This window comes from Anabrus simplex, chromosome 5 (genome assembly GCF_040414725.1).
Source record: "Anabrus simplex isolate iqAnaSimp1 chromosome 5, ASM4041472v1, whole genome shotgun sequence".
NCBI lineage: Eukaryota > Metazoa > Arthropoda > Insecta > Orthoptera > Tettigoniidae > Anabrus > Anabrus simplex.
This window is the reverse complement of record NC_090269.1, coordinates 25,729,443-26,739,737: the sequence shown is the minus strand read 5'-3', so window position 1 is coordinate 26,739,737 and position 1,010,295 is coordinate 25,729,443. Positions and strand designations below refer to the sequence as shown.

The window sequence follows — 1,010,295 nt, the reverse complement described above, 5'->3', positions numbered from 1 at the left end:
CAAGCATGTCTAATATAATAAGAAAGAATGCTTTCCCAAAGCTTACATACAATGCATGTCAAACGGACTAGCCTTTAATTTTCAAATTTTTGTTTGTCACCTTTCCTTTATACACAGGGGCTATTATAGCAACTCTCCTTCATGCAAACAATAACAAATAAGTACTTCAGATCTGGTAATATATCCCAACCCATTGTCTTTATTATATCCCCCGAAACCTTATCAATTCCAGCTGCTTTTATAGTTTTCAAATTTTGTATCTTACTGTAAATGCAATTGTTGTCATATGTAAATTTTAATACTTCTTTAGTATTAGCCACCTCCTCTATCTGGACATTATTCTTGTAAACAACAATCTTTACATACTACTGACTGAATACTTCTCTCTTTTGAAGATCCTTGCATACACACTCCCCTTATTCATTAATGATTCCCAGAATGTCCTTCTTGGAACCTATTTCTGCCTTAAAGCACCTATACATACTCTTCCATTTTTCACTAAAATTTGTATGACCGCCAATTATGCTTACCATCATGTTATCCTTAGCTGACTTCTTCGCTACATTAAATTTCCTAGTAAGTTGCTTCAATTTCTCCTTACTTCCACAGACATTTCTAACTCTATTTCTATCCAACCTGCACCTCCTTTTTAGACTCGTAATTTCTCTGTTAAAATAAAGTAGGCCTTTACCATTCCTTACCAACTCTAAAGGTACAAACCTATTTTCACATTCCTCAACAATTGCTTTTAAACACATCCCAGTGTCTGTTTACATTTTTATTTACCGATTTCTACCGATCATAGTTACTTTAGAAAAACTTTCTCATGCCTGGTTTATCAACCATATGGTTCTGCCTAATAGTCCTAATTTATAATACCTTCCTTTCTTTAACATTTTTTTAACTACGACAAAAAAAGGCTCCGTGATCACTAATACCATCTAATAATCGGTGTCTCTATAGAACTCATCTGGTTTTACTAGCACCACATCCAGAATATTCTTCCCTCTAGTTGGTTCCATCACTTTCTGAATCAGATACAGTTCCCATATTAACGTATTGGCCATTTATTGGTCATGCTTACTGTCGTTCGCATTACCTTCCTAATTGGCATTTGGTAAATTGAGATCACCCGCTACAATCATTTTCCCTTCCTTATCGTTTCCCACATAGCAGATTATCTCATCAAATAATTCAGAATCAGCGTCAGCGCTACCCTATCCCGGTCTGTAAATACATCAAGTTGTCTCTTATCTTTAGAGATGAGCCTTACGCCTAGTATTTCATATTTGTCATCTTTAACTTTTTCGTAGCTTACAAATTCTCCTTTCACCAGAATGGATACTCCCCTCATACCATTCTTATCCTATCTCTACGATACACATTCCAGAGAAAATATCTGCGCCCATTATATAATTTCACAGCCATGATTCAACTCCTATTACAATACCTGTTAATTCTATTCCTTTATTTACAATACTTCTACAGTTCAGTACTAATATTTTATGTCATCCCTATTTGACTTCCAGTTCCCTGTTCCCTTACCATCGCTCCCAGACCACCCCGTTTCCCTGAATGTACCTCCCTATAACCCTTCTAAACAAATGTCCTAGCTTATATGTACCACTGCGGTTTAAATGAAGGCCATATGAGCGCATATCCCTATCTCCTACCCACCTATTAGGATCTAGAAATCTCACTCCCACTTTCCCACATACCCAAACCATAGTCTCATTTAAATCACCAATCACCTTCCAGTCAGTATCCCTCCTACATAGTATTCCACTGATAACAATCTCCGCTTCCTTAAACTTCTCCCGTGCAGCATTTACCAGATCCCACACATCCCCAACTATGTTGGCACTTATACCTGCTTGTTTTACGTTGTTAGTACCAAAGTGAAACACCACCACCTTCTCATTTCCATCCTCCTTCTCTTCTATTTTCCTTAACATCGGCCTTAACCTAATTCCTAGATAACACTCTACCCTGGTTCCCTTTCCTCCACACACTTTCCCCACATGTCTAACAATGGAATCCCTCATGACCAGAGCCTCAACACTATCCATCTCCCCACCTGGTCAGTCCTTTCCTGACAGCTGCAGAAACTACTCCCTCCTCCATTTTCTCCATCCCATGACCCTGTTCCACCTGTCTTTTCCTATCCACTACTGCACATATCCCTTTACTACCTTTTCCCTTCCTCCTACTTCCACACGTCTCAGCAACAGTTCCCTGTTCCTCATCTTCCCTCGGTTGTTCTACCTGCAGTGACTCGTACTGATTTCTCACAGACACCTGTCCTGAATTCTGATCCTGAATGGAGCCCTTAGTCTGCAATCTCCTTCCCCTTAAATCATTAGACCACCTGTCTTCTACAATTCTCCCTTTTCTTCCCATCCCCCTTTTACACCTACTGAATCTTGTACATGGTTTGAGGGAGGCCTACTTTCCTTCATGTCCTCTGAGAAAATCCTAATTATCTCCCTCAAACTCTTCAACTCCTCCCTCATACTCCTTAATGCTTCGCCACGACCACAGTTCCTACACTTGCACTTTTTAACCAATCTTTTTGAATAATGAAAAGAAAAGGAAAATGAGAAGACTTATTCTGTCAAAAATAAAAATGAAAGAAATTAATTTTGTCTATGATAGTTCACAAAGATCACACGACAATAAGGTAATTAATATAGGCTACTACTACACTACAATACTACATGGTTGTACGATTTTTTTCCTAAAACACCCTAACAGGTAAGGTATGGATGGATCAATACCAAATACAATACTGAGTAGGACGTGGCATATTTTTCAAATGATTACCGCATATGCTATGTCTCGGGTTGCAAGTCGGGTTACGATAAACGATCGAATGAAAAACAATTTTTTCGCCCCGTAAAGATAACACTCTGTTCTTAAAGTAGTCGAAGGATATTCCACGATACAAGATCTGCCTTTAAGTGATAAGAGTTGTGTCTATGATCTGCATTTTTCGTCCGAACTTATAAAAAAACTGACAGGTCCAATATTAATGGTGAAACAGTAGAAATTCCAACACAGATGCAAACTGGATCCCACAGCCGTTCCACACATTTCTGCAACACTTTTGAAATACTTACCACGAAACATCATAGTAAAACGATCTCCATATCAACGCCAGTCTAGCAAATCACATGTTCCTTGCACTCATGACTATTCCATACCGGACTGCCCTACCGTGGTACCGTTAGCTCTGTGTGTTCTAGTGTTGGTGATAAATCAAAGGTTAGTGCTGATAATCAGAGAGAATTCATTTAATAAATAGAATGAAGCATTTCTATAGCAAGGTTACAGAAGATTTTAAAAAGAGAACAAAAGAATGCTGAACTAGAATAGCAAATTCGAGACATTAGATAATCTAATAAGCAGTTAAATACGTCTAAGGAAAGGCCAAGTAGAAACAGAAGATAATAATTAATACTACATTGAAGAAGAACAACACTAAAAGTCCTGGCAGCACTCCTATTGAAAATGAAGTCTCCGAAAAGTTACAGGCAGAGAGACCTTTTGCCACTCGCCACCATCATCATCACATCTTCGGAGTCTATTGAAAGGCCTGATGTACAAAGGGCACTAGGAACGTTTTGCAATATGAGTGAACGCTTTAGACGTTTTTCAAAATAATTTGCACCACACTCAAAACACTTCTCCATACGTCGAAACCAGTCACTGAACCAACTCTGCCACTTTTCTTCGGTTACGTTTTCACACTCTTGATCCGATGCTGCCAGAAGCTCCACGTCGGATGAAAAACGCCGCCCTTTCAGCTTCATTTCCACTTCTGGGAAGAGTGCAAAGTCACATGGGGCAAGGTCAGGACTGTATGGAGGGTGATCAACCACAGTCAACCCTGATCTGGCAAGAAAATCCATTGTTACATTAGCACGATGTGCTTGAGCATTGTCGTGATGCAAGAGCCAAGTGTTGAGCCGTGACATTGGACGAAGCTGCTTGAGAGCCTGGATGACCTGAGACAGACAAGTCTCACTGTACCACTTCGCAGTAACTGTCCTTTGTGTTTGTAGCACAACTCGAGTCAGGATGCCCCATTTAGTGAAGAATACTCCAATCATCCTTTTCTTCACTGACTTTGACATTCGCACGGTCATAGGAGCACCCTCACCTTCAAACAGCCACACCTTGTTCTGGGATTCAGTTGGAACATCGTAATAATAAAGCCAAGTTTCGTCACCTGTAACGATGCTATTGACGTTGCACGAAGTCCCATTTTCAAACTGTTTTAGCATTTCTAGGCACCACTTCACTCGATGTGCCCTATGTTCCTCTAAAAGTGAATGGGGCACCCTAAGGGAACAAACCTTTCTAACATGGAGATGGTCGTGTAGAATTGAATGAATAGCTGGAGCAGGGATGTGGAGGGTCTCTTCTACCTACCGATATGCCAACCACCTCTCTTACTACAACATTTTCCTCGTAGCTTCAATGTTTTCCTCAGTCACTGATTCAGACGGTCGCCCAGAACGAGGATCGTCTTCAACCCCAAAATTTCACCTATGGAACTCTCTGTACCAGCAGAAAATATTGTCGGATGTGGACAGTCTTTCCCCAGCACAGCAGTCATTTCCTCCAGGTACTGGTCAACAGTTCATCCACGAGCAAAATTGTAGAGGATAATTGCGCGATATTCACATTTAGACCACACTGCCATCTTAACTTGCTTTCAATCCCACTGCTTGGTAACAACTGCTGTGAAGGTCGCGCCTTGCTTTATTCTAGACCGGTTTTCACTCCTCTTTTTTCCTCAACATAACAGGGGTGTCCGGTCAACCGTTTTTGCGTATTGAAAACTATCCTAGTGCCCTTTGTATCCGTAGGGTATCGATCATCATTCAGCTAGTTGCATTTCCCAAGCCCTTAACACGTACGATGGTGATAAAAACAACAGGTTAGAAATGAAATGAAATGGCGCATGGCTTTTAGTGCCGGGAGTGTCCGAGGACATGTTCGACTCGCCAGGTGCAGGTCTTTCGAATAAACGCCCGTAGCGAACTACGCGTCGTGATGAGGATGAAATGATTATGAAGACGACACATACACCCTGTGCCCGTGCCAGCGAAATAAACCAATGTTGGTTAAAATTCCCAACCCCGCCGGAAATCGAACCCGAGGCCCCTGTGAACAAAGGCCAGCAAGCTAGCCATTTTGCCATGGAGCCGGACAGGTTAGACATATTATTAATGTTTGACGAAGTGAAACGAAAAGAAGGTATACAGTTTAATGGCTCTACTTTAAAAATATGTGGATATGTAGACTTTGATGATCTCAAACTATCAGATCGACAAGCAAATATTGCAAATCATGCCCAAATGTGTGTGTGTGTGTGTGTATGTATGTATGTATGTATGTATGTATGTATGTATGTATGTATGTATGTATGTATGTATGTATGTATGTATGTATGTATGTATGTATGTATGTATGTATGTATGTATGTATGTATGTATGTATGTATGTATGTATGTATGTATGTATGTATTCTGCCCGTTTAAGCCGCGACTAACACATTAGAGACACAAGACACCCTCAGGGGTGCTCAGTAAGTGATTGACATGTACCAAAAAATGGTTTGGATCAAGGAAATGGGTAGATATCAGGGAATAATGAACCATCGAAATACAAATTAATGGTGGTTGATTTATTACAAAATAATTCCGTCCTAAGAATTATGATTGTGTGAGATGATCACTAAAAATTTTAATGTTACGTTAACTCTTGCTGTACATCCAAAAATTTAAAGCAAATGGGATGGTACATGTTAATGAATTCTTTTTAATTCTGACAATTGTTTTCATAGAAGTCATATTTTATCGAATATTATTTGAATGTTAAATTTGATTTTGTTTAGAGAATGATGCCCGTACGCATGTCAAATCATGCCGGAAAATCTGGAACAAGATTTTAAATGCTTAAGTTACATGACTCGTCAAAAGGTGAAAAAACAAAAAAAATTGTTTTTTTGAAAGAACTTATTTTCATTTGCTAATTATTTCTCCAATTTAACTCGACCTTTCAGTGATTATCTGTTCAGCGTAACCTCAGAATACACGCGACTTTACGTGATAAAAGTAAGCAGAAATTTTTAAAAATTAAATTAAATCTTCAACCATGTGTCATGACCTTAACACAACGCCGAAACTCAGAACAACGATGGTAACACACACATCAATAATTCACAGTAAAAATAAAATCACTCAACCTGTGGAAATAACAAAATTAAAATGCACGTAATAAGTCTCCCGTTACCATCATCCACCAAGGAAAGAATTGTAACCAACTACAACTATACACACACGTCCAAAAGTATCCATCCATTTCATGGAAATGGAAGACTCCCATATATAATGGTTTGCACCTATAAGTAATCCATCCGGTACAAATAGTCTGGGTAATAGTAACTAATAATATCGTCGATATCTGCATCGAACTCAGGACGTTACCAAAATTTATGAAATATCGAGGAGTTGAGTAATATTATACACCTACGATTTTGATGTTATTGCGATGACGCTCATCCAGTATGACAAAAGGGGTCTAACAATCTCGTACGCTCAATTTTATTTTGTAGGAGGACATGTGATTTACCTCGTGGTTCAATAATAGTTTATGAAGACGCTGTCGCCTATGGTTCTCCCACGAAAACAACAACTCGCAAATACACCATAAATGACGATAAATTATTCCTAAATATCCATTCATCATTGCACACAACATCGCAGAAAATAGATTACATGTGCTTCTGATCATAGAGACGTGAAGATTCGCCCCCAAATAGCACATAAAATCACAGTAACGGTGCAACATTTCTCCACGTGGCACAAAGTGAGAGGTACAATAGCGAAAATAGTTCGCAACATCCGTCCAAAATATGACGAGAAAATTCTCATAAATGACTGGAACCACACGTAAATATAATAATCAGACAATGTTCTCCCTTAAAAGTATGAAATTGAATCCAAAAGAAAGCTATCCGTATCGTTAGCGTAGCATTAATATGTCAGATGAGCCTGCTCCCTCATGAAAAATGTAGCAAACACTTTCGTTAAAATATAAGAGATATAAATTCCGAAGAATAAAAATATCACGCGCACACAATCCTCAATACTATAGTAATCGAATGAAAACGTAATATTCCTTAAAGGTTAGCCGATGGCTGATATTCAAACCAGAAACTTGTCCGATGACATGACTTATTCAAACCCGCGTGGTCGATGATGTTGACATACCGTCATCACGCACCTTAAAATCACATAGTAAGAGAAAATACAAATTCAACGTCGTATAACACAAGAAAATGACATGGTAAAGATACTAGAAATCTACTCAAACTACTGTTCAATCAATAATTCCTTCAAGAAGAAAGTTAACTAATTATTACCGCTACATAGAACAGATAATACCCAGTATAAATGAAATGTTGACAAAACTTGGATGCCTTGATGACCGTGTTCTCCTTCTAGGCTGGATTCATGGCATTAGGACGCTGTAAGCATTGGTCCTGTCTTTTAGTACTGCATCCTGATCTGGGCGATGTCTCCGGGGCACACGAATTTCTTACTGTAGGTCTTCATTGCCTTGGCCGGTATCGAACTGGTACTGCTTGATGTACACTGAAATTTTACAAAAATGTTAGTACAAATTCCCCACTCGTGGTTTCACAATTGACATGTAATGATACGTACTTCCTTCCTAGACAAGACTGACGTCTGCTATGACTGTAGATGGTCTGTTAAACTGCCAAGAAATGACACTGTTCTCCTCGTTGTGCAAGTAACAGCTGTCCAGGTCTATAAAAGACCTCCCTGCGTAGTGAGCTTCCGAGCAACACGCGTAGCCAGCAGATAAGCAAGTAAGAATATTCTAGTTCGGTTTGCCAACTTTATTCTGAGCTCTGACGTCATACCTCGTGATTCGATTGACGTCCTGAATTCCTCTACTTTGAAATTAACATGTCCCCTAATTTCCCGTTAATTAATTAGTTAATTCATTCCACAATTAATTTAATTTCCAAATATTATTATTTATGCCTTCCTGCAATGTGATATCACAGCTTTTATGCACACTTGTTGGAGAATGTTTATTAAGACGTCGAATCTTAAGTTGTGATATTACGAAAGATTTTGAATGTAATAATTCTCGTGGATGAAGAGTTCAGCAGTATTAAAATTTTCCCGTCTTCTCTGGCGGTGATAACATTGTCTTCCCCCCTGAACAGGTTATACAAAAAGAAAAAGAAGAAAGTCATCCCTTTGGGTTCCGCTGCCGACACTCTGCGCGGAACACATGGTGTACAGTCCGGTCACATAAAATTCACTGCCAATTACAATAGACCTAAAATGTCACAGGATGTATTGTACCAGGAAAGCATAGACCCTGGCACATATAAATTATAAATTTATACTTTTTAGCATAAAATTCCGTTCCGATACGTGAACAGCTGTGTAAAATAATGTTCTCGTACCTACTGCACTCCACGAGGGAGAACGCAAGTCAAGCAAGGTCAAGTGACGTCACCGCCACCTGCAGCTTACTTCCCCTACAGAAGTTTCTCAGCTATTTTTATGAACTTTTTAATGCCTGGACCGATTAACACGAGACCAACGCTGAATTATAGCTAACGTTCTGGAAGTAAAATCCTGAAAATTTGAAATCAATTGGTCCAGCGGTTTCCGAAATATGATAATTTAAATTTTGGGAGGAATACTCGCCCCTGATTTCGAGCGCTGCTCGCCAGAATGTGTATATAGGCCACTGGTCCAAGGCCATAACCAGTCCCGTGTACAGAGTCCTGTGTGCACAGTGTGTGCAGAAAGCATGTTCCGTCGCGATTCGCGAGGACATAATCGTGGCCGTACTCAAACGCTGTTGAAATAGTGAAAGAGCGTCGTACCGTACGTGAAGTTTCCGCCGCACCGCGACGACGGTGAGATTCTAGACGTTTCTCAAGGTGAATTACCATAATATAATACTTGTGAATTTATTAAAAGGTGAAACTATAAGTGAGAATTCAAGTGTCCAAAATTTTACTGACCAATATACGACACCGTGAACTGTACTAATTTCACATATTTCTAAAACTGTAATAATACCTTACATCATTACGTGTGGTAAACCGAAATCGTAATTTAAGACTACTTAAATCAGTCTAGGATATATTTCTTTTACGATAATATATCAGTGGAGTGTGTGGGACTGTATTTACTAGACATTCGTCGCATAACAGGGTAAAAATTAACTATTTTCCTTGTGCACTTTCAAGATTCTTCGATCACCACTGTGAGAAACCCAGTGAATTAGGAATTTTTACAATAATATTAAATAGTACAGACTAGTGTGGTGTACAAACAATCATAAAATCGCCTTAATCTGTTAATAATATTTGTTCAGAGACTGTGATAGAGACTGTTACAAATCACATTTTCAAGTGCTTATGGACTGTGTTCACTACTTCACAATCGTATTTCAGACATAATTAGTGACGATTATGAACAGTGTTAATTCTCAAACCCATGAACTGTGTGCATAAGAACTGTGTTTTCTGCAGCATGGACTGTGAAAGTTAATTCAACAAAAAATTCAGTGTAAAAATAGAACTCTGCATTACGACGGTGTGTCGTATTAATATCCGTGATATTTGTGAATTCAATAGTGCCAATTGAACTTTCCGTGTTTCGATATTTCCACCAAAGACAACGCAAAATTGCTACGCGATCCTACTACACCAAACGTCGCTTCCAACGAGGGATTTTCATGATTTGTTCGGTTATGATACCCATCGAGGGACGTCGACGAGGGGGATTGACGTGGTATCTTCACTGAACATCGCCGATGCTGAGTTCGAGACTTCGCCCGCACTCCGCGGAACGTTCCAGACACCAAGTCACCAACTCCAACACTTGTAAGTAGATTTCTCGTATTCTGAGTAAGTAATCACAACTGACTGACTTTTTACAAAGCACTTAGTCCAGTACAGTGCTATTACAAGTGGTTCGTGTGGATATCAATTCATAATTTTATCGTCATTTAAAAGAAGTTCATATTTTGTTATAAATTCCTTTTAAAATCATTAATTTAATTCACATTACCTATTATCGGCACACTTTATCTTGGTACATATGTGTACGGGGGTGAGGAGTAAGGAGGGAGCTGTCCCGGTCCCAGTAGTGCTGCCAACTGAATGAAAATGAAATCTGTATTGAATCGAGAATATGATCGATCGATATGAAGTTTCTAAACCGTTATTATTTTAAGCGAACAACTGTGTCACATACATATGATATAACATTGTATAACATTTCTCGATGCGAATCTTGTTCCTAGCATGAATTCTATAGTTTGGTTTTGCTGTGTAAACAACAACAGTACTAGTACGTAATATGTACGCCAGATGTCGCACAACGATGCTTAAGCGTTTCGTAGTTTGTGTTTCAAAGGTTGCTAGTACGAATCTCAAAGATTGCCGAGGTCGACCGATTCAGCACTAGGGTGTAAATGCACCAAGATAAAGTGTGCTGATAATAGAGGAACTTTGGGATTTTCAAGTGCTTTATTAATTTCAGTTTTGCAATTCAAACGAACTGAAAGACATTCAGCAAGAGACCAAATATTTTATTAATTTATCAAACTTTCCATGACAAGTGTTTGTTCATTTTTGTAGTTTAAAAATTAAAGAGACTGTAGGTCAGCACCATATGTAATGAACTGATCCCAGGTGCAAAGTGATATTTTATGTTTACATTTGAATTGAATAGGTTGTTCATGATTTATGGAAGAGCAATATTTTTTGCTATTCTCAAGCACACAGACGTCAAGAAGATCACAACATAAATCTTTTATTTTACATTTTGGCAAATTTTAGCTACAAATTCGAGTTGCAATTCCATTGCAGGATGATATATCTGTGGCTATTGTTAATAAATTTTACAAAAAAGATTTACCATCTATTATTCGCCCTGCGATACTATCCATCTCTGTACCTGCTCCAAAATAACACCGAACACTACCTGAGATCCTTCCCATGCTCAAACCCCATAATCATTTCCCGGTACAGTATGTATGTATTTATGTATGTATGTATGTATGTATGTATGTATGTATGTATGTATGTATGTATGTATGTATGTATGTATGTATGTATGTATGTATGTGTGTGTGTTTGTGTGTGTATGTATGTGTGTATTGTACCCGTCAAATTTGGTAATTAATTAACATTTATTTACATGCCCGCAACACCAGCGTAAGTTATATTATTGAGTAAGAAGGGCTAGATTTTATTATCAGCGAGCCGTGCTAGCATGCAACAAAGTGGCTCAAGGAGTTCTTAGCGAGGCAAAATATTGATAGGTATGCCATTCCTTCGATCGAGGCCATATGATAGTCACGTGACAGACTAGAATTATCAAGGCTAAATACTGCGCGTGTGCATATCTGCCTGCTCACTAAGGGTTTCTGGAATAGCCTCAAACAATAAATATGGAGAGCTATGAACCAGTAGTCTGTTAAAATGAATGACACACCTCCGAGCCAGGGGCTATAAAACCTTCAGCATACCGTAAATCGTTCTCTTATTGCGTCTAACATTCTTCTTATTCTGACGGAATATTACCTTGCTAACACATCTACAATTATCGAGCCCAGAAGTTAAGTGTTGCTTTCAACAAATCAGTGAAGTTCACGTCCGATTCGTTGGCTGAACGTTCAGCGTACCGGCCTTCTGTTCAGAGGGCCCCGGGTTCGATTCCCGGCTGGGGCGGGGATTTTAACCTTAATTGGTTAATTCCAATGGCAACGGGGCTGGGTGTATGTGTTGTCTTCATCATCATTTCATCCTCATCACGACGCGCAGGTCGCATACAGGAGTCAAATAGAAAGACCTGCACCTTTATGAACCCGTCCTGGGATATCCCGGCACTAAAAGCCTTACGACATTTCATTTCAGTGAAGTTCACCAGGCTCGTGCACTTTCTAAAATTTTGTTGTGTAAGTTGCAGCTAATTACAACTTTGCACGAGAAGAGGACCACAAATCCACTAGAAATTGTCGCCTACATCAGGATGTGTTTTCCAACATCAAGAGGATCAGCATATTTGACGTGGGACTTCAGCTTTCCGACCATCATGAGTTGCTAGACATGTGAGGCAATTCTAGCTTCAAGAGGGTGAACGGGGTGGACGAGCTGGGAGAATGAAGACACCTACCGAGGATCGAATTCCATCATAAAATTTGAGTACCATTTTATGTAATCTATCTGTCCATCTGTGTAGAAAACTAGATGATCTCCTTCTCTTAGCCAGTATTTCTTTTCATTTTGCAATATTTAGCCATATTTCGTAGGTCCGATCTTGGTGGTGTCATGGTAGACTTGTTACGTGTGTGAACGAGAGTTGGAAATCTATTAGTATTGCTAACTGAAGTTTGTCATCAGAGTGTTTTTCCAATTTTAAGCCAGTGTTTAAAATAAGGCATAATAACAGTTACCTCTCGATTAATAATGCATTTAAATAATAATTTAACTTCTGGAAACATTGTGAGATAGAACTGGGTGATGTTTTATTTTTCTGAATTGAGTTGAGTTTCATCTTATGCATTTATCCGAAGATTATTTAGGATTGTGTCATCAGGTTTCCAGATTAATCCGGATATTGTCGATAGACAATAATCACTGATAATAATTGTTACAGAGTTTCCGTGGCGCAGAAAGAGGTGAAAGAAGGTGCTGGTGGGAATGGGTCTATCTACTATATCAAAGATTAAGTTAAAACTTTAACATACGTTATATTTCTTTTAGACTCCCAAACTTAACAAGCAATATTTTCAGGTACTGGTAATCAGGTACAAAATATCAATAGAGATACAAAAAATTGCAAAAACCCAAGATTAGGGAATTTAACAGGTTTGGGCTTCAACCCCCTAATTTCTACTTTACTATATCACCAATTAGTGTTTACATAGACCAGGAGAAATCTCCCAAAACAAGAACAGTTTGCTCCAATAAATTTACAGGCTTCCGGAGGCACCTTTCAATATTACAGTTGAATTAGAAATCACAGAAATGAGCTTACAAGCTCTCCCAATTTAACCAAGAAGACTGTGCTCCTAATTTCTTACAGCCCACTTACGGCAAAACTACAAAGAAATCTTACAAATTTCTGGCCCCTCTAGACCCAGCCTACAATCTTACAATTCATACACAGGGGTAACTAATACCCGAACTACTGGGCCTTCGTGGAAGAGAAAAACAGTTTAGATTACTGGCCCGAACACAAAATGAATGGAGGCGTACACTTGCGCTCCTAGAAAATTAAGTATATAATACTAATTGGGCTCTCTGACCGACGATACAGGTGCTAATGCCAAGCTGCTGAGGTGACTCGAATGAAGGTTAATTTAACGCCATGCAGAAAAGAGAAAAGGTTACAAAATCGGAGTCACCTCGATTTACATTTACTAGAATCTTCCCCTCGTGTAAGTATGCGCAGGTAGCTACAGAAAAATAAGACAGGTTGATCTGCCTGGCGAAGTATGAGGCACCACGCCTCCAGACTCTCGGAAATTCGGTGATCCAAAGACAAGGTAGCCCGAAAGGCCGCAGCTTATATACGCGAGGGGACGGTTCGAGAGGGTTCTGGACTAAATCCGGACATGCCCTCTTATTTTTATTGGCAAATCCAAAAGGTACAAGAAATGTGTGATTGGTTAAAAATAATTACAGAAAATTGATGATTGGCTAGATTAAAAAACTGGCGGAATGAGAGATAAGTGTTGCAAACCTTGAAATAACAAAATAAATGAACATTAATTTAGTTGGAAAACATAAGCACACAAAATTTCTTTAAATCAGTAATTCTTCCGTCTTACACCAGAGTGCATGACCACAGTTTTTTTGTAGAGACATCAATGGAGAAATGTTCAAACATCTTGATGTACACCAAAACAAAATAAATCCAATCAGTTTAAGAAACTTAGAAATGACAAAATTCTCAATTATTCAGTAGTGACATCTTCTGACTAATGTCCCAACTTCATGCAGTAGCAGTTGCACGTTTTGTTCGACAGATAAAGGTCTTTAAGGCGCTTCTTTTGAATGTGCGGAGTTGAGGTGTACCTCCCGGTACAATAATAATAATAATAATAATAATAATAATAATAATAATAATAATAATAATAATAATAATAATAATAATAATAATAATAATAATAATAATAATAATAATAATAATAATAATAATAATCATAAATTATGAGATCGGGTTAAACATGAAGTTAAAGGTCGTGAGCAATAAGTAAGAGTAGATTATTCTTATAGATGATTTATCATGCTCTGTATTTTGCGTATATGCCTGGATTATTGGTGATCCTTTGGGACAATTATAGTACTGTAATTTGGAAGCACGTGTCTTGGGAACACAGCATTCGAATGAAATTGTGGAGCACGTCGGAGTCACATTTCTATTTTTTGGAATAATAAAAAATTAATTGGTGCTTATCGACCGCGTGTTTGACGATTTTAAGATGATAACACATATGGTGTGCGTGATGATGGTTTTCTATCATATCTTCGGATAATAACCTTCAATTCTACTCAAACGTCGTTGCCATGTAATTATTACGTTATTTAAAGTAATAACTAAAATTCAGTCACGTGCCACGTACTCTGTCGAGTATGCGTTATGATAGAAGGCTCATCTATCTGATCCAGTAGACTCTAATTATGATAAAAATCATGAACTAATAATAATTCACCAAGGATTCGAGTGTAAATAGTGTAAATCAATTTCGGGTATCCATTGTGTGTGTGGATTGTGTGAATGTCGTAGTTAGATAAATTTTTTAATGTGATTATGAATATTGTGCTTTAATCTTGCCATGTGTTCACCACGATTGTCCAGATTATTTCAGCGTTGCATTTGATCTATTACTTTGGAAGTGTTTATTGAAGTTACGTCAACTTAATGATGGAGTTTAAATTTCTATGCTTTGAAGTTAAAGATGAATAAGATCAACTAGTTTCGAAGGCAAAATCAAAGATTGAGAATTTTGACAAGGATTGTAAATTTCGACTGAGGTTGTAGTATTTTACCGACAAGAATTGCTAAATTTTGGAAGTATTATTCCATGATGAGATAATTCTATAACACAAAATCAAGTGACGACAGGAATAAATATTGAATTAAGACATTTAATAATTTCAAATAAGGAGTATTGTCTTAAGATATAACAGTATCCTAACTACATGTGACCACATAATTTAACGACGATTAAGCAAGTTCATAATTCCACGTGCTCAAATCAATCAATTGATTCATTTAACGGTGGCATAAAGTTATCAGTCATTTTCATTGATTAAGGAAGCAAAGATAAACATGAATTCTTTAAATAACATCAAATAATTACTGGTAGTGTAAGATGAACTTATACGCCACGAGGTCGAGTATAATTTTTTTATTAAAGTTGAAATAAGCGAAGTTCAGTTTCAATTCTGATGTTAATTCAGGATTGAGTTAGGAAGAGGTTCAACCTCCTTTCATTCTCATTTTAAAGCCACTGAAGGCCTAATTTTGGTTCATTTTTATTTTCGGAACATAACACTTTGTCTACATGAACGAAGAAGTTGAACCAGTTATTTTGTAAATTCAATTAAAATGTTAACACCGTTAAGATGTTTGTTTGAAAAACAGCAAGAATGAAATGTTATGATTTATTTCAATTAATGCTTATGGAATAAATGCCAAACCTGTTATGTGATTTGTTCTTTTCTTTATGGTCGTCAATCCTATCACTTTAAATGCCTCTGAAAGAGGAGAGCCCATTAACGAACGATACAGCTCTGGATCTCTCGTGGACTAGCTGCGCTGGAGAGGGAAATGAGGGGCATTATGTATGTATGTATGTATGTATGTATGTATGTATGTATGTATGTATGTATGTATGTATGTATGTATGTATGTATGTATGTATGTATTTATGTATGTATTTATGTATGTATGTATGTATGTATGTATGTATGTATGTATGTATGTATGTATGTATGTATGTATGTATGTATGTATGTATGTATGTATGTATGTATTATAACCTTCCAATGATTGTTGGATTGGAGTCGGCGAAGACATTGGAAGTTTATGATGAAATAAAAATCAATTAAATCGTATGTCCGATTACTACACGTCCAAGTGTGACAGAAACCCAAATAACTCGCTCAACCATATGAACAACAGGCAACGGATTGAAGGTATCGGCAAAAATGATAAGATCTAAACCCCATGGTATCGTTAAGTTACAATGAATAATAATATGTCGTGGCACGAAATACAGAATTAAGTAAATATCGCAGTTTCTTCAAGTAATAGTTTAATAAATGTAAAAATGGCGAGAATATCACTGATAGAAATGTATCGGAGGCCATGGAATGGGTTGGATTAAATGGGCTAAGTTCAATCTGTATATGATGGCCATACCTTGCCTATCTAGTCCGATACGATTTGATAATCGAGACTGATGATAAAATTATCGATTGGTAACCGAAATATTGGGTGGCGGATTAAAAATTAATACCTTTACCACCGCCGTCTCGATCCTCCGAGACGGCGGTGACCTTTACCGACGTAAATGATTATGTAAGAGCAGGGGGATGTATTTCGGGTTCCCGCGCATTTAGTGTCAAACGAGTCAAGGCTAACGTGACGTCACTGGGAAGATACAGTGAGCTTTGAACTCGTCACTCGCTTTGAAGTCTTGGTTGTGTTAAGTTTGTGCGTCTATGTTATACTAAAATCTAATTTACCGGTGTAAACACTTCGTTTCTCATTTAAGAGGCGATTGGTTTCTTTTGTGTTCTACGTTTTCAAGTAAAATGAGCAAAAATATAATATTGCTTACAAAACTCAGGACGTAGTTTACTATCGATTCCCAAATAATGAGGCACTCCAAAATACATGGGTAGCTCGGTGCAAGACCAACTACAATCCTCAGACCTCAAGGCAGGTTTCGATTAATGGCAATATGGCCGTGGGTGCGGGCCGGCGTAGGTTAAATGTGATTGTGGATACGAGTTTAAAGCAGTAATTGTGAAATAGGTATTTCGAGTGGGCATATGATCGTACTTTGTGATTTTCAATACTGATACGGAAGTATTTGTGTCTCCAGTCGCTTTTATGTGGAAGCTTAAAATACCTGTAGGTTAATTATTTCGTGTTTCAACGTGGTACCGTACAGGTTATATGTTTGTTTACCATTGTGTTTGAGAGGTGGTGTTATAATTATTGGCGTTTACTTACAAGGTAGTGTGCTGTACTGTGTACCCCTCTGCAGGTCAAATTACGGAAATTCTTCGGGTATGTCCACCCTCTCCATTTCGAGAGAAATTGATTCTGTGCATTGATAGGGAAAATTTTGCTGTAAAAATGAACTTGTAGTGTGCATCAAATATTTTACTCTAAGTTCATTGTCCGCAAAGATATTATATTTCCCGTTGAGAATAGTGAACCTATTCGCTTTCCTAGGAAATATCTTAAATTGTCCACTGAGACCTGTCTCTCGCATAACATTTATTTACCTCGAGGAAGAAGGTGCCCTAAAAAGCATGAACAGCAACTGCCACTGAGAGACGAAGTAGCATTTAAACATTGGTGTAAAGATGATACAGGTATTTTCAGCCTTTTAAGACAAAAATATGAGTCCATTCAACGTGATTGCGAAATATTATAATGTTCTCAAGACCTACAGTAGATATTCCATCAATATGAAAGTGACGAGTGACCTAGAAGTGCAAGTGCATTTTAAAATTATTGCTTTACTAGCAGAAAAATTAAAGTTGATATTAGGATGTTAAGGGCAAGGCAACCTCAATTGTGAGAGATAGAGAAACTGTGAAATTCTGGTATGTCACCTTGGTAATTACAGAGAGAGTAGTATTGAAATGAGTGACATAATCTTTATTTTGGGGAACTTTCTGAAAAATAGAGCCCTTGTTTGAGCCGTGTATTAACCTTTGAAAGTAACATTAATTGTTCAAGTGATGTGTGGAAGTGTGATGTTTCTTCGTCAAAAATTATAAAGGACTGTATAAAAATTCTGGCCAGTAATTTTATCAACAATTATACGATTTCAAATGAAAAGAAATTGCCAAGACTTCAAAAGAGGAGTTGTAAGATGTGTGTGGTGCTAGTTTTAGTCAACTTCAATATTTTGGTGAATGATGCAAAGAGGATAATGGGTCACAGTGTTAATAACCGGAAAACTACTAATTTGTTTGGTGCTGTGTCGATTTTTTCTTAAGTCCGTATTCGTGTTTTCAACGAAGTGACATCTGTTAGGCGTTGATAACTTGTTTATTGTAATGCTCTTTTCTGTTGCCAGTTATTCAACGTCACACTAACACATCAAAGGTTCTCGGTGACGGAAAGATAGGAAAGAGGTAGGAGTGGGAAGGAAGCGGCCGTGGCCTTAAAGTACAGCCTCAGCATTCGACTGGTGTGAAAATGCGAAGCCACGGGACACCATCTTCAGGGCTACGACGATCGTATTCGAACCTCTCCCATCTTCCGAATGCAAGAACACAGCTACTCAACCCTGACCGCGTGGCCCTGAAGATGGTTTTCAGTGGTTTCACATTTTCAAACCAGGCAAATGCCGGGGCTGAACCTTAATTAAGTCCACGACCGCTACCTTCCCACTCGCAGCCCTTTCCTTCCATCCATCGCCAAAACCTTTCGATGTGATAGTGGATGTTAAATAAGAAAAAATCCTCTAGATAAAGAGCACGTAAAATTACTATTTCTCTTTTACGTATCTAATACTGTTTTTTAAAATCCTTCAATAAATATTTTCGTACTGCAATATTCTCACGACCATTATTAGGTTACTTATCACCACGTCAGCTTTGGCCTGGTACGGCAGCCATGTTTTTTCTGTATTGTGGTCTGAGTATTGTAGTTGGTCTTGCTCGGTGCAAGCGAATGGAAAAGTTAAATATTAATAATGCAAGAATATGTTCAGAACATTTCCTTCCGGATGATTATGAACGAGAGTTGAAAAATGAATTACTGGGTCACCCATTACGGAAGATACTGAAATCGGATGCTGTTCCTTCCCAGAAAATACCGAATTGGCATGCAAATAAAACTGTGGCTAGTGCAGTCACATTCACTTTCCTTAATCTAGGCTTTTATTTTTATGTTTTTAAATTTCAAATTATATTTCAGACTTGAAATGCTTGTTATTAATAGTAACATATACCGGGCGAGCTGGCCGTGCGGTTGAGGGCCGCGCAGCTGCGAACTTGTATCCGTGAGATAGTGTGTTCGAATCCCACTGTCGGCAGCCCTGAAGATTGTATTCCGTGATTTCCCATTTTCACACCAGGTAGAACCCGCTCCTCACCCAGCTATATTATCAAAATCACTTTATTTGCAAATGAGATGTCTACCTCGGTGGCAAATGGTACACTAAAATACATTATTGTCAAGCACTAAATATTAAATTAAGAAGAGAAGAAAATTTTCCCAAAATATAATATTATACAAGTTACGCTAACATTTTTTCTATTAAACACACAGCTCATCCTTAATAAATCTATATTGTTTACAAAATTCTACTGTACTACTTACAAATATAGTCAACTGATATACAGCATGTGGAATTAGTTCAAACAACTGGCATAAGATTAAAATTTACATTACATTTATTTACTTTCTTTACCCATTCTGGAACCTAAGTAGCAAAACGACCTGCTGCGTCTTAACCAGAGCCCCTTTTGCCACCACTTTTCAGAGTTCCTGAAGGGCCTTCACAGCTACTGTAGCGGTCCCAGGGCCCTCGAAGTCCCCACTGTACTTCACCCCTACAGGCAGTCCCCTACTTTGGCTGTCCAAACTCCTTAGACCAGGGGATGGAATTAATTTATTCACACACATTTTTTATTTACATTAACCTGCACTGGTCGAATGCCCTCTAACATTTCATTTATTTTCTCTGTTGCTGTTTATTCTCTTCTTGAATATCTGTACAGAATTTGGAAATGGATCAAACACTACCCCTGGTAAACTGTTCCACTCCTTCACATCCTTCCCAATGAATGAAAATTTACCCCAATCGCTTCTGCTAAAATTCCTTCTAATTTTATATTTGTGGTCAGTCCTGCCGATATAATTATTTTCCAACTGAAGCCTCTCACGGATATCTCCCCATGCTTCTTCTCCTGTATAGGCTCTATATAATCCTATAAGTCTAGTTTTCTCCCTTCTCTTACTTAAAGTTTCACATCCAAGTTCCTCTAACATTTCTGATACACTACTTTCTCTCCTGAAATCCCCTGTTACAAATCTTGCTGCTTTCCTCTGCACACTATTTCTTATATTAGGTATTCTTGGTGAGGATCCCAAACACTGTTTGCATATTCCAATAAAGGACGAACCATACTTAAGTAACTTTTCTCTTTTAATTCTTTGTTGCATCCTTTAAGTAGCCTCATTATGACATGTAACGATCTGTATGATTTCCCAACAATGTCATCCACATGGCCCTCCCAGTGCAAATTACTTTGAAATCTCACACCTAAGCATTTGCACTTGCCATCTTTTGGGATAACTACCTCATCCAAAGTATATTCAAATTCAGTTTTAAAACTCCTTATTGTAAATGTTGTAACAGTTGATTTGCCTCCATTAACCTTCATATTATTCTCTTCAACCCATTGCTGGATACCCTCAAGGTCCCTTTGTAATTCTGAACAATCCTCAATGTTGTTTATTTCCCTATAAACAATTATGTCATCTGCATACAATCTGATTTTTGATGTTATATTATTCCCTAAATCATGTACGTATATTAAGAAAAGTAACGGACCGATTATACTACCCTGTGTAATTCCCTTCCAAACTTTCTCTTCCTGCGATACATTATTTCCTACTTTGACTTTCTGAACCCTTGAATTTAGAAATGTTTGTATTCAACGTGTAACCCGTACGTCCAATCCTATTCCCTCCAATTTCTTTAATAAAATTCCATGTTCCGCTCTATCAAAGGCTTTGGAAAGATCTATGGCTATGCAATCTAACTGGCCTCCTGAATCCAATTGATCTGATATGTCCTGCTGAAATCTCACCAGATGTGCCTCACAAGAAAATTTCTTTCTAAATCCATACTTGCTCCTCATGAACCAATTTTTATCATCACATATTCCTCTGATGTACTTTGATAATAAATACTCCAGTATTTTACAAACTGTACTGGTCAGGCTGATTGGTCTGTAGTTCTCTGGTTTCCTTTTATCACCCTTTCCTTTATAAATTGGTATTGTTATAGATTCCTTCTATTCCTTTGGTATTACACTATTATACATGACATAGTATAGAGAAATTTTAAATAAGGCACTATGTACCACCCCATTGTCTTTAACACCTCCCCAGTAATTTGATCACTTCGTGCTGCTTTTCCTTGCTGAAACTTACGCATTAGGTATTGTAGTACTTGTGGCGGCCTGGTATTACATGTTGCTGAAAACTGGGGGGTGCTATATCTCAGACTTTCCATAATTTATGCTGAGGAACGACAAGCGTCTGTTGCTCAAATGTATATCTCTTTACAACAAGTGTTAAAGTCTGTGAACACAGTATTACGAGGTACAGTGTTTTTGTAAGTGCTAATTATGAGAATCGGCAAGTCGTATTGATACAGAGACAGTGAAGGGTTCTTATATACATATATGTTCATTGTTCAACGAACTAACGACAAATGGTTGCTTAGTTGTCGCTCTTGTTTTCCCACTGTTTTCATTGAGGTTGTTGTAAATATGGAGTCTTCCAGCAATCTTTCGTTTGTGTATTATAAGTGTATTTTGGTGTGTCGAAGAGGTGGTCATGCACGGATTTTATTGAGAATATAGTTAGATATGTTATAATCAGTGGAGTTAGTGATGAACCAAATACGCAGCATTATGTACACGCCCTGGGATATAAAGAATTATCATGCTCTATCTAAATTCGAGGGATCCATTCTGGTGAACTCTGGCGCCCATACTACGGACATCTCGATTAATTTTATTTATTTATATAATTTTCTGTATGATATTTTATGACTATGTAATTAATATTACAAATAGTTGCAATTGTCGCAACAACGTGTGGCTGAATGATTGGTACATCTGTTAGGCTTATAAGCGTAGGTGCACTTGTCAGGTGTAGATGGAATTCAACAAACTATGTCAGTGAAGTGTTTGATATGTATTTTGGAGTATGAAGAAATGTTTTAGCGAGTCGAGTAATAAAAAATTAAGAAATAGAGAGGTTGTTAAAGTTGTTGGTACCATGAATCAGGATAAGAGAAGTCAAAAGAATTCCACCACATCAAGTCTATCTACTTTAAGTGAGAGTAGTGAAATGGCTAATAGTAGAAAATATAAATTGGCAACGATAGGTCAGGAACCAAGTAACCCCTCTCAGACTCAACACGTAGGAGGTCAAGGGGCGACTTTAACTTTTGGTATGTTTCAATCGCTTTTTAATCAGTTCAGTAAAGTGTGGAAGGGTGAACTGAACAGTAAGAGTGATGCGTTATCCAAAAAAATAGATAATAATAATAATAATAATGTTGAACTGTCCAGTAAAATTGATAATCAGAGTTTTGAATTAAATTCGGTGAGTGTTGAACTGTCCAGAAAAATCGATAATAATAATGTTGAACTGTCCAGTAAAATAGATGATAATAAGGATAATGTTGAACTGTCCAGTACAATCGATAATAATAATAATAATAATAATAATAATAATAATAATAATAATAATAATAATAATAATAATAATAATAATTTTGAACTGTCCAGTAAAATCGATAATAATAGCGTTGAATTGTCCAGTAAGATTGATAGTCAGAGTAAAGAGTTGAAGAGTGAATTGAGGTTTTTAAGTAATGAAATATACAGTATTAATAGTGAATTAAATTCAGTTAGTACGGAATTGTCCAGTAAGATTGAGAATCAGAGTAAGGAGTTAAATTCAGAGAGTGTTGAATTGTCTAGTAAAATTGATAGTTTAAGCAGTACTGTGAATGGTAGAAGAGATATATTAAACCAGAAGTTTGACCATCAAAGCAGGGAAATTCAGGAAATTAACAAGAAGATAGAAACTCAATGCTTGGAACTGACTAAGAAAATCGAATGCCAATTTAATGTAGTTAGGAAGGAATTTGTGGAAAACAGCAAGGAATGTGATAAGAGAATAAAAATAGTGGAGAATAAAGTCGAAGAAATAGATAGAATTAAATCCAATCAGAACGTTTTAGCGAAGCGTATGGATGAGAAGAATGAGAAATTAGATAAAGAACTTAAGTCGGTAAAAGATGACCACAAATCTGTAGAACGAAATGCCAGAATGGTAGTGGAGGAAGAAATTAAAACATGTCATGTGACATTAAGGAAGGAGATCAGTCAAATCCAAGTAGGTAGCAGTATATGTAATAGGTACGTATCTTGTACGAAGGACTCTGAATTACTCAAATTTAATGGTCGGCAATTTAATCCGATGGAATTTTTGAAAACCGTGGAGAAACGGTTTTCCAAGGATCTTGACGATGGTTTGATTGAGTGGAGTATGGTTGATGAGATGTTGGATTTTGCTTTTGTTGGAGAATCGAGATCCCGGTTTCAAGTTTATAAACAAGGCATTTCGAGTTCGGAGGAATTTAGGGAGAATTTTAGTTCTAAATTTTGGAGTGAAGCTATTCAGAGAAGAGAAAGAGATCGCGTGCTATTTTGCAAGTATAGACCTCAGGAAGGTGTGTCTATGACGGAGTATTTCTTGGCGCATGTTCTGATCAGCCAGAATATTGAAGGTCTAGCATCGGAGAGAGATACAGTCCGCCAGATGTTGAGGCATTTTCCTGAGAAGGTCGGATTAGCTGCATGTATGCAAATTATCATTACGATCAAGGAATTAGAGCAGCTTTTAGAGAGGTTTGTTACTTTGGAAGGGGAGGTGAGGACTAGGCAAAGTGAAGGTAGGAATTATGGGGATAATGGAAGACAAGGTAATCAGCTAGTGGGAGATAGGAATAATCATAATTTCAGTAATTCTAGGCAAGGGAATCAGGGTGGTAATTCCGGAATGGGAAACAGACACTCTAACCAGGCAGTTAATCACCAGGAATATTTTGGCAGAAGACCGAGTCAAGGGGAATCTGAAAGTAGGGGGCGTACGGATGAAAGACCTCCAGATCACGTGCAGAGACATGATAATAGTGAACAGTCCACGTCAAGTAATTTAAACCGGAATCGGACTTCTTATTTCGGTCAGATAGGCAGTCCGATACCGAAATTCCTATTCACGCGATGAAACAGGTAAGTTACGAGGTGGGCGTGAAAGAGGAATAATTGCATGACCATTTGTTTTGTGATTTTGTGTATAGGGGACGTGATGAAAGTAAGAAAGATGTGTCGGATGACTAACTTTGTCCTAGTAGTGATGGTAATAGTAGCGTTGCGATCGATAATCTTACAGAAGTTTCTGAAATTGAAAGTGAAGTTTTATGAAAGTTATTTAATGAGTGGAGAGTTTTTACGGAGTATACATCAGAGTGAGGATATTTTTTGATTTAAGTGTACGTGAGGAGATTAAGGTTAGGGCGATTTTGTGTGAAAATGGTGACGTTGAGATTAATGAACTTCTGATAGGAGAGTCGAGAGTAGCAGTGTTGTTGGAATCAGGGGCGATTTCTCCGAGCATGCTACGCTTGCTGCGCAAGCGCAATATTTTTCTAAAGCAGGCGAGTTAAAAATATTACAATATGTACCGTATCTGTAATAGATCTGCATTATACAAATCGCATGTTGCATTTATCTTGGCGAGTCCAGCGAGGCTTGCTCGTATCTTAGGAGCTTCAGCGGAGCTGTCGACAAAGCGAGAAATGCATGCGCGCGCAGGTTTCTTCTCTCCAAGGCCGGTTGCATGCTGTCACGTTTGTAATGTGTAGTTGGAAGCTCTGGTCTGAGAGCTACAGATCTAGTGTGTTGTGTCAGTGAGTAGTGTACTGTAAGTTCCTGATCATCTATTCTGAATGATTTGACGAGCTGCAAAGGGTTCCGAACCGTGCATTATTGACAGCTTGTTATCAAATCTATTTTCTCGGAGGACTATCCAAGAGAAAACAGACATTATTAAGAATGGTAGGCCCTGTCCGGCGCTGCCAGATTTAAAGACACAGCACAGGGAGAAAAACAGAGAATATGTACGTTCGTTCTCTGTATCTCAGCTATGTTGTCGATTGAAAAAGGATTGCTTGCAAAAATTAGATTACAGTCCTCTTTCTATGATGAAGTTATTGATGGTTTTGTAAAGAGAAGTCGCAGAGTAGAGTTTGTTTTCAAGTAGGAAGATCTAATAAATAGTTGCAGTTTTTCTGTGTACATAGTTTGACGTTTACTTCTTTAAATTATATAATCACTGGCTTGTCATGATTTGTTAATAATTATAAAATGTGTCTGATTGTTATTCTTTTGGCCATTCTTGAAGGTGTGATGTAACCAGTTTGAATGCATGATTAAAATGTTCATGTGATTTAGCGATTTTTGGGTTTATAAATTTTATTCATTCAGAACTATGCATGTCCCACCCCACCAACTTTCACGAATGGAAGAGCAAGCCTGACTTTCATGACCAGCATTCGCCCCTGGTTGGAATGAAAGTGGTGAAAGTAGGAACTGAAATGAAAGATGGTGAAAATGGATTAATTGTTGGGTCATTAAGTAATAATTATAGCAACTTCGAAGTGAATTATGTTAATAATTTCTGTAATCGAATGAGCGTGAGTGAGGATGAAGTGCGTATGTTTGATAAGCGAGTGTGTAATGTTCTATTTAAGGCTGAGAATTGTGTGAATGATTTGAATGACGTGTTGAATGATATCGATGTGGAATGTCTGAAAAAGTATGTGATTTGTTTGCTTGCATTATTTGTGGTTTTGTGGAAGAGAAAACGTAGTGGGATTCTTGCGCATTTCAGAAAGAGGGATTTGTTGTCTATGAATGTTCTGAATGAAAGCTTGTATGATTCTTGTGTGACTGGATGGGATGAATGCTTGTGCGTGAGATAGAGTGGATTCTAGATGTATTCGGATTTTATTACGGTACGTATTCCTCGTCTATCGATGCTGATGATAAGTTTATATATAATTTTTTCATTTATATCAGCGTCCGTATACTGTGGACAGTAGAATAGGCAAGTGTACTTATAGGCTCCTAACCGCTGACAACAAGGTCCTTGAGACATTCAATATCTGTAGTCTTCGTAGATATAAGAAATAGGATCTGCACCTTGGATGTATATATTCTCAATTTTGAGTTATGTGTACAGTAATAAGAAGGGATTGTGTTCAAGGACATATGAAACAATCAGTGTTGCTTGTATATAGCCGTATTATTATCATTATTGTTTGGACAAATTGTATTTCGCGTGTGCGAATACAATGTGGCAGATGCAATGTTTATATCTTTATCACAGTAGTTTAAGTGTTCAGTTATGTCATTCTAAGGTTATTTATAAAGTTCTGTTTTATGGTGAATCATAATATTGTTGCGAACTATTAGTGCTTACTTTCCTTTAAAAAAAAAAATAATAATAATAATAATCTCCCCGTCGAATTGGTGCTCTTTTCTCCGTCTGCTGTTACGAATTGTCGGCTTCCCCGCTGCTTGTACTACTGCTGTCACTGCTCGCCTCTATGGCGCATCCACTCTGACGTCACACCTATAGTATGTTCTCGATATACCCCGCTGGCATATATATATGGCCTTGTGTCGTTTATTTGGCAGGTCAGTTGTGGTATAACCTTGTCGAAGACAGTGGGAGCTGGAACTCTCCACACGGCTGGTCCGTGTCCATTTTACTTGTAAACTTCGTGCTGGACTTCTGTCAAGGGTGAGCAGACACGCTTTCTTTCTATCATTTAACGTGCCCTACCTTGCTATACTTGGGCTTCGCCGTAGTAACAAAATTGAACTTTGGTCCCTTCAGGACACATCTGAGTATTCTAGCAGCGCAAATGTTCTGCCTTTTGGACATTTATATTCCTAAAATGTGGTGTAAAATGGTGTACTGGACAGCTGATCTACTATTCTAGTCCATAAACATTCCTGCTTTCTGAGATGAACTCTTGCATCGCGTCTGTTAGCGCTGGGGACTTGGCGGCTTGATCCTTATCCTATCCCATTCCTCCGTTTCTTATTTCCTTATTCTATCCTTTATCTTGTACCTATCTTTATTTCTTTTCTTACCCCATCTATCTGCTTAATTTGCGTAAAAATGGTGCTTGCTCAAAAGATGTGGTCTGCTAATTTAATTTGTATGTTCATTGGTTAGCTTCTATTTTATTATCACTTCTGCGCATGCGTGTGTGTTTTAATCCCTGCTGGGATCACTTGTTAGAATTCCTATTTATTTTTATTTTTAATCTACCAATAGGATCACTCCCTGAAATTCGAGATTGGTTTATTTCAATTCTGAATCTCTTGAATTGTTTGCCATGAGGTTGCATTACAATGTCTTATTGTAAACACTGTATCAATTTGTGAGCTCATCTTGCGGGTGTATCACACTACCAACTTTCTATTCTACTGGCACGAGCCTGAAACCTTATTGATGTACCTCCCTTCTAGCATATTGTGTAATATAATGCAAAGAAACTGATTTCTGAATTTATGGGTCTCCCCCCCCCCCATTCCCTTTCTTTTTCCCCTAATTGAAGTGTCGGAACATATGTCCAAAGATTGTAGTGATTGGTGCTTAGGGATTCGATTATGACGATGTAATTAAAATTTGTATCACCTACGTATCTTAAAATCAAACTTAACGCTTTTATTATGACATATGCTGGTTCATTCTATTTGTTCTGATGTAAAATATAATTTGTTACCCCTTTGAGATTGGTATAATATATATTGTTATTTTCAAACTTGTTTTCCAAAATTCTCTTCCTCGAGTTCCTTTTCCTTAATGCTTTTGTTTTCACTGGTACCTGCCACGGCAATTCTCTTGGGTAGCGGCCTTTTAACTTATTTATGCACATGTATGGAGCTCTAAGCTGCACTGTTTACGGTAATGTTGACACAATGTATTGAACTGTTATATTCTCATGTTGCACGCTTCTCGGCACTCTGCGCGGTTGTGTACTGCCGTTTCTGAGTACTTTGATATTTTGTTATCTAGTGTCCCGATCAAGGGCACCCTTTTGAAAGCAAGTCTCAATTACAACTCTATTTCTAGCAAGTTGATAGTAAGCAAAGACGCTATCAAGTACAAAGACCGTTACATATGGTAGCAGAGTTACCCTTTACTTTAGTCCTTTTCTTTGATTATTCTGTATATCATGGCTTGTTTTTCAGATAATTTCCCTTTAGGGGATGACCTTTCTCTACTGTCTTCACCAATTCCTCAAAATTTGTCACTCCCAAATCCTTCTGTTCCCAATTTAATTTCGTTTTCTTATCCTTCCTCAGTCTCTCCGTCTTCTACTGATCATGCGCCTGATGTAACATCTGACGAGAGTAAACCACCTCCCTTCCGATACCCTATGGCCCCTCCCCCTCCTCCATACCCTCCCTCCCCTGTTCTTCCTACCACTTCGGTGGATAGTTCTCTTAATGTTCAGATTATTAAACAATCTTTACTTCAAGTCCCCCAGTTATCCGCAACAGATCCTCGTAGTCTTACAATTTGGTTATTTTCAGCCCGTAAATTTTTAAATATTAAAGTAGCTTCCTTTCCTCAACTGATTGGTCTTCTCTCCACGAAAACCACGGGTTTTTTCTCCACATTTTGGCTTGATAATATGTCCAACTTCTCTAACTGGTACGAATTGAGGCACGCTGTTCATAATTATTTTCTACCCCTGGAAGTACGTTATAAATTGAGTAATGAATTTATTAGACGACATCAGTTACCTAATGAACCTGCTCATGATTATCTTGACTCTATCATAACTTATACCGATGTTTTGAATATATCACATAATACCCAGGAATTAATTTCCATTATACAGTTTTACGCGGCTCCCTCATTTCGCATGCTATTTAACTTTTTAGCTCCTCCTGTTTCTCTTCTGCAACTTTATAATTTAGCCCATCAGCACACTATAAATTCTTTAGGAGATCGTTCGTTCTATTCATCTGTTCCTCCTCCGATTATTCCTTCTACTTCTTCATTTTCTGCTTTACCCGCACCTTCCCTTCACGCTGTCCGCCCTCCTATCATTTGTTATCGGTGCAAACTGCCCGGCCACCTTGCGCGTCAGTGTACTACTCCATTTTCGGGAAACGCATTCCACCCGCGTCGCTAGGCAGTAGACGCTTTGATGGGGAAAATCTGCCTCCTGTATTAACGGCATCTTCCCAATCCACTTCAAATTTGGCTTCATTTTTACCTCCTACTTGTCATATCTTAGTTACTGCCAATAACTCTCCTTCTGTCGCCCTTCTCGATTCAGGTGCCGCTGTTTCTCTTATCAGCTATCAATTCTATAAATTGTTAACCGGACTAGATCCCCATTTACATTATCTTCCTACCTCTACACGTTGTCTTTCTGTCTCTAATCAGCCTTTGAATATTATTGGTACGGTTTCTTTGCATATTAAAATGCAGTATTTTTCCTGGCCGTTTACCTTCCTTATCGCTGAATCTTTATCTCTCCCTATCATTTTGGGGTATGACTTTTTTGCTTATACTGGTCTTCTTCTTGATTCCGCGCATTCTAAAGTTTCTTTTCCCTTTTCTGATAAATCTGTTCCCTTAATTCATACTCTCGACTACCCTTCTCGTTTCTATTCTCCCCTTCCTAGAATTAATTCTATTCATTCCGATCAAGTTCAAGCTTTGCTCACTGAATTTTCGGACGTCATCACCCCTAAGCTCGGTACTGTCAGGGATTTTTTTGCCCATATTGATCTTAATGATACCACCCCTGTTCGCTCCTCTCCATATTTCCTTAGTCCTCCTCGGATGAAGGTTTTAAATCAGCTAATACAAAAAATGTTGAATGATAGTACTATTATTCCATCATCTTCCGATTACGCCTCTCCCGCCTTTGTGGTTGATAAGCCTGATGGCTCCGCGAGATTTATTGTGGATTTTCGTAAGTTGAATGAGAAAATTGTTTATGATGCGTATCCTATGCCCAAATTAAACTCTGCATTTCAACATTTTTCCGGTTCAAAATTTTTTTCGATTTTCGATCTTAATTCGGCCTACAACCAGCTCCCGTTGGATGACATTAGCTCCCGGTATACGGCTTTTATTACCCCTAATGGCCTTTACCAATTTAAAAAAGTCCCTTTCGGTTTGAATTTAGGTTCCCAAATTATGCAACGCTTCGTCGACTCCCTATTCTCTGATATTAAGTACAAATATCTTTTCTCTTTTATTGATGATATTTTGATTTTTTCTCCCGATTTTGAATCTCATCTGTCCCACGTTCGCGAAGTCCTTACACGTCTCCGCAACGTCGGCTTAACCGTAAATCCGTCTAAGGTTTTGATCGCTCAAACCTCTATTAAATTTCTGGGTCATATTTTAAGTTCTGATGGTATTGCTGTTGACCCTGAACGGGTTTCTGCTATTACTAGAATTCCGCCTCCCTCTAATTTAAAACATTTACGATCTTTTTTGGGAATGGTCGGTTTCTATGCCAAATACATTCCAAATTTTTCTGCTATTTCTGAACCTTTGAATGCTCTTAAACGTAAAGGTGTTAAATTCCTTTGGTCTTCTCAACAACAAATTGCCTTTGATCTTTTAAAAACTAAATTATCTCATGCACCTCTTCTCCAGATTCCTGATTTTAACGTCACCTTTGAATTGTCCACTGATGCTTCTGATATTGCTATAGGCGCCGTTCTCCAACAAACTATTAATGATTGCACACTCCCTATTGCATATTTTAGCCGTCTATTATCCCCTGCCGAACGTAAATATTCTACCTACGAAAAAGAGGCTCTTGCCCTCATCCTCTCTATTGAACACTTCGCTGATTATCTTGACCACCGCCCATTCATTGTTAGTACCGACAATCAGGCTCTTTCTTGGCTCCTCCATAATGCCCCGAAAATTGGTCGTACGGGTCGTTGGTTACTCCGCCTCTCACGATTCAAGTTCTCTCTTAAATTCGTCTCTGGATATAACAACTCCGTTGCCGATGCTTTATCTCGTTTATTTGAAGAACCTCATTTCCAACCCTCTGAGCTCGATTCACTTCCTGTTAATTCTGTTTTTTCTGTTTCCTCGTTGACTAATTTTCCGCTTTCTTTTCAATCGTGTTTACAACATCAACAGCTTGATCCTTACTGCCAACAAATTTCTCGTGACCTGGTTTCCCCTAATTATTCTGGCCCGTTTCGTCATCACCAGCAACTTCTCATTTTTAAGCCTACTCCCAAGGCCACTCCTCGCCTTGTTCTTCCTTCCAGTTTACGGTCCATGGTTTATCAATACTTTCATGACTCTCCTGTAGGGGGACATTTTGGGAGAGCTAAGACTTATGCACGCCTTGCCTCCCAATTCTATTGGCCCCAAATGCGCAAGGATATTTTTTCATGGGTGCGTTCTTGTGCCTCTTGTCAACGCCATAAGCCATTGAATCACCTTCCTTATGGCACCTTTGCCGCCTCTCCCGCTACCTACACTTGTGAGAAATATTATGTTGACATTGTCGGACCTGTTGTCAAATCGTCTAAATCAAATTCTTATATTTTTACTTTATTAGATGGTTTCTCCAAATTTCTCATTGTTCGCCCTTTGCGAAATATTTCCTCTCAAATTGTTATAAATCTTTTGTCTAACCATATTTTTCCAATTACTGGCCTCCCTAAATTTCTTATTTCTGACAATGCATCTATTTTCACGTCGAAATTATTTTATAATTTTTGTTTTTCATTAGGTATCAAAAAAATCTGTACTTCTCCATATCATCCTCAAGCCAACACTGTTGAACGGTACCATAGGAATTTGAAAACCTTCCTATCCATTTTTCACTCCAATAATCAGAAGCTATGGGATACTGAACTTCCATCTTTTGTGCTTGCTTTAAATTCGACCATCAATTCCTCTACGGGTTTTTCCCCTGCTAAACTTTTTCTTGGCCGTGAATTGAACACCCCTTTGTCTCTTGCGTGGGATTTGCCCTCCCTCTTGGACACCCCTCCTCATCGCCTCAGCCATTCCCAATTGCAAAAGGCATATGACAAGCTCCTTCAGGCGAGGGAAGTACATAGGAAAGCTTGTAGAACTCGGGTCTCTCAACCTAAATTTAAGATGTTTGACCAAGTTCTTCTGAAAAACCATCCTCTTAGTTCCGCTTCACAAAATGTTTCCGCTAAACTTTCCCCACGTTGGTTAGGCCCTTTTCGTATTCTTTCCTTTCCATCCCCTAATACTGCTCAGCTTCAATCTCTTCATACCCCCACGGACATTAAAAAAGCCCATTTTTCTATGTTAAAACCGTTCCATTCTTAAAGCCCCCTCCCCTCCCTTTTTTTTTCTTTTCTAGGGTGGGAGTTGGGTAGCGATCGGGCCTGCTATACCTTTTTTTTCTTGTTTCTTTGGTATCGTTTGCTGTCCAGTCCTCCTTTTTCTCCCTTTTTTTTTCTGGTTTCTGCTCTCCCTCCCTCCAGCTCCCACTGTCTAATCTTTTCACGCCTGACCTCCTCTCATTATATTCATTATCTGTGTTACCTTCTTTATATATATATATATATTTATTGATCAAGTTTGTTCTTTTATTGTAAACATTTTGATTGCAGACCACTTATCATTGTATTATTGTTATGATACGATCCGGATTTTCCTTTGTCCTCCTCCTCCCCCCCCCCCTCTTGTTCCTTTTTTTCTTGTTTCTTCGTTCTTGTTACTCATTCTTTCGTTCTTTTTTTCCCCCTTTGCTCCTGCATCCTGTCCGGCCCCGGAGATGCGCCACGTCTGGACTTCGTCGGATCTCCGTGTCTACGTTTCTTCTGCATTCTTCTGTTGCTGCTTTCGTCTGTTCATCATGGGATCCGCGCTGCATCTTCACCGTCCTCATCTGTGCTGGCTCCACCAACCATCGCTTGCTCGACGTGCTTCTTCATCGTTCATCGCACCAATCCTTCGGATTTTTCCCGTGTGGTGGGAGTATATGTTGCGAACTATTAGTGCTTACTTTCCTTTAAAAATAATAATAATAATAATAATCTCCCCGTCGAATTGGTGCTCTTTTCTCCGTCTGCTGTTACGAATTGTCGGCTTCCCCGCTGCTTGTACTACTGCTGTCACTGCTCGCCTCTATGGCGCATCCACTCTGACGTCACACCTATAGTATGTTCTCGATATACCCCGCTGGCATATATATATGGCCTTGTGTCGTTTATTTGGCAGGTCAGTTGTGGTATAACCTTGTCGAAGACAGTGGGAGCTGGAACTCTCCACACGGCTGGTCCGTGTCCATTTTACTTGTAAACTTCGTGCTGGACTTCTGTCAAGGGTGAGCAGACACGCTTTCTTTCTATCATTTAACGTGCCCTACCTTGCTATACTTGGGCTTCGCCGTAGTAACAAAATTGAACTTTGGTCCCTTCAGGACACATCTGAGTATTCTAGCAGCGCAAATGTTCTGCCTTTTGGACATTTATATTCCTAAAATGTGGTGTAAAATGGTGTACTGGACAGCTGATCTACTATTCTAGTCCATAAACATTCCTGCTTTCTGAGATGAACTCTTGCATCGCGTCTGTTAGCGCTGGGGACTTGGCGGCTTGATCCTTATCCTATCCCATTCCTCCGTTTCTTATTTCCTTATTCTATCCTTTATCTTGTACCTATCTTTATTTCTTTTCTTACCCCATCTATCTGCTTAATTTGCGTAAAAATGGTGCTTGCTCAAAAGATGTGGTCTGCTAATTTAATTTGTATGTTCATTGGTTAGCTTCTATTTTATTATCACTTCTGCGCATGCGTGTGTGTTTTAATCCCTGCTGGGATCACTTGTTAGAATTCCTATTTATTTTTATTTTTAATCTACCAATAGGATCACTCCCTGAAATTCGAGATTGGTTTATTTCAATTCTGAATCTCTTGAATTGTTTGCCATGAGGTTGCATTACAATGTCTTATTGTAAACACTGTATCAATTTGTGAGCTCATCTTGCGGGTGTATCACACTACCAACTTTCTATTCTACTGGCACGAGCCTGAAACCTTATTGATGTACCTCCCTTCTAGCATATTGTGTAATATAATGCAAAGAAACTGATTTCTGAATTTATGGGTCTCCCCCCCCCCCATTCCCTTTCTTTTTCCCCTAATTGAAGTGTCGGAACATATGTCCAAAGATTGTAGTGATTGGTGCTTAGGGATTCGATTATGACGATGTAATTAAAATTTGTATCACCTACGTATCTTAAAATCAAACTTAACGCTTTTATTATGACATATGCTGGTTCATTCTATTTGTTCTGATGTAAAATATAATTTGTTACCCCTTTGAGATTGGTATAATATATATTGTTATTTTCAAACTTGTTTTCCAAAATTCTCTTCCTCGAGTTCCTTTTCCTTAATGCTTTTGTTTTCACTGGTACCTGCCACGGCAATTCTCTTGGGTAGCGGCCTTTTAACTTATTTATGCACATGTATGGAGCTCTAAGCTGCACTGTTTACGGTAATGTTGACACAATGTATTGAACTGTTATATTCTCATGTTGCACGCTTCTCGGCACTCTGCGCGGTTGTGTACTGCCGTTTCTGAGTACTTTGATATTTTGTTATCTAGTGTCCCGATCAAGGGCACCCTTTTGAAAGCAAGTCTCAATTACAACTCTATTTCTAGCAAGTTGATAGTAAGCAAAGACGCTATCAAGTACAAAGACCGTTACAATATGTAATATCATCGATTCAACAAGGGGGCGTTATGTGATAGTACATATATCATACCCTCGCTCTATATGCAGAAGTGAGAGATATCATTGTCGGTATTCGATTTATTATTATTATTATTATTATTATTATTATTATTATTATTATTATTATTATTATATCTGCATTTCAATTGTAAATGTTGTCATTAATATTTGTAAGCTGGGAGGTCTCCATATGTGTAGTATGAGTAATTTGTTTTGACCATACGGCTGAGAAAACATTGCTATATTGGAACTTGGAAACTTTGCCTGAGTTATGTATATATCTCAGTCTGATGAGATGAGCTTGTTGTTGTACTAGGAAAGTTCTATGACTCATGTGAAACACCCCAGAGTTTGTTATTGATCATCTCGGATCGAGTAGGTGTATTTCAGTCGCCTTGACAAAGAATACTGCAATGTATTCGAAACGTCGGCAAACTGTACGTGATATGCATACAAGTACAACACGGTTCAACCCGGAAATTAAATTAAATAATTCTTCACACCGTGGAAGCTTCACTTCTAAGATATAGTTAGATTACTTGCGAGATGGGAGGAAAAAAATGCAAAAGTATGGAAAGAACTTGGGGTATCTACAAGCAAGACATATTTTCCCAACCCTGTGGACAGTAATCGGAAAGTCTGGGTGTTCGCGCCAGATAGCGCTCGTGTACTACTGGGTAAGCGCAAGGCGATCGTCTTATGTTTCTCCCAGTCTGCTGCGAGTAATGTATAGAATGTGACCGTGTTTTCTGAGTTAAAGCGGACTGTATCTTCTCTAATTTTACTCGAAGACTATATTAATTATTTGTATAGGTATATCCCCTAGTATATTACGGACGATTTTCAGCGTTTAAGCGTTAAGCAGCTGCAAAATGAACTACGGGCCAGAAACGCTAAAACTAGCGGGAGTAATGAAGAATTAGTACAGCGGTAATTAAAAATTTCTAACACGCTTTATTATCCAAATAATGAATAGGAGTCAGCATGCCTTTTCCTAAAGATTACAATTACTTGAGTGTTGTACATCGATAAATATATAAATGTACCTCCACAAGAATTAAAGCATGAATAGATATTTAAACACGCACTTGCTCCCCTTGCTCATAGACTTCGATTCATATATTTTTTAAAGGTTGATGGCTTCCATGAAACTGCAGATACAACCTTTATCCACCACCAAAGGCATGTGCATATTTTCGAGTTTCCCAGTGCCGGTTCATTTGAATATTTGACCATCAGCCATAAGGTGAAGATCACTATCACAGATTTGCGTCTGATGGATGATTTCGTATTTAGAAAATTGGAAATAGATGGAGCACCTGTTTCCAACTACAAATCATTGTGTTATGCTGGATACAGACTTTTCAGCGAAAAGTTTGTTTTGTTCATAAAAGGTTAATTTCAATCGGGTGAAATTCTAAAATGCAGTGCTGTGATATCCGAGTACACAAAACATAAGGCCTATAATGTGAAGCTTATTTTAGGAGTACCTGGTGACATTATAGGAAGGGAATATGAAAGTTTTGCTGGAGCAAGCTCCAAGGCATGTTGTAAGCATATTGCTGCTGTAAGCTACCCATTAGAGCACTTCACTATGACTGGTATTATTCAGTGTTCAGAAACATGCAGCCAAAATTTATAAACTTTTCAGTATCCCCGTACCAAACGGTTGAGGAGAGTTAACCCTATTAAAGTGGGATGTTTGCCCTTGGAACAAGTTTTGCTATTATATTCTCAGTTGCACCAGTTATAACTCTTGTCGAGGGATATTTCTGTCTAAAAGCAAGGGGGATGTTTTCAAGGACATTTTCCCTATCAGGCCACATGTTCAACTCTTTAAATTGGCGGTACATGAAATCAATCCAAACATTAAATATCCCAACAGTAGTTTCATGGATTCCGAAGTTAAGGCTTAGTTCTTTGTCAGATTTGTTGGTCCTTAGATTCATAACTGTCAAGAAGAAACACAGTCTGGGTTCAAGAGGGAATATCTGTAAATGGTATCTGTTTTCTCCCAGAACAGCAAACACCAAATTACAATGTTGGACGTCTACAAACCCTGTATAGCGCAATATGGCATCAGGATTACGCATTGTTCGCTCAACAACCAAATTACCTGTAGAATTTTTTGAGTGCTGATGTCTTTGAAAATGGAAGTCACAAATGTAACATTCATTTCTTCGGTATATTCACGATTTCTTCCCGTACTTCAAAGGAAGTGATTTCTGCATATTCCGATATTGTAGGCTTATCGTGGTAATCCGGCAATTTTCTGGTGTATGGCCTCTCCCTTGCTTTTGTTGTGTTCGTGGTCCACGGAAAAAGCGATGGAACAACGCCCGGTTTTAATCTTGCTCTCTCACCTTTAAATACAAACGCATAAATTCGGTGGTAGTTATCAAAATGCTTAATCAGTTTATAGGTAGAAAATAGGAATTTTTTCCCCTTCGTAAATCGTACTTACCCAACAAAGGTTTTCGTGAAGTCACCGGGTTGAAAATAATGGGAACACACTTTAATATTTTCGGTCAGATTCTTCTCACCGAAAGTTTTCTTCTAAGAGCATGTATCCATTTCTTCCTCATTTCTTTATTTTGTAGGAACTGGTGAAACGAAAATGGGCTTCCCTGATTTTTTCAAAGAGTAACACTGTAATAGCTCGGCCAACGAGCTAGAATAACATAGAGGGGCTGTATACCTGACATCAGTGCTCCCTGCTTGAAGCAAGTTGATAAGGGGCAGCCATGTTAACGGTTGTAAAAACAAAGCGAATTGGAGCGAGAGCATATATTGAGGTGACAGGGAGATCGTGCATGCCAATTTAATTCCCTAAGTTTTAAGAAGTGAAAACATAGATTCTCGCTTTCAAGAATGCCAGCCGTAAGCTCAGCGTATAGTTGTACTAATCGGAGTAATAAAACCAAGGATATATCGTACTTTAAGTAAGTATTACTGAATTATAGCCGAGATTCCTTTTTGTAATTTCTGTTTGTAATTAAATCCATTTTATTGTTTACTTAGCGAAAGTGCGGATAGCTACGGTAATTATTTGTCGAATTTTGTTTCAGATTTCGTTTAAAGAACAAGGAATTAACCGAACAATGCGTTGTGAGGGTGAAAAGAGATAAATGGTATCCCACTCAATTCAGTGCTTATGCTCTGTACATTTCCAGACCTATTTAATTTTCATTCACATTTACAAATAAAGGAAATGAAACGCCCACCACCAAGAAAACGTAACCACAAAAAATCACTTATTTCGTTCAAACATACACTAAGTATGATAAATACAGCATTTTACTGCTATTTTTGAAATGTATACAGCCTTTATTGTAGATGTCTGTTGCCACACTTCATAATGGACCACTTTCAAGCTAGTAATCCCAGTATGATATGGTAATGGGAGAAACATGATATCCCGCCTATATTATAATAAATAATTACACTAAACGATTATTGTGGTAAAGTATTCATGGGCCGCTTCTGTGGTGCACTTGTTGCGTGAGCAGCTGCCACCCCTGGAAGCCCGGGTTCAATTCCCAGCTCCGCCACGAAATTTGAAAAGGGGCACGAGGGCCTGGGGAGGTCAACTGAGTAGAAGTGGGTTCGACTCCCACCTCAGCCATCCTCGAAGTGAGAGAGGTGGGATCCGTCGCTGAGTCCGTGGGAAAAACCAACCCGGGAGGGTAAACAGATTAAGAAAGGAACACAGTACTCATGAGGATGCAATAATTTTAAAAATATGAACAGAATGAGGTTGTAACCTATTATAGGTCCCTATGATTTTAAGGTTTCCTGTCATAAATATTTATGTCCATCGTTTTTATTCTAATTTACGCTTAACCACAACAGCCAAGCAGGGTAACGCTCTTGTTCCGATTTCGAGGCCTATTCGTATGTCACTGTGCGATGATTTCGAACTATCCTACAATCAACTGATCGTGATGTTGGCCTCGTGCAGCAATATGATGAAGTGGCGGTATTCGCTTTCATGCTTCAAGCTTTCGGCAACGGACTTTAATTCTCCCCCAGCGATTCTAAAATGCGCATTTTCTACACTTGACGTCATTTAAAGACCATGCCCCCTTGCTTGTGTGACAACAGGAAACATGGCGGACGTTCGTTCTATTAGGTTCACCCAGGCAGCGCTTCCGCCTCTCTATGTTATTCTAGCTCGTTGAGCTCGGCATAGTCACGAAAATAACAATTTAAGCAACTTTATTTCGTGGATATTTAGCGGCATGAGTACACAGGAGACAAATGAAGAGCGCATTGCGCTTACCCACTACAACAGCAGTGCACTCTATCGGTGCTAGTTCTATACATCCCTATTGCCGTCGAACGCTCCAGACGCAGAGCCATACAGAACAGAAAAAGCAAATGAGAGCCCTATGACATGCTTCCAAATAAAACAATGGAGAAACTAGTGGCTACGATGTGGAGAGTTTCAACTGCAGTGCAACGATTGCTTTGGATGTATAGGTTGCATTTTTTATACCGGGTGCGCGCGTTTTCCTTTTTTTTTAATTTTTTACTTCTTGTAATTGGGGTAATTTTGGAATTTACACTAGTATCCAAAAGTGCAGCATAAGTTACGAGTAAGCAGGGCAACAGGAAATAGACCGCAAGTCACACGACATATGCACATACCAAACTTACGCGTTCGCTCTGTATATGAAAGGACGGCTGAATACTAATACAATACCGTAATTATTTTGTTAATACCTGTTCATATTATCTCCAAATTCTCAATCATTGATAGGTTTATGCAAAGTAAACAATATTGTACATATACCGTATACGCATGATTTAAGTGATTTGATACGATCTGAGGATGTTCCTGTAGAATGAAACAAGTCATTCTTTGTTTAATAGCGTGTATTCTTTACAGGTTACATTCACTAAGGGAGGGTTTAAAAAATTCAACCTCTAAGGCAGGGCCTCTCAGAGTGCATGCGTCCGTGCACTGCACGGTGCAAGGTGCAGGAGACAACTTCACTAGATTGACCAGAATGCAAACCCCCACTCCTCTTTCCCTACATCTCTCTTGCCCGTCCAGCCTGTCTCCGCCTTCTTCACCTTCCTCATTGATATTCCCCTGTCATGTTTACACTATGAGTGTTTGGCTGTTGTTGTGGTGATCTTTGGAAAAAAAAAAGAGAAACAAGTATGGCGGACACTGTAATGTGTGAAATTGTGTTTTCGTAATATAGTGTTTATTTTATAGCTGTTGTGAGTGTTTATTATATGATCAACTGGTTATACCTATACCGGGTAGGCATAGGTCCCTAACATCCCCTCACTGAGAAATGTTTATGTGCGGTAGGCAGAGACTCTCAGTTGTATGGGACAATGTTACCGGTGTTAAAAACTCGTTTTTCAATATGGTTTGAGCAGACAATTTATCTTTTCTAGCTCTTCTTTTTCTTTGCAATTATACCAATAAAATCTGGAACAAGGAATCGGCTGACAGCAATTCTGAGAGCGTTCTTTAAATTACGAACAGAAATACTCGCACAAAATCTAGTTTTCGTACAAGTCAAAACAGAAAAAGAAAATAAAACTTTGACATATGCATGTTGAACCAAATACAGTAGAGACAATATGCGACACTTACGGATTTAGCCTTGTTAAAATGGGAGACAATTCGACGGTGGCGCCCCTAGTGACTTGACCTGAAAAGTCGCGCTAAATTCAAATATCAATGGAAATGCATATACGAAAGCGGATAAATAAATTACGTCTAGAAAGAAAGTATTATTAAGATATTAACTTCGAAGCTGCAAAGGCAATTATGGATAAATGAATGACGAATTATTTAAAAGGTTATTATTTAAAAACTGAAATTAGACATATAAACAAGACGTGAAATGGACTGCTGTGAAATGGCTTGATATTTCATTTATGCATTACTTTTTTTTACTTTACCAATCCTGCCTGAACTTTTACGGTAAGATTTGTCATTTTTCTCATTAAAAAAAACCATTGTATCATCACATTAAAACACTTGTCAATAAAAAAATCGGCACATTCCTTACACACATAATGCAATGAATTAACATTTAAAAGCTGGACAATTTTCCTCTTAACATGAAGCCTACTAACAGAAAGAAAATCTATAAAATCCCGGCTTTAATCTGAGGAGAGGGATAAAAGGAAGAAAAGTATGAAAATGTTGTCGATAGTGATGCTTTGCGGAATATTTACGTACAATTAGAGTAAAAATGTAACACACTCTTGGCTGTATAGTCGAGGATTTCTAAAGTTGCTGGCCTAGAAATGATCTTATAATTCTTATATAAGCGTAACGTCCCTTCTTTCTTGTACACCTTATCCAAATCACTTCTGCGACATTTCAAAAACCACAGATCACAGCTACAACAACACATCGGTATTGAAGGTTAACTACTGCACTATACAATAAAATATGCGTATTATATTTTAAGCCAGTTAAAATATGGGTCTGCAGGTCAGAAAATTATGAAGTACTATAAAAATCTCTCTGTCACTGGAAGAATATATATACAAACACAATATTACTTACATTTTCTTGTCACGAGGGGAGCGAAAGAAAACCGCGCATTCTTCTCTACTTCATAGTTACTATAGCCAAACACAGCACATACCTTTCCCCTCGTGTTGAGAGGAGATATCAAGGAATGACACACGCTATTATTTAATTATGTCAACTCACTGAAAACGCATAAATAACACCAAAAACTTCACACACAAGTACACGTGCTCTTATGGCAGAATCAGTAGTTCTCAGGTCTACCCACTAGAGAGAGAGCTCTAATAGCTGTCCCTCGATATCTCGCTGAGTGTCGCGTATTGTCTCTACTGTATTTGGTAACCACAGTCTCGACACAGCTTAGGAAAATCTTCCCTCGACAAATTTTTGTAGAATTCGAGCAAAGCCTTTGTATTGAAAAATAGATCTTTTTGATGATCACGTAATTTCCCACAGATTAAGCATTTGGCTTTGCCATCACGACTGAGAAAAAAAAATATACGAAAGCTCCCAGTTCGATTGAAATAGACTTTCGGAAGTGTTTGCTTCCTTCGAAACAGGTTGCTCCATGATTATGTTGGTTGCCTTGTGCTTATCTATTTCACTGATAAAGGAGTCGTCTACCACCGAACGCTTCGTCGTTCTGAGCATACTACACCATCCGAGTCAAGCCGAGTTGAGCCGAGTCGGACCCATGCACAGTGCACGGAGCCCTTGCGCCTCGGTTTGCACGCGTGAGATTTTAGGAGTTTGAGAAGCCCTGCTCTAAGGGTATGAGACGGAAATAAAACCCCGAAAACCAAAATATCCATTACTCCGAAAACGTTCACCGGGCAAAGTTGAAATTTCACTCAATTATTGCTCCTTTATGTACTAGATGTTAAATAACACTAGTCTATAAACTAAATTCAGCCATTAAGGGTTGAACAAGGGTTAATACCCAAAAACAAGATTATTAATTTCTCCGAAACCCATTTTACATACGAGGTTGGAATTTCACATGATAGTCCTCCTATATATCTTGCATGTTGAATAAGTAGTGGCCCTAAAGCAATGTACCCCTAAGGGGGTTTGACTAGGGGGTAAGGCCTGATGATATAAATATTTATTTCTCTGAATCAGCTTGTCAAACGAGCTGGAAATTGCACACGATGATTGCTCCTCTATGTTTCAGATTTAAGGAGGAAGAGCTCGCAAAACAATACAGCCACGCAGGGTTTTGACATGGGGTGAGACCTGAAAACATAAAAATTAATTTCTCTGAAACCGATTGACATATACGGTTGAAATTTCACACCGTGGTTGCTCTATGCCTTAGATTTTAAATAGGAAATGGTCTTAAAGTGGGGCCTCTCAAACTTTCTTGCTCGGAGGCCAATAGTTATGAAAAGAGCAGGTCGCAGGCCACAGACTAGTATACCTTATTATGTTATTGCCGTACATAACCTCTCTTTTAGTAAAATAAAACTTTGTATAGGAAAGGAGTGTTCCCTGCTTTGACTAGCAGCGTAACCATAAGGTAAACACAGCCAGTGCCTGTGCCCCACATTCCCTCAGTCGTGTTTGCCCTGTTATAGTGTGCGGAGTGTAGCCTCGTGGTGAACGTGACAACATAATGGCTACACCATTTGGAGCCCGTTTTGCATGGTAGAATACTCGGCCTCCTGGAAGCAGGCCAGACACAGCCCGAATCGCTGCATCCTTGAATGTGCCACAAAGTGTCATTTTCAGGGTTTGGAGACGATTTCAAGACACAGGAGATGTTAGTCGTAGGCCAATACCAGGTCGACCAAGGGTAACCACCCCACAGCAGGACCGATATCTTGCCCTAACTGCCCGACGAAATCAGAGTGCACCTGCAAGACAATTGTCGGCGTAGCTTGCAGCCATCTCAGGGGTTGCCGTTTCCCGGCAAACTGTATACCGGAGGCTCAGAACAGCAGGGCTGTTTGCTCGACGTCCAGCGGTGTGCGTCCTGCTCACTCCAGCACAGAGACGGGCCCGTTTACTGTGGAGCCATCAACATCGAAACTGGACCATGAATGAATGGAGGCATGGGCTCTTCACAGATGAATCCCGCTTCAGTTTGCAGAACGATTCCCATCGCACATTAATCTGGAGAGAACTGGGTAGCCGATACAACCACAGGAACATCGTGGAACGGGACCAGTATGGTGGTGGTGGAGTCATGGTATGGGCGGCATCATGTTGAATGACCGTACGGACTTGCACATATTTATGGGTGGTCCGAGGAACACTGTTAATGCTCGGAGATACAGGGATGAGGTACTCAGACCACATGTTCGAATCTTCAGATGTGTGGTTGGTCCAGACTTCCTGTTAATGGACGATAATGCCCGACCGCACCGCGCTGCTTTGTTGGATGAATTTCTGGCTGGAGAAAACATTCATCGCATGGACTGGCCAGCGAGGTCTTCGGATCTGAATCCTATAGAACATGCCTGGGATGCATTGGGGAGGCAAAATGCATCCCGTCAGCCTCCACCAAGGACCCTCCAAGACCTTCGCATTGCACTTTCTGAGGAATGGGATCGACTGCCACAAGAGCTCTTGGACCATCTGATAGAGAGCATGCACGTCGCTGTGAAGCACGTGTGGCCGTTAGGGGTAACCATACACCCTATTAACAGCAGATTTTGTTGTGGAAGGCACTACCAAGTTTTGTTAGTTGTTGTCAAAGGTGTACCTTAGCTATCAGAACCTTTCTGACACTGTTTTTTTGGACAAGTTGTGTGACATATGGTGTGTGAGTCAGCTTCCGTTTATTCAGCAATCCGTCTGACATTCCTATCAGGCGGTATGGCCTCGTTTAGTGATTATGCTTAACATTTGGACACTAGCGTATTAACTATATTTGAGAATATTGTGAGTGTTAAATGCTGTCGTGCTTTGTGTCATTCCTTCTCACCACCTGAAAATTAGGAGCATTTCCCTAAGTGGACTAAAACAATCACAAGAAAAGACATGTTGCTTACGTGTGTCCAAGATTTGCGAGTGTCACTTTTCAGAAAATCTCATTATAAAGATTTCCTCTAAAAACAATAATCAACAACACCACAACCACCACCACCACCATCACCACCACCACCACCATCACCACAACTCTCATTATAAAGGTAAACTCCTTTTTTTGTTAATGGGGAAAAGTGACATTTTGAGAGTAAGTCCAAGCTTAAAGCCAGGATCTGTCCCATTCAATGTGTTTCCAAACTTGCCATCCTATTAAGCAAGTCCCTGAAAATTCAAAAACACTACTGGAATGAGAGTTATTTGAAGAACATTTTGGCACTGAGAATGTTGACTGCAATAGCTTAGGATGTAATGAACTCAATTTTCCCTCTATATCTAAAATGATTAATAGTGACGATAATATACAAATAAAAGAACCTGATCTCAGTTTGCCTTATACATCTAAAGTACGTGATAGTGACGTTTATGCTTCTAGAATATTGTTCTAAATTTGAGAAGACAGGTTAGAAAACTTGGTTAAAACCAAAAATAAATTGATGCCTGCAGAACTATACCTACAGCGATCAAGGTATATGACAAAGTCATCAGAGTGGTACCTAGTAATTTTTCTCTGCTGGGTTCAACCTTAAGTAATAATGGGTCTAGCAATTCAGAAATCTGCTGCCGATTAGCACTTGGCAGGACAGCATTCTACAGCCTACATAAGATCTTCAGGTCATTAGATGTATTTGTGCACACAAAGGTCAGACTGGTTAAGGCATTTTTCTTTCCCACAGTAACATATGGATGTAAAAGCTGGACCATAAAAAAGCATGATAGAAAAAGCACTGATGCATCTGAACTACGGTGCTGGAGAATGATTTTCCATATAACTTGGACAGCCAAGAGTACGAACCAGGCTTGTCTCTTGAAGCATTTATTACAAGGTTACAGCTATCTAATATTGGGCACACTATGAGGTAGTCTGAATACTTGGAGAAAGCAATCATGCTTGGAAAGGTGGAAGGGACTCGAAGACGAGGACGGCCGGCATTGAGGTGTAAATAGATATCACCAAATGTGCAATGAATATGTCCTTGCAAGATATAAAAGGTCTTGTAGACAACAAAAGCATCTGGAGACACTCTGTCCATGCAGTCGTCAGGAGTCTATCTCGACGTGATGGTACCTAGTAAAAAAAAAAAAGAGCTACCATTGAAGCAGAGTGAAAATAAAGTCAATGTGTCAAGCGAAGCTGAAAACAAAAAGAATAATTGTGGCACAATGCTCAAGAAATATAACACCAACCTCAAAGGTATGCGCTATTATATGAAGATTCCACACGGGCCAAAATGAAAATAAAGGAAATAGTGATCAGGGACTGGGGAAATGAAATAACACTTACGAGGGGAAACCTCACAAAAAAGAATTCAGTGTTTCACTTAGCAGGCTACATAGTAGGAAAAAGTTATACATACGTCGACTGGTTAGATTGGACTCGTACCCTTTATAGAGAACAGTCATCTGAGCCTCCTCTGACATTTGCCCTCATTAAAGATTATGGCGCGAAGGAAGGCATCTGTTACTTGATATATCCTTCATCATGTGTGTTTAGGTTGGTATTTAAAAGAGGTCATCTCAGAAAAATTGCGATTACCGAGCTCGATAGCTTCAGTCGCTTAAGTGCGGCCAGTATCCAGTATTCGGGAGATAGTAGGTTCGAACCCCACTGTCGGCAGCCCTGAAAATGGTTTTACGTGGTTTCCCATTTTCACACCAGGCAAATGCTGGGGCTGTACCTTAATTAAGGCCACAGCCCACTCCTAGCCCTTCCATGTCCCATCGTCGCCATAAGACCTATCTGTGTTGGTGCGACGTAAAGCAAAAAAAAAAAAAATTTGCGATCAGAACAACATTTATTTTTCGCACGTTTGGACAGCATACTCTTTATCGTTGTCCGACCCGCAGATTTTGGATGCAGCAATGATCACAGATATATATATGTATGTTCAGTCCATCAGCGATGCCGCTGGTGGGATTCTCAACAGCTCTGCCATCAGCTGTCGTAGATGGCCTAGGCATTACTGAAGAGGCGTACTAGGGAAATGAGGAGTGAGATAGTTTCCCGTTGCTTTCCTCACCGAGCCAGAGGTGCTATTATATATCAGTCTGCCAAGCCCACTGAAATGCATACACCAACCAACCCTAAGAACAACATTTTCACACCATTCATAGCAGGGACTGGCTGCATAAGGATTGGCATTACTAGCATCGCTCATACCTCAGTCAATTTCATATTGTCAAAGCCAAGGATAAGACAGAGACAGATCTATGAAAGTAACAAAATTGCTCTAGCCTATACCAGAAGATATAGTACACTGTAAACACTAATTCCTGCCAGCAAAGGCAGCACAGATATGACCTTGTGGGAAAATTAGTGTTTCATTACATTACGTGCCGCTTCTTCCTCCGTTGTGAAGGAAAGAATTGCTATCGTCCAAATCAGCGAAAACGTCCCAAAAGTTCTCGAAGGTTTCGGACAACCAATGCCTTCGTGGGTGAGTTAAAACATTTTGTATACTTCTTAGATAATGTGAAATGCATAGTATATCTCAATAATTTTTGTAAGTCATTTCAGAATTTCTGATTTTCAAGTCTTTGCAGAATATGAAATTAACCCACTAAATTCATGTGTAACCAGCTTCCTCTGACCAATTATTCTTGGAATGTAGGCCTACACCCATTGCATATGTAAGGAAATAATTTGAAGGTCATTCTGTGAAATGGAAGTCTTACAGTTTTTCTTTTGTGTACTGCCGTGCCTGCTTATTGTATTAACCCGAGCAGCGCGATGCAGCCATAGCTACGCTAGCTCAATCTGCCGCCACTGCCTATTAAGTACTAGAGATCACTCGCTTCCGCCTCACATACGCTGGGGCAGAGCGAAGAATCTAGTTCTATTCTATCCTCTTTGACCTAGTCAGCTGTGACCTTTCTTTTCTTTTCAACTACACCAAAATTAAGCCTAAACATTATGACACCCAATCAAATTTCCTTCTACACCAGCCAAATTCACCGTTGCTTATTGGAGCCATATTCACGAACCCGGGACTTCAACCAGACAGCTTTCAGTAATGACTAAACTCCTAATGGAGACTCATTTGGCAATCTCAAAAACGCTGGACTATTTTTCCTAGCATTCCAAATAATAAGAACTGAGGTCAAGCCACTGCTGCATAATACTGCGTAGTTGCCTTGTCAATACTATCGTCATCAACCAACGGCAGAAATTATAGTTGTGCACATTGGTGCCAGACATTTTGTATCCTTTCTCTCCAAACTGCTCCCTTGTAAATATGTTAATATAAGATTTGTAATTTCCTAACCTTTCTAATAGAATAGCGTCAATGTTTCATGTCAGACCACCAGTGCTGGACACTATTAAAATGCCCTGTGGTTTTACGCATTGGTGCCAACTACTTGTATCTATTACCTTAGACTACCCCTATGAAAATATGTTAATATAATATGTTAATATGTTAATATGTTAATATAATACTTTTTAACTCTGTATTATTATTGAACATTGTTTTTCTCTTTGAAATTTAGTAATTATTTTCCTAACATTTCTGATAGTGTAAAGTCAATATTTCAAGTCGGACCACTGTTTCTGGACACTGTTAAATACTTTGTGATCTTACGTATTAGTGCCAGTCACTTGTCTCTTTTCCTTAGACTGCCCCCATGTAAATATGTTAATATAACCTTTGTAAGACATACCCTAACATTTTGATGCTGTTATCCTTCACAACTGGTAATTGACAGCCAACGGCTGATATGTTGGTATCCATATTATCACTGAACATTGCTTTTCTCATTGCCTATCCCTACTGTAATTTGTAAATATTATTTCTTAGTAATTATAATTTAAATACCTGATTTATGCCTTGAGGTAGTACTGTGACTGATGATGCCTTCAATGAAAGGCGAAACATGTCTCATATGGAAATAAAGATAAATTCCTAATTCTTTAAAATTTTAATGTATCGAATAGGTGATATTATAAACTAATTAGCATCCTACACAGAGCTCAACGACGTGCATGGGCCAGTGAACATTGGCAATGGACCATGAAACAGTGGCGGCATGTGGTATGGTCTGATGAATCCCGTTTCCAGTTGTATCGAGCTGATGGGCACGTGAGAGTGTTGCATATGCCCCATCTGTGTCAACAAGGTTGTGTCCAGGCCGGAAGTGGCTTAGTTCTGGTCTGGATGGTGTTCTCATGGTCGCAATTAGGCCCTATTATCCGGCTGTAGGGAGCGCTGACCGGTGCACATTATGTGGACATTCTTTCAGACCATCTGCATCCTTTTCTGGCTCTAGAGTACCCTGATGAAGATGCCATGTTTCAACAGAACAATGCTTCATGTCACCGCCCTGTGATGGCAAGCAAGTGTTTGGAGGAGCACTCCAGTGAAGTTAGAACCATGGATTGGCCCTCCAGATCCCCCAATATTAATCCACTCAGGCATTTATGGGATGCTGTTGATGCTGGTGTACGCTCCATGAACCCCACACCAAGTACACAAGACCAACTGTGGGTAGCAGTGCAAAATGCATGGGTCCAGATCCCTTCAGAACGATTCCAACACCTTGTAGAGTCAATGCCTCGCTGTATTGCCACTGTTTTGAGGGCTCGCAGAGGAGCAACTCATTAACATCACATTCAGTGTCTTCCCATGACTTTTGGCCACTCAGTGTATTACCCTGTTCCTTAGTGAATCCAAATTAACAGTCTAAAATTATTATTATACTGTACTATCTCTTTATCTGTGATCCAGTCTCGTCCGCTTGTAATAAATTGCTGTGATGGATCACACTGGCATGAAGACATAGCTAGCACCTTTGTATCCCTGTTATAGCCTTACATATTCAATGTTCTCTTATACAAAATTTTACTCAACAACTTTCCCTTATGCCTTTTCTTTTAAATAAACAATCTCATAACTACTAAAACCCTATCTTTATATTGCTTTCATTAAAATTCCAGTGACTCGAGGGCTCTACTGTGTCCAACCATTAGCAGCAGCAGCAGCAGCAGCAGCAGCAGCAGCAGCAGCAGCAGCAGCAGCAGCAGCAGCAGCAGCAGCAGAAGAAGAAGAAGAAGAAGAAGAAGAAGAAGAAGAAGAAGAAGAAGAAGAAGGAAGATACTTGAGCATGACATTGCCTTTGTACTTGGTATATGTAAAATTTATTGCTCACTTCATTTTCAACTTTTTTAAAATCTGTTCCTTTGTTGTAAATAAATTTCTTTAACAGTGCATCCTCTATGTTTTCCAAAGGTCTGATAATAGGTTTGTACACAATGCATAGTGCATTTCTGGTGTGCTATGGTTATGTCAAACAGAATAAGTTCTGGTCTGCTACTATATTGGCTATCTGAGCATGCAATTATATTAGGCTCAGGACCACAGGTATAAGTGGTCCCCCTCTACCAAGTGTCAACAGCCTCCCCGGAGGGCAGACGAGTAGGTAGAGGTCCAGGGCACCCTCTTGTCCTTGGGGTGGGAAACTGTCCCTAAAGGCGGAAGAGCCACTCGATGGCCAATGGCACAGGATCAGGAAGGCAAGGGGAAACCACCTGATTATCATCCCATGGGCGCATCATGCAGAGTCAAGAAATGAATATTGGTATGCTGCGCGACCCGAGTAGTAATTGGCGTCAGTTTGGGTCCGGGCCTAATGATGTGAAATGTGCGACCAGACGTGCAGAGGTGAACGATCAGCCCTCACACGGTAAATCTGCTACTGATTGACCAAATGCAGACCAACTTCGCAAAGGTAAAGCAATAGCTACATGGAATGTGAGAAGGTTACTTCAGATGGGAAAACTTGACACTGTAGAAAGAGAACTAAAGAAACATCAAATCGACAAATGTGGACTGTCAAAAACTCATTGGAAAGGATGTGGGCACTTTGAAACAGATGACCATGTAATATATATCGCCAGGGCATATGATACAGGTCAGAATGGCGTCGCGTTTCTTGTTGATAAGTGGATATCACAATATGTTGAGGAATACAGACCTATCAATGGAAGAATACTGACCCCCACCACTCTCAACACCAAACCATATAAACTAAACCTGATCCAGGTATATCTACACACCATTGCTGCAGACGACCAAGAGATCGAAGACTTCTATGCAGACATGGAAAATATAATAGCATCACTTAAACCAAGAGGTATTACCGTCATATTGGGAGACTTCAATGCAAAAGTAGGAACCACCTCGATGGACAACCACTTGCGAGAAACTGTAGGACAGTATGGCCTGGGTGCACGTAATGAGCAAGGCAATCGGTTGATACAGTTTGCAATCGACCACAGTCTTTCCATTATGAATACCATGTTTAAACACCACAAATGTTGTCTATTTATGCGGACCTCCCTGAATGGGCATTTTAAGAACCAAATTGATTACATCCTTGTCGGTAAAAGATGGAGAACCTCCTTCTGTAATGCGAAAACAAAACCTAGTGCCGAATGTGGATCGGATCATCGTTTACTCTGGGCATACCTTGAATCAAACTGAGCAAACCAGTCATCACAATAAACTCAAAAAGTTAGCGGCCCCTGAGCCAATTGCTTTCCAAGAAACACGACGAAGCACTGGGCCACCTGACCTAGAGGGAAATTGTGACATGGCTTGGAAGAGAATTGAAGAATGGATCACAGATGCAGCGAGCAAGGTCCCAAAGATGAACACCGTAGTGAAGCGAAAAGACTGGATGACAGATGAAACTTTGGGACTGGTTGAAATGAGACTTAACATCTGGCTCACAGCTACAGATCCAGAACAACAAGCACGACTAATGAAAAACATGAACAGTGACATCAAACACGCTTGTAGAAGAGACAAGAATGAACACATTAAGAAACTGTGTGCAGAACTAGAGGCACATGCGACCAAAAATCACAGCGCAGAACTGTACGACAAGGTGAAATACTTAGCACGAGAGTTTATGCCTAATATTCACATTATTAAAGATGACCAAGGGAATATCATCACAAATGCAGCGGACATCGCCAAAGTATGGAGAGAATACTGCATCAAGCTGTTCACTGATGACACACAACCAATGCCAGGTCACAAGAACCCAACAGACTTTGAACCAATGATCCTTAGAGAAGAAGTGGAACATGTAATAAAAAAGCTCTGGAACCGGAAAGCACCAGGCCAAGGTGGAATCACTGCTGAAATCCTAAAGAACATGGGTGACCTAGGTGTCGACATCCTCCATAAGTTATGTCAGAAGATATGGACATCTGGAAATTGGCCGGACCAGTGGTGCCACTCTGTCTTCGTACCACTGTTCAAGAAAGGTTCTCCATTTGACTGTGCAAACTATCAAACGATAGCCCTCATCTCCCATGCCAGTAAAGTCATGCTCACGGTGATGAACGAGAGGATGAAGACCTTCTTACTTCCACAAATCTCAGAGGAAAAAACTGGGTTTGTTCCAGGCAAAGGAACTTGTGAGCAGATCCTAAACATCCGGCACCTCATAGAGAAGACAAGGGAGTACAATATCAAGATGTTCCTGTGATTCGTGGATTACAAGAAAGCCTTCAACAAGATAAAATGGTCAAAGCTCTAGGCTATACTCATTGAGATGGGGACGCCCAGACATTTAGTGTACCTGATTTAACAATTGTACTCTTCGAACACTGCGACAGTGAGAGTTAATGGCGACTTCTCAGACATCTTTTCTACTAGTGCTGGAGTGCGACAATGTTGCATTCTTTCCCTCCTCCTATTTTGATGTATACAGTGAGTACTTATGAGGGAGATTCTCGAGGAATGGAGTGACGGCATCACAGTTGGTGGTAGGAAAATTAACAATCTCAGATATGCGGATGACACTGTGGTAATTGCAACAGATGATCATGAACTAGAAGCCATCATGCGGAGGTTAGACAAGCAAAGCAGAGAATATGGTCTTCAAATCAACAATAAAAAGACCAAAGTGATGATTCTAGACCATTTTAATAACAACAGACCTGCCATAACAAGAATTGTGGATTATGAGGTTGTCAGTCGCTTCGAGTATCTAGGATCTATTGTCACAAATACTGGAGACTGTGAACCTGAGATCCGGAAGCGTATTGCGATTGCGAGAAATTCAACTGCAAAACTTACTTGCATCTGGAAGGATACCTCCATCACTTCCAAGACAAAGCTCACCCTCATTCGAACTCTGATCTTCCCTATCGCGACCTGTATAGCAGAAACTTGGAGGATGAAGACGGCGAATCACCGCAGGATTAATGCTCTAGAAATCTGAGGCTATAGGAGATTACTGCGAATACCATGGACACCACACCGTACTACTGAATCGATCCTGCAACAGCTTGGTATCAGAACAAGACTGTCGACCCTTATCAACCAAAAACAACTCAGATATTTTGGTCATATTGCCAGAAGACAGGGGGCAATGGAAATATTTACCATAGAGAGAAAAGTCGAAGGCCGAAGACCTAGAGGACGTGCACCATTACGGTGGATGGACCAGATCAAGAACTTGACCAGGATGAGCTTACAGCAAGGAAGTCACCATGCCCAAGGCAGAGACTCCTGGAGGAAGATTACCAAAAGGATTGTCGCGTGATGCCACTATACCCTTACGAACGGTTGGACTAAAAGAGAGAGGAACTAGTTTTAATGATTGCGGCCTTTCCACCACCCCCTTTTTAATGTCCTTTCATCGTGAAGAAGAGTAAAGCCCGGTATGTTGAATGCCCTAGAAGGGGTCAGATGGGTGAGCCAGGTTTCAGACAAGAGGGTTACATCAAGTATGTCAGGGATTATTTCTTTTACTTCATGGAAGTAAGCATAAAGAGACTATATATGTGTGTGCTATGTGAAGGCCATTTGGATGTGCATAGACACTGGCGTGTAGCAGGTCTCTAGCTCAGAAAGGATGAGGATTTCTCGGAAGCACCTGATCAATGGTTTCATTTAATAAGAATAACAACTTTTTGTAAACCATGAATTTCATGGTTAAGTCCGTATTGATAGATATGACTGCTTCCTCCTCTGCTATATCACAACAAATTCAAAGGTGTAGTCGACACCGACATCTGTGCTGTAACCTTGAAGCATTCTCTCTTTTATCAATCACATTCCCGTGACTTTTGTTTCAATTCGGCCAAGTAGTTTTCTTTCTTCCATTAATGCCCTTATGGACAGATAGACTTGCTTTAATAACACCGGGATATCCTTCACTTATTGTAATCAAAGAAGATTGTTCCCTCCATGATATGACTGTTGACATGCACATCAACAATTAACCAGTTTTATTTGTGTCTTGTAATGTATATTTTACTATGATCCATGGTGAAACTACCAATAGACAATGGGATTTTACGACACCCTTATTCGACACAAGTGCAGTTCTGAATGCAGCTACACCAAAATCATTTTCAAGTTTCAATAATCCGTGATCTACTAGTTTTTATCCCAAATTCACTTGACCATTATCAAGTGTCTAATGTTTGGACTTTTAAATGTGTACATATTTGTAGTCCTAACTCGGTAGGTTTAACCCCCTTTTGCTCATGATGACACTGTTGTTGTTTGAGTCATCAGTCCACAGACTGATTTAATGCAGCTTCCATGCCACCCTATCCTGTGCTAACCTTTTCATTTCTACATAACTACTGCATCCTACATCTGCTCTAATCTGCTTGTCATATTCATACTTTGGTCTACCCCTACCGTTCTTACCACCTACACTTCCTTCAAAAACCAAATGAACAGGTCCTGGGTGTCTTAAGATGTGTCCTATCATTCTATTTCTTTTTCTTGTCAAATTTAGCCAAATCGATCTCCTCTCGCCGATTTGATTCAGTATTTCTTCATTTGTGATTCGATCTATCCATCTCACCTTCAGCATTCTTCTGTAACACTACATTTCAAAAGCTTCTATTCTCTTTCGTTCTGAGCTAGTTATCGTCCATGTTTCACTTCCAAACAATGCCACGCTCCACACAAAAGTCTTCAAAAACATCTTCCTAATTCCTATATCAATGTTTGAAGTGAGCAAATATCTTTTCTTAAGAAAGCTCTTCCTTGCTTGTGCTAGTCTGCATTTTATGTCCTCCTTACTTCTGCCATCGTTAGTTATTTTACTACCCAAGTAACAATATTCATCTACTTCCTTTATGACTTCATTTCCTAATCTAATTTTACCTGCATCACCTGCCTTCGTTCGACTGCACTCCATTACCTTTTTTTGGACTTATTTATTTTCATCTTGTACTCCTTACCCAAGACTTCGTCCATACCATTCAGCAGCTTCTCGAGATCTTCTGCAGTCTCAGGTAAAATAACAATATCATCGGCAAAACTCAAGGTTTTGATTTCCTCTCCTTGGATTGTGATTCCCTTTCCAAATTCCTCTTTGATTTCCTTTACTGCCTGTTCTATGTAAACATTGAAAAGGAGGGGGGACAAGCTGCAGCCTTGCCTCACTCCTTTCTGGATTGCTGCTTCTTTTTCAAAGCCCTCAATTCTTATCACTGCAGACTGATTTTTATACAGATTGTAGATAATTCTTCGTTCTCGGTATCTGATCCCAATCACCTTCAGAATCTTAAATAGCTTGGTCCAATCAACATTATCGAATGCCTTTTCTAGATCTATGAATGCCATGTACGTGGGCTTGTCCTTCTTGATTTAATCCTCTAAGATCAGACGTGATGACACTATGTCTTTCTAATTCCAATTTTTATGATGAATAGCTGAAGATGACCGCTATATACGGTCAAAACTAGTACTGTTTGAGAGGAAAACTATGTACTGATTAGGTGGAGAATAAAATAAAGTTTGTAAAAAGTAAATATTAACTATATAGTTTTGTTTGTTTATTAATGCCCTGTTTAATTGACTAAATTCAGTTTTAAAGAGAATATATACTAACTAGGATTTATTCACCCTACATTTCCCAGATTTCTGGGTTGCCTATCAAGACAAAGAACTGAACAGAGATATGAGCTGAATAGCAGTTTAATGAACTGATCAGCAGGGTATATCATTATTTTTGTTTCCTGAACGACTGATGAGGCAATTTTACAACATATCATTGATGCATATTCTTTAAGTATATTTTGATTGCATTTTAGTTATAACTGGATTAATTTATCAAAATATTGCAAATATATAAAAAAATCCAGTGGCAAACGTAAAATAAGCACTTTCATTTTTACATCCTTCATTTCTGAGAATACTAGGATCATGGATGCCCGTAGGAAAAGTAGGCAATTGGAACAGCTATCTCCATTTATGTTCTATTCAATGTTGTTAGATGTGCATATTTCATATGTTGAGTTCTATGGAGAATTAAAAACATGGCCTTTGATTTCATCTTTTCAATCGTGAGTTTGTTAGGCATGTGGTACGCTTGCTGGTGTAACTTAGTTTTATACGCGACTATTGAGTAAGCACATTCTGGTGTTTTCAGATTTTCTGTTGTCAATAAGCTAAGAAGTTGAAAAGTGGTAAAGCATAATACAATGTGCTGTTTTGTGGCTAGAACATTTCATTTTCTTCGAATCTTTATAACCAGCACACCACAGGATGTCCTTCACAGCTGGAAGTATGGAAGAAAGAAAAGCAAGTTGTAACAATGTCACCTCAGTGAACTTTATTAGAATTTCAGAATTTTAATTTGTAGTGATTACTTGGATTTGATTATTTGGACTTGGAAGACGGCGAGGAATTGTATATGTTTATGTGTTAATTTGGTATGTAATGTATTTATTATGGCTTCAAGATTGTTTCTTTGTCATGGGTAAGATTAAAGTAAGATGTATTAGGAAACACTCTGTAGTGTACACACGCCAGATCGGCGTGTGATATTTCCGGTTTCAGCATATTGCATCAATTTTGTAACTTCTCTGTGCTTCTCAGTGTTCTTTATCAGCACCAATTTCTGGGCCCTAATTGGAGAAAATAAATGTAAATGTGATTGATAGGTGAAGGAAAAAGATCGGACGCTCATTGGTTGTTGTAAGGTTTCCTAATTTCCGGAGAGAAGCATTTCGCTAGAGCCTTGCTTTTCCAAGGCGTCTTTTCTGTTTGACCAGTGAAGGGAAAGGTTGCCTTCTACTAGGTAACGAGTCTTCTTGGCCCCTCCACCAGGTAAGCACTTAATTGTTTTTCATCTTTCAGGTATTTATTTTCAAATATAGTGTTTCTTTTAATTTATCTCGCCGGAGCTTACCCGGGTTTTCCTTCAACTTCCAAATTTTATTAAAATGACTTAGCCTTTTCGGTAAGTTGCATCACATTTGTAAAGAGACAGTTCCCATTGTGTGTTCAACGCCTTTTGATTTAATTATTATCCATTAATTTCCCCTTAGCGCTGTCTCTCAGTTCTGCGTAATCCTAGAAGTATACTTTTTTTTTTTTTTTTTGCTAGTTGCTTTACGTCGCACCGACACAGATAGGTCTCATGGCGACGATGGGATGGGAAAGGCCTAGGAGTTGGAAGGAAGCGGCCGTGGCCTTAATTAAGGTACAGCCCCAGCATTTGCCTGGTGTGAAAATGGGAAACCACGGAAAACCATCTTCAGGGCTGCCGACAGTGGGGCTCGAACCCACGATCTCCCGGATGCAAGCTCACAGCCGCGCACCTCTACGCGCACGGTCAACTCGCCCGGTTATACTCTTTCAGTACAGGCACCTTCCTCAGAAGTGTTTTTGAGGAGGCTGCCTACTAAAAGTGCACTACACTAGGATAATTATCCTTTTCCTTATTTTCTATGAATAGCCTTCTAACGGCATTATGTCACCAAAATCTTATTCCTTCTGACAGTTCTATTGTAATTTAAACGTTACGCCATGTGTGAAATGTTCCGACCCATGCTGCTCCGCACCATTCGTTAAAAATAGATCAGATAACGTGTCTTGACTTGATTGTATAAAGTAGAATCACTGAATTGGGACCTTCTGAGTAATCATTGTAATTATTGTTTGATTTATTTCCGATTTTAAAAGGTGTAATTTTGTGGATCATTTGAGCTTTCATTTCAATTTAATTTTAAGTAAATTATATTAATTTTGAATCATCACTGACTTCGCTTCTTCAGCAATGCCAATACCTTCCACCGCCTGGATATGGTTCCCAGCCACCTTCCACACTATCCTTTCTTAGCCGTCATGTTTGTCAACCTGTTTGTTATGATTTTAATTTCGTGCAATTTATTATCATTCCTCAAAATGTTTTTGTTTCTATGTTTGTGTTTGTTTCTACTTTGTAAAATTGTTCCATGCGCTGCCCAGGTGCCTTTTTGAACGTTTACTTTTAGGATTTGTATTACCTGTTAACTATGAGCGATGTGTTGAAAATGCTTTAAAGAACATGCGGAAAGGCAAGTCTCCTGTCATCGATGAAGTGAGATGATAAAGGCTGCAGGAATTCCTAGAATTCGTTGGTTGTTCAGAGTTATGAATGCCATCTGGAAGGAAGGTAAGGTTCCAGAAGATTGGACAAAAGGTATTATGGTTCCATTCTTCAAAAAGGGAAGCAGACGTCAATGTAGTAACTACAGATGAATAACACTCCTGTCTCATGGATTAAAGCTTATGGAGAAAATTATTGATAAATGGCTCAGGAACATCATTGAACCTCAGCTAGAAGGAGAATAATATGGATTTATATGGACTTAGGGGTGACAGAACAACCACTGATCTCATCTTTGCTGTTAACATGATTATAGGGAAATACTGGGAGAAAGGAAGAGATACCATCTTTATCTTCTTAGATCCCAGAAAGGCTTGTGACAGCATGCCAAGGGATAAAATCTGGTATTGTCTATCAAGAAGAAACATTCCACTCTGTTATCAGAAAAGTGAAAATGCTGTATATCCATTCTCAGAGCTGTGTCCAAATAGAGAGCAGGTAATCAGAATGGTTTGTTACTTCTAAGGTAGTGTAACAAGGCAATGTATTGTCATCACTGCTATTCATCTCTGTAATGAACAAAATCACAAAGAGGGTGAAATCACAAAGAGGGTGAAACAACAGAGTGTTGGTACTGATTTCAAGGCATTGGCTTTTGCAGACGATGTGGTGATTTGGGGTTGCACAGAGGATGAAGAACAGTATAAACTAGATGCCTGGAACAACCAATTTAAGGAGGTTGGACTAAAAATTAACCTTACGAAGACAGTAGCTATGAAGGTTAGCAGGCAAAGAAGAAGTATGAATATTATGCTGGATGGACAGAAGGTAGCAGAAGTTGATCAGTTCCAATAACTTGCTAGCATTGTAACTTGAGATGGCCGTTGCTCAGATGAAATCACCAATAGGATTCAGAAAGGAGCTCATTTGTACCATCAAGTCAGGAATCTCCCCTGGGATAGACAAATTCCTTTCAAATCTAAGAAACTTTGTATCAGGCCTAATTTGTACCAATAACAACATACGGGCTGGAAACTTGCATCATCAACAGAAGGGATAACAGCAGACCCCAGGCTATGGAAATGAAATTCCTGAGGTCAATGCTGCAGAAAACGAGACGAGATAAGATCCGGAATGAAAAGGTCCGCGAAGACATCCAAGTGAAACCACTCAACAAAATTGTAGCAACATCAAGACCAAGATGGTTTGGTCACTTGAAGAGGATGGATCTGAAGAAGGTAACATGAAAATAATTTGACAAAGATCTGGAGGGAAAGCTACCTAGGGGCAGACTAAGATACGATGGATTGTAACGGTTCAAATCCCGTTACAAGATGATATCTGTGATATTATTATTATTTCATCTGTGATATTATTATTATTATTATTATTATTATTATTATTATTATTATTATTATTATTATTATTATTATGTCTGTATTATTATTATTTTATCTGTGAGATTACTATTATTGTATTATTGTTCAATTCAATTCTGCAATGATTGTCGCTTGCGTGACTGTAAAAGAAGTAAGTATAAATAACCACCTAATCGATACTTTATTAATGCCTCAGGCAAAATTGAATAAAATTAAAACTTACAGGACATGTTTCGACCACTTAGTGGTCCTCTTCAGCTCTATAAATAAAGAACTGAAAAGAAAAACATTAGGACAATAAGCACAAATAAAAGTTCTTTGAAGACTCCTTTGATAAAAATGGAGGTCATCAGAATAGGTCATCTTGCCTCTCGTTCTTGTTTGGAAAAGATGTTTATTCTGCGCTGTCTAGAGGGTCTGTCTTTGAGCGCGACCTGGTGAAGTAACGATGTGATACAGTTTGACAGTTCATGGAAAGCTCTGGAGAGAAGGGAAGTAGAGTTTTATCGTCTTCTAAAATAACGTGTGAGGGAGGAGGGAGATTGAGCTGTGCTTCTGCGATGTCCTGTTTGATTATATCTCTCGTTCGTCTAGTCTGTTTCATGTCTACCCATTCTAAGTATTTGCTAATATTCTCATATAAGATGTTTTTATGCTCGTTGTTTTCGTTGAGATTCTCTTCACCGTTTTCCAATTTATCAAGAACGATGTGGATGTTTTCAAGGTTGTTCATAAGATTACCTTTATTAATCATACAGATAATTTGAAGGTCCTGTTTTATATTGGTGAATTTGTGGTTGGACTCTTTCATATGGGATCCCATGGCAGAGAATCTTTTGTATCTTTCAGCATTGACGTGTTCTTGATATCTAATTGAGAAGTTCCTTCCAGATTGTCCCACGTAAGTTTTTTTACATTGAGCACAAGTCAGCTTATAAATACCCGATTCCTGGAATTCGTCATCTTTAAGTTTATTAGCTTTATTATGACTAAAGAATCTATGTTTCGTGTTGTTGTTTGTAGAGAAGGCTACCTTGGTATTGTGTTTCTTGAATAAGTTGGTGATTTCGTAAATCTTCGGGTTATTAAAGGTGAATTTTACATATCCTTTTTCTTTTTCTGAATGCTGTTTAAGTTTAATTTGTTGTTGGTATTTGCATTTAGTGATGATTTTATTGATGAATTTCAAACTGAAACCATTATGTAGAGCCTGTTGACGAATGAAAGAAAGTTCCTTTTTTCTGTCTGTTTCTGTTAGCGGAATTTCAAAGGCTCTGTTGACGAAACTATAATAAGCTGATTTCTTTTGCAAGATGGGATGTAAAGAATCACTTCTGATTGTAGTCGGAGTAAAAGTGGGTTTCCTGTATATTTTAAATTGGAAATGGTTGTCTTTACGAATTGTTTGGATATCCAGAAAATTGAGTATGCCTTTCTCTTCTTCTTCAGCTGTAAATTTTATGTTTGGGTCTAAATTATTCAAAGTATTAAGGATACTGTGACTATCATTTATTTCCTTGTTAATTATGGCATAGGTATCATCAACATATCGAAGCCAGAGATCGAGTCCTTTAATGTGACCTACTATCTGAGTGTGTTCCAAAAAGTCGAGGTAAATGTTAGCTAAAATTCCAGAAGCCGGCGCTCCCATTGGAAGTCCATCTTGCTGATATATTTTATTGTGGTTCAAAACGAATTCCAAGATAGTAATGAAGTTTTCTATTTCAGGTATACTGATACGTTTGTGAATTAATAAATTCGTCTTTATAATCTCAATGGTGTTCTTAATAGGAATGTTCGTGTACATGTTCTTGATGTCGAAGGAACTTGTTACATGAGATGAAGTTAACTTGAAATCTTTAATAGCAATGCAGAACTCTTTGGAGTTTTTTTATCGAAGATTTGGTATAAAATACGTAGTTATGAGTTAAGAAACTATGAATAAATTGGGATATTTTGTATGTGGGGCTTCTCCGAAAATTAATTATAGGTCTCATAGGTGCATCCTTTTTATGTAATTTAGGCATAGCTCTTGCTTTAGGAAGTCCTGGATTCATATTAATGAGTTTTTGAATATCTTGGTCGTTAAAAAGGAAGGAGCTTTGCTTCAGTATCCCTTTCAAATTCTTTTGAATTTTTAGGGTGGGGTCTTTCTCAATTACCTTAAATTTGTTGTTAGTGAAAAAAGTTTCTGTTTTATTGATGTATTCGGTTTCATTTAATATTACTACTGTTCCACCTTTATCAGCTTTCGTTATCACTACATCACTTTGTCTAATTTTACGCTGAAGATCCTTCTCGATTTTAGTGTTTGTGGAATTGGTTAGTAACCCTCTAATTATGAAGGGAATTTTTTTCTTTGCTTCGTACCGTACGTCATTCTGAATGTCGACTGGAAGGGTTTGTATGGCTGTCTCTGTTTCTGCTAAAGTTTGTATTAATACTTGTCTGTTATTGAAACTATGCCAATTGTGATTAGGCCCTTTGCTTAATAATTGTAATTCTTGTTCTGTAAACATCATGTTCGACAAGTTCATGACGGGGGGTGGGAATTCTTCACAATTAAAAAAAAATTTAGGTTGATGCTTATTTAGATTTGTTGGGGGATTGTTTTTTAGGTTTTCTAACTTCTTATTCAAAGTTGTACGTTTCTTGTTTATTAGAATTTCAACTTTATCTCTGCCGTATTTTTGTACAGAATCCCATTCTAGCGGAACTAAGTTACTAGAAGCAGAAAGGTGCGCTAGGTAAAGCTCCCGGTTGAGGAAGGATTTCTTCCTATACATAAATTTAATTTCTCATTTAAGCCATATGTGGTTAACTGTTCTTTGTGTGGAAATTTGGAAAACTGAGCATATGTTGTTTCTTTGTGCCCCTTTTAAGAATTTAGGAATTAGATTATTATTTAGACATTCTTTAAGGAAATATATATCTGTGCTTACTTTTGCAAGTTTCATCTTCAGATTAAGAGAGATGTTCGTAATGTTTCCTGCTTGGTTAGCATTCGTATTACAAGTTGTCCATTTCATGACGACATCGCAGAAGCACAGCCCAATCTCCCTCCTCCCTCACATGTTATTTTAGAAGACGATAAAAACTCTACTTCCCTTCTCTCCAGAGCTTTCCATGAACTGTCAAACTGTATCACATCGTTACTTCACCAGGTCGCGCTCAAAGACAGACCCTCTAGACAGCGCAGAATAAACATCTTTTCCAAACAAGAACGAGAGGCAAGATGACCTATTCTGATAACCTCCATTTTTATCAAAGGAGTCTCCAAAGAACTTTTATTTGTGCTTATTGTCATAATGTTTTTTCTTTTCAGTTCTTTATTTATACAGCTAAAGAGGACCACTAAGTGGTCGAAACATGTCCTGTAAGTTTTAATTTTATTCATTTTTGCCTGAGGCATTAATAAAGTATCGATTAGGTGGTTATTTATACTTACTTCTTGATTAAACATCGATACGGTCATGAAATGGACAACTTGTAATGCGTGATTGTAGTCAAATTGTTATGGATATATGTGTGTGAATATTAGCATTTAACCATGTAAAGTAAGACTTGCTACGTAATATCATATATGGATATGCATTGTAATAAGTTTTCAAATTGCAATGCACATGTTGCAATACTGTTAGCGTAACTGCCGAGTCACTGCTATGTCATTGTGTGCGTTTAGCGGTGAGCTCACTTTGTGGAGATACCTACTGTTTGCCCTGGGCTATTTCACCATTGTATGTAACATCTGTCGCTGGGCGGGAGTAGTTATTTCTGGAGATTGCGTAGGTGTGTCAAATAATGTCTATATTAGGTGGCTGTATATTGTAGCGTCAGTCACTAGTCAAACGGAAGGTGAACAGTGAGTGAGTCAATTGGAAGGAGAGGCCACAGTTGGTCGGTCAGTGCAGTTGGAAGGAAAGGCTTGCCATGAAGTCATAGAAGGATAGGGTTGCCAAGAAGTCATATGGATGGAGACACTTGCCAATAAGTGTTGTACCGAGATGATAGTAGTCGGTCATCTGGATGGAAAAGAAGCAGTCAAAGGGATACATAGTCGTCAGTGAAACAAAAAGGATACATCACCAAATATAGGCTTGAGACACCTATAGCAAAACACCAACTCAAAGGAATACGTCATAATTACATTCAATGTGTTGAAGGTACAGTCATGTGATCCAGTTGCAATGTCATAATTTCATATTCTCATCCGTTTTATCACAGCAAGACTTACTATTTTTCTATACAATTTAAAGAATATATTTTGTTCTATAAAATTAATTTTTCATTTTATTTCAAGGGTAGAATTGAATAATATCAAATTTAATGGGGAAACCAAATGCCAATCTCCTTTTCCCAGAACTTATATGGTATGTTGTTAAAAGTAAGCTTATTACCCCACACCCTAGAGATATTCTAGAATCTCATTCTCTTCTTGGTGCCCATCAAATAACGTATGTGTAAGTAATCAGATAAGAACTAATAGTGAATACAAGGTACAACGATTGAGTATTTTATTTAATAAATATTAATTTTCATATTTTTCAATTTAATTCAGATTAATATTATTGTAAAGTAAGTAAGTGAGTTAAGAACTTTCTCATTTTGTCACCGTAACGTGGTGCACAAATAAATTCAGAACTTGTTCTGAATGACAGCATATCATAGGTTCATTTTGGGAAGAGTATGCACGTTTAAGCCAACGGAATTATAACTGGTAAATGTGAGGAGTGTAATTTTGTGATGTATATTTGTATTTTGGTGGTATGTCAAGGGATTTGAAGAGGGAAATTAATTTGAGATCGCGTACTATTACTAGTGAACCAAAGATGGACAAGGAAGACAAAGACAACTTATGTGACGAGGTCATTGCTTCTAAGAACATCAAAGGTGAGGCTGAAAATAGGGAGCAGGTGAAAACGATGGAAGGTTCTGAGGTAATTCAGGAATGTGCAGAAATTGAGAAGCACACTGAAACTCAAAAGGAAGTCTCATGGGGGAAGAACCAAGATTTTTTTAAATTTGTGGATTGCCAAAACGATCAAGCTCAATAATGAAAACTCTAAGAAAATGATTAGTAGTAGTGAAAATAATAAGAAACAGATGGAAGAAATGATTAGTAGTAATGAGAATAGTAAGAAAGAGATAAGTAGTAAAACAGAAGAAATGATTGTTAATAGTAATGAAAAATTTAATAAACCGATTAACTCTATAAGTAGTAAAATGGATGAAATGATTGGTAATAGTAATGAAAAATGTAATAGACAGATTAACGCTATAAGTAGTAAAATGGAAGAATTGATTGGTAGTAGTAATAGTACGATCAATAATAAAATGGATAGGTTATGTGAATCACTAAATGATAAAATAGATACTAAGATATTAGAAGTAAAAGATCAAATATCTAAGTTAGAAAATAAGTTAGACAAAGGGTGCATTGAAATTAGAAGTGAAATGGAGTTGAGTCGGAGAGATTTTCGTACTGAGATTGAGGAAGTCAAGGGAACATTTACTGAGAATAGTAATAAAATCGTACAGCTAAGCAATAAGATTTCTAGTACTCAGGAAGAAATTCACGAGATTGTAGAAAAAAGACTAGACAAGATCAATAATGTGGTGGTGCAAGATACGAGAGAATGTGTCAGTAAGGTAGAAACGTTTGAAAAAGAGCTTGGGCAGGTCAGAGAACTAAAGAACAAACAAGAAACTTTGTCACCGAAGGTTACAGATAAAGAGGAAAAATTACAGGAAGAATTGAGAATAATAAAAGTGAATGCTGAGAGAGTAGCAGAAGAAAAAGTTTGGAATTGCCAGAGGGTACTACGGCAAGAAATGAGAGGAGGTCAGATTACAAGAGAAATAGTAGTAACGAGTGGTTTATACAGCAGGGACCAAGATTTGCCTAAGTTTTCTGGAAAACAGTTTAATTCTATGGAATTTGTAAAATTAGCCAAGAAAAGATTTGCAAGTAAGTTGAGGGATAATGTTATCGAATGGGAATACGTGTTAGAGATCTTGTCTAATTCCTTTATCGGTGAAAGTAAAACCTGGTTTCAAGTGTACCATAATATTATGTCTAATTTAGGAGAATTTAAAGAGAAGTTCATTGACAAGTTTGAGGATGAGAATGTACAAGGTCGTGAGAGAGAACGGATAATGTTTGGTAAATATAGACAGCAGGAGGGAGTGTCTATGACAGAATATTTTCTGGCACACGTGCTTATATGGAAAAATCTTTGTAGTATTGGTTCAGAAGTTAATATCATAAGGATTATGTTAAACATTATTCTGATAGGATTAGGGAAGCTGCGTGTATGCAGAAAGTCAGTACTATCAAAGAAATGGAGGTATTGTTAGATAGTTTCGAGGCTCTGAATAGTAGCATAGGTGGTAATCGACCGCAAAGTAGAACTCTAGAGGGAGCAGGAAACAGGTCAGATAATTATCAGAGGAGAGGTAACAATTATGATCAGCCAAGGGCTAATAGAAATTTTGATGGTGATAGAGGTCAGAAGAGTAACCAGAGAGAATCTGAAGATGGGAGGCATATGAATTTGAGTTATCAGAGGGATTATGACAGGCCGAATATGAAGGTTATCAAGGTGTTGTTATCGAGCCAGAGTATTTCAGATTCACAGGGAATCGGGTAAGTTAATTGGACAGGCTGAAGGTAGAAGATGAACAGGTATGTAGTATAAGTAGTTATGTAGTGAAAGCAGATTTAAGAGTACAGTGTGATTGTGACCTAAGTAATGTTAAGTGAGATATTTAAGTAATGACGTAGTCATAGATAATAAAGTAATTAATGGTAGTAGTAAGTTAGACATAAGAAGTGTTCTGTTAAGTGATGTAAGTACTTATAATACTGAGAATATACTGTAAGTAGTGAGGTAGTAACTTCGACGATAGAAATTATGATATGAAGAAGGTAAGTGAAGGTACTATTAGATATTATAACAGCCGTTGGGTAAGTCACAGTGAGTCAATAAGATGATAGCGGTACCAATCAAGATTAAGATAACTGAAACTTTCAGCCATGCCTAGTTGTGCCAAAGCTTGTGTATTCAGTTATTTTAGGTGCTGACTTGGTTGCAAATCTGGAGGTAGAATAGTCTTTGATTTAGGTAGTGTGTGTTTGTTCTGAAAGAAAACTAGCAAGGAAATACATGTTAATTATGATGGTCTGAGGTAAGTGTTGGTGACGTGTTCTGTTAAAGAGATGAGAGGTAAGTGAAGGTGTTCCTAGTGAGAGGAAATGTTTTGTTGGGTGTAACATGTCTATACGACCAGGATCCGAGGGATAGTCTGTATGAGGCAGTGACGAGAGGTTATTTGAGTGAATTACAGGAGGAGTAATTGTGTTTGATGTTGGTTGAGCATCGAGAGGTATTTAGTGATAAGCCAGGTAGAACACGTATATGAACATAAATTTGTAGTACATGACCATTCATCATTTGTGGGAGGTAAGTACCCCATTCAACTTAAATATGCTAGTGCCATCATAGAACAAATAAACATTATGCTGGATTACAGAATAATTGAACCATCTTGTAGCCATAGTATTGATCCTGTAATTGTTGCCAAGAAGGATGTGATCTATTGTGATATGTAAGTTAATAAGGGCAAAACTGATTCAGTTTGAGTGACAATGAGCTACTCAGTTCCATTTCCATCATCTGCAGAGGCGGGAAATATGTCTTTCTTTCTTTTGTATCAGGGGTATTTCACGATTGTGAGTCGTATCAGGAAGTGTGCATATCCTTTAAAAAATCAGGAAGGGGATATTGTCGGTATTTATAATATTATAAATGTAAAGAAGTATGTCACGTGAGATTTGTTGAGATGAGATTAAGATGATTAATTTTTGTAAGAAACTGGCAAAATAAAACTAACATTTGTGAATTTGCATGTGAACAAAGTGCTGTATTGGTGCATTGGAAGAATAAGTGCTACACTGTCATGTATTGTATGACAAAGAGAGAACGAGACAGTTATCTATGATGACAATGTGCGAGAAAAATTCTCATATCTGATATTTCATTAAATGTATTGATGTAAAAAAAAAAATTGTTGTATACTCATTTCAACGTGTTTATATGTGTCAAGGTTAGTGTTATATATATATAATGTTGTTTATAAATCAATCAATTCTTTGTTCTTCGATTTATTTATGAGGAAGGCGAATTGTAATGGTTCAAATCCGTTACAAGATGATATCTGTATTATTATTATTTTATCTGTAACGGACGAGTTGGCCTTGCGTGTAGAGGCGCGCGACTGTGAGCTTGCATCCGGGAGATAGTAGGTTCGAATCTCACTATCGGCAGCCCTGAAAATGGTTTTCCGTGGTTTTCCATTTTCACACCAGGCAAATGCTGGGGCTGTACCTTAATTAAGGCCACGGCCGCTTCCTTCCAACTCCTAAGCCTTTCCTATCCCATCGTCGCCATAAGACTTATCTGTGTCGGTGCGACGTAAAGCCGCTAGCAAAAAAAAATATTTTATCTGTGAGATTACTATTATTGTATTATTGTTATTATTGTTCAATTCAATTCTGCAATGATTGTCGCTTGCGTGATTGTAGTCAAATTGTTATGTATATATATGTGTGTGTGAATATTAGCATTTAACCATGTAGAGTAAGACTTGCTGCATAATATCATATATGGATATGGATTGTAATAAGTTTTGACATTGCAACGCACATGTTGCAATACTGTTAGCGTAACTGCCGAGTCATTGCTATGTCATTGTGTGCATTTAGCAGTGAGCTCACTTTGTGGAGATACCTACTGTGTGCCCCGGGCTATTTCACCATTGTATGTAACATTTGTCGCTGGGTGGGAGTAGATCATAGTTATTTCTGGAGATTGTGTAGGTGTGTCAACTAATGTCTATATAAGGTGGCTGTATATTGTAGCGTCAGTCCTTAGTCAAGCAGAAGGTGAACAGTGAGTGAGTCATTTGGAAGGTGAGGCCACAGTTGGTCGGTCAGTTGGAAGGAAAGGCTTGCCATGAAGTCATATGGATGGAGACACTTGCCAATAAGTGTTGTACCGAGATGATAGTAGTCAGTCATCTGGATGGAGAAGAAGCAGTCAAAGGGATACATAGTCGTCAGTGAAACAAAAAGGATACATCACCAAATATAGGCTTGAGACACCTATAGCAAAACACCAACTCAAAGGAATACATCGTAATTACATTCAATGTGTTGAAGGTACAGTCACGTGAACTAGTGAGGGATAAATTTCGTGTATAAATGTTAAATGTCCGGTCAAGAAGAATTCAAATTCATGCCTATTCTTTCAGTTGCAATGTCATAATTTCATATTCTCATCTGTTTTATCGCAGCAAGACTTACTATTTTTCTATACAATTTAAAGAATATGTTTTGTTCTATAAAATTAATTTATCGTTTTATTTCAAGGGTAGAATTACATAACCTCAAATTTAATGGGGAAACCGAATGCCAATCTCCTTTTCCCAGAACTTATATGGTATGTTGTTAAAAGTAAGCTTATTACCCCACACCCTAGAGATATTTAAGAATCTCATTCTCTTATTGCTGCATTGAGTTGTAGCTGGCGCCCATCAAATAACGTATGTGTAAGTAATCAGGTAAGAACTAAGTGTGAATACAAGGTCCAACGATTGAGTATTTTATTTAATAAATATTAATTTTCATATTTTTCAATTTAATTCAGATTAATATTATTGTAAAGTAAGTAAGTAAGTAAGTAAGAACAACTTCAGAATCTCCCAAATAAAAGATGATCTACAAGCAAGAGGAGTGGAACTGTATAATGCTGAATAATAATAATAATAATAATAATAATAATAATAATAAGTGTACTTGCATTGACATACGTGGAGAACGCTCTTGCACCGCACCCGGTAAACTGTTGACGGTTAAATGATGATGTGTATTTTTGTAGATTTCCTTACTGTGATGTTTATTGCTATTTTACAAACTTTCTTTTACAATTTGTTTTAAGTCACATCAACAGAATTAGGTCTTATGGCAACAATGTGATAGGAGAGGCCTAGGAGTGGGAAGGAAGCAACCATGCCCTTAATTAAAGTACAGCGTCAGCATCTGCCTGGTGTGGAAAGTGGAAATCACAGAACACTGCCTTCAGAGCTGCCGGCAGTGGGGTTTGAACCCATTATCTCCCGAATGCAAGCTGACAGCTATGTGACCCAAACCACACTTTTTGTAGCTTTAGAGTTATTGTTGTGTGTTTAATTTAAAGTTTTAGTTATAGGTTATTTTGTTTCACGTGGAACTTCGTGGCAGCTCAGATTTTCTGGGATGTAGATGATCCTTCCATACACACATCCAGACATAATCTCGGTTCTTTTGGACATTTTATTTTTCACCCCTTTCCATCCCCTACGCTGATGGTGGCTGAACTTGGACTAAAAATGTTATCCGGAGTGTCACTGATCCCATAAACTGGATTCAATAATAAAATAGGTCATTTTAAATTATTTTTACATGTCACTCCCTTCTCTCTCCACTCCAAGGGGTGCTAGGAGTGTGTTTCTCCCATGGTATTTCTATACAGATAGTTTTAAGTCATATGTGTACCAAGTTTGGTTAAAATGCAGGTTTGTCTATTGTCTCCGTCATTTCTAATCGTTTAGCTTTGCTGACATCTTTACATAAAGATATTGCTCCTTAACGGTGTACAACCCGCTAAGTACAGAACGTATTGCAGGCTAGAGTAAGCTTTCGCCTGCAATTATTTGAGTGACCATTTAATGATTTGATTTTACAATTACTCAAAAGTTGACTGAACTTAAAGAGAACTATCCATGGTTGATGATTCACCGGTAGGTAATTCCAGAGTTAATATAACAAAAATGAAGCAATACAGTCTAGTAGAATGAACAGACGGACTGGACAAAGCTGTTTTTGATCAACCTTTATAATATATAGGTAATGGCATATGGCTTCTGTAGAGGTCCGATGCAGGTCTTTTGAGTTTCTCCCACAGGTAACCTGCATGTCTGTGAGGATGGAACTCTACCTACGATGAGATTTAATATTGAAGATGACATCAAACTCCCAGTCCTCAATGAATTAACTAATATTGGACCTAGCTGGGATTCAAATCTGGGACCCCTCGACCAAAGGCCAGGATGTTAACCATTTAGCCATGGAACAGGGCAGTGCCTTGAAAAGATGAGAGTCTATTTGATTCATCACTTTACAACATTCCTACCATAATTCTATGCCTTGTGTTTAATGTTGGAAGCTGTTTTCTGTTTTCCTACACGTCTTTACCCAGGGGTAATGAAAGCATGATGGAGGATGATATTTCAGCAGTGGCGGCTCGTGGATATCAGCAGTGGGGTTTCATAATTCCACAAATATCTCAAGTTCTTCAAAACATGTTATCAAGATACACAATTCGAACACTATACGGTGCAATGCATACGCAATTGTTATTATTATTATTATTATTATTATTATTATTATTATTATTATTATTATTATTATATGCCTTTACTGGCAGGACCTAGTGTTTACAGTGCACTATGTCTTCTGGTATGGGCTAGAGCAATTTTGTTACTTTCATTGATCTGTCTCTGTCTTATCCTTGGCTTTGACAATATGAAAGTGACTGAGGTATGAGCGATGCTAGTAATTCCATTCCTTCTGCAGCCAGTCCCTGCTATGAATGGTGTGAAAATGTTGCTCATAGGGTCGGTTGTTGCGTGCATTTCAGTGGTCTTCGCAGACTGATATGTAACAGCAACGTCTGGCTCAGTGAGGAAAGCAACGGGAAACTACCTCACTCCTCATTTCCCTAGTATGCCTCTTCAGTGATGCGTAGGCCATCTATGACAGCTGATGGCAGAGCTGTTGAGGATCCAACCAGCCTTAGGGCTGAAGACTGAACATACATAATAATAATAATAATAATAATAATAATAATAATAATAATAATAATAATAATAATAATAATATTTGCCTGTTCTTGTCCACCATCGAGTTATGTTTACGAATAGTTTCACTGTAGTGATCACTTACACAAGATACGACATTGACTTCACCAAGCATTTCAAAGTCCATGGTACCTACTATTGATTTCACCCCTGTGGTGATCCATTTATCCCCTTTCCTAGAACGGGAGAATAGCGGGCAAGGAAAGCAGTAAAAGGTTTCTGAGATATCACTTCCACATATCCGCGAGTTCTTGTTATATACGTCAGGAGAACTAATTTGTCTTTGGAAAGCCCTATTTTCATTTTTCTTTGTCTCCGGTTTTTTCAACAAGAAGTCTGGTGTCGGCCTAAAACACTCCTTCAGTTCGACTTTCTTCTCGGTAGAAAGAGAAGAAAACGTTAGTTCTTTAATATGTTCGACGGTAATCATACTGTACGAAGTGCATACATAACACTACGCCTACATATAAATCACAACCTTTCTCCTAATTTCACCTTGTCACAGTCACATCACGGTCATTCACCAACACAAAGTTAAACATCGCGCTCTCCAGTGAGTATGGCCAACATGAGTCAAGTGCGAGGAGCCAGTAGTTACAGTCGTTACTCGTTTCGTTAGTTAATAATCCTAAAAATTACGAGACTATTTTAAATGTATACCGGCACATTTAACTCAGGTAAGTGCCTCAGTAAAATAGTTCCTAGTTTTAGGAGAGAAATGGCATAAACTGACCCCTGTTAAATAGAAATCAGATCACCAATGTTTCGGGTAGGTTGGCTGCAACGATGGGCCGCGGCAGAAACGCGCCGGAATCTCCGCAGAACAGCACATCTCTACTGCGCCTCTGATTGGCTCCCTCAAGGCCAGTCAAGCGAGACTCGGGAGTATTTGGTCCACTGTGAGAGAGCGCCCTCCTGCGTAGGGCCAGCAGCGCATCGCGCCGCAGCACAGTACAACTCGCGCCCTTGATAATAATCTTATAGTAAAATATTTCCCTTGTTAACATTTAAGATTAAAATTCCCGAATTTAATGGAACCCCGTGGGGGGCGCGCGCCTTAGCGCCTCCCAAACGAGCCGCCACTGTATTTCAGATATAAGTGATAAGTGTGGCTTTTATGATTATAGCAAAAGAGAGTTTGTAGTGAATGCATCTGTGGAAACTGATTACACAGTTGTTCATTTCTGGTGAAAGAGGCAAGAGATAACAATCGTTAATATTTTCCTTCCATGATTGTTCAGTAACTTTGAAAATATTTGTAATATTTTTTTCAACTACTTAGCCCATTTCATTCATTGACAAAGCATCCAGAAAAACCCATGATGGGCATGCATAAGGGTGAATAAAACTTATTTTCTAACACATGTAAAGACAAATAGACTATAGCCACCTGGGCGACTGCCCTAAATGCAGATCAGTATGATTGATTTTTCACTTCTGTCTCGCTGCCAAAGAGAGTTGTACTCCCCTCCACCTTACCCTACCACCACTACAGACATGTTTGCATTAGCAAGCCACAGTCTATGCCAGTGACCTGAAGTCAGTCCAGCTGGTGCATTGCAGCTGAAGGTAATGGATGTGAAGCCACAGATGGGTTTTTAAGGTAAGTACAGAAAACTGTCAAATTTACTTGTGTGTCAATAATGGAGTTCTACATTTATATCATTTATCACACTAATTCAAATCACCAATTTACAATCATTGACAAGTTTATGCAATGTACACAATATTGTACATATATATGCATGGTTAAAAGTGATTCGACAGAATCTGAGGATATTTTTGTAGAATGAAACTTGTTACTAATATCAAAGTTTTTTGTGTGTGTGGATATGTTAAGGTGTTCGAAGTGCTATATTTCATGTGTTGACAGACTGAAAAACTCAAAAGTTATAGAGTACCAAAATTATCAGTAAACAGTATCAATTAATACCTGCTTTCAGTGCAATATTACACAGTACATATTTTATGTTGTCTACTGTACACCAACAGGAAACTGATCTAGCTGGACCTCTTGAATGGGGCAGTTATTAATCAGATTTTTCTGTCTTTAATACCCTTTGCAAAACCCTTTTAAAAACTTTTTGCCAAATATGCTTTTGACATTTTAGTCTAAGGGTGAGCATTTCATTTGTAAACCTTAATCATTTTTAGATCTGATTACAACTTTTTCTACTATAAACTGTACAAATGCTTCCATGCTAAGACTAGGCTCAGCAGGATACCCACACTGTTTCTTGATTCTACCAATATGCTCATATTGATCACCAGTGCAGAGAAAAAGGCAGTTCACTAGCAGTGGCGTAAAAATGTGTGTGCCGTATGTGTCTTGCTTTGACAATCAATGGCAATGGGAACTAGTGGAATGGTAGCAGTATAGTTTCGGATTCCTTGTGCATTTAAGGATACATGAAAGAGGGTCTTTTTGCTTCAGCTAATAGTCTACTAAGGCAGACCCACAGTCTAGGGTCTCTCACCCAGAGGTCCTGGGTTTAATTTTCAGCCAGGTCAGGGATTTTTACCTTGATCTGAGGTCTGGTTTGAAGTCCAGTCAGCCTGCGTGAATATAACTGAGGAGCTATCTCATGGTGAGATAGCGGCCCCGGTCAGAAAGCTAAGAATAACAGCCGAGAGGATTGATGATGGTGATGGTTGTTGTTTAAAGGGGTCTAAATCTAGGTCATCAGAGGAGAAACAAAATGTAATAATAATTAAAATTTTAATGTGTATCTACTGACTAGAATTTCAAAGAAGCTAGTGGACCAGTGTTGCTCCGCAGCATTCCTTATAAATATGTCAGATAGTTCATCTTGGTATGCCTGTCGCACTCATATGGTTTTGCCTGCCCTTTTCAATAGTTTTATGAATATTTAATACCAGTAATGTAGTTTATAATACTTCTTTCCACACAATATTGTCTGTGTTTCGACCATTAGGCCATATCTGGATCTGAACATTTTCGAATGAACTTGCTCCAACAAACAATTGGCCGTGACTGAATACTGGTTCAGACTACCCACCTATTCAAGAGTTTGTCTCTGCGCTTTATTAATGGTCATACAGAAGGCTAGTCGACTTGATACCTTCCCATCTGTACGTACAAGACTGTTTTGTCTTAGCAGCATGTGAGTTATTAGGAAGTTCTGCCATCTGCTGGGTCATTTAGAAGCTTGGGAAACAATCAAAAAGTATCTAGTAAGAAATAATATTCTTCCATCATTAGAGGAAGTGTATGGCTTGACAGGTAGTAATCAAACATGGATGCATGCAATGACATTACTAAGAATGAAAATCACATATATCAGAACATATTAATAAGAGTGTTAATTGCTTAGCAACCTACTAAGTACAGAATGTATTGAGGGTTACCGTTAAGTCTTTGCCTGAAATTATCGGAATGATCATTTAATGATTTGATTTTATGATAACTCAAAGTTGGCTGAACTTAAGAGACCTATCAATGCCTCATGATTCACCGGCAGGTAATTCCGGAGAGAATAAAACAGAAATGAAACAAATCGGTCCAATAGAACGGACAGAGGGATTTGCCAAACCTGGTTTTAGGAAACTCTTTTTCTTCTTCTTCTTCTTTGTTTAGGCCTACGATGGACCACGTGGTTCTTAACTCTGGTGAGCTCTTTTCTTCCTCTTAGCCCAGTATTCCTTCATTCTAGCGCTATGGATGTCTTTTCTTTCTTGAGTCCATTTCACTTCTACTCCTGGACGCAGTAATTTAGTTGTTAGTGACTGGAGAGAGTCGGATGTCTTGACTAACTTTCTGAATTTATCTTGGTTGTAAATGTGAATGTGATCAATGTTTAGGTATTATAGATCTTTCCGCACTAAATTCGTCCATTTGGCATTTGTTGCTTTCCCTCTAGATACAGTGTTGAAGATTCTTGAAGTGAGTCTCTGGCTGTCCATCCTGACTACGTGACCATAGAACATTAGTCTTCTCTTTCTCATAGCTGTTGTAATGCTCTCTATTTTACTGTACAGTTCCTTGTTGTGCCTGATTCTGTAGCCATCTCCTTCTTTAATGGGACCCATAATCCTTCTGAGGATCTTTCGCTCTTTCAGTTCAAGTTTTCTGAGTTGTCCATTCTGGGTCATGTTTAGGCATTCTGAGGCGTACAGTACATATGGTCTTACTACGGTGTTGTAGTGTCTAAGTTTAAGATTCAAGGAGAGGGATTTAGACTTGTATATGTTCTTACAAAGATGATAAGCTCTTTCTAATTTAAGAAACTCTTTTAATGTATAGATGATAAAAAATTATTATTAATTTAAAATAATCAGCAGATCTGATTTACAATGACTAGTTTTCTTATAAAATTATATAAAAATTGATTAAAATAGAACAAGGCATTGCCTTGAAGTGAAATCATATACATCATCCAAATTAAAAACATTAGAATACATAAAAGCTAACTAAAACAGAGTCCACAGAATAAAACATAGTTAACAATAAAATAACAAACACAAGTAGAAAACTCACTTTTATACACAATATTATCCCTCATAAAACGGATGATGAGGTCTGCTGACTGCACGTCATCTTGTAGAATGAGGGAGATGGTACTCTAGTTGGTCAGGTGCACACACTCCGTTAGGACATGTACCACGGTTAAGATGACCGCTGCAAGTAAGTAGAAGTGTGTAGCTATACCACGAGCCGAGAGGATTAGTTGTGCTGACCATGCGTCACCTTGTAATATGAAGGCCTCTGGGCTGAGCAGCAGTCGCTTGGTAGGCCAACACCCATCAGGGCTGTAGCACCGTGGGGGAGAAGTAGTCTACTAACAGTCAATACATTTTACTTTGTGATCAATGTTGTTCAGGTTACAGTAGCATTGCCTTTGTCTGTAGGAGTATGTTGTTATTGGAAATATGAAACCACATGCAGCAAAGAAGCACGAACAACACATACCTATCCCATGGTGGTGATTTATATTTTAAAAAGAGGCAAAACTGCAGGATTATTAGTCCTTTCCATCATCATTTATAAAAGAGGCACAAGGAATTCAGGTTTGATCCACAAGGGCAGTCATACGATGACAATTACTGTTTTAAGGGGACAAACATCATGGTCATCAGTCTCTAAGCCAGTTACATTTTCAGCCCTTTCATCTTACAATCAGCACTGAACAGGTTTGGTGAATAATATCGAACAATGCCAACAAATATTTATTGAAATAAAACTATCATCATCATCATCATTAAGTTATGCAAATTCATAAACACTGTCTGGTAAGATAGCAAAGTTTCTTCTGTTCCAAAAAAAAAAAAAAGAACACCTTGTTTGTACACAAATATTGTTTCAAACAACTGTCAAACTGATTAACAATTTTACTCAGTAGTACACTTCTTCATTTTTAATATATTAACATAAAGCTGTACACAAATACATTACAAAAGAGTTGAAATATAAGAAATGCACTTTAAATGTTAATTTTTTTTAAAAAGGAATCTTCAACCATACTTTAAAAAAAAAAAAAAAGCACTTTTCCCTTCACAAAAATTAAATGAACATGAATATGTGTCTCGGTCATGGCCATCCATCAACGGCTGCTAATTTTACACACCTGCCAGCCATAAGACGTAGCCTGAACAGGAAGCTGTGGATTTACATATTATTTCTACAATGTGTACCGTCAGAGGAAGGCCACTGATCTGAATATTAGTAATACCACAGCCATCTTGATGCAATGTAGATCTAGTTGGCTGTGGTACTGCACTACATATCTTAAACTAGTGCCTTCTATTTCAACACACTCTACTTAAATTTACAGCCCATGCACTTCTCAAGGTCGCTGTTGCTAGGTAACATTTTGTGACGTCACTTCCGTTACACATTTTGTCATGTCACGCAAATTTTTGGATGACCCTCAGCCCTAAGACATATTCGTGTCAAGAAGTATAAAAGAAAAGAGCTCATTCTCAGGAATGAATAAATCAATATTATAGACATATACATCAACTTAATAAAATATATTTTACATTAATATGAACTGAATATCTACTGTTGAAAGTATAACCAAAAGAGCAATTTTTAACATAGCATAACTGAATGTCATTGTTCCAAGTCTGCAAAATATTTTTTGAATCAATTGGAATAATCTGTATTCCTAGAGTTGTTATGAGAGTTACTATGAATATTGAATTTTCACGACCGCATTGTAATCGAAACAGACTTTCAACGTATTAGGTCGTGTTACGTACATGTCGTACGTGTTGAAGAGATGTTAAGTACAGAACAAAAATGGCCAGCCAGACACCAGTGGGATCCGAACCCACAACCTCCCGATTTCGCGTCGGTTGCTCTACCAATTGAGCTATGGTGGCCTAGGCCGTCTTTGTTCTGTTTGAAAGGATCTGAGCTACAGGTTTGGTACTACTGCTAGCACACTGTAGAGTGCGTTTAAGTCGCCCGTTGTGGATTCAATGAATACTGAATTTTCACGATCGCATTGTAATCGAAACAGCTCAATTGGTAGAGCAACCGACACGAAATCGGGAGGTTGTGGGTTCGGATCTCACTGGTGTCCGGCTGGCCATTTTTGTTCTGTACTTAACATCTCTTCAACACGTACGACATGTACGTAACACGACCTAATACGTTGAAAGTCTGTTTCGATTAGAGTTACTATGTTTTGGGACAGAGCCTAAGTTTCCATCATTACAAATACAGAAATGTTCTGATTTCAATTTGTAAAACTCTGTATACAATTTAACATTTTAAACTCCACTACATATTTACTGGCTAGGCGAGCTGTTTCACCAATAATAAGTGTTGTGAAGTAATAGCAGTAAATACTCAGTTTGCATGGTTATCACTGTTCAACCAAATTATTAAACTGGGACAAACATTACACCCATATTAAAAAGGAAGTAGTTTGTGGTGTGGGTTACTATATTCATGTCCTAGTTCATGAACCATGGGTAAAGGCTGAATGGCGTAGTAAGTGGTCTTGAGTGTCAGGATACCAGGTGATATGGAATAGGAGTGGGCATCTCCGACATATTCGGAGCCGTGACCCTCTTTGTGCTTGGACGGTTAGGACTATACAATCCACCATGGTCCCTATCCTGTTAAAGGAGAGATTCTCAATTTGACTATGTATAAGTACGGTAGCATCCTGCTTCACAGAATTTTAGCAAGCATGCTCAGATGTTTTGCTTGTTGCTTGTTGTTTAAAGGGACATAACATCTAAGGTAATTGGCCCACTCAGATGTTTTAAGCAAGCCCTTGGAGAAATGGAGTCGCACTTCCATTTGACAGGTGAGGGATTCCTTGGAAACAACTTCGCAAACAAAATGAAATTCCGTAGGGAGCTTTCAATATTAATGGGGTACATGGAAGAAAGAAGAACTGGCCGAGTCAGCAAAGAGGATGTGCCTGGATGTGTTAAGAGTTAATGATATTCGGGTAAGAGAAGAAAACGAGGAAGATATTGGAGATTGTGAAGTAGTTCTTAAAAGATGTTAAAAAGGGAAGGACAGACTGTGAGGTGGGACTGTTCATCAGCAATATTATTGCAAGCAACATACTTCTGTTAGGCATGTAAATAAGCTAATTATGTGGGTAGATTTAGCAGTTGGAGGAATTAGGAGGAGAACTGTCTCAGTCTATTCACCATGTGAGAATGCAAGATGAGAATGAAGTTACAAAGTTTTATGAAGCACTGAGTGACATCGTGGTCAGGGTCAAAAGCAAGGATAGGATAGTGTTAATGGGAGATTTCAATGCGAGAGTTGGAAACAGAACTGAAAGATTTGATAAGATGACGAGTAAATGTGGGGAAGATACGGAAGGTAATATGGGATTAACAGTTTATTTATTTATTCACGAAGCACAAGATACAGCTACACTGAGCAAATTTCACTTGCACTGTCAACAGACTATTTAACAAATGTAAATTTTCATAATAAAATATAACAAACATAACAAAATACAACAAGATCAGGTACACAGCCTACTAATAACAACTGTCCAAATCGAAAACCATGAGAATGTCCATGTTCATAGCCAAGTCGTCGTGCATCAAGATGACGGTATAATCCCTTCACATCAACTTATCTTTAAGAGACTATTTACACCCCTCTCGAATATACTTTTATTTAATGAATATTAAGGAAGATCAGGAATCCAGCAGATGCAGCTCTGCTACAGTCCTCACTTAATGCCCTCTCGAACTGGTGCCGTAGTTGAAAACTTATCCCCAATCCATAAAAATGCAGCCACATGATCATAACACTACGTGAATCTCCTCTACCGACATCATATTACCTACTTTTATTTGATACTATATCAAGCTCTTGTCACCTATTAATATTGTTAACGAGTATTGGGAGGTGGATTAGGAAAGATCGTTGAAGTATCGAGTGCTGAGTGTAGGGAATGTGGAGGTCTTTGGTTCTGGTGGAGCGGGAAGCAACACGGAAAGAGAAGAGTAAGACAAGATGTTCCGAGTGGTAATGCCCATTTAAAGATCCCGTGGAGGAAACTCAGGTCAGCTACCTGTCGCCTGATATGCAGCAGTGACATATTAATTGCCATTAATACCTGCTGCGTAGACAGATTTCTGAGCTTGGTGTTTCTGTTCCTTACAATTGCAGCAAAGGACACTGCTCTGTCTAACTGCTTAGTATTGGAGGAGGAGGCTGTTGTCCAAATCGGAGAGCAGTAGTTTAAGAGAGGTTGAATGATCGTGAGGAAGAAGTGACGAAGAGCAATGGGGTCAGAAATTTCTGTGAAGCAATAGAGAATGCCTAGTAATTTCATAGCCTTGGTTGTATATGTTTCTAGGTGGGTCTTAAATTGTAATTTTGTATCAAATATTACACCTAGGTCATGCTGTTGTGTAACTACGGTGATGGGCTTGTCGAGTAGGTAATATGATGTCGGTAGAGGAGATTTACGTAGTGTTATGATCATGTGGCTGCATTTTTGTGGATTGGGGATAAGTTTTCAACTACGGCACCAGTTCGAGAGGGCATTAAGTGAGGACTGTAGCAGAGCTGCATCTGCTGGATTGCTGATCTTCCTTAATATCTTGCAGTCGTCAGCAAAGAGTAGGGTATTCGCTGTTTCGTTGAGTTCAGACGGCAGATCGTCCATAAGAAAAGAAAACAGCAAGGTGCCAAGAGTACTGCCTCACTGCTATACATGGGAGGGAAGGGGCACCAGATCCATAATAGTTCATATAATAATATTGAATTCAGGAAATGTTAGGAATGGGGGAGTATTTCAGGGATTTTTTGATGATACACACCACTATCTGATCTGTAGTGAACTGAATGCCTAAGATAGAGAAAGTGAACCCTGTCTCCAGAAGAATAAGGGTAGAAAATCTCCAAACCAAACCCCATGGCTCAACAGTGCCGAATAGCCATGGCCTACCAAACGACTGCTGCTCAACCCGAAGGTCTGCAGATTACGAGGTGTCATGTTGGCCGTTATTCTTGGCATTCTAGACTGGAGCCACCATCTCACCGTCAGACGGCTCCTCAATTGTAATCACGAAGGCTGAGTAGACCTCAAACCAGCCCTCAGATATAGGTAAAATCCCTGAACTGGCCAGGAATCGAACCCCGGGCCTCCAGGTACGCTAACCCTACACCGCGGGGCCAGCACTAGAAAATCTGCAGGATGAGGAAATGTGCATGAATATGATTAGTGAAAAGTTTCCAACAATAGACAGCCGACAGGTTCAGCATACAACTTGTGTAAGGAAAAGGAAAGGCAAACATCTTGGTGGAATGAAGTGAAGATAGTTAGTAAACTTAAAAGGAAGGCATATCAGAAATGGCTCCAAAAATGAAGACAGAGAATTGTATGTAGATGAAAGACACAGAGTGAAACAAATATTTGTTGAATCCAAGAAGTCATGAGAAGATTTCAGTAATAACCTGGAAAGGCTACATCAAGTGGCAGGGAAACCTTTCTGGGCAGTAATAAAGAATCTTAGAAAGGGAGTGGAAAAGGAAATGAATAGTGTTTTGGGTAAATCAGGTGAAGTCATAGCAGATCGCAGGGAATAACTGGACAGGTGAAAAGAATAGGACAGAGATATCAGTGAAATTACACTTAAGTGGAAAAGATAGTGAATAAACTGCACTGTCATAAAGCAGCAGGAATAGGTGAAATTATCGTGAAATATAGTAGGAAGGGAGGGATGAATTGGGTTTATAGAGTAATAAGATTTTTTTTTTGCTCTTGGCTTTACGTCGCACTGACACAGATAGGTCTTATGGCGACGATAGGACAGGAAAGGGCTAAGAGTGGGAAGGAAGCGGCCGTGGCCTTAATTAAGGTACAGCCCCAGCATTTGCCTAGTGTGAAAATGGGGAACCACGGAAAACCATCTTCAGGGCTACCGATAGTGGAGTTCGAATCTACTATCTCCCGAATGCTGGATACTGGCCGCACTTAAGCGACTGCAGCTATCGAGCTCGGTAGTAATAAGACAAATATTTTAGGTTCCCTATGGGAATCAATATCTACATCATTTGATGGCCAGGCAGGCATCAATTTTTGGAAATGAGACATGGCTCTCATAGTGCATTGGCACTGCTGGTGGCTTCAAGAAGCCTATGCAGTGGCCTCCACGGTATGCACTAGCCTTGCGTCTTCGGTGGTGTGCTAAGTCCCAACTGACGAGCCTAACTTAGCACACGAGGGCGAAACGCAGGCAACCAAGAATGAGTTAGCTGGAAAATTTATAATGTCCAATAACGGACCATTATATTGGTATTATAAATTTACTCATTCGGGACAAATATTTTAGGTTCCCTATGGGAATCAATATCTACATCATTTGATGGCCAGGCAGGCATCAATTTTTGGAAATGAGACATGGCTCTCATAGTGCATTGGCACTGCTGGTGGCTTCAAGTAGCCTATGCAGTGGCCTCCACGGTATGCACTAGCCTTGCGTCTTTGGTGGTGTGCTAAGTCCCAACTGACGAGCCTAACTTAGCACACGAGGGCGAAACGCAGGCAACCAAGAATGAGTTAGCTGGAAAATTTATAATGTCCAATAACGGACCATTATATTGGTATTATAAATTTACTCATTCGGGACAAATATTTTAGGTTCCCTATGGGAATCAATATCTACATCATTTGATGGCCAGGCAGGCATCAATTTTTGGAAATGAGACATGGCTCTCATAGTGCATTGGCACTGCTGGTGGCTTCAAGTAGCCTATGCAGTAGCCTCCACGGTATGCACTAGCCTTGCGTCTTGGGTGGTGTGCTAAGTCCCAACTGACGAGCCTAACTTAGCACACGAGGGCGAAACGCAGGCAACCAAGAATGAGTTAGCTGGAAAATTTATAATGTCCAATAACGGACCATTATATTGGTATTATAAGATTAGCATGGAATGTTAACGAGGTACCTTCCAATAATAATATTATTGACTTTATATCCCACTAACTACTTTAATGGTTTTCAGAGATGCCGAGTTGGTGGAATTTATTCCCGCAAGAGTTCTTTTACATGCCAGTAAATCAACTGACACGAGGCTGACGTACCTGAGCACCTTCAAATACCAACGGACTAAGTCAAGATCGAATCTGCCAAGTTGGGATCAGAAGGCCAGCACCTCAATTGTCTGAGCCGCTCAGCCCAGCAAGGTTCCTTCTGACTGGATGAAAGCAGTAATTGCACCTATCTATAAGCAAGGAAACAGGAGGGATTGCAATAATCTTCAAGGTATTTCTTTTTTTTCTTCTTTACAATATGGTTTAAGCTGCACTGACACAAGTAGATCTTATTGCGACGATGGGATAGGTAAGGACTAGGAGTGGGAATAAAGTGGTCGCAGCTTTTATTTATTTATTTATTTATTTATTCACGAAGCACAAGATACAGCTACACTGAGCAAATTTCACTTGCACTGTCAACAAACTAATTAACAAATATAAACTTTCATGATAAAATATAACAAACTTAACAAAAGATTAGATCAGGTAGACAGCCTACTAATAATGACTGTCCAAATCGAAAACCATGAGAATGTCCATGTTCATAGCCAAGTCGTCCTGGGTCAAAATGGCGGTATAACCTCTTCACAATCAACTTATCCTTAGGAGACTGTTTGCACCCCTCCCGAATATACTTTTACTTGATGCTATATCAAACTCTTGTCTCCCATTAATATTGTTAGAGTTGGGAGGTGGATTAGGAAAGATCGTTGAAGTATTGAGTGCTGAGTGTGGGGAATGTGGAGAAGGTCTTTGGTTCTGGTGGAGCGGGAAGGAACACAGAGAGAAGAGTGAGGCAAGATGTTCCGAGCGGTGATGTCCATTTTAGATCCCATGGAGGAAACTTAGGTCAGCTACTTGTCGCCTGATGTGTAGCGGTGACACATTTATTGCCCTTAATACCTGCTGCGTAGACAGATTTCTAGCTTGGGGTTTCTGTTCATAACAACTGCAGCAAAGAAGGATACTGCTCTGTCTAACTGGTACATACTGGAGGGGGAGGCTGTTGTCCAAATCGGAGAGCAGTAGTTCAAGAGAGCTTGAGTGATTGTGAGGAAAAAGTCACAAAGAGTAGTCGGATCAGAAATTTCTGTGAAGCGGTAGAGAATGCCTAGTAATTTCATTGCCTTGGTTGTATATGTTACTATGTGGTTCTTAAATTGTAATTTTGTATCGAATATTACACCTAAGTCACGCTGTTGCGTAACTACAGTGATGGGCTTGTCAAGTAGGTAATATGATGTCGGTACAGGAGATTTACGTAGTGTTATGGTCGCGTGGCTGCATTTTTGTTGATTGGGGATAAGTTTCCAAGTACAGCACCAGTTTGAGAGGGCGCTGAGTGAGGACTGTAGCAGAGCTGCTGTTGTGTGTGTCCTCCGCCGCCTGCAAGCTCCGCAGCCCGCCCAGCATCGACGCTTCGAGATGCCACGAGGTGGACTGCAGAGCACTGACGTAATCGTCTGTGACGTCAGCCAGCGCTATATATGGCGACGATTTCTCCTCTCCAGGCACTCCCACAGTGTCCAGCGATCAGACTACACCGTATGTCAGACATGGAGGTACCCTCTCAAATAAGTGTTCTGAACAGGTGGACTAACTCTGATCGGAGGTGTTACCTCCGGACATCGCCTCAAGTACCCTGCCTCTCGTATCACCGACTTGCATCCCGTCCTAGCATTCTGCTACTCATGAACTTTACCGGAAGTTCCTCAATTTCTACTAGCATTCTGCTACTATAGACTTTACTACAAGTCACACTTGTAATTCTATGTACTACAGATAGTCATCAACTATCACAGACAATCATTCGTTCGAGCAGCCTATCTGATCCAGATAGAACTCAATGTACATACAAGTATTATAGTATATAATTCCTAGACCATCAGCCTGCTAATTTATGTTATTAATTAATGTATGCAGCACTACAAACAGCAAGACGAATTTCGTTTCTTTTATGTACATACTGTATGAATATTTCTACACAATAAACTTTTATGTTGTGCCTTGTATATCAAGTTCCTTGTATACAACAGCTGCATTTGCTGGATTCCTGATCTTCCTTAATATCTTGCAGTCGTCAGCAAAAGTAGGGTATTTGCTGTTTCATTGAGTTCGGACGGCAGATAGTCCACAAACAAGTGGAAACTGAAAAGAAATGCTTGAAATGTGTCGAAAAATAAATTAAACATAAATTTACATATTCAGGAAATTGTCCAGTCTTTTGTTTTAAAATAGATCCTTGTTTCTGAGCAGTAACGTTACACCATCTTCTAAGAAGCACTTGACGTAGCTTCCGCTTACTGCCTGATTGAATGCAATGCTGCGTCTAGCGTTGCTAAACCCCTGATGTATGTCATCACTGCTACAGTTGTTTCAGACACTTAAATGCCACTGTATTCAATGATTGAAAGACCGGTCAGGATTAGGAGTAACATAGAGGAGCACGTACTTCTTCTTCTTGTTCTTCTCTTTTTACCGCGTTTCCCATACCTGTGAGGTCATAGGTGCAAACTGCATTGCACATGTGAATTTGGCCCTGTTTTCCGGCCGGACACCCTTCCCAACACCAACCATATATGGACGGATGTAATCACTATGGCGTTTCCATGGTGACTGGTAGTGTGGTGTATTGTCTGAATATGAAGAGGACAGTGTAGGGAGAGAGACAAATACCCAGTCCCCGAGCCAAAAGAATTAATCAGAACCGATTAAAATCCCTGACCCAGCTGGGAATCAAACCCACGACAAAGGGCAATATAATAACCATTCAGCCAAGGAGTCAAGACACAGGAGCACGTACTACTGTTTGCAAAAACAGTCAGCCTGCTACCAATTTATTTTTACAGACAACTGTCGCTGGGTGAGGGCAATATTTCTGACAGGATGTCAGGAATCTGATGGACGTGTGAACTCAGTCAAGGTAGGAACAAAGAAACGGCATGCAGACTCCTCGAAAGCCGAAAGGTACCTGTCAAACTGTAGTTTTGGTATGAGGGCAGGGTATTTTATGTAGGTGCAATCACTCAATGAAAGAATAAAAGTGCAGAGTATTGTATTTTCCTCACATTTATTATTTTATCAGAATTAATTTTAATTATAATTAAAATATAATTTGCCTTTCATGTAGATACAAACTCTGCAGATATCTACAACAAACATTAAATCTATAGATTCAATTTTCTGAGAAAACTGTACCTTGAGGAACTTACAGTATAACATGAACTTTTTTTTTTTTGTGACTCTACACTGTAAACGAAAAACATACTTGTGGGAAATTTATAAGTAGGGTTTCACCATATTTTATTAAAGTAATAATTATGTTGTTGTTTTTACGTCCCATTAATTACTTTTTCATGGTTTTCAGAGACACCAAGGTGACCAGAATTTTTCTTTTACGTGGGGGTTCTTTTACATGCCAGTAAATCTACCAACACGAGGCTGATGTATTTGAGCACCTTCAAATACAACCGGACTGAGCCAGGATAGAATCTGCCAAGTTGGGGTCAGAAGGCCAGTGCCGCAACCGTCTGAGCCACTCAGTCCGCCTTTTATTAAAGTTTCATTTTTGTAAGACCAGTTTATATTACATGGAATCTTATACTGGGGCTCTATGTATGCACATATGTATCTCAGTTTCCCCTGACACTATGCCACTGGCATTTATTCCCTCGATCTTTTTATTTAGGATCTTTTCTTGTTTCCTGGACGATTGATGTCAGGAACTTAATTTCTGCATCTTGAAGTCTACTACTATTTATAAAACAAGTTTCAAGACTGTATGTAGTTACTGGCAAGAAGTAGGCGAAGATCTTACAGGGATATGGGTATCAAAAGGAGATTTCTGATCTGATGTTTAAACTACACCCCTTTTTGAACCTTGTTTGTGGTTTCAGCACAGGATTTTGTGTTATATCACTACCAAAGTACTGGAAACAGTCAACTTCTAATAACAAAAAACGAAGAGAGAGCCATCTACGGCCTATGCGTCTCTCACTTAAGTGAGAGCTACAACACAATTGGTTATGCATGGAAAGTAAGAGGACTTCTCTTCAGAGCAAGGGGAACTTTGTTTAAGGACACGAGTTCCTATCTGAAGAAGCTGGGCCTTTCGTTGACAGCTCTGCATCATCTTTCAATTCTCGGTGGCTCCCTTTTCCTCATTCTTTCCTGATGCCTGTTCCGAGTTGACATCAAAGAGTATTGTTGTTTATAAGTTTCATTTCCGTATTGATAGATACTACTTAACAAAAAACAATATAAATATGAGTCTCCACCTTATCAATACAAAATTAATTTACATTAAGCTGGTAAATATAGTCAAGACTAGTTTCGACCCCTAGGGGGTCATCTTCAGTTGACATGCATTAAAAATGTATTTTTACAAAAACATCACATGTAGTGGTAAAAGCTTAAATTAATTTAAACCGATCATAAATGTTGGTATGTCTGGTACATTTGGCTATTGTATGTGTCAATTTTGAGTTTTTAGCACACAGTGTGAAGATAGTTGATTAACTAGTGTGCATCATCCATGAAGTCACATGTTATTTTTTATGCTACTACCATCCAATTTTTTTGGGTTATACAATGTGGAGTATACATACATTTGTGCAAATCAACAGTGGCAAGTTTAACAATATACATTTAAAGTTGGTTCATAAATTACACAAATTGGCTATTGATTAGTCATATGAAAATGTATGACATTGGTTTGAACACTTTTGACTGAAATATCAATGTAACACTTTACTGGCATATATCTTAGATGCTGAAATCAGTTTATAAGGCCTGTTATTCTTGATTGAGTCTTGGAATAGAGTTAAAATTCTTTTAAATAAAAACTATTTGCTTAGTATAGGCATTAAATAATGCTATTAAAATGGACATATAACTAAAACAGTGGTATATGTATGCCATATATGCCTGGTTAAAAACACATTACATTAATGTTATTGATATGTGGTGCTACATGTACATTGTTTTGGAATAAATGGGGTTGACAAATTTTTCACAACAGTCTTAGATATAGTGTTCCGATAAAATGGGTCCGTAAAAATATTTATATGTAAAAAACGGTTAGGTAAGTATTTGAATAATCCGCTTGCAGATCAGGTAGTACTTAGTTATATATCTGGAGATATTTTAGGCAGCTACTAATGTTGGTGTTATTAGAAAACTTGAATATATTAATGGAGCGTGTTTTTCCATCCGTATGTCGTGATGTTTTAAGCTGGTGACATTTGTCAGAACATGTTGAAATTATGCGTCTTGATGCACGTTGATTTTATCATGGAAGCGTATATGTTGTAAAAACAAGGTACAGTATCTGGAAATAGAAATAATAAGTGTGATAATGGTGTGGTATGAAAGTGTAATAGTAAATCGTATGTCGTTTTACTTACGTAAGGTGTTGGAGCCGTGCATTCTTTGTAGCTGCCTGTTGAGATCTGATACGTGTTGCTCTGAGATTGTAGTTAGCGGCGGTAGAGGGGAGGTTTGGGGGGATGGGTGGAGTGTTAGTAATGGGAGTGGGGTTGGAGGGGAGGAAGTCTTGGGGCGGTTGATTTGAACGTATAGATTTTTGTTTACTTATTCTTTTGATGTAGAAATCTTTTAACAAGGGAATTACTGCATGAAAAAGAATATTGTTTCTGTCTATACTTTCATTTAAGTTGGAGTTCGGATTGACGTATTTGTCTAAATTTATGTAAAATTCTTCTATTATACTGAGCAAGGGACTTTTTGGATTCATATTGAGAATTTGCATGTCGTTCTTAATGTCCGTAAAATTATGTTTTTGATCGTCAATGTGCTGACCCATAGCTGAAAAATGTCTGTGTTTGACGGCGTTAACATGTTCATTATATCGTATTAAAAAACTTCTACCAGTGAGCCCTACATAGCTGGCTCGGCAGTCGTTGCATTTGAGGCGATAGACTCCTGAGTGATTGTATTTATTTATGTTATTAACTGATTTGGAATTGTATAGTATGTTGGTGTTATTGCGTGCAGTTTTGTATGCTATTTTTAGGCCTTGTTTTTTGAAGATATTTGTTATGGGATGTATATGGTTATTGTTGTAAGTAAACAGTGCATATTCTTTTTTATTTTTGGTGATTCTGGTTAGCTTGGTTTTAGGTTGGTTTTTGACTTTGTTGATGATCCGGTTTATCATTTCTCTTTTATATCCGTTTTGTTTTGCTATTTCGTGGATTGTGTTTAGTTCTTTATTTAGATTTTCCTTTGAAAGTGGAATGTTGTATGCTCTGTGAATCATACTATAGTATGCAGCTCTCTTATGAGCATGTGGGTGGGTGGAGTCTATCTTTATTGTATTTGATGTATGGGTAGGTTTTCGATATATGTTGTATGTTAGGTGGTTGTTATGTCTAGTTATGGATATATCTAAATAGTTTATGGTGTTGTTATATTCAGTGTCCATGGTAAATTTAATATGGGGATCTATTCTATTTAGTTGTTCTAAGATTATGTTTTCATTAGTATGTCTATTGTCCATGATTATAAATGCATCATCGACAAACCTGCACCAATAGATGATATTTTCTATTTTTTTAATTTCTTGGTGTTCTAAGTAATCCATATATATATCAGCTATTATGCCTGATATTGGTGATCCCATGGGTAATCCTTTCTGTTGATAGATAGTGTCACGGAACTTGAAATAATTGTTATTGATAGCGAATTGTAAAAGTTTTATAAATTCATCTATTTCCAATTTGCTTAGCTTACTGTGGTTATAAAGATTGGATTCTATGATAGTGATAGTTTTTTGTGTGGGTATATTAGGATACATGTTTGTTATATCATATGTTGCTAACTTGTAGAAGTGTTCTATTCTTATATTCTTAGTAATATTGCAAAAATCTATTGAGTTTTTTATGGTTTTATTTGCTTGAAAGACAATGTTTTTTGAGGAATTTTGAGGAATCCAGCAAAATAACCTAATAGTAACAAAGGCAGATAAAGGAAACACTACAGTCATTATGGATAAAGAGGAATATATAACAAAAACAAAAACCTGCTTTCAAGATGAAACTTTTCAAATTAAGACTAAAGATCCTACTAACAGTATCCAAAAAAACTTAAAAACTCTCCTAAAAAACATCAATTTTCTCTTAAACGAACAGGAAACTACAAAATTAATCACCATGAATCCAGGGATACCTACAGCTAAAGCTTACCCTAAAATCCATAAAGACAACATTCCTATGAGACCCATAATAAACTATAGGCCAAGCCCTATTTATAAATTATCCAAATACATACAAAAATTCCTCAAAAAACATTATGTCTTTCAAGCAAATAAAACCATAAAAAACTCAATAGATTTTTGCAATATTACTAAGAATATAAGAATAGAACACTTCTACAAGTTAGCAACATATGATATAACAAACATGTATCCTAATATACCCACACAAAAAACTATCACTATCATAGAATCCAATCTTTATAACCACAGTAAGCTAAGCAAATTGGAAATAGATGAATTTATAAAACTTTTAAAATTCGCTATCAATAACAATTATTTCAAGTTCCATGACACTATCTATCAACAGAAAGGATTACCCATGGGATCACCAATATCAGGCATAATAGCTGATATATATATGGATTACTTAGAACACCAAGAAATTAAAAAAATAGAAAATATCATCTATTGGTGCAGGTTTGTCGATGATGCATTTATAATCATGGACAATAGACATACTAATGAAAACATAATCTTAGAACAACTAAATAGAATAGATCCCCATATTAAATTTACCATGGACACTGAATATAACAACACCATAAACTATTTAGATATATCCATAACTAGACATAACAACCACCTAACATACAACATATATCGAAAACCTACCCATACATCAAATACAATAAAGATAGACTCCACCCACCCACATGCTCATAAGAGAGCTGCATACTATAGTATGATTCACAGAGCATACAACATTCCACTTTCAAAGGAAAATCTAAATAAAGAACTAAACACAATCCACGAAATAGCAAAACAAAACGGATATAAAAGAGAAATGATAAACCGGATCATCAACAAAGTCAAAAACCAACCTAAAACCAAGCTAACCAGAATCACCAAAAATAAAAAAGAATATGCACTGTTTACTTACAACAATAACCATATACATCCCATAACAAATATCTTCAAAAAACAAGGCCTAAAAATAGCATACAAAACTGCACGCAATAACACCAACATACTATACAATTCCAAATCAGTTAATAACATAAATAAATACAATCACTCAGGAGTCTATCGCCTCAAATGCAACGACTGCCGAGCCAGCTATGTAGGGCTCACTGGTAGAAGTTTTTTAATACGATATAATGAACATGTTAACGCCGTCAAACACAGACATTTTTCAGCTATGGGTCAGCACATTGACGATCAAAAACATAATTTTACGGACATTAAGAACGACATGCAAATCCTCAATATGAATCCAAAAAGTCCCTTGCTCAGTATAATAGAAGAATTTTACATAAATTTAGACAAATACGTCAATCCGAACTCCAACTTAAATGAAAGTATAGACAGAAACAATATTCTTTTTCATGCAGTAATTCCCTTGTTAAAAGATTTCTACATCAAAAGAATAAGTAAACAAAAATCTATACGTTCAAATCAACCGCCCCAAGACTTCCTCCCCTCCAACCCCACTCCCATTACTAACACTCCACCCATCCCCCCAAACCTCCCCTCTACCGCCGCTAACTACAATCTCAGAGCAACACGTATCAGATCTCAACAGGCAGCTACAAAGAATGCACGGCTCCAACACCTTACGTAAGTAAAACGACATACGATTTACTATTACACTTTCATACCACACCATTATCACACTTATTATTTCTATTTCCAGATACTGTACCTTGTTTTTACAACATATACGCTTCCATGATAAAATCAACGTGCATCAAGACGCATAATTTCAACACGTTCTGACAAATATCACCAGCTTAAAACATCACGACATACGGATGGAAAAACACGCTCCATTAATATATTCAAGTTTTCTAATAACACCAACATTAGTAGCTGCCTAAAATATCTCCAGATATATAACTAAGTACTACCTGATCTGCAAGCGGATTATTCAAATACTTACCTAACCGTTTTTTACATATAAATATTTTTACGGACCCATTTTATCGGAACACTATATCTAAGACTGTTGTGAAAAATTTGTCAACCCCATTTATTCCAAAACAATGTACATGTAGCACCACATATCAATAACATTAATGTAATGTGTTTTTAACCAGGCATATATGGCATACATATACCACTGTTTTAGTTATATGTCCATTTTAACAGCATTATTTAATGCCTATACTAAGCATTAATGTAATGTGTTTTTAACCAGGCATATATGGCATACATATACCACTGTTTTAGTTATATGTCCATTTTAACAGCATTATTTAATGCCTATACTAAGCAAATAGTTTTTATTTAAAAGAATTTTAACTCTATTCCAAGACTCAATCAAGAATAACAGGCCTTATAAACTGATTTCAGCATCTAAGATATATGCCAGTAAAGTGTTACATTGATATTTCAGTCAAAAGTGTTCAAACCAATGTCATACATTTTCATATGACTAATCAATAGCCAATTTGTGTAATTTATGAACCAACTTTAAATGTATATTGTTAAACTTGCCACTGTTGATTTGCACAAATGTATGTATACTCCACATTGTATAACCCAAAAAAATTGGATGGTAGTAGCATAAAAAATAACATGTGACTTCATGGATGATGCACACTAGTTAATCAACTATCTTCACACTGTGTGCTAAAAACTCAAAATTGACACATACAATAGCCAAATGTACCAGACATACCAACATTTATGATCGGTTTAAATTAATTTAAGCTTTTACCACTACATGTGATGTTTTTGTAAAAATACATTTTTAATGCATGTCAACTGAAGATGACCCCCTAGGGGTCGAAACTAGTCTTGACTATATTTACCAGCTTAATGTAAATTAATTTTGTATTGATAAGGTGGAGACTCATATTTATATTGTTTTTTGTTAAGTAAAATCAAAGAGTATGGCGGGTCCTATAGGAGGCATTTCTTTTCCTTATGGTTGATGGCGATAATATCCGCTTGCCTGGTCGATCTATCTTCTGAAAGGCGATGCACTGAAAGAAGACTTTGTGATAGCGCATTTTCCTCTGTAAATCTTTCTTGGACCAGTAGCCTATCACATGGTTCAGGGTCTCAGGTTCTTCACATCCTGGGTGGCAACACTTAATTGTAGACTGTGAATGCCCTGGTACCATTCTCACTGCTGATTCCTGCCAGTGGTGACCCTGCATAGGTAGTCGGAATTGAATTTCCATTACTGAACTGAACATCATCATTCCAGAAGCATCATTAAATTTACTGATTACAAGTTGCATGTACAGTATTATTTGCTTAAAATTTTCCTCTATTTAATATTTACCTGTGATTAGCATTGAATCAAATGGTAATAAAAGGTCATGAAAACCACTTCCCACCAGTTTTTCTCATGAGTTTTAAAAATTGTACACTTGGTTTTTGTAGTGTACTCCTGTTGTCAACTCATTTGAAAATAATACACTCAAGTTACCAGTAAAAAAAGTGTACAAGAAAAGTGAAAATAAAACAAATAATTCCTTATATAAAATATTGTGCAGTACACAAACTTTGTGAGATCTGTCGAAAGCCACAAACCAAACCCCATGGCACAAGAGCTCCAAGGGGCCATTTCCTACCAAGCAACCGCTGTTCAGCCCGAAGGCCTGCAGATTATGAGGTGTCGAGTGGTCAGCACGACGAATCCTCTAGGCCATGACCTTGGCTTTCTAGACTGGGTGGAATGCCACAAGTTAGTGTACAGCATTAGTGTTTTCAGCTATTATTATGGTATTATTATAACTGTGTAATCTTTGTTCGGTAGCTTAATAAGCACTATCTATTTACCGGAGAAGTACAGTAATTTTCTCACGCATTTTTTTAATGGCACTCATGAGAAAAGCTAATACCATTTGTTTTAATGCTAATCATAGATAATTATTAAATACCAGATGAAACTTTTAAACAAATGGCAAAGCAAATGTTACCATACATGCAACTTGTAATCAGTACATTCAACTTTGAGCGACGCGTGACGTGGTGTCCCGCACTATCGTGGCAACATTGCACAACTTTACCTACATCGGGTGTGTCTTCTAATCCATATCATTCTACCCAATACAAACACAAATTGATATAAACAACTGAATTCATTAACATACTTCACAGTCATATGGGATATATAAAGATCACAACGCGACAAAGGACACGGTTTTCCAACCATGCCCAGCGGAGAAAAAGTTACCTTACAAAATTAAAAACATTTTTCCTGGGGAACATAAAATTCTGAAATTTATAAAGACTGTATAAAACACGAGTTTCCAAATGGCGGCCCACGAGAGCACTGTAAGAAATGTGAAGAAAAGTCACAAAAATATTTATTAACTCGTTCAAAAATGTGTTAATTTTTATACACCTTATAGACCCAAGTCAGAACTAATTATTCTTTAATACTAGTTCCTCTTTTTAAGTATTCACTTGTTCTCAACAGATTATTTTTGATTTTAAAACATTTAAAATCCAAATTTCAAGTGATAATGTTATTATTTTTGCATCCCACTGACTACTTTTGATGGTTTTCGGAGACGCCAAGATGTCAAAATTTTGTCCCACAGGAGTTCTTTTAGGTGCCAGTAAATCTACTGACACGAGGCTGAAGTATTTGAGCACCTTCAAATACCACCGGACTGAGCTCGAATCGAATCTGCCAAGCTGAGGTCAGAAGGCCAGCGCCTCAACTGTCTCGGCCACTCAGTAATGTACAACGGGTGATTGTTTAGTCTGCCCTGTCAATATATTATTAATATTTGAATAATTTATATGTACATGTTTCGGGAGCCTTAACTCCCTTCGTCAGTGTATTTACATCAAAATCTACCTTACCCGGCTCTAAATTTCACTCTGGCCCAGACAATATCTCGAACGAGCTGATGAAAGGAATAATGATATATACCATTAAGTGCCTAGAAATCATGGACATCCCTGCAGTATGGAGAGAATCGACGGTCAAGGTGATCTACAAAGGGAAAGGACCCCAGAACACCCCAGAATCCTACAGCGGGATAGCCCTGGAATGTGCACCTTACAAGATAATGAACACCATCTTACTTGAAAAGATCCATGACAACATAATGGCAGTTATACTTCGGGAACAGTACGGCACAGTGGGACACGTACTCCAATTCATACGCGAAGCCCTGGCTAAACCCAAAGGCCATGCATATGCAACATTCATTGATTACAAACAAGCTTTTGACGGGGTAAACAGGGATAGAATACTGAAAAAACTAAAGCCTGTGTTAGACAAAGAAAGTCAGATCTTTAAGTTCATAGCAAGCATCCTCCGAGAAAATACAATCAGAATACACGATGGCCTAATCCAATCAAAAGGAATCCAGAAAACAAATGCAGTACTCCAGGGAGATCCTATAAGCCCCATTATGTTTAACGTACTTACCCATGATGTGACACAAAGGATACAAACAGAAGAAGTGAGGATGTGGTTGTACGCTGACGACATGATCCTGCTCTCAGAAAGAAGAGAGCCCCTGCAAGAAGCCATAAAAAAATTGGAAGAGTGGTCCCAAGAAAATGACCTAGTTATAAATAGGGAAAAGACAAAAGCAATGAAATTTAGAAAAGGAGGAAATTTGGCGAACACTGATAGATTCACTTGTAGGGAAGACATACTAGAAATAGTCAAAAGCTACAAGTACGTAGGACTCGCACTGCAAGTGACAGGACGTGCCTTTACCAAGCACATTGAAGACAGACTTGTAAGAGCAATAAAGGCGACTTTCGAGATAAAGAAACTGAATCTACTATCCGTCATAACAGCCCTGAGACTATTTGACATAAAGATTGCTCCCACTGCCTCATATAACATACAGCTTATATGGAACCACCTCACATACTCGAATCTGAAGCGATTAGAGGGAATTAAAACAGCCTACCTGAAAAGAATGTTCTGTGTCTCAAAATACACGCAAAACAGAATAACATATATCCTGGCAGACACAACCTTCTTTATAGAAGACCTGATGAAAGCTCATAATCTGATGCCAACACCACAAAGCACCAGATTCCTAGAAGACAGGCGATAGAAAGCGAGGGACATCAATCCCGGACTCCTCACCACCCCAGCGATGACAAGTAACGAATGGAAAAAGGCCAACTACCAACTGCGCCATTTATATACAAGAGTGGCAGCCCACGGACCGAATATGTTCAACCATGGGATACCACAGCCCCACCGACAGATGTCAGTGCACCATATGTGGAGGACCATGCAACACGTATCATATCATTGAGTGCAAAGACAGGACATTGACTTTATCACACTATGCAAATGATACTAATTTCGTTTAATTAATTAATGCCTTGTACACAATGTGTTTAATAAATTATATATAAATTTCACTCTTTTATGCAATTTTAAAATAAGTTTTTAAGCAATTAAAATGATTAAACCCTCATTTCAATTGAACTATGCATATTATTTCATAATGGTGTTTCTGTACTATTTGCAGAATTTTATGAAAATTGGCCTATTCAAGTGCGGCCCGCGAATATGACTAAGGTTTCCAAAACGGCCCTCGAGCCCTTACAAATTGGAAACCCCTGCTACAAAACATCCCAATGTATGTTGTGTTAATATTTGCAATTCCAAAACTTGATATCATACATGGTGTTTACTAATGCTGGTCACAAAAATTATGACTTCCCTAATGCCATTTAATCAAAATTAGGATGCAAGAATATGTTCTACGTAAGTAGTAGTGTTGTCTGTCTTATGTGATCTTCCTATTAAGAGATTCTTCATTTAATTGTGAAGTTAAGAGTGCAAAAGTCAACAGCCATCTTTATTTTATTGCTTGGCCCTTGTCTTCCTTTAACCGATATCTTCATTTTTCGAAGTGTCGGTTCTTTTTTCTTTTTTCTTCGAATTCATATTATATTAAGGATTTTTGCCCAATTATATTTCCTCTAATAACAATAACCACCACCACCACCACCACCACCATCACCACCCTCTAATTAACGTCCCCCCTTTCTCTATTTATCATTTCTTTATCAATTACTACGGCAAGTTGTTTCGAGTTGAACCTCGTATTTCTTTCATTATTTCTCCCTATTTTTTTTAAATATATTTTTATTTGGCTTTATTCTTTTTTAACGTTTTAAATTATTTTATAAAACCTATATATCCACTTTGAAATTTGACGAAATTAAATCCTATACTGTTTTCCTAAGACTTCATTCACGTCACCTTTTGCTCTTCGGCCGGAAAAACAAATGCCTACAAGACCTGCCTAGCAACGACTTTACATAAGCGAATATTTGACCTGCTTATGAACTTCAGCTATATTTGTTTTCGGCGCAAGATAGTGATGTTCTGTTTACTCTCTTGACTGTGATTATTGTGTTTTGAACATTTACTGAATTGCTACGTTATGATACATTGTTAATTTTTTGCCTGTATTCAATGTGCTAGTTGTTTTAAGATCTTCGAAAATTGGCTGATGATGACACTTAAAATGTGTTGAAACCGGTCCCATTAAACAGGTTGTAACTACTTCTTACCATCTTATTACGGAGTATTGAAAGGTGGATCCTAACCTATTATATTGTACATCTTATTTGGCATATAGTTCTTCGCGAGGCAGACTAATTTAAACGTTACCAAATCTTGGAAGTAATAACGCACTACCATCTGGCAGAATTTGCATTAGTTACATCTGATATCATCACATGGAGTGGGTATATCTACCTGTATGTATACTCTATGCACCTCGTATAAATTAGATTTTACAATGTTTTTTCTTTTCAATATTCACCATGTCCATCTATCTTGTCATTATAAAATTATCATTGATCCAGCACTAAGAATACTTACAGCTCTGATATCTACTTTAGTAACTCTATGAAAAAGAAATAATGTTCATTTCCTGCCACATTAAAATAAACATACTGAATTAAAATGACTTATGTTGATCCACAGTCTGGTGAAGAAATTCCATGCCCTATCTGTAATAAATGTTGTAAATCGATGTTAGGAGTAAATATCCACATAGGAAAAGCTCACCCTAAGAAAAGGAGAAATTAAATCATAACACAATATGCTAGTAACAAGAATATTGGGGAAAGCTTACAGTTGACAGAAGAAAGCCCAATGGTCGCTGAGCATGAAACTGGAAATATTAATCCTATGAAGAGTTGGGAGGATAGAATTTCAAACATTATGCAAAACAGTGATGCTGATCAGCTGGAATCTTTTACTTCTGACGTTAAGCAGTTCTTTGCAGATCAGGTAAATCAATTACCTGGCCCTCAACATCCTGCCGTTAGATATTACAAAAGTAGAAATTTACAAAGTAATCGTAAATATGACCATAAAACCTAAAAAGACACAAGCTATTATAATAGGGCAACAAAGGCAGTTAAATATCCTTAATAAGAAATTATTGCCTTCACTTTTGCTTTGTGGTGTAGCTATACCATTTCAGAAGTCGGTAAAAAATCTTGGAATTATCATAAGTGACACACTAGATTGGAGTGAGCACATAACAAGCATCTGCAGGAAAATTCACTCGTCACTTCACCCTCTCAAAACTCGCCAATCACTTCTTCCACTAAGCTTGAAAATTAAACTTATCCAGACACTCATATTTCCCATACTTAATTATTGTGATATTGTAATGATAGATGCCACCATGGAACAGACACTAAAATTACAGAGGGCAATGAACTCATGCATTAGGTTTATATTTTCAATTAAATTTTCAACTCATATCTCCCCCTATTATGAACTTCTCTCCTGGTTAAAAATTGATAAACTACGACATCTTCACGTTGCTACTCTCGTATTTCGTCTGCTGAATGAATCTAAACCCCAGTATTTATCCTCAAAGTTTAATTTACTCTCCTCCTCTCATGAACACAACACACGATCGACTACGACACTCTCAATTCCTGTGCATCGCTCATCTTCATTTAACCGCTCCTTTCAAGTGTCTGGTGCAAGGCTATGGAATTCCCTTCCGGTTAGTGTTAGGAATTGCACTTCCTTAGCTTCATTCAAGCGGTCTTGCCGAGATTACCTATTAAATGTATAACCAGCTTGTATGAATGGCAGTATGAATGGAAGAATGAATGAGGTTAGGATTTATATTTTGTTAAATTATTTCATTATTCTGTTTTATAAAGTTTATTAGATATGTGGTTAAGTGTAAGAGAGGGCCGTGAGCCCTAACTTCGCCACAAATGAAGGCATGAAATAAATAAATAGTAACCCACAGTGGAGATCTAAAAGGCAACGAGAGAAAAATAGAGAGTGTTATGCCTATGAGGTAGCCTAGTATAATTTCTATAATCAGAGGCAAAAAATTGCTCGCAAAATTTTGGACAAAACTACTAAGGCCCATTCTTGTAAAATTCCAATAGCGACGGTTTCGGATCATGTTGAAAGGACTTTTAGTACCGAAAATAACAATTCTCCTCTTTCTCTTATGAAGAAAAGTACTGCCTTACCTGCTGGTATTAACATTTCAGTACATGAAGTCCATAAGGCATTATACAACATTAAAGTTGACGCTTCACCAAGCCTTGATCATATAACAGTTCATGTATTACGGCACCTCAAGATTGCTAAATTTCTGACGTTACTCATCAACGCGATGCTTCATTTTTCCTACGTACCTACAAAACTCAAAATTGCCAGAACAATTTTAATACATAGGAGTGGAGAAAGAATGGAGACCTATAACCCTATATTCAGTGATTAGGAGAATAACTGAACGAGTACTAGATATGAGACTGTGTTGATATGTCATACTAAGTCCTCAACAGCGTGGCTTTGTGCCATTACCTGGAACTCATATCAGCGCTTCCCTCGTGAATGGTTGCCTCCAGGATGTGAAACTTAACAAAAAGGATTGTTGTGTCATTTTTTTAGAGGTCACAAAAGCATTTGACTCTATCAGACATGAACATATAAAACAATCTCTCCAACAATCTGAAATTCCTACTAACTTATGTAGACTAATTGAAGCATTTCTTACAAGAGCACTGTTCAAGTGGAAGTTGATCATAAGAAAGCAAAATCCTCGAAATTAAGTGTGGCGTAGCTCATGGGCCCCTATCTCACCATTGCTGTTTAATTTAGCAATCAATACTATAATAAAAAATCTCACTGACCATGACATATGCCAATGTTACGGCTATATTTTATCTGATGGTCTACCTCAGTTATCCTCATTTGCTTTCGCAGATGACTTAGTCATAATCAGCAAAACCGAAAGTGATGCTACTACCTTGTTAAATTTACCCGAAAGCAGCTTTGCAGAAATTGGTTTATATATCCATCCTGTTAAAAACAAATGTATAATCCTGAAGAAAGGAAAATTAACTGAAGGATACGTCACTACACTCGAAGGATCAATAATCCCATCGATAAAAACAAACAATGAACGAATCAAGTATTTAGGAATTGACTTCAACAACGAAATTTCTCTTGACAGACATAAACTATTTAGCAAAGTAACTTCTGGCTTATTGGTAAAAACAAAACTCCTAAAACCAGAGCAAAAAAATCAAGATTATTAATGAGTTTGTTTGGCCAAGTTTGATCTATCCTCTACAATGTGCCCCCCTGACGACTTTCAAACGTCTTTCTTAAAGATCTGGACAAAATTATAAGAAGTTCTGTAAGTTCTGTAAAAGAAATAATGATGCCCCAAATTCAATGCTGTATAGTGCCTACAAGGTCAGAGGGATGGGAATAATTTGTGCAGAATGGGAAGCCAGTATACAGCATTACAACATTTGTAATCGCTTACTCGATATTCAGGATGTTCACCTACAATATGTAAGGAAGTTACCTGAAGAACAAGATATAGCACTCTACAGGCTTCACATACCTACAAAGATTGATGGAAGAAAATTACGTGAAATTATGAGAAATCGATCCTTTCAGTAGTGGTGACAGTTGTCACATAAAGGAAAGGGAGTAGTGTTATATTCAGACTGTCTGAAAGCAAACTCCTGGATGACTCATAAATCCCCTCTGTCCTCTTCTGAATACATAAACGCAGTGAAGATGTCATGCAACCTCACCGCAGCCAGGTTGGTTCCAGTGGGTCATTCAACACAACCCGTTGCCACCAAAATGGCTTTAACGAGACAGAAACCCTTGGACATGTGCTGGGATTCTGCCAGAGCACTGAGCTAATGCGCAACCATCGGCAGCACCGTGTAAGAACGTCGATTGCTCAAGGCTTGAGACAGCATGGTGGGAGGTGCACGAGAAGGGTCACTGCATCTCTACCTATGACTAATTGGAGGGCTGACATCATAGCCATCAACAGAAAGGACATTAAAGCAATGGTCTTAGATCCCACCATTCGCTTTGATAGAGACCTAAATCAGGCTCGGGATGTGGACCTAGAAAAGCAAGCTATTTATGTCCCGTACTTGCCTTACTTGTCAACAAAGTATAAAATGCCTATCGATCGGTGGATTGTCAGAGGCCTGCTATTCGGAGCAAGAGGCGCCCTCCCTAGTCAGACATCGACCTTCCTACAAAATCTGAAAGTTCCGTTCTGCGAAATAGAAGACATAGTAGTACAAATACTGAGGGACTCTCTACAAATCATTCACTTCCATGAGAATGTGATTGACATTTTCTCCCACCTCACTAAACCTGAAAAAAAGAAGATAACAGCATTAACGATTAAATTTCCATAACTTCAATGAAATTGTAACTGTATTCCGGAACCAAATGGTCACCCTCATTGGAGGACGGATGATTTATTTCTTTAATAAAATATAAATTAAAAGTTCAAAACCAACATGATGTAACGTAAAATGACATGAGGAAAATGATGGTGTTACTGGATTTTCTGAAGGCCTATTGGTTATTTTATAAACAACCTCCAAGTTGAGGTTTCAGAGTGCTTCTGATCCTGTTGTAAATTATCCGAGAGAAAATTTTGTGTTGCAATCCAGAAGGGTTATTCATCTGTAATATCTGGGTTAGTTTTATTTCCTTTTTAAAAAAATGGATGGATTCCTTAAAAGACCTTCCATGGTTGACCGTCAAGGTGTCACCTGTGTGGGACTAGGTCCCGAATTATAAACCTCCGCTTTACCCTTACACAAAACAAACCAACAACACGCATATTTTCAACTGAGGAAAGGGCGCAAAGATCAGAGCGCCAGTACTGGAAGGACCGCAAAGCCCAAACAATCCCTTCAAAGAGACCTGAACGACGAACTGGCTAAAGTGATCCTATGTGGTCATAAAATAAGAATGGATGGATTATTCCTATGGGCCAGTACTACAGAATATACTATATATATATATATGATCCACATTCTTACTAGATGTTGGAGATTTATGATTGCAGGTTTTCCAGATTTCTGCAAAGACTAGGTCTACACCACATGCCTTGTAATGTTTTTAGTTCTTTAATTAAGAGTTCTACTTTGTTCATGGTTGGAGGATCTATTAGATTTGCGGTGGTTAAAATGGGGCGTGTTGGTTTTTACTCGAAATGTTTCTAGTGGGTTGTTGCAATTTAGAAGTTTGTTGAATTCTCTGCGAGGATCTCTGCTCTGCATGTTCTTGGTTACTATGGGCTAACTTTCCTGATTTATCTCTTAGCATTAATGTTGGGCGTTCATATTTTTGAAAACTGCTGAAAGTTTTGTAATAATCTTGTGTTTGTTGTTTCTGGAAAATCTCTTACTTTTTTCTTCCTTTTACAATTTGCTTTATGTTGCACTGACACAGATAGGTCTTATGGTGACGGGATAGGAAAGGCCTAGGAGTGGGAAGGAAGCGGTCATGGTTCTAATTAATGTACAGCCCTAGCATTTGGCTGGTGTGAAAATGGGAAACCATGGAAAACTACCTTCAGGGCTGCCGACAGTGGGGTTCGAACCCACTATCTCCCGGATGCAAGCTCACAGCTGTGCACCCCTAACCATACAGCCCACTTACTCGTCAATTCTCCTAAGGGTTTTTTTTACGATGTTTACATTTTGTTCGATGATTTTATGGGGTGACTTTCTTTATTTTATTACTTCTAAATTTGATTCTTCTGAGTTTTGGGCTTGATGGTTTATCCAAGCTTGGCGTCTTCTCTCTATCAACTGGTCACATTCTTCATTCTACCATTCGTGTTTCTTCCTGGGATTCATTGGAGCTAACTCTTCTGCTATCGATTTTAATTTATTCATACATTTATTTTTTTATTTATAAAACAGTTATAAATTGAGTCAAAACTAAAAATAAATGGCTTCAATAGGTCTTTTTTTATTTGTTACTAATTTTTAGGTCAAACTCCTTAAATAATGGTTCCAAATATGTAATTTCTGTTGCACTCTTTTGGTCCTTCCCTACAATACCGTGTCATCGACATAAAGCAAATGCCTTTAAACCACTGCTGGTATTACGTTGTTTCATTTCTTTCATGACTTCATCTATTACAGAAATAGATGAAAAGCAGTTTTGATAATGCACTGCCCTGTTTCATTTACTTTTTACAAACCAGTCTGAAAATCCATCTTTTTATCTGGACACAGCTCTCGAGAGGGTTGTATACCATTTTACCTTTGCTAATAAACAATCCTGGTACATTTCTCCACATTAGACATCCCCATAATTTGCCCCAAGGACAAATGACTTTCTCTGTATCTAAAATGACAAGGGTCATCTCTCTTTCTGTCCCCCCCCAGAGTTTCTCCATTATCATACTTGTTCCTCAAAACCTGCATTGTTGCTTCTCAAGCTGTGGTTTGGTAATAATAATAATTATTATTATTATTAATAATGTTCAATTACTTTTCTACAGCAATATATTTTGAGCAGCTTTAATTTTAAATTAGGACACTTCCACCTAATCAACACTTTTAACATTTATGTAGAATTTTATTCTATCTCATTTTTGCATCGACAAAAATAAATAAATAAATAAATAAATAAATAAATAAATAAATAAATAATTAATAATAATAATAATAATAATAATAATAATAATAATAATAATAATAATAATAATAATAATAATAATAATAATAATAATAATAATAAGAACCAGTCTGGCTTAAAGGAACAGGAAGTGCATCTTTCAACAATTAGGAACTTATATCAGAGGAGATACATTTGAAAGAAGAAACCAAATCAGAGTTGGCAGAGCCAGGACAAACGCAGTCTTTTACAGGTGTTAAGGATGGAAGATGGATGGGAAGACAAGTAAAACAAGCCATGTTGTTTGCAGATAATACAGTGATATGGGGGTGAGGATGAAATGGAAGTGCAAAAACAAGTAGATGTATGGAATCAAGAGATAGAAAAATTTGGGATGAAAGTAAGCACAGAGAAAAGTAAAACAATAGTGATGACAAGGGGAAGGAAGGAAGGAAGGAAGGAAGGAAGGAAGGAAGGAAGGAAGGAAGGAAGGAAGGAAGGAAGGAAGGAAGGAAGGAAGAGGAAAGATAAAACTGAATGGTAAAATTCTGGAAGTGGTTAAATGTTTCAAGTACTTGGGAAGTGTGATCACAGAGGATGGAAAGATAACCTAGGAAAGTGGGAAAAATAAATGGCTTCAAATATGACATGTTTTTGTTTGTTACTAATTTCTAGGCCAAACTCTTTAAATAATGGTTCAAAATATTTAAATTCTTTTGCACTCTTTTGGTCCTTCCCTACAATACCATGTCAGCGACATAAAGCAAATGCCTTTAAACTAATGCTGGTATTACGTTGTTTCTACCAGAATGTAAGGGGTATTTTGTGGAACCAAGATGTCCCAAAGAAATGTAACAAAGTATTATATTCAACCTATTATGAACCCATACTAACTTATGCAGCTGGATTGTGGACTACAACAAAACGAGAGGAGAGTAGAATATAGGCAGCGGAGATGAAATTCCTAAGAGGTATTGAGGGAAAGACCAGAAAGGATAGAATTAGAAACAAAGAGATAAGGAAAAGGACAGGAATATTGAAACTTCAAGACAGGATAGAAACAACAAAGCTAAGTGACATAGGGCATATGATGAGAATGGGAGAAGAGAGGGTGCCAAAAAAAGCTTTTCTGAGAAGTTAACACGAAAGAGACCATGAGGAAGACACCAAAAAAGGTGGGAGAGATTCAGTGTGGGAGTGCATAGAGAAGAGGGGAGGAAAACTAGAAGATGTACTTAAAAAAGGAGAAGAATGGTGGAGAGACAGGCAGTGATGGAAGTCCTTGATTCACAACCTGACCCGGGAAGCTGGAAACGGGAAATGAAGATGATGATGATATATGCATAGATGAACACACAGTTGGGCAGCTGGTCCCATGTTCCAAAGAAGACAAGTCCCATTTCAAATCAAACCTACTTCCGAAACCAAAGATGAAATGTGGTTCATTTCCCAATTTTCAAGTTGGTGCATTTGACGCATGGTAAAAACAAGGAATTTTCTCGATGACATTCCACCTTTGACAATATTCAGCAACCACCTTTCAAACTAATGAACTACCGGTACATTGAAACAAGGATACTTAGGGAGTCTACTGCCTCTCAAATAGTTGATATTTTAGAAAGTGTTTTTTATAGATTCATACTTTATTCACCAATAGCATTACAATGAAAACAAGAGGCTTCATTCACAAAAAGACTAAATTAGACAGCCGATAAGTTTTTAATAGTTACCAGTACTATTGAAGTTGGTGTAAAGTTTGAGTGATGAGTAAGGTTCTTAAAACTGTATTTTAATGTCTTTTCATGTGTAATGTGTTATTCATAAAAGTGTAGGACAAGAACAAAAGCTTTTACACTGAAAAAAAAACAAAAAAAAAAACAAAAAAAAAAACGGACATTTAAATGGTATTCCTAATTCAGGAATACAAAACCTAAAAGTTAGGAATGTAAATTTATATTACAGAGCATTTATCATTTATATCATTTGTAGTGATGCATAGTTTTTTAGGTTTTCAATGTAGCTGAGGATGGTCTTAATAACAGATCGAAACTGGTACTACTGTAAAAATGAGATAGAATAAAATTCTACATAAATTTTAAAAGTGTCGATTAGGTGGAAGTGTCCTAATTTAAAATTAAAGCTACTAAAACTGGAAAATCAACATGGGAATTATGAAAATCATAAATTATGACCAGCAATATGTGTCGGTGAATCAAGGATATGGTTCCTCTTTAGTGGTTTCTTTTGCTTTAATGGACTAAATTCTTTCTAATGACGAATGAATGAGTCAGAATATGTATAATTCCTTTTAATAGAGGTTACAAATGGAATTCCATCCTCAATAATTACTCTCAGAAATTGAAAATATATCCATTCAGAAAAATAGTTATAATGAGTCTTTCAAACCAAATGACACAGCTGAAGAATTATTCAAAACTATTATTAAAATTTATGACAGATAGAGGAGGCAATTTTGTTTCCCAAAGATGACCCTAGCCCAAGAACTCTCCCTCTCCCTCAATTTCATTATCCATTAATCAAAAGATTCCACAGTATATATTCATGATAACAACATGCTCATTAACTTACCATTGATAATGGTTTCAAATAGAAGTTTAATGAAGTTTAGAAAACAAAAAAAGCAATATCTATATATCACATCCCATGAATATATAAAAAGGGCAGTCCCAAAATAAATAAAACATTGGAAAAGCATATAAGGGGTAAAGTCAAAAGGGAGAAAATAATCTTATAAGAATATTTAATTACATATGGTATATCTAATTTTCTTGCATTTTCCAGGAATTTCTATCAAACATTTCAAATATATTTTAATTTCTGTGTTCATGTCATTTAAAATTCTGGATATGGTTCTAATTCTCAAACATGAACATACCAAACATTGTTATTTTTATAAAATTTATTCAACAGAGTTCATTATATTATTGGATACTTACATTAAGAACATTACATTGTGTCCATAATTCATCACAGCCTAACATTAGCAAATAACATAATCTCTATGCTTCTATACTTTATGCTTATAAAATAAAAGGACTACTGGAGTAATATGCTGTATAGCTCAAGAAAACAGAGCTAGTTCTATCCTAAACATGAGATTAGACTTACAAAAAACACATTCAAAATTCAGATTTGAAGTAGAAAATTCAGGTCTAAATAAAATCTTAAAATTACAGTCACATGAAGGCTGGATTGTTTTATAACAGATATTGTAACTGTCTTTTCCTAAGATCACATCCATCCAGAATATAGTAAAACCAGTAACTAATTTAGTTTCACTTCAATGGACCATCCTTTCTAGAAATAACCAAGCAATTAAGGTTAATATTTGATGGAAGCCAACAGTTAGATGAGTTTTCCAAGTCCAGCAACATGGCTACAAATTTTAAAATGCCACTGGAATCCCAACAAAAATTACCTCTTATATTCCAAATCAGTTCTTTATATATTGTGTGTATATATATATATATATATATATATATATGAGAGAAATTATAATTCACATCAAGTTTTAAGCTTCTGTAATGTAACTGATGCATCTAGACTAATCATTTGCAGATAAAAAAATAAAATTAAAAAACTCTGTAACATCTATTCCCTTCATAAACAAGTCACTTAACTGCACATGAAGAAATAATATACACAGAATACTGGATCAACAAATACATACTATTGTAATGACAGATAATAATCACAGTTAGAAAAGTTGTTATAAGAGAAAACACAGAAACATGCATATATGGAGTGATAGTTTTCAAAGAAAAAAACAGAGTTCTTGAACAGCTCCATTATGTTCTTCAACACCATACTGCCGTGCATCAATATTGGAATGAATACCTTTTGGTATCAAATGGTCCAATTTCAACACTCCTCTGACCACAGAAGTGCTATTGTGTGATGCTCCGATAATAGGAGAGACGACTTCAGGTTGTGAAATATGGTATTTCATATACAACATTGTAAAAAAATTAGGTTCTTTTAATTTATTTTTAATCTTAATTATTATTATTATTTGAACATTTCAGACAAATTACATATCTCCAATGACAAATGGATTTGATTGTTCAAATAACACACAGTACAAATATAATACATGTACAATAGTCATAATCTGAACAGAAATGATATCAAAAATATAATGGTATTCGTCACATCCTTAAATTACATTTGTGAAAAACCCTTCAGATTTATAAATATCGAACAGGAATGAAGAAAAGGTGAAAAAATAACTTGTCACCTTTCATGCAGTATTTCTTGTAAGAGAGATGTTCAGTATTTCAAAGTTCACTTTCCTGACTTACATTATGCCCAGTTGCATAAATCTAGAGAATGAACCATTAGAGTGTACATAAATTTCAAATTGTTTTCAGATATAAAACTCTATCTTAATATGAATCTGGCCAGAACTACAGAATATGTAATGAAAATGTGCATTTTATTTAAAGACCGCATAATTTACCTTTTCATGAAACAGCTGTAATTTCATAAATTATAGCTACCAAGAATTACACTTTTAAAAAATATTTAAAATAAGAGTGCTATGCTTAAGTTACACAAATAATTATTGATCCTTTAAAAACTACCACTGCTTCACAATCACTGAATTATTAATGTAAGAGAATGTAGCATTAGCAAACAAAGAATACTGACCAAAAAATATAGTGTTGTGGGTGTTGATGTTGCTAGGAGAGCAATTCTAAGTTTTTTAAATAGGAGTAAACAATCTGGATGCTATGCATAACTAAATATTATAACAGAATCCACAACCTGCTGCAACGTTTAAAATTATTTTCTATAACAGCATATAGATAGGTAATTGGTTTTACTTTTGAGGTTTTCAAGAGACACCGAAGTGCTGGGATTTTGTCTGGCAGGAGTTCATGCCCGTAAATCTACTGACACGAGGCTGACGTATAAGTACCTTCAAATACCACCAGACTGAGCCGGGACTGAACCCGCCAACTTGAGCTCAGAAGGCCAGTGCTTTACTATCTGAGCTTCTAAGTCCAGCAACAGTAGGCTGACATAATGACAAACACGCAGATATATTAACTCTGTGAAATAATTTCCTCCTGGTCTATTAATATACAGCTTACCTTAAACAATATCATCACCTCTTCTCCTAATTTAGTACAAACTACAGATGTATCAGTGCCATCAATAATGAATGGATCAGTTGCATTTTCTTGTTTACTATACATTCCCAGAACCATTGCAATATCGTATAATCACAACAGAACTAGAACAGCAACAATAACATATTCCAATGTTTGATGAATCACAATACAGTGGAACCTCGATAATTCAAAGCCCGTCAATTCAAAATCCCCCACTATCGGCAGCCCTGAAGATGGTTTTCCGTGGTTTCCCATTTTCACACCAGGCAAATGCTGGGGCTGTCCCTTAATTAAGGCCACGGCCGCTTCCTTCCAACTCCTAGGCCTTTCCCATCCCATCGTCGCCATAAGACCTATCTGTGTCGGTGCGACGTAAAGCCCCTAGCAAAAAAAAAAATATATATAAAAAATAATAATAATAATTTAAAAAAAAATCCTACCTAATTCGAAGAAGCTCTCATTCCCAGAAACATGAGATACGGTTTTGCAATGACGCTCCCAATGCCGAATTCAGACTTTTAACTGAAAACTGCCTTTACATTTAAAACAATATTATTTTACAGAGTAATTTAAATTCAAAATATATCCACGTCATGATAGAACACGTCTTCCGGAATGTGCAGGGGTAGCTTTCCGCACTTTCACTCACTTCGGTGTCATCCAGTGTGCTTCATATTTGCTAAGTTTGGGTGAAGTCTTAATTCTTTTGTATTCAGCATTTTAAGAAATGCTACAATATCATGTAGCAAGCAGTGTACAGAGAAGCAGAATCCGCAAACACTGATGATGCCGAGAGTTGGCGAAAAAGTGTGGCTCGTACAATCAATTCATACGCGCCGAACAACATTGTCAATGCCGATGAAACTGCATTTTTTTTAAATGGCGAGCCCAAATGGACTTGTGGTTTTAAAAGAGAGGAGTACCAGCCAGGAAATCGTACAAGGGTGGGGGTCATTGTATTGTGTTGCAAGGCACACGGAAGCGAGAGACTTCCTCCCCTCGTCATAGGAAAGTTTGATAAGCCACAATGTTTTAAGGGCGTCTGACACTTTCTGTGCAAATACAAGGCATCTAAAAAAATGCCAACAATACAGTAATCCAAGAAATAAAGCATTTGCACTGGGGAGCCAGCGTTATTTGTCCTCGTCTTTGAATTGTTTTTTTCTTTTATTGTGTGAGGTTATGTTTGCCAGTGATTTATCCAAGTGCATTGTTTGAATAATGTAAATACATCTTGTTGGATACATTTTAGAATTATTTTTTTTTCAATTGCATTTGAAAAGTTTGAATTGTGAATCAAGGTTAATTGCATGCAGTAACGGGTCTGATATTTTGTGAGACAGCAAGGGTTGGCATTTCTGAATTACGAGCTGCCGGTTAATTCAAAATAACGTAATTCGAAGTCCGATTTTTGCATCCCAATGACTTCAAATTAACGAGATTTTACTACATTAACAGAGGATCACATCAAACAAATCATTGTCTATGCTGAACAGTGAAAGGCAGAACAAAGGCCACACTGCTATGCTGGAAAATGGAAAACAGTACAGAAACATGACTGAATGAAGCAAAAATAAATAGATATGTAGATTGTACAATAGTGTGTCACAGAGAACAAAATATCTTGGCATTTAGTCTCAATCTTTGTGAGCAGAGAAGTGTGCGAGAAAGGAACTAACATTATCATCAAAATCACACATACATATACCATCAGCCTAGACAATACTTAAAATTTTATGTTACATGTTTATGTAATGCAGTAATAAACATATTAATACACCGGCAGGAAATTATTTCACAGAGTTAATATATATGCATGTTTATGTAATGTGGTAATAAACATTTAACATAATTTGAGTACTGACTAGGCTGATGCTATATGTAGTGTATGTGTGGTTTTAATGATAAGATTGTACTCAATCGTAGTCAATACAGACCATTTATAAATATTTAACCAATATGGTTAAGATAATAAAGAAACTAACAGTTCTGATGTAAAATAATAGGACAATTTTCTGTATCTTTATCCTGACATTTTATTCTTCCTTTTATCTCTTCCACCTCTCTCCAACATTTATAAAATGGCAAGATATACGGACATACATATCCACAGATAAGTGAAAAGTTTTATTGGGCCAATGGCATTTTCATGAGGAGTGCATTCCAACCGTTTCAAATGAGCATCAATCAATTATGCAACTGTGCAGGAACCCAAAAGCAAGATGGGACAGACTATGCCAGTAGAAACTTTGAAGTACTTTGTATATACAGTATATATATAGCAGTGGGTTGCTATTCACTATGCTTTAATTCTTCTTATACAATACTTCAACAAACAATAAATTATAAAAATCAAAGCAAAAAATGCTTTCTAGAAATCAATTAATTTCATATGAGTAACACAAAATATTGGAATTTCAATATATACAAAAACATTAGTTCCATACATTACATATATACATTTCTTTCAACAATTTACCTTTAATATCCTTTTCCAGTCACTTCTTGTAGCAGATCAACACATTCTTAGTATGAGTGTATTGGTTGCATTTACTTACTGAGTTTCTCATAGCTTCATTCACATTCCAAATTATGGTCATTACAAAAATTTACCTTTATCATAATCATCAGCAGCAAGGATCATTAATATTAAGTCTGAAAAAGGAAACAAACACCCATTAACATCAATTACATTATGAATAATATTCAGTCAAAGCTAGCACTAAAAATACTATGATATGGATAGTCATATATCTGCACACAACTGTCAAATATGGATCAAAGTTTTTAAAGACAGTTTGCTTTGTTGAATATGGTGTAAACCCAAACAACTATTATGCATAGTAATCCAGTTTAAGAAAGTGTTAATCAATACAGTCAAAATATTATAACAAAAAACTTGCCAGCATTTTTAATGATAATCTGCTTTACAATTAATTTTATAATAGAAAAGAATCTACCAACATAAGCATGACTCTCACATCTTTGAAACATGCCGTTATTATCAAGGATGTTGAAGGATTTTGGGATAATATGCCACATGATATAATTTATAACTGCTTTTATTTTGCCTACTTCTATAAAAGTCATTATTGAAGTCAAATTGTGATTTATGGATTCATCATAATGAATTTATGTTGAATGATCACAAGGATTACCAGAAAAGAGACAGTTGTGCATTCATAACTAAAGTTAACAATAAGATATGTTATGAAGGAAATTTGTCACAAGTGGAACAAAAAAACCTTGACAGATAATAAGAATCCCATCATAGTTAATAGGATTACATTGAACTATAGCATATGGAGCAAGAGATGATGATGATAATAATTTATTTTATTTTACATTTTATGGCCTACATTGGACCACTCTAGACAATTATACAAAGAATTTCTTTAATAATAATAATAACAACAAAAATAATAATGTTATTGGCTTTATGTCCCACTAATTAAGTTTATGGTTTACAGAGATGCCGAGGTGCCAGAACTTTGTCTTGCAGGAGTTCTTTTATGTGTCAGTAAATCTACCGATACAAGGATGGCGTATTTGAGCATCTTCAAATACCATTGGACCGAGCCTGGATCAAACCTGCCAAGTTGGGGTCAGAAGGCCAGCGCCTCAACCATCTGAGCCACTGAGCCCGGCAGGAGCAAGAGAAAATGAGAATTAAATTTTATGGACTACGAGAAACAGGCGCGTACCAGACGATACATATTATTCTTCCAAACTCTTCTTTGTTGATGAACTAATTTGGATATCATGAAATATATACATTTAAAACACTAGGCTGATTTTTGTTACCCTGAGTTTGAGAGAACAGCTGAATGGACTGATATGGTAAAGCACTTGAGAAAGTGGCTGTGATACAGTAACAAAATTCAGGTATGTATGCATTACACAGGTTTATAACTAAGCAGTTTTGGAGAAGTGCTTACACCTCAAGCAGTACAAGGGAGACTAAAAGGAAGAGTTAAATGAGAACCAAAACTGAAAAATGTAAGTTAGGACAAAGCTGTGAAAGAAGAAAACAAAGAAAGCCCTGGGCCTACTGTAAAAATGTACTCAAATTCTGAAATAATACAAGGATCACAAGTCTCGGTGCATTACCAAAGTGAATGTGGCAAGACAAGACAAGACAAGACAGGACAGGACAGGATGTACTAACCTCTACTGAAGAACACTCAACGTAGTACTTAAAGCCTCAAGAGATATCTGACTTAACCGAGATGAATGAAACCTTATGGACTGAATTGGAGTGGCAACAGCCATGGAAAATAAGAACATAGATAGCACTTCTGTCCGAATTTCAATCCAATGTCTTCGAAAACTGTAAAAGTAGTTAGCGGGATGTAAAACCAATAACATTATTATTAATTTCCATTTGATGATATAAGTTTCTGTTACGTAAAATATGTGTCAATACATCATAATAATCAGCAGCCCGATGCAATGAAAAAAAGATTAAGAATGTTATTTCCACCTCAAATGAACAAAGAATAAGTAATTCTACTTACCTAGGCTCATTTTGATGTCTGCCACACTATTATACCAATGATTACAGCAAGTATAACAGCCAAGCAAATTGCTAGGATACATTTCTTCCTTCTGACCTTTGACTGAAAAACACCAAATAAAACTTAATTACTCTCAAACTATGGAAATAAAATGTTTATAGTACACTACTCTACAATGTAATCAATTATTTCATCATGCCACATTTTCCTGTATTTTAAATATTTGAATTTCTCTTATACATTTCACACTTTTTTGGGTTCTTTTTACGCCAACTCATTTGTTTCAGAGGTCACAATTAAGGTTGTATTCTTCTCATTTTACTTTATTTTAGTCATACTTTTATTCACTTATTCATTTCTTACACTTATGCGACCATATTTTTAAATCCCTGGAGGTATCGAACATAATTTATACGTTTAAATAAAGATTCTGTTTTACCTTGCATTTGCTGCAAAAATGTACGTAAGAATGCATATATTTGCTGTAGACTACTCTTCTAGGTAATTATCCTTTGATGCCACGAGAATGAGGTCATAAGCTTGCCTGAGTAGCAACCTTAAAGATATTTATGGAATCGTTCACTGCTTGGTTAAGCATCAGTAAGCCATTACCGCTAGCAACAAGCTGATATCAATTATAGTGCATCGCAACAACATGAGTAATAAGAAAAAGTTCATTACGATCAACGAGAAGCTGAATATATTAAAAATTGTGAATGAAAGTGGCAATAAGAAGTAGTAGATGTTGCCAAGGAATTAGGTATTGTTCTGTTCCCCCTAAATTATATTGTGGGGAAAGCAACAGAGAGTGAAGAAAGCATGTATGTATTTAGACCGTCCAGCAATAAAAGTATTCAGATTTAACACGGAAAACACACACGCCTTGAAGATAACGGTCCCAGCAGGACAGAACACTATCCCTATTAGCGGATCTATCCTTAGTGTAAAAGCAACTGAACAACCGACCAGGCTCGGTACAGATTTTCATGCCTCAATGTGCTGGCTACATAAATTTATGATTAGCATGTGTGGTAAAAGTAATGTTGACATTAATGCTATACACGAGTGGAAAGGAAGTCGTTTGAAGGAACTGACATCCCAGTACGCGCCTAAAAACGTACTTAATGCTGACGAGATAGGTCTTTTTCATTCAATGCCTGACCAAACGTTGGCATTCTAAAAAGAGATCTGTCATGGTGCGAAATGCAGTAAGGAACAACTGACTGTTCTTTATGTGCAAATAGTGACATAACAGAAAAAGTGCCTCCTTTAGCCAAAGGAAAATTTGCAAAGATACTGTTTTAAAAACATTGTGACGCTCCAGACGAAATACACGAGTAATAAGAACTCGTGGACCATGACAAAAGTACTTGAAGATTAAGAGTAATACATCTTAATTGTTTAACAATTTAAAAGACTTTGTGATGGTATAGTAGATTACCCACCATAATATTTTTGGTGAAAGCATGCATAACCTTCCAAGTAGAGCAGAAAGATGGCAGATTCTTGGTAGTCAGTGAAAGTATCAGCTCGTGTACACTGATGAGCAAATGAATCAGAGATACCTGGCCAGTAGCATGTAGCTCCCCCTTTTGCACTGATGATACAGTGAGGCATAGCATGGACTCCACAGGACACTGGAAGCATTTGGTAGCCTCCCGTATCGCATGGATGTTGGTCAGGGCAGGATCCAAGATGAGCATATCCCTTTCAACAGAATCCTGACATGTTCAATGGAACCAAGATGGGCCTGAGGGCCAGACTAGTATCCTCATGTCTGTGCACTTTCTCACTCAGTTTCATTCAACATGATTCATTTAATCTTCATTATCTTCTTAAGTGAGGTTGGCATCAGGATGGGAATCCAGCTGTTTATTTATTTAGTCGTACGGTGATTACGATCTATGAAGCAGGTTTTTAAAGTAAGTACCGTTTTTACATATGGCCGCTACAGAACTTCAGTCGTCGTTCAAAGCATGCGCGCTCAGTACGTGCATCTATACACTACTTGCATAAAGTGAATTTCATTATAAAGCCCGTACTGTCGTACGTATACTTATAAGGTATGGTCAAATGTTCCACCTTTACAATACTAACATTTTTGAAAATTTAATTATTTAAATAACATTTAACGAAACATGTTTCATCTATCTTGTAGGCATCATCAGCCGATTAAGATCATGCACAAAGGACAAGGACAAAAACACATTAAAAATAATTTGGAATGCCGAATGCGTCAGTTAAAATGTTGAAGAATATGCTGGAATGTTCTGAGCACAAGACTTGAATAGTGTTAAAAGTGAAAATTAAAATATTGTACACATGGGAAGGTTCAATAAAATTGGTAATAGAGTCCTTCTTAACGTGATGATGTTGTGTTGACATACAGTTTGCCGATGCGTCGGTATAAACTTGGTGATATGGAGCACAATGTTTAGTTCCAGTAGAACTAATAATAAAATTCATTTTATGCAATGATTATGCCAACCAGGCAAATAAAGCTAACACCTATTTGAATTACAAGATTAAGCTATCAAAATTAAGCAAGGACATCGGTTTTTTTGAAGAAATGTTTACAAAATGAACCTTTAGCTAATTTCTTGAAGTTTAATCAAAACAAGAATACTTCTTTTTGGCATAGCAAAACCCACTAAGTCCAATTCACTATGGATTAGAAATGGAATTAAGTTCCTATACAGGAAAAAATCTCTACTCAACATTAAATTATATGAAGCACATCTAGTTGCTTCGTCCACCCTAACCCCCTTCGAATGGGATTCTTTTCAGAAATTCGCATTTACGAAAATAGAAAATGTTATTACAAAAAAACAGACCACTCTAGACAACAAATTCAACACGCTTGTGCTTAATAAGAATTCTAGTAAAAACTCACCTTCACACAATAGGCATATTAATGAATCCGACTCTGGAGACTTGAAGTTCCACGACCCTGTTATAAATCTTTCTGATACCCAACTTAGCGCTTCAGATATAAACATCTTGGAAAAAAGGCCCTAAATTCAATTGGCCTACTGCCTTTAAATTAAAAGATGCTATTGCCATTACTGTTGAAGCTGAGAATGCTATACAAAAACTGCCAGTTGACAAACAAGAATTAGATTCAACTTTCGTAAAAAACTCTCTAGCCTACTTGAAATCAACAAATCCACAGCTTCTTTATTCCCTAAAAATGCCATTGATTCTTTAAGACAAGTCACGAAAGCGGACAAGGGCAATGCTACAGTTATTATGAACAAAGAGACCTGGTAGAAATTCAGTAAGACTTACATTACTGTTATAGCATTATAAGGATGTAATATGTTGGAAATCTTAAGTGGAATACCTTGTGCAGGAGCGATGTATTCACTGCAATAGTTAAGAACCCAGCTGTCATCCCCCAGAAGTAATTTTGCCTTTATAACTTAATAGAAGTTATCACGCGCCATAGACCATCGCCTAAGTACGTACCAGCATTTCCATTGGGTGAGACACTATGGGATATGACGTCACTCCTAGCAATGAAGTAAGTGAATTCCGTTACCAACCCGCGCACAAGAAATACACAACTGCACAATAAATACACAGACCAATGAAGGTGTCACGCGGGATACTAGAGGCCTAGGGCCGCTTAGCGGCTTCTAACCTGGGGGCTTATGCCCCCAGACCCCCTTTGCTTGATCCAGACCACTGGTCTAACCAATCCAGACCAATGGCTTTGTCACTAACCTACCCTAACCAATCCAGACCAATGGAGGTGTCATGCGGGATACTAGCGGCCCTCGTGGCTTCTAACCTTGAGGCTTATGCCCCCAGACAAATGGTCTAACCAATCCAGACCAATGGCTTTGTCACTAACCTACTATAACGAAATACACAGACCAATGAAGGTGTCACGCGAGATACTAGAGGCTTAGGGCCACTTCGCGGCTTCTAACCTGGGGGCTTATGCCCCCAGACCCCCTTTGCTTGATCCAGACCAATGATCTAACCACTCCAGACCACTGGCTTTGCCACTGACCAATGGTCTAACCAATCCAGACCAATGGCTTTGTCACTAACCTACCCTAAATAATCCAGACCAATGGAGGTGTCACGCGGGATACTAGAGGCCTGGGGCTGCTTCATGGCTTCTAACCTGGGGGCTTACGCCCCCAGACCCCCTTTGCTTGATTCAGACCAATGGTCTAGCCAATTCAGAACAATGGCTTTGTCACTAACCTACTGTAACGAGATTCGCAAATAAAAGTAGCGCAGCTGTGTTAACGAGATTCATAAATAAAAGTAGCGCCACTGCACTAGGACTAGTTGTTTATATGAACAGTTGGCAGCTCTGTCCACCGCACGATCAAGTCCTTCGCGAGAAGTGAGCGAGAGAGAAGCAAATGACAGTGCAATCGCGCCTGGATGTGTGGCGCTGGAAAATGTAAGCTGTTCTGAACTTTTGCCAGAGACCTACAGGTATATGAAAAAAACTGAAACTTTTTTTTCTCTTCGGAAAATTCATTTAAACTGATGAAGAAAGATCCAACTAATAACGTTCAAAAGAAAAAACAAATATTGAAACAAACATACTTCATTTTCAGTGAATATGATTCTCAGCAACCAATAAACATGAACCCCAGTATTCCTACAGCCAAAGTATTGCCTCAAGTCCATAAAGCAGATATTCCCATAAGACCCATAGTTAACTATATGAACAGCCCAACTTTTAAAACCTCCAAATTTATCCACAACTTTTTGAAAAAATACTCCAAGTTTGAAAACCACAGCTCTATTAGGAATTATATAGAATTTTGTAATTTGACTAAAAATCTAGTTTTACAATTTTTGAAACCATAGTAAATTAAGCACACAGGAAATAGGAGAGTTCTTCAATATTTTAGAATTTGTAACTTCTAACAACTGTTTCACTTTCAATGGAAAAATTTACAATCAGGATAGTCTTCCTTCAGGAATAATGGCAGAAATTTATTTGGACCATTTGGAAAACACCAAAATTCATAATAAAATTAAAGGTACTGTGTTCTGGACGCGCTATGTTGATGATACGTTTGCCATAATAGATCACAACATCACCAACGGCGATATCGTCCTTGAACAGCTAAATGTGGTCGATCCATGGAACAAGTTTACTTCCAAAGTTGAAATCAATAATTCTTTAAACATTTTAGATATCACTATTAACAACACCTATAACAAATATTCTTATACTATCTTTAGAAAGCCCACCCAAACCGTCAACACCATTCGTCAAGATCTGATGCATCCGGACTCTCAAAAAAAGAGCAACCTTTTATAGCTTAATTCATAGAACTTTTCATGTCCCTTTATCTGACACGAATCGTAAAAAAGAACTCAATACCATCTACTTAATAGCAAGAAAAAACTGTTTTGACAGGCATTTCATAGACAGGATAGTCAGCAAAATTGTTAACAAATCCAGTTCAACTCTGCTCAGAGAAACAAAAAACAGATAACTACGCCACCTTCACTTACACCAATAATAAGATTTAGGAAATCACCAATATTCTTAAGAAACAATGTCAATATTGCCTTTAAAACAGTCAACAACAATACTAATCTCTTTTATAACCAGCACAAAATCAATAACATCGGGAATGAATACAACAAATCAGGTGTATATAAGTTAAATTGCAACCAATGTTCCGTGAGCTACATTGGGCAAACCGGAAGAAGCTTTTTAATTAGATATAAAGAACACGTCAACACCGCCAAGCACAAAAAATACTCCTCCATGAGCACTCGTATAAGAGAGTCCAATCATTCCTTCACGTCCATACAGCAGGACTTAAAAATTCTTTTTTTTTTTTATAACAAGGGCAATTTACTCAACGTTTTAGAAAATATCTTTATTAATATAGACCAAAAATGCAATCCTGCTTACAATTTAATGAAATTTCAGAAACTGTGAACATAATTTTCAAGGCATTACTCAACAGTTCCTATTCTGACAAGCCTCGTAACAAGCCTTCACGCAATCGCTCCCCGCCTATTGGTTTCAGCCTTACCCTACTCTCCCCTCATACCAGCTTCCATCACACACGGCCTCCACAGTTCGCCTCGAGTCAACCATAAACATCCATACACGCTGAACTAGCCATTCTTGGGTAGGCGAGAACGCAAGTAATCAGATGTGGCGCTTTTTATTTTCATTCATTCTTCTTTTGTATCACAAGATGCTTCGAAAACTTGCCAACTGTTAACGCTAATAATAGCCATCATTCTCGTTCTAGGGCACTCCACTGCACACTCCTCTTATGAAATCATGATCACATATTCCGCCTACTTTTTTATTAAGAATTGTTAAAATCATCACTCTAACAACATGAACTCAATACGATTTTACTGGAACCCTCACTCATGTTTAAAATATGTTTATCAATCATCTTCATTCTACTGGAACTAAACATTGCGCTCCATATCACCAAGTTTATACTGACGCATCGGCAAACTGTATGTCAACACAGCATCATCACGTTAAGAAGGATTCTACTACCAATTTTTTTTTTTTTTGTTAGTTGTTTTACGTCGCACCGACACAGGTAGGTCTTACGGCAACGATGGGACAGGAAAGGGCTAGGAGTGGGAAGGAAGCGGCCGTGGCCTTAATTAAGGTACAGTCCCAGCATTTGCCTGGTGTGAAAATGGGAAACCACGGAAAACCATTTTCAGGGCAGCCGACAGTGGGGTTCGAACCTACTATCTCCCGAATACTGGATACTGGCCGCACTTAAGCGACTGCAGCTATCGAGCCTGGTACTACCAATTTTATTGAACCATCTCATGTGTACAATATTTTAATTTTCACTTTTCAGAGTATTTAAGTGTTGTGCTCAGAACATTCAAGCATATTCTACAACATTTTAACTGAGGCATTAGGCAGTCCAAATTATTTTTGTTACCGTGATTTGGTGGATCAGCAGAGGTGAAAGAAGGTGCTGGGATGAATGGGTCTAACTACAGAATCAAAGTTAATTTAAAATTTCAAATAAAGGTTATATTTTTGAATTTTAACAATCAATCAACGACAAAACCTTAACAATATTCCACTTTGTGAAATAACAATTTGGAAACAAGACTAGAAAGATCGAAGATTCCAGAACTTTAACACTCTCGGGCTTCGTGCCCCTAGTTTTACAAAAGCATAATTTGTTCAAAGGGGCAGAAAACCCCTACCACATGGAGCACTTGCTCCCAAAAATTGCAATATCAGCCTCCCAAAGGCACTTTTACACACTGGGAAAGAGCTAACATGCTCTCAGTTTTTCACGCCTATTCAAGGCACTATCAGACTTTACAACTGATTCCCATCAAGGCACGACTTAAAACAATGACACGGGGGTATCTTGTACCCAATCTACTGGGCTTTAGCAGGAAAAGAACAGGTTAAGTAAATGGCCCGGAATACCAAAAAGAATGGAGGCACGTACTTGCACTCCTAAATACACATTTTAAAACCTAAAAGGCACTAGGCCGATGAAACAGGGGCTATTCCCAAACTATGGAGGTGACTCGTATCAGGAAGAAATTTAAAACATTAAGGAAAGAAAGAAAATCAGTTACCAAAACGTAGTCACCTCAAACCAAAATGAATGGGAGCTCGAGAGGATAAATCACTCTCTATCCCCGAATTACAGTTACAGATTTAAGTAAGATTTTACATAAGCCTGCAGAAAATTACATATTTAGGAAATGAGGTTACATTGTAAAAGGTTTCGGACCTTTCCCGCGGATTAAACTGCTGAGCTAGCAAGAAGTAAAGATGTTAAATGGCCGTTACCTTATTGAAGACCTGCTCCTGGATGAAAGAGCGCTTCCCGCCTCCTGTTTTACGTCCACACACTTAGTTAGATGTTGATCGAGCGGCCAAGAGACGTGAAAATCCGCAGTTTATAAACCCTCGGGTAAAGTTTGAGACCTTTCATGAATAATAAAGCCACACCCTCTCACTTTTATTGGTTAGTTTAAAGTTACACACCAAAACAAAGAAGAAGCCAGTGATTGGTTAGAAATTAATTACAGAAATCCTGGATTGGCTAAATTCAAACCTGGCGGAAAGAAAGATAAATATTGCCAACCCACAACTGAATGAACGAAATTTAGTAAAGAACAAACTTATGAATACAAAATTTCTTCAAATAAAGTTCCTTCACTTCGCACCAGGGTGCATGATCATAGTTTTTTCGGCAGTGACATCTATGAGAGAAAATTTAAGTTGGTCCAGTTTCAAGATCACTGTTTATCCTGTAGAGGAGTACTTTAAGGCGGAAGATTTAAACGTGCAGTGTAGAGGTGTACCACCCAGTACAATTTTTAATGTGTTTTTGTCCTTGTCCTTTGTGCTTGATCTTAATCGGCTGATGATGCCTACAAGATAGATGAAACATGTTCCATTATTTTTTTAATGTTATTCAAATAATTAAATTAAAAATTTTTTTTAGTATTGTAAAGGTGGAACATTTGACCGTCCGCACCTTTTACGTCTATACACTAGCCGCAAACTCCATTATAGAAGCATTCGCCCATATTTAAGTTTGTTTGTGCGCATTGAAAATGCCTTTGACAATAATGGTCCCGCCGAGTGTGAAGTATGTGCTGTGATTCATTTTCTAAATGCGAAAGATGTGAAAGCTGTTAAATTCATCGGCGGATTAGTGAAGTGTATGGAGAACACACTACGAGCGAAGAAATCATAAGACAACGGGTTAAAGCATTTAAAGAAGGCCACAATAATATCAAGACAAGAAGCAAAGTGGGCGACCGTCTGTCATTACTGAAGACTACAACTTGTTCCTGCACTTGAAAAAGCATTTAGGAGGTCAGCGCCACAACGATGATGACGACCTTAAAATGACCATGCTGCAGTGGCTGGCATGTCAGGTGGCAGATTTCTAAGAGGATGGAATTCAGAAGCTGGTTTTACGATATGAAAAGTACCACAATATGCTTGGAACTTATGTTGAGAAGTAGTTTAACGTACAGGCTTACATATAACAAAAATAATTGTTTAAAAAATTGTATTACATTTGTTTTTATATCAAAAGGGTACTTACTAGAAAAACATGCCTCGTATATACAAATGACACAAGACAAAATTACACTTTAAAGTCTGAGCTTTCCAGCCACTTAATTAAATTTGGAAAGAGACTGAACAAGTTATCAGGAAATCCAGAGTATGAATGAAGAGGGCAGTGTTGGACGAGATGTTCAATTGTCTGTTCTTCTAAACTGCATTCACACATTGGTGAGCTGATCCAACCCCATTTGTACAGAAAGTAGTTACATCAGCCACATTCCATCCTTAGTCTGTTGAGACAACATCAAAGGTAACTCGATAGGTTGAAACCTTTTGGCTTCCTAGAGGGATCAAGATGGTGGGCATTGGTTTCCAATGTTTTTAATGACAACTCCTTCTTCCAACTATCATTTAAATTAAATCTATCCGCAATAAGTTTCCCTGCGATGACACTTGCTGGTCTTCTTGATCGCAATTGTTGCTGTGGCAGATGGCAGAATTCCTGATTGAGTGATGAAGGTGATGCGAAGATTTTCTTAGCCTTCCTCAGAAGAGCTAGTTTTCGCCTTAAGTGTGGTGGAGGAATGCAGCTATAAAAACATGCCTTAAAATATAATCTCACCGCATCTCCAACCCCGTATCAGGAAACAGGGCTAAGGGGTAGACATACATTCCAGTAATAGTATCAGTAAAAATGTACCTGTAAAAGTGCTTCTTCCTTTAAAATAACCTTGCCTGGAGAGTATGTTTTTTTTTTTTGCTAGTTGCTTTATGTCGCACCGAACAGATAGGTCTTATGGCGACGATGGGACAGGAAAGGCCTAGGATTGGGAAGGAAGCGGCCATGGCCTTAATTAAGGTACAGCCCCAGCATTGGCCTGGTGTGAAAATGGGAAACCATGGAAGGAGGGTTTGTTTGGTCCATCATATCATGGCAGTGAAAAGGTTACCAAGGGTCCCACATGAGCAGTCCCATACCAGGATACATCCACCACCAGCCCAAACAGTACCCTGCTGGCAAAAGCAAGCCATCGCTTCATGTACCTCGTGACGAACTCCAAACCTGCCACTGGCGAGTACCAAGTGCCTCGACTCATCTGTCCAGGAGACCTTTTTCCATGCTTCAAGAGTCCAGTGGTGGTGTTCCTTTGTTCATGTTTGTCTTTGTGCCTCATGACATGTACTGAGCAGAGGTACCTTGGTGGGATGGTGCCTTCTGTACTCCACTGCGAGGAAATGGTTCTGGATGGTATGGTTACTCGTACTTCATTGCTGTCTGGCATTGAATTCATAAGAGATCTGCTGAACTGTAACCCATTTATTCACTCTTACCATCTTACCATCCCACACCTAAAATCAACGCATTGTTCACCGTGTCAACTGACCTTGGTGGTGGTGGTTTTGTAAGAATCCATATAGTCACAGTATACTCTTGACACAGTGACACGTGGAAAGCCCAGTGTTTGCATGACTTCTGTGGTGGAATGTCTCATGCATTTAGCATTGACGATATGGCCATGATGAAAGGCGCTGAGAGCTCACGTTGTAACCATCCTACGCCCAACTGCAGTCACGTGTACGCCTAACGACTACCCTCACTCATTTTCGACAATTTGGAATGAGATTTTAACCAGTGATTTTTATCTATCTATACTTCATTTAATCACAAGTACTTGGAAGAACTGAAGAACACAGTTATGAACTAATTATATTATTAAGATTGTAATGACTTTGATTGCTTCACACATGGTCAAATTATAATTTTGACGTCACATTTCACACTATTTCTCCTTCAATATAACATAAGCAATTCTAATCATTCACTTATAATAATCAACTTATTAACTACTGTAGTTTTTATGGTTGATTCAGATTTTACCTCTGTGAACTATCTGACCTTAGTGAGCAATTATACTTTTAATTAAACCAGGTTAAGAGCCCTGACCTAACTTTAGGGTTATGTTTTTCTGAATGATGATGCTTACTATGTTTAAGCGAAACATGTCCCAATTTTTAACATCTGTATAATGTTTGTATCCCAAATATAAGGATTGTGAAGTAATGGAAAGGTGGTATAATTAATTTGTTAAACTTTGATACACTCACCAGGTCGACCACAGCACTACTTTACCAAAACAACAGATATTTCTAATTCAACTGTTCATCAGTGTATATGAGTTATGGACAACTCACAAAACTGCTATGAATTCTAGTCTACAACACAGAAAATGAGTTACCTGATAACTACTGGCTTGACGAAGTTGATTAGTTCCTTCGCTAACAAATACTTCTGATTTCTCTACGTTCGCTTCAATACTATCAATTACTTCTCCTTGGTCATGCACGAGAGCCCCAAGCTCCTTGAAAATTTGATTAATATCCTTGATGTTACTCTGAAACAAATATAAATAATGCACTGCAATGAAATAACGAGATGTTGAAAACAATTACAGTTAACAATGACAAAATACTGAAAACACTAGTTTGACAAGCTCCTACATAGTGATAAGAAGGTCATTGACTAAGGTTGGCAATTCTTGAGTTCAGAAAGAAAAAGAACACATTTTATTCAGAATTCCTACAAAAATAATTAATAGATGATGGGAGATTAAAATTTACCATTCAGAGGGTAAAACCAATGTTTAGCACAAATTTCTAGTAATCTTTTTCCTGTAAATCTTATACTTCATAAATACCTCCAATTCCTGAATGGATTGCTCCTGCTCTTCCAACAGCTGGAGGTTCATCTCATCTTGAAGCTGAGCCTGTTGACGACTATGGTTATCCTGCAACTCTATGAGTTGTTCAGTATACCGGCCACCTATAACAAGATAACATATCAGCACTCAGTATGATGTTACATGCATGAGCTATTTATACAAAACAGTACATTATAACAGGCAACAGCTCCACAAGAATAAATTATTCCAATTAGAAAGCTTGTGGCATTATAATTTAAGGGACATTATTCTAACTATTACCAGCTATGACATTTTGTATGTGAGGAATTATTTTCACAATTTAAAATGTATCATTTAACAATGCGCCATAAACTGCAAGACAGATATTGGCTGTAATGGGTTAACTGATGTACACCTAAAATCTTGATTGGATGACGAGGTGTAATTTCTACTGCTTATTATTCCGTGACTGCACCTTGTGATCATCAACTGTCTAAGTGTGTTGGCTGGTACACCTCATGTGGACTGGCAGTTGGGATCCGGCCATGATCTAGTATGGTTGCATTTGGAGTGACGCTCTGTCTAGCCATTTTGGTTAAACGAAATGACTACTTACTGCCCTAGTTATGGGGCTGAAGACGCTTTGGAGCCTCTTACGTACAACTGTGTTTTGTTGGTGTTAAGTTATTTTGTTATTTATTTATTCTTTAATTAGGTGGTTATCACCATTTAATTTATGTTTTAAAAACCTACTGAGAGTTGTGCTACTATTTAAAAAGGGTGCCTATAAGAATTGTTTATGGACCACTTCGTTGGTAAGTTTCGAAAAAAAAAATCTAAAGAAGGTATCTAGTCTACAACAAATGTCTCGGCGCACGGAGCACATAAAATTCAAACATATCGGACTGCATTATTGGATATGCCGCACAAACGTGATGTCTGTATAGCAAATGTGATGTGTCGTCGGTGCCTTGGGTACCGAGTGGAATTGCCTGAAATTTGAGCTTCATTGGTTGAAATAGCATCTGAGGAAATTTGAAACAGTTTCCTTCAAAATTCTCAAGTGATATGCTATAAAAGTTTGGTAAGTGTGTATATGTGTTTAAAAAAAAAAAACTGTGGTCAGCGTAATTAGCTGATGTTGCCTGGTGTTATAATTTAAAACTTTTCAGAGTGCAGCTAATGTCTAATATCACATTATTATCTTTACTAATATTTAAAATGTGAAGGACTCAATTGTGTACTACTTAACCTAACTTCTTGGTAATATTATTACACTTAGGTTCCGTTAGTAGCTAAACTCATTCATTTTCTACTACAGAGTATTGAAGGTGCTATTTAAACTTTTGGGGCCTCTTTCTCTTTAACCTAATGGATTCATTCATTTTCTTGTAACTTCTATTCTTGTTATTGTTGTTGCATCATCTTACAACGGTTATACCATTGTTGGGACACGATGATGTGTATTGAAATGGAAATGGCATATGGCTTTTAGTGCCGGGAGTGTCCGAGGATAAGTTCGGCTCACCAGATGCAGGTCTTTTTATTTGACTCCCATAGGCGACCTGCGTGCCATGATGAGGAGGAAATGATGATGAAGACGACACATGCACCCAGTCCCAGCGAAATTAACCAATCCTGGTTAAAATTCCCAACCTTGCCGGGAATTGAACCCGGGACCCCTGTGATCAAAGGCCAGCACGCTAACCATTTAGCCATGGAGCAGGACATGATGTGTACTAAGAGAAGATATGCATTGCGACAGCCCTTTGAGTTTGTTATTGACTTGAGTTATGTAGACAAGTCCTTGATCGATGGCGACTGTGTTTGCTAGTACCTCATATTAAATAACATTTTTGGGGAAATTTAAGAAATGTGATCTCTACTATATTTCTTCTGTTTTATTTGTGATGGTGATTTTGAAAACATTATTTTTCTTGAGTGAATATGCCGTGTTTAGGCATGTTACGGACCTGTAAATGTTCTAGTTTCCTCTTTTGCCTTCTGCCATTCATGGTGTCTTAAATTAGTTGGTTGGGATGTTTCCTCTTCCTTTTTTTAAGATTTTCTTGATTTTATTTTGGGTGAACTACTTTTAAAGGGGAGTTGTAATTTATTATACACTTCAATCTTCAATACTAAAAGGGGCACTGGTTTTTTCATCATAGTTATTGAGAGCTCTCAACAGGTATATTCATATGACCATTCGATTACAAGGTTGGTTATAAAGAACTGCAGTTCGTGTGTAAAATTTTAAATAGTGTAAAATGTAGTTGTGATTAAAATCACTAAGTGCCATAATTTATAATTAATACTGAGACGCACGTTTTTACTCTAATGGTTTTATTTATGTACAAGTTACTCATATTTAAAAAAATTGGGAATCCTTTTAATTTTTTAGAAACAATAATTGTAATGCTACCTTAAATCAAACATTCTGAAATATTTTGGAAGATCCCTTCCTTTTAATTGATTGGGTGTATGAATTAATTTCTTTTTCATTTCTTTATTTAGATTAATTTCTGGTTTGTTATCTTCATTTAATGAAATAATTAATTTGTGTTACTATCTAAAAATTTAAATTTCTTCCTTCATTAAATTGTCAATGTGGTTGAAACTATTTATGGTGTTTCATGGTTTTTCTCATGAATTGTTCTATCTTTTTGCCCATGGTCCACCATCTGTTTAGGTTCTTTTGACCTTGGTTTGCCCAGATACCACTGCTTCCCAGTCCTGTCCCTTGTGATTTGGTCGAGGCCTACCCTAAGTTGTTGGCGTGATTCGCACTGGGATGGCCTCTAGGCTTTCTTGTGGTAGTGCTGGCAATGGACACTGTGTGTTTGCGGTGTTGTGCCGTCACTTTAATTGTCCTTATGTTCGATTGTCGGTGCGCCACAAGCTGAGAATTGCTACAGGAACATACACAAGGGCAAACCTTAAACATTAAAATACAAAAAAAACTAGAACTTAAAATACAAAGCCAATTTTAAATAAATGAGCTCTGGATCTTGATATCAGTTTCTTTGCAACCAGTTCTTTTCAGAAACACATCCTATTTTGTTAGTCATTCTAAGTTATGAAAGATATTAGGAAAAGGACTGATCCACAAGCAAGCAGAACAGTTCAAAAATTGTATGCATAAAGAACAAAGTATGATAGCTGAAATTAATAAAGGTTGGTTAGAATCACAACAGATGGTGCACTATCCAAGCAGGGAGTTCAATGTAAGGTTATTTCTGGCACTGACATGACCAGCTAAGTTCTAGTACTTCAAGCATTGCAGGAAAAGATTCAAGACTTTAAAGGACTCAAGACTGATTTCAATTTATTTATCAGAACTTTCTCCCTTTTGGGTGAGAATGCTGCCCTATTACATCCAGCTTGATCTGTGAGATCTACAGTGCAACATTCTGATGAAGGACATGATTCCTGTAATCCTGAAATGAGCACAATTTTTATTAAATAATTTTTCAACAGCAATATCCTTGACTGCTGATCTCACATGGGTAGGGGTAGCATGCCTGCCTCTTACCTGGAGGTCCCGGGTTCGATTCCTGGCCAGGTCAGGGATTTTTATCTGGATCTGAGGGCTGGTTCGAGGTCCACTTAACCTACGTGATTACAATTGAGGAGCTATCTGATGGTGAGATGGCTTCCCCGGTCTTGGAAGCCAAGAATAACGGCCGAGAAGATTCGTCGTGCTGACCACACGACACCTAACAATCTGCAGGCCTTCGGGCTGAGGAGCGGTCACTTGATAGGCCATGGCCCTCCAGGGCTGTTGCACCATGGGGTAATATCCTTGACTGTACAAGTAAGCTGCTACAGCTCTTTTAACGTTCAGTTCCATCTATGAATGAGAGTTTTTTTTGTTTTGTTTTTTCAGCTATGAAACTGATCAAGTCCAGCCTGTACAACTCTGTGTGACGGATTGTATATTAAACCCATTTTCTAAACATAGAACAGACTGTAGTGATTCAACGTAAATTAATTAAAACAAGCCCCACTTCAGGTCACAGTGTCCTTTGTTTTATTGAAAAAAAAAAAAAAGTGAATATGTATGCCTAGAAGCAGAATGTTGTAATACAAACATTGTTTTAGTCATCATGTTTCATTACAAAGACTGTGAATGTGGGAATTGCTTCATCAGTCTGATTTCACCACAAACACATCTTTCACTTACAGCTCCTGGAGTGAGCTAGCATGTGAAAAGGCACAAATCTTGGCAACTGCTACCCAAGATTTCATACCAGAATATACACTACTCTCATTTGAAACAAAAGAACCACCAACATGAACAAATCACATGAATACAACGAAGGTTGACACACAGCATCGTCATAGGCTGGCAAAGAAATATATAATTTTACACATTGTCAAAACAAGAGGATATTCGTAAACTGTCGATAGCCAGTGGCCGAAGAGATGATACTTGGAATTCCACCACCTAGAAAATATGTTCATCTTATTTCAAAAGAGGATTTTGAAAGAAAGTCATCTTCTGTGATGTTTGATTTTTGTGTAGTTGAGTGTATATCATCTCATTCTATTTAGCTTCACTTTTCATTTTAAAAACTCGTTAATTCTTAACCAAAATTTCTGTGTTAATGTAACTTTTAGGGGGGATGAAGAGTGTCAACCTTGGAACAGACATATTGATTTCTAATGAAATCTCACTTCGATAACATGTGAAACATATAGCGAACAGCTCTTGGTGTATTACTGTGTGTGCTTTTGCCAAACAAGTAAAATTGCTTGCAACTGCAAGTTTCTTTCTCATTAATACTTAGTGATATAGCATTATGAAATAACTTGATAGTCTTTGTTTTGATGTTCTGGATTTGGTTAACTGTTGCAAGTGCAATGCTTCATAGCCCTTTAAAAACTTTAAATTTCAAGTTGTATCGTGTAGTTGTCAATCAATGGCTAAATGGTTAGCGTGCTGGCATTTGGGCACAGGGGTCCCGGGTTCAACTCCTGGAAGGGTCGGGAATTTTAACCATCATGTATGTGTTGTCTTCATCATCATTTTATCCTCACCACGACGCGCAGGTCGCCTACGGGAGCCAAATCAAAAAACCTGCACCTGGCGAGCCAAACCTGTCCTAGGATCTCCCGGCACTAAAAGCCATACGCCATTTATTTCAATGCAAAACTGATATTTACTGCACTCGCTGCTTGCGGTGTTTAACTACACAACCTCAACTTCCATTCATGATTTGCTCAATTTTACAATCGTACAAAACATTTCTACGCGAGTTAGATGACAAAGTAAGAAAAGCAGAAGGGGCTTAAATGTGATTGATATTGTTCAATGACGTCAATTACAAAAGTGATTTCCAGAAGGAGAATTCCAGGTGATAGGAATTCCCTCTTATAATCTTAACACTCCAATTAATAAAGGAATCAAAGTCCATAAGTTCTAGCCTACCACCAACCTTATATCCTTTATCCTGTGTATGCCTATGTTATTAATGAGTGTTCTGAGCTTCTTTTATCAGTTTCCTTAATTGGTGCCTTAATATAAATACATGTGATTTCATCTTATCATTTCTATCAAGTAGAGCAGTTTATTGATGCTGAGCGTAGGTCCTAAGAGCCTGGATCCGGACGATTTTTGGTCTGTTCTGAACCACGATCATGGCTGTTTTATCTAACGATTGAGGTAGCTGGGTACATATCATGGAGCGTGCTGTGGCTCCCGACAAATACGTAAGCGATCGACTAGAGACAAGTAAATATTCCGACACAGCTATCACAAATTTCCAACAGATCACAAATTACAAAGGAAGGAACACACTCACCATGCTACTACAAAACATTGGGCATTAAATTTAAGATAACCTGACCTCGAGCAGTGCTCAAACTACATGAAGATTTCAACTCAATTTACTCGTTCCACCAAAATTGGCACTTTAAACATACAATATGTACCTGCTTTAACATAGAAATCGTAAAGTGTGTTATAAACATCCAGATCAGTGATAGTTCATAAATGAACTTTCAGTTAATTTTAGACTTCCTATTGATGCAAATTTTACCACAACATTGTATTATTTAAATTTAGAAATAAGCTATCTTAAACTTAGAATAAGTAGTGTCTAACATTGCAACATTGAAATCAAAAGAGTGTCAAAGGAGCATCAAGACCAGTGCCATTTCATAACAAACTTTCAGATAATTTTAGACTTTTACAATTCTCATTGACGCAAATTTTATCACAACAATGTATCATTTAAACTCAGAAATAAGTCATCCTAAACTTAGAATAAGTGATGTTCAACATTGAATGTTATTTTAACAAAAACCAAGGTTCTTCAGCAGCTGAAGATGGCCTATTATATGGGCCGAAACCGGTACTGAAAAATGTTTTAAGTACTTTAATATAAATAAAAGTATTGATTAGGTGGGAAATCCAACCTTATAATTGTGATCATAGGAATCATCAATACGGGACATGAAGCTAATTAACTATGATAAATAAAGGGCAACGTCGTACATAACAAAACTTCTACCCAATGCGGAAGTAACAAAAAACTGTTGCTGGAAGGAATGAATTTAGTGACTCCTGAATGTAGGAAAATGTCTATAAAACAAGTCATTGAGATGGACAGAAAAAAGAATGTGGGACAAAGACTGGCTAATAGAAGATGTCATTAAACGGATTGTAATAAATGTTAACAACTCCGACTACGATTGCGACAGTATGGAGGAGACTGAGCAACCTATCTTCAGAGTTATATAGAATATCTTGCCAATTCATTCTGGTAACTGTATATATGTTGCACTCTTTTTATAAAATGTTAGTTTTACGCTATTCAAACTATCTACTGATCTAAAGATTTATACGGCAATGTGCACGTGTAGTTTATTAATAGTAGCACCTATTCAATATATTTGAATGTATTGAATAGGTGATATTATCAATAAACTAATTAGCATCCTACAGTATAGTATCTTCAATACGGATCCATAATGATATTTATCACTTGCAATGTGCACGTGGTCGGAGTAGTTGTTGTTGACTCCCAAGTTAGTTGAGGTAGGGCATTATGCTGATTGCTTCTGAGAAAGTGTACATGTCCCTCCCTCATTTATATGTGCAAGACAATGAATAAGAAGAGTATGCAAATGTGAGCAGTGTGAGCCACAGAGCTGAAGTTGAGCGAACGTGCAGCATGTCCCAACAACACATTTGACAAACCTTTGTTTGACCCGCTAGAAGAGTTTGAGAGAGGCTGCATCACTGGACTAAGAGAGGCAGATTGGGCATTTCGGCGCACCGCTCACAACATGAACCCTTCTGACAACACTGTTCATCAGTGTTAGATGCAGTGAGAATGTGAGGGTACAAACCTGCATTGAGAAGGCTTGGACTGACCCTGGCAGACCACTAGCAGGTAGAACTGGTTCAATGAGTGACAGAATATAAGCACTCCACAGGAGTTGCTGCGCACCATCCAGAGACATTTAATGACGGCTGGGGATATGCCTGTGCCCAGCAATACCATATTCAGGCAGCTAACAGAGCACAATCTGTTACTGCAGCATCTCTTACACCATGTACCATTACAGCCTGAGCATCATCAAATATGTTTGAATTTCTACCAGAACATCACACAGCACTAGTATCTCTGGTCTGCGTTTGTGATGTCAACAAGCCTCCTTGGCCAGAAAGGTCCCCAACAGTCCTCTTGCCCATCAAGAAAGTTTGGGACCAGCTTGGACAGCAACTATGGTAGATTTGGAGAGTCAGGTGCACCAGCTGAAACAGGATCTACCTCAGGAGAGCATCCAACGTCTGTATACCTCCATACCTGATATATAGCCGCCTTCCTCTGTGTTATGGAGCATCCAACACCGTAATAAAATGTGGTACAATATGGCACGATGGCAGCAGAGTAAGAGTGGTGTGACGATTGGCTCCTGAACATTGTAATATAAGGATACATATCCTGTGCAATCAGTGTAAATGTGAAATACTGAAAGTGTGAATGATTAAATGTAACTAGAACTATTTAAGAACTACAGTATTTTTATTATTAATAATTTCTTTGTGGAGCCAACAAAACACAAGAACATGGCAACCTGTGCGATGTGTGATAAGGAGCTTGGCAAGAAGAAAGTACAGTGTGGTCCATGTGGAAAATGGACTCACGGTAAATGTAGTAAAATGAACCATGGCAAGTGCTGTGGGGCAATTACGAATCAAAAGCAGTGTTAGTCTATTGAGGACATGGTAAAGTTGTTACTAGAGCTACAAAGTGAAATAAAAGAACTCAAATCTGAGCAAATTAGGTGAGAGTATAAGCTAGGGAAGTCTACATATCTTTGCCATGAAAAGACAGATAGCAACACTAAGTCTATTGCTGAGCAAGACGACCTTATAAAGAGCATTGGTGATCAGGTGGAAGCAATCTGCGTCAACACTAATCTCAAGAGCTCAGTTAAAAAGTCTCAGCACTTGATTAACAGAGTCTGAGCAATATTCTCGCAGGAACACAATTGAAATATTTCGTGTTCTGGAGAAAGCCAATGAAGAAGTACTGGGAACTTTAAAGGACATAGGGAGAGCTCTGGACCTTCAAGTAGAAGAAAAAATGGTAGATGCCTGTCACCAGTAACCTAGACTATCCAGCCAGTCTCACAGTGGAATCATCGTGAAGTTTGTTCGACGTACCGACAAGGTTAAGTTTTACAATATTTAAAATTCTTCCACCGTTTTGATACATTTTTTTGCCTTTTGGCAAATTTTTTATTTGTCAACAGTACATGTTTTGTTCCTTATTTAGGAACATCCTCAGCTGTTATTGTAGCTTAGGTGAAGTACCGACAAGAAGAATTTCATGCAGAGAAGGTGAGTTAAACGCAACTTATCAACATGGCACCTAGGACTTCCGGACGACAGCATCATTTATGTGAATGAAAGCCTGGTGCCAGAGAAGAGGAAGCTGTTAGCACTCACTTGTAGATTCAAGATGGAGCATAACTAAACGTATCTGTGTGTAAGAAATTGTAAGTCTGAGAAAGAGTGAAGGTGCAAAGATTTGTGTAATTAATGAAACTGAAGACTTGAGGGCCTAATCATCTTTACTTTCACTTTGCAAGGATTTCTATTCACAGTTACAGTCATTCCTCCCACATTGTTTAAAGAGTTCTCTCCAAGTAAGTCATTAAAGCTTTTAGTAAAAAAATGATAGCAACAATAAAATTATCACAGTTTATTATCAAAATGTACGCGGTCTTAGAACTGAACTGCTAGCACTGTTTAACAACATACTATCAAATAACTATGATATCCTAATGTTTCCTGAGACATGGCTAGATAACAAATTTTACAATAGAGAATTGTACGGTAGCAGGTATCAAGTCTCCAGGCAGCACCGCAGGGAAAGGGGGGACGGGGGTCCTAGTTGGAGTGAAACATTCCCTAACCGTGTCAAGGTTGAGGGCAATGACATAAGCTTTGAAGGAATTCTCCTAAAAATAAAATCTAACAGGAGTCTTTACATTGCACCCTCAGCAAGCCAGACACTGTACTCTGAGTTCTAGTTGGATTGAACCCCTTTAGGAAAATCTTGAACTACCCATTATTTATATGCAGGGATTTAATATAGGCTACCTCAAATCCGAGGTAATGATAAAGAGTTCGGTAACTGTGGTAAGGTATGGCGAAAACTTGAAAATTTCAGGCAGTTACTTGAAGTCCTATAATTCCATCTGTAATGGTAACAATCAAACTCTCGATCTTATACTGTCGAACTCAAACAACATTGTTTTATCAAGAAACATGGATCCCATTTTACCTGTAGATGCACACCATCCTCCCTTGAACATTGCTGTTCCTGTTACTTGCAGTCAGGTTCACTTGAAAACTGAAGCTAGCTATAACTCCAAAAAGGCCAACTTAAAACTTTGTATAGAGGTCTGCTTAATTTGAATTGGAATTCACTTTATGCACTTAACAATGTAGATTTAGCTGTAGACTGTTTTTATAAATTAGTGTTTTCTGTGATAGATACCAATGTACCAATACCAATTGCCAAAAAGCATAATAGATATCCTGTCTGGTTCATGAATGAAATAAAGCAAGATCTGAAATTAAAAGAGTATCATCGAAAGAGAAGGCATAAGTCTGTATAAAATGAAGAGCAGATCTCAGATAAAAAACAAAAGGTGCTAATAATAGGGCTTATAAGTCATACATTGCATCAGTTGAGAACAACATAAAATAGGACAGCAAATTGTTCTGGACATTCATAAACAATAAGGTAAGGTTAAGGTAAGGTAAGGGTTATTCTGCCCGAAGGCAGGTCCGAACCTCCGCAGAGGTGATCCTGTGTGGTAGGGTGGCCAGTTCCTTTCCGCTCCTCCATTCCCTTACCCCCCCACCAACAGCGCGTGGCAACCCATCCAACTCCTGACCATGCCCAATGTTGCTTAACTTCGGAGATCTCACGGAATCCGGTGTTTCAACATGGCTACGGCCGTTGGCATAAACAATAAAAAGGAGGATAATGGACAATGTGAAACAATGTACTGTATTATGATTCGGAAGATCTGAAGAGTGGTGAGGCAATTGTTGACGGGTTTGCTAGGTACTTCCAGTCTGTATATACCCCAGAACAGGCAAAATGCGATATCCCCGATGCAGAGCACGCATTATATGATGTATTAAATATAAAACACTTAACTATGGACGATATCTCAGACGCAATTAAGAAATTGAAAGGAAAAGCATCTGCCGGGCCAGAGTTAATCCCTCCCTGTGTTATCAAGGGTTGCGGGGAACCATTGAAAACCGATACATTCCCTGCTGCGTGGAAAAAGTCCAGAGTATGTCCAATATTTAAAACTGGTAACCAGCTACTAGTTAATAACTTTCGTCCTGTTTTAATATTATTCTCAGTAGCAAAATTGAGTTTCTTCCGCCGCAGTCCTGGAAGAAAGACGACGAAAAGCACAGCAAATCCCGGAAGAATTCTATGAAACTGAGGCAGTGAGAAACGATGAATGGAAAGGGCCTGGCTTCAACCTACGCCACACATTCACCCGATTCGCCGTCCACGGGTTCCACGGAAAGGTATGCCAAACCGCTGGATACCACGAACCAGACGAAGAATGTACCTGCCGGCTCTGTGGTGGAAAATGCCCCAGGTACCACCTCATCAACTGCACCGCAAGAACAATATCCATTACTGCACTCGCTGAAGACTGGTAAAGAGGAACCGCGTGCACCTACAAGCGGACGAGGCATGTTCAACAGTGTGTTGCAAATTAGGCAGACAGAAGACTTTTCATCACTGTGCCCTGCAAAATGCGATCTCAATACAGTGTCGCAAATTAGACAAGCAAACAGCCTCCCATCACTGTGCGTTACAATATGTGTGAGGCAGAGTTCAGCTCTAAATGTCTTCTCACAGATGGAACACATGGTCACACGAGCACCACTGTACGGACCTGCTTACAAGCGGAACGGAAGTCATCCCCACTATGACTGCTAGTAAAGACGTGACAATGACTATCTGACATTGTACCTTTTTACTCTATGGTAATTACCTATGTAATCTAATCATTGTATGGCCATTGGCTGCAATAAGTTATTAAAAAATTGAGTTTCTATTATGTAAATATATTGTTTTTCATGTAAAGTCGCGTGTGTCAGAATGTCGCATGGCTTCATGTCCCGAAGGTTCACAGTTACCAAGTAGGTAAATTTCTCACAGGATATTTCTAAGATCCTGGATGAGGGTATTCAGGCGGATATAATATACACAGATTTTAAAAATGTGTTTGATAAAGTAGATCATGACCAGCTTCTAAGTAAATTAAATTTGAAAGGCTTTTCTAAGCCACTTCTTCACTTCATACTTAAAAAAACAGGGTACAGAACATCACTCTTAGAAGACATACATCTAAAACATTTTCTTCCTTCTCAGGAATTCCACAAGGTTTGAATCTGGGACCAATTCTGTTTTTACTTTTTTTTTTGATGATCTCCCAAACTGTGTAAAACATTCCAAATGCTTACTTCATGCAGACAATCTGAAATTATGCAGATGTACTCGTATTTCAACAGTAGAGGACTGCCATCTTCTACAGCGTGATATAGAAAATATCTACGAATGGAGCATTAAAAGCAAACTAAAATTTAATTTTTCCAAGAGTGTAACCCTTTTTTTCTCAAGAGCCAAAGTGCTGGTAAATTTCACTTACTCAATGTTAGGGGAGAACTTGAACGTCATAGAGTATATTATTCAATGCCAAGTTAAATTTCGAAGTCATATTGAAAGAACAGCTAACAGAGCTTATAAAATGCTAGGATTTGCCATGCGCAATGTAAAACCATTTAACGGAATAACAACATTATTACACTCTGTACTACATTAGCATGCTCTAGAACTGAGTATGCTCCTGTTATAATGGAACCCATGTAACAATAAAGGTACTGAAATAACAGAAAAAGTCTAGAAATGTTTCCTAAAATTTCTAAACAAGAGAAAATAGGGTGGATTTCCTTTGAATGTAAATAGAGATTTATGCGATATGATATTTATGTACAAAGTTGTGAATAGCATCACTGATAATTCGTATTTTCTTTCATTATTAAAATTCAATGTGCCACAGGTGAAAACACTAGTTTCATTTACATTCTACTGTGAAAACAGCCAGTCATATAACTCACCACTTCACAGAATGGCCATGAACAATATGGAGCTAGATTTCAGCTGTAACAAGCAAAATTTTCTCCGTCAGCTCAGCTAAGGCTCATGATATAGGCGCTAAAAAAAGTTTCAATCTGATTATAGAGTAATTATATAGTAATTATTATTACATGACGTTACCATCCTTGCCATTAGTATGTTCATTTCTTTATTTCTTACTATCATTAACCCAATCTCATTATCATGAGCATTAATACAATTATTTAGTATATGTACTGTTATATTTTAATTGTTTAAAGTATACTGTAATTGGAGACTTGTTCTCTGATGTATATATTTCATTAAAATAAAATAATAAATAAAATATTTTTTCTTGTCCTGTGCCTGTATAAACTTATATGCCTCTATAATGGCTCCTTCATGGTGTGTAATTTTTCTTTTGCAAAGGAGTGTACTTAACACATTCACGCCCGTATCCGAGTTATTGCCTATAGCGGCGTGACCATGCTGTGGACCGTATCCGAGTTAGCCCGGATAAGTGCAACCTTGAAGTGGAGCCGTTCCCACACAACTGGGATCTATTTTGGTCACAAATATGTGAAAGAAAAATGAAGGTAATACCCTTATGAACGCTTGTACTCACCAGAAACCACATGGCCACAGCAATTTTCCCTCCCAATGCACTTCTTTTGTTTTGTTTCTGAAGGCAGCCTAGTGCTGACCCAACTAGCTGCGTAGTTGGTTTGTTATTGCACAAGAGTGTGTATAATCGCGTTCTGAATTGTAACCATGGCGTGTAGGAACAATATAAATGATGTAAGTCGTGCGAATTTACAAAGCACAGTTTTTTAGCTGCTTGAAAATTACCTTGGCCAGGGGTATACAGTTTATATGGACAATTATTACAATAGCGTTGAACTCTCGAAACATTACAGGAACAGAACACTGCCCTATGTAGAACAATACGGTCAAATAGAGGTGTACCAAAAGATCTAAAGGAATATAAGGGAATTCTCAAACGGGGGGAAAAGTGAACCCGACATACAAGTACAGTCACCTCTCTGCGACATCTCAGCTCCATCTACTTCATTAGCTCCAAGGCAACGTCCTGAGATTTTGCCGCCAAAAAGGGTACCGGCCAAAGATCACCATTTAGGTTAGATGGAAAGAGAAAAGAGCATATTCTCTTGAAGTTTCAACCATCAAATAAAGTCAAGTACCACTCAAGAAGGCGCAAAGTGTGCTTCAAAAATAAAATTAATGAAACACGCTATTTTTGTGGAAAGTGTGGTGTTTCATTCACTCAGAAAAGTGTGACATTACCTACTACACCCTACAGAGATACTAGAGGACTTTATTAAGGTATGTGGAAAATTTTGTTTCTATATCTTGTTTAGTTTAGAACTTATTGTGAAAAGAATTTGTTGTTGTTTGCTCTGCCACTAACAGGTGGAATAGCTGGGCCAGCCCATTAAAAAGCCCGCTCAGATGATGGTCCTGAATGTGTTAAGATACTTTCCATGTTTTCTGCAGTTTTCCCTGTGATCATTGGTCATGTAACGGGTCTATCAACAGGTTTTCCTAGACCAGTATTCTATCAAACTTCCTTCTTCCTTTCCGTACATGCATGACAATGGATTCCTAAATATTTTATATATACAGTGTGTATGTATATTCAACTCTTGCCCTGACTCCTTATGGCATCGGGTATGGAACAAGATTAATCTTTGCAGCGAGATCTTGCAATCGGATGCCCTTCCTGACGTCAACCTCATCAGAGGAGGTATGAGATGAAATCTATATATATATAAAATAAAGAGTTTTGTCTGTACATTGCTCAGAATTTGAAAAGAATGGTATTTATGTATCGGTCATGTCCACAGTAACAAGGATATGCACTTTTTACTTTTCCGTAATTTCTATCTGTCTGTATGTACACGAATCACTAGACAACGGCTAAAGATAATTTAATGAAAATTGGTATGCAAAGCCAGGGAATAAGTCGCTGCAATCTAGGCCATAAATAATTTTATTTAGGTTTAGGGGAAGGCCTCAAATTTAATTTTCAAATATTTATGTTATTAGTGGTCCTATCTTAATGAAAACTGGTATGGAAAGTCTGAGAGTAAGTCGCTACAATCTAGACAATAAATAATTTTATTCACACTGGGTGAAATGGTAGTTTAGGGGAAGGTCAAAAATGTAATTCTTAAATATTTACGTTATGAGTGGTCTTATCTCTCAATGAAAATTGGTATGCATAGTCGGAGAATGAGCCACTATAATCTGGGCTATGAATCATTTTGTTCATGCTGAGTAAAATGGTAGTTTAGGGGAAGGCCTAAAATGTAATTCTCAAATATTTATATTATTAGTGGTCGTATCGATAATTACTACATAACCAAAGTTATATAGAATTAAATTTCTGACCATTTACGTCATACATTTTTGCCTTACTGGCTATGATAACACAGATGTTCATGAATTTGTAGTTTTGTTGCTAAGTCCATATCAACGCCGAACCACGAGAAAATGGGTTAAAAGAATTTTTTAAAAATCGGTATATAGAGTCGGAGAATAAGAAACAACAATCTAAGCTATAAACAAATTTATTCACTCTAGGTGAAATTGTAGTTTACGGGAAGGCGCCTAAAATGTAATTTTTAAATACCTATGTTATTAGTCCTATCGAAAAGTATGGAGAATACAATTTCCGATCATTTATGTTTTATTAAGTTTTATCGTACCAAACTTAGTGGTATTTCAGAGTCGGAAGAAAACTAAATGTGAAGGCCTACAATATCGAAAACGCATAATAGTGATCAACAAATAACATTACATTGACCATTGTTTGTTGTGAAGTTCTTTGTCTCTTATGCTGCCTCTCAACTCCAATAGATGGGATTACTGTGGCGTACTGAGTACAACAGTCTGACTGAATATTGGCGGCAAATAGCTGGGGAGTCAGATAACTTTTCTCTTTAGCATGCCATTCCTCTGGTTCATACATTTTCTGATACAGCTGGTACGTAACACACTGGTTCATCATAGTATTCCAGCTATTCAATCCCTACTCTGACACACTGTTTTTAATGAGCAGTGTGCATACTTATGGCAGAGGCTCACTTAGTAGTTGTTATAGTAGTAGTAGTAGTAGTAGTAGTAGTAGGACCTGGACTAGAATAACAATTTGGGCCTATTCCAAATTTTAGCACCACAATTCACTAAATATCTCAAAATTCAACCCTGAAAAGAGCCGTTTCTTAAGAAAAACTTCTTCCTCTTCACTTATATTAAATTCTATATTCATTTTATTCCAAATTAGCAGTGAAGAGGGGTTTTCCCCTCTGGCTTGGAGGAAAAATTAAGATTTTCTGACTCATCGAATACTCATAGGAAACAGATTAGCAAAAGGGCATAGTTTTTGGCCTGGGAGTCTCCACTATTCGACCCCATTCGCACCGAAAAAAAAAAACTAAGTGTTCACGGATGTCTGTGACTTTGATCATTCCAGCTCTGGAACTTTGGACTGTTAGATCGGCAGCGTAGTCCTGTTCATTAAAAGTGAGAAAATGTGTGGTTTTTTATTTGATCGAGTATTTCAAATGAAGGCATTGCATTTAATCGCGCTATTCCTACTGACGTCATTGTAATGACGTATGTTCATTTCAGTTGGGAAACCACTAAGACAGTCTTTCAGAGGATTTAAAAACATACGTGGAGAGTGGGTGTCTACCATTGTAATGAAAACTCCCCAACCTGATTGTGACTGATGGTAGGCAAGTGGGCCTACCATTACAATGAAAATTCCCTATATCAGTCTTCATATGAGAAAAGACGTTTGGTGATTTCCCCGTCGCGTTTCTAGGGTAATGTTGAAAGAGCTATGCAATTCAATACAATCTTGCTCACAACCCGTACACTACTCAACCTAGAATTCTGTACACAATGTAAAATTCCGTAGCAAAGCATGGGTACATCAGCTAGTATGATATATGATAGTAGGGAGAGGGTGAAACCCAGTGCCAGCACATAGCCTACTACTGTCGAATAGCACCAAGGGGTCTGCTCGAAACTTAACATCCCCATCCAACAGATAAATCACTATCAATAGCATAATATGCACTCACTCCATATGAACATCGCAGAGAGGTTTGTAATTGAATCCAGGCTTTTGGCACACAATCGAGTGATTACAATTTGTATACCACCATTGCTCCTATCTTCCTGGGCAACATTCTGACGGTGAACATTTTTTCGACCAATGGGACCCGAACAGGCTAACCATGGTGTCAGACCATACAGACTTGATGCCATAATTACCATGGCTGCCAGGCGGGCTAAGTATTATCTATATTTTGCTTGGTTTTGTAACTTTTTATTAGTCATTCATATTGCACTACTACCATCTGGTTTCTTGGCTGAATGGCAAGCACTGACGATTTTTGGTTCAAAGGTTACTGGGTTTGATTCTGGGCTGGGCCAGGCAGTAAACCGCATCTGGTGAATTCCTCTGACTTGGGTATTTTGTGTTTGTCCCAATACACTCTTCTTTGTACACACACAATGCACTAGTAACCACCACAGAAACACACAATTGTGAATACATAGGGTTGGCATCAGGAAGGGCATTTGACCAGAAAACAAGGCCAAGTCCAGATGTGCAAAAAAAATATTTTCACAATCAAGTATGTTTCTGTAAAGTAAATACAGATATATTCATTCACATCAATACATATCACCAAACTTTTTTCTTAGAATCTGCTTTACGTTGCATCGATACAGACAGGTCTTATGGCGACGATGAGATAGGAAAGGCCAGGGGAGGGAAGGAAGCAACAGAGGTCTTACAGACCCAGTATTTGCCTGGTGTGAAAATGGGAAACCAAGGAAAACCATCTTCAGAGCTGCTGACAGTGAGGTTAAACATTATGTTCACTCCATGCTCTCTTTCATAATACTCTTTAAAAAACAAAACAAAAAGTGACTTCTTGAGATGTAGCTTTTTCCATCAGGTTTATTTGGCTTTCAAAAATATAATTCTCAGATAACTGCATAACAAGTAAAAAATTTAAGAAATGAAACATTATTTCTAGATTCTTCAGACTTCCCTTTCATTACAGAAGAATCTAGAACTGGACCCATGGAACTCAGTAATGAGTTTTAACAATATGAATACAATTTTAGCCAATTCCCAAACATATCAATACAGGGTAAGCTAAAGCAGCTGAACAAATAGAATTAATTTTTGTAGTGTAAAGAGTATGGAAAAAAGTATTTTGTGACACGATACTAGAATGGCTCAATATGTTTTTACTTTAGCGAAGATGGCTAACCAGAATACACACTTCACCGAATAAGCAGTCACTTTACTCAATAGATTTGAGTAACGCATTCCCAGAGAAAAACAAATCTTTGGAGATTTTCAGAGAAATTCATTAAACGGTAGATTCCAAGTGAATCCAAACTAAGAAAAAATAATGCTAATGCTTGTTACAAAGACATGAGAAACATTCAACACAGGGCTAGAGGGAAAAAAAAAATTCCACTGTAAGGCAACAGCCAACGTAATCACCAGAACACTAGACCAGGGCCTCTCAGGGTGCATGCGCGTGGTGCATGCACTGTGCACGGTGCAAAAGACGACTTGGCTTGGTTGACCAGAGTGCAGACCCCCCACTCCTCGATTTGGAGCAATAGCGCTGTCTCTCTCTTTCCCCACGCCTGTCTCGCTCGCTCCGCCTGTCTCCCTCTCCCCCACTTGCGCTGTAGCGTTCCAAATCCTGGCTGAGTTGAGCCGAGTATAGCCGAGCATAGCCGAGTAGCCCAGAGACGAAGCGTTGATCCGAGCCATACCGAGCGGCACCGATGCACAGTGCACGGAGCTCTTGCGCCTCGCTCTGCACGCGTGAGATTTTGGGCGTTTGAGAGGCCCTGCACTAGACTATACACATGATCAAGAGGGGTGTATCCCACTCCTTTCAGCTTCTGACGAACAGGAAAAAGCCAATAACTGATCATTTATTTATTACAACCTTCAATATGCTGTGGCTAGAAGGAACACAGTATCTAAAAAAAACAATTTCTTGGGAGATAATTTCTTTCATCAGGTTTATTTGGTTTTCAAAAATATAATTCTCAGATACCTGAGATATGAAAGATTATTTCTAGATTCTTCAGACTTCCCTTTCTCTGAAAGTGCTCCAAATTTAAAAAAGCATTTTTCATGTAATGTGCCATATAACTGTACTGCACATGGTTTTTTACCGCGAGGGTACACCCACCCCGTTCATTCAAATGAAGCGCCTTGAACGTCATCTTCAATATAAAATGGCAACAACTTGTGCAAGACTTTTTTTCACAGATAACTCTAACAAACCAACAAACAAAAAAAAGTATGTTATGCCCTCTAATGTGAAAAGGAACGATTAACACTACCAAATAATTTGTTAAATTTAAGGTTTACTACACTGAGTTGATTTGTTTTTTGGTTGTGTTAGAGTTGTCAACACTTTGATCCCTTTCCGCCAACTTCAAAATTAACCAATAAGAAATCTTGTATGTGTATTTTTCATCCAATCAGCGTTTTCTCCTACATTTTAATTATCCAATAAAAATGGGGGGGGGGCGAGGGGGAGGGGGGGGTCGGGCCTTAGCCCAGAACTCTCTAGAACCTTCCTCTCGGGTATAAAAGCTGGTACCTTTTCGAGTCACCTTGTCTTCTTGATCGTCCAGTCTCTGAGTGTGTGTGCTAATCAAGCAGTCCAGCGCAGTAAGGTAATGGCAGCCATTTAATAACTAGGTGATAGCTTCTGAAAGCTAGCTCGAGGGGAAGGTTTCCTGTCTTTAATTATGTAACCTTTAATTTCCAATCTTCGATAATGTAAACTTCATCTTCAAATGTAAATTTCAAAACTAGCCTAGAAACTTAGCCGAAATTTGGGAATGGAGAGTGTGACACCCTCTCGAATTCTCTATCAACTTATATTTGAGGTGACTATGTTTTTGTAACCGTTTTCTATCCGTAGCTTGTAACTTGAATTTTCTCTATCTAGTCACCTCAGTAGAATAGGATTAGCCTCTGTAACTTCAGGCCAGAAGCAAAATTAGTGTTTTAATATTGTGTGCAAATTTCAAGGAGTGCAAATGTCCGCCTCTGCATCATTTTGATTTTGGGCCAGTAACTTTAACCTGTGTTTTTTTTTATTTCCACCAAGGCCTGGTAGAATGAGTATTCGATACTCCTGTAAAATTCTATCATTTACGTGAAGTGGTTAGAGTGTTGAGAGTTTAAGACAGAGTATTCTGTTTGTATGATAAAATGAAGGTTGTGCCTTGAGAGGCCTGGAAGTTGTAAGTTTTAGTGAGCAAAGATGCTCTGGTTGTTGAAGGTTGCCTTGATAAGGCAGCAATGGTATTAGGTTCGGAGCTCAGTCTCCTAGACAATTCATAGAGCATAGATGCTCTTTCTATTCTTGTAGATATACTCTGTAAATGAAATGGGGTGACCTGTCTCCTTGACCTTTGGGTGTATGGAGCAATGGTGCTCAAATAACATTTGTAAAATTGGGAGCTTCAGGCTCAGATGAATAATTGGCCAATTTTGTTGATTTTCTGATTTCTCCTGCTTTGTATGTAAACTACTGCACCTGAAATCTTGTTCCGTCGCTGAGCGACTCGCTTTGTTAATATTTTGCATTTTAAAAAAAAAGGATAAAATAAATTAACTTTAATTTTAAAGCTTTTAATTAATCTTCTGATTGTAGTAAATAGACCCATTCATGCCTGCACCTTCTTTCACCTCTGTGATCTACAAAAACACAGTAACAGTTTTCATTGCATTGCTGGGGAGATACACAGCTTCTTTCCCATTGTTGACTGATCGCTTGATCTTCAGTACCAGATGATGATTTTCCTTATAGCTCCATCAAGTGTCCAGAAATTCAAAGAGTTTGTATGTGATCTCATCCTATGGAGAATGTGGATTTACTACCATTTTGCATTATGCAACTTAAACAAGAAAGTGGATGAAGTCATTTTCTGATTCTATTTGTGATGTCAAAAAGCTTTCAGTGAAGCTGAAATTCAAAATGACCTTGTTTGTCTTCATTGGTGCCCATTATATAAAGTCACCTTGAATTGAATGAATATTGAATTTTCATGACCACATTGTCATTGAAATTGACTTTCAACCTATTAGATTGTGTTACGTATATTTAGTATGTGTTGAAGAGGCGTTAAGTACGGAACAAAAATGGCCAACCAGACACCAGTGGGATCCGGACCCACAACCTCCAGATTTTGCGTCGGTTGCTCTTGAAGAAAGAGAAGCACCCTTGGTTATATCTTTTTTGAAGATTGTGGAAATGGCAGTGAAGTTGATTCAGGCAATTCCTGGCAAGATGGGGCAAGTGATAAATGATTCAGGTATTTCCCTGGCAAGATGGGCAAGTGATAAATGCTAGGTAGTAATGTCTACCTATCCAGATCTACTTTTTTTTTTTTTTTAAATGTAGGCAAGATTCTCAGAGGTGAAAATGCAAATTCTGTGAATGGGGACCCTTTAATCACTATCTGTTTCAGGTATACTTAACTTTCCTCAGTGGACACTGAATGTTCTTTTTCTCTTCAGACATATGACTAAATTTCAGTGTTGATAATCTGAAGAAACACCTTGTTATTACCAACAAATAATATGCAGTATTAAAAGGGCAAGTAGCATTTTTGTGATTTTTCTTCAGAAATAATATTGCAGTTTAAAAATGTTTTTTACTGCCCACTGTCTATTAGATATTTCAAATGTGTTTTTCTACTTTTTCTAATGTCTGAACATCTCATACCTACTTATCACACTTGAAACACCTATTTCCACTCAATCATCTCCAGCACCACAATATCAGCTACAATACTGTAATTACTCACCATTTTGCAGCGGTGTAACTTCCATGAGTTCTTGCAGATGAATGCACTGTCAATAGAGCATGAGCAATAGCTACTTCTCACTCTTGTTCTCATAGTGGCACTATGTTAACTGTTTCTGTTTGGATAATTATCACTTATCATTAATATCTTATCTACCTCCATGCATGACAAATCACTTTCAGAAACTGCTTAAATTATAGTTGGATTTTATTCTGAACACAACATAACCCATAATTTTCAGTCCTTTTGTGTTGCATGGCTGCAGGATACAGAGGTACCACGATGTTTGCAGTATTACACCAGTAATAGTGAAAGACTATATACAGAAGGCCTAAACTTGAACAGTGCCTGACTCCAGTTCTCTTAAACAGGCAGCAGCATACTGGTGTTATCAATTTTCCAAAAACACAAACTGTGCAATGAATGTATGCATCTCCACATAACAGGTCAATTTCACCACACCAGTTTTTGTTTTTCCAGTAAATTCCATATCAAAAATTTCCAAGAGGGACTCCCTATAGAAGTTGGAGGGCCACCATGCTGAAGAAGCTGATCCGCAGAAATGAGTTCACGATAATGAAGAGTTTGTAGTAAAACCCGCGATACTAAAGTGACTGGCTAATGAAATGCTATTTGCACTCAAATAGTCATTAACATCTATATTTATGCAAGGTGACGCTGATCCTGCCTGCCTTTATTTTCAGCGTAATTTCTGGCTATTGCTTAAGATTTTACTCATTATTAGAGACCTTTAATGGTAAGACTGTGTTTACAGTGCATGAACTAAATCAAATTTGTTACTTTCATCGACCTGTCTCAGCCTCATACTTGGCTTTGACAATATTAAAACGACTTGAGGGGTGAGCGATACCAGTTGACGCAAGTGTGATAAACTGATACAACTTGAAAACAATTTTCTCTCACCCATGGGTAAATAATGAAGTATCAAGCTAGAAATACTACTATTATTGTTTTATGATTATTATTATTATTATTATTATTATTATTATTACTACGACTTGTGATGTACATCCACTTATTGGTATCATTATTAGTTTACGATCGCATTATTTGTGAGGTTAAGTCATGAAACATTTGTTGTATATAGATATTTATACGAGTTTAGTTAATGTAAGAACCTGTATATACGATTTGTAATCCACTACAGAATTGTGAAACACACTGTAACATCCAGAATGGTACTGGGCAAACGAGAACTCTCTAGAATTTTCTGTACATTATATCTGGGCCTTAAGCACTCTAGAAATTTACGATCGTCGCCATAAGACTTATCTGTGTCGGTGCAACGTAAAGCCCCTAGCAAAAAAAAAGAACAAAAAACGAGAAATTGTATCTTTCGACAAGCCTGGCCAGGCACATATGTAAAGAGGTGGTCTTGATGGTAGAGACGAATTATTACTTAGTTGGTTATGGTTTAACAGGAGTTATACTTGTGACCACGCATTATGACATGCTTGTAAGCTGTCAATTGTTTTATGGTTGCGATCTTCATGTGGTGTATGCTTAGTGGTGGGCAATTGTTAAAGATGGCGGGTTGTTGATGTATTTTGTTGGTGACAACAGCTGATTAGGTTAAGTGTATGTTTATGCGAAGTTAAGGTGAAATAAATAAGTGTACCAACTGACAGCATTTTGTGTACGTCTTTGTGGATACATCATTGGCGACCTTGGGACAAGTCGTAAGAATCTACGAGTGAATAACAGTGTAGTGTGAAATAGATCAAAATGCAAGTGATACTAGAAAATATGTCAGTGAAACAACTCAAGGACGAACTCACCAAGAGGAATCTCCCGACGAACGGGAAGAAGAAATTGCTTCAGACGCGGTTACGGGAAGATCTCGCTGAAAAAGGAGAAGATCCTGAAAAGTTTTTCATCGAAGCCGACGAAGATTAGGAAACAGAAGATGTAAATATAACCAAAATGTGTTCTAACCTAATGACCATGATGCAGGCACTCAAAGACAAAGTTTCAGACAAAATTTCAGATGTAAATTCCGGCCTAACAGGATGGATTTCGGATCAAATTTCGAAAGGAAATGATTAAATTTCTCCAGCTAACTCAGTTTTAACCGGACAAATATCACAAGTGTAAACGCAGGTTTACAAAGTTTAACAGGGCCTAGAATCAAAAATTTCAACCGTAGATGTCACAATTTCATCGCAAATTAGTGACGTCACCAATCGATTCATGCAGCAGATATCAGACATCAGGTCAAAACTGGGACAGGTTGATAGTAGGGTAAGCCAGCTGGAAGGGGATATCTCGAACCTTAAGGAGGAGGTGGAAATCCAGGCTTCTGGCATAAAGCAACAGGTCGAAAGCCATACCTCTGCCGTCGAGGAAATTTTTGGGAGCCGTATTTCTGCTGTTGAACCATCAAGGGAGATGTGCAGAATATAAAGGAAAGCATCCTCCACGCAGTAGAAGATAGATTAATTCAAACAGGACATACTGCCACACCTCTAACCCCCTCAAACCTAACCGGCAATACAGGACACCTAGACCCGAAGGTGATTATAGAGAGCCTTCCGGAATTCCACGGGCGACTGGAAGAGAACCCGACTAGCTTCATCGAGGGATTGGTCAGTCTCGTTAGGAAGGAGTAATCTACTACAGGACATCTTCATGCAACTCATCACACAACGATTAAAGAGGCAAGCTGCTACTTGGTGGAATAACTTGAAAGGTCTAAATTTAAACCGGACAGACTTCAAGAGGGAAATCCTTGATAGATTTAATTCCGAAGGGGTGAAGGTCTCCATGAAAAGGAAGCTACTGACTGAGGCACAACCCACTGGCATGGGTGCTAGCACCTTCGTCCTACAGAAGTACCAATTCTTCAGGCATCTGCACCCGGAAGGAAGCGAAAACAAGATCTTATCAGACATCGCAGAGCTACTCCACGATAACAATTGACCCCTAGTGAAAGTATCACAACCGACATCCTTTGGTGATCTACGCAGAATAATCGCCCAACTGGAGGAGGAACACAGGAGCAAAGCTACAGAAGAGACCAGCGCAGTTAGGAAATGCTACCAGCGTGGAAGAACGGGACACCTGAAGAACAAGTGCCCAGCCTTGACGCTGGAAAAGTAGGTCCGGCCCGTTCTGGATTGAGGGGGGGATGGGACCAGGAACAGGAATGCACCTCAAGACCTGACAGATAAGCAACCCTGGTCAGGTAGGGAGGGATTGGTCAGCTAGTGAGTAGAATAGGCCAACTCCGCCCAGCTATCACCTTAAGGATTGGCAACGAGAATTTTTCAGCCATACTCGACAGCCAAGCAAGCCTTTCATTTGTCAATGGGACTGTTGCTAGATTACTACCGCCTATTAAGTTTCACCACCTCAGAAGGGTAGTGGGAGCAGCAGACGGTGTAACCAATTCCATCCAAAGACAGACCAACCTAACCGCTAAATGTATGAGCATGCCTATTGTAGTTGACGTTGCAGTGATCCAGAACCTGATACATGACATATTAGGTTTTGACTTTCTTGTGGAATACAAGACTATGCAGCTCATGAAGTCTTTTTGGGTAAAGATAGACGTCCAAGGGTCGCCTGGCACGATGGAAATCTCTGGACTCGCAAGGATACAGAAGTCGACGTAGACCTGGGAGATATCTGGTTATCACATCTTTGACCGAGTGAAGAAGAGGAGCTGACACACACTTTAAAGGACTTTCCAGAAGTCATCACCAATAAAATAGGATGGTCTACCACGGTAACGCACACCATCGAATGCAGCGCTTCCTCACTCATCAAGCAACATTCATTTCCAATCAACCCGGATAAGCGCAAGTTCGTCATTCAGAAGATTCAGGAGATGGAAGGGCAAGATCTCATCGAACCCTCTACATCTGGTTGGGCTTCACTTGTCGCCCTACCGAAGAAGAAGAAGAACGGGGAGTATCGACTGTGTGTGGACTTCCGCAGGTTGAACGAGAAGACCGTTAGTGAAGCCTACTCCATGCCTGACCTGACAGATTCGCTGAAACAAGTAAGTGGGTTTAGGGTTTTCAGCACGCTAGATCTCAAACAAGTGGAGGTCAAGGAAAGTTCTAGACCACTGACCGTCTTCATGACACCAAGAGGATTATACCAGTTTGCAGTAATGCCTTTTGGATTGAAGAATGCTCCTGCCACCTTCATGCAACTGATGGATAAGGTATTATCAGAATATGTTGGAGATTTCTGCCAAGTGTATCTCGGCAACATTTTAATTCACAGCAAGAATTTTCAAGAACGCCTGGTACATCTGAGGAAAGTACCAGAAAATTTTCAACGGGTTCGGGTTCTCGTCGATGTTATGATGCCAATTTTAGGTTAATGGCTATTAGACACTCAGAAATGTACAATAATTGTGCAGCCGCAAGAAAATACGGCATAGTCCTAATTAAAGCCCATATTCGGTGTTACCGTGAAGAAAAAGATGACTTAAAAATGCATATTGCACCAAAAATGCATTCAGTGGGCCGCAACAAGGACGCTTTAAAGAAGTTGAAGATGAAATTGTGAGGTATGTGCACAAAAATGCATGGGCGGAATTGCCATACCGCGGGGCAATAAACTCATTCGTTGACTTTCAAAGTCTGCGATTAAGACCTATACATCGCTAGCCGCTGAAGTTGGCCGAATCTGGCAAGCAAGAAGTGCGTGTAGTGGCAGCCAGTTATATCTGACGCTGAGTGAAAGTAACAGTTTTATAGTAACCAAGAATATTTTAATGGTGGATTGTCGTATTGTAGAGACACGTGGAATGTGTATTGCTGGCAAATTTTCAACGAGTTCCCTTCGATATTATGATGCCAATTTTAAATTAATGGTTATTAAACCCGCTGAAATAAAGCATAATTGTACAGCCGCAAAAAAATACGGCATAACTAAAGCCAATGTTCGGTGTCTACAGTCTAAAAATGCGTACTGTATAAGAAAAGACAATTCATATGATTTTACAAAGCAGTTTTTAAGCCTGATTAAATTTTTTTGAAGGAAAAAGTGGGAGCCATCTTGGATTCGGAGAAAGACGGTAATATTTATTTTTCAGAATGAAATTAAACACACTTTCACGTAGTATCGGATTTTGAATAAACTGATTGCCATTTCATACTGAATTTAATGTGTGGGGTTTTTCCCGACCTTTACAAAAAATATTATATAACAACAATCCGCTATAGCGAGTAAATTTTTTGCCATTATGTATTCTCGCGATAACGGACTTCTACTGTATTTCAAAACAGAAAGGTGTCTGGTCAGCGTTCCCAATTTGCGGCAGAAAATAAGAATTTTGTTTCCTCAAATGAATAATGTGACGCTGAAAGGCCGTTAATTTATCTTCATACGCCCCAGGGAGACGTGAAATAAATGTGCGTCTCCGAATGCACAATCCCTTTCTCCGATAAAAGTTTCGGATCCATCCGTGGCTTGCAGTGAAACCCTGTGTTCTGAGTTCTTTTGAGATCTCTAGTAGTTTCAAATGACACATTTCACTAGAAACACCATATCCTACCTCACGTTTTTCTATCACAAATTTGTGGAGTCGTTCTTCAATTTCCTGAAACACTGCAGTCTGTCTGCCGAACGCTCTATGATCACCGTTAATTTTTAGAAGCCTTTGCTTCTTCCGCCAATCATGAATACACGATTCATCAATCTCGTACTTTCTGCCAACGGCACATTTTCCATATATTTCAGCTTCGCTTATAACTTTAAGTTCCTCACGCACAGTAAATGACCGCAGACACCGTTTTCAATCCATTGCTCACTATCAAGATATGGAACTTGAATGTGAGCGAGGTAGACTTCCGTAACCACCAGTCTTGACTCTCGCAAAGTATGATATCCTGCAAGATCAGCTATTCGTGCACCCAGCATGTCAGCAACACTTGTGAAACAAATGACGACGAGCATCCGCAGCAGCGGCTTTCATATTTACCGCGTATTTGCTCATATGCTTTGATTTACCGTATTTCAGTACCTTACATTTCGCGTTTACATGTCCCTGTAACTCTATTGAGAAAAAATCAATCTTGTTTTCTAGAACACAACTAAAACAAAATAAGACCTGAATGCCCGTTTACATGTGGTATATTGAGTACGGTAACCGTATTCAAATCTATTTCAATACTCCATGTAAACGTAGTAAATATTTACGAGAATGAACGGCTTGAATACGACTCTCACCCAAGATTTAGAACCAATATTTTATGGAAAAAAGTGCGGGTGGTACTCAGGATTATACAGTATTTGTATTTTATACCTGTCCTGCACAGACCTGCCATTTTCTACTTCAGGCACATTGGTTAAGTCTTGTGGATTAACCGAATATGATTATCTACTTATACAATATTTTTATTCTATGTTCAGTGCAGGGTGGTAACTCTAGAACTTAAGCTCCCTGCACATGGGGCAGTAGTGGCGGCCAGTACTGGCGGGTAGAAGTGACAGCCAGTGAAATGGCCCGACAATAGGCTTAAAAGGAGGACAGTAATGGTTTCTATTTTAATGTTCTAGTGGCAGCCAGTAGCTAGATTTGTGTGGTGAGTGCAACATTGTCAGAAGATGTGTGAGAACATGGAGGAGGTTGAAGAAGAGTACGAGGAAGCTGTTGATGAGGCTGTAAGTGATATTGTACATCGTTTAAGCAAAGAGCTTCAAGAAATATTAACGAAAAATAGGATACGTTGAACCATACCGTCATATGCTTCAGATACATAATTTTAATTATTGCACAACACTGTGGCTTCATTGCGCAATATGGCTTTGTGTGGGAGTCAGTTGGAAGATGGTTGGATTCCGGACCGCGTTAGTACAAGGAACCAGCCAGTACATAGCTTCTTACAACAACCTTTTTTTAAAATTTGAACAATGTTGCTGGGGAGTCGCTGCTACACTCTTTGTCCAGAGAGCTTTGAACTCAGCCAATCACGAGCTAGTAGGAGGACTCTACGAGCTACCGAACCGCGACACCAGGACAAGCAACTCTCTAACAGAATGTTTGAACCAGTATTATTTATTAAAGTAATCCGTCATTGCGCCGATATTCCACAGTTCTGATGTGTCCAGAAAGACAGATGTAATTGTTCCGATGCCTGTAGATAAAATTGGTGCCTACTTAATGTGTATATTTTCAATTACCAACGGTTTCTCATTCAAACTCAACCGGCCGTTCAACTGACATTGTATTCATCAAAGGGGGCTCCCCACATTTGAATGAAAGTGTATGGGTCTTTATAAGCCCGAGGAGAGGGAAGCATCCCTCACTACTGACTGCTCACTTGTCACTCTCAGTCTGAATCTCATGCTGGTTGTTCGTCCGCTCGCCGAGATCATAATTAGCAGAGGACACCTTGTCCTGATATCTTGTGAACCGAGTTAGTGATACATATCCGTTACGGAAAAATTATAATTGTGGCTATCTGTTGCACAATGTATGTGCAGTGTTTTATAATTCAATCAGGGAGTGTTAACAGTTAAAGAATAATAAGATACTGTAGTTACCTCTATCAGTAACGGTCCTTATAGTAACGCCAAGTGCGGGTTTGGCGCGTGAGATATCTGGCGCTAAAGGGACGGTAAATGAACGGTATTATTCGCTGCCTTCTACGACCCGACAGATAATTTTCGCCAGTGTAATCAAATGACCATAACGGTTCGCGTCCGTGGCTGTGTGAACATTTGTATCCGCATGTGGTAGTGCCACGGCAAGGACTAATTTCATCCGGACAGAGGTGCCCTCAAATTAATGGTGAACAAAACGGACTAATTTTCGCTTACAGGCTGCAATCAATTAATGCCCAAGCATTAAGGGCGCGATCTTGCACACATCTGCTACGAGCGGTGAAGAAGAAGTGCCTACATCAACTGTTTGCAGGAGCATCAACAACCCGGAACCATGGAGGCAGCGCCAAGGGTCGATGGAGTGACTTCCTACATCCTGGAGAGTGAAGTGATGATGACCTAAGTTCGTGGCGACGCAGTGGCCATGTGATCATCACGACTGCTGAGTCGACGCAAGCTAAGCTTTATGTCAATATATTAGCATGCCTGGGTGATGGTTACATGCTAGTTCAGATCAGATTTAAATAACTACTTTAAAGTTAATGATCAGTCAGACAGCACAGATTTGATTTCAATTCAATTTAAATATACATGTGTCCTGAGCTGATGAACGCTTGTGATTTTTCTTTGTTACTCTTTTAGTTAGTTAGATGGGTTTTAGGGTATGACGGTGTAGATATAGGAGTGTTTGGTGTTTGGTATTTTTTCTTTTTTTGTCATCATGCATGGGATTTTCAGATGGAGCAGAGTCAAGGAGAAACTCAACGTTGACTGGTTAGGGTTATTATACAAGGGGAACGGGACAAACGGGCTTGACGAACAGCTGACTGGCCGTAAAAGACGCCAGAAGGACACGCAAAAATGGATGTATTTTAACCTAGGGGCTGGTTAATACAAGGCGTGAGAAATCATGAGTGCAGTAATGCATAATTTAGAGAATGCTTAACTGAGAAATTTAAAGGAGGCTACAATTGCCCATAGCTATGACCCGAGGAGGGTCAAGAACCCGAATACCGCCAAATGAATGGCCCGAGTTGGTCTCAGGATTTATGGAAACTGATGTGCATTCTCAAATGAAAGAGGCTGAAGCCCTTATTGACGTGCGATTGGTTATATTACTGAATTGAGATCGCAGGTTATTTTATAAAGGAGCAGCAAAAGAACTGCGAATGTTAAGGAATTAGCCTGGTCTCCGAGTGGAGGTTAGCAGGTAGCGACAAGCTCCCCTCGTGCGTAGTTGAATGCACCACCCCAAGGCCGTTTCATAGTCGAATGTCGCCTGGACCGTTATCCGTCCTCCCCTTGACAACTAGGTAATGTCTACAGGTCTTAGCTGATCGTGAGAGTGAAAGTATCCTGGAATAGATATGCATGGTGTCTTATGTCCAGACGCAAGCCATGCGTCTGCCTGCTGTGGGAGATCCCAATGACCACATGTGGAGAATGTATGCATATACACTGACTGACAGAGCAAATGCAACACCAAGAAGGAGTGGTTCGAAAGGGATGAAAGTTGGGGAAAAAACAGAGACGGCACGGACGAATAATTTATGGTTATTTCAAACCGATATGCAAGTTACACAATGCACACAGCATCGACTCAGTAGGATGTAGGACCACTGCGAGCGGCGATGCACGCAGAAACATGTCGAGGTACAGAGTCAATAAGAGTGCGGATGGTGTCCTGAGGGATGGTTCTCCATTCTCTGTCAACCATTTGCCACAGTTGGTCGTCCGTACGAGGCTGGGGCAGAGTTTGCAAACGGCGTCCAATGAGATCCCACACGTGTTCGATTGGTGAGAGATCCGGAGAATACGCTGGCCACGGAAGCATCTGTACACCTCGTAGAGCCTGTTGGGAGATGCGAGCAGTGTGTGGGCGGGCATTATCCTGCTGAAACAGAGCATTGGGCAGCCCCTGAAGGTACGGGAGTGCCACCGGCCGCAGCACATGCTGCACGTAGCGGTGGGCATTTAACGTGCCTTGAATACGCACTAGAGGTGACGTGGAATCATACGCAATAGCGCCCCAAACCATGATGCCGCGTTGTCTAGCGGTAGGGCGCTCCGCAGTTACTGCCGGATTTGACCTTTCTCCACGCCGACGCCACACTCGTCTGCGGTGACTATCACTGACAGAACAGAAGCGTGACTCATCGGAGAACACGACGTTCCGCCATTTCCTCATCCAAGTCGCTCTAGCCCGGCACCATGCCAGGCGTGCACGTCTATGCTGTGGAGTCAATGGTAGTCTTCTGAGCGGGTGCCGGGAGTGCAGGCCTCCTTCAACCAATCGACGGGAAATTGTTCTGGTCGATATTGGAACAGCCAGGGTGTCTTGCACATGCTGAAGAATGGCGGTTGACGTGGCGTGCGGGGCTGCCACCGCTTGGCGGCGGATGCGCCGATCCTCGCGTGCTGACGTCACTCGGGCCGCGCCTGGACCCCTCGCACGTGCCACATGTCCCTGCGTCAACCATCTTCGCCACAGGCGCTGCACCGTGGACACATCCCTATGGGTATCGGCTGCGATTTGACGAAGCGACCAACCTGCCCTTCTCAGCCCGATCACCATACCCCTCGTAAAGTCGTCTGTCTGCTGGAAATGCCTCCGTTGACGGCGGCCTGGCATTCTTAGCTATACACGTGTCCTGTGGCACATGACAACACGTTCTACAATGACGGTCGGCTGAGAAATCACGGTACGAAGTGGGCCATTCGCCAACGCCGTGTCCCATTTATCGTTTGCTACGTGCGCAGCACAGCGGCGCATTTCACATCATGAGCATACCTCAGTGACATCAGTCTACCCTGCAATTGGCATAAAGTTCTGACCACTCCTTCTTGGTGTTGCATTTGCTCTGTCAGTCAGTGTATAATGTTTTATTTTACAGGTCCCATACGTGCTATTCCATTTATGTCAAGCCTTTCTGGTTTGATTTGTGATTTTGTGAGATTCTGATGGCTGATTTTGTATAGTTTCTTTCTTTGTTATATGATTCGATGTAAACAGCGTTCAATTAGATTTTATTTGTTTAATTAGCTCGATAGCTAAATAGAGGTTGCTAGCATTTTGTGCCATTCAATTTCCGTGCGGGTGGTCGCACTTTAGAGCCTGTGTAGATATAAGTTTTGCAGCACAGGACTAGCATTGCAATTGAATTGTTTTCATTATTAATGATGTAAATATGTATATACTGGATCGATTACTAGTGTGATTAACTATCTACTGCGGACATGTAAAGATACTTTTTAAGCAAATCCCAATAGGATTAGGACAAAGCGAAGTTTGAGTAGACCAAAATTTCATAAATGTAATAATCTGAAGTCACTCCCAAGTCATGTGTCCCTTTATACGGGCCGTAAACCGTTTGTATTAATCTTTGTGGTAAATGATATGGACATGTGCGCGGCACATTTTTGTTTATTTTTTCGGCCGTCAGGCCTTATATGTTTCTTTTTTGTGTGTGTTGTTAGTATGGATGATATTAAGGTCTTGGTTTAATAAATCCATTTTACCCGATTTCTTTCTCTTATTCACGAGATTTATGTACCCGTATTCCTGTCAATATACCTATGGTATTCACCTCAGGGAGAGGTTAGATTAATTAGCTTTGCCCAGATGATTTCCGAACGTTAACTACTCGCTCTTCCGCAACTAGCCCGGGATATGAGTATTATGTAAATACGGTAACTGTATATAAGAACACTGTGTAGAATGTAATTGTATATTTGTATATTATAATTTTAAGTGGTGATGGAGGCACTTTTGTCAATGTGGGGCTATGCCCTTTCTCCATTCACCATCCCTAAATTGTAATTACAATTAGTGGAAAATAAATAATAATAATAATAATAATAATAATAATAATAATAATAATAATAATAATAATAATAATAATAATAATAATAATAACAACGTACATGTCATCAGTGCCCGCTCCCCTTCCTTTTGATTCACTAACTTTCAGGAGTTCACCTCTGTCTGTAACATTTATAGCCTATGGACGGGCTCTCAAAAAACTCAAGTTGGGAAGAAATGCGAACCAATGTATAAGCGGAAACCAGTAAATGAAGTTTACATGCCAACAGTAGAAATAGGCAAGTCTAATATGTAACATTCAGGTCACGCAATAACATGCGTCGGAGGCCATGGTTTGAACGATGCAAGTTCAGTGAACAAGAAGGCGTTGATGAGAATCGATTGAGCAAATCAAGAAGATATGAATGAATGGTGAAGCGTGTTCCTTTACATAACTTCCTAATTAGAAGAGTGACATTATCATAGAGTACATTTCTCAAATGTCACAAACACATGTAAAGGAAATTATAAGCTAACGATCTTGACATAAATTAAGAAATGCGAACCAATATTATTGTAACAGTTATAATAGGATTTTGTTTTATGAACAATGATATTATAAAAATTAAAATTGAAGGTCGGGAAAAAAAAAAAAGAACTGGTAGACACATTCTAAGAAAGTGCTAGTTGAAATTGTGGGACTTGAAAGTCACTGAGAGAGAAATATTGAAGGAAATGGTAGTAATAATAATACGATCTGATAGTCATTATAAGAAATAAGGTGAGTGTTTTGGGTTAATATTGAGATACTGTGTGATATAAATATTGTTGTACTAATTCAACTGTACAAGTTTCAGGTTCAAATGCACACGATGGTTGAAGATTGTTTCTGTAATGTCATGATCAGATCCATTATGAGGGCTCGAACGGGATTAGTGTCCTGACAGGCCTGGATTCATGGTGAAATGAAATAACTTAAATCCAACCGCTGCCTTTGCTGGCAGGATGTAGTGTTTACAGTGCACTATGTCTTCTGGTATGGGCTAGAATAAATTTGTTACTTTCATTGACCTGTCTCAGTCTCATCCTTGGCTTTGACAATATGAAAGTGACTGAGGTATGAGCGATGCCAGTAATGCCATTCCTTATGCAGCCAGTCCCTGTTTTGAATGGTGTGAAAATATCGCTCATAGGGTCGGTTGGTGCATGCATTTCAGTGGGCTTGGCAGACTGATATGCAATAGCAACTTCTGGCTCAGTGAGGAAAGCAACGGGGAAAATACCTCACTCCTCACTTCCCTAGTATACCTCTTCAGTGACACCTAGGCTATCTATGACAGCTGTTGGTGGAGCTGTAGAGGATCAAACCAGCCTTTGGGATGAATATTTTTATGTTTTCTAAATGCAACCAAGTGAGAGGATGGAGAATAACTTCAAGAAATCATCAACGGTAAGTACCAAGATATTGTCTGTGTTCTGTTCTATCTCGGAGAATGCTTAGCAGTAGTGTAGATTTCTCTTTTATTTGTCATGAGGTGACATAACTAGGACAATTTGGGTAACCTAATGTGGTCATCGCAAACATTTGGTGATATCCGTAATTGCGGTTAAGGTTCAATAAGGAGATAACTGTTCGTCCCGTGCAATATTTGAATTGTAAAGCACGCATTTCGTCGTAATTATTCGGTATTTCTTGATGATTATTCGTGAATATATGTAATGTTTTCTTCATAATAGAAATGGTATACCAGTTACTGCGTAGATAATCTTTGTGAGGTGATGTGATTTAAATGTCGATTTTAAGGTCTTCTTATTTAATAATTTTGTATACGCGTTCGTTGTGCAGTGTGAGTACTGTATTTACGCGAGTAATCCCTGGATATTTAAAAAAAAAATTTGAGGCACGAAATTGGGGTGCGGGTTTTATTTGCGTCAAGGTTGCCAACACACTCCTGGCTCACCTAGTTTTCGATGCTGAGTGTACAGTTATGCTTTGTGCAACCGTAGATGGAAAAAAAATTGTCTCCATACGTCATATTTAAACGGAAAACAATTCAGACTTTTAATTCTAAACTGAGTTAAATTTTTTTTTAAATAGTACCGTATTTTACAGAGTAATTTAAATTCAAAATTTTTCCGCATCACGATAGAACGCGTCTTCCGGAATGTGCAGGAATTGCTTTCTGCACTTTCACTCACTTTGGTGTTTCTATAGTGTGTTTCATAGTTGAAAATAGAGTGAAATCGTAATTCTTTTGTATTGAGCGTTTTAAGGAACGCCACAATATCACGTAGCAGGCAGTACGCGGAAAAGCAGAATCCGCGAAAACTGGCGAGGGTTGGCATTTCTGAATTACAAGATGGCTGTTAATTCGATATCATGTAATTGGAAGTCAGATTTCTGTATTACAAAGACTTTGAATTAACGAGGTTTTAATGTATCGCAAAACTAACATCAGATTTTGCCGGTGTGTCTATTTCAAGTGTTTACATTGCGTGAAAAGAATTATCCACCACCGGTCGTGTTACAGTCCAGTAAAAAGAGACCACGCGTGAGAAGTGTTTTAGGCCCATATTCACCAACGTCAGTTACTTTTGCTGTTATCTTAGATTTGTAAACTCGGATAATGTCATTATCTCGGATAACGCTCACTTCCGTATTCACCACAGAATTTATTATCTCGGTTTACCAAAACTAAGTTTTCGTTTCAATCTGAGTTTGAGCTGCAAATTACTAACGCACGCCCACACGGAAAACAAATGACTACGTGCTGCCACCGCTATCGAAATTTAAACCAAGTTTATGATTCCATTCGGGGTTTGCGAATAATTTGCATAAATTATGTCGGCTATTGAGCAGAAACGAAGAAAGAAGCCTAACATGACTTTCCGAGAGAGTGATTGTTATTAAATCTGGTGGCAGAAAGCATTAACAAAGATAATGAGAAATAAATTATGGCCTACCCATTGTATATTTCACTCAAATTATAAGGCAGTATTTCTTCGTTCTTCATTTAAAAGTCAGCCAGTCGCGTACCGTACAAGATATAATCGAGACTTCATTTTAGGCTTATCTGTGTAGTATATAAGTAATAATAATAATAACGTAAATGTTTCCACCTTTTCAATACTACAATATATTCACAAAATTACAAAATTATACGGTACTAGTTTCGACCCATCTAGGGGTCATCATCAGCCGTATTGGAGCAAAGATCATTTGTGGCGAAATCCTAAGACAATATTATTTTAAAGAATAACAAGTGAAATGAGATGTTATGGTAATTGTTAATAATACAAGGAATATACATACTAAGAGGTTTTTAACAAAGAATAAAGTATAAATGGGGTGTTGTAAAAATTATAATCATGGAAATCAGTAAGTTCTTGTATTGAAATGAAATATGGCTTAGGAAGAGGGCTTAAGGTGGGGCTGAAGGGTGCGGGAGAAAGTGTAATTGTCTTGGAAAAGTACCTTTGATTAAATTTAGGAATGAGTTTAGGTTGGCTGCATTATTGTTTCTGAGGAAAGTGATAAATAGATCGAAGAGTATGTTGGGTTTCTCTGAGATTTCATTGAGATTGTGACTGGCATTAAAGTATTGGTCTAGGTGTATGTAGTAATTTTCCACCTTAAGCCCTCTTCCTATGTTTTTTGAGACAAAAATAATTTGTTTGTTATAGGATGTATTATTTTCTTACGAAATTATATTGTTTTCTCCTTGAGTACATAATATTTCATGACAAAACTTCACATCTCCCTAACTTTGTATTTCAAAACTTAATATATCCACATTTAATTTCAAAAGTTAATAAATCCAGATTATTTCTGTAAATATCATTGGAATAAAAGGTAATGATTTCCTGGTATTCACATATATGAATATACCAATCAGATACTATAACTTGGGTTTTCGATCAAAGTTATCAAGGTAGGGTCACATAGCTATGAGCTTGCATTCGGGGGATGGTGGGTTTGAATCCTACTGCTGGCACATGTTAGACGGTTTTCTGTGTTTTCCCATTTTCACGCCAGGAAAATGCTGGCGTTATACCTTAAGTAAGGCTACAGCCGCTTCCTTTCCACTCCTAGCCCATCGTCGCCATAAGGCCTGCCTGTGTTGGTGAGAGGTAAAGAAACTTATTTGATTTATATTTAATATGTAGGCTACTTATTACAAACACAGGTATTTTTACATCTAAATCTGTGTATATAATAGATTTTTGACTTTCAGAGAATTGCGGGAAAACCATAAGTTAGTGTATAAAATTTTGAGTTATGTCAGTTCTTCTTCGTATTATATTATTATTATTAACTACGTAAGTTTTGTACTGTAATATAAGGAGCATGTATACTACTGCACAAGTATCTACTTTTTCCTGCATTTCATTTTTTAACTTATTTGTTTTGTATTATGTACATACCGGGAATACAAATGAAATTTCCATGTTCTTTCAAATCATTTAAGAAAAGACTAGGCAAATAATTGATGGGGAATCTCCCATCTGGGCAACAGCTCTAAACGCAGATCACTGATGATTGTGTGTACAGATATTTTTCCATCTAATTCTATATACTTATTTAATGGAGTTGTCACTGTGGGGGAAAGGCTTAGTAACATCAAAATTTGATGCGATGAGGTTGCTGCTAGAGAAACCTGAATCTGAAAGCTAAATGACGCGTAAGAAAACAGTTCATAGAATGAAGACCACATGGTGGCAGCAAGCATTGAATGTTGTTGCTGCTGTCTTATCAGTACACAGGTGCAATAGGAACGGTGACTCTAATGTGCCGTGAGTCAGATCACTGTATTGATTCAGTAACGTGAACAGTATCAAATGAATCGATTCAGTAAAATGTATGTATGTTGGGTATTCAGCCCGAAGGCTGGTTTGATCCTCTGCAGCTCCGCCAACAGCTGTCATAGACAGCCTAGGTGTCACTGAAGAGGCATACTAGGGAAATGAGGAGTGAGGTAGTTTCCCGTTGCTTTCCTGCATTTCATTTTTTAACTTATTTGTTTTGTATTATGTACTTACCGGGAGTACAAATGAAATTTCCATGTTCTTTGAGATGATATGTAATAAATTTCATTGTTGGTTCGTATTGAATTTTTGTGTAATCTTAGAATAATAAAATTTATTTAAAATGTTCCACATATTCAATACATACAGTTCTTATACATTAAGTCATAAGCATCCAAAACAACTATTTAAGATTATCAGTAAAATGAATCAAATATCCCATCACTAGTCTGCATCCCCTTCCCACAAAAAACAAAACAAAATTATTTCTGTGGATCAGAAACACTTTGGGAGCACTGAGCCCACAACCAAAGCAAGCAATCTTCAAAGCCTCCATTATTTGGCAGATAAATAATAATCTTCATGTTGGATATGCCCCAACAGCTCACTGAAATAACTGATCAGCACATCCTACAATAATGAACAGTTTTGAAATAAAGAAATAACTGCTTTACCTCCGAAAGGATCTCCTAGACCAGAATTAGCCCGAACTCTCTGAATCTGCTCTTTTCCTTTCCGAGCTGCATCACGCTGAGAAGACTGGAAGGAATTCAGGGCAGTAGTAAACTCATCTGCTAATCGGTCCTTCTGGGCTTTCCATTCTCTCTGAAAGTACACAAGAATTAATATTTAATATCTGCATTAAATAAAACTTAAAGGTTACCAAAAAACCCACAATCATAAGAGCCAATGCAAATAATTGAGAGTTTATATACCTGATCTGGGGCTGATGAAGTAATACTTGATAACTCCTTTAAACTTGCATTTGTGTCTTTTGCTAACTGTTGGGTATAGTTCTGGATCTGATGCCTACAAAATAAAGAAAGGTATTTCACAAGAGATTACATGCACTACAGTATGATAAGAATACAGACATTGCCTTTTGACACGAAGTGAAATACTTCCTTTCCAGGCCTTTTCTCAGTCACCCGGTAATAAAAAAGTGAACAGATGATTGGACTTCTTAAAATTTGGAAACAGACATTTGAAACACAGCATTCCATGGCAGCATTATTTACTTCTAATGGCTCTCAAGGTCAAGTCAGTCAACATTAAAATAAAAGACCTATAAGATGGATGGGAGGGAGGAGGATAACAGCGTGTTATCATCCCATACTTTGTACCAAGAAGTCTGTCCTGCAATGCCTCCAAAAACTCTAAAAAGTAGTTAGTGGGATGTAAAACAATAAAATTTTTATTTCATCATTCACGGCATGATTTAATTTCATGATTGTCCAGATCAAATATGAATTGGGAATGCAGGACGTGGAAGATTTTAAAAATACTATTTTCTCAAACTTTGGCTTTTCACTGGGTGATCAGATTACGTATGGAATGTGCGCATGGTAGGGAGTTATGCCTTCTGCTGACAAGAAAAGTTCACTGTAAACTCTCACATCTTGTTACATATTTTCTAGGATACACATTAACTGAGTAAAGAACTGGGGAAAAAAATTCCAACATGAATTCAAGGAGATGGCAACGAGATGCCAGGGTTCATGGGATAACTCGATGAATACTCACTACTAATTCTTCTTCTTTTACTGCTTTTCCCCCACCTGTGAGGTTGGCGGATTTTACCAATTTACGGCATGTTGCCCTTTCCAACACCAACCCTATGCGGAGGGATGTAGTTAGTACTGTGTGTTTTTTGTGGTGCTTGGCAGTGCGGAGTATTGTCTGAATGTGAAGAAGAGAGTTGAAAAAAAACCACAAACGCCCAGTTTTCGAGTCAGGAGAATTAATCAGATACCATTAAAATCCCTGACCTAGCCGGAAATCAAACCCTCTGAACTGAAGGCCTTGACTGATGACTACTCACTACTAATGGTATTTAATTAGGGAACAACAGAATGACATGTTTCTTTCCTAAAAGAACACTGTCAGATTCTATCAAACCACTCATCATGCATATAAACGGTAATTTCAACATTGTTTAAGCTATCCCCACAGTCTGTATTCCTAGAGTAATCTCTCTCTCTCTCTCTCTCTCTCTATATATATATATATATGGTGGCTGGTGTATCTGAAGCTAGGTGTTGCAGCAAATTTTTTGTCCCATTCTTATATCAGAAGTTTACAGAAATAACAAGAAACTCTATTATCATTAATAATGAACTACGTTCCTATTAAAACTGAAATATATCTGGCAATTAAAATACAGGAAATAAGAGGCTAATTGTACAGTATAACTACAATTATTTTTACCTCTCTTGAATTGAAAATTTGCCTTCCTGTTTTTCATCGATGCAAAATGTTGGTAATATTGTGGGTGGACCGGTATGATGTACCCTAGTAGTGTGGAAAAGAAATTACTGTTGCAAGAGGGAAAAAGCAGGCATGAAGTATCTCCGAAGAGTGGAGACTTTTGGAGTTGTTATTCGATAGGAGGTTTGATGGTCCTGTGCAACACCCAAGGACCGATAATATCGAGCGTGCTACCTGATGCTACATACAGGCTTAGGCTTACTGCTTGGGAGTTGCCACAGGAAAGCAACCCCCCCCCCCAAGTTTGATTCAAAGCCAACAGAGTTTATTGGTCCATTACGAAGCATTAGTACATCGAACGAGCAAAGATGCTTGATTTTAGCATATTTTAGAATATATGTTATGTTTATTAAACTAAAAAATTAGAAGACGACAAATAAAGTGTAAAATGATTGGGTGTTGGCCAACACTACAACAATACCATGCACCACCCCTGATTACATATAATATTTTTCTTCCTCCTTCTATTATTATTATACAAAGCAATGATACTGACACAAAAGAAAAATTATTAAAAATATTAATAGACTTAATGAATAAACAAATATACATTACTCTGATCATCTTGTCATAGTCTATGAGAACCATTGTTTCTACAATTATGCCTCATACTGAGTAGTTGATCGCTAAGGTCACTTGTAATTTGGAAAGTCTTTGAACCATCTTATATCAATTTCCTTTTAAATTACTTGATTGTATTTTCTGAATCTTTTAAGAATTTAATACATGGCTTGTCCTCCAGAATAATTTAGTTGGCTTTAATTAGTTTGGAATAGAAATACTGTATAACTGGATGCATTAGCCACACTAGACTCACAGTAGGAAGTTGCAGACACTACTGGCATCTGTAATACCCTCAAAGAATTTTATGAACTGAAGAGAAATGAATGTGTGTGTGTGTGTGTGTGTGTGTGTGTGTGCGTGTGCGCATGGCACAACTCTCTTAACCATGCCTAAAGTAACCTGATTTACAAATAATATTACTTATGAGGTTAATGAGTGAAGTAGAATTTCTTAATATTATGCGTAACACTATTTTCAAGACACAGTAGCACAATCAAATATCAGGGGGTTGGAAACTCATATTACTTCAGGATTCTGCAAAGAAAACAATTTGTAATTAAAATATGTAATAATACTGGGAACTTACAACTGATTCCGAAGTTCTTGTGAATCTTGAGGTGTTCCTAACTGGTTGACCATTTTCTGCATAGATGACACTAAAACACATTGGAAAACAATTATTTATCAGAAACTAATTTTAAAATGTTTTCTTCCTGTGCTCTTAAGAGTATTTATAAGGAGCAAACAATATTAATACAAGAGGATGGAATATAAATGAAATTGTATACAGAAACATTGAGTTCTGAAACACTTAATCTTGAGAATAACCAACACACTGTATGACTGACTGTCACTAGACAGCTATTAAGGTCACAACTGATGGAAAAGATTACAGAGGTATCTACGGTTTGTATTATTGTGTTCTGGAAAAAATACAAAAACAACATACTGCACAACATAAATTCTGTAACGTTTAAGAAAAAGGAGTAACATGACTGAAGCTTACCATTTTGTGAAATCTTCTGAATATTTGTTCCAATTGTTTGGGCCAACTTCCCAAAATCCTTTTCCTTCCGTGGACCCCCATTATGGTAAGAGGAAAAACTGTAGTTACCTTCCATTGTCAGTTATTTCCTAAAGAAAAAAAAAAGCAGAAAAATATCTGATATAACATTTAATTGAAATATTTCTGAACAAGATCAGTTCAGTTCACAACCATAATAGTATCAAAAAGGTAGCAACTTGGTGAATGTGCCACGCTCCTATATATTTAATATTTTATATAAAACATACGCTTTTATTTGCTTTATGATTGGTATTGGGTCCTTTTAGGTTCCTTTTTAGAAATAAGTGTAATTTAGAAGGGATTGTGATCATTCAAGTGCCAACCATGAAAATGCCACCTCAATCATTTATTTACACATGCACATTGGATGCTAGGTCGTGTTTTAAGTACTAACATTAATTAAGGTTAGGGGCACTACTTCTCTGAGAATATTAAGCGGCCACAGACATTTTAGTAAACTGACAAAAGAAGTCGTCAAGTAATTATTATCTTGTCCCTACACATATGAGAACCGGCAATGTATTTTGAGCATGTGCGAATAAACAAGGGAGAGGTAAGAAACCTTGGTGATAATCAACAACTCCTACAAAAACTAAGATTTCCAAGTAACAGTGTCTCCATTAAAGAGAGCAAAGATGAGAAACTAAAGAAACAACAATCCACGCCTTTTGGAAACTGTTCAGGTACGTAAACATGTGCATTCTCAAATAACTACCAGTGATGCCGCCAGGCCTGATCGTAGCCCCCCCCCCAGAATCTCTCTCAAACTGATGCTCCTATCTCACCGACTCCAAGAGGTATTTTGGAACCCAGTAGTGAGTGCGTGCAAACTTCTAGAACACTGCACCACTACCTTGAGCCTGATGAACAAAGTCTTCAAGAAAGTTTCAGCAACTGTACACCTAACACTAGAATCATAATAATAATGTTATCAGCTTTACGTCCCACTAACTATTTTTACGGTTTTTGGAGACGTCGAGGTGCCCGAATTTTGTGCCACAGGAGTTCTTTTATGTGCCAGTAAATCTACCGACACAAGGCTGACGTATTTGAGCACCTTCAAATACCACCGGACTGAGCCAGGATCGAACCTGACAAGTTGGGGTCAGAAGCCAGCGCTTCTAGCGTTTGGGCCACTCAGCCCGGCAACACTAGAATCAACTCAACTATTAATGTGAATAAATTTTTGGAAGCTACACGAAGTCTAAAATCTGATACACAACTTGTCAAAAGCAGTGGCGGTTCGTGCATGAAGGGCCTTTGGATGCCACCCCGCCGCCTTTTCTAAAACATTTAACGTTATATCACACTATAACTGATTATATAAAGAGATGGACAAATGTACCAGAGGTGTGCTATTCAGTTACACAATGTTATCTTTATTATTTTGGCTGCAAACATTTCGCTTTTCTATTTTCAAAGATATAGCAAAGGCTTTCAGACCGTAGCTGCTGTCTAGCAAGTACGATGTTTTCTCTTTACATAGTCTTGAGGCGCTTGGGCTGTGGCAGGAGAGCCCACAGTAGGTCCCTAGACTTAGCAAGTGTGTGGGATGGGGGGAAAGCCTGGAAGAACGATATAGACTTGTCAGGGGAAGGAAGAGTGCAGGCGGGTGTAAGCGCTGACCGGCGGAGCCCTCAGCAAGATCGCCAACCACTTTACAATACATCTTGGCTTTTTCTCCCATGTCTTACATTAACTGTTGTTAAGAGATTAATTCCAAAACATTTTACAAAACAATGCATTCCATTATACCGACTATTCAAACAATTCAGTTCTATAAAGAAGCTATAATAAAGATTCAAAATGTAACCATAACATGACGGCACTATTTGTAGGGTAGTCAAATTGTTAAATGCATTCTTTTCATGCTTTAAAATTTGAGCAAGGAGGGAGAAATTTGGCAGTGCACTGTATTTGTTTTCATGAATGTCGTTATTATCGTTTGTGATTGATTGTGATCAGTGAAACAGTGTAGTGCCATAGTAATCTGAATTTCATTAGCTGTTAGCCTGTTAATGTGTGAACATAAATTCCATCAACCAGCATCATCGGATTATTATTACTATTATTATTATTATTATTCATCTAAAAGTACCGTTGTGCTGGTCAGTGGAAACTGGACTGATTGAGGAGGAGGAGAAGATGGCGGCACAGCCCTGCCAGAGTAAAATGTCATGAACGCTTCTGGTCAAAAGAATGTTCTCACTGTAAAAAAGTGTTTCAAACTAACCATGTTATCAGCATGCATGTAAGTCGAGCTCATCCAGATGAACAATGATCAAAGTTAATAATCAAATGGTACCCGAGAGGAAAATGTAACAAATAATCAATAACCCTGTCATATGCCCTTACTCCATATGAACACTGTGGAAAGGTTTTAGAATTGAAATCAGGCTTTTGGTATGCAATCTAGTAATAGCAGGCTAAAACTCTGATAGTGAAAAGAGCAGATCCGAATAAAGATAAAAGAATTTAGAACAGTGGTGGGATCTAAAATATCAACACCACACGAGTCAAAATAATAATTTTTTACTATTCTGTTTTAATTGAATGCTGATAGAAACAGAATAAAGTTGATAATTTTACAAGCTGAAACCGAAAAATCCAAGGACCCCAAATATCTACACAGGAAAATCAGGAAGTATGTTTCCCAATTTCATTACTTAGTCTGTCTGATACAACCTGTCCTCCTGCTGGTATGTTGTTCACTGACAATTGTACAGCTATAATGGCCAGTACAATATAATGACTGCACACAATTTCTCTGTAACTCATTTAGAACCTTCATTGGCTTCTTTCTGTCCCTATGACTGCTTTTGTAGCAATGATCAGTACAGCTGGGTACTAATTAGCAGCGAAACCAGGTACAGTGAAATCTTCATACAACAATCACCGATACAACAACAATCCTCTCTGGAACGTTAAAATATTCTAGTCCTGGCATTAACTCCAAGAATTCAATGTAAACTTTCTCTCGATTTAATGATACTCTCTTAATGATAAATCTCTCCATTACGACTGCCTTTTCAGACTCTGGCGATGTGCTTTCCTGCTGGTACTATGATAATCCAAGCACAAAAGTAATTAGGAACATCTGTTATTGCCACATGAAGATTGAACTTTCTTATTGCGTAAGCATAGCAAGCAAGAGTGTTTATAGTTGTGTACTTACCAGAGGGGTGGGTTTGTTGAGCAACTCTGGAAACTCGACAGCTACATAATTCCAGGAAGATCTAGGTAGTGTGCATACCAGAAGGATTTAAACAGCAGTACTGTAGTTATTAGGCAGCTGCTTAAAACGTAAATATCCCGTTCATTATCTCATTTTGACACACTGCCGTACATTTTAAGGACTGTTGTAACTGTACCAATGAATGTCGACGCAATTAGGTCTTGGTGTGTTTCTCTGTCTGCGAAGAGGAATGTGAAACAGACTGTAATTTCAGATTGCTTTAACTACAGTAGTTTATAGTAGTGGAGTGCTGCATAGTGTGAACAACAATTATGCATGAGAAATTAAAATGATGTGGTCAATATGAATGTACTCTGGACATATATGGAAGAGAGAGTGTGTGTGTGTGCGGTTTTTTTTTCTGTTGTATCAAACTTCACATTAATGGGAATTAAATGATATGATGTGGCAGGATGTTAATGTAATTTAATTTTCAGATGTTACTATGTTCACCAATTGATATAAGAGTTAGTTATTCTAAATCCTTGTTTATAATGATAATTCCATCAACAATTCTTATTTCCTGTCCATGTATCAAGATTTCACTGTATTGGATGATACATTAATTAATTAATGTTATTTGCTTTACGTCCCACTAACTACTTTTCGGTTTTCGGAGACACCGAGGTGCCAGAATTTAGTCCCGCGGGAGTTCTTTTGCGTGCCAGTAAATCTACCGACACAAGGCTGACATATTTGAGCACCTTCAAATACCACCAGACTGAGCCAGGATCGAACCTGCCACGTTGGGGTCAGAAGGCCAGCGCCTCAACCGTCTGAGCCACTCAGCCCGGCTTGGATGATACACACGTCACAGCAAGTTGCATACTGGTACCACTGTTTCAAAGTAATAAAAAAACCTTAAACAATTACAATCATTACCAATATTACTTGGCCATAAAATGATGAAAAAAAAAAAGACCATGCTTATGTAAAGTGACTGGAACTTCTGGCAGTTGGAGTGAGAACGTCAATCTGTGAAACTGTTGTCACAAACAAACTTCTGTGTTCATTGTTTATAGTTTATTTGTAACATCAAAGAAAGATCTATATGGTAAGAAAGAATTAGGCAACTTCTTAGTAACTATAGTACAATATACAGTATATGCACCAGTACACAAAGTTAATTTTACAGTATTATGGTATTTTGTGTGTTACGCGTACCTGCTGATATTTGTCTGAGCAAGTGGGCATTTAATTTCAGAAAATCATGTTATTCAACTTGGGTCTGTGTAAAATTTGATTTGATCATCAGTGCTTGGTAGGCAGCACAAGTTTATTCTTTTCGAGGTCCACATTTCGTTAATTATTCAACAGAAGCAATAATACCTGAGAGACTACATAATACCAACCATTACTTTGATGTCTCATATCTGATTTCAGGTAGACAGCTCAGTCCATTATATGTCAACAGGTACATTAGAAACATTCCACACAGTAACATGGAAAGAAACAACAGGGAATTGGAAATGCTGTAAAGATTTGAGTGGCTTTGATTGTCTAACTAGGGTTACCAACAGCTACTGATCTCTCCTAAATACATCTCTGAAAAGTTGGAAATTTAAGCTGAATTTGTGAAGGCAGGACAATTAAGCTCTTTTGTAAGACAGCACGACATTTGTACAAAAAAGAACTGTCCTGCCGAAATAGGGACGGCGTAAGTAACATTTAAATACATCAATTCAACCCATTTTTATCAGATAAGTTTGAAAAATATAAGTATTGCTGCAATGAATTTATATGTCAGCATTGCTCATGAGCTTGCTCTCATCTCAATTGTCAATGAACTTCACTCACAAGCTATCTAATATTGTATTTCAGGCATATGGTTCTCACCAGATTACTCTATCTCTAACAGATAACGAGGCATGAGAAGGTCAGATGCTGCATCATTAAAATTGTTCACATATGATACCTAGAAATGGTACACACAATGCTCGATAAAGATCAGTTGCCAGCCTAACACCACAGTGGTGAATACTATGCAGTGCCCTCAACTGCTGAACCAAATGACACTTCAATACACCAAACAGGAAAGAATTGCATGTCAACATGTCCTTGCACCAGCAAACACTGTCCGATATGGCAAGACCAGCGCCCGCTCTCAGCTATTAAAATCACAAAACGAAGTATTATTGATATTTCAAAAAGTAATTGAAGTGTGAATAAATTCATAACACTTTGAACTTTTCTCTGCTATCATTATTACTATACAGTAAACTCTCAATTTAATGGATTATCAGGGGTTAAGGCCTGTTCATAAAATTAAAAGTACATAAAATTGCGAATCTAAGGATTGTACTGACAAAAAGACTTTCCATGGTATCAATATACCTCAATAGGAATAATTTAAGTACGCTGCATGTTATTTTACGATAAATTTGGCTTGAAAAATGTATCAGGTTTCAGCTGGTCTCCACTTGTATGCTGTTTCTTGAACGTATCTGCTGAAAATGTTTATAATAAGCAGTCCCGTCTGGATTTAATGAGGTACCTGTGAACAAGATTATGTCATCCATATGTTCTCTAACCACAGACAGTTCCTGACGAGCTGAAACTGCTTCTTCTTCTTCTTCGTCATCAACTTTCTGATCATCCCCATAGGACATGCTCAGCAATTTCAAAAGCTCTGAAATTGTGTTCTTGTTCATTTCTATTCCATAATTAATTTTGTAATTATTTTCATTATCTGTGCTTTCTTGTCGAATTATGTCCACTAAATCCGAAGTCCATTGGATCAAGGGTCTTTCTCTAGTTCCAGTTAAGAGAGTGGGTTCGAACCCCCACTGCTGACAGCCCTTAGATACCCATTTTCACACAAGGCAAATACTGGGGCTGTACCTTAATTAAGGCCACGGTCGCTTCCTTCCCACTCCCTACTTCTAGCCCTTTCCTATCCCATTGTCACTGTACGAACCGTCTGTGGCGGTACGACAATGCAAACTATAAAGAAGTTCCATTAGAAAAACAAAGTTGGTGTTGATATCTTCGTTATTAACCCTAGGGAGAAATGTTATACAATGTTTCATAAGCCCTTTAATACCATTCAGGAATATAAAAACAGAATATCAATATCTTCACTGGATTAGGAGGCATTTTTGTGGAATATCTTAGGTGAATCACCCTGTATTATGTGAAATGAGCTTCAACATTAGTAACAATTTGAGTGTAATTCCTGACTTGCAGCATTTCATCAAAGGGCACACAACATTGCACGGTGATAGCAATATCATATTGTGACATTTCTATAATGGTAAGGTACACTCATTGGCAAACAGAATGAAACACTACTATTTCAGACAAAATTTAATGTTAGCCCATTTGAAACCTTGTATAAATTGAATGTTATAACATTACAACAATATGGCAATGTATCATAAGTTAATTAGCCCATTTGAGAAGTTCCAGCAAAATAATTGATTAACATTACCGATCGTGACAATACTGCCATTTCCCGCCTTTTGACAAGAATAACCACAAATAGCTGCCGTACGGTTTAATGCTGTGAATTCTTGTGCTACTTATTTTTGTGGACATTACAGCGTGTCTACAACAGTTAGTCTCGCTTCTAAGTCAGCTCATAATGGCTCTTTCACCTGAAAACGGAGCAAGGGCCATAGTGTTAGTGGAGGATGGGCACAGTATACGATATGTAACAGATGTAATAGGCATGTTTTGTTCTAACGTGTACAGAACTGTTAAAAGGTACAGAGAGGACATCTACACCAAGAGGCCCGGTTCTGGTCACAGGAGAGGCACTACTGAGCGTGATGACGCTTTCTCATAATGCAAGTTCTTCGTGATCAACACACAACAGCTGTGAAGGCCAGAAATTGTTTGTGGCAAGTACGGGGCACGAACATCAGCAAAAGGACAGTGAGGAGGAGGTTGTATGAAGAGGATTAAAGTCCACGAGGCCCCCCACAGGACCTCTGCTTACACATGAGCACCGTGCCTCTCGAATGCAATTCGCCAATGCCCATCGAAACTGGACTGTAGAGCAGTGGAGCTCAGGGCTGTTCATGGAGGAATCCAGATTCTGTTTCAGGGTATCGAATAGAAAGGAGAGAGTATGGAGTAGGTCCAAGGAATGTTATTCAACCTGTACTTTCTCTGCAAGGACAGCATTCAATGGAGCCTCTGTGATGATCTGGGCTAGGATTACCACTGATGTATGCACAGAGCTTGTGTTCGTTGAGAGGGAAGTCTGACAGCCCACCGAAACATCGAGAAGATGTTAGTGGATTATGGGGTGCCTTTTGCACCTGTCATTGGATAGAATTTTATCCTGATGCATGACAATGCTCGCCCACACATTGCCGTTTGTGTACATGAGTACTGGATGAAGTCAGAATTGAGCATATGGTGTGGCCTGCTCGTAGTCCCAACCTAAACCCAATAGAGCATGCTTGGGAGACGTGCCAGGAGTCATTCTCCTGACACACTGGCTCAACTTCGGGCTGTGCACCAGGCAGAATGGGAACTCTTTCACCAAGATAACGTTTGAGATTGTATTCTGAGCATGCCTGATCGAATCACAACTGTAACTGCAACTAGAGGTGGTAATACCCATAACTGAGGCAATGGAAATGTGTCAAAAACATGTGGACAAATGGACTGCATAGGAAACTGTACACAGTTCCAAGTTTTGACACTTCCAAATTCGTGTTGGTGGATTGTTGTGATTGTCACGATCAACAATATTTATCAATTATTGCGCTGACACTTCTCAAATAGGTTAATTAACTTATGATACATTGCCATATTGTTGCAATGTTATGATACTTGATTTTTCAATGGTTCAAATGGACTAACATTAAATTTTGTCTGAAATATGTAGTGTTTTGCCTTTTGTCGCTGATGAGTGTATCATTCTGTAATCTGTGTCCCACTCCACGGATGACTATTCAGTATCTTGGCCTTCCAGCCTTTGGATCCCAAAATCAATTCCTGGCTGTGTCACAGAATTTACAACGTGAAGGGGTTAATTCCCTTGGCCTGGTGACCAGGGTATTTGCTCTCCATGCCATTCCTGCGACTCACACGACACTCATTACCCATCCTCATAAGAGGTGCTGCTTTACTTAAGCTCCACCAGGCAATCTATATACAAGGCTTTTTCTAGGAGAATGCTGACGGACAGGCTACCATAAAATTTTGACAGCCCCAAAGAAGAAGCAGAACAGCTTGTGTTAAAAAAAATAGGCTAATGCAAAATGTCACAATAATGACCTAAAGAATTTTTCCTGTTACCTGAAACAATGGATGGAGAATCACCTTCTGCAAACAAAAGATATTTCTATGTCAGAAAGTGCTAAACGTTGAGCTGTTCAACTTGGCCAGACAGTCCTGGAATGACTTATGGTGAGACAAAATATAATAATTCCATACTCAACTTGGGCTTCCTGATACACAAATTGTTCTAGGTTTCTAGGATTATGGTAAGGACAAGAAAACAGAAAACAGTGAAGTGTCCTCATATCTACCAGCGAGTGTGAACATAGATTTTCTCAACTGAATCTGATCATCACACCTACAAGAGCTTCACTGCACTTTTCTATTGTCACTAATCTCCTGTTTATCAATTTAGTTGGTCCTCCACTGCTGCTGTAAACTACTGTTCTCTTCTGTTTCATATCAACAGAAAAATATTCTAAGTTTATAAGACCAATATTTAAAAAAATCTGTTTAAAAAAAGATAGTTAACACAGCACACTCTCTGATAATAGCCTTAGTTTACAAAGATCAAATTATGTTATCACTTATGACTAGCATAAGAACTCTTAGACAGTAATAAACTAAGACACTAACAGAATAAGTTGTGTGTGTGTGTTGAAGGGGGGTATTTTTGTTATAATGGAAGCCATGGGGAGCCTCCATGGCTCAGACGGCAGCACATCGGCCTCTCACCGCTGGATACCGTGGTTCAAATTCCGGTCACTCCATATGAGATTTGTGCTGGACAAAGCGGAGGCGGGACAGGTTTTTCTCTGGGTACTCCGGTTTTCCCTGTCATCATTCATTCCAGCAACACTCTCCATTCTCATTTCATAGCATCTATCAGTCATTAATAAATCACTTTGAGAATGGCGATCCCATCGTACTAATAGCCTATATATGATTCATTCATTACATCCCTGATCCAGTCAATGACTGGAAAACAGGTTGTAGGTTTTCAATGGAAGCCATGGTCGAACAATAAAGAAGAGTTACAAAATGTAACGAATGAACTTGAGGACTATGCTGTAAATAACAACTTGGAAATCAACAAAAACAAAACAGTATAGATGGTATTTCGGAAAGGGGGAAGAATTTCAACCAAAAACAGACTACAATGTGGAGGGGAGGACCTGTGGGTTGTGAACCTATTTAGATATCTAGGTATCAAATTCCAACCTATAGCTACCTCTTCTAAAAGCCATGTAAGAGAGATCCTTGGCAGCCATTAGAAGTATACAGTAGAGTCTCGATTATCCGACGTAACCGGGACCTGGAGTACGTCGGATCACCGAAAATGTCGGATAATACAGAATAACTTTGAAAATGAACTGAAACCAACAGGAAGGCTAAAACAATGACGTGTTTTACGGTGCTCTATTTATTGAATTACCAATTCAATTGTACAGTACATGCAGTAGTAAACGAAAACATTCCAGATGTCTTACGAAGAGAAACTTTTGTCCACAGATATTAAGCTACCTAATACCGTACCGTTTTTGCCACCGATCACGCCACCCAGCACTGGCAGGAATGGTGCCAGATATTGGCAGGCCCTTTTCCCGGTGTTGAGATACCAAAGAAATAGTGCTTCACTTACTTTTTCGTACTGACATTTTTCATTGTATTTCTCTGCTCTGGTAGAGCACAACTTTTCAACTTCTTCCCTCTGTTTTTTCCAGTCTCCTACTGTAACACGTCCAACACCATAATCTGAAGCCACATTTTGAAGAGTTTCCCCTTTGTCCAGTCTCTTTAATGCACTCAATTTGTGTTCCATAGAAACAGTCACTTTCTTCCGTTTACTCGCCATACTCACAGAGGATATGAACACTATAACATCCGCACCCAACCAATACTACACTGACTGAAGACTCACTGCACCTGTCCTTGAGAAAAACCCAGTCCTACCGCCGGCGTTCAGGCCAGTGCTTGTCCCCTGGTCGCACCCTCCACAGCGGGTGTGTCTGAATTTAGTCTCCACCAAAAGTTGAAATTAAGTCTAACAGTGTCGGATAACACGGAATGTCGGATAAGCGAAGGTCGGATGAGCGAGACTCTACTGTATATGATATCAAGGATCCCACGAGACTATCTCTGAATACGGCCATGATGTTATTTTACGCCAAAGTCCTTCCAATAATAACTTATGGGTTTGAACTCATTTGGGAGCATCTATCAGTATCGGACCTACGAGTAATTGAAGATGTTAAAGCTAGATTTTTGAAAATAACTCTTGGGATTTCCAAGACGTCTCCTTCAAGATTGGCATATGAACTTGCTTCAGATACGTTTCTACTGGAGGAATTAAAATTCAGAATGAAACTCCCATCTACGAGGCAGCAACAAGAGCTTCTACAGAACAGGAAGAAGAAAAGAGCTGACATAGACCAAGACTTCAACTCGACAGACGCTATGCTCGATCGGAGATGGACAGAACAGAACAATATTATGAGGAGTCCTTTAAGTAGGTTGGCAATACATCGATTTCACCATATGCTATGTAGCCAATCGGGCTTCCACAAACCGTCTGTGTACGTAAGCTTTGTAAAGCCTTGTGTGAATGATATCATTTCAGCAAATGCATCAAAAGAGAAAGATCCCTAATAGAATACTGTAAAACCTAATGCACATTTGTGCACTGTTTACTTTAATAATAAAAAATGGAAGCCATTCTCTTTTCAGTTTCAACTCAAGTTAACATAGGAACCTGTAAGTTTTTCAGTGTGTCATAACTATTGTAATGCAAGATTAAGTAAACACTACATTATACCTGCAAAAGAAAACATTTTATGAATAACAGAATCCTTTAGAAAATGCCTGAAAAAGAAAATATTTGATTAACAACAGAATTCTGAAATGAAAACCTACAACCTGTTTTCCAGTCAATGACTTGGTCAGGGATGGGATGAATGAAGCCCTCAACTTGCGGCGAGGATAGGAATTGTGCCGGCTGCCGAGGCCTGTCGCACTCCTCTGGGGCAATGATTAATGACTGACAGATGAAATGAAATGATAGTGGAGAGTGTTGCTCGCATAAAAGATCACAGGGAAAACCGGAGTACCCAGAGAAAAACCTGTCCAGCCTCCGCTTTGTCCAGTACAAATCTCACATGGAGTGACTGGGATTTGAACCACGGTATCCAGCGGTGAGAGGCCGGCGTGCTGCCACCTGAGTCACGGAGGCTCATAATAACAGAATTCTGCTAAAAATATATATACATAATTATATTTCCAGGTATTTTCTAGTGTTTTCTTACACTTGCATTAGTTTAGATACCAGTACCCTAAAACACTTACAGTTGCATGAGAATACGTGATTGTTGCAGAATTCAATTCATTTAGGCCTATACTAAGTAGTCCTTGTTTTATATAGGACTGATAACCCTGCTGTTCTTATTTTGAAACTAACCATCTATTGTTTCTAAAATCATGTTTTTGTATGGGTAAAAGACTAAATCGTTCAAAACTTATTTATTAGCACCCTTAAATACCATAAGAAGGTTAGATTCGTTTTAAGTGATCAAATAAACCCAACAACCATACAGCAACATCATTATATAACAGGTTTCAAAATAAATGCCAGTGGAAAAAACTGATCATCTTACATGATTTTGAACAGTAGGCCTACGTATTCCCAAGTCAGACGTAATGAGATAAAATATACGTTATATTTCACAGTTAAAAATTTACCTTCACTTGACTGACAAATTCTTAATGTACTGTTTCTCCTAACCTCAAAGATGAACAACTTCACTGGGCTAAACATTCGCTTCACAAATTGATAGGAAGTATAATTTTCATTCAAATAAACTATACCTTCAAAACGCTGAACTTACAGTAAACTGTACAGAAGCACCTCACAAATACCAGGTAGTGATAATACCATAATTCATTTAAAAACGCACTTGTAGGGCATGAAACAACGGTCGAAGTTGAAAACAACTACAGTTATTTCTTCTACGTACAGTACGAGAAACAATGAGTTATAGTCTTATTCGTGCCATCACTCGAAACAGGCACATAATTATCAGCTTTACCTTAAATTATGAGCGGACTTTAACCACGATAATGAAACTGTCACTGCACAACCTATGGTTGGAAATTGCCACAGTTATAAACTTCTTCTGTCCACATAATGAAGCTCCTACGAAAAAGAGACTATCTTTCTCCACTATTCCCAAGATTCTAAAATTAATTAAATTCGCATCTATTTATATTTCTTTATTATAAAATCTGTTATTATTACCTGACAGAACTATTGATTACAATGTCCCGGAAGTTGCCCGGAAGTCACACACATCACAATTACAACATATCTCGATACCGTCTCGATATGCAGCGATAAATCGTTAATCACTGGTGTCGATTGTGCCATTGTAACTGCGCATCTCTCATGACGGGGGTCTTTGGGGGTCTCTTCTCTCTCTTTATTTGCTTTGGGGTCGTCCAACATTTCATACCGTCCTTGTAAATTTCAGAAGGTTATAATTGAAAGAAATGACGTACATTGAGGTTTTGTTTTAAGAAGCAATGAATCAACAAAAGTTTGTAACATTTTGAGAGAGAGTAAGTTAATTCATATGTATAGGCCATATCCATGGGCGAGCATATGATAGTTAAAGGGGGGGGGGGCTAGACCTGGGGGTATGTAGTATTTTTAATACTTTGGAAGATGAATGGCGACTTGTATTCTGCGGTAGAATAACACGGTATCCCCTGCCGGTTGGTGGGGGGCGGTACTACCACTTCTATGTAATACCGACTTTTAAACCATTTTCTTGAAAGAAAAACACCTGATTACATTAGATTTTCTCCTTTCCCTGAGAACTAGTGGGGGGCCGCAGCCCCTCCTTGCCCCCAGGCATGGGTGCCCTTGGCCCTATCTACTACCAAATTTTAAAATCCATCATTTAATTTTATTTAATTATATATCCATTCAGTTTCATTTTACCTATGTTGTTATGGTCTTTTTCCCTGTGGGTGGGGACTGTAGAATAACACCCACGGTATCTCCTGCCTGTCGTAAAAGGGGCTCCAGGGGCTCTTAACATGGGAGTGTGGTTTGGTGACCACGGCCCCTAGCTCAGTCCTGGCATTGCTTCCACGTACTTCTGCCAGGCTCCTCACCTTCATCTATCCTATTCGATCTCCCGATCAACTCTTGTTCTTTTCTGACCCCGGCGGCATTAAATTTGTGAATCCTAGTGAGTTTTCATGTTCTTGACCTTTGTGGCCCTCGTCTTTCTTTGGCCAATGTTTTCATTTTTTAAATGTTGGACCTCTTTCATTTTTGCTCTCTGATTAGTGTTAATAGAGGATGGTTGCCCAGTTGTACTTCCTCTTAAAACAATAATCATCTCCACCTGTTATAGCCATAACGATTATCTGCAGCCACCTCACTGCCAGAACTCCATGATCCTCCATTACAATAGGTATCTAATCATAGTGGATCCTTCTGCCTTGACACCTCTTACACCGAGCTCGATAGCTGCAGTCGCTTAAGTGCGGCTAGTATCCAGTATTCGAGAGATAGTGGGTTCGAGCCCCACTGCCGGCAGCCCTGAAGATGGTTTTCCATGGTTTCCCATTTTCACACCAGGCAAATTTTGGGGCTGTACCTTAATTAAGGCCATGGCCGCTTCCTTCCCGCTCCCAGCCCTTTCTTGTCCCATCGTCGCCATAAGACATATCTGTGTCGGTGCGACGTAAAGCCAATAGCAAAAAAAAAAAAAAAAAAAAAAAAATAAGACACCTCTTACCTTGTAATCATTAAAATGAGTGTCCAACTATCATTTCCTAGATCCTCTATTTTTCTTCTATAGATCAATTCATTTGGTGTCCTTGGTTATTATGTTGCATCCATTTGCATGATACGGCCCCATTATCTAGGCCAATTTATATACACTCTCACTTTTCTCTTCATTAAGATAATCTTCCAACCATTGTTTAGGCTACGTAATTCATATCATCTATCATTCTAGCTACTTTCAACTCTGTTACCTCCACCTTATGTTACAATATTTGATCCCCTTCCTTTAAGGTGGAATAGAATACACTCCTGCCCCCTGCCTGTTGTAAGAAAGTGCTATGATGTTTAGCCTGGTAATGAATTGGACCTGCTGTGGATAGAAAAGAAAGAATCCCTTCCTATTGTAGAAGGGTCTAAAAGGGTCTCCTGGCCTCCAGTCTTCTTCAAGGGTTGTTGCATCCATTCCTTGGGAACTGAAACTCAAAATGTTCAAGCAACTCATTGGTTGGAAAGATATGTCTTAATCATCAATCAATCGATCATCACTGACGTACATTCAGGAATGTCGCCCAAGTGGCAGATTCCCTATTCATTGTTTTACCACCGGGTGAGTTGGTCGTGTGGTTAGGGGCGCGCGTCTGTGAGCTTGCATCCGGGAGATAGAGGGTTCGAATCCCACTGCCAGCAGCCCTGAATATGATTTTCCATGGTTTCCCATTTTCACATCAGGCAAATGCTGGGACTGTGCCTTAATTAAGGCCACGTCCGCTTCCTTCCATCTCCTAGGCCTATCCCATTGTCACCATAAGACCTATTTGTGTTGGTGCAACGTAAAGCCACTAGCACAAAAAAGTTTTACCTATGCTCCACATAGCTTTACTTCTAAATTGACGGTTTGAAAAACACGTGAGCAGTGCCTTGCCTATGTTGCAAGCACTCTACTGCTGCAAGAACAGTTAATGCAATACAACTGCTGCACACAGCCCTCGTAAAATGTAATACCGTACTCAGAAAATGAATGAATCACAAGTAAAATTGAATTCCCAAATCATTGAGACACTGTTTGCACTTACTAACAACATCTGGCATTAAAACGAGAATAAATTATTAAGAATAAAAAGAGAATGAGGAAATAACAAATTGCTCACAGCTAATGGCTGGAACAGGAAGAGGTTATGGCCTACTATATATAGAGAACACTCTACTGAACTCAGGGTCTCACTTTCCTGCCACACCGAGCTGGATAGCTGCAGTCGCTTAAGTGCGGCCAGTATCCAGTATTCGGGAGATAGTAGGTTCGAACCCCACTGTCGGCAGCCCTGAAGATGGTTTTCCGTGGTTTCCCATTTTCACACCAGGCAAATGCTGGGGCTGTACCTTAATTAAGGCCACGGCCGCTTCCTTCCCACTCCTAGCCCTTTCCTGTCCCATCGTCGCCATAAGACCTATCTGTGTCAGTGCGACATAAAACAACTAGCAAAAAAAACTTTCCTGCCACTTGTCTTTCCCGAACTACATTGAGACACAGTATACACAGATGAACTAGATACACTAACCAACATGTGGATATAAATAAAACTATGGCTATACTGAGCTGTTAAATCTATTTAAAAAAACTATAGGCAATTATACTAACACTTATATTAAACTGTAAACTATGCTATAGTGTACTATATTAAAGGGATAAAGACTAGAAATAACAATATGAAAAACACAAATTACTGAAGAAAATGCGAAAGATTGTGAACAGAACTGGATACCATACATGCTGAGTGAGATAGCTTAAACCAAACCAAACCAAACTCCATGGCACAACAGTCCCAAGGGCCTTGGCCTTCCAAGCAACTGCTGCTCAGCCTGAAGATTATGAAGTATCGTGCAGTCAGCACAACAAATCCCTCTCGGCAGTTATTCTTGGCTTTCTAGACCGAGCCTGCCATATCTCACCGTCAGGTAGCTCCTCTATTGTAATCATGTAGGCTGAATAGACCTTGAATCAGCCCTCAGATCCAGGTAAAGATACCTGACCTGGTCGGAAATTGAACCTGGGGATTCCGGGTAAGAGACTGGAATGCTATCCCTACACTATGGAGCTGGCTGAGATAGTTTAACCACATGGTGAATGTAAACAATAGAGCTGGTGACTAGGTTTCAAGATGTTGTTCAACCGATATAAATTGATATGAATGGCAGATTGGGATTGGTTGGACGTCTGTGTTTCTGCCACAACCATCAGATAGAGCCAAATTAGAAGCTATGATGTTCAGAGCATAGTTTTTTCTTAAATTATTTCAAAGAACTTGGAAATTTATAGAACATTTCCCTTGATAAATTATTCCATTCCCCAATTCATCTTCCTATAAATATTTGTTTCAATTTGTCCTCTTGAATTCCATATTCATATTATGATCTTTCCTACCTTTAAAAGCTCCACTCAAGCTTATTTGTCTACTAATGTTCTTCCATGTCACCTCTCCAATGACAGCTTGGAATATAGTCGAGCAGCTGTCTCCTTACTCCCAAGTTTTCCTAGCCCACGTATCAAGTCATCCGCATGGCCAACTTGTTTGGTGCACAACAAACACTTCATAAATTACACAAACGCCAGTAAAATACTGTAGTTACCATGCTTGGTGTACGTTTGACTGAAATAGGCCTACATATAACCAATGCCCATGCACATGACAAATCTTCAGGACAATTATAGAGAAAAAAGAAAGAACCTGAATATTAAACTTCAATGAACCATATACCAACATCAGATGGCAACAAAAATGAAGTTTCAAGGGAAAAGATAAAAATGTTCCAAGAAATCATCACTTATGATGCCTGAAAAAAGGGAACAGTATCAATCACTTTACTCCAATTAGTGCAGCCATATGCTGAGTATATGGTATCAATCACTCTACTTGGAATCTAACTTTTCACTTCTTAAAACTCACGATGTTCAATCGCCATGCACATTCTCCATGTCACCTCATCATATGTTCTCGCGCCAACTCGCTTTGTTTTGACAACTCAAAACATGGTTGCCCATTGTACCGGGCGGTACACCTCTACGACGCAAGTTCAAATCTTGCGCCAATTGCAACTTCTCTACTGGAGAAACCCGGAACTTTAAAACTACTGTACTAACTCTACGGTTTACCAGAAGATGTCACTGAGTGTTTTTGATTTACTTTTGTTTTTCAGTGATCAAGAAGTGTGGACATTCTCTAACAGATGTCTCTACCAAAAACGATGGTAATACACTCTGGTGCAATAGAATGACCTCTCTTGAAGAAATGTTGTATTCATAAGTTTTGTCCTTACTAAATTTTGTTCTGCGGTTTGTGGGTTGGCAACATTAATCCTTTCTTTCCACCTGTTTTGAATTTACCCAATCCGTAATTTCTGCAATTAATTTTCATCCAATCATTGCTTTCTTCTTCAAATTTCCATGTGTAATTATTAGTCAACCAATAAAAATTGAGGGGGTGTGTCTACTCATTCCTGAAAGGTCTCGAATTTTCCAAGAGGGTATAAAAACTGCTGATTTTCTTGTCTCGGGGCCACTTCAGTAACATCTAGCGTAGTGTGTGAATATGTAGCAGGGGGCGGGAAGTGCCTCTTTCTTCGGACAGCAGTTCTTCAACAAGGTAATGGCCTTTTAACATCTTTATTTCTTGCTAGCTCAGCAGTTTAACTCTCGGGGAGGATTCGAAACCTTTAATATGTAACCAATCTCTTTAAAATGTAAATCCCTTTTCACTCTAGGTAAAAATTACAATCTCTTTAACTGTAAAGCGGGGATAGAGAGTGCTTTACCCTCTCGAGCTCCTCTTCATTTTGATTTTGAAGTGACTATGTTTTCACAACCGTTTTTCTCTTCCTTCTTAATGTGTTAAATTTATCTTGTATACTAGTCACCTCCATAGATTGGGATTAGCCCCTGTGTGATCGGCCTAGCACCACTTAGGTTTTAAATTGTACATTTAGGAGTGCAAATTCACGCCTCCATCCTTTTGTTTTGAGCCATTTAAATTAACCTACTTTTGTACACTAAGACCCAGTAGATTGGGTACGAGATACCCCTGTTTCTTTATTATGCCTTGATGGCAGTTTGAGTAAAAGTCTGTTATTGCCTTTATAGGCTTGAAAGATCGAGAGCTCTTTATGGTGTTGTGGTAAAAGTGCCTTAGAGAGGCTTGAGATGTAAAGTTGGGAGCTAATGATCCTTGTAAATAAGGGTTTTCTGCCCTTTGGTGTTTTGTGATTGTGAGCTGAGAGCTCAAGGATTGATGAATTTGGGCCTGTAGCCCAGAATTTGTAAAGACCACTTAACTGGTGCCTTCTTGTAAAGCGGCATTGTACCTGATTTTCTTTGTTATTTGCCCCTAGTGGAAATTGTTTAAATTTTTCTCTTGGTTGTGTACCTGATTTAACTTGTTATTTGTTGTACGCTCAAAATTCTATGTCACCATTGTTAAGTTTTGAAAATATAACCTTGTTGAAATTTTAATTCATCTTTCGAACTTGTAGTTAGACCCATTCCAGCCCGCACCTTCTTTCACCTCTGACTTCCACGGATAACTCCATAATACCCATCATGAACTTGCCTCCGCAAGGAGTGCTGATGTCAGATGTTCAGCCCCTCTATGTTATTCTAGCTTGTTAGGTGGTATTCAAGAATGACCTTCTTTCTGTTCCAAGTAAACAGGCAACACTACTTTCCTTGCAGACAGCTGTGATCCTGCTTTATTGAGCCTAGGAGATGATGGACAACAATATTCTATACTCAGTCTCTTGCTTTCAGAGCTGTAAGACTTGACTTATCATTCTCAGTGACTTGACCGTCCAGCTCCATGGCTAAAAAGTTAGGTTGCTGACCTTTGGTCCAAGGGGTCCCAGGTTTGATTCTCGACTGGGTTGGGCATTTTAACCTTAATTGGTTGATTCCTCTGGCTGGAGACTGGATGTGTGTGTCGTCTTGAACATTAGAACTCATCATAGGCAGGGCCTCCTCCTCACAGATGCCTAGGTCACCTGGTTTGAAAGACCCCGCACCAGGCTCTTCCAGTGGTAATACACCATGCAAGCCATATATGCCTCTCTTGGCAGCATGCCAGATGTGTTCAATAGGACTGAGGTCAAGTGACCTTGAGGGCCATCCAGTGTTCATTGTACCAACTGGCCACGATTCAGAGACGATGGGTCGATGCACTGTTGTGCTGTAGATGCAGGAATTCTACAGGATTATGGAGGTGATCATCCTTGGCAAACACCCTTGTGGATTCTTGCTGGTTCTGGGTAGCTACCACCAGTTCTGACTACTACTATTTGCCTTGTGTATAGATCTGCTTCCAGTGTGATTTCTTTCCTTGGATAACTAATGGAAACAATTTATCCCAGGCAACTCATTCAAATGTTTTCTCATTGTTATTGGGTCATCAGTCCATAGGTGGGTTTGATGCAGCTCTCCATGACACCCTATCCTGTGCTAACCTTTTCATTTCTATGTAACTACTAAATTTCACATCTACTCTAATCTGTTTGTCATATTATACTTTGGTCTACCCCTGCTGTTTTTACTACCTGCATTTCCCTCAAAAACTAACTAAACAAGTCCTGGGTGTGTTAAGATGTGTCCTATCATTCTGGTCAAATTTTGGCAAATTGTTCTCTCTCACCAATTTGATTCAGTATATCTCCATTTGTTATTCGATCTATCCATCTTACCTTCAGCATTCTTCTGTAACACCACATTTCAAAAGCTTTTTTCTTTCTGAGCTAGTTATCATCCACGTTTCACTTCCATACAATGCCATGCTCCAGACCATAAGTCTTCAAAAACATTTTTCTAAATCTTATACCCTATCAGTGTTCGAAGTGAGCAAATTTCTTTTCTTGCAACAGCAAATGTCCTGACAATAACGGGAATGACAGAAGAACTGATGGACTTCATGAAAGAAAAAGATATAGCCGTACTTGGACTGTGTGAGACCAAGAAGAGGGGTATGGGAGAGATTCCTCCAAAAGAAGGATACAGGTTGTATTACAGCGGAGGACCTGAGGCAAAAAATGGAGTGGCCATCATACTTAGAAAAGAAATCCAAGAATATGTGGAATATACAAAATGCGTCAGCGATAGGATGATGGTGATGAGACTCCAGTTTGAAAATGGCATGAAAGATCTATTCCAGTTGTATGCCCCACAAACGGGTTGCATAGATGAACACCTAGAGAAATTTTTGAGGAAGTGGAGAGACAGATAGAAGATAAGGAAGTGCTATTGATGGGAGATCTAAATGCACAAGTTGACACAGAAAGACAAAGAAAGGAAGATGTTGTAGGGCCCTTTGGATATGGAAATGTCAATCCAGAAGGCGAGTTGTTGGTGGATTTTTGCATGAGGAACCAAATGATTGTTGGAAACACCTGGTTTAGGGAGAAAAACAGTCAAAAGATTACAAGGTATAGTTGGGGAGACAGATGAACAAAGACCATGATTGATTATATAATCATCGAGAAAGAACACCAGAAGAACCTTTTAAGTGTTCAGTCATGCCTGAAGAAGCCTTTGATGGAGATCATAGAGTTGTGATAGGAAAACTGAAAGTGGGAAAGATTGAAAAACCCTCATTAAGAAGAGAGAAAAGAATTAAAGTAGAAGGAGAAAAGCATAAGAAGAATTTCAAAGAGAAATAATACCCTTGGTACCTAGAATGGTGATGGGGAATGTTGAAGACGAATGGCAAAGATTTAAGGAAGCACTGGTTGGATGTGCAGAAAAGGTATGTGGTAGAATATCAGGAAATGTGAAAAACAAAGAGACACACTGGTGGAATGATAGGGTAAAGAGTAAAGTGAAGGAAAAGAAAATGGCATGGAAAACATCTAAGACTGAAGAAAGCAGAAGAAAATATGTGGAGGCAAAGAATTTAGCCAAGAAAGTAGTGGAGGAGGAAAAGAGGAGAAGCTGGGCCTTATTCACACAGAAATTGAGAGATGACATGCAGGGAAGCAAGAAATTATTGTATGGCTTCTTAAGAAACAAAAAGAGAGATCACGTAAACACCAGATTTGTGAAAGATGAAGATGGCATAATATTAACTGTACCGGAAGGTACACCCACCCCGTTCGTTTAAATGAAGCACCTTGAGGAATGCCATCTAGTTGTTACTAGTGCAAAAAGTTTGTACTTTTCTCTACAGATGTCTCCACAAAAAAAAAAAACTTATGTAATGCCCTCTAGTGTGAAGAGGAGCTATTAAAATCCTAAAGTAATTTTTTATTTTAAGGTTTCCTAAACTGATTTGATTATTCTTTGCTTTTGGTGTATTACAGTTTGCTACACTTCTATCTCTTCCTGCCAACTTGAGATGTTGGCCAATAGAAAATTTAGTGTATTTACTTTTCAACCAATAATCTTTTTTTTTTTTTTTTTGTTTGTATCTATTTAATTATCCAATAAAAATTGAGGGTGTGTCGGGCCTTAGCCCAGAGTTTTCTGGATCTTTCCTCTCGGGTATAAAAACTGGCACATTTTTCGACCTGGTTGTCTTATTCATCGCTCCAGTTTAGTGTGTGTGTGGTTATTAAGGACGCAGAGGCCTTGTCCTTCATCAAGCAGTCCAGCAGCTAAAGGTAATGGCAGTCCTATAGAAATGATAGTCCTTGAAGGCTAGCTCGAGGGGAAGGTTTCCTAACTTTGCTAATGTAACTGTAATTTTCTAAAATGCAACTTTCAAACTAGTCAAAAGAACTTAGCCAAAATTTGGGAATAGAGTGTGTGACTCCCTCTTGCATTCCCTATCAACTTGACTTTGAAGTGACTATGACTTTGTAACCGTTTTCTGTCTGTAACTTTTGTAACTTAAATTTTCTCCATCTAGTCACCTCAGTAGTATAGGCTTAGCCTCTGCAACTTTGGGCCATGAGCCCAAATAGGGTTTTAACCATTTAATTGTAAACTTGTAGGAGATATTAGAATCATTCCATATTGACAGTTTTCACTTTACTAAGGTGAAAAAATTAGTGTAGGCTCTCTTTTGTTTTTTTCATTTATTCCTTCATTATGGTTTTTTGGCTTTTTTTAGCTTGTATTATGTAAATTTGTAAATGATTTCAACCCCCCAACCCACCCACCCCCCCTTTTCACTGAAGATGGCTCAAATGAGCCGAAACATGTTTAAATTTGATTACTCTGTCTAATGATGGAATATATGATGTATTGAATTAGGAGGATACACTCATTTTTTCACCTTTGTAAAGTGCACTTCTAGGAGTGCAAGAGTTCACCTCCACTTAGTTTTGATTCTCGGGCCAGTAATTTAACCTGTTGTTTTTTGACAAAGGCCTGGTAGAATGGGTACTCTATATCCCTGTGTCATATATTTTATGTAAAAAGGTAGACTGTTGAGCACATAAGACAGTGCCTACTCTTGGAATTAAATAATGTTATTTGCTTTACGTCCACTAACTACTGTTACTGTCTTCGGAGATGCCGAGGTGCCGGAATTTAGTCCAACAGGAGTTCTTTTACGTGCCAGTAAATCTACCAACACGAGGCTGTCGTATTTGAGCACCTTCAGGATCAAACCTGCCAAGTTGGGGTTAGAAGACCAGCGCCTTAACCATCTGAGCCACTCAGCCCGGCACTGTTGGAATTTGTAAAATGTAGGTTGAGCCTTTGATAGGCCTGAATATTTCTGGAAATACTGTAGATTCATAAATGTAAAATTTATAAAACCTAGAGGCTCTTTCTAGTGTAAATATTGAATGATGCCTTTGGGAGGCTGTAACGTTGTAATGTTTGGAGAGTGTTCTAAGTAATTTTGTAGATCAGATGGTGCTCTTGAAACATTGGGTATTTTGAATACTCTGTCTCCTTGTGTAGTAAAAGGTTCATCTCCTTCGCTGTTTTTTTAAAGGAGCCGCAGTGCTTACGAATAATCTGGGGGCTTCAAGCTCAATGCTTTGTTATTCGATTTTCTAAAAGTTGTTCAATTAGCTTGTAAGTAAAACTTGGTACCTGAATTTTGTAAAGTTTTATTTCTGAAAAAAAGAAAAAAAAGAAAGAAAAAAAAAGAGAAAGAAATATAACCATAAATTTAAAGTTTTAAATCAATTTTCTGATTGTCCTATCTTGACTATTTATGCGCACACCTCCTTTCACCTCTGTAAACCACGGAAATCCCATATCATTAACAAAGCCAGAAGAAACAAGAAATAGATGGAGAGAGTATTTTCAGAAGTTGCTGAGCATGAGAACTAACGACACTCATTCAACGGACCACCAGAAAAGGCAACTAGTTGATGAAGAAATGGATAAAGAAATTATGCAGTCTTACCTAGACAGGCGTCAGGAGTAGACATGCTGGGTCAGGTGTGCCAGCAGAGCGGGAGTGGAGTGCGAGCGGTGCGTGGAAGAAGGAAGACAGGAGTGAAGAGGAAGATGATTGGTGTGGATCAATATCGGGCAGTTATCAGAAGTTGGCAGGGGCGAGGGAAGAAGGAAACAGCCAGGAGTGAAGGAGGTAAAGTGGAATCAAGATTGAAGGGTGAGATGATATTGATGGCAACGGTGATTATGGTACTGCTAGTTATAGGAGGTGTGGAAGTAAACCCCGGACTGACTCCCAATGGCAACATGAGCTGGGAAGATGTGGAGGTAATAAGGAGAGTGGTTACGGAGGTTGTGGAAGAAGTATGCCCATTTGAGCAGATTAAAAATATGATGAAGGAACAAGTGAAAGAATTTGAGAATATGAGGCGATGGATGCAGGGAAAAACAGACGATACAAGGACCAAAGTAGGAATCAACGAGAGAGAGAAATTGCGTCACTCAAGGAGTAAATAAGGGATATGGAGGAAGAGATGGTGAAGCTGAGGGCTGAAATAGAAGGCAGTTGCCAAGAACGCAGGAAGAAATGCCTATTTATATATGGAGTGCCGGAAGAAAAAGGTGAGGACAAAGTGTTGACAATCTACAAGGTTGTGGAACTCATCCAAAAAAAGGATGAAAATTAACTTTAGTAAAGTTGATATATAGACAACGTGGAAAGGATAGGTAAAGCACGGCCGATAAAAGTGAAGTTGTTTTCCACCCTGATGGCGGAAATAGTGATAAGAGGTGCGGACAATCTACGGAGTACAAAAATCTGGATTAAAAGAGACGTGGGAAGAGAAGAGATGAGGAATATAAGTACCCTAAAAAAACATTCAGTCCAGGCCAGACTTCAAGGGTTAAGAGCTTACATTAAGGGTCAACAACTAGTGGTAACCAATGATCATTGGACCACGTTTTGGACAGTGACAAAACTACGGGATTTGGAAGAGAATATGAATAGAGAAGAAGAAATGTGGAAGAGAGTGGAAGAAAGGCAAGTTATGGACAGCAGTGTTAGAAAAGACGGACATGGTGATATTAGAGGCCAGACACCGATAGTGAGCCACAGAAATTGGTCTCGAAATTGGACAGTGACAAATTTGAAAGCATTGGAACAGACCTTGCAGCAAGAAGAAATTAGCAGGGCAGAGGAGGACGTGCATACTATCTTCGAAGTGATCGTAGAAGAAGCCAGCGAAGCAGCAAATGAGATGAGGAGGGAGACCAGGGCAATAGTTAAGGAGTTGAGGACGGAGGCCAGTCTGAGAGAAGAAAGGAAGATGCAGGGAGTGAATGTGGGTGGGGAAGCATAAATGTGGCAAGTGCACATAAACAAAGTAAAAATACGGCTTTGAGGGAGGAAGCAGAAACAAGAGGTGCCTTGGCTAAAGGGAGAAGCTTGAGTCTAAAAGAGATGTGGGGTAAGAAGAGTAAATTGGGCGAAGGCGTAGTGACAAGAAGTAAAAAAACAAACAGCAGCAGTAAGTGAATTGTTTAGGCAAATGAGAATAGTGGAGTGTGTGTGTTATTTGTAGCTGAGATAAGAGCAATTAAGTAGTTAAATTAGCAGGCAGTGAAGTGTGTATATTAATTACTGTCACTGTATTTGGATTGTATAGTGAGCCTGATTGGTGACAAACGTATCGAAAATGCAATAGACTGTTCAATGTTGGAATGAGAGGAGAGGTAGTGAATTTAGATGATATTGGAAGGCTGTAATTAAGATGAGGCAGTTATTTGGTTAGTAAGTAAGGAAGAGAGTGATTGTAAAAAAATGGGTAGGTGATAAGGGTAAAAGCTAATGGTGTAATGTGATGGCATAATTTAATATAGTGAGATGGTAAAAGGTAGTGGTATAATTTAATATGGTGAGAGGCTTATGTGACTATAGTTGAGATAGTTTGGTTGGTGAATACAGGTGGTTCCAGGATGATTGTGATTCAAAGTTGCGATGGCATGTGTGGTGAGTTTGTAAATAATCACGAGGTTTTGTGATCAAGTTAATGTGTGGAGATGGATGGTATATGAGCTCAGAGGTTAACAGTGGACAATAGTGTTACGGAGCTACCCATGGAGCAGAAAGAGGTTAAAGAAGGTGCCGAGGTGAATGGGTCTTTCTACAATATCAAAGTTGAGTTAAAACTTTTAAAGGTTATATTTCTTTTCCAAAAACAAACTTAACAATATTTTTCACTGAGTGAACATGACAACATAACAGGTACAAAGCAATCTTGAAACAAGGCTAGGAAAATCCAAGATGCAGAACTTTAACAATTTTGGGCTTCAAGCCCCTATTTTACAATGTCAGAGATACTGTATTCAGTTTATAGAACTTCAATTAAAATAAGAAATCCTTTAGTTAAGGGCAGAAATCCCCTAATTCAAGAGCACTTGCTCCCTCAGTTACAAATGTCAAGCCTTCCAGAGGCATCCTTCACAATTACAAACTTTGAAAAGAGCAAACAGGCTCTCCATTTCTTACAGCCTGCTCAAGGCAATATTACCTCAAAAGTTACACTCTCAGAATTACATATGACAAGGTTTAATACAGGGGTATCTAGTATCCATCCTACAGAGCCTTTAAAAAAAGAACAGGTTAAAAAAAAACGGCCCGAACACAAAATGAATGGAGGCGGACACTTGCACTCCTAGATAATGAAGAATAAAATCCTAACGGGGCTCTTGGCCCAGAGATACAGGGGCTAATCCCAAGCTACTGAGGTGACATGAATAAAGGTTCAATTAAAGCATTACGGAAAGGAAGAAAAACAGTTACAGAACATAGTCACCTCAAACCAAGATGACGGGGAGCTCGAGAGGGTATATCACTCTCTATCCCCGGTTTACAGTTAAAGATTTTATGAAATTTTTACATTAGCCGGAAGAAAGTTACATTTTAGAAAAGTAGGTTACATAACTAAAGATTTGGACCTTTCCCCTCGGATTAAGCTGCAGAAGTAGCTACAACAAGAAAGATGTAATTTATGTGGCCATTACCTTATAGATGTTCTGCTGCCGACGAAACAGGCCGCCCACCTCCTGCTTAAACACACACACTCAGATAGACAACTATCAATTGGCCAAGAAACGTAAAAAGCCGCAGTTTATAAACCCTCAGGGAAGGTTCGAGATCATTCAAGACTAAACCAGCCACACCCACTCAATTTAATTGGTTAATCTCAAAGTTACACTCAGAATCGAACCTGAAGCCTGTGATAGGTTGAAAATTAATTACAGAAATTTTTGATTGGCCAGATTCAAAACTGGTGGAAAGAAAAAAGGAGGGTTGCCAACCCAAAAATAAATGAACATAGATCAGTTATGGAAAACCTAGGAAAACAAAACTTCTTTAAGTTATAAGTTCTTACACCTTGCACCAGGGTGCATGCTCATAGTTTTTTGATAGTGTCATCTGTGGAAAAATGTTCAAACTTCCTGATGTATATCAAAACAAAACAAGGAGAAATTCAGTCAGTTTAGGAAACTGCACAATAACAAAATTACTTAATATATCAGTGGAGACATCTTCTGATTAAAGTTCCAACTTGTTGTGTTATTAGTTTCACTTTTGATTTTTAGAGGAGTTCCTTTAGGCGCTAATTTTGAATGTGCAGCATTGAGGTGTACCTCCCGGTACAAATAGTAATGAAACGTAAGGAGAATAATTGCACACTGGCATGACAGTGGATGTAACACGAAAGCTGGGTTTGCAACTTAAGTAAAGCAACAGAGAGGTCGGTGTTCAGATAGGATTGTGCTGAGTTGCGAACCCGGCCGGAAGAGATATGCAGTTTGTTTAAATTACAGATGCTGTCTGCCGACACTATTATACTCTACACAGTCATATGTTATTATTTTAGTTTCTTATTATCATACTGCCATACTGCCTTCTGCCATGGCCAATAGAACCACCAATAAGGGTTGATCTTGGGCCAGGCGACATTGCCGCATTGCCATTTTTTAATTATTATTATTATTATTATTATTATTATTATTATTATTATTATTATTATTATTATTATTATTATTATTATTATTATTTATGGTTTTGTTCATATGTTTGCCTATCTAATGGCATTCTTTACCCTTTCTTTTTGTGAGCTGGTTTAAGTCAGACTTGTTATTTTTTCTCTCCGTTAATGGATCATATAGGCCTACATATAATGTAGATCTGGAGAAAGAATAAATAAAGATCAGATAAAGAAATTACAATGAATGAAATTGAAATGGCAGTAAGAATGATGAACTTGTACATTGCTATTTACGGTATGAATTACCAGTGATTAATACTTATCGTACTGGTTAGATACCCTACTTCAGCACCTCTTTCCTATGAGAGAGTTCAAGATCTGTTACATTGGTGAACTACTGAGAACTGGAAATGATACTCACCTGCAGACATTGTCATCTTTGATTCAAACTTGATGGGGAAGGAGAAAGAAAAAAGTATGAATATGAACTTTATACTGAGCAATCTGAAAATGCAATTTCACTCAGAAATTATACATTTGTTTTTATAATAATGTTATAAACTTGATCAAATGTGAGGCAGAAAGGAACAATATGGATAACAATAGGTTTTCATTTGTGATCACTTCAGGCCATCTTACATTGATGATACATCACAGATAGTGATTAACAAACACCTGGAGTTGGTGTGTAATTTATTTAGCAACCTTCCATGATTCACAACCATAAAGGAGAACAGACTTCATGTTGGTATTGAAAAGTCGGATCTCAGTTTTTTGTGAGAAGATAATTGATGCTGCCCACTCAGCATTTGAACGTTTATCCCATCATGAATAAGGACCTTAGAGAGGCCCTTTGAGGCATTTCAAGGACCAGATGAAGCATTCTATAAAGATGGCTGGAATCAACACAAACCTGGGATACACTTGCTGAGAATCGTACACTTTGGTGCTACACTGTTTCTACATCAGTTACTGCTTGAAAATGAACAGTGTAGAAATGAAGAGGCTAAACAAGGACAGAAGTTCCGTCAAGCTCAAGCCTGACCTCCACCAGCGATTCCATATGATTTGTGTTGACGTATGTTTGATGCCAAGATGGGCTACTTAAGTCATATGAAACATATTCACAGAGCATTGCGAGTGTGAATGTGTAAACTGCCGAAGATTATGTATACTCAGATACAAGTTGCAGCTGACAACAATGACAATCACCATCTATTGGAATGGATTAGAAATAGGAGTTGGCCATGTAGTCAGGGGCGCGCAGCTGTGAGCTTGCATCCGGGAGATAGTGGGTTCGAACCCCACAGTCGGCAGGCGTGAAGATGGTTCTCCATGGTTTCCCATTTTTGCACCAGGCAAATGCTGGAGCTGTACCTTAATTAGGCCATGGCTGCTTCCTTCCCATTCCTAGGCCTTTCCTATCCCATTGTCGCCATAAGACTTATCTGTGTCGGTACGACATAAAGCAAATTGTAAAAATATACACTGACTGACAGAGCAAATGCAACACCAAGAAGGAGTGGTCAGAATTTTATGCCAATTGCAGGGTAGACTGACGTCACTGAGGTATGCTCATGATGTGAAATGCGCCGCTGTGCTGCACACGTAGCGAACGATAAATGGGACACGGCGTTGGCGAATGGCCCACTTCGTACCGTGATTTCTCAGCCGACAGTCATTGTAGAACGTGTTGTCGTGTGCCACAGGACACGTGTATAGCTAAGAATGCCAGACCGCCGTCAACGGAGGCATTTCCAGCAGACAGACGACTTTACGAGGGGTATGGTGATCGGGCTTAGAAGGGCAGGTTGGTCGCTACGTCAAATCGCAGCCGATACCCATAGGGATGTGTCCACGGTGCAACGCCTGTGGCGAAGATGGTTGGCGCAGGGACATGTGGCACGTGCGAGGGGTCCAGGCGCAGCCCGAGTGACGTCAGCACGCGAGGATCGGCGCATCCGCCGCCAAGCGGTGGCAGCCCCGCACGCCACGTCAACCGCCATTCTTCAGCATGTGCAAGACACCCTGGCTGTTCCAATATCGACCAGAACAATTTCCCGTCGATTGGTTGAAGGAGGCCTGCACTCCCGGCGTCCGCTCAGAAGACTACCATTGACTCCACAGCATAGACGTGCACGCCTGGCATGGTGCCGGGCTAGAGCGACTTGGATGAGGGAATGGCAGAACGTCGTGTTCTCCGATGAGTCACGCTTCTGTTCTGTCAGTGATAGTCACCGCAGACGAGTGTGGCGTCGGCGTGGAGAAAGGTCAAATCCGGCAGTAACTGTGGAGCGCCCTACCGCTAGACAACGCGGCATCATGGTTTGGGGCGCTATTGCGTATGATTCCACGTCACCTCTAGTGCGTATTCAAGGCACGTTAAATGCCCACCGCTACGTGCAGCATGTGCTGCGGCCGGTGGCACTCCCGTACCTTCAGGGGCTGCCCAATGCTCTGTTTCAGCAGGATAATGCCCGCCCACACACTGCTCGCATCTCCCAACAGGCTCTACGAGGTGTACAGATGCTTCCGTGGCCAGCGTACTCTCCGGATCTCTCACCAATCGAACACGTGTGGGATCTCATTGGACGCCGTTTGCAAACTCTGCCCCAGCCTCGTACGGACGACCAACTGTGGCAAATGGTTGACAGAGAATGGAGAACCATCCCTCAGGACACCATCCGCACTCTTATTGACTCTGTACCTCGACGTGTTTCTGCGTACATCGCCGCTCGCGGTGGTCCTACATCCTACTGAGTCGATGCCGTGCGCATTGTGTAACCTGCATATCGGTTTGAAATAAACATCAATTATTCGTCCGTGCCGTCTCTGTTTTTTCCCCAACTTTCATCCCTTTCGAACCACTCCTTCTTGGTGTTGCATTTGCTCTGTCAGTCAGTGTATATATGTACCTGCATTAACTTAAAGTAGTGATATGTAGATCTTAAAAAAATATTCCTTATATACATTCTTTTGTGATAGAATATTACCTAAAGATCCACTTAAGCATGCAGGAAAAATTTATCTTACCATTTTAAGTAATAGGCTGTGTAATGATGATACTTTTTATTTTCTTGAACAAGTTTATTAAAAATGTATCACCAGTGCCTTTTAAGGTAAATGTAATAGTTCTATATCAGAGAAAGAATAGAAGCACCATACTCCACTCCAAAAATACAATTTTGAGGAATGGATATGAAGAGAAGATGCTGGATTCTGTGAGACAAGGTGATGGAAAATCCATCACATACCATTGAGAATTCATTGAATGCAATGTATCAGTACTCGTCTTCTTCTGTGTATTAACATCTATTTTCCATATTTCAAGAATAATAATCCTATTCTACAAAATTTATTAATACTTTACCAAAGTAATGTTGAAAGTTTAAATGCTGCGAACCTATCAAAGTAGAGCACATATTATTCGGTTCATGAAATCATGTAATACTCTTTGCATATCTACTATACACAAGGAAACTTCTGATAAATAGTCGACATTTATAAAAAACTAACATTTATTGTCTTATTTTTTGGTTACAGCTTTGTATTTAAGTCATTATGACTTATATAATAGGTATCTTCCATGTAGATTCTTTCTTCCTGAGTTTGTGATTCACTTTCTTCCAAACTTTCAGAGTCTATTTCATCATCCTCTGCGATTGTGTTGGGAGTTTCCACAAGATGGAAATCTGCATTAAGGGACACAAAATAGGTTGTCATATAGTCTTTGCCTTTAACATATGTTGGCCCTCGGTATTCACATTGAATTCCCTGCTGCTGAAGGACTTTTGCAGTATCTTCTGTTACCTGTCAAGACAATCAAATGAAAACAGTGGAGAGTTAGAAAAAATGATTTGAAAATGTGAAAGATAACTTAAAATGTAACATAATAATGGATCATTGTCAAGCAAAGGGATAATATTGGCAACAGAAAAGCAGGGTAAAAAAAAAAGACAGAAATGAAGACTTACAAGTTATCTTAGCTATGATATAAATGATCTACACACGTTTCAGAATTTCACCATCGACACATGGTATCTTGAGTTTGAATTCATTCACTTAATACTGTACCTTTCTATATACACTGATTTTATCACATGGTGTAATTTACTTTCACTTGAGCATCCCTGTTAATTAATTAGGTTTGTAATGTTATTACAATACTTGTCCCACACTCGGACATCACTTACAACATAACTTATAATTGCCTCATGTATGGACATTACTTTTAACTTTACTATAACAATATAGAATATACCTGCCACACATTGGGTGTCAATGGTACTTTTACCGATTCTACTTTGCCTTGAACTAACTAACCAACCAACTGAAATGTCTATAATTTGGGTGCCAGAGTTCACCAAAATTGATCCCTCTAATTCTCTTCTCTCTCAGGGCGTGAATATGAGGCTGTTCTACTACAGACCTTACCTAAAATCTCTGAAAATGATTAAATGAATAGGAACTGCACCTAGGTTCTTCAATAACCTCTCCACATAAATTTAAAAGTAAACTACCTATATTCTGATATAACCATAATCCATGAATGAGTACTTCATTGACACACAACAAATATAAAATAGAAATACACTCAATAAACATTAACAAATGCTGGAAAGATTCTTCCTATATCTCAACAAAATGGTCCTGTGATAAAAGCATTTGGGAAATAAATCAAGAAATGAACTACCATTTGTGGCGAGACCAACTAAATGTAAAATACAAATACTTGCTCCCCTTCACTTGTTTTGTGTATAAACAGACATTTTAGAATTTCACTACAGACACATGGTATCTTGAGTTGAATTCATTCACTTAATATTGTACCCTTTTATAATCACTGATTTTATCACTTGGTTTAATTATACTTTCACTTGAGCAAACACACACTGCTTGTCTATGCCTTGGTATCGTACCATAGATTATCAAGCACTTGACCACTTGAGTAAACACACAGTGCTTGTCTATGCCTTGGAAACGTGCCATACATTATCAAGCATTTGACATGTAGTTATTGCTATCCATAGGCAACAGATGTACACCTAGGTAAGCCTTCTGTAGGAAGTTCTGAAAGAATGCACATGATCTGCTACAATAAGACATGCAACGAAATACAGATAGCACTACGCTACCATGTGTTAATAATAGAACAACTACAATATTCACTGACAAGTGACTCTTAATGAGTAATGGAAATGGAACACTAGACCTGATCCAACCACACATTCTATAGACCACCTTCCTCCTTCAACTTGACATGGCGTACCCTGCTTGGGCTGTGGCTGTGAAGGTTATACCTCAAGAGAACACTCTTTAGCAAGCGTATATGCTAGCCTTGATGGTGCTGTTTTTCCAGTTCCCAGTATTCTTTTCAGGAATCTGGCTTTTATTTTTTCCAAGGTTTCTAAGTCAGTCAGTGAGAAGTGATCCTAGATAATTTCAATGCTGTAGGTGTCAGAATGATTTTCCCATACTACCTATAATTGTATTTCTCCTGCTTTGTGTTCCTTTTCTTGTTCCTATCTTTCTACATACTACTATATACTCCTTTATACCTAGTGTTTTAAGACCTGGAAAAGGCTTTTGACTCAGTCCGGAGACCAGCTATGTGGACTGTACTGAAACACTTTGGCTGTCTACAGCATTTTGTAGATCTGGTCAAGTTTCTTCATGACATGTCCGGGCAAATCATTCATTAAAATATTATCTCTGATCCATTTCCAATTACTCATGGATTGAAACAGGGATGTATGCTTGCTCCAACACTCTTCACTCTTTATCCAACTGCCATGCTATATGAAACATCTACAGACAACCAAGGCATAAAGGTCAGATATCGCTTCACTGGGGGACTGTTCAATCTGGCCAGACTTAGCTTCCAAAAGCTTACTAAGATTTCCTTCATTATGGAATTGCAATATGCAGGTGATGCTGCCGAACCTGCTCTCGCATCTGATGAGCTACAACAGTCCGTCAGTTGTTCCAAGAGTGCTTGCGATCGGTCTCTCCATTAATGTTCAGAAAACCAAAGTACTCACACAGCCTGCATCGGAGTTGAACCTCCCAGCTTTCAATATCTCCATTGCGGATACTCCACTGGAGAAGGTTGACCACTTTTTATATCTAGGAAGTATCCTCTCAACAAATGCTAACTGCTCACATGATGTGGATAAGAGAATTGGTGCTGCCTACTCAGTATTTGGGTGTTTATCCTGTCGTGTCTTAATGAATAAGGACCTTACAATGAATATCAAAATCATGGTTTACCATGCTATTGTCATATCAACACTGCTTTATGGTTGTGAAACTCGGACACTCTACCGTCAGGATATCAGCGCTTTCATCTGCAGAAACTTAGATCCATCTTGAACATCAAATGGGAGGACCGTGTCACGAACCTTGCCGTTCTTCAGAAAGCGCATACTATAAGCATTGACGCTACCATCATTGGCCACCATTTCAGACGGATAGGGCACGTCCATCGCATGAGTGAAAACAGGCTTCCTCGTCAACTCCTGTATGGTGAACTCTGCTCTGGCACAATACTTCATGGAGCCCCTTTGAGACGATTTAAGGATCAGCTACAGCATATAATGAAAAGAGCTGGAATTTACACTCAATCTTGGTATACGCTTGCTGAGAATCATACACTTTGGTACTGCACTGTTTCTAGATCAGTTACGCTGTTTGAAGAGGAATGCCAATGACATGAAGAGGATAAACGACAGTCACGGAAGCTCCGTCAAGCTCAGCCCCGCCCTCCGCTAGCCATTCCATGTGATTTGTGTGGACGTATGTTTCATGCCAAAATTGAGCTACTATATCATATGAAACATATTCACAAAGCATTTTGAGTGTGAAAATGCTGAAGTATATGTTTACTTGGATATGAGTTGCAGCTGACGACAACGACAATGATATAGACTTGTTTATTCCTCTCCAATACTTTCCAGCCCTTGTAAAATGAAATGGCGTATGGCTTTTAGTGCCGGGAGTGTCCGAGGACATGTTCGGCTCGCCAGGTGCAGGTCTTTTGATTTGACACCCGTAGGTGACCTGCGCGTCGTGATGAGGATGAAATGATGATGAAGACGACACATACACCCAGCCCCAGTGCCAGTGAAATTAACCAATTATGGTTAAAATTCCCAACCCTGCCGGGAATCGAACCCAGGACCCCTGTGACCAAAGGCCAGCACACTAACCATTTAGCCATGGAGATGGACTCCAGCCCTTGTAACGATTGGAAACGAACACATAATAGGATGAACATAGTGAAAGGTCAGAGTAGGAAGAGGGAGCATACAAAGAGGAGCCAAGGACAAACATCAAAACACAAAAGGATGAGGACAGTCTCCACATCTTCATACACTGCCATCTACAAATAGACAAGCTACCTCCTCATCAGTCCCAGTTCTTCTATAACAAACAGTAAAGTACATTGCAAAAGTCCACCTTTTCAATACAAATTATTATGTTGTTAGTTTAAATTGCAACATAATTTATTTGGTACCGGTTTTGACATCATGTGACGTCATCATCAGCCAAACTTGGAATAGGGCAAGTATACATAAAATATATTCAGAATACAAAAACACAATATATAGACGTTTAACATTTAAAAATCAATGATTAGATACAATTTGAGTCAATTATAAAACCAATGAATATGAAAGCACATAAAAGATAATGTTTTGAATCAGTCACTTTGTGAGACTTAAAATCTTATGTGGGACAGGGTCATAATATCAATCTATATATATAAAATAAGAGTTTTGTCTGTACATTGCTCAGAATTTAAAAAGGATGGTATTTCTGTATCAGTCGTGCCCACAGTAAACAGGAAATGCACTTTTTACTTTTCCGTAATTTCTGTCTGTCTGTCTGTCTGTCTGTCTGTCTGTCTGTACGTATGTACACGCATCACGAGAAAACGGCTGAAGAGAATTTAATGAAAATCGGTATACAAAGTCGGGTAATACGTCGCTACAATCTAGGCCACGAATAATTTTATTCACGCTGACTGAAATGTTGGCTTAGGGGAAGGCCTAAAATTTAATTCTCAAATATTTAAGTTATTAGTGGCCATAACTTAATGAAAATCGGTACACAAAGTCGGGGAATAAGTCGCTATAATCTAAGCCATAAATAATTTTATTCATGCTGAGTGAAATGGTAGTTTAGGAGAAGGCCTAAAATTTAATTCTCAAATATTTGTTATTAATAGTCGTATCTTAACGAAAATCGGTAGGAGAAGTCAAGGAATAAGTTGCTACAATCTAGGCCATAAATAATTGTATTAACGCTGAGAATAATTATAGTTTAGGGGAAGGCCTACATTCTCAAATATTTATGTTATTAGTGGTCCTATCTTAATGAAAATCTGTATGCAAAGTCGGGGAATAAGTCACTATAATCTAGGCCATAAATAATGTTATTTACGCTGAATTAAATGGTAGTTTAGGGGTAGGCTTAAATTTTAATTCCCAAATAATTATGTTATTAGTGGTCGTATCGATAAAGACTACATAACATTTTAGTTATGTAGTATTATATTTTCAATTATTTATGTCTTATACATTGTTACCATACCGGGTATGATCAGAGATATTCATGAATTTGGATTTTTGTTACTAAGTCCTTATCAGCGCCGAATCACGAGAAAATGGGTAAACATGATTGAATGAAAATCGGTATGTAAAGTCAGAGAATTAGGAACTACAGTCTACGCCATAAATAATTTCATAAGACGCCCTAATATCACAGAGTCGAAAGAAAACTAAATGTGAAGGCCTACAATGTAGAAAGCTCATAAAATCGAACAACAATAACATTACATTGACCATTGTTTGTTATGATTGCTTTGTCTTCTGTTGCCATTCATTTCCGATAGATAGGATTACTGCTGCGTACCGAGTATTTTTTAAAATTTGCCTTGCGTCGCACCGACACAGTTAGGTCTTATGGCGAAGATGGGATAGGAAAGGGCTATGAGTGTGAAAGAAGTAGCCTTGGCCTTAATTAAGGTACAGTTGCAGCATTTGCCAGGTGTGAAAACAGGAATCCACGGAATAACATCTTCAGGGCTGCCGATGGTGGGGTTGGAATCCACTATCTCCCGGATGCAAGCTCACAGCTGCGCACCCCTAACCGCTTGGCCAACTTGCCCAGTCGTACGAGTGTAACAGTCTGCTTAAATATTGGCGGGAAGTAGCTGGGGTGTTAGGTAACTTTCTTCTTTAGCATGCCATTCCTCTGTTTCATAAATTTTCCGATACTACTGGCAATTGACACACTGGTTCATCATAGGATTCGAGCTATTCAATCCCTACTCTGACGCACTGATTGGAATGAGCAGTGTGCATATTTAATGGAATATTGGCAGAGGAGTGTTTACGGCTGTCTGCAGCCTGGTCATTCCAGCTCTGGAACTTGGACTGTTAGATCAGCACCGTAGTACTGTTCGTTAAAAGTGAGAAAATGTGTAGTTTATCATTTGATCAAGTATTTTATGTGATAACATTACTTTTAATCATTACATTCCTACTGACGTTTTTGTAATGACTTCAGTTAGGAAAACCATGAAGTCAGTCTTTCTGAGAATCCCGTAGCGAAGCATGGGTACATCAGCTAGTTTATAATATAATAGCAATTAAATGCATATTTCATTAATGTTCCTCTATAGAAAGAAGAATTAATAGTGAAAGAATACAGCGGTAGTCCATAAGTTCAAATCTTCAGAGAGTAAAGTATTGTATCATACTGTGATTGTGCAGTTGGATCATGTTTACAAGCAATGTCATTAGAGGTGTTATATGACCAGAGTTTCCCAATCCAATGTGGGACCTGAGGAATGAAAAAAGGAAACCAATTAGAAAAGAGAAGATGGAAAAAGGGGCAAGTTGTAATTTAGTAAGAGACTCACCTCTTTCAGCTTGCTATGTGGTACGAAGTGTAAAGAGGAACTGAGGGCCAAGACATGCTTGGAACAAGGACAAGAATTGAGTTAAGGAGGGAGGGAAGGGAGGAGAATGGGTCAGGAGAGAGAGGAAAGAGTAGCAATGGTGTGAACAGTGTCAGGGGGGCTTTATGGTAGGAGAGCATACAACGACAAGGTGTTGCGTGCAATGTGAAAGAACACACTATTGTTTGGAATTTTGATGCCTGTGAAAACTGTAATTAGGACATCAAAAAGTATTTTAGGTTTTTCAGAAATGTGATTCAAATTTAGGTTGGGATAGAAATACTGGTCCAGGTGTATGTAACAGTTTTCCGTAGTGTCAAGTAAAGGGCCTTTGTTTAACGTTTCCAATATCTCTATGTCTTGATCAATACCAATAAATTTGTGTTTTGAATCATGAATGTGTTGGCCTACTGCAGAAAACCTGTTATACCTAATTGCATGAACATGCTCCGCATACCAAATTTTAAAACTCCGACCAGTTTGCCCGATATATGAACTATTACAGTCATTGCAATGGAATCTGTAAACACAAGATTTTAGGGAAGGGTTAGATTTGTTTATTAAAGTAGAATTGTGCAAAACTTCCATATTTCTGTTGTTGGTTCAGAAAGAAATGTTGACGTTGGATAAGCTGTGGCTTGTGGTTGTTTGGGTTTAAATTATCTGATAAACTCACCAACAATCCAATCATACTTACCGGAAATAAAATCAGTGTGAATGTTTATTTGAAGGTATACTACAGAATTTGGTAGATACATTCACATTGTTGTCATACTTTAATCTTGGATAGTACATATATATGTATGTCCACACTCATGATGAAACTCCCTCTTGCCATTAAGAGGCTAGATATTATCACTGAACGCCTGTTAAATTTAAAATACTATTTTCAGAAATTCAGTGAACGGGGAAAGTCACACAAAATTACAACACTGTGCAAAATCATTGTTGCATTATGTAATTACATTACTTTTTGCTTTATGAATAACAGGAATTTTACTTTTTTTTAAAAATGGAAATACTGTCTTTCCTATCCAAGGACTTGTAAATCACAACTTGTTCGCTTAAACCATGTACCTTTGTAGATTGTAACAAAAATTATAATGTGTCAGTTTCATTTGAGTGAATGAATATAAGACAATAAAACTGACTGTTTATCTCGAGCGCAGTACAAATAAAACATGAATATCTTGAAAAGGTCAGTTTTTGTTGTTACAATTATACTAGTTTTATTTTAAGTAATGTATCCCTATCAACACTTCGCTGAGTAGTGTAGGAGAGCTTCGTAATCACAATCAAACGTCAATGCTCCCTTGCTTCCCTGCAAAGTGTGTTCGCTTTCTTGCTTCACTATGATGTATGCTTGCTACGTAACCAGCCCCCATTTATGTCATGCCAGCCCAGCCGCACTGGGCTAGCCTCAACGGGCGCCCAGCTGAACACCTCTGTTCTATACCCATCACTTTTAACTCCCAATGAGCTCGTTTCTGTTACCCAGGTTCCTCAGAAGGGCAGATATCAACACACTCTGGGGCATCTTGATAGTTCTTCAGTCTTGATGTGAGAAATGTAGGATAAGAAGAAAGCCGTATATATACAGGAAAAGGGAAGAAATATACGATCCTATTATGGTATGTGTTCCTTTCCATTTTCATGTTTCTGTCTCTGTATGACCTTTTAGCCCTTATGATGACATATAATTATTCTGACTCAATCTTTCTTATATTTAAAAGTGTACAAAATGATTACAGCTGTTACATTAACACCGAGCTCGATAGCTGCAGTCGCTTAAGTGCGGCCAGTATCCAGTAATCGGGAGATAGTGGGCTCGAATCCCACTGTTGGCAGCCCTGAAGATGGTTTTCCGTGGTTTCCCATTTTCAACCAGGAAAATGCTGGGGCTGTACCTTAAATAAGGCCACGGCTGCTTCCTTCCCATTCCTAAGCCTTTCCCATCCCATTGTTGCCAAAAGACATATCTGTGTCGCTGCAACATAAAGCAAAAAAAAAAGTTACATTAACGTTTCATCACCGCAGACTATATTGCCATTCTAGGAGATTACAAAACCGAAACCGAACAAAATCGCTATTCTTGGAGAATAAAAAACCTGAACCAAGCAACATGGCTATGCGGTTTGGGTCATGAAGCTGTGAGCTTTCATTCAGGAGATGGTGGGTTCAAACCTTACTGTTGGCAGCTATGAAGATGGTTTTCCATGGCTTCCCCTTTTCATACCAGGTAAATACTGGTGCTGTATCTTAATTAAGGACACAGTCGCTTCTTTTGCAGTCCTTGCCCTGCCCTATTCTAGTGTCACCATATGACCTCTCTGAGCCATTGCTATTTTTTTCTTTTTTTGCTATTTGCTTTACGTCGCACCGACACAGATAGGTCTTATGGCGACGATGGGACAGGAAATGCCTAGGAGTGGGAAGGAAGCGGCCGTGGCCTTAATTAAGGTACAGCCCCAGCATTTGCCTGGTGTGAAAATGGGAAACCACGGAAAACCATCTTCAGGGCTGCCGACAGTAGGGTTCGAACTCACTATCTCTTTGAATCATTGTAACATAAAAACTGCTCAAATTTGGTCCCCTATATTGTTGCGAGCTGTTTGTGCTTACCTTACAAAAAAAAATTCTTCCCTTCGAACTGGTGCTCTTTTCTCCGTCTGCTGTTATGAACTGTCGGCTTCCCGGCTGCTTGTACTACTGCTGTCACTGCTCGCCTGCATGGCGCATCCACTCTGACGTCACGCCTATAGTATGTTCTCGATCTACCCCGCTCGCATATATATATGGCCTTGTGTCGTTCATTCGGCAGGTCAGTTGTGGTATAACCTTGTTAAAGACAGTGGGAGCTGGAACTCTGCACACGGCTGGACCGTGTCCATTTTACTTGTAAACTTCGTGCTGGACTTCTATTAAGGGTAAGCAGACACTGTTTCTTTCTATCATTTAACGTGCCCTACCTTGCTATACTTGGGCTTCGCCGTAGTAACGAAAATTGAACTTTGGTCTCTTCAGGACACATCTGAGTATTCGTGCAGCGCAAATGTTCTGCCTTTTGGACATTTATATTCCTAAAATGTGGTGTAAATGGTGTACTGGACAGCTGATCTAAAAGTCTAGTCCATAAACATTCCTACCTTCTGAGATGAACTTTTGCATCGCGTCTGTTAGTGCTGGGGACTTGGCGGCTTGATCCTTATCCTACCCCATTCCTCCTTTTCTTATTTTCCTTGTTCTATCCTTTATCTTCTACCTAACTTTATTTCTTTTCTTATCCCATCTATCTGTTAATTTTGTGCAATAATGGTGCTTGCTCAAAAGATGTGGTCTGCTAATTTAATTTGTAGGCTCATCGGTTAGCTTCAATTTTATTATCACTTCTGCGCATGCATGTGTGTTTTAATCCCTTCTGGGACCATTTGTTAGAATTCCTACTTTTTTTTCCTAATCTACCAAATGGATCATTGCCTGGACTGGAGATTGGTTAATTTCTATTCTAAATCTCTAGAATTGTTTGACATGAGGTTACATTACAATGTCCAATTGTAAACATTGTATCAATTTGTGAGCTTATCTTCCAAGTGTATGACACTACCAACTTTGTATTCTACTGGCACGAGCCTGAAACTTTATTTGATGTACCTCTCTTCTAGCATATTGTGTGATATAATGCAAAGAAACTGATTTCAGAATCTATGGGTTCTCCCCCCTTTTTTTCTTTTTCCCCTAATTGAAGTGTTGGAACATATGTCCAAAGATTGTAGTAATTGGTGCTTAGGAATTCGATTAAGACGATATAATCAAACTTTGTATCACCTACGTGTCTTAATATCAAACTTAATGCTTTTATTGCGCCATATGCTGGTTCATACTATTTGTTCTGATGTAAAGATAATTTGTTACCCCTTTGAGATTGGTATAATATATTTGTTATTTTCAAACTTGTTTTCCAAAATTCTCTTTCACGAGTTCCTTTCCCCTATTACTTTTGTTTTCACGTGTACCTACCATGGCAATTCTCTTGGTTAGCGGCCCTTTAACTTGTTTATGCACAGGTATGGAGCTCTGAATTGCACTGTTTACGGTAATGTTGACACGATGTATTGAACTGTTACATTCTCATGTTGCATGCTTCTCGGCGCTCTGTGCGCTTGGGTACTGTCAGTTCTGAGTGCTTTGATATCTTGTTGTCTAGTATCCTGATCAAGGGCACTCTCTTGAAAGCAAATCTCAATTACAACGCTATTTCTAGCAAGTTGATAATAAGCAAAGACACTACCAAGTACAAAGAGCGTTACAATATATAGGGGTGTGATTTTATAGTGATTATTTTCCTTTTATTTTGGTGCTAGATTTTGGTGAATATTTCATGGAAGAAGAGGCAATTTGGTGCATATTTCGCATACTGCAAAATTTAAGTGTAGCAGATCCAGTATATAAGCAGATAGGTACAAGAATGATGATAGGAACCTGAGAGGCAAGTGGAGACAGCTGAATGTATGTGCACACAAGAGAGACATATAAGTCTGGATCTGCTACAGAGAAATAATTATTTAAAAGAATACTGTATACATTTAGTTCAAGATTTTTAAAAAAATACTGAAACTAATTTTCTATAGATTTTAAAGAGCTAATGTCCGGCTCTATGGCTAAATGGTTAGCATTTGGTTCAAGGGGTCCTGGGTTCAATTCCCAGTTGAGACGGGGATTTTAACTTTCATTAGTTAATTCGTATAGTTTGGGGGCTGAGTGTTTGTGTTCTCAGCATTAGATTTCATCTTAGATAGGGCCCCATCCTCGCAGATGCGCAGGTCGCCTGTACGGCATCAAATCGAAAGACCTGCACCAGGCTTCTCTGGAGGGTGAAAAAAAAAAAAAAGAAAAAACCCACAACAACAACTAATCATGAACATTAATTTCATGCTTAATAATTTTCAGTCATATACAAGCTAAGAATGCTTTCTGACACTTGTGCAAGATAAAGTTCTCTGCGATCAGATAAAATGTCTTTGTACGTAGAAAATACCTTTTCAATGTTGACATTTGCCACTGGAAATCACAGAAGCTGAAGAGTTCTATATGAAAATCTTACGATCTTGAAACATACCCATCGGAATACTGTTCACACAGCCACTGTCACCTTTTTTCTCCTGCACATGTTTTTGAAAATTTTTAAGTGCTCGATATCACTTTAAAAAATTCTGGATGCCTTGAACTTTCTCGACTGAGCGAGTTGGCTGTGCGGTTAGGGGCACGCAGTGAGCTTGCATTTGGGGGATAGATGGTTTTCCATGATTTCCCATTTTTACACTAGGAAAATGCTGGGGCTGTACCTTAAGGCCTCGGCTGCTTCCTTTCCACACTTAGCCCTTTCCTATACCTTCATTGCCGTAAGACCTATTTATGTTGGGACGACATAAAGCAACTTGTAAAAAGAAAGAAAAAAAATAGAAAAAACTTTCTTAAGCAGAAAGAAGGTGGAAAAATTCTGCAGTGGTTCTGAACAGTTTACTTGCAGAGTTGTTCTTAAAATAAGTGAGCTTTGCAATAGTTTTTGTTGACACTTGCTGAAACCTACTTTTGAGCATTTGTTGCCTGTTGTTACTTAGGGTAGTGAGAATATCTGTGATAGAATCCTGATTAAATATGGACAAAAGTTGACACTATTTTTACATGAACATTTCATTTTCCATTTGAAAGTACCCATTTTGTGAATAGTATCTATAAAATCTGTTTTTCATTGAAAATACCATGATTATGAGTTAATTTCACAAACTACTAATTTCATGATAGTTAACAGATATCTGTTGCATAATTTAGGTCTACTGAGCAAGTGGCTGTGCAGTTTTGCACCAGAGTTGGTCTTGGATAACCAGTGAGTATGGATTCATTCTGGGCTATGTCCACTAGCTTGGTGTGAGGAGATGTTTCCCAAACTGGTGCCTTTGAAATAATTATCTACAAACCTTACGTCCTAAAAATTTTAAAGTCTTAGAGAACAATGCATTTAAAGCTGAGAGATTCATAAAAATAAGTTACCTGTATTTTACCAGGCACTCCAGTAGAATCCATTCTGGAGGCCATATTGACAGCGTCTCCCCAAATATCATACAATGGCTTTTGTGCACCTACTACTCCAGCCGTCACAGGTCCATGAGAAATACCTAGAAGACATACATCAAATCAATCATCAGTGATTTGCATTCAGGGCTGCTGCCCAGGTGAACTATCACAGTATCAGCAGTAAAACTGTTGTCAACAAAATGAATGAGGATGAATTCTGACCACTTTGACTCTAAGGGTGATTCAATATTGCTTTAATGGCTTATATGATTTAACAGTAGAGCCAGTGCAATCCTTAATCCCAGGCAGATGAGATTATAAAAATCAATCCTTATTGTTAAAAGTTATAATTGGAAGCATTATCACAACGGCTAAATATCAAAGAATGGTAAACATTTTGGTGAAAGGGTTATTCATATATGTCTACCCATTCATACAATGAGTGAATATCAAAATTTTAGGTATAAATGAAATATTTGGCACTGTATCGCCTCACAAAGAATAGAGAAAACATGCAAACATATGAAATCCTACAACAAAAATGTTAAAATTAATATTAAGGACCAATCTGGACTATGCCCCAATTCTAGATCTGGGGCACTTTTCCTACCACCACCTCATCACTACCACATATTAGTGGATGCCACCAAAATGGCAAAATATTAAGTACACTAAGTACACTTCTCAATAAGCAACAAAACAAAGTGCATTTGCAGCTGATGTATTAATCAAGTGATGCATTTTCTGAGACTACCAGTAATCTTCATATAAAGGTGAAACACCACACACTCACTACGATATTGTAGGAATCACCTAAACATTTATGGTGACATTCAGCAAAGCAATTCCTCTAGGGTCATAAGTAACAGTCTGGGCAAAAATAAGGGCCTAGAAGCATAAAAAAATGAGCAAAGTTTCAGATCAATTGGTTCAGGCAGCTATGATCTTTAATTCTTATTCTGATTGGAAACACCTAAGACTTTGTGTAGCTTTCATTTTCTAATAGCATTCAGACCATATTTTGATTTGGAGCAGTTAGCAACTCTGCTTCTTGTTTTATTCTGTTGGCTGAAAGTGGAGGATTCTACAGGTTTGATGTAGCAAAAAAATAAAAATAAAATAATACAGCCGTGAAATGTAACAATAATGTTATTTGCTTTATGTCCCACTAACTACTTTTACAGTTTTTGGAGATGCCAAGGTGCCAAAATTTAGTCACACAGGAGTTCTTTTACATGCCAGTAAATCTACTGACATGAGGCTGACGTATTTGAGCACTTTCAAATACCACCGAACTGAGCCAGGATCGTTTGTTTTAATGATGTTTTTCTAGTCATCCTACAAACCAAGGAAGATGTTTTTTTATGTACAAATGGAAAAACAAAGCTTTTAGTAACAAGGAACTCCTATGCGAGGAATGGATATTCTTTTTGTCTCTATATGTTTTAAGACATTTGAAGAACTGCATGGCTAATGAACATCAATTAAAAACAATCGTATGTTCATCAAAATGATGATGATGATGATGATGCTTGTTGTTTAAAGGGGCCTAACATCGAGGTCATCGGCCCCTCATCAAAATGAAGGAAGACACAAAATCCATTCATGATAAAGGAATACAGTATAAAATTTTGCCTCATAAGGAAATCCTTCCATCTGCTAATCTACGATCTGATTGAGATTTGGTACGATGACTTCAGTATGAATGTCTTATAGCCATATCAAAATTTGATGCCCAGTTGTATACTTAGCACCTACTTTGGGGTGTCAAAGTTTGTTCATTTAAGCACCGCATAGGCAGGAATAGCAGCAGGGCCGGCCGGTTTGTGTGTCACACTCTTGCGCACACACATTACTTCCCTAACCTCGGTAATCACTGCCACTCCATGAGGTGAATGGGACACCAGGCAAATGCTGGGGCTGTACCTTAATTAAGGCCATGGCTGCTTCCTTCCCAGTCCTAACACTTTCCTATCCTTGCATCGCAGAAAACCTTTGATGTGTTAATGCAACATTAATCCACCATGAAAAAAAAAAGTGTTCTACCGCAATAATAAATTACACGGTAGTGTGTTGTGTTTACATACTATGTATATACTGTATGAATGCAGGACCACGCGGTCCCATTCACCGCATAGTGCCACTGATTGCTGAGGCTAGAGAAGTAATGCGTGTGTGTGTTTGTGTGTGCACGCGCACGTGAGTGAGAAGGAGTGAGAGCATGGCACCCTGCCCGTACCTGCTTCCCGCTGCTACTCCTGTCTATGCGGTGCTTAAATGAGAAAACGTTGACACCACAAAACAAGTGCTAAGTGCGAGTATACGACTGGGCATCTAATTGTGATGTGGTTGATTAAATCATTCCTACTGAAGTCATCGTACCAAATCACAATCAGCTTGGAGATTAGCAGATGGAAGGATTTCCTTGTCAGTAGAAGTTTTTCACATTTCCTTACTTGCTGCTATTATTTGTCTTTGTCATTTCTTTTCATGTGAGAAGCCACACAGAACAACTGGTAAAATGTGATGTGATCATAATATTTTATATTAACAGTCATTCAATTATTCTAGAATATCACTCACCTATTCTCAGTTTGAATGTTTGGAAGGTCTCCCTATTTATATTTTGTAATACCCGCATCATTTTGGTAGCAAATCTTGCTAAGACCAGTACAACATGCTCCGTGAAATGCTGCTTCTGACAGATTCCTGCTGCGGAATCTCTTCTCCCTGGATCAAGTCCACAAGCTGCCATGTATGTCCATCCTGCCATTTTAATCTTCTCCACTCGTAGTGAACATGGCTCAAATAGAATCTGCAAGAAGTATTCTACAATGAAAAAGAAATAAGGGACCCAATTACATAGTAGAAGTTCACAAAAATTGATTGTTTGATTATGTTTTACTTTACACTGTCATTTTAAAAATCAGTTAAAATAAGAAACAGTCTGAAATGTGAAATGTAAGTGAACCTGCTTTTATGTGTAGTTGTTAGTATGTTGTAATAAAAACTCGAGCACAGCAACTTAAACTGTATACAGGATACCAACATTATATTCCTCATTACCACTCACAAAACTCTTCTTTCATAAATGAAGAAGATATTTCATTAAAATATTTTGTGCTATTTTTATCTAAAGTTAATGCTGTTGTGGACCTTTGTCAAGTTGTTTATTCTCTTGATATTTTTTCAATCAATCAATCAATCAATCAATCAATCAATCAATCAATCAATCAATCAATCAATCAATCAATCAATCAATCAATCAATCAATCAATCAATCAATCAATCAATCAATCAATCAATCAATCAATCAATCAATCAATACTGATCTGCATTTAGGGCAGTCGCCCAGGTGGCAGATTCCCTATCTGTTGTTTTCCTAGCCTTTTCTTAAATGATCGCAAAGAAATTGGAAAATTATTGAACATCTCCCTTGGTAAATTATTCCAATCCCTAACTCCCCTTCCTATAAATGAATATTTGCCCCAATTTGTCCTCTTGAATTCCAACTTTATCTTCATATTGTGATCTTTCCTACTTTTAAAGGCACCACTCAAACTTATTCGTCTACTGATGTCCTCCCACGCCATCTCTCCACTGACAGCTTGGAACATACCACTTATGATGTAGATGTTGATTCCCATAGGGAACCTGAAACATTTGTCCTGAATGAGTAAATTTATAATACCAATATAATGGTCCGTTATTGGACATTATAAATTTTCCAGCTAACTCATTCTTGGTTGCCTGCGTTTCGCCCTCGTGTGCTAAGTTAAGCTCATCAGTTATGACTTAGCACACCACCCAAGACGCAAGGATAGTGCGTACCGTGGAGGAAGGAAAGGAAGGAAACGTAAGTTATTTCATTCCCGCCGCGAGTGCGGCGGGCGGGCCATCAGCCGAACTAGCGGCTCTTGGGCCTTGCGAATGAGAAAGGGAGAGTGAGATTAACAAGATCTAGCGGGTATGTTATGCACATATGTAAAATAATATGTAGAATGTCCCAGCGCAGAAGGGTACAATTGAAACAGAAAATTGTGAATGTCCTGCAGCATTGCTTACATTGCACTACTATAACGTAAAATAAACAGAATTGGCCTTCAGCTCTTCTTACGCTGCAATGTTAACTCTAGACATAACGAAAAAGGAGGAAATTAGAAGAGAGTGTTCAGTTGTCCTTCGGAGTACGTCGGTAGCAAGTGCGATAAAATCGCACAAAAGAAACCATAGAGACGTAGCGAATAGTAATAAACACTGAGAGAAAGAAATGCACGTGAAGGACACTTTATTGCATTTAGTAAAAACAATCATTGAGGGCGCTTGTGGCGCCGGATCGTCGGTGGTGGACATGAGTGGTTGAAAGGTTTTACTGAGACGGAGAGGGGATAGTATACGGCTGTGGAAGGAAGTGTGAGTAAGGAGTAGGGTAATGTTGCAAGAGAAGGTAATAGAGGGTGGTGGTCATGTTGGTGATAGAAGTAGCAAAGAGACGGAGAAGATCCATGATCTGAAGCGGGGGTAATAGGAAATTGGGCGGTGAAGCGGGGAGGTTAACTGAAGGCGAAGGGGGGTTGGGTGGCGAGGCAGACGAAGAGCGGGAAGAAGGGGTACGAGGGAGGGAAGGGCCAATACGGGGAGGGGAACGAGAAGGTTCCACTCGATAATGTTTTTGATGAAAGCGGACCCCAGTGGTGATGAGTTGGTCGACAGCAGTAGCTGATGAAAGTTGCAGGCGAATCATGAAGGTCGGGCCGTCGTCATTAAAGATGCGAAACGCCCGTTGTGCTGGAACGCCGGTCCGTTGGAGCTCATGGAGGATGTTGCTTTCAGGAATAGCGGGGTCAACCCCACGGACAACGCAGCTCGGAAGACGAAGCAGTCGATCGGCAGATGAAGAGACGTCGGCATTGCACTGGGAAGATGGCGGAGCTGCAGTTGTGACAGGCTGGGAGTCAGTTGGAGGTAGCCGAGTACTAATAGCAAGGGAAGTGGTAGGGGTAGACATTATAGGAGAAGGAGAGATCGCGACACGATCTAGGGGGCCTGCCCCGTCCTTCGGGTGGGGAATGAAAGCTCTCCAGCAGCAGCAGCCTCCACGGTACACACTAGCCTTGCATCTTGGGTGGTGTGCTAAGTCCCAACTGACGAGCCTAACTTAGCACACGAGGGCGAAACGCAGGCAACCAAGAATGAGTTAGCTGGAAAATTTATAATGTCCAATAACGGACCATTATATTGGTATTACAAATTTACTCATTCAGGATAAATATTTCAGGTTCCCTATGGGAATCAACATCTACATCATTTGATGGCCAGGCAGGCATCTATTTTTGGAAATGAGACATAGCTCTCATAGTGCATTGGCACTGCTGGTGGCTTCAAATAGCCTATGCAGTGGCCTCCACGGTAATAACCTTAAATGGAATCATCACATTAACCATGTATACAAACGTTCCCTTCACCGTTTTTATGCTCTCCGTCTTCTTACTGATCATACCTGGGGTCTCCGACCGCCCCAAGTACTCCGTGTCTATCACACATTCATCCGTCCCATCGTCACCTATGGCTCCTTGACCTGGCTTCCGGCTGACAGGCGTCTTTATCTTCAGTTACTTAAACTGGATAGGCATGCTTTACGTATCGCCTACCGTCTCCCATTTGATACTCCATCTGTCAATTTTATTCCCCTTTATACTTTTCCTACCATATTATCCCACCTACATGACCTTAGACTTAAATATCTTCAAACTGGTCACTCCAACCACAATTCTTCAATCATCGAAGCGCTTAAACTATCCCCTCTAGCTACCCATATTTTTAATAATAATAGGATACCTGGCACTTATCATCTCATTCCTCCACCAATCACGTAGCTTCCCTATCCGTTCACCACTGCTATCCATCACATAAGCTATTTATTTAAAAATACTTGTTTACAATGTTCCTGACTGCAGTGGTACTTACTCTCATGCTGCCTAACTGAGTGTTTTATGGCACTAACGTGCTATCCCTTGCAATTCTATTCTTTGTACTGTTGCCTGTACTCCTCCGTCATTTTCTCGTGGACTGATCTCAACGTTACTATTGCTTGTTTATATTCCTCAGCTATAACATGATGTTATTACTTTTCACTTTCCTTAAGTGTATTATAATTATACCTTTTCAAATTTCTGACAGTACTGTGTTCAATCTTTTCCTTGTTAGTCTACGTCTGCATGATGGATTATACCTCCCCCATGCTTTTGGTGTTCAGTTCCCATAGTGCACACGGCCTTGGCACGAAAACGTTTTCTTCTGGCCCACAGTTTCCAGTGAGTGTTTACAGTTATGTCCTGTGTGTTAACTCCTTTCTTTTGCTCTTATCTATGTCATTTTCAGCATAATGAACTATACTCAAGCACACATCCATTTCATAAATTGTCTTATTTATTGTTAACTGTATACTTGTATCTATGTCTTGATCAATAAATGGGGGATAACGGGGCTTAATACGGGCGGGTGGCGGGTGTGGTGTGGCCTCTCCCTGGGGTCCGCCTTGGGTGGTCTCGGTTGCCTCTGCGCCAACCCCTTTTCCTTCTCACTCCTTAATGTATGTACGACACATACCACTCGCAAGATGTTCATTTTCGCTATTCTATTCACTTTACACGGCCTAAGAGCTACTGGATTAGCTGTGGCCCGCCCATCTCACTAAGAGATGGGAATGAAAGAACTTCTTGTTGTTGTTGTTGCCTCCACGGTACGCACTAGCCTTGCGTCTTGGATGGTGTGCTAAGTCCCAACTGACGAGCCTAACTTAGCACACGAGGGCGAAACGCAGGCAACCAAGAATGAGTTAGCTGGAAAATTTATAATGTCCAATAATGGGCCATTATATTGGTATTACATACCACTTAATCGAGCAGCTCGTCTCCTTTCTCCCAAGTCTTCCCAGCCCAAACTTTGCAACATTTTTGTAATGCTAATCTTTGGTCGGAAATCGCCCAGAACAAATCAAGCTGCTTTTCTTTGGATTTTTTCCCGTTCTTGAATCAAGTAAACCTGGTGAGGGTCCCATACACTGGAACCATACTCTAGTTGGGCTCTTACTAGAGACTTATATGCCCTCTCCTTTACATCCTTACTACAACCCCTAAATACCCTCATAACCATGTGCAGAGATCTGTACCCTTTATTTACAATCATATTTATGAGATTACCCCAATGAAGGTCTTTTCTTATATTAACACCTAGGTACTTACAATGATCCCCAAAAGGAACTTTCACCCCATCAACGCAGTAATTAAAACTGAGAGGACTTTCCCTACTTGTGAAACTCACAACCTGACTTTTAACCCCGTTTATCATCATACCATTGTCTACCGCCCATCTCACAACACTATCGAGGTCACCCTGCAGCCGCTCACAATCTTGTAATTTATTACTCTGTACAGAATAACATCTTCTGCAAAAGACTTATCTCTGATTCCACTTCTTTACATGTATCATTGATATATATAAGAAAACATAAAGGTCCAATAATACTGCCTTGAGGAATTCCCCTCTTAATTATTACAGCGACAGATAAAGCTTCACCTACTCTAATTCTCTGAGTTCTATTTTCTAGAAACATAGCCACTCATTCAGTCACTCTTTTGTCAAGTCCTATTGCACTCATTTTTGCCAGTAGTCTCCCATGATCTACCCTATCAGATGCCTTAGACAGGTCAATTGCGATACAGTCCAATTGACCTTCTGAATCCATATAGTTCATATAGAGCAGGTAAATATATTGATGTGATTGCCATTCTTCTTTCCCTGAAATTGGAATATTGGCATTTTGTGGAAGCTACAGTGCAGTCAATAATGTTGATAGTGAGAGGTCATTTTCAACATACTGTAATATAATGCTAACAATAGAAAAAGCTCTGACTCCCTGTAATATGGAACTCATGGTGTCTCTCTATTTTTCAGACTGATGAGTAAATTATGTATGTAGGTTAGGCCCTACTTCTTAAAGTGACAGAACATGTTTTTTTCAAACATCCTGGCTTTAATATACAGGGTCTCTCATATAAACCCAGACTGAATGCACATTATGTCAGTTGCAGCATGGGAGACACGCGCATAGTTCTTGACCTTGCAAGAAGCATGTACATGTTCAACCTGGCAAGCATGAGTCACCAGTCTGAATCTCAGCTGTTAACATGGTGAGACAGTTATCATTGTAACACCGTATTATCATATGTAAAAGTTCTGGTTTCGTCTTAATCGTTATGTGAAAATTCGTAACTCTTGCCATTGGTGAGCAGGAAATCCTAATGGTGTTTATGAAGTCCCTCATTATGATAGGAAAATTGGTGTTTGGTGTGCTGTTAGTGCAAGACAAATAATTTGGCCTATTTTCTTTTTGAGTTGACAGTGAATGCAGAGAGGGATCAAGATGACATTTTGATGCCATTCTTCCATCAGTTAATGGAAGAAGAAAAATCACATGGGTGGTTTCAACAAGATTCAGCCCATGCTTATACAGCAGAAGATTCCCTTCTTACTAAATCTGAAGTATTTGCAGACAGAGTGATCAGTGCTAATCTATTTCCCCCTCATTCTCCAGATCTAACAGTGTGTGTGATTTTTACTTGTGGGGTAAACTGAAAGAAAACATTACAGTTGCAGAACTCACTCACACCAGCCAGAATGTGGTTACCAGATACAATGTCTGTTTAACCTAGGAAGTATGACAGTTCCAGCATCTTTTATAAGGTAAGATTTCATATAAGATAGTGTGCATGCTTAAGGCTGCGCTCGATATAAATTTGGCTGAGGCAGCTGCCGTAGCGCAGAGTACAAACACTGTGCATTTGGTCTGAGTTTATATGAAAGACCCTGTATGTAATGTGTATTTTCAGCAGAAGCATAATTCTCATGTTTCTTGTACATATGTAAAAATAAAATATGATGTCTTACAGCAAATATGCTATCAACTATCTTTTGCTTCAGCTTTATTGCTGAAAAGTGGAAATAAAATTTAGCAATATTATTGCCAATATAAAATAAAAATAGCAAAATATGACTAAATTATGCAAAACTTTTCACCACAAACAGGTGCCTTTAACTATTGTGGATGTTATATCGGTCATATCTCAACTCGACTACATATTTTCCTTTTACAAACTATCCACTTCATGTCCATATCGATATGACAATCTAACAATCAAAGAAATATTTAGCCACCTAATAGATACTTTTATTTGCTTTTGGCAATTTTATAAAATCCTTAATAGTACATGTTTCGACTGCTTCACAGTCATCATCAGCTACATTCACGTAAGCTTTGGTGTAAATAAGGTAAAAGTATGCACAATATATGTTCTCATTTTAGCCTTGATAACTTCTCATGAGAAGCTTACATCTTCTGTCTATTGGGGGAGGATGGTGGTAGTGGAGGGGGAATGCTTAAAAAGTGTTTAATAACTTATCCTTAATTAAATATTGTTAAAGAATTTTCTCTTCTTCCAATAAGATTTAAAAACAACTTTTAAGTCTCTTTTTGAGTTTCTGTTCTGAAGATTATTTGAAAAAACACTGATTAACTTTTCACCAACTACTTGAGATGTTATTAAAGTTTAATTAAAACTTATTCTTAACAAAATACTAATAAACAGCTACAGCACATTGCTACTATGCCAGATCGAGGACGGACACTGGCACAGACCCACACCCAAGATAGCGGAAAGTAAAGACGGAAATCCAGACAGGGATCGTGCTACAGGCTGCCGAATTATATGGTTTATGGACAAAATAACTTCTAAGCACATCTCAACATTGAACTGCAAGGGCATTTTAAGAATCTACCTTTGGCAATATAAAAAAAAGCAAGTTAACCAGCTTTCTCCACAAGCCTTCAAGCACAAACATGAATGGGACTTAAAAATTAACTCCTCGGCTGGAAGCTGACATACGTGTTTATTAGTATTTTGTTAAGAATAATTTTTAATTATACTTTAATAACATCTCAAGTAGTTAGTTGGTGAAAAGTTAATCAGTGTTTTTTCAAATAAGCTTCTGAACAGAAACTAAAAAAAGAGACTTAAATGATGTTTTTATCTTCTTACTGGAAGAAGAGAATTTTTTAACAATATTTTAGTTAAGGACAAGTTGTTAATTACTTTTTAAGCATTCTCCCCCCCCCCCCTGCCTTCCAACCCTTCCCCTCACTACCACTATCCTCCCTCAATAGACAAAAAATTTAAGCTTCCCATGAGAAGTTATCAAGGCTAAAATGATAACATATATTGTGCATACTTTTACCTTATTTACACTTAAGCTTGCGTGAATGTAGCTGATGATGACTGTGAAGCAGTTGAAACATGTACTATTAATGATTTTATAAAATTGCCAAAGGCAAATAAAAGTATTCATTAGGTGGCTACATATTTCTTTGATTGTTACATATTTTCCTCTTCCCATTTGTTTATTATCTTATCACTATTGTCTTTTTAATGTTGGACAAGAAGTAAATGTTTTTAAGCTGATCTATGGTTAATGATACCTTGTGAACCATTTGAATAAAGCAGATTTGCTCTGAACAGCAAGACAAACCTTTAGTTTGTTTATTATACACTGGCAGAAAATTAAATCACAACACCAAGAAGACATTAGTTTAGAGGAATACAATTTAGGCTAAGCAATTATCTAGGTAGCACATTTATTTTATTAAAGCTTCCAGGTCGCACGTTCAAGTATGCCCGAAGAGACAAGTGACATGGTAGTATATTAATAACCTCTATAGTCACCATAATTTTGAATGCAAGCATGCAAACATGCATGTACTGTGTCGTACAGGTGCTGTATGTCATTTTGCGGGATGGAGTTCCACGCCTGTTGCACTTGCTCAGTCAAATTAGCAACGGTTAATGTTGCTATTGAATGATGCTGGATTTGATGTCCAATAATGGCTCGTATGTGCTCAATGGGTGAAAGGTCTGGTGATCATGCAGGGCAAGGCAACTGGTCGACACTTTGTACAGCACGTCTGGTGACATTGGTGGTATGAGGACAATCATTATCCTGTTGGAAAACACCCCCTTGAATGCTGTGAATGAATGGCAGCATAACCGGTTCAATCACCAGTCTGATGTACAAATTCACTGTCAAGGTTCTTGGGGTAACAATGAGAGTTTCCAGCTGTCAAAGGAATTTGCTCCCCAGACCCTATCTCCTGTTGTAGGTCCAGTGTGTCAATGCTGCAGGCATCTTGGTTCCAATCACTCACCTGGCCTCCTTCTTAATAACCTACGTCCATCACTGGCACCAAGACAAATGGCTCTCATCTGAGAACACAACAGATCTCCACTCTACCCTCCAATGATGGCACTGAAGTCACAGATGGCAGTGATTCAGAGTTAGGGGCATGAACACTACAGGATGTCCGGCTCAGAGCTGTCTTTCAAGTAATCGATTTGTGTCACTGTGGTGCCAACTGAAGCTCTAATGACTGATGCAAATGCAGTATGATCCACCTCAGCCATGTGGCGAATACAGCGGTCTTCCCTCTCTGTAGTGGCCCAGTCTTCTTGATACAGTGCCTTCCCATGACCATTGTTACCAACACCGATGAATTGTGGATACATCCCTGCCAAGTTTTTCTGCAATGTCACAGAAAGAACATCCACCTTCTTGTAGTCCTATTACATGGACTCCTTCAAACTCAGTAAGCTCCTAATACTACCTTCTCCATCTCCTTGAAAGCATGTTTGATTCACATCTACCTCACAACGTCAACACCAGATGATGACATGCTCATGAAGTGTACAGTGCGTATTTAAAGCAAACTTGCTTTGCAAGGTTATAGTGGCATTAGTAGTACCTCTCTTCTTTGACTAGTGCACAAATCTGGATAGGTGTCATATTTCAGATGTGCAAACATGCCTCCTGAGTTTTGTTTATCTAACACAACTCCATTGTGATGTTGGGATTTCATTTTCTGCCAGTGTGTGTGTAGGCTCTGAGTTGTCGCACATATACCTCTAGATAATTACTTTCTCTTTGGAGGGTAGCAGAGATTTCAAATACTAGTACAGTAACAAGATCAAATATAAATGCTGTGAATACCCATATAATACAGAATGATTAAAATACCTTGTCAAAATCACAGATGATTTGATTTAATAGTTTAAGGCTATCCATTTCACTAGCACTGTCCATGCTACCTGCTCCATCAAGGGAATACTCAGTCAAAGTGGCAAACATCACAGCTACAGTTTCATATTCTTCATGATACAGCTCATCTTGCGAACGATCTGTGTTCAGGTACAACTCAGCTGGGACAGAAAAGAGATTATTGATATGAACGAGAAGTTATCTGAAGGATCATCAAGAAAAAGAAAAAGATATATATTATAACAACAACATTAAACAAGGCAAAGACAGAGTAAAGTAAATATTTAGTAATAAAAATTTATTCTTTGATGTTCAATCTTTTCCAAATATGGTTAACTTACCAACATGGATTGGAAGAATATTTTGTAGTAACATCTTGTTTACCAAGCGTGTTGTGGATGCTTCTTCCTGTTCTGCAGCAAGTCGTCTCTGCCACTTATAGTCCAAACGATTCATATATTCAGCCTAAAATGTTATGTAAATTAGAGATTATTTTTTCTGGTATTGCAAATATTTTTCAAACTATGTCTACTGATTAAATTTGTCTTCTTAGTGGAAACTCTTTTGCAGAGAAAGAACAGGAAAGAAGGCAAATAATAATAATAATAATAATAATAATAATGATATGATATGATATGATATGATATGATATGATATGATATGATATGATATGATATGATATGATATGATATGATATGATATGATATGATATGATATGATATGATATGATATGATATGATATGATATGATATGATGACTGGAACTTCACGAGTAGATCAGGCGAAGAAGTGTTGCTATCTGAGAAGTCTGATCATGAGATGAATTTGGAAGGATAATGCTAGCCAAGATAGTTTTCAACAACAAATACCATATTAACAAGTAGACATCAAGTAAGGAAATGAAGCAGTGAGTGAGCCCATCTTCTAAAAGCATAGTGTCAGTTGGCATAGCTTCTGTTTGCAGCTCGATGTAACGCATTGCCACAACTTGTACTGCCAAACCTTTGGTGTGGGTCATCATTGGCACAGTCTCTTCAGGTACTTCTTTGTTGCCACTGCTTTCAGTGAGTTTACTCATCATTTTAACGATTGAAACATCAGTCAATATTAGGAGTAATGAACATGTGCAGACACTATTGTTTGCAACAATGGACAGCCTACCACTGATTTATTTTTAGTAACAGCTGTCACTGGGTTAGGGTTATTTTCTGACAGAAGTCATAAATCTGACAGATGCCTGACCTCATTAGCGAAGAGACAAACAAAGAAAGAGCATGTGGACTCCCCGAAGATCGTCCAGAAGGTACTTATCTATCTGTAATAGTGATTTGGCGATAGGGTTTTGTCATCATCTTCTTTGTCTAACTTGTTGGCTGAATGGTTAGCGTACTGGCTTTCGGTTCAGAGGGTCCCAGGTTCAATTCCTGGCCGGGTTGGGAATTTTAACCTTTATTGGTTAATTCCAATGGCCTGGAGGCAGGGTGTTTGTGCTGTCCCCAACATCCCTACAACTCACACACGACACATAACATGCAGTTACCTACACATGGCAGATGCCGCCCACCTTCATCGAAGGGTCTGCCTTACAAGGGCTGCACTCGGCTAGAAATAGCCACATGAAATTATTGATCATCATCATTTCTTTGCTCCAGCAAGCTGGGCGCAGCAGTTGTGTATGAGCCTCCTCCAGTTTGTCCTGTCCATCCACAGGTGATGTTCATATTTGCTATGCCAGTTTACATCTCTGATTTCAAGGTCCTTGAAAATCTGCTTCTCCCAAACATCACGAGGTCTTCCTCTTGGTCTCATTCCAGGAACGCCGTTGGCAAAGTATGCTGAGGAGTCCTATGCGAATGCATTCTTTTCATGTGAGCATACCATTGCAATCTCTTCACTTTGAGGCTCTCCAGCAAGCTTTTTCCCAATACAAGCTGTTGTTGGATACCCACATTCCTTATTTGATCCATTTTTAATTTTTGTAGACAAGAATGCAGGAACTTCATTTCTGTTGCCAAAAGATGACTTTTTGTTGATCCAGTAAGTGTTGCTGCTTCCAGACCATACATCAACATAGGTACCAGATATATTTTGTACAAGCTGATCTTGGAAATTAATGAAAATGTTTCATCCCAAAGTATTTGATGTACAGCGTGATAGAATGTGGAAGCTTTCTGTATTCTGTTGCTAATCTCTTGATGTATGGTATTGTCTGGGGACAGAACACTACCTAAATACTGGAAGTTGTCTACAATATCCACCTCCTCATCTCCAATTCTTAGATGAACAGTTGGAGAGTTTCTCCTCATTACCAAACCAACCTTCATTTTGCTGATTTTAGGACCTAAGGTTGTAAAAATCTCATGGCAGAGATCTAGTCTAGCTTGTACTTCTGCTTCCATCTCACCCCATGCCATTACATAATCATAAAAAAGCAGGGTATTAGTTGTTGGATCTTTTCTTTTAACTGCTTTTAAAACTTCATCCATTATGATTATGAAGAGGAGTGGTGAAAGAAATACTTGTGAGAAATGTATAAACAGGATTTTACTGTGTTTTGTTAAAGTTTAATTTCTGTAACTTCAACTCAAATTACATTTATTTATTATTTATTTATTGACTTTAGCAGTGGCGAAGTTAGGGCTCGTGGCCCTCTCTTACACTTAACCACATAATTAATCTACAGATAATACATATATAAAAGAAATGTACTATTCTATCATAAAATCAAAGATAAGCTAAAAATTACAGATTTGGACAACATATAATGAAGAAAGAAAGCAGAGTTCAACAAACAAAATAGAATAAAATTTGTAGCATATAGATAATGAGAGACAAAGTCATAATGAAAAAGAAAGATACAAACTGAAAAAAAAGCAATGCAAAAAGAGAACACAATAAGTAATAAAGTAAATGGAAATATAAGTATGGCCATAAAAGTGATCTATGTATGTGAGTAAGAAGCTAAGATTATGTACATTACACTATAATAATAATAATAATAATAATAATAATAATAATAATAATAATAATAATAATAATAATAATAATAATAATAATAATAATAATAATAATAATAATAATAATAATAATAATAATAATAATAATAATAATAATAATAATAATAATAATAATAATAATAATAATAATAATAATAATAATAATAATAATAATAATAATAATAATAATAATAATAATAATAATAATAATAATAATAATAATAATAATAATAATAATAATAATAATAATAATAATAATAATAATAATAATAATAATAATAATAATAATAATAATAATAATAATAATAATAATAATAATAATAATAATAATAATAATAATAATAATAATAATAATAATAATAATAATAATAATAATAATAATAATAATAATAATAATAATAATAATAATAATAATAATAATAATAATAATAATAATAATAATAATAATAATAATAATAATAATAATAATAATAATAATAATAATCATAATAATAATAATAATAATAATAATAATAATAATAATAATAATAATAATAATAATAATAATAATAATAATAATAATAATAATAATAATAATAATAATAATAATCGTATGGCCTCAGCTACCATTTGCAGACATTTCGATTTGACGCCATCTGGCTGTCTGCTCGTCAATTTCGACATTCCGGTTTACTCTGTCTGCCATCTAGCGGACCTAGAGTAAACCGGATCTCTCTTGGGCGTCTATGGCTGAGATTTAATTAATTTTGTCGGGTAAATACCAAATGTATCACCAGAGTTCTTTTACATGCCGACATCGTACGACATGGAGTGTCGAATGGACTTTTTTCCGCCCTTCAAAAATCCGGATCTTGGGATCCGGAGGCCGACACTCTACCACGGATCCACAGAGGCAGCTATAATAATAATAATAATAATAATAATAATAATAATAATAATAATAATAATAATAATAATAATAATAATAATAATAATAATAATAATAACAAATAATAATAATAATAATAACAAATAATAATAATAATAATAATAATAATAATAATAATAATAATCACACAACCTATCATACGTCATCATACACACGAAACAATCACACGAGACAATCAACGGTATTCAACAGGTAATCTCTACATGCAGTCTTAAATTTCGATATTGAGTTTGAGTTCCTGACAGCAGCTGGGAGTGAATTCCAAAGTCGTGACCCAGCCACAACGAAGGATCTGTTATATATTGATGAGTGGTTGACGGGAATAGCGAGGGAAGTGCCAGATCTAGTGTTACAATTATGGAATGAGGATAATAAATGGAATTTTGAAGAGATGTATTTGGGTAGATTTTCCTTCTGAGTTCGATATATCAACATAAGTACATGGAATTTCCGTCGCCTCTCGGGTTTCAGCCAGGAAAGAAATGTGTAGCTAGGGGTTATGTGAACATCGTAACTCAAGTTAAAAACAAATCGAAGACCAGAGTTCAATGCTCGTTGAAGTTTCATAGTTTGTTCACGGATTGCATCAACGAGGACAATGTCGCAGTAGTCAAGTATTGGTAGTATCAAAGTTTGGAGTAGTTTTATCTTTACGTCTTGTGGCAAAATGTCCTTATGTCGTTTTAGAGGGTGTAACGTCGCGTACTTCTTTCTACATGTATTTCTTACATGTGCAGACCAGTCAAGAGTTTCAGTCAGGGTTATACCTAGGTTCTTCACTTCCTTACTGAACGGGATTACGGTGGCATTTAATGTCACTGGAGGAATAGCATAATTTTTATACATGATGTTTAATAATTTCTGAGAACCGATAATAATTGTTTGAGTTTTTTTGGGGTTGAGGAGGAGAGTGTTTTCACTGGCGTACACACTGAGTTGTTGAAGGTCAGAGTTAATATCTCTTATTGCATTCGATATATTATTTATATTAACGTGGCAGTAAATCTGGAGGTCGTCGGCAAAGAGGTGATATCTATTATACTTTATTTTAGAGGAGATATCATTTATATAGAGGACAAACAAAAGGGGGCCAAGAACAGAACCTTGGGGGGTTCCTGCCTTCCGGAGTCGCCATCTTGTACTGTAACACGTTGCATACAATCTGTGAGATATGCGGTGAAAAATTTTAAAGCAACATTACCGAAGAACGATTTGAGCTTCATCAGCAATGTCTGGATGTTTATCGTGTCAAAAGCACTGCTGAAATCAAGGAGTGTGAGTATTGTCACTTGTCTTTCGTCCATTGCTTGTCTGATGTCCTCAGTCACTTTGAGTAAGGCAGTGGCTGTGCTATGATCCTTCTTGAAGCCAGATTGCAGGGGGTCAAGAAGAGAGTGAGCCTGAAGGTATTCCAATATTTGCGCATGTACCAACCGTTCTAACGCTTTGGAGAGAGCAGGGAGAATCGAAATGGGACGGTAATCGGATAGGAGTTTTGAACCTGGGTTTTTAGGAAGTGGAATTACATTGGCGTACTTCCAATTTGTCAGTAATGTGCCGTTTTTGAGACAGTAATTAAAAATATGGGTGAGAATGGGTAGAATAGCGCTAATAATATTATGTATGAAACACTGCCTGCTCGATCTGCATCCGATGGCTGCTTATACTGCCTGCTCATTACAACATTTTAACATGGCACTAAATGAAACACTCCGTTTACAAATACCCACAGCAGGTGGCAGCACCAACCGGCTCCAGACCTGTCGGAATGAAATAGCGGGAAATAGGGTAGTACTGTACTTGTTTTCAGTGAAAATGGTGTACTGCTGCGTGCCTTTCTGCAAATCAAAGAAAGGGAAACCAGAATGCCGTGGTATTTCATAAATACCTTCAAGTACGGAATTGTGTCGAAAGTGGTTAAGTATTATATCCAGGGAAGGAAACAGCAAAGGAAGTAAATGGCCAGTATCCAGTATTCGGGAGATAGTAGGTTCGAACCACACTGAAAATGGTTTTCTGTGGTTTCCCATTTTCACATCAGGCAAATGCTGGGGCTGTACCTTAATTAAGGCCATGGCCGCTTCCTTCCCACTCCTAGCCCTCTCTTGTCCCATCGTCGCCATAAGACCTATCTGTGTCAGTGCGACGTAAAGCAACTAGCATTAAAAAAAAAAAAAAATCTGGGGACAATTGCACTGTTAATATGAAGGTACAAAACAGAATAATATGCTGTCATATATTCCATTACAAGTCCTTTGTTAGTAGTATAAAATACCGGGCGAGTTGGCCGTGCGCGTAGTGGCGCGCGGCTGTGAGCTTGCATCCGGGAGATAGTAGGTTCGAATCCCACTATCGGCAGCCGTGAAGATGGTTTTCCGTGGTTTCCCATTTTCACACCAGGCAAATGCTGGGGCTGTACCTTAATTAAGGCCACGGCCGGTTCCTTCCAAATCCTAGGCCTTTCCTATCCCATCGTCGCCATAAGACCTATCTGTGTCGGTGCGACGTAAAGCCCCTAGCAAAAAGAAACCAGTGTTGCTCCCTGAGTATGTACTTGATTTACTAGAAGATATTCATGAGCCCCCTGAGTCAGTGTGTGTCACTTTGGAAACTGCATCCCAGGCATTGGTGTGTGGTTATTTAGTGCGGATAATCGAAGAAAAAACAGAATGCAGTACGTGCTTGAATAACGTTTCCACCTCAGTTAACGCTTCCCCATTGATGAACTTAATCAGTCGGATAGAGGAGGCCTGCGCTATCCTCAGCAAAGATTTATTGGCCTAATTATAGGGCTACAGAAATTTGTTGAGGCGGCTCTACCGTACTGCAAGAAATCTGCAAGTCTGCTCCAGACTATAAAAACTATGTTCTACCTTCTTTGTGCCAGTGTAACATTTTAAAGTGTTTTAGTAACAATAAGCACCAGGAACTTGTGTCGGAAGCTGTGGTTGCCAAATTCGTGAAACCTCTACTTAGTAATGTAGGAAAGTACCATACAGAAAAAGTTTCAAGGTTTTCTTGTTCGTCAAAACCTCTTTCTCGAAAAGTCTTAAAGCTATAACTCTCTAGAGCAGCACTTTATACGGAAAATTCTTTAATTTTTCTGTTACTGTTGTACGCTTGTATGCTTATCTAGTTGTATTCACGCGATAATTGGATACGGTTGGTGCTACCATCTGGCGGCAGATCGATTGTAAGTCGTGTTACACGTTTGAACATGGAATGAGCAGGCAGTATAAGCAGCCATCGGATGCAGATCGAGCAGGCAGTGGTATGAAAGTAATAGGAATTTCGTCGACACCGCTTGCTTTGGATTTAATAGAATACAAGACTTTCTTCATTAGTACTGACGATACGAAAGGCAAAGCAGGGGCGATTTTGTGGGACAGGTGTTGGGACGTTATTTACGTGTGGTCTGTTAAGCGGATTAGACTGATTAAATTTGTCTCATTTAAATCGTCGAGTGGAATGTCAGGTACCTGAAGCTGTTCGTGTGTTTTTCCTATGCCCATGGCTTGGAGATTCCTCCAGGCACTAGCCGTATTTAGGTTACTTACTGATTCGCAAACATATTTAAATTTAAGATTACGGATGATTTGTTTAGTTTTATTCCTAATTATTCTATACTGTTCATAGTTATTTGGGTCCTGAGTACGTTTGAAATGTCGGTAAAGAGCATCATGTTGAGACATCATATTTTTAACTGCAGGGGTTAGCCATGGACTAGGTTTGTGGGATGTTCTGATCTGTCTTTTCGGTGCATGTTTGTTGTATAGATTGTGTATTGACGAATTAAATGTATTTATTTTTTCATCAATGTCTGTCAGATTTAAAATGCTTTTCTATGGAAGATTGTAGGCATCGTGTCTTAATTCATAGATGTCAATATCTTTCATATTCCTGCATGTTATATACCTAGGTTTATATTTTGGAACGCGAAGTGAGTGGTGGGCACTCCCGGTACTGAAATTTGTCCGTGGGATACAACTTTCTGAGGATTGTTTGTTACTTTGAGATCTATTAAGGTGTGGGAAATGTTGTTGGCAGTACGTACATGGTTTGTAGGATCAGAGGGAAGGATAGTCAAGTCACATGAGGAAAACAAGTCTTCTAGTTTCTTAGTATCGTATTTCTTCGTAAGTAGATTTGTATTGAAGTCGCCTAATATAATGATATGTTGATAGGCTGGTAGCAAGTTAAGTAGGTGCGTTTCAAACTCGGTCAAGTAAGATACTTTAGGTGGTCGGTAAACCACCCCATAAGTATTTTCTGTCCACTAGCAACTACTTCAACGAACATAAACTCCGTTCTCGGCAATTCACCGGTTGATGAGGTACAAATGACACGGCTCTTCAGGTCATTTCTACAGTAGAGAACAATACCTCCACCCCTCTTATTTGTACGATCATGGCGGTAGAGGTTATAGCCATCAAGACGAACCATGTTGTTTGGAATTCATGGCGATAACCAGCTTTCACTAATACCTATCAAATGGATGCTATTTTTGTTAAATATAGCCTGAATTTCATCAATGTGTGCAGGCAAGCTTAGGCTGTTCAAATGACAACACTGGAGAGTATGAGGATATAGTGAAAGTTCTTGTTTCAAAAGGTTACCGGCATCTATGTTCCGTGAAGGAGTGAGGGGTGTGCTATTCTTAGAGAGGTCATTGTCATGAGGAAATACCGAAGCTACTTGACTAATGGGCATACTTTAACTGAGACAAAAAAAATCTTACCTGGATTTCCTGAAGAAATGGACTGCTGACTGGTTAAGGCCCCCCCCCCCCACACACACGTATATCTAATAATAATAATAATAATAATAATAATAATAATAATAATAATAATAATAATAATAATAATAATAACAACAACATTTACTGGGCACATCACAATTGTCATATCACTCCGATAATCCACCTAACCGCCTCATATGCAAGTTCAGTTCATTAGGTGAGCTAATGTGGAGCTTTTTCCCGTCTTCCAAATGAACGATAATGCGGCCGTCCTGCGTCGAAACTCGCCGCATACCCCAGAAGTCCCGAGCTTTACGCAGTACTTCTTTCCTTGTGGATGTCAGAGATTCGGTAATTAATAATTTGGTACCTTTAAGAGCTCGCTTGGCGCGCCAGATGCAGTCTCTTTCATGGTACCTGAGGAATTTAATGATGATCGGCCTATTACCTGCGGACACCACCTCAGCTGCTGACCTCTTCATACGGCTGAGTCTATGACATCGATCTATGCTGTCTATAGACAATTCGATGTTCAGTCTGTTTTTTAACGTACCCAGCGCCACAGCGTACGTGTCCTCGTTGGGGGTCTCACAGACACCATGAAGGAGTAGGCAGTTCCTTCTGCTATATTGCTCTGCCTTGTCAATCAGGATGTCCTGCTGGTCAAGACGTTCCTGTAGATGGCTTACCTCCTTCTTCATTTCACTTAATTCCTCTGAAATTATTTCCCGAAAATCCTGGAACTCTGAAGCGAGGCCGGTTAGTGTGTCGCCTGGGTTGGCAGCACTGGTTGCGCCAGCAGCCATGGCTTCCTCCAAGCATGCTTGGAATTCTGCCATTCGCTTCTCGAACTTCGAAAGACGTTCATTTACGGCCTTCAGCGTCATAGTACTTCACGGCTACTGAAGTTCACACTTAAATAAAGCACTAGCGCACCCACGAATATTAAAATAATTATTATCTGGCTGATATGGCAGGTGAATTGCGGAGCACGTTTACTCGCGTTGTACAGCGCGCGCCATCTTATTATGACTACATGGAACTTTGCTTGAAGAACTGCTGCATTTTTGTTTTTGCTATTTGCTTTACGTCGCACAGACACAGATATGTCTTATGGCGACGATGGGATAGGAAAGGCCTAGGAATGGGAAGGAAGCGGCCGTGGCCTTAATTAAGGTACAATTGCCTGGTGTGAAAATGGGAAACCACGGAAAACCATCTTCAGGGCTGCCGACAGTGGGGTTTGAACCCACTATCTCCCGATTACTGGATACTGGCTGCACTTAAGCGACTGCAACTATCGAGCTCGGTACTGCATTTGTTTTTCGTTGCACTGACTCAGATGGGTCTTATGGCGATAATGGGAAGGACAGGACAGAAAGAAGGCAACTGTGGCTTTAATTAAAGTACAGCTTCATCATTGCCTGGTGTGAAAATGAAAAACCATGGAAAACCAGAGCTGCCAACTGTGAGGGTCAAACCCACTGTCTCCCAAATGCCAGCTTAGTAAGGCATAAGTTTAAGTGAGATTGGTGGAGTAGACATCATTTCTGACAAAGGGGTTAATAGAGGCATGGGTTTGAGTGAGGCAGGTGGTGTTGACAACATTCCTGCTGAAGAGGTTGATGGAGTGATTGGAGGTATAGTTTAAGTGGGATAGGTAGTACTGATGTCATGGATGTAAGATTAATGGAATTAAGGGAGTATTAGTTTCAGTGAGATGAACAGCAATGACTTCATACATCACTAAAGTTAATGAGATTAATGGAGCTATGTGTTTAAGTGTGATAGGTGATAAACAGAGTTTATATTAAGTAAATTATACCATATTATATAATGTTATATCTGTGGAACTCCACCACTGTCCGGTCCCAAGTCCAGAACGGGAAAGGAGGAGGGTTAGCTGGCTTGGCAACCAGCTGTAAAAACTGCTAACACTGAGTGTCGAGCGGCGGTAAATAAATCGACCTCCCACAGGGGCCAACGGGTGGATAAGCCCCTTTGGGTGGGGTGATGGTCCCCTCAGTGTAGGAAATGACACTGGAACCCATCATCTGTGTCTTTGGCCCAACGGCAAAACGGACGGAGGAACCTCCTTTTTGTGGGCAATGTGATGAGAAAACATGGACTTGGCAACTGTAATGCAAATAGTCTACTGCCCCTTGGTTGATGTGCTGAACATAAACTCTTTGTTACTAATACTCAGTTCCACCTGCCTAATCGCTACAAGACCACTTAGATGCATCCTCGCTCAAAGCACTAGCACATCCTTGATTATATCATCACTAGGCAATGTGATAAAAAAAGATGTCCTTGTTACAAGGACTGCAAGAAACGTCGATGACTGCTGGACAGATCATAAGCTCCTTTTTTGCCGGTTGAGAATCTCAATCTGTTGCAAACCAAAAAGATCCATCCACAACCTGCCCAGAAAGTTGATACTTCTAAACTTCAAATTGAATCCATTGCTACATATTGCAGAATGCAATCCCAAACAAACTGACTAGTCATCCAGTCAGCAATGATAGTACAAATCAGGAATGGGTCATGCTTCAGAAGGTCATCACTAAGTCAGCTGGGGAAACAATTGGTTTTGTGAGGAAAAAAAGACAAGAATGGTTTGATGAAAATAATGAAGAAATTAAATGTCTGATCAATGCCAAATGGGAAGCCCATCTATCCTATCTTCAAGATCCGTCTTCCAATGTGAAGAAATCACATCTCTTGGAACTTAAAGGAAAATGTCAGGCACAAATTAGGGAAATCAAAAATAACTGGTGGCAACAAAAAGCTGAAGAACTGCAAAGACCATCTGATGCCCATGACCTGCAAAACTTCTATGCTGGCATAAAGGAGATATATGGACCAATTCACAACATTGATGAACTGGGCCTGAACTATAAAATGCTTCCATGAACAATCTTGCTGCACAAAATGACTCTGTGAAAGGGGCACAACTTGCAAAGGAGAGGGGGACTTTTGCTACTTGCAGCAATGCTAATGGTAGTCATAAATTATCACATTTTATAATCTGGAAACTGAAAACATTTAGGTTCATTCAAGAATATTAATTTTTCATCCCTACCAGAGTATTATCACCATCAAAAATCAACCTGGATGTACAGTAGCCTGTTTGCCTTGGTAAAAAAATGTTAAAAAAGCTAACGGAGTAATAGTGGGTTGCTTGCTGTATGATTTATGACTGTGTTGAAGTTATTTATTTTATTGTAACTGAGATGTAATTGGAATGGATTTCATATTTCTTTAAGTCATATCATGATGAATGATGTCAATGCCATTTATCAAACTTGGAGAGGCCGTTTAACCACTAAATTACATCTCTGTTCCAGAATGATACCTATTAGGAACTGGGAAGTTTTGACAGAAAATTATTGTTATTACCAGATACAACAATATTGTACCATCTTTTTTTAAGTTACTTTCCCAAAAAGAAGTGGCAACTTGTACAAGTAAAAACTGCCTTTATAGATAGTTAGAAATGAACAAGAACTTTAGTATCACAAATCAAAATGATGCAGACGAACTAACGTACCTGACGATCCATGAGATGCAAAGAGAGTGTCAGGAAACCAATACTCAGTATATGTGCTACTTGTGGTTCCATTCCTGGATTCCATGTTTCACCATTCTGTTGCGTAAATCAGACACAACATGTATAAAAATATTATGAAATGAACATCTTAGATTAACACTTATGAATGATTACTAATAAATCATTTATTGTTAAATTCTAATAGAAATTCTTCATTTGGGTCCAAATTAAATTAAATATGAAATATTTTACAATTATATGGTATACCATATTTAGTAAAAGTGTCCACAATAATAGTTACAAGGTATGGTACCATTTACCATCTTCATTATCATCTGGAGACGGTAAATGAATTAACTTATTGGAGCATTTTCTTCTACTTTAGAGGGATTGTCTCTCCAAAGAAGCAATCATTTATCATTACACAACAGTAACAAAGTTGTATAGTGCCTTATAGTAACTACTGATCATAAAAAAATGACCAAAAAATTAAAAAAATAAAATGAAAGAGTCCATAAATATCTTAAGATTTCACTTGAATTATCTTAAATAAATATAATTGATGATTGATTTAAGTTGATCACGTTAATCAACTGCTAATAATCATTAAATAACTAGAAAAAAATCAAATATTCAAGAAGTTTATGTAATTTAAATAGTGTTTCTATTCAATAGATTAATATTTAGGCAATTTAAAGTTACTTGTAAATATACCAGGTGAACCAGCTGCCCCTATAAGGGAAAGATATCATACAGTAATATGCATTAGTCTTATTGGTCGACGTTCCTCTGCCTGCCTCCCATGCTTGCTACAAGCATATACTGCATACCTTTTCTACGATGAGAAGAAGGCTGTTCCACAAATAGGTTTTAATCCTTCTTCTTCTTCTTCTTGGTCTGTTTGTTGTAGGTTTTGTCCAGTTTTACAACTGGATGATTTTCCTGTCAGCAACCTGACGTGGAAGGATGTATTCACTGTTGAATGTTTCTGTGGTAGTTGGTAGTGTAGTGTGTTGTGTTATATGTAGAGAGTGTATAAGACTTAAACAGTTGATTTACCCTCCCCTGGGACTTAAGCAACACCTCCTGCACCTTGCTCCCGTGTCACCTAGCGTAGCTTATCTGAAATTGCAACCAAGATAAATTTTTTGTTTGTGATTGGCAACCCTCCCAAAGTGTAATTATACCACCTACTGTGCCCAGCTATATAGTACCCTGTGTCAGTGAGAGTGACTCAGCTTGCGATCTGCAACAGATGACTGTTGTCATAGACAAAGGGACTGTGGCATGGTTGGTGGGCTAAGAAGGTAAGGAATACTATAAATCAGTCATCACTAATCTGATGTTAGGGCTGTCAGCCAAGAGGCAGATTCCCTATCAATTGTTTACCTATTCTTTTCTTAAATGATTTCATAGAATTTGGAAATGTATCAAACATTTTCCTTGATAAATTATTCCATTCCCTAATTCCTCCTGTAAATAAATATTTGCCCTAATTTGTCCTCTTGTACTTTTAAAAGCTGCACTCAAGGTTATTATTTTACTAATGTTATTCCATACTGCCTCTCTACTGACAGCACAGAACATTTAGTTGAGCAGCATGTCTCCTTACTCCCAAGTGTTCTCAGTTCAAAGTTCGCAACATTTTTGTAACACTACTCTTTTGTCGGAAATCACCCACAACAAATCTTGCTGCTTTCCTTTGGATCATTTTCAGTTCTCGTATCAAGTAATCCTCGTGTGGATCCCACACACTGGAACCATACTCTCGGTCTTACCAGAGACCACACATCCAAATAACCGAACCTCATTCCCGTATGAAGAGATCCGTGACCTTTATTTACAATCTCGTTAACGTGATTCCCCCAATGATGATCTTTCCTAAGAACTTACATGATCTCCATGAGGTACTATAACTCCATCAACACAGTAATTAAAACTGAGAGGACTTTTCCTTTTGGTGAAATTTCCAACCTGACTTTTCATCCTGTTTATCATTATACCATTGTTTGCTGTCCATCTTACATCGTCAAGGTCCTTTTGTAGTTGCTCACATCCTATAATTTTATTTATCACTATATACAGTATAACATCATCCACAAAAAGCCTCAGTTATCACTAATATGATTTTAGGGCTGTCACCCAAGAGGCAGATTCCCTATCAATTGTTTACCTAGTCTTTTCTTAAATGAGTGCAGTGAATTTGGAAATTTATCAAACATTTCCCTTTCTTTATCAGTCTAGAAATGTCTTTAAAGAATGGCTTATTTTAAAACGTTGACTGTCATATGCATCATATATGATGCACAGCTGTACTATGATTCTGGCCATGTGCACCAGATACATATATATTTTTTTTTTTGCTAGTTGCTAGATAGGTCTTATGGCGACGATGGGACAGGGAAGGGCTAGGAGTGGGAAGGAAGCGGCCATGGCCTTAATTAAGGTACAGCCCCAGCATTTGGCTGGTGTGAAAATGGGAAACCACGGAAAACCATTTTCAGGGCTGCCGACAGTGGGGTTCGAACCTACTATCTCCCGAATACTGGATACTGACCGCACTTAAGTGACTGCAGCTATCGAGCTCGGTGCACCAGATACGAATGTATCTTTTGTATACATAAGAAAACATTAAAGTTAATAATACTGCCTTGTGGGACCCTCATTTTTAATTGTTACAGGATAATGCTTCACCTACTTTAATCCTCTGAGCTCTGTTTTCTAGAAATTTAATAATAATATTATTTGCTTTATGTTCCACTAACTACTGGTTTTCAGAGATGCTGACATGCCAGAATTTTTCCTGCAGGAATTTTTTTATGTACCATTAAATTTACCGACACAAGGCTGATGTATTTGAGCACCTTCAAATACCACCGGACTGAGCCAGGATCAAACCTGCCAAGTTGAGGTCAGAAGGCCAGCGCCTCAACCGTCTGAGTCACTCAGCTCAGTTTTTCTAGAAATTTAGCCACCCATTCAACCATTCTTTTATCTAGGGCAATAGCCCACATTTTCATGAGCAATCTTAACGATCTACCCAGTCATGAAAATGACTATTTAAAAGCAACTTCAAGATGTATCCTCCTGGCCTAGGGAGATGTTTTAACTGTAAATTAAATTCCAACCATGCAACTATTTGGCTTAGGCTTTCCATTTTATTGTTAAATAATGTAGGTAAAATCTCTTCCCCAGCCAGTACAAGGAGAAATATTCTTAAATTTTCATCTTCTTTTTACATTGATAACTTAGGGATTGGCTGAGGTGGGAATCGAACCCCCTTCACTCAGTTGACCACCCGAGGCTGAGTGGACCCCGTTCCAGCCCTCGTACTAATTTTCAAATTTTGTGGCAGAGCCGGGAATCGAACCCGGGCCTCTGGGGGTGGCAGCTAATCACACTAACCACTATACCACAGAGGCAGACTATTTAGCATTCGTTGAGCATTATTTACATAACTAGGGGGAGGTAGTCTATAAAAATGGGATGGCATAAAACTGTATTGCAAGGGGCAGCTATTCATCTGGTATATTATTGTTTTGATATTCCGGTACTTATTGTTCTCTTAAATTTTTTGTAACTTTTAATTCTGAATGTAAATTACGGTATATCAGTCCGTATTCATTTGTTTGACACTAAGTACAATAGGCACACGGTACGAGTTAAGTCATTAAAAATCTTAATTCACATGAATTTATTTAATTTCTAACGATCATACTTACTTGGAAGACACTGGGGTGAAGGATCCATATGCCACATGAATAGATTCCCATAATGAGGCAGCCCATCATTAGTTTCAGTTGAAAATGGATGCGAAGAAAGAAGAAGTTCATGAGAATCACAAGAGAACATGTCTGTGTTATGTGCTGTACAGAAGAGAAGGGAATTTTATCAGACTCAAAATAATATTTTCTTAAGTTACAAAATGCTAGAAAAGTTTGGTCCATCTATTTAATTTATTTTCAAATTTAAATAGATCTGATAAATATTAATGTTCAATGTTACCCTGCCACATTTTATAACAATCTCAAGGAAAACTGGATTACTCAGTTCCATTATGATTTCTTTTAACACTCTGTCTATGGATAGAATTGTCTCACTTCTTTAAGAGGGATATTCCTGATAATGCCAAAAACGTTAACAGGAAAGAGGCCAAGAGGATGATCCCGAAAGAGATGGGCAGATACAATGAGGGAGTGCATGGAGAAGACAGGAGGAAAACTAGAAGATGTACCGTACTCAAGAAAGGAAAAGAGTGGTGGAGAGACAGGCAATAATGGAGGTCCTTGATTAACAATCTGACCCAAGAAGAAGAAGAAGAAGAAGAAGAAGAAGAAGAAGAAGAAGAAGAAGAAGAAGGAGGAGAAGAAGAAGAAGATAGTGTTTAATTCTAACTTCTTGTAACGACCAACTAGAATCATTAGTAAATCAGCAACCATTTACACAAACTGAGACAATTTAAAGAATATAATAAATGTAATGTAATGGATTATCTGAAAAAATACCAAGCATTTTGTTAGGTAGAAATAAAACATATCACATTTCAGATGAAATAGCTGAATATGTAATTGCCATCAGAACTTAAATAGAATTCACTACACTCTGAATCTATACATTAACTGTTTTCACTGGACGGTTGAGGAACCAGATCTTTAATACCTGTTTGGTATTATTGTTATTTTTTTTTTTTTTTTTTTACAATTTGCTTTATGTAGCACCAACGCTGACAGGTCTTAGGGTGATGATGGGATAGAAAAGGGCTAGGAGTGGGAAGGAAGCGACCGTGGCCTTAGTTAAGGTACAGACCCAGCATTTTCCTGGTGTGAAAATGGGAAACCACAGAAAACCATCTTCAGGGCTGTCGACCCAATGGATTCTTATAAATCCACCCAGGGCGCTTTATCAGTCTAGAAATGTCTTTAAAGAATAGCTTATTTTAAAACTTTGACTGTCAGAAGCACAGCTGTACTTTGATCCTGGCGAAGTGCACCATATACAATCACACGCAATACCATAGCATAATGGCTAGCACTTTTAACTGCCATCCTTGGTGTTCCGAGTTCAGTTCCTGGTAATGACAAAGATTCAAGTATGGCAAGGGTGCCAGTATGTGGTTAAAATGGTACATGTAGCTCACCTCCATTGGGAATGTGCCTGAATAGAACTGCACTATCTCGGAAAGTGGACAAGAGTTTACTTTTTTTTTTTAACATGCAGTACCAACAGAAAATAGTCTATGCATCTTATGCACTCTTGTAGCATTCAAAGACAAGTGAGTATCAGTTCCTGCTGGCCAGTGGGAAAATTCACCATTCTTGGTTTTGGGTTGACATAGGCCTACAAATAGCTGTAACGTGTTTGGAATGCCCACTCATTTTTACTTTTGTAACCCACTCTAGCAGTCTTCTGTTCTTTGTTTTCAGGATGATGTTTGCCCAGATTGAATCTCTGTTTAAACATTGAAATAAAAATTAGCCACGTGTATCACTCTCAGTCACACAACATTTTAAAGTTTCTAGATTCTCTATATGAAAAGAAGATGATAATATTTTTCATCTCCTCATTAACCGAACGTGATAAATTCAATAAAAGGAACATGGCCAAAACAAAAAAAGAAATTATGAACAGTATGATGGCAGTCAATTAAAGTGCTTGTGACCTTCCTTGGGTCTCAAACCCAAATCCCCTGCTAACTGAACAGGTGTGATCAACTGTTTCCACTAGGATGATTGATGCATGCATGTACCTCAATCAGGGCTTTGATGTTGAACTGTTTATCTATGTTTATTTTAGTGGGTAAAATGTATTCATCCAAGTATGTGTTAGTACGGTATCATCACAGCATTGATTTTCTAATAAGAAAATTCTATAATCTGGTGGCACAATATCTATATTATAAAGAGGAACTTCTTAAAAAAAAATTGTTTTGCATTGGAGCAACACAGATAGGCTAGGTCTTATAGCAATGATGAGATAGGAAAGGGCTAGGAATGGGAAAAAAACAACTGTGGCCTTAATTAAGGTACAGCCCCAGCATTTGCCTGCTGTGAAAATGGGAAAGCATCTTCAGGGCTGCCAACATTGAGGTTCAAATCCACTATCTCCCAAGTGCAAGCTCACAGCTGCATGACTATTAACTGCATGACCAACTCACTCGGTAATACAGGAATAATAAAACACAATGAAAGGGGAGGGTGAGAAGAGGGAGCAGCAGAAAGAGTTAGCAAAAACAAACACGAAACACAAACAATGACAAGGACAATTTCTGCATCTTCATACACAGGCTCTTTCCTCATCAAACCTAGTATTTCTATATCCATTTCTTCTCAGCCCTGACAAGCTTGTTTCTGCTTGCTTCCCGGATTCATCAGGAAGGCAGGTATTCAATACTTAGTGAGGGACCTTCTTGACAGATCTTCAGTCTAGATGTGAGAAGAGTAGGATAAAGAGAAAGCCAGATAAATAAACAAAATGGTAAGATTAAGAAACTAAGAACACAGGAAAAAACACAGAATGAGAAGAAAAAAAAAAAGAGCCCAATGGGTCAATATAACTAATTGAAAGGAATGAACAAGTGACAAATCAAGTCACATCTAGATTAACAGGAGCAGTGCCAACTTTACCCAGTATGTGTGTGATACATAATTTCATGGTTTTCCATTGTTTAACATAAACTACAAATATTTCTGAGCTGACATATGAATTATTGGCATCATTCTTATACCTATATTCTCTGGTACAGCTAGTCTGCCAGGAAAGAATTTTGCTGCACTTGCAATCCACTTTATTGCAGTTGCCATGGCAATGGTACAGCTTACTACGTGAGCAGGTGCAGCCAAAAGTCTGAAACAGCCAGTGAGCAGCACTTTCTTGGTTGCTTGGTGATTGGCTGCTCCAGTCTGTCGCCACTTCTCGTTTTATAGTGAATCTTATACGAGGTATCTTCTTCTTGTTCTACCGCTCTTCCCACACCTGTGGGGTCGCGGGTGCGAATTGTGTCGCACATGTGATTTGACCCTGTTTTATGGCTGGATGCCCTTCCTGATACCAACCTTATATGGAAGGATGTAATAACTATTGCGTGTTTCTGTGGTGGTTGGTAGTGTAGTGTGTTGTCTGAATATAAAGAGGAAAGTGTTGGAACAAACACCAACACCCAGTCCCCACCCCAGAAGAATTAATCAAACACGATTAAATCCCTGACCCGGCCAGGAATCGAACCCAGGACCCTATGAACCAAAGGTCTCAACGCTGACCATTCAGCCAATGAGTCGGACACGAATAAGTATCTACACCGAATATATTTTTTTCTGCCCCTTTTTATACAAATGGTTTCCTATAACCGATGTAGAGTGTATGTCCAAACCTTGTCCCGTTTCTTTGCGGGGTCAGGTATGAAGTGAGATGAATCTTCATAGTGAGTTATTACGCCTGAATGCCCTTCCTGACGTCAACCTTATCAGAGGAGTTAACCAGATGAAATGAATGACATGATATATGATAAAGGAAGGAAGAGGGTGAAACCCAGTATTGGCACATAGCCTACTCCTGTCGAATAGGACCAAGGGACAAATCACTGTCAACAGCGTTATATGCCCTCACTCCTCATGAACACTGCGTAGATGCTTGGAATTGAATCCAGGCTTTTGGCACGCAATCTAGTGATTATAAATTGTATACCACAACCTCTCCTACCTTGCTGGCTAACATTCTGATGGGGATTTTTTTTCCGACCAATGGGTATTGAACTGGCTAATTAGGGTGTCAGAGCATGTAGACTGGACAACAAAATGAACAATAGAAAGAGGAGTAAAGGACAAACATGAAAACACAAAAGGATGAGGATAGTTTCCACATTTTCAAGTCTTTGTACAGATGGGTTTTCTTCCCCACCAATCACTTTCAGTTGCTTTCTCTTTCTTCACTGACCTGCCACTGCATTTGTCCTGTTATGTGTTTCTTTTCAAGCTCCTATTGTTTTTATGTATAATGTGTTTTATCCGAGTCAAAGTCTCGTTTCTTGGAACTTAACTCAAGATTCACAAATTCAATATTAGTGTAGCTTTTGTGTCCGAATATGTTGTGATCATTGTCTAGTCATTCAGACATATGATCTGCATCAGCTTTGGCCCATTATCAAATAAGGATCTTTTGCATTGTCCAAATCAGGGGTTCTGAAATTCTTAAACTGGCATACCCTAAACTGAAATTCATACTTTCAACATTTTGCCAAGAAATGTTATGAGATTCTCATTGTTAATATTTAAAACTGCCTCATGGGAGTGAATATTATTGTCTAACACTGGAGAACAAGTATCTATCGAGACATGGAGAACTAGTATCTATCGAAGGATAACCTAGCTTCACTAGTCAGAGTGAAGGCAATGTATCATAAAACAAGTTCTCTGCCTGACAAAAACGCTCCTTCGAGATTAACCTATGAGTTCACAAGACAACCGTTCTATACAGAAGAACTGCGATTAAAAATACCACTGCCTTCTATGACACAATAACAAACATTACGTCAAGATCTGCAGGATAAAAAAGGCAAATATATGGATAGATTTTTACCAGACAGACGGCATGATGACGTCACGTCAGAATTCACAAATTCTGACTACGAATTGCAGCATACCATAACATGCTTCTTATTAAATTATCCTGAAACCATTGGAAAGTGTAGGCAAAATAATATGATTACGACTTATCTCACCTATTTATAATGAATGCTGCAGAACAGCATGAGTCCTCTAGTTAATAATAAGCTAAAAGTACAATGTAAAATAGCCGTTGACATTACCGGAGCATGATGTAACAGAAAGGTACCGACAAACTAGCCAGCTGGCCCCACGCCAATGACAGCATTACACCACCTTGCACTCTTTGTTGGACTAGCAAGGAGAGAGGACATACTACTGGAGCATTTCATTAAGATAAGTTCTAACTTTCAAGTATTAAAGGATATAAAGAGAATAAAAAATAAATTTTCTCAATTTATGAATAGAAAAAATTGTGTGATTTGATAGAATCTGATGATGAATGAAATATGTCATTCTTTGTTTAATACAAAGGTAATCCCAAAAATAAGGTCTCCTAATTTTTTATAAATACATAGACTTGTTTATTTATACAATGGTTTACATCATTTTACAGCTTGAACATTTAGCTATTTTTTTTACATAATCACCCTTTCGGTCGATGCATTTTTGTAGATGTTGTGACAGTTTTTGTATGTCCATGTCATACCAGCTCACTACCATGCTGTTCAGGAAGTTGTGAGCGGCACTTTGGGAAACCTCAGGAACCGAAGTGCAGAGATCATCCAGGGTGATCCGCCGATCTTCACACATAATTTGCTCAACCTTCACGACTGTCTCGACGGTCTCCTGCTCCTTTGTTCGTTCGTCATGAATTTCAGTCCAACCGGCTGCAAACTCTCTACATCAATTACAAACATTTTTGACATCCATGCACGACTCACCATAAACTTCCATCAATTGGCGATGGATTTCAATCGGCTCAGTACCTTTTGCATTAAGAAACCGAATAACTGCGCGCACTTCGCACATTGCGGTAACATCCAATGGGAGCTCGATTCTCAACGGCTGCCAAGCCAAGACTGAGTGTCTCAGCGCAGCGTGCGCATGTTTATATGCGAGCGTGGGAAACACTCTTCACAATATTGTGACCAACAGCCACACGAACAGAGTTCTGTATTTATAAAAAAAATGTGACCTTATTTTTCGGATTACCCTCGTAGTACGTTTCTTTACGGTATGTTGTAGTTTTATAGTTAATATTTGGCAGACTGAAAAGCTTTAAAGAGAGTCAGATGTGTTAAATTAAAAAAAAAAAGTCTTGATCTTACCCATGGAGAAAGACATTTGCCCTCTTCATTCGTATGCTCAGTAGTTACCAAAGTTATATTATTTGGAGGATTGGAGTCTATTTCACATTCTACCTGGAAAATCACATAATACAGTAAATAGAAAGTATTGTAACATAAGCTTTAATTATTTAAATCATTGCTGTGTAATGCAATGCTGAAAAATATATAGTACGTATATGAGAATAATATACATAAAGAAAGAAAATATCATCATTTGGTTTTACATTTTCAGTACAGGCTTTGTCAGAGGAAGAGAGACTCACATACAGCCATTTTACTTGTAAGCCAATGCTTTCCACCTGTTTCTCCAACTTGCAGAATACCATTTTTAATTGTAATAATGTTATTGGTTTTATGTCCCACTATAAATTTTGTCCCACAGGCGTATTGTTACATGCTGTAAAATCTACCAACACGAGGCTAGTGTCTTTTAGCACCTTCAAATACCATTAGACTGGGCTGGGATTGAACCTTCTACTTTGGACTCAGTAAGCCAGTGTTCTACCTTCTAAGCTACTCAGTCTAAATAAAGTGTGTCCCAAAAAAACCACCGACAATGCTTAGTATGTTGTGAGGGAAGGCAAAGTGATCGGTTTTCAAGAAGGAACCCATATCCAGAAATGCACAGCTTGGACTCTGTAGCACATCGAAGAGTGGGTTGGGTGTGCATTCCACATGTCGTCAATAAACCCAACATGCGTAGCACATCAGGCTCATCAAAAATGGTGTTCGAACTGTGTACCTCCTAGGTCATTGAAGAGCTAATATCGGCAGTGCTGAGCCTCACGCACATGACTTAATAAGTGCAGTTGTCTTTGAAGAATTTAAATTGCTCAGTGGACTCTAGCAACAAGGTCCTCTGCTGACATTACAGGAGTGTCATGCACCATACTCTTCATACTATCCCACAGAAAGTAGTCAAGAGGTGTCAAATCTGGCGACCGTGCTGGCCATGGAACTGGATCACCTCTACCAATCCATCGATTTGGATATGTGACGTTGAGGTGATTCCACACATTTACATCAAAGTGCGCTGGAGCTCCGTCGTGTTGCAGCCACATTACTTGCCGAACATTTAGTGGCACTTCATCCAACAGGGTAGACGAATCGTCTCTAATAAATGTGAGGTAGATCTATCCTGTTAGTCTGTTTGGCAGCAGATATGGCCCAATGATATGGTCACCAATTATTCCAGCCCAGATGTTAATAGCGAACCTGTATTGGTGATGTTGAATCACCTGCGCACACGGATTTTTGTCCTCCTAAACATGCACGTTGTGCAAGTTTAGTATGCCGTCTCTAGTAAAAGTGGATTCATCCGTGAATAGCACCAAGCTTGGAAGTTGTGGCCTAAAGAATGCATTGTTGTAAATACCACTGCACAAATTGTACTCACTGTGGGTAGTCCTCCTCCCGTAATGCCTGGACTTTCTGCAGGTGGTATGGATTGAGCTGCTGTTCATGGACAACTCGCCACACGGCACTTTTATCTGTGTGCAGCACCTGTGCAACTTGCCAAGTGCTGGTAGATGTATCCTCTTCAAACATTGTCAGCACGTCCTCCTCAAATCGTAGTGTTCAAGCCGAACATGGACGACCCACATCATGTTTTGGACAAACAGTAGAATGGGGACAGTATGTATTCGCAAGTAACAAGCACAAAGTGCTACTACTTTACTGTATAATGGACACACCTCAAGCATAAAATACCTACATGGAACTGTCCAGCTTCTCTTAGTCGTCTCTCGATTGTCGCAAACGTGGAATGATGTGGGTACATTTGTTTGGAAAACGTTCCGCATACAATCTTGCAGCAGCTCTACCATTGCAATCCGCTTTGCCATATGCAAGCACCATGTCAGTCATTTCCGCAGCTGTGTACTGGTACATGTTGCACTGCTGTTAAAATGTTACTACACTGGCAGACTACAGTACACAAGTAACGCAGTAGGATGTGCACCAAGGACTGTGTGGAGGCATGTAGCGCATGTTATTAGCCTGAGGTCGTCCATCCGCAGTACACAGATGGCTAAAGGGTTGAATACCTTCCATATTAAGACACCAAATCGGAACAAGTTGTTACAACCGCTGTCAGACTTCGACGCTCTCCAGCGGCTAAACCGTACATTTCCGGACAGGGGCCCCTTCTTGAAAACTGATCAGTCCGCCATTCCGCACAACATACTAAGCCTTGTTGGTATTTTTTGGGGACACCCTGTATATCACTTTTAGTTAGCTTTCCTATTTGAATAAATTTTGACAAAATTCAAATCTATTTTGGGAATAGAAAGAATTTCTGGGAAAACAAATCAGGACGTGATATAACCATAAATCTAGTGTGCCGTTTCACTGTTACCAATAAAGATTTCTGGAGCAAAAATGGTCGCTATGCCGTGAGAACGTCAGAAATAACATGCTAACATAATCATAAATATCAAGAAGATGATACTTTTACCAGGTACAAGTAAGGGGATGAAATATAGAAGGCAGTGAAAAAGAAAGAAAGATGGAATATTGTTAAAAAATTATTACTGAGAAATAATTCCATTCGAGAGGGAGCTACTCAAGCAGATCGCTACAGTAAATTGATGCAAGAAGAAGAATAAACTCGTAAAAGATTTTTAAATTAAAGAATAAAAAAAGAATAATCGGCGGGAGAATCCTGCAAGACAAAGGCATTACCACATTTATATAGCTTGATAAAGTAAAACAGAACAGCTAGATCAGAACATTACATAATCACTTACGTCACGACACACTGAGAAGACGATGTACCCAGCGACAAAATTCAATCTCAAGAAATTATAGAGGAATAATAACCAGTAAAACAAGCTATAGGAATTTAAATATCATTACAATTGAAGCTTTAATAACCATATTGATAGACTGCAGAATTCTAATACGATACCATTATAAGAAGCATTAGTCGCAGCATATTACTAGATCATAGCAGGCTTTGTAATCTAAGACGACGAAAATGACCATCTCAATGTTTATTTCTGTTTCAGCTGTGCAAGAAACCACCTACGTCATGTGCTAAGAAGACTGAGGGGGAGACTACCTGGACATGGGGACTTGAACCGACAAATCTATTCCCTGATGACCGTAGAAGACCAAAGACCTTCCCAGATGTTCCGAGAGGCTGATACGATGTCGTAATTGCATTAACAGCATGTCCTAGGCAGTTGGACATATCACAGCAACGAGGGAAAACAGGAGGAAAAGATAAGTCATTAAAGTATCTAATATGTAAGTAATTCAAATAATATTTGTTTTTAGAAGTGCCATTTTCTATTCTTGTGAAATATACATGTGAAGTGCTATTGTGAATTATTCAAAGAAGTGATGTTACGTGGAAAATCAACCGAATGAATAACGTAAGAGGTTATTAGGTAGTCATCTGACCAGTATGACAAGTTCATTGGATTAGGAAGTATTTAATCAGTGATAACCAAACCATGCGTTCGTAATGTTGTCAATGTTGAATGAAAAGGTTAACTTATCTTAAATGCAGATGTGATATGACATTGTACAGATAGTCTGCCAGGAAAGAATTTTTCTGCACTTGCAATCCATTTTATTGCAGTTGAGTATATTTATACTTGATTCCCTAGTGCATGTTAATTCTTCAGTAGTCCACATATAATACAGAATACGATCTATATAGCGAGCATATGTTAACTAAATACCTGTAGATCATAAAAAATAAATCCACATAGGGATGATAACACAAACGTAGCCTATATTGTCACGAATTTCTAACCACAAATATTTTCACTCAAATAAGAGGAGTTAGGAAGCTTATTTGGTTACATTGAATGATATCACTGGTAATATTATCTGAAATTGAAGGTTGACATTGATTGGTAGAGTCTTCTTACAAGTCGGACTACTAAATATCCAGAAGAATTTCATTAAATAGTTGTCAGATGCAAATTATAGCATAATGACAGATCACGTATGATAAATGTGTTGGCACTTAAATTGATTTTTGAAATTAATATTTATTTTTGATGAATAATTTGAATAATTAGCAGTAATGATATTACGATTATTTTTAGAGTAAAATGATGACTTAATGAATTATCTTTTCTTCCATAAAAAGTGAATGGTAGAGATGGGAACTTTGAAATACTCACGAATTTTTAAATGAATGAGAAGATTAGTTTACATGAAAGAGAAGACCAATGTTTTCCTTTTTATGACAGTTAACAAACAGTTATGCTGATAATGAAATGTGGACAGCTACTTACAGGCAAAGCTAACTTATACTATGAATTGATTAGTAAAGGTGATATATGTATAAATTAAATAAAAATTTAAGAAACTAGATTCCGTAAAGATAGATGCAAGAATAAAACGTAACATGAATTTGTTCTTTTTCAATTTAACTAGAGGCCTTTCTTTTACAATATTTTATGAATGACTTCTTAGGTTAAGCATGTAGTTATAACTAAACATAGGTTAAGAAACGTTGAGAATTTGAGGAAACGAACCAGATCGCGAGTTGGAGACATCCAATGTGTAGATGTTATACTCGTTCTACCGTATATTCCGTTTAGCCACCCTCGAGATGAATTCATGACCATGATTCGACCTCGATTGGAAATTAACGATACTTCGAGCTAGTCTGGATCTGATTGCAACTTGACCTGGATGCGGGAATGGCGCACTAGTTTTTCATCATAGATGATAATCTTGGACAAAGACGGTAACATCTTTCGATCCAATCTGGTGAAGTTCACTGGGGATGTCAATGTGTTGCTTTCGTGTTCACATTTCAGGATCCTGGTAAAAAGTTGGAAAGCAGTGCAGTGCTGAAACAAACAGGCCCAATAATCAATGGCAACCAGTACATGCCTCCCGTTTAAGCCAATCGCAGGTAGTTGTGCCCTTTCTCTTTCCCCAACCTCCCAGTCTTAAAGCTCACTAAGGCAGCCACTTCAAGTTCCATGTTGCCATTTCATGGGCCTTGGCTAACTTGCTGCTTTTGAGTGATGACATGATTATCTGTTTTATGTGTTCTACCAGGCAAGTTGGCTGTATGGTTAGGGCTGCACAGCTGTGAGCTTGCATCCAGAAGATAGTACGTTCAAACCCCACTGTTGGCAGCCCTGAAGATGGTTTTTCATGGTTTCCCATTTTCTCACCAGGCAAATGCTGGGGCTGGACCTTAATTAAGGCCACAGCCACTTCCTTCCCATTCATAGGCCTTTCCTATCCCATCATCACCATAAGATATATCTGTGTTGGTGTGATGTAAAGCAAAATTGTAAAATTTTATGTGTTTTTGAAATCAGCAATTTTAGTGTTATAGTGTATTGTTATCAAGACTGTGTACACCATTTTAGTGTACTGAAAATTCTAGTATTGTGTAGTATAGCATAATATTTTACTTAATCCTTGTTCTTTATTGAGCTACAAGATGCCACAAACAGTTCAAGGCACCGCTAAATGATGAGGGCGACCAAGAATTCACTCACCTCGATAAAAGGCAAGCGTAAATGTGAGGCATGGCTTTGTTATTCGATATCAAGTTTGCTATCTGGTGTGTGGGAATATTTTGTGGTTGAAAGGGAAAATAGAGGCCTATTGTTGGATGCTAGTAAAGTTATAGAACAAATAGCAGTCGCTTTAAAGATAGTCAAGTTACAGTAATTAGAATAGGGGGAAAAAAGAAAAGGAGCCATGCGAAGAAGAAGGAGGAGGAGGAGAGGAAGAGAATGTACCTGGACCATCATACGGCAGGTTATCAACACCGGTGAAAACTCGGCACTATGCTTTCAATTTCACTAAAAGGAGGCCCCATGACTTATGATTGTGAAATTAAAAACTATACAAAATGGCAAGTTAAAGGATGTACTTTAACCGATTGCAACTCTCATCTTAAATTGTGCCAACAACTATGGCAGGGTCTGACTGATTTCACTTTTTTATCCAAAGAAAAACATGCTATTAGATACTTCTCCCATCCTAAACCAGATTCGAACCCCAAATAATGAGCAGACCACTCTACATGGTATTATAAATATAACATAGATATAAAGACACATCGTATTTTTAAAAGTGCCTTTCTGCTGCTGATATCTACCTAAAAATGGAAACTATTCATCCAGATATAGACTGATAAAAGCTTGAGATGAAGGGGAATGAGGAGTATGTCCTACGATATTTGAGCTGATAAAATTATTGCTTAGCCACCTTGGAATAATATTGACTGTTCCGGGATTTACCATGGTCAATAGAAGGAAGGAAGGAAGCATGAGGGGTGAATGGCTGGACAGTGCAAAAAACAGAGCATAAGTTACTCTAACAAAATTCAACAAATTTTATTTCTTTCTTTTCTCATAAGTTAAATGGTTTAAAATGATAACAATAACCAGAAGAGTATAGGTGTTCAATAATCATTTACAACTTTGGAAGTGATAACATTAACAACATTGGAGCTCGTCAGCTCTGAGTAAATAACCAAGGGCTTAGAAGCCCTGAAAACAGGTACAAGAGTGAGCGTATTGGCTCTAGAAAGTTACAACAGGTCAGGGAAAATACTCCCATTTCAAATATGTGGTCAATGTTACAGAGTTAAGGGAGGCTAGCCTCAATTTTGAGAAATTTCACCTAGGAGACTGAGACCATGTCTCACAGGATATTTAAAATATCTGGGTTTAAACCCGGTGATAAGCTTTTCACAGTTTCACAAACTTTTCCCTATGATGGGCTATGGTCATTACTTTGGAGCTCACTGTATTGACATCACAGCTTATTACACTGCAGTACAAAAGAAATCTTGGTCGCTGGCAAGGTTACCCTCAAACGAAAGATATATACAGGGGCATAATACCCATACTACTCGGCCACTTAGGAAAAGAAAGGAAAAAAAAAAGGGAGGGTTATACAAATTAAAGGATGTTAACCTAAAAGGCAAGGAGGTGAAAACCAAGCACTCCCGAAATTCATGAATTGAACCACTAATTGGGCTTAAGGCCTGAAGAAAACAGAGGCTTAGCCCATGCTATTGGGTGACTACGTGGAAGAACAAATTAAAGCCAAAACTCAAGTTAAATTTTGAGGGTTAGAAAATTTTATCGCCTGATTCAACTTGAGGGGGAGTGTTATGAGGGTAACCACTCAAGCTCCCTTGTATTTGGACTACTTCCCATTAGGGAATTTTATCTAAGTCCAGAGACCACCCAGGTGAACCTATATTACAATAAGGGAAAAAAGCCCTAACAGTTAGATGCTAACGAAAGCCGCGGTAATCTTCCCTACACTTCACGTGCAGGAGTAATCACTTAAATATTGTTATTCTGCCATACCTTGTTCGTTAGGACTTCCTTGAAGCCAGAACCCCCGCCTCCTGCAATATCCCGAGGGAGATCCTCTCTGTCCTCCGTCAAGATGCGCACCCAATTACCACAGCAATACAAGACCCATAGGCCTAGATATGCCCTGCTTATACAGGGAGAATGACAGAATGCTCTAGATATTTACTATCCAAGGATATGATTGGATGGCCTAAAGTAATAAAACAGGTCCATGATTGGTGAATAATTTTACTTTCTAGCTTGTAATAGGCTGGTAGAATTAGAGGAGGTATTGGAGGTAGTATTGGCAACTTCAAAAACAGAAATAATAACAACCTGTCGACAAGTTTACCAACCACAAGATACAAATTTTCTCGATGACTAGTCCGAGGCTTTGCCCTCAAGAGTTTGCTCACAAGCAGATGGGAGAGGCATCTAACCATCGGAGGAAAAACTTTTACAATATCCCAAAGTTCTGAATCCTTAGAAAAGATGGTCATAGTAGAGAAAGGCGCACAAAACAGATGGAGATACTGTACCCATGGTAAGTAAGATCTTCATATGATCGATCACCTTGTTTCCTCTGGAATCGCCTGATTTAAGACTTCAATGACACTGTTGAATACCACAGTTTTTACAAAATATGATATATTCTTCACATGGATGATATATGTTATATGCTTCCCTCTTAATAAGGCACAATATGTAAAGACTTATATCCTTTAAGCAGGATTACCAATCACGTTGTATATAGGTTTAACAACCTTGTTTTTCACCCAAGATTTTATAGGATTTGAGGCCATGGTCTAATGCACCATATTTACATTATGAGTTTTTGAACTATGCTTTTAAGCTTATTTTTAACTTATCATTGGCTATTGTATATTTCTTGTCATGTGTTTTTATATTGATTTTGGGTATTTGTAATTTGCACCTTCACATCATTGGCTGATGATGACACAGAATTAGTGTTGAAACTAGTACCGGTACCATTCTTTTGTGAACGGCATGTGATATAATTTGCAGCAAAAACTATTATTGCATTGAAAAGGTGGATCCAAAATATATTTAATTCATTGTAAAATATGAGGTTCATGAAATATTTAGTGAGTGAATGTACAAAATACAGTATGACAAATAGATTACGTACAGTATGATAAGTACCAGTATATAGTAATTAATTGTGTTTGGTTCTTCAATATGTGCTTACAATGATACTAAAAGGGATCAGCTTTACAGTTAAAAGCACACTAAAACAGTAACTAATTTGAATACTTATAAATTATTAATGAAATGTAAGATGATTTCAAAATAAGTATTTTATGTATAATAACGAACTTAACCTAATCCAGTTACAAAAGCATTGTAAAATAGTATTCTAACTAAAAGAAGTAACTTTAATTATATAATGTGTAATGAAATCTAAGAAGAGTCTGAAATGGGAATTTTACATACATTAACAAACAACTTAAACTAGTTATGAAAGCACACTAAAATAGTTAACAAACTAAATGAACTAATTTGAATGATTATGAAAAGAATAATTAAATCTAAGAAGAGTACAAGATAGGTATTATATGTAGAGAAAGAGACTTGATCTAATCCAGTTTAAAAACCTACTTCAAATTGAAGTTTAAAAACATAATTTTCAAAACTTTTGCACTTGACAAACAGGAGCATCTTTCTGTTATAGTACAACCATGCTTTGACAACAATAACGTCCTTGTTCTGTGTAAAACAAAGACCTTACATTGAAGTGTACATTGTTCATTTAGTAACTTGACTCTCAGTTCAGAATATGAAGCATCTGTTAACAAGAGCCGGCTCATCTTCAGGGCAGTATTTCTAGTGAGGCGAGAGGATAAACAAAGCACTGGCACTATTTCAAAGCTTTGCTGTTTTGAAGCATCAATGTAGCTGACATGTATGGAACGACTGGAGCTTTTGCTCACATGACACAATGCACAAAGCAATCTTACTGCTTCAAAACAGTGAAGTGTTGTTGTGTCAACAGTGTTTCAAAGCACACACACACTAGCCAACTCTACTGGTTCAGTGCTAAACCAGAAACACATGTTAACAAAAGGGCAATTAAATGCAACTGACACCAAACTTCAACATTCACCATGAAAATCACTACCAAATTAGCACAGCAAATTGAAGTTTCAGTGACTTCTGCATATACAACAAAAAACTGATTAAAACTGTGGAAGGGCATCATTTCCAGCATTTGCTAAGAGGTAAGATTTTAGTTTAGATTCTTCTACTGTATATGGAGATTTAAAGATTTAAGAAGCGAAGACACAGTACAGGCCAGCTGTGGCCAGGTAGGCCGTGGGTGTGGGGAAAGCCAGCTGGCCATCCAGGCTTGGCTCAGTGACATGTGAGCAATCGGGTTTTATTTGGAAAACTCTTTATAAGAAATACTATAGGGCTGTAAACATAGCTGGGCTGAGTGGCTGAGACGGTAGATGTGTTGGCCTTCTAAGCCTAAGTTGATGAGTCTGATCCTGCCTCAGTCTGGTGGTATTTCAAGGTGCTTTAATATGCCATGTCAGTAGATTTATCAACACACAAAAGAACTCTTGTGGGACAAAATTCTGACAGTTTGGCATCTCAGAAAACTGTGTAAATAGTTAGTGAGACATAAAACCAAAAATGTTATTATTACTATTCTAAAAAGATAGTTACTTAGCTAATTCCTATATATGATATGCCTACCAATTCCAGCATAGCACATAATGTGAGTATGGTGCAGATTACGAAGTACAGTACTGTGCGTAACCCAGCATTAGAAACAACTTGGAAGGACACGTGGTAGAAAAGTTTAACTAGCCAATTCTCTGGTTGTGGAACATGACATTCATCTCCATGTGGGTCCCAGTATTCATTCCATAGGAAATGTGTCCATGTGAAGGGAAGAAGAAATATCAATCCTGCTAAGGCAATTCCAAATCCCATCCACGCAATCCAATGTGAGCTGGAACAAGAATGATAAAATATTAAGCTACGAAATATATATTCTGCAACTTACCTGGTAAAAATGCAGTTACATGAAAAATAATTGCATGGCTGAGAAATTTAATCCTTTTTACTCAATAGAGGAGCCTCTGTGGCTCAGATGGCATCGCGTCGGCCTCTCACCGCTGGATACCGTGATTCAAATCCCGGTGACTCCATGTGAGATTTGTGCTGGACAAAGCAGAGGCGGGACAGGTTTTTCTCCGGGTACTCCGGTTTTCCCTGTCATCTTTCATTCCAGCAACACTCTCCATTATCATTTCATAGCATTTATCACTCATTAATAAATCACCTTGGGAGTGGCGACCTCATTGTAATAACAGCCTATATATGTTTCATCCATTCCATCCCTGATCCGGTCAATGACTGGAAAACAGGTTGTAGGTTTTTCATTTTACTCAGTAGACAAATAGGATTGCCAGATGTCCTGTATTTTATGAGGCAATCTCATATTTAAACTTGCCAACCTGAACCCAGTATATGGGAGACCAGGCTCTACCTGTCACAGAGCAGGACAAAGAGTGAGTGGAAAAGGAGTAACACCTCTTTAAAAAACCCTGGTCCAGCTAGTCTGGATGGCAGCACCTTTTAAGAGTCTCTTGCCAGAGCTGTGGTTGAGTCTTTAAAGACAGCTTCAGCAGAGAGCGAGACCTTCGAAATGGAGCAGTTGGAGGATGAGGCATTCATGTAGTAGTCAATCTGCTGCATTGTAGATGAAGTAGGGAACTATTAAAGGTTCAGGGAGTTCACCATGACAGAAAAAAAACCCATGACTATGTTAGGCATAGCAAGTCAGCAGAAGAGGAAAAAGAGGGATTGCTTTCAACAATAATGAGATGTGTTCATTCCCACAGCCAGCCTGCTGGAGTGGAGAAATGATGATGATAATGATGATGATGATTTTTCTTTTCTTTACAATTTGCATTATGTCGCACTGACACAGATAGGTGTCATGGCGACGATGGGCTAGGACTGAGAAGGAAGTGGCCTTGGCCTTAATTAAGGTACAGCCCCAGCATTTTCCTGGTATGAAAATGGGAAACCACAGAAACCCATCTTCAGGGCTGCCGACAGTGGGGTTTGAACCCACTATCTTCCAGATGTAAGCTCACAGCTGTGCGGGCCTAACCACATTTTATTACATGACACTATTTTGTTACACAAATTTTCAGATGGCTCCCACTTTTAAAACACATTTACCGGTATGTCAATATCAGAAATATGGTGTAACAAATTTGCAGGGAAAGAACATATACAGAGTGGTTAGCTCGGCCTTCGTCCGGCTCCATGGCTAAATGGTTAGCATGCTGGCCTTTGGTCACAGGGGTCCCGGGTTCGATTCCCGGCAGGGTCAGGAATTTTAACCTTAATTGGTTAATTTTGCTGGCACGGGGCTGGGTGTATGTGTTGTCTTCATCATCATTTCATCCTCATCACGGTATGATGATGATGATGATGATGATGATGATGAGTCTCTAATTTAAGAGCTACATCCTCTGGCCCTTACAAGTTCCTTAAGGGATAACTACACTTCAGTGTATTTTCAAACAGAATTATAGATTGATGAGGAATGACAAATTGTACAGGCTGACAAGAAATGTGCCAAAAGCAATTTGAAAAGAATAAGTGTCTTCAAACAACATTGAGGCATGAATTTAGTTGAAATTGAAAATACTCAATTTCTTGCATTGTTGGGTCACATTAAAATAATGTCATGATGCTGACCATTGTTAAATAAAAGAAAACTTGAAATTAGGGAACTGCGAGTTGATAGGTGGGGCTATCTTGTGATACAGCATGGGCATTTTGTGTGCTGGATCAGCTGCCATACTGTTGGATGCAGATCATGGTGCTACATATTTCTTTCAATTTATCTGAACTCTTTATCTCCACTGTCGGTGAAGTGAAAGGATGCATTATCTGTATCCCCTATATATTGTAAGAGGCTACTAAGAGAGGAACAACCAAAGAATCTGTACGCACTCTCTCATCTTCTAAACCCGAAAACATATCCACGATTCTCTGCTTTTCTCTGTAGGCCTAGTGTAAAAATGTACATATATTTACCACATGGACTATTCACAAATTTAGATTTTTAGTGGAAAGTCCATCAACACCAAACATAGCTGAAAAGATAATATTGTTCAATCATGATGGTAATCAGTTCGATGGCGATGATATATGTTGCTGGAATTGTTTTTATAAGATACAAAACCATGTGATCATCGGCTCATATCAATCAGGAAGATTATTGTGGTAACCACCAAAATGAAAAGGAAAATGTGAAGAATATAACAGGAGAAGAGGATGTCGTGAAGGGAAGTGGAAATGAAAAACTCGCTTGATGTCAGATGCCTTAATATTACCAAGCTGGAACAAAACTAAATGTGGTGATCTACAATGACCTAAGCCCATAATATTGATCAACAGTAACATTATATAGATTATTGTTAACTGAGACGTGCTCTCTCTCTCTCTCTCCCTCTCCAGCCAGCGCTTATCTCTGCTAGATCGCATTACCATTGCAACTGAATAAAATCTAACCAATCAACAATGGGTTCAACAGCTAGTAAACAATTAAAAGAACACAACAATAAGAGAATATTTCTTCCCTCTCACATAATTTTGGCAAATTTTTTAAATTAAATTCTCCTTGGCAAAATCAAATGATCAAAAATATTTCTTTCAATAAAATGTGTGACATGATGTTACCTAGCAACTGTGCAGGCTGTGATGTGCAGTTTTGATGGATGGCCATGACATACAGATCCATGGCCTGTGCAGCTCTCAAGGTACTGTTGCTAAGTAACCTGGCATCACACATTTTGTTACATGACACTATTTTGTTGCACAAATTTTCAGATGGCCCCCACTTTTAAAACACATTTACCGGTATGTCAATATCAGAAATGTGGTGTAACAAATTTGCAGGGAAAGAACATATACAGAGTGGTTAGCTCAGCCTTTGTCTGGCTCCATGGCTAAATGGTTAGCATGCTGGCCTTTGGTCACAGGGGTCCCGGGTTCGATTCCCGGCAGGGTCAGGAATTTTAACCTTAATTGGTTAATTTTGCTGGCACGGGGCTGATGTGTTGTCTTCATCATAATTTCATCCTCATCACGATGCACAGGTCACCTACGGGTGTCAAATCAAAAGACCTGCATCTGGCGAGCCGAACTTGCCCTCGGACACTCCCGGCACTAAAAGCCATACGCCATTTCCATTTTTCAGCTCAGCCTTGCACTGGCCCACGATGGCGTGTCACTAGTCGAGACTTTCTATCTGTAACCTACTGCTCAATCTATTGACAGCATGCACAGTGTTCAGTTAAAACCTTGAATATAGGTGATGGTAAAAGTGATCTCCATTTATTGTCACACATTCTTGAAATCTTTTGATGAAACTGCCATTCACACACTAAGTTCTTCTTCAGTAATGTTCCTACATAATTTTTTGGCTGTTATATTCCCTTGCAGTTCCTTTATAGTATGAGAATTATGGTATGCCTATTACTATAAACTTTATTTTTTAAAATTCTCCATAAAAAAATTCTAATACGGTAAGACTGGGGGAGCAAGTGGGCTATAATCCTTTAGAAATAACCCTGTTAGCAAAAGTATTCTTTGTGTTATCTGAGGAATCATTGGTAGCGTGGGCTGTAGCTAAATCCAAGGTCCATATACACCGGTCAGGACACGCATACAGAGCCGCCATATTGGGACTAAGTCTGGGCATTTCCCACAGTATTTCCGTGTTGGATACAGGCAAATTTCGGATTTAAAAATGGATTTAAGGACAAAAAACTATTAAAATTAGTCTCTTGCCTTTGATTACATGTAATTAATAGTTTTGCCATAACCTGCAAGTTGTAAAAAATGTTAATTTATATATTTTGTTGTCTGTAAGCAGTCAGTTTTCATATATTGTGAGCAGTTGCAATGGTATTAAGAACAGACTATATGACAAAATTGTCATCAATTTTTCAGCCAGTAGGCCTAATTTAGGGTACCAAAGCATGAACAAAGTAATAAAATGATCAAAGAAGTGTGAACGGTTAAAATTAAATAATTACATATAGGCTAAGGCCTAACACAACATTAGGCCTATTATAATAAATATTAAAGCCAGCAATTTAGGCTACATTTCTAGTAACAGGAATAAATGCATATATTAGAGAACTGCCTTTGTAGTGTAACGGTTTAAGTAATTAACTGCCGTCCTCGAGGTCCGGGTTTGATTCCCGGTACTGCGGAAATTTAACAATGGTATATGGTTGAAATGGTACATGCAGCTCACATCTATTGCAGGTGCTCCTGAAAAAAAAAAAAAGAGCCGCACCGCCATGGGATGACGACACAAGTTTACTGTTATAATGTAATACATTTTATTACAATTCACTTTACGTCACACTGACACAGATAGGTCTTATGGCAACAATGGGAGAGCAAAGAGCTAGGAGTGGGAAGGAAATGACCGTGGCCTTATTTAAGGTACATCCCCAGCTTTGCCTGGTGTTAAAAAGGGAAACTACGGGAAATCATCCGCAGGGCTGCCAACAGTGTGGTTCAAACCCACCATCTCCTGAATACAAACTGATAACTATGTGACCCAAGACCTGCAGCCACTTGCTCGGTGATATACAATTTATATAATAATAATAATAATAATAATAATAATAATAATAATAATAATAACAACAACAACAACAACAACAACAACAACAACAACAACAACAACAACAACAACAACAACAACAACAACAACAACAACAACAACAACAACAACAACAACAACAATAATAATAATAATAATAATAATAATAATAATAAATTGAATAAATTATGCAAATTTTACCTTATTATTTCTTTCTTTCCTAATCCGTTTGCCGTCCAGGGTTAGTTCCTCAAAATTAGTATCCTCGAGTGTGAAACTTTCGGTCGGGAGGAGGACCAGTACCTCGCACAGGCGGCCTCACCTGCTATGCTGAACAGAGGTGTTGTTGAGGGATGAGAAGACAGGAAGGGGTAGACAAGGAAGAGGAAAGAAGTGGCCTTGGTCTTAAGTTAGGTACCAATCCGGCATTTGCCTGGAGGAGAAGTGGAAAACCAAGGAAAACCACTTTGAGGGTGGCTGAGGCGGGAATCAAACAGCCTTTTTTCTAAGTTGACCTCCTGAGGCTGAATGGACTCCGTTCCAGTCCTCATACCACTTTTTAAATTTCGTGGAAGAGCCCGGAATCGAACCCAGGCCTCCAGTGGTGGTAGCTAAACACACTAACCACTACACCACAAAAGTAATTATAATTAAACTTGGTGATTATTTATTTTTATCTAGCAAAGGTTATATTAACCTCGCACAGCTGTGGTTGTTCTCTGGGCTGCCACTTACCACGTCAACAATTTTGAACCAATTTTGCCCTCCTGTTCTGATCTTTCAGGAATATAAATAACGTAGTTCCTTTACATGATTGATTTATACAATTTGGAGTGACAGAATAACCCATGACAACTTAATCTCACTGCACTGTATAACACATAGTGGAGGCCTTTGGTCCCAATATGGCTGCTGCCGCAAAGAATTCTGTGAGTATGACCAGACCTGTGTATATAGACCTTGGCTGAATCTTGTTGGGAATACCCATTGTTTCTTTCTTCATCTGACAATATTAGAAAACAAAAATGGTGCAAGTACGTTTGTACAGTATCTGTGTCTATTTATTGTATCACTAAAAACGATAGCACTACTATTCATCTTGGAGTTACAGCACACCCTACACCTACTTTTCGTCATATAATGGAACTTCATGAATAAATCGGGGATTTTCTGTGATCCAGTATCTATTGTTTTGTGAAACTATGTGACCACTCAGATAAAATGATCAAATTTGAATCAGCAGTGCCATCAATAGTGTTTTGCAAAACCCAAGTACAGAAATTCACTTGTTTTTCATTATCACGGGGCCATCTTTCATACATGATAGTCACTCTATACAGTTTCAGGTAGCCATCTGGACCAAGTCTTTTGAAATAACGATGCCCTGTGGAGCACATTGTAGAGATTTATTTGGAGATTTATGTAAATGAAGCACCAATTTAGTAAATTTTTCACCGGGCGAGTTGGCCGTGCGCGTAGAGGCGCGCGGCTGTGAGCTTGCATCCGGGAGATAGTAGGTTCGAATCCCACTATCGGCAGCCCTGAAGATGGTTTTCCGTGGTTTCCCATTTTCACACCAGGCAAATGCTGGGGCTGTACCTTAATTAAGGCCACGGCCGCTTCCTTCCAACTCCTAGGCCTTTCCTATCCCATCGTCGCCATAAGACCTATCTGTGTCGGTGCGACGTAAAGCCCCTAGCAAAAAAAAAAAAAAAAAAGTAAATTTTTCCCTTCATCAGAATTCTTCGTTTCAGCTTAGACATTTTAGTGTTTAGTGATCCCATTGTTCTATGTTTATTAACAAGAAGCCTAGCAATTTTTCTACCTAGAATTGGAGCCTCAGCGTATTTCACATGAAATTGTCTATAAAATTCTCTCCAAGAGTTGGTATAAAATGTATTTCATACAGAAATACCCTTTTGTTCAATAGTTCAAGATCAATTTTATTACTTGCCACACTCGCTGAATTTTCAGAGACTTGTAAGAAACTTTCACAGTCTGATGAAGCATATCACCAAAAGAGACTGAATTCTAAGAAACTTATGTTATACAATTGAATGAGAGAAAGGGACATGTGTGCCAGACTGTGACCTTCACGGACAAGCTTCAACAAGTTTCTTTACTGCAGGAATCTATAGCAGGTACCGCTTCACATGTACGCATTGTTCTGACCCAAGGCCGAGCTAACCATTCTGTATATAAAAAGGAAGCAACATTTGAAATAACTGTAAAAATATCATACCTTGGCATTCCAAATCCCTGTATGAGTAGCATAGCAAGCAACACAACAAAGGAACATGCTACATAGAACTTGAACAAGGGATCCGCCTGCTGAATGAATGGTAGTTCCCAGTTGAGTTCTTTAAATGTAAGGCACAGTGGGTCAATCTTCTCACGGCAGAGCCAACGGCTGATAACAAAAAGAAGTACAATAAGTAACCAAAAATTATAATATTCATGTCCTTGTCCTAAAGTGGTGCAGCTCTTTTCAGGCACACTCCCAATTTCTGGCAGTACTAGGAACTGAATCCGGGCCCCAGTGAATAATGCTAAATGTTACACTATGAAGGTAGACAAAATTATAACAGGACAATGCATACATTTCTCACCACAGAGTGCAGTATCCAAAACATTTCTCAAATGTTTCTGAATGATATACTTCTGAACCAAGATATTACAGATTATTACAGATTAGGAAATTCAGTGTAAACTTACTTATTCTATAATATCTGTAACTGTTTTGATATGCAGCCATTTTTCCTGAATCATACCAGCTTTGTCATCATCATCGTAAGAGAAACCATAAATGTTAATTGATTGGTTTGACTAGGAGCTTGAGGGATGTGATCAATGTGCCTGACAATTATTTTCTTTGTTAAATTGCCTGTGGCACTATGAATAATTGTTGTTTATTGGTTCTAGAATTAGGAAAGATGCTGAAGAACCTTGAAGTGTGTTACTATTCCATCAGTTTCCCTAACTGAGTATGCAAAATATCATAGTCAGAATAGTCATTCAGATTAGCTATAGTTAAATTAAAACACTCAGCCTTGAGCTCTCTAATTTTCTCAAGATAAATGATATTAAAACCTTAATATATCTCTCCACATTAAGTATAAAAGTATGTTTGATTGGTACACATTCCTTCTCCAGCAACAAAGTAGGACTACCCTAATAATCTATATACCAGTATTTATGAATGTTATAATTAGGATGTGCCTAAGCAGAATTGTAGTATAATTATTTTATTAGTTAGTATTTTGCTTGCTTTACTGATGTGTAATCCATGCACAGTATACAGCATTTCTTTCATCTGGTATGTTTATTTTTAATCCACAGAATACATTATTTTATTATTGATATTTTCATAATATTTCATATTTCTGTGGAAGAAGACAAAAAAATGGCTGAAAAATCCACATGTAGGGATTGGGGTGGCACAAGTGGGCATTAAAGAATATAAGGGAAGAGAAAGAGAGTTTGAGGGAGATAATTAGGCTTCCAGCAGAGGACAGGAATGAATGAATGTCTCTCTCAAACAATATAAAAGATACAGTCAGTAGAAAAGAGAAGCTGTGGAAGATGGTAGGCCAATATTTTAAGGGGAAGGAAATAGAGGACTAAGGGGTCTAGTCAAGGAGCGGGGGAGGGGGGACGTAAAGTAGAGGATCGAAACTGGGAGGTGGAACAGGATCATGAGAGGGAGAGAAGGAAGGAGGAAGTAGGTTGTGCAGCCATCAGGGAAGACAAAAAAGACGAGGAGGGGAAGGTACCTAATGAGGTAGGTGGGATTGAGATTCTGATCATGGTCAGAATAGTCACAGTTAACAACATAGTTGGGGATGTGTGCAATCTGGTTAAGACAGCGCGAGAGGAGTTTAAGAGAGTGGAGGCTGTTATAAGTGGGATATTGTGTAGGAAGGATACTGACAGGAGGGTGATTGAGATTTTAAATGAGACTATGCAGGAAACAGAGTGAGATTTGTAGAATTTAGTGAGTGGGTAAGTGATAGAGACCTGCACTCAGATGGCCTTCTTCACTTGAACCACAGAGGTACATATATTGTAAATAGGACTGATATTGAAGAAAGTGTGTGGCTGTGTCCCGAGTGTAAACAAACTGACAGTGAGGCAGAACAACAAGAAAGAGAGACTTACGAAACTATACTTAAGATTTTAGGAGTGCTACAAGAAGACTTATGTGCTCTAAAACTTGAAAATGAAAGCTTAAAGGACAGAATAAAGAAACTGGAAAATAAAAAAGACATTGGAGAAGAAAGATCGCCATGGATGGAAGTGACGCATAGCCATTTTAGGCCTAATGTTAAACATATGGAAGAAACTATGTGCAACTTAAAACCAGGAAAAAACTCTTTGCAGTGCCAAAATAGATTTTAGTCATTGCAACAAGTTCCAGAAGAAGACACATCAGGTTTTCCAAATAATTTTAAATCCAGTGGAGGTAACCTACAGAAGAAGAAAACCAACCGAAAGTCAAGATCGCCAAAAATTCATCTCTACGCAGACAGTCAAGGGCGGGGTATGGCAGAAGGCATCAAGGATGAGCTGCAGAATCCAGAAACTGAGGTTTTAGGACTAATAAAACCAGGTGCCAAAACTGAAGACGTCCTTTCAAGTTGTGATCCTGTGTTAGAGAAGGACAATTATGTGGTGATTGTGAGTGGTACAAATGACATTGCTGCAAATGAAGGTGAGGAACTAATTACGACCCTCAGAGGTAAGATTTCCAAACTATCTGACTCAAAAGTAATTGTAGTTAATGTGCCACCCAGGTATGACCTTTTAGAGGATTCTTGTGTGAACAAAGCTGTACAGGATATAAATATAAAAATCAAGAGATTATGTAAGAGTTTTAGAAATGTCTATGTAGTAGGTACTTTAGGTCTTGGCAGGTAAACGTTCACTAGGCATGGGTTACATCTGAATGGTAATGGAAAAGCAAATCTCTGTAGACAAATTTCTACAATTATCAACAGAGATCTGCAAACCAATCTGCACCTAAAAAAACCCATACCACTAAACTGGCACATATAGGGAAACTTGCCAAAAAACCCAGATCCTTAAATCAAGATCTATGTACAAAGATCTGGGTTCCAGGAAAGTTCTCAACTCATGAGTCAAATGTTACCCAATTGCAACAGACAAGTTTTAGGGAGGAAGGGGGTCTGAGATTGCTCTTGGTAAACTGTCAGAGTGTAGTAAATAAACAATTAAAATTTGGTACATTGATGGAATCTTATGAGACTGATATGGTGATACGAGTGGAATCGTGGTTGAGAGAAGGGGTGGGTAATAAAGAAGTATTTCCAGAAGGGTATACAGTCTATCGTAGAGACTGAGGAGATAAAATAGGAGGGAGGGGGTTGTTTATTCTGGTGAAGGAAACTTATTGTTCACATAAAGGGTTTACTGATGAAAGGGATGAAATATTAGGGATAAAATTAGTTTGTGATAATATGAAGGAGGTGGGAAGGCCTGGAAGAGAGGAAAGAGACATGGAAATATTTGAGAAAATAATAGATTATACTCATAAAAACAATAATAATGATATGGTAATAATTAGGGGAGATCTAAACTTGCCTGAAGTTGAATGGAATGGAGCTGCAAGTGAAGCCCATGAACAGAAACTGGCAAATAAGTTAATTTGGGAGGGAGGATTTACACAAGTAGTACAGGAACCGACTCATCTCAATAACTTGCTAGATGTATTCTTGGTTAGAGCATGGGCAATTGTTGATAAAACTGAGGTAACTAAAGGAATAGGTGACCATAAGGTTGTAATAATGGATGGACTTGTACCAAAAATGCTTAATAAGAGGGTCACACAAGACAAGAAATTATACAGAAAAACTAAAGTTGATGAATTTGGGACTTACCTTAAATCACAATTCAGTTGTTGGATAAGTGAAGGGAGTAATGTGGATACACTTTGGGCTAAAAAAAAGGAATCATTTAGGAAGGAGAGAAGAGATGTGTACCTGTTAAGAAGGCTAAAATGAACTCAGACCCTGTTTATTATACAAGGGAAATAAGAAAATTAAAAAGAAAATGTAGAATAGTAAACAGGAAAATCAAAGAGGGTAGGGAGAATAGAGAAACTAGAAAACAGCTAATGAGGGAACTGAATACAGTGAAAAGGGAAGCAAAAGAGAATTATATGAATGGCATACTTCAAGAGGGTAATGGCCACAAAGGGAAATGGAAAAAGCTGTATTCGTATTAGGAATCTAAAAGGGAAAGGAATCCAAATACCTACAATGGTGGGAGAAGGGGGTGAACACTATTCAACAGATACCGGTACTGAAAAAGCAAATATATTTAGTAGGGAATTCAGAGCTTCAGTACAAAATTGTCAGGAGTTGGAAACTGTAACAGAAGATAGAGAAGGAGAGACACATAGGGAAACAAGAAGCTTCTCATTCACAAATGAAGATATCTTCAGAGAAATCCAACTGCTTCAGCAAGGAAAAGCAGCAGGAAGTGATCAAATTACTGGGGAGGTATAAAGACAATGGAGTGGTACATAGTGCCTTATTTAAAATTTCTCTTTGACTATGTCATAAATAATAGTGTAATATGAAAGAATGGAAGGGATCTATAATAATACCAATTTATAAAGGAAAGGGTGATAAAAGGAAACCAGAGAATTACAGACCAATCAGCCTGACCAGTCATCATCATCATCATCATCATCATCATCATCATCATCATCATCATCATCATCATCATCATCATCATCATCATCATCATTTCCCTTTATCCAGCTGTAGCCGGGTAGGGGCAAATATGGTTCCTCTCCACTTTCTTCGGTCTTTCCACCACTCCTCCTTGAACACTGCATCCCAGTCCAGGTTTCTTTCTATAATGCTGCATTGGATGTTATCCTTCCATCTCAATCATAGTCGTCCACGGCCTCTCCTTCCTTGGATTTGCATTTCCATCACCTTTTTTGACATTCTTTTGTCGCTCATTCGCTTTATGTGCCCAAACCATCTTAGTCGGCTCTTCTCTATTCTATCATTCATTTTTTCCACTCCAATTTCTTCCCAGATTTTCTCATTCCTTATTTTGTCTCTTCTACTCTTCTGTATCATACTCCTCAAGAACTTCATTTCGGCTGCCTGTATTCGACTCTCATCCTTCTTTGTCATTGTCCAAGTTTCTGCTCCGTAAGTTGTTATTGGTACGTAATACATCTTGTACATAGTATCCTTTGCTTCCGTTGGCACATCTTTGTCCCATAACATGTTTCTTACACTATGATAGAAACAACTTCCAGCTTGAATCCTTTTATTAATCTCAGCATCCAGTCGAGCATTCTCCATTAATTCACTCCCCAGGTATTTAAACGTTTCCACTACTTCCAGGGGCTTGTCTGCAAGTCTAATTTGACCTTTCCCTTCTTTCTCCCCTCTAGTCATAACAAGAGTTTTACTCTTTTCTACACTTATTTTCAATCCACATTCTTCGATCTTCCCATTCACCACATTAAACTGTTCTTGAACCTTCCTGTCGTCTTCTCCCCAAATCACAATATGATCTGCAAATAATATCATGTTCATTTCTCTTCCTTCATATGCTACTTTTGCTGTTCTCATGATGTCATCCATCACTATTGCAAACAGGATTGGTGATAGAACACTTCCCTGTCTCAGCCCACTAGTTATTTTGAACCAACTTGTCCTACCAACTTGTGTTTGCACGCAACTACAACATTCCTTATACAATGCCATGATCATTTCCTGTCCAATTCCTTTTTGCACCAGACTGTCACAAACTTTTGTCCTGGGGACACTGTCATATGCCTTTTCAATGTCAATGAATGTCATCACCATATCATTCCCGTACTCCCAATGCTTTTCCATTAGTTGTCTCATTATGAAAATGGGCTCTATTGTTGACCTTCCACTTCTGAAACCAAACTGATTTTCCTGTATCTGATTCTCAACCCTCAACCTTATTCTACTTTCCGGTATCCTTTTCATTATCTTAGCAACATGGGATATTAGAGTAATTCCCCTGTTGTTCTTCAAAACTTTCCTATCACCTTTCTTGAAAATTGGGATGATTATTCCTTTCTGCCAACCCTCAGGGACCTCCTTATTCTCCCAGACATTCCTGAGAACCCGATATGTCCACTGCAGGCCTACAGCTCCAGCTGCCTTTATCATCTCCACTGAAATTTCATCTATTCCAGCAGTTTTTCCATTCTTCATCTTTCTTACTGCCATTTCACTTTCATTCATTGTAATTTCTTTATCCATTTCTTCATCAACTAATTGCCTTTCCTGGTCGTCCATTGAATAACTCATCCATTCTTATGTTCAGCAGCTTCTGAAAATACTCTCTCCATCTATTTCTTCTGGCTTTGTTAAAATTATGCCACCTTCATCCTTCACAAATCTGGTGTTTACTTGATCTCTCTTTTTGTTTCTTAAGATACCACACAGTAATTTCTTGCTGCCCTGCATATCATCTCTCAATATCTGTGTGTATAAGGCCCAGCTTTTCCTCTTTTCTTTCTCCACTACTTTCTTGGCCAAATTCTTTGCCTCCACATATTTTCTTCTACTTTCTTCAGTCTTAGATGTTTTCATGCTTTCCATGCAATTTTCTTTTCCTTCACTTTAATCTTTACCCTATCATTCCAGCAGTGTGTTTCTTTGTCTTTCATATTTTCTGATGTTCTACCACACACCTTTTCTGCACATCCAACCAGTGCTTCCTTAAATCTTTTCTATTCCTCTTCAACCTTCTCCACCTCTGTCCTGGGTACCAAGGGTATTATTTCCCTTTGAAATTCTTCTTGTATGCTTTTCTCCTTCAACTTCCATACTTTAATTCTTTTCTCTCTTCTTAATTGGCCTGACCAGTATAGTTTGTAAAATACTGGAGAGTTTAATAGCAAAGTACATCAGAGGGATATGTGATGATAAAAATTGGTTCATAAGGAGCAGTATGGATTTAGAAAGAAATTTTCTTGTGAAGCACAACTGGTGGGATTTCAGCAGGACATATCAGATCAGTTGGATTCAGGAGGCCAGTTAGATTGCATAGCCATAGATCTTTCCAATGCCTTTGATAGAGTGGAACATGGAATATTATTACAGAAATTGAAGGGAATAGGATTGGACGTAAGGGTTATACGTTGGATAAGAACATTTCTAAATTCAAGGGTTCAGAAAGTCAAAGTAGGAAATAATATATCACAGGAAGAGAAAGTTTGGAAGGGAATTGCACAGGGTAGTATAATCGGTCCGTTACTTTTCTTAATATACGTAAATGATTTAGGGAACAATAAACATAAAAAATAAGATTGTATGCAGATGACATAATTGTTTATAGGGAAATAAATAACATTGCAGATTGTTCAGAATTACAAAGGGACATTGAGAGTATCCAACAATGGGTTGAAGAAAATAATATGAAGGTTAATGGAGGCAAATCAACTGTTACAACATTTACAAACAGGAGCTTTAAATCTGAATTTGAATATACTTTGGATGAGGTAGTTATCCCAAAAGATAGCAATTGCAAATACTTAGGTGTGAGATTTGAAAGTAATTTGCACTGGAAGGGTCATGTTGATGACATTGTTGAGAAAGCATGCAGATCGTTACATGTCATAATGAGGCTACTTAAAGGATGCAACAAAGAATTAAAAGACAAAAGTTACTTAAGTATGGTTTGTCCATTATTGGAATATGCAAACAGTGTTTGGGATCCTCCCCAAGAATACCTAATAAAAGAAATAGATAGTGTGCAGAGGAAAGCAGCAAGATTTGTAACAGGGGATTTCAGGAGAAAAATTAGTATATCAGAAATGTTAAAGGAACTTGGGTGGGAAACTTTAAGTAAGAGAAGGGAGAAAACTAGACTTATAGGATTATATAGAGCCTATACAGTAGAAGAAGCATGGGGAGAAATCCATGAGAGGCTTCAGTTGGAAAATAATTATATCGGTAGTACTGACCACAAGTATAAAATTAGAAGGAATTTTAGCAGAAGCGATTGGGGGAAATTTTCATTCATTGGGAAGGGCGTGAAGGAGTGGAACAGTTTACCAGGGGTAGTGTTTGATCTTTTTCCAAAATCTGTACAGATATTCAAGAAGAGAATAAACAGCAACAGAGAAAATAAATGAAATGTTAGAGGGCATTCGACCAGTGCAGGTTATTGTAAATAAAAAATGTGTGTGAATAAATTAATTCCATCCCCTGGTCTATGGAGTTTGGACAGCCGAAGTAGGGAACTGCCTGTAGGGGTGAAGTACAATGGGGACTTCGAGGGCCCTGGGACCGCTATGATAGCTGTAAAGGCCCTTCAGGAACTCTGAAAAGTGGTGGAAAAAGGGGCTCTGGTTAAGACGCAGCAGGTTGTTATGCTACTTAGGTTCCAAAATTGGTAAATAAATAAGTAAATAAATGCAATGTAAATTTTAATTGTATACCAGTTGTATAGTATTATTTGAAGTAATTCCACATACTGTATATGAGTTGACTATGTTTGTAAGGACAGGAGATATTATAAGTAGAATTTTGTAAACAATATAAATTTATTAAGGATAAGCTATGTGTTTAATAGAAAAATTTGTTAGCATAAATTGTATAATATTGTATTCTAAGAAAATTTTCTTCTCCTCTTGTTAATTTAAAATTTAGTGCTTGACAATAATGTATTTTAGTGTACCATTTGCCACCGAGGAAGACACCTCATTTGCAAATAAAGAGATTTTGATTTGATTTGATATAAGATAGGTTTGTTTTACGAAAATGTTCCAAACACTGGGGTGGGAAGACTTGAGAATAAGGAGACGAGTTGCTTGACTAAGCAGTATGTTCTGATTTGTCAGTGGAGAGATGACATGGAATGACCTTAGTAGATGAATAAGCTTGAATAGAATTTTTGAAAGCAGAAAGGATCATAATATATATATATATATAAAATAAGAGTTTTGTCTGTACATTGGTCAGAATTTAAAAAGAATGGTATTTATGTATCAGTTGTGTCTACAGTAACAAGGAAATGCACCTTTTAATTCTCTGTCTTGTCTGTATGTATGTATGTTTCACGAGAAAATGACTGAAGAGAATTTAATGAAAATTGGTATGTAAAGTCGGGGAATGAGGCACCACAATCTAGACTATAAATCATTTTATTCACACTGAGTGAAATGGTAGTTTAGGGGAAGGTCTAAAATGTGATTCTCAAATATTTGTTATTATTGGTCCTCGAAAAATATTGCATAACGAAAGTCATATAGAATTACATTTCTGATCATTTACATCTTATACATTTTTACCGTATGGTACCTGCTATGATAACAGAGATATTAGTGAATTTTGATTCTGTTGCTAAGTCCATGTCAGTGTCAAACAATGAGAAAATGGGAGAACAGAATTTAATGAAATATGTAAAATCTGGGAATAAAGTGCTACAGTCTAGGCTATAGATAATTTTATTCACTCTGGATGAAATGGTAGTTTAGGGGAAGGTGCCTAAAATTTAATTTTTAAAAAACATCTACAGTATATTATTGGTCCTATCAAAAAGTATTACATAACAAAAGTTCCAATCATGTATGACTTATACAGTTTTACCATACTGACTTAATTTAGACTTTTGTTGCTTAGTCCGTATCAACGCCAAGCATTGCTAACGTGGAAATATTGCTTAAATTGTGTTAACTGGTGATGTTTTTTGTCATGATTGTCTTAAGGTGTAAAACCGCTTGGTCATTGGTCCATACTGAAGATGAAAATTGTGAAGATGATTATAAAAAATGAGAAAAATCATAAAGGAATGGCCACTTGAAGAATAAGACAAGAGGGAACCATGAAAGAAGGAAGGAGTCCCTTTACATTAGATGCCCTTATATCGCAGAGTCGGAAGAAAACTAAATGTGAAGGCCTACAACATCCAAAGCTCATAAAACTGATCAACAATAACATTACATTTACCATTGTTGTCATGTGCTTTGTCTCTTCTGCTGCCACTCATCCCCAATAGATGGGAATATTGGTGGAAAGTAGCTGGGGAGTGAGAAAACTATATGAGTGTTCCGCCAACAATGGGTACTACATCTAGTATGAAGATAAATTTGGAATTCAAGAGGACAAATTAGCTCAAATATTTGTTTACAGGAAAAGGAATTAGGGGCTGGAATAATTTACCAAGGGAGATGGTCGAATATTTTCCAACTTCTTTGAAATCATTTAAGATGGAGCTAGGTAAGCAAGTAATAGGGAATCTGCTACGTGGGTGACAGCCCTAAATGCAGATCAGTGGTGGCTGATTGTCTGATGTTAGAGGAACAGAGTACAAGTTACTTACATGGTAGTGACGGAGAGGGCTTGAGGAGAGGTGTCAATGGCAGTCTAGAATCAGGTAACTGGTATGATCTTCAAGTGATGTCAGAGGAATTTACAATGTCTGCACTTTCAACTTGAGGATGAAAGCACTTTATGAATGATTATGGTACGTTCTTTATTCTTTATGTTTATTAAACTCATGGAGCCTCACTGTAGTACAACCTAGGTAGTGAAGCCACTTTTCTTGATTTCTTGTTGTCTCAGTGCTTACTTGATCAGTGCCCATTTAACTACCTATTACATTCAAATTTCATGTGATATTGATCACAAGCTGGCCAGTACATTATTTTATTCACAGGTTTTCTCTTCTCTGATGCTTGTGAAGACAATCTAGAATTCATACTAGAATTCAGGTTTCGGATCTCCAATCAGTTCAACCTCCTAGGCCTATTAGGAAATGAACTAAACTACTTAACTGTGGTATTGGTATTTGAAGCTATTAGCACAATAGTGGCCCAACCAATATTTTTGAATGAAGTGAGGTATCGGCCTTTAATGGCCTAATCCGAGTGTTAAAATGGCCAAAACCATCTGCCACCAACATTCGCGATATTTCAGTACAACATGCTTGTGCACCAGATTCTGGTGTCATAAAGGACTATTTTAGGCCAATAGTACACTTCATGAAAAAAAATGTTGGTTAGGCAATTGCTACCACTATACAATACAATATGACACATATAGCTTATATAGTGACTACCAAACAAGAGTTTATGGTAAACTCAAGCAAGGTGTGCACAATGAGTTGACAGGAAGGACAAGCTGTATTCCCCCACTCAAGAGATGAGCAACCAGCTACCCAGCAGGAGACAATAGCTTCTTTGTTCCTTCCACTGTCTATAAGGCTCAGTCATTAGTAGAACTCGGCACCTGTGCTCGTGAGAAATGTGATCTACTTGATGCGCTCGGTGATTGTGATTATAAACTGCACAGTAACAATTATCGATCATGGTTAAGAACACCATTGAACAACAAGTGTTTATTATTGTAACATATCTTTTAAAAAAGAAATTGTATGACAAGTGTATGTATGTAGAAGTATTGCAAACGATTTTTGGAAAGTTCTATACCATCAAAACCATTTAAGTCTGTGCTTTCTTACAAGTGACAAGCACCGGGCGAGTTGGCCGTGCGCGTAGAGGCGCGCGGCTGTGAGCTTGCATCCGGGAGATAGTAGGTTCGAATCCCACTATCGGCAGCCCTGAAAATGGTTTTCCGTGGTTTCCCATTTTCACACCAGGCAAATGCTGGGGCTGTACCTTAATTAAGGCCACGGCCGCTTCCTTCCAACTCCTAGGCCTTTCCTATCCCATCGTCGCCATAAGACCTATCTGTGTCGGTGCGACGTAAAGCCTCTAGCAAACAAGTGACAAGCAATTGGATCCCTCTTAAACAGAGAAAGGCATTATAAAAAGAGGGTCTTAAATGATGAAAAAACTTGAAAATGTATGAGCCAGACTTCTGGTTAGCCCTCGTGAACTGTCTAGTTGTCTAGCTGTTTAGCAGAGTGTAGTATCTCATCTCACCTACCTCAGTGTTGAAAGGGCTTAAAATTCTGTATTTATTTTCCAGAGTGTACATATTAAATGTTGCAGATCCGGTCACTTGTGATAACTTTAGTTGGTGGATACTACAATTCATGCATGACAGAGATTTAGATCCTTCTCTTTTGATCTCGTTTGATGAAGCTTTGTTTCATGTCAGTGGATACACTAATTCTCAAAATACTTGACACTAGGACACTCAAAATCCCCACACGATACATGAGGTACCTGTTCATGACATGAAAGGGGTTGTTTAATATGCAGTTAGTGGATGAAGAATAATTGGACCTGTATCTTTTTATGAAACAATTACATCTGAACGATACCTGGACACTATTTTGCATCCTTTCTTTAACACATCGAGGTCGAAGACCATATGCCGTACGTGCTGTGTCATTTATTGTGGAGAACGAAGCCCACACGGCGCACATTCTCTGGTTTTCATCATTGTTACTACAAAACAAATGTACCATGTGCATTGATCGGCACTGTAGTATTCATATAGGTCTCAAAAAAAAAAAAAAAAGATGGCAGGAAACTACAGTTCTTCTTCCTTCATGTCAGAGCTGTGTCGACTCAACAGTTGTGTGCAACAGTTGTGAACGACAATGATTTATACCACTTGAACAAACCAAAGATATCACACACAATATGTATATACTAATAATTACATAGATACATCTCTTGTACAAATAATTCTGAATGGCCTTAAAACCAAATAAACACAATATTAGCCATATTTTATTAGTTAAGGGTATACATTGAACTTTAAAAAAATAATGAAAAAACTTCTAAATTCAATACACTATTTCCATGGTAAGGGATCTGTTAATTGTTTTACAGTTTTTACAGATATGAAGTAAAAAAGTATGAACTCAAATACAGTGAAATAAAAAATACCTAAGTTCAAAACTAATATTTAATTTTAAAATCTGAAAATAGTGAAAAATGGCCAGTCCAGATGATTAAAATGTATGAAAGTGAGCAAGACTTCAATGTGTTAACTCAGAAAAAAAGGAACTATGCCTACTTTCAGCAAGGTGATGGTATGGCTCATACTGCAAGTAATTTTATGGCTGCAATCAGAAATGTATTTGGTAATCAGATAATTAGCAGGGGATTATGGTGAGTTAGTTCTCCAGATCTCAGTATGTGTGACTTTTGTTTGTGGGGAAATTTGAAAAAGAAAGTCTATCATAACAATCCTCAAAGATTTGAGGTGTTAGAAAACAAAATTAAGAGAGTGATTTGTGAGAATAACAGAAGATGAATTATAACGTGTCACAAAATTTCCTATGAAGATGCCAGGTCTGCATACATGAAAATGGAAATCACTTTAAGCAGCTACTATGATATTAAGGCAAGAAAAAGAAAATAATTGCCTACTTTTCATTTCTTTCCTGTTTTTAAAAATGATAATGAGACTGTTTCCTAATTCCTTCTTGTTGAAGAGAACAGTGGCTATCTTTATCAGGAAGGACTGGTAGGGTTCTGGGAGAATACAACCTGTCAGCTTGCCATGCACACCGCACTGGAGTTTGCCGTAAACTCTTGCTTGGTAGTTATTGTATACTTAGAAGATCCTTACTGTCTTTATCCTATTAAACCCTTTTCCTTTCTTCAGGAATCACACACTTTACAGGTACTCCTAGTAACTCCACACTAAATAAAATAAAAAGTTTATTCTTTAAATACATTATCTTATTTACTAAACTATGAACACTTTCCCTTTTCTAATATCCAATAACTGTATTTCTACTTACTCGTAAAGACCAAGCTGCATCTTCTTGATAGCCTTTTCCATATGTATGTCAGCTTTCCTCAGTGTTTCTTGGTACTGATGAAGATTGTTATCCATGAATGCTGTTCGTCGGCGTGATATAACTCCTACATTGTCTGGTGAACTACGGCGTCCCTTAGGGGAAGAAGAATACCAGTTATCTTGAATGTGGATGTTATTTCAATAGAACCGTCCCTTAATATAAACAAATCTTCACAAACCTCCAAAACAAAGTTAAAAAATAGCAAGCATATCAGTTGAAGTCATACTATCAGGAAGGAAGTATCATTGTCATGTTAGAGATTCTAAATGGTAGTGATGCTATGGCAAGAATTAATATTGAAGAGTGATTGCACCCCCGTACTTTAGAACTAGGAATTTATTAGATGTGTAAAAGAAAATCAAAGAGATATGTTTAGATTGATGCTTTCAAGGCCCGTAACTGTAGACATAATAATCTTTTGGGCTTTTGAGGTGTCAAGAAAACAAGGTGGAATTTTTTACATTTCACAGAGAACTCTGCCCCACATCTTCAGAAGAAAATCTCGACTGTTCACAAGGAAGACGTTTTCAATAATGAAGGTTTGAATTTAAGACTGCTTTACTGTCGGTTTCTAGTAAGTGGTACCCCGCCTGACCCCCAATCGACTCACACTCATTATGCTCTGTTTTTTTTCTACACACTTTCTTTCCATTCTTCAGCTTTTTTCTATTCTTCTATCCTGTGAGTGTTTCATTGCACTTTATTTTACTATTTTTATTTCTATTTATTTCTTCAACCACATTCATCCCTGATGTGTCTGATGACCTTGTGGTTACTTCATATTGCACATACAGTGTAACAAGAAACACCTCAATTGGATGGTATCGTCAGCTCCCACTTGAAATGCTAACAGTGAGCCATCTGGTGACGAATGTGCAAAGTGATATGTTTTCGACATGGAATCATTACATGAACACGGATGAGGATTTGCCTTGCACAAGCTTCTAAGGCACAGGTGGTACTGAATTATGAAATTCACATACAACTAGTGGGTCTGAGCGTTTTGGAAGGTGTCAGCTAGTAGCTCAATGAGGAACACAATGGCTAACTACCTCACTCTTCATCCTGGAGAGTATCCCTCATTATATGAGGGTCGAGTCATAAGTCATGGCAACTATTTTTTTTCCCTCGCGAACAGGAGAAACACGGAAAATCTAAGATATGCATTTGGAAATATAGGGCATGTACTTATGCACAGTGCCTGAAGACAAATTCTGATTTCAGGAGATTCTCGTAGGAAAGTGCCAGAACACAGGCCATTGGTAAACATTGTTTTATTATGGTATAGACAGCAAATACACAAGACTACGTACAAAGGACAGGTCTCCACTGGTTACAGACCTTCAAAATAATCACCCAAGGTTTCCACTGTGCGTTGCCAGCAGTGGGGCAGGCGCTGAATACCATTCGTTGCAAATGTATCGCTAATGAGTGACACCTCTCTCCAAAATGCTGTTGCGATGTCCTCTTTGTAAGCAAACCGTTGTCCACATAATGGCTACTTGACTTTGGGGATTAGATCGTAGTCACATGGGCTTAGATTAGGCTAATAAGGTGGGTGTGAAAGGACCTCCCATCCCCACCATTTTAAGTGACGCTGAATGATGGCTGCTGTGTGAGCTGTCGCGTTATCGTGTAGGATTATGGCGTTGCCCAAAAGATCTGGACGTTTGGTTCGCACAGCACAGCGCAATTGGTACAACAAAAAGGAATTGTAATAAACTGCATTGACAGTGTGCCCCTCATGCACTGGATGACACACAAAAACACCCTGCACATCGTATGCCAGGATTACCATAACCTTATTGGGCCCCTGTTCTATAGGACATGGCATGCATACCTAATGCTTCCTGCAGCTCTGCATGGCATTGGCGTGCTTTTCTGCTATTTTAATATACGATCCTTGCTCGTGCTTGTTGACTTCCATTTTGTGACGCTCTCACTCACACACTGAACTTGGGGGCATGCTTAGACCCATACTGTTGTTTACGTACACCATCTAGTGGCATCCTACCCAAGTACATAACATACGTTTCCAAATGCATATCTTAGATTTTCTGTGTTGTCTCCCGTTCATGAGAAAAAAAATAGTTGCCATGACTTATGACTCGACCTACGTAGTGCCACCATCAGGTTTTGCGATTTTCTTGTGCTCTACAACCTTCAGTGGTGCTATTTGAGTACTATGGGCTGGTGGTTAACTGAGAGTATATAACTACTCAACAAACAAACAAACCCCATGGTGCAACAGCCCTAAAGGGCCATGACCTACCAAGCGACCGCTGCTCAGCCCGAAGGCCTGCATATTATGAGATGTCGTGTGGTGAGCAAGACGAATATTCTTGGTCATTATTCTTGACTTTCTAGACGACGGCCTCCATCTCACCGTCAGATAGCTCCTCAGCTGTAATCAAGCACACTGAGTGGACCTCAAACCACCCCTCAGATTCAGAAATCCCTGATCTTACCAGGAATCAAACCCAGGGCCTCCAGGTAAGAGGCAGGCATGCTACCCCTACTTTGCAGGGCCGGCATGTAATTATTACTCTCTGATTTAGAATATTGAATATCCCATATATGGTCTAAGTGACAAACCTAACATTAAGTCTAATCAACATACAGTAGTTTTATTAATTTCTACAACCCATGGTGTTCTTCCATTTATGTGACATCACCATGGGCATTACTTTCTTTAAACAATCTAAATCCACCAGACTCCCATAACATATCCCAGAAAACTAGATATGATTGCCATCTAGTGCCGAAGAACTGAACTGATATATAGTACATAACAAAAAGTCTTAAGTGTTTCCGATTTACTCCACATATTGCCTGCAGTGCTTCAATGGCAAAAAGTAATCAAGACTCATTTGATGGCTGTGTTTACTTAAAAAGAGAAAAGAAAAAGCCTGGACCAAGGTGATATCAAGAATATAGGTAGTTTCCACGTTCTAAATTGCACATCCTGAAAATTCTAAAAATCATGTTGCATCCATTGTTTCTCTAGCGCGTTTTGACAAAACAAGAATAAACAGGATGGACAAGATAAAGAAAACATATTTTCCAGAGACCTTACTTCCTCCCTCTCTCTCAAAAGAAACTATGGCAGTTCTATTAATGCTGAAATTTTTGCAAGTATAAGCCAAAAAGTCTAACTTGTCTGTTATGAAGTCTGACTAGAAACAATATGTTCAAAAGATAAATACCGTACATATACTGTATAATTAAAATTTCACTTACTGTTTTATTTGAGGTTATTCGCCGAATCCCCTTGTTTGACCTGCTGCGGTTGAAAATTGGTCGCAGTTCTGGTGCATTCTCTTCAATGCTGTGCTGGAACATAGTCAACTGATTATGACTATAGCCATATTTAAAGGACCCTTATAATTGTGAACTAAAATGTGAAGGAAAAGTGAACTTAGCAAGGAACCATCAAATTATTTCGATAAGTTTTTCCATGCATGACTATACCTGCTTAAATATTTAGTACAGTGAGTTTCTTTCATTGGTCGGCTGGTAGGTCCTCCCTCTCCCCTCTGCAGCATAGCAACAAGCACGACGATTCCCTCACTTTCTGAGTTGTGCTCTGTGCTTAGAAGCATTTAACTAGCGTCCATCTGTTGCTTCAACTGTTCTTGAGTTATGAAGTGTTAGTTTCAGGTATGATACTCATAATGCCTCCATATGTCTATACAGTACAGGTAAGGACATTGCAGGGAAGTCATTAGACGATTCATAACACAATTTCCAGGTGTACGCCCTCCACAGAGATACTGTGTGGCAATTCGCAAACAAATTGAGAAGAACGGCTTCTCTACTTGATAAGAAGTAAAGGGGAAAACAAGTCTACTTAATGATAAGAAAGTAAACAAATTTGCAGATAAAATTAGATCATCATTTTCATTTCCCCTTGTCCAGCTCCTGCTGGATCAGGGTGTTGATGGTACTTCTCCACTGTTGCATCTCCTTCCACCATTTCTCTTTGGTAATTGTATTGCATTTCAGTCTTCTTTTGCTTATACTGTTCTTCATCGTCATCATCATTTTACAGTTCCAATTTTCAGGGTGTTGTTGGCAAGCCTCTTCCACTCTGTCTTATTGAGATACATTCTGTTGTTAATGATGTCCTCCAGTGTCCTTCCTAGATCTGCAATGTTCATCTTTATGATGTCCATCCAGTGGGTTCTTGGTCTTTCCACCATCTGTTTTTCTGCCACATGTCTCTTCAAGTTAAAATAAGCTGCCCTTAATATACTGTTCTTGACAGAGTCTATCCAGCTTACTCTCTATGTTAGCCTCCAACACTTGTTTTGGTATCCTTCCCTCCTCCATCCTCATAACATTTCCAAACCATCTCAATTTATTCTTCTCCATCCTATCTCTCATCTCTCAGTTTTCTACCCCTATTTCTTTTCTGACCTCAACATTTTTTATTTTTGCTTGTTGCTTAACGTCGCACCAACACAGACAGGTCTTATGGCGATGATAGGATAGGAAAAGGCTAGAACTGGGAAGGAAGTGGTCATGATCTTAATTAAGGTACAGCCCTAACATTTGCCTGGTGTGAAAATAGGAAACCATGGAAAACCATCTTCAAGGCTGCTGACAGTGGGGTTCGAACCCACTATCTCCCGAATGCAAGCTCACAGCTGTGCACCACTAACCGCACAGCCAACTCACCTGGTGAACATTTCTTACTCTATCTCTCCTTCAGGAGCATCTCACTAACCTGAATTTTACTCTTATCTCTTGCTGTCAGTCTCCAAGTCTCTGATACATATATTAATATAGGGGTATAGTACATCTTGTGCATTATCTCTTTACATTTCAAAGGAACTTCTCTGTTCCACCCTTACATTCTGGTGGAATGTATTTCCACTTGTACCCTTCTGCTGATCTCCTTATCCACCCTTGAATCTTGCATTATTTCACTTCCTAAATATTTGAAGCATTGAACAACCTAAGGTTTTGCCCCTTCTCCTTTCCCTTCTCTTTCTCCTCTTGTCATCACCACTGTTTTGCTCTTCTCCACACTGATTGTAATTCAAAGCCTCTAGTTGGATTTGCACTTGTGTATTGTAGACTCTTCAGATCACTATATCATCTGCAAACAACAGTATTTTCATATCCCTTATGCATATGGCCTTTTTTTTCCTTTCAAATTTCATCCATAATCATTGTAAGTATAAATGGAAACTATACACTTGCTGTCTTAGCCCAGTTTGGTTTTTAAACCAATCTGTTCTCCCCAGCGGAGTCTGGACACAAATGGAACAGTTTTTATTGTTTTCACTAACTCCCTTGATTGCTTTCCACATCCTTTTCTCTCCAGGGTCTCCCGCACAACTTTTCTCTATTAACACTATCAAGGAGTACCATCACCAGATCTTTTCCATATTACTACTGTAGAAAAAATTACAATATATGCCTATATAATTCCTACAGTGAAGTGGACAAGAAACTGGGTTTTGAAGAATTCAGCATAGCAAGTTATGAAACATGTCAGGAGAGAAATAGCCTCCATTACAGAAAACAAACTAATGTGTGTGAATCGGAGTTTCCTAACGTAATGCCAAAAATATGTGGATGTAGGAGGAGAACATCTTCAGCGTCTCCTGTTATAAGGTGTGTGCTTATTTTCATAATTTTAATTGTTGTGACATATCATGCAGGACAAAGTGAGGATGTGCCCTGCTTGTTGCTATGCCTTGGAGCGGGGAGTGATGAGTCAATGGCTGGCAGGCACTGCAGGCCCGCTGACCGAACAATGACAGAAATTCACTGAAAATTTAAATTACTGAAATAATTCTTAATGAAAGTTACACTGAATCAACTACAGTTTATAATTAATTCATTTTGAAACTAATTTACTAGGGTTTGTAATTACTATGAAAAACTAAGCTGAAAGTATATTTTGAACATATTTTACCCTCTCATCAGGTACAATGAAGAATGTTTCTATATTATACTTCTTTAACAGAGGACTTCGACTAGCGCCATAGGCTGGCTTATATTTGTACTGACTACCCAGGTGGTCCAGGGTTTGTTTTGTTACATGAACTCTCCTGCAAGAATAAGAAATTGAGAACTATCAAACATAGTAAAAATACAGGCTATAAATTAAAATAGGTGAGGAATAAGAATAACTTATCTAGGCAAAAATATAGAAGGTAAGGAAGTAAGAAATAGCATATTTTGACATTACATAAAAGCAAAACTGTAGGCTTACAAGCATTTCAGGCACTGGTACTTAAGCAGAAAAGTTAGCAATAGTAACAAAAATGTGCTCAAGGCAGGGCTAAATCCAGGTGTGAACATTAGATAGCCCCTCCACAGCATTTACCAGTCAAGAAAATTTTTCTCTTCTTCCATCATTCTTCTTCCATAATTCTGTTCCATTACAGGTTCCTTCTCCTTATATTAGTCTTGATCAAGTCTATCTATCTTGCTCTGGGTCTTTTCTACTCTCTTCCTTCAAACTTAGCCTTAGTCATCTTTTTCAGTATCCTTCCCTCTTTTATTCTCTTTACGTGATCAAGTCATCTTAGTCAATATTTTTCTCAATTTTGTTATTCACGTTTTCTACCCCATTTTCCTTCTTGACTTCTCTACCTGTCTTTCCTTGTCATTCCTATGATACTTCTTTGGAATTTTATTTCAAGTGTCTTGAATTTAACTCTCCTTCCTTCCCGACACTACTCAGGTCTCCGCTGTATAAGTGTCAATATGGGTGTATAGTTCACCTTGTACGCCACTTCCTTGCACTTCCTTGGTACCTCCTTTTCCAAATCAGATTCCACATTCTCATACAATGCTTTCACCTGTTGCACCCTCTTGCTAATCTCTATATCCAGCCTTCCATTTTGCATTAGTTTGCTTCATACGTATTATTTGAAACTGTCCACGATTTCAAGGTCTGACCTCAAATATTTATAATTCATTTCCCTACTCTGTCAACTCTGGTAATCACCATTATCTTGCTCTTATCTGCACTGCATTTCACACAGTATTTCACAATTTTTTAATTCAGTATGTCCAGTTGTTCTTGTACTTCCTTAGTATCCATTCCCCACACTACAATCTCATTAGGGCAGATGACCTTAGATGTTAGGCCCCTTTAAGTAACAAGCATCATCACAACAAGCACAATATCATTAGCAAACAGCATTCCTTTCATTTCTCTTTCACCAACTCCTTCCTTTCACTCCTTTGCTATTTCAACCAGTTCCATAATACAAGGTGAGTCTAAAAAGTACTGTGAATTGACCGATATTGTAATGGCAACATGCGGTAACTCTGCGTGCATGTGCACGAGAATAGAGAGACATCTCGAGAAGAGCGATGTAGCCTTGAACTCACGGAGGTGAAGCAGGTTAGTCTGCTGCAGCCAGTCGAACGTAGTGTGTGTGTGTGAAGACTCATGTCACAGTGCAATGGAGCAACTCATAAACATCAAGTTTTGTTACTAATAGAAAAAAATGGCAACAGAGACACACGCGATGTTAGTGCAAGTGTAGGGAACAGAAACTGTAAATAGATCAGATGTGGCACATCATCAAGAATTTCTTGTCCATCCCAAAAGAGTTTGAATGAGTTTCTGCAAAATGCAAGGCTGGATATACAGATTAGCAAGGGGGTGCAACAGGTGAAAGGGTTGTATCTATCTTAAGAGGAAGTATACAACTAGGTAAACATACTCACCACACCCCCAGATCTGTAATCAATAGCATATGACTTGTGTCATTTGTAAAATAAGGGAAGTTTTAAAAAATACTCTGTAAGAGTGTAATTTGAATATAAATTATTATTATTATTGATGAAATTGTGCACAACGTGCAAAATACAAAACCTATATTACATTTTTTCTATGATATTTGTTTGTGGCATCGACTTCTGAAGATCTTTTGCCACTACTTTCTATGTGAGCAACCTGCGTTGAAGTGTAATTGCGGAAGTGTAGAGTGTTGAATGTGAGGAAAGGAAGGTTAAGGATCACACAAACACCCAGTCCCCAGGCCAGGGATATTAATTATTTACAATTAAAAACCCCTGACCCGACCGGGAATCGAACCCAGGGCCGCTGGGTGACAGGCGGATGCATTACCTCCTACACCCTCTACATTACTGTAGCCCTAGTTTTGTTATTGATATTTCTCTATTACTGCAGATATTTGCATGATCTTTCACAGTGTTCATTGCACAATTCACACATATGATTTTCATTTGGGTGATGAAATCTCTTATTTTGGCAGAACTAGTGATGAAAACCATATGTTGCATATTGCGTTATTACATGTCGAAGCTCATAATTTGCTTGTTTCCAATCATCCGTTATGATGGCGTCTGTTGAATCAAAGTCGTTCCAGATATAGCTGCATTTTTCTATGAGAATTTGGAATGTGTTCTCGTAGGCCTTAGTGTCTTCTATGAAGAAAGTTTCTTTTAGTAAGACATAGGTCAGCCTTGATGATGCTGTCTTCCCTAAACCCAGGATTCGTTTCTCTAGCATTATCAGGACGTTGATTTTAAGTTTATCTCAGGCCAGTAATAAAAGCACAAATCTGAACTGAGTTACAGCCACAAGGTGTTATAAGATACACAACTTTAGAGGACTAGAAATATCTAAAACTTTCAGATAGATATACAACCATCTCTACTAAAATCTATAAATTGCAGTAAGATGTCCTCCACTTATGAGTTTCTAATGTTTTGATTTGAGCTTTCACAGTTCAGATTACTGAATATGATGATCTCTTTAGCAAAAGGACAGCAAAGGTTCTGGTTTGGTCAAGGTCACTGATCATATCACCAACATCCAGGGTTGGGTACCGTGAGGCATAAAGATATATTCTGATACTAGATATAATAATCATTAAGGTTTCAAATTTCTCTGAAATGCCAGTCATTGTTAATTGTTTCATTTTGCTATCTATATCTAAAATACAGGGTCTTTTTTTAGCTTGTTCTGCAGAACCACTCAGAGCACGGCACGGCTGGCACAATGACACTCCGTCGCTAGCCGGTATAATGTGCGCTTTTCCTCCCCACTACTCATGGCAATTCACACTTATAGAAATCCATTTCTAGTGAAACTATTAGTCTAAAACCTACGTGGCATTACATTTGATGTTCAAAATGTTGTCCCTCAGCTGTCAAACACACCTGACACCTCGTAAATAGGTTTGCAGACACTCGGCGAATCTCAGCCTGTGTGATGTTTGAAATAACTTGTGTCATGTTCTCTTGTGTGAGGGTTGTTCACATACATTTTTCCTTTCAGCATCTCACACAGGTAATAATCACAGGGATTTAAATCAGGAGATCTAGGAGGATAATTAACCTCTTAACATACCAATTATTTACAAAATTGTGATCTTTTTTTACCTAATTTTTTAATTGTTAAAATGGGCTATTTATTGAAAACTAATGACAGTGGTAACAATAAAAATACTTTTTTCAAACTTAACAATGAAATATGAGCCACCGAAAAGTTCCTGCTTTAAAATCTCGAGTATACTCGTGATACTTTTTATGGGTTCTAAAATAAATAACACAGCACTAAACAGTTGGCAAGTAATACAACATGACACTCAATACTGTTCAAATGTTTGTGGCTGTGTGAAATGCCCTAAAACAAGGATCAACACACAATGCTACATCGCTGGAAAGCTGTGAAAACGAACTGCCTGAGTCACCGACATCCACTACGGTTGAGTCAGAGACATCTGTTGGCAAAAATAGGACCCTAAAGTATTAATTTCATAAACATCTGGCAGAAATATTGAGAAACAACAAGAAACGAGTATATTCAGGCTTTTAAATTAGGTACTGACCAATGAGCGACATTCCCGAGTATACTCGGGATTTTATCTTATATAAATATATAAAACCCCGAGTATACTCGGGCTTTCATGTTAAGAAGTTAACCACACGATCTTCGAAAACTTCCCGTATTACCTTCATAGACTGATTAGCAGTGTGTGCCATTGCATTATCTTGCATGAAGTAACCAATACTCCTTTCTTCTTCTGTCAGCTCTTGAAAGAATGGTCGGAGAATGAGATCTATATATTGATTAGCATTTATTGTTTCACGGAAAAATATAGGCTCTATAATTCTGTGAGCACTTATTGTGCACCAAACTCCTATCTTTACATCATGAAGTGGACGGACATGCAGCTGGTGGGGATTTTATGCACACCAATAGTGACTGTTTTGACTATTTACATAGCCACTTAAGTGTAGCCATACTTCATCACTATAAAATAAAAGTTCTGGGTCAACATACCCATCGTGAACTGACTGAAGCAACCCGTTACAATACCCAACCCTAGCGAAACTGTCAGGTCTTCTTAAATATTGGGCAGGGGTTGGTTTGTACGGTTTTGCTTTTAACAGTTTCGTTGCTTTGTGGGCAGAAGATAATGACACATTAGCTTGTACAGCGAGACGCGACAGGGACTTTCTTGGAGTTCTTTCCAAGAGAGCTCCTATTTCGTCATGCTTTTCCTCTGTTAACCTTTTAAGTGCTGAGTTACCAGTTGACTGTTTGGTACCTCAGTGCTGAGTTTTTTCTTTCTATGTGAAAAAAATTTGTAGAAGTCTCCATTTTTAACTTATCAGTGGGGTGATTAGCTTAAAATGTTTATAAATATTGTTTCTTTATAAATATAAATGCAAATGGAAAATCCTACCCTTATGTTCAATATTATTTTGAGAGAAAACAAAATTATTTTTGTGTCCATGAGTACATCACATTTATACACAGTCAAGAGCCCAAAATAAAATGATCTCCTAAAAACTGTAGGCAACTAATACATGTAACGCCATACAAGTACATAAGTTGATATTTTAAAATACTTTCTAAATCTGGACTGTGGTAAGAGTTAATGTTTTCCACTGGTTATTTGTGATACCAATTTGTTCAACCAGCTGCACCAAATTTACTGGTACAATAGTTTTAAAAAAATCAATGATTTTGGGGTTGTCATCAAACACTACTTGGCTCTGAGAGTCTGTCACATTTACTTGAATGTCTGGTGGAGAAAAATCATCCATCCACCATGAAAATAGTGATGAAATAGCTTTTGAATTCACCATGTTTTTCTTCTTCTGTTTAGAAGGAGGCTCTGTTTCTCTCTCACTTAAAATACTTTCAGCAATCTCTGTATCACTCTTACTTTCAAAATCGCTTAACAGTTCATTAAAATTGTACCAGGCGGTACACCTCCATGCCGCTAATTCAAACATTGCGCCAGTTGAAACTCCTCTACTGGAGAAAGCCTGAACTTTAACAACCACATTAATTCTAAGGTTTCTCAGAAGATGTCTCTACTGTAAATTTTGAAGTGTTCTGAACTACGTCTGTTTCGATTTGTATTTGTTTGCTCTGTAGTAAGTAGTGTGAACATTCTCTTCTAGATGGCACTACTTAAGAACTACAATTGTGCACCCTAGTGCAAAGTGAAGGAACTTTTTTTTGGAGAAATTTGGTATTCATAAGTTTGTTCTTTGTTAAATTTCTTTCAGTCATTGTTTGGGTTGGCAGTATAACCCTTCTCTTTCCGCCAGTTTTGAATCTGACCAATGAGTAATTTCTGTAATTAATTTTCCACCAATCCTAGATGTCTTCTTCAGTTTTGACTTGTAATCTTTAGCCGACCAATAAAAATTTATGGGCGGGTTGTTATCATTCATGAAAGGTCTCGAATGTTCCACGAGGGTATATAAACTGCTGATTTTTTGGTCTTGGGGCCACTTCAGTAACATCTCTCCTTGTGTGATTATGTAGCAGGGGGCGGGAAGCGCCTCTTTCTTCGGGCAGCAGTTCATCTATAAGGTAATGGCCATTTTATAACTTCATTTCTTGCTAGCTCAGCAGTTTAACCCACGGGGCAGGTTCGAAACCTTTCTAATGTAACCTATCTTTAAAATGTAATAGACATTTGGTAAATTTTGGCTTTTTAACTATAAATTGGGATAGAGAGTGCCTAACCCTCTCGAGCTCCCACTCATATTGTTCTGAGGTGACTACGTTTTCATTTCCATTTTTCCTCCCTTCGTAATGTAAATAAGTTTTCTTATCGTGTCACCTCCGTAGTATGGGATTAGCCCTTGCATAAGCGACCTAGTGCCAAATAGGTTTTAAAAATGTATTAGGAGTGCAAGTTACGCCTCCATTCAACTCAGAATTTTGGGCCATGTAATTGACCTGTTTCTTTACTGAATAGGCCTCAGTAGGTTGGGTATTATTACCCCTGTTCTTGTGTGCCTGGAGGGCAGATTGAAGGTGGAGTTTGGTGTGGCCTTTGAATAGGCTTGAACTTTGAGAGCGGGTTTGCTCTTTCTTAAAAGTGGATTTTCTGTGTGCCTCGAGGAGGCTTTACTGGGTAATTGGGAGCAAGTGCTCCTTGGCATGATTGGGGTTTTCTGCCCCTTTGTTGAACCTTGTATATAGGTAAAGTTGGGCTCATTGCTCAAGGATTGTGAGTCTGGGGCTCGAAGCCCAAATCCAGTAACAAACTGTAATTGTACTTTCTTAATTTGTTGATATGCTACTGGGTGCCTGTTGTACTTGTTATTTCTTGATCTTGAAAAGAAAATATAACCTTTATTAAATTTTAAATTAACTTTAACTTCGTAATTGAGACCTATTCCACCCAGCACCTTCTTTCACCTTTGCTGGTCCATCAAAGATCCGTAACAAAAATCATCATCTGCATCATCACTTTCCGCTGTGGTTAATAACTGAAAGACTCTTTGATCCGAAATAACATCGCTGCAAGAGCAACTGTAGCTTGTTGTTCTGTCATGTTTGTTTACATCATAGATGAATTCCGCAGACGTCTACAAAAAGCTCTGTAAGTTACTTCCCGAAGCTATAAACCATGATCAGTTAGTTCTACATAATGCCCAACAGATGACAAAACATGCCAAAGATCGAATCGGCACTCGAGAGTGAACTGGGAAACTCAAAGAAAGTAAAGTTCTCATGCACTGTCTATAGACGGGCATAGCACTACTGGACCGGCCGTGTCAGCCCGCCTATAGGTGGGCATAGCACTCATTGGGTTAAAACGGTTTGTTTCCTTCATGATTTCTTGTTAAGAATGGACCCAGTGGTATGGAACTTATTTACTAATTTACGTACTGTACTCCTATGGGGAGGGAAATTTGCGAATGAATCGAAAGGGGCACTCTGTATAAGAAGAATGCTAGCATAGCATAACACAACAAATACATGCTGTTCTACTGTATGCATCACTAGTTAAACACATGATTACTTTAATATTTCTACAGAAATGACTCTATTTTAAAACAAACACATTCAACATGCTACCAATACCACAGATGTTAAAATAAACTATTGAAATAGTTATCGCTACTGTACTGCATTAGATCGTCTTGGCCGGTCATGAAGCAAGATATCTCTCGGCAAATGAGTCACCCGGCCACGCTATCGCCTTTCGTGCATGTTCCCCTGACACACAGAGCAAGCCGAAAGAAGACCCTGTACTATCAAGTCTTGCAATTTTAATAACATCCAAAAACAAATTATGGGCTAAGATCTGTAAGAACAACTTGCTCACCCTGGTTCTCCTGCTTGTTCCATATGGTTGGCAATAATGACATCATGGGACCATACATCAAACTGCCACTTCCAAGCACCAAGGATCCCACTAAGGATACTTCCAGTATGGATACCAATTCTCATGTCTAAGTTGTGCTTCAATCTACAACCTTCCCTAAACAATTACAAGAAAATTTTTGGAAATGACACATACAACTACTAAAATAATTTTATGATAAATATATAAAAAGATTTATATTTCAGTTATATGCAGAATTAAATATTTGTATCACTTATTACTACAAATCCTTCAAAAACATTTAATAAACATGTTATGCCACTATGGTAAACATTGTAGTCAACACTCTTGGTAGCAAAAGCTAAAATTTCATATAGATATACTGAATGTTAAAATATAGAAATTTGTCAGCTCACAAAGTGTTATACCAAATTCCCTGTGGCTTTTAATGGTTAATTCATTATTTCATTGGAGCTTTTCAGTTTGTAAAATGAAGTCCTCCTGTATCCACCAGAATTTGTTTACAAGCTGATTGGCATGGCATGCTAGGAATGTACCCGTCCTTCCCACTCACTACAGCTCAAAACAAAGCAATGAGGTTTGGTACAAGGAGCTAGCATGCTTACTACGCAGCCACCGGTAGTTTTAGATAATAATGCTGGAGAAAGTTCTTTCCAGAAAACTGAAAAGGTCTAATGAGATTATTTATTTACTATTTACTTTTAAGATGAGTACGGACACGGCCATACCCAGAATTTTTTTTCTGAAGGGGGGTGGGGGTGGGGATTGGCTTCCAGAAAAACTATACATTTAGTAACAAATAATTTTTACTTTCAAATGGATTTCACAGATCAGTTTTAGAGCAGTACATTTTACAATTCAAAGGGTGAAGTAGAAAGGTAGCCTAGATTCATATCTGTCTGGTGGGTAGAACATGTGCATTCAGTGTGACACAAAGATTTCTGTCATTTGTTTAAAAATGGAGGTAAGAATATGTTTTACTGTATTAAAAATATTTAGAGGTTTGATTCATTTAGAAAAAAAATCTTCTAGCAGCTCGATAACATGAAAATATTTTTGTATATTTATTGAAAACAATCTTTATGGTGCAAAATATATTAAGAACATAAAAAGAAAAAACAATCCATATATCTCACCAAAATTAATATTTCCATTTATGTTTTTAGTAAATTTGTTTACAATATTCATAGAGAAATATTTAAAGATGGCACAGATTTTATAGGTTAAATGAAATTGTTTATTTTGCAAATTCTTGTTTTTATAATATATCTAATTTATTGTAGGCTATTTTAAAACCCGCATATGCTGATTAAATTTGTCAAGTTTAGTTTTATTTTGCAGGGGATTTGAACCCCACTAACCTCTCCCCTGGGCATGGCCTTGAGTAGGGAAGTTGGTATAACTCTTTGCTATCGAATACAATTCTATTTAAAAAAATAATAATGTTATCAGATTCGGATCACATTTTATTCAGTTGAACAAACACAACTATATTGCTACTAATGAAGATATTTCTATTGTGAATATTGCATATCATAGAATATCTAATTCTCTTTTACCTTTAGTTTCATGGAATTTATAGGCAAGTAACATATTTCTATTTTGACTAAACATCATTAATTAAGAATAGCTCTAACCTTACATCCCTGATGATTCCAATCATGTCAAGTCCCAGGTCAACACAACTTTTGGCATGGTGTGGGTTGGACTCAGGGATGCCTGATACACAGTAGTAACAGTCACCCAGGAACTTTATTCTCAGGACACCCCTCTCCTGGAAAGCACTATTCCTAGGTCAGGTTATGGCAATGCTAACATAATTATTACAAGCAGTTAATACTTGCTTCTTTAAAAATAATGAATTAATCTTATGATATAATTTCCATCACTCATAAAAGCTACAGTACCTACACTAAAGATATGATCATGTTAATTATTTGCAATATTTAGAGCAGCAGTTCTTATAGGGTATGCCACGGCACAATGCTGTGCCCAAAAATTGCCTAGCTGCGCTGCAAAAGAATAATACATTGTACACTGGGAGAATATGAACACCTAAAAACAGGGGTATGTATGAAATATTTTAACACTTTCACTCCAGTTGACTGCTGTAGGAGTCAAGCTGGAGCTGTGCCTCACAGCCGGTCGACTGCTGTAGAAGTCAAGTGTCTTTTGGCTGTTTTCCATTTCACTACAATAGACTGCTGGAGAAGTTTAGCTTTGGAGGTCTCTCATGGTTGTCTTGGGAGTCTATAATTATGGCTATGTTCACCACATGACAGGAGTAACCAGTTCGAAGACAAAAGCAATGTGTCTGGTATGCTACTCACTTTGCACCTAGTTGCTCCCTGTGCTGACGTGTTGTGCTTCTCACCTTAGCTTTCAATCGCTTTGAAATTGTGAAAGGCCTGATGTTGGAAGAAAGATATACTGTGGACGAATCCCTTGCCTTCATATTGGGTAGTGACTTTGAAGAAGATGACGATGGTAGTGATTTATCATCGGATTCTGGTGACCGAATGACTTCAATCACACCTTCTACTTCAGGCACGTTTTCTACTCCAGTTACCGCTTCCTTGTCTAAAAGTTTGGCCTACTTCGATGATTCAACTGAAGATGAAGATAGTGAGGGTGAAGACCAGGTGCCTGAACCACCTAAACTGAAAAAAGAAGAACCTGAATCTAAGTTCGACGCAGCTAATTCCAGACTGAAAAGTTTAGTGGACAATGCTAGCATGTTAAGTTTCTTTCAGCTGTTTTTTAACATGAGTATCATAACTCTTCTATGTGAGGAGACTAACAGATAATGAATGAAAAGTGCTAAAAATATAATCATAAGCATTTCACCGAATATGCATTACAAATACAGTAAAATACTTAAAAATGCCTGTCCTCTCCTCACGTCACGAGCTGACTGCGGACGGGAGAATGGAGCGAGACAAGTATCCCATTCAGCGGGCTCAGTGAGCCACCCGTTGCTTGCATCCAGAGGGTAACTCTACCATACTTGCTATGCCGGAGTGAAAGGGTTAATAATTAAATCAATCACCATTATTACTATTTATTTATTAACGCTATTTATTAATCTTCAAGAAGTTCAACGATGTAATACAAACTGAAAAATTAAGAATATTCTGTCACTAATTACATCATTGTTAAAACCCAGTGGAAAATGTGGGCTTGTTTACTTTTTCATAGTCGTTCATTACAGATGAAACACCCACACCTGTAGTTCTTAATCTACAGAAAGAAGCAACTCTTCCATTTCTCATTTTAACGTTGGTCAGTGTCAAAAGTCCCTGTCTGCACAGGTAAGTTGTAGAAAACTGAAGTAGTATAGGTAGAGTATGAGTGATCAAGATGTTTCTCAAGCATTCTGGTAGTTCCTACACTTTCTGCTATGGTTAGTGATCTCTTGAAACTTTCCCCTAATGTCTTTCTACAGCATGCCAGATGTGCTCCAGTATTCCACAAGGTGAAACAGTGTGCTGCAAACCAAAACACTTCAAGAATCCCTGATTTAGAGTAACACTTTTGAATGAAAGAGAAAGTTGAATTAAATTATACTATTAAATCTGTAATCGATGCTGATGGTGGTGATGATGACTATTGTTTTAAGATAGAATTGTCATAATCCAAAAGTCCAAAATCAGGACATAGTTTACTTATTAGTAGAGACGATATAAGGAATCACTTATCATAAGAATATAAGGTTAGCATGTTTGTATCAACTTCATTTAATGATGAGAACGTGTATTACTATAAAATTGAGTACTTATGATGCACTGAGTGTTTATACACCACTCGTACTTCTCAGAGCCAAGAATAGAAGAAAGGAACTTGGTCTAATTTTGAATAACCCTATGAAACTCACTGCAACTACATGTTTTATGTTGCACATGTTTCCATGACATATTATTTATTATTATTTATGCCTTTATTTCCATGGCATGACTCAGGCTATGAAGCCTGCTATTCTGCCAGACCATGTCTTATAATGAACATACTGTTCACAATATATTATTCATATTACACACAAAATAATACTAAACTGTACACACGGTTATAAAAAATTAAAGGAAAGAAACAGAAACGTATCTAAAACAATCCAGAATAAATAAAATTGCCCTAATGCATCAATAAGAACAAATTTAGTAAAACTTAGTGACACACAGAATGAAAAAAAAAAAAAAAAAAAGGAAAGTAGAATTCATATATTTACACTCAACTTGATTTGTCCAAGTACCACTACCAACATTTCTTGTTATATGCCTGTTCAGATAGGGTGTCCCTTAGGTCATTGGGCAACGAATTCCATGTTCAAATTGTACTGACAACAAAAGAATTATTGTAGAGGGTCGATCTATGATTTGGTATTTTGAGGGTTACATTAGCTGCAGCTCTGGTCAGGATGTTATGAATGGTTGAGAGCAGCTAGAAAGAATGTTAGATAAGAGGGTGTCTGCTTGTATATTATTTTGTGGAGTAGAAGCAACGAATGATAGCTATGATGCTGGTTTAGTTTAAGCCAATTTAACTCATGGAATGCAGGAGTTATATAATGAAATTTTGGGATGTTCAGTATATAGCGGATGCAAGTATTCTGAACTCTCTGAAGTCTATTAGTCCGCCATACACAACATCAACCAACAGCTTTCTGACCTTGAAAGGAAGTAAATCTTTCATTCTTTTAAGTGAGTGAAGGGAGGAAAAATACTTGTTGGCAACCCTATTGTAAGAGGAAGTACAACTACATAAACATTCTAACCATATCTCCAGATCTGTAATCAGCTTGGATGGAAGAATAGCACAAGGTTCACGTCCTTTGTAAATTAAGCAAAGTTTAAAAACTCTGCAAAAGTGTATTTTGAATGGATATGCCATTGATAAAAGCACAAATCTGTGCTGAATTACAGCTACAAGGTGTTAGAAAATACTCAACTTTGGAGGACCAGAAATACCTACTGCCTTCTTTTGCAAACATTCTAATTTCATGAGGGTCTGGAACATCTGTGCAATAGCCATCCATAATAATCAGATTTTACTTTATAATTATACCATATGAAATGGCACATCAATTCTCAAGTATTTCAATTCTTGCTTCCTTCTTCCACTTTTGTTGCTTCCAATCTTCGATGATTTATGCAAATTCTCAAAAGAGTAGCTTTACATTTAGTTTCATCGTTACTTAAAGTGAGTGTTATAATGTAATGTTCAAGCTTGGTGAGAGGTCTTCTATTATGGACCAGACATCACCATAATCATAATCCGAGCATAAGGTATGTGAAAGCAGTAAAATATTCACAGGAGTCAATCAGTGTAAACAATAGGAAGGCAGAACCCATTATTGGAAAATAGAAGCAATGATAGAAATAAATATATAAATTAGAAAATGGAGGTGATAAGATAAAATGATGAACAGGGAACAGATTTGAAACTTATGAACTCAGTTGTGAAACGTAAGTGGACATTTAAGAGTACTGCACTTAGAGTAATTTAGTACTTATTTGATAACTATGATTAAAATTACCTGTCTTAGCTCAGTTTAAATTTTAAACCATGTTATTTTAACCACATGCATCTAGACATTGTTGCAGCATTTAAAAATATAGCATATTGCTTCTAGCAACTGTTTCTCTTTCAAGATCTTTAGAGGACCTTCTTTGTCCTAGCATATATTCTGCACATGTGCAAGGTCCATTTACAAAGTAATATAGAGCCATGGAAAGTATTCAAAACAATTCATTACTTTTAAAAACCTCATAATATTAGTAATATATGAAAATAAGAGTTAACAATAGAAGTTGGATAAAAATGATATAAGTGAAGAACTGAGAGAAAGAAATGGGAAGCAATAGAAGACTGAGTTTGGAGTCCTGTGTTGAGAGGGACATTAGGACAGAGGGTCAAAACCTAACTGATGATTATTTCTCATGATATGAAAGGCCAAGTTGTGGTGCTAATATTTGATTTATATATTTACCTCAGAAGCCTCATCAAATCTTCCAAATAGTTCATTAAGAGTCTCAACTAGTTTTGTTGGCTGCAAGGACACAGTGAGCTGAGAATAGTTCACAACATCTGCATACAACACACTGACATTGCGGTGAGACCTTACATACATGTCACTAGAAAGGAAAGCAAACTAAAGTTTAGACTGCTATTTTAAACATAAGTTATCAGAGTTTTACTGTGATTAATAAATTATAGCACCAGTAACAGATGGATACACACCAATACAAATTAATTTTGAGACTTGCAAACAGATGGAAGTATCACTTTCATTTTTAACTGAGAACACATTAAGAGTAAATGTGAACATGTTTCTTTGACCATTCATTCAAGCCTTAGCTGAAAGAATCACATAACCAAATTAAAATTAAACAAAGTACTCTAGAAGCCACATGCCATTAATATTAATAATGTATCAATGTGTGAATTGTATGGTTTTCATCCTGTGATATTTTGTAGGAATTACTTCCATATATTCAAAATCATGATTTTCCCATCACTATATGCATTAAACATCCATGTAAAGAGAGAAATATTAGTTAAAAATTGAAATATAATAAAAACATTATAATGCCCTTTCTTATAATTTTAGGTACATAAATAGTGCGTATATGAGCAGTATTACAGAGTAGCTTTGAGGACAAAGGATCCCCTATATAACAGTACCAAATACTGAAATATACCTTGCTTATTCATATTATTTGCCTGCTGCCATTTCATGATGGATACAGTACTTTTGTATCCATCTCTTGGCACAGGCCAGAGTAAAGTGTAGCTTCCACTGAAGTCCCAGTCTCATCCATGGCTGTGACAATATGGAAGCTGCTGGGGTATGGGTGTTGCTGAGTAATGACATTCAGAGCACAACTAGTGCATCTGAGTGTTATGAAAGGTGTTGCTCATAGGGTCAGTCGTGCTGCAATAGCACTTTCTGAACCAGTGAGGAAAGCAATGGCAAACTACCTCACTCATCGTCTTGCCTAGTACACCTCATTTTGGTGCTACCATTGGTTTTTGTGGTTTCCTTATAACCACATAACCTTTGGTGGTGCTATTTGAGGATCCAACCAGCCTCTGGGCGATGACTTAACAGACAGACATTCATATTATAACTGAAAAATATCCTTTCATCGCCATAAGAGCTATATGCGTCGGTGTGACGTAAAGCAAAAAAAAAAAAAAAAAAAAAGATAGAAGAAGAAATAAGTAAATGAAAATCTGTGGAAGAATAATGGAAGTAATTTTTAAAAGTTGTCAAAAATATTTTTTTACTTATGTTTTGTAATGTATTTTCTTGCATTCAGCTTATATAGTCTAACATTTTACATATTCTATATTTTGACTATAATAGAGAATTAATGAATGACTAATCAGAGGAAGCTATTATTTACAATATTAGTATACTGGTACTCAAGAATACAGAATCCATAAACTATCTACATAAAGAATAGCTACATCTTAATCAAATGCAGGAGAAAGAATGGAAACGTTTCCAATATTTTCAGTGGTAAAAATGTTTCTTTTGTGAAAAGACTTGTTTGCATATATGAACAAGTTCAACACAACAGACAGCTTTCAAACAAGATGAAGCTGTCTTTCAGCAACTACTGTATTTGTTGAGTTATATGTAATATCAATACCATAATTACAGCTAAGAAAGTAGTATATACTTTCTTTGTTTTAAAGCTCGGGAAGAACTCTTCCACTTTTATTTCACCGGTACTTAAGACTTATTAGCATTTCCTTGGAGAACACCACAATGCCATCACAACATTCTTGGAAGGAATTTGCCAAATATTCCACAGATTCTCCATCTTCATCCAAGTGTTTATCCTACTGGTATAGGGTCTGCTGGATGGATCAAGGAACGCAATTTCCTACGACTGAATACATCATTATGCTGTAGGTGAAAAGCTCTTACGCCGTGTTGATTCCACAGATTTTCTCAATAGGAGCAGCATTTCAAGATCTTTGACATGATAAAATATTTACTAAATTGTGAAAAGAAACAGAAGAAACAGTTGTGTCTTTTTTAATCACTGTTCAAGCCTATCTGCCAAATTCAATGTAATTTTTAAAGTCAGGTTGAGTATCTCCTTTTGAGTTTCTCATTGACTTCACAGAATATTAACTTGTTCATTAGTTATAGTATATTGCAACACATTATTATCGATCCCAGAGATTTAAAATTATCCATCTTCACTGAGCTGAACAAGAAGTTCAGATCCTACTTTATGCACAAACCGTTAGTCAAAATTTATAAAGAAGAACCAAAGATCAATATTTTCATAATGATTTTAGCATTATACCAAGATGTGTTTCTTATTCTTTTGCAGTTATTTTCTCCATTTCTTGTCACAGAATAATTGTATTATCCAGGCATGTCTTTTGAATTTTTGGTACACTGATAAGACATGCTTTTCTTGATTTTGGTTTTGTTATTTTGATGTACAGCTTGCATATTGAAGTCACCACACTGATAATTTTAATATTTGCTGGAACTTTATAATTCTTCTTCATGTGTAGGCCTACTCTACCATCCAATATTTTAGTATTGACAATGAAAGTTGTGTTCTTTTTCTCCAAATAAATGAAATGGAGTCCATGTTCAGCTAGGTAAAACAAAAATGAACAAAAAAAAAAAAGCCATTGCTCATTCACTTTATTCTGCAGACACAGTGTGTCTGATATACCATGAAATATTTTGTATGAAACCTTGATATTCTCAGCAAGTCTCCATAGTAGTTCTGCATAGGGTAAAAACATGCACATTAACCATTCAAAACAATAAAAATTTATTGAGCTGATGATTGAGAGAAGTCTTGCATCAAACTAATTCATCTTTTAATAGACAGGCATTGTCTGGAAGCCTTATATGCAGCTGGATGTTTCAACCTGACAAAAAGAGGATGGCTCACGAAGTTGGAATTGGTGGAGAGAATAATCCTAAGGAAGATACTGGCACCCTAAAGAACAGAGGATGGATCATACAGAAAGAAAAGAAACCAAGAATTGTACTTCAGGACAAAAAAGATCTTGGACACCATCCAAACGGGGAGAGCCATGTTCTTTAGACACATCTACAGAATGGACAGGTAGTAAGGTTTTTTGAAACTAGGTGAAAGCTACTGAGTGCTGACATCAAGAGATGAAGGAAGACCCGAAAGGAATGGGAACAATGGAAATGGAAATCAGCAACAGGAAAGTTTACAAGTCAAGAATCAAGAACACCAAGAATTTACAAGAAATTAGATCACGGACCCAAGCAATGTGGGTGGAAGAGAAAAGGAAATTAGAGGATAAATGAATGAAGGAGTATTGGGTGAGGATCAAAGCCCAGAAGCAGCTGAAATTGAATTAATGTGGTGTACAGTTGGTCAAAATGAAAGAAGAAGACAGTGTTGTCTTTTGACTATTAGGCCATGGTCACATTTGGACAAGTACAGCAAGTCTTGTCAAGACAGTTCAGTGGCCAGATGGAATTTACCTCTTCTCATACAGGTAGAGGTGTGAGCATTCACTGTATGATCCAAAATTCTGGAGAACTGAAACCAGGGCCTTGCTGCCACTTTCTGTATAATGGGAAGCATACTCTCTTTAAGAAAAGACCTTTTCTTTTAGTGTGAAAGTAGTTGGAATATTCCTATAATTCAGTCACCTCTTGAAGTAAATGACCTTGGAAGTGGCAGTATTAGCCAGCATATCAGTTTTCTCCAGTTTTATATCATGATTCAGGTGAGTGAATTCATTGTACAGTTATGGAGGCTTCTTCAGTTGATTCATATGACAATGATACGTGTGTTCCTTTTATTTGGTATTAGTACTGCACTTGTAGTTCATAAATATAGGGTGAGAAGATTACGAGTTTCCCGTGCTCGTAGTGAGGGCTGCATGAGGTGTGCAGCCTATACTCACAGCTGGACAATAGGAGTCTGTGGTTAGCCAAAATACAACTGATATTACATCAAAAAGAAATGGAAAATTATGTAAAAAGCCATGTTCTCACTTGTATCACCCAAGAAGATGCTTTCCGTCATTTTTCATATATTTCTAGCATAATATTCATGAAATTATCCTTGCTTTTCATAATTCTCTTGGGGAAATTAAATTAATTTCTTGATGGATTATGATGTTAAGTTCCTCTAAAATGTGTGGATTTGTCCTGTACACTGTCATCTTTGCTTCTTATCTAGAACATTCCTTGTTTTCCAAAATTTAACTTATTTATGAACTGCACTACGACATGGATTTGATCATTAGGGAATTCTCTTTGAAATAACTCCTAACAGCATGAGCCAATTCTGTACTCGTGTATGAATCATGCGAATAAACATTTTTCTCATTACTGCAATATGTATATAAAATGGACATCTTAGACAAAAAGGATTTAAAATAATTTTTGCATTGTTGGTACCAACAGAACAATGCTTCTGGGTACCGACTTTTTTTTTCTTGGAGTCTAGAACCTAACCACACGGCTAACTCCTTAGGAAGAGCAAGATCCATCACCAAGACATTTAATTCAGTCTGGTTAAAACAACCATATTTTGTAGCAGACAATTCTGGAAGATAGTCACAGTCACTGGTCACACTTTCCCTCACTTCTGTATCAGATTTGGCAGAAAAATGTTCAAGATTTTCTGGTCACACAGGGACTGGTACATTAGGTCCATGGGGTACAAGTAAAATGGCTGACTGAACAATTGGATACAAATTTTGCTTTTTATTTTTAAAATCGTACCCCTTCACATCAAACAAAAGAAGTAGCAGTCATTACTATGGCTCAACTACTCTCTCCAAACCAGAGATATTGCAAAATACAGTGACATTCTTTTTTTTCCATTAACCCATTAACATTTTAAGCAAGCCTCGGACCTATGGGAGTAATGGAGTCCCACTCCCATTTGATAGGCAAGGGACTCCTTGGAAACAACTTGGCAAATGAAATGGAATTCGATGGAGAGCTATCAATATTAATGGGGCTTATGGAATAAAGAAGGTAGAACTGGCTGAGTCAGCAAAGAGGATGCATCTGGATGTGCTAGGAGTAAGTGATATTCGGGTAAGGGGAGATAATGAGGAAGAGATAGGAGATTATAAAGTGTACTTGACGGGTGTTAGAAAGGGAAGGGCAGAGTCTGGGGTAGGGCTCTTTATCAGGAATACCATTGCACGCAACATAGTTTCTGTTAGGCACGTAAATGAGCGAATGATGTGGGTAGATTTGTCAGTTGGAGGAATTAGGACAAGAATTGTGTCCATGTATTCACCATGTGAGGGTGCAGATGAGGAGGAAGTTGACAAGTTTTATGAAGCATTGAGTGACATCGTGGTCAAGGTCAACAGCAAGGATAGAATAGTGCTAATGGGCGATTTCAATGCGAGAGTTGGGAATAGAACTAAAGGATACGAAAGGGTGATTGGTAAATGTGGGGAAGATATGGAAGCTAATGGGAATGGGAAGCGTTTGCTGGACTTCTGTGCTAGTATGGGTTTAGCTGTTATGAATACATTCTTCAAGCATAAGGCTATTCACCGCTACACATGGGAGGCTAGGGGTACCAGATCCATAATAGACTATATCTTAACAGACTTTGAATTCAGGAAATCTGTTAGGAATGTACGAGTTTTCGGGGATTTTTCGATGATACAGACCACTATCTGATCTGTAGTGAACTAAGTATCTCTAGGCCTAGGGTAGATAAAGTGAAATCTGTCTGCAAACGAATAAGGGTAGAAAATCTGCAGGAAAGTACATGGATATGATTAGTGAGAAGTTTCGAACAGTAGACAGTAAGCAGGTTCAGGGTATAGAAAGTGAATGGGTGGCACACAGGGATTTGTAGTAGAAACAGCAAGGGAATGCCTAGGAACAACTGTGTGTAAAGATGGGAAAAGGCGAACATCTTGGTGGAATGATGAAGTGAGAGCAGCCTGTAAATGTAAAAAGAAGGCTTATCAGAAATGGCTCCAAACAAGGGCCGAGGCAGACAGGGCTTTGTACGTAGACGAAAGAAACAGAGCAAAACAAATAGTTGTTGAATCCAAAAAGAAGTCATGGGAAGATTTTGGTAATAACCTGGAAAGGCTAGGTCAAGCAGCAGGGAAATCTTTCTGGACAGTAATAAAGAATCTTAGGAAGGGAGGGAAAAAAGAAATGAACAGTGTTTTGAGTAATTCAGGTGAACTCATAATAGATCCCAGGGAATCACTGGAGAGGTGGAGGGAATATTTTGAACATCTTCTCAATGTAAAAAGAAATCATCCTGGTGGTGTTGCAAACAGCCAAGCTCATGGGGAGGAGGAAAATGATGTTTGTGAAATTATGCTTGAGGAAGGGGAAAGGATAGTAAATAAACTCCATTGTCATAAGGCAGCAGGAATAGATGAAATTAGACCTGAAATGGTGAAGTATAGTGGGAAGGCAGGAATGAAATGGCTTCATAGAGTAGTAAAATTAGCGTGGAGTGGTGGTAAGGTACCTTCAGATTGGACAAAAGCGGTAATTGCACCTATCTATAAGCAAGGGAACAGGAAGGATTGCAACAACTATCGAGGTATCTCATTGATTACTATACCAGGCAAAGTATTCACTGGCATCTTGGAAGGGAGGGTGCGATCAGTCGTTGAGAGGAAGTTGGATGAAAACCAGTGTGGTTTCAGACCACAGAGAGGCTGTCAGGATCAGATTTTCAGTATGCGCCAGGTAATTGAAAAATGCTACGAGAAGAATAGGCAGTTGTGTTTATGTTTTGTAGATCTAGAGAAAGCATATGACAGGGTACCGAGGGAAAAGATGTTTACTATACTGGGGGACTATGGAATTAAATAGTAGATTATTAAAATCAATGAAAGGCATTTATGTTGACAATTGGGCTTCAGTGAGAATTGATGGTAGAATGAGTTCTTGGTTCAGAGTACTTACAGGAGTTAGACAAGGCTGTAATCTTTCACCTTTGCTGTTTGTAGTTTACATGGATCATCTGCTGAAAGGTTTAAAATGGCAGGGAGGGATTCACTTAGGTGGAAATGTAGTAAGCAGTTTGGCCTATGCTGACGACTTGGTCTTAATGGCAGACTGTGCCGAAAGCCTGCAGTCTAATATCTTGGAACTTGAAAATAGGTGCAATGAGTATGGTATGAAAATTAGCCTCTCGAAGACTAAATTGATGTCAGTAGGTAAAAATTTCAACAGAATTGAATGTCAGATTGGTGATACAAAGCTAGAACAGGTGGATAATTTCAAGTATTTAGGTTGTATGTTCTCCCAGGATGGTAATATAGTAAGTGAGATTGAATCAAGGTGTAGTAAAGCTAATGCAGTGAGCTCGCAGTTGCGATCAACAGTATTCTGTAAGAAGGAAGTCAGCTCCCAGACGAAACTATCTTTACATTGGTCTGTTTTCAGACCAACTTTGCTTTATGGGAGCGAAAGCTGGGTGGACTCAGGATATCTTATTCATAAGTTAGAAGTAACAGACATGAAAGTAGCAAGAATTATTGCTGGTACAAACAGGTGGGAACAATGGCAGGAGGGTACTCGGAATGAGGAGATAAAGGCTAATTTAGGAATGAAGTCGATGGATGAAGCTGTACGCATAAACTGGCTTCGGTGGTGGGGTCATGTGAGGCGAATGGAGGTGGATAGGTTACCTAAGAGAATAATGGACTCTGTTATGGAGGATAAGAGAAGTAGAGGGAGACCAAGACGACGATGGTTAGACTTGGTTTCTAACGATTTAAAGATAAGAGGTATAGAACTAAATGAGGCCACAACACTAGTTGCAAATCAAGGATTGTGGCGACGTTTAGTAAATTCTCAGAGGCTAGCAGACTGAACGCTGAAAGGCATAACAGTCTATAATGATAATGTATGTATGTATGTAACCCATTGACAAATTTCTTCAGTACATGCTCTACATACTTTGTGTGGTGCCCAGGGTTTGCTTTGGTCTCTAAGTTTGATTCCAAAATATGCATGATATGTCATTTTGACGAATTCTGGGATATTTCACTTCTGTTTCCCACATATGTAACAAAAGTGACTTGCACAATTGAAATGAAATGGCGTATGGCTTTTAGTGCCGGGAGTGTCCAAGGACATGTTCGGCTCGCCAGGTGCAGGTCTTTCAATTTGACACCCGTAGGTGAACTGCGCGTCGTGATGAGGATGAAATGATGATGAAGACGACACATACACCCAGCCCCAGTGCCAGTGAAATTAACCAATGATGGTTAAAATTCCCGACCCTGCCGGGAATCGAACCCGAGACCCCTGTGACCAAAGGCCAGCACGCTAACCATTTAGCTATGGAGCCGGACACTTGCACAATTGAAACATCCTTTATGCTACATGGTAAACACTTTCTTATTGAGCTATAAACTCGCACCAACATACGGTTTCAAACTGACTTTGCTTCCAGAAGAAACAGAACTAACGAAATGTGAGAGGGACAAGATGGTGTGCGTAAGTGCTTGGTAAGATTTATAACACCTCACAAAGTGAAAGGTCAGCATTTCTATCTCCCACAAATAAAGAGAATGGCAAGGCTGCATGTGATCTTACTTGCTTTAACTACCTGGTCTGCACACATCCCCTTTCAGAAGAGAAACATCCGGTGTCCTTGGTTTTTATTATAAACACCTTAAAATTTCATATGTTGACATAATATAAAACTGAATATTGCAGTTTTAATATTTACAATATAATTTTCAAAATGTCATACCATAAAAATTTAAAACTAAATTAATGAAAAAATTATATATGGTAGGAACTTTCTGACTTTGAATTTGATTTCAGTATCCTAAAATTATCTAGAAATATTCAGACTTCAGAGGCAATAATTTCATCACAGACTGGTATAATGTGGCCTGTGAAATAACTTGATTTAATGAAAATATGTCAAATTTGTACTCAATAGCAATGTTATTAATGTTAAAGATAGTGGGCTCAAACCATGGACCTGCAGCCTATTTACAAAATCTTTGATGGATAGCAACCCTATTCTTATGTCAATATGTATACTATTACATTTCATTTTATTAAAAGTGAAAGACTGACCTGAAGGGTTTTCTTCTTAATGGTGTTGCTGGATTATTCTTTAATTGTTGAAATATATTACGAATATCTTTTCTCACATCTTCAACTATATGTCGAGGAAGTATGCTGACCATTAAGTGATCCTGTGAAACAAGAAATTTTACTTACTTGCATATTTGTTAAAGGTTATTTTTAAACAATGGAATTTTTTGGGAAGAATTTTGAACAGAAATACTATATCAATACTTTACTGACTTTGTAAGAAGGGTCTTACCTCTTGCTGCTTTTCATAATCCAACTTAAATGTAGTTTCCACACAAGCTCGTCGATCTAAAAATGTCCTTCGAATTGAAACTTCGTTCATGTAACGGAAGTAGAGGCCAAAGCCATTCACACTTAATAAATAGATAAAATCTGATGCTAGCTGAAAAATATGCATTTAAATGTGGGTAAAATTTATAATTGTTCTTGAAAACATAAAATTATGAAAACATCTTGTCATAAATTACCTGAACTTTCTATGTTTATTGATTTATGAAATGGTTTATAATGATGATGGGGATGACTGATATTTAGGAATATAAATACAGAGGTCATCATCCTGAGTGATACATTTTAAAAATTGGTAACATAAAATCAACAGATAACAAAAGAAAGCTTATCACATGAAGAATTTCTCTTAAGAGGGTGACTTACTTTGCAAGGAATATGAAAGATATGTGCATTGTGAAAGAAAATTAGAAATGTTTCATCAAACAGAAGAAAAATCCTGTATGGGGTGATATGATACTGTCTAGTGATCTAGAGGGGTTAATTGTATTAAAAGGGCAGAGAAGGGTGTATTGTAAGATAAGAATAGTACCATCCCGACATGTTGCGACACATCATTGATGACGTAACTTTGAAGAATATTTAACATATTATACAACTCAATTATGTAATTTCTCTTATTAATTAATTAATTAATTTATGTATGGTATTTATACTTCATATTCAGGCAACACACTTCACTACCAACCAGCACAGAAACACGCAATAGTAATTACATTCCTCCACATAGGGTTGGCGCCAGGAAGGGAATCCGGCAGTAAAACAGGGTCAAATCCTCATGTGCAACACAGTTCACACCCGTTACCGCACAGATGTGGGAAAAGCAGTGGAAGAAGAAGAAGAAGAATTAATTTATTTATAAATACTGAAATATTGCATGTATTTTATAAATATTGGTACTGAAATACTGCATGTATCTGAGCTTTAGAACACATGACTCTTCATTGTAACTGCCTTAGGCCTCTTCATAAATTTCTGAACTGGATTTATGTTAAAAGCACTGACCTTGTTGAATGGGTTTTAAGGTTTAATTTTTTTCCAAAATTCTTTTTTGGGAAGCTTTGATCTGAATTGAGGTTTTGTCTTTGAAAATTTGCTAAAAAAAATAGTCTCACAGTCGGCATTGCTATGTGAAAATGATAAGATTCTGTCATATTTAATAACACCATCAGCTGATTGCATCTGTCTTGCCAGTGCCCACTGAACATCAATTCTCTCCTGCTACTTAAAGAACGAGGAAAAACCGGATTTTCAAAAAAATACAGGTATACTAAATCTGTTCTCAAAATCGGAAGATAAGTCTCTGCGATCAGGAGAGAGGGAGGTAGGACCAAAATTAGGGAGTATCCCACCTAAATCGGGGGAGTTAGCATTTCTGCAACTATTAACACAACGAGACCTGGCATTGGCATTTGCTGAAGAAGCGCTCCATGCTCCAGTAGCCAGCCATCAGCATATCTCGATGTAGTATATTCTTCATAATATACTTCATAGTAGTTCATTTATTCTCTAGTTACAATTTGCTTTACATCGCACTGGCACAGATAGGTCTTATTGCAAAGATGGGATAGGAAAGGGGTAGGAAGGAAGCATCCGTAGCCTTGATGAAGGTACAGATCCAACATTTGCGTGATGATTGTCTAGTTACTAGATGGCACTTGGTGTACGTTCTCTTGTGAATGCACACTGTCGGCCTTGAGTGGAAATTTTTCAACGTGGTTTAGATTTTCACTTTAATGTTATGGTGAAGTTATTTGCGATGGTGGTATCTACTGTCATGATGCTGAAGAGTATCAGACTCCTTGATCTCCTTGAAGAACTCCATTTGTCTGGGTCAATTTTTTGGATGATGCAACTCCATCGTTTATTTGAATGTGGTTGTAACTCATTATATCCAGTTTTATTCCTGCAATGGGATCTGTATTTCTGATCATCTGACTGAGTTTGTGGATGAGCTCTCTGTTTACAAGGTAAAAAGCTTTCTTATAATCTATGAAGACCACATGATACTCTTTCCCTGCATGTCATATGGTATCTTCTGTCTGTTTAATAAGGAAAGTAAATGTGTGATGGGTGCTTTTCCCCTTCCTATAGCGAACTAGTTTTCTGGGATTATTTCCTCAACAAGTATTTTTGTTTGTTAAGATATTTGAGAACATTCAAAGGTCACATTTTCAAGTGCAATACCTTGGTATTAATCTGGACCTTTATTGTAGAGGTTCTCCATGCCTCTGGGATTTTTCTGGTGGTCTGCATTTGTTGAACAACTATGTCCTGTAATCTTCCATTAGATGAAGGGAGTCCTTGAAGTGTTCAGCACAAATGCCATCTGGCCCTGGGGCCTTTCTATTTTTTGCTCTTATTACCTGTTTTATTTCCTCTCTAGTTATTGGGTTGTGGAGTTCTATTGTTTCCAGTGGGGAAGTTCATATGAATTCTCTTTGTGCTGTTGGTTGAGTATGATTTCAAAATGATTTTCCCCATGTTTTCATTGGAACTTTTCTCGCAGATGGTGGATTTTTCTTCCTGAGAACTGTAAAGGCATCTTCTTTTATGATTTCAGCTTGTCTTCTTGCATCTTCCTATTTGTCTATTTTTCATATTGGGATAGGTCTGTGTCTCTTGCATTGAACTTCTTGCACAGTATAACACTGCCAATGTCTCTTTTAATTTAATATAGCATTCCTTGTTGAACCATAGCTCTGCTTTTCTTCTCCTGAGGAATTTTCTGCAGGTATGGAGTGTTTGAGTGCAGAGTTTATAGATTTGTCCAGTTGGTTCTGTTCGATTAGTAATGTTGCTTCTGTAATTCTGTTCATGTTCTGTTTGAGTTCATCCATTTTTAGTTTCCTGGATGCTATGCAGTGTTCTGGGATATCTTTTGGGTGCAGCTGGTGGATAATAACTGTTGTTGCTATTGGGATATGTTTCCTATTAAGCACCATTACTGATGTCCAAAGACCTTCTTGGTTTATTGCATTCATGTCCTCCCTTCTGATAAAAAACAAGGTCTATCGAGGGGTACTAGGTGAAGTGGCACTTCCACCACTTCATGGCACTTCATATTTCACCAAATACTTTTACCAGAATTATGTTTAGAACTTATTTTCGTTATCAGGTATGTTGGCTTTAAAGGAAACATATTTCTGTGTAAATTTGATTTTCCTTATCACGAACATATGTTTTAATAAAACTTATTTCTATATTTTTGTAGAGTGTGGGACTTAATATTATGGCAGTGAGTGCAGTACGATTCTGACCATGGCGACTGGAGAACTGAAGTAGTCTTCCTTCCATATTACTCAACCTCCAGAGATGGAGTTAAGCTCAATGGTTGCTATGACAACAGTGACATCACCCTCTACACTCTAGGTGCAGAGAGGTATGCAGTGAAGTAATGAGAGAAATATATATGTTTCTTCTTCCAGTGTGGAGCACGCCCCTTCTTTAGTGCAGTGCTGTTTTAAATAGGAATCTTGTTTATGATATTGTGTGTGTTTTATTAGAAACACCATTTTCACTTTGCAAAGATGAAGATAAGAAGATGTTTTAAATTGTGGGTGCCCATGTGAACATCGACAAATATGTGGTACAAAAGAAGTGTTCATTCAGGTAAATGCTACAATCTTAGTTTCAGCAATAAAAGCAACTTCAGAATAGAGAAGGATTTGTTGCTTTGTTGAATATAATATGATCATTACAAAAACACTCAGATCCAGCAAAGCATTTAAAGTGCCATATAAATTTGAAAAAATTAGAAAGGAATCAAAACACAATTTCAGATGCCCTGAAGGAAAATGCTAGACTAGACTGTATACTGTGCATTTCAATGGACATGTACGTTTGAACAGACTTCTCCTACAGTTAGTGATTGATGCAGTACACTAAATAAGCAGTGAGCAAGAATCAGCATTTCATGGTCACAATGAAACAGCAGACTCAATAAATCATAGGAATTTTAAGGAAGTATTGACGTTGCTGGTATCAAAGAGTCCTGTAGAAATACAAAACCAGTATTCTAGGTAGATGATACATCAGATATCACACAGGGTCAGTGATCTGTAATTGTAGAGTTCATTTATGTTCATGAAGCTGTAGTGGAGCATTTCTTAGGTTTCTATGATGTAAGTGCTGACAAATCATCAGAAACTTTGTTTCTTTTTATTGGACAAACTTGAGACCATTTGGCTATGAGCACAAATTAGTAGGACAGTGTTATGGTGGTATAAGTGTAATATCTGGCCATTTAAATGGACTCCAGAAAAGAATTAAGCAGAAAGGTCCTTTGGCACACCGCCTACATACATTCTTACAGCAGAGCTGCAAAAAAATACAGAAGTGTTGTATATTTTTTCTTCAATTCTTGGAATTCCTACCTTTTCCATCACTCAGTGAAGAGAACTTGTGCAATTACTTCTGCATCAGGGCCACACATACCAACAGTAACACCTGCCCACTAGGGCTCCATCTCGCAATTACTGGGTGTAACTGTGAATGACTGGGAAAAGTTGAAAGAGGTTTTTGAAACAATAGTTTGTAGTGAACAGTCCAATGATAATGGTACTCAACTTGCCAGAAGTTTTCTTAATGACAGGAACAGTTTTGAATTCACATTCCTGGCAGTAAGGTAAGGGTTATTCTGCCCAAAGACAGGTCCGAACCTCCGCAGAGGTGTTCCTGAGCCGGAGTTTACGTGCAGTAGGGTGGCCAGTTCCTTTCCGCTCCTCCATTCCCTTACCCCCCACCAACAGCACGTGGCAACCCATCCAACTCCTGACCACGCACAATGTTGCTTAACTTCGGAGATCTCACGGGATCCGGTGTTTCAACATGGCTACGGCCGTTGGCTTCCTAGCAGTAATGTTTACATAATTAGACACTCTACCACTGATCCAGAGAGGGACTTAAGCTTGATTCCAGGAAGACATAGATATACAATAGTTGTGTAAGGCATAACTGGTTGGCTTACAACATTTGGATATCACTGACAATATCGTATATATTTGGATATCACTGACAATATGATATATATATATATATATATATCCCATCCATTTTTTGGTTCAGAATATTAGTCTAAAAGACTCTTTTTTTCTTTCCCATAGAGATTTTTTTAAAAATTTCAATATAGCCTACTCTTAAAATTTCCAATGGATCATTTATGTTATAGTATTACAAGGGGTAGAAGATTTGTTGTTATTAATGTTTATATATATAAAAAAAAAAAGAAAGTTAAGCACTTTGTTCTCATGAAATAAGAGGTATGGTTCTTTTATAATAATATTTAAAAAGGATTGCAGTGAACAAAATCAAAGCAAGGCTATCACATTGCCCACAATGTGGAATAGACTCATTCTTTTATTGTATTAACATTAAAAATGTCTTCTACCAGAGCTTCCAAATAGAAACGTGTCATGCAATTAAGACATCTGATGTATCGGTAATCATTCTGTTCTTTTCCTATTCTATTATTCATAATAATAATAATAATAATAATAATAATAATAATAATAATAATAATAATAATAATAATAATAATAATAATAATAATAAAAATAAAATGTAGACCAAGCTCGATAGCTGCAGTTACTTAAGTGCGGCCAGTATCCAGTATTCGGGAGATAGTAGGTTCGAACCCCACTGTCGGCAGCCCTGAAAACGGTTTTCCGTGGTTTCCCATTTTCACACCAGGCAAATGCTGGGGCTGTACCTTAATTAAGGCCACGGCCACTTCCTTCCCACTCCTAGCGCTTCCCTGTACCATCGTCGCCATAAGACCTATCTGTGTCAGTGCGACGTAAAGCAACTAGCAAAAAAAAAAAAAAAAAAAAAAGTAGTGTATTTTTCAAACTAGTCAGTGCCCCCAGCTAAGCCAGGAACCAGCACCCTGAACCAGAGTTTACCCGTCATAGGAGAGGCAGTTCCTTACCAATCCTCCTCCAACAAACAGCACATGATCTGCCCATCCAAGTTCTGACCACGTCCAATGATGCTTAACTTACGAGACCTAACAGAGTCTAGTGTTTCAACATGGATTGGCTTGTTAGGAAAATTTCTATATGTTTAATGTCCTCTCTACAATCAGCCCTAAGAGATACCATGGTTTTGAGACTTGGCTTTGAAAAGGATGTTTCTTCAGCGTGTTAGTAAATTACTGCCATGAGTCTCTTGCATTTAAATACCAATGATTATGCCAGAATTTGAACCTGCATCTTGAACACAGGGGAAAAGTACCTACCTAATGTACAAATAATTAGGATCCTCCTATCACACAGTGCAAATTTCAATTTTCATAAAAGGGGCATAAAATATTTTCTTCCTAGTGTCCTTTATCTTGTATTCTTCCATTTATATTAAATCATATAGTTATATTTAATGTATTTATATACAGGGTGTATCAGAACTATATCGACAAAAACATCAGGGATGCTCTTCGTGTTGTGTTAAGAATGATGCTGCAATCAGATTGGTGGAGAAAAGTTTCTTTTCGAGACAATGAGGTTACTTTGTTACTTCCGGGTGCTACATGGGCGCCCGCAAGGGGGGAAAGGGGGGGCACTTGCCCCCCTCTGGAATTCTAAAGATGTTGATGTTCAATTGTTTAATATCATACCAGATTATTTCATAAACTGAAATTACTGACAGTCATCTAGCATATGTTATAACTGGAAGTTTCTGTAAAAAATTTAATGTTGCTGACGTTATATTGGCTTTTATATTCAAGAAAATTGCTAATGTGCCCCCCCCTGGAAAAGATCCTGCGGGCGCCCATGCGGGCGCCCATGCTGGTGCATGATTCCAATTGACAAACTCACTGTATTTGCTATACTGTGTTTCAGGGAAGAGAAGGGGAGAGGGGGGTGTATGATGGAGACAGAGATAATGCTCCGCGCGTATGCACAAGTTTCCTTGTTCGACTCACACAGGATTGTCCTTATCTCTTAAGGGCAATATCTACAATAGTTTGTTAAACAGCCGTAACTGCACACACAGTACAAAAACACACTGCAATTAAGACACACTTGTCAGGCAAGGAATGCTAGTGGTTTTACGTTGCACCGACACAGATACGTCTTATGGCGACAATGGGATAGGAAAGGCCTAGGAGTTGGAAAGAAGTGGCCATGGCCTTAATTAAGGTACAGTCCCAGCATTTGCCTGGTGTGAAAATGGGAAACCACAGAAAACCATCTTCAGGGCTGCCAACAGTGGGATTCGAACCCACTATCTCCCGGATGCAAGCTCATAGCCGCGCACCCCTAACTGCACAGCTAACTCACCCGGTAGTCAAGTAATGCACCAGATCATTTGTCTTCTCGCTTGTTAGTCGCAATAACGTTCTTTATTATTTAACATGCTTGAAGATGCAACGCTGCCACACTATTATTAGTATTCCTTCACTCACAACATTGTAAATGGAATGAAATACCGAACGAAAGAAACAATGTGCCCAATGGTTTGATTACAATAGATGTTCAATATGTCCCCCTTCTCCTTTGATGCACAGTTTACAATGGTGTAGTAGTGACCTTTGGATTCTGTTCAGGATATGTGGTGTGTTGCAACTGACCTGGAAAGCTGCCTGTATTTTTGATACAAATTCATCGTTTCTTTTGCACAGTAGTCAGTTTGTGCAGAACAAACTATACACTGCCTACCGGGGATGGGAAGTGACTATGCAAAACGAACGAGAAAGTTGTGCATTACCTCTGTCACCTACTTCCCACTTCCCTTCCCTTTTCTGATGCACATCAACAGGCAGTGGCTGGCTGTCTGGCATAGCAAATACGGCTAGTTTGTCAATTTGAACTGTGCACTAGGAAGTAAAAAAAAACAACCTAATTTTCTCAAAAAGAAAAAATTTCTCTGCCAATCTGACTGCACCATCTTTCATAGCATAACACGAAGAGCATCCCTGATTTTTTTGTTGGTATAGTTCTGATACACCCTGTATTATTTCTTGAGACATTTTTTTTTTGCATTAATTTATGTTAAATTTAGCAAAAAGGAAACAATTTTTTGCTTTATTTTGTGAAATAGAACTTGAAATTCACTGAAATAATTTTCTGAAATTATTCATAAAAAGTCTCGTTCATGCAATTTGTGAATTATTTATGTGAAAGATATATATATACAGACAAACAATATTGATATTCATTCATTATTTGTTACCCTTGCTCCCTACATCACTATAGTTTTCACCCTATGCGATTAAGTGATTTCCTACAATATTAAAATGAACAGGTACTTCTGTAGATTTGAGAAATCCTTATTCTGTCTTCTGTTCTCCTTCACATATGTGATAGTGAAATATATTTCAAGCTTGTTATTTATCCATGAATTTCACTGCACTTTCGCACTAATTGCAAAAAATGTAATATTCACTTTAAACTTGCCTTATCACTTTAATTTGCTGTAATTCACTAAAACAAAATCACTAATTTCTTAAAGAGAATCATATGATCTGTTAAGATATCTCACAATAACTTCAAAATATTTTTGTCACGTTTATTGTTAATCCAAAATAGCCACCCCTCTAAGTATTTCTAAGCCAATTAGTTTTTCTATTCTTAGATTTATTGTTATTTAAATGAATGGAATAATTCATTTTCATACCCTCTGGAACTTATCGGTGAATTCTGAGTAGACGAGCAGTCCAAGCACTGCTATATGACATGATGTAACTGTCATTCCCAAAATAAAGGCATGGATATTCTCTGTAAGAGGTAGAAAGATATAACACGCGAGGAGAGTTTGAGTGGCGTACGCTGGACGAAAGTGAATGCGTGGTTGATAGGTAGATACACGATAGAGTGGCAAGCCAATGTCTGCTATTACTAGTATCACTATGACTACACACGAGGTGAGGAAAGGAATCCATGGCATGTCGTGGACTAGCTTCTCCTTGAAGATGATGGTGACTAGGGGCCAACATAGCACCATGACTACTGTGTAAGTCACAATATCAGGAAGATTTTTATACAGTTCACCCTGCAAGACAAAAGAAAAGAAATTAGTCAATTTATGTATCAATCAATCAATCAATCAATCAATCAATCAATCAATCAATCAATCAATCAATCAATCAATCAATCAATGATCTGCATTTAGAGCTGATGCCCAGGTGGCAGATTCCCTATTAATCATTTACCTAACTTTTTCTTAAAAGTTTTCAAAAACCTTGGAAATTTATCAAACAATTCCCTTAATAATTTCTTCCAATCTCTAACTCCTCATCCTCTTGAATTCCGTCTTCCGTTCTCCTTCACATATGTGATATTGAAATATATTTCAAGCTCGTTATTGCGAAATGTAATATAATACAATATAATAATATGACTTGTAGTGCTGCTCAAGATTATTCGTCTACTAACATCATTCCATGCCACCTCTCCACTAACAGTTCAAAATATACCATATAAAATAATACAAATATTTATTTGTTTTCCACCTATTCAATACATAAAATGTTTTTATTGTTAGGATTTTATCCTTGACATAATACTACAGTTGGGACATGTTTCCCACATCTACTGATCATTCTCAGCCATTACAATGTCTCAAAGTTAAGTTATAATCTTGTTGTGTTTATAATTAATTGTACTTAATTATAGTCTTAACACTAATTAGATTTTACTAAAATGCAGTTATGATATACAATGTACAAACTGACAGTTTAATTGTGATTAAAATAACAGTATTTACATGTAATATACCATATAGTCGAACATCTCATCCCCTTACTCCCAGGTCTTCCCAGTCCAAAGTTTGCAACATTTTCGTAACACTATTTCTTTATATACAATAATAAGGTTTTATTATGAATCCACCTGTTCAATACATTATAATGTTGTTACATTTAAAATAACTTCATTAGTTAAAAAGTTATATATGGGACATGTTTCGCTCCCTTACAGAGCATCATCAGCCAAATCTGAATCTCAAATAATTGTTATTTACGTAAATAAAGACTTAAGAACTATTAGAACATTTTTTTAGAACATTTTTGACAAACTTAAAACTTATGTGCACATGTAATTAAGCCATGTATACAAAGATTTTATATTTTATGATTTTTCTAATAGAATAAGTTTTAAGTTTGTCAAAAATGTTCTAAAAAAATGTTCTAATAGTTCTTAAGTCTTTATTTACGTAAATAACAATTATTTGAGATTCAGATTTGGCTGATGATGCTCTGTAAGGGAGCGAAACATGTCCCATATATAACTTTTTAACTAATGAAGTTATTTTAAATGTAACAACATTATAATGTATTGAACAGGTGGATTCATAATAAAACTTTATTATTGTATATCAACAGATTTCAATACGGATTAAAACATGAGATTAGTCACTTGCAACACTATTTCTTTGTCGGAAATCACCCAGAACAAATCGTGCTACTTTCCTTTGCATCTTTTCCAGTTCTCATATTAAGTAGTCTTGGTGTGGGTCCCATACCCTGAATCCATATACTCTAATTGGGGTCTTACCAGAGAGTTATATGCCCTCTCCTTTACATACTTACTACAACCCCTAAATACTCTCATAACCATGTGAAGAGATCTCTAACCTCCCTTAACAACCTCATTATTATGATTACCCCAATAAAGTTCATTCCTTGTACAGTATTAACACCTATAGATCATTCCATGCTAAGAAAACAGTATTGCTCTTATGAACCTACAAGGAGTGAACACACCCCCTGTTAGACACTTATAATTCCTCATGTTTAAGGAACGTTACAATGTACTTTATATTGAATTATGAAAAAAAAAATGGATGAGGCATGTTTTTGCTTGTGAATTATTAAAATAATTACTTAACATTCTCTGGTTAATAAATACATTCACAGGGAGGAAGCACAATTGGAGGAACAGCCATTGCTTTGTTACCTTTCTTCATTTTCCTTCTGAGTTGCTCTGGTACAGTACATGTTACTCGTAATCTGTTATACTGTGAATCGCCGGCAGCTTATCACTGTTGAAGAGAAGTCATTTGTTTATTTGTATATGTGTTCTATACAGCAGTTGTTGCTGAAGATTTTGACGCTGTGCTGTGCAGTGATACATCACGGCATGACTTATAGTGATACACAAATTCGCTATGATGTTTATCTATGCTTGATTTTGTTATTTAGCTTTTGCTTCTTAAGCGTATTTTATTTTTGCCACATTTTTACCACTTTTTTACAAGTTTTGTATGTTCGGTAGTTTATCCATGGTTCTGTAAAAACCTAAATAAGCCCTTCCCCTGCCCTACAAACCCTGTACCCTGAACTGAAAAAAAAAAATCTCTTGCACAAAAACAGACACTACTTGTAGCCACAATGGCAGTGTGAACAATCTGTACTGAGTGACTGAAAGTGAGTAAACATCCTGAATGAATTCACACCAGCATCAAACTTACTGACAAGATAGTGGAATAAGTCACCAGTTTCCTTTATCTAAGAAGTCTAATCAAATCATCAATGACAACAGGTGCAGCCAAGAGATTAGAAGGTGAATAGTGCCTGTCAAATTAGCATTTATTAATAAGAAAAATCTTTTGATCAGTACAAATTTAGGTTTTGGAATTAGGAAGAAATTTGTGATGTCTTTTGTATGGAGTGTGCTACTGTATGGATGTGAATTTTGGACAATCAGAGATGAGGATTGGAAACAACTGGAAGCATCCGAGATGTGGGTCTGGAGATGAATTCAATGGATTAAATGGATTGAAAAGAGAACAAACAAAAGAATTTTACAAGAAATTCAAGGGAAGAGAGAACTGAGGCTAATGATATGGAGAATGAGAGATAATATCACTAGCAATATCTTGTGATATAATTCCTCTTTAATCAATCTGCTATAAGAGAAAATCAGAGGGAAGAAAGGCCGAGGACGACCGAGGAAAAAAATTCTTTCCAGTCTTGACACAGAATCTTCATTATGGTTGCTACTATGAAATGAAATGAGGAGCTGATGACAAGGCAATGGATGATGATGATGATTGATATTATTAAGATGCCAGAGCCACATGTGAAATAAGGCCAGTTATCTGATTCTTGACTGCAAGAAATACAACATTGGCTGAAGCTAGATCTATGGTGTATGGCTACAGTAAGAGATGGCAAAGTTCATAAAAGGTAAAGTTATTGTAGGGAGGTTAGGAGATAGTGCATGATGATCCATGCCTGGATGATCATCTATAATCACTGATGTTGTGCATAAGTTAGACAACAAAATTCATGAAAACAGATGGTTCACAATTTTCACCCTGTCATTGTGTTTTTTAGAGATTCAAAGGTCAGTTCTCTATAAAATCATGTAAAGAAAGTTGATCTATAGGATGTGCTTTTGATTAGTTTAAAAGTTAATTTCTGAGGAACACAAAACAAAGACATTTTCCAGTGTTTTGACATTTCTGACGTAACACAACGAGGATGTGATGAGTTAATGGACTAATCATTACTCAGGATGATGCATGGGTGTCCCATATGATTCCTGAATTATCAATGGAGTGACACACATGTCATTGCCAACAAAAGTGAAACTGAAATACTGTGCTCAATAACTTTGCTATGTTTTAGGTCATAAAAGTTACTGTAAAGTGGATTAACTTCACCCATGCAGTGTAAATATGACTGCTGATGAATGGCAACATTGATTTTCTCTGCCTCCTATACTTTAAAAGATGAATCACTTGCAACAACAAAAATGCATTTGTTAAGAAGGAAGCCATACTTTTCAGTGCCGACTCAGTTAAACATAACTTAAAAACTTTTCAGTCTGTCTGGCTGTGGCTACTCTTTTGTTGGAAATCACCCAGAACAAATCGAACTGCTTTTCTTTGGATTTTTTCCAGTTCTCGAATCGAGTAATCTTGGTGAGGGTCTCATACACTGGAACCATTACTCTAGTTGGGGTCTTACCAGGGGCTTATATGCCTTCTCCTTTACATCCTTACTACAACCCCCAAATACCCTAAATAACCACATGCAGAGATCTGTACCCTTTATTTACAATCCCATTTATGTGATTACCCCAATGAGGATCTTTCCTTATATTAGCACCTAGGTACTTACTTGGTACTTACTTAATTACTGAATAGAAATTACAATTATGCACATGTACACAAATGAAGAACAAACACAGCAGAATTTAGATTATTTTTGTCAGAAGATCAGAGGTAATATTTCACATTTAAAAATATACGAAATAATGGCCGAAAATACCTCATTTTAGGGTATCTTTCTTTTATTGAGAGAAAATGTCCTCTCCATTCATTAAGGCATAAATGTGTTTTCTTAGAAAATGAAGTAAAGGGTGTACTGGTGTGAATCTTCACTCACCATGGTTAGTAGCACAGCTACATGGGTGATACAGAGTAGCACCTGCAGTAGAAGGAACACAGAGAAGTAACCATGATGTAACCTTTGCTGGTAGTGCTCATACAGGTCTTCCAAGTTCTTCAACCAGAATTGATGCTGAAAAACAAGAATAATTTAGTGAAAGTTCATTTAGATCTCAACATAAATCTTTCACAGCTTTTAATAGTCTGCAACCAAGCAAGTGGCTGCACAGTTTTGGTCACGTAGCTATCAGTTTGTATTCGAGAGATAGTGGCTTTGAACCCCACTGTCGGCAGCCCTGAAGATGGTTTCCCGTGGTTTCCCATTTTCATACCAGGCAAATGCTGGAGCTGTACCTTTCCCACTTCTAGCCCTTTCCTACCCTATCATCACCATAAAACCTACCTGTGCCTGTGCAACATAAAGCAGATTGTAAAAAATAATAGTCTGCAGCATATCAGTAGTTCCTTCTCTCTCCTTCCTAGTGTTTATTCCGACGTATGGGGTCCACAGTTTTGCTATATCTCCTCCATTTTGGTCTGTTGCTGATATCTTCAGGTTTTAAACTAACACCATGCATGTTGGCCTGGATGCTACCGGTCCACCACTTTAATAGTCTTCCACATGGTTGTATCTCAATCGGGTCTAATTGTGGAGCTGTTTTTACAACTAAGTAATCCTGCCTTCTCATTACCTGACAATACCAACAGAAACAAGCTTCCCTTACTTTTTCCACAATTGGAGCGACGCAAAATCTTTGTCGAACGTCTGAATTTCTCATATGGCCACAACAAGTCAACTGAAGAACCCATTGAAGCATCTTCATATCCATGGTATGAAGAGCCCGCTCATGTCTTTTCATCACTAGATGACATTCTGCCCCATAAATTGCTACTGGACATACCACGATGCTATAAATTTTTGAGTTTAGATGCTGAGGCATTTTTTATTGCAGAGGATACTGGTTATTTGTCTCCATTTGAGCCAAGCTTGAGCCAGGTATCAGAAGTGGCATTACAGGTTTTGGTGACAATGGACCCTAGATATTGGTGGTCGCATTCTAGACATTCGGTCTTCTGGATGTTAAAGTGCAGTCTGTTCTCAGCCAGTTTATGTGTCCAAGGTTGCGCCTGATGTTGGAGTTCGAGGCGTGTTTCTTGTGCAAGCACCACATCATCTGCATAAAAAAGTCCTGTATTTCTTCAATATTCCTTTCAAAACTTGAAATATTACTTGCATCACCTAATTTATTTTTGTAAAAATAAAAAGTATCTGTGAGCAGTAGCCTATAGTCGCGGCCACAAAATTAGGTGGGTGATGAAAACTGCGCTGTCGTCAGATATGGTAACTTACAATATAGTAACTATTTCAATCCACCTATTCAATACAAATTGGTTTTATGTTGCTAGTTCATAATATTACAACATGAATTTGCAGGGACATGTTTCGCTTTTTTTACAAGTATCTTCAGCCTACACAATTGTCTCATGGTTAAGACCTGTCGTATTTGGAATGTTTTTACAAAATATTTAGCTTGAGTATATGTCCATGTTTGGTAATAATATAGGAAATATATATACACATAAAAAGTATAACAATATGAATTACAATGTTGGATAGAAGTAACCCTTAAATTGACATTGACGTCCAAAACATAGTAACTACAATTTAAAATTTCTTTTTTGGTTGAAAATTGTTTTCACATTTACAATGTTGTATTGGAGTAACCCTTAATTCTAAAATTCACTGACGTCCAAAACATAGTAACTACAATTTAAAAATTTGGCTAAAATTGTTTGCACAAAGCTGTTGATTTAAACAACCGTAATATGGCTTTAAATTTGAGTCATGAATAAGAACTGAAAGTTAAAATATATAGGAGTCATTTTTTCTAAAACCGTTGAAATCTGGAACACAGTAACTTCCGATGTTGAGAATTTGGATAATAATTGCGATCTCCAATGTAATTATTTAAAAAAACTATGATTTGACTCCATGTGTCGGTAATATTCTAAATTTAAATCTTGGAACAGTTAGAGGCTAGCTTCTAGAATTTACGAGGCTTGCTGCAGTTTGGTGTTTTGATCAGTGAAGTATTGGAATAATTAGTTCTTGTTTATTGTGACATTGAATATCCGAAGGTAGCAGATTGTATTAATGTAGTTGTAGTTAAAAGGAGTAGCTTCATTCAAGTCTTGAATAGCTGTTTAGGTTTCTTTCGAGGTAATAGAATGAGTGAAGCGTCCGTTTGACTGCTGCTACAAGACCCCTAAATACTGTATTATCCGCACACTTTATCTTGGTGCATTTACACCCTACTGCTGAATCGGTCGACCTCGGCGATCTTCGAGATTCGTACTGGCAACCTTTGAAACACAAACTATGAATCGCTTAAGCATCGTTGTGCGACATCTGGCGTACACTTTACGTACTAGTACTGTTGTTGTTTACACAACAATGCCAAAGTATAGAATTCATGCTAGGAACAAGATTCGCATCGAGAAATGTTTTATAATGTTATATAATGTGTATGTGACATAGTTGTTGGCTTAAGATGATAACGGTTTAGAAATTTCATATCGATCGATCATATTCTCGATTCAATTCAGATTTCATTTTCATTCCGTTGGCAGCACCAGGCAGCACTATCGATACCGCGACAACTCCTCTCCCCCGTACACAAATGCACCAAGATAAAGTGTGCGGATGATACTTTCATTACCATATGAAGAGATCTGTATCCTTTATTTACAATCCTGTTAATGTTATATCAACTCTTAGGTACCGGTACTTACAGTAAACCTCTAACCTGCAGGATGAGGCACTATAGCCTGCCAATTTATTCCTTTCTAAGGCCATACCCCTAGATAACTCAGGGTGGGGCTGATTACGAAGATGAGCTCCTATCTCCGTAATCAGAAAATCACGCCAAGGGTCTCAAATCGTTGGGTGTCAGAGGTCCAATATCCATTTGTGATCGGAATTCAATTGCACAATTCTTCGTACTTCATATCTGTATTGACAGGTAATCACTTTACTAATGATTTATTGTTAAATGCTATCCTCCTATTCAATACAGGGCGCGTAAAAATAATCCCGAGGAGGTGCGCACGGTGTTTTAGACCGGGTCATGAAAAAATAGCACAGATCAAGCAAAAACTATTTTTAATGTTACAGAACTAGTAAATAATTTTGTACGAACTTGTAAATAATGTTCAACGGTATTTTGGCAATACAGAAATCGGATGTTAAACCATTGATGTTCATTCTGCATCATCAGTAGATTCTTGACTTTCCGCACTGCACCGAACACATGTCACTGCCGAGTTTTCTTTGTAGATATGTCACTGGCATACACGGCATCTAGTCTTGGTTTCTCTGTTTGGTTTTTTTTTTTTTTTTTTTTTTTGTTTCTTTCGGTTGCAGTAGGCTCATCTTCCAGGCCCTTCTAGTTCTTGTAGAGCTGCAGCGGGCTGCTCTTCTTCAGACAATCCTAACATTTAGCGAACGTTCCTTTTTTAGCCCCGTTGAGAGAGTTTGAATACCGGTCTTGCAAATATCTCGCGCATGGCTGTTGGTTTAGTTCTTTCAAATAATTACGTCTTTGAATGTTAAGGTTACCTTTCGCATGCTTGTAAATAATATACGAATTAATACCAGTAATGTTCAAGATAGTAAAAAACAAAGTCATTGGCCAACGGTGAATCTGACTACCGGTAACGCTCTTTATAGGCCTTTCGATTTCTCTTTCCATGTATGATGCATTGGACTTCACTGCATACGAAGGAACTATTTTATATGAAGATAAAACAAAACTGACACATTCATGGTATATTAACTGAAAAAATACAGTAAAACTTACCTCATAAACACGCATACGTCATGGGACGCGCTAGGAGTTTAGACCGGGTCCGTCAAGCAATGCACTTAGGTTGACACTGAGGTGCACGAGGGGTGAATTGTTTACGCACACTGATAGTGGACGGGTCCCATGTAAGGAAGGTACTGAGGGGATGAAAGCTAGCGGCCCGCTACATTAAGAACTATAAACATTTATCTCTGAATCCGGTCGAAAAGACCAAGATGCGCCCTCTCCAAGGTTAAAGAAAATTATTCTTCATAATTAACTCACATGGAGGTACACTTGGAAAAAAGCACCCCCTCTCTCACCGGTGTCACTAACCATTCCCACTATACCGACTGTGAACATTGGTTAATTTTTGCCTGGGTTGACCGTTAACCCTATAATGCCCGGCGTGACAAATTTGTCACACGGCTTTCAGATGCTATCAGAAGCTATAATACATCTCTTTTATTCTTCCCGGACCACAGTTGAAGAAAATATCCACCAGAGTGTGTTCACGACTGTGTGACAAATGTGCTACAATGGGCATTAAGAATAAAAGAGATGTATTATAGCTTCTGATAGCATCTGAAAGTCGTGTGACAAATTTGTCACGCCGGACATAATAGGGTAAGGTGACCTACTTAGACAATATCCTCAGGTTAGAACAAGTTGGCTTATCGTTGGGTTCGATAATTTGTGATGGTTCAATTTGGCCTCTTATTTAAATATCTGATGTCTAGATTTGGAGATAATTAATTTATTCTGCCAAAATAATGTTCTCAAGTTGGCATTATTGTGCTGGCTTCTCTTGTTCGGTGACTACTCGCCAAAATTTAAAAGTTTAAATGCACCTTCCTTCCTTCCTTCCTTCCTTCCTTCCTTCCTTCCTTCCTTCCTTCCTTCCTTCACGAGTTATAGACTCCTCTTGGCTCTCAACTGTCACTCTGCCAGGCCTTCTGTTCGAATCTCGGCTGGTAAATCCATTAAGAAATGGCGCCAAGTCCCTAGAGTTCTGTGTTCATATACCATTTGGATATAATACTGACATAAATTCTAAATATTGTAATTAAATAAGATGAGCCTAGTTATTTGATATCTCCATTATTTGACAACCAAATTCTTCCAGTGTTTTATTATTTTTGGTAGGCAGGATCAAAAATGAGGGCAGATCGGAAAGTAATGCACAAGAATTTTTTTCTCCCCTAGTATTGCAGTTGGAATGTTGGAATTTCACGACAATATAGTTTGAAGTTTGCGCTACAGAAGGTATTTTGTTTTCATGTGCAGCTCTAGCAAGAGAAGCCTGAACTACGAAACAAACATGGCGCATATGTTATTGTCGTCCACGTGTGAAGAGCAGTGAAGTGTAGTTCGATATTTGTGGGCCAAAGGGCATATATCGAGTGAAAATCACAGGGACATGCATGGCATGTATGGGGACGACTGCCTGGACCGTAGCAATGTCTCCAGGTGGTGTGCATTCTTCCAAGAGGACTATGTGAACCTTAGTGATCGCCATACTCCAGGCGGCCGGTAACAATTTCAACTCTGCAGAACGTCCGCGCCATTGAGGCAGCAATTTCGAACGAACAGCGTGTGCACCTGTGAACCTTATTGCAGATATTCAACATTTCCTATGGTGCGGTGTACAAGATTATTCATGACACATTGCAATTCTGTAAAGTTAGTGCTTACTGGGTGCCTAAGAACCTGGCAGACAACCACAAGGGCCAGCGAATGATGACAAGAATGGATCGCTTAACGCGTTACGCCACAGAAGGGCATGACTTTCTGAAAGGAATCGTCACTCGTGATGACTCGTGGGCGTACCACTATATGCCCGAAACCAAGCAGCCCTCTATGGAGTGGAAACATGCTGGTTCCCCAGTATGAAAAAATTCAAACTGACTCAATCTGCTAGTAAAGTGCTTGTGACAGTGTTCTGGGACATATTTGGTGTGTTATTGGTGGACTTTGCTGAACACGGGACCACTGCGAATGCTGCAGCCTACATTAAAACTTTGGTTAATTTGCATCATACCCTTCGTGACAAACGCCGCAAAACGCTGACGGTGTCAAACTTCTTCATGACAATGCCCGTCCTCATGTTGCTGCTCCTGTTTGTGAGAAACTTGCCAAATGTGGGTGGAAGGTGCTACAGCATCCTCCGTATAGTCCGGACCTGGCACAATTGGTCTTTCATCTGTTTGGTCCCATGAAGAAAATCCTGGCCGATCAACACTTTCCGACAGATGCGAAAGTGAAATCAGCAGTCCGCAGATGGCTATGCTCCAATCAAGTGGACTTCTACGAACAGGGCATATTGAAACTGGTACCACGATGGGAGAAGTATGTTGAGAAACTTGGTCTCTATGTAGAAAAATAGATCAAAGATGTAAGTTCATTTGTGATTTGTTTGGTTTTGGTACATATTAAACTTTTTGGGAAAAAAATTATTGTTCGTTATTTTCTGATCTGCCCTCATATTATAGAAACTCTGAGAAATGTACACTTGTGTACAAGTTTTGGTGAGCAAGGATGATAAATGTATCAACTGATAAACTGTATCTAATATATGTTCCTATTTTTATAATTTTCATCTTTCTTCTAATTTCAAATGCAATTGTTTTGTCTCTAATGAACCCACTTTTAGAATATTAAAGTGTATCGAGATGTCTATGGAAGTTTATTGAAATAATTTTTAAAAAAAGCTAGGTAATCAAATGAGAAGGAATCTGCCACCTGCCTAACAGACCTAAATGCAGATCAGTGATGACTGATAGATCGATTGATGAGTAACACAGCTTGCTGCAACACGGGATACTTTTTCATCGGTGTTATGGCAGTTAGCTCATAATGTCCTTACTTGATGGTGTCTGGTGTTTCTGAGTGAAAGGCCACTATCTCATTGTTCTTGAATGCAAGCACGGATTTCTCTTGGTATCCGTATCTATACTGGGAGCCATAATAATCACCACCACCACCATCCTATGACTAACCATGAACCACTCTTACTGCTGCAATGTTTACATTCAGTCTTAAACAGGTGACTCATTTATATGAAGATAAGCCTAATGTGTGATATTGTGTCCTTCAGTGACTTCAGGTGGGATACACACTGACCCCTTTAATTTTTGCAGGTAATAATTTCCAGATTTCATATTCTCTCTGTATTGTTTTCATCATCTCTCTAGGAATTGATTTAGGATATTTTGTTGGACAAAAGATTATGTTAGACCATATGCCTTCAAAAAGTCAAAATTCAAAAAGTACTTTATCAAATCAAATCAAAATCTCTTTATTTGCAAATGAGGTGTCTACCTCGGTGGCAAATAGTACACTAAAATACATTATTGTCAAGCACTAAATTTTAAATTAACAAGAGAAGACATTTTTTTTTCTAGAATACAATAATATACAATATGCTAACAATTTTTTTTCTATTAAACAAACAGATCATCCTTAATAAATTTATATTGTTTACAAAATTCTACTTATAATATCTCCTATACTTACAAACATAGTCAACTCATATACAGTATGGGAAATTACCTCAAATAATACTATGGAACTGGCATAAGATTAAAATTTACATTGCATTTATTTACTTTTTTTTAAACCCATTTTGGAACCTGCTGCGTCTTAACCAGAGCCCCCTTTTGCCACCACTTTTCAGAGTTCCTGAAGGGCCTTCACAGCTACCGTAGCGGTCCCAGGGCCCTCGAAGTCCCCACTGTACTTCACCCCTACAGGCAGTCCCCTACTTTGGCTGTCCAAACTCCATGGACCAGGGGATGGAATTAATTTTTTTTTTAAACACACATTTTTTATTTACAGTAGCCTGCACTGGTCGAATGCCCTTCAACATTTCATTTATTTTCCCTGTTGCTGTTTATTCTCTTCTTGAATACCTGTACAGATTTTGGAAAAGGATCAAACACTACCCCTGGTAAACTGTTCCACTCTTTCACGCCCTTCCCAATGAATGAAAATTTACCCCAGTCCCTTCTGCTAAAATTCCTTCTAATTTTATACTTGTGGTCAGTTCTGCCAATATAATTATTTTCCAACTGAAGCCTCTCACGGATTTCTCCCCATGCTTCTGCTGTATAGGCTCTATATAATCCTATACATTTTATTAGGTATTCTTGGTGAGGATCCCAAACACTGTTTGCATATTGCAATAATGGACGAACCATACTTAAGTAACTTTTTTCTTTTAATTCTTTGTTGCATCCTTTAAGTAGCCTCATTATGACATGTAACGATCTGTATGCTTTCCCAACAATGTCATCAACATGACCCTTCCAGTGCAAATTACTTTCAAATCTCACACCTAAGTATTTGCACTTGCCATCTTTTGGGATAACTACCTCATCCAAAGTATATTCAAATTCAGTTTTAAAGCTCCTGTTTGTAAATGATTTGCCTCCATTAACCTTCATATTATTTTCTTCAACCCACTGTTGGATACATTCAAGGTCCCTTTGTAATTCTGAACAATCCTCAATGTTATTTATTTCCCTATAAACAATTATATCATCTGCATGCAATCTTATTTTTGATGTTATATTGTTCCCTAAATCATTTGTGTATATTAAGAAAAATAATGGACCGATTATACTACCCTGTGCGATTCCCTTCCAAACTTTCTCTTCCTGCGATATATTATTTCCTACTTTGACTTTCTGAACCCTTGAATTGAGAAATGTTCTTATCCAACGTATAACCCTTACGTCCAATCCTATTCCCTCCAATTTCTTTAATAATATTCCATGTTCCACTCTATCAAAGGCTTTGGAAAGATCTATGGCTATGCGATCTAACTGGCCTCCTGAATCCAACTGATCTGATATGTCCTGCTGAAATCCCACCAGTTGTGCCTCACAAGAAAATTTCTTTCTAAATCCATACTGGCTCCTCATGAAGCAATTTTTATCATCACATATCCCTCTGATGTACTTTGCTATTAAACTCTCCAGTATTTTACAAACTATACTGGTCAGGCTGATTGGTCTGTAGTTCTCTGGTTTCCTTTTATCACCCTTTCCTTTATAAATTGGTATTATTATAGATTCCTTCCATTCTTTTGCTATTACACTATTATTTATGACATAGTCAAAGAGAAATTTTAAATAAGGCACTATGTACCACCCCATTGTCTTTAATACCTCCCCAGAAATTTGATCACTTCCTGCTGCTTTTCCTTGCTGAAGCAGTTGAATTTGTCTGAAAATATCTTCATTTGTGAATGAGAAGCTTCTTGTTTCCCTATGTGTCTCTCCCTCTCTATCTTCTGTTTTAGTTTCCAACTCCTGACAATCTTCTACTGAATCTCTGAATTCCCTACTAAATAGATTTGCTTTCTCAGTATCTGTTGAATAGTGTTCACCCCCTTCTCCCACCATTGTAGGAATTTGGATTCCTTTTCTTTTTTGATTCCAGTAACATACATGTAGTGAATACAGAATTAGATACATCACAAAAATACTTACATGTAAAAGCCATATGTTAAATTTACATAGTGTTACGTGCCAACTGTATTGAAAAACTGTACGTTATGATAGTTGTGTAAAATATTATATATCTGTTTTGTGTGTTGTACATTTTTACCTTTTTAATATTTGCAGTGAATGAAATTAAATTATGGTTTCCTTCTGGGAACATAATACCTGGCAAAAAAGTCAAAGGCAGGCATTTTTACAAGTGGAGGTACATACCTTCCCAATTGCTCCATCACTGCATTGTTCTACAAAATAGCTTGCAGTGGTATCTCAACAGCATCTTGGAAAGGAGTGGCAAGCCAACCGACAAGCCCACAGCTATACCAGGACGAAACGTTGGTAATTTCATAATTGAAAAAGCCAAAAGAGAATGAATATTTTGATTACAATTTTAAAATTGGTATGTTTTTGGCTTGGGGGTCTACATGGAATTAGTGTCATCAATTTAGAGTAAACAATTTTGTGTGGACAGAAAACCGACACCGAGTTTTCACTTGCTTTGACTGGCATTTTGTCCAGGTCACAGCAAAGCCACTTATACACAGCAATGTTACCGAACGCACCAGAATTTTTCCTCATAAAACATACCTAGCGAATATTTATGGCCATAAAATTGTGTGCTAAATCAGCGACCATTTTGATTTATTTTGTTACGAATGGCTATACTTTCCAGTGTTGACTCAGTTAAACATGATTTAAAAAGCTTTGCGGTTTCTTGAACACACAAGTTGAATATAAATATTTCACTATAACATACCAGTAAAAAACCCTATTAAACAAGGAATAGTGAAAATGAAAAACCACGGCCTGTTTCCAGTTATTCAACTGGGTCAGGAATGGAATGAATGAAGCCCCCATCTAGCGGTGAGGATAGGAATTGTGTTGAATGCCGAACCCTGTCCCACTGCTCCAACTGTACAGCACGACTAATAAGTGCTGACAGAGGTAGTTACCCTACATGTGGTTATAGTGTTGCCAGATTGCCACTCTTCAACGATTGGCAATCATATAAATATTATAAACCTATATAATTTTCACAAGTTAAAATCTTATAATATTACACTTAAAATGGATATATATTAAGAATAATACAGTGTTTGTTCTCCCTTTCTCAACAAGTCGAAGACTTGCGGGTCTAATATAACAAAATATTTAAAACCATATGCGATCAGTTTTGTTACAATTATTGTAATCTTATGGTGAGTTCAACTAAATTCACACACAGTTATTAACATATTTAAGTTCATAAAACTCGTTGTGCTTAGATAAGTACCGGTACGCTTCGTATTTATGCATATAGTGCAATCATGAAAACAAATTCAAAGTTGTGTAGTGACCTTTTGACGATATTGCTCTGTGAAACGAACCTTGTGAGGTGGAAACGTATAAATAAAGTCGTAAGATATTAACAGGATCTACGTTTCCCAGTTCAAATGCAGAACCTCAGAAGGTCATTGACCAAGCGAAACTTATTGAAATACTATAAGCAATGATATTTTAATCACTTTGTGTGTGAATTTTCATTGAACTCAACAAACTGAGTACGTTTGACACAAACACCAGACCGGTGTGGACCTTAGCTAGATACAGTATTTCACGCGAAAACCACACGTGATCCCAACAATCAAGGGACCAAATGGACCAGTATACGAGAACCGAGATAAAGCTGAGGTCATAGCATATGGTTTTAAATATTTTGTTATATTAGACTCACTGGAAGCGGCTTTCACACCCAATGACGAACCGTCTGATACCGCTTTCACTAGACGAACACAGGCTAAGGTAGCGGAATTCCTCGCAAATGCACCTAAGCCCGAGGTTAAGATGACTAACATACACGAAATCAAGTTAATAATAGATCATCTTAACCCAAAGAAAGCACCCAGCCCCGACGAGATCCAAAACATACACTGACTGACAGAGCAAATGCAACACCAAGAAGGAGTGGTCAGAACTTTATGCCAATTGCAGGGTAGACTGACGTCACTGAGGTATGCTCATGATGTGAAATGCGCCGCTGTGCTGCGCACGTAGCGAACGATAAATGGGACACGGCGTTGGCGAATTGCCCACTTCGTACTGTGATTTCTCAGCCGACAGTCATTGTAGAACGTGTTGTCGTGTGCCACAGGACACGTGTATAGCTAAGAATGCCAGGCCGCCGTCAACGGAGGCATTTCCAGCAGACAGACGACTTTACGAGGGGTATGGTGATCGGGCTGAGAAGGGCAGGTTGGTCGCTTCGTCAAATCGCAGCCGATACCCATAGGGATGTGTCCACGGTGCAGCGCCTGTGGCGAAGATGGTTGGCGCAGGGACATGTGGCACGTGCGAGGGGTCCAGGCGCAGCCCGAGTGACGTCAGCACGCGAGGATCGGCGCATCCGCCGCCAAGCGGTGGCAGCCCCGCACGCCACGTCAACCGCCATTCTTCAGCATGTGCAAGACACCCTGGCTGTTCCAATATCGACCAGAACAATTTCCCGTCGATTGGTTGAAGGAGGCCTGCACTCCCGGCGTGGCGTCCGCTCAGAAGACTACCATTGACTCCACAGCATAGACGTGCACTCCTGGCATGGTGCCGGGCTAGAGCGACTTGGATGAGGGAATGGCGGAACGTCGTGTTCTCCGATGAGTCACGCTTCTGTTCTGTCAGTGATAGTCACCGCAGACGAGTGTGGCGTCGGCGTGGAGAAAGGTCAAATCCGGCAGTAACTGTGGAGCGCCCTACCGCTAGACAACGCGGCATCATGGTTTGGGGCGCTATTGCGTATGATTCCACGTCACCTCTCGTGCGTATTTAGGCACGTTAAATGCCCACCGCTACGTGCAGCATGTGCTGCGGCCGGTGGCACTCCCGTACCTTCAGGGGCTGCCCAATGCTCTGTTTCAGCAGGATAATGCCCGCCCACACACTGCTCGCATCTCCCAACAGGCTCTACGAGGTGTACAGATGCTTCCGTGGCCAGCGTACTCTCCGGATCTCTCACTAATCGAACACGTGTGGGATCTCATTGGACGCCGTTTGCAAACTCTGCCCCAGCCTCGTACGGACGACCAACTGTGGCAAATGGTTGACAGAGAATGGAGAACCATCCCTCAGGACACCATCCGCACTCTTATTGACTCTGTACCTCGACGAGTTTCTGCGTGCATCGCCGCTCGCGGTGGTCCTACATCCTACTGAGTCGATGCCGTGCGCATTGTGTAACCTGCATATCGGTTTGAAATAAACATCAATTATTCGTCCGTGCCGTCTCTGTTTTTTCCCCAACTTTCATCCCTTTCGAACCACTCCTTCTTGGTGTTGCATTTGCTCTGTCAGTCAGTGTAATACTGAAGAAATTAACTCAGAGAGCCCTCACACTACTCACCAAGATATATATAATGCAATGCTACAATCGTAGGGGTAATATTATGCAAAGCAGTGGAAAAAGGCGAGGTTCCTTGTGTTTGGGAAACCTGGCAAGGACAAATCTGACCCAAATAACTACCGATCCATCAGCCTCCAAGATGCCCCCAGCAAAGTATTCGAGAAAATACTGCTGAAAAGGCTAATAGCACATATCAAGGAAAAAGGACTCATTCGAAACTAACAATTCAGTTTTAGAAACGGCCACTCCACCGCGCAACTGCTAACCCGATTCATCGAACAAGCGACCATCGGACTGAACAAGTGGAGGGACACAGACAAAGTATTCCTTGATATCCAGAAGGCATTTGATAAAGTGTGGCACGAAGGCCTATTAGCGAAACTAATAGACTACGAATTCCACCCAGGGTACATAAGACTAATTAAGTCATACTTGGAGGGCCGAGAGTTCCATGTAGACGATCACAACACACTGTCAAGCATGCGAACGATTAGCCACACTCAGTAAAATAAAACACCCTCAGCTAGCGTGCACTCGGAAAAGGGTACAAATAGCACTCCGAACTCTCGAGCCCTGGCTAACTAAATGGCGTACTAAGGTCAATGTTGACAAATGCCAAGCCGTGTTGTTTACTAGAAAGAACAGACGCACGCACAGGCCTGCCAATATTAAACCGCTTAAGCTATTTAAACAAGATATAGCATAGCACGACAAAGCCAAATACCTAGGAGTAATCCTAGATAGAAAGCTAACCATGCTACATCACATTAAAGCCATCCAGCGGAAAACACACATACGACTAATACAGCTCTATCCTCTACTGAACAAGAAATCCAGTATCAACAAGGAAGTAGCAACTAACATGTACAAGACCTTAATTAGGCCAATAATCACGTTCGTAGCGCCCGCAGGGGCCACACTGCTATGACGAACCTGGATAAGCTGAAGAAAAAAAAAAAAAGCATTCGAGCAGCAGCTAGACTCCGAATTGACACACCAATACGCCACCTACGTAAAATTGCGAATGCCAGCTCTATAAGACACAATATACGAAAACAAACACTCCGAATGTACACGAAGTCATGGGGTAATAAGATCAACCCACTAGTCAGTGGAATAGGACGCTACGACGTCGATCTGTACACAAAATACCCCTTTCCAAAACACTCTGTTCAGCCACAGGGTTAAGAGGCCGGAGTTCGGAAAACACCCCCACCCCTCCTAAGCTGACACCCACTCACTACTTCGCACCACACAACATTTTGCACACCTCCCACACTGCAAACACTTGTATATATATACTGTATGTACATGTCCATTATGACATGACATGACATGAATTTCTCTGAAAATATTTTCATTTGTGAATGAGAAGCTTCTTGTTTCCCTATGTGTCTCTCCCTCTCTATCTTCTGTTTTAGTTTCCAACTCCTGACTAAGCTGACACCCACTCACTACTTCGCACCACACAACATTTTGCACACCTCCCACACTGCAAACACTTGTATATATATATACTGTATGTACATGTCCATTATGACATGACATGACATGAATTTCTCTGAAAATATCTACTACAGGGAAGCAAGCGAGGAAGGATTGAGAGAAGAAATCCACCTCCGCCCCCGCCAGTGACAAGGGAGTGGAAAGCAGGCCCACCCCCAGAAGATACTAACAATTTTAACATGCAATTATTTCATTAATTACATTTTTCTCAGTTATAACTTTCCAGTTTTGTTCCACACTGTTTCACAGGACACGAGAGCGGAAGAACAACCCGCACTCTATTGAGATTGAGATGTGTATAAATGTACATAATTACAGATTGCAGTGACAAGTGTGTGTCACCAACACCGAAAGAACAGGACGTCATCAGGCGAAAAAGAGGAAGCCCCTTATTTTAAGTAAGGCTTAGCTCTATTTCCCTTCTCCTTAAAGGAGACTTGGCACCAGAGATCGCTGGCTGCTGGACCTGTGGCTCAAAGCCCAGACGCTAGTGGACCCGAGCCGCATCAGGCAGTGACAAGAAGGACTGAGCAAGGAAAATTGTTATGACTGCATGGCACATATTCCTAACTAACACAACCTCTGGACTTTTCCAGCCCACATCCTAGATGTGCTATCAAAAGATGCCAGGTTTTACATGTAGGCTCTTTCTGCCTATGTGGTTTTTCCCTGACCCTTAATACTGTTGCAACCAAGGTTGAGATTTACAAAACACAACTTTATTATTCGCTTGAAATGCAAAATACACTATTTACACAAATAAAATGAAATTTAACTTGAAGCAAAATGAATTAAGAATCTTGAGAAAGAGTCTATCTTTTGTACACTATATACAAGTTTGCAGTATTTACATCCACTACTATCTCGAAAGATAGTCCTTGATATATGAAAAGTCGATAGTCGAAAACTATCAGAAGTACTGACATAAATGTTTTTGGAAAGTCCTTCCTTGCTGAGTTCATAAAAGCAAGTTCAATGTTGGAAGAATTCTTACTTGGCGAAACCAAGGGAGCTTGCATTAATTAGGGAAATATAACGGTATGTAATAGTACGACTGGATATGGGCAGCGGAATGGGAAAGAGGAGCGGTGACCAGAGGTGAGACCTCGTACTGCCAGAAATTCAGTCCACCTGGCCGAAGCACATTTTCAAGAGGAGTAGCCTCCGTGCTCGACGTAGGGTGTATTCTGGAGCTGGACACCGGGGCAAGTGGGCATCAGGACAGGCTGGGAGTTCCTCTTTATAGTACACACACGACTGTTCAGGCACGCGCACTGAGGGCTGCGCGTCGAGGCTAGAAGAATGACACCTGGCGCGCGTGTAGCTGGCTGGCGGAGCGAGAAGGGAGCGCCGGACATACAACAAATACCATGCCTTAACACCACTGTACCAACACAAACCTTGTCTGGTAACGCGTCTGACGTCCAAACAAGCAGGTACTCCTACAGTACCTTTCCACTCTTCCCTGCTATCTCTTTCTTCCTAGAAATTAATAGCATGTCGGAGGCCATGTAGATTGAGGTGAATGCCACGCGGAGGGAGCGGACAACAATAAACCGAAAACAAACCCAAGTAAAGACTGTTCACAACTCGCAGCAGAAGGGAGATCATGCTGTCTTACGTGAGTGTCTCCGCCGACGCTCGAACTCAGTCGCCGCGAGGAAGTTCGTAAGCGGGAACTCTACCACAATTATCATCAACAGACTTATTTTAAAGTGTTTCTTCTTGACTTAGGAACTTTTCAGCTATTCAGATACGAACTTAGTCTTCTCGTAATTCTAAGGGTACTTTGAGGACGTGTGACATTAACTTATATTGTGAAATAATAATTTTAATTTCAACTCGATTGGAAGGGAATGGTCAGATCTTGTACTCACGCCAGAGTTAGTTTAATTTGGAACATTCGTGAAGCGTGTGCACATGAACTCAATTTTCTAGTGAACTACATAAATATTCAGTCTATTAAAACAAATAACTCCATAAAAGTGCTTGAAGACGCGTATTCAATTTACAGTTTATTTAACTTTAAATGAGTGAATCGCGAGTGAATAAGACATCGAAGGCCTCCTCCTCTTCCAGGGAGGACATTATCAACGAGCGCGACACTGTTCACGGAACACGCCTCTCCAAGTAGACATACTCTCCGCTGTCGCAACTTCCAATTTTTGCTCGGCCGGGCGGCCTTCATCTCTACCTGCCACCCAGCCGACCCTAATCAGCATATAGGTTGACGCCTCGCTGGCTGTTGACCTCCCCACGACCATGGCCTATTGTATCATCCCCGGAGTGGATCCTGCCATCTCCGAAGAAGACATCATCGATGACCTCCTCGCCGCTGACTTCCCGGTATATAACGTCTACAGAATGACGGATGGCCACACCTCTACACCCTCCACGCAGATTCTAGTGCATCTCAGCGAAGAAGACTTCCTCCGCCGCCTCTTCGCTTCCGGCGCGATGATCCATTGTAAGAACTACGCAGTGGTGCCAACCCCTCCGTACATTCAAGCCCAGCTCTCTGAAAAACCAACCCTTGTTCCAGTTGTTCACGAGTCACCATCCCGGAAGACGCTGCAGCCATCAACACCCTCCTTCCCAACAACCGCCGCCATTACCACCACCACGTCCGCAAGTATCCTCTCTTCTCTTCCTGTCACAACGGTTACCACTTGTCACCCATCACCTGTTATGTCGTCATCTCTCCCAATTTCTTCACCCACTGCCCTTCAGCAACTCCCTTCTAGCACGCCGGATTCAACTATCGCCTCTTCGCCATCGATATCTTCGCCAGCCAACACCGCAGCAGCCGTCGCCCAGACATCATCAACCCAGTCCCCTCCAGTTGTGTATAGCTGTGTACTACGTGGAATCCCACCTCAAATCTCCGACAGGGACGTTCTACAAGAACTTCGTGCGGCGGGCGTTGCCATCCGACGTGCTATTCAGATTCGGAACGCCCATGGCCCTACATTTATGGTGCGGCTCCAACTGCCTACATTTGATGCCGTCCACCAGCTCATCACCACCGGTGCCAGTGTCCACGGCCAACATTATCGAGTGGAACCCTCTCATTCCCCACCCTCACCCGGTCGCCAACCCTACGATTATACGTCTCGTCGCCCCCGGCCAGCCCCTCCTCTTGTTTACCCATCTCCACCAGTGTGTCCACCCCTTCCTCCAACTGGTTTCATCCCTCCCCCCCCCTTTCCAACGTTTGAACTGCTTCGTCTTCTCGTCGCTTCCCTCAATCATATGACAGCCACTCTCCAACTCCTTACCTTGCACCTTTACCCAGACACTTCCTTCTGAACTTCATCTCTCCAACTTGCACTCCACCTTTTCCCGCACACCCTTCCATAAATCATTTCTTGTCTCGCATGTACTTATGAAGTAAATAAAGCGTTTGTTCAATCCTTAGGCATAGACAAAATTCCTATCCCATCTCCTACTTTTTCACATCCTTTACCCACCTCCTTCTTCCATCACATCTCCCCAACCCGCCTGCATCTCTTGGTCAGAGAGAGGGCGTTACCCTCTAGGTGGCCCGCCCCACCCCTTCAGGGTGGGGAATGAAAGCTTGTTAGTTAGTTAGTGAATAAGACAGTGTCGCATTAGACGTTCCATAACATTCTAAGCATTGAAACATATAAACATTCACGGTTTAGAGCACTTTTCTATATCAGAAGCCAACGGCCGTAGCCGTGTTGAAACACCGGATCCCGTGAGATCTCCGAACTTAAGCAACATTGGGCGTGGTCAAGATTTGGATGGGTTGCTACGCGCTGTTTGGGGGGGGGGGCGAGGGAATGGAGGAGGGGAAAGGAACTAGCCACCCTACCGTACGTAAACTCCGGCTCAGGTACACCTCTGTGGAGGTTCGGACCTGCCTTCAGGCAGAATACACCCTTACCTTACCTCTACCTCAGACGGTTGAGGTGCTGGCCTTCTGACCCCAACTTGGCAGATACGATCCTGGCTCAGTCCGGTGGCATTTGAAGGTGCTCAAATACGTCAGCCTCGTGTCGGTAGATTTACTGGCACGAAAAAGAACTCCTTCGGGACTAAATTCCGGCACCTCGGCGTCTCCGAAAATCGTAAAAGTAGTTGGTGGGACGTAAAGCAAATAACATTATTATTATTACACTTTTCTATAGTGAATAAATATTTTTCTTCGTGTGTAATCCCTGTAATTATGTTAGAGCTGTGTTTTCCATATAAACAATGGTTCCAATTAAATGAGCTGTCGTAATTTTAATGCCAGTATTGAGAACAGTGAAATAATGCACTTAACGAAATACCGTGCCCATTTTATGATATGCAAATACGAGTTATTCTGAATAGGACACTACTAAGCAATTCTAGTCAGTTGAACTTTCGCGTGTTCTCTATACCACACGGTAACGCGTGAAATCCTGACGAGTGCCAATTTTTTAAATAATCATATCTACCTGCTGCTATCTCGAGTCGACGTGGGACGTGTCTACGAGGGATATGGAACGTGGTTTCAACGTGGGAAGTGGAACGTGGTGTCATGGGGACGACTTAACGACATCGGCTGCCTATGGTATCAACTTGCTGTTCGCTGACCAGCATCTATCTACATTTCGGTCCTGAGTTCCAGTGAACACAGTTTATATGTTGTGCATTTAAAACCATTTTTCAGAACAAGTGCGTAAAATTCCACCAGACTGACTTTCTTTTAAGTGGAATGATAAAGTCAGTGATTATGTTGGCAGTTATACAGACAGTTAATATAATGCTCATTGGAAACCAGACTGATTTTGCATTATTTTCAAAGTGTTAAATTTCAATATTCAAATTTCTTTCAATATTCTTTCATAAACCAGATTGATTTTGCGTTATTTTCAAAGTGTTAAATTTCAATACTTAGAAAGACTTTAGGAAAAATCTTAATAAACTTTGGAAGTGAAGAAAGATTTATTTTGAAGTCAAAATGATATTTATGTTAAAGTTATTTAGAAAGACTGCAGGAAATAACTCTGATATTTTGAATTTTCAATTTTAAACGAAATACATTAGATTCAATTAATTTTTGATGATTTATTTTCAAACATCGAGACGAAAGACAATCATCTCATGAAATATTTTACTTTAATAATTTATCTACGATACACATATAATAGGAAACATTACACATCAATTCATAGTAACGAATAAACTGAATTTTAAGCACAACTATTATTTCGCTCTGCATATGCCTCCCTGTACCTACTCCATAAGAACCGTCAACCCTTAGCCTAAGTGTAGATTCTCATGCCCCAATCCCTGATCATTTCCCGGTACAGTATGAAGCTACTCTACATTGTTCTCATGCATTTGATATCCTCCTTAGACCCCAGATATCAAGTTCTGTGCTTTGTTATAGAAAAATTTACACCAACATCTAACAACGAATAATCTTACTGCTCTATCCATACGTTATACCGTACGATAATGATTAAAAAATAGTTAGTGCAAATACAATGGGCTCTTGTACGCAAAACTTGAGGTTTTACATGAATAAATTTAAAAGGATAGGTGTACCACATTCACTGCGAGCCAATATGTCTGAAGGGCTACATAAGGCCATCAAGGTGGCTGATAATCATATTGTTCTGCCACCTTTAAACAACAATCACCACCATCACCGCCACCCAAGTTTACAGACGCAGGTTGTAGGCTAAAGGCTTAATACCAGAACTAAGTACCTCTATCCTGTATACTAATACCGTTATGGGCAGCTAAACAGTACAATAACACTGTTTCAGGCGAACTTCGTTACTCAATTTTATACCAGTAGACCTATGTGCCAGGCATCTTGTGAACGTTGCTTGCGCGGGATCAACCATTCGAATTTCCCCACCCCTGCATCCGTGAGAGGAGTAAGTTATTTCCCTTTCAATTGCGTATGAGTACACTGATCCATCAACGATAAATAATTCTCCAGTTAGCGGCTCTATAGTGAGAAGACTTCATTCATTTACGGAGGTTGTATCCATAGAGGTAATAAACCCATTTATAAACAAGCGAGGACATCGGTACATAACCATTGTTGTGAAAGGGCGAATACAATACCATGGAAATAGCAATGGACTAAATTGGAAGTGACTCCGGACGGAGTTCAAGTACTTCGTCCGAAGAGCAATGGACGGGGAGTCCACTGACCATTGCACTAGTAGAATGGTCAATGCCGAAAACGGGCTGTGCCACAAATTCCATCAGGTTATCACCGATAGTTCTGAGCAAGCACAGGTGGGTCTTCTGTCGCTCTCCCTCACACTCTGTCGAACTATTTAAAGAAATAATGCCGATAGAATGACCCCCAAGTCGTTAACTGCGCCGTAAAGCAGCAGTACATGCTGCTCAAAATTCTGATTTTGATCAACCTCAAGTGTTTCATATTACGTTTTCGACGACCAAAGTAAAACTTTCGTCTACGGAATGAACTCCCAAAGGGTAAATATTTTAAGAATTACTCCTGAATAAAGTCATGAGACTCATTGGCTGAATGGTCAGCGTTGAGGGCTTCGGTCCAGAGACTCCCGGGTTCGGTTCCCGGTCGGGTCGGGGATTAATTCTTCTGGCCCGGGGACTGGGTGTTTGTGTTTTTCCCTACACTTTTTCTTCATATTCAGACAACACACTATACTACCAACCACCACAGAAACACGAAATAGTAATTACATCCCCCCCATATAGGGTTGGCGTCAGGAAGGGCATCCGCTCGTAAAACAGGGCCAAATTCACATGTGCGACACAGTTCGCACCCCATAGATGCGGGAAAAGCGGTGGAAGAAGAAGAAGAAGACTCCTTAATAAAGTCATGGGATACCGGTACCTAGGAGAGAGTATATGTCTCGTTTCAATATCCAAGGCCATTAGAAACCGTTCCTTTTACGGTATTCTTAAATGCGAAATCCAGACATTTCGACAGCCACCGAGCGGAGTGGCCACGCGGGTTAACGCGCTAAAGCTATGAAGTCCAGCTCTGCATTCGGGAGACGATTGGGTTCGGCTGTCCTGAGAATGATTTTCGGTGGTTTCCCATTGTCACTCCCAGGCAAATGCCTGTACAGTTCCTATCCATTGGCTTGTGCGATTCCTTCCACCTCATTTTCCAATATAATTCACCACAATTCATTTAATCTTAATTGTTGTTGTTTGAGTCATCAGTCCATAGACTGGTTTGATGCAGCTCTCCACGCCACCCTATCCTGTGCTAACCTTTCCATTTCTACATAACTGCTGCATACTACATCTGCTCTAATATGCTTGCCATATTCATACCTTGGTCTACCTTACTGTTCTTACCGCTTACACTTCTCTTAGAAACCAACTGCACAAGTCCTGGGTGTCTTAAGATGTGTCCTGTCATTCTACCTCTTCTTCCAAATAAATTTAGCCAAACTGATCTCCTCTCATCAATTCGATTCAATATCTTCAGCATTCTTCTGTAACACCACATTTCAAAAGCTTCTATCCTCTTTCTAGTCATCGTCCACGTTTCACTTCCATACAATGCCACGCTCCAGACGAAAGTCCTCAAGGACATCTTTATAATTCCTATATCAATGTTCGAAGTAAGCAAAATTATTTTCCTAAGAAAGGCCTTCTTTGCCTGTGCTAGTCCGCATTTTATGTCCTCCTTATTTCTGCCATCGTTAGTTACTACCCAAGTAACAATATTCATCTGCTTCCTTTAAGAATTAATTTCCTAATGTAATATATCCTGCAACACCTGACTTCGTTCGACTGCACTCCATTACTTTAGTTTTGGACTTATTTCTTTTTACAACTTGCTTTACGTCGCACAGACACAGATAGGTCTTATGGCCACGATGGGACAGGAAGGGGCTAGGAGTGGGAAGGAAGTGGCCATGGCCTTAATTAAGGTACAGCCCCAGCATTTGCCTGGTGTGAAAATGGGAAACCACGGAAAACCATCTTCAGGGCTGCCGACAGTGGGGCTCGAACCCACTATCTCCCGAATACTGGATACTGGCCGCACTTAAGCGACTGTAGCTATCGAGCTCTCGGTTTATTTATTTTCATCTTGTACTCCTTACCCAAGACTCTGTCCATACCATTCAGCAATTTCTCCAGTCTTCTGCAGTCTCAGATAAAATAACAATACCATCCGAAAATTTCAGGGTTTTGATTTCCTCTTAATTAGCTCCTCAATTGAGGTTGGAGTCAGAAAGGGTATCCGGCCGTAATAGCATGCCATATAATTTCATCTCACCTCATCCCCGACTCCGTAAGAGAAACAGGACTAATGGATAGAGATGCACACATCTTGACAGCAATCATACTTGATGGAAGATTAAACTTACTGTATCTATCATCCAGGTACGTTATTTTCTACTGTTAGTTTACATATAGCACTTTTTTCAATACAGCCACCAGGATATTTTTGATTTATGGTGTTGACTTTGCTGGTAAAATGCAGTATGTTGGATAATTATATTCTTAAAACTATGAGGATGAATTTACGTGGTATAAGTGAGATGACAGCGAGCCATTTTCTCTTAGTTAGGCTAGAGTAATGCTTACAGGGAAGATATTACGGTTAAGTTATGGAAAGTGACATGTTATTCATCTTCTTGTAGGCTACAGTTAATTTTAGCTTGTTTATAATGGCAGGATCAGAGCATCAAATGGGCGCTGAACAGAATGCGGGCCGATAGCACACTCTATCTTGATACGATGGAATAGTGACATAGTGTCCGACATAAAAATTCACTAAAAATTGGCAATAAATTGTACTTACGAACCAGAAGATATTAAAACCAGGTGTTAACTATCACTCTTATTTGCTTTTGCCCTCCAGAAGGCTTTGCTTGTGCAATGATCGCCTCTATCTCCAGTTACGAGGTCCAACGAGCTGTGGGATCTTCACGTATCGGCGCTTTTGACTGGAGTGTTCAGTGAGCATGTTTACAATCGCCATTCCATCGATAGTGTTTTGAAAATGGGAGAATTTGTATCTTGCTAAGTCGGCACGTAGAACACATTAAGTGTTCACCCAGTTAAATTCTATCTCTTAGCGTTCTTTTCCATTTACATAGCGTCCTCAGTTTCACAGCTAAGAGCCTTACTTCGGTAGCGACCTAGTAGAATCGTCCAAATTGACGCACTTGTGGTATGTAAACTGAGTCTCCAGCCCGGAAGTTCCACCAACAGGAACCACAGGTACGCGATAAATAAGGAAAAGAAAGCTTATAATTATACATGGCAGTTGATATCGTGACCATAGCCACTGGACCTATAGTTTTGCATAGAATCCAAACCACAGAAAAGTGACTTTTCATTTCGAAAATTCCAAAGGCACTGACCGCGATTCGAACTACGGCCACCGTGCGAGTTGACCGTGCGGTTAGGGCTGCGCAGCTGTGAGCTTGCATCCGGAAGATAGTAGGTTCAAACCCCACTGTCGGCAGCCCTGAAGATGGTTTTCCGTGGTTTCACATTTTCACACCAGACAAATGCCGGGCCTGTACTTTAATTAAGGCCACGGTCGCTTCCTTCCCACGCCTAGCCCTTTCCTATTCCATCGTCGCCATAAGACCTATCTGTGTCGGTGCGACGTAAAGCCAATTGTAAAAAAAAAAAAAAAAAAAAAAACCTACGGGCTCCTCGGTGGCTATCACTCGGCCATCATTCGGCTATCACTCCCCTACTAGGGAAATGACATGTAAGGTAGTTTTCTGTTGCATTCCTCAGCCGAAAGGTGTTATTACGTATCAATCAACTCTATAAACCATGCTTTCACACCATTCATCATAGTACTGGCTGTATGAGGAGTAGTGTTACTAGTGTCCCTTATACCTCAGTCACTTTCAGATTGTGCAAGAACAAATCGCTGAAAGTGACAACCTTGTTTTACCCCATGCTAATAGTTACAGTGCACTGTAATTTGTAAGCAATAGACTACTCATTAACGTCTACTGTTTTAAACTAAAGTAATTTGCGATTATTATTATTATTATTATTATTATTATTATTATTATTATTATTATTATTATTATTATTATTATTATTCCCTGTCAACCAGCGTAAGTCACGGATAAGTTACTACGACAAGTATTGTGAACGGATTGCCGTTGTCGATCGTCAAGATAGATATCAAGTCAACTCACCACAATACTGCAGTTCCATGTGCGTACTAGTTCGGCCGATGATAAAGAAACACCTAGGAAGAATGTAGGGAGACCTGTAAGATTTAAAGATTTAATATCATGCGTACAAGGAGATCTTTCTTTCTTTCTTAATCCGTTTACCCTCCAGAGATCGCATCTTTGCCGCTTCAAGGGCAGTGTCCTGGAGCGTGATACTTTAGGTCGGGGATACAACCGAGGAGGAGGATCAGTACCTCACCCAGGCGGCCTCATCCGCTATACTCAACAGGGGCCTTGAGGGGGGGGGGGATTGGAAGATCGGAAGGGATAAACAAGGAAGAGGTAAGGAAGCGGCCGTGGACTTATTTTAGGTACCATCCCGGCATTTACCTGGGGGAGAAGTGGAAAACCACGAAAAACCACTTCGAGGATGGCTAAGGTGGGAATCGAAACCTCTTCTACTCAGCTGATATCCCAAGGCAGAGCCGGGAATCGAACCCGAACCTCCGGAGGTGCGTACAAGGAGATGCAAATATAATAGTGATGGGAGAATGGAATGAACGGGCAGGCCAAGGAATATTTAATTCCTTGGTTTAAGGAGTACAAGCGACGACTGCATACGGCAGGTCTACACGGAAATGAAATGACCTGGATACATTGGAAGATATAAAAAAAGGACTTCATTATGGTTAATCAGAGATTCAGAAATAAGATGTTAGATTGCAAGACCTTCCCAGGAGCAGACGTAGACACCTACCACAATCTGGTGGTCATTAAATACCGTCTGAACCGAAATGGAAGAGTATGTATAGGTACTTTAAGGAAGAAACAGATTCCATGAAGGACATTCCAGGAATAATTAATGAACAAGGGGAGTCTGTATGTGAGGATCCTCAAAAGGCAGAAGTATTCAGTCAGCAGTTTGTAAAGATTGTTGGTTACAAGGATAATGTCCAGATAGAGGAGGTGACCAATACTAAAGAAGTATTAACATTTACCCGTGACAACAATGGCATTTACAGTAAGATACAAAAGTTGAAAACTAGAAAAGCAGCTGGAATTGATAAGGTTTCGGGGGATATACTAAAGACAATTGGTTGGAATATAGTACCATATCTGAAGTACTTATTTGATTATTGTTTGCATGAAGGAGCTATACCAAATGAATGGAGAGTTGCTATAGTAGACCCTAGGTATAGAGGAAAGGGCGATAGACATAAAGCTGAAAATCACAGGCCAGTCAGTTTGACATGCATTGTATGTAAACTTTGGGAAAGCATTCTTTCTGATTATATTAGACATGTTTGCAAAATTAATAACTGGTTCGATAGAGGGCAGTTTGGGTTTAGGAAAGGTTATTCCACTGAAGCTCAACTTGTAGGATTCCAGCAAGGTATAGCAGATACCCTCGATTCAGGAGGTCAAAGGGACTGTATCGCGATTGACCTATCTAAGGCATTTGATAGTAGGTTCGAACCCCACTGTCGGCAGGCCTGAAAATAGTTTCCGTGGTTTCCCATTTTCACACCAGGCAAATGCTGGGGCGTATCTTAATTAAGCCCACGGCCGCTTCCTTCCCACTCCCAGCCCTTCCCTGTCCCATCGTCGCCATAGACCTGTGTCGGTGCGACGTAAAGCAACTAGCAAAAAAAAAAAAAAAAAAAAAAAAAAAAAAAAAAAAAAGCATTTGATACATTTGATAGGGTAGATCATGCGAGACTACTGGCAAAAATGAGTGCAATTGGACTTGACAAAAGAGTGACTGAATGGGTGGCTATGTTTCTAGAAAATAGAACTCAGAGAATTAGAGTAGGCAAAGCTTTATCTGTCCCTGTAATAATTAAGAGGGGAATTCCTCAAGGCAGTATTATTGGACCTTTATGTTTTCTTATATATATATATCCACGATATGTGTAAAGAAGTGGAATCAGAGATACGGCTTTTTGCAGATGACGTTATTCTGTACAGAATAATAAATAAGTTACAAGATTGTGAGCATCTGCAAAATGACTTCGATAATGTTGTGAGATGGACAGTAGGCAATGGTATGATGATAAACGGAGTTAAAAGTCAGGTTGTGAGTTTCACAAATAGGAAAAGTACTCTCAGTTTTAATTATTGCGTTGATGGGGTGAAAGTTCCCTTTGGGGATCACTGTAAATACCTAGGTCTTAATATAAGGAAAGATGTTTATTGGGGTAATCACATAAATATGATTGTAAATAAAAGGCACAGATCTCTGCACATGGTTAGAGGGTATTTAGGCGTTATAGTAAGGATGTAAAGGAGATGGAATATAAGTCTCTGGTAAGACCCCAACTAGAGTATGGTTCCAGGATTACTTGATTCAAGAACTGGAAAAAATCCAAAGAAAAGCAGCTCGATTTGTTCTGGGTGATTTCCGACAATAGAGTAGAGTTAAAAGAATGTTGCAAAGTTTGGGCTGGGAAGACTTGGGAGAAAGGAAACGAGCTGCTCGACTAAGTGGTATGCTCCGAGCTGTCAGTGGAGAGATGGCGTGGGAGGATATCATTAGACGAATATGTTTGAGTGTTGTCTTTGAAAGTAGGAAAGGTATGAAGATAAAGTTGGAATTCAAGAGGACAAATTGGGGCAAATATTCGTTTATAGGAAGGGGAGTTAGGGATTGGAATAACTTACCAAAGGAGATGTTCAATAAATTTCCAATTTCTTTGCAGTCATTTAAGAAAAGGCTAGGAAAACAACAGTTAGGGAATCTGCCACCTGGGCGACTGCGGTAAATGCAGATCAGTAGTGATTGATTGATTGATTGATTGATTGATTGATTGATTGATTGATTGAACTGATAAAAGAAGGACTGCAAAGAGATGGCATGTATGTAACTTAAATTTGTACGAAAAGGGAGGGAGCGTTTTAAAGAATATGTTTTACAAGAACTATATGAAAAGAATGAAAGAAATGCAATAGATGAAGATTAGAAGAGCTGCTGATTAGGCAGATAGTCATGATCAAGTAGGAATCTGTGGATAACTCATGAAAAGGGTCCGAATGTTTGTGACATATCATATTTTTCCCATTTCTTTATTTCCACTGCAAATTAAAAATAAGCATGTTAAGCAAACTCTAATTGAAATTGGATGCTTTTTACTGGTGATAAAGTAGCATATCTTAGCCTATTCTTAAAATGGACATCGCACACCTTTGAGTTGCTTGTGATTTACAATGTAACTTAAAAAGCCTTTCAGCCTTTCTTTTTTTACAAGTTGCTTTATATCGCATCGACACAGATAGCTCTTATGGCGACGACGGGATAGGAAAGGGCTAGGAGTGGGAAGGAAGCGGCCGTGGCCTTAATTAACTAATAGCCCCGGCATTTGCCTGGTGTGAAAATAGGAAACCGCGGAAAAATATCTCTAGGGCTGCCGGCAGTGGGGTTCGAATCCACTATCTCCCCATTGCAAGTTCACAGCTGTGCGCCCCTAACCACACGGCCAACTCGCTTGGTAAATTTCGATTTTTACGGACTGTTAGGTGCTAAGGATTGTCCGGAAAATTGCGAATCTTAGGAACTGTATTGACAAGAAAAGAGTTTCAGTGATATAAATATACTTTAATGGGAACTATTTTTATGTATATAGCATTTTACAGTGGATTCGGCTTGATAAAGCTTCAGGATCTGATGAGACACCTACGAACGAGATAATGTCATCCATAATTGCGTTCTGTGAGAACCGATAGTTCCAGACCAACTGAAACCGCTTCTTCATCATCATCATCAGCTTTTTGATTGTCCCTAGGACATCTTCAGCAGTCTCTTCCTAGCTTAGAATTTGGTACTTTAGGCTGCCTCCGTCATTGTCTAGTGAATGTTCATTATCGTTCTCACCAGCCTGCTTCAACGTTTCACAAAAGTCAAATCTGCATTTACTGTATTTGTCGAATTATGTCGTTAAATCCAAAGTCCGCTGGATTGAGAGTTTATGTATTTCTTCAGCGTTTGTCTGTTCTGGTGGCGCGGTCCAATACGTGGATTCGTTGTCTCGATATAGTTCGCTCCTGGGCTATATCAGGGTGGAGATCGACGCTTCTCAGATCTTCGTGAAGAATATCGGCCCATCGTTGTTTCTTTCCTTTTTTTCCTTTTTTTTTTAAAATTCAGTTCAATTCAATTTTCAGTTCATGGTGTGGATTACTGTAGTCACGTCCTAGTTCGTGAACCGTGGGCAACGGCTGAGTGGCCTAGTAAGTGGTCCTGAGAGTCGGGATACCAGTTGCTAGGGAATGGGAGTGGGCATCTATAACATATTCTGAGTCATGGCCCTCTTTGAGCTCAGGCGGCTAGGACTATACAATCCACCGGGGTCCCAGGCCAGTTAGAAGAGAGGTCCTCACTTGGACTATGTGCAAGTAGGGTAGCATCCTGCTTCATGGATTTACCGAGCTCAGAACATTTTAAGCATGTCTCGGACCTATGGGAGTAATGGAGTCCCGCTCTCATTTGACAGACGAGGGACTCCTTGGAAACAACTTGGCGAACGAAATGGAATTCGATGGGGAGCTATCAATATTGATGGGGCGTATGAAGGAAAGTAGAACTGGCTGAGTCAGCAAAGAGGATGCATCTGGATGTGCTAGGAGTAAATGCTATTCGGGTAAGAGGAGATAATAAGGAAGAGATAGTTGATTATAAAGTGTACTTGACGGGTGTTAAAAAGGGAAGGGCAGAGTGTGTGTTAGGGATGTTCATCAGGAATACTATTGCACGCAGCATAGTTTCTGTTAGGCACGTAAATGAGCGAATGATGTGGGTAGATTTGGTAGTTGGAGGAACTAGGACGAGAATTGTCTCAGTGTATTCACCATGTGAGTGTGCAGATGAGGATGAAGTTGACAAGTTTTATGAAGCATTGAGTGACATCGTAGCCAGGTCAACAGCAAGGATAGGACAGTACTAATAGGCAATTTCAATGCGAGAGTTGTAAACAGAACTGAAGGATACGAAAGGGTGACTGGTAAATGTGCGGAAGATATGGAAGCTAATAGGAATGGGGAACGTTTGCTGGACTTCTGTGACAGTGGGGGTTTAGCAGTTACGAATACATTCTTTAAGCATAAGGCTATTCACCGCTACACATGGGAGGCCAGAGGTACCAGATCCGTAATAGACTATATCTTAACCGAGTTCGAATTCAGGAAATCTGTTCGGAAGGTACGGGTTTTCCGGGCATTTTTCGATGATACAGACCACTATCTGATCTGTAGTGAACTAAGTATCTCTAGGCCTGGGATATCGAAAGTGAAATCTGTCTGCAAACGAATAAGGACAGAAAATCTCCAGGACGAGGAAGTTAGAAGTTCAGGATATAGAAAGAGAATGGGTGGCATACAGGGATGCTGTAGTAGAAACAGCAAGGGAATGCCTAGGAACAACTGTCTGTAAAGATGTAAAAAGCGAACATCTTGGTGAAATGATGAAGTGAGAGCACCTTGTAAACGTAAAAAAGAAGGCTTATCAGAAATGGCTCCAAACCAGGGCTGATGCAGACAGGGAATTGTAAGTAGATGAAAGAAACAGAGCGAAATAAATAGTTCTTGAATCCAAAAAAGAAGTCGAGGGAAGATTTTGGTAATAACCTGGAAAGGCTAGGTCAAGCAGCAGGGAAACCTTTCTGGACAGTAAAAAATAATTTTAGGAATGGAGGGAAAAAGGAAATGAACAGTTTTGTGGGTAATTCAGGTCAACTCTAGATCCCAAGGAATCACTGGACAGGTGGAGGGAATATTTAAAAAATCTAATCAACGTAAAACGAAATATTTCTGGTGGTGTCGGGAACAACCGAGCTCATGCGGAGGAGGAAAATTATGTTGGTGAAATTACGCTTGAGGAAGTGGAAAAAGGTGGTAAATAAACTCCATTATCACAAAGCAGAAGGGATATACGAAATTAGACCTGAAATGGTGAAGTATAGTCGGAAGGCAGGGATGAAATGATTTCATAGATTAATAAGATTGGCACGGAGTGTTGGTAAGGTATCTTCAGATTGGACAAAAGCAGTAATTGCACCTATCTATAAGCAAGGGAACAGGAAGGTTTGCAACAACTATCGAGCTATCTCACTGATTAGTGTCCAGGTAAATTATGCACTGGCATCTTGGAAGGGAGGGTGCGATCAATGCGATCAGTGGTTGAGAGGAAGTTGGATGAAAACCATTGTGGTTTCAGACCACAGGGGGGGCTGTCGGGATCAGGTAATCGAAAAATGCTACGAGAGGAATAGAAAGTTATGTTCATGTTTCGAAGATCTAGAGAAAGTATATGACGGGGTACCGAGAGAAAAGATGTTCGCCATACTAGGGAACTTTGGTATTAAGGGTAGATTATTAAAATCAATCAAAGGCATTTATGTTGACAATTGGGCTGCAGTGAGAATTGATGGTAGAATGAGTTCTTGGTTCAGGGTACTTACAGGAGTTAGTTTACATGGATCATCTGCTGACAGGTATAAAGTGGCAGGGAGGGATTCAATTAGGTGGAAATGTAGTAAGCAGTTTGGCCTATGCTGACGACTTGGTCTTAATGGCAGATTGTGCCGAAAGCATGCAGTGTAATATCTTGGAATTTGAAGATAGGTGCAATGAGTATGGTATAAAAATGAGCCTTTCTAAACTGATGTCAGTAGATGAGAAAACCAAGACAATTAAATGTCAGGTTGGTGGTAAAAAGCTAGAACAGGTCGATAATTTCAAGTATTTAGGAAGTTTGTTCTCCCAAGATGGTATGAAATGAAATGTCGTGTGGCCTCCGGAGAGGCCTGGTGCAAGTCTTTTGATTTGACTCCCGTAGGCGACCTGCGCGTCGTGATGAGGATGAAATGATGATGAAGACGGCACATACACTCAGTCCCCGTGCTAGGGGAATTAACCAATTATGGTTAAAATTCCCGACCCTGCCGGGAATCGAACCCGGGGCCCCTGTGACCAAAGACCAGCACGCTAACCATTTAGTCATGGAGCCGGACTCCCAGGATGGTTATATAGTAAGTGAGATTGAATCAAGATGCAGTAAAGCTAATGCAGTGAGCTCGCAGTTGCGATCAACAGTATTCTGTAAGAAGGAAGTCAGCTCCCGGACGAAACTATTTTTACATAGGACTGTTTTCAATCCAACTTTGGTTTACGGGAGCGAAAGCTGAGTAGACTCAGGATATTCATAAATTAGAAGTAACAGACATGAAAGTAACGAGAATGATTGCTGGTACAAACCTATCTGCGTCGGTGCGACGTAAAACAAATAGCATGTACAATTGGCTTTACGTCGCACCGATAGAGATACCGTACGTCTTATGACAACGATGGGATAGGAAAGGGCAAGGAGTGGGAAGGAAGCGACCGTGGAATTTATTAAGGCACAGCCCCAGCATTTTTCTGGTGTGAAAATGGGATACCATTGAAAACCATCATCAGGGTTGCCGACAGTGGGGTTCGAGCCCATTATCTCCCGAATGCAAGCTCACACATATCTGTTTTGGTGGTCCTTTTAGTATCCTACTGACGACTTCCAACATGTAACCCGTCTTCGCGAAAGTGTCGGCCCCTGTCCTTAGTACATGTCCAAATCATCGTAGACAATTCTCACGCATTTTGTCTTGAATCGGTGCAACGCCAAATTTCTTCCTGATGGATTCATTAGAGATGCGGAGAGCTGCCCACCTCAGCATCTTCGTCCCCATGAAGCCCAGTCGACATTCTGTCTCCGTCGTGGTCGGCTAACATACAGCGCAACAGGTCAGATGACAGTACGATAGATATTTGATGTGAGATTATTTTTCATCCTCCGGTCACAAATGACGCCTGTCATTGCTCGTCATTTCATCCAGGCTGCAGATATCCTTGCATTGATCTCTTCGACAAGTCGGCCAACATCAGCGATCGTTCAGCCTACTTGAATCTTGTCACTCGCGGCAGGTCCTCATCGCCAACCTTTTCATGAAGATTGAAAGCATCATGTTTCTTTTCTAGAACTATCTATTCACAATTTTATTTCAATCATTATTTCTTCGCCGTTTTAACTTTCCTCTTTATTTTCCTGCTAATGTTTTTGTAACTAGTTTGGCTAATATTCCTTCGCTCTCGCCTCTTTTACACCACATGGACATTTTTTTCAATCATCCATTCCTTTTTCTTATTAACAGGAGTCAGATGTGAGATGTCTTTGTACAGTATTATTTAGTATATTTCCTAGCTTCATTGCTAATATTAAAATTTCGTGGAAATTTGGCTCACTACTCTGAACTGAGTCAGTATTAAGATTTTCAGCAACTTTGATTTTGATTATGTTATACTTCAGTAAACGAAACGCCAGTAGATTTTTTCAAACTTTGTTTTAACTGTACGAACAACTGGCACATGATCAGAAATACGTGTTTTAATGGAGAATAAACGTTTGGGAAATGTGGGTGTCATAAACAGCGTCCTCGTGTTTCCGATATGCAGTTTCATCAGCTGAATGTCTCCCTTCTAGCAGCCATGACTTCCTGTTATTTGTGGGTTAACGATTTGCACTGGAGGCTTAACGCTGCTTACGAAGACAAGTCCATTTGAGTTTGCATCAACAGTCTACTTCTCCCTCCGGTATGGTGATTAAGATTGTTGTGTTCAGCCTAACATCTAGGTCATCGGCTCTTTTCGATGTAGATCTCATTCATTGTACTGAAAACTCTTTTACTTTCTGCTGTTGTGATGGGAATTATTTGAAGAGTCTTGATTAAAGACTTCGGTTCAACAGGAATTTCCTTAATCTCTCTATGTTTTCTAAAGGCACGTTTATCCTCTAGTCTAAAATGTGGAGAAGTCACAAATGCCTGCCAACACTCTCAATATCATAGCGGATATCCAAAGTGGAAGGCCAATCATTTTTGAATAGTAGGCCTACCTTGGAATAGCGAATAGCTGACTTGTCATTCTGTCATCTTTCTTCTCATTGGAAATGGCTGCATGCAGTGAACAAATTCTCCTCACGCCTACTGTTTAAATTTTTCAAAAGGTACTTGAATAATTGCTAACTGTCAATTTTTTAAAAACATGTAATCATATTTTAAGGAATATATAATTTCCGGAACGACGTTCCGGGCCAACTAAATCACTTATTAGGGCCAGTTTCATCAACCACTGTTAAAAATACGCTAACAGAACGTTAGTTAACACCATGTTAAAGTTTTAACGTGGCGTTATGGAAATCGTGTTTCACATAACACTATAACAATCTCGTTAACTAACATGGCCTTAACGTTAACGGTCAAGTCAGTAGTATGTAGCATTAACATTATTTCGCTCTTCTGAATGGTGCCGGGTATAATGTCATTCATTTGTCACACTTCACCTGTACTCTTTTTTCACTTAATAAAAGGTCCCATTTTAAAGTGAACGTAATTGCTGACAGGACGAGATAGTAAATTGGACTATGCACGGAAGAACATTATAATGGAAGGTGACGGGAACATATCTTCGGAGTAGTAATTTTACTTCGCTGGAGAAAAAGATTGTCAATTTACTTTCTAAATACGGGAACTATATAGAATGTAAAAAGACAGATGGTACATCCCTAAAGGGAACGGGAAAGGCGTGTAATGAGTAAGCAAATTAATTCAATCGCCACTTGAATGTGACCACACGGTCAACAGAACAAAGAAAATACCTGTACGGCAATCTGAATATATATATTGTACCAGTAACTGACACGCACCCATTGACGCGTGTAATTGAGCATGAGGGTTTCGCAGGGCGTGTACGAACTTACGTTAGGAGATTGTACAGGGAGGGAGTAAAAGATTGCATATGCTGGCCATATAACATTTTTTTAAATCAGTCAAAGACGAATGGCCTATCATTTCCTTGAATATTTGTCAAATTAGACTCTCATCCACACTTAATAGTCACTAAACTGATAACAGATTGTGTCAATCTTATTAGCGACAAGTTGGTATTTAGAATGAATTTCACATGAAATTAATAAAATCTCTTCTTGAGATAATTAACTAACTTGGATAAAGAAAGTTCATTCTTGAAGTTCATAAATGACAACATTAATTAAGATCACCTTGAAATAATTAGTTATTTTAAATGAATAATGTTCATTCTTGAAGTTCAGAAATAACGACATTAATTAAGTTCACTTTGAAAAATAAAGATCATTCTTGAAAATGGAACTAACGAAATTAAATAGAGTTCCTTTCTGAAATGATTAATTTGTGTGAGCAAATAAAGTTCAATCTTGATATGCCTATCAAGTTTCGAGCTAAAGTTCATTCTTCAATTAGCTAACTAAATATGGAGATAAATAAAGTTTTAATTAGTAGAAATGTTAATGAAGTGGCTAAGTTTCAAAGTTCCCACTCATTAGCAAGTTCGTTGGTACGACTTAATTTTACACTGGATTTAAGAAATAGCAAGTAATTTGAAAAATTGGAATGTATGAGTTCGTAATCATATTGAATGAGGATTAAAGTTGCTGGAAAGTTTTAAAGTGACCTGCTGAGGACTGTGACCTCACAGACTGTAGTACCATGCCTACCATGGATCAGGAACACCATCACCACGTCCCTCGAAGTTACCACGTCCACCATAGACCGGAACATCATAATGGCCTATCATTTCCTTGAATATTTGTCAAATTGGACTCTCACCCACACTTAATACTCAATAAACTGATAATAGATTGTGTCAATTTTATTAGCGACAAGTTAGTATTTAGAATGAAGATCACCAATTAAATTAATAAAATCTCTTCTTGATATAATTAATTAACTAACTTGGATAATGAAAGTTCATTCTGTCGGCTGTACATCGCGGGTACTTCGTTCGATGTTCGGACTCGCGCACAAAGTTGAACTTTACTGCTAGCACAACCTCGGGCAGCAGGTCTCTACTATGCTGCACTGTGCTGTGCTTTCGGCCCGTTCGCCACGCGTGGCAATCGACACAATCTACATTGCCTCCGACATGCTATTAATTTCTAAGTAGGAGAAGAGTGGGAAGTGATACAAGAAGTATCTGCCGGTTTCCGAGTTAGACTCGCTACCACGGCAAGTGTTTGTGTTGGTAAGGTTGTGCTAAGGTGTGGTATTAAGGGTCAGACAGAAAAGAGAAAGAGCCTACATGTAAAACCTGACGTCGTAGTCGTGTCTAAGCAGGCTGCTGCGAGCTCGCTCGCCGGAAGCGGTGCTTCATAGTCCACAACGCGAACAATTTGAAAGGATGAAACAGACCGCGCGGTCGCCAATTCGATCACGGGCGGTTCCTGTTTCAATATATATATATATATATATACCAGCAAGATACCCGTGCTTCGCCACGGTATTATAATGAAGTTTATAACTGAATGCTTAACGTTTTTTTTATATAATCCTCCGAAATTCGAGTTCTAACTCGTTTTCTGAGAGAATCCGCTAAAATTCGTAATCTGACTGGCTTTCTGAGAGATTACGGCAAAGTTCCTCCCATTTTTCAATCTTTCTTTCCAGCAGTCGATTTCGTACTTCCCGGGCTAGGTCCAGGTACTCCACCCGGTCAGTTGGGTCCCTAATTCTTTGCCATCTTTTCCTATAAGCATTTTTAATATGGATCAAATCCTTGAAAATATCCGGCGTGGTGTCGTCTTGGGTGCCTTGGCGGTAATGAACCCGCGGCCGGACTGCATTACCCGGCCAGGACCCGTTTCCAGCACGGTCCGCACATTTTGACAGCAAAATATAAGACCGCTACTTGGCGGTAAATTACATCTGCAGCCATTGTCATTGCTGACAATGTGACCAGCACCATTGTCACGCGTAGGCAAGTGCACGAATGATATACTTTCGTGCATTATAGACCTTATTACAGAGGTGAACAATTGCACGGTCAATTTCATTCCTATCGTTTATTTCAAATGTGTTTAAATTTTTATTTATATGCTAGGATAATCTACTGTAATCTAACTTTATGTTCTCCAAAGAAAAATATATTTCTTGAAAACGAACCCAGGAAAGATTAATGATCAGAATAAGTACATTATGAACAGTAAAATCAATTGGTCTCAACTCCTTTTTTCACCCCACCGCCGTAAATACATTCCCCCCCCCAAAAAAAGACGTGTTTCTTTATGTTCCTTTCACACTCCCCCTTAAGTAAATTTCCCGTTAAAATACTTGTTTCTTTAATAGTAAAGGAATCTTCTAAATACCAATTATCACGACTCTAACACCTTCAGTTTTTGAGATATGTGTCCTCATAAAAGGAATTCAACTCCTTTTCACCCCCGCCCCACAAGATGTTTTCCCCCCAAAACGCTTTTTTCTTTGTTTATAAAAGAGATACAAATACCAATTTTCACGTCTGTAACTTTAGTTTTTATTAGAGGCAAGTATCCTCATACAATTAATTCAATAAATTTTACAATTCTTTCACCTCCCCACCCCCCTTCATTGGTATTTCCGAGAATACGTGTTTCTTTAATTTTAAACCAGATTACAAATATAATTTTCACGTCTGAAAAATCTTTAATTTTTGAGATAATACTAACCTCATACAAATAATTCAACTAATTTTTCAATTTTCCTCCCCCCTTTAGGTGGATTTCCGAAAACAAAAAAGTACGTATTCCTTTATTTTTAAAGGAGATCCCAAACACCAACTTTCAGGTCTGTAATATATTCTGTTTCTGAGATATAAGTATCCCCATTTAAGGTATTCACCCTTTCACCCCTTTTTCACCCCTCCTATTGAGATTTTCAGAAAACAAAAAATGTGTGTTTATTTTTAAATGGGATCTAAATACCAATTTTCACATCTGTACACTTTAAAAGATTTGAGATATAGATACACTCATTTTAAAAATTCACATCCCCCCCTTGTCATCCCCCATTAATTGGATTTTCCAAAAACAAAAAATACATGTTTCTTTATTTTTAAAGGAGATCCCAAATACCAATTTTCAGGTCTGTAATATCTTCATTTTCTGAGATATAAGTATCCTCATTAAAGGCATTCAACCCTTTTTTTCACCCTTCTTCACCCTTCCTATTGGGATTTTCCCAAAACAAAAAATGTATGTTTCTTTATTTTCAAAGGAGATACCAAATACCAATTTTCAGGTCCGTAGTATCTTCAGTTTCTGAGGTATGAGTATCCTGATTAAAGGCATTCAACCCCTTTTTCACCCCTTTTCACCCCTCCTATTGGGATTTTCTAAAAACAGAAAATTACCTATTTCTTTATTTTTAAAGGGGATTCTAATCACCACTTTTTACGTCTGTAAACTTTCAAAGTTTTGAGATATAGATACACTCATTTTTAAAAATTCACCCCTCCTTTTCACCCTCCCCTTAAGTGGATTTTCGAGAAACAAAAAAAAATACGTGTTTCTTCATTTTAAAAGGAAATCCCAAATACCAACTTTCAGTCTATAATATTCTCAGTTTCTGAGATATAAGTATCCTCAATAAAGGCATTCAACCCCTTTTTCACCTCTCCTATAGGGGTTTTCCGAAAACAAAAATACGTGTTTCCTTATTTTTAAAAAAGATTCTAAATACCGATTTTTACATCTGTAAACTTTTAAAGTTTTGAGATATAGATACACTCATTTTCAAATTTCACCCCCTTAACAAAGGCATATCCAAAAATCCTCTCTTAGCGAGCACTTACATGTTAATATGAATATATCCCCAAAATTTCACTTCTTTAAGTCCAGTAGTTTTGGCTCGGCGATGATGAATCAGTCAGTCAGTCAGTCAGCCCGTCAGGACAAGTTACTTTATATATATAGATATCGGCTATTCGAAAGATAAGTTGGAGCGGTCCAAGACCTGTGGTGGTACATTTATTCCAGCATCTAAAGAGATGACTTCGAAGATTTATTCCATTAACCGGTGACCAAGTTGAACGTCTTAGTAATGACAAAGGCTATGATACGGAATATCACGGCAAGCCACCACAATCTCTTTATCGGGAGGTTAATGTTAGGTTTTAAAGCATTCTGGTTATTGTGCGAGATCTCTCTTTCGCATTACCATTGCGAGATTTGTACGCTGAATTTTATTAACTGGACAAATCTTGAATAACTACAGCAGCACAGTCATATTAGAAATTAGGCCTACCGTGTTATACATGTTGTAGGCTACATGTGATATTATCTCCCTTACTTTGAATGTGTATTTCATTACAAATGCTCCTTGTGCTGATCTCACTTCTATAATTTACAACATTGGTATCTCCCATAATGATCTGAACGACCCCGTTTCATATCTCAGTGCAATCAGTAATTTCTGCATCGGAGGTAGAAGTGAATTTCTTGCTGTAGGGTTCAAGTACTTTTCTCACGACAGACTTCGATAACCTGTATCACTCCGAAAACTGCTTTTCTGTGAGTTTAAACATATTATTACGTCTGTGTAAAACTTCTTGTCTCTCAGCATCGTGAAAATAGTCTAGAAACACTGAGCACGAACACTGCCTTCCTGACATCACGAAGGCAGTGGCACGAAACACAAAATCTCTTCCAGCCATTTTTATTTTAACACCACGTTAACGGGACAAGAATGGTACGTTAAATTAATGGAGATAGCGTTAACGAAGGTTGATGAAACAACCATTTTGTTAACAATCCTGTGAAATCAGTTTAACGTGATGTTAAATTTTTTAAGGAGGTAATTGCTATCATTGTGCAGCCTGCTTTGGACAAAATTCAAATTAATACGACTGGGCTCCTATTCACAATATACCAATGAAATTTACTACATACATGTAGAATGTCCTTAACTATTACTAAACATTTTAAAAATCCTAATACAATTAGTCCACTTGCAACAGATAATTTTTTAAAAAATGTTTCACACATGCTTCTCTTTAGGTACATTTTTTCATAAAATTAATGTACTAAACTTTTAAATTGGATATAATATAAGATATGTGATCTACTAAACAAAAACATTTTGTTTAATTATCTCTTATTTAGCAAAATAATGTTTTCCTATTTACCTCATTTATTTAGCATGCAATGTTGCTAATATGAACTTAAATAATCGAAATAGTTTCATTTTTTTTATTTACGACCTTGAGAGTGGTTTCAAGAGTTCGACTCGTTGGCTAAATGGTCCCGGGCCGGGCTGAGTGGCTCAGACGGTTAAGGCGCTGGCTTTCTAACCCCAACTTGGCAGGTTCGATCCTGGCTCAGTCCGGTGGTATTTGAAGGTGCTCAAATACGACAGCCCCGTGTCGGTAGATTTACTGGCACGTAAAAGAACTCCTGCGGGACTAAATTCCGGCACCTCGGCGTCTCCGAAGACCTTAAAAAGTAGTTAGTGGGACGTAAAGCAAATAACATTATTATTATTATTATTATAAATGGTCCCGGGTTCGATTCACGGCCGGATCAGGGATTTTAATCGCTTCTGATTAATTCTTCTGGCTCGGGGACTGGGTGTTTGTGTCTGTCCCAACACTCTCCTCTTCATATTCAAACAACACAACACACTACACTACTAACCACCACAGAAACCCGCAATAGTGATTACATCCTTCCATTTAGGCTTGGCGTCAGGAAGGGCATCCGGCTGTAAAATTGGGCCAAATACACATGTGCGACGCAGATCGCACCAGCGACCCTACAGGTGTGGGAAAAGTGGTAGGAAAAGAGGAAGAAGAAGGGTGGTTTCAAGAATTTGCATAGAAAAAGAATCATAATTGTATCTCAAATAGTTGCAGGGAAAAGTGCACCTAAATATCTGAAAACTCAAATTGTATTTCCAAAAATCCTTTGCAGTTGAACATTATGGTATTTTTTCAATTTGCTTTATGTCGCACCGACACAGATACGTCTCATGGCGACGATGGGATAGGAAAGGCCTAGGAGTGAGAAGGAAGCGGCCGTGGCCTTAATTAAGGTACAGTCTCAGCATTTGCCTGGTGTGAAAATTAGGAAAACACAAAAACCATCTTCAAGAATGCCGACAGTGGAGTTCGAACCCACTATCTCCCGGATGTAAGCTCATAGCTGCGGGGTTCAAACTGCATGGGCATTAGGATTTTTAAAATATGTAATAGCTGTTAAGAATATTCTACATGTATGTGGTGAAAATTTCATTAGTCATTGTGAATAGGGGCGCAGTTGTATTAGTTTGAAGTTTACCCAAAGCAGATTTTTTTTTTTTTTGCTAGGGGCTTTTTTTTTTTTTTTTTGCTAGTTGCTTTGCGTCTCACCGACACAGATAGGTCTTATGGCGACGATGGGATAGGAAAGGGCTAGGAGTGGGAAGGAAGCGGCCGTGGCCTTAAGGTACAGCCTCAGCATTTGCCTGGTGTGAAAATGGGAAACCACGGAAAACCATCTTCAGGGCTGCCGACAGTGGGGTTCGAACCTACTATCTCCCGAATACTGGATACTGGCCGCACTTAAGCGACTGCAGCTATCGAGCTCGGTTGCTAGGGGCTTTACGTCGCACCGACACAGATAGGTCTTATGGCGACGATGGGATAGGATAGGCCTAGGCGTTGGAAGGAATCGGCCGTGGCCTTAATTAAGGCACAGACCCAGCATTTGCCTGGTGTGAAAATGGGAAACCACGGAAAACCATCTTCAGGGAAAAGCAGGTTGTAAAATGATAGCAGTTACCTACCTTCTGTCCTTACAGAGTTTGATGAAACCGACCCTAAGTATATTCATAAGAATGACGGCATTTCATAACAGTCGGTATTTTGTTACAGAGCAGTGTAGAGCCACCTAAGGAAGCGCCCCAAGGAATAAAAAGGAGCATAGATGAAATAACCTTGCTCAAAAGCCAAAAAGGTGAGAACGTCATAGAGATATCTTATAAATTTTGCGACGGAAGCATGGGCAAAATAATGGACAAAAATGAACTTAACACTGCAGATAAGGAACCAGAAAGAAAGCTGCCAAAGAAACGCAATGTAGTTAATGTGAAAGACGGTTACATAGCTAAAAAGGAAAACAATCGGAAAACAAATGTTTTGAAAGCTAAATCTTACATTGACAAGGAACGAAATAGTTCGAGGACAGAGTGCAATGTAACGTCTCCTGAAGAGGGATTAGTTCAGAGAATTGTTATGAAGAAAGAAGGAGACGCAGATCGTGAATATCAGGTAGGAGGCAGGGTAAAGGTAAAGAAGTTGCACATGAGAGTGAAAAGAATAACGAAAACTCATAGAAAGGAGCAAGCGAGAGTACGTGTTAGTTCCTCAGCAGACAGTATAAAGAAAAAACAAACTGTAGAAAGTTACAGCTTTTGGTACAGACCACAGGGTAGCACCATTCTGAAATCTTTGAGGTGCAGTGTGCTGCTCTTAATAATGTTTCAGTTGTTGTTGATAATGTCCAGTCTAGTGAAGACGGACATATCTAAATGGGTGTTCTTTTGCGACGGCACGCAGCTGAGTGAGGAGTCCTTCCTACAGCGCAGGAGAAAAGAATTGCGGCACATCCCTGCTTTGTTCAGGATGGATATTGGAGTGCCACCTATACGCTGGATACTTGCTCTTTTGTCTGGAATCATGGGTGTAGTCGGGACGTTGACCACCAGCGCATACACCATCGTGCCGACAATCGTCATCACTACAGCCCTGAATAGCTGCGACTGGGTCGACAGTATGATGGTGGTATACAACATGTATTCCACCGTCAGTTTTTCTACTCTTCTGTGTTATTTTGTTGCTACCTGTGTTGTAACTGGATTGCAATTGTACCTCTGCTGGCATGCGTACCAGTTGTTTATTTTGTGTTTAAAATGTAAATATAATACCCGTGAAATCAAGGGCCAATGAAATATAAAGTGTTTTAGTAGCTGTAGTTAGCATAGTATTCTACTTCAGGACGAGAGGCTAAAGTAGGTAAGCAGTACTAACAAGGAACGTTTTTGAAATGCCTGACAAATATTGACGTTCCTTATAATATTAGGCGTCTGTAACGTGGCTCTACAGGATGTCCTTGAAAAAGGTTTCAGTATTTACAGAGGAGGCAGCACGCAACAAACAAAGGAGAAAAGGTCCTATAAACATTGATCGCAATTTCAATATCTTCGGAGTTATAGTACGCTACCTCTACTATCAATGATCGCGATGTTCCAATAATTTACGGAGGGCAGTATGCAACAAAAGACGGAAATACGAAGGCTCTGCGAAAAGATTTTAGCAGCCTGTAAACCGTAATTCTGAGGACAAAGAGATTCTTTACGTTTGAAAGAGCGATGTTTCTCGACCTTGGAACATGCGTGCGCAACCCTTCCCAGCGGTGGTTCCTCCACAGTGCGGGAAGAAAGCATGGGCAGTGCTGAGTCAGACACGGTGCAAGATGGATCTGTAGCGCCGCGATTTTTGTGTAGTGATTTTTTATGATTATAAAAGGAATTTGAATGCAATTCTTCTTTGCTGCGTGTTTTTCGTGAGGCTTCTCCTTTTAAGCCCACAGTTGGAAATTGGTTTCGCGAGTTTTTGAGGGGTCGGCAGTCAACTGAAGATGAATCTCGTCCCGGTCGCCCAGCAACAGCTATGACTCAGAAAAACATTGATGGTGTGAGGAAAATTATCAAAGAAGATCCACATCTTACATTTTGTGGCATTGAAGGGGCCCTAAATATTGGGTCAACAGCAGCGCAGACCATCGTTCACAATTATTTAGGCCTTACCAGGAGATGTGCCTGTTGGGAGCCACATTCCCTGACAGAAAGCCAAAAGGAGGCAAGAGTGGACTGGTGTCGTTTCATGCTAGAAACATTCAATGGAGGGCAATCCCAAGAAGAAGAAAACCTACAACCTGTTTCCCAGCCAGTGACCGGGTCAGGGATGGAATGAATGAAGCCCCCATCTTGCGGCGAGGATAGGAATTGTGCTGGCTGCCGAAGCCTGCCGCACTCCTCTGGGGCAATGATTAATTACTGACAGATGAAATGAAATGATAGTGGAAAGTGTTGCTGGAATGAAAGATGACAGGGAAAACCGGAGTACCCGGAGAAAAGCCTGTCCCGCCTCCGCTTTGTCCAGCACAAATATCACATGGAGTGACCGGGACTTGAACCACGGAACCCAGCAGCGAGAGGCCGATGCGCGGAGGGCAGTCCCAAGACACCTACAATATCTTCAAAGGTGATGAAACATGGGTCTACCATTATGACCCTGAAACGAAGAGACAGTCTTCTGTGTGGTGCTTTCCAGGGGAGGAACCACCTAGAAAAGTTCGACGAAGTCGGAGCTCTGGAAAGAAGAGTGTGGCAACGTTTTTTAATTATTATTTTTAATTACGGAAATGCATCGCACCTCTGTGATCTTAGACACAATGCTGAATGGTACGTGAATGATTGTCTTCCCAAAGTCCTCGCCAAATGGAGGTCACAAGGCTCGAAGTCCAGGAGTGGGCACCTTCTGCTGCATCACGACAATGCATCTGCGCACAGGGCTGCCAGAACAATTGACGTTTTGAAAAGGAAAAAGTGCGAGTGTTACCTCATCCCCCCCTATTACCTGGCCTTGCCCCATGTGACTTCTTATGTTCCCTAAGACCAAGGAAAGAATTCGTGGGTAGCGATTTTCGTCAGATGAAGAGGCCATTGCAGCGTGCAAGAGTGCACTAAGTGACATCCCGAAAGAAGGTTGGCCTGCATAAATATTGATCGTAAATCTACTAGCGTATTATGTTATTGTCTTATTATGATGGGACAACGGCCTATTTTCATCTTAAGGTTAGGTGACACCTAACGCGGGTCTTCCGCGAGCAATGAATTGGTTGAGGAGAGCCAATATCTTGGCCTGCCCGTTTGCCTGACCTTAACCCTTTACTTTGGGGACCTGTAAAGGCAATGGTGTATGCATTCCCCACAAATGATGTGGATACACCACGAGATCGCGTATTCAATGCCTGTGATGCAATCCGGCTACAGCCAGGGGTGTTCCAACGAATGCGTGATACCATGCGACGTAGGGCGGAAGGCTGCATTGCAGTGGGTGGTGGTCACATCGAGCACACGTTGTGAAGAGTAGATCAAAGACATGGTGATCATTGATGGTTGTGGTAGTGCGCTATAAATCCGAAGATATCGAGTTTGCGACCAATGTTTATAGGACCTTTTTTCCTTCATTTGTTGCGTGCTGTCTCCTCTATAAATATTGGAACCTTTTTCAAGAACACCCTGTATATGGGAGTGTAACATGGGCGATAACTGCTGCAGAAAGAGAATAGAAGACTTCGAGATGTGGTGTTACAAAATAATGTTTAAGGCGAGATGGGCCAATCAGATCACAAAGATGTATCGATCCAAGCAGGTACGATTATGATATACAATCAATCAATCAATCAATCAATCAATCAATCAATCAATCAATCAATCAATCAATCAATCAATCAATCAATCAATCAATCAATCAATCAATCAATCAATCAATCAATACTGATCTGCATTTAGGGCAGTCGCCCAGGTGGCAGATTCCCCATCTGTTGTTTTCCTAGCCTTTTCTTAAATGATTTCAAAGAAATTGGAAATTTATTGAACATCTCCCTTGGTAAGTTATTCCAATCCCTAACTCCCCTTTCTATAAATGAATATTTGCCCCAAATTGTCCTCTTGAATTCCAACTTTATCTTCATATTGTGATCTTTCCTACTTTTAAAGACGCCACTCAAAGTTATTCTTCTACTAATGTCATTCCACGCCATCTCTCCGCTGACTGCTCGGAACATACCACTTAGTCGAGCACCTCGTCTTTCTTCTCCCAATTCTTCCCAGCCCAAACTTTGCAACATATTTGTAAAGCTACTCTTCTGTCGGAAATCACCCAGAACAAATCGAGGTGCTTTTCTTTGTATTTTTTCCAGTTCTTTAATCAAGTAATCCTGGTAAGGGTCCCATACACTGGAACCATACTCTAGTTGGGGTCTTACCAGATACTTAAATGCTCTCTCCTTTACATCCTTACTACAACCCCTAAACACCCTCATAACCACGTGCAGAGATCTGTACCCTTTATTTACAATCCCATTTATGTGATTACCCCATTGAAGATCTTTTCTTATATTAACACCTAGCTACTTACAATGATCCCCAAAAGGAACCTTCACTCCATTAACGCAGTAATTAAAACTGAGAGGACTTTTCCTATTAGTGAAACTCACAACCTGACTTTTAACCCCGTTTATCAAAATACCATTGCCTGCTGTCCATCTCACAACATTATCGAGGTCACGTTGCAGTTGCTCACAATCTTGTAACTTATTTATCACTCTATAGAGAAAAACATCATCCGCAAAAAGCCGTACCTCCGATTCCACTCCTTTACATATATCATTTATATATATATATATATATATATATATATATATATAAGAAAACATAAAGCTCCGATAATACTGCCCTGAGGGATTCCCTTCTTAATTATTACAGGGTCAGATAAAGCTTCGCCTACTCTAATTCCCTGAGATCTATTTTCTAGAAATATAGCAACCCATTCAGTCAATCTTTTGTCTAGTCCAATTGCACTCATTTTTGCCAGTAGTCTCCCATGATCCACCCTATCAAATGCTTCAGACAGGTCAGTCGCAATACAGTCCATTTGACCTCCTGAATCCAAGATATCTGCTATATCTTGTTGGAATCCTACAAGTTGAACTTCAGTGGAATAACCTTTCCTAAAACCGAACTGCCCTCTATCGAACCAGTTATTAATTTCACAAACATGTCTAATATAATCAGAAAGAATGCCTTCCCAAAGCTTACATGCAACGCATGTCAAACTTACTGGCCTGTAATTTTCAGCTTTATGTCTATCGCCCTTTCCTTTACACACAGGGGTTACTATAACAACTTGCCATTCATTTGGTATAGCTCCTTCATGCAAACAATAATCAAATAAGTACTTCAGATATGGTACTATATCTCAACCCATTGTCTTTAGTATATCCCCAGAAATCTTATCAATTCCAGCCGCTTTTCTAGTTTTCAGCTTTTGTATCTTATTGTAAAATCATTGTTATAATATGTAAATGTTAATATTTCTTTAGCATTAGCCTCCTCCTCTATCTGGACATTATCCTAGTAACCAACAATCTTTACATACTGCTGACTGAATACTTCTGCCTTTTGAAGATCCTCACATACACTCCCCTTGTTCATTAATTATTCCTGGAATGTCCTTCTTGGAACCTGTTTCTGCCTTAAAATACCTATACATACCCTTCCATTTATCACTAAAATTTGTATGACTGCCAATTATGCTTGCCATCATGTTATCCTTAGCTGCCTTCTTTGCTAGATTCAATTTCCTAGTAAGTTCCTTCAGTTTATCCTTACTTCCACAGCCATTTCTAACTCTATTTCTTTCCAGTCTGTACCTCCTTCTTAGTCTCTTTATTTCTCTATTATAATAAGGTGGGTCTTTACCATTTCTTACCACCTTTAAAGGTACAAACCTGTTTTCATATTCCTCAACAATTGCTTTAAACCCATCCCAGAGTCTGTTCACATTTTTATTTACCGTTTTCCGCCGATCATAGTTACTTTTTAATAACTGCTTCATGCCTGCTTTATCAGTCATATGGTACTGCCTAATAGTCCTACATTTAAGACCTTCCTTTCTAACACATTTATTTTTAACTACGACAAAAACAGCTTCATGATCACTAATACCATCTATTACTTTATTATTTATATTATATTATATTATATTATATTATATTATATTATATTATATTATATTATATTATATTATATTATATTATATTATATTATATTATATTATTACTGCGCTGTCCGGCTCCATGGCTAAATGGTTAGCATGCTGGCCTTTGGTCACAGAGGTCCCGGGTTCGATTCCCGGCAGGGACAGGAGTTTTAACCATAATTGGTTAATTTCGCTGGTACTGGAGCTGAGTGTATGTGACGTCTTCATCATCATTTCATCTTCATCACTACGCGCAGGTCGCCTCTGTGGATCAGTGGTAGAGTGTCGGCCTTCGGATCCCAAGATAGCGGGTTCAAACCCAGCAGAGGTAGTTGGATTTTTGAAGGGCGGAAAAAATCGATTCGACACTCCATGTCGTACGATGTCAGTATGTAAAAGATCTCTGGTGACACATGTGGTGTTTACCCGACAAAATTAATTCAATCTCAGCCATAGACGCCCAAGAGAGTTTCGATTTACTCGATCTGCCATCTAGTGGGCCTAGAGTAAAACAGAACGTCGGAATTGACGAGCAGACAGCCAGATGGCGTCAACTTGAAATGTCGGCACACGGTAGCTGAGGCCACACGATTATTATTATTATTATTATTATTATTATTATTATTATTATTATTATTATTATTATTATTATTATTGTTACCGTGTTTGGTGGATCAGCAGAGGTGAAAGAAGTTGCGGGCTGGAATGGGTCTAATTACAAGTCCGAAAGATGCATTAAAATTCCTTTTTTTTTTTTTTTTTTTTTTTGCTATTTGCTTTACGTCGCACCGACACAGATATGTCTTATTGCGACGACGGGATAGGAAAGGCCTAGGAATGGGAAGGAAGCGACCGTGGCCTTAATTAAGGTACAGCCCCGGCATTTGCCTGGTGTGAAAATGGGAAACCACGGAAAAACCATCTTCAGGGCTGCCGACAGTGGGGCTCGAACCCACTATCTCCCGATTACTGGATACTGGCCGCACTTAAGCGACTGAAGCTCATTAAAATTTCAATAAAGGTTATATTTTCAAAACTTAACAATGGTGACATAGAATTTTTGAGCATACAACAAATAACAACCAGTTAAATCAGGTACACAATCAAGAAGTCCAAGATTAGAGAACAGCTTAATGATCTGAGCTTCAAGCCCCACCGTATACAACTCTGAGCTCTCAGCTCACAATCACCAAATACCAAAGGGCAGAAAGCCCTTAATTACCTGGAGCTCTTGCTCCCGCTTAATAATACCAGAAAGAGCGGACCTGCTCTCAATTTTACAAGCCTATCAAAGGCCACAACAACCTTCACTGCTAACTGCCCTCACGGCACACAAAGAAACAGGGGTATTTAATACCCAACCTACAGGGCCTTCGCATGAAGAAAACAAGCCATCAGGTTAAGTTACTGGCCCAAAGTACAGCAAGGACTGGAGGCGTGAACTTGCACTCCTAAATATACATTTTAAAACCTAAGTGCCTCTAGGCCGATGCACAGGGGCTAATCCCAAGCTAGGGAGGTGACCCGTATGAGAAAACTTTAATACATTAAAGAAGAGAAGAACTGTTATGAAAGCGTAGTCACCTCCATTACAAAATGAAAGGGAGCTCGAGAGGGTAAAGCACTCTCTATCCCCGATTTAGAGTTCAAGAAAACAGAAGTTTCGCAAGAAAAAGGGTTTACATGTTTCGTTGTTTACATATTAAAGGTTTCGAACCCTCCCCGAGAGTTACACTGCTGAGCTAGCAAGAAATAAAGATGTTAAAAGGCCATTACCTTGTAGAAGAGTTGCTGCTTGAAGAAAGAGGCACTTCCCGCCCCCTGCTACATATCAACACACAGAGTTAGATGTTACACGAGTAGCCCCGAGACAAGAAAATCAGCAGTTTTTATACCCTCGTGGAAAATTCGAGACCTTTCAAGAATGAGTAGGCACACCCCCTCAATTTTATTGGGTCGCTCAAAGTTATACATCAACATCGAAGAAGAAAGACACTATTGGTGAAAAATTAATTAAAGAAATTCGGGATTGGCTGAGTTCAAAACTGGCGGACAGAAAGATTAATATTGCCAACCCAAAAAATAAAAGAACAAAATTTAGTAAAGACAAAACTTAAGAATACAAAATGTCTTCAAGAGAGTTCATTCCATTGCGCCAGAGTGTATTACCATAGTATTTTTTGTAGAGACATCTGTTAGAGAATGTCCACACTTCTTGATCAATGATAAACAAAAACACATCAAAATTCACACAGAGCCATCTTCGGAGAAACTGTTGAGTTAATACAGTTTTTCAAGGTTCAGGCTTTCTCCTGTAGAGGAGTTTCAATTGGCGCAATATTTGAACAAGCGACGTGGAGGTGTACCGCCCGGTACAATTATTATTATTATTATTATTATTATTATTATTATTATTATTATTATTATTATTATTATTATTATTATTATTATTATTATTTATTACTGAAAAAATCAGGGATAATCTTCGTGTTATATAAAGAACGATAGCCCAATGGGGTTGGCGAAGAAAATTTTTCTTTTCGAGGAAATTAGGTTACTTGTTACTTTCGGGCACGCGATTGATATTGGTGAACTCATCGTATTTACTGTACCAGAGCGCAGACCGCTGCCCGCTGGTGTGCTACAGGAAAGGAAGGGGAGGTGGGATATATGATAGACGGAGACAGAGATAATGCTCCGCGCGAATGCACAGGTTTCTTCGTTCGACACTCGCAGAATTGTCCTTGTCTCTTACAGGCAATATCCAAAGCTTGTTTATTAAGCAACCGCAATTCCACACACAGTACTTAAGAGACACTTGTCACAGTAACGGTCTATATTATTTAACATGCACGAAGATGCACCGCTGCCGCCACACGATCGTGCATTCGTTTACTTACAAAGTTGTAAAAGGAATGAAATACTGAATGAAATAAACAATACGATCAATGGTTTGATTACGGTAAATGTTCAATATTGCTCTTCTACTTCGATCTTCACATAACAAGAAAAGTCCATAGGAGTTAAATCGGCCGAGCGCGGAGGCCATTTAACTGGCCCACCACGGCCAATCCATCTCCCTGGATAATGCGGGACACGGCGAGTGAAACGCGGTAGAGGGTCATTACGACACAGCCACATTCGCTGCTAAACACCCAGAGGAACAATAATTCAAGCAGTGATTGCACCGAGAAACGACACCATTCCTCACCGTTCAGGCGATGAGGAAGGACATACGGCCAAAGTATACAGTCATTAACAATGCCAGCCCGAATAATGACAATAAACTGTTGCTGAAATATGCGTACTACAGGGTTTCCTTCCGTCCTTCTTCATCATGCAGACACCTGACAGTGGACACGAAGGTTGATGACGTTGGCGGCGATTAGGGTGCCGGATGCCATAAATCAGTGCCATCTGCTGCACCATAGGCTAGGTGTCCGACTGGTTGGCTGAACGGTCAGCGTACTGACCTTCGGTTCAGAGGGTCCCGGGTTCGATTCCCGGCCGGGTCGGGCATTTTAACCTTAATTGGTTAATTCCAGCGGCACGGGGGCTGGGCGTATGTGTTATCTTCATCATCATTTCATCCTCATCACGACGCGCAGGTCGCCTACGGGAGTCAAATAGAAAGACCTGAACCTGGTGAGCCGAACCCGTCCTGGGATATCCCGGCACTAAAAGCCATACGACATTTCATTTCATTTCATTTCATAGGCTAGGTGCTTATCAGCCATTTCTTCGTTGGTGTACAGAAACGGAGCTATTATCACCAACTTATACCGCAAACTTAGTAGCCAATATGGACAGGACAAACTGTCTACTGCCTACTGGCGCTGGGAAGCGACTGCGATGAATGAACGAAATACTTGTGCATTCGTTCCGAACATTATCTCTGTCTCCGTCTATCACACACCCCACTTCTCCTACCTTCCTTCCTCTGAAGCACAGCAGTGGGCAGCGGTTTGAGCTCTGGTAAAGCAAATACGGCGAGTTCGTCAATCTGAATCGCACGCCCCGAAGTAAGACATTAACGTTATTTTTTCGAAACGGATTTTTTTCCGTCAATCGGATTGCAACTTCGTTCTTTACATAACACGAAAAGCATCCCTGATTTTTTTCGATATAATTAAGATATCCCCTGTATTTAACTCGAAGGAGAGATACAGTAATTTACAGTGGTGGAGCGTGAAGGAATCAACAATTAAATTATTCCAGTTTCTATGCAAATTGTATAATGATTAATTTAATATAAATTTAACATTGTAATTATAATATTATAATTATTTTCATATAATTTTAATATAATATATAAAGAAAGACTGTGACTGTGTTTGTATGTAAGGGGTAATCTCAGAAAATACTGGACTGATTTTGACATTTTTTCGCCAATTGAAAGATAATAACATTCCGATGAACATAGGCTATGTTTCATCCCGGAATATCAAACCGTTTCCAAGCGAGCCGTGACTGAAAACAATTGGAAGCAATAGTAAATACGAATGTTTGTATGTTTGCCTGCTTGTGCTTCATAAATCTTAACTCTTAATAGAATCTGTATTATTGGTCCACCTTTCAATACAATTGAAACCTTACTTATAACTGAAGATTACTTTCAGTCATGTGAAAACGTTTCTTTTCTTTTCAGTACATGTTTCAGCCCTCATTGAGCCATCCTCAGCTGATTTGAACAATTGACAAAGACATCTTAAATACTATTAGAAGTATAGTCAAACGTCCATAATGCGAACGTCTATAACTCGAATTTCTGATATCTCGAAGGGATTTTCGTTTCCTGGCGGAATCACATGTTTTTAAGCAGTTATGACTCATCATCATCAGCACTTTTGCCGGGCTGGGCTGAGATGGTTGAGGCGCTGGCCTTCTGACCCCAACTTGGCAGGTTCGATCCTGGCTAAGTGCGGTGGTATTCGAAGGTTCTCAAATACGTCAGCCTCGTGTCGACAGATTTACTGGCATGTAGAAAACTCCTACGGGACTAAATTCTGGCACCTCGGCGTCTCCAAAAACCGTCGCAATTGCGACATTATTAATCCTTTCCGTAGTGAAAGCGACGGACTGTGCGACGCAATGCAGTCATCGTCGCGAATCGATAGAAATCGTTTAAAATCGATTGATTATGAATCAAATTACATATTTCTCGAAAGCAGACATTAAAGGCTTCGTGCCTATTGCAAATTTGGTTTCCGTAGTGTGCTATTCAGAGCGCTGATTGTAAAACAAATGAGGCATTGCTTTTATTTCGTAGTTCTGGGTTGCCGCGCCTTACGGGTGAGGTCTGGTCGAGGTTGCTGGTTATTTATATTAGATATATCAGGGGTTTCCAATTTGTAAGGGGTCGAGAGCCATTTTGGAAACCTTAGTCTCATATTCGCGGGCCGTTACTGACTTGGCCAATTTGCGTAAAATTCTGCAAATAGTACAGAAGCACCATTATGAAATAATATGCATAGTTCAATTGAAATGAGGGTTTGATCATTTTAATTGCTTAAAACATTATTTGAATGTTGCATAAAAGAGTGAAATTTCGAGCCGGGCTGAGTGGCTCAGACAGGTGAGACGCTGGCTTTCTGACCCCAACTTGGCAGGTTCGATCCTGGCTCAGTCCGGTGGTATTTAAAGGTACGCAAATACGTCAGCCTCGTGTCGGTAGATTTACTGGCACGTAAAAGAACTCCTGTGGGACAAAATTTCGACACCTCGGCGTCTCCGAAAACCATCAAAAGTAGTCAGTGGGATGCAAAAATAATAACATTATTACTTGAAATTTGGATTTTAAATGTTTTAAAATCAAAAATAATCTGTTGAGAACAAGTGAATACTTAAAAAGAGGAACTAGTATTAAAGAATAATTAGTTCTGACTTGGGTCTATAAGGTGTATAAAAATTAATACGTTTTTGAACGAGTGAATAAATATTTTTGTGACTTTTCTTCACATTATTTCTTACAGTGCTCTCGCGGGCCGCAAAAAATGGCTTCGCGGGCCACATGCGGTCTACGGGCCGCCATTTGGAAATCCCTGAGATATATTGTTGTCTTATGGTATTTTATAGTAAACCAGCTGGTGTACCCGTGCTTCGCTACGGAATTTTTAGAAAGAGTGACTTTTTGGTTTTCCCAACTGAAGTCAACATAGGTCATTACAATGACGTCAGTAGGGAAGTAACGACTAAAGACAATGTTATCATAGTAAAATACTCGTGAAGTGTACACACAGCTCATTCTAATCAGTGCCTCAGAGTAGCGATTGAATAGCTGGAATGCTGTGATAAACCAGTGTGTTACGTACCGGTACCAATAGTATCAGAAAATTTATGAATCAGAGGAAAGGAATGGCAAGCTAAAGAAGAGAGATCTAACTCCCCACCTACTTCCGCCGATATTCAGACACGCTATTATTGACGTCCGAAACGGGGGAGGAGCTTACCGTCAGCTGTTTCCAATATGGCGGCGAGATAGTGACGGGATGTAAACACGACAGTGATCGGGTGTGCGTCTGTAGGATTTATTAAGTGTTCAAAATGTCTTTGGTGTCGTATGCGCAACTGTTGAGAGTTGTCGGAGATTTCATGCGTCCATTAGTGGAAGGGGAAGAGATATTCAAGCGTAATTACTTGATATGTGTAGGTAAAAAGTTTGAAACAGAAGATGAAACTGGTTGTGTTTACAATCATCCCACATCGATTCAAAACCGCACAAAGTTAATGTTGTCTTGAACAAGGGGGTGACAATGTGAAGTGCAACTGTATATGTAAAGCGGGTTTGTCAGAGAAATGTTACCGCTGACACGCTAATTCACCTTAACAGTTAAGCTACTGTAATTTTCCACTATTAGAGGTTATGGAGTAATTTCTTAGCCAGGTGACGGGGGAGTTACCTGTTTTGTAAACTGTAATTTTGGGGAAGAAAGAAAATAATAATTCTACTAAGTAAATGTTGTAAAGCAAATAAATCCTAGGCTTTATACAGGCTTGTGTTGGAACAGCCCACATAAACTTAAATGTTCTTCCATTTTTACCATCAGCACAAAAGTTAGAACTTAGAACCGACAATAATAAGTATAAAAAAATTATAACTACCTACAGAATATGCAGAGCAAAGTTGGAAAATTATAATTTAAGAGTACTATAACCTCTACAGTCACAGCTGTTTGGGGTTGAAGAATACTTGGTTTGTCCAATTCTACCAAATAATTAGGTTATGGCTTCTAATTTATGATGACCGGGCGAGTTGGCCGTGTGGTTAGGAGCGTGCAGCTGTGAGCTCGCATCCGGGAGATAGTGGGTTCGAACCCCACTGTCGGCAGCCCTGAAGATGGTTTTCCGTGGTATCCCATTTTCTCACCAGGCAAATGCTGGGGCTGTACCTTAATTAAGGCCACAGCCGCTTCCTTCCCATTCCTAGACCTTTCCCGTCACATCGTCGCCATAAGACCTCTCTGTGTCGGTGTGACGTAAAACAAATAGCAAAAAAAGCTAATTTATGACGGCAAAATACTACATATTTTCTTTCATTGATAGAAGTATTATATAGGCAATTTAAATTCAGTGCTTAATTACTATCAGTTAAAGATATTACTCACATGTAGATAGTTAATTTACTGTCTGCTGTTACACATATGAAGAAGTTTACAAAGAGCGGATTACATTCTATGTGCGGCACAGAAGTATTAGGCTACAAGTTTATCAGTATTTTTGATGTAGCTAAATCTTTGTGAATACAAATTAGAGATAATAACTATCAATGAGTACAATAAACAGTACCGGTACCTACGCTGTGGAAAGAAGTCGTCTTCACGAGAATGCAGACTGCGCACTGTCATGTATCGCGCAACGCGTTTTCCAATTGACAGCGCGGAAACCCATCTTTCTCTCTGAACTTTTTGTACAGGAAAGTAGTGACCAGATTTCGCATCCGTTTTATACGATTTGTAACCTTATACAGAGCAGTACCTCCTCAAATTTGACAACTTTCTTTCTGTTTCCATCACGACGTCAATGCTTCGCCATGTAAATATACCTCACCAGTCACTATGTTGCAGCTTCAACATTCTACCGCGTGGCTGCGCCATCCAACTTTTCTGATGTCAATACTCGGTACGCACTACGCAGCAGTAATCCCATCTATCTGAGATGAATGGCAGCAGAAGACACAACGCACATCACAACAAACAATAGTCAATGTAATGTTATTGTTGATCAATTTTATGAGGTTCTTATATTGTAGGCCTTCACATTTAGTTTTCTTCTGACTCTGTGATATTAGGGCATCTTATAAAATTATTTATAGCGTAGACTGTAGCTCCTTTGCGTTCTGATTTTCATTAAAATCTGTTTATCCATTTTCTCGTGACTTGGTGCTGATATGGAGTTAGCAACACAAATATAAATTCATGAATATCTCTGTTATCATAGCCGGTACGGTAAAAATGCATAAGATATAAATGATCAGAAATTTAATACTATATAACTTTAGTTATGTAGTATTTATCGATAGGACCAATAATAACATATTTATGAATTAAATTTTAGGCCTTCCCCTAAACTACCTACCATTTCACTCAGAGAATAAAATTATTTATGGCCTACATTGTAGCGACTTATTCCTCGATTTTACATACCGATTTTCATTAAATTCTCTTGAGCCGTTTTCTCGCGATGCGCGTATATACATACAGACAGACAGAAAATACGGAAAATTAAAAAGTGCATTTCCTTGTTACTGTGGTCACGACCGATACAGAAATACAATTAATATTAAATTCTGAGCAATGTACACACAAAACTCTTAGTTCATATATATATGATGGATCCTTGTGGATCCAGTGACATTCGTGAGTGGTTGGAAGATGAAGAAGTGTTTTACGGTACTAATAGCGATATTTCGGTGGAGGATTTTCCGTGTGATGATGACGAGGTTAGGGATCAAAATGACTCTGATGATGAAACTGAGGATTAAAACGATGGAAATAGTAAAGATCCGGAAACCGAGTCTGAACGTCGGAACTGGGTAAGAGCATATCCGCCAGAACCCGAGCTTAATGTTACAAAATAATTTCATGTACGGAACTCAGGAATTCTGACGAATGAGATCGGTGATCTGTGGGCGTGTGGAACATTTTCTTTTGTAAGGGCCACAGATTAAAAATTATCCAAATTTGTGTATATATCTAATCAAGGAAAATTTTTGCACATTTTGGATATTTTTAAAGTTCAATATTGTTAAATTTCACTGATTTCCTGACGTTCAATTTTGAACAATGATTCTTCGTTTACTATTTACTGTTTGTTTAAGTCTTACTCATTGAAATATGATCGAAAAGCTATTTTTGTCACATAAGTACAATGCTGCTGCTGATTTTCTGAGTAAAATGAAATGAAATATGTAACGATTACCTTTGTTTTTCAAATCTTAATTGTATTTTCAATATATGACTGTAACATAGTAAGAAAACGCCTATTACTTAAGATAAAAATGCTTATCAGTTCTAACACATCGAAGGTTTTCGGCGACGGAAGGAAGGGAGAGGGCGGAAGGTAGCGGCCGTGGCCTTAATTAAGGTACAGCCCCAGCATTTGCCTGGTGTGAAAATGGGGAAACCATGGAAACCTATTTTCAGGGCTACCGACAGTGGGATTCGAACCCCACTATCTCCCGAATGCAATGTCACTGCTGCTCAACCCTAACCGCACGGCCAACTTGTTCGGTGGTTTACGATGATACTTATTGATCATCTAAAAGAAGTCCGACTCGTTGGCTGAACGGCCAGAGTCCTGGCCTTCGGTTCAGAGGGTCCCGGGTTCGATTCCCGGCCGGGTCGGGGATTTTAACCTTAATTGGTTAATTCCAGTGGCACGGGGGCTGTGCGTATGTGTTGTCTTCATCATCATTTCATCCTCATCACGACGCGCAGGTCGTCTACGGGTGTCAAATAGAAAGACCTGCACCTGGCGAGCCGAACCCGTCCTGGGATATTCCGGCACTAAAAGCCATACGACATTTCATTTCATTTCATCTAAAAGGAAATTTCTTAACAACTGTAAAAAGTTAATAATAATAATAATAATAATAATAATAATAATAATAATAATAATAATAATAATAATTACTATAATGCAGTTATAGGATCATTTAAAAATCTCAAAATGTTAAGCATTCAGTTGTTATAGTGCTCATTGGCTGGTCCTGAAAAGCCATCGTGTTCCCGTCTCCCCTGAATCTTCGTCACTGACTGCAACCCGTGCAGCAATGAAGCAACGAGTGAAATACAGAAAAATAAACTGGACAAGCTACTTCCACAGCTGTTTACTGCAGATTTCCAGCCTTCTTCTATGGCGGAAGGCGAAATTTTTTTTAGCCTTTCGAATTGGATTTACCGAACGAGTTGGCTATGTCGTTTGGATCGCGTATCTGTTACCTTGCACTTGGGAAATGGCGGGTTCGAACCCCACTGTCGGTAGCTCTGATGATGTTTTTTAGTGGTTTCTCATTTCCTCACCAGATTCCTTAATAGTCCTGTCCTTTTACATCGTCGCCATAAGATCAGTCTGTTTTGGCGTGACGTAAGAAACAAATAACAAAAAAAAGTACTGGATTATACCCTGCTTACATTTTGCCTGCGGTTAGAGGCGCGCGGCTGTGAGCTTGCATCCGGGAGATAGTGAGTTCGAACCCCACTGTCGGCAGCTCTGAAAATGGTTTTCCGTGGTTTCCCATTTTCACACCAGGCAAATGCTGGGGGCTGTACCTTAAGGCCACGCCTACTTCCTTCCCACTCCTAGAACTTTCCTATCCCGTCGACGCCATACGACCTATCTGTATCGGTGCGACGTAAAGCCAATTGAAAAAAAATCTGTCCAATAAATTCTTTGCCGCTAATCTTGGCGTATTTTTATTAAGAAGTGATACCACATCCACTCAGTCTACGTGAGAACAATGGAGGAGATATCTGACGGTGAGATAGCGACTCCGGTCTTTGAAGCTAAGAATAGTGGCCGAGAGGATTCGTGACGCTGATCATGTGTCACCTCTTAAATTGTAGGCCTTTGGGATGAGCAATGGTCACTTGGTAGACCTAGACTTAGACAGCAGACAACGGCATGATGGAAAACGGGGTGAAAAGTCAGGTTGCAAATTTCAGCGAGAGCAAACGTCCTCTCACTTTTAATTACTGTGTTGATGGGGTGGTAATACCCCATAAGCAGTCCTCGAATGTTTGTGCAGTAATAGGTCAAAATGAAAACTAATTTGGTTAGTACGAAGTGTCGTCCTGCCTGGTTTTCTGTAATGTAGCGGGAGTAACATTCATTCTAGGGGTTCTGATAGGCCGTACGCCTTATCTTTATGCAAAATACGTAGCTTAACCATTGTGCAGGATAGACTATACTTGAGGAGCATATTTCCAAAACGTCCTTTCTCCACATTTTGAGGAAATTGACTTATGGGTACATTGATAATGTCCATCTCTTTCTCCGTGGAATGGTGATGAGTCTTTTTTAGGCAGAATGTCCTTTTTATAAGCACAAAACGCGCTTAAATATGAGCTATGTTTCCAAAGAGTCTCTTCTCCACAGCAATATGGCTGACTGGAGTGCATCACAATTATGTTTACAAAATGTCTCTTCTCCTCTATACTGTATAACAAGGACTGTCATTATTGTTTCAAAGCTGTCTCTTATACAACTAGATATAAAGGCAATGCAAAACGAGCATTTTATGCAATTTCTTTGCAAATATGGTGATAATTGTGTAGTGGTAACATTGTTGCATGACTATGAGATTTAGGAACTACAGGTTATGGTTTAATAATACATTCAAGTCCTTGTACTTCGTGTGCGTTTTTTGCTAAGTTATTGTGCTTTTACGCATATTTTTTGGTATATTTAATAAGTTTGGACATACTTTTTGTCAGGTGTTTACTGTTGCATTCGTTTCCACGCAAAATAATCGCAGAAAAACAGTCAAATGAAGATAGTGTGAAAAACAGTGTAGTAGTTCCTGCTCCCTTGAGAAAAGGGAGAAAACGTACTAGGAATGAGGAGGAGTGGAGGAAAAATGTTAAGAAACGAAAACTCTATGCTCAAAAGAGCCTACCACAGATGCCTAAGACCGAGCTCGATAGCTGTAGTCGCTTAAGTGCAGTATCCAGTATTCGGAAGACAGTAGGTTCGAACCCCACTGTCGGCAGCCCTGAAGATGGTTTTCCGTGGTTTCACATTTTCACACCAGGCAAATGCTGGGGCTGTACCTTAATTAAGGCCACGGCCGCTTCCTTCCCACTCCTAGCCCTTTCCTGTCCCATCGTCGCCATAAGACCTATAAGACCTATCTGTGTCGGTGCGACGTAAAGCAACTAGCAAAAAAAAAAAAAATAATAATAATAAAATAAAAAAGATGCCTAAGTGTACGCATGTCAGCAGTGTTTTGAAGTGTAAAGAGTTGTCTGTGCAGAATGTTCAAATGTATTTCCAAAACGTCCCTAATTCTTTTTATATTTCCAATATAAGGAGTGATCTTCATTGGGGTAATCACAGTAAAGTTATAAACAAAGGTCCTTAACGAGGAGATTGGGAGAACTACAGTATAACTACCTGTCACGGCACATTTTATAAATGGGCATCACAAATATTTCTTGGAATAGCAGTGGGAGAGAAGAAAGCGAGATATAGTAGTGCTATTTACGTACATAATAAAGTGTGGTAATAATGAAATGAAATGGCGTATGGCTTTTAGTGCCGGGAGTGTCCGAGGACAAGTTCGGCTCGCCAGATGCAGGTCGTTTGATTTGACTCCCGTAGGCGACCTGCGAGACGTGATGAGGATGAAATGATGATGGAGACGACATATACACCCAGTCCCCGTGTCAGCGAAATTAACCAATTATGGTTAAAATTCCCGACAACGCCGGGAATCGAACTCGGGATTCCTGTCACCAAAGGCCAGCACGCTAACCATTTAGCCATGGAGCCGGACGTTAAAGTGTGGTTAGGGGTTGACAGAGGCAGCAGGTATAACAAATTTGTCTTCCAAAAGATGACCTGCAACTTGTATTGTGATATTTTTATATCCTAACTAGCTGATGTACCCGTGCTCGCTACGGGATTCTCAGAAAGACTGCCTTTGTGCTTTTCCTAACTGAAGTCAGCTTAGGCCATTACAAAAACTTCAGTGGAAATGTAGTGAGTAAAAGCAATGTTATCATATAAAATACTCGATCAAATAAAAAAACTGCACATTTTCTCACTTTTAACGAACAGTACTACGGTCCCGATTTAACAGACCAAAGTTCCAGTGCTGGAATTACCAGGTCGCACACAACGGTGAACACTCTTCTACCATTATTCCGTTAAATATGCACACTGCTCATTACAATAAGTGCCTCAGAGTAGGGATTGAATAGCTCGAATGCTATGATGAACTAGTTTGTTACGTACCAGTAGTATCAGAAAATTTATGTACCTGAGGAATGGCATGCTTAGGAAGAAAGTTATCTAACTCCCCAGCTAGTTCCTGCCGATATTCAGGCAGGCTGTTATACTCGGTACGACCGGGCGAGTTGGCCGTGGGGTTTGGGGGCGCGCAGCTGTGAGCTTGCATCCGGGAGGTAGTGGGTTCGAACCCCATTGTCGACAGCCCTGAAGATGGTTTTCCGTGTTTTCCAATTTTCACACCAGGCTGTACCGTAATTAAGGCCAGAGCCGATTCCTCCCCACTCCTAGCCCTTTCCTATCCCATCGTCGCCGTAAGACCTATCTGTGTTAGTGCGACGTAAAGCAAATTTTTAAAAAATTCTCGGTATACAGCAGCAATTCCATCTGTCAGAGATGAGTGGCAAGAAAAGACACAAAGCACATCACAACAAACGATGGTCAGTGTAATGTTATTGTTCATCAATGTTATGAGCTTTCTGTATTGTAGGCCTTCGCATTTGGTTTTCTTTCGACTCTGTGATATTAGACCGTCTTACAAAATTATTTATAGCGTAGACTGTAGTTCCTTATTCCCCAACTTTACATACCGATTTTCATTAAATTTTGTTTACCCATTTTCTTGTGACTCGGCGCTGATATGGACTTAGAAGCAAAAATCCAAATTCATGAATATCTCTGTGATAATAGCCGGTACGGTAACATTGTATACGACATAAGTGATACTATATAACTTTCGTTATTATTATTATTATTATTATTATTATTAGAGAATTAAATTTTAGGCCTTCCCCGAAAATACCATTTCACTCAGCGCGAATAAAATTATTTATAGCCTAGATTATGGCGACTTACTCCCCGACTTTGCATACCGATTTTCAATTTTTTTTCTAGTTGTTTTACGTCGCACCGACACAGATAGGTCTTACGGCGACGATGGGACAGGAAAGGGCTAGGAGTGGGAAGGAAGCGGCCGTGGCCTTAATTAAGGTACAGCCCCAGCATTTGCCTGGTGTGAAATGGGAAACGACGGAAAACCATTTTCAGGGCTGCCGACAGTGGGGTTCGAACCTGCTATCTCCCGAATACTGGATACTGGCCGCACTTAGATTTTCAATAAGATAGGACCACTAATAACATAAATAATTGAGAATAACATTTTTGGCCTTCCCCTAACTACCATTTCTCTCAGCGTGAATAATATTATTTATGGCCTGTATTGCAATATCGATTTTCATTAAGATAGGACCACTAATAACATAAATATTAGAGAATGAAATTTTAGGCATTCCTCTAAACTACAATTTCTCTCAGCGCGAATAAGATTATTTATGACCTAGATTGTAGCGAATTATTACCGGACTTAAAATACCCATTTTCAATAAATTCTTTTCAGCCGTTTTCTCGTGATGCGTGTACATACATACATACATACATACATACATACATACATACATACATACATACATACATACAGACAGACAGACAGACAGACAGACAGACAGACAGACAGACAGACAGACAGACAGACAGACAGACAGACAGACAGACAGACAGACAGACAGACAGACAGACAGACAGACAGACAGACAGACAGACAGACAGACAGACAGACAGACAGACAGACAGACAGACAGACAGACAGACAGACAGACAGAAATTACGGAAAATTTAAAAAATGCATTTCCTTGTTACTATGGGCATGACCGATACATAAATAGCATTATTTTTATATTCTGAGCAATGTACAAACAAAACTCTTATTTTATATATAGAGATATATTTCAACCTAATACAGTACTAGAGTGTAACGCAGGCGTGTCAAGGTCACGAGCTGACTGATAACTCCGCGCAGGGCGAAAAATTAGAGCCTGCAGGGCCTGCAATGCAGGCGGGCCTGGGCCTTTAAGGGGCCCCGCAGACTCCTCGCAGGAGTGTACTGAAGCACAAATAATACATAATACATTACTCACGGAGTTAGTCACTAAGTACCAAATCATTTGCATTTGCCTGGTGTGAAAATGGGAAACCATGGAAAACCATCTTCAGAGCTGCCAACAGTGGGGTTCGAACCCACTATCTCCCGGATGCAAGCTAACAGCTGCGCACTCCTAACCGCATGGCCAACTCTTCATCCAACACACTATTTACAGCAGCCATTTTGCTTTAAGCCTCAATTTAATAGTTTAACCCAGGTGAAAGGAGGGGTTCACTTAACTCCGACCTTAACCTAGAATTAAAACTAACCCTGAGGGGAAGAGACTTGCGCCCGCGTGCACAAGTATTTTTAGCGCTTACGGCGGGTAAGGGCTGACACCCGGCGTGTAATGGACATACAGGAATATGATACTGGAAAGTAACCGTTTGTCCCACCCCAACAGAGAATACCTCACAGTGAATCCGTATATTTGCCACTTCGCAATGCTGCGAGGTAAAGGAGGTATAGTGCAATGTCAGAAAGCGGCTTGCTGAGAACTGGACACGCCCATCGGTATCACTAACAACCATATATTTTGAGTTGTTTGCCGGTATCACGCCAAAAAGTCCGCGGTAATATCAGCGCACAGCCTACCAATATTGACGAGTGTAACCCCCAAAACCTGCTATGTGCATTAAAAAGACTGTTTGCATTACAGCCGATCTATGTACCAATTCCAGTTCACCCAAGACATGACTATATGCCACAGTAGTTAGTTTTGTTCATAAATTCATAGCAAGATAGAAGCTCTGCTGTGCTCCTCACTAGTTAACCCAGAAGTCTGCTAAGTACCAATAACTGATTTCAGAAATGGAGGGAAACAGTTCAGGCGCTTCGCATGCAAATAAGTTTGACATGGGGGAGAAAAGGAGAAAGAAAGGTACTGGACATAAGATAGATGTGCAGAAGAAACTGGGAATTAGTGGAAAAGCATACAAAACCTATAAGAATGAGACCGAGAAGAAGAAGAGGCTGTGCAAGGCATTTGTACTTAAAGTCCTACATGACATTGTAAGATCTGCTGCATATGTTAACAAATTTGAAGTCGTTGACTTTACTGAACAAAATGTGTTCATCAATATTCAATCTGATGCAGATTCCTTAATAACAACGGAACATTTTCATATCTCAAAGGTAACGGTGTTACGCTTCTCAGCAAGGTATCCTGGAGTCATGGGAGTGAAATATACCTTTAGCGAATTGGAAACTTGGAAAATTGTTAATATTCTAAAGAAGGGAGTGAAGGTTTCTGACAGCAGAAGTGTAATATTAAACGGAACTGAAGAGAAAAGAGTGCTTAGCAAAGAAAAAGAAAAGAGGACTTGTTATCAATGATACCATATTTGGATGAAAAGTACCGCCCATTCTATGCGAACTTGTGCCATACTAATCTGGTCTGATTTGTTTTTGAGTTTCTTTCAAAAAGCCTACTGGTACTATGACTGAAACTACCTTTGGCACTTAGCTGTTTTTTTTAGTAAAAGAGTATAGACACTTAGCTATGTATAGTATTTCTGGCTTTAACAATTTGTACTAATTATGTGACATGCAATATCATTAATTAAACATTAAATCTAGCTGCAAATGTTCTTCTATTTAGTGTACAATATATTAAATATTAAATTTTGAAATTAAAATTCCTGGGATACCTACATGTTTTAAAATATAACTCCTGATCAACCTTTTGGCACTTAGCAAGTTTTTGGGTTACACTCCTCAATTCTTGTAGCAGGGCTCAAAGGATCTAAGATCACTAACGCAGTATGATACAATTTTAATCACCTTGAATCGTGTGCACTAAATGATAACACCTTCCTTCGGTGTACAAAAAGTGTACGTCATTAGTTTTTACGACATTTTATCAGCTATGCCTCACCCAGTAACTGGTATTCACCTAGTTAACACCTGATAGACGTTATCTTAAGTCACTACACAAACATTTATTCTCTCATTATCTTCAGGATCAAATGAGACTCACCTGTCTGGTCTGGTTTGATGTAAATATACATAACTTACCTTATCCAGAAGATAACACTACTAATCGAATCTGACATGCAGCCAGGGATGAAGAAGTGGGGAATTCTGCTCTGGCACGAAATGTGTGAACTAATTTCAGCAATTCAGTCCAAAGTATTCCTCAAAAACAGTGGAGCCATTGGCAATTGAATACAGTAGTGTCTGTGACATCCAGCAGAAGGAACTGGTCACGCATGCTCTGCAAGCAATGCTTTACGTTGCAAGAAAAGTTGCGTTCGGCGGTTGCAGAGTAGGTTACGGCCTACAAGTAGCTACGGCTGGTCCCTGGTCCGACAGCTCTGCACTCCGACCAACCGAGCAGTAGACAGGGGCTACCATGGCTCTACGCTGCTGTATTCGGGAGAGGGCTTGGTCCCCACTGTCGGCTGTCCTGAGAATGGTTTTCCGTGGTTTTCCATTCTCTTGCACTAAGGCGAGTGATCTCAGATCACTAACGCAGTATGATACAATTTCAATCAACTTGAATCGTATGCACTGAATGATAACACCTTCCTTCGGCGTACAAACAGTGTACGCCATTAGTTTGTACGACATTTTATCAGCTATGCCTCCTTTTTCCGTATCTCTTCATCACCACCACAAATCTCCTGGACTGGCAGACGGTGTCACCGTTTCAGGGGCCCACCTCGCCCTTCAGGGGAGGAATCAAAACAATTTAGTAGCAGTAGTAGTGCTATGGTTGACAAGTAGCAAAAACACATATTAAACCTCTCTTAGTCATCTCTTGTTCTCTTCCGACTCCTATGTCTGGAAAGTCTTCCATTTTCTTTGGCATTTCTTTAAACGGGTCGAAATTCAAAATTCTACTACGGTTAATTTTAAGACGGGCTGGTAATTCCTTTGTTTTTCCCTATAAACCACGACCACCAAATTATTTTCACCCATGTACAACACGAAAGCTTGTACAGTATAACGCATATACTGCTACAGGATTGAGAGTTTCTGTCTTTTAGCTCGAAGATAGGTCTCCAAATGTCAAGATGACTAAACGACATTATAGTGTTTACATAAAATTGTTCTTGTGAGTGTTAACGAGGCATGCTTTCCTTCTGATTTGCATTCCAAATGTTGGTTGATGAGATGTTTCTGTCTTCAACCTGCCCTCATTTGCATAATAAACCATACCTTCCTCATGAAGGCTGCTCTCGCTTTTGGAAAGACAGGAGCCGAGAACTGAGGGTCACCAGCCCGTTGTTACATACAGTACATATATAATTATAAACTGATATTTCTTGCAGTGTTCAGTCTAAAGTATCGGTCAATGACCTAAGCGCCTCCACAATTCTCTATTCACAACTAGCACTGTGCCCTTCCTGACATCTATCAACACAATTAGAAGTCTACTTGATGTCTTATGTATAGATGAGGATTATTATTATTATTATTATTATTATTATTATTATTATTATTATTATTATTATTATTATTATAGCAGGGGTACACCTTCCCCGTCCCGTTGAACTGTACGCTATGTGCTATGAATCTTGAACGAATATAATACAAGATACTTGGACCTTCAACCATTATATGTCTCTACTATCGACATATGTGCCCCCTCTCGCGGGATTATGGACAGTTTATTCTTAAGGGAATTTCAATTTTTGAAGGTGACAAACCCTAAGTTTGTGAAGATTGTTTTGTTCATGTGTGAAAGTTGTCAACACACTTACGGCTTCCTTCTTAGCTATTAACCAATCAGGAATTTTGTGTATATTTCTCTAGCCAATTAAAATTGGGGGTGTGCACAGGCGTCATACCTATCTGAAAAGAGTTCTGAAACTTCCTCTTGGAAATGCTATAAAAGCTGGACGCTTTAGGGTCGTATTGTCACCTTCATCTCTCTGGCCTAGTGAATGCGGCGTGATTACGAGGCATGGGCTGCCTGTCGTCGTTCGGAAGGCCCAACTACTCAAGGTAATGGCAGAAATTTCTTAACATGCGATAGATACAGGCAGATAGCCTGAGGGGAAGGTTTCAAACTTCTTAAATTTTATGTAAAGCCCTAATCTTAGGTTTTAAATGCAGATTTTCGGCAAGTCTGGGGACTCTGTTCAAATCACTGCTGGGGAACATATAAGCTAAGGGAACAAGGAATGTTCACCCTCTATTGATTCCTATTCAACTTGGTATGGGGTGACAAAAATTTTCTAAACCTGTACATTCTCCACACTCCTTCGGCACTTGATATTTCTTGTTTAGTCACCCATCTGTAGTATAGGCTTAGCCTCTGCAACTTCGGGCCATAAGCCCAGTTAGGGTTTTAAGTGTTTTTCTAAAGGGGGAGCAAGTGTTTCGCTTCCTAGCCTTTGTTCATGGCCGATCGTATTAAACCTTTTATTCTTACATTAAGGCCATTTAGTATGAGCACTCGTTGCCCCGTTTAAATTGTAGTTATTGACAAACAAATGTGTAAAAGACTGTTGAGAACAAGTGACTGTAAACTCAGTATTTGAAGTTAATCAGACATAATTTTGTAAGAAGCTTGTGCCTCTTAGAGGATGGACTGTAGTAACTCTTGGAGCTAAGTCTCCTAGAATGTGAATGAGTGGAGCAAACATACTCTTATACAAGTGTACCTGTTTAGAGCTATATTGCTCATCCCTTGTAGATTATTGTGTCGATAATTTTCTCTATTGTACCTGAGTTTTGGACTTACAGTCCTCTGTTGTCATCAGAGCTGACGAGCTCATTTGTTATTCTATTTACCTGTCATTTATTCCAAATCACATTTTAAACTCAAAAGAAAGAAGGAAAGAAAGAAAATTTCAAAATTTAGTGCTTTAACTTATGCTCTGATCATTTCCTTGTCCACCCATTCACCCTGGCACCTTCTTTCACTTCTCTGCTCCACGATATTCCCGTAACTATTATTATTATTATTATTATTATTATTATTATTATTATTATTATTATTATTATTATTATTATTATTACAGTGTACTCTGGTTAATTCGAAAATCGGATAATTCCTTTGATTTTTCTGAAACCTCTTGAATTTATCAATCGCAGCTCGAAACATATTTCTATTCCAAATCTCTTTAGGATTGATTCCAAATTCTTCCATGTCCTTTCTCGTTTCTTATACCCATTTTGCAGTTGCTTTTCTCTTGGTGAGATGGTCAAGATTCTCTTCGTTAGTCGACTCATATTCATTCTCGTGGGGTGCCAATAAAACTTCAGTGTCCTCTTACGTATGGTATCTGTGATGTTGTCTGAGTCTGTATACATCTTCATTTCTTCTCTTTCTCCATCTAATTTCTTTCTTTCTTTCTTTCTTCTCTAGCTCCTCCATTTCCCCTTTCTTGTTCGGTATCAAAAATTCTGAACTGTAGAGACTCTCTCGTTTGACATCTGTGGTATTGTGTCTAGTCTTTGCCCTGTAGGATATCGATCTCTTCTTGTATCTATTCTGCACTAATCTATAGACTGACTCCATCTTCCAGGCCCTTCCTTTATTTGCTTCTTTATCAAGCCCATTCGGCTGGATCCATTCACCAAGATATTTAAATTTACCTGACCTCATGATTTTCCCATAGGTATCGTGTTTGTATTCCATGTACTCTGTTTTTCGTTTGAGATCCTAAGTCCTGTTTCCTAAGCAATTTCATGTTCTTCTTCTTCTTCTTCTTGGTATTTACCCTATTTAATTACAGGGTCTGATTTCTGCACTTCTTTTTTCCATTTGATGCGGTCTTGTGCATCTTCATGAGAAATTCTTGCCGCGTGCATATCCTCTCTAAGAGTGTCGAGCCTGCGCTTCCTTTGGTCGCCCTCGTGCCCCTCTGGCGAATGAGGAAACGTTTCTGCGTAGCCATACCATCCATAGATATTGGATATCAGATACATTAGTACTCTCCTATCAGAAAGGACTCCTGAGACTTGGCACCACTTCATCCAGGCAGCGTTGGTTCTGCTTCGAACATCTGAAAGCGTGTCACCATTCGATTGGAAAATGATACCAGATATTTAAATCGAGATGTTTTGAGAATCTCAACGTCGTCAATGTTAATTGACCCACCACTTTATACCGCACACTCCAGGTTCCCAATCTTCCCGACGTTAAGTCGCAGGCCGTATCTGTCCAATGAGTTCTTCCAACGTTGGGACTAGTTGCAAATCTTGACGGGATTCGCAGCCGATTATAACATCATCAGCATAGAGAAGAGTCCAAGGATGTGGTGTTAACACTTCTGTGCTGATGGTGTTGAGACAGAGGATGAACTGAAGCCGAGATAGAGCCGATACTGAGGAACGCCAACTTGAATGAGAAATGGTGCAGACATTCCAGCAGCACATCGGACAGAGCTGGTGGCATTCCGATACAGAAGCTGGATACATCGAATATATACTTCTGGTGCACCATGCGGCCTGAGTGCATGCCAAATAAGATCACGATGCACCCTGTTAAAGGCCTTTTCGAAAACCAAAAAAGCGACGTCGAGAGGTTTCTTCTTTTCATTGTGACGTTCTATCAAAATATGTGCTGCATGAATAGCGTCGATATTTCCTGTTCCTTTCATAAAGCCACATTCGTTTCTGGCAATGTGAACTATGTCGCGAAGGCGTGCGTCTCGGACACGCTAGGAGATCTTCATTGTATGACAAAGCAAATGAATTGGTCGATAGTTAGAGCATCTCTGACATCTCCTTTCCTTTTCCAGATGGTGATCGTAACACAGGTAATTCAACTAGCAGGGGCACAGTCTTCACCAATGACCTTCTTGAATAGGTCTGCCAGTAACGTAGCTGTTTATGGTCGAAGCATCTTCCACACCTCTGATGGAAGGTCATCCGGTCCAGTTGCCTTTTCGTTTTTCATTTTCTTAACGGCGACCTCTTCTTCATCAACCCGATGTAGGAATACTTCATTGCGCCTAAATTGTTAGCGTGCTGGCCTTTTGTCACAGGGGTCCCGGGTTCGACTCCCGAAAGGGTAGGGAACTTTAACCAGCATTGGTTAATTTCGCTGGCATGGGGGCTGGGTGTATGTGTCGTCTTCGTCATAATTTCATCCTCATCACGACGCGCAGGCTGCCTACGGGAGTCAAATGATAAGACCTGCACTTGGCGAGCCGAATATGTCCTCGGACTCTCCCGGCACTAAAAGCCATATGCCATTTCATTGGAGATTTTTTCGAAATGTTCCTTCCATCGGTCAAGGATCTCACATGATCTTTGTAGTAGTTTCTGGTGTTCATCCTTTATGGTCATGGCATGTCCAATATCCTCTGTGCAACGGTAACGAATTTTCGCTAGCTGGTAAATATATTTATACACGTGAGTTTATTATACATGTATATGTAATGTTCTTCTTTTGCTTGCTTATTATTATTATTATTATTATTATTATTATTATTATTATTATTATTATTATAGAGTTGTTACTGGTACAGTGAGGTCCACTCCTGCTCAGTGGCTGCCTGTTTTAGCAAACATTGCTCCTCCAGATATGTGGAGAAAAGCAGCGAAAGTGCAGTTATTATTATTATTATTATTATTATTATTATTATTATTATTATTATTATTATTATTATTATTATTATTATTATTATTATTATTATTATTATTACAATCTGCTTTACGTCGCACCGACATAGACAGGTCTTATGGCGACGATGGGATAGGAAAGAGCTAGGAGTGCGAAGGAAGCGAGCGCGGTCTTAATTAAGGTACTGCCCCAGCATTTACCTGGTGTGAAAATGGGAAACTACGGAAAACCATCTTCAGGGCTGTCGACAGTGGGTTTCAAGCCCACTACCTCCGAACGCAAGCTGATAGCTACGTGGCCCAAACTGCACAGTAGCTTGCTCGCTATTATTATTATTATTATTATTATTATTATTATTATTATTATTATTATTATTATTATTATTATTATTATTATTATTATTATCTATATATTAAAAAAGTTTACTAAAACAGCTTTGGCAAATCCGTCCGTCCATTCTACTGGACCGATTTGCTTAATTTATGTTTTATTTTCTCCGGAATTACCTGCCGGTGAATTATGAGAGATTGAAAGGCCTCTAAATTCAGCCAACTTGAGTAATCATAAAATCAAATCATTAAATGATCACTCCAATAATTGCAGGCGAATGCGTACCCTAACCCGCAATACATTCTGTACTTAGCAGGTTGCTAAGCGACTTAACACTTTCATTAATATTCTGATAAGTGATTTTCATCCTTAGTAACGTCATTGCATGCAGCCATGTTTGATTACTAACTGTCAACCCAGAGAATATAAACTTTCCCTGATCACGGAAGAATACTATTGCCTGATAGATACTCTAAACTTTCCCAGCATCCAAATATATTCAAAAGACTGCAGAGCGTCCCTAATAAGTTACATGCTGCTATCAGAAAAAAAAAAAAAGGTCTACCTACAAACAGACCCGATCATGACATACGCCTTAGACATTTTCTGGGAACACCCATCGTAGGATAACTTAGCTACACTGCAAAGAGTGAAGGCTATGTATTTTGAAATTCTCTGCCTGGCAAAATACACTCCTTCGAGACTAACATATGAGCTCGAAAGACAACCGTCAATGACTCTTCTTCAGCAAGCTGATGTAGGAATTCTTCATTGGAGATATGTTCGGCTCCATGGCTAAATAGTTAGCGTGCTGGCATTTGGTCACTGGCGCTCTCAAGCCTGTAATAAGCCACGTGCAGATTTAGTAACATCACCTCGCAAAGACCATCTGAAGTCGCTCGCGAAGCGATCTGATTGGTCAACTTCAGCAGCTGATAAAATGACAATGGCATGAGATATCTAATTACTTTTTTTTCCAATTATTGATCAGTATGACCAACTCTCTAACGCTCACATACCCGAACACCCTGTATATTGCATTACTTCTCCCTGCTGTCATTTAATTTGAGTTATTCATAGGTTTTACATTGTATTTGGGGTGGAGGGCTGCATGTTATTTTGGCAGGCGGGCTCGTATCACATTCGTTACGTTCTCAAGGACCTGACAATGATGAGTTCCGTTTCAGCTATGTTTACTCAAGCGATAATGCACATCTGTTCATGAATGTTCTGCATGCGTAAATTATTGCAATGGGATGTGCGAAATGTTATTTATAGCAACTGTATGAACTCTTCAGTAACCAGATCAGCAGTGCTGGACAAGCTGTGTTCGTAGTTTCGAAAACATAACTTTAAACAAAGGATTAAGGTGAGATATTGTCCGACTGCTTAGTTAAATGATCAGTGGCGAGGCCTTCGTTTCACAGGGTCCCAGCTCTGATTCCCGATGGGATCGGGGTTTTTAATCGCGCATGATTAATTCTCCTGGGTGTTTGTGTCCGCCCCAACACTCTCCTCTTCATATTCAGACAACACACAACACTACCAACCACCACAAAAACACGCAATAGTGATTACATCCCTCGACATAGGATTGGCGTCAAGAAGGGCACTGGCCGTAAAACAGGGCCGAATCCACATGTGCGTCACAGTTCGCATCCGCGACCCTGCAGGTGTGGGAAACGCGGTAGAAGGATAAGAATAAGAAGAGGAATGTGCAAATTCATGACCTCTTTATCTTTTGTAAGAATTGTTTTGGATAACTTTGTCCTCTTTCGATCTCCCGAGCGAGTGGCTGCACGGTTTGGGTCAAGTAGCTATCAGATTGCATTCGGGAGATAGTGGGTTCGAACCCCACTGTATTGAGCGAGTTGGCCATGCGGTTAGGGGCGCGCAGCTGTAAGGTTGCATTCGGGAGATAATGGTTTCGAACCCCACTGTCGGCAGCCCTGAAGATGGTTTTCCGTTGTTTCCCATTTTCACACCAGGAAAACGCTGGAGCTAAGCCTCCGTGGCTCAGGCGGCAGCGCGCCGGCCTTTCGCGCTGGGTTCCGTGGTTCAAATTCCGGTCACTTCATGTGAGATTGTGCTGGACAAAGCGGAGGCGAGACAGGTTTTTCTCCGAGTACTCCAGTTTTCCTTGTCATCTTTCATTCCAGCAGCACTCTCCAATATCATTTAATTTCATCTGGCAGTCATTATTCATTGCCCCAGAGGAGTGCGACAGGCTGCGGAAGCCGGCACAATTCCTATCCTCGCCGCTAGATGGGGCTTCATTTTTATTCCATTCCTGACCCGGTCAATTGACTGGAAACAGGCTGTGGACTTGCAAGATGCTGCAGCTGTACCATAATTAAGGCCATGGCCACTTCTTTCGCACTCCTAGCCCTTCCCTATCCCACCGTCGCCATAAGACCTATCTGTATCGGTGCGACGTAAAGCGGCTTGTAAAAAATAAAATAAAAGATAACAAACCACAACCGGCATCCCTGAAGGTGATTTTCCGTGGTTTCCCGATTTTCACACCATGCAAATGCTGGGACTGTACCTTAATGCCACGATCGCCACTGCTTGCTCTTGACTATCCCATTGTTACCGCAAGACCTGTCCGGCTCCATGGCTAAATGGTTATAGTGCTGGCCTTTGGTTACATGGGTCCCGGGTTCGATTCCCGGCAGGGTCGGGAATTTTAAGCACCATTGGTTAATATCGCTGGCACGGGGGCTGGATGCATGTGTTGTCTTCATCATCATTTCATCCTCATCACGACGCGCAGGTCTATGGACGTCAAATCAAAAGACCTGCACCTGGCGAGCCGAACATGTCCTCGGACACTCTCGGCACTAAAAGCCATACGCCATTTCATTACCGCAAGACCTACCTGTATCGGCGCGACGTAAAGCAACTTGCAAATTTAAAAACAAAGGAAACCACGTAATGAATATTGTGTGTACTTGGGGACAAAACATGACGGCATCAGTTCCTGGAAGCGAGCTGGAAGCCAACAGTCAATCACACCCGGCACCCTGCTGAGTTAACGACTTCTACAGGACAGTTCTTTGGTGTGGAGAGGTTGCCAAACCACTTTCTTCCACACTCTCTTCAGTCTTTACCCTTTCTTTGTGTCGAGTGACGTGCGGTTAGGGGCGCGCGGCTGTGAGCTTGCATTTTGGAGATAGGGGGTTCGAACCCCACTGTCGGCAGCCCTGAAGATGGTTTTCCGTGTTTTAGCATGATGAATATAGGATACCATCCAGTGCATACTTACTAGTGCACTTCCGAACTCAATCCAAAGACTTCCTCTATGCTCCGTGTTAGTAAAGTTGATCATCAATATCTGAATTTTGTAGTATTGCTGGGAGATGGATATAACACAGGTCTTTCTTCTTCTTAGCGTGCCTGTCCGCCTCGGACGTTGGCGATCAACATGGCTATTCGGGCTTTATCCATTGAAATTCGGAACAGTTCTGCAGATGTTTTGTTGAACCAGGTTTTAAGGTTGTCGAGCCAGGAAATTCTTCTTCGCCCAGGAGATCTTTTTCCTTCTATTTTCCCTTGCAGGATAAGTTGAAGCAGCTCATACCTTTTCTGATTCCTCATGATGTGTCCAAAATATTGTAGTTTACGGCACTTGATGGTGTTGATCAGCTCTGGTCTCTTGTTAGCTCGGCGTAGAACCTCAATGTTTGTAATCTTCTGAGTCCATGATATTCTCAAAATTCTTCTGTATAACACAGGTACATGTAGGATAATCAGAACATTTTAAGTTACATGGAGTATTTTACTGTAACTTATTTTTACCGTACAGGAAGGTTGCACGATGGGTCAAGGATGAGACTGCGGCTTTGCACCGCACAGGTCGGCTGTCCATTCCTCAAGATCAGACTGATATCGTGAATGGTCTCCTGTCCGGGAATTATCCGTAGAGGTTGGTCTCAACCATCAAAAGGTGTGGCATATACTGACGAAATGTTTTAACATGAGGAAAAGTGCGTCCCATTGGGTTTCACATTAACTCACCGACGTACAGAAATGGCACCGGTATGCACTGGCTGGCATCCACTTGGGCAGACACCGCAACGAAAGACGCGCACATCTGTAGCGTATTGTCGCCAGTGGTGAGACGTGGGCACAAGCCTGAATTAAAGCGTCAGTCGAATGAATGGCGTTACCCAGGTTCCTCACGTCCACAGAAATTTTGACAGGAACCCAGTCGAGTTGCTGTGCGTGAGGGACAAGCCATCAACAGCGAATACATCTACGTTTATTGCGAGACGCACGTTGTCATGTCGCAAAGAGTGTCAACCTCTTATTGCAACGGTGGCATTGGGAGATCTTGGAACGCCCTCCATACTCACCAGACATGAGTCCTTGTGAGTTCGATCTGTTTCCGAAGTTGAAGGAACCCTTCCGAGTCCGCCAGTTTCCTGCCGTGTAGTAGGGCGCTCCGTCACTGTCATCTATAGAGAACGCCTTGCCAACGGTCCCCAACGGCCTCCCGATATTTGGCAAAAGCTATTGCCCACTACTTCGTTTGCAGCCCTCGTATATTTGTTGATTCGATAGTACATGTTACCTATCACCATGACGAATATAAGAACAGGTGTGAGGACTCCTCGAGTTCAAGCGCGCCCCGCCAGGCAGCGCTAGAGTGGTGTTACGGTCTTTGTACTTGATAGTGTCTTTGCTTACTATCAACCTGCTAGAAATAGCGTTGTAATTGAGATTTGCTTTTAAGAAAGTGCCCTTGATCGGGACACTGGACAACAAGATATCAAAGTACCCAGAACTGACAGAACACAACCGCGCAGAGTGCCGAGAAGCGTGCAACGTGAGAATATTACAGTTCAATACATCGTGTCAACATTACCGTAAACAGTGCAATTTAGAGCTCTATACATGTGCATAAACAAGTTAAAGGGCCGCTACCCAAGAGTATTGCCGTAGTAGGTACCAATGAGAACAGAAGTAATAGGGGAAAGGAACTCGTGAAAGAGAATTTTGGAAAACAAGTTTGGAAATAACAAATATATTATACCAATCTCAAAGGGTAACAAATTATATTTACATCAAAACAAATAGTATGAACCAGCATAAGGCGTAATAAAAAGTGTTAAGTTCGATTTTAAGACACGTAGGTGATACAAATTTTAATTACATCGTCATAATCGAATTCCTAAGCACCAATGACTACAATCTTTGGACATATGTTCCGACACTGCAATTAGGGGAAAAAGAAAAAGAATGGAGGGGGGGGGAACCCATAAATTCTGAAAATCAGTTTCTTTGCATTATATTACACAATACGCTAGAAGGGAGGTACATCAAATAAAGTTTCAGACTCGTGCCAGTAGAATACAAAGTTGCAAGATAAGCTCACAAATTGATACAATATTTACAATATGACATTGTAATGTAACCTCATGCCAAACAATTCAAGAGATTCATAATTGAAATAAACCAATCTCCAGTTTCAGGGACTGATCCTTTTGGTAGATTAAAAGGAAAAAAAAAAGAATTCTAACAAACGATCCCAGAAGGGATTAAAACACACACACACATGCGCAGAAGCGATAATAAAATAGAAGCTAACCGATGAACATACAAATTAAATTAGCAGACCATATCTTTTGAGCAAGCGCCATTTTTACGCAAAATTAACAGATAAATGGGATAAGGAAAGAAATAAAAATAGGTAGAAGATAAAGGATAGAATGAGGAAATAAGAAACGGAGGTATGGGATAGGATAAGGATCAAGCCGCCAAGTCCCCAGCACTAACAGACGCGATGCAAAAGTTCATCACAAAAGTAAGGAATGTTTATGGACTAGAATATTAGATCAGCTGTCCAGTACACCATTTTTCACCACATTTTAGGAATATGAGTGTCCAAAAGGCAGAACATTTGCGCTGCATGAATACTCAGATGTATCCTGAAGGGAGCAAAGTTCAATTTTCGTTACTACGGCGAAGCCCAAGTATAGGAAGATAGGGCACGTTAAATGATAGAAAGAAACAGTGTCTGCTCACCCTTAACAGGAGTCCAGTACGAAGTTTACAAGTAAAATGGACACGGCCCAGCCGTGTGGAGAGTTCCAGCTCCCACTGTCTTGAACAAGGTTATAGTGGGCAAGCTTCACAGTACCGATCAGCTGGTTTCAGGAATGATGCCAGAGAACCTTATTATCCCGTAACGGATAAGTAATTAAGAACATACACTGTCTTTAAAAACAGTGAGAAAATACAATTAAAATACCACAGACAGGGTACAATGGAAAAATGTCATACATGGAAATAAGAGCTACGGCCTTCATAACATGTTGCGGACAGCACAGGTTACTGGAGTGTACATATACAGATAAATAGCACATAACTCCCAGCTTTTAAAACAAACCCCCATGAACTATTTAAAGGTAATACTTCTCCAAGTGACTTTGTACGGGCAGAGGCAAGAGGTTATGTCGCCGACAATGACGGAATCCTTTCGGTGATTTTATTCTTAACAATAAACTCTCCAAAATGAATTCATTGCTGTATCTCATTCCATTAGAAGATTTCGCGTCCGGCTCCATGGCTAAATGGTTAGCGTGCTAGCCTTTGGTCACAGGGGTTTCGGGTTCGATTCCCGGCAGGGTCGGGAATTTTAACCATCATTGGTTAATTTCGCTGGCACGGGGGCTGGGCGTATGTGTTGACTTCATCATCATTTCATCCTCATCACGACGCGCAGGTCGCCTACGGGTGTCAAATCGAAAGACCTGCACCTGGCGAGCCGAACTTGTCCTCGGACACTCCCGGCACTAAAAGCCATACGCCATTTCATTTCAGAAGATTTCACCTGGTATTTCTTAAGCATGGTGTAGATTATCATCTTTTCCCTCTGGATAAGGTGATTATTATCTTTATAATTAAACGCCTGTGTATTTCTACGCTGCTTCTCCAGCAAAATTCTCGATTTTGCTGAGCTGAGACTGGATCTAGCTCGAATTAAATTTCGATTGGCATTTTTTAGGCGCCTTCTGAGCTCTAATAATGTCGTTTCAGCATCAGAAAGTATTCTAAAATGACCCAAATTTTGGCCTTTTAATTCCGCATTCGCTGCTGCACTCCCGTCTTCAATCTTCTTTTCCTGATGGTGTCTATAGGTTATTTTTCCTATTGGGAGGTTCAAGGGACTTAATCTCACTTGAAAGGTATTTCGGCAAATTAGGGAAATTGTGAGGCACTGCTCCTGGACGTAATTTCCATCTCACACGAGATTATATCCACTTTTTCACCATTCAGTATAAAATTATCTGATTTTACTAATCAATCATCAAAGAAATGAACATGACAAATTCTGCTATTACGCGTTAACTCAGTATCCTTCCGTGGAATAGCCTGGCACATTTTTCAAATTGATTTCTATCCTTGGGTGGTGAAAACATCGCATATCATCAACTACTCTACCACAACCTGACTTATAGCCACGCACCAAACTGTACGGCATACTGAACTATTAAATTAATCAAGCCACATAAGATACATGCTTGAAGTACACACCACACAATGAACTGAGTTTAGGAACTGAGAGAAAAGAAAATTCAAGTTATTCACTGAAATATCTCGCACAGGATCGCTTCCCACAGTTTTCTATACCCGGCTTGCCAGAACTACTGGAGCACGCGAAGGTTATAATCGCTTGCAGTGCTTGCAGTGGCGGGATCACAAACTACCACGCTATAATGGCTGAGTCCTCACACTTGGTCTTATATCCATCCAGACTTTATTGCCGTACAGTTAAGTCAAATACAGTAGAGACAATACGCGACACTCACGGATTTAGCCTTGCTAAAATGGGAGACAGTTCGACGGTGGCGCTCCTAGTGACTTGACCTGAAAAAATCGCGCTACATTCAAATATCAATGGAAATGTATATACGGAAATGGATAAATAAATTACGTCTAGAAAGAAAGTGTTATTGATATATTAACTTCGAAGTTGCTAAAGCAATTCTGGATAAATGAATGAAGAATTATTTAAAATGTTATAATTCAAAGACTGAAATTAGACATATAAACAAGATGTGAAATGGACTGCTGTGAAATGGCTTGATCTTTCATTTATGCATTACTTTTTTAGCTTTAGCATTCCTACCTGAACTTTTACGGTTGGATTTGTCTTTTTTCTCATTTAAAAAACATTGTATGATCACATTAAGACACTTGTCAATAAAAATATCGGCACATTCCTTACACACATGATGCAATGAATTAACAATTAAAATCTGGACAATTTTCCTCTTAACATGAAGCCTACTAACAGAAAGAAAGGGCCGATGACCTTCGATGTTAGGCCCCTTAAAACAACAAGCAACAGAAAGAAAATCTATAAAATCCCGGCTTTAATCTGAGAAGAGGGATAAAAGAAAGAAAAGTATAAAAATGTTGTCGATAGTGATGCTTTGAGGAATATTTACGTACCATTAGAGTAAAAATGTAACATACCTTTCGCTGTATAGTCGAGGATTTCTAAAGTCGCTGGCCTGGAAATGATCTGAACAGATCTTATAATTCTTATATAAGCGTAACGTCCCTTCTTTCTTGTACACCTTATCCAAATCACTTCTGTGACATTTCAAAACCCACAGATCACACCTACAACAACACATCGGTATTGAAGGTTAACTGCTGCACTATACATTAAAATATGTCTATTATATTTTAAGCCGGTTAAAATATGGGTCGAGCAGGTCAGAAGGTTATGAAGTACTATAAAAATCTCTTTGTCACTGGAAGAATGCAAACACAATATTACTTACATTTTTTTGTCACGAGGGTAGCGAAAGAGAGACCGCGCATTATTCTCTACTTAATAGTTACTGCAGCCAAACACAGCACATACCTTTCCCCTCATGTTGAGAGGAGATATCAAGGAATGACACACGTTACTATTTAATTATATCAGCTCACTGAAAACGCATAAATAAAAACTTCACACAAAATACACGTGCTCTTATGACAGAATCAGTAGTTTTCAGGTCTACTCGCTAGAGAGAGCTCCAATAGCTGTCCTTCGATATCTCGCTCAGTGTCGCGTATTGTCTCTACTGTATTTGGTTACGTCTATCTGCAGAACGATGCGAGGATAATTTCGTCTGTTCATTTATCTTCTTCTTATAAAATATCCTCGGCTGCACGTGGAGGCCCTCACTGACTTCTTTGTTTTAGCTCTGTGGATCAGTGGTAGAGTGTCGGCCTCCGGATCCCAAAAAAGCGGGTTCAAACCCGGCAGAGGTAGTTGAATTTTTGAAGGGCGGAAAAAAAGTCCATTCGACACTCCATGTCGTACGATGTCGGCATGTAAAAGCAAATAGCTATTTGGTAAAAGATCTCTGGTGACACATTTGTTGTTTACCCGATAAAATTCATTAAATATCAGCCACAGACTCCCAAAGGTGTTTCGGTTTACTCGGTCTGCCATCCATAAAACAGAACGTCGGAACCGCCGGGCAGACAGCCAGATGGCGTCATATAAAAATGTCTGTACACGGTAGCTGAGGCCATACCATTATTATTTCTAGATAAATCTCTAGAAGAATGTACGTTTGATATGCCTTGAAATGGCTTACCTCCTCCAAATTGTATTCCCTATTACAGGGGTTTTACTGTCATCTAATCCCGGAGATTATTGAAGTTCTGCTATGTTCACCTAGCATGGAAGAGCGTAGCATGTCTGTCTACAGCAGTACACTTTCTTTCCAAAGGAACCACGCTGTCTACCTTAGATCATGGTAAACAACTTTCTCTGCACACGAGATGACGCAAACGTCATACGTAATTTTGCTCACTCCGTAGCCCACACGCTGACTAGGCCGTAGGAGAGTCTCTATACTGACCTTCACAATAATTATGAATCAATAGGAGATTTAACCTGTGGTGTGGTGGTTAGTGCGATTAGCTGCCACCCCCGGAGGCCCTGGTTCGATTCCCGGCTCTGCTACGAAATTTGAAAAGTGGTACGAGGGCTGGAACGGGGTCCACTCAGCCTCGGGAGGTCAACTGAGTAGAGTGGTTTTGCGTGGTTTCTCACTTCTCCTCCAGGCAAATGCCGGGATATTACCTAACTTAACGCCATGGCCGCTTCCTTCCCTCTTCCTTCCCCCTTCGTTGTCTATCCCTTCCAATCTTCCCATCCCCCGCAAGGCCCCTGTTCAGCATAGCAGGCGAGGTACTGGTCATCCTCCCCAGTTTTATCCCCGGCCCAATGTCTCACGCTCCAGGACACTGCCCTCGAGGCAGTAGAGGTGGGATCCCTCGCTGAGTCCGAGGGAAAAACCGACCCTAGAGGTAAACAGATAAAGAAAAAGAAGAAGAAGAAGAATAGACCATAACGACACCGGTGACGTTCGGTGTGTTGCCTAACAATATAAAACGTCAGGCGCGGCTGACTCACCCGGTATGTATATTTGTGTTAAAACCCAAAATGAAAAATATATAACCGCACTAATTTTGAAACTATTTAAATTCAACTGTTAGTATTTATTTGTAATGCTGTTGTAAAGGATTTGTAGTGCCTTTTTGGCTACATGTTCGCATTTTTGTTAGTGTCTAACATCCGGTCTCTTGTGATCATGTGTAGTATGTTTGTATGAAAGTATGCACGGTGTGTTTATCTTGAACGTCACAGTGGCCTATGGGAAACGTCTTCATTCTGGAAGTGTGAAAAGTTAATCCCCACCCCTTTCCCCCTAATCGCTTTATATTATGAACTACCTGAGACAAAAGAAAAACTTATATCAGTATCACTGACTGGTACAAGGCCCGGATGCGCTCCTTGTTCTTGGATATTGATGAGTCTTCGATGGACGATATAATACAGTGAGGTTTTACTTTTCTGATGTAAGAGAGTAGATTGAGTGTTGATAGACGGAATCATTTTGGAGCTAACTTGGGGGCGTTTGAACGCGATGACGGACGCTAGACGAAACTCCAAAGTTTGTTGATCCTTGTACGATCTGCTTGTGATACAGTGTAAGCATTCTGCTACTTGCTTCTGCTGATTGATTGCATCTGCTCTCTTCAATTGCAGGTGTTTTGTTTACCTTTAGACACTGCGTGAAGGACACGAACTACAGCACAGCTATTCGTGTTTGACCTAGTAGAGGCCAAGGATTCTTACGTGAGGAGGATGATCTTTGTTTCCTTCAAATGCTGTACACAGAAACCTAAGCACTGAGCACGAATAGGTCAAGAGGAAAGGCGAAGGAAGTTCATTATTATCACGTATTTTACTGGCTTAATAAATACCCCTGTACCCAGTGGTTAACTTCGGCCGGATCAAGCCGGAACGGCGCTCCGGTACTTCCCAAGGAATTTCTTTTTTGCACAGTGTTTTTAAGGGGATTATTCAATAAAAAGTTACTGGAACATAGTCCACACACAAGGGGCGTAACGTTAGAGCCTGCAGGGCCTGCAGTGCAGGCGGTCTGGCTCTATAAGGGGCCCCGTAGACTGCTCGCAAAAAAATAATATACCCTAGTCCGGGGATGGCGAACCTATGACACCTAATGGCACGCGAACACGACATCTGTGGCACGCTGCTTCTTTTATTGCTATTGGTCTTATGGCGACGATGGGACAGGAATGGGCTACGAGTGGGAAGGAAGCGGCCCCAGCATTTGCCTGGTGTGAAAATGGGAAACCACGGAAAACCAGGGCTGCCGACAGTGGGGTTCGAACCCACTATCTCCCGAATAGTGGATACTGGCCACACTTAAGCGACTACAGCTATCGAGCTCGATATGGCACGCTGCATAACACACTAACATGTAATAAGTAGGTCGAAAATCTACCAACACAGCATATTTTAACATTACACTTTAATAAAAAAGTACGCCACAATTAATTCTGTGGTCAATATTTGATTAGGCTAAAGCAAATAACATTTTTCATTCTTAAAATGTACGTGTTTTTTGAAATGTAACTTCCAGTGATATTTCTTCTTCTTCTTAATCTGCTTACCCTTCAAGATTGGTTTTTCCCTCCGACTCAGCGAGGGATCGTACCTCTACCGCCTCAAGGGCAGTGTCCTGGAGTGTGAGACTTTGGGTTGGGTGATACAACTGGGGAGGATGACCAGTACCTCTCCCGGGCGGCCTCACCTGGAATGCTGAACAGGAGCCTTGGTGGGGGGTGGGAAGATTGGAAGGGATAGACAAGGAAGAGGGAAGGAAGCGGCCGTGGCCGTTTGTTACGTATCATGCCGGCATTTGCCTGGAGGAGAAGTGGGAAACCACGGAAAACCACTTCGAGGATGGCTGAGGTGGGAATGGAACCCACATCTATTCAGTTGACCTCCAGAGGCTAACTAAACCCCGTTCCAGCCCTCCTACCATTTTTCAAAGTTTCGTGGCAGAGCCGGGAATCGAACCCGGGCCTCCGGGGGTGGCTGCTAATCACACTAACCACTACACCACAGAGGCGGTTCAGTGATGTTTGCAAAGTAAAATCATGAAACATTTAGTCCAGTGGTTTTGTAAAATCAATCCAAATAGTTTTCCTTTTCTTTTTATAATTTGTACGTAGAGGAATTTACATTTGGTTGCATCTGGCAGCAGTTTATTGTGTTGGGTGTAACACAGAACAGCTGTAACAAATACTCACCCTTGCCGTGTCTCGGAACACCGTGACACGATCTTCAGAAAATACCTACACCAAATTATTTAAAAATAATTACAGGTATGAAAATTGATTCTGAAATATCATATTTTAGTTAAGAAATGACACTGTCTTCATTTGTAGTGCAACTGAGATAGTATTATGCACAAACGTTGTATAACATTGAACTTTTGTCACACATTTATTCGACAACAGTGTATAATGTCAATAAGAAGTGTACTAACAATTCAACTCAGTTTCGAATGAGCTCTCTTTGCGCGACGTTAATAATAGGCTTATCAGTTGTGCGGTTTGATATTTTTCAAACTTTATTTCCCTTTTGATTTAATTTCCTTCATATATATTTTTCTGTGTTGTAATCGAATACATTATCATAACCCAGACTTCGGATACCGAGTATTGTTCTGTAGTTAATGAAAAATGAAGTCCGCCTCTGTGGTATAGTGGTTAACGTGATTGGCTGCCACCCTCGGAGGCCCGGGTTCGATTCCCGGCTCTGCCACGAAATTTGAAAAGTGGTACGAGGGCTGGAGTGGAGTCCCCTCAGCCTCGGAAGGTCAACTGAGTAGAGGTGGGTTCGATTCCCACCTCAGCCATCCTCGAAGTGGTTTTCCGTGGTTTCCCACTTCTCCTCCAGGCAAATGCCGGAATGGTACCTAACTTAAGGCCACGACTACTTCCTTCCCTCTTCCTTGTCTATCCCTTCCAATATTCCCATCCCCCACAAGGCTCCTGTTCAGCATAGCAGGTGAGGCCTCCTGGGCGAGGTACTCGTTCTCCTCCTCAGTTGTATCCCCGACCCGATGTCTGATGCTCCAGGACACTGCCCTTGGGGCGGTAGAGGTAGGATCCCTCGCTGAGTCCGAGGAAAAGCCAACCCTGGAGGGTAAACAGATTAAGAAAGAAAGAAAGAAAGAAAGAAAGAAAGAAAGAAAGAAAAAGATAAGTTAAATGAAAACAATTAATGTACAGTACGAACTTATACCGGTGAGTAGTTCACGGTTAGCAGTTCAGGAGCTTTGCTGTTAAACCACGGAGGCAGTGAAATACAACCTATTAAATGTTATTTCTTATGATCTTACAATAACAAATGATTCCTTTTTTCATATAACTTGAGAGGACTTCTACGTCCTGTAATTAAATTTATATTAAGTTATTCATAGGTTTTACATAGTGTTTGTGGGGGTGCGAATTTTCATTTTGGCAGGCGGGCCGTATCATATTCGTTACGTCCCTGCCACACACTGATTTAAAATTCAATATGTTTTAAAATTGTGCTCACTAATAATAAATATACAAGAAAAAGTAGTAGCTTTTTAGTGGTTAAATAGTAAAAGTAATAAATAGTTATGTTTGGAAGTTTATTTATTTATTTATTTATTTATTTATTTATTTATTTATTTATTTATTTATTTATTTATTTATTTATTTATTGCCAGTATACATAAAACTTGTAACTTCTTTATCACCCACTATTATGACAGTTACGACAAAATCTGACTGAAGAATATTACATTCCACCCGTTGTTTATATTAAATCTTACGGTTTTATTGTTTTGATTATAAACAATTATGTTTTTAAAACCTGAATTTCACCAAAGTATTTTGTACAAAAAAAGATTTCTCATTGTAAGTTTTATCTCAAGTTTTTAAGTATCGAAGCTTGTGACTTTTGTGGGGGAGGGGGTGAGTTTGAGAAGCTTTCCCGACTTTTCCCTCTAATTTTGACATTGCATACGACAATCTATAATTTTCTAAATATTACAAACACAGTAACAGGAAATACATCTTGCAACAGCAGAAAACAACATGTACCTGCCCAATACTCTATTAAAATTATTTCTTTCTTTGTTTCGGGTCAAAATCACAACAAAAAACACCTACGATTTTCTACAGTTGGCCTAGCTGAAGATAATTCTTGAAACATCTCAAACATATATAGTGTTAAAAAGAGCCACTCACTAGGGTTTAGTGAGGAATAGAGGCATTTAAATGAATGGTCTTGGCTCTGAAAGAACCAAGTGGTTAAGAGAGTAGACGGCTTCTTAAATTCCATCCCAGTTCAGTCCTGTGGTATTTGAAAGTGCTCAAATATGCTAACTCCGAATCGTCGGTTGATTTACTAATACATAAAGAACTCCTGCGGGACAAAATTCTGTCACGTCAGTGTCTCCGAAATTCGCAGTAGTTAGTGGGACGTAAAACCAATAACATAATATTAATTAGCTTTCAGAATCGCCTTCTATACCTGGGGCACTACCACCACCACCACCACCACCACCACCACCACCACTAGTACTATAAGTGCCCGAAACAACTTCCAGATAATCTTCGAAGCATTGAATGAACCAACATCGTATTCTAATCATTAGGGCTCGGATGTTTAAGACCTAACAATAGCCCAAATAAGCAAACAAATATGACCTCAAGTGTGACGAAATATGACGCGAAAAATACAATGCGGCAGAGCTTATGGTGCAAACTCACATGCGTTTATCATTCTTCTCCGCGGGTGGAGTTGAAGTGTATGACAAGATTCATGTTTTGTGAAGACTTGTTCGCATTCGGTAAGTTGAATATGATTTTGCACCGCTACAGCTGTCATCAAACCGCCTAAATATGACCGAAATATGACGTTTCTACGAAAATAGCTAAAAATATGACCTTATGACGAAAAACAGCCAAAATATGCATTTATATGACAAATAAAGATTACTTAGTTGTGACCATATTTACCTGATTTGCACCAAAATCCAATCAGGCAAGAAAATAGAGACAAAGGAAAAAATATGACTTTTCCTAAACATCCGAGCCCTACTAATCATGTACAGTAATGTCTATGCTCAGTCCTTGTTTCGTTTCTCTTCGAGGTCGGGTATCAGGTGAGATGGATGAATCTTCGTAGCAAGTTTTTAAGACCGGATGCCCTTCCTGACGTCAACCTAATCAGAGGAGTTAATGAGATGAATTGAATGACATGATATATGATAGTAGGAAGAGAGAGAGGGTGAAACCCGTTGCATGCACATAGTCTTCTTCTTCCTCTTCTTCTTAGGACCCCGTCTCCCTACGAAGGTTGTCGATCCAACAATTGATTATGATAATGATAACTCTCGAAACAGCGGCTCGAAAGATTGTAATGGAAGTTCGTCCATACCAGCGGCGCAGGTCTTTTAGCCAGGAATTTCTTCAGCTCTCCACATATCGCTTTCGCACCTTGATGGTTGTTAGAAGCTCCTTTTTCTTATTTAAAACGTTGATGACTTCCTCATTGGTCTTCCTTTCCTCCCAGGATATTCGAAGCATTCTTCTCTACAAGTACATTTCGAGAGCTTCAATTCACCTCTCCAACAAAGGGCTGAGCACCCAGCCTCCGAAACCATACAGAAGGGCAGAGAAAACATAGCATCGCAACATTCGAACTCGGAGCTGAAGGTTGAGATCGCTACTGGTGAATAGGGCCCTCATACTGTTGGACAAATTTTTGACTTGCCCTGTCCTGGATAAGATTTAATTCTTGGGATCCCAATGCTTAGTTACTGCAGTCCCAAGATATTTGAAGGATAACACTGGGCGAACTACTGTGTTGTCGATGTGCAGCAGTATGTGGACAGGATATAGTTACAAAGTGATGAAATGAAATGTCGTATGGCTTTTAGTGCCGGGATATCCCAGAACGGGTTCGGCTCGCCAGGTGCAGGTCTATCAATTTGACACCCGTAGGCGACCTGCGCGTCGTGATGAGGATGAAATGATGATGAAGACAGCACATACACCCAGCCTCCGTGCAATTGGAATTAACCAATTAAGGTTAAAATCCCCGACCCGGCCGGGAATCGAACCCGGGACCCTCTGAACCGAAGGCCAGTACGCTGACCGTTCAGCCACAAAGTGATGATAGAACATAATAAAGGTGCTTGTGCGTTGCGCGCAGCATGAGTGTTATTATAAGGACACTGATACAAGTGAACTATGTTGATATTCAGATTGCAGCACTGGTACACTACAAAATATTACATTAAAATACAGAAGAAGAACAATAAGATCAAGGCTACAGTTTTATAGCGAATAGTATGTTCAGACTGCAACCTAAAATCCAACTTTCAAGGCTTCTTAGAAAATAAACTCAAGAGAACTGTTAGTTTTACAATTATGTTACCGTGCATGTTCAAAAGAGCCAACCCATTGAGTCGACTTTCACTTGTTTTATTGTCAGTTTCTGTTTATCTCATTTTGTTCAAATTCCATGGGGAGTGGGGGGGGGGGGGGTATAACTCCCAGAGCTACGCCCCTGATGTGCAAGGAGGTCTGCTTCGGTGTTTAAAAAAATGAAATCAGCTTGGTCTTGCCCATATTTATGAACAGACCGAACAGACACATAGCCTACTCCTGTCTAATAGCACCAAGGGGTCTGGTCAAAGTTTAACGTCTCCATCCGATGGACGAATCTCTATCACTCCATATGAACACTGCGGAGAAGTTTAGAATTGAATCCCGGCGTTTGTCACGCAGTCTAGTGATGGCTTTTAGTGCCGGGAGTCTCGGCTCGCTAGATGCAGGTCTTTTGATTTGACTCCCGTAGGCGACCTGCGAGTCGTGATGAGGACGAAATGATGGTGAAGACGACACATACACCCAGCCCCCGTGTCAGTGAAGTTAACTAATTATGGTTAAAATTTCCGACCCTGCCGGGAATCGAACCCGGGACCCCTGTGACCAAAGGCCAGCACGCTAACCATTTAGCTATGGAGTCGGACTGTCTAGTGATTAGAAATTGTATACCACCACCTGCCCTACCCTACCGGCCAACATTCGGATGGCGAAAATGTTTTCGACCAACGGGACTCGAACCGGCTAATCACGGTATCAGATCATATAGACCTCACGCCTTTACGATCATGGCCACCAGGTGGACAGAGAAGGAGAAGAAGAAGAAATATTATTAGTTTTACATCTCTTTAAGTACTTTTCAGAGCCGCCAATAATTTTAAGAAAAATATGTGGATTTTGTTCTCAGAAATGACCAAGTTCTACTTATGACAGCGATCGCGATAGTTGACTTGGCCAGTGCTGAACAACACAGACGCCGTAAGTTGTTGTAAACTGCAAATGTATTCAATATTACACTGTGGATTAGATTATAAATCAGTTTGGTATGAAGTTATTAGGATATTATGCATTACCAATTTACCGCACTTACACTTATCTAACGAGAATTGCCGCGGGTAGCGCACAACCCACTTTCACCGGCCGTATATGGATTCAGTTCTACTTCGTCAGGAAACTAAGGTCAATTCAGCATTCTTTAATTTATGTCTCACAACCTTGGTGGTTAAAATATTGGTGTCACGAATGTTTAAAGTTTCAAAATCCGTTTGGGCTCATAATTGTATTTGTTCGACCTTCATAACAAACAAACAAATTCCTTAACACTGGTATATGATTTCTATGCAGTTGAAGAAACATGTTCCTTTTGGTGATGTTTTCACCAAAATGTCGTCAGTTTCATTATGAATAGGGCTTACGAGATGTAAGCTTAGCGCTCGAATTTATTTAGCTGGTTACATACCCCTACTGGTATTTATTTTTCTGGTTATGTATGGCTATACTGCTCTCTATTCTTAAGGCTAAAGCAGTTTAGTTTGCAAAACCCAAGCTGGAATACAATACTCTGCATCGTACATTTTCGATATACAAACACAACGGAAAATTGTGATTTTGGAATATTTCAGACATGCAGCACTGTAATGAGAACATTTTGCGTCTCCCAACAGGAAACACAGCGCTCAATACATTCCTGTGGATTGTCTGCCCCAAATTATGCCAAGAATAACATTCAAAAGGCCACGGATTCTCTAAATTCTGGGTACCGGCGTAGCCCAAGAATCGCTAGCTACTTAAGTTCTTCCGTTAAAACATGTTATTCTTGGAGTAAATATTATGTCGGAACATTTTCGACATACGAGCTTAAGGAGTTAATAAAATAATAATAATAATAATAATAATAATAATAATAATAATAATAATAATAATAATAATAATAATAATAATAATAATAATAATAATAATAATAATAATAATAATAATAATAATAATAATAATAATTGTACCGGTAGGTACACCCCAACGCCGCGCATTTAAATCTAGCGCCTAAATGAACTCCCCTATTGGTGAAACAGTGAAACTGAAACTACACCAACTTAAAAATTTACCCAGAAGATGTCACCACTAAAACATGATGTAATTTTGTTACTGTGAAGTTTCCTGAACTGACTGTATTTCTACTAGTTTTGTTTGCTATCCATCAAGAAGTTTGGACATTCTTCCACAGATGTCACTACTAAAAACTATGATCATGCACCCCGGTGCGAGGTATAATAACTTATAATTCAAAGAAGTTTTGTAGCCATAAGTTTTTTTTTTTTTACTGATTGATGTTCATTTATTTTTGGGTTGGCAATATTTCCTTTTTATTTCCGCCAGTTTTGAATCTAGCCAATCCCTAATTTCTGTAATTAATTTTCTACCAATCACAGTCTTCTTCGATTTTGAGTGTAACTTTTAAAGTGACCAATAAACGTGAGAGGGTGTGGCTAGTTTAATCTTGAATGATCTCGAACTTTCCCAGAGGGTTTATAAACTGCGGATTTTCTCGTTTCTGGGCCAGTTGATCGTCATCTTACTAAGTGTGTGTGTCAAAGCAAGAGGCGGGCGGCCTCTTTCATCAGGCAGCAGTACATTCACCAGGTAATTGCCACATAACATCTTTCTTTCTTGCTTACTCCGCAGTTTAACCCGAGGGAAAGGTCCGAATCATTAACTATGTAACCTTCCTTTTCTAAAAATGTAACTTTCTGCCGGCTAATGTAATAACTTCATAGAATCTTTAACTGTAAATTGGGGATAGGGAGTGATGTACCCTCTCGAGCTCCCCTTTATCTTGGTTTGAGGTGACTACGTTTGTAACTGTTTTTCTTCCTTTCCGTAATATATTAATCTACCCTTATACGAGTTACTTCAGTAGTTTGGGAATAGCCCCTGTTTCACCGGCCTAGTGCCCTTTAGGTTTTTAAGTTTTCACTATCTTGGAGCACTGTACGCCTCCATTCAGTTTGTATTTCGGGCCATTTACTTAACCTGTTCTTTCCGCAAAGGCCCTATAGGTTGGGTACGAGATACCCCTGTTTCAGTTTGTAAGTTGGGCCATGGAAGGCCAAAGTTTGTAAGATTTTTTTGGTGTTGCCGTGAGTAGGCTTGAGAAACTGAGAGCACGTTAGCTCTTTTTCAAGTGTTGTAAAAGGTGCCTCTGGGAGGCTTGATATTGTAATTCTTGGAGCAAGTGCTCTTTGAATTAGGGGATTTCTGCCCTTGTAAAAATTTGTGCTCTTTTGTAAATTTGAGCTAAGAGCTCAGGAAAAGTACAGTGAGGGCTTGAAGCCCACGATCTGTTAATACCACTAATCTTGTCCTTCCTAGACTTGTTTAATGTTTGCTACTTGTACCTGTAAAAATTGTTAAGTTTGAAGCTTTTGAAAATATAACCTTCAGTTTAAATTTTAAATTCAATTCTTGGCATTGTAGTTAGACCCATTCACCCCGGCACCTTCTTGGTTATCCGTGGAGCAGAAAGAGGTGAAAGAAGGTGCCGGGTTTGAATGGGTCTAACTACGATATCAAAATTTGAATTAAAACTTTAAATAAAGGTTATATTTCTTTAAAAAACAAACGTAACAAATTTTCACTAGGTGAAATAACATTGAAATCTCAGGTACAACGCCAATTCAGTTACAAGGGTGGAACCCCCCCCCCCCACCCCCGAATAGAGAATTTAACAATTTTGGGCTTTGAACCGTCAGTTTACACGTTTACAATTTCAAAAGAGGCATTGTTTAGACAAGGATAGAAATCTCCCAAATTCAAGAGCACTTGCTCCAAAGTTACAATCATTAACCTTCCAGAGGTACCCCTCACTATTACAAAAACTTAGAAAAGAGCTTACATGCTCTCGATTTCTTACAGCCTACTCAAGGCAACATTACATCAAAATCTTACTATCTGTGGCCTCTCAAGGCACGATTTACAATGGAAATAGTTTTACACAGGGGTATCTAATACCCAACCTACTGGGTCTTCGTGGAAAAAGAATAACAAGTCAAATTAATGGCACGAACACAAAATGAATGGAGGCGTATACCTGCACTCCTAAATAATAAAGTATTGAAATCCTAACAGGGCTCTCGGCCCGATGATACAGGGCTAATCCCAAGCTACTGAGGTGACTCGAATAAAAGTTAATTTAATACATTACAGGAAGGAAGAAAAACAGTTACAAAGTCGCAGTCACCTCGAACCAAGTAGAAGGGGAACTCAAGAGGGTAACGCACTCTCTATCCCCGATTTACAGTTAAAGACTTCATGAAATTTTTACATTAGCCGAACGAAAATTTACATTTTAGAAAAGGTTGGTTACATAGTAGAAATTCGTGCGTTCCCCTCGGATAAGTTTGCGGAGACAGCTAGAAAGATAGAATTTAGGTGGCCATTACCTGGCTGTTGTTCTGCCTGCCGAAGAATGAGGCGTCCCGCCTTAACACACACACTCAGAAAGACGATGATCAGTGGCACAAGGTAGCCAGAAAAGCCTCAGCTTATATACCCGAAGGGAAGGTTCGAGAGGATTCTGGACTAATTCGGACACACCCTCTCGATTTTATTGGCAAATTCAAAATTTTACACCCAAAAACGAAGAAGAAGCCTGTGATAGGCTGAAAAATAAGTACATAAAATTAGTGATTGGTCACATTCAAAACTGACGGAAAAAGAGAGAAGAGTTACAAACCTAGAATTATTTACAAAAAACAAATGAAAGTTGATTTACTTGAGAAAACCTATAAACACAAAATTTCTTTCAATAACAAATAGTTCTTCCTTGCACCAGAGTGCGTGACCTTAGTTTTTGTACTGCCATCTATGGAGAAAAGTTCAAACTTCTTGAAGTAAACAAACACAAGGCGAATAAATTCTGTCAGTTTAGGCAACTTCACAATAACACAATTCTCAATACTTCAATGGTGACATCTTCTGATTAATGTCCCAACTTCCTGTAGTAGGAATTTCACGTTTTGGTCGATAGAGGCGTTCATTAAGGCGCTTCTTTTGAATGTGCGGAGTTGATGTGTACCACAATAATAATAATAATAATAATAATAATAATAATAATAATAATAATAATAATAATAATAATAATAATAATAATAATAATAATAATAAAATAATAATAATAATAATAATAATAATAATAATAATAATAATAATAATAATAATAATAATCTGATAGAGGTACTGCAATCCCAGCTCCTGAGGATATCGAAAGGAAGATGAAGGAAAAGGCCTTTGGCAAATGAAGTACGAGGAATCTGGCATCAGGATAGAGTTGCTCCGATAAGGATAGGAGCGCTAGAACAAATTCCCCGCCAACTGCACGATGCAATCTCGAAAAGAATAGGACTACCTACATTGAGCTGCAGAAGATAACGGTCTTAGAAACCTACAGCATTGTGATGAAAGTGTTGAAGAGGGATTTGAAGGATCCATAACTGAAGAACATCAGGTCAATACTGCTTCTCTAGCCTTGGATATAATCCCGTCGAATGTATCTGAACACTGAGCAAGCCTGAATAATCTATATATTTAAAACGCTAGGCTGATATTTGTCACATCGATTTTGAGAGAACGGATCGACCGATGGACACCGTAAAGCATTCTGACGAAAGATTTCGGCCTGTAGATTTGTAGGGTATCTTTGAAAGCATAAAAAAATCATTGCCGTATATTTCTTAATTCTTCTTCTTTTTAATATGCTTACCCTCCGGGTTGGTTTTTCTCTCGGACTCAGCGAGGGATCCCACATCTACCGCCACAAGGGCAGTGTCCTGGAGCGTGAGACATTTGGTCGGGGAATACAACTAGGTAGGATGACCAGTACCTCGCCCCGGCGGCCTCACCTGCTATGCCGAACAGGGGCCTTGGTGGGGGATGGAAAGTTGGAAGGGATAGACAAGGAAGAGGGAAGGAAGCGGCCGTGGCCTTAAGTTAGGTACCATCCCGGCATTTGCCTGGAGGATAAGTGGGAAACCACGGAAAACCACTTCCAGGATGGCTGAGGTGGGAATCGAACCCACCTCTACTCAGTTGACCTCCCGAGGCTGAGTGGATCGCGTTCTAGCCCTCGTACCACTTTTCAAATTTCGTGGCAGAGCCGGGAATCGAACCCGGGCCTCCGGGGTTGGCAGCTAATCGTACTAACCACTACACCACAAAGGCGGACTATTTTTAAATTATTAAAGAAATCATTTTGATAGGCTAATGCGCCCGCCTACTGGCGAGTCCACGCCCTCCTGAATCGCGAGAGCATTGAGCAGCAGGCACGGTAGGGGAGGTGGAAGGGGAGTAGGCCAGTCTACTCGTGGGATTTTACAACTGATACTATCGATTCTGTCGAGTGCAGATATCAACAAGTTCTCACACTAGTTATTCACTTCACCATCACACAGTCGATTTTTAAAAGTACAGATATCAACCAACTCCCCAGCTCACTGTAACACTAACTAGTCTAACCCACACTCTACATTCTGTTACTGCACTGTCTCTAACTGTCTGACTGACTAACTCTCGGCCTGTCAACTCGATATATATATATACTGTTCGACAAACAGTCTAGAAATATCGACTTCTGGAAATGTTCTTAGACACTCTAAATGGAACACTTCCGAACACATAAGGAACAAACAATCGACCGGCCTCTCTTGGTCAACTATTGTTCCCTTCCGGCCCGAACGGTACGATATTTGCCAAGCCCAGACAGTCTTCTTTTTCCCTAAAAGAGAGTCGGATCTATTCGACTTTCTTTTCTGGTTAGTTTTAAGAGAGGATGGTGACACCGTTCTACTTTCTCACAAAAACAGTAATCACCAACACCGCGAAAAGGTCTCGTGGATACTACGATATAAACATTCTCGCAGATATACAAGCTGGTATATTTGATATTTAAACTGTAATACAACACAAAGTGTATTTTATATACAAACATCAAAGGCTAATTCCAAAAAATAAGTTTCATATTTATTTATGGTGGAATAATTAAAGGTCGGTCAGGATACAAGAGGCACTGTTTTTATTCTGCACCAGTCCTTCATTTTTAGAAAAAACAAAAGTTAATCCATCGTTAATTAATTCAATTTTATTTATTTATTTAATTATTTAATTATGGTAGTCTAACGTCACTTCAACATATTTTTCGGAGAAAATGGGATGGGAAAGAATTAGAAATGCCGGACTCAGTGACTCAGTTGAGGAGCTGGTCTTCTAGTCTTAGCTTGGCGAGATCGATCCTGCCACTCCACGCTTCCAAGTTGTGAGCCCCCGGTACCCTTTTAGTCACCTCTTACGACAGTCAGAGGGTACCGTGGATATATTCTTCGTCTGTGTCCCCTACCCGCAGGGGATCAAAACCTCCAAACTCGAGTACATACAATAATTTGGTCGACAGTAAATTATATGCTTTAAAATGCTGATTAGTATCACACTTTATTCGGGCTTTGGACTGGCAAAATGATTTTAAAATGTTTAAAATCAGCTGTAACTAAGCTTCGTCAATTATTTTTGTCGGCTTTAGGTAAGCGTCGTTAAAATTTTGTTCCTTTGTACATACCTATTTACATTAGGAGTACCTAAAGCAGCAAGAAGATTACGCAAGATTTTCTGTGTAAGATTTTCTGCCTTTAAGCAGGACCTGCTGTCGCTAGTTTCTTCATATTTCTTAGGAGTGCTTTCAATCCTGTCATCTTTCCTCACATATTTCGTCTTTCTCCTCTTACCTTCAAGATTGAGCTCCAGTTTCAGCTACATGCAGTTCGTCGCTTCTGCTTCCTTCTTTAAACGAACCACCAAATCGTCGAACCAAGGATGTGGATTTCCAACTAAAGAGTTGATCTTGTGATGCCATCCCTCTACAGCATTTGTTGTTCGATGTCGCTTTTTTGTAACAGATCCACACAGTGATTGGTATCTCGTTGTTTTCAAGCCATACATGTATAAATTAGTCGAAGAATCCAGGAGCATGAGAATATATCACCAACCATTCCTCACTGACGTCATCTGGCTTAAAAAATGCCAGAGTAGTGCACATTCGGATGTAGAAGCGTATATCTTCGTTTTCCTTGTATTCGCTCGTCAGGCCAAGTTTCTGTACTTTTCTCCACAGACATTGCTTCATATGAAAGAAACAGCCACTTAACTCTGCTAACGGAAATAATTCTCGTAGGGCTGATATCGTAGCTGCTTCGAAGTCATTAGTGATTTTCTTACGATTCCATTGATGGAACCGCTTCCAGGATAAGGTGAAATAAATGAATATAAGTTTCTTTTTTTTTTTTTTAGGCAGGAACGCAAAGACGACTGGATAAACGTTGCTTTCATCACTCCGGCCTCCAAGGTCTCTTCCGTGAATGGTGTATATCTGAGCGAACTGTTTGCTGCAATTCTCGAACGTGTCATCCAAAAAAAAAAAAAAAAAAGCGCATAATGTCTAAGACTTTCTCTACCTTTTTCGGCACTAAAAATCATAATTCTTTATCCTATGCCGTCGTCAGCTAAACGAAACGGGCTACCATTATTCATCCTTAACGCCTCTTCATTAAGAATTATCTGAGCACTTGTTTTCGGCTCTACCTGAAGTCCGCGTACATGATTTCGTTGCCGACACATCGTTCTTTTTAAATTTTCTTGAGCTGGCATGCCAGTGACAAAGTCGTAGCCCGTGTTATGCAGATCACGCAACTCCTGCACGTAAATCTGTGATAGTGGAGTCACTTCTTCTCTTGCTCTCTTATTTCCATCTTGAACTTGCTTTTTCACTGTGAAGGCCGCTTCTTTGGGTGGCCCACGCTGATGAACGACGGTATGAATCATTTCTTCGCCTCTTGTCCTCAGCCGTCCTTTACACTTCTTCTTCTCCTTCAGACACACCCAGGTGACGTTAACAGGTTGACTCTCCCTATATTTTCTGTACATATAACGTTTGTAAAGTGCACAAAGATTTTCCTGACTATTAACTGTCAACTCCATTACAGCACACAATAGTAAATACAGTACTCACACCAGGAAGTTTCGGTATAGAATGGTGTTTGTGGCTGAAGGTATCAATCTCTGAATAATGCCCGCGAGAGAAGAATGTCGATCTGCAAGGAGCGAGCAGGTGCTCAGGTAGGTTAGCGGGGATACGCCGAGATTGAGCTACAGTGACCGCAAATGTCCTGTGACAACTGGGGAATTTCTGTGAGTGGGCACAAGTTTATCTCAGTGACCGCAAATGTCCGGCGACCGCAAATGTCCGTGACCGTAATTGTCCGGCAACCATTTAAAAGTTTGGAGTACTTGGTCCATATTTCTTTTAATGATCAGACTGTAACTGGAGATGTTTACCTAGATATATTGCGCCAGTATGTTGTTGACAATCTCCCCTCCGGATATTAACATCGGGTTAGTTGCGGCAAGACGGCGCACCACCACCACCAGCACATTTTCCATAACGGTTCGACATTTCCTGGATGCAACATTTGGTGAACGCTGGATTGGAAGAGATGGCCAGCACGTTCACCAGATCTAACGCCATGTGATTTCTGGGTATGGGGAATGATGAAAGATTGCGTGCATGCTACAAGACCTACTGACATTAATGTCCTTAAAGAACGCATGACAACAGCTATCCGCTCTATTCCTATGGCAACGTGTGAGCGTGCTATGGACTGACTGTATGGTGCAAATACATTACACAATGCATTCAGAACAAAGGGGTACAGGTTGAAGGAGAGAATGAGCTTCATTTGGAATTGTGTACATAGTGTGTTATTATGTTATTCATTAAAAGTTCAGTCCAACTCACGCAGCATTAGTGCCATGGTTACCGCTTGCATCGGCAATATCTACGCGCGGTATGACTGTCCTATGTTTATTTCTTGCAGACGACTCGCCGATGACGAAGCACAAAGCTGCCAAACACTGTACTTAGGAACTAGTCCATCTGTTAGCAAAGGGGTCTGGGGGGTAAGCCCCCAGTTAGGGTAGGGCATGGATAAGACCATTGGTCTAGATTGGTTATGGCACTGAGCCCTGGACCACAATTACCTTTCTTTTCACGTGTTAGGGTACTTAGCCGTGGACCACAATTGCCTTTCTTTTCACATATTATGGTACTTAGCCCTGGACCACAATTACCTTTCTTTTCACATGTTAGGGTACTTAGCCCTGGACCACAATTACGTTTCTTTTCACATATTATGGTACTGAGCCCTGGACCACAATTATCTTTCTTTTCACATGTTAGGGTACTTAGCCCTGGACCATAATTACCTTTCTTTTCACATGTTACGGTACTTAGCCCTGGACCACAATTATCTTTCTTTTCACATGTTAGGGTACTTAGCCCTGGACCACAATTACGTTTCTTTTCACATATTATGGTACTGAGCCCTGGACCACAATTATCTTTCTTTTCACATGTTAGGGTACTTAGCCCTGGACCATAATTACCTTTCTTTTCACATGTTAGGGTACTTAGCCCTGGACCACAATTATCTTTCTTTTCACATGTTAGGGTACTTAGCCCTGGACCATAATTGCCTTTCTTTTCACATATTATGGTACTGAGCCCTGGACCACAATTACCTTTCTTTTCACATGTTAGGGTACTTAGCCCTGGACCACAATTACGTTTCTTTTCACATATTATGGTACTTAACCCTGGACCACAATTACCTTTCTTGTCACATGTTAGGATACTTAGCCCTGGACCCTAATTACGTTTCTTTTCACATGTTACGGTACTTAGCCCTGGACCATAATTACCTTTCTTTTCACATGTTAGGGTACTTAGCCCTGGACCACAATTACCTTTCTTTTCACATGTTAGGGTACTTAGCCCTGGACCACAATTACCTTTCTTTTCACATGTTAGGGTACTTAGCCCTGGACCACAATTACCTTTCTTTTCACATGTTAGGGTACTTAGCCCTGGACCACAATTACCTTTCTTTTCACATATTATGGTACTGAGCCCTGGACCACAATTATCTTTCTTTTCACATGTTAGGGTACTTAGCCCTGGACCACAATTACCTTTCTTTTCACATATTATGGTACTGAGCCCTGGACCACAATTACCTTTCTTTTCACATGTTAGGGTACTTAGCCCTGGACCACAATTACCTTTCTTTTCACATGTTAGGGTACTTAGCCCTGGACCACAATTACCTTTCTTTTCACATGTTAGGGTACTTAGCCCTGGACCACAATTACCTTTCTTTTCACATGTTACGGTACTTAGCCCTGGACCACAATTACGTTTCTTTTCATATATTATGGTACTGAGCCCTGGACCACAATTGCCTTTCTTTTCACATGTTAGGGTACTTAGCCCTGGACCACAATTACCTTTCTTTTCACATGTTAGGGTACTTAGCCCTGGACCACAATTACCTTTCTTTTCACATGTTAGGGTACTTAGCCCTGGACCACAATTACCTTTCTTTTCACATGTTAGGGTACTTAGCCCTGGACCACAATTGCCTTTCTTTTCACATGTTACGGTACTTAGCCCTGGACCACAATTACGTTTCTTTTCACATGTTAGGGTACTTAGCCCTGGACCATAATTACCTTTCTTTTCACATGTTAGGGTACTTAGCCCTGGACCACAATTACCTTTCTTTTCACATATTATGGTACTGAGCCCTGGACCACAGTTACCTTTCTTTTCACATGTTAGGGTACTTAGCCCTGGACCACAGTTACCTTTCTTTTCACATGTTAGGGTACTTAGCCCTGGACCACAATTACGTTTCTTTTCACATATTATGGTACTGAGCCCTGGACCACAATTACCTTTCTTTTCGCATGTTATGGTAGTTAACCCTGGACCACAATTGCCTTTCTTTTCACATATGGTACTTATCCCTGGACCACAATTACCTTTCTTTTCACATATTATGGTACTGAGCCCTGGACCACAATTACCTTTCTTTTCACATGTTAGGGTACTTAGCCCTGGACCACAATTACGTTTCTTTTCATATATTATGGTACTGAGCCCTGGACCACAATTGCCTTTCTTTTCACATGTTACGGTACTTAGCCCTGGACCATAATTACCTTTCTTTTCACATATTATGGTACTGAGCCCTGGACCACAATTACCTTTCTTTTCACATGTTAGGGTACTTAGCCCTGGACCACAATTACGTTTCTTTTCATATATTATGGTACTTATCCCTGGACCACAATTACCTTTCTTTTCACATATGGTACTTAGCCCTGGACCACAATTACCTTTCTTTTCACATATTATGGTACTGAGCCCTGGACCACAATTGCCTTTCTTTTCACATATGGTACTTATCCCTGGACCACAATTACCTTTCTTTTCACATATTATGGTACTGAGCCCTGGACCACAGTTACCTTTCTTTTCACATGTTAGGGTACTTAGCCCTGGACCACAGTTACCTTTCTTTTCGCATGTTATGGTACTTAACCCTGGACCACAATTACCTTTCTTTTCACATGTTAGGGTACTTAGCCCTGGACCACAGTTACCTTTCTTTTCACATGTTAGGGTACTTAGCCCTGGACCACAATTACGTTTCTTTTCATATATTACGGTACTTAGCCCTGGACCACAGTTACCTTTCTTTTCGCATGTTATGGTACTTATCCCTGGACCACAATTACCTTTCTTTTCACATATTATGGTACTTATCCCTGGACCACAATTACCTTTCTTTTCACATATTATGGTACTGAGCCCTGGACCACAATTACGTTTCTTTTCACATGTTAGGGTACTTAGCCCTGGACCACAGTTACCTTTCTTTTCGCATGTTATGGTACTTATCCCTGGACCACAATTACCTTTCTTTTCACATATTATGGTACTGAGCCCTGGACCACAATTACGTTTCTTTTCACATGTTAGGGTACTTAGCCCTGGACCACAATTACCTTTCTTTTCACATGTTAGGGTACTTATCCCTGGACCACAATTACCTTTCTTTTCACATATTATGGTACTGAGCCCTGGACCACAATTACGTTTCTTTTCACATGTTAGGGTACTTAGCCCTGGACCACAGTTACCTTTCTTTTCGCATGTTATGGTACTTATCCCTGGACCACAATTACCTTTCTTTTCACATATTATGGTACTGAGCCCTGGACCACAATTACGTTTCTTTTCACATGTTAGGGTACTTAGCCCTGGACCACAATTACCTTTCTTTTCACATGTTAGGGTACTTATCCCTGGACCACAATTACCTTTCTTTTCACATATTATGGTACTGAGCCCTGGACCACAGTTACCTTTCTTTTCACATGTTAGGGTACTTAGCCCTGGACCACAGTTACCTTTCTTTTCACATGTTAGGGTACTTAGCCCTGGACCATAATTACCTTTCTTTTCACATGTTATGGTACTTAGCCCTGGACCACAATTGCCTTTCTTTTCACATATGGTACTTATCCCTGGACCACAATTACCTTTCTTTTCACATATTATGGTACTGAGCCCTGGACCACAATTACGTTTCTTTTCACATGTTAGGGTACTTAGCCCTGGACCACAATTACGTTTCTTTTCATATATTATGGTACTGAGCCCTGGACCACAGTTACCTTTCTTTTCACATGTTAGGGTACTTAGCCCTGGACCACAATTACCTTTCTTTTCACATGTTAGGGTACTTAGCCCTGGACCACAATTACCTTTCTTTTCGCATGTTATGGTACTTAACCCTGGACCACAGTTACCTTTCTTTTCATATATTATGGTACTGAGCCCTGGACCACAATTACCTTTCTTTTCACATATTATGGTACTGAGCCCTGGACCACAATTACCTTTCTTTTCACATATTATGGTACTGAGCCCTGGACCACAATTACCTTTCTTTTCACATATTATGGTACTGAGCCCTGGACCACAATTACCTTTCTTTTCACATATTATGGTACTTATCCCTGGACCACAATTACGTTTCTTTTCACATATTATGGTACTGAGCCCTGGACCACAATTGCCTTTCTTTTCACATATGGTACTTAGCCCTGGACCACAGTTACCTTTCTTTTCACATGTTAGGGTACTTAGCCCTGGACCATAATTACCTTTCTTTTCACATGTTATGGTACTTAGCCCTGGACCACAATTGCCTTTCTTTTCACATATGGTACTTATCCCTGGACCACAATTACCTTTCTTTTCACATGTTAGGGTACTTAGCCCTGGACCATAATTACGTTTCTTTTCATATATTATGGTACTGAGCCCTGGACCACAGTTACCTTTCTTTTCACATGTTAGGGTACTGAGCCCTGGACCACAATTGCCTTTCTTTTCACATATTATGGTACTGAGCCCTGGACCACAATTACGTTTCTTTTCACATGTTAGGGTACTTAGCCCTGGACCACAATTACGTTTCTTTTCATATATTATGGTACTGAGCCCTGGACCACAGTTACCTTTCTTTTCACATGTTAGGGTACTTAGCCCTGGACCACAATTACCTTTCTTTTCACATGTTAGGGTACTTAGCCCTGGACCACAATTACCTTTCTTTTCGCATGTTATGGTACTTAACCCTGGACCACAGTTACCTTTCTTTTCATATATTATGGTACTGAGCCCTGGACCACAATTACCTTTCTTTTCACATATTATGGTACTGAGCCCTGGACCACAATTACCTTTCTTTTCACATGTTAGGGTACTTAGCCCTGGACCACAATTACGTTTCTTTTCATATATTATGGTACTGAGCCCTGGACCACAGTTACCTTTCTTTTCACATGTTAGGGTACTGAGCCCTGGACCACAATTACCTTTCTTTTCACATGTTAGGGTACTTAGCCCTGGACCACAATTACCTTTCTTTTCACATGTTATGGTACTTAACCCTGGACCACAATTACCTTTCTTTTCGCATGTTATGGTACTTAACCCTGGACCACAATTGCCTTTCTTTTCACATATGGTACTTATCCCTGGACCACAATTACCTTTCTTTTCACATATTATGGTACTGAGCCCTGGACCACAGTTACCTTTCTTTTCACATGTTAGGGTACTGAGCCCTGGACCACAATTACCTTTCTTTTCACATGTTACGGTACTTAGCCCTGGACCACAATTACGTTTCTTTTCACATGTTAGGGTACTTAGCCCTGGACCACAATTACCTTTCTTTTCACATGTTAGGGTACTTAGCCCTGGACCACAATTACCTTTCTTTTCACATGTTATGGTACTTAGCCCTGGACCACAATTACCTTTCTTTTCACATGTTATGGTACTTAGTCCTGGACCACAATCACCTTTCTTTTCACATTACTACACCACGGCATTCTATGTGGGTTACTGGTCAGGAAATGATACGATTGATAGCAGCAAAGCCTACTACGTCTTTCTTCGTAGTACATACCGCCTCCACATCTAGGCAGCAGTGCATCTGTCCATTGCTGATACAGAAAACATATCTAATTCTATTGACATGGCATCGTGCGATGGATGCGTTATTAATGTTACAAGTTTAATTATTATTGAATGAGAAGTTCAATCGTGTTGTTTTTTCATGTCGACGCCAACTACACGGGGGTCGGGAATGTATTTGGTATGGCAGTGCTAGAAGAAATACTTTCTTTGTATGGTTTGTAGTGTTTAGAATAGTAATTACTGCATCGAAACGTCTCAACTATTTCAACATGTTCTTATTTAATTGTGGCTGGCAGTGTCACGAATGGACTGTGCCATCGCCTGAAGATTTGTCCTATGAAATGTCACTGTTATACTTCAAGATAGCCGGATATTGTTAATCTTATTTGTTTCATATGGTTATTCTTTTACATTGCCTCACTCTTAGGTCTTTTCATCGCGTAAGTTGGTCATAATTTCTGCCTGTATTGAATTATGGGAATGACATTTCATTGGACTAGCCTTCAACCATGATTACTGTTACAAACTTGCGTGAGTAAGGCTGAACTTTTACCTGTTATTCACATAAAAGTCAATACCATATAAGTGGTAACATCTTTTCGGACAACCCTGTATTATTATTATTATTATTATTATTATTATTATTATTATTATTATTATTATTATTATTATTATTATTTAACTTATTTTATTATCATTGGCTATGAGGTCATAGATTGACTTATTAATCACAATTTGCATTATCATATTTTACATTAACTTTCTCAAAAGCTGACTCTACAAGAAATGAATGTCGTACTATATATCCTGTTTCTTAGGTAATACTGTAAACTGTAGACACCTCAATTGCGAAATGTTTGTTATTTATAGCCATAATTATTACAGCGTGAATTTGTAAGCTAGAAATGGGTTTAAGAATTAATCGACATACTTCCTCTTTTTTGTTTTTCACTGGCCTGATTTATGGTTGAAGGTTAAAATGAACTTGGCGAAAAGCCGCCTCTTTTTTTAAATATCCAAGATTCTACATATATACAACACCTAGCACTACAGCCACTAATTGATCCTTTCTCCGTACTTGGAAACTTGCTTCTACGTCTGAGGCCGGTAGTCAAGATAAAGTGTGAAGAAATGTATCGAAAGGACTCGCCACCTGTTATGAGCGTTTCGAAAGTGTCGGCAGTTTCTGAATGAGCTTTGAATACCACGCCTGATTCTTAATTGCAATTCTAACTCCGGCCACGAAACCAAATCAGAACAAGGTGACGTCATTTCAGGTTTGACGTCCTTTTTTTTTTTTTGCAATGAACTCGCTACGTCACTTCATTGCTAACCATCTACAATATATTCTATAAGAGCAAAATATTATCAGCGTCTAGCGATGACTACGGAACCTTAGCTTAGTCTGGCATTATTTTCCGGTTCCCCACTTTCATCTTTCTATCCTACATCCGGGGGCAATATTCTGATTCCCTTCCAAACTTGGTAGTAACTGTTTCTCTGGAGTTAGAAAGGGAATATATTTTTCCGTTTTTGATGGCTCTTATCTGTTCGGCTCATTGGTTGAATGGCTAGCGTGTTGGCCTTCGTTTTAGAGGGCCCTGGATTCGATTCCCGCTTGGGCCAAGGATTTAAACTGCATTTGATTAATTTATCTAACTCGGGGACTGGGCGTTTGCGTTCGTCTTAATATACTTCTCTTCATTTACACACAGCACACTACAAACACCACAGAAACACACAACAGTGAATACCTCTCTCTACATAGCGTCGGCGACAGGAAGGCCATTCGGCTGTAAAACTGTACCAAATTCACATCCCGTGTTGAGCCAATACATCGAGGAAAAGGATAGGAATAATAATAATAATAATAATAATAATAATAATAATAATAATAATAATAATAATAATAATAATAATAAAGGCCCTTATCCATCTTTTTTAGATGCTTTCATTCTTCTAAAGGTCACATCAATTTCTCATCCAAATAAAACAGTCCTTCCTAGAGGAGTGCGCAGGGGACTGAGACCGTGTGAGTGGCTGCGCGGTTTGGATCATGTAGCTGTCAACTTGCATTCGGGAGATAGTAGGTTGGTTCAAACTCCACGATCGGCAGCCCTAAATATGTTTTTTCCCTGGTTTCCCATTTTCATACCAGGCAAATGCTGGGGCTCTATCTTAATTAAGGGCACGTCGCTTTCTTCCCACTCCTGGCCTTTTCCTATCCCATCATCACCATAAGGCCTACCTGCGTCGGCGCGACTTAAACAAATTGTTTTAGAAAATCATCTTATGACAACAGCTGTTTGCCAATAGCGCCATATTTTTTCCCATCTTGATTGGATTTCTTTTATACTTCACTCTCCATTTTGAAGCTAACACGATTCAAATTGAAGTTAAAATTTCAATTCCTGACAAGATCCCGCTCGGAAATGGAATTGGCTGTACAGTATTCCGAACAGCAATGCGACCGTGAGTAATTGCGTACAATCGAAACAATCTAGTGGGAAAAGAATTGTATTGGAACGTCAAGACATTGTTCAAGGTCAACTTACAATAATGTTACTATCTGAGTCTCACGAGAAATCTAAGCTACAAACATTCATCGTGAGAGACAATGAGAACCTTCACTCTCTGGGACCCTCACCAGGACTACTTGATTCAAGAACTGAAAAAAATTCAAAGAAAAGCAGCTCGATTTGTTCTCGGTGATTTCCGACAAAAGAGTAGTGTTACAAATGTTGCAAAGTTTTGGGCTGGGAAGACTTGAGAGAAAGGAGACGAGCTGCTCGACTAAGTGGTATGTTCCGAGCTGTCAGTGGAGAGATGGCGTGGAATGACATCAGTAGACGAATAAGTTTGAGTGGTGTCTTTAAAAGTAGGAAAGATCACAATATGAAGATAAAGTTGGAATTCAGGGGGACAAATTGGGGCAAATATTCGATTATAGGAAGGGGAGTTAGAGATTGGAAAAACTTACCAAGGGAGATGTTCAATAAATTTCCAATTTCTTTGCATTCATTTAAGAAACGGCTAGGAAAACAACACATAAGGAATCTGCACCTGGGCGACTGTCCTAAATGCAGATCAGTAGTGATTGATTGATTGATTGATTGATTGATTGATTGATTGATTGAGATGCATGTTCACTGTTAACTTGTTCATGTGCAGCACTTAGAGTAGGCTAAATGTGTAACTAAAGCACAATAGCACTACCACTTTGAAGCTTCAGAACAGCACCTCGTTTCGCAAGAGTCACAGCGGACGGAACAGATGTTTATTGTCAGGCCTTGAGACTTTAGATAAACGCATGCGCGGCGGCCATGTTTACCCTCGCCCCTCTTACCCCGCATCCACGCGACTTCTCGTCAGACGACCATAGTAGCTGTAAGTAGTGGACGAGTTCATTGAAAAGTAATGAGACACACAGCGAGACGGTAGTGAAGTTTTCTGCTTTCAGGAGAAATCATCGTCTCTTAACTTTAGTCATTGTAGAATAAAGGCGTCGGCTACAAATTACAGGACTTCCTTGCATCGCTAATCTAATACCGTTGAGGTCGGAAGAGAACAAGAGTCCGCCAAGGGAATTCAGAAGGACGAAACTTAAGACATCGGGTTATTTCTCAGGAATCATTAGAACACGGACATGTTACAAGTTATACAATTATTATTATTATTATTATTATTATTATTATTATTATTATTATTATTATTATTATTATATAATTTCCATTTATTTTGGAATAACCTCCTGTATTTACAGGCTGCCGCTAAGAACAAGGTAAAACATATCAATTTTCTGTACATATCTATTAATTAAAGACAATTCAAAATTAGCTGTAGAGGTGGTGTCTCAGGATCTTGATGGAGCCTCGGAGGACGAGGGTCGTGATTTCGGGGATGAGCTTTATTGGGAGTTGGAAACGCTTCCATGTGGCGGCGAAGGGACGAGGTATGGTACCGTGAGCTCCGACCATTATCCCTATTATTTCAATTTTCTGAAGGTGGTATTTAGATTTGTAGTAAGGGACAGTGGGTTTGTATTTGTTAATCTTTTCTAGATTAACCTCCTCTGGCTGACTGCTATGATGTTCGAACCTGATAGTCGGATCTAATATGAATCCTTGAGAGCTATTGTCTTTAAAGGCTACGATGTCAATTCTCTGCTAACCACCATTTATGGCTAGTCCCTGTACCTCCTCATGTAAATTGAATCCCTTCTTTCTCAGTTCTTCTGCAATGAAGAATCTGATCTGGTGGTGCCGCGTGTTTCTTAGTGAAATGACCACTTAGGATCACGCTATAACCTCATTTCTTTCTCTTTGTGTAGAGTTTCCTCTGTATCAAATATTCCTTCTTACGCTCGCTGGCCTGCTTCCGTTATTCTTCTGTCCAGGCTTTTTCGATCTTCTTAGTTCGGCTTGTAACTCTCCAAATTTTTCACTGTGTACCTACATTTATTTATGTCTAACACTTGGACTTACGAGATGCTTAACCTATCCATATCTTTCCGCGCTTCCTTAATCCATTCTGTAGTGTTTCTACTTTTTCCAGACGTAGTCAAATATCGGCTTGGTAAGTCTATTTCCGTTCATTCTGTATAAGTGTCCTAGAAATGTCAGCCTCCTCCTCTTCGTGGTCTCTAAGACAGTAGTGGCGTTTGGGAATTAGAAGTGGGGGAGGGGGGGGAGGGCACACACATGTATAGATAACAAAAAATACCTGAGTCCATGGGATATAGCGGAGCGAGGGAGGCGAGAGACACATCAAAATGTTTTAAAAAATGCTATAAAATGGAATGGTAAGTGTACCGGGCGGTACACCTCTACACCGTTTATTTAAAAGTTGCGCCAGTTGAAACTCCTCTTCTGGAGGAAGGTTGAACTTTATCTACTCTATTAATTCTCTACTTTCTCAGAAGATGTCACCACGTGGAAAATTTTGAGTTTTTGAACTGTGTCACTTTTGATGTGTTTTTGTTTAGCTTGAAGTAAGAAGTGTGAACTTTCTCTTCTAGAGGACACTACTGAAGATCAACAATAGTGCAACCTAGTGCGGAGTCAAAGAACTATTTTGTTGAAGAAATTTTTATTTCAAATGTTTGTTCTTTGCTAAATTTCTTTCTGTTATTGTTTAAGTTGGCTGTATACCCCTCTCTTTCCCCTTGTTTTGCATGTAGCCAATCCCGTATTTCTTAAATTAATTTCTATCCAATCAGATGTATCTTCCCCCAACTTGAATCGATTGCGGGGTCCTAGCCAATAAAATAATTGTGGGCGGGTGTTTTCATTCCCCTAACGCCTAGAACCTTCCACGAGAGGTTATAAACTGCTGATTTTTGGGTCTCCGTGCCACTTCTGTTCCATCTTTCAGTGTATTAAGTACATCGCAGGAGGCGGGTAGCGCCTCTTTCTTCTGCAGCGGTCAACAATAAGGTAATGGCCGATTAATAAATTCTTTCTTTTCTTGCTCAGCAGTTTAACTCTCGGGGCGGGTGCGAAGCGTTCTACCATGTAACCTTTTCCTAAAATGTAACTACTCTTTTCTTCGATTCTCTTGTAAAGCTACATTCTGGGATAGAGAGTGCTAACCCTCTCGAGCTCCCACTCATATTGTTTTGAGGTGAACTTATTTTTCTCAACCTATTCTTCGATAATGTAAAACAAATTGTTCTCTTCTTAAGTCACCTCTTTAGTATGGGATTAGCCCTTGTATTAACGGCCTAGCGCCAAGTAGGTCTTAAACAAAGTGTATTAGGAGTGCAAGTTCGCCTCCTCTCAAATTGTTTTAGAGGTCATTTAATTAACCTTCTTGTCATTTAATAGACCTCAGTAGGTTGGGTATTTTACCCCTGTGTATATGTCCTTTGAGGACAGCTTAAAGGTGGAGTTTGGTGTGGCCTGGGAGAGGCTTAAAATTGAGAGCGAGTGGCTCTTTTGAAAATGGTATATTGTATGCCTCGAGGAGGCTTTTCAGTGTAATTTGGAGCAAGGGCTCCTAGGTATGAATGGGGTTTTCTGCCCCTCTGTTAAAATTGTGTTTGGGGTAAAACTGAGCTGATTGCCCAAGAATTATGTTTCTGACTTTTGAAGCCCCAAATGGGGTACCTATGTAAATGTATTTTTCAATTGTGTTTCGGCTACTAAGTACCTGTTCTATTTGTTGTTACCTAATTTTGAAAAGAAAATATAACCTTGTTAAATTTTACGTTAACTTTAATTCCGTAGTTTGAGACCCATTCACGCCCGCACCTTCTTACACCTCTACCTACCATCAAAACGCGGTAACAAGTGGTAGCAGAGCGTGGTTGAATGGGTCTCAATTTAGCCCCTTTTGACGGCTAAACATTGTTTTGTTCCGAACCTTAACCATTTTCTCAGTTGCTGGAAATTTTTTATTGAGGTTGTTCAAAATTTTTCCGTCATCATGCCCGGCCCTCGCGATGTTCTCCTCCTTAACTATTTGCGCAAAGAGGAGTTGATCTACGAATTAACTATTAGAAACGTGCAATCTGGAGGCACGGTTGCTATCGACACTAACAAACTTAGAGAGTCCCTTGATTTGCCCATTTCCATCCCCAATTTGGGAGAGAAAGAAATTGATGACTCTCTTTCCACGATCGTCGAGAATATTTCTGGGCTAGCATCTGTGGTTAGTTTTTTTGATGAAAATGATCCGTCTCCTAATCAAATTAAGCGTGTGCAAGGCAGACTATATCACTTTTCAAATAGAGTTAATGATCTGTTGTCTCTAAAGGTGAATGACGTTCAGAGGAAGGAAGCTAATACGCTCCTTGAAACTATTTCTGAATTGTCTAGTAAAGTCACTCAATTGTTAACTGGGGAAGTTCCTCCCAAATCTGATCAGCCCACCATAGTGAATGCAGGTAGTGAGGAAGCGCCTCCCAAGGGAGAAGTCAATAGGATAACCGTTGCTGCTCAAACTATCCCGGCCCCATTGGACACCGAATCTGAACGCCGTGCATCGTTGAGTAACATCCGTTCTGAATTAACTTCCTTACCATTGAAACCTTTACCTACTATGTCACCCGGGTTTAGCAGCTTGCCTCATCCATTGGCAATGTTGCTCAGAGGTATTTCTAAGTTTTCTGTTAACACCACCAGTGATGTAATTTCATTTTTAAGATTTCTAGTTGAATTTCAGGATCACGCCCTTGTGTTTTCTCTTTCCCCTTGTCAAATTTTGCAAATTATCTATCCTTATGCTATTGGTGTTCTCTCAGATAAAATAGTAAGAGCTATTGCTGAACAGTCATCTATTGAAGATTTTCACGCACACTTGCTTGCAAATTTCATTCCTGCCCGCGCGAGGTCATCTCTGATTCAGAAATACTATTATCGGGTACAGCGCTTGGATGAAAACTTGGCTGATTTCATACAGGACATTAAGTTTTATACTAGGGTGTTTGCTCTCCACTTCCCTGAGGATCAGATCGTGCAAGCTATTGTTGAAGGGATCTCCCCACCCTACAGGTCATATTTGTGTTTCGCGGCATGCCCGCAAATTTTCTCGGAACTTGAAGCATTGGCCGTCTCAGCGGAAGGAGTTAGATACGCCGATTCCTTGCGTGTCGCGAAAGAACCCCCGCCTTCCTTTAGTAACACTCGGCCTCCACCTCGCCGATCAGTCACCCCTCGTAAATGTTATGCTTGCGGGTCGCCTGACCATCTGCGCAATAAGTGTCCTCTGATCAAGTCTAGTAGGGCAAATAATGGAGCTGGTTCATCACAGGGCTGTTTTAAATGTGGGGCTTTCTCACATATCGCCAAGAATTGTCCCAATTCGAATAGCACCCCCTCCTGCTCAACTTCTGGGGTAACTTCCAACAACAGTCAAAAGTGACTAGTGGCTTCGGCTGAGTCAACTAATCCATCTTCCCAAGGCTCAGCCCCTGGCAAAAAGGTCGAGAATCCAGGAAACGATAAGTCTTCGAATACATGTTTTGAATGCCCCAAAGAGTGTCTTAGGATTGCGGCGGATATCCCCGCACCTGTTCCTTTTCTTAAGATTGAGATAAATAACGAACCTATAACAGCTCTATTAGATTCAGGCAGTGTTTGTTCCATTATTTCGGCTGAATGGTACTCCAAATTGAAATCTGTTTGTAAACTACCTGTCTATGACTCTTCTCCTGTTAAATATGTTTCGGCTAATACATCTCCATTAGAAATTCTAGGTTCTTTACTGGTCAAAATTCGTATTTTTAAGTTTACATGGAAAATCAAACTGTTTGTGGCTAAGCACTTGTCTTGCCCCATCATACTGGGAGCGGACTTTATTTCTCACACTGGTCTTGTGCTCGATCTCCAGTCTAGGTCGTGCACATTCAAATTTGCTTCTAGTTGTAAAATCCCACTATTAACGTGTAATTCTGTGTCATGTTTCTCTATTTCGCCTACCCAGGATGAGATGTTGTTAGACCTTAGACATCTACCTGAGGAGCAGGCTAATAGTATTCGTAAATTATGTCAGTCATTTCCAGAGGTATTCACTGATACTCTTGGTGTTACTGATCTTATTGAATACAAAATTGATCAAAAATTAGATGGATGGCTTTTCCGGTGTTTGCTCTATTAACCAGCGTTTCGTCTTAGGTCTGACACCAGACTCTTCAGAGTGGGATGTGTCAGACCCTACCCACTGACGCTGGGGTGTATGCAGGTGAACTTATCAGAAGCTTATTTATGAAGCACAGTCTGATAACTGCATACGGGAGATAAAACTCCACAATGGAATTAATGCCCGCCTAGCAATTCCAAATGGAAATTCTAAGTTCCCAGGGAGGGAATTAGATTCTTTTCCACGAATAGAGCATATCAAAAATCAGATCAAAAATTAGATGGATGGCTTTTCCGGTGTTTGCTCTATTAAATAAATAAGCTTCTGATAAGTTCACCTGCATACACCCCAGCGTCAGTGGGTAGGGTCTGACACATCCCACTCTGAAGAGTCTGGTGTCACACCTAAGACGAAACGCTGGTTAATAGAGCAAACACCGGAAAAGCCATCCATCTAATTTTTGATCTGATTTTTGATATGCTCTATTCGTGGAAAAGAATCTAATTCCCTCCCTGGGAACTTAGAATTTCCATTTACAAAATTGAGGTCACGGATTCGATTCCTGTCCGTTTTCCACCTTATAGGCTATCTCCACCTAAAATGAAGGCTCTGAAAGAAATCATCGATCAGATGTTGAAGGATGGTATTATTAGGCCCTCTAAGTCGGCGTATTCATCGCCTATTTTTCTAGTCCCGAAACCCCAAGGAGGCTTCAGGCCTGTCACTGATTACAGGGCTCTCAATCGGAAGGTGGTGTTGCAATCTGTGCCCCTTCCTGACCTTCATTCTTGTTTTTCATGGTTTCGTAAGGCCAAGTTCTTCACTATCTTGGACTTGAATCAGGCCTATAATCAAATTCCCCTTGCCGAAGAGTCTAAACACCTTACAGCGTTTGCCACGGACTGGAATTTATACGAATACAACCGCGTGCCTTTCGGGCTCCCCACGGGGGCAGCTGTGCTCACTAGGCTACTAGATAGGGTCTTCTCCGACATCAAATTTGAATACTTATATCACTACTTGGATGATGTCGTCGTGTTTTCGGAGACCTTCGAAGAACATCTAGATCATCTGCGAGAAGTTCTGAATCGCCTTCGTAAGGCTGGGTTAACTGTTAAGTTGTCCAAGGTTGCCTTTGCTAAGCCCTCTATGTCTTTCCTAGGGCATATTGTGTCACCTGATGGTGTAGCAGTCGATCATTCTAGAACACAGGCCATCCGTGATTTTAAACCTCCCAAGGACATTAAAGGCATCTCCAGGTTTATTGGTATGGTGAATTTCTTCAGAAAGTTCATTCCTAACTTTGCTAATAGAGCGGCGCCCTTAAACCTTCTTCGTAGGAAAGGCATCAAATTCGAGTGGGGACCTTCTCAACAAGCCGCTTTTGAAGATCTGAAATTAGCTCTCTGTAATGCCCCTGTCCTTGCTATGCCTGATTTCTCAAAGAAATTCATCGTCCAAACGGACGCGTCATCGTCAGCTGTAGCTGCAGTCCTTCTTCAAGAGACTGAACTAGGGAGGCGACCCATCGCCTATGCATCTAGGACTCTATCGGCTCAAGAAGCCAAGTATTCCATCTATGAGCTCGAAGGGTTGGCAGTCTTATTTGCCTTAGAAAAGTTCCGTCTCTATCTGGAACATGTCAAATTCGACCTGGAGACAGATAATCAAGCCTTAAGCGGGGTCTTAGGTAGGCCGCGTCGTACTGGTCGTATAGCCCGTTGGGCCATTCGTATTTCTGCCTTCCAATTCGATGTCAGGCATATCAGAGGTACTGAAAATGTTGTTGCTGATGGACTCAGCCGTATGTTTTCAAACGAGGTCGTGACCCACGAACCGGTCGACAGTTCATCACCTTCCGAGTCCATACTATCCGAGGTTAATGCCATCCTAACAGATGCTCCCATGCTTTTTAGAGATATTGAGAAATACCAACGTGAAGATCCGACGCTGGCTCCGATAATGGAAACCCTTTCTTCTGGGGAACAGGTTGTCCCTTATGTTCTGAGGAATGGTGTTCTATGTTGCCCATCGAGGCATGATAAGATGATGAAAGTTGTCGTTCCAGCCGTTCTGGTACCTATGATCTTCAAGTATTATCATGAGACCCCATTAGGAGGGCATCTTGGAATCTTTAAAACCCGTGAAAAGATTCGTGAAATGTTCATCTGGAAAGGTATGGACGGTGAAATCCGTGAACTTGTAAAAGCTTGTAAATCATGTTTGCTGAGTAAACCCACCATGTCCACCAAGGTAGGCCTTTTGTCTTCGCATCAAGCGTCGCGCCCCATGGAACGCCTGTATATTGATTATGTAGGACCCTTCCCCCAGTCAAAGGGTAATGCCAACAAGTTCATCTTTGTATGTGTAGATGGTTTTACCAGATTTTCTTGGTTATTTCCGACTAAGCTGGCTACCGCTCAGTCCACCATTACCTGTCTAAATTCCATTTTTGCTTCTTTTGGTCCGTGCCAATATATTGTATCTGATAATGCTAAGGCGTTCACATCAAATCTTTTTCGTAAATTCTGTTTTGACTTGTCCATCTCTCATGTAACTACTTCTGCTTATTACCCTCAACCATCTCTGGCTGAACGGGTTAACCGTAATCTCAGGTCTGCACTTATTGCCTATCATCATGAAGATCATTCCAGGTGGGACACGTCCCTGCATTGGATAGCTTTTGCTTTGAATTCGGCGGTTCATGAATCTCACAAGTTTACTCCAGCTTCTTTGATGTTCAAGTTTGTTCCCAACTCGCCGCTCTCTAACCTCTGGTCTCTGAATGACATTCTACCCGAGACAATAGATCCGGATAACATTAAAGATCTTTGGAAGAAGGCTAAAGCCAATCTTAAAGTGTCTCATGAAAAGGTTAGGGAAAGGTATGATCGTGGACGGAGATCCACCCCTTTGAAGGTAGGTGACCAGGTTATGGTCAAAAATTTTGTTCCCGCGGGCAAGCTTGCCCCCAGATTCCATGGGCCATGCATCATTCTCGATTTTCTCACACCGGTTACATTGTTAGTAAGCAATCCAGCCACCGAGAGGATATTTAGGGTTCACCTGTCCCAGGTGAAACCGGTGTAAATTTTGTGTCAACTTGCTTCATATAATTTGAAAGGAATATGATGGTTATATTTTTTTTTCAGTTCCACTTTTAAGGCATTCTGCTCCTTCTATTTTATTTTATATGTAAGCTTTTCTTGTAAACCTCCCCCGATTGTTAAACTGCCTTCCTGTCCTTGTCACGGCCATTACCACGCTCCCGTCTCCTGCTCCACTAAATACAGTGGCTGGCTTAGATGAAATGCCATGGATATCGCCACGCCGCTGGCCCCTCAATCTACATACCTGTGCCCTCAAAAAAAAAGATGATGGTCCAACACAATTTTGCCGCCGAGCTTTTATGTTTCAGTGCCCCCGCAGCCGCGCAGCGCCGTGCAGCAACTGGGGAGGGGGATGGGCCCCCTCCTCTCCAGCGAGGACGACATGTGTACGGCGAGCCGGAGCTCTCCTCCCGGCCAAGGCTGATGTGCGGCGCACGACCTGCTACTGGCCCGCAGCCTGTATATGTTCACCACGGGCGCGGCGTATTTCAACACCTCTGCTCCCCTCATAGTGCGGGCGAGCGGTATCTCAGGGTACTTGAGGGGTCCGAGCGGCCTCCTTTGGACGCAAGCTGCAACGGCCGGTCTGGCCATCCAACTTAATCTACATCAACTACATGGACAGTCACCATAAGCAATAATTACACTTGGGAATTCAACATCAATATTTGGTGGACATTGCAAAATTTTCTTCACTTTTAAGTAGTAAAAGTTTATCTTCAGAAATTCAAATTCTACAAACATAAAGACTTTCATTCACCTGCAACAACAACATTTTGAAACTGAATTAAGAAATCTTGTAAATGCTCCTGCTATCTATCTTCATATCAACATCATTACTTGGACTTTGTTTCAAACTGATCTCATGCGTCACCCCTGGAGGAACTTTTGTGGGGGGAGGTCTGTACCGGGCGGTACACCTCTACACCGTTTATTTAAAAGTTGCGCCAGTTGAAACTCCTCTTCTGGAGGAAGGTTGAACTTTATCTACTCTATTAATTCTCTACTTTCTCAGAAGATGTCACCACGTGGAAAATTTTGAGTTTTTGAACTGTGTCACTTTTGATGTGTTTTTGTTTAGCTTGAAGTAAGAAGTGTGAACTTTCTCTTCTAGAGGACACTACTGAAGATCAACAATAGTGCAACCTAGTGCGGAGTCAAAGAACTATTTTGTTGAAGAAATTTTTATTTCAAATGTTTGTTCTTTGCTAAATTTCTTTCTGTTATTGTTTAAGTTGGCTGTATACCCCTCTCTTTCCCCTTGTTTTGCATGTAGCCAATCCCGTATTTCTTAAATTAATTTCTATCCAATCAGATGTATCTTCCCCCAACTTGAATCGATTGCGGGGTCCTAGCCAATAAAATAATTGTGGGCGGGTGTTTTCATTCCCCTAACGCCTAGAACCTTCCACGAGAGGTTATAAACTGCTGATTTTTGGGTCTCCGTGCCACTTCTGTTCCATCTTTCAGTGTATTAAGTACATCGCAGGAGGCGGGTAGCGCCTCTTTCTTCTGCAGCGGTCAACAATAAGGTAATGGCCGATTAATAAATTCTTTCTTTTCTTGCTCAGCAGTTTAACTCTCGGGGCGGGTGCGAAGCGTTCTACCATGTAACCTTTTCCTAAAATGTAACTACTCTTTTCTTCGATTCTCTTGTAAAGCTACATTCTGGGATAGAGAGTGCTACCCCTCTCGAGCTCCCACTCATATTGTTTTGAGGTGAACTTATTTTTCTCAACCTATTCTTCGATAATGTAAAACAAATTGTTCTCTTCTTAAGTCACCTCTTTAGTATGGGATTAGCCCTTGTATTAACGGCCTAGCGCCAAGTAGGTCTTAAACAAAGTGTATTAGGAGTGCAAGTTCGCCTCCTCTCAAATTGTTTTAGAGGTCATTTAATTAACCTTCTTGTCATTTAATAGACCTCAGTAGGTTGGGTATTTTACCCCTGTGTATATGTCCTTTGAGGACAGCTTAAAGGTGGAGTTTGGTGTGGCCTGGGAGAGGCTTAAAATTGAGAGCGAGTGGCTCTTTTGAAAATGGTATATTGTATGCCTCGAGGAGGCTTTTCAGTGTAATTTGGAGCAAGGGCTCCTAGGTATGAATGGGGTTTTCTGCCCCTCTGTTAAAATTGTGTTTGGGGTAAAACTGAGCTGATTGCCCAAGAATTATGTTTCTGACTTTTGAAGCCCCAAATGGGGTACCTATGTAAATGTATTTTTCAATTGTGTTTCGGCTACTAAGTACCTGTTCTATTTGTTGTTACCTAATTTTGAAAAGAAAATATAACCTTGTTAAATTTTACGTTAACTTTAATTCCGTAGTTTGAGACCCATTCACGCCCGCACCTTCTTACACCTCTACCTACCATCAAAACGCGGTAACAGTAAGTTTTTGACGCTCTCTGAGAGACGTAAAGTTTGACAGTCTACCAAATTAAGTACGGTAATCATCGTACTATACATTGAAACATTCACCAAAATAACAATAATTAAGCATGTGTGACAAGTAAATAGAATTACGACATGGTTGTACATTTAAAAGTCATTTAGTATTTGACTATATAACTAACAAAGTAACAAGACACTAGATAGAATTGAACAGACACATTGACTATGTGAGACCGACAGACTGACGAATGTGCGCGGCAAGCGGGTGACCTTAGCAAAAAATAACCCTGCTACCCTTCGTCGCAGAACATGCTATACATTGCTCCGCTGGTCTCTACTACTTGCTGTGGTGCTGTAAAATTCGGTTAGCCGTGACGAACGACATTTTGTGCGTGTTTTCGCTAAGTGTTTTTCTTCGTAATTAAAGAAACTGAAGGAAAGAATTAGCTGAAATGACAACAGGGTTTATACAAATTGCTTAAAAAAAAAAAAATTCTCAATTTCAGGCGGCTAAAATGGAATAAAATGTATATTTTTCTCCATAACATGGGAGGCAACTGCCCCCCCCCCCCCCGCCGCACCACAACTCCCATCCCCTAATCGCCACTAGTGTTCCGAGATTCTGTCACTTTTCTGGTAAACTCCTTTGTTGCTCCAAAGTTTCAATCCGCCTGCAGACTCTACTGCGCCCCTAATTTTTCTGAGAATTCTTCCTTCTAAAACCTCTAGCTTCAATCAATCAATCAATCAATCAATCAATCAATCAATCAATCAATCAATCAATCAATCAGTGATCTGTGTTTAGGGCTGTCACTAAGGTGGCAGATTCCCTATCAGTTGTTTTCCTGCCGTGCGCGTAGAGGCGCGCGGCTGTGAGCTTGCATCCGGGAGATAGTAGGTTCGAATCCCACTATCGGCAGCCCTGAAAATGGTTTTCCGTGGTTTCCCATTTTCACACCAGGCAAATGCTGGGGCTGTACCTTAATTAAGGCCACGGCCGCTTCCTTCCAACTCCTAGGCCTTTCCTATCCCATCGTCGCCATAAGACCTATCTGTGTCGGCGCGACGTAAAGCCCCTAGCAAAAAAAAAGTTGTTTTCCTAGCTTTTTCTTAAAAGTTTTTAAAGAACTTGGAAGTTGATCGAACGTTTTCCTTGATAAATTGTCATTCCAATCCCTTACTTCTCCTCTTATAATTGGATATTTTCCCCAATGCGTCCTCTCGAATTCCAACTTTATCTTTCTAATGTGATCTTTCCTACTTTTAAAAATTCCACTCATCTTTATTCGTCTACTAATCTCATTCCACACCAACTCTCTACTGACAGCTCGGAACATACTACTTAGTCGAGCAGCTCGTCTCCTTACTTCCAAGTCTTCTTCCCAGTCAAAATTTTGCAACATTTTCGTAACACTACTCCTTGTCGGAAATCACCCAGAACAAAACGTGCTGCTTTTTTTGTGTGGATCTTTTCCAGTTCTTGTATCAAGTAGTCCTGGTGAGGGTCCCCACTGGAACCATACTCCAACTTCCCTAACTTGTAGTTCCTGGGCAGGTATGCAGGCATTCTGTTTTAACCACGGTGTTGTAGTGTTTTATTTTGACATTCCAGGATATGTACTTCTTCTTCTTCTTAGTATTATTATTTAAATAATATTTAATCGGTCATGATGTGTGTATTGGAATGGATAACATTTACCGCAGGAGAACACTGCAACCTGTCAGTTGAAACATGATGCTATCCTGTTGCTGTCTACAGCCAGTGATCGGACAGAGGGGAGGCAAAAGGGATTAATAATATCACCGTTTCAGAAGACTATTTAGATGGTAGTCTCTTCTTCATGATATGTACAGTATAGAATTCAATTGGCTTACGTTTTTTGAGTTCACAGGCATAAACAATGCACTTACAGAACGGACGTTGAGCAGAATCCCACTCCAAATTTCATAATAAACATATAATCAATGGAAACTTTTCTTCTCGTGCAGATCAGCTTGAAGAACAATTCACCGAGCGGGTTGGCTACGCGTATGGATCATGCGCGAGTAATAATCTGGAATCGGATGATGTTATATTCTACACAGCCGGGCCTCTCAAACGCCCAAACTCTCACGCGTGCAGAGCGAGGTGCATAGGCTCTGTGCACTGTGCATCGGTACGCTTCGCCTCAACTCGGCTTGACTCGGATGGTGTAGTGTGCTGAGAGCGACGAAGCGTTTGGTGGTAGACGACGTGTTTATCAGTGAAATAGACAAGCGCACGACAACAACATAATAATGGAGCAACCTGTTTCGAAGAAAGCAAAGACTTCCGAAAGTCCATTTCAATCGAACTGGGAACTTTCGTATTTTTTGTTTGTTTGTTTGTTTGTCGTGACGATAACGCCAAATGCTTAATCTGTGGGACGATAATTACGTGCGTAAGAAAATCGTCTATTGAAAGACACTACAACAGACTACATTCGGAAAATTATTGTGAAATCATAGGAGACGTCAGAGAGAAAGAATTAAGGAAGTTGAAACAGCTTGAAGAAGAGCATTCTATATCCACAAATGAGGTTTGTTCCAGTACTGTAGCATTTTCATTTTGGTTACGGGTTCTCCATTTTTTTTAAAATTATGTTTACATTCCTCTCAAACATGTATGTGTATTTCTAATTCACTTTTTTAATTTCTTTAATAACACTGGTAACCTTGTCCCATACAACTGAGCGTCTCCGCTCACCACACGTAAACATTTCGCAGTGGGGGAGAAACAGCAGTGAAGGTGAGGAACGCGGAGACAGGCCGAACGGGGAGACAGGTGTAGGGAGAGAGGAGTGGGGGTTCTGCACTCTGGTCAACCAAGCGAAGTCGTCTTTTGCACCACGCGCATGCACACTGAGAGGCCCTGCTATTGAGTAATAAGTAAATTAGAGAACTGTAAGTGATTACAAAAAGACCTCGTCAAGGTTTTGAGATGGACAGCAGACAATGGTACAGAAGGTCATTTCTGGTCACTGGGGACGCTGTTTCAAGGGCAATTAGTTTATGAAAAGCAACGTCTTCATCAACGAGCATGCTTAGTTGGAAAGACAGCATTTCTTGCTACTGCCGACAACGTAATTTCCATTACACCAGACCTTTTTGCAGAGCTAGCATGTCTATCTTATCTCATTCCTCCTGACAGGATTTCCAGAGATCAGTGATGGACGTCTATTTACTAAGACCCTTTTTAGGAGATAAAATGCACAGAAGATCATGGGTGACCCATCGGGTGCCTTCACTGGAATGTCAGTAGAAGGAATTGCACGGATTCCAGTTTCCATCTCCATTCTCTTTAAGAACAGACGAGTTGAACGAGAGATGAGATTGGATGCTTTATTTTGATGTACCTACACCTGTTTTTTCGGCCTCTCATACAGCACTGGGATATCTGTGTTGTAAATGGGTGTAAAAACCTATTGCTGATAGTATGTAGAGTTCACCTTCACATTATTAGTGACATGGAGAATGGTTACCTCGCCATTGTAGCAGTATCCAGCGATGATCATGAAACCCCTTCGCAAACTTTCCTGACATTCTTTATAAAATGTTTGGTAATTTATTTTTGTCTCTCGGGCGGTAGTAAATCGAGCGGGAATTGCTACAGTCACTAAGGTACACATATGCTTGGTCTAATGCCATCACATTTTTCCATCTGTCCCCTGCCAGACAGCCCTCATACAGATTCCTTGCGTTAGTGCGACGTTCCGAAATGTGACGAGGCAACAGCTTGTGAACTCGGCGCTTATGCCGCTTTGCTAATTGCAGGTTCTTGTTGATCATGGTGTTAACAGTTGAAACAGACACCTCCAACTTATTTGAGATAGTCCTTTGGTGGGAAGGGTTACCACCTGAGACAATGGCCTTCACCTTCCTCACCACTTCTTGTGTGTGTTGGTGGTTGGTCGTGGATTTGCCTGTTTTTTCTCTCTCTGGAATTAAGCCCAGTCGGACTTTGCCTTGTTTTATTCGATACAGCATTAATTCCGTTCTGTGATATCAACAAATCACGCTTCTTGCCCATTCCTTGGATTGCAGAATAGCTATATTTAGCATCGGAAAGGGCTGTTATGTAGCCCTCCCAGTAAGGGTCAATGCGCTTTGGCATCGTTGTAGCTAATGTCACGAAACTCACACACGTTCTCAATACTGACATGAATCATAACTCCCCGTTTTGACGTGCTCATGTTGATACCAGCGCCGCCAGCGGCTTCAAACTCGTCACCAGAGATCCCGATCGACCTTCCGTATTATGCGAAACGGGATGAAAAGACAGGCTGCGGTTTCGACCAAGAGGAAAAGTCCCCCTCAGTTTTAAATACTGTGTTGCTCGGGTGATAGTACCTCATGGGGATCACTGCAAGTACCACGGTGTTAATATAAGGAATGATCTTCATTGGGGTAATCACACTAACGAGGTTATGAAGAAAGATTACATATCACTTCTCGTGGTTATGAGGGTATTTAAGAGCTAGAGTAAGAATGTAAAGGAGAGGGCAAGAACATTTCCATTGTATGAGACCCACACCAGGACTAATTGATTCGAGAACCGGAAAAAATCCAAAGGAAAGCAGTACGATTTTTTCTTGGCGATTTCCGAAGAAAAAGGAATAGTATTACGAAAATATTGCAAACTCTGGGCTGGGAAGACTGGGGAGTAAGGAGACGAGATGCTCGACTAAGTGGTATGTTCCAAGCTGTCAGTAGAGGGATGGCGCGGAATGACATTAGTGGACGAATAAGCTAGAGTGGAATTTTACAGTGCTAGTAAAAGTAGGAAAGATCAAAATATGAAAATATGAAGATAAACTTGAAAAACTTGAAAATGGTTTTCTGTGATTTCCCATTTTCACACCAGGCAAATGCTGGGGCTGTACCTTAATTAAGGCCACAGCCGCTTCCTTCCAACTCCTATGCCTTTCCTATCCCATCGTCGCCATAAGACCTATCTGTGTCGGTGCGACGTAAAGCCCCCAGAAAAAAAGATTTCTCAGATCATTCGGGCATCGAACCTGGGAATCTCTGAAGAGTGGGCCGCTAAGTTGACCATTGGTCCAAGGAGCGGACTATAAGTTTTATTTCACTCATTACTTACTGGTCATTTCTAATGTTAGATATTACAATATTTCGGGATTTTGCCATATCAAAGAAAACAACGAGAAATTCTTTAAGTCTGTCCACGACGAAAACTTCTCCGTGTCCCCGCCATCACGAGGAAACAGCTTGTCCCCGTGAACGCTGTCTGATAGTGGTAGGAAGAGCTCAATGCCCGCTCAGCCGCAAGAAATGCCAGTTGAAGTATTGTTTTTTTTTTTCTATTCTTTGCTAGTGGCTTAACGACGCACCGACACAGATAGGTCTTATGGCGACGATGAGAGAGGAAAGGCCTAGGAGTTGGAAGGAAGCGGCCGTGGCCGTAATTAAGGTACAGCCCCAGCATTTGCCTGGTATGAAAATGGGAATCTACGGAAAACCATCTGCAGGGCTGCCAACAGTGTGATTAGAACCCACTATCTCCTGGATGCACGCTCACAGTCGCGCGCCCCTAACCGCACGGCCAACTCACCCGGTAAGAAGTATTATTGATTTGTAAAAACGTAATTGTGTCCGCCTCTGTGGTGTAGTGGTTAGCGTGATTAGCTGCCACCCCCGGAGGCCCGGCTTCGATTCCCGGCTCTGCCACGAAATTTGAAAAGTGGTATGAGGGCTGGAACGGGGTCCACTCAGCCTCGGGAGGTCAACTGAGTAGAGGTGGGTTCGATTCCTACCTCAGCCATCCTGGAAGTGGTTTTCCGTGGTTTTCCACTTCTCCTCCAGGTGAATGCCGGGATGGTACCTAACGTAAGGCCACGGCCGCTTCCTTCCCTCTTCCTTGCCTATCCCTTCCAATCTTCCCATCCCTCCACAAGGCCCCTGTTCAGCATAGCAGGTGAGGCCGCCTGGGCGAGATACTGGTCATTCTCCCCAGTTGTATCCCCGACCAAGAGTCTGAAGCTCCAGGACACTGCCCTTGAGGCGGTAGAGGTGGGATCCCTCGCTGTGTCCGAGGGAAAAGCCGACCCTGGAGGGTAAACAGATGATGATGATGATGAAAAACGTAATTGTTCGATGTATGACTTAACTGCATGTTTGATGTCGTAGTATTACGAAACTTTTGCTAGTGCCAGAAAATGAGGGCTATTTGAATAGACAGAAAAGCGACTGAATGAGTGGGAAAATTGAAAAAAAGGCAGTGTTACTGGACGTCTGTGTTTTCTTATATGCTTTATAAAAATTATATGAGTAAGGAAGGGGAATCTTAGATAAGGTTTTTTGTGGATGATGTTATACTGTGTGGAGTAATAAATAAGTTATAGGATTGTGAGCTAATGCAAAAAGACTCCGACAGAGTTGTGAGCTGAACAGCAGACAATGGTATGATAGTAAACGTGGAGAAAAGTGAGTTTGTAATACAGGAGGAGAAGTCCTCTCAGTTTTAATTTCTATGTTGATTTAACCCTCGTCCGACGCGCTGGCTGAATGGTCAGCGTACTGGCCTTCGGTTCAGAGGTTCCCGGGTTCGATTCCCGGCCGGGTCGGGGATTTTAACCTTAATTGGTTAATTCCAATGGCCCGGGGGCTGGGTGTTTGTGCTGTCCCCAACATCCCTGCCACTCACACACCACACATAACACTATCTTCCACAATAACACGCAGTTACCTACAAATGGCAGATGCCGCCCACCCTCATCGGAGGGTCTGCCTTACAAGGGCTGCACTCGGCTAGATTCCAGGCCAGGTATGGAATTTTTACCTGAATCTGAAGGCTGGTTCTAGGTCCACTCAGCCTACGTGATTACAATTGAGGAGCTATCTGACGGTGAGATGGCGGGCCCGCTCAAGAAAGCCAAGAATAAGGATCCGTCGTGCTGACCACACGACACCTCGTAATCTGCAGGCCTTCAGGCTGAGCAGCGGTGTCTTGGTAGGTCAAGGTTCTTAGGGGCTGTTGCGCCATGGGGTTTAGTGATAACACTTGTTAAAATCTATTACATTGTTGCTTGCCAGTGTTGGCTTCTGTTTCTTTGTTAAACTATAAATTGTGGTCTATATTATTTATAGTCTATATGTAAGCCTCCGTGGTTCAGGCAGCAGAGCGTCGGCCTCTCACCGCTGGTTCCATGGTTCACATCACGATCACTCCATGTGAGATTTGTGCTGGACAAAGCAGAGGCGGAACAGGTTTTTCTCCGGGTACTCCGGTTTTCCCTGTCATCTTTCATTCCAGCGACACTCTCCATTATCATTTCATTTCATTTCATCTGTCAGTCCTTAATCATTGCCCCAGAGGAGTGCGACATGCTTCGGCAGCCAGCACAATTTCTATCCTCGTCGCAAGATGGGGGCTTCATTCATTCCATCTCTAACCCGGTCAACGACTGGAAAACAGGTTGTAGGTTTTCATTCATTATTTGTAGGCCTATATGTTGCTTTGTTCTTGAGTGAGGTATTGAGAAACACAGGGTGCAGCGCCTTGTAAGGAGGATGAGATGTTTGTAGCGATGGAGTGTTTTCACTCTGCAATTCCGTATTATACATTTTCTTTATATTTGGCGGACTTACTTAATTTTATAAACCCTTAACGAGAGATCCCTGATAAAGACGAAATTAGTGGATATGAGGTGGGGGAAGAGGATATTTTGCAAGAATGTGATCATAACACGGACACCGAGAATGAATTTTCTGATGAGCAAATTAACGTTAGGCGTGATTTATCAGATACCGATGGGAATTTCGTTTCAGGAAAGGGCAGTTCAACAATATGGACAATTTTGCCACACAACTGTTTTATCACCAATATGTTCTAGTTTACTACGCACACAGGAAGAGGGGACGATAACAATCGTAAGAGAAAGAAAAAGTCGTGACATTGTGTGAAACAGTTTGTACTTCATTTTTTCAATCGTTTTTATGACATACAAAGCTCTATGAATCATTATACAATATAGCTAGCAATTTCGACACAAGAACTAAGGGCGGGGACACGATCGGCATGCGACAATTAGCGTTACAGAATTAAGCACACCTCACTACGGGTTAATGACAGTAATTCTGGGAATCACTGTAAGTACCTAGGTGTTAATATAAGGAAAGATCTTCATTGGGGGTAATCACATAAAGAGGATTGTAAACAAAGGTTACAGATCTCTTCATATGGTTATGAGAGAATTTACAGTTGTTGTAAGGATGTAAAGGGTAAGGCGTATAAAGCGTTGGTAAGACACTTATTAGAATATGGTTCTAGTATATGGGATCCACAGCAGGATTACTTGGTATGAGAACTGGAAAAGATTCAAAGGAAAGCAGCACGATCTGTTCTGATTGATTTCCGACAAAAGAGTAGTGTTAAGAAAATGTTCCGTATATATAATAACACGGTAAAATGTAGCACAGTGCTTTACGAGCCACTTAAGAATATGAAAACAGAATTGCGATCATTTTAGTGAAATAGAAGTTACTTGTTGTAAGAACTTAGACGAATAACGTTGCATGTAAGCCTATCATATATTACGTAGTTCAGAACCCCAGAATCAGCTCTGCAGTAGGAGAGAAACCCCGAATAAGGCCTCAACGGAGGTCCACTCTACTACACACGTTATGATTATCTATAATTAATTATATTAGCTGGTAATGGCAGTCTGTAAAACTAATCAGCCGTTGTCAGAAGAAAGCCACACCTTAGTCAGGTAAGACTGGCTATCAGGGAGTTAATTGACGAGGGAGGGGCATGCTCTCTTATTTGCATAGTTCATTCAGGTAAATAAATGTAAATATCCAACTGAACCGCTGTTCCTTTGTTCTCGGTGCTGAAAGGTCGTTTAGTTAAGTTCTGGCTTCTCTGGACAAGTTTAAATCGATACATACATACGTACCTTTCTCCAAAATTGGCTCTAATACACATCGCCCGAAGGAATAGTTAATTGCTGAAGATGAATTTACAATTCATCTGTCAAAGAGTGTAAAGTTTGTATGACATCTGAGCCAGTCGCTTGCCAACAGTTGTTTTTGTGTCATCAGTCCACAGACTGGATTAATGCAACCGTCCATGCCACCCTACCCTGCGCTAACCTTTTCATTTCTACGTAGCTACTACATCTGCACTAATCTGCTTGTCATATTCATACGCTGGTCTACCTCGACCGATCTTACCGCCTACTCTTCCTTCAAAAACCAATTATTGAACATGTCCTTGGTGTCCTATCATTATATCTCTTCGTCTCATCAAATTTCACCGAATCAGTCTCCTCTCACACCTCATGATGACATCACCACCTTGACGAAGGCAAAATACTTTTTGCCGGGTGTTTTGGAGGCTTGCGTGTTCAAATGATCCTTGGAGCTATGCCGGCGGGAGCATATGCTCCTGGTAGGGCCCCCCAAGCCTGACAGATCTAAGGTGATGATACCCTGGTCCTCCAGATAAAAAACCCAACTAAGTTATGAAAATCCAAAGAGCAGAAGCCGGACGGATTAACAGACGACGACATGGCATGTATCCTGGACAACGAATGGTAAATACAAAATTGAAAAACTCATCTCCGAATTCATACCTGGAATGTTTGATCTCTATATAGCCCAGCATCCCTTAAGAAATTATTGGACCAGCATGGGAAGCTCGACGAGAGTATCATCGCCATCCAAGTAGAAATACGATGGATAGGGAGTGGTGTATTGAAAAATAAAGATGGTACTATGTTCTATAGTTGTGATGATAGCAAACATGAGTTTGGTGCAGGCTTTCTTGTTCATAAAGATCTGAAACACTTGGTGATTAACTTCGAGCGTATAAACCCAGGTCTGTCAGTAATTAGAATTAAAGGAAGATTCTTTAATTACAGTATAATTAATGGACATGCCCCAACAGAAGAATCTAGTGAAGACCTAAAAGATGAGTTCTATGATGCCCTTGAAAAAGGTTATGGTAAATGCCCATGGAATGATATCAAGATCGTACTGGGGATTTTAACGCACAACGTGGAAGATAAGCCATGTTCCAGCCCATAATTGGAGCCCATAGTAAGGATGAATCTACTAAAAACAGTGGAATAAGACTGGTTTGTTTTGCAGCCTCTCCCAGAATATGGTAGTGGGGTCTTCCAGATTTCCTCGTAAGGAGATACATAATGGCACATGGAAGTCACCTGATGGCGTAACTATCAATCAAATTGATCACGTTCTGATAGACGAGAGGCATAAATCAAACTTATGGATGTACGAACTCTCCGTAGACGTAGTGTGGATTCAGATCATTTTTATAGTGATGGCTAAGATAAGAACGAGGATATCAAATGCCCAAAAAGAAAGCCAAATCAGGAGAGAAAGGTACAATATTGCAGTCTTGAAATCAATAGAAACTTGCGAATTGTACTGCTAGAAAGTCTCTCAGGCCCAAGAACAAGAAACAATAAAAGACGGTAAGAACATAGAGAAGAGATGGTTAACTATAAAAACAGCTATAGACAAATCAGCTAAGGATGTACTAGATTCTGAAAGACAATTTAAAAGACCTACATGTTTTGATGAAGGGTGTAGTAAGGTTACTGAAGAGAAGAACATCGCATACCAAAAGACATTACAGACGAACTGTAGAAGAAGTTTGCTGGAGGATTACCGAGAGAAAAGGAGGACTGAAAAGACGATGCAGCGCCGAAAGAAAAGGGAATGGACTAAGCTTGAATTGGAATGCATGGAAATGTATAAGAAGCAGAATGAAACCAGATTCTATACAAAAGTGAATAGTGCTAGAAGAAAATTTACTCCAGTAACTATTCTGATTAGAAATGAAGAAGGAACAAAAATAATGGAATTCAGTCGATCGAAGTCAAGTGATGCAAGGTCGTGTAAATACCATTCAGCAATTTCTCCAGATTTTCTGCAGACTCAGAGAACAATATTATCGGCAAATCTCAGGGTTTTGATTTCCTCTCTTTGAACTGTGATTCCCTTTCCAAATTCCTTTACTACCTGTTCTATATAAACAATGAAAAGGAGAGGAAACGGTTCAATCCCCGTTTACTCGTCTCCGCAGCGTTTCCTTCCCTACAAGTTTGATATCCAACTTCTGCTCGATCGTGTTCGAAACTCAACAAAAGATGCTGATCCCACAGATCGCGATAGAACTTTCCTAAAATATGCAGTCAAATGTTGCTTAGCAAGTAATTACAACGATTCACGCAATCTTTTCCATAAAGTGACACAGTAAGAAATAGAATATTCAGCTATCCGTTTAATGATAATAGTTCCCTCAAAGTAACCCTCTTATTAATCAATATATTGTCAAAAACATTTCGAAAGATTTTGAAAGAAGCCTGAGAGATCTGTTTCTGGTAAACTTTTCAGTTCATACGTCGCACTGTTACAGTCCCTCGTTATAGGCTCAATTTAATAACCTAATATGTTCCAAATATACTTATCTTAACAAAGTATTGGTGTTTCTTTGTCTATGTTGTAGGATTAATTTAATAAACTAATATGCCATAACGTAAGAAGGGAAGCTGTTATCAAAACCTAATACCATTTCCAAAATCTAAGACCCAAGAACATCCGAAAAAGGGGCTAATATTTTAGGTTCCAAAAATCGTGTTCCCCAATAGTGCCGTGCCACTGATGGGACACTTGAAAATGAATTAAGGTATGTAAAATAACTCCTATAATTCCTTTTTAATTTAAGACCATAATTCCCTCAATATGTTTATTCTACTTGAAGCAGCATTTTAAAATATATATACGGGTATTTCTTTTTATCGATGACCCTGTGAAAAAATGAAAACCTACAACCTGTTTTCCAGACTTCGACCGGGTCAGGGATGTAATGAATGAATCATATATAGGCTGTTATAACGATGGGGTCGCCACTCCCAAAGTGTTTAATATATTAATGAGTGATAGATGCTATGAAATGAGAATGGAGAGTGTTGCTGGAATGAAAGATGACAGGGAAAAGCGGAGTACCCGGAGAAAAACCTGTCCCGCCTCCGCTTTGTCCAGCACAAATCTCACATGCAGTGACCGGGATTTGAACCACGGTATCCAGCGGTGAGAGGCCGACGCGCTGCCGTCTGAGCCACGGAGACTCCTCGATGACCCTGTATTTAGTTCTAAATCAACATTTCAGGATAAGACAGGACTAGATACCATTTACGGTCATGTGAAGAATAATTCAGCCTTGTTATGTACTCACCCTGAGGTACTTCCAGCTCCAGTTTCGCTCGTCAGTAGTCTGGGAAGCGAGTGAATCCCTTAACAGGGAAGACGAGGTCTGGCTGGAGTTCCGAATTGAGTTGAGGCTGCTTCGAGTCAGAAGCTCTATCCCGGATGTGGACATCGTCTACTGCAACAAACATGATCAATGAGAGTTTACTGGATCATGGTCAAAGAACTCTGTTCTATATATGACAGATTTCAACATCATATTCAAATTTCTGGTCAATAATACACATTCAGTGTCAGGAGATACGTCTGCAACCTATGGTACTATGACCATATAACCAACTATCTACGCCCCAACTAGAAATCCGTCGCACTGTGCATACCCTATGCCATCTCCATAAAATCATTCATTCATCACAGCCGTTTTACCTTGCTTCATATTTCAAATACCTTTCATTTTATCGCAGTCTTAACACTAGATCTACTAAACATCCCATCCTTGCTTCACCTACCCACAGAACTACCATCTACGATCATTCATTCACAGTAATTGCCTGCCGTGAGTGGAACCTCCTTCCTGAAAGTATCAGAGGTTTAAGCGCTATTCGCACTTTCAAGGAAGCACTTTGGAGACATTTTATGCACCAGTGAGGATCATGTGTAAAACTTGATGCTGCTACTCACAACCATTCTATTGTCATGGAGGTCCTGGTACAAGATTAGTTCAAAATTCATAACCGTTTTATTTTTCAAATGTTATTAAATTTTATATACTACCTCCTTTTTTACATGTAGGATATTAATTTTAAGATTTTTCCTTTTATTATATCTAATTTAATTCAACTTAATTTAATATCATGACTCTTCATTCTTGTATTATTTTTATTATTAATTTAATTTGTATTTAATCTAATTCGTGCAAAGTAATACAATGTAATATATATACCGGTATTTCAGTGCCTGGTTAGATGGAAGAGAAGGCCTAAAGGCCTTAATCTTGCCAGGTAAAATAAAACATTACTAATTACGAACACTGTGAAGAAACTGTGTGGTTGTATGGTCTTCGCTAACGTAGTGAGGGGTGTACCTTTTGAGCGAAACACCATCTCTCGGGCCAAGTTAGACGATCCTTTTGAGCAAGGGAAATTTGCTATGAGAAATTAAAATTGTCGCCACAGGCTGTACATAACTACGAACCAAAGTGGGAAGAACTGTGCATGTTTAGCGATATATGCTTTGGCTAATTAAAGTTTAAATTGTATAAAGATCATGACTTTTCGTAGAGAGTGGTTTTGATAACATCTGACGGTCTTCGGAACTTATATTTGTCAATCTTTCTTTTGCATGAAATTCGCAGAGTTTGCCCTTTATTTTGAGGCATGAAAATTACATTTTTGTCTTTTGCTTCACGACTGTTCACTGTACACGCGAAATAAATGACATGAAAAATATTATTTTTTACTTATCTTAATCAAAATAGAGCAATTCAACTGTACCTATTTGTTCCATTGGTCAAATCATAGGATTTACGATATTTAAATCCATTTAACCATTCTGATACCCGTGTTCATGCCTCCTTCAAAGCACTCCATGATCAACGGGTAAGATTGACCTGAAGGACACTAGGACAGCTTCTGCACTGGCAAATAGTTGGAAATCGTCGACCGCGATGTTTACAGCACTTCGAAGTTACGTCACGCCAGTTTACTATCGACTGAGGGTATGGTCCGTTGAAAAATCTTCTTCTTCTTAATCTGTTTACCCTCCAGGTTTGGATTTTCTCTCGGACTCAGCCAGGGATCCCACCTCTACCGCCTCAAGGGCAGTGTCCTGGAGCGTGTGACTTTCGGTCAGGTGATACAGCTGGGAAGGAGGACCAGTATCTCGCCCCGGCGGCCTCACCTGCTATGCTGAACAGGGACCTTGTGGGGATGGGAAAACTAGAAGGGATAGACAAGGAAGAGGGAAGGAAGCGGCCGTGGACTTAAGTTAGGTACCATCCCGGCATTTGCATGGAGGAGAAGTGGGAAACCACGGAAAACCACTTCTAGATTGTCTGAGGTGGGAATCGAACCCTCCTCTACACAGCTGACATCTCGAGGCTGAGCGGACCTCGTTCCTCCCCTCGTACAACTTTCCAAATATCGTGGCAGAGCCGGGGATCGAACCCGGGCCTCTAGGGATGGCAGCTAATTACACTAACGACTACATCCCAGAGGCGGACCCGTTGAAAAATCACCACACTAAATACACGCCAGTTGCATAAAGGAAACGCATTAAAATTTTACGTATAAGACCTATCTGTGTCGGTGCGACGTAAAGCAACTAGCCAAAAAATTTACGTCGCTCTACAGGCGTTTCCCGGACGCAGTTTCCAGCTCAGGCCCTTCCTATTCACGCGAACGAGAGAGTACAGCCCTCTGTATTGCAGTATTATTCATGCATCAATTATTTCTTTGGTCTTCTTAATCTGTTTACCCTCCAGGGTTGGTTTTTCGCTCGGACTCAGCGAGGGTTTCCACCTCTACCGCCTCAAGAGCAATGTCCTGGAGCGTGAGACATTGGGTCGGGGGATTTAACTGGGGAAAATGACCACTACTTCGCCCCGGCGGCCTCACCTGCTATGCTGAACAGGGACCTTGTGGGGATGGGAAAACTAGAAGGGATAGACAAGGAAGAGGGAAGGAAGCGGCCGTGGACTTAAGTTAGGTACCATCCCGACATTTGCCTGGAGGAGAAGTGGGAAACCACGGAAAACCACTTCCAGGATGGCTGAGGTGGGAATCGAACCCACCTCTACTCATTCGACCTCCCGAGGCTGAGTGGACCCCGTTCCAGCAGTCGTATCACTTTCCAAATTTCGTGGCAGAGCCGGGAATCGAACCCGGGCCTCCGGAGGTGGCAGCTAATCACACTAACTGCTACACCATAGAGGCGGACTATTTCTTTGGTTTCGAAGGAAAATATCAACGTTTGGAATAAACCGTAGGCTATTTCATTGCGAAAGCGAACGTAGGACAGTAAGCGAGAGCACGTTCTCATCCATTCGTTATACCCGCTGGATAAATCCCTTTATTTACAACGTAGGGACTGCAGAGCGGTTTTATTATCGTTAATTACGATGATTAAACAGAGTGATTCAGCCGCCCCTTCCAATGTAGTTTTATGCAACCCACAATATTTATTCCGTCCTGAAAACATCTGCCCTGCCGGTATGCTCAGACAACACAACCGGATATCTTGGTTTTTACCGCCTCAGCATGATACGACGCCGTAGTGTTATACTCGTATTAAACACTGGAAGTCATGAATGTGCCTTCTAGATCATATGAACCTGACACGCCGGCGAAACACTAAATTGACATTGTGACCGCAGTAAACCTAATACTTGCTCTAAGGCGGGCAGTATACCGTACGGAACCGTAGTGTCGTTGATAAAGGCGTGGCGGAGCGGGATTGCATGTCAGGTGGGAGGTTCGAGTACGGGGCGAAGATTACAAATTTTAAAAATATTTCTGTAATACGTACCGCACGCAGTGTAAGTTCCATACCCGAATTTCATGAAAATTGTGTGTGAATGAATGTGTTTGTGGCCCTAAGAAGGGCCGATTAGTTAGCAGGCCGGGCACATACAGACCGGAAATAATAGGAACATAACCCTGACAACGTTTTACCGCAGCAAAGGTTCGATGAGATGACCATTTTGATTTATCTACACTCGGGTCCGGTGTCCCATAAATCGTCTTGCGCGCTGTAGCATTCCAGGTGTAATTGCTCGACAGGCGTCCGTGATGAGTTGCCGGAGCTGGTCGGGGTTTTCCGGCGCTTGAGTGTAAACGACGTTCTTCAAATGTCCCCACAAGATGAAGTCTAACGGCGTTAAATCCGGTGATCTGGCAGTTCAAGAATCAGAGCCTCCTCGTCCTATCCATTGCCTGGCAGTTCCTCGTTCAGATGGTTACGAACGGGCAAAGTCGAATGTGGTGGAGCTCCATTCTGTTGCAATCCATCGTCAAACGATCGTGCAAGGGCACATCCTCCAGCAGCAGACGCAGAAAGTGCAGGTAGTGTGGGCCCGTCCAATGGTACTCAAAGAAATAAGGTCCAATCAGGCGATCCCCCAAGATTCCACACCAATAATTCACTCCACATCGTACTTGATGGGCCGCCTGTCGCACCCAGTGAGGTTTTCCCGGACTTCAATAGTGCATGTTGTGGCGACAAACGTTCCCATTATTGTGGAAGCGTGATTCGTCGGAAAACAAGATATGCGATACGAATGCTGCATCACTGTCCAGCCTGCCTAATAGACACCGACAGAACTCCATTCGAGCTTCGAAATCCCGCCCATGAAGCTCTTGGTGTAGCTCAAGATGTTATGGGTGAAATTTATGTTTATGTAGTATTCACCAAACGGACGGCTGGCTGGTGTTCACGTGTCGTGCAATCGCCATTGTAATGATGCGTGGATTATTACGAATTGATTCCAGAACGGCCTCTTCTGTTTCACCCGATGTAACGGGCCTATCACGGACTGGTGGCTGGTTGGAAATCAAGCCTGTTGTCCTTCGGCGTCTTTCAACACGGCGCAATGTCATAACAGGCGGGTGTCGCCTGTCTGGATACCGTTCCTGGTAAGGACGTGGTGCCTCGGAGGCGTTCTGTCTTGCTTCCCCATAAATGAGGAGCATGTCAACGTATTCCTCTGTGTATAACATGCCGAATGACAGCAGAGATTACAGTATATTCAGGCCCTAACCAGCGGAGTATGCGCAGGGCACAAGATGAATAACAGCGTAATTCTAATGTTTGAATGTGGCAAACGTGGACCTGTGTTTACGTATTCAAACATCACACCGATGCAAAAATATTTGAACGATGCAGGATTCGCACCGCCGATGGCACATCCCGTCCATCACTAGGCGAACGCCTAACCACATCCGCTACGCTACACCGCTGGAAACACGCTGGCAGTACGATGAGAGGATAGTATCTGCGCCATCCGGTTCGGTGTTTGAGACATTAATTACTGCACTGTTACCTACTTTTATGCATTAATTCCTCTCTTCGTTACATCCGGTCACGAGGCACGACACTTTAACATAGTTACCTGGTAAAAGTCGTTGCTACATGATTTCAAGGCGCCATGTTTTGCGAACGGATGATATGACATTTCGCTAGGGTTCAGAATCGTGTGCAAAATGTGCTCACTGAACATTAGTACCGTACAGTACACCTGCAGGGGAATAGCACCCCTAAAACCATGTGCACGTTAGTTGGGCTGCAGCAAACGATATTGGAAGGGGCTGCTGTATCACACTGTATACTTAACATTTGCGAGGACGAGGTATAAACTACGGTACCATAAAGAAGTGGTCCGCCGCTGTGATGTAGTGGTTAGCGTGATTGGCTGCCACCCCCGGAGGCCCGGGTTCGATTCCCGGCTCTGCCACGAAATTTGAAAAGTGGTACGAGGGCTGGAACGGGGTCTACTCAGCCTCGGGAGGTCAACTGAGTAGAGGTGGGTTCGATTCCCACCTCAGCCATCCTGTAAGTGGTTTTCCGTGGTTTCCCACTTCTCCTCCAGGCGAATGCCGGGATGGTACCTAACTTAAGGCCACGGCCGCTTCCTTCCCTCTTTCTTGCCTATCCCTTCCAATCTTCCCATCCCTCCACAAGGCCCCTGTTCACCATAGCAGGTGAGGCCGCCGGGGCGAGGTACTGGTCATTCTCCCCAGTTGTACCCCCCGACCAAGAGTCTGAAGCTCCAGGACACTGCCCTTGAGGCGGTAGAGGTGGGATCCCTCGCTGAGTCCGAGGGAAAAGATGAACCTGGAGGGTAAACAGATGATGATGATGATGATGATGATGATGACCATAAAGAAGTGAAAAATTGTTAATTTGCCTATAGCTCTGCTCCCTTCCCGACCATGTCTAGTGCCTGCTATCATTTTGTCTTCCCAGTACTATTCCTTTCAACGCCACTCTCCTTTACCTACTAGAACGTTCCCTAAAGGAGAGTGTTCATCTCTAACTGTAAAGACTTTATTTCGTTACAACAAGTTTAATATGGGCATGAATCTATAGGCCTATATTTAAAAAAAGTTTACAAAAGAGCTTTATCCAGTCCGTCGGTCCGTTCTGCTGGACGGATTTGCTTCGTTTTTCTTTTACTCTCTCCGGAAGTACTTACCGGTGAATCATCTAGCACTGATAGTTGTCTTAAGTTCAGTCAGCTTTGAGTAATCACAAAATTAAATCTTCAAATAATCACTCCAATAATTGCAGGCGATAGCTTACCCTAGAACGCAAAACGTTCTGTACTTAGCAGGTTGCCGATAATTAAGGAGCAATATCTACGTGTAAGATATCGGCGAAACTATGCAAACGATTACAAATGATGGCGACTATAAGTAAACTTGCATTTTTCAACCAAACTTGGTGCACATATGACTTAGTACTAATCTGGATGGAAATACCGTGGGAGTAAGACACACCTAGCACCCCTGTGGGTGGTCTGGCGAGGGAGTGACATATAAAAATAATAGAAAACGATAAACATTAGCATTGAATCCATTGTCTTCGGGGTCGCTGAGATGAATAGTGACACTCTGGATGCCGTTAAAGTACTGTACATGTTCTTCTTTATCTCTTTACTCTCCAGATTCGGTTTTTCCCTCGGACTCAGCGAAGGATCCCACCTCTACTGCCTCAGGGGCCGTGTCCTGGAGCTTCAGACTCTGGGTCGGGGATAAAACTTGAGAGGATGACCAGTACTTCGCCCAGGCGGCCTCATCTGCTATGCTGAACAGGAGCCTTGCGGGGGGATAGGAAGATTGGAAGGAATAGACAAGGGAGAGGGAAGGAAGCGGCCGTGGCCTTAAGTTAGGTACCATCCCGGCATTTGCCTGGAGGAGAAGTAGGAAACCACGGAAACCACTTCGAGGATGGCTAAGGTGGGAATCGAACCCACCTCTACTCAGTTTACCTCCCGAGGCTGAGTTGACCCCGTTACAGCCCTCGTACCACTTTTTGAATTTCGTGGCAGAGCCGGGAATCGAACCCGGGCATCTGGGTGTGGCAGCTAATCACACTAACCACTACACCACAGAGGCGGACTAAATCCAAGTTAAGTCGAGATTAATATTGAATTCACAGTTTTCGGGTTCGGTAGCCTGATTGGTGACTGTCCCCAAAAATCACTTCACACGCAATTAACAGGTAATACAAATCCTAAAAGACAACGTTTAAAAAGTACCCGGTCAGAGCACGGAGCGATTTTATATGAAGACACGCTATCTGACCTGTTTATAACGAATGTTTGGCCTTAGATGTTAGGCCCCTTTAAAAACAAGCATCATCATCATCATCATCATATAACGAATGTTGCGGAACAGCATGGGTCCTCTGATAAGTATTTAATTCATTTTCATATGCTGTTAATGGATATGTAACCGAGCCAGTTGACCGTGCGTATAGGGGCGCGAAGCTGTGAGCTTGCGTTCGTGAGATAGTGGGTTCGAACCCCACTGTCGGGAGCCATGAAGATGGTTTCCCGTGGTTTCTCATTTTCACACCAGGCAAATGCTGGGGCTGTACATTAGTTAAGTCCAAAGTCGCTTACTTCCCCACCCTAGCCCTTTCCTCTCCCATCTTCGCCACAATAGCTATCTGTGTTGATGCGACATAAAGACAATTGCGCACACACACACACACACACACACACACACACACACACACACACACACACACACACACACACACACATATATATATATATATATTACTAGCCTAGCTTTGCCCCATTAAACCACTAGTAAAGGGAAAGAAAAATATTATGGCAGTTCGGAACAATTACAGAAAGAAAGCTGATAAAGTACCATAGTGACGATAATTTTGTTCTATATGAAGAACTTGGATTTCGCTCTCAGAGCAAGCGAGGTGGCCCGCAAGAAGGCTTACACACCAGTGAGCTGGGTTGCATACTCTGTAGGATGTGATCGAATCAGACCGTGTAAGTTATGGAGACCTGTACGAGTAAACACGGCATCTTGCGAGTACAGATTCTAATAGTCCTTTCGACGATTACGTCGGTGTGTATCGTGTTCGTATATGATGAGTAGTATTGGGAACGTGTTACTGCATCATTGTTTGGTGCCATGGCTGAGTGGTCAGCGTTGTGGTCTTCAATCTTTGGGATCCCAGGTAAAATTCCCGGACTGTCTGGTGATTCTAATCGTAAACAGTTAACTATCGTGGCTCGGCAACCGGGTGTGTTTGGTGGTACCAACATTCCTGCAATTCACACACAACACTATTCACGACTACTATAACACGAGGTCTCGCATCCACAGCAGATGGCAATCACCCTCGTCAGAGGATCTGCCTTACAAAGGCTTCACAAGGCGACGTAAATATTTAAACATGACTTAAAACCATATTATTATTAAGACGACACTTCGGTGATAAAAATCGATATTTCTGGTCATTTTGGTGAACTTTTTATGATTGAAATTGAAAGGACTGAGTTCCTCTTTTTTGTCACAAAGTTACTCCGCTGAATTCAAACAATTTATCACTGTAATAATGCTTACATTGTAATTTTACATTAACATCCCATTTTCTCCCATAATATTCTGCCAAATGTAACAAAATTTGTATGGTATATGTATCACAGCTATATTAAGAAGCCTCCGTATGGAATTCTTGATTGCAGAATTTTTTCAAGTAGTGGAGATTTTTAAGTCCAAAATTTTAAAATATATAAATTACACAAACTTTAGTACGATTTATCTCCGTATAAAAATTATGGGTCCGCCTCTGTGGTGTAGTGGTTAGCGTGATTAGCTGCCACCCCCGGAGGTGCGGGTTCGATTCCCGGCTCTGCCACGAAATTTGAAAAGTGGTACGCGGGCTGGAACGGGGTCCACTCAGCCTCGGGAGGTCAACTGAGTAGAGGTGGGTTCGATTCCCACCTCAGCCATCCTGGAAGTGGTTTTCCGTGGTTTCCCACTTCTCCTCCAGGCAAATGCCGGGATGGTACCTCACTTAAGGCCACGGCCGCTTCCTTCCCTCTTCCTTGTCTATCCCTTCCAATCTTCCCATCCCTCCACAAGGCCCCTGTTCAGCATAGCAGGTGAGGCCGCCTGGGCGAGGTACTGGTCATTCTCCCCAGTTGTATCCCGACCCAAAGTCTGAAACTCCAGGACATTGCCCTTGAGGCGGTAGAGGTGGGATCCCTCGCCGAGTCCGAGGGAAAAGCCAACCCTGGAGGGTAAACAGATTAAGATAGAAGATAAAAATTATGTATAGAAAAATCGGTACATAGTGCTATTAAAAGAAATAATATCTACCTAATCACGAATTTACATTAACATGTTAATTAAATTTAATGAAAAATGGAATTAAAAATTGAAAATAAATTTGTGGAAAAGCTATTAATTGTATATGAAAGAAATGATGGTGATACCTCTATCTTTATGTAGGTGACATTCCCACAAAGTTTCGTGTAAATCCATGCATTAGGAAAAAAATACTTTTATTTCTGGAGTGTCGTCTTAATCATTATTATCTAGGGCACACTATACTAATGAGTATAGTCCGCATTATAGGCAATAATAGGTTAGAATGCAAACTTACTGAAGCGAGTAGGAAGTATGCTCTGAAATGTACCGAGGTTATGCTATGAGTTTTGCATAAACATTAGGGAGTCGGCCCATCAGAATCCCCTAGAATTTACGTTACTCTCACTATATTTCTGAAGCGCGGCTTAGATGACACATCCTAATAACCAAATTAGTTTGCATTCTAACCTACTACTGCATAAACATCCGGGGTCTGGCTCATGAGCAATTGAATTAGTGATCTAGTAGCGTGTGGCGCCCCTGTGGCGGGGATACGGCGTGACATGGACTCCACAAGACCCAGCAATTAATGTTTTGATTACGAAGAATCTGATGGGTTATATCACAGTGGTTTATGAAGACTGTGGTTAGAATACTTCTCCCTGTCTTTGAAATTCAATGCTACTTCATTTTTCGACAGTGAACAAGGAAGAATACGAAAATACTGTGGTTTGCCCTTTGAAGGTATAGTGGGGGGTGGGGGATGCGTCAGATCTTGTACGTTCACACACCTTAGGGATATGAACGTCCTTGTCTTCTTGATCTACGGGTGTTAACTCCTGACGGAGTGACATTTGAAAAAAATGTGCAATTTTTATTTTTGATTTATGGCCTTCGTCCTTAGGGCATTTTGCCATCAATAACGTGCAATGATTAAGATATTACAGTAAATGAGAAACAAATTGGTAACAAAGTAAAATACATACAGAATGATAAAAAATGCGCTGAGTTGAGTGGCTCAGACGGTTGAGCCGCTGGCCTTCTGACCCCAACTTGGCAGGTTCGATCCTGGCTCAGTCCGGTGGTATTTGAAGGTGCTCAAATACGTCAGCTGCGTGACGGTAGATTTACTGGCAAGTAAAAGAACTCCTGCGGGACAAAATTCCGGCACCTGGGCGTCTCCGAAAATCTTCAAAAGTAGTTAGTGGAACGTAAATACAATAACATTATTTAATTTTAAATGTTTAATTTTAATTTAATTTTTAATTTATTTCCCGTGAAACACCGAATATATCACCAGAATACATCTTACATGTCACTGTTGCATCATGCCCGTGAATATTTACGAATATTTTTGAACTAGTGGAGAGATTTTTTAAAAAATCGCTAGATTAAAGAGGGAAATCTTAGGACAAATTTTATTAATTTTACCTCTCAATAACTACTTTCACGGTTGTTGGAGTCGCCAAGTTGCCGAATTTTGTCCCGCAGGAGTTTTTAATTGCGAGGCTGTTGTATTGGAGTACCTTAAAATACCACCAAAGAAATCGAACCCGCAAACTGGAACTCCGAAGGACAGCGCTTTATCATCTGAGCCACTCAGCTTAGCAGAAGAATCTGTTCTATAAAGAAAATAAATTCAAGAAAAGCAATATGTTGACCTATAAAAGTATACTTCCCCCTTAAGCCGACTGAAATGTCAACCTACTCCGTGTCCTTTAAAATCTTTTGTAATTAAATTGAAGAGCAATGTGCGAAAAGAACTAGAAAGCACCGTTTAGTAACCATCTCTTTGCCGTTATTCGCCATACAGTTGTCAGGCTGGAAGGTGTTTCGCGGCTACCGTCACTCCGATTAGCTCCGGCTACGAACAATTGGGCTTGGCGGTTCAAACCGAACTATACTAGTCATTTCTGTAATTCAATGATGCCTCTAGGTGACAGCGCAAATAATACGTGGTCAGATTTCCAATAGCGCAACTTTCGCTGTTGACCTGAAAGCTGGCACCCTTTAAACACATAATGAATCCATCAGCGGATCAACGTATCTGTTTGCAGCGGAAGTTCCAAGAAAGTAGATAAGTTAGCAAAATTCCTCACATTATGGCATTGAGCTGAGCCCCTTAGTATTCGATTTCTTTCCTTTTTCAGGGCCCATGATTATATGCAATTCGTGGAGCACCCATGTTGACCGCTGTTTTAAAGATGAATGGTTTTCCTGCCAAAATATGAATAACCTATTGCCTCGCAAATGTATAGTTACACACTTAGAACAATATTTGTTGTTGTTGTTGTTGTTGTTGTTGTAATATTTGAAGCCTCCTTTCAGTTTAGACTCAGCTAATTTTTAACTGTTAGGCTTTTAAGTCTTCCGTAACTAATTTTGAGTAATAAATCTATTAACTACCTGGAAAGGAAAGCATATAGTAACAGTATTAAGATAGGGGGCCCATATTTCGTCTCCTTAGCAGATTTGAACTTGTAGAAATTCAGAAATATTATGGACAAGGATATAAATTTGTATATATGACTTATTAATTACGGGCAAATTATAATGAAACTGTTATAACGTAAGGTAGTCAATATTTGACATAAACATGAACATTACAGAATCTCAACTACCAAAAATGAGTTCGTAATTTTTTCCCCCTACGAAATGTATAAAATGTACAATTAATTTTAATATATTTTTCCTTTTTATACCTATTTCCAAGAAAGCCGGTGCTGACAAGTATGAAAACTACCGCGTCATTAGTTTAGCATCCCATGCCTGCAAAATTTTAACACACATTATTTACAGAAGAATGGAAAGACAAGTTGAAACTGAGTTGGGAGAAGATCAATTTGGCTTTAGAAGAAATTTAGGAAGACGTAAAGCAATCCTGACAACTTACAGAATCGAATTAAGAAGGACAAGCCCACATACTCGACATGGCGTTTGTAGATCTAGAAAAGGCATTTGATAATGCTGATTGGACCAAGCTATTTGAGATTGTGAAGACGATCGGGAACAGACACCGAGAATGAAGAACTATCTACAATCTGTATAAAAATCAGTCTGCAGTGATAAGAATCAAGGGCTTTGAAAAAGAAGGAGCAATCCATAAAGGAGTGAGGCAAGGTTGCAATTTGCCCTCTTTTTTCAATGTTTATATAGAACAAGCAGTGAAGGAAATCAAAGAGGAATTTGGGAAATGAATCACAATCCAAGTAGAGGAAATTTAAACCCTGAGATTTGCTGATGATATTGTTATTTTATCTGAGATCGCAGAAGATCTGGAGAAATTGCTGAATGGTATGGACTGAGTCTTGGGTAAGGAGTACAAGATGAAAGTAAATAAGTCCAAAACAAAAGTAATGGAGTGCAATCGAAGGAAGTCGGGTGATGCAGGAAATATTAGATTAGGAAATTAAGTCTTAAAGGAAGTAGATGCATATTGTTACTTGGGTAGAAAAATAACTAATGATGGCAGAAGTAAGGAGGACATAAAATGCAGACTAGCACAAGCAAGGAAGTCATTTCTTAAGAAAAGAAATTTGTTCACTTCGAACATTGATATAGGAATTAGAAATATGTTTTTGAAAACTTTCGTCTGGATTATGGCATTGTATGGAAGTGAAACATGGACGATAACTAGCTCAGAAAGAAAGAGAATAGAAGCTTTTGAAAAGTGGTGTTACAGAAGAATGCTGAAGGTGAGATGGATAGATCGAATCACGAATGAAAGATACTAAATCGATTAGGCTAAATTTTGACCAGAAGAAGAGATAAAATGATAGGAGACCTCTTAAGAAAGCCAGGACTTGTGCAGTTGGTTTTTGAGGGAAGTGTAGGTGCTAAGAACGGTAGGGGAAGGCCAAGGTATGAATCTGAGAACCAGATTATAACAGATGTAGGATACAATAGTTACGTAGAAATGAAAAGTTTAGCACAGGATAGGCTGGCATCAAACCTGTCTATGGAGTGATGACTCAAACAACAACAACAACAACATTTTTCCTTTCTAACCAGACCAAACACTTTCCCTATAATGAATTACTTGAAGGCCACTTGTGAAAAATATTCACTTGGTATTCTTTTTAACACAGTTTTGCAGCGTTGCTCGTGGGACGTTAAACTCTTTACTTACACATTCATAAACCATTATCTTATCCCCCACTGCCTTAATAGCCCTTTTCATAGTCTCCTTACCCCACTGCTTACATTTTCCATCTGAAAATAAACATAAATAGCAAATAAAATGAAGGGGACGACGATCATTCCCTGGTTATGACCGCTACAGTAACTCACGCCAACCACCTCACTGACACGATCACACGCCAGGAACTACACCACACTCCAGTATCTTACACACATATCAGTGCTCACTCTAGGAATTACAGGCTCTTAATTTGAAATCTGCACTAACTCAGCCCAGCATGTAAAATGAATCCTATTTGCACACGGTATCTACACGTGCACACAACCAAATCGCACTACAAGAAAACGGGATGAGGCTAGGCGTGTGAGCACGGCTAAACATTAGATAACAACCGTGCAAACAGGAAATTCCCAGGGAGACGAAATTAGGTGCGGGGACGGAATTTGACCCCTCCCCCTACCTTATACTTGAAAAAGAAACACTTAAAATGTCGTAATATTAAAAATTATCAATTTTTCTTTCTTTGCCCTAGATGTTGTAGAGTGCTACATATTGTAATTTTAATTTTGGGGTTTCTTTTTAAAGTATAATACTGTTACCGTATGTTTTTCTTTTCAGGTAGTTTATCGATTTATAACTCAAACTTGGTTTCGGCAGACTGAAGAACCTACCAGATATAAATTAACCAGAACAATAGTCATTACTAGAGTCCGGATTGTTAGGTACTGATAGGTTAGAATGCAAACTTCCTTAAGCCAGTAACAAGTGTACCCTACACTGTAAAACGGTTATGCTATGAGATTTGCATAGATATTAGGGGTGCAGCCTATAGAACTCCTTGAATTTATGCTACTCTTCCTATACTGTGGTACAACGGGTTGCATGCCACTTCCTACAAACCAAGTTACTTTGCAATCTAACCTATTACCACCTACAAATCCGAGGTATAGTCATTACTAAGGTTCGAATGTTAAGGAAAAGGCGTATTTCATTCCTGACGTCATTTTTAACACGGTACATGTTATCTGCGTCGAGTTTCAAACTCATGATTTCAAAATACTGTAGTAGATGTATTTTTGTTTCTTTTCCTGGAAAGTATAGGTACCAGGTTTAGAAGACATTATTCCAAGAAATAGATGTTGTACGAACGTACGCTGACAGATACCAAAAAGCATGCCAATATTTATTTTTTGTTATTGTATGTAGGAAAATAGAATGAGAACTGCGCTTCAGGATTATGATACAGAATGAATGTATGAGGTTTTAATTTACCTACTGTAGCTCTGTCAGTTTGTATGATTAAATGTGCCTGCTGTATTATCGCTTTGTTGACATACACTCACTATCTACGCCGCCCGCCCCTCTACCTCCAACAAATAAAATTATACTCGCATACTCCAACAACACATCTCTGTCGCCCAGATCCTATTGTTTCAGTACCCCCCTCAGTCGTCGGCGGCCTTGGCGTAACTTCTAGCGGGTGATACCGGAGTGGGGTATGGGCCCCTCCTTGTGGACAGCTCCATCCCTCCGGCAAGGGCTGAGGTGCGGTAACCCTACCGCCAATCCATCTGGGGACTGCACATATACATCTAATCTGCGACGACCTTCACCACGACTACCCCTCTCATAGTAGCGGGAGAGGTGTGTCTGAGGGTACTTGAGGGGTCGGGGCGACCTCACCTGGGTATCGGCAGCGGCGGCAGGTCTTGCCGTCAAACTCAATCGGCGCATCCAAGAATTCTACTATCGCCAAAATACTTCAAAGATGGTTTTCACAATTAAGTTACTGAAAATGAACTTTCAACAAATTTCTTTCTTATAAAATTTCTCTGTGCAAATCTTCTTCGGTCAAGTTTCTTCTGCGTTACCCCAAGGAAGGACCTTTGTTGGAGGGGGGGGGGAGGTACACCTCAACTCCGCTCATTCAAACGAAGCGCCTTAATGAACTCTATCCAACAAACGTGAAACTACTATTGCATGAAGTTGGGACATTAATCAGAAGATGTCACTACTGCATAATTGAAAAGTTTGTCATTTCTAAGTTTCCTAAACTGATTGGAGGTATTTTGTTTTGTTTTTGCTGTACATCAAGAAGTTTGGACATTTCTCCATAGATGTCATCACCAAAAACTGTGGCCATGCACTCTGGTGCAAGGTAATGAGAAGTTGCTAGCATTAGGGCCTAGGGAAACAGGAACATGCCCAGAGAGGAAGCTAGGTGGACCGAGGTTAGGAAGCTTTCCATCCGTAAATTCATCCGTCTTTTATTCAATGGTAACAACGTATTTACAATACCATAACTGAAGAACCTTTTCAAAGTAATCCAATAAACTCCTATTGGTCTCGTACATACAACCTTTTACCCACAGGTAACATAACAGAAACACAAGTAGTACTAGGATATAACATTTGAAAAATACATATTACAAAAAGAAACGGCTTTCAACTGGCCATAGGCTTCTGGACTATGAACCCGGCACATTCACACAGAACAGCACACACAGAAGCACAACTCTAATCCAATTACACACCCATTCGCGGCCACAAGCATTAACCATTCACTCAATATGCACAAGCAACATTCACTCACGACTTACGCACCGATGTTCGCAGCACAGAAGCCTCGGGTTCGAAAAGAACCCCCAAGTAGATGCTCTAGAGAGCGACAAATAAATAATGAGAATCAAACGCTGGATACAACCAGCCACCAAGACTACGATTGAGAAGGGAAGGGGAAGGAACAGGAGGGGGAACAACCAATGTAGAAACAGAAAATACACTCAACTCATAGCGCAGGCGCACTTCAAGTGTCAGTAAGAGTCTTTTGAGTCTGAGAGCGCAATTAGAAGTTTCTCGTTATACAATTTTTTAAATACCTGAAAACATCTGTGATAGTAAATAAGTTGTTATTGAAAGAAATTTTATGTTTATGGGTTTTCTCAGGTAAATTAACTTTCATTTCTTTTCTTTATATATTACAAGGTTTGTAACATTTCCTTCTCGTTCCACCAGTTTTGAATCTGGCCAATTGGAATTTTCTGTAATTATTTTCCAGCCTATCACAGGCTTCTTTTTGGTTCTTTGGGTGTAATTTTTGCATTTGCCAATAAAATTGAGAGGGTGTGTCCTGATTAGTCCTGAATCCTCTCGAACAATCCCCTCGGGTATATAAGCTGAGGCTTTTCTGGCTAAATTGTCTCATTGATCGTGGTCTTTCTGAGTGTGTGTGTGTGTGTTAATATAGGAGGCGGGACGCCTCATTTTTCGCCAGGCAGTCCAGCAGCCAAGGTAATGTCCACCAGGCTTTCTGTCTGTAGCTACCTCCGCAGACTTACACGAGGGGAAGGTTCAGATTTCTAACTATGTAACTTTTTTCTAAAATGTAAATTTTCTTCCGGCTAATGTAAAGTTTCATAAAGTCTTAAAACTGTAAATCGGGAATAGAGAGTACGTTACCCTCTCGAGCTCCCCTTCAATTTAATTTGAGGTGACTATGATTTTGTAAATTTTTCTCTTTTGGTAAAGTGTTAAAATTAACCTTCACTCTAGTCACTTCCATTGTTTGAGATTGGCCTCTGTATCATCGGGCCGAGAGCCCAATTAGGGTTTTATACGCATTAAAGTTTCTCGGAGCGCAAGTGTACACCTCCATTCAATTTGTGTTTCGGGCCATTAATTTGTCCTGTTATTTTTTTCCACGAAGGCCCAGTATGTTGGATACTAGATACCCCTGTGTACTAAATTTTGTTAAATGGAAATTGTGCCTAGAGAAGCCAGAGAATGTAAGATTTTGGCGTAATGCTGCCTTGAGTAGGCTGTAAGAAATCTGTTAAAGTTGGAGAGCATGTAGCTCTTTTCTGTTTTTTTCTGATTCAACTGCAATATTGAGGTGCGCCTCTGGAAGGCTGTAAAGTTGTTGGAGCAATGTGCTCTTAAATTGGAATAATCCGGTTCTTGTCTGAAAAATTGAGATTTTGCAAAGTTTTGTAAACTGGATCTGGTATCTCAGAATTTGTAAACTAAGGGCTTGAAGCCCCAAACATGTAAAATTCCCTAATCTTGGGTTTTCCTGTTGTTTTTTTTTCAAGATTGCTATTTGTACCTGTTACTTGATTATTTCACCAAGTGAAAAGTTTGTTAAGTTTGAGATTCTAAAAGAAATATAACCTATGTTAACATTTTAAATTAGTTTTTGATATCGTAATTAGACCCATTCGACCCAGCACCTTCTTTCACCTCTTTCTGCTTCACGGATATGTCCGTAACAACAATAATAACAATTAGGTAGTGGCTTTACGTCGCACCGACAGTGATAGGTCTTATCGCGACGATGGGATAGGAAAGGCCTAGGAGTGGGAAGGAAGTGGCCGTGGCCTTAATTAAGGTTCGAGCAGCCCCAGCATTTTCCTGGTGTGAAAATGGGAAACCACGGAAAATCATCTTCAAGGCTGCCGACAGTGGGATTCGAACCCACTATCTCCCGGATGCAAGCTCACAGCCGCGCACCCCTAACCGCACAGGCAACTCGCCCGGTCACAATAATAATAATAATAATAATAATAATAATAATAATAATAATAATAATAATAATAATATAACTTAAAATCTGATAACCTTATTGATCATTCTATCAAGTTTCACTGCAGTCCGTCAGGTCCAAGCACAAATAGTTCTCTTGCGAGAGATAACATACTAAGGGCCTTATTACACAGGGCAGCCAGGTCGCGCAGCCACTCACTGGGCACGGGCTGTTATGGATGTTATTACACGAGGGCAGGCAGTCGCGCGACCACACTTTGTTGACCTTGAGGCTTCTCTACCCGGCAACCAATCTGGCGACCACTGGTGGTGGCCGGGTGTTGAAGTATATGGGGCTTATTACACAAGGCAGCCACAGTTGAGTTACGTATAGCCACGTGCTACTGTGTACTGTTTTCTTGACGGCAAGTTGAAGTGCGCTATGGATAAAATAAATGCTACTGGAAGTGCAGAGAAAGGAGAAAAGAAAGAACAGAAACAACTTTTGAAAGAGTGTCAAACGTTCATAGACTCAAAAGTGAACACTGAAGATCTGACCTGTGAAATAGAAAGACGCCCTCCGATTCGGAACAGTATAGCAATAAGCATGTAAAATTAAATGCTTGCAACGAAATTATGTGTATATTCATACCAGACTTCGAAGAACGGCCTTTAGTTGGGAAGAACAACCTCCGTAACTATCCCTTGCAAATAAGTCACACATTTTTACTTATTTCATTATGTATTACATTTTATTTAAGAAACAATGCCGCATTTAAAAAAATTAGGATATCAAGAAGCATCGCTTAGGCCTACTATAATTGTGAGATACGGTAACAAATTAGTGGGCTTCAATAGTTGCAATTACAGGCAAACATAAAAGAAGAACAACGAGCTGACTGATAATCTATACTTTATTTATTGGAAATATTTACATTTTTCTAGCGTCTAGTCAACTGATAAACTAACTTAATAATCAAACTCACGAACACTCGTGTCTTCGTCACTGGTCAAACAGACACGGAGCAACATGGAACTGTCTGGCTGCTCCAGCAGTCGCTCTGTTCAAGACAGGTCTTCCACTTCTCGAGAGAACATCAGGGCCTCACGGAAACGAGTGATTTATTCTTCCTCTCTAAAGGCAAAACAGGTTACTGCAGTCTAAATAAACGGATTTCCACTTGTATAGGATAGCCATGGTTGTGATAACTGGGAGGAAACTATTTTAATGAGGCCGTCACAACCGGCCCACTTCACCGTTTAAATATCTATTGAGCAGAATAATTTAAAAAAGTGGAACGACGTTACAAATCACATGGAACAAAGCACTGTTCCGACTCATTAGAGTTCTATGAACTTCTCGCTTCACACAACACATGTTGTGTCGGTACCGTTAAGGAATAAATCACTGCTTTGTAAACACTGTCCTCCGCAAATAATCGCGATACCTCATTGCCAGACCTCGGACTCTGGGCAAAAAAACTATTTTGCTCCTGAAGAGACACCTTAAAATGAAGTTGCATTTACGCGTTTCGTGTATTTATACGGTTAGAAACGGAGGTCTTGTCGTGCCTAAAAATGCCTACATTGATGTTAGGGCCTGCATTTCCCTAAATTCATGTAATACCGAGCTCGATAGCTGCAGTCGCTTAAGTGCGGCCAATATCCAGTATTCGGGAGATAGTAGGTTCGAACCCCACTCTCGGCAGCCCTGAAAATGGTTTTCCGTGGTTTCCCATTTTCACACCAGGCAGATGCTGGGGCTGTACCTTATTTAAGGCCACGGCCGCTTCCTTCCCACTCCTAGCTCTTTCCTTCCCATCGTCGCCATAAGACATATCTGTGTCGTTGTGACGTAAAGCAACTAGCCAAAAAAATACTCTAATTCCTATTTTTCCCTAGATCGAAATGACTTTAATTTATTCCGAGAATTATCTTGAACAGTTTATTCTTGAAATACTTCATCATCATCATCATCTGTTTACCCTCCAGGTTCGGTTTTTCCCTCGGACTCAGCGAGGGATCCCACCTCTACCGCCTGAAGGGCAGTGTCCTGGAGCGTCAGACTCTTGGTCGGGGGATACAACTGGGGAGAATGACCAGTACCTCGCCCAGGCGGCCTCACCTGCTATGCTGAACAGGGGCTTTGTGGAGGGATGGGAGAAGATTGGAAGGGATAGACAGGGAAGAGGGAAGGAAGCGGCCGTGGCCTTAAGTTACATACCATCCCGGCATTCGCCTGGAGGAGAAGTGGGAAACCACGCAAAACCACTTCGAGGATGGCTGAGGTAGGAATCGAACCCACCTCTACTCAGTTGACCTCCCGAGGCTGAGTGGACCCCCTTCCAGCCCTCGTACCACTTTTCAAATTTTCGTGGCAGAGCCGTTAATCGAACCCGGACCTCCGGGGGTGGCAGCTAATCACACTAACCACTACACCACAGAGGCGGACCTTGAAATACTTTTGAAACGAAATCTTAACAGTGGGAAGCTGTAAACCACACTCCCCGGAAGTACTCCAAAATCTCCCGTGGTAAACACGCCCGTAGTCAGAACGCTTCTTTTAATATTAAGAATATAGTCGGGTGGATCGTTAAGGCTGCGCATCCTGTCCGACAAGCGCCTGAAATCTGCCAAAGAAAACACGAATCATTGCCGGATTGATGTGAATTTGTGCCGCCAAGTTGGAGAGAGACATTTCGAACATCTGCTCCGAGATACTGTACGTTTGTCCATTTCCATTGTGTGCCGCTAAAATGCAAACAAAGATCAAACAGTGGGACAGGTTTAAGCTCGAGCGTCTGAAAGGACAGGCTGTTTTAGTGTATTTGCGGACCTTTATAAAACACAGTCTGGGTTCGTACAACAGTATACAGCAGGGCCTCTCAAACGCCCAAAATCTCACGAGTGCAGATCGAGGCGCAAGAGCTCCGTGCACTGTGCATCTGTGCCGCTCGGTATGGCTCGGATCAACGCTTCGTCTCTTGGCTACTCGGCTAAGCTCGGCTCAACTCAGCCCGGATTTGGAGCGCTACGGCGCAAGTGGGGCAGAGGGAGACAGGCGTGAGGAAAGGGAAAGTAAGCGCTATTGCTCCAAATCGAGGAGTGGGGGTCTGCACTCTGGTCAACCAAGCCAAGTCGTCTTTTGCACCGTGCACAGTGCATGCACCACGCGCATGCACCCTGAGAGGCCCTGGTATACAGGGTTATTCACCTAAGATGTTACACGGAAATAACTTCTAAACTATTAAAGATATCGGGATTCTTTTTTCATATTCGTAAATGGCAACGAGGGTCTTGTAAAATAACGTGCTACTTATTCTCATGGGGTGATTAATAACCGAGATATTGATACTAACTCCATATTCTTAAATGGAACGGCAGGAAAGCATACAGCTGGCCTAAGAGTTCAACTACGTACAAGTTCAAATATCTAAGCATTTTCGAAATAGGAGAGTTACTTTTTGAGATATCAATAAAAACACATACCCTGGGTGTATAACGTTATTGTATGACTGGCGAACACACAACGGGGAAGGGAGATTATTCGGACATTATTCATTTTCTTTTCTAGAAGGAGCTCTTCCGGTGTCCTGTATTATGATTATTTCTCAATTCATACAGTAGTATGTACTGTACACTCAAAGCGGTGACAATTATAGCTTTCGTTATGTTTCTTTAAAGTCAAAGTAATTATTTTATTTCTTTTAAAAACACCACACCTCCCTATCCTGTCATGAGTTCGCTTGTCATACTTTGCAAACCCATCACATGTGTACTATATGCTTACATGCGTGGTATCCATTCTGTGGCTGGAATCACATCCAGGAAACTGCGTGCGCGTCAATATGTCCTTGCCCGACTTCACGCTGTCTGATGCGGCATGCAAAACTGCATATGCTGTTCTTATTGATATCTCAAAAAATAACTGTCCGATTTCGAAAATAATTACATATTTGAACTTGTATGCAGTTGAACTTTTAGGCCAGCTGTATGAGTTTGTGCCGTTTTATTTAAACATATGGAGTTGGTATCAATATCTCGGTTATTAATCACCCCATAGGGATACGTAGCACATTATTTTACAAGCCTCTGGGTACCATTTACGAATATGGAAATAGAATGCCGATATTTTTAATGGTTTAGAAGTTATTTCTGTGTACCATCTTACTTGAATAACTCTGTATATTCACATTCAGTCTTTTGTGAACTTCAGTTACAAATATGGCTTACGAACCGATGCGAGGAAAACTTGGTGAAAGTTTCGGATTTAAACTAAACGACTGTTGTAAGGGACAGACAGAAAAAAGGTTCTTTCATAAGAACTGTGAAAATCGTTCAGTTATACTAAAATAAAATAAATCTGAAATATCGTCTCAAATATATTCACCCTTTCCAAAGTGTGTCTACATCTATCGATGTCACTACTAGTTCATCTTCTCAGGCAACGTTGGAGCATCTAATAATGAAGCCTGTGTCCTCTAATAAGGAAACACAAATTATGAATGAACTAGTGAAGTAGATTTTGCAGGATAGTAGGCCGGTCAACACTGTCTCTGACACCGGGCGAGTTGGCCGTGCGCGTAGAGGCGCGCGGCTGTGAGCTTGCATCCGGGAGATCGTGGGTTCGAGCCCCACTGTCGGCAGCCCTGAAAATGGTTTTCCGTGGTTTCCCATTTTCACACCAGGCAAATGCTGGGGCTGTACCTTAATTAAGGCCACGGCCGCTTCCTTCCAACTCCTAGGCCTTTCCCATCCCTTCGTCGCCATAAGACCTATCTGTGTCGGTGCGACGTAAAGCAAGTAGCAAAAAAAAAAAAAAAAAAAAAAAAAAAAAACTGTCTCTGATCGTGGACTTGAAGAAGTTTCGCAGGAAGCTCTCAATTCTTAGGGTACGTCCAAGATGCACGCTGGTTTTCTGAGTCAGACAGTCGGCGCTGAATGCCACTCGGAGTCAGACAGTCGGCGCTGAATGTCTGACTCCGAGTGGCAGGTGGAATGTGGCCATTATGAAAGCTGGTTATCAGCGCAGACAGAGCTGCCACAAAAGAAAAGATATGAAATACAACTGATCAGTGTAGCATGGAACTAACAAGAGAACAGGCTGCAGCTCTATTGCTGCTAAGTGACGATGTTACAACCAAGTTAAAACGAATGCGAAGTGATATACATCCAATTAATGAATTAAGATCTATTTACGGGGCGTACAAACACCTTTTTGCACAGTTACTTGTCGACGAAAATAGATTTTTGAATATTTCAGAATGAGTTCGGATACGTTTTGTTTTATTTTGTTAAAATTTGAACACAGGCTTACGAAGAACTGGGCGAATTACCACACTCAACACGAAAATCAACAGCCTGCGCGGCAGGTTGTCTGAAACCAGAATGAACAAATCACTCCGGTAAATATCTGAGTCAGACTACCAGTGCGCAGGTGCATTATGGCCAGTCCCAGTTAAAAACACAGGACATACTTATGTCGACTCGGCGCCGACTGTCTGACTCAGAAAACCAGCGTGCATCTTGGACGTACCCATATACTTTCTACTTTTCCACTAGAAATACAGTATATACAAAAAACAAAAAATAAATAAATAAAAATGACAAGTTATAAAATGTAGAAAGATCAGAATTATTTGATGAACAGAAACAAAGAGATATTGTTAGTCTTACGAGGGATTTTTGGTCTTCCATATCTAATTGCAGCTACTTGAGGTTACAGCTCACTGGATTGATTCAAACTAGGAATATCGTGATTCAAAACTACAAGTTAAACATGTTACAGAAAACCACAATGCCGCTAACTACACAGAAGAGTCTGAAGTTGTACTTCATGAATTGGGGTTGGAACATTAAGTTGTCGCTGTTTGCACTGGAAATGCAAGAAATTTTCGGTATGCAGTCCCCATACTACAATTAAGTTTATATAAAGCTATCATGGATGTTACTATCGAAACATTACTTTCAATGCGTAGGAAAATAGTGGCACATTTTAAACACAGCCCTTATCTAGAAAACCAGCTTGATCATAAACTTTGATGTATTTAGGTCTAAATTAGAACACGATATAGTTACTCGATGGAATATTACACATTACATGTTCTTGATTAGCTGCCAGCCCCACAGGCTCGGGTTCGATTCTTGGCTCTGCCACGAAATTTGAAAAGTGGTACGAGGGCTGGAACGGGGTCCACTCAGCCTCGGGAGATCAACTGAGTAGAGGTGGGTTCGATTCCCACCTCAGCTATCTTAGAAGTTTTTTCCGTGGTTTCCCACTTCTCCTGCAGGCAAATGCCGGGATGGTACCTAACTCAAGACCAAGGCTGCTTCCTTCCCTCTTCCCTGTCCATCCCTTCCAATCTTCCCATTCCCCACCAAGGCCCCTGTTCAGCATAGCAGGTGAGGCCGCCTGGGAGAGGTACTGGTCATCCCGACCCAATGTCTCAAGCTCCAGGACACTGCACTTGAGGCGGTAGAGGTGGGAGAAAAAAGTAAAGACCGGGAATCCGTGTGGAAAAGAAATTTTGGAGAGGAACGTGGATGGAGTATAAGTTCCAGTAAAAGCATGAAGCAAGAAGGGGAAACTGAATTTTGAAACCGACGAAGTTGAACAGGATTCTGGTTATGCCATTTCGGTTTCGATTTAGGCACTACTTGTTATGGAGATTGCAGTCTATAAGTCGTTGGTGTAACTAGAAGATGATTTTGCAGATCCTCTGCAATGGTGGAAAATGCATTCAGCCAGCTTCCACATCTCGCACGCATAACGAAAAAAATGGTTTGCATTCCAGCTACTCGAGTTCCCTGTGACAGAGTGTTCAATGATGCTGGAAATATTGTTAGGCGGTTCTTAGCTCTGAACATGTCAAAGTACTGACATGTCTGAAGTCCTGGAGCAAAGACTGTAAGTAACTGTTTCAAACTTTTGTATCATTAAATGATAAGTATTGAGGTATTACTTAACTGCCTTTCTTTTTATTTGCATGCCACTAATATTCAAATTTAAAATATATAAAAGTCTTTATAAGATATTGAATTATAAAATATTGATGTCACGTATTTTTTTCGAACTTATACTGTGTGCATTCGATTAAAAGACATTCGGTTTACCGTATGAAATTTCTGATGGTGAAATTTTTTCGACCAATGGGACTCGAACCCAGACTATATAGATTTAACGATCATGGCCACGAGTCTGGATTCTTCTTCATCACAATCTCAAAATGGCGTGAATGTATAAGGAATGCCAGCGCTATAATCAGAGATTGCTTAGGAATTTAACACCTGTTCCAGGGCAGTGTTCTGCGAAATAAAGAACGGACTGTACCAATACTTTCCATACCTATTAGACCTTACGTGCCAAATAAGGCTAACTAAGAAATAAAAGGCTTGTATTGGGTCAGAGCCCGCTCCACACAAAAACTTTGTGGTAGCGAAGGAACACAACACGGATCAAGTGGGTACTGAAGATATTCCTGTTCACATTCCGCCATTACCATCAAAATCATCTTCATTGAAGAAACGTACAGTATATATTTCAAGTATGTCCGAAGTATATTAACCGAAGTTTTCTCTTATACGTTTATATTTCCTTTTAGGTTTTTAGGGACATCTTAGCAAACTTGGAAAACAGTCTTGCAACGTATCTGGTTGTTGTTCTTGCTAGTGGTTTAACATCATACTACCTCATTCAAGTTTTTAGCGACAGTGGGATGGGAAAGGGCCAGGATCGGGATACCAGCGTCGATGCTCTCAGGATTTGCTTCAAGTGAAGAATCCACCGTCTTCCGAATGCAAATTTACAGCTACTACACTCACACCGTGTAACCAGCGTTCTCGGTCTCTATTTATTTATTTCGTCTATAACAGGGATGAAAATGGACGGTTAAAGACTAATTTCTGTTCAATAACATTCACGGAAATAATAATGTCCCCCTTTATGGTGTAGTGGTTAGTGTGATTAACCGCCATCCCCGGAGGCCAGAGTTCGATTTAAGAAAGTGATACGAGGACTGGAACGGAGTTCACTCAGCCTTAGGACGTCAACTGAGTAGAGGGGTTTCGACTCCAACCTCAGCCATCCTCGAAGTGGCTTCCCGTGGTTCCCATTTCTCGTCCAGGCAAATGCCGGGATGGTAGGCCTACTTAACTTAAGGCCACGGCCACTTCATTCCCTCTTCCTTGTCTATCCCTTCCACTGTTTCCATCGTCATAGCAGATAAGGCCGCCGGGGAGAGGTACTGGTCCTCATCCTCAGTTGTAATCCGCTCACTCAAAGTCTCACGCTCCAGAACACTGCCCTTGAGGCGGTAGAGGTGGGATCTCACGCTGAGTCCGAGGGAAAAACCAACCCTGGAGGGTAAACGGATTAAGAAAGAAAGAAAGAAAGAAAAAGAAAGAAAGAAATAATATGTAATTTATAACCAAATATTATGTTTGTTTCTGACTCAAATTAACCTAAACATTTATCTTTAATGAAGATATCGTTAAATCGAGAGACTTTTTACGTTAAATTAATACCGGTACCACCGGGCAAATGCTGGGGCTGTACTTTAATTAAGGCCACGGCCGCTTCCTTCCCACTCCTAGCCCTTTCCTGTCCCATCGTCGCCATAAAACCTATCTGTGTCAGTGCGACGCAAAGCAACTAGCAAGAAGAAGAAGAATTTTAAGAATAAGGTATATTTTTGCTTTAACCTATAAAATAATATGGGCATATAATTAGACATATTTCTTTATTAAAGCGTAATGTTCGAAAATGCGATGTTGCTAAATTTTCGGCCTATTTGTTTACATGTTAAAAACATTAAAATGCGTTAGTATGTTGTCTGACGTGCCGCAGAAGTCGTGTTCGCGTGTCATCTAGTGGCACACGTGTCATAGGTTCGCCGTCCCTGCCGTATGTCATCATTCTTACTAGTAAAGAAAAAAAAGTAAACTCGCGTCCTCATCCCGAGGTGCTGCAGCTCTTTCCAGGCACACCCCCACTGGAAGTGAGATACATGTACGATTTAAACCACATACCAGCCCTCCTGCCATTTCTAAATTTCTGGCAGTACCGCGAATCGAACCCGAGCTCCGGAGGATGGCAGCTAATCACACCAACTGTTACGCTACAGAGGCGGACGTCATTCTTACTAACTGTCCGGAACATATTAGACTTTTTTCATTGTATCCATTATTCTCTCAGTCTTTTTATATAACTATTCATTACTTCGCTCAATATACATATCACCTTTGTTGGTATGAAATACGCAACAGACACTAAAGTGATACGTTTATCTTTTCCGAAATGCCGTGCAAACATCTCGCTCATAACGTAAAAGATCACACGGCGCGGATGTTGCGCAAATAACTAGTATTTCATCATCATCATCATCATCATCATCATCATCATCATCATCATCATCTGTTTAACCTCCAGGTTCGGCTTTTCCCTCGGACTCAGCGAGTGATCCCACCTCTACCGCCTCAAGGGCAGTGTCCCGGAGCTTCAGACTCTTGGTCGGTGATACAACTGGGGAGAATGACCAGTACCTCGCCCAGGCAGCCTCACCTGCTATGCTGAACAGGGGCCTTGTGGAGGGATGGGAAGATTGGAAGGGATAGGCAAGGAAGAGGGGAGGAAGCGGCCGTGGCCTTATGTTGGGTACCATCCCGGCATTCGCCTGGAGGAGAAGTGGGAAACCACGGAAAACCACTTCCAGGATGGCTGAGGTGGGAATCGAACCCACCTGTACTCAGTTGACCACCCGAGGCTGAGTGGAGCTCGTTCCAGCCCTCATACCACTTTTCAAAAATTTCGTGGCAGAGCCGGGAATCGAACCCGGGTCTCCGGGGGTGGCAGCCAATCACGCTAACCACTACACCACAGAGGCGGACGGTTAATTATTTTCTTGTTTTAAATGATTATGACAAGACATCACGTTTGACTTCTGCAGCGACTTGTCTTTAAATGAGTATGTTGCTAAGAATGATATAAGGGATGTGCACATGAAGTTATGTGGTAACAAAACATGAAAATTAATCTTATTAGAAGCACTGAACAATCCGCTAAGCTACCAGAGTCGTAAGCATGGTGCTCCGATCCTGGCTTAATGAAGGTAAAACGAAATTTATAGCATATACTGTGATACACGCGACATTTATCTGTACGAAATGGATTAACCTTTAGATTAGTCAACATGGTGAAGGTGGCAGATTACTTGAGCTGGGAATGTAGAAGCGATATTTTTGCTGTAGATGAGTACGAACTACGGTGCTGCATTCAGGCAGGGAAACAGTTCAACAAGATTGAGTTCTCTGATTCAATAATTTATCTGATATTCCGCGTTTACAATACTATGAAGCGGAGTTCAACCAATCAGAGGCGTTTTATATTAAAACAGTGCCGAAGAGTACGGTAAAGTATCATTTCCCATATTTCTTTTGAGTACGGAAAGAAGGCAATTATTACATAATAATATGGAATAAAATAACTTTATTTCACAGTGCCGAGAAAAGGCCTATTTTCCAAATGTAAAACTGTTTTAGGAAACCCCTAATTTTTGTTGTGTTAAAAGATAAAGGTTGTAGCCTCCGTGGCTCAGGCGGCAGTGCACTGGCCTTTCACCGGTTGGTACCGTCGTTCGAATCCCGGTCACTCTATGTGATATTTGTGCTGGACAAAGCGGAAGCGCGACAGGTTTTTCTCCGGGTAATGTAATTTACCCTGTCATCTTTCATTCAATAAAAATTCTCCAATATTATTTCAATCATCTGTCGGTCATTAATTATTGCTCCAGAGGAGTTCGGCAGGCTTCGACAGCCGGCATAATTCCTATCCTCGCCGCTGGATGGGGGGCGAATGACTGGAAACAGGCTGTGGATTTCCATTTTCAGTAGATCATGAATTTATCAAGAGTAAATTGCCTATCCCACCAAACTGACCTAAGACAATCACTAAATCACAATGTTGATTATTATTCCATTTCCTGTGGTGCTACATAGACATGGGTGTATTACCTCGTAAATGGTCACTCATCTCGAATTCACCTGTTGGCTGGTTCTAAGAAGGTTGTAGAACGAAGAAGCAATTCTAACGTAATAGCCTAATATTAAATCTTTCGCAGCCTGTAATCAAAGCTAGCTTCTGATAGTAATGACAGTAGTTATGTTTACTAGCTACTTGAATAACCTTGTTTACACACGTGAGCTGTGATAACAGTTTTCATCTGGAGCAGTTCCCATCTCATAATTAGGTTACTGGGTCCTATTATCGTCTGCGTTCTCTCACTGACCTTCTTATTACCTGATACATCGATCTTTCGAGTACAACGGTAAATATACGTTATGCGTATGACCTACATGCAACTGATCAAAAAGCGACGGAATTGTAAGCGAGTAATATTGATTGTTTGATCAACTTACAGAAGGAGAAGTTATAATTAAATACTCCATGTTATATCGATCTCTCAACAATACTACAAAATTCAGATATTGGTGACCGACGTTTCTGCCACGGAGCGTAGAGGAAGTCTTTGGATTGTGTTCTAAAGTGCACTAGTAAGCATGCACCGGATAGTAGCCTATATTCCTCATGTTGATACAAGTTGCTTTACGTCGCACCGACACAGAGAGGTCTTATTTCGATGACGGGATAAGAAAGGGCTAGGAATGGGAAGGAAGTGGCCGTGACCTTAGTTAAGGTACAACACCAGCATTTGCCTGGTGTGAAATTGGGAGACCACGTAAAATCATCTTTATACAGCTGCCGACAGTGGGGTTCGAATCCACTATCTCCAGAATGCAAGCTTTCAGTTGTGCGCCCCTAACCGCACGGCCAACTCGCTCGGTTCCTCATGCTGATTGGGCTATTAGTGAAAGAAAAAATATTAGGTTTCCCTTTGGTAAAATCAAGTGATCATAATGTCTTTCAATAAAACGTATGACGCGATGTTACCTAGCAACCGTGCAGGCTGTGATGTGAAGTGTTAACGGGTGGCCATGACACATGGACCTACGGCCTGTTACGATGTCAAGGTTCTGTTGCTAGGTGACATCGTGTCACACATTTTGTTATACGACACTATTCCGTTACACACATTTATGCCAAAAATAGAGTAATCATTGTCAAAACAACATTTCTACATTCATAACATTTATAACACTTCTATTGCTAAGTATACACGTAAAGTACGTAATAATAATAATAATAATAATAATAATAATAATAATAATAATAATAATAATCGCATGGCCTCAGCTACCGTGTGCAGACATTTCAATTTGACGCCATCTGGCTGTGTGCTCGTCAATTTCGACGTTCCGTTTTAATCTAGGCCTACTAGATGGCAGACCGAGGAAACCGAAACTCTCTTCGGCGCCTATGGCTGCGATTTATTGAATATTGTCGGGTGAACACCAAATGCGTCACCAGAGATCTTTTACATGCCGACATCGTACGACATGGAGTGTCGAATGAATTTTTTTTTTTCCGCCCTTCAAAAATCCGACTACTTCTGCCGGGTTTGAACCCTCTATTTTGAGATCCAGAGGCGGACACTCTACCACTGATCCATAGAGGGAACTATAATAATAATAATAATCACCACCATCATTTTTTGATATTGAGGTACGGAATGGATGACTCTTGTCCTTCAAATAACGAAACTGTCTCTGCCGGCTTTGAAATAATGATGTTAGCACCGAACAAGTGGCTGCACGGTTTGAATCACGTAGCTATGAGCTTGCATTCGGAAGATAGTGGGTTCGAACTCCACTGTCGGCAGCCCTGAAGATAGTTTTCCGTGGTTTCCCACTTTCACACCATACAAATGCTGGGGCTCTGCCTTAATGAAAGCCATGGTCGCTTCCTTCCCACTTCTCATTGTAGCCATAAGACCTGTGTGTGTCTTTACGATGTAAAGCAAATAAAATAAAACATGATCTTGGAATCCAGTAGTCAATATTCTACCACTGCTCCACGGAAGGAGCTGTACCTGGTATTAATACACAGCTGTTCCGAAATACTTGAACACTATGAAGAAACCGTGATACTAAGCAGTATATCTGATGAAGTACTTAGTATTACATTCTCATTGGGTCAGAAATAGCGACCGTAGGGCTAAAATACGGTGAAGCGTAGTATAAAATAATAATAATAATAATAATACTAATAATAATTTTTGATATTGACTTTATGTCGCACCAACACAGATAGGTCTTATGGCGACGATGGGAAAGGAAAGGGCTAGGACTGGAAAGGAAGCGGCCTTGGCGTTAATTAAGGTACAGCCCCAACATTTGTCTGGTGCGAAAATGGGAAACCACGGAAAACCATCTTCAGGGCTGCCGACAGTGGGATTCGAACCCACTATCTCCCGAATAATGGATACTGGCCGCACTTAAGCGACTGCAGCTATCGAGCTCGATAATAATAATAATAATAGATCGCAGTTGAAAACTAGCATCAAGCCAGCATCAATAGAGTTAAAAGTAAACCAGGGACAATCAAAGGGACAGAGAAGTGTAAATATTTTGGTGAGCGGATAGACACAAACATCTCTGAAAAAGAAGCTTTCGCGTCGCGCATGAATAAAATGGAAACGGCTTATCAACTTACCAAAGTCGTTTGCAACCAAAAGTCCACATCCTTGAACGCAAAACTCAGACATCATTGCACTGTCACAGACCAGAGACTTTGAATGCAACGGAATGCCTTGCTATGAATAAGAAAGGCTCGACAGAAAAATTGGAAATTAAAGAAAGATAGATCTTAAGGAAAATTCTTGACCCAATTAAAGACAAGTATGAATATAGACGACGGTATAACGATGAGCTGTATATTCACGTCCAGAAGATCTCTGATGTCATTCGGAGAAGGAGAATTGCATTTTATGGCCACATGCTAAGAATGAAACCAAAACGATTATCGGATCTTTACCTACTTTAAACATAAGAAGACCCAGCGAACTTGGTTCACCGAGGTGAAAAGGGAACTAGAGGAGACGGGAATCACTTATGAAAAAATGAAATGTCGTATGGCTTTTTTAGTGCCGGGATATCCCAGGACGGGTTCGGCTCGCCAGGTGCAGGTCTTTCTATTTGACTCACGTAGGCGACCTGCGCGTCGTGATGAGGATGAAATGATGATGAAGACAACACATACATCCAGCCCCCGTGCCATTGGAATTAACCAATTAAGGTTAAAATCCCCGACCCGGCCGGGAATCGAACCCGGGGCTCTCGGAACCGAAGGCCAGTACGCTGACCGTTCAGCCAACGAGTCGGACGATATACAGGAACTCAGTCTACTCAGGAGTAAACTAAAAAACCACCAGGAGTTTCAAGAAAGGCGAAAATTGAAGACGGGAAAGACGTGGATGGAGGAACAAAAAGAGAACACCAGCAAGGAATGAAGGGTCACAGGGTAAAGAGAAGACAGCTGAAATAACGTGGTGAAGGTCTTTATGACACTCTTAGGTGACCTACGGATGTGAGTGTTGCGGTAATGATGATGATGAGGTAGGGAGAGGATTATACCTGATGTCGGCACATACCCTACTCCTGTCGGATAACATGAAGTCTGCTCAAGGTTTAACGTCACCATCTGCGAGACGAATTACTATGAACAGCGTCATATGCTCTCACTCAATATGAACACTGCAGAGAGGTTTGAAACTGAACCCAGGCTCTTGGCATGCAATCTTGTGATAGGACTAGCATACCACCACCTCTCCCACCCTTCCGGCCAACATTCTGATGGTGGAAATCCTTTTGCACTGACGGGACTCGAACCAGCTAATCCTATTGTCAGACTTTAAAGATATGACGCCTGAAGATCTTGGCCACCACGTGGGATAATAATAATAATAATAATAATAATAATAATAATAATAATAATAATAATAATAATAATCCAACAACAGAAATTTGACATAAAACGGATTCCTGTTACGGATCTAAAAGAAGCATGGGAAAATCAGCCAGTGAAAACATGGGAAGAATTCCACACCAAAATCATACAGAAGGCACGAGAAATGGTACCCTTAAAAAGGAATACAAAACACCCCTGGTGGAACTCAACATCAACCAAGCCCTAGAGATAAGAAAATCTGCGTTTCAGAAATACAACAGTAGAAAATCCCAGAAAACTCAACGAGAATTTTATGAGATCAGAAAACAAGTATCCAAAACCATCAGGCAAGAGAAAAGAAAGCACCTGAAAGAACAACTGGAGTCAACTGAAGAAAACTTTAGAAACCACAACACAAGGGATTTCTACAGAACACTCACAGAAAAAATCCGAGGATACATTGCACAGAACTTATGTTTCAGGAAACAAGACGGAAAATTGGCGCTTACTAACAAAGAAAACTGCCAAGAACTTGCACGGTACTTCTCAGAACTTCTTAACTGCCCCGAACCCACTGAAAGATTTCTTGAAGAAGCATCCAGTTTCACTCACCCAGAATCACCTCCACCAAACCAGGAAGAAATTCAGAGCCACATTAAACGACTAAAGAACAACAGAACCTCAGGAAGAGACGGGATTGTTGCAGAATTCCTTAAGAATCTTGGTCCAAATTCACTCAAAGAACTTACAGAAATCATACAGAAAATCTGGAAAAACGAAAAACTCCCAGAAGACTGGAAATGTGCCTTAATTCACCCACTTCACAAAAAAGGAGACAAAACTGATGTGAACAACTATAGGGGAATCTCCCTCCTTGAAGGTGGCTACAAAATTTTCTCTGCATGTCTGTTGAAAAGAATACAAGAACAACTAGAGCATAAGATTGGCGAATATCAAGCTGGGTTCCGCCCTCACAGATCATGCACTGAACAGATCTTCAACCTCAAAACCGCTCTAAAATTCAGGGCCCTCAGAAACCTTCCAATCATCTGTACCTTGGTAGATTTCAAGAAGGCTTATGATTCAATTGATCGTCAATCTCTGTTCAACATCCTGAAAGAACAGGGACTAGACTCCAAAACGCTAAACTTGACCAAACAGAAGTCAAGAGTGAAATTCATGGAAGAAATCTCAGACGAATTCCTGATAAAAACTGGTGTCCGGCAAGGAGATGGACTGTCATCCCTCCTCTTCAACCTCGTCCTAGATAAGGTGATGAGGGAATGGGAAAAAAGAACTGAAAGCACAAAATAGCTGGAACCCAGTAAACATCGGGACACGAAAGAACAAGCTTGACATTCCATGCTTAGCCTTCGCGGATGACCTGGCCCTTTTGTCCAGCGATGAAGTCACAGCAATAAAGCAAGTTGAAATTCTCCAAGAATGTGCCAGAAAGGTCGGACTTCATATCTCCTTCCAGAAAACTGAATTTTTCTGTGCAAAACTAGACATCCATAGTCTCCATACAAAATACGGAAAAATCAACAGAGTCCCTCACTTCAAATACCTGGGCGAAATTCTCGAACCAACCGGACAAGAGAAAATAGCACAAAACAACCGTGTCCAAAAACTCAGAAGAGCTTATGGGAGAACAAGAGAAATCTACAACAAAAATGTAAGTCTCTCCACGTTAAGATTAAACATTACAATACTGTAATCAAACCTGAGGCTTCATATGCAGGGGAAACTCTAACGCTTCATAGAAAGTGCGAGCTGGAAAATATCCTAAAAGAAGAGCGAAAAATCATGAGGAAAATTTTAGGACCAAGACACACGGGTGAAGGGTACCGCCTCGAAACCCGGAAATCCACAGAAAAATTATCTAATATTTCGGCAGACCACAGGAAAAGAAGGCTGAAATTTTATGGACATGTTAAGAGGCTTCCAGAAAATAGACTAACCCGCCAAGTTCTTGAAAGAGTTGATAAACTTAAGAATTTCCCTTAGATACAACAAACAAAAGTGGACATGAAGAACGCACAAATTCAACCTGAAGACATTTTGAATCGAAATATATATAGAAAGAAAATTGACAAGTGGGAAGTTACTCCAGAGAATGAAGTACCAAAAAGAGCAGGTACCAAGTGGACGGAAGAACGGAAAAGGATCTTTAGTCAACAGATGAAAGCATCCTGGATCCTCCGCAAACGAAATCATAAATAAAGCTTCGTGTGTTCCAAAAGGGACCATTCACGTATAATAATAATGATAATAATAATAATAATAATAATAATAATAATAATAATAATAATAATAAAGCAAAAACAGACAATGGAATGGATTGGCGAAACCAAAACAGGTAGGAAATACACCAGCAGTTGTCTAAAACAGGGTAATATTCAGATCCAAAATTGACAATTTTTTTTTGCGAGTCGCTTTACGTTGCACCGACACAGATAGGTCTTATGGCGACGATGGGACAGGAAAGGGCTAGGAGTGGGAAGGAAGCGTCCGTGGCCTTAATTAAGGTACAGCCCCAGCATTTGCCTGGTGTGAAAATGGGAAACGACGGAAAACCATTTCAGGGCTGCCGACAGTGGGGTTCGAACCTACTATCTCCCGAATACAAATTGACAAATTAATGGCAAGTTGAGCAAGAGGAAAGACCAAAGACAACCTGATCTGAAGACAGAAAGAAAGCTCACAGTATTAAAAAAAATGAAAGAAATATGGACACAAAGGAAGGCAGATGCACGCCTCAAAGTACTTTGCTTAGTCTCAATGGGCTTATTCGCATATAATAACAATTATTATTATTTTACGACCCACTAACTACTTTTATGGTTTTCTGAGATGCGGAGGTTCCGGAATGTTGTCCCCCAGGAATTAATTTACGTGTTAGTAAATCTACCAACACGGGACTCACGTATTTGAGCACATTCAGATACCACCGGACTGAGCCAAGATCGAACCTGTGAACTTGGGCTCAGAAATACAGCGTTACCCGTCTGAGCCACTCAGACAAATGTTCCGGATGTTAAACACTTGACTAATGCTAGAGCGAATCATCTTGTAGCAATTTTGGTGAATAGCCGTTCTGATTCATGTCATACTTAACTGAAGACGAACAGTAAGACGATATGTGTATCTTATTTCTCTTGTAATATGTAATTTGTCATACATGCGCGTCGCTGTCTGCATGGCTATTGTTGACTAACCCCCACGTGACAACCAGTCTGTAGTAGTGCATGGAACGACAAAATTGGAACGACATAGCCGTTGTAAGGGAGACCCTCCAACGACGGTGGGTGGCATCTGCTCTGTGTAGAAAACTGCGTATTTTTGCATGAATGATGGGGTAGAACAAATACCTAGTCCCAGAGCCAATGTAATCAACCGTCTTTCAGATTGAGATTGAAATAAATAAATAAATAAATAAATAAATAAATAAATAAATAAATAAATAAATAAATAAATAAATAAATAAATAAATAAATAAATAAATCAGTCAATCAATGAATCAAGCAATCACCACAGATCTGCATTTTGAGCTATCGCCTACGTGGCAGTTTCCCTACGTTTGTTTACCTAGCCTTTTCTTAAATGATATAAAAAGTTGGGAATCGAACCCGAGGCTCTGAGGACCGAAGACCAAGACGCTGACCACTAAGCCATGAAAGATGAAATGGCGTATCGCTTTTAGTGCCGGGAGTGTCCGAGGACAAGTTCGGCTCGCCAGGTGCAGGTCTTTTGATCTGACTCCCGCAAGCGACCCCTGCGCGTCATGATGAGGATGAAATTATGAAGAAGACGACGCATACACCCAGCCCCCGTGCCAGCGAAATTAACCAATTAAAGTTAAAATTTCCGACCCTGCCGGGAATCAAACCCGGGACCCCTGTGACCAAAGGCCAGCACGCTAACCATTTAGCCATGGAGCCGGACACTAAGCCATGGATACGTGTTGTTGAGTACTGACCGGTAACTTACAGTTCAATGACATAGGGATTGAATCTGTGACACATTGTAGCTTTTTCTAAGAAGGCGGAGGTTCGAATCCGATGTGATGCAAGTGAGATTTTCTAATGAAAAGTCATATGCTGATGGTTAGTATTGTCCATAAAAGTCTTCGTCATATTCTCGTATGCCTCCTGTGCACCATCAAATTGCTCTTTTAATTCAACATTTCACAAGAAAACTTGTCAAATCTTATCAAAGATTGTTTAACATTGCTAAAGGTTTGGCAAGATTTGGCAAGGTTCGATAGCATTTTGTCTTAACATGGAGGAAAGGCAAATAACAGTTGTGGTTCTTGACTAGCAGTGGGATACATTCTTAAAAAGGAGAGAAACGTCCAATATACCATAATTTATATGGAGGAAAATATTAATGTGGTTATCTTCACCATAACTTTTGCAATGTATTTACTGCCATAAATAATTTTCAGAGGTTATGTTAAATTGCATTTACTCACATTAATTGAATACAAATGATAGAAATGTAACGTAAATTCATATAATAATAATAATAATAATAATAATAATAATAATAATAATAATAATAATAATAATAATAATAATAATAATAATAATAATAATTGTACCGGAGGTACACCCGCCCCGTGCATTTAAAACTAGCGCCTTGTAGAAGGTCATCTAGATCAGGAAATCTGAAACTCATTTTGGAAATAGTTTGAACATTTCTCAACAGATGTCGCTACTATCAACTTATGTTGTGCCCTCTGGGGTGAAGATGAACTATTAAAATTCAAGATAAATTTTGTGTTAAGGTTTCCTAAACTGGCACGTTTAAAGTTTGTTTTCGGTGTTTAAAAAACAGAAAGGTATTTGTTCGTGGCGTCGACCTCTGTAGATCTTTTGCCACTACTTTCGCCATATGATAGAAACCTGCGTAATTGCGGAAGTGTTGAGTATTGACACAAATACCCAGTCCCCAGGCCAGGGATATTAATCACTTACAATTAAAAACCCCTGACCCGACCGGAAATCAAACCCGGGGCCGCCGGGGGACAGGTGGACGCGTTGCCCCTTACACTGTGGGGTCGGACGTTCTAAAGTTTACTATACTTCTATCTCTTCTCGCCAACTTAACACGTTGGCCAATAAGAAATGTTATACATTTATTTATCTACCAATCAAGATTTTCTAATATTTATTAAATTAACCAATAAGAATGGCTTTAGCCCAGAGTTTTCTGGAACCTTCCTCTCCGCTATAAAAGCCGAGGGTTAGTGAGCTATGTTGTCTTCTGTGATCGTTCCAGTCTAGAGTGTGTTCGTAACGGAGGCGGGGGCTGCCTCGTTTATCTACGGGATGTCCACCAGCTCAATGTAGTGGCAGATTCTGTTTGAAAGCTAGCTCAAGGGGAAGGTTTCAAATTTTAGTAATTTAACTTCTATTTTCTCAAATGTAAATCTCAAACCTTAAATGTAAATTTCAAACAAGGTTTAAAGAACTTACTCGAACCGAGGGAAAAAGTGTGAGCCACCCTCTTGTATTCCCTCTCAACTTGATATTGAGGTGACTGTGATTTTGTATTCTTTAAAATCTATCTACTCTGTAACTTAAATATTTTTCTTCTTCTAGTCACCTCCGTAGTATAGGCTCAGCCTCTGTAACATCGGGCCATAAGCCCAAATATGGTTTTAATTATTTCATGTAAATTTCAAGGAGCGCAAGAGTTCGACTCCTTACCAATTTGATATTCGGTCAGTAACTTTAACTTTCTGTTTTTACCAATGGCCAGGTAGAATGGGTACTTGTTACCCCTGTTACAGTTAATCTTATTTTATTTTAAGGCAAATCGGTCTGTTGAGCAGTTAAGACAGTGAAGACTGTTTAATTTTGTTAAATGTGGGTTGTGCCTTTGATGGGCCTGGAACTTCTAAATTTCGAGAATAACCTCCAAAAGTGTAAATTTGTAGAGCAAAGAAGCTCTTCCACTGAGGTAAAAATTGAGAGATCCGTCTCCTTGACTGTTTGTTGCAGCACTCATGCAAAATTTGTAATTAGGGAGCTTTAAGCTCAAGGCTGTTAATTGATTATTAGTTGATTGTTCTGATTGTTCCCCTACCTCACGAGCTAGATTTTGGTACTTGATTTACTATTTGCTTAGCAAAGTGTGAAATTTAAAATTTGAAGAAACAAAAATACGAAAGAAATATAGCTCCAAGTAAAAGTTTTAAATTAATCTTATGATTTTTCTATATCCACCCAGTTATGCCTGCACCTTCTTTCACCTCTGTAAACCACCACAGTATTTCCGCAACAATAATAATAATAATATGCAAGGATAGAAATAATCCGATCATTTTGACAGTGTTTACTTTCTCTTGCAAACTCCTCGTACGCTGCCGTTTTATTTATTTTATTTTGGTACTCTACGGAGTCCAGTGAATATAAACAGGGATGTGCCTCATACTTAGCAATTACCGGACGAGTCTGCCGTGCGGTCAGGGGCACGCGGCTCTGAGCTTGCATCCGGGAGATAGTGGGTTCGAATCCCACTGTCGGCAGCCCTGAAAATGGTTTTCCGTGGTTTCCCATTTTCACACCAGGCAAATGCTGGGGCTGTGCCTTAATTAAGGCCACGGCCACTTTCTTCCAACTCCTAGGCCTTTCCTATCCCATAGCCATAAGACCTATCTGTGTCGGTGCGACGTAAGGCAACTTGCATACTTAGCAATTAATACACACACAACATTCCTCGGTCATGAAGACCAATAATTTTTGTTGTAATTACTCCTAGTAACCCCAGCATGCCTAGCGCGCACCGTCAATACTGATATTTCATGGGTTAATTCTGTCAAAGACTTGGCAATTCTTTGACCGATTAGAACATGTTCTAATTCACTTTCAAGACTTCTCAAGACTTTCCAAGTATTGCAAGTGATTTGAAAGTAAACTTGTGTAGTATTGGATATTCTTGTGAAGTCTTGAATTTGACAAAAAGCTGATGGTGAACAACAGGCTTTAAGGTCAATAATCACGTAAAGTAAGAATCTACTGTTTGGTGTGTTTGTAAGTTTCGGCCTCACCAGCCTAACACTGATCGCCTTGTTCCAATCAGTGGTGATTCTAATACAGAGTTGGGAGTGGAGTGGGAGACTTACTGATTCTGTGAAGTCCAGCCACGTTCTCTTCCCACCAGTGGGTGAGTTGTCAACTGAAAATAGAGAAAAAGGAATCTGTCAAGAAGGGTATGATAGATCTTGAGAAATGTTTCTTCAGTAAATGTCTTTTTTTGAGTAAGAATATCTAAAAAATAATAAAAAAAAACATATATTGTCCCATCTGTAAGGCCTCCCCTAGAGGTAGGCAACTCTTTAAACGTCTGTGTATGGTGAAGTCTAGCGGAGACATCTGTGTCTGCCCCATACGATGCGGAGAGTTCGTCAAATGAATCGCGTGCCCGGAAATAACAAATTAACCTCGTTTTCTCTTAATTAAACATTTTATCCGCCAATTCCATTGCACCATCGTTCTTAACATAGAACGAAGAGCATGCCTGGTATTTTTTTAATCGGTATAGTTCTGATACACTCTGTATAGGACGCATGGACCGAGATTAAGGTGGTACTTTACTCGATGTGATCGTGGTTCGGTCTACACTACTCACTGTTCTCCCGAAGCACAGGAGAAAACAGTTCTATCAATGAGACGATCTACAGAAAATAATGACTTGTTAATAAAAACAGTTTGCGTAATTGTGTGGAAGGATGCAAAGTAGGTTGTCAACTTGGGTGGCCGATCGGGGAGCGCTCAGCTGTGACGATAACCGCTGCCTCAGTAGGTTGAGGTGACTTGGCCAGTGATGTAAGCTCAATCTGGCAAAATTTTCTGCTCCCACCTCTTCTTCTGCCACCCATTTCGGTCTGGCTTCCTTCATAAGCACCGAGAACTTTGAGAGATGATTATGGGAGCCAATTTTAAAGTGTTTTCTTTATGGTTCAATCAATCAATCAATCAATCAATCAATCAATCAATCAATCAATCAATCAATCAATCAATCAATCAATCAATCAATCAATCAATCAATCAATCAATCAACCTTAACAGGTGTAATGTTCTACAATTGCCGTACCGGGCGATTTGGCCGTGCGGTTCGGGGCGCACTGATGTGAGCTTGCATCTGGGAGATAGTTGGTTCGAACCCCACTGTCGGCAGCCCTGAAGATGGTTTTCCGTGGTTTCCCATTTTCACACCAGGCAAATGCTGGGGCTGTACCTTAATTAAGGCCACGGCCGCTTCCTTCCAACTCCTAGCCCTTTCCTATCCAATCGTCGCCATAAGACCTGTCTGTGTCGGTACGACGTAAAGCCACTGGCAAAAAATAAAATGCCGTAGAGACACTCAGTTTGCGTTTAGTCTTGTCGGGGAATGTGTCTTCATGAGCAAGGATAAGATGAAAGATTACATTGCTAGCTGTAATTAGACTGGCAAGAGGAAGTTCCCTTGCGACAATCACTGAACCAAACTCTTCCTGTGAAAGCTACGTGCATTATGTCATTTAAATGTGGTAGAAACATGCAGACACATACCGCATGGTATGTGGTCCATCCACCCCTTGCGATCTGGTTTTATTCAACCCGCCGCATTGACTACAATTCTGAAATATATCAGTCCCTCTCCCTAAACTGGGATAAATTTTTGTTGCTATTTGCTTTACGTCGCACCGAGACAGATAGGTCTTACGGCGACGAAGGGACAGGGAAGGTCTAGGAATGGGAAGGAAGCGGCCGTGGCCTTAATTAAGGTAGAACCCTACCATTTGCCTGGTGTGAAAATGGGATAATATAGCGCGAAGTGTTGTTATGGGCACGAAGGCAGCAGGAATCGTGAGCTCCACTATTAACTCATTATGGGCACCACAAACGAACGCGTAAAACCGGCGCAGATACGAACAACACATTCAGTGCGTTTTTCTCATCGGTTGGCCGGCCGGCCCGTTGACTCATCACACCCCGCTCCGCGCCATAGCAACAAGGACATCACTTCGCTCATGAAATGAGATAAATTAAAATGAATAAAATAAGAATGAAAAAATAAGAATTAAGAAAATAAGCTCGTACCTTATGAAAAGAGATGCTGGAAATGTTCTCTCCCTACATCCACACATTTTAGCATCGTCTTAGGAATTGCCGATTCACGCGCAAAAGTTCGCCTTCTGTAATTGAGGCTATTTCTCTCCGAGTATGTTCTTTCAGTTCGTCCAACGTGCGAAGGTTTCTTGCATACATTTTATTTTTTAATCTCCCACATAAATAAAAGTCTCAAACAGTTAAGTCTGGAGACCGTGGCGGCCATAAGTCCGTCTAATAACACGGTCTTCAAAAATTTCCTCATTTAAGTTTAATGTGTCATTAGGTGTCTGCACGGTGGCAGAATCTTGCTGAAAATATCCATTTCGACAGTCAGAGTCAGTCAGTTTGTCAAAAAAAAAATGGTTTGAATACAACTTATTATCCCTGTATCTTTGTGAATTAATTGCGCCCTGAAAAAAAGATAGGTCCTACAATTCTGTACCCATTCGCTGCGCACCATACTCCGATCCATGCGTCATGTAAAGGAATTTCGTATATGCGATGAGGGTTTTCTCTACTCCAATATCTGTTATTCTACGTCAGAGAAAAATATTAAGCGTGTATCAATTATTTCATCACGAACGTTTCGCAATTTCCAATTAAAAAACGTACCCGCTTATCATGATCATGTGAATGCAGTTCGTGTATTTTCGTAACCTGCCATGCTGTCCGGCACCGCGGTGTAGGGGGCAACGCTTGTCACGGGTCATTGATTAATATCTCTGGCCTGGGGACTGGGTGTTTATGCCGTCCTTAACGTTCCTTTCCTCACATTCAACACTTTACACTTCCGCAATTTACAAATACATGCAGGTTCCTAACATATGGTGCAAGTAGGGGCAAAAGATCTTTCTAGGTCGACGCCACGAATAAATAGTGTTGTATGTCCTCCGCTCTCTTCGCTCAGCGCCAGCCAGCCGCACGCACGCAAGCGTGGATCATTCGAGACTCGATGCGCAGTCTTCAGTGCGCGTGTCTGTTACGTCGTGTGCAGTATATAAGGAGCTCCCTGTCTGTCAGTCATGAGGATTCTCCCCAGTGTCCTGCTCCAGAATACACTGAACGTCGAACACGGAGGCTACTCCTCTTAAAAATGTGTCTCGACCAGGTGGACGGAATTCTGGTAGTATGAGGTTTCACCTCAGGTCACTACTCCACTTTCCCGTTCCTTCATCCATGTCGAGCCCCGATGTTGTATGCCACACATCCCCAAGCTCACTCAAGCTCCGACACACACATTAGATTCTCTAATTGTGAACATAGCTTTCTTTTAGCACAAGCTTATGAACTCAGACACTTCAAGTTAGAAGGAACTCTCTTAGCTAATCTATGCTAGTGCAAATGATAGTTTTCAACTATCACGAACTATATCTTCCCCAAGAACTATCTTTTCAAGATAGCAGTGAGTGTAAATACATTCAGAGTGTACATAGTGTATAGAAACAGAAACTCTCTCAAGATTAATCATCTACTTTGCTTCAAGACAATTTTATGTTTTATTCCTGTACATACTGTAGAATTCGGTGTGAAGCAAATAAATAAGTTGTGTTGTTTACAACACAACAGCATTAAAAAAAAAAAGGCCCGCCATGCTGACCTCTCCGGAACCCCAGCTTTTTGTCCAAGTCGTCTTAGGGATTTTGATGTTCTAATCTTCCTCCGATTTAATTTACTTTTTGCACGTTAAGTACACGTTTTTAACACTTCGTTTCTTATCAAGTAAAGAACCAGTTCCTCTCAATTTGTTTACGAGTTTCCACACGGTCTCTCTATGTGGAGGGCGTACACCTGGAAACTGTGGTTACAAATCGCCTAACGACTTTCCTGCAAGACTCTTTTTCACATACTGTAATTACAGTACATACATACCCTTTTCTCCACCGTGTGCACGTATGGAGGTATTATGAGATTTATACCATGAAGTAACATTTCACAACTCGAGAACAGTTGGAGCGAGAGATCAACACTTAATACACGTTCTAAGCACGGACCTGAACTGCGCTGTGTAACGGGGAGTGATGAGTCAGCGGGAGGCAGATAAGCTGGGCGCGCCTGCCGGCCAACCGATGAGAGAAATTCACTGTATGTTACAACTGGAGGTGCACAGACAGACCAGGAGCAGGTATTTTACACGCTGGGAACTGCTCGCTGCATGTCAAGTCCCGCAATAGCTCCCTTGGCTGGGGCGCTGTCGGATATTTGATAGTGGGCAGTGCTCGAGGCTACGGAGGTTCTAATTCCACGCAAGTATTTTTTTCTTTTGACCACCAATTGCCTTGAATGAGGCAAGGTTGCATACTTAATACTTTCACAGACTGATGGGTTTATTTGACCCTGAAAAGGGCCTTTAGTATCGTGGCATAGGGTATGAAGCTGGGTTGGACGAGGATGAGGAGGTGACGGTCAGTGGCTAGGACAAGGCAACCAGTCACCTACGTCGTACGTGTTCCAAGCTTCGGAGGACACAGGTAGGATTAAAACTTGACGAACAGTCCTATATATTTTTTTCTATTCGTGAATTCTGCCTTCAAACTGCTATTTACGTAGTTTTTGTTTAGGTAAAGTGAAATAAATTCGTGGTGTTTTTGTATTCCTCTAAGTGGCGCAGCCATTGTCAGCGGCACCCCCGATGGATATCAGTTGCATATAGACCGACCGTTCTAATAAAATACCAGCCCTCCTTCCAAAATTAAACCTCTGGCAATACCGGAAATTGAACCAGAGCCTCCGTAGACGACAGATAATTTCACTAACCGTTACACTATGCAGGTGTATATTTGTTCAGGTGAATGTAATTGTAATAAATTGTAATAAAAGAGGGCTGGTATTTTATTAGAACGGTCGGTCTATATGCAACTGATATCCATCGGGGGTGTCGCTGACAATGGCTGCGCCACTTAGAGGAATACAAAAACACCACGAATTTATTTCACTTTACCTAAACAAAAACTACGTAAACACAGCTTCTACCAAATCCATAAGTATTCACAACATTATTTAAAGTTGGAGAGTATAATAAAAAGTGCTAGGTAGTCCAAGTATTAGCATACAGCAACTGCTCCCCGTCGGTTTGGCAGAGGTTTGATTCTCGGTTATACTACAAATTTAAGACCGGAACGGCATGCATTTAGCCTCAGGTAAAATTGAAGAAAATGTGGATGATAATTACGATTATAACCTGGATTTTGAACCACAAATAGGTTAGGACACTTTTTTTTTACATGTTTCTTTACGTCGCACTGACGCAGATGGGTCTTATGGCGACGATGGAACAGGAAAAGGCTAGAAGTGGGAAGGAATCGGCCGTGGCCTTAATTAAGGTACATTTGACTGGTGTGAAAATGGGAAACCACTGAAAACCATCTTCAGGGCTGCCAACAAATTTATTTAAGTGAGCAACGAGTTTCTTTCATCCCGCACGACGGTTGGGCAAAGGGATTTGCATACATGTCAGCGATACGACAAATTAGTATTGAAGAACGTAGATATGCTCAGTTCCCTTACATTTAACGGTGATCGCAGAATTGTGATAGAAGCAGTTTAGATATTAGGAAAGAAGTACAGAAAAAGAAAAACAGTTCAGGCCCCAGAAGCCTATCGAACTTGGTAATGTGGGTAAACAAAAAACTTCGCTGTAAATTAGAACAGTTAGACGAGCAATGTTCAGATGGCTTACAACATTATAACACACGTATAAACCAAATAAAAGAGGTTGAAAACTCATCTCACTTTACCAACGAGAATGATAGGTAGAGAAACAAGTTAATAAATGAAATATCAAACATGACAGATGAGAGACAGAGGGAAAAAATGAAATTGTAGAAACAGGAGAACAAAAAGCTAAATTACTAGTACCTAGGTAGAATTTAACAAACTTGGAATGACATCAGGAAAGAACCGAACGAGCTGGCCGTGAGGTTCGTGTCGTGATGCTGAGTTTGCTTTCGGCAAATACTGGGTTCGGACCCCATTGTCGGCAGCCCTGAAGATGGTTTTCCGTGGTTACCGAGATTCACACCAGACAAAGCTGGGGATGTAGCTTAATTAAGGCCTCGACGGTCGCTTCCTTCCCATTCCAAGCCTTTTCCTATCCTACCATCACCATAAAACCTATCTGTGTCGGTGCGTCGTAAAGCAACTTGTTAAAAAATAGAAACATTAGGAAAAATAATTTGGAAATACCAAGAAACCGTAATAGAAAAATAAAAATCACTCAAAAAGTGAGGAAAGATATAACAAAAGGGTGACAGTGGTTACAGAGCCTTACGTATGCAAATTGCAAGACAGTAGGGCGTCCTGAGCGCAAGTAGGCGGATTCGATTCTGGCTCAGTTCGGTGGTATTTGAAGGTGCTCAAATACGCCAGCCTCGTGTCAGTTGATGTACTGCACGTAAAATAACTCCTGCGGGACAAAATTTCAGCACCTCGGCGTCCCCCCAAACCGTAAAAATATTTCGAGGGACGTTACAGGAATACCTTTATAAGGTTTACAGTAGAGAGGGAATCTAAAACTAGCTACCGACTACTATGAAAATCTGTATACAAGCCATGACACGTCAGCCAGTGGTGATGGTGCAGGTTACAGCATTCAAAGAGCAACTGTCACCATTAATAATATCCGAAGTTATAGCCTCGCTGGAAGATCTTGATAACAACAAATGTCCAGCCGAAGATGGCATAACCAATAACATACTGAAGGCTATTACAAATGAACTTGTTAGCCCACTAAAATATTGAATGAGACCTTACAAACAGGCCAGGTACCAGAACATTGGGCTTCCAGAGAACTCATAAACAACTATCGTCCAGTTAGTAAGATGTCGTATATTTATGCGCTCTTTACAAAGACCTTGTTGGAATTATGCATAGTTTACGTATAAATCAACCAGTGGAACAAGCTGGATTTTTTGCTGGTTTTTCGACCACTGACCGTCTGCAAGTTGTCATCAAATCTTTGATTCAACGAAGACCTATATCTAGCATTCATCGACTACAAAAAGGTCTTTGACGAGGTTGAACACCCATGTTTTTTTGGCGTAATTTAACTAAGGAAGTATTTAAAAAATCCACAGTTCTAGCCCTTCAAGCATGTTGAAAAAATCCTAGGGATATGATCTACGAATTTTAGGTACATATAATAAAGAATGAGAATATCTTAAAAATTAAAATCCTTTGCTTAATCATCGTCGTCCAGTCGAACAGATTAGCAGTTTGCCTTTTTCTACCACTACGAGCGCTAATATGAGTCAATGCATTGTTTCACTTAAGCACCACTACGAGCGCTAATATGAGTCAATACATTGTTTCACTTAAGCACCACTACGAGCGCTAGTGGTGAGTCAATGCAGAGTTTCACTTACTGTAAGCACCACTACGAGCGCTAGTGGTGAGTCAATGCAGCACGGCCGACTTGATGCGTCGCTCTAGCTAGCTCCTTACCGGCCTTGACAATCGGGTCCACGTACTGTAATCGGAGCAGTTACACAACTCGACACGTGGCGCTGGCGGCCGACCTATTTGCGGTAGAAATGCATACTTCTTTATGGAAAATATATTGACTTTGGTTGCCGATTTATCGTAATTTAGAGCTATGGAGAATATTACATGGGTTAATACTGTTAAAATGATTAATCTTAAAGGTTACTTTCGTTGATATTTGCAAAAATGATGTCGTGAAATGAAACTGCGGGGAGATGACTTAGTCCAGCTGACGTTCTGATATTGACTCTGATTGCCGATGTATCTTAATTTAGGGAATAACGTAGTATGTTACATTGACTAATATTGTTAAAATGATTAATCCTAAAGGCTACTTTCATTGATATGTGCCAAAACAACGTCGTGAAATGAAGCTGCGGAGGATGGAGTAGTCCAACTGACGTTCCTTAATTGTGAGGAATAATAGTAATCGTTTTTATTATCATGACATTTAGATACATAGCAGAACTTACCACAATGCTTTTGTCTTCTGATGTTAATATCGAGATTAAGAGTCATTGTTCAATTAGAGTTTTAAAATTATTCAAGCGCTGCTCTCAGGAAGGGGGCTGGACAAAACATAAGAGTCTTACTTTTTCCATATTCGTTGTATGCAGAACATAAATATTTTGACTCAAACATGTTTAAATGTTAATTTCAATATATATAGTTTCAGATTATATTTCATTCATACCTTTCACTAGAATATTAAATACCGGGCAAGCTGGCCATGCTAAATTCAGAAAATAAATTTTACTTGAAATGCAGTAGGGTGGAACAAGTTGGCCGCGCGGCATGGAGCTGTGAGCTTGCATCCGGGAGATAGTGGGTTCGAACCCCACTGTCGGCAGCTCTGGAGACGGTTTTCCGTGGTTTCCCATTTTCACATCAGGCTGTACCTCAATTAAGGCCACGGCCGATTCCTTCCCACTGCTAGCCCTTTCCTATTCCACCGGCGTCATAAGACCTATCTGTGTCGGTGCGACGTAAAACAAATAGCGAAAGAAGAAGAATTTTAAATAAAAATTCAGTGAGAGAAAAGTATTTTGAGTAAATAAAATGTAAACTGTTCTCTGCTCGATGATGATGATGATGATGATGCTTGTTGTCTAAAGGGGCCTAACATATAGGTCATCGGCCCCATTGCTCAGGTAACAACACTTCATACGCTGGCCTTACCGTCATAGCAGTAGTGATTCTTACTTGTCAATGTTTAAATGTTAAAGTTCAGACTATCTTGAACAAAAATGTGCCGTGTTGCTGTCATATGGCAAATACGACACCGCCTAAAGGATTATTCTATGAAAGAAAATTCATGGGTAAAAATGATTAGCGGCCACTTACGGAGGCCCGGGTTCGATTCCTGGCCCTGCCACGAAATTTCAAAAGTGGTACGAAGGCTGGAACGGGGTCCACTCAGCCTTGGGAGGTCAACTGTGTAGAGGGTGGTATCGATTCCCACCTCAGACATCCTCGAAGTGGTTTCCCATAGTTTCCCACTTCTCCTCCAAGCAAATGCCGGGATGGCAACTAACTTAAGGCCACGGCTGATGCCTTCCCTCTTCCTTGGATATGCCTTCCAATCTTCCCATCCCCGACACAAGGCCCCTGTTCAGCATAGAAGTTGCGGCCGCCTGGGCGAGGTACTGGTCATCCTTCCCAGTTGTATCCCACGCCCCGCAGTCTCACGCTCCACGATACTACCCTTGAGGTGGTAGAGGTGGGATCCCTCACTGAGTCCGAGAGAAAAGCCAACGCTGGAGGGGTAGACAGAGTAAGAAAAGAGAAAGAAAGAACGAAGGTAAATACCCGACATAGAAACGGAAAACTAAGACGTAGTTTTGTCCTGGTCTACAGAGAATTCGTAAAATGATAGTGTCCCTTTGCTTTTTTTTCCTGTTCGGAATACAAAAAAGGCACACAGCAATATATATTCGAATATTTCCTAACACAGTTAAAGAAAAGCAAATCAACACACCATTAAAAAACGAATTAGCACATAAATTAAAATCCTTGTTCAGGACGAAGTTACAGCGAGAAATCACTTTGTTCTTGTTTCCATAAAATTTCTGCTCGAAGTACGAAAAGGTGCACAAGAATGTCTCAAATTCCAAGATTTGTAAACACAATTTAAAAAAATATAATCACCACACTACACAATAAAAAATAAACTCACTAGCGCATAACTATCAGATTTCATTATCAAGCCAACAAGCACCTCATTGCGAACACATTGCTAACATTTACGACAGCAAAACCAAAAAATAAAACTGGAAATGCGGCAATTTGCGGTATACAGCATCCTGTCAATGGGTAGTAGGCCAGCGCTCCAGCGGCATTATGGTGAAACTTTCCAATTACAGCTTTATGCTGGACTTCACAAGCGATTGTCAAGGCCGGTATAAGGAGCGCAGCGAGGTATCCAGTCGGCCGTGCAATGCAGAGTTTCACTTACTGTAAGCACCACTACGAGCGCTAATGTGAGTCAATGCAGAGTTTCACTTAAGCACCACTACGAGCGCTAGTGGTGAGTCAATACAGAGTTTCACTTAAGCACCACTACGAGCGCTAATATGAGTCAATGCATTGTTTCACTTAAGCACCACTACGAGCGCTAGTGGTGAGTCAATGCAGAGTTTCACTTACTGTAAGCACCACTACGAGCGCTAAGATGAGTCAATGCATTGTTTCACTTAAGCACCACTACGAGCGCTAGTGGTGAGTCAATACAGAGTTTCACTTAAGCACCACTACGAGCGCTAATATGAGTCAATGCATTGTTTCACTTAAGCACCACTACGAGCGCTAGTGGTGAGTCAATGCAGAGTTTCACTTACTATAAGCACCACTACGAGCGCTAATATGAGTCAATGCATTGTTTCACTTAAGCACCACTACGAGCGCTAATATGAGTCAATGCATTGTTTCACATAAGCACCACTACGAGCGCTAGTGGTGAGTCAATGCAGAGTTTCACTTAAGCCCTTATAACTACATTCGGTGTGGACATTCTTCAAAAGAATCAAGAAACGTCTGAGGGTATTGAACCAAAGAACACATTACAGAAAGAATTATGTAAATACGTTAATTCGGTTAGGATTTGAATCAAAAAGAGAACAAGTAAAGAAACAAGCGATTTTAGGTTGTTTTTCCTGAACTGCATTTAGGCCGAAAGTGGTTTTCGATTTTTCTTAGTTTGATAGAGCTATCCAATACTAGCAATTTGAAACCTTTCCTGGTCCTTTCATCCCTTCAAATTTCGGCACAATTGTGGAAATGGCTCAATTTTACGTTTTTCGTAGTATAGGGACCCCTAATTTGTCTGCTAAGACATGTTTTCAACATCAACAACCTGTTACGGAGAATCATGCACATTTTACGTATAAATCAATCAGTGGAACAAGCGTCCGGCTCCATGGCAAAATGGTTAGCGTGCTGGCCTTTGGTCACAGGGGTCTCGGGTTCGATTCCCAGCTGGGTCGGGAATTTTAACCATTTCGCTGGCACGGGGCTGGGTGTATATATCGTCTTCATCATAATTTCATCCTCATCACGACGCGCAGGTCGCCTACGGGAGGCAAATGAAAAGACCTGCACCTGGCGAGTCGAACATGTCCTCGGACACTCCCGGCACTAAAAGCCATACGCCAATTGATTCAAGTGGAGCAAGCTGGATTTCTTGCTGGTTTTCCGGCCACTGACCATCTGCAAGTTTTCAACAAATTATCCAGAAGTTCAAGGAATTAAACGGAAATCTAAATCTAGCATCCATCGAACAACAAGGTCTTTGACGAGCATGAACACAAATGTTTTTGGCGTGATTTAACTAAGTAAGTAATTCAGAAACATTACATGAAGATAACCCAAAATCTAGTGACAAAATAAATCAAACACCAAGCTTCAATACATTGGATGGAAGTTCTTTTAGAATTAAATTGAGGACGGAGTTCATCAGGGAGACCCAATGTCCCCTGAGCTATTCACTTGGGTGTTTCCAGAGAAGAGAATGAGTTGGTAAGAATAGTATCAAAATGGCAAGAAACTTTCAATTTGAGGTTCACATATTACATTGTCCTTTTCTGAGAGAGCCCTCTACAACCTCAGATGATGACAGAAGATCTAAATGAGCACAGCAAGCAATTTGGACACGTGATTAATAAAATAAAAATTAAGCTCATGCCCGAATAGCCTTGAGGAAGAAATTAAGGTCAATGGTAACTGTATGGAATAAGTAGAAGACTCTGTATGTCTAGGTCAGACAGTTTCATTCCTTAACAGGCAGAGAATAGGACTCTTGGTGTTAGTGCCCATCACTAAGTTTTATCCTCAAAAATTATTTTCCGTAAACGCGAAAAGGGACATATTAAACTCGTGTGCACTGTCTGTTCTTGCTCAGACTTGTACTCTAACTGACAGACAGTTAAACAAACCGAGTGCCTACCAGAGAACAACTGAAAGAAGTTTACTAGGAATTTTCGTGCAGGGACGTGTGCAAAACACTGAAATCAGGCGTAAGGCCGGAAGAGAAATCTGGGCTCAAAAGTGGAGTTAAGTAGGTCATATAGCGAGAATGGGACCGATGAGGTGGACAAGGGTGAAAATTGAATGGTGCGGAGAGAATGGCAGTGAGGTAAGGAATGTCCTTCAACTAGATGGCCTGATGTCCTGAAAAGGGTTACAGGATCAATTTGGAAGAGAATTGCACGTGACAAAGAAGTTGGGGGTAGATCTGTGCCCCAGGAGGGGATTGAATGGGCTAGAACAGGACAGAACACAACAAAATGGAACACACCTATCAGAAACTCTAAAATGTATGCCACACCCTACTACATAACTGTAAAGCGGGCTAGACGCAATTTAATACTCATCGAATAAGTTTCTATGCTGGGCCGATGACCTAGATGTTAGGCCCCTTTAAACAACAAGCATCATCATCAATATCATCAGTTTGTATGCTAACCTAGCAGTGCTTAAAAATCCGCACTCTAATAATAATAATAATAATAATAATAATAATAATAATAATAATAATAATAATAATAATAATAATAATCTTTCTTTCTTAACCCGTTTACCATCCAGGGTTGCTTTTCCCCTCGGACTCACCGAGGGATCTCAACTCTGCAACCGCAAGGGCAGTGTCTTGTGAGGCGTTGGGTGAGGGGGAATACAGCTGGAGACGAGGATCAGTACCTCGCCCAGGTGGCCTTACCTGCCATGCTGAACAGGGCCTTGTGGGGGTGGGGGGCGAAGATAGGAAAGGATAGACAAGGAAGAGCGAAGGAAGTGGCCGTGGATTTAAGTTAGGTACCATCCCGACATTTGCCTGGAGGAGACGTGGAAAACCACAGAAAACCATTTAGAGGGTGGCTGAGGTGGAAATTTAACCCCCGTCTACACATTTGACCTTCGAAGGCTGAGTGGACCCCGTTCTAGCGCTCCTATCACTTTTCAAATTTCGTCGCAGAACCGGGAATCGAACCCAGGTCTCCGCGGGTGGCAGCTAATCACACTAACCACTACACCACATAGGTGGATAATAATAATCACCCCATGTAAACCCGTTGGTTTGTGTGTGTGTGTGTGTGTGTGGCGGGAGCGGGGGGCGGGGAGGTGTTACGCAAAGTCTGGCGTACCGCACTACTGAGGATGAAGCAACGCTTTGTGGTAAGGCCCTTTCAAACAATACTGGACATATTCGAGCGTGTTCATGCGACTACGAGCACAAGCGTGCAGTACGGAAGGAGGCGGGGTTTTGAAAACCTCTTGTGGTAATGACCGAAGTACATCAGTACATGAAAGCTAGCCCGCACCACCTGAGGTTCTAGCCCACGACAGAGTCTAATATCTGGGGAAGTACCAGCCCATTTCTGAAATACATGTTTATGTACAATTTATTCTGTATATGCGAGGAATACACTCTGTATTCAGACATATGGTTAGGCTGCAATCAGTCATTTTGGCAGGTCAAGGCTTTCAATATATAGCTGGAAATGCCACAGGGTTTGGTTTTCAAATTTCCACTTTCTACAGGAGGATGTCATTTGACCGGATCAGGAATGAAATGAATGAAGGCCCCATCTAGCGGCAAGGATACGAATTGTGCCGGCTGATAAGCCTGTCGCACTCCTCTGGGGCAATGATTAATGACTGTCAGATGAAATGAAATGATATTGGAGAGTGTTGCTGGAATGAAAGATGCCAGGGAATACAGGAGTACCCGGAGAAGAACCTGTCCCACCTCCGCTTTGTCCAGCACAAATCTCACATAGAGTGACCGGAATCTGAACCCCGAAACCAAGCGGTGAGAGGCCGGCGTGCTGCCGCATGAGCCAGGGAGGCTTATATAAGAAAACATTATGTCCCAATAATATTGCTCTGTGGGATTCCCCCCGCCCTCTAAATCATTACAAGATCAGACAACACTTCACCTACTCTAATTCTCAGAGTTCTATTTTCTAGAAATTTAGCAACTCATTTAACCACTCTTTTCTTTAGTCCAATAGCCTTCATTTTCGCCAGCAATCTCCCTTGATACCCTATCAAAAGTCTTGGATAGGTCAATAGTGGTACAGTCCATTTGACCTTTGAATCTAAAATATGTGTTTATATCTTGCTAGAATCCTACACGTTGAGCTTCACTGGAATAGCATTTCCTGCTCCCACACTAGCGTCATACAGCAGCCTCACTCAGCCGGCACTGAAAATACGAGGGCTGTAAATAAAGTAGTAGCAATATTGATAGAACGCAATATTTAATGAACTAACAAGTACAATTCCATTACATTCGTTCAATGTTGTCACCCGAAAAGTCAAATGTCGGGAAGCCGTTGGGGACCGTTGGCAGGGTGTTCTCTGTTGAACACAGCGACTACCGCGCGGAGTACAGATGCCACGTTAGGAAATCGGCACCTCGGAAGGGTTCCTTCAACTTCGGAAACAGGTGGAAGTCACAAGGACTCATGTCCGGTGAATAGGGAGGGTTTTCCAAGACCTCCCAATGCGACCGTTGTAATAAGATCTTGATAGTGTTTGCGACATGGCAATGTGCGTTGTCATGCAACACGATCGTCTCGCAATAAACGCGGATGTTTGCGCGCATAGCCGGACGCAGATGTCGCCCCAGAAATCGACAATAGTATTCATTGTTGACGGTTTGTCCATCACGCACAGCATGTGTAACAATAACACCCTCGTAGTCGCATGACACAATCAATGTAACCTTCACCCGACTGGGTTCCTGTCGAAATTTCTTTGGACATGGCGATCATGAATGACGCCATTCATTCAATCGACGCTTTAATTCAGGCTTGTGCCCACGTCTCATCAATGGCGACAGTACGCTACAGAAGTGCGCCTCCTCCGTTGCGATATCTGTCCAGGTGGATGCCAGCCAGTGCATACCGGAGCCATTTCTGTACGTCGGTGTGTTGATGTGGAACCAACGGGACGCAATTTTCCTCATGGTTAAGACATTTCGTCAGTATTTCACACACTATTTGATGACAGACGGATAATTCCCGGACAGTCCATCCATGGTATACGGAAACGAGACCACTCACGATGTCAATCTGTTCTTGAGGAATGGACGGCCGACCTGTGCGGTGCAAAGCTGCAGTCTCATTCCAACCAGCACGAAACGCTTTGACTCATCTTGCAAACGGTCCTATAAGATAATGCATTCTCGCTACAGGCTTCACGTAATCCTCCATAACATTCTGATGCATTTTTGCTACGAGCAACCTCGATTTGAATCCACGAACGCTTATCACCTTTTGAAAACATGCTTTAGAGCGGTGAAATCGACACTCTTCACTTCAACGCCACACAACAAGACCGCTCCCAAGTCAAGTGCACACCACACAGCGCCACCTGATCGCTCCCATATCCTATTTGCGCATGCCCGATCTCCTGCGAGTGTCTGGACTACTTTGCCAGTACTTTAATTACAGGCCTCGTAGTAACTATTCCTCTTGTGCTCTCACCGTCAACAAACATACTTGAACGGAATATACCAACAGACTAATCTGAAGCTGCTCTATCGATTGGGTGCATAAAATTACACTTCAAACAACATTTCGTTTGCAGAGAGGAACAAATCGACGTTTTCCGTTGTCACTGGACGTCGCATGACGTACTTGATGCGAATTCTTTGTTTGGGCTAGACTCTACCTGCACAGTTCAAAAACGAAATTTAAAATATATTCCTAAATACCACAGAAAATGTGCCTGAGTACTCTTACGTGAGATTCTCGGTATGTATTTCATTTTCACTGCAACAAATTGCCGTAATTCTAATACTGTGTAGCCTGTCTATATAAAATATAAGAGTTTTGTTTGTACATTGCTCACAATTAAAAAAGAATGGTATTTCTGCATCGGTCGTGTACACAAGAAAACGCACTTGTTAACTTTCCGTCGTCTCTGTCTGTCTGTCGTTCCGTCTCTCTGTCTATTTATACATGTACTAGCAAGATACCCGTGCTTCGCTACGGTATTATACTGAAATTTTTAATTGAATGCTTATTGTTTTAGATATATAATCCTCCGAAATTCGCGATCTGACTCGTTTCCTGCGAGAATCCGCCAAAATTCCCGATCTGACTCGTTTTCTATTATTTTACGGCACGTTTCCTCCCATTTTTCAATCTTCATTTTCAGCAATCGATTTAGTAATTCCCGGGTTAGGCTCAGGTATTCCTCCCGGTCAGTTGGGTCCGTAAATCTGTGCCATCTTTTCCTATAATCATTTTTAATATGGATAAAATCCTTCAGGAGATCCGGCGTGGTGTCATATTGGGTGCTTTGGAGGCACTGAACCCGCGGCCGGGCTGCATTGTTAGTCATTACCCGTCCAGGAGCCGTTTCCAGCGCGGTCCGCACATTCGACGACGGTCCGGAATATTATTATTATTATTATTATTATTATTATTATTATGTGTTGCTGGAATGGCTGATGACAGGGAAAACCGGAGTATCCGGAGAAAAACCTGTCCCGCCTCCGTTTCGTCCAGCACGAATGACACATGGAGTGACCGGGATTTGAACCACGGAACCCAGCTGTGAGAGGCCGGCGCGCTGCCGCCTGAGCAACGGAGGATCCTTATAAGTACATTAATAACAGTAAAATCAATTGGTCACACCTCCTTCTACACCCCACCGCCGTTAAGTTTATTTACCGCCACCTCCCCCCCCCCCCAAGAAAAATTAAAAGAAGGCTTGTTTCTTTATGTTTAAGGGAGATTCCAAACACCAATGTTCACGTCTATTACCTTCAGCTTTGAGATATAAGTATCCCCATTAAAATAATTTACTTTTTGCACTTCATTTCACACTACTCCCCCCCCCCTCCCCAAGTGAATTTTCCCGCAAAAAATACTTGTTTCTTTAATAGTAAAGGATCTTCTAAATAACAATTATCACGACTCAAAATTCTTCAGTTTTTGATTTATCTGTCCTCATGAAAGGAATTCAACTCCTTTATACTCCCGCCCTCCAAGGTGGTTCCCCCCCCCCCAAACGCGTTTTTCTTTGTTTTTAAAGGAAATCCAAATACCGATTTTCACGTCTGTAGCAACTTTAGTTTTTATTAGATGTATGTATTCTCATACAATTAAGTCAATTAATTTTTCAATTCTTTCACCCCCCGTCCTTCATTGGATTTTCCGACAATACGTGTTTCTTTACTTTTAAAGCAGATTCCAAATATCAAATTTCACGTCTGTAACATCTTCATTTTTGAGATATCAGTAGCTTAATTAAAATAATTCAACACCATTTTCAGTCACTTTTACCCCTCCGCCCCCCCGCTCCACCCAAGTGGTATTTCCGAAAACTAAAAATACACGTTTCTTTATGTTTAATAGAGATAAAAAATACCATTTTTCACTTCTGTAACATGTTAAGTTTTTTGAGATATACTGTAAAAATTCTCATTTTAAAATTTCACCCCTTTTGAGTTTCCCTTAAGTGGAATTTCCCAAAACAAATCACCTACGTTTCTTTACATTTACAGGAGATCCCAAACACCCACTTTTTTCGTCTGTAACATTTTACGTTTCCAAGATATTCTGTAGATATAGTCTTTCAAAAAATTCACCCCAATTTGTCACTCCTGTTTTACCGCCATTAATTGGATTTTCAAAAAAAAACGTGTTTCTTATTTTTTAAGATGATCCCATATACAAATTTTCAGTTCTGGAATATCTTTCGTTTCTGAGATATATGTATCCTCATTAAAGGCATTCAACCCATTTTTCACCCTTTTAAACCCCTCCTATTGGGATTTAAGGAAACAAAAAAATACGTGTTCCTTTATTTTTAGAGGAGATTCTATGTACCAGTTTTACATCTGTAAATTTTAAAGTTTTAAGATGTAGACACACTCTTTTTTAAAAATTCATCCCCCCTTTTCACCCCCCAATATTTGGATTTTCCAAAAACGGAAAAATAGGTGTTTCTTTACTTTTAAAGTAGATCCCAAATACCAATTTTCAGGTCTGTAATATCTTCAGGTTCTGAAATATAAGTAGCCTCATTAAAGGCATTCAACCCATTACTCACCCTTTTACACCCTTCCTATTGGGATTTTCCGAAAAACAAAAGAATACGTGTTTCTTTATTTTTAAAGGAGATTCTAAATACCAATTTTTACGTCTATAAAATATAACGTTTTGAGATATAGATACACTCATTTTAAAAAATTACCCCCTTTTCACCCCCCCATTAATTGGATTTTCCAAAAACAAAAAATACGTGTTTCTTTATTTTTAAAAGAGATCCCAAACACCAATTTTCAGGTCTGTAATATCTTCAGGTTTTGAAATATAAGTACACTCATGAAAGGCATTCGACCCCTTTTCCAACCTTTTCCACCCTTCCTATTACGATTTTCCGAAAACAAAATATACGTGTTTCTTTATTTTTAAAGGAGATTCTAAATACCAATTATCACATCTATAACCTTTAAAAGTTTTGAGATATGGATACACACATTTTAAAATATTACCCCCTTTTCACCCCCTCTTAATTGGATTTTCCAGAAACAAAAAATACGTGTTTTTTATTTTTAATGAAGATTCTAAATACCAATTTTTACATCTGCAAACTTTAAAAGTTTGGAGAAATAGATTCACTCATTTTCAAAATTCACCCCCTTTTCACCCTCCGATTAATTGGATTTTCCAAAAACAAAAAAATACGTGTTTCTTTATTTTTAAAGGACATTCTAAATACCAATGTTTACATCTATAAACTTTAAAAGTTTTGAGGTATAGATACACTCATATTAAAAAATCATCCCCCTTTTACCCCCACCATTCATTGGATTTTCTAAAAACAAAAAATACGCGTTTCTTTATTTTTAAAGGAGATCCCAAACACCAATTTTCAGGTCTGTAATATCTTCAGTTTCTAAGTTATAAGTATTCTCTTTAAAGGCATTCTACCCATTTTTCACCCCTTTTCTCCCCTCTTATTAGGATTATCCGAAAACAAAAAAAAAAAAAATACGTGTTACTTTATTATTAATGAAGATTCTAAATACCAATTTTTACATCTCTAAACTTTAAAACTTTTGAGATATAGATGCACTCATTTTAAAAATTCACCCCCCTTTCCACCCTCGCATTAATTGGATTTTCCAAGAACAAAAAATATGTGTTTCTTTATTTTTGAAAGAGATCAAAAGTACCAATTTTGAGGTCTGTAATATCTTCAGTTTCTGAGATATAAGTACAGGTATCCTGATTAAAGGCATTCAACCCCTTTTTCACCCCTCCCATTGGGATTTTCTGAAAACAAAAAATACGTGTTTCCTTATTTTTTAAAGAAGATTCTAAATACCAATTTTCACATCTGTAAACTTTTAAAGTTTTGAGATATAGACACTCTCATTTTAAAATTTAACCCCCCTTTTCACCCCTTTAGCGACGGAATATCCAAAAATCCTCTCTTAGCGAACACCTACATCTTAATATGAATATATCCCCAAAATTTCATTTCTTTATATCCAGTAGTTTTGGCTCGGCGATGATGAATTAGTCAGTCAGTCAGTCAGTCAGTCAGTCAGTCAGTCAGTCAGTCAGTCAGTCAGGACAAGCTACTTTATATATATAGATGTACGCGCATGGCGAGAAAATGGCTGAATATAATTTAATGAAAATCGGCATGTAAAGTCAGGGAATAGGACACTACAGTCTAGGCTAGATATAAGCTTATTTATGCTGGATGAAATGGTAGTTTAGGGGAAGGCTCCTAAAATGTAATTCTAAAATGCGTATGTTATTATAGTGGTCATATCGATTAATGCTATATATATATATACAGGGTGTTAGGTGTATACGTGCAGATATTTATTGTAGCAATAGAGAACGATGTGACGAACCACTATATATCAAACTTTTAGTAATCCTCGGAAGTTTTTTTCGAGAGCAAAGGGGTACGATGTTTTTAGAATAGGTAGTATGTCTTGTTCTTGTGAATGAATAGCTTTCCTTTGATAACAGGCAAGTCACGCGCCATCCCTGCCAAACTGGTTTCTGTTCTGTTTATGTTTAAGAGCAAATGTGCTACTGTGACAGCTGAGCGCTCCCTATTCAATGTCACGAGATGTTACGTAATATACTTGCCAAACTGGTTTTATGTTTACGAGCAACTGACCTACGGTAACAGCTGAAGGCTACGAGTCTACAACATGTTACGTTACATTATCGCCAGACTGGTTTGTTGTTGTTAGTATTTAGTTTCCGTCTTAGGGGTTTCAGACAACACTAGTTATCGGTTTCGGACCCTGGAGATGTATTGAATTCTCAGCGTTAATACTGGTTCATTTGCTGTTACGTCCTTTAGGGGATAGGGATATCTGTGGTCGTCAGCCCTGTGGTCTAGTGAGTATGGAAATGACCTGAAAACCTGTGTCGGTGCGCGACCTGTACGAGCGTGTGATATAATTATTGGTTGGGATACGCACGCCGGAACGTGAAATGCGGTACGATCCCCGTTGTGCACTGCGTAAAGGTAGAAGAAGGAAGACAGTCCCTTGCGCCAACGAACAAATCCATGGCATAGGATATCCATATGAGTAGAATCAGAATTGAATTATCGAAGCACATCGAACGTTTTGTTTCAAACGAAAAATGGACATATTATACAACTAAGTAAATTAAACGTACCTACATTTCGTGCTTCCTGCCTGGTTGAGTGGCTAAAACGGTTGAGGTGCCAGCCTTTTGACTCCAACTTCACATGTTCGAACCTGGCCCCGTGCAGTGGTATTTGAAGGTGCTCAAATACGTCAGCCTCGTGTCGGTATATTTACTGGTACACCGAGCTCGATAGCTGCAGTCGCTTAAGTGCTACCAGTATCCAGTATTCGGGAGATACTGGGTTCGTACCCCACTGTTGGTAGCCCTGAAGATGGTTTTCCGTGGTTTCCCATTTTCACACGAGACAAATGCTGGGGCTGTACCTTAATTAAGGCCATGGTTGCTTCCTTCCCACTCCTAACCCTTACCTGCCCCGTCATCGCTATAATACCTATCTGTGTCGGTGCGACGTAAAGCAACTTGTCATTCGAGCCAAGACACTACTGTGGTTCAGAATATCCTCTGGTGCTTAAACATACGTTCACGGAGATCATCCGAAGTGGTTACCTCAGTTCGGTATACTTTGTTCGTCATGTCCCCCCAGGCATAACAATCCACTGGAATAAGGGCTGGCCAATTGATAGTTCCACATCGTCCTGTCTACCGTTGAGGAAATGTCTGCACCATCGTGTAAAATCCACGTGGTTTGGCGTAGTCGAAGCGACACGTCCTCTGAAAGCTCCAGTAACGTACTGTATCTACTGTACAGGAGCAAGATAACATTAATAAAAATATGTAACCGACCTCCAACTACACCCATCCTGATATTAATTAGAACCGGTGCTGGAAACTGCTTTGTCCTATTGAATGGGGATATTCCACAGCTCATGAGTGGGATATAGTGGGTTCCAACCCCTCTGTCGGCAGCCCTAAAGGTGGTTTACCGTGGTTTTCCATGTTCACACCACGCAAATGCTGGGGCTGTAACGTCATGAATGCCACGATCGCTTCCTTTCCGATACTATCCCTTTCCCGTCCCATCGTCACCGTAAGGAAAGCTACACCGATCAAATTTATGCAAGTAAGGTGATTGGTACCGGTCTGAGTGTCTGAGACCGTTGAGGTCCTTATCTTCCGACCTCCAACTTGGCAGGTTCAATCTTGGCTCAGTCTGATGATATTTGATGGGGCACACATACGTCAGTCTCGTGTCGTAGAAATACTGGCACGTAAATGAACTCCTGCGATATGAAATTTCGTCACCTCAGCGTCTCAGAAAACGGTATAAATAGTATGTGGGACGTAAAGCAAAATAACGCTAATAAAAAGACAATTGGTCAAAGAGACAGACTTCCCACTGCATCCATCCAGATATTAATTGAGAGCCGGTGCTAGAGGTTGCCTTGGTATACTAAATATTAAACACTCCTTCTATAAAAATTGCCTCATGTGTCACTAATACACTTGACAGAAATTCTGGATTGAGTGCTTGATCAATTAACCAGCGGCAGAAATCCACTCTTAAATCATCACCGAGCTTGATAGTAGCAGTCGCTAAAGTTCGAACAGTATCCAATATTCGGGATGTACTGGCTTCGAATCCCTCTGTCGGCAGCTTTAAAGATGATTTTCCGTGGTTTTTCATGTTCACACCAGGCAAATGCTAGGGCTGTACCTTAATTAAGACCACGGTTGCTTCCTTCCCGATCCTTGTCCTTAGTTATATCTGTTGCCATAAAACCTATCTGTGTCGGTGCGACGCACCGATACAGATAGGTCTTATAGGACGATGGGATAGCATAGGCCTAGGAATTGGAAGGAGGCGGCCGTGGCCTTAATTAAGGTACAGCCCTAGCATTTGCCTGGTGTGAAAATGGGAAACCACGGAAAACCATCTTCTGGGCTGCCGACAGTGGGATTCGAACCCATTATCTCCGGGATGCAAGCTCTCAGCCATGCGTCTCTAACCGCACGGCCAACTCGCCCGGTAATAATAATAATAATAATAATAATACTAATAATAATAATAACAATAATAATAATAATAATAATATTTTTTGCTGCCGGGCAGAGTGGCTCAGACGGTTGAGGCGCTGGCCTTCTGACCCCAACTTGGCAGGCTCGATCTTGGCTCAGTCCGATGGTATTCGAAGATGCTCAAATAAGTCAGCCTCGTGTCGGTAGAGTTACTGGCGCGTAAAAAGAACTCCTGCGGGACTAAATTACAGCACCTCAGCGCCTCCAGAAACAGTAAGAGTAGTTAGTGGGACGTAAAGCAAATAACATTACCGGTATTATTATTAACAAGTCATTAGGAGCTGAAAGGCAGGGAAGAAAATAGTAAAATATGCGTGGCGTAGGAGGAAACAAGATGAAATGTACTTCACCCGTGCCTACATCGCTCGCAGTAGTTTACTACAGGATAGTATGCGTAAGACCAGAACCAGGTCTCTTTGCGATGAGTCAGGTGTATCTTCGTATTGTGGTTAGCGCTAGAGGACAAAGTGTGACAAACAGGTTTTGTGTATAAACATCAAACATGCACATCAACAGACACACACACGCAATGTACCCAAACCAGTACAGTGTAGAATGAAGAACTGCCATGCTGTGTTCAAGGTCAATATCTAGCGTTTTAAGAAGCACGTCTTCCGTGTGTTGTGTTCAGCTTGCGCCACGTACAAAGCAATCGCGAAATGAAACTCTAGATTTATAATTTTTTGTTACCGGTACTTCAATTTTTCTGCTCGGATTTATGAGAATATCGAACTATCGAGACTCAAAATACTACATCGATTGAAAACTGAACTCCCAACTCAATACGCTGCAGAAATGGTGTAACATCTGACATACCAATGTGAAACACGTAGCAATTGTTCAAGTGACCTCCCTGAACTACTCTGCAGGCTTCACTTCTCCGTACCCGGCGAGTTGGCCATGCGGTTAGGAGCGCACAGCTGTGAGCTCGCATCCGGGAGATTGGGGCTTCGAACCCCAATGTCGGCAGCCCTGAAGATGGTTTTCCGTGGTTTCCCAAGTTCACACCAGGCATTGCGGGGGTTGAACCTTAATTAAGGCCACGACCACTTTCTTACCATTCCTAGGCCTTTCTTGTCCTATTGTCGCCATAAGACCTCTCTGTGTTGGTGCGACGTAAAGCAACTAACAAAAGAAAATCACTTCTCCGAATCCAGTCTTCCGTAATATCCATTGGAGATCTGGCGGGCCAATTGATGGGTCCATGTCGTCCTATTCGCCATAGACCAAAGGACTGATCCAAATGATCACGCAGTAAGCGGCTTATATCAGGTGGTGGACCATCGTGTAAAAACCACATGTTTCGGCGTAGTCGAAACGGAGCGTCCTCCGAAAGCTCTAATAACGTACCTATGAGGAACTCCAGGTAAGATACCCCTATGAACTGTGCAGGTAAGATGATGATAATAATGTCATTGGCTTTACGTCCCACTAACTACTTTTCACGGTTTTCGGAGACGCGGATTTGCAGGAATTTAGTACCATAGGAGTTCTTCACGTACCAGTAAATCTACTGACACAAGGCTGACGTATTTGAGCACCTTGTCAAGACTGGACTCAGAAGGCCAGTGCCTCAACCGTCTGAGCCACTCAGCCCGGCAAGATGATTGGTGCAGCACTGCGTAAAGTGCTGGCCTTCTGAACCCAACTTGGGCGGCTTGGTCTTGGCTCAATCCGGTGGTATTTGAAGGTGCTCAAATACGTCAGTCTCGTGTCTGTAGATTTATTTGCATTAAAAAATACTGCGAAAAAAATTCTGGCATTTCAGCGTCTCCGAAAACCGTGAAAATTAGTTAGTGGAACGTAAAGATATTATTATTATTATTATTATTATTATTATTATTATTATTATTATTAGTAGTAGTAGTAGTAGTAGTAGTAGTAATATTATTTTTACGGAAGTTCTAATCAAACGGGTCCATTACAGTCATCATTTTACCTATCGGTACTTACTGTTCAGTAATAAGCCTTCTGTCCGCCTCTGTGGTGCAGTGGTTAGTGTGATTAGCTGCCACCCCCGAAGCTCGGGTTCGATTTCCAGCTCTGACAAGAAATTTGAAAAGTGGTACGAGGGCTGGAACGGGGTCCACTTAGCCTCGGGAGATCAAATGAGTAGAGGTGGTCCGATTCCCACCTCAGCCATCCTGAAAGTTGTTTCCCGTAGTTCCCCCTTCTCCAGGCAAATGCCGGGATGGTACCTAACTTAAGGCCACGGCCGCTTCCTTCCCTCTTCCTTGTCTATCCTTTCCAATCTTCCCATACCCCCGCAAGGCCCCTGTTCAGCATAGCAGGTGAGGCCGCCTGGGTAAGGTACTGGTCATTCTCCCCAGTTGTATCCCCGATCCAATGTCTCACGCTCCAGGACACTACCCTTGAGGCGGTAGAGGTGGGATCCCTTGCTGAGTCCCATGAAAAACCAACCCTGGAGGGTAAACAGATTAGGAAAAAGAAGAATAAGCCTTCTATTAGAAATGCCCGGCGGCAATTCCACAGTAGGTCTTCTTCCTTCGAGCAATGTTCACGATGGATGCAACTACGGTTTTTGAAATTTGTCTCATTAATAACAATTTCACTAAATACTTATAGCCTTTTCTTTCAGTGTCCACCGTCCTTTCAATGACCTAAAAACTTTATGAATAAGCATAGACAACCCGCATTGTCTATTGTCAGAAATTCATCGTAGACTGTCGCAATAACAGCACAGAAATGTTGCGCCCATATTTCATTTACTTATTAACCATTTCCTTTAATTTTGTCAGCTTGGATCACTGAGTAATGCCATTGACGTCTTAAAAATCGCACACAAATACACAACACTTGATTCGCACGTATGTGCTTGTACGGATCTTCGACGTCACTGTAAGGATTCTGTGTACTTTTCACACAGAGTACCCTACACCGGTTTTCGAGTACAGCAAGTGACCTGGCACGTGAGTCATCCTCTTCTACTTGCCAAGCCTTTAGGGGAAGTGCACAACAACATGTGTTGGCCTGCGATAAGAAACAGGTTCAACAAGCCCTATACTCGGCTACTGTACTTCCGCTACGCGTGGACAGAATGACATCACCGGCGTATCCTGCTACGGCCGTTCAAAACACATTAGGTCCTGTAATATTTGGCTCAGTTATGGGCAAACTAATAGGACAAGGTAAAAAGTACATAGCATATATTATGAGATGTATTTTTCTTAGCCGACTAGCTTAATATCTGCACGTATACACCTAACACCCTGTATATATATATATATATATATATATATATATATATATATATATATATATATAAATCATAGGGAATACAATTTCCTATCATTTATACCTTATAGCCTACAGTTTTACCACACCGAATATGATAATAGAATTCATGAATTTAGACTTTTGTTGCTTAGTCCACATCAAATACAACGGCCATAGACGTGTTGAAACATCGGATCCCGTGAGATCTCCGAAGTTAAGCAACATTGGGCGTGGTCAGGAGTTGGATGGGTTGCCACGCGCTGTTGGTGGGGGGTAAGGGAATGGAGGAGCAGAAAGGAACTGGCCACTCTACCGCACGTAAATTCCGGCTCAGGAACACCTCTGCGGAGGTTCGGACCTGCCTTCGGGCAGTATAATCATTACCTTACCCATATCAAATAATGTTATTTGCTTTACGTCCACTAACTACATTTTTAAGGTTTTCGGAGACGCCGAGGTGCCGGAATTTAGTCCCGCAGGAGTTCTTTTACGTGGCAGTAAATCTACCGACACGATGCTGACGTATTTGAGCACCTTCAAAATTGGGGTTAGAAGGCCAGCGCCTCAACCGTCTGAGCCACTCAGCCCGGCTAGTCCATATCAACACCGAGCATTGCTAACATGGAAATGTTATTCAATCATGTTAACTGGCGATGGTTTTTGCCATGACTGTCTTCAGGTGTAAAACCGCGTAGTCATTGGTCCATATCGACAACGGAAAAAGTGAAGATGATTATTAAAAAATGAGAAAGATCGTGAAGGAACGATTGTTTGAAAAATAATACATGAAAGAAGGAAGGACTCCCTTTAAATTAGATGCCGTAATATCACAGAGTCGGAACAATACTAACTGTGAATGCCTACAATATCGAAAGTTCATCATCATCATCATCTGTTTACCCTCCAGGGTCGGCTTCTCCCTCGGACACAGCGAGAGATCCCACCTCTACCGCCTCAAGGGCAGTGTCCTGGAGCTTCAGACTCTTGGTCGGGGATACAACTGGGGAGAATGACCAGTACCTCGCCCAGGCGGCCTCACCTGCTATGCTGAACAGGGGCCTTGTGGAGGGATGGGAAGATGGGAAGGGATAGGCAAGGAAGAGGGAAGGAAGCGGCCGTGGCCTTATGTTAGGTACCATCCCGGCATTCGCCTGGAGGAGAAGTGGGAAACCACGGAAAACCACTTCCAGGATGGCTGAGGTGGGAATCGAATCCACCTCTACTCAGTTGACCTCCCGAGGCTGAGTGGACCCCGTTCCAGCCCTCATACCACTTTTCAAATTTCGTGGCAGAGCCGGGAATCGAACCCGGGCCTCCTGGGGTGGCAGCTAATCACGCTAACCACTACACCACAGAGGCGGACATCGAAAGTTCATACTGATCAATAATATTACATTGCGCATTGTTCTGATGTGATTTGCCTCTTCTACTGCCACTCCCTGAGATTACTACTGCGTCCCGCGTAAAACAGCCTGCCTGAATATTGGAGGGAAGTAGCTGGGGAGTGAGATAATTCTGCAAATGCTATATGATTTTCCCGTCAAGGACGGGTACTACAGCTAGAGTAGTTAAAAAATATAAATTGAGCCTACCTTCTGAAACAAGAGAGAAAAGACGCTTAACGACCCTTGCGTGAGACACTCGGGTATATACAAGCGATGATCAAGAACTAAGGTTAGAAGGTCTATATTCTCTTTCTTTTTTTTTTTTTTTTTTTTTTTTTTTTTTTGCTAGGGGCTTTACGTCGCCCTGTCACAGATAGGTCTTATGGCGACGATGGGATAGGAAAGGCCTAGGAGTTGGAAGGAAGCGGCCGTGGCCTTATTTAAGGTACAGCCCCAGCATTTGCCTGGTGTGAAAATGGGAAACCACGGAAAACCATCTTCAGGGCTGCCGATAGTGGAATTCGAACCTACTATCTCCCGGATGCAAGCTCACAGCCGCGCGCCTCTACGCGCACGGCCAACTCGCCCGGTGTCTATATTCTTGGAGTTTCGTCTGTTATAGAGAAATTACAAGTGTGCGGTAATCCTAATACATGCGATTGGTAACCGTGCAGAGTTTCAGCCACCCGCCACTAACAGCGCTAGTTGTAAGTAAACACAAATGGCGACTCGTTTGCAAAACTGGTCTCCCAAAGAAATCCGCTCAGTTATTCGATTTCAGTGGGCGAAACATGTAACCGCGGCTGAAATTCACCGCCAGGTGGTAGAGGTTTACGGAGAAACTGTAATGTCTCGTCAGCATGTCGCAGAATGGTGTCGAAAGTTTGCGGCCAGTGGAGAAAATGTCACCGACGAGGATCGCAGTGGCCGACCCAGCACGGCATCAACAGACTTGAAGACAGCTTGCGTGGAGGAGCTGATTCAGGACAACAGGAGGATCACCTTACGTCATATGACAAGGAGGTGAAACATAACGTGACAAGAACAGGGTTTTTACTCAGCCCACGAAGCCGCCGATATGGAGACTATGTCGAAAATAACCTAATGTATAGTATGTACTATTCGTTGGCTGTATTAGTTGTGTGAAATAAAGTGTACACGTTTCTCTGCAGGCTTTGTAACCTTAATTTTTGATCAACCTTCGTATTTCATTTTCACTACAACTAATTGCCGTAATTCTAATAATGTGTAGCCTATTACATCTATCGTGCAGAGTAAAATAGTGTTTGTTCGTCAAGATTCCCGAAGCTCTAATAACCTGCCACTTTAGTGGAATGCAACAATCGTAATTGATATACAGCGCTTACGTGTGTAGAAAGTCCATTATTGTGGGTTTTGTAGGCCGAGGTCTCTCTGTGGTGACCCTAGCCGTGTCCATTATCTCCGGCACCTACTCAAGGCTGTGTTGATTGGTAGGGTTAGGACCGCAGTGTTATGACGGCATAGCCCATTTCACTCCCCTCCCACGATCAACAATAACGGAATGCTCGGTGACTGAAAAAAATTGAACACGAATAAGGTCTGAGTAAAAACACTTTATTTAGGCTGAAGAGTATGAATACCATTATGTTCAGATATATGTCGACTTCTTTCCTGGCTTATTTTCATTTACACTGATATGCATTTCAAAATTGTATTTCTAATAATGTTAATTTCTTTACGTCCCACTAACTAGTTTTACGGTTTTCGTAGACGCCGAGGTGCCGCAATTTAGTCCCGCAGGAGTTCTTCTACGTGCCAGCACCTTCAAATACCACTGCACTGAACCAGAATCGAACCTGCCACGTTGGGCTCAGAAGGCTAGCGCCTCAACCGTCTGAGCTACTCAGCCCGGCAATTTCATTTCTGCTACAAGGTAAAATATTACGGATTCTTGTTAAGTAAAGTGCCCTAAATCCATACTTGCGTTCAGATTTTCTGTATCACAGTCAGATTTTTTAAATTTTGAAAATAAATTTAAAAACATCAACATTGTTAAAGTTCATCATTAAAAAATACAAATAATTTAATAAGACAGTAAACCTGAAATGACTACTTAGGTACTGAGGGATGCAGAATCCAAGTCTGCATTCAGATTTTCTCTGTCGTTTCGCACTTTATGTAATTTTCAGAAATAAAAACGGAAAACTTCAAAATTTGAACAAAAATTTCAATAACGTCAAATGGCGTATATTATTTATAAAAACGTGTTTTAACCCCGCAATATAAAATTCGAGTGGATAAAATTAACTATGAAACATTGAATTATATTAATAAAAAGTACTTGCAGCAATTCAGATGTTCAATTTGTCGGTCGAAATGTTGTACCGTTTTGATGCCCCGCTGTGACTTCGAGATGTACTCCTCTTGGAGCACCAGCAATAATCCGCAAACATTGCTTCATTCCGCTTACACTGGTATCTCATTTCCATTTTTAGTATCTTGATGAACTCTTTCTTTCTTTCTTTCTTTCTTTCTTTCGTTCAGGGAGTGGCATTCATACAATTATGTAGAAATGAATCGATATTTTTTCAAGTGTCCTTCCAATATCAAGCAAGAAAAATAATAGGTCTAATTATAGGATACTTCGTTCATAATTTTTAATTTTAGTTATTTTATAAGATTTTAGTGATTTCATTATGTATAAATACCAGCTTTAATGGAATAATAGTAGTATAATTGATGTAAGGATATATATACACAGGGGTCGAAAAATACCGGGCGCCCAGTCGCCATGGCGCCTGAAAATTTTTACCTGGCGCCTGAATTTTCAAATTCTGTTTTGAAAATTTGTTTTTTGAAATCCGGAGTTCCCTTACATGTACGTTCCCATCACTTTACAAAGTAACAAGGCGTGTGGTGTTTCACGTTGTTTTCTGTAGCTCATATATTCTAATATGTGCAATAAACATTTTCTGTGCTTTTGGCAGAGTCTTGGGTTCTGTAATTGCTCTTCGTACCTTGGAACTGGACGTTTCAGTTCTGCGCGGGAGCTGCCTAGCGGTCATGGGAGATATCGGCGTAACTCGTCCAACAAGTATCCTTACATGTGGACATATCGTAACACATCGAGTTCCATTACAGATAATCAGCTATCGGTAGCCGAGTACAAAGATCAGACCAGAGTTGTGGAGAAATGCAGAGAACTACTAAGTGAAATAATTCCACAAACACTACATTACCGCCATCCTTCCCGTGACTAGCCGTTCCTCAACTATTGCCGCCTAAGCAGTGCTGATAAATTCCCGTGGAATTCATTCTTTGCATTTAGAACATACGGAATGACGTGTTCATCAATTCTTGTATTTTCACCGAACAATATTTATACTTTTAATTTAATTACAGCATCTTGGTATTGAACGGTTTGAACTTTATAAATACGGTTGTGTTTATTCCTGTGCGTTTACGGAAAATTTGCAACGTAGCATCAGACATCGAAGCTCGCGAACTCGGAAGCCATTTAACGCTGGTGTATTTTACGTTTCTGTGCTATACTTGAGAAAATCGGCAAAATGAAACGAACAAAACCGCACAAATTGACTGATGCGAGTAACAGTGTCTTCTTTCAGATTTCTTCGTAAGTAGGGCCCGTAAATGTAACACAAAGTGATATAAAAGGGCGTGAATGTGAGAGAACACTTGATGGAAGTGCCGACTGTAGAGTTGAGGACGACAATGACCAGCGTGAAATTTATCGTGTCCAAGACAATGATAGGTCAAACATCAAAAATACGCAAAATAGGCAAACGGAAATTTCAGCACTTTCAGCGAAGTGCGTAAAGAAAATGAATGCTAATGCCACAGCATATGAATGCATTGTTCATGGCATCTTATCATATTGCAAAAAATAACAGACCCTACACTGATATTGAAAGTTTGGTTACATTGTTAAGTAAGCTGAATGTTACTGATTCAGAGAAGTATGAGAATGATACACAATGCAGAGAATCGTAGCTTGAATGACTACCATGGCTGTGCTATGAAGAAGGAATTGCGAAGTGTAAATTATGCAGTAACTTTCGTAGTATTGCCGACAAACATTCTAAAGGTGTATCAGGATTTACAGGTCAATTTAAACTGGAAATGTTTAAAACAAACGAAAAATTCTATCCTCACTCGAAGTGTTAGGAGGCTGAAAAAATGGCGTAACAGCCCCAAAGTGCCTTGGCCTATCAAGCGACCGCCGCTCAGCCCGGAGGCCTGCAGATTATGAGGTGTCGTGCGGTCAGCACGACGAATCCTCTCGGCCGTTACCCTTGGTTTTCTTGACCGGGGCCGCCATATCACCGTCAGATAGCTCCTCAACTGTAATCATGTAGGCTGAGTGGACCTCGAACCAGCCCTCAGATCCAGGTCAAAATCCGTAACCTGGCCGGAAATCGAACCCGAGGCCTCCGGGTAAGAGGCAGGCACGCTACCACTACACCGCGGGGGCGACAGGAGGCTGAAAGTTTCATGAAAAATCCTGAATGTGCACTTTTAGCGAGGTGCTTCAAGAAAATGAATGCTAAAAAAAAACCAGATCCTACACTGATTTTGAAGGTTTGTTTGCATTGTTAACAAGTTGAATGTTACTGGTGGGAAATCAAACAGGCACATGTGGTGTCATTTAAAAGATGTTGACCTTGAAGGTGACTGGTGATTATTTGGGTTAGTATATCTTAAAATATAAATTTAAATTCTTATATGAAATGAGACTATACTACTTAAGGTCACATTTCAAAAATAATACGTAGCTTTATCCTAGTCTAACCTGTGGTGTTCATAATGTATATTTGTGAAAAATGTGCTGGCTCCTGATGAAAAGGGGCTGGCTACTGAATTATTTCTATTTTCTTCTATCCCTGTATATACATTTCAGTATTTAGACATTTTCATGAATTTCATGAGCTCGCATCGGGAGATAGTGGGTTCGAATCCCACTGTCGGCAGCCCTGAAGATGGTTTTCCGTGGTTTCCCATGTTCACACCAGGCAAATGCTGGGGCTGTACCTTAATTAAGACTACGGCCACTTCCTTCCCATTTCTAGGCCTTTCCTCCCCCATCGTCGCCATAAGACCTATCTGTGTCGGTGCGACGTAAAGCAAAATAGCTAAAAAAGATCATGAACTTCAAAAACGTTGTTTAAAATATTGGGCGTGATGAAACGAAATTGCATACCCATAGGGGGAACTGAAAACTATAAACAGTTTCTCTGCAGCAGAATGGTTGCATATCAGCGTTATCTGAGGTCAGCACTGATATAGAGTAAATCCCAGTTTAACGGCCTGATGCCTTCCTGACACCAACCCTATGTGGGGAGATATAGTGCGTGTTTCTGTGGTCGCTGGTAGTATGACGTGTATTAATATGATATTAAACACCTAGTCCCCGAGCTAGAAGAATTAACTAATCGAGGTTACAATCCTCTCCCCGGCTTGAAATCGAACTCAGAGCCCTTTGAACCGAAGGCCACTACGATGATCATTCAGCCAAGGAGCCTAACATGTCGAGATATATATATCTCCTAGCTGATGTGCCCGTGCTTCGCTACGGAATGACCAGGCCGCAGACAGCAATGAACACTCCTCTGCCGTATTCCGTTAAGCGTGCACACTGCTCAATCCAGTCAGTGCCTCAGAGTAGGGATCGAATAGCTGGAATACTATCAAGAACCAATGTGTTACGTACCAATAGTTGTCAGAAAATTTCTGAACCAGAAGAATGACGTGCTAAAAAAATAAAAATAAAAAAAAAATAAAAAAAAGAAATAAAAAAAAAAGAAACAAACTTATCTAACTCCCCAGCTACTTCCGCACGTTGTTTTACTCGGGATGCAGCAGTAATACCATCTATCAGAGATGAGTGGCAGCAGAAGAGACAAAGCTGTCTCAGTCTCTATAATTATACTGCCTGCTCTGTGTCTCGAGAATTGCGTTTACAGCGACATTGCAGATGGCAGCATTTACCGCACCCAGAACACATGTTGGTAGATGACAGATTGTCTGTAACACCAATATAAAATATAACATAATTCTCAACATGTTACTATTTGCGAAGATAATTCACATACAGAAACTAACATTTCACATTTGGACTTGGTTTAAGATAGAGAAACGTAAAATATATAAAATCTTACCAATTACAGTAGATATATTAGGATGATCCCACTGCCGTATGGCACATAAAAATTTCAGAATTTTCTCAACACGAGTAACGGAGCACCTTTCCAGTCCTTTCCGTACTCTTATTTACCAACAGTGGACGCACAAATGTTTCCATCACTATTTCGCTGACCCTTTGTTCATGACCAGATTTCAGGATACGTTTTATAGTACATAATGCAGGGCGTGCGTCCATCAAGCAATTATATCCACCACCCAATCTTACTGCACTAAACAGACTTTCTATTGCGTGTCCAGAATATCATCTAGTGAGAACATGAAAGAACCCATTAGTGATGCGCTCTGGCGGCAGACGTGAGAGTTACTAATCGCGAGAGCAGTGCTTGTTTGCTGTATTGTTGCATGCGGTTTGCATTGACATTAGTTTCTATCTTCTGTAATATGACGTCAAAAACTGATTGTGGTTCCACTATTTCTAACAGTAACAACAATTACTGTTCCGGGAGTTGGGTGTAATTTTACGTTCAGCAACTCTCCTCTTGGAACTCAAGTCTTTTTCAAGTTTCCCGAACGACAAACAAAATGTGATCAGAAGGAAAGCGTGGACTAAATCCTTGAAACGAATCACGAAGGATGAATAATCGAGGATACCTAAGAACAATTGCAGTATTTACATTCATAATTTTGTAAAATGAAGGTTTTGAAGAGTTTCTGGCAGCCCTGTGTATGTAGGCCTATTTAGATTACGCTACTTCTAACATCAAATTAAAACAGAAAATGGGAATTACAAAAAAAAAATAAAAAAAAATAATGCTGAGTGTTACAAAAGACGAAATTTAAGGCGCGACACTGACAACACAGCCGAAAATCTGACAGGTGTCCGTTTGATCATTGACGCAAGTGCAAGGGGCTAGTAAGATAAACAATTCCCATTAGTGCATAAAGTTATTTTTGTCCTGCCACCATCCTGGCTACAAATGTGATTCAACGCTAAGAATTGAGAATGATGTATTCTTGTTTCCTGTTAGCTACAGTCTTTCTGAAGTGAAAAAAAGTACTGTGGGCTTAAAACCGTGCATAAAATTCTTACTTTTCCTCATTTTTAAGACGTTCGATTTTTCGGACGCTATGCACTCATTAGAAAATAATCGTACGGGCATCCCGATTAACCTTCCAATGCAGTACCAGTTAACAATCAGACAATTACGGACAATTGATTGACAATGGGCAAAAATATCATGAAAAGCTTCTATAACTTCTGTATCTCTTCACCTTTAACATATCTCTGTTCTCGAGCCCGCATTGGTTTTTACCATTGTTGCAAGCACGTAGTTTTGGAAGCGTCTCTCTCACTATTTATAAATAAATACAAGGCAGCAATGAGCTTGTACCTTCCTGACAAGCCTGCCTTATATAGGTAGTTCGCAGATACCCAACATCTATCAGAGTCAGCCTGAAAAATATTTGTATACAGAAAATATGGTCAAGTCTTTGAAGAATACTGTGTTTTGAAATTAGATAGTGTTCGTATTTCTGCTTTTAAACTTACAACGTAGTTGCAGTGAATTAATGAATGTAAGTATGCAACTAAAACTGATTTATGAAATCTTCACAACACATGGTGATTTATTAATATTTGTCTCCCCTCAACACAGGCTGGATATTTCTCCCGATCTTTCTTCTACGTGAAAAATATCGGGATTGTCACTCAACTGCTCTCCTTTCCTTACTGTAGAATCCTCGAAATAAGCCGAGTTCCATTTCAAAATCTCATCGAAATGCTGCCCAGACTAATGATTGTCTACTACGTGCGTTCGCTACTCTCTCGTCTAGGTTCGCCTTTCCTTGCCGCTAGGGGCACCACGAGTACCAAACAGCTTCATTCGCACGCGGCCTATAAAAGTACGCCGTTTTATACGATATGATATGTCGTTATAAGCGACGACGTACTAAGCGATTTTTTAAAATACAGTGTTTATATAGGATTTAGACGGGGCCTTTAGATTTCGCCGTTATATCCAATACGTCATTAAAAGCGATGTCGCAATACACGGTTTCGACCGTATGATTATTATTATTATCATTATTATTTCGTCACTTTGCTTTCTGACACGCCCCCTTTCACCATCTGAGACGCGAGCTTCATTTCTTGGGAACCATCGCCATTCATAACAGCTGCGCGCTTGCCGTTAAACGACCAACAAACATCTGGCAGTCTCTACGAACTCTGCTTGCTATAGTTTGAGGTATTTGTGCCCTTGCCGACTTCGAGAAAGTGGGCATTTGTTGTTGCAGTCCTGATGTGCCCCTAGGTCACATGACCTCATCTGACCACGCCTGCAGAGTTAATTTGCTGGAACTGGTTTGTGTGTGGATAAATCCTGATTAAATTAGTGTCTGTACACCTGGCTCTATTACTCGCAGAGTCGTAAAAAAGGTGATTTAAGTGGTCGCAATGACTGGTTATCGGTTGAATACCGAGCTGGATTGCTATCGTAGGTCTTTCAGACAGACTTAATATCTTACATCTCATCAATGTCGCAAAAGTCACAATATATCTATCGCATTAAGTTACATCGATATCTCTATTCTCGCAAAGTTACTTGTACCAAATGTTAATCGATACACACCACTATATCAGTTAACCAAGACCAACTACAATATATCAGATCTTAATGCAGCTATCGATATTAACTAAAATGGCGCCCCGGTCGGTTTGTTCAAATGTAAACATGAGCATATGCGAAGCATCTGTTCAGTTCTTTCCGTTGGCTTGGTTTGATTAGGAAACGTTAGTGTAGTGATCTTTTTACTGACATTTGATTTAAAAACTATCTTGATATATTAGGACGTGTTGATCATATTGCATGCCTGGGTGTAATTCATATTACAGCAGACTCACTTACATTCAGATCAAGTGTACTTAATGCATCGTGACGATTTCGTATTTACAAGTAATTTAATAGGATGTATTAAAACATTCGAGGATAAATTTGTCAATAGAGAGGATGTGTTCCGTGCACTTAATGAACTGTTTTTTTTTTTCTTTTCGGATAAGGCGAAAACTCTGTGTTGGTGCCAGACCCAGTACATTTCTCAATTACTATACCTTTTGATGATTTTAAAAGTGAGGTTATAAAAACTGATAAAGCTATTTATTTTATATGTGAATGAAGATTATCTTATCTTTGTTAAATTAGAGGACAAGTTATCAAGTGATATACTGTCACTTAGAGAACGTATTTACGTTGCCAACGATTTGGGTGTTAAAGTGCTTTATACGAAAATGCATATGCTACCAGAGAATTTCAAATTGATTCTCGTATTGATTATCTGAAGTGAAAGAGATAGAGCAGATTGGTGGATCATTATCAGAATCATTGTTATGAGTGAAATGAAATTTGCGACAAGGTTATGTTTCTAACAAATTTATTGAACGAGGTAGGCTATTATATTTTAAAGCGTATGGTAATAGAAAGTCATTCAAATAAATGTATTTCTAAAACAAGTACAGATTTATAAGAAGAAGAATTAGGGTCTGGAATAATTTACCAAGGGTGCCCCCTACTATATCTACACCAATTAGATAAATTTCCAACTTCTTTGAAATCACTTAAGAAAACACTAGGTAGACAATTGATACGTAATCTGCCACTTGGACGACAGCCCTAAATTCGTATCATTTGTGACTGATTAATTAACTGACTGAATTGGAACGCACCAAATATTCCCCCAGGACTGTTATTTCAGAATGCAATCCTATATTATCTATTTCCTTTACCACACTAGCTCATAGAATTATCCACATATTGCTTATCTAAATGTAGGGTATTTCCAGTTAGTATTGGTCTATTACCCAAAATAAAGTATTCTGACAGCTTAGCAACTCAATACGATAATCAAAAGGTTGTGTTTATGTATCACAGACGTGTTTACATGAAACCGATGCGTCGGCCATGTTGTTTTTGTTTTTGTATTAAGGTCTGATATTATTGTATTATAGATGGTCTTGAGTTAACCCATTAACTGCTATGATCCCCATATGGGACTTATTTTTGGCGTACATTTTGAAACAGTCCTGAGATCGGGAGTGACGACTGTTTATTTCCATTGCGCAGAACTCGTTCAAGTCCGTGTATGAAGTGACTGCTGAATTGTTTAAAACATGTTGTTTGTAGTGTGTTACCCGTAGGGAGAACACGGTTCTTTCAGGTTTTCTTCTTCTCATTGTTAAAAAAAGCCGTAAATCATAACATTTTAATGGGGTCAATCTGTAATTTGTTCTTTTGTTCTTTATATCCTATAGATTATAGATCATTTTCATCGAAATCGACTTTCAACATATTAGGCCGTGTTACGCACACGTAGTACTTCTTGAAGATATGTTAAATACATAACAAAAATGGCCAACTGGACACCAGTGGGGTCCGAACCCACAACCACACTATTTCGTGTCGGTTGCTCTATCAGTTGAACCAGGGCCTCTCAAACGCCCAAAATCTCACGCGTGCAGAGCGAGGCGCAAGAGCTCCGTGCACTGTGCATCGGTGCCGCTCGGTGCCGCTCGGATCAACGCTTCGTCTCTGGGCTACTCGGCTATACTCGGCTCTACTCGGCTCAACTCAGCCCGGATTTGGAGCGCTACGGCGCAAGTGGGAGAGAGGGAGACAGGCGGAGCGAGCGAGAGAGGCGTAAGGAAAGAGAGAGTTAGCGCTATTGCTCCAAATCGAGGAGTGGGGGGTCTGCACTCTGGTCAACCAAGCCAAGTCGTCTTTTGCACCGTGCACAGTGCATGCACCACGCGCATGCACCCTGAGAGGCCCTGAGTTGAACTATGGCGGCCTAGGTCATCTTGGTTCTGTTGGAAAGGATCTAAGCTACAGGTCTGGTATGCATACGCATATCAAAGCTTTTCTGCTACAAGTGGAGGCAAATGCTTCCCCTTGTGCACCGTCACTGCATTGTCCTACATAAGAGGCTTGCAGTGGTGTCTCAACGGCACACTAGCCGCCAGCGTCCTGGAATGGTGTACTAATCCAACTGATGAGCCCACTGCTACACCGGGGCGAAACGCTGGTAATTTCACGATTGAAAAAGCCTCAAGGCAGCCTCTGTGGTGTAGTGGTTAGCGTGATTAGCTGCCACCCTCGGAGGCCCGGGTTCGATTCCAGGCTCTGTCACGAAATTTGAAAAAGCGGTACGAGGACTGGAACGGAGTCCACTCAGCCTCGGGAGATCAGCTGAGTAGAGGTGGGTTCGATTCCCACCTCAGCTATCCTGGAAGTGGTTTTCCGTGGTTTCCCACTTCTCCTCCAGGCAAATGCCGGGATGGTACCTAACTTAAAGCCACGGCCGCTTCCTTCCCTGTTCCTTGTCTATCCCTTCCAATCTTCCCATCCCCCCGCAAGGCCCCTGTCCAGCATAACAGGTGAGGCCGCCTGGGCGAGGTACTGGTCATCCTCCCCAATTGTATCACCCGACCCAGAGTCTGAAGCTCCAGGACACCGCCCTTGAGGCGGTAGAGGTGGGATCCCTCGCTGAGTCCGAGGGAAAAACCGACCCTGGAGGGTAAATAGGTAAATAATAATAAGAAGAAGCCAAAAGAGCTTAAATGTTTTTATTAGGCTGATTCTTGTTAAATATAGTGCCCTGAATCCCTATCTGTGTTCAGATTTTCTCTATTACGTGACGGTTTTTTGTGATTTTGAAACTAAAATCGAAAAACATCTAAATTGGCAAAGTTCATAATTTAAAAAAACACATATAATTTAATAAGACAACAGGCCAATGACTGCTAAGGTACTGAGGGATGCAGAATCCAAGCCTGCATTCATATTTTCTCTATCGTACACAATTTTATATAATTTTTAGAAATAAGAACGAAAAATTTCAACATTTGAACAAGAATTTCACTACTGTCAAATTAGGTATATCATTTCTTTAAACTTGTTTTAACACTGCAATATAAAATTCGAGTGTGTAAAATCAGCGATAAAACTTTGAATTATATTCATAAAATGCACTTACAGCCATTCAGAGATTCACTCTGTCGGTAGAAATGTTGCACCGTTTTAATGCCCTGCTGTGACTTAGATACGTACTCTTATTTAAGAAAAGCAATAATCCGCTAACATTGCTTCATTCAGCTTGTCCTGGTGTCTTATTTCCATCGTTTTAACAGCTTAATGGAAGTCATACAAATGTAGAAATGTTTTTCAAGTGCCCTTGCAATATTAAGCAAGAAAATATCAATAATATTATTTTGTTCATAATTTTTAATTTCAGTTGTTTTGTTCGATTTTAGTGATTCCATCTTTCTTTCTTTCTTAATCTGTCTACCCTCCAGGGACGGTTATTCCCTCGGACTCAGCGAGGAATCCAACCTCTAACGCCTCAAGGACAGTGTCCTGAAGCTTCAGACTCTGGGTTGGGGGGGGGGGGGATATAACTGGGAAGGAGGACAGTATCTCGCCCAGGCGGCTTCATCTACTATGCTGAAAAGGGGCCTTATGGAGGGATGGGGAGTTTGGAAGGGAGAGGCAAGGAAGAGGGAAGGAGGTGGCCGTGCCCTCAAGTTAGGTACCATCCCGGCATTTGCCTGGAGGAGAAGTGAGAATCCACGAAAAACCACTTCCAGAATGGCTGAGGTAGGAATCGAATCCACCTCTACTCAGTTGACCTCCCGAGGCTGAGTGGACCCCGTTCCAGACCTCGTACCACTTTTCAAATTTCGTGGCAGAGCCGGGAATCGAACCCGGACCTCCGGGGGTGGCAGCTAATCAAGCTAACCACTACACCACAGATGTGGACAATAATAATAATAATAATAATAATAATAATAATAATAATAATAATAATAATAATAATAATAATAATTGTACCGGAGGTAGTCCTGTTACGTGTATTCAAATTAAGCGCCTTTTAGAAGGCCTCCTGTGACTTGTACTTCAAACTATGTGGTAGAAGAAGTTTGAACATTTATCGACAGATGTCGCTACTATCAACTTATGAGCGCCCTCTGGGGTGAAGATGAACAAATAATTTTCGGAGCAATTTTGTGTGTTAAGGTTTCCTAAACTGAATTGTTTTTAGTTTGTCTTTGGTGTTCTAAGTTTATCAGCACTTCTATCTTTTCCCGCCAGATTAAAATTGTAGCCTATAGGAAATGTTGTACATTTATTTAAGTAACCAATCAGTGCGGTTGATATTTATTTGACTGTCCAATGAAAATTGTGAGTGTGTCATGGCCTCGGCCCAGAGAAATATGGAACCTTCCTCTTCGCTATAAAAGCTCGGACCGTTCGGGCTATGTTGTCTTCGTGATCACTCCAGTCAAGAGGTTTAGAATGTGTTCTTAGCGGAGGCAGGGGGAAGGACTGCCTCGTCCATCTCCGGGAGGTCCTGCAGCTCAAGATAATGGCAGATTTTGTGTAATGAAGCAATAGTCTCTGAAGGATAGCCCGAGGGGAAGGTTACAAATTTCTTTCGTAATGCAACTTTAATTTATCAATGTAAAGGACAAGTCTAAAGAACTTAATCGAGCTTAGGGAATAAAGAGTGAGGAACCCTCTTGTATTCCCCTTCAACTTGGTATTGAAGTAACTATGATTTTGTAACTTTTAAATCTATCTCGTAACTTAAAAATTTGTCCTTTCATCTAGTCATCTCCGTAGTATAGGCTTAGCCTCTGTAACTTCGGGCCATAAGCCCACAGAGGGTTTTAAGCATTTTCATGTGTTTTCATGGAGTGCAAGTGTTCGCCTCCAAACATTTTGATTTTCGGCCAGTAACTTCAACCTTTTGTTCTTAAATAAGGCCACGTAGAATGGGTACTTGTTACCCCTGTTAAAATCAACTTCTATGTTTTCATTTCGTGTCTTGGTAAATCAGACTGTTGACCGATTAAGACAGTGTCTACTCTTATGTAGGTGCCTTAATAGGCCTGGAACTTGTAATTTTGGAGGACAGTCTCCTAGGAAGTAATTGTGTAGAGCAAAGACGCTCGTTCCCTTGAGCAGGTACTGAAAAGAGCAATGGTGCTCTTGTTAAATTTGTAACAAGGGAGCTTCAAGTTCAAGTTGTTAAATTGTTATCTGATTATTCTACATTTTCCAATATGGTTACTCTAGCTCACGAGCTAGACCTTGTACCTGATCATTTCTTATTTGCTTAGCAAGGTGTAAAGTTGAAAAGAAAAAAATAAAGGAGGAAAGAAATATATTCTAAAATTTAAATGTTTTAAATTGCTATTTAATCTTTTCTCTATCCACCCACTCATGCCCGTACCTTATTTCACCTCTGCGTTCCACAGAAACCCCGGATTACCGAGCTCGATAGCTGCAGTCGTTTAAGTGCGGCCAGTATCCAGTATTCGGGAGATAGTAGGTTCGAACCCCACTGTCGGCAGCCCTGAAAATGTTTTTCCGTGGTTTCCCATTTTCATACCAGGCAAATGCTGGGGCTCTACCTTAATTAAGGCCACGGCCGCTTCCTTCCCACTCCTACCCCTTTCCTGTCCCATCGTCGCCATAAGACCTATCTGTGTCGGTGCGACGTAAAGCAACTAGCAAACAAAACAAAAAGAAACCCCGGATTAACAATAACAACAACAGTAACAACAATAGCAATAATAATAATAATTAATGTAAAGATATATATATATATATATATATTAATTTCAGTATTTGAACATTTTCATGAATTTCAAAAAAGTTGTTTTACATAATTGGACGTGATGAAACGAAACTACATATGGGTTTTGTAACTACCCATAGGGGGAAATTAAAAAATATGAACAGTTTCTCAGTAGAAAAATGGTTACATGTCAGTGTAATCTTACAATAACGAATAATCCCTTTGTTCATATAACTTGACAATATTTTTTTCATATTGTCTACCTGGTGTAATTAAATTTATACTAAGTTATTCCGGGGGTTTACATTTTTTTTGAGGGGGCACGAATTTTTATTTTGACAGGCGGGCCCGTATCACATTCGTTACGCCCCTGACCGCAGACCCATGTTCACAATACTTAGAACAGAATAAGATGGAACAAAATACTCCCATCCCCTACTTCCGGATCGCCTGAAGCTAGGGAGAGAGCACTCTTTTATTACTTTTTCTTTGCTAGTGGCTTTACGTCGCATCCACACAGATGGGTGTTATGGCGACGATGGGATGGGAAAGGACTAGGAGAAGGGAGGAATCGGCCGTGGCCTTAATTAAGCTACAGACCCAGCATTTGCCTGGTGTGAAAATGGGAAACCACGGAAAACCATCTTCATTAGAGTTTGATACATGCATTACGTTTTTCTCTTACAATTATTTGACTATTACTACACTAAATATAAGTTATTTTGTCCTGGACGTTAACAATTCTATATTGTCTAGGACAACATGAATCTTCCCTTTCCTTAGCCTATTGAAAGCTTACTTCTGTGTCACACGTCTCTTGGAGTGTCCTACCATTAACAACTGCCTTACTTAACAGCTGAAATATGAACGGAAGATAATGACACGACAATATAACAATGTATATATCACTACATTTGATATTATATTCAACTTACTAGTAATTACACTGACTGACAGAGCAAATGCAACACCAAGAAGGAGTGGTCAGAACTTTATGCCAATTGCAGGGTAGACTGACATCACTGAGGTATGCTCATGATGTGAAATGCGCCGCTGTGCTGCGCACGTAGCGAACGATAAATGGGACACGGCGTTGGCGAATGGCCCACTTCGTACCGTGATTTCTCAGCCGACAGTCATTGTAGAACGTGTTGTCGTGTGCCACAGGACACGTGTATAGCTAAGAATGCCAGGCCGCCGTCAACGGAGGCATTTCCAGCAGACAGACGACTTTACGAGGGGTATGGTGATCGGGCTGAGAAGGGCAGGTTGGTCGCTTCGTCAAATCGCAGCCGATACCCATAGGGATGTGTCCACGGTGCAGCGCCTGTGGTGAAGATGGTTGGCGCAGGGACATGTGGCACGTGCGAGGGGTCCAGGCGCAGCCCGAGTGACGTCAGCACGCGAGGATTGGCGCATCCGCCGCCAAGCGGTGGCAGCCCCGCACGCCACGTCAACCGCCATTCTTCAGCATGTGCAAGACACCCTGGCTGTTCCAATATCGACCAGAACAATTTCCCGTCGATTGGTTGAAGGAGGCCTGCACTCCCGGCGTCCGCTCAGAAGACTACCATTGACTCCACAGCATAGACGTGCACGCCTGGCATGGTGCCGGGCTAGAGCGACTTGGATGAGGGAATGGCGGAACGTCGTGTTCTCCGATGAGTCACGCTTCTGTTCTGTCAGTGATAGTCACCGCAGACGAGTGTGGCGTCGGCGTGGAGAAAGGTCAAATCCGGCAGTAACTGTGGAGCGCCCTACCACTAGATAACGCGGCATCATGGTTTGGGGCGCTATTGCGTATGATTCCACGTCACCTCTAGTGCGTATTCAAGGCACGTTAAATGCCCACCGCTACGTGCAGCATGTGCTGCGGCCGGTGGCACTCCCGTACCTTCAGGGGCTGTCCAATGCTCTGTTTCAGCAGGATAATGCCCGCCCACACACTGCTCGCATCTCCCAACAGGCTTTACGACTTTACGAGGTGTACAGATGCTTCTGTGGCCAGCGTACTCTCCGGATCTCTCACCAATCGAACACGTGTGGGATCTCATTGGACGCCGTTTGCAAACTCTGCCCCAGCCTCGTACGGACGACCAACTGTGGCAAATGGTTGACAGAGAATGGAGAACCATCCCTCAGGACACCATCCGCACTCTTATTGACTCTGTACCTCGACGTGTTTCTGCGTGCATCGCCGCTCGCGGTGGTCCTACATCCTACTGAGTCGATGCCATGCGCATTGTGTAACCTGCATATCGGTTTGAAATAAACATCAATTATTCGTCCGTGCCGTCTCTGTTTTTCCCCAACTTTCATCCCTTTCGAACCACTCCTTCTTGGTGTTGAATTTGCTCTGTCAGTCAGTGTATATTCATTATTCTAGTACACGCAATTCTCTTATCCCTCTCATCGTTAACCTTCATTATTCTCGTTCGTATTTGTTTTGATTTTTTATTTCCTTTTTTTCACATGCCGGCCCCGTGGTGTAGGGGTAGCGTGCCTGCCTCTTACCCGGAGGCCCCGGGTTCGATTCCCGGCCAGGTCAGGTTTTTTTACCTGGACCTGAGGGCTGGTTCGAGGTCCACTCAGCCTACGTGATTAGAATTGAGGAGCTATCTGACGGTAAGATAGCGGCCCCGGTCTAGAAAGCCAAGAATAACGGCCGAGAGGATTCGTCATGCTGACCACACGACACCTCGTAATCTGCAGGCCTTTGGGCTGAGCAGCGGTCGCTTGGTAGGCCAAGGCCCTTCAAGGTCTGTAGTGCTATGGGGTTTGGTTTGTTTTTTTTCACATAGTTTTTAAAATATGAAAAGGTGCTCTTCTTGCCGGTGTAATCCAGTCTTTAATCAATAGTTCAGCAATTGTATAGAATTCCCTCTCACTTTCTATTTTATATTCACTTCCCAGATATTTTACTCTCCGTGCTTCCGTTGCCCTACAAACTCTTTAAGAGATGCGCTTCTTCCTTTTCTTCTTCACAGAGTAGATACTGATTTTCGTTATTTCTCTCTCTCTGAACCTTATTGTTATAAAATCCCATTAGCCACCACACCATTTCTCTGTTAAGAAGCCTTTTTCTCATTATTGTCATATTGTGTTCACAATACTTGTAGTATTGTAGTAGTATTTAATTTACGAAGCGAATTTGTTCTGCACCTTGTATATACAGTGCCAACGGCCGTAGCCATGTTGAAACACCGGATCCCGTGAGATCTCCGAAGTTAAGCAACATTGGGCGTGGTCAGGAGTTGGATGGGTTGCCACGCGCTGTTGGTGGGGGGTAAGGGAATGGAGGAGCGGAAAGGAACTGGCCACCCTACCGCACGTAAACTCCGGCTCAGGAACACCTCTGCGGAGGTTCAGGTCTGCCTTCGGGCAGAAAAACCCTTACCTTACCTTGTATATACAGTGGGGAAGGCAAAGTACGTCCAGCGGTATTTCAATGAAACATGGTATCCTTCTTCTTCTCTTTCATCTCTTTTCTAATTTTGTTCCGCACGTACAGAGTCCACTTTTCGGGTCATATTTGATCTGCAAATACATCAGCTGGACGACAGTATACATAAGTCTTAAAATAAACAGTATCATGCTATCATTAGTCATAGCTATTGACTGTCATAGCAGGAATAGTTATTTACACAACCGACACGGGAAGTGAGATGTTTACGCCCAAGCAGCATTCTGCTGCGTACAATATTTCATTGCATCACAAGTTGCTTTTACGTCGCACCGACACAGATAGCTCATATGGCGACGATGGGATAGGAAAGGGATAGGAGTAGGAAGGAAGCAGCCGTGATTTTATTTAAGGTTTACCCCAGCAATTGCCTAGTGTGAAAATGGGAAACCACGGATAACCATCTTCAGGGTTGTCGACAGTGGGGTTCGAACCCACTATCTCCCAAATAATACGGAGGTGTTTAAAGAGGGTGAGGGCTGAAATTATCACCTTCACAGTGAACTAATAATAGTGTGGACATTTTCCTCTGAGACTGCGACTCAGCCTGGCAACAAGAGAAAGAAACAGAAATGCGTTAACAGACAATATTATACACATACATTAGTTAATTCTTGATATGAATTGTATCTGCTTCAACAGCATTTGCTTTCACTGATCGTACATTCTGACGGACATGAGGTGCAGCATACAACGTACGCGTCAATAATCACATTTACAACAAGCAGTCAGGTATTAATTCCTTGACTTGCATTCTGTTTCAAAAGCTGGCCATTTTCCACTTCGTAATTCAGGCATCTTCTACTGGTCTCACAAGGTATTTTAATGTGGCAGAGAAATTTCTGTTACTCTCAGACAAATACTAAGACTCGAGACACTACCAAGTGCGTCATATAGCCACAGAACACTATCAGGCCAACGTACAGGCGAGATGCACGATGTTACGGGGCATTCGAACAGGACGTTTGGGTCGTAAGGACCTGTTCCTTATTGTCTGGTCAGACACTGTGACTCCAGTGACCTTCCTGAGGTCTTGTTGCAGTTCTCTGGCAGTTTCTGAACGACGCCGCAACGTACAGATGGGCAGATATCGGTCATACTGTGGGGTTGTCATGCGTCCACGCCTTGTCCAACCCTCCTTGTGAACTGTCCTGTCTCATTGTAGCGATTCCACAAGCGGTGAATAACTGACGGAGAGACATTGAGATCCACAGCAACACGACGAAAAGTCCATCCTCCCTGGATCAAAGTGACGGCCCTTGCGACTTGAACCTCGTTAAGATGTCTCATGGGATAGGCTGGTTTACGTACAACGTGCTCAGATGACCGCAGTAGTCTGTGTACCTCACAACGACTCACGGACGCACCGCTATTCACTTTGTTTTGAGGGGTCACCTGACAGTTTAATGCATGGTTACGCCTACAGATACCGGGCGAGTTGGCCGTGCGCGTAGAGGCGCGCGGCTGTGAGCTTGCATCCGGGAGATAGTAGGTTCGAATCCCACTTTCGGCAGCCCTGAAGATGGTTTTCCGTGGTTTACCATTTTCACACCAGGCAAATGCTGGGGCTGTATCTTAATTAAGGCCACGGCCGCTTACTTCCAACTCTTAGGCCTTTCCTATCCCATCGTCGCCATAAGACCTATCAGTGTCGGTGCGACGTAAAGCCCCTAGAAAAAAAACTCCTACAGATGGAGTACAACTTCGATTTGACATACCCTGAGAGGCTAAGGTCTCAAGGTATGCTGTACGACCATTGGAACCCCATCTACCAAATTAACGTTCACATACCTGACGTTACAAAACATGTTCCCCTAATGTTTTTGAACTGTGTATATGCTGAATTTTATAATGTAGAAATAATTTTATAAAATATTATCCTTGATTTGGCATTGTGTTTTAAACTCTTAAATTTATTTTCTCGAAAACGTTCATTTATGAGTACTGTCACAATCCTTGCGGTACAGCCAGCTGAGGTTGCGTAGCCGTGGTGATAAAGGCGTACTCAGTTCACTCAGAAGGACGTGGCACGCGAGTTCCATTTATCGCCAGGAAATCGAGCATTTAGAAACATTCGCATACAACCAAAATGAGTACAAGAATAATTTCTGTCTGACTTGGTGCCGAGATTACGTTCAACTTCCACAAGAGCCTGCATAACCTATACGAAGATGGCTTCGTTTTAATCCAGAGCCCAATACTTAGTCTCGGAACCCAATAAGGTGTTATAACAATTCCGGATACTGTCAGGCCAGTGCCAGGGCTATAAAAATTGCCAAAAATATGATGTAGTTATTAATATACTGTTAGATATGTGATATAGCGGCCACCACTTCCGAGATTGTCACGTAAAGGATAGGGCTCACACTGTCAGAATTATTAGGTAAATACGAACGGAATTCACATATAATGAAACACATTTTTTCTAAAAGCAGGTTGGTTTTCTTGAGGATTCAAATACGCCATGCTAATCACCAATCCCGTTTTTACAATACCCTATTTTTCAACATAATCTCCGTTCAATGCTACGGCCTTATGCTACCGTAATGTGAGGGCCTGGATGACTGCATGGTACCACTCGACTGGTCGATGTCGGAGCCAACGTCATGCTCCACCAGTAACTTCACCATTATCCGCGTAGTGCTTGCCGTGGAGTACATCCTTCATTCGGCCGAAGAGATGGAAGTCAAAAGGCGCGAGATCCGGACTGTAGGCTGGATGAGGAAGAACAGTCCACTGAAGTTTTGTGAGCTCCTGTCGGGTGCGCAGATTGTGTGAGGTCTTGCGTTGTCGTGGAGAAGGAGAATTTCGTTTACATTTTTGTGCCTACGAACACGCTGAAGTCCTTTCTTCAATTTCCTTACAGTAGCAAAATGCACTTCAGAGTTGATTGTTTCACCACGAGGGAGGACATCGAACAGAATAACCCCTTCAGAGTCCCTCCAGAGTGAGGATGAAACACACCTGGCCCAACATGTCACCGTCCACTGCCAGGCCTCTGTAGACATTCTGCAAGCGCCTATGAATATCTGTGATGCCCTGGTTTTCCGCCAGAAGAAACTCAACAACTGCTCTCTGTTTGGTACCCACCTTCGTTACAGATGTCATTTTGAAGGCTAGTTATAGCGCTGCCAACTATCGAAAATTAATGAAACTCTACGAGACGAAGCGGGAATATTCAAAGATGTCCGAAACAAAATTAGAGTTCTTTAAACCGAAATTGGCTGAGAAATAAAATATGTTGCATTATATCTCGAACGCCCCTCATAGGAGGGTTGCAAACACTGCCACCAATATAATAAGGTAAATAATCATCTGCGTACATTGTCAAGAGTATGATATATGATAAAGGTTGGTAATATCGTGATATATTTTTGGCTCGTTTGTATTTCCAGTACTAATGAGTAAACAATCGATTGCGAAGTACAGAAGGCACTCTAGTATATACCTAGGTAGTACACCCATTGCAATTATTGAGGTATTAAAATTAACGACAACGTAATCAACATTTTTACGATGCCAGTACTACGCAAAATCGTCATATATTCAGTAACACCGCGAAAAAGGATAGGTAATTTCGTGAAACATTCATGAAATCAAGTCACAGCAAAATCCACGCTTCATTATTCAGTTGGTACCATTACGGAGCGGAACGTCTTTCAAGTAAGAACCAAAACATTTTCCATGTAGAATGTACTCAGAATCAAGAGCCTCCGTGGCTCAGGCGGCAGCGCGCCGGCCTCTCACCGCTGGGTCTCGTGGTTCAAATCCCGGTCACTCCATGTGAGATTTGTGCTGGACAAAGCGGAGGCGGGACAGGTTTTTCTCCGAGTACTCCGGTTTCCCCTGTCATATTTCATTCCGGCAACACTCTCCACTATTATTTCATTTCATCTGTCATTCATTAATCATTGCTCCAGAAGAGTGCGGCAGGCTTCGGCAGCCGGCACTCTATTCCTATCGTCGCCACTATATGGGGGCTTCATTCATTCCATTCCTGTCCTGATCGAATGACTGGAAACAGGCTGTGGATTTTCAATATACTCAGAATCACACTTCGATGCAGAAGCCTTCTTTGACACATTTGTCCTGATAACATTGGTAACAGTTTCCGGTGGTCTCCCCTCTATAGGAACTATAATTTCTGTTCGTGGGTCATAAGAAATTTGGTGACTTGCACGATCTTACACTGTGCTTCAAGCAACCTTATTATCTGCTTTTATAATCTCCAGTTGCCATCCAGGACTTTCTTTACAGACTTCCTGGGATGAAATTTCTGTATCTTCGGCGTGCGATCTTATTTTTGGCTCCGAATGAAACCTCTCAGTCCCGTAACTGTAAGGCCCTATGCACACGGAGGTACTCATTAGTAGGGCTCGGACTTTTTAAAAATGCATATGCGCATATTTTGAACGTTAGTGCATATACAGACATATTTTTCTCATGTGTGATCCATTATCTAAGATTACTGAAAAAAAATGAAAAATTTAATGTAAACTGTATGTTCCACATCAATTGGCAACACGAGAAACCTTCGCTGATCAAGGAAAGTGCTTTCAGTGTCGCAATACAAGTAGGTAGATGGATAATGACGTTTTTCACAACAGCAATTTCCTTCTTTCTGACATTCCTTCCTCCTCCTTACAGTAGCCTCCCAAAGTTTGCTTAAACAAGTGTGTTCATCTGTTAACTTGCTCTTCGTCTATTGCAGTGTTTTACCAGATTAAACTGCAAAAATGCCTAACGTCTTTGCCAGAAGAATGTTCCGAGCAGTCAGTGCCGGTGTACAAGTATTGCCCAGTTACGTCCGTCGACGTCAAACGATCATTTTCAGCGTATAAATTACTTCTGTCCGACAACAGAATGTCATTGACTCCTGAAAACATTGAAAAACTGTTGAAACCTACTGCCATGCATCATTTTCTAAGGAATGAAACTTGTTTATGAATTTAACACTGAGTTGAAATTGAATATTATGCTTGGTAATTTCAAAATGTTTTACTTTTAGTGCATACTTTCATGCATATTTTCAACATTTTTAGTGCATATGTGCATGCATATTTTCGGAGTTTTTAGTACATATGAATCCGGGCCCTACTCATTAGAAACGTGACTGGTTTGTAACCGGGGTCACAAACTGTTAGTAACTGAACAGTGACTCGGCTCCACACACGAAGCTACTGTACGGTGACGGATTCTTCCTAATTAGCATTTGTAAAGTTTTGTTGCGGACTCGCTAGATCGCTTCTTAACTTTGCTAGAATGTCAACCACTGGCTCAAGTGACAAAAGACATGATTGTGTTTCATTATTTCAGGAGAAAAAAATAGAAGAAGGTATTGGGTTCACCCATATCTTGAAAAGAACATCCACTGCAGATTATTCATAGCAGTAAATGAGTTCGAACAAACGGATGATAAATTTATTTCTTTTTATCGTATGACCAAACACAGTTATATGGACTTGGTGCAGTTTATTGCGCCTGCCATTCGACAGGGAAACACAAATATGAGGGAATGTGTGAGTGCTGAGGGAAGAGCGCTAATAAATTTCAGGTAAGAAAAGTGAACTTTATTTTTACAAAAAATTTAAAAGCTTAGAAAATAATTCCATGCTTTCTCCGTAATGTCCTTTCTTGCGTAATCCTTCAGCGTACAATTGTACAGTACGGGGTGTTTTTCAATTTCTCCCACTAACTTTATGTTGTATACTTGTTCGATCGCCATCGTAAAAAGGCGCTTGATCACTGGGAACTATGAGAAACCAAACTCGCTGGTGACTGGCTCAGCGAGTCACCTAGAACTGATTACAAACTAGTTACTAACAGATTACTAACTGGTAGCGCCGTGTGTGGCTTTCCATTGAAATACACAGGAAGTGACACTCAAGTAATCGGCCGGAAACTTCAGTCACCAATCAATTGCTAATGAGTAGCTCCGTGTGTAGATGGCCTGAGAATCAACGTCATTTTCCTAACAGTGCCAGGTGAATACACAGTGGGGAAATCACAGTTCAACACGCGAAGTATTATACCGAAATATGGATTGTACTTAACAAGCTTCATGTAACACATGCGACACACCCTTACCTCTTATTTTTCGTAGTTGTAACTTTTTTTAAAAATACTAGACATCACGCTTGTTACTGGCAGTAATTACCATCATGCTCAGCACAGGCCCAGTGTTGCCAACTTATATTTTCAAGATCCGCTAAATACTACTAAAAATCCGCTAAAATTCCGCCAAGAAATCCGATCTCAAATAATGAGTAATAAAAATGAGCAATAATAATAATAATAATAATAATAATAATAATAATAATAATAATATAAAAGTAAATGTCTGCACTCACCTGATCAGTGAGTTTCACTGGGATTAACCCCCTGCCTGCGAGCCGGCGAGCTAAAACGTGTAGGCGTTTTACTGCCGGGTGCAAACTAGGTGAATCCCCTACCTCAAGGGCCACACACAGAACAGGCCAGTTCATTAAACGGTCTTCCTTCATAGCATAAATAAAAATGCTACTCTTTCATAGTTTCATTATCTGTCGTCATTCGTTAACTAAGAGATAAGTACCCTTTCCCCACGCATTACAAATTTATGATACGACGATCTCATAACATCAAATCCAAGTAACATGTTTTCCTCATGTGTCTGCTAGCTCCTGACAAGAAATACGGAATAGCTCGGAAACAGACTGGAGTACAAATTAAAAAAAAAACGTAAAATGGATAAAATACTAAATTCCGCTATAATAAATGTAGAATTCCGCCAAAAAATCCGCTGTCCGCTAAATGATATATTTCTCCGCCGACAATCTTCTAATTCCGCCAAATTTAGCGGAAAATCCGCTAAGTTGGCAACACTGCACAGGCCTACTTCTTCACCAAACTGTTGCACAAATTGCGCTCTTTCCTTGTCCAATAATATTGTGATACAAATTCAAACAAACTATCACGATATTGCCAACCTTTACCATACCGTAGTTATGAGGATACTATTAGGAGTGTGATACGGCTGGAAATGTTGTCAGGGATGTTAAATAAAGAATGGGTCTTCAAACATTGCCAATAAATGTTCGATAGTAATTTTGCGTTACTCTCATCAAGTATGTTGCAAGAATGAATTTTATTAGGCACTAGTCCGTTAATGATATCTCCCTTATTAGTACTCATACCGAAATGATGCAGACGAGAAAAAAAGTTTTAGAAATTGATTTTCTGGCAGGTAGATTTCCAATAACTTAGGTTGTGTATATTTTTCGAGAGTTCATAATCACGGTTTCGGTTTTGTATAAACCGCCAGTCGATTCAAATATAAAAACAATATTAGTCCTAAAACTTACCCAAGGGCAGGTGGATTCTAAATGTGAAGTTTGATAGAAATATGTCCAGTAGTTTTCAAGTTATACTCAAACGGACACACAAACAGACATACATCAATGTTAAAAAATATGCAGATGGTCATTATTACACCTGAAACGGAAAACTGAATGAAAATTTCACCAAACTAGTCAATGTACAGTCACACGGTCGTTACGATTTTATTTATACAGACTAGCAAATGTACCCGTGCTTCGCTACGGAATTCTACATTGTATAGGGATTTCTTCGTAAATTACTGCAAAGGTAGTGAGTAAGATTATATTAAATTGCCTCCTCTTAGCGCTATCCTAGAAACAAAACAAGGAGAACACCATACGTTGTTTCCGATGTAAGGTAGGCATGGGTGAAGGTTTGAGGATAATGGCAGGCCAATCACAATCAAGTTCGGGAGTTTCTACTATAACGGCAGGCTCACTTGGCAACTGTCATTCACAACAGAGATGGAGAGTTTTCATTATAAAGACAAGCCTTTTTTCTAATACAAGTCACAATAGAGTTCGAAAGATGTTATTATTATCGAGAAATGCAGCGCTATCTAACGTATCAACAATCGAGACACGACAATAAGTCATAGGACCAAAGTTGATGATCTCTCCAAATAGAACGGCGATTTTGTAATACGACGTACCGTTTAGCCACCAATTATCAAGAAACGAAGGTCTGCACCATCATTAAAATGCATCCATATTTCGATATTTCCCGGGGCCAAAAGGTATACATTAGAATAGCTCGGAATTTTTCGTCAAAGAAAAGAGTATCCAGGTTACGGGATTTGCACTTGCATACATACGGAGCAATTAAGGAAGAAATTAATACACTTAAGGAAGTTGAAATTAATAGAAAATAGGATTATAACTGAGGACAGTCGGATAGGACAATGAATGTAACGGAAAATCAACTGTCCCTCAATAAATTATGATGTATGAGTTACGGATATAAGAAATCGGTAACAGTGGAGAAATTTAGGCGCAGAGATTTTTAGGTAAATAGATAAGAAGATGACTTGTTGTGTTATTACTTAAGCAATTCGAGGACGGTTAATACCTCCAACGATATTCCACCAATATCCCGCAGAATGGCCGATTGACGTCTCTCTTGCTATCTACCCAAGGAACAGCCATGAGTTTACAGGAATGATGACGAAAATGGCAATACGTTACTTCCCTGCTGGCAGCGCAGTAAGAGACGATGCCATGGTAATTTGTAGGTTCGTTGTCGGTCTGTCGGTCAATCAATACAGAGCATGATACCCGGAGAAAATAGTAATTTTCTCCGTCATTTGAAGAGTAAGCTTGATTATGAACATAACAAAAGTTGTGTATAATGAAGAGGTGTTTCACATACGGTCAACGGAGTTTACAGAAAATCAATAGTATAAGAGAAAATAGAGGAAAACTGTTCTGATTTTCCTATAAACACCCCCGTATATTCAAATATTTTAAAGTTATATGCATATCTCAACCTTCCCTGGGATGAGTATACTCCAAATGCGACGTTTGGTCGAGATCTGTCCAGCCATTTCACCGTGATGGGAACAAACAGACAGACACGAGAAATTAAAACCACCGATACGGTCTTGAGTTGACCTAAAGCGCATAAATATATGGAAAACTGGCAGTTACACGCGACTTCGCTCGCGTGGATTTCGTAAAATAATAAAAGTAATCGTTCCTCGGTACTGTACTAAGACATCGTCTGAAAATCCCTATAAACATTCACCAACAAACTGAGTTTCATTTAGCCCGGAATCTCTTTGTAAACCAAGCTTGTGTTATTGTTTTTTCAGGCTAAGATTACCATGCAATATAGAACTGTACATATGAGAAACAGTCTTCTCTCAAATCGAAAAAAGAAGTTTATTTTTAAAAGGGATTCCAAATATCTATCCGCACGTCGTAACATTTTCGGGTTTTGAGATAGCCTATAAGAATCCCCATAAAAAGAATCTAACAAAAAAGAAATACATGTTCCTTTACTTTTAAAGGAGATTCCAAATACTAATTTTCGCGTCTGTAACATCATCAGTTTGTGAGATATAAGCATCCTCATTAAAAATTATTCACTTCGTTTTTTCTTTTCAACCCCCGTTGTCCGGCTCCATGGCTAAATGGTTAGCGTGCTGGCCTTTGGTCACATGGATCCTGGGTTCGATTCCCGGCAGGGTTGGGAATTTTAACCATAATTGGTAATTTCGCTGGCACGGGGGCTGGGTGTGTGTGTTGTCTCCATCATCATTTCATCCTCATCACGATGCGCAGGTCACTTACGGACGTCAAATCAAAAGACCTGCATCTAGCGAGCCGAACTTGCGGACACTCCCGGCACTAAAAGCCATACGCCATTTCATTTTTACTCCCCGTTAAGTGCCTTTTCCGGAAACAAAATATACGTGTTCTTGCATTTTTAAAGGACTTTCCAAATACCAAGTTTTTGACATATACTGTAGACATACCGATACTCATTTCCAAAATTCACCCACTTCTTCAATTCTGTTCAACCCCTTAAGTGGATTTTACGAAAACAAAAAAGTACTTGTTTCTTTCACGTCTGTAACATCTTCAGTTTCTGAGATATAAGTATCATCTTAAACAGAATTCAATTCCTTCTTTACTTATTTTCACACCTCTCCCCCAAGTCGATTTTCCGAAAACAAAATACACTGACTGACAGAGCAAATGCAACACCAAGAAGGAGTGGTCAGAACTTTATACCAATTGCAGGGTAGACTGACGTCACTGAGGTATGCTCATGATGTGAAATGCGCCGCTGTGCTGCGCACGTAGCGAACGATAAATGGGACACGGCGTTGGCGAATGGCCCACTTCGTACCGTGCTTTCTCAGCCGACAGTCATCGTAGAACGTGTTGTCGTGTGCCACAGGACACGTGTATAGCTAAGAATGCCAAGCCGCCGTCAACGGAGGCATTTCCAGCAGACAGACGACTTTACGAGGGGTATGGCGATCGGGCTGAGAAGGGCAGGTTGGTCGCTTCGTCAAATCGCAGCCGATACCCATAGGGATGTGTCCACGGTGCAGCGCCTGTGGCGAAGATGGTTGGCGCAGGGACATGTGGCACGTGCGACGGGTCCAGGCGCAGCCCGAGTGACGTCAGCACGAGAGGATCGGCGCATCCGCCGCCAAGCGGTGGCAGCCCCGCACGCCACGTCAACCGCCATTCTTCAGCATGTGCAAGACACCCTGGCTGTTCCAATATCGACCAGAACAATTTCCCGTCGATTGGTTGAAGGAGGCGTGCACTCCCGACGTCTGCTCAGAAGACTACCATTGACTCCACAGCATAGACGTGCACGCCTGGCATGGTGCCGGGCTAGAGCGACTTGGATGAGGGAATGGCGGAACGTCGTGTTCTCCGATGAGTCACGCTTCTGTTCTGTCAGTGATAGTCACCGCAGACGAGTGTGGCGTCGGCGTGGAGAAAGGTCAAATCCGGCAGTAACTGTGGAGCGCTCTACCGCTAGACAACGCGGCATCATGGTTTGGGGCGCTATTGCGTATGATTCCACGTCACCTCTAGTGCGTATTCAAGGCACGTTAAATGCCCACCGCTACGTGCAGCATGTGCTGCGGCCGGTGGCACTCCCGTACCTTCAGGGGCTGCCCAATGCTCTGTTTCAGCAGGATAATGCCCGCCCACACACTGCTCGCATCTCCCCACAGGCTCTACGAGGTGTACAGATGCTTCCGTGGCCAGCGTACTCTCCGGATCTCTCACCAATCGAACACGTGTGGGATCTCATTGGACGCCGTTTGCAAACTCTACCCCAGCCTCGTACGGACGACCAACTGTGGCAAATGGTTGACAGAGAATGGAGAACCATCCCTCAGGACACCATCCGCACTCTTATTGACTCTGTACCTCGACGTGTTTCTGCGTGCATCGCCGCTCGCGGTGGTCCTACATCCTACTGAGTCGATGCCGTGCGCATTGTGTAACCTGCATATCGGTTTGAAATAAACATCAATTATTCGTCCGTGCCGTCTCTGTTTTTTCCCCAACTTTCATCCCTTTCGAACCACTCCTCCTTGGTGTTGCATTTGCTCTGTCAGTCAGTGTATACGTGTTTATTTTTAAAGGAGATTCCAATACCAATTTTCACGTCTGTAACATTTTTTTCAGATATAAGTATCCTCACAAAAAGAATTCAACTCCTTTTTAACCCCAGCCCCGTTAAATTGATTCCCTCCCAAAATGAGTGTTTATTTTAAAGGAGATTCCAAATACCAGTTTTCACGTCTGTATCAACTTTAGTTTTCATAAGATATAAGTATTCTTATACAAATAATTCAATAAACTTTTCAATTCTTTCGCCCAACTTAACTGGACTTTCCGAAATCAAAGGAATATGTGTTACTTTACTTTCAAAGGGGATTCCAAACACCAATTTTGTCTGCAACATCTATAGTTTTTGAGATATAAGTAGACTTACGCAAATAATTTATCTAATTTTTCAATTTTTTCACCCCCGTCTAAGTGGATTTTCCGAAAACAAAAACATATGCATTTCTTTATGAGATTCCAATCACCAACAGGAGATTCCAAGTAGCAGTTTTCAATTCTGTAACATGTTAAGTGTCTGAGATATATTGTAGACCTAGATATTTCTTTTAAAATTTCCACCCTGTTTGTTGTCACTCCCGTTCACCCCCTATTCATTGGCCTTTTCAAAAACAAAAAACAAAAAATACACCTTTCTTTATTTTTAAAGGAGATTTCAAATACCATTTTCCATATCTGTAACATCTTTAGTTTTTGAGATATAAGTATCCTCATAAAGTACTCAACCAATTTCCCCCCTTTTCTTCCACCCCCATTAATGGGATTTTGAGGAAAAAACACATGTTTCCTTTTTAAAGGAGTTTCCAAATGCCAAGTTTTACGTCTGTATATGTTAATGTTTTTGAGATATAGATATCATCATTTAAAAATTTCAGCCGCATTTTCACCCCCTTAACAACAAATAATACGTGCTTCTTTATTTTTAAAGGAGATATTAAATACCAATTTTTACATCTGTAAACGTTTGAAGTTTTGAGATATAGATACACTCATTTGAAAAATTCACCCCCCCCCCCTTTTCACCGCCTTGGCGACGGAATATCCAAAAATCCTCCCTTAGCGAGCACCTACATTGTAATATGAATGTATCCTCAAAATTGCATTCCTTTATGCCCAGTAGTTTTGGCTCGGCGATGATGAATCAGTCAGTCAGGACAAGTTATTTTATATAAATATATAGATTGGCAAAACAATCGAAATTACAGACACCGGACCCCCTACAACTGTATTTATATAGAAGGTATGCGACATAAGCGATGTCGATACTGTCATCAGAGATGTTAGATCAGTCCCAGGGAAATTTGACCGTACTGAATAGGCAGGTGAATAAATCCAATAATGTCGAATGATGCAAGATTATTCTCATGTGTAGAACTATTTTATTGATGGTGGTCAGTCAAACACTTGTAGCATACGAGGATAAAGTTGAAGTGGCGAGCGTGAAGCCCATGAATGAACTCATTGAGAACGAATGGCTCTGCTCTAACATATAATTATGAAAATCGTCGATCATTTGCGTCACGACTTGAATTAGGTATTGGGCCTGTAAACACATTATGTATATCTGAATAACGAGACCAAGCTGGTGTTTACAAATGGAAGATTAATGTTAAAACCTAAGTCATTCACACCTGAGGTCAGTAACCCGTGGGGTGAAGTCCTAAAATGACATGTTGTCAAAAACTTTGTCGCAACACGTTAACTCATTCCACAAAATCGAGCGATGAAACCTTAGAGAGATATTTGCACTCTTGGATTATTTTCAATTTATATTTGGTCTGTAACTTCTTCATGATGAAAACCTGAATAGGGGAACAAGTTTCTATAGATCAGTGCAAATACTTGGTTATGCTGAAGAACGCGAAAGGCAATAGAAGAAACGTTTATCAGACCAGTGGGGAAATTAGATTGAACATCAACCAGCAGAAAACTAAATATGTGGATTTTGGGAAAACATTTAAGGACAACCTGCCAGTCTCAATGACTGTGGGCGATTATACCCTTGAGAGAGTTGAAAAGTTCAAATATCGGGGATCGACAGTCACCTACTCTAATTATACCTCCTATGATATTAAGCAAAGATTTAATATAAGATAAGACTTACCTCCTCAAGGCCTTTACTCATACCATCAAATTAATCAACTACAAAGCACTTATAAGACCTGTGCTGAAACTTTGGGAAACTTGGCCATTAGCAGCAGAAGATACTTGAATGATGGATGCTTTCGAAAGAAAGATACTTCGAAGAATCATCGGCCCAATCTGTGAAACAGGAACATGGAGGAGAAGGCACTGTCATGAATTGTACACCAGTTATAAAGATGCGCCTATTAGAAGAATAGTCAAATCAGCCAGATTGAGGTGGGCCGGGCACGTAGCACAGATGAGTGATGTGGAAGTACCTAAAAATATATTAAATGGAAACCCAGGGGGACAGAGAGGACGAGGTCGACTGAGAACCAGAAGTATGGATGGACTCATTGAAGATCTTCGGGAAATGAGCTATAGAAATTGGAAAACTTTTGCGTTGAATCGAGATAAATGGCGAAATATTGTTGAAGAGGTCAAGGTTTGCAATGAACTATAGAGCCATAGAAGAAGTTGTAACTTCTTCCTAGCCTTATTCTTCCAGGTATTTTCCCAGTTACTTGAGGTCGGTACTATGTGTGAATTTTGTCCAGTTTTAGGGCTGGATGCCCTTCTTGACGCCAACCTTGAGTGGAGGAATGTATTCACAATTGCGTGTTTCCTTAGAGGTTGATAGAGTAGTGTGTTTTATGTATATGAGGGGGTATGTATTACGACGATCCAGATGAATTAACTAGGTGCGTAAAAGATACCCAGACCAGGAATCGAACCCATGACCCCGTGTATTGAAGCCCACTATGCTGACCATTCAGCCAAGGAGCTGGACTTAGTTTGTAATTATTCTATGCTCTAATAATAATAACCAGACGCATGGTGAAGGGGTAGTGTATCTGCCTCTTACCTGGAAGCCGCAGATTCGGTTCCTATCTCATCCAAGGATTCAGATTCTGAACTTAGGGCTGGGGCAGTGCTCACTAAGTCTCGAGAGACTACTTCGGAACTATCTATGGTGAGTAACAGCGGACTTGCTCATGAAGGCGAAGCAATACTGGTATATACTCATGCGACTGCCAGCTCTCTGGAAGCTCCCTTCAGTTTTTCCTGGAAGGAATGAATAAGCTAGGGTGGAAACCTCCCAGCAGGCCTGAGGGCATGTGACGGCCTCTTCCTGCATTGTACTTTTCATCTGGTGTCTCCGTGGACTTTCTAGAAGGCGAAACTAGAATGTTCCTTCCCCGGACGCAACTTGAAGAGATATGTCCGTCTCCGCAGCGTGATGGTTAGCACTAATAACTGCCGACCTCGAAGGCCCGGGTTTGATTCCCGGTACTGCCAGAAATTTGAGAATGGCAGGAGGGATGGTAAGTGATTAAACTGGTACATGCAGCTGACCTCCATTGGGAGTGTGCCTGAAAAGAACTGCACCACTTTGGGATAAAGCCACGAGTTTATTTACCAGAGATTTAATAGCAGAGTTGCCAAGAACAAGCTAGAGTTGTTCGACAATGTGTGCTGTAGTGTTTGAGCAAAGTTTTGTTAGTGCTGACAGAGAGCCGTCGTGATGCAGTGTTGGTAGTGTTAGAGTCGCTGTTGTTGTTTCGTGGTTGGTGCTGAGTTGTGCTACGGTATGTGTTCACTGTGTGGAGCAGTAACGTGAATTGATTGTGTGAGCAATCGGTCTTGTCTGGAGTCGAGCCAAGTGTATAGCAGTCAAATGTTATGATATTCAACATATTTGTGCTCAAATCTGTGTGCATGTAGCCACTATGTAAAGTGACGGTGGTGCGTGCCAAGTGAAAGATTAGAGTTGTCAATCAATATTATGGAAGGTCACCCTTTTCAGGTAAATACCAGCAATCTAGAAACCTGCTGTTAGGACCATAGACTTTGAAAATAACCACTTATTAGTTCAATGTTTTCATTCATTTTCAATTATAAACGTGTATGTAATGACTGGGTTATTCTTGATCAAATTAGTCCAATAAAGCAATCAGTGAGGATGCCTTACGTGTTTCTCTATTACTGCAAGAATCTGAATAGGCAGGAGTCATCTTGGCAGGCCAAGGCGCTTGATGGCTATATATGACTGGGTGTGTTAGCTTATAAAAATAATGCCTGAAGCACTTACTGTATATATATATGTGCAAAGAAAGAGGAGGGAATACATCTAGTGCGGTTTGAGGTCATAAAGTGATTTTCAGGGTTTTTCGAATAATTGTGAAAAGCTACGAGACTAATGAAGTAGCAATGCAGAAAGGAGTGAGGCAAGGCTGCAGTGTTTATATAGAATAGGAGGTAGTAAAGTAAGGGTTATTCCGCCCGAAGGCATGTCCGAACCTCCGCAGAGGTGTTCCTGAGCCGGAGTTTACGTGCGGTAGGGTGGCCAGTTCCTTTCCGCTCCTCCATTCCCTTACCCCCACGAACAGCGCGCGGCAACCCATCCAACTCCTGACCACGCCCAATGTTGCTTAACTTCGGAGATCTCACGGGATCCGGTGTTTCAACACGGCTACGGCCGTTGGCTAGAATAGGAGGCAAAGGAAATTAATGAGGAATCTGCAAAAGGAATCACAATCCAAGTAGAGGAAATCAAAACGCTAAGATTTGCCGATGATATTGTTATTTTATTTGAGTCTGCAGAAGATCTGAAGAAATTGTTGAATGGTATGGACACAGTTTTGGGGAAGGAGTACAGGATGAAAATTAATGTTCAACACAGAAGTAATGGACCGCAGTCGAACGAAGTCAGGTGATGCATAAAATATCAGATTAGGAAATGAAGTCTTAAAGGAAGTAGATGAATAGTGTTAGAAGAGTAGTAAAATAACTAATGATGTCAGAGGTAAGGAGGACATAAAATGCAGACTAGCACAAGCAAGGAGGGCCTTTCTTAAGAAAAGAAATTTTCTTACTTTGAAAATAATTAGAAAGTCGTTTTGAAGACTTTCGCTCGGAATGGACGATAACTAGTTCAGAAAGGATGATAATAGAAGCTTTCGAAATGTGGTGTTACAGAAGAATGCTGAAGGTAAGTTGAGTCAATCGAATCACGAATGATGAGATACTGAATCGAATTGGTGAGAGGAGATCGATTTTGCAATATTTGAGGCGAAGAAGAGATAGAATGATAGAACACATATTAAGACACCCAGAACGTCTTCAGTTGGTTTTTGAGGGAAGTGTAGGTGGTAAGAACGGTAGGGGTAGACCAAGTTACGAATATGACAAGCAGATTCGATTAACAACAACAACATCGAGAGTAATGTCCAGTTATCTGTACATTGTAACATTAAGGGAGGTGTATGACAGAGTGCTGAGGAAGAACATATGAGCAGTACTCACACAGCCAGATTATAGGGTCAAGGATAGGCTATTACAGGTAATCAAAGACAGTTATGTTGACAATCAGGCTGCAGTGAGAGTTGATGATAGGAGTTCTTAGTTGCAAGCAGTTAGATGGGTTAGGCAAGGTTATAATCTTCCACCTTTATTTTACATCGTTCACATGGGACATTTACTGGAAGATGAAAGTGTGGAGTGTGGGATGCCGTTCGGTAAGAATGTTATAAACGGTTTTAGTTTATGCCAGTTGCATGCTCTTAAAGTTACAATAGTTTGTGTCGAAAACTGGCGATCTAAAGTTTTGGAACTTGCTGAGAATTCAGTAAGTATGGTACGAAAATCAGCATTTCTAGAACTAACAGCATGTCAATTGGAAAAGAATTAGAATGAAGGAGTAGTAAAGTGCGATGGATGGTATTCTGAAAGAAAAAAAGTATCACGCGAACTAGTATTTTATTACCGGGCGAGTTGGCCGTGTGGTTAGGGGCGCGCAGCTGTGAGCTTGCATTCAGGAATAAGTGGGTTCGAACCCCACTGTCGGCAGCCCTGAAGATGGTTTTGCGTGTTTTCCCGTTTTCACAGCAGGCGAATTCTCGGGTTCTACCATAATTATGGCCATGGTTGCTTCCTTCTCACTCCTAGCACTCCCCTATCCTATCATCGCCGTAAAATCTACCTGTGTCGGTACGACGTAGAGCAACTTGCAAAAATAATAATAATAATAATAATAATAATAATAATAAAAAATCGTGAAAAGGAAATAATGTGGTTTTTGGAGTTACCGAGGTGACGGAATTTTGTCCCTCATGAGCTCTTTTACGTGCCAGTAAATTTACCGACTTCAGGCTGACGTATTTGAGCACCTTCAAGTACCACTGGACTGAGCCAGGATCTAACCTGCCAAATTGGGCTCAGAAGGCCATCGCCTCAACCGTCTGAGCCCTCAGCTCGGTAAGAAGTGAAGAAGGCGACGTTTAGTGCTAACAGAAGAAAATATTGAAGACAATGGACCTGAAAATTCCCCTAAGAAATTCCTTAGCTGTTTTCCTCAGCAAGCGGGAATTCCTTATGGTTCCGTACAAAGGGCTACGTTATTTTAAAAAGTTAAATTACACGGGTGAGTACTTTCAAAGTCCATTAGAATGTATCAGGCAGTCGCTCTAGCTTGTTCTCGTATCGCTTCCCAGCCGATGCCTCAGCCTCACCTTAGCTGAAGTTCTGCGTTAATTGGCTTTACGTCGCACTGACACAGATAAGTCTTAGGGTGACGATGGGATAGGAAAGGCCTAGGAGAAGGGAGGAATCGGCCGTGGCCTTAATTAAGGTATAGACCCAGCATTTGCCTGGTGTGAAAATGGGAAACCACCGAAAACCATCTTCAGGACTCCCGACAGTGGGGCTCGAACCCACTATCTCCCGGATGCAAGCTCAGAGCTGCGCACCGCTAACCGCACGGACAACTTGCTCGGTGACCCTGTATGTAGCCTATAGAGAGGTTGATAACATGAGAAAGTTCATGAGTCAAGGCTGCATCAACAACTCAGCTAGGATTGTAACGTCAATATTGCATCTACGGACCCAACATTTCTATTTAAAGGTGTGGCTTCGCGGGACTACTACTCTGTCAAACAGGAAGCGGAATGAACGCGCAGACTGGCCGCTTTCGTCATTCTAGGGGCATATTTGATATTGATACTAAGTCAGTCTTTCCGATGTTGATCAGGAGACCTGATTTAGCCGCTATTCAGTGTAGTGTTTGGAGCTGAATAGTAGCCTTTTGCATATCGTTTGCTAGTAAGGTCAGGTTATCGGTAAAGCCAGGCATTCGATTCTTAGGTTGTCTGCTTTGATCCAAATTCTTATTTATTTTTTTATTTCAACTTCAAGGCGAAGTAGAATCAGTAGGATTACATAAGACGCCCTATGTGTGGTGAGATATTCTTTATATCAATAAGTACCGGCATCATAATAATGTTACAATGTGACAGTGTCCGCTGAGATATTTCTGCAAAGTTTCATGAAATTCCACCCAGCCATTTTGATGTGATGCTGTTTCGGAAGACAGACAGACATAAATAATTTCGTATTTATATGTAGAGATGAATGAAAATATATTGTCTTACGCTCCGCATACTTCGTGCGCTGCTTTGTTCCGCCAAATAAAATATGAGGTGGATGTGTTGAAAGTACACGTGTGAAACCAGCTGGAACACTACGTGTACCTATCTACAGTACGTGTGTTACGAGGAATCTGACGAGTGTCAACACGCCGACAGGTAATGTACCGTTCATTTTGGCAGGAGTGACAAGTGCCTGTTAGGAAAGCTAAACGAGGGAGAGCGAGAATGGGCCTTGGTATGCGGCATGTAGCTTACGTGATTCAACATCGTTCGACACATTTCCATCTAATTGCTGCACTCAAGTCAGTTTCGTAAGACTCCTCAGCTTCCACAGACGACAGAGTTAACAATGACGAGTTCGGTGTTATTATTATTATTATTATTATTATTATTATTATTATTATTATTATTATTATTCCGGGCTATTTGTGGAACGCAGAAAGAGGTAATAGAAGGTGCAGGCTTGAATGAGTTTAACTACATCAAGAATTTAATTAAAACTTTAACGAAGGTTATATTTCTTTAGAATTTCAAAACTTAACAAATAACAACATGACAGGTACAATAAGCAATCTTGAAACAAGACTTGGAAAAATCCAAGATTTAGAACTTTATAACAATTTTGGGCTTCAAGCCCCCTAGTTTGACAATTCCTGAGCTACCAGCTCAAATTTACAATTCAAAATGAGGAATAATTTAGTCAAGGGCAGAAATCCCCTAATTCAAGACCACTTGCTCCCTAAATTACAATATCTAGCATTTCAGAGGCACTCTTCATTATTATAAAACCTTGAAAAGAGCTAACAGGCTCTCAGTTTCTTCCAGACTACACGAGGCAACATTACATCAAAATCTAACATTCTCTGGCCTCGCAAGGCACAAATTACAAATACAAATAGTATTACACAGAGGTATCTAGTACCCAACCTACAGGGCCTTTGCGGAAAAGAACAGGTTAAATAAATGGCCCGAACACAAACTGAACGGAGGCGTACACCGCGCTCCCAGATAATGAAAAATTAAAACCTACAGGGCTCTCGGCCGATGAAACTGGGGCTAGTCCCAAACTACCGAGGTGGCTCGCATGGAAATAACTGTAATTCATTACAGAAAAGAAAGGTTGCGAAAACGGAGTCACCTCAAACCAAGGTGAAGGGGAGCTCGAGAGGGTAACACACTCTCTATCCCCGATTTACAATTAAAGATTTTATGAAGTTTTACATTAGCCGAAAGAAAATTTACATTTTAGAAAGGTATTGTTACATAGTTAAGAATTCGGACCTTCCCCTCGGATAAAGCTGCGGAGGTAGCTACAGAAAAGAGAATTTATGTGGCCATTACCTGGTAGATGTTCTGCCGGCCGAAGAAAGAGGCGCCCCGCCTCCTGCCTTAACACACACACTTAGAGAGATGGCGATGAATTGACAAGATAGCCAGAAAAGCCGCAGTTTGTATACCCTCTGGGAGAGTTCGAGAGAAATCAGGATTAATCCGGACACACAGTGTCAATTTTTATTGGTTAATTCAAAGTGAACAAGAAATGCGGGATTGGTTGAAAATTAATTACAAAAATTCCTGATTGGCAAGATTCAAAACTGGCGGAAAGGAAGAGAAGTGTTGCCAACCCAAAAATAAATGAAAGATTCAGTTATGGAAAACCTAGGAATACGAAACTTCTTTAAGTAATAAGTTCTTCCACCTTGCACCAGAGTGCATGATCATAGTTTTTTGGTAGTGATATTTGTGGAAAAATGTCCAAACTTCTTGATGTATAGCAAAACAAAACAAGGAGAAATTCAATCAGTTTAGGAAACTTCACAATAACGCAATTACTTAATATTTCAGTGGTGACATCTTCTGATTTAAGTTCCAACTTCATATAGTATCAGTTTCACCTTTTGATTGATAGCGGAGTTTATTAAGGCGCTGATTTTGAATGAGCGGAGTAGAGGTGTACCTCCCGGTACAATTATTATTATAATTATTATTATTATTATTATTATTATTATTATTATTATTATTATTATTATTATTATTATTATTATTATTATCGGCCTGAGTTGCTCAGAAGGTTGAGGAGTTGGCCTTTTGATTCCAACTTGGCAGGTTCGATCCTGGCTCAGTCCGGTAGAATTTGAAGGTGATAAAATACGTCAGCCTCGTTTCGGTAAAAAGAACTCCTGCGGGACTAAAATCCAGCACCTCGGTATCTCCGAAAATCGTAAAAGAGTAGTTAGTAGGACGTAAAGCCACTAAAATTATTATCATTATTGTTATTAGTAGTAGTAGTAAACCGAGCGAGTTGGCTACGTAGTTTACATCAAGTAGCTGTGAGCTTGCAGTCGGGAGGTGGTTGGTTCCAACCCTACTGCCGACAGCCCTGAATGTAGAAAATTCAAGTCACGGCCGCCTCTTCCATTCCACTCCTAGCCCTTTCCTATCGCATCGTCGCCTAAGACCTGTCTGTGTCGGTACGACGTAAAATAGTAATAATAATAATAATAATAATAATAATAATAATAATAATAATAATAATAATTTTGTAAGGGCTGGGTTGGAAGCCCATGTAATACGGCGCTGTCTTTCTGACCCGAAGGAAGCGGGTAGAACCTCAGTTCAGTCTCATGTTTTGGTTGCATTTAAGGAGCTCTAATACACCAACCATTTGCCGCTAGATTTATCGGCGACAATATTTCCGGTACCTCGGCGTCTCTGAATCCGTAAAAGTATCTGGCGGGACGTAAAACCAACGCTATTATTAATTAATTTTGGTTGTCCGGCTCCATGGCTAAATTCTTAGCATGCTTGTCTTTGGTCCAAGTGATCCCGGGTTAGACCCACACCAGGCCTCACCGGAGTCCACAAGTTATTACATATTATACTGATTTTGGCTGGAATGAATGGGGTAAGATTCGTGGAAAAGTCGTACTCAGAATAATTACCGAGTGTACCTCTTGCAATTAACACTTTCGAGTTCACTTATGAAGCGTGGCGTTGTGTACTCAGCTACGAAGCGTACAGTACTGTTCCTCATTTCTCCCATCAAGATGCTGGGATCGTCCTTTCACAACAATCTAAAAGGATCGCTCTACCAAATAAGCATTATCATTCAGTCCTTGGAGATCATCAAAATGTCTGTTGCGTTATATACTCCGGTGTGGTTGACGTGCATATGAACAATCGGGCTGTCGAAATATGAGGACAAGCCGCGTGTTGTTACTCCACGCACGCGAGAGAAGACAGGAGAAAGTGGTGTGAACTGGACAGTGGCCAGCAGATGAACTCACATGGGATTATTTCTCTCCTTCAAGCTTCAGTGACGACACGTGCTCAGCTATGACCATGGAAGTAATGAAATATTGGGAAGTCACTCGCCACACCTCTCACCTAGAGTTTAAGGCTAGTTGCACACTAAGCAGTTAGTTGATTCAACTACAGTGTAACCTGTCTGAAATACCACATCTCTCATAATGACCTATTATTACAGGAACCGAGTTAAAATCCCAGCAGAATAATTTGCACTGGTGGAAAATGAGATCCCAACTCCAAGAATATATTAGTTTAGAGGAATCCAGTTTAGGCTAAGCAATTCTCTATGATTAAAGTTCCCAGGTCACAGGTTCAAGTATCCACTGTAGTCGCCACTGTTTAGAATGCAAGCATGCAAACAAAGCATGTTTTGTATCGTAGAGGTGCCGCATGCCATTTTGTGGGATGGAGTTCCACGCCCGTTCCTCTTGGTCACTCAAATCAGCAACAGTTAATGCTGATATTGGATGACGCTGGATTTGGCGCCCCATAATGTCCCACACGTGATATCGCAAGCCAAGGCAACTGGTCGACACTCTGTAAGGCACATTGGGTGACGACAGGGGTGTGCGAACGAGCGTTATTTTGTGTAGGTTCATGTATGCTAACGACGAGAGTGCTCCTACTGTCAAAGGAAATTGCTTTACAGATCATAACTCCTGGTGCAGGCCCACAGTGTCGACGCCGCAGACAGCGTGTCAAGCGTCACCTGGCCTCCTTACCATCACTGGCACCAAGATGGAAACGGCTCTCATCTGATAACACAACAGATCTCCACTCCTTCCTCCAATGAGTTCTACCTTGACACCACCGAAGTCGCAAATGGCAGTGATTCGGAGTTAGTGGCATGAACGATACTGGACGTCTGGCTCGGAGCTGTTCCTCAAGTAATCGATTTGTAATAGTTAGCTGGGTCACTCTAATGCCAACAGAACTCTAATGGCTGATGCAGATTCATAGCCATTCGGCGAATATGGCGATCTTCCCTCTCCGTAGTGGTCCGTGTGCAGCCGGAGCCGGTCTTCTTGAGACAATGCCTTCCCGTGACCACTGCCGCCAACACTGATGCATTGTGCCATGTCTTCCTGCAGTATCGCGGAAAGAACATCCACCTTCTCGTAGCCCTATTAAACGGCCTCATTCAAACTCAGTAAGCTGCTGATACTGCCTTTTTCGTCTCCTCAAAGGCATGTTTGACTCACACCTACCACACAACGTCAACACCGAACGATGACTAACGCTCACAAAGTGTACAGTGCGTATTTAATTTAAACTTCCTTTGCACGGTCATAGTGGCGTTACCAACCACCACGCTTCGTCGACTATAGATGGGCCCACGAGAGTTGAAGTCTGACGTTTAGCGCCACCGGAGGGAAAAAGTTGACTAACGCTGCACGAAAATGGTCTGCTGCCATGGCAACCTGTACATTGATTGAAGTAATTGTCAGGTTTTTTTTTGCTAATTGCTTTATGTCGCACCGACACAGAATGGTCTTATGGCGACAATGGGACAGGAAAGGCCTAAGAATGGGAAGGAAGCGGCCGTGGCCTTAAGTAAGGTACAGCCCAAGCTTTTGCCTGGTGCGAAAAGGGGAAACCACGGAAAACTATCTTCAGGGCTGCCGACAGTGGGGTTCGAACCCACTATCTCCCGGATGCGAGCTCACAGCTGCGCTCTTCTAACCGCACGGCCAACTCGCCCGGTAATTGTCAGTTCAGTGAATATGAAATATCATATTTATCGGCAATGACGTGTTCGGTCTTAAATGCCAGAATTAGTAGCACGAGCTTAGGAACGGGTCAAGGTTTACTTCATTGCATTAGGCCAACATAGCTGATTAAATATTCAGCCTGTATAAAGGGTGTTATGACGCAGATTGAGGTAACTATGACGATGCAGCGTACTTCGTAGCTCCTCCTTTCGCCGCTCAAATGTCAGACTTCAACTCTCGTGGGCCCAACTATAGCTCGCAAATTTGAACAGGTGTCATCTTTCAGATGCAAAAACACGCCTCCCGAATTTCAACAACTCCTTCTTGGTGTTGGGTTTTCATTTTCCACCAGTGTCTTTTGCACCTCTATTTAAAGACCAACCCCTTTCTCCGACCAACGACCAGGAATTTTATTTGTCTAGCCCATTTTGAAGGACCACTTCTCAGTGAAATTTGCAAGAGTATAACACGCATGGAGAAGACTTACGACTGGCATGTCCTTACCAAGTTCCTGGAGAGATAACACATACTATCACAGTTATGGTGCGAAAGTATCTGCGGGAATAATCGAACGAACAGGGCATATCTAATGAACTCAGGAATTTCCACTCCCAACTTTATTTGTTAGATGCTTAAATAAACTGTTCAGTACAATTTTAAAAGCAGGGACAAGAGGCCACAAATGATCTTTGCTCCAATACGGCTGATGATGACCCCTAGATGGGTCGAAGCTAGTACCGTATAATTTGTAATTTTGTGAATATATTGTAGTATTGAAAAGGTGGAAACGTTTACGTTATTATTATTATTACTTATATATAAGAGGGTGTGTGCCATAACATTTAATTTCTTGTGACGTGCTGTGATGGTAGAGATGTATAAGAATGCGAGAAGTGTGTTATCTATCCGCGATAATGTAAGTGGGTTATCGGAAAGGAAATTACGTGAAAAATGTACCAGAATTCAGATCAATTCCATTTTAAAATCGAAATATCATTTAAAATTAGTGGACAATCTCGAAAATGATTGTTAAAATCAGTTAATGAAAATAAAACAAAGTTCAATTTTTGGTTTGTTAAAGGAAAGTTAATGATTAGGCATAAAGTTCGTATTACGCTCTATATTGAAGTAAAGTACTGTGGTGTAAATGTGTCAATAAACTACAGTAAACCATGCTTTAAGAAACATACATTTTGATTACAAATTGAAAAAAGATAAGATGAACTTTTACTAAGAATACAGGCAGCTTTCCACGTCGTTCACGACACACCACACATCCTGAACAGAGTCCAAAGGTCACTACTACACCGCTGTGAACTGTGCAGGGAATTAGGAGGGGGAACAAATAGAACATCTACAATAATCAAACTAGTGGGCGTGTTGTTTCCTTCGTTCGGTATTTTGTCCCGTTTACAACGTTGTGAGTGAAGGAATGCGCAATCGTCGGGCGACAGCGTTGCATGTTCGAGCATGTTATATAATAAAGAACGTTACTGCGACCAACAGACGAGAGAAGAAACAGCTGGTGCATTCCTTGACTGACAAGTGTGTCTTAATTGCAGTGTGCTCGTGTACTGTGTGTGCAGTTACGGCTGTTTGATAAACGAGCTGTGGATATTGCTTGTAAGATACAAGGGCAATACCGTGCGAGTCAAACGAGGAATCTTGTGCATACGCGCGGAGCTTTATCTCTGTCTCCATCATACACCCCACTTCCCCTCCCTCCTCTTCTCTTCCCTGAAGTACGGCAGCGGCTGGTGTTCTGGCATAGCAAGTAGAGAGAGAGTTCGTCAATTTCAGTCGCAGGCCCTGAAATAACAGTAACCTCATTTCCTTGAAAAGGAAAATTGTCTCCGCCAATCTCATTGTACCATCGTTCTTGAGATAACACGAAGAGCATCCCTGATATTTTTGTCTATATAGTTCTGATACACTGTGAGGGCATATGACGCTGTTGATGGTGATTCGTCCGTCGGATGGGGACGTTAAGCCTTGAGCAGGCCCCTTGGTGCTATTCGACAGGAGTAGGCTATGTGCCGGCACCGGGTTTCACCCTATCCCTACTATCATATATCACGTCATTCATTTCATCTCTCATTAACACCTCTGATGAGGTTGACGTCAGGAAGGGCATCCGGTCATAAAAAAACCGCCACGACAAATTCATCTCACGTCATACCCGACCCCGTAGGGAAACGGGACAAGGGTTGGACAAACAACAGTTCTAATACACTCTGTAGTTCATACAATACTGACCCTTATATGACAGAATCTTTCTTGTTAGAGTTCTATCAGATCACATAGCGGTTTTTTCTAGACACAACATTGATAACTGCTATGTCTTGCTGGAATCCTACAAATTGAGCCTCACGGGAATAAATTTTCCTACACCCAGACTGTCTTCTACTAAACCAGCGAGTAATTTCGCAAACGTGTGCAATATAATCATAAAGAATGCTTTTCCAGAGTTAACGAACAACAGATGTCAAGCTGACTGGCCTGTAATCTGGTTTATGTTTATCAACCTTTCCTTTGTACACTGGGGATACAACTGCAATCTCCATTCATCTGGTATAGCTCCTTCATGCAAACAGTAATCAAATAAATATTTTAGATGTGGCACAATATCTCAATAATTCAGTGGATGTGGCTTACCATTTCTACTGAGGAGAGTGAACTGAAGAACAAATTGACTTATTAACATTCGAGTATCACTAATAAGAAATTATCTGGTTGAAAGTCTAGGTCAAACGCCCTAGCGTTAAGTTAGGTGACCCCGAAGTCCACGTTCACTGGCGATAAACCATGAACTCTGCTCAAGCAGTCCACATGACAAAAATTGTAGCTGCTATTTCTCTTGGACGTTTGCCAGCAGACGAGGGGTTTACTACAGTTACCTCTCAGTGATGGAACGTGAATGCTGTCTGCACTTCCTGTCAACATATAGCAGGACGGGAAAGACACTTTTTAATTAGAATGTACTCGAGGTCTTTCAACACAGCGCTGCCAACCGTACATTTACGGTTTTCAGTCCTCTATGTAGAACTACTGTATGTACGCGTTATATACGGTTCAGCGAAAGTTTTAAATGGACATTTTTATTACTAAAAATGTTACGTTTTTATGTAAAATATTTTTTCCCCTCCTGTTTGAACATACTGTACCTCATTTTCTGGAGATGTTTGAGGTGACCTCCATTTCTCTGGGGGACTCCCAAGCTTTGAACGGTGTGGTTCACCTTTCACCTGGTTTCAGATTTTCCAATGATGCGTCTGTATAATATGACACGTGGGACTTACAGTCTCACTCTGGTGCCGGGATTACCCTACTTCAAACTTTATCAACTGCGGATCCCTTGGTCCTATATATTATATTCACAATCACACTCTTCAATCAGTTCACACCGAAATCCGTCATTCGCTTCTTAATCAGCCATTGAAAATGTGAAATGTGGCAACATCAAACGGGTAATAGTGTAGCATCTAGTTGTAAATTTTATGGATAATGCTATTTTGTCGTTCGTATGAGTAATATTGTGATGTACACTGACTGACAGAGCAAATGCAACACCAAGAAGGAGTGGTTCGAAAGGGATGAGAGTTGGGGAAAAAACAGAGACGGCACGGACGAATAATTGATGTTTATTTCAAACCGATATGCAGGTTACACAATGCGCACGGCATCGACTCAGTAGGATGTAGGACCACCGCGAGCGGCGATGCACGCAGAAACACGTCGCGGTACAGAGTCAATAAGAGTGCGGATGGTGTCCTGAGGGATGGTTCTCCATTCTCTGTCAACCATTTGCCACAGTTGGTCGTCCGTACGAGGCTGGGGCAGAGTTTGCAAACGGCGTCCAATGAGATCCCACACGTGTTCGATTGGTGAGAGATCCGGAGAGTACGCTGGCCACCGAAGCATCTGTACACCTCGTAGAGCCTGTTGGGAGATGCGAGCAGTGTGTGGGCGGGCATTATCCTGCTGAAACAGAGCATTGGGCAGCCCCTGAAGGTACGGGAGTGCCACCGGCCGCAGCACATGCTGCACGTAGCGGTGGGCATTTAACGTGCCTTGAATACGCACTAGAGGTGACGTGGAATCATACGCAATAGCGCCCCAAACCATGATGCCGCGTTGTCTAGCGGTAGAGCGCTCCACAGTTACTGCCGGATTTGACCTTTCTCCACGCCGACGCCATACTCGTCTGCGGTGACTATCACTGACAGAACAGCAGCGTGACTCATCGGAGAACACGACGTTCCGCCATTCCCTCATCCAAGTCGCTCTAGCCCGGCACCATGCCAGGCGTGCACGTCTATGCTGTGGAGTCAATGGTAGTCTTCTGAGCGGACGCCGGGAGTGCAGGCCTCCTTCAACCAATCGACGGGAAATTGTTCTGGTCGATATTGGAACAGCCAGGGTGTCTTGCACATGCTGAAGAATGGCGGTTGACGTGGCGTGCGGGGCTGCCACCGCTTGGCGGCGGATGCGCCGATCCTCGCGTGCTGACGTCACTCGGGCTGCGCCTGGACCCCTCGCACGTGCCACATGTCCCTGCGCCAACCATCTTCGTCACAGGCGCTGCACCGTGGACACATCCCTATGGGTATCGGCTGCGATTTGACGAAGCGACCAACCTGCCCTTCTCAGCCCGATCACCATACCCCTCGTAAAGTCGTCTGTCTGCTGGAAATGCCTCCGTTGACGGCGGCCTGGCATTCTTAGCTATACACGTGTCCTGTGGCACACGACAACACGTTCTACAATGACTGTCGGCTGAGAAATCACGGTACGAAGTGGGCCATTCGCCAACGCCGTGTCCCATTTATCGTTCGCTACGTGCGCAGCACAGCGGCGCATTTTACATCATGAACATACCTCAGTGACGTCAGTCTACCCTGCAATTGGCATAAAGTTCTGACCACTCCTTCTTGGTGTTGCATTTGCTCTGTCAGTCAGTGTATTTACAAATTCTTTTGCGTGACAGCGCAGTGCTTCATTCTAGTGCGGGTGAGCTTACCATCTATTAATTATGTTAACAAATTATGTTAAATACATGAAGATGGTGTTCTCTTCTATTTTCAAAAGTGAAGCAGGTCCTTCGACACCTAAAATAATAAAACTTTCCGTTAAAACACCCAGAAGGAAACAAAATTACAGGCAATCGTGCGAAAGTATAGAAAAGTATAACAAATGATTGCGTTCTGTTCCAGCATGTGAGGATAGGGCAAATTGTAAGATTTGTAACGTGGCATTTGTCTCGGAATTAAGTACAGTAATATTACAATACACAACAAAAGAGAAGAGCACATTAAAAGCATGAAGGCTGTACCCGTTACCTGTGAAAACAATTTCAAGGCTGTTTTCAACAACGAGACTGACGTAGCGAGTGTTCAAAAATTAGCACATAGTGCAGAAATAAACTCTCCGCGTTTTTCGCGGAACACAACATACCGTTTAGAACCATGGACCATTTACAGAGCGTACTAAAACAGGCATTTCCTATTCCTATTTGATGAAGTTGCTGCTTGCTATTCTTACACGCATTCTATGAATTTTAGAATATTTAGGTGAAAATCTGCACTGGACGGTTTTACGTTACAGAATACGGTTTATTTATACTTTCTATATAGTTTTTCAATTTTTGGAGGTTGGCAACGCTGCTTCAACAGTAAAGAGACTGAGCGAGTTGGCTACGTTGTGTGCATCGTGTGGCTTTAACATTAGGAAGACGGTGTCGATAGCGCTGAAGAGGGTTTTTCCGTGGTTTCCCCATGTTCACACCAGACAAATGCTGGGGTTGTTAAGGCCACGGACACTCCCATCCTAAACATAGCCCTTTCCCTACTTGCATCGCAGAAAACCTTCGATATGTTAGTGCGACATTAAACCACTAGTAAGGAAAAGAAGTGTGAAAAGGAGCCAAGTTTAAATTCTTTTTATATGACTGCTGATGTTATCATAGTCAAAGGACCCCTGCCTTACGTGGAATCCAAACACCAAAGACAGAATATATATTTCTATGTCCACCCCTTTAACCCTGTTCCGTGATACGGGGTTGGGGATACGGTGACCAGATGTAAATAGATAAAAAGGGACAAAAATATTTTAAAAGGAGGAGATACATACATTATTATTATTATTATTATTATTATTATTATTATTATTATTATTATTATTCTTTCGAATGGGCCACCAGAGGACCACGTGCCAATTTCAATTCCTTCTTCTTTGTTCTTTCCTTTCTTTATTATTATTATAGACCGTTATGCCTTTCAGCGTTCAGTCTGCAAGCCTCTGTGAATTTACTAGACGTCGCCACAATCCTCTATATGCAACTAGTGCTGTGGCCTCACCTCTTTTCTTTAAATCGTTGGAAACTGAGTCTAACCATCGTCGTCTTGGTCTCCCTCTACTTCTCTTACCCTCCATAACAAGTCCATTATTCTCCTAGGTGACCTATTCTCTTCCATTCGCCTTAATGATGACCCCGCCACCGAAGGCGGTTTATGCGTGCAGCTTCACCCATCGAGTCCATTCCTAACAGCCTTTATCTCCCCATTCCGAGTACCCTCCTGCCATTTTTCCCACCTGTTTGTACCAGCAATCATTTTTGCTACTTTCATGTCTGTTATTTCTAACTTATGAATAAGATATCCTGAGTCCACTCAGCTTTCGCTTCCGTAAAGAAAAGTTGGTTTGAAAACAGAATAGTCCCCCAGTACGGCGAACACCTTTTCCCGCGGTACCCTGTTATATGCTTTCTCTAGATCTACGGAACATAAACACAACACTGTCTATTCCTCTCATAATATTTTTCAATTACCTGGTGCATACTGAAAATCTGATCCTGACAGCCCCTCTGTGGTCTGAAACCACACTGGTTTTCATCCAACTTCCACTCAACCACTGATCGCACCCTCCCTTCCAAGATGCCAGTGAATACTTTGCCTAGTGTACTAATCAATGAGATATCTCGATATTTGTTGCAATCCTTCCTGTTCCCTTGCTTATAGATAGGTGCAATTACTGCTTTGGTCCAACCTGAAGATACCTTACCAACTCTCCATGCTAATGTTACTACTCTGTGCAGCCATTTCAGGTCTAATTTAATCTATTCCTGCTGCTTTATGACAATGGAGTTTATTTACCATCCTTTCCACTTCCTCAAGTGTAATTTTACCAACATAATTTTTCTCCTCCCCACGAGCTTGACTATTCGCAACACCAACAGGAAGATTTCCTTTTACATTGAGAAGATGTTCAAAATATTCTCTCCACCTCTCCAGCGATTCCCTGGGATCTATTATGAGTTCACCTGAATTACTCAAAACACTGTTCATTTCCTTCTTCCCTCCCTTCCTAAGATGCTTCATTACTGTCCAGAAAGGTTTCCCTGCTGCTTTACCTAGTCTTTCCAGATTATTACCAAAATCTTCCCACGACTTCTTTTTGGTTTCAACAACTATTTGTTTCGCTCTGTTTCTTTCATCTACGTACAAATCCCTGTCTGCCTCGGCCCTTGTTTGGAGCCATTTCTGATAAGCCTTCTTTTTACGTTTACAAGCTGCTCTCACTTCATCATTCCACCATTTTCCCCGTCTTTACACACAGTCATTCCTAGGCATTCCCTTGCCTATTTCTACTACAGCATCCCTTAAGCCACCCATTCTCTTTCTATATCCTGAACCTGTTTACTGTGTACTGTTCGAAACTTCTCACTAATCATATCCATGTACTTCTGTCTAATTTTCTCGTCCTGGAGATTTTCTAATCTTATTCGTTTGCAGACAGATTTCACTTTCTCTAACCTAGGCCTAGGATATTTAGTTCACTACAGATCAGATAGTGGTCTGTATCATCGAAAAATCCCCGGAAAACTCGTACATTCCTAACAGATCCTGAATTCCAAGTCGGTTAAGATGTAGTCTTGTACCCCTAGCCTCCCATGTGTAGCGGTGAATAGCCTTATGCTTGAAGAATGTATTCGTAACTGCTAAACTCCCATACTAGCACAGAAGTCCAGCAAACGCTTCCCATTCCTGTTAGCTTCCATATCTTCCCCACATTTACCAATCACCCTTTCGTATCCTTCAGTTCGATTTCTAACTCTCGCATTGAAATCGCCCATTAGCACTATCCTATCCTTGCTGTTCACCCTGACCACGATGTCACTCAATGCCGAAAAATACAGGACACAAAAATCCTCCATTGAGAGTCTGAATTTAGACAATGAACAATTAACTCGCCTTTTCAATAGCGGCGATTGGAATTTTGAAGTGAGGGGGGAGGGGGAAATAATGTATAGACAACAGAAAGTATCCGGGTTCGCGGGACGTAGCGAGCGGGTGGGGGCAGGGGTTATATACATCAAATGAAGCTACAAAGGGGTAAGTTTTTAATGTTCCCTCAGTGAATTTCCACAGAGAGGTGAAGGTTGACAGTTTACCAACTTAAGTGCGATAATAATAGTTTCTTGAGATTTTAATTCAATCACAAGCCCGCCTGGTGGGCATGGTCGTTAAGGCGTTGAAGTCTAAACGGTCTGACACCGTGTTTATTTGGTTCAAGTCCTGTTGGTCGAACAAATTGTCACCATCAGAACGTTGGCCGACAGGGTAGGGTAGGTGGTGGTATACAATTTCTAATCACTAGAGTGCGTGACAAACTCTTGGATCCAATTCCAAACCTCTCCACACCGCTCATATGGAGTGAGAGCATATGTTCGTCCGTTAAACCTTGAGCAGACCCCTTGGTGCTATTCGACAGGAGGAGGCTATGTGCCGGGACCGGATTTCACCCTCACCCTTTCTACTACCATATATCACGTCATTCATTTCTTCTCAATAACTCATATGATGAGTTTGACGTCAGGAAGGGCATCAGTTCATAAAAACCCGCCACGACAGATTCATCTCACCTCATACCCGACCCCATAGAGAAACGGGTCAAGGTTTGGACAACTATAAATTACAACTTTTACCAAAGGAGCAATGCTACACATGCATCACAATCAAATAGAAGTACGGTGTGATTATACAATTAAAAATAATTTAGTATTTGATTACACACTAAGAAACTAACAGACACCAAAGAGACTGCGCGTGGCATGCCGGTGAATAATACCTCAGTGTCCATGAACTTGGCAAAAAAATATACCCCGGCTACCCTTCTTCACAGCACATACAAATATCTCCACTACTTGCTGTGGCGCTAGTTAGCCTTTGGCCATCTCGATAGGTAGTTCCGGCCTGCCACACTTGACAGTTCCATAGGCATGACGTCACACTTTTAGTGCTTCGATATGGAGGCATGAGTATTGTTTTCATGGTGGTTTGGTAGCACGTTATTGTTATTTCAATATTATTAGAGGTGTTCGTTGGTGTTTTCAAATGACAACTGTACGAAAAAGCATCAGTAAAAGATCTATTTTCAGCAATGGTACGTGTTTGCTACTACAGCATTGCAATTTGAGCAGCCTGATGTTAGGTTAAGTGGTAGGTTACGTAAACTTACTGAACTATTTTTAATTGTCTAACATACTTTAAAGTTTAACATTTCATTATTTAATTATGATTAGTATTATCATAAAAAAGGCCGCCTCTGTGGTGTAGTGGTTAGCGTTATTAGCTGCCACCCCCGGAGGTCCGGGTTCGATTCCCGGCTCTGCCACGAAATTTGAAAAGTGGTACGAGGGCTGGAACGGGGTCCACTCAGCCTCGGGAGGTCAACTGAGTAGAGGTGGGTTCGATTCCCACCTCAGCCTTCCTCGAAGTGGTTTTCCGTGGTTTCCCACTTCACCTCCAGGCGAATGCCGGGATGGTACCTAACTTAAGGCCACGGCCGCTTCCTTCCCTCATCCTTGCCAATCCCTTCCAATCTTCCCATCCCCCTACAAGGCCCCTGTTCACCATAGCAGGTGAGGCCGCCTGGGCGAGGTACTGGTCATACTTCCCAGTTGTATCCCCGACCGAGAGTCTGAAGCTCCAGGACACTGCCCTTGAGGCGGTAGAGGTGGGATCCCTCGCTGAGTCCGAGGGAAAAACCGAACCTGGAGGGTAAACAGATGATGATGATGATGATGATGATGATGATGATTATCATAAAAAGCCTCCGTGGCTCAGACGGCAGCACGTCAGCCTCTCATCACTGGATATCGTGGTTCAAATCCCGGTCACTCCATGTGAGATTTGTGCTGGACAAAGCGGAGGCGGGACAGGGTTTTCTCCGGGTACTCCGGTTTTCCCTGACATCTTTCATTCCAGCAACACTCTCCATTCTCATTTCATGGCATCTATCAGTCATTAATAAATCACTTTGGGAGTGGCGACCCCATCGTACTAATAGCCTATATATGATTAATTCATTCCATCTCTGACCCGGTCAATGACTGGAAAACAGGTTGTAGGTTTCACAGTATTATCATATACGTTAAGCCTCCGTGGCTCAGGTGGCAGCGCGCCGGCCTCTCACCGCTGGGTTCCGTGGTTCAAATCCCGGTCACCCCATGTGAGATTTGTGCTGGACAAAGCGGAGGCGGGACAGGTTTGTCTCCGGGTACTCCGGTTATCCCTGTCATCTTGCATTCCAGCAACATACTCTAATATCATACCATTTTCATTTCACCTGTTATTCATTAATCATTGCCCCAGAGGAGTGCGACAGACTTCGGCAGCCGGTACAATTCCTATCCTCGCCGCTAGATGGGGCTTCATTCATTTCATTCCTGACTCGCTCGAATGACTGGAAATAGGCAGTGGATTTTCATTTTCATTTTCATTATCATATATGTTAGTTTACGCTCCTCTCTGCAATATGGGACGAACGTGTAGTGTGCATGGTTTTACGTCTAATTACCGTTCAAATAAGGAAGGGGTTATCTCAAAATGTACGCTTCCTAGCGATAAGGAGAAGCGAGAGAAATGGCTTCATATTATACACCAAGCTAATTTCGAACCCCAGAAATATGCCTGTGTCCGTATCGTACACATTTTTAAAAATCGGTTTATTCTGGTAGACATGCACGGCTGGCCGGTCGGAGTGCTCTGCAACCGTCGAAGGAAAATAACGTTTCTACAAAGATAACCATACTCTAAACTTCCGAATATGAATTTTAACTTTCGAGTACGTCGTTAGAATAATAATGTTATTTGCTTTACATCCCTTTAACTACTCTTTTACGGTCTTCGGAGACGCCGAGGTGCCGGAATTTAGTCCCGCAGGAGTTCTTTTACGTGCCAGTAAATCTACCGACACGAGGCTGTCGTATTTGAGCACTTTCAAATACCACCGCACTGAGCCAGGATCGAACCTGCCAAGTTGGGGTTAGAAGGCCAGCGCCTTAACCGTCTGAGCCACTCAGCCCGGCACGTCGTTAGAGAAACTGGTTGTATGGTAATGTTAAAAGTGGATATATGCTTAAAAATCTCCAATAAGGAAAAACAATGACAAAATAATGACGCAAAAAGGCCTTAAATGAAATAACCTACTTACAAAAATGGCTGAATAAATATACACTGTCTGCCGCTGTGGTGTAGTTGTTAGTCTGATTAGCTGCCATCCCCGGAGGCCCGGGTTCGATTCCCGGCTCTGCCACTAAATATAAAAATTGGTACAAGGTCTGGGACGGGGTTCACTTAGCCCCAGGAAGTCAACTAAGTAAAGGGAGTTCGATTCCTACCTCAGCCATGCTCGAAGTGATTTTCCGCGGTTTCCCACTTCTCCTTCAGGTATATGCCGGGATGATACTGTACCCGACAGGGACAAGAACCAAGGACTAGTGATCAAGCGGACGTGCATTTCTTTGTCTGGGGGTGCGTTCGCGGGATCCCGAAACTTGGGCGAGGTTAGAATAATTTCACCGAAGCAAAGCTAGGGAATCCCTGGCTGGAAATATGGGAGAAGTTATCCCCACCACAAGTAAAAGAGGTAAACTTTTTAACATCGTAATATTGGAACCATCCTTAAAACAGCTTGGCCAGCTTCGTTTTCTATATAAAAGTAATTCACAATTTTAATAATACTGCACTGTATAACGATTCAAAAGAGCTGTTTGTGATTTATGAATTTATTTAGAGTGTGTGACGTCTTTTATGGTGATAATCTTCTTTTAAAAGAAGGAATATTTGATTACCTAACAGTGGAAAGTTAGAGACGCCATATGTTAAACGTCTTGACACCCACTTGACAGGGGGAATCCCGTAAACGAGCTGAAAATTGAAAATAGTTATTTATTCATTACTGGGGATTCTACGATCAGATTTCGTTCGGGCGAGTCTTAACCATTTAATAAGACCACTGGTCACCTGATTATCGCAATATTGCGCCTCTAATACACCGAGAACAGGAAGTATGGGAAACTTGAGAAGGGGGAACTTCTCAGTTAATATAAGGTTTGAGAAACGTCACTCCGGGGCAGTCTGTGTTTTTGTCTCGTGGGAAACGGACGTGTGAACGATTCGAGTAACAGTTTCTTTTGAATGTGAACCTTTATTTCTAAGAATAATAGTTAGTGTCTTAAACAATTGGTGTATGAGAAGAAGTGATATCGGTGATATATGACAGTGCGCGTTCGGGTTATTGGTCGTAATTCTGAGCACAGACTTGAACTAGTATTGTTATTATTATTGTCATCAATCAAAACAAAGAAGGGACGATTGGAACCCTCATAATACAAATTATTGTGAGCAGAGACACAGGGCTTGACACTAAGGCGTCATTATTAATATAAATGTGGGCGTTTAATTAGTAACCCTGTATTTGTATTTTGATCCCGGGACCTTGGATCGAAAATCGGGCCGTAAAGTGCGCGTTTGAAGCAGACGTACGTAACGGACCTAACTGTGTGTTTTCTGTGCCGTAGACCAAGGAGATTCCAGTGCCAGAGATTACAGAGTTTCATCCTAAGAGTTCCAGTTCGGACCTAGTCATCAAAGCAGTCGACATGGAAGCCATGAGGCAGTAAATAATTACGATGGCGGTCCCGTAGCTACACGAGGTGTTCAGAGGGACAGGCTAAGTACCCATATTTTACTAGCATGGCTCGTATTGCAACGGAATATCTATTTAACGTTCATTAATTTGTAAATAATAATTTAAAGTGTTTCTCTCCTTTAATTTATGTAAATGTGCTAATTAAGAGCACAGTGTTCAATTAGTAACAAGTCTGACTGAATTAGTTTTTGTAAATACGGTAGATTTGATTTTTATTTCGTTTTATTCTTAATTTTTTTCATTTGGAATTTTTCTCGAGTTAGATTTTTTGTTTACATAGTTTGATTTAGAGTAGAATAGTTTGTGCCAGCAGTGTCCACTGGAATGTTTTTCTTATGTTGATTGTCACTAAACCAGTGGTATCATCATGCATACGAGTAGTATTTTGATGTTGTTTAGTCGAAGGATGGAAAGAGCACCGGAGTGAGCCGTCGTGAAGTTCGAACCATGTCCTCCCATGTAACTAGGTGAGAGACTGACATTTTAAATTCGTTCATAAATTAAATATATAGCTGCGAGTTGAGAAGATAATAATGTCATCCTAAGAACTTAGTAGAATTTTTGATGGATTTTTAATTGCCAATTATTTGATAGTGAGTGTTGTGTCAATGCACAGGGAGAAATGTAACATAGGGGTACAGCAGAGATTGGAAGCCGATACTCGGAGTTGGAAAGATTGAACACCCGCTATGAATTGGAATATGAGATGAAATGCCTCTGAGAACTAGTGCATTAATGGGCTAAGTATGAGTTTATAAGCAAAGATAATATGAAAGCCGTGAAGGCACATTAAAGTGAAGTGAAGTTATGGGCCCGAATTGCTAATGGAGAAATTTGTAGATGTGTCTCGGCTGACCGCCTTGAGCAGCCATATATTTCCGTGACAGGGGCACGCCCGCCAGAGGGGTTCCCTGCAGTATGAAGACTGGGCGATGACTGTATTTTATTTTTTTGTGATGAGAAACATAGCCAGGGTTGTAGACAGTTGGGTCCCGTTTCTTTCCTTTAAAGTACTTTGATCAGAGATAGACTCAATTAGCTAGTGTAATACAGCCATTTTTGGATGAATATGATACTTAGAGTTTTCAGTGCCCATCTGCGGAGTCCATTGATCACTTGTTCGAATCTCACACTGTGGAGATCCGTGTTCATTTGTATCTATTGTACTATGTTTTGTTTCATTGTGGTGAGTGCATTTTATTTTGATTTGTCAACACAGGTTCCAATCCTGGCGTTGAGTGTGTGTGTGTGTGTGTGTGTGTGTGTGTGCTGGGTTCCGTTCTGAGCCAGAGCATTTCGTGTTGAAATATCCTTTGTGTTTAGTACGTGTTATTTTACATCGGTCTCTTATGTTTTGTGCAAGTTAGGTATAGGTTAGATTTCACTCAGACTTGTGTGTAAGTTATGTAAATATACTCCAGTGTTAATGGGGATAGTTTGAGTGATTAATTTGTTTAATGTTCCGTATATGCGAGGTCATGATCAAATTTGGTTTTTATGGTACTTAGTCTCGTCCTCAAAACAAACTGAAACAAAATCTTCAACATGTTAGCTGCGAAATTTGTAATAATTCATATATATTCAATATGATTATTTTGCAGTAGATTCCACAATCATCAGGAGGATAATAAACCCTTTGATTTTAATATTTTTAAATAGTGTTCTCATTCGATTTTAGTTTTATGACACCCATATTCTCCTACCCTTTATGCCGCTAAGTTATTCTTATATATTTATGATGCCCACTTGATTTATACCCAGTTAACGACCCTGTACATTCATCGCCGGAGAACCACTGAGTAGGGCGCGGGTGCAATACCTAACTTAAGGCCACGGTCGCTTCCTACCCTCATCCTTGTCTATACCTTCTAGTCTTCCCATCCCCCACAAGGCGTCGGTTCAGGTGAGGCCGCCTGGTCCTCTCGCCCAGTTGTATCCCTGATTCAAAGTCTCACCCTCCAGGACTCTGTCCTTGAGGCGGTAGAAGTGGGATTCCTCGCTGAGTTCGAGAGAAAAGCAAACTCTGGACGGAAAACGGATTAGGAAAGAAAAAAGGAAAGTCCTGCACCTCGATTCCCACCTCAGCCATCCTCGAAGTGGTTTCCCACTTCTACTCCAGGCAAATGCCTGAATTTCTGTAATCTGTGGGCCATGTCATGATTTCTAAATAAGCTGGCAATATCTATGATGCACCAATTAAAAGATGACATCATCAAAATTCGAGCCCTGGATAGGTTCCCAGTCTTCCGCGCGCTGATGAAAGTTTAGTGGGTTACTAATAGGCTATGAGGAGGCAATGCTGTCATAGTGTTAATGAAGGTCGTGTGAGTAACCACAATGAATGAACGAAGTAATTGACACGCGACCATTACATGGCATGCAAGGTCACAGCTGAGAATTACTACTTCCTGTGTGTCACAAATAGACTTCCAACAACCTAAATGGGAAACAAATACTTCCTAACTTCACAAATTGTTAGGACAAGCCTTTCCAAGCTACAGTACCCCACCAGTACAGTCCTCTGCGGATGAGCGGGGTGGGGTCCGTACAGGGATGGAAAGGGAATTTCACAAAATTGTACAATCAAAAATTGCAGACCATCCGAGTTGACTACGCCAGTGATTCCTAGAATTTTGCAGTTCATGCTGCCCTTCTACATAAAAGTATTCACATGGTGCAATAGATCAAAGCATGCCTAATAATTCACACCTAGCTGATGCGATTAGGAAAATTAAAACAAATAAGTGTGTTCGACAGACTGAAAAACTCTTAAATAACAAACATCAAACCATATAATGCTGTCATCTCTTGGCTGTCCCGTCAGTTATTTGCAGTGTTGCCATTCTGCCTACGTTTCGACTGAACACCCCTTATTCTGTAACAATGTCTTACTGACAGTAATTGATACAGATTTCATTATTAAGTAAAACGTCTATTATCCTATTGAGGACGGCCCATATCGCCCTAACTAAGTACATTACTTCACAGCATGGTTTATATGATATTTGTATAATGGTATGTTTCCATTATTAACGAAATATGTAGAAAAGTAACTTGGATTTTAATGGTTTATCTGGATATTTCAATAATAATAATAATAATAATAATAATAATAATAATAATAATAATAATAATAATAATAATAATAATAATAATAATAATAATAATTTTATTTGTTTTTCGTCCCACTAACTACTTTTACGGTTTTCGGAGACGCCTAGGTGCCGAAATTTAGTCCCGCAGGTGTTCTTTTACGTACCACTAAATCTACCGACACCAGGATGACGTATTTGAGCGCCCGCAAATACCACCGGAATGAGCCACGACCGAACCTGCCAAGTTGGGGTCAGATGGTCAGCGCCTCAACCGCCTGAGCCACTCAGACCGGCACTGGATATATTCATTTACTTGAATGAATAGAGGGGCAGAATAAGATTAAAACATTATTAGTGAGGGAGAAAGAAAACTGGTCCGCCTCTGTGGTATAGTGGTTATTGTGATTAGCTAGCACGCCTGGAGGCTCGGGTTCGATTCCCGACTCTACCACAACATTTGAAACGTCGTATGAGGACTGGAACTGGGTCAACTCAGCCTTATGAGGTCAACTGAGTAGAGGGAGTTCGATTCCTACCTCAGCCACCCTCGAAGTGGTTTTCTGTACTTTCCCATTTTTCCTCCCGGCAAATGTCGGAATGGTACCTAACCTGCTTAAGTGCCAGATACGACAGTGCCGGATGCGACCAGGCCATTATCGTGCCAATAGCGACAGAGTGGATAAGCCTCGTGCCGCATGCGACCCATCGATTGCTTATAAGTAGCTAACTTGGTATTTTCTAAAATAAAGGTCTGACACCGTGGTTAGCAGGTTCGAGTGCCGTTGGTCGAAAGAAAAATATAATAATGTTGCTGGCTTTACTTTCCAGTAACTACTTTTATGGTTTAAAGAGACGCCGAGGTGCCGGAATTTAGTTCCGCAGGACTTATTTTACGTGCCAGTAAATCCACCGACACAAAGCTGACGTATTTGAGCACGTTTAAATACCACCGGACTGAGCCAGGATCGAACCTGCCAAGTTGGAGTCGGAAGACCAGCATCTCAACCGTCTGAGCCACTTAGCCTGAATGAAAAAAAATCACCATCAGAATGTTGGCCGGCAGGGTAGGAAAGTTGGTGGTAGACAGTTTCTAATCACTAGATTGCATGCGAAAAGCCTGGATTCAAATCCAAACCTTTTCGCAGTGTTCAAATGGAGTGAGGAGATATGATGTTGTTGATGGTGATTCGGCCGTCGGATGGCGACGTAAAGCATTGAGCAGACCCCTTGGTATTATTCGAGAGGAGTAGGCTACGTGCCGAAACCGGGTTTCATCTCTCCCTACTTCATTATCATAATCCCACACCCAGACGCGCGGGCCGCCCACGGGCGTCAGGTAGAAGACCTGCACCAGGCAAGCCGAACACGTCCTCGGACACTCCTGGTACTAATAGGACACGATAAGTAAGTAGGCCTAAGTCGTAAATAATTTCAGAGAATTAATATTTTTTTTTGCTAGTGACATTACGTCACACCGACACAGACAGGTCATAAGGCGACGATAGGATAGGAAAGGGCGGCCCTGGTCTTAATTAAAGTACAGCTCCAGCATTTGCCTGGTGTGAAAATGGGAAACCACGGAAAACCATCTTCAGGGCTGCCGACAGTGGGATTCTAACCCACTATCTCCCGGATGCAAGCTCAGAGCCGCGCGCCTCTAACCGCATGGTCAATTCGCCCGGTGGGAAAAGACGTAAACGCATCCCCATGTTTCGTGTTGTAAAACGAGTTTCCCCCAGAAGTGTCATGTAAAGTAGGGGCAGTAGTTGCTTATAGGACTTATTGAAATGGCATTGCACTTCGTTTAGCTTACCTTATCTTGGGTGATGACACAACTTATGAAATGGTAATTTGCTTGTCAACATCGGTCGCATCCGGCACGGTTACAGTTTATGCGGTCGCATCTGGTACGCCACCACCTAACGGTACCTAACTTAAAGCACAGCCTCTTCCTTGTCTATCCCTTCCATCCATCCCCCACAAGGTCCCTGTTCAGCATAGCGGGTGAGGCCAATTGCATCACCGACCCAAAGATTCACGCTCCAGGACACTGCCCTTGAGGCGGTAGAGGTGGGATCCCTCGCCGAATCCGACGGAAAATACCCTGAATGGTAAACAGTTTAAGCAAGAAAGAAAAATACGGAATGCTCTGGCCCGAAATAACACTCTTAAGAAGACTGCCCGGTCACTTGTCTTACGCTAGTATTCTCGTATCAACAGGGTGACCCTAAGAAACTATGATTCAATAGAAAAGTACATTATCATGTGGCTACCACAAGATAAGATACTCACAAAAAAGTAAGGGTATGAGTCATAGGCTCTAACAGATAAAAGACAGAGATAGATAACATTGTGTAAGCTCCTATCAGCGAGGGATTCTCATCAACTTAAAAATACTTGTCAATCCTCACCAGAAACCGCCAACCTGCATTGTAGACGCACTTTAATTCTGTCGGATTCCTTCAGTGTTCTTCTGCATTAGCTATATTGTATACACCAAACATGCAATATCTTCTTTTTTTTTTTTTTACAATTTGTTTTACGTCGCACCGGCACAGATAAGTTTTATGGGAACGATGGGATAGGAAAAGCATAGGAGGGAAAAGGAAGCGGTCGTGGCCTTAATTAAGGTATAGCCCCCACCAGTATTTGCTTGGTGTGAAAATTGGAAAACATGGAAAACCATCTTCAGGGCTCCTGACAGTGCGGTTCGAACCCACTATCTCCCGAATTCAAGCTGACAACTACGTGACCCAAACAAGGCAGCCATTCGCTCTATTTATTCTTCTTCTTCTTCCTCTGCTTCTTCCTGCCGTGCCGTCTTCGATCGAAGATTGGTGATCTTCACGGATATCTTATAGTCGTAATACTGAAAGATACGTCTGACAGTTCTAAGGGGGAAGTTCGTTTACTGTCTCCCTAGGTTGGGAGAAGGGAGTAGGGGTTATGGTTGTCATGGAAACGTGGGCGTACCTACTGCGGTTGCCATGGAGATAAGCCTGCTAGACAGCTCGTGCTGCTTGGAGTTTCCACAACAGCGGTCTGAACGAGCGAACGAACAAGTAATCCGGAGGCGAAGGGAAGGAGAAAGAAATGCAGGAATGTGGCAACACCGTGCAATGCTCCTCCCTCCAGCCCCATCTGTCAAAACGCTTCTTTTAATATTACGGATATAGTCTTTGAGTCTGCCACATCATGCTCATCTCCAACCAGTCCCTCAGGCTCTTCAGCCAGGTTTCCGTTGTTCTGAAATCTTCCCCTGCATCACCAATTCCACTAAATTTGGTTCAAAACAGGCGCGGCTTACGGAGGATCTAATAGAGAACTAGAGGACCCGTCCTGTTCCCCAGCACTCCTTATAGTGTTGTAGATAGGTCAGATAACTCGTCCTGATATGTCTGCCGTAGTCATATTGTTTTTCCCGCCCTTCTCAATGGTTTTATGAGCATTTAATAAGAAGCGCGTTATGGTAAGCCGCGGTTTAGTCAGAATACATCCATTCTGACGTCATCTCGCCGTATGTTTGGTAAAAATCTATCCTGGGTTCTTGATGTAGGCCTAAAGCTTGAAATTGTGTCGTAGAAGGCAATGGTATTTTTAATCGCAGTTCTTCTATATAGAACGGTTGTCCTGTAAGCTCAGAGGTTAGTCTCGAAGGAGCGTGTTTGGCCAGCCAGAGAAGTTCTTTAAGATACAGGGCCTTCACTCTTTCTAGTGTAGCTAGGTTAACCTTCGATAGGTGTTCCCAGATACTGTCCAAGGTGTACGTCATGATGGGGTCTGTTTGTACGTAGACTTTTCTCTCTTAGCATCATATAACGTTCTGACATTTGATGCATATATTTTGAAGCTGGGAAAGGTTAGAGAATCAAAGATTATCTAGCAAGGCATAGTATTCTTCCGTGATTAGAATAAATGTATACTCTCTGGTCTGACAGACAAGCATGGTTCACGCAATGCCATTACTAAGGACGAAAATCACATATATCCGACTATTAATGAAAGTGTTGTCCGCCTCTGTGGTGTAGTGGTTAGCGTGATTAGCTGCCACCCCCGGAGGTCTGGGTTCGATTCCAGGCACTGCCACGAAAATTTGAAAAGTGGTACGAGGCCTGGAACGGGGTCCACTCAGCCTCGGGAGGTCAGCTGAGTAGAGGTGGGTTCGATTCCCACCTCAGCCATCCTCGAAGTGGTTTTCCGTGGTTTCCCACTTCTCCTCCAGGCGAATGCCGGGATGGTACCTAACTTAAGGCCACGGCCGCTTCCTTCCCTCTTCCTTGTCTATCCCTTCCAATCTTCCCATCCTTCCACAAGGCCCCTGTTCAGCATAGCAGGTGAGGCCGCCTGGGCGAGGTACTGGTTATTCTCTCCAGTTGTAACCCCCGACCAAGAGTCTGAAGCTCCAGGACACTTCACACGCTTCAACCCAGGATCGACCCCTCGACCACCTGCATGCTAACCCAAAACTCTATCCACTGCACCAACTCTACCGCACGGATAGTATTTGCTGACAGAGGTACTTACCCTACATGTGGTTACAGTGTTGCCAAATTGCCACACTTCAACGTCCTTTTTCTGCCTGATATATTCGCAGGACCAACTTTTGTGAGAGACTTTTTTTTTATTGTTGGCATGTGAGGAGTCGCGCTGCGACGCCCCAGTGCGCGAATTTCGCTTCACCCTGTATAGATGGGTTTTCAAGCACTGATATGTTAGAATGGGCATGCATTTAAACAAGGCACAAGTATCACCTAGCCGCTCTACAGTTACGTAGGTGAGTTGCATAAATTCTAGGGGTTCTGATAGATTAGATTAGTGATGGGAGTATTCGAGACCAAAATGTCGATGAATTCGATTCTTACAAGTTCTCGAGATATCACGAATGTTGCCAAAAATATTCGAATACTTCCGCTGGAGGTATTCACTAAAGATAATCCGAGAACATTGAGGCTAGTAGCGTCATTTCTGGACGTAACTCAGGGGTTCATAATCATCATACAAGTATTTATCAAAGATGTATTTCAATGCTTCTCTCAGATGGGAGAAAGAGAAGTTTTCGAATAGCATCCTACTGTCTGCGCTTTAACCCCAATAACACGTTGTAATGATAGTTTCAAGTAGCTATCTGAATGCGAAGAACTCACAATCAAATGTTTACTGTATTTATATTTCCTATCAGGAGAAATAATATGTTTTTTAAAATCTGTTTTACGTCGCACCGACACGCATATGTCTTACGGCGACAATGCTATAGGAAAGGGCAAAGAGCGGGAAGGAAGCAACCATGGCTTTAATTAAGGTACAGCCTCAGCATTTGTCTGGTATGAGAATGGAAACCACGGAAAACCATCTTCAGGATTGCCGACAGAGGGATTCGAATTCACTATCTCCCGAATTCAAGCTGACCGCCACGTGGCCACTCGTTCGGTGAAATAAAATGTTCGTCAACCCAGTTGATATTTATATTTAATATAATCACATATGAATGAAAATAGACAGCAGAGTCAGGAATTTTGACGGCAAACAATGGCGTGACATCAAATTCCTATAAAAAATAGCTGCAATTTAACATTCCTTATAAGTTCGTCAAATAATATACACTGAGTGGCCAAAAGTCATGAGAAGACATTGAATGTGATGTTAATAACGAGTTGCTCCTCCGGGAGCCCTCAAAACGGCAGCAGTACGGCGAGACATGACTCTACAAGGTGTTCGAATCGTTCTGGAGGGATCTAGACCCACGCATCTTGTACTGCTACCCACAATTGGTCTTGTGTAGTTGGTACGTGGTACATGGAGCGTACAACAGCATCGACAGCATTCTATAAATACTCGATTGGATTAAGATCCGGGAATATTGAAGACCAATCCATGGTCGTAACTTCACTGGAGTGCTCCTCCAACCAAACACCTGCGTTCCACCACGCAGCGGTGACGTGGTGCGTTGTCCTGTTGAAACATGGCATCTCCATCAGGGTACCCCAGGACCAGAAAGGGAAGCAGATGGTCTGAAAGAATGTCCACATAACGTGAAACTGTCAGCGCACCCTGCAGCCGGACAATGGTGCGTAATTGCTACCATGTGAACGCCACCCGGACCAGAACTGAGCCACCTCCCACCTGGACACAAACTTGTTGACACGCAGGATCCATAGCTTCACACTCTCACGCGCCCATCAGCTCTATATCGGGAACCGGGATTCATCGGACCATACCACACGCCACCGCTGTTCCGTGGTCCACTGCCGATGTTCGCGGGGCTATGCACGTCGTTGAGCTCTGTGTCGAGGTGTCAGAAAAGGGACACGAGTTGATCCTCGGCAGTTGCCTCCTAACAGTCCTGGTAGAAATTAGTTCCTGACTCCCAACATTCATCTAGTAGGCCCGTCGAGAACCCAGTATGGTTCTGCGGAAGCGACGTGATGTCCGTTCGTTAAACACCTGAGGTCTTCCCGTGTGACAGTTTACGCGGTTGCTACTGAAGATCCACCCTCGTCTCTGTTGACGTCGGAAACTCAAATTCGCGTGTAATCTCCGCAATGCTATGACCCATGCGCCGTGCTCCGATGATCATCCCACGTTCACATTCAACTCGCGACGTGTTGCCATCTTCACACGACACTGGTATCTGTGACAGACTGCTCAACTACGCCGCAGCTATCCGCAACGCTCACTGCACATTTGCTGATGGGACACCCCTTCCCGTGAGTTTTGGCCATTGAGCGTATACATCGTACAAGCGCTTCCTGGACACAGAATTGTTCTCCATGTCCAGAGTTCAATTACATTTCAGTTACTCGAGTTATGTAGGATTCAAGAACTTGGTTTCGAATGCAAGTTTCGATTCTTGAATGTTCTCGAATGCACAGTAATCGATTCTGCCTATCACTAGTTCAGATCGCTAATATTTATGCAAACCTCACTGCGGGTAGAAGTCTGTTGCGTTTTGGTTAAATAAGTTTGGATTCTGACCTATTTCTGCCTAAACATCCTACCATACCAATCAATAAGGTCACTGACATCAGGAAAAATATAAATCAATTTGATTTGATAAGGAACTTGACCAGTGTAAGGAGTATCTCTCGACCTTCACCCTTTCTGAAGACTTATACACATTCCAAATTCAGCTAAGGAGAAATCGCACTCTTCATTTCATGACATGACCTCTAAAGTTAACAGCTCATTACACCCGCCACTGCCTTGTGTTTGAAGACGTTTGTGATTACGGCGATGAAATTGTGCGAGGACGTTAAGTAAATACGACCATACAGACTTATCAACAACATGATTAATGACGATAATTGTGGAGTTGCAAATAGAGTTATCAGCTGACCGTGAACTCGAAGAGAAGGAGACTCGAATTAATTGATATCTAAACTCACAATGAACACGTTATTAGGGACAGTTAGTCAATAAAACGGATAGGCTGTATCGGAGAACGGCAAGTTTTATGCATGAATACGTTTCTCGAGATGGAATTTAAATGTAAGGTGCAAGAATGAAGAAGTGCACTCACGTTTAATACAGTAGTATCATTTCATAACAGGTCGATGGTATGAAAAATATGTTACAAATGGGATTATAGTTGATATAAATGTTTATTCCAAAAATATCTGCAATCAGATATTTAGAAAGCACAATAGGAAGTGATCTATATTGTTTGGGAGAGGTGAAGAGCTGGATCGCAATGGCCAAGGAAGCATACATGAAGCAAAGGGTACTGATGAGTGGACCACCGAGTATGGACCTTAAGAAGAGTGCTTTGTATGGAGCGTTGATCTTTATGGGTCTGAGACTTGGACTTTGATGAAGAAAGGAGGTTGAAATCTTTTCGAATGTGGGTATGGAGAAAAGTGGAGAAGATCAACTGGCAAGACAAATTAAGGAATGAATTGGTATTGGAAAGAATAGGTGAAGAAAGGACAATAATACCGGAAACCTTTCAAAAGAGAAAGAAGAATTGGTTAGCTCACTGTTTATTAACTCAGGCACGGGAAGGAAAAGCTGCAGGGAGAACGTGGAGAGAAAGAAAGAGGTATCAGGTGATGGACAGTGTGAAAATTAATGGAGAATACTGGAAGACTAAAATGATGACAGAAGACAGATCGGCTTGGAAAAAGCATGCGAAAACTTGCTGATAGGCAGAGAACCGATGATGATGATGATGATGATAATGCAAAGATTAGATGCTTGCCCCGTGGTGTAAGGGTAGCGTGCCTGCCTCTTACCCGGAGGCCCCGGGTTCAATTCCCGGCCAGGTCAGGGATTTTTACCTGGACCTGAGGGCTGGTTCGAGGTTCACTCAGCCTACGTGATTAGAATTGAGGAGCTATCTAACGGTGAGATCGGGGCCCTGGCCTAGAAACCCAAGAATAACGGCCGAGAGGATTCGTTGTGCTGACCACACGACACCTCGTAATCTACAGGCCTTCGGGTTGAGCAGCGGTCGCTTGGCAAAGATTAGATCAACGGTATGTTTCTGGTTCGTTGGAGTCAGAGTGAACGATCGATTGCAAAGTACAGAAGACACACTGCTATATGACGCCAATTGCAATTTTCAAAACTGATTTTAAATATATTGAGATTAACGACAACTTAATCAACATTAAAAGATGTCAGTGCTATGCAATATCGTGATATACCGCGATACGGGATGGGGAATATCGTGATATTATTTTACAAGAAGAAGGCATATCTTGTGACATTTTCGTATACGCAAGCTAAAAATACAAATTATTGTACAAAATAAAGTTGCAATCTTTAACACATAATATTGATAAACATGCTCGTAGAAGTCTCTTGATCGTCCACCATTGTCGCTATTGCCATTTAGCTCCGAAGATTTGCTGCAATTTTTTTTGGTACACAAACATAGGATATTTGTCTGAACCAACAGTTTTTGTGAAACAAATCACAGCAAAATTGAAACTGATTCCAGTCGGTAAGATCAGAAAGTGGAACGTTTTTTGTATTTTTACAATTTGTTTTACGTCGCAGCGACACAGATAGTTCTTGTGGCGACGATGAGACAGGAAAGGGCTAAGAGGGGGAAGGAAGCGACCGTGGCCTTAATTGAGCTACTAGGTTAGGTACTATCACGGCATTTGCCTGTAGGAGAAGTGGAAACCGCGGGAAACTACTTCGAGGATGGCTGAAGTGGGAATCGAAACTCCCTCTACTCAGTTGACCTCCCGAGGCTGGGTAGACCCCGTTCCAGCCCTCGTACCAATTTTCAAATGTCATGGCAGAGCCGCGAAACGAAACACTAACCACTACACCACAGAGACGGACACTAATGCTATCTGATGAGTAAATTTCTTAACTACAGACTATCCGGCTCCATGGTCAAACTGTTAACGTGCTGACCTTTGGCCCAAGGGGTCCCGAGTTCGATTCCTGACCGGGTCGGGGATTTTAAACTTCATTGATTAATTCCAATATCTCGGAGGCTGTGTGTGTGTGTGTCGTCTTCAGCATTAGAATTGATTATAGGTTAGGACCCCATCCTCACAGACGCGCAGGTCACCTATAAGGCGTTAACACGAAATAAATAAATAAATAAATAAATAAATAAATAAATAAATAAATAAATAAATAAATAAATAAACAAATAAATGGTGTGTGGCCTTCGAAAGGTTTTGGCACGTTTCATGTCATTCTTAGATATTCTGAGTGCTGTATCCTAATTTGTTTTCATCAATAAATAATAATGTTAATTTGCTTTACGTCCCACTAACTACTTTTACAGTTTTCGGAGACGCCGAGATGCCAGAATTTAGTCCCATGGAGTTCTTTTACGTGCCAATAAATCTACCGACACGAGGCTGACAGATATTTGAGCACCTTCAAATACCAACGGACTGAGCCAGGATCGAACCTGGCAAGTTGGGGGTCAGAAGGCCAGCGCCTCAACCGTCTGAGCCACTCATTCCGCAATCTGTTCTCATCAATGACCTTCCTTAAATGTTACTTCGAGTACTCTGTTCTTGTAAATTATATTGGATCTGATGGACTGTGAGTTGTTAAGATAGGTAATAGTTCTCTGTATTGCACTTACATGATGAGAATGTGCCATCAAAAGCGAAGCACTGCTGCATACATACCTGGAAAGATACAAATCAACATTAGGACAAATTCATTATGTTTATATTTCCAAATACATTTTACCAGGTAAATTAAATCTGAGAGGATAATGTATAAACTACTATCTATCTTTAGACATGGATTACTGAATAGCATAATGGCTTAGCTGTTGGCTTATCACCAGGGACCACCGATTTTTTAGCCTGTAATAGGTTAGATTGCAAACCTAATGAAGTGGGTAACAAGAATAGTCTATCCTGCATAACGGTTATGCTATGAGTTTTGCATGAACTTCAGGGGTACGGCCCATCAGAACCCCTAAATTTTATGTTACTCTTGCTGCGTACCGGGAGAACGGGCTACGCTATAATTCCTAATAACCATACTATCTGCGTCTGACAAGAAGTCGCAGCAGCTCGTAGGTACGGCATGAGTAATAGATACTACTCTCTTAGCTACAAACATTAGTCGTGACATACAATGCGAGCTTCTGCATATTCCTTATTAAACTGATCTTTATTCAGTACTTATTCATTATAGTAAATGTGTAACTAAAGCACAATTAGACTACCCCTTCGAAATGTTACGACACCACCTCAATTCACAAGACTCACCGCGGACGGAACCGACATTTATTGTCAGGCCCTGAGACTTAAGATAGGCGCATGCGCGGCGGCCATTCTTACCCCTCGCACCTCTTACCCCGTATGCACGCGAATCCTAGTCAGACAACTATAGTAGTTTGCATTATATCCTATTACTGCCCAAAAATATGGAGTCTAGTTATCACACATCATGGGCGTAGCCAGTGGTGGGTGGGGGTGGGGCGTAACGGGGAGGTTACACCCCCTCTCCATGAACATTTTACCAAAAGAAAATGAACAAAAACTGAAAAAAACAATAAAATAAAGAAACATTCAGAGACATATTTGTAGAACCAATAGATCTGTTGAATCTATTTTCTAAGAAGTCTCGAAAGTAGGATTTTAGATTGTAATCTGAAAATACCATTAGCTGTAAAACTGTTGATCTTGATCCTGTTTTTTTTGTATTTTACTGCGATCTGAATATCAATATAATTCACTTGTATCAGTGTCGTTATAATGACTCTCGTGCATGCGCGCACCATTCACACTCACAAGCACCTTTATTGTGTTCTTGAGTGGCTCACATGTTTGAGGCGCTGGCCTTCTCACCCCAACTTGGCAGGTTCGATCCTGGCTCAGTCCGGTGGTATTTGAAGCTTCTCAAATACGTCAGTCTCGTGTCAGTAGAATTTTCTGGCACGTAGAAGACTCCTGCCGGACTAAATCCTGGCACCTCGGCGTCTGTGAAAATAGTTAGTGGGACGTAAAGCCAATAACATTATTATTATTATTATTATTATTATTATTATTATTATTATTATTTTGCAACTAAATCACACACACCCATTGGCTGATCCTGACTACGTGGAATTCGAACCATAGAAACGTAACTGTCCATTTTTCTAATCCCACTTGATCGGAATTCGAATCGCGGTCGCACTGGTGAGAAACCAGCGGTGATGTCACTCCGCTATCACGCCGACTGGCAGCTTATAGACGGAAGATGACCTTGCAGTAACGGGGAACTATTTAGCTATACTTACGTATTTTACGAGCGAACGGTGTAGTCATATTCTTACGAGATCTTCAAAGGAAATCAACATTACACCTGGTCAGTATCTATGTGGAAAGACACGAGCTTCTGGCTGGTGGAGGATCGCAAAGAAAGTGGTCACTCCATTCTTCAGGCTTAGATCCTTTCCAACCAGGGAGTTTTCAACAGAACAAATATGACCTAGGCCACCATAGCTCAACTGGTAGAGCAACCTACGCGAAATCGGGAGATTGTGGGTTCGGATCCCACTGGTGTCCGGTTGGTCATTTTCGTTGTGTACTTAACATCTCTTCAATACGTACTACATGTACGTAACACGACCTAAACGGATGAAAGTCGATTTCGATTAAGAAGTTTGATGCTTGTTGTTTAAAATGGCTAACATCTAAGGTCATCGGCCCCGATTAAGAAGTTTGCTTACTGGGTTAGCTAGTAAATATTCTCAGATCGCCAATGGCTAGGACTTGATCAAGTGAAAAAACAATTCCATGGAAAAACAGCCCTGATGGGCCTTGGTTTACCAAGCGACCCGTGCTCATCCCGAAGGGTGAACTATTTAGCTATACTCACGGTGACCAAACGTCCTCTTTTATCCGAACATGTCCTCGTCTTTAGAGCAATGTCCAGAGTTCGGTGGAGTATTTATAAAACCCGCAAATGTTCTCCCTTTTTAAAGGATCTGCTTATTTTGGAGTAAGCTGTTTTTCTACTTCTTTTCCACTACCTTATAATCAGGAACTGGCGAAGTATTTCAATTCACAAAAGTCAGTTGATTGTACACTCATGTTCATAAAAACCAGAACACCTTGAAAGACTAGAGATTAGGAAGTTCATATTCACAGGAAATGTGCATTAGTATATTTTTAAGAATTTATTAGAATTTGAACCATGTCGTCCCTCAGGTTCAGAGCCCACATCGATATCTCGGCGCACCACCACCGAATGGATAAACGTGCCTGCGACTCTCGTTGTCGCTATAAACCGAACGTAATGGATCAGTGTGACTTGAGCAGACGTGCAGGATGCCTCGCAGACGTACGGGAGAACCGCACCGTCAAATGAGTGAGTTTGAAAGTGGGCGCATTATTGGCATAAGTGAATGTAATACACCCATTGAGGAAACTGCCGCTCGTGTGGGACGAAGTGTGTTGGCAGTGCAACGGGTGTGTACAGAATGTTTCATAGGAGGGCGTAGAGCACGACGAGATGGTGAAACCTTGAACTCACCGTTCCATCGTTGGTCGTCTGCCTCGGCTGCTTCGGTAGAGCAATGTCGTACTCTCGGATCTTGGGGTCGTTACGAGTATTTTTCTGTCACTTCATTGACCAATCGATAGGGCTCAGAGGAGAGCATAACTACTTCAGATGAAGAGCAAAAATGTGCTTAGTAAAATTATTTATTCAATGTAATCACGATAATTTGTTTACTAAATAGGTAAGAAAAGTCAGTTATATTTGTCACATCTGGTTATGATGCAGTCACAATGCATAACGTGCGTGGTCAAATTATCTTGAAGTTGTTACTATTGTTGTCTTCCAAAGAATGAAAACGCATGTAAGATTCGTGGACAGCAAACACCAGAAAAAAAGAAGAATAGAATACCTGGAAATCGGGCAACATTGATCCAAACGATAACTGAGAGTCAACTCAAACGATCCATGGAAAACCTGACCTTCAACAAGTAGAATTCAAGATTTACATTTAATGAAGGTTACCCACCAGCCGACTAACCTATCGGACATCGGAACATCCCCAGAATGGATCCTTAATCGAACCAAATCGACTATCAGTTGCTTTGGATAGGTCGGGAAATATTACTTGAAAGCATGGTGTTCATTACAAGTTAACAGCAATTATCACAATTAAAAATAAAATTCCACCATGTATTGTCATTCGTGACACCCTTAAGTTACAAAGGAACCCGATGCTGAAACATGCATCACCCGAAATAGATGTTCAAAAGCAACCAACAACTCTTGATCCGATGGGATCTTACGTTACATCGTTCTGAAGGAACTAAACTGCGAAATACACGAAAAAACTAATTCATTATGCATTTCGAAGAAACGCCAAACACTGAAGTGAAAAAAAATTTATAAATCACTTTAAAATGTTCTTACTAAACAAACTTTTAGGTTACGAAACACTTACGCCATTAAATTCGTTAAAATACAAGTCCACAATATAAAACAAACAATATGAAATCTTTCCCATTTTCTATAACTACGACTACAATTACAAATCTGTCTACCTACACTTGTCCCCTTAAACCAAGTTACAAGTGATCGGAAGATCAAAATCTCACCTAAACAATGTGAATAACGAAAAATGAAATTAAAATATACTAACAGTTGACGTGTCGAATCCGCATTCGTAGTGTAAATTCTACAAAAGTTAACTAAGTGCAACACACGACACTATCATAATATACCGTACAGCCGAACAATAAATCATAAAGTAAAGGGAAAGAAACAAATAGAAACGAAAGTTCATCGAACTTGAACACACGCGGTTAAGTATTGGGGATCAATCTCCATCAGCCATGTTTCCACGTGGGACAACCCTTATATTCATGCCGCTACGGATGCAACGCTATTACGGGAACACCTACAGGCTAGTGAGGATTATGCCGAAACATGGCCTAAATAATAGCCTACCTGCTAATATCTTCCACACCCGTATCCGCTACTGCAAACACTAACATCGTTCAAGTCGATCGTGGGTTCGAGCCCCACTGTCGGCAGCCCTTAAGATGGTTTTCCGTGGTTTCCCATTTTCACACCAGGCAAATGCCGGGGCTGTACCTTCCAATTCCTAGGCCTTTCCTATCCCATCGTCGCCGTAAGACATATCTGTGTCGGTGCGACGTAAAAGCAAATAGCAAAAAAAAAAAAAAAAAAAAGATTCTCAAAAATGCCTAGGCTATGAATTGGCTATGTACCGACGGCGTCCTAATCCTGTCGTTGAGTCAACGTTACAGTGTCTACTCATCCTTAACGATAATTATAATACACGCGGTATCCTAAATCTACCGTTGAGCCAAGGTTATGGTATCTATACAGCACTCATGCTGCCAGGCGAAATCGAAACTTTAACTCAATGTCCGGATATTTAAATCTGATCCTCGTTGAAACTCTAAAACATGAAGTGAGATTTGCTACAGAAATGAACTCGAATCTAGAAATTTTACTGTGTCTATTTCCTACAATAAGGCGTGAAATCGAAATCAAACAACAGGTTCGAATCGCTTAATCTATTCCTCATTACAATTGAAATACATGCGTTCGCTAAATAAAAATAAACTCAAATCTCAGTTGTTATTACGTATATCACTGAAAACAATAATCACCACCAACACGATATTCACAGCATAACTCGAGTGTGAGGTTCCAGCTGATCCGCCATGTCAACACTGTCAACATGTATTATCGTGAACTGTCCAGTGAAGTAACTTCTCATCAACCTATGCAGGCTACACTCTCATTCTAATGAAATTCATTTTCGCACCCGCAATGTTTCCAGTCCGCGATGTTTTCGTTTCGTAAAGATACAGAATAGAACTCAATTTACAATAATTAAGTTTTATCTTGACCGTGTATCAGAATGTATTTGTTCGTGAGGTCGACTATCGCAAAGTGCACATCGCTGGTATCAAATGGAATCGTCACCTGACTTAACTGCCGTTACCTACTGTCTTATATACAATAATAATTATAGGAGAACATCAAATTGTACTTAAAATAGGCGTTACAACGCACTCACTTGGATTTAACAACCCGTACATTTTTCAATCGTTCTGGATCGCTACAGGACATCGCTCCTCTTATACAACCTGTCTCAGAAATATTACACATCAACTTATATACAATGGCACAAAAATTCCTCTCCGTCGAAATACAGGGCCTCTAATCTTCAGCGTCCTGTTTATTCTACATCACTCATAAAATACAGGCTTACTCTGCCTTTAACTTCTTCCTAATTATTCTCATAATATTTCATTTTCATTACAATCTACGTTCTTCTTGCTTGAAACTTTTAAACACAAGGGATCCCATAACCAAGCAAGTTTATAATGATCTCAAAATTAACTTCTCGAAATTTTTCCGGACCTCAGGAGTAAAATAGCATGCAGTAATTTTCTATATCACAAATACACCGTGTCACAAAATTTAAATTTCTCAAAATGCCAAACTTTATCATACTTCACTGGATTTCGATATAAACTGCAAATCTCTCTCACCTAACTGCTGAACGCATTATTATCATCTCAATTTAGCTCTGACGTGAATTATATTATTATTCTTATTATTATTATTATTATTATTATTATTATTATTATTATTATTATTATTATTATTATTATTATTATTATTTGACTTTATCACACTTATAAGGTTATTTTTATCGTTATCATTATTATCACTTTTACCGGCCCGAACATTATTTCATTGATTGTCATTGTAATATTTAACTTCACCTTTTTAAAAAGAAATTTAAACACAGTTCAACGTCTCGCGCGCTGATATAAATAACAAGCAATCCGCCTCCACAATGGAATAACGACAAGACACATCATCATCATCGCAACGTACTTAATTCTACACGCGCTACATATACAACGCGGTGATATGATTCATTAATTAATTTAAAGGGACTACAAAAGCATAATATTTGAATTAGAGAAACCTGTAATTTCGCCGCTTAACGTGGCGTTATCTTGGCTTCATCTAGCAAGCCAGCTACCTCGGAACTTAGCCCCTCATGGTAGAAGGCATTCTTCGCTTAAATACTACCTTATCAATACACTGATGATGCACTCGTCTTGAAGCAACACACATGCATTTTCTTGAAGTAATTAACTTAGCGAGACATTTTAGTCTATACACACATAAAAAAATTAACCATATAGCCCCGTGTCGAGTATTAAAATGATGTAGTTTGTTGGAAATTCCCACCCCCCTTTTCACCAGGTGTTCCACAGATGTGAATGACCGTGAGACAAAGGCTTATCTCTGCCAGACTCCAACAGTCCTCCCTTACCGATTATCAAAATAACCTTGTCCGCAGTAATTCAAATGAGCTATCTATGACTCTGCTGTCTTTCTAAGCAGAAGTTCAGAAATCCTACAATTATTAACTTAAGACGTTTCCCCCAACTAGGATGGGTGTCTTAAATACGATGTTTCACTATCTAAGTTATCTTCGCTCAACATTACCACTTTGTAAAATATTCATCCCTCAAGCCGACTGGCTTTTGAGATTCCCCAAGTCTACTTCATCCACTTTAATTTTAGAAGTCCTCTTCTTAATATCACTCGAAGTAGTTTTAACCTCTCGGTCAACTGAATGATGACTGCCAGTCTCGCTTGTAGAGGGGGTGTTCATGCATTCACTAGAGACGCGTTGCATTACATTATCTACTGTTGTGCAATAATTCCATCTGATGACCACTGGGCCGATTTCTTGAGAATCACCCCAGAGATTCCGCCTATTTTTCCGGTCATGGTGGTGGTGTTCGCTGATTTTTCCTGTTTCTTTAACGGGCGTAATTAATTAATTTCGTGTGCGATGGTTCCCGCACCTTTTGACCGTGTGTTCTTGACACGTGAATTCCACTCTGCCAGGATGGATGCTAACTTCTCTCTGAGCATAATTAAATACATTTCCACCCTGTGAATTTAACTTCATCAAATTTTTCCCTCTTAATTACTTATTTCCTCGTTACTGACAGTGCCGAGATATCTAACAATGAAGGTTATTAGCCAGAATTTCATTATTAATTACCCGAGGTCTTCCGAAATGTTCCGATTTTGTTCGATGTTTTGGTAGATCGCCTCCCACTGTGAGTTGACATGCCACGGAACACGAGGTGACCTTGCAATACAAATGTGGATGCGCGTTTTTCTTTCCCCTCTCGCAGTTGGCACTTCGGCAATGTAGAATTATGGGCTCAGTGGGTCTAGTCGCACCTCCCAGACCACCACCCGAGAAGATCAACACCTCATCCGAATGGCATTGCAGGACAGATCTGCGTCCTCCTCGGCTCTGGCGTAACAGTTGAACAGTGTAACACATCGTACACTATCAGGAGTGACAGTCTGTCGCCATTTATTACGGTCTGAGTTACCGGAGCGTCGTCCACTTCTCCGCCTACCTTTGACTAACGTGCCTAAACTTGCTGGACTGCAATGGTATATGGAACAATGCCACTGGGAACAGGAATGGCAGCAGTTAGTATTTTCGGACGAATCCAGGTTCTGTTTGTTTGAAAATGATGGCCGCATTTTAGGTTCGCCACAGACTGGGGAAGAGGTATCACATTGACTGTATTCGCACAAGACATACAGCGCCAATTCAAGGCCTTACGGTCGGGGGTGCTATTGGGTACAACCTCAAATTAGAGTTGGTGCGTGTTCAGGGCTCTGTGACCAGTTTAACCTACGTGAATGACATCCTGCGACCCGTAGCCATACCCTTTCTATACGACACCCCAGACACCGTATTTCAGCACGACAATGCGCGACCACATGTTGCTGCACGAACATGTGCCTTCTTGTCACAGGATGTCAGACTGTTGCCCTGGCCCGCCCGATCACCGGATTTGTCGCCAATCGAAAATGTGTGAGATATGGTGAAACAACGGGTGCGGCTCTGTGACCCAATGCCAAACACCAAATATGAACTGTGGAACCAGGTGAATGCAGCATGGACGACTATACCCCAGGACGCCATTCGCGCGTTATACGCGTCGATGCCATCACGCATGGAACAAGTTATCAGTGCCCATGGAGGACCCAGTGCCTGCTAGGTAACAGGACACATGCTGGACCTAGGTGACTGAAATGCTAATCGTTTTTGCAGAACATACTAATGAACATGTCCTGTGAATATGAACTTCCTATCTCTAATCTTTCAAGGTGTTCTGTTTATATTAACATGAGTGTAGTTCAGAGTTATTAAAACTTGCAGAATACTTTTTTTTCTATATCAGTGCACAATGAAAACGTAGAACGACTATTTTCATTGATCTTAGCATAATGGGCTGATAATATAAACCGTTTCAAAATAGAATCCACCGGGCGAGTTGGGCGTGCGGTTAGGAGCGCGCAGCTGTGAGCTCGCATCCGGGAGATAGTGGGTTCGAACCTCACTGTCGGCAGCCCTGAAAATGGTTTTCCGTGGTTTCCCATTTTCATACCAGGCAAATGCTGGGGTTGTACCTTAATTAAGGCCACTGCCGCTTCCTTCCAATTCCTAGGCTTTTCCTGTCCCATCGTCAACATAAAACCTATCTGTGTCGGTGCGACGTAAAGCAACTAGCAAAAAAAAAGAAGAAAAAATAGAATCTGTGAAAATCCTCTTACTGGTTCAACATAATCTGAAGGAATTTACATGTGTATCTTTTTACAAGTATATTTAGACACGCCAAAAATCCTGAAGGCAAATTAATCTTCATAAAAGTACCAGCAACGCGTGTAAATGTTTCATTGTTTAAAATTTGTAAGAATTTATGTTTATGTGTGTGAAGATTAGAATATATGTATAAATTCAGAAAATCAATGGAGGTTTTTTGTGCCATATTTGTTCTGGCATTGTCCTCCTTTTTAAATAGTTTTGCCCTATTTTATGTCCATTTGCATCTGGTCACCCTAGCTTTACTTAAGTACTGTATGAGCCGCTAATAATAACAGTCTTCTTTTTCTCTAATGATGCATGTGATAAATTCTACTGATCTGGCTACTCGACTGACTTGATAATGGAGTTGAAGGTAAAGGTGAATATCAGTATGTGTGTTGTATGATAAATAAATAAATAAATACACAAATACGCAGTATTCTACCCTCTATATAGTCGTATTGACAGCTTAGTAACGATGATAATATACTTCTGAGTTGTAAATAAGATAACATCAAGGAAGTCCCAGATATTTCAGGATTATCTTTTTGTTTAACAGTTGCCAATTCACACAGTGTATAGCCATAAAATGTCGTGGCTTCTTTTAGATATTAACTCATGACCTACTTCTCTGTTGACTACGACAGAAATAATTCATCCGCAAAGGTTTCAGAACGTTAATAGAAGAATGTATATATAGAGAAATTTCGATAGAAAAATAACTTCTTCGTGTAAAACTGCACAACCCATTTGCACGATATTCCTGCTGATACTGTGAACCACTTTGTCGAGGCCACTGCAGTACTTTCCTTCTCAACTTTCGTAGGTTCAGGAGCGAACAGGGCTCTCCGCATCTTGCACACTCAGCGTGCTTTCATCACTTACATGAAGCTCACCCCATGTTGTTGACATCCCCGAAAGTGCAACACGACATCTAGTTCGCGTGTACAGTACTACTTATGGAAAAGTTGTTCGCATGAGAACAATGGAAATTTACCTTGAGTTGTGTGAAAATCGTATGACCCTGAACAAGAACTATGCTTACAGGATGTAGGAATGAAAGACCTGCTCTTACCGATTATGGCTCGTATTCACCAACGTCATCGCTGTTATCTTATATTTCCAAAACTCGGATAATGGCATTATCTCGAATAAAGTTCACTTCTGTATTCACCACAGAAATTATCATCTCAGTTTTACCAAAACTAGTTTTCGTTTCAATCTGAATTTGAACCGTCAATTTTTCATATTCTCTCTCTCTCCCTTTCTTAGCATTAATCCCGACTTGCAGGGTCTGCTGCTTTGCTACATCTCCTCCATTTCTGTCTGTCGTTGACATCTTCTGGTGTTAAGCCAACACTGTGCATGTCTGCCCTGATGTTGTCAGTCCATCTCTTTGCCGGTCTTCCTCGTGGTCTTGTTCCCTCTGGGTTGATGTGGAGCGCTGTTTTGGCAACTGAGTCGTCCTGTTTTCTCATGACGTGGCCGTACCAGCGGAGACGGGCTTCCCTCACTTTGTCTTTGATGGGCGCGACACCAAACCTTTGCCGGACGTCCGTGTTCCTTATGTGGTCACAAGGGTCAGCCCCATGGACCATCGAAGCATCTTAATCTCCATGGTTGTCAACATTTGCTCCTGTTGTTTCGTCATGGGGCGACATTCAGTCCCATAGATCGCTGCTGGCCGTACCACACTCTTATAAACTTTTGCCTTTAGATATTGAGGCACCTTTTTATCACAGAGGACTCCAGTGACCTGTCTCCACTTGAGCCAAGCTGCATTTACCCTCATCCGAGTATCAGGAGTGGTGTCACAGTTTGAGGTGACGACGGATCCCAAGTACTTAAATTGCATGGTCTTCTGCAGGTCTTCTTCACTGATACTTATGGTACCTCTGGTTTGGGGGCCACATTCCAGGTATTCTGTCTTCTGGATATTGAGGTGCAGTCCATTTTCAGCCAGTCTGTCCTTCCACGTTTGAACCTGATGCTGGAGTTCAGGACGGGTTTCTTGTGCAAGTACCACATCATCGGCAATTTTTCATACTGATGCACGGAATACAAATGACTACGTGCTGCCGCCACTATCGAAATGTAAACAAGTTTTTGATTCCATTCTGGGTTTGCAAATAATTTGCATAAATGAGATCGGTTATTGAGCATAAACGAAAGAAGCCTAATATGACTTTCCAAGACAGTGAGTTGTTATTGAATTGGGTGGCAGAAAGCAATAATATCATAGAGAATAAGAAAACAAATTATGGCCTACACATTGTATATTTCACTCATAATTTAAAGCAGAATTCCTTAACTCTTCATTAAAAAGTCATTCAGTCGTGGACCGTACAATATATAAGATATAATCGACAATTCATCGTAGGCCTACCTATGTGTTGGAATTTCCAGGTTATGTTCGATCATGGATAACACGGGCAGTGTCGAAGCTTCAGATAACCTAAAATGTGTGTCTTCGTAGTCCTCGAAATATGTAGCATGTTCGTTTATCCACCTAGGACTTTTATTAATTGCATAATCTTGATCTTATTCCTCGTCGCTGTGATTTTCTCTAGCAATTAGATATTCCAGCCGTCTAGGAGCTCCCATATTACCGGCCAATCAATATCCGGGGAAATTTTAAACTGAGATAATGTTGTTGGTGAATACAAAGTTAACCTGTATCTCGGTTTACGTATCTTTATTATTAACTTTTTTTTTTTTTTTTTTTTTTTTTTTGCAAGTTGCTTTACGTCGCACCGACACAGATAGGTCTTATGGCGACGATGGACAGGAAAGGGCTAGGAGTGGGAAGGAAGCGGCCGTGGCCTTATTTAAGGTACAGCCCCCGCATTTGCCTGGTGTTAAAATGGGAAACCACGGGAAACCATCTTCAGGGGTGCCGACAGTGGGGTTCGAACCCAGTACTCCCGAATATTGGATACTGGCCGCAATTAAGCGACTGCAGCTATCGAGCTCGGTATCTTTAAACTGAGATGAAAGCTTTTACTCGCGTTGGTGAATACGGACCTAAGAAAATAAAGGTCAGCACTACATTCGGTGAGACTGATTCACATTCCCAATCACTACGACATTCGTTGCCAACATGGAACGGGGGTCCAAAGACAGGGTGAAAGCAAAACCTAAGATGAAGCAATATGGATTGCTAAATTAAGAAAGGGTGAAGAGCGAAGTGTGAGAATACTTCTTGCTAGTAAAATGAAATGGCGTGTGGCTTTCAGTGCCAGGAGTGTCCGAGGATATGTTCGGCTCGCCAGATGCAGGTCTTTGATTTGACACCTGTAGGTGACCTGTGCGTCGTGATGAGGATGAAATGATGATGAAGACGACACATACATCCAGCCCCCGTGCCAGCGAAATTAACCAATGATAGTTAAAATTCCCGACCCTGCCGGGAATCGAACCCGGGACTCCTGTGGCCAAAGGCCAGCACGCTAACCACTTAGCCATGGAGCCGGACAATTCTTCCTAGTAACAACTGCGAATGGTAAACATACAGGATATGTAAATGTTGTCCTTCCTTATTAACGTTTGCACCTACTACCTTCTTATTCTTATTCTTCTTAATCTGTTTACCCTCCAGGTTCGGTTTTTCCCTCAGACTTAGCGAGGGATCCCAACTCTACCGCCTCAAGGGCAGTGTCCTGGAGCTTCAGACTTTGGGTAGGGGTATACAACTGGGGAGAATGACCAATACCTCGCCCAGGCGGCCTCACCTGCTATGCTGAACAGGGGCCTTGTTGAGGGATGGGATGATGGAAGGGACAGGCAAGGAAGGGGGAAGGAATCGGCCGTGGCCTTATGTTAGGTACCATCCCGGCATTTGCCTGGAGGAGAAGTGGGAAACCACGGAAAACCACTTCCAGGATGGCTGAGGTGGGAATCGAACCCACCTCTACTCAGTTGACCTCCCGAGGCTGAGTGGACCCCGTTCCAGCCCTCGTATCACTTTTCCAATTTCGTGGCAGAGCCAGGAATCGAACCCGGACCTCCCGGGGTGGCAACTAATCACGCTAACCACTACACCACAGAGGCGGACTGCACCTACTACCTCACATATGAAATGTGTAAAGTGCGGCCAAACACAATGCGTCTATAAAATAAAGGACCACATGATATCAAACAAAACATTACACAGAAGTGCGTCAGAATGTGTGCAATAGATCTCCGGTTCGGGAATGTCGGCGCAAACTATGCACGAATAAAAGTTGCCGATATTGTTACTACAGCAATTTATTTATTGACAGGTCGCCCTTCTGATGACGATCCCCTTGCATAGTGAAGAAATAACAGCGCAGGATATCCAACGACGGTAATTAACAGTTTTTAGCGGTCATTAACGGATAGCAACGGGATTAACACAAGTTAACAGATGTTAACGGACAGGGGTGTCTTTGTTCTGCTAGCGAACAAAATATTGTTTATTCCAGCTTCCATCTGAAATTAATTTCATAATAATAGTAATAATGTTATCGGCTTTACGTCCCACTAAATACTTTTGCAGTTTTTGGAAACGCCGAGGTGCAGGAATTTAGTCCTGCAAGAGCTCTTTTACGTGCCCGTAAATCTACCGACACGAAGCTGACGTATTTGAACACCTTCAAATACCACCAGACTGAGCGAGGATCGAACCTGCCAAGTTGGGGTCAAAAGGCCAGTGCTTGAACCGCCTGAGCCACTCTGCCCGGCAAAGAAATTTCTGTTCACCTGTTAACTTTATTAGTGTCTCTTCAAGACATACTATTTCCACCTAAACAAAATGTTGGTATTTCGTGTACATGCATTGCAGTAGTTGAATACTATAGAATACCATGAGCAATCCAGACCATAAGGGCGTAATTTCTTAAAAGTAGTATTATACCCGATCATGGAAACGTTCCATGTACCTTTTATTATACGTTTCCTAGCGTTTTCCCACAACTATCTTAGGGTGAAAATAGCGCCTTTTGACCAGACACTTCTCAATTTATTGTCAACTTTGCGACAAACGATACAATTTATCGTACATCCATTGAGTCAAGTCAATACCTGAAATAACTGAATATCATGATAAAAATGTGGGCTACTCTGTGGACCAATGGGGAGGGGCTATTTTATGTCCATTACGATTCTGAGAGGAATATTTGCTTTTCCATGACACATCAATACATGTTTTGTAACCAAATGATTTAAAAAATCCTTATCATAGTTTCCACATTGTACAAATGCTAATTTATTAAGTCTTTTTCTGTCATTTTTGCCATTTTGTACTTTAGGTCATTTTTAAAATTATACGTCATTATTGGGTCATTTTATGGAATTTATTCGACTGTTTTATACTTTTTGAGTCATTTTCTTACATGTTTGAGGAGTTTGAAGCATTTACGCGTGTGGTACTGGATATTATTGCAACTTAAAGTGAGAATGAATACGAAGACTTGAGAATCTTCACAACGCTTTGTCAGTCTGAGAAATAAACATACTTTGTTCACGGGAGATGTCTTCCTCGTGAACAGACGAGATTTTCTTCTGAAAATACGGGGAGCAAAGTTCGCTGCGAATCGTAAAGAATTTCACCTTGTTTTTTAGAAATTGCAAAGAACCAAAAGCTTAAATTAATGTCTATAACATAAATATGTGCCTTTGCTGGCGGGACCTAGTGTTTACAGTGCACTATGTCTTCTGGTATGGGCTAGAGCAATTTTGTTACTTTCATTGATCTGTCTCAGCTTTATCCTTGGCTTTGACAAAATGAAAGTGACTGAGGTATGAGTGATACTAGTAATGCCATTCCTTCTGCAGCCAGTCCCTGCTATGAATGGTGTGAAAATATTGCTCATAGGGTCGGTTGGTGCATGCATTTCGGTGGGCTTGGCAGACTGATATGTAATAGCAACTTCTGGTTCAGTGAGGAAAGCAACGGAAAACTACCTCACTCCTCATTTCTCTAGTACGCCTCTTCAGTGATGCCTAGGCCATCTATGACAGCTGATGGCGGAGCTGTTGAGGATCCAAACAGCCTTCGGGCTGAGGACTAAACAAACATACATACATACAACATAAATATAGGCTATACCAAGGCTTAGTAAAGATTGTAACATTTCATTTAAAAATTGTCTTTTTCTTTGTTTTCGGATCACTTTATTAGATTTTTGCCATCATTTTATAGATCAATTTTTAAACATTTTAGGTACCGGTAATCGAAATCCTGACCCTGATAATATTTTTTAAAAATAATTCTATATTATAAGCTGCTGAAGTTAGCCATTCAAATCGCTTCCCGGGCGATGGAGGTATTGAAAAGGGCTAGGATTGGGACGGTAGCGGCCGTTGCCTTAAGGTACAGCTCAAGCATTTATCTGGTGTGAAAATGGGAAACCACGGAAAGCCATCTTCAGGGCTGCTGACGGTGGGATTCGCACCCATTATCTTCCGAATGCGAGCTCAAAGTTGCGCAGCTCTAACCGCAAGGCCAACGCTCACAAAATGTTGAAAAAAATAATTCAATGATATATCATGGAAGAGAAACATAGTTCCTAATAGAGAACTGTCCTCCTCAGCGAAGAAAGAAGCGCCTACTTTGTCGAGAAGGTAACTTCTTGGAAGGGGTTGCGTTCCGACGCGTCTCCCAGGTCCCACAGAACGTGAGGCGCAAGCTCAATGAACGGCCTCGCGGGCAAGTGACTCCTCTACTTGACAATTAGCGAGTGAGTATGCTGCTAGGTCAACAGGTATGGCGGGGAAATGAGTGGCCGTGGGAGAAGTTAACACTGTGCAATAAGTAATAATGAGATTAAGGACTTGTTAGAAACTGAAATAGGTGTCAACGCTGAGCCGCGCGTTCTGATAATACACTGAATCGTCAGTAGATTGGCCGCTTATGCTAGAGGTCTCCAGTATATGGCCCGCCAAATACTTCAAATAATAATAATAATAATAATAATAATAATAATAATAATAATAATAATAATAATAATAATAATAATAATAATTGGTACGGAGATATCCGTGGAGCAGAAAGAGGTGAAAGAACGTGCTGGGGTGAATGGGTCTATCTACAATATCAAAATTAATTTAAAACTTGAACTGAAGGTTGTATTTCTTCAAAACAACAAACTTAACAAATGTTCACTTAGTGAACATAACAACATGTCAGGTACAAAAAGCAGTCTTAAAACAAGACTTAGAAAATCCAAGATTAGTGAATTTTACAGATTGGGCTTAGCCCCAGGTTTACCAGTTCTGAGCTGCAGGCTCAAGTTTACAAAATTTACAATTCAAAATGAGGAATAATTTAGGCAAGGGCAAAAATCCCCCAATTCAAGAGCACTTTGCTCCAATAGTTACAATCTCTAGCCTTCCAGAGGCACTCCTCAATATTACCGATTTTTAGGAAAGAACTTACATGTTCTCCAAATTTAACAAATCTCTACCTTCCCGCTTAAGGCAACATTACAAAACCCTCACAATCTCTGGCTTCTCTGGGCGCGATTTACAATAGGAAATAGTGTTACACAGGGGTATCCGGTACCTAACCTACTGGGCCTTCGAGGAAAAAGAATAACAGGATATGTTAATGGCCTGAACACAAAAAAAATGGAGGAGTACACTTGCGTTCCTAGATAATGACATGTTAAAAACCTAACAGGGCTCTGGGCCCGACGAAACAGGGGCTAGTCCCAAGCTACTGAGGTGACTCGCATGGATTTAAATTTAATACATTACAGGGAAGAAAATAGTTACGAAATCGTAGTCACCTCAAACCAAGATGAAGGGGAGCTCGAGAGGGTAACTCACTCTCTATCCCCGATTTACAGTTAAAGACTTTATGAAATTTTACATTAGCCAAAAGAAAATTTACATTTTTGAAAAGTTTTTTACATAGTTAAAAATTCGGACTTCCCCTCGGATAAGTCTGCGGAGGTAGCTACAGAAATGGAGAATTTAGGTGGCCATTACCTGGCTGATGTACTGCCTGCCGAAGAAGGAGGCGTCCCGCCTCCTGCCTTAACACACACACTCGGAAAGACGACGATCAATTACCAAGGTAGCCAGAAAAGCCGCAGTTTATATACCCGAAGGGGAGGTTCGAGAGGATTCTGGACTAATGCGGACACACCCTCACAATTTTATTGGTCAGTTTAAACTTTACGCCCAAAACCAAGAAGAAGTCTGTGATAGGCTGAAAAATAATTAAAGAAAATTATTATTGGCCAGATTCAAAACTGGCGGAATAAGAAGGAAGTGTTGTAAACCTAGAATTACCTAAAAAAACAAATGAAAGCTGAGAAAATCTATAAACACAAAATTTCTTTCAATAACAACTTCCTTTACCTTGCACCAGAGTGCATGACCATAGTTTTTTGGTAGTGACATCTGTGGAAAAGTGTCCAAACTTCTTGATGTAAACAAACACACAGCAAATAAAACCAGACAATTTAGGCAACTTCAGAATAACACATTACTCAATACTTCAGTAGTGACATCTTCTGATTAAAGTCTCAACTTCCTGGAGTAGCAATTTCACATTTTGGTCAACAGAGGAGTTCATTAAGGCGCTTATTTTGAATGTGCGGAGTTGAGGTGTACCTCCCGGAACAATAATCATTAGTCGTTTGCTCATTGCTAAGGATCGAGACCTCATAACTCTATCATTTCTGCGTTGCAGCCTTGACGAGATGCCTCCATCTGAAGCGCTTTTAAGCTTTCCTTACCGTGTGAGTTTGCCGTACGGTTAGGGGTGCGCGGCTGTGAGTTTGTATCCGGGAGATAGTGAGCTTGATCCCCCAATGTCGGCAGCCCTGAAAAGGGTTTTCCGTGGTTTCCGATTTCCACACCAGGGAAATGCCACGGTCGCTTCCTTCCCACTCCTAAGCCTTTCCTATCCCTTCGTGGCCATAAGACCTATCTGCGGTGGTGCGACGTAAAACAAATAAAACAAGTTTTCCTGAACATGATCTGAAAAGGCAAGCCAGTGATCTTCTTCGCCTGATCTATCCATCTACTTGCTGTTCTTCGTCGTGGTCTACTGCCTTCAACTTTGCCTTGTGAAATGGTCTTTTCTGAGTTCTCTCCTCCTCTTCTGAAAATGTGGCCAAGGAACTCACACGGGAAGATAGACGTTCTTGATGCTCAGTTCGTACATAATGGAAACACATGCTCTACTTTCTGTCCAGGGTACACGCAGCATTCTCCACCGACACCATATCTCAAAGGCATCAATACGACTTTTGCCTTTAGCATTCACATTCCAGGTCTCATATCCGTACAAAAAGACTGAGAACACTAGTGATTGCACCAAGCGCATCTTCATAGCTTTTGCTATTGCCCGGTTCTACCATATCTTAGTGAGTTCATTGCAACACGACCTAGAACAATACGTCTCTTGATCTCTGTTTCACAGCTTCCTGTGTCATTCACGACTGACCCAAGGTATACAAATTCCTTTACTATCCCCAGGACATCCAATAATAATAATAATAATAATAATAATAATAATAATAATAATAATAATAATAATGGCTTTACGTCCCACTAACTATTTTTACGGATTTCGGAGACGCCGAGGTGCCGGAATTTAGTTCTGCAGGAGTTCTTTTACGTGCCAGTAAATCTACCGACACGAGGCTGTCGTATCTGAGCACCTTCAAATACCACCGGACAGAGCTAGGATGGAACCTGCCAAGTTGGGATCAGAAGGCCAGCGCCTCAACCGTCTGAGCCACTCAGCCCGGCAAGTACTTCAACGCGGTACGTGACAGTATGTTTGTTCATAGGATGAACCCTCAAAAAGGTTAAGTTAAATGCCAACGACTTTATGTCCGCCTCTGTGGTGTAGTGGTTAGTGCTATTAGTTGCCACCCCCAGAGGCCCGGGTTCGATTTCAGGCTCTGCCACGAAATTTGAAAAGTGGTATGAGGGCTGGAACGGGGTCCACTCAGCCTCGGGAGGTCAACTGAGTAGAGGTGGGTTCGATTCCCTCCTCAGCAATCCTCGAAGTGGTTTTCCGTGGTTTCCCACTTCTCTTCCAGGCAAATGCCAGGATGGTACCTGTTGTATGTCCGGCGCTCCCTTTCTCGCCCCGCCAGCCAGCTGCACGCGCGCCTGTGTATCATTCTGCTAGCTTCGACGCGCAGCCCTCAGTGCGCGTGCCTGACCATCGAGTGTAGTATAAATAGGAGCTCCCTTCCTGCTCAATCGCCCACTTGCCCCGGTGTCCAGCTCCAGAATACACCCTACGTCGAGCACGGAGGCTACTCCTCTTGAAAATGTGCTTCGACCAGGTGGACTGAATTTCTGGCAGTACGAGGTTTCACCTCTGGTCACCGCTCCCTTACCTGTTTCCGCTGCCTATGTTCCGTAATTCTTTTACAAGCCATTTTCATTCCCTAACTTATGCAAGCTCCCTTAGTTTCGCTAGGTGGAATTTCTTCAATCAATTGAACTTGCTTTTTAGGAATTCAGGCACTTCAACAAACAAGGACTCTCATAGACATTTATGTTAGTGTGCCAGATAGTTTTCGACTATCAAAGTGTCAATTCACAAAGACTATCTTTTCAAGATAGAAGTGTATATAAAGACTGCAAACCTGTACATATTGTATAAAGACAGACTTTTCTCAAGATTCAATATTCCTTTTTGCTTCAAAATAAATTTCAGTTATTTGTGTAAATATCATAAAGTGAAGCAATAAAAGTTGTGTTCTGTAAACTTCAACCCTGGTTACAACACAACTCTATGGCGACGAGGTAAAAAAGCACCAAAATACAATTCATCGGCCCCAGTCGCCAACTCTATAGCGACGAGGTACAAAAAGCAACAAACTACAATTCTTCGGCTCCAGTTGCCAACTCTATAGTGACGAGGTACACACGAAACCAACACTACAATTCAACGGGCCCAGTTGTCAACTCTACGGCGACGTGATAAACAACAACGACACTCCAACCAGTTCTGACACACAGCTTACCTTACTATTTCTTGCACGCATCTCGCAATGGCTACTGCGGAACAACTCGCTACGGTCTTCCAAGCCTTACAGCAACAACAACAACAGTTTATGCAACAACAACAGGCAGCATTAATTCAGGCTATTCAAGCTATTTCTGTCTCTACACAGCCATCAGCTATTCCTCCGTTCTCTGCTTTTGATCCGGCTAAGGAAGAATGGTCAGTTTATTTAGCCCGCTTGCAACAGCATTTCATCTGCCATTCTGTCACAGATGATCAACGCCGCCGCGCACTATTTCTTAGTTCGGTTGGCAATGCTACGTGTGAATTACTACGTAAATTAAGTCCAGAAGAACACTTATCTGAGGTACCCTTCACGCAGCTCTTAGCCCGTCTCACGGAACACTATGCCAAAGCTCCTCACATAGTGGCTGCTCGCTATAAATTTTTTCAGTGCAGAAAGCAACCCCATCAGACACATACTGAATGGATAACTGAATTGCGTGGTCTAGCTAAACCCTGCCAGTTCATCTGCTCCAAGGACGGTTGTGGTTCATCCTACACTGATTCTCTCATTCGGGACATGATAATTTTACATACTCCTGAAGACAAAATACGTTTTGACGCTGTCAAGCAGAGTAACCCTTCTTTAGAAGACGTCCAGCGTATTGCTACGGTTTATGAGCTTACTACCAAGACTGCCGCAGCCATAGCTTCTCCACACGAAGTTGCACAAGTCTCGCCTCAGGCCCGCAAGTCCTCTGCTACAGTGAACCGTACGGATAAGGCGCTCTCCACCAAGCATTCTCGCCAGGTTCCCTCTCGTAATGCTACACGGAAGCCCAATTCTAAAAGCACCTCGAAACTCCTGCCTTCCTGCCGAGGTTGTTTCAAGCATCATGAACGTCGTGACTGTCGTTTTTTCAAAGCTACTTGTGAACGATGTAATAAACTTGGACACATTAAGACTGTCTGTCAAAGTTCGCTCCGCCCTGCTAAGACTACTGCAGCACGCCGGAAGCATATACAGCCCCGCCAAGACATGGAAGTTGATCAGATCAATCTTATTCTTCCCACAAAGGATTCTCACAAAATCATCATTCCTCTCTCATTCTCTGATCGATCTGTCGATTTTCAATTAGACACTGGATCTCCGGTCTCTATTATTAACCTGACTACCTACCACAACTTAGGTTCACCTTCATGCTCTCCAGCTGACATCCAGCTCGTGACATTTAACAAGAAGAAAATTGACATCAAAGGTCAAATCAAGCTTCAGGCTAGTTATAAAGGAATTCAGAAGGCTCTTCCTCTTCTCGTAGTTAACAACTACACTGCATCAAACATTATGGGCATGGATCTATTTAACTTATTTGGTTTCCAGATACATGACAACATTAACGTCGTATCTACATTGCATCCTACTTCTGACGTTACCGCTCTCCTAGCGCAGTTTCCTGAAGTCTTCGACTCTCAGCTCGGAATAGCCAAAGACTATACAGCTCACATACAGCTGAAATCCGGAGCTAAGCCTCGCTTCTTCAAAGCTCGTCCAGTACCCCTAGCACTTCAAGACCAGGTCACGAAAGAATTAGAAAGATGGATACAAACTGGAATTGTTGTACCAGTTACTTCTAGTCAATGGGCTACTCCACTCGTGGTAATCAAGAAACCTGAGGGTAATGTTCGACTTTGTGGCGATTTTCGATCTACAGTCAACGCACAACTCGACACAGATATCTTTCCTATTCCACGTCCAGAAGACTTATTCCGTCGTCTCTCTGGTGGACAATTCTTCTCTCGAGTTGATATTAAAGAAGCATATCTCCAGCTACTTTTAGACGACGAATCTAAGAAATTTCTCACACTCAACACTCATCTAGGACTGCTCCAGCTCCAGCGGCTCCCATTCGGTGTTTCATCCTCAGCGGCTATTTTTCAGCGCTATTTGGCTCAACTCACCGCCTCCATTCCCGGTTGTGCTAACTACCTGGATGATATTATTGTTACTGGAAAAGATCATCAGGAGCATCTAACCAATCTCCGCCTTCTTCTCCAGAAATTGAAAGACAATGGCCTACGAGCGAATCTCGCTAAATGTACCTTCTTTCAGCCTCAAATACACTACCTCGGACATATACTTGATAAGAATGGACTTCGTCCTAGTATGCAGAATGTCTCCGCGATAGTAAACATGCCAGCACCTCAGAACATCAAGCAGCTTCAGTCCTTCATAGGCAAAGCGAACTATTATAATAAGTTCATTCCACACTTCGCTACAGTGGCAGCTCCATTAAACGCTCTACGTAAAAAAGGTGTTAAATTTCAGTGGACTCCGCAATGCCAACAGGCCTGGAAAACAATCAACAACGCCTTAAGTCAAGCTATACAACTCACTCATTTTCAGCCCGACAAGATCATCACGCTAGCTACTGACGCTTCAGACTACGGTGTCGGTGCCGTTCTCTCCCAGAAGGATCGTCATGGACAAGAACGCCCCATCGCCTTCGCTTCAAAAACACTTAATGACCATCAACGTCGATACTCACAGATAGAGAAAGAAGCTTTAGCCATCATCTTTGGTATTCGCCGTTTCAATGAATATCTTTATGGCAACCATTTCCTGATCATTACCGATCATAAGCCTCTCGTACACTTATTCCATCCTGGTAATAAGATCCCAGAGAATTCCCTCAGAAAGCTTCAAAGATGGTCCATGTTCCTTTCTGATTATTCCTATCAGATTGTATATCGAGCCACATCCCAGCATTGTAATGCTGATGCCCTCTCCCGCTTACCCGTTGGTCCTGATACTGCCTTCGATTCTCAAGAATCTGAATGTCTTCAGTTGGACATAGAACTTGAAGATACTGTATCCAGTTTTCCTATTGATGCTACCTGCATAGCTAAAGCTACGGATAAGGACAGTACACTTGCTACTGTACGTAATTACATCCGCAACGGTTGGCCTCTTCAGAGCACACTTCCTGCCCACCTGGCACCTTATCATCGTATGCAGCATCGTCTCACGACTCGTGCCGGAGTTGTACTACTAGAAGCAGGCACCATCTTCCGAGTGGTTATCCCACTTAGCCTACAGAAACAAGTTCTCGAATTATTACACCAAAGCCATTGGGGTATCTCCAGAACAAAGCAACTCGCCCGTCAACACTGCTACTGGCCCGGTATTGATGCCGCCATCGAAAAGCTAATACGTCATTGTGAGCAATGTCAAACGAATCAGAACGCCCCGTCTTCTGATCTTGCTTCATGGCCTCCTGCTACTACTCCATGGGAACGAGTTCACATCGATTTCGCGGGTCCTTTCCTCAATTCCATGTGGTTAATAGTCATCGATTCACTGTCAAACTTTCCATATGTTGTGGATATGCATTCGACTACTACAACCGAAGCTACCATTCGTGCTCTCCAGAAAATCTTTACTACAGAAGGTTTACCACAAATACTCATTTCGGACAACGGACCTCAATTTACAGCTACTGCTTTTCAGAACTTTTGTACACATAATGGCATTCGTCATATCCTAGCACCACCTTTTCACCCTCAATCTAATGGTGAAGCTGAACGCTTCGTACCAACATTTAAAAGAAGTATGAAGAAAGCTGTCTCTTCAGGCTTAACTAAAGACCAAGCCTTGCTCCAACTCTTAAACAACTACAGAACTCTACCCGGCGCTGATAATATCACTCCTGCACAGAAGCTCCATGGACGACCTCACAGAACTTTACTTTCTCTGTTACAGCCTCTTCCGGCCCAGCATAAGACCTCACCAACGAAGTTCTCTCTCAACGACAAAGTCTACACCAGGACATTCAAATCCAACCCACTCTGGATACCTGGAGTCATCTGCAGATCTTTGGGTCATCGTCTCTACGAGATACAGACTACGGAGAAACGTATCTGCCGCCATCAAGATCAGATACGTCTGCGCTACCGCCCCTGTCCTGCTATTGATGCTATTGCTAAACCAGATAAATCTATTGCTGAACGAGCCTTAGATCATTTAATAACAATGGGTTCCTTTCAGGACGAGACAGCGCCACTCCGCCCAGTTCCAGCTCCGGACAATACAACAGTGCCATCAGCAGTTCCGCCCCAGCATCGCAGTCGCCGCCAGCGCCGCAGCCGTTTCACGCCGTACCGGCGTATTTAGGAGGGGAGGGTGTTGTATGTCCGGCGCTCCCTTTCTCGCCCCGCCAGCCAGCTGCACGCGCGCCTGTGTATCATTCTGCTAGCTTCGACGCGCAGCCCTCAGTGCGCGTGCCTGACCATCGAGTGTAGTATAAATAGGAGCTCCCTTCCTGCTCAATCGCCCACTTGCCCCGGTGTCCAGCTCCAGAATACACCCTACGTCGAGCACGGAGGCTACTCCTCTTGAAAATGTGCTTCGACCAGGTGGACTGAATTTCTGGCAGTACGAGGTTTCACCTCTGGTCACCGCTCCCTTACCTGTTTCCGCTGCCTATGTTCCGTAATTCTTTTACAAGCCATTTTCATTCCCTAACTTATGCAAGCTCCCTTAGTTTCGCTAGGTGGAATTTCTTCAATCAATTGAACTTGCTTTTTAGGAATTCAGGCACTTCAACAAACAAGGACTCTCATAGACATTTATGTTAGTGTGCCAGATAGTTTTCGACTATCAAAGTGTCAATTCACAAAGACTATCTTTTCAAGATAGAAGTGTATATAAAGACTGCAAACCTGTACATATTGTATAAAGACAGACTTTTCTCAAGATTCAATATTCCTTTTTGCTTCAAAATAAATTTCAGTTATTTGTGTAAATATCATAAAGTGAAGCAATAAAAGTTGTGTTCTGTAAACTTCAACCTTGGTTACAACACAACCTAACTTAAGGCCACGGCCGTTTCCTTGCCTCTTCCTTGTCTATTCCTTCCAAACTTTCCATCCGTCCACAAGGCACCTCTTCAGCATAGCAGGTGAGGCCGCCTGGGCGAAGTACTGGCCATCCTCCCCAGTTGTATCCCTCGACCCAGAGTCTGAAGCTCCACGACACTACCCTTGCGGTGGTAGAGGTGGGGTCCCTCGCTGAGGCCGAGGGAAAACCCGACCCTGGAGGGTAAACAGACGATGAAGAAGAAACCAACGACTTTATAATGGTCAGCTAACAACTTATTTATTCACAAACCACGCTGCACTAAGGGGGAAATGCCTAAGGATTTGATGGTGTCTAAGATAAAATGTGTTAGCTCTCTTTTTCAATTCTTGCAACCCCTGCCGCAGCTGGAAGTAATCTATTTTCTCCAGATAAAATGAAAAAGATGAATCCAGCTGGAATCTCTCTACTGCATACTAGTTTAGTGTAAGAGAAGGCCTAACGGCCATAACTACGCCAATAAAGGCATTTATCTATCTATCTATCTACAGTATCTACTACCAAGACTGGGCTATACAGAAATCCTTAACCGATTTCGAATCAGTGGGGTTACTTCCGGAACTGTAGTTTCTCTAATGAGGAAAAGGAAGTCATTGGTTGTATGGTGAAGAACAGAATATACTCCATCTTAGAAATGTTGCCTCCGTTGCTCAGGCGGCCCCTCACCGCTGGATTTCGAGGCTCAAATCCCGGTCACTCCATGTGAGATTTGTGCTGGACAATGCAGACACAGGACAGGTTTCTCTCCGGGTACTCCGGATTTCCCTGTTATCTTACATCTACCAACACTCTCCAATATAATTCCATCTGTCAGTCATTAATCATTGCCTCAGAGGAGTGCGACAGGCTTCGGCAGCCGACACAGTTCCTATCCTCACCGCTTATGGGGTCCTCATTCATTCCATTCCTGACCCGGTCGAATGACTGGAAACAAGCTGTGGATTTTCATTTTCTTATAAACTGTTCTAAGTCTCGAGCAGTATGGAACTTAATACAAGGACATGGCATTGAACGTAGCCGAATTGTAGTCTGCAATACAAACTAATAGACAGTACTTCTGTTTGTATGTACTATACTTTTTAATGTTTGTAAACGTAGACTGCAATTCAAGTGTGTCTGATTGGGATAAGAATAATAATGGAAGATTTTATTCGTATATGACAAAAATACTGAGTGTCGGCGGTTGTTAACGGCTCAGAAGTGACCACGGCTAGTCCGTGTTCCGACAGCTCTGCACTCTGACTGGCCAACCGAGCAGAGGAGGGGTGGCCACGGCTGTATTTGGGAGACGGGGAGGAGCTGGTCGCCACAGTTTGCTGTCCTGAGAATGGTTATCCGTAGTTTCTCCACTTCCCTGCACTAGTGAATGCCAGGACAGTTCCTGGTATAGGCCACGGCCAACAACCTCTCACCTTCTCGGAGCATCTCCTGCACCGTAACGAATCTCCTGGCGTGAGAGACGGCGTCACCGTCTAAGAGACCCGCCTCCCCCTTCACGGGAGGAATGAAAACATTTTAGCAGTAGCATACTGAGCTGGAAGATTCGTAGTACTCACATTCTCAATTTAGAGCACACACTGAGCATGAGACACCACGAAGAGCTATTCGCCTGTAACTTCCATTACAGTAGGCATACATGTACATCTATGCATGACGCATTACGGGACAGAATAGAGTCTCAATCGATGAAATGAAAATCCACAGCCTGTTTCCAGTCAACCAAGTCAGGAATGGAATAAGTGAAACCCCTTCTAGTGGCGAGGATAGGAACTTTGCCGGCTGCCGAAGCCTAGCGTTGTGCCACGTCCTGGGGTCCATCTGGTGGTGAATGGACGTACCATTTCCGCTTCTACTTCTATTATAACGTTCCAAATTCAAAAGTGTCATTATTTAACCCGCGAGTGGTCGCTAGCCGAAATGTAACGTGAGTGGTCGCGCGTGAGACTTTCTCTCACATTAAAATAAATAAGATATTTTTCACAGTTTTGTGGGGCGTAAGGCTGAAATTTACTACTGAAATGAAACGCAAGGTCTACCTTATATATTTTAGATAAATGAAATGAAATGGCGACTGGCTTTTAGTCCCGGGAGTGTCTGAGGACGAGTTCAGCTCGCCAGATGCAGGTCTTTCGATTTGACACCCGTAGGCGACCTGCGCGTCGTGATGAGGATGAAATGATGATGAAGACGACACATACACCCAGCCCCCGCGCCAGCGAAATTAACCAGTGAAGTTTAAAATTCCCGACCCTGCCAGGAATCGAACCCGGGACCCCTGTGACCAAAGGTCAGCACGCTAACCATTTAGCCATGGAGCCGGACATATTTTAGATAAAAATGAAATGATTAGCTGTTTATTAAAGACACAAATTACTACTTAAAATAACATATGCAGTGTACATAAAAATAACTTACGCCCTGAAGTTGTAAAAAACAAACTCTCACACATGAGTTATATTTAGTAATATTTACGTAAAAAGCAAGGTTTCTGAACACAATAACATTTTCAAAAACAAGAAGTGCTCATAATACAAATACTAACGCGTACAACAGGAGTAAGTTTCCCGCTCCACTTCAACATAACACCAACGTCATTGGTCGCGCGATGATAGAAACTCTCACACAGCGCGCACGGGCACATAGGAACCTTTGTTCTAACTAGGGAAGGGGGTGCTTACCCTTTAAATGTGAATAGCTCTACTCACGAGAGTTATAAACTCAGCTAGAAGAAGGAACAGTCGCCTCCCTTTCATCACTGTGAAGTAATATGACAATAAAAAATAATGTGAGAGAAAATCTCATATAGCGACCACTCGCGGGTTAAGAAGCCTTTCTTGTGGACAGACGAGAATTCTTCTGGGGACGCAGAACACAGTTTTCTGCGAAACGTTAAAATTTTTCACCTTATTTTCTTGACACGGCACAAGCCCAAAAGCCTATACAATATCATGTCGATATTGGAGAGTGTTGGTGGAATGAAAGGTAACAGGGAAAATTGGAGTACCTAGAAAAAACCTGTCCCGCCTCCGCTTTGTCCAGCACAAATCTCACATGTAGGGATTTGAATCACGGAACCCAGCGGCGAAACGCCGGCGTGCTGCCACCTGAGCTACATAGGACAGAGTCTCAGTCGAACTGTTGTTGAAAAATATTATAATTATTACTCTAGTCTTCTGACACATTGTGTTTAAATGACTATCTTATTAATATTATGAATATTACTCTAGTCTTCTGACACATTGTGTTTAAATGACTACCTTATTCATAGCAATTTTATTTATTGGCGGCGATACTGCTATAACTTGAGCAATATTGGAGCAGATTGTCATAAAACGAGACGACGGTCAACAAGAGAGTCGTCATATACCGCCTAATAAAAGAGTCGTAAAGTTTGATGAACTGGGCGTCCCACGTCCAACGCGCTTTCCTCCGACCTTCAGACATTTAGTGTTTTGTTTTATGATCTAATTTCTAACAAAAATCATCTCCTTTTACTGCAGAACCTTCTAATTTATTCCCCACTGTTCGTTGCTCATAAAAAGAACCATGGCACCTACAGCCCATTAAGGGCCAGGCTGATGGCCTACAGATATCGAAGTGCTAAGAGGTCATTGTGATGACATCCTGAGCCGTACTGATTGGCTTTCATGATCGGGTCGTCCGACTCCATGGCTAAATGGTTAGCGTTCTGGCCTTTCGTCACAGGGTTCCCGCGTTCGATTCAGGGCAGGGTCGGGAATTTTAACAATAATTGGTTGTTTCCGCTGGCACGGGGGCTGGGTGTATGTGTCGTCTTCATCATCATTTCATCCTCATCACAGCACACAGATCGCGTACGGGCGTCAAATCAAAAGACCTGCATGTGGCAACCCGAACTAGTCCTCGGACACACCCAGTAATATAAAAAAAATACATACGCCATTTCATTTTATGATCGGGTCATGCATTTCTATTGTCAGATAGCTCTTCAATTGGTCCAATGAGGCTAAATGAACCCCATTACAGTCCTCAGCCTAGGATGAAATTCCTTAAAGGAGCTTGGGACTGAAACCGGGACCTTTAGATACGAGACAGAAACACCTCCCGTGCATTATGGGACTGGCTTTTTCGTTAATCATCACTGAGGATATTCTATTTAAACAATTAGCCATTTAATTTCAATACATATTAGAAAACCTAGACTTTGCAGGGAAGGAAGATTTGTAAACGTACAAGAAGCTGCAGCTGGGTTGAACATTAATTTATCGGGCGAGTTGGCCATGCGGTTAGGGTCGCGCAGCTGTGAGCTTGCATCCGGGAGATAGTGGGTTCGAACCCCACTGTCGGCAGCCCTAAAGATGGTTTCCCGTGGTTTCCGATTTTCACACCAAGCAAATGCTGAGGATGTACCTTAATTAAAGCCACGGCCACTTCCTTCCCACTCCTACACCTTCCTTATCCCATCATCGCCATAAAACCTATCTGTGTCGGTGCGACATAGAGCAAAAAAAGAAGTGGAAACGAAGTGAGGCAGGCGGATTCCCTGATGAATCTGAGGATTGGCTTGATATTTACGGTAATTTTCCTCCCCCCCCCCCTAAAATAACAATAACCACCATCACAATCTAACTGGGGAGTGGAATGAGAAAATGGAGGCGTTGACGGAGACATCCAGAAATGAATAAAAATAGCCAGGGCGAGTGAAGTATTAAGTGATGGAACTCATGGTGTCCAACGTCGGCCTTAAACGCGTCTACAATACTGCATACCATAACATGAAATAGCTGGAACTTCCGTACATTATTTAATTACACATTAATGCAATTATTATTGGGAGCGCTATATGACGCACTAAAGTACTGCTTACAGAAATAAATGGTAAAACACGTAATTCAGGAAACACACAATTAATAATGCTTACCTCTAATTGGGAGAAACTTTCAATACGTTTTGTACCGGAGGTACACCCACCCCTTGCATTTAAAACTAGAGCCTTGTAGGAGGCCACCTGGATCAGGAAATTTGAAACTCATTTTGGAAATAGTGTGAACATTTCTCAACAGATGTCGCTACTATCAACTTATGTCGCGCCCTCTGGGGTGAAGATGAACTATTGAAATTCAAGATCAATTTCGTGTGTTAAGGTTTCCTAAACTGGAATGTTTAGTATTTGTTTTTGTTGTTCAAAAGTTATCAACCCTTCTATCTCTTCCCGCCAACTTAAGCCGTTGGCCAATGAGAACCTTTATACATTTATTTATCTACAAATCGAAATTTTCTGATATTTAAATTAACCAATAAGAATTAGGGGTGTGTCAGGTCCTTGGCCCAGAGTTTTCTGGAACTTTCATCTCCGCTATAAAAGCCGAGGGCTGGTGAGCCATGTTGTTTCTGTGATCGCTCCAGTCTAGAGAGTGTTCGTAACGGATGCGGCGGCTGCCTCGTCCATCTTCGGGAGGTTCACCAGATCAAGGTAATGGCAGTTTCGACTTAACTATGTGATAGTCTTTGAAAGATAGCTCGACGGGAGGGCTTCAAATCTTTAGTAATGTAACTGTTATTTTCGCAAATGTAAATTTCAAACTTTAAATGTAAATTTCAAACAAGTCGAAAGGACTTAACCGAACTCAGGGAATAAAGAGTGAGATACCCTCTTGTATTCCCTCTCAACTTGATATTGAGTTGACTATGATTTTGTAACCTTTAAAAACTATTTTGTTCACACCAGGCAAATTCTGGAGCTGTACCTTAATTAAGGCCACGGCCGCTTCCTTCCAACTCCTAGGCCATTCCTATCCCATCGTCGCCGTAAGACCTATCTGTGGCATCTGTGTCGGTGAGACGTAAAGCCCCTAGCAAAAAAACCAAACTATTTTGTAATTTCTGTACCGTAACTTAAATATTTTTTCTCCATCTAGTCACCTCTGTAACGTCGGGCCATAAGTCCAAATAGGGCTTTAGGTATTTCATGTTAATTTCAAGGAGTGCAAGTGTTCGCCACCTAACATTTTGGATGTTCGGCCAGTAACTTGAACCTTTTGTTTTGAAATAAGGCCATGTAGAATGAGTACTCGTTGCCCCTGTTAAAGTTTACTCTATTCATTTCATTGTAAGGCAAATCAGACTGTTGAGCAGTTAAGACAGTGAATATTGTTTTATTTTGTTAAATGTAGGTTGAGCCTGGATAGGCCTGGAACTTGTAAACTTCGAGAATAGTCTACTAAAATTTAAATTTGTAGATCAAAGAAGCTCTTCCACTGATGTAAAAAAAAAAAAAATTAAAAATTGGGAGATCCGTCTCCTTGACAGTTCATTGAAAGGAGCTGTAGTGCTCAGGTAGCATTTGTAATTAGGGAGCTTCAAGCTCATATTGTTAAATTGTTGTTATCCGATTATTCTAGACCTCTCTAAAAGTGTTATTCAAGCTTACGTGCTAAATGTTTGTACCCGATTGTTATTTGCTTAGCAAAGTGTAAAGTTCCAGAATTTGAAAAGAGAAAAAGATACAAGGAAGAGATATAACTCAAATTTTAAAGTTTTAAATTAATATTCTGACTTTTCTACATACACACATTCATGCCCGCACCTTCCTTCACCTCTGCGTTCCACAGAATCCCCGCAACACATTTAGGAGATGACCTGGACTTCGCCTTTCTTGATATTTCCTTTGACCAAATCTGCACTTAATGTAATTGAATACCTACAATTTGGGCAAATATATAGCAGATGATTCTCTGAGAAGCGCAAAATAATTTCGAAACACTGGAAGCTTGTATATCATCTCTACACAGTCTGAAAATATATCACCCCACAACGCGCCTTCTCCTTTCAGCTTTTCTTCCATTGTAGCGTCTACATGTTTCATCACGTCACAGACGGCTAACGAAGGATATTTGAGGCATTTGGAGTCATTGCCGCCAAAATACCGTAATTTGGAAAGAACGCTCACATCACTAAGGTGCTGGTCCTCCTCCCCAGTTGTACCCCACTACCCAAAGTCTCACCCTCCAGGACACTGTCCTTGAGGCGTAGAGGTGGGATCCCTCGCTGAGTCCGAGAGAAAAACCAACCCTGGAGGGTAAACTGATTAAGAAAGAAAGAAAGAAAGAAAGAAAGAAAGAAAGAAAGAATTAGATTAAACAATAATGTCAATAGCTAACAACTGCACACAAAATGGTACGTTTATAGAAGATTTCTACAGAATTTTGATATTTTGTTAAAAATGAAGCCATGTTTTCCAGTGTTGACTTAGTTAAATTGTAACAAAGGCTTTTCAGTCTGTCAAACATACAGCAAATACAATGCAAATTAAAACACTATAAACATATCTGTAAAACACACACTAACATACAAAGAATGACATGTTTCGTTCTACAAGAACATCCTCAGATTCTATCAAATCACTTAAAAATAAGCTTATATATGTACAGTATTGTTTACGTAGCGTAAACTTGTCAATGATAGAGAGATTAGTGATAACATGAAATAGTAATGACAAAAAATAAAATATATACAATTATTAATATAATGAAAAACTTACGTATTTATCTAGACTGCCGATGTTAAGTCTGTTGTCACCGAACACTATTTCAGGACAGTTTTTCATTATATTAATAATTGTATATATTTTATTTTTTGTCATTACTGTTTCATGTTATCACTAATCTCTCTATCATTGACAAGTTTACGCTACGTAAACAATACTGTACATATATAAGCTTATTTTTAAGTGATTGGATAGAATCTGAGGATGTTCTTGTAGAACGAAACATGTCATTCTTTGTATGTTAGTGTGTGTTTTACAAATATGTTTATAGTGTTTTAATTTGCATTGTATTTGCTGTGTGTTTGACAGACTTAAAAGCCTTTGTTACAATAGAATTTTGATATGTCGGGTCAGTATGTTCGTCACGTAAAAGTGAGCAGAACTACAGGGTTAAAATTGTGCATGCAACTAGAAATGTTCAAAGATTTAGGTAACATGTCCCGACCTCGAAATGAACTGGTTTCCTCGTTAGTCATCTGAGATGTTACATTAAGACAAATGTATTTCTTAATCGTTATCAGGTTTGCAGGCGATACTAAAGCAACTTGTGATGAATGCATGGCTATGCAACTACGTTGTTTATTTTCTGCTCCTCAGCGTCCCGAGCGTCATCCTGTTCAACCCTGTAAGCAAAGCCACTTCAAGCCAGTAAACATGACAATGTCAAAAAATATCAACTTTGTCTAGAGTATATACACACAGTATTTGCATATTATATAATGGATGCTATGGGTGGCCTTGAGCCAAGGACACTTGCCAACAATACTTGAAGAACGCTCTTGAAAAGAATCTAACGTGAAGAATTCCAGAAGAGTAACTTTCCAAATGGAAATAACAGTAAACCATCACCATTTCGGACTAATGGGCGTGATACCTGGTCCGAATTAGTGAAAGTTCGCTATGAGTGAAGCTATAATAAAGGATATGATACTGTATTTGTCGGGTTTAGTGGCTCAGATGGTTGAGGCACTTGCCTTCTGACCCCAACTTAGCAGGTTTGATCTTGGCTCAGTCCGGTGGTATTTGAAGACCCTCAAATACGTCAGCTTCGTGTCGGTAGAGTTTCTGGTACGTAAAAGAACTCCTGTGGGAAACTCCTGCATATCAGCGTCTCCGAATTCCGTCAAAAGTAGTTAGTGGGACGTGAAAATATTATTATTATTATTATTATTATTATTATTATTATTATTATTATTATTATTATTATTAATACTGTATCACAGTGTGTATACAATATATGAGATGATGTTTTAACTATATAATATTATCTGAAATACTGTGTAGTAGTACATTTAATATACCCACATCAAAAAACGTTTTGAATATTGTTGGCCAAGGCTGGCCAGGAGTCATAGTGGTCTCAAATCCATTATTAGTTCTTGCGCGTGTGTGTGTGTGTGTGTGTATAGCTGATGTGTACACTAACCTGTTTCAATGAGGATAACATGCCATGGTTTTGCGACAGGCTAGCAGGGTCGCTGTATGTTTGAGCGCACTGCCAACCGGGTAAAGCCTGCTTGTAGTGTGTTCAATGTGCATCAGAATACCGAGGACAAGAGTAACTGTACATGATCGCATTCATCTAGTGACACCGATGAGCAGGGCATGCGGCAGATTGATGTTGCTGCTATCTTTCACGTGAAGCAAAGTGACGTTTCACGGATATGGAACAAGTACAGAATAACCCATTCTGTCGCGGACCGACGCCGGACGGAAAGGTCAACAGGAAGAGATATCCTATCACCGAGCTAGTCAACTGAGGCAAGGCCTTCGAACAGCAACAAGTACCAGTGTATCGATCCAGATTCTCCGTAATCGTCTCAATGAGGTAGGGTTTCACCCCAGAAGGCCCATTCGAGTGCCTCCGCTTACTCAACGTCACAGAAACATCAGACTGCATTGGGCAAGACAGCAGCAGCCAAGAACCAGTCCGACGATAGATCTGTGCGAGTGTGGAGACGACCCGGTGAACGCATGTACGACCAGTACATCACAGACCGATGCCAACAGTGTGGAGGGGGTGCAATGTTTTGGGTTGGTATCATGTACCGTCATCGTACCTCTCTTGTGTACATCACAGGCGTACGTTACAGGGATACTATGCTAGCGCATGTAGTGAAAGGCTATGCTGAAAATTCAGACCCAAATTTCGTATTTGTGGACGATAACGCCCGTCCGCAAACGTCTTTCTTCACGAGAATGTTAGTCACAGAATGTTCTGGCCTGCCCATTCTCCTGATCTTAACTGTATAGAGCACGCGTCTGTACTGCTTAAAAGAGCAATCTGGAACCGCCCTCAACCTTCAGTAACTATTCCAGCTCACACCGAGGCAGCGATTGTTGAGTGGGGCAACCTTTCCCAAGAAGTATTTAATGGTTTGGTGAGAAGCATGTATTGGAGGCCGTGGAGGTCACATCAGGTACTGATCAACTCATGGCGAAGTTTTGGAGTCAATATGAGATTAAGATTATTTTCAGGTTTTTCTGTCAATATGCACAAACGCTTCCATTTTCACTGTACGTCGTTTCTGCTCACTTTCATCCCAACTGTACCCCATAGCAATATGCAAAACATTTTTGATGTGTGTAAGAGTAACGAACGTTACCCAGTACAGCAGGATTAAAGACATTTAAGTTACACGATTCAAAAGTACGTTAAACGGCTTGATAAGACACTATTGCACGTATATGTCATAAAAAAATTAAAAGTGTGTATTGGATCTTCATAGGCTATATTTAGAATGATAACCAGTTATTTGCTATTCTTATCCGAGTCTACATTTCTATCATTCACTGCAGCCAAAGATGCCTGACGTTGAAGCAATGGTAATGTTGTTATCCTCAACATATCGATGGCCTAGATTGAATACCTCGTATCTCAAAAAGTTCTTCCTATCCATTATTTCCCTTAAGACTGGTCACGCCTCCCAGCCACACATGAATATGCAGTCCATCAGAACAATGTTCGTTGGGTTTATTTTCCTATGCTAACGCGTGAAGGAAAATGAACCTTATAAAATTTATACTCTAGGCGTTAGTAAATACGTCACGCAGACATACTTTCCTATAGTACGGTACGGTAAGGTTCATTTTCCTTCACACGTCGGCATAGGAATAAAGAACACAACGAACATTGTTCTGATGGACTGCGTATCCACGTGTGGCTGGGAGGCGTAACCAGTCTTAAGGGAAGTAATGGATAGGAAGAACTTTGTGAGATACGAGGTTTTCATTCTAGGCCATAGATATGTTGATAATGGTTTCAAATTTTTGAAGCGTCGTTGTATGGAATACACCAGAACACCTTGAAAGACTAGAGATATGATAGGAAGCTCATATTCACAGGATATGTGCATTAGTATGTTCTGAAAAAATGATTAGCATTTGAACCATATCGACCCTCAGGTCCAAGGTCCACATCGATATCTTGGCGCACCACCACCGACTGGTAAAATGTGCCTGCGGCTCTCGCTGTCGCTATAAACTGAAGGAAATGTGACTTGAGCAGACGTGCAGGATGCCTCGCAGACGTATGCGAGAACCGCACCCTCAAATGAGTGAGTTTGAAAGAGGGCGCATTATTGGCATGAGAGAACCTGATGCATCCATCCGGGAAATTGCTGCTCGTGTGGGACGAAGTGTGTCAGCAGTGCAACGGGTGTGTACAGAATGGTTCACAGAAGGCCTTAGACACGACGAGATGGGTCTGGTCGCCCCACCCAGACCACCCCCCGAGAAGATCGACCCCTCATCCGAATGACGTTGTGGGACAGATCTGAGTCCTTCTCGGCTCAGGCGCAACAGTGGAACAGAGTAACACATCATACACTATCAGGAGTGACAGCCCGTCACCGTTTATAACGGTCTGGGTTACCGAAAGCGTCGTCAACTTCTCCGCATACCATTGACTAATGTGCATAAACATGCTAGACTGGAATGGTGTATGGAACGACGTCACTGGGGACAGGAATGGCAGCAGATAGTGTTTTCGGACGAATCCAGGTTCTGGTTGTTTGAAAATGATGGCCGCATTTTGGTTCGCCACAGACAGGGAGAGAGGCATCACATTGACTGCATTCGCATAAGATATACAGCTTCAACTCAAGGCCTTATGGTGTGGGGTACTAGCGGGTACAACCACAAATCACAGTTGGTGAGCGTCCAGGACAATGTGACCACTCTGACCTACGTGAATGATATCCTACGACTCGTAGCCATACCCTTTCTGCACGACACCCCAGACGCCATATTTCAGCAGAACAATGCGCGACCACATGTTGCTGCACGAACACGTGCCTGCTTGTTGTCACAGGATGTCAGACTGTTGCCCTGGCCCGCCCGATCACCGGACTTGTCACCAATCGAAAATTTGTGGGATATGGTGAAACGACGGGTGTGGCGCTGTGGCCCAGTGCCAACCACCAAAGATGAACAATGGGGCCAGATGAGTGTAGCATGGATGACTATACCCCAGGACGTCATTGGCGCGTTATACGCGTCGATGCCATTGCGCATGAAACAAGTTATCAGTGACCATGGAGGACCCAGTGCCTACTAGGCAACAGGACACATGCTGAACCTAGATGAATGAAATGCTAATCGTTTCTGCAGAACATACTAGTGAACATGTCCTGTGAATATGAACTTCCGCTGTCTAGACTTTCAAGGTGCTCTGTTTTTTATGAACATGAGTGTATATACCAATTTTCCAATTTATTCTGGGGACGCTTCATGATGGTAAATTTCTACTACCACCACTTAGCTAGTGTTGTGCTTGTTATTGTAGAATAGTAAAACCCTTTGTGGCCATTTAAATATCCGTTCCCTTTTCCCTTGTGATTTGTGTTGGTAAACTAATTTCTTGACGCCCATATTTAAATAGGAGATTCCGTATCTTCATTGTTTGTTTTTATTTTATGTTTTATTTGTTTGATAGCGCCATATCACGAACCGTAACACACCAGTGATTAATGCTGGTTGGGACTCAGGCTTGGACGGGTGCACTATATATACCACATTTTGCCACCTGCACCTAAACACTAAAATATTCAAAATCATTATTATAATAACTTTCTTGATAATATAATCACTCTACATTCTTTGTTTTTAACAGTCTAGTAAAAGCTGTCATCACGCGGAACGTTTGGAGAAAAGCCTTATTAGCGACTTGATGAATAACACAACGAAGACCTTGTATGCGGAATTTTGTAATTAACACTGTGGTGAGAATTTTCAGAACAGTTCGGCTGACAAGGAAGGTCGCTTAATTTTGACACTACATAGTGCTTTCCTGAATCATAGCGGGGAATACTTTTTGTTTCGTTAAAGAATTTGCTTTACGTCGCACCGACACAGATAGGTCTTATGGTGGCGATGGGAGAGGAGAGGCGTAGGAATTGGAAGGAAGCGGCAGTGGCCTTAATTAAGGTACAGCCCCAGCATTTGCCTGGTGTGAAAATGGAAACCACGGAAAACCATCTTCAGGGCTGCCGACAGTAGGGGTTCGAACCCGCTACATCCCCTGGAATACCTAGACAATTTAGGAAAGAGAAGCAAAACGATCTTATAAGAGAAGGGAAATATTAATTCATTTTTCAGTCTGATGATCTTGTAATTTTCATCAGACTTGCAACAAGCATTGTGGCATGAATTTCTGCTCGGGATGTAATAGGAGACAGTGAGCTATCCAGTGACGAACGAGAGTATCATATCATTAATTAATTGAATTTAAACTTTCCGACATCATTAAAACAGTTTGCCTATTTCACACGGCAAAACCCCAAAATATAGGCCTATCAAGTCTATAGCAGAAAATGTTGGAGAGAACTGAAATTATGTAAAGATGGATGATAGGTGGTGGGAAAAAACATTCCAAAGACGTTCCGATGACTGTTCGAATACTGGCCAATCTGTATGAGATTTTTGAAGTGAAAAGGCACAACCACGTGATACAGATTCCACGTAAAGTTCTGGGCTATGATCATATCATTCATGACGTGAAACTACAAACTTGCTTTAAATTGAGAAGTTGTCCACTGCTCAGCATAATCAAAAGCAACTGCACTATTTCGTACTTCGCAATAATTCGGACTGCACGTTGTAAAGCTACAGTCCACCTCTGTGATGTAGTGGTTAGTGTGATTAGCTGTCACCGCTGGAGGTGCGGGTTCGATTCCCGGCTCTTCCACGAAATTTGAAAAGTGGTGCAAGGGCTGGAACTGGATCCACTCAGCCTTGAGAGGTCAACTGAGTGGGTGTTCCATTCCCACTTCAGCCATCCTCGAAGTGGTTTTCCGTCCTTTCCCATTTCTCCTCCGGGAAAATGCCTGGATGGTACCTAACTTAAGGCCACGGTCGCTTCCATCCCTCTTCCTTGTATGTCCCTTCCGATCTTCCCACCCCACACAAGGGCCCTGTTCAGCATAGCAGGTGAGGCCGCCTGGGTGAGGTACTGGGCCTCCATCCATCCCCCGACCCAAAGTCTCACACTCAGGTGGGAGAGGTGGGAAACCTCGCTGAGTCCGAGGGAAAACCAATCCTGGACGGTAAATGGATTAAGAAAGAAAGAAAAAAGAAAGTAAAGCACCCTTGTACTGTACCGGCCTTCATGTCTTTGTAAAATAAGATTCTTCTTTAACTATTTGAAGCACAATATACATATTTGTTATGAAAATGTCCATGCCATTTTTATTTATTCTGTATATATGTAGGAACATAACGGTTAGCACAGTTAACTGTCGTCTTCGGATGTCCAAGTTCGATTCCCGATACTGGCAGAATTTTAAGAATGGCATGTGATTAAAATGTTACTTTTTATACAACCTGATTTACGTCGCATCGACACAGATAGATCTTCTGGCGACGATGGGATATGAAAGGCCTAGGAGTGGGAAGGAATCGGCCGTGGCCTTAATTAAGGTACGGAAAATCATCTTCAGAGCTGCCGACAGTGGGTTTCGAACCCACTATCTCCCGGATGCAAGCTCACAGCTGCGCACCGCAAACCGCAAAGCCAACTCGCCCCGTTTAAAATGCTACATGCAGCTCATCTCCAGCGGGGGCGTGCCTGAGAAGAGCACGAGTTTACTTTTACTTACAAAAGATGCTGTGAAAAGTGTAGGGAAGTACGAACTTGTGTTGTTGTTGCTACAGAACCCTTCAACTTCCATTGTGTGGACAATTAGACTTGACGATAAGGAAGAGGCTGGCGAAATGCTTTGTTTGGAGTGTGGCGCTGTATCGGGCCGAGACTTGGATGCTAAGAGACAGGAAGATGAAAGGAAACTAGAAGCATTTGAGATTTTGTTATGGAAAAGGATGGAACGGATATACTGGGTACAAAGGGTAAAGAATGAGCAGAAAATGATAAAAGATAAATTCTTGAAACAGGCTGTGGATTTATCATTTTTTTTTAAAAAAAGAGCGTCCGTGGCTCAGGCGGCAGCGCGCCGGCCTCTCACCGCTAAGCTCCGTGGTTCGAGTCCCGGTTACTCGATGTGAGATTTGTGTTGGACAAAGCGGAGGTGGGACAGGTTTTTCTCCGGGTACTCCGGTTTTTCCTGTCATCTTTCATTCCAGCAACACTCTCCAACATCATTTCATTTCATCTGTCATTCATTAATCATTGCCCCAGAGGAGTGCGACAGGCTTCGGCTTCGGCAGCCGGCACAATTCCCATCCTCACCGCTAGAAGGGGGCTTCATGCATTCCATTCGTGACCCGGTCAAATGACTGGAAACAGGCTGTGGATTTATCAGAATGAGCAGATATTGGAAAGAATTATAGAACAAAAGAAACTATTGGAAAGGAACAAACAGGTGTCAATTTGAGTGAAATAGAGAGATAAGAACATGAAAATGAATACAATGAGAGATCGATGTGGGTAGAAGGTACAACGAATAAAATAAATAAGTACAATTTAATGTCACCTAACGCAGTTTTCAGGTGACGGCGTCATAGGAAAGGTACATGTGTGGTATGTGCCTGATTTGATAGAGAGACCCATCTTGAGCGCTACTGACGGAGGTGTTCTAATCCACCATCTCTTGAATGAAAGCTTGCAGCTGTAGTCAATTTTCAAATCAAGCAAGCAAGCTATTAATTTTTACAATTTTAAGGTCTCTTCAACTACATTAAAAGTGTTGGAAATTTGCTCTCAGAAAGGGTTCATTAAAGGCTAGCAATGCAAAACTTTCCAATGATGCACTTTTATAAGTGCCGAGGGACTGCGTTGGGAATCGAAACTGCAACCATGTTCACACAAGGCGAGTTCCCAATCAAATCTGCAACTCAGACGGTTCCGGAATAAATCACTGAAAATAATATAATTATTTATTTGCAGCTCGGTAGAAAAATGATCAAATACTCAAAATTCAAAACATTAGTGTCTTTGAAAATTCCATAAGATATTTTGCTCAATGTCTCTTTAAATAAAGTGCCTCCGTGTCTCAGACAGCAGCGCGCCGGTCGCTCACCGCTCGGTTCCTTGGTTCAAATCCCGGTCACTCCATGTGAGATTTATGGCGGACAAAGCGGAGACGGGACGGGTTTTCTCTCCAGGCACTCCGCTTTTCCCTGCCATCTTTCATTCCAGCAACACTCTCCTCTATCATTTCATTTCATATCAGCAGCAATCGGCACAATTCCTATCCTCGCCGCTAAATTCCATTCCTGACCCGGTCGAGTCACTGGAAAACAGGCTGTAGATTTTCCCCTTTAAATAAAAATGGCATGACAGCGATAGGGTGGAGCATGGAAGTAGTAACTACTTGTGGGTTCCTGGTGGGATGAGCCACCTGCCTGGCGTGGTAGGTGGGATGCTCCTCCACTGCCGATGTTTGAGACAAAGTATTTCTCTTACCCATCAAGTCTCCTGCGGAGCTAACAACTCATTTGCGTATAGGGCCAGTCGGTAATCATAAATTGTACAGCTGTTTCGAACTGATTTCTACACGAGTAGGCGCTCAACCGGTTCCTTACCGTGTGTCTTGCTTTGCACCAAAACATTCTAATTAGACTATAATTCTTGGCTGTTGTAATGCACTCGGCCTGAGTTAACACACCTCTGGGCTTTCCGCTCGCGAACAATGAACCCTGCTTGTTCCGATCAACGTGAGGTAGCGAAGTGGCTCACTCCATCCTCCATCAAAACACATTACCAATACGTATGAAAATCAAAACATTATGAAGATACAATGAACCATGAACTCTTGCATTAAATTCGCATTTTCTACAAGTTGTGACACGCACATTACGCCCTTTTAAATGCAGCTTTCCCTCTTGAATTTTGAACAACTGAAGCCCGGTTTCTTCAACTCGGTGTTACATTTTACTTAACAAATGTTAACTAACAATTAACATTTAACAAAAACATTTCCAACATTTGTTATAAAACAATTGTCGAAGACGAATTAACACGTTTCCGTGAGATTTCTGAACGCGTTTCGCAGTGAGCGTCTTGTATTTCTTTACATAAAGCGCTCCTAGAGGTGTATTGGAAAAGTACACTTAAGAAAATGGAAATTGCAACACCTTGAAGGCGTTGGTCGTTTGTGTTGATTTTCAAGATATGGAACGATGCCATGTAGGTTTGTAAACGATCAAAGTTTCAGACCCATTGGATTGTTGCTACAGGTCTCCCCACGTGATTGGTCGCGGAGGAATCAACTCCAGTATACGGACTCTGGTGTAGCGTAGTTGACTTGCAGTCTGTGCAGTGAAGTGTTCCCCGTCAAACATGCCTTGACAACAGAGAAGAGTACGCTATCAACAACTGTCGCCGTTTGAGAGGGCTCCGATAATTGGGCTGTGTGAGGCTGGATTATCGCTAAGGACTGTCGCTGCACGTGTTGGCCGACAGGCATCTACGGTACAACGTGTATGGCAGCAGTGGTCAAATGAAGGTACCCACACTCGTAGACCTGGCACAGGCCCAGCGCGGCAGACAACTGTGAGAGAGGATCGCCGCATCATTCGGATAACCCGGATGAAACCCCATGCAACAGCAGCGCAAATTCGAGCAGCTGTGGCACCCCACGTTACAAAACAAACAGTTGGTAATCGCCTGCGTGCAGCTGGTTTACGAGCTCGTGTCCCTGCAGAAGGTGTTCCATTGACCCCACAACAGCGACGTGTAAGGCTGGCCTGTTGTCGAGATAGATCGACGTGGGTCGGCGAATGGCATAGGGTCGTCTTTAGTGATGAATCGCGCTTCTGTCTTGCCCGCAGTGATCGCCGGAATCGTGTGCGCCGACGTATCGGGGAGAGGGGCCGCCCAGATCTTCTTGTCGAGAGGCACACAGGACCAACACCAAGCATTATGGTCTGGGGAGCTATTGGCCTTAATGTGAAATCACAATTAGTGCTTGTTGAGGGCACTATGACTGCTCGACAGTACGTTGATAGGGTACTCAATCCAGTGGTTGTCCTTATGATGGCGAACATTGCTAATGGGATGTTTCAGCACGACAATGCCCGGGTTCACACTGCACGCATCTCCAGAGAAGCTCTCCACGACATCACAACCTTAGAATGACCCGCCAGATCCCCGGACCTCAGTCCTATTGAGCATGTGTGGTACATGATGGGTCGACAACTGGCCAACTGTCCTCAGCCACCCACAACTCTGGAACAATTGACCCGTGCAGTGCAGCAAGCATAGGCCACAATTCCTCAGGAAGCGATCCAGGGCCTTATTGACTCTATGCCTCGACGAATTCATCAATGTATTGCAGCTCGTGGTGGGCACATACTGTATTGATTGTTGTCCAAACTTGCGGTCAGAGGGACCTGAAAGTGTCATCGAATCACAACCGAACACTCGTCCTGCATGTTTAATTGCAGCAATGTAGCACCACTCCTTTTGGGTGTTGCAATTTCCATTTTTTTCAGTGTATTTTGTCACACATGGTTGAAATTATTATAGGTTATGGTTAGCGGAGACCGTTAAGATGTAAACATGTCAAGTAAGAATCAACAAAAGCGGTATTATGATGAATGCGAGACAAATGTTTTTGTAGATTTAATTTGAAAGTATGCTAGTGTGCTTGAAAAATAAAAGAACGGACTTTTATATTACTGTTATATCACAGCATTCAGTATATTCTTCTATGAGTGCAATCTAAGGCTCCTACATCACCGGGGAAATTTGATAATTGATATGTCTTGAATGATTTTCGGGCATTCTTTTACTGCGGGGAAAATATCGCAATGTCTTGTTAAATGCTGCAATGGTAGCAGGAATTCTTTGCAGAATTCTACACACACTTGTCTTGCACTCATGAATATAGTCGCCGACAATTACCTGAAAAGAGTCTGAAGCATAACGTTGAAAAACTATGAGCAACTCCTGCATTGGAGACACTGATAAGTTTCAATCTGCGGGAAACTCTAACCTATTTTCAATTCCTTCCAGTACCTTGTTCATTATGGCTTTGGAAATTAGGTATCTTTGTAGAAAACTTTCTTCTGACAACTCTAAAAAGTTCATTTTTCTTAGTATGGGTCGTCCTTTGCCGTCTTCAGTTTATGAACAGTCTTCAAATAGCAATAAAGCTTCAAACTTACGTCTTCGTACATGCTACCATTTTGAAATATTAACAGCTGTTAAGAGGTTTGACACAGCGCTGCCATGTTAATTTAACACAAGTACTAACAATCTGTTAGAGTTAACAATTCTTAATAAGATGGCCAATTTGTTCAATTATGTGTTACTTCTTCTTAACAGCAGTGTTAACTCTTAACATTCGTTGAATAAAGTGGGCCCAGCTATCTTTGTGTCAAGATCCTTAACTGAGAGATTTTCTTATTAGCTCTTTTCTAAATGAGGAGTGTCTCAAAGGCGCTATTTCCACCCAAGAAAAGTTGTAGAAAAACGTAAGGAAACGTATAATAAAAGGCACATGGAACGTATCTATGACCGGGTATGGTACCGGTACTACTATTAAAGAATTCGCCTCTCTGGTTTGGATTGCTCATGACATTCAATAGTATTCAACTACTGCAATGCATATGGACGAAATACTAACAATTATTGTGAAGTGAAAATAGCGGTTTTTGAATATACACGCCTCAAATGTACTTGCCTTTCCTTTCTTTCCATCAGCGTAATACACGCTAATTTAACTCCCTTCAGCAGGTCAGCTGCCTTTTATCCATCATTTATCGCGACGGGAACCACAATTCTGAATAACATTTGTGTCATGACTTCTTTGTTCTCCTTTAACATTCAACAATCAATAAAACCCTTTTTTTCAGAAGACGTCAATAACAGAATGGCCTGTTTCTTTCTCAGGTTCAATCAAATCACTTTCAAAAGTGTATACACGGTGGTCGGAAACAACGAGAACCAGGTATATGAGCGTTAGAGCAATCTCGCACCTTGGGCATTTCATCAGCTGCTGAAATCAGCCGATCAGATCGCTTTGCGGGTGAATTCAGTGAATTCAAGTAGGATTTGCGAGGCGGTGTTGCTAAATCTACACGTGACTTGCGTAGCAATGTAAGTCCAAGTCCTCTGTACACATACCACTTGGCTGCTTAAGGGGATACGGAGCCGCCTATCTTACCAATGTTAAATTTGTTTAATTCATGTTCCTTTTTCTCAGGATCTAATAAAGTTATGAAAATAACATTTATGTCACATTTTATTCAAACCTTATTTGACATACTGACGGAGCGTTTTTGTAATTGGACTTAAGGGGGCTCAGATACATATTTTTTTAAACAGTCAAGAAATAGAATAATTTTTTCCTAAAAAACAGCCAAATCTCAAACAGTTTTATATAAATCTGGAAATCCCTCCGTTAAAATGTTAACCAATATGAGACAAACTAATTATGAAAATTACACAGCTCTGTGATAAATAGCCACCTAGGAAAAAGAACATACATTTGAAAAAATTGGAAACTGAGAAAACTGCAGTTAAAACTTTCCACACATATGATTTATTCATTGTTAGCACAAGTTTAAATTAAAATTGTGGCAACTTTTAATTGTTAAACTATAATTATTATACATCATTTTAAAGAGCAGACTTCAGAGATTCATAAAATATAAAAATATAAAAAATTATATTTTTGACCATTTTAACCGTTCCGTATCCCCTTAAGGATAATTCCGTAAATGATCGATCGCCTGGCAGCTACTAGTGCCGAGAAATCAGCGTCAAACACAAACACACTGTCGGTTTCGGCCAGTGTCACCGTATGGTACTTGCTATGGCGCGATCCTGTTAGCTCGGAGGCCCATGTTCAAAACCCTCCCCTGGCGAAGTTTCTTGTTCGACTGGTACTCTCAAGCCGGTCTTAAACCCGGTGGAGATTTAAGAACATCGCCTCTCAAAGCCCATTTGAAATATCACCCGTGAAATCATCTTCAACAGATGATCAAATGACAAAGGCGCGAGGTTCTGAATTATTTATCAGTATGACCAACCCTTTAACGCTCATATACTAGGTTTACGTTATTTCTGACCACCCTGTATATGTGTAAAATGTTGTTTACATTGCGTCAACTTGTCAGTAACTGTGAATGGGTGATATTTACGATCATATCCCGGGAAGATATCAATACAAACGAATATTGCATTTTATCCCAGAGAATCAATATTCCCTTCAGTCCGACTCATTGCCTGAATTGTCAGCATTGAGGCCATCGGTTCAGAGGGTCCCGGGTACGATTTTAATCGCCTCTGATTAATTCTACTGGCCCGGGTACTGGGTGTTTGTGTTTGTCCCAACACTTTCCTCTTCATATTCACACAACACACTAAAATACCAACCACCAAAGAAACACGCAATAGTGATTACATCCCTCCATATAGGGTTGACGTCAGGAAAGGCATCCAGCCGTAAAACGGGGCGAGATCCACATGTTCGACACAGTTCACACCCGCGACCCCACAGATGTGGGAGAACAAGAAGAAGAAAATGAATCAATATTCCCTTCACAATCGGATTGAAACAGGTAAAAGGTTTAGTGGGTTAATTCCATGCCATGCATATATGCACCATCACTGGTGAATTTTCATTAAATTTGGTATTTAAAGGCGAGTATGATCTATAAGTCGTTCACAACTTTCACCAGGAAGGGATTTCAGAGGAGGCTTTAACTGTTTCGCTGCTGTGTTGCATTAATGCACAGCACAACCGGTGCCTTGCTCCGGGAAAATCGCATTATTGCGGGTCCATACTTGCATTCGCTGCGGGTGTCACATTTCCGCTCTTCGCATTATCTGGAACTATTTGAACTTGTAATTGCTTAAAACGATTATTTTTAAAACAAGTTTTTTTTCAAAATATCGTAGAAATGTCATACCATCACGGACTAGAGGATGGTTTGCCAGTGCAAGGAATGACTTTCGTGATTTCTCTCTAACGTAGTATTCAATGTAATTTTATAAAATTATTGTTCCTAAAAAGTTTATTTTTCAAAATTTCAATTATTTTTAATTTTAATATTTCAAAATTTCCATTTTTAATTTCAATTTGTCAGAATTTCAATTTCTCAATTTCATTTTTTTCAAAATCTCATACCACAAGGGACTATAGAATGGTTTGCCAGTGCAAGGAATGACTTTTGTAAGTTCTCCCTAACGTATTATACAAAGTAATTTTGTAAAAATATCGTTTCTAAAAAAATTCAAAATTTCAGAAATTTCAAAAATTTTACAAATTTTCAAAAGACTATAGAAGTATGTTTTTTATTTTCCGATTTTTTCAAAATATCGTAGAAATATCATACCACCGGCGAGTGACTACAGAATGATTTATCAGTGCAAGGAATGCCTATTTTAAACGTTCTCTCTAATGTATTATGCAATTTTGTAAAATTATTTTTTGTGAAATAAATTTCAAATTTAATTACGCACCAAAGGGATATTTTGTGCCAGAGAATTCCGCAGCGAAAGAGTTATATGTGTCTCATATATAATATCATATACCATTGGTTTTACAGGAAAATTGCTCATGACAAAATCTGTTTAGAATATTATTTACAAACCTTCTGTTATCTACTTTTTACTGACAAAGTGATAACCAAGTGCCGGTCGTGTGTGAGTCCAAGAGCCGACAACGAACTCTATGGAGAGTCGCTATGGAGATCATCCTGACATCGTTTGAAGCCTTTGTACAAAATTGTCTGTCTGTAGTCTACTTCATGATGCTTGGTTTTTACACTGGAAGTACGAGATCAAATTAACAGCAGCAATAATGCAACGGGCCAGAGAGAGCCACGAAGCGAATATGCCACGACAAGCCGCTGTCAACCTACGTGAATCAGAATTTCAGGAAAAAATGTAATCATGCACACGTCAACGAAATGCCAAAATAATCGCAACCATGATCTTTTGACTTTCTATGAAGAGCATAGAAGGATTTTAGCATGTCTACATTGTCTACACATCCCATATTTCCTATGTAAGATTGTGCAGTTTTCGGGCATGTTACTTCTATAACACTCTCATCTAAGTTTTACTGTGGTTACTTCTGTAGGTGATTCAATAGTTGACAAGAGCATCATCATCAGATCTAAATTGCCTGTCACAGTCACCCCTCTCGAGTTCGTTATCATGTTACAGAGCTGGAATCCCTTTCCAGTTACTCCTTACTGTTCCTCAGGGAGTCCCTTTGACTTGAGTTTCTCGACTAGTGCTAAGCTTGTAAAATAATTGTCGAAATAGATGTGATAACCCTTATTTTCTAAGCCTTCACGTATGACGACTGGTGTCCTTGGTCTTGTTCGCACGTCACTATCACTCTCGTCAGCATATATTTCACTATCTTCAACCATATCACGCCCTGGATCACAGTCATCGTCTTTTGATTCCCCATCTGACGTAATATCTTCCATAACTTGCATAACTTCTCAACATTCTGTTCTTTTTTTTAAAAAAAGTAAGGTTATGTTACTCCACATGCGGTAAGTAAGTGGTTTCAATCGAAACCAATACGCCTTAAAGCACGGCCTCTCAAACGCCCAAAATCTCACGCGTGCAAACTGAGGTGCAGAGGTTCTGTGCACCGTGCATCGGTCCGACTCGGCTCGGTTCGCACCAGCGCTTCGTCTTGGGGCGACACGGCTAAGCTCGGCTCAACTCGGCTCAACTCGGCTCGGTTTTGGAGCGCTACGGAGCAAGTGAGGAAAAGGTAGACAGGCGGAGCGAGCGAGACAGGCATAGGGAAAGAGAGAGACAGCGCTATTGCTCCAAATCGAGGAGTGGGGGTGTGCACTCTGGTCAACCTAGCGAAGTCATCTTTTGCACCTTGCGCCGCGCAATGCAATGCAATGGTGCAGGCACCCTGAGAGGCCCTGCCTTAAAGGGTTTCATTGCGATTAGTACATACAACGAAGCACACGGATATCTCAACTAGAAGATGAATATGTGTTATCTGCATCCGAATGTTGAAACATATTGTTGTTTTAATAAAGGCCTTTCTGGAGACAGATTATAGTATCCTCTTAAGACATAATAACCCACTTGGAAGGGGTATAGTATAGTAAATCAGATTGGTTTACAGTATAATCCTACGCCATGTTATTTCTTCATCCTGTGATGTCAAATTCTTTCAAGCCAGAGTTATTTTCACTTCCCGGAACGCAGTACTATCGTATTACGAGGTCACCAAGAGGTTAAGAAACTTCAATAATAAACTTCCAATTATTTTATTACAATTCCTTGTGCTAGCCTTCTCCTCAATCATACTTGAAATGGCTCGCCTAAATGCAATTCGTTAAAATAAACAATTTATATTGAATCAATGTTTATTCCACACATTAATAATAAGTAGGATAAACGCAAAGTCATCTCCGTACTGGCCATGAAGGCCCTAGGAGGGGTGGAAGGTAAAGGCTTCCACTATCCGAAACCTCGGCACTTGGTGGGGTAGAGTGGTTAGCTCTACTCCCCCCCCCAGTAATTAATCTGCTACTCATTTTAGATGTAGGCTGAGTGAACCTCAGGGCCATATGCACCTCTGGTAAGTAGGATACACTGAAGATCCACTCTCGAACCCAGGACCCTGCTCTCCAAACCTTACTACCCAGTCTAACCAAAACATATCAACTCTGCTTAATCTTCTCCTACTAAACCTACTCTCGGCCAAAACCAGCCCCAACACTCCAACTTGCCCTCCAGACAGCTAATCATCAATTAGCTCCCAGACACCAAGATTAAGTCCTCACTTCCTAAAAGCACTGGAACTCGGGTATAGCCGAGGCGGTGTGCCAACAACTGCACATAACAGATGCTGATTTTCCAAATTTAAAACCCAAATGCTGATTTTTACTTAACACCCGCAATTGCTTACTATTTTAATATACTAAAAATAGCAAGCCGCGAACCTAAATACGATACAGCGTTGCAGATCTTCGAACGCAACACCAAGCTAGGCAAACCCTGATTTCTAACAGGGTGAGCCACATCGTATACAAAACACGTCGTGCTAGCCATGTCACCGAATGAGTACGTTGCCTTAGGCACCTGACACATTTAAAAAACACTACTCACACACTGATACACTACACACAGACAGTTAAGCAACATTGGGAGTGGTCACCCACTGGATGGGTGACCACAACACCACAAGCAACTTAATCATACCAAACACACACATACATACATACATACATACATACATACATACATACATACATACATACATGCACCACAGTTAAGCAACATTAAGCCTGGTCACCCACTGGATGGGTGACCAAGCACGTAATACACATACTGTATATAAATTACCTATACAGGAATATTTAAGACTAAATCACACAACAGATCACTACCATTACTGACCGACAGAGGAGCCCCAATGGGGGCACCGGTATTGGTACATCACATACCACCTGTCCTAGACAGGTGGACCATACTGAGACTTAGGGATATACTGAAGATAATTGCATTCATAATCTTGCAGAAGACTTTCATAATAATATGTGTACAACCGCAATAAATCTATGTCAAGTGAGTGTTTTGAGGATTTTAATCTCGATATTTCGAATCATGGGGATATAAAAGCTGTTTGAGCTTACTGAAAATTCGAGATATGAAGACACCTGTTGGTCGTACAACATTGCAGTACATTATCTCTGTAGTATTCAGTCAAATTGAGTAGGCAAGTCGAGCAGGATGCCCCTATGCCTTCTAATAATCTCCGACGAGTACTGTGAAATTAAAAAGGGTATGGATTTTATGAAAAACCCCCACATAATTTTTCCACATAGTAAGTCATATGGGTACCAATATCGGCTGAGAGCTGTTGATTTATATATCTAAAAGTACACCGGTTATACACACAATTAAGTACCTTCTTAACGTTCATTATCGATCTACTGTATATCATCATCATCATCATCATCATCATCTGTTTACCCTCCAGGGTCGGCTTTTCCCTCGGACATAGCGAGGGATCCCACCTCTACCGCTTCAAGGGCAGTGTCCTGGAGCTTCAGACTCTTGGTCGGGGATACAACTGGGGAGAATGGCCAGTACCTCGCCCAGGCGGCCTCACCTGCTATGCTGAACAGGGGCCTTGTGGAGGGATGGGAAGATTGGAAGGGATAGGCAACGAAGAGGGAAGGAAGCGGCCATGGCCTTATGTTAGGTACCATCCCGGCATTCGCCTGGAGGAGAAGTGGGAAACCACGGAAAACCACTTCCAGGATGGCTGAGGTGGGAATCGAACCCACCTCTACTCAGTTGACCTCCCAAGGCTGAGTGGACCCCGTTCCAGCCCTCATACCACTTTTCAAATTTCGTGGCAGAGCCGGGAATCGAACCCGGGCCTCCGGGGGTGGCAGCTAATCACGCTAACCACTACACCACAGAGGCGGACTACTGTATATCTATGAAGTTAAAATTTAAAATACACAAATTCACCTAAAATATCGGTAATTTTGAGCGTTTCCTTTATTACCCCTCCTCAACATCATGCCTGTGGGGGCAGTACTTAGACTAAACGGCATCCAGAGCGTCACAGTTCATCTCAGTGACCACGAAAACTAAGGATTCCACAGAAAAATTGGTCCTTTTCTATTATTTTTATATTTCACCCCCTACCGTAGAGGAGCTAGTGGTATCTTAACACCACAGTATTTTTTTAAATAATAATAATGTTATTTGTTTTACGTCCCACTAACTACTCTTTTAAGGTTTTCGGAGACGCCGAGGTGCCGGAATTTAGTCCCGCAGGAGTTCTTTTACGTGCCAGTAAATCTACCGACACGAGGCTGACGTATTCGAGCACCTTCAAATACCACCGGACTGAGCCAGGATCGAACCTGCCAAGTTGGGGTCAGAAGGCCAGCGCCTTAACCGTCAGTAGTATTTTTTTTTTCAGATATAAAGTCATATTTGGACCTTGATTGAGAGCTATACTGATCATACACACATACATCCATGATCTTGGTCACTCTGGATTCTATTTTCTTTTCCACTCATCACACCCTATGCCGATGGGGGCTGAAATTGAACTTAAAATACATCCAGAAACTATATATTATACATCAATATCGGACGTTTTCTATTTTTTTTAAATATTTCACCCCCTTTCCGTCCCGCCCCTAGGGTGCTAGGAGTGCCTTAACCCCGATTCTGAGTCATATGTGTACTAAGTTTGGTTGAGAGCTATGCTGGAACGTACACACATACATCCATAATCTCGGTCATTTGGGACATTCTTTGTAACCCCTCCTAACCGCCATTCCGACTGGGGCTGAACTTTGACTTAAAAGACATCCAGACTACCACAGTTCACCTCAGTGTCCTGATAGAAGTTTCAAATGTAAGAGGCGTTTTAGTTAATTTCTCGTCAATTGGTGCTTTTGACTCTTTAGCTAGAGCCACCCTGGTGGACAGATGCGTTTTTTGACGCAACGTATTTTTAAAATACAATTTTCTTCCCAGTCATTCCCGCGGCCACTGGAGTCACTTTGGCTCGTTTCAAAAAATGGAATTTGGATCAAAAGCAGAACTGTAGACCTCTATAGTCACACAGACAGTTTCATTCAGCGAACTTCATAGCTGCAGTGCGACCAGTATCCAGTATTCGGGAGGGAGTGGGCTCGAACCACACTGTCGGCAGCCCTGAAGATGGTTTTCCGTGGTTTACATTTTCACGCCAGGAAAATGCTGGGGCTGTACCTTAATTAAGACCACGGCTGCTTCCTTCCCATTCCTATCTTTTTCCTATCCCATCGTCACCATAAGACTTAAAACAACTTGTAAAAAAGTTTCAGTAAAACTGTACGGAGAAGACGTTTGAATTTTTGGACACATTTTAAGGATGGATAATAATAGACTAAAAATAATTATTTAATGTAATAAATTCCCACAACAGAAAAATAAATTGGCTGGAGGAACGAGAGGTGACCTGAATGCATTGAACATCGGGAGAGACACCATGAGAAGTTGCAAAGTCTTCAGAACCTCAGAAAATAAACACATATTTATGGTGAAAACTAGCAGCAGAACTGGCACAAAGTGGTCAGGAGAACGGAAGAGGCAACACAATGAGTTCATGAAGAGATTTTGGAAGAACAGGAAGGCGAAAGTCATCAAGCCAACGAACCAACGCGCTCTATAAATTGGCATAACGAAACAAGAATAAGAATAGGAGTCAATTCTTCGTTGTTAAATCATTTTTGTTACACCCTGTAGTATGTGCCTTGCTCTATCTTATATGTTTATTAAGATATTCCAAAGTGCAACATCCATTTCTTGGAATTTCCTTCACTGTCACGTGAAGGTTTCACTGATTGTCTCTCTTAATGTGCCGTTCTCAGATCCTCTTGACGTGACATGGTTGTGTCCTCGCTGCGGCATTGGGTTCAAGTTCACATCCATGAATCATCACTCCACCGAGCAGCAGCCCGCTATTTCTCCAGGCTATATCGTAAACCTAGTTACGCTCGCTAGCTGGCATAGATCGTATCAACTCGGACCGTTCGACTGAATCACGAATACAGGAACGCTGCGTTCCACAGCAAACCAGAAGTCACTTACTAGGTGAGGCACAGCTCGTACAAAGTAGTGGATTATATATTCTTCTTATTCTTCTTCCACAGCCCGGTAGGGTCGTGGATGCGAACTGTACCGAACATATGGATTTGGCCCTGTTGACGCCGGATGGACAGAGCTAAAATCCCCAACGATTCCTTGGCTGAACGGTCGGCGAAATGGACTCCGAGTTCGATTCCCGAACTCCTGTTCGTCTTAATACACATTTCCTTATGTGCACAGAACATACCACACTATCAATCATCGCAGAAAACGCAACAGTGAATACATCCCTCTACATAGGGTTGGCGTCGGGAAGGGCGGCCAGCCGTAAAACTGGGTCAAATTTGCCTACCCCTTGTATATTCGGATAAAGGCAGGTATATTTATTTATTTATTTATTTATTTATTTATTTATTTATTTATTTATTTATTTATTTATTTATTTATTTATTTTCGTTTTGGCCATCTGAGAACCACGTTAATTCGTATCAGGTTCGTTTCCTTTGGCCTTTTTCCTTGTCCAATATTCTTTCATTCTCATACTTCACAATCTTCTTCGCTCTTCTGTCCATGGTGACTTTGTTTTGAGCCTAGTTCTGTCATGTATTAATGTATTTATTTATTTATTTATTTATTTATTTATTTATTTATTTATTTATTTATTTATTTATTTATTTATTCACAAGCTGATGTACCCATGCTTCGATATGGAATCACTGTATACAGAATTATAGGTTAGGTAGTGTAGATGCACGTTGTAAGATATATAAAATTGCATAGCTCTTAACGTTACACTAGAAACGCCATGGGGAAGTCACCAGACTTATTTTCTTATGTGAAGACTGGGTTAGGAAATTTTCATTGTTATGGTAGGCCCTCTTGGCTACCATCAGTCATGATCAGGTTGGGGAGTTTTCATTATAATGGCAGACACTCACTCTCCACCAGCTTTTTTACATCCTCAGAAAGACTGTCTTAGTGGTTTTCTCAACTGAAATCAACATAGGTCATTACAATGACGCCAGTAGGAATGTCGCGATTAAAATCAATGCTGTCATACAAAACTGAATACAACATAAATGATCGGATATTGTATTCCCTATACATTTTGTTATGTAGTACTTTTTGATAGGATCAATAAAATTTCCCCAACTTTACATACCGATTTTCATTAAATTCACTTCCGTCCCTTTCTCCTGATGCGCGTACATACATACATACATACATACATACATACATAGGCCTGCATTTTTTTGCTATTTTGTGCTATTTGCCTGGTGTGAAAATGGGAAACCACGGAAAACCATCTTCAGGGCTGCCGACAGTGGGGCTCGAACTCACTATCTCCCGATTACTGGATACTGTCCGCATTTAAGCGACTGCAGCTATCGAGCTCGGTACATACATACACACATACATACATACATACATACATACATGCATACATACATACATACATACATACATACATACATACATACATACATACATACATACAGATAGACAGAAATTACGGAATAGTAAAAAGTGCATTTCCTTGTTACTGTGGACATGACGATACAGAAATACCATTCTTTTAAAATTCTGAGCAATGCACAAACAAAACTCTTATATTATAGATTTGCCGTTAGGGTCATCTAAGGACCACGTTAAGCAACATTCATTTTTGATTCTTCTTCTTCTTCTTTCAATCAGCCAAGTATTTCTTCATCCTTTCGGAATGATTTACGTTCTTTCGACCAGGTGTTGCCGGTCCGTTTCCTATTCGTGTGATCTTGATTGATCGTTCTATCTCGTAATTCCGTAATTTTGTTGATGGTCTTCCTACAATAATGTCTACTACTCCTGTTGGTTTTTTCTTTTTCTCAATGTCCTCCTTGACACTTTTAAGCCAATTAATTTGTCTTCCTGCTCTCGATATATTCCAGAATTCTCTTAGCTGTTCCTCTGGTGACATTCTTTTGATGTGCCCGTAAAAACAAAATCTTCTCGTTGTAAATTAGGGTACAGTTTTCTCTGTCTTTTTGTATAAATCTGCATTTGGTCGCAGTCAAAATCCTCGTCCCACTTTCGTAGGCCTTACTATTTTCCTCGACATATTCTCTCTTTGTTTGTAGGTGTGTGTTTTTGAAAGCCTTTTCTGTTAAGTGAAATGCATTCAATAGCATACAGCTTTATCACAGCGTTGTAATGTCTTTGTTTTGCAACGATTGATATTGATTTTTTGTTATATACATTGCGGCATCTTTCTTGCCCTTTCCTGCAACGCTATTTCTGGTAACCCTGTAGGAGTTATCTTCTGTACTATGTTAATTGATCCACACTTACTGACGATATTCTATGTTGGATCTTTTCCGTTCTATAGCATTAGTTCTATCTTTTCGTACGATTTTTGAAGTCCCGTCTTTACAGCATTCCCTTGAAGCGTTTCAATCTCTACCTTACCTGTTTCTGTGTATCATCATCATCAGTTTTACGAAACAAGGGAACATTTCTTTCCGTTTAAAAATCCTACAAGCATTAGCCGGTAGTCGAAGGCAAGAAAGAAAGCAAGCAATCTTTTAGATTTGCGTGACTCTCGTTAGGTGTTCACATCCACGAGACCTCCAGTTTTACGAGGAATCCAAAACACAGCAACATAACCTTTCACTTTAACAATGTTCTCATGTATTGCCCTAGATTTTAACTACGGTTGCCTTGATGTGAATCAACTTTCATATGTACAATGTGGAAGTAGAAGAAGGAACTAAAGGATAACGGGTAAAACAAGTAAAACTAACAAATTTTTAATGAGAAAAATGACTCACGAAGGAAAGAGCACATGATTCGTTCGAGTGCAAATGCAATGACATTCGATTTCAGTCAAGAGCTGTTCATCAACTGACAACCACACTTAATTATCACACTACTTTACCCGTCCTCGTTAACGAGCACGCGGTCCGCTACTAAGGGAGCTCTAATGAAAAGACAACGAAAATAGCGTTCATTAATTTTGTATCCGGACAGGAATAGAACTGGCAATCTATATAGGAAAATGGAGGCTGTGCCCCCTACACTGCCTTGCCCTGGGCTGTGTAGATCTCCCATACACGAGTCAGTTTTCATCCCCTGCTACCTCTATATAAATGCCATTTTTTTAAACAGGAAATTTATAGTACACATGAGTCTTGATATCGTGATCGTACCCAAGATACCTCCAGTTTAATGTAGAATCCGAGCGAAGGAAACGCGACTTTTCATTCCACATGCATTGGTCGGGTTTCAGACCGTGGTGAGATGATAGATAAATGATAATTTATTCATACTGGCAAAGTTAGGGACAGCTGTTAGTCTTAAACTTACCCAGTATCAGAAACAGATTGATACTTAACTACAAATCTTAAATAAATTAATCATTGGCAAGTTCCCTTCCTACAACCATAGCATCTATATCACCTTCACATTTTTCTTCTTATCTACCTTGTTGTCCGGCTCCCCTGGTTGAACGGTCAGGATGCTTCGGTTCAGTGGACCCCGGGTTCGATTGCAGGCCGGGCCAAGGATTTTATTAATTTATTTGACACGGGGACTGGGTATTTATGTTCGTTTCGTGCTGATATCATCACGTCGTTTCGCGATTATGTATATTTTAGTTAACATACTGTTTTCTTATAATAGAAGTCATTCTTCTTCAGATTCGACACGTAATTTATGGTTCTTTAATACCTAAAATTGCCTAAATTGACGTTAGAATCTATGTTTGCCTACAGTATATTCTTATAATTACTATGTTTTACCCCTAAATCGACTAAAAATGTTTTTAATTTATTCCGGGAAACTAAAATATTTGCAGACTAGTTTTCAGTAATTAGAAATACTTTTTAAACAAATCTTAAAACGAGGAGGCTGTAAAGCACGCTCCCCGTAAATTCTTAAGAATCTTCCGCAGTAAACTCGCCTATAGCCTGCGTGTGTGCCGAGGCGGGAGACAGTGCCCACTGACCTGCTGGAAACAAAACTCTTAATATCATTCTGTGAGAACAGTTCAGTTCTCAGTTTGTTCATTCTATTTCGGCTTCCATGTCGTCTTTAATTCAACAGTCGTTACAAGAGTTTCTCCATTTCACATCGAGTGGTAAAATTATATTATGTGGCATTTGCAGCAAAGAATGTATTTTATATTTACCCCTAACAAGTTATCAGTTTAACAAAATAAAAATTGTATTTTAATTGATGCTTATTAAAATGAGGGGCTGCCTGACCGAAGCGGTAAAGGCGTGCTCGGTTCGCCCAGAACGACGTGGGTTCGAATCCCCGCCAGGAAGTTGTAAAATTTAAGAAACGAGATTTCCACTTCCGGAGGTGCATATGGCCCTGAGGTTCACCCAGCCTACACCAAAACTGAGTACCAGGTTAATTCCTGGGGGCAAAGGCGGCCGGGTGTAGAGCTAACCACTCTACCCCATCACGTGCCGAGGTTACGAATGGTGGAAGCCTTTACTTTCCACCCCTCCAAGGGTCTTCATGGCCTGTACAGAGGTGACTTTGCTTTGCTTTTTAAAATGCATGGTCTCTACAAAAACCATGCAGCAACCATAAAGGTGGATGGTTATCTCTCGGACATCTTCAATGTGACAAATGGAGTAAGTGAAGAGGAAGTCACTGACTTGTTTACAGGATTGAAGAATATTAGCCACTATGGTCTAGAGAAAAACATGAAAAAGAACAAACTAATAGTAGTTGATCGGCAAGGTCAAATCAAACTTACAGGATGTCTAAAGGACCTGGATGCCTTTGCTGGCGAGATGTAGTGTTTACAGTGCACTATATCTTCTGGTATGGGCTATATCAAATTTGTTACTTTCATTGACCTGTCTCAGTCTCATCCTTGGTTTTGACAATATGAAAGTGACTGAGGTATGAGTGATGCTAGTAATACCACTCCTTATGCAGCCAGTCCCTGTTATGAATGGTGTGAAAATATCGCTCATAGGGTCGGTTGGTGCCTGCATTTCAGTGGGCTTGGTATACTGATATGTAATAGCAACTGCTGGCATGGCGAGGAAAGCAACGGGAAACTACCTCACTCCTCATTTCCCTAGTACGCCTCTTCAGTGACGCCTAGACTATTTATGACAGCTGTTGGCGGAGCTGCAGAGGATCAAACCAGCCTTCGGGATGAATCCCCAACATACAAAGGACCTGAAGATAATAAAGGAATTTGTATACCTTGAGTCAGTCATGAATGATACGGGAAGTTGTGAAATAGTGATCAAAAGACGTACTGTTCTAGGTGATGCTGCAATGGTTAAACTCACTAAAATCTGGCAGAACCAGGCAATAGCAAAAGCTATGAAGATGCGCTTGGTGCAATTACTAGTGTTCTCAGTCTTTTTGTACGGCTGTGAGACCTGTACCGTGAATGATAGAGGCAAAAGTCGAATTGATGCCTTTGATATGTGGTGTTGGCGGAGAATGTTGCGTGTACCCTGGACAGAAAGAAGAACCTATGTTTTCATTCTGAACGAACTGAGCATCAAGAAACGCCTGTCTTCCCGTGTAAGTGAGTGTTACCTTCAGTTCCTTGGCCATATTTTCAGAAGAGAAGGAGATAACATAAGAAACACCATCTTACATGGCAAAGTTGAATGCAGTAGACCACGGGGAAGAACAGCAAGTAGAAGGTTAGATCAGGAGAAGAAGATCACTGTCCTGCCTCTTCAGATCATGTTAAGAAAAGCTGAAAACCGCTCTGGATGGAGGCATCTTGTCAAGGTTGCAACGCAAAAATGATAGAGTTATGGGGGTCTCGAGATGCTCAGCAATGAGCAGAACCACTAACGATGATGATTATTATTAAAATACGTAAAATCGAAGGTATCTAAAATACATTTTAGAACCTATTTGTCATATTTGAGAGCTCTATTTAGGTACCTAAAAATCCGAGGTCTAATCATCAGATTCTAACAGACCGAATGCCAATTTTTAGAAATCTGTCGTGTACTACATTCTGCATCCTTTAAATCATCTGTAGGCCTACTACTTTCTGCTCCGTCAACCTATCGCGTTTTTATTCTTTCACCAGTCTTCAATCAGGTCTTGTATTTTAAAAGCTATCCACTGATTCCTACTTCATCTTACTATCCATCTATCATTTCATCACCAGCCATACTGACCGCATTTCTCAAGGCTGTCTGTATCTATTGTGTATCATCCATTCTCTTATTTAGTCCTTGTACAACATGTTCATTGAAACATTTCCTTTTCCTTCAGCTTATCTACGCCGTATCTTTCTACTTTCCCTCCTTCCTTTAATTTCTTCAACTTGGTATTTTATGACCACCAAGTTATTCATTATAAATCAAAAATGCTTATTTAACGTAACTGCATACACACGATCTTCTCCATGCTTTGGCACCAGATTTACTACGCTATAATCCTTTCATAGCCTTAATATTCGTTCTCAGAATAACATAATCTTCAACATTCAACGCCTTGCTATGCGAATTCCTTTACCATTGCTGTGGCAGGCATTGGAACATATTACCTGAAGAAATACATCAGCTTACATCAGGAGTGTCATTCAAGATGTAATATAAGAAATATTTGTGTAATTTAGGATAGTAATCATTTAGATTACTATCATGTGCATTATTATTATTATTATTATTATTATTATTATTATTATGATTATGATTATTATTATTATTATTATTATTATTATTATTATTATTATTATTATTATTATTATTATTATTATTATTATTATTATTATTATTATTATTGTGTAACTATTCTTTTCACAACAGTGATTGTGTAAAGTGGAATTATGTAATTATTTGAACGCGAAAGCATCAATGGCAACATATTTAATTACTTGTCATTATTATTACTGTCAATATTATTACGATAGGTTAAATCTAACTTTATTTCTGTTAGTTGTTTAATTGATGTGTAAATAACTGTTTAGTGGTATGTAACTATGTATCTATGTGTGTGCCCAATCGTTCAAAAATTCTGCGAGAGGAATAGACAATTATCTCTCTATGTTTCCTGAATCTAGAGAAGGTATATTCCAGAGTACCGAGGGAAAAGATGTTCGTCGTACTGGAGGATTATGGGATTAAGGGTAGACTATTATACCAATCAACGGTATTTATGTTGGCAATCGGGCTGCGGTGAGAACTGACGGTAGAATGAGTTCTTGGTTCAGGTTACTTACAGAGGTTATACAAGGCTGTCATCTTTCACCTTTGTTGTTCATAGTTTACAGGGATCACCTATTGAAAGGTGGCCTATAAAGTGGCAGGGAGGGAGTCAGCAGTGCGGCCTATGCTGACGACTTGGTCTTAATGGCAGACTGTGCTGAAAGCCTGCAGTCTAATATCTTGGACTTGAAAATAGGTGCAATGAGTATGATATGAAAATTAGCCTTTCCAAGACTACAGTGATGTCAGTAGGTAAGAAACCTAAGAGAATTGAATGTCAGGTTGGGAATACAAAGCTGGAACAGGTAGATCATTTCAAGTATTTAGGCTGTGCATTCTCCCATGATGGTAGTATAGAAAGTAGGATTGAATCAAGGTGCAGCAAAGCTAATGCAGTGAGTTGACAGTTGCGATCAACAGTATTCTGTAAGAAGGAAATCAGCTCCCGGACGAAACTATTTTTAAACCGGTCTGTTTTTAGAATAACTCCGGATATCTTGTTCATAAACTAGAAGTAACAGGTATGAAATTATCAAGAATGATAGCTGGTAAAAACAGGTGGGAACAATTGCAGGACGGTACTCGGAATGAGGAGATACAGGCTGTGTGATGGGATCACTTGAAACGAATGTAGGAGGATAGATTACCAAGGACTCTGTTGTGGAGGGTAAGAGAAGTAGAGGGATACCAACACGATGATTGTTAGACTCAGTTTGTAATGATTTAAAGAGGTACAGAACTAGTTACAAATAGAGAATTGTGGCGGCGTTTAGTAAATCCACAGAGGTTTGCAGACTAAACGCTGATAAGCATAACAGTCTATAATGAAGATGTACAGTATGTTTGCATTTATAGATGTAAGTTAGAATCATATCATTTTGCATAGTACAGTTTTTAAACTTAGTTGAGTGTAAGATAAGGCTTTACCGAGCTCGATAGCTGCAGTCGCTTAAGTGCGGCCAGTATCCAGTATTCGGGAGATAGTAGGTTCGAACCCCACTGTCGGCAGCCCTGAAAATGGTTTTCCGTGGTTTCCCATTTTCACACCAGGCAAATACTGGGGCTGTACTTTAATTAAGGCCACGGCCGCTTCCTTCCCACTCCTAGCCCTTTCCTGTCGCATCGTCGCCGTAAGACCTATCTGTGTCGGTGCGACGTAAAACAACTAGCAAAAAAGATAAGGCTTTATAGCCTTAACCGCACCAGGTAGAAGAAGACGTTTATATTGTCTACTGTACTGTGTATACTGCCCCATTAGTCTGATGAGGTGTCACAGTGTGAACTGTTTACTTCCTAGATCGCGAGTCACGCAGTAAGTAAGCAATGCCAGTAGCGTCCTTGTTTGGAAAGAGAACAGTGTTAATTGAGAACGACAAATATGTCACCTTCAGGTTTATTTGTCACGATATTGCTAATTCTTTTGCACTCTTGACTGTGATACCTTTTGAGCTTCTGTCCATTTAAAGAAATACATAGCAGGCTCGCACAAGGCGGCACCAGCACTGATTAGCTGTAAGGTGCGTGTGAGCTAGGTAGATGTACACTCACGATCATAAAAATTTCGGGTGAGAAGGGAATCAGGTAACGTTTGGGCGTAGATTTTGGCCAACGCTCACCACGGAGAAGAGCGGGGCAACGCCTCCTGTGTTCGTCTATGCACTCACAATTCACTCCTACTCGATTGGAATTTTCCCGGAAACTGACCAACTGGCTATATAAGCTTTTCGTATTCAAGGAAAACAATTAAATAACGGTATTTTCACAATGAAGAAATGTGTATCCAATTTAAGTAGAATTTGATCAGCACCGATAATGGCTCCATAGGAACGGTTTTTCAAACACACATGCGTCTCTGATCATGAAGAATACGTGCCTGATTTTTACTTCAGGTGTTGATGATAAATCATTTGGGAAATAACATCAACATTTATTTAAAATTCAACAATGCCGTATTTACTTTAGGTGTACTGAGTTGTGCGTTAGCAATTCGAAAAAATGCTTATTCTCTCAGGTTCACGAGGCGCTCTAAAATCCTCACAAACCATACATTGGACTTTTGAAATGCCATAGATAAATTTATGAAATTCGGCAGGTGGTTTGTAAAGTGCGATCGTTTCGTACTAATATTCATTTTATTTGGATTAAAGGACATGTGTGGACATTATTCACCACGACACTTCCTTTATTAGGCTGCTCGGTTTTATCTATCCTATCTGACCTCCCCGACCCCGACGGTATTAGGTTTTCGAGGCCTCGGGAGTTTCTCATTTTTCACGGCCTTCATGGCCCTTTCTTTCTTTTGCGATAACTTCACTTTTCGAAGTGTCATACCTCCTCCATTTTCTTTCTGATCAGTGTTAATTGAGGATGGTTGCCTGGTTGTATTTGCTTTTAAAACAATAATCACCACCAGCGCCATTTCGATCATCTTGCTCTCTGTATCGGTGTCATTAATATCTTCTTTCATGTCACGGTAGTTATTATTTACTTTACTTCATATTCTTTATTATTCTTTATCTACAGTATTTCCTACCTTTAATGATCCTTAATGGAGAGAACGTTGTCCAACCTAGGCGAACATCTTCAACTATACTCTAGATAAAATAATAGTTTGATAGTAATATGCATGATAACAGATAAGAGTACTCGAATAACCAAAACACAAGTAAAATTAACTAACAGGTAAGTTAATGGAATAGTGGGGGACGTGGTATTCACCCGCTATTCGACGGTTATTCCATTAACTTACCTGTTAGTTAATTTAATTTGTGTTTTGGTTATTCGAGTACTCTGCTCTGGTAGGCTGCTCGCGAATATGGTAAGGGTTTGGTATAGAGAGGCAATTGCTCCCCCTGCAGTGCAAACTGAAGATTTGCCAAAGGTTCGCGAGGCTACTCACGAAAGTAGTAAATTGTTATAAAGGGATAATTGCTCCCCCCGGCAGTGCTGAATGCTGGCCGGGGCTTGAAGATTAACAAAGGGATAACTGTATCACGATTAGTAGGGCCTCCCCACCGTGATCACTGCGCGGTGGAGACTGGTGAATATAATATAATTGGCGGTTGCCATGTAATCGCTACGCTGCTAACGATAATCTTTACTTCATACTATGACGTATTTGTCTGAGGAAAACTACACTATACCGTTAAAAGAACGCTACCCTTTCTTTCAGAATTCCATGTTTCCCACGTACGGCCACTGGCCTTTACTCATGGCGTGTGTCACAATGGACATCGAGCTATTGGAGATCGTTCCGTCATAAACTAATTACACTTTTATTGAGGCTTCCGTAAGTACAGAGTAAGGTAGACCAGTAATTGGACACAATTATGGTGGATCCTACCACGCGGTGGCTCAGTTTGCGAAACTGGCAACTATTAAATGCAATTCTTCATGAATGTCTTTCTCCTTATAGGCTGAAAGAGTTTTGAGTGAACTGTACCCAGTGTTCTGAGGATTAATATCAGCAGTTGTTAACAAGTGTACAAATTCTGAACCTCCAGGGTCCATGGCACCTCGAACTGAGTCCGCTCCTCTCTTTATTTTCCTCAGACAAGTACGTCATAGTATGAAGTAACGATTATCGTTAGTAGCCTAGCGATTACATGGCAACCGCCGTAAATGTTATTTTTAGGTTTTGGGTTCTAAGGAGCGAGCCACAATCATATCGTCGATGAAGAAACAAAACCTCGCATGTCACAATGCTCTTCATATCCGTTATTTTCCTTACGACAAGTCATACTTCCCAGCCACATATTATAGATATGCAGACCATTACAATAATTTTCGTTGTGTTCGTTTTCCTATCTAAGTGTGAACAAGAAAATTAAGATTACCGTGCTGTACTGTAGGAATATATGCTTGCATGACATATTTACGCAATCCTACAGTATAATGTATTTAAGGTTCATTTTTCTTCTAGAGAAACGGCCGTAGCCGTGTTGAAACACCGGATCCCGTGAGATCTCCGAAGTTAAGCAACATTGGGCGTGGTCAGGAGTTGGATGGGTTGCCACGCTTTGTTGGTGGGGGGTAAGGGAATGGAGGAGCGGAAAAGAACTGGCCACGCTACCGCACGTAAACTCCGGCTCAGGAAAACCTCTGCGGAGGTTCGGACCTGCCTTCGGGCAGAATAACCCTTACCTTACCTTTCTTCTGGAGAGACTGGTTCCAGTCTGTGCTAGACAATCTGGTCTAGTACGTCCCCATGGTTGCCATATATCATCTCATCTGGCAGTTGGTTGAGTGTGGGCTGCTGTTACCGGGTAGCTATAGACGCATATTAGGTAATAGCGACGTGGCAGGTATTTTAAGACCTTTTCAGGTATTGATATGACACTTAGGAACACATTATGTATCTGAGAATTCGACCATTCTTTTCCACCAAGTCAGATTGGCAAATCCTCTGAAATTTCGAAAACTGTTCCGATAATAGAAATATTCTAGATAACACGAAATTGAAGCCTCCGTTGCTAAGGCGGCAGTGCACCGGCCTCTTAATGTTGGGTTCTGTAGTTCAAATCCCAGTCATTCCATGTGAGATTTGTGCTGGACAAAGCGGAGCCGGGACAGTTTTTTTTTCGGGTACTCCGATTTTCCCTGTCATCTTTCATTCCAGCGACACTCTCCAATATAATTTCATGTTCATTTGTCATTCATTAATCATTGCCCCAGAGGCGTGCAACAGGCTCTTCGGTAGACGGCACAATTCTGATCCTCGCCGCTAGATGGGGCTTCAATCAATCCATTCCTGACCCGATCGAATGACTAGAAACAGGTTGAGGATTTTCATTTTCAATACTAAATTAGAGGGATTATTCTTAGGTCTTTTTCTGTCCTTACTCCATAGATAAAAGCAGCAAGGTTAAGACATCTTAATCATTTGCAAATCAAGGCGATATAAATGTGTTTTGAGAGAAGGCAAGCTACATGTATATTTCCTTTTAAAAGGCTCTTTAACGGCACAGGTACCTTGCATGTAAACTCTCTTAAAAACCGGCTGACTGTGCCAGGATATCAATATAAAACATATCACGTAATTTCAAGAGGATCTTAGAGTGGAGTATAAAATCTACACACTGGTGAGATTTGCAACTTTTACATCTGATGGAGAACGATATCCGTAAGGTCGAGCAGGAAGAGGAAGAGGCTTACATAAATGAGAGAAAGTCAATTATATGGCTTAATCTTCAGTAAAATCACTGGAATTATAATGTCTAAACATCAAGATTATTTAGTTATTTATTTATTGATTGATTGATTGATTTATTTATTTATTTATTTATTTATTTATTTATTTATTTATTTATTTATTTATTTATTTATTTATTTATTTATTCTTCGTTCATTTTGGCCGACTATGGACCACGTTAATTCGGATTCAGCTTCATATGTTTCTGGGCTGTAATCCTCGTCCAGTTCTCCTTCGCCCTTTCACTCTGCAATTTCCTCCTTTCTTCTGTCCATGGCGCTTGGGGACAGGATCTAACTTTTTCTTGAAACCTCTTGGTGGCCTTGATCCCCGACTTGTAAGCATTCCTGTTGCTGATTACCGTACCTTGTATTCTCATTTCTTCCAGATCCTTCTTCACCGCCTGGTACCAGCGCACTGTAGTTTTCCTGGTCTCAAAAAAGCTTATTATCTGATTGGTCAGTCTTCGCGTATTCATTCTGTAGATAAGTCTGAAAGACGTGACTCTCCTCTTTCAGAATGTATCCGAGATTTTTCCATCTTGAGATATAATTCTTGGTTTCCTTTCTTTCTGTATGACCCATCCTCTGTTCTTTGGGGTCTCAGTACCTTTCTCAGAATCTTTCTTTCCACTAGTTCCAACTTCTTTACCAATCCTGTTTTTATCAGGTTCAAACTTTCAGCTAAATACAAAGCCTCCGGGCAGATCACTATCTGGCAGAGTCTGAGTTTTGCATTGATCAAGACATTCTTCTTGTTGTAAGTGTTGATAGTTAGTTTTAATGCCAAGTTCATCTTGTTGATTCTAGATAACAGTGCCTCTCTTTCTGACAGGTTATTGTCTATCCACTCCCCCAGATATTTGAATTTCTTCACTTTCTGAGTCCTTTCTCCCTCAACTGTCATCCATCTGGGTGCCGTTTTGACGTTGGTCATGTATTGTGTCTTCTCGAAGGAGATCCGTATGCCTACCTTACTTGCTTCTTCCTGCAGTTGAGCAATTTGGTCTTATGCCTCCTCTACTGACTCTCACAGAACCACAATGTCATCCACTAAGGCTAATCAGTCAACTCCAATTCCTTTATTCTTGCATCCCACTCGTATACCGCATATTCCTTGCATTTTGCGGCGCTACTCTCTTATCACTTTGTCAAGAACACAATTGAATAAAAGGAGAGATAGTCCATCTCCCTGCCTGACCCCTGTTTAATTCCAAAATACCGAGCTCGATAGCTACAGTCGCTTAAGTGCGGCCAGTATCCAATATTCGGGAGATAGTAGGTTCGAACCCCACTGTCGGCAGCCCTGAAAATGGTTTTCCGTGGTTTCCCATTTTCACACCAGGCAAATGCTGGGGCTGTACCTCAATTAAGGCCACGGCCGCTTCCTTACCACTCCTAGCCCTTCCCTGTCCCATCGTCGCCACAAGACCTATCTGTGTCGGTGCGACGTAAAGCAAGTAGCAAAAAAAAATATTCCAAAATATTTATTTATTTATTTATTTATTTATTTATTTATTTATTTATTTATTTATTTATTTATTTATTTATTTATTTATATATTTATTTATTTATTTATTTATTTATTTATTTTGCTAACGGTTCAACGCCTCAGAAACACATACAAGTTTTTGGTACGGTGGGATAGGACTGTAAGAAAGCGGGCATGCCCTTAATTAAGGTACACGAATGCACAGAAATGGAACCCCCGACATAAACAATCAACACTGTTGCACTCCAGTACTGAAAAGGATGGGAGGGAGTGAAGGGGTGGTGTTGAACAGCACTCCAGTATCTAAAAGGAGGGGAAGGGAGTGAATGGGTGGTGCTGAAGGCACAGTTTGTATTGCTATACATCCACCACTGTGCCCATTTCAATCACAACAAAGTTTTGTAGCGGGTTGTCTACCTGCAGCAATGCGTAAAGCGAGGAGGTGGGGGGCGCCATGCTTTGTTTATATTGGGATACCATTTCTGTGCATGCCTGTACATCTCCTGCCGTTTCCTGGTGTGGTAATGGAAAGTGTACCGGGGGTACACTTTCTCCGTCCTGTTAAACTGCGTGCCTTCTATAAGGCCATCTGTGTCGTGAAACCTCAACTAGCATAATACAAGATACTTGGACTTTCAACCATTAGATATCTCTACTATCGGCCTAAGTGCCCCCTCAAGCGAGATTGAAAAAACCTACAACCTGTTTTCCAGTCATTGACCGGGTCAGGGATGGAATGAATGAAACCGCCATCTTGCGGCGAGGATAGGAATTGTGCCGGCTGCCGAGGTCTGTCGCACTCCTCCGGGGCAATGATTAATGACTGACAGATGAAATGAAATGATAATGGAGAGTGTTGCTGGAATGAAAGATGGCAAGGAAAACCCGAGTGCCCGGAGAAAAACCTGTCCCGCCTCCATTTTGTCCAGCACAAATCTCACAAGGAACGACCGGGATTTGAACCACGGAACCCAACGGTGAGAGGCCGACGCGCTGCCGCCTGAGCCATGGAGGCTGCTCTGGCGAGATTAAGGACAATTAATTCCTAAGGGAAAGTTAATTTTTACGGGTGGCAAACTTTAAATGCGTGAAGATTGTTGTCTTCTTGTGTCAAAGTTGTCAACACTTCTGACCCCTTCCATCTTCTGTTCCCAGCAACCAATCAAATATTTCGTGTATATTTCCTCTAGCCATTTAAAATAGGGGGTGTCTACAGGAATTCAGTCTATCTGAAAAGAATTCTGGAAACTTTCCCTCGGAAATGCTATAAAAGCTGGGCGCTTTAGGGCCGTATTGTCATGTTCAATGCTCCGGTCTAGTGAGTGTGGCGAATTATTCGGAGGCAGGGGCTGCAGGGCGGCGTTCGGAAGGCTTAACAACTCAAGTTAATGGCAGAAACGTCTAAACATATGATAGGCAGATAGCTTGAGGGGCAGGTTTCAAACTTCTTAATTTTATGTAAATTTCTATTTTAAGCTTTTAAATGTACATTTTCGGCAAATCTGAGGACTCGGTTCAAATCCTTGCTGGGAAACATGTAAATTAAGGGAACAAATAGTTATCACCCTCTGTTGATTCCCCTTCAATTTCGTATGGAGTGACTAAAATTTTCTAAACCTGCAAATTCTTAACACTCTTTCGGTATTTAATATTTCTCTTTTAGTCGCCCCTCTCTGTAGTATAGGCTTAGCCTCGGCAACTTCGGACCATAAGCCCATTCAGGGTTTTAAGAGTTTTTCCTAAAAGGTGTGCAGTGTTTCGCCTTTTGTTAATGGCGGTCGTGTTAAACATTTTATTTGTACATTGAGGCCATTTAGAATGGGCACTCATTGCCTCTGTTTATTTGATAATCGTTTATAGACAAGTGTAACGGACTGCTGAGCAGAAATGGCGGTAAACACATTATTTGAAGTGTGTCAGGCAGTATTTTGTAAGAAACGTGTGCCTCTGAGAGGGTGGATTATATTAACTTTTGGAGTTCAGACTCATAGACGAGTGAGTGGAGCAAACATGCTCTTATAAAATAGTCTGCTTGCTCAGAGCGATTATGCGCATCCCTTGTATATTATCCTGTTGATAATTCTCTCTACTTCTTGTACCTGATTTTTGGACTTATAGTCCGCTGTTGTTATCACAGATAACGAGCTCATTTGTTATTCTATTTAACTGTTATTTGTTCCAAATATTCTATCAATCACTTTTTAAAATATACAATATATAATAAAAGGAGAGAAATAAAATTTCGAAATTTAGCGCTTTAACTTATGCTCTGGTCATTTCCTTGTCCGCCCATTCACACCGGCTTCTTCTTACACCTCTCTGTTCCACGATATTTTCGTAACAGAAAGCATTGGAAACCATTCTCAGGGCTACTTACGATAAGGTTCGAACATATCATCTCATGAATGCAAGGTAACATCTGTACGACTAGTACCAGGTAAACAACTCACTCGGTAAATTAACTGATCACCTATTTATCTTGTACGCGACCCTATCTTTCTTATTTGTACATACCTTCCTTATCAATTTCTGCCAGATAACCACCTTTGTAAACGTGTCAAAGGATTCCGCCAATGCAGCTTACTGGAAGATAATCAATGACACACAACAGGATGAATTAATAAAGCGTATTAGAAGTTCTGGGAGCTGTATACAACTGAAGAAAAACATTAGAAGTTCAACGAGCTGTACCCAAGTGAAGAAACATCATGTGATGCTGAAAATAATACTGTAGTTCTGAAATGTAGTTCGCCTCCGTGGTGTAATGGTTAATGTGATTAACTGCCACCTACGGAGGCCCGGGTTCGATTCCCGCCTCCGCCACGAAATTTGAAAAGTAGTACGAGGACTAGAAGGGGTCCATTCAGGCTCGGGAGGTCAACTAAGTAGAGAGGTGTTAATTCCCACCTCAGCCATCCTCGAAGTGATTTTCCGTGGTTTCCCACTTCTACTCCAGGCCAATGCCGGGAAGGTACCTAGTTTAAAGCCAGGGGCGCTTCCTTCCCTCTTTCTTGTCTATCCCTTCCAATCTTCTCATCCCCGCACAAGGTCCCTGTTCAACGGAGCAGGTGAGGCCACCTGGGTGACGTCCCGGTCCTCCTGCCCAGTTGTATATCCGCCCCAAAGTCTCACGCTCCACGGCATTGCCCTTGAGGCGGTAGAGGTGGGATCCTTCGTGGTGTCTGAGAAAAAACCAACTCTAAACGGTAAACGGATTAAGAATGCAAGTTCTGAAAAGTTGGTTATGTACTATGCAACCTCCCTGCTCGTGGCAATTAATACAGCCTATTATGAATATAAATTCAGCGGAATGACTCTTATAGACATCGTGCAGTGTTGGTAGCCCTACTGTTGTGTCGCAATGACACATCGGAGTATTTCGGCGAAGGGACGATGGGAAAGGGACAGGATTAGGAAGGTAGAGGTCGTGGCCTTAATTAAGGAACAGCTCCAGCATTTGCCTGTTGTGAAAATGAGGAAACCACTAAAAACCATCCTCAGGGCTGCCGACAGTCGGGTTGGAACCCACTATCTCCCAAATACAAGATGATAGCTACGTGACCCAAACCACACAGCTACCTGCTCGATTTCCTTGGAATCTTCTAGTGCTCTGAGAGCATAAAGCCTTTTAATTAACATTACAACTATTTTTACATTTTCTTTATTACTGTTATCCATTTATAAATTATTTCTTGTTAAATGTTGAAAACAGAAGAAAAAGAAATGAAAAATTTACACAAAAAATTAATATGTAATACACTAATTTCTATTGTGATTTATTTTTCTATTACCTCTTCTAGCCCTAAGACTCTGCCACTTCTTACCCACCCCTCGTGTATAATAATAATAATAATAATAATAATAATAATAATAATAATAATAATAATAATAATAATAATAATAATAATCATAATAATAATAATAATAATAATAATAATAATAATAATAATAATCTGTATCATTAACAACTATCTCAAACTCTTAAATTTGTGTCTGATGTGTCTACGTGTAACTACTACAGTCTGTTACGTGTGTGTAATTTTAGGAGAGTAATGTTTTTTTAGGAGTTGGTACACCTTCTGTCACCGAGCTCGATAACTGCAGTCACTTAAGTGCGGCCAGTATCCAGTATTTGGGAGATAGTGGGTTCGAACCCCACTGTCGGCAGTCCTGAACATGGTTTTCTTTGGTTTCCCTTTTTCACATCAGGCAAATGCTGGGGCTGTACCTTAATTAAGGCTACGGCATCTTTCTTCCCACTCCTAGCTCCTTCCTGTCCCATCGTCGCCATAAGACCTATCTGTGTTGGTGCGACGTAAAACACATTGTTAAAAAACACGTTCTGTTCTTCATAAGTTTTTCATACTTGTACCCAATCAGCAGCCAGCTCGCTGCAAGTAAAAGCGTTCTGCAGTCGCCTTCTGAGGTCTTACTGGTTCTCATGTACCGGAGTCCAGACCTCTCTAGGTCATTAGCTGGCTGACTAATCTACGCAAGATTGGAGGTAAGATAAAACCAAATCACAGAAAATAAGTATATTAAACATAGTGAAGAGAACAGAATTGAATATAATAGAGCACGTATATAATAGAATACGTCTTTATCCAAGTTTCGGACGACCAGAGAATGAGAAGAAATTTCACGGTATTCAGAGTTGAATATACATGTATATCGTACTATCAAATCAAATATTCAGAATTGGTGTAAACTATACATTTTGCCATATTAGTTCTTTCTCTCGGGGTCGTGGCCTGGACCAGTTGAGCAAGTTGCGATTATTCCTATTGACCTGGACACCCTCAAGAGTGGCGGGTTACGGTGAACTGCCGCGAGCAATGAGATGTATCACATGGTAGAACTTTCAACATCAACAATGAACGTAATCTCTGTTCGCCTTTGTGGTTGACGCACATAAAGCACACATGAAGCAACGCTTACTTAACTTTTCATGTTATTGTTAGGAGTCATTGCTCCCTTTTATCTTCCGGGGCTATTCTTGTGCAACCACTAACACACAATTAGTCTGAGCTGACCACAGGCAGTATGAGCTTGTCTTATTTCTCCCCCCTCTGGGATGAATTTGTTAAATCGAGTCTATATCTCTGCTTTCTACATGTAGTGTGTAAGCACTCCCTCAGGGTTCGTTACCTGCCGGATAAAAATAAAATAATTCAGAAGATGGGACTCGAAATATTGGAGATTTGTCATAACTAGCTAAGGTACTCATTCTTCGAAGGACTTATGAGCAAGGATTAAAGGTTCGGTCAAACAGAAAGCGAAGTGTCCGTACGGACAAAATGACTGCGGACCGTCACGAACTGAGGTAGTCCAACAGAACGCGGCCAAGTCAATGCTAAACAGGGCGAAAGCAGTCGCAATCAACTGAGTACCGACTTCATTCAATATTTTCTTTCTTAACTCGTGTTTTAATTTTATTTATAGTTTTAATCAAGTGTACAGCATTTCTTCGATGAGAAATTACTTCTTCTGTCCACTTTGAGTAGAGCAAAACATTAAGAAAAGAGATAAGTTTGGGAGGTTTCACCCACTGTGCAGTGAGCTGATATTAGGCCTACTGGAACACCGATTTCTCACATATTTTTCGAATGTATAAAGAACAATTCGAGAACTTATATGCTCTCCTAGAATCTAAAATATCAAAACAGACCACTAACTGAAGAAAACCTATTGGGACGAAGGAAAGGCTAGCAATCCTCATCAGGTTAAAGAACACTTTTATTTTTTTAAATATTTTTATTTCACTATGTTTTACAAAACCGTAGATTTAAAAAAAAACAATAAATAATAATTTTGTAAATGAGTAAAAATACACGCAAAGTCCAATTACGTTTCCCCGGTAAAATAAATCTGAAATAATAATAATAATAATAATAATAATAATAATAATAATAATAATAATAATAATAATAGTGGATTTAAGTCCCACTAACTACTTTCACGGTTTTCGAGGCCGCCGAGGTGCCGGAATATAGTCCCGGAGGAGTTCTTTAACATGCCAGTTAATCTACTGACACGAGGCTGACGTATTTGGGAACACCTTCAAATATCACTGAACTGAGCGAGGATCGAATCTACCAAGTTGGGGTCAGAAGGCCAGCGGCTCAACCGTCTGAGCCACTCAGCCCGGCAAAAAAAGAAAGAATCCAAAAAACGTATTGCTGATTTTTTACAGGATGCTCGGAATCCAAGTTTAAGTTTATTGTTTATGCTTTATGTTTACACTGTTGCCCATGCGAGCTCTGTATAAAATTTCAAGCGGAAGACTGCCCGCCACAATCCCGATAGCACCGCCACTTCTGCTCGCGTTCTGTTTGAGGAGGAGACAGTGCCCGAGGTACGCAGTGCGATCTGACCGCGCGGATAATTCGCTCCGTTTAACTGAACCTTAATGCGGTTAAATTAACCCTTAAATGAGCAATTTATTAATTATCCAGTATTCGGGAGATAGTGGGTCCGAACCCCACTGTCGGCAGCCTTGAGGATGGTTTTCCGTGGTTTCCCATTTTCACACCAGGCAAATGCTGGGGCTGTACCTTAATTAAGGCCACGGCCGCTTTCTTCCCATTCGTAGCCCTTTCCTGTCCCATCGTTGCCATAAGACCTATCTGTGTCGGAGCGACGTAAAGTAACAAACAAACAAACAAACAAACAAACAAACAAACAAACAAACAAAAAGACAGGCGCATATCATTTTATTAATAGTAGATTTCGGAAGATGTTCATGAATGTAATCATTTTGATTATTATACTGAAAATTAACTCGAACATGTCACCTTAGGTTCTGAAAGTTAGCGCCCTACCGTCTAGGGCATGTATTAAAAAAAAAAAGCAAAGTCATCTCCGTACAGGCCATGAAGGCCCTTGGAGGGGTGGGAGGTAAAGGCTTCCACCATTCGTAACCTCGGCACTTGAAGGGGGTAGAGTGGTTAGCTCTACGCCGGGCCGCCTTTGCCCCCAGGAATTAATATGATACTCATTTTTGGTGTAGGCTGAGTGAACCTTTGGGCCATGTGCACCTCCGGAAGTGGAAATCTCGTTTCTTAAATTTTACTACTTCCTGACGCGCAATCGAACCCGCGTCCTTCCGGGTGAACCGAGCACGCCTTTACCGCCTCGCCCAGGCAGCCCTTCTGGGGCATTTACGCCGACCCAATGAATTAATTCATTAGTTTTTTAAATGTTTTTAAGAGGAGGAGAAATAACTACAGAACTCTGAAAACCGTATGCCTGAACCGTAATTCAATAACATTTTGATAAAATAAATATGTAAATAAATGGAACTGTGAATTATACGTATGAACTTACGGAATTCTGATGCAGAATTAAAAAAAATAGATTGATATTCACGGCCCTTTACTGGATACATTATAATAAGCTTTTGGGCTTTTGCCGTGTCAGAAATAAGGCGAAATTCTTTACATTTTGCAGAGTATACTTTTAGCTCTTAAACTCACCACTAATGAAGTTATTCCAATGAAAGATGATCGACATATAACGTTGATTCGGAAAGCATTGACAACATTACTTCCGGAAGTGCCCTATGCAAGTGGTTGTCAGTCGACTGCACTTGAGACATTTAGAGTTAAATGAATGCAAGACAATTTTCCCTAACTCCCCAAGAGATGGTACAACGAGTTTCAAAAGAACAAAATATAATGGACCAGGGATACATTTACCCCGAAAATGCTCTTGCCCATTTCATCTTACCAGGATTTAATGTCTGTTAACGGAAATTGCCGGCCCCGTGGTGTAGGAGTAGTGTAGGATCCGGGTTCTATTTCCTGACATAGTCAGGGCTTTTTTTTTTACCTGGATCTGAGGGCTGGTTCGAGGTCCACTCAGCCTACGTGATTACAGTTGAGGAGCCATCTGACGGTGAGATGGCGGCCCCGGTCTAGAATGCCAAGCATAACGGCCGAGAGAATTCGTTGTGCCGACCAGACGTCAGGCCTTCGGGCTGAACAGCGGTCTCTTGATAGGCCATGGCCCTTCAGGGCTGTTGCGCCATGGGGTTTGGTTAACAGAAATTAAGACACAACAAACGTCGCGAACAGTCGACTTTTATTTTCTCGACCAGTATGTTACTTGCATTCAGAGAACTAAATATGAGTTCACTTTGTCATATCACTTCCGTTAACGACAGGTTTGACATGCAGTATAACACCTCAGCCTAAATGTCACAATGAGATGTTTCAGTACATTCCTGATACATGACATAAATTAGAACCTTCAATTCTATGACATAATCACTAGTATCGAGGCTGTTTGGACCATGTGCCAAACACGATTCATGGAAAGAACACATACTAGTCACAATCTACACGTTCCAAATTAGGAAATCAGTTTAACTTATCTTCTCCTACAGTGTATTGTCATGGGTGAAGAATAGCACTACAAAAAGATTGCAATGATAACACGGAAATGAAGGATTGTGAGCACTCCAGGTGAAAACGGTACCTTATTTAGCACTTGCTATCAGAAAATCTACAAGAATAATTTACATTCACAGTAGGAGATGAAGCTGAATCAGATAACGCTCCTACATGATATCGGATGGATGGTTCAAGGATATTACTCTCTTCAGTGCTTTATAGAGGCGGCGATTACGAGACGGGGAGAGGGGGGGGGGGCGAGGGGAGGCAGTCTCCCCCCCCACCACATTTTGTGGAGAAAATATTACATTTTTATTCCATTTTAGTCATCTGAAACTAGGAATAATAGGAATTATAAAAATAAGCAATTTGTTCAAACGCTGTTGTGTTATCAGGTAATTCCTTACCTTATTTTCTTTCATTATTGACAAACCCGGTTACGTTTTCCTGGCTATAAATACCCCTCCCCTACTTAAAATTCCCTATTGCCACTACTACATGCTGATGACCATTATGGAGAATTCAAGAACGTAAGGAGGAATGATACATATACGCGTACATACATCTCCATTATAGACCGTTATGCCTTTCAGCGTTCAGTCTGCAAGCTTCTGTAAACGCCGCCACAATCCTCTGTTTGTAACTACCTCTGTGGCATCGTTTAGTTCTATTTATTTATTTATCGTATGATGAATCTATGTACACACATGTATATAGTTCAGGGTAAATGTGCGTAGTTACAAGTCCGCACAATACTATAACTCTAGGTCTAGCATTTTGACCCAATCAACTGCTTCATCCGATGTGCGGTGAATGTCCATTAGCGTTCCTATACCTCTTACCTTCAAAACGTTAGAAACTGAGTCTAACACTCGTCGTCTTGATCTCCCTCTACTTTTCTTACCCTCCATGACCGAGTCCATTATTCTCCTAGGTTACCTATCCTCTTCCATTCGCCTAACATAACCCTACCACCCAAGCCGGTTTATGCGTACAGATTCATCAATCGAGTCCATTCCAAATCTAGTCTTTATCTCTTCATTCCGAGTACCCTCCTATCATTGTTTCCAACTGTTTGTACCAGCGTTCATTCTCGCTACTTTCATGTCTGTTACTTCTAAATTAGAAGATATCTTGTGTCCACCCAGCTTTCACTCACGTAAAGCAAAGTTGGTCTGAAAACAGATCGGTGCAAAGATAGTTACGTCCGGGAGCTGACTTCCTTCTGACAGAATACTGCTGATCGCAACTGCGAGCTCACTGCATTAATTTCGCTGAACCTTGATTCAATCTCACTTATTATACTACTATCCTGGGAAAATACAGATACTTGAAATGATCTACCTGTTCCAACTGTGTATTCCCAACCTGACGTTCAATTCTCTTAGGTTTCTTCCTTAACAACATCACTTTAGTTTTGGAAAGGCTAATTTTCATATCATACTCACTGCAAAAGTTCCAAGATATTAGATTGCAGGTTTCCAGCACAATCAGCCATTAAGACCAAGTAGTCGGCATAGGCCCAACTGCTTACTACATTTACACGTAACTGACTCCCTTCCTGCCACTTTATATCGTTTAGTAGATGATCTATGTAAACTATGTACAACAAAGGTGAAATATTACAGCCTTGTCTAATCCCTTGGACCCATTCCATCACCAATTCTGGGGAACAATGAAGGAGCCTCCCTGAAGAAGAGTGCTAGATAAAACATTCGGGCGTTCCCTGGGCAACGGTACTACACCGGCTGATTCTTCCACAAAGGCGCTGCTACGCAGCAACGAGCAGATGATGGCAAGTACTATGTCCACTAAAAGTCCTTTTCAGGAAAAACCAGAAAACATATCGATCAGACTTGGTAACAATCTGCGCGTTTGTCACTTAAATATCGAATCAATTTCACTACCAAGGAATCAGTATCTCTCTCGTCTTATGCTGGAGAACAACGTGGATTTGATAGCACTACAGGAAACACACACCAGTGACAGTGAAGATCTCTTCTGAAGAGGAAAAATAGGGGGTTACAATCTTGCTGGGGCAATCCATGATGAACGTTATGGTATCGCTACTTACATGAGATCCCAGTTAACTCATTTTAAAGTTGTTTATGAAGACAGCTCAACAGATATCTTTGTCCTTGCAGTGGAAACCTCAGACATTACTGTTGTGAATGTCTATAAACCACCAAGATTCAGTTGGTCTAGCCCTTCACGAAAAGTTTTTGATCATCCTGGTTTATAAGTCGGTGATTTTAATAGTCACAGCCCAGCACGGGGATACGAATTCGAAGATGACAATAGGTCCAACCTAAACACACTCATGCTCATAAATTAAGGATAATTGCAGATTGTGGTGCCACACAACGTGGCACTACACAAAACTGGCGCTGGTAGCATAGGCACATAGTGAACAGAAACGAAACATATCTGTAAGTCCACGGTATTGGTGATAGGTTGAGAAAACCGTCCCAAAACACATGTGCTACAAAACGCCACCGTTTCCTGCGCCTGTACCCCGACATCAGTATGGGATATGATCACCATGCACACGTACACAGGCCGCACAACGGGTTGGCATACTCTGGATCAGGTGGTCGAGCAGCTGCTGGGGTATAGCCTCCCATTCTTGAACCAGTGCCTGTCGGAGTTTCTGAAGTGTCCTAGGGGTTTGAAGATGTGCAGCGACCGAGAGCATCCCAGACGTGCTCGATGGGGTTTAGGTCTGGAGAACAAGCAGGTCACTCCATTCGCCTGATATCTTCTGTTTCACGGTACTGCTCCGCGATGGCAGCTCGGCCGGGCCGTGCGTTATCATCCATCAGGAGGGAGGTGGGAACTTCTGAAAAGGCGAACATACTGGTGCAAAATAACGTCCCGATACATCCGACCCGTTACAATTCTTCTGTCAAAGACATGCAGGGGTGTACGTGCACCAATCATAATCCCACCCCACACCATCAAACCACTACCTCCATACAGGTCCCTTTCAAGGACATTACAGGGTTGGTATCTGGTTCCTGGTTCACGCCAGATGAGAACCCGGCGAGAATCACTGTTCAGACTATACCTGGACTCGTCTGTGAACATAACATGTGACCACTGTTCCAATGGCCATGTACTGTGTTCTTGACACCAGGCTTGGCGGGCTCTCCTGTGAACAGGGGTCAGTGGAATGCACCTTGCAGGTCTCCGGAGGAATAAACCATGTCTGTTCAGTCGTCTGTGGACTGTGTGTCTGGGAGACAAGTATTCCAGTGGCTGTGGCAAAGTCCCGAGCAAGGCTACCTGCAGTACTCCGTGGCCGTCTGCGGGCACTGATGGTGAGATATCGGTCTTCTTGTGGTGTTGTACATTGCGGACGTCCCGTACTGTAGCGCCTGGAAAAGTTTCCTGGCTGCTGGTATCGTTGCCATAATCTTGAGATCACACTTTGTGGAACACGAAGGGCCCGTTATTATTCTACCCCTCATAACGTCATCAATATGTGTTCTTTGAGCCATTTTCACCACACAGTCACCATTAGCACGTCTGAAAACATCTGCACACTTACTCGCTGCACCGTACTCTGACATGCACCAACTCACTTCTGCGTATTTGGACTGCTGCCAGCGCCACCGTGCGACGACCGCAGATCAAATGCACCACATGGTCATACCCCGAGGTGATTTAAAACCGCAAACTGCCCACCATAGCGTTGTTGTACCATGTATCAGCATTATCCTTAATTTCTGAGCATGAGTGTAGGTGGATTGAAGTAAACTCCCTACAACTTGTCCACAATGCTACACTTCCTGGCACATTCCATTCTGACAGATGGCAGAAGGATTATTCTTCTGACCTGTGCATATTGGCTCAGTCAACTCCCGAGAACCAACACATGGTACAACGAAAGGTCATCAGTTCCTTTCCTCACAGTCAACACAGACCAGTTATTATTCACTATGGCACTGAGATCCCTCTTGTGTCTTAAGTACCACAACCTCGTTGGAATTTTCGACTAGCAAAGTGGGATCAATTAGCAAAAGTGCTTGATAACACTATACAGTGAATAGCACCAGTTCTTGAAAATTACACTACATTTTTCAACGCCATAAAAGCTAATGCTAGGAAGTTCATTTCCTGGGGATATCGTATGACGTATATACCAGGATGGTCAGAAAAATGTAATCAGCTCTACAGAAAATATCAGAACTCTCCTAATAGAAGGACAGCTGATCAGTTGTTAAGAGCTCTGAATAAGTCTGGGAGAGAGAAGTGGCACAGAACTACAGCAGAGAGGGACTTCACACACTCAAGCCGTAAAGCCTGGAACCTCATAAGAAGACTCGGTAGTCACTCTACGATGAAGCGCAGAAGTTTGTCAATGAACCCAAACACCATTGCCTCCAGATTGACACTAATCTCTAGAGTGAAGATGGATAAGGTACACGCAAGGAGTGTTAAGAAGCAACTTAGAACGAGAAGATCACAGTTGACATCGCACCCGGAGTATTCTTGTGACTTCAGTACTGAAGAACTGGACAAGGCTCTATCCAAGATAAAGATAAATGAAGCTGCTAGGCTGGATGAAATATATCCTGAGTTTCTGAAGGCCATAGGCCCTGGAACAAAACATTGGCTAGTCACATTCTTCAATGAAATTCTACGAACTGGTAAATTTCGTAAGTTGTTAAAAAAAGCCAAAGTAATTGTAGTCTTGAAACCAGGAAAGGATCTGATGCGTCACTTTATTGACCAATTTCACTCCTTAGCGCAGGGCCATCCACCTATTGCGCTCCGAGAGCGCGCCCGCGCTCGGGGAGCACTGGGCAGTCAGACTAGCGCTCCTTCCCCTACCACCACTACAGTGTGGCAGCGAGGAGACCTGAGACGGACGATGTTCGGACCGTGCTGACTAGATACGTACGTACAGTCATGCGTCCGTCGGCTTTTGTGGGTTTGTTGACATCATATTGATAAGGCTGTTTTGCCATAACCAATATACCGCATATACAAATCGAAAGGTACTCCGATGTATGGAATATGCAGGAAACGAAATCAAGTGTTAAGTAGGGAATGCAGTAATGCGATTTATTCAAAACTGAAATTTGAACATATCTGAGAGGAAAATTAAAAATTTTACCAATATTATACCAATATTCTTAAACAATTACGCGAGTTTCTATCGCTCATCGTTGCACGATGTTTACTTTTGGTAAGCTTAAGAAGTGAAAAGAAACGCTCACAAATGTACGTTGAGCCGAACATTGACAGAACTTTACATGCATGTTTATATAAAAGAGGGTATTCTTCTTGCGGAAAGCCACTATACAATTCTTCCAAACTTCGTGACATTAGAAAGCGGTCTTTAAGACGAACATTGCTCTGCAGTTCAAGCTACTCTAATTGAAATAGCTGTGGAGCACTGTCTGCACTAAGAGAAAATGTTCGAACAATTATATCTAACACCGCTTGGGGTTCTGATAATTCTGAAAATCTCTTTTCAAATTCTTCTTGTAATTGGCGAATTGCCTGCAAGTACTCATCAAAGTCGACACCTTATTTCACTGCTTCAAGCAATGGAAAATGTCCTGTGTTCCTTGCGCGTAACTGGTTTTCCCACAAAATCAATTTTCTTTTGAACGCTTAAATTTCTTCCACCAAATCGCAGATATTGTGCTTTTCGCCCTGAAGCCAAGTTTTTTCTTTTTGCTATTGGCTTTACGTCGCACCGACACAGATATTTCTTATGGCGACGATCAGGTAGGAAAGGGCTAGGACTGGGAAGGAAGCGGCCGTGGCCTTAATTAAGGTGTGAAAACAGGAAACCACGGAAAACCATCTTCAGGGCTGCCGACAGAGGGGTTCGAACCTACTATCTCCCGAATACTGGATACTGGTCGCACTTAAGAGATTGCAGCTATCGAGCTCGGTAAGCGAAGTGTTCAAGATGGGCAGTAAAGTCACTTAAAAAGACCCAGGCCACCACCCACTTAGGATTACGCAAAAGAATTTCGGGCCGCCCTTTTGTGTCATAAAAGGTATCTATTCATGGAATAGATACCTTCCATGAACCGTCTCTACATTGTGTGTGTATGTTGTGTGACAAACATTGCGATCGCTATCATTTCAGCAAGTGCAACAAGAGAACAAAATCTTTACTTGAATATGCGAAAGATTAATGTATTCTTAATGCACATTTGTGCACTATTAAATAAATAAATAAAAGGTATCTATTGCATTCCGCAAGCAAAAAACTCGATGAAGCACCTTCGTCTTGCTCAGCCACCTTACTTCTGCATGGCACGGGATATCCGGATACTCCACTTCGAAGTCATCCAAGAACTCTTTGATTTTTTTTTTTTTTTTTTTTTGCTATTTGCTTTACGTCGCACAGACACAGGTAGGTCTTATGGCGACGTTGGGACAAGAAAGGCCCAGGAATGGGAAGGGAACGGCCGTGGCATTAATTTAAGGTACTAATTAAGGTTTAGCCACAGCATTTGCCCGGTGTGAAAATGGGAAACCACGGAAAACCATCTTCAGGGCTGCCAACAGTGGGGTTCGAACCCACTATCTCCCGAATGCCAGCTCACAGTTGCGCGCCCCTAACTGCACGGCCAACTCGCCCGGTACTCTTTGAATTGACGGTGCGTGAGTCCATAGGATCGAAGAAAATTTACCACTCGCACAACTGTTCCGATTACGTCTTTAAGCTTGGCGACTTTTGCACAGATTGCCTCCTGGTGTATCAAGTACTGGATCGCCGCCATTAAGGTAGTACCGCTCTCAGTCATTTTTAATTTTACATAGCTGAGGGACCCCGTTCGTAGACTACGTAATGCAGATGCTCAATCCGTCGTTACACTCGTGAACCGCTCCCATTTTAATCCCATTGACTCAAAAACACACACACACACACACACCCCCACTGCTTTGAAAATATCGAAACCGGTAGTGGTGTCTTCGAGAGCTACCAAGTCTAGGAAATCCTCGGTGAGCCGAATATCGTCATCCACCCTCGAATGAAAATAACGAGCTGAGCTGGGTCCGCAATGTCGGTTGATTCATCGAGGGCGATGGAAAAGGATACAAAATTTGCTGCCTTCTCCATTAATTGTTGTTCCATATCAACGGCCATATTGTCTTTTCTGCGAGCCACAGTGTGAGGAGAAAGAGATATTTTGTGAAATTTCTCAAATAGCTCCAATGGACAAATACATGCCGCCACGTCCATTAGGCACTCCTTGATTACATTCCCTTCCGCGAAGGGTTTCCCAGCTTTGGCAATTTGCGACGAGCATTTGTAGCTTGTTCGTAAAGTGGGTCCACCAACCTCACTCTCCTCAATCTCCTGTCAGACAAAAATACGGTAAGTCACAACTTTCGTGTTCTTCAGATAATTCAATCATTTATTCATTCCCGTTTATAAACAAGCATTTAAAAATTAAAACAACAATACAGAACAGTCCTGCTTGAAATTTTCTTTCAATCCTTCCAACTTCGATTGGCGACTGGCGTCTGTCAAATCACCGTAATCATCCCTGTGGTTGGCACGGTAGTGGTGTTACAAATTGTGTTTTTTTAACACATAAAATCTCAGTGGCACACTAAAAAATCGGCTGCTCTCTTCGGCCCGGCGGGCAGACCGCTCGCTCAGCCAGCCAAGCTCCTCCCTCCACTACCGAAACTACCATCCCTCAAAGCGCTCGGAGCACTGGCTTGGAGCGCGGCCAGAGCGCTAGCGCTCGGGGAGCGCTGTTTGGATGGCCCTGCCTTAGCGTAATCTACAAGATGCTCGAAAGAATGATAACCATATAGAAAGAGTCATCCCAGTTTAACAAAGGGGTTTCAAAAAGAATCGCAATTGTTATGGTCAGGTGTTAACACTGACAACAGAGACTGAAGCAGGATTCCAGAAAAGACTGAAAACTGCTGCAGCCTTTGTCGACCTTACGTCAGCCTATGGCATGGTCTGGAGAGAGGGACTGTTGCTCAAGTTTGTTCTAGTCATCCCTTGTCATAAATTAGCATGCTTACTAAACAACATGTAATCCAACCACCCGCTTGCTGTATTTCTGAACAGTGAAAGAAGCAGGTGGAAATCTCTAAATAATGGTTTACCTCAAGGGTCAGTATTATCTCCCATTCTATTCAATCTTTAGATCTATGACCTGCCAAGAACAACTTTAAAGAAGGCACAGTTTGCAGGCGATGTAGCTTTAATTATTCAGAGTACGGATTTGGCACACTGTGAGGATGTACTTACAGAGGACGTAGCTACCATGTGTGACTATTTCCATAAATGCTGGCTCCAGCCAAATTCTAGTAAAACGGAAGTAACAGAATTCCACTTGCATAACATGGAAGCTAATCGGAAGCTACATGTAATTTTTAACGGAACAGAAGTCTCCCACAACTTCTTCCCAAAATATCTGGGGGTCACCCTTGATCGATCATTGTCAATCAAACAGCATTGCCTGAATCTCTCAAAGAAGCTGAGTACAAGAGTAAATCTGTTGCATAAACTAGCGGGCAGCAACTGGGGCGCAGATGCAAAGACACTTCGCACTGCTTCACTTTCTCTAGCATGCTCGGCTGGTGAGTACTGCGCTCCTGTGTGGGAAAACAGCGTACATTCGAGCAAGATTGACGTACAGCTCAATGAAACCATGAGAATTGTTACTGGTACAGTGAGGTCCACTCCTACTCAGTGGCTGCCTGTTTTAGCATACATTGTTCCTCCAGATCTGAGGAGAAAAGCAGCGAAAGTACAGTTTCTCAAAAAGACCTTAGCACACAGGAACTCACTCTTGTTCAATCCCTTATGAGATCCACCTATGATGAGGTTAAAATCTCGGGATCCGCTCTGGACTGATCTACACTCCCATGAAAAATTCAGTGTAACAGCAGAATCGAGACAACAATGGGAACAATGTCCACCCACCAACGCCTTTCTGATTAAAGACCCAACGAAATTGCTAAGTTTCGATCTTCCTCGACATGAGTGGTCAAAACTCAGCCGTTTCAGAACAGGCCACGGCAAGTGCCGATACATGATGAAAAAGTGGGGATATTGTGAAAGTGCTGCGTGTGAGTGTGGTGCTGAGAAGCAGACATTGCTTCATCTTGTTGAGAGCTGTCCACTGTCAGCATTTAAGGACGGTTTACGGGCTCTGCATGAATTTACACCAAGTTCTTCTTCTTTTTTTGTATTTGATTTACGTCGCACCGACACAGACAGGTCTTATGTCAACGATAGGATGGGAAAGGCCTAGGAATGGGAAGGAAGCGGCCGTGGCCCTAATTACGGTACAGCCCCAGCATTTGCCTGGTGTGAAAATGAGAAACCATGGAAAACCATCTTCAGGGCTGCCGACAGTGGGGTTCGAACCCACTATCTCGCGATTACTGGATATACACCAAGTGCAGTGGACTGGTTGTCGAAGCTATACATTCTAGTTTAATTATGTCTGTATTTTAACTTATATATTCATTGTGTATTTTTGCATATTATGCTTTTAAATGCCATACGATAATAATAATAATAATAATAATAATAATAATAATAATAATAATAATAATAATAATAATAATAATAATAATAATAATAATAAGCATCAATTCTCACTGCAGTCCAATTGTCAACATAAATGCATTTGATTGCTTTTAATGGCGTAACCTTAATCCCACAGACCCCAGTATGGCTGACATGTTTCCCTGGGTACTCCCTTTCGAAATGCCAGTAAACATTTTGCCTTGCATACTGATCAAAACCGGGCGAGTTGACCGTGCGGTTAAGAGCGCGCGGCTGTGAGCTTGCATCCGGGAGATGGTGGGTTCGAATCCCACTCTCGGCAGCCCTGAAGATGGTTTTCCGTGGTTTCCAACTTTCACACCAGGCAAAATGCTGGGGCTGTATTTTAATTAAGGCCACGGCCACTTCCTTCCAACTCCTAGGCCTTTCCTATCCCATCGTCACCATAAGACCTATCTGTGTCGGTGCGACGTAAAGCCAATAGCAAAAAAAAAAAAAAAAAAAATACTGATCATTGAGATACCTCGATAGTTGTTGCAATCCTTCCTGTTTCCTTGCTTATAGATAGGTGCAATTACTGCGTTCGTCCAATCAGAATGTACCTTACTAACACTCCACGCTAATCTTATTAGTCTCTGAAACTAGTTCATCCCCGCCTTCCCGCAATATTTCACAATTTCATGTTGTAATCACGACAGTTAGTATTACAAAATACTAAATATATTCCAATTTTCAAAATGTTACAAGAAATAATTCTAAATAAATATATTAATACCGTGCATATCGCATGAAAATTACATGGACATACCTTTAAAATTTGGACTCTGAGGTATTTCCTGGATGTTTACTACGTCATTAAGTCAAAGATACCTTCTCAATTTATCCTTAATCAAATGACTGCAAGGTTTGAGTCACGCAGCTGTCAGCCTGCGTTCGGGAAGCACTTGTTCGAACCCCACTGTCGGCAGTCCTGAAGATGGTCTTCCGCGGTTTCCCATTTTCACACCAGGCAAATATCATGGTCGCTCCCTTCCCACTCCTACTCCTTTCCTATCCCATCGTCGCCATAAGACCTGTCTATGTCGGTGTGACGTAAAGCAACTTGTATATCCTTAGTACGTATTAACTACGCGTATTTTCTCGGTTTTCACATTCTCTAGATTTGTGTTTCCCATATTCCTCTGATGATGTTCCATTAATTTGCTCTTCTTCCTGGGTTCTTTCATTCTCAATTTAATAGCTTAGCAAGTGTATAAAGTTCAGGTTCATTTTCAGTTTTAGCTATCTCCTTCCCATCTATATATTATTCTGGTTTCTTTAGAGTATTTTTAGTAGATGTGCCACTTCCATATTTCCGCTGCATAAAATGCATTGATTTTTGGTATTTTTTCTATCTTAAGGCTTTAATCTTGCATACGCCTATCAACCACCAAATTATTATTCTCACTTACCTTTTTGTTAACATTTGAGTTCTTATTGCCATATTTTCACTTACTTTACAAAATTCTAGTAGTGTACTCTTGCTATTATATTCTGTCCTTACTGTGTGTATCTATACTCCTTAGACCACTTTCTTGCAGAATCTCCTGTCATCCTTTATAAATGTATTTTCCAGCAGTATCTCATTCCTATGTCAAGGAGATAATTTATTGAAGTCGGGGTAATGTCTTGTTGATTTTGGACAGTATTTCTAAACCTCTACCCTCTGACGAAAGAATATTTTAGGTTCTTGTAGATCACGACGTATCCATCCATGTAATTTATTCTTGTTCAAAACCTACCACATCTCTTAAATCGTTTCGTCCTCTTAAATCCAATATAGGTTTATATAATCGAAACCGTTTATAGCGACATCGCTTTTAACGACGAATTGGATATAACGGCGAAATCCAACGGTCGCGTCTAAATGCTATGTAAACAGTGTATTTAAAAAATCGCTTAATACGTCGTCGCTTATAACGACATATCGTACAAAACTACGTATTTTGACCACATTTTAGGATAAATATATCGGCTATAACGTCCAATGTTTAGTTTTGTTTGTTACATTTTTGGGGATTGCTCACAACAATGTAACGCTTATTATAATACACTTCAAATCAGTCTGTCTGTTAAAAAGTTAAGGCAAGCATCGCTGTGAAGATGTCTCAAAAGAAAAGGAAAGTGTTTTATATTGAAGAAAAGTCACTCATAATATGGTGATTAGAAAATGGGAAAACAAACGTCAGAATCGCGAAGGATTTGGGTGTACCACACTGAACGATTTCTACAATCTGGAAGGACAGAGAGAAAATACAGTCTTTTTTCGAAGAAAATTCAAGCGGGCCAGATCATATGAGCACAAAGATATTGAAGAATCTTTACTTAGATGATTTAAGCGGCAAAGAACAAATAACTTGCCGATCAATGGACCTGTTCTTCAAGCGAAATCCAATGAAATTCCTTGCAGTCCCATTCCACAATTACTGTACTGTAAATACGGTATTTATTTCAGTTACATTTTCTGAAGTTTTAATTTTCTTTCTTTCTTTCTTTCTTTCTTTCTTTCTTTCTTTCTTAATCTGCTTACCCTCCTGGGTTGGTTTTTCCCCCCTCGGACTCAGCGAGGGATCCCACCTCTACCGCCTCAAGGGCAGTGTCCTGAAGCTTCAGACTTTGGGTCGGGGTATACAACTGGGGGGATTACCAGTACCTCGCCCAGGCGGCCTCATGATGAACAGGGGCCTTGCGGGGGATGGGAATATTGGAACTGATAGACAAAGAAGAGGGAAGGAAGTGACCTTGGCCTGAAGTTAGGTACCAACCCGGCATTTGTCTGGAGGAGAAGTGGGAAACCACGGAAAACCACTTCCAGGATGGTTGAGGTGGGAATCGAACCCGGACCTCCCGGGGTGGCAGCTAATCACACTAACCACTACACCACAGAGGCGGACAAGTTTCAACTTAATTCTATTAATTAACCATGTAAGTGTGAAGCCTAAAACTTAGCATACAAAAACTGGTTTGTCCGACTATGCCTGTAACAATCGTTGATTGGCGGTCCCTTCGGAATCGTTATAGCCAATTTCGACTGTATTTTTACTTTTTATGTTTATGGCACAAGAGCGACAATGATGGCCTGTTTCAAAACTCCTTCATAATATCTGTTATCCACATGGGCGTGGTCCGTTTAGAATTAGGTCAATTTGAAATGTTCTGCGAATATTTCATCACCAGATGGCTTGACTCAAACAAGACGAGTAGAATGTCACACGACTTTTATCAATATTGCTAGGTGGAAGGTCATGCAATTCTATTTCCGCCTCTTCTGAACACTGGAGTGCCACTGGCAACTTAAGGTCAGTAGTAACTAAGCGACGTACTCAAAGCAATCCATTAAGTCGATTTAAATAAAATAGTTTATTACAAAATGTATTATTTCACATCCGAATACAGATGTATTGCAGGTCTTAGAAACCAAACCAAACCCCATGGAACTACAGCCCTTGAAGCGCCATGGCCTATCAAGCGACCGCTGCTCAACCCGAAGGCCTGCAGATTACGAGGTGTCATGTGGTCAGCACTACGAATCCTCTCGGCCGTTAGTCTTGGCTTTCTAGACCGGGGCCGCTATCTCACCGTCAGATAGCTCCTCAATTCTAATCACGTAGGCTGAGTGGACCTCGAACCAGCTCTCAGGTCCAGGTAAAAACCCGGGGCCTGCGGGTAAGAGGCAGCCACGCTACCCCTACACCACGGATTGTAGGTCCTACTGGTCATAATTTAAGATTGTCTTTCCCTCTTGGAACACCCTGCACTTCCTTCGTATTTTCCTTATATTTTTAGGTATTCTGTAGAGATGTAGTAGAGAAGTTTTCAAGACATTTCTCTAATGTTGGTTGCTTTCGTTGCCATATTTTAGTTACACTATGTTGTGCTCTTAATTATCCTAATAATAAACTGGCGATATTCAGAAGTCAGCTGTAGCAGAGTATACGGGGGCTGTAATTACAGTAGTGGCAACGTAGTCCAGATACTCGCAGGAGACGGGCATGCGTAAATAGGATATGGGAGCGGTCAGGTGGCACTGTTGTCCATGTGTAGTGTGCATTTATCGGGCATCCAGTTGAGAGTGTTGTTGCTATGTGGCGTTGAAGTGAAGAGTGTCAATTTCACCGCTCTGAACCATGTTTCCAGAAGGTCATTAGCGTTTGTGGATTAAAATCGAGGTTGCCCGAGGCAAAAATACATCAGAATGTTATCGAGGTTCACCTCTGTGGTGTAGTGGTTAGCGTGATTAGCTGCCACCCCCGGAGGCCCGGGTTCGATTCCCGGCTCTGCCACGAAATTTGAAAAGTGGTACGAGGGCTGGAACGGGGTCCACTCAGCCTCGGGAGGTCAAGTGAGTAGAGGTGGGTTCGATTCCCACCTCAGCCATCCTGGAAGTGGTTTTCCGTGGTTTCCCACTTCTCCTCCAGGCGAATGCCGGGATGGTACCTAACTTAAGGCCACGGCCGCTTCCTTCCCTCTTCCTTGCCTATCCCTTCCAATCTCCCCATCCCTCCACAAGGCCCCTGTTCAGCATAGCAGGTGAGGCCGCCTGGGCGAGGTACTGGTCATACTCCCCAGTTGTATCCCCCGACCAAGAGTCTGAAGCTCCAGGACACTGCCCTTGAGGCGGTAGAGGTGGGATCCCTCGCTAAGTCCGGGGGAAAAACCGAACCTGGAGGGTAAACAGATGATGATGATGATGTTATCGATTATTATGTGAAGCCTGTGGCGAGAATGCATTACCATACAGGACGGTTGCACGACGGGTCAAGGAGTTTCGTGCGGATTGGAATGAGGCTGCGGATTTGCACTAGTGCTGGGGACGGAGCGGAGCAGTTGTTTTGACGTCATCACCCGGTAGTACCGAGTGAATGTCCTGACGCGGGACGTTTAAACACGTTATAGGTATGGCACTGCGAAGGTATTGCATCCCCCTATTAATACCCTTCTCCCACAACATAACAACTGTAAATAACTGCATATATATTCACTATAATTGTTATATACGTAACTGCTAGGGAGTAGGAGGTAGTATGTGGAATAAATGTTAGTAACTCGTATAGTTAACTCATTCGAATAGTGAAACAAAGTATGGCGCATACCTACCGAAAGGGTTTGTATACAAGGGGATTGGAAGTTAACAGAAAAGTAATGTATTAACAATTATTTCGTAAGTTCATGTGATACGGTACACTGTTAATGAGAAGAATAATCTGAATATAAAGAATCTTATCAGAATATAATGAAAAACACTGACATAATTTCGTCTACAGGATGACAAAAGTAATTACGTAAATGAACGTTGACTGGAATGTCCGTCTTTACAAATGTGATTACAAAACATATCTGACAGCATACTACTACACGTCCCAATGCCAAACAGCTATCAGTAGAATGCTTCTATAAATACAGTTATTATATTATATTATATTATATTATATTATATTATATTATATTATATTATATTATATTATATTATATTATATTATATTATATTATATTATATTATATTATATTATATTATATTATATTATATTATATTATATTATATTATATTTGATGTGCCACCACCCGTCGCGTATGTGCGGCCACAAAATTTGCATTTTGCGTGTTTCCTATTATCAGTGATGTCAAAAAACTGCCAGGCATCCGACGGTTTTCGTGGCATTTGTGGAACAACGTTCTGTAAAAATTTCTTTAAATTCCTTTAAATGTTCTAAAAATATAACTACTATCTACGAATATGTTTAAATATCACACTAACACAACAAATATAATATAACAGACTTTACATTATCTACAAAACATAACAAGCATAGGAAATATATACGCACATTCGAAACACACAGATTGAATACAGGTACTTTCGTACGTGTGTTGTGCGCTACACTGTGCTCAGGTCCTCCGCGAGTACTCGCAGTTGTAAGCAGGGGGGGGGGGGGGATCGGTGGTGCGCTCTACCGCTACAACCGGATTACTCATCGGTATTACTTTTTTTTTTGCTCGCTCCGTCCCCACCTCTAATTTGCACCGCACAGATCGGCCGTCCATTCCTCAAGTTCAGATTGACATCGTGAGTGGTCTCCTTTCCATAGACCATTGATGGACTGTCGGAGAACTGTCCGTACAGGTTAGTCTCAGTCATCAAAAGGTGTGGCACATACTGACTAATTGTCTTACCGTGAGGAAAATTGTGTCCCGTTGGGTTCCACATCAAATCACCGACGTATACAAATGGCACCGGTATGCACTGGCTGTTATACTGTAGGAGTGTGTAAACACTTCAGGAAAATATTTATATTTCTACAGTATAACACAATAAGGTTAATTTTCTTTTACATACTGGCATAGGAAAATGAATGCAGCGGACATTGTTCTAATGGACTGTATATCCATGTGTGGATGGGAGATCTGACCAGTCTTAAGGATATTTTTTTACATGTTGCTTTACGTCGCAAAGACACCCAGATAGGTCTTATAGGGACATTGGAATAGGAATGGGCTAGGAGTGGGAAGGAAGCGGCCGTGGCCTTAATTAAGGTACAATCCCAGCATTTGCCTGGTGTGAAAATGGGAACCCACGGAAAACCATCTTCAAGGCTGCCAACAGTAGGGTTCAATAATAATAATGTTATTTGTTTTACGTCCCACTAACTACTCTTTTACGGTTTTCGGAGACGCCGAGGTGCCGGAATTTAGTCCCGCAGGAGTTCTTTTACGTGCCAGTAAATCTGCCCACACGAGGCTGACGTATTTGAGCACCTACAAATACCACCGGACTGAGTCAGGATCGAACCTGCCAAGTTGGGGTCAGAAGGCCAGCGCCTTAACCGTCTGAGCCACTCAGCCCGGCACAGTAGGGTTCAAATCCACTCCTTCCCGAATGCAAGCTCACAGCTGCACGCCCAAAACCGCACGGCCAACTTACTCGGTTTAAAGAAAATAATAGATTGTGAGATACGAGGCATTTCTCGTGCACCGTTGATATCCATGATTCTATGCTTTCCCGTGTACCGGAGAAATTCATAAATATCTCTTTTTATGCCAAAACTTTTTGCCCAGATTGTGTCTAAAGGAGAGTAACACGCAGGAAACGAGCGTGACGTCTTGTAAAACACGCTGCCCGAACATTTATATTCTGTGCGGCAGTCAGCACGATATGCCAGTATGAGTCTCTTCCCTATTACCAACTTGAGCGTGGCATTGGCTGATTCACGTATAGAACCCAAGGAGACTCGTCAATGGACTCCACGAAACAGTGAATGGTAAGGTCAATTCAACTTCCGTACTGTATTCCACTTGACGAGAATATAGAATGTCTGTGTTGCAGAGGCCTGCGCCGTCTACAGGGTGGTCCGAAACAACGTGGACCGGGTATATGATTATTAGAAGGTTGGTCATACTGATAAATAATTAGAAAAAATTAGATATCTCGCGTCCTTGTCATTTTATCAGTTACCCAATCAGATCGCTTCGCGGGCAACTTCAGATGGGCTTTACGAGGCGGTGTTGTCGAATCTTCCATTCCTCAGAAGACACCTCTTCCACAGAGTTTTAGCTATACCAGTGGCAGAGTAGAAGATATTGCTGTCCACTACTGAGCAGCGTATCCGAACAACACTTAGGCCCATATTCACCAAAGCGAGTAAAAGCTCTTTTTTTAATCTTGGTTTAAAGCTAAGAAAACCGAGATAACAGTTACAGTTTTGTATTCAACAATAAAATTATCTCCAATAATGGGTATTACAGTCAAACCTCGAAATCTCAAATCACTTCTGGAGTTAAATTTTATTTCGAGTTATCGAAATTTCGAGATATGGAGAATTCCACGTAATCGAATCATATGAATTTGCGGACTGATACCAAATACAGTAGAGACAATACGCCACACTGAGTGAGATATCGAGGGAGAGCTATTGGAGCTCACTCTAGCGGATAGACCTGAACAGTACTGATCAGTGCCGGATTAAGGTGTTCGGGGGCCCTGGGCTATTTAAAAATGTGGGGCCCCTTCTTCGTAACATCACGTAAGACTAGCATACTGAAGTTGTTATAGAACTACTTCCACTTAAATTGATAAATAGGGAAGTGTTGAAATAGACTACAATTTTTCCTGTCAAAAAATGTTGATATTTTCGGCAACTTTTCAATTTCTTTCAAATGTTATTTCTTTTGATTTAAGTTTTTTGGCACCACTGGGATATTTTCTATCTATTTTACAAGAACATTACAGTTGTATAACTTACGAATAGTTCAATAGTCAGAGGTGAACTGAAAGTTCTCTTCCTGATACAAAGATATAGTATAGCATGCGCATTCCACCGTGCTTCCCCTGTCCCCTCCCGCTCACTTCCTAGACCTCTTCCCCGCTTCCCACTCTGCCCGTACTCGCAAGCTGCCAGATTTAAATTTTCGTCAACAATTAACCTTTACAATAATTACACTGCGTAAGTAACGATGATTCGTGTCTCCGGACGGTAATTGATTCTAGCAGTGATAAAATACTAACGCGGACAGCTGATAAGAATGAAGGAATAGTGCGTGGTCGATATTTTGCGAGCGTAAATATTCATATACATGCACGGAAGTGGAGAAGCAGGCCTTTTAATACAATTTTAGGTTGGGCCAAAGGCCGGGGCCCCTTGGCACGCGGGGCCCGGGGCTGCAGCCCCTTTAGCCCCCCCTTTAATCCGGCCCTGGTACTGATTCTCTCATAAGAGCACGTGTATTTTCGTGTGAAGTTTTTGGTTTTATTTATGCGTTTTCAGTGAGTTGACATAATTAAATAGTAACGTGTGTCATTCCTTGATATCTCCTCTCAACATGAGGGGAAAGGTATGTGCTGTGTTTGGCTGCAGTAATTACGAAGTAGAGAAAAATGCGCGGTCGTTCTTCAGGGTCCCTCGTGACAAGAACATGTAAGTAATATTGTGTTTGCAGATATATTCTTCCACTGACAAAGATATTTTTATAGTACTTCATAATCTTCTGACCTGTTCGACCCATATTTTAACTGGCATAAAATGTACTACGCATATTTTATTGTATAGTGCAGCAGTTAACCTTCAATACCGATGTGTTGTTGTAGGTGTGATCTGTGGGGTTTGAAATGTCACAGAAGTGATTTGGATAAGGTGTACAAGAAAGAAGGGACGTTACGCTTATATAATAATTATAAAATCTGTTCAGATCATTTCCAGGCCAGCGACTTTAAAAATCCTCGACTATACAGCCAATGGTATGTTACTTTTTCAAATATTCCTCAAAGCATCACTACCGACAACATTTTCATACTTTTCTTTCTTTTATCCCTCTTCTCAGATTAAAGCCTGAATTTTATAGATTTTCTTTCTGTTAGTAGGCTTCATGTTAAGATGAAAATTGTCCAGCTTTTAAATGTTAATTCATTGCATCATGTGTGTAAGGAATGTGCCGATATTTTTATTGACAAGTGTCTTAATGTGATCATACAATGTTTTTAAATGAGAAAAAAGACAAATCCAACCGTAAAAGTTCAGACAGGAATGCTAAAGCTAAAAAAGTAATGCACAAATGAAAGATCAAGCCATTTCACAGCAGCCCATTTCATATCTTGTTTATGTGTCTAATTTCAGTCTTTGAATAATAACCTTTTAAATAATTCTTCATTCATTTATCCAGAATTGCTTTAGCAACTTCGAAGTTAATATCTCAATACCACTTCTTTCTAGACGTAATTTTTTTATCCATTTCCGTATATACATTTCCATTGATATTTGAATTTAGCGCGATTTGTTCAGGTCAAGTCACTAGGAGCGCCACCGTCGAATTGTCTCCCATTTTATCAAGGCGAAATCCGTAAGTGTCGCGTATTGTCTCTACTGTATTTGCTGATACCGTATACAGTATTATTTAAACATATAAAAACACATTCGAATATTTTATCATATTTGATCATTTTAATTACAACAATTATCGAAGCAACTCGTTGAAGACAAAATACAGTACATGAGATGCCTAGTATCAAACATGGACAAAAGCCATTTTGTTAATTTTTCAGTAGAGCCACATTTTTGTTTCTCTATGTTAACCTCCTGATACGAGTGTGAAACTTTTTGTGTGCCCTGTGAACAAGAAAACCATTGTCGGCACTTAAGAATTTCATTCTAAGGCAATGTAAAATACGTTCAAATATGACGATGTCCATTTTTGAAACTAAGATTGATTTTTGTCCGATTTTGATACAAACATCCATGTAATTGTCCACTTTTGAAACAAACTATCCCAATATTTTGAAACAAAGTTGCGGGATGGCATGATAGTAAACTTCTATTTTAAAAGAAATGTAATGAAAATATGAAAGAAATAAGTTTAATCTTATAAATAAATAAAACATTTATTGCAGCAAAATAGCCATACATTAGTGAAGGGTGTTATAACAATTTAACACTTGCACCATTGGACGCATAGTCTCTGATTGATCTAGTCCTCTTGTTGCAGAGTTCTAAGTGATATCGTTCACATAACTGTCCAGATAATGTACACTTGCATGAGTTTGACGGTTCGTGGTATGTTGTGTTTTCGCAGGAATCCATGTACTGCAAGTCTTGTAAACACGTGCCTCGTCTCAAAATTTGCTGCTGTCCATGTACGATCGATCATGGCCCCAGTTCCATAGAATTCCGTGAGTACTTCTTCTCTTTTCCTTATTAGTGTTCTTAGTAGGTTCTCCGATGCCGTTGTGTTAGGTGGGGGGTACATTGTCCTTAAATCCTCTATGAGGAAAGTTTCCCGCGCGAGAAGGTAGACTAATCTGGATCTTGTTGTTTTTGCCACTCCGATTGCTCTTTTGATGTATGTTGCTTTAACTCTTTCCAGTGTTGCTAAGTTCTTTTCGTTCAGGTGTGTCCATATAATTTCAATCCCATACGTAAGTATTGGAACAATTTTCGATTTGAAGAGCGCCATTGCTGTGTCAAGACTTAGTGTTCTGATGGAGCTTATGTCGTTTATCGCTCTCATTGCTTGTGTCGCTTTCTCTATTGTGTGTGTAGTGAAGCATTTCGCAGACGGCTGGAGTGTTATCCCTAGATATTTGTATTCTTTGGTGATAGATATTATTTTCCCGTCTAAGGTGATTCTTGTCGATTTTGGTATTTGCCCTCCTGATCTGAACACCATCATTTCCATCTTTTCAGTGTTAATTACGAACTTGTGTTCAATGCACCATTTTCCCACTTCGTCTATAGTGTTCTGCAGTTTCTTTAAGCTTTTTGAGCCAATCACAATATCATCCACATAGGCGTATGCTGCTACATCTTCATTTTGCGCAATTTCCACAATGTCCTTCGCTGCCAGGATGAACAGCAGAGGGCTTAGTGGGTCCCCTTGGAGTACACCATTTGTTTGAATTATTGGTTCTGAAAGGTCTAGGCTGTCCGAGATTCTTATCTTGTTCCATTCATTTATGGAGTTTATGATTTTTGTCCAGACACTGTCTCTTCCTAGAGTTTCCTCGAGCTTCCTTTGTACTAATGCTCGGTCCAGCAGATCGAAGGCTTTTGTGAAGTCTATAAAGATTGTATAGTATTTTTCCTTCTTTTCGATGGCTTCCCATATGTTATTTAGCAGTAGTTCCACCGCTGCGAGAGTGGATCTTCCTCTCCTAAACCCGAATTGAGATTCTGGGAGGTGCTCTTCTACTGTGTCTCTTATTCTTTCTGTGATTAGTTTTGTGAATACTTTAAAAGGATTATTTTCCAGGGCTATTCCTCTGTATTTATTTGTGTCCTTTGGGTCTCCTTTGCCTTTGAAAATTACCTTTACTATTGATTGTCTCCACTGATCTGGGATTTTGACTGTTTCTATGCATTTATTGTAAAGTTTCGTCCAAATTGGAGCTAGTAGATGAGCCGTGTCTTTCAGATATTCATTGTATATCATATCCGGTCCTGCAGCTTTTTTCTTTTTTGTGGATTCAATAATGTTTTGAACCTCAGTTGTAGTAAGTGGAGACCAAGCTGCCATCTCATGCTTTGTATGCACTTGGTTGGTTTCCGGTGTTTCTTCTCTTCCTTCTTTGCTGAGGGTGTCTTTGAAATGTCTCGTCCATTCCTCCATGCTGTTTAATCTTATACTTTGTTAACAACTAACATGATATTCATCTGAACTTATTGTGGTCGTCATCTTCTTCATATCTTTCTCAACGAGTCCAAAAGTCCTATCTGACGGCAAATATGAGCTTCCAATAATTGGAAATATCAGTTCTCATTTCTTTGCCTCATTCTCCAGCCACTTATAAACAGACACATTGTCAGGGCGCAGCTTGCTTTGAGATGTGCCTGTTACAACGGACAGTTTGTAACAGTAAAGTTGTCTGGAATAATAAGCCGACTGATCAGTTAATTTTGGCAAAGCAAGGTTCTTTTGGCAATCATAGAACATTAAAAGACAGCCCTCTTCATTTTTCTTCAGTTGTCGATAAAAATTCTCTGCTTGTTTTTTGTGGATAGTTCTCTTCAAAATTAAGGTTGATCTTTCCTCTTTATAGTTTTCAAACTTAATACATTGCTCTAGTTCCAAGCATGTAGTGCAGTCATCTGTGCATGGAGAAGAAAACCCGAAATTTAAGCTGGTATAAAAAATGTGCCTAAAGTAAGCTCCCTTTACTTGCAATTCCACTTATGGTGGACACTTCGAAACATTGCCTTCCATATTAAACGAAAATATTTTCCCAAATACTTATGTTATAAGTAAAATACTGAGAAAACATGAGCACTAAACTTCCAAGCACGCACCGACAAGACAATGTAAACAAATGGTCGCCATGCCAGTTTGATGTCACTTGTAGCAATCTGATTGGCTGAAACACTCATGTCCGGTTTTGATAGAAACTCTGTTTGGAGGTGTCCGATTATGAAAGAATAAAGTACAAATATTCGTTTATGAAAGACATGGGCCACTAATTCAGAGAGAGCATTAAAAATACTATAATTTTATATTCTTAACTCAATTTTGATATGGGTGGCGCATGTCCGTGTTTGATGTTAGGCACCTCACATACAGTAGAGAAACATGAAGTATACCTTAGTTAACACCGGGGGAAGGGGGGGGCGGAAATCCGTTTAATTTTTCTGTTTATTTCTCTGAAGCTTATTTTCTTTCATACAGTTTTCAACAGCAGTTATTGCTGTGAAAACCCTATCTTTTATATTCCACTGACACTGTATCTAGGATCGAAGAACAGACACTAAACTTGACGGCTGGTGTAGGAGAGGGTTCTTGCAGCTTCAACTGCTATGGTCAGCGCACCAGGGGTCCACAGATAAGCCGTCATATAAACATACAGGTCGGCCAAGAAGCTGAACCGTAGTATGCTAAGGAACGATGACACACAAACCTTAAATGCTGTATTGCACAGTAAAAATTGTACAAAATTCGAGTTACAGATATTTTCAGCTTCTAGGGAAGAAATGTTTCTTCATCATCATCATCATCATCATCATCTGTTTACCCTCCAGGTTCGGTTTTTCCCTCGGACTTAGCGAGGGATCCCACCTCTACCGCCTCAAGGGCAGTGTCCTGGAGCTTCAGACTCTTGGTCGGGGGATACAACTGGGGAGTATGACCAGTACCTCGCCCAGGCGGCCTCACCTGCTAAGCTGAACAGGGGCCTTGTGGAGGGATGGGAAGATGGGAAGGGATAGGCAAGGAAGAGGGAAGGAAGCGGCCGTGGCCTTAAGTTAGGTACCATCCCGGCATTCGCCTGGAGGAGAAGTGGGAAACCACGGAAAACCACTTCCAGGATGGCTGAGGTGGGAATCGAACCCACCTCTACTCAGTTGACTCCCGAGGCTGAGTGGACCCCGGTCCAGCCCTCGTACCACTTTTCAAATTTCGTGGCAGAGCCGGGAATCGAACCCGGGCCTCAGGGGGTGGCAGCTAATCACACTAACCACTACACCACAGAGGCGGACGAAGAAATGTTTGCTTCGAGAAATCGAAATTCGTCTTCTTGAATTTCGGGTAATAGAGAAATAAAGACCCGCGAAGAATAGGACAGACAGATACTGAAAATTCGAGTTACTGATGTTAGACTGTATCTTTATTTCCTTACTAGTTTTGGCTCGGCGATGATGAATCAGTCAGTCAGGACATGTTACTTTTATAATATAAAATAAAATGAGTGACGTAGGTGAATACGTGCCTTAGAGAACAATTTCTAGTAAGTGTTCGGATACGCTTGGTAAAATAGTGAACAGCTTCTATTGTTGTAGGATTCTCCAATCAGTTCCTCGGGTTGTCAGTAATGAGACACTTGCTGCCTGTAAATCCTCCTTTACCGAGCAAGTGGCTGTGCGAGTTTGGTCAGGTAGCTATCAGCTTACATTCGGGAGATAGTGGACTCGAACCCCATTGTCGGCAGCCCCGGAGATAGTTTACCGTGGTTTCCCATTTTCACACCAGGTAAATGCTGGGGCTGTACCATAACGAAGACCACGCTCTCTTCCTTCCATTGCCTATCCCACCGTCGCCATACAACTTATTTGTCTCGGTGTGACGCAAAGCAAACAGTTAAAACGTTACGTACACGTATCGTGAAAGGTGCTAGGAACTGCACCATGCTGTGTTAATTTCGTCACCGTACGTACTTATTACGCACTGAAATAATTACATAATAATGCTCATTACATACACAAATTCTGGCGACAGTTTTCTTACACCTTTCGTCACAATTTCATGTTATCTAAATGATTAATAACATTATCCTACTCTATTGTTTTTACTATCTCAGATAATATGATCGAGATGGATGAGTAGGCTAATTCTGACGATGAATGGAGAAGGTAAGAGATAGATTAGTAATTCTGACCCTGAATGGAGAAGGACTTCAAGTTAGATCTTCCACTAACGGTTCACGTAGAATATCCGTGCGGTCGTATTTCCCATCTAGTCAGTGAATTAGGAATGAAGCGGCACTTCACGTTTATGGAAGTACCATTTGACGGAAGATCGTAAAGGAAATGTCAAAAATGGCCGACGGTGAGACTAAAATACACTACTCTCACCTACAGAGGCTATAGTTCGATCACTTGACCAACTCTTCAATCAATCAACCCACTGATCTGCATTTAGGTCAGTAACCCAGGTGACAGTTTCCCTACCAGTTGTTTTCCTAATCTTTTCTTAAATTTGGAAATGTATTTAACATCTCCCTTAGTAAATTATTCCAATCCCTAACTCCCCTGCCTATAAACGAATATTTTCCCCAATTTGTCCTTTTGATTTCCAACTTTATCTTCATATTATGATTTTTCCTACTTGTAAAAACACCGCTCGAACTTATTCGTCACTAATATCGTTTCACGCCATCTCTCCGCCGACAGCTCGCAACATACCGCTTAGTGGAACAGCTCGCCTCCTTTCTCCCAAGTCTTCCCAGCCCAAAGTTTGCAACTTTTTCGTAATACTATTCTTTTGTCGGAAATACACAGAACAAATCGAGCTGCTTTTTTTCTGGAAATTTTTTCCAGTTCTACAATCAAGCAATCCCATACACTGGAACCATACTCCAGTTGAAGACATGGATGGAAGAAGGGCGTAACTCAAAAAACACTCTTTTGAGATAAATGAGTTTAAAGAATTACAACATCAAACACTTTTCTCAGAAATACAAAATTGTGGTATATTATACTTAACTACATTCTTGATTATTTCATAATATGTACATCAAAAATATTTATACATTTTTTGGTTTGTTGTCAATTTTGTATTTTGGAGTTACGCCCTTATTCCATTTTCAAGAAACATTTTCATTGAAAATTAATGTTTTTTACATTGTTGGAAGCATGTAGACAAGTTTTACAGGTTAGAACATTTGACAGGGCACAACATGTTATTAGGGGAGTCACTATATCGAGAATTTCCTACTCCCACAGATTCAGCTCCCCGGAAAATATTTTCAAACCATGCACGTGCACCAGCGCATAGAAAGCTTACTAAATCTTTAACAACTTTTAATTTTCTGGGTTCAATACCTACACGAGGGACTGGAAAGCTATCCAAATTATCTTACAGACCATATATCCTTCAATAACTGAAACTTGTCATGAAACGTAATATTATAATTCTGGCTTCCTGATACAGTTCCTGCAGGAGAGTGACATAATATGACATACTTTGGAATTGAAAACTGAAGTCCTTTAGTTTGTGGTGTTGCAAATGACAGTGGGCTGAGAACGGTAGATCATTCTGATAGTAAGGATTTAGTATCCGAATCATCTGAGGTTTCATTTGGTAAATATTCACTGTCATTTGCTGAAATATCAGATATTTCTCCTCCTGACATTACTCCTGCGTCAGCTGTTTCGAGTCTGATGAGTGATGATTGCTGGCTCGCCCTAAGTCAGCATTGGAGCGTATTTTAAGTCGGACATGAGTAATATTTGGAAGAACGGCGCAACTCAATATAGCACATCACACGCCATCTATTGACACTACCGATAAGCCATTTAGGTAGTATCTAGAAGAGCCTCCAAGGAACGTATATATGCAATTTACCGAATAACGCCACAACCTGACTTAAGCCCTTCTTCCATCCATGTCTTCAGTTGGGACCATACCATAGACTTATAAGCCCTTTGCTCTACATCCTTATTACCTACAACTCTTAAATACCCTCATAACCACATGAAGTGATGTGTAACCTTCATTTACAATCCCATTTATGTGATTACCCCAATGAAGATCTTTCCTTATATTAACACCTAGGTAATTACAGTGATCCCATAAAGAATTTTATGCTTTTTTTTTTTTTTTTTTTGCTAGTTGCTTTACGTCGCACCGACACAGATAGGTTTTATGGCGACGATGGGACAGGGAAGGCCTAGGAGTGGGAGGGAAGCGGCCGTGGCCTTAATTAAGGTACAGCCCCAGCATTTGCCTGGTGTGAATATGGGAAACCACGGAAATCCATTTTCAGGGCTGCCGACAGTGGGGTTCGAACCTACTATCTCCCGAATACTGGATACCGGCCGCACTTAAGCGACTGCAGCTATCGAGCTCGGTATAAAGAATTTTCACCCCATCAACGCAGTAATTAATACTTAGAGAACTTTCACTCTTTGTAAAACTCACAATCTGACTTTTCAACCCGTTTACCATCATAACATTGTCCGCTGTCCATGTCGCAAAGTTGTCGATGTCTTTTTCTGTAGTCACTCACAAAACTTATGTACTACTCTACACCAGGGATGGCGAACTTATGTCACGCAAACACGACTTCAGTGACACGTCAGGCAAAAAATATACTAACATATTTAATGTTTTTAACATGTAATAAAAGTTCCAAAATCTAGAAACATAGCATATTTTAACATTACGTTTTAATAAAGAAGTATTTCTCAATTAATTCTATGGTCATATTTTTTACTATTTTTATCACGTTAAAGCAAAATAAAAATGAGGTATTCTTAAAGTTTACCGCTTTTTAAAAATGCAATTTTCAGTGATGTTTGCAATATAAAATCATGAAACATTCAGTGGAACGGATTTAGGTCTAAATGATGTAAAAAGATGGGATTTATGATGATTTTAAAGGAAAATAACCGATGGCACACTAGACAGCAAAACGTGTTACACAAGACTTAATTTGCACGATAGTCGGTAACGGTTTGCCATCCCTGCTTTATACAGTATCCCAAAATAAGAGCCTTATTGCTTATTCCAGTTCTTTACTCAAGTAATATAAGAAAATATAAAGATCCAATAATACTGCCTTGAGGAAATTCCCTTCTTAATGATTACAGGGTCAGATAATGATTCACCTGCTCTAATTCTCAAGAGTTCTATTTTCTATAAATATAGTCACCCTATGCATTTGTTGGCGAGATATAGTGTTTACAGTGCACTATGTCTTCTGGTATGGGCTATATCAAATTTGTTCCTTTCATTGACCTGTCTCAGTCTCATCCTTGGCTTTGACAATATGAAAGTGACTGAGGTATGAGCGATGCTAGTAGTAATATTCCTTATGCAGCCAGTCCCTGTTATGAATGGTGTGAAAATATCACTCAAAGGGTCGGTTGGTGCATACATTTCAGGGAGATTGGCAGACTGATATGCTCGGTGAGGAAGGCAACGGGAAACTACCTCACTCTTCATTTCCCTAGTAAGCCTCTTCAGTGACGCCTAGGCTATTATGACAGCCTTTGGTGGAGCTGTGGAGGATCAAACCAGCCTTCGGGCTGAATACCTAACATGCACACATAGCCACCTTTAACCCTCTACTGCCCAAATTATTTTGTTGTGTTTTAAAAAAAATTGTCTGCCATATACTAAGTAAATATGTTGTAAACTACACATAAATGCAGTTTTTGTTGAATTTTCATTTTTGATTTTCAAAAATTAGGTTTGTGACTTCCAGGTCACACTGGGCAGTAATGTTCTGATATGTGAAAATTGACTAATTTATAAAATAACAGTCTCATAAAATATTCAAGATGCTTACCTTTGGTTTCTATATTTTTATGCATATAATTTGTTAGTAATAATACAAAACATAATTGTAAAACTAGCTATCCGCCATGTGCCTGGGAAATGCTCCCAACCATACATTTGGCGCTTCCTGGTGGCTTATGCATATAACTATTAAACTATAAACAGTTGAAAATCACACAGCCATACTGTAACTTGAAAGTTACACTGGGAAGTAGTGGCTCAATTGCATTCTAACAGTAGAAAATGTGTACAGAATGATGTGTGACTTCAAAGTCACATTGGGCAGTAGAGGGTTAAGGTGAGTGCTGAGCTCTCCTGATACGTCCACTTAACTGCGTGGACTCTACTAAGGTAAGTGATCTATGTTTCCGGTTATAGAATCTGGGCATTCTAGCAATGACGTAAGTAATTATTTATTTTGGATGAATGTTATATACCTCGAATGTTAAATGTGTCAGAACACAGATGCCAGTTTCTTAATTCATTACTACTACTCGGACTACCGCTTACGTTACTCTCTAGTTTGTATCATTGTTAGTGTGGACAGATCAGTAGGTTCACTTTCCATGATTAATGCTCCTCAACATTCTGAATGTGGCCTTCATTCAGATTTAATGACTTAAATGTTTGTAAGATTTTTATCTACCTCTGAGTAAAGATTAATAAATTGCTGGCGTCGTCAACAAATTGCCAGGAACATGAAGATAAATGATGAGTAATTTAACCAATGACTTCATTACATTATCACCGGCGTGCTTGGTGGAAGTGGCCAGCAAGGTATTTCAATGAAAAAATCCTTCATGAATTCGGGGTTGACCTGAAACTGCTGGCATTAATTAGAACCACCCTGACGGATACAGAACCCAAGATAAAGTTCCAAGGATGTCTCACGGATACCTTTAAGTCAAAACAGGAGTCAGACAAGGTGATGGGCTCTCCCCAATGCTTTTCAACTGTGTTTATGAGGGGATCGTCAGGACCTGGTGAACGAGATTAATGGAAACCGACCGTAGCCCACTGAGAATCGGAACCAAATCCCAGGAGATCGTGGTCGTGTCTAGTTTTCTTTTTCCGATTACATCACCATTTTGAGTGCACCGGGAGGTACACCTCAACTCCGCGCCTTAATGAACTGTATCTATCGTACAAAACGTGAAACTGCTTCTGCTGGAAGTTGGGACAGTAATCAGAAGATGTCACTGCTAAATAATTGAGAGTATGTCATTTCTAACTTTCCTAAAGTGATTGGATTTATTTTGTTTTGTTTTGTTTTGTTTTGTTTTGTTTTGGTGTACTTCAAGAAGTTTAAACTTTCCTCCATAGATGTCATTACAAAAAACTCTGGTCATGCACTCTTGTAATTTAAATAAGTTTTGTGTTTCTAGCTTTTCATAACTGTATCAATGATTTATTTTTTGGTTGGCAACAATTCGTTTTCATTCCGCCAGTTTTGAATTTGGCCAATTAGAAATTTCTGTAATTATTTTTCAGCCTATCACAGGCTTCTTGCCGCTTTTTGATTTGTCCAATAAAAATTGAGAGGATGTGTCCGGATTAGTCCAAAATCCTCTCGAACCTTCCCTTCGGGTATATAAACTGCGGCTTTTCTGGCTACCTTGTCATTTCGATCGCCGAATTTCTAAGAGTGTGTGTTAAGACAGGAGGCGGGGCGTCTCATTCTTCGCCAGGCAGTTCATCAGCCCAGGTAATGGCCATCAGTTTTATATCTCTGTAGCTAGCTCCGCCGACTTACACGAGGGGAAGGTTCAAATTTCTGACTATGTAACCACCTTTTTCTAAAATGTAAATTTTCTTCCGGCTAATGTAAAGTTTCATAAAGTCTTAAAACTGTAAATCGGTGATAGAGAGTGCGTTACCCTCTCGAGTTCCCCTTCAACTTGGTTTGAGGTGATTACGATTTCGTAAACGCTTTTCTTTCCTGTAATGCATTAAATTAACCTTCTCTCGAGTCACCTCAGTAGCTTGAGATTAGCCCCTATATAATCGGGTCGGGAACCCATTTAGGACTTATACTTCATTATTTAGGAGTGCAAGTGTACGCCTCCATTCATTTTGTGTTCGGGCTAGTATCTAACCTGTTCTTTTTCCATGAAGGCCCAGTAGGTTGGGTAATAGATACCCCTGTGTAAAAGAAATTTAAATTGTAAATTGTGCCTAGAGAGGCTAGAGATCGTAAGATTTTGTGTAATGTTGCCTTAAGCGGGCTGTTAAAAATCTGTTAATGTTTGAGAGCATATAAGCTCTGTTCTAAGTTTTCCATAATATTGAGAGGCGCCTTGGGAAGGCCGTAAATTGTTACTGTTGGAGCCTAGTGCTCGCGAACACTCTGTACTGGGAGATCTCTCTCTATATTTGCGGGAATTGTAAATTTGGAGCCTGAAGCTCTAATAATTCTAAATTACCGATTGTTGGAGTTTCCAATTCGTGTTTCAAGATTGCTATTTGTACCTGTCATGTTGTTATGTTCACTCAGTGAAACATTTGTTAAGTTTGAAATTCTGAAATAGATATAACCTTTATTTAAAGTTTTAATTCAATTTCTATATCGTAGTTAGACCCATTCAACACCCGCACTTTCTTTCACCTCTTTCTGCTCCACGGATATCTCCGTAACATTGACAAACGACGTAGAAACCACTGGGACTCAAATCGAACTGTTTAATCGCGAACAAACTGGCTAGATATCGTTTGGAAAAACAGAAGTAATGATTAACATCAAAGACACCCAACCAAAACTCCGGGCAACATATGGGGACATCAGCCGAAAAGAAAAATGTAAATACCTGGCTGAGATAATCATGAAAAATGTACAGGATAAGAAGCACTTAGGGAACGCATACGCAAACTTGAAATAGCCTACAAATTGTCACGAACGATCTACAACAAAGAATGCCTTTCCTAAAACACTAAGACGCGTATCTATGAAACGGTTCTGAAGCCAATAGTTATACATACAGCCGAAACCCTATCCCTAAATGGCAATAAAGGACTCCTCGAAGAACGGGAGAAAAAAGAAACGCAGAAATATTAGAGGAATCATGGGATCCAATTATAAGAATGGCATCCACAAAAATCCTACAAGGGAGTCGGTAGCAAAATAAAGAAAATTATAAACACAATCCGCAAAAGATGAGCACGATTTTACGGATACTTCAAAAGAATGGTCGGAAAAATGTTGACCACATTCACTTTTTGTATTCAAAACCCGAAACCCACGTTGCTTTTGTTTAGAAATTCCAATGGAGACCTCGAAATGCTACAAATCAAACTCAAAGACGCTTTGATAGAGATCTCTTCCGAAAAAAGGTATAGACGAACGAGCACTGCCAAGTGCAACAAGGCTTAACGGGGTCTTCTATGGCCCCAGCGAATAAATAAATAAATAAATAAATAAATAAATAAATAAATAAATAAATAAATAAATAAATAAATAAATAAATAAATAAATAAATAAATAAATAAATAAATAAAAGTCAAGATTGATAACTGCCTTTAAATACTCTCATATTTCCAGTGTCACACGAACAGAAAATTAAAAGAAAAACTCCTAGCAAGAAACGAATGAAATGGCCCATATTTCGACGTGACAATTAAAAGAGAGTAGCAAGTGAGATGATCAACCTAACTCTGTCGAAGAGTCCGGAATTGTCGCCCGTCAAACCTCTGATGCCTATTTTTTTAAAATTGGCTTTACGTTGCACCGACGCAGATAGGTCTTATGGCGACGATGGGATAGGAAAGGCCTATAAATGGGAAGAAAGTATCCGTGGCCTTAATTAAGGAACAGACTCAGCATTTGCCTGGGAAACAACATTTGAGGGCTATTAGCAGATACTTATTTGCAGATAATAACCTGTCCTACTAGTAGCGTAATGTGCTTTGAAAGTGTTTATTTTTTATTTTTGTTTCTATGAATCCGGCTCCATGGCTAAATCTTTAGCCTGCTGGCCTTTGGTCGCATGGGTCCCGGGTTCGATTCCCGACAGGGTCCGGAATTTTAACCATCATTAGTTAATTCCAATGGCACGGTGGCTGAGTGTATGTGTCTTCTTCTTCTTCTTCTTCTTCTTCTTCTTCTTCTTCTTCTTCTTCTTCTTCTTCTTCATCATCATCGCCACCACCACGCGCAAGTCTGCTACGGGTGTCAAATCAAAAGACCTGAACCTGTCGAGCCGGACATGTCCTCGGACACTCCCGGCACTAAAAGTCAAACACCATTTCATTTCAATGTTCCTATCTTTTCCAGAATCATTTATTCTTTTGTCAGAATTTAATAAATCATCACTGATCTATATTTAGGGCAGTCGCTCAGGTGGCAGATTCCCTATCTGTTGTTTACTTATAATGTTCTTAAATAATTGCCAAGAATTTGGAAATATATCGAGCATTTCTCTTGGTAAATTATTCCAATCCCTAACTCTCCTACCTATGAACGAATATTTCCCCCAGTTTTTCCTCCTGAATTCCAACTTTATCTTCATATAGTGATATTTCCTACTTTTAAAAGCACCACTCAAACTTATTCGTCTACTAATGTCATTCCGCGCCATTCCACTGACAGATCGGAACATACCACTTAGTCGAGCAACTCGTCCCCTTTCTTCCAAGTCTTCGCAGTCCAAACTTTTCGTAACGCTACTCTTTTGTGGCAAATCATCCAGGACAAATCGAGCAGCTTTTCTTTGGATTCTTTCCAGTTCTCGAATCAAGTAATACTGGCGAGGTTCCTGACTTTTAACCCCATTTATCATCAAACCATTGCCTGCTGTCCATCTCACAACATTGTCGAGGTACTTTTCTCAGTTGCTCACAATCTTGTAACTTATTACTCTATACAAAAAGTCTGATCTCTGATTCCAGTTCTTTACTCTTATCATTTATATATACATTATAACACAACATACAGGTCCAATAATACTGACTTGAAGAATTCCCATCTTAATGAGTAAATGACCAGGTAATGCTTCACCTACTCTAATTCTCTGAGAACTATTTTCTAGATTTGTTTCAATTTGTTTCACGTCGCACCGACACAGATAGGTCTTATGGCGATGAAGGCATGGGAAAGGGCTAGGGGTGGGAAGGAAGCGGCCGTGACCTTAATAAGGTACAGATCTAGCATTTGTGTGTAAATTGGAAACCATGGAAAACCATCTTCAGAGCTGCCGACAGTGGGGTTCGAACCCACCATCTCCTGGATTCAAGCTCACAGTTGTGTGCTCCTAACCGCACGGCCAACTTGCCCGGTTTTGGAGAAATATAGCCACCCATTCAGTCACTCTTTTGTCTAGTCCAATTGGACTCATTTTTGAAAGTAGTCTCCCATGTTCTACCCTACCAAATGTCTTAGATGGTCAATAGCGATACAGTGTATATGACCTCTTGAATCTAAGATATCTGCTATATGTTAGTAGTTCCACGTATTTCGATTGTGATTCAAGGGTTTTGAATTCTTCATTGTGTGTTGTTTTGGCACCATCTTCTTCTACTTCTTCCTCTTCTGTTTTCTCTTCACCGTTGTTAACAACGCCGATAATGTCTTCTGCACATCCAGGGATTTATTTCAGCAACTGAAACATACTGTCTAGGTTTTTTCGTGCTAATTGTTTCACTGTCAGGATTCTTCTCTGACTTCTTCTCAGTGCTGTAGTCCCAAAATTCTCACTCGGTATATTCTAAGTAAGGGCATGACAAATCCCGGATGCCACTCCCTGGCATTTAAAATAAGTGGGTTACAGCTTATTATAACAAACATCCCTCAATTTGACATGAATCAGGCATATAAAATCCATTTTATGATTACCACGAAGAAATCCATATTTTAATGCACTAGTTTGACAACCTTAATTTTCTTACACAGTAGTTTTCTATTTGACCCACTTTCAGCTATTTATTAAAATTGGAAGGTTCCTCTTTCGATTTGTGATCACACTTCTCACTCGAACAAACTCTTGGATTGGTGTATGGTGCAGTACGGTGGTTTTGCAGCCACGTCTTAATATGTTTCTCAAGCTTATATCGGTTCTATTGTTGAGGTATTTGAATGTCATGAACATAAGGCTAGAAACGTAAGCAACGAATAGTGATAATCTTAAGACAATGATGTCTGATGATGTTATTCGATTACGAGCGTAGCTGGGGAGTTAAAACTCACTGACAGAATAAAGAAGCAAAGTCATCTCCCTACAGGCCATGAAGGCCCTTGGAGGGTTGGAAGGTAAAAGCTTCCACTATCCGTAACCTCGGCACTTGGTGGGGTAGAGTGGTTAGCTCTACGCCCGGCCGCCTTTGCCCCCAGGAATTACCCTGGTACTCATTTTTGGTGTAGGCTGAGTGAACCTCAGGGCCATATGCACCTCCGGAAGTGGAAATCTCATTTCTTAAATTTTACGACTTCCTGACGGGGATTCGAACCCACGTCCTTCCGGGCGAGCCGAGTACGCCTTTACCGCCTCGGCCAGGCAGCCCCTTCACTGACAGAATGGCGAAATTAAAAAGATAATAATAATAATGTTATTTGTTTTACGTCCCACTAACTACTTTTTAAGGTCTTCGGAGACGCCGAGGTGCCGGAATTTAGTCCCGCAGGAGTTCTTTAACGTGCCTGTAAATCTACCGACACGGGGCTGTCGTATTTGAGCACCTTCAAATACCACCGGACTGAGCCAGGATCGAACCTGCCAAGTTGGGGTTAGAAGGCCAGCGCCTTAACCGTCTGAGCCACTCAGCCCGGCAAAATTAAAAAAAAAAAAAAAAAAAAAAAAGCCAAAGCAGAAGGCATACGTAAGAAATCAGACGGCATATTCTAATAAGTGGAGTTAACCAGAGGGCGTAACGACGTGTACCCGCGTATACCCTAACTCCTCCCACTTAACATTTTCCACGATTTAAAAGTTTTGTCGGGTAAGCGAAGGTCGGTTAAGCGGCACTCTCCTCTATTTAACTTATTTGCACGTGTATATGTATAGTATTGTAATTACTGTTTTAAGTTACACTACTTGTAAGGGAATATTTTAAGCTACGTATTTTCTGTAAATTTTGTGTGAATTCCTTTGTAATTGTTAGAAATTATTAAGTTACACCACTTGTAAGTAGTGTTTAACTCTTTTGTATTTTTTACCTTCTATCCCTGCATTTCTTCCTATTCTTCTTTCTTTATTATGAAATACTTTGCTTTCATATAATTTTTTGTGATATTTTATTCCTCAGGAAAGGCATCCGGCCGTAAAACTGGGCTACATCCATTACAGTGCTAGATGTTTGATTGATTGATCAATTAATTGATTGAATTATTTATTTATTTATTTATTTATTTATTTATTTATTTATTTATTATTTTTAATTATGTGAAGTATTGTGTTACTTAAGTTTTATCCGACTCCTTTGCTGAATGGTCAGCGTTGAGGCCTTCGCTTCAGAGGGTCCCGAGGCTAAGTCGATCCCGTTCCAGCGCTCGTACCACTTTTCGAATTTCGTGGCAGACCCAGGAATCGAACCCGGGCCTCCGGGGGTGGCAGCTAATCACACTAACCACTACACCACAGAGGAGGGCATATTTGTTAACAATAATAAACAAAATTGTAGCTTTCATTCACATCAAATTATAATTTACGGTTCTAATAGTACAAAACATGTTGAGGTATACGTGTTGGTGTTTAAATGGAATGTGGGACACAGCCAATGGTAGAAGATGTTCCTCGTAGTGCCACTGATGTCATAGTACTTACTGAGCAAAACCAGTGGAAAAATACCTCGCTCCTTGTCTTGTCTAGTAAGCCTCATTACAGTGCTACTTCGGTTGTTATGCGTCTCTGGTAATTACAGTATGTAACCTACAGTGGTTCTCTGTGAGGAACCAACCACCCTACGAGCTAATGACTGACCAGAACAATTACCATAAAATCATTAAAACTCAAACACTTAATATTTCTTCATTCTCTCGTTTTCTTTTAACTTTTTATATAACATTTGAAATAACCTATAATGTCTGTGATCAGGAAAATACATTGACGTCATTTATATTCGAATTGTGCTTATTATGTCATTCTCTCATTCTTGTTTTTACATTATTTATAGAACAGATGAAGTAAGCTATTAAGAGGACCTTGAAATTCCCATTACAAGAAAAATACAGCAGACATTTCATTAGAACTGGCTTCAGACTAATACTGGTTAAGACGCCCGCTGTCTATGCGCAGTCCGTTGGCATCCACGAGAGTCCAGTATCACATTAAAGAAATCCATTCCAGGGCAAACTCCGGCGTCGCTTAGAATATAAAGAAACCGAGGAGTCCTTAAACAAATACAGTAGTAGTTGCCAGCCAGGCTGAGTAGCTCAGACGGTACAGCATTGGCATTCTGACTCCAAGATGGCGGGTTCCATCCTGGCTCAGTCCAGTAGTAGACCTATTTGGTATCGCTAAAATGCGCCAGTTTCCTGTTGGAAGATTTACCGGTGAGATAGAGAACTCCTCTCAGACGAAATTCCGGCAACTCGGCACCTCCGAAACCCGTAAAAGTAAATAATGGGGCTTACAAATAGTAATAGTAGTAGTATTTATGATTGAATATCCAACCAGCCTTCGGGATGAAGACTTAACAGAAGCATTTCGGCATGAGCGTAAAACCAAATAAAATAGTATGTGTTTCAGTGGCATGACGCCCTCAGCATATTTGGTCTTCATCCTAACATCAAAAAGACAGAATACCTTACAAACCAGAATTACGGTAATAGTGAAGTCAATGGTGAAAACGTACTGAAGATGGATACTTCTGATTACTAAGGATCACATGTATCTAGTAACACCAACATCAACGCTGAAGTGCGAGCAAGGATAAATGCTGGATGGATGCGATGGAGGGAGGTAACGGGAGTGTTCTGTGACAAGAGAATGATGATACGACTCAAGTCGAAAATATACCGTACAGTCGCTATCTATGGAGCTGAATGCTGGTCAGTTCCAATAAATGAGAAAATGCGTCAGAGACGTCTCCAATGGTATGGCCACAATGCGCGCAGCACCTGACACCGTCACCAATACTGCGTACCACCTCAACGTCAGCCCAATTCGACCAATCGGAAGGTCAAAACAACGACGGCAAGATGCCATTGACACCGACATAAGAGCATTCCACCTACAGCGTAATGAATTTTTAGATCGCGGGAAATGGCATTCCTTGATCCATCAAGCGGACCCTACAACAGCAGGATAAACGCTTAGAAGAAGAAATAGTATGCGAGCAGCTCACTCATCTTTCCGATCTAGAGGCCTCTAATTTCCGGCCCCGAAATATTTAATTCAGACAGTTTTGGTTTCGACGGAGATACTAGAACGATGGCATGGAGTTGTGTACTTCAGAGTAAAATAGGCAGCAGTAAATCCATTCGCCGATCAGACAAGTGCACAGTTAATAGGGCAGTACCCTTGATTTGTTTTGTAATATAGAAGATTGGTTTAAAAAGTATAGGCTACTGGACCTCAACCCAGCTGATTTCGTAAACAATTTGTATACGGTATAGCATTTCATGTAGAAACTTATATCAAAGAAGAACGGTATCATAATTATGTTATGGCACTCAACGTTCTGACAACTCAAAGCCCAAGAGGCAGACCAAAAGGAGGGATCACGTGTATGATAAAAACGAAAGTCAGCCCTTACAAAATTATCAGAAAGACAGGTAATCTCATAATGCTTGTGATAAACCTTCTCACGTTGGCAACACCTTACTTTCAATCCGAATTCAAGGACTATGAAAGCATTGATCACATAAGCACAGCACTTGAAATCGATCAAAATAGCCCCTTCGTGTTGGCAGGATATCTAAACTGTAGAACTGTAAACCGCGACCTGAAATCATCCGCCGTGCTAAATTTTGTACAGTAACGGGGAATTTGCTAGTTAACGATGTGACAGAAATTACACACGTCACAATGGTAGCAGCGCCATTGATTTGAGGATCATGTATAATCAAAACATCAAACACAGGAATCTGAAAACACACCAATAAGAAAGCATCTGCCGGTACAGACTACAGTCAGCATTATCTAGACATGAAGGAAAAGATATTAAATTTTCAAGAAGATTAAATAAGGAAATATTACAAAGTAGTTCCATGGAAATACTTATCAAAATTTAAGAAAACCCTGACAGAACCCTACACAGGCTTCAATTTTGAGGAGTGCCTCCGAATCCAAAATGGAGAATAATAGGCGAGCAAATCATTGGTTCAACAAAATCTGTTACGAAGCTAGAAAATCAGCTCTAATAACTCCACATTCATGCGTATTACGCGAGGCCTATGGAGACTTTATTTTTCCCCTTCTCCATTATCATTGTCTTTCCTGTCCGACTCGTTGGCTGAATGGTCAGCGTACTGACTTCGGTTCAGAGGGTCCCGCGTTCGATTCCCAGCCGGGCCGGGGATTTTAATCTTCATTGGTTAATTCCAATGGCTCGGGGACTGGGTGTTTGTGCTGTCCCCAACATCCCCGTAACTCACACACCACACATAACACTATCCTCCACCACAATAACACGCAGTTACCTGCACATGGCAGATGCTGCCCACCCTCATCGGAGGGTCTGCGTTACAATGGCTGCACCCGGCTAGAAATAGCCACACGAAATTAATTAAATTGTCTTTCCTTCCACGATCCGTTCTATGTCTTCCCCTTTTCCATATGATGGTATTTTTGCTATCTTCCCTTTTAAAACAGCAGTCACCAACATACATACATACATACATGCATACATACATACATACATACATACATACATACATACATACATACATACATGCATGCATGCATACATACATACATACATACATACATACATACATACATTTATAGACTATTTATTTACTTGTATACACAGGTCTAGTACCTGCGATCGCTAGATTTAGTGGACAAATGCCTTATCAAATCACACGGATTACGGCATGACTGTTTTAGAAGCAGTAATACGAGCACTTTATAGCCGGGCGTTAACACCAAACCCACCATTAAATAGCAAACAAAATGTGTAGCCACATTTTAATGGGCCTGTCCAGATGGCTCCTTATTTATACGTCACAGTCCTCGCTGGAAATAGACGGCAGTGTAACTGTTAAGAAGAAGTCCTGGCAGTTGAAAAAAAAATCGTCGTAAAATGTATGTACTCTTATCTGCCGTTAGAGGAAACGTTCTCCCAGAAATATTTGAACTGGACAAAAAAATTGAGTCCTACTGAACAACATACATTGGAAATAGAGCTTCACCGAGCGAGGTGCCCATACGTAGCCGTGAGCTTGCATTCGAAAGATAGTGGGTTCGAACCTTATTATCAGCAGCCCTGAAGACGGTTTTCTCTCGTTTCCCATTTTCACACCATGCAAATACAGGGGCCGTACCTTAATTAAGGCCACGGTCGCTTCCTTTCAACTCCTGGCACTTTTTATCCCATCTTCGTCATAGGACCTATCTGTCGGTGCCGCCATAAAGCAAACTGAAAAAAAAAAAGATTCTTCCTGAACAGCTGTAATACTTTCATATTCATTGAACATATTAGACTGGAATTTCCATTTGAATTACTGATGTGTAAGCATAATTAATTCGTAAATCTGACAAGTATTAACGGAAAGATTACGGATCCAATTTTGAACCAAGAGGTGTGTAGAGGGTAATTTCCCTAACCTAGCTGCGAGAAAGTACATTTCGCTTCAGAAATCATTTTTTTTAAATACGACCAAATACGGCAAATCACCGTACATAAATAATTTAAAAATATTAAATTAGCATAAATAAATTTCTTCTTTGTGTTATGACTTTCGAAACCAAACAAACCCCGGTGTTGCTGCAAGAATGGTTGCCAACAAAAGTATTTTTCTTCTGGCTGGAAAACACAGCGGTAGAAGGAATAAAGAATTATCAAACCTTTCCGTTAACTTCAAATATATTTTTATCCTATTGCGCTACAACAACAAGAACTACGACTAAATGTTTTCCGCCTCTCAGGCCAGGAAATTTGTATATGAGAAGGCGAAGTGCGGTGGGAGGGTTGGCAGCACTGGCCTATACTAGGAACTGTCCCAGCATTCGCCTTAGTGGAAGAGAATGGAGAACCACGGACAACCGACGGTGGGGACCAGTCTCTCTCTCTTCGTCTCCTGAATACAGGGACGTAGAACCCCAGTAGAGGCATGGGCACCCTTCCTCTGCTCGGTTGGCCGGTCGGAATACAGACCTGTCGGACCAGGAGCAACCGTGGCCACTTGTGGGCCGAGACCCACTCTGCACCCGACGGCACAGCAAGAATACTATTTATCAGGCTGTATGAAGTTCGACTATAAAGTACATACAAATTACCAGTTCTTCAGGTGGTTTTTGGTTCACTATCTTATTAATATCTGCGAGCAAGTTTCTTTTTGTATGACGTACGTATTCAAAAACATGTTTACTGCATGCCATTCGGGACTTCCAACTGTCATTTTACTCTGAGCACATAAACAGTACGAAGAAAGTCTTCATATAGAATACGATTGTGTCAAAAGCTAATGTACGATGGAAAAGGTCAAATTATTGCATTATTTAAATAATTAAAATTAATCATATTGGCTGTAATGTTGGGATTGCTAGAGTTCAATACTTGGTTGAACAAGTGAAGTTGCACTAGGTGAAATGGTTGTTTTCTCTATGTGTTTATCTAGAACTGAAAACAGATTTTGTTGATGAATTAAGAAGCAGGTAGCATTTCTGGACAGCATTGGAATAGAGATTGTTAATCCACCGTTGCTGAAGAATATTCCAGTCCATTTGGCTAGATTCTGAGCACGTGATGTACGCGTTTTACTGGCCTAAGGGCACCAACTGAAGAAAAAATCCACAGTTTCAGCCCTTCAGGCAAGCAACTCATTGTTTAAAACATCCTAGGGATATGAGCTACGAATTTTAGGTAAATATAATTAAGTATAATAATCTTTACTTATAATATTCCTAAAAATTACAGTCATTTTAGTAATCAGCGTTATCTGGTCGATTAGATTAGCATTCTGCCTTTTTCTACCACTACGAGCACTAATATGAGTCAATGCAGAGTTTCACATGAACCCTTGTAACTACATTAGGTGTAGACATTTTTCAAAAAAAAAAAAATCCTGAGAGTATGGAACCAATGACCACATTACAGAAAGAATTGTGTAAATAAGTTAATTTGGCTAGGATTTGAATTTTTTTAAAGTAAAGAAACGAGCTATTGTAGAGTGTTTTTCCGGAACTGCATTTAGGCCGAAAGTGATTTAGGAATTTTTTTTGTTCGATAGAGCTATCCAAGACTCGCAAGTTGAAACCTTTCTGAGCCCTTCAGCCCTTCAACTTTCGGTACAATTGAGGAAATTGCTTAATTTTACGTTTTTCGTAGTATGGGGTCCCTTACTTTGTCAGCTAAGTCTGTTTTCAACATTAAGACTTCGGCCGGGGAGGGAGCTCAAAGCTGACAGGATCGCTAAGGTGCCACCAGTTGAAAGCCACGGTATCTTTGTGTTTGATGCTGATACCTCGGCATGGCTCTCAAACCCGGTCTTATGCCACATGCAGATTTAGCAACACCGCCTCACAAAGCCCATTCGAAATCATCTGCGAGGCGATCTGACTGCCTAACTTAAGTAGCTGATAAAATTGCAACGATGCGCGATATCGATTTTTTTTTTCAAATTATTTATCACTGTGGCCAGCCTCTAACGCTCACGTACCCGGTTCACGTTGTTTGCGACCATCCTGTATATCCGGGCCTTCATTAACTAGACACCGGATTTTTAGGCTGTAATAGGTTAGAATGCAAATATAATTTGGTTATTAAGAAGTGTCGTCTACCCTTTTCTGCCACGATGTAGCGAGAATGACATAAATTCAAGGGGTTCTGATAGGCCGCGTCCCTATTGTTTATGCAAAACTCGTAGCATGGTCGTTGTTTAGGCAGTTGTTCAGTTGTGTATTCTTCTACTCGCTTCAGTATGTTTCCATTTTATCCTATTACTGGCTAAAAATCTGAAGTGTATTAATGGCACTAAAGTTATGAGGCTCGAAGGCAATTTTTTTTTTGCTAGGGGCTTTACGTCGCACCGACACAGATAGGTCTTATGGCGACGATGGGATAGGAAAGGCCTAGGGGTTGGAAGGAAGCGACCGTGGCCTTAATTAAGGTACAGCCCCAGCATTTGCCTGGTGTGAAAATGGGAAACCACGGAAAACTATTTTCAGGGCTGCCGATAGTGGGATTCGAACCTACTATCTCCCGGATGCAACCTCACAGCCGCGCGCCTCTACGCGCACGGCCAACTCGCCCGGTCGAAGGCAAATTAAAACGAAACATACAGTAAAATAAATTATTATATGCGAGTATTGTTTAAGATATTACATTCGTAGAACAGCAGCAATGATTTTGAGCTACTGTGTGCCTATACACAAACAGTAATTATGTTAATGTTCTTGATTTTACGCTCCGCTCCACAAATTACCTGTAAGGTTTTCGGTTACGCTGAAGTGCCAGAATTTCGACCCGCAGGAGTTCTTTTATGTGTTTGAGTACTTCGAAAATACAATCAGACAGAGCCGAGATCGAATCCACCAGCTCAGGCTCAGAAGACAAGCGCTCGACCGGCTGGGTCATTCATCCCAGCCATACAGTACCAGTTCTTCAGGTGATTTCTGGTTTTCCAGCTTATTAATATCTGCGAGAAAATTCCTTTTGTATGATATATTCAAGAGCATGCATTTGTAAAACGAGGTCGGTGACATACCCGGTATCAATTCGAGACTTGGTTACGGGCATATTAATTAATTTTGCTAGTGGTTTAACTGCACACTAATGTCACCAGTTTTCGGCTAGGAATGTGTTAGGATTAGGAAAGTAACAGCCATGGTTTTAAGTAAGGTATAGCCCCAGCATTTGCCCGGTGTAAAATGTGAAAAGGCAACACTGACTTTAGCAGGATGTGTAATTGCAGAGTTTACCTCGAGGTCTGAATTTTTTATCAAATAAAATACGTAATTCTTAACCTTCCTTTAAGCTCAAGATGTTTGTGTAGGCCGCAAAGCTCTTAGGAAAACTTATCATACGTCAGTCAGCTTGTGACAGAGATAAATGATGGTCTGATATTTTATCAGAGATGATTAGAAAGAATGAATGGTACATTCCACTGTTAAAAAGGTTCAGTCGACATATTTCAGAAATTATCGGATACGTTTATCAGAATGTATTTTATGTTTTATTTTTCTTTCACATCTGCTAAATCTTTATGTTCTCTGAGAACTCCCGTTGGCCGTTGGGTGATTCGCTTTATCCCGACCTTGCCTATTGTCTAGTAGTTAATTTCTCAAATGTTTATTCCGCATTCATTTTCGACTGTATCTCAATCTAAAAGTGTTTTTTAAGGGTCTGGAACACAGTGCGCACAGCCTCCGCGAAAGTAGGTTGGCACACCTTCGTTTGACATCAGTGGTCCGAAAAAATACTGTAAAACGTGTAGATCTCAGCCGCTTCTTTCATAATTCTAGCCGCAGATAACCTATTATCTGCCAATTTCTTTTCCTAAGAAAACTGTGTAAAATATGAGCAACAAGGGTGAAATGTTACATACTTGTCTAAAATACCTTCAACCAGCACAAATGCTTTTGATTGTTTGTAACTAATGATCTACCATTATTCCCACAATCCCTCAGTAAGGCTAACATCTTTCCCTCTTAGTGCCGTGTACTTTCTCTAGATCTACGAAACATAAACATTCCCTACTAGAATCTACTACGAGTTCATCTGACTTACTAAACATTGTCTGACCACCATCCATACCTCACAACACTGCCTGCACGGTTGCTATGGTTACATTTCCGTCACACATCTTATTGCGTCACGATATACAAATGTTTGAATGACCCCCAACCATAAGATATATTTAAGAGTCAAAATGCATACACCCAACGAGCATCATGGCAGTTAATACAGTAAGTTAATTACTAATATCGTAGCTATGTCCGACTCGTTGGCTGAACGGTCAGCGTGCTGGCCTTCGGTTCAGAGGGTCCCGGGTTCGATTCCCGGCCGGGTCGGGGATTTTAACCTTAATTCGTTAATTCCAATGCCACGGGGGCTGGGTGTATGTGTTGTCTTCATCATCATTTCATCCTCATCACGACGCGCAGGTCGCCTACGGGAGTCAAATAGAAAGACCTGTACCTGGCGAGCCGAACCCGTCCTGGGATATCCCGGCACTAAAAGCCATACGACATTTCATTACATCGTAGCTATGAGCTTGAATATGGGAGTTTATAGGTTTCAACCCATTGTTAGCAGCCCCGAGGACTGTTTTCTATGGTTTCCCATTGTCACACCAGCCAAATGCCTCGAATGAACCTTCCTTGTTGACAGTTTCCGGAGTGCGTCGCGCTGTGCCATGGTGGTGTTATGCATGTATTTCTGGAGAACAGGTCTACATGTATTTGATAACTTGAAGCCGTATTCCTATTAAAGGTATTTGAAGTTATTTGGACGCAGCTCTATCTGTATGACAGAGGGCGGTGAATCAGCAACTTCCTTCCCAATCCCCACACCCCACAGCACAGCGCGACGATCCCTGAGTCCAGTTAGTGGCGGGCCGTGGATACTATGGTCGTGACTTCCACGTTCTTTGAAGAATTTCTATCCTCACAGTCAGAAGCAGACCTGATAAAGGCCCATGTGATTTGGCGAAAAGCTCGGCTTTCTTTAGTCTCATAAAATAGAAGTTATCATATTTATTTTAATACAGTGAGCTAACAAAGAAAGGACTGCAATACGTCAAGGAGTATACAAAATTTATTGGAACAGATACAGCAAAAGAATTATATACATAAAAAGGCAGAATTACATTATAACACAGTAGTTAAAACAAAAGCATTGAATGCATCTGAAACTATTAAAATCTCGAATAAAGATGACCAAACTAAAAATGGAAAATTCCAAGAAAAATCTTACGATCAAAATGCGAAAACATACTCTGGATGAAAAAGAAATCACACTAAATCTATCGTTACAAAAAAAAAAGTCACAGACACAATCAGGAAACGGCGAATACAAGTTCATGGTCACTTACATAGAATGGGTAATAAGAGGCTCACAAAAAAATTAAACTTAGCTTTTATCAATGAAAAATCACTTGGATAAAATAAATCAGTGAAGACGTAAATGAAGCTAGTATTAACCCTGACAGTAACACGTCTATAAATATCGCTTTAGTTACACCACACGTCTCGAAGACGTGCCGCTCAAGGCCTCTTATTTAAAGTTACGTTTAAGTTACTAGACGGAATGAACAAGGAATACAGGTGGTGGAGAGGATAACTCTCCCCTCCTTATGAGGACTAGATGGCATTCATTCGCACGACACGTTAGAAAATCGTATGGTGTGATTGTCAGGGTTAATGCAGAAACCATTCGTGGTGCTGAGTGGCTCAGACGGTCGAAGTGCTGGCCTTCAGACAGCAACTTGGCAGATTCGATCCTGACTCAGTCCGGTGGTATTTGAAGGTACTCAAATATGTCAGCCTCGTGTCGGTAGATTTACTGGCACGTAAAAGAACTCCTGCGGGACTAAATTCCGGCACCTCGTCGTCTCCGAAAACCGTAAAAGTAGTTAGTGGGACGTAAAGCAAATAACATTATTAAGAAACCATTCAAGATAGAATAAAATTCAGAGCCTTAATTCACAAATACAAATTTTCTGTAAAGCCCACCCGACTAAATACAGGATGGACTAAACAACATAAAAATTCCAAAGCGAGAGGATGAAGAGATATTGAGAAGAGAAGAAGAAAAAACAAAAGTTTAAACGCGCTCCTTAGTTGGTCATAACGTATTAAAAAATGAGCCACGAAAATCTAGATTCATCAATTTCTAATGAATGTTTGACTGTCGTAATTAAAGTTCTTTTAATGTCAGAAGTCATCAGCTGAATCCTCCAACTCCAGTCAGAGGCGCGCTTGACTCATAATCGCGTGCAAGTAACGAGATAATCGTTATCGCGACTTGCATCGAATTCATGACATCATCCAGCGAGACCACTTAAAACACCTACGACTGCTAATAGAGTGACCTACATTATTTAGCCAAGGGTAAATAAAACTACAGCGGCAGCACGAACTCAAGGCTGGTATTTGCTCTCGGTGGCAAGTTCTGCTGTGCGAAAAGGGATAGAAAATGCAAGATAACTCACAAATTATTAACTGAAAAGAAAAGAAAGTAAGAGCGATTCTCTCTCAGTCGCCTGAGCAGGGGCGTAACGAATGTGACAGGGACCCGCCTGCCAAAATAAAAATTCGGGCCCCCTCAAATAAAATGTAAAACCTACGAATACCTAATATAAATGTAATTAGAGCAGGTATACGTAATGCAATATACTGTCAAATTATATAAACAAAGGGATTATTCATTATTGTATGGTTATTAAAAAATATTTGGCTGCCTCCGTGGTTTAACGGGTAAGGTGCCGAACCATTCACCACTTAGTCGTCCGTAGTTAAAATTGGTTTCATTTTACAGTTACTACGAAATTACACTCTGCAACCGATACGAAAGTCTCAGTTATAATGATTTATTCTGTTACAACACAGAAAAATATGAGAAAAAATTAAATAAAAAACTGTTTAAGTAAAGTTTGAAAAAGATCAAACAGCACAAGTGATAAGCCTTCGTGCAAAGAGAGCTCGTACAGAGTGTTACTACACCTACTTCGTATAAACATTTTACATTATTGTGGAATAAATGTGTGGTATTAAAAGTTAAATATTCAGCAAAATTTGTGGAAAATAACAATCTCAGATGCACTACACATCAAGAAAGTACAATTTTCTAACTAAAATATGATATTTTGATATCAATTCTCATTGCTGTAGTTATTTTTAGATCATTTGATACAGGTCTTCTTTTGAGGAGAGTGTCGCGATGTTGCGAGAGCAGGCATGAGCAAGCTGTGCTATAATAACTGATGCTAGATAGCAATTCCTCTACGTACAAAGTGTAAAACGAACTATTTCGACTGATTCTACAAAAGCACCCTGATCATTTCCGTGGAGATTGATATTAGGCTAGATATACAGGATGAAGCGAACGCACTCGGGCGGCACAGCGCGACTCCTCACATGCCAGCAATAAAGAAATGTCTCTCACAAAAGGTCGTCCTGCGAGTATATCCGGGAGAAAAAGGTCGTTGAAGAGTGGCAATCTGGCAACACTGTAACCACATGTAGGGTAACTACCACTGTCAGCACATGTTAGTCGTATTGTGCAATTGGTGCAGCGGTCAGGTTTTGGGTTAGCATGTAGGAGGTCGAGGGGTCGATCCTGGGTTGCGGCGTATGTTCTTTATTTCGTAAATGTAGTCCAGGTGGTATGGTATCTTGCATCTTAATCGTCAACAGCGATTGCAGCGGGTCCTCTAGAAACCATGTGCACTTACATACTACGATCCTAGAAATGGACAAACATTCCTTTCACCGAGCTCGATAGCTGCAGGCCGGTATCCAGTATTCGGGAGATAGGGTTCGAACCCCACTGTCGGCAGCCCTGAAGATGGTTTTCCGTGGTTTCCCATTTTCACACCAGGCAAATGTCGGGGCTGTACCTTAATTAAGGCCACGGCCGCTTCCCTCCCACTCCCACTCCTAGCCCTTCCCTGTCCCATCGTCGCCATAAGACCTATAAAGCAACTAGCAAAAAAAAAAAAAAAAAAAAAAAAACATTCGTTTTCATTGGTCAGCTTTGAAAGACGCCCTTTCCATGTCGTGGGCGTGAATTTATTCGCACCACTTCATCTACTAGATGCGTTACAACGTGTTCAGCGTTACTAAATTTTGTAAATGTAGGATACATGTGACCTAGAAAACGGTGTCTTACTGTATTACAGTATGTAATGTCCGATGGAAATTAGCAAATAAGAAAGCGCCTCTACCCAGGATCGATCCCTCGACTTCCTGCATGCTAACCCAAAACTCTATCCACTGCACCAACTGTACAGCACTGTGAATACGTGTTGACAGAGGTAGTTACCCTACATGTGGTTACAGTGTTGCCAGATTGCCACTCTTCAACGTTCTTTTTGTCAGATATACTCGCAGGACGAACTTTTGTGAGAGACATTTTTTATTGCTCAAGGTACGTAGAATACAAGGTAGGGATCACGAGAGAGGTGCGCAGTGGCAAAGCAGAGCTGTGACGTCACGCAGGACCCTCGCGTTGAATCTGCTCTGAATGAGATAGAGGTAGTTCGAATAAGAATCGCTGTACACGCAGAAGCTAGGTGCTAATAATACACGATAGTAACATATCTGTGGTGTATTTAAGAAACCGTGTGTATTTATTTTATGAGATAAAACGTAAAAACCAGTAACAGTGTACACTTTTCAGTATGCTTTGTCATGCCATTGCAGGTTGAACATATCATAGCAGGCACGCGAAGGAACGAAACATACACTTTCATGTATTCCCTAAAACCACTGACGTAAATAAATGGTGACAGAAGTAATCAAGACATTATCGAAAGCTATCTTTCTCAGCTTCGTGGGTTCGGAAGGCTTTATGACGATCCGCTTCCGACAGCTGTGACGCGAAAGGTGAAATCATTGCTTCTAGCCTCAACGCTGTCGAGGCGATAAGAATTTCCAACTGTTCTCTGAAAGATTATGAAATATTACGCCCAAATATGTACTGATGAACTAGATCAAAACTCGGATATCGTGTGCCAGTCTGAAGGCCAGCGTTGAGCCCACAACATCCTATTTTTTATCGGAGGATGAGCAAGAGTTCGTTAAAGCCCTTGAAGATCTAGTAAAACAGCTCGAGGACAGTCGTGAAACCAAGGAGCTGCTTGAAGACGTCATGGCTATATAGCTTTTGGGATAAAGAAGAAGAACCTCGATATAGAAAGTAATTACGGAGAAAAGACAGGTCAAACTACAAGGGGTAGAATTTAAATTTCAAAGAGTCCCAAATTATTATTATTATTATTATTATTATTATTATTATTATTATTATTATTTTTTTTTTTGCAAGTTGCTTTACGTCGCACCGACACAGATAGGTCTTACAGCGACGATGGAACAGGAAAGGGCTAGGAGTGGGAAGGAAGCGTCCGTGGCCTTAATTAAGGTACAACCCCAGCATTTGCTTGGTGTGAAAATGGGAAACCACGGAAAACCATCTTCAGGGCTGCCGACAGTGGGTTTCGAACCCAATCTCCCGAATACTGGATACTGGCCGCACTTAAGCGACTACAGCTATCGAGCTCGGTAGTTTCAATTTTACCACGGGAAAGAACTGAAAGACGGTTCTAACATCATCACAAACCTTACGGATATCCTGAAAAAGAAATTCCCCGAAATTTATGAGCTTGCAAGTTGCTTCGTGAGAAGCCGTTCTTTCATTCGAATGGACGCTTTAAACAAAAGTAAGACAATGAAGAGACCGGGTTTCAGTTAATACAACACCGATAAAGAAAGAAGAAAACAAAGAAATTCCACTGATGCTATGGGTAAGTGTCTTTGATATTCTTTTTGTTTTAATATCAGCATTATTCTTTGTGTATAACATACCTGTTTTTTTTATGAAAGGCAGTTTATTATGTTGTATATGAAACCAGTGCTAAGAATGTTAATATACCGGCTCATTAATATGGCCTACCTAATGTTAACGTGGAATTTGTCATTTCCTGGCACTTGGAGGAGAACATTTACTGTACTGTTTGTGTTGTTGACAGTGTATATAGTTTCCCAATACTGCTTGTAACAACGGACATATTTCTTGCAGTCATCAAGCTTTAATGTTCGAGTCTGTAACAATTAGAGTCCCTTGTTATTGTTATCATAGGTGTTGAGAACATGAACATATGGAATGGCCATTCCACTGCGATCACAGTCTTAGCATTGTTACAACCTTTTATACAGATCGAAATACTTCAGAAACGCTGCTGGATTCACACTGTATTTGATCTCCTAGTATTACTCTACTGTAATAGTGGAGTGGAATGCATTTTCTTAGGTGATGTTAAAATATCAATGAAGTTCTCTTATCTCTAACTTGTGGCTAAAACAGAATAGCTTACAGCAGCCTACCTCATACAGAAGACAAGGAGCTGAGGGTTCATGTTGACGTCATCGACGGCCAAGCGTGGTGGGGAGACCTGCGCGTGATCCCTACCTTTTACTCTAACTACCTTGTTATTGCTGGCATGTGAGAAGTCGCGCTGCGACGCCCGAGTGCGCGAATTTTGCTTCACCCTGTATGTTTTTGCAAGGAGTCTGCGCGGCCCCTTAAAGGCCCGGGCGCGCCTGCATTGCAGGTCCTAACGTTACACCCCTGTGCCCGAGGTGTTACAGCTCTTACCAGATTCACCGCCGCTTGTGTTATGACTGCGTTTTATTTCTTATGCTACACTGCCCGTAAGCGAATCTTAATTCTCATACATTTTATCATTTTAATTTATTTTTAAGGCTTCTCTATTCGTTACTAGGTAACTTCATATTGTGCTATCATCATCATTTTCCAACTCCAGTTTCCCGCGTGTGGTGTACAAACGCTCGCTATCTCTTCCTGTTTGCACACAACTTCTGTTCCAGGACAATCTTCCCATTTGAGGACCTCTCTCCTCCACGTCTCATTTCACTGTGTCTATCCAGCGTTTCCTTGGCCTTCCCCTTGGCCTCTTTCCTTGGACAGTAAGGTCAAAGTATTGTATGGCAAGTCTCTCACTGTCCGCCTCTGTGGTGTAGTGGTTAGCGTGATTAGCTGCCACCCCCGGAGGTCCGGGTTCGATTCCCAGCTCTGCCACGAAATTTGAAAAGTGGTACGAGGGCTGGAACGGGGTTCACTCAGCCTCGGGAGGTCAACTGAGTAGAGGTGGGTTCGATTCCCGCCTCAGCCATCCTGGAAGTGGTTTTCCGTGGTTTCCCACTTCTCCTCCAGGCAAATGCCGGGATGGTACCTAACTTAAGGCCACGGCCGCTTCCTTCCCTCTTCCTTGCCTGTCCCATCCAATCGCCCCATCCCTCCACAAGGCCCCTGTTCAGCATAGCAGGTGAGGCCGCCTGAGCGAGGTACTGGTCATTCTCCCCAGTTGTATCCCCAGACCCAAAGTCTGAAACTCCAGGACACTGCCCTTGAGGCGGTAGAGGTGGGATCCCTCGCTTAGTCCGAGGGAAAAACCGACCCTGGAGGATAAACAGATTAAGAAGAAAAGGAAGAAGAAGAAGAAGAAGAAGAAGAAGAAGAAGAAGAAGTCGCTCACTCTTCGTTCTCAAAAATGTGCCCATACCACTGAAGTCTACCCTTCTTTATTATACTGGTGTCCAGCTCCATGGCTAAATGGTTAGCGTGCTGGCCTTTGGTCACAGGGGTTCGATTCCCGGCAGGGTCGGGAATTTTAACCATCATTGGTTAATTTCTCTGGCGCGGGGGCTGGGTGTATGTGTTGCCTTCATTATCATTTCATCCTCATCACGACGCTCAGGTCGCCTACGGGTGTCAAATCGAAAGAGCTGCACCTGGCGAGCCGAACATGTCCTCGGACACTCCCGGCACTAAAAGCCATACGCCATTTCATTTATTATACTGGTAATAGGAACCTCATTGCCAGCCAGCCAGGTACGTCTTGCATTCAGAGTTGGGAAGCAACGGAGTAACAGTAATAGAATTACTTGTAACGACAACATTTGAAATTTACTTTTACTTGCAATCGTTACTTTTTTACAAAATGTAATTTTCACTTTTAATTTATTTCTTGAAACAAAATTGTACTCGTTACATTCTAGTAATTTCTTATTCTTTATTTCTTAATCAGTTTACCCTCCAGGGTTATTTTTTCGCTCAGACTCAGTGAGGGATTCTACCACCTCAAAGGCAGTGTCATGGAACGTGAGACTTTGGGTCAGGGGATACAACTGGGGAGGAGGACCAGGACATCACCCAGACTGCCTCACCTGCTATGCTGAACAGGGGCCTTGAAGGGGATGTGAAGATTGGAAGGGATAGACAAGGAAGAAGGATGGAAGCGGCCCTATCCTCAAGTTAAGTACCACCCAGGCATTTGCCTGGAGGAGAAGCGGGAAACTACGGAAAACCATTTCGAGGATGACTGAGGTAAGAATCGATACCCTCTCTACTCAGCTGACCTCCAGAGGCTGAGTGGACCCCATTACAGCCCTCGTACCACTTTTCAAATTTCGTGGCAGAGCCGGGAATCGAACCCGTGCCTCTGGGGTTGGCAGCTAATCACGCTGACGACTACACCACAGAGGCAGACATAATTTATTATTATTAAAAAATACATCGCAATTGGGAAATATCCCAGTGGCGATGGTAACTTACAGTAGTGCGCTAATAACGTTAAAATATAATTACTCGACTACTACTAATACTACCACCACTACTTAACATTACAACACCTTAAATAATTCAACATTTTACACTATGACTTAGGCCTACAGTAGATTGATATACATTTTTTAAATTTAATCTTTTTTCTGATTTTTTCTTATTTTTCTCATTATTTACTTGTTTTCCTTTTATTGTGTATTTAAGGACGACACACAGACCCAGTCTCCGAGCCAGTGGAATCAACCAATTAAGGTTAAAATCCCCGACCCGGCCGGGAATCGAACCCGGGCCCCCTTGAACCAAAGGCCAGCACGCTAACCGTATAGCCATGGAGCCGAATACATCGCACGGAAGCAGAAATAATAAAAACATAAAAATGTGATGAATATAACCTTGTCAGAATTTCTACTGCAGAAGAACCAGTAGCTTCACGAGTTCTGGATGAGGTACTTTCTTACCTCTCCAGTACTTCCAAAGACATCCCAACGATGTTCTTAAAATTAAACACAGGTATTCCTTCAAGCGTCCTGTAGAGCGTCTAGACAGTAAATGCAGAGATGTACTTTCCCCTTAACACGTCGAGGATTAGCGATGAGAATTAGCAAAGTAAATGGAAAATCATTTGAAACGCCAAAAGGCATTAACTATCCATTTACAGTCCGGGGATGGTTTTTTTCCTCTCGGACTAAGCGAGAAATCCTACCTCTACCGCCTCAAGGGCAGTGTCCTGCGGCGTGATATATTTGGTCGGGGATACAACTGGATAGGGGGACCAGTACTTCACTCAGGCAGCCTCACCTCCTATGCTGAACAGGGGCCTTGTGGGGGATGGGAAGATTGGAAGGGATAGACAAGGAAGAGAGAAAGACGACATTTGCCTGGAGAAGTGAGAAACCATGGAAAACCACTGCGAGGATGGCTGAGGTGCAAATCGAACTCCCCGTCTACTCATTTTCCCCTGTGGGTGGGGTATACCTTGCCTGTCGTAATAGGCGACTAAAAGGGGCTCCAGGGGCTCTGAACTTGGGGAGCGTGTGTTGGAGACCATGGGGCCCTTAACTGAGCCCTCGTATTGCTTCCACTTACTTGTGCCAGGTTCCTCACTTTCATCTATCCTATCCGACCTCCCTTGGTCAACTCTTGTTCTTTTCCGACCCCGACGGTATTAGAGGATTCGAGGCCTAGGGAATCTTTCATTTTCACGCCCTTCGTGGCCCTTGTCTTTCTTTCGCCGATATCTTCATTTTACGAAGTGTCGGTTCCCTTCCATTTTTCTCCCTGATAGGTGTTACATAGGATGGTTGCCTAGTTGTACTTTCTCTAAAACAATAATCACCACCACCACTCTACTCAGTTGATCTCCAGAGAATTAGTAGACTCAGTTCAAGCCCTCATACCACTTTTCAAATTTCGTGGCAGAGCCGGGAATCGAACTCGGGGCCCTTGGAAGCGGGAGGGGGGCAGCTAATCACACTAACCACTACACAACAGAGGCGGACAATTAAACTAAAAGTGATGGGAAAATATAATTTCGAAAGTTCCAAGGTATCATGTTTAGTCTCATCTAGTGTGATGATAGCAACTCAAAGCCCCTATGCTAAAAAAAAAAAAAAGCACAAAATGAAGTAATATTTCCCTTTTCCTAGCAAACTTTTGCATTATTCCAGCCTCAAGCGAAAAAACAAATATACGGCTTCCTTAAGACTAACATTCTGTAAATTAATTGTAATTTTAATTTTACTTGTTGAAAACGTAATTTGTAATCATAATTGAGAAAGATATTTCTCAAGTAACTGTAATCGAGCACAAACTTCTCTTAGCAAACAAAGTACATACAAAAAACATAAAATTAAGCAATTTCCTCAATTGTGCCGAAAGTTGAAGGGCTACAGGGCCAAGAAAGGTTTCAAAATGTGAGTCTTGGATAGCTCTATCAAATTAAAAAACAAATTTTGAAAATCCCTTCCGGCCAAAATGCAGTTCCAGTTGCTTCTTTATTTACTGGTTTTCTTTTTTATTCAAATCCTAGCTAAATTAACTTATTTACATGATTCCTTCCGTAATGTGGTCGTTGGTTCAATACCTTAGATGCTTTTTGATTTTTTTGAAAAATGTCCCCACCGAATGTAGTTATAAGGGCTTAAGTGAAACTCTGCACTGACATACTTTAGCGCTCGTAGTGGTAGAAAAAGGCAAACTGTTAATCTTATCGACCGGATAACGATGATTGTAATTTTTAGGAATAAATAAAGAATACATTCTCATACTTTATTATCTTACATTTACCCAAACTTCTTAGCTCATATCCGTAGGATGTTTTCAACATTGAGTTACTTGAAGTTATCTGAAGGGCTAGAACTGTGGATTTTTAAAAAAAATGTAATTTAGGCATCGAATTTCGTTGTCATGCTGTTCTAATAGGGTTAACAGGTCACGGAAGTGAAAAATAAGCAATTTTCTCAGTGACTCGTGCGAACTCGTGCTTGGCGGCAGCAGTACAGGCTTTTGGTGACGCTGAAATGGGAAAGGATTAGGACTGAAACGGTAGCACCCGTGGCCTAAACAACGACACATTCCCAGCGAAACCAGAGCTGCTGGTTGCAAGGCTCGAACCCACGATCTCCCGAACGCAAGCTTACAGCTACACGAGTCATACCACGCAATCAATTCAATCGATGAATATTTCAAGCCTTGCAGAACCTAATAAGCTTGGGAATAAAGTCTGGAGACATCTGTATAATTGATCATACAAGTATATGAATTCAGTTGCTTTTACCTCTGTAAAAGTTATTTTCAAAAAAAACTTAATGTTTCCAGATTATTTTACGAAATAATCTAAACCTTCGCTATCAAAGTCGAGGTGTGGCTATGAAATAAAAAGAAATTGAGATTGTTGAACTCATCCCTTTTAAACCTCTGCGTATGTGTTTGGATAACGTTAAAAAGTGCAATTTAATAGCATGGCCAATCGATTGCATCAAACACATAAATCAGTTACTTGACTGGAGGGAGTACTAACGAGAAAATATGTCATACTTGCGTACGTTTATCAACCACCTGCTCCTTGCATAAACTGTCACTACCAGTAGCTTAACTCACGGAGTGATTAATTCTATAGCCCAATTGCTTATGCAAATTCCCCTTCTAAATCTTTCAAACAGTAGTCCTGAGCCCACAGAAAAGCGCAAGCAGTAGGTCATTTCAAGCACACTATTATACAATAATATGCTGACCTATCTTTATTACAAATGAAATAATATAGACAAATATCAGGCCACGAGACGCAGTTCTTCAATTTTCAGCGCCTTAATCACTAATGTGACGTTGGACGCTGGCTTATATCGTAAATATCGTCATATTTATGTTAATATTCATGTGATCTAGGCAGCAAACATTTATCGCATAAGCAGTCTACTGGTTATCTTCGTCGAGCTTCACGATTCATGGCTCTGATTTAAATCCAAAAATTATCTATTCATTTATAACCTAAACCCATTATATTTAAGTTACTACGGTCATTTAGTTACGCACATAACGCGTATCCGTGCGTGTCTTAGCGTGAGGAACAGCGTTAGCAGTGACCCCTAGAGCAGCTGTGGCATATACTGGAGTCACTAATTCCATTAAAGTTAATGACCATTTATATTAGTGATTTGTAATAATAATAATAATAATAATAATAATAATAATAATAATAATAATAATAATAATAATTGTTTATACGCCTCATTAACTACATTTTATGGTTTTCGGGGACGCCGAGGTGCCGAAATGTTGTCCATCAGGAGTTCTTTTACGTGCCAGTAAATCTACCGACACGAAGCAACGTATTTGAGCGTCTTCAAGTACCAGCAGACTGAGCCAGGATCGAACCTGCCAAGTTGGACTCGAAGGCCAACGCTCTACTGCTTGAACTACTCAGCCCAGCGTTTGGGATTTGGTCGTTAGTCCCGAGTACTTGTATGTGTATAAACTCTGTAAGGAATTTAGTTCATATAGGATCGGAAGTTGAGTGTGTAATTGTAATTACTTACGTCTGGAATTAGCACAAGTACTGTACTGTTGTTGTTTGAGTCATCAGTCCATAGACTGGTTCGATGCAGCCCTCCATACCACCCTATCCTCTGCTAATCTTTTCATTTTTACGTAACTACTACATCCTACATTTCCTCTCCCTTGTCATATTCATCACTTGGTCTACCCGTACCGTTCTTACCAACTACACTTCCCTCAAAAACCAACTGAACAAGTCCTGGGTGTCCTAAGATGTGTTCTATCATTCTATCTCTTCTTCCCGTCTAATTTAGCCAAATCCATCTCCTCTCACCAATTCGATTCAATGACTATTCATTCGTGACTCGATCTATCCGTCTCACCTTCAGCATTATTCTATATAACATCACATTTCAAAACATAGTTACTAATAACTTAAAATCAGACACGATATAAGAAGTTTCTTCATGCATGTGAACAAAGATTACACTCGATACCTCTGGTCTGCAAATCTTGGGTAGAAGGGGAAAATACGTTTCTATTTATGAGAGAAATGTAAACTTCATGCAATTTGGACATAACACACCATAACTCTACAAAAAAGGAAGAGAAAAATATCACTGTCTCCTGGCGTGTTATAAATGGTCTCCTGGAAATTCTAGAAACCGTATCCTACCAAAACAGAATGGAAACTGCCGACAGTCAAGTACTGAGAGTGCTTCGTAGTATTAATACTCGCAGATACAAAAATTAAGAATGTTATATTTCATGTTCCCACAAGACACGGCCCTAGGGTTGAAATTGGAATTTCGTAACAAGGAATGTAGCCCATCTGAATTGGCTAGCTCACATTAAAATATTTTTAACAGTCGGACTGAATGGCTCAGACGGTTGAAGCGCTGGCCTTCTGACCCCAAATTGGCAGTCAGGTTCGATCCTGGCTCAGTCCGGTGCTCAAACACGCGAGGCTCGTGTCGGTAGATTTACTGGCACAAGAAAGAACTCTCGCGGGACAAAATTCCCGCACCTTGGCGTCTCCGAAAATCGTCAAAAAGTAGTTAGCGACACGTAAAAACAATGACATTATTATTATTAACAGTTATTGTGTGATTATGCGACAGATTTTCCTTCAACTACTGCCTCAGTTGCACAGTCTGTTAGTTGTTGTCCTGTTCCAGGATGGTGGGTTCCATTCCAACTGAGCTCGGAGGCATTTAAAGCTACAGCACCAGCATTTACCCGGTATGGAAATGAGAAACAATGGAAAACCTTCTTCAGGATCGCCGACAATGGATTTTGAACCACCATCCCTCGAATGCAATTTCATAGCTTCGTGGCCTAAACCACGCATCCAAATTACTCGGTGCCTTATATTTTTGAGGGATCACAATTTTCCTACCTGATATAGTCCTGGGGCTGAAAGTTTTAACTTCAGAGGCACAAATAAATGCAAGTAAATACAATATATAAATAGTCCTCTCATAATTCCCTTTCAGACAATAAAGTTGTTCATTGGAAAAATTTCTTTTCACCAAGAGATGCTTCCTGGACTAACTTTCAGTTCCCTCTATTTTAACTTAACAAGTTGCCTTGACTAAGTAATTCCACCAGGAAGTGCACATTATTCCATCTTAACCTCATCCTGCAGAGAAAATTTGTTCCACCAAAGGACAGTGAAGCGGAAAGTTACCTGTAATATTTGCCGGAAATAAGCTGTGAATGGAATGTGATTGCAGATCAAATATGTGTTGTAGAGACTATCTTATGTTTACTGTTATAATTGAGGAAGGGCGGGATTCAGAACAGATTCTGTTTCCGATGCATCATATCAAATTATTAGGTCATCTCTTTAGCTAATTTGATGTTTGATACTTAATTAGCTAATTGAGTTCATTTAGGTATACAGATGTGGCCTCAAAATTAGTCTGGTTTAGAACCATATGGGCAGCGTTTTAGCTCAGTGATGTAGCGAACTTATCAATAATGCAGCCCCGGTTCGAACCTACGTCGTACAATGCAAGCGAGACTTTTGAAATTCAAAGTTATGTTCATTAGATCGGATTCTTTCTTTTCTTTATTTTGTCGTAGGCATCAAGAACGGTAAAATATTTTCCCTAAAGAGAGAGATTTAATTCATTTCATTTAGGAAAAATTTCACAGTTCTAGCGCTTCAGGCAAGCAACTGAATGTTGAGAACATCCTAGGGATATGAGCTACGAATTATAGGTAAATAAAGTATAATAAAGTATGAGAATATATTCTTTACGTATTCCTATAATTAAAATACTTTTCTTAATCATCGTTATCCGGTCGATTAGATTAGCAGTTTGCCATTCCACGGGGAGCTCTAATGTGAGTCAATGCAGAGTTTCACTAAAGCCCTTATAACTACATTCGGTGTGCACATTTTTTCAAAAATCGAAAAACTCCTGAGGGTATTGAACCAGGGAACACATTCCGGAGAATTATGTAAATAAGTTACTTTGGCTAGGATAAGAATCAAAAAGGAAATGAGTAAAGAAACACGCGATTTTAGACAGTTTTTCCGGAACTGAATTTAGGCCGGAAGCGATTTTCGAAATCTGCTTTTTTAGTTTGATAGAGCTATCCTAGACGCACAATTTGAAACCTTTACAGACCCTTTAGCTCTTCAACTTTCGGCCCAATTGAGGAAATTGCTTAATTTTATCTATTTTCGTAGCTGAAGAGCTAAAGGGTCTGTAAAGGTTTCAAAATCAGAATTATGTTAACTTATAAACAACAAAACTTTGTGCCTTAATTGAAATAATCTTCCTAATATATATTTTAACCCTGGAAAGGCAGTGAATTGCAGATTGTTTGAATTGAATTGAATTGAATTGAATTGAATGGAATTGAATTGAATTGGATTGATTGATTGATTGATTGATTGATTGATTGATTGATTGATTGATTGATTGATTGATTGATTGATTGATTGATTGATTGATTGATTGATTGATTGATTGATTGATTAGGCTATCTCATTCATAAGTTACAAGAGACGCGCACAAACGAGTCTTTTGGGACTTTCCGAGATGAGAGTTGGACAACCGGTGCAAAGTGGTCGGATGAACGCCGTGCTCGACCAGTAAGCTATTGAAAACCTACCGGATGAAACTAAAATTGAATACTGTATATACCAGAATGAACAGTAGGCTTGGTATGAAACTTATGATGGACCCAAGTAGACCCATTAGCGAATAATAAATAAATAAATAAATAAATAAATAAATAAATAAATAAATAAATAAAATTAATAGTCAGCCTCTGTGGTGTAGTGGTTAGTGATGCCACCCCCGGAGGCCCGGGTTCGATTCACGGCTCTGCCACGAAATTTAAAAAGTGGTTCGAGGACTGGAACGGGGTCCACTCAGCCTCTGGAGGTCAACTGAGTAGAGGGGGTTCGATTCCCACCTCATAATCCTCGAAGTGGTTTTCCGTGGTATCCCACTTCTCCTCCAATCAAATGCTGGGATGGTACCTAATTTAAGGCCACGGCCGCTTCCTTCTCTCTTTCTTGTCTATCCCTTCCAATCTTCCCATCCCCCAACAAGGGCCCTGCTCAGAATAGCAGGTGAAGCCACCTGGGCGAGTAACAGGTTCTCCTCCCCATTTGTATTCTCCCGGCCTAAAGTCTCACGCACCAAGACACTGCCCTTGAGACTGTTGAGGTGAGATCCCTTGCTGAGCCCGAGGGAAAAACCAACCCTGGAGGGTTGTTAAGTAAGAAAGAAAGCAAGAATAGTGATGATGATGATGATGATGATGATGATGATGCTTGTTGTTTAAAGGGGCCTAACATCGAGGTCAACGGTCCCGAAAACAAGAATAAATAAAAAATAAAAAATAAATACATAAATAAAATTAAATAAATAATTAAATAAACCAAACTCCATGGCGCAATAGCCTTGAAGCGCCAGGACCTACCAAGCATTCGCTAGTTAGCCCGAAGGTCTGCAGATTACGAGGTGTCGTGTGGTCAGCGTGATGAATTCTCTCGGCCGTTCTTCTTGGCTTTCTAGCCCCAGGCCGCTATCTCACCGCCAGATAGCTCCTCAATTGTAATCACGTAGGCTGAGTGAACCAGCCTTCAGATCTAGATACAAATCGCTGATCTCGCCTGAAATCGAACCCGGGGGCCTCTGAGTAAGAGGCAGACACGCTACCCTTTTATCGTGGGGCCGCCTAAATAATAAGTATATCCTGAAGATATACGTAATATAAGAAGAAGGAATCTTTAACATACTAACTTAATAATTATAATATGGAGTGCCAAGATGTTTTGTCCACTCTTTACATATCGACTACTTCGTCTAAAATCGAACTTGCGATCTGACAGTCCTTACTTCCGTAACTTATATGAACCCTCCTTTATAGGTTATACATTCCCTCGTCTTGCATAAAGACGACATCAGCGAGGCGAACTAATCAATTCCACGGAGGAACAACTTCCGTAATACGTAACTAGTGAAGAAGAAATCCGGTAGAGAGAACAGTACACCTGACAAGAGAAAGTGATGGTATCTGCTACGTCCCGAGCATAATCATTACACACGCTAGGCGACCTACATATAGCATTCATGTACACTGATGAGCAATTGAATTGGAAATACTAGGCTAGTAACGTGTAGCACGCCTTTCGACCTGAATTCAGCGGCGATGCGGCGAAGACACCGGAAGCGTTGGGGAGCAATACTGATCCATGACCGCTGAAGAGCCTGTCAGAATGCACGGAGACTGTTCGGTGTGGGATTCACGGTGCCCACATTCCTTCCGACAGCATTCCAGATGTGTTCAATAGGACTGAGATCGGAAGCGATAGGCGATAGGAAGCGATAGTTCGGGAGCGATAGGCCAGTGAGTATTTCTTCTGTAGGTACAGGTCTTCTGGGAAGTGCTGGAGTTGAATAAATTCAGTGAGTTTCTCTCGTCGGTTGGCCGACAGGCGTGCCCAGCTTATCTGCCTTCCGTTGACTCATCACTCCCCGCTCAGCGGTATAGCAACACCGGACAGTACTTTGCTCACTTCATGAGATAACAATTAAAATTTAAAAATAAGCTCGTACCTTATGACAGGAGATGTTGAAAATGTTCTCCTCCTTCACCCACACATTTCTGGCATCGCCTTAGGAAAGTCCGATTGACACGCATAAGTCAGTCTTCCGTAATTGAGGCTATTTCTCTCCGGATATGTTCTTTCAGTTCGTCCAACGTGTGAGGGTTTCTTGCATTTTCGTAGCTCTTCTTGTTCAAGTCGTCTTAGGGATTTTGTAGGCGTATGTCCTAATCTTTCTGCGATTTAATTTACTTTTTCCTCGTTATGTACACGTTTTTTAACGCTTCGCTTCTAATCGAGTAAAGAACAATTAATCTCAATTTTTTTACGAGTACGAGTGCTGCTAACCACCACGTAAACACGCGATAGTGGAAACATCCGTCCACATAGTGTTGCATCAAAAAGAGCATCTTACCGCAAAACAGATCAGTGCTGACACGAGATAACTGGGGAAAATGTCAGAAAGGCAGAAGAATCTCTTGAGTATACCTGAAACTTGATCCACATGAACTGGTAACAAATGTGTGAAAGATTGCACACAAAATTTATCAAAAAAAAAAAAAAACTAGAGGAACCGTGTTGTTCTTCAGCATTCGTTATAAGTAGGTGAGATAATGTATCTGCTGCGTGGGTACCCTTTTAAACGTTTACTTTTAGGATTTGTATTACCTGTTAATTATGTGTCAGTGAATTGCGATCAATGATATTTTATGAACTTTTTGTTTTGTTTTACAATTTGTTTTACGTTGCACCGACACAGATAGGCCTATGGCGATGATGCGATAGGAAAGGTCTGGGAGTGGAAAGGAAGCGGCCGTGGCCTTAATTAAGGAACATCCCTAGTATTTGCCTGGTGTGAAAATGGGAAACCAGCGGAAAACCATCTTCAGGGCTGTCGACACAGGGGTTCGAACCCACTATATAGATGTTTGGCTTATAATCATTCCGATTTATAATTAGGCTATCTCAACTTGTAATATTAAAGCAAGTCATGTTTAGAGAGATGGGAACATGTTCCTACGTTTGTCGTTGTGTCCTCGTTCTGTTCCTCCGTCTTCCCTTACTGAACTACCATTGTGTGTTCCTTCTTCTTCCTATATATATATATATATATATATATATATATATATACATGACTGATTTGACACTTGTTTTTCCCTTTCCAATACTTATAAAATTAAGACACCAGACGAGTTATACCCTATATCATGCTATATTTCCAAATTTATTTCTGAGCCTTGTGATCGTTACTATTTCTATCTGGTACATTCTAACAAATTCACCAATGGCTTGGAAGACATAATATTTCGTAATCGATATGCTTAGTCCTTGTGGCAGCCTCCTCATGTAGAGAAGTTGTTGTATTAATTAATTAATTAATTAATTAATTAATTAATTAATTGATACGACGCTAATGAAATGCCCAAGTAAATCATTTTAGAATTAATAACTTGGTGTGAAGTGAAAATAATTGAATAATGATGCAAAATGTATTAAGAATATTAAAAACAAACAAACCTTATATCTCACGAAAATTAATATTTCCATTTAACTTTTCAGTAAATTTGTTAACTATACTCATAGAGAAACATTTAAATATGCCACAGATTTTACAGGTTAAATTCAATTGCTTATTTTTCAAAAGTTCTCTGCTTTCACAATATTTCTAATGCCTCTGTGGTTTAGTGGTTAGTGTGATTAACTGCCACCCCTAGAGGCCCGGGTTCGAAATTTTAAAATTGATACGAGGGCTGAAACGGATTCTACTCAGCATCGTGAGGTCAAGTGAGTAGAGGGGTGTTCTATTCCCACTTCTCCTCCTGGTAAATGCCGGAATGGTACGGTACCTAACTTAAGGCACGGCCGCTTCCTGACCCCTTCCTTGTCTATCACTTCCGATCTTCCCATTCTCCCTACAAGGTCCCTGTTCAACACAGCAGGTGAGGTCGCCTGGGCGAGGTACTGGTCCTCCTCTCCAGTTGTATCCCTCTGACCCAAAGTTTCACGCTCCAAGACACTGCACTTGAATCGGTAGAGGTGCGATCCTTTGCTGAGTCCCACGGAAAACCAACCCTGGAGAGTAAATGGATTACGAAAGAAAGAAAGAAAGAAAGAAAGAAAGAAAGAAACAGGTCTAACGAATTGTATTTCAAAACCCGTATGCGACATTTACATTTGTTAAGTTAATCTTTATTGGGGGGAGGGGTGTTTGAAAGCCCAACCTCCTTTCCTGGGTATAGCCCTGTGCAAAGTTTCAAAATTTCTTTATTTTTTTCTTTTTCCAGCGCCAATTTATTACGTTTGTGTCGCGTCGGTGGAGTATTTAGGCCCGTCAGCACGTGCAATTTCTATTGAACATACCAACCGAAATCACCGGGATAGAACTGGAACACTCAAGCTGGGAGACGATTGGCTACACGCACTAATTCATAGGGTCTCTGGAGCCACTCTGACTCATTTTGGGTTTTCGCTGGGGGAACGTGATTTTTCAGATGGATATTTCATCTTAAGTTCGGTAGGACTTCGGTATAGGTCCTAGATTATTTCTGTGACAGTGCCCTGAGCGGGCACGGAAGACGATGCTCTGTTGATATTGTTGTTGGCACGTTCCTCAGTTGTTGAGACAATACCACCAACTGTCAATGAAGCGCTGTTTCTTTGTTGTTCTACGCAGGTCTTAGCTAGTGACAACACGTCACAGGTGCATAGCATAGAGACTCTCGAAGAAAGTGTGGCCTTACTCTTTCCTTGTAGACCACTGGTCTAACTGTTTTAGGAGTTTTTACTTTCCCCAGTTGATAATGAAAGCTATCTGTGTTGAATTCTGGGGGTGATGCCATATTGAATTAATTTCAACCAATAGCAATGTTAATTAAGCCGGCTTCGTTAAAAATGCCATTCGTTTCGTAAAAATTCACTTAGTAAAGAGTGAAAGGTCGGTCCTCAGCAGAGGCATTGAATGAACACCGTATCTCCCCTATATCTAACACGAAGTAAAATTTATAAGATTTAACTCCCTCAATTGTGTCTTTTAAGCTCAGAGTCCATACTGAATTTTACCCAAACATTGTAATTATATTTCCTTTCTGACTTTTCTCGATCAATTCCTCATCTTCTTCAGTGATGGTTTTATCCAGTTGTTCTTCCCATTAAAAGGACGATCTGCAACCAATCCGTCCGATCTTTTGACATGTCTGATGGAAGGGGGTCATCTAAAAATTTGCGTTTGGCAGGTTCGATCCTGGCTCAGTCCGGTGGTATTTGAAGGTGTTCAAATACGTCAGCCTCGTGTCGGTAGATTTACTGGCACGTAAAAGAACTCCTGAGGGACTAAATTCCGGCACCTCGGCGTCTCCGAAAACCGTAAGAGTAGTTAGTGGGACGTAAAGCAAATATCATTAATTATTATTAAAAATTTGCGTAACGTGACGCGACATACCCCTGTGGATGGGGGCGGTAGAATAACACCCACGGTCTCTCCTGCCTGTCGTAAGAAGCGACTAAAAGGGGCCCCAAGGGCTCTGAACTTTGGAGCATGGGTTGGCGACCACGGGCCCTTAGCTGGGTCCTGGCATTGCTTCCACTTACTTGTGCCAGGCTCCTCACTTTCACCTATCCTCTCCGACCTACCTTGGTCAACTCTTGTTCTTTTCCGACCCCGACGCTATTAGGTTTGCGAGGGCTAGGGAGCCTTTCGTTATCACGCCCTTCGTGGCCCTTGTCTTCCTTTGGCCGATATCTTCATTTTTCGAAGTGTCGGACCCCTTCCATTTTTTTAACTCTGATTAGTGTTATATAGAGGATGGTTGCCTAGTTGTACTTCCTCTTAAAACAATAATCACCACCACCACCGTGACGCGACATAATATGTGACATAATACAGCAACTGTGCAGACAGTGATGTAAGGTATGGATGGATGGTCAGACATTGTTACCTACCAACCGTGCAGACAGTGATGTAAGGTATGGATGGATGGTCAGACATTGTTACCTACCAACCGTGCAGACAGTGATGCAAGGTATGGATGGATGGTCAAACATTGTTACCTAGCAACCGTGCAGACAGTGATGTAAGGTATGGATGGATGGTCAGACATTGTTACCTAGCAACCGTGCAGACAGTGATGTAAGGTATGGATGGATGGTCAGACATTGTTACCTAGCAACCGTGCAGACAGTGATATAAGGTATGGATGGATGGTCCAACATTGTTACCTAGCAACCGTGCAGGCAGTGATGTAAGGTATGGATGGATGGTCCAACATTGTTACCTAGCAACCGTGCAGACAGTGATGCAAGGTATGGATGGATAGTCCAACATTGTTACCTAGCAACCGTGCAGACAGTGATGCAAGGTATGGATGGATGGTCAAACATTGTTACGTACCAACCGTGCAGACAGTGATGTAAGGTATGGATGGATGGTCAGACATTGTTACCTAGCAACCGTGCAGACAGTGATGCAAGGTATGGATGGATGGTCAAACATTGTTACCTAGCAACCGTGCAGACAGTGATGCAAGGTATGGATGGATGGTCAAACATTGTTACCTAGCAACCGTGCAGACAGTGATGTAAGGTATGGATGGATGGTCAAACATTGTTACCTAGCAACCGTGCAGGCAGTGATGTAAGGTATGGATGGATGGTCCAACATTGTTACCTAGCAACCGTGCAGACAGTGATGCAAGGTATGGATGGATAGTCCAACATTGTTACCTAGCAACCGTGCAGACAGTGATGCAAGGTATGGATGGATGGTCAAACATTGTTACGTACCAACCGTGCAGACAGTGATGTAAGGTATGGATGGATGGTCAAACATTGTTACCTAGCAACCGTGCAGACAGTGATACAAGGTATGGATGGATGGTCAAACACTGTTACCGACCAACCGTGTAGGCTGTGTCTTATGGCGGGTTGGTTAGCATCTGAAATTAGAAGCCGTTCAGTGGTGGTGGTGGTGGTGGTGATTATTGTTTTAAGAGGAAGTACAACTAGGCAACCATCCTCTATATAACACTAATCAGACGGAAAATTGGAAGGGGTCCGACACTTCGAAAAATGAAGGTATCGGCCAAAGGAAGACAAGGGCCACGAAGGGCGTGAAAATGAAAGACTCCCTAGCCCTCGCAAACCTAATAGCGTCGGGGTCGGAAAAGAACAAGAGTTGACCAAGGGAGGTCGGACAGGATAGATGAAAGTGAGGAGCCTGGCACAAGTAAGTGGAAGCAATGCCAGGGCTCAGCTAAGGGCCCCGTGGTCGCCAACCCACGCTCCAAAGTTCAGAGCCCCTGGGGCTAGAAGCCGTTCAAGGATGGCCATGATCCGGAGACATATTTATGATAATTTGATTTTCGCAAATGGAAAAGTGGTTTCTTTTATACAAAGTCACAGGTTTGAGCCGCATTTGAGAGATACCGGTGGGTTATTTGGATCACGTTAGTAGGCCTTTCATTCGTTCAGCTTTGACAGTCCTCTTTAAATAATGGAATCCTTATTTTTTACCACTGTTGTTTATTTCTTAGTTCTCCCTGTGCTTGGGAGCTCAGATACACCCACGATATGTGCTGCAAGTCCTGAGATATGACAAGAAAGCATGAGGAGGATCCACAACAGCCTAGTGGCAGGGCCACTGTCTGCTCACCAAGGCGACCGCGGTTCAAATCCCAGCGAATGCATGTGGGATTCTTGAATTGAAAATACATGTTTCAGTGGATCACACTTCGTCTTAAATAGGAGATCCTGTAACTATGATTACGATATCAACAGTCATGTAAAACCATGCGCCTGCTTGCTTGCTTGTTCAGGTTAAGAAATAGTGACCATGCAGAATGTATTAATTGAATTAATTTTTCCAGTCTTCTTTTCGTCTATTTTAACTCTTCTTTGTTTACAAGTCCTGACATCCTACAGTATTTTCGAGGATGAGGGACATGCTATTTCGTTCTATCTTTAATTTTCCCATTTTCTCATTTTATTTCACGCCACCTTCTTATGACTCTACTTGGACTAAGTCGGAGGTTTACAATAGGATGTCCTTCCTGTTGTCAGGTGGTGGTCGTGATGAAAATTCCAACCGAAGTCGCCAGGGTCTGGGACAGTCTTGTTGAGAGGAGAGTGGCTTTGCTGAAAATAATCATGTTTCATACTGAACTGACGTACGGCTTTTAGTGCCGGGAGTGTCCGAGGACATGTCCGGTTCGCGAAGTGCAGGCCTATTGATTTGACACCTGTAGGCGACCTGCGCATCGTGATGAGGATGAAATTATGATGAAAACGACACATACACGCAGTCCCCGTGCCAGCGAAATTAACCAATGATGGTTAAAATTCCCAACCCTGCCGGGAATCGAACTCGGGACCCCTGTGACCAAAGGCCAGCACACTAACCGTTTAGCCATGTAGGCGGATATGTTTCATACTAATTATTAGGGGAAGGACTTTTAGGCATTAATAGCTTAGAACGCAGACGTCTTTAACCAAGAGACAAGTGTTATCCAGCTGCTCTACAGTTCTGTAGGTGAGTAGCATATATTAGGGTTCGGATGGTTCAGACCGCTAATATTTATGCCAATCTCACTGCACAACTGTCATGCGGGTAGAAGACACTTGGCCCTGCTTAAATACGTTTGCATTCTAACCTATTAATGCCTAAAAGTCCTTCCCCTACTAATATAACCCCAGCATCTGACAAGCAGAATACAAACTCCTCAAAATTAGTTTCATTTTCCTAAATTTTACGTCTCTTCCCTTTCCTCCCTTGTCTCTCTTATGTGAGATCGGATTCCAATTCCTCCTTCGGTGCATATTACAAGGCCTGGTCGATTCACCTCCTTAAGACAAGAATCATCGCTATCACCACTACTTACTCTCACCAACCATTTATTACTCTTCGCTACCAAGTGGTCGGCATTGAAGTCAGGTAGATTATTGCTCAGTGGCTAAGTGGAGTCCCACACAAAGAGATTCCATCGCTGCACGTTGGGGAAATACATCACTGTCACGTATATTCTCAACTCGGATATGAACTTGTAACTAGTCAGCTTACACAATCTGCATTTCAATTAGTGCGCGTGATACAAAAATGTCTGTATCTGTTTGTCGCGTATGTGCAGATAAAAACTGGGAGTCTGAAAATATCGACCAACTCTCTCGCAATCATCTGTTCATTTATATGCTACTCAAACACGGAGAGTTCCGGAGATTGAGATTTCATTATAGATTTTCCCTAGATTATGTATTTCGTAGAAGTGCATATATCTCACAAAGTATTATGGCTATCATATTGAAAATTTTCCACAACAATAAATCAATGAGGAATGATTTCATACACGATTCTGTGTTCCGTGAATAATTGTTCAATTAGAAAACAATATTTAAATTGAAAATATTTGCAATATCCAAATTGCCCCCTTCTGCTTCCTTTGATTGAGATTTTAAAAATTGGAAATGACCCCATTTTCAAGATATTGTGTGAGAAAATGTATATCTTTATTGATGTTCATTATTTTAATGTTTAAATTCATAAAGCAGTTCACTCTTTTTTTTTTGGTAACCTGGTTGATATTTTTATTCTTCTTTCCTAATCTGTTTAACCTCCAGAGTTGGTTTTTCCCTCGGACTCGGCCAGGGATCCCACCTCTACCGCCTCAAGGGCAGTGTCTTGGAGCTTCAGACTCTGGATCGGAGGATACAACTGGGGAGAATGACCAGTACCTCGCCCAGGCGTCCTCACTTGCTATGCTGAACAGGGGCCTTGGTGGGGGATGGGAAGATTGGAAAGGATAGTCAAGGAAGAGGGAAGGAAGCGGCTGTGGCCTTAAGATAGGTACCATCCCGGCATTTGCCTGTAGAAGAAGTGGGAAACCACGGAAAACTACTTCCAGGATGCCTGAGGAGGGAATCAAACCTCCCCCCGTCTGGTCAGTTGACCTCCCGAGGCTGACTGGACACCGTTCCAGCCCTCGTACCACTTTGCAAATTTCGTGGTAGGGCCGGGAATTGAACCCAAGCCTCCGGAGGTGGCAGCTAATCACACTAACCACTACACCACAGAGGCGGACTGGCATTATTATTGTATACGATAAATTTAATCATTAATCCGTATTGACATTTTGCAATGAAACAGAGAAACGATAATATAATTCTTCACCAGGGTCCCTTGGTTTTCTTGTTCAAGGTAGGAAAATATCCCGTTGGTTAATCTCTGCGATTTTACACGTATATGTGGCCATAAAATCAACCCTCCTTTTCCGAATGGTGTTATTGTTATTGTTATTATTATTATTATTATTATTATTATTATTATTATTATTATTATTATTATTATTATGGCCGCCTCCTTAGCGTAACGGTTAGTGTTATTAGCTGCCGTCCTCGGTGGCCCGGGTTTGATTCCAGATACTGCCAGAAATTTAAGAATGGCAGGAGTTCTGGTATGAGGTTGAAATGGTACTTGCAGCTCACCTCCATTGGGAGTGTGCCTAAAAAGAGCTGCACAACCTCGGGATTAGGACTGAAGTTTATTATTATTATTATTATTATCATTATAGAAGTTGCAGGTCTGAGTTTAAGAAACACTTATATTGGAACTCTTCCTGTAGTGTGTATCGCCGTATGTTTTCCACAGGTACATGAATATGATTGGCATATGTGACTTGCAGGCACCCAGAATCGACTTCTCTGTAAAAGACAGCGGGACCAGACTGCAGCAGACATTACTAACACTCTCCTGTGGTTACATCAATACTCTATTAGAATCCCCCAAATCAGACGAGCGTTATTTTAACGGTGTATTTGTGTTTGACAGTGTACTCTGAGGCCAGCTTGAAGAGGTCCACGAGTTAGAACTTTTTTCTAAGGGGCTAATATCTACTACGCAGACTGCAGCCTCACCTCATTCTGCCGACGCGCTGCGGGCAGTAGCCAGCCCGTTTTCTGCGCTTGTGGGGTCTGGAATGTCTGGCCCGCCTCAGTAGAGGGTAAGGCCATCCCATTTCCATTCGAGAGTGACAGGGAAGTCTCATCCGGCTTCCCACGTACATGTCTTGTTAATCTGCCTCAGTGGCGTGCGGTGACCCTCTAGACTGGATTCAAACAACACGTAACAAATTCCAAAATAAAACCTCTTTCTAAAATATACCTCGTTCAGCATAATCACGTAATCAGCGGCGCCGGGTTTTGAAAATCAGTGGGCGTGCTCTAACTCACAGTCAAAATTTAACCTTCAGGAAAATTCAAGTTAGAGCTTTTTGAATGAGAAATACTTGATGGAAAGCATGAGCATTGTTTTTATAAGGTGCTCTTTCAACAACAATGAACGAGTATAAACAAAAGTCCACATACAATCGACATAAAAGGTAAATGTGTTTTAATCATGAAAACGTAAGAGATTTTACGTTTTAAAAATATTTGAATTAAAAGAATGGAAGCTGAAGAAATAGAAATTGTGCTCTAAAATCTAAAGTCTACTTTTCTAGTAGAATGAAGCCAAACTGAGTTTTTTTAAATGCCTCAAATTTGGCGCTTATTATTAGTATAATAAAAAATGAAAAACTGAAAGCCTTAAGTCTTCAGTACGAAATTTAAAATCTTTGCGGAATTTCCAGTTCTCACTAAGATAGTGTTTCTACGAACAGTCGATCGTTTGATTAAAATGTTCGCCACAGTTTCGAGCTTCAGTTTATTTTTGTTTTTTTATTATGCGCATATGGTTCATGTTTGTGGGTTACTGTAGTCACGTCCTAGTTCGTGAACCATGGGCAACGGCTGAGTGGCCTAGTAAGTGGTCCTGAGAGTCGGGATACCAGTTGCTATGGAATGGGAGTGGGCATCTCGGACATATTCTGAGTCGTGGCCCTCCTTGTGCTCAGGCGGCTAGGACTACACAATTCACCGGTGGTCCATAACCCGTTAGAGGAGAGATCCTCACTTGGACTATGTGCAAGTAGGGCAGCATCCTGCTTCATGAATTTACCGAGCTCAGAACACTTTAAGCAAGCCTCGGACCTATGGGAGTAATGGAGTCCCACTCCCATTTGACAGGCGAGGGACTCCTTGGAAACAACTTGGCGAACGAAATGGAATTCGATGGGGAGCTATCAATATTAATGGGGCTTATGGAAGAAAGAAGGTAGAACTTGCTGAGTCAGCAAAGAGGATGCATCTGGATGTGCTAGGAGTAAGTGATATTCGGGTAAGGGGAGATAAGGAGGAAGAGATAGGAGATTATAAAGTGTACTTGACGGGTGTTAGAAAGGGAAGGGCAGAGTCTGGGGTAGGGCTCTTTATCAGGAATACCATTGCACGGAACATAGTTTCTGTTAGGCACGTAAGTGAGCGAATGATGTGGGTAGATTTGTCAGTGGGAGGAATTAGGACAAGAATTGTGTCCGTGTATTCACCATGTGAGGGTGCAGATGAGGATGAAGTTGACAAGTTTTATGAAGCATTGAGTGACATCGTGGTCAGGGTCAACAGCAAGGATAGAATAGTGCTAATGGGCGATTTCAATGCGAGAGTTGGGAATAGAACTGAAGGATACGAAAGGGTGATTGGTAAATGTGGGGAAGATATGGAAGCTAATGGGAATGGGAAGCGTTTGCTGGACTTCTGTGCTAGTATGGGTTTAGCTGTTACGAACACATTCTTCAAGCATAAGGCTATTCACCGCTTCACATGGGAGGCTAGGGGTACCAGATCCATAATAGACTATATCTTAACAGACTTTGAATTCAGGAAATCTTTTAGGAATGTACGAGTTTTTCGGGGATTTTTCGATGATACAGACCATTATCTGATCTGTAGTGAACTAAGTATCTCCAGGCCTAGGGTAGAGAAAGTGAAATCTGTCTGCAAACGAATAAGGGTAGAAAATCTCCAGGACGAGGAAATTAGACAGAAGTACATGGATATGATTAGTGAGAAGTTTCGAACAGTAGACGGTAAGCAGGTTCAGGATATAGAAAGTGAATGGGTGGCATACAGGAATGCTGTAGTAGAAACAGCAAGGGAATGCCTAGGAACAACTGTGTGTAAAGATGGGAAAAGGCGAACATCTTGGTGGAATGATGAAGTGAGAGCAGCCTGTAAACGTAAAAAGAAGGCTTATCAGAAATGGCTCCAAACAAGGGCCGAGGCAGACAGGGATTTGTACGTGGATGAAAGAAACAGAGCGAAACAAATAGTTGTTGAATCCAAAAAGAAGTCATGGGAATATTTTGGTAATAACCTGGAAAGGCTAGGTCAAGCAGCAGGGAAACCTTTCTGGACAGTAATAAAGAATCTTAGGAAGGGAGGGAAAAAGGAAATGAACAGTGTTTTGAGTAATTCAGGTGAACTCATAACAGATCCCAGGGAATCACTGGAGAGGTGGAGGGAATATTTTGAACATCTTCTCAATGTAAAAGGGAATCATCGTGGTGGTGTTGCAAACAGTCAAGCTCATGGGGAGGAGGAAAATGATGTTGGTGAAATTATGCTTGAGGAAGTGGAAAGGATAGTAAATAAACTCCATTGTCATAAGGCAGCAGGAATAGATGAAATTAGACCTGAAATGGTGAAGTATAGTGGGAAGGCAGGGATGAAATGGCTTCATAGACTAGTCAAATTAGCGTGGAGTGTTGGTAAGGTACCTTCAGATTGGACAAAAGCAGTAATTGCACCTATCTATAAGCAAGGGAACAGGAAGGATTGCAACAACTATCGAGATATCTCATTGATTAGTATACCAGGCAAAGTATTCACAGGCATCTTGGAAGGGAGGGTGCGTTCAGTCGTTGAGAGGAAGTTGGATGAAAACCAGTGTGGTTTCAGACCACAGAGAGGCTGTCAGGATCAGATTTTCAGTATGCGCCAGGTAATTGAAAAATGCTACGAGAGGAATAGGCAGTTGTGTTTATGTTTCGTAGATCTAGAGAAAGCATATGACAGGGTACCGAGGGAAAAGATGTTCGCCATACTGGAGGACTATGGAATTAAAGGTAGATTATTAAAATCAATCAAAGGCATTTATGTTGACAATTGGGCTTCAGTGAGAATTGATGGTAGAATGAGTTCTTGGTTCAGGGTACTTACAGGAGTTAGACAAGGCTGTAATCTTTCACCTTTGCTGTTTGTAGTTTACATGGATCATATGCTGAAATGTATAAAATGGCAGGGAGGAATTCAGTTAGGTGGAAATGTAGTAAGCAGCCTGGCCTATGCTGACGACTTGGTCTTAATGGCAGACTGTGCCGAAAGCCTGCAGTCTAACATCTTGGAACTTGAAAATAGGTGCAATGAGTATGGTATGAAAATTAGCCTCTCGAAGACTAAATTGATGTCAGTAGGTAAGAAATCCAATAGAATTGAATGTCAGATTGGTGATACAAAGCTAGAACAGGTCGATAATTTCAAGTATTTAGGTTGTGTGTTTTCCCAGGATGGTAATATAGTAAGTGAGATTGAATCAAGGTGTAGTAAAGCTAATGCAGTGAGCTCGCAGTTGCGATCAGCAGTATTCTGTAAGAAGGAAGTCAGCTCCCAGACGAAACTATCTTTACATCGGTCTGTTTTCAGACCAACTTTGCTTTATGGGAGCGAAAGCTGGGTGGACTCAGGATATCTTATTCATAAGTTAGAAGTAACAGACATGAAAGTAGCAAGAATGATTGCTGGTACAAACAGGTGGGAACAATGGCAGGAGGGAACTCGGAATGAGGAGATAAAGGCTAATTTAGGAATGAATTCGATGGATGAAGCTGTACGCATAAACCGGCTTCGGTGGTGGGGTCATGTGAGGCGAATGGAGGAGGATAGGTTACCTAGGAGAATAATGGACTCTGTTATGGAGGGTAAGAGAAGTAGAGGGAGACCAAGACGACGATGGTTAGACTCTGTTTCTAACGATTTAAAGATAAGAGGTATAGAACTAAATGAGGCCACAACACTAGTTGGAAATCGAGGATTGTGGCGACGTTTAGTGAATTCTCAGAGGCTTGCAGACTGAACGCTGAAAGGCATAACAGTCTATAATGATAATGTATGTATGTATGTATGTATTATGCGCATGCATGATTACGTTGTCATTCAATTTTCCTTGCAGGAAAGTGTTAAATCTTCTTAGTGCGGAAAAACAACGTTCTAATGTACATGTAAACACGGGCATATACTTCACTTGTAATTGAGAATAAAGTGAACAAAAATTTCTCAGTGGGTTCCTCTACTCGCTCCCCCCCCCCCTCCCTCCCCCCACCCTCCAGTCGTTAATAATCGGGGCAAAGAACTACGATGAAAAAATAAGATAGCCATTTTTTTCTGTTATTACCTCTTTTGTTGTCTTTCTATTTCCTGTTTGTGGGGAGGGGGTTGCGCACCCCTACAAAAGTTCCGGGGTTGCTGGAGCACCGTAGCACCCCCGGAGTCGTGCCCCTGCACATAATACTTTTATATCAATACTGAAGCCGCTTGCAGTTGGTCTACTAGCGTGGGCCGCAATCGATATCTCTCGATATCAAATGTTTTTTTTTAAATTGAAGTTCTTTAAATTTGGGATGACAGCAGTTCCAAGAAAAACAAGATAATTCAGAGAATCAAATAGAATGATCAAAATATTGTGTGTAAAATCATGATCAGAAGTTTGTTATATTTCCAATGAATGTGGCATGTTTAGAACATTGTTTATTAAACCGTGACATTTAACTGTCTATTTATGCATTGGACTTGCGATGTTTCTAAAAAAAACGTAGATCATTTAATACATCTTTTCCACTTTCAATGCCCAAAATATTTGCTGGATTCCTTAAAACTATCCAATCTAACATTCCTGAGAACTTTGATTTACATTTTTAAGAACTTCTAGTCCGACTCTGCTCTTTGGTGTAGTGGTTAGTGTGATTAGCTGTCTCCCCCGGAGGGCCGGGTTCGATTCCCGGCCTTGCGACGAAATTTGAAAAGTGATACGAGGGCTGCAACGGAGTCCACTCAGCCTCGGCAGGTTAACTGAGTAGAGGGGAGTTCTATTCCACCTCAGCCATCCTCAAAGTGATTTTCTGTGGTTTCCCACTTTTTCCTGTAGGCCTACGGACGTTCCGGACTAAAACGCCGATATTTCGTTCGATATAAGTATGGATGTACCGATATTATCATTATAAAATATCGATATCTCTCGACATCAGATGATTCTTTTGTTTCTAGAATACAAGGATCTGTAATGTTATTGAAGTCCTTTAAATCTGGGTTGACAGCAGTTCCAGGAAAAACAAGATAATTCAGAGAATCAAATATAATGATCAAAATATTGTGGTATGTAACTTAAGGTCACAGCCTCTTCCTTGTCTATCCCTACAATCTTTCTATCCACCCCACAAGGCCCCTGTTCAGCATAGCAGGTGAGGCCGCCTGGGCGAGATACTGGTCTTCCTTCCTGGTTGTATCCTTCCGACCCAAAGTCTCACGCTCCAGGACACTATCCTTGAGGCAGTAGAGGTGGGGTCCCTCGCTGAGCCCGAGAGAAAAACCAACCCAGGAGGGTAAACGGATTAAGAAAGAAAGAAAGAAAGAAAGAAAGAAAGAAAGAAAGAAAGAAAGAAAGAAAGAAAGAAACAAACAAACAAACAAACAAATAACTTCTAATGACGATAATGTACTGTGCTTCAAAAACCCTAAAAGTTAAGGCACACTGCTACTATCCCACATTAATGTTCTACTGTTATCATTTCCGGGCACACGCACTAATATTTTTCACTCTACTTCGTTTTCCATATACTTCATAACAGTTAGTCCTGGAAAAGTGTTATTTCTCTAAATACCATAATGTTTAGGTTGCGATATTAGGATAGGAAATCATGGGACGTGTGTCATTTCATGTAACATGTTGCATTTGCGTTTGAAATACGTAACTGTGTTCAAAACTCAAAATGACAAAAAATTGTACTTATGCTGTTTCTCAACCAACCGATTCAATTGCTATTATTTTATACTTTTTCCATCCCTACACACACAGAGAGAGAAAGAGAGAGAAACACATATAAATACACACATACGTACATACATACATACATACATACATACATACATACATACATACATACATACATACATACATACATGCTTACATACATACACACTGCACCCATCTGCTGAACAAGGGTACAATACATACAGCATCTATCTAGTGAGTTGGTTACGTTGTAGGAGCCCCAGAAATACAAGTTTACATTTGGAGTATAGTGTGTTTGAACTCCACCTTTGACCGTCTTGAAAATATCGCCGTAAACCTTTCTGCGTTATTGCGGCTTTGAAAGATAGAAATGGAGATTGTAGCAGCACTTCCGGTAAAGAAGGAATGCAGTGTCAAAGAGTATAGAAGACATATTCCACGGAGGCAGCCAGACATCACTAGAGTTATTTTCTCTTTGAACTTTTTGTTTTGTATTAGTTTTAATTCATAAAAGTAGGTTGTTTACTTTACAATTTGGCTTTACGTCACACTGGCACAGATAGGTCTTACGGCGACGATGGGACAGGAAAGGGCTAGGAGCGGGAAGGAAGCAGTCGTGGCCTTAATTAAAGTGAAAATGGGAAACTACGGAAAACCATGTTCAAGACCACCGGCAGTGGTGTTCGAACCCACTATCTTCCGGTTGCAATCTCACACCTGCGCGGCCCTAACCGCACGGCCAACTCGCTTGGTCTTAAGTAGTAATGTTCCTTTTCATCTCGTATGAAATTATAACTAAACGATAATTGTTATGTCTGTCAGTCTGCGACTCGCTGTGAATGAAATTCCCACCTCCTCGTTCTCCATTCACACTCAACACTGGCCTATTCAGCTTCTACGCTTTGTTTTAAGTATATCATTTTATTCGGAATGGAAAGCTATAAATTTTACACTACCATCTCGTACTTGTCATGCAGCCGTAAGAATTGACTTGATCTGCCAGCAGCTGATTGCGGTCTCTTATACAAACCGTTCCTCTTTGCTTGTTTCTTGTTAGTGGTGTAACGAGTACACAGACCACATGACCAGTTCGCGTGTCCTTCATGTCGATCCTTGGCGTGTCTAATACGTTCATAACAACTTTTTATATTGGCACACATACATTTACTATTTCTCTCTGAATATTACGAGGGGATCTGCACGATTTTCCATACCCGGAACTTTACGTAAGCCTCACGACAAGGACATTAAATATTGCTAGCGGTTGAAGTTACCACTGCCTAGCCGGAGCAGTAAAGACGTGCAACACAATTCATTTAATTCATGCATGAATTCATTCATTCATGCACGCGTTCGTTCATTCATTCATTCACTCACACAAAATGGAATATTCTCTCCTTAACAGCCGGGTTCGACAGCGGTAGGCTGAGAGCATTCATTAAATTAATTTCAATCAATCAATCAATCAATCAATCAATCAATCAATCAATCAATCAATCAATCAATCAATCAATCAATCAATCAATCAATCGATCAATCAATCATGAATGCTCTCTCTCCCCAGTTGGTGGCTATCCGTGACTGGGTGAAAAGTGTGGTTATTCATTCATGCACGAACACAATTCAATCATGAAATCATTCATTCAAAAATTCATGTACTCATTCATTTATCCAATTCATGCATAATGTATGTTGTAATATTGTATAATAACTCTACAAAGACTTGTAACACAAAGTAAGCACTAATGCAACTTAGGGAGGGTAAGATAGATGTTGTCCTAGATTATATTACTCCGTTAACATCTAGGGCAAACATAAATAAATATTTTTTAAACTAAAATTCAGAAACTGGGTGGAAATAGTTAATACGTTTCTATTCTATTCTATTCTACTCTATTCTATTCAGTAAACGCGTGCTCACTTTACCCAGACGGGAGCGGGTTGGACTTCTCGTCAGGAAGACTAACCATTCAGAAGCGAGATATTCACTTAACTTACACATAAAATGAACACCAGATTAATTACAGGGAGATGAAAATGAAATGTCGTATGGCTTTTAGTGCCGGGATATCCCAAGACGGGTTCGGCTCGCCAGATGCAGGTCATTCTATTTGACTCCCGTAGGCGACCTGCGCGTCGTGATGAGGATGAAGTGATGATGAAGACACCACATACACCCAGCCCCCGTGCCATTGGAATTAACCAATTAAGGTTAAAATCCCCGACCCGGCCGGGAATCGAACCCGGGACCCTCTGAACTAAAGGCCAGTACGCTGACCGTTCAACCAACGAGTCGGACACAGGGGGATGATATGACGGGATATGGGGCTAACAACTCTATCTTTTTAGTGCCGACGCTGTGGATTTCTTCCCCTCCTCCAAGGACCATCATGGCCTGTACGAAGGTGGCTTTACATTGGTTAACATTATGTAGAGCGTCGGCATTTGCCTACAGTTAAAATGAGAATCCGCAGAAGACCATTTTCAATGTAGCCAGTGCAGTTCAAATCCACCATCTCCTGAATGTAACCTTCCAGCTACACAACCAGAACCGCGTAGCTAACTCGGTCGGTGATTTGTAAATATTCCTTTACCGAGCTCAATAAGTGCATTCGTTTAAGTGCGCCCAGTATTCGGGAGATAGCTCGAACCCTACTGTCGGCAGCTCTGATGATCGTTTTCCGCGTTTTCTCATTTTCACACCATGCAAATGCTGGGGCTGTACCTTAATTAAGGCCACGGCCACTTCTTTCCAACTCCTAGCCCTAACAACGTAAAGCAACTTCTGAAGAGAACAAAACTCCTTCCATGGCGACATTCGCATTCTAAACTGGATTGTCGTGCGACATCTTCATTCTTTAATTCACCAACTCTTTGACGTATTGAGGAGTTCACCCGGACATCCATTGTTACGTGGTAGGGAGTCGATTCCTCAGTCCTGTTCGGCCATATGCCGCTTATGATTGAGTTAACTACCTCTTGTATCAACAGTTGACCTCACGAAGCAGAATAAAACCCGTTCTAAAAATGAATCGAAAACTGAAGCCGCAAATGGTGACCCACGAATTCCTAAAAGAAACGAAGGACATATAAAACAATGGATCAGTTAAAAATAACACAGAATCTGTATTTGTCATAATAATAACAATAATACGGTTTTCAGAGGCCCTGAGGTGCCGCGATTTTGTTCTACAGGAGTTCTAGCTTTTTTACGTGCTGATAAACTTACTGAAACGAGGTTAGCGTATCTGAGCACCCACAAATAATACTGGACTGACCTGGCTCAGAAAACCAGTGTTCTGGCGGCTGAGTCAACCAGACTGGCATTTGCTAAACCACTTCCTAGACATAAGACATGAATATGCAGATAGGAGCACAAATTAGGAAATTACTCACATGATTCCTAAAGGACACACACTTAACCCACTAGAAGAAATGAAATAATAATAATAATAATAATGACAATAGGTCTTCAGATATCACTTGACAAAACCAAGCATATGCAGAATTGTCAGCAAAAGTGCGAGGACGATAACATTGAAACGGAATATGGGACAATCTCACATGTATCCTTTTTTAAAAATTTGAAGAAAGAATTCTTCCTTCGGGATTAGACAGTTTTGCTAATCCGGTAACGGTCTCTAAACTTCAGAAGGCATGTAGACTTAAATAGGATCATTGAAATAAACGAGTAATGTCACGTAATGCTAAATTGAAACTTTACAAAACTACTACATTTCATTTGCATCATTAACCATAACTTCAGGAAGTCATTCTAAAATTGCAGATCTACAACAAGAACGTAATAGTCGTGATACTGTAAAGGTTTTCGGGCTTATGCCGTTTCAAGAAAATAAGGTGAAATTCTGTACGTTTCGCAGAGAACTTTGCTCTGCGTCATCAGAAGAAAATCTCGACTGTCCACGAGAAGGGCTTCTTAAACAATGAGCTTTTGAAATTTACAATAGAAGTAGAAATGGTACGTTCATTCGTCACCAGATGGCTCCCCGGACGTGGCACAGCGCTAGCGTTCTCGAACGCTTAATTTCCAACGTCTGAATTTCAAAAGCTCACTGTTTAAGAAGCCCTTCTCGTGGACAGTCGAGATTTTCTTCTGATGACGCAGAGCACAAGTCTCTGCGAAACGTAAAGAATTTCACCTTATTTTCTTGAAACGGCATAAGTCCAAAAGCCTATATATTATCCTGTCTATAAGTACGGGCAGTGAAAGCATCAATGGCAAGAACGTAATAATCTTAGGAAGATATTTGGCCCCGCACGGGAAAATGGAATATGAATCATAAGGCGAACTGCAGACAGTTTCATCAGTACTGTACGGAGGGGACGTTTGATAGATAACAATAGAATCACAAGAAGATTATTCAATGTAAAAAATTCCCAAAGTAGGAGAATAAATTGGCTCTATGAAACAAGAGAGGACTTGGATGAATTGGGCATCGGGGAAGAGATCATAAGAAATCACGAACTATTCAGGACGTTAGTAAATAAACACACATTTATGGTGAAAACTAGCAGCAGGACTGATACAAAGAGGACAGTGGACAGAAGAACAAAAGAGGCAACACAGTGAGTTCATGAAGAGATTTTGGAAGAATAAGGAAGTGAAAGTCATCAACAACTTCCAACGCGCTCTATTAATGGGCATAACGAAATAATAATAAAAATAATAACTGTACCGAGGGTACACCTTCTCCACCCCGTTAAATTGCGCGCCTTCTATAAGGCCATCTGTGCCATGAAACTGTAAGTAGTGTAATACAAGATACTTGCACTTTCAACCATTAGATGTCTCTACCATCGGCCTATGTGTCCTCTATGGCGGGATTAAGGATACTTAATTCTTAAGGGAAAATTTACGTGTTGCAAATCTCAAGTTTTTGTAGATTTTTTTGTATCAAAGTTGTCAACACTCCTACTGCTTCCTTCTTCCTTAGTTATTAACCAATCAGGAACTTTTGGAGTATTCTCTCTAGCCAATTAAAACTGGGGTTATGTACAGGCATCCAACCTATCTGAAAAAGAGTTCTGGAAACTTCCCCTGGGATATGCTATAAAATCTGGGTGATGTGGGGCCGTATTGTCATCTTCATAGCTCCGGTCTAGTGAGTGCGGCGGGTTATTCGGAGGCAGGGGTTGCAGGTCGGCGTTCGGAAGGCCTAACAACTCGAGGTAATGCCAGAAATTTCTTAACATGTGATAGCTCCGGGCAAACAGCTTGATGGGAAGGTTTCAAACTTCTTTAATTTTATGTACAGTCCTAGTTTAAGGTTTTAAATGTAGATTTTCGGCAAGTCTGAGGACTCTGTTCAAATCCCTGCTGAGAAATATGTCAATTAAGGAAACAGAGTGATCACCATCTGTTGATTCACATTCAACTTGATATGGGGCGACTAAGATTTTCTCAACCTCTAAATTCTTCTCACTCCTTCGGCATTCAATATTTCTTGTTTAGTCACTCCTCCGTAGCGTAGGCTTAGCCTCTGCAACTTCGGCCCATAAGCCCATTGATGGTTTTAAGAATTTTTTCCTAAAAAGAGTGCAAGTGTCTCGCCTCCCAGCCTTTTGTCCATGACAGTTCGTGTTGGACCTTTTATTTTTACATTAAGGCCATTTAGAAGGGCGCTCACTGCCCCAGTTTATTTGGTAATTGTTTATAGACGAGTGTGTAACAGACTGTTGAGCAGAAGTGACTGTATACACAGTATTTGAAGTTCGCAAGGCATAATTTTGTAAGAAGCTTGTACTTCTTAGAGGCTGGACTACAGTACCTTTTGCAGCCAGTCTACTAGAACGTAAATGAGTGGAGCAAACATGCTCTTGTAAAAGTTTACCTGTTTAGAGCTATATTGCTCATCCTTTGTAGATTATCGTGTCGATAATTTTCTCTAGTTTGTACATGTTGTAGATGTTGTTATCAGAGCTGACGAGCTCATTTGTTGTTGTTTGTTCTAAACCTCTTATCAAACAAATTTTAATATAAAAAGACGGAAAGAATTAAATATTCAAAATTTAGTGCGTTAACTTATGCTCTGTTCATTTCCTTCTCCGCCCATTCACCCCGGCAGCTTCTTACATCTCTCTGTTCCACGATATTTTCGTTATAATAATAATAATAATAATAATAATAATAATAATAATAATAATAATAATAATAATAATAATAATAATAATTGTACCGGGCGGTACACCTCCACACCGTTTATTTAAAAGTTGCGCCAGTTGAAACTCCTCTTCTGGAGGAAGTCTGAACTTTATCTACGGTCTTAATTTCCAAATTTCTCAGAAGATGTCACTACCTGGAAATTTTTGAGTTTGTGAACTGTGTCATTTTCGACGTACTTTTGTCTTGCTTGTATTAAGAAGTGTGAACTTTCTCTTCTAGAGGACACTACTGAAGATCAACAATAGTGCACCCTAGTGCGGAGTCAAAGAACTATTTTGTTGGAGAAAATTTAATTTCAGGAGTTTGTTCTTTGTTAAATTTCTTTCTGTCATTGTTTAAGTTGGCAATATTTACCCCTTTCTTCCCCTTGTTTTGAATGTATCCAATCACGAATTTTTTCAATTAATTTCTGACCAATCTGGTGTATCTTTCCCCAACTTGAATCTGTTGCGGGGTCCTACCCAATAAAATCTTGTGGGAGGGTGTTTTCTTTCCCCTAACGCCTAGAACTTTCTGCGAGAGTATTTAAACTGCTGATTTTAGGGTCTCCGAGCCACTTCTGTTCCATCTTTCAGTGTATTAAGTACATACCAGGAGGCGGGAAGCGCCTCTTTCCTCGGCAGCGGTCAACAATAAGGTAATGGCCGATTAATAAATTTTTTCTTTGCCAGCTCAGCAGTTTAACTTTCGGGGCAGGTTCTAAGCGTTCCCCTATGTAACCTTTTCCTAAAATGTAACTTCTCTTTTCTTCTATTCTCTTGTAAAGCGACATACTGGGATAGAGAGTGTTAACCCTCTCGAGCTCCCACTCACATTGTTTGAGGTGAACTTATTTTTCGCAACCTATTCTTCAGTAATGTAAGTTAGTAGTTTCTTAAGTCACCTCTGTAGTATGGGATTAGCCCTCGCATCAGTGGCCTTAGAGCCAAAATAGGTCTTAAAGACAAAGTGTATTAGGAGTGCAAGTTCGCCTCCTCTCAAATTGTGATTTTAGAGGTCATGTATTAACTTTCTTGTCATTTAACAGACCTCAGTAGATTGGGTATTTTGCTCCTGTGTATATGTCCTTTGAGGACGGCTTAAAGGTGGAGTTCGGAGTGGCCTATGATAGGCTTGTATTTTAAGGGGAAGTTGCCCTTTTTGAAAATTGTGTTTCTGCCTCAAGGAGGCTTTTGGATGTAATTGGAAGCCGGTGTTTCTGGCATGTTTGGGGGTTTTCGGCCCCTTTGTTGTATGGTGTTCATTGTAAGGTTGGGCTCATGGCTCAAGAATTATGTTTCTGACTCTTTGAAGCCCCAAATGGGGTACCTATGTAAATGTAATTGTCAATCGTGTTTCGGCTACTAAGTACCTGTTCTATTTGTTGTTACCTAATTTTGAAAAGAAAATATAACCTTGCTAAATTTTAAAATTAATTTCACTTTAGTAGCTTGAGACCCCTTCACCACCCAGCACCTTCTTTCATGCATAACTACCACCAAAACACGGTAACAATAATAATAATAATAATAATAATAATAATAATAATAATAACAACAACTAGCTGAAACCCGTCAATGGGGTAAATATTTATGGAAGGAGTTCCTTATATACGACATTGCATGTACTTTACTTTTTTTTTTTTTACAATTTTCTTTTTCACCGACACAGATAACCTTTACGACGACGATGGGATAGGAAAGGGCTAGGAATGGGAAGGAAGCGGCTGAGGCCTTAGTTAAGGTACAGCCCCAGCATTTGTCTTGTGTGAAAAAGAGAAACCACGGAAATGCAAGGTACGTAATAGGGAACGAATATGCAGGTATCAATACAAATATGGGAATTAGGAGTTCTAAAGGACACACCGTCAATCCTCTATCAGGACATAGGTCTACATGAAAAGAATGATCAGCCTGTTTCCAGTCATTCGACCGGGTCAGGAATGGAATGAATGAGGATGAGGCCCCCATCTAGCGATGAGGATAGGAATTGTGCCGGCTGCCGAAGCCTGTAGCACTCCTCTTCTTCTTTTTCACTCTTTTGTTTACAAGTTACTTTACGTCGCACCAACACAGTTAGGTCCTATGGCGACGATGGGATCGGAAAAGGTTATGAATGGGAAGGAAGCGGCCGTGGCCTCAATTAAGGTACATCCCCAGCATTTTCCTGGTGTTAAAATGGGAAACCACGGAAAACCATCTTCAGGACTGCCGACAGTGGGGTTCGAACCCACTATCGCGTTCCTCCGGGGCAATGATTAATGAATGACAGATCAAATTAAATTATATGGGAGAGTGTTGCTGGAATGAAAGACGACCAGGAAAAGTGGAGTACCAGGAGAAAAACCTTTCCCGTCTCCGCTTTGTCCATCACAAATCTCACATGGAGTGACCGGGATGTGATCCACAGAGACCAGCGCGTTGCCGCCTGAGCCACGGAGGTTCCCCGCTACGGAATATATTATTCTAAATTACCCTTTCTTACGTACCAATTAGAACACATAACTGGATGCCATTTAATATGTTTTAAATGGCTGTCTAAAATTGCACTGCAACACACACTATAATTAGGATGTTAGGTTGAGCTGGTTGAGTAAATGGATATTCAAATAGAGGATTTCGCCATCCACAAAAAGCGAAAAGTGGAACACATGTAGACAGCGTCTAATAAATTACTAAATGACAGTACAATCGACAATCATTATGCCATTTGAAGTATAAGTTTAGGATCGAAATAACATTACTAGCCCTTCATGCTTATGGCGACCTTAATTCACAGCACGACTGTGGCAAGGCCTTTCGACACATTTATCTAATAACGTCGCACTGCATCCTTTTCCTTTTTCTTGCATAATTTGTTTCCGCAAAAACTTCAGTTAAACTCGCATGGTTATATGAAATACTAGCCTTTAACACCAAATAATAATAATAATAATAATAATAATAATAATAATAATAATAATACATAGGTGTACATAAGTAGAGTTTGGTGGAAAATGTCAAAATCCACATCAATACTGTACATGATACTCTTTCTTTCTTAATCCGTTTACCCTCCAGGGTTAGTTTTTCCCTCGGACTCAGCGAGGGATCCCACCTCTACCACCTGAAGGGCAGTGTCCTGGAACGTGAGACTTTGGGTCGGGGATCCAATGGGTGACGAGGGCCAGTACCTCACCCAGGCGGCTTCACCTGCTATGACCAGGTGGCTTGTAGAGTATGGGAAGATTGGAAGGGATAGACAAGGAAGGGGGAAAGAAGAGGCCGTGGCCTTAATTTACGTACCACCCCGGAATTTTCCTGGAGGAGAAGTGGGAAACCACGGGAAACCACTTCAAGGATGGCTGAGGAGGGAATCAAACTTCCCCCCCCCCCTCTACCCAGCTGACCACCCGAGGCTCAGTGTGTCCCGTTCCAGCCCTCGTACCACTTTTCAAATATGTCTTTTTTTTTACAGTTGGCTTTACGTTGCACCGACACAGATAGGTCTTATGGTGACGATGGGACATGAAAGGGCTAGGAGTGGGAAGGAAGCGACCATGGCCTTAATTAAGGTAGTCCCATCATTTGCTGGTGTAAAAATGGGAAACCACGGAAAACCATCTTCAGGACTGCCGACAGTGGGGTTCGAACCCACCACTTCCCGAATATTGGATACTGGCGGCACTTAAGCGACTGCAGCTATCGAGCTCGGTTTCAAATATCGTGGCAGAGTAGGAAATTGAAACCGGGCCTCCGGGGATGGCAGCTAAGCTACACCACAGAGGCGGAGGCGATATTTATTTAACATTAAGAAATGTTATCGAACTGATGAGATACCAGCGGAAGTTTGTTCCATAGGAGTTCCATATCATCTTCTTCTTCCTCTTCTGCCGCCCTGGTGGGGTCTTAGGTGAGAAATGTGTCGCATTTATGGACTTGGTCTTATTTTACGGCCGGATGCCTATCCTGACGCCAACCCTATGAGGGGAGGGGGGATATATTGACTATTGCGAGTTTCTGAGGTGGTTGGTAGTGAGTGTCTATGGAAAGGAGTGTTGCAGGGACAAACGCAAACACTCAGCCCCCGTGTCAAACTGATTAATCAGACACGAATAGACCCGGCCGGGAGTCCAACGAACCCTTGAATCGAAAGCCTCGAACCAGGGAGTTCTTTAAAAACGCTGGAAGCCAAAGACAGGTATTTTAAAACCCCTCAAATGCCAGTGACCTCGACCAGGGTTGAGCTCGCATTCTTGGGAACAGGACAACGATTAACTGGCTGTACCGCCAAGGTCGGCACTATAACCACTCCTAGCGTGTTGCCTGAAGCTGGTCCCTCAGACACAAGTCCTAAATTCAGTGTAAACCCGTGGGCCAATTGGGCGGGAAGTTATCGTGCTAAATGAATAAGCACTTGTTATAATGATTCGTTTGGACGCGTTGAAGCAGCCTGTGTATTACCCTGGCTGTGGTGTAGTGGTGGTGATTGACGGTCCCGGGGTGTAGGGGTAGCGTGCCTGTCTGTTACCCGTAGGCCCGGGTTCGATTCCCGGTTAGGTGAAGGATGCTTACCTTGATCTAACGACTGGTTCGATTACAACTGAGGAGCTATCTGGCGATCAGATGGCTGCCCCCATCTAAAAAGCCAAGAATAACGGCCAAGAAGATTCATCGTGCTGATCAGTCGACCCAAGTTACAAGATTGTGAGTAACTGCAAAAAGACCTCGATAATGTTGTGAGATGGACAGCAGGCAATGGTATCATGACAAACGGATCAGGTTGTGAGTTTCACAAACAGGAAAAGTCCTCTCAGTTTTAATTACTGCGATGATGGGGTGAAAGTTCCTTATGGGGATCCCTGTAAGTACCTAGGTTTATATATAAGAAAAGATCTTCATTGGGGTAATGGGATTTTAAATAAAGGGTACAGATCTCGGCACATGGTTATGAGGGTTTTTAGGGATTGTAGTAAGGATGTAAAGGAGAGGGCATGTAAGTCTCTAATAAGACCCCAACTAGAGTATGGTTCCAGTGTATGGGACTCTCACCAGGATTACTTGATTCGAAAACTGGAAGATGTCCAAAGGAAAGCAGCTCGATTTGTCCTGGGTGATTTCCGACAAAAGAGTAGCGTTACGAAAATGTTGCAAGGTTTGGGCTGGGAAGACTTGGGAGAAAGGAGACGAGTTGCTCGACTAAGTGGTATGTTCCAAGCTGTCAGTGGAGAGATGGCGTGGAATAACATTAGCAGACAAATAAGTTTGAGTGTTGTTTTTAAAAGTAGGAAAGATCGCAATACGAAGATAAAGTTGAAATTCAAGAGAAGAAATTGGGGCAAATATTCGTTTATAGACAGGGGAGTTAAGGATTGTAATAATTTATCAAGGGAGATGTTCAATAAATTTCCAAATTCTTAGCAATCATTTAAGAAAAGGCTAGGAAAACAACAGATAGGGAATCCGCCACCTGGGCAACTTCCCCAAATGCAGATCTAGATTGATTGATTGATTGATTGATTGATTGATTGATTGATCCCGTAATTTGCAGGCTCTCGGGCTGAGCAGCAGTCGCTTGGTAGGCCATGTCCGTTCGGGGCTGCTGCGTCATGGGATTTGGTTTGGTTTTAGTGGTGATGATTAATGCTTTAACTCAGATGCGTAACGAATGTTATGAGGGCCGTCCTTCCAAAATAAAAATTCGGCCTCCTTCAAATGCAATGCAAAACCTATGAATAACCTAATATAATTTTAATTACAGTAGGTGGAAATAATGCAATATATTGTCAAGTTATATGAACAGAAGGATTATTCGTTATCGTAAGATTATTATTAAATATTGTTTAATAGGTTTTATTTGACTGCCTCCGCGGTTTAACAGCTAAGCTGTTGAACTGCCAACCATGCATCACTTAGATGTTCGTACTTATCTTTGATTGGTTTCATTTTTCACCAACTACCGAGCTATACTCTGTAACCGATACCGAAGACTCGGTTATAATAATTTATTCGATTACAACAGACAAGAATAAAGCAAAATCTGTTCATATAAAGTTTGGACAATATCAAACCGTACACGTGATAAACCTATTATTAATTTCACGCAAAAAGAGTTCGTTGGAATCTGAGTTGACTTAATGTTACTACACAAACTTCTCATTGGCATTATACACTGTTGTCGAAAAAATGTGTCAAAAGTGTGTTCCGCAAAATTTGTGGATAATACTGGAGGATCTCAGGTACACTACACAGCAACTAAGTATCATTTTGTAACGAATATATTTTGGGATCAATTTTCATTGCTGTGGTAATTTTTAAATAAATTGGTGCAGGTCCGTTTTGAGGAGCCGGCCCCGCTGTGTAGAGGTAGCTTGCCTGCCTGTTACCAGGAGGCCCCGGGTTCGTTTCCCGCCAGGGCTGGTTCGAGGTCCACTCAACCTACGTGATTATTATTGAGGAGCTATCTGACGGTGAGATAACGACCCCGGAATAGCGGCCGAGAGTATTCCTCGTGCTGACTACACGGCACCTCGTAAATCTTCAGGCTGAACAGTGGTCGCTTGGTAGGCCATGGCCATTCAGGGCTGTTGGTTGTGAGGAGCGTACCGTCGTGCTGGGCGAGACGGCAAGCGCAAGCACCTGTGCTGTGTTACATTCAACACAGTTACGATAACTGCTGCTCGATGAAATCAAGTGGTAATTCCTTTACGTATTAAAAAAAAAAACCACCACCATATTATTTCGACTGATTCTACAAAATCGCCTTGATCACTTCCGTGCAGAATAACATTAGGCTAGATTATTTTACTTTTATTTTTTCGCGAGGAGACCACGGGGGATACGCCCCTGCTTTAAGAGACAATACAGTGAGATTATTGGACCCTTGAGTGTATTAATTGTGCGATTCTTGAATTAAGGGCCATAGTGCCTAGTATAATGAGAATGAGGAAACACTCCATTCTCTCAAAGAATGAAGGCACTGGATAAAAGAAAAGCATAAAAAATGAACATTTTCGTAGGGTTTTTAAACCTAATATTTCAGGGTCCATGTGGCGAGTTGGCCGTGCGGTTAGGCGCACGCAGCTGTGAGCTTGCATCCGGGAGATAGTAGGTTCGAACCCCACTGTCGGCAGCCCTGAAGGTGGTTTTCCGTGGTTTCCCATTGTCACACCAGGCAAGTGCCGGAGCTGTACCTTAATTAATTACTTTAATTAAGGCCACGGTCGCCACCTTCCGACTCCTAACCCTTTCCTATCCCATCGTCGCCATAAGACCTATCTGTGTCGGTGCGACGTAAAGCATCTAGAAAAACCTCTATGTGATAATATTTCAGCTTAGAACTCTGACCAGGAAGGTTCTGTCATCTAAGGTTCAGTATTACATGAACTGTATCAACGAATTTTCGTTCTAAGTGATACGTGTGCTGCGGGTCAGTATTTCTCCCCTCAACATTGTCACATAACGGTATTACGAGGTGCAACGATATATCGTAACGGATAATCTGACACCATAGTCTCCTTTGCATATTTTTTCTGAATTTTACAACATTCTGTTAAGAAATTACCGTACTCCTAAATAGGAATGGAATCCATACCACAATCAAAATAAAGAAAAGAAGAATTATTTCTCTAAGGCGTTACGCTCTCCCTTAAATAAATAAATAAATAAATAAATAAATAAATAAATAAATAAATAAATAAATAAATAAATAAATAAATAGTTAGTTAGTTAGTTAGTCCCGTTTTTTCGTGAACCAGCCCGTATATTTTAAAATACCGTGCTTAAACTGTATTTACTACAAAGCTCTGATGTTTCGTTGGCACTAAATATTAAAAACCAGTGAGATGCTGTTGGTGTCGTGGTGATTATTGTTTTAAAACGAAGTAAAACTAGGTAACCATCCTCTATTAACACTTATAAGAGAGAAAAACATGGAAGGGATCCAACACTTCAAAAAATCAGACTATCGGCTAAAGAAAGGCAAAGGCCACGCGTGAACGTAAAAGACTCCCTACGCCCCCTTACGATTTACCGTCGCGTCAGAAAAGAACAATAGTGGACCAAGTGAGGTCGAATAGGATAGATAAAAGTGAGGAGCCAGGTACAATTAAGTGCAAGCAGTGCCAGGACTCAGATAAGAGTCCCATGGTTGCCAACCCACGCTCCCAAGGGGAGAGTCCTTGGAGCCCGTTTTACTCGCATCTTACGACAGGCAGGGGATACCGTGGGTGTTATTCTACATGGGGTAAACCAGTGAGACAGATGTATATAAAATGTAAAAATGTAAAGATGGAAGAGAGGGCCTAATGGCCTTAATCTTGCCAGACAAAATAAATCCATTGTACTGTATTGTAGATACCTTATAATCCTGCATAGTAAACATTATTTTCTGCAATACTTGATGTTTTTATGTACTGGAATTGGACCGTTTCCATTTTTAATAATAATAATAATGATAATAATAATAATGATAATAATAATAATAATAATAATAATAATAATCAGTACTGGTTTTCTATACATAAATGGTACTTCTTGCGAGGGCTGTGGAAGAAATTCTAATTTTAAATAGGGCCTAATAATCAACGGCAGTCGAAGTTCCCCTTGTTTTCATGCTTGTAATCTGGTCACCCTAAAATACAGTCCACTGTCATATTATAGTTCACTATCATGCACTTCCCTGTTTTTTTACTTCCATTCCGTTTCCTTTATGTTTTGAATATGATGGTCTTATGAATCATCCCTTCAGTGAAAACGTTGAGCTACCTTTCTCCTTTCACTGCGGGTAGAACTGAAAGCAAGGTCACCCGCTGGTTGGGGAAGCAGTGTTATCTGCATGAATGACACCGTTCTCTTAAAGGAGGTTGTTAGGAAGTATCATTCCTTTACGACATATAAACAACATGGTTATGGAGGTAACCTATGAAACATGCGAGAATTCTGTGCTTACCTTGCTTCAAGTCGGTGGATTTTAAGAATACAACAGTAGCAGGAACGCACCTATGTTGTTCTCTCCACCACTAAACACTTCACTTCACTATTAACGTAAGTTGTAAGATATATCAAATTCAGAAGTCACTAATCTAGAATACTAATTTACGTATGCTCAATGAAACTCGATAGCACAATAATAAAATTATATTTTTCGCAACTGAGTGTCAATAGCTTAAAATTGTTCACACTGTATTATATAGTTCTAGTATGTTAACACTGATCGAAGGAACGCTCACGTTACCGCTCCTTTAGTTGAAAATATATAAACCCTGGACTCAGATTCGCACGACTTCACTGAACTAAGCCACATTATGGAGCTCTCATTCTTTTAGGAGAGCGGGCTGCGAAGTACCTGAAGACCGGCGCACGACACACGTCCTCTCTGTGATCAACGCTGTCGAGAACTGCCTGTTGTGCTGCCTGCCGCTGTCTATATAACAGAGCGAGTGGGTTATCTGCAGCCCGCGTTATCCGGAGCGAGACGATGCGAAGAGGGGGTGTTACAAGAAATGTTTATGTTTTGAGTAAAGATCTGTATGTGTAAAGTTGAATAAAGATGCGGATGATGTTATATTTACTGTATAGTGTAGCAAATGAGTTGCAGGATTGTGAGATGGACAGCAGACAATGGTATGAATGAAATGGGATGAAAAATCAAGTTGTTTCACCAAGAAGGAAATTCCTCTGTTTTAATTATTGTGTTGATGGGGCGGGAGTACTTCACGGGGAACAATGTACGTACCTATACAGGTGTTATTATAAGGAATGATCTTCACTGGGATAATCATATTAACGAGGTACCGTAGTTAAGAAAGGTTATAGATCTCTCCACATGGTTATGAGAGTATTTAAGGGTTGTAGTAAGGATGTAAAGGAGAGGGCACAGTTAAGAGTGTACGGGACCCTCACCGGGACTACTTGATACGAGAACTGGAAAACAATCAAAGGAAAGCAACACAATTTGTTCTGGGAGATTTCTGACAAAGGAGTAGTGTAACTAAAATGTTGCAAACTTTGGGCTCGGAAGACTTGAGAGTAAGGAGACGAGATGCTCGACTATGCGGTATGTTTCGAGCTGTCCGTGGTGAGTTGGCGTGGAATGACATAAGTAGAAGAATAAGCTTGAGTGGAGCTTTTCAAAGTAGGAAAGATCATAACATGAAGATAAAGTTGGAATTCAAGAGGACAGATTGGGAAAAAATATTCATTTATAGGACGAGGAGTAAGGGATTGGAATACATTTTCAAGGGAAATGTTCGATACATTTTTAAGTTCGTTGATAATATTTAAGAAAATGCTAGGTAAACAAATCCGCCTCTCTGGTGTAGTGGTTAGTGCGATTAGCTGCCACCCCTCGAGGCCCGGGTTCAATTCCCGGCTCTGTCACGAAATTTGAAAATTGGTACGAGGGCTGGAACGGGGTCCACTTAGCCTCGGAAGGTCAATTGACTAGAGGGGGGTTTGATTACCACCTCAGCCATCCTCGAAGTGGTTTTCCGTGGTTTCCCACTTCTCCTCCAGCCAAATGCCGGGATAGTATCTAACTTAAGGTCACGGCCCCTTCCTTCCCTCTTCCTTACCTATCCCTTCCAATCTTCCCATCCCCCCACAAGGCCCCTGTTCACCATAGCAGGTGAGGCCGCCTGGACGAGATATTAGTCCTCCTCATCGGTTGTATACTTCGATCAAAGTCTCACGCTCCAGAACACTGCCCTTGAGGCGGTAGAGGTGGGATCCCTTGCCGATTCCGAGGGAAAAACCAACCCTGGAGGGTGAACAGATTAAGAAAGAAAGAAAGAAAGAAAGAAAGAAAGAAAGAAAGAAAGAAAGAAAAAGGCTAGGTAAACAAATGCAAATATGAGGTAAACAACTGATAGGGAATCTTCCACCTGAGCGACCGCCCTAAATGCAGATCATTGATGACTGATTGATTGATCGGTGCCCCAACTCTCCTTTCTCGTCTAACCCTAAAACCAGGGAGGAAATGAAGCTGCTATGCATCAGCACGGACAAGAAACTGTGGTACTGTGAGATCTTTATTTTCATAACTAAGCGTTCAGTCATGTTTGTTGGGTTCTTGAATGAATAGGCAGCGTAGCAGCTTTCGGTTCAGAGGGTTCACGGCTCGATTCCTCCCCGGGATGGGATTTTAGATGCGCAGTGGCGACTGTTTGCCAACAGACTGGGCAACAGAGAATGGTGTTGACACTAAATATATCGACTGGTGTTTCCTAAAGGCATATATTAGGAAGAGAAGGTCAATGTACGTCCTCGGTGCAGTGGAAAATTGTAAACACCTTCCCTGGGCCCTCCCTGACTCATTTGGACCGATGACGCTGTAAGCCACATGTGGCTAATTCCGCTGGCTCACGCCGGGCTGAGTCGCTCAGACGGTTGAGGTGCTGGCCTTCAGACCCCAACTTGGCAGGTTCGATCCTGGCGATCAGTCCGGTGGTATTTGGAGGTGCTTAAATACGTCAGCCTCGTGTCAGTAGAGTTACTGACACGTAAAAGAACTCCTGCGGGACAATATTCCGACACCTCGGCGTCTCTGAAAACCGTCAAAGTAATTAGTGGGACGTAAAAACAATAACATTATTATCATTTACTCACAACATATTACACTGCCAACCATTACAGAAACACGCAATAATTTAATACACGTCCCCGCTTAGGGCTGGCGTCTGGAAGGGCATCCAGCCGTGAAACTAAGCCAAGCCTACAAGTTAGGAACCAGAAGGTGCGGAAAGCGTTCGGTTTTGTTTAAGAAAAATAATAACGTAATGAAAAGAGAAAGAGTTCCAACGCTTCGAAGAAAGAATACTTAATGTTATTGACTGTGTTAATATTAATAAAGAATATCTAATATTCGATACTCTGTAGGTAAGGCGGGATCTTTTAAATTAGACTGAGTCCTGCGTTTCAAGAGAGAAATGCTTACTGCACGTTGTGATTCGCACATGCACACTGAGAACGCATCACGGTTTTCTTTGACTCGAAAGGAGTCTGGAGATTTTGGCCTCCGGTCTCGAGAGAGAATATACATATTACAAGTTGTTTTACGTCGCACTGATACAGATAGATCTTATGGCGACGACGGGACAGGAAAGGTCTAGGAGTGGGAAGGAAGCGGTCGTGGCCTTAATTAAAGTACATCACCAGTTGCCTGGTGTGAAAATGGGAAACCATGGAAAAAAAACCATCTTTTTCAGACTGACATCTCCTTGCTTAAAGGGACGAAACTTTTCTTTTTCGTTCGTCAGTCGTTAAAACGTGGGCAGAAAATCTCACCGTTTAGCTCCAGAAAGCAATGAACACTGTAACCACCCTGGCATGACGTAACCAATCTTTGGTCCAAATCAGTAGAGGTCTCAACGTAGATTGTTTATTATTATTATTATTATTATTATTGTAGCTTCCGTGGCTCAGACGCTCGACACCGTGCTTCATATCCCGGTCACTCCATGTGAGATTTGTGCTGGACAAAGCGGAGGCGGGAAAGGTTTTTCTCCGGGTACTCTGGTTTTCCCTGTCATCTTTCAATCCAGCAACACTCTCCACTCTGATTTCATTTCATCTGTCAGTCATTAATCGTTGCCCTAGAGCAGTGCGAGAGGCCTCGGCAGCCGGCACAATTCCTATCCTCACCGCAAGTTGGGGGGCTTCATTCATCCAATCCCTGACCCGGTCATTGACTGGAAAACAGGTTGTAGATTTTCATTTTTATTGTTATTATTATTATTGCAATTTGATTTACGTCGCACGGATAGGTCTTATGGTGACGATGGGATAGGAAAGGGCTAGGAGAGGGAAGGAAGCGGCCTTGGCCTTAATTAAGGTACAGTCCCAGTTCCCTGGTGTGAAAATGGGAAACCGTGGAAAATCATTTTCAGCGCTGCCGACAGTGGGGTTCGAACCCACTGTTTCCCAAAAGCAAGCTTATAGCTACGTGACCCCAACCGTACAGCTACTTACTTGCTCGGCTATTATTAGACTACTTGACGTCCGGCCAAACTACGATAGTACCGGTACCCAATATCCGTCAGTCTTTCTTTGTCGTCTATTGACCTCTAATGAAGGCTAAAGAAAATGCATTCAGATTCAAACGACTGCGTCAGTTTAATATTAGAAATTCAGAGTTGTCACTAGGCACAGTTATTCGTCTCTTCTGTGTTAAGATTGCCCCTAGCGTTCAACCTGCAAATTTGAATAGACTGATGCGCGAATGCTGTGTAGTTTGCCTACTGTAAGAAGAGACCTGCGTCTACCTGCTACAACAATGATAAGGCATCGATTTCTTCGTAAGGAAATTACTTCTAAGCAACAACCTAACAAAAACATACCGGAGAGGGAGCAAAAAGCAATAGATTTCACCGAGCAAGTGGCTGTGGGGTTTGAGTCACTTAGCTATCAGCTTCCATTCGGGAGATAGTGGGTTCGAACCTCACTTTCGGCAGCCCTGACAATTGTTTTCCGTGGTTTCCCATTTTCACAAATCAAGGCCACGGTCATTTCTTTCCCACTCGTAGCCCTTTCCTATCCTATCGTCGCTATAAGACCTGTTCGTGCCGGTGCGACATAAAGCAGAGCAACAACATGCAGTCTTTCTTTCTAATCCCTGCTATACGCACAAATGAATGGAAGCCACCAAACTGCGCTCTGCGGCACATCTTCACAGGAACGGCAGCCCAAGAGTGTCGGTGTCTTCCCGTTAGCGACGGACCATGAAGTGATCATTAACTGTCCCATTAGCGACGAGCTATAAATACTCATAGTCCTGAGTTTCCCGTTAGCGACGGAATGTTGAGTAATTGTGACAGTTCCCTGGAAAACCGCTACTTTTAGTATGATAACTCGTCATTCTGTGTCTAACTTTCGTTCAGTTCAGTTCATTATGGAGTTTACTTCAACTAAGAGAGGTAATCCTTGCCTTATATATGAGGGATATAGCTATAGACGACTAAGGCAGAACAAAAACGGGGTGTCAACGAAAAAAAGAGGAAGCAATCGTGGTACACTTACTACTGAAAATAATGAAGTGTATACGTAACTGTAGAAAGCTGCAAAGTGTCAAATTCATGAAAAATGTGGTAAGTGGTTTGAAAGGTGCAGGATACCAAGGGGGATTGCATGTTAAAAGGGCTATGTCCGCTGAGAATTCTAAGCGGTTATAAATGCCGCCACTAGATGGCAATAGTGTTAAGTTGCTTGATGATTAATTTCTAAAGGATAGTGCAATGTGCCATTCAATTGTTTTTGTTTCTCTTTCCTGGCGTGATAAGTGTATGCATAGACTTTTATTCTGTCCTATTTTGTGTGTCTTGAGCTGCATAGCGGTTTCTACACGTATAGAGAGGTCTCCACGTTTGTAAACTATTTTTTGCTATTTGCTGTACGTCGCACCGACACAGATAAGTCTTATGGCGACAATGGGAGAGGAAAGGCTTAGGAATGGGAAGGAAGCGGCCGTGGCGTTACATTGCAAGCCTTGCAGACTTCAACGTTACGCCCCTGCTTTAAGAGACTATACAACGAGATTATTGGACCCTTGAGTGTACTCATAATTGTGCGATTCTTGAATTATTTCAGGGTCCATGGGGTGAGTTGGCCGTGCGGTTAGGCGCGCGCAGTTTGTGAGCTTGCATTCGGGAGATAGTGGGTTCGAACTACACTGTCGGCAACTCTGAAGATGGTTTTCCGTGGTTTCCTATTTTCACACCAGGCAAATGCTGGGGCTGTACCTACATTAAGGCCTCGGCCGCTTCCTTTCCTATGTCATCATCGCCACAAGACCTATCTGTGTCAGTTTGACGTAAAGCCAACTGAGAAAAAATCTCACCTGTCACTAGCATCGAATTTTACACTCGCAGTGCTGCACAGATATTCTATCCATCTCAAACGCTTAGCCTCTTCTTCATTAAAACTCCGGATCGTGTGCTACTTAAGTAGGCGGCATTCCTCTGTACGCTACTGGTACTGTAATTCAACTGTCAAAACTAGTTATCCCTTCCCTAGGAAGCCGCCCGTCGCTAATGGATTTTCGCCGCTAAAGACACTGCACCAGATTCATTAGATAATCATAAGGTTGCCAAGCTAAGACTAACTGACGTCTTATGCAGAAAATAGCATCTTCATGTACCTAACAAGTGGCTGCGCGGTTTGGGTCACGTAGCTAACAGCTTGCATTCGGGAGATAGTAGGTTCGAACACCACTGAACAGGGTTTTCTGTGGTTTCCCATTTTCACACCGTACCTTAATACGGCCTCGGTCACTTCCTTCCGATTCCTAGCCGTTTTCTATGCCAACATCGCCATAAGATCTATCTGTGAAAAAAATCTTCATGTCATCAATTGACTGTTTAATTTACACAGTGTGTTTTATAAATATTATTATTACTATTATTTTGTTGCTCTACCAAACAAGAGCATAAAATTTACCGTACACCTTCCGCCACGAAAACTGAGCGGACTCTTGTACGGAAGAATCAGTGTCAAGCTTTATATACCTCTTCCGGTGTTGTGGCCTTTCGTAACATCATTTATTGTCTTACTCTTTAATATATACAGTAAACACTGAGTGGTCAAAAGTCACGGGAAGGGGTGCCGTGTATGACCCCTGGGCGTTGCGGCTAGCTGCAGCGTAGCTGAGCAAATGAAATGGCGTATGGCTTTTAGTGCCGGGAGTGTCCGAGGACATGTTCGGCTCGCCAGGTGCAGGTCTTTATATTTAACTCCCTTAGGCGACCTGCGCGTCGTGATAATGATAAAATGATGATGAAGACGACGCATACATCCAGCCCCCGTGCTAGAGAATTAACCAATGATGGTTAAAATTCCCGACCCTGCCGGGAATCGAACCTGGGAGCCCTGTGACCAAAGGCCAGCACGCTAACTATTTAGCCATGGAGCCGGACGTAGCTGAACAGTTTATCACAGACACCAGTGTCGTGAAGAAATTTAACGATACTAAAGAAATATTGTACTTCCCTGGAATGTAATTAAAGGTGGGACTATTCTGATGGTCCAGTAGCTCCAGGATCTGTTTCCTGTTGTATTTGCGTTTGACTTCCAGTTTCACGTTAAGTTACTATATTCTTAGTAGTTACAACTTCTCTAAATTGTTCTCCATACGTTTTTGACCTTTTTTCCTATTGGAAAACCCTTTTTTTTTTTTTTTTACTTTCTTGCAGCGGGAAGCTGAGACTTACGACGCAGTATCTATATATTCCGTCCGTCTGATCTACTGGGCCGCTTTGCTTCATGTTTTGTTTTATTCTCTCCGGTGAATCATGTGACATTGTCAGGCCAACTTTGAGTAATCATAAAATCAAATCATTAAATGATCACTCCAATAACTGCATGCGAATGCTTACCCTAAACCGCAATACGTTCTGTACTTAGCATGTTGCTAAGCGACTAAAACTTTCTGATCTAATTATATGATTTTCATCCTTGGTAATGTCATCTATACTCTTCCTCTGATCATGGAAGAATATTATTCTATGCTATATAGCCTATATACTCTTTCTTTCCTTAACCTTCCCCAGCTTCTTAATATAACAGAACTTTCCTAATAACATGCTGCTAAGAGGAAACAGTCTACGTACGTACAGACGAGAAGGTATCGAATAGCCTTCTGTATGACCATTACCAGTAATAAAGCGCAGGGACAGCCTCCTGAAAAAGTGGGTGTCTACTTACCCGAACCATTATTCAGTCGCGGCCAATTGTAAGTTGCACTATCTCAAGCAAGATCGTTTGAAAAAATATTAAGATCCACATACGCTTGAATGGTCGAAGCACAGTGAATATTGTATGGAAAGAAGTGTTATAAACTACGTGACGAATGAATCAGTTATCATGTACCGGTATTAAATGTTTATACAACTATTGAAAAGGGCTGGCAAAGCAATATGACTACGACAGGTATATCAAGACGAAGTATCTGGCCTGTTTATAACGAATGCTGCGGGGCAGCGCGGGCCCACTACTTGTTATTAATTCGCTTTCTTCTCTGGTGTCGTCCTGATTGCGAACAAGTGGGTACCTGAAGGGGATGATTTTGGTTTGACACACATTAATGAGTCGAGATTGCGGCCAGGCATAAAGTAGAGGCGCTTAATCGAGAATATAATGAGCAGGAATATATCATTTTATATATGTCACGCTACTCATCTAGATGTGTTGTAGCAGCAGTGTGCATCACTAGAGGCACCTATAGTCTTCTGAAGTTCTTTAGAAGCCGCTTTAATTATTACCAGGGAGATTTGAATTTATTCACAAACCAGCTCTGGCAATAAAGAAAGCGGCCTGAAAAATTAACCCTCAGTTGGTACACCCAGTTCTGGTACACACAATTGGAATACTGGGTAATACACACACACAAAAAAAAGTTAAAAGCATGTAAGAAAAAACCCACTTGTTTCCAACTAAACTGACTATTTCACTTCTTATATATTATTTTGAATAATAATCAATATTCTAAAGGCTAATGCCTTGTTGATGCAACCACACACTTCTTTAATTGGCATAATAATAATAATAGTAATAATAAAAAAATAATACAGGGCGAGTTGGCCGTGCGGTTAGGGGCGCGCGGCTGTGAGCTTTCATCCGGGAGATAGTGGGTTCGAATCCCACTGTCGGCAGCCCTGAAGCTGGTTTTCCGTGGTTTCCCATTTTCACACCAAGCAAATGTTGGGGCTGTACCTGAATTAACGCCATGGCCGTTTCCTTCCAACTCCTAGGCCTTTCCTATCCCATCTCGCCATAAGACTTATCTGTGTCGGTGCGACGTAAAGCCACTAGCAAAATAATAATAATAATAATAATAATAATAATAATAATAATAATAATAATAATAATCTATTAATAATACAACTCTCACTAACACACCATAAACAACTACCACTCTAGTTACGTTATACAATAAAATACATAGTCTTCTAAATTGGTAAGATTACCTCAAAGTAAATTATTAAACATTTTCAATAAGAAAAATATTATTTTTAAATATGGTTAGGTTATCTAAAACATCCCAATGTACCAGTTAATGTTAATACTACTAGAACAATAATTACATAAGAGACTGTTTTGAAAATTGTATCTGTTTTATGTATCTCACGTCAACACTAATCTCTTGTTCGCAATCTGGACAGGTATATTTAGTTGTTCGGAATCTGGATATTTTAAAAAAATATGGTTAGGTTATCTAAAACATCCCAATGTACCAGTTAATGTTAATACTACTAGAACAATAATTACATAAGAGACTGTTTTGAAAATTGTATCTGTTTTATCTCACATCAACACTAATCTCTTGTTCGCAATCTGGACAGGTATATTTAGTTGTTCGGAATCTGGATGGTTTTTGCCTTGTTCGCAATCAAGACACAACCTCTTCTTCAGAGCCTCTATATTAATTTGTTAGACTCATGGTTGAATGAACACAGAACAACGGAAATAGTCTGTGCCTATAAAGACGCTGTGTGTAACAACTGGCCAATGAAAGAGAAAATCGTCCACCAACAAGAATAAAACCTAATCGTTCCCCCTGTGAGTGGGAGCAGTGGGGATACATCCACTGTATTGTCTGCCTTTCGTAGGAGCTTGAGAGTTTGAGAGCGAGGGTTGGCGACCACGGAGCCTCCGTTGAGTCTGGCATTGCTTCCACTTACGTGTGCCAGTCTCTCTTCATATTTCCTTTCCGACCTACCTTCGTCAACTTTTGTTCTCCTCCATCCTGATTCGAACATTTACTTGACCAAGATTTTTATTGCTAGAAATCAACAGCTCAGGCAACGGCTAACATTTTTATTCATCACCCTCCGTCATTCTGGATATATGTCTCTCCAGGTGCAGAACAGCGCAGGGGTCGTTCAGGCATCCCAGCGCACACACGCGTGTTGCGTAGCATACTTGCAAGGCGATTACTTGACGTGATCAATTCCATTTTGCAATAGTTTTCATAATGATTGTTATGTTGCTTGTAAAGACGACGTTCAATTGACTAAACGAAATATTCAATTTTTAACATATGTTTCAGTGAACTGAAAAGAGATGATAAGCCTTTTGAACAACAACGACCACTATCATCATTCCCTCTCAAGAACTCGCAACCGGTGAGCCGTATGTAACGACACAGGATCCCATTGTATGTGGCATTACCGGTAACTACTTTGTTATATTTTCTCCCGAATGAATTACAGTAGTTACGAGCTATTTGACTTATTTTACCTTTATCATTCTTTGTATCAAATAAGGGGAACAGTCACTCGATTAGCACCTAACTACCACTATTGTTCTAGTATCATTCCACAACACGTATGGCAGAGAAAATATTTCAGTATTTTTCTCTTTGCCAGACCTCGCACCCCCAAAATGTACTTTGAAGAAAAAAGAATCGCAGAGAGTAATCTTCTTATCGGTTTTAGTCCCACTACTTTTACAGTTTTAGAGATGATGAAATGTCAGAATTTTGTACCGCATATTTTTTAAAGTGTCCGCCTCTGTGATGTAGTGGTTAGCGTGATTAGCTGCCACCCCCGGAGGCCCGAGTTCGATTCCCGGCTCTGCCACGAAATTTGAAAAGTGGTACGAGGGCTGGAACGGGGTCCACTCAGCCTCGGGAGGTCAACTGAGTAGAGGTGGGTTCGATTCCCACCTCAGCCATCCTGGAAGTGGTTTTCCGTGGTTTCCCACTTCTCCTCCAGGCGAATGCCGGGATGGTACCTAACTTAAGTCCACGGCCGCTTCCTTCCCTATCCCTTCCAATCTTCCCATCCCTCCACAAGGCCCCTGTTCAGCATAGCAGGTGAGGCCGCCTGGGCGAGGTACTGGTCATACTCCCCAGTTGTATCCCCGACCAAGAGTCTGAAGCTCCAGGACACTGCCCTTGAGGCGGTAGAGGTGAGATCCCTCGCTAAAAGTCCGAGGGAAAAACCGAACCTGGAGGGTAAACACATAATGATGATGATGATATTTTTTAAAGTGCTGCTAAACCTACCGACCCGAGGTTGACGTACTTGAAGCATCTTTAAATGCTACCGACCTGAGCAGCTAGCATCAAACCTGCCTGACCCATTGCAGAGACTCCGGATTTCATTCAGTACCGTAGACTCCTTTCGGTACCCCAGTGTTATAGATTATCTGCACAGTTCGTATAATAAGGCTAAGTTAGGCATCAGGCTGAACAATGAAATGACACTTCTACTGTCTGCTGATGAACTGAACACGAATAGGCACTTTAAATTAATTCCTTAATTTATATGGCTAGTGATTGTTTATGATTAACAGAGTGCATATTGATTTTCGAGATCGCCGCAGTAGACAGTGTGTTAGTATATTGGTTTCTCGACAGTTTTCCCGAGTTCGATTTTCCACTGTGAAAATAATTATTTAAATTCTGATACGAGGTTTGGAACGGCATGAACTCAGCCTCGTACGAGAAGTCTGTACAAAACTCATTCATATATTTTCTAGAGGTGGTTTTTCAATGTCATCCCGTTTTATTTAAGGCAAATATTGAGATGGTACCCACCTAGCGAGTGGCTGCGGGATTTGGTCATGTAGCTGCCAGCGTGCATCCGGGAGATAGTGGGTTCGAACCCCACTGTCGGCAGTCCTGAAGATAGTTTACCATGGTTTCCCAGTTTCCCACCAGCTTGTACATTAATTAAGGCTACGGCCGCTTCCTTCCCACTCCTAGCCCTTTCCTGTTCCATCATCACCATAAGGCCTATCTGTGACGGTGCGACGTAAAGCAAGTTTTAAAAAACGACGGAGATGGTACCCAATATACAGGTCATGACAGCTTCCTTCTAGAACAGCTAGGAAGCAGTTGCGAGCTTGCAGTTGTATGCGACTGTTGATACCATGATCATGGCCAAGGGGACTCCAGACTTACGCGGGGTCCGAACAACAGCGACGCGACTTTCCGTTTCAAAATTCCCACATGTGAAAAGCCACAGCCTGTTCCCAGTTTCAACCCGGTGAGGAATGGAATGAAGCCCCATCTAGCGGCGAGGATAGGAACTGTACCGGCTACGGAAGTCTGTTGCACTCCTCTGGTCAAAAATCTTATGTATTTACTGGAATTTGAACATCGGCCACCCTAGAACGAGCCAGTGATGATGTTATCGTTATTGCAGATTTAGTTAATAGTGCCCAAGTGTGAAAACCGAGCACCGGGACGATTGTTGGTACATTCAAGAATCCGAATATGCAAAATTCTTTGTCTCCGACATCTCTTAAGACTGAATAGTTCATAGCAGTTCTATTATTAATATTAGCTTCCTTAAAACGTCCAGATCCAGTTACTGACAGACGAACGAGGACATAATAATTACATTGATCGTATTGCGCGCACGCACGCTCTTTCTATGTACTTGGGGCGGGGGGCCATTTTCCATATACTTAAAATTATCCAACAATCATTACTTTACCGAGCAACCAGTACATCAAGGTGAACTAACCACAATTCGGTGCCGATGGACTGGCAAGTATTGCGACAGAATCCATTACCACATTATACCGAAAGTAAAATTGTGCAATTACTGTACTACTAATTACAATACAGCAATAAATCATGCAATTAACAGCTACTCCAAAGATTATATGTTAATCTTAATCTCTTGCTTCGGTGATTTAGTAGTTCGTTGAAGGACACACAATTATTTCGTAAACTGAGAGAGATTATTTGCGAATGTATTCAGCTGAAACACCTTCATCGCGTAAAATTTATTCTCCCGTCGCTGAAATAAAAAGGGAAAATATGGATAAAAGGAAAACTTCAATGCTGAAGAGTTTAACAGAAAGGTACCTATGGGTACAGATGAGGGGCTGTGTTTCCTTAACAACGCTGCGTAACGTACGTCTCCCTAGGTGAATGAAAGACACGTTAGTCAATTCAATATAATTTTATTTACAAATCGATGATAACTATACTAAGAGATGAATGACGTCATAGTCGGCAAAATGTACCTTGCGCGCGCCAGACTGCGTAGCTCTACCGGTAGAGCAATTTGGCAATAACAATTTCACACACGTACCTTCTGCCTAATATTGTCTTAAGACTACTGCAATAGTATTGTTGTGTCCGGTGTAAGTTCTCCATTAAATAAACCGTGCGTCGGAATTTACAGTCGATATGAAGTGAAGTCAGACATTCTCATATTTTCGATCCCCGCATAACTTTATCCATAAGGGTTGCAGGGCAACTGATGAACTACTATTATCTCGGGCTCAGAGCGAGCTTTCTAACGGTATCTCGGAATTCATTTTTAGATGGCCAGATCGTAGATACTTTTTAAGAAAGCCAAACTTCAAATTTTGGGCCCCTCCCTTGCTAGGTTATTCTTTTGGAATTCGGACCATTTCGTTATGTGCAATACTCTCCCTCGAGACTGACGTCACAGATCTCGAGACCTATTCTCCGTGCTGCGATCTGTGAGACATCCCAGTAACTACGAGTGTAAGCTTGATAAAAATAACATTCTGTATCATAAGCAGTTATTGAGTGAAATAACTTTCTCATTTGGATATGTATGCGCAGATAAATTTTGTCATACGCATGGAAAAGAAGGTTACCGCATGTTCAACTATGAACCCCTTAATACCATTAACGAAAGTGAAAACAGAATGTCAGTATCTTAAACTGTTCACGACTTATTTAATAAGTTAGCTATTAATTTAGCTGAATAATCCTGCATAATTTGTGTATAACTGTAGATAGGATGTACACCTACCTGGATACCTCGCCAATTGTTGCCGACAGTGGTGATGGTGATTGTCGTTTTAAGAGGAAGTACAAGTAGGCAACCATCTTCTATGTAACACTAATCAGGGAGGAAAAAATGGAAGGGACCCGGCACTTTGAAAAGGATATCGGCCAAAGAAAGTCAAGGGCCACGAAGGGCGTAAAAAAAAAAAAAAAAAAAAAAAAATCCGTCGGGGTCGGAAAAGAACAAGAGATGACCAAGGGAGGTCGGATAGGGTAGATGAAAGTGAGGAGCCTGGCACAGGGTAAGTGGAAGCAATGCCAGGACTCAGCTAAAGACAATGTGGGGCAGGTTGAGTGCTTTTCAATCTCAAGTTTATGGGTGCGCTGAAATACGCTAGCCTCATGTCAGCTGATATATTGGCAAGTAAAAAAAGCTGCGGGTCGGATTTTCCGGAACCTAGGTGTCTCCAAAAATCATAGAACAGTAGTCAGTGAGACTTAAAACCAGTAACATTATTATACGCCACGACAAAACTAAGTCTAATAATGTGGACAAAAATATTCAATAATTTGTTCAAGAATTCTACTGTATTAGGTTTGTTACAGTGTATTGTAAATTTAAATTCGAAAGAAGAAATCTCAAGAAATGTGAGTAAATTGAAATACAAATGATAATTCCACTGACAATTATTTTAAAAAGTAAAGTGAAAAACTGATTCGGATGCAGTCGGAAAAGAGAAAGAGTCCATTATAAACGTTAGGCAGGAAATTTGGAAGGGAGGAACCAGTTGGAGATACAGTATGTCAGATTCCTTAGTTACTATGCAAGCTTTTTTAAAAAAATATTTGTTTTACGCCGCACCGACTCTGAGGCTTACGACGATAGGACAGGACTATGAAGGAAGCATAATGTTATTTGCTTTACGTCTCACTTAATACTTTTACGGTTTTCAGAGACGGAAAGGTACCGGAATTTAGTCCCGCAGTTCTTATACGTGGGAAGGAAGCGACCGTGGCCTTAATTAAGATACAGTCCCAACATTTTCCTGGTATAAAAATAGGTAACTACCTAAAACCATCTTAAGGGTTGCCGACAGTGGGATTCGAACAGTTACGCGCCCCGAACCACGTAGCCAACTCGTTTGGTGCACACGTATTAAAACTGATGGCGCTGCCTCTAATAACAGGCAAGTTACAGTATATCGTACATGAACACAAATTCTCAACTCACAAGGAAAATAAGGGCCCTGGCCATGTCTGAAAATGAGGGTTTCGTCACAAGGTGGTGAAATGAAAGCTACTTCTGGGCTCGGATATCTTAAAACCATCGCTACTGAGAAGAGAACAAGAATCAAGAAATAATGGAGTATATTTGAGATAGATTGAAGTTGTTTGGGTGCTATCTTTTTAGTTGACAACAAATGGGCGACCTGCACGTTTGAGTGTGTGGTGATGATAGTGATGTAGGGAGGTGAAACCCGATGTTGCCACATAGCCTAATCCTGTCTAATAACACCAAGAGGACTGCTCAAGGCTTAACGTCTCCATCCGACGGACAAATCACCATCAACAACGTCATAAGCCCTCACTCCATATAAACACTCTGGAGCGGTTTGGAATTGAATCGAGTTTTTTGGCACGCACTCTAGTGATTGAAAATGGTATACCACCACTTCTCCTACCATGTCAGCCAACATTCTGATGATAAAACTTGTTTTTTACAAATGGAACTTGAACCAACTAACCACAGTGTCAGACCATGAAGACTTAATGCCTTAATGATCATGGCCAGCGGCTGGGCTGTATTTGAGATATTTTTTACTCAAGTCAGAAGCAATAACTTACAATGCAGTAAAGGAATATTACTACTATACAATAATTGGAGGCTCTAATGCAAAATGTCAATAAGTCTACTTTTGGCAAAATGAGATTTTTAATGATCTCTGCAAAGGGTGTCCAATAACGGACCATTTATATTGGTATTATAAATTTACTCATTCGGAACAAATATTTCAGATTCCCTATGGGAATCAACATCTATATCAACTACTGGTGTACCAATTTCAAACATTAAACTCCCATGCGTCCACTTTTGAGCCATTGGCAAATTATGACATTTCAGCGTTTTCAATAAAAGAACTAAATAAGTCACATTACCAATCAAAAAAGTAGGTAAGTCCAACAGATCCAATAATAAAGTTGATAAGCCCAATAATGCAGTCACTCAATCTCTTCCCTCCTTTTAACTTGTCGTTGAATGGGAACAAGAAGCCAAAGTATTACTCAGAAGAAACGTGTTCGCTGCCAAAATGAGTGCTCTGAATGATACTGAGATAGATTAAATAGCAACAGATATTAATTATATACATATTTTAGTACCTCTTCCAATGTGTTCTTAAAGCTTCTTTTCAAGAAACTTATTTTTTAATAACAGTTTATTATGTATACTCATCTAAACTGTATGAAGCCATATTCAGGATCTCTGTGGCTCAGGCGGCAGCGCACCGGCCTATCACCGCTAGCCTCCGTGGTTCCAATCCCATTCACTCCATGTGAGATTTGTGCTGGACAAAGCGGAGTTGGGACATGTTTTTCTCCAGGTACTCTCCAATATCATTTCATTTCACCTGTCATTCATTAATCATTGCCCCAGAGAAGTGTAAAAGGCTTCGGCAGCCGGTATAATTCCTATCCTCACCGCTAGATGGGGGCTTATTCATTCCATTCTTGACCCGGTCAAATGACTGGAAATAGGCTGCGGATTTTCATTTTAGTACGTAGTAAAGTAATGAATATGATACATTACAGAAAAGTTACAGGGTTGCCTGAGCATTCGAGCGTGGAGAATTTTTCATCTATAACTGAAGACTTCAGTGGGGAAATACTATACATAAAAATGTGGGAGTAGCGGAGAAGCAACACAACACAAGTAAAGAGATGAATTCTGTTAGATCCGATGACTCAACGGCCTTGGAAGCTGGGCGTTCACAAACAGTACGTAAAACGGATTCTAAAACTGTTTTTGAAGGCACTGACACTCTAGTTAGGTCTGAGAGTGAAGCAATAATGCAGCCTAGGAAACGGAAACATGACAGTGCAAAATGAATATAAAGAAGCAAGAAAAGCACCAGAAATGTTAAAGATATCCAATCCCACCGTATCGGTATAACTGTGAATCAAAAGTTAGCCTATTCTGTCAGAAAGCAATATTCAAACGTTTTTCAAAACTGAAGAATAGTACAGAGGAAAACTTATATCTAAAAGGTTGTGTTACAGTGCTTGAACCTGAATATCATCCTCCTAGAAATGAAGATCCACGGTCCTCACGGATTTTTAGATATAATGTCAATATTGAAGGAAAATCTTTATTTCTGTGTCTCACAGCTTTCCTATCAATTCACAGTATTAAAGATCGAGGCTGGAAATGAACATTTTGAATACTGAGGAGCTTACAGAAGATTTTCGGAGGATGGGAAGCAGAAACAGACAAAGAAGAAACTGTGAAGCGAGTCAATGACTTTTTATGAAATTTACCCTCTAGGGAGAGCCATTATTCAAGATCAGACATGACAATGAAGCATTATCTAAACACAGAACTGTCAATTTCAAAGTTACATGAAAAATATCTGGAAGAGAATTCCAAAAATTAAACATATGAACTCTTCAGCAGAATTTTCAATTCAAATTTCAACTACTCTTTTAGCCTTCCTAGAAGACATTTACAATATTTGTACATTTCAAGTAGATATAGAAGCTGCTAAGCAAGCCAGAGATCTTGACAAGGCTCAAAATTTAACTATGGATAAACAACTACATTTGACACAAGTAGAATGGTTCTACTGCTCAGAAAGTTTCATGCATCTGTAATACGGAAGAACTTGCCTCTTCCTGCTACTAATGTAACTGACAAATATTAGAGAAGGGAGTTGTGACTACATAATTTTGGTACTCATGACTTGCTTTCAAACAAGACTGCAATGTACATGTATGCATGCAAAGGGCCAGACGAAGTAATATCTTGCCTAGATGATTTCACTGAATATAACATCTTCCTGTATTTTGTGACAAGTGCTTCAGCCAGAACAAAAACAAGTACCTGTTCACCTACCTAGATCAGCTTTGTGTATCAAAAATATTTCAGAACATTACTGTGACATACCCCAGTCCCAGTCATTCAACGATGCCTATTAATTCAGACTTCGGGGCTATTTAAAAGGGGAAGAAGAGATATGAGAAAATTTACACTCCTCTTCAATATATTTCACTAGTGACAGAATGTAAAAAGCTTCCAATGGAAATTAGTTTTGTTCAGCAGAATTTGATAGCTTTCCACAGAACTCATCTACTGAAAGGACTGTAAAAGTTACGAATTACAAAGAAATTTATACTCCATTGTTGAAGACATCTGTACCAGGAATCTCTGCCTGTCACCAAGTATTGTTTCGATCTGGGAGAAGAGCTACCGTGAAGCTATCACATGTGGGAGCTGTAAAAGACATCTATTTATATAGGGGGGTGTGGGGGGGTATAAGCAAAAACTACATCAAAGGCTATCTCAAGTGGAAATATGATGGACTTATCCATATCAAAGATAAAAAGCTTAAGGACATTGAACATCTGTTACAGTTCATGCCTCAGGAACACCACTGGTTTTATACAACAATCCCACATGCAAAATCAAACTCTGAAGAGGACTATAATGAATACGAGTGAATAAAAACTTGAGATGCTTATCTCAATTAAATTGAGCAGTATTACTTGATTGCACTTTGTAATTTATTAAAATTTATTAATATCATAATCCAAAGGAAAACGTAAATAAGTCCAAACTTTTTTAAATAGACCTTGTAATACAGATGATAAGTTCCTGCTTACTGCATTGCTATCTTCTAATTGTCTTGTTGTTTTGTTAATGTAATGTTATGATAATTTTGTTGCAAAAATAAAAAGTTGACATCTCTCCATCTGTTGAGTGATTGGCAGATTCCCCAGTTGGTGTCGTGGCCTGCAGCAAGGCTTTCAATCAATCAATCAATACTGATCTGCATTTAGGGCAGTCGCCAGGTGGCAGATTCCCTATCTGTTGCTTTCCTAGCCTTTTCCTAAATGATTTCAAAGAAATTGGAAATTTATTGAACATCTCCCTTGGTAAGTTATTCCAATCCCTAACTCCCCTTCCTATAAATGAATATTTGCCCCAGTTTGTCCTCTTGAATTCCAACTTTATCTTCATATTGTGATCTTCCCTACTTTTATAAACGCCATTCAAACTTATTCGTCTACTAATGTCATTCCACGCCATCTCTCCGCTGACAGCTCGGAACATACCACTTAGTCGAGCAGCTCTTCTTCTTTCTCTCAATTCTTCCCAACCCAAACATTGCAACATTTTTGTAACGCTACTCTTTTGTCGGAAATCACCCAGAACAAATCGAGCTGCTTTTCTTTGGATTTTTTCCAGTTCTTGAATCAGGTAATCCTGGCGAGGGTCCCATACACTGGAACCGTACTCTAGTTGGGGTCTTACCAGAGACTTATATGCACTCTCCTTTACATCCTTACTACAACCCCTAAACACCCCCATAACCATGTGCAGAGATCTGTACCCTTTATTTACAATCCCATTTATGTGATTACCCCAGTGAAGATCTTTCCTTATATTAACACCTAGATACTTACAATGATCCCCAAAAGGAACTTTCACCCCATCAACGCAGTAATGAAAACTGAGAGGACTTTTCCTATTTGTGAAACTCACAACGTGACTTTTAACCCCGTTTATCATCATACCATTGCCTGCTGTCCATCTCACAACATTTTCGAGGTCACGTTGCAGTTGCTCACAATCTTGACCTAGAGCTTTATCTACTTTGATGGTATAGTGGATTGCCATAGCTGTGTCCTGGCTACCTCTCGTTTTGCAGTGAGCATTGTTGTTGTCTGCACAAAGATTTTCCTTTATTTGAGCTGTCTCCTTGGAGGTTGGTGACCAAAGAAAGGGTGAGCTTGTGGGTCCTCTACTGACTTTGTTTGTTCAGTTTGTGCTATGACTTCATGACCTACCCCCAGGAGGAGCTACGCTTGCCAGGGAGTACAGTTTATAGACCTGTGTAGATTTCAGGCAGCCAGAAATTATTCTGCAAGACTTATTGAGAGCAATATCCCCTTGTTTCCATGAGCTGAATGATACCATACTCAGCAGCGGAATAACACAGAGCTAATGTGGTTGTATGTAGTGTCTGAGCATGGGCACCCCAGTCTGCCCCCATCAAGTTACACAGTACGCTATTTCTCGTAGAGGTGAAGCTGATGCCTAACTGTGATGCCCTTACATAGGTATTTGGAACTGAATTCCAGTACTAAACTGAACATTAGCATTTTCAGTTTGTGTTATAATGGAACGTGATATAATGATTTTTTTTCAGAGACAAAGCTAACTACTGTATCGATTAACATCGAAGGAATCTCCCCAAGCAAGACAGATCTCTTAACTGCTCTGTCGTGAACACAAGTGTGATGTGCTCTGTAACCAGCAAATGAGATGACAGCCTGATACAAGTGCTAGTCTATGCTTTGCAGCATCACAATGGAAGATACCTGAAAGATTACAATCTAATACAATTTAATACCATCACCATACGCACATGATCCAACACTAAGAAAGAGAATATTCACATAACCAGAAAAAACCTCTTCAATCTCTATAAAATTTATGAACGTGCAGAGAGAGCAATTGAAATGCCACATTATTTATTGGTTTGGCTAAGTGAGTACTGTAGAGAGCTGGATTCAATTAGGATTTACTAACACAACAGTCTAAATATCGAACCATATAAAATAACTTTTCATGTTAGAAACAAAATGACATATTCAACGTTCCTATGATCCCTGGCATTCACTTCTTCAGAAACTAGTCTTTAAATGAGTCAGCATTCTTTTCCGAATATAAATCCTTGTTGTGAGGACAGGAACAATAAACCTACTTATGGTCGTGTACGAAGCCAGTTTTTACCAACCCTACACAGCCTATTATCATCCTGCCACCTTTCTCTATGGGTACTTGTAGGCCCTCTCTTGCAGACAAATCTTGCCACATGTCCTTCCTGGAGTGGTTCTGATTAATACAAGTTTCATCCAGATAGAAGAAAGGTCTTTCACCTGAGAGGTCTGCAGAGCGCACACTGCACCCAAATATTTTAGTCTGGCAGCAACAATGTCACTTCTTTCTAAAAGGAATATCCTAGCATCATTGGTTCGATCGTATTTGAAACCAAGGGATTTCGATAACATATACCGGTACATGGAAGATACAGAACCCTTATAGTTAATTTTCTTCTTCATTAAGTACACCAATTACTTAGCCGTTGGAAATTATCCATTATCGTAGAAGTCAAATATTATTTGGCGTAAAATATACTTTTCAAAGTCGTTCAATTTGTTGCACATTTGTGAACTCTGTGATGTTTCTCCTGTGATTTAAACACAGCCTTATTCCATATTTCAACATTCTTTCTGCCCTCAGAAGAATATTGGACACTGTATGTACACTCATACTGCAAGTCTGAGCTGCCAGCTAAAGGCTTTGAGAAAACTGTGTGTTCTCATGCAATTTTGTATTTGAAAGCTTCTTTAAAAAGCCATAAACATAAATTATATTTCTTGCCTGAGTGAGTAACATTAAAAACTATTTAAAATAGTATTATGGTTAAATTATATTTCTCGCCTGAGTGAGTAAAATTAAAAAATATTTAAAATAGTATATCGTTAAATCTGCGTTGTCAGTGCACTTTCTGTTAACCACTCAAGCCAGTTCGACATGTACATGTATAGACCTACAAAACATAAGCCAGGAGCAGTTTGACGAATACCTGTACGGACTAGGCTAGCGATGTTTTAGATGTACATCTGCGTGCCATTTGTTGGTTGTCAACGTGAACTTTTAGCATGGCTCGCAGCACAGGGTATCATTCTATGCAGGGGAATATCTTCTACTGTAATGCGGCATTGTGTTGGCATAAAAAGAATTTGTTTCATCAACATTGATCGATTTAAACAACACAGCGGCATCCTCACATGGTCTGTATTTATCTAATACAGCTCTCGAACGCATATTAGGTGAAAGTAGTGATGAGAATAATCTGAGTGATAATGAAAGTGTTAGTGATGGTGACTATGCACAGCACGAAATTACGTGTGATGTACATAATGATAGTAATATAAATGAATGCTCACCCCAGTGGTCATGGAAACCTGTTGATTCAAATTGATTCCAACAAGAAAGTAATTAGGTTTTTTTTTTTTTTTTTTTTTTTTACTTTGCATGCCACCTTTTTGTATGTAGATACAGCATATGCATGGTATGAACTGCGTATCCACTTCTTTGAACAAAATCAGATAAGTCGTTTAGAAGTTATAGCAATGTTTGTGACAGCATGTAAAATTGTGGTATTTTCTAAAATTTATTACTGCCGTAGGGTAAAACTTGGCCAACTTTTAATACCTGCTTGAAGGGTTAATGAAACTATTTATTCACTGAATATGTTTTGGGAACAATAAACAACCTCTTCATCAACGATCATCAAAGTCTAACTTAATTACAACATCAAAGAATAAGAACAATAAACAATTTTAATTTGTTTAGCCGAAATTTAAAGAACTATCACATCACAATTTATAATATCAAGGAATAAACAATTATTAATGGTACATTAGGAAACTACTATGACAAAATATTCAATATTAAGATGATGTTACATAAGAATCACTTCTTAAATGAACTCAAGATCTTCAAATCTTGTATTTTTTCTTCTTTTTTCTTTTCTTTTCTTCCCTAAATGATAAAATGCTGATTTATATAATGGATTTTCATCTGTCATTTTTTCATATAAACTCAAATCAAAGTTATTATTTTCTGTGCAAGACACTAAAGATAAGATTTGAAAATATTGATGAAGAGAATGTTTATTATTCTCAAAATATGTTCAATGAATAAATAGCTTCATTAACAGAAAGTGTATTGACAGGGTAGATTTAACCATAATACCATTTTAAATAGTTTTTAATAAGTTTATACACTATAGTTTATTATTTTCATGTTCGTATTGATGAATCTCACAATTATATAATGAGGATAATTCCATCTAATCAATACTACTCATTACAAGTACAATGTATTTACATTTAAAATACACCATCTGCAGGACTGGTTTTGATCTACAATCTATAATCCTCAGCTGCTTGAGAACATAAGATAAAATAACATATACAAATCACTGAACATCACTTAATCTAAGAATGTAGTTAAAAAAACATAGTAAAAAACATTATTAACAGGTTAAAATCAACAAAATTTGATTGTCATGACTATAGATCCCTTATAAGCGTTTGAGTTCTATATCTTCTTCATGATAAAACTGCTTTTGAAAGGTCCTGGTATGTTACTAATGAAACACTTCATATCTTGTGCAATGCTTATGGCGGCAAAGTGCAAACTTGTTGAATATAAATCCTTGTAGTCGAATATGGTGATAAGGTACGTTACATTTAGTGCTAGCAGGGCTGTCCTGAAGCCAAAATGGATTAAATTGGTGTTGTTCACCCTTCTAAATTGGTAAACATTGGCTTCTGGAGATAGGTTGTTGTGTTCTATTAATGTAAGTTTCCTTGCTGTTTATTATGCAGTTAAAATAGGTGGAATCATCCTATGAAATAATAGTCTTAATTTTGAGCTCTTATGACAAGCTATAAATTGCATTTTTGTTCCGTATTGAGCTCTTAGGTAGTTGTAGAATTCAGTTGGTGAGGAGCAGTGCACAACATGCCTCCAGCAGGGCAACAAGCATCTGGCGTTTTACCTGCTGTTCCAACATATCTCACAGATTTTCAATAGGTTTTAAGTCAGGTGATTTTGCAGGCCAATCGAGATATAATAGGGTGAGGGTATTCATAAAACCAGTCGCATACGTGTCCAGCCCGATGAACTTTGCTGCTGACAACTTGAAAAATCAGGTCATCAATAGCATACTCATCATGCACATGTTGACTGAAAGGCAACACCTGATCATCCAGAATGTTTAAATAAACATGTTGATTCATGTTAGGGGTCACCTCTGTGAGCAGACCCAATCCACAATACGAATAACACCTCCAAAAAATCACAGACCCATCTCCAGCTTGAACATGACCTTGCACACATACAGATTGAAATGCTTCATTTGGCCTCCAGTGCACTCAATGACGTGCATCATTGGAGAAGAGGCATAAATGTGATTCGTCAGACCACATTACGTTCCACCAATCAGCTACCGCCCATGTTCGATGATTTCTAGCTCATTGAAGACGCACAGATTTATGTGCCTGTGTGAGCAATGGCCTCTTGCGAGGTGACCGACTCCGAAATTCATTGCATCATGCAGTTTCCCGTTGCAATGTTCTCTCACTAACAGGTTGGGATGGACCTTCATTCACTAACTGCAGCAATTCCTGTCTGGTTTGGAAGCAATTTTGATTCACAAGCCATGAAACGCGTTTCTGGTCCTTCTCAGTAAGGATTTTTTTTTCCCGACCACAATTCTGATGTTGTGTTTCGTGGCTATGTGTTGTACACCACTACTTGTAGACGCGTTGGAACAGTCCACTACGAAACACCAACAAATCCAGCAACTTCACACACCGTACTGGCATGGGCACGGCCAAACACAATTGCCCCTTTTTAACACTCTGTCACATTCTTATATCTACCCACGTTGATATACACTGTCAATGTCTCACTGCCTTATGCTCACGCGCGGATGAGCATGGGACTCGTTCGCTGCGCCATCCGTACAGACTTAACGATCCATCTGCGTGTGCACACTAGGGTGAGCTTAATATCAGTCACCCACTAATCATCTATATATATAAAATAAGAGTTTTGTCTGTACATTGCTCAGAATTTCAGTATTTCTGTATCAGTCATGTTCAGAGTAATAAGGAAATGCACTTTTTAATTTTCCATAATTTCTGTCTGTCTGTCTGCCTGTATGTACACGCATCACGAGAAAACGGCTGTAGAGAATTTAATGAAAATCGGTATGCAGTCGAGGAATAAGTCACTACAATTTAGGCCATAAATAATTTTATTCACGTTGAGTGAAATGGTAGTTTAGGGGAAGGCCAAAAATTTATTTCTCAAATATTTATATTATTAATTACAGTATCTTAATGAAAATCAGTAGGCAAAGTCTAGGAATAAGTCGCTATAATTTAGGCCATAAATAATTTTAATCACGCTGAGTGAAATGGTAGTTTAGGGGAAGGCCTAAAATTTCATTCTCAAATATTTGTTATTATAGGTCATATCCATAAATACTACATAACTAAAGTTATATAGTGTTAAATTTCCGATCATTTATATCTCATACATTGTTACCGTACCGGCTATGATGGCAGAGATATTCATGACTTTGGATTTTTGTTACTAAGTCCATATCAGCACCGAGTCATGAGAGAATGGGTAAAAAGAATTTAATGAAAATCGATATGTGAAGTCTGAGAATAGGGAACTACAGTCTACGCCATAAATAATTTTATAAGATGCCTTAATATCACAGAGTTGAAAGAAAACTACATGTGAAGGCCTACAATATAGAAACCCCATAAAATTGATCAACAATAACATTACATTGACCAATGTTTATTGTGATGTGCTTTGCGTCTTCTGTTGCCCTTCATTTACGATAGGATTACTGCTGCATATAGAGTATTTTTAAAAAATTTGCTTTACGTCGCACCAACAGAGATAAATCTTGTAGCGTCGATGGGGTAGGAAAGGGCTAGGAGTGTGAAGGAAGCGGCCTTTGCCTTAATTAAGATACAGCCCCAGCATTTGCCTGGTGTAAGAATGGGAAACCATGGAATATCATCTTCACGGCTGCCAACAGTATCTCCCAGATGCAAGCTCACGGCTGTGTGCCCCTAACCACATGGCCAACTCGCCCGGTCCTACCGAGTGTAACAGCCAGCCAGAATATTGACGGTAAGTAGCTGGGGAGTTAGAGAACATTTTTCTTTAGCATGCCATTCCTCTGGTTCATAAATTTTCTGATACTGCTGGTACGTAACACACTGGTTCATCATAGCATTCAAGCTATTCAATCCCTACTCTGAGGCACTGATTGGAATGAGCAGTGTGCATATTTAATGGAACAAACGGAGGGAACGGGTAAAATTGCAGATCAAATATTGCTTAGATACACAATGTTACCTTTGTTGCTGCTGTTAAATCCCTTCATATTCATAGAACAGAAGTAGCAGTGAGTACTGTGGTCTGGGGGTTCTCGCCACACCATTGGACTACCAAATGGCAGCGCAGTTCGCTTACTGTTCACCCATTGCCGTAACTGCCATATACAGGTTCTACAAGCGTTATATGGTGTCTACGGCTTGTCTTGGTCTCCAAGTTTCAAGCCAAAGTAGGCATAGTAGGCCTTTCTCACGAACTCGGTTATATTGCGCCGCTGTCTCATCGGCACGAAGCAGAATGTATCTGGATTGTTCTTGCAGCAATGTTGTGGCATGATAGATGTAAGTTCAATAAAAATATTAGCACAGTACGTCTCAGACATATAGAACACTTATGAAGACAAAAATCTCTTTTCACTAGCAAGCAAAACACAACTCAGACTGTCACGCACGAAGCACAATGAGACAATGACGCCAGTCAGTCAAAACCGCGCGTTGCCGGCTATGTTGTACATAGTTGCCGGCTCTACAACTGAGCGTGATAATACAGGACTAAGAGATGGCTGGAGAACGTCGAATTAATAAAATATATTAATAAAAGAATAAGGAAATCTAAATTGAAGCAACACTCTTCCTAACAATGTAAGAAGTGCATTAGTGCATGTGATGAAATAAACGTAATGTAGGATTTTTGAGGAAATGTGATGTGATGGGGAAAAATTAACATCGGATCCTGATTCAGGATGCAGAAGTCATCCTAAAAAGCAATACAGGATGGCGGCAATGAAACCATCGCACGACAGTGTTACTGGTATAACTAATATTGCATAGACATGAAGTGACAGAGGTATCGATGCTTGAAAAAGTACTGTATTTTTTGCATAATGTTAACCCATATGCACGCAGCTGACATGATCACTGACAATGATAGGAATCCACCAACTTTCTAGTGCGCAGCGTTGGTGTTATAGACTGGAGTCAAAATGCCTTCAGCAGGACTGTTCTGAAATGCCACGAACAAGTCTGACATTGCCTTATCTGCAATGAATAAGGTATTGTAATAATGAGAAGAAAAGCCATATATGATAAAGTTAGCCTTCAACAAATCTTTTTTTTCTTTCTTCCTTTCTTTCTTTCATTCTTTCATTCTTTCTTTCTTTCTCCACTGATTTTCCTAAAGAAGGAAAGAAGAGGAAGAAAATAAGAAGGAAAGAAAATGAATAACTTAACCCATATATGATCAAGTAAACCCTTAGCAACTGTTATCTTTTTTTCTTTTTCTTTTTCCACAGCTTTTCCTAATGCAGAAGAAGAAGACGAGAAATGAAGAAAAAAAGAAGCCACATTTGATCGAGTAAGCCCTCAGCAACTGCTCTATTTCTTTCTTTCTTTCTCCACCGCTTTTCCTAAAGAAGAAGAATAAGAAGGAAAGAAGAGGAGGAAGAAGAAGAAAAGAAGACAAATAGGAGCCACATTAGATCGAGTAAGCTCTCAGCCATTGGCTTCTCCCAGAGTGCTCGTCGTGGTTTGAATCATATCTGTCAAATAGATCATAGAGAATCACGTTCATTGACGGTCGATCCTCTAGCTGGGAATCAGTAAACTGTGGCGTACCACAAGGATCAGTCCTCGGTCCTTTATGTTTTTCTATTTATATTAATGACATATCTGAAGTCTTTAAAAGCAGTACCTTTCACATGTATGCTGATGACTTACAAGCTTACTTCCACTTTTGTCCCACTAACGCATATTCTTGTATAACGCATCTTAACCACGACATCTCTCGATTGATCGAATGGAGCACAAATCATAACCTCCAATTAAATGTGGCTAAGACCCAACTTATTTGCATAGGTTACACAAAACTCCTGAAAACTGTTGACCTCAAATCCCTCCCAGCAATAAAAATTCTAGAGACAGATATTCATTATAGTGACACCGTTAACAATCTAGATCTAATTTTCAACAGAACCTTATCCTGGTCTGATCATACGTCAAATGTGATCCGAAAAGTTGTGTCATCCATGCATATTTTGAAATGTAACGTGACATGTACACCACCTTTCATGCAAAAACTACTTGTTCAAAGTCTTATATTTCCAATAATTGACTATGGTCCAGTCGTATACGACGACTTATCTGAAACTTTGAACATAAAACTACACAGGGTACAAAACGCATGTTTTCGTTACGTTACAAATGCCAGGCGTGATAAACACATAACACCCTACCTATTACATACAGCTACAATGGTTGAAACTCCATGAACGTCGGAAAATCTCAGTAGCTGTTGCTACACACAAAATTCTCAAACTGAAGACACCATCCTACCTTTACAATGCATTTAAACCTATGGAGTTGGTACATAACAGAGATAATAGGTTTACAAAAGCCACCCTTCAAATTCCCCTTCATCGTACCACTAAATTTAACAAATCCTTTGTTTGCACTTCATCATGTATCTTTAACGTCTTTAATCTTCAGTGTTTCGCAAATAACACTAACTGTACCAAACTAAAGCAGTCCTTAACATCTATCTTTCTGGAGGAGTACGCAAGAGGCTGAGATCAGGCATTCTTGTGTCTAACAATCAGAAATATGTATATTTCGAAGAAAATTGTTTCTCTGCTTTAGCTTTATATTCTTTAGATCCATGTAGTCTAAAGTAACATATGAGCTTAATGATTTACTTTCTTACTTATTATAAAAAATGTATGTTTTAATCTTACTGGATTTGGTATCTGTATTTTCATTTTTTTTTAAGTTTCATGTTTAGTTTAATACTTTAATATTATAAAAATGTAGTTAGTGTGTTCATAAACCTGTATTGTATTATAAGAAGATGCTACATAAAGGGGCTTTTCAGCCTCAGTGGCATGTAAATCATGGTCAATAAAATCAATTCACATTCAATTCAATTGTTATTTTTCGTCCTTTCTCCACCGCTTTTCCACTACACTAATAGGGTTACAGGTGCGGACCAGTACGTTTACAGATATTTCCCCCGTAAGACAGAGTGAGTACCAATCCGCTTACAGGTGCATTTGGGTTAAAAATCGACTTCCATCATCCTTTGAATAGAAATTATGCACGAAACTACGTGCAGCCTTTTCATAGATTATTTCCTTTCTATTTTTGTCAAAATCAACAGTGTGGTTATTAAACCTGTAAGTATAATAATATACCTGGAGTAGAAAAACAGAACTCCTCACACACAGCCTTGTCAATATCTTGGAGGTCTCGATAACTAAATCAAGATATTTTGAGAAACTCATGCAACTCCATGTTGATAATTTATTTTAACAATATTATTACTTAACAATAGGAACTCCCCTACACTCAAACTATAAAATAGATAAAGATTACAAAAATGTTTAACAAAGTAAATAAAGTATTTGACTTTCATACATCAAAGAGAGGAAGAAATGATGACTGTGATGATGATGATGATGATGATGATGATAATAAAGGCACAAGACATAAATTACAATAGACGCAAGACCAATCGATGAATGTTTGTATTTTCAGTTGTATTATAAATTCAATGTCACAATTGTTCCTATAACTATTAATTTATGCTGAATTGATGGCTCAAGACTACCAATTCATTGAGCAGTCTCTAAGGATAACTCCTCAACAATTGACCTATCGGAATCATGAGCAATGTCCATTTCTCTCACAAAAATGTTCAGACGATGTACAAAATATGCATCTATTAAGAATAAGTTAGACCATTTACTTTATCACTGAAATATATGGCTATTAAATAACCTTCAATTTGGGTAGGATACTTGAAAAGGGCCTCAAATTCTGTTTTGTCATTACCCTTTCTCTTCTGCCCATCGGATCAAGATCTTAATGCACACATTTTCTTACCAGATCATCTAATTAAAAATATATTCTCCACAAATCAGCTTCCCATCACTCATAAATCTCTATCTTTACACTAAATAAAACAATAATACATATTAACAAGAACACGAACCAACACGTAAGCACCTGGATGAATGTCTCAACACTCTTAGCTGTCCACAGTTATAAATTAAACAGCACATGTAAATGCTGAGGGAAGGAACTGAATTTCGTTAGCTGCAACTTCCGATTCTTAAAGCTCTAAATACCAATATGTTATTATTCCAGCTGCTTGTCATGGTAGAATTACACACTGTACCACCAGTTTACCCCCCCAGTCTTGTTTTGCATTCCATGGCATATGCCATGGTGTTAGGCATAAATAAACAGCATTATACTGGTAAGCAACAGATACACAACTGTGTTGTCTTATATGTGACTGCCTCAACAAGCATGACAGCAACCAAATACATGTAGCTAGGAGAACATTTGCTGGATGGCAGCAGCCACTTCTGGAGGAAGTGCAGCCACAACCTCCGAAACTTCTTTAGGGAAATCTCGCTGTACCAACTTCACAAAATTCTGTACTAGTTCAAGGGTATCTGCAAGAAAATGAATACACAAATACAGCAATCATAATCAAAATCAGTAATACTCCACTTATGCCTTCATCTCATAATTAATTTTATTTTAACATTTACTATTTCTTAACAATAGGAATCTAACATCCAAAGCCATCTTTGAATATTTACAACCAGAACTTCATATTATTGTACATGAAAAACTGTAAAAATTGTTCAAAAATCAATAGATCTTCAAGAGAAGGTTTAATGTAACACCCATTCAGAGGTCTCAAGGGGATAACCATGGTTTAAACCGAGCGGGCTTATTAAAATAAACCCAATTGTATCATTCAATAATCTGTTCATATTAACCTAATGATTAATTAACCACGCCTTAGGAAATCCTCCAGCAAATGGGAATTCCTATTCCATGGCAACCCTTTTGAAATCAGTAATCCTCTAATTAATGTGAATTCCCATTCAAAGCTCAACAATTCAATATGACTGGTAGAAAATATGATATTGTTTAGGTGCAAGGACCAAATGCAAGAAATGTGGTTATGAAGTAGAGGACCAAGTCATCACAATGGAAAATCATTCAGCAAAATTTGCGTACATGGAAGTTGAAGACAGTGAAGATGATGAAGGCAAGATATTAAATGAATTTTCCTGTTTTGTTCATGAATACACAAAAATATAATTATATAAAAGGCTGCTTATATAATTCCCAGTAATGTATTCAATAATCTGTATCATCATCATTTTACAGTTCCAGTTTCCTGGGTACTGTTGCCGAGCCTCTTCCATTCTGTCTCATTGAGATACGATCTGTTGTTAATGACGTCCTCCAGTGTCCTTCCCCGATCTGCAATGTCCATCTTTACGATGTCCATCCAGTGGGTTCTTGGTCTTCCCACCATCCGTTTCCCTGCCACATGTCTCTCCAAGTTAACATATGCTGTCCTTGGCTCCATCCTTTTTACATGCCCAAACCACCTCAGTCTGGACATCGGGACCCTATCTAACAATGATGTCTCAATCCCAGCTTCCTTTCTAAACCACATCATTCCTTAACGTCCAGTTTGTTTTTTTGAATTGTGGACCTAAAGAACTTCATCCTGGATGCCTGCAACTTTGATGAGTCTTTCTTAGTGAGGGTGTAGGTTTCAATACCATAGGTTAAGATTGGAATGAAGTACTGATTGAACATCACCAGCTTTGATTTTGTTGTTACTTTGGGATCCCAGAGGAGTGTTTGTACTTGCTGGTAAAAGTGAGAGCTCTTCTGCACTTTATTTGCCACCTCCTTTGTGGCTAGTGTATCTCGAGATATTATACTGCCGAGGTATGTAAAGCTTTCTACACTTTCTAGTGGATGGTTTCCTAGCATGATGTTCGCTGGTCATCCCTCTCTGTTTATTCCCATCACTACCATTTTGGGTTCACTTATCTTGAGATTGAACTCCTGGAACTTAACCTTCCACTCATTGAGTCTCAAATGTACTTGTTCCTCAGTTTCTCCCCAGATCATGACATCATCAGCGAAGGCAACTGCATTTAGTTCACCAGAGGTTTTCTTTATGTTCTTCATTATGTCATCCATGATGGTGATAAACAATAATGGGGATAGTGCACTGCCTTGCTGTACTCCACTTTCGGTCTTGAACCAGGATGAATGTCCGTCACCCAATCGCACACAGCTGGTACAGTTCTCATACAGCATTTGAACTTTCCTCATCAGTCCCTCTGGCACATTCCTTTTTCTCAGGCATTCCCATATCTTCTCTCTTGCAATAAGAGTTTTGTCTGTACAATGCTCAGAATTTAAAAAGAATGGTATTTACATATCGTTCATGTCCACAGTAACAAGGAGATGCACTTCTTAATTTTCTGTCATTTCGCCTGTCTTTCTGTATCTACACACATCACAAGAAAATGGCTGAAGAGAATTGAATGAAAATCGATTTGGAAAGTCTGGAAATTAGGCACTACAATCTAGGGTATAAATAATTTTGTTCATGCTGAATATTAATGCTTTTTGTGGTCCTATCGATAAACGCTACATAACTAGAGTTCTATAGAATTAAATTTCTGATCATTTATGCCATACATTTTCATGAATTTTGATTTTTGTTGCCAATTCCATATCAATGCCGAGCCGCGAGAAAATGGGTGAACATAATTAAATGAAAATCGGTATGTAAAGTCGGGGAATAAAGTAATATGGTCTAGGCTATAGACAACTTTATCCACGGTGTATGAAATAGTAATTTAGGGGAAACACCTAAAATGTAATTTTTCAATACATGTGTTATTATACAATTTAATAAAATCTTATTCACAACATGTACACGACTTCATCTAGAATTCTGTATACAATGTAGAATTATGTAGCGAAGCATGGGTACACCAGCTAGTAAACTAGAAAACTGTATACATTAACAACCTATATTTAAAAACAGAATGCCATTGTTATCCTGTACTGATCCCGACAAGCACCAGCATCACATCTCTCTGGTTAATTTCTAGGGAGTCTGGCGACTTCTGCTGACGGATGATGGGAATTAGGTGGTTTAGGGGCAGGCTTGGAGGTGAGTTAATTTTAAGGAAGGGGGATGTAATAGGAAACGTGCACAGTGTGCACGTGCCTTCTGGTTCAGTTGTAAGAACGAATAATAAAAACACCACCGCTAATCCATCCAGGAAATATGGTATCTCGAATTTTTTTCTAGTTTTTTCAGATACTTCAACCACAACTTCAACAGCCATACCCAGCCCTATACCAGTATATGCACTTATTGCACTTATGCTTTTGCCATTCCCACAACCAGTACTGCAGCATCCTTTTCTAATGAGAGAAATTAAATTAAATCAGAACACTTTCAGGGTGAGAAGAAAAAGCTCCATCATTAAACTCATATGTGGTTATAACAAATACTGGTTTTCAAAGTGTTGAACATCCTCAATTTGTACGACTTACACAACAACTTTGCTGAGGCTACACCCCCTCCAAACAGAAAGGAAATTAGTGAATCTTTACCAGAAATTACTTATGAAAAGGAGAAGAGAACTTGTTCCCTTATTCTGAAAAATCAAAGTGTGTGTTGATGGTTGGTCAAATACTCACAATGAACATACAATATGCCTTACAGTTACTAACAAAACAGGCAATGTTTTAGGGACTCTACTGACACATCTGGTCGTGTGCACATTGCAGAAGTGGCTGTTAACAGCATTCAAACAGTTGACAGTAAGTTGAATTCATTTTTGCCTGCCTGTCCGCCTGTTTGTTGGTTATGACATGGGAAAATTGGTAAACATCATTTCTTGAAACTTTGTGTCTACATTCAGGGATAGGCAGGGTATGCACTAGGATTTATATACATCTGATTAGCATACAGTAGCAATATTAAGGGTTCCAAATCAAGACATTTCAAATTTCTCTGTTATTACTCAATGTGCATACTAACAGCTGTGCAAAGTTAATATATTTTTCACAAACTTCCAAATATCTCCAAAAACATTTGTCCCATCTAAAAATTGCACTCTGCTAAATTTATAGAATTTATTATTTCCAATCATTTATGTTTCCTACAATTTTTTTCTTTTTTAACTGCATGGGCTATGATAACAAGAGATATTCACAAATTTTTACTTTTACTGCTAAGTCCATCAATGCTGAGTAGCCGAGTATCACTATCTGGCAAATACAGTGGACTCTTTTTAATGCAAACTCCAAGGAGAATCAGAAAACAATTGAATTTTCAAAAAATTGAATTAACCAAGAATGATTATTTTAACAAAAATATAGCACAGTAATATGCAAAATATGAGAGCCTCCGTGGTTCAGGCGGCAGCGCGCCGGCCTCTCACCGCTGGGTTCTGTGATTCAAATCCCGGTCACTCCATGCGAGATTTGTGCTGGACAAAGTGGAGGCGGGACAGGTTTTTCTCCAGGTACTCCAGTTTTCCCTGTCATCTTTCATTCCTGCAACACTCTCTACTATCATTTCATCTGTCAATCATTACTCATTGCCTCAGAAGAGTGCAACAGGCTTCGGTAGCTGGCACAATTCCTATCCTCGCTACTAGATGGAGGCTTCATTCAATCCATTCCTGACATGGTCGAATGTCTGGAAACAGGCTGTGGATTTTCAATATACAAAATATCAGTAATGCACAAAATATCATTTTTGATGTAGTTAATATATTTTTCACAAACTTCCAAATATCTCCAAAAACATTCGTCCCTCTAAGAACTGCACAAAGTAAATTCAATGTAATGAATAATTATTGCAGTATTATGCACTCTACCGTACATTACAGCTTCCATGTTGACCTGTACTGTAGATAAAAGTTTTCAAACGAAAATATACTGTAAAAACACTGGTAAAACAGCAGCGTTTACAGTATTTACGCACAATTTAGCACATTTAACAATACACAAATTCCACTGCTCACTTAGAAAAGTTTGCTTGTTTATTTGTTTGTTTGTTTGTACTGTATGCACCGTGTTTTGACACTTTGAACACACTGAGAAAAGAAAGACTTGGGAAGATTTCTGGTGGCCAATTGTGGACACCCGTAGACAAGTGATAGTCAAGGCCATGCCAATTCTACACTCATTGACAGTTGCAGAGATTAAGGCTGTTAACAATAGCGACTACCTGGCCATTAACTAGGAAGCTACAATAAAAATAGAAATACTTGGAAATTATTTGAAGGCTTCAATTCGTGACACTGTTACAAAATTGACTGCAAATTATTCAAATTTAAGCTTCAAAAAATCAAATTAAATACAATTTTTTGGCATTTATTAAAATAGGAGTTTCAAGGGGAAAAAATCTTTTATTTGATTTATCCAATTTTTTTGAAGTATCTAATGTCAAATTAACCCAGAGTCCACTGTATTGTTCAATCATTACAGTAACCAGTTAACTGGTGATAGACTGAGGTCGATAGCTGCAGTTGCTTAAGTGCGACCAGTATCCAGTATTCGGGAGATAGTAGGTTCGAACCCCATTGTCGGCAGCCCTGAAAATGGTTTTCCATGGTTTTCCATGGTTTCCCATTTTCACACCAGGCAAATGCTGGGGCTGTACCTTAACTAAGGCCACGGCCGCTTCTTTCCCACTCCTAGCCCTTCCCTGTCCCATCCTCGCCTTAAGACCTATCTGTGTCGGTGCGACGTAAAGCAAAAAAAAAAAAAAAAAAAAAAAAAAAAAAAAAAAAAAAAAAAAAAAACTGGTGATAGTTGTTGTTGTGATTGTTTTTATAAAGCACAAAACCGCTTGGTCACCAGCCCATATTCATCAGACTGATAATGAAGATGACCACTGAAATGAGAAGGAAAATGTGAAGGAATGAACACTCAGTGAATAGGGGAAAAGGAAATCATGAAAGGAGGGAGATGTGAAGGAAAAACTCCCTTGAACTTGGATGCCCTGATATTGCCCAGCATGGAAAAAAAAAACCCACAGCCTATAAAGCTGATCAACAATTTACACTGTCATTAGTTGAGATGAGTTCTCTATCTTCTGCTGACATTCATTTCCAGCAGATGGCATTTCTACCGCAATTAAACAAAAACTAATTCAAAAATATATCATGAAATATTGGATGTTCAGCTGCCTTTATACTTTTTCTCCAACTTCATCAATTCTTATAGCACTCCTCATTTTTCTTTCTAACTACCAGCTTCACATGTGTCAACGCAATGTCTGTAGGTTGAATTTTTTAAATTATAGTTTTTATTACAACATGTTGTCACATTAAACAAGTATATTTTATGCTAACATCAGTGACACAGTCAGTCAGTTGTTGGTCTTCTGATCCCATGATAGTGAATTTGATCCCAGCTCAGGCTGGTGAAATGTATTTAAATATTAACACATTCCTGACCAGGTACTCCTTATGCTACACATCCCTTTGCCCGGACATTTCCTGAGCAATTTAATGCAAAATCACAGCCATACGTGCCAACTTTCAAAAGTAAAAAAAAAAAAAGAGAGTTTTGTTTTGGCAGCATATCCCGACACATCATTGATGACATAACTTGGAAAACTATTTAACACATTATACTACTCAATTATGTAATTTTGCTTATTAATTAATTAATTAACCTACTGTATATAAATAAAGTTGTAGTGGGTCCGTTGTCTGTAATTTTGTTTGTTTTTCCATTTTTTCAGATATTTTTCGGATTTAGGTCAACTGAAGGCCGTATTAGTGGTTTTAAGCTATTGTGTCTGCCCATCTGATCCACCATCACGGAGAAACGTCGATCTCGACCAAACTTCATATTTAGAGTATACTCATTCAGGGGAAGGTTTAAATGTGCATTATGATTTAACAATCACAGAACAGACTAGGTTTTTATACGAAAACCGCAACAGTTCTTTTCTATTTTCTCTTATACTATTGATTTTCTGAAAAATCCGTTGACTATACGTGAAACGTCCCTTTATTTTAAACAACTTTATTTGCTTGATCACTGGAAACTCTTTTCTTTGAGGGAAAATTCCGAGCTGCTGAAATGTACAATTTTGGCCTAGAATATATCGAAATATGGAGGTAATTTCAATGATGGTGCTGACCTTCGTTTCGGGGTAACTGCTTTCTAAACGGTAAGTAATTTCACAAAGCAGATCACACAATCACTGCTCAATTTGGTGAGAACTTACAACTTTGGTCCTATTGTCATATCTCGATTCTTTATACGTTAGATAGCGCTGCATTTCTTGAATCAAATCTCTCCAACTCGACTGTGACTGGCATTAGGAAAAGGGGACTCTCATTATGATGAAAACTCTTCATCACCATTGTGAATGGCAGTTGGCAAGTGAGCCTGCCATTATAGTACAAACTCCTGAACTCGATTGTGAATGGCAGTTGGAAATGTGGCCTGCCATTATCACCAAAACTTCTCCAAACACACACCTTACATTGGAAACAATGTATGGGGTCCTCCCCGTTTTGTTTATCGGATAGTGCTAAGAGACATGCAATTTAATATATTCTTACTCACTTCGTGTGCAGTCATTTATGTAGAAATCCATATAGAAGGTAGAATATTGTAGCAAAGCATGGGTACATTTGCTAGTTAATTTATGAATACTGAAATACTGCATGCATTTCATAAATAGAGTACTCCAATACTGCATATATCTGAGCTTTAGAACACAAGATTCTTCACTGTGACTACCTTTCATAAATTTTTGACCCTAAATTTATGTTCAAAGCACTGGCCTTGTTGAACGGGTTTTAAAGATTAATTTTTTGGGAAGCTTTGAACTGAATTGAGCTTTTGTCCTTGTAAATATGCTAAAAAGTAATCTCACAATCGGCATTCCTATATGGAAATGATAAAATAAAAATCATTACATTAGAGATTCTGTCATATTTAAGAACACCACCAGCTAATTGCACCTGTCTCTCCAGCTACTTACAGAACGAGGACAACCTGGGATTTAAAAAAAATACAGGAATACTAAACCTCTTCTCAAAATCAGGAGATAAGTCTCTGTGATCAGGAGAGAGGGAGGAAGAACCAAAAATAGGGAGTGTCTTGCTTAAATCGAGGGAGTTGGCACATCTGCACAGGCATGGAATCAAATGAGCCTGGCTTCACTAACCTTGTACTGATTGTGATAAAATTTACTGGAAACCTTCTGAAGGAGTCCTAATAAAGTTTTCTGGTGTGGTACATTGTGTAGCGATGATCTTGGTGAAGGGGCACACAGCAACTTGTACACATTTCATGTTGTTTTGAAGGGTGTATATTTTCAGTATCACTACTCACACTTTCCCTGGAAGAGTTTTGAATATCGAACTCACGTTCTTCAACATTTCTTGGCCATTCTGAATAATTAACGGTTTAGAGTTCATTAAATATTTCTTCTGGATCTAAACATGCGGTCAGTCTGGGAAGCGCCATCTTACCTACCACATGGCTCTCTGAACAACGTAAACATGTGGTTGGAAAACTACGAAAATCAATTATAAAACAGAAGAACAACGAAAAGTACAGGCAGCATGGAATAAACAAAGCCTTATACACTAAGATCAACCTTGACCGCTGGCTAGTTTCAGAAGTTCCAACACGTCACGGAATGTACAAGTCTTGCAAACACGAGTTAACTCGGGACCTGTCAGCAACGTTCGGGCAGCCAAACATGTATAGACTCGGGTCCCGTCATTAATGTGTTAAGATTCTATGTCATTAGTATCTTGTCGGCTTACTTGTAGAACCTCAAAGTCCAATTTTTCACGTTTTTTAGGTTTGGAGCATGTTATATGGATTTATGTTCGCTCTTTCTGCTGGAGAAAACCTTGTATCTCTTTCTCGCATTTTTAAAGAGTTATTTAAAACAAATTAAACCTCGTATCATTCTCAACCTTAGAACGTTACTATAAAACCTCGCAAGTCTCCTGGTGTGATATACGTGTTTTCATATCTCAGGCGATGGCATGAAGTTTACCTAAGACCACATAACTCTGCTCTTAATAGAGCTACCCATTTGTCCGCCACTTCTAACAATGAATTAAACAACATCTGACCTCTGTTATACTCGTGGGAATGGCAGATAAACACCCGTTGAATTGACTCAAATAGTATTGTGCTAACGTTGGTGTGGTGTTACAATACACGCAAAGTAATAATTGTTGAGTCGCTAATAGTGCTTACTGCTAGCAAAGATGTGTAATGTCGGTGGTTATTCCGTGAATGTGAGCTGTCGTTCGCCACCTGCATTTACACAAATACGGTAACTACCTATCTATAACTAAGGTGCCCAAGGGAAAAATGTAAAGCAGTCAGATGGTGAAAGAAATAATTTAACATGTCTTTCATAAATCAGCAGTGTTCCCTAGGCTCTCTTGTACATATAATTTTCTCACTGTTGTATACCTTCAAGTCGGTGGTAAACATTCCTTTGTTGTCTTTTCATTTCAGAGAAAATGAGTTGGAAAAGTATGAGAATGCTGGGTATGTTGGGGATTGATGTGGGACATGCAAGAACTGCACATGCAAATTACGTAAAAGAAACAGATGACAGGAAAGACTACAAAGAAAATGACCTCAACTATGACGTAAAGACAGTTTCTTATGACACTGATGAAAAAGAATTCTATTCACAAACTCAGGCAAGCGAGTTGTAAGTGGATATCGATGTTATTCAAAACAGTGAGATATCTTTGGGAGAGTTTGTGGACTGGTTGTCTTCAAGCCATAAACGAGTCTGCAGAGGAAAACAACAGCACTGCAAATGCCAGTAAAGAAACATCAGACCAAACCCTTCCAATTTCTAGTTCTCCTTCTACAGGAAATATAGCTGAAGGAAGACGAAGCCCTGAAGATGTAACTGAGGCTCAAAAAAGGGAAGAAAATAAGAGTACAAACCACTTCAATGATACTGGACCAAACGTTTAGCCTTACGAATTCCTCAGAACCCCCAAATGAAACCCGTGAAGATGTCAGTGTAAACAGTAATGGGAACAGTGCACGCCGTGGAAGAAAAAGGAAAAGATCATCAAAGGACCCTGAGTGGACATCTGTGGCAAATAAAACTAATACAATGCATAGGAATTCATACAAGGGAACAAGGAAATCCACGGACGGGAGCTGGGAACACGACGTGGAAAGACCCCCGAGGGAAATGAAACCACACTGCAATTGTATTTTGAGTACAAAGTCAGCCAATGTGCATTGCAGGAGGCTCATGGAAGGTGACAGAAGGCAGATCAATGAGTTCTGGAAAGATTGCTTGTGGAAAGAAAAGAAGGGGATGGTAAGATGCCTTGTAGATGTACAGGTTATGAAGGACAAGAAACAACAGAAGAATGATGAGCCTTGAAGATCAAACAGCTTCTACTTCCATTTAAAACAAAATGGAGTCAGGAAGAGGGTGTGTAAAAAGCTGTTTCTAAATATCATGTGTATTGGTGAATGGTCAGTGCATAACTGGGTGAAAGAACACTGAACTGAAGAAGGTGATAGGAATGGGGATGAACATACTTTGGTTAAGAAATCCCTGGTACATCCAAGAAGAATAGGACCAGAACATCATCTGAAGAACAAAATGGAGAGTGCAGAACACAAATCTCATTTAGCTGAGTTCTTCAACGAAATTCCAAAGTTAAAATCACACTACTGCCGAGCAACTACATAACAAAAAATATCTTGAACCTATATGGATTTCAAAAGCTGCCTGCATAGAGAATGTCAGCTATACTGTAAAAGGCTGAAAGTTCAGGCTTGAGAGATTTCATGAGGTATTTGATGAAATGAATCTAGGTCTCTTTTGTCCCAAGAAAGAGAGATGTGATATGTGCTGTAGCTACGAAACAGGAAATATATCAGAATAGGACTATATAACACACAGGCTCAAAAAGGAATCGGCCTGGAGAGGAAAAAGGCAATGCCAAGCATGTGTTCACTGTAGATTTGCAACCTGTTTTACTCTTTCTGCATCTACAAGCATCTGCCATCTATTACATAATGATCAAAGTACAGTAGGAGTCCGCTATAGCGAGTACGGCATATAACGAGAACCCTGTTATACCAACAATGTTTTCTGTCCCTTCAAAATTCTTATATTAAACTGTGTATTATCCTTCGGTTACAACGAGAGCCCTATCACTGACGCATCCGTTATTACAAGCGATTAAGTGTGCGCGATTTTTTCCGTTAAGGCCTTTGCTGGCAATTTGTAGTGATTACATTGCACTATGTCTTCTGGTATGGGCTAGACTAAATTTGTTACTTTTATTGACCTGTCTCAGTCTTATCCTTGGCTTTGACAATATGAAAGTGGCTGAGGTATGAGTGATGCTAGTAATGCCATTCTTTAAGCAGCCAGTCCCTGCTATGGATGGTGTGAAATTGTCGCTCATAGGGTCGGTTGGTGCACGCATTTCAGTGAGCTTGGCAGACTAATATGCAATAGCAACTTCTGGCTCAGTGAGGAAAGCAACGAGAAACTACCTCACTCCTCATTTCCCTAGTACGCCTCTTGAGTGACACCTAGGCAATCTATGACAGCTAATGGTGGACCTGTTGAGGATCCAACCAGCCTTCGGGCTGTATACCCAACATACATACCGATATTTATGCACCCCAGCGATTATGTTGCATGCAATCGATTATCTTCGGTATCGTTTCCTCGCTATGTCCACTAGTGAGTTCTCTCGTCGACATTCGAAGGCGATGTCGGAGTCTATTAGTAACACCCGTCGACTTCTGTTCCGTAAAGAAAATTCAAAATGAAAGAGAACATATTTTCGTAATAAATGAGTAAATAACGTGTCCGATAACAGTTCTTTACTCATTAAAAATAAAAAAATGAGTAAACGATCGCTTAATTTTAATAAATGCTAAATACTGCAATTAAGCAAAAATGGGATACACTTCGAGATATGGCAGAGTGCATAATTGATTTCACAGGTTAGTTTATATTTTCTCGCGTCTGGTTAAATTATGGAAAGGTTATTATCATGTAAATTTATAGCGAGAAAGTTATCATTTCTCTACTGGCGCTTGAAGTATGTTTTCATCATATGTATAATACGGTTAAGTTAGGATAGGTGACGCTGTTTGAATAAGGAAACTGAAACGTTTGCTACAAAATGCGAACGATCATCTCTGGTACGATATACAGTAGTTTTCTCACTATGTGCATTTGCGAGCTCTCTCGTCGACATTCGAAGGGGATGTTGGAATCGAGTAGTAATACCCAACGACTGCCGTTCTCTAAAGAAATTCGAAATGAAAGAGGATAAGTTTTCGTAACAAATGCGTAAATAACGTGGCCGATAGCAGTTGTTAACTCGTTAAAAATAACACCTGAAGTAAACGATCTCTTAATTTTAATGTTATACATGGTACTGAAATTAAGTAAGAATGTGATACACCTCAAGATATGGCAGAGTACATCACTGATTTCAGAGGATTGTTAATATTTTCTAGCGTCTAGTTAAACTTCGGAAAGGCTATTCACATGTACATTTTTTAGCGAGGATAACTCATTTCTCTACATGCGATTCAAATATGTTTTCATGACACATATACGGTTAGGTTAGGCGACGCCATTTGAAGAAGAAAACTCTGGAGTGATACCGTATTTCCCCGAATCCAAGATTACGTTTTTCCCCACAGAATCTCATGCGAAAAATCAAGGGTCGTCTTGCACCCGCGACCTAACAGTAATGAATACCACTGGCAACTCTCACGGTAACCACGCTGCTTCTTTTCATCCCTGCACGCGCACGCATACGCGCGCACACAAAATCCGTTGACAATAAACAACCGCCTCTTTATTACACATCGCTAGCTGTGTCAACCGGTTGTACAGTGCCTGTGTGTAACGTCACTGGATCTCGGGAAATAGTAAAGAAATGACATTCTAGGGTGTTAGCCTCTACAAAAACGTTTCTCAAATCTGCAGAATAACATCAAAACATGCGAGCCTTCGAACTCTTAGAAAGGCCACGGCTACCCATTGGCAGAGTTATACCTGACTCTTAATTTAAGTAAAATTAAGTTTTATAGACAGCAAGAATATTTTCGTGATGAACAGTCGTAAAGATACGTGGAACAAGTTTTATAGACAGCAAGAATATTTTCGTGATGAATAGTTGTAAAGATACGTGGAATAGGTTTGTCGGCAAATCTTCAACGTGTTCTCGTCGATATTAAGATGAAAATTGTAAGTTAATGGTTATTAAACACTCGGAAATGTAGAATAATTGTGCAGCCGCAAGAAAATATGGCATAGACTTAACTAAAGCCAATATTTGGCGTCAGCGTGGAGACAAAGATACAAAAAATGCATTCAGTGGTCCGCAACAAGGACGCTTTAAAGAGGTCAAAAATGAAATCGTGAGGTATGCGCACGAAAAACGCAAGGACGGAAAGGCCATACCGTGGAGCAATAAACTCGTTCGTTGACCTTCAACGTCCGCGATTAGTCCTATACATCGCCAGCCGCTGAAGTTGGCTGAACCCGGCAAGCGAGATGTGCGTGTAGCGGTAGCCGGTTATATCTGACGCTGAGTAAAAGTACCGTAACAGTTTTATAGACAGCAAGAATATTTTCCTGACGGATCGCCGTATTGTAGAGACGCATGGAATAGGCACTGCCGGCAAATTTTCAAGGGGTTCTCTTAGTTATTATGATGTTAATTTTAAGTTAATGGCCATTAAACCCACGGTAATAAGGAATAATTGTGCAGCCGCAAAAAATGCGGCATAACGAAAGCCAATGTTTGGCGTCTAAAAATGCGTACTGTTCAACAAAGGCATTCTCATATGATTTTACAATGCAATTTTTAAGCCTGACTGAAATATTTTGAAGGAAAAAGTGGAGTTCGTCTTGGATTTGGAGAAATACGGGGTACTGTAATTTTTTCAGAATGAAATTAAACATACACTTTCACGTAGTATCAGATTTCGAAAAATAACAAACAAGTAAGTCATAGTGTGGATATCATCTGCAGAAACGCAAGTTTTGATCAAACTGATCGCCATTTCATACTGATTTTAATGTGTAGGGTTTTATTCCGACTTTTATTAAAAATCGGATATAGCGACAACCCGCTATAGCGAGTAAATTTTCCGCTGTTGTGAATTCTCGCTATAACGGACTTCTACTACATAACTTAACGGTGTACGATCTCAAGAGTCAAGAAGGATACTGCTACTTATGGCATGAAGGTGAAGGAGGACTAACTGTAAATGACTTTGCAAGCATCATGTGTGACTTCATACTGAAAAATGTTGCTTATGAATCAGGAGATGAGATAATATTTTACAGCGATGGCTGTGGCTACCAAAACAGAAACAGTATACTGGCAAATGTGTTTCTGTTATTAGCTAAAAAAATGCACTTCACCATCACTCAGAAGTTTCTCACTAAAGGACATACACAAATGGAGTGTGATTCAATGCACTGTACAACAGAAAGAAAACTGAAGCATAAAGAAGTCTACGTGCCTGTGGAATATCTGTCAGCATGTAAGCCTGAAAGATTGAAACTCAAACCATACAACATTACATATTTGAAACATTCCTTCTTTAAGGACTACAGCTGCGTGAAGATAGTTTCTTCCATCCGACCAGGCCACAAAAAAGGGGACCCTACAGTTATTGGCCTTTGCTGCATCCACGACAACCCAGACTTGAAAGTAAGGATCAAGACTGATTTCAAAGGTGCGTTTCATTCATGGCAAAATATTATTATTTTACGTATGTTTCAGATTTTCTTCATTGTAAATTTCTGCTATTTTTTTCAGGTTCCTGGGAAGAACTTCCTCAAAGACAACAAAAGAGCAGTGGAAGTTGCCCACTGGAGACAGTGAAAAATCTTTACAGTGCATCTTTGACAACAATTCTTGAGTGAAAATGAAAATTTCTAGATTACACCTGAAATGTTTAAATTATATATACAAAGTTTTACGTTGACAACAATTCTACGATATTTAACATTATTTAACATTATTTAACATTGAAAGTTGCATGCAGACAACGTTTCTAAGTTTGTCATTGTAAGAATTGTTCTTCTACTAGTTACCACACACAAGAACTGTGGAAAAAAAGTTCATAGCTTTTGCAAGTAACTTGAATATTTACTTTTTTGTAGTTATGTATGTAACTTCTATAAGCTAATCCACATTAAAACTAGTATAACAACATTAATCATGTTACAAAAATCAAACCATAAAACCTTGTATGTCCAGATAAATTTAGAATTTTATTTCTTAAAACCACGTAAGTCTACCTGATATATGAAGACTTACTTGAAATGTTTATTTATGCTATTCAACAGAGATATTAACGCTAAAGAATGTGGAAACTCAAAAATGACAACAGTTGAACAATTTTTCCCTCTCCTGAAAAATTTGCTAAAAATTACTTACGTGGTTTTAGAAGTAAGTTGCCGATCTAGTACATTAACGAGCTTCTGTAGGATAAAGTTCTGTTAGCCTGTTGTCCCTTAAAATCTATAGCAACTAAATAAATTATTATTATTATTATTATTATTATTATTATTATTACTGTATTTACTTTTCATTTCTTCTGGTCTTGACAACAATACTCTAGCTTTGTTCTTCACAAACCCTGCGTTACATGTCTTCTACTCTTACGGTGGGTGATATTCAGTGGGGAAGTGACCAACGGAAAGCAATGTGAGACATAAAACCTAGAGATACAAAATTCTCTTGACACCGGGATAGTTACTGGAGATGAATAGCATATAATATTTTCTGGAGCGGTGATATTAAAGGCTTTAAAAAAACAATAATGTAAAGATGAATGATTTACAACCACTCTGGGCTACAACACAAAAATAAAATGATGTTTACTCTCATAAAGAGCAAACTGCACTTGACTGTCCATGTACAGTGCTCTGCCTATTATTAAAACCAGTGATTGGTGTAGCCTTGGTCTAGAGCAGGTTCTGCTCATTTGAGGATGAAAGTAAAAAATTACTCCCAGTATCTAACTGGAAATGCTGATCTAAGCATGGCAACATTTACCAAACAACCTGAATAATTGTCATAAACTAATAGAAAATATTCCTCTCATATTCAAAATGTATACCGAAAGCATGTAGGCTGAACAGTAAACTTCACATACGTGTAAATGAAAGGGGAAAAAAACGTCATAATAAAAAAAATACAGTTTTCTAATTTTTTGCAATAACTTGGCTACTTCTGAGTTGAAGGATGGTTTACATGAGAGGTTAAGACCAAGTATACATTTTTTAAGAAAAGTACTGTACCTTGAAGGAGGCTAAAGTCGAGCAGTAATAAATTTCAAATTGCACTAAAAATATAAAAATAAACAAAGGAACATGTAGGTAACCTCTTAAATACTAATTCCCAACATACAATCAATAAACCCAAAACCTAATTTTGATGTTTTTCATTCAAATTTTCCGAATGTCTGAAGAGTTTACCTTTGAAAGGAACATCTACAGGCAAGAAATTAGGAAGAGAGATAGAGGAACACATGGTAAACATAAGTCAAAGTGCATAACCAGAACAATAGAGAACAAGTAAAGTGTCACATCTTAAAATGCTGTCATCTTTACAAATGGGTATTCTGATTACTTCTAGTTCTTTTCAGCTCCAATGAGCTCATTTCAGTTTTCCAGCTTTGACATGCAGTTGGGCAGTATGAAAGTATGAAGTATGAAATAAGGAGGAAGTCAGACAAAGGACACAGCAAGAATTTCATAGTTTTCAGCTAAGGGAGAGAATACATGGGGCCTACCTTTTTCTCCTTGCTGTTCATGAAGAACAACAAAAGCAGTCTTCACTAATTGTGTTATATGCTTAGCCAAGACAGGGTGACCCATCTGGTAGAGATGAAGCAAGCATTCAAATACTATTTTATTCTCATCAAAATCTTCTCTTAACGGCAAGTAGTTGACAAACACAGGAAATACCTAAGACATCACACACACACAAAAAGGTAATTATTTTACATGTAGAGTTTGACAATACAACTGAAACTCAAGTTACTTAAAATGAATGATGGTGACAAAGATGATCTTCACACTTTATTGCATGAATTAACAAATTTCAAGACAATTAAATATAATATGTTATAGATGAATGTAAGTTCAGTAAATACTGACTATGGTATTCTATCTGACAGAAGAAGATGTAAATTTAAAAAAATAAAAACTATCAAAATATGCAGGCCTATATTACTTCATTATAACATTTCTTTTTTAACTGAATCGAAAATGAAAAGAGATAGCTTCAAATATTACAAATCATTATAACACGCTATGGTGAAAACCTTCTATGCACGAGTATACTGAGGATTATGGTACTTTAACTTTCTTGGTGTTGATTTCTCTCCTCATTCAGAAAATAAAAATTGAAAATTAAAGCACATCAAAATTGCAATAGATAAAATATTAATTGAAGAAATTATCAGTCCCTGTCTTCAGTGATTCACTCGTGTCTCAAAACTTTGCAGGTTTTAGTTACATTTGGTCATTACATGTTTTCATCTCAGTTTCACAATGTTTTTTACAAACTGATTTCTTTTTCTACTGAAGTAACAACCATTTAACACTATATCCTTTAATATCCCTTCCATACGAAAACTATGTATTTACCAGTAAATTTTGTTCAAACTGGTTAGCAGAAAGCATATTTTCAGTCATAAAAATATTGACCTATGAATCAAAAGTCTTTGTGCCAATCTTAACTTTTTGAGACTTAAATTTTATTCAGTAGTCAATTAATAGATCTTACTTTTAGCTTCATGAGTGATTGCTGTATTTACGATATCAACAGACCAAATTCTTGATTGAAAACCAACAGCGAGTGGAGAAAGGAACTACCGTATTTACTCACATATTAGACCCCCACTGTTACAGCCATAAAAAGTAAAGAGGGGTCAATACACAATAACCTCAAATTTTGTGCAGTGAACACATGACTTCAGGCTATAAAGAGCTATAAATTGTACATGTAAACATTCTACAAAAAGAGCTATAAATTGTACATGTAAACATTCTACACTATTCTTTAACAAACTTAAGAATGTATTTGAGTTATGGCTATTTTCGTTGGAAGGCAGTATTTCTAAATGTAAAAGGAAATATAAATAGTGAACACGACTTTTAGGCCTACATATAAAGTACATATAGACAGTTTTATTTGCTCATATCATATGATTCGTTTCATCTCATTAATTCCTCTGATGAGGCTGATGTCAGGAAGATATGGTCGTTAAAACTTGCTACGAAGATTCGTCTCACTTCATACTCGACCCTGTAGAGAAAAGGAATGAGGTTATTGCATTATCATATTATTCAATATTGATACAAAAGAATTTAATGGTCAGTAATTGTCTCTGTCAGTTGAGCAGTAGGCCTACCACACAGTAAACCTGAGTAAACTGAACACTGCTTTCATATGAATTACCGTCTTGCTCTGCCAACTTCCCTGCTAACGGCATGTTGTCATTCCAAGTGACGTAATCTTCACTGCCATCACGTCAGCCGTGTCAGCCATGCACTGCAATCGAGATCATTCGAGGTCTTGTCTTTTTGAAACTTTTAAAAATAGTTTTGTTCCCGACTATAGAGTCTGAACGGTGTGAATCTATTCCCAAATTGTTTCTGGAGATGGTCTCTGATATTCCCAGTTGGTGTATGTGTAGCATAATCCACTTCTTCCGAATAAAGCTGTGCTGTAGAAAGCATGCCAAACCACCAGCTGATTACTAGTGTATGTTATGAGTTGTACTTCCGAATGTAATACATAGTGACTGGACTGGAAGCATTCTTTCGATAACTGTGGCTGATGAAAGCCAGACCCTTATTTTTAAATATATTTCATGTTTGTATGGTTCATGGTGTGGGTTACCGTAGTCATGTCGTAGTTCGTGAACCATGGGCAACGACTGAATGGCCTAGTAAGTGGTACTGAGAGTCGGGATACCAGTTGCTATGGAATGGGAGTGGGCATCTCGGACATATTCTGAGTCATGGCCCTCCTTGTGCTCAGGCGGCTAGGACTATACAATCCACCAGTGTTCCATAACCCATTAATTAGAGGAGAGATCCTCACTTGGACTATGTGTAAGTAGGGTAGCATCCTGCTTCATGAATTTACCGAGCTCAGAACATTTTAAGTAAGCCTCGGACCTATGGGAGTCACGGAGTCCCACTCCCATTTGACAGGCGAGGGACTCCTTGGAAACAACTTGGAAAATGAAATGCAATTCGATAGGGAGCTATCAATATTAATGGGGCTTATAGAAGAAAGAAAGTAGAACTGGCTGAGTCAGCAAAGAGGATGCATCTGGATGTGCTAGGAGTAAGTGATATCCATGTAAGGGGAGATAACGAGGAAGAGATAGGAGATTATAAAGTGTACTTGACGGGTGTTAGAAAAGGAAGGGCAGAGTATGGGGTAGGGCTCTTTATCAGGAATACCGTTGCACGCAACATAGTTTCTGTTAGGCACATAAATAAGCGCATGATGTGGGTAGATTTGGCAATTGGAGGAATTAGGACGAAAATTGTCTCAGTGTATTCACCATGTGAGGGTGCAGATGAGGATGAAGTTGACAAGTTTTATGAAGCACTGAATAACATCGTGGTCAGGGTCAACAGCAAAGATAGAATAGTGCTAATGGGCGATTTCAATGCAAGAGTTGGAAATAGAACTTTTTTTTTTTTTTTTTTTTTTTTTTTGCTATTTACTTTACGTCGCACCGACACAGACATGTCTTATGGCGACGATGGGACGGGAAAGGCCTAGGAAGTGGAAGAAAGCGGCCGTGGCCTTAATTAAGGTACAGCCCCGGCATTTGCCTGGTGTGAAAATGGGAAACCACGGAAAACCATCTTCAGGGCTGGCGACAGTGGGGCTCGAACCCACGATCTCCCGATTACTGGATACTGGCCGCACTTAAGCGACTGCAGCTATCGAGCTCAGTAGAAATAGAACTGAAGGATATGAAAGGGTGATTGGTAAATGTGGGGAAGATATGGAAGCTAATGGAAATAGGAAGCGTTTGCTGGACTTCTGTGCTAGTATGGGTTTAGCAGTTACGAATACATCTTCAAGCATAAGACTATTCACCGCTACACATGGGAGGCTAGGGGTACCAGATCCATAATAGACTATATCTTAACTGACTTCAAATTCAGGAAATCTGTTAGGAATGTACAAGTTTTCTGGGGATTTTTTGATGATACAGACCACTATCTGATCTGTAGTGAACTAAGTATCTCTAGGCCTAGGATAGAGAAAGTGAAATCTGCCTGCAAACGAATAAGGGTAGAAAATTTCCAGGACAAGGAAACTAGACAGAAGTACATGGATATGATTAGTGAGAAGTTTCGAACAGTAGACAGTAAGCAGGTTCAGGGTATAGAAAGTGAATGGGTGGCATACAGGGATGCTGTAGTAGAAACAACAAGGGAATGCCTAGGAACAACTGTGTGTAAAGATGGGAAAAGGCAAACATCTTGGTGGAATGATGAAGTGAGATGGTGGTGGTGATTATTGTTTTAAGAGGAAGTACAACTGGGCAACCATCCTCTATATAACACTAATCAGAGGGAAAAATGGAAGGGGTCCGATACTTCGAAAAATGAAGGTATCAGCCAAAGGAAGTCAAGGGCCGCGAAAGGCATGAAAATGAAAGACTCCCTAGCCCTCACAAACCTAATAGCGTCGGGGTCGGAAAAGAACAAGTGTTGACCAAGGGAGGCCGGATAGGATAGATGAAAGTGAAGAGCCTGGCACAAGTAAGTGGAAGCAATGCCAGGACTCGGCTGAGGGCCCCGTGGTCGCCAACCTACGCTCCAAATTTCAGAGCCCCTGAGGCCCCTTTTAGTCGCCTCTTACGACAGGCAGGGGATACCGTGGGTGTTATTCTACCGCCCCCACCCACAGGGGGAGATGAAGTGAGAGCAGCTTGTAAACGTAAAAAGAAATGGCTCCAAACAAGGGCCGAGGCAGACAGGGATTTGTACGTAGATGAAAGAAACAGAGTGAAACAAATAGTTGTTGAATCCAAAAAGAAGTCCTGGGAAGATTTTGGTAATAACCTGGGAAGGCTAGGTCAAGCAGCAGGGAAACCTTTCTGGACAGTAATAAAGAATCTTAGGAAGGGAGGGAAAAAGGAAATGAACAGTGTTTTGAGTAATTCAGGTGAATTCATAATAGATCCCAGGGAATCACTGGAGAGGTGGGGGGAATATTTTGAACATCTTCTCAATGTAAAAGGATATCATCCTGGTGGCGTTGCAAACAGCCAAGGTCATGGGGAGGAGGAAAATGATGTTAGTGAAATTATGCTTGAGGAAGTGGAAAGGATGGTAAATAAACTCCATTGTCATAAGGCAGCAGGAATAGATGAAATTAGACCTGAAATGGTGAAGTATAGTGGGAAGGCAGGGTTGAAATGGCTTCATAGAGTAGTAAAATTATCATGGAGTATTGGTAAGGTACCTTCAGATTGGACAAAAGCAGTAATTGCACCTATCTATAAGCATACTATAGTATACCAGGCAAAGTATTCACTGGCATCTTGGAAGGGAGGGTGCGATCAGTAGTTTAGAGGAAGTTGGACGAAAGCCAGTGTGGTTTCAGACCGCAGAAGGGCTGTCAGGATCAGATTTTCAGTATGCACCAGGTAAATGAAAAATGCTACGAGAGGAATAGGCAGTTGTGTTTATGTTTTGTAGATCTAGAGAAAGCATATGACAGGGTACTGAGGGAAAAGATGTTCGCCATACTGGAGGACTATGGAATTAAAGGTAGGTTATTAAAATCAATCAAAGGCATTTATGTTGACAACTGGGCTTCAGTGAGCATTGATGGTAGAATGAGTTCTTGGTTCAGGGTACTTACAGGGGTTAGACAAGGCTGTAATCTTTCACCTTTGCTGTTCATAGTTTACATGGATCATCTGCTGAAAGGTATAAAATGGCAGGGAGGGATTCAGTTAGGTGGAAATTTGGCAAGCAGTTTGGCCTATGCTGACGACTTGGTCTTAATGGCAGATTGTGCCAAAAGCCTGCAGTCAAATATCTTGGAACTTGAAAATAGGTGCAATGAGTATGGTATGAAAATTAGCCTTTCGAAGACTAAATCGATGTCAGTAGGTAAGAAATTCAACAGAACTGAACGTCAGATTGGTGATACAAAGCTAGAACAGGTCGATAATTTCAAGTATTTAGGCTGTGTGCTCTCCAACGATGGTAATATAGTGAGTGAGATTGAGTCAAGGTGCAGTAAAGCAAATGCAGTGAGCTCACAGTTGCAATCAACAGTATTCTGTAAGAAGGAAGTCAGCTCCCAGACGAAACTATCTTTACATCGGTCTGTTTTCAGACCAACTTTGCTTTACGGGAGCGAAAGCTGGGTGGACTCAGGATATCTTATTCATAAGTTAAAAGTAACAGACATGTAAGTAGCGAGAATGATTGCTGGTACAAAAATGAGGGAACAATGGCAGGAGAGTACTCGGAATGAGGAATATAAAGGCTAATTTAGGAATGAATTCAACGAATGAAGCTGTACGCATAAACCGGCTTCGGTGGTGGGATCATGTGAGGCAAATGATGGAGGATAGGTTATCTAGGTGAATAATGAACTCTGTTATGGAGGGTAGGAGAAGTAGAGGGAGACCAAGACGACGATGGTCAGACTCAGTTTCTAACGATTAAAAAATAGAGGTATAGAACTAAATAAGGCCACAGCACTAGTTGCAAATAGAGGATTGTGGCGACGTTTAGTAAATTCAAAGAGGATTGCAGACTGAATGCTGAAAGGCATGAGTCTATAATGATAATGTATGTATGTTTCATGTTTGTTTTCTACATTTATCACATCAGGATTTACCTAAACAGCTGTAAATGAGATAAGAGAGACTGCATTGTTTAGGTTAGGTATGTTATTGCCTGGATAGTGCCAAAAGTTCCATGGAAAGAACAAAAATTAACGACAGGAAAGTTTTCCGCATTCATGGATATCTACAGGTGTGGTGGTAAAGCATTTTATTGTCATAATGTTTAATTCTGTACATTCAATGTCTCCATTTTTTTTATTAACGCATAACCTAGTATGTTTTGTTTGGCATTTCCAAAAATTGTTAAAAGTAAGCGGGGACATAAAATTATTATTATTATTATTTGTTAGGTACATTGGCGAGTAAAACAACCATTATAATTGGATAGTTCTTATGTTTTAAACTTACTTCTTTCCAAAAAAACACCCTATATTGGCGTGAGTTATGACATATTAAATAATCAATTTGGTAATGATCTCGCGTGCTATATTAACAGCAACAACTGTGAATATTTCTCAACTAAACTTGTTTCCTCATCCTGAGGTGGTGCAGCTCGTTTTAGACATGCCCCCAGTGGAGAGGAGTTACATGTACCATTTTTACCGCATATCATTCTTCCTGCCACTCGTATATCTGTGGCAGTATGGTACTGGGAATCGAACTCAGACTGCCAACAATGGCAGCTAATTGTGCTAACCATTACTATGGCAGACATTATTAACAACAAAACAGCAACATATAACATGACTGATGCATGTTTGCAATGCACGGGTTGGACACGGAACTATTCACCTACAGGGTGGCCACAACGTTCCGTTACCCCCCTCTTATAACCAATAGAAACCCTAAACCTAGTTAAATAAGTTGTACACCATTTGTAAGAGAGTTTTTTTTGGGAATATATGGCATTACGAGTCCTAAGCATCAGTCTGTGCACCAAAATTTTCATGGCAAAGAATAATACGGCGCCAAGCTCTGTGCGACAATCTTCGGAGCATTGCTGGTGTGACTTTAGTGAAAGCTTGTCTTAGAGCATCTTTCAGTTCATCCGTGGTATTGTATTGGTTTTGTGAACTGATACCCTTTATGAAGCTCCATAGCGAATTATCACATGTGGTAAGGTCTGGGCTTCTTGGTGGCCAGGCAAGTGGAGCTGGCAGCACAGGAGAACCACATCGCCCTGGAAGACTTCATTAAGATATTCACGCACTGCGATGACAAAATGGGCAGGAGCCCCATCATGCTGTAACCAACATGTCTCTTTAATTCCGTGCTCCTCCAAGAGAGGAGCAAACCAGTCCTGCAACATGTTCATGTAACAGTGCTGATTCACAGCACCGTCAAAAAAGAACGGCCCAAACAAGCGTCTGCTGTCCAGTTCTGCCCATATCATGACATGCGGCAGGTGATTTCCCAACTCTTCATAAAAGTGTGGATTTGTCTTGCTCCAGACGACCACATTTCGTGCGCGAGAGCTCTTGTAAATCTCACACTCATCGGAAAAGAGCACTTTGCCTCGTTTCGGTATTGTGTTGAACATCTGAAGAAGTGCTGCACATGCCTCCATTCTCCGGTCCATGTCAGCATGCGATAATTCCTGGACGGGCATAGGCCGATATGGGCGCAAGCCTAAGTCTTTCTCCATGTGCTTCTGCAATGTCGACTAGGGTATTTGCAAGTCCACCGATCTTTTATGTGTCGACTTCTTTGGCGACCTCTCCACGGACTCCTCGACAAACTCACATGTTTCTCTTCCTGTGGAGGATCTCCCACTTCTGTCCTTATCTTTCACACTTCCTGTGGCGAAGAGTTTCTTTTCCAATTGCAGAAGTGTTTGTTTTGGAGGAGGCTCTCGTTGCGTGCCCGAAAGTCAGTATGAACATGTGCTATTGTCTTCCCTGTTTGCCCTCTCTCATACATCAACAACCTGCAATAAGATGTTGTTCAATACTGTAACTGGACGTATCAGCCATAGTTTAGTTCACACAATCTGAAACATAGAACAAAACGAACGTACATTAACATTTATAAGGGGGTAACGGGACTTTGTGATCACCCTGTATTTGTACGTCATCAGAGTTGCAGTACGCCTACGCTACGGAGGCGGACATTTCTTAACTACGAAACACAGATGTACTGCGTGACTTCAACACGTGCTTTCATTGCGTGGGTCGTAGGGCGAAATTATTCACAAATTTGTGTGATGTCATCAGAGCTGCAATAAGACTTGTACCTGATTCGAAGCGGAACCATTGTTCTTCTCTTGACGAATTACATTGGGGTGGGGAGGGGGGCGGTCCAGTATGCGAGATTTATTTTTTCATTTCCTTCGTTTCTAAAATCCAGGGAGGGGGTTCTAATACACGAGGGGGGTCTGTTACACGAGTAAATACGGTTTATTTATTTATTTATTTATTTAGCGTATGGCATACAAATACATTATTACAAATGAACAACAATAACCAATGAACCAAACTACAAACAAATATCTAAATCTTGTATGTGCTCAATACAGAGTAAATATGGAACGTCCATTTCTTTCAAAATGCCATTTGCAACATGTGTTACAAATATTTTATTTGAAATTGTTGATCTTATTAAGAGAGTAAGGCAGTTATTATCAGAAAAACTTGAGGGGGCAGGGGACACAATACCTTTTTTTTTTCCTTCCTGAAAAGTGAAAATGTGATTTAGTTCCTTTCTCTACCAACCATTGAATTTTAAATACCTACATATATAGTGCAAACTATTATATTCCACTTTTAAAATAGTGATATTTAAGAGGAAAATTATATTCACAGAGAAATATTCCTTACAATATTTTACTTTAGTGTGTATTTTAAGCAATGACTGAACATTAGAAGAAGTAACTACTCACCTGTTCCATTGGTACACCATTAACATTTGTAATTACTAATCTAGCTAGAGCTCCACAAATATTATCCAAAGTTCCAGGATGTCTTTCTTTGGCTACTGCAGTTGAAAGTGCCTGCAAAATCTCAGGAAAATGACTGTAAAACAGGTTAAGGAAAATAGAAGAAAAGGAGCTTTTAAAAAATACCATTCAATACTAAACTGGAAAACTATCAAAAACTGGTATTTGGTACAAAACAACAAGATAAAAACTCCTTGAAATATCGGTTGCAAAATGCATTATGAAAATATCCCACAGTAATAGTGGAAAATGGAAATATAGTAGATTCCTATATTTACTACTGTTTAGAGGTCAATAAAAGGAACGTACAGTATAAAGTACAGAAAGGTAAAACAAGGGAAATGCGAAGTTCGTCAAGGGTTTCAGCTGAAAATTAGTATACTCAAGCATAATGAGTTTAGAAAATTACATTTTAGCATAAAGAATCACAAACAAGTCAATAGCAGAATTGTACCGGGAGGTACACCTCAACTCCGCACATTCAAAAGAAGCGCCTTAATGAACTCTATCTATCCAACAAAATGTGAAACTGCTATCACAAGAAGTTGGGAGTTGAATCAGAAGATGCCATTACTGAAGTATTGAGTAATTGTGTTGTTGTGAAGTGGCCTAAACTGACTGGATTTATTTGCTTTGTGTTTGTTTAGTTCAAGAAGTTTGGACATTTCTCCATAGATGTCACTACTAAAAACTATGGTCATGCACTCTGGTGCAAGGTAAAAAAAAAAGCTGTTATTGAAAAAAATTTTGTGTTCATGGGTTTTCTCTACTAAATCGACTTTCACTTGTTTTCCTTATATATTTCAAAGTTTGCAACACTTCCTTCTCATTCCGCCAGTTTTGAATCTGGCCAAAGGGAATTTTCTGTAATTATTTTTCAGCCTATTACAGGTTTCTTTTTGGTTCTTTGGTTGTAACTTTTGAATTTGCCAATCAAATTGAGAAGTTGTGTCCAGATTAGTCCAGAATCCTCTCGAACCTTCCCTTTGGGTATCTAAGCTGCGGGTTTTCTGGCTACCTTGTCATTTGATCACCAAATTTCTAAGAGTGTGTGTTAAGACAGGAGGCGGGCGCCTCATTCTTCGCCAGGCTGTTCATCAGCCCAGGTAATGGCCATCAGTTTTATCTCTCTGTAGTCACCTCCGCCGACTTACTGGAGGGGAAGGTCCGAATTTCTAACTATGTAACCGTTCGATGTAAACTTATTCCTTTTCATGTAAAATTTCGTAAGTTCTTAAAACTGTAAATCGGGGATAGAGAGTGCGTTACCCTCTCGAGTTCCCCTTCAACTTGGTTTGAGGTGACTACGATTTAGTACTGTTTTTCTTTCCTGTAATGTATTAAATTAACTTTCATTCCAGTCACCTCAGCAGCTTGGGATTAGCCCCTGTATCATCGGGCCAAGAGCCCTGTTAGGTTTTTAATACTTCATTATCTAGGAGCGCAAGTGTACGCCTCATTCTGTTTGTGTTCGGGCCATTTATTTAACCTGTTCTTTTTTCACAAAGGCCCAGTAGGTTCTACATGATTTGCCCTAGTTGCCACAACAAATATCTACCAATAACCAAACAGGACACTCCTGAGGACGTGTAAAGGGTAGAAATTATACGAGAACGCCAGCTTGGAACAAGCCTATTGGTATTATTTTGTTGCTGTAAAAATGGGTAGAGTTGATTATTTATTGTTACACAGATACCACGGTAGACAGAGGTGAAAGAAGGTGCGGGCATGAATGGGTCAAATTAGGGCAATCAGAAGATTAATTTAAAACTTTAAAATTAGAGTTATATTTCCTTCTCCCTTTTTGTTTCTAAAGTTAGACTTAACAATTTCAGGTACCAAAATTTGCTTACAAGTTACGTGACAACGTTTAGAAAATCAGAACAATCAACAAACAACACATTAGCAAACCTGAGCTTGCAGCTCCCTAATTATACAGTCTGAATCATTTGAAATCCGGACTGGACTTTGACAGGATGACGGTCTCTCACCATAACTATTTAACTACACACTGGAGAAAATCGTGCCAACCAAACATCAAGATTGGAAAAAATATCAAACTCAATTGCCAGTATTTGCAGATGACCTAGCTCTGCTTGCAAATAGTGTGGAAGAGGCTAAACACCAAATTGAAGAACTGGAAAAAATAGCAGCAAAATTCGAACTAAAAATCTCATTTGAAAAGACGGACGACGTTCACCATGTCAGCAATGTCATGCGCCGAGATCGCTTTCTTCACATAATGAGATTCATTCATTGTGTCGATAATAACACTATGGTTACAGATGATAAATTGTGGAAATTGAGACCTTTCATAAATATCGTAGAAAAAAAATGTCGTCAGTATTTTACAGTGGAACAGGACTTGGCTTACGATGAGTGCATGATACCATACTACGGAAAACACGGGTGTAAGCAGTTCATAAGAGGGGAGCCGAACAGATTTGGCTTCAAATTGTGATGTTTGAACACAGTTGCTGGATATTTAGTGTCTTTTCAAGTTTATGAAGGGAAAAATCCACTTGCCAATACACAGTACGAAACCGAATTCGATACAGCTGCAGCACGGATTTGCTGGGGCCATTCGAGAAAATCGAGTCCCGAAAGACTGTCCACAGTCTTCTTCTACTGAAGTGAAGAACTTTCGTTCAAACTTGCATGTTTGTTTGGAGCCGTAAGTCGACGGGTAATGATCAATCGTATTCAATTAAACACTGTGGTGCATGAATATCGCTAATGGAATAATAATGCGCGTTGGATTATTCGTAACAGCAAAACACATAGTGAAAGGGCTCTTGTCATAACCAAATATTATACAGTTTAATATAGACATTTTTGAGTTGCATGAAAGAAACTGTCATTACCACGGGGTTTTCACTATATACCGTATCCATACTTGCTATATTGTAGTAAAATACTTCTTCTTGCTACAGGACAATAAATCCGTCTAATGTGCATTACCAATTTGTGAATTAAATACATTTCACGGGCACAAACCAATAACATCTCTGTGAAAATTCACAATACTTTCTTCATAGTTGGCTGGGAGACATTGTTTAGTGCTGTTTTTCCAATGGAAACTGAAGTTATTTCATTCAGAAACACATAAGCTATCCACGACTAGCCTTGCAGCCTCCAATTTTTAACTTTCTTGCTTTTGCTATAGCTTTCAACCGACACATTTCACTCATGATCGCATATCCTAAATTGTATATTTTCAGCTGCAAATTTGCATATCCTGTTTTCGATTGCTCTAGAAACTTCACTTTTTTCTGTGAAATGTAAAGCGGTTACCGCTTGTCCATTCAAGATGAGCTTATTTTCTCCCAATCACGGTGGTGGTGGTGGTGGTGGTGGTGATTATTGTTTACAACTAGGCAACCATCCTCTATATAACACTAATCAGAGGGAAAATATGGAAGGGATCCGACACTTCGAAGAATGAAGATATCGGTCAAAGGAAGACAAGGGCCACGAAGGGCGTGAAAATGAAAGACTCCCTAGCCCTCGCAAACCTAATAGCGTCGGGGTCGAAAAAGAACAAGAGTTGACCAAGAGAGGTCGGAGAGGATAGATGAAAGTGAGGAGCCTGGCACAAGTAAGTGGAAGCAATGCCAGGACTCAGCTAAGGGCCCCGTGGTTCGAATAGAACTCTTGACTCCACTGTACTTTCTTCTCACGGCGCAATTAATGTGGAGCTTTTCCATAGCCATGAACGACCTATAACAAGATTTCACACTGGCCATCTAAAACATGTGATATTACTTAAACTGATGCAATGTAAATAACACAATACAGTAGAACCTCGATAATTCGAAATCGGTTAATTCAAAATCCCGCCTAATTCAAAGCAGCTCTCGTTCCCGGAAACATGAGATACAGTTTTGCATGTTATTTAAATTGTTTAATTCGAAATACGGATAATTCGTAATTCGAATTACAATTTCGGCTCCATTACCGAAATTCAGACTTTTAATTCAAAACTGCCTTTACATTTTAAAACAATAGTATGTTACAGAGTAATTTCAACTCAAAATTTATCCGCGTCATAATACAACGCGTGTTCCAGAACGTGGCGGGGTAGCTTTCCGCATTTACACTCACTTCGCTGGGTCTACAGCGTGCTTCATGATTACTAAGTTGAATGAAATCGGAATTCTTTTGTATTCAACCTTTTAAGAAACGCCATAATATCATGCAAAAAGCAGTGTGCGCAACAACAGAATCCGCAAACACTGGCAAAGCCGACAGTTGACGAAAAAGCGTGGCTCATGTAATAAATTCGTAGGCGCCGAACAACGTTGTCATTGCCGATGAAACTGCATTGCTTTATTTTAATGTGAGCCCAAACGGTCTTATGGATGTAAAGGAGAAAGTGCCAGCCGGAAAATCATGCAAGGGTGTGGGATAGGGGTCATTGTAGTGCGTTGCAATTGCAATGCACATGGAAGCGGGAAACTTTATCCCCTCGTCATAGAAAAGTTTGATAAGCCACAAAATTTTAAGGGTTTCGGGCACTTTCCATGCCAGTACAAAGCATCTAAAAATGCAAACAGTACAGATATCCAAAAAATAATGCATTTGCACAGGGGAACCAGCATAATTTATCCTCGTCTTTGAATTGTGGTATTTTTTCTTTCATTGTGTGAGGTTATGTTTGTCAGTGATTTATCCAAGTGCATTATTTGAACATTGTAAATGCACCTTGTTGGATACATTTCGGAAATAGTGTTTTCCATGGCATTTGAAAGGTTTATACTGTGAATCGAGGTGATTGCATGTATTGGGATGTATTAATGGGTCTTAGAATACTCTGTGACGCGGCAAGTGTTTACATTTCTGAAGTACGAGAGAAGTGCCATGGCGGGAAATCGTTCAAGGATAGAGTCATAGTAAAGTTCTATTTTAACGTTATCGGGTACTTTCTGTGTGAATACAAGGCATTTAAAATGCATACAGTATTGTACTGCAATGAATAAAGCACCTGCACATAGGAGCCAGCATAGATTTCTCGTCGTCCTTGAATCATGCTTTTTTTTCTTCTTTCTTTCGTTGTGTGAGGTTATATTTGCCAGTGAGATATCCAAGTGCATTATTTGAATGCTGTAAATGCACCTTTTTGGATACATTTTGGAAATAGTTCTTTTTTCATGGTATTTGAAAGGTATAAACTGTGAATCAAGGTTAACTGCATGCAGTAACGGACCTTAGAATATTTCGTAACGCGGCAAGGGCTGGTACTTCTGAATTGCGAATTGGCGGTTAATTTGAAATCACGTAATTCGAAGTCTGATTTTTGAGTCCCAACGACTTCGAATTAACGAGGTTTTACTGTATGTAAGTGGTGCGCTTCTCGGTTTGGGCGGGAACAAATTTGCCAATTGTATGGGCCGAAAAAAATACAAAATTCCAAATTTCTGTAAGTCAGGAGTACTGGCCTTGCTGCAAATACAGGGCAATTTAAAATGATGGACCCGATTTCATAAATTTATTCTATGAAATCTAATGAACACATCATACTGTGAGATATGTGTAAAGAAAGGCAAACTCTCAAAGTTTAGTTGAGTTTAGATTTCATCCCACGTGGTTTCATTTTCAACCGTTACGAGAGCACAGGAAGCAAGTAAAGAAAATGGCTGCGGCTGGAGAGCAGAAGTCGTTCTGTGTGCTTGATTACCATGTAAACAAGTCTGTGATTAGTGTTCAATGGCATTTCCGTACCAGATATGGAAGAGACCCACCTACTGGAAAAGCCATTCGTGCGTGGTATGCAAAATTCAGAGACATGGACTGCATCTGTAAGCGAAAGTCAACTGGCCGTCCTTCGAACGGGGAAGAGACAGTGGAACGTGTTCACGCCAGTTTCGTGTGGAATCTGCAGAAATCCACCTACCGGGCAGCGAGGCAACTTGAATTTCCACAGGCAACTGTTTGGCGCATTCTGCGGAAACGTTTACGAATGTAACCCTACCGCTTGCAACTGGTGCAGGCTTTAAAAGACACTGATTATGCTGCTCGAGCATCCTTCTGTGCTGATTTTTTCTCATTAATGGTTTCAGAAGTGGAAGGTCAACAATAGAGCCCATTTTCATTATGAGACAACTAATGGAAAAGCATTGGGAGTACGGGAATGATATGGTGATGACATTCATTGATATTGAAAAGTCATATGACAGTGTCCCTAGGACGAAAGTTTGGGACAGTCTGGTGCAAAAAGGAATTGGACAGGGATTAATAAAAATGATCATGGCATTGTATAAGGAATGTTGTAGTTGCGTGCAAACACAAGTTGGCAGGACAAGTTGGTTCAAAATAACTAGTGGGCTGAGACAGGGAAGTGTTCTATCACCAATCCTGTTTACAATAGTAATGGATGACATCATGAGAACAGCAAAAGCAGCATATGGAGGAAGAGAAATGAACATGATGTTATTTGCAGATGATATTGTGATTTGGGGAGAAGACGACAGGAAGGTTCAAGAACAGTTGAATGTGGTGAATGGGAAGATCGAAGAACGTTGATTGAACATAAGTGTAGAAAAGAGTAAAACTCTTGTTATGACTAGAGGGGAGAAAGAAGGGAAAGGTCAGATTAGACTTGCAGACAAGCCCCTGGAAGTAGTGGAAACGTTTAAATACCCGGGGAGTGAATTAATGGAGAATGCTCAACTGGATGCTGAGATTAGTAAAAGGATTCAAGCTGGAAGTTGTTTCTATCATAGTGTAAGAAACATGTTATGGGACAAAGATGTGCCAATGGAAGCAAAGGATACTATGTACAAGATATATTATGTACCCATAACAACTTACGGAGCAGAAACTTGGACAATGACAAAGAAGGATGAGAGTCGAATACAGGCAGCCGAAATGAAATTCTTGAGCAGTATGATACAGAAGAGTAAAAGAGACAAAATAAGGAATGAGAAAATCCGGGAAGAAATTGGAGTGGAAAAAATGAATGATAGAATAGAGAAGAGCTGACTAAGATGGTTTGGGCACATAAAGCGAATGAGCGACGAATGAATGCCAAAAAAGGTGATGGAAATGCAAATCCAAGGAAGGAGAGGCCGTGGACGACCACGATTGAGATGGAAGGATACCATCCAACACAGCTTTATAGAAAGAAACCTGGACTGGGACACAGTGTTGTAGGAGGAGTGGTGAAAAGACCGAAGAAAGTGGAGAGGAACCATATTTGCCCCTACCCGGCTACAGCTGGATAAAGGGAAATGATGATGATGATGAATGGAAGAGGATGGATTCTTCGAAAGGGTAATTTTCAGCGATGAAGCTACTTTTCGCCTTTCTGGGACTGTGAATAGACACAACGTAAGGATCTGGGGAACTTCTAATCCCCATCAAGTTGTGGAACACCAACGCGATTCTCCTAAGGTGAATACATTTTGTGCTATTTCCCATGAGAAGGTTTATGGACCCTTTTTCTTCATTGAACCTACTGTGACAGGAAATGTTTTTCTTGATATGCTGCAACAATGGCTCCTGCCACAGCTCGAAGAGGATAGTGCAGATTTCATCTTTCTACTGGATGGTGCCTTCCGCATTATCATGGCAACATTCGGAGCCATCTGAATGAGTCATTGGCACAACGATGGATAGGTCGTGCATCTCAGGAGGATCGACCTCTCATTCGTTGGCCACCGCGTTTCCCTGGCTTAATCCCATGTGATTTCTTCTTGTGGGGTTCCGTAAAGGATCATGTTTACGTACCACCTCTTGCACTAATATTGGACGACCTTAGTGCCCGCATCACAGCAGTCATCGTAGAGATTGACCGCAACACACTACACAAGGTTTGGCAGGAGATAGACCATTTTTATTTTTATTTATTTTTTATTTTTTTGCTAGGGGCTTTATGTCGCACCGACACAGATAGGTCTAGATAGACTATTGGCTTGATGTATGTCGTGTTACGCGAGGTGCTCACAGAGAACATTTGTGATATGACTGAAAAAACTTTGAGAGTTTACCGTTCTTAGCACAGGTTTCACATTACGATATGTTTATTAGATTTCACAGAATAAATTTATGAAATCGGGTCCAACATTTTGAATTGCCCTGTAATACTCGCACCCCAAATTTTGAAAAAAAATTGTGGGGATTATTTGCGAATATATGGTAATTAGGGCTATATAATAAGCATTTCAGCATTATAATGATAATAATTGTACCGGGAGGTACACCTCAGCTCCGCTCATTCAAAAAGAAGCGCATTAACGCGTTCACTACCGGATAATCAGCGGGTGCTTTAAACCTCCAGCCCAGCCTTTTTAAATCCCCTCAGCTCTATAGCGCACTTTGTTACATTAAATGTTACTGTAAGAAGACTATCGTAAGTACAATATTGAAATTTTCAATAATACCTTTAGGATGATAACTAGTAGTGCTTGGAGGCTGTGGTACCGGGTTTGACATTTTCCTGGATGGAGAGGCACACCACACTTTCCACAGAACCACCTGGTTTCGCACCGGATGCTATTTTTCGTGCACACTCTGCACCGTCTAGTTGGGAAAATGTCTGATTACATGCCTGGGAATTTATAAAGTACATGCTCCTTTATTTTCCCATCAAGATTCACACACCATTCTTACTAAAATCCCATACTTAGTTATTTTTCCTGGATTATAAACTCGGAAACGCAAACAGCCCCTCCAAGCTAACATTCCTTCAACAAGGGCGATTTTCCAATCCGGAGTGTACACAACTGAAAATTGGTCGCTGAACCTTTCGAGAATCGGCCTAATTTTGTATAGCCTATCAGGATTCCCCTCATAATGACTGCTGTCGCTAAAGTGCAAGAACGACAAAATGTTTTCGAACCGGGTTCGTGCCATTGTTTTCAAAAAAATCGGCCACCCGAAAATAGTGTCCTCTGTCCAGTACATTTTCAAATCTGGTTTTTGAATTATTCCCGTTACAAACATTACTCCTAAAAACTTTTTCATCTCATTTACGTCGACCGGTTTCCACGTCTGAAATATAGAATGTTTAGTGAAAGGACGCGGCGCTGCACTAATAACATGTTCCGCGTAATGGTTTGTCTGATAGCATATATATTCAAGGAAATCGTCATTTAGAAATAAATTGACGAAAGACATAATTTCGTTGCTATCTTTTATCTCAACATTTAATCCTACCCGGCCAGTGAAATTAATTGGAGGCGGGCGATAAGACGGATGCGTATCGGTTATTTGAATGTGCTGATTTTCACTTTGCCCATAGCCTGGTATGTCATCATCAGAATTGCTATCTCTATCACTGAAATCAAAGATGAGTTCATCACCGGAATCATCGTTCAGCAGTATGTCTTCAATTTCCTCACTTCAAATACTGTCTTTGTAACTCGTCATCTTGTCGCGACACTGGCTTGGGTCTGTGTTTACTCAAAGAAAAAAAAAGAAAGAAGGCATTGGAATGTACCCTCTTGTCAGGTAGTCAGGACGAGGGACTGGTCATTTATATGCCATCTATGGTTTTCACCACGAACTACGACTTTGTGCGAATTTTATGCTAAACTCAAACGACGTTTACATCGCGGGGCCTTAAACGCCTAAGTATCTTACCTCGGTGGAACTGATTTTTTTTTCAACATAGTCTCCCTGTAAACTAATGCATTTGGTCCAGCGATGTTCCAATGCCTTGATCCCATCTCGAAAATGAGATTCCTCCAGGCCTGCAAAATACCTCTCCATTTTGGCTGTCAGTTCTTCTCTTGTAGAAAATCTCCATCCACCAAGGAAAATTTTCAGCTTGGGGAATAGATGAAAGTCTGATGGTGCCACATCAGGTGAATAAGGTGGATGTGGCAACAATTCGTACCGCAGTTCATGAAGTTTTGCCATGGCAATAACACTTGTGTGCAGCTGAGCGTTGTCCAGATAAAAGATGACTTTTTTCCTTGCCAAACCAGGCCTTGTTTCGCGTATCCTTTCCTGTAGTTGGTCTAGGAGGTTTGCATAGTACTGCCCTGTAATTGTTTGGCCAGTAGGAAGATAATCTATCAGCAGAATGCCTTTTGCATCCCAGAAAACTGAGGCCATGACCTTTCTGGCCGAACGCACTGCCTTTGCTTTCTTTAGTGGTGGTGAATCAGCATGTTTCCACTGCTTTGACTGCTGTTTTGTCTCTGGGGTATAGTAGTGGACCCAAGTTTCATCTGTAGTCACAAACCAGCGCAAAACATCTTGTTGGTTGCACTGAAAATGGGCCAGACTTTGTTTGGACATTTCCAATCTGGTGTGTTTATTGTCCAATGTCAAGAGCCGCGGCACCCATCTTGCGGATAATTTTTTCATACCCAATTCTACGGTTAAAATATAATATACCATTGAGAAGACATCCCTACAGCTTCAGCAATCTCCCGCACTTTCAGTCGACGATCCTCCATGACCATTTTATGCACTTTTGCGATAAATTCTGGAGTCGTAACACTTTTTGGCCGTCCACTACGCGGATCATCATCCAAGCCCTCCCGACCAAATTTAAACTCGCTGGTCCACTTGGCACAGTTGAAAAAGAAGGAGCAGAGTCCCCCAGTGAGTTCTGAAAATCGGCATGAATTTCCTTTGCTCTCATACCTTTCTTTACAAAGTATTTAATCACTGCTCGAATCTCAGTTTTTCCCATTGTCACAAATCACTACGCGGGAACAACAACAAAGAGTCGTCACTACCACACTCCTGCAGCTAGAGCACTGACGCGCCACATGTTCACTCACAAAGGATGTGTGATTATTGCGCGGGGACCTCGTTGCTCTAGCACTGACATCTAGCGGTGATTCCGAGAACTTTTCAAACCATCCTCGTAAGCTGAGGCTTTTCTGGCTACCTTATCTCATTGATCATCGTCTTTCTGAGTGTGTGTGTTAAGACAGGAGGCAGAACAACAGCCAGGTAATGGCCACCAATACTCTATTTTTCTAGCTGTCTCCACAAACTTATTCAAGGGGAAGGTTTGAATTTCTAACTATGTAACCAACCTTTCCTAAAATGTAAATTTTCGTTCGGCTAATGTAAAATTCCATAAAGTCTTTAACTGTAAATCGGGGATAGAGAGCGCATTACCCTCTCAAGTTATCCTTCAACTTGGTTTGAGGTGACTACAATTTCGTAACTGTTTTTCTTTCTTGTAATGTACTAAATTAACCTTTATTAATAGCTTGGGTTTAGCCCCTGTATCACTGGGCCGAGAGCCCCGTTAGTATTTTATTCATCATTATCTAGGAGTGCAAGTATAAGCCTCCATTCATTTTGTGTTCAGGCCATTAATTTAACCTGTTATTCTTTTTCCACGAAGGCCCAGTAGGTTGGGTACTAGATACCCCTGTGCACTAACTTTTGCTAATTGTTAATTGCGCTTAGAGAGGCCAGAGATTATAAGGTTTTGTAATGTTGCCTTAAGCGGGTTGTTAGAACTTGGTTAATGTCGGAAAGCATGTAGCTCTTTTCTGAAATTCCTGTAATATTGAGGGGTGCCTTTGGAAGGCATTGTTACTGTTGGAGCCAAGTGCTCGTGAACACTGTGTATTGGGAGAAATCTCTCCTTATCTGAAATTTGTAAATCTGGAGCCTGAAGCTCGATATTGCAAATCTGGGGCTTGAAGCCCAAAATTGTTAAATTCCCTTTTCTGGGGTTCTCTATTTTACTATCCAAAGTTGCCATTGTTATTTCACTAAGTGAAAGATTTGGTAAGGTGCAACAATCATGCGAGTTATAAGAAAGTAAAAGGATACGGATATAGAGCATCTTTTCCGTGAAGAACCATTTCTCCAACTCCATATATGGCATTGTTTCGAACTTCTTCACTCTCATCCCTAGATAACTGCAGGAAAAGTGGCAAGAGCCGTGGCACAAATTGGACTATCCTGGGTCCAAGTGGTTCCATGGATTCTGAGAGGGTTCCAACACTAAATGAGCGCTGCGATACTGTACAGTGCTTTTTCTGTTCAGTCATCATTTATATTTTTAAAAGCAAACAACAAAAAACCAGAATTAACATACTTTTAAAATATATTATAGAGTTATAATTTATACGTTTTATCAAAATCACAAAGATAATACTAAAGTATTAAAATGCTTTTAATAAATAAATATAAATTTCATATAAATAATTGTTAAAACAAAACTTACGGTTTTATGGGCGAAGAGAGGCAGTAAGACTGAGAAATATTGTGCAAAATCATCAGGTGTCATTGCCTTCCCTAAATTTGGTACTATATCTCCAGCACACTCAATTAACAACTCGTCTTGCTCTGCTTCTTGATCTTCTGAGGTACCTAAATCATCATCTTCTTTGTCCTGGCATTCAGTCTGAAAATAAAACTTAACAGTTACAAATTTTACAAAAGACTTCCTTATTGCTATCGTCTGACAGAATTATAGAAAGTCAAAGAGTCAGTATATGCTCGAAAGTCAGTGCTGATAAGTGTGAAACCCACAGCACCATGGGGGTGAAGCCGATTCCCGCCCGTGGTGCCCCTGCTAAGGTAGTTGGAATTACATTTCCATTACTGAACTGAACATCAGCACTTGGAGGTCAGACTGTCTCTCGAGATCTCCGGACCAATGGTACACAAACAAATGACAGCTCACAGAAGCTCTTTTCAGAGCCAATCAACCAAACCCTTGGGTCCTGTATTAAGAGTCCTTCAAATTAACATAGAAGGCATGAGTGAATCTAAGGCCGACTATTTGTCCAAACTGTCATTAGAAAATAATATTGAATTAATCTGTGTTCAAGAAACTCATATCTCTGAGTCACAAATGCACTCAAGAGGAAAGATCCATGGTTACAGATTATTGGGAGTTACTTATCATCAATCATACGGTTCTGCGACCTAAGTTTGCAACTCTATCATGGATGCTCATCTAGTCTCTACACACCACGAGAACAACATTTCTAACATTGTGACTCAGGTTAACAGCTTGACGGTTGTGAATACTTATAAACCTCCAGGTATCCCATGGCCTGATAATGTTCTTCCAAACTTTACACATCCTGCTGTCTATGGGTGACTTGAACAGCCATCACACCCAATGGGGATACAAATCAAATGACCTTTGTGGAGAAAAACTTACTGAATGGTCAGACTTGTCCAATATTCAGCTCATCTTCAACTCAAAGGAAACAGGTTCCTTTAAATCAGCAAGGTGGAACACAGAAACTAATCCTGACTTATGTTTTGTGTCCACTGATCACCAGGGATACAGTTTACATACTATTCGTAGAGTGCTCAGAAACTTCCCACACAGTCAGCACCGTCCTGTTCTTTTGGAAATACGCGCTCAGATCCCCATTATTAGATGTCTTCTCTTCCACGGTGGAATTTTGTCAAAGCTAACTGGGACAGTTTCTCTGCTGATCTTGATAGCATAAGATGGATTCTTCCTGTTGTCAACAACTAATGTTAAAGCAATACTTGCCGCTGCAAAAACACACATTCCTAGAGGGGTCAGAAAGGAGTACATACCCAGATGGAATGAAACATGTGAAAAACTCTACAGTGATTTTCAAGAGAATGGAGAAACAGATGTTGCTGATGAACTCATGAACAACTTAGATGAAGCCAGACAGAACAAGTGGACAGAAACTGTGGAGATTATGGATTTCAAACATTCTTGCAGAAAGGCTTGGAGCCTCTTAAAGAAGTTGGGGAGATCACCTCACATTCCACAGCCCAAATCTGCTGTATCACCTTATCAAGTTGTCAAACGGATTGCTGGATTGTCTAAAGTGAAACCCAAGAAAGAACTCAATAGGTTAATAAGAAAAGAACTAACCTTCATGAAAAGACATAATATTGGTTCATCAAATATTTCTGCCCCTGTCACCAAAGAAGAGCTCCTGTCTGCTCTGAAGACAACAAAAAACCGTAAAGCACCTGGTTTTGATGGCATTCACCCTGATTCTTCAAGCAATGTGGGAAGAACACAAGGAAATGGTTGTTATGGTTTTTCTCAAATATTCTGATTACAGGCAAGCTTCCTCCAGAGTTCAAACGAACCAAGAATCTGGCTATTCTGAAACCAGGTAAACCTTTCGATTGTCCTGAAAGTTATCGTCCAATTGCTCTTACGAGTGTTTGTTACAAACTTCTGGAACGGCTCATCTACAATAGAATAAGCCCTCTAATTTTACGATCGCTCCCAGCAGAACAAGCCGGTTTTAGACCTAACCGTAGTTGCGAAGACCAAGTTCTTGCGTTAACAACCCACATTGAAGCAGGTTTTGAAAAACGACTGAAGAGTGGTGCAGTGTTCATAGATCTTACAGCTGCTTATGATTCGGTTTGGAGAGAGGGAGTTGTGTATAAGTTTTTTGAACTTGTTGGATGCAGAGTAATGTCACAACTCATAAACAACATGCTATCAGATAGACTGATCCAGGAAGTTATGGATAACAAACATAGTAAAGTTAAAAAGCTCAACAATGGTCTCCCTCAAGGATCTGTGCTCTCTCCATTGCTGTTTAATATGTACATTGCCGATATACCCCGCACTACATCACGCCAATTTGCTTAAGCGGATGATCTAGCAATAGTTACTCAGCAATCCAATGTGAATGGGATAGAAGCAATTCTGAACAGAGACCTTGTCATTTTGAGCGAGTACTTTGATAACGGGTGTTTGATACCTAGAACCAGCAAAACGGAAACCTGTCTCTTTCACCGTAATAACAGGCAGGCAAACATTACTTTGAATGTTTCCCTCGACAACTCTCCCCTACCACACAAGCCTAACCCCATGTACCTTGGAGTAACTCTTAATCGGACACTATCCTTCAGGAAACATTTAATGAATACCGCTGCTAAACTGAAGACCAGGAAAAATATCATTCAGAAACTTGCAGGTTCTACATGGGGAGCATCAGCATCCACTCTTAGGTCGTCAGCACTGGGACTGGTATACTCTACAGCTGAGTATTGTTCTTCTGTTTGGCTGAATAGCCCTTATGTTAAGAATATTGATGTTGTTCTGAATCAGACGATGCGCATTGTCAGCGGCGCAGTCAGATCTACTCCTCTTTTCTGGTTGCCAGTCTTGAGCCACATAACACCTCCAAGGATTCGCAGACAAAACAACCTAATTCGCGAATTCAGGAAGATAACAATGAACACAAGTCTTCCCATTCATGAAGACATGGTTGTTAGGTATGGACGTCTGAAGTCAAGATCTCCGCCCATTCAGACTGCAAGGGAACTCTTCAATAGGAACTTTAACGGTTCTGATGAATGGCAACTGGAGTGGACCAACTCAGCTCCAGATGAATGGCAGACCCTCTTTAGTCGCCAACACCCACCACCTGGTTTTAATCTCCCCAGAAGAACTTGGGTTCTTCTCAACAGAGTCCATACCAATCATGGACGATGTGGGTCATTGCTGCATATGTGGGGTATGCGCTCCTCCCCTGAGTGTGACTGTGGTGGGAGGAAACAGACCATCTTTCATATTGTCACCGAATGTCCTAGGAGGTCATACTCTGGTCAGCTGAAGGAGTTTGTGTGTGCTTCTGACGGGGTTGTACAATGGGTGGACAGCTTGGATTTAAGTTTATGAACTGTTTTGAGATTGGTTGATTGTTTAAGGTGTTATATTGTTTGTTATATTTTTGAATATGAGTATGTAGAGTTATGTACTAGCCATAAGCTAAATAAATAAATAAACCGCACCATTAGTTTAGAATCTCACACCTGAAAAATTCTAACATGTATTATTTACAGAAGAATGGAAAGACAAGTTGAAACTGAGTTGGGAGAAGATCAGTTTGGCTTCAAAAGAAACGCAAGAACACGTGAAGCAATCCTGACTATACGTCTGATCTTAGAAGATTTAATTAAGAAGGGCAAGCCCACATACATGGCATTTGTAGGTCTAGAAAAGGCATTTGATAATGTTGATTGGACCAAGCTATTTGAGATTCTGAAAGTGATCGGGATCAGGTGCCGAGAAAGAAAAATTATCTACAATCTATATAAAAATCAGTCTGCAGTGATAAGAACTGAGGGCTATGAAAAAGAAGCAGCAATCCAGAAAGGGGTAAGGCAAGGTTGCAGTTTGTCCCCCCTCCTTTTCAATGTTTATACAGAACAGGCAGTAAAGGAAATCAAAGAAGAATTTAGAAAGGGAATCACAATCCAAGGGGAGGAAATCACAACCCTGAGATTTGCCGATGATATTGTTATTTTATCTGAGACTGCAGAAGATCTGAAGAAGTTGCTGAATGATATGGACAGAGTCTTGGTGAAGAGTACCAGATGAAAATAAGTCCAAAACAAAGGTAATGAAGGGCAGTCGTATGAAGTCAGGTGATGTACGAAATATTAGATTAGGAAATGAAGTCTTAAAGGAAGTGGATGAATATTGTTACTTAGGTAGTAAAATAACTAATGATGGCAGAAGTACGCAGGCCGACACAAGCAAGGAAGGCCTTTCTTAAAAAAAGAAATTTACTCACTTCGAACATTGATATAGGATTTAGAAATATGTTTTTGAAGACTTTCGTTTGGAGCGTAGCACTGTATGGAAGTGAAACATGGACGATAACTCACTCAGAAAGAAAGAGAATAGAAGCTTTTGAAATGTGGTTACAGAAGAATGCTGAAGGCAGATGGATAGATCGAATCACGAATGAAGAGATACTGAATTGAATTGGTGAGAGGAAATCGTTGTGGCTAAATTTGACAAGAAGAAGAGATAGAATAATAGGGCACATCTTAAGACATCCAGGACTTGTGCAGTTGGTTTTTGAGGGAAGTTTAGGGGGTAAGAACAGTAGGGGTAGACTAAGAAATGAATATAACAAGCAGATTAGAGCAGATATAGGATGCAGCAGTTATGAAGAAATGAAAAGGTTAGCACAGGATAGGGTGGCATGGGAAGCTGCATCAAACCAGTCTATGGACTGATGACTCAAACAACAAGTTAAGCCCAGAAATATAGATGAGAAAGAAAAGAAAACAATATTCATTCATCTCCCATAAGATTTTATTTTGCAGTCAAAATATGCAATACATTAAAGAACTTGAATTTTAGTTTTGCAATTCAGTTCTGGATTAGCCATTTCCTTCATATCTCAGGATGATAGAAAATTCTATAGCGCGGCAAATAGAAGTACTACTGGTGCGGTGAGCGCTGACTCCACCCACATGTGAGAGATAGCACTGCGACTTCAGAGAGAGACAGCAGTACTAACCAGGGCAGTTCAGTATTGCCAGCCTGCCAGATTCTTAACACAACAGCGCATTGCAAACGAGCCAGAATGCTCGCCTTATGGAACTTTACTCTGTGAATGCTTGTTGTGGAATGTGCACAGTACAATATCTAGCAGCACTGCATGAAACTAACTCCTATTGGTTTGTGCAGCTCAGTGGTGTGGAAGACACACCCATCATGAGAGCTAATAACAGTGGATCTTGCAACAAGTAAGGCTGAGGGGCGAGGGGAGGCCACCAGTTTCACATATTTCACGGGTCTTCGGTTAAAGTTGCCGGGCTGTAATGTGAACTATGCAAAAAAAATTGAATGGATACGCATTCTAGCCCTAGTCATGAAAGTTAAGCTGTATGGCTGAGGATATAATGCTGATCATGTAGAACTCTAAAATTTATGCACCATCTGGCTGGTCAGCAAATGTCTTGGTAAGCTGAAGCCCTTAATGGGCTATATATGTCATAGGTTGGTTTGCTTTGTTTGTGTGGGGATTTTTCTTTTTGGCATTCTTTTACAGAGACCACTATTTTTGACAATACATAATAATGCTAAAATTACAACTAGAGACAGCTCATTATTGTAATCTTTAGCCCCAAAGCAAAAATACAGAGGCTACTATGTTCTAGGCACAAGAATTTTTCCTTGAAACCTTGTTTGCAGTTTTCAAACTGGTGTATTTGGAAGAGAAGTTACTTCGTATTTCATTATCACTAAAATTCTTTGTAATCAACCATTAATACAAAATAAAATGATGAGGGTATAACCACAAGAGTTACAAAGACATATTCTGCATACAGTGAAACCTGCCTAAAGCGGCCATGAGTAGTCCTTCAAGAAAAAAAGGTCTATTAGTTACAGGCAGCTGCTGAATTAAAGTTGTGAAAATTTGGGATCAGGGATAAGCTCTATTTCATCTATGATTAGCAACAGAAGGACATGGAGTATATTAAAAGTAGCATGTACTATGTATTGTGAAGTGACATTTTCTTATTCAGTATTTTATAATAAAATCTTTCAGTGTAGTTTGTTTCGTACTATTTCCACATCTCTTCTTAGCAGCACATGTTCCAGAAGATTCTAAAAGTTTATTCAGATGCGAGACTGAATTCCTGCCATACTTTTCATCTAAAATGTAACACAGTGGTTGTATATTGTGTTAATCGCTTGTATACTGGAACATTTGGCAATTTCATCATGTTTCCCAGCCAAAATTCCTTTCTTGCTTTCAAAAATCGGTTTTCTCCTTCCTTTCAACGTTAAAATAATCACTGACTTATGACACATTGTACCTTACACATTCACCGACTGAGTACAGTACTACAAATTAACTCAATCAGCAAACTGCCAATAAACGTAAGAGTAGCTCACCTATTCAAACATTATTCCAATCAAAAATATTTTTAAATGAGTTAGCACATTGTTGGCTCGCTCAATCATGCTGTCCCATTCATTGTTGTGGGCAATTTGCAAATTCATTATCTAATAGGATATGAAGGAAGACAGTATTTATTCTACCCCAGAAAAGAGAACCCATCGTACTATCTCAATGGCCAGATGTGATTGCAGTGCGTCAGTCACAGGGATGAATATTTTCTTTTTTCTTTTTGCTATTTGCTTTACGTCGCATCGACACAGATAGGTCTTATGGTGACGATGGGATAGGAAAGGCCTAGGAAGTGGAAGGAATTGGCCGTGGCCTTAATTAAGGTATAGTCTCGGCATTTGCCTCGTGTGAAAATGGGAAACCACGGAAAACAGGGATGAACAAAGTAACTTATTTGAAATGGTTATGATCGGCCATTTCATTAAGATCAATTAGCGAAATGTGTTTGGCTGCTGACCGTAATGTCAGTAGACTGCTTAAAGGAGGGGATATTAATACATGCTTTATGAGAAAATTAATTAGTTCCAGAGAAAAATGGTCATTTACTGAGGTGAATGATAAATGGAGGTGGCCAAATAGGCAGGTTTCTCTGTATGTTAATGTCTGTCTACCGTTTAGCACTATTAGCTGCCATACTCAGATGCCCAGGTTTGATTACCAGTACTGCCAGAAATTTAAGAACGGCATGAGGGCTGGTATGTGGTTAAAATGGTACAAAAAAGCTCACCTCCATTGGGGGTGTGCCTGAAAAGAGCTGCACTATTTCAGGATGAGGATACAAGTTTCCCTAGTTACTGTATATTAATGAGAGAACAAGGAAAGTGTGCAAACAATCTGAAGGGTAATATGCAGTAGCATACAACTGGAATGAGATATTGGAGGTTAAAAAAAACAACCTACAAACACTGTCAATCTCTGTGTTAAATGGTATCAAGATCCTACTCATAGGGTTGGTTGATGTATATATTTTAGAGGTCAAGGAAGATATGTAAAAGCACATTCTGACTCAGTGAGAAAAGCAACAGCAATCTACTTAAATACTCCGTTTCTTGGTACGCTCCTTCAATGAAGCCTAAACTATGTACAACACCTGGGTGGAGCTGTTTGGCATCTGACCAGACTTTGGACTCCCGTGGATTTTCCGAGGGATCAGTGTCTACCATAAATTTCCTAAATCTTAAAACCTTGTTTTATACATTTATTTATATAGCACTGAACTCACAGTTTCAATTTATTTGCAACCTTTTAAATGCCACCATGTGCAGGAAACAGCTCGCTTATTTCTCTTCTACTTTTCCAGCAGAATCATTCTTTAAGAATCTATAGCAGTCAATAAACTATCAGTCTTGCAATGCATGAAATCAATCACTAAGTACTGTATAAAACACAATTATGATCACAATTGTGATTTTAGGAAAGTTGTTATCCTAGACTAATGAATCTGGTCATAGGGTACAGTATTGGTAACGTGTAAGTTACATCACTGAGTGTCATTTTGTGGTTCAACGAAGCAAGGATATGATGTGAAGAATCTCACTGTATATAGAAAACTCAATAAAAATCAAAAGTGTCAATAATACAAAAATTGATAATGTATTACATTACTATCGCAGCATTCATAGTGGAGGTAATCACAAGCATGGAACTATGGACACTCCTGGTGCTTCCCACCTTTTGCTGCCTCTGTTGTTGTTGTTGTTAAATGGTTCAAAATTGATGTGGAGGTAGCATAAGTGATTATTATTATTATTATTATTATTATTATTATTATTATTATTATTATTATTATTATTATTATACAAGTAGAAAAGCCTGTTGCCAATTTAGTACAAAGGGCTATAGAAATATATGATTCCACTAATTATGTTGAAACCTGAAATTAGTTACTAAATATGGAAGTTTCTGCAGGAATTCAGACTTCCCTCCAAGAGCAAAGGGACATGGACCATCAAACTTGCCCACTCCCATCCTTCTAGTATTGCCCCATATTTTTTAGTTTATGAATTTAAAGAAGTTTCATTTTTAATTTATTTCTTCTGTATTTTTAAAATTTTGTTTCAGTGTTTCTTCTTTATTATAAACGATAACATGGCTCAACATAGGTTGCAAATGTCATTAATGCTGAAGTCTTTCCTTGTATACCACATCTTTTGTGAATATTTTGTAACAATTCTCAACTGGTTTTCTCTGGTCAGGCCCTTGTACAATTTTAACTTTGACAGTGTCATGGTGTCACACCCTGGGCAATGCCACATACAGCTGACCGCAGCTGAATACAGGTTCTTTTAGAAAATTACCCATTTTCTAATGTTTGACCTTGCGACATGTTAATATTAAGGTACAGCCCCAGCATTTGCCTGGTGTGAAAATGGGAAACCACGGAAAACCATTTTCAGGGCTGCCGCCAGTGGGATTCGAACCCCCATCTCCCAGATGCAAGCTCACAGCCGCGCACCCCTAACCGCACGGCCAACTTGCCTGGAGTTAATAGTCATGACAAATGCAAGATTAATTGGGAATTGTCATTGTTTTAAAGTAAAGGGTAGGTCAGTGTCGGTAGGCCAAGTTGCATAATGGAAACAATAATGCCGGACGACTAACCTGGTCAATACCTCAGCAAAAATTACATTTGGCTTGAGGATTTTTATTATAAGCTTTGTTCCATTACACAACCCTGCTTCAGTATTCATATTTCTGAAGAGTACGACAATAGCTCCTGCTTTCAACTGCAGCTTATGAAGTAGCATTAAGGACGGGCACAGATTATTGAGAAACTCGACTGGATAGTACAGTTCTGCAATATCTCCACTGTCAGAATCAATGGAATAAGAACTTAAGTAAAACGTATTCACTCACGTATTAGACCCCACTTTTTTCCACTTTTACAGAAAAAAAAAAAAAAGTAGGGGGTTCCAATATGCAATAACCTCAAATTTTGTGCAGTGAACGCGTGAGTTATAGGCTATAAAGAGCTACGCTATTCTTTAACAAACTTGTGAATGTATTTGAGTTATACTGGCTATTTTCGTTGCAAGGCAGTATTTCTAAATGTAAGAAGACAATAAATGGTGAACACGACTTTTTGGTCTACATATAACGTAAATATAGATAGTTTTATTTACTTCACGTCATTCGTTTCAACTCATTAATTCCTCTGATGAGGTTGACGTCAGGAAGGGCATACAGTCGTAAAAAAAACTCGCCACGATGATTCATCTCACTTCATACTCAAACCCATAGAGAAAAGAGATAAGGGTATCGTATTATCAAATTATGCAACTTTGATACAAAAGAACTTAACAGAAAGTTGTTTATCTCTGTCAGTTGAGTAGTAGGCCTACCACATAGCAAATCTGAGTAAACATCATCACTGCTTTCATTTGAATTATCATCTTGTGCCGCCAACTTCCCTGCTACCGGCATGTCGTCATCCTCACTGCCATCACGTCAGCCGTGTCAGCCATGCACTGCAATCGAGAGCATTCAAGGTTCCGTCTTTCTGAAACTTTAAAAAACAGTTTCGTTCCTGACTATAGAGTTCAAAGATTGTGAATCTATTCCCAAATGGTTTCTGGAGATGGTCTCTGATATTCCAAGTTGGTGTATGTGTATCAGAAGCCTCTCCCAGAGTCCTGCAGAGAGGCCCAGCCCATGAGCTGCTTCAGCAGTAGGCTGCAATGGGCTTTGAAAGGCTCAAACAAAAGAAGCCTGTGACGTCACCGCACGGGCCGGTCTAGGCGAGCACTATGTCATTCATACGCGGTGAGCCAAGGACAGCACTGTGGTAGTTCTATGGGCTGACTGCTTCAATGTGTACAGTGTACTGTGTGTCAGCGGAGTGTGTTGCATTACAGTCGAGTGGAGCTGATCAAATTTTCTGTGGTTTTCAGTTTGACTTCTCTGTCTACCCTGTTATCAGAAACGAATGTGGACTGTAGTTCCAAAAGAAAGGAAACCGTGGCAAAAAATCGTGTAGTAAAAAAAAAAAAAAAAAAAAAAAAAAAAAGGAACAAACAAACTAAAAACCACACAATACAAAACTTCTGAACCTCATCCTAAACTTAAAAGTCGTATTTGGTTGGTATTCAAGCCTGCAGTTGACGGTGATGGGAAAGACGTTAATTTTGTGTGCTGTACGCTCTGCAGTGAACTTTATGTACACACTAGCAGTTACCCGCGGCTTCTCGCGTGGATTTCATAATTTGATAAAAGTACTGTACTAAGACATTATCTGAAAATCCCTGAAGTATAAAACCTCACTGAAAAATTGAGTTTCATTAACCCCAAAAACTCTTTGTAAACCAAGTGTGTGGTATTGCCTTTTGGGGCTGAGATGACCATGTGACATAGAACTGTACACGTGAGAACGTCTTCTCTCAAGTAAAAAAAAAAGTTCCTTTATTTTTAAAGGAGATTACAAATACATATTTCCACATCTGTAACATCTTCAGGTTTTGAGATATATGTATCCACATAAAAAGAATTCAACCCCTTTATCAGCCCTTCCTCCGCCCCCACCTACGTGGATTTCCCGAAAACAAAAAAGAGTGACATTCCAAGTACCAAGTTCCATGTCTGTAATATGTAAAGTTTTTGACATACACTGTAGGTAAACCGGTACTCATTTTAAAAATTCACCTGCTTTTTCAATTCTTTTCAGTCCCTTAAGTGGTTTTTCCGGGGAAAAAATACGTTTTTATTGATAAAGGAGCTGCCAATACCAATTATCACGACTGTAACATCTTCAGTTCTTGAGATATTTGTATCCACATGAAAAGAATTCAACACCTATTTCGACGCTCCTCCGCCCCCCCACTCCAAAGTTAATTTTACCCCCAAAAATGACTGTTTTTTTAAATTTTAAAGGTGATTTCAAATACCCATTTTCACGTCTGCAACATATTTAGGTTTATTAGATATAAGTATCCTCATACAAATAATTCAACTAATATTTTTCAGTCCTTTCATCCCCCCTTAAGTGGATTTTCCAAAACCAAAAGAATACGCATTTCTTTCTTCTTAAAGGAGACTCTAAATACCAATTTTATCGTCTGTAACAACTTCAGTTTTTGAGATATCAGTACCCTAATGAAATTAATTCAACCCCCTTTTCAGTCCCCCCCCCCCCCCCACGTTAAGTAGTTTTTCAAAAAACAAAATACCTGTTTTTTAAATTTTTATAATATTAAAAATATCTATTTTCACATCTGTAACGTGTTAAGTGTTTGAGATATACTGTAGATATGCTCATCTTAAGAATTTTCGCCTGCCCACATTTCAGTCTCCCCCCCCCCCCTCCTTCCTTAAGTGTCTTTTCCAAAAGCAAAATAATACGTCTCTTTATTTTTAAAAGAGATGATAAATACCACTTCATGTCTGTAACATGTTAAGTTTTCGAGATATATTGTACATATGCTCAGGGATTGTGTGTACAAATTTTGGTTGGCAGCTATGCCCAAACGTACACGCATAATCTCGCTGCTGTAAAATCCTGGAGCTGGCGTTGCCATGGTTACGGCAGTTCATTTCCTTATCCGATTCCGAGAGCAGGGGTAGTGTAGCGCCAATATCTCCATAACGGTCGGTTTTAGGGCCTTAAAACATGGTTTTCGGGCCCATAGGGCTTATAATACCAATCTATATCATCTGATGGACAAGCAGGTATCAATTTTTGATAACGAGACAAAGTGTCTCATAGTGCATTGGCACTGCCGGTGGCTACAATTAGCTTACGCAGTGGCCTCCACGGTATGCACTAGCTCGCGTCTTGGTAGGTGTGCTAGGTACCAACTGATGAGCCCAGCCTAGCATACGAGGGCGAAACGCTGGCAACCAGGAATGAGTTAGCTGGAAAATTTATAATGTCCAATAACGGACCTTTTATATTGGTATTATAAATTTACTCATTCGGAACAAATATTTCAGATTCCCTATGGGAATCAACATCTATATCACCCATAGGGCTCACCGAGATTTGTTCTTTGGGTCAAGGGGCTTAAGGGGCTTAAAATGAGCTTAGTCTCGTCCTTGCATGACAAATTCGATATTTCGCCTATATTAGCCTATTATTTTTATATCTCCCCCGTCTCCCCCCACCTTGAATTGTTTCGAAAATAAAAAACAGCCCGTGTCTCTCAGGGATAATGTATATTTACAATAGTAAAAGGATTTTTAGAATCGGTCCAGTAGTTTCTGAGATTACCCTCCAGATATACACAAACTAACACTATTCGTGCTCTCTCTTTATTATATTAGTATAGATTAGAGGAGTCGGACTGATTTTGTCGTTTTATGATTAGATATAGAACTTACGATGAACGACTGTGCTTGAATGACGAGCATTCTAATGTTTCCGTGTCATTAGACTCCACGACTATGCCACAACCTGCCAAAGTAATGAAGTTTTCTTTGTGGATTGACGTTCATGATGCTCCTATTCCAACAGATGAGCTGGAAAGATATTTAAAGCAAAATTGTAGAATGGAAGAAGATGGATATAGCGTCCTATCGGAGAACAAACGGACAAAACTATTCAAAATTTCACCAGATCAGTAAGAAAGTAATATGTATGCAAGCATCAAGTTCAGCTTCAGAGAGAAATTTCAGTTCAGCGGGCTTCATTCTCTTCTACAACCGGACAATTGCTGACGCTCTTATTTTCATTCACAGTAATCCATTCCACCACCATTAACAATGACCAATAAACTACGCACACTAAGAAAAAGCTATGTTCAGGTTTGTTTTTATTGTTGGCATATTGCACGTCATTTCTGTTTGTATTTTATTTTGAGGTAAACGCGAATGAAGTCCTATGAATATGCTTCTTGTTATTTAGATTCATTTTCAGTTAACTTGGTCTCAATTGCAAACGAATATTAGTTTATAATAAAGTTTCTGTTTGTTTTCAATTATTATTATTGTTATTATTACAGTGCAAGAGAAATCTCTACTGTTTAATTTCCAAATGCAATTAGCCTACTTTAAAATATGTTATTAGCGCATGGGAATTCGTAGAGTGAATGATCCGAATAGTAGTGTGACGTGAACATTTCATTGTGCACAGCGCACGTTCTTGTGGAGAAGTACTCAAGGTTATTCTACTGAGCCCGTCCAGTGCGGTGGACTGCGGTGGGCCGTATGAGCCCAGTGCTGTGGGCCAGTACGCTGCCGCGTCAGAAGAAAACAGCACTGCACAGGCTGGGCTGCCGGAGTCCGTGGGTTTGAAGTGTTGAGCGGTGGGTCTGGCTGCAGGACTTTGGCCTCTCCTTCCGAATAAAATCATGCTGTAGAAAGTGTGCCAAACTACCAGCTGATAACTAGCGTATGTTACGAGTTATACTTCCAAATGTAATGCATAGTGACTGGAAGCATTCTTTGGATAACTGTGGTTGTTGAAAATAGAACCTTATTTTTAAGTATATTTCATGCTTGTTCACTACATTTCACATCAGGATTTACATAAACAGCTGTAAATGAGATAAGAGAGACCACATTGTTTAGGTTAGGTACGATATAGCTCGGAAAGCACCAGAAGTTCCACGCTGAAAAGAATAAATATAAATAATAGGAAATTTTGCCGCTTTGATGGATATCTACAGGTGTGGTGGTAATGCGATTTATTATCATGTTTAATTTCATACGTTTTGTTGTCTCCATTTTTTTTTATTAACACACAGTAGGTTTTGTTTGGCATCTCCGAATATCGTTAGAAGTAAGTGGGGATGTAAAATCAATATTATTATTAATATCATCACTATTATTATGAGTTACATTGATGAGTAAAAAATTATATGACTGGATTGTTTTTATCACATTTTATACTTATTTCTCTCCAAAAAATACCTATACTGGCCCGAGTTACGAGATATTAAACAATCACATTTGTAATGATCTCGTCTGCTATATAAATAGCAACAATCATGAATATTTCTTAAGTAACGTACACTCGTTTCCTCATCTTGACGTGGTGCAGCTCCTTTTAGACACACCCCCAGTGGATGGGAGTTGCATGTACCATTTTTACCGCATATCAATCTTCTTGCCATTCGTAAATCTCTGCCAGTGCGGTACTGGAAATCAAACTCAGGCTCCCAAGAACGGCAGCTAACTGTGCTAACCATTATGCTGGCGGACATTCTTAACTACAAAACACATAGACATATAGCACGAATGATGCGTGCTTGCAATGCGCGGGTCAGATACAAAACTATTCACCTATCTGCGTGACGTCATCACAGCTGCAGTAGGCCTAATCTACAGAAGTGCACATTTCTCAAGTACGAAATGCAGATGTACCGCAAGACTTTGATCCAGGTTTTCATTGCATGGGTCGTATGGATGAAACTATTCACAAATTTGCATGATGTCATCAGAGTTGCAGTAGGGGTTGTACCCACTTCAAAGCGGGGTGTCTTGTATGCAAGATTTATTTTTTCATTGTCTTCGTCTCGAAAAACCACGGGGAACTAATACGTGAGGGGGTCTAATACATGAGTAAATACAGTATTTTTGTTGTTTCCTCTATAAGACTATGAACATTGTCACGTACATCAACATCATTATTCATGTGTCTTATGGGCTCGGGGTCATCTGAAAAATCACTATCACAAAACTGTAACGGAAGTATAACCTAGCAACCACGCAGGCTGTGATGTAAAGTATGGATGGATGATCATGCAAAATTATCTATGCTGTTTTTTCGTGAGAGTTTAATCCTTGTATGTATGTATGTTGGGTATTCAGCCCAACGGCTGGTTGGATCCTCAATAAGTTCACCATTAGTTGTCATAGATGGCCTAGGTGTCAATGAAGAAGCGTAGTAGGGAAATGAGGAGTGAGGTAGTTTCCTGTTGCTTTCCTCACTGAGCCAGAAGTTGCTATTGCACATCAGTCTGCCAAGCCCACCAAAATGCGTTCACCAACCGAACCTATGAGCAACATTTTCACACCATTCATAGCAGGGACTGGCTGCATAAGGAATGGCATTACTAACGTCCCTCATACCTCAGCCACTTTCATATTGTCAAAGCTACGTATAAGACTGAGACAGGTAAATGAAAGTAACAATTTTATTCTAGCCCATACCAGAAGACATAGTGCACTGTAAACACTACATCTTGCCAGCAAAGGCATGTCCTTATGTTAAAAAAAAAAAAGTGGAGCGTCTTGTCCTCGCATGAGGGCATAGACATTGTTAGTTCTTTGGATGAGCAACCATTGCACTCTCTTGACTGTATGCAAGCACTAAGAAAAATAGCATGTCACATTAATTTTTATTTTATTACTTTTAAAGAATATGGAAAAGTATAAAATAAAATATATTTATCATATACATATATGTACATTTGTATTTGTTTATGAAAGATTGATCGACTAAGGAGAAATGAGGGCACAAGGTGTGGTGTAATACGGGAAATCTCTTTGCTATGCAGGGAAGCCCCAGTGTGAAGGTAAAGTGTCACATCCTGCACTGGCAGTCAGTGAGTCGGTATTCAGCGTGAAAGAAATAGAGAAAGAGGTAGGATCATCATATATAGTGAAGCATGTAAGAGGAAAACCGCTCAGAAGTGGTTATAGGCAGTGCATTGTGACTGCTCAATAAATTAAGTGAATAGAATCCAGATTTAGCAGTAAAAGAGGTAGAGAAAACAAGTGCAGCACTGTGCCACCTCCGCCTGTAAGGTGCAGATACAGTTTAAAAAGACAGGCAAATTGACCACCACAGTTAATTGGAAGGACTGCATTCGACTTACCACAGAAGAAGAAGCTGGCAGCAGGAGAGCCTAGCAGATGACGTTATGGAAAGGTTTATCATCACTAATAGCAGCCAGAGCAGTTCGATTCATCACACAGTGACAGTAATGAGATTGAAAGGCATACCCTGTGTGATATGGGAGGAATTGAGCCTCTTCAGGATGACTTGAGGAAGGTAAACATATGTTCATAGAATTCTTACTTATGTTATGACTGCAACTGCCTGTATTTCTTGTCTTTTCGATAGATGTTGTTATATGAGTGTACCAGAGGCATTTGAGTCAGGCGTCCAAAGATAAATCTTCCTACATGTGCAATTTTGTGCTGTTGCCTGTGGTTTTTTAATATTCCAAAATAAATAACATAATTATTTCTCATACTTCAGCAGAAGATATCCCTGCAAACTCCTCTGTTTAGTTTCAAACAGCTCAAAAACTGATCCTCGTCTACCTTAGGTATTGTACACAAATATGTTTCAAATCTTCACACTGCTGTCGTATGTGATGCCTAGTATTGTGCATCCAAATACGAGACATTGACGGGGTGGAGCGCCATACTACACGCACAACAAATCACAATTCTTCCTTTGGCAGAGGCATGCAAGTACAATGTTTACAACATCATCATCTGGAGCAGTTTCCAACCACAGGATGGGTCTGCTCGGAACATAAGCCTCTCTATCATTTTCTGTCCATCCACCACTTCTCTTCTGTCAATGTCGTCCAGTTCACTCCTCTTGCCTCAGTGCTCTTCTTTTCACCTTTCAGCCATATGTCCCTCTGTCTTCCTCTAGATCTCCTTCCCTTCAACTCCATTTCTAACATCTATTTCAGTATCCTCTCTTCTCCCATTCTCTTAACATGTCCATACCACTGCAGCCTTGATTTTTCTACCTTTGCCTGTAGGGGTACCTCATTTACCATATCCTGAACTCTCTCATTTCTTACTTTGTCCATTCTTGTTAAACCTACTCGACACCTTTGAAATTTCATTTCCACTGCTTGTATTCTACTTTTATCCCTCCCCTTCATCACCAACGTTTCTGATCCATATGTCACAATTGGCAAAAAATAAGTTTTGCAAATAATTCCTTTACATCTCTGTGGTACATCCCTGTTCTGCATCAATCCTCCCACACTCTTAAAGAATTCATTTGCACACCTTGTTCTTCCAATGATTTCCACTCTCTTTCCTCCATTTTCTTCAGTTACACTTCCCAGATATTTTAAAGCCTAACTGCTCCCCTCCTAATGTCATGCCATTATACGCTAGGTTCTTGTTTCGTGTCATTACCAGCACTTCACTCTTTTGGGCTGAGAACTTACACAACTTTCTCCCATACATTTAGCTGTTCCTGCACTTTACAATGTTTACATCAGGATTGAAGTATCATGAAAAACAGCATAGCAACCGTGCAGACTAGCAATACAAAATGTGTGGTTTGCTTGATGTATCTTCGAGAGAGTTGGTTCTAGGGCCTTAAAATCAAGCTTCGTCCAGTCCTTCTGTGACAAATTTGATATTTGGCTATATTAACCTATGCCCAAATGCCAAAGGGCTGATTTCACCCCCAAATGAAACACATTTATTTTCCCTTTCACCTGTGACAAATTACAGGCCTCTAGCTTCGTGGGAAGTGTTAAAATGAGTGATGAGGGGAATAAAAAAGTGAGATCTTGGGGGCTACGTTAGCCTTTTATATATAATAAGGATACACTATGGATTACTGAGATTACTATGTTTAAAGTTCAGCAATGTCTCAAGCTCTGAAACCCTCTACAAAAGTCTGTTCTTTTGGTAAATAAATAATAGCAATATAGAAGGAATATAACACTCAATCAACTAAAAGCCATTATCCATGAACAAGGAAAACAGCAATAACTGATTCCTTTCATAAGATTCTCTTTCATTCCCAACAATAATAGTCTGAAATGTGCTAGACTTATGAAGAAGAAACCATACTGCATTCTGATCCACAAATAAAAATACACAAAAACTCTAAATCTTTAACTTTAACATTATAATAGATTTATTAGGTACCTTATATGTCATGACATCCTTGACACAATTAATAATAGCATCACGATGTCCTTCACCTTCAAGTACTGCCGACTTCACATCCTTCAGTAGTCCAGAATAGGCATCCAGTGCTGCCATCACAACACCACGCTCTTCATCCATGCGAATCAGTTCAGCACACTTAGGAATGAAGACAGATAGCGCCTTGGCAAGAGCTACATACAAACATAAGAGACACATTCACAAAATTTTGTGTTTCACTTAACATTTACTTCAGTAAAGCTTCCGCACCCGCTGGGCGCTAGATAGGTTAGACATCCAACATGGCGCAACACAGATGACATCATTAATAAGGGTTGCCAATGATGGAGAATTAAGAGAAGAGAAGATCACTGGTCTGAATAGGTCAGAATATTGGTATGGACCATTGATCTGGAGTAGTTAGGATATGGTCTGGACAAAACCATTGTTCTGGAAAGGTTAGGATATGGTCTGGGCAAGACTATTGGTTCGGAGGCAAGCAAAGGGGGTCTGGGAGCACAAGCTCCTTTCAGGTTAGAGCAGCCAAGTGGCCCACAGGCCTCTAAAATCCCATGACAAGATCAAGGGTCTGGACAGAACTACAGGTCTGTAATCACATCCCTGGCATCCTGCACAACTACGACAATTTCCAAATTCACAGTTCTCTTATATTTTACTGAATGTAACAGCCCTGTGCCTAGATACGATGTAAGCTCCATTGGAGACAATAAAAAACTTGGCCAGCTAATAGGAACACAGCAAATGGCCGCATTTTGCTGAGTTACACAGTATCGGTTTTAGTTCTTCTTCTTCTTCTTCTTCTTCTTTTATGACCACATAGGATCACTTTAGTCAGTCCGTCGTTCAGGTCTCTTTGAAGGGATTGTTCGGGCTTTGCGGTCCTCCCAGTACTTCTTCAGACGCTCCGATCTTCGTGCCCTTTCCTCAGTTGAAAATGTGCGTGTTGTTGGTTTGTTTTGTGTAAGGGTAAAGCGGAGGTTTGTATTCTTGAGTTTTGTATTCAATTTTATCTTATTTTTGGTGTCTTCTGTTGTAAGGCCTATTTCCTTCAGATCCTCTCTTACTTCTCTGATCCATTTACATCCTGTTGTGGTATTTTTTGAGACTAGATTGTGTTGTACTAGTTGTTTCAGAAGTCTCGAGTCCTGCATCCTCATGATATGTCCAAAGAATCCCAGTCTCCTCTTACGCATAGTATCTGTAATGGGTTCTAGCTCTTTGTACACGACTTTGTTAGGTATTAACCGCCACTGTCCATCTTTCTGATATTTTTTGTTGATACAGGTTCTTCCAATCCTCCTTTCAATTTTCTGAAGTCTGTCAGTCTTTGATTGTTTATTCAGGTAAAAGAGTGTTTCTGCTGCATATGTAGCTTCCGGTTTTATAACTGTGTTGTAGTGTTTTATTTTTGTATTTATTGATAGACATTTCTTTTTGTAGATATCCCATGTTAATTTTTGTGCTTTAGCTAATCTATTTGTTCTTACTTGGATTGAGATTTTTTCATTTAAGTTATGTGTTATTACTTCTCCAAGATATTTAAACTGAGTTACTATTTTGATTTTTTATTACCATTTATGGTGACTTCTTTTAGCTGTGTTGGTTTTTGGGGCATAATTTCTGTTTTTTCAAATGATATTTTGAGGCCAATTTTATTTGCAATGTTTTGAAGTTCTGATATCTGGGTTTTTGCTTCTTTTATGTCCACTGCCAGTAATGCTAAATCGTCAGCAAAACCCAGGCAATTTGTTTTGATTTTTCGGCCAATCTTTATTTTGGGGGGACATTTTCTAAACCATTCCCTCATTACCATTTCTAGAGCACAGTTAAATAATAGTGGTGAGAGCCCATCTCCCTGCCGTAGTCCAGTTTTAATTTCAAATGTCTCTGATGTTTCACCCCTAAACTTCACTTTTGACTTGGTATTGGTGAGAGTCAATTTTATCATGTTTATTAATTTGGGGTGTAGTCCAAGGTGTCTTAAAATTTTAAACAGAGATTCTCTATGGATGCAATCATAAGCTTTCTTGAAATCTACAAATGTTATCACCATATCTCTGTTTCTTCTCCTGTTATAGTCCATTATCAACTTAAGACTCATGATCTGATCAGGACAGCTCCTCCAGGGTCTGAAACCTCCTTGATATTCTCCTAGTTCTTTCTCAAGTTGTAAACTTATCCTATTAAGGATGATTATTGAAAATATTTTGTATGTTATGTCTAGGAGAGAGATTCCCCTGTAGTTATTAGGGTCGGTTTTGTCCCCTTTTTTGTGCAGAGGATGAATGAGGGCTGTTGTCCAGTGTTCTGGTAGTTCTTCTTTAATCCAGATAGAGACAAGTTGTTGATGGAGGGCAACTTTTGCTGAGGTTCCTGCATATTTCCAGATTTCCGCAAAGGTCTGATCTTCTCCTGGCGCTTTGAGCAGGATGGTGGGTCTCTTGTAAACATAAAGGAAGGATCTCTCTTTTCTACTATTTAAGATATCGCTGAAGTGCCTTTTCTCTTTCCTAAATATGCCCGCCGGGTACGGAAGTGCCACCTTATTCTCTTACTATTTCTAACCCCTTTGTTCTAAAAGTACAATAACCAAGTGGTCTCAATTCCAAATATAATCATAATGACATCTCTTCTGATAAACAGCCTGTTGAAATAGCAATTTACCGTCAAATAGCTCTTATTGCAGGTATATAAACTAGTATACACTTGAGTCAAAATGTTTAAACTCATCTTAAGAAAATTCCAGTTCTTTGTTAATTAGTAAGCAGCAGGGTGGTGGTTCAGGACGGAGGCACCTGCATAAAACACATTACTTGGTGAGATGAAATATATGTTACCTTAAAATGCTTGTAGAGGAGACATGTGTTCATTGCCAATGCTAGAATCCCACTATCCTACCCTCAAAACAAATTTACCATATTTCTCTAAATCCAAGACGACCCCCACCTTTTCCTTCAAAAAATTAAATCAGGCTTGAAGAGTGCTTTGTAAAATCATATGAATGCCTTTCTTGTACAAAATGCATTCTTAAACTATCTTTGTTTTCATGCCAACACTGAACATTGGCTTTAGTTACGCTGTACTTTTCTGCAGCTGCACAACCATTCTTTATTTCCATGGGTTTAATAACCATTTAACTTAAAACTGGCATCGCAATATCAAAGAAAACCCATTGAAAATTTGTCAGCAATACCTGTTCCACTTCGTCTCTACAATACGACGATTCATCAGGGAAATATTCCTGCTGTCTACAAAACTGTTACTTTCACTCAGCGCCAGGTAACTGGCTGCCTCTACATGCACATCTCGCTTGCCAGGTCTGGCCGACCTCAGCAGCTAGCAATGTATAGGCCTAATAAAGACGTGAACGTTGAAGGTCAACAAATGAGTTTATTGCACCTTGGTATGGCCATTCCGTCCTTGCATTTTTTGGCGCACATACCTGACAATTTCATCTCTGACTTCTTTAAAGCGTCCTTGTTGCAAGCAGTGAACACATTTTTTATACAGTGCGAATTTTTTTAAGCTATCTTTGTCTTCACGCTAACGCCAAGTATTGGCTTTAGTTAGGCCTATGCCGTATTTAATTGTGGTTGCATAATTATTCTTCATTTTCGTGTGTTTAATAACCATTAACTTAAAATTGACATCACTTTTGACTAGAACCCACTGAAAATTTGCCGGCAAAATCTGTTCCACGTATCTTTACAATGCGACAATCCATCACGAAAATAATTTTACTCTGCGTTAGGTACAGTAGATGTGTTATAACTCTGCCACTGAGTAGCTGTGGCCTTTCTAAGAATTTGAAGGCTCTCATGTTTTGATGCCATTTTAGGATTTGAGAAACGTTTTTGCAGAGGCTAATAGAATGTCATTCTCTCTTCACTATTTCCCGAGATCCAGTGACGTTACACAGAGGCATTGTACAACTGGTTGCCGTGGCTAGCGATGTACAGTATAATGAAGAGGTGGACGTTGATTGTCAACGAGTTTTTCGTGTGCGCATGGTGGGAGGTGAAAACAAGAAGCAAGGTTAGCATGGTAGCTGCTAGTGGTGTTCATAACTGTTAGGTCGCAAATGCAAGACGACCGTTGATTTTTCACGAGATTCTGAGAAAAAACATAGTCTTGGATTCGGAGAAATATGGTACTTTTATAACCAAACTCAGAGAAAGCTTACGTTATTACCCACAACACCCTGCTGAACACTCACTACCGTTGGATGCATTTCATGAAGCTCCCATAATTCAACGTAGTTAGATGTATTAGCCAACTTCGCTTCGCTAATGGATCCTAACAAGAAGCAAAAGTATATATAAGGAAACACTATGGATTACAGAGATTACTATGTTTAAAGTATGGCAACGTCTCAAGCTCAACGTCAAATGTGGCGTGGGTGCCAATAATGTGGGCCAATGGCTGACAAGAAACAGAGCCCCCGCATAGCAGGGGTTCAATCCCTTCAAGAGGCTTTCTGCTAAACACCCCTAATGTGTGAGACCAACAGTTTTTGTCATTAGCCAGGACAAGTGCAAACCAATAAATGTCAGCCCCTTCCCACAATACAAGCAATATATTTCCTTCAACAGCTGATAGCACTTGAAACTCATTGGGTAGCACCTTAAGATGCTTCAACTAACAAGAAAGGAGCAACACACTGCGCCAAGCCTCCATCTCAGCTCTCTGCGGCCCCGTCCGAGAGTTGTATCGGCAGCAGATTAGTGATATTTTAAATCAAAATATATACAAAGGCCTCTATTGTACACAAACTGACACACTATAAAGCAATGCTTTAAATAATGGAAAACAATGTCTTTTAGAGCTAAACTCGGTGCTTGTCTATGTGTCCCCCTTTTGCTTTGATTACTGCTCAACAAATTGTGGCATTCATATGGTTCATTTTTCCAACATCTCTGTGGTCATAGTTCACCATAATAGTAAAAGATCTTCACAAGTGTTGACAAAAGATTGTTTTGCCTTATAGATGAGTTACTACTACTACTACTACTACTACTACTGTATTCTGAAAAAAGTTTTTATGATTTCTTCAAAGAGAAGTTTCAGAGATTTCATTTTGGTTACTGTTGGGGTTAATTCTTTGATCGATGTTCATAAAAATATTTTCATATCTGTTAAGAAGAGCAGCTTTATTAATCATTTTTTAGGATGGAAAGATCTTGTTCAATGTCGGAAAATGAATGCTTACAGTCAGACATGTGTTTACTCATGGCTGAGAATCTACCATATTTTTTGGCGTTAACGTGCTCTAGATAACAAGTAGAGAAACTGTGCCCTGTTTGCCCGATATAGCTGGCGAGACAGTGGGTACGAGTCACTTTGTAGACTCCTGAATTTGAGAATTTAGATCTAGTATTGATTTTATGACGATTAAAAAACAAAGCAGAATTATTGTTGACAGTCTTAAAAGCTATATTAAAGTTCTGTCTTTAAAAACGAATTGTGTTTTGATATATCTTATCATTATTATAAGTAAATGTGATGTAGTTCCCCTTTTTGTTCACTTCTGGTTCTCTCGCAATAGTTTTTTTTTTTTTTTTTTGCTAGTTGCTTTACGTCGCACCGACACAGATAACTCTTATGTCGACGATGGGACAGGAAAGGGCTAGGAGTGGGAAGGAAGCGGCCGTGGCCTTAATTAAGGTACAGCCCCAGCATTTGCCTGGTGTGAAAATGGGAAACCACGGAAAACCATTTTCAGGGCTGCCGACAGTGGGATTCGAACCTACTATCTCCCGAATACTGGATACTGGCCGCACTTAAGCGACTGCAGATATCGAGCTCGGTCTCGCAAGAGTAGTCATAGGCTATTTCATATTTAATTGACAATTTTGTCAATGAATGATTTACTGAAACCATTCTTGATAGCTAGATTATAGATTATGTTCATTTCTTTCTTTAGATTGCTAGCCGATAAAGCGACATTGAAAGCTCTATGGATCAAACTGAAGAAAGTCGCCCTTTTTTGGGCTTCAGGGTGAAAAGAATTGATGGTAATATCTGTTTGTGTGTGTTTTCTGTAGATGTTGTAGGTAAGTTTCTCATTAGTGCTAGGGACAGTTAAATCTAGGGAATTCAATTATTTGTCAATTTCTGACTCTAGTGTAAATTTTTTTGAAGGATCTATCTGGTTCAAATGATGAAGAATTGTTTCACCATTACAGGCTTTCTGGTCAATTATAGTAAAAACGTAATCTACACAACGCATCCAAAAGACAATTCCCTCTATTTTGTTCAAGATCTTATTTTCTTCAAGATGGTTTGCATAGATCTCTACAAGTATGTCCGAAGAGGGTACTTCCATAGGGAGGCCTTCCTGTCGATAAATTATATTATTAAATGAGAAATAATTATTGGAAAGGACAAATTTCAAGATATTAATAAATTTATTAGTTTCATATCTGCTTAAAGAGGTGTGTTTGTATAGGTTGTTCTTAATTATGTTAATAGTTCTGTCGACAGGTATATTAGAATACTGTACATATTAGTTACATTGACACAGATATGTCTTACGGTGACCATGGGACAGGAAAGTGCTTGGACTGGGAAGGAAGCGGCCGTGGCCTTAATTAAGGTACAGCCCCAGCATTTGCCTAGTGTGAAAATGGGAAACCATGGAAGACCATCTTCACGGCTGCTGACAGTGGGGTTCGAACCTACTATCTCCCGAAGACTGGATACTGGCCGCACTTAAGTGACTGCAGCTATCGAGCTTTGTATTAGTTATGTCATAAGAATGTATTGTATAATGGGGCTGTAGTGTGAGGTTTGAGGAAATTTGGCAAAATTCAACTTAATTTTTGATGGGATTCTTATTTTTTCTTAAACAGTGTTTATTTAAAACTGTGATTACATGTGAGGTAGGATTTAACAGCCTCTTAGAATTGCACGTGACATCTGAACTCATGGTGCGAGATGAACTTGGCAGTGAAGGTTCGAATTGTAGATATTCAGTAATGTCAATTCAAAACAGTCCATGAAGGGTGAATGCAAAAGCTATATCGTACGAGTTAGGACTCATTAAATAATATTTTCAAATACAAATAACATATTCAACTTTTCGTAGTACAAGGTGAAATTGGCAGTTAAAGAATTAAAAATCTGCAGGATTTCTTCGTCAGGTGCCATATAGGTCAAGCGCAGCGTAAGTATGAGACAGGGCTCAACATATCCAAACTGGTACAAATGCATATTTGAATCCAAGTGTGAGACGAACATGGCAGATAAACAGTCACTTTGTTGAGGGTGTAGTATATATATTCAGCTCGACAAGAATATAAAATTGGTATTAAGGAATACGTTCCTCTGAGAGTTTAGAGGTTGACTGTGCCAGTAATTGTGGTGTATTGTTGCAGCGTTACGTGTAGGGTGGGGGCAGGTTTCTATGATGTTTATTGCGGGACCTAAGGCAGTAAAGCTATGGCGCGAGATGAAGAGGAACAGAGCGTGTTGGATAGTTTAGGTCTGGGGAGCAGCCATTGTTGTTCACCACATCACCCTCCATATTTCCCCTCCTTCCACTCCTCCTCCCCTACCGCTCCTTCCCTCTCCCCTCCTAATCCAACAACAGAACGAGGAAATCCGCGGGAGTTTAAAATAATACGAAAATTACGAATACGAATATTGCTCTGAAAATCGGGAGATCGGGAGGAACGATGAAAAATCGGGAGTCTCCTGCTCAAATCGGGAGACTTGGCACGTCTGCAAAACTAACGACATAGCATACTCACAAGGGAGATTCTTTTGTTTCATGACAATGTGCTACCTGACACAGCTACTCGAACCTCAGAACTCATTATTTCATTTGGTTGGAAACAATTTGATTATCCTCCATATAATCCTGACCTAGCACCTAGTGACTACCACTAGTTCCTACACTTGAAAATGCATTTAGAAGGTCAGCGCCATGACGACGATTACCTAAAAACGACCGTGCTGCAGTGGCTAGCAAATCAGGCAGCATATTTCTATGAAGATGAAATTAAGAAGCTGGTTTACAATATGACAAGTACCTTAATATGCTTGGAACTTATTTTGAGAAGTAGTTCAAGGTACAGGCTTGAAAAAACAAACATTTAAAAATATTCATTACTTTTTTCTATATCAGAATGGTACTTACTTTAAAAAAACACCTCCTACATTGTACCATGAAAACTGAAATATGTGGTGGTGAGGACAATGTGAAACAAATTAACAATATCACCAGGAAAGAGACAAGGTGTCCATGATTGGAATCCTAGAGAACAGACACACAACATCAAAACTGACATAGGAGAGACATGCAGATTGGATAAAATGCCAATAAACTGTGATGAATTATTTCTGATGGATGCCCATTACTTATGTATGGCTTAAGAAGTTATCACCGTAAAATCATATATACAGTATAATAATTTCGTATGGCTATTTCTAGCCGAGTGCAGCCCTTGTATGGCAGACCCTCCGACGAGGATGAGCGGCATCTGCCATGGGTAGGTAACTGCGTGTAATTGTGGTGGAGGATAGTGTTATGTCTGGTGTGCGAGTTGCAGGGATGTTGGGGACAGCACAAACACCCAGCCCCCGGGCCACTGGAATTAACCAATGAAGGTTAAAATCCCCGACCTGGCCGGGAATCAAACCCGGGACCCTCTGAGCCGAAGGCCAGTACGCTGACCATTCAGCCAACGAGTCGGACATATATACAGTAATACTAATACTGTATTACTCGGAATGCAGGATCCTTGTGGTCATACAATGCCTGTGTACTGAAGTTCTTTTCGAAATATAGTAATAGTTATTTAAACATGGACATGCACTTTCACAACATATTCCTTAGTATGACGGACAAAATATTTATTTTTATCACATGGACTAGCCAAAATTTCAGTGTTGGACAGGGCACCACAAACTTCCTTCCATGAGTGCAAAAAACAGTGAAACCTCGTTAGTGCGTTCCTCATTAACATGTTTTCCCACTTAGCATGTCGTAAATTCAAAGTCCTGATTCTAATCATGTTAATATAAAAAGACCTTGCTTATCGCACCTCGAATTTTCACTATTGTCGCTTAGTACGATCACATCTTTCATAGCCCTGAAAATGTTGTTTGTCATCCCTTGTGAAATGAGCGTGATTTCCAACACGGGTAAGAAAGAGCCTTCGCTACAGGTGCATGTTAACGGGAAAAGGCCTTGAATTCTTGAACTTCATAGGATAAGTTGCACTTTCGGGAGCGAGCCGTTAGCCTCAGGAATGTTCAATTGTGCTTGCTGGTTTACAGCAGGATTGCTGAATAACACAGTGAGCCTGTTTGTGCTTGTATTTCGCATTCCATTCAGAAATTAGAAATTAATTTTGTCTTGAGTAATACACTAATACAGTATTTAGTGATACAGTGAAGGGTAGTGAATATTTGTCGCCTGATAGCCTATATCTGGATTAGGAACATAATCGTGTGAAGTTGACTAGTGCGCGACAGCCTATTTGTGGATTCGGAAAAAGTCGTGAAATTCCTTACTAATGAGGACAAAATTAAAATCTATCAGAAAGTGGACTGGCACCCGCATCTTTAAGCGTGCAGAGGTAGCGTGAATGTTGAAACTCGCACCTTCAAGTTCCAACTCGATCATTCGAGTTGGTCAAATCAAAGTTTGGTCGATTTCAAAATGGCGGCCAAAGTCGCAGTCGCACATGTTCCAGTGTTACCTCCAATTCATTGTCTAAGAGTGTGACCACAAAATAATGTTTAATAACTCACTGCTCCAAAATAAAAGGCTTCTACTAACATTTGTTTTTAGAAAGAGTGTGATCTACAATAATTCTTTGATATTTTTATTGGGCCCCATGCAAATGTTTTCATATTTTTGTCGTCTGGTGTTTTTCACACCCTTCAGTGCACCGTTGTTATTTTATAATCCCCAGCAGAAAAGGTTTTCATATTTGTTCCCTCATGTTTTTTACACCTTTTAATATTCTCCTCTCATCTTTAGAAATGGTAGATAATAGTTCTCATTGTATCCGCAGTTAAATGACATAAAATGCCGTTGTCGGAAAAAGACGTATCTAGTGTTTTCATATCCCTGTTGGATAGCTTTTATTTGTGTATTCAGTGGTACGTTTTCTCACTTAATACTCTTTTTTTTTTTTTTTTTTTCCTTGTCCCCTGCCGAAATATCTTAAAGAGGTTTTACTCTATATGAATTGATGAAAGTCAAATTTTTCTCCTAAATTAGGAAGACAGCTTCGTATATCCTACAAACCCAAATACATTACTCCTCTCCCTTACTGTTAAAGCTGATTGTGTGTTTCACTGATGAAACAGCTGAAAATCATTGTTGGAGTGACATTTTCCCAATCTTTATCAATCATGGTCATCAATGTCAAAGTCAATATATTGGTCCTTTAACTGTTTCTAATGCTATACAAGACCATCATCACAATACGTTTTAAAATTTTGAATGACTTTTTGGTCAGGCATTTGTAATTTCAACATGATGTTAATAGAGAAGGGTTATTGTGAAATGTACAATTATCCAGAAAAAGCAAAATTTTCTGAATTTGTTATGCTCCTACATAGCGACTGCTCTATGGAAATCTCAATGGGAAATGGGATGTCTACAAAGAATTTCACTGTATCTCAGAAGATGGTTCAGTTAAGTGTGTGGATATGGCCGCCAGTGCGACGTAAAGCAAATAGAAAAAAAAAAAAAAAAAAAAAATCCCCCTCTGATTAGTGTTAATAGGAGATGGTTGCCCAGTTGTATTTCTTCTGAAAACGATAATCACCACCACCATTATGCATTACAGTATGCAGTATTTGGTACACAGTGGAGTGCTGTGAACATTTGAATGATGAAACAATTTGAATTATTAAACAATACTTGTGATTTTTAACTGTGAAATGCTTATAAGCAGCCTGTCATGCCAATAGCTTTAATTTAGAAAGTACAGTGAAACCTTGTTAGTGCCTTCCTTACCGGGCGAGTTGGCCGTGCGCGTAGAGGCGCGCGGCTGTGAGCTTGCATCCGGGAGATAGTAGGTTCGAATCCCACTATCGGCAGCCCTGAAGATGGTTTTCCGTGGTTTCCCATTTTCACACCAGGCAAATGCTGGGGCTGTACCTTAATTAAGGCCACGGCCGCTTCCTTCCAACTCCTAGGCCTTTCCTATCCCATCGTCGCCATAAGACCTGTGTCGGAGCGACGTAAAGCCCATTGCAAAAAAAAAAAGTCCCTTCCTTATTAATATGTTTTCCCGCTTAGCACATCGTAAATTCGAGGTCCCGATTCTCATCATATTAAATGTATATAAAATCACCTCACTTACCTTATCATGAATTTTCGCTATTACCGCTCAGTATGATCACATTTTTCCTAGCCGTGAAAATTATATTTGTCATCCCTTGTGAAAGAAACATGATTTCCAACTTGGGTAAGAGCCGTCGCCACAGTTGTGTGACTACAGAAGAACTGAACTTCACAGGATAAGTTGCACCTTCGAGGAGCAAGCCGTTAGCCTCAGGTATGTTCAGTTTTGCTTGCGATTAGCAGAGGGATTGTTGAATAACATGTGAGCTTATTTGTGCTTGTATTTTGCATTCCATTCAGAAGTTAGAAATTTATTTTGTGCTGAGTGCTACAGTGAAGTGTAGCGAGTACCTATTTGTCGTGTGATACAACATATCTGGATCAGGAACATATAAACCTACCTATTACGTTACGAATTTTTGCTATTACCACTTCGTACGAGTATGACCACATCTTTCCTAGCCCTGAAAATGTTTTTTTTCATTCCTTGTGAAAGAGACGTGATTTCCAACTTGGGTATGAGCCGTCGCCACAGTTGCGTTATTAGGGGAAAAGGCCTTCAATTCCTGAACTTCACAGGATAAGTTGCACCTTCGGCGAACAAGCCGTTAGCCTCAGGAATGTTCAATTTTGGTTGCCAGTTAGCAGCGAGATTGCCAAATAACACAGTGAGCTCATTTGTGTTTGTATTTTGCATTCCATTCAGAAGCAGAAATTTATTTTGTGTTGAGTGGTACAGTGAAGTATAGCAAATATTTGTCGCATGATACGGTAGCCTATATCTGGATTAGGAACATAATCATGTGAAATTGCTGCATATCTGTCTTGAGACAACCTAGTTATGGATACGGAAAATGAAGTGAAATTCATTACCCTTGAAGACAAAATTAAAATCTGTCAGAAAGTGGACCGGTGTCCGCATCTTAAAGCATGCAGAGGTTGCAAATGTTGAACTCGCACCTTCAAGTTTCAACTCGATCACTAGACTAGGTTGAAGTTTATTCAAAATGGCGGCAAAAGTCATTCCTCCTGGTTGCATATGATTGAGTGTAACCTCTAATTCATTGTTTAAGGCCGCTAATAGCGGTGGGCGACTAGTGACGCAACTAGTTGCTCTGGCGAGTCACAGACCATTGGATCAAATGGAGCCTATTAGCCGCGGGCGACTAGTGGCGCAACTGAGCCGGCAACTGCTCTGGCGTTTCATAGTTGCTCAGATGTGTGACGGGGCATTGCAGTAAATGTAACCTATTAGCCGTGGGCGACCAGTGGCGCAAACTAGTCGCCCGATGTACCTGCGCACGCATACGGAACATCACTCAAGTTTATGCTCTCCACCCACATATTGTTGGTGGTTGAGTGAATATTTTACTCGTTCATGTGCATTACCATATTGTGATAGTTGTTTTAATGAACATGGAAACAGCAAATAAACTAGCACAATAAGTGAAGGAGATGACAAAACTAATTGAAAGTAGAATACTGATCCAGCAAGTGACTGTGCGTTTTGGATCACGTAGCTGTCCGCTTGCATTCCGGAGATAGTGGGTTGGACCCCACTGTCGGCAGCCCTGAAGATGGTTTTCCATGGTTTCCCATGTTCACACCAGGCAAATACTAGGGGTGTACCTTAATTAAGGTCACTGTCGCTTCCTTTCCATCCCTAGCCTTTTCCTATCCCACCATCATCATAAGACTTATCTGTGTCAGTGCGACGTTAAGCAGTTTGTAAAAAAAAAAAAAAAAAAAAAGTGTAAAGAATTAATTTTTGAGGTTGAAAGAAAACTGGCCATTTGAGATTCCAGCACTGAAACTTCCAGAGACAAAGTAGAAAAACTGAATTCTTAGAAGAACATTTGAAAGAACTTCATTCCAGAATTCGAAGATAAACCCCTGGGCGAGAAGAGTGTTCAAGGTAGTTTTTTATACTACTTGTACTATTCAATGTAGAAATGTGTAACAATAAAAATTCTATATCATTTAAGTTTGTACCATTGTTTCTTTGTCTTGTTATGTTAGTGAATTATAGCTGAATTATAGCTCAGATGGACTGGGTAAATTGAAGAGCAAATAACGTTTTGTAGACATGAAGTTTTATTTAGAAAATTCTTAAATATTATTGACACAAGGTTTTTTCAGTATTTTATAAGAGAGAATACTTAACATTAAGTCAAGTTGTACAATAAACATGTTGCTTGTTTTTGCATACCTTATTTACTACTAGTTACTAAAACTATTTTAATCGCAAAGTAAATATTTTCACAGAAATAATTTTGTACAAATTAACATTCATGTTTTTCTAATTAGAATTATTTTAAATATATTTTGTTAAGAAGACACAGCCCGCAACAACTATGACGCCGTCAATAACTAATGTATATATGTGTGTATGTATGTACTGTATGTATGTATAGTATGTATGTCCACTCCTTGTCCCGTTTCTCTGCGGGTTGTGTATGAATTGAGATGAATCTTCGCAGCTAGTTTTTACGACCGGGTGCCCTTCCTGACGTCAACCTCATCAAAGGGCTAATGAGTAGGTTACTAATTAACTAAAATAATTTGATGGATTTGAATAACAAGAAATTTCAAAATTACGGTTAAATGTAAAAGATTTATTATGAGAAACAACGTAACGACTATGGCATGTCTTACCTCAGTGTGGGGAACAATTTTTCTTCTGCTGGGAAATACTTGTTTAGTCCTGTGTCAATTCCTGTTGTATATTATTTTATGTACCCAAGTAATTAGTAAAATGACGATTTTGACATCGACAACAACTGAAAAATTTACTGTAGCCAGCAGTTAGATTGTTAACCAATGTATAATATAATCATCTAGTCGGTCGAGAAACAGACATAGGATGTTTTCGCATTTTCCTAACCTTCAGTTTTTCACTTTGAATAGAAGAGCAAGGAGAAGTTCATCATAGGACACCATTCTCTATCTCTCTATTGACCATTTCCCGGATGTGAATTGAGCAATTATTCACAAGTCGCGCCACTGATCGCCCTTGGCTAATAGCAGCCTAAGAGTGTGACCAGAAAATGATGTTTAAAAACCTACTGCTCTGAAATAAAAGGCTTCTACTAACTGTTTTAGAAAGAGTGTGATCTGCAATAATACTTTCATTTTTTTTACCCCGTGCATGTTTTCAAATTTCTTTGGTGTTTTTGGGAAAGGTTTTCATATTTGTTGTCTAGTGTTTTTCAGACCTTTTAATACTTTCCTCTCATATTTAGACATGGTAGATATAGTTTTCACTGTACCCACAGATACAAGACGTAAAATGCTCTCATGTCGGAAAAATCGAATCTTGTGTTTCCATATCCCTGTTGGATAGCTTTTATTTGTATATTCAGTAGTATGTTTTTTCGCTTAACACGTTCTGTTTTGTTGTCCCCTGCAGAAATGTCAACGAGGTTTTATTATATCAAAATACATACACTTTTGCGATGTACTAAGGTGTTTTCAAGGTATTATACCAACAGTTCAAATTATTACAAAATCTGAATAATTGAAGTTTGAATTAGCAAAGAGCTGACTGCACCATGTTTTGCTGTTAATACCGTTTTACCTGTGTTTTCCCCATTACTGAGATGACATATTATCTACTTTGAACATAATGAAAAAATGTGCAAAATGGTCACTTAATATGTACACTACACAATAAATATCATGATGAGCAATTAAATCCAAAATCAAGTTCAATTTTGAGAATTTGTTTTTCCTTCTCCTTGCATACTGGGTAGAGTTAAATATTTCATCAATACACCTAATACATTAACAAAGAAGATGATGCCTTACCTGCTTTACCTTCTGGACTATCAATTTTAGAAAAGTTGATACAGAACTGCAGAAGAGCATCTATCGACGCTTTGCGGATGTCTTCTTGGGGATACATAATTAACTTCATAATATCTTCAAAACATCTTTGCAAATATGGAAGGAAAGCATTTCTAGAACAGAAAAAGAAAGAAAAGTAACTTGGCTGTCCTGTTAGAGCTAGAACTGTATGAGGCTTAACTTCAGAGTATGAACTAACCCGGTATACAAAGCAAGTTCCCTCAAGGCTAAACAGGCTTCTTCCTTCTCCTCTACATAAGCATTCTCCACACTGTATCCTGCAACATATAAAGATTAACAATAACCTGTTACACATTTTCCTGACCTTATGATTAGCATCCCAAGTACCATCTTTTTTCACACCTACATACAGTATTACTGTAGAAGTAGCTTTGATGTAGAGATTTTCTTAATAAAAAACCTTCAATACTACTGTAACTTACACATGAAGTTTTTGTAAACTGGTTCATTTTATCAACCCTTTGGTGTCCCGTCAATCTCGGTGCAACATTGTTAATATGGAGCCAGCGCCTGCGCCCCATATTCCCTCAGCTGTGTTTGCCCTGTTATAGTGTGCGAAGTGTAGCCTCGTGGTGAACAGAACAACATAATGGTACAACGCCATTTGGACCCCGTTTTGCAGGGTAGAATACTTGGCCGCCAGGAAGCAGGCCAGATACAGATCGAAGTTCCCGTATCCTTGAATGTGCCACAAAGTTTCATTTCCAGGCTTTGGAGATGATTTCGAGACACAGGAGATGTTAGTCGTGGGTCAGTACCAGGTCGACCAAGGGTAACCACCCCACATCAGGGCCGATATCTGACCTTAACCACCTGACGAAATCGGAGTGCACCTCCAAGACAATTGTTGGCGGAGCTTGCAGCCATCTCAGGGGTTACCGTTTTCCCGGCAACTGTGTACCGGAGGCTCAGAACAGCAGGGCTGTTGTCTGACGTCCAGCAGTGTGCGTCCCGCTCACTCCAGCATAGAGACTGCAGAGCCGTCAACATCGAAACTGGACCCTGAATGAATGGAGGCATGTCCTTTTCACAGATGAATCCCGCTTCAGTTTGCAGAACGATTCCCGTCGCACATTCATCTGGAGAGAACCGGGTAGCCGATACAATCACAGGAACATCGTGGAGCGGGACCAGTATGGTGGTGGTGGCATCATGGTGTGGGGCGGCATCATGTTGAATGGCCGTATGGACCTGCACTTCTTCATGGGTGGTCCGTGGAACACTGTTAACGCTCAGAGATACAGGGATGAGGTACTGAGACCACATGTTTGACTCTTCAGAGGTGCGGTTGGTCCAGACTTCCTCTTAATAGACGATAATGCCCAACCGCACTGCGCTGCTCTGGTGGATGAATTTCTGGCTGGGGAAGACATTCATCGCTTGGACTGGCCAGCCAGGTCTGCGGATAACATTCCTGGGATGCATTGGGGAGGCGAACTGTATCCCATAATCCTCCACCAAGGACCCTCCAAGACCTTCACATTGCCCTTTTGGAGGAATGGGATCGAGTGCCACAAGAGCTATTGGACCATCTGATAGAGAGCATGCCACATCGCTGCAAAGCATGTGTGGCCGTTAGGGGTAACCATACACACTGTTCACAGCATATTTTGTTGTGGAAGACATTACCAAGTTTTGATAGTTATTGTCAAAGGTGTACCTTAGCTATCAGAACCTTTCTGACACTATTTTTTTTTTTTTTTTTTTCTTGGACAAGTTGTGTGACATATGGTATGCGATTCAGCTTCCGTTTGTTCAGCAATCCGTCTGACATTCCTATCAGGGGGTATGGCCTCGTTTAGTGATTATACTTTAGACACTAGTGTATTCCTCTGTACAGTGCTGTCATCTGTGATTCATTTGCTTATTTTAGAACAGTTATATCTTGAAATATACCATCTATGGAATAATGTTTAGCAAGATGGTGTTTATTAGCTGCAGCATGCATATCAACGATATTTAGGAGCAATTGTGTGATAGTAGTAATTCTGATGTTGATTTTTCTGTCCGACCGAGAAGCTACATAACACAGATGCTTGAGAGGACAAGAAAAGAAAGGATTAGAAATAGAAAGACAGAAAAGTGATGGGTGGTTGGAGGGAGACTTCACCTTACCAAGGAAGCCAGGACTCCATCCCAATAAGTATTTTGAAAGTACCGCCGGATAAAAAATAACACTATGAGTGATGTTGACTGACTGATAATATAAACATTTGTACAGATTTACTGTACAGTACATTTCCTAACATATTCATCGCCATGACATAATCATTGTGTAGTACCATAGCATAATCATCGCATTGTATTTTCCCAGTTTTAAAATAGGTATATAAAGTTTCACGGAATCGTCGCATCGTACGATCATATTATGTATGGCAGCTTCATGCTGCAAGTATAAGGACGATGTTTACAAAGTGAATGATGTTACGCCTCTGGATACTCAGGTGATGTTTTTAAGTACTAGGTGAAGTTTTGAACTATCCTGTAAGGCTAGGTTTACACTAGCAAGTTATTACAGCAATTTACAGTACTCGAGCAGAGCAACTTGCTGTGCCAACTGCAAGTCCAAATTCTTCAGCAAGCTGACTTGTGGCAGTTAACGATTTCCTTGGCATGACGCTTGCAGCCAGTCACGTGCTAGCACTGTAAAGGACACATCGTGAGCTTCTGCAAGTTACTTGCACTGATAGAATCCGATCCTATTTTGTGCAAGTGGAAGGTGCAAGTTGTTAAGCAGGTGATCACATTTCACACATTTATTTCTCTGTATATTGTAATTTAATTTAGAAAATGTAATTCAATTCATGCAAGCACCACACTACTCAATGGTCCAGGAAGGACACTGGTGAATTAACAGAAATTAAAATATAGAACAAACAAACAAACAAACAAACAAACAAACAAACAAACAAACAAACAAAAGCAAACAAACAAACAAATTTGGAACATGTACAGCAGTGAATTCAAAGACAGAATTAAGACACCCAATGCTTTCAGTACCATTGCAAAGAATTTTAACACGCCACCGAAGGAAATACTGCGAGAATGACACAACCAGAAAACACAGTTTTCCCCGGAAATGAAGAAGCCTGTAAAAATAGAAAGTGGCTACTCAGGGATACCGGCCGATTCTCAGTGGCCGTACTTTTCAGGTATGAAATTCATTGAGAATAGCAGAGCAACAATTTTGAACCTAGTATGTTTCTTAACAAAGGTAAACTATTAAAACAATAATAATAATTATTTATTTATTAATTTATTATAATTAATTTCTTTTTTTCTGTTCACTGTATAGTACGCGAACTTTTTCTTGAGCCCTGAGCTCCATAGTGCTGAATGGGAACTTGGGCTCAGGAAAAGGTTTGCGTACTATACTTCTGCTGTAACTTAAATTAACTGTGTTTCTCCAATCTTCCTTGAGAAGAAAAGAAGAAAAAGAAAAAAAAAGACAAGGAGGAAGCAGAATTTTAATACCCTTCTGTATACCGTTTAATCTCGAATACCACCCGCCACCGAATAAGATCCACACACTTATTTTGAAAGAACAACATTTAAAAAAAGAAAGAAGTCAAAATTATTTATATTTTTACTAACACACATCAAATGATTAGAAAATACAAATAAAACTAAACAAACATTTCCAGAACAATATTCAACGACTTCATTCATCATAATCATCAGTACCAACTTCGGAACTTTCATCACCATCACCTTCCCACAAAATGTCATCATCACTGCCATCCATAGCATTAGAAATGCTACATTTCCTGAAGCTCTTCCGTATGAGGTCTCCAGGGATACGATTCCATGCTGTCAAAATCCACGAACATAGCAGCTGAACTTCCGGGCGCTGAATGCGAACAGTTGGCGTCAGTGTGCGATTATCAGCCGCCATCCATTCTGTATAGAGCTGTTTAAAGGCTGCTTTAAATGGACGGTTCACTAAGGGCCGGTTGCATAAACCATTTGATCTTGGATCAGAGACAAAATTGATCTCGGTTTCACCCTAAACTCGGATTTTTTGTTGTATAAACGTTTACCTGAGATCAATTTGTGCTGAATTAGGTTTAACTTTGACTGGAGAAATTTCTTCGATTAAACTCTTTGATCCCAGTTTAAGGAGTTGTTTTCTATTCGAGATACAAGAACAGCTGATTGTGAACATACTATTACATTTGTTGTTACGATAAATCATAAGTAAATACACAAAAGACTAAGCTAATACACTGTCAGCTATAGTAGTTGTCTGTATATAAGCTATATTACGCTTCGTATAACGCAGTGAAGCATAATTCTACAACATAACCTCTATGAATTACTTACGTCCATGTTTTACAGATGTCTGATTATTGGTATATGGAGGGTTATTCAGCTAAGTTGTTAGTTGTCCATCTCAAGTGTCATTATGGACCGCTCAAGATAGTTTAACGTCAATATCATCTGAGATAATGCTATTTCTTTCTTTCTTAATCTGTTTACCCTACAGGGTTGGTTTTTCCCTCGGACTCAGCGAGGGATCCCACTTCTGCCGCCTCAAGGGCAGTGTCCTGGAGTGTGAGACATTGGGTCAGGGGATATAACTGTTGAGAATGACCAGTAACTTGCCCAGGTGGCCTCACCTGCTATGCTGAACAGGGGCTTTGTGGGGGGATGAGGAGATTGGAAGGGATAGACAAGTAAGAGGGAAGGAAGCGGCCGTGGCCTCAAGTTAGGTACCATCCTGGCATTTGCCTGGAGGACAAGTGGGAAACCATGGAAAACCACTTCCAGGATGGCTGAGGGAGGAATCAAACCCACCTCTACTCATTTGACCTCCCAAGGCTGAGTGGACCCCGTACCAGCCCTTGTACCACTTCTGAAATTTTGTGGCAGTGCTGGGAATCGAACCCGGGCCTCCAGGGATGCAGTTAATCACACTAACCACTATACCACAGAGGCGGACGATAATGCTATTAACTTTGCTTTTAAAAATGGAACTGTACTGTTTTCTACACCTACAGTACCCTTAAATCTACAAACATTACAAGTTCAGTACTGTGATTATTCCAAAAATAAATCCAAGTACTTCTCTAGAAAATGTAATGTATTCAAACGTGCTTCATTTGCCAACTAGGGACTGCTCTGATCGATTCGCGCTACGTATGAAACATGAGCTAGCTATTGGCATGCAGAGTTGCTTCACCTTTTCCTGATAGCTACGTATTTGCTCTGCTGTGCTCATAAAAGCACTATGACCAAATTTATGATTTTAAACCTTTTCAAGTTCATATCACCGTAGCTAACAGGTACCGTAAAGGAAAAATGGACATGCGATGAGTTCTATGTGACAACATTTTTATCCTGACGTGATATTATAACCACACAAGACTGAATGAGTCCTACTGCAACTGGGAAATTACCACTTCTTAACACTAATAGATTCTTCAAAAAATGAATAAAAGAAAGAATGGCCATGAAGATCGTGAAAATGAAAGACTCACTAGGCTTCGCAAACCTAATAACGTGGGGATCATAAAAAAGAAAAAAAAATGATTGACCGAGGGAAGTTTGATATCCGTTTCCCATTCATCTGTGTTCGCTACAAGAAAAATGTATGAAGAAATTTCAGTACATGCTGCAAATGATGTACATTTGTCGACAGTCAAGGCTGACAACTCGTGCAATGTCTCGCCTCCCTTCCCCTCACCGCTACCTTCCCCGTCTCCACGACCGCACTCATACAACACACGCAGCAGTAAGTCAGTTACCATCAAACCTCAGTAAACAACCAAGGGACCAGTTCACACACGGGTAAGCATGATCCGTTACCTTCTCCTTACAGTGCTACAGTCTTTAAGTTTCTAATAGCTGACACTCATATTATTTCCCCTTTTACTTCTTTTACAGGGTTTTAAATTTCACATACTAGATCAGTAATTCTCCGTTAGGAGAACAATGTCAACATACTACTGCACAAATGATAACTGAAACACAACGCAAGGAATCCCATAAAGGCTAATTTACGCCGATCTAGACGATGCTTTATCACCAGTGAACTTCGTTTTTCAACCATCATATGTGATTTTTAACGTTTATCATCATGTTTATTCTTAAAAAACAGCAACATAGTTTATAATAAGATCTCACCCTGATATGAAAAACTGATTTTATCATAAACAGTCTAATACAATCGAGCGTAGATATATTGGACAATGATTTCTAAGAACATCTAATTACTATATATTATTTTTAACATTTCAAGCCATCCATTCCATTTTTACATTTCAAGCAGTTTTAATGATCAATTTTTGTTTTAATAGACACAAATAATCTTATTGATTATTTTTAAAGTGTTAAATTCATATATTTTTATCAATGTATATTAGACATTCTTTTGTGATATACGACAGGATCAGGGCCCTGACCCACCAATGATTTTATGTTACCTATTGCTGATGATGCTCACTAAGATTGAGCGAAACATGTCCGATTTGTAATTAAAATGGTTTCATTCTAATTATAAGGATTTTGGGTATTGGAAAGGTGGTTTTTTAAATATAATAATTTATTAGTCAAGGCTAGCTCAATTCAACCTGTATTATCCAAGGGGCAAAGCAATTTCGTAGTTCATTTGTTGACAGTCACATGGCCAGGTCAATCCCACCATTTAAGTATCATCCAAGGGGCAAAGCTATTTCGTATTTCATTTGTTGACAGTCACGGCCAGTTCAATCCCACCATTTAAGTATTATCCAACGGACAAAGCTATTTCGTGTTTCATTTGTGTTGCGGTGTTGCAACGTCCACTTTTCTGAACTCCGATTACATTTGAACTACACATGTGTAAACCAAGTTCAGGTTTATACAACGCGACAAAGTCGTAATCTCAGTTCATTTTCGGAACTAAGTTCTAAATAGATCTCCGGTCAGATGTTTTTATGCAACCAGGCCTAAGATATCCAGCGGCTGTAGCACAGATGTCATCCCGCCCAGAATGACTGCTAGGTCGGTTTTTCCTATCCTTGATGTTTCTTCACAGTGCCTGTTGTGTTGCCACGGTAACTGTCGAGAACAAGCAAGCTCTTCTGTCCCAATATTGCACCAGGGCGACGTTGCCAGACACACTTTACCCAGTCTTCCACAAATGAACTGCCCATTCAGCTGGAGTTGTGAGATCTGACGATAACACCAGCGGGTGGATTTTTAGAAAACGTCTTTCGCTTGAGAACAATGTACGGTGGCAATTTGGTTCCGTCGGCGAGAATACACAACATTACCGTACACTGTTGTTTTTCATTACCACCTGTTCTAATGGTAACACTTTTCGCACCTTTAACATTCACAGTCCTGTCCACATAGACTGGCGTCTGATCTGCATTACCAATTTGGCGAAAGCAAAAATGCATTTTCCTTCCGCAACCGAATTATGTGACGCTGAAACGACAATAACTTCTCATCGAAGGCACCAGGAAGACGCTGTGAAATTTAGGTACGCCTTCATACACTCAACCCATTTCTTTTATAAAAATTACAAACCCATCCTCGGCTTGCCTTAAACCCTTCCGATGAAAGTTCCTTTGCGATCTCTAATGCCTTTAGCTGACACATTTCAGTTGACACACCATATCCCAATTCCCGCCTTTCTGTCACATATTTATAAAAAAAATTTTTTCAATTTCTGGAAACTGTACACTCAGTCCACGAAAAGCTCTATGATCACCACTACATGTTAATAGCACATTTTTCTTCTTTCTCCAATCGCGAATAAACGACTCGTCAATATTGTATTTCCTACTGTTGGCACGATTTCCAATAATTTCGGCTTCCCAAACTACTTTCAGTTTCTCACTCGCAGTAAAAGATAGCAAACACTTTTTGGGCTCCATGTTGATACTCCGAGAATGTCCGTGAGACTGACGCCAAGCACAGAAGTAGCATATACTGAGAGCAGAGAGAGCATTGTTGCCAAGCCGCGCCGGCAGTGATGCCCGATTTACATGCATTCAGAAAGATAAATTTCCCAAAATTCTAAATAAGACCCGCAGCCAATTCTGGAAGCAATATTTTCGAAAAAACAGTGCGGGTGGTATTCGAGATTATATGGTATTTTCTCTTCTTCGTCTCCAATCTTCCTAAAAAAATAATATGATGATGTTAATGAAAAAGCAGAAGTGGAAGAAGAAGAAGAAGAAGAAGAAGAAGAAGAAGAAGAAGAAGAAGAAGAAGAAGAAGAGAAATACAAGGAGGAAGAAAAATTTTAAGACCCTCCTGTATATTTTCTCTACTTGTTCAATCTTTCTTAAGAAGCAGCAGAAGAAGGAAAAGAAGAAGAAAATAAATTAACAAAGAAGTAGAAGAAGATGTGCTTTCATGTCAGAATAGGCTAAACTGAATTTTACAATATCAGGATTATCATGTTCCATAATAACAGATGTAACCTTGTGCAAAGGCAGAGCAGCACCATCAACATCTTTTCTTCTGTTTACAAAGTTTGAAATAATATCCTTCTGAATATCAACAAAAATCTTCCCTGTTCATTTTATTATCAGTGAACGAGTATTTTACTTTTGCTGTTTCAATGGCATCACACCATTGGTTGAGGTAATATATACATACTTTTCCTCTTTTTAATAGCTACAAAATCCCTATCCAAAGGCATTTATTAATTAATTAATGTTTATTTATTTATTTATTGTATGGCATGTACACATCAGTAAATATAAATTATAACAACATAATACAAAATAAAGATCTGAGTACTACAAAGATAAGTCCATATGGCCAAAGTAACGTAAAGCTTCTGGAGTAGCGTTCAGGAAATCACAGAAATGTCCAATGTAGGCTCTTTTGGTGCACTCCATCACTATGTGCCAAACAGATTGGATTTCAGCCCCACAGTCACATGTTGGAGATTGTATTTTCCCCCATTTGAAGGGCATCAGCATATCTACCATGGCTCGTATGGATGCGATTCAGACTGGACTAAACCAAGAGTGGCTGATCTAATCCTGGAGGTTTTCTTGTCAAACATGGTAAAGTTCTGCATTGTGGGGGAACAACTTTCCAGCCACTGTTGTTTCCAATTGCTCATGTAGAAGCCATCATCATGTAAAGCTTTTGCTGTGAGAATGGCTGGGTGTCTGGATCTAAGCCTGTTTCATTCGATGTTCGGAATGTCAGCAAGAACAGGCAGTTATATATCAACGATCTCCCAATATTCCAGAACAAGGGTACTCTTTCTTCTATCTTGTGGCGGTGGTATATGACTCAAAACAGGCAGCCAATAAGTGGGGGTAGATCGTATTGTTCCACTAATGATGCACATTGTTCCATTTAATACGCAATTGACTCTTTTTGTATGAGCACTTTTGATCTACACAGAGGCACAGTATTTGGCTGCAGAGTAAACCAGGCCAAGTGCTGACACTCGTAATGTGTTTGCTGATGACCCCCAGCTCGTACCACAAAGCTCATGCAAGATGTTATTTCTGCTTCTCAGTTTGGCAGCTGTTTTGATCAGAAGTTCTCTATAATGCAGTGTTCTATCTACTGTGACTCCAACGTATTTTGGATTCATGTTATGCCTGAGTATAGTTCCTTCAAAGTTCACATTCAGCTTTCAATTGGCTGATCTATTACAAAAGTGGAAGCATGATACTTCTGTCTTCATAGGATTAGGCTTTAATCTCCACTGTTTGAAATAGTTACTCAGAGTGTCTAAGTCAAAAGTTAGGATGTCTTCAGTTGTCTTGAAGGTTGCATGCTGTGTTGCTATAAACCAACCATCAGTGTAACCAAATTTCCTGGATTTTGTTGATGCCATATCTGCTATATAAAAATTGAAGAAGAGAGGTGCGAGCACTGAACCTTACGGAAGACCATTGTTAAGTGTTTTGGTAACACTATTATCCTTTCCCACAGTGACAGAGAAAGTTCTTCCAGCTAGCATGCTGTCAATGAGGAAGATGGTTTTTTGACACTGAATGACTTATAAAGCAACCCGTGCCTCCAAACTGTTTCATAGGCTGACCTTAGATCTAAGAAAGCAACAGACGTCTTCATTTTTAACTGATATCCTGCTTCTATACAGGTTGTTAGACATAGAACTTGGTCAGCACAACTTCGAGCAGGGCGCAATCCGGCATGTTCTACTGGGATATTCTGGAGTATCATTGGACTAATTCCGTTATACAGAAGCCTTTCCAGAGGTTTGAAGAGTAAGCTCAGCAAGGCAACTGGTCTACTGTATAGTTTTTTGAATCGGGCGAGTTGGCCGTGCACGTAGAGGCGCGCGGCTGTGAGCTTGCATCTGGGAGATAGTAGGTTCGAATCCCACTATCGGCAGCCCTGAAGATGGTTTTCCGTGGTTTCCCATTTTCACACCAGGCAAATGCTGGGGCTGTGCCTTAATTAAGGCCACAGCCGCTTCCTTCCAACTCCTAGGCCTTTCCTATTCCATCGTCGCCATAAGACCTATCTGTGTCGGTGCGACGTAAAGCCCCTAGCAAAAAAGAAAAAAAGTTTTTTGAATGGTCACTTGTTTTCCATTGTTTAAGTATTGCAATAATTTTAGATTGCTTCATCTTGTTGTTTATTAGGCCTATTATTATTATTATTCTGTGTATCTGAGAGAGGAGGTTGTGGATTCTTTGTTTCCATTACAGAATATTGTACCATTTCCATATGGTATGAAAGCAACAACACAAGTGCCGATGCAGAAACTGAAGCTTGTCGCGACCCAAGAATATGGCGCTGGAGTGGTCTAGACATATGTTCATCTATACATATCGTGAGTGTAAAATGGTAAAAGTGAAGAAATGGACTTTACTCACATTTTAAACTTGAGAATGTATAATTCTTGTCATATAAGATTAATTTTAAGTATTCTGTAGTTTATAACATGTATTGTATAAGACGAAACCAAAGGGAAATGCAAATAGGTTAGTATAACGTAGGAAAAAATATCGATAGTTCATAAGTATAACAGTGGCGACACCTGTGTATCGATTATCAAGGTATACTCTTTGAAACAAAATGTTATACGTCTCTTAGAATATTCTGTTACATGTCTTTGTTATAATGAAAAATCAAAAGGCAGATTATTATTGCTGTGTGATCTTGAGAAGATTGTAATTGAATTGAGAAGCTATCACGAAAGTATTAGGAGGAAATCGAGAGGATATTGATATAGTCTTGAGAAAGAACTGTAATACACTACAGGTCTTTCAAAACTGTGGTATAGCTGACCAATATTGTGAAGATATTGAAAGTTATAAGAAATCCAAGCCATTATATTGAAATCAACTACACGTGTAAGGATTCCAAGTTGGTATCTTGTAAAGAGTTAATTAAAGCAATGGGTATATGGTGGTGTTCAGTGTAATATGTCTCTGTGTGAACTTGTTAATCTAACACTAGACTGTTTCAGGTTTGATCTGCTTGAAAGAAATATATGACTGTTTGGAACATGTATTGTACTAATGATATGAGAGGCTAAGATGTGAGAGTAAGCTCTGGCCGCGGTAATGACGCGGTTATGTGGAGAAATGCCTGGACCACGCGCATCCACGAACCCTGGTCCCCAAGTCAGTAAATCAATTATTGATAATAATGCTCTTTCTGGTAGACTTTATTTCTTTTCTTAGTAGTAAGATGTAATTTTGAAGTATCAATTGATGTCCTGAAGTACATCGTTGGAACGTGGGGTATGATATTTTGCGATCTACACACACACACACGTTTGAAGATGGAATATTGGAATTTATACGGTAATATGTATAGAAAGAAACCTGGACTGGGACACAGTGTTGGAGGAGGAGTGGTGGAAAGACCGAAGAAAGTGGAGAGGAACCATATTTGCCCCTACCCGGCTACAGCTGGATAAAGGGAAATGATGATGATCATGATGATGATGATGATGATGACGACGACGGTAATATGTGCGTGTGTGATCATTTGTTGAAACAGGTCGACCTTGATGATGTTTATATCAATCTAAGTCGTTACATTTGCTTGATAAATAATGCAATGTGAATATGTGTGACATATATCGGCTTATATTTGATGCATATCGGTACTGCTAAGGGAATGGTAGCTACACACAGGAAACGGTGATGTGGTTTGCAATTAGTGATGTCGTAGGTGAACGTTGCAAAATGGATGTAGAACTAACGGTTGAGTATTGATCACGGCATGGTTTCTAATGATAATTAGGCAAATATGGTATATCGTGGTGTTTCAAAGGGATAATACACAAGTAAGTAGTGTACTTGATGTGAATTTATGAGTGATAATGGATATGTGGAACGATATTATATGGTTTAAAGTGTAATGATAATATGAGTGATGAGTGAATATTAATTAACGGTGATGCTGGTACCAGTTCTGATAGACGATATGTCAGTGTTGAATTACACTGTGATATGCAACCAAAACTTGTGATGAGTTTGTGTGTACCTAATTCGTATTGGTTATGAGATGTGCTATGCATTTAAGATTATTGAAATTCGTATGAGGTTTGATGACATTTCACTGAATAGTCCACTACGAAACACTTATTGTTCATTTGTATGGTGCATACCTTAGACAACAGGCAGGCCTAATGTATATATGTCACATGTGTAGGCGTTAATATCAGCCTTATAATGGTGATGATTATTATCTATGAAGTAACGTCGGCTGTTTTGGAATGATTTACCCTCCCGACATCATGATTACCGTATCTGAGATTCAGACCACGTTCTTTTATGCTTTATGACTGATTTTGAAGCGGTATACTTGTGATATTTGTGTTATTCACCACACACATAGCTATGAGGATGTGTACCATGATATCTTATTTAGGTTAAGAGTAGCACTTCACGGACATAGTAGTTATTTAGTATGTAGATTGGATATCATGTGATATTTTGACTTTGCTATTTGAGTGTGATTGCGTTATATTGATATTGTGTCATGTCATTTCATCATTCATATCATCCATCATTTCGTTAGGTTAAATAGATCGTTGAAGGTATGTGTGAGGATTGTTGTGTGTTTATTTTCGCGTTTATGCAAGCGTCTTAAGGACAACTTAGTCTATTCAGGGCATAGTTGTCAATATTTGATTTCATTTTATTTCATTTGAACCATGAAAAAGCATTATTGTCAGGACCAGATACATGAAAATGAATGTAAATCATCAAAAATATGTAACATATGGAATTAAGTCTGACATATATGGTTGAACGATAATACAATCAGGCAATGATTATTATAACGCAGGTCGTTATACTCAGGCAGATTGTACTCAATGAAGCCACATAATATTTTTTAACACTTTCAACACTATGCCTGTATGGGCTTTCCTGCTTCTGGACGGCGCCCGTATTTGATACGGGCGTGATTTTCTCGTGTGTTTATATCCAGCTGCACGTATCACGTACGGTTCCCGTCCCTTGGTTGGAGGTAATAGTTGACCTAGTGACCACTAGAATGCAGCAGTTTTCGGGAATTTCGAAATGAAACGATGCACAGGGTATTTTCTCCTTGCCGTGACCTCTACCGAAGCACTCGGTGTGCCGTGTGCTGCGCGCGCCAAATCTGTCACGCTGTCAGCTGTGTTTCTGTGTAAACATGTATTCACGCCGGCTCAACGATAGTGACATTTTATCGGGAGAAGCGGGTTCAGAGATGGATGAAAGTGATTACGACCCTGCTTACGAACCGGATAATGTATCAAGCGATAGTTCAGGTAAGATTTTTATTTATTACGTCACTTTGGAACGGAAGTGTTTAGCTGTATTATTTTACTCCGAATAGGCCTACAAACGATAGAAATACTTCGCCTAGAAATTTGGGTTTACCTTTTTCGTTTAGACGAAGGGACGCAGGCTGATGATTCACATCTGCTAGGTCATCTGAACCTGATGATGAATGGTCAGAAACAGATGATCAATTACAGCTACCTGTCTTCCAGTCGGCATCTGGTTCTACTCAGTTTTGCGCGGGAAGTGACCAAATGGATTGTTTCAGTAAGTTTTTTAGTGACGATGTGATCAAAAATATAAAAACAGGAACTAACAGATATGCAGGTACGACAATTGCGGCAATGAAACGTCAGGGCAAACTGAAGGAAAATTCCATGTGGCACCGCTGGTCTGCAGTAAAACTTCACAAAATGTATTGGTTTTTTGCAACAATTTTGCATATGTGTGAAAGCTATTCGTTATTGCAAGCTACGCTTTGACAGGGGCAAGAAGGAAAGTGGTAAGCGCGTCAGAAAAGAGAGTAGATGGTGAAGCAAAGAGTGCAAAGTAGGACTGTGTACAGTCCAATGTTTTCAGGACTATCATACGAAAATAAACTATTTCTAAATAGGTAAATATTTTATTCCACTGCATTTGTGTTTATTTGTGGCCTAAGTAGTCACATTAAATGATTATATTTTATTGTTTGAGCAAGCTTATTGGTATAACCTCAATGTAAACTTTTTTCTGTACTATTTTTTCACGTTTTTCATAAGAATAGTATAATTAAATTACTTCAGATATTCACTTGTCGATTAACATCTTCATTTTGGATGGTTGACACCTTCATATGGTACAAAAATCAGGCATGTAATATGTTCCGCTGTTCCATAATAACGCGTTAAAACTTAGCAAAAAGACCCAGTTCACAGCCAGGATCCATGTTAAAATATGGTAGTGTTGAAAGTGTTAACAATCTTTAGGATAATATTAATTATTATTGTGAACTGGTGTTCGTATCAACGATTAGCCTTTTGAAATACAAGGATGGTCTGAAAAGTTCTCGGAATCACCGCTAGATGTCGGTGCTAGAGCAATGAGGTTCCCGAGCAATAATCAATCATCCTTTGTGAGTGAGCACGTGGCGCGTCAGTGCTCTAGCTGCAGGAGTGTGGTAGTGACGACTCTTTGTTGTTGTTCCTGCGTAGTGATTTGTGACAATGGAAAAAACTGAGATTCGAGCAGTGATTAAATACTTTGTAAAGAAAGGTATGAAAGCAAAGGAAATTCATGCCGACTTTCAGAACACACTGGGGGACTCTGCTCCTTCATTTTCAACTGTTGCCAAGTGGACCAGCGAGTTTAAATTTGGTCGGGATAGCTTGGATGATGATCCGCGTAGTGGACGGCCAAAACAAGTTACAACCCCAGAATTTATCACAAAAGTGCATAAAATGGTCATGGAGGATCGTCGACTGAAAGTGCAGGAGATTGCTGAAGCTGTAGGGATGTCTTCTGAATGGGTATATTATATTTTAACCGAAGAATTGTATGAATTGTATTATTTCTACAATGGTAAGGCGGCTGGCCTTGATGACATTTGTATTGAGCAACTCAAAAGATTTGGTCCTGTCAGTAAGCAATGGCTCTTGGACTTATTCAACAACTGCATCAAATATTGCAAAATTCCTAAACTGTGGAGAAAAGCAAGAGTTATAGCAATACTCAAACCTGGCAAGAATGCAGGTGATCCGAAGAACTACCGACCGATCTCTTTGTTGTGCCACAAAATCTTAGAAAGAATGATTCTGGACAGACTATCTGAAGTGATAGACCCATTACTCATACCAGAACAAGCCGGCTTTCGACCAGAGAAAAGTTGTACTTCCCAAATACTGCACCTCACACAATATATAGAAGACGGCTATGAAAACAACAAAGTCACTGGAGTAGTTTTTGTTGACTTGACATCAGCCTACGATACAGTTAATCACCATATACTGTTTCGTAAAATGCACAGTATAAACTATAAACTCACCCAAATGATTGAGTGCTTTCTACAGAAAAGAAGGTTTTTTTTTTTAAATTCCGAGGCCAGAGGAGTAGATGGAGGAAGTTAAAGAGTGGCCTTCCACAAGGGAGTGTGCTGGCACCTATACTTTTCAACATCTACACCAATGATCAGCCTCGCCCACAAGGGACAAAGAGCTTTATTTATGCAGTAGATGTCGCTCTGGCAGCTCAAGAGGAAACGTTTGAACTAGTTGAAGAGAAGCTCTCCCATGCTCTACAAATTCTAAGTGGTTATTACCAAGAGAACCAACTAAAACCAAACCCATCAAAAACACAAGTCTGTGCCTTTCACCTAAAAAATCGACAGACAGCGAGAAAATTGCAAGTGATTTGGGAAGGTAAAATATTAGAACACTGCTTCACTCCCAAATATCTAGGAGTAACTCTTGACCGAGCACTAACCTATAGAACACACTGTCTGAATACCAAAAGGAAGGTATTTGCAAGGAACAACATTATCCGGAAATTATCGGGTTCAACCTGGAGGATGCATCCTCTCCTTTTAAGAACATCAGCAATGTGTGTTTGAGTCATCAGTCCATAGACTGGTTTGATGCAGCTCTCCATGCCACCCTATCCTGTGCTAACCTTTTCATTTCTACGTAACTATTGCATCCTACATCTGCTCTAATCTGTTTGTCATATTCATACCTTGGTCTACCCCTACCGTTCTTGCCACCTACACTTCCTTCAAAAACCAACTGAACAAGTCCTGGGTGTCTTAAGATGTGTCCTATCATTCTATCTCTTCTTCTCGTCAAATTTATCCAAATCGATCTCCTCTCACCAATTCGATTCAGTATCTCTTCATTCGTGATTCGATCTATCCATCTCACCTTCAGCATTCTTCTATAACACCACATTTCAAAAGCTTCTATTCTCTTTCTTTCTGAGCTAGTTATCGTCCATGTTTCACTTCCATACAATGCCACGTCCACACAAAAGTCTTCAAAAACATCTTTCTAATTCCGATATCAATGTTTGAAGTGAGCAAATTTCTTTTCTTAAGAAAGCTCTTCCTTGCTTGTGCTAGTCTGCATTTTATGTCCTCCTTACTTCTGCCATCGTTGGTTATTTTACTACCCAAGTAACAATATTCATCTACTTCCTTGAAGACTTCGTTTCCTAATCTAATATTTCCTATATCACCTACCTTCGTTCGACTGCACTCCATTACTTTTGTTTTGGACTTATTTATTTTCATCTTGTACTCCTTACCTAAGACTTCATCCATACCATTCAGCAACTTCTCGAGATCTTCTGCAGTCTCAGATAAAATAACAATATCATCGGCAAATCTCAAGGTTTTGATTTCCTCTCCTTGGACTGTGATTCCCTTTCCAAATTTCTCTTTGATTTCCTTTACTGCCTGTTCTATGTAAACATTGAAAAGGAGAGGGGACAAACTGCAGCCTTGCCTCACTCCTTTCTGGATTGCTGCTTCTTTTTCAAAGCCCTCGATTCTTATCACTGCAGACTGATTTTTATACAGGTTGTAGATAATTCTTCGTTCTCGGTATCTGATCCCTATCATCTTCAGAATCATAAATAGCCTGGTCCAATCAACATTATCGAATGCCTTTTCTAGATCTACGAATGCCATGTACGTGGGCTTGTCCTTCTTGATTCGATCCTCTAAGATCAGACGTAAAGTCAGGATTGCTTCACGTGTTCCTACATTTCTTCTGAAGCCAAATTGATCTTCCCCCAACTCAGCTTCAACTTGTTTTTCCATTCTTCTGTAAATAATACGTGTTAAAATTTTGCAGGCATGAGATACTAAACTAATAGTGCGGTAGTTTTCACACCTGTCAGCACCGGCTTTCTTGGGAATAGGTATAACAACATTCTGCCGAAAATCGGATGGGACATCTCCTGTCTCATACATCTTGCACACTAAATGAAATAACCTTACCATGCTGGTTTCTCCTAAGGCAGTCAGTAATTCAGAGGGAATATCATCAATTCCAGGTGCCTTGTTCCTATTTAGGTCACTCACAGCTCTGTCAAACTCTGCCCTCAAAATTGGGTCTCCCATTTCATCAGCATCAACAGCCTCTTCATGTTCCAGAACGAAATTATCTACATCGTTACCTTGATACAACTGTTGGATATGCTCCTGCCATCTTTCTGCCTTGTCTTCTTTCCGTAGAAGTGGCTTTCCATCTGAGTTCTTAATATTCATGCACCTAGATTTCCTTTCTCCAAAGGTTTCCTTGATTTTCCTGTATGCAGCATCTACCTTTCCCAGGACCATACAGCCTTCGACATCCTGCACTTCTCCTTCAGCCATTCTTCCTTAGCTACCTTGCACTTTCTATCCACTTGATTCTTTAATCGCCTGTATTCTTTTCTGCCCTCTTCATTTCTAGCATTTTTGTATTTTCGTCGTTCATCAATCAGGTCTAGTATCTCCTGAGTTATCCACTGATTCTTAGTTGATCTTTTCTTCCTTCCTAACATTTCTTCAGCAGCCCTACTGACTTCATTTTTCATGACTCTCCACTCTTCCTCTACTGTGTTTCTTTCGGCCTTTTCATTTAGTCCTTGTGCAACATGTTCCTTGAAACGATCCATCACACTCTTTTCTTTCAACTTGTCTAGATCCCATCTTTTTGCATTCTTTCCTTTCTTCAATTTCTTCAACTTCAGATGGCATTTCATGACCAACAAGTTGTGGTCAGAGTCCACGTCTGCTCCTGGGAAAGTTTTGCAATCCAACACCTGGTTTCTGAATCTCTGCCTAATCATAATGAAGTCTATTTGATACCTTCCAGTGTCTCCAGGTCTCGTCCACGTATACAGCCGTCGTTTGTGGTGTTTGAACCAAGTATTGGCGAGGACTAAATTATGGTCAGTGCAGAATTCAACCAGCCGACTTCCTCTTTCGTTCCTTTGTCCCAATCCAAATTCTCCTACTGTGCTACCTTCTCTTCCTTGGCCTACCACTGCGTTCCAGTCTCCCATCACAATTAGATTCTCGTCACCTTTGACATATTGTATTAAATCTTCTATCTCCTCATATATTCTTTCAATTTCTTCATCATCCGCTGAACTAGTAGGCATATAGACCTGCACTATTGTGGTGGGCATTGGTTTGGTGTCTATCTTGGCGACAATAATTCTTTCACTATGCTGGTCGTAGTAGCTTATCCGCTGCCCTATTTTCTTATTCATTATTAAACCAACTCCTGCATTACCCCTGTTTGATTTCGTGTTGATAATTCGGTAGTCGCCTGACCAAAAATCCTGTTCTTCCTGCCAACGCACTTCACTTATACCAACTACATCTAACTTTAGCCTATCCATCTCCCTTTTCAGATTCTCTAACCTACCACAACGATTCAAACTCCTAACATTCCACGCTCCGACTCGCAGAATGTCAGTATCCATCTTCCTGATGATCGCCCCCTCTCGTGTAGTCCCCACCCGGAGATCCGAATGGGGGACTAGTTTACCTCCGGAATATTTTACCCGGGAGGAAGCCATCATCAGTACATCTTTCATACAGAGAGAGCTGCATGTCCTCGGGAGGTGGTTACGGCTGTAGTTTCCCGTTGCTTTCAGCCGTGTAGCAGTATCAACACAGCTAAGCCATGCTGAGTATTATTACAAGGCCGTATCAGTCAATCATCTAGACTGCCGCCCTTGCAACAACCGAAAGGCTGCTACCCCCCTTTCGATGAACCATTCGTTAGTCTGGTCTCTCAACAGATACCCATCCGATATGGTTGCACCTGCGGCTCGGCTATCTGCATCATTGGGACACGCAAGCCTCCCCACCGCGGCAAGGTCACATGGTTCGCAGAGGAGCAATAGCCCTCTGTTATTCAGCAGCAGAATATGCCTGCCCTGGCTGGTGTAGATCTAGTCATGCTAATCAAGTGGATGTTGCCTTAAATGAAACCTGCAGACTCATTACAGGATGTTTGAGATCTACACTACTTGATAAAGTTTATTGTCTAGAAGGTATCCCACCTCCAGATATCCACCGTGAGTGTGCATCCAGACTGGAGAAATCTAAAGCACTGAACCTGACGACCCATACTTTATATGGGTACCATCCAGCAACCCAACGGCTCAAATCAAGGAAAAGCTTTCTCCATACAACTGAAAGCCTCATTGAATCACCATCGAACTTCAGAGTGAATTCATGGCGTTCCAGATCCAGCCACCTTGCAGGATGGATGACGCCTTCCGAAAGACTTCCTCCAGGCCACAAGGAAAGCTGGTCAACATGGAAAACGCTCAACAGGTTGCGTTCAGGAGTTGGAAGAACAAAGACCAACATGAGAAAGTGGGGTTTTGTCTGTGACTCCACTCTATGTGAATGTGGTGAAGAACAGACAATGAGCCATCTCCTTGTTTGTAACTTGTGTCCAGCTACTTGCTCTCTCCAGAATGTGATGGAAGCTACCAAGGAAGCATGTAAATTAGCCGCTTACTGGTCACACCACATTTAATTAATTTTGTATTTATGGAGAGCTTAAATCACATCGTTACCCGCCATCATCAGAAGTGATTAATGATTATAGTACCAGATTTGTTATTGTCCTGTTATTATTATTGTAAGTATAATGCATGTTTCTGACACGATTAAATAAATAAATAAATAAATAAATAAATAAATAAATAAATAAATAAACCGAAGGATTGGGTATGAAAAAATTATCCGCAAGATATTGACATTGGACAATAAACGCACCAGATTGGAAATGTCCAAACAAAGTCTGGCCCATTTTCAGTGCAACCAACAAGATTTTTTGCGCCAGTTTGTGACTACAGATGAAACTTGGGTCCACTACTATACCCCAGAGACAAAACAGCAATCAAAGCAGTGGAAACATGCTGATTCACCACCACCAAAGAAAGCAAAGGCAGTGCGTTCGGCCGGAAAGGTCATAGCCTCAGTTTTCTGGGATGCAAAAGGCATTCTGCTGATAGATTATCTTCCTACTGGCCAAACAATTACGGGGCAATACTATGCAAACCTCCTAGACCAACTACAGGAAAAGATACACGAAACAAGGCCTGGTTTGGCAAGGAAAAACGTCATCAACGTTCCGCCGCACACAAGTGTTATTGCCATGGCAAAACTTCATGAACTGACGTACGAATTGTTGCCACATCCACCTTATTCACCTGATGGCACCATCAGACTTTCATCTATTCCCCAAGCTGAAAATTTTCCTCGGTGGACGGAGATTTTCTACAAGGGAAGAACTGACAGCCGAATTGGAGAGGTATTTTGCAGGCCTGGAGGAATCTCATTTTCGAGATGGGGCCAAGACATTGGAACATCGCTGGACCAAATGCATTAGTCTACAGGGAGACAATGTTGAAAAACAAAAGCAGTTCCACCGAGGTAAGATACTTAATTCTAGTACATTCCGAGAACTTTTCAGACCACCTACGTATGAGAATTATGCAATGCTATCACTGCATTACATTGATTTGAATTTGGATAAATGACTGGTTGAGATTTCAACATTTATATATTTGGGATGTCAAGACGCTTTGGTTTTGTCTTAATTTAGTTAGGGACTTTATTTTGAATAAACTTGTTACAATCCAGAATATCTCAGTTCTTATTGATATTATTTAGATGTAATCAACCATATTTGTGAATTCGTTCCAACCTTATGTTCATACTAAGTTATAAGGTAATGCCAACGTTAGTAACATGATCAACTTCATAGTAAATACCAGATGATTTGCGATTATGGGAAATATTAACAGTACATCGATGGACTTGAAACCATATAACATAAGCAATTTATTTAATGGATGTGATGCATCATATTTTCGACCTGACATTTTGATCGCCCAATAGGATTCCCAGCTCATCATCTCATAATCGATGTGTTTCATCATTATTCAATATTGGGGGTGTGAGCCACATAATTATACACTAATCAGTCACCCTAGTTAGCTGTGGTGTGGTAATTATCGGAAGTAGCGCCATAACGAGAAGAACCTGTCAAAGACCCTGATCAAAGACCCTGAGTGTAGAGTGTAGAGTGGTCGTGTTGGCACGGGGCGGCGCATATTTTGACGCCCAACATGGTAGCTTGATTGTTCAGGGCGCAATATGTATTAGCGTAGATGCTTAATGAGATTTCAATATGCTCTGCATTGGGTTTTGGGTTGTGATTTTATGAAATTCTACACCTGTCTTATTTAGGAGATGAAGTGAGTTTTGTTAGGGCAGGTCCTCAAGTAAGCTAATGTTTAAACTATCATGTAACATAGCGGCATTTCAACAGAACTTCACATAAGCCGCTTGACCGGAGTTGCAGCTGCATTTTCGGACAAGGAAAATTCTGGGTATAGGGCACTGGAACATTTTAGGCCGGTAGTAATACAATATGACATAAAATGTGTCCATATACTACGAATGTAAAGTAGCTGAAGCATAGAAAATTTAAATAGTGGAATTAGAAAGTAAAATAATATTTCCTAGCAGTATTTTAACAAACAGATTTGCATCTCTTTGTCATTTACCATGGGTGGGCAGGCCTGTTTATTGTTTGATTTCCAGGAGAAAATCATGCACAAACTTTGTCAGGTAGCACATTTCCAATTCGTTCTAATTAATTTCAATAAACTATCGAGATCTTTTGTAGACATTATACAAACATTTTGAAAGCTATCCACATTCTTTAATCTCAATTCTTACAGCAGATTATTGTAGGCTCCATAACATGGTCTTCTGAGTATCCAGTCCCTAACACAAAACCTTCCTAACACTCCTCTTTTTTTCCCTTATTCATAAGAATTAAGAGAGCTGCAGCACATGCGATCTGCCTGTATGTCGCCATTTTGGTTGACTGGCACTGCAAGCATATGTAAACAGTGTCTGCAAGTTACTTGTGAAAACGTTGTGGAAGTAACTTGCTTAGTTTTCTTGCATGAAGTGTAAACCCAGCAGGAAGTGCCTTGTAACAATTTGCAGCAATAACTTGCCCAGTTACTTGCTAGTGTAAACCAAGCCTAACATACATCACTGAGAAAGGGAAGTGTGTGCAATCAGCAATTATCTAAACATAGGCCGAATTGTTGCTACTATTGCTACTACAAATTTTGATCTTGGTGAAAGGAATGCAAAGCGTTAGTGATTCATGGAATGGCATGCTGGTCCTCCAGCCTTCAGTAATTTCCTTACCAGCAGTGGCAGAACAGTATCTAGTCAGACAGTGTATGTGTGACATTTTTTGCAAGAGTTTAATGATGAGCTTTTGTGTCATATGAAGGTATAAAAATTACACAGCATTCATGGAACAAGATGGGAATAGAGCTTCAGTTAGCGAGAAGTTGGTTTGAGAATGGCGGACACTGAAAGATAATTTTAAAAATTCAAACCGAAATAGGTGTCATTTAGAAGCTCTATTACCGGCCGCAAGAAAATACAGCATAGGCCTAACTAAAGCCAATACTGAGCTCGGTCTTGAGAAGGAGATGTATCACATTCTTATTTTATTTCAGTACATAGTATTAAAATTAAACAGTCGTTTACTTCAGCCTTTATTTCTAAGGGGTTAACAACTGCTGGTATTGCACTTATTGCATTAATACACTGACTGACAGAGCAAATGCAACACCAAGAAGGAGTGGTCATAACTTTATGCCAATTGCAGGGTAGACTGACGTCAATGAGGTATGCTCATGATGTGAAATGCGCCGCTGTGCTGCGCACGTAGCGAACGATAAATGGGACACGGCGTTGGCGAATGGCCCACTTCGTACCGTGATTTCTCAGCCGACAGTCATTGTAGAACTTGTTGTCGTGTGCCACAGGACACGTGTATAGCTAAGAATGCCAGGCCGCCGTCAACGGAGGCATTTCCAGCAGACAGACGACTTTACGAGGGGTATGGTGATCGGGCTGAGAAGGGCAGGTTGGTCGCTTCATCAAATCGCAGCCGATACCCATAGGGATGTGTCCGCGGTGCAGCGCCTGTGGCGAAGATGGTTGGCGCAGGGACATGTGGCACGTGCGAGGGGTCCAGGCGCAGCCCGAGTGACGTCAGCACGCGAGGATCGGCGCATCCGCCGCCAAGCGGTGGCAGCCCCGCACGCCACGTCAACCGCCATTCTTCAGCATGTGCAAGACACCCTGGCTGTTCCAATATCGACCAGAACAATTTCCCGTCGATTGGTTGAAGGAGGCCTGCACTCCCGGCGTCTGCTCAGAAGACTACCATTGACTCCACAGCATAGACGTGCACGCCTGGCATGGTGCCGGGCTAGAGCGACTTGGATGAGGGAATGGCGGAACGTCGTGTTCTCCGATGAGTCATGCTTCTGTTCTGTCAGTGATAGTCACCGCAGACGAGTGTGGCGTCGGCGTGGAGAAAGGTCAAATCCGGCAGTAACTGTGGAGCGCCCTACCGATAGACAACGCGGCATCATGGTTTGGGGCGCTATTGCGTATGATTCCACGTCACCTCTAGTGCGTATTCAAGGCACGTTAAATGCCCACCGCTACGTGCAGCATGTGCTGCGGCCGGTGGCACTCCCGTACCTTCAGGGGCTGCCCAATGCTCTGTTTCAGCAGGATAATGCCCGCCCACAAACTGCTCGCATCTCCCAACAGGCTCTACGAGGTGTACAGATGCTTCCGTGGCCAGCGTACTCTCCGGATCTCTCACCAATCGAACACGTGTGGGATCTCATTGGACGCCGTTTGCAAACTCTGCCCCAGCCTTGTACGGACGACCAACTGTGGCAAATGGTTGACAGAGAATGGAGAACCATCCCTCAGGACACCATCCGCACTCTTATTGACTCTGTACCTCGACGTGTTTCTGCGTGCATCGCCGCTCGCGGTGGTCCTACATCCTACTGAGTCGATGCCGTGCGCATTGTGTAACCTGCATATCGGTTTGAAATAAACATCAATTATTCGTCCGTGCCGTCTCTGTTTTCTCTCCAACTTTCATCCCTTTCGAACCACTCCTCCTTGGTGTTGCATTGTCACTGTCAGTCAGTGTATTATCCTGATGTTTGTTTACACGATTTGAGTTGTGAGGAGCAGGAGACCTCAGGCTTGCTCAAGATCGACTCACTCGCGCGTAGCAAGGAATCGATACGGAAGAAGATTGCATTCAATATAAACACTGCAATAGAGTGTATGAACATTGATAATGGATAAAAACTACCACGCTTCATTCCAGTTCCGAAAATTATTCCATAAGAGCAATGCAATTTTATATTCAATTTAACATAATTCACAGTAGGGAAAAACCCGTATTTAGCGTGCGTGCACATAGGTGCTCGAAAAATGCAAGGGCGCAATTAACTTGTTTGTTGACTTTCAACGTCCGCGATTATGCCTGTACATCGCTATCCGCTGAATTTGGCTGAACCCGGCAATCGAGACGTGCGTGTAGTGGTAGCTGGTTATATCTGACGCTGAGTAAAAGTAACAGTTTTATAGGCAGCAAGAATAATTTCCTGATGGATCGTTGTATTGTAGAGACGCATGGAATAGGTACTGCCGGCAAATTCTCAACGGGTTTTCTTCGGTATTAAGATGCCAATTTTAAATTAATGGTCCTTAAACCCGCGGAAATAAAGAATAATTGTGCAGCCACAAAAAGAAAGAAATATGGCATGACGAAAGTCAATGTTCGGCGTCTACTGTACAACAAGCAATCATATGATTTTACGAAGTACTTTTTGAGCCTGATTTAAACTTTTTGAAGGAAAAAGTGGGGTTCATCTTGGATTCGGAGAAATACGGTACTATATTTTTTTCAGAATGAAATTAAACATACACTTTCACGTTGTATCGGATTTCGAAAAATAACAAACAAGTAAGCCGTCGTGTGGATATCATCTGCGGAAATGCAAGGTTTGAACAAACTGATCGCAGTTTCATACCGATTTAAATGTGCATGGAGGTTTTTCCGACTTTTATACAAAAATGGAATATAACGACAATCCGTTATAGCGAGTAAATTTTTCGCTGTTATGAAATCTCGCTATAACGGACTTCTACTGTATCATAAATTCCTATCATTCTTAGCCTATGAATACTTATATGCTTAACCTAAGTAGGCATTGAAAGAATAAATAAATTTATCTAACATGTCTTTATTAAATTAAAAGATCTTGAAAATGGTATGAAAATCGAATATCTCGAAGAAAATCTAGTTATCTCATCTCCTAACTAACCTAATTAATATTTATAGAACATCTAAAGGCCTTAGATCACAAATGAAGAATATAAGTTCTTGCTATATACATGATTTTTGTGGGATATAGAAAATGATTCAGATGCTCATTCAGATGCAGCAAGAATAATTTCCTGATGGATCGTTGTATTGTAGAGATGCATTGAATTGAAATCACTTTTCATATTCTTTCTTTGCTTTTACACAACCTAATTTCTTAAATTCTTCTCTTAATTTTATACACAATACATTGCAAATCTATTCATAGGTTTTCATTTTGTTTTGCCTGCATCTATCTGTCAACATTTTATTATTACAATTATATCATGTTTGTTAACATCGTGTTAGTCTTTGGGAAACATCTGGGTAGGTCTCTCCTCCTCCTCCGTCATATGGGAATAGGTTTGTCGGCTTCAAGCCCCCATCTCCAGACAGCCTTGCCTTGGTCTTCTTAGCACATGATGTTGGTCATTTCTTGCGCAGTTAGAACAGAAATATAGATTAAGACGGTCAGTTTTGTCATCTTAGTGTACAAAGCCTTCTATGATTTAGAAAATATATTGATACTAATGCTTCTTTCAATCAAATCGTGCTAATGTCTTGCAGACTACTAATATGGCTATAAAGATTTCACTTATACTGTGATTCAATTTCCTATAGTTGTTTCTGAACTGCTGTAGTATTTCTTCTCTTCTTGCGAGCAAGTTATGATGCTGTGTATTTCTTTCACTTGGTATCTCATAACGTAGCTGGTTACGTAACGATTCTGACCAGTTGTTCTATTTTATTTTATTTTATTAATTTGCAAGTATGCGACATTTCCATTGTCTCGCACAATTTCTCTGCTGTATATTTCTATTTCTTCTCAATTAAAACCTTCTTCTATGAATGTTGTCTCATTTCTGAATTAATATATATCATAGCGATCTAATTGCGCTGGTTGCTTCTTGAATGAATTTTTTATTTATAATAATAAATTTGTAACAATATTCTATCTTTCATTCTTTTCCACCGCCTTCTAGATGTTATTTCTTGGCTTATACCTGGTAAAAGTATGATCTTCTCGACATTTACGGTTAGATTTGCGTCTTATTTTTAATGTTTTCGCGGCATAGCGTCCATTTTTGTTCCACACTATTCACTGCTGACAGTGAAATGGCATAACATTATCACCGTAATCAGAGAACAGAGACTTGATAAAATCAGATACTCCATGAGCGGAAGCAAGAAAAGCGGGAATGGAAATATCACTTAATCTGCGAATTCCGAGGCCTCCAAATCTTATTGGTAATGCGCCAGAGTCCAGTTATTTTCCTCAAACAGTATATTTAGTAGAGACTCGAGACAACTTCTTGTCAAATCATCAGCCTGAGCAAGGAATGAAGGAAATAATCATAGAGGTGTGGTTCGCAGAAAGTAATTAAATTTTGGAATAAAAATACAGTTCTTCAATAAGAAGTATGCCATGTGAGAATTGATCGCTCCGAGACCATCGTACAGCCTCATTAATTTTGTTAGCTTTTACTTGGCAATTTCCTCCATGGCCTCAACTGTAAGCGGTGATCCAAACAAAGATAGACTGGAATTTGTTGTAACGTGAATACCGGGAACAATGTCTTGAAATGCAGAAATTGTTGTCTCATCTCTCGCGGAACAGAAGTAGATTTAACATTCATGCAGATTAACTTCCACACCGATGTTTTTACAACCAGTGATAATTTTCTTTAGATCCATAAGAACCGTATCAGGATCACCGCCGATGGTTCCATCATCCAAATAAAATAAGTTAAGAGGACCGTTAGAGTCTGCGATGACAGGCTGGAGTGCAAGATTAAAAAGTAAAGGTCCTGTTGGATCACCTTGCTGTTCCCCAGGCTGTGACGAAATAATATGAGGCCCGAAATACAAGTTAGTAGGGTATCTATACGCTTGCCACAGGAAAGCATAAAGTTCAGGAATTCTATCTTGTACTGCATGTAACATGGAATCTCTAACAATGGTGTTAAATGCATTTCTGAAGTCAATTTTTACTAAGATTTTATTCGATGTAGCATTTAAATGTAGGAAAGTTTGTGCAGAATGGATAATGGTTTCACATCCCATTGCAATACCAAAGCCAAGTTGGTGAGGATAGAGATGCTGGCTAATGGTCCCTTTTACTGCCATGGAAGGTAATTTAGCAACCAACCTTCAAAAGGTGTTCCCAATAGCAATAGGTCAAACGCCTCCATCAGGTTTCTGAAGGGCAATTAATATGGCCCCATAAAAGTTTGGGCACAATTCAGGACTGAGTTGCCCTCTTAAAATGAAACTGCATAATTCTGTGATGGATTGGAGAAGTCTTCGCCCGGCATCTCCAGCTGATTTAGAGGTAAGATCTCTGAAGGGCAATGCATAACTAAACAATTAAATGGTAGAAAATATACCATATTTACTCGAGTGTTAGACACAGAGTTAGTAAATAATACACTAGAGTTAGCAGCGGTGCCACAGTCTACGAGAGAATCAGTGTAGCCAGCGGAGAATGTTGAAATCTCAGCTGTTTAGCAAAAAGCTCGCTCCACTGTGCGCATCAATGTAAATAGGGGACTTTTAATACTGTGTTGATATTGATATAGTTTAAAATTCTTACATTTAAACATTCTCAGAGACTACAGTATACTTGCGATGTTTCTCTCCAGTCGAAAGAAAGCCCGAAGAGAAGAAATGCTTGATAAGAGAGGACGGTGTTCAATTGCAGTTAAGTAAACAAAATCAATTTACTGTTCATTTTAAGTCTTCTAACAACATACTTTTAGAATGGGGATAGATATATTTCGCTATCTTTTGTGTAAATGTAATAAATGGACAGAACTTCGGCATGATTCTGCTAAACGACTGAAAACATTATCTCTCGTATGAAGCGAATAAGCGAGTTTTCTGGCCTAAAAGCGTTAGCGTGATTTTGGAGCAAGGTAGAAAAAAATATTGCCATTGCTGGTTAAGGCGCAGGCTTTCTAAGTCAAGTTGGCAGGTTCGATCCAAGCTCAGTCTAATAATATTTGGTGCTCAAATATGTCAGCCTCCTGTTGGAACTTTGGCGGTACGTAAAGGAACTCCCGTGCGACAAAAGTTTGGCACCTTGGCGTCTCCGAAAACCGTAAAAGTAATTAGTGGGACATAAAGCCAATAACATTATTATTATTATTATTATTACTACTATTACGGTGTGTGTTTGGGTCATCAGTCCATAGACTGGTTTGATGCAGCCCTCCATGCCACCCTATCCTGTGCTAACCTTTTCATTTCTACGTAACTATTGCATCATACATCTGCTCTAATCTGCTTGTCATATTCATACCTTGGTCTACCCCTACCGTTCTTACCACCTACACTTCCTTCAAAAACCAACTGAACAAGTCCTGGGTGTCTTAAGATGTGTCCTATCATTCTATCTCTTCTTCTCATCAAATTCAGCCAAATCGATCTCCTCTCACCAATTCGATTCAGTATCTCTTCATTCGCGATTCGATCTATCCATCTCACCTTCAGCATTCTTCTGTAACACCACAAATTCAAAAGCTTCTATTCTCTTTCTTTCTGAGCTAGTTATCGTCCATGTTTCACTTCCATACAATGCCACGCTCCAAACGAAAGTCTTCAAAAACATCTTTCTAATTCCGATATCAATGTTTGAAGTGAGCAAATTTCTTTTCTTAAGAAAACTCTTCCTGGCTTGTGCTAGTCTGCATTTTATGTCCTCCTTACTTCTGCCACCGTTAGTTATTTTACTACCCAAGTAACAATATTCATCTACTTCCTTTAAGACTTCATTTCCCAATCTAATATTTCCTACATCACCTGCCTTCGTTCGACTGCACTCCATTACTTTTGTTTTGGACTTATTTATTTTCATCTTGTACTCCTTATCCAAGACTTCATCCATACCATTCAATAACTTCTCAAGATCTTCTGCAGTCTCAGATAAAATAACAATATCATCGGCAAATCGCAAGATTTTGATTTCCTCTCCTTGGACTGTGATTCCCTTTCCAAATTTCTCTTTGATTTCCTTTACTGCCTGTTCTATGTAAACATTGAAAAGGAGAGGGGACAAACTGCAGCCTTGCCTCACTCCTTTCTGGATTGCTGCTTCTTTTTCAAAGCCCTCGATTCTTATCACTGCAGACTGATTTTTATACAGATTGTAGATAATTCTTCGTTCTCAGTATCTGATCCCTATCATCTTCAGAATCATAAATAGTTTGGTCCAATCAACATTATCGAATGCCTTTTCTAGTTCTACGAATGCCATGTACGTGGGCTTGTCCTTCTTGATTCGATCCTCTAAGATCAGACGTAAAGACAGGATTCCTTCACGTGTTCCTACATTTCTTCTGAAGCCAAATTGATCTTCTTGCAACTCAGCTTCAACTTGTGTTTCCATTCTTCTGTAAATGATACGTGTTAAAATTTTGCAGGCATGAGATACTAAACTAATGGTGCGGTAGTTTTCACACCTGTCAGCACCGGCTTTCTTGGGAATAGGTATAACAACATTCTGCCGAAAATCAGATGGGACTTCTCCTGTCTCATACATCTTGCACACTAAATGAAATAACCTTGCCAAGCTGGTTTCTCCTAAGGCAGTCAGTAATTCAGAGGGAATGTCATCAATTCCGGGTGCCTTGTTCCTATTTAGGTCACTCACAGCTCTGTCAAACTCTGCCCTCAAAATTGGGTCTCCCATTTCATCAGCATCAACAGCCTCTTCATGTTCCAGAACCAAATTATCTATATCTTTACCTTGATACAACTGTTGGATATGCTCCTGCCATCTTTCTGCTTTGTCTTCTTTTCCTAGAAGTGGCTTTCCATCTGAGGTCTTAATATTCATACACCTAGATTTCCTTTCTCCAAAGGTTTCCTTGATTTTCCTGTATGCAGCATCTATCTTTCCCAGGACCATACAGCCTTCGACATCCTTGCACTTCTCCTTCAGCCATTCTTCCTTAGCTACCTTGCACTTTCTATCCACTTGATTCTTTAATTGCCTGTATTCTATACTGCCCTCTTCATTTCTAGCATTCTTGTATTTTCGTCGTTCATCAATCAGGTCTAGTATCTCCTGAGTAATTCACTGATTCTTAGTTGATCTTTTCTTCCTTCCTAACATTTCTTCAGCAGCTCTACTGACTTCATTTTTCATGACTCTCCACTCTTCCTCTATTGTGTTTCCTTCAGCCTCTTCATTTAGCCCTTTTGCCACATGTTCCTTGAAACAATCCCTCATACTCTTTTCTTTCAACTTGTCTAGATCCCATCTTTTTGCATTCTTTCCTTTCTTCAATTTCTTCAATTTCAGATGGCATTTCATGACCAACAAGTTGTGATCAGAGTCCATGTCTGCTCCTGGGAATGTTTTGCAATCCAACACCTGGTTTCTGAATATCTGCCTAATCATAATGAAGTCTATTTGATACCTTCCAGTGTCTCCAGGTCTCGTCCACGTATACAGCCGTCGTTTGTGGTGTTTGAACCAAGTATTGGCAAGGACTAAATTATGATCAGTGCAGAATTCAACCAGCCAACTTCCTCTTTCGTTCCCTTGTCCCAATCCAAATTCTCCTACTGTACTACCTTCTCTTCTTTGGCCTACCACTGCATTCCAGTCTCCCATCACAATTAGATTCTCATCACCTTTTACATATTGTATTAAATCTTCTATCTCCTCATATATTCTTTCGATTTTTTCATCATCCGCTGAACTAGTAGGCATATAAACCTGCACTATTGTGGTGGGCATTGGTTTGGTGTCTATCTTGACGACAATAATTCTTTCACTATGCTGGTCATAGTAGCTTACCCGCTGCCCTATTTTCTTATTCATTATTAAACCAACTCCTGCATTTCCCCTGTTTGATTTTGTGTTGATAATTCGGTAGTCGCCTGACCAAAAATCTTGTTCTTCCTGCCAACATACTTCACTTATACCAACTACATCTAACTTTAGCCTATCCATCTCTCGTATCTACGGTATGGACCAAAATATAGAGTACTCATTTTCACGCAGTGCACATGCGCACGCTTGAGCGTCTGCGTGCTGTTACCTCGCCATGATGAATTGTTAGTTGTGTAAAGAATGTAGTGCTCTGTGATTGGAAGTGACAATGGGTCTCGCCACGTAGGAAAAAGTGTTTATAGTGGAGTATTATTTTCACTCGTACGGAAACGGTTATTAAGGTGGGCCGAGTTTAAAGTTAGTGGCAGAACAATATCGTGAACACTTCAATAAGCAGCACCTAGCAAAACAGTTATGCTATTTATTGTTAAAAAATTTTGTCGTACGGGAAGTGTATTGTGAACAGACAATGGTTCCAACACGACGGGGTGACCTGCCACACCGCTTGACAGACTATGGCTTTGCTGCAAGAAACCTTTCCAGGGCGAGTAATTTCCGGCGGGGCTGATTTCTCCTACCCATCACATTCCCCCATCTCACACCACCTGATGCTTACGTGTGGGGAATGTTAAAGGAGCAAATTTTCAATTGTCCAGATCCACCCAAAACTGTGCCTGCATTACGTCAGAAGACGTCAGAAGATCGTTTCGTTCTTCGGGACTCTCCAGCAACCTACGTTCCAGAATATGTTGGAAAATCTGCGTGATCGTTATGAACACTGCCTACAGCGAAATGGAGCACATTTTGAACATTTACACTATCATCTCGATAAGTAAGGTAATGACAATAAGATTAACATAATTTCCAGGACTGTATATTTTGGTGCATACTGTATTATTATTATTATTATTATTATTATTATTATTATTATTATTATTATTACCACTGTTTCCTGAACGTCATTACAAATGGAAATATGACTCGGTCATGGTTTCAGTCTATTATGGAGTTTTTTTAGCTTCTCGTGAAATGTTTGATTTGTTTTAAGATTTTAAGTTGTAAAATGACTTCCTTTAATGGAAAGTGAGAGTGGTAAACGATATGACTGAAGAGAACTGAAAAAATCTTTACAATAAGATTTTATTTGTTTACGATTTGCTTTATGTCGCACTGACACAAATAGATCTTATATTTCCCCAGTATTTGCCAGGTGTAAAAATGGGAAACCACGAAAAAGCATTCTCAGGGATACTGACCATGGAGTTCGAACCCACTATCTCCTGAATACAAGTTCACAGCTACGCAACCCAAAACCCACAATCACTCGCTCGGTATCATGCACATCAGTGGCATTACAAGAAAGGAAAAGAAATAATAATCATGGCCATAAGGAACCAATTATACCCGTCAATATAATCAGCTCTGTAAGAAATATATTGACAAATCAACATTACTTTCTGATTATAATGAAGAGTAACAGTGTATCAACCTATTAGTTACAAAACAAAATCATCTTTGTTAACCTACTCCTAACATTGGGATCAAGCATGTATTATCTGCCACACGATGTATACATATGCCTGTATTCGTATACCCTTTCACTGGATCTTCTGGTTATTCGCTTTGAAAGACATGGCCATTCAGTAAAAGAAAAATGTTTTACCTTAAATTTCCTAAAACATTAATTTCAGTCTTCATGGTAAAATCTAAAGAATCTGATTCACGCTGACAGGGAAAGAAAACACGAAGTCAGCGCAAGTAGGCCAATCCACATGGTGATAAGTGTCACACAAATTATTTTATTTGCTTGAAAATGAATTTCAAATAAACATGCCTGTGAAAGAATATGCCTTTGGCCTTTATGAACCTCCCTGTGCAGCCATAAGATGCCTAGGAGGCTGACATTTTCGTTAGGATAAGTATAAGACTTCAGTTTATCAAGAAACTCCAGCAGTGACAGCACCACACAATCCAGCTTTTGCCAAATAGTGCGCTCGTGCAACTTCGCACATGACTGCAGCGCCAGTGCTACCTCTAGAGTATTATTTTCTAACTCTATGGTATTAGACCCCCCCCCCCCACCTGGATTTTCGAGACGAAGAAAGTAAAAAAAATTCTCGAATACAAGGCCCCCCAACATAATTCAACAGAAAAAACTATGATTCCACTTCGAAGCGGGTACAAGCCTTACTGCAGCTCTGATGACATCACACAAATTTGTGAATAGTTTCGTCCGAATGCAAGTTCACAGCTAAGCGACCCAAAATCCAAGGCACTTGGAAAGACTGCCTAGAATATGACACGAGAATGAGAGAAGACTGAAGACTTCCTTCAAAATACTGATGATGATGTGGGCAATGTTTGGTAACTATAAAGGTTCTTAGACAGTCTTAAACAGTCTTAAGCTCAAATTTATTATTGAAAATAAATAATGTTATTGATTTTATATATTATTATGTAAGAGTGCTGTTAGCAAACCAAGGTAAATAAACTCTAGGCTGTCCGAGAGTTGGATTTTAAGAAAGAGATGAAAGTTTAAATTAATAACAAATTAGATTTGTTGTGAGTCGCTTGAAAGATTGTATCTATGACACAATGAAAGAAGACTCAATGCTCTTTTCAAAATACTGTTGAAGTTGTGGACACTATGACATTCAGTAATTCCTCTTAAGCAGCTTAAAGCTTGAATTTATTGCCAGATTATCTGAGAGTTCAATTGGGAAACCATGGTAAACAAAGCCCAGGATGACTGGAATTTTAACACTAGAACGACCAAACTTTCCTCATACCTATAACGGCCGCAGGGCTTACTGACATATATCTAGCATCGAGGATCTGGGAAACATGCAAATGTTCAATAATTTATTTTAAAACAACATAGTTAACCAGTGAAACGTATTGTATACAGATCAATCCATTGTTAAATATTAATAATTGTTCATATTTTCTCACTTCTAATAGGCAACAATGAAATATTTTGGCCGACTTGCTATTGAATGCCGTTGTGAAAACTTATGATAAAATAAGTCTCTATTTGTTTACAAGCCTGTTCAGGCACTTGACAAGCAATTTATGCAAGTGATTACCTTACATGAACATTATCCACAGACTACTTTGTTGCACGAAGAACACGTATCAGAGGTTTTGTTCTGTTTACAATTGGAGTTCATTTGGCGTTGGCGTTTCTTATGACTGGCACATTGGACCTGAGTCCGAGGCTCAGGCTGAAATGTAGGGAGTTCAATCAGTTGGGATCTTGTTTTTACAAAATGAGATCTTAGTTCTTGTATTACTTCAAGAATATAATCATGTCGAAAGATTCTCTGTCCCATAACTTCCTCACAGACTATCCACGATATTACTGCTGCTAAATCAACTACGTTGTAAAATACATATACAGGCCACCTACGGCATCCAGCCCTAGTGATGGATTTACTCGCCATTTGATCAGCTACATACATAGTTCTGTTATAAAATTCAGTAGTACTAGGGAGCTTCTTATTATCTTCACTGACTTGAATGCTCAGGTGTAGAGTGCTTAGCAGAAGCACATTCTTGTTCACTTTTCCTTGATATACTGTGAGAGTAGTGTGATCTTCCCTTTGAAGTACGACAGTCTTGTACAGATTCATACGTAGTGTTCTGATTGACTCCAAGATTTCCTTCCTTACTCAACTGATTGTTCCAACAATACTCGTTTTCTTTTCTTTCAGTCTCTCAGCCAGCTTTACCAATGTAAAGAAAGTTATCAGTGGTCAAGTTACGTCCTTTCATGAGGTGTGGGTCCATAAGTTTTATGACAACATTTTCAGGCTGTGACTCATTGGCAGGTCGCATTTCGTCTTTCCCAAGATAAGGAAACCCATTGCACACATACTTAGTAGAATCAACGTCTACCAGTAGCCAGAATTTTATGCCAAATTTATCTGTCTTGTTGGCCATGTACTATGTAAACCTACACCAAGCTTTGCTGGGGAAGAGTTGTTCATCAGCTGTGACATTCGCTATTGGTTTATAGCACACACAACAATTTTCAATAAATCTATTCCAAACAGGAAACGCCAAAGCAAATTCATCTGTCTGCAAACGAAAGGATCTAGTTTTACGGAGATCGAAGCACAAATATCTTAGAATTTCTTTGAATGTGTTTCTTGGCATAGTGTTAGTGAAAACAGGGGGACCCTGTATAGAAGACCACATATGATCTACGGCTAGACTAGTAAGTTTATAAGCTCCACGGGCGTAAAACAAAGCAATAAAAGCATCTAATTCTTCCAAAGAAATAGACCAATTATTATCCACTGTCTGGCTACGAGCTTCGGTCTCTGTGCACATCTTTATATGCTGCAACATAGATGTGTCAATGAATAAACGCCAAGCGCTAAACTTACTATTAGTCTCTATGTTACACTTAGCATGAGAAGTAGGCCCTGCTGTCTCTTTTAGTACGTTCTGAGCAGCCATCCTTCCAGGGCAGTTCCCACTACTGTCGATAACAGTCCAAATATCTGTTCCATCCTTACCACGTAATTGATCCCCTGGTGCAAATGAAGGAGACGTTACCACTTCATGACCTCTCCCACCTCGACACCTTCTTCTTCGAACAGGTTACCCGCTGCCAAGAGTTCGTCCTCTGCTGCAAGATTGATCACGGATGGTTGAAGGCGTAACTGCATCTATCATAGGTATGAAGTCCACTGTGTGCATATTTTCATTAGAATGAATCACTATCACTGGCGCCACTTGTAAATATATCACAGGAAGCAAGCAGTGAGCAAAATAGAGCTCTTCGTATCAAGGAAGTGAAGTGGTCAAAATGACCGCTTATGGCCTTCCTAGGTATAATGGACAATATCTGTGTTCCCTTACCATCCAAGGATGTAATTTTTTGGCGTGAATGTACATAACCCTAAGAGATTAAAAATCACAAAAGCACAACCTCGTGCATAAAAAAAGTACGAGCGTAGAAACACCTTGAAATTGGCTAATGGTCAAAATGACCGCTCTGGCTGTTCTAGTGTTAACCCACTTCTCCTGTCAGCTGTTCTACTACAAGGCTCAGAGTACCTTGTTCTAGTGCTTCAAACGACCCTTAAATTCACGGTACCGAGCTCAATAGCTGCAGTCGCTTAATTGCGGCCAGTATACAGTATCCAGGATATAGTGGGTTCGAACCCCACTGTCGGCAGTCCTGAAGATGGTTTTCCGTGGTTTCCCATTTTCGCACCAGGCAAATGCTGGGGCTGTACCTAATTAAGGCCACGGCCGCTTCGTTCCCACTCCTAGCTCCTTCCTGTCCCATCGTCGCCATAAGACCTGCCTGTGTCGGTGCGACGTAAATAAACTTGGAAAAAAAAAAAAAAAAAAGTTCATAGTGGCATTGTGTATTATGGCCATAGTTAGAAACTACAATGCTAACTCCTAGATCACAGCAACAGCGAGTGTTACTTAATAAGGATGGTTACTGATGTAAACTGAATGAAGCCATAGGTTCAATACAATACTCTATTCCTAAATTTACCCGCAACTTCGTCATCTTCCTCTTCTTCAGACACATTCTCAATATCTTCTTCTTCTGCATTATCACTGAGATCTTCATAAACTGGGAAAGCTGGGTTATCCTCCTCTTTATAATGCGGCTATGACAAACAGAAAAGATACATATAAATACTCTATATAATTACTAGGAAATTTAAGAAACAATTTCCATATAGCAAATTGCAGAATGCATATAGGGAAATAACTCTTAAATTCTAGGGAATGACCAATTTTTTAAAATCAGGTTTATATTTTTGATACGGAATTTCTATGGTTTAAAAAGGTGTAAGAAGGTGCTGGGGTGAATGGCTGGACAGGGAAATGACCACAGCATAACTCAAAGCACTAAATTTTGAAATTTTCTTTTTCTTTTTTAAATTTTAGAATTTGATAGATAATCTGAATAAACAACAACAATATAATTATGATGAGCTCGTCAGCTGCGGTAACAACAATGGACTATGAGTCCAGAAATCACGTACAATAGACAAAATTATCGACACAATAGTTTACAAGGGATAAGCATTGTAGCCCTGAAGGTGCACTATTTTACAAGAGCATATTTCCTTCACTCACTTACATTCGACAAGACTTAGTTCCAAAATTTACTACAGTCCAGCTTTCAGAGGCACAAGCTTCTTACAAAATTACACCAGATAAACTCCATATACTGTGTTTACAGTCTCTTCTGCTCAACAGTCATTTACACAGTTGTCTATCAGTAATAACACTTTAAACGGGGGCAATGTGTGCCCATACTAAATGGCCTTAATTCAAAAATAAAAGATTTCAGACAAACGGCCATGAACAAACGGCTAGGAGGCGAAACTCTAGTACTCCACTTAGAAAAATGCTTAAAATCCTAAATGGGCTTTTGGCTCGAAGCTGCAGCGTCTAAACCTATACTACAGAGGGATTACTAGATGGGAAATATTAAGTACCAAAGCAGTGTGAAGAATTTAGAGGTTTAATGGGAATTAACAGACGGTGAACACTCTTTATTCCCTTAATTTACATATTTCCCAGCAGGGATTAACACAGAGTCCTCAGACTTGCCAAAAATTTACATTTAAACAGTGACTTTAGAACTTTACCCCTCAAGTTCTTTGCCTGGAGATATCACATGTTAAGAAATTTCTGCCATTACCTTGAGTAGTAATGGCTGGCAGCCCCTGCCTCCTTATATCGCCGCACGCACACTGGACCGGAGCAATGAAGATGACAATACGGCCCTAAAGCGCCCAGCTTTTATAGCATCTCAGAGGGGAAAGTTCCAGAACTCTCTTGAGATCGGCAGAATGCCCGTACACACCCGCCACATTAATTGGCTACAAAAATCTACACAAAATTCCTGATTGGTTATTAGTGTTAAGGAAGAAGGAAGCAATAGGAGTGTTGCAAACTATAACACATGAAAAAAAGCAATCTCCAAAAACTTAAGGTTTACAAACATTGAAAACTGAAAATTCCCTTAAAATTTAATTGTCCATAATCCCACCAGAGGGCCGATAGTAGAGACATCTAAAGGTTAAAGGTCCAAGTATCTTGAGTTACCCTGAGTTACATTAATTCCGGATTCACCACACAGATGGCCTTCTAAGAAGATGCGCAGTTCAATTGGACGGAGAAGGTGTTCTTTTTTTTTTTTGCTAATGGCTTTACGTCACACTGACACAGATAGGTCTTATGGCGACGATGGGATAGGGAAGGCCTAGAAGTTGGAAGGAATTCCCAATGCAAGCTCAGAGCCGCGCGCCTCTAACCTCACAGCCAACTCGCCCGGTGGAGAAGGTATTACAAGTAATGAAAATCATTGCAAATCCATATTGAAACTATCTTATAATAAATGTAAGAAATTTATTCCACTTCCATCTATTCAATACAATTCAAAATGTTGACGTTTGAAACATTATTAAAAGAGTTGGGACAAGTTTCACCCTCTCCTATGGGGCATCATCAGCTGTATCAATACCTTAAATCCTACCAGAGCCTGGTTGAAAATTGTTCTAAAATCTGCTGCAAAATTGAATACATTAAAAAGCTTACAAACCATATCACCTATGTATACAATTGGTCAAAGATCTACTACACTAATAATACATTGAACAAACATCACTTAAAAAAGCCATCATATAAGTAAAATTAACAATATTGATGGCATGGAGCCATGGTCGATGCTAAATATTAATGAAAGTTTAAAAAATATTATTACAAAATAGTGGAAATGAGTGTAGAACAATGCCAATATTTATGTACGAAATGATGAGGAAAAGCATTCCAATACTGTACCAATTTCCGTAATGTTTGACCTCGGCACGTCGTACTTGATGTAGTCTATTCAAAAATAGCAAACAAGTTATAGTGTTTTTGTTTTTTCAATTAATTTTTCTTGATATCACAATCACAAGAACGTCAAATAAATTTGTTTTTCAAATCTATAGAAAATCTTCTTTTACTCCCACAACCATAAAACAAAATTCTCTACACCCACAGTCACATAAACAAGCTTCATTTTACAGTTTAGTGTACAGAGCACTAAAAATTCCTCTTTCAACCGCCAATCTAAAGAAGGAAATAAATAACATAAAATAAGTAGCCAGCTTCAATGGATACAATCCCTCTCCCCAATAGAAACAAACAAATCAAAGTATGCAACCTTTACATATACCAATCCGATCATACATCAAACTGCCAACCCATTAAAGAAACCTAAAATTAAAATAGCCTTTGAGACGGAAAACTCAAATCAAAAGTTGTTTTTCAACTACAAGATGATAAATTCTAACAACAATAAATATTCAGGTCCCGGCATTTACAGACTTAAATCCGCCAAGTGCAATAGTTCGCATATCGGTCAAACCGGAAGAAGTTTTACAACCAGATATGCCGAACATTTCAATGCCCAGAAGCATAACAAACACTCAGCAATGAGTAATCACATGAAGGATAGAGGACATAGCTTCACTACAATTGAACAAGATCTTCAAATTTTAAAAAGAAGTGAAAAAGGCAGACTCATGACCGAGTTCGAGAATTTGTACATTTTCTTGGACCAAAAGTACAACATAAATAAAAACCTAAATGATCCAATAGACAACAAAAGCCCTCTATTATGATCAAATAACAGTTTTGTTACATACATTATCATTATAGACTGTTATGCCTTTCAGCGTTCAGTCTGCAAGCCTCTGAGAATTTACTAAACATCGCCACAATCCTCGATTTGCAACTAGTGTTGTGGCCTCATTTAGTTCTATACCTCTTATCTTTAAATCGTTAGAAACCGAGTCTAACGATCGTCGTCTTGGTCTCCCTCTACTTCTCTTACCCTCCATAACAGAGTCCATTATTCTCCTAGGTAACCTATCGTCCTCCATTCGCCTCACATGACCCCACCACCGAAGCCGGTTTATGTGTACAGCTTCATCCATCGAGTTCATTCCTAAATTAGCCTTTATCTCCTCATTCCGAGTACCCTCCTGCCATTGTTTGTACCAGCAATCATTCTTGCTACTTTCATGTCTGTTACTTCTAACTTATGAATAAGATATCCTGAGTCCACCCAGCTTTCACTCCCGTAAAGCAAAGTTGATCTGAAAACAGACCGATGTAAAGATAGTTTCGTCTGGGAGCTGACTTCCTTCTTACAGAATACTGTTGATTGCAACTGCGAGCTCACTGCGTTAGCTTTACTACAAATTGATTCAATCTCACTTACTATATTACCATCCTGGGAGAACACACAACCTAAATACTTGAAATTATCGACCTGTTCTAGATTTGTATCACCAATCTGACATTCATTCCTGTTGAATTTCTTACCTACTGACATCAATTTAGTCTTTCTTTAATAAGTTAAATTTTCAAGACAAAAAATTCTTCCAAGTTTTTAAGACAATATCAATAAGCACCCCCACTAAGCCGATAAACATATCAAGCCCCTCGTCCTCTCTCAATGCATGCAACTCCCTCCCATGCGCCAGCCACAAACCCACAGCCCCGCCTTCTCAGGTCCACTCCCCTCCACCATGATGTCACACATACAATACGAGGAGCAGAAAGTTAGTCATCACCATCATCATCAGTTTTCCACTCCAGTTGCCCGGGTGTGGTTTACGAGCTCTCTCCACTTCTGTCTGTCCATGAACCACTCTTCTCTCAAGAAGACATCCCAGCTGACTCCTCTTGTTCCTATGTCCTCTTTCACTTGGTCCAGCCATCTCTTCCTAGGTCTTCCTACCGGCCGTTTTCTGGCCACGACTGTGTGTAGCCATTGTTTTGCTGTCCTCTTATTGTCCATTCGTTTGACATGGCCAAACCATTTCAAACGGGCCCTTGTCACTTTCTCATTCAGGGATGGGTACACACCAGCTTCCTTATTCTTTCATTCCTTACCCTGTCCCTTTTTGTCTTCTGTACCATAGTTCGTAGGAACTTCATTTCTGCGGCTTGTAGTTTGCTATCCACTTGTTGGGTTGTTGTGCAGGTTTCTAGGCCATATGTTATTATGGGGGTGAAGTATGATTGGAATAGAATCTGCTTTGATCTTAAGGGAACTTGATCATTCCAGAGGAGGTTCCGAACTTGATGGTAAAACTGAGCTGATTTTTGAATGCGGTTGTTAATCTCATGATGTATTCTGTTATCACTTGAAATGATGCACCCAAGATATTTATATTGGTCTACTGTTTCCAGCTGTGTACCTTCCAGCATTATTTATCCTTTCTTCTTCTGCCTGTTGACAGACATAGTAACAGTTTTCGATTTATTTATTGTTAATCCGTGTGCTTTCAAATGTTCATTCCAGGTGTTCAGCCTCTCTTGGACTTCCTTCTCTGTATTTCCCCAAATTACTACATCATCTACAAATGCACTGATGTCCATATTGTTCTTCTGCTTAATTTCTTTCATGACTTCATCCATGACAGTGATAAAAAGTAAGGGTGAAAGGGTACGGCCTTGTTGCACTCATTTAGTGGTTGGAACCAATCAGAATTACCGTTTCCTATCTCTACACAACTGCAGCAGTCTTCGTAAAGCATTTTAACTTTCTGGATAAGCCTTTTGGGTACATTTTTCTTTCTTAAGCATTCCCATATAGTCTTCCTTGGAACACTATCAAATGCTTTTTCGAGATCCAAAAACACTAGTGTTAAGTCTTTGCCCTTCTCCGAATGCTTTTCTAACAGTATTCTAAGTGCAAATATGAGATCAGTAGTTGATCGGAGTTCTCTGAATCCATATTGTTCTTCCTGTAGTTGTGGTTCTATTATTTTCCTTAGCCTTTTTTCAAGTATTTTCTCAAATATTTTCAAACCATGAGACAATAAAGTGATCCCTCTATAATTGCTACATTTCTTCTGGCTTCCTTTTTTTGAAGAGAGGTATTATTATTCCCTTTTTCCAATCATCTGGGACTTTTCTATCCTTCCATATTGCATTAATTACTCTATGAAGCCACTGTATTCCTATTGCACCAGTTGCTTTGATCATATCTGCACTGACTTCATCAAATCCTGTTGATCTTTCTTTGGGCATACTATTAAGGGCCGTCTCTACTTCCTTCCATGTTGGCGGGCTCTCTTGGTCAGGCTCATCACTGCAGCTTAAACTGACCCGTGTGGTTACATCACTGGAGTCTTTCCCAGTACTGCTGTATAAATTATCAAAATAGGATTTCATGATCTCCCTTATTTCTGTCTCTTCCCTAACTATGTTACCATCTGGTTCCTCTATTGCTGTTATGTATTCATTGTCTCTTCTTATATTTCGTATTGTTCGGTAAAGTAGTTTAGAATTAGCTTTGCTGTCTTGCTCTAGTTTATCTGTGAAATCAGTCCAAGCTTTCCGTTTTTCTTCGGCCACAATTTTCTTTACTCGTAGCTTCTAATCTCTGTATTTCTGCTACAGTTCGTTGACTCTAGATTCATTCCTTTGACTTCTTTTTTGCATTTCTTTGTCTCTGGCTTTCCTGGTTTCATTTTTAGCTTTCACAGCAATCTTCACCCGACTGTTCCACCAAGGAGTTTCTTTTGCCTTCATTTTGCTATTAGTTTTACCACAAACTTCTACTGCAGCTCCGACAATGCTTTCTTTGAATCTAGTCCACTCGATGTTGCCTTCTTGTAATGCATCTGATGGAAATTTATTGGTCACTTTTTTTGTGTATTCAACTTGTTTCTCTGCCTTCTTTAGCTCCCATGTCTTGATTTTTGGTTTCCTGTATTTCTGAGGTCTATAAATTTCAATGTGCTTTATTGTTGCGAGGAGAAGTCTGTGGTCACTGTCCATGCTTTCACTTGGTATAACTCTGACATCACATATGGTCTTTCCTGCTTCATTGTCTGATATAAAATAACCTATCAGAGTTTTAGTATCTCCATTCCAACTGTATCTTGTTAGTTTATGACTTAGCTGCTTCTGAAACCAACTGTTGTTTATTCTCAAGCCATTCCTTAGACATAGATCTAGAAGACTTTCTCCTTCTGGGTTCCTGTCTCCATAACCATGTGGACCTAGTACATTTTCATATCCAAGCCTGTCTAATCCAATCTGAGCATTTAGATCTTCCATTACTGTGATATTTTCCTCTCTTTCTATAGCTTCTTCTAAATCAGTTCGGAATTGTTCTTTTTCCTCTTCGTTACAGCCAGTCTGTGGGGCATACACCTGGACTACTGTCGGCACACTCTTGTTAAGAGAGATGTTCAACTTAATAATTCTTTCATTAACATATATTACCTCACTGATGACATCAATGTCCTCTCTTAATATAAAACCTACACCATTTTTGGCTTCTGTTTTATTTCCATTCCAATGTAGTTTGTATCCTTTTCTTAGCTTTTTTGTTCCTCTTCCCTTCCACTTTGCCTCACTCAGACCAAGAATACAGAGGTTCCTCCTTTCCATCATATCTATCAGCTCCTCGCTTCTGCCAGTCACGGTCAGGATATTTAATGTTCCAATTCTATGTTTAGGACTCTTTCTTTTGGGCTTCTTCTCAGAATATCGTACTTGAACATCAGCCTTACAGTCATCATACGTTGCAGATATTTGAGAAGATGTGTCTATCCGGTATTTTTGCGTTCCGAGGCTCGTTTTGTAGTTGAAAGCAATCGATATAACCCTTCAGTTGACTTGCTAAGCCTAACACTGCTGGGGATTTTCTGTCAGGGGTATTCTCCCTTAGCCTTTGGCAGTCCCCTACCTCGCTGCAAGGCAGCAGCTGATGAATTTATGTGTCATTTCCTACACGAGGGTCTCATCAAACCTTCTAGGGGAAAACTCCTCCACCCGTAGCTGTTGGTCTTCCCCTAGTTTGTCGGGTTTGGTGTCGGCCGCCCAACCCTCGGCCAGACAGTCGCAGGTAGTACCGTCTACTATCGCATATGGTAGCAGGATCACTCCTGACCTGACATATTCAGTTAGTGAATGCAATTATTCCAAAAATCACTTAAACAACAAGATAAGAGCCCAACAACACTAAAGGTAAGCGTTACCACAGACTCAAAAAAATGTAAGCGTAAACCTCCTCTCTTTTCTTTCATTCTTTCAACTTTATTAATTATGGATTTCTCCTTCCTTTCAGAACATATATACAAGCTTAAATCATACCACAGTTCGACAGCCCCTTTCAACTAAAAAACCAACATCCGAATACTCCAACTACAGAAGTACACTGTCAACATTAAAATATTAGTCAACAGAAGAAGATATTAATGACACTTCAGCAGTCCTCATCAAGTTATTAATTTAATTATTCACCATAGGTTTGATTTGAATTACGACATGAAAACATCGTCTTTCTGTGCTAGGCACATCATTAATACAGAAAGTGTTCAATGGAGGTGGATAGTTTAATGACATTTCAGCAAACTCTTTTGGTTGGTCTACAATAGATTAGCTCAACATTAGTGCTCGGGTAGAACTGCGACGTGAAAGTAACGTCTTTCCGGGCTAGTCACAAACTAAAAAAAAAATTATAACTTGTTCGCTATTTTTGAATCAAGTACGATATCCCAAGGTCAAACATTACGGAAATTGACACAGTATTGGAATGCTTTTCCTCATCATTTCGTACATAAATATTTGCATTGGTCTACACTCATTTCCACTATTTTGTAATAATATTTTTTTAAACTTTCATTAATATTTAGCATCGACCATGGCTCCACACCATCAATATTGTTAAATTTACTAATATGACAGCTTTTTTAAGTGATGTTTATTTGATGTATTATTAGTGTAGTAGATCTTTGATCAATTTTATACATAGGTGATATGGTTTGTAAGTTTTTTAATGTATTCAATTTTGCAGCAGATTTTAGAACAATTTTCAACCAGGTACCTGGTAGGATTTGAGGTATTGATACGGCGGATGATGCCGCATAGGAGAGGGAGAAACACGTCCCAACTCTTTTAACAATGTTTTAACTCAAATGTCAACATTTTGAATTGTACTGAATAGGTGGAAGTGAAATGAATTTTTAACATTTATTATACGGAGAAGGTGTACCGCCGCTACAGACCTCCACCTCCTAAGGTTTTACAACAATCTGAACAAATTTGAATCTTGCATCTAAGAACTCTTATATTTTAAACAAACATGGCGAACAACTTGATAGAGAGTCTTGTTTTTAACTGTTTTTTGAAATAAAGAAATCTTTATGTTGTTCGTGAAGTCGTAGAAGTCTGGTCAGTTATGCCCAAGGATGACGACAAGAGCAGCCGCCACTGCGATGTCAGAATGGGATCCCCCGGACCCCCCCCCCCCCATCAAGTATCCTCAGATACCTTTCTCCCGGTACCTTGAGAGGAATAGCCCAGGTGATGGTCGCCAAGTACCAAGTAGGATAGTTCCGCCCAATGATGGAGTGGGCAGTTGGGGTTCAGCTTTCAAGCTACTCCCTAAGATGACAGTTCTCAACACTGCTGTTAACAAGGAGACTTGGCTGGAACGAGGCGGGTCCATACCCTGCGCTGACATCCCTTGCCAGATGATACAACATGGCCTCAGGTGAAAGTAGGGCACTGTAACAACTAAATTTCTTGGCGACAGTAACTGGTTTACAGAGTTGCATATGGAGCTGTTAAGGCTGGTGGCTTGTAGGACGAGTGCATGGAGTTTCTGGCTCAGGTCTGGAGGCAGGGGCAGTAATGGTAGAAAGGAAAAGAAATTATTGAAAGGAAGGTTTTCACAAAATGATTTCAACAAAATTAACTATAACTTAAAAAAACCTACAAATTTTCACCACCAACAGAGGCAGAAGGCTACCTTATTTAAACTTGCTTAACCGAAACTTAAACTAATAAGATGCTAAGGAAAGAAGTATAATTAAATCGGCAATGCCATCACTTGGTGGCTTATACTGAAAAGCAACAGTGTTCACACAGATTTTACTTGAGACAGATGAACTCGAAAAATCCTTTCTGTTTCAGGATTGCTCACCAAGAGGGTGACAGGAGTTAGAAAATCTAATATTACACAAGGTCCATGAAATTTGGGGGCAAGCAGGCCTGCTGGAACAAAATTTTTAACCATGACCTGGTCTCAGACTTTTAAATTGGTGAGCCTTAGTCCACGACCATACCTCTCTTTTACTTTTTCATGGGAGGCCTTAAGATTATTTTTGGCTTTTCTCCACAGATCCTGGATGTTCTCTGGGTCTACTGTTTCTGGTAAAAGCTCATTAATTGACCACAAATTGGACAAGGGGGTGTTGGGAACAAACTTAAACATTGTGGGAAAAAACTTCTGTAACTCATGAATGGCCAAGTTAAAAGCAAAGGATAACCAGTGTAAGGAAGTGTCCCAACGAGAATGATCTTCGTGGTGGAACGCAATCAGGGCAGACCGAAGGTTACGATTGACCCGCTCAGCTAGAGATGGCTGTGCGTAGTATGCTGACGTCATGACATGAGATGGATAGATCGAAACAGAATTTATGAAATAGCGTTGTCAGAAACAAAGGTTTAACCAGCTACTTAATCTTGCGGTCCATACTTTTCCAAATAAACATTTCCCTTATCTTCTAATTTTGAAGATACCCTGATATCCCCCTAATGGGGTCTCATGATAATACTTGAAAATCATACGCACTAAAACAGCTGGAACCATAATTTTCATCTTCTGATCGTGCCTCGAAGGGCAACACAGAACCTCATTCCTCAAAACAAAAGGGACGACATGTTCCCCAGAAGATAAGGTTTCCAAAATAGGGGCCAGCACCGGATCTTCACGTTGATATTTGGCTATATCATGAAATAATAGCATAGGGCAAAGGTCCAACCTTTGAAATGGCTTTTCCGTAATTCCCCTCCCCTACTCTCCGAAAAATTGTGGAGTCAAATCCAAAGCACACTCATCCCTTCTGGATAATGTCACCCTGTTTGCCCTTCCCAACAACAATCTATTCTAAGATACATCGTATTATACCATAAATTTGCACATTACCAGTTAGTTCTGTGACTCGTTGGCTGAATGGTCAGCGTACTGGCCTTCGGTTCAGAGGGTCCCGGGTTCGATCCCCGGCCGGGTCGGGGATTTTAACCTTAATTAGTTAATTCCAATGGCCCAGGGGCTGGGTGTTTGTGCTGTCTCCAATATTCCTGCAACTCACACACCACACATAACACTATCCTCCACCACAATAACACGCAGTTACCTACACATGGCAGATGCCGCCCACCCTCATCGGAGGGTCTGCCTTACAAGGGCTGCACTCGGCTAGAAATAGCCACACGAAATTATTATAGTTAGTTCTGTCATAAAACATTCTTTGTAAATTGTTTCCCCACGCAGCTGCTTTTGTGTGGGATTTTTCTCGTAGCATTCTTCCCCTGTGAGGACATTTTCACCTTATGAACAATAAGATGTACAATATTATAGGGAAGGATCCACCTTTCAATACTCCGTAGTAAAAAGTAGTTACAACCTGTTTAATGGGACCGGTTTCAACACATTTAGAGTGTCATCATCAGCCAATTAGCGAAGATCTTAACAATAACTAACATATTAAACACAGGCAAAATATTAACATTGTATCACATCGTGGCAATTCAGTTAATGTTCAAAACACAATAATCACAGTCAAGAGAGTAAACAGAACATCACTATCTTGCGCCGAAAACAAATATATTTGAAGTTCATAAGCAGATCAAGTATGCACTTATGAACAATAAGCGATTCCAGTGTAGATGTGATTATTGTAGGCCTGAAAACATTCTGTTTTTCCTATTAACACTGAAAACTCTTTCTGTTGGAGACTTAATATCAGGTGCACTTAATACTGCAATAATACAAGATTACATTTTTTTAGTGAATAGGAGAGTAGAGTTACTTCATTCACAATGAATTTCACGACGCTCACGGGTAGCAGAAGGAAGAGAAGATCGAATAAGTATCGTTGCCAACTCACAAAATTTGAAACGAAGAGAGTAGAGTACCAATGCTCGAAAAGGTTTAATTCTCCTTGTTTCCTTATTTTTTCCCTAGAAATTATATTTTCCTTATAATGTCTCTTTTCCGTAAGAATTTACCCTTGGACCGTAATGCCGTAATCGTCCGGGAAAATCCGTAATAATTACGGATAATCCGTAACAGTTGGCACCTCTGATAGGGGCATAGTCAAAATTGCACTTACACTAGGAGGTATGGAAATTGAAGTTGAAGGACTTTTCTCCGGGTCAACAGAAACAAAATCGCCAGAAAACATTTGGCTTAATCCATCTGCGACCACATTCTCGGATCCCTGCATGTGTCGCACGTAAAACTGAAATGCTGAAATTCTAATAGCCCAACGGGCGATTCATCCGGTATGACGAGGTCTAAAATCAGATCAAAAATTGGATGTATGGCTTTTCAGGCGTTTGCTCTATTAACCAGCATTTCGTCTTAGGTCTGACACTAGACTCGTCAGAGTGGGATGTGTCAGACCCTACCCACTGATGCTAGCCAAAATCCAGCTCAGAACCTGATTGTCGGTCTCTAATTCAAATTTAACATGCTCAAGGTAAAGATGAAATTTTTCCAAAGCAAATAGAATGGACTGTCCTTCTAACTCGTATATAGAGTTCTTAGCTTCTTGAGATAAAAAGGTCCTAGATGCATAGGCGATTGGCTGCCTTCCGAGTTCAGATTCCTGAAGAAGAACCGCAGCGAACGCAGATGATGAGGCATTTGTCTGTACAATGAACTACTTGGAGAAATGTGCATTGCCAAGACTGGGGCATTACAGAGAGCTAATTTCAAATCTTCGAATGCCACTTGCTGCGATGGCCCGCATTCAAACTTGACACCATTCCTATGGAGAAGATTTAAGGGGTGCCGCCCTATCAGCGAAGTTGGGAATGAATTTCATGAAGAAATTCACCATGCCAATGAACCTAGCAACCCCTTTAACATCTTTGTTTGGCTTAAAGTTATGAATCCAGCTCTTCCATTAATTTAATCCATTGGTTACATTTGGATTCTGAGATGGAGGAAATAACACGCTGTCCGCTGTGGATAGTTTCGTCACTGAAAGGATCTTTTTTGAAAAGGTCTTAATATTCTTTCAGCAAAGTGGATGTTTCAGAGGTAAGACCTTGAATGTAAGTGGTCCTACATCCTCTATGAATAGCTTTTCTGGAGCAATACTGGACGACTTCCAAGAACTCCAGAAACAACACAATTCATCTGCTTCAAATATCATAGGGCATGACAAGTTTTTAGCAACAAACAACTTAAACTTCCATGTAAAATTAGAAATACGAATTTTAGTTTGGATAAAACCTAAAATTTCTAGAGGAGAAGAATTAGCCGAAACACATTTTACAAAAGAAATATATTTGGGAAATTTACAACAAACTTTTAATTTGGAATACCATTCTTCAGAAATAATAGAGCCAACACTTCCTGAATCTAAAAGAGCCGTGACTGGTTCGTTATATATTTCAATTTTAAGAAAGGACACAAAACCTGGAGTATCGGAGGCAATTTTGACACATTCTCTAGGACCTTCAAAAGATGTTTTAGAGGGGCTTCCCTCCTCAGAAAATTCAATGCCAGAATTGAACTGGGCAGAGCCTTGAGAAGCTGATAGTGATGACTCAGCCGGGCATGCTAGTCATTTCCTATAGCTTTGGTTAGCAGGGGTAGAACCAGAAGTAGAGCAAGAAGGCGTACTACCGTATTTACTCGCGTATAATACCCCTTTTTCCCTCACCTTTACAGCCAAAAAAAGTAAAGGGGGTCCAATATGCGATAACCTCAAATTTTGTGCAGTGAACGTATGACTTCTAGGCTATAAAGAGCTATAAATTGTACATTCTACACTTCTTTAACAAACTTATGAATGTATTTGAGTTATACTGGCTATTTTCATTGAAAGGCAGTATTTCTAAATGTAAAAAGTCAATAAATGGTGAACACGACTTTTAGGTCTGCATATAAAGAAAAATATAATCTGTTTTAGTAACTGATAATATCATGTCATTCGTTTCATCACATTAATTCCTCTGATGAGGTCAATGTCTGGAAGGGCATACGGTCATAAAAATTCGCTACGAAAATTTGTCTCACTTCATACTCGACCCCGTACAGTAGAGGGATAAGGGTATCATATTACCATATTATGGAATATTGGTACAAAATAACTCAATGGCCAGTCACTTGTCTTTGTCAGTTGAACACGTTCCTAGATAGTGCTAGCGTGTTTACATGCCAATGTTATTATCCAAAGGCCATTTTGTCAATGTATATTTTGCTTCTAAAGTTGATCATCTTGTTCACGAAAGGATTGCTACCGAGCAAGGTGTCATGCAAACATTGTGAGGAGGATGAGGTAAGAATTCTGCAGTTTCTTCTCGATAGTGGTGATGAAGATAACTCAGAATTATCTGATAGTAGTTTTAGCAGTGAAAGTGTGTCTGAGAATTGTGACTCAGCTTGTGAAAGCGACAATAAGGATTAAGATAAATCCATACATAACCCCATCTCATCGAACACTTGGAACTGGAATTTGGCCAGTAATGTTCCGAAAGACAAAGCATGTGCAGTTGTCGGGAAACTGAATAATACAGTCAGGAGGCATCTGGGTGATAATACTACAGAATATGAAATTGTTCGTCAGTTCCTTACTGACACTTTTTGGAAGGTAATTTGCAAGGAAACCAATGCGTATGGAAATAAAATAGTTGATTCTGTTGAAAACGACCCTATGGAAAAAAAAAAAGGAATGAAGAAATCTCAAGGAACAAAAGAATAAAACGCATAGCTGATGTAAAGATATGACCGAAAGACCCCCAAAAAATTAGCATGTGCTGAACGCGGAGAAAATGGTCTTACTAGGATAAATAAGCGTGTTGCCATAGTTTCCTTACCACTATAAATAAACCAGGAAACCAACGTTCAATAGTTTGGTCAGAATAAAAGACCAGTGTGAAAGGTGTGCTATCAGAGGCCTTTTACGAAATCCCAATGCAATCACTAACACAGGCTGTCCAAACATCCCCATACAGTACAGACTCTTGTGCTGACATGAGGTGCGTACAGCAGACAATTATAACATCAAAATCAAGACCTCTAGGTACGAGCGATTATATCAGTCCCACATATGCATTTTGTAGCACAGTCTCAAAATCCACACAGGATCCACTCCACCACATACAGAGCATAAGGGACGCATGCCACTCATCATTCCCGCTATCATTCAAGGAAAGAAAATCACTCATAAAACTACACCAAAAAGAATCAGGATCGAGCCATAAAATAATATTAAAATATGGAATCAACATACATCCCGAGAATACCATATTTACTCGTGTATTAGACCCCAGTGGCTTTTCGAGACGAAGAAAATGAAAAAAATAAATCTCGCATATAAGACCCCCCAACATAATTTGTCAGAGAAGAACAACGATTCCACTTCAAAGCGGGTAGGCCTACAAGTCTTATTGCAGTTCTGATGACATCGCACAAATTGGTGAATAGTTTCGTCCATTCGACCTACGCAGTGAAAACGCGTCAAATCCATGCAGTACATCTGTGTTTCATAGTTAAGAAATGTCTGCCTCCATAACATAGGTCTACTGCAGCTCTGATGACGTCGCACAAATAGGTGAATAGGCCTAGCTTCGTGCCCGACCCGCGCATTGCACGCATGCATCAGTCATGCTATATGTCTGTGTTTTTTAGTTAATAATGTCCGCCAGCGTAATGGTTAGAACAATTAGTTGCTGTTCTCAAGACCTGACTTCGATTCCCGGTACCGTACTGCCAGATGGTGGTGGTGGTGATTTTTGTTTTAAGAGGAAGTACAACGAGGTAATCATCCTCTCTGAACAAATAAGTGGAAATGGAATTTAAAATATGAAACAAAATTATTTATTCAACAAAGGAATTTGGAAACGCAGTACAAAATAAAACAAAAAATAATGATAAAACTAGGCCGAAAGGATTACTAACGTATCAAAAGGGAACGTACGTTCCCTGAGTAACAGTACACTTGTAATTTACATACCCTTGATAAGTCCACTGTCGCACATAAAGCGGATGACGAGATCAGCAGTAGTCGCGTCATCGGCTAGTATGCGTTCGAGTGTTTCCTGCAGGCCGAGGCTCCGTCTTAGGCCAGAGAGATCGGCGCACTCTGTGAGGATGTGGGCCACGGTGAATTCGGCACCACAAGAACACACTGGGGGGTCTTCCCTCTTTAGGAGGTAAGAGTGCGTGGATCGTAAATGACCTATCCTCAGCCTGCACAGTACTATGGCCTCTCTCCGTGAAGGTCGGAAAGAGGACCGCCACACGGTAGTTGTCTTCTTAATTGCTCTCAGCTTGTTGGGAGTTCGGATATCTAGCCACTCCGATTCCCAGAACGCCAAGATGGTTCGACGTAGCTGAGAACAAATATCCTTAGCAGGTACATTGACGGGTCTTGGAGGTAAAAGTGCAGCTTCCTTTGCTGCTTCATCCGCAAGTTCGTTTCCCGCAATCCCAACGTGGCTTGGAAGCCACGCGAAAGTAATTCTGGTGCTAGCATCGCTTAACCTGGCTAGAAGGTCATGTATCTGCTGCACCAGTGGGTGTTGCGAGAAACAGGTTTCAATAGACTGCAGAGAGCTTAACGAATCGGTACACAACAGAAAGTGGCTTCCTTCGTCACGCAGTGCAAACTGCAGAGCCTCTAAGATGGCGTAAAGCTCTGCAGTATACACGCTACATACTTTAGGGAGCGAGATCTTCGTACTCATATCATCAATGACAAAAGAGCAACCAACATTATTTCCGATTTTAGAACCATCCGTGAAGATAAGTCTCGCGGCCGGATATTGGTGAACAAAGTCCTGGAAATACCTCCGATGAACGGAGGAATCCGTGTTCACCTTGGGTCCACGGAGCAGATCTAGACGTATATCCGGTCGCGGAACCAACCACGGAGGTACCTCGCTAAGAGTTCGTTCAAGACAACCACCGATATCAATATTCAAATCATGACACAAGCTATCAATCCGAAACCCAACCGGCCGTGTGGCATTCGGCCGGTCTTGGCACCGCTGGTGGTATTGGGTGCGATAGATGCATTGATAGCTTGGATGTAGCGGCATTTCACGAATTTTGGCAGCGTACGTTAGGAGTAACTGCTGCCTCCTTATCCGTAAAGGTGGAACTCCCGCTTCAGCGAGCAGGCTGGGAATGGGGCTAGTACGGAAAGCACCCGTTGCCAGCCTTACTCCACTATGGTGAATACTGTCTAAAAGGCTCAGCGTAGATTTTGATGCTGAGCCATAAGCCGCACTTCCATAGTCAATTCGGGAGAGGACCGTCGCCGTGTAAAATCGTAGCAGTACCGCACGGTCAGCTCCCCACGAGGTGCCGCTGAGAAACTTAAGCATGTTAAGTCTCTTCATGCAGGCAACCTTTAACTGACGGATGTGGGGCTGCCACGTAAGTCTCTTATCAAAATGGAGACCCAGGAATTTGCAGGTGTCAACCACTGGTAAGACACTGTTTCGCAAGCGGAGCTCTGGTTCGGGATGCACAGGCCGACGTCGACAGAAGTGTACAACTGAGGTTTTCGCTGCTGAAAATCGAAAACCATGTTGCAGGGCCCATCTGTCGACTCGGTTAATAGCTTGCTGTAGCTGTCTCTCTGCAAACGCCACCCTTCCGGAGCTGTAATGTAGAGCTAAGTCGTCTACATACAGCGATGGAACGACTGCGGGCCCAGCAGCGGCAACTATGCCGTTGATGGCGATTGCGAACAGCGTGACACTCAGTACCGATCCCTGAGGTACTCCATTTTCCTGAACGTAATATTGAGAAAATGCATTCCCTACTCGGACTCGAAAGAGACGGAGGGACATGAAGTTCTCAATAAACGTTGGCAAATTTCCCCGAAATCCCCACTGGTGTAGAGTGGAGAGAATCCCATATCGCCAGGTAGTATCGTAAGCTTTTTCCAGGTCAAAAAATACGGCGACTAGGTGTTCCTTCCGGAGGAAGGCCTCCTGAATGGCGCTCTCCAGTCTGACCAGATGATCAGTGGCAGACCGATGAGAGCGAAAACCACACTGGTAGTTAGACAGGAGGCCCTCTCTTTCCATGGCCCACACAAGACGCCGGTTAACCATCCTTTCAAATAGCTTACAGAGGCCATTTGTAAGGCATATTGGCCTATAACTATCCAGAAGTTTTGGATCTTTACCTGGCTTGGGAATTGGTATTACAATTCCCTCACGCCATTGAGATGGAAACACTCCCTCACTCCATATTCTGTTGAATAGGGTGAGGATATCCTTGAGACATCTGTCACTCAAATGCTTAAGCATTTGATTATGGATTTTGTCCGGTCCAGGAGCCGTATCTCTGCATAGCGCAAGTGCACTTCGCAACTCCCATTCCGTGAAGGCCACGTTGTAGGGATGCGAAGCACTAGAGGCAAAAGAGAGATGGTGGGCCTCTGCTTCGCGCTTAATTGGAAGAAATGCAGGGTCGTATCTCCTAGAGCTGGACGTATCTGAGAAATGTGACGCGATGTGGTCTGCAATGACTGAAGGAATCGTAACTATATCTCCATTAACGGAGATTCCGGGTACTGAGGACACATTCTGTACTCCGACAATACGGCGGAGTTTATTCCACACTTGTGATGACGGAGTATGTGCCGTGATGGATGACACATACTTTTCCCACGTAGCTTTCTTACTTTCTCGAATCAAAAAACGGGCCTTCGCGCGCAGACGCTTAAATGCGATATGATTGGCCATCGTAGGATTCCGACGATAATGCTTAAAAGCCCGTCGGCGATCACGTATGGCTGCTGCAATTTCGTCCGTCCACCATGGGACCTGTTTCCGGCGACGAATACCGGACGAGGAAGGTATTGTTTCCTCTGCAGCAGCCAAAATTCCAGTAGTAATGGAAGAGACGTGGTCGTCAACAGACTCCAGCATATCATCAGCCATCACTGCGCGTTTTGTAAATTCTGGCCAATTTGCCCGCCGAAGTAACCAGCGTTTGGGTACTTCGGATTGTCTTTGATTCAAGAGAGACAGAATTATCGGGAAGTGGTCACTATCACAGAGGTCGTCGTGAACTTGCCACCGTAGCAGGGGAACCAGCGCACGGCTACACAAAGTGACATCCAGGTGTGAGAATGTGCCATGCGCGCTACTGAAATGTGTCGGTTCCCCTGTATTGAGCACACAAAGATCAAATAGGTTGATCATTCGCTCGAGCTTCCTCCCCCTAGAACAGGAAGACGGAGAACCCCATAGTGTGTTACGGGCGTTCACATCCCCCAGCATGAGGAAAGGAGGAGGCAACTGAGTGATCAAATCTTGTAGTGCATGCATATCAAGGTTATAATCCGGTGGAAAGTACACGTTGCAAACCGTTGTCATTACTGGCAACGGAGTGCGAACTGCAACTGCATCTAGCTGAGTACGGAGCGGTACTTCTTCGCTGAAGATGTCGGAGCGAACTAGGGTACAAACGCCCCCAGTTGCCGCGCCATCCACAGCTAGTCTGTCTTTGGAATAAAGACGATATCCTCTCATAGTCGTGTCGTGTCCAGGTCTCAAACGAGATTCCTGTAGACAGACTATGGAGGCCGCATAGACGGATATCAGTTGACGTAACTCAGCTAGGCGACAGTGGTAACTACTGCAGTTCCACTGCAATAGTGCCATTGTGTGGATTGGTAGTGTTGCGAAATTAGGACAATTGCTTGCCCTTCTTTTTGTCTACTACCTGCCATTTTCCGCCGTTGTTGTCGGTATTGTCGTCACCATCCACGACAATGAGTGGTTCAGTCTCCATTGTCTCCTCAGAAGAAGGAGGCGCAGTGACTGGACCCTCCGCGGACGGTGATCTCATTGGTCTGGAACAGTGGGCCTTCTTTCTGGGAGAACTAGGTTCTCCAGAAAGTGATCGAACAAGAGGGCGTCGGGGCCTCTCGCTCTTGCCCACCGTTTCTCTCTTTTTGGGAGGAGAGCCGGCAGATGGCTTGCCGGATTTCTTCGGTGATCCTGTGGACCCCGATTGAGTTGGAGAAGGCTTCTTCCCCAATGTTTTAAGGGAGCTCTGTGGCTTCACCTTCTCCTCCTTTATGATCTGGGCATTGGCAGGAGGGCTGGACTTTCCAGCCCTATTTGGGGAAGTCTTTCCCCCCGCCCTGTTGGGGGAGGACTTCCCAGCCGAACGTTCCTGGGAAGGGCCCTTCCCAGGCAACGTCGACAGTAACGCTCTTTTCGGTGCTTCGCTCGTTGAAACTCCAGTTTCTTTACTTATTGAATTTTGTTGCTGGCTTTGACTTTTTGATGCATTTTCGGTACTGGTTTTCTGTACAAAACTCTGTGGAGTGATCCGCACGTTTGCGACCTTTTCGGCAAAGGAGATGGAGAATTCCGGAGCAGCCATGGATTTGAACTTCCTCCGGGCGTCTGGATAAGATAGCTTATCCAGCGTTTTTATCTCCTGGATCTTCTTCTCCCGCTTGAATGTGGGGCACTCCTTGGAGATTGGAGCATGCGTACCCGGGCAGTTGACGCACACAGGTGGTGGTGTGCATTCAACCCCAGCATGCTCGCACTTCCCACACATTTTGCAGGTCGTCGAACCTGTACATCGCAATGAGGTGTGGCCAAACTTTTGACAGTTATAACACCTCATTGGTGCCGGAATGTACGGACGAACAGTCAGACGATACATTGCTACCTTTATTCGTTCAGGTATGGTCTCAGCGTCGAAGGTAAGGATGAAAGCACCCGTATCGAGTAGCTTATCACCCACACGCCTCTTCAACCTCTTCACGTCGGTTACGCCCCGACGTGCTAGGTACCGGATCATTGTATCATCGGAAGACTTAACCAAATCCCTGTGGAATATTACTCCCTTGCAGGAGTTAAGGGTTTGGTGCTTCTCGATTTTCACCTCTACCTTTCCGAATAACTTGGCTTTAAGTAGCCGTCTGGACTGTTCAGCCGTAGATGTCTTAATAAGTACGGATCCGTCGCGGAGCTTGCGCATCTCGTCGACTTCACCAGCAACAATTTCTTCGATGGAATTGCTGATCATGAAAGGACATTCATCAAGAAAACTCTTACCATCGACCCTGGAAGCAACCAGGAATCGAGGAAGACGTTCGTCACTTACATAATCCACTGGAACTGGAGTATACCGCTTGCGTTTCTTGGCAATCTTGGACGCAGTTTTTTGAAGGGTGCCACCCTTTGAATTATTAGAGAGTAAAGAGAGAGGTTCCGTTTCTTGGTCCCACGAGTACTCACGGAAATATGACGTCGACCTCCGGCAGAGCCAAGGAGATTTACCGGAGGCAAGGCTATATACTCCAGAGGGCGCCCGGTATCTGGAGGGGGTCGCTTGGAACCACTCACCCAGTAGCCATGCATCACCTCGCCACGACCCGAAACTTGTGATTGGGGGAGGATAAAACCTCCGTGCTAACCTATTTATTTATTTTTTTAATTTAATTTTTTTAATTTTTTTTTTTAATTTTTTTTTTTTTTCTGTAATATCTAACCTAATCTACCCGAGGCAGAGAGGGTGGCCAGACAGGAAGAGGAATGAAATTAAAGATGGTGAGAATAGAAGGGTAGAAATAGTGATGAAGAATAAAGAGCACAGACACCTCTCAAGCAACTCGGGGGACACCTTGTTAGTCTGGCCCTACACCGAGGCCTATCCAGCATGGGTAACCCTGAGCTGGCACAGCCCTCGGGATCAACAAGCACACAAGCCCCCACACCGACTTCAAGGTCATGGTGTCCCTAGAGGGGGCGTACTGCCAGAGATTTACGAATGGCAGGAAGGTTGATATGCGGTAAAAGCGGTGCATGTAACTCCCCTCCACTGGGGGCGTATCTAAAAAGTGCTGTACGGGATGAGGAAACGAGTTTACTTTAGTTAAGAAATATTCGCTCATTCACGGTTATTGCTGTTTATACAGCAGGTGAGATCATTAACAAAGTGGTCATTTAATATCTCATAACTCGGGCCAATATAGGTATACCTGTATTTGGAGACAAGTAAGTTTAAAACATGATAAAAGCTATCCAATTAAGACGATTGTTTTACTCGCCAACGTACCTAACAAATAATAATAATAATTTTAGGTCCCCACGTACTTTTAACAATTTTCGGAGACGCCAAACAAGAGCAACGAATGTACGAAATATAACATTATGATAATAAAACGCATTACCGCCACACCTGTAGATATCCATAAATGCGGTATATTTTTCTGTTATTTTTATTTTTTCCATCGAACTTTTGGCACTTCAATAATGTAGGCCAATAGTATTAAAGGCAATTTTTTGCCAGGTTATTAAAATGAAACAATTCTTTCATCTTAAACCCTCTATTGTTGCTGGAAACCGAAAATGGAAGGGAGTGGCACCCCATAATAATCAAATTTATCGCCACAATAAATAAAAATAGAAAACTCAAAAAACATACAGACAATGACCATAAGCCAAACTAGTAATATAGATAAAAAGAACTAGTATACCCCCTAAGAAGATCAGAAATAGAATATAGGAAAATCAGAAGGAAGATGATATTAACCCAATGGTTATAGCAATAATACATGTTTGTACAATGATAATAAAGGTTATGGCAAGAGGATGATTAGCTAATTAGTTAATATACGTAACCTAAACAATGTGGTCTGTCTTATCTCATGGACAGCTGTTTATAAAATCCTGATGTGATAAATGCAGAGAACAAGCATGAAATGTACTTAAAAATAGGGGTCTGTGTTTCAACAGCCGCAGTTATCAAAAGAATGTTTCCAGTTATATGTATTACATTCGGAAGTACAACTCGTAACATACGCTAGTTATCAGCTGATGGTTTGGCACACAGAACACGGGTTTGGCATGTCTTCTACAGGCAGCTTTATTCGGAAGGAGTAGCTTCTGCTACATATACACCAACTGGGAATATAAGAGACCATCTCCAAAAACCATTTGGGAATAGATTCACACTGTTTAGACTCTATAGTCGGGAACGAAATGATTTTTAAAAGGTTCAAAAAAGATGGGACTTGTCTGCTCTCGATTGCAGTGCATGGCTCAGAGAGAATGAAGCATGGCTGACGCGACTGACGAGATGGCAGTGAAGACGACATCATTTGGAATTCCGACACGCCGGTAGCAGGGCAGGGAAGTTGGCGGCGCAAGACGATAATTCAAATGAAAGCAGTGATCAGGTTTACTGTGTGGTAGGCCTACTGTTGAACTGACAGAAACAAATGACTGACCATTAAATTATTTTGTATCGATATTTAATTATATGATAACGCGATACCCTTATCCCTTTGTTCCACGGGGTTGAGTCTGAAGTGAGACGAATCTTCGTAGCGAGTTTTTATGGCCGTATGCCATTCCTGGCGTCAACCTCACCAGAGGAAATAATGAGATGTAACGAATGACGTGATATGAGTAACTAAAATGGACTTTTATATGTACCGTAGGTCTAAAAGTCGTGTTCACCTTTTATTGTCTTTTTACGTTTAGAAATACTGCCTTCCGACGAAAATAGCCAGTATAACTTAAATATATTCTAAGTTTGTTAAATAATAGTATAGAATGTTTACACATTCAATTTATAGCTCTTTATAGCCTAGAAGTCATGTGTTCGCTCCACAAAATTTTGAGGTTATCGCATATTGGACCCCCTTTCTATTTTTGGCAGTAAAAGTGGGGGGAAAAAGGGGAGTAAATACGGTACTTATAGCAATTGTTTCAAAATAAAAGACTCAGTAGGGCACGAATCACTAATACTAGTCTATTGGACTATTAAGAAATGTCATTACCTTGCAGATATATTGAACAAAATCAATCACACTGGAGTAGGCAACAGCTCGGGTATCGTATTTAAAAAGATTATAAGCTAAGAATACCGTCCCAATTAAAACAGCCTCCGTTTTCATTTACAACAAATTCCAGGGAGTCAAGTCAAGGAAAACAAAAGATCACGGTAAGGCAGGAAAGAAATACAGTAAAACCCCGATTGTGCGTGACCTTCATTTAACGTAAACCCGCATTTAAGGGAGGAAATTTCCAGTCCCAAAAATTATTCCATAAGAGCAATGCAATTTTGTATTCAATTTAACGTAAATCACAATAGGGAAAAACCTGCATTTAGCGGTAAGGAAATGTCAAAATTCTCAAATATTTATTTCTATTTGTTTTGGTTATGGGACATTAAGTACCTATGAAACAACGACATAAGCTTGCTAAGTATGATTCAAGGCAGAAGAGGAATTTAGAGCATGGGCACTTACGGCTAGAGTGAGATGTCTGACTCAGATCACATTTGACCGCGGCCGCTGTAGCAGATGAGAACTCCCGTTTTAATGACAATGTTATTATAACCTTCAAAAATTCCTATATTAATCTGTGCAATATCCTTCGGTTACAATGAAAACCCTTTTACTGATTCGGCCATTATTACGGACAAATTCGGGCGTGTTAGTTTTAATCCGTTATCAATATTCATACACTCTACTCCAGCGTTTATATTGGATGTGATCGATCATCTTCCGTATCGATTCCTCGCTACGTGCAAGTGAGTCGATCTTCAGCGAGCATGAGGTCTATTCAAAACTCCTGCTCATGTAAAAACACATCAGGATAATATATTTTCGGAATAAGTGCAATGCCAGCAGTTGTTAACTCCTTAGAAATAAAGGTTGAAGTACACAATTGCTTAATTTTAATACTATGTACTGAAATAAAATAATGTGATACTTCTCAAGATACAGTGGTGTGCATTACTAATTTCAGAGGTTAGGTTATGTACTTTCGCAACTTGTTAAATTTCAGAAAGGCTGTTCCTGTGTAAATTTATCACGAAAATGTTATGATTATTCTACAGGGAGCTTGAAATATGTTAATATGTGCGCCGTAAACCTAGTTAGGTGATGCCATTTGAAGTAAGAAAATGGAAATGTTTGCCAGAAGCCTCTGGAGTGATGCTATTACAATTTTTAAAAATGAAACTGAATATGCATGTTCAGACTATCGGAATTAGAAACTGCGTGTTAATGAGTAAGCCACTGCTAGGAAAACATCTGCAAAAGTGTTTAAACAAACCGATTGCTATTTCATACCGATTTTAATGTGTTTTTTGTATGAATTCGGTATCTTCCTGATTTTTATGAAAAATCATGTATAACGTTATTAGAACAACTTTAAACCAAAGTGATTTTTCATTCAGCGACAAAAATCTGTCAAAGTGAATCACAAACTGTAACTACATACAGTGTGTAGGGTAGATACCTCCTTGTTTTATTGATATCATCATCATCATCTTCATTTCCAATTTTCAGCTTCCCGGATCGTGTTGTGAATCAAGGACCTCCATCGCTGCCTGTCTCTCCACCACTCTTCTCCATTTTTAAGTACATCTTCTGGTTTTCCTCCTTTTTTTTTTTTTTTTTTTGGAACTCTCTCTTCTCCCATTCTCATTATATGCCCATACTACTTTATCTTTGTTGTCTCTATCCTGTCTAATTCTATCCTTTCTGGTCTTGCCCTCGATACCTCTTAGAAATTTCATCTCCGCTGCCTGTATTCTACTCCCCTCTCGTTGTGCTGTAGTCCACGATCCAGCTGCATAAATTAGTATGGGTTCATAATAGGTCAAATATAATACTTTCTTACATTTCTTTGGGACATCTTGGTTCCACAAAATACCCCTTACACTCTGGTAGAAGCTGTTTGCTTGTTGTATTCTTTTCCCAATTTCCTCGGTGATCTTTCCATCTTCTGTGATCATACTTCTCAAGTACTTGAAACTTTTAACCACTTTCAGAATTTTACCATTCAGTTTTATCTTTCCTCTTCCTTCCTTCCTTCCTTCCTTCCTTCCCCTTGTCATCACTATTGTTTTACTTTTCTCTATGCTTATTTCATCCCAAATTTTTCTATCTCTTGATTCCATACATCTACTTGTTTTTGCACTTCTGTTTCATCCTCACCCCATATCACTATATCATCTGCAAACAACATGGCTTTTGTTGCCTGTCTTCCCAATCTCTGTTTAATGTTCTTATGAATTTCATCCATGCCTATGATGAATAGTATGAGGGATAGTATACTTCCCTGACGGAGACCAGTTTCAGCTTTAAACAATTTTGTTTTTCCTATACTAGCTTCACATCACTAACACAATTTTTGTACATAGCTTTTATCATTTGCACTTCCACTCGGTTAACTTGTTTTTTCCTTAATGTGTCCCATACCAACTGTCTGGGCACACTGTCATAAGCTTTCTCAATGTCAATAAATGTCATCACTATGTCTTTTCCAAACTCCCATCTTTTCTCCATCATATGTCTTAATGTAAAGATCAGGTCAAATGTTGATCTGTCTTTCCTAAAACCATACTGTTCTTCCATTTCTCCTTCTAGCTTCCTCCTCAGTCTTCCTTCCAATACTCTCTCAAATATCTCAGCTACATGGACAATAAGGGTGATATCTCTGTAGTTATTACATTCCTTTTTATAACCTTTTCTAAATATCGGGATAATTAAACCCTTTCCCCACTCTTCTGGGACCTCTTTCTTCCTCCAGATTATTCTAAATAATCTCTACAGCCACTGTAGCCCTATCCGGCTGCTTTTAACATTTCCATAGTTATCTCATCCACTCCAGTTGCTTTACCGCTCTTCATCTTTTATATGGCTTCCTCTATTTCTAACATCGATATCTCCTTTTTTCTTCTTCTTCTTTCCCCATAGTTTCTTCTTGCTCCTTCTCATCTACCAGTTCACTGTATTTAAACTTTAGCAATTCTGAGAAGTATTCCTCCCACCTTTTTAGTATGTCATCTTTTTGCATCAATATCTGCCTTGTTTCAGTATTTACAAATTTTGTATCTTCCCTATTTCATAAACTTTTCTTCACCAAACCATACAAAACCTCTTTACTTCCCTTTATATCCTCCTGTAAAGTTTCTCTTCTTGTACTACATATTTTCTTACATACCGTTTTGGCTTATTTATATTTCTACCAATTCTCTGTACTATTGCTGCCTATCCACTTTCTCCAAGCCATTTGTTTCTTTCTAACTGCTTCCTTTATGCTGCTGTTCCAGCAAGGAGTCTCCTTTTCCTTTTTCCTCCCTGATAGTCTTCCACAGGTGTTTATTGCTGTCACTGTGTACATAATGTATGATGGTACCATTTATGTTAATACAGGCAAAGATCTCTGGAAAAGGTGTGCTTTCTACTGAAACCTCGATTTAAGGTAAACCCCCATTTAAGGTTAAAAAATCAGGTTCCTGTGAAAACGTTAAATACGGTTTCTACTGTACACTTTTGATAGATATGTGCATGGAGCGCCATCTGTCATTAATAGGGCCTAAAGAAATAAACAACCATTTCACGAGCCCGATGAAGCCATATTTGGTCAAGATACGAGGTGTGTTCAAAAAAAGACCGAACTGTGGCTAGAAAAACTTTATTATGTAGCTTACATCATTTCACAGACTGTCCCCTTCAAAATAGTCCCCTGCACTATCAACAGCGTGTTGCCAACGTTTCTTCCACTTTTGGAATGCTTCCTGGAATGCACTTTCTTTGATGGCGCAAAGTTGCCTCGTCGCATTCTCCTTGATCTCTTCAATGTCTTGGAAACAATGTCCTTTCAAGGTGGTTTTCAATTTGGGGAATAAGAAAAAGTCTGCTGGAGCCAAGTCGGGAGAATAGGGCGGATGGGGCACAACAGGAATTTGGTATTTTGCCAGATAACTGCGGACCGAGAGAGAGGCATGTGCTGGCGCATTGTCATGGTGCAACATCCAAGATTTGTTTTCCCACAGTTCAGGCCTCTTCCTGCGCACAGCATCTCTCAAATGCGTTAAAACATTCTGGTACAGTTCTTTGTTCACTGTCTGGCCTCGGGGTACAAACTCGTGATGGACAATGCCTTTCCAATCGAAAAACACAATCAGCATCACCTTGATGTTTGAACAACTCATTCGTGCTTTTTTCGGTCGAGAAGAACCTTTCCCCACCCACTGTGATGATTGCCTTTTGGTTTCGACATTGTAACTGTACACCCACGTCTCATCTCCAGTGATGATGTTCTTCAGGAAGTTGTCATCAGCATCTGCGTTAGCAAGCATTTCCTGACTGATGCTGACTCGGTTCTCTTTTTGATCGTCACTCAGCAAACGAGGGACAAATTTAGCACTGATGCACACCTGATCATCAACCTCTCGGACTGTCAAACGACGATTTCCACGAATCACTTCACGAACTCTCTCGACATGGCGGTCGTCTGTTGATGTGGAAGGTCGCCCAGGCCTAGGGTCTTCAGTGACAGACGTTCTACCGTCTTTGAAACGTTTAAACCACTCGTAGCATTGTGTACGACTCATGCATTCCTCCCCGTATGCTAGCTTCAACATTTCAAATGTTTCCACAAACGTTTTCCCAACTTTGAAGCAGAACTTCACGCACACGCGTTGTTCCTCAAGCTGTTTCATTATAGAATTCGACGAACATGTGACACACGCAATCACTTCAGAGGCTCTAACTCAACTGATAATGCAGGCAATGGAATGCGGAAAGCAGCGGTCTGTTGTCAGAAGTTGCCGCTAGGCGCCGCCACAGTCATAACTCGCTCAATGTTGCGGTTTGCGCGCAATTTACAAAGTTCGGTCTTTTTTGGAACACACTTCGTACATCAGCTCCAGGCCAATATGCTCCCAACTGCACAAAAATAGCTGCAGAGGGCATAACAAAGGCTCAGCGACCAAACAGAAAGTTCATCCCACCTACCTTCAAGCCCACAAGTTTGAAGAAAGACAAATTCATATTTGCCTCCTTCAATGGTACCCTTTGCTACAAAATGGACTGACAAGAAGCCTGGTGCATGTCAACAGAACATGCTGCACCACACTCGTAGAGATTGAGAAGAAGTATGGCCAAGGTAAACAGGAACTAAAGCCAAACATAGTAGCGGACTACAATTCAGGAGAGGTTGGCATGGATTCGCATGGCCAGAACTCAGCATCTTACCCTCTCATATGCAGGTATGTAAAAGGGTACAAGAAATTGTACTTCTACTTGATGGATGTGACATTGCAGAGTTCTAGCTACATACATGACATGCTGAGCACGACGAAAAAGAGAATGAGCTTCTCATCAATCCGAGTCAATGTTGCAGAGAAAATTCCAGAAGATGTCACCATTCCTGATTACGCCACTAGAGGACGTCCATCTCAAGATAGCACACCAATGAGACTACAGGGAAGGCACTGCGATCATTTTCCTGAGAAGATTGCTCCTACAGCAATGAAAACAGCCCCATCAAGGAGATGTAAAGTCTGTTTTGAGTGTGGAATCCAGAAGGAATCTTGCTTCGAGTGCAAAAAATAGAAAGTTGCCCTCCACGAGAATGGATGTTGGACCATACCTCAAAAGACCTCAGTTAATTGTAGGAAGTTAAACTGTAACCCAAAATGTTGTTAGTTTGATGCAGTATGCTTTATAACCATTTTAGCATCCATAACTTAAAATGTACAAGAAATAATCGCATTCCAAGGTAAATTTTTCAAGGAAAATAACTGCATGGCAATGGGTTAATGAGATGAAATGAGTGACAATGTGACTTAATAAAGATAAAAATTTATAGGAAAGTTGAAGTGATGTGGGTTTATTTGCCAGTGTATTACTGGGAACATTGATGGGTTATTTGTGTAGACCTGAAGATTATTAATTTTGTTCTTGATTTACAACACAGCTACACAAAGTATCCTTGATTTTTATGGTTATGGGATTAGTATGGCCAAATATGAGCAGAAAGACTGGCCTCTGAAGGAAGGTATGGTGGGTGGAGAACATAATGTAATCAATGCACCTTTGGTAACATGAACTAGAAGCATTCAATCACCATTAAATATAAAGTTAGGACTGACATAGCAACTTGTAAAGGATTTCAATACGCATGGCTTCTGTTCTGGATACATAGTGCATTAATTGCCTGGACTAACTATGGAAAACTGAAGGCAATTTTCTATGGGCCACAGATCAACTGTATATTAATAGAATCAATTAATGAAATAGAATACCATGCAGGTCTTTGGTTTTGTGAAAAACTTCCTTGACTACAAGAAGTCAAATGTGCTTTCATTTTAACAGGCTTGGCTGTAGAATGAATACTGAGCTCCCTTTTCTCCACAATCACTTTGAACGCTTTCCAGATAAACTTGGTGTAAGCGAATAATGTGAAACATTCCACCAAGATATAAAAACAATGGAGGCCAGATACCAAGGACCCCCTTGTGGGTGGGGGCGGTAGAATACATCCATGATACCCCTGCCTGTCGTAAAAGGTGACTAAAAGGGGCCCAAAGGGCCCTTAACTTGGGAGCGTGGATTGGCGACCACGAGGCCCTCAGATGAGTTCTGGCATTGCTTCCACTCATTTGTGCCAGGCTCCTCACTTTTATCTACCCTATCTAACCTCTCTTGGTCGACTCTTGTTCTTTTCCAACGCTGACGGTATTAGGTTGCGAGACCTAGGGAGTCTTTTATTTTCATGGCCTTCGTGGCCCGTGTCTTTCTTCAGCCAATACCTTCATTTTTCAAAGTGTTCGATCCCTTCCATTTCCTCTCTCTGATTACTATTATATAAAGGATGATTGCCTAGTTGTATTTCCTCTTAAAACAATAATCACCACCACCAGATATCAAGGAAGATGGGCTGCACATGACGGCCATTTATGTTTGGAACCTTCAGTAGTATTGTCCTGGTAAATTTCACTCTTCCAAAACGAGCTTCTTAGGTCTGGAATGATTGGGATGTTTGAATCATATGGTCATGATTTAGGTTTCATGTAAGTGGTATAGTTTCCTACAGTTTTCAAGGTGTTTCTTTCATATAAGGTGATTAACTAAACTGTACTATAAAATACTCTTGGGGGGCCCCACAACCTTTGGCCTCTTAAATCAACAATCATAATCTTCATCATCAAAATATCATGAATTCTGATGACCAACCATAGTGAGGGATGGTATGTGATAGTTATAATCTATGTCCAAAACTAGAACTGATAAGGAAATAGTGCCATTTTTAGCATTAGGGAGACAAATATACCCAGAAATAAGTCTAACATTGAAGGTTCCAAAATGTGTTTGCCAGTGATTACTGTATAATTTCAGAAGGGTTGAGAGGGGGTGACTAATGATTATTACCACAATCCCTTCCACACTCTTCAGTGAGTCCAGCATTAGTTCCACAATTGTTGGCAAGACTGTAGCCATCTCTTCCTTTAGCACAGAGGAAATTGCAGCGAATAGTCCATAAATACTTTTCCGCAAGTCAGGATCGTCTACTTTGTCCATAAGCTTCAAACCAAGCTGGATACTTTCATGAGCAAGAGGTCGGAAATTTTCAGGTCCAATAGTTCGTGCTAGTACACCCAATGTATCTGTAAAGAATAAAAATGAGCTATACCCACAAAGAAAAGTTTTCAAACAAGAATGTAATAACACAAATCAATACAACATACACAAGAGAACAAAAACAGCTGATTATTCTTTACACCTAGCGTACAAAGTATAGTAATACAGTAACCCCAAACATCAGAGAGCATCAGTTAATAATTGCAAGAAAATATAAGTAGTTGGTTCTGAAATTAGGTGGAATTTTAGACCAGAATTTTTTTTTTACAAAAATTCTATTTTCAAATATCTTTGTATAATATGTACATTTCTAGTGCTTTAGCTTGATAGATTGAGAAATATATTGATCTAAACTCAAGCATGATGAGGTTTATGAAAAATCCATACTGTATTTACTCGTGTATTAGACCCCCCGGCTTTTCAAGAAGAAGAAAATGAAAAAAATAAATTTTGCATCCAATGTAATTCTTCAGAGAAAAACAACGATTCCGCTTCAAAGCAGTTACAAGCCTTACAGCAGTTCTGATGATATTGCACAAATTGGTGAATAGTTTCGTCCGTACGACCCACGCAATGATAACCTGCATCAAAGTCTTGCGGTACATCTGTGTTTTATATGTAAGAAATGTCCACCACTGTAGCGTAGACTTACTGCAGCTCTGCTGGCGTAGCACAAATAGGTGAATTGCAAGCACGTATCATTCATGTATGTGTGTCTGTGTTTTGTAGTTAAAGTTAAGAATGTCTGCCAGTGTAATTGTTAGCGCCGCTGCCATTCTCGGGAGCCTGAGTTCGATTTCTGGTACCGTATTGACAAGGATTTATGAATGGCAGGAAGACTGATATGAGGTAAAACTAGTACATGCAACTCCCTTCCCCTAGAGACTTGTCTAAAAAGAGCTGCACCACCTCGGGATGAAGAACGAATTACTTTAGTTAAGAAATATCTACGGTTGTTGCTATTAATATAGCAGGTGAGATCATTAACAAAGTGTTCATTAAATATCTCGTAACCTGGGCCAATATAGGTTTTTTTAGTTACAAGTAGGTTTAAAACATGATAAGAACAATAATTTTACGTCCCCACTTAACGATTTTCGGAGATGCCAAACAAAGCATACTACCGGTATGTGTTAATAAAAAAATGGAGACAACAATCGTATGAAATTAAAGATTATGATAATAAAATGCATTACCGCAATACCTGTAGATATCCATAAAAGCGGTTAACTTTTCTGTTATTTATTTTTAATCTTCCCGTCGTGGAACTTCTGGCACTATGCGGGCACTTGATAGCATACCTAACCTGAACAATGCGATCCCTCTTATCTCATATACAGCTGTTTAGGTAAATCCTGATGTGATGAATGTGGAAAACAAGCATAAAACATACCTACCAACTTTACAAAACCAAAAATCAGGAGATTTTGATATGAAAATCACGAAAAATCTGGAGAAATCAGGAGATACAATTGGTCAAAACTGCTTATTCTACACGTCTTGTACAATACAATACTATGATATATTTATAACAAGGCTACAAAGCTGAAAATTACACACCTCTATTACCTCACAGGAAGTATGTGAGTGAGATGATCTGTCTCTGATAAGCCTTCCGAAAAATGTATGAACTCATGCTCCACACGTATGTATCGGTCATGCACTTAAATGCCATTACTTAGCAAATGCATAGATTAATATATTGCATCAAGCGCCAGCGTGATTATGCGAATCGTAATGCTGTTTGTATCAAATAACTAGCTGTTGTACCCGTGCTTTACTACAGAATTCTCAGAAAGACTGACCTTATAGTTTTCCCAACTGAAGTCAACATCGGTCATTACAATGATGTCAGAACTAATGTCACGATTAAAAGTAATGCTGTCATATGAAATATTCGATAAAATGAAAAACAGCACATTTTCTCATTTTTAAAGAAAAGTACCACAGTGTCGATCTAACAGTTCAAAGTTCCAGAGCTAGAATGACCAGGCCGCAGACAGCCACTAACACACTGTCATTATTCCATTTAAGATGATGCTCATTGTTTAAAGGAACCTAACATCTAGGTCATCGGCCTGTACAAAATGAGACAAAATGTAATGACAATTTAAAAGTCCAAAATCATTCACTGACCAGAATTCAAAACGTGCTGTTCCTTACATAGTGGCTACTAACCATAGGCCAGGCAGACCCATGGTGTCGTTCATAGAGTGGTACTATTCACAAACCTATTGTGCACCTAACATAGTGGTACTTCACGCAAGTAAACGCGACCCATGGTGTTCCCCGCATGGTGGTACTAATTATAAGTAGTATCATGGCTCTAATTCAAACATCCCTAGGTCGCCCCTTTTAGTTGCCTCTTACGACAGGCAGGGGATACCGTGGGGTATTTTTTGCCTGCACCCCACACCCACAGAGGGGTGTGTGTTTGGTCCACGAGAGCTATTTTATTTCGCTCAAGTCCGCCGGCAAGCCGGTTAGGACCCCCCACCCCGCTTTCCGCCACCTGGAATGCGCCACGTGGTAGTACCACCTCTCCCCCTGCTACGCCAACGTAGTAGGTTCGTGGTTATTTCATTTAAGTGTGCACACTGCTCATTCCAATCATTGCCTCAGAGTAGGGATCGAATAGCTGGAGTACTATGATGATCCAGTGTGTTACGTACCAGTAGTATCAGAAAATGTATAACCAGAGGAATGGCATGCTGAAGAAGAGAGAGATCTAACTCCCCAGGTAATTCCCGCCAATATTCAGGCAGGCTGTTATAGTAGGTACGCAGCAGTAATCCCATCTATCGGAGATAAATGGCAGCAGAATACACAAAGCACATCACAACAAACAATGGTAAATGTAACGTTATTGTTGATCAATTTTATGAGCTGCGTATATTGCAGGCCTTCACGTTTAGTTTTCTTCCAACTCTGTGATATTAAAGCATCTAATGTAAAGTGAATCCTCCTTTTGTTTATGACTCCCTCTTGTGCAGTTATTCAAGCGATCATTCCTTCATGACTTTTTTCATTCTTATAATCATCTACACAATTTTATTATAGTCGGTACAGAAAAACTGAATAAGACATAAATAATCAGAAATTGTACTCTCTATAACTTTTGTTATGTAGTACTTTTCGATATGACCAATTAGATAGGTCATTAAAAATTAAATGTTGGCACCTTCCCCTATACTACCATTTCGAACAGGGTGAAAAATTATTTATAGCGCAGACTGTAGTTCCTTATTCCCCAACTTAACGTACTGATTTTCATTAAATTCTGTTCACCCATTTTCTTGTACCTCGGCGCTGATATGGACTTAGCAACAAAAATCCAAATTCACGAATATCTCTGTTATCGCAGCCGATACGGCAAGACTGTATTAAGACATAAATGATAGGAAATTTAATAATATATAACTTTAACTATGTAGTATTTATCGATAGGGCCAATAATAACATAAATATGTGAGAATTAGATTTTAGGCCTTCTCCTATGCTACCATTTCACTCATTGTGAACACAATTATTGTTAGCCTAGATTGTAGCGACATATTCCCTGACTTTATATACTGTTTTTCATTAAATTCTCTGCAGCCGTTTTCTCGTGATGCGCGTACATACGTACATACATACATACATACATACATACATTACGAAAAATTAAAACGTGTATTTATCCTTGTTACTGTGGTCACGACTGGAACAGAAATATCAATCTTTATAATTTCTGAGCAATGTACAGACACTCTTATTTTATTTATATTGAGATAAATTAAAATGAGTTAGAATTGTCTCCAAATGGCTCCTAAAATCTCTAGAAAAGTCACTAGTCTTTATCATTGAAATTATATCACTAAATTACTAAAACGACTCCATATCTAGCGACTAGTCTCTAGAATCGACTAGACTGATGTGAACGAACACGAACATAGCACGCGAGAACGAGAGATTGACGATCGATACACGCGTCGCGATATACAGGTTTCAATAAACATCGCACATTCGCGCACATTTCTCACATTAATAAACGTAGATATTTCGTTTGAAAGTGGCCAATGAGCGAAGGACTTCCGGCCACTCGCGTAAAAAAGCTGAAATGGCGGGATTTGAAAACAAATGTTTCAAGTCCACCAAAAAATAAGCTAAAATCGGGAGAAATAATAGAATAATCGGGAGGCGGGAAAAACGTCGAAAATCGGGAGTCTCCCGCCTAAATCGGGAAAGTTGGCAGGTATGATAAAATATACTTAAAAATAAGGGTTTGGCTTTCAATAGCCACAGTTATGCAAAGAACGCTTCCAGTACTGATACTGACATTAAATGATCAAAATTCTAAGGCGATAGGATGAAAACTGTAGATTTTAGGATTTTCACAGATGCATTGCCTTAAAACCATAAGTCCGTTTGGGCTCAGCATTCTTTTAAAAACAACGCAGTTTCATCAGCATTGATAATATGTTTCTCAAAATGCCGAATACAAAAGAATTACGATTTCACTTGAACTTAGCAAATATGAAGCACACTGTAGACACACCGAAGTAAGGGAAAGATCGGAAAACTACCTCTGAACGTTACAGAAGACATGTTCTTTCACGACGCAGAGAAATTTTGAATTTAAATTACTCTGTAAAAGACCTTTTTTTTAAAATGTAAAGGCAGTTTCGAATTAAAAGTCTGAATTTCAGAAATGGGACTAACATTGTTCTTCGAATTACGAATTATCTGTATTTGAATTAAACAATTTAAATAACATGAGAAACCGTACCTCATGTTTCCAGGAATGAGAGCTTCTTCGAATTAGGCAAGATTTTGAATTAACCGATTTCGAATTATCGAGGTTCTACTACTGTACTAGTATTCAGCCTGCCTGGTGGCCATGATCCTTAAGGCGTTGAAGTCTAAACGGTCTGACAGTGAGGGTAGCCGGTTTGAGTCACGTTGGTCGAAAAAAATTTCACCATCAGAATGTTGGCTGGTAGGGTGGGGGATGTGGTGGTATACAATTTCTAATCACTAGATTGCGTGCCAAAAGCCTGGATTAAATTCCAAACTTCTCCGCAGTGCTCATATGGAGTGAGGGCATATGACGCTGTTGATAGTGATTCGTCCGTAGTATGGGGACTTAAGCCTTGAGCAGACCCCTTGGTGCTATTTGACAGGAGTAGGCTACGTGCCGGCACTGGGTTTCACCCTCTCCCTTCCTAGTATAATATATGACGCCATTAATTTCATCTTATTAACTCCTCTGATGAGGCTGACATCAGGAAGGGCATCCGGTCATTAAAAAAAGCCACGGCAGATTCATCTCACATTACCTCATACCTGACCTCGTAGAGAAAAGGGACAAGGGTTGGACAAATTACTGTACTAATATTCCTTCAGGACCTTTCTTCGCATATTGTGTGTGTGTGTGTGTGTGGGTGCGCGCGCGCGTGTGCGCGTGTTTTTTTTCTGTTATTATTCTCTGTAGTAACTTAAAGAGTAGAGACGTAACTTTAAGAACGAAGATTCATATAGTGAAGGCTATGGTTTTCCCAGCAGCAATGTACGGAAGCGAGACGTGGACAGTAAGAAAGGCTGAACGTTGAAGAATAGATGCATCTGAACTACAGTGTTGGAGAAAACTCCTTAAGAGTTCCGTGGATTGCGAAGAGGTCTAATACGTCCATACTACAGGAAATAAACCCAAACTGGAAGGTCAAATACTCAGACAAAAACTGAAGTACTTTGGTCATATTATGAGAAACCATAATTCAAGGAAAAGACCTTAATGTTGAAGAAGACTGATGGTAAAAGAAAAAGAGGGCACAATGGATGAGGTGGATTGATGGCATCAAGGAAGCCATGGCTCTCAACTTAGAAAGACTTCGGAAAATAGTACACGACAGAAAGGAATGGTGCACTTTGGTCTATGGGGTCACAGAGAGTCGGAAGTGACTAAACGACTAACAACAACAACAACAACAACAACAACAACAACAACAACAACAAAATTGTTAGTTTTCCAGCGCTATTTATCGTCTTCTGCCTCGAGAACATTCCATCCCTCTACGTAATGTTAGCAGCAGACTCGCTAGCTTGCATTCAGCCATCAGAAGGTCAACCACTCGCCAGCGCAACTTGGGCTCTTGCAGCTCTGAGCCACACCGACATATCAAGAAGCAGCTAGCATAAACTTCAGTCGTCACCTGTCTGGCAGAGTTTTTCATGTTCAGAGCAGAAACACATCAGGTGGCAATTTGGACTCTGCATTTAACAACGATTTATTCGTCTGCATTTCTTCGCATTCGCAAGTAAAACCAAGTTCTCATGGCTTTTCTTTTTAAAAATATTGCTGACAATTGGTTTGCCTAACCGCTGGTGAAGATCTGTTCACCTGGTTTTTTTATGCTAGTCATTGAATTTTTATGGCTAATGGATCTAAATGCTGCTAAATGGTTTTTCAGTAGTTTTAATGAACTTTTTCTCCCTGGAGGAGCGCTACGAATCTTTTCTCTATTTAAATTTAATGTTTTCTTGTAAAATTCACTTTAATATTTCATTGTTATCAAAAAATTTGTAACTTAAATTGTGGTTTGACATTAGTCAACCTACAATATAGTTTATGGATTTATTTCAGCTTATGCTGAATTTTTCTAGTTTCAATAAGATATCAGTCTTATTTACATTCAACATTTAACGTGCAGTATCCGTGGCTGTTTAGCTCAAGGTCACGCACTAAACTCCCTTTAAAGATTGTAAAATGTTTACTTTTATTTATTCTCATTTATTCTTAATATTGTTAATATAAATTGTGTAAGTGCTGTTCCTTACAACCTGCTTTTCTGTTCTGTCGTTATCCCCGAAAATGCTTGATCCTTTCCTAAGTTTTCTCCAAATATGATGTGCTTACCCCTTTTCTCTACGGGGAGGAGTATGAAGTGAGAGAAATTTTCGTAGCGAGATTTCATGATCGTATGCCCTTCCTGACATCAACCTAATCAGAGGAATTAATGAGATGAAACGAATGACGTGATATGAGTAACTAAGACTGACTATATTTACTTTATATGTAGGTCTAAAAATCGTGTTCATTTATTGTCCTTTTACATTTAGGAAAACTGCATTCCAAAGAAAATAGCCAGTATAACTCAAATACATTCATGAGTTTGTTAAAGAATAGTGCAGAATGTTTACATGTATAATTTATAGCTCCTTATAGCCTAGAAGCCATGTGTTCACTGCACAAAATTTGAGGTTAAAGGATATTGGACTGCCCGTTACTTCTTTTGGCTGTAGAAGTGGAAGAAAAGGGGTCTAATATGCAAGTAAATATGGTATTTTGAAATTTCAAGAGGTATGGAGGCGGCAACAGCTTCCATGGAGGTGATATGCTTGAATATAGAAGTGTAATTCTCTTTACATTTTTTGCACCTACTATATCTGTCCCTGCTCCAATTTTTACTCTAGGTCTCTGATTTTTCTGCATGCTTTTATCTTGTTTCTCTGAACTCTCTTCCAACAGCTATGGTTCCAACTGGTTACATACCTTCCAATAATAGCTAAGTAGCACTGAATATAGGTTTCTTACTTTCCTTTATGCAATAATAATAATGTAACTGGCTTTACTTTTATGGTTTTTGGAGACGCCAAGATACTGGAATGTAGTCCTGCAGGAGTTCTTTAACATGCCAGTAAATCTACAGACAAGAGACTGACGTATTTGAGCACCTTCAAATACCACCGGACTGAGCCAAGATCGAACTCTGATCCAATTGATGGGTGCTACCAAGCATGTGAACTAGAAATTCTTCTGCATTTCTTTTACCTTTTTGACTCTTTCTTGTTATTCTCTCCAGTTCTTCCTTGAAGCTCTCTTTTACTTGTCAGGTAACTGAGAAATAGTCCTTATTTTCCCTTGTGACATCCTCCTGTGGTATCATTCCCTTTCTTTAACCTCCCTCATACAATTCTGGGTTCTGCTTATCTCTTCTCCTCTGTTCTGACACACTTTTATTCTCTTGGTTGCTTCGATGAATTTTGACCTAACTTTGGAAAACATTTCTTATTTGAGGAATTAACGCATGTGGCCTTAATTTGATTTTCCCCCTGCTTTTTTTTTTTTATTTTTTTTTTTTTTATCGAATGACAATGATTTTCTTCCTGATTTCCTATTAATTTACTCTGAACCTCAGTAACCCCTTCTAACAGACATCCTTGATAGTTCCCACTATATCTCCAACAGTTCATATGTTTCCTTTCTTATTTTTGATGCCACTATTTCTGTGAAGCACAGAAGCATTTACGACACAACAGTTTAACCACTTAACCAGGGAGTTTACACTAAGAAATGACCATTTGTAACAGGGCATATATATTTTGACTGAATAGAGTTCATTCATCACACCCATTATCATGATGTGAGTGATGAGTTACCCTGCATCAACCATTACTCTTCTGTGAATGATGAAAGAGCTCGTCCTGCCCATTATGCGCTTCCTCGAATGATGAAGGAACTCATCCTGCTCATTCTGCGTGCATGCCTTCGTGGAAGATGAGTTATCTAGTCCTGCCCGTTTTGACACAAATATGTCTTATGGCTGGTGGTCATCTGAAAATTTGTGTTACAGAAGTCAGAATCACAAAATGTGTGATGGCAGTGACCATTCTCAGGACAGCTGACGGTCGAAATCAGCTCCTCTCAGTTTCTTGAACCTATCGACATCTTGATGTAACTACAATGATGCACACAAAATGCCGTCAACTTGCGTACACAGATTTATTTAAAATTATTTACAAATTAAACACACACAATCTTAATCATTATACCACAAACAAAACACTTCACTCCGAGAATATCAACAAGCCACCATTTTATCAACTGCCTATCACGAACACATGGAGACTGCAACTACTGCATGTCAACTACTAACTTTACTAAGCAAATTCACATACTTCAAACACTCGTTAGCACGATGCACGTCTGGTCAGAACAACTCCTGTTAAACCACGACTCTTACTAAACAATAACTCGTCTCTATCATCAAGACCACCTCTTTATATAGGTGCCTGGCCAGGCTTCTAGAAAGATAAGTTTCGAAAATACCTCCTCGTAAACTCTCGAGTGCCTAACAACATGGTTATAATGTACAGAATATTCTACCATCATCTCATCTGATCCAGTTGCATTTCAGTTGTTACAGTGTGTTACACAACTCTGTAGTGGATTACAAATCACATATACAGGTAATAATGAATTATATACAGGTTCTTACATTAATTGAACTCATATAAATGTCTATATACATTACATGTTTCCTGACATAACCTCACAAACACTGCAATCATTCGGCTGTTGTTGTTTGAGTCATCAGTCCATAGACTGATTTGATACAGCTCTCCATGCCACCCTATCATGTGCTAACCTCTTCATTTCTACATAACTAATACACCCTACATCTGCTCTAATCTGCTTGTCATATTTGTATCTTGGTCTACCCCTACAGTTCTTACCACCTACACTTCCCTCAAAAACCAACTGTACAAGTACTGGGTGTCTTAAGATGTGCCCAATCGTTCTATCTCTTCTTCTGGTCAAATTTAGCCAAATCGATCTCCTCTCACCAACTTGATTCAGTATCTCTTCATTTGTGATTCTATCTACCCATCTAACCTTCAGCATTCTTCTGTAACACCACATTTCAAAAGCTTCTATTCTCTTTCTTTCTGAGCTAGTTATCGTCCATGTTTCACTTCCATAAATGCCATGCTCCAGACAAAAGTCTTCAAACATTTTTCCAATTCCTATATCAATGGTTGAGATGAATAAATTTCTTTTCTTACGAAAGGCCTTCCTTGCTTGTGCTAGTCTGCATTTTATGTCGTCCTTACTTCTACCATCATTAGTTACTTTACTACCCAAGTAACAATATTCATCTACTTGCTTTAGGACTTCATTTGCCCTTTACCAACTTGTGGGCGAGGTTGTCACATGTAGAGGCCTTGTACTCGACCTAGAAGAGGAGTACAAGGACCTGGTGGGGATGTATGGCCGAAAGGCGTTCGACCCGGCCAAGAAGCACCCGGAGTGCTACTACGTAGCCAGATGGTAGTAGTTACTCTGTGGTGCTGCTTGAAGACCGATTAACACCGACCTTTGGGTCACATTTCTACTCAACTGATCTAATATTTTCTGCATCACCTTTGTTCGACCGCACTCCATTACTTTTGTTTTGGACTTATTTATTTTCATCTTGTATTCCTCCTCCAAGACTCTGTCCCATACCATTCAGCAATTTCTCGAGATCTTTTACAGAGTCAGATAAAATAACAATATCATTGGCAAATCTCAGAGTTTTGATTTCCTCTCCTTGGACTTTGATTCCCTTTCCAAATTCTTCTTTGATTTCCTTTATCGCCTGTTATATGTAAACACTGAAAAGAAGAGGGGGGAAACAGCAGCCTTGTCTCACTCCTTTCTGGATCACTGCCTCTTTTTCAAAGCCTTCGATTCTTATCACTGCAGACTGATTTTTGTATAGATTGTAAAAAACTCTCCTTTCTCGGTATCTGATCCCAATCACCTTCAGAATGATGTAGATGTTGATTCCCATAGGGAACCTAAAATATTTGTCCTGAATGAGTAAATTTATAATATCAATATAATGGTCCGTTATTGGACATTATAAATTTTCCAGCTAACTCATTCTTGGTTGCCTGCGTTTCGCCCTCGTGTGCTAAGTTAGGCTCGTCAGTTGGGACTTAGCACACCACCCAAGACGCAAGGCTAGTGCATACCGTGGAGGCCACTGCATAGGCTATTTGAAGCCACCAGCAGTGTCAATGTACTATGAGAGCTATGTCTCATTTCCAAAAATAGATGCCTGCCTGGCCATCAAATGATGTAGATGTTGATTCCCATAGGGAACCTAAAATATTTGTCCTGAATGAGTAAATTTATAATATCAATATAATGGTCCGTTATTGGACATTATAAATTTTCCAGCTAACTCATTCTTGGTTGTACAACAAGTTCATTGAAACAATCCCTCAAACTCTTTGCTTTCAATCTGTCTATATCCCATCTCCTAGTATTCCTTCCTTTCTTCAATTTCAGATGGCATTTCATCACCAACCGGTTGAGGTCAGAGTCAACATCTGCTCCTGGGAAAGTCTTGCAATCCAACACGTGGTTTCTGAATCTCTGTCTAATCAGAATTCTATTTGATACCTTCTAGTGTCTCCAGGTCTCATACATGTAAACAGCTGTCATTTGTGGTGTTTGAACCAAGTGTTGATGATGATGATGCTTGTTGTTTAAAGAGGCCTAACATCGAGGTCATCGGCCCCGAACCAAGTGTTAGCAAGGACTAAATCATGATCGGTGCAGAATTCAACCAGCCATGTTCCTCTTTCATTCTTTTGTCCCAATCCGAATTCTCCTACTATGCTACATTCTCTTCCTTGGCCTACCACTGCATTCCAGTCTCCCATCACAATTAGATTTTCGTTGCCTTTTACATATTATATTAAATCATCTATCTCTTTATATATTCTTTCAATCTCTTCATCATCTGCTGAACTAGTAGCCATATAGACGTGCACTATTGTGGTGGGCACTGGCTTGTTGTCTATCTTGACAACAATAATCCTTTCACTATGCTGGTCGTAGTAGCTTACCTGCTGCCCTATTTTCATTTTCATTCATATTAAACCACTCCTGCATTTCCCGTTTGATTTTGTGTTGATAATTCTGTAGTCGCCTGACCAAAAATCCTGCTGTTCCTGCCAATGTACTTCACTTATACCAACTACATCTAACTTTAGTCTATCCATCTCCTTTTTCAGATTTCTAACCTACCACAACGATTTGAACTTATAACATTCCACACTCTGACTCGCAGAATGTCAGCATCCATCTTCCTGTTGATTACCTCCTCTCGTGTCGTCCCCACCCGAAGATCCGAATGGAGGACTATTTTATCTCCGGAATATTTTACCCGGGAGGAAGCTATCATCAATACATCATTCATACAGAGAGAGCTGCATGTCCTCGGGAGTTACTTACGGCTCTAGTTTGCCATTGCTTTCAGCCGTGTAGCAGTATCAATACAGCGAAGCCATGTTAAGTAATATTACAAGACCATATCAGTCAACCATCTACACTGCTGCCCTTGCAACTTCCGAAAGGCTGTTACCCCCCTTTCAATGAACCATTTGTTAGTCTGGTCTCTCGACAGATACCCATCCGATATGGTTGCACCGACGGCTCCACTATCTGCTTCATTAGGACACGCATGCCTCCCCACCGCGGCAAGGTCACATGGTTCCCATGAGAGGATCATTCAACTACATAAATAATAATAATAATAATAATAATAATAATAATAATAATAATAATAATAATAATAATAATGATAATAATAACAACAACGACAATAACAATAATAATAATAATAATAATAATAATAATAATAATAATAATAATAATAATAATAATAATAATAATAATAATAATAATTGTATCGGGAGGTACACCTGCCCCGTTCATCTAAATGAAGCGCCTTGTAAATTTCCATCTTAAAACTAAAACACGCAACTACTAGCGCAAGAAGTTTGAACTTTTGTCAACAGATGTCTCTACCACAAACTATGTTTATGCCCTCTGGTGTGAAGAGCAATTATTAAAATTGTCAAGTACTTTTTTTATTTTAAAGTTTACTACACTGAGTTGATTACTCTTTGTTTTTGGTATGTTAAAATTGACAATACTTCGATCTCTTCCCGCCAATTTAAGATGTTGGCCGATAGAAAATTTTGTATATTTAATTTCCAGGCAATTAGCATTTTTTGTATCTATTTCAATTACCCAATAAGAGTTGGAGGTGTGTCAGGCCTTAGCCTAGAGTTTTCTGGATCCTTCCTCTCGCGTATTAAAGATGGCACTTTTTCGAGCCTCAAGGTCTTATTCAGTGTGTGGTTGTGAGAGGAGGCGCGGTGACTCATTCATCGTCAAGCAGACCATCAGCTCAAGGTAACGGCAGTCCAGATCTTATTAAGTGATTGTCTTTGACAGATAGCTCGAATGGAAGGTTCAAAATCTTAATAATGTAACTTCAGTTTTCTTACAATGTAAATTTCAATCATAGAATGTAAATTTAAAAGAAGCTTAAGAAACTTAACCGTAATCAGGGAATAGAGAGTGTGATACCCTCTCAAATCTCCTTCAATTTGAGTTTGAAGTGACTATGATTTTGTAACTGTTTTCTGTTTGTAATCTGGCAAATTAAATACTATCACCATCTAGTCATCTCAGCAGTATAGGCTTAGCCTCTGTATATTCGGGCCACAAGCCCAAAAAGGGTTTTAACCATTTAATTATAAACTTGTAGGAGTGCAAGAGTTCACCTCTGCACAATTTTGAATTTTGGGCCAGTAACTGAACCTGTTGTTTTTCCATAAAGGCACAGTAGAATGGGTATTCAATATCCCTGTAAAATTATATTTTATTCCTTTTATTTAAATATACAGGCTGTTGAGGCTAGAAGACAGGTAATACTGTTTGTTAAATGTAGGCTGTGCCCAGAGAGGCCTCGGAAATGTAAAATTTATAGATCAAAGATGCTCTGGTTATAAATGTAAAAGTTGAATGATGCCTTTAAAAGGCTGTAAAGTTATAAGGTTCGGAGCGCAGTATCTTAGACAAACTGGTAGAGCAAAGGGGCTCTGATTATGATGTAGAAGGTATTGGGAGATCCGTCTCCTTGATGTATTGTTTTTTTTTTTTTTTTTTTTTTTTTTTTTGAAAGGAGCCATAGTGCTCTTGAAGAGTGTATAATTAGGGAGCTTAAAACTCACAATTGTTAGTTAAGGTTTCTCAACTGTTACCCCCTTCTTATGATCTTTTATACACAAATTTTGTTAAGTCTTATTTCTGAAAAGAAAAGGGAAAAAAATGATAGCTGAGATAGAAATATAACCATAATTTTAAAGTTTTAAATCAATGTTCTGACTGTCCGATCTTGACCCATTCATGCCCACACCTTCTTTCACCCCTGTCCACAACGGTATCCCCGGAACAATAATAATAATAATAATAATAATAATAATAATAATAATAATAATAATAATAATAATAATAATAATAATAATAATAATAATAATAATAATAATCATAAAATAATAAAAATAATAATTTGAGCTCGATACTTCCATTATTTACCCATGAGTGAGAAAATATGTTTCAAGTTATATCAGTTTATCACACTTGCGTCAATATCCCCCCCCATATTATGAAACAATTTCCACATTCTGTCACACTCGTCGATTTTGCCTTGGTCGTAGATTGTATCTTCTTTCTTCCTCGATGTCGCTGGATGTGCTCTCCTCCTCTTGACCAGCTTGTGTCGTGTCGGAGGTTGGAGTTGCCTCGCTGCCAGCCTCTTCCTCAATGATGATGTCGATGCGTTCTCCTCACGATGACCAGATGGTGCTGTGTCATTAGTAGTCTCTCCTCCAGGCTCACTCTGTATGCGCAGCGGTTGGGTGATTCGCCGCAACTCCAATGCACGGACCTTGACAGTAGGGTTGGTCTTTAGTAAGTAGACCCCTCGATGGGACCAACCCACTTAGGTGCGAGACCTGCATGAAGCCCTCCAATTTTATTACTGACTGGGTGGTTACGTCGCAGTACTTGTTGGACTGGTAGGAAGATCTGGGTCTCTTCGACATCTTGAGCCTTGGCCTGGGTAAGGAATCTCTTCTCGGCCAAAGTTTGCATCTCCTTGATGTCGTGTTGTTGCTGCTGCTGCCACTCTGCTTGGGAAACCGTTGCAACATCTTGACTAGAAGTGGGTGCTGGAAGAATCTCCCAATCCCCGGCGCCGTATAGCTGTCGACCAAGGAACAGCTTAGCTGGGGAGTAGTCGGTGACACGGTCGATGCATCGTCGCAGGGCAAAGATTTACTACGGTATCTGATGGTCCCACAGTCGATGTTCTTTGCCTATCAGGTGGACCCGTAGCATCATTTTCAGTTCCTGGTTCTGTCGTTCCGATGGATTGGCCCCAGTGTTGTAGATAGGGGTGGTCCAGTGCTCCACACCACATTCTGTCACCATTTGCTGCCGCTTACTCGACGTGAACTGACTCCCGATGTCAGACAGAATGCACCGTGGATACCGTAATGGCTAAATACCTCATCTTGTAGAAGGCTGGTGATGTGTCCCGTCGTAGCTTTTGGTATTGGAAAGGTCTCATTCCAAATCTGCCTTCCTGTTGCTCACCTTGGTGCAGGCACAGATGTAGCAACCCTTCACATGGTCCAGGATGTCTTTCCGCATGCTAACCTAGAAGAATCTTTGTCGGATAGACTGATATGTCTCTTCACCTCCTGGACGTCTGGCTTCAGTGCTGTCGTGGAACTTCTCGAGGATGTCCGTCATGTGCTTTCTGGGGATCACCACTACTGCAGGTGTGTCGGAGAGGTGAGATCTGTACATCAAGAGTCCTCTGTCAACCTGGAAGTTCTTGCAGCAAATCTTGAATTCCCTCAGGGTGAGTCAACTATCGGTGTTCTGTCTCCTAATCCACTGCGTCATGGTCCTATAGGGCTTGTCTTGTTCCTGCCACTGTTTGATCACTCCCAGATCAAGTTCCTTCATGATGGTCATAAGGACAGGTTCCTTGGGCTCACTCTGGTGTTTTCATTGGAACTCCCTCTCAACAATGGTGCTCCTAGCTTCAGGTTCTATTGCCGGGTGCCTAGATAAGCTGTCTGCTCCTATGTTCAACAGTCCTGGGATGGGACACACAGTGAAATCAAATTTTGCGATTAACAGAGCCCATCGCATCAATTTAGATTTTGAGCCAGAGACCAAGTTCAACCATTTGAAAGTGGCGTTATCGGTGTAGAGTTGGAACTTCTTTCCCTCCAAGTACCCTCCGAATTTGCCCATGGCCCACAACACAGCTAAAGCTTCCTTCTCGGCAGTGCAATAGTGTTGTTCGGTGGGAGAAAGCTTCCTGCTGGCATACTCGATATCCCTTCCGCCATCACTCCTCTCCTGAAATAACACCATTCCTAAGCCGGAGTCGCTGGCGTCCGTCTACAGGCACATCTTCCGTTGAGGGTCGGGATGGGCTAGACCGGGAACACTGCATATCGCAGCCTTAATGCCTTGGAATCTGCCTCTTCTTTGCTAGTTCACTGGAATGGGCAGTTGTTATGGAGAAGACCGGTGAGTGGTATTACCTTCTCTTCAAAGTGTGGCACGAAGGTGCTATACTATCCACACATGCCAAGGAACTGATATACTTGTCGCTTGGTCTGCAGGCATTCAGTTTCTTCGATATCTCGATTCTTCACTGGTTGCCTTTCTAAGCCTTCAGATGTTAGGACGTGACCAATATATTCTATGCGGGATTGGGCGAAGTGGCACTTCTCCAGTTGGCAAGTCAGTCCATGAATCTTCAGTCGTTCCAGTACTTCCCTCAGATGTATAAGGTGTTCTTGAAAATTCTTGTTGTGAATTACAATGTCGTCGGGATACACTTGGCAAAAATCTCCAACATATCCTGATAATACCTTACCCATCAGTTGCATGAAGGTGGCAGGAGCATTCTTCAATCCAAAAGGCATTGCTGCAAACTGGTACAATCCTCTCGGTGTCATGAAGGCAGTCAGTGGTCTAGAACTTTCCTCGACCTCCACTTGCCAATATCCGGAGTTGAGATCCAGCGTGCTGAAAATCCTAGACCCACTTACTTGCTTCAGCGAGTCTTTCAGGTCAGGCATGGATATGGATGTTGTTTGATGGGTGAGGAAGTGCTGCATTCAATGGTGTGCGTTGCCGTGGTAGTCCGTCCTATTTTATTGGTGATAACTTCCAGAAAGTCCTTTAAGGTGTGTCTCAGCTCCTCTTCTTCAATCAGTCGAAGATGCGTTAAGTGGATATCTCCCAGGTCTACGTCGACTTCCGTATTCTTGTGATTCCATCGTATATTTCAAATATTATTATTATATTTATAGATCCACCTGTTCAATACACATTCCTGATCCCGGTCCCATCCCCTCTCAATCCAGAATGGGCCGGACCTAGTTTTGTATTGTATTCAACAGGTGGATCTATAAATATTATAATAATATTTGAGATATACGTCAACTTCAATACGGAACCAAAATGAGAATAGTTGCTTGTAAGATTTCCATCGTGCCAGGCAACCGTCAGATGTCTGTCTTTTCCCAACAAGACCTCATGAGCTGCATAGTCTAGGATCACCTTGTATTCCACCAGAAAGTCGCGACGTAATATGATGTCAGGTATCAGGTTCTGAATCACTGCAACGTCGATTACAATAGGCATACTCATACATTTCGCTGTTAGGTTAGTCTGTCCTTGGATGTAATAGGTTAACCCGTCCGCTGCTCTCACTACCCTTCCGATATGGTGAGACTTCATAGGCAGTAGTAATCTGGCAACAGTCATCTTGACGAATGAATGGCTTGCTTGGCTGTCGAGTATGGCTGAAAAATTCTCGTTGCTAATCCTTAAGATGATAACTGAGTGTGGTTGGCCTGTTCTACTCACAATCTGACCAATCCCTCTCCTACTTGACCAGGGTTGCTCGTCTGTCAGGTCTTGAGGCACATTCCTGATCTCAGTCCCACCCCCTCTCGATCCAGAATGGGCCGGACCTAGTTTTCCGATGTCAAGGCTGGGCACTTGTTCTTCAGGTGTCCCACTCCTCCACACTGGTAGCACTTCCTAACTGCGCTAGGGTCTTTGGTAGCTTTGCTTCTGTGTTCCTCCTCCAGCTGGGCGATGATTCTGCGTAGATCATCAAAGGATCTCGGTTGTGATACTTTAACTAAGGGTCGAATCTTATCGTGGAGTAGCTCTGTGATGTCTGGTAAGATCTTGTTTTCGCTTCCTTCCGGGTGAAGACATGTGAAGAGTTTGTACTTCTGTAGGACAAAGGCGCTAGCTCCCATGTCAGTGTTTTGTGTCTCAGTCAGTAGCTTCCTTTTCATGGAGCTCTTCCCCCCTTCGGACTTGAACCTAGTGAGGAATTCCCTCTTGAAGTCCATCCAGTTTAAATTTAGACCCTTCAAGTTATTCCACCAAGTAGCAGCTTGCGCCTTTAATTGCGGTGTGATGAGTTGCATGAAGATGTCCTCTGCTAGGTTAGTCCTTCCTAACAGACTAACCGATCCCTCGAAGAAGCTAGTCGGGTTCTCTTCCAATTCCCCGTGGAATTCCGGAAGGCTCTCTATAATCACCTTCGGGTCTAGGTGACCTGTATTGCCGGTTAGGTTTGAGGGGGTTAGAGGTGTGTTTGAGTTAATCTATTTTCTACTGAGTGAAGGATGCCTTCCCTTATATTCTGCACATCCCCCTGGCGAGTAATATGTATCTATCTACACAGTCGAAGGCTTTGCTTAAGTCCAAGAGAACAAATATAGTCATCTGTCCTTTATCTATCGCTAGTTGCATGTCATTTGTCACTTTAACGAATGCCTTGGTAGTACTGTGGTTTTGTCTGAATCCCGATTGATATTTGTCAAGTAAGTTGTACTGTATAATATATTCAGTCATTTGCTTATGTACTATTTTCTCCAACATTGTTCCTAATATAGGAAGGATATTAACAGGACGATAATCTTCGGGACTGTTGGGGTTGTTGTTTTTAGGGAAAGGTCGGATGACTGCATGTTTCCAATTCGAAGGAAAGACTCCAGTCAAGAGTGAGTTATTAATGATATGCGTGATCGTTGGAAGTATGATGTCTATGATTCTTTTTAAAAGAGACAGATTGATTCCATCATGGCCAGTGAACCCTGACTTTATTTCAATGAAGACGCCCCTAACGTCACTGGGAGTCAAATGAGAAAAGTAGAACTGCTCGCCATTATGTCTTGCTTTTGAGGATATTCTGTTAATTACTGCTGCTTTGGTCTGTTCGTCAATCTGAGAGGATCGCGAGCTAACATATGAGTTTAGGTCAGCTAGCTGTACATTACAGTTGTCATTTGTCTTGTTTTTGCATAATCCCATTTCGCGAAGAGATTTCCAAATCTGACTAGAATTTTGAGTGTTCAAAATATCATAAGGGTGACATATTTTAGCATTTCTAATTAACTGTGTTGTTCTGTTTCGGAATTTTTTATACTTTCCAAAATTGTCAGATGTAGGATATTTCACATAATAATTATAGGCTGCACCTCTTATTTTCATCTGGTCATGTATTTCTTGGGAAAGCCATGAGTTTGAAGGTCTGTCATACAGTCAGAAGTAGTTCGTTAAAATGATTTTCTTTTCCGTCAATGTCATTTATGAACTGAATGTTGTGCCATGGTGTGTTAAGAGCATCTTCAGAAACTGTGTTTTCATTAAAGTGTAATACGCAGTGTAAACCATGTCATGTAAGGAGAGACCGGGGACGGGCATTTGTCCATGAGTTAGGATTCGGTTGGTATTATTAGTAATTATTAGATCGAGGAGCATACGTGAGTTGGCAACATGATGTGTAGGGTTTAGGGGTAGTATTGTCAAATGAATGGGTATGTGGTGGTTTCACCTTCCGAAGTGTTAACTAAAAATAAATCCACTTATACAGTATGCAGTAAAGGGTTAAGCTGGCTTCAAAGAATGAATCATCTGAATTTCTACTTTAAACAAATAAAAAATCACTAATTGTATTGAGTATTTTTAAGTATAAACTATAATTCTGCCAAAGATTTAAACACTCAGCATATATATACATATTTTTTTGCAAGTTGTTTTACGTTGCACTGACACAGATAGTGTTAAAGTGCGATACGGACCATGAAGTTGATTTTATGTAAGAACCTATGGCTCAAAACTTTATTACAAATGCTTGTAAATCACTTGGGTACTATTCTGTGTATCATGGCAAACACATTTTTGTGTTGATTAAATTATGTATGATGAAATGTCGTATGGCCTTTAGTGCCGGGTTCGGCTCGCCAGGTGCAGGTCTTTCTATTTGACAGCCGTAGGTGACCTGCGCGTCATGATGAGGATATGACGATGAGGACAACACATACACCCAGCCCCCGTGCCATTGGAATTAACCAATTAAGGTTAAAATCCCCGACCCGGCCAGGAATCGAACCCGGGACCCTCTGAACTGAAGGCCAGTACGCTGACCGTTCAACCACCGAGTCGGACATTATGTATGATAAAACAGTAACTTAATAGTGTTATAATTTTTTGTTCAAGCATTTTCACTCTGTCGGGGTCAAGCCTAGTTCTCTTTCTGTCACATCCTGCTGTGCTAAACAATCTCTCAGAAAACACTGTTGGTTCACAGCTTTGGAAACTTTGCATTGGTTAACCAATAGCCAATAGGTAATTGTAAACACATGAAAAAGGGAATAGCAGGTCTTCTTTCAGGTATGTGGTGGTTTCATCTTTAGAAGTGTTAACTAACAATAAATTTGTTGAGTCATTTACTGCCATACAAACACCACGTAACAGACCATTAAGCTGGCTTCAAAGAATGAATCATCTGAATTTTCCACTTTAAACAATTAAAATATTACTAATTAGTGAGTATTTTTAAGTGTGAACTATAATTCTGCCAAAGATCTGAACACATAGCATATATATACATATTGTTTTGCAAGTTGCCTTACGTCGCACCAACACAGATAGGTCTGGGATAGGAAAGAGCTAGGAGTGGGAAGGAAGCGGCCTTGGCCTTAATTAAGGTACAGTCCCAGCATTTGCCTGGTGTGAAAATGGGAAACCATCGAAAACCATTTTCAGGGCTGCCGACAGTGGAGTTCGAACCCACTATTTTCCAAATGCAAGTTCACAGCTGAGCGCCCCTAACCACATGGCCAACTCGCTCGGTACTCATAGCATATTAAAATGGAATTACGTGTTTACCTCTTCAGTTAAAAATTCACGACCCTCCTGTTGATTAATATGTTGCAGCAGTTTGTCTAGCAGCCGTGAGAACACTCGATTTGTGAAACGCTTGGCCTTTTAAGTTGGGCTCCAACAGCATTGTGATGGAACTATCTTTTTCTTTTGTGTACAAGGAAGCGGTTTTTCCATGATATCGCAGAGCGCCAGTACCTTCCTATCCTTCCCTTCCTGAACACATTAACAATGTACAGTAGAAGTCCACTATAACGAGTACGGCATATATTGAGAACCCCATTATAACGCCCGATGTTTACTGAGCCTTCAAAATTCCTATATTAAGCTGTGTATTATCCTTCGGTTTCAGCGAGAGTCCTATCACTGACGCATCAGTTATTACGAGGGATTAAGCGTGTGCGATTTTTTCCGGTACTGATATTTATGCACCCAGCCATTATATTGCATGCGATCAATCATCTGCTGTATCTTTTCCCCGCTATGTCCATTAGCGAGCTCTCTCGTCGACATTCGAAGGCAATGACGGAGTCGATTAGTAATACCTGTCAACTGCTGTTCCGTAAAGAAAAATGGAAATGAAAGAGAACATCTTTTCGTAATAAGTGCTTAAATAACGTGTCTGATAGCAGTTGTTAACTCGTTAAAAATAAGACTGAATAAACGATCGCTTAATTTCAATGCTAAATACTGCAATTAAGTAAGAAAGGGATACACCTTAAGATACAGCAGAGTACATAACTGATTTCAGAGATTAGTTTAGGTTTTCTTGCGTCGAGTTTAATTCCGGAAAGGCTATTATCATGTAAATTTATAGCGAGAAGGTTATAATTTCTCTACTGGCGCTTGAAATATGTTTCCATGACACATATAGGTGACGCTGTCTGAATAAGAAAACTGACGCGTTTGCCACAAAATGCGATTGATCATCTTTGGTACGGTGTTGTTTTCTCACTATGTGCACTTGTGAGCTCTCTCGTCGACATTTGAAGGTGATGTTGGAGTCAATTAGTAATACCCATCAAGTGCCGTTCCGTAAAGAAAATCAGTAATGAAAGACGACAACACGCTTTCATAATAAATATGTAAATAATGTAGCCAATAGCTGTTGTTAACTCATTAGAAATAAAGGCTAAGTAAACGATAGCTTAATTTTAATACTATACACTGAAAATTAAGTAAGAATGCGATACACCTCAAGATATGGCAACACGCATCACTGACTGCAGAGGTTAGTTTATATTTTCTCGCGTCCGGTTAAATTTCGGTAAGCCTATTACCATGCAAACTTATAACAAGAAGGTTATCACTTTTCTACTGGCGCTTGGTATATATTTTCATAGTACATACGTGGTTAAGTTAGGTTAGCTGACGCTTTCTGAATAATAAAGCTGAAGCGTTTGCCACAAGTTGCGAACTTCGGTGTCGTTTTCTCGCTATGTGCATTTGCGAGCCCTCTCATACACATTCGAAGGCGATGTGGGAGTCTATTAGTAATACCTGTCGACTGCTGTACCCCGGAAAGAAATTCAAAATGAAAAAAAATAACACGGTTTCATAATAAATGCATAAATGATGTGGCCGATAGCAGTTGTTAATTCGTTGGAAATAAAGGCCGAAGCAAACAATCGCTTAATTTTACTGTTATATACGGAAATTAAGTAAGAATATGATTCACCTCAAGGTAAAGTACATCACTGATTTCAGAGGATAGTTTATATTTTCTCGCGTCTAGTTAAATTTCAGAAAATTTCCATGCAAATTCCTAGCAAGGTGGTTATAATTTCTCCATGAGCGCTTGAAGTTTTCATGATGCAAATACGGTTAGGTTAGGTGACGCTGTTTGAAGAAGAAAACTGAAGGCTTCTGGAGTGATACTATAATTTTTTCAGAATAATATGAAACATACATTTTCACATAGTATTGGATTTCGAAAAATAACAAATAAGTAAGCCGTAATGTGGATATCATGAACAAAAACACAAGTTTTGAACAAACAGATTGCAGTTCCATACGGAGTTGAATGTGGATGGGTTTTCCCCCGACTTTTACGAAAAATCGGATATAACGACAATCCGTTATAGCGAGTAAATTTTTCGCCCTTGTGAATTCTCGCTATCGCGGACTACAACTGTAACTGCAACATTCAGTTCCGTTCTGGCCAATGTTGTGTCGAGTTAAATTTACTGTGCGCCTGTGAGACTTGGTGTAACCTACCTACTGTAACTCAGGTAGGGTTCATTATTGTTTTGTTTTATAATTATTTTTGACTTGGTTATCAATATTGTTACTTCAATAAGTTTCTTCAGAACTTTGTAGAAATGTGTCATTCATTTATTGCATTTCTATCACTTCTTTTCAGTAATGGCATCTTAGAAACGGAAATACAATTTAGAGGACCCAAATGATTTGACAAGAGTTCCAGCAGCTCTTGACTGAACCTGATTCAGATTCAGTTCTTTCCATGTTATCGTCAGAAAAATATGAGGAACATTACATTGAAGGAAGAGAAGAAAACTCCGAATCGGAACAAGATGGCAACAGCGGTAGTGAAACAAGTATGTCTCCGTTCATCTATGGAAGAGAGAGAAGAACACGGTTGTCAAAACGTCCTCCACCTATAAATATTAGAACCAGGGCTCATAGCATTGTATCTCATTTGCCTGGAGTGAAAGGAGAAGCAAGAAACTGTAAAACTGTGTTGGAATGCTGGGATTGCTTTTTTAATGACAGCATAGTAGAGATCATAGTGCAAAACACTAATCTTCAAATAGGTGCAATAGCAGGAAATTATGCTCGGAATAAAGACGCAAAAAAAAAAAAAAAAAAAAAAAAACCAGACATATGGGAAGTAAAGGCTCCTTTTGGCCTGTTGTATTTAACTGTTGTCAAGAAAATGAATCATCTAAACGTAGAACATATTTGGACTTCCGACATGACAGGTATTGAAATGTTTCCAGCAGTGATGTCACAGAAATGTTTCAGTTTGCTTCACTGTTTACAATTTGACAACAAGGAAACATGGGAATTGAGAAAAAGTGTTGATAAACTGGTACCAGTTCGGGAAATATTAGACAAATTTGTTAATAATTGCAAGAATGCGTACGTGGTACCGTGGACGAAAAACTTGAAGGTTTCAGGGGTTGGTGCAGTATTTTCCAGCTTATTCCCAGCAAGCCCAATAAATATGGCATTAAAATATTTGCTCTAGCAGATGCACACATGTTCTACGCTCTGAATTTAGAGATATACGTTGGGGAATAACAAGAGAGTCCTGTACAACCAGACAGACTTAGCAACAATCCTGCAGATATCACAAAGAGGCTCTGTTTTCCAATTTATGGGACTGATAGAAACATCACTATGGAAAACTGGTTTCAAATTGGTAGATGATTTGCTGAAGGAAAAATTGACAGTTGTCAGAACAATCTGTAAAAATAGAGTGAAATACCACCAAGTTTTACCAATGTAAACAAGAGACCCATGAAATCAAGTGAATTTGCATTCCAGAAAGACGTAACTTTGGTTACCTACATCCCGAAAAAGAACAAGAACGTTCTACTGGTCTCATATTTACACCACGACTGTGCCACTGATGAAAGCACAGAAAGCCAGAAATCATTCCATATTATAATTGCACCAAGAAAGGCGCTGACACCGCAGATCAGCTTTCTGCAACATACGACGTTTCTAGGATAATCAGATGTTGGCCCATGGTGGAATTTTTTTCCCATGCTAAACACCGCTGGAATAAATAAAAGAAGTATATACATTGGCAATAACAACCCTGCTATATGGAGCAGGCAGAATTTCCTAAGAAAGCTGGCAGACCAGCTAGTAAAAGCTCACATGGTCAGAAGACGAGAGAGAGAAACTTGCCCCAAACACATCCTTGAAAAACTCAAGAGAGATGCAACAATAATATCGCAAGAAGAATAGGAAGAAAAGCATCTGAAAGTCTCAGAATCAAGGAAAAAATTATCAAGACTGTGATATGAAAAAGAATCGTTTCACAACGTATCATTGTTAAAAATGTGGACAGAACATATTTGGAACATGCACGTTTCCTTTGTGGACTTTGTTTCCGAGAGAAATTGTAAGTCACAAACATGATTGATTGCATTCTTGAAAATTCCTGAGAGGGTTAATTTTTTTTTAATTTTCCTATAAATACTTCAATTCTATGTGTTTTTTCAGTGTCTCATTACTTTTGATGAATAAGAGAGTATTTACTAAACAAATGTTTGCTGAACGTAATAAGACGTGAATAAAACCACTATCATGTTGGAAGCCATTTTCAATATTGCCTTAACATACGAAAAGTATGCTTTTCAGTCGGTCAACACGATTGTACCCAATTATATAGGTGTAATGCCCTAACTCTGAAACAAATTACATTAATCTTTTAAACCCAAGTAATTTTTTTCAGGGTTAGGGCGTAACACCGAATACAATTAGGTACAGTCATGTCGGGTGACTAAAAAGAATAAATGTCATAAATAAAACCATAAAACCATAAAGATACAAACAATTATTTTAAAAAGGGATCAAATATCAAAATAATAATGTTATGTACATAATTGGCACTAAAAGATTTTTTACAAAATAAAGACTCAGCGCAATTGGAAATGTTCCTTCAGTGCACGGTTAAGGAACATTTGCAGAACTGTTTTCACAAAAGCTGCACTTTCAATGTTACTAGTGGATAACATTGCGCATGTATTGTTTCATGATATATGTTAAGTGCCAACTTGACATTTTGTCGCTAAATATTGCTTGGATAGACAGACTTGCAGTTCAACCTAGGAGCAAGTTCAATAAGATTTCCCGACTTGTTCCTATACACACTGAGCAGCACGAAAAACGCAACACTTCACTTTCTATCAAAACTGAATCTTTATTTTAAATTTATGACACTAATCCACTATCTTATGATAAAATATTAAGGTACGGTCCCATCTATGTGTCTAACAATGGAAAGAAAAGACGATTATAAACAAATTGAACAAATTAAGCCAGAGATGCACATTTCAAGGAAATGTTGAGTAAGCTCATAAAAATAATGCACACTTTCACTTCACAGATCTCGGAGACAGTCTTGGGGAACTCTGTTCACATCTTCAAAAGCATGTATTACCACCTCTTGCACCAATGAAAAATGACGGCATTCAACCTTTCAGGAATGCTCCTGATTAATGCAGTAAAGTCCTGATGAGAAATCATCTCCCATTCTACCAGGAGGACGTTCCGTAGGTCCTGTAGGGTCTCTGGATAGTGCTGACGGGCACTTGTCCCAGGCTGGTCCCAAACGTGCACAATAGGATTCAAATCAGGGCTTCGAGCAGGCCTGTTTCATCCAAAAACTTCTGCACAATTCTCGCAAGAGTGGGCGTGCATTTTAATGCATTAGTGTAAAATCATCACCAATAAAGCGAAAGGCACAACATGCTCCAGAAGGATTTCCTCCACATACCGATGAGCGGTAAGGCTCCCATTCTCCACGAAGACCAAATCCGTCCTTGCAGCTGCATTGATTCCTGCTCACACCATCATAGAACCACCCTGAATGATGTGCAAGGGGAATATCTTTCCCCTGGTCTTCTCCAGACTCTCTTTTATCAGGTGATCGGAGGCCAAATCGCGACACATCAGTGAACAACACTTGATCACGTTGTTGTACTGTCCAGCCAAGATGTTCTCTTGCGAAATTTAGTCGAGCTGTGCGATGCTCTCTGGTGAGTTCTGGACCTATAGCAAGTCTTTTGGACTTAAGATTGGCTTCTTCCAGTCTTTTTCAAATGGTTCTCTCACTAACATTGACCCCCTGAACTTAGTGGAGTCGATTTCGAGCTTCAACAGCGGTGGTGTGATGGTTGCGGAGAATTTAAAGTTGTAAGAAGCGGTCATCTCTCTCCGATGTTGCTCTTCTCGGGCCTGATCCTGGTCTTGCAAAGCCTCCAGTTTCCCTGTACCTTCCTACGGTTCTGGAAATCGTGGAAGATGTAATCCTCAACACTTCTGCAATGTAATGCATGCTGCGACCATCTTCTACCAAAGCAACAGCTTTTGCAGGGTTTAACGGCATGTTTACTCCAGAAAGCTGATTAAGACAATCACAGAAAGATCCTACAAACATATGGTTGAAAGGGGAACAATTAATGGTACAACAATAAGCGCTACAAGAGCGGGAAAACATTTTTGGCTCACATCCAGCGATGTATTTTACAGGTCGCACTGGAAAAAACAATTGAGGCTAGTGCAATAAACCAATTAACACTTCATTGTTTGCTTGCAAAGCAATGCCAATAACATACCCTATCTTAAAAAATTGGATGAAGTGCTTCACTTTGATTAAATAGTTAAATAATTCCACATCATTTATTGGGTGTTGCGTTTTTCATGCCACTCACTGTAGATGTCTGACAGCTGTTGGAGTAGTTCATTAAGATAAGTTCCAAATTTCAAGTATTTGAGGATTTAAACAGAATATAGACATATTAAATATTTTTGAGTGTGATTTGATAGAATCTGATGATGTTCATTCAAGAACGAAACATGTCATTCTATTTTTAATTAAGCTGTTTCTTTTTCAGGTGGTTTCTAAACGTATGTGTTCGGGGTTTCTGTGGATCACAGAGGGATAAGAAGTGCCTGGGTTGAATGGGTGGACAAGGAATGAATTAAAGCAGGACTTAACACAAATTCTGAAATTTTATTTCTTTCCCTTTTTAATTTCTGAGTTTTAAACTGGAGAAATAGAAAATTTCATCAACTCTAACAATATACAGTAGAACCTCGATAATTCGAAATCGGTTAATTCAAAATCCCGCCTAATTCGAAGAAGGTCTCGTTCCCGGAAATATGAGATACAGTTTTGCATGTTATTTAAATTGTTTAATTCGAAATACGGATAATTCGTAATTCGAAGTACAATGTCGGCCCCATTACCGAAATTCAGACTTTTAATTCAAAACTGCCTTTACATTTTAAAACAATAGTACGTTACAGAGTAATTTCTACTCGAAATTTATCCGCTCAGTGTCATAATAGAACGCGCGTTCCGGAACATGGAAGGGTAGCTTTCCGCACTTACACTCACTTCGGTGGGTCTACAGTGCACTTCATGATTGCTAAATTGAATGAAATCGGAATTCTTTCGTATTCAACCTTTTAAGGAACGCCGTAATATCACGCAACAGGCAGTGTGCGGAAAAACAGAATCCGCGAACACTGGCGATGCCGACAGTTGACGAAAAAGCGTAGCTCAGATAACTTCGTAGTTACCGAACAATATTGTCATTGCCGGTGAAATTGCACTGCTTTATTTTAATGCAAGCCCAAACGGTCTTATGGTTTTAAATGGGTCATAGTAGTACGTTGCAATGCACATGGGATGGAAGCGAGAAACTTTATCGCCGCGTCATAGGAAAGTTCGATAAACCACAACGTTTTAAGGGCGTCGGGCACTTTCCATGCCAGTACAAAGCATATAAAAATGCAAACAGTACATAAATCAAAAAAATAATGCATTTGCACAGGGGGACCGGCATAATTTATCCTCGTCTTTGAATTGTGTGATTTTTCCCTTTCGTTGCGTGAGGTTATGTTTGTCATTGATTTATCCAAGTGCATTATTTGAACATTATAAATGCACCTTGTTGGATACATTTCGGAAATAGTTTTTTCCATGGCATTTGAAAGGTTTAAACTGTGAATCGAGGTGATTGCATGTATTGGGATGTATTAATGGGTCTTAGAATACTCTGTGACGCGGCAAGTGTTTACATTTCTGAAGTACGAGAGAAGTACCATGGCGGGAAATCGTACAAGGATAGAGTCATAGAAAAGTTCGATTTTAAGGGCATCGGGTACTTCCTTTGTAAATACAAGGCATCTAAAATGCATAAAGTATAGTAATCCAATTAATAAAGCACTTGCACATGGGAGCCAGCATAGATTTCTCCTCGTCTTTGAATTGTGTGATTTTTTTTCTTTCGTTGCGTGAGGTTATGTTTGCCAGTGAGATATCCGAGTGCATTACTTGAATACTGTAAATGCATCTTCTTCGATACATTTTGGGAATAGTTCTTTTTTCATGGCATTTGAAGGGTATAAACTGTGAATCAAGGTTAACTGCATGCAGTAACGGGCCATAGAATATACTGTAATGCGGCAAGGGTTGGTACTTCTAAATTGCGAATTGGCGGTTAATTCGAAATCACGTAATTCGAAGTCCGATTTTTGAGTCCCAACGACTTCGAATTAACGAGGTTTTACTGTAGTGAGCTTAGAAGTCCGAACTTCAGGTACAAAAAATTGAGAGAATTACAAATGTTAATTTACACAGGAAAGAGCTGAATTGCTCGTGGCAGGTACAAAATTTACAAGAGCACGACTTGCTCCAATCATTTACACTACAGGGGAATCTGTGTTTCAAATGTAGTCCAGCCTTGCAGAGGCATCAATTTCATATGGCGCACAGAAGTTCCACCTGACAACCCGGTTGTCCTCCATTACAGTATTTACATACAGTTACCCCAATGTGGACTTATCTATTGCTCAACAGTTATGTAATTTACTGTTCCCAAAAACAACTAACACCAGACACACTTACTGAATAAACAGGGGCATGGTCGCCTATACTAAACAGCCTTAATGACAAAGGAAAAAGAGGCAAAACACCTGCACTCCTTCTAGAAATAGTTAAAATCCTAAGTGGGCTTATGGCCCAAAGATACAGAGGCTAGTCCTATACTACACCGAGGTGACTCAATGAGAAACATTAATGCCAAATAAGTATTAAGAAATTTAGAGGTTTCAAAACTTTAGTCACCCCATGCCAAAGTTGAATGGTAACTAACAGAGAGTAGCCACTCTTTGTTCCCTTCAATTACATATTTCCCAGCAGGGATAGATAGATAGATAGATAGATAAGGAATGGGTGAGCAGGGCTCTACACGTAGGTCTATGAAGACCCTTTGCGTCCCTTAAACAGGTTTGCTTAGTCCAGACCTAGTGCTCCTATGAAGGGATACCAGTGTCCGGATGTTGGCATTCCTGATGTCTTCCAGGTTCACAAAGTGTGAGTCAAGATATCGACGTCTAGTGTGTGCAAGAGTCTCGTACTGACACAACACATGCGCCGAGGTCTCCTCCTCCCTACCGCATCTTCTACACGTCAGATCCTGACTGATTTTCATGATGTGTAGGTGTGTCTGTAAGGTATTGTGGCCTGTCAACAGTCCAACTACCATTCGTATTCTGGTCGAAGTTTATTAGGACCTTTTTATATCTTTGGCTGGGCCCTTCAATAAGTTCACGTGCCTGCCTTGCTGTGGTTAACCTTTTCCAAATGTCTCAGTGAGACTGGTTTGTCCACTGGGATATTACCAGTTTCACACTTTGGAGTGATACTCCCAGGAAGGGCTCTGGTCCTATGAAAGGACCTTTTGAGCCTTGTTTCGCTAGTTTGTCAGCTTCTTCATTTCCACTGATTCCTGTGTGCCCAGGAACCCATAACAGGATAACTGAGCTAAGTTCACACAGCATATCTAACATCCTTTGGCACTCCCATACCATTTTGGATGTTGTTCTAACTGCAGATAGTGCTTTTAACGCTGCCTGCTGTCAATGCAAATGGTGATGCATCTTCAACGTCCAGACATGTTCCATACATGTATAGCACAGGCCAGTAATGCACATTCCCAGTAGGGAATAGAACAGAGTCCTTAGATTTGCCGAAAATTCTACATTTAAAACACCAAATTTAGAAATTTACATTAAATAGAAGAGGTCGAAACCTTCCCCTCAAACTATCCGCAGAAGCTATCACATGTTTATGAAAATTCTGCCATTACCTTGAGTCACTGGGCCTTCCTCACGCAGTACGCGCCCCTGCCTTCTGGTTCACATCAATTCACCCTCCTCACACTGGAGCAATTCAGACAATATGGCCCTAAAGCGCCCAGCTTTTATAGTATTTTTAAGGGGAAGCTTCCAGAACTTTTACTGATACGCTGGATTCCTGTACACACCCCCAGTTTCAATTGGCTAGAGAAAATATTTACAAGTTTCTGATAGGTTGATTACTATAGAAGAAGGAACCAGCTGAAGTACTGACAACTATAAACAAAGCAAACCTCAAAACCTAAGGTTTGCCAACTGCAAAAATAAATATTCCTTTGTGAAATAATTAAGAGTTCATCCTGCTAGAGGGAGAAATTAAACCGATGATAGAGACATCTAACAATTGAAGAAGACAAAAGTATATTGTATTACACCAGTTCAAGTTTGTTTACATAGATGGCCTTATAGAAGGCACGCAATTTAAACGGCTAGGGAAGGTGTACACCAGGTACAATATGTATTCATAAATTAGTTTCGACAGACAGAGTAGCCTAACAGTCATAAATTATTTTTAAAAATGCATACAAGTATTTTGATACCTGTCCATACCTGAAACACCAAATTCGCAGCTGTTGCAGATACTTTATCTGAGGAAAACGGAGAATACTATTTTCCCCTTAATGCCACATAGCATCCTGTTGATTGCATATATGTATAGAATAACGTAACTTTTCAGAAAACAGCAAACCTAATTATTCTCTTAGAAAGCATACTGATTTTACAATAATTGTTTCTGCCTTTTCCAACTCTCTTTTAAGCAACATTAAGGCGTGGAAAACATTACTTTTCAGTGTGTCGACAGTGAGATCATTTTGTTTCTATTTAAATAGCGAACAAATAAATTTCTCTAAATGTGGCCATCAACTAAGCTTCATATTATGTGGTAAAATCCAGCCTAAATCTACCATAGCAATTACAAAATTGTTTGAACAGCTAAATCTTCATCCACCATAATTCTGCACTTCACCCTTGGTATTTCTTTTACATCCAATGTATAGAGATAACTGCATCTTAAATCAGCAAAATGCAAATATTGCATGGTTTTAAGTGTTTCAGATAATTCTGAACAATAACTTCCTTGAAGGATTCAAAACTACTAACTGCTTTTTTGCTTTAGTTTCCTTTCTTTTAAGTACTCTTATTCTCTCTTTCTGGGGTCTTTGCAAGGGGCGCTTTGAGCCTTGCTTAGATAATGTGCTAAATTAGGAAAAATTGAAGGAACGGTCTGCTTCTAGGATATGCCTAATTTCTATCTTTGTATATTTCCTGTCTGTCAGTGTCTGATTCACTAAAATGTCTAATGTAAACATAGCTGTTTTAAGTTATTATCCAGTCCTTTACTTGTAATACTATTCATTCATCTTTGTCTCAGCAGAGGATCCTTTGGAAAGCTGAACAATGTTATGTAGCCATATACTTCGCTTGACTTATAATTGCTCTTACTGCCTTGTAAAAACACTTTTTAGGTATCTGAGAATATAAATATCCACAAATTATTTTAATTCCTGTCATGAATACCTTCAGTAATGGAGATTTAATGCAACCTATACTGAATTTAACGTAAGTAGGTAATTTTCAATTGGCTTTATGTCGCACAAACACAGATAGGTCTTTTGGCAACGATGGGATAGGAAAGGGCTAGGAGTGGAAAGGAAGCGGCCACAGCATTAATAAACGTACAGCCCCAGCATTTGCCTGGTGTTAAAATGGGAAACCACGGAAAACCATCTTCAGGGCTGCCGGCAATGGGGTTCAAACTGACTATCTCCTGAATGCAAGCTCACCGCTGCGCGCCCCTAATCGCACAGCCAACTCACTCGGTATATACTGTAAGGAGGTAACAATTTGATTACAAAATATATTAATTTCATCATGAGCAATATTACACCAGATTTAACGTAACGTAAAACCAAGAAGCCATTTCACGAGAACGAGGCTTTTATCCTTCAATAAATAAGCAGACACTGTAAGTAAACCATATTAACACGAAGTTAATAATGAAATCATTTGTGGGTATTAAACAAAGAAGAATAGAATACTCCCAAACTATTTTCTTTTATTCTATTAAGCAAAGAAGGGAGTCATTGGATAATGGCCTTACCTAATTTTAATTTGAGCAGATGAAAATAATTATATCCTCATATCATTGCACATATCCCATCCAGAATCGAGTATCACTGCAACGGAAATGTAACTATTCCTTAATTACATTAGACAACTTCCTCCTACACAAATTCCACAATCTAGTTTGCTACTGTAGGCCCATGGTGCGGTTTTGCCACCTATCGTACACTCCGGCCTCTATAACGACAGCCATGTATAAGGGGTTCCAGCAGTTGAAAATGCAGAGACTTATATCTTATGGACTTAAAATATGCTTGTGTATAATGATGCAGTAATTTTTCTTTTAAAACTGATTTGTTCTCCTAATTAATCTTGGCTGATTACAATAGAAATTTTCTCTACTTACCTACAGCTTGTATCTGCAAACACATAGTTTCCTCGGTTTGATCTTCCGTTAGATACAGTTTCAGACAGTCAATAATTCGTGGGAAGTAAGGCAGCATTCCTTCCTTGGCTGCATTTGCTGTTCAAAACATTTTTCATAAACTTATTAGAAAATGAATTTGTTGCAAAATAATCACATTACAGATATACAGGGTAGTAATTTCACAACATAAGGTAACATTCACACAACTTATGTTACTGACTACTCATACATGATAAGTGATAACAGAGAAGCATTATAACCTCATCAAACAAGGGTTGGGGAAAAAAAGTAGTGGCAAGATATACAAATACTCTGAAGAGCAACTGAATGAGAGATAGGTGAAGATCTCAAGAAATGGCACTGTGGTTGGCTGGTGAATGTAATGGTATGGCGTGGAACTTCAAATTCAGTGGACGGTAGTGAGGAAGACTATTTGTGGAAAGATGCCAGCGACTAAAGTTCCTATGGTGAAACTTCAGATGACGACGGTGAATTGTGAATGATCTGAGTATTGGACCGATTTTATTTACGATTTCGTAATCTATAATCTTCATTTCCGTATTGACGAACTACACAATTAGAAATAGGAAAGGATTTCCACCTATCAATACTTGTTTATTGCACTTATTATGCTACAGGACCGGTTTCGACCCTTTACATAAGGTCATCCTCAGCTGAACCATGCATACATATCTATGTGATGAAGCTATGATTAAGATAGTATTGTCAAAGGAATGCCATACGATAATAAACTTTAGGTCACATCAAATTGGGCATGTCGTAACGTGAACTGGCATATATGTCACTATGTACAACAATGTCTAAAATAGTATGTTTAAGGTCTTAAAATTAGTTGATAAAACATATCTCACTTAAAACTAACATATATATATGTACAAGATGAATACAATATATGGGAGCACTTCATGCACATGAACGTTCGTGTCTTGCTTGTTGGCTGACTCCCGTGTTCAAGTCTTATTTACACAGTTGTACACTCAGCTGTTGTTCCTGGAGTTTAAATGATATGGTTTGCTTGTAAAATTGTATGAGTAAAACATTTTGTCTTCATGTATGTACATAGAGTAAAACACTTTCAAATTTTAAAAAGGTGCCAGACGTATCGTTAAAATTAGGCTAAAATATGTTCAGCTCTGCTGTGTACGTTGCCTTATGTTAAAATCAAATCATGTTGTCCTGTGACGTCCATAAAATTTGAGTGACATTGGGTTCAAAGTAGTGGCTCCTTTCCCATTTGTAGCTGTGCAGTGATGTTATATTTATTGTTGTTGGTGTGGCTGAGATGTGTTTGATATGCGAGCTGGGTGGACATAGTGTGGGTTTGCTGCCCTGTAGCTTTACAGTACAAAAAAGGCACTACTGGTGCTAAACAGTTTTAATGGTCATCCACCCCAAAAAACAAGTTGCTGTGAATGAATAACCAAACTGCAATAATTCCAGGAGGGCTAACTTACATCCTTCAGCCATCGATCTCTATGTGAAGAAGCCATTCAAAGAACATGCGGCGTTTTTATGAACACTGGATGGGAACTGCAAATAGGACGAAAAATGAAAAACTGTCCCTTGAAATAACGTTTGAATGGAAAGTGTGGGAAATTATCAGACCACATACTGTTGAGTAGAGTTTCAAGAAAATAGGAATTTCATGTGCATTGGATGGATTGGAAGGTGATGCAGTAATTTCTGAAGTTTTGATGATATTTCTTTTATCTTTCCAATTTGACTGGATTAATGACGAGCAGAATTGAATATAATGCATTCGAGAACTTTTGAGAATCGATACGTACGTTCGAAACCATGTTTTCAAGTTCAACATAACCTTTAAAAGTCGATGTACGCCTAATTTACGCGGTACAAGATTTCCAGAAACTGCCTACGAACAGTACACCGGAGACCAAAATACAATGAAAGATTAAGAAACAAAGGGATTTCACCATCATGTTGGGCGCTTTTGTATCTAATGTGCTTTATTTTATTAGATGAGAGAATTAAAAACTACCTTCGGTTGATTGTCATTTGGCTTGGCGTTATTAAATTCTTCGAAGAGTTTGGTTAATCAAAGTTGCTGAACTGAAAGAAGTTTTCACAGGAAACTGACGAAGATTTCCCTGTAAAATTGAATATGAAGTATCGAGATTTTGAACTCACGTACCGGTAATTAATGCGGTTTCGCAGTCTAACATGCGTGCCTCTCATCCAGAGGGCCCGGGTTCGATTCTGCCAAGGTCAGGCATTTTTACCTGGATATAAGTCTGGTTCCAGGTCCACTCAGCCGACGTGATTACCTTTAATTGAGGAGCTATCTAATGGTGAGATGGCGACCCTGATCTAGAGAGCCAGGAATATCGGCCGAGAGCATTCGTCACACTGACCATGCGTCACCTTGTAATCTGCAGGCCTTCGGGCTGAGCAGCGGTCGCTTGGCAGGCAAAGTCCCATTGGGGCTGTAGTTTGGTTTGGTTTAGGAGTTTTTGTAAGATTATAATCATACATATGTAATTTTTGTGATGTTTAGCCAAATTGTTGATGGTTTTCATTCATTCCCAGATTTTCCGTTTTCCCGTGTTGTAAGTTTTATTTTCACGGTCCCTCGAAAAACGGAGAATCGAGGTTCCACTGTATACAAGAAAAATATGGGAATTCCCAATATTGCTTAGGATTTTAAAATTATTTGAAAAATATTTGATATAGGTATAGTATAAAACAAAAGAGCGCAGTAAGATTACTGAAAACTTGTCATTTTTTAACCATATGTCCCTTTTTCAATAGGATTTTCCCCTTTCCATTAAAAACTAAGGAAAAGGAAAGTGAGGAAAAAAACAGGACATTAATCTATATGCATTAGAATTACAAGATTTGTTTTATGAGAGAACATTTTTGTTTCAAAGATCAACATTGTTCTCTAGTTCATAAGTTACAGTGAAAAGTAATTAGTTGCAAAAAACTAGGTGAAACCTTTTAAACACACATATATTCTTGTAAAACACATATTGACAAAATAATAACTCACCTGTAGCACCAATAGCACTAAGTGCCAGTTCTCGCAAATGGATGGAACTATTTGGACTGAGAGCAGTAAAGAGTCTGTCCATAAGGGTAGGTACGTAGGGAAGAAGATCATCCCCGAGATTCTCACAGAACATTTCCAATGCATAGAACATTCGGTCTAAGCCAGGTGGCTCCTTACCATTCTGCTGCAATTGAGAGCACAGCTGAGCCAGATACTCAAACAGCACTGGTAGAAGCTCTGAAGCATAACGACTTATGTCAGGCTGAAAGAATGGAATATCCATTAATTTCACCCAAGGAATCGGAATGTAATGGCTAACAACATTATATATCAACAATATTTTACTAATTCCTGGTACCTGCCTTGTGCTGTATTCTTAATCATTCATAACCAGTATCTATCTTTAAATAAATATTTAAAATAGTTTCAAGCTATGTCCTTAAGGATCTAACACTACCATTATTAACTTTATGATTCAGTTATTAACATGTTAATGAAATCTGAATTTATATAGTTGGATATAATCTTATTTACACTACTTCTAACAGGAATACATACATTAAACTTCTAAAAAATGCTTAAGCCTATGAAATACTGTACTCATATAAATCTTAGAAAATATCAAATACCACATTTACCCACGTAATGTTTCATATCGCCTAATTTACTCACCCTTAATTCTGAAATGGAAATTTGGGGAAAATTAAAAATCTGTGTTATTTTCCTGTCATGATTATGTAAAAAACTTTCAATTAATGTGTTTTTGTGGAAAATGTGCAGTCATGAAAACAAGCCATGATTGTGCCATTCGTAGACAATTCAAACAAATGGTGTTCCTAACATAGGTGTACTAATCACAGGGACTCGTACTATCCCGTGGTGTTCCTCACATAGTGGGTACAAATCACAGGCAATGCAGACCAACAGTGTTGCTCATATAGTGGTACTAACTAGCGGCTTTGGCCGCGTTTAGTAATTCAACCATTAGATGTTTCTAAACTCTTTATTTAAAAGTAAATTAAAGCATTATATTTATTAACTCACACCTTTTTGACGTAAATTGCATGTCCTTCCATTTGGAGGTAAGATGTATACTGTATTGTGTTTGCCTTTCAAACTCTTGAAAAATCCATGTACAGTTGAATGGGTGAAAACCATAACGGTATAAGTGACATTTCTTTAAAAAATGAGTTAAGTGCAGGGTGTAACTCCAGGAGGATGTATCCTTTCATCAACCAGGGGATACAAGTGATAGCGGTAATATTCTGCGCTCTAGTGATGGGTGGTATAACTACAAATACCATGCTTTATATGAGTGTTGAAGATGTTTAAATGTCTTTTTCTCTGAATGACCAAAATGTTACTTATACCGTTATGGTTTTCACCCATTCAGTTGACAATGGCAAAAGCACAGTTTTCGAAGATGGAGTCCTACAACTTTAAGCGATTGTCCTATGTCAAAATTTCAGATCTCTGTGTGTCGTAGATTTGACTGGGCTTCGCATACATACACACAAACACTTCCGAACATTACAGGCTGATGGCTCCTCGTGTCGCGGGCCGAAAATGGCTTCCTACTCAATGGACTTACAGCCCGAGGAATACTACTTCGCCCGCGGCATGCTCAGTCATGATGGTGGCTTCAATAATATTCGTCATCAGTTTCAGAGCCGTGTTCATTGCAGAGGGAAAGATTCATATTCCTGAGAAGGATAATCGGTGCCACAATCGTCCACCCCAAGATGTTCGAGGGTACTCCAGGTGACTCCAAATTGTTCAAAATCTGTCGTGAAGTTGACAGCCTCATCTGTATGACATGTCGTGTCAATAGACTTTTCAGTTTATAGGAAACCGGATAATTCTTGAGCTTCATGTCTTGGAGCAAGAATTGCTTTCAGACACAGTCATGCGTCTTATGTGAAAACCTGTGCTCACCTATGACAAACAGCTTGCCGTGGATTTAGCTGGGCATCGCACACATAAACACAAGACAGATAGACAGACAATCATGTATTGAAGGAAAATGGCTTCCTATTCCACGGACTTACAATGGCATCCTGACTGATTTATGTATTATTCCTTGTTTATTATTATCGTCTATCTTGTGTCATATATGTTTCCTACCCTTGTCCCCTTTCTCTACGGGGTTTGGGTATGAAGTGACATGAATCTTCGTAGCAAATTTTTACGACCGCACGACTTTCATGACGTCAACCTAATCAGATGAGTTAATGAGATGAAATGAATGACATTATATATGATAGTAAGAATGAAGAGGATGAAACCCGGTGCCGGCACGTAGCCCACTCCTCTCGAATAGCTCAAGACTTTACGTTCCGATTCGACGGACGAAACACCATCAACAGCGTCATATGCCCTCACACCATATAAGACCAAAACCAGTTTCCTACGCCCTGGACTTAAAATGGCTCCTTGAATATTGTGTTCTCTACCTGTCTTATGTACGTTGCCTAGCGACAACGACTCTGCATTTAATCTTGGTGACAGAACGTTGGATTGTCATATCCCAATGCACGTTTTACAATGGTTTTTCGTTCATAACTCACCAACAAAAGCGAAAATGAAAATTCCGGCTTCGAGGTGCATTCGGACCCCTTTCCATCTACCTATGTTCAAAATTTAAGATCTCTGCATGCTGTAGATTTTTCTGGCCATCGCGCACAGACACACAGACACACACACACACACAAACACTTCCTTTTATAATTATAAGATAACAGACAATGCCCAGACCCATGGTGTTTCTCACATAATGGTACAAATCAACGACTCCTATGAAAGCTAGAACACCCTCTTAGAACTGCCAAAGCAAGGTCAGGCACACAATAACTTGTGGTCCCTTTACTATAAGTTGTCACAAAAGTATATACATTACTGGATAAAGAAATCAGTTTTGCACGAAATGCTATTGCACTAGAGATCGTAAAGAAAATAAAGGAATCTCTCATTTTAAAGTGAGGAGAGGGTGCAGATTCATGAAGAGGAACTACCTTTCTCTTCTATGGCAGCCGATTACCGAAAGGCCATACCGAAAAAGTGGAGGAATTCCATCGGTAACTTAGATTCAAAATTAAATTTGTATAATTTTTCTCTTCCTCTATTTTTGAGGTTAAACAATGTTAAAATTGGGCAAAAATTATATAAGTAAATACAGTATACTTAGGATTGATGGCTTCAAAATTGGGCCCCTTAATACAATCATCATCTAGCAATATGCAGTACTTACCTGCAAATGTTCTGAAAACTGTCCTAGAGCAAATAATGCAGCATTTCTAACAACACCAGCAGGATCCGTAATTCCCTTACAAATACACTGGAGAAATGATTGCAGATACTTGTTCCGTATGAATTCTGCACATCCTTCAGCTACTACAGCTAAGCCTAAGTATGATGCCTTCTTGGCATACAAGTCACTGCCTTGCAGACCAGGTTCTATATACTGCAGCTAAAATTAAAAAAAGAAGACATATTAAAAACAAACAAAACAGTGGAATCCCCATCAGTTTTTACACCTACTACTGGAGTGGTCATTTTGACACCAAAATACTAACAGCTACTGATTGTTGTGCTCCTGCTGGAGCGTCAAGGGATATCCTTAATACATCATCCAACGCCTGGATATAACTTCATACTACTTTCAACACCAGAATATGCCTTAGATTAATGCAGCAGCATTGTACTTTCAAAGAAGACTGCATCTTTGCACATCTACAAAGTTCATGTGCCTGGGCACAATTTTTTTTTAATTTTTTTTTTTTTAAATACTTGTCCAATGGATTGAGTGTTAGTGTTGTTATTTTTATCATTAATGGTTTATCAAGATTTAAGGCTGAATATTATCTGAGACTATACATACAACATCAAAGATTTTAATCAAATGTATGTAATTTTTGACTCTGTGTGTTTAACCTTTGATAGCTTTCATGTTCCTATTCGACTTTTTAATTGGACATTTTAAATTGTATGTATGATTGCTATGTCCCTCTCTTAGATTTTATCTTGTAAAAACCTGTACTCCGCATGGCTTTACTTCTAAATTGAAGTTTCACAAAACAAATGAGAATTGCCTTACCTCTGTTGCGGCACGTTACTGCTGCGAGAACAGCTGATGCAATACGACTGCGGTAAACAGCCCTTGTAAAATGTAACACCCTACTCAAAAACACTAATGAATCAAGATCGAAAATAAATTCACGAAAACTAACAACATCTGACACTAAAAAGAGAATAAATTATTAAGAGTAAAAGAGAATGAGGAAATAACCCCATCAGTCACCGCTAATGGCTGGCACAGGAAGGAGGTTATGGCCTACAAAGGGAACACTCCACTAATCTCAGAGTCATTTTCTTGCCACTTGTCTTTCCCGAACAACACTGAGACATGCTTAACACGCACAAACTAAGTACACTAACCAATACACGGATGTAAATGAAACTACAGCTATTTTTATACACTGAACTATTAAACATGTATTGTACTAACTTACGCTATGCTAAACTGTTAAGTATGCTATACTGTACTATACCACAGAGATAAAGACTAATAAGGAAAACCTAATTACTGAAGAAAAATGTAAAAGATCGCGAACCGTACTGAATACCATGCACGCTGAGCGAGATAGGTTAACCACGTGGTGAATTTAAATATAAGAGTTGGCACCCAGGTTTCGAGATCTCACTCTGCCCATATAAGTCGATATGAATGGCAGCTTGGGATTGATTGGATATCTATGTTTCAGTGCATAACCACCAAACAGAGCCAAATTTGGTCAAAACGTCAATTTAGAAGTAAAGCAGTGCGGAGTATAGTCCAGAAAGTTTCTCTTTGATGAATTAATGACAATCATACCACATCAATGTACTGATTAGGTGGAAAATAAAATCCTTTCTTAATAAGAAATAAAGTCATATATATCAATACAGGCCTCAAAAATGAAGTTTATTTTACTGTAGTAGTATGTACATTTTGCAAATGTGATGATTTGCATTAATTTTTTGATTTGTTATTAAATTTCTAGAGTAAACTTGAAAAATCCTCCAGCTGGGCTGAGTGACTCAGGCAGTTAAGGTGCTGGCCTTCTGACCCCAATTTGGCAGGTTTGATCCTTGTTCAGTCCAGTGGTATTTGAAGGTGCTCAAATACATGTTACTAGCATGTAAAAGAACTCCTGAGGGACTAAATTCCGGCACCTCAGCATCTCCAAAAAACTGTAAAAGTAGTTAGTGGGATGTAAAAGAAAGCATTATTATTAAAAAATCTTCCTAATATGCAAGCAACCAACTCAGATTACACTTATATATACAAATATTATGCAACTCGCTTCATTATTTAACAATGCCGATAGCTCTATATTTCCCATTTTTAAAACAATATATTCTCATTTAAAGAAAACATAGAGAAATCATGTTTCTAGTCAATACACATCTTCCATCAAGGGAGCTATTTACCTATTTTTGTAATTACTGAATGTTCTTCCACAGAATGCGCAAATTTCTATGTCAATCATTAGACCAATCAATATTCCTTAGATTACTAGTTGTTTATCCATATCCAAGCAGGATCTTATTATATTGCATGGTAAAATGCCCAACGAAGGTGAACAATTCAAACATTTTCTCAAAGTTAAAGTACATCATTCTACAGTGTAACATCATGCATTCATAGGTTTTAAGATTTTTATCATGGATTCACAATTTTTTTGAAAACTGAAACATATCAGAAATTTTTGGAAACTGCAATCTACAAATGAAAGTATAACTTAAGTTGATGATAATAATAATAATAATAATAATAATAATAATAATAATAATAATAACAATAATAATATTTTGCTTTACATCCCACTAACTACTTTTACAGTTTTTGGAGACACCGAGGTGCCAGAATTTAGTCATGCAGAAGTGCTTTTATGTGCCAGTAAATCTACAGACACAAGGCTGAAGTATTTGAGCACCTTCAAATATCACCGGATGGAGCCAGGATCAAACCTGCCAAGTTGAGGTCAGAAAGTTTAGTTTAGTTGATAACGGAAGTATAGTTAATAGCAAACTGTCACTTAAAGAAAAATACTTACTAATGGAGGTAACAGCTTGTCTGGGGGTAGGTGCAAAGCAAGAATATCCAGAGTTTGTGTTGCACAGGTCATTGGAGAATTAGCACTAGCATCATCTGTGAAATATTCTTCCTGATCTTCATTCTCCGGAGGAAGACACATTAATTGAAATAAGACATCTATAACAGGCTGTACCAATTTGTGTTTAACAATAGCCTGTAAGAAGAGAGTTTTATAATTAAATTGATGCCCAAAACAAGAGAAAAAGGAAACATGTACATTTAAATATGCTGATGAAAATTGCTAATATTCTTTCATGGGATCTAACTACCTGATTTAAGTGCCCTGGAAAATTACTGTATTTACTTGCATAATTTTCCTGCTTTTTAATGCAATTTTTAACCTCAAAATTATGCCAATTTAAATTTAAATCTAAAATACGAATGGAATTCCATCACTTTTGCAGTACAGTCCTTCAGCAATAGCTGGAATACAGATGTCCTCCTTCAAAGAGAAGGTTGCTCCTCTTCCTAAATGTACACAGCCACCGTCTGTTTGGTTCAAACTGTGAGATTCCTGCATTGCTTTTCTCTACTTCTCCAGTGCCTTTAACTGTAGCATTTCATGTGAATCTGAATAACTGATGTTTCTTAGTCCAGTTACATGTTTAACAGTTATTTTTCAATTTCTGCATGCAGGCCTGATTTTGGTCCCCAATATGATTAGGATGCCTACTTGGCACACAACAACTGTACTTTTTATTTACTCCAGTAGTATATACGTGATGGCTCTACGCAAACCTCACATGTTGCAGCAATACTATCATTATCACTATTTAACTGTGCACCTTAACTCCCATTTTCTTTATCCATCACTAACCACTACTCACTTACGTATGTAAGATTTTTTTTAAAATCTGCTTTATGTCGCACCAACACAGGCAAGTCTTATGGTGACGATGGGATAGGAAAGGACTAGGATGAAAAGGAAGCATCTGTGGTCTTATTTAAGGTACAGCTCCAGCATTTGCCTGATATGGAAATGGGAAACCATGGAAAACCATCTTCAGGGCTGCCGACAGTGATGTTCGAACCCAGTATCTCCCGAATGCAAGCTCACAGCTGCACTTCCCTAACCGCACAGCTAACTCGCAAAGTCGTGTTTAACAATAATTAGCACAGAGACCAATATATATTATAAAACAACAGCGTACCTCCCACATGCTTAAATAGCATACTAGGGATATGTGCATAGACTGACAGTGTGTGTTGCTTGCTGAGCCAAGCGGTCTTCTTACTGCAGTGTTGTTGCTTGCGCTTCTCAGTCACGCCATACAAACTGATGACCAGCTGTTGAAATGATACAGCTAAGTCTAGACAGGCATTGTTAAATGTAACAAATTGTTATGGACAGGAGGCCAGCAATCGGGTGGGAGGACAATCGAGGAAGCAGCACAACACATGTTAAATTCTGACTAAGGATTGTTTGCACTGCCCCGTACAGAATACTAATTCACTCCAAAATTTAAGGGGTGATACTTGTGAAAGGTCTTCCAGATCGCACATCATCTTCAAAGGAAATTCTTCCATCTGTGCTACTTGAAGCATGTTTAATGTCTCCTGGCACAATGCCCTGTCAAGGTTCAAGGTCACTATAGCTGCTAGCACAACTCTGTGCTACTATCTGTTGTTGCACTACAGAGCTAGTCCTTCAAATTTTCAATCTGATCTTGCACAACATTCTTTAGTTTTCACATTCCCATACTACCACCATTCCTCAATAAGTTCTAGTATCTCATAACACCATACATATATATATAATACAAGGTAACGCATTTTCTACAACCTGAAGAGCAGTATGTGGTGACCAAAAAAAAAAATTTAAAACTCCTCAGACAAAGGAAGCATTTACTGTTCGGCGCATGTATAACATCCCTTCAATAACTGGCACTATGAAGAGGATATTTTTTTCTTTCAGAAAGCTATGTTATTTTCCCATTAAAACTTCATTTAACCTCAAACAATTGGAAAAAGGATTTATTACCTTGCTACATTAATGAAAACCGACATATTATTTGAATGCTGCACACTAACTATATTATCAAACACTATTAAGGAATACAGAAGAACCTTGATTCTCTGGACTAAACGGGACTCTAGGTAATCCAGACTAATAAAAAACCAGATTATAGAAAAATAATGGGAAATATGCCCTTATACAATCTATTTTTGAAACACCAATTATCTTCACAGGAATAAAAACTGTCTCTCTTCAAACAGTTTAAGCCTATTGTAGTTAATAAACAGATAATACAGTATACAAAATAATGCAAACAGTATTGTATTTGAATCACTTAATCATAAAATTTAAACATGTTATTTACTCTCATAGTTTTGGAAGTAAAGTACTGTACTGCAATCTATGTTAAATTATTTGTTCTGCATAACGAATGAATAATCATTTCTGCATAAAAGAAAATTTATTATCATTTTTGCTAAATCTGATCCCAACCAACGATGAATGCAAACTAGAGAGAGCTGAACAAATGAGGTTCTACTATCTGTATATATAAAATCCCTATTCTGTCTGTCATTCACAGCAATTATTAAAAAACGAGACTGTTTCAACAACTGAAATTCGTACCAGATATATGTTGTTTTCTCTCCTTTACTAGGAAAATACAATGAAACTCTCACAACCACTTTCAAAAGAAAATTGTGTGTCTGAAGCTTCAATGTAGGCGATTCCCAACGAGCTCAGAATAACATAGAGATGACGACGCATACTGAATGCATTTGCTCATTGAGGCCAAGATCTGTGTCTGTCGCCACATAAGCAACATTGCCTGTGCCAGCCAATGAGCACAGAATAAGATACAACGGAGCACCTCACCAATGTGCAGCCAGAAATGAAGACAATAGATGTGTGCGACTGCCATATTCTTTGTGCTACAACATTATAGACCGGTTTGCTGTCTGTCATTGATCAAGTTACTATACCAGTACTCAAAGAAATACAAGGATTCAGTATAATCAGTATATAATTATTTGGGTTCATTGAGATGTTGAAAAGAGTTGCAACAAAAATTAAGGTACAGACTTAGAGAAGAAATTAGAAATCTACATATAATCATCATCATCATCATTTCCCCTTATCCAGCTCCTACTGGGTCGGGGTGTTTATGGTACTTCTCCATCTTCCTCTTTCCTTCCAACATTCCTCTTCCACGATCTTGTCCCAGTCAAAATTTTGTTATCTTATGCCGTTCTTCACTGATTCAATCCATCTTGTTCTAGGTCATCCTCTTGCTCTCTTGCCCTCGCACTTTGCCTTCAGCATCTGGCTATTATTACGGTGGGGTCGCCACTCATAAAGGCATTTTATACCTACTGCCAGGTGTTATTTTAGGCTGCTCCACTGGAGTACAGACGCCTTCTGTAGCCGCTCCTCTGGAGCACAGACGCTACAAGTTCCCTCTTCCGCCACCGATGCCATACCAAAGTCCACCTTCTCCTCCACTGATGCCGTTGGGGTCTTCACCTATACCCTGGGCTTGGGCCCTCCATATTTGTGACCCCTGGAGAGAGGGTGTCCCAGTATCTTAAAGTCCCCAGGAACTGGGCTGCCTGTTGGTCAGCGGGTTGTATTGGGTACAGAAATCTACATATAAATGGAGGCAAATTGAAAATTACAGTTTCCAAATTAGCTGCAGAAATTTAGAACCACTTCTAACGACTTCAAACATCAGTGCCAGAAGAATTTTAAATCTCCATTTTTTTCCCTGACCCCTTTTCAGTCAATTTTAAAATTACTCTACTCTATGATCCAAAATTATTTTTAAACCAAAAAGGATTATAAATGCTGAAGAGCCCAGCTACAGTGAATGACTTCTAAAGCTCAGCAATGGAAAACTAGGGCAAAATTGCATTGAGATTTCCCAAAACAAAATTTCAAAAATTATTGTATGCAATTGTTTTTTCTTGTATCGAAATGAGGATTAATTTTCCTTTCCAAAAGTAGCAGGACCAATAATTAAAATAATCAACCAACAGGTTTTGAACATTCTGAAAGGTGACAAAATAACGTACATTAGAACTGACTCAGCAGGCATGCCACCTCTCACAAGATACATAAAAGTTAGATGTGTTCTAATACAGTATTTACACGAATAATCCCCACCGCCGAATAATTCCCGCACCCTAATTTTAAGGAAGGATAATTCTGAAAAAAATTAAATGAACTAAAATTTCTTCCAGCAAAATAGTAACGTACACATAGTAACGTACGCATAAACAAACATTTTGTATTATTTCTCGAGTTCCATGTGCTCTTTATGCAAATATGAACACAATGGATATAGCTACTTTGCCCAAACATATTTGAGATAATAAAAATGCATTATCACTGCTATGAAACATATTTGACATGAAAATTAGCAAGTAGGTCTTCTTACATGCCAGGTATTTCATTAATCTGAACTTGCAATAGGCTCGATTTGCTGTAGATTGGCTCTTTTTTACTCAGAGAGTAACACGACCAGTCGTGGATAATTCTTTTTGTGCAATGTAAACACTTGAAACAGACACACCCGCAAACCCGTTTGTTAGTTTTGCGATACAGAAAAACCTCATTAATTCAAGGTCATAGGGACGCAAAAATGTGACTTTGAATTAACAACCAACTTGTAATTCAGAAATGCCAACCCTTGCCGCATCACAAAATATTCTAAGATCCATTACTGTATGCAATTAACATTGATTCACAGTTTAAACCTTTCAAATGTAAAAAAAAAAAAAAAAAAAATATACACCCTATTTACAAAATGTATCCAAATAATGACTTGGATAAATTACTGGCAAACATAACCTCACGCAATGAAAGAAAAAATATTCAAAGAAGGAAAAATCTATGCTGGCTCCCCTGTACAAGTGCTTTATTCATTGGATTACTCTACTGTGTGCATTATGGATGCCTTGTACTTGCACAGAAAAGTACCCGATGCCCTTAAAATACCATGGCTTATCGAACATTCCTACAATAAGGCGAGGAAGTAGGAAGTCTCTTGCTTCTGTCTGCATTGCAACAAAGGACAGTGACTGTATCCTTGTACAATATTGTTCGGTGCGTACGAAATGATTATAATTATGAGCCACGCTTTTTTACCAACTGTCGGCATTGCCAGTGTTTGCGGATTCTGTTTCTCCGTGCACTGCTTGCTACGTGATATTGTGGCGTTTCTTAGAACGCTGAACACTAACGAATTACAATTTCACTGAAACTTATCAACTATGAAACACACTGTAGACACACCAAAGCGAGTGAAAGTGCAGAAAACTACCCCTGCATGCTCCAGAAAACATGTTCTATCATAACGCCGAGAAAATTTGAATTTAAATTACTCTGTAAAAATTATTTTTTAAAATGTAAAGGCAGTTTTGAATTAAAAGTCTGAATTTTTTCCGTTTAAATATGACATATGGGGACAGTTTTCTTCCATCTGTGGTTACACAAAGCATAACTGTACATTCAACATCGAAAACTATGTGAAACAGGAGCGTGTTGCCAACCTTGACTCAAATAAAACCCGCACCCCAATTTCGTGCCTCAAATTGTTTTTAAAAATATGCAGGGATTATCCACGTAAATACGGTAGTTTTCTTCACAATCTAACTGCTAATGCTGGTTTGTGCAATGGAACGAGTTTGACTGTGGTAAAGCTAGACAAAAATGTTGTTCATGCAGAAATTCTGATGGCATTGTGCGGAGTCAGTTCTAATGTATGGTATTTTGTCACCTTTCAGAATGTTCTAAACCTGTTGGTTGATGATTTTAATTGAAATAGCAGTTTGAAGAAGGGAACATTAAATTTGGAAATTCTGACATACCACTGGTTCTTAAGCAGAGGCAATTTCCTCTAAACTTAGCCTTCTCTGTCACAGGCAACAAGGCACAGGGAAAAAATTTGCTGAACTTCACATAGATTTGGGATGAATCACTCTGCTCCAGTATTTACCCATGGATAACTATGGCCCATGTACTATAGATTTCCCAAGAGTTTGCAGATCCATAAAAGTCAAAGAAAACTTATAAATCTACAACTACACTCAATATGTCTCATAAGGAAGTTTCATCATTCCTGTTATGATTCTATACAATTGACATGTATGTAACATGGGAAGTGTAACTTTTATTCTTAAGATATACTAATATTACTATATTAACAAGTTCATTTCAAATTTCCAAGTACATTTTACATATTAATTTTGACTGTTGAAGACGCTTACATACTAGTACATTCATACAGCACAATTGCTTGTTTCATTAAGAAATATTCAACAACTGGTAATAATGTTGCATAATGTGCACATTTTCACAGCATGCCACTAATAAATGCAGACTGTACCTTAATTATTAAGGACGTGGCTACTTTCTTCCTACTTCTAGTCCTTTCCTATCCCATTGTTGCCATAAGACCTATCTGTGTTGGTGAGACATAATGCAAATTGTAAAAAGCATAAAAGTACACATATGAAGAAAAATAGATTTCAAACTGAGTGATCCATAGCTAGCAAGGCGGAAGAGGGTGTTGGCGGAGAAACCATTGGTCACCAGCTACTGCCTTGCAGTTTGTAGGCAGATTACGAATTATAAATCTATTTTTGAAGACTTTCATCTAGAGCGTGGCATTGTGTAGCTTATCAGTGTTTTACAGACTTCAAGGAAAGGTTTTATTTGTTACCAAATTACTCCACTAGGAGTGACCGAACCTTTCTCTTTTCACCATCGTAGGTGAAAATTGTCAGTTAACCTGCATCTGGCATATATTCCTAAGCACAGTCCAATGGAGTTTATTTCATCTGGGCTCTATTTTATCTTGACAACACATCCATGTGGATTAGCACGTTTTAAATTTTTTAAATCACTGATGATGGACCTTAGTGTCTGAAAACCAGTTATGATCTAAACACTTGTATGCTGATATGACTGTTTGATTTTAATAATAATAATAATAATAATAATAATAATAATAATAATAATAATAATAATAATAATAATAATAATAATAATAATAATAATAATAATAATCACCACAGGTTTTTCCTGGAAGAAAGTTAACCAGACTCAATCGATCCATCCCAAACATAGAATACTGGAGTTGCAGGCTACAGTTTCTATGGTGTAAATTAATTAAAAATTAATTTAAAACAAATAGGTAACATGTAACCCAATGTATGGGGAAAAATACAGCTTAACCTAATCTTTACATTAATTTTCAGACTTCAACATAGGTAACTAAAATATCAGTGAAAATAAAGACATGATATTAAGTACTCTTTCTATCACAGTAACTCCTATATTGGGCCATGACGACTCTGCTGTATTCACCTGAACATTCTTTGTATTTTTTTTTTTGTCACTCACGAGCTGTCTTCCTTTCAGGTACCATGAGTTGATATATGGTAGGTCGAAAATCTCGTAGAGGTGGACCTACCAGCTTGGTAATCAACCATACATGAGGTCACAGTTGTCAGGTGTAGAGAAGCCCTTGTTAGTGTCAGTGTTAGCCAGAAATCATGTTCACATTCAGAGATAAAAATGGAAATACTGTTGATGGCATTTACAAGTGGTAGTAGTGACATTGGAATTTTCTTTTCAACCAAGAATTCACAATAACCTGTTAGAACTTGTCTGTCTTCAATCCTTAATCGCATATAAAAATTTTGTACTTCAACTTCACCAAATGAGACATTTTTCTGAAAATTATCTGACCAACATTCAGGATACAGTACTTTTCTTCATTCTGGTATTTGTGTCTCTTGTTTTGTTAACAAACGATTTTTCACCCCCTGTCTTAAGCTGTCATAGAACATTTCAGGATCAAGAGAGCTTTTTGCATTGGCAGCTACAGTAGATTTTTTCTCTCTTCTCCAGGGTAACTCCCAGGAATCTCAAATTCTCAGGTGCACTTCGAGCTTCAGGATAGTAAGAACCACTATTAAATGTCCTACCTTCAAACAGAATAATCTGCCTAGATATTACTTTATGAGCCTTATAAAGAGTCATATCACGTGCTTGTAATTCAACACTGAGTTCTGACAACTCTGGAAGAGCATCACACATATGAAAAAGATCAAGAATAAAATCATCATTCAGAATTTTTTTTAAAGAGGCCATCATACATAACTCTTTCACTCTTATCCCTATTCTCATCCTGTTTTGCTCTTTCAATATGTGCCATGAGTAGGACTCGTTTCTTGAAAAGTATGGTTTCTGGCTTCTGGCAAATTAACTTAATATTTACACTAACAAGGGCTTCTCTACACCTGACAACTGTGATCTCATGGATGGTTGATTATCAAGGTGGTAGGGCCACCTCTACAAGATTTTCGACCTACAATATGCAAATGCATATTTTGAACGTTAGTGCATATACAGATATTTTTCCCTTATGTGTGATCGATTATCTAAGATTTCTGAAAGGAAATGAAATATCTAGTGAACTCTATATGTTGTACATCCCTTAGCAACACAAGAAGCCTTGCCTCACCAAGAAAAATGCTTTCAGTGTCATAATAGAAGCAGGTGTATGGATAATGATCCTTTTCACAACAGCTATGTCCTTATTTCTGACATTCCTACCTCCATACAGTAGCCTCCCAAAGTTTGCTTAAACAAGTGCAGTCATCAGTTAACTTGCTCTTCATCTATTGCAGTGTTTTTACCAAATTAAAATGTAAAAATGCCTAAAGATAAGAGCTCTAGGTCTTCTTTAATTAAACTGTGGATATCAGGCAATAGTGACTATACACGTGACGGTGATGTATGTAGTGTACTGTCAAGTGTGCAACAAGAGTGTAAAAAATACAAAGTATGTTACAAGTTTTATTTTTAATATCCACCTATTCAATACAAAAAGATCTAGTAAATTAAGAATTAAATCTTATTATAAAATGTTACAAGGACATGTTTCGCCCATATTAAGGGCATCATCAGCCTCAAACTTAAACCTGTATGGTGAATAATCAGGATCCTGATTGTTCTTACAAATCATAAAGAGGATATTCTCCATGTTTTCTTTTTTTAACACCCACATTCCCTTCAAAAATACCTTTCCTAAGCATTCACTCTCCTCTTGTTACAGACTTCACACCAAAAAGCTCTATCAACGTCAATATACCTTCGACTTTCACTCCTTCAAGCAAGATAAATACGATTATAGACAGCCGAATACCTTTCCTTGCTCCCACAACTACTTAAAGAAGACTGTTATCTTATCGTAACACATTCGACTTTCACTCCTTCAAGCCAGTTAAATATGACTATAGACAGCTGAACAGCTTACCTACTTAAGAAGACAGTTGAATTATCTTAAATTACGAAATTCACATCTTTAACAGTCTATCAGCTTTATTTTTTCTTATCCTCCAATAGGAGTATTCAAGGAAACACATTTCTATTTCATTATAAAGATTGAGCTGTTTATTGCTCTACCTTCAACAGGTTTTGGGCGCATTGACTCAGCGCTCTGGAAAGTGTAATCTTGTGAACTTGCGACATGCAGCTTGATACTACGATTTTAACGAAGAACATTCTAATAATTTGATGTTAGACAAACACCTAAATTGATATCCTCTTTCTATTATTTGTAAGAACAATCAGGATCCTGATTATTCACCATACAGGTTGAGTTTGAGGCTGATGATGCCCTTAATATGGGCGAAACATGTCCTTGTAACATTTTATAATAAGATTTAATTCTTAATTTACTAGATCTTTTTGTATTGAATAGGTGGATATTAAAAATAACACTTGTAACATACTTTGTATTTACGTACATTTTAATATGGACCTAACGTGAGAATTATAACGTGTAAGAGTGTAAAATGCGATAAAAAGTTTCAAACTGAACAGCAGTCAAAAACAACTTCACATCTCAGATCAAAAGAACAGAGTAAGAATATGCAACACTACTTTTAACTGACATGGAAAAATAGTGCGAAGTTAGTACACTTTCCGCTGATGTTTGTAAAATTTTTGTATGAAGGTTGAATAATTCACATCTATGTTCGTTTCTTGAAAGGTATTGTGCTAATCAAAGGATACCAGACGAATCTACCCTTAGGAAGAACTATTTACTTTCAAAGCACGCTTCTGTCGTGGATTTGATACGATCTGACATAGAAGAGAACCGTGTCTGGATATCGGTAGATGAAACAACTGATTTGTGTGGTCGATGCATTGCAAACTTCGTAGTGGGTAAACCATGTCCAGAAGAACCCGGCTAACCTTATTTACTTCCATGCAAAGTGCTAGAAAAATCCAACCACGCTAGTTGCAAGATTTGTAACAATTCCCTCCGACTTCTGTGGCCTAGTGAATCAGAGAGTGATGTTACAAAGTGCGCCTTTTAGTCACAGATGCAGCTTCGTATACGGTGAAAGCTGGTCAGTCTCTTTGAGTATTTTTTTTTCCACATCGCATCAACGTCACATGTTTGGCCCATGGATGGCATCGTATTGTAGAAAAGATTCGTACCTTCTTTCCATAGTCAACAAGTAATTTCAAGTAGGAAAAAATCTGTTCCTAAAAGCACCGGCTCATGTACAGTTGTACAACAGTCATCTGCCTCAGGTTTCATACTGCGTATGTTCGTAAAGCAACGTGCGCATTTGAATCAAACTGTAGAGGCTATAAAGATATCAGTTTCATCCATGTGCACTATTCGTCACTTTCAGAGGCGATTAAGGGCCTAGAAACTCAAGGTGCACCTCTACATGAATCAACACCCATTAGTTCTTTAAATGCTGTCCGGTGGTGAAACTGGAGAAAATGTTAAAAGGAAATTCAGTGCGGTGTTGGACTTAAACCCAGGACTGAAGAAGGTTCGATCCATAAGCAACTACATAACTGGAATCAGGCAGTCTTTGCCGGAAGAATGTTCCGAGCAGTCAGTGCCAGTGTACAAGTATTGCCTGGTTACGACCGTTGATGTAGAACAATCTTCAGCGTATAAATTAATTCTGTCCGACAACAAAGTCATTGATCCCTGAAAACATTGAAAAAACTGTAGATAACCTACTGCCATGCATCATGAATGAATGAAACATGATTATCAATTTAACACTGAGTTGAAATTAAATAATGCATTTGGTAAGTGTATTTTTTTTATTTTAGTGCACATTTTCGTGCATATTTTCAACAATTTTAGTGCATATGTGCATGCATATTTTTGGAGGTTTTAGTGCATATGAATCCGGGCCCTAGCCATGAAGTAATCTTTAGTTTTCCCAAACTGCAGAAACATTTCTGTAATTTGAAGCTACCCAATGTGGTACAGTTGCTGGTCCATATCGTCACAAATATTTCTCAGTTCTCTGGCATTTTTAGATGACTGATGATATAATGTATAAGGTATGTCAAGAAATGACTTTCATCTGTGAAGGAAAGTCCTTCCTAACCTCATCTACAACAGGGATTTCAAGTCTATGGTTTGCGCAGTGCCAAAACAAGATATGTGGATATTGCTCCTTAATCAATGTCATTATACATTTCAGCTCCAATAGGCTTAACTATGTTGATACAAGCATTGGTCGAATGAAGAATTTGGCTCATGTCACTTCCATTCACTTCTTGGAGATGAACTTCAGATTCCAAATAATTGAATGCCTGACTTTTCTTTGCAACTTCATAGGTTGCTCTGAAGATTTTAGAGGTTATTTCTTTGTCATGTTCAAAACCTTGAGTAAGAGAGACCTCAAACTTTTTTCTTTTAGCAGCTAATATGTTAGTGACCACCTTTACAAATGGAGCTGATTTTATTATTGTGGATTTTTTTTTCATAGTGAAGTAATTTGATTTTTTTTATTTTTCACCATTTGCCTGTTACTTAGAAATATTCATACCTTGTTTGTTTCTGTCCAGGTCCAAACTGATTACTTCTACACATAGAGCTTTTTATTTTTCACAATTAATGTCATTTTTTTTCGTTTGTTTCAAAAATCAGCTTCCTGCTCAGGAAGATTTTCATTCATGACCATTCGGTAGCCACAACCACTTGTTCAGCTTTCACAGATTCGATCAAAGCACTTTTCCACAAACTTATTTTTCTTCTTGCTACGGGCTTTACGTCGCACCGACACAGATAGGTCTTATGGCGACGATGGGATAGGAAAGGGCTAGGAGTTGGAAGGAAGCGGCCGTGGCCTTAATTAAGGTACAGCCCCAGCATTTGCCTGGTGTGAAAATGGGAAACCACGGAAAACCATCTTCAGGGCTGCCGATAGTGGGATTCGAACCTACTATCTCCCGGATGCAAGCTCACAGCCGCGCACCTCTACACGCACGGCCAACTCGCCCGGTAACTTATTTTTCAGCATACTACATTCACTCGATTCAGTCTCACGAATTTTTAATTTCTTACCTACCCGAGCGGAAGAGAAGAACTGGGTGATTTTCTAGTTCATTGCTTTTGATAAGACCATAGGAAACAAACAAACTATCACATAGAATTTTCAACAGACGCAACCACAGCACACAAAACAACAAAATTAAGTGAACAGAAAACGAAGTGAAACTGACCACAGTCACACGAAGAAAGTTTCCAAATTTAAGCGGCAAGCATGTACAGTTGAAAGAGTAGTGCTGTAGAACCAGATCAATATAATATACTTCATGATACTGTCGATAACTATGGATGAAAGTTGATCTACCGATACTTCCTGATGCCATAATTTGACACCAAGCGATGATTGGAGACACACTTTTAAACAATGTGAATTCAAATCTCATCACAACTTTTACAATTTAAAGTTTACCAGTACACGTACTGGCAGAAAGAAAAAAAAAAAAACCTTGATAACTTAATAATACAATCATCAGCATCGTTTTAATTTAATGGCTTTGATATTTATTACGATTACAACTCAACTAATATTGGTATTAACCCATTCACTGCCAAACTGTATATATACGTTATTGAACACCGTGCCTCGTTCGCCAAACCCGTATATATATACGTTTCGGTGCAGTGTGTACTTCACCGATCTTACAAATGTACGCGATATAGTGCCGTGCTTTGAGATTCCGTGGAAATGCTCAAAGAAGTTCTGTACGGCAGATATACCACTCCATTTCGCGTGTTTTGAAACCGATCTGGTGTTATTTCAGCTTCTTTGGAGTGGAACATCTTTCCCGCTTACGTGTAGTCATCATGGCGTCTTGAAGTATACATTCATCTCTTGTTGACGAAGAAATTGAATGTTTCCTCATAAATAGTGATTCTGGAGTGCTATATTTTGATCATGAAGATGGAGTATATACATGTGGTGATACTGAACTACAAGAAAGTGCGAGACAAAGCAGGAACAATGAATCTCATGTGGAATTGTCACCCCTTCCTCAGATAAATTATTTTTCCCCAAATGTAAATGATTTTGATAATACCAGTTCTTGGATCAACAATTTTATATTATATTTCAGTAATAGTATCACCGAGCAGAGTAGCCGCGCGTATTAACATGCTACGTCTATGGAGCCAAGCTCTGCACTCGGCAGGCGAGTGGGTTCGGACCCCACCGTCAGCTGTCCTGAGAATGTTGGTTTTTTTTTTTTTTTTTTTTTTTGTACTCCTAAGCAAATATCGGGACAGTTCCTATTCATAAACCACAGCCGATTCCTTCCACTTCCTTACCCAGTTTAATTCACCAACATTCATTTCATATTCATTATCTTCCCAACTGAGATTTGCATCGGGAAGGGCATCCGGCGGTAAAAATATTGTGTAAAATATAATCTCACTTCATTCCCAACCCAGTATTGGGCTGCAGGGCTAAGGGGACGATGGCATTCCATTAATTGTATCAGTAAACATGTATCTGTGAAAGTGCTTCTTCCTTTAAAAAAAAAAAAAAAAAAACCAGCCCAGAGGGCTAGCCTGGTCATCAAAACTCAGCAGTGAAAAGGTTAAAAAGATGGCTGATAAAATTCTTTGAGAAAGTTAAGAACTGTTCCAGCCTCAGAAATGTGAGGGAGCAAAGACATTTTTTGTGAACTGCGGTTTTCTGTCTAGAACTGTAAATGGAGGTAGTGATGATGAGAGGTGACAATGTTAAAATAAAATTCAAAGAATATAAAGTAAATAAGAGCTGCAATCTGACCACATGATGCAGGAACTGATTGATGAGCCTTCCATCTCATTCCAATACATCCAATTCTCATAACCTAACTATCTTATAACACTTAATCTATTAAACAAAACAACACAAGCTCTAATAGGATTCTGGCAAAATATGGCTCAAGTCACTTTTCAATAAGATCTCATTCTTCCCCCAGTTTCATAGAAATCACTACCTTATTTCTCTAAACATATAAGATTCAAACCTTCTTTTTTGAACGAGTAATCCAACCAATGAAAGTTAGTGCCTTCACTCTTAATGATTCACCAAGTGATTTATTGCTGCCAAATTCAAGACACATTTCAACCAAGGGCTTAATATGGGGTACTATCACGACAACAGCCGACTCAACCAGATCGTCAAACAGTTCCATCACTTCACATGCCTTGGCTTCATCTGTAAGTGTAAGAGCTTTCACTGACTGCATCACACGTGGCATTAACTGGTGGTATACATTCACCATCTGGAAAACAAGATGAAACACATGAATTTCTGATTATCAAATTCAATTTAGTGCAATAGATAATCAAAGCATAATAAGAAAACTAAGTTCTCCTGCAAAATAACTCCACATAACATAGAATTTTTTCCCATAAAATCAGGTTGCTTGGCGAAAACGCAATACTTGAACAAACTTGAAGTGATCTTTAAAGTGAGGAAATCTACAAAGGTTCTTCAAAAAATAAGGTAACTAGAACTAGCAATGAGAAACTTTATTTGACAGGCAGATATAAGGATACACATTAGTAGGGTACTATGAGCCCCCGTGGCTCAGGCGGCAGCCTCTCACCGCTGAATACCGTGGTTCAAATCTCGGTCACTCCATGTGAGATTTGTGCTGGACAAAGCAGAGGCGGGACAGGTTTTTCTCCGGGTACTCTGGATTTCCCTGTCATCTTTCATTCCAGCAACACACTCCACTATCATTTCATTTCATGTCAGTCATTAATCATTGCCCCACAATTCCTATCCTCGCTGCAAGTTGGAGGCTTAATTCATCCCCCCCCTGACCCGGTCATTGACTGGAAAACAGGTTGTAGGTTTTCATTTTCATTAGTAGGGTACTGATATGCATTACTATTCAATAGCACCATTCTTAACTGAGTGCTTATTCCAATGGTAAAGAATGGCATCAATGCCGGCAGGGAAGAAATCTCTGTCCAGTTCCTGAAGCCACTGCATGCTGAACGACCGTATTGTCATAGAATCACCTACCACCTAGATGCTTCTTCAACGGTCCGAAGAGATGGAAATCACTAGGGGCTAGGTCAGGGTTTTAGGGATGATGGTCCAGATAGTTGATTTCTGTGCCAGGGAGCAGCAGAGAATCTGTTACTTACTGTGACATACTGGAGCATTTGCAGGTAGCAATGAGCAGAAACGACCTGGACTTCTCTCAACAGGTGTTGTGTAACTGCAATTGTTATGGTGCTTTTGGTGGGAGATACTGGACCATCCTTCTTACAGCCACAACCTGGCACTCACTAATTTCCATCTCTTCAGCCTGTTGAAGAACCACCTGGGTACTTAGTGATTCAACAGCGATATGGCCATTCAGCATGCCGCCATGATGAGGCTTCAGGGACTGGATGAAAATTTCTTCCATGCCAGCATCGATGCCTTGGTGTACCACTGGAGCAAGAGCTTCCACAAGAATAGTAACTATGTATGTTGAACAGTAACGTACACCAGTGTTCTACTATTGTGTATTCTTATATCTGACTGTAAAATAAAGTTAGCTTGTTACTCCCTTTTTTTTTTTACGGTTTGTTTTACATCACACTGACAAAGATAGGTCTTATGATGACAATGGGATAGGAAATAGCTGGGAGTAGGAAGGAAGCTCATAGCTGCGCGACCCTAACAGCATGGACAACCTGCTCAGTCCCATAAATATTATTTTGCATCTTGACACACGTTAATGTGAGTAGAAGGATATCAACTGCAAAGATCAAACCCAGAATATCTTAATACATAGACCATGACCACTAAATGACATAATAATACTTAATTTGGGGATATTAGGTCACATAATATTAATAATCTGCTGATGCGTTTCGATCCTGCAAAGGATCATCTTCAGAGCAATAACAAATAATGTATTGGCAACTGTCGCTTCTTGAGATATGGAGAGGTTATTTTCTCAAAGCTTTCTGACTGGAATATATCATCTGAATTAAAATTGGCACCTTGTTCAAATTCTCACATAGAACACAAACCAAATATCTAATCCAACAGATACTCAAAACCTTCAATGAAGAGTTATTAATCAACCCTGCCTGCCAACATTTATATCAGATCTACAGAGCACCCACGCTCAATTTAGATCTTAGCTGCCCTTCACACACTAGTCCTAGGGAAATTCCCAACCAAAGTCACTGGGTTCAAATTTCCTAAGTGGAGGAAGAGTTTAATGGGGGATCCTAAATGCTTTCTGCACACATTTTCACAACAGTCATTTTCTGTAGAAAAGCATACTTTGAAACATTCCATTCAATTCATTTTCTGGTATCACAAAAACCATGCAGGAAACCAATTCTGGTATTTTTTTTCACTTAGAAAATAGAAATAAAAAAGAAATCTTCAGAATTTTTTCTACAATTGGCTTTACGCCGCACCAACACAGATAGATCTTATGGCGATGATAGGATCGGAAAGGGATAGGAGTGGAAAGGAAGCGGCCATGGCCTTAATTAAGGTACAGCCCCAGCATTTGCCTGGTATGAAAATGGGAAACCATAGAAAACTGCACCCCTAACCGCACAGCCAACGTGCTCGGTCCTTCAAAATACATTAGAACAGAACATTCCTGCCCTCTAGTTTCGGACCAGCAGATGAGGAGAGAGTAGTAGTTATTATAACCCAAAATGTTTTTATACATGCATACTCCTTACTAGTTATTTGTGCCTTTATAATTAGATGTAAGTAGTAATTTTACATACTATCCGATTTTCTTAAGTTCAAAATGTTAAACAGTGTTATATATTGCAATCCATGTACGAATATATGTTCAATCAGTGGCAAATTACACTATTTTCAAGTATACCATATGAATTAAAATTGGCACCTTGTTCAAATTCTCTCACAGAACACAAACCAAATGGCTAATCCAACAGATACTCAAAACCTTAAATGAAGAGTTATTACTCAACCCTGCCTGCCAACATTTATATAGGGTCTACGGAGCACCCCCCCCCCCCCCCCTCCTTTTCCTTCTTGGATTTCCTGCTTTATAACTTTCTGCAAGTCCTGCCAAATCACTTCTTGGGCTTTCTTCAAACCAGCTTCTTGCCTTTCTTGGAATTTTCTCAATCCCATTTCTTGTACTTCCTAGATTCTTGTTTCCATTTTTTCAGCTCCAACTTGTACTTCCTGAATTTTCTCTTGGGATATCTTTTCCATCATCTGTTGTCCTCCTTGAATTTTCTCTTGGATCAACTTTTCCATCACCTCCTGTCCTCCTTGAATTTTCTTTTCAGTCGCATTCTGCCCTTCTTCCATGTTCTTTCCTAATACATCATGTCTTTCCTGAATTTTACTCACTCTTCCAGCTAGGTCTTCCAGTAGAGCCTTGATCTGAGTGATGACTGTATATAATATAACATAATTCCCTCAATAGTTCCCAACAACACTCTAATAATCCCAATCACCGAGCTCAATAGCTGCAGTCGCTTAAGTGCGGCCAGTATCCAGTATTCAGGAGATAGTAGGTTCGAACCCCACTGTCAGCAGCCCTGAAAATGGTTTTCTGTAGTTTCCCATTTTCACACCAGGCAAATGCTGGGGCTGTACCTTAATTAAGGCCACGGCCGCTTCCTTCCCACTCCTAGCCCTTCCCTGTCCCATCGTCGCCACAAGACCTATCTGTGTCGGTGCGACGTTAAGCAAAAAAAAAAAAAAAAAAAAAAACAACCTAATCACTCCAATAGTCTCCCTTCCGAAACTCTCTGACAAAATTTCTCCAAATATGAACCGCCATTTCATTCACCAAATTGCGCGTGGCAACCTCGTCTCGAGAGGTCATCGATGGACCCAGTCCCAATGAACCACTGTATGGTCCAATAAACAAACATTCTGCTTGTCTTAAGCTTTTTAAGGGCGTGAGAATGTCTGAAGCTGATTTCCCAAACCTAGGAAGAGCTATCACCGCCATATGATTTTCATACCATATTTGCTCGCATATAACTCGCAAATTTTTGACAAAAAAAATAAGTGTGAAAATTTTCGATGTGTGATATATGTGGGGATTTGTGTTCAAGAGATCGCATTCCCGAAAAAAAACATAAAATTTGCATTAGGCTATTGAAACAAGACAACTGACATACTTACCCTATTCACTGTCACTGCCTTCAGTCTCCGAGCTATTCTTGCGTGCATCATTCTAGTCATCATCTCATACTGCATCATCCTGACTTCCGTCCAACGCATTTGTGATGCCTGTCTTCAAGAAACTCTTCACAATAACATCTGTCGACACCATAACCCATGCCCACATAACCCAATCACACACGAGTTCAAATGACGGCGTCTTTATTTTGCCTGCTGGCGTCAGCTCATGCTCCCCTCTTGCCATCCATTCGGCGTACAATTTACGCATGTTGTCCTTGAAGGGCTTGTTGACCGAAACATCTAAGGGCTGTAGACAATGTATGAGTCCACCCGGAAATATAAGATCAGTTTTCATTTCCTGAAGACATTTCTTCGCGTCTTCCACCAAGTGTTCGCAGAAACTGTCCCACACTAGCATTGCTGGGCGTCGAAGCAGTGCCCCTGGCCGTGCTTCCCACACCATACAGACCCAGTCCCTTATCCTGAACCTGCACATGAATGCCTTTGGGAAACCTCACTTTAGGCACTGTTTTTCTTTTCAGAATAACGTACGGTGGTTAATGCTAGTATCACAGTGCAACGCTGTTTTTCACACCCAGTTGTACGTGCAAGCACGCTAGATTCACACCGCTTGTTGATGGTGGTGTTGCATGACATGTCGAAGTTTATCGGGGTTCGATATGCTCTGCCAATTTGAGATAAGAAGTGATTGTTTTTCTTCTGCATTGCTACATGGCGATGAAAATCTATGATCTATGAAATCACTTGGCATTCTCTGGCAGAGAGATGTTCGCATTCGCAGACACAATCCCTTTCGTGTCGTGAATCTACGGATCCAAGCCGTTTCATTTTAAAATCCAAACAGCTCATTCCTCCTTTAAATGCTAGTTTACGCACTTTGAAATGTAGCATCTTGTGCAAAATACTAAAGCCATCGTCTTCCAGCTCAGGAAACTTACCAGTTTTCGGCCCTCTGAATGCCTTACGTGATCGGTTGGTGGTTTCCAGTGCAGCTTTCTGTTTATGCCAGTAGTGAACATTAAACTCAGTCACACTGAATTCTCAACTGGCAGCACTGTTACTATGTTCTTCAGCATATTTTAATCACTTTGAGTTTAAACCCAGCCGTATAACTCCCACATTTCTCCATAACTTAAAGATCGACTTACAGAAGAAAATTTAACTGAGAGACAACAATAAAATATGAAGACAGAATACTGGTACTTGTTGACAATATAACAGATGGACGATACCTAATACCATGATAACTTGACTGCTGGACAGGGAAACACTCCCAGTTCACGTGATCAGCTCTGCCGGACAGGTAGCGATAAGCATACTGACAAAGACGTAAGAATGAGAGGGATGGCTGTGTGTGACTGACTGGCTAGGAATGAGGCCTTGGGACGGGGGGTTTGCGAGTTAGGTATTTTTGTTACAACAGCTAGCCTCAACCGTTCTAAGGTAGAAAGAAATACAGCTTCTTCTTGTACTGTCACATACAAAGTACCATAACAGCAATTGGTACAGTTCCGATATTTAATGTAGGCACGTCCACGGAATACCCAAACTTTATTTCGTGTATATTCTGTATGTCTTTATGACGTCAGAAATTAATGCAAGTTATGTGCGGGGATTTTTCCCTCTGCAATTTCAAATGTTAAAACTGGGGTGCGAGATATACGCGGTGGCGAGTTATATGCAAGCCAATACGGTAATCCCTCCACTGCTACTACTTCCAAAAATAAACTTTCTCTTCTACAGCTCAACTCATCAGACTGGCTTCCCTAATGTATTGTTGCAAGGCTGTTTTCCAGCCTTGAAAATTAATTGAACAGTGTAGTTAAAAGTTTGTAACAGTATTTATGGTAAGATTAGGTACAAAGCTGGTTGAAAAGAGCATGGCCAAGACCACCATTCTACAACTGTAACAAACAGATGTGGTGATCATGTATAAAAACAATGCAAAAGCTATGGTATTTGTACGAATACTTGAGGGTTAAGACAACAAATAAGCAGCGGAGTGACAAGTATGAGAGCGGAGTAACAACGAACAGTTATAAGCTAGGGAAACAGTGGAGACATAAGCTTCTGAGCAGCAGCCAAGAGCCTCAAACACACACACTCCTGCTCTCAAAGTCACATTCTGTGCATTTCTACTCTAAGGAACATTTTTCAAATCTAGCATAACAAATATGTAATCTTTTTCTGAATACATGATGAGAGAAAGAGTATTTGTTCCAAAAGTTCTTTTTGATCAGTCATCTCAAATGTAGGCATAATGTTTAGGTAATATGATTCAATATTTACAAAGATTACTAATATGTATCTCACTGATAGGTTACAGAAGTTTTTTATTCTTTCCTTTATAATTGTATAAGTTCTTCAGTCTGCTGAAACCAATTTTGAATAAATAAATTTATAAACTATCTGAAAAAAACATATTATGGTAATAGAATTATACCTGAAATAGAAGCAATGTAATTAAACTAATTCTATTACATTAAACTTAATTAATTTAATTCTAATTACTGGTAAGTAGATTCTTTTTCAGGTATAATTCCTTTACCATATCTTTCCTCTTCAGATAACTTATAAATTTATTTATTCAAAATTTAATTTTGCCAGACTGAAGAACCTAACAGTTGTAAATTAACTGAGTCGAAACTGAAGAGAGATGACTTCAGATATTAAAAGAAAGGTTACACAAGAGTCACTATATGTAAAATTCTAAGCAACAAAAATACAGTAATATATCTATTGAAGACTCACTGCAATGCCTCTAAATATGAAAAGAAGCAGAGAGAAACTTACCGCCTGATCACCTTCTATCAGGGGAACAAAGTGAATCATGGTGAGCAATGTATAGTAAACAAGTGGAGAGCCCAGATCTTGTGCAGAGTTCAGTGTGTTGGCAAACAAATAGACCACAGACTGGACATGAGGCAAGAACTGGTCAGGAGAAACTTCAGTAATCACACTCAGGGTATACATTCCAAGCTGTAAGAAACATCAAACAACATTAAGCACATCATCTGCATCTCTCCACAGGAATAACCAGCATTATCAACAACCACATACCTCTTTGTCAGGAATACTCTCACTGGTGCATAACTGTTGAATAAACTGGAGTACTTCAGGCCAAGTTTGATTCTGAAATTCATGCTTGACTATTGTGCCAATAAACTGAGCAATTGAATTTTTGACAAACTTTTCAGGCTCATTCACCAATGCCTGAAGGATTCCTTGCTTTATCCTAGAACACAAAAGCAATTTATTTATAGATTATGAATGTAAAATCAAAACTATTAAACTTCTTGGCACTGATTTTAAATAACACTGTTGAGAATCTGTACAAGTATTATGCTGCAGCTGGTTGGCACTATTGGAGCTTGCTTACGTTTCCTAACACATTGGTCAAGCAAAAGGCTAGCTAAAAGACCTGGCAAAAATGAATGCTGTTACCCTTTTTTTTTTTAAACAATTTGTTTTATGTTGCACCAAGACAGATAGATTTTATGGTGAGGATGGATAGGAAATTCCTAAGAGTAGGAAGGAAGCGGCCGTGACCTTAATTAAGGTACAGCCCCAGCATTTGCCTGGTGTGAAAATGGGAAACCACAGAAAACCATCTTCAGGGCTGCCGACAGTGGGGCTCGAACCCACTATCTCCCGGATGCAAGCTCACAGCTGCAAGCCCCTAAATGCATGGCCAATTCACCTGGTAATGCTGTTACTATTGTACAAATAAAATTCAGTGTATCTCTCCTGAATAGCCAATCTCCGACTGGGACAAGAAATGTAAAGTAATTGAGGTAAAACTAGGGAAAGGGGTGTTATCAATATAGATTGTTATAAACAACAAAATTAATAATAATGTTATTACTTTTGTGTCCCACTAACTACTTGCGATGGTTTTCGGAGATATCGAGGTGCCGGAATTTTGTCCTCCAGGAGTTCTTTCATTTTTCAGTAAATCTACCGACACAAAGCTGACGTATTTGAGCACCTTCAAATACCATCAGACTGAGCCAGGATCGAACCTGCCAGGTTGGGGTCAGAAGAACAACGTTTCAACCGTCACAGCCACCCAGCCCAGCTAGAACAAAATTAACAACGCCCACAGTATCTTACATCTGACCATTAGAGGAGAGACAGTATGATATTGCTGGAACATACAATCACTAGATTGCGTGCCAAAAGCCTGGATTAAATTCCAAACCTCTCCGCAGTGCTCATATGGAGTTGATGGTGATTCATCCATCGGATGGAAACGTTAAGCCTTGAGCAGACCTCTTGGTGCTATTTGACAGGAGTAGGCTATGTGTTGGCACCGGGTTTCAACCTCTTCCTACTATCATATATCACGACATTCATTTCATCTCATTAACTCCTCTGATGAGGTTGACGTCAGGAAGGGCATCCAGTCATAAAAACCCGCCACGACAGATTCATCTCACCTCATACCCGACCCCGTAGGGAAACGGGACAAGGGTTGGACAAACATACAATCCCCATGTGACTAATTCACCACTTTTTATTTGACCTACAACATGTTCATATCAAGTAGTCTACCATGCTGTCATCTGCTCAGAAGCTCTGTATGCCTCTCCAAGTGCCAGAACCTTCATAGGAAGGTCTAGCTGAAAAACTAGGGATCAAAGAAAGGAAGATTCTCAGGAAGATAATAGGGTAAGTCAAAATAGAGGGTGAATACAGGAGGCGACACAATCAAGAGCTCTGTAACTACACAGAAAAGATCACGGACGTGGCTAAGAAGAGACATCTGACCTTCTATGGGCATATATCAAGGATGAATTCTGACAGGGTGACCATTCATATCCTATCCTACCAGTAGACTGAGAAAAGTTTTCAACCCACGGTTAACAGAGGTGGCAATATATCTTCAGGAACTAGGAATAGTTGAAAGTGACATCACAGACCGTTCACCACTCAGAAGTATTCTGAGACACAGGAAGTTCCAGGACAATCCACCCTGTAAAAATACAGGTACCCTCTGGACAAAGGAGAGGAGGGAGATACACAGCCAGAGAACGCGCATGCACTGGGCAAACATCAAAGCCCACTCCCAGCAAAAAAGTTGAATATCATGGTCCTTAGCTGGCCTTATCAAAATAGAGGGCGGGAAATAACACCATGACTTTGTGCTGTATCAAACCATTCTGTGAAAATAACTTCTTGTAAAAAGAATGTTGAAATTTACTACAAGTGCATTGTATAATTATAGATCAAGGAACACAGATTTTTAATTTTCCTCAAACCAGGATTCGAAAGGAAAATGAAAAATCTATCTATGACCCTTGATCTCATGCTTGCTTATGACACCGTTTGGAAAGGCCTTCTCCTGAAACTCATCATCAAGGCTATACCATGTCCATACCAGCCAACTTTTGAAAAAAGAAATCCAGAAGATCCTAAAGTAGAAAAATTTTAACAATACGCGCATCAGAAGACGGCATACTCCTAACATTCCATGCACCGACTCGCAGAATGTCAGTATTCATCTTCCTGATGATCGCCCCCTTTCGTGTAGTCCCTACCCGGAGATCCGAATGGGGAACTATTTTATCCGGCCTCGTTTAGTGATTATGCTTAACTTTTGGACACTAGTGTATTAAATCTTCTATCTCTTCATATATTCTTTTGATTTCCTCATCATCCACTTAACTAGTAGGCATACAGACCTGCACTATGGTGGTGGGCATTGGCTTGGTGTCTATCTTGACAACAATAATTCTTTCAATATGCTGGTCATAGTAGCTTATTCATTTCTATTCATTATTAAACCAACTCCTGCATCTCCCCTGTTTGATTTTGTGTTGATAATTCTGTAGTCGCCTGACCAAAAATCCTGTTCTTCCTGCCAACGTACTTATACCAACTACATCTAACTTTAGTCTATCCATCCCCTTTTTCAGACTCTCTAACCTACCACAATGATACATACTTCTAACATTCCATGCACCGACTCGCAGAATGTCAGTATTAATCTTCCTGATGATCGCCCCCTTTCGTGTAGTCCCCACCCGGAGATCCGAATGGGGGACTATTTTATCCGGGAGGAAGCCATCATCAACACATCATTCATACAGAGAGAACTGCATGTCCTCAGGAGTTAGTTACAGCTGTAGTTTCCCATTGCTTTCAGCCATGTAGCAGTAGCAACACAGCTAAGCCATACTGAGTATCATTACAAGGCCACGTTAGTCAATAATCTAGATTGCTGCCCTTGTAGCTTCCAAAAGGCTGCTACTCCCCTTTCGATGAACCATATGTTAGTCTTGGTCTCTCAACACATACCCATCTGATATGGTTGCACCTGCGGCTCGGCTATCTGCTATCTGCCCCACCGGGGCAACGTCACATGGTTCACAGGGGAGACCAGCATGCCTTATTTAAGCCCAATGACAGAACCGTTAAAAAAATTTCTTCAAGATTTTGAATAATGTTCTCATTCTTTAGCAAAGGAGCGTCAGATTTTGAGACACATGCAAATCTTTTGGGAGCAACCAATTTTCTGACACTCAGTAGTTTTTCTCTTTTCATGGTCTTTGGAACTACCAGCCTCGGCTTTTGGGATCATAAAAGATGTTAAGCTAGTAGTTGATACACACCGAGTATTAACAAGTACCTCATCTTTAAAGAAACCAAGTAGTGGATCCCATTGTTCTAACAGCCTCTGCAGACACCTTCCTAATGATAGCCATCTTGTGCAAACATATTTCAGTATCTTCTTCCTTTCCTTGTTGTGAAGCTCTTGGAGTTTCTTAAGGCGTTCCTTCCTCTTACAACCCTTTTCTAAATAATAGATGATGTCGACTAATAGTTCATCAACTTTAACAGGCAAACTGTTTGCACCTTTCTCAGCAGACAAGTTAATCAAAAGGCATGAGCCACCCAGTACGAAGACAGATGACTGTGCTTCCCTTAAAACAGCAGCAACTCCATTCTTCTTTCCAATCATGACTGGAGCACCGTCGGAACAGAACGCTATACAATTTTGAATTAGTATTTTGTAACACTCCAACTGTGAAATTACCAAATTACCAAGATTACGTTCCGTTGAATCACCCACCAAGGCTGGGACAGACAAAGCTGAGCCAACTATCTTTTCCTCCTTTGCCACAAAACAGGTGACGACAATATGGTAAAGCTTAGCATTACCATTATTACTCCGATCTGTAGGTAAAGAAAATGGTTCACATTGCAGGTAACCAATGAGTTCACTTCTTGAATCCATAGCCATTTCTTTCAAAACGTGTGTGGTTTTCGTACAACCACAGCCATATATTTTTTGCAATTTCTGAACCTGGAAACATTTTCCTAAACAGAGCACCAGCACGATCGGCAGCAGCTAACGGGATATTATGTTCAATTAAAAATGAAGTAAAACAGCATTCCATTCTTACTATATCAAGGTCAGCTCCAGAAGAGGTAAAAAAAAAAAAACGGATTAATTTTCTGACTGCCATCTTTAAATTTTGTGTTGGAGACATGTTTAACAGATTTAATGTGATTTATTAATTCTGTTCTTCCTCCATGAGAAACACTTAGATCACACGAGAACATGGAACAGAATGCGAATATTTCGCCTTTCTGTGATCGTATAAAATAAGGAAATTCAGCAGAATATGCCTCCCGAAAAGATTGATAATATCGTTTCTTAGTTGAACTCATTACAAACACCCCACCATGGCGCAACAGCCCCGAAGGACCATGGCCTACCAAGCGACCGCTGCTCAGTCCGAAGGCCTGCAGATTACGACGTGTCGTGTGGTCAGCACGACGGATTCTCTCGGCCATAATACTTGGCTTTCTAGACTGGGGCCGCCATCTCACCGTCAGATAGCTCCTCAATTGTAATCACGTAGGCTGAGTGGATCTCGAACCAGCCCTCAGATGCAGGTAAAAATCCCTGACCTGGCCGGGAATCGAACCCGGGGCCTCCGGGTAAGAGGCAGGCACGCTACCCCTACACCGCGGGGCCGGCACTCATTACAAACACCACCACTTACAAATTCGTCACACAATTCCATGAGTTTCAGAACTACCATCAATGTTACATCCACACACAAACAAAGTTTTTCAGTTGCTACGAAGCACGACTAAAGTTGTTATACATATAAATTCACAGCCTGCTACTTATCACTGATTTCTTTTCTTCAAAATCACAGTCTGCTACTTGTTTGAGAATATCTCAGTGAATGAAGTAGCAGCTGAGGTTGAAGAGGTGACAAAAGCACGGTGAAAATCGATAATGTGAATATCGATACATTTACCAGTCGAATTTCAAACACTCCATCTTGTATTACCAGCTACTATCAAAAGTCAAACAAATCCAATTTGACCGCAGAAAGCTAAAACAACAGCGCGGATATTCAAAATCTGTACAATAACACTGTTCATCCATACAACGTAAAACACATTCAAAATACGTATATTTTACGGAAAAACTGGAATACTTGGCAGGTATGCATGTCTCAAAATTTTCACCCTGATAATAAATATGCTCCGCAGCAGATTTTTCCAAATTCATACAGAACATGCCCATAGAAGATTCCATAAACTTAATAATGGCTTGCCACAGGGATCAGTCTTGTCTCCCATTCTCTTCAACTTATGCTTCCATGATCTCCCAGAAACCGTATCTTGCAAATTCATATATGTGGATGATATCAACCCCACCATACAAAGAACAGACTTCAATGAGGCGGACAATATTCTATCCCAAAACCTTGACAAGATGGATAATTATTTGAAAAAATAGCGCCTGAAACCTAGTCCACTTAAGACAGAGGTAGCAATGCTCCGCCTAATAACAGGGTAGCAAACTATCAACCTACGATCAAGTTCAGAAACCACACACTACAGTATAATACCAACATAAAACATCTGGGTGTAATTTTAGACAAGTCCTTAACCTATCAACGCCATCTTGAGAAACTGGCTGCTAAGCTTAAAAGCTGTAACAACTTGCCGGGTAGACTAGCTGGAATTTTATGGGCTGCAGATAAGTATATACTAAGAAGAATAACTGCTCTAGCAATAGTATATTCACCAGATAAATATTGCTTCTCTGTATGGCTCAACAGCTCCCACACTAGTCAGGTTGATGTCAAACTGCACCACACAATGAGAATTATATTTCGTACATTGCGCTCCACTTCTATTCAATGGTTATCATTACAGAGCAACATTCAGCCTCCTCACATCAGATGGCAAAGTGCCCTTGATAGACTGTGGACAAGGACACTGAAGAACAGTCACCTCCCAATATATCAGGATACAGATGAAAATGCCGCAACGAGACTGAAATTTCGGAAACCTGCCTTGAAGACAGCAAAGGAATTAGTCAATTCACATTTCAAACATGGTGAAACATGGAAACATGAACGGTCTCAATCACAACCTCATGGCATTGTCAAAATCAGGGATCCTACTACAAAGCTGCCTGGGTTCAACCTTCCTTGCTCCACCTGGACAACACTTAACAGGATACGCTGAGGAGTCGGAAGAAGTGCTTCTGGTGTACATCAGCAGGGCTGGAAAAACTCTCCAGCTTGTGACTGTGGTACTGAAGTGCAAACCATCATGGATGGTTTGAAGGACTGCCCTCTGAGAGCTTTTGTTGGTTCCATCAAGAACATAAATCGTGTGTCCCCTGAGGCACTCTCTTGGTTGGAAGAGCTGGACATTCGTCTGTAAGAGACTAAAAGCCCTCCACATTAACCTCTTTAATGTGGACTTTGCAAGTAGGCCTATATATATATAGTCCATTGTATATCTTTTTTTGTGTGTGTGTGTGAAGAACGTGTACATAGAGTCGATTGTCAACTGCAGCATCATACGCTAAATAAACAATAAATAAATAATTACAGTAATAATCTACACTTGACAAAGAAATTAGTGAAGTGAAGGGAAGCGAGTTGCATGAGAGCAAGAGATATAACAGAAGTGAAACACATCGATTGCTATAGCTTTTTCATACGTGGAAGAACGTTATCTGTAAAAGTCAAACTTGAATAGCTATACATATTACTGGTAAACATTGCATGTGTGGTTCAACCTTCGTCGCTCCACCTGGACAACACTTAACAGGATACACTGCAGAGTCGGAAGAAGTGCTTCCGCTCTACATTAGCGGGGCTGGAAAGACTCTCCAGCTTGTGACTGTGGTACTGAAGTGCAAACCATCGTGCATGTTTTGAAGGACTGCCCTCTGAGAACTTAATTAATTATGGAAGAATGTTATCTGTAAAAGTCAAACTTGAACAGCTATATATATTACTGGTAAACATTGCACGGGTGTAAACGAGCCAATGTAGCCATATTGATTCCATAGTTACGTGGTACAAGCAGCCATAGCATCCACCAAGGAGGAGGCACAATTGCAGAATATGCCATCTGTACAGAGCAAGTCACAAAAGCAACAACGCAACAGAATGTGAAAGTTGTAGAAGATGGCAGCACTTCAACTGCAGTGGTATTACTAGAGGAGAATTTGATACTGCCAAATGGAAGAACTGCAAACTAACCTGGTTGTGTATAGACTGCAAACAAAGGGCATCAAAATTACCAACTTAGGAAAAGAAGAGGTTGGATGTACTAAACTCACACTCGGAGAAGTTACTAGAGATCACGAAAGACAATCTCGAGGAAAAAACAAGGGAAGATATACATAACGCCATCGGTAAAGAAATAGGTTGCTTGCCGAGATCCATGGTAATTTAAGACTACAGCACCGCCACTATCCCCACTGGAGCCCAAATCACATGGCGTCGCACTGATAGATCTTATGGCGATGATGGGATAGGAAAGGGCTAGGAGTGAGGAAGCCTTAAAATACAGACCCAGCATTTGCCTGGTGTGAAAATGGAAAACCACTGAAAACCATCTTCAGGACCGCCGCATATAAACTGACAGCAATGTGACCCAAACCACGCAGCCACACGATGTGACGTCGCCGAGCCTCACCTTGTTGGATCTCTTACAATTTGCTTTACATCACACCAACACAGACAGGTCTTACAGCAATGATGAGATAGAAAAGGGCTAAGAGCGAGAAGGAAGTGATTGTGGCCTTAATTAGGCTAGGACCCCAGGATTTGACTGGTGTGAAAATGGTAAATCCCAGAAAACCATCTTCAGGGCTGCCGACAGTGCGGCTTAAACCCACTACCTCACGAATGCAAGCTCACAGCTGTGTGACTCTAACCGGACGGCCAACTTGCTCGGCCGTTGGATTTCTAAGCTATCTCTCATGAAGGGTCAACGAACGCTTTACCATTCAAATTCTTAAAAGACCAAATTAAATTAACTTACATTAAAAGTAGACGACAGAACTGGGCAAAGAATTGAAAGTTGAACTTTCTGCCGTCTATTATTATTGTGTGTGTTAGGCTACGACATAAAAATGCATGCCTCCTGCGCAAATTACTGAAAGTCTTTTAATGCCATTATATCCTGTAGATGATACATTTTCTACAAGTCCAAATTGGTTTTTCCATTTTAAGATCTCTGGGAAACTTAGGGAATCCTAACCTTTGACCTTGTTTTGCAATGGTCATCCGTGAAACTAAAAGATAAATGACTACGGTATGATCCTCTACCCATTTTTCTGGCTTTTATTATAATCTAAAATTTGTAAATTTATTCCAGCAATCTTGAGATATCTAAAATTCAGGGTGTAAATGAAATAAGGTATGCCATTTGAACTCATGGCAAACATCTTCAAAAGTTTTAGTCCTTTCTTAATTTTATTATAATTATCTACCATAGGCTACATGTTTCAAGAACTACTACTCTCTTCTTCAGCGGTGCCAAAACATCAAACTAAATCCTTGGACTTGATACATTTGTACAATACAGTCATCAACAAAACAAATTATACATAAATCTTGAAATCATTAAAATATTTCTTTGTTTCTAAACTGTTTACTTTACTAAAGGTCAAATTTAACTTTTAATTCAGGATACAGATATTTACATATTATAATATGACAAGCTCCAGCTTGAAAGTCTAAGATGTAAGATAAAGGACTTTGTCCAGTGGAGCATCATCCAGAAACGTGCCCATAACGTTGGCAGCATTTCCTCGCTGGATAGCAATCCCCATCCGCTGCCTCAGGAATTCTGTTGAAAAGGAGTCTCCAGTGATTGTTGATAGTTCTTTGCCAATATCTGAAATCAGACTTTTAGCCTACTGACACCAAGTCCTCATCATTTCGACTGCGAATACCATGAAGATGTAGTTGCTTAATTAGTGTAGGAGAAAATAAAATCACAAAACTTTGACAAACATTTTTGAAAAGTCAGTTGGCATTAGATAATCCTCTCTGGTAAAGAGAATGTCAACATAACTGTGATTTCCCCAGGTCACCTCCCCCTCACCCGGAATGTGAAAAGTAGGTCAATATGTCTCAAGGTTGGTGCACTGCAACCTGCAGATGAGCTCTGAGTACAGGCAAAATCGTTTAGTTAAATCACGAAATGTGCGAGATGAATTTAATTTATGGTGAAACAAGATGTAATGGTGCAGAGGCAGGACGAATGTTATCGGGAACATTTTCCCAACTGAAGACACCCAACTGATCGTGTTTTTATTGCTGTTCTTCAGAGACTTCCACACCAGGGGTGATTATCAAAATTATTTTGATCTCTAAAACAACAATACACCAATCACTTCCACACTTATTAGGTAACTGCACATAACTACCAGTTCAAATATCCCAAACCTTTATGTGAGGCTGCAACAACAACAGCAGCAGTATAGTTACAGGGGAATTTGACAATGTATAAGCAATAAATAAAGTAAGGGATTTTACAAGACGAGCACTGTTATTCTCTTATCAGCTGATTCCTTCCCTCCTCACCCCTGCTAACGGGCAAAGTCATGCTTGGATTATGCAACAACTTTCCTTCACCGACCTAACCTTGCCCCCACCCCTCTAGATACAGCAGACTTAGTTTGCCACTGCTGCCTGAAGAGTTACTGAAAACCCTAAAAACATTGACTTTTTTATACTTAATTTAAAATTTTAAGATAGCTGACAATTTCTTTCTATAGGATGCTTAGAACAGTCTCTTCTGTCACCTGTTAGACGTACCTTATTTCAATTACACCCTGTATAATGTATGAGGCCAGACTGAGAGGCTCAGATGGTAGAGGCGCTGGCCTTCTGACCCCAACTTAACAGGTTCGATCCTGGGTCAGTCTGGTGGTATTTGAAGGTGCTCAAATACGACAGCCGTGTGTTGGTAGATTTACTGGCACGTAAAAGAACTCCTGCGGGGCTAAATTCCGGCACCTCGGTGCCTCCGAAAACCATAAAAGTAGTTAGTGGAACGTAAAGCCAATAACATTATTATAATGTATGAAGTTACCCCGTCTCCCTGCAGAGTACTTTGGTCAACACCATCATCCCCACCCTGTTTTATTATAGTACTTGCAACTTTGCAACTTCTTGGCTTCATTATCAACTTCATCATTGCGTCGTGCAATGTTGCTAGTTAAATATCGACCTTATTAAATCTATGTCAGATTTACTAACACATTACAGAACCTATTTTCAGGACATTCTTTCATACTACCATCTCTCTAAATGTCTTGGTGGCACTTCCGTAATCAATATGCCCACACATGTTTAGGAAACAAGGAAAGCACAAAAAATTATGTTAATCAATATCGGAAGTAGCAAACAAGACAGATCCTTCCTTTATACTTTTTAGGCACACACCAATTAGAAAAATAAAATTGAGACTGTGTAGATCAGTGAAATGCATGCAACCAGTTCCTGTGTTGCTGCTGGCTAGCCGACTATGATGAAGAGAATCCTGTCTGTACCGGGCGAGTTGGCCATGCGGATAGGGGCGCATGGCTGAGAGCTTGCATCCGGCAAATAGTGGGTTTGAACCCCACTGTCGGCACCCGCGACGATGGTTTCCGTGGTTTCCCATTTTCACACCTGTCAAATGCTGGGGGGTGTACCTTAATGAAGGCCACAGCCGCTTCCTTCCCACTCCTATGCCTTTCCTATCTCATCGTCGCCATAAGACCTATCTGTGTCGGTGCGACGTAAAGCAAAGAGCAAAAAGAAAAAGGTCTGTCTGTGATAGAGCTCACATCCTGGCCACACGGTTGCCACATTCTTTGAAAATAAAAAACCCTCCCAGTTTGAAACTCTTGTGGCGTGTGCTGGATGCGACTCCTGTATCCTTGAGAGGAGGGGAGGCCATACTCCCAGGGGATACTAGAGGCCTGAATGCTGCTTCACGGCAGCTAACCTGGTGGCTTAAAAACCAAGACCTCACTAGCTTGCTGTGCAGACCAAAGGTCTGTTACTCCCTAGACTTAACCAAAGCACACCAATGGTCACTTCACTCGCAATATATAACCAAGAGAGTCCCATGATCTTATCCGCATGACAAGAAATTAATTAATGCACCAACGTGGCCAAACTTTCGATAGTGCATTGCGATGTCCGAGCTGTCACTCACCGTGCGAGTGGCTGCGTGGTTTGGGTCACGCAGCTATCAGTTTGCATACGGGAGATAGCGGGCTCGAACTCTACTGTCGGCAGCCCTAAAGATGGTTTTGTATGCTTTCCCATTTTCACACCAAGCAAATGCTGATGCTGTACCTTAATTAAGGCCACAGCCGCTCTCTTGCCACTCCTAGCTCTTTCCTGTCCCATCGTCGCCATAAGACTTACCTATAACGGTTTGACGTAAAGCAAATTCATAAGCAGTAAGTTCCCTACCAATTCGCATTGAAATTGAATTACAAATTGTAAGAGATCCAACATGGTGAGGCTTGGCGACGTCACAGCGAGTGGCCACGCTGTTTGGATCACATAAGTTTATTTAATCTTTTGAGAATCTGAGTGGAAAACTTCCGCTGACCCTTCGCGAGAGATAGCTTACAGATTCAACAATAGAATATGTTGGTGGTGCAGTTAGGGTCGCATAGCTGTGGGATTGCATTCGACGGATAGTGGGTTTGAACCTCACTGTCGGCAGCCCTGAAGATGTTTTTCTGTGGTTTCCCATTTGCACACCAGGTAAATGCTGGAGCTGAACATTGATCAAGGCCATGGCCGCTTCTTTCCCACTCGTAGCCCTTTCCTATCCTATCGTTGTCCATAAAACCTATCTAAGTCGGTGTGACGTAGAGCAAAATTGTAAGAGATCCACCATGGTAAGGCTTGGCAACGCCACAGCTCGCTACACAAGGCCATCAATTTAGGAACTTACTGGTAAGTCTGCCTAGTGACAAAACCATTGGACTGGAGGCAACAGGCTAACAGGCCTCTAGCATCCCCTGGAGTCCTGCTAAAATGTGACAAATAGTGACCAAGTGCCAAGAAGTAAAATTATAGGTGAACACCATGACAATTTGAAACTGCATGGTTTTCTTATTTTCAACAAAGTTGACAGCCTTGTGGGCACACATGATGCGAGCTTTATCGGAGGCAACAGAAAAATAGTGTGCAAAACAACTGACCCAATCCGGCCAATAGCAACATAGAAAATGGTCGCAAATTTCACATTTACAAAGTTTCTGTTTTTATTCTTCTATATGAGTAAGAATACTTCTGGGACGGGTTGTGGGGTCCCTAACACAAGCATAAAGGAAGGATCTCTCATCTATGCTACTTCAGGTATCGTTTCACGTCATTTTTATGTGCTTTTTCAGCAGCAAAGTGTCAACGGAAGCACCACAATTTGGGTAATTCTTATCCTCTGAAAACTATAATACTCTACAGTGTCACTAAACATTTTTGGTATGCATAATACACCCTACATTATTATGTAGGCCTATTTACTTCATGCAGGCTGTTGCAATTTCATTTACTTCCTTATAATCTTTTTCTTCAATTCTGAAATACGTACTTTCTCTCATTGAGTCATCCAAGAGTATTCCTTAGCCTACTAGGCCTAATCCTTAATATGACATTTGGAGTGCAGTTATAGTGAATGCCACATCTGCCTGCTACTGAGAAAATATTTTGCGGGCTTGCCACAGCATTAAACTTGAATCTTGAATTAAGCATGCATATCCAGGTTTCAACCAAGTGTGCAAAAGTCAAAGTAAAGTTTGTGTTTTTAAATTTTTTATGGTGTAGGTCTACTGTACCATTAAAACATTCACTCCTTGTGGACGTCTAAAGCTAACTCTTCCAAAGTTTGAAAGCACAACTGTATCAAGAGCTCGTCTAACTGTTGTTTAATATGCTTACCCATCTCTGACATTCACTGGTAGTTTCATCCAATGCTTTGGCCTATAAAGCCTCTTACGAAGTAAAACAGCAGCATACTGCCGAATTTGGGGATTCTGCGAACTTCCAACAACGTTACACAACGCTGGGATCACGTCAGGACTTTTGAACGCCTCTCTGAGCTCTTTCGTACCCTTAAACACGAGAATCATTCAACATTGAGGTTAGATTTTAATAGTTCATACAACTTTACTTCACTGAATGGGGAAGGAATTCCTACAAAATAATACACACAAACATCAATTAATTCAGCCACTATACACAAACAGACATATCTAACTAAGAATGCACGATAGCCTGTTACACGATACCGGAAAGCACGTGTGTTCTCAAACATAAGGGTTATATTTCTCTCACCATAGAACCTACACTTTATTTATAACATTGACAGTACGGAAATTCTCCCGTCAACGAACCAGAATCGTTTTACTTTCTCATAAAACACTTACTTTCTGAATGACAGCATTATCTGCCACCAACAATTTGGCTAAAATATCCTCCATTATCGTCTAAACGAACAACACCCTCAGACTGACTTTTTTTCTTTCACTTTTGCATCACTGACTCACTACGTTGATTGTTAGAGGCCACCTCCCCTTTTTTGGGGTAAAAGTTACGCAACTTCAACTTAACTTTCTCAAGTAGCAACAATGTAAACAAACTAATCATGAATGATATCTAATGGGAGAATTCATAAAATTACTACATGAAACGTGTGTATTCAGCACTCTGGAAACAGGGCAATCGAAAGGAAAGGAATACTGTTATCTTCGCACAAAATTGAAACAAATACTAATATTTGGAGCAATAGCACAGTAGATATACATATTCATTAAACATGCAATAACGCTGGAGCAAAGGCAGGTGGAATTGAACAAATAAAAATGCGTTCCTTTGAGCGAATGTCAACTTTCCGCACAGGCATAGCGCGAGTCAGGAATCATGTATGATTCTGTGTCAATGAAACACAATTCTAAGTGCTCACGTCCTTTTTGCCTACGACAGAGGGAAAGAACGCACTGTATCAATATTCGACTTCGCTCGAATTAATTTCTCTAAATGAATAGGATACAAAGCAAAGAGGATAACAACATTAACCTGTGACGATGAGTACGATATGTTTTAACATTCCGAAGTTGGTTATACGTTACTCAGGTCGATGTATTTATTAACAAAGGAGGTTCGATAATGCGATGGAGTAGCATTCACACGATGTTTTTAATCTAGTACATAGATAGTAGCAGCAGTAATTTATTCACAGCTATGTGTACATTTCCTTTTCAACATAACAGAAAACCAACAGTCATCTCACATAAGAAATGCTTTTTGTGTAGGCTTGCCTGAATTTACAATACAATGGCAATGAACTATTTAAACTTATTTTATGCAAGTACACAGTGGAGGTGGGTTAACTGTTATTTTCCAATAACATGTTCCAACATTCGAGTTCCATTGAGATAACATGTTTCAGTTAGATGTTATAAAAATATTATGTTCCAAAACCAACAAAGCATAATGTTACTGAACGAAGATTTTGCTAGAAGACGCCAGAAATATTGTCGGGTGAGTCAATCTGTGCAATCTGTCGAAAGGGTGGCATTTCTTGCGAATCATTTATGTGCAGTCTATCGCCGTGTGCCTCTGACCACACAGTTACGTATAGCGTAGTATACTACGCCGACAGCTGCATAAATTGGTTGTGGAAAAGACCGGAAACGCCTCCACTGATAGACGCGACGGTTTCAGTTAATTACTACCGATAAAAGTGTATCATACAGAAATAAGACAAAACTGAATCTAGGAAACATTTTATATGTACTCGGGGTTCGCCTTTTCGCTAGATCTTCCATGTTTCTGTACTGAATTATGGTGTAGGCCGCCCCTAGTGGACTTTGAGTGAACTAAAAATCGTAAATAATTCTTCTTTGTCGAGAGAAAAGCGGCAGAAAAAAAAGTAACGATGGAGTGAGCTGTTTTTGTACATTTGTGTAGCGATAATTGTGGTGTAAAATAAAGTGTAGTTAAAGCAGATTCAGTGTGTTGTGTACTTCACTACATAATTGGTGACCCCGACGTGATTCAGTGACGGAAGTGCGCAATAAACATCGCGAAGTGGTGTAGTGTAAGCGTGAAGAACAATGGATGAAAACAACACAACGGGTACACCAACGGCAAACGAATCTCATTCAGGACACATGGTGGGTGAAGCTAACAAGGTAAGCATCAAGATCCCTACTTTCTGGATAGAAAAACCTGAAATATGGTTCTTTCAAGTGGAAGCTCAGTTTTCTATCTCAAGAATTACCCAAGAGGACACTAAATTTAACTACCTCGTGTTTCATCTCGAACCTAAATATCTCGAAAACATTTGGGACATTATCAAAAGTTCGGAACTGAATAAATATTCCGTGGCTAAAGAACGCCTTCTAAATATCTTCAAGGAAAGCGAAGATAAACAAATAAAACGGTTGGTAACAGGCCTAGAATTAGGCGATCTGAAACCTAGTCAGTTTTTAAGGAAAATGCAGTCCTTAGCAGGCGTGAATGTTTCCGAAAAAGTGCTTCGTACCTTGTGGCTTGAGAAATTACCGGACTCTATCAAACATGTTCTAATCGTTTCTGACGAAAACTTTGAAAAAATCGCAATAATGGCCGACAAAATCATTGAAATGAATCCCTGCAGTAAACATTACAGTGTGGAAAATAGCGGTACTGATGCGTCCGTAAGTAACGACGCTATCACGAAACTCTCTGCAGAGATAGCCGCCCTAGAGCAAGAGATAGCTTCAATGCGCACTTTTAGGCCCCGCAGTCGAAGTTCGAACCGAAACCGAAGCAAAAAGTAGTATGATCCAAACGGAAAGTACTGTTACTACCACTTCAGATTTGGTAATAAGTGCTTCCCTGACAAATGCAAGCCTCCATGCTCATGGAAAAATTTGGAAAACACCAAACAGTAGTAGAGTTGGCAGCAAGCTCCACTACTGAAAGTAGTAAGGATTGCTGTACATCCCGTTTATTTGTACGTGACAAAAACACGGGTTTGCACTTCCTAGTGGATAGTGGAGCCGATGTTTCAATAATCCCTGTCACTTCCAGCAACAGAAACTGTGACCCAGATTTTAAATTATTTGCAGCTAATGGCACAGAAATCCCAACTTATGGACTTAGAAAACTGAATATTGATTTAGGACTCCGTCGACAATTCCAATGGCCTTTCATAGTAGCTAAAATTGGCAAGGGCATATTAGGTGCTGATTTTCTGAAGAAGTTCAACTTACTAATTGACCTAAATAAAAAGCAGTTAATTGATGGCGAGACTAAACTCTCTGTCATGGGTGAAGTAACAGCCATCACAGCTGATAATGTTGTTAGCACAATGTCAAATGCACAAAAGTTTGCCGATCTCTTATCCAGTTACACAGATTTAACGAAACCTAATTTACTACCTACTCAAATCAAACACGACATTCAACACTTCATCCCAACTGAAGGCCAACCAGTTTATTGCAAGCCCAGACAGCTGGATCCTCGGAAGCTACACATTGCTAAACAGGAATTCCAGTTTATGCAAAACAGTGGAATTATTCGACCATCAAAGTCGCAATGGGCTAGTCCTCTCCAACTGGTCCTCAAAAAGGATGGAACTTCTCGACCATGCGGTGATTACAGACGACTGAACGCACAAACTATCCCAGACCGATATCCGATTCCTCGGATTGAAGATTTTCAACATATTTTGAGGGGTAAGAAAATATTTAGCAAGCTCGACCTCTTCAAGGCATATTTCCAAATTCCTGTAGCAGAGGAAGACAAACCTAAAACTGCTATTATCACTCCGTTTTTGTTATATGAATTTAATGTTATGCCGTTTGGACTCCGTAATGCACCAAGCACCTTCCAACGTTTCCTTAATGAGGTATTTAGAGGCCTAGACTTTATTTTTCCATATCTTGATGACTGCCTAATTGCTTCAGAATCAGTAGAGGAACATCGTGAGCATCTTAAGATTGTGTTTGAGAAGCTACATGAATTTGGCCTCCGAATCAATGTCTCCAAATCTGTACTTGGCGTAGAGCAAGTGGAATTCTTGGGACACTTAATCACCCCGGAAGGCTCCAGACCCTTACCAGATAAAGTGAAGGCGATTGTTGACTACAAACTACCACAGACAGTTCATGACCTTCGTGTATTCTTAGGTACCATTAATTTCTACAGACGTTACCTCAAGGATGCAGGAGAAACGCAGTCTCTTTTGCATGCTTATCTCAAAGGTGCTAAAAAGAAAGATAAGCGACAAATTCACTGGACACCAGAAGTTATCACAAAATTTGAAAAATGTAAGCAGGACTTGGCAAATGCAGCACTGCTTACATTTCCAGACCCAACATACCAGCTGGCCCTGGCAGTAGATGCAAGTGACTTTGCAGTAGGAAGTGTCCTGCAGCAGTATGAAGAAAAAGGATGGAAACCTATTGGATTCTTTTCGAAGAAGTTAAGCGATACACAGAGAGCGTATAGCACCTATGACCGTGACCTGTTAGGAATCTACCTCTTTGTCAAGCAGTTCAAACATTTTCTCGAAGGAAGAGACTTCATAATATATACGGACCACAAACCACTCACGTTTGCATTTAATCAGAAAAATGAGAAGGCATCTCCACGCCAGCTACGACATCTTCAGTATATCTCCCAGTTTACAACAATCATCCAACACATTAGTGGCAAGGACAATATCGTTGCGGATAACCTGTCACGGATTGAATCTATGACTGTCATCGATTACGACACAGTCGCTGAAAGCCAACGTCAAGACAGTGAACTTAAACAACCTCAAGAGGAAAGTCGCTCACTCGTGTTCAATAGCTACCCACTGCCTTCTGGAAAGTTACTGTGGTGTGATACCTCCACAAACAACATAAGGCCATACATTCCAAAAGAATTTCGCAAACAATTCTTTTTCAGATCCACAACATGGCGCATCCAGGGAAAAAGACTACTGTTAGGCTGATGACTTCCAAGTTTATCTGGCCTGGTATCAAGAATGACGTCAGAAAATGGACACAAGCTTGCATGGGATGTCAAAAAAGCAAAATAACAAGACATACCAAATCGCCAGTCAGCCATTTTCAAGAACCTGATGAGAGGTTCAGCACTGTTCACATAGACATTGTTGGCCCCCTTTCACCTTCTGATGGCTATATCTACTGCCTCACATGTATAGATCGCTTCACCAACTGGATGGAAGCAATACCATTGGAAATATAACAGCAGAGACGGTAGCAAAATCATTTTATGATCATTGGGTGACGCGGTTTGGAGTCCCAGCAAATCTAGTTACTGACCAAGGCCGACAGTTCGAAAGTCAGCTTTTTAAGAATCTTTCTGAATTGTGTGGCGTGAAGCTTAAACGTACGACACCCTATCATCCTCAGAGCAATGGTAAAGTTGAACGTCTGCATCGAACAATAAAAACTACTATCAAAGCCCACAACTCGATAAAGTGGACAGACACCCTTCCGACTGTGTTGCTAGGTCTACGCGCATCACTCCGGGAGGACTCGAACAGTTCAGTTGCACAAATGGTGTATGGCACGCATATTAGGCTTCAATTTGAATTCTTTGATAACCCTCCATCTCATACCGAACCAGAAACTTTTGTTTCCAAACTTCAGCAGCACATGCAGCAACTCAGGCCTGTGGAAGTTAAGCACAAAACTTCCCGAACTGTGTTCATCCATAAAGACTTGAGTAAATGTACTCATGCATTTCTGAAAATCGATAGAGTGAAAAAACTTTTGCAACCCCCATATGAAGGCCCTTTCCTAGTAACTGCCAAAACTGATAAATATTTTACGGTTACCATAAAAAATAAATCTGTGAATGTCTCCATTGATCGCCTGAAACCAGCCTACTTCATAGCAGCAGATGATGAAACTTCTACAGCTCGTCATGAAGAACGACCAGGTGTCTTGCAAGGACTCTGCCCCCCTGATGGATCAACCGCGGATTCCCAGGACAAACCCAGCAAGGAGAAAGTGGTAACAAAATCACGTAGTGGAAGGACTGTCAGGTTTCCCTCTCGCTATTTAGATGATGTTGTACATATTTAATATTCTTGTGATTATGGTATATTTTGTTTATGTTTATATTGTCTTTGTATCGTAACTTGGTTATTGGAGGGGGAGCAGTGTAGGCCGCCCCTAGTGGACTTTGAGTGAACTAAAAACCGTAGATAACTCTTCTTTGTCGAGAGAAAAGCGGCAGAAAAAAAGTAAAGATGGAGTGAGCTGTTTTTGTACATTTGTGTAGCGGTAATTGTGGTGTAAAATAAAGTGTAGTTAAAGCAGATTCAGTGTGTTATGTACTTCACTACGTACAATAGTAAATAAATACCGTAATAATAAATGCAGTAGATTCAAAAAGACAAAAGGTAGACTATACAAACACAGAATTATAGGAATTATTAAAAATGCAATTTGTACAAGACCTGTTATCTTATCAGCTGATTCGGTGCTTTGTTTTTTTAATTATTAACAAACCCGGGTATGCTAATTGTTCTTGTCTGTAATTCCCCCCCCCCCCCCCCACACACTTCTAATGCTCAATTGCATCTACTACATTGTGAGTACCGGTAGATATTGAAGAGGTTGAACGTAGCTGTGTGCTTGTATTCGAAAGATCGTGGGTTCGAACTCCACTGTCGACAGCCCGGAAGAAGGTCTTCCGTGGTTTCTCATTTCTACACCAGGAAAATGGCGGGGCAGTATCTTACTTAAGGCCATGACCGCTTCCTTCCCGCTCCTATCCCTTTCCTATCCGATCGTCGCAAAGGGACCTATTTGTGTCGGTGCCACGTAAAGCCAATTAAAAAGGAATAACCAAATATAAAATCAGTGAACATAAAATGCATATGGCATAGAGTACAAATTGTTATAAATACCTTTTATCGTTAAAATCAGGTCTCGAAATAATACCGGTACCGGTACGCAAAACAAATCAGTTGAAACAATTAACGAACTTACCGCACAATACGCGTAGGTAACCAACTTCTACTATTTCACTAGACAACCGTACATTAAAATCAAATTCGGTGATCAGTAAATCAGGAAAGAGAGGGCAACACAAAATATCCCACACTGGAATAAGACCATCTATTTTAGGAAAACATTTTTCAGTATGAATGTTACAAAAAAAGGATATCTATTTCCCTGTAATAGGTGTGATGATTGAGATGGGGTTCGCCTGTGGGTGTGTAGGGTATAATGCCAATGTCTGTTCCAGCATTTTCATTCCAAATTGACGGCATAGTAGGCCTTAAGTGATGTAGAGTCATCTTCGTTTAAACAGTGGCGGCGATTAGGGGGTAGGAGCTAATTCGTTGCTTTATTGTTTTAATTATTAACAAACCCGGGTAGGCTAATTGTTCTTATCTGTGATTGTTTTTGCCCCCTCCCCCCCACGTACAGTGTGTTGTTGTTTGAGTCATCAGTTCATAGACTGGTTTGATGCAGCGCTCCATGTCACCCTATCCTGTGCTAACCTTTTCATTTCTACGTAACTATTGCATCCTACATCTGTTCTAATCTGCTTATCATATTCATACCTTGGTCTACCCCTACCGTTCTTACTACCTACACTTCCTTCAAAAACCAACTGAACAAGTCCTGGGTGTCTTAACATGTGTCCTATCATTCTATCTCTTCTTCTTGTCAAATTTAGTCAAATCGATCTCCTCTCACCAATTCGATACAGTATCTCTTCATTCGTGATTCGATCTATCCATCTCACCCTAAGCATTCTTCTGTAACACCACATTTCAAACGCTTCTATTCTCTTTCTTTCTGAGCTAGTTATCGTGCATGTTTCACTTCCATACAATCCCACGCTCCATACGAAAGTCTTCGAAAACATATTTCTAATTCCTATATCAATGTTTGAAGTGAGTAAATTTCTTTCCTTAAGACAGCTCTTCCTTGATTGTGGTAGTCTGCATGTTATGTCCTCCTTATTTCTGCCATCGTTACTTATTTTAGTACCCAAGTAACAATATTCATATACTTCCTTAAAGACTTCATTTCCTAATCTAATATTTCCTGCATTACTTTTGTGTTGGACTTATTTATTTTCATTTTTACTCCTTACCCAACCAAGACTTCATCCATACCATTCAGCAGCTTCTCGAGATCTTCTGCATTCTGAGATAAAATAACAATATCATCGGCAAATCTCAAGGTTTTGATTTCCTCTCCTTGGACTGTGATTCCCTTTCCAAATTCCTCTTTGATTTCCTTTACTGCCTGTTCTATGTAAACATTGAAAAGGAGGGGGAACAAACTGCAGCCTTGCCTCACTCCTTTCTGGATTGCTGCTTCTTTTTCAAAACCCTCGATTCTTATCACTGCAGACTGATTTTTATACAGATTGTAGATAATTCTTCGTTCTCGGTATCCGATCCCAATCACCTTCGGCATCTTAAATAGCTTGGTCCAATCAACATTATCGAATGCCTTTTCTAGATCTACGAATGCCATGTACGTGGGCTCGTCCTTCTTGATTCGATCCTCTAAGATCAGACGTAAAGTGAGGATTGCTTCACGTGTTCCCACATTTCTTCTGAAGCCAAATTGATCTTCTCCCAACTCAACTTCAACTTGTTTTTCCATTCTTCTGTAAATAATATCGGTGGGTGTTAAAATTTTACAGGCATGAAATACTAAACTAATGGTACGGTAGTTTTCACACTTGTCAGCACCGACTTACTTGGGAATAGGTACAACATTCTGCCGAAAATCAGATGGGACTTCTCCTGTCTCATACATCTTACACACTAAATGGAATAACCTTGCCGTGCTGGTTTCTCCTAAGGCAGTTAGTAATTCAGAGGGAATGACATCAATTCCAGGTGCCTTGTTCTTATTTACAGTAGGTCACTCACTGCTCTGTCAAACCCTGACCTCAAAATTGGGTGTCCTATTTCATCAGTATCAGCCTCTTCTTGTTCCAGAACCAAATCATCTACATCTTTACCTTGATACAACTGTTGAATATGTTCCTGCTATCTTTCTGCTTTGTCTTATTTCCCTAGAAGTGGCTTTAGATCTGAGATCTTAATATTCATACACCTAGATTTCCTTTCTCCAAAGGTTTCCTTTATTTTCCTGTATGCAGCATCTACCTTTCCCAAGACCATACAACCTTCGACATCTTTGCACTTCTCCTTCAGCCTTCTTCCTTAGCTACCTTGCACTTTCTATCCACTTGATTCTTTAATCGCCTGTATTCGTTTCTGTCCTCTTCATTTCTAATTCCCAATTGCCACTACTTTTCCTTATATTGTGAGTACCGGTAGATATTGAAAAGGTTGAGTCTGAATGAGCTCTCATATTTAGACTGCAATTTTTGAAATTACTTTGATCACAAATATCATACGAAGTGAATTTATTCACTGAAACCTGTGTTCGATCTTTTATTCATTATAAATCTGAGCGGAAACCTTTCGAAACGTTACGACCTCACAGAATAACGATACGCTTCAGGAATTACAATACTGTGGCTCTTACGTGGTCGTAGCGTAATACTCGATTGTGGTGGAGCAGTGTTCCACAGAGCTGAGGCTGTTATCTCGACGTCGACAGAACATTCATTGTGATGGAACACTGTTCCACAGAATAAGACGACGAAACGCAACAATGCTAAATCGTTATGAACTAAAATAACTTCAATAATTACCAAGTAATATAAAATGACGAAATGACTAATGACATAATGAAGGGTTGAGAAGGAATTGCTACCTGTTACAAATATAACAGTGTTAATTGAGTAACATGTTATTCTGGTAACATGTTAACAGGCTGGAACACCGTTATCTTAACGTAACAGTAACGTTAAATACCACCCGTCTCTAGTACACAGTTACCTATATGAGGCGTACAGAAGCCAAGCCGACTAACTCCATCAAATGCAAATGTTCAGTGCAAACAGTTTTTCAGCATATTTACAATACTATGTTATTATGTTACTATGTATTTATTGAACATAACAGGCGAATTAGCATCAATACATGTTCACAAGGACAACTGACAACAAAATAAAATATAATAAAATAAAATATTTACAATACACTAATTTATATTCTTACAATTAAGGTTATGTATTCAGCACTTTATAAATATGTAAAAACATTTCAATGTATCTGTCCCCCCTAAAGAAGCCACTTCCAATGGAATTAGTCACATTGCCAACTGAAAGTTTTGACACAGTATCTGAGTGGTTTGTATATAAGTCATTTTATTTAACAAAAATGCACAAACAAAACCCTTTCACATGAACAATGCACTAGTATTGTTGTCATTAAGTAGTAGTTAAAATACACATAAAAAGTGCCTAAAATACAGATACGTTATTCGTTGCCTCTTTTCTGCATACGTGATGAACTCGTAATCTCTGACATGTTCATCTCTTGCAGTCTTTATGTTTTTATAGTAGTGGTGATGAATAGGAGGTATAAACTTCAAGAGGTCCATTACATCCTTCTTTTTTGCCATGGAGATCGGTCTGGATGTGCTATAAAGATTTTGTGGAACATTAGCTAGCCTTTGTAAAGGACGTCCGTTTCCATTTTTCTTCTGGATACTAATTTTTCCAGAAGGCATTTCTGTGAAGAAAGTAGTTTTAAATTTGATAGTGTATGGTTCAGCCGTCTCAATCCTGATCCATCTCATTGTCAGCCAGTTAACTGGTTCACTTCCAACACTTTGTTTCCTGTTGGTGATACAATTTTCTAAGTTTTCCGTTGAATACAAGGTTTCATGGTTCATTTCTGTGAGGATATGTTTGTTTGTTTTCCTTCAGCCAAGAATGATATCATACCAATCCCTTGGAGAATAGATGTGACTACAAGTTTTTGCTCTTTTCTTTTTTTCAATAAAAGTAAAAGCTGTGGAGTTAATCACTTTGGCCACTGAAACCACTGGTAAAATGTTCCCTTGCCAGAGCAGATAGCGTATTCTGGCGGCGAAACATTTAACTATGGAGTTAGTTGGTTTGGCCACTGACAAATATTCAGTGATGCTACCCAACTATGTTATTACTTGCACTTGTCAAAATTTTGGAGTTAGTCGGCTTGGCTAGAGAACGCCTCATATATTATTAGGTCAATAATTGGTTTTGGCAATATTTACCAGAGATTATTTATAACAGTAATATATGGATACACATTTATATTTACATTACTGAGATTAATCCATTCTATCAGCTTTTCAGTGTATGTTCCGATAAGTTCTAAGGACTAATTACGAGTGATTCAAAATCATTTTAAATGAACATACATAGTTCTTGTTTCATCTGTCTGTAGGACAGAGGTATTCAAATTTGTATTACGCTGGGTTTGTTTCTGATATTCTTAACCGTTATACATTGATGGGGGTGTAGGCATATTATAAATACGAGGTCAAAGATCAGGGGGGTGCGTGGTATTGTTGGAGGGTCGCACAACTCCCAGTAATTTTGCACTTCATTTGGCGTCTTTTCTTCTAATGTTTTAGTTTAATAAACCTAAGATGTATTCAGAAACATGTTACAATCAACCATCTTCGGTCATTCGCTGTAATAATGCTTCGTAACGGACCAAAAAACGCTGCTGGCTTCTAATCAAACTCAGGGGGTTTGCTTTTGTACGGCAACTCTCTAGCAGACAGCGCGGCGTAATGTACCTCAGCAGAGACGAGCCTAAGCAAGACCAACTACAATAATTATATCAGACCTTAATGCAACAACCGATATTAGCTAAAATGGCGGCCCGATCGGTTTGTTCAAATATAAACATGAGCATGTGCGAAGCATCTGTTTAGTTCTTTCTGTTGGTTTGGTATGATTAGGAAACGTTAGTGTCTTCATGTTTTATTAAAATTTGGTTTTAAAACTATTTTGATATATTAATACGTGTCGATCGTATTGCATGCCTGGATGTAATTCATATTAGATCTACAGGAGATGCACGTTCATTCAGATCATGTGTACTTAATGCATCATGACGATTTCGTAGTTACAAGTAATTTATTAGGGTGCATTAAAAACATTCGAGGATAAATTTGTCAGTAGAGAGGATGTGTTCCGTATACTTAAAACCTGCTTTTTCCGGCTAAGGCCAAAACTCTGTGTTGGTGCCAATCCTAGTACATTTCTCAATTACTATACCTTTTGAGGATTTTAAAAGTGAGATTATACAAAGTGATAAGGCTATTTATTTTATCTGTGAGTGAAGATTATATTCTCCTTGTTAAATTAGAGGACAAGGTATCAACTGATATACTGTCACTTACAGTACGTATTTACGTTGCGAACGATTTGGGTGTAAAAGTGATTTGTGCGAAAATGCATATGCTACCAGAGAATTTCAAATTGATTCTCCTATTGATTATCTGAAGTGAAACACATGTAGCAGTTTGGTGAATCATTGTTACGAGAGAATTGAAATTCGCGACAAGGTTATGTTTCTAATAAATTTCTTCAACGAAGTAGGCTATTATACTTAAAAGCGTATGGTAATAGAAAGGTAATTCAAATAAATGTATTTTCTAAACAAGTATTCATTTTTACGAAGAAGAATTACGGTTTGGAATAATTGACCAAGGGTGCCCCCTACTATACCTACACCAATTAGATAAAGTTCCAACTTCTTTGAAATCACTTAAGAAAAGACTAAGTATACAATTGATACGTAATCTGCCACTTGGACGACAGCCCTAAATTCAGATAATCGGTGTTTGATTAATTAAATGACTGAATTGAAATGCATCAAATGTTCCCCCAGGACTGTTATTTTAGAATGCAATCCTATATACCTATTTCCTTTGACATACTAGTTCATAGAATATAATTATATTTTGAATTATCCACATATTGCTTATCTAAATATACGGTACGCTCTTTCTAGATAGTGTTGGTCTATTACCCAAAGTAAAGTTTCTGTTCGTTATTATTGACTGCTTAGCAATTCAATACGATAATCAAAAGGTTATGCTTATACTCCGTACGGCTCTACTTTTAAATTGACGTTTTAGCAGATTTTGGCTCTGTCTGGTGGTTATGCGCTGAAGCATAGACATCCAACCAATCCCAAGCTGCCATTCATATCGATTTATATCGGCAGAGCACGATCTCGAAACCTAGTTGCCAACTCTAATATTTACATTCGCCACGTGGTTAACTTATCTCGCTCAGCGTGTATGGTATTCGGTACGGTTCGCGATCTTTTGCATTTTTCTTCAATATTTAGTGTGTTTTTCATATTGTTGGAGGGTTTCAGTGACTCTGAGATCAGTAGAGTGTTCCCTTTGTAGCCATAACCTCCTTTCTGTGCCAGCCATTAGCCGTTAGTGATGTGTTTTTTCCTCATTCTCTTTTATTGTTAATAATATATTCTCTTTTAGTGCCAGATATTATTAGAAAGTGCAGTTCTTATGAATTTGTTTTCAATCCATATTCATTCGTTTTTCTGAGTACTGTATTACAATTTAAAAGGGCTGTTTACCGCGGTCATATTGCATCAGCTGTTCTCGCAGGTGTAGTGCGCTGGCAACAGAGGGAAGGCGATGCTCATTTCTTTTGCGAAACTTCAGTTTAGAAGTAAGGCCGTGCGGAGTATCAGGCGTGTTTACGTGGAACCGATGCGTCGGCCATGTTGTTTTCGTATTAACACTGCTACTGCCGACTGGATCCCTTACTGCGCTCCTTATACCGGCCTTGACAATCGCTTGTGAAGCCCAGCATAAAGCTGTAATTGGAAAGTTTCACCACACTACCACTGGAGCGCTGGCCTCCTACTCACTGACAGGAAGCTGCTTACCGCAAATTGCCGCATTTCCAGATTTA

At 40.0% G+C, this 1,010,295-nt stretch overlaps 3 protein-coding genes across 12 annotated transcripts; all 3 read right to left on the bottom strand.

Annotated features, from left to right (window-relative positions):
- Positions 1-109,451: 109,451 nt before the first annotated feature.
- Positions 109,452-179,971, bottom strand: Syx7 (syntaxin 7). 5 transcript variants are annotated; one of them, XM_067146808.2, is made up of 10 exons: positions 179,853-179,882; positions 170,327-170,564; positions 167,092-167,219; positions 166,672-166,741; positions 163,970-164,063; positions 163,709-163,859; positions 125,271-125,395; positions 124,812-124,967; positions 113,538-113,639; positions 109,452-111,675 (listed from the first exon to the last, which is right to left on the bottom strand). In XM_067146808.2, the coding sequence occupies exons 3-9, from the start codon at positions 167,204-167,206 to the stop codon at positions 113,544-113,546; spliced, it is 807 nt and encodes a 268-aa protein (XP_067002909.1). In that variant the 5' UTR covers positions 167,207-167,219; positions 170,327-170,564; positions 179,853-179,882; the 3' UTR covers positions 109,452-111,675; positions 113,538-113,543. The 5 variants fall into 5 exon arrangements, with proteins under 5 accessions (XP_067002909.1, XP_067002908.1, XP_067002911.1 ...); XM_067146807.2 differs by lacking the exon at positions 170,327-170,564 and having other exon boundaries at positions 179,853-179,971; XM_067146810.2 differs by lacking the exons at positions 170,327-170,564; positions 179,853-179,882 and adding an exon at positions 179,644-179,725.
- Positions 179,972-198,206: 18,235 nt separating this feature from the next.
- LOC136873686 (adenylate cyclase type 2) lies at positions 198,207-750,103 on the bottom strand. 6 transcript variants are annotated; one of them, XM_067146802.2, is made up of 23 exons: positions 749,657-750,103; positions 486,826-486,878; positions 446,880-447,029; positions 318,046-318,180; positions 313,329-313,703; positions 304,657-304,806; positions 304,404-304,525; positions 295,314-295,458; positions 290,968-291,104; positions 289,310-289,465; positions 281,650-281,785; positions 278,961-279,053; positions 275,661-275,812; positions 262,204-262,371; positions 255,008-255,266; positions 244,962-245,054; positions 238,816-238,959; positions 235,094-235,189; positions 223,221-223,344; positions 222,859-223,040; positions 213,319-213,550; positions 210,712-210,836; positions 198,207-198,506 (listed from the first exon to the last, which is right to left on the bottom strand). In XM_067146802.2, exons 3-23 carry the CDS (start codon positions 447,021-447,023, stop codon positions 198,234-198,236), a joined length of 3,441 nt encoding a protein of 1,146 aa, XP_067002903.1. In that variant the 5' UTR covers positions 447,024-447,029; positions 486,826-486,878; positions 749,657-750,103; the 3' UTR covers positions 198,207-198,233. The 6 variants fall into 6 exon arrangements, 5 of the variants coding, with proteins under 5 accessions (XP_067002903.1, XP_067002905.1, XP_067002907.1 ...); XM_067146804.2 differs by having other exon boundaries at positions 446,880-447,026; XM_067146806.2 differs by lacking the exon at positions 244,962-245,054.
- Positions 750,104-778,922: 28,819 nt separating this feature from the next.
- LOC136873685 (importin-4) lies at positions 778,923-997,423 on the bottom strand. The gene is made up of 19 exons (XM_067146801.2): positions 996,870-997,423; positions 996,382-996,554; positions 983,204-983,378; positions 982,937-983,122; positions 975,999-976,256; positions 961,641-961,835; positions 958,793-959,011; positions 955,546-955,807; positions 952,494-952,610; positions 919,018-919,253; positions 888,285-888,402; positions 851,104-851,182; positions 850,866-851,017; positions 835,730-835,923; positions 817,474-817,653; positions 817,077-817,285; positions 805,269-805,401; positions 796,331-796,505; positions 778,923-780,096 (listed from the first exon to the last, which is right to left on the bottom strand). The coding sequence occupies exons 1-19, from the start codon at positions 996,921-996,923 to the stop codon at positions 779,972-779,974; spliced, it is 3,240 nt and encodes a 1,079-aa protein (XP_067002902.2). The 5' UTR covers positions 996,924-997,423; the 3' UTR covers positions 778,923-779,971.
- Positions 997,424-1,010,295: the final 12,872 nt, after the last annotated feature.

Bases quoted from the DNA above. Each gene is read 5' to 3' on its own strand.
- LOC136873686 (XM_067146802.2), bottom strand. From the start codon at position 447,023: ATGTCCACATCCGGGATAGAGCTTCTGACTCGAAGCAGCCTCAACTCA. The intron at 304,807-313,328 runs GTATGAAAATGA...CATATTTTTCAG, and splicing joins TCACCGATAAGTTCCAGAGG to CTAGCATCAGATTTTATCTA. The intron at 279,054-281,649 runs GTAAAATATGTT...ACTATGTTCCAG, and splicing joins TCATTGTACCTGATGAGAGG to CACAGCATTGAAGAGAATGC.
- Syx7 (XM_067146807.2), bottom strand. From the start codon at position 167,206: ATGGAAGGTAACTACAGTTTTTCCTCTTACCATAATGGGGGTCCACGG. The intron at 124,968-125,270 runs GTATTTATGAAG...TATTTGTTTCAG, and splicing joins AATCCATTCAGGAATTGGAG to AGTAACATCAAGGATATTAA. The intron at 113,640-124,811 runs GTAACTCATTTT...GGTGTTTTTCAG, and splicing joins GTCAAGCCAGTAGTTATCAG to TCAAAGGTCAGAAGGAAGAA.
- LOC136873685 (XM_067146801.2), bottom strand. From the start codon at position 996,923: ATGGAGGATATTTTAGCCAAATTGTTGGTGGCAGATAATGCTGTCATT. The intron at 959,012-961,640 runs GTAAGTATTTTT...TTTTAATTTTAG, and splicing joins ACAAGCTGTTACCTCCATTA to CTGCAGTATATAGAACCTGG. The intron at 817,286-817,473 runs GTAAGTTTTGTT...ATGACTGAACAG, and splicing joins CTCTCTTCGCCCATAAAACC to AAAAAGCACTGTACAGTATC.